We start from the raw sequence: 1,153,433 nt of genomic DNA, 5'->3' as shown, positions 1-1,153,433 counted from the left end.
TGGAGCACTTCATTCCCTGGGAATTGCCCAGGTTGTAGCGCCAATCTAGAAAGTGAGGTCCATGTTGTCTTTTTCTGCCCTGCCTATGTTGGTCCAAGGAGGAGGTGAGTTGCCCCGTTATGCAAAAACCTGGGGTCCACTCACTGTGCCCAAGCATACAGGATTCTTAAGTCCGATCTCTCGTCGGTTGTGGTCTTTGCGGTGTAGTGTAGTTCCTATTTTCCCTATAGGCCCTGCGCATTGGAATAACATAAACAGCAGTTTAGACGTAGGACTGAGGTCTTCCAGGTCTCTACTGACTATGTTAGACTTAATTTAGGTTTGTGCCAGCTAGCTCAGAGGTCACTGGAAACTTTCTTGACTGAATAGGAAGTGATCAGCTTCCTTGGCTCAGACAAGAAGGGATTCAGCTTCCGACAGCCGCATAAACATGACAACTTTGCTCCCTCAGAATAAAAGTCAATCTCTAGAGTCGTGTGAAACAATAGACAGCTATTTCACTCTGTCAGTTGTGCAGATTTAATTTCACCAGGGTGCAGAGAATAGAGAGACGGGCGTTTTCAATAAAAGGTATTATTTATTGAGCAGTCTTCCTTCTCATGCAAGAGAAATCAATTGCCACAATTGCAATACTTATTATAAAGTAAAATACGTACAGTAAAAGGAGTAATATGCAATAATACTGTAAAAGCATTGATATGGTTTCTTAGCCATCAGAGACTTTAAAATGGATAAAACATATATACATATATACATAGGCTAACATGCTCAACTGGTGCTTCTAAAATACGCCTACCTGGGCCGGTGTACCTGACCTAAGCCTAATACGTGGGAAGGAGTAAGTAAGTAGCAGTTTAAGTTAAGTAGGTTTGTTGCCAAGGATCTGTTCAAGAAGTCTCTCTAAGGGTTTAGTCAGCACTGTACCTTGGGAATAGAATGTAGGAAATATGGTATCTCCCTCTCAGGACCCGATATCCCCGTCACCCGCAAGGGTTGGCTGGAAACGCCAGAGCTGGATTTTCTCAGCAGGAGAAAAGACAGCGTCTTTCTCAGCGCGTCAAAGAGGAGGGGCAGCGTCCGTGGGCTTCTCGCTTCTGCTGGGCTCTCGGAAAGTAGATTAGCTGCTCTGCTCCAGAATCACCACCGTGTATTTGCTTAAGGCAACATTGGTATATTTATACCTGAAAGGTGCCGAGTTTGACGTAAGGTTTGGACATAAGACGTCAATAAAGATGTCACTAAGAACTGGCCGTAGGAGTTCTATTACAAATCAAAACAAAGCAAGCGGGGCTTTCCCAGGTTGCTGGAGGTTTGGTGTGTTGAAAGAACTCTGTGTGCTCTCTAGGAATCTAAGGAAGTAGCTTCTGCCATGCCTTGGGCTGCAGGGGCGATTTACCAAAATATGGATCTGATTATTATGCCATTATAGGGATATTAATAATTATAGCCGTATAGGGGCATAAGGTCACACTATTGAATCGGGTTCCTAGATAAAACACATCAGCTGTAACTAAGTACTTAGCAGCAATGTGGAACTTGAGAAGGTAACTGTTAATTACCCCCTGAGATTTGAAATGTGGTTATTTGACTGGACTACAGGGGGTTGTCCTCTCTTATCTCTGTTGGGGTACGAGGGACTATGTATTATGCACTTTTTACTTTGTAATGTATATGGATTGGTTGAAATGTTTTAATCCTCGTTTTAACTATTTCAGATGTAATAAATGTTTGTAATTTCTCTTTTATGACAAACAAACTGTTGAAATAAAGAAATAAAGAAAGAAACATTATCTCCCAGAGAGATATGCAGGAGCTAAGGATGATCTGAAAAAAACAAATGGAAGAAAAGCGTTCTCTTTGACAACTACCTGATGTCAAAGGATGATGTGTGTTGAAGGTTTTATTTGCAGTGGTCTCTTCACAGGGAGCCATCAAATCCAAACCCACCTAGATTGTGTTCCTCTCGAAGTGCCACCATGGGACTGTAGCGCAAGCAGTTATTAGGATGCTTACAGATTACAATCAATCCTTTTAGAATGTTATTCCTTTTAATAGACAATGCAGCAAACACCACTGTGTTCTGAAATCAATATGAAAACTCAATACATATCACCTGCTTGACACACATCATGAACCTTGCTGGGAAATTGTCCAGAAAGCCTTTTGTGGAGCTAGATTTGGACTATCCTACTTCTTTTAAATCACAGCACTGCAAAGGGTCAGAGCTATGCGAGACCAGCACAAATTATCACTACTAAGATCAGCCTTTTACTTTTATTTTTTTCTATTCCCTGTGCATGGGGTCTGAGGTGTGAGGTGTGCCCATATACACCCCCAAACAGCGATTTAAAAAAAAATCACTTTCAATCAAAAAAACTGAGTTTGACCCCGCACCAGAGTAGGCAAATATAGAATACGTATCTATATTGTAATATGTAAGATTTTCAGAAAACAACACAGTATAACTTTCAATGACTTCCCAAAGATAAGCAATTCCAAGAGCTTGATTGAAGGTTTGTTTCTTTCTTTATTATTCACAAATTCATAAAAGCAGTTACAAAATTGACCGCCGCCAACGCGTTTCTTCCCTCATGGGACTTCTTCAGGGCTTGTTTGTTGTATTCTGACAAATGTTCACATCAACCTTCCTTAAAGTAACTGCACTGATGGATTCATATATTTTTCACAAAATATACCGATTTTCTAGTGAAAACTTCAATCTGTAAGGCACAGGGAATGTCCCTCCTGATCCAATTAGGCTTTGCTTCTGACCCAGGTATGGTCCAACAGTAAGGTTCCTGGCGTATGTTATCACCCGAATGAATCTCCAATTGCACAGCTGGTGCGATTGGAATTGCTTATCTTTGGGAAGCCATTAAAAGTTAACCTGTGTTGTTTTCTGAAAATCTTACATATTACAATATAGATACGTATTATACATTTGCCTACTCTGGTGCAGGGTCAAATTCAGTTTTTTCTTTTAAATCACCACTGCAAGATACCTACACTCTTTGGCCCACACACCCCCATCGCATCATTCGGCAAGGAAAAGAAGATCTCCGCTAAAGAGCCCCTTCACGGGTGCCAGTTGGGTATTGCATAATCATGACACATAGCTTGCTGGGTGTGTGAGGACCCTAGTTCCGAAAGAAGGAATTCCCCCACTCTCCTTCCCACACCTAACAACTAATGAGTTTGTAATTACAAACCAGGGTGTTTTGGCTTAGCCTGCTAGGCACCACTACAAGAGGAACTCCATGCCTTTAGATAACAGTATCTGACTTGGCATTTATGTTGGACCTCTACAAAAAGTCCCCCTTTGGTTGATTGATTACTTGTATGGGCGACCCCCGTGGTCGTGTGAATCACACTGACTGGCCCAATTTTCACAGGTTATTTCCAACCCTACTGTGTAGGAAAGCTTTGTCTCCTACTAGAAATGAAAGACAACCAGGGCCTCAGTTTCAATGATGGACGTGTAGCCGACATTCTATAGAATACACCCTCCCTCCTTGGGACTGGAGGAAGTGTGGCCTCAGGGTCACAATCAGAAGACTGGTCCTCATTAACTGCACACAAAAGGGAATGGCTTAAGATCACCCTACATGGAGCCATGATGACGGAGTACCTAAGGGCCAATATCGCCCCTAGTGGACTCATAGGGAACATCCTACCCAGAATATTCCTGGTGGATCCAGGATTTAAGAAAGATTGGTGTTCGGTCTCTTGGAAATGTACCAAAGATCTTCTGGTATGGATCATTAACACGCTAAAAGGTTGGCCGATGCCCTACTTGCCAGGATCCAGGCAGCAGAAGCAGTTGTTAAATCAGCCGTACAAGCCACCGCGTTTAGATCCAGACTGGCAAAGATCAATAGTAAAATAGCCAACAAGGAATATCTGTTGAAACAAAAGATTGCAAAATAGAAATACATAGGGATGACCATGAGAGTAGTCAGAACCTGCATCACAGAAAACAAGAGCAACATAAGATGCCAGAAAGTCCCGACCAAGATGTACACCCACTATAAAGAGCAGAGACATAGCCCAGAATCTCTACAATGACTTGTTCTTGAGACCCATACCAACATCACACAACATGCACTATTTTGAATAGAGCAACGGTGGGTACACTGATTGTCCACAGCCCAACAAGGGCTAAATGAGGATATTCCATAGGCCTCTTTGAATAACAAAGATTAGGATCTTGTTCAGATACGTCTTCAGCAATTCTAAGGTCTTCTTCAACACATGCATTTATGCTCTCCACACGGTCTTGTCCACCGCACTGGGTGATCAGACAATATGAATAATAATACCAAGATGGGTGTGGAGTGATTACACATGTGTGAGGCGACCCATGCACTACAACAAAACGCGCTCACACACATGTACGAGAGTGGACACCCCTGGGCGTGATGCTTATGTATATTTAATTCAGATACTTGAGACGCGAGAACACTTCAATAAAATGATGTTACTTGAATGAGGCATAAAGTCTCTCACAGTCACGAGATTTACTGTGACATGGGTGTGGCATGCATAAATTGGGGATAGCAAAGATTACATGACAGTTGCATCTTTAGTCATGGACCAATAACAGGCGCCAATACAGAAATCAACCACGCTAATAGCAGCAATATTGTGGTCATGCTTCAGTTTCCCTGTTCCAATGTGGCCACCACAGCCACTGCACTATTGGCACTTAACAACCCCACCTATATCCTTCAATGGGGGACATTCTACCTCTGCACCAATGGGTGTGATGGCCAAACTCTGGGAATAGCATTCTTAACACAATTGTTGCATCTTGGGTTATATTAATAGAAGTGACACTATCACCGACACAATCATGATAAACATTGATAACATTATTACAATGGGGCCCAGTCTCCTTTCGAAAATGGCCGCCATGACCGCCACAGTACATCACTGGTTAACCTCAGTCGACTAGACACTATGACAAACTCCTGGACTTTAAGAACCCGTCCGAACTGCAATACACCAAAATGCATATATCTGTTGATGTGCCCCTGTGATAAGAAATACATAAGGATGACCATGAGAGCAGTCAGAACCCGCATCACAGAACACAACAGCAACATAAGATTCCAGAAAATCACGACTAAGATGCACACCCACTATAAAGAGCAAAGACTTAGCCCAGAATCTCTACAATGGCTTGTTCTTGAGGCCCATACCTACATCACACAACATGCAGTATTTAGAATAGAGCAACAGTGGATACACAGATTGTCCACAGCCTAACATGGGCTAAATGATGATATTCCATGGGCCTCTTTGAATAACAGATTAGGATCTTGGTCAGATACGTCTTCAGCAATTCTAAGGCCATCTTCAACACATGCATGTCCCATTATACACATGTGTGCTCTCCACACGGTCTCGCCCACCGCTACACATGAAGTGTTCGGAGACAGTGTAATGGACATTGTGTGATCTAATACATGTGATACAGATGTGACTCAATTTTGTATCCCCTTCTGTTAGGTCAATGGAAGACAACAGAAGTTTTTGACTCAGTGTGTACACGTGATAGGTAGTACTTAGACCCACCCCCCCACTCTGTGTAGATACACTGAGTAGGTCGTGAAGAATTACAACGGATCAATCTGACCAAGAGGCATGAAAAAATGTTGACATGTAGAGTTGAGCATAGCCTAAACTAAAACCGTAAAGTTAGATAGGCTGCCACTCTTTATTTTAACAAGGTGGATAGCCAGCCAGAATAAAAGTCTTATTTGGACTAGCCTACTTCTTTTAAATCACCACTGCACGATATCTACACACTTTGGCCCACACACCCCCACTGCATCATATGGCAAGGAACAGAAGATCTCCGCTAAAGAGCCCCTTCACGGGTGCCCTGTTGGGTATTGCAGCACCGACCCAATGAGGAGCAGGGCCATATGATGAAGCATAACACCTAGCTTGCTGGGTGTTTGAGGACCCTAGTCCCCCACTTTCCTTACCACACCAAATAACCACTGAGTTTGTAATTACAAACAAGGGTGGTTTGGCTTACTTAGCCTCCTAGGCACCTCTGCAAGAGGAACTCCATACCTTTAGATAACGTAATCTGACTGGGCATTTATGTTGGACCTCTATAAAAAGCCCTAAGTCCCCCTTTGGTTGATTGGCTAAATTGACTAGCACAGAAAAATCCTCTAACATCCCATCCCATGCCCTTGAAAAGGACGGCAAGGAAAAAGGCGGTCCGAACAGACATTGGATTCTTAAAACAAGTACGCCTTTTATATCCTGCATGACTCTGCAACCTACCCAAAGGCACCAGTGCATGTTCTACCATCCCTGCTTTGAGCAAAATTCCTGATCAGGAGCATTGCCTCTACTTTGAACATGTAGGAACTGAATCAGTACAAGCATCAGTTTCAGGGGTGATTTACAATGACCTCTTTCGGCATGGGTTGGCTGACTGCAATCCAATTCTTCCACAGCTGTGTACAAGGACAGTGACCAGTCCTGCAGATGCTAAAAAGGAGCAACACCATATACTAAATTATTTTGTCAGACAGACGTTGGTCACTCTCAGAACAATCCATCCAGACATTGTTTTTAACACTTTAATCAGCAGCAGGGTTTAGGAATAAATAGGCTGCTCAGACGAATTTCAAATAAATAGCCAAGAGTAAAATGTAAAGAAACAAGCGCACAGGTTCTGTGCGTCTTATTCATCAACAAGTTTATGACATATGTAGACCTTGACCAAAAAAAAACAGTTTTAATTGTAAATGAAAGAAATACACATGGGCTTCTCATTGGAAATAATTACAATTGTATGCGCCACAAAGTATATACACAAAGCTCTAAATGACAATGGCACAGAGCTCAAGGTGAAAGTAATGTGATCATCAACACTACAAGATACATAAAATATATAGACATGGCATCATTACAAGGCTTTGATTTAAAGCTCCGCTATTTTGAATGTACAATTTTTACATTAAAAAAATGCATGATTTTGTTTGTGCAACAAATTATTTATTTAACAATCAAAGTAATGTGCAAGTATGTATTGTTTACAAATGAAGGTGAATGGAGCTGTGCAAGTAACTTTTTAGAGTTGCTTCGACATAAAAACATGCTATAAATGTGTGTGGTTTATTTGTTCAGAAAATTATAACATGCATTTGGCAAATGCCAGACTACTCTTAATTTCTTGTTAGACTTTTCTGCTTCTTGCTTAGAGTGAGGTGGATGAGATGCTTGTGGTCCTTTCTGTACTTTACAATTTTCAATTACATTTTAAATTTAGGGAATGGTGGTATACAACTAAATCAGAAGTGACTGCACATGTTTACAATGGTCACTTACACCCTTTTTCTACTGCACTGGTACTCATAGTACGGTCCAGTCGGCCTTCATTGGCTGCCCATGGACTTTGTCTTGCGATACTGCCATATACCAGTACCTTCCTGGAAGTAAACAGAGAAGATTCAATACGTATTCACTATGTTTGCTCCTGCAGCCATCTGTTTACTGCTTGCCTCTGATTAGCCCGCCATACACGGCACACGGCGGGAAGCACAGGCCCTTTAAAAGTCAGCTGTAGGCGCTTTTACAGCTGACTTTTAAAGGACTTTTGGGAGGTTTCCTGTGTCTGTGGTGACAATGTCCTCTCCGCCCGCATACCTGGAGAATCTTTAATGCTACAGAGACCCTTGGGTATCATCTCCGCCGCAGTCTCTTCTTTTTATCTCACTTTACCTTTAGGTACGTTTATCACATGTTTAATGCTTGAATTATTACAGAGCCAAAGAAGACTAGGTCATGATGGGATCAAGTAAAGAGGCATCAGGTACATGGGGAAGGTCAGGGCATTTAAAGCAATGGGAGATGGAAAAAAAGGTAAGGCAATGGAAAAAGAGCACACCAGCAAGGTTGTGGGCAGGAGGCAGTCCAACTGTGCAATGCAAATTTCCTATCTTAAAGTTTATTTTTTTACATTTCCAGCAGAATTATAAAGTTACCAGCAGATATTTTTCACCTCACCCTGAATTTTCAGGCACCATTTGAGATACTAAATTTGAATGCCTCAGCCTAGTTTCAAGGCTGGGACGGCTTTTGCAGGAAAGCAACTAGCCCAAGACGGTCACAGAGTAAGATCATTGCCCAGACTGCGGCAAGCATTTGCGATGTATTCAGGATCCCATAATTTTTCACAATTTCATGACCATCTTTTACTGCCTGTGGCAATGATCGCTGACAAAAGGGTATTTTGCTCTGAAACACCAGCAGTCTCTGCACAGCTTTCAAAGTTGCCCCGGAGCTGCTATATTTTCTGTAAATACTCTGCAGGACGGCCGCCAGTTTGCACTGCTACCAGCTATTCACTTTTCTGCTCATCACTGCTACCAGTTCATGCTTGCTTTATAATTTTTGTTAAACATCGTTAGTGAATGCCCTTGGAAAATTACATGCTACCTGCATCCTGTAGCCGTCTTTACATTTCTGCTTTGAAGTTTGAATCAATCCATGGTTCGCTGGTGGTGACTACATGCGGCTGCCCGAGGCCACCCGGTGGCCATCAGGAGGGCGGGCCCGTAGTCGCAGAGGGCCTACCCGCCCCCCTACCTTAGTCGTCCACTCCTCCCCGGGCAGGCGGAGTCCCGGCGGGAGGGTGGTTGGGCCAGTAACGCACGTCCGGGGTGGCAGCCAAGGTGAGTGGTATATTACTTCCCCTCGCCATCTTAGTAGCCTCTTTGCTGCTCCGGACGTCGCGCGTCGTACTGCTAGGACACTCTTTTCGGGACCTCATTGCGGTGAGTTCAGGCCTTCGGGCCTGTATCCCCCTCCGCCTACTCCCTCTTCTCGGAGGTCGAGCCGGGCTAGGCGGCCCGCTTAGCAACGGGCCACTGAGGAGGTGTGGGTTTTTGAGCCATCTTGTGAGCCCTTGCAGCCGACCTCGTTTTCGCGCTTGCGGTGGCCGGGTAGGCCGGGCCGTCCCAGCCGCGTCCCGGGCTCATGTTGACCGCCTCTCCGCTTGCAGGTGGGCGCCCTGCGGGGTGTGTGTGTCGAGGTAACCCCCGGTCCGCTCCCCAAGCTTCTGCCCGAGCCCCGGTTTGTGCCTCCCTTATGGGGCGGGTCGTTGTGCCGTGCTCGATCTTACCCCGCCGCCTCCGTCCAGCCGATCCGCTTTGTGGGGCCCCCCCCGCAGCAAGCTCAGGTTAGGTGCCCCCGGGGATGCCTCTCGCTTGGTCCAGTCCTGTGCCCCTGGACTGAGCAGCGGGCCTTGTTTGGTTAGATAGTTTTCCTGGTTGTGCATATCCACTCCGGTGGCGGTTCCAGCTCTCCTCCCTGCCTAGCCTTGCGGGTGGGGCCTGGGGCGGTGATCGGGAGCGAAGCACATCCTTGATCCAGCAGGGCGGCTGGGCTACCGCGTCGACCCAGTCCCGTGTGCTTGCGGGCCCTGGCCTGTCCCAAGGGGGCTGTCCCGGCAGGGGCGCTGCCTCTATGACCCATTTGGCGGTGGCGGCGGCGCTTCCTCGAGGACAGGCTTTCACAGGGGATATCAGCAAAGGTCTCGTTGGAGTTGCATATTTCGAACTGCCTTCATGTGTTTTTTTTTTTTCCCCAGTTGTCTCGCGCTCGAACATCTGCAGTTGACTGTTTCGCAGGTAGTGGTTGTTAATGTGCCCTCAGGCTGCAGAGCCCTGTAATTCCACGAGCTCGCGTATCCCTTTAGGCGGCTTAGCTGCGTTGCACGTTTATGCCTACACCCTCCTCCTTCGGGATTCAGATGCGGGTGGCGGCCATCCTTGCCGAGCTCGCTGTGCCTGTCAGCCTTCGCCCGGCCGCCTGGTCGGGTCCGCCCTGGTCGGGTCCGCCCCGGTGTCGGCCTCTCCTTGGGAGCATTTGCCCTTTTGCTGCACTAGAGGACAGTGTTTTTCAGGGGAGGGCACGACAGGCCTGACTTCTCCGAGCGTTGGCTCTGAGTCCCTGGACTGGCGGGCTTTTCCTTGGCTGGGCACACACCTCGGCATGCGGGTTGGCAACAGCTTGCTGGTGACGCCCGGTGGCCCACTTCTGCCCCTTAGCCCGCCTTCGGGCCCTGTACTAGTCCTGCTCTCTAAGTAGGTTTACACCGCTCCGCTCCTTCTCCCCGCCCCCTCTCCCACGTCGGTAGTGGGCGGGGGCAGACCGCAGGGCTTCAGCCTTAGGGCTGGAGTGGATAACATGTGACTGGGGTACCGGGTCGAGTCTTGTGACGACGCTATCATGCTGTGTTTGGGCAATCCTCTCTCATCGAGCCAACTATTCAAATGAAAATGTCCTTTGTAACCTGTTTAGTGCTATGCATTACGCTTCTTATTGCTTGTCTTTGTACCAGCGGGTTCTTTGCACATGCTCACTTATTTAGGATTACTTATGCTGCGTGGCTTTCGGATCGCACGGCACCCAGGCATCCCCTGGGCACTCAGGCCTGCTATGTAGCTTTTCTCACGCACCTATTTGCCTTTCAGACCGACGTCGTGCCCGCATCATTTCGCTTACACTTTCCGATCGCCTCTCCCTTGCACCAGGACCTATCCTCCAGAGGTATGTATAGTGGGCTCAGGTTTAGCTAAGGATAGCATGGAGGGGTTGCCTCTCTCCTTGTCCATTTTGCCAGCTCACAGTCACTTTCTTTTTCAGGGAAAGAGCCCACGTTCGGAATGGACAGCCAGGGATCTCCCCTGCTTTTCACCCAGAAGTCCCAAGTCGATGAGTCCTTGCTAGGAGCCTCCCATGATGCTCAGCTGAAAGCTGTCATGGACTTGATAAAGGCTAAGGGGGTTGCTTGGGCAAGTGTGGGCTCTCTGACCTGGGTGGGACTAGCACCAGCAGTGCACCAAACCTCCCTCCCTCCCTCCAACAGCCCCTGCTACCCCGGCGGCCCCGGGCGGACTAGCACCAGCAGCGCACGAACCTCCCTCCATCAGCCCCTGCTACCCCGGCGGCCCCGGGCGTCCAGCTAGGTCTAGTACCAATCTCGCCCCCTGCTCCAGCGCTGCCCCCTGCCGCCCGACCTCACCCGTGCTACCTGCTGCGCATACTCCTCCTCCCAGCACGGCTACCCCCGCCCCAACGGCAATTTTGACCATGGCCCCCTTGCTGTCCGGCAAGTGCTCTCTCGCATGGCAGGTACCCCTGGCTGTCAAGGAAGGCATTTGGCGTAGGGAGTTCATTGATATTTTCACCCTCCTTATGCTTGGGGCGGAGGGGGTGGACATCAGGAAAATGGGGGGCAAAGAGGATGATAAGAAGGTTCGCTTTCAGGCTTGGCCTGAAAAATCCATCAAGAACTGGAGACAGGCTTTTTCCATTCTAGCGGCAGTCATTACGGAACGTTTTCCTGAGCAGGCTCAGGGCCTTTTTCAGTATGCGAGCGTCATAACGGAGGAGGCTGAATCTACTGCTGGCATGGGTTGGTACAGATATGATTGTGAGTTCAGGAAGAAGATGGCTGTCTGTCCAGAGTTAGATTGGGACCAAATGGGAGTAAGGCTTTGGATGCAGCATATGGGTAAAGGTAGGGCAGATTTTGTGGACAAAGGTAACTCTTATGATAAGAAGATGGAGGCAGGTAACGGCCAGAATCAGGAGAGAAAGGGGCAATTCAAACAGTCCTTTCGGGGGGGACATAGTGGAGGGGGCTTCCACAGACAAGGGTTCAGAAAGAGCGTTTCAGCGACTTGCAGGTTGTACAACGGAGGTAACTGCACGTGGGGTAAGGCCTGCAGATTTGCGCATTCATGCAGCAAGTGCAGTGGTTCCCATCCCGCCTCAGCATGCGACAAGCGCGATTCTACAGCGGGCCATGCCAGGAGGGACAAGTAACAGCCCTTCTCCAGCTTGGCCCCTCACACACCGTCCCACCAAGTCTTCTCTTCTTCCCTCATTCCATCCCGTCCCGCCCGCGGCCCTGCAGCGGCCCCAGTTTTTGGGGGCTCTGTCCAGTCCAAAGGCCCGTCCCGATCATCATCCCCAGCCTCTTGCCTCTCCTGAGGAGCTATCCCAATGTGAAGGATAGGGCCATTTTGACGGAAGGCTTTCTCGAAGGCTTCAAAACTCCTTACCTGGGTCCCATGGTCAGCAGGGATTCTGAGAACTTGAAGTCAGCTAGAGACCTACCGGAGGTGGTGTGCGAGAAGGTAAGAAAGGAACTGGCTTTAGGGAGGGTGGCTGGCCCGTTCCAATCCCCGTCCCTCCCCGACTTTGTGGTACCCCCCCTGGGTGTGGTCCCCAAAAAGGAGCCGGGGTCCTTTAGGCTGATCCATAATCTCTCTTTCCTAGAGGGCAACTCAGTGAATTCTTGGTTGGAAGAGAGTGCTTGCTCTGTTTCCTACTACTCGTTAGACATGGCTATTGACTTGATTAGGAAAGCAGGGAAGGGGGCATGGTTGGCGAAGGCAGACATAGAGGCAGCTTTTAGACTTTTGCCTGTGCACCCTGAGAGCCAGCACCTCTTGGGCCTCAAGTGGAGAGGGGAATTCTTCAACAAATGCATGCTCATGGGCTGCGATGTATCGTGCGCCTTTTTCAAGGCCTTCAGCTCCTTCCTGCAGTGGGCACTCTCAGTGAAATATGATGTCAAGGCGGTGTCCCACTACCTGGATGATTTCTTATTCATTGGTAGGGATGGTACTCAGGAATGCAGTGAGGGGACTTTATTGCTTCAAGGATCTGGCTAAACACCTGGGAGTGCCTTTGGCACCTGGCAAGACTGAGGGCCCGGCAGAGGTTCTGGGCATTGAGTTACACGATTAAGGGCGTGTTGAGACTCCCTGCCGGGAAGGTGCAGGACTTGAAACGGGACATTCAGGATCTGCTGGGAAGGGACAAAGCGCCTCTAGGGATAGCTCAATTTTGCAGCTAGAGTCATCCCAGTGGGCCGTGTGTTTGCTAGAAGATTAGCCAGGGCCACGGCAGTCAAGCGTCATCATTTTGTGAAGTTGTCCGCTGGTTTGAAGAAAGACTTGGTAATGTGGGCAGAGTTCTTGTCGGACTTTAATGGGACGGTGATCTGGAGGTCTCCTTGGGTAGACAGTCCTGAAATCAGCTTGTTCACGGACGCATCAGGAAGGGAGGGCTTTGGCGCAATCCTGGGCGAACACTGGTGTGCGCAGGAGTGTCCCAACGCATGGCGCAAGTGCGGCATCACCTCCAATATCACGGTGCTTGAACTTTTTCCCATCGTCATTGCTCTACACCTCTGGCCTGGTCCCCTGTCCGATAGTAAGGTCCTCTTTTGGTCAGACAACATGGCGGTCGTCCAGGCTATCAACGGGCAAACAGCCAGCTGCCCTCTGGTCCTTTGTCTGCTGAGGGAGCTAGCCAATAGGAGCCTGCGCTGCAACATTGAATTCAGGGCTAGGCACATTGCAGGGGTCAAAAACGTAGCAGCTGATGCTCTCTCGTTTCCAGTGGGACCATTTCCGGGCGGGTTGCCCGCGGGCGAGAGCAGAGATTACCCCCTTCCCACCGTCACTCTGGCGCATCTTGGAGTGGAGCAGGAGTTAAGAGCTTTGGGGGAGAGATCTCTGGCCCCAGGTACGAGAAGGAGCTATGGGAATCACCTGGCGAATTTCAACAAAGCTGTTGAGGACATGGGCCTGTCAGCATTGACTCTTGAGGACATAGTGCAGGTTTTTTTTGTTTGGGCGAAGAAGTAGGGTAAATCTCACTCCTGGGCCTGTAGCCACCTGGCTGCTATCAGTCATGATGCCAGATTGAGAGGGGCTCGGGACCCGGCTAAGTCTTTTATCATCAGGGCGGCCCCGAAGGGCTGGGCTAGGGACGAACCGAGGGTTCCCGACAAAAGGTCACCTATTGACTTCCCCACTTTGCAATCCATGCTAGATGTCCTTCATGCAGTGGCACACTCGCAGGTCGAGGCATCCCTGTTTGCGGCGGCCTTTTGCCTAGCCTTCTTTGGAGCTTTCCGTAGCAGCGAGATAGTGGCGCGCTCCAGGAGCGACAGCTCAGGGGACGTCCTAGGGGTGGCGGACATTAGCATAGCCAAGAGCCTGACCATCACCCTCAGGAGATAAGTAGGTAAAGGGGCCGTAGATATTGTCCAGTGTCAGTCCTGCAGGCCTATCTCGCCCAGCGGCCAGCAGTGCAAGGTTACCTTCTGATACATGCAGACCTAAGCCCGCTCACTAAATACCAAATGGACAAAATCATGTTGGCATGCCTCGGCAGAGCAGGACTGTTGGGCCAGGAGAAGAAGTTTTCTAGCCACTCTTTCAGAATAGGGGCGGCTACTGCGGCCTTCAAAGCGGGCATGCTGCCAGCAAGTGTTCAAAAAGTGGGACGCTAGGAGTCCCTGTGCTACAAGCGGTACATCCGCCCTTGAGCGGCTAGCGGTGCCACAATTTGCTGACGGCGGACGGAGCACAACAATCCCCGTCCGCGGCGGTCGAAGTACACCTGAGTCCGCGGCATGCGGACGGAACCTACAAAACACCGACCGCCGCGTACGCACATGACCAGGAGAACAACAACCTCCCCCGCGATACCTGCGTACTTTCCGTGTCCGCAATTAGGATAACTCCGCAAGTACCCCGGTAGCCACCGCGATCCACGTCCGCGGCGGTAGCAATGCTATGAGAAACGGTGCCCCACAACGGAAGTCCAACATCCCTACAGTCAAACCAATGGCATACATACCGACAGAATCCATCACCAAACACAGCAAAATGGACGTCCACCCACCTGACACACCTAAACCAAACACAAGACACAATTACCCACCCCCAAGAACTGCATAGACCACACCTGACAACACACCCACCTATCACCTGACTGCCAATCAACATTCACACAGGGCCAACACACAGACTATAAATTAACTCCCACCCACTCCCGAAATCCTCTGCATCACAGCATAGCTGCCAGCAGGAGACAACACTTGGCCAACAGCAAACAATTTAATTCAGACACATAACCCACACCCAAACACACCCTGCACACAAACACCCACCACACCATACCCAAACACCACACACCAGCACCTCCGAAATCCACACATACACACACCCCGAGCACCATGGCACCCAAGAAGAATCCAAAATTCACTGACACCGAGCTCAGGGTAATGGTGGATGAGATCATTTGTGTGGAACCCCACATCTTTGGATCCCTCGTGCAGCAGACGAGCATAGCTCGGAAGAACAGCCTGTGGGACCGGATCATCACCAGGGTCAATGCCTCCGGGACCGTCCCGAGGACCAAGCCTGACATCCAGAGGCGGTGGCACGACCTTAAGACCCGGGTAAAGTCCATTAGAGCCAGGAACTTCCTCCGGGCCAACCACACAGGCGGTGGAACCCCCCCCCCCCGGAGCCCCTACCATACAACGAGTGGGAGGAGAAGGTGCTGGCCATCCTGCACCCAGAGACCCTCGATGGACTTCCTGATGGAGAAGAAGCTGGTAAGTACCAACCAAGCACCACAAACACAACAACACGGTGTGCCTCACACAACTCTGAAGACACATCCCACATACCCCAGCCTTGCATGCAGTCCACATACTCACCAACCTCTAAAGCACTCCTACAGGCCCCCATGTCCATAGAGAGGGTGGTGGTGGCTGGGTGGGGTGTGTGAGGGGACGGAACTACAACTCCCAACAGGCCCCCATGTCCATAGAGAGGGTAGTGGTGGCTGGGTGGGGTGTGTGAGGGGTCACTAGTCCTACTCCCAACAGGCCCCCATGTCCATAGAGAGGGTGGTGGTGGCTGGGTGGGGTCTGTGAGGGGACGGAACTACAACTCCCAACAGGCCCCCATGTCCATAGAGAGGGTGGTGGTGGCTGGGTGGGGTGTGTGAGGGGTCACTAGTCCTACTTCCAACAGGCCCCCATGTCCATAGAGAGGGTGGTGGTGGCTGGGTGGGGTGTGTGAGGGGACGGAACTACAACTCCCAACAGGCCCCCATGTCCAAAGAGAGGGTGGTGGTGGCTGGCTTTGGGTGTGTGAGGGGACGGAACTACAACTCCCAACAGGCCCCCATGTCCATAGAGAGGGTGGTGGTGGCTGGGTGGGGTGTGTGAGGGGTCACTAGTCCTACTTCCAACAGGCCCCCATGTCCATAGAGAGGGTGGTGGTGGCTGGGTGGGGTGTGTGAGGGGACGGAACTACAACTCCCAACAGGCCCCCATGTCCATAGAGAGGGTGGTGGGGGCTGGGTGGGGTGTGTGAGGGGTCACTAGTCCTACTCCCAACAGGCCCCCATGTCCATAGAGAGGGTGGTGGTGGCTGGGTGGGGTGTGTGAGGGGTCACTAGTCCTACTCCCAACAGGGCCCCATGTCCATAGAGAGGGTGGTGGTGGGTGTGTGGGGTGTGTGAGGGGTCACTAGTCCTACTCCCAACAGGCCCCCATGTCCATAGAGAGGGTGGTGGTGGCTGGGTGGGGTGTGTGAGGGGTCACTAGTCCTACTCCCAACAGGGCCCCATGTCCATAGAGAGGGTGGTGGTGGGTGTGTGGGGTGTGTGAGGGGTCACTAGTCCTACTCCCAACAGGCCCCCATGTCCATAGAAAGGGTGGTGGTGGCTGGGTGGGGTGTGTGAGGGGACGGAACTACAACTCCCAACAGGCCCCCATGTCCATAGAGAGGGTGGTGGTGGCTGGGTGGGGTGTGTGAGGGGACGGAACTACAACTCCCAACAGGCCCCCATGTCCATAGAGAGGGTGGTGGTGGCTGGGTGGGGTGTGTGAGGGGTCACTAGTCCTACTCCCAACAGGCCCCCATGTCCATAGAGAGGGTGGTGGTGGCTGGGTGGGGTGTGTGAGGGGTCACTAGTCCTACTTCCAACAGGCCCCCATGTCCATAGAGAGGGTGGTGGTGGGTGTGTGGGGTGTGTGAGGGGTCACTAGTCCTACTCCCAACAGGCCCCCATGTCCATAGAGAGGGTGGTGGTGGCTGGGTGGGGTGTGTGAGGGGTCACTAGTCCTACTCCCAACAGGCCCCCATGTCCATAGAGAGGGTGGTGGTGGCTGGGTGGGGTGTGTGAGGGGTCACTAGTCCTACTCCCAACAGGGCCCCATGTCCATAGAGAGGGTGGTGGTGGGTGTGTGGGGTGTGTGAGGGATCACTAGTCCTACTCCCAACAGGCCCCCATGTCCATTGAGAGGGTGGTGGTGGCTGGGTGGGGTGTGTGAGGGGTCACTAGTCCTACTCCCAACAGGGCCCCATGTCCATAGAGAGGGTGGTGGTGGGTGTGTGGGGTGTGTGAGGGGTCACTAGTCCTACTCCCAACAGGCCCCCATGTCCATAGAGAGGGTGGTGGTGGCTGGGTGGGGTGTGTGAGGGGGCGGAACTACAACTCCCAACAGGCCCCCATGTCCATAGAGAGGGTGGTGGTGGCTGGGTGGGGTGTGTGAGGGGACGGAACTACAACTCCCAACAGGCCCCCATGTCCATAGAGAGGGTGGTGGTGGCTGGGTGGGGTGTGTGAGGGGTCACTAGTCCTACTCCCAACAGGCCCCCATGTCCATAGAGAGGGTGGTGGTGGCTGGGTGGGGTGTGTGAGGGGTCACTAGTCCTACTTCCAACAGGCCCCCATGTCCATAGAGAGGGTGGTGGTGGGTGTGTGGGGTGTGTGAGGGGTCACTAGTCCTACTCCCAACAGGCCCCCATGTCCATAGAGAGGGTGGTGGTGGCTGGGTGGGGTGTGCGAGGGGTCACTAGTCCTACTCCCAACAGGGCCCCATGTCCATAGAGAGGGTGGTGGTGGGTGTGTGGGGTGTGTGAGGGGTCACTAGTCCTACTCCCAACAGGCCCCCATGTCCATAGAGAGGGTGGTGGTGGCTGGGTGGGGTGTGTGAGGGGTCACTAGTCCTACTCCCAACAGGGCCCCATGTCCATAGAGAGGGTGGTGGTGGGTGTGTGGGGTGTGTGAGGGGTCACTAGTCCTACTCCCAACAGGCCCCCATGTCCATAGAGAGGGTGGTGGTGGCTGGGTGGGGTGTGTGAGGGGACGGAACTACAACTCCCAACAGGCCCCCATGTCCATCGAGAGGGTGGTGGTGGCTGGGTGGGGTGTGTGAGGGGACGGAACTACAACTCCCAACAGGCCCCCATGTCCATAGAGAGGGTGGTGGTGGCTGGGTGGGGTGTGTGAGGGGTCACTAGTCCTACTTCCAACAGGCCCCCATGTCCATAGAGAGGGTGGTGGTGGGTGTGTGGGGTGTGTGAGGGGTCACTAGTCCTACTCCCAACAGGCCCCCATGTCCATAGAGAGGGTGGTGGTGGCTGGGTGGGGTGTGTGAGAGGTCACTAGTCCTACTTCCAACAGGCCCCCATGTCCATTGAGAGGGTGGTGGTGGCTGGGTGGTGTGTGTGAGGGGACGGAACTACAACTCCCAACAGGCCCCCATGTCCATAGAGAGGGTGGTGGTGGCTGGGTGGGGTGTGTGAGGGGACGGAACTACAACTCCCAACAGGCCCCCATGTCCATAGAGAGGGTGGTGGTGGTGGTGGTGGGTGGGGTGTGTGCCAATGCCGACTGAATGTCAAACATAAATAAATGTACACGTATAGGCAACATGACTCATCCTCACATTATTGTTTTGCAGGGGATCCAAATCTGACTGCTGCAATTGACACCAGGCCTCCAGCATCCCCACACTCTGACCATTCAGGGGACGAGTGTCCAGCCACCTCCGGGCAGAGGATGGTGCCGGATCAAGCAGCCAGCCAGGGACCTCTGGCACGCAGGTCACACCTGCACCTACAACAACAACGGGCTCTGGCATCACGACAACACCGGCTACTGTGACCTGCACAGCTGCCTCCACCACCACCACCTCCACCACCACTACTACTACCACCACTTCTGCCCCTGCCACCCTGCCCAACCCACCGGCCAACGCTGGGGCAGCGCCATCCCAGCCACGCAGGGAGACAGTGAGGCTAACCACCAATGCAAGGGCAGATCCTGCAGGCAGGAGCACGGCGGAAAGAAGGCCTGATGACACTACACTGAATGCTGTGCAACAGTGTCTTGAAGCACTAGTCCGGGTGGACGCGGGCTATGCACGTAGCCAGGCACATGCAGACCGGGCCCACCAGGACTTTGTGGACAACACCGCGATGTGGCAGGGTATACTCAGACATGAGTCCCTTTCTCACTGCTCCATCAGGATTCAAGCAAGCCGGGCCGAAGAAGGCTGAAATGCCAGAAACCGGTCCCCGGTAGCTTGTCTCCTTTCTGGTGAAGAATTGGCTTGGTAGTTTAGTCTGCCCTGTTCCCATGATGCACTGGGCCAGGGACAGACTGATTTGCATATAGCCAGGTTCTGAGCTGGGATGGGGCAGTGAGATAAATAACGGTGATGGATCAAGCCCTGATCTTTGGACTGGGTAAGAGTGGTCTGTTTAACTCAGACACTCTGTTCATCACCACCCCCTTTTGTAAATCGCCATAGAGAGGCGGCTTAGCCAACTCGTGGACATTTTCAGCACCAGGGCATCCGCCAACACCACCCCTCCTCCCCCCCTCAAACAACGGCACCGGCCACAACACCGCCACCGCCATCTGCGCCCCTGGCGGCGGATGTGGTACCGGATCAGCCTGCTCCCCCAGCTGACTCCGTCCCGACACAAAGACGGAGGGGCCGTCCGAGGCATGAAGTGGGCGAGAGCAGTGTTGGAGCTCATGGCACACGCTCCAAGAAGAGCCGACATTGACTCATTGGAGTACCTGAGCCTCCGATCCATCCTGGCAACTATCCGGTCCCACCTGGCACAGGCCTGCTGCACTAGGCACACACCACCCTATGTGGTGTCTGCACGGACATCTCATCTTCCATTACCTTGGACGGTCACTCCCCCACCCCTTCACTCCTTTGTAAATATGCACCTACACCTATGCACAATCTGTAAATAAATACCACTTACTCACTCAATGATGTGTTGCCTCCATGTTTATTCACATGATTGCATCAGAAACAGACGTAACCAGGTTCAGGGATCCAACAGGTACAGAATCATGCCGCAAGGGAGTGACCTAGGGAAACATAGAAATCGCAAACAGACGTTAGGAAACAGCATCACACTCATCCCAACTCACTGCAGTGCAACTTACAACAAACCACACACATCACTACACGAATGGATGACACGACACACATCATGAAGAAGTGGTAGTTGGCATGGCCGGAACGGCGGTCATGGGCTGGGCCTGGCACGGCGGTAGTGGAGGGGGCCTGAAGCGGCGGTAGTTGGCATGGCCGGAACGGAGGTCATGGGCTGGGCCTGGCACGGCGGTAGTGGAGGGGGCCTGAAGCGGCGGTAGTTGGCATGGCCAGGACGGCGGTCATGGGCTGGGCCTGGCACGGCGGTAGTGGAGGGGGCCTGAAGCGGCGGTAGTTGGCATGGCCGGAACGGCGGTCATGGGCTGGGCCTGGCACGGCGGTAGTGGAGGGGGCCTGAAGCGGTGGTAGTTGGCATGGCCGGAACGGCGGTCATGGGCTGGGCCTGGCACGGCGGTAGTGGAGGGGGCCTGAAGCGGCGGTAGTTGGCATGGCCGGAACGCGGTCATGGGCTGGGCCTGGCACGGCGGTAGTGGAGGGGGCCTGAAGCGGCGGTAGTTGGCATGGCCGGAACGGCGGTCATGGGCTGGGCCTGGCACGGCGGTAGTGGAGGGGGCCTGAAGCGGCGGTAGTTGGCAAGGCCGGAACGGCGGTCATGGGCTGGGCCTGGCACGGCGGTAGTGAGTAGAGCTGGGCCGGCCGGTGTAGGCTGGCTGATGCAATGTCACTGTAAGGGGGGTCATGAACTGCCATGTGCATGGACATCAGCTTATGGATGTTTTGGCCTCCACCTCCCCCGCCAAATACGTGCCCCGCCATGGTGGCGCCACTGTTACAACTTTGTTGCAAATGATGCATCCGTCCCGGTGTCTAGCACGTGCACTTGCCGGTGTGTGAGCGTGACGGTCTGTGCACGTGCAGCCAATGGGAGGTGTGGACATGGGCCACGGTTGGCCAATTGCAAGTACTGTATGCTGTTCACCGCAACACCAGGGCCAATCATTGGCCCAATTCCAAACACGCTCTCACGGCGGACCAATGGCTGGCGCCGTATGCCACTGACATGGCCACAGGGCCCTATATATGTGTGATGTGCAAAAGCATACTTTCTATGATGACCACCGACTGCTGCCTGTGACCATCACCTCCACCTGCTGCTGCGGAGCTGACCACCGACTGCTGCCTGTGACCATCACCTCCACCTGCTGCTGCGGAGCTGACCACCGACTGCTGCCTGTGACCATCACCTCCACCTGCTGCTGCGGAGCTGACCACCGACTGCCGCTCTAGTGCCATACTCCGTGACCTTGCCATGTCGGGAGTCAAAGAGGTCCGGTCTCGTCCCTTCACCGCCGCGGAGCTGGATGTCCTCGTGGACACTGTGCTACGCAACTACGGACGCCTGTACGGCACAGGCGGTAAGTGCTGTGGGGGATGAGTTGTAGTGCATGAGGTGTCATATGGCACCTGGGCTCTGGAAACTTGGCGGTGTGATGTGTGAACAACTAAAGAATCGATATGTGCAAGGCTGCTGAGAGTAATGTGTTGCTCCTATCTGTGTGACTGGCCAACTGTCCCCTGACTTCCACCCTTTTGTCTCCCATCATGGTAGGTGAAGCTGCACCTTCGCAAGGACGTGTGGAGGAGCATTGCACGTGAAGTACGAGCAGCGGGTGTGTCCAATAGACGACATACACACTGCCACAAACGCTGGGACGACATTTCCAGACTGAGCAAGAATGTAGCGGAAGTGACACTAGGGATGATTCCAAGGACGGCACGTCTGGCCCGACGCTCAATGGCCCCTCTCATGCACCGTATCATAGCTGTGACGCATCCTGACCTGTCCGAGCGGTTGCGTGTGGATGAACAGCAACGTGGCGGTAAGCATACTATCAGTGTATGTTGCTTGTGAGTGCAATGCATGTATGGTTGCCCACACACATTAGGGTCTTCCGTCGATCGTGAGTCTCCTTCCAATGGCATGTTGGTGACATTGCCACAGTTAAATGTTCACTTCCAGATGCGGCATGTTGAGACGCCACCTGCTAAGCTGTTCAGTTGTCATGCACATGCTGTAGTGCTCCGTCACCCCTTGGCAACACTTGTGTGCTGATGTAGTTCCTCATGCCCAGTGTGCATGCTGTACATGTATTACGGCCAACGCCACAGAATTCCTGTGAGGATGACTACTTGGGGTGGGCCGTGTGCAGGTTGGGGGATCGATGGACATTGTCATCAGTGGCTTTAGGGATTCCGCAGCAGTACTGTACGTGTGTGTGCCCATTACTTACACCCATTTCCTGTGCATTTCAGCTTTGGCAGAGGGCACTCAGCCACAGACGGCGGAGATGACAGAAGCCAATGCATCCGGATCAGACGTCGCGCACACGCAGACTGACACCGAATAAGCCAGCGCCGGAGAGGGGGACAGGACCGTCCCGGAGGACTCGCATGTGGAGACAACATCGTCATCATCTTCCGACAGTGTTGGTGAGTCAGCACTGTTGTCACAGACTGGGAGTGGGCAACCAACACCTTCGGTCGGGACACAGCACACAGGGCCCACCCTGCCGCCAACTGCACCATGTACTGTTCGTGCACGCAGGAGTAGGGGGAGCAGAGTGGCGTTCGGTGTCGGCACCGCTGCCCCAGCCTCGGTGAGCCAAAATGCACTTTGTGCAGAGGCTGTTGATCTGCTGCGACAGCTGTGTGTGGGGCAGACCAATATGATTAATGCTTTCCAAGACCACGATAGGAAGTTGGGGCAGGTGGTGGCATTCATGGAAGGTATGCATGGTGATCTGGCTGGTGTACACAGGACACTGCAGTCATTGTCTAACAGTGTGTCGTCTGCCATTGCACAGTCGCATGGACTGGGTGGCACTTCTGTTCCACCATCTACAACTCTGGATGTGTCAGGGGGGAGTGAATTTTCTGACCTGGACTCTAATACAGGTTATTGCACTAGAAGCAGCGTCAGCCAGCACGTCAAGGCACGGAGGCCTCAGACCCCATCCCCTAGGTCAGGTAAATCTGTTCACAAGGACAACGTCAGATATAGTGGAGTACACACACGTGAAGCTAAAGAGGGGTTGGGTGTAATGGCTACACATGCTGCACAGCCATCCCACACACAAGGTACTACCAGGCCAAGACTCACTCCCGCTTCCATTGACACTACCCTGTACGAGGACAGTGAGAAGACGAATACATCTCTTGAGGGCTCGCATACTCCCAGTGCCAGGGACACTAGGAAGGAAGGAGCCACTTCCAAGGGCAGGGAAACGAGGAAGGAAGTAGGCACTCCCAAGGGCAGGGAAAGCACGAAGGAAGTAGGCACTCCCAAGGGCAGGGAGACTACGAAGGAAGGTGCCACTCCCAAGGGCAGGGAAAGCAGGAAGGATGTAGGCACTCCCAAGGGCAGGGGGACTACGAAGGAAGGTGCCACTCCCAAGGGCAGGGACAGCAGGAAGGATGTAGGCACTCCCAAGGGCAGGGAGACTACGAAGGAAGGAGCCACTCCCAAGGGCAGGGAAAGCAGGAAGGATGTAGGCACTCCCAAGGGCAGGGAGACTACGAAGGAAAAAGCCACTCCCAAGGGCAGGGAAAGCAGGAAGGATGTAGGCACTCCCAAGGGCAGGGAGACTACGAAGGAAGGTGCCACTCCCAAGGGCAGGGAAAGCAGGAAGGATGTAGGCACTCCCAAGGGCAGGGAGACTACGAAGGAAGGAGCCACTCCCAAGGGCAGGGACAAGGACAGTCACAAGACAAACGCACCTAAGAGGAGCACGGACAGTCCCAGGGGCAGGGACACACACGGGCAGAAGGGGTGTCCTGGGGATATGTACACCACAGACGACAAGTCTGCTGCCTGGAAGAGGGCACCATCCAGGGAACAGGGCAAGTCCGCAGACTACAGTACTCCTACGGAAATGGAACATCCAAGGACTCGCCCATGAACAGTGGCGCTGTCAGGGACAGGCATACATCACCCATTGTTGCACTGAGACAGCTGTTTTCTGGGAAACTGAATACAGAAGACTCCGCAGTGGAGTCACCCCTTACCTCCACTCCCATCATGGCCCATCAGGGACGGATGCAGGTGGACCCTGTAGTGGCATCCCCCATGACACATGCTGCAGAGGCCACAAGGCAGCCACACAGCAAACGACAAGCAGGCTCCAGCACGTCCCCAGAGACCATTCCCCCCCCAGCACATGCACCTCCCATGGTGGGTGAAATTGCTTCTCAGTCCGGTCGACTTGTGAGTCCTGTCCTGTCCAGGGTGCAGGCACATGTCCAAAAGAAGCGTAGACACACAGCATTGACACATGCCCAATCCGATGTCGGCCAATTGCAACTCTCCCCCGCTCCCAGAGCCACCCTGCCTCCTGGACCATACAGCCCTGTGGCTCATCATTTCAGTGGTCACAGTGGCGCTGGTGCAGTTGACTCGCATGTGTCTGTTAGTGGCAGGGTATCAGTCGAGACATATCCTGTATCAGGTGCTGGCAGTGTATCTGGGTCTATGGGCCATGTGTCAGTCACTCGGGCTGTGGCTGTGTCTCACACTCCTGTATCAGGTGCTGGCAGTGTATCTGGGTCTATGGGCCATGTGTCAGTCACTCGGTCTGTGGCTGTGTCTCACACTCCTGTATCAGGTGCTGGCAGTGTATCTGGGTCTATGGGCCATGTGTCAGTCACTCGGGCTGTGGCTGTGTCTCACACTCCTGTATCAGGTGCTGGCAGTGTATCTGGGTCTATGGGCCATGTGTCAGTCACTCGGTCTGTGGCTGTGTCTCACACTCCTGTATCAGGTGCTGGCAGTGTATCTGGGTCTGTGGCTCACGTGTCAGTCACTACATCTGTGGTTGTGTGTCACACTCCGGTTTCTGGTGCTGTCAGTGTGTCCGATGCGGGTACTTCACGCAATCCACCTGATAGTGTGCTGTAAGTTGCTGTAGTGTGCCCTCTGATGTCCTGCCTCTGATGTACCTGCTCTGATGTCCACACTGCCCTGTTGCTGTTCTCATACTGATATACTGCCTCTGATGTACCTGCTCTGATGTCCACACTGCCCTGTTGCTGTTCTGATACTGAGGTACTGCCTCTGATGTACCTGCTCTGGTGTCCACACTGCCCTGTTGCTGTTCTCATACTGATGTACTGCCTCTGATGTACCTGCTCTGATGTCCACACTGCCCTGTTGCTGCCCTGTTGCTGTTCTGATACTGATGTACTGCCTCTGATGTACCTGCTCTGGTGTCCACACTGCCCTGTTGCTGTTCTGATACTGAGGTACTGCCTCTGATGTACCTGCTCTGGTGTCCACACTGCCCTGTTGCTGCCCTGTTGCTGTTCTGATACTGAGGTACTGCCTCTGATGTACCTGCTCTGATGTCCACACTGCCCTGTTGCTGTTCTGATACTGAGGTACTGCCTCTGATGTACCTGCTCTGGTGTCCACACTGCCCTGTTGCTGTTCTGATACTGAGGTACTGCCTCTGATGTACCTGCTCTGGTGTCCACACTGCCCTGTTGCTGCCCTGTTGCTGTTCTGATACTGGGGTACTGCCTCTGATGTACCTGCTCTGGTGTCCACACTGCCCTGTTGCTGTTCTCATACTGATGTACTGCCTCTGATGTACCTGCTCTGGTGTCCACACTGCCCTGTTGCTGTTCTCATACTGATGTACTGCCTCTGATGTACCTGCTCTGATGTCCACACTGCCCTGTTGCTGTTCTGATACTGAGGTACTGCCTCTGATTTACCTGCTCTGGTGTCCACACTGCCCTGTTGCTGTTCTCATACTGATGTACTGCCTCTGATGTACCTGCTCTGATGTCCACACTGCCCTGTTGCTGTTCTGATACTGAGGTACTGCCTCTGATGTACCTGCTCTGGTGTCCACACTGCCCTGTTGCTGCCCTGTTGCTGTTCGGATACTGGGGTACTGCCTCTGATGTACCTGCTCTGGTGTCCACACTGCCCTGTTGCTGTTCTCATACTGATGTACTGCCTCTGATGTACCTGCTCTGATGTCCACACTGCCCTGTTGCTGTTCTGATACTGATGTACTGCCTCTGATGTACCTGCTCTGGTGTCCACACTGCCCTGTTGCTGTTCTGATACTGCATTGTGCCCTCTCATGTGCTGCCTCTGATGGACGTTTTCAGTGCAATGGACTGTTGGTGCCCTTAGCCCCTCTCATGTGCTGCCTCTGATGGACGTTTTCAGTGCAATGGACTGTTGGAGCACTTGGCCCCTCTCATGTACTGCCTCTGATGTACCTGCTCTGGTGTCCACACTGCCCTGTTGCTGTTCTGATACTGCATTGTGCCCTCTCATGTGCTGCCTCTGATGGACGTTTTCAGTGCAATGGACTGTTGGTGCCCTTAGCCCCTCTCATGTGCTGCCTCTGATGGACGTTTTCAGTGCAATGGACTGTTGGTGCCCTTAGCCCCTCTCATGTGCTGCCTCTGATGGACGTTTTCAGTGCAATGGACTGTTGGAGCACTTGCCCCTCTCATGTACTGCCTCTGATGTACCTGCTCTGGTGTCCACACTGCCATGTTGCTGTTCTGATACTGCATTGTGCCCTCTCATGTGCTGCCTCTGATGGACGTTTTCAGTGCAATGGACTGTTGGTGCCCTTAGCCCCTCTGATGGACGTTTTCAGTGAAATGGACTGTTGGTGCCCTTAGCCCCTCTCATGTACTGCCTCTGAAGGACGTTTTCAGTGCAATGGACTGTTGGAGCACTTGGCCCCTCTCATGTACTGCCTCTGATGTACCTGCTCTGGTGTCCACACTGCCCTGTTGCTGCCCTGTTGCTATTCTCATACTGATGTACTGCCTCTGATGTACCTGCTCTGGTGTCCACTATGGCCATGCTCCATCCTAGACTGTGACATTGCTCCGAATCTGCGTAAATAAAATTGGGATTAATGTGTCGTGGTTTGTCAGTGTCATTCTTGCGTGTGTGATGCTGGTGTGGATTGGTATTTTCTTGGGGGCGGTGGGTTCTGCTACGTGTCACTCTCCCCTACCTGGGTCACGGCCCTTGGAGGCGTTGCCGTACACAGGCATATGTGCATTTCGGGACATGTCACTCCCCCCTCCCTACGTCACGGCCCTTGCAGGTACTCCTCTCCAGACAGCGAAAGCTTTGTTGCCTACCTGCGTCGTCGTCGATGGTGGGCCAAGACGAGGACGTACTGGATCGCGTAGAGTATCGGGTAAGCCTGTAGTGCAGGGTCCATGTCGGCGTGCGGCTCGTGGTGGGTATGGTCGCTGTGGAGCATCCGCCGTGTTCAGGCAGGTTGTTTATCCGTCGCGCTTTTATGTGTGTTTTCCGCCATCTTGATTTGGAGGACGGTCCTAGTCGTCAGTCCGTACGGCGGAGTCTCTGGAAAGGTTACGTCCGCCGCGTGGTTGGGTGTGGTGGTGCGGCAGACCGTGTTCTACCGCCGCGGAAGGATTTTGGCACGTATTTCGTATCCTGATTTGGCGGACGGAGTGTCCGCGACGGGCGCACGGAAAATAGGCTTGTTCCGCATACTCTGGGTCTGCGGAGGCACTTCCGTCCGCCATCCTAATGACCCCCTTAATGTCAATAAAAGTAAGAAAAGTCAATCGTGCCTTTTCTATTGACAGGGTCGCAAGTGTGGGTCTTGGGGCATTCGACCGTCTCCATGTTGGGTCATTGGGCAGCGATCAGGAACTGGACGCATGGTTTCTCTGACATTGAATGTGTGTGGTTGGGTTTCCCTGGCATGCGCTGGAACAGTCTATTATATAGAGTGAGGGAAGCGCTATCAGCAGTAGAGGCCCCGCCTCAGCACTTGGTCATACACCTGGGGGGTAATGACCTCACAAACCTGGGAAGGGCTACACTATTGCAGAAGATGAAAATGGACCTGGGAGAAATCTGCAGTTTAGTGGGAGAATGTGAAGTCTGGTGGTCGTAAATTGTGCCACGCAGGGTGTGGTGGGGCGCAAAGTCTTGTGAAGCAATAGACAGGTCTAGGAAAAGAATCAACATTGCGATGAAAAAATTCACCAACAGAGGGGTATGGGTTTCATCAGACATGAAATGATTCAGGACAAGATTAAGGGTTACTTTAAGGTGGATGGGGTTCACCTTTCACCTGTCGGGTTGGACTTGTTCCTACTGGACTTACGAGAAGCTCTGCAGAGCAAAGGTTGCAGGTAATTTAGGTAGCGAAGTGGTGGAGGGCCCGGACAGCGATGGTGGCCGCCGGCCAGGCTGTGGTGGAGTTACAGGGCGATCTGGTAGCAGAGAGGTGCAGCACTGTACTTCAGCGGGCACATAGGGGTGCCAGAGCCTAAAACCTGGAACCTCGTGTGAGGTCCGGGAACCCGTGGCGGCGCCCCAGTAGTCCTTCGGGCGGTTGTGTGCCTGTGCAACCATGGGTTTGCCTAGATAGCATGAGGCATGAGTAGATTTATTACCATAATGGTGCAGCATAGGGGTGGTTCGCCACGGTGCTGCTTGGCTCATCAGGTGGCGAGAATGCAGCCTGCCCTTGGATCGCCCGTAAGATAACCCACCATGATTACATAACGTTATGTAATAAAGCTGCAACAACTTTCCCCAAACTAGCATTGGTGTCTTGTGTGTTATTTTTTGGGATGTTTTGGTTATGTTGCGGGGCGGGGGTTTCTGTCGACATGATGTGACTATGATTAGTGCAGGTTTGTATCCGGAAAGTACCCTTAGCCATGATATGCACCGATGGCTGAGAAACTGGCTCTTCTGCAGGAAATACGCACTAACTAACAGATAGCGCTGCCTCTTGTGGTGAAAGGGAAAGTTGCATAACAGAATGGAAAATTGTCTGCTTTAATGCCTCCTGCATGCCGCAGCCTCTTCTCGCCTGGGAGCCTCATCAATGCCTCGGGGTGTCCTCTCGGACGCAGCCTCTTCTCGCCCCGGAGCCCCCTTCTTCACCACTTGGATTTGGCCAGCAGCAGCTCCCTCACCACATCTCCCTCCATCTCCACAACAAGCATGATTTCCATCGCCCTGCAACACCAGCTCCACTCGCAGATTGATCTTCACACCCCCGAGAGGTAAGCACAGGATCCTATTTAAGTATGCAATGTGATGGCCTCTCATCTGTTTCTCCATTTGTCTCTTCCTTACATTCCCCATGTGTGACTTTCACCCTGCGCCTTTTCTCAAGACTTATCATCTCTCTTTCTTCCCACCTGTCTCACCCCCCTCTTTCTCCGGGCGTCTGCCATGTTTATCTCTCTCCATCTTTTTTATGAATTGTACAGTAACTGCATGGCACAAAAAAACTGCAATGGTTAATGAATTGTCCTTACTTGTAAACATGTGCACTCCATCTTTAGTCTGTGATATTTTTAATTTTTATTACTTGTAATTAGGGCTCCCCGTTTTATGGTATTTTTTTTTTAACATTTCCATCAAAATGTATCCATATTTATTTTTGTGATATCTGTATATATCTGTATTTACTTTTTGTCGCAAGCAAAAAAGGATGTTGCAGCTAGCATTTTTCCACATTTATTTAAATAGACAGTGCACACTGTTGTTATAGGTTTAGCTATATGTATATATGCGCCAAGTTAAGTAATGGTAGTTCAAAACAGGAACTCACATATGAGAAATGGGAGTGGTGTTAGAGATTACTTGCAGTAATATTAGTGAGCTGCTGCTGTGTTACAATATTGAAAACATTGTCACTAGCCATGAATATAAAATGTAACGTTCTAGTTTAGAACATCTACGGCGTTGCAGATTCTCCTGCCGAGCGGCCGCTTTGTACTCATTTCTGGTTGTTTGTTCGTTTTCCCTCTGAATAGCAAGGGGGAGGACACCACTTCCTGTCCAGTATCTGCTTGGCGGTTAGCGCTCTAGCACCTGGGTCTCTCTGGGCTTTTTAGGCTGAGCCTGACAACTGCGCGCTGCGGTAAGGGGTAGTGGCAGTTCCTCCTGACCCGCTAGCTCGCCAGAGGCCATTGTATAGAGCCTGTGCTCCAGCCTTAATGTGCTTTGTGATTTGCTAAAATTGTTTTATCTGTGACTTAAAACGGAAAAAAATTATATTTTTAAAATTGCACTTCGCATTTCTTGCACTCACTGCTAAAATCGCCACACTCATCCTATTAGTGTGCAGTAGCCGCATTTCTGGTTGTTTGTTCATTTTCCCTCTGAATAGCAAGGGGGAGGACACCACTTCCTGTCCAGTATCTGCTTGGCGGTTAGCGCTCTAGCACCTGGGTCTCTCGGGGCTATTTAGCCCTCGCCCCTTGTTGAGCGCGCAGTGGAGCCGAAGAGTAGCCAAAGAGTAGCCCGTCTGCGCCCGTCCGCGACAGGACGGGGCCAGGGGCCACTCACTCTGTTCATTTTTCTACTCATCACCATGGCCCTGTCAGAAGACATACTTCCCAGGTACACTTCTCAATCCTTATTAGCTCTTCGACCTTAGGGGTTGCAGAGGTGCGCCCGTGATAGCTGGCCATGTCCAGAAGGTCCCTTTTCCTGCCGGCTATGCAGGTTTCAAGCCACATCCAACACTGTCATTAGTGGGTTTCCTAAGGTAACTAAACCAGAAACGAAAGGCTGGAAAAGCTCTCTCTTAAATGTTCGATAACTCCCGCGACACCATGTCGAGATATGGGACACTATCCAGAGCCTCAAACCGGAAGTATGTTTCCTCACGGAAACATGGTTAAAACCACATACCGTCCCATCTATTACTTTGGGGATTCCCCTACGATATAAAATCCTGAGACAGGATCGTCCCGATAAAATTGGTGGCGGGATCGCCATTATATATAAAGAAAGGCTTCACATTACAGTGATAGAACAAATCATACTACCTTCCATGGAAATAATGATTTTTAAAATGAAAAACAGGACCCAGGGACCACTGGAAAGGTGCTTTAGTGTACCGGCCCCCTGGACCCAATGCTGGCTTCACATTAGCCCTAACCAAAATATTAGCTCCTCACATGAAGGCCAAAGAACATCTTATTTTACTTGGAGATTTTAACTTTCATGCTGATGTATCAGAACACTGACACAAAGCTCCTTTTAGCTGACCTCGCTCTTCTAGGTCTTCATCTGCGAAACTGTGGCCCCACTCATGGGGGAGGTCATATTAATCTTTACTAATCACCCTACCATTCACTGTCACCCCCCCAAATTCATAAACTGGTCAGATCATAGTAAGTTGGAATTCTCCTTCATACAGTTAGCCAAACCTACTGACCCCCCTGCCACTCAGTATTAAGCGGAGATCTTGGCATAAAGTCACCCCGGACACATTTGAGCAAGTCTGGAGTGAGCCAATCATATCAGACTCTGATAATATTGAGTCGGCTCTATCCAAACTTAATAATGCACTCCTGGATGCTATTAATTTTTTGGCCCCTCAAAAACTAATTAAACAATCCTCCACTGCCAAAAAAGAGATATGGTACACTGAAACATTAAAACTAGAAAAACAAGGATGCAGAAAGTTGGAAAAACTCTGGCGGAAAACCCACACCAGCGCTACTAAGGAACACTATCTGCAGGCAATGTCCATCTATTATATAAATATTAAAAAAGCTAGAAAAACCTGCTTAACATCACAGCTAGCTGAAGCTGGCAATTCGACCAGGGAATTATATAAAATCCTGCAGACCTTCACTAACCCTTTGGTATGTGAAAGCCCCGACACATTCTCCCAAGAGCTGTGTAACAATATCTCTCAATTCTTTGAGGATAAAATTGAAACTATTTACAATAAAATCACCTTGGCCAAATACCCCATGGACACTGAGGACTCTAGTACCCTTTGCATGGAGACCCAAAGAGATACCTTTCTTGACATTCCTGAAGCCACTGAGAGTGACATTATATCACTATTAAATAACATGAAAACTGGCTCCCCCTTGATCTGATCCCTGCCAGACTGGTGACCACTTTGAGCAGGACACTATGCCCAATCATTTATAAAATCTTGAACCTCTCTTTTAAAGAAGGGCAACTCCCTCAGCAATGGAAAGAGGCAGTAGTGAATCCTATACGGAAAAACTCAGCTTCACCTTGGACAGAACTCTCGAACCTCCGTCCCATCTCTCTTCTGCCCCTCCTGAGCAAACTGGCTGAGAAACATGTCAACACCCATGTTTCCAGTTTTATAGAGGCAACAGGGGGCCTGGACCACTCACAATCTGGGTTCAGGCCCAACTACAGCACCGAATCAGCACTCCTCTCCGTGAACGATAACATCAAGATGTCACAGGATAGAGGAGGTTCAATGATTCTGGTGCTGTTAGACCTGTCGGCCGCTTTTGATACTGTGTCTCACAAAATACTTCTGGGCCGTTTGCAGGGCGTGGGCATTGGAGGACAGGCTTTGTCCTGGTTGGAGAGTTTCCTTTCCGGGCGATCACAATCTGTCAGCTTGGGCCCCTATTGTTTCACCTCAAGGGTGCTCATGAAGGGAGTGCCACAGGGCTCATGCCTAAGCCCCACATTGTTTAATGTGTACGTGGCCCCCCTTGCTGAAATTGTGAGGAGGTATGGATTCACTTCGGTGTCCTACGCCGACGATACCCAACTTCTCTACCCTTTCCACTCTCTCAACTCTAATGTTAGGGAAAATTTTGCTGAGGGCAGTATCTAATTGGATGGCTTCCAACTGCCTCCAATGTAATGTCGGGAAGACTGAGGTAATGCTCTTTGGGAAAGCCACTATACTCTGGTCTCCCGATTGGTGGCCTCTGGACCTAGGACCAGTGCCCTCCCCAAAATTGACTGTTAAAAACCTGGGTGTGAAGTTAGACCAAAACTTAACTTTAAAGGAACACGCAAATGTAATCGCTGGAGCATGCTTCCGCACCATTGGCCTGTTAAGGCGAGTTTTCCCTCTCCTGCCTGATATGTATAGAAAGACTCCTGTACAGGCCCTGGTGATAAGTCGGTTAGACTACTGTAACAGGCTCCTGATATTAGCCAATGAGGATGCCGTAAACCGGCTACAGGTGGTCCAGAATACAGCGGCAAGACTGATCCTGAACGCTCCCACAAGAACCCCCTCCAGGCCCCTATTGAGAGAACTCCACTGGCTACCGATACGGCAACGTATCAAGTTTAAAATCTGTTGTACCGTTCATAAATGTCTTTTTGGAAATGGCCCCAAATACCTGGCCCAAAAGCTCCAACTATATAAACCAGATCGCTCTCTTCGATCAAGCAATCAACTGTTATTAAAATCCCCACTCATTAAGAAGACCAGACAAGGTGGCCGCGCCCTCTCCCTTGTGGGGCCGACCCTGTGGAATAACTTGCCCTTTAGTCTCAGACAAAACACCAACCATCTATCCTTCAGGAAAATGCTTAAAACAAACCTGTTCCTGGAAGAATAATTGGCCTTAGTTCATCTACTGAGACCCTAGCTCATCTACAGAGGTACATTCTTTACCAACCTGGCGTGCGAAGCGCGGAGATACCCCGGCGGGGTCGATTCTGGCGCGAAATAAGAAACTAAATAAATAAATAATAAATTGTTATTCACACGACAAGCATATTCCGAGCACAGCTTCCAAAGGTGAAAACTCCTGATGAAGACAGAGTTTCTGTCGAAACGCGCGTTGAGTCAGCCGTCCACCTGGTCCAATTCAAAGACCTGACAATCCACTCACTGCTGAACAACCAGGCAGATTACTGCTTTCCATTGGAGGCTCACCTTCGGATCTCAACAGGCGCGGTTCCCGTTCCACGGGCATGCCGCCCTCCCTGCTTGCACCGCTGCAGGACTGCGAGGCAGGGACAGGACACCTGCAGCCTCTTCTCGCAGCGGCTACGCCCTCCTGCCTGCCAATAACTTTGCGCTGCACCCGCTTCGCGGTTGCCACTCACTGCTGAACAACCGGGCGGATTACTGCTTTCCATTGGAGGCTCACCTTCGGATTTCAACAGGCGCGGTTCCCACTCCACCTCCCTGCTTGCACCGCTGCGGGACTGCGAGGCAGGGACAGGACACACCTGCAGCCTCTTCCAGCAGCGGCTACGCCCTCCTGCCTGCCAATAACTTTTCGCGGCCCCCGCTTCGTGGGTGGCACTCACTGTTGAACAACCGGGCGGATTACTGCTTTCCATTGGAGGCTCACCTTCGGAGTTCAACAGGCGCGGTTCCCGCTCCACGGGCGTGCCTCCCTCCCTGCTTGCACCGCTGCGGGACTGCGAGGCAGGGACAGGACACACCTGCAGCCTCTTCCTGCAGCGGCTACAACCACCCGCCTTGGAGGTACAAAACCACTCAGCTCATTCCGCGACGCGGGACGGAGCACGGGGGCGAAGCCCGGGCAAAGGGCGGGCCGTTTGAGGCCGTTCGAGGACGGCAGAGATCGGGACCGGGCCATCCCCCTTGCTCTTGCCCAATTGAGCACCTGGTCACCTTTCCTCTAAAGATTGCACCAAATTCCGCTCCAGGATGACCATAAGGGAAACCCGGAGTAAAAGTACTTTTTCTTCACTGATCCCCGTTGGAGCCAGCAGCACTGATGAGAACAACTAAATCTATCATCGACCTCTCTTTTTAAGGAAGACAACCACGATTTTATAATGCGATATGATTAAGTCAGCTTTCAAAACTCGAAGACAGTTGACATTCTTCTTTAAAACAGCAAAAAATCAGACAAATACCCTTTGACAAGTTGAAGTCTTCCTGTCACTGCTACCGCTACCGATCAGCTGGCTCCGCTGTCAATTCGGGACCATTTTATGAAGGATATTTTGTATTCTCGTGCATAAATACTCCAACGCACATGGTGTGTGACCCCACTAGGAATCCTGGGTCATTAGCTGTGACATTTAAATTCCTCAATAATGCCTTCTGGTTTTTAAATTGAATGCATCATTCCCATTATGATACCTTGATCGAACAGAAACCACAATATATCGCCTACTGTCATTTTGGTTTTGAGTAGTGGACGGCTACCTGATGAAGGCATGTTTGCCGAAACGCGCGTTGTAGACATCTGCCGCACTGCCTGAGTCAACGTTTCCCGTCTATCATAGAAGATTTGTATATATTTATGATTGTATATGAATTGATTTATGTGTCACAATTATTTGGTTTTCTAGAACACAATTAATGTATTGTTTGATTTACTTTAATATCAATTATATATCAAAAAAACTCAAAATAAAATAAAATGAATAAATAAATAAATAATTTGACTAACATTATTAATTTCTATTATGTTATGTTAGAGTGCCTGTCCTACACAAGTCTATATCTAAGACAATTTAGGGTATGTAGTCAAATAAACATGTACTCATAATATTTGATTTCTAGCTATAACTTTCTTCCACTGACCAATTGAGCACCTGGTCACCTTTCCTCTAAAGATTGCACCAAATTCCGCTCCAGGATGACCATAAGGGAAACCCGGAGTAAAAGTACTTTGGCAGCAGCGGAAGCTGCTAAAGGTACATTGGAAAACTATTTTGCTAAGGCCGGCTCACAATTGATTGACGAAATCACGGTCCTAGAGAGGCGCATCTCCCAAGAGCTAGATTGGGCAAGGAGATCTTCCATGGGACCTCTGGCACATGCAAAGTCCCCTGCCAACAGAGACAGTCACATACCAACTATTGACAATGTCGATTCCAACAACGAAACAGTTGGTGTCCTCAATTCTCCTGTGATCCCAGATATATCAAATAAGACTTCATTTAGCATTCAAAAAGACCTTAGCGATTATGTGGACATGAGCATGTTAAATCTGCCACCGATTCAATCTCACCCCATACCATTAACTGCCATAGCCCTTGTTCCAGAGGTAATTATTGACAAAGGCATAGCCAATAACTCTCTTCAGGTGGTAAGGGAAGGGGTTATTCCCAAAAAGAAAACAAACATCCAAAACAAAGGGAAAAGGAATACCAAAACTCCCAAACTAAACCCCATCCCCGAACCTAATAGACCTGGCCTAACCAGTATAAAAACCAAGCCCACTGACACAACAGAGATAACATCTCCTGATGTACTGCTCGTAGAGGCAATAGAGCACCCCCTTGACACCTCTAGTGAGGATATTACACTAGCAGACATAGGCGCTCTCATTAGAACTCTACTAAGTCCTCTAGAAGCACGGCTAATTAAGATGGAAGCCAGGCTGGTATCCATAGAAAAATCGACCGTACAATTAGCTGACAGTCTGATAGCAGAGGTGGCAGAGGGGCATAGAGATGAAGAATAAAAGGGCCCTGTTGACAAACCCTGGAAAAGACAACAGGGTAGTCCCTGTGGCACAAAAGCCAAAATCTATTCCTCCTCCAAACACGAAAAGTTTACCGAAGGCCAAGATAAACAATCCTAATACTCCCACGAACCAACAACCACCGCACCCCCCCCCCCCCCCCCCCAGCCCAACCCCAATAACATCAAGGACAACGCATAAGTTCCTAATTACTCACAAAAACTAAGGTCACCAACACTTGAGTCACCTAGGAATACTAAAAAGACCAGAGCTGTGCATTTACCCCCAGAGGCTAGCCCCTACACAGTAATCCTAGCAGGGGTCCCGGAGTTGATAACCACCTTTAGAGAATCAACAGCTTCCCTGAAGAACAAGGTGGTTAGCTGGTTAGCCACATATAGACCTTTACCCCAGGGTATTACTAGCGAGGTCCTGATGGTTAGAAGGGTCCCATGGGTAGGCAGCTCAAAGAAAACCATTGATGGGGATTGTGTTCTGATAAATTTTAGAGATCCCAAGACTGTCGCCTATATCTGCAGATGGCACCTGGATGACCAGGGGACCAACATCAAGTCATTACCCCTTTCCTTCTTCTATTCACCACTGAATTATGAAGGGGAGTGGGAGAGATGGGGCACCATCCCTGAGAGGGGGGTAGGGTGGGACCGTAGTGGGAGAACAAACCACCCTAGAATCCAACTACAACCGATCTTCACACCAATTCTGGAGGAAGAGGGGTGGGAAACGTATCAGGGGAGGATAGGAGGCTGGGGTGAAAGAAACAGAAGAGAATAACACCCTAGAGTCCACCATCCAATCTACTTCCCCACTTTTAATAGATATAGGGAATTAGAAATGCTGGATTGACAGGTGAAGTCTCAGGGCAAGGAGCACCATCAGTGCCATAGAGAGGGTATTGCTGGAACCACCACACCCTGTAGCCCTACAAACGAAGTAATGATAGTGACCAGCCAGAATGGAGAAATGAACCATATAAATGAACTAACTAAGACCCCCACTAACCACCCTAATAGTCATAGGGAACTAGGAGTAATACGGGGAGTTATGAGCACACCAATACTGCCCAAGCCAAATTTAAATGACCACGCTCCCCCTCCAGTACCATCTGTAAACCACAGGCCGCCCTTCCTGAAAATTCTTTCATGGAATGTCGCAGGCCTGGGAAACAAGTGGGACCAACTGGATTGGATTTCATTTCATTTATTGACTCCAAAGACATTTGTCTCTTCCAAGAAACCTGGGCGAGGGAAGAGTACTCTCCCCTGGGCTTTGCTGCATTCTACACCTTGGCGAAATGGGGGGGTAAGGGACACCCTTCTGGTGCCTTGCAATATGGGTGGCAACCCATTTGGGATGTCAGGCCTCCCGACTTCCGCTGACCAGAGAAGATATTTTAGCTGTGCAGCTCGATTGGACAAACTCGCGTAGACTCGTCCTGATAAACGTTTACTCTAGACCAGTAAACACAGCACGAGAATCTACCACCAGTGAGGAACTTTCAGCTTTCCTCAATGATCTACCCACGGGGATCCCAATTGTGGTGAGAGGGGATTTTAACTCACACTTCGAGCCTCTTGCTGGCCTCTTGGATGACTGTTCACTGGAAGAGGATGCTAGATGGTCAGTTCCCCCAACGGTAGCCCCCCCACCTAGAGCATGGACTCCACTTGCTCTACAGATCACCGCCCTAACCTTTAAATATGGACTTAGGACGTGCAATGGTCGCACCAAATCCGACAACCCCAGTAAATTTACCTTTAACAGAGTGGGTAGGGAGTCAAGAATAGACTACTTCCTAGTCCAACTGTCCTCGTGGCAGCACATTATTGATTTTAGGGTGTTGGTCAGATCAGACAGTGACTATAACGCCCTAGAATTGGACTATGCCATGCTTTGGAGGTGGTAAATCCAAACCCAAACCTATTGCTCGAGAATAGAAAGAGAGTGAGGTGGGAAAAATTGGCTACCAATAGGGAAAAACTATCTAGCCTCTATACGAGAATAATTCCAACACTAGAAAAAGTCGGACTCCTTAGTGGGGAACCATCTTCAAGGGAAACCCACAAAACATTGTGGCTGCTACATGAGGAACTTGGCGACAGATCTCTTCTCCAAGATCCATACTAGAGGTGCTGGTCACCACCGTTCCACATGGTACAATGACACATGTCGCAAGGCAAAGGGGGATCTTCTTTCTTCTATAAGAGAGGGCAAAAGTACACTAGAGATACAGACCAGAAGGCGGGCATACAAGAAATTGGTCAATAGTGCCAAGATGGAATGGGACCAGAATAAATGGGAGGAACTCTCTAGTTTACTGGCCATTAGGGACTCCTGGAAGTTCTGGCGCATTGTCAACACGGGGTCTGCAGATCTAGTACCAGCAATAGAGCCAAATATCGCACCAAGCATCTGGCAGGAACACTTCCAGTCCCTTTACACAGAGGAAAGTGGGATAAAATGTTATTTGTCCCCATTTCTCACAAACTATTCAGAGGGGTACTTTTTTACAGAAAAGGAGGTCAGAGATGCGATTGCGGGCCTACCATTGGGTAAGGCGCCAGGCTTGGATGGTCTTCCAGGTGATCTGTTTAAACAGGAACCTGACGTATGGGCCCCCTACCTACTGCTACTATTTAATTCAGTTCTGGGGGGCATGGAAGTGCCTTGTACTTGGCTGGGAGCAGAGGTTGTTCCTACATTTAAGAGGGGCTCGCCTCTGCTCCCAGCCAATTACAGGCCCATCAGCCTCATAGACGTGTCCCAGAAGCTTTTTGGGAGGCTTATACTAGACAGGCTCCAGAGCTGGTTGGAGGAATGTGCTATTCTGAGCCCATATCAGGCAGGTTTTAGAAGGGGGATATCCACAACAGACCAAATATTCCGTCTAAATCTTATTTATTGGAGGACTGCCCTAATCGAGGGCGGCAGTTTGTACACTGTGTTTGTGGACTTGCGAGCCGCCTTCGATTTGGCCCCAAGACCAAAACTATGAAGTGTCTTGGCAGATGTGGGTGTCCCAGTAGAAATCCTATCCATCTTAATTAAACTACATCACAATAACTTTGCACGTGTCAGGTGTGGCAGGAACGGGGACCTTACAGACAGATTCCCCGTTGACAGAGGGGTAAGACAGGGCTGCGTGCTCGCACCGACCCTGTTCTGCCTCTTTGTGAACGGGGTAATCGCCCACCTGTCCAGCATTGCAGATACTGATGCTCCTAAATTGGATGGCAGTAGGGTCCCCGCTATTATGTTTGCAGACGATGCCCTGCTGCTATCCAAATCCTCCATGGAAATCCAAAGGGTATTGGATGGTTTTCTCGAATTTTGTACGGAAAGGGGACTCGAGATCAATGCTCTAAAAACAAAATACATGATCTTAAACCCCACTCCCTCAACACGCACCAACTCCATGCTTGGCTCAGTCCGCCTAGAGATGGTCTCAACGTTTGAGGACCTGGGGGTAACTCTAAACGAGAAAATGACCTGGGAAACACACAAGACTTGTGCAGTTAGCGGGTGGCATCTCAAGGATGGTTAAGAACTTTACATACCGCCCACTCGGTCCAATCATCCAAATTTATAAAGCACAGGCACGGGGGCAGAACTGTGGGGCCATACCACTGCTCAAAAACTAATGTCGACAGAAAACAAATTTATCAGGCAGATGGTAGCTCTTCCCACAAGCACCCCACTGCTTCCTTTGAGACTCGATCTAGACATCAGGCCAATTGCAGATGAACTGGGACTCAAGCCATTAACATTCTGGCGACGACTCTGGAGCAGCATTGATCTCATTAAGTACAGGACTGAGCTGCAAGAGTTCTTACATTTTCAAATGGTAGCTCTATTCCATGGGTAACCTATATAAAAAGGTCGCTTGAGACCCTTGGCTTACCTGAACTTTGGACTGATCCGGCAAAAGCAAGCATTAAGATCTCACGGAAAGAACTATCAAAGGCTTATTACAACCTAAAGCTGATTGCTGCTGTGAATGAGACGCAGGTGGGCTCCCTGGCAAATTCATTCATCCAAAACAAAGACCATTACTCGTTTGAATGTGTTTTGGATGGTATGACTCCAGTCCTCACCAGGAAACTCTTTTTGCAGTGGAGGTATGGCACCCTATTTTTAAGGTCGTTTACAAGTTCATGGTCTTCGCCCCTGACCACTGAGTGCTGCCCGGCATGCGCGCACCCCCAATAAAATGAATTACATGTGGTATTTTTATGCGAGCCTTATCAAAAAAATCAGGAAATACTGGCTTAATCCCCTCCTAAAAAACATGGGTTTTTGAAACTTTTTACCTGCATATAGAATCCTGAAGACTGATCTTTCCCCACAGATAGTGATTGCAATGGCGAAGTACTTAATGGCAATGTGGCTGGCACGCTCACGCTTTCTTAAATTGGATGCGGATTCCTAATTACGTTCTTTTAAATTTTAGATGATAACTGTTTTTAGACAATTCAATTCAGATTGCAAAGACCAATTTTAAAAATTATACTTTTGAGCTATTGTATAAATTTTTGTGATTGCAATGTATGTATATCTTTTATGATCTTATTGGTCGAAATAAAGATTTCAAACGGAACGGTAAACACATTTAGAATTTAGACGAGTGCACCTGTACACTTCAGTGACCTGGCCAAATATGGCAGCAAGCTCTCAATTCATTGCAATCTTGCCAAGTCCAGACCTTTTGGCTTTGCCAATGCTTGCTCTGGCTAGTCAGCGATTCTATCCAAAGGTTCTGAAGTTCTTATTTTCCTCTTATTTCTGGTAGGGGCTGGGTCACATTTGAGTTGTTTGTGAAGGTGTATGCTCATATAGTTTTTCAAAACAGATTGAATTCAGCTTAGTTGGAAAGTAGCAGCATTATTCTTTTGCTCCTGTTTGCTGTTGCTTTTATTCTCCCCCTGGTAATTTTTTTTTTAACAAATAGGACCTCTCTCTTTTCTTTGTCAAGAGAATTGTCCTTGAATGTTTTATGGATTAAAGTCGTGGCAGCTTTGCCTTGCATCCTTGCTTTTACTTTCAGCTAGCTGGAGATATTTAAGAATGCATAAAATTTGCACAAAGTAGGGGCATTGATTGATGATTGATCGGGTTCCGTAGAGTGCTAGTCTGAAACAATGTGCCAGGGCTGCTTTTGTTTCCCAGTCCGGCCCTATCCACCTCTAAGGGCCATATGTATGAAGCAAATTTTTCCTCGCAAACGCTGTGAATCGCTAAAAATAGCGTTTGCGATTAAAAATTAGCAATTTCCAATGTATGAAGCAAAAATCACATCGCAATCTAAGGAATCGCTAAAATAGCGATTCCTTAAATTGCGTGAGTCGGTATTCTGCGATTCCCTTAGCGATTCTTTTTTTTGCGACCATCCAGTTAGCGATAATCGCAAAATCAGAAATCGCAAATAAGGATTCGCAATGGAATGTATAAAAAAAAATCGCAATTTGTGAATTCATGAAATTTGCAATTTTAGAAATCGCAATTACCACCAAGTGGGAGCAGGTGGTAACCAGGTGCAAAGTATATAAGGAAGCCCACAATGCAACAGACTCTTTTCCACAATGTCTGGGCTGTACGTCATTGCGAGGAGGCGAAGACAGAGCTGCTGCGCAGAGGAAGAGACGCCAGGAGAGGATATTCCGTGCGCGCATCAACATCTACCAGCGCACAGAGGAGGACATCTACACCCACTACAGACTGGAGGAAGACAGTAAACTAGAATTAATTGAAGAACTCAGACCCTATTTTGAACACCCCACACACAGGGCTTTGTGCCGTTTGTGCGCAGGGTCAGCTGGAGGAGCGTCACTTCCTGCTCGTGTCACCACTTCCGCCCTGCACCTACTCATCGCAGGTTAGCGGTCTAGTGTTCCCTCACCTCTAGTATAAAATGGCGGTATGGCGGAAGCGCGGCGGACGAGCGCAGCGGGAGCACTGACTTCGCGCCGAAGTCGCGCATAAGTCAAGCCCGTCTGCGCCCATCCGCGGCCGACCGGGCCCAGGGCTCAGTCGCAATGCCCAATTTTATACTTACTCCTTCAGTGACCTCCAAAGACTTAACTTCCCAGGGCCTATTTCTGGTTGTGCTGCTAGGGCCGCCCAGGACTGTGGTATCTTTGTCCCTTCTGATATTCCTGTCCTGGAAACCCCTTCCTACCATGAATCCTCCCCATCCCCTTCCTCCTCCACAGCCCTGAAACCTGCTCCTTTGATGGTGTCTTATCTTAATACCCGGTCCTTAGTGAGCCATCAGCTAGAAATATTTCAATTATTGCATGAGAGTGCCATTGATTTTCTCCTTTTAACCGAAACGTGGCTAACCGAGGACTCTGCCCCTGACATCCTTGCAGCAATCCCTGCTGGTTATTATATCATGCAAGCCAACCGACCTGCCGGGAAGACCGGTGGCGGGGTGGCGGCCATCATTCGCTCTGAACATAAATTTATAGAGTTGACTATGACCCCTATTCCGAAAATTGATTGTCTCACTCTTAAATTCTCTTCACCCAAGTCCGCCTTTGTTTGTGTCCTTGTTTACAAGCCCCCCGACTACATGCCCCTCTTCTCTCAACTCTTTGGCGAATTCATTTCCCAACTCACAATCAATCACGCTAACATCATGATCATTGGTGATTTCAATTACTGGCCATTCGACGCCCGCGAAAGCCATGTCTCTGCGGAGTTCACTGATCTTTCAGCAGGCATGAATTTCCACCAGCACATCAATACTCCAACTCATCATCAGGGTCACATTCTAGACCAAGTCTGGACGACCAATCTTGATATCTCCCCCCCCTCCGTACTTCCCTGTTCTTGGTCCGACCATTGCTTTATATCTTTCTCTCTTCATCTTTATATATCCCGTCCCCCTCCTCCCATCAACAACCTATCTGCTCGTAATTGGAAGAAAGCTAATATGACCGATTTTCATGCCTTATTGGCCTCCACCGCTCCCACACCCTCGATTTCGGTGGCTGACCAGGCTGTCCATCTCGAAGAATGGCTGTTATTCGCCTGTGACAAAGTTGCCCCTTACAAAACCATTAAAGCCAAGCGTCCTCATGACGCTCAGCGGTGGTTTTCCGACCAGCTTAAGGCTGATAAACTTGCTCTCCGGCAGGCAGAGCGCCGTTGGAGGCGCAATTATGATCCCCAGCTTAGACTTGTTTATGTAGAATCTTTGAACACCTACAAAAATCCATCCTATCAGCAAAAACTGCCCACTTCTCCCAAAAAATACTGGACTCCAACACTAAAGCAAAAGATATTTTTTCCATTGTCAACGAGCTTTCCCTGCCTGATAGGGTCACACCTCAACCCCAACCGACCCAAACCTTGTGCGATTCCCTTAATTCTTACTTTACAGACAAAATCACTATCATCAAAAATAACATTCCTTCCCCTTCATCCCCTCTTCCTCCACCTCTTCCTTCCATGAACCCTAGTCGTCTGATAGAGATCCCTCCAATCTCTCCAAAAGAATTCTCTTCGCTACTTCACAAAGTCAGATCAGGTTCCCCTAACGATTGCTGCCCCCCTCAGATTCTGAGGGAGGCCTTTCTGGCATGCCCTGGCCCCCCATTAGCCTTGCTCAACAACTCTCTAGCCACTGGGGAGGTCCCCTGCTCCTTCAAACAGGCAGCTGTCATCCCGATCCTTAAAAAAACTAATGCTGATCCCACTACCTTAAGCAATTACCGACCCATCTCCCTTCTCCCCTATCTGGGAAAGATTTTGGAGACATATGTTACCCGCTGTCTGAGCACCTTTATCGAGAACTCCTCCTTCCTGGATGCCCAACAAGCGGGCTTTAGACCCCTCCACTCCACCGAGGCGGTCATCGTGGCCGTCATGGATGCCCTTAGGAAAGGTGCCGATAAAAACATCTCACAGGCCCTTGTCCTTCTGGACCTGTCGGCAGCTTTTGACACGGTCGATCACACTATCTTGATCGACCGTGCCAACAATGCCAGCATCCAGGGGGTGGCCCTCGATTGGCTCAGATCCTTCCTGGACCATCGGACTCAAGCGGTACACCTGTCTACTTTCTCTGCACCCTACTCGTCTCTAACCTGCGGGGTCCCTCAGGGCTCTGCGCTATCACCCTTACTGTTTAATTTGTACTTACAGCCCCTTTTAGCTTCCCTCCGCAATACCCCGGTCACTATTTTCAACTATGCGGACGATCTTCAGTTAATCTTTCCCATTGATTCTTTTCCCTCTTCCCGCTCTAACTTTCAGTCTACCATGCTTGACATTGCAGAGTGGATGTTTCACAGCCAATTAAAACTGAACCCCACAAAAACAGAGCTTGTACTGGTGGGGGGGTTCCACTAATCCGTGAAATTCCTCTTTCTGGCCATCATCCCTGGGGGCGCCACCTAGTCCTGTTAGCACTGTGAAGAGTCTGGGGTGGTCATCTCTGATGACCTCTCTATGAGGCCACAAATCAACGCAGTCACCTCATCCTGTTTTTTCCATCTAAGGCTGATCCGTAAAATCAGCAGGTTCCTCACCAGAGATGCCCTGACTCTAGTCATCCTAGCTCTTATTACCTCCAGACTCGACTATGCTAACACGCTGTATGTCGGGATTCCCGCATTCCATCTCCACAGGCTACAACTGGTGCAGAACCAGGCAGCCCGCCTGATCTTCCACCAGCCAAAACATCAGCACGTCACCCCCCTTCTGCGTAGCCTCCATTGGCTCCCTATCACCAAACGCTGCACTTTCAAGCTTGGATGTACCATCTTCAAAGCCTTATCAGATCTAGCCCCTGCCTTTATCTCCTCTTGCCTGACACGTTATGTTCCCCACAGAGATCTCCGCTCAGCATCTCTTAATTTTCTCGTTGTTCCCAAAACCAGACGGAAAAAGCATGGAGGTCTGAGTTTCTCTGTCATGGCCCCCACCACTTGGAACTCCCTCCCAACAGCACTTCGTCTATGCCCCAGCTACGATTGTTTTCGCATACTGTTAAAAACCCTTCTGTTTCATTCAGCATTTGAGTAAATCCTCCGCCCAAGTCACCGTTTTGTCAGGAGCGCCAAGAAACCATTTGGTGAACGTGCGCAGTATAAATGCTTTTAACGTAACGTAACGTTAACGTAACGTAACAGGTCACAAGCCATCCCCACTCACATCAAGGTCCTGTGTTCACTACACCTGCTGGCCTCAGGTAGTTTTCAGGGGGTGATAGCCACAGCAGGAGGGGTGTCACAAAGTGCCCTGTCGCGCTTTTCCATGCGTTCCTCGATGCCATGGCACAGAGGATGCAACACCACATTCACTTCCCCAGCACCCCACAGGAACTAGCCCAGACCAAGCAGGACTTTTACAATATTGCCCAATTCCCCCACGTCATAGGATGTATCGATGGGACATGTCGCAATATCACCCCCCTCAAACAATGAGTACATATTCAGGAACCGGAAATGCTACCATTCACTTAACATACAGGTGGTGTGTGATGCTATAAACATAATCACTGACATAGTAGCAAAGTATCCAGGCAGCACACATGACTCGTTCATCTTCCGTCACAGTGGGCTATACCGTAGACTCTCAAGAGGTGATTTTGGCGAGGGATACTTACTAGGTAAATACATTTAAACATAGGGCACATTTCTGCTGACTACCATGTGCATTTCAGTGACTAACCATTTACATTTCAAACCACAGGTGACCGTGCCTATGCAGTCCGGGACTGCATCATGACACCCTACCTCAATCCTGCTACTGCTGGGGAGCGGTGATTCAATCGCGCACACATTTCCACAAGAGGCACCATTGAACAAACTTTTGGCCTACTGAAGAGCCTATTCCGATGCATTCATAAAAGCGGAGGAGCACTCCAATACAGCCCAGAAACATGTTGCAAAATGGTGGTAGCATGTGCCATGCTGCACAACATCGCCACCAGGAAAGGCACATCAGTGGATTTGAGCGAATCTGTATCCTCTGACGTGGAGGGGCCTGGACCTGGAGGCATGGCAGCTGGTTTCACTGGTGCTGCAGCTGGCCGCCAGAGGCGTGATGAGATCATGCGCAACTACTTCTAGGTATGAAATAATGACAACTCTAATGTGTGTAACTGTTTTAATAGCAGGAGAAACAATGCCACATATCCTCCATGGCAACTACTCACACTCCTAATAATATGTACATGTTAATGTCACAGTGCAACAAATAAGTGACTGCAAAGTCATTCTAATTGTGCGTAGCAGGCCTATTGCTCCTGCCACTACGGCGCCTCTCCATGATGGGTGGTGGGGTGCTGGTGCTCCGCACTGACTGCGCGTCTTCCTCACTGGGAGTAAGTACTCCAGGGCCAGCAGTACGGAGGGCCCACAGCTCGTCCAGAGCAGATGTTGCCTGCACAACTGCAGTGGCGATAGCCTGCATGCCATGTGAGAACTCACACTGCATTAGGATGCTGCGCCTGGTCTGGACGTTAAGTACAAAGAAGGGGTGGTCCGAGTTTGGACGAATTGCTTTGCAAGTCATTCTGTATTAATCCATACAGATAATCGCCACATATACATTTTGCTGTATGTAACTAAGCACAATGAAAAATAAAGTATGCAATATTCAAAGTCAAATTGCATTTATTCTTGCAATCGTGTACTCTTGTAAATTTTGCTACATATAATTACTTTAGAATCATCAACATGTTTTCAAAGTAATTGTGAAATCATTACATAAAAAGTGCTCTCAGTGAGGAAGGGAAGTAAAGAGTTTGTGAGGGACTGGGTAAAGGTAGTGTGACATTTAAAACATCACATAAAATCAAATACGCCTTTACAATCAAGGTAGTATAAATGTCCCCAAGTCACATCACACATAGGTTAAGTTAATTCATTTCGTTGGATCCTATGGTGTGTTGGGTTGGCGTAGTCTACGTTTCGACCCCCATGTACGCTTAAGGGTTATTCTTGCCTCATGTTGGGGTTTTCGTCAGGACAGCAATAGAGAGCCTACAAGACAGTGTAAAGGCTAGCATTAGTTATCTGTGTGGTGAGCTATCTTCATAATGTGAACTGGATGTAGGCATTACCTACATGAAAATGACGGTCGACGACTGTTCCGTCGTGTCTTGGGCCTGTGCGTGCTCCTTGGAGTTCTGCAACAAATAGAATAAGGGGAGAGGTCTCAAGGGACGGTGTTGGCAACGTAGCCAGATAGCAATGAATTGTGTGGAGGGGAGACTTACTTGGACAAAACTCCTCTTAGGTGTGCATACAATATCTTGTCCCATTTATTCTCAGTGGTCACTTTATAACTTCAGTGCACACCAGGCACCATTCTAAAAAAATCAACAAAATAATCACAGTGAGAGTTGTGATGGCCTAGGAACATGCTAAAGCTGGGTTGTATTAAACATAAGTGCTCGATAGGCTCGGGATCATTAGGTGGGTAAAGACCTTTGAAAAAAAACACGCATTTAAACGAGGTGGTAAAGCGGCATTTGAGATGTTAGGCATCGGGTCATGTCCACCATTGGCTGACTCGTTATTAGGTATTTATCGGGTCGTATATTGGTATTTGGTGAAAGGTTACGGTTTACAGATATAAATGTAAGCCCGTATCACTATTGGGTAATTAAGAAAAACCTACACTAAGTCGGGAGTACTGTCCTACCTGGTCGGCGTAGGGCTGCAGCCGTCAGCGCGCGTTGCACCCTCTGTGAGTCTGGGGATGCTCGCGGTGCCGCAGCTAGATGCTAAGTACCAAAGGGGCTCGGCTCGGCAGGGTCAATCCCCGGTCTACTGTGTGGTTCGCCGTGTCAGCGCTCGGCGAGCATTCAAGGGGGCGTCTGAAAAAATACCGGCTACTACTTAGGGGTACTTTGACTACGAGTGTGTTTGCGAACGGGTTGTAGCATGGACAGAGTGATAGTATCTATGTGATAAAGTTATCGTAAAACCAAACTGGCTCAATGTCAGTAAATTCATGCATGTACAAGATCTTAAAAAATATTCAGCATGGTAGCCTTTGATATAACCTTGATATATAATGTCCTTCAAAATGAACCCAGACAGTGTCATATTATCATATTAGACATATACATAAACAAATACACAAAAGAGAAAATGTACATTGGAATTAGACAGTAAGCCTGGACGGTATTGCCTTATAATGACCTTCAGACAGAACTATGCATGTATATCAACAGATCATACAGATGGGAAGATATGGTTAATGTACCTGATTTAGACTGTGAGCCTGGACAGTATTACCTAACAAAGACCTTTTAACAGTACTAAGAATGCGTATCGACAAATCATGGGTTGTATCCATAGGTAGGAAGGTGTTGGTAAAGTTCCCTCAATATCCCTGCTTAACATAGCCGCATATTAGGTGTTTAAGGTCAAAACAATGAAACATTGGGTTTACTCTGGGTCTAGTCCTGCCATTTGTGCAAAATTGGCATCTAGTTCGTTTAGACCTCCGTTAATAGTCTTGAATTTGTGCATCCATTTACACTCCCTGATGTTTAGAATAGAGTTCAGATTGCCTCCACGTGGACCCAAGGTAATCTTTTCGAGTATTACCCATTTCATGGATTCTGGGGTGTGTTTCTTGTCCATGTAATGTTCTACAAGTGGTGCCCCTGCAGTTTGACAGCAGATCCTGCTGCAGTGTTGGAAGATTCGGTTTTTGACCTTTTGTTTAGTTTGCCCAATGTACATAAGATCGCATGGACAGAGAATGGCGTAAATTACTCCACTGGTGTTACAATTTGAAAAAGACCTGAGGTCTACAGTTAAGTGGTTGTGAGTCACTTGTTTGGTCTCCCAACATGTTGGGCAAGCTTTGCACGTTGTGCATCTAAAATGACCTACCACCTCTGGTAGATTCCAGAGTCCTTGGATGGTTGGTGCCTGTGGTGTGTCCAGCAGTGAACGGACAACATGGTCCCTTATGCTTTTTGCCTTTCTGAAAGCATGCATTGGTGGCTCGGGGGTGTCTATGATGTCTGCAACCAAGCCCCAGTGCTTATTGATTATTCTCTTTATTTCATTGCTTTTGGTGCAGTATGTCGTGACACAGATCATTCGTTCCTGAGATGACGGGAGTTCCTTAGGCATCAGTAATGTGGATCTATCCTGAAACCATGCTCTTTTTCTGGATCTTTTCACAAGTCGCTTGGGGTAGCTCCTGTCAATCAGGCGGAGGATTAAATCCTCGGATTCTCTGAAGTAGTCCTCATTCAGAGAACAATTCCTACGAATACGAAGAAATTGGCCGAAGGGCAGGTTGTCCCGTAGTCCTCTTGTGTGGTGACTCATGTATCTTAAAAGGGTGTTTCTTTCTGCTGGATTCCTGTAGAGGGTGGTGTATAGTTTGCCTTCCATTTCTTTTATGCTGATGTCGAGAAAGTCAATGGACTCTTTATTCATGTGCATTGTGAACTTGATATCATCAGACTGGGTGTTTAGCCACTCCATGAATTCATTCAGGTCACGTTCCTCACCTGTCCATATCGTGAGGACGTCATCTATATACCTATACCATGTGGAAATCATGTTTTGGTATGGATTGTGCTGCGATAGGATGCAGTGTTGTTCATATTCAGACATAAATAAGATCAGCAGATCTGGGGCGAAGGCAGCGCCCATGGCAACTCCTTTACTTTGGATGTAGAACCTATTCTGGAAAACGAAGAAATTCCTTGTCATGGCGATTTCCAGCAGATCAATAATGAACTCTGTGGGAACCCCTGCCGGTTGTTCCCTCTTTTGTAGAACTCTTCTCATACATTCCAAGGCCGGTCTCTGTGGAATACTGGTGTATAAGGAGACGATGTCCATTGGATTTGGCTGTTTTTGTTGAAAGGCATCTGGTCAACCAAGTTAATTACTTGCATCGTGTCCCTGAGGTATGTAGATGTTGCTTCAGCGAGTGGTTTTAAGAATGCATCTACATATTTGCAGAGAGGTTCTAGAAGGGAGCCACAACCCGATATGATGGGCCGTCCAGGTAGTTTGACTGGATTTTTGTGTACCTTGGGTAGTACATATTTGTGGGCACCCTGGGTTGTTCCACATTCAGATAGTGTAATTCCTTCTTAGTCAGGAAACCCATTTCTAGTGCTTTCTTGGAATGGCTAGGATCTTCGTCCTTACCTCCTTCGTAGGGTCCAATGCTACAGGTCTGTAGCTTACACCATCCGTTAGTTGTGAATAGATTTCGGCCTTATAGTCTTCCACATCCAGCATCACTATGGAGCCCCCTTTGTCAGCTGGTTTGATCACCACTGATTTATTGTTCTTTAGCGTGTTCAGCGCTGTTCGTTCTCTTGCTGTGATATTGTGTGTCATATAAGATCTTCTATCACATGTTTTTAAATCGGATGTATGACGTTACCACGCATACTATTACCACACATACCATTAGAACGCGGTATTTACAACGCATACCGTTACAACGCATATCGCTTTGAGGTGCTGGATAGTGGTAAGTATAATTTTATATTCCAACTCCAGTCCCCGTGGATACTAGGGAAGGTGTTGGATATAAAATTAAACTTATTCCCTATCCTAGAGCGGCCCCCAGCGCAATGCGTTGTAATGGTATGCGTGGTAATGCCTGCGTTGTAGGTGTAGTGCGTGGTAAAAAATGTGTGGTAAACGTTGTATACCTTTTAAAACGTCCCTCAGTACCACGCTCTCATAGGTAAAAAATCCTGTGAGATACTGATGCCATAGTAGGCATGAACGTTGATGGAGGTCGTAAATTTGTGAAGGCTGTCATAGCAGTTGATGGTCGATTATTGAAAAAGTTTTTTAGTCGAATCTTTCGGAAGAATCTAGTGAGTTACACTTGGATATTAAATCTGTTGATGTGGGTACAAAGGATAGCCCTTTGCAGAGTACACTGGTTTTCTCAGCCGTAAGTGTATGGCTTGATAGATTGATTATTGGGCTGGCTCTGGTTGTGGTTCTAGGGGTCTCCCCGACTACCATCTGTACGTCTTCCTCCTGGTGCTCCTCTCCCCATGATCTTCTGGTTGAAATCGCATCTGTTTTGTATTCTGGCCCTGTTGCCTCCCTCCGTCCCAATTCTGTTGGTTCTGTCCCCGGGTGGGGCGATTGTTCCATGAACCTCCTCTGCCTCTCGGTGGCCTCCACTGTGTGTCTCCTAAAAAAGGCGATTGTGGTCTGGACATGGTAGCAGAGGCCAATCTATTGATTGCTCGTGTATAACGGTCCATGCGCTCCAGCTCTCTGCGCCTTGCAGCACGTTCTGTGCGCAGCTCTCCACAAAGCACTTGCATGGCACCCCTCACTTCTCCTTGTATGCCCCTGAGCCATGCCCTCACCTCTCGCTGCAACGCCTTTATGTTTTTTGCTTGCAGGCGCTGCACCTGGAGCATGTTCAATTCCAAGCCTGCAAACACTGAATCATCTGCCTGATCCACAAAGGTGCTGGCCGTGCGATTTCTGCGCCTGGCTGTGCCCTGTAGACCTTGGCTGTCTTGAGGCCTGGACTCCTGCTGAGCTGTGTGTCTTTGGACTGCAAATTGTTGTTGCTGTCCTCTGCCTCATCCTCCATTGGTGGCAGCGTCCTCACTATGGGCCGCCTTTGTCTCTTTGGAGGATTGACAGGGCTATTCTCCCCATCTGATTCTGGCTCCTGCCCTGCGTCTCCAGAGTCTGGATGTTCCCTCACTCTTCCACTGCCTGTTGGCTGTGTAGTTGCTGGTGCTGTGGACAGAACAGCACACCTTTATTTATTTTACTCATTTACAAAGTGAAAATAAATTATTTCACAGTTTGGGTTTACATTACTTTTTCATTTCCCTTTCCTGACCTGCACATGCCAAATTTGCCTAGCGTGGCTGGTTTACACAACTTTAATTTACATGTGACTACATCTCCCATAAAGCATTACTGTTACTGCCTTTGTACCTGCTCTAGCATTAAATGTGGTTCCCCTACCCTCTAGGTTGCTGTAGGAGGTCTGGGGGGTGGGGTTTGGGGTGTGATGGCATGCTTCTTACCTGGTCTGGATGTTTGTTGCTCCGAGCTGTCTAGGTCAGCCACGCCAGTCACGCTCTCTGGAACCAGAGTACCCTCCACAAGTTCCTCCGGAGGTGTGGATTCTGGCACAGTTGCAGTCCTTCCACCGGTGAGCCGTGACTGTTCTAGACTGGCAGCTAACTTTTCTTTAGAGCGCTGGCGCAGGTCGTACCAGCGCTTGAGCAGTACGTCCACACTCCGGTGTGTCACTCCCACCGCATACACTTTAGCCTGTATGGCTGCCCAAATACTTCTTTTCCTGGTCTCTGGCACCTTCAGGGAATTCTTCCCAAACAGCAAATCGTGGTTTGCCACCATCTCCTGTATCAGGGTCTAAAGTTCTGCTTCAGAAAATTGTATTTTCCTTTTCCTGGAACATTCTCCTTCCTGCTGTTGTGTTCCAGCCATTTCCATGTTGCCACTTTCAGCCATGGTGTAACTGAAGCAGTTTTCAATCTCCCACTCTCCCTCTCTGTGACTCTCTCAGCAGCACTGTTGCAGCATGGGTAGTCAGTCACTTCCTGGTAGTGATGTCATCAAACTGCACCAGGTTTCCGATTGGCTGATTTGCGAAAATAGCTAAATTGCGATTTTTCCCGTTAAGGAATCGCAATTTTTTTGGGTTTAAGGAATCGCTTTTCGGATTCTCGCAAATAAATAGTGATTTTTACCGAATCGCTATTTATTTGTGATTTCTTACATACATATCGATTTGCGATTCAGTAAAAATCGCAAATTCTGAATCTCAAATCGTGAGCTTCATACATATGGTCCTAAGAGAGGAGGACCTACTGTGACAGCTTCTCTACATACACGGTAACAAGTAGCGTCAATGCTAAATTGGTGTGTTCAGATCTTATGACCTGAGAGGAAGAAAAGCTGTTTCTTGGCCTCCAGTTGTTAAGGGGAATTTAGCAGAGCAAGCAATAGTTTGGCAAAATAATTTCCACCTGCATTATGCAGAGATATCAGCTGGCATAGAAGGCAAAGTTGAGCTATAATGTTTTGTTAAAATTGTCAGATTTGTTCTAATTCCAACGTTTTCTGCAACTGCTGTATTTCCAATATGGGCAGAGCTGCAGCCTTTTATTTGGTTTAATTTGATTTATTTTGGTCTAATTTGACTCGATCAAGGTTACAATTGTTTTCTCCTGTTGTCTTCCAGTCTGAAACCACCTCAAACTCTGTACCCTTGTACTGTGTGAATGCCGGGTCTGGTGGCTCAGTGGACTAAAGCGTCCAATGCAGGGGCCTGTGTTCAACCTCATGGTCACGGGTCCAAATCCCGGCGGGTCCTGCCTTTCCTCCATCTGAGGTCAATAAAATTAGTTGGGTAGCAATAAACATCTGTTATTCAGCGCCAAGATACCTACGGGTGAACATGCGCTTATATATACACGTGTGTGCATGTCATTTATTTCAAATCCCTATGGAGTGAAAGATTTCCTGAATAAACCACTGGCTTTAGGAAAGCCTCCTGTTTTTCATTTGCGGGATTACCCAATACTTTGTATGTTTAAACAAAACATTAGTTTGGTGTTTCTCACTGATCTGTTGCGAGAAGTGGTGACTGTCCATCGGCCAGGACGTGGTGCCGGTCCATCGGCCAGGACGTGGTGCCGGTCCATCGGCCAGGACGTGGTGCCGGTCCATCGGCCAGGACGTGGTGCCGGACCATCGGCCAGGACGTGGTGCCGGACCATCGGCCAGGACGTGGTGCCATATGTATGAAGCTGTTTTATGATCGCAAAAAAATGGTGTTCGCAATTGCAAAACAGAGAATCCCGATGTATAAGAGGCATCCTGATTGCTAATTGCTAAATTTGCGATTAGCAATTTTGCGAGGCATAGATTCTATGAATATATTGTGAATTGCAATCTGCGACTGACCAATTGCAAAAATCGCAATTAAGGAGTTCTCAAATTGCTAGGGCCCAAAATGAGATGCATGAAAAAAAAAACGCAATTAGCGATTTTACGAAATTCGCAATTTTGCTAATTGCAAATACCACCAAGTATGAGCAGGTGGTAACCAGGTGCAATCTATTTAAAAAGGCCCACAATGCCACTGGCGGTTTCCACAATGGCTGGGCTGTATGTGATAGCCAGGAGGCTGCGCATCAAAGCTGCTGCAAAGAGAAGGCGACGCTAGTGAAGGATCTTCAGACCGCGCATTACCCTGTTGCAGCAGACTGTGGAGGAGAATCTTGTGAACTACAGCCTGGGCGAGGACAGCACCCTGGACTTAATAGAGGAGCTCAAACCTATACTAGAACACCCCACACGCAGGACACAGACCATCCCCACCGATGTACAGGTCTTGTGCTCCCTGCACTTACTGGCATTAGGGAGTTTCCAGGAGGTGATAGCCACAGCAGGAGGCATCTCTCAGAGTGCAATGCCGCGCTTCTTCCAAGCTTTCCTTGACGCAATGGTAAAGAGGCTGCATCACCACATCCAATTCCCCAGCACACAACAGGCACTAGACCAGACCAAGCAGGAGTTCTACCGGATAGCACATTTCCCCCACGTAATTGGCTGCATAGGTGGGATCCATGTCGCTATTTCCCTCCTCACAGAATGAGTATGTGTTCAGGAATCAGAAGTCCCACCATTCCCTGAACATACAGGTAGTGTGAAATGGCAAACATATCATTACTGACCTAGTTGCGAAATAGCCAGGCAGCACCCACGACTCATTCATCTTTCGCCACAGTGGTATTAACGGACGACTCACAAATGGGGAGTTTGGTGAGGGCTACCTACTAGGTAAATGCATTGATCACAAGGTCACACCAGTAAACCACAGCAGTAGCAGGACAGTGTTTAGTCAGATTCTTTTCACCCGGCAGGTTTCAGTGCGTATGCGGTCTGTGACTTCATCAGGACTCCGTTCCGGAATCCAGCCACCACTGGGGAGTAGAGGTACAACAGTGCCCACAGAGCCACTTTCTGTTCCATTGAGAGGACATTTGGAATTTTTGAGAGCCGTTTTCGCTGCCTACATAAAAGAGTGGAAGAGCACTACAGTACAGCCCAGAGACATGTTGCAAAATCGTGGTTGCGTGTGCCATGCTACACAACATTGCCACCAGGAAAGGCACCCCAGGGGAGTTTACAGATACAGACTCAGATGAGAAGAGGCCAGCTCCACGATGCAGGCTAGCTGGTGGTGTTGGTGCGGCTGCCTGCCGCAAGAGACGAGATGAAATCACACAGAACTATTTCTACACGAGTAATGATGACACAATGCTACAGATTGATGCAAAACTGTTTTATTTCCTTCAGAGCAGGAAAGTTACCTTCACACAGCCGGACTTGCACACTATGTTAGTCGAAATAGATTGCACATGTTCACAATACATTGCAAATCTTATTCCCAAAGATGAGTAAACATGCAATGGGTTGCCTCACCCAGTGTCATGTGCCACTCATGGCTCTTCAACGACGGCGTGCACGACTTGTTGCTCCTCTCTCAGGGTTCCCACCACCTTCCCCTGAGGCATCGTATGATCTCCCCTGATGCGCACTAAGAGGTCTGTCATCTGGGATGGGGGAGTGATGCTGCCCATCTTACTCCAGTGAGCTGAGGGGTCCTGTTCCACCTATGGCTGCTGCCTGCAGCTGGTCCTCAGCATGCGTAACTTGCACAAGGCCCCTAGCTACATCCTGGCAGCAGTGTGACATCACATGCTGACACAGCGATGTAGCAGTGAACATCTGGTTAACAGCCTTTATGTACATGTCCTGGCGTCTGTGGTAGCGCTGTCTCGCTCTGCGCCTGGCTGCACGGTCTTGCCGCATCTCTGCGCACATTGCTTCCATAGCACCAGTCATGGCCATGACACCCTCCCTCATTTGGGTCATGTTATTGTGCACTGACAATTAGCGCTGTATTGATTTTATTGCCTTGGCTTGCAGACACTGTACCTTGAGCATGTTGCCATCGAGCCCTGAAAATACCGTGCCTTCGCCTACGTCAGCAATGCTTGTGGATGGCTGTGCCCTATGCCTGGACAATATTCCTGTGGAGGACGAGCAGGGAACTATGCTGTGTGAGTGGAGGCATGCTGGCCCTGGACTTACTGATTCTCGCCAGTTGTATTCAGTGTATCTACTGGCAGTGGTGGTATGACGAGGCGCCAGCTGCGTGTCACCGGGATTACTAGCAAGCCTTCCTCCTGCTCTTCTTGCCTTGACTGTTCTTCTGACTGGGATACCTCCTCCCCTCCTGCCATGGTTCCTGTGTTGCTGGTGGTGCTGTGGATGCAAATGCACACATTAATTTTCTGTCCTGCCTCACATTTGTTTCGCAATAAATATCTCAGTTTGGAGTTACATGGGTCCTATCTGTCTGTATTTTTTGCCTTTCATGAAACACACATTCTGATTGTACCTTGCTGGGTGTCACTGCTCCATTTCTTGGTGCATGTGATTACATCTCCCATAATGCATTGCTGGGCATGCTAGAATAAAGCACTGGAGTTGCATTCATGTTTGGTGCCTGTGTCTTTCCTAGGTGTGGGGTTGGTATGGTGATGAATAAGGGGTGTGTTAGCACGCTTCTTACCTTCACTGGTGTCCTGGGGGTAGGAGTTGCCCCAGCTGTCCAGGTCAGCCACGCCACTCACACTCTCCGGCAGCAGGGTGCCCTCAATCAACTCCTCCAAAAGGCGTGGAATCTGTAGCAGTGGACGTCCCATCACCGGTCTTCCTTGCCTCAGCCAGCCTGGTAGCCACCTTTTCTTTAGATTTCTTGCGCATGTCATACCGCAGCTTCCCGAGTTCTTCAACGGTGCGGTGGGTCACGCCAATAGAATTTACCTTCTCCTGAATGTCTGCCCAGATTTTACTTTTTTGTGCCTCAGACACATGCAGTGATTGTTTTCCAAACAGGAGTTTATGGCTCACAACCATTTCTTGGATTAGCACCTCCTGCTCCCTTTCACTAAATTTTTGTATTCTTTTTCAGGCATTCTCCTCCTGCTGCTGCTGCTTCTCCTGTGAGTCCATGTCGTCTTCACTCAGCAGCAGTGCACAAGTGGCTCAGCTCCCAGCCTCTCACTCAGCTGCTGGCAATCAGGTGCAGCATGGGCAGTTACACTTCCTGGTTGTGATGTCATTAAGCTGCACCTGAATGGCAGATTAGCAATTCCTTAATTGCATTTTCGCAATTAAAGAATCGCTATTTAGGTATTTGCATTTAATTTTTGCAAATACTTGAGAATCCCTACATATTAGCAAAGTTTTATTTACATCAGGTTTTGCAATTCTCAAATTGCGATTTGCAAATAATCGCAATTTCAGAATCGCAAAATCGGATTTTAATACATATTGCCCGTGGTGTCGGTCTATCGGTCGTGACGCAGTCTCGGTCCATCGGTCGTCAGGTGGAAATCAGATTCTGGGTCCTTGTTCCTTATTGCATAGTAATAAACTAGCTGGAGAGCTCCGCAATTGCCTACAGTCCAGTTTCCAAGCCTTGGAAACGACCCAGATCAATACAGAGCAAACACAGGACCTTCCAGGCAGCAGGGGAATACGAGTACTTGTTTGTTGAATGCCCAAAAGAAAAAGTCACCTGTTTGCTTTGCATAGAGAAAGTAAATGTTCTTAAGAGGTATAACCTGGAACGGCACTACAAAACGCAGCACTCTGGATACACTGCAAACTTCTCACTGAACTCAAAACTGCTTTATGGAAAAGTGGCATCGTTAAAGCAAGCTCTTCTTTCCCAGCAGAAGATCTTCATTTGCCAGATGAAGGATTCTGAGGCTGTACAGAAGCGTCTTTCAAAATATGCTACTTGCTTGCTAAACATAAAAAAACATTCACAGATGCAGAACTGGGGAAGAAATGTTTCCTTTCAGCAGCCAAAATTTTATTTGACAACTACACTAATAAAGCCAGCATTTTAAAAGAAATTGGTGCATTTCAGCTATCAGATTCTACGTGTGCACGCAGAATAAAGGCAATGGGTAAAATTGGCCAGGAGCAGGTGATCAAAGCAGTCAGAGGGTCACCGCTCTTCAGCATTGCCATGGATGAGTCCACAGACATAGGCGATGTGGCCCAGGTATTATTTTGGGTGAATACCTGGACCAATCGCTTCATCCCAAAGAAGAGCTCCTGGGCCTTCTACCACTGCAAGGGCACACAAGAGGAGAAGATATACTGGACAGCATGTGCAACCTCTTTAAAACAAATGACATTCCACTGAACACTCTTGTCAGCATAACAACAGATGGGGCTCTTGCCATGGTAGGCCATGACAGAGCCTTCGTATCTATGCTGAAAAAGAAGCTCATAGGACAGACTGTGATCGACTACTACTGCATTATTCACTAAGAAGTATTGTGTACAAAATTAAAGCATCAATAACTAAATAACGTCCCAAAAGTTGCAGGGAAAATTGTTAATTTTATCTGTGCCAAAGCTCTGAACCATAGACTTTTAAAGCAATGCTGCAGGAATCTGAAGCGGAATATACAGACCTCTTGATGCACACTGAAGTGCGTTGGCTAAGCAAAGGGAAGGTTCTGGAGCGGTTCATCGCATTGCTTCTTGAACTTAAAATCTTTGTGAACAGTAGAGGTCAATCATTCCCAGAACTAACGGATGTGAAATGGCTTATGCTCCATTTTCTATCAGATCTTTTCACACATTTAATGCTCTCAATTTGACCCTGCAAGGTAAACTACAGCTTGTGTGCTGCTTGATGAATGGGATTTATGCTTTTGAAAGTGAGCTTGTGCTATTCAAAGAACCACTGGATGATAGCGACTTCACCCACTTCCCAAAACTGTTGGCTGTGATGCAGAGGTTTCCAGATGCACAAGAAATTCTGTGAAAGCTAGACCTTGGATCATGTCTTGAAGAAATTTCTGGGGAGATCAAACGCTGATTTTCTCAATTCAGAGCCCTCACCCCTCTGTTCAAGCTGGTTGAAAACCCCTGGTTGGTGAGTGAACGAAATCTTGACATTGTTGCCCTTGTTGGCATGGAAAGGGCTCAAGCAGAAATCGAGCTGATTGACATGCAGCACAATTCAGCCCTCAAAGCATCTTTTTTGGGGCAAGCACCAGAAGAATTCTGGAAAATTGTGCCTTCTGACAAGTTTCCTCTTCTTTTTACAGTGGCCCAGAAGGTAATTTGTATGTTTAGGTCAACATATGTTTGGGAAAGTTCATTTTCCACAATGGGACTGTTGAAGAGCAAACTCAGAAATAAGCTTACAGACCTACATCTGGATACACTCTTGAGGCTTGCCATTTAAGACTTGGTACCAGATGACAGAAAACTAATTGGTGACATGAAATGTAAAATAAGTTTGTAGTTTGTTTGTAGTATTTGTCGTACCTATTTTTTGGACCCTGAAGCCTGTGCTGCAATGGGCATGTGCTGAATATCCGGTTACTGTAAATTCCCATGAAATCCCTCTTAAGATTGCTATTGTATGATAAAATAATTATTAAAATGTGCTCCTTGTAGATAGACATGCTTTGGAAATACAGCATTAGCGAGTAATGTTTTGAAACGGTAGTGATTCTTTTTACTCTTGCCCCCCCCCCCCACCGGTGCACCACAAACCACACTGTAAATTTGGCCGCCGAAAGAAAGTTTGTGAGTACCCATGGTATACTGTAACCAATATCTACTGGTAGTGCAGTTGTTGTATGCTACTTTTCGGTTCTATTTGAAGCAAACCACCATTATAGCTAGGTGTCCGTTGTTATTGCCACTGCCGGTCTCAAAAGAGTAAATAGAACAAATTAATGAGAAGAAAGTTTTAACTGTGTTCTTAGTTCCCTGAGCTTATCTGCACTTCAAGTTCACCCTAGCACCCAGCAGTGATTCATTTCAATGTGCACAATAAGCACCCATGGCCTACTTGGCTAGTGCTCCTGGTTAGTTTATTTGGATTTGAATAGTTACCATGGAATCTTCAAAAATATATTAAAATTTGTTTTTCAAATAATTTCCCTTGAAAAAATGCTGAATACATACATCATTTGCATTCTTTTTTCAAAAAGGATTCTTGCAATTAAGCTCCCCCGCCTGGTGCCTGCTCCACTATTGGAAATGTTTGCTTGTCAATCCACTATTTATTTTACATACTTTGATAATTTCCACACAAAATTACTTCTCACCACTGGCTATCTATTTTTTCAATAAGATTAGCTAAAAATTAAGTTTCCTATGCAATGGACATAGGCCTACCATTCTTACTATGCACAATGACAAGCATGGGTCCAGCTTCAGGGGTGTAACAATCACCTAATAAATCTATTTTCTGCAAAATATGTGGGTGCATGTGCTTTTAGTCTGGTATGGTATGGTGAGGTGTCTGTCAAATTTCAACAGGATTGTTTACCTTCACACAGAGAAAAACCTGCACACATTTTTTCCTCCCTGTTTTGAAAGTCTTCAACGATGTTGGTAATTTTACAAAACGATGCGTTTTCTTTCACTTAGTACCCCTACCAATCTACATTAGTCTCCCTTTCCATTGCCCCTTTAGCCCCTCTCATGCGCCTTTGTTGCCATTTAACATATTTTAACATTACATAGCAGTGTCATTGTTGGAAAATCTGAAGCTCACCCCCCCCCCCCCCTATCTTACTGACCAAGCAACACCCTTGGTGACATGCTGTGATTTACATCCCATCATTTTCAAAGTTTTCTGGAGGCTTCTCTGCTGAATAGGGGCACTTGTGCTACTTGTAAAGTCAGACTGGCTGAGTTTAGAGTAGCTATTTAAACGTATAGGATTAATTTTGTCTAAACCATCACAAGCAAGGGTGCACCACATTCACATATCCATGATCATCCAAAAAATAGCAATTAGCCATGATGATTTTCATAAATCCAAAGACTGTTCCTCCTTTATTCATGCTTCTTTTTAGCACTGTAAAAGCCAGCCAATTTGTTTCGTTCAAAGGAGTTGGACTTCTTCAGTGCATTTGTTTGGTTAAATGAGCACAAGATTCGTCCAATTCTATGTTTACTACAGTAAGCAAATCAACTGTTCATATTAAAACAGGGAAACATTCACGATAATTAATATTAACAGAAAGTAACAAATTGTGGAAAACATGAAATTAGGATTCACCCAACTATGTGTTATGTAGTTCAGAAATCTTAAAATCCAAGGATTATTATATAGAAGGTATGGTCACCAGGTAAAAGGCACTTAGTTTTGGTGCTGTAATACACTCACTGGAAAAAGTCCTTCTCGGTCTGAGCACACATTCTAGGTCGATGGATATATATTGTGTAACGTACTTCTCTTTGGGGATATAAGGGTGGGGGTGAAGCACTCTGTAGCAGCCCTCTGTCCGCTTGCTGTTTGTGTTTCTCAAGATTAGTTTTGTCATTAAAGTGCTAACAAGAAATCTGTGCATAACAAGAGCCTCATCTCAATAAGGACATGCTTTGAAAACATTTGATTCCAATCTTATTTTTTTATTTTTATAAAATGAATAATTACTTTACAGTAGAACATGTGATTTGTGTATCTTTCTTGCATTTTCTAACCTGTTTCTTGAATTATTTGATCTGTTTTGGACATGTATACAATAAATGAAAGACATGGAGAAAAGAGGTAGATGGAACTACAATCATAGGTCAAGGGGAAATTTGACAGGCCTAGGTTTTGGAGCTGACCGTTATCATCATTTTTCCAATCTTCAATCTTGTAAGTAACATTTCATAACTGCTTTCCTGTTGAAGACAAGCTTTTCTGGTGCATTGTGACTTGAGCAATAATTCTATTCTAATTCTCATTCTATTTAGGATTGTTTCAGTATTCACATAGATGCTCATATAGTTGCCAAGTGGCCCCATGTCAAACTAGTGTAAGCTAAGGGTGGGCATAACTCTTGGAATTTGCTGTAGCGTAAATACACAAATTACCACAAATTTACATGAAATTCTATGTAATTATGCAAGAAGAGCATTTCGCATTTAGCGTGATTTTCGTGCAATAATGACCCCTCATGTACAGAATAAACCAGAGATTGCACTTTGTGGTACAAAATAGTGCTAAATGTTACATAACCCAAATAGCAGCACAATTCTTCTCCCAACTCACTTCTGGCATTCAGCACTATTTTCCTAGGGAAAAATGGATGTGAGGATGCATTTTAAACTAAGAAAATAGAGCTAAATTCAAAACAACATTACCAGCAGCTCAAGCAGCCACTCAGTTGACAAATGGTGTTTCTTTTGTGGTAATTTTCCCCTCAAATGACTTAGTTATGCAGACAATCACAAATATTGGTAAGTGTGTCAAGGAGTAACACTGAATCACGACATTGACTTCAGTTATTCCAGTGTAATTAAAATTACACCAAGGCATTTTGCAAGACAGCCTTGCTTTTTAGCCAATAGCAGTATGGGACATGCAGTTCTGCATTTCAAATTAACCTGGTCTCAATGTTAACTTCTTCCCTGTCCCATATTGGCTGTCTGCACTTATCACCCTGAATCCCAGTGTATTTAAAATATGTACCTGTGAGCCATCTAAATGTGTCTCCTGAAAATAAATTATATTAGCGCCCGGTGACTGTCACCGAACCACCACTTTCAGTCTTTTCTTCACATCATTTAAACCCCATATTCAGGGACGCCACTCTCAGTACCCCTATACAAGTTTGTAATGCAGGCCTACACCTGATATCCCATCTCCCTTAAGCCCCATCACCTCACCCGAGCTCTCTATCTTTTGACTGAAAATTACTAAATAACTGTATCAAGTCTAAAAGCAATGTGAACTTAAATTATTTCCTCTCCTCCCCTGTCTGACAACCCCCTCTCTGCCCCCCACCCTCCACCAAAATCAGGCAACTAGGCTCAAGCATGAGCCTGTGTGAAGAAGTCTGTGCCACCCTTCCTCTCCCTTAACCTCCTCCCCCTTTAAGTATGATTTGCCGAAATCCCATATCCCGTGGAACCACACTTATCAGCCTGAAATCCTGGCTTGTACTAGTTAAATATACATGTTCTATGTTTTACCCCCAATATTCCCTGCCATAATATCGTCCAAGAGTTTCTGAGCTTGAACTTCAGAGGTATAACTGAAGTTTTGACCTTTGTAGATCACCTTCAACCTGGCAGGATTTTGTAAAAAAAACCAGCGCCCCTGCAGCTTGAAATGGGGTAATTAATGGCCTAAGCCGCCATCTCCTTTCGACCATGGCGTGAGCAAAGTCTGGTTTAGCAAAAAATGAAAAACCTTCAAAGCTCCTTTTAGCGTTGGCTCTAGCTAGATCATATACGGCTTCCCGAAGCAAGAAGTTGTCAAAATAAATCAGAATGGCCCGGGGTAAGGTTTTTTTCTCTGGATGAGTGCCTTGGTGGTGAAAGAGGGAATCTGTGAGCTCGTACTTCCTTATCCCAAACCAATGAAGAAAGCTCGGGTAGGGAGTTTTTCAGCATATTCACTAGGAGCTTCCTCGCGTTTTTACCATCCCAGTTCTCTGGAACCCCTAACAGCCTTAGATCATTGCCGCGCTGCCGGTTCTCATAGTTCTTGAGCTTCTGCATCACATCCTTTATTGTGGTGTACTGCAAAGAGGCTTGCGTCTTCAATGTTTTTACTGTGCTTTCCGGCATTTCCGTGCAAGACCATCGTATTCAGACACTCTGCAATATCCGAGCAGATCTTTCCCGCTTTCCATACGGAGCCTTGGAGCTTCTTCGTGGCTAGCCGTGCCTGACGATTGTCGGTTTTCACATCATCCTGAAAAGCTTGTAGTGATTGCAGAATCATAGTTAGTGAGAGCTCAGCCGGGTTTATTCTCTTTATATGAACTGAGCACCCACCAGAGGTTGCCGCAGTCTGCTTCTCACCTTCTTCTAGACCCTCAGGGGAGAGCATTTGTGTTGCTGAATAGTCCCAACCTAGTTCCTCGACCATGTCTTGCTCTCCTGGGGTCTTCCTGTGTTTTTTTCCCCTGAGGCTCGTTTTCTTTTTTTTTTCTACGGAACTGTGGCTTTCTATGAAGTGCTGGTATTACCCGAGGATGATCCCCCATCATCCTCCTCACTACTGATAGACTAATGTCTGAGACCTCTGATTCTTCTGTTAGTGAGATGAATTTCTCCCCTGGTATCTCTGGGGACAAGCATCCGGCTTCCACATCTCCTGTGTGGCCCACGTTTCCTCCATGAGACTGTAGCCCATTCTTGCTAGCCACACTGTCACTGTCTTGTACGCTGTTAGCTATACAAGAGGTGTCCCTTATCCATCATCCGGGATTGGATGCCCTCCATTTATGTCTCCCCACTCTGGCTTATCAGTATATGCCCCTTTATAATGGTGTAATCACAATTCTCCTGCCAGGGAGTCATATTTTCCCTCTCCGAGATGTCTAGCTTTTTACTTAATACAGGGGGTGTTTGCCGTGCAAGTGTTATTGGATGGTCCCTTTCTGATATATAACCACTTCTACACTCAACCATATCCCTTTTGCCATTATTCTTATTGCTGGGGACCTTTTGCATGTGAGTTTGGGAGGCTCCTTCCTCTCCCACAGTTACAGCCGAGAAGATAATTAAAATGGATGGTTGTGAATTCTCTAGATCCATAGATGGTTTAACTTGTTGTATATTGGCCCTCACTGGAAGTCACACTTTATCAGGTTCAGTTTTCCCCAGTTTATCACCCTTTCCTGGCTGTATATCACCTTTTTTTAGATCTATTGTAGACTCAGAACCCACATGCCATATCTGTATGGCAGTAGTAGGTGTTCTCATCGTTCCCCTTCCTCGGGCAGCCATTTCAACTGACTCAGCATTTGACAGTGTCTGTGTCTCGCAATGCCACAGCTGTGAGCCCACTGCCATTTCCTGTCAACCACCATGGGGCGTAGGCGTAACAAGGACCTGCCGCCGCCATCAGCAGAAGCGGTGTCAGGGTCTCCCAGCATCCACTGCATACCTTCCCTTTAGACTCTAAAACATGTCATCGCTGTCCGACTTTACAGAAGGTTGAGAAGAAGCCCGGAAGGAGACACAGAAATTTGGTGTTTCCTATCTGGTCCTCCACCATGATATTTAAACAGTCCTCCCTGTCCGTCGTGTTACCTTCCCCTCGACTCAGAAGGGATTCGAGGTACCGACGGACAGGTGAGTGATCTATAGCTCTTGGCTCATTGCCCCTATTTTTGGTATGCTTGTCCACTTAATTGGCATACCTTTTCATATATTTGCACACTTTGCATTTATCTTCCTGTTTCTAAGCTTTATAATTTGAACTTTCTTAAGCTTACTGAACTTTTTTTAGTGGACTTGATAAAATTCGATATGTAGTCCCATCTAAGTTCTGGAGAGTCTGCATACAGAACTAAATACTAATTTTCCATCATACTGGTATCAGTGACTACAATATATAAAGAGTTTGAACTGCTTTATTTTGTAAACGTCGTTTTTTGTAGGCCAGGGAATACTAATGTCCTGTGACATTTACCTTATAAAACACTGAGTGGTATAAGAAATAGAGAGGTTCCCAGCATAATAAGTTATTCTGTTGATGTTTCTTTCCCTTTTTTCTATTTCTTACCAGAGCGGGCCTCATTGTCCTGAGCGAGCGCCAGGCGAGGTGAGGCCATCTCCCAGCTCAATTGCGGGTGAGTGAGTGATTAATTCATTAATCAGTTTACAGCAATAGAGTACTATCTCTGTGGCTCTCTATGTCTCATTTTCTACACTTGACTCTGAGTTAGTACTTACAACACATGTACTTGTTTTTGTGTATACACTGTTTTATGTTTCAGGAGCAGTTGGTTTCAAGAATACCGTGACTTCATCTCCTACTCACAGTAGGTTAATCTCTTTGGCATGGTATGTACTTTGAATCTTACTACCACAGTTGCAGTAGTGTCTAATTAGGTCCTGAAGAAAGCCTCCCGAGGCTGAAACTTGTCGACCGATTTATCCATCTATAAATGGTAATATATGTTTACATCCATTTACACTCTGCTTTTAATCTTGGCACCATGGTGACCGTCTGAATAAAGGTTTACTAGGCACCATGCTAGTCAATTTTATTTCACCACTCTTTCTATAGCACATTTGCTTTCAACACTGCAACTTTTCTTTTCTGCACTTCCCACAGCCCTTCAGACACTACTTTCCATCACTGGTGTACTAAATACTAGTTGTTGCACTCACATTTTCATCAAGGTGAGACACCTAGTAGACACCAGACTGGTGTTTCTTAAACCCAGATGATGAAGTTCCGCCAATGGGTGGGCTGATGGGTTCACGTTTGATCTCCTCTCTCATCTTTACAGTCTATACCTTCATGCTTCAAGTACATGTTAGACAGTAGAGGCTACCTATAACCTTAGCACCCCTTCTGTGTTTTTCATTAGTCTTGTAGGGGTAGGGTGTTATCAGGTCTTTAATCTCATACCCCCCTTTAGACCCTGTCCACCTTATGTTTAATCCTATGTAGTGCAGCCACGGCTGCGGGTCTATATTCTTAGGCAACCACATCCAGGTTTGCCCTTTTTTGCTCCCCTTGGTGATCCTTAGTCACAGTCGCAGGATGGCTGAGTTTGTGGGCCTGGCTTTCGATGATGACACCTTACAGTCAATTCTAATTGAAAACCCTAGTATGTTAGACTCTATACCTACTACTAGTTCGGTACCCTTGGGAGACTGGGACACCATTCTAAATTTGAAAAAAAGTCACTCACGTACTGTTATACATGGTCAAATCATGGCGGAGTATCTTCATGGGAAATGCTCACCCACTGGTCTTATAGTGACCAACACTCCCAGACTTTTCCTCACAGATAAGACTTTTCTTAAGGATTGGGCCTTAATCGCATGGCGATGTACTCGCGATTGGCTGATTCTTATCAACACTACTGCCAAAAGAATGTCAGATGCTATACTAGTGGAGATACAAGTGCTAGAGGGCCAAATCAAAACCACCATCACTGACAGACAATTCAAAAAACAACTAGAAGAGGCAAATAAAACCAACAAAGAATACAAAGACTATCTTCTTTGCGAAGATAGACAAATTCAAAAAGGACTTGGATACATTTTCCTTTGAGAAAATCTATCCTTACACCAGTGATAACTATACACCACCTGATTACACTAAAAAAGGCAAAAGATATGGATCAAACTACTCCACATCCTCCTCAGATTCTGATTCAAACACATCAGATCCAGGTACGAGCGATTCAACCCAGTTTAGAGGTAGAGGTCAATACAACCGACCAAATCGAAGAAGGACAGGACAAGGTAATCGGTTCGAACCAGGACCTTGGTGGCCCCCAGCACCATGGGGATATCCACAATTCCCTTACCCAATGGGACAATATCCCCCTCAACCTCGACCTTTCTTTGACGGCCAGACTTTTTTAGGACAAGGTCAGGGCTGGAACCGAGGAAAAAGAAGGGGCCAATCGACAGTACAGTGGGCAGACGAACAGGAACCTGGCCCATCTCGCAATCGACGAGGTCAACAATAACCATCCAAGGCAGCATAGACGACTTGGTAGTCAATCTCAGCGCTCGGACACTCACCCCTATAGAACATCAAGTCCTTAATAAAGGACTGGGTTTTGTCCCCACTTATAGCGGTGATGCGTTCCAGTTAAGAACAGAAGTTGAACATTTTTTAGAAAAGTGCGGCTGCACTTTTTCTTCAGTGACCAAAATACTGATCATGAAACACAAGTCATTAATACTGGCCTCAAAAAGAAGTCTACTTTTACTCCTTTACCTCATCAAGTACCTCCTATGGTTGGAGCATTTGAAAAAGCAGTGACTCATGAGATCAGCTCTCTGGACCTATCCAAGCATGACACCTTTCAGAATCTTTCCAAGGCTGAGAAATTGGCAATAAACACTTTATCTAAAGACAGCCTCATTACTATCAAACCTGCCGACAAGGGAGGAGCAATAGTGATCCTCGATACTACTACCTTTCGAGCGGAATGCTTAAGACAGCTAGGTGATTCCAACTCCTACACCCTACTCACTGAAGATCCCACTACCAGACTCACATCTGAGATTAAGAACTTAGAGGAGGCTAACGCGAAGGGCTGGATCACACCACAGGAAGCTTCATTTTTGATTACCACCCATCCAGTGACTCCATATTTTTATGCCCTACCGAAAATTCACAAACCAACTAGACCTCCTCCAGGGCGACCCATTATATCTGGGATTGGCTCGCTACTCGAGCCTCTTTCCACATTTGTGGACTTTTTCTTGCGCCCTTTAGTGAGCAAGATGCCGACGCGAAGGACGTATTGTGCCTTCTGCCAGATGTGGATTTCAACATCGAGACTGACCTCTTGGTCAGTTTCGATGTGGAATCGTTATACACCTGCATTCCCCAAGAAGAACCTCTTCTCACAATAAGGAATTTGCTAGAAGCCCAAGATCTCAACAGCATCACTCCGGTCAACTTCATTATGGAGTTGGCCAGGATGGCTATGACCAAGAATTTCTTCCAATTCGAGGACTCACTGTACCTACAAATCTCCGGCACTTCAATGGGGAGTGTCTTCACCCCCAGCTTGGCAAATCTCTATGTCCACCATTTTGAGACACAGTCGATATTCAATTCCAGCAATCCTTTTTCCACACGGTTACTTGAGTGGAAAAGATATATCGACGACATTCTGGTGATATGGCGTGGGGACACTACATCTGTACTTGCTTTTCAGACCTGGCTCAATGCCCAAAATCAATTTCTTAAATTCACTATTGAATACAGCAAAACAGAGCTGCCCTTTTTGGATTTACTTATCTTTCCAAAAGATGGCCATTTGGCAAGCAAACTATATCGCAAGCATATGGCGAGAAATTCATTGCTTCTATTCCAAAGTCATCACCCACGTTCCCTTCGGGAAAATCTACCTTTAAGTCAGTTTCTCCGGTTACGGAGAAATTGCACAGAAATGTGTGACTACATTGACCTTCCTATGGATCTGAGCACCAAATTGAGGAAGCGAAACTATCCACCATCTATCATACGCAAAGCAAAAAAGAGGGCTTCTAATAATCATCGTGACGCCCTCCTTGCTCCACCAGTTCCAAAACCATTGCTTGAAACCTTGACATTTGTAACCACCTTTAGTACTGCCTCAACTCAAGTACAAAAGATAATTAGAAAACACTGGCGCATTCTCAATACCGCCGGAGTCTCTATACCTTGTCCAATGTTCTCATTCAAGCGCAGCCAAAATCTCTGTGACGGTTTAGTACACACCAGACTGCGTATGCTTCCAGCTGTATCTACTAATACCCTATGGAACCTTCCATCAGTTCAGGGTCATTACCCTTGTGGCTGCTGTTCCGTATGCCCCCAAACTGAAAAAACTCTGACAGTGGACATTGGCACAGCACGTCCCTGGATTTTGAAACATCACACCAATTGTAATAGCGAGAGGGTGATCTACATGATTTCCTGCCCATGTTCCTTACGATATATAGGGATGACTACAAGAAAAGTGATATTTAGGATATTGGAGCATAAAAGCACCATCAGGTGCAATCGCCATGCAACACGTCTTACTAACCATTTTTTGACCATGAGACACAACGTTGATGATTTAAAGTGGATTGTGATTGAGAAACCTTTCATCCCTCCACACATTAGTGATGTTTCACACTATCTGTTCGTTAAGGAACAAAAATGGATTTTTAGGCTGAATTGCGCAACAGGAGGGCTGAATGATGAGATCCCATGGATCCAAATTTAATGAGCGGAACAGAATGAGTCAATGGACCTTATAACCCATTTATTAGATTCTGACAACTGTAACACAGTGAAATATGTTTACATCAATCCTTCAACAGGTTTTAAGGCTACTGTTTTTTATGCCTTGAGTGCTCTCTAAACTGTCTTCACATCTGGCTGCTTATACCACCTTCACTCTGTCTGCCAGACTATAGTTGTACAATCTATTTTTCTGTCTGTCAATGATGTGTGTTTTTCCATTTGAATGCCGCCCAATGGCTGTCAAAAAACACACAATTTCCTTCTGCGCTTTACAGCAAGACGATCTCCCGTACTGAGGAATGTTGAAGAATATAGCATATTACCGGAGGTAACTTCAGATGGGCTATATGACAAGATTGGCCTGTTTTTCTGACCCTCCTTACACACAGTTCCTGCTGTGGCAGCCGATTAGCTAGCTGTTATAACCCATGCATTGTCTACATAGGTCTCTGCACTTGTGACATAGTTACGATGCACACAAGGTATCAAACACACTCGAGGCAGCCTTGAGCCGGCATGCTCATTAGGCTTTGCCCTTTTCTGAGCAGAATTTAGTGTTTTAATTATTTACACGATAAACATCATCTAAATTTTTTTTTTTTTACACGATAAACATCATCTGATGTCAGGTTTTTGCTCGAGCTTGATTGTGCTCCGAGTGAATACATCAGAGCCGTCTCCATATTGAGTTCAGCGTATATATCTACATTCAGACTCTCTAACTGGGTGGTGATCGCACAAATCCAGATTGCATTTTTGCGTCCTTGACCAACCAGTGATCAGGATGCACTCTTGTAGCCCCTTTCTACACATTTCTAGCGCTATCGAGGGTAACGCTCTCTGATTGGTTGGTGCTGTAACCAACCCAGATTGCGAGATTGGGCCCTCGACCAATAAGCTGCCTCATAGCTTTTCGTTTACAACTAGCTCCGAACGAAGTGCGCATCGGCTTTCGCTGCGTACATTTTCGTTCTACATTTTCGTTCCACATATCCAACTTGAAAAAAGATCTTGCTGTTTATGCTTTCTATAGCAGATCCGAGCGTAGTTTGCTAACTCCAGATAAAGATAGTAGAATGCCAGACAGAAGGCATGTTGTATCACGCTAGACGGGCCTCTCGATTGGTTGAGATTTTAACCAATCCCTACTGTGTATACACGGCCATATCCTATCAGCGGCCGATTTGTATATGTAATGTTGTGAGACTGCGGAACCGCAGTCTAGTTGTTGCGCACGTAGCCGTGCGCTAGCCTGGGGGTGACGCGTCACCCCGCGCTAGCTATATAATAAACGGGGTGTGGTCTCGGAGTTAGTCCGGACCACGCGGAAAGAGCAACGAGTGTCCCGGGTCCAGTTATTGTGCGCAGCGTAGTCAGCGCTGCGCCACACGACATCAGAGGCCCGACAATGGCGACGAGGGCCTAACGAGCCCATGCTGTGCAAGAAACGGCGATCTGTCATGCTCCGCTACCGCGAAGACACGCACCACGACCCTCGTGGGCCCCACACGTGGCTGCCGATGACGAGGCTGTCGGCCCCGAAGTAGAGCGACGGCGGCGAGCACATGGCTCTGGTGCAGACCGCAGCACGCGCTCACCACGATCCAGGTACCTGCGCAGTGCCATTCATCAGGGGCACAGGCCAACCCTGCAATTCCATCGCAATTCAGGAGGGCGCGCCCCATGTGCCCACCTACTAGCCACACCTAGCAGGAGCTCGCTCCAACGTACCTCAGCGGCACGCACAACGCCTCAGGCAGAGGGGGAGCCCCAGGTTTGCGACATCCACCCCCGCACACCTACGGTGCGGCGGATAGCCACTGCACTCCACCATGGCGACCATCCCGCCCATTGAACCGTTTGTTGTCGACGGGGCCCCAGCGTCCTTAGCCCCACGATGGAAGGACTGGACGGAGAGGCTACAATTCTACTTTGAGGGGGCAGGTACAGCACGAGAAAGGCGCAGGGCACTCCTTCTAAAGCTCGGAGGAAAGGACATTCATCGGATCTATAAGACCCTGGTGGAAGCCACCCCTCATACCTATGTCACGCTTCTCAACGCGCTCAACACACATTTTGAGCCGATGGCCAGTAAGGACTACGAGCGTTTCATTTTCAGGCAGGCGGGTCAGGAAGCGGAGGAATCCCTTGACGCATTCCATGGTCGCTTGAAGGAATTAGCGAGCACGTGCGGCTTCCGCGGCGAACAGGAAGAGATTTGCGGCCAGATCATCCAAGGCTGCTACTCCTCCAACCTCAGGGTGAAGATCCTCCAGGAGGATGGAAAACCACTGGCGGACATTTTAAAGCTAGGCCGGTCAAAAGAACTATCACAGGCGAGGGCGTCGCATATGGAAGCCGCGCTCCACAGACCTATCAAGACAGAGCAAGCTAATGTGGTCAAGCAAGTCAATGTCGTAAGGCCAAAGCAACGCCCATTTGGGAGAGGAAGACCACCAGAACGTCGAAAGGAATGTGGATACTGCTGCGGCGCACCACATCGAGCACAAGACTGCCCAGCACGCGGGCGGAAGTGCGGGTCATGCGGGCGCATGAACCATTTCGCATCAGTGTGCAGATCCTCCAAACCAAAGCCTGAAGCAGCCCATGCAGTAAGGGAGGACCCAGAGAGCGAGGATATGGATGACGATGCCAACAGCTATCCTGCTCACTATGTGTTTGCAATAGACCAGCCGCAGAGGAAGAAAAGGCGGCTCCCGAAGTGCCGCATAATGGTACAACACCAAGAGGTGAGAGCAACCATCGACACGGGGGCCTCAATTGAACTCATGACGGCAAATGTCTACAACCAATTGTGGGAAAAACCAGCGCTGAAGGCGGCCAAGATCAGAGTCTTTGCATATGGACAAAAGACACCAATACAGTTAATTGGGTGCTTCCACACGGAGATACAACATCAAGACCGAAAGACACCATCGACCATATACGTCACGAAAGAAGGCAGCGGGATCCTACTCAGCGGCCAGACAGCTGAGAGCCTCCACCTAATCTCCTTCGCGATGGCGGTGTTAGAGGAAGAACTGGACACGATTCTCGAAGAATTTGAAGACACATTCCAGGGCATCGGATGTCTCCGAGGAAAATAAGTATCCCTGCACATTGACCGGTCCGTTCAGCCTGTTGCCCTCCGGCATAGACGAATAGCATTTCACCTAAGGAAAAAGGTGGAACAAGAACTGGAGGCCCTGGAAAAACAAGGCATAATTGAGAAAGTCAGCGGGCCCACCCCATGGGTGTCACCGATTGTGGTAGCGCGCAAACCCAAACAGCCAGGCCAGGTCCGCATCTGTGTTGACATGCGCCTGCCCAACGCAGCGGTGAGGATAGAACGACATCTAACACCTACCATAGACGATATCCTGGGAGAACTAAATGGAGCAAAGTGGTTTTCAAAAATGGACCTAAGGTCAGGGTATCACCAGCTACCCCTGCACCCGGACTCCCGATACATTACCACTTTCTCCACCCACGTGGGACTCCGGCGCTATCGACGACTGAATTTCGGAATATCAAGCGCCCCGGAAGTCTTCCAAAACACAATCCGGGAAGTCTTGAGCGGGCTAACAGGAGTCCTGAATGTCAGTGACGACCTACTGATATACGCTAACACTGTGGAAGAACACCACCAGAGGCTCAGAGATGTGTTGCAGAGGATCAAGGAGTCAGGCCTTACACTGCATTGAGAAAAGTGTCAATTCCTGCAGAACAAAATCAGCTTCTTCGGATACACGTTTTCCGACAAGGGAGTGGCCCCAGACTTGGAGAAAGTGAGAGACGTGCAAGCAGCCCCCGCGCCGAACAATACTTCGGAGGAGCGGAGCTTCCTCTGGATGGTAAATTTCTGCGGGAGGTTCATCCCGGACCTATCCAATCTCACCAGACCACTACGGGAGCTTACCAAGTCCACCACCCCATGGCAGTGGGGAGAAGAGCAGGAGCTAGCATTTCAAAACACCAAGGCGGCTCTCTCAGCCAAAACGACTCTGTCCTACTTCGATCCTACTAAGGCAACCAACATAGCCGTGGATGCAAGCCCATACGGATTGGGAGCAGTGCTAACACAGAGCCAAGGTGGAGAAGACTGGGAACTCATCGCCTACGCCAGCAGGTCGCTGACCGAAACCAAACAACGGTATTCTCAGATAGAGAGGGAGGCGATCGCAATCCACTGGGCCTGCAGGCACTTCCATGTGTACGTCTATGGGCACCCATTCACCGTCTCTACTGACCACAAGCCTCTGCTTCCACTCTTCAGGGGGTCTGTGTCCAAACCTCCGCCCAGAATAGAGAAATGGATCCTTCAACTTCAAGAGTATGATTACAAGTTGGAGTTTAAGCCCGGTGCAGCAAATCCGGCAGACTACCTCTCCAGGCATCCCAGGGAGGCAACCAACCAGGAGAAAGAAGATGCCGAGGAAACAGAGGAATACTTGAGAATCATTCTGGAGCGCTTACGTCCACTGCCCATGAGCGTCGACATGATCGTGGATGCCACTCGTGGTGACGAGGTACTCCAGCTAGTCGCAAACGCCTTACGCCAAAATGACTGGAAGACACTTCAAACATCACTAAGCAAGAGGACGCCCGAGGCAAAGCGAGCCCTCGAAACCATCAAGATCAAGGACGAGCTGTCAGTGGACAGTCAAGGATGCCTGCTAAGAGGACCACGACTCGTGATGCCGACAAGTCTGACCCAACAAGCCATTGAACTGGCTCACCGCGGCCATCAAGGAATGGTAAAGACAAAAAGTAGACTTCGGGCAAAAGTGTGGTTTCCGGAAATGGATACACGAGTCGAGCAGATGGTCAAAGGGTGCCGCTGGTGCCAAGCGGCCGGGCCACCCGAGTCAACGCCCCCGGTGATCACCGAAAACAACCCAAAAAGGCCCTGGGAACGAGTGAGCGCAGACTTTGGACACCTTCCGGATGGCCGCTACATGCTCGTTGTCATCGATGATTTTACAAAGTATCCAGAGGTAGAAATAATAACTTTACTAGCAGCGAAAGATGTGGTCGCAAAGTTCGAAAAAATTATCGCTACCCATGGAATCTTTGAGCAAGTTAAGACCGACAATGGGCCGCCCTTCCAAGGGCAAGAGTTTGCGGACTACCTCCAAGAGTGGGGAATCAAACACCAGAAAGTAACCCCGAGGTGGCCTCAAGCCAACGGAGAGGTAGAGCGGTTTATGCGGACCCTCAACAAAGTCATCCGAATTGCACACGCTGAAGAGGCACCACTGGAGAAAGCTATCTACACGTTCCTCAGGGAATACCGGCTCACGCCCCATCGCATGACCACAGCAGCCCCAGGACCGTCAGCAATGGGAAGAATAGTAAGAGACACGATCCCTCATCATCGTACCTGGACCCCAAATGTGGCAAACTCCCAGCAGACTCTGCTCAATCGGAAGCGTTCAAATGACTACGCCAGTTTCAGGCGCAGAGCTAGAGAATCGTCCATAGGAGAACGGGATCACGTCTATGCTAGAGACCGGTACCCAGGAAGCAAGTTCCGGCTCCCATTCGAACCCAGACCATGGACAGTCACCCGCCGGTCTGGTCACTGCCCAACGCGACAGAGAAACTGTCACCTGCAACGTATCCTTCTTCAAGCGAGCATCCACTCCACCTGAAGATTCTTCCAGCCAGGAACCTAGTGGGTCGTCGTCCAGCTCAGCAGGACACAGCAGCGATCCACCTGAAAGCGAGCCTGGAACCCCAAGAGGCCAGTCGGCTGGGAACTCGCTGGTTGCTGAAAGCCCCGGTACTGCTAGCCCCCACTTGTCCGGGGATTGGCGGTCACCAACTCTCACCCAGCCAGATGTCCCACGGAGAGTTCTGTTTCGGGGAGAAGGCACAGGCTATGGACTGAGGAGAAACCCTGCCCCATCCTCGCAGCTGGCAGACTTTGCAGTGGGCTGAGAGTAAAGAACTGATCACCAGACTGGTAACTGGCTTTCAGCCGTTTTTCATCATATTTCCCAGTCATGTGACACAAGGTGAAGTTTCGAAATGTTATGTTTTTTTTTTTTTTTACTAAAGGTGAAAAGGAATGTAATGTTGTGAGACTGCGGAACCGCAGTCTAGTTGTTGTGCACGTAGCCGTGCGCTAGCGTGGGCGTGACGCGTCACCCTGCGCTAGCTATATAATAAACGGGGCGTGGTCTCGGAGTTAGTCCGGACCACGCGGGAAGAGCAACGAGTGTCCCGGGTCCAGTTATTGTGCGCAGCGTAGTCAGCACTGCGCCACACGACATCAGAGGCCCGACAGTATACTATAACCCCGAGAGGGGCGTTTTGTGGCAACATTGACGTGGTGGAGACGTGGAAATATTGTGTTTTCTATCTGGTCCTCCACCATGATATTTAAACAGTCCTCCCTGTCCGTCGTGTTACCTTCCCCTCGACTCAGAAGGGATTCGAGGTACCGACGGACAGGTGAGTGATCTATAGCTCTTGGCTCATTGCCCCTATTTTTGGTATGCTTGTCCACTTAATTGGCATACCTTTTCATATATTTGCACACTTTGCATTTATCTTCCTGTTTCTAAGCTTTATAATTTGAACTTTGTTAAGCTTACTGAACTTTTTTTAGTGGACTTGATAAAATTCTATATATATAGTCCCATCTAAGTTCTGGAGAGTCTGCATACAGAACTAAATACTAATTTTCCATCATACTGGTATCAGTGACTACAATATATAAAGAGTTTGAACTGCTTTATTGTGTCAACGTCGTCTTTTTTAGGCCAGCGAATACTAATGTCCTGTGACATTTACCTTATAAAACACTGAGTGGTATAAGAAATAGAGAGGTTCCCAGCATAATAAGTTATTCTGTTGGTGTTTCTTTCCCTTTTTTCTATTTCTTACCAGAGCGGGGCCTCATTGTCCTGAGCGAGTGCCAGGCGAGGTGAGGCCATCTCCCAGCTCAATTGCGGGTGAGTGAGTGATTAATTAATTAATCAGTTTACAGCAATAGAGTACTATCTCTGTGGCTCTCTATGTCTCATTTTCTACACTTGACTGTGAGTTAGTACTTACAACACATGCACTTGTTTCTGTGTATACACTGTTTTATGTTTCAGGAGCAGTTGGTTTCAAGAATACCGTCACTTCATCTCCTACTCACAGTAGGTTAATCTCTTTGGCATGGTATGTACTTTGAATCTTACTACCACAGTTGCAGTAGTGTCTAATTAGGTCCTGAAGATAGCCTCCCGAGGCTGAAACATGTCGACCGATTTATCCATCTATAAATGGTAATATACGTTTACATCCATTTACACTCTGCTTTTAATCTTGGCACCATGGTGACCGTCTGAATAAAGGTTTACTAGGCACCATGCTAGTCAATTTTATTTCACCACTCTTTCTATAGCACATTTGCTTTCAACACTGCAACTTTTCTTTTCTTCACTTCCCACAGCCCTTCAGACACTACTTTCCATCACTGGTGTACTAAATACTAGGTGTTGTACTCACATTTTCATCAAGGTGAGACACCTAGAAGACACCAGACTGGTCTTTCTTAAACCCAGATGATGAAGTTACGCCAATGGGTGGGCTGAGGGGTTCACGTTTGATCTCCTCTCTCATCTTTACAGTCTATACCTTCATGCTTCAAGTACATGTTAGACAGTAGAGGCTACCTATGACCTTAGCACCCCTTCTGTGTTTTTCATTAGTCTTGTAGGGGTAGGGTGTTAACAGGTCTTGAATCTCATACCCCCCTTTAGACCCTGTCCACCTTCTGTTTAAAGCCCACCGAGGAATGCCATGACCGTCACAGACTCCACTGCAGCTCCAGCACATACTTGTGGCCACCAGCCGGGATATTTACACCATCAAGGGGGAGAGAGGTAAGTGGTAGTTCCTACTCAGATGCCATCTTGCGGTTGTGTACATTATATGGTTGCAATAGTGATGATCCTACAGTCTTGGATATTATTACGAGTGAACAAGTTCATTGGCCACTCCCACTTATGGTATGTGGCGACTTCAATATCAATCTACAAAGCGATTGGTCTCTGGAGGCAGGGTGTCGATATGTGGGACAGAAGACAAAAGTATTTCAAGCTTTAAGGAATATGTGTCAGACTCATGGCTTGGTTGACTGTTGGCAGGTATTAAGATCAAACGATCCAGGGTACACCTATTTTTCCAATCCCCACCTGACTCATGCTAGATTGGAGTATATGTTTATTTCTAATTCATTGAGTTTAATGTGCCGTATTGCTAAACTACCCAAGTATTGTGGGACCTAACCCATTAGTGCTAGAACTGGAAATGGAAGCAGCCAATTCTAACTTGAGGCCCTGGACATTTGAGAGATCGTTAGTATGATACTGAATATTGTACCCATATGAAACGTTGGATTTCAATATTTGTGGAAGATAATTTAGGGAGCACATCAATCGAGGTGGTATGGGATGCCATGAAAGCTGGAATTAGGGGAGAGACATTGCAATACTCTGAAACGTAACAAACAGGCCAAGCAAACCATAAAGGTATTACTTGATAACCTTGGGGTGGCAGAAGAGGATCTGGTCAAGGCGGTTAAGGAAGTTAATGATCTTAAGTTAGTGCAGCGGCAGGTAGCAATTGCAAAGACAGCTGTTAATATATTTACGGGCAAAGCTATAGCAGGGAGGAAATGGTTTATTAATTACACAAACAGGTTGGCCACCAGGCACCAATCTACTTCGAATCTAATTTGAAAAATTAACGATCCATGGCTAGGGCAGACCACCAACCCAGATTTCTTTAGGTATACATTTAGGAGGTTTTATGGGTCTCTCTACACGGCTAATGACAAGAGGAATAAGGGAAAGAAGGAAGGGAACTTACTCTGTACCATGTGAAAAATTAAAAAAAGAAAATCAGGAAAGATTAGATAGTCCTCCATGCTGGTCAGAAATATGGCTTACTTTGTATAGTCTAGCAGAGGGGAAAGTGGCTGGGACCGATGGCATTCCGCAAAGTTTTATGTCACCTTTGCAAGCCGTACAAAAGGGGGTGGTGATCGACTCAGATGCTCCGTCCATCACCACCCCCTTTTGTACCGCTTTTGGCCGCCATAAGTGTGGCAGGGTATGCTCAGACGTGAGTCCCTTGCTCACTTTGCCACTGGATTCAAGCAAGCTGGGCTGAAGACAGCTGGAATGCCAGAAACCGGTCCTCGGAAGCTTGTTTCCGGTCCAGGGAAGACATGGCTTGGCAGTTCGGGCTGGACTGTTCCCATGAGGCACAGGGTCAGACTGATTTGCATATGTCCATGTCTGAACTGGGATGGCAGAGTGGGCTAAAGAACGGTGATGGATTAAACTCAGATCTTTTGACTGGGTGTAAGTGTTTGATTGACTCAGATGCTCCGTCCATCACCACCCCCTTTTGTACCACCTTTGCAAGCCAGCTGGAAATATCTTTAATGAATTGTTTGTTTATATATTTAAAGGGGGGGGGGGCGACCCCCTGGATCATGGTCACGAGCAAAAGTCGTGGTCTTAAAAAAGAAGGAAAAAAAAACGGCACAATTGGGTTCATATCCCTATTAAAATAATAAGAAGGCGACTCAAAAATATATTCGAAATTACTAGCGAACAGATTAGCACCCATAATATTTAAAGTTGTTTCAGAGCGGCAGCACGGGTTGGTCCCTGGGAGGTCCACAATAGATCACATTAAGGGAGTGATCACATTGTTCGATGCCTCGGCTGTTACAGGAGACCTTATGGCTCTGGTTTTACTGGATGCATGTTCATACATCGCACAAGATTTAACGCGTACTTTTACTACGTATCTAATACATCGCAAACACTGTTACACCGGCAATTGTTACAACGTCAATGCAGTGTTTCCGATTGCCAAGTACATTACATCGCACACTGCAAAAGCAAATGTCATTTCAACGCATAATGCATAATATCCGTCTAAACCAGTTCTTTGTGCGTTCGCCGTCCCACCACAGTTTCTGCTTTTTTTGCCAAAAGCACGATTCCTGCCTCTAACTACCAACCCCCACGCCCTTCCCACGACGCTAATTCTTTTCAATTTTTTTATTTTCCAATTTTTTTTTTTTTTTGTTTTTGACAATAAATTGTACAATTGAAAATCCTACATTATTTAAATGTTTCCCTTCACTATTTGGAAAAACTTTATGGGGGGGGGGGTGTATAAAAGTTGTCGTCCAGCGTGTCTCAAGCCATTTCTGACTATTGTCCAGCTGACCAGACTTGACTCCAACGTTCCTGTGCCCATACATCCACCATATTCAATAAGTTGAACCGATTAATGTTTAACCCCTCTCTTTGCAATCGTTGATTGTAGGCGATTGCACATAAACTAATTTTGTTTTCCTCTTCTCAAGGACGTGCCTTTCAGAGGTATTCTGCCGAAAATCAGCAAACGTCCTAGATTGCCAAGTACACCATACACGTTCCCCGGCGTTTTTCTCCGAATCGGTAAGTCTTTCCAATGCAAGGGATGTAGAGAGGAACAGTAGTTGCTCAGTGCATTATGTCAGCAGGGACTATATCAATTTTTTCTTTAAACCAAATGATGCGTCAGTCAGCTGTTGCCTGGTGTAATCTTAAAGATGTGTGTTGTTATGCAACCGCAATGTGCGTTCAGATGGTAGCGGAAACCCTTTTAACCTATCACGTGCCACACACAGCAAGTTGCCCCCCAGCTAGTAATGTGGTTTGCAGGGTTCCTCTAAAGCATTCTTGAGGTGCTTTGTTTTGGGTGCTCAGAGTCTAGGATGTGGAGGATATGAGGAAAAGAGTCCCTCTGTAGTGCAGTGAAACCCCTTCCTCTGCCATCTGGACTTTGGGGGTTGGTGGCACCAGCGGGATCAATTCTGTTTGCTTAATGGCAGAAAGTCCTGTTGGGTGCTGTGTGCCAGCTGTAGGAGAATGCACGATCGCATTACTTCAGTGAGTGTGGGCAGTATCGCCGCATCTGCTTCGGAGTTTCCATTGAACCCCCACACAGCACCCAACAGGACTTTCTGCCATTAAGCAAACAGAATTGATCCCGCTGGTGCCACCAACCCCCAAAGTCCAGATGCTGAGCGCCCTTGCGCCTATAGTGAACTGTTGATTCTCTGCCACCTTAGAATTGTTAAAAAGGTGTGATACATTATTATCAAGACAGCAATGCATTATTTGTTTGTCCTGAAGATGATGCCCTAAATTTAATGTTGGCATCGAAACGTTGTCGACACCCAAACACCCTATGCACCAGACTCAACTATAACACATTGTGCAACGGTGTTAAATGGTTAATTTGTGTCTGTCTATACTGAGTACAAGTGTACAGACCCATTTTGGCTTGCCTTTTGGCCAATTCTGTGTTCACTGTTCTGTCTTGTGTTCTGTGGGTCACGGCTGTGCCCACTTGTCATTTGAATGTTTTATTTGATACTACTTTGGAAAATACTATGAAAATAAATTCTTGTCCGACTGGACAAAAGACATACATTCTATTCTAGTGTATGGTTATCTATCACACTGTATTCCCCCTGAATAGGGACCACTGTTCTCTATAACAAGAGCTTTAACTTTCAGCATACATGGCAACATTTAAGAACAGGAAAGTGAGAGTCAAGTAATAAGTAGAAGTTTGAAGTTCCTGCCACTAGTAGGATGACAATGGGGGTGTTAGTCCGGCCGCTCCTGATAGTAGAGTAAGGGACTTACTGCCAAAGTGTTCATCATCAAAACCTTTGATTTAGCTAGGGTAATTCGGTTATATAAAGGCCAAATAAACTAAATGCAGCAAATCTCAGTCCGTGCTCTAGGGCGGTGCAACTGGTGTGACCGCACCGGGTGCTGACTTTAGGTGGAGACATCATGTTTGCAAGTATATTATGGTTGCGGTTGCAGACTCCTTCCTGGACTCCAGCAATTTTCAGCAACAACAAAAATGTCATGCGGACTCTGGTGATTAACGTTCTTTCTAGAGAGAGATGAGAATTTTGTCTAGTGGAAGTTTTGAGTCATGGAAAGGTAGATCAGAAGGTTAATGTACCTACTGCAAAGAAAATATATCATGCAGATCACAAAGTGCACATAATGTAAATAGGTCAGTGGGCTACAGCTTTTGTCAGAGAGATCCTTTTGTTACTTGCAGTTTAGAAGTTAAATTCCTAACATAGAACATTGAGCTAATAACTCATCTAAGAGCTGCATACAAACAGCAAGGTATAAATTACAGTGTTCCTATTTATATATTACCAACTGTAATATCACCATTTGACATGAAGTGTAATTTTTCTTCTTTTTTTGCAACCTGAATCTGTCAACGAGTCTATGTATTTGAATTATATATATTTTTTGTTTTTTTTATTTCCCGCCCAGCTAATGTCTGGATTAAAGATGGCAAAATACATCACCTCCAGCAGAGGAAACCGCCTACTTGAACATATTGGTTATGTCTATTGTAAAGAGCGAAATTCTGAACCACGGTGCCATTGGAGGTGTGTGCAATACTACTCCACTCATTGCAGAGGCAGAGCGGTTACTCTGGGTGACTGTTTTAAGAAGCACAGATCATAGCCACTCTGCTTCTGCAACAGCGATTCAAGTGAGAGAATCTGTTAATGAAATTAAAGAAATTGCAGTCAACTCTAATGATCCGTGCAGTACAATTTTAAGGGAGGTAGCCCAATATATCCCTGAACATGTTGCAACGAGTATGCCTAGTTTCCCAAACTTGCGTAGAATTATACAACGTAAAAACCAGGTATGCAACCCTAAAAGAGTTACCCCTCAAACATTTTCCGATAGATGTATTCCTCCCCAACTGTCTGTCACTGTTTGTAATAAACCTTTCCTATTATATTACAATGCAAACAACCACAAGCGCATTTTAATCTTTAGCACCCCCAAAAACCTCGTTAGGTTGGAGAATTCTGAGGTGTTGATGGATGGTACAATTAAAAGCACGCCCCACCCTTTCACACAAATATATACAATTCATGGGTACTGTAACACAGTTGTCCTCTTGGTGTACAGTTTGCTCCCAGACAAACAATCGTCCACGTATAGTGAGCTTTTATCAATTGTAAAATCCAAAACCTCTGGCAAAAGTCCTCAGAAGGTTATAGCGGACTTTGAATTGCCAATGATGAATACTGTAACTAAAAATTGTACTCTGAGTCAAAACTTCAAGGTTGTTTTTTCCACTTCTCAGGCCTGTTGGCGCAAAATCCAAAAACCTCTCTAATTGCAGATTGCGTGTGACAGCAAACTGCAGTTTGAGTTAATAAAATTAACAGCACTTTGCTTTGTTCCTCCTGAAAGTGTAGACGAGTACTACACCTCTATTACAGAGTTTGATTACTTTACGTCAAAGGAAGAGAAATTGGCACCTATCAATTATTTTGAAGATACATCGATTGGCCATCTAAGCAGGTCAGGTCGCAGGAAGAAGCCACATTTTCTTGTGGACTGGTAGACCTGCTACTCGACCTGCTAAGAGGGAGGAGCAAAGACAAATAATGCCATTGAGGGACGGCACAACTCCTTAAACCACTCAATAGGCAAACCGCACCGTAATTTGTACAATTTTTTGGTACTTTTAGTTAAGGAGCAAAGTTTTCAAGAAATGTGCATGTCTCAATATTCGACAGGTAGTCTTAACCCACGAATTTCCCATAAAACTAAGGGAATGTCTGCAAGACTATTGGCAGCATTACAACTCTTTAATGTGTCTGTGGCTTCAGACTACATTTGTAGCCTGGCCCACAAACTGAATTCCTATGTGCAACTATTGTAGTACTTCCCTTGTAACATACATAATGTAACACTTTCATCTTACCTTATGAAGCAGCCTGCCAGCAGCGTGTAATTGAAGTTCATAAGTATAATAAAGAAAGTACCAAACGGTTGCACAACAATTCAGTGTAATTGAAGCTTGTCATTATTAATGCCATGTAATGACAATGATTTTTCTTTTCAAATGTGTAACCTTTATGTAAATAACAAAAAATGTAATGTACATGTTTTTGCCCACATGTGAATAAAAACTTTAAAAAATCCAAACCTTGTCCTAGCATTTCCTGTTAAGCCGTACATGAAGCAATTATTAATAAGCATTTTTAAGTCATACGTGTCCCATAAAAATTTGTGAATCATACGTGGCATATTCCATCCCCCTATAGATCACTCTGTAGTGGGACCTCACCATGACACGAACGCGTATTTTTTTGTTCTTTGCCTTTATACAATGCTTCAGGCAAAGCAGTTATTTTTGTGTGCCAGCCGCCCAACCCCCCCCCCCCCCCGGCCCTCACCCATGAGAATGTTTTACCTCTGTGCATATGTGACAATTACTATGTGTGCTCTGCAGAGAGGCCAAACATCGAATGGGCATGATATCTTAACAGCTGGTGTCCCAGTACTCCAATGTAAACACCACAACATGTATGTAATAGTGCGTGGTGTGAAACTTAATTACAACATGTATGTAATAGTGCGTGGTGTGAAACTCCATTAAGTAGTGGGGTAACGTGATGTGCACCAACCAGCAACCAACGAATTACGCAATGCCATGCCCACCTGTATCAAGAAATATGAAAAGCAACTCCAACAGCATGTCCTCCTGTACATATAAATGTTTAAATCAATATCCGAATGACGCAATGCCATGGCCGTCCGTACCAATAATACGAAGAAATTGCACCAACCAGCAACCAACAAATGACGCAATGCCATGGCCGCCTGTACCAATAACACCAAGAAATGTGAAATGCAACTCCAACAGCATGTCCACCTGTACCATTAAATGTTTAAATCAATATCCGAATGACGCAATGCCATGGCCGCCTGTACCAATAAATGTTTGAATCAATATCCGAATGACGCAATGCCAAGGCCTTCTGTACCAATAATACTAAGAAATGTGAAAAGCAATTCCAGTAGCATGTCCGCCTGTACCCATAAATGTTTAAATCCCCAGCAACCAACGAATGACGCAATGCCATGCCCGCCTCTACCAATAATACGAAGAAATTGCACCAACCAGCAACCAACGAATGACGCAATGCCATGCCCTCCTGTACCAATAATACAAAGAAATGTGAAATGCAACAGCATGTCTGCCTGTACCAATACATGTTAAAATCAATATCCCATCCAAAAAATGTCTGACAAGGACAAGTACGTCATAGTTGTTAAAATGCAATGCCATGCCCGCCTGTACCAATGATACCAAGAAATCAATATCCCATCCAATAAACGTCGGACAAGGACAATTGCGTACTGTGTATCCAATAAATGTGTTGTGGAAAACTGCGATGTAACAGCATGCGTTGTAAATGTTTCGGCGATGTAAAATGTGCGTTGTAATGCACCCTGATGTGCTCTCATCGTTGTGTGTGTTCGCCGGTTTTACTAGATGCAGAAAAAGCGTTTGATAGGGTCTCCTGCCAATATCTGTGGATTTCCATGTCTAGGATTGGGGTAGTGAAGGGATTTATTCAAGCAATTAAACTATATGTTGAACCATCAGCGGCGGTGATGGTAAATGGCATACTCTCAAGAGAGTTTTCAAGATCCAGAGACACAAAGCAGGATGTCTGTGCTCCCCTCTTGTTTGCGATCTATACTGAACCATTTATTCATGAACTAGAGAACAATGGGCAAATACCAGCAATATGGCCTCAGAATTGGCCTACCAAGACCCTCGTATATACAAACGATATTGCTGTGGTGACAGCAGAGTCACATTCTGCCTTAACAGCAATTGAAGAGGAGGCAGAACACTTTGGACAGGTCTTCGGTATACATTGAATCAAGATAATTCTCAGGTTGTCCTCAATGACAAGATCAAAAGGACGATTAAATTGGCGGTAGAAAAGCTACATACTCAGGCATCAGTTTCACCTCTAGGTTAGATAATATGGTTAAGGAGAATTTGGATCCCGTAATGGGAAGTATGAAAAGGATCTCCAACTGCTTAATAACCTTCATCTATCCATAGAAGGAATACGCAACGTCATAAAAATGCTCTTTCTTCCAAAAATCCTATCTTTGTTTAGAGCTAAATGTTTGGAAGTCACGTCAAAGTGGTTTAAGTTAATAGAACATACATTCTCCCGATTTATCTGGACATATTCTCGACCACGGCGTGCATTTAGATTTCCCAGCCTGCCTAGGGAGAGGTGGGGGATTGCTCTCCGAAATATGAAAATTATATTAGTGGGCCACCACATTAATGAATAGCCAAGAGTTATTACAGACTCCATTAGACAATAAACTGATGGATAAAATCCCCTCCACTGCTAACAGTAAAGAAATGCTGTTATCTCGGAATAACATTTTCAGATGACGGGAAATGGACACAAGAATTTAATAACATTGGTCTAAATATGTCCAGGAATACAAACAGCATCTTTAGTTTCTCCACCAAATTGGGTGGCCCCAGAAGAATTAAGGACCTGGTAACCATCTACAATGCTAGATGTGTTACATCAGCATTGTATGGGGCAGGGATATGGGGTTACCATGATGGGAAAACTATGCAATGTGATGAAAATAAATTCCTAAAGAGAGTACTGTGTGTTCCCCAATCTGCTTCTACTTTACTAGTGCATGAAGAAGTAGGAATTAACTACATTACAGATCTAGCAGCTTTGCGTCCTTTAATATTATGGCGATCTATCTGGGCAAAATCAGAAACGTTGTTTACACAACAAATAATACAAGATTGTTTAAAACTTGATTTTTTTCTCCTTATACCATGGTTGAAATATATCCACTATTGGTATCGTATTTTATTTAACAATGATATTCTGTTACATCCAGATTTTGCCGCCTCTATCTCTAAGAAGGAACTAAAGGAGAAATTTTTATCTCACAAAAAAGAGAATGGAAAGGGGAGACCTCTCGGTCACCCCGAACGTATGGCCGGGTGCCCCGACCGCCCGGGAAACCTTTGCAGGCGGGGGGCGTGTCCCCAGCCGGTATGCCCAAAGTGGCGCGGTTGGAGCACCCCCTGCCGCCTAAGATGGTTGTCCGTGCACTTTTGGGTGGGAGGGGGATGCCGCCCCGCCTCCCCGTTGCAGGTTAAAAGGAGCGGGGGTCCAGGCAGGCGTCGTCATCTTCCCGTACCCCCCGAACTGGCGATGCATCTAGCGGCAGTGTTGCCTTGGTTGAAGAAGGGAGCGGGGGGATCCGCGGCTGCGGAAGATCCAGCTGAGAAGGCTAGGCAAATTATCGACCAGCTCAGGCAGGCAAGGGGCAGGGAACATGCCTTCTATTCCTCTGCAGGTGGCGAACACGGCCGCAGTCGAGAACCAGAATAAGGCGACGGACACGACCGGAGGTACGACAGAAAATGGTAAGAGGTCGCTCCCAATAATGGGGGAGGGCGCTGTACCTTCAAGGCAGGAATGCCTGGCACAACATGTTCCGATGGCCACGAAAGAGATGGGTTGGGCGAACAAATACATTAATATGTTTTCATTGTTGACGGACAATCATGAATTAGAATATGCCAAAACCCAGAAAGATTTGTGGCACCCCAGTGAATGGAGGGCAAAAATGGCAGAATTCAGGTTGGAGTAGTCTATGATGAACTGGATCAGGGCTTTTTCTGTGTTTGTAGCAATTATGGGTGAGCGAACACCAGAATTGTTGGGAGATCTTGCTTGCTATCAGAGCAGTATCACTGGCTTCCATGAGAAATATGGAGGGGACGCATGGAAAGGGTACGATGTGTCGTTTAGAAAAGCGAAAGAGTTTAAAGAATCGCTGACTTGGGATTGATTGGACACTGTATCTTGGCATGCGCAGTTCACGCCGGGCTCGGCGGCGGGAACAGGGTCGAGTGTGAATGGTTTCAGGGCTTTTCAGCAGAAACATCCACAGCCCTTTCGACCAGCCCACGGGGGAGAGACTCAGCCTAGATCGGGCGGGAATGGGAATAAGCGAGGGGTATGTTGGGGTATTAACAAGGGAAAGTGTAGTAGGCCGCAGGGAACATGCAGGTTCAGGCATGCCTGCGCAGGTTGTGGTAACACCTCCCACCCCGAAACTAGCTGCCGATCCAGAGGCAATGTTACTGGGGGAAAAGGGGGTACCAAGCAAGATTGACACAGTGCCTCGGATGACTAAACAATCACCCGTGGATATTTTGGCTTTGACTCCCTGGCTGAACAAATACCCTGATCATGTGTCCACCGGGATCCTGCGAGATGGCTTCTCGTATGGCTTCAGGATCCCGGCGGGTGATTTTCGGGGGGCCCCCTTATGCAGAAACCAACTGTCCGTTACGCACAACCCGATGGTGGTCGCCACAAAAATTGCAAAAGAGGCTCGCTTGGGGCGGGTTGCAGGACCGTTTGGTGAAATACCAACGGCCAATTTTGTGTGTTCCCCATTAGGGGTAGTTCCCAAGAAGGAGCCGGGAGAATTCAGGCCCATTCATAATCTATCTGCACCAAGGGGGGCTTCCGTGAATGAGGCAATCGATGCAGGCATTTGAAGTGTGAGGTATGCATCATTTGATGACGCAGTGGTCATGTTGAATCGCCTAGGCCCCGGTGCATTGTTAGCAAAATCGGATATTGAATCTGCATTTTAGTGATGCACGTTGAGGCCTACCTAAAACAAAGAGTGACGACGTGGGGGCCTTGCTGCGGCATGCTGACGGCACCCCGTTAACAAAGTTCCAGAGGGTGCTGGCGATCACGATTGCAGCCGCGGGCTTGAACCAGAGTGATTTTGGAACTCATTCATTCGGGATAGGGGCCGCTACAGAAGCGACGGCCAGGGGTCTGCAGGCAGAAAATGTTAAACAGTTGGGGCGCTGGTCTTCAAACGGTTTCAAATGTTACGTGCAGTTGCACATCTTGTAATTTACTGAAGAAGTGCACTCACACTTGTTGTCTTTTGTTTGGATTACAGTTTCACGAGCCTGTGACACAGGGCGGAAATTGGGACCGGCCCTGTATCAGCTAACCACCACTTCAGGAGCAAGGAATGGAAGACGAGTGGTCTGGGTCGTGGGCCACTCATACGTGAGATGTGCCGCGGACATATTCAGGGCAGGTGATGCGATCCACACATCCGAGGAATATGGTTTCAGGGTGTCCTTCCATGGGAAGGGCGGTTTGTGTATTGACCAACTGCAAAGTTTTGTCGAGGAATTGTTAGGGCGGCACAGGTCACCGCCATCAGTAGTCATAGTACACATTGGGGGCAATGACTTGGTGAGGTTGGGCAGACGGGCTTTAATCGAACACATACTTTCAGCAGTTAGTTTGTTAGCAAAGACACTCCCGGGGTGCACAATAGCTTGGTCACACATGATTCCGAGGAGGGTATGGAGGGGTGGGTGGCCCACGACAGCGTTGAACCATTCGGTAAAGAGGGTCAACAATAAAATGGAGAAATTGTTTCGATCTAACCACCTTCAAAGTATACCTCATGGGTGCATCTGGGGGGACCACTGCTATTCAGACGATGGGGTACACCTGTCCAGGGTGGGGAATGACATATTGATAGGAGACATGATAGCTTGGCTAGTGGGATTGAGGAGACATGACCTATAGGAGTTGTGGGGGGGCCAGATAGTTGGTCAACTATCTGACCTTTGGTGGTAAGGTCATGATCGGTGAGCAGTGATTTCAAGGTCCCTAGTCTGTCTCCTACCATTGGGATTGGTGGTGGAAGGGGTGGCGGGCATCCCGGACCATATAGAGTAAGGCAATTTAGGTCGCTACCAACGGTTATTTTTTATCAAGAGCTTGACTTAAATAAAGGCTTCCAGTCGTATCTATCTGAGGTCACATTTAACTCACACCGATTTGTTTTAACACATCTTAGATTGGGCACCGTACATCATTTGGTGGCATTTCCTGTCATGAGAACTGGTTCAAATTCTGTATGCCCCTGTGATGGAATTTCAAGACAAAGCTGCCGTCATTTTTTATTGTTTTGTAAATATTATTACTTTTTAAGGCCTTTTTATCTCAAACCAATTCTTTTAAAATGTAACGCTCGATCCGTAGATATTGCAATGAAATTAATTACGCGATTGGAAAATACAGATACCTGCTTTGCTGTTGCTATGTATATAATGAAATGTATTGATGCTAGGAAATCCATTGTTTGAATTGGAAATCAGTACATAGTTAAATATATGAACTATGCATTAATCCTGCTGGAATATCTTTCCTTTTAATAGCGTCTTAATATTTATATTTGTATATAGTTGACTGTTTTTAAAATTTCTATCAAGATGCATCTAGGCCTTATATCCCCCGAATTATATGTAGCACTTTTGCACTTTATGGACGCATTTATTGCACACGTAACCTAAGCAATTTCTGGGGGGGGATTTGGCTTGTATATATGTATTATACGTAAGTGAAATGTATTGGCTACCCTGTGTACAAATTTTGTATAATTATTTGTTAGCCATAATATGTTGTTGTGATTAATAATTATGTAACTTGCTGTTTTGTTTTTTGTTTGTGCTTACATGGATTGTTATGACAACCCGAATAAAAGCTTTTTGACAGCTACTACAAAAAAGTCAGGTTCAAGAGCCTATTTAGTGTATTTAAAGTATGGAGTGCTGTACGGTGAGTTTGTGGACTTGGCAGAGTATCCTTTTACACACCCATAGATAATAATGTTATACTCCCAGAAATATTTAGAGATGTATACATGGGGAAAATGGAAGAGAGTGGGTATTAATCGAATTGGTTATTTTTATTCTGCCACTGGTCTCCATCCTTTGAAGAACTGAAGGAAGATTTTACTTTGGATTGGCGGGATTTTTTAAAATTTCTGCAAATTAGAGATTTTCTTGTACGGAAAATAAGGGAGCAGATTACGTTTAAGAAAGTCAAAATTATTGAAAGAATAAATCACGACAAAGTAAGTTCTATTGGGGAGATTTATACACTTACCAATGCAGCCCTGCCAGATGATCTGGATAAGTACTCCCAAAAATGGCAGGCGAAAGTAGGGGCATCAGATGAGCTATTTGGGATGCTCTAGAGTCATTGCAGTCGGTTCTAATGTCTACTAGGCTGCAGGTGCAGTTTTCAAAAGTTTTTTTTTTTTTATTTAACACCCAACAAGATTGCGAAAAGGAGCGGTGGAAACGGTCCATTCTGCTCCCACTGTGCACTATATAATGGAGTGTTCATATTTTCGCTTCATGTAATGCTTTGCAAAAGTTGATAAAAGACATTACACATTTTTTTATTGAAGTTTTGAAAACTGAAATAACACTATCTGAGGAGGTAATCCGGTTAGGAAAGTTTGAGACTAATCGGCTTAGGTCAGCGCATTAATTGATTTTTATTGCTATGGCGGTTTTATGACTGTGTATTGCGGCTGCCTGGCTGGATTCCCAATGCACCGATTTTTCCAACAATGGCTTGCCAGGTTGCTCGCAATGTATGGTCTAGAACTAGACATATATAGGCGAAAAGGGAGGAATCAACGTAGAAAAGGTATAAATCTGAGACCCCCTATGTGTCTGGATTCAAACTCAAAGTGGGGAATGAATTGGAGAAAGGAATATGCACTTTATAGTATCTGCACATGTCACTTTAAGACATGGTTCTCCCCCCCCCTTTTTTTACGTCTCGGCCTAGGCAGCGCATGCGCTGTCTCGTCAAGAGATGCTGTATAGAGTATAGTGAGGGAGGCTCAGCATCAGTTTCGTGATTCGTTCTTCAGTTTTTTTTGTTTCTTGCTATTTGTTAAGTGTGTGTTACCTCCCTCCTTTATCCCTCTTTGGCACACCTCTGGCTATTGGCCCCTTTACATGGGATTCTAGCATTCGGTTCGTGTTTGTTTTTTGTGCATGGATCTTTTTTGGGGGGGCGTGGGGGACTTGAATGTAAGCTTGTTCACAGCTCCTTGACAGTGTACCCCTCATACCAGTTTTGCCGCTGTGATATGGACAGCGTCCTCCCCCCGTCTCCTTCGCCTCCACAGACAAATATAGTAACACCCCCTCTATGTAGACGCACGCTAGGTGAGAATCCTTTGGACGGTCTTTTGTTTTTAATGGCCTATTTTCCATCCTTTATTCTTGTGATTGGGGTATAGTACTTTGAAGTCTTATCATGACTTGTGTGCCTTACAAGATCCTTTAAAGAACTTCCTAGTCATTCTTTAATACAGCTGGGTTCAGCTATTGGTCCATTAATATAGAGGACATTGATACAGCAAGATACAATGAAATCATGGTAATACTTTGTATTATTTAGTTACCACTCTGTGTGTTTTGATTAGAAATTGCATTTCACTTGTTCCCATCGGATTTGACTTTTACATCATCTGATATTTGGTTCCATCAATAAATCTATTTGCTGAGGAACTTTTTAGTCATATCTATATATGCATATTTATCCGCTTTTTTTTTCTTATCCTTCTCTTCTTTTTTCTACCTCCTTCATTTCCCTACCTTCCTATTTACTAATAGTAGAATTATAAACACACAAGTGTTGATCACAAACGTGATTAAAATTAAACTATCAATGTGGGTTTATGTGGACTTGATGTAGACAATTGTGGAAACAATGGTAGTGTTTTATTTATAATTGTTGTACATGTTTGTGGTAATGACAAGTGTTGGTGCCATTTTTTATGTATACTGATAGTGTTTTTAAAATGTTAGTGTCAGTATTTATGTATACTGCTATTGTTATTTCTTTATATGTTGTTGTTGTGAGCAAGAGGTAGGCGTACCTCGAAAACGCGTAGGGTGTTTTTCTGCCAAAAATAAATCTTTGAGCACTTGAAATCTACTTGGGCTTCGACTCTGGTTCTTCCTACAGGATTGTGGTGCCAGGATTTGGATATATCGAGGGTCTGGCGACCCTGGCGAACGCCCGCTGCACAAGCGGCGGAAGCACGCCATCCTTGTAACTTTTATATATATATATATATATATATATATATATATATATATATATATATATATTTACAAAAACCAACATATATAGATATATATATATATCTCACACGAAAAGAAATCCAGCACTCCGCTAGTTGGATGCAGTTAAGTTTATTCAGCACACTGTTACAGCCTACGCGTTTCGAACTGAATGGTTCCTTCTTACGGCAGTGTTACAAAGTTGTCCTACTTTGCTTTCAATTATTTATCTCTGTGCTGCTAATAGTGCATTGTGGGACATGTAGTTTTAGACTATGGTTTGTTACACAAAAAAACATTTTTGCATTTACATTATACTGTTACATATATACATATTGTCATTTGTTTGTAATGTGTTATGTGTTTAGCGGCTGAGTGCCCGCTAATAAGCAGCATGTCCTAATGGCACTGTCATTTGGTGTTTTGGCAGTGTGCTCAACTGTGCACATGGATGGAAGTTATGCATTACATTTAGTTGAACTACATAGATTAGTTCTTGGTTGAACTGTGCTGTCAGTCTCCATATCTCGGGCTGAGTGCCCTTGTCACTGCCTTTGAATAAACACCAAAATTATACATTCGCACCGATCAAGAAAAGAGCAGATGTTGTTTTGATCATTGATAAGTTCTCAATGGCTGGTAAATGGCTGGTATTGGAATTTCCAATTATGAAGCAGTCTTGAGAGTACATAAAATTAAAGATGGAAATAAAAGTTCCTCATCCCCATTCAATCCTGTGGGTTGTTTGGTTTTGAAACGCATGATTAGCTTCGATTCTAGCCTCCTTCGTTTCAATTTCCTGTTACCACCACGCTCGTGCTGTTGATTTGAGTTGATTGGACAAACAAACGAGCGAGATTCCTTCCACACCCACTGGTTGAGCGCCGGAGTGCTGGGTCGGAGGACGCGGACACGACCGAGAGTCTCTCAGGTGAGCAGAACTGTGTGTGAAAAAGTGAGATAACGCCAGAAAGTATGTCGAAGTGAGGTCATTAACTTGAAACAGTTCACTTGCAAGAGAACGTAAACGAACGAAACTGCTTCTGTTCGGAGTTTGATCTCGCTAGTTGGACAAAGAATACACTGCTAATCAACGATATCCCGACATGGGAATTCATTGACGAACTATAACAAAAGATTGTGTAAAGTTGTTCAAACATACGCTTAATTGATTCGATCAAGAGAGAAAAACGATACGAGCATCACTAAATCATTTTTTTACACAAACAAGTCACTATGGAGGAACGCGCCGCTAAAAGATTAACAGTCGCGGAAAGCCTGTTCCAAAAAGGCACAGAAAGAACGGATCGTAGGGAGGAAGCTAGAAAAGAATCGCAACCAACAACAACCACAGCAAAACAGCTCTTTACGCAATTAGAGAAGCTAATGCGAAAGGAGATATCAAGATCATGGGAAATAATCACCCTTGAAAAATATATTGAACACAAAATGGTCCCAAGAGGATTGCGAATCTTTACACTCCCAAACCATCCTGATACCAAACCGGAGATGCTAGAGGAATGGGGCGTAAATAATATGGATTGCTCACGCAACATGATGCTAATTATTATCAAGTATGCAAGAAAAGATGTGGAAGAATTCCACGACAAAATAAGGGAAATTGAAAATCAAATAATAGCCCTCAAAGAAGACAGTGGAACCATCAAAAAATTATGGACAGACATGGAGAAAAACCTAGATAAACATGAGGAGGAGGTGCAACTGAGGAAACAAAGAAAATTTCGCAGAGATGAAGACGATTATGAATTCGGCACGATTTTGACATTTGCGAAAAAATATGATATTTACAAACAACAATGAAAAACATCTGCTGGGCCAATGACAACACCATCTTCCAGCGAATCGGAGTCTGAGGTCAGCGATGGAGAACAACGTGCGAACAGAAACATTAGAAGATTCTCTTTTTTAGACGAACTGACCCTGGTGTACCAGGAACAACAGGCACCACGAGGAAAAACCAGAAACAGAAATTATCAACCAACGAGACCCATGGGAAGGGGTACTTGTCAATCAAGAGGACAAAACGCAAAACAAGGAGAGGAAGGAATAAAGGCAAGCGGATACAACCTGCGGAACCGCAAACTTTCCAAAAAATAAACAGAAAACCCAGTGAAAAAACAACGCCAGATCTAATAATCAACTTATCCAGATATACACCTTCTGAAATTGAACGGAGACTCCTCAACAAAGGCCTATCATTTTGTCCTGAAGTGCACCAAGACATTGTTGAAACAAAAATCGACCTCTATAAGTTTGTGAGGAAACTCAAACTTCAAAAACACTTCACGAGGTTCCCACATCAAAAGATGACATTATCAACATCCTCGAGCGAAATAAGTCAGGAATCTAGTGATTCACTAAGTGAAATTAACATAAGTGAAATCCCGTGTCTACGCACAGCATACGAATTAGCGAACCAAACAGAGGCCTCTCAAGTGACCGATACGCAAATACTACAGGAAATGGACGTAACAACTGGCAAGAGGAGACCGACAGAATTTAAAAACAAATCCAAGTTCTGTCCTATCATGAACCCTGGCAACAAAATTGATACATTTTATGAATTGGTGCTGGCAGATTTGGACCAAATGAAACAGATTGAAAACACCAAAAAAGAAAACTTATCCAAACTGGAACGCCTTGCCATACAAACTTTGAAAGACAATACAATGATTGAGATAACACCAGCTGACAAGGGTGGGAACATAGTGATCATGGAGAAAACTGATTATGTGGAAGAAGCAATGCAACAGCTAGGGAACACTAAAAATTATGCTTGTGTACCCAAAGACCCAACAACAGTTTTCAAGAATGAGTTAGGAATAAAACTGAATACTTGGAAAGAAGAGGGACTGATAACAGAGGAAGAAAAGACATTTCTCATGGTGGAATATCCAATCACGCCCACCATATATTTTCTTCCCAAAATCCATAAGACACTAAACAAACCCCCCGGGAGACTAATCATTTCCAGCTGTGGTAGTCTATACGAACATATGTCGAAATACGTTGACTATTTGCTATCCCCAATTGTACCAACCTTTAGTTCGTACATAAAAGACACTGGAGACTTTTTGCGTATTTTAATGGATACCCAATGGCACCCCACATACATGCTAGTAACCATCGATGTTATTTCACTATATACATCGATAGAACACGAGATAGGCATCAAAGCAGTGCAATATTTCCTACAGCAGCGACCAGTGAAAGAAAGTGATCATTCTAAAATGCTGATCGAGATGATCAAACTTTGTCTATACAACAATGTATTCCTTTTTAATAAGAAGGTCTACATACAAAAGTGCGGTACCGCGATGGGAGTTTCCTTCTCTCCAAGCTATGCCAACCTCATGATGGGGTGGTGGGAGAGGAGCATAGCTTGGAGAGAAGAAAACGACCATCACATGGACAATGTAGCGTTATGGTTACGCTACATTGACGATCTCTTTCTATTGTGGAAGGGAACGAGATCTGATTTCCAAATTTTCTTTGATGAACTGAACAACAACACAGTAGGTTTAAAATTCACCTACAACATCAGCAATAAAGAGGTGGAATTCCTGGATACTAGAGTATACGTACAGAACAACCAAATACAAACAACCACCTTCAGGAAGAAAACTGCCACCAACAGTATATTGCATGGACGTAGCTTTCATCCAGAGAAATTGAAGAAAAGCATCCCGTATGGGGAACTATTAAGAATGAGGAGAAATTGCTCTGAAGAAAGCGAAATGGAGAAGAACTTTGATGAAACAAAAGAAAGATTTCTACAACGTGGATACAAATACCAAGACATCATGCAAGGAGAAACAAAAGCCAGGAACAAAGAGCCGACACTCTATTGCCTAAACCGCTAGATCTAAATGCCAATGGCAAACACACTAAGACCGAACCCCCAAGGATGATCATCACGTACAGCAAAGAAAGTTACAAAATACAAAAACTACTCAGCAAGTACTGGCACTTGATCCAAAAAGATCCAGATATAGGTAAAAATGTTGGAGAAAGACCATTATTAACCTACAGGAGAGCGCCCAACCTTTCGGATCATTTGGTACACAGCCACTATGAGGACAAAAAAATGAATTGGCTAACGGAAAAGAAAAAAGGATTCGTGAAATGCAGTACTTGCAAGGCCTGCAAAATAGGAAAAAACAGGAGGACAATAACAGATCCAACAAATAAAATATATACAATCAGAGAGTACATAACTTGCGAAACTAGCTTCGTAGTTTACATGCTACAATGTTACTGTGGCAAGAAGTACATTGGGAGCACCACCTGTGCTTTAAAGAAAAGGATTCTGGAGCACATCCGTTCCATACAGAACAAAGACTTTGCATATGCCATGGCGAAACACCTGACAACTCACAACAAGACATGGAAGGACATCCAATTATTTGGCCTGGCAACGATCCAACAGCACGAACGTGGTGGTAACAGGAAATTAAAACTAAGGAGGCTAGAATCGAAGCTAATCATGCATTTCAAAACCAAACAACCCACAGAATTGAATGGGGACGAGGAACTTTATTTCCATCTTTAATTTTATGTACTCTCAAGACTGCTTCATAATTGGAAATTCCAATACCAGCCATTGAGAACTTATCAATGATCAAAACAACATCTGCTCTTTTCTTGATCGGTGCGAATGTATAATTTTGGTGTTTATTCAAAGGCAGTGACAAGGGCACTCAGCCCGAGATATGGAGACTGACAGCACAGTTCAACCAAGAACTAATCTATGTAGTTCAACTAAATGTAATGCATAACTTCCATCCATGTGCACAGTTGAGTACACTGCCAAAACACCAAATGACAGTGCCATTAGGACATGCTGCTTATTAGCGGGCACTCAGCCGCTAAACACATAACAATATGTATATATGTAACAGTATAATGTAAATGCAAAAATGTTTTTTTTTGTGTAACAAACCATAGTCTAAAACTGCATGTCCCACAATGCACTATTAGAAGCACAGAGATAAATAATTGAAAGCAAAGTAGGACAACTTTGTAACACTGCCGTGAGAAGGAACCATTCGGATCGAAACGCTTAGGCTGTAACAGTGTGCTGAATAAACTTAACTGCATCCAACTAGCGGAGTGCTGGAATTCTTTTCGTGTGAGATTAAAATACGGGACCCTGTCCTGGTCCCGAATCCAGCACCAACTTACCAAAGTGCTCCCTCTGCGACAGGACCGTTTGTGATTGAGAGATATATATATATATATATATTTTTTTTTAAAAAGCCGCGAGGTGAAACGCGTCTGTCGATATGGAGGGGAGAGGAATTCAAGCACCAAATAAAGCATCTTAAGCTTTGTACTTGAATTCCGAGTGTGCCTCTTAATCTACTAGCAAGCCGCATTTGCTCGCTAAGTGAAGCAATATATATATATCTATATATATATATATATATATATATATATATATATATATATATAGATATATATATATATATATATATATATATTTACAAAAACCTATAAAGACATATAAAGAAATAACAATAGCAGTATACATAAATACTGACACTAACATTTTAAAAACACTATCAGTATACATAAAAAAATGGCACCAACACTATATAAATATATATATTCTATCCTCTCGTTAGAATTGGATAGAATCCTCCTGAGGCGGAAGCCGGGAGTCTAGCTGCTACAAAAATTACTTTTTAAAAAAAACTTTTAACTGTGGAAACTTTTAAAATTGTTATTCTGTGTATTTGTTACGTGTATTGCTGCTGTGATTTAATACTGCTCATTGCACTGCTCATTTGCACAATCCTCACCCCCTTGCCACACACTTCCTCCTCAGCCGATTAGGCGCTGGAACCGGGAACAACGCCGCCCCCATATTGGAGGTAGAGCTGGGTTGACGGTACAGCTGTTCGGCCCCTCCCCCTCCTCCCATTACATAATGAACGCCCTACGCGCCGAGAGTGCACCGAAAGCGCGCTCAAGGCAAGCCCGTCTGCGGCCGACCGGGGCAAGGGGCCACAACCCCTGGTCCCTCCAAGACACCAAGGAAGGTATACAGCTTAGGCTCCCTTCATGATCTAAGACCCCCTCTAGAAAACAGATGCTGCCATCCTTATCACCCCCTTGATCTACCCACCCTCTGCCCACACTTTAAGACGAGGCTTAGCACTGCCCAGGAAAGAACTGACTTACAGGACTTCACAATGTTTCTTCTAAACTGCAGATCTCTGCCAAAGCATAGTACGGAAATGTCATTATTACTAGAGGAACTCGCGCCAGATGCAGTCTTTTTAACCGAAACCTGGTTAAGCCCTGATTCCGACCCTGATCTGATACAAGCGCTTCCCCCTGGCTATCAGATTACACGTAGAGACCGGGCGCGGGGGACTCGCAATTGTCTACAAAGATCTATACCAGTGCTATTGCACCCCGATACTATCCCCGACTGCGAAAGCATGTCCTTTTCCCTCAAACTTACCCCTAATGAGAGCTTTACAGGAACCCTCATATACCGTCACCCAGGCCCTCTGAACCAATTCCACACAACACTACAATCCTTAGCAGCAGAACTTGTTACCTCCCTCTCCAACTTTACGTTGCTGGGCGACTTTAACATCCAGTTTGATAACAGCTCAGATAGTGCAGCAAAAGAGCCAACCGAGAGCTTGGGCGCAGTTCAGCTAGAACAACTTGTACAAACCTCTACGCACATTAAAGGGCATCTGCTGGACCCTGTGTTCAGCAATTGTGCTGAGCTCATGGTAGGCCCCATTACTCATCTTCCGTGGACCGACCACTTTTTAATCCCCCTTACCTGGTCCACTTACAAACCCGTTTTGCACATTCCATCTCCACGAAAAATGAGGAATTGGTCCAGGCTTACACTAGAACAGTGGTCTAGCTCCTTGGCAGACTCAAGACCCTCATTTTCACAGGACCCCTCATCAGACAACAGGGATTTTGATAATTGGATTCTGAAGTCTCTTGATTCCATACTCCCCACTCGGGAAATCAGCTTAAAAAGACCTCGGGTTACAGCCCCATGGTATTCAGAGGGGCTCAGAATGAAAAAGCGCCACTGTAAGAAGCTCGAGAGGAAGTGGCGCCTGGAATATGTCACCACAGACAAAGTCATCTATAGGGAAGCTATCAGACCCTACAAACTTTAAATAAAAACGTCACAATCCACTTACTATAATGGACAAATAATGATGGCTAGATCAAAACCGAGAGATAACTATCAAATAGTTAAAAGCCTCACTAAGCTCTCCCCACCCATAGCTCCAAATGAACACTTTACCGCGTGCTGTAACGACCTAGCTGAATTTTTCTATCAGAAAATAAATAAAATCTATTTCACATTCGCAAGCCCATCTCTGGAACTCTCCACTGATGTTCCCCAGCTCCTAATGGAAGCAGAGCTATCTCCACGAATAACTCTGGATCACTTCCCTCTGCTAGACCTAGAGTCTCTGGAACCCCTGACACTACAAGTAAAGTCAGACTTCCCTTGTGACCCAGCCCCACCCCGCACTATGGTTGCCGCCAGCCAAGTCATTCTCCCCACTCTTATGGAGTTGCTCAACAACTCCCTAATAAAAAGCAGTGTTCCACCCACCTGGAAGAAAGCTATGGTGAGAGCACTCCTGAAAAAGCCCAACCTGGACCCCAATAACCTCAACAATTACCGCCCCATCTCCCTGCTGCCTTGGGCGAGTAAGATCTTGGAAAAACACAATCTCCACCTAACAAGGTTTCTCGAGTGCAACCATCTTCTCGATGCCTCGCAGACAGGGTTCCGTCCCAAACATGGGACAGAAACGGCCTTGCTAGCCGTGGCAGAGGAAGCATGGCGGATTCTGGATTGAGGGGGATCAGTGGCAGTTATCCTCCTCGATCTGCGTGCCGCATTCGACACGGTATGTCACAAAACTCTGCTGTGTCGACTCTCCAATTCAGGAGTCTCCGGGGATGCTTTGACCTGGCTTGGATCCTTTCTGAGTGGAAGGACCTTACAAGTCTTTGAGGGAGATTCCACCTCCGCAAGCAAGCCTTTGGACTGTGGGGTACCACAGGGCTGGTCGCTGAGCCCCACACTGTTCAATGTGTACATGGGACCGCTGGCTACGATTGTCTGCCCATATGGCATTAAGATCATTACATATGCGGACGATACTCAGTTAGTGGTATCACTTACACAGAAGAACAGTGAGCTGGCACAGACCAACCTGGCGGCATGCATGGAAGAGGTCAGGAGATGGATGACGACATCCTCTCTTTAACTCAACGTGGATAAAACCGAGCTTATGCTACTCAGTCCCCCAGCGCTGTTCACTATCGATCGTTTATGGCCCACCAGCTTGGGTACACTGCCTACCCCGAAAGATAACATAAAAAGTCTAGGAGTTTGGCTGGACAAATCTCAACACTCTCAACACTCAAGCAACTAAAACATCTGCAATCTGCTTTGGGCTCATCAGGATGCTCAAAAAAGTCCTTCCACTCTTGCCTTTTGAAGCCAAACAGATTGTGATACAGGGCCTAATACAATCCCGACTCGATTTCAGCAACGCCCTGTACTTGGGAGCACCGGAACATGTGTTGCAAAAACTCCAGCGGGTCCAGAATTGCACTGCACGCGTGCGGCTCCAGATTCCACGTAGAGCATCAAAGGAATCCGGGTTGAGAACTCTACATTGGCTCCCCATTAGGGAGAGAATAAAATTTAAAGCCTTGTGCGTGTCCCATCAAGCCTTCTGGAGAACCGGTCCCAAGATCAACCATTTCCTTCTTTCCTCTTACTGCCCCAGCAAACAACTCCGTTCTACTCACGCTTTTTTAGCTGTAGTCCCCCGGATCAAAAGGTCAAGAGCAGGAGGAAGGTCCTTTACGTTCAACGCTGCTAAGCTGTGGAATTCACTCCCTGTACATCTAAGATCGAATTCCAACCTGCTATCCTTCCGCAAACAGCTTAAAACCTTCCTCTTCACCAACTGCACTCATCTCCAAGCTGTTGCTTCCTGAGGCACTATCCCTTCTTTCCTAGCGCTTGGACGCCCAAGGGCAACAGTCGCACTCAATAAAACCCCTTTTCATTTCATTTCATATGTATTTATATATTTATATGTTGATTTGTGTTGCTTACAGCCCTGATGAAGTTCCCATAACAGGAACGAAACGTGTTAGCTGTTGTCCTATGGCTGTTGTCCAATTTGAATTTATAAAGAAGAATAAAGAATATTGAAATAGTATACATTGGCTGATCTGTGACTCCATCCCTGGTGCATCCCTGGTGCTGCCTCCACCCTTTTTTTGAAGTTTTGTCTCTGGATAGCCAGTGGGATCTAACCGCAGCAGGTCTCAGAGGCTATTGGCACAGGACTTGATACTTTCGGGACCTTAAGATTGAGGTGCTCAACATTTAGTCAGCTTTGGGGTCGATAGTTTATTTATTAAGTATAAGACTGTTTGAGCACTCATCTGCCCGTTACGAAAAATTGCACAGTTCTGTCTAAAAATAATGATGGTTGTGAGGAAATGGCACTAAACTTATTTGGAGCGAATGGTTCAAAATCCATGCAGAGTGTAGAACCCTTGGGTACAACCAGTCAGAAAACACTGTTGCTAAGACTAGAAAGTTTGAGAAAACAGGAACTGAGTAGATGGTGGGATGGGGTAACCCTGAAACAGTATCAGGAGAACGGTAAGGTACCTAGGGGGCTAAGGATTCTAATCTTTCCCACCTTCAAGGACCTCAGCGAGAACCTGGTAAAAGAATGGTAAGGTAATCTGGAGGGTGCCTCTTGTGCAATGATGGAGATTCTTGTGAGGCATTCCATGGAGAAGGGGGAGAAATTACAGGAGGAAATCGAGGCTGTTGAACGAGGAATAATGAGATTGGGGATAAGGAGCTCATTAAAAATATTTTTGCTATTCTTAAACAGGTCATGGACAAATCACCAAGTTTATACAAGACAAAAAATTAAGAAAAATCAAAAGGGACTATCGTGACTATAGAGACGGGCGTATTTATACATTTGCCAAGAAATTTGATAACTTGTCTGGGACAGATAAAACAAGAAATAGAGAAGAAAGGGAGGATGTCAATGACAGTCACTCTGTGAGTAACATCTGTCTCCTCTGCAAGCAGTACTACATCCTTAGTCTCTGCTCAGGAGATCCCTTTAGGGGAAGGAGCATCCTCTTTTCAAAAAGAGCTAGCAAAGTTGAGAATATCAAACCGACCACAACAGAAAAGAGAACATCCAAAACAAGGAGGGGAGGCAGGAGGAGGAAAATGTGTGAGCAAAGGGACAGGGGGGGGAAGTCTGATGCCATAACCAAACCCAAGAAAACTTAGATGAGATTACATACAGTACCACCAATCAATGTGCCCCAAGTGAAAATGCTTTTGATTTGAAAATTGTCAACCTTTGAAATAAAATTTGACACTGCAGAAACGAAACTCCTTAGCAAAGGTCTCAGTTTTTATTCAACTACGAATGGAGATTTTACTAATGTTCATGTGGATCTTTTTTAATTCACTAGAATTTTAAAGCTCAAAGACTTCTTTTTAAACAGGCCATCAAAACAGAAAGGTGTAGTAGTTTCTAGAGGAGAGACCTCACACACTGTTTCTGATGTACGTAATGTCCAGTGTCTCTTATCCATTGGTGAGGAGGAATGCCCTGATATTCCTGCCCTTCTGGGGGAACTTGATATTACGCAGAGAATATCTGATGAAAGTGGCTTATGCCCTAAATCTAAATTTGCTCCTACTTGGGGATACCATTCAAATATATTGACATCTTCCATACAAAGGTACCGGAGGATGTTTATAGATCAGAGACCCGGAAAACCTATGGGGCTGGTACAAAAATGAATCTTACTTACCCAGAACGGCAGGCTTTACGACGATTAAGAGAGGACTCTGAGATTGTCATACACGAGGCCGACAAGGGCTGCAATGTCGTCATCATGAATCGCTGTGACTACCTTGAGGAAATGAATCGACAGCTTAGTAACAACAAATGCTATAGGGAAATAGGGGAGAACCCCATACCTGGTGTTGGGATTAAAATCAACGCACTGCTATGTGAATGGAAAGATTCCGGTCTGATTTCAGAAGATGAATACAGATACCTTCAAGTGGAATGTCCCTCCTTTCCGTGCTTATATATCTTGCCAAAAATACACAAGGGGGGCAGTTCCCGCCAGACAGACCTATAATCTCTGGGGTGGGCTTACCTACAGAGAGGCAGTCGGAATATGTTGATCTTAGGATACAGAAATATGTCCTGGGTCTTCCATCTTACATCCGCGACAGTAAGGACATATTGGTCAAATTAAAGGACTTTGAATGGTCGGAGGATCTCATCTTTGTCACGCTAGACGTGGAAAGCTTACGTACTTGTATTGACAGGAAGTATGGAATTATGGCAGTACAGTCCTTCCTTAAAAGAGAAGATGCAGAACTGATTGCTCAAAATGAAATGATTGTTCATATGATCAATTTGATACTGTTGAATAACATTTTTGTTTGACAATCACTGGTTCAAGCAGATTAGTGGTACCGCGATGGGTTCCAGGTTTGCTCCCTCTTATGCCTGCCTTTTTATGGGTTGGTATGAGAAGGAGAATGCCTGGGCCAGGTGTGCTTCCCCTTGGACACATTACATAGTGTACTGGGGGAGGGACATTGATGATGTAATATGCTTGTGGTCAGGATTGGTGTTGCAGCTGGAACAGTATTTTGCCTACTTGAACAGTAATGCATTCAATGTCAAGCTTACTATGTCCTACCACAGAAAAAGCATAAATTTCTTGGATATAACATTCTACATTGAGCATGGCATTATACAGAGTAAATTGTATCAAAGAGAGACATCCTGTAACTCTGTGCTACATGCATCAAGTGCACAGGCAAGCTCAGTTATCAAGAACATACCTTTTGGGGAACTGACTCGCGTCAGGAGGAACTGTAGCGAACCAGAGAACTTCTGTGCAAATGTCAGGGAAACCAAACACAAATTTCTGAAGCGTGGCTATAATGTTCAAACTCTAGACAAAGCTGAGGCCAGGATATGTACGGTTGATAGGGAGGTTACCTTATGTGACAAACCTACTAAGAAAGAATGAAGTAACAATACTACCAAGTCAAGGTTCATCACACAATATACCATGCACAGTGACAAGATTTTCAATGTCTTTCGTAAGAACTGGCACCTATTAACAGTTATTCCTGGATTACAAGACCATATTGGTAATCAACCGTCTATTACATATACGCAATCAGCTATGCCCAAGCTATGTAACAACTCCATCAAATAGTGGGACTTGGCTTCCCCCTAAACCCAGAGGTTTTTCACATGTAGGACTTGCAATATCTGTCCCATGGGTAAAAATAGAACTATCTTTTTCCTACAATAAGGAACGCCGATATACCATTGACTAATTTTGTAATTGCAATACCTTGCATGTTGTATACTCAATGTGGGAAGATCTATGTGGGCAGTACCATACGCTCATTAAAAATACGTATCCAAGAACACCGACGAGCAATTATGGGTAGTGATTCTAGATATCCCATTACGGAACATTAACACTCCGTACATCCAGGAGAGGATTCCTTTTGGTTCCATGCAATTGAACATGTCCTACACAACCGTATGGGGGGGGGAGCAATAGAGAGTTACTGCTGAGAAGAGCAGAAGCAAAATGGATATGCCGCTTGCAATCATCAATACAGTTTGGGCACAATACAGACTGTGAGCTACTAGCGTTTTTAAAAGCTGTAAATATTTTAAATAGTGCGATTTTATCTCACTCAGCGAGGCGATCCTGCAGGCGAGACAAGTCGCTTGGCAGGGCTCTGCACACCAGCGCAGCCGAGTCAGGCGCGGACGCCGGTACACAGAGGGACAGCCGCCATCTTTTGGGTAGGCAGGGGAGCGGTCCAGCTCTTGGACGCCTCCCACCCTCCTCTCCATGCATTTAAACAGATGGGCTTTCCGTCCGCACAGCGGGCGGGCGCAGCGCGCGCGCCTAAGGCAAGCCCGTCTGCGCCCGTCTGCACCCGTCCGCGCCTGGCCCGTGCCTAGGGCCAGTCCCCCTGGCTGTTGGCCGGCCTCCAGTAGTACTCGCTGGAATAGAGACCAGCTACTTCAATTGAAACCAGCAAGATGCCTGTCCACTACGCGCTGCTGCCCCAGTCACTTAGAGGACGCCCCCTTTAATTGTCTACAATGTAACTTTACTCTCTCTCCCTGGTGCAAACGCCCCTCTCTAGTTCCCAGCTTGGCCAAGCGTTCGACTCACCCTCCGGCGCTGAAAGCGGGTTTTATTAATTGCCGCTCTCTGCCTCGACATTCCTGTGAGATTTGGACGTCAATTGTCTCTGACGCTTGGGATATTCTGTTTCTTACAGAATCCTGGATTAGGGACACTTCTAACCCTGATATCCATTTGGCTACTCCATCGGGCTATCTTTTGAAGGGTATCAATCGAGAAAGGGGTAAAAAAGGAGGGGGCCTTGCCATTATCCTAAAATCCCACCTCAATCTGACCATTAGCAAACTCACCGATACAGGGATGATTGAAGCTATGTATTTTACTATTGCCGATGTGGCGGCGGTAATCCTTGCCGGTATTTTAGTTTATAACCCACCTACTGCATCGGCCCTCTCACTAACTACGTTAATTCACCTGACGGCTGATCTCTCCCTTAAACACCAACACTTTATAGTGCTTGGAGATTTTAACCTTCACGTGGATAACTTACTCTGTACGCAGGCCAATCACTTGTTAGAATCTATGCAGAGCTTGAATTTGCTTCAATTAGTTAAGGGTCCTACCCATAAAGCTGGGCATACACTTGACCTAATTTTTTCTAACTTCTCGAATATTAAGGTCCATTTTCCTCTCCCGCTTACCTGGTCAGATCACCATCTCGCCCCTTTTGACCTAGATCTATTTTCTGGACCTAAACCTGCGGTCCTTGGTAAAGAGATGGGAAGAAAATGGCATAAAGTTACCTGCATGACTTTGGACCCCTTACTCTGCTACCAGCCGGATCCTTTGTCTAGTGACATTGATGAAAGTGTGGCTAAACTTAACTCTGCGCTGCTTCGTGCTATTGACTCCATCACCCCTCTTCAACCTATTACTTCTGCTAGAACTCCACCTTCTGCCCCCTGGTTCTCTCCGGCCCTCCGTGAGGAAAAAAGCCGCTGCAAAATATTAGAACGTAAATGGCGACAGAATTATGACCCTGAATCTAAAATGATCTATAAGTCCGCTCTAAAAAAGTTCCTTAAACTAAAACGAGTTACTATATGAGATTTTTTCTCTCTACAAATTACTAATGCTAAGAATTCTTCAAAAACCCTCTTCAGCATTGTGAAGGACTTTGTCAACCCTCCCGCCAGGGCCTCTCAGAACCCCTCTAGCCAGGCATTATGCAATGGCCTGTCCGACTACTTCCAAGAGAAAATTGATAAGATCAGAACCTCGTTTCCTACTGATGAGACTCCTCCGACTCCCATTGTTAGGGACCCGGAAACTGTATCTTTACAGTCTTTTAACGAGCTGACTTCTGAGACCGCATTAAGGTTGTTCACCCAGTGCAAATCTGGTTCCCCCTCTGACCCAATCCCTGCCAAGGTCATGGGTGACTTGGCCCCTTTATTGGTCAAACCCTTTCTTTCCATATGGAATGCCTCCCTTTATCAGGGCAAATTCCCGACTGCGTGGAAGGAGGCTTTGCTGGTCCCCATTCTGAAAAAACCGGACGCTGACCCAGCCAAATTTAGCAACTATCGCCCCATCTCCCTCCTCCCTAAACCTGCAAAAAGTTTGGAAAAGGCCGTGCAGTTGCAATTGACAGAATATTTAGAAAGCAATCTCTTATTCCACGATTCCCAATCCGGTTTTAGAGCAGGTTTCAGCACTGAGACTGCTCTCTTGGAGGTCTTCGAGACGATCCGTGAGTGTGTGGATACGGGCGAGGAGGCCATGTTGGTCCTCCTCGACCTATCCGCCGCTTTTGATACGGTTTCACATAAGATTCTTTTAGATCGTCTGAGGCAAGCAGGAATTGGTGGCACTGCACTGTCCTGGATTGAGTCATTCCTTATGGGAAGATCTCAGAAGGTGGTCCTCAGGCCTTTTAGATCAGAGGGTAAACCCCTTCTCTGTGGCGTCCCGCAGGGCTCTGCCCTGAGCCCTTTGTTCTTTAATGTGTATCTTGCACCTCTGGCTGGAGTGGTGGAATCTTGCGGGGTCAAAGTGATCTCTTACGCTGATGATACTCAGCTGGTGTTTTCTTTTAGAGATCACTCTGACTCCACCTTTGCCAATTTCCGTCACTGTTTGGGCAATATATGTGCCTGGATGACCACCAACCATCTTAGGCTGAATACCGATAAGACAAAGGTCTTATTTTTTTAACCAGAAAACTCTGCTGTCCCCTAGTCTGTGGTGGCCCACAGTGCTCAACCCCCCGCCCACTCCTGTGGAATCAGCACGCAATCTTGGCTTTCAGTTTGATGATTCCCTCTCCTGCAAAGCCCAAATTAATAAGGTCACTGCAGCTTGTTTTGCGAAACTTCGCATGATTAAAAAGATTTTTCCATACCTCCCCCTAGATGCCCGCAGAACCATCACTCAGGCCCTTATGACCTCTCACCTGGATTACGCCAACAGCTTGTACGCCGGTGCCCCTCAATATCTGATTGACCGTCTTCAGATTGTGCAGAATGCGGCGGCAAGACTGATTGGCAACATCCCTTATAGGCAGTCGGTTGCTTCCTATTGCAAAAAACTACACTGGCTTCCCATTGCAAGCCACATTCAATTCAAGATCCTTACCCTTGCCTTTCGTGCTCTTATAGGCCTCGGTCCAGGATACTTGAAAAAGCGAGTGGTAGTATCTCAATCAGTCAGATCACTGAGATCTAATAGTCTACGCCTCCTGATTGTGCCACGCTTCCGACGATCCAGAATGGGCGGCAGAGGGTTTGGCGTAATGACTGCCAAGCTCTGGAATAGCCTCCAACTTGACCTCAGATTCTGCCCGTCTGAACCCCTCTTCCGTAGAAAATTAAAAACGTGGCTGTTCTCCAGGTCTTGAACTTAGGGCTGAACTTATTCTTGATCCTTTTCCTTACTTCTGAGCTTTCTGTCTTTAGCGCCGGGACACCCCTTCGGGGGTAGCTCTGCGCTGTATAAGCTACTTAAATAAATAATAAATAAATAAATGCATTATTTTCTGTAGGATAACAATATAAATGTGGTTCATAGCAGCCATGTAGTATTTGTTCTACCCTAGGAAGATTGGCCCCTCATGTATCTATATGTAAGGTTGGGAAATACCAGTGGACATTGGATATTTTCCTTATCTTTTCATATATATTAGAAGCAGCTATGAGCAAAGCTAATGCCCTCGACCGTCTAGCCTTGTTGGATCCTAATAGGAACATTAATACTAATGTCACAGATCAAGTCAGCACAGGTGATATTAGACTTATTACAGGCTACAGTAGACAAGCCAGACAGATTACTAAAATTGTGAAAAAGGAATGGCCTATTAGTTTAACTGACAAGGTGCTGAGGGAGGTAGTGCCTATGGGACCTACAGTCACGTTCAGACGAGCATATTCTATGCAGAGTGAACTTGTGACCAATTGCCCTGAGACTAGAAAGATGGGCAACTGGCTGTCTTCTCGCAAAGGTTTCTTCAAGTGTAGCTCATGTAGAGCGTGCAAATTCGGTGTTAACACCACATCTTATCTGACCCCCTTTTCTAGCATCCCTATAACCCTAAAGGCACATTACACTTGCCGTACTGAATTTGTGGTTTATGTTTTGAAATGCAGCAGCAATATGATCTTGGTAGGCAGCACTAAGCTACAAGCTCATATGCGTATATTACAATACCTTAGAGCTATAGTTAATTCAGATCCAACTTATCCGGTAGCCAGGTATTTCAAAACTTTTCATAATAACTAATTGAGTCATCTGCAATATTTTATCAATGATGCGGTTGCTACCAATAGGAAAGGGGGTGACAGAGAAAAACTCTTGAGGCAACTAGAGTCCAAATATATAGTCAACCTGAATAGTAAAGCACCCACAGGTCTGAACTTGGGGGGAAGACCTTTACAATTTCCTGTAAGAGTTGGGCCCTAACCTAATTTATTGTTACTGTCATCATAACTGCCAGAGGCTTGTGGTAACATTCACCCTATCATACGATATAGTTCCTCTAGAATTAGATTTATATGCAGTTCTCAGTCATAGATGAGATTGTTTATTCCTTCTCCCTGTATCCGTTTAGTCATATGACTTTTATAGTAATCGGCTGATTGCTATGATGTTAACAATTTTTAGCATTACATATGCTTATTAATATATTATTGAATTTTCACATAGCACTATAAACCTTTTTTATATTTACTTTTGTCATAGATTCGTGCCATTGGGTCATTTATAGTAAGACAGTATTTATCATTCTTGATCCTCCTTGATCTAAGTGCCGCCTTCGATACGGTCAGCTATTCCACCTTGCTGGACCGTCTCCACAACATCGGAGTTTCAGGCGACGCTTTAAGGTGGTTTGAATCCTTTCTGTCTGGGAGGTCGTTTCAGATCTTCGACGGTGTAACAGTATCCTCCAGCAAACCCCTGAGCTGCGGAGTACCACAGGGCTCCTCCTTGAGCCCTGTGCTGTTTAACGTCTACATGAGGCCGCTGGCAAGTGTCGTCGAACCGCATGGCATTAAAATCGTGTCATACGCCGACGACACCCAGCTGGTGGTCTCGCTGGCTACCGAGAACAGCATGCACTCCCAAGCCGATTTGCTACACTGCCTAGAGGACATAAAGGGTTGGATGACCAACTCCTCCCTTAAATTAAATGGAGATAAGACGGAGCTCATGCTCCTAGGCCCACCCTCCCCAGTCCCATTCACCTCCCTGTGGCCCAATGCACTGGGTCCCCCCCCCACCCCAAAGGAAAGCGTGAAGAGCCTGGGAGTGTGGTTGGATAACAAACTCTCCTTCTCCACCCAGGCCACAAAACTATCTGCTACATGCTTTGGCCTACTAAGAACCTTGAGGAAGGTTCTTCCGCTGCTGCCGTTAGACGCCAAAAAGGTTGCGGTCCAAGGGCTAATCCAGTCTCGCCTTGACTCGAACAATGCCCTATACATGGGGGCTCCTGAGTTTACACTTCGGAAACTACAGGTTGTTCAAAACTGTGCAGCACGTTCCCTGCTAGAAATCCCGCGCACTCAGTCTGCTAAACCTGCTCTAAAAAATCTCCACTGGTTGCCAGTGAGGCAGAGGATAGCCTTCAAAGCACTGTGCCTGGCGCACCGCACCTTCTGGAACACAAGCCCAGCGATCAACAGAAATCTTGTCACCCCCTATCATCCCAACAGGAACCTACGATAAAAGGAGGCCTTCCTTGCCGTCATTCCCAGAGTAAAGCGAGCCAGAGCAGGGGGAAGAATGTTCTCGCTGAATACCGCCAGGCTCTGGAATGACCTTCCCCTTTCACTCCGGTCCAACTCAGATCTTCTCTCATTCCGCAAAAACTTAAAAACATGGTTGTTTGACAAACCTACTGCACCATAGCACCTCCTCTGTCACTTTCTGGTCAGCTCAGCGCTTGGACGCCCACGGGCAGCAATCGCGCTCTACAAATACCGTTACAATACAATACAATTCTGATATCTGCCATCTAAATATGCAGGAGGGCCTGTTGGGGTTTGCATATTTTAGCTCGGGGCTGGGGATATACCCTACGAGATATAGCTATAGCTGCTTGCATTTATGCAGCGATTTCTGAGTGTTCTAGCACTTTAGCTTTTCATGGACCTCTATGTATTAGTACATTGCAATAACCTAACAGTTGACTGTTAAACATCATGGGGTCATTATTTTTAGCTCTTGCAAATTTGCACACTATTCAAAGATTTTTATATTTTCCATGCATGCCATATTTTGATTGATGTATTATAAATTAAATTGTACATTTTATTGTATATACATGAAATTAGGCACAGCGCACTTTATGTACTATACATGAAATTATATATATAATTGTGTACATATATGGATTGTCGTTTAAGGTATTGCTTAACATGTATGATATATTTAATGCTTTATTTATATATGTTGGCATGATGGATTATATATTCAAAATTGAATATTTAAAATAGTTTTGAGGTATAGAGCTCATGCATATTCGTTTTATACTATGATTACTTATTTATTCATTAATAGAGACCATGTTCGACTGATCACCTAAGATGGCCGCCACATTAGTCATTATAGAATATTATACATGCAGTCCACTTTCCATTGCTATACCTTGGGTTGTGGCGTGAATGGGTGTTTTAAATTTGCACAGTTTAGCCTCGTTGTTTGTCAAGTGAGCAAGGACACAGCCTCGTGTCCGAAACGCGCCTGAGGCATGCACTGTTCCACATACTTTTGAAAAATAAAAGAAATCTGACACTGGCTTAAAATCAAGTGTGTTTCTGTGCACCAAGGTACTGGGGAAATTTTGGAGTGGAGAATGATATATATATATATATATATATATATATATATATATATATATATATATATATATATATATATATATATATATATATATATATATATATATATTACCTACTGGCGGTCGCCAGTAGGTATATATAGTTAGGATTTTTTCTCTATGGGATTTCTGAAAATTCTATGTCTAATAACTTTGGCGTTTGTGGACGGAATCGGCTGAAATTTTCAGGAAAATGGCACATTTTGTTTCTGAGCAGCTCCTAGAAATTTGGGGGGGTTTCGTCAAGGGGGGGCTGAGAAAAAAGGGGGGTCCCAAAACGCGTTTTTCCCATGTTAATTTCCATAGGGCGGTTGGCCTCACTTTTAGCTCGAACGGCTGAATGGATTTGCACGAAACTTGGCAAAATTGTAGGGACTGTTAGCCCGATGTGCCTTTGCTAGGTCTCAATATATGTGCTTCAGTGGATTTTGAGAAATTAACGTTTAAATCAAGATATATATCTGTAACAGCGCTCCGGGCAGCGATCCGGTTCGCGTACTTTTCGCTTATCGGAACTTTGCGATGCGAAGCTGATTGGCTCTCCGGTGTCTGTCAACATTCTAAACAGTCCGGTGCGGCCGCCATCTTGTCTCTCGGTAGGATCGAGAGATAAGAGGAGGCCAAAACAAAGGGGGAAATTTCGATAAGGGGGCCTAGTAGATCCTCCCTGACCCCCTAGGTTTTATGTGGAGGTTGTAAAAGGTTTCTGCAGGGGAAAAAAAAAAAAAAAAAAAATTATTTATGCGTGGTGAGCTCCTAGTACGCGAACCGGGTAGCGCTCTGGGCAGCGTACTATAAGGATAAAAGAATGATAGATTTTTTTAATACTGTATGTTAATTATTTGTTGTTTTTGTTGGTTTTTTTTTGTTTTTTTTATTTATTTTTTTTTTATTATGATTGTGTTTCATACTTTATTAAATTTTCTAACATTTCATTGTCAGAAATGTCATAATTTATTATAGGGTGTAATTGTTTTTCATTTTGAAGCAGGTTGTCTACTGCTTCAACACATTGTAGAAGTTCGTGGTCTCTACTGTCATCCATAAAGTCATCAAGTTTGTCTTGGCTGCTCTCCTTCAGTTCAATTGAAAATGAAACTTGTTGTTCGCCTTCCATTTTGCCTGAAATTTTGAATAAAAAAATATATATTAGTAGAGATTGGGCACTGTTGGGATTAATTTTAGATAGGTAGTTTTTATCAGTGAATTTTTCTTTTGGCAGTGTATAGTATCAGAGTGGAAATAGGACTATAAAAAAGTGTATGTAATTTAACGAAGAGAAGCCTAACTCCATTCCTAACTATAACAGAGAAGTCTATCTAAATCCATAACTACTACAGAGGGATAGTGTATATGTATCAGAAAAAGTCTACCATATCAAGTTATAGTGTACAATATACTTCATTTTTAAAAATAACAACTTACCTTCAGAAACAAGTTGAAGTCTTAGGTAAGTATTGAAATGTGATGTACAACAAGAAGTAGCAGTCAAAATGGCTGTGTTTTCTTCTCTTCCTTTATATATATTCAGGTATATAACCAATCAAATATCAGGTAATAAAAGTTGAAAATGAAAGTAAGATTTTTATTGGTTGTCAATTCCAACACTTCAGATGTGTTTTGTGAAGTAATTTACCTCAAGGTATTTAGAGAGGTCTACAGGCTTAATGGCTAAATGGAATTTCAATCAAATTTGTGAAAATGAAAGGGATTGTTATGTAGTATGAGTTAATCTATATTTGGTGAGAGTGTCTCCAGTCCTTTTTCTTTGAATTACTTTCCCACCTTTTCTTTGGGCCGCTTCCCGGGAAGCAGTTTAGTCCGCGAACTAGAAGCGTAACGGGAGTCCACCATTTTGTGTTTCGGTCGAATTAACATATAAAATGGAGGTTAAATAATGTTCAGAAAGGGTAGAAGGGGACACGGTACAAGTATTTTGACCCCCCAGGTTTTCTAAGGGTGGCTGAGGAGGACCATATGTGCGGAGAAAAAACATTTTTAAAATAATTTTGGGCGGTTAGCTTCCAGTTCGCGTACCGGGTAGCGCTCTTTGAGCGTAGTTTGTTGAAAATTACAGAAAAATAAGTTAGAGAAAAGTATTAATTGTGAGTGATCAGATGAAGGGTAGCTCTGAGAAGAGCTTTTGGGTTTATGTTCCATTTAGGTACTTATAAGTAGGTACCAATGCACAGTCTTAAATTCAGAATGAAAATTCTGTTGCCCTCATCTGAGAAGTGAACTCCATCTCCTCTGTAGATATCTTGCATGTAGTAACGCAAGTTATTATTGTACAGGGAGCCCATTCCATGGTCTCTCATGAAAGCTGAAACAGATTTGTTTACATGCTTCCTCGCTTTCTCAATTTGTGGACCAAATTGGTTGGAACACCTCCATTTCTGTCTTTGGCATATATTGGAATATACCAAGGCAGTTTGAGGAAAAAGTGCCATTAATTGCTCAAAGGTGTCCTTTAAAAGCATTTCCAGACCAACCCCAGTCATAGTGCCTAAATCATTTCCTCCACAGTGCACTATTAAGAGGTCAGGTTTTGGCAAATGCATAAAGGTTTTCACCAATGGTATCAATTGGTGACATTTTAATCCTCTTTGGCCCAACCATTTAATTTCCACATCCTGTAAATTGAGGTTGTGTAAATTTCTGTTGTCAGCATACCTTTGAGCCCAGTGGATGTAACTATGTCCAACAATCCAGACGTTAAACATGGTGGGAGAAGGTTGTGCTGCAGTCAGATGAAGTGTGGTAATGAAAGGGCAGTTGAAACAGTAGGAGTTTGTAAAGAAAAAAAACTGTGGATTTCCAATGCTAATTATTCATTAGCAGTGATTGGCGCATTTCCATTTCTGAAAACAGAAAGTTAGGGTGCATGGATGTGTTCTTGAAACATGTAATTTCAATGGTCAAGGAAGAAACTTTTAATGAAAGATTGCACTGGATACGCAGGTGCACTGAGAGTTCAGAGTTCAATTGAAACATTGTTGTGTGAACTTGCAAACATGAGAGGTCTTTCAGGAGGTCGTTGCTAAGCAAAAAAAAGGCAGAGAGGGCAGAGGGGGGGAAGGGTTTTGATTTGAAAAAAGTGAGGGAAGAGTTATGATTGGCTAATATGAGAGATATGTGAAATGAATATCTGTATTTCTGTGCTTTCAATAGCTGCAGCCTCTGGAGTGCATCCTTTTTCTTCTGCTGAAGACAATTTGGTGTATTTCTGAGACTGTTTTCAAAACTCAAAAAGTATTTGCTAAGGTGAGAAAAGATTTATTTATTTTAGATATAGAATAGAATGATTTAAGGAGAAAATGATGAAGAAAGCTGTGTTTTTAAAACTGTGGCTTTGTCTATAGTGATATAGAAATAGATTTTGTTACTTTGAGAAATTGTATTTGCATATTCGGTGTAGGATTCTGGCATGTAGTAACTCAAGGTATTGTTGTATATGAAGCGCATTCCATGGTCTTTTATGTAAGCTGAAACAGATATGTTGTTTTTAAAAACCATTTTGAAAACAATTAAATTTTGGATATGTACTGTTAGAGTTTCATAGGTTGTTTTGGGTCATATTTATAAGGCATTTGAGTGTCTTTGATGTTATTTTTTCATTTTTAAATGGAAAGCATTCCTCATGGGGCAAGTGTCTTGTAAATACGTTCTCACCTGCGCTTGGCAAATTTAGATTTTGATTATGGGAGTTACATAGCCATGTTAATAATGTCGGAAAAATGGTGCTAGGGTATTCCAGAAAACGCTTTCGTGTGTCTCAAGGACATTTTCAGTCATTTCCTCTTGAATGCAGGTATACAATTGATTTATATGCTGTGTTTAAAAACGATTCTTTTCTATGATGATATGTTTTCTCTTTTAAATGGAAAGCGTTCCTCATGGGGCTCTGAGCAGTATTTAGTCATGTTATTCAATGGGTGGTGGATAACATGGCTAAGAGCATTTGCTGAATAATGCATGAATATCGTTGACTTTTCAGCGTTATTCATGCATTGCGACCGTTTTTTTTCGCATTTGCGAGCAGTTCTTAGCCATGCTATCCAATGGGAGGTGGATAACATGGCTAAGAGCATTTGCAGGATAATGCATGAATATCGCTGACTTTTCAGCGTGATATTCATGCATTGCTACCGCTTTTTATCGCTAAGGAGAAAATGATGAAGAAAGCTGTGTTTTTAAATTGTGGCTTTGTCTGTAGTGATATAGAAATAGATTTTGTTACTTTGCGAAATTGTAATTGCATATTCGGTGTAGCATTCTGGCATGCAGTAACACAAGTGTGCTTGGCAAATTTAAATTTTGATTATGGGAGTTACATAGCCATGTTAATAATGTCCAAACAATGGTGTTGAGTAGTTTTTAGCCATGTTATCCAACATGGGCTTCGATTAGATTTCCACAGAGCATATTATGGAGCCCATTATCGCCGCTTTATCAGCCGTTTTCGGCCAATAATGCGCGATAATTTTAGTGTACAGACTCTTCCTCCTCTTCCTCTTCTTGAAAGATTGGTTGAGTTGGTGGTCCTTTCTTTCCATGAGGAGGTGGAGGTGGTGGTGGGGGAACACTACCAGAAGCAACAACAGAAGCCATTTCCCTGGATTGAACAAAGGTCTTTCTCTCATCAAGATGAAAGTCAGAGTGAGGAAAGAAGGAGGGGTTTTCATCATTTGGGAAAAGCCAAAGTTCTAAACCAATGAAAAGTGTTAATTTTAGATCACATGACCTAGTATTACATCATTAGGAAACCAAAAGTGAAATGAACTAATGAAAAGTGTTATTATCGAGTCACATGACCTGCTGTCTTTACGTTTCGCGCTTTGCGCCGCTATCCAATCCGCTTTCGAGTCCGCTAACTTGGCGCGTCGGAAAACGTATTACGCGACAACGCAAAACGTCATGATAACGTAACAGTCACGCTTAAGGAGCGATTACCGGCTCGCGCACCAAGTCGCGGCTTTGAATTCAGCTAACGGGAAGCTGACCAGTTCGCGGACTAGGAGCGGAACAATTTTTTTTTTTAAAAAAATGTATTAAAAACATGTACAATATATTTTATGATTTAAAGAAGAATACATTTTACAGATAGAAATATATGAGCTTTCAAAAAACCATTGAAATTCAATGAAAAAACCATAGGTTATACTCCATATATAGTTAGGAATTAGCATTTACAAAACCTTATTTTACTCGCATAAAACCATTGAAATTCCATATATAGTTAGATGCGCTAACTATATATTGCGCACCCGCAATCCACTGCTGATGATGTCACATATTACATCATTCATGACATGGTCAGTGACATCACTGATGACATCACTGATGACATCTCAAATGACATCTCAAATGACATCACTGATGACATCACTGATGACATCTCATTTGACATGACTGATCACATCACTGATGATATCATGCATGTGATAATACGATGAACCTCTTCAGACTCTAATATAACCTTAGATACAATCAGTGTAAACAGACACTCACAGACTGCCACTCATTCATGGAGTTACTCAAACACCTAGTCAGTCATGCAAAGAATCAATCACACCTCCATTTCCTCAACTATACAGTTATACAAACTTTACTTATTCAAACATATACTAACACATATTTACTCTCTTATACAATCCCTGATACAAGTTCACAATGATCCATACAGCCACTCACACATTCACTGGCTCTTATGCACAATTATTTATATATGTCAACTCTCACATGTACTGTGTTTTACATATGTACTTACTTTGACATGTAGCACTGAGATATCCATTCACTCACCAATACACTCATGCACACAGTCAACCGCCCATACAGCTGTTTCCACATGCACTTTTGAAACCATACATCTAGTGAATCAACTGCTCACACATCTATGCACAGAGTCACACACCGCCCAGCTACCCACACACACTCACTCAGTATCCCATACAAATACTTGGGCAACCAATCAATAACCCATATAGTTACTCATATAGCTACTTATCAACACATGGAACAGTTTACAGAACAACAGACATAATGATGCACAAATTGAGACAGTTTAGTCATTAACCCATGCACTCAGTGAGACACATTTAATCACGCACTCATATAGTCAGTCATGCACCTACTAAATCCTTCATCCAGACACTTATATATCCACTCATTCTTCAATATGTAAGAGATATTTTAACTTTACAGAAACATACAGTCACTGGATGATGTCATTTGAGATGTCATCAGTGATGTCATCAGTGATGTCATCAGTGATGTCACTGACCATGTCATGAATGATGTAATATGTGACATCATCAGCAGTGGATTGCGGGTGCGCGATATATAGTTAGCGCATCTAACTATATATGGAATTTCAATGGTTTTATGCGAGTAAAATAAGGTTTTGTAAATGCTAATTCCTAACTATATATGGAGTATAACCTATGGTTTTTTCATTGAATATATATATATATATATATATATATATATATATATATATATATATATATATATATATATATATATTTTTTTTTTTTTTATTCTCACCACTCCACTCTACTGCCACGAACAGATCGCTTGTTCTCTCCAGGTCAGAAAGAAACATGGAGCACAGACCCAGTATAGTGCAAAATGTTCTTGTTTATTTAAAAACTGCTGCTTTGTCGGCCGTATATATATATATATATATATATATATATATATATATATATATATATATATATATATATATGTGTGTGTGATGTTAAATCACTTTTGAAAACACTTGAGAAGCTTCTGCGATCTGAACTTTCAAAGTGGTGGGTAAAAAAGTTATTAGAGAAAGACCGCGATGCAAACAGAGTCCCACGCGGTTTACGTGTCCTCATTGTACCAACTTACGAAAATTCGAACCCCCAAATGTTGCAAGAATGGGCTGTTAACAACTTACATAGCTCAATGAGCATGATTCATATACTAATTAAATACGCGGAGATCGACCGCGATGCAATTTTGGTTGAGATTGACAAGGTCAACACACTCTTAGAGGCAACTGGCGAAACCGACTTTATACAAAAGACTAAAGCAGACATCGATGTGAGGATTAAAAAACTAGAGGAAACGATTATAGAGCGAAAGGTATTCAAATTCGCCCATGACAGAGATGATTACGCCAATGGCCGTATATTTACTTTTTCCAAAAAGTATGACAATTACAAACGAAAAGCAATGGCGGGCACCAGCAAACAGAATCTGAATCCATCATCAGCTGAAAGCAATGGTGCAATTACAACACCGCAAGATCAATCTGACACAATCTCATTAACCTCTGTTAATTCATTAACCTCCAATGATTCTGAGGACAATCAAACACCTGTGCAACCGGGCTTGTCGAGCCTTGCAAGTTTCTCTATAATTGATGAACTGAATTTTGTCAACGAGGACCGGCGTTAATCCCTGCGCTCCCGCAATCCTCCATCAAAGCCAGTAAATCAATCAGCAAAAACCGGCGCGCAAGGAAACACAAACAAAAATATCTTGCAAACAAAGACCAAAAGGAATTGGAAAAAGTGACCCACATCACGGAAAATACAGTGGTAAATCTTACTGATATTATTTTAACTAAAGCTGAGGAACAGTTTTTATCGTTGGGTTTGAGCTTTTGTCCGAGCAATAGATTTTCTTACAATCAAACACGTATTGATGTCTACAAATTCATTAGAAAGATCAAACTAATGAAATATTTCAAGCTGAATCCTGAACGTAAAAAAGAGTTAAGCGTTCCAATAAGTGGAGATAGTCAGCCATCAATACAAGCTGTGGACTCGAGAGGCTTACAAAATCTTTATGATTTGGCATATGAATGTGACTCACAGCCAGGTCCTACTGTGAGCCAAGTCTTAACTGTAAATTCACCTGCCCCTAGCCCTTTCAAACCCAAATCCACTTTCTTTCCTCTTATGCCTAGAGATGCTTTGGACGTCTACAGTGACAGGGTGATTACTGAACTGAAAATTTTAAATCGCAAGGTTCTGAGTAAAACTAGACAAAACAATCACTTCAATACTCAGTACCATGGATTGGTGAGAAAATTACAAAGTAACCATGAAGTGATAGTAAAAAAACTCAGATAAGGGAGGGAATACTGTACTTTGGGCACAAACTGATTATCTTATTGAGGCTAACTGACATCTTTCAGCTTCTTCATGTTACACTTTATCCAGTCAGCATGTCATGATAAATACTGAAGTGGCCACTAGGAAGAGACTATTGATTTGGTACAAATCGGGTCTACTCTCTAAAAACGAGTTTTACTTTCTTAATGTTGAAAATCCGATTGTTCCATTCTTGTATTTCCTCCCTAAAATTCATAAGTTGGTATCCCCAGTACCTAGGCGCCCGATCATCTCGGCTATTGGTAGTATCAATGAAAAGATTTCCAAATATGTCGATTATTTCCTGCAACCTCATATGATTTCTTTACCCTCATATCTCAAAGACACCACAGACTTTCTCAATAAGGTGACAAATGTATGCTGGCATTCAGATTACATATTTTTGGTAATGGACATTGAGTCATTGTATACCTCGATTAACCACTCCCAAGGGTTGCATGCTTCAGAGTATTACTTAAACAAACGGGACATTATGTTTCGAGGACACAACATAATGCTGTTGGAAATGATACGGATTTGTTTAACTTCTAATTATTTCAAATTCCAAGGTAACATTTTCCAACAATTGCGCAGTGTGGCAATGGGTTCGTGCTTCTCCCCCAGTTACTCATGTTTACATGTTGGCTGGTGGGAGGAGCGCGTCCTCAGGGTCACACACGCCAAATGGTTGCCACACATTTCCCATTATTGGCGTTACATCGATGATGTGTGTATTTTTTGGAATAGAACTATAACGGAGGCTATGTCTTTTGTTAATGAAATCAATAACAATGAGTTAAACCTCAAATTCACTGCATCTATTAACAAAGATTCAGCTGAGTTTCTGGATGTCCAATTGTATGTGGAGAATGCTGAACTAAAAACCAAACTTTTCCGCAAAATTACCGCAGAAAACTCCATATTACATGCCCATAGTGCACATCCGATCCATACTATCAACAGCATACCTTACGGCGAGTTCATTCGAATTCCCTGTATTTGTAGTGATACCATGACTGCTAATGCTTGTTTGGACTCCTCAGTAGAGAGGTTTCTTGGAAGGGGTTATACTAGAAAAATACTAGAGCAGGCCCTGGTCAAAGCGAAGTCCCTTGATCGTAATACTTTGTTGAAACCTAAGCCTGCTTCAGATTCCCAAACGAATTGCTCGATCAGACTAATTACCACCTTTAGCTCACAAGAGAGAGCAATTTGTCGCATTATTTGTTCTGAATGGCAAATTGTCCTTACTGATAATATTTTGAATCCAATTTTACCAAACCTGCCATCTGTCACATTTAGACGAGCACCTTCAATGCTAGATAAACCAATGCCGGAAATTCTACCAAAAAAATCATGGTTCTTTAAAACTGTTTTTTTTAAATGCACCTCCTGTCGCGCGTGCACCTTTGCACCAAATTCAACATACTATATATCGGCTTTTAGCGACAAAAAAATTCCTATAACAGAACACTTGACTTGCAGGTCAGACTTCGCAGTCTATAAATTGAAATGCACCTGCAATTTGGAATATATTGGGAGCACTAAACTCCCAGTGCATCAGCGCATTCTGCAGCATATACGTGCTATTGTGAATAGCAACAGTAATTATCCTGTCACAAGACATTTTAAGGCTGTTCACAACAACCAGTTAAAAGACCTAAAGTACACTGTCTTATGCTCAGTACCAGTCCCCGGCCGGGGTGGTAACCGTGAACGTCTGCTAAGACAAAAAGAAGCAGATCTTATTCTTTTACTCGATACTAGAGCTCCCAATGGCCTTAATCTTACAGAAGATGTACATGTCTTTCTGTAAATCAGATAAGAATATAAATTATGGGCATCCAAGTTGAATTTGTAAATGACTACATCTACCCAACATCAAAACTTAGCTGTGGTGTCTATTGAGGTATCTAGGATTTATATCTGTACTGTTCTTTTACGCATTGTTTCGCTTCTCAATTCTGCAATGTTCTGAATCTAAAGTGTAACTTTAAGTTAATGAGAAAAATGGCATTATTATGGTTATTTTCGTTATGTCTCTCTGCTGCTGCTTTCTATAATGGTTTTTATGTATACACTGTTTATTAAGATTTAGCACGTTTTAGTTATGTTCTTTTACAAATATATTTTTTCTACTGCCAACTAAACTTAACAATTCTAAAGAAAAATTCCCTTTGGATTACATCTAAAACTATCCTTATGATATGAATCATTGATGATGGACTTTTTTCGATAAGGATATGATTTGGAATGTTTATTGGTTTTTTGCTCAGTTTGTACACTATATTGATTGAGACACTTGTCGATTATTCTCAGACTTTCATCTCTTTTACTTATAGGAGTCATAACCTAAATTACAAAAAATGTATATATTGTATATATTTATGACATTTTGGAAACCTACATTAGTAGTTAAGATTCAAAAATATTTTGTATTTAATTAATTTTTTCCACTTTAGGTGTTTGACTCTCAGTATGTGTTCAGATTATGACACTTGTCGGTTATCTTTTCACCTTTTCATATAATATGAATTGTTTGATGTAAATTATGTACATAGTGATTGAATTCCATGAATTGAGCAAACCACTTTATTATGATTTCCATAAGGTAAACACGATGGCTAAGGAATTGGTACATTTATACTTGCAATATGGCTAACATTTTAGTCCTTTCTTTATTTTCACTATTGCACTTTTTTGTGTCTAAATCAAATCACCTGGGCACTGATTATAAATTGTGGTTAATCTATGGAGCACGTTATGTGAACAAGCTCCTTTGAGGAGTGAAACACGTCATGGACGACACCATGTCTCATTATTTCATCTTTCTGAAATAAATACTTATACTTCAATGGAAAATATCGTTGCTGCTTCTTTTCATCTGATTGATTGAGGAAAGGTCACGTAAAGAGGTCCTTACCTGATCTTCTTTTCACCACGGATCGGTGAAACAGGAACATTGATATATATATATATATATATATATATATATATATATATATATATATATAATCCCCCTATATATAGTCTTTGTACCTGTGACTGGTGCTAAACAACAAGATGCACCCTCCGTAATGTACATCAAGGTTTGTCACAAATAATAGGATAAAGATGGACAGTTCTGCACAGTACTTGGATGTGCTTGTGATTTAGTACATTTCTATTGAAGATCTGATTCTATTGACAATATATGTTTCTAAGAATTGGTCTGGAAATATATGACGTGTTTTGCTGTATCATTGCTATCATACTCATCAATACTGTTTTTTTGTTCTTTTGTCTCTTACTCACTATCAGGGTGTGTTTGAACATAATCTTTCATATCTGGATAGGTTGATATTCAAAACTGAAACCTCACTTCTGACATCTTCTGTTATTTTTCGAGATCTACTATTTTCCTTTTATATATATCACTGTTTCTATACCAGGGGTCTCCAACCTTTTCTGTAGTGCGAGATAATTCTGCTCACGGAAAGTCCTGCTGAGCTACTAGCATATTTTATCACTGTAAAATGCTGATATGTATTAACATTACACTATGACCACCATAAGAACGATTCATCAGTAGTAACCACCCAAGCATTTCAGATGATGTCAATTCAGTTTTCATTGTTAGAAAATACACAGTCCCTAAACATAAGCTTTTCGTTTTCATTGAGTACCACCATGTAAAAATGCCTCTGATGGACAAATTCTGCTTCAAATACCCATGAATTGGAATCATAGGTCATGCTTGCTCATCACAACACTATTAATGCATCTGTTATGCTAATAATGCCCACCATTAAACCGGGGCTACCACTGTGCCACAGCTGGATGCCCAGCATATATCAGTTATGGACAATATTATGGGAGAAGCGGTTGCCACTCTGTCAGGAATGGCTAAAAGCAAGCCAGTCATGCTCTTAATATGTCAGTAATGGCAGCAAGTATGGAATTACTAGACTTGTATTCCCAAAATAGTCATGGATGAAAATATTATGGCAATAGCACAATTATACCATGAACTGGCATAATTGCGTCTGAGATAATACTCTTATTATGGGGACCAGCATACATATTTGGCAGCCCTTGACACTAGGAGTAGCTTTAAGGAACCAACACTGTTTATTAGGGAATGACACAATGTCACACACCCACACAAAAATGAATGTGATGCTTCTAACTTTCTCTGCCCTGGATGCATACTCTCTTCCTTCAGGTCTTTGGTTAATCATGCTCCCAACACATTTTCACTCTAGTTCTTGCAGTCACACACTTTGGTGGGTCAGCCCTGGTTAGTGATGCCACTATTCCTTGATGTCACACACAGTGTGACTGATAGAGCAGGGCATATTACAGCCAATATCCTTCCTATGTAGATTTAAAGTGGATAAAGATGGTTCATGTGGCAGACCCATAGGCTAACACCATAGCTTCCACATGCTTAAACACCCTCTGCATACTTCGCAAGACCTTTAAATGCCCCCCCCCCCGATTCCAGGAAGACTGTCACCCATGCACTCATCACCATCAGGCTAGACTACCGGAATGCCCTCTATGCCGGTGTTGGACCCGGCCCTTTGGGCAGGTTCACCCCTAGACGTTTTGCTTTTTCCTAGCCTGTTTATGGAACCTGGTGCTGGTGATTTTAGGCCTCTGCGCACTTTTTAACTGTGGTACAGTGTAAAGTGCTTGAGCTCTCTGTATGCGTGGTGAGTGACCTGGCCTCCCATAGGAATGAATGGGGAATATGTATGCCCATGGTAGTTCCTGATGTGTGGGGAGTGCAGGGGCGAGTTTGGTATGTACGAACTCGTGAGAATGAATGCTGCAAAATGATATATGCGGCATGACTGTGTCTAGTCTAGAAGTACTACTTTTGGAAGTTGGCATATTTGTGTAAGTTGGTGCTGGCGTGTGATTGGATGGTGAGCCTGGCCCAGAGTGCCTGGGCCTGCTTGTGGATTGACTGTCTGGTTTGAGGATGACAGGGGCTGGAGAGCCCAGGAGGTTGTCTGAAGTCAGCCCATGGATGAAAGGCAGCATCAGCTGCCAGGGAAGTGGGAGGAGATGGCACCTGATAGTGAAGGGCTGTGCCTGCCTAACTACAAAGCTGGCTCCACCTACCGCTGGGCGACTGTCACCTCTGTCCCTGATACTGAAGGGACTTCCCTATAACCAGTTCTAGCTGGTTCTCACACTGCCTGCTTCAAAGGACTTCAAAGACTTTTCACTGTATAAGAAGGGGCTGTGCCCCCTTCCAAAATGTTCTTGTTTCTAACTTGAATCTGACAGGGGCATGCTGCTGCTGGGGCTCAGGGGAATCCCTGGGCCCTGCCCTGCTCCTGGACATTTGATGGACTGCTGGGGGACTCTTCCTGGCTGTCCCCCTGCCTGCTGGACTCCTGAAGGACTTGGGGGCTGACTCATTTACTGGAAACGCCTGGAAGCACTGTATTTGCTCATGGCGCTGAGAGCGCTTTATTTCCTGCCCATGGCGCTTTGGTTACACTTCTAGTGCTGGATCGCTTTATGTGCCTCTATAGCGCTTGGGAGTGCATTGCTGCTGGAGGGCGGCGGATCGGCGCGGGAGCCCACTCCACTTATTTTGCGGACTTGGATTTGCCCAGTTATTTATTTAATTAGCGAGTGCCCACCTCACGATTTCTGCCCGCCTGCCTGCCTAGCGAGGGCCGCCGCGCTGCCCGCGGTGACCCGGAAGTACCTGGCCGGCAGTCCCGCCCCCGCAGCCCGGGTGCCGAGGAATGGCAACCGCGAGGCGAGGGGAGAGAGGAGAAGAGTGATGGCGGCCAGCTTACAGGGCTCCCGTGAGCGGAGGGAGCCCTGCAACGAGAGGAGCGGCATGAGGACAGGAGCGGAGGGGGCGCGAGGTACATTGCCGGTGCCTGCCCCCACCGCGAACGCAGGAGAGCCCCTGCTGCCCAGAGAGGTCGCCGCCCGGAGGAGCCCGCCCCTGAGAGCCCGGTGAGTCGGCAGGGCTGGTGGGGGGCTCCATGTGGCTGCGGTTGGTGCTGGTTGAGGCACTGAGGAAGGGCGGCTCCGAATGGCAGTGAGTCACCCCACCGTGGTGGCAGAGCCCCTGAGAGGCTCTGGGGGCATGTTATGAAGCTAGAGTCCCCCGTAGGGGACCCCACCGTGAATGCAGAGTCAGGGCGGCCCCGATTGGCAGCGGGTTGCCCCAACGTTCTAGAGCCCCGAGAGGCTCCCTGGGGGGCCATTTTAATTGGAGGGGGGCGCCGGGGCACATTGTCGGTGCCCGCCCCCTCCTACCAGGGAGCCTATTTTGTTTGACAGAGACCTGGCTGCAGGATGTTGATACGGCCGTTGTCAACCTGGCCTTCCCGCCTGAATACTCGGTATTTACTCTCAACCGAGGCTCTAGAGGTGGAGGGATTGCCCTTGCGGTCAAGTCCTGCTACCCGTGTACGTGGCAGGGACAAAGTATCTCAGGCTGTGAAAGTGCAATGTTTAAGGTGGCTATCACGCCTAACTTTACTCTGTCGGGGCTATTGATCTATCGGCCCCCAGAGAGTGAAGTGGCCTTTAGAGCGGCATTACCAGATGCCATCAGTAAGCTGGCTGTAGGGTGTTCCAACTTCTCCATTATTGGGGATTTGAATCTGCACTTTGACAATCTATCTAGCCCTACGGTGTCTAGTTTTATAGCAGATCTTGAAGCGCTCCAGCTGGTTCAGCTGGTGTCACAGCCTGCCCATATAGGGGGTCACACCCTCGACCCGTTGTTTACCAACTTTGCGGAAGCCAGCATTTCTAGCCTTACACCGTTGGCATGGACTGATCATTATATGATACAGATTCGGTGCCCCATACCTGCTATGCAGCCCAAACCAGTGGTGTGCCCAATTCCCAGACGGCGCTGGAATAAACTGAAGCTGGACGAGTTTTTCCATCTCCTGTCGTCCGACCAAGTGGATATAACTGGGTCGGCAGATCAGGGCTACGACGGCTTTTGTAACTGGGTGACCAGGGCATTAGATTCCCCCATCCCTATAGTTTGGTGTAAATCGGGGGCCAGGAATGCCAGCCCATGGTACGATGATTCGCTACGGTCGCTTAAGACCACTTGTAGGCGTGCTGAGCGGGCGTGGCGCAAAACCTATAACAACGAGAAAAAGGTTTTGTATCTGGCCACTGTGAAACTATCATCGGGCAGTGTGCAGAACCTGCGCTGCCTTCTATGCCTTACAATTTCGGACTAGCTCTAACCCCTCCAAGGCCATTTTCAAGGTGTTGAAAGATCTTACCGCCAAAAAGGTGACTGCAACCTACCAGAGCTCTGTTGAGCACTGTGAAATATTGGCGGATTTCTTCTTGGAAAAGGTCAATGCGATCTATCGGGCTTTTCCGTCGGCTATCCCATCTGCAGACGTCCCTATTAAATCTTTGACATCTGAGGAGCTGCACTCATTTCCGAACTTAACATCCGAAAGCCTTGGTAAACTGGCTCACAAAGTGAAGTCGGGGTCCCCAGCGGATCCGCTTTGTCCGGCTGTGTTTAAAGACTTGGCTGTGCATGACATCTCACCGCTATGCTCTTTGATCAATACGTCGCTTACATCCGGCGTAGTTCCACACAAGTGGAAACAGGCCATGGTTCGACCTATTCTCAAGAAACCTAACTTGGATGGTAGCAAGCCCGAAAGCTATCGGCCAATTTCACTCCTGCTGTGGCCTGCCAAGGTGACTGAGGCGCATGTTAACGCGGTCCTTTCGGAACATCTACACCAAGCTGATATCCTTGATATGACGCAGAATGAGTTTCGGGCCGGTCATAGCACGGAGACGGCTCTACTGTATATGGTGGAGCATTTGCGCTTCGTGCTCGATGCGGGTCAAACGGCGGCGCTGGTGTTATTAGATCTGAGCGCCGCCTTTGACACCGTATCGCACCCCATCCTTCTGCGTCGTTTAGAGGAGGCTGGTGTCACCGGCATCGCTCTCCAATGGTTCCTGTCTTTTTTAGCCAATCGGGCCTTTAGCGTGACCGTCCCACCGTTTCAGTCCAAATACCATCCGTTGGGTCTGGGGGTCCCCCAAGGCTCCTCGCTGAGTCCTACGTTGTTTAATCTATACATAAGGCCGCTGGCTGAGGTTGTCCGGCAATGGGGTATGACAATGGTGTCATACGCCGATGATACCCAGCTAGCGGTCACGATCAGCGGGGATGCCGATGAGGATGCACCCAGATTCCAACAAGGACTGCGGGCAGTCGCCGGCTGGATGACGTCCAACTGTCTCCAGCTGAACGGCAGTAAGACCGAGGTCATGATTTTTGGCAGACAGCCGGAACTTTGGGGAGAGAGATGGTGGCCAGGGGATTTGGGTCCTACACCCACCCCAGTCCTTGAGCTTAAAAACCTCGGGGTCTGGTTGGACCCTTCCCTTACATTTGTATGTCATACCAAACGTACGGCGGCCTGTTGCTTCGGCATCTTGCGGGGGCTCCGTCCTGTGCTTAAGTTTTTTGATGCTGCCACTAGGCAGCTCATGATCCAAGCCACTGTCATCTCTAGGCTGGATTACGCGAGCTCCCTATTAGCAGGCCTGAACCAGGCAGAAATTGGACGCCTGCAGCGGATCCAGAATGCCGCAGTAAGATCGGTGGTAGGATTACATAGATCGTGCCCCACTTCCAGTACCCTGCGCTCGTTGCACTGGCTCCCGGTGGCTCAGCGGATTCAGTTTAAGTTCCTCTGTGTTGCCTATAAAATACTCAAGGGGTCTCCAGCCATGATTCTTTCCAAACTCCTGGTGCATTACATCCCAGCGCGAGCTTTAAGATCTGCTGACCTAGAACTGGCTGTTGTTCCCCGTTTTAAGCGGAGCAGAGCTGGCGGATGCTCTTTCCAAGTCTGTGCGGCGGTGCTTTGGAACTCCCTTCCCCCGGCGATTCGCGCCCTTAGGGATCTGCTTTCCTTTCGCCGTGCGGTGAAAACCTTTTTATTCCCTTAGTTTTAAATTTCTCTGTTTGTTGTTTTCGTTGTGTTGTGCTGCTACCTTGTCGGGCGCCAGGACGCTCCTTTGCTGGAGCATCTGTGCGCCTAATAAAATCGCATAACATAACATAACATAACATAACATAACATAACATAGGTTTTAGAGCCTGTGTGGCTCCAACGTCTGGGGCATGTGCGATATGCCCAGAGCCTGTGTGGCTCCAGCATTTGGCCGCAGTGTTTGTTTAGAGCCCTCGAGGCTCTTGGCGCCATTTTGTTGATTTCGAGTCCCCAGAGGGGGGACTCCAACGCTGGGTGCACAGTTAGTGTCAGAGCCTGTGTGGCTCCAACCAGGCGCAGTTTGATTCCCCAGCTGCCCAGCACTTTGTGGGCAGCTGCCACGTTTAGGCTTTTGTACTTTGTGACTGGCGCTGCATGGCAGCGCGCTCTGACATTGGACTCAGGGCATCCTTGCCCCACAAGGCCAGTTGGCCTAGGAACTGCCACAGGTGGTGGCTTATGTAAGTTATGCGCAATGTGATTCCTATGTTTTTAATAGCAATTGCCTACTGTTTGTTATGCGCTATTGACTTATGTTCTGGCACCTCTGAATGTGTAGGTTTATGCATCATGTGTCTTTCTTTCCATGCGCTGCACCTCTGAATGTTTTAGGCATCATGTGTCTTCTTGCACTGCACCCCTGAATGTATTTTATTGCATCATGTGCTTTATTCTTAACACCTCTGAATGTTTTAGGCATCATGTGTTTCTCTTTATTACTCCTCTGAATGTGTTTCATGCATCATGGATAATGTATTCTGGTATACCCCTAAATGTATATTATTCTTAGGTGGTTGTCCTTTTTAGTACAGGTGGTCCTAGTAAGGACCTGGTTCTTGTTACCAGTGGATACTGGTTGTGATCTTTTTGAGTACCACTTTATGTTTAGTATTTTTTATTCTAAAAGTACTATATCTGATTCTGACAGTGGCCCATGTGGCCCTGTCGTGTGAATAATCCCTTGTAAATATTGCCCCTGCCAGTTGGCACAATGTACATGTGTGATTCTATCTGATGTGTTTTTACAATACAAAAGTTATTTTATAATAACCTTGGGTGGAGTCTCTTTTGTGGTGTGCCTAGTATGTATTGCTGTTGTGCGCTGACGCAAATGCTTTACACATTGCCTCCGAGTTTAGCCTTACTGCTTGGGCCAAGCTACCAAAGGGGGTGAGCAGGGGTTATCTTGGCGTGCGACTTCCTTGCCCTGACTAGAATGGTGGTTTCTGCCTGGCTTTGGCGTCAGCCTTAGCCTACCAGAAATAGCCAGTTCTAACAGCCGGAATCAACAAATCTCTGCTCCATAAACTCCAGACCTCCCAGAACTCTGCAGCCAGATTCGTCCTCCGCATCCCAACCCCCTTTACCCAGAACCTTCACTCACTCCCCTTCGAAAAAAGAGTGACCTTCAAGCTGCTCACACACCTACAAAGCCCTCCACAACACTGGACGCGAAGAACGAAAGAATCACCTTCTACGACTCCAAGAGAAACCTCTGCTCTGCTGACCAGGCCTTGTCCGAAATCACCCGCATACACAGAGCCAGAACAGGAGACAGATCCTTCTCCTACATCGTGGCCAAGACCTGGAACAAACTCCCCCTCAGCATCAGACGAAGCCCCACACTGAAAGCATTCAGGAAGAGCCTCAAGATCTGGCTTTTCGAATGACCGGAGCTGCCCAAATGCCCCCCTCCCCAGCGCTTTGAGACCCTTACGGGTGACTAGTGGACTTTATAAATCTCTGCTTGATTGATTGATTAATTGATAGGCCAATAGAGTGTGTGTTTGAGTGTTATCAAGAGGTCCTGCCATCGGTTTGGCTGGCTGTAACTCTTACGGGTAATGAAACGAGTAGTGCTGCCTTCTTTATTATACACCGAATCCCTGAGATCGGATTGGTTTGGCTTCACCTCTGAGAACTACTTTGAGGGTGCTGGTAAGCTACCAGTAGCTCCCGAGCTACTGGTTGAAGACGCCTGTTCTATACATATGATACGTCCCTATACCTTTAGTAATATTAACAAGGTCAAGATGGCGCTCGCAATGGCTTACCGCCCGACCGTCTATTCTTGCGAGTGACTATGGTGTTTCCGATTTTATTTGAACACATTTGTGAAGGACTGTGTTCCCGATTTAATTTCCAGTATACTTGCGATTGATTATGGTGTTAGCGAGTCTTTTTGAACATATTTGGGAAGGACTGTGTTTCCGATTTAATTTCCAGTACATACGGACGAATGTGACATACTTACTTGCGACATTCAACCGAGACAGCTGGTCTTTAAACAGAAATACTCTTATATTTATATATTTTTAAGTATCAGTTTCTCGGGTAGATGTGGTCAATATCAGGATCACACGTACCTTTCTCCCTGGCATATCTTTGGGATTTATATATTTTGGTGGGTTTGAGCTCAGCGCTTTGATTGAATGATGACTACATTTAAAGATGGCACAGACGTTTTCCAGATAGATCAAGCGTCTTCGTACACGACGTGATGTGATGTTAATACGTCAGACGCATAGCACGATTAGATTGGCGGCCTGTTTAAAACTGTAGGAAGTTGAGGTTACTAGGTGTTCCATTTCCCATTGTGGATACGGGTGCTCTTCCGGGTGCAGTCTGTCTTCAGTAAGTCTCTTGGTTTTACGATGTGCAGGGGAGGAGTGGACCGAGATATCAATTAGTAGTATTATTGTTATCCTTTGGGCCATAGATCTAATTAAACGGGAGGACTAGGGTTTCAGTGTTCATAGGAAAACTAAGGAATAAGTGTCAATGCTGGTAACCTCACTTTTAGATGCATAACTGGGGATTTAATATGTGATTTTAAGACGCTACACTCACAGCAAATCATTTTTTAGGTCTGTTTAAACATTGCCGGGGATTGATGCCATTTAGTGGCCCCCCTGCCCCCCCTTTCTTTCATTGTTGATATGGGGGTGTTTTTTGTGTTAGTTTAACTTGGCAAGTACACCTTTCTGTAAACGTACAGGGGGGTGTGTGGCTGTGAAATCTGGACCTTCTATCTTCTTTTGGGCAATGCGGTGGTACCGGTAGGATGCCTAGGGAGATACTGGTTAGCACTGGTGATCTCATGTTAATATGCACTTAACACACTATATTTTGACTAGTTTTACGTGATACTTATTAATTGTGGGCTCATGATAGGAGAAGAATACTATTGGTATTAAATTGGGCCAGTGTATATTTAAACATGCTTGATGTATAGATGTGGGATGCTATTAGATTTTATTATTCGTTTTTACTGACAGGGGCAGTTGTTTGAGTGATGGTGGGGGGACGTGCCTTATCACGGTTTAGTGGGGGGCTTGCCTCGGCACTGGTATAAATGGGGCAAAGTATGGTTGAAAGTATACCAACCACTTAATAGTGGAATTTTTCGGGTGACCGGGTACATTACTTGGTTGTAGTGACCAGAGACGCCATGTTTTTTTGTTTTTTTCCCCTTTTCAGACTTTGACACTAGTGGCTTATCATAGCCTCATTTATATTGGAAGACGGTCCATCTATACTGATTACCTATGTAAGTGCACTGAATGTTGACTTGCGTAATTTTGGATACTTGAATTTGAATTTGTGTTATGTTAATGGAAAAGTAAAATATTTATCTTTTTGGATTATGTTTGTAACTTTGCAATTTTTAGACCTTGACATTAGTGGCTCATCATAGTCTCATTTATATTGGAAGACAGTCCATCTACACTGATTTCCAATGTAAGTGCACTGCATGTTGTCTTGCGTATCTTTGGGAATTTTGACTTTAAAATCGTGTTATGTTATATTAAGATGGGAGAGTAAAATATTATTTATTTATTTATTCCATTTGTATGGCGCAACAGCTACCCTGAGGGTTTCCCGGCGCCTTGGATCAGAACATTCCATAGGGTCATAGATTCATGGTATCATTCTTGATTAAAAAGCCATGCCATGACACCTTTCCTAAATTTCATGTAGTTTGGTTCAAGGCGCAGATTGAGCGGGATTGAGTTCCAAAGTGCTGGCGCCAAATAACCAAAGGAGCGTCCTCCTAGTCTTGCTCGCCTAAATCTGGGAACCTCAAATCTCTCCTGATGGATAGATCGGAGGTTCCGGGTCAGGATGTATTTCTGAACCAGTTTGCACAGATAGGCTGGTGCTTCTCCTATGTTTATTTTGTACATGAAACATAGTGCCTTAAATTTAACTCGGTTGCACATCTTGAGCCAATGTAACTTGCGTAGATGTTCCGACACATGTGCTCGCCTAGGTTGATGGAGAAGTATCCTAGCTGCCGCGTTTTGCAGGACCTGAAGTCGGCGTATAATTTCTTTATTGGCCCCCAAGAACAAGATGTTGCCGTAGCCCAACCTTGACCCAATCAATGCTTGCACTACAGTTCTCTGAGCCCCTTCCGGGAGTTGCCACAGGATTTTTCTCAACCATTTGAGGATGGCGAAGCAGACTGATGCTGTTTTAGTGACCTAGGTACGCATTGTCAATTTGTCATCTATTATTACTCCTAAATTACGAGCTGACGTGACTGCTCTCGGGAGCGGCCCCATTTCAGTAGGCCAGTGGGCTGGACTCCAAAGATCTTTCTGGTCTCCGAATATGAGCAGTTCGGTTTTATCGCCATTCAGTTTTAATTTTCTGGAATACATCCATTGTGCCATGCTCTGTAATCCGGAGTGAAGGGAAGAGGGAGTCTTTTTATCGGTTGATGACAAGGAGAACACCAATTGTGTGTCGTCCGCGTATGAAAAAATTGTCAGACCAAATCTGTCCGTTATATACGCAAGAGGGGCAATGTAAATATTAAGTAATAGGTGGCTCAGGAATGACCCTTGAGGAACTCCATGTGGGGAAGTTAGAATCTCGTAGTTATTTTTTGGAGAATACCTGGTAGGACCTGTCATCTAAGAAATTTTCTAGCCATCTCAGTGCTGTACCCTTTATCCCTATTCCCTCTAGGGTTTGTAGTGATGTTTCATGGGATATAGTGTCAAATGCGGCACTCAAGTCTAAAAGAATGAGTGTCGCCGTGCCCCCATTGTCTAATGTTAGACGAATCGCTTCTGTGACTCCCAATAAGGTGGAATCAGTCGAATGCCCTGCTCTAAATCCTGATTGCGATGGATGTAATAACTTGTTGGTGGTTATGTATTCCCCCAGTTGCTTGTTCACATGCTTTTCTAAAATTTTAGAAAACTAGGGAAGCAGTGATACCGGTCTGAAATTCGACAGTATCTCTGGATCGCTATTTGCTTTTTTCAGCAATGGTACTACCATTGCGTGTTTCCATACAGCCGGCATTATCGCTTCCTCTAGTGATGCATTTAGTAGTACTCTGATGACATTGAGTATATTTTTTTGGACTTTGTTTATAATGTTGCAATTTACAATTGCAGATCATTTCAGCGCCCGGTGCAAGGGTAAGTTTGTATCCACAATTTTAAACAGACTCTTTCTGGTAAATATTGTTATATTTAGCCTGGTAAATACACCCTACATGTAAATCTAAGACTATCTTTTCCCATGTGCTATTCCAAATTGTTGCTTGTAATTAAGACTATCACTGCCCATGTGCTAATACAAATGTTTGTTCATTGTTATTTTAACTTTTCCTAGGAAACCCTCCTTGATATTGTTTAAATTTGGGACATACAGGGTTGTTATTATCGCACTGACTGGCCCGGTACATACTGATCAATCGCTTCACAGAAGTGTGATCTCTAGTTGTTCGTACTATACGTATCAGTGGAAAATACTTTGGGTAATAATCATTATTCTATTACTTATGATCTTTAAAGCTGCGTGGAAAGTTTCACTATGGTACACACATGCACCCTTTATATATGTGTGCTTCTTTGGTATTTTAAAATATGGCTCAGGTTTGTATACCCCTAGATCTTTTGATGTGGAAAGAATTTCGCTCATGTTCTTAGAGGAATATCGAGCTGATTGACCTGGATTTACTCTACGTAGATGCACCCTAGGTGAGAATGCTTTGGACGGTCTTTTGATTTTAATAGACTTATTTCCATCCTCTATTCCTGAGAATTGGATATAGTACTTTGTAGTCATATCATGACTTGTGTGCCTTACAAGATCCTATAAAGAACTTCCTAGTCATTCTTTAATACAGCTGGGTTCAGCCTTTGGTCCAATAATATAGAGAACATGGATACAGCAAGATGCAATGAAATCAATGAAATACTTTGTATTATTTAGTTATCACTCTGTGTTTGTTTTGATTAGAAATTGGATTTCACTTGTTCCCATCGGATTTGACTTTTACATCATTGATATTTGGTTCCATCAATAAATCTATTTGATGAGGAACTTTTTAGTCATATCTATATATGCATATTTATCCCCTTTTTTCTTTTCTATCCTTCTCTCCTTTTTTCTACCCTCCTTGATTTCCCTACCTTCCTTTTTACTAATAGTAGAATTATAAATACACAAGTGTTGATCACGAACGTGATTATGTGAACTTGATGTAGACAATCGTGGGAACAATGGTGATGTTTTATTTATAATTGTTGTACATGTTTGTGGTAATGACAAGTGTTAGTGCCATTTTTTATTCATACTGTTAATGTTTTTAAAATGTTAGTGCCAGTATTTACGTATACTGTTATTGTTATTTCTTTGTGTATATTTTATATATAATGTATATTTATATGTTGATTTGTGTTGCTTACAGCCCTGATGAAGTTCCCATAACAGGAACGAAATGCGTTGGCTGTTGTCCTATTTGAATTTACAAAGAATAAAGAATATTGATATAGAATACATTGGCTGATCTGTGACTGCATCCCTGGTGCAGTCTCCACACTTTTTTCAAGTTTTGTCTCTGGATATCCAGTGAGATCTAACCGCAGCAGGTCTCGGAGGCTATTGGCACAGGACTTGATACTTTTGGGACTTTAAGATTGAGGTGCAACATTTAGTCAGCTTTGGGGTCATTAGTTTATTTATTAAGCAATTGAAGAGGAGGCAGAACACTTTGGACAGGTCTCGGGTATACATTGAATCAAGATAAAACTCAGGTTGTCCTCAATGACAAGATCAAGAGGACGATTAAATGGGTGGTAGAAAAGCTACATACTTAGGCATCAGTTTCACCTCTAGGTTAGATAATATGGATCCCGTAATGGGTAGTATAAAAAATAATCTCCAACTGCTTAATAACCTTCATCTATCCATAGAAGGAATAAGCAACGTCATAAAAATGTGCTTTCTTCCAAAAATCCTATATTTGTTTAGAGCTACATGTTTGGAATTCACGTCACAGTGGTTTAAGTTAATAGAACATACATTCTCCTGATTTACCTGGACATATTCTCGACCACGGAGTACATTTCGATTGCTCAGCCTGCCTAGGGAGAGGTGGGGGATTGCTCTCCCAAATATGAAATTATATTAGTGGGCCACCACATTAATAAATAGCCATGAGTTATTACAGACTCAATTGGACAATAAACTGATGGATGAAATCCCCTCCCCTATTGAACTGTTATTAGGAGAGGTGTCTAGTGAATATCTGCAGAGCCAGCTGCATGACAGCTACTACAAAAAAGTCTGGTTCAAGACCCTATTTAGTGTAGTGCAGAGTATCCTTTTACACACCCATAGATAATAATGTTATACTCCCAGAGATATTTAGAGATGTATACACGGGAAAAGAGAAGAGAAGGAAGAATTTTCCTTTGGATTGGCGGGACTTTTTTAAATTTCTTGTACGGAAAGGAAGTGAGCAGATTAAATTCAAGAAAGTCAAAATTATTGAAAGAATAAATTACGACAAAGTAAGTTCTATTGGGGAGATATATACACTTACAAACGCAGCCCTGCCAGATGATCTGGATAAGTACTCCCAAAACTGGCAGGTGAAAGTAGGGGCATCAGATGAGCTATTTGGCATGCTCTAGAGTCATCGCAGTCGGTTCTAATGTCTACTAGGCTGCAGGCGCAGTTTACAAAATTTTTTTTTTTTTTTATTAAACACCCAACAAGACTGCCAAATGGAGTGGCAGAAACAGTACATTCTGTTCTCACTGTGCACTATATAATGCAGAGAGTGTTCATATTTTCGCTTCATGTAATGCTTTGAAAAAGTTGATAAAAGACATTACACATTTTTTTATTGGAAGTTTTGAAAACTGAAACAACACTATCTGAAGAGGTAATCCGTTTTGGAAAGTTTGAGACTAATCGGCTTAGGTCAGCGCATTAATTGTTTTTTATCGCTATGGCAGTTTTATGACTTTGTATTGTGGCTGCCTGGCTGGATCCCAATGCGCCGATTTTTCAACAATGGCTTGCCAGGTTGCTTGCATTGTATGGTCTAGAAATAAACATTTATAGGCGAAAAGGGAGGAATCAATGTAGAAAAGGTATAAATCAGAGACCCCCTGTGTGTCTGGATTCAAACTCAAAGTGGGGAATGAATTGGAGAAAAGACTATGCACTTTATAGTATTTGCACATGTCACTGTAAGACAGGGTTCCCCCCCTTTTTTAGGTCTCGGCCTAGGCAGCGCATGTGCTGTATCGTCGAGAGATGCTGTATACAGTATAGTGAGGGAGGCTCCACATCAGTTTTCTGATTCGTTCTTCAGTTTTTTCTTTATTTGCTTCTTGCTATTTGTTAAGTGTGTGTTACCTCCCTCCCTCCCAAAATTCGCGGATTGCGGATTTCCCAAAAATCCGCAAAATCCGCAAGCGTAACGGATTTCCCGCTCATGCTTAACAGTAACAGCCCCTGGAGTTGTCTCTGGCATGCTGTTGCCGGAGTCACAACAACAAGCGTTTTACAGGTGACATCAGCGGGTGCTGGGAGACTAAATAATAGGTGTGTTCATAAGTCCTATGTTGGATGCATAGAATCTTATGGATTAGCTCAGCTGTCCACTAGATATATGCTGTAGGGACATTTCAGATCTTTTTAAGTACCTAACCCCTGATCCCAGAATTGTCAACTGAGGGGGGCCTCCTGATTTTTCTTCTGTATACTCGGCTTGTTAGCTGAGGAGGCGTCAGTTTTTGGCACAATATAGTGCAGTTAATTTGTGAGCCATAATACTCCACATTAACATGGAAGGAACCAAAACACTAAGTTACTCTGAAGACCAGTTTAACAAAATAATTAACGGGTCTGCAGCTAAGAATATATTAAAAAGTACGGCTAGATAAAGCTGATGAGGAACAGTGGCGGACATTGTGGAATCTCAAAAAAGAAAAGGTCATCAGAGCAGAATTGCATGCTGACTTTCTTGTGGCATATTGAAAGAAAGATATTATCCCTAAAGGCCTCCAGGTTACCAATGAACCAGGTATTTTCATTAACAGGAAATTCATTGAAAACTGGACACTAGTGGCGAATCGCTGTAGCCGTGACTGGATACTTCTAGTTATTGAAACGGCATATGAGGTTTTAGTTATAGAGCGCAAAGAAATTGAAGATCTCGAGTCTAAACTTAATGACAGCGGTGCGCTATTAGAAGCAAAACAAAAACTTGAAGAGATCAAAATGACATCACCGGATATAGCGATTACTTAGTGTACAAAAAAAAACTAATAAACTAAGGAAAGATATCGCGAACTATAACCCAGAGGTAGTTTACCCCTATCTGCAAAAAGATTTTTATGAAAGACCCAGAGAGAACTTCCAGCCACGTAGACAATGGCACAATCAGCCACGTAACCACCCCAAGAAACAGGTTAGATTTTTCGATACCTCCTACACAAGTTCAGATTCAGAAGGAGAAACGCCCAATGACGGGAGACAAAACAAAGAGAGAGAAGCAGCATCAGGCCCAACTAAAGAAGGGCTCTCTTTACTGGAGCAGCGTTGGAATTTTGGACAACCGAGAGGGAGGAGAAGGGGCAATTACAACCAAGTACCTCAGTTCCTTCAACATCCCTGCACAAGGAGCCAGAAGACTTGGCACTAGTTAATATCAAAAAGGCTTCAATAATCAACCTTTCCACCTATAGTCTGTCTGCCAGTGAGATTAGCCTTCTGGAAAAGGAGTTGGGATTTGCAATAACTTCGACTGTAGACAGATACTCATTAGAGAGGGATTTGCAAACTTTTTTTTCGCAAAGTCAGGTTAGCAATTTTTTTTTAAGGTAAAGGAAGACAGATTAAAACCAACAAATTAGGATTTAGGAATAAATCCTCCTGGGCTCCTAGCATCAATATGGTGCCCAGAGACATTGAGGCCTTCGAAAGGAGTGTAGACAAAAGTGTGGATGATTTACTAAAACATAAAAATTGGATTAACCACAATTTGACCAATAATGAGTCTGCAGCACTAAGAACACTTGAGAGTAATGCGGCCCGACGATAAAACTGGCTGATAAAGGCGGTGGCATCGTCGTGATGGATATCTCTGATTACAACAAGAGGATGCTTTCTCTTTTAGATAATAGAGAACAGTATATACCCTCTGATTAAAAACAATTGATAGCTCTTAAAGAGACCATTAGAAGGTTACTCTTTGAGGCCAGAGAGGATGAGATAATCTGTGACGAAGAACTCGCTTTCCTTAGAAATGATAATCCTATGACTGCAGCGCTTTATGGACTTCCTAAAGTCCATAAGGACATAGGCAATCCACCAATGAGGCCAATTGTATCTAGTATTGGTTCCTTGACCGAACCACTGAGTAAATATGCAGATGTATTTCTTCAGCCCCTGGTGATAGCCCAGAAGGCTTACATGAAGGACACCACAGCTATCATCCAGAAAGTGGAGTGCCTCCAATTTAATCCTGACAATCAGATCTTAGTCACATTAGATATAGAGGCATTGTATACAAATATTCCTCAGGAAGCCACTATTAGTATGATTGAATCCCTGTTTAGTGTAGACGGGAGAGACTTGACAGCCCATGAAACATTTAATGTTCACTGTCTCCTTGGTACTAAAAAACAATGTGTTCCTGTTTGATAAAGGCCTCTATTAACAAGTCAAGGGGACCAGCATGGGGGCTACCTGTGCCCCCAGTCTGACCTGCCTCTATGTCTCCCAGTTTGAAGAAAAACACATCTTCAACCAACTGGCACCTTTCTATGAAAATATATCCGAATGGAACCGTTACATCGACGATGTGTTTTTTATTTGGACCGGACCAGCAGAGACTCTAACCGAGTTCATTGACTGGTTGAACCAAGGAGATAAGAATTTAAAATTTACCTCACACACTGATAGAGAAAGCTGTGAGTTCCTTGATGTAATAATCAAACACATGGATGGATGTCTGAATGTGGAGCTCTACACTAAACCAACTGACAGGAACACCATGCTCCATTTTCCAAGCAACCATCCGTCTTGCCCAAAAAATAATATTCCCTTTCGACAATTTCTTAGGTTAAAGCATAATTGCACTACTATTCAGGATTTTGATAAGCATGCCACAGCCCTTAAACAAACATTTATTGAGAGAGGCTATCTGAATAGAATGGTGAGACATGCATATAAACGGGCTAAATACTACAATAGAGATAGCCTACTTGTGAATAAACAGAAAACTGAGAGTAATCCTTTAACCTATTATCTTTGTTACTAATTACTATCAGGTTAGTAATAGACTAAAAAATATCATTGACAGCAACTGGCACTTGGTAACAAATAAACAGAACAATTTACCAAGGCCAATGTTTTCATTTAGGAGGAACCGCACCATTCGTAATAGCCTGGTGCACACACAGAGATATCAGAACCTCGAGCCAGCCCTGTATTGATAGAGCACCCTTGCCAATGGGTACTTTTCCATGCTCAGGCTGCACTAACTGCAAGGACATCATTGGGGGAAACCATCAAAAACAAGACTGTAGAGATTAAAATCAAAAACTTTATGAACTGCCGCACTAAAAATGTCATTTATCTGATTAGGTGCCCCTGTGACCGTATCTATATAGGTGAGATATCTTGTGAAGTACGTATACGTATGAACAAACACAAATCGGCAATTAGAAACAGTAAAAAAGGAGTTCCATTGGAAGACAGCTAGCCATACAATCAGTGAGTTTAAATGGTGCTGTTAAGAGACTGATGATTAATGCCCGAGGTGGAGACATGAATCAAAAAAGGAAAAAGCGCAAGCAATACTACATGTCGAGATTTAACAGCAGAGAATAATAGACTAAAAAATAGGATAGGTACCTCAGGCTCTCTTAGAGTAGTAGTAGCGACCTCAAGCTTTTCCTCATACATATGAGCAGATGCAAAGTTACACTTTATGTAAATCGAACCAATAGGATTAATCAATAGTGAGAGTAAGAACAGGAGCTTTAATCAACGGCCCTCCTTTATGTATAAGAATATAAGCATAGCTACATCTTATGTAATTATGGAAAACGATAAAGAACTGTAATCATGATAGCATATAGTAATAAAATATTAGAACTATGATAAAAATCCTAAATATTATAAATATGGGCTTTCCATAATTAATTCTAACACTATGAATAAGCCTAGTTTTTAAGGGCCAAAAAGTTGCTTCCTCTATATGTGGCAGGAGATAAATGAAATAAGATATCCCTTGCTTTTTCTAGTGTTTAGATACATAAATACAATCAAACGCGTCAATACGGTGACAAAATTACCATTTATACAATAGCAAAATAGCTAATTGCTTCTTAGAACATTGTCTGGATTTGTATAAATAATGCTCCTAAGATGCTTGCTGTTCGGTTTGCACATGGTTTAAAGCATTGGCTGAATAAAGGTAACTGAATAGTAAAGTTTGTTGACAAGAAACACTTGACCAAAACTTTTATAAAAAAAGACGGTAAAATCAGACTTGCCTTGTGACTAAGATTAACCAATCAGGAGTGTGTTAAGGTGCGACCAATCCCGTTCGTCCTACTATTTAAATAGGAACTGGAGCAAGTATACGCTTTTATCGTTGCAGAAACCCAGACACGCTGCCTTGAGAGGAGCAGGGAGACCGACAGTATACAAATAGGTAAGAGCGACCGCAAGGTAGTTTAGTTTGGGTTTCCCCCACGATATTTCTAACAATAGAGAAAAGATATTTAATGTTATGACGATCTTCATAAATATGTCATAACGTTCGGCAAAACAAGGGGCAACTAAAAAAAGAGTGTAGAGATGGTTAACTGCTTTGCATTCTGTTTATTTTAAACTGTGTGATTTCCGACAAGTGATATAATATTCATAACAACTACAGAACATATCAGAATAGGGCGCATATAAATAATAGATTTCACATAGTATGCGGGTATTAAATTAATGACCAAAGCCCATATCTTGCGTTCTAAATTGGTTTTGTCATCAGTAAATAGACAGCAATTACGTCTGCCAAAGTTATTTAATATACCTTCAAAGTTGTTAAATATACCGCCATAGAGATGGTGTGAATATGATTACTCTCGAAAGGTAGAGGTTGTATGCATAGTGACTCAACTCACCAATTGGATGTAGCGACCGTTGTGTTAATTAAGATAAATTGAGCAAGTAGCGATAGCTCGAATCCAGTTACACACCTTTGTTTTAATAAGTGCGCTGCACTAGACATGTTACACATGGAATTACTAACGTTAAGCCATGGGAAGTGATCACGCGATATTTAAATGATGTCTGTAACAGTGCGCTCATATATTCGATTCAATGACTACATTCCATCTCCAAGGAGTAAGATAAATTGCTGACATATGGCTAGATAAATAAACTAATTGAGATGCAATTAATACTAACATTGCCAGGGAGTAAAATGTCATTATATTGAGTACCGGGGCAACAAATATGTGTAATCTATGCCATATAGCGAGAACACAAGGCGAAATACCAACACCAATAAAATTTCTTATTCTGCAGATCGCTTTTTAAACTTGAGGACAACCCCTGATTTTAACAGTGCCGAGGCTAACAGTATCACAGGCTTGGCTACAGCGATTCCTGAAGTAACAGGAAATAGGTGGTGAGTGGCTCCTATACTTTTGTTCAGAGAATAGATAAAGCATAGTACTACAGAGCACTAAGCTATATTTGTGTTCATTTTAGATATCCAGCACTGAATTAAGATCGGTGGCTCCTCCAAGGCAGGGTACTTTCTGCACTCATACAGGTATTGATGCTATTCATCCATCTATATTAGAGAGCACCTTTGAATTGAGACGAAAGGCTATTAGTAGTATTAACACTTGTCCTTATTTACGCATCATGGGGTCATAATTTTTAGCTCTTGCAAATTTGCACACTATTCAAAGATTTTAATATTTTCCATGCATGCCATATTTTGATTGATGTATTATAAATTAAATTGTACATTTTGTTGTATATACATGAAATTAGGCACAGCGCACTTTATGTACTATACATGAAATTATATATATAATTGTGTACATATATGGATTGTCGTTTAAGGTATTGCTTAACATGTATGATATATTTAATGCTTTATTTATATTTGTTGGCATGATGGATTATATATTCAAATATTTAAAATAGTTTTGAGGTATAGAGCTTATGCATATTCGTTTTATATTATGATTACTTATTTATTCATTAATAGAGACCATGTTCGACTGATCACCTGAGATGGCCGCCACATTAGTCATTATAGAATGTTATACATGCAGTCCACTTTCCATTGCTATACCTTGGGTTGTGGTGCGAATAAGTTTTTTAATTTTTTTTTATATATTTTTATTTTTTTCCCGAATACACACGTATATTTTCCAAATCATATCATATTCGTCTCTTTTTTTAAGTACATAAGCCATTAAATCTATATATAAACAATACATACTCCTGCTGGAATACTTAAAACAAACCATCAAGTAAACCATCAAATAGCTGTAATAAATTACACCATAACAGATTCCAATGGATGCAGGAGAGAACAGATAATACAGAAACACTAATACAAAAAAAGAAAAGAAAATAGTACTAACAGCAAAGTATACAGTTCAGGATAACTTTTACCTAATTATAGATCTAATCTCTATGTAGTGCCTTTAAACTTAGAGCAATTTCCATGCTACCTCAGAGCTTCTTTCCAGTTATCTATGGGTTCCCAAATTTTTAGACCTAGAAGCCTACCCCTCCTACCTTTCCGTGCGTATATAGATTTCTCCAGATTGTAAGTGGCCAATAAATTTGCAAGCCAGGCACCCATATGCGGGGGGCCTTTATCTAACCATGCCCTGGCTATGGTCAACCTATATACTGCAATAGCCATAAACATAAATTCTTTCTGTAGGCTATTCCCCACTGGATCTACCCCTAGCAAAATCCAGGCTGGAGTTAAGGTTGCTTGTATACCTAGCGACCTCTGAAAGAAGAGCTCAATGTCTTTAATTAAAGTATGTAGTTGGGGGCAGGTAGCAAATATATGAATCATATCCGCCGCTAGTAAGTTACAGCGAGGGCAGGAAGTACCCGTCATGCCCCCCCCATTTTGCAATCCCAGCTGGAGTAAAATTTAATGAAAAAGGGTTTATAATGCTGGGACTGGAGAAGAGCTGAGTACAAGATTGTACGACCCAGATCTAATGATTCCACAAACCTTACAGAGGCTTCACCCAGTTTCTCCGCCCATTTATTATGTTTATCCATATTGTCAGCTTTTCCCTTTACCATAACTGCATAAAATGACGTGATCGTGCAGTCCCAACCAACCTGGATCTTCTCTAGGATTTCATTGCTGTCGTATCCTGCTGGACCACCCTGTTTACTACTTAGGAAACTCCTGACTTGCAAGTATTTAAAGAAATCCCTTCTATCAATGCCATAGTTAGATATAAGGTCCTTGAATTGTACTATCCCTTCTGAATCTCTCAGGTCCCCGATCTGTATAATTCCTTTTCCTACCCACCCAGCCATTATTGAATCTGCGAAAACTGTAGTTGGGAAAGATCCGTTCTTATATAGCCTAGTATACCTCCCTAACCCTGATTTTTTCAAGAAGGCATTCCAGATTTTAATTGCTGCATTGACTGTCTTAAATCTGGTCCTCTTCTAGTACCCAAAATCAATTCTATTTAGGAAGCAGTTTTCTGCCTCTGCTGACAACACTGGTATATACACTTCGGTAGCAATAGCTCCTTTCTCGGTACCGCCACCACCCATTAATCCCTGCATATATTGTATAGCTGCTGCCAAATAATAAAGTCTAAAATCAGGGGCCCCCCAGCCACCTCTCTCCCTTGGTAGGGAGATGAATCTATAAGCCCTGCGAGTCTTACCCTGGGCCCATATAAATCTATTCAAGATCCTCTCTAAAGCATTAAACCATTTGGTTTCAAAGAACAAAGGAATAGACCTAAAAAAATAAAGGAACTTAGGCAGGATCATCATCTTTATAACATTAGTGCAACCCAATAGAGACAAATGTAGGTTATTCATTTTTTCCAAATCCGACTTAACCCTGGATAATAATGGAGCTATATTATTCTCAGGAACCGAGAAAGTCCCACTAGTTAGCCACAAAGGTGTTTATGGTTATTCTGGTGGTGCCCGGAATCTTATTTTTTGGCGATACCAATCTCACAAAAAATCAACCCCCAAGGATTATGCAAAGCTATTCAACTAGACATAGGCCAACGGTTATAGAAAAGATGTCAAAAACATTTATACATATATAGCACCCATGACATTCATTTTTAGTCAGATTTAAAGAGAACAGGAGAAATGTTTAAAAAAAATTTAATTTGTGTATTCATTCAAAGTCACAATATTGTTGCAATGATGACAGATTGTAAAAATAGGTACAATATGTTATACAGTCAGTTAAAAACATATAGAATCAAAACCATATACAAAAACGATTTATGCAATATAAGGTTAAAATGTTCGCAAATACAAGGGTCGACGCGGCGTTTCGGTTTGGAAGAAACAATAAAAAACCTTCTTCAGGACCAGTTCTAAAAAGAAACGCATAATTACTTTTTTATAATACAGATATCTTTTTTTATAGAGAAAACGTTTAAAAAACACATCCTGTTGACTACAAATATGGAACATATTATGGCTATTTAACAGTTGGCTCTAGTCAAAACCTACTTGTTGGTGAATATATTGGTATTGTCAAAGAATACCAGCATCTATTATGGGCACAGTTAGTGGGTACCAGAATATAGTTACAGTGGGATGTTTACGCTATATTGTCACTTCATGTGTAATATGTGACAGTGGCATTGTTTACCCGAGTTTAATTTTTAGCTTCCAGATGAATCATGGAAGAACAGGTAAGACAGCAAAAATTTTACGACAAGCTCTTCCTGGCCCCAAAGCTCCCCCCTGGCAGAACCCAAAAAGGACCAATAGGAACGGAACGCCCCTTGATATGCCTTCCTTGTCCTGGGTGCTAAACTCTCTCCCACGAGGTTTTGTAGTTCGGGGCACCGAGAGACCAGAGAGCTTCGGGAAAGGGTGCCGCCACCGGGTCCGCTGTGGGCAGAAAACCCCAGAAGGCCTGCATACGGAAACGAGAAAGTGCATCAGCCGCTTGGTTCAGCACCCCCGGGACATGTCTTGCCCTAAAGAGCACATTCAACTGCATACACAATAACACAATTTCTTTGAGCAGTCTCAGAATCCATTTGCAACGTGCTGCCTGACTGTTGATACACTCAACCATGGTCATGTTATCAGACCAGAACACCACAGAGTGATCCCGGAACCCCTCAGGCCATGTTTTCAGGGCCACCAAAATGGGGAAGAGTTCGAGAAAAGCAATGTTACTCGTCAGCCCGCACTCGTGCCACCATGACGGCCATCTTTGAGCCGACCATTGCGTACCGAATATGGCGCCAAAACCTATACTCCCCGCCGAATCTGTCCACAGCCCCAGCTCCTCGGAGGACACCGCCGGCTTGTTCCAGACAATTCGACCATTGAAATCCGCCAGGAATGCCAACCAAATGCGCATGTCCTGGCGAATCTCTGCCGAGAGCCTCGTGCGGTGATGTCCCTCTTTAAGGCCGACCATGGCTTGTGCAATCGAGCGGGAAAAGGGGCGGGCCATTGGGATTACTCTAAGGGCAAAATTCAATTGGCCCACCGTTTGTTGCAATTGATGCAGGTTCACCTTAGTCTCTCGAATACATGTTTCAAGGGATGCCCTGAATTTCAACACCTTCTCTTTGGGCAACCGAAAACAGCCTTCCTCCGAGTCGAGCTCGATCCCCAGAAACTCGAGTGAAGTCGAGGGACCCACAGTCTTACCTGGTGCCAATGGCACGCCGAAGTGATTCATTAAGACACAAAACTCTGATAAAGCCTGCCCACATTCTGGATCCCCGGCTGCCCCCAGGAACAGAAAGTCATTGAGATAATGCATCACATGCTGAAAACCCGTCTTTCTTGTGAATACCCATTGCAGAAAACAACTGAACATTTCAAAATAAGCACAAGATATGGAGCAACCCATTGGCATACATTTATCCATGTAATAGCGACCCTGAAACGTGAAACCAAGGAGACGCTGATCGTCTGGGTGTACCGGGAGCAACCGGAACGCTGACTCGATGTCTGATTTGGCCATCAGCGCTCCGGGCCCCAGGCGATTCAACATGGCGACGGCTTCATCGAAGGATGCGTACCGCACTGAACACACTTCCGGGTCTATTGCATCATTCACGGAAAGACCTCGTGGAGCTGACAAATTATGTATTAGCCTAAACTCCCCCGGGTCCTTCTTGGGGACAACCCCTAAGGGGGAACAAACAAAGTTAGCAACCGGCGGTAGATCGAATGGACCGGCAACCCGCCCTCGAGTCACCTCTTTCCCAATCTTTACCTGTACCACCGCCGTATGCTGCAGGACCGACAGTTGGTTCTTACAACTTGTTTTACCCTGAAAGTCCCCCACTGGAATGCGGAAACCATACGAAAACCCGTCTCGCAACACCCCTGCGGAGACATGATCCGGGTATTCATTGAGCCAAGGAATCATTGCCATGGTATCAACCGGGGTAGGTAAAGGCGCCCCTCGGACTATTTCAGACCTGTTTGGCGCTTCCCCTACCTCCGTTATCACCCGTTTTGGCTCTGCACATGGTCTCGGGATGAGAGGACTGTCCACAACCCCCACACTCGTGTCTAAATTTGCATGACCCCTGAGGCCTTGTACATTTTCCCCTGTTAAAATTCCAACAAATCCCCTTTTTCCCTGTGTTGCCACTCGACTTCGAGTGGTGCTCGTTACCTGCACCCGTCCGAAAGGGTGTCCCAGAGGTTTGGCGGGAAGACTCACCCCCGCTACCCCCCGACAATGGTACCTTTAGCATGCCCGAATTCTCCATTTTTTGCCAAGAAATGGAGTCATAACAATCCCAAGTTAGAGCTGGGTCGTGTTCCTTAGCCTTCCTAAAAATATTGTCATAACAAAACCACTGATTGCCCTCATAGGCTAGAGAATACTCCATAATACGTGTCTGATAAATGGGCAATTCCGTCAACAACTCAGGCCTTCACTCACCCATAATGGAGGTGAAAATGCCAAATGCTCTGCCCCAAGTACCTATGTTCTCATCGACTTTAAAGGCGGCCATTTTTGCGCGCCAAACACTCGGATGCATAAGCTCTTTTTGGGCCTTCACATGCTCGATCTCGTAATGGTCAGTAAGCAAAGAAAACATGTTCACATACTTATTAGCCCAAATCTTTTCCTTAATTTCAAGTGGGACATGCTGGGCCACTTTTTCCCTTCGCGAGGGTACAGACCCCTCCCCCGCAATCGGCAGTAGCCGCTTACCTGAACTAGGTGCTGTACTTGCTGCCGAACTTGCGCCTGCCGCGATCTCAGCCATCGGAGCCTGCGGGGGAACAAGAGATGGTGCCTTCGCAGCCTGTCTAGATTCCTGCAATTGCCTCATCACGCCCTCGCTATCCTTTCCCAACCACGCTGCCAGTTGTGCAGCCAACTCAGGAGGCATATCTTCTCCGTTCACGGGGGTGACTACCACGGGAATCGGATGCCCCTCCTTCGGAACCGGGATCGGCTCCTCTATCGGTGTATCGGGAACCGGGGTCTCCCCCCCAGGTGCCCCCCTCTTGGACCTCTTGCCTCTCCCGCTAGGGACTACTCCCGGCAAAGCTGGTCCGACGATTCGCTTCGGGCCTCCCTCCCCGTTCTTCTCCGCCATCTGTTTCTTTAAATCGGCAACCTCCTTTATGAGCATGCGGAGCATCTGATCGGTACCGACCCGCTTTCCGACCTTCTTGCCCGGCATTCTCCTACGCAGATATCTGTAAAACAAGAACAAAAATTACAACGCTCAAAATTGGCTCTTCGTTCCGTCTCGAGCTCACGTGCAGCGGGGAGGTGCAGCTTCAGAGCACAGGAACAAGAGGATGCTTTCTTGGCTTGTTGCTCCTTTTATCCGTCTTCGGGCGGGCGTAAACCCGCCTCCGCCTGCCCCCCGGGGACGTGGCCGGCGGCGTCAGCGTCTAGGACAACCCACTCCAGGAAAAGGCGCGCCCCGGCTACGCCGCTTTGGGCATACCAGCCGAGACTCGCCTCCCGCCCAAGATGGCCTCCCGGGAGGATCGGGGTACTCCACCATACGTTCGGGGGGACCGAGTGGTCGCCCCTTTCCATTTTCACGATTTTGAATGTAATAGAGGCAGTTCTGGTGTCTGTAGATAAATGACAGTAACGCGTTCATGAGTATGCCTGTTACTTTAATATTCTCAGAATGAAAGAGATCGAAAAAGAATCTGTACATAATCACGCTACCTTGTGCTTTCAATTGGCGGGATCACGCTCTGGTAGTAGGAGCCACCGATATTGGTATTCTGATTTACTGCAGATAAATAGCCAACTTTTACCATATTGTTTTCCAAGGATTGATTCCCAATTCTCCTAAAAAATTATGTCACTGACACTTACCCAGCGTTTAATTACTGGCAAATCGTTGTTTCACAAGCCTTTTCAATTGGCTTGTGTTGAGGTCGGCGTCTGTAAAATGACGGAGATTATCCTCCCGCTGTCAAGAGAAGATGGGAATTGTAGATAGGATAATACTATCTTGTATTCACATAATGGTGAATGTTCACATATATTTAATTTTAAGCTATTGGTCTTATTCATATTCATAGGGTCTAGCGTATAAGCTGATCTCTTCTACGAGTTAGCATTTAAATCAAGAGTTTTGTATCGCTAATTTCTACGTGTGCTTACGTGATCATATAAAGACAGAATGCTTGTTCGTTTTTAATGTCTATAACATCTTTCCAATTATTAACAGCTTTAAAGCGGTTGGTGCTTGTAATTTAAAATGAGATTTGAATTTACTCTTTGTATTTGCCTAATGGTAACGCATTCATTGTGGCGGCAGCTGTCCTATATTAACCACTTTACTTGAGCACCTCATTTCTGTGCACCGTGCTGGTGGTTCCGCTCTGTAATCTACATTGTTTAGTATCGCCTTTATACTTTTACCGGATTTACTCCGTATAGTGTTAGTCTTGCATGGTTTATAAAAAACATTTAGAACATTGTTTCTGAGCGTGTATTTTAATATTTCTGTTTGGTTCAGCATGTTGATTATAACAAGGCTGTAAGTATTTAAGTCGTTGCATTCACCGGATATATCGCTACATAGGATATATCGCTATATAGGTAAATTTTGGCTGCCCGATGTAAATCATATCAGGTTCACTTAGCATTTAGAATCTAAATTGACCGACTATAGTGTGCTAGTCGCGATGGACGGGTATGAAAATATGCAGTTCAGCTAACACCCGGATTTTATAATCGGGCACCTGTTCTTCCATGATTCATCTGGAAGCTAAAAATTAAACTCAGGTAAACAATGCCACCGTCACATATTACACATGAAGTGACAATATAGCATAAACATCCCACTAACTATATTCTGGTACCCACTAACTGTGCCCATAATAGAAGCTGGTGTTCTTTGACAATACCAATATATTCACCAACAAGTAGGTTTTGACTAGAGCCAACAGTTAAATAGCCGTAATATGTTCCATATTTGTAGTCAACAGGATGTGTTTTTTAAACGTTTTCTCTATAAAAAAAGATATCTGTATTATAAAAAAGTAATTATGTGTTTCTTTTTAGAACTGGTCCTGAAGAAGGTTTTTTATTGTTTCTTCCAAACCGAAACGCCGCGTCGACCCTTGTTCTTGCGAACATTTTAACCTTATATTGCATAAATTGTTTTTGTATATGGTTTTGATTCTATATGTTTTTAACTGACTGTATAACATATTGTACCTATTTTTACAATCTATCTGTCATCATTGCAACAATATTGTGACTTTGAATAAATACACAAATGACTTTTTTTTTTAAACATTTCTCCTGTTCTCTTTAAATCCGACTAAAAATGAATGTCATGGGTGCTATATATGTATAAATGTTTTGACATCTTTTCTATAACCGTTGGCCTATGTCTAGTTGAATAGCTTTGCATAAACCTTGGGGGTTGATTTTTTGTGAGATTGGTATCGCCAAAAAATAAGATTCCGGGCACCACCAGAATAACCATAACCACCTTTGTGGCTAACTAGTGGGACTTTCTCGGTTCCTCAATACTATTCCCCTGTCCCAGACCAAGAAAATAAGGGGGCCTCCTTTACTTTCTATGATTTATACCCAGCTTGTTAGCTGAGGAGGTACGCACAAGGTACACACACCGTAACACAGCACCATTAACACCGTTTTCCCTTCCCCCCCATTACTCTCTCCAAAATCCTCAAAACTTAGTGCTAGGTATTATGGAAGGTATAAAAGTACTTAGTTATACGGAAGATCATTTTAATAAAATTTATCAATGGTCCTTCCGTAAAAAATATTTCCACAGTTCGCCTTGATAAATCAGACGAAGAACAGTGGCGTGTTCTATGGAACTTAAAAAAGAAGGTAGTCAGAGCTGAGCTACATGCGGAATTTTTAGTAGAATATTGTAAGAAAGGAGTGATTCCTAAAGGTCTACAAGTAGTAAACGAACCGGGTATTTTTATAAATAATGGAAAATTTATAGAGAATTGGACATTGGTGGCAAATCGCTGCAGTCGCGGTTGGATACTTCTTATCATCGAGACTGCACACGAGGTGTTAGTGGTAGAACAAAAAGAAATAGAAGATCTTGAAACCCAATTAAATAACAGTACAGCGCTCTTAGAAGCAAAACAAAAACTAGAGGAAATAGAAAAGGACATCTCTAGTTACACTGACTACCTAGTGAATAAGAAGAGTAACAAATTACGTAAAGACATTTCAAACTATAACCCTGAATATGTCTACCCATATTTGCAAAAGGACTTCTACGAGAGATCTAAAGAGAATTACCCACAGCGTAGACCTTGGAAGAATCAACCCTGTACCTTTCAAAAGAGAAAAGTGAGGTTTTTTGATACTTCATATACTAGTTCTGAGTCGGAGGGAGCACAACAACACGACAGCAGAAACACAAAAGACAGAGATACATCAAACATCCCCAACCCCAATAGCCTTCCTTTTTTGGAACAGCGCCAACAAAACTTTGGTCCCCCGAAAGGGAGAGGCAGAGGACGGGGGAATTACAATGCGACACCCCCATTCCTATGACGTCCAAACACACGGAGCCAGAAACACTGGGACTAGCTAGTCACAACAAAGCACCCATTATCAACCTTTCTAAATACACACTCACAAACCAACAAATCACATTGTTAGAAAAGGGCTTAGGCTACGCCGTTTCGTCTAAAATTGACAGATACTCCCTAGAAAGAGATCTCCAAAGCTTTTTCAGGAAAATCAGGCTAGCAATCTTTTTCGAGGGCAAAGAAAGGCATCCTAGTCATAACAAATCAGGCCTCAAAAATAAGTCCGTTTGTACTCCTAATATCAGTATGCTCCCAAAAGATATAGAAGCTTTCGAGCGAAGCGTAGATAAAAGCGTAGACGACCTACTGAAGCACAAACATTGGATCAATCACAATCTTAGTAAAGATGAGGCATCAGCATTACAGACACTACAGAACAATATTGAACTGACCATTAAACCGGCAGACAAGGGGGGCGGTATTGTGGTGATTGACACCTCTGACTATAACAGAATGCTAAGCCTACTACATAACAAGGAACACTATAAGACAGCACATATAGATGAGTGGACATCTCTTAAATCATCCATCTCCACTCGCTTGAAACAAGCTAGAGACGATGACATTATTTGTGAAGAGGAATATTCTTTTCTCAACAATCAGGATCCTTTACAGACTCCCTAAAGTCCACAAGGAGATTTCAAACCCCCCAATGAGGCCCATTGTATCAAGCATCGGTTCACTCACAGAACCGCTCAGCAAATATGCAGATGTTTTCTGCAACCCCTGGTCTCTACGCAAAAGGCATACATCAAGGATACATCAGACATTATTCAGAAAATAGAAGGTCTAGGGTTCAATCCCAATTCCCAGTTTCTTGTCACGCTAGACATAGAAGCATTATATACCAATATACCTCAGAATGCAACAATAGAAATGATTACATCCATGCTTAACAACGACGATAGGGACCATACAGCCCACAAACTGTTCATCATAGACTGCATTTCCTTGGTACTGAAAAACAATTTGTTTCTATTTAATAAACAACTATTTAGACAGACCAAGGGCACCAGCATGGGGGCCACCTGTGCCCCCAGTCTGGCCTGTTTATATGTATCCAATTTCGAAGAACATCATATTTACAATGCAGTATCACCATTCTATGAAAATATCTCGATGTGGTCTCGATACATAGACAACGTCTTTTTCATCTGGAGGGGCCCTATTGACACCCTAAGAGAGTTCATCACGTGGTAAACCTCGGTGATAATAACCTCAAGTTCACTTCCCACATTGACGATAACAGTTGTGAATTTCTTGACCTTATCATCAAACATACTAATGGTTTCCTAAATGTAGAACTTTTCACAAAACCAACCGATAGGAACACCATGCTACATCACAAGAGTAATCATCCTCTAAGCCAAGTGAACAACATCCCATTTGGTCAATTTCTTAGACTGAAGAGAAATTGCACTACATCTCAGGACTTTGAAAAACACGCTAGTGTGTTGAAAACCAAATTTCTAGAACGTGGCTACCCCAAACGGTTAATAAGACACTCCTACAAGCACGCCAAATATTACAACCGAGAGAATTTATTTCTGTCCAAAGAGAAACAAGAGGCTACTCCACAGCCTATCACATTTGTTACCAACTACAACCCAATAAGCAACAAACTAAAAAACATCATAAATAGAAACTGGCATTTAATTAACGATAAACATCATAACAGACTGCCTAAACCCATGTTCTCCTACAGGAGGAATCAGACAATCCGAAACAGCCTTGTACATACATATAGAGAAACCAAAATAGATAATCAGCCCTGCATTGACAATGCCCCCTTACCAACGGGCACATTTTCGTGCTCAGGATGTAGTAACTGTAATGATATTATCCGCGGAAACACCATTACTGTAAAAGATGTAGTAATCAAACCAACAAGCTTCATGAATTGCCGAACTAGAAATGTAATTTGCCTCATTAGCTGCCCATGTAATCTCATTTACATTGGGGAAACCTCAAGAGAGGTCCGTATTCGGCATAATGAACATAGATCGGCCCTACGCACCAACAAGAAAGGGGCACCTCTAACTGAACACTGGAAAGTAATGAAACATGAGATCAGTGACCTTCGCTCGTGTTGCCTAGAGAATGTGACCATCAACACAAGAGGAGGTAACCTGACTCAAAAAAGAAAAAAAGAGGCGAACAATTCTATATGTCTAAGTGTAACAGTGTCCGGATCGGATTAAATAGTAGAGAGGACTGGGAAAAGATATTCTAAATATATAGCATTGTATGCATGAAGCAAGCAGCATACTATGAGGCACCAATAATAATGTTTTTAAAGAATCAGTGAAAATTCATTCTTTAATCTGGATATGAAAAAATCCCCTTCCAAACAATGCCAGCACTGATACCACGATCTCAGATGAAACATTCACTTAATTACTCATTTACCGATCCTAGATGAAACATCTACTTAACCACCTCTCTATTTCCTCTCTTTAGAGTACACAGATGTCGAATCTTTCTCACACACTAACATCAAGCCTTTATTCATCTGCCGATCGAACAATTAAATACACCTGGCAAAATATAATGTGCTAAAAAACGGCATCTAGCTCCACGGGCATTAAATAAGTAAAATATCTGGTATTGACGCTTGCTAACGTGCCATACCGATTTTTGTTTGTTTGTATACAACCAAACTACCATGTGACTGATAGTGAGCCAATCAGTAAGTGGATGACTCACACCCAATCACAAGACTCGGACCATAAAAAGGCTCCAAACTGCGTCTATTTCACATTTCCAATATACACAGAATCCACGAAACGCTGCCGGAGTAGGAGCAGGGAGGCCGAATTTAAACCTGAAGGTAAGCTGAATGCGACCGGTTCTTGTTGCATTGTACTCGCACCCCGCTAAAAAAGACCCTTTAGATAACTTACAATATGTCGGTAAATATACCCGCTTTAAACCCCTGAACCTTAAATAGCATAATAACGTCAGTCAATTACTATGTAGTATGCCCAGAGAATCATGACATAATCCTATTTGTTCTATATTCAGGGATTTTGTTGAACCTATGCTGCAAGACACTGTAACTTAGAATATATTTCCAATAGACCGTTTTACACCCGTCCATCGCGACTAGCACACTATAGTCAGTCAATTTAGATTCTAAATGCTAAGTGAAACTGATATGATTTACATCGGACAGCCAAAATGTACCTATATAGCGATATATTCTATGTAGCGATATATCCGGCTGAATGCAACGACTTAAATACTTACAGCCTTGTTATAATCAACATGCTGAACCAAACAGAAATATTAAAATACATGCTCAGAAACAATGTTCTAAACGTTTTTTATAAACAATGCCAGAGTAACACTATACGGAGTAAATCCGGTAAAAGTATAAAGGCGATACTAAACAATGTAGATTACAGAGCGGAACCGCCAGCACGGTGCACAGAAATGAGGTGCTCAAGTAAAGTGGTTAATATAGGACAGCTGCCGCCACAATGAATGCGTTACCATTAGGCAAATACAAAGAGTAAATTCAAATCTCATTTTAAATTACAAGCACCAACCGCTTTAAAGCTGTTAATAATTGGAAAGATGTTATAGACATTAAAAACAAACAAGCATTCTGTCTTTATATGATCACATAAGCACACGTAGAAATTAGCGATACAAAACTCTTGATTTAAATGCTAACTCGTAGAAGAGAGATCAGCTAATATGCTAGACCCTATGAATAAGACCAATAGCTTGAAATTAAATATATGTGAACATTCACCATTATGTGAATACAAGATAGTATTATCCTATCTACAATTCCCATCTTCTCTTGACAGCGGGAGGATAATCTCCGTCATTTTACAGACGCCGACCTCAACACAAGCCAATTGAAAAGGCTCGTGAAACAACGATTTGCCAGTAATTAAACCCTGGGTAAGTGTCAGTGACATAATTTTTGAGGACAATTGGGAATCACTCGTGGAAAACAATATGGTAAAAGTTGTCTATTTATCTGCAGTAAATCAGAATACCAATATCGGTGGCTCCGACTACCAGAGCGTGATCCCGCCAATTGAAAGCACAAGGTAGCGTGATTATGTACAGATTCTTTTTCGATCTCTTTCATTCTGAGAATATTAAAGTAACAGGCATACTCATGAACGCGTTACTGTCATTTATCTACAGACACCAGAACTGCCTCTATTACATTCAAAATCGTGAAAATATGCAGTTCAGCTAACACCCGGATTTTATAATCGGGCACCTGTTCTTCCATGATTCATCTGGAAGCTAAAAATTAAACTCAGGTAAACAATGCCACCGTCACATATTACACATGAAGTGACAATATAGCGTAAACATCCCACTGTAACTATATTCTGGTACCCACTAACTGTGCCCATAATAGAAGCTGGTGTTCTTTGACAATACCAATATATTCACCAACAAGTAGGTTTTGACTAGAGCCAACTGTTAAATAGCCATAATATGTTCCATATTTGTAGTCAACTGGATGTGTTTTTTTTAACGTTTTCTCTATAAAAAAAGATATCTGTATTATAAAAAAGTAATTATGTGTTTCTTTTTAGAACTGGTCCTGAAGAAGGTTTTTTATTGTTTCTTCCAAACCGAAACGCCGCGTCGACCCTTGTTCTTGCGAACATTTTAACCTTATATTGCATAAATTGTTTTTGTATATGGTTTTGATTCTATATGTTTTTAACTGACTGTATAACATATTGTACCTATTTTTACAATCTGTCATCATTGCAACAATACTGTGACTTTGAATAAATACAAAAATGAAATTTTTTTTAAACATTTCTCCTGTTCTCTTTAAATCTGACTAAAAATGAATGTCATGGGTGCTATATATGTATAAATGTTTTTTGACATCTTTTCTATAACCGTTGGCCTATGTCTAGTTGAATAGCTTTGCATAATCCTTGGGGGTTGATTTTTTGTGAGATTGGTATCGCCAAAAAATAAGATTCCGGGCACCACCAGAATAACCATAACCACCTTTGTGGCTAACTAGTGGGACTTTCTCGGTTCCTCAATACTATTCCCCTGTCCCCGACCAAGAAGATAAGGGGGCCTCCTTTACTTTCTATGCTATATTATTCTCAACCATCAAATCTAAGTTTGCTGATATTACCACCCCAAGATATACAGCCGAGTTGACCACTCTTATATAATTACAGCTAAAGTGTTGATTTTGGATTATTTTGGTCTTGGGTCTGTCAAGACTGTATCCAGAAATCTGTCCAAATAGCTGGGCCTCAGCTTCCACCTCTACCATGGCCAATGATGGATTAGGAGTTAGTATAGCGACATCGTCCACGTAAGCCAGGGTTTTCACTGTGCAGCCATTTACCGTCATTGGTGTAATTCCAGGATTGCTTTCAAGTTTAGTAGAAAAGGCTCTAGATGCAGCGCAAACAGCAGCGGTGATGAAGGGCAGCCTTGCCTAGTTCCTCGTCCGATCTTAACTACTGCCGAGTGTCCCCTGTTAACTCTAATCCTGACAGTAGGTTCATGATATAAAACCTGCAAAGCTTTAATGAAGCCTTCACTGAATCCATACCACTTCATAACTAGCCATAGATAATCCCAGGAGAACCTATCGAATGCCTTCTCAGCGTCTAAAAACACAGCAGCCATAGGATCTCCTGGGACCTCTACTGCGTCAAACATTGTAATCACCACTCTAACGTGTTGTACCTTTCCCTGGTATGAACCAGTGCTGTGACGGGCTGACCAAGTTCTCGATGACCCCCGCCAACCTCTTTGCTAACATTTTAGAGTAGATTTTTACATCTGAGTTCATCAGGGTGATCGGCCTTTAGGAGCCGGGAGCCAACTGCGGCTTCCCTTTTTTAAAAATTACAATAATATCTGCCCCTCCCCATGATTCCGTGCTCGGTTTCCCCCTTTGTGCCTGCAGCAAATAGAGACCATGTTCGACTGATCACCTAAGATGGCCGCCACATTAGTCATTAGAGTATTGAAGAAGATTCTTCCATTATTACCGTTTGAGGCAAGACAAACTGTGGTCCAGGGACTGATACTTGCGAGGCTGGACTTTGGAAATGCGCTTTACCTTGGGGCCCCAGATTCCACACTAAAAAAGTTGCAGGTAATTCAGAATTGTGCGGCTCGGACCCTGCTCCAGCTCCCCCGCAGGACCTCTGTGAAGGCCGGACTGATAAGGTTACATTGGCTTCCGGTGAAAGAGAGGATTAGCTTTAAATCCCTTTGTGTTGCCCATCAATCTTTCTGGGAAACTGGGCCATTGATCAGTCGCCCTTTAATTACTCCCTATCTTCCCTGCAGACAGCTCCGGTCTACTAACCTTTGGCTGTTGTGCCAAAGGTTAAAAGGTCTAGATCAGGAGGTCGTTCCTTCTCTTTGAATGCGGCTAAATTGTGGAACAGTTTACCTTTTCATCTCAGGTCCAACTCGGACCTCACCTCTTTTAGGAAAAATTTAAAAACTTTTCTGTTCAATAAATAGTTGTCCTTCTGTATTCAGCCCTACTGAGAACACTTGTTAGCTTTCAGCGCTGGGACGCCTCCGGGCAGCTATTCTGCGCTTTACAAAACTCATTTTCATTTCATTTCATTATAGAATGTTATACATGCAGTCCACTTTCCATTGCTGTGGAGAAGTGTAGCTCAATGGTTAGAGCAGGCAGACCTTGATGCAGAGCTCCGGCCTGGGACCAGGGTTCGATTCCCGCCTCAACGGGTCTTGGGCTCATAAATTCCTCTGACCGGATATTCTCGCCTCAGTGCCTATTCTAATCATGGGTCCCACGCTGCAACTCGGGGCAATAGCTTGCTTAGTCTCCACAACGGCCCCCACAGCGCCGGGGATGCCTGGTTTCATCATGAGGGTGCCCAGGAGTGGACACTTCACACGGAAAACCAGGAAGGGTTCCCTTGCAGTATTCGTACAAGCGCCGGGAGACCCACTGCGGGTAGCTGTGCACTATACAAGTACAAAGACATTGCTATACCATGGGTTGTGGCGGGAATGGGTGTTTTAAATTTGCACAGTTTTAGCCTCGTTGTTTGTCAAGTGAGCAAGGACACAGCCTCGTGTCCGAAACGCGTCTGAGGCATTCACTGTTCCACATACTTTTGAAAAATAAAAGAAATCTGATACTGGCTTAAAATCGAGTCTGTTTCTGTGCACCAAGGTACTGGGGAAATTTTGGAGTGGAGATGAGAATATATATATATATATATATATATAAAACCTTGAAAATTCACTGAAAAAACCATAGGTTATAGACCATATATAGTTAGGAATTCGCATTTACAAAACCTTATTTTACTCACACAAAACCATTGAAATTCCATATATAGTTAGTTGCACTAACTATATATCGCGCACCCGCAATCCACTGCTGATGATGTCACATATTACATCATTCATGACATGGTCAGTGACATCACTGATGACATCTCAAATGACATCACTGATGCCATCACTGATGCCATCACTGATGCCATCACTGATGCCATCACTGATGCCATCACTGATGCCATCACTGATGCCATCACTGATGCCATCACTGATGCCATCACTGATGCCATCACTGATGACATCACTGATGACATCACTGATGACATCACTGATGACATCACTGATGACATCACTGATGACATCACTGATGACCACATCCAGTGACTGTATGTTTCTGTAAAGTTAAAATATGTCTTACATATTGAAGAATGAGTGGATGTATAAGTGTCTGGATGAAGGATTTAGTAGGTGCATGACTGACTGTATGAGTGAGTGATTAAATGTGTCTCACTGAGTGCATGGGTTAGTGACTAAACTGTCTTAATTTGTGCATCATTATGTCTGTTGTTCTGTAAACTGTTGCATGTGTTGATAAGTAGCTATATGAGTAACTATATGGGTTATTGATTGGTTGCCCAAGTATTTGTATGGGAGACTGAGTGTGTGTGTGTGTGGGTGGCTGGGAGGTGTATGACTCTGTGCATAGATGTGTGAGCAGTTGATTCACTAGATGTATGGTTTCAAAAGTGCATGTGGAAACAGCTGTATGGGCGGTTGACTGTGTGCATGAGTGTATTGGTGAGTGAATGGATATCTCAGTGCTACATGTCAAAGTAAGTACATATGTAAAACACAGTACATGTGAGAGTTGACATATATAAATAACTGTGCATAAGAGCCAGTGAATGTGTGAGTGGCTGTATGGATCATTGTGAACTTGTATCAGGGATTGTATAAGAGAGTAAATATGTGTTAGTATATGTTTGAATAAGTAAAGTTTGTATAACTGTATAGTTGAGGAAATGGAGGTGTGATTGATTCTTTGCATGACTGACTAGGTGTGTGAGTAACTCCATGGATGAGTGACAGTCTGTGAGTGTCTGTTTACACTATTTGTATCTAAGGTTATATTAGAGTCTGAAGAGGTTCATCGTATTATCACATGAATGATATCATAAGTGATGTGATCAGTAATGTCAAATGAGATGTCATCAGTGATGTCATCAGTGATGTCATTTGAGATGTCATCAGTGATGTCATCAGTGATGTCATTGACCATGTCATGAATGATGTAATATGTGACATCATCAGCAGTGGATTGCGGGTGCGCGATATATAGTTAGTGCAACTAACTATATATGGAATTTCAATGGTTTTGTGTGAGTAAAATAAGGTTTTGTAAATGCGAATTCCTAACTATATATGGTCTATAACCTATGGTTTTTTCAGTGAATTTTCAAGGTTTTGTAAATGCTAATTCCTAACTATATATGGTCTATAACCTATGGTTTTTTTCAGTGAATTTTCAAGGTTTTGTAAATGCTAATTCCTAACTATATATGGTCTATAACCTATGTTTTTTTCAGTGAATATATATATATATATACATACATATATAAACATATATCATCTGTATATCTATATAAATACAAACATAAATGCATGCATACATATACTTATATGCATACAGATGCATGTTATTTACATGAAAGTTGAAAAAACACTAATAAAAGCAAAGCTAAAAAGCCACCTCTTTACAAACAGAATGGCTTTAACTTGGGCGAGATCTATTGCATTTTCAATGCTTGTTTACTTTGGTTCCATCAAGAAGGCATTCAGATGTGTCACACATTTGCCATAAATTCTGAATGTTAGCACTCTAGTTGCACATTAGATCACTGTAGTAAAGCTACTGCTCACCAGGGACGTCTGCTGCTGGTATTCAAAGTGCATGTTTCAGTCTGCATGTCAGAATTTTTTTAATGAAATAGAAGAGGATTTGAGAAGTCACTCAAAATGATCCCTAATTTTTCTTTCTGAAGCACTAATCATACTTTCTATGGCAAAATTAACCCCCTCATGTTGTTCCTTTTTAAATTGAGTGTTTTCAGACTTACCACTTCATTCCAATCAAGATGGCTTCTGGTGTGCCATACTTTTGTCATAAGTAAGACTGTTAGCGCTCTAGCTGTTCTTTAGAACACTCTGGGACATTCTGTCATTGGGCTATACTTGGGGTACATCTGGGTGATATTTGGGCTACATTTAGGCTCTTTTGTCTCTGGTGGCCATCTTGGGAGACTGTATGTCAGAATTGTTTAATGAAATTGAAGAGGGCTTGAGAAGTCACTCAAAATGTGCCCTAATTTTTCTTTCTGCAGCACTAATAATACCTTCTATTGCATAATATACCCCCTCATTTTGTTCCTTTTTAAATTAAATGTTTTAAGAGTTACCACTTTATTCCCATCACGATGGCTCCAGGTGTGCTATACCTTTGTAATAAGTAGGACTGTTAGCGCTCTAGTTGTTCTTTAGAACACTCTGGGACATTCTGTCATTGGGCTATACTTGGGCTACATCTGGGTGATATTTGGGCTACATTTGGGCTCTTTTGTCTCTGGTGGCCATTTTGGGAGACTGCATGTCAGAATGTTTTAATGAAATAGAAAAGGATTTGAGAAGTCACTCAAAATGTGCCCTAATTTTTCATTCTGCAGCACTAATCATACTTTCTATGGCAAAATATACCCCCTCATGTTGTTTCTTTTTAAATTAAATGTTTTAAGAGTTACCACTTTATTCCAATCAAGATGGCTTCAGGTGTGCCATACCTTTGTAATAAGTAGGACTGTTAGCGCTCTAGTTGTTCCTTAGAACACTCTAGGAGGCTGCAGTAGAACACAAAGGAATCAACTGACAGTCTCTGTCCTTGTTGGATGTACATGTTTTACTGAGAATGTCAGACTTCATTTTCACATGACTGAGAAAGATAATGTGAATTTACAGAAAATATGCTTTCAGTTTAGCTTATAGATCCCCTTCCAAACCACTGTGGGAAAATCATGAGATATTAGTTTTCTTTCAAACAATATTCATGATATCACAGCAGAAGGTTTTTTCACATGGTAAAATCACCTTAGAACCCACCACAATTCCTAAAACGAGTATGGTACCATCAACAAATGATTTATAATGTAACTAAAGTCCTAAAACCCTCTATTAACTACAATGCTTTTTAATGAAGTGCTATCATGTATATTGGTCCCAAGATGGCTGCCAACACTTCTTGGATGAAGTGCTGACAGCCAATCAGATCAGATGTGTGGTTAGGCTCCGCCCAGATATATATCTTTTTTTGAACCTAAATTACTCAAAATCCACTGGAGCACATATATTGAGACCTAGCAAAGGCACATCGGGCTAACAGTCCCTACAATTTTGCCAAGTTTCGTGCAAATCCATACAGCCGTTCGAGCTAAAAGTGAGGCCAACCGCCCTATGGAAATTAACATGGGAAAAACGCGTTTTGGGACCCCCCTTTTTTCTCGGCCCCACCTTGATGAAACCCCCCCCAAATTGTCAGGGGATGCTCAGAAACAAAATGTTCCATTTTCCTGAAAATTTCAGCCAATTCCGTCCACAAACGCCAAAGTTATTAGACATAGAATTTTAAAAAATCCCATAGAGAAAAAATCCTAACTATATATACCTACTGGCGACCGCCAGTAGGTAATATATATATATATATATATATATATATCCCTATATATAGTCTTTGTAACTGTGACTGGTACTAAACAACAAGATGCACCCTGCGTAATGTACATCAAGGTTTGTCACAAATAATAGGATAAAGATGGACAATACTGCACAGTACTTGGATGTGTTTGTGATTTAGTACATTTCTATTGAAGATCTGATTCTATTGACAATATATGTTTCTAAGAATTGGTCTGGAAATATATGACGTGCTTTGCTGTATCATTGCTATCATACTCATCAATACTGTTTTTTTGTTCTTTTGTCTCTTACTCACTATCAGGGTCTGTTTGAACATAATCTTTCATATCTGGATAGGCTGATATTCAAAACTGAAACCTCACTTCTGACATCTTTTCTGTTATTTTTCGAGATCTACTCTTTTCCTTTTATATAGATCACTGTTTCTATACCAGGGGTCTCCAACCTTTTCTGTAGTGCGAGCTAATTCTGCTCACGGAAAGTCCTGCTGAGCTACTAGCATATTTTATCACTGTAAAATGCTGATATGTATTAACATTACACTATGACCACCATAAGAACGATTCATCAGTAGTAACCACCCAAGCATTCCAGATGATGTCAAATCAGTTTTCATTGTTAGAAAATACACAGTCCCTAAACATCAGCTTTTCATTTTCATTGAGTGCCACCATGTAAAAATGCCTCTGATGGACAAATTCTGCTTCAAATACCCAGGAATTGGAATCATAGGGCATGCTTGCTCCCCACAACACTATTAATGCATCTGTTATGCTAACAATGCCCACCATTAAACCGCGGCTACCACTGTGCCACAGCTGGATGCCCAGCATATATCTGTTATGGACATTATTATGGGAGAAGCGGTTGCCACTCTGTCAGGAATGGCTAAAAGCAAGCCAGTCATGCTCTTAATATGTCAGTGATGGCAGCAATTATGGAATTACTAGACTTGTATTCCCAAAATAGTCATGGATGAAAATATTATGGCAATGGCACAATTATACCATGAACTGGCATAATTGCGTCTGAGATAATACTCTTATTATGGGGACCAGCATACATATTTGGCAGCCCTTGACACTAGGAGTAGCTTTAAGGAACCAACACTGTTTATTAGGGAAGGACACAATGTCACACACCCACACAAAAATGAATGTGATGCTTCTAATGTTCTCTGCCCTGGATGCATACTCTCTTCCTTCAGCTCTTTGGTTGATAATGCTCCCAACACATTTTCACTCTAGTTCTTGCAGTCACACACTTTGGTGGGTCAGCCCTGGTTAGTGATGCCACTATTCTTTGATGTCACACACAGTGTGACTGCTAGGGCATATAACAGCCAATATCCTTCCTATGTATTTTTAAAGTGGATAAAGATGGTTCATGTGGCAGACCCATAGGCTAACACCATAGCTTCCACATGCTTAAACACCCTCTGCATACTTCGCAAGACCTTTAAATGGACCCCCCCGAATCCAGGAAGACTGTCACCCATGCACTCTTCACCATCAGGCTAGACTACCGGAATGCCCTCTAGGCCGGAATCAACAAATCTCTGCTACATAAACTCCAGACCTCCCAGAACTCTGCAGCCAGATTCGTCCTCAGCATCCCACCCACATCACCCAGCACCTTCACTCACTCCCCTTCGAAACAAGAGTGGCCTTCAAGCTGCTCACACACCTACAAAGCCCTCCACAACACCGGACGCGAAGAACGAAAGAATCACCTTCTACGCCTCCAAGAGAAACCTCTGCTCTGCTGACCAGGCCTTGTCCGAAATCACCCGCATACACAGAGCCAGAACAGGAGACAGATCCTTCTCCTACATCGTGGCCAAGACCTGGAACAAACTCCCCCTCAGCATCAGACAAAGCCCCACACTGAAAGCATTCAGGAAGAGCCTCAAGATCTGGCTTTTCGAAAGACCGGAGCTGCCCAAATGCCCCCCTTCCCAGTGCTTTGAGACCGTCACGGGTGACTAGTGGACTCTACAAATCTGATTGATTGATAGGCCAACAGAGTGTGTGTTTGAGTGTTATCAAGAGGTCCTGCCATCGGTTTGGCTGGCTTTAACTCTTACGGGTAATGAAACGAGTAGTGCTGCCTTCTTTAATATACACAGAATCCCTGAGATCGGATTGGTTTGGCTTCACCTCTGAGAGCTACTTTGAGGGTGCTGGTGAGCTACCAGTAGCTCCCGGACTACTGGTTGAAGACGCCTGTTCTATACATATGATACGTCTCTATACCTTTAGTAATATTAACAAGGTAAAGATGGCGCTCGCAATGGCTTACCGCCCGACCGTCTATTCTTGCGAGTGACTATGATGTTTCCGATTTTATTTGAACACATTTGTGAATGACCGTGTTCCCGATTTAATTTCCAGTATTTCTTGCGATTATGGTGTTAGCGAGTCTTTTTGAACTTATTTGGGAAGGACTGCGTTTCAGATTTAATTTCCTGTACATACGAACGAATGTGACATACTTACTTGCTTATAAAAAACAGAGCTCCTTCTCCTGAGTTCGGTAAATCGTAGGTGGTGTTAAATCCCAAAGGGGACGTTTGCATCAATGGGAGGGATTACAATATTGCACGGGTTACCAAATTTACAACTAAGTATATGTCGAGCCCAAGAGTACCATGAAAAACATAGTATACACAAAAGAATTCTTTTAAGAAAATGTCATTCATTTATTTGAAAAGATTAAAAATTGATAATCACATATTTTTGCAATTAAAACCGTATACACAATCGTTTTTACTGCAATTCGGCAATTAAAAAACTTTCAATATTTTTAAAAAATGCTATTCTAGCATTATTTACACAAACATACAAACATCATATTTACTAATTAATAGAATATTATAGGAACAAATTGTCGACACGGCGTTTCGGTGCCTCTTTTTATCCTGCACTTTCTTCAGGACTTGTTCACAGCTTAATCATATCTACAAAAACATATCACAATACATTTCGTTAGGTTCCTTCATTTTATTACAACAATTGCACTTTGATTTCTAAAACATTTTAACTTATATCCTAATATTTGGTAACCCCAACACTTTGCAATCCAGGATCTATTACCTCCTAATAATGTATTACTAAATTCCCACATCTTAGTTTTACAAAGGGGGAATGTGTGACTGGCTTAGTAATTCTTCACTGGTATACAGTGTCTTTGTTTTATTTTCTAGACACAGCTGGGCTGTTGATAGAATTAACATAAGGGACCAACAGGTTTTAGTTCATTCTTTGCCATTGAGTCCCACCCATCAGTATTCCTCAACTTACCCAGGTGGGTTCTTCCCTGGTTCTGTTTTATCAGTCTATGTGAGCACGTTTACATCCGCTCATATTTCTTTCCTTCCTTCCTTTTGGTCTAGAAGGGAATATACCTTGTTTTAGGTTACTCTATTTATTGTGCATTTTCTCTAATTTATTGTACCTTAATGCATATTTTTACCTTATATGTAAATTTTGTTGATACTTCACTCTGGTTGGTAGAAAATGGACCAACTTCAATCATTTTGAGAGGAAACATGTTTGTTGTGTAAGTAGTTTCCTTTTTTACTATTTAATTTGTAATTCATTTTGTGGGGTTTCGCAGTTTCATTTCTCCTCTACCCAAATTGGATACAGGTGGACCAATTGGCATGCTGACCGAACATAGTCACATCTTAATAAGAATATTATACCAAGAAAATACTTTTTTGGATCATTTCTAAGGTTATTCTCCATACTCCTAGCAACCCTACATCACTGTTTATTTAAAAATGAGATTTTGAGAAGGCTTACCGGTCCTATTTTCGTGTTCTCTTGAGTGGTTGGTGGGGACGCCTCTGGGAGCTACCTGTCGCTATTCCATTCACCGCTTTATCTGAAGAACAATTTATATTTTTAACTATATTGATCTTAGTTTGCTTACTAGAAACCTTAATATTTGTCCTAAAGTTCTTACTTGCGACATTCAACCGAGACAGTGGGTCTTTAAACAGATATACTCTTATATTTATATATTTTGAAGTATCAGTTTCTCGGGTAGATGTGGTCAATATCAGGATCACACGTACCTTTCACCGTGGCATATCTTTGGGATTTATATATTGTGGTGGGTTTCAGCTCATCGCTTTGATTGAATGATGACTACATTTAAAGATGGCACAGATGTTTTCCAGATAGATCAAGCGTCTTTGTACACAACGTGACGTGATGTGATGTGATGTTAATACGTCAGACGCATAGCACGATTAGATTGGCGGCCTGTTTAAAACTGCAGGAAGTTGAGGTTACTAGGTGTTCCATTTCCCATTGTGGATACGGGTGCTGTTCCGGGTGCAGTCTGTCTTCAGTAAGTAACTTGGTTTTACGATGTGCAGGGGACGAGTGGACCGAGATATCAATTTGTAGTATTATTGTTATCCTTTATGCCATAGATCTAATTAAATGGGAGGACTAGGGTTTCAGTGTTCGTAGGAAAACTAGGGAATAAGTGTCAATGCCGGTAACCTCACTTTTAGATGCATAACGGGGGATTTAATATGTGATCTTAAGACTCTACACGCACAGCACAATCATTTTTTAGGTCTGTTTAAACATTGCCGGGGATTGATGTCATTTAGAGCCCCCCCCCCCTTTCTTTCATTGTTGATAGGGTGTGTTTTTGTGTTAGTTTAACTTTGCAAGTACATCTTTCTGTAAACGTACAGGGGGATGTGTGGCTGTGAAATCTGGACCTTCTATCTTCTTTTGGGCAATGGGGTGGTACCGGTAGGATGACTAGGGAGATACTGGTTAGCACTGGTGATCTCATGTTAATATGCACTTAACACACTGTATTTTGACTAGTTTTACGTGATACTTATTAATTGTGGGGTCATGATAGGAGAAGAATACTATTGGTATTAAATTGGGCCAGTGTATATTCAAACATGCTTGATGTATAGATGTGGGATGTTATTAGATTTTATTATTCGTTTTCACTGAGAGGGGCAGTTGTTTGAGTGATGGTGGGGGGATGTGCCTTATCACTGTTTAGTGGGGGGCTTGCCTCAGCATTGGTATACATTGGGCAAAGTATGGTTGAATATATACCAACCACTTACTGAATAGTGGAATTTTTCGGCTGACCGGGCACATTACTTGGTTGTAGTGACCAGAGACGCCATGTTTTTTTGTTCTTTTCCCCTTTTCAGACTGACACTAGTGGCTTATCATAGCCTCATTTATATTGGAAGACGGTCCATCTATACAGATTACCTATGTAAGTGCACTGCATGTTGACTTGCGTAATTTTAGATACTTGAATTTGAATTTGTGTTATGTTAATGGAAAAGTAAAATATTTATCTTTTTGGATTATGTTTGTAACTTTGCAATTTTCAGACCTTGACATTAGTGGCTTATCATAGTCTCATTTATATTGGAAGACAGTCCATCTACACTGATTTCCAATGTAAGTGCACTGCATGTTGTCTTGCGTATCTTTGGGAATTTTGACTTTAAAATCGTGTTATGTTATATTAAGATGGGAAGTAAAATATTATCTTTTTGGACTTTGTTTATAATGTTGCAATTTACAATTGCAGATCTTTTCAGCGCCCGGTGCAAGGGTAAGTTTGTATCCACAATTTTAAAACACACTCTTTCTGGTAAATATTGGTATATTTAGCTTGGTAAATACACCCTACATGTACATCTAAGACTATCTTTTCCCATGTGCTATTCCAAATTGTTGCTTGTAATTAAGACTATCAATGCCCATGTGCTATTACAAATGTTTGTTCCTTGTTATTTTAACTTTCCCTAGGAAGCCCTCCTTGATATCGTTTAAATTTGAGACATACAGGGTTGTTTCAGCGCTTACAAATGGTCCAGAATGCGGCGGCCAAGTTTGTGTTAGACCTACCCAAACGTTTGTCAGCCACCTCTGCAAGGAAATCTTTACACTGGCTCCCGATTGATGACAGGATTTCCTTTAAAATAATGTGTCTGACCTATGGGGCCTTAGCAAGAAATAGGTCATGTGGGGTAAGAGACCTTTTGGTTTCTTATACCCCCTTCAGAAATCTGCGTTCCGCGAATAACTCTCTGCTATCTGTACCCCGCATCCGCAGAGCCAAATGGGGTGGCAGAGCTTTCTCTAGCCTAGCCCAAAAATGTGGAACGCTCTACCTGTTGAAATTAAGTCCCTCCCCACTATGCAGTCCTTCAGAAAGGCCCTGAAGACTTGGCTATTTGCTAAAGCCTACCTGTAGTTTTGTTCTGCCTCTTTGAAATTTTTTGATAGGCGCCTTGATGCCTTCGGGTTTTAGTTGCGCAATATAAGTTACTTTTTCATTTCATTTCATTTCATTTCGTTATTATCGCACTGACTGGCCCGGTACATACTGATCAATCGCTTCACAGAAGTGTGATCTCTAGTTGGTCGCACTATACGTATCAGTGGAAAATACTTTGGGTAATAATCATTATTCTCTTACTTTTGATCTTTAAAGCTGCGTGGAAAGTTTCACTATGGTACACACATGCACCATTTATATATGTGTGCTTCTTTGGTATTTTAAAATATGGCTCATGTCTGTATACCCCTAGATCTTTTGATGTGGAAAAAATTTCGCTCATATTCTTAAAGGAATATCGAGCTGATTGACCTGGAGTTACTCTACGTAGATGCACCCTAGGTGAGAATGCTTTGGACGGTCTTTTGATTTTAATAGACTTATTTCCATCCTCTATTCCTATGAATTGGATATAGTACTTTGTAGTCATATCATGACTTGTGTGCCTTACAAGATCCTATAAAGAACTTCCTAGTCATTCTTTAATACAGCTGAGTTCAGCCTTTGGTCCAATAATATAGAGAACATGGATACAGCAAGATGCAATGAAATCATGGTAATACTTTGTATTATTTAGTTATCACTCTGTGTTTGTTTTGATTAGAAATTGGATTTCACTTGTTCCCATCGGATTTGACTTTTACATCATCTGATATTTGGTTCCATCAATAAATCTATTTGTTGAGGAACTTTTTAGTCATATCTATATATGCATATTTATCCCCTTTTTTCTTTCCTATCCTTCTCTCCTTTTTTCTACCCTCCTTCATTTCCCTACCTTCCTTTTTACTAATAGTAGAATTATAAATACACAAGTGTTGATCACAAACGTGATTATGTGAACCTGATGTAGACAATCGTGGAAACAATGGTGATGTTTTATTTATAATTGTTGTACGTTTGTGGTAATGACAAGTGTTAGTGCCATTTTTTATTCATACTGTTAGTGTTTTTAAAATGTTAGTGTCAGTATTTACGTATACTGTTATTGTTATTTCTTTGTGTATATTTTAAATATAATGTCTATTTATATGTTGATTTGTGTTGCTTACAGCCCTGATGAAGTTCCCATAACAGGAACGAAACGCGTTGGCTGTTGTCCTATGGCTGTTGTCCTATTTGAATTTACAAAGAATAAAGAATATTGATATAGAATACATTGGCTGATCTGTGACTGCATCCCTGGTGCTGTCTTCACACTTTTTTGAAGTTTTGTCTCTGGATATCCAGTGAGATCTAACCGCAGCAGGTCTCGAAGGCTATTGGCACAGGACTTGATACTTTTGGGACTTTAAGATTGAGGTGCTCAACATTTAGTCAGCTTTGGGGTCATTTTATTTATTAAGCAATTGAAGAGGAGGCAGAACACTTTGGACAGGTCTCGGGTATATATTGAATCAAGATAAAACTCAGGTTGTCCTCAATGACAAGATCAAGAGGACGATTAAATGGGTGGTAGAAAAGCTACATACTTAGGCATCAGTTTCACCTCTAGGTTAGATAATATGATTAAGAAGAATATGGATCCCGTAATGGGTAGTATGAAAAAGAATCTCCAACTGCTTAATAACCTTCATCTATCCATAAAAGGAATAACGTCATAAAAATGCTCTTTCTTCCAAAAATCCTATATTTGTTTAGAGCTATATGATTGGAATTCATGTCACAGTGGTTTAAGTTAATAGAACATACATTCTCCTGATTTAACTGGACATATTCTCGACCACGGAGTGCATTTCGATTTCTCAGCCTGCCTAGAGAGAGGTGGGGGATTTCTCTCCCAAATATGAAATTATATTAGTGGGCCACCACATTAATAAATAGCCAAGAGTTATTACAGACTCAATTGGACAATAAACTGATGGATAAAATCCCCTCCCCTATTGAACTGTTATTAGGAGAGGTGTCTAGTGGCTATCTGTAGCGCCAGCTGCATGACAGCTACTGCAAAAAAGTCTGGTTCAAGACCCTATTTAGTGTATTTAAAGTATGGAGTGCCGTACGGTGAGTTTGTGGACTTGGCAGAGTATCCTTTTACACACCCATAGATAATGTTATACTCCCAGAGATATTTAGAGATGTATACACGGGAAAAGGGAAGAGAAGGAAGAATTTTACTTTGGATTGGCGGGATTTTTTTAAATTTCTGCAAATTAGAGATTTTCTTGTACGGAAAGGAAGGGAGCAGATTAAATTCAAGAAAGTCAAAATTATTGATGGAATAAATCATGACAAAGTAAGTTCTATTGGGGAGATATATACACTTACAAACACAGCCCTGCCAGATGATGTGGATAAGTACTCCCAAAACTGGCAGGTGAAAGTAGGGGCATCAGATGAGCTATTTGGCAGGCTCTAGAGTCATCGCAGTCGGTTCTAATGTCTACTAGGCTGCAGGCGCAGTTTTCAAAACTTGCTTTTTTTTTTTCTTAAACACCCAACAAGACTGCCAAATGGAGTGGCAGAAACAGTACATTCTGTTCTCACTGTGCACTATATAATGCAGAGAGTGTTCATATTTTCGCTTCGTGTAATGCTTTGCAAAAGTTGATAAAAGACATTACGCATTTTTTTATTTGAAGTTTTAAAAACCGAAACACTATCTGAGGAGGTAATCCTGTTAGGAAAGTTTGAGACTAATCGGCTTAGGTCAGCGCATTAATTGTTTTTTATCGCTATGGAAGTTTTATGACTGTGTATTGTGGCTGCCTGGCTGGATCCCAATGCGCCGATTTTTCAACAATGGCTTGCCAGGTTGCTTGCATTGTATGGTCTAGAAATAAACATATATAGGCGAAAAGGGTGGAATCAACGTAGAAAAGGTATAAATCTGAGACCCCCTGTGTGTCTAGATTCAAACTCAAAGTCGGGAATGAATTGGAGCAAAGAATATGCACTTTATAGTATCTGCACATGCCACTTTAAGACAGGGCCCCCTCCCCTTTTTTAGGTCTCGGCCTAGGCAGCGCATGTGCTGTATCGTCGAGAGATGCTGTATACAGTATAGTGAGGGAGGCTCCACATCAGTTTTCTGAATCGTTCTTCAGGTTTTATTTTTTATTTGCTTCTTGCTATTTGTTAAGTGTGTGTTACCTCCCTCCTTTATCCCTCTTTGGCACACCTCTGGTTATTGGCCCCTTTACATGGGATTCTTGCATTCGTTTCGGGTTTGTTTTTTGTGCATGGATCTTTGGGGGGGGGGGGGGGCTTGAAGGGAAGCTTGTTCACAGCTCCTTGACACTGTGCCCCGCATACCAGTTTTCCCACTGTGATCCGGACAGCGTCCCCGTCCCCCCGTCTCCTTCACCCACGCAGGCGGATACAGTAACACCGCCTAGAGTTGTGTCTGGCATGCTGTTGCTGGAGTCACAACAACAAGCGTTTTACAGGTGACATCAGCGGGTGCTGGGAGACTAAATAATAGGTGTGTTCATAAGTGCTATGTTGGATGCATAGAATCTTATGGATTAGCTCAGCTGTCCACTAGATATATGCTGTAGGGACATTTAAGATCTTTTCAAGTACCTTTCCCCTGATCCCAGAATTGTTAACTCAGGGGGCCTCCTGATTTTTCTTCTGTATACTCGGCTTGTTAGCTGAGGAGGCGTCAGTTTTTGGCACAATATAGTGCAGGTAATTTGCGAGCCATAATACTCCACATTAACATGGAGGGAATCAAAACACCAAGTAACTCTGAGGACCAGTTTAACAAAATAATGGGTCTGCAGCTAAGAATATATTAACAGTACGGCTAGATAAAGCTGATGAGGAACAGTGGCGGACATTGTGGAATCTCAAAAAAGAAAAGGTCATCAGAGCAGAATTGCATGCTGACTTTCTTGTGGCATATTGCAAGAAGGGGATTATCCCTAAAGGCCTCCAGGTTACCAATGAACCAGGTATTTTCATTAACAGGAAATTCATTGAAACCTGGACCCTAGTGGCGAATCGCTGTAGCTTCGACTGGATGCTTCTAGTTATTGAAACGGCATATGAGGTTTTAGTTATAGAGTGCAAAGACATTGAAGATCTTGGGTCTAAACTTAATGACAGCAGTGCGCTATTAGAAGCAAAACAAAAACTTAAAGAGATCTAAAATGACATCACCGGATATAGCGATTACTTAGTGAACAAAAAAATTAATAAACTAAGGAAAGATATCGCGAACTATAACCCAGAGGTAGTTTACCTCTATCTGCAAAAAGATTTTTATGAAAGGCACAGATAGAACTTCCAGCCACGTAGACAATGGCACAATCAGCCACGTAACCACCCCAAGAAACAGGTTAGATTTTTCGATACCTCCTACACAAGTTCAGATTGAGAAACGCCCAATGACGGGAGAAATAACAAAGAGAGAGAAGCAGCATCAGGCCCAACTAAAGAAGGGCTCTCTTTTTTGGAGCAGCATCAGAATTTCTGACAACCGAGAGGGAGAGGGAGGGGAAGGGGCAATTACAACCAAGTACCTCAGTTCCTTCAACGTCCCCGCACAAGGAGCCAGAAGTCTTGGGACTAGTTAATATCAAAAAGGCTCCAATAATCAACCTTTCCACCTATAGTCTGTCTGCCAGTGAGATTAGCCTTCTGGAAAAAGGGTTGGGATTTGCAATAACTTCGACTGATACTCAGAGAGGGATTTGCAAAGTTTTTTTCACAAAGTCAGGTTAGCAATTTTCTTTGAAGGTAAAGAAAGACAGATTAAAACCAACAAATCAGGACTTCGGAATAAATCCTCCTGGACTCCTAGCATCAATATGGTGCCCAAAGACATTGAGGCCTTCGAAAGGAGTGTAGACAAAAGTGTGGATGATTTACTAAAACATAAAAATTGGATTAACCACAATTTGACCAATAATGAGTCTGCAGCACTAAGATCACTTGAGAGTAATGCGGCCCTGACGATAAAACCGGCTGATAAAGGCGGTGGCATCGTCGTGATGGATACCTCGGATTACAACAAGAGGATGCTTTCTCTTTTAGATAATAGAGAACATTATATACCCTCTGATAAAAAACAATTGATAGCTCTTAAAGAGACCATTAGAAGGTTACTCTTTGAGGCCAGAGAGGACGAGATAATCTGACGAAGAACTTGCTTTCCATAGAAATGATAATCCTGTGACTGCAGCGCTTTCTGAACTTCCTAAAGTCCATAAGGACATAGGCAATCCACCAATGAGGCCAATTGTATCTACTATTGGTTCCTTAACCGAACCACTGAGTAAATATGCGGATGTATTTCTTCAGTCCCTGGTGATAGCCCAGAAGGCTTACATCAAGGACACCACAGCTATCATCCAGAAAGTGGAGTGCCTCCAATTTAATCCTGACAATCAGATCTTAGTCACATTAGATATAGATGCATTGTATACAAATATTCCTCAGGAAGCCACTATTAGTATGATTGAATCCCTGTTTAGTGTAGATGGGCTGAGACTGGACAGCCCATGAAACATTTATTGTTCACTGTCTCCTTGGTACTAAAAAAAAATTGTTCCTGTTTGATAAAGGCCTCTATTAACAAGTCAAGGGGACCAGCATGGGGGCTACCTGTGCCCCCAGTCTGACCTGCCTCTATTTCTCCCAGTTTGAAGAAAAACACATCTTCAACCAACAGGCACCTTTCTATGAAAATATATCTGAATGGTCCCGTTACATCGACGATTTGTTTTTTATTTGGACCGGACCAGCAGAGACTCTAACCGAGTTCATTGACTGGTTGAACCAAGGAGATATGAATTTAAAATTTACCTCACACACTGATAGAGAAAGCTGTGAGTTCCTTGATATAATAATCAAACACATGGATGGATGCCTGAATGTGGAGCTCTACACTAAACCAACTGACAGGAACACCATGCTCCATTTTTCAAGCAACAGTCCCCCTTGCCAAAAAAATGATATTCCCTTTGAACAATTTCTTAGGTTAAAGCGTAATTGCACTACTATTCAGGATTTTGATAAGCATGCCACAGCCCTTAAACAAACATTTATTGAGAGAGTCTATCCGAATAGAATGGTGAGACATGCATATAAACGGGCTAAATACTACAATAGAGATAGCCTACTTGTGAATAAACAGAAAACTGAGGGTAATCCTTTACCTATTATCTTTGTTACTAATTACAATCAGGTTAGCAATAGACTAAAAAATATCATTAACAGGAACTGGCACTTGGTAACCAATAAACAGAACAATTTACCAAAGCCAATGTTTTCATTTAGGAGGAACCGCACCATTCGTAATAGCCTGGTGCACACACAGATATCAGAACCTCCAGCCAGCCCTATATTGATAGAGCACCCTTGCCAATGGGTACTTTTCATGCTAAGGCTGCACTAACTGCAAGGACATAATTGGGGGAAACTCCATCAAAAACAAGACTGTAGAGATTAAAATCAAAAACTTTATGAACTGCCGCACTAAAAATGTCATTTATCCGATTAGGTGCCCCTGTGACCTTATCTATATAGGTGAGACATCTTGTGAAGTACGTATACGTATGAACGAACACAAATCGACAATTAGAAACAGTAAAAAAGGAGCTCCATTGGAAGACAGCTAGCCATACAATCAGTGAGTTTAAATGGTGCTGTTTAGAGACTGTGACGATTAATGCCCGAGGCGGAGACATGAATCAAAAAAGGAAAAAGCGCAAGCAATACTACATGTCGAGATTGAACAGCGTTAGAAATGGTCTCAACAGTAGAGAATAATAGACTAAAAATTAGGATAGGTACCTCAGGCTCTCTTAGAGTAGTAGTAGCGACCTAAGGCTTTTCCTCATACATATGAGCAGAAGGAAAGTTACACTTTATGTAAATCGAACCAATAGGATTAATCAATAGTGAGAGTAAGAACAGGAGCTTTAATCAATGGCCCTCCTTTATGTATAAGAATATAAGCATAGCTACATCTTATGTAATTATGGACAACGATAAAGAACTGTAATTATGATAGGATATAGTAATAAAATATTAGAACTATGATAAAAATCCTAAATATAATAAATATGGGCTTTCCATAATTAATTCTAACACTATCAATAAGCCTAGTTTTTAAGGGACAAAAAGTTGCTTCCTCTATATGTGGCAGGAGACAAATGAAATAAGATATCCCTTGCTTTTTCTAGTGTTTAGATACATAAATACAATCAAACGCGTCAATACGGTGACAAAATTACCATTTATACAATAGCAAAATAACTAATTGCTTCTTAGAACATTGTCTGGATTTGTATAAATAATGCTCCTAAGATGCTTGATGTTCGGTTTGCACATGGTTTAAAGCATTGGCTGAATAAAGGTAACTGAATAGTAAAGTTTGTTGACAAGAAACACTTGACCAAAACTTTTATAAAAAAGACGGCAAGATCAATAAACTAATTGAGATGCAATTAATACTAACATTGCCAGGGAGTAAAATGTCATTATATTGAGTTCCGGGGCAACAAATATCGGCAACATTAGAGCGAGCAATACGCAGTCCTAGTAATATTTTACTATAGCGGTCTGTTAATATTTATAGACTAAGCAAAAGGCCAGAAACGGTTAAAAAAATAGGACGTTGTTTGTGTAATCTATGCCATGTAGCGAGAACACAAGTCGAAATACCAACACCAATAAAATTTCTTATTCTGCAGATCGCTTTTTAAACTTGAGGACAACCCCTGATTTTAACAGTGCCGAGGCTAACAGTATCACAGGCTTGGCTACAGCGACTCCTAAAGTGACAGGAAATAGGTGGTGAGTGGCTCCTATACTTTTGTTCAGAGAATAGATAAAGCATAGTACTACAGAGCACTAAGCTGTATTTGTGTTCATTTTAGATAACCAGCACCTGAATTAAGATCGGTGGCTCCTCCAAGGCAGGGTACTTTCTGCACTCATACAGGTATTGATGCTATTCATCCATCTATATTAGAGAGCACCTTTGAATTGAGACGAAAGGCTATTAGTAGTATTAACACTTGTCCTTATTTACGCATCATGGGGTCATAATTTTTAGCTCTTGCAAATTTGCACACATTTCAAAGATTTTAATATTTTCCATGCATGCCGTATTTTGATTGATGTATTATAAATTAAATTGTACATTTTATTGTATATACATGAAATTAGGCACAGCGCACTTTATGTACTATACATGAAATTATATATATAATTGTGTACATATATTGATTGTCGTGTAAGGTATTGCTTAACATGTATGATATATTTAATGCTTTATTTATATATGTTGGCATGATGATTATATATTCAAATATTTAAAATAATTGAGGTATAGAGCTTATGCATATTCGTTTTATACTATGATTACTTATTTATTCATTAATAGAGACCATGTTTGACTGATCACCTGAGATGGCCGCCACATTAGTCATTATAGAATGTTATACATGCAGTCCACTTTCCATTGCTATACCTTGGGTTGTGGTGCGAATGGGTGTTTTTTTATTTTTTTATTTATTTATTTATTTTTTTCCCCGAATACACACATTGTATATTTTCCAAATCATATCATATTTGTCTCCTTTTTTAAGTACATAAGCCATTAATCCTATATAAACAATACATACTCCTGCTGGAATATTTAAAACAAACCATCAAGTAAACCATCAAATAGCTGTAATAAATTACACCATAACAGATTCCAATGGATGCAGGAGAGAACAGATAATACAGAAACACTAATACAAAAAAAGAAAAGAAAATAGTACTAACAGCAAAGTATACAGTTCAGGATAACTTTTACCTAATTATAGATCTAATCTCTATGTAGTGCCTTTAAACTTAGAGCAATCTCCATGCTACCTCAGAGCTTATTTCCAGTTATCTATGGGTTCCCAAATTTTTAGACCTAGAAGCCTACCCCTCCTACCTTTCCGTGCGTATATAGATTTCTCCAGATTGTAAGTGGCCATTAAATTTGCAAGCCAAGTACGCATATGCGGGGGGCTTTTATCCAACCATGCCCTGGCTATGGTCAACCTATATACTGCAATAGCCATAAACATAAATTCTTTCTGTAGGCTATTACCCACTGGATCTACCCCTAGCAAAATCCAGGCTGGAGTTAAGGTTGCTTGTATACCTAGCGACCTCTGCAAGAAGAGCTCAATGTCTTTAATTAAAGTATGTAGTTGGGGGCAGGTAGCGAATATATGAATCATATCCGCCGCTAGTAAGTTACAGCGAGGGCAGGAAGTACCTGTCGTGCCCCCCCCATTTTGCAATCCTAGCTGGAGTAAAATATAATGAAAAAAGGGTGTTATAATGCTGGGACTGGAGAGGAGCTGAGCACAAGATTGTACAACCCAGATCTAATGATTCCACAAACCTCACAGAGGCTTCACCAGTTTCTCCGCCCATTTATTATTATGTTTATCCATATCGTCAGCTTTTCCCTTTACCATAACTGCATAAAATGATGTGATCGGGCAGTCCCCGCCAACCTTGATCTTCTCTAGGATTTCATTGCTGTCGTATCCTGCTGGACCACCCTGTTCACTACTTAGGAAACTCCTGACTTGCAAGTATTCAAAGAAATCCCTTCTATCAATGCCATAGTTAGATATCAGGTCCGTGAATTGTACTATCCCTTCTGAATCTCTCAGGTCCCCGATTTTCCTACCCACCCAGCCATTATTGGATCTGCAAAAACTGCAGTTGGGAAAGATCCGTTCTTATATAGCCTAGTATACCTATTGTACCTCCCTAACCCTGATTCTTTCAAGAAGGCATTCCAGATTTTAATTGCTGCATTGACCGTCTTAAATCTGGTCCTCCTATAGTACCCAAAATCAATTCTATTTAGGAAGCATTTTTCTGCCTCTGCTGCCAAAACTGGTATATACACTTCGGTAGCAATAGCTCCTTTCTCGGTACCGCCACCACCCATTAATCCCTGCATATATTGTATAGATGCTGCCAAATAATAAAGTCTAAAATCAGGGGCCCCCCAGCCACCTCTCTCCCTTGGGAGGGAGATGAATCTATAAGCCCTGCGAGTCTTACCCTGGGCCCATATAAATCTATTCAAGATCCTCTCTAAAGCATTAAACCATTTGGTTTAAAAAAACAAAGGAATAGACCTAAAAAATTAAGGAATTTAGGCAGGATCATCATTTTTATAACATTAGTGCAACCCAGTAGAGAAATGTAGGTTTTTCATTTTTTCAAAATCCGACCTAACCCTGGAGCTATATTATTCTCAACCATCAAATATAAGTTTGCCGATATCACCACCCCAAGATATGCAGCTGAGTTGAGCACTGTTATATCATTACAGCTACAGTGTTGATTTTGGATTATTTGGGTCTTGGGTCCGTTAAGACGGTATCCAGAAATCTGTCCAAATAGCTGGGCCTCAGCTTCCACCTCTACTATGGCCAATGATGGATTAGGAGTTAGTATAGCGACATCGTCCGCGTAAGCCAGGGTTTTCACTGTGCAGCCATTTACCGTCATTGGTGTAATTCCAGGATTGCTTTCAAGTTTACGCAGAAAAGGCTCTAGATACAGCGCAAACAGCAACTGTGATGAAGGGCAGCCTTGCCTAGTTCCTCGTCCTATCTTAACTACTGCAGAGTGTCCCCTGTTAACTCTAATCCTGACAGTAGGTTCATGATATAAAACCTGCAAAGCTTTTATGAAGCCTTCACCGAATCCATACCACTTCATAACTAGCCATAGATAATCCCAGGAGACCCTATTGAACGCCTTCTCAGCGTCTAAAAACACGGCAGCCATAGGATCTCCTGGGACCTCTACTGCGTCAAACATTGTAATCACCACTCAAACGTGTTGTGTTGTACCTTTCCCTGGTATGAACCCGTGCTGTGACGGGCTGACCAAGTTCTCGATGACCCCCGCCAACCTCTTTGCTAACATTTTAGAGTAGATTTTTACATCTGAGTTCATCAGGGTGATCGGCCTATAGGAGCCGGGAGCCGACTGCGGCTTCCCTTTTTTTTAAATTACAATAATATATGCCCCTCCCCATTATTCCAGGCTCGGTTCCCCCCTTTGTGACTGCAGCAAATAGAGACCATGTTTGACTGATCACCTAAGATGGCCGCCACATTAGTCATTATAGAATGTTATACATGCAGTCCACTTTCCATTGCTATACCTTGGGTTGTGGCGCGAATGGGTGTTTTAAATTTGCACAGTTTTAGCCTCGTTGTTTGTCAAGTGAGCAAGGACACAGCCTCGTGTCCGAAACGCGTCTGAGGCATGCACTGTTCCACATACTTTTGAAAAATAAAAGAAATCTGATACTGGCTTAGAATCGAGTCTGTGTTTCTGTGCACCAAGGTACTGGGGAAATTTTGGAGTGGAGATGAGGAGAATTTATATATATATATATATATATATATATATATATATATATATATTCACTAAAAAAAAACATAGGTTTCACATCAGTTATAGTTAGCTGGAAATTTTACTGACATAAAACCATTGAAATTCCACATTATAGTTAGTTGGACTCACTATAACTTGCGCGTGTAATGCACTGCTGATGACGTCACATATTACATCACTCATGACATGGTCAGTGACATCACTCATGACATCACTGATGACACCATCCAGTGAATGTGTGCCTTTCTGAAAAATAAATATGTTTTATATATGTATATGTAAAGGTAGATGGAAAAATAAATGTTTAAATAAGTGTGTAAATGGATGTTTTTTTAAAAAAAAAATGATTGTTAACTGGCTTATTAAGTGTATCTTAGTGAATACATATATTAACGAGTAATATTTAAATATATGTATCAGTGTTTCACTTTGTGTATAAGTTGCTGCATGGGTTGGTGAGTAGCTACATGTGTGTGTATATAGATTATTAGATGTTTTTTTAGTATCAGTATGAGTGTCTATATTGTTTGGTGGGAGTGTTACTTAGCACATAGATGCATCAATGACTGACTCACTGTTTGTATGTGTTTTGAAGATGGCATATGTGCAGGACTGTATGGGTGGTGAGTGTGTATATGCGTGTGTTAGTGAGTGAATGACTGTCTCATTAGTGTCTTTATCAGTAACTACATATGTTTTAATCTAGTATATGTGAGTATTGATGTATATGAGTGAGTATATGTGAGAGTGAGAGATTGAAAGAGTTCTTGTTTAAATAAGTATGTGTTTCTATAAGTGATTGTTTAAGAGAGTAAGTATGTGTAAGTTTCCTTAGAAGTAAGGTGGTAGTGTGTGTATAGCTGTATATGCAAATAAATGGATGTTCAATAGTTTATTTGCATGTGTGAGTAACTTTTGTATGACTGTCGGTGTGTAACAGGATGTATAGGTGCATCACTACATATGATGAGTGTATATATGCATGAGTGACTATATAGAACTGTTGGTGAATGAGTGAATGTGTATATAGATGGTGGAATTATTGAATTGGTTGTTGTAACTGGTATGGGTATCTCCATTTTTTCAAAAATTTTAATTTATATTTTTCAATGTGTGTTTCATGGGTTACATTACAGTGAAAGGAGGTCTGTCACTGTCACAAGGATGATGTCATGAGTGATGTCATGAGTGATGTCACTGACCATGTCATGAGTGATGTAATATGTGACATCAGCAGTGCATTACACGCGCAAGTTATAGTGAGTCCAACTAACTATAACATGGAATTTCAATGGTTTTATGTCAGTAAAATTTCCAGCTAACTATAACTGATGTGAAACCTATGTTTTTTTTAGTGAATTTAATAGGTTTTTTAAATGCTAATTCCTAACTATACCTGGTGTGAAACCTATGGTTTTTTCAGTGAATTTCATAGGTTTTTTAAATGCTAATTCCCAACTATAACTGGTCTGAAACCTATGGTTTTTTCAGTGAATTTCATAGGTTTTTTTAATGCTAATTCCCAACTATAAGTCTCACTTTATAAGTAAGACTGTTAGCGCTCTAGTAGTTTAGAACACTCTGGTACATTCTGTCATTGGGCTACAGTTGGGCTATATTTGGGCTATATTTTTTTTTGTCTCTGGTGGCCATCTTTGGGCTACATTGGGCTACATTTTGGCTCTAACATATATATAGCCCAATGTAGCACAATACATATTTTTTCAAAGTTAATTTTCGTAAAAACCACTTAAGAATAGGGCTACCAGTCCATACAATTTTTCCCATTTTTTAAAAAAAATTTGGGGGGATGGCTCCCGGTGCGCGCCCCGGGGAGCGCCCCGAAGAGCGTACTTCTATAAAGCGCCCCGGGGCGCGCTCCGGGGAGCGTCCCGTAAGCGCCAATATCGTGAACAAAAACATGATCGTGACGTATCGCGTAGCCGCATCCGCGTGATACGCACGGCGTAAGCGCACCCGGAAGTACTCGAGCTAATACGATCGCGCAACGTAAACATCCGACACGCTTACGCGACGCGACCCGGGGCGCGCCCCCGGGGGCGCGTAGCGTAAGCGCGTCGGGTTATGTGACCTGAAAATAACACTTTTCATTGGTTCATAACAGTTTTGGTTTCATAATGATGAAGCCCCTAGTCTTGTGACCTGAAAATAACACTTCTCATTGGTTCAGGACAGTTTTTTTTCCAAATGATGAAAGACCCCACCTTTTTTCCTTATTCTGACTTTGTCCTTTGACTGAGGAAGACCTGTTTGTACCTCTCTGTACATTTTTTATCTTTATAATGGCTTCAGTAGCAGCAGCAGCTGGTGCATCTGCCCCACCACCACAACCAAGAGGACCACCTCAAGATTACATTGGTGGTCAACAAGAGGAGGAGGAAGATGGTGGAAGATGGCTGCCTGAACAAAATACCCCATACAAGCCCAAGTCACACATTGTATGGGAGTTTTTTTCACTCCCAGAGGGCAAGAAAAAAGTAAATGTGGCCAAGGTAACTTGCCTAATCTGTAATGAAGAACTCTCAAGGGGCAACCCAAACAAAAAATATTCCTTTGGTAACTATACCATGATTCGACATATGACCCGTAAGCACCCTAACAACTATTCTCGTGCAGAGCTCAGGGAACTGGCCAGTAACCTCCCCCAGTCTTCAAGGACCACCTCCCAAAGAAACGAACCCACTTCATTGGGACCATAAACATCAGAGATGATGCCTTGTATTCAGCCACGATTTGCTGATTTTAAAATCACTTGTTCTGCATGTGGCAAGCTTATCGCCTATGGTGAAAAGAGCGTAAAGCTCATCGTCCTTGCAGGTGACAATCACAAGTGCCCCAAAAAGAAGTCATTTTTGTTTTTTTTTTGTTTTTTGCTCCAGTTGAGCCAGTTTCAATTCCCTTTTTTTTGTTTCTCCCCCTAAAAAAACACAAAAAAATATAAAACAACAAAAAGAAGAAAAAAAAAAGTTCTTTAGAACTACCTCCAATTTCTAAAAAAAGGCTTCATTTTTTAAAAACTCCGTCATTCTTTTTTCCTCATAGTACGCTCCCCGGTGCGCGTACCGGGCCCTCCCCCTGCGCAAAACAAAAAAAATATATATATTTTAAATGCCCCGCGGGGCCCTTTTATAGCCCCCACATCAAACCTAGGGGGTCAGGGGGTCTATCCCTGACGCCTTATGGTCATTTCCCCCTTTGTTTTAGCCACCTCTTGTGTCTTGATTTTACCGAGACACAAGATGGCGGCCGCTCCGGACTGTTTCGAATGTTTACAGACACCCAAGAGCCAATCAGATTTCCCGGGGCGCTCCCCGGAGCACGTACCGGGGCGCGCTTAAGGATATATATATTTTTTGGAACCTAAATTACTCAAAATCCACTGGAGCATATATCTTGAGACATAGCAAAGGCACATCGGGCTACCAGTCCCTACAATTTTGCCAAATTTGGTTGAAATCCATTCAGCCGTTCGGGCTAAAAGTGAAAATCGACTGCCCTAGGGAAATTAACATGGGGAAAACGCGTTTTGGGACACCCCTTTTATCTCGGCCCCCGCTTGATGAATCCCCCCAAAACTTTCAGGGAAGGACCGGAACGCCGCGGGGCCATTTTGAGGAAATCTTCAGTCAGATTCGTCAACCGGCGCCAAAGTTATTCCAAATAGAATTTTGAGATTTAACATTGAAAAAAATCCTAACTATAACTACCTACTGGCGACCGCCAGTAGGTAATATATATATATCCCAATATATAGTCTTTGTCACTGTGACTGGTACTAAACAACCAGATGCACCCTCCGTAATGTACATCAAGGTTCGTCACAAATAATAGGATAAAGATGGACAGTTCTGCACAGTACTTGGATGTGTTTGTGATTTAGTACATTTCTATTGAAGATCTGATTCTATTGACAATATATGTTTCTAAGAATTGGTCTGGAAATATAGGACGTGTTTTGCTGTATCATTGCTATCATACTCATCAATACTGTTTTTTGTTCTTTTGTCTCATACTCACTATCAGGGTTTGTTTGAACATAATCTTTCATATCTGGATAGGCTGATATTCAAAACAGAAACCTCACTTCTGACATCTTTTCTGTTATTTTTCGAGATCTACTCTTTTCCTTTTATATATATCACTGTTTCTATACCAGGGGTCTCCAACCTTTTCTGTAGTGCGAGATAATTCTGCTCACGGAAAGTCCTACTAAGCTACTAGCATATTTTATCACCTTGTTATTTTAACTTTCCCTAGGAAGCCCTCCTTGATATCGTTTAAATTTGAGACATACAGGGTTGTTTCAGCGCTTACAAATGGTCCAGAATGCGGCGGCCAAGTTTGTGTTAGACCTACCCAAACGTTTGTCAGCCACCTCTGCAAGGAAATCTTTACACTGGCTCTCGATTGATGACAGGATTTCCTTTAAAATAATGTGTCTGACCTATGGGGCCTTAGCAAGAAATAGGTCAGGTGGGGTAAGAGACCTTTTGGTTTCTTATACCCCCTTCAGAAATCTGCGTTCCGCGAATAAGTCTCTGCTATCTGTACCCCGCATCCGCAGAGCCAAATGGGGTGGCAGAGCTTTCTCTAGCCTAGCCCAAAAATGTGGAACGCTCTACCTGTTGAAATTAAGTCCCTCCCCACTATGCAGTCCTTCAGAAAGGCCCTGAAGACTTGGCTATTTGCTAAAGCCTACCTGTAGTTTTGTTCTGCCTCTTTGAAATTTTTTGATAGGCGCCTTGATGCCTTCGGGTTTTAGTTGCGCAATATAAGTTACTTTTTCATTTCATTTCATTTCATTTCATTTTGTTATTATCGCACTGACTGGCCCGGTACATACTGATCAATCGCTTCACAGAAGTGTGATCTCTAGTTGGTCGTACTATACGTATCAGTGGAAAATACTTTGGGTAATAATCATTATTCTCTTACTTTTGATCTTTAAAGCTGCGTGGAAAGTTTCACTATGGTACACACATGCACCATTTATATATGTGTGCTTCTTTGGTATTTTAAAATATGGCTCATGTCTGTATACCCCTAGATCTTTTGATGTGGAAAAAATTTCGCTCATATTCTTAAAGGAATATCGAGCTGATTGACCTGGAGTTACTCTACGTAGATGCACCCTAGGTGAGAATGCTTTGGACGGTCTTTTGATTTTAATAGACTTATTTCCATCCTCTATTCCTATGAATTGGATATAGTACTTTGTAGTCATATCATGACTTGTGTGCCTTACAAGATCCTATAAAGAACTTCCTAGTCATTCTTTAATACAGCTGAGTTCAGCCTTTGGTCCAATAATATAGAGAACATGGATACAGCAAGATGCAATGAAACCATGGTAATACTTTGTATTATTTAGTTATCACTCTGTGTTTGTTTTGATTAGAAATTGGATTTCACTTGTTCCCATCGGATTTGACTTTTACATCATCTGATATTTGGTTCCATCAATAAATCTATTTGTTGAGGAACTTTTTAGTCATATCTATATATGCATATTTATCCCCTTTTTTCTTTCCCATCCTTCTCTCCTTTTTTCTACCCTCCTTCATTTCCCTACCTTCCTTTTTACTAATAGTAGAATTATAAATACACAAGTGTTGATCACAAACGTGATTATGTGAACCTGATGTAGACAATCGTGGAAACAATGGTGATGTTTTATTTATAATTGTTGTACGTTTGTGGTAATGACAAGTGTTAGTGCCATTTTTTATTCATACTGTTAGTGTTTTTAAAATGTTAGTGTCAGTATTTACGTATACTGTTATTGTTATTTCTTTGTGTATATTTTAAATATAATGTCTATTTATATGTTGATTTGTGTTGCTTACAGCCCTGATGAAGTTCCCATAACAGGAACGAAACGCGTTGGCTGTTGTCCTATGGCTGTTGTCCTATTTGAATTTACAAAGAATAAAGAATATTGATATAGAATACATTGGCTGATCTGTGACTGCATCCCTGGTGCTGTCTTCACACTTTTTTGAAGTTTTGTCTCTGGATATCCAGTGAGATCTAACCGCAGCAGGTCTCGAAGGCTATTGGCACAGGACTTGATACTTTTGGGACTTTAAGATTGAGGTGCTCAACATTTAGTCAGCTTTGGGGTCATTTTATTTATTAAGCAATTGAAGAGGAGGCAGAACACTTTGGACAGGTCTCGGGTATATATTGAATCAAGATAAAACTCAGGTTGTCCTCAATGACAAGATCAAGAGGACGATTAAATGGGTGGTAGAAAAGCTACATACTTAGGCATCAGTTTCACCTCTAGGTTAGATAATATGATTAAGAAGAATATGGATCCCGTAATGGGTAGTATGAAAAAGAATCTCCAACTGCTTAATAACCTTCATCTATCCATAAAAGGAATAACGTCATAAAAATGCTCTTTCTTCCAAAAATCCTATATTTGTTTAGAGCTATATGATTGGAATTCACGTCACAGTGGTTTAAGTTAATAGAACATACATTCTCCTGATTTAACTAGACATATTCTCGACCACGGAGTGCATTTCGATTTCTCAGCCTGCCTAGAGAGAGGTGGGGGATTTCTCTCCCAAATATGAAATTATATTAGTGGGCCACCACATTAATAAATAGCCAAGAGTTATTACAGACTCAATTGGACAATAAACTGATGGATAAAATCCCCTCCCCTATTGAACTGTTATTAGGAGAGGTGTCTAGTGGCTATCTGTAGCGCCAGCTGCATGACAGCTACTGCAAAAAAGTCTGGTTCAAGACCCTATTTAGTGTATTTAAAGTATGGAGTGCCGTACGGTGAGTTTGTGGACTTGGCAGAGTATCCTTTTACACACCCATAGATAATGTTATACTCCCAGAGATATTTAGAGATGTATACACGGAAAAAGGGAAGAGAAGGAAGAATTTTACTTTGGATTGGCGGGATTTTTTTAAATTTCTGCAAATTAGAGATTTTCTTGTACGGAAAGGAAGGGAGCAGATTAAATTCAAGAAAGTCAAAATTATTGATGGAATAAATCATGACAAAGTAAGTTCTATTGGGGAGATATATACACTTACAAACGCAGCCCTGCCAGATGATGTGGATAAGTACTCCCAAAACTGGCAGGTGAAAGTAGGGGCATCAGATGAGCTATTTGGCAGGCTCTAGAGTCATCGCAGTCGGTTCTAATGTCTACTAGGCTGCAGGCGCAGTTTTCAAAACTTGCTTTTTTTTTTTCTTAAACACCCAACAAGACTGCCAAATGGAGTGGCAGAAACAGTACATTCTGTTCTCACTGTGCACTATATAATGCAGAGAGTGTTCATATTTTCGCTTCGTGTAATGCTTTGCAAAAGTTGATAAAAGACATTACGCATTTTTTTATTTGAAGTTTTAAAAACCGAAACACTATCTGAGGAGGTAATCCTGTTAGGAAAGTTTGAGACTAATCGGCTTAGGTCAGCGCATTAATTGTTTTTTATCGCTATGGCAGTTTTATGACTGTGTATTGTGGCTGCCTGGCTGGATCCCAATGCGCCGATTTTTCAACAATGGCTTGCCAGGTTGCTTGCATTGTATGGTCTAGAAATAAACATATATAGGCGAAAAGGGTGGAATCAACGTAGAAAAGGTATAAATCTGAGACCCCCTGTGTGTCTAGATTCAAACTCAAAGTCGGGAATGAATTGGAGCAAAAAATATGCACTTTATAGTATCTGCACATGTCACTTTAAGACAGGGCCCCCCCCCTTTTTTAGGTCTCGGCCTAGGCAGCGCATGTGCTGTATCGTCGAGAGATGCTGTATACAGTATAGTGAGGGAGGCTCCACATCAGTTTTCTGAATCGTTCTTCAGGTTTTATTTTTTATTTGCTTCTTGCTATTTGTTAAGTGTGTGTTACCTCCCTCCTTTATCCCTCTTTGGCACACCTCTGGTTATTGGCCCCTTTACATGGGATTCTTGCATTCGTTTCGTGTTTGTTTTTTGTGCATGGATCTTTGGGGGGGGGGGGGGGGGCTTGAAGGGAAGCTTGTTCACAGCTCCTTGACACTGTGCCCCGCATACCAGTTTTCCCACTGTGATCCGGACAGCGTCCCCGTCCCCCCGTCTCCTTCACCCACGCAGGCGGATACAGTAACACCGCCTAGAGTTGTGTCTGGCATGCTGTTGCTGGAGTCACAACAACAAGCGTTTTACAGGTGACATCAGCGGGTGCTGGGAGACTAAATAATAGGTGTGTTCATAAGTGCTATGTTGGATGCATAGAATCTTATGGATTAGCTCAGCTGTCCACTAGATATATGCTGTAGGGACATTTAAGATCTTTTCAAGTACCTTTCCCCTGATCCCAGAATTGTTAACTCAGGGGGCCTCCTGATTTTTCTTCTGTATACTCGGCTTGTTAGCTGAGGAGGCGTCAGTTTTTGGCACAATATAGTGCAGGTAATTTGCGAGCCATAATACTCCACATTAACATGGAGGGAATCAAAACACCAAGTAACTCTGAAGACCAGTTTAACAAAATAATGGGTCTGCAGCTAAGAATATATTAACAGTACGGCTAGATAAAGCTGATGAGGAACAGTGGCGGACATTGTGGAATCTCAAAAAAGAAAAGGTCATCAGAGCAGAATTGCATGCTGACTTTCTTGTGGCATATTGCAAGAAGGGGATTATCTCTAAAGGCCTCCAGGTTACCAATGAACCAGGTATTTTCATTAACAGGAAATTCATTGAAACCTGGACCCTAGTGGCGAATCGCTGTAGCCTCGACTGGATGCTTCTAGTTATTGAAACGGTATATGAGGTTTTAGTTATAGAGCGCAAAGACATTGAAGATCTTGGGTCTAAACTTAATGACAGCAGTGCGCTATTAGAAGCAAAACAAAAACTTAAAGAGATCTAAAATGACATCACCGGATATAGCGATTACTTAGTGAACAAAAAAATTAATAAACTAAGGAAAGATATCGCGAACTATAACCCAGAGGTAGTTTACCTCTATCTGCAAAAAGATTTTTATGAAAGACACAGATAGAACTTCCAGCCACGTAGACAATGGCACAATCAGCCACGTAACCACCCCAAGAAACAGGTTAGATTTTTCGATACCTCCTACACAAGTTCAGATTCAGATGGAGAAACGCCCAATGACGGGAGAAATAACAAAGAGAGAGAAGCAGCATCAGGCCCAACTAAAGAAGGGCTCTCTTTTTTGGAGCAGCATCAGAATTTCTGACAACCGAGAGGGAGAGGGAGGGGAAGGGGCAATTACAACCAAGTACCTCAGTTCCTTCAACGTCCCCGCACAAGGAGCCAGAAGTCTTGGGACTAGTTAATATCAAAAAGGCTCCAATAATAAACCTTTCCACCTATAGTCTGTCTGCCAGTGAGATTAGCCTTCTGGAAAAAGGGTTGGGATTTGCAATAACTTCGACTGTAGACAGATACTCAGAGAGGGATTTGCAAAGTTTTTTTCATAAAGTCAGGTTAGCAATTTTCTTTGAAGGTAAAGAAAGACAGATTAAAACCAACAAATCAGGACTTCGGAATAAATCCTCCTGGACTCCTAGCATCAATATGGTGCCCAAAGACATTGAGGCCTTCGAAAGGAGTGTAGACAAAAGTGTGGATGATTTACTAAAACATAAAAATTGGATTAACCACAATTTGACCAATAATGAGTCTGCAGCACTAAGATCACTTGAGAGTAATGCGGCCCTGACGATAAAACCGGCTGATAAAGGCGGTGGCATCGTCGTGATGGATACCTCGGATTACAACAAGAGGATGCTTTCTCTTTTAGATAATAGAGAACATTATATACCCTCTGATAAAAAACAATTGATAGCTCTTAAAGAGACCATTAGAAGGTTACTCTTTGAGGCCAGAGAGGACGAGATAATCTGTGACGAAGAACTTGCTTTCCATAGAAATGATAATCCTGTGACTGTAGCGCTTTCTGAACTTCCTAAAGTCCATAAGGACATAGGCAATCCACCAATGAGGCCAATTGTATCTACTATTGGTTCCTTAACCGAACCACTGAGTAAATATGCGGATGTATTTCTTCAGCCCCTGGTGATAGCCCAGAAGGCTTACATCAAGGACACCACAGCTATCATCCAGAAAGTGGAGTGCCTCCAATTTAATCCTGACAATCAGATCTTAGTCACATTAGATATAGATGCATTGTATACAAATATTCCTCAGGAAGCCACTATTAGTATGATTGAATCCCTGTTTAGTGTAGATGGGAGAGACTGGACAGCCCATGAAACATTTATTGTTCACTGTCTCCTTGGTACTAAAAAAAAATTGTTCCTGTTTGATAAAGGCCTCTATTAACAAGTCAAGGGGACCAGCATGGGGGCTACCTGTGCCCCCAGTCTGACCTTCCTCTATTTCTCCCAGTTTGAAGAAAAACACATCTTCAACCAACAGGCACCTTTCTATGAAAATATATCTGAATGGTCCTGTTACATCGACGATTTGTTTTTTATTTGGACCGGACCAGCAGAGACTCTAACCGAGTTCATTGACTGGTTGAACCAAGGAGATATGAATTTAAAATTTACCTCACACACTGATAGAGAAAGCTGTGAGTTCCTTGATATAATAATCAAACACATGGATGGATGCCTGAATGTGGAGCTCTACACTAAACCAACTGACAGGAACACCATGCTCCATTTTTCAAGCAACCATCCCCCTTGCCAAAAAAATGATATTCCCTTTGGACAATTTCTTAGGTTAAAGCGTAATTGCACTACTATTCAGGATTTTGATAAGCATGCCACAGCCCTTAAACAAACATTTATTGAGAGAGGCTATCCGAATAGAATGGTGAGACATGCATATAAACGGGCTAAAAACTACAATAGAGATAGCCTACTTGTGAATAAACAGAAAACTGAGGGTAATCCTTTACCTATTATCTTTGTTACTAATTACAATCAGGTTAGCAATAGACTAAAAAATATCATTAACAGGAACTGGCACTTGGTAACCAATAAACAGAACAATTTACCAAAGCCAATGTTTTCATTTAGGAGGAACCGCACCATTCGTAATAGCCTGGTGCACACACAGATATCAGAACCTCCAGCCAGCCCTATATTGATAGAGCACCCTTGCCAATGGGTACTTTTCCATGCTAAGGCTGCACTAACTGCAAGGACATCATTGGGGGAAACTCCATCAAAAACAAGACTGTAGAGATTAAAATCAAAAACTTTATGAACTGCCGCACTAAAAATGTCATTTATCCGATTAGGTGCCCCTGTGACCTTATCTATATAGGTGAGACATCTTGTGAAGTACGTATACGTATGAACGAACACAAATCGGCAATTAGAAACAGTAAAAAAGGAGCTCCATTGGAAGACAGCTAGCCATACAATCAGTGAGTTTAAATGGTGCTGTTTAGAGACTGTGACGATTAATGCCCGAGGCGGAGACATGAATCAAAAAAGGAAAAAGCGCAAGCAATACTACATGTCGAGATTGAACAGCGTTAGAAATGGTCTCAACAGTAGAGAATAATAGACTAAAAATTAGGATAGGTACCTCAGGCTCTCTTAGAGTAGTAGTAGCAACCTAAGGCTTTTCCTCATACATATGAGCAGAAGGAAAGTTACACTTTATGTAAATCGAACCAATAGGATTAATCAATAGTGAGAGTAAGAACAGGAGCTTTAATCAATGGCCCTCCTTTATGTATAAGAATATAAGCATAGCTACATCTTATGTAATTATGGACAACGATAAAGAACTGTAATTATGATAGGATATAGTAATAAAATATTAGAACTATGATAAAAATCCTAAATATAATAAATATGGGCTTTCCATAATTAATTCTAACACTATCAATAAGCCTAGTTTTTAAGGGACAAAAAGTTGCTTCCTCTATATGTGGCAGGAGACAAATGAAATAAGATATCCCTTGCTTTTTCTAGTGTTTAGATACATAAATACAATCAAACGCGTCAATACGGTGACAAAATTACCATTTATACAATAGCAAAATAACTAATTGCTTCTTAGAACATTGTCTGGATTTGTATAAATAATGCTCCTAAGATGCTTGATGTTCGGTTTGCACATGGTTTAAAGCATTGGCTGAATAAAGGTAACTGAATAGTAAAGTTTGTTGACAAGAAACACTTGACCAAAACTTTTATAAAAAAGACGGCAAGATCAATAAACTAATTGAGATGCAATTAATACTAACATTGCCAGGGAGTAAAATGTCATTATATTGAGTTCCGGGGCAACAAATATCGGCAACATTAGAGCGAGCAATACGCAGTCCTAGTAATATTTTACTATAGCGGTCTGTTAATATTTATAGACTAAGCAAAAGGCCAGAAACGGTTAAAAAAATAGGACGTTGTTTGTGTAAACTATGCCATGTAGCGAGAACACAAGTCGAAATACCAACACCAATAAAATTTCTTATTCTGCAGATCGCTTTTTAAACTTGAGGACAACCCCTGATTTTAACAGTGCCGAGGCTAACAGTATCACAGGCGTGGCTACAGCGACTCCTAAAGTGACAGGAAATAGGTGGTGAGTGGCTCCTATACTTTTGTTCAGAGAATAGATAAAGCATAGTACTACAGAGCACTAAGCTGTATTTGTGTTCATTTTAGATAACCAGCACCTGAATTAAGATCGGTGGCTCCTCCAAGGCAGGGTACTTTCTGCACTCATACAGGTATTGATGCTATTCATCCATCTATATTAGAGAGCACCTTTGAATTGAGACGAAAGGCTATTAGTAGTATTAACACTTGTCCTTATTTACGCATCATGGGGTCATAATTTTTAGCTCTTGCAAATTTGCACACATTTCAAAGATTTTAATATTTTCCATGCATGCCGTATTTTGATTGATGTATTATAAATTAAATTGTACATTTTATTGTATATACATGAAATTAGGCACAGCGCACTTTATGTACTATACATGAAATTATATATATAATTGTGTACATATATTGATTGTCGTGTAAGGTATTGCTTAACATGTATGATATATTTAATGCTTTATTTATATATGTTGGCATGATGATTATATATTCAAATATTTAAAATAATTGAGGTATAGAGCTTATGCATATTCGTTTTATACTATGATTACTTATTTATTCATTAATAGAGACCATGTTTGACTGATCACCTGAGATGGCCGCCACATTAGTCATTATAGAATGTTATACATGCAGTCCACTTTCCATTGCTATACCTTGGGTTGTGGTGCGAATGGGTGTTTTTTTATTTATTTATTTATTTTTTTCCCCGAATACACACATTGTATATTTTCCAAATCATATCATATTTGTCTCCTTTTTTAAGTACATAAGCCATTAATTCTATATAAACAATACATACTCCTGCTGGAATATTTAAAACAAACCATCAAGTAAACCATCAAATAGCTGTAATAAATTACACCATAACAGATTCCAATGGATGCAGGAGAGAACAGATAATACAGAAACACTAATACAAAAAAAGAAAAGAAAATAGTACTAACAGCAAAGTATACAGTTCAGGATAACTTTTACCTAATTATAGATCTAATCTCTATGTAGTGCCTTTAAACTTAGAGCAATCTCCATGCTACCTCAGAGCTTATTTCCAGTTATCTATGGGTTCCCAAATTTTTAGACCTAGAAGCCTACCCCTCCTACCTTTCCGTGCGTATATAGATTTCTCCAGATTGTAAGTGGCCATTAAATTTGCAAGCCAAGTACGCATATGCGGGGGGCTTTTATCCAACCATGCCCTGGCTATGGTCAACCTATATACTGCAATAGCCATAAACATAAATTCTTTCTGTAGGCTATTACCCACTGGATCTACCCCTAGCAAAATCCAGGCTGGAGTTAAGGTTGCTTGTATACCTAGCGACCTCTGCAAGAAGAGCTCAATGTCTTTAATTAAAGTATGTAGTTGGGGGCAGGTAGCGAATATATGAATCATATCCGCCGCTAGTAAGTTACAGCGAGAGCAGGAAGTACCCATCGTGCCCCCCCCATTTTGCAATCCTAGCTGGAGTAAAATATAATGAAAAAAGGGTGTTATAATGCTGGGACTGGAGAGGAGCTGAGCACAAGATTGTACAACCCAGATCTAATGATTCCACAAACATTACAGAGGCTTCACCAGTTTCTCCGCCCATTTATTATTATGTTTATCCATATAGTCAGCTTTTCCCTTTACCATAACTGCATAAAATGATGTGATCGGGCAGTCCCCGCCAACCTTGATCTTCTCTAGGATTTCATTGCTGTCGTATCCTGCTGGACCACCCTGTTCACTACTTAGGAAACTCCTGACTTGCAAGTATTCAAAGAAATCCCTTCTATCAATGCCATAGTTAGATATCAGGTCCGTGAATTGTACTATCACTTCTGAATCTCTCAGGTCCCCGATTTTCCTACCCACTCAGCCATTATTGGATCTGCAAAAACTGCAGTTGGGAAAGATCCGTTCTTATATAGCCTAGTATACCTATTGTACCTCCCTAACCCTGATTCTTTCAAGAAGGCATTCCAGATTTTAATTGCTGCATTGACCGTCTTAAATCTGGTCCTCCTATAGCACCCAAAATCAATTCTATTTAGGAAGCATTTTTCTGCCTCTGCTGCCAAAACTGGTATATACACTTCGGTAGCAATAGCTCCTTTCTCGGTACCGCCACCACCCATTAATCCCTGCATATATTGTATAGATGCTGCCAAATAATAAAGTCTAAAATCAGGGGCCCCCCAGCCACCTCTCTCCCTTGGGAGGGAGATGAATCTATAAGCCCTGCGAGTCTTACCCTGGGTCCATATAAATCTATTCAAGATCCTCTCTAAAGCATTAAACCATTTGGTTTAAAAAAACAAAGGAATAGACCTAAAAAATTAAGGAATTTAGGCAGGATCATCATTTTTATAACATTAGTGCAACCCAGTAGAGAAATGTAGGTTTTTCATTTTTTCAAAATCCGACTTAACCCTGGAGCTATATTATTCTCAACCATCAAATATAAGTTTGCCGATATTACCACCCCAAGATATGCAGCTGAGTTGAGCACTGTTATATCATTACAGCTACAGTGTTGATTTTGGATTATTTGGGTCTTGGGTCCGTTAAGACGGTATCCAGAAATCTGTCCAAATAGCTGGGCCTCAGCTTCCACCTCTACTATGGCCAATGATGGATTAGGAGTTAGTATAGCGACATCGTCCGCGTAAGCCAGAGTTTTCACTGTGCAGCCATTTACCGTCATTGGTGTAATTCCAGGATTGCTTTCAAGTTTACGCAGCAAAGGCTCTAGATACAGCGCAAACAGCAACTGTGATGAAGGGCAGCCTTGCCTAGTTCCTCGTCCTATCTTAACTACTGCAGAGTGTCCCCTGTTAACTCTAATCCTGACAGTAGGTTCATGATATAAAACCTGCAAAGCTTTTATGAAGCCTTCACCGAATCCATACCACTTCATAACTAGCCATAGATAATCCCAGGAGACCCTATTGAACGCCTTCTCAGCGTCTAAAAACACGGCAGCCATAGGATCTCCTGGGACCTCTACTGCGTCAAACATTGTAATCACCACTCGAACGTGTTGTGTTGTACCTTTCCCTGGTATGAACCCGTGCTGTGACGGGCTGACCAAGTTCTCGATGACCCCCGCCAACCTCTTTGCTAACATTTTAGAGTAGATTTTTACATCTGAGTTCATCAGGGTGATCGGCCTATAGGAGCCGGGAGCCGACTGCGGCTTCCCTTTTTTTTAAATTACAATAATATATGCCCCTCCCCATTATTCCAGGCTCGGTTCCCCCCTTTGTGACTGCAGCAAATAGAGACCATGTTCGACTGATCACCTAAGATGGCCGCCACATTAGTCATTATAGAATGTTATACATGCAGTCCACTTTCCATTGCTATACCTTGGGTTGTGGCGCGAATGGGTGTTTTAAATTTGCACAGTTTTAGCCTCGTTGTTTGTCAAGTGAGCAAGGACACAGCCTCGTGTCCGAAACGCGTCTGAGGCATGCACTGTTCCACATACTTTTGAAAAATAAAAGAAATCTGATACTGGCTTAGAACCGAGTCTGTGATTCTGTGCACCAAGGTACTGGGGAAATTTTGGAGTGGAGATGAGGAGAATTATATATATATATATATATATATATATATATATATATATATATATATATATATATATATATATATATATATATATATATATATATATATATATATATATATATATATTCACTAAAAAAAACATAGGTTTCACATCAGTTATAGTTAGCTGGAAATTTTACTGACATAAAACCATTGAAATTCCACATTATAGTTAGTTGGACTCACTATAACTTGCGCGTGGAATGCACTGCTGATGACGTCACATATTACATCACTCATGACATGGTCAGTGACATCACTGATGACATCACTGATGACACCATCCAGTGAATGTGTGCCTTTCTGAAAAATAAATATGTTTTATATATGTATATGTAAAGGTAGATGGAAAAATAAATGTTTAAATAAGTGTGTAAATGGATGTTTTTTTAAAAAAAAAATGATTGTTAACTGGCTTATTAAGTGTATCTTAGTGAATACATATATTAACGAGTAATATTTAAATATATGTATCAGTGTTTCACTTTGTGTATAAGTTGCTGCATGGATTGGTGAGTAGCTACATGTGTGTGTATATAGATTATTAGATGTTTTTTTAGTATCAGTATGAGTGTCTATATTGTTTGGTGGGAGTGTTACTTAGCACATAGATGCATCAATGACTGACTCACTGTTTGTATGTGTTTTGAAGAGGGCATATGTGCAGGACTGTATGGGTGGATGAGTGTGTATATGCGTGTGTTAGTGAGTGAATGACTGTCTCATTAGTGTCTTTATCAGTAACTACATATGTTTTAATCTAGTATATGTGAGTATTGATGTATATGAGTGAGTATATGTGAGAGTGAGAGATTGAAAGAGTTCTTGTTTAAATAAGTATGTGTTTCTGTAAGTGATTGTTTAAGAGAGTAAGTATGTGTAAGTTTCCTTAGAAGTAAGGTGGTAGTGTGTGTATAGCTGTATATGCAAATAAATGGATGTTCAATAGTTTATTTGCATGTGTGAGTAACTTTTGTATGACTGTCGGTGTGTAACAGGATGTATAGGTGCATCACTACATATGATGAGTGTATATATTCATGAGTGACTATATAGAACTGTTGGTGAATGAGTGAATGTGTATATAGATGGTGGAATTATTGAATTGGTTGTTGTAACTGGTATGGGTATCTCCATTTTTTTAAAAATTTTAATTAATATTTTTCAATGTGTGTTTAATGGGTTACATTACAGTGAAAGGAGGTCTGTCACTGTCACAAGGATGATGTCATGAGTGATGTCATGAGTGATGTCATGAGTGATGTCATGAGTGATGTCATGAGTGATGTCATGAGTGATGTCATGAGTGATGTCATGAGTGATGTCATGAGTGATGTCATGAGTGATGTCATGAGTGATGTCATGAGTGATGTCATGAGTGATGTCATGAGTTATGTCATGAGTTATGTCATGAGTTATGTCATGAGTGATGTCATGAGTTATGTCATGAGTGATGTAATATGTGACATCAGCAGTGCATTACACGCGCAAGTTATAGTGAGTCCAACTAACTATAACGTGGAATTTCAATGGTTTTATGTCAGTAAAATTTCCAGCTAACTATAACTGATGTGAAACCTATGTTTTTTTTAGTGAATTTAATAGGTTTTTTAAATGCTAATTCCTAACTATAACTGATGTGAAACCTATGTTTTTTTTTAGTGAATTTAATAGGTTTTTTAAATGCTAATTCCTAACTATACCTGGTGTGAAACCTATGGTTTTTTCAGTGAATTTCATAGGTTTTTTAAATGCTAATTCCCAACTATAACTGGTCTGAAACCTATGGTTTTTTCAGTGAATTTCATAGGTTTTTTTAATGCTAATTCCCAACTATAAGTCTCACTTTATAAGTAAGACTGTTAGCGCTCTAGTAGTTTAGAACACTCTGGTACATTCTGTCATTGGGCTACAGTTGGGCTATATTTTTTTTTGTCTCTGGTGGCCATCTTTGGGCTACATTGGGCTACATTTTGGCTCTAACATATATATAGCCCAATGTAGCACAATACATATTTTTTCAAAGTTAATTTTCGTAAAAACCACTTAAGAATAGGGCTACCAGTCCATACAATTTTTCCCATTTTTTAAAAAAAATTTGGGGGGATGGCTCCCGGTGCGCGCCCCGGGGAGCGCCCCGAAGAGCGTACTTCTATAAAGCGCCCCGGGGCGCGCTCCGGGGAGCGTCCCGTAAGCGCCAATATCGTGAACAAAAACATGATCGTGACGTATCGCGTAGCCGCATCCGCGTGATACGCACGGCGTAAGCGCACCCGGAAGTACTCGAGCTAATACGATCGCGCAACGTAAACATCCGACACGCTTACGCGACGCGACCCGGGGCGCGCCCCCGGGGGCGCGTAGCGTAAGCGCGTCGGGTTATGTGACCTGAAAATAACACTTTTCATTGGTTCATAACAGTTTTGGTTTCATAATGATGAAGCCCCTAGTCTTGTGACCTGAAAATAACACTTCTCATTGGTTCAGGACAGTTTTTTTTCCAAATGATGAAAGACCCCACCTTTTTTCCTTATTCTGACTTTGTCCTTTGACTGAGGAAGACCTGTTTGTACCTCTCTGTACATTTTTTATCTTTATAATGGCTTCAGTAGCAGCAGCAGCTGGTGCATCTGCCCCACCACCACAACCAAGAGGACCACCTCAAGATTACATTGGTGGTCAACAAGAGGAGGAAGATGGTGGAAGATGGCTGCCTGAACAAAATACCCCATACAAGCCCAAGTCACACATTGTATGGGAGTTTTTTTCACTCCCAGAGGGCAAGAAAAAAGTAAATGTGGCCAAGGTAACTTGCCTAATCTGTAATGAAGAACTCTCAAGGGGCAACCCAAACAAAAAATATTCCTTTGGTAACTATACCATGATTCGACATATGATCCGTAAGCACCCTAACAACTATTCTCGTGCAGAGCTCAGGGAACTGGCCAGTAACCTCCCCCAGTCTTCAAGGACCACCTCCCAAAGAAACGAACCCACTTCATTGGGACCATAAACATCAGAGATGATGCCTTGTATTCAGCCACGATTTGCTGATTTTAAAATCACTTGTTCTGCATGTGGCAAGCTTATCGCCTATGGTGAAAAGAGCGTAAAGCTCATCGTCCTTGCAGGTGACAATCACAAGTGCCCCAAAAAGAAGTCATTTTTGGTTTTTTTTTGTTTTTTTGCTCCAGTTGAGCCAGTTTCAATTCCCTTTTTTTTGTTTCTCCCCCTAAAAAAACACAAAAAAATATAAAACAACAAAAAGAAGAAAAAAAAAGTTCTTTAGAACTACCTCCAATTTCTAAAAAAAGGCTTCATTTTTTAAAAACTCCGTCATTCTTTTTTCCTCATAGTACGCTCCCCGGTCCGCTCCCCGGTGCGCGTACCGGGCCCTCCCCCTGCGCAAAACAAAAAATATATATATATTTTAAATGCCCCACGGGGCCCTTTTATAGCCCCCACATCAAACCTAGGGGGTCAGGGGGTCTATCCCTGACGCCTTATGGTCATTTCCCCCTTTGTTTTAGCCACCTCTTGTGTCTTGATTTTACCGAGACACAAGATGGCGGCCGCTCCGGACTGTTTCGAATGTTTACAGACACCCAAGAGCCAATCAGATTTCCCGGGGCGCTCCCCGGAGCGCGTACCGGGGCGCGCTTACGGATATATATATTTTTTGGAACCTAAATTACTCAAAATCCACTGGAGCACATATCTTGAGACATAGCAAAGGCACATCGGTCTACCAGTCCCTACAATTTTGCCAAATTTGGTTGAAATCCATTCAGCCGTTCGGGCTAAAAGTGAAAATCGACCGCCCTAGGGAAATTAACATGGGGAAAACGCGTTTTGGGACACCCCTTTTATCTCGGCCCCCGCTTGATGAATCCCCCCAAAACTTTCAGGGAAGGACCGGAACGCCGCGAGGCCATTTTGAGGAAATCTTCAGTCAGATTCGTCAACCGGCGCCAAAGTTATTCCAAATAGAATTTTGAGATTTAACATTGAAACAAATCCTAACTATAACTATATATAGTCTTTGTAACTGTGACTGGTACTAAACAACCAGATGCACCCTCCGTAATGTACATCAAGGTTCGTCACAAATAATAGGATAAAGATGGACAGTTCTGCACAGTACTTGGATGTGTTTGTGATTTAGTACATTTCTATTGAAGATCTGATTCTATTGACAATATATGTTTCTAAGAATTGGTCTGGAAATATAGGACGTGTTTTGCTGTATCATTGCTATCATACTCATCAATACTGTTTTTTGTTCTTTTGTCTCTTACTCACTATCAGGGTTTGTTTGAACATAATCTTTCATATCTGGATAGGCTGATATTCAAAACAGAAACCTCACTTCTGACATCTTTTCTGTTATTTTTCGAGATCTACTCTTTTCCTTTTATATATATCACTGTTTCTATACCAGGGGTCTCCAACCTTTTCTGTAGTGCGAGATAATTCTGCTCACGGAAAGTCCTACTAAGCTACTAGCATATTTTATCACTGTAAAATGCTGATATGTATTAACATTACACTATGACCACCATAAGAACGATTCATCAGTAGTAACCACCCAAGCATTCAATATGATGTCAAATCAGTTTTCATTGTTAGAAAATACACAGTCCCTAAACATCAGCTTTTCATTTTCATTAAGTGCCACCATGTACAAATGCCTCTGATGGACAAATTCTGCTTCAAATACCCAGGAATTGGGATCATAGGTCATGCTTGCTCACCACAACACTATTAATGCATCTGTTATGCTAATAATGCCCACCATTAAACCGGGGCTACCACTGTGCCACAGCTGGATGCTCAGCATATATCAGTTATGGACATTATTATGGGAGAAGCGGTTGCCACTCTGTCAGGAATGCCTAAAAGCAAGCCAGTCATGCTCTTAATATGTCAGTGATGGCAGCAAGTATGGAATAACTAGACTTGTATTCCCAAAATAGTCATGGATGAAAATATTATGGCAATAGCACAATTATACCATGAGCGGGCATAATTGCGTCTGAGATAACACTCTTATTATGGGGACCAGCATACATATTTGGCAGCCCTTGACACTAGGAGTAGCTTTAAGGAACCAACACTGTTTATTAGGGAAGGACACAATGTCACACACCCACACAAAAAATGAATGTGATGCTTCTAATTTTCTCTGCCCTGGATGCATACTCTCTTCCTTCAGCTCTTTGGTTGATCATGCTCCCAACACATTTTCACTCTAGTTCTTGCAGTCACACACTTTGGTGGGTCAGCGCTGGGTAGTGATGCCACTATTCTTTGATGTCACACACAGTGTGACTGATAGAGCAGGGCATATAACAGCCAATATCCTTCCTATGTAGATTTAAAGTGGATAAAGATGGTTCATGTGGCAGATCCATAGGCTAACACCATATCTTCCACATGCTTAAACACCCTCTGCATATTTCGCAAGACCTTTAAATGGACCCCCCCCCCCGAATCCAGGAAGACTGTCACCCATGCACTCATCACCATCAGGCTAGACTACCGGAATGCCCTCTATGCCGGAATCAACAAATCTCTGCTCCACAAACTTCAGACCTCCCAGAACTCTGCAGCCAGATTCGTCCTCAGCATCCCACCCACATCACCCAGCACCTTCACTCAATCCCCTTCGAAAAAAGAGTGACCTTCAAGCTGCTCACACACCTACAAAGCCCTCCACAACACCGGACCTGAAGAACGAAAGAATCACCTTCTACGCTTCCAAGAGAAACCTCTGCTCTGCTGACCAGGCCTTGTCCGAAATCACCCGCATACACAGAGCCAGAACAGGTGACAGATCCTTCTCCTACATCGTGGCCAAGACCTGGAACAAACTCCCCCTCAGCATCAGACGAAGCCCCACACTGAAAGCATTCAGGAAGAGCCTCAAGATCTGATAATCACATATTTTTGCATTAAAACGGTATACACAATTGTTTTTACTGAAATTTGGCAATTAAAAAACTTTCAATATTTAAAAAAAATGCTATTCTAGCATTATTTACACAAACATACAAACATCATATTTACTAATCAATAGATTATTATAGGAACAAATTGTCGACGCGGCGTTTCGGTGCCTCTTTTTATCCTGCACCTTCTTCAGGACTTGTTCACAGCTTAATCATATCTGCAAAAACATATTGCAATACATTTCGTTAGGTTCCTTCATTTTATTACAACAATTGCACTTTAATTTCTAAAACATTTTAACTTATATCCTAATATTTGGTAACCCCAACACTTTGCAATCCAGGATCTATTACCTCCTAGTAATGTATTACTAAATTCCCACATCTTAGTTTTACAAAGGGGGAATGTGTGACTGGCTTAGTAATTCTTCACTGGTATACAGTGTCTTTGTTTTATTTTCTAGACACGGCTGGGCTGTTGATAGAATTAACATAAGGGACCAACAGGTTTTAGTTCATTCTTTGCCATTGAGTCCCACCCATCAGTATTCCTCAACTTACCCAGGTAGGTTCTTCCCTGGTTCTGTTTTATCAGTCTATGGGAGCACGTTTACATGCGCTCATATTTCTTTTCTTCCTTTTGTTCTAGAAGGGAATATACCTTGGTTTAGGTTACTCTATTTATTGTGCATTTTCTCTAATTTATTGTACATTAATGCATATTTTACCTTATATGTAAATTTTGTTGATACTTCACTCGGGTTGGAAGAAAATGGACCAACTTCAATCCTATTGAGAGGAAACATGTTTGTTGTGTAAGTAGTTTCCTTTTTTACTATTTAATTTGTAATTTATTTTGTAGGGTTTCGCAGTTTCATTTCTCCTCTACCCAAATTGGATACAGGTGGACCAATTGGCATGCTGAACGACCATAGTCACATCTTAATAAGAACATTATACCAAGAAAATATCTTTTTCGATCATTTCTAAGGTTATTCTCCATACTCCTAGCAACCCTACATCACTGTTTATTTAAAAATGAGATTTTGAGAAGGCTTACCGGTCCTATTTTCGTGTTCTCTTGAGTGGTTGGGGGGGGACGCCTCTGGGAGCTACCTGTCGCTATTCCATTCACCACTTTATCTGAAGAACAATTTATATTTTTAAACTATATTGATCTTAGTTTGCTTACTAGAAACCTTAATATTTGTCCTAAAGATCTTACTTGCGACATTCAACCGAGACAGTGGGTCTTTAAACAGATGTACTCTTATATTAATATATTTTGAAGTATCAGTTTCTCGGGTAGATGTGGTCAATATCAGGATCACACGTACCTTTCTCCGTGGCATATCTTTGGGATTTATATATTGTGGTGGGTTTTAGCTCATCGCTTTGATTGAATGAGGACTACATTTAAAGATGGCACAGACGTTTTCCAGATAAATCAAGCGTCATCGTACACGACGTGATGTGATGTTAATACGTCAGACGCATAGCACGATTAGATTGGCGGCCTGTTTAAAACTGCAGGAAGTTGAGGTTACTAGGTGTTCCATTTCCCATTGTGGATACGGGTGCTGTTCCGGGTGCAGTCTGTCTTCAGTAAGTAACTTAGTTTTACGATGTGCAGGGTACGAGTGGACCGAGATATCAATTCGTAGTATTATTGTTATCCTTTATGCCGTAGATCTAATTAAATGGGAGGACTAGGGTTTCAGTGTTCGTAGGAAAACTAGGGATTAAGTGTCAACGCCCGTAACCTCACTTTAAGATTTAAGATTAAATACACAAGTGTTGATCACAAACGTGATTATGTGAACTTGATGTAGACAATCGTGGAAAGAATGGTGATGTTATATTTATAATTGTTGTACATGTTTGTGGAAATGACAAGTGTTAGTGCCATTTTGTATTCATACTGTTAGTGTTTTTAAAATGTTAGTGTCAGTATTCACGTATACTGTTAGTTATTTCTTTGTGTATATTTTATATATAATGTCTATTTATATGTTGATTTGTGTTGCTTACAGCCCTGATGAAGTTCCCATAACAGGAACGAAACGTGTTGGCTGTTGTCCTATGGCTGTTGTCCTATTTGAATTTACAAAGAATAAAGAATATTGATATAGAATACATTGGCTGATCTGTGACTCCATCCCTGGTGCTGCCTCCACACTTTTTTGATGTTTTGTCTCTGGATATCCAGTGAGATCTAACCGCAGCAAGTCTCAGAGGCTATTGGCACAGGACTTGATACTTTTGGGACTTTAAGATTGAGGTGCTCAACATTTAGTCAGCTTTGGGGTCATTAGTTTATTTATTAAGCAATTGAAGAGGAGGCAGAACACTTTGGACAGGTCTCGGGTATACATTGTATCAAGATAAAACTCAGGTTGTCCTCAATGACAAGATCAAGAGGACGATTAAATGGGTGGTAGAAAAGCTACATACTTAGGCATCAGTTTCACCTCTAGGTTAGATAATATGGTTAAGAAGAATATGGATCCCGTAATGGGTAGTATGAAAAAGAATCCCCAACTGCTTAATAACCTTCATCTATCCATAGAAGGAATAAGTAACGTCATAAAAATGCTCTTTCTTCCAAAAATCCTATATTTGTTTAGAGCTATATGTTTGGAATTCACGTCACAGTAGTTTAAGTTAATAGAACATACATTCTCCTGATTTACCTGGACATATTCTCGACCATGGAATGCATTTCGATTTCTCAGCCTGCCTAGGGAGAGGTGGGGGATTGCTCTCCCAAATATGAAATTATATTAGTGGGCCCCCACATTAATAAATAGCCAAGAGTTATTACAGACTCAATTGGACAATAAACTGATGGATAAAATCCCCTCCCCTATTGAACTGTTATTAGGAGAGGTGTCTAGTGGCTATCTGTAGCGCAAGCTGCATGACAGCTACTACAAAAAAGTCCGGTTCAAGACCCTATTTAGTGTATTTAAAGTATGGAGTGCCGTACGGTGAGTTTGTGGACTTGGCAGAGTATCCTTTTACACACCCATAGATAATAATGTTATACTCCCAGAGATATTTAGAGATGTATACACGGGAAAAGGGAAGAGAAGGAAGAATTTTACTTTGGATTGGCGGGATTTTTTTAAATTTCTGCAAATTAGAGATTTTCTTGTATGGAAAGGAAGGGAGCAGATTAAATTCAAGAAAGTCAAAATTATTGAAAGAATAAATCGCGTCAAAGTAAGTTCTATTGGGGAGATATATACACTTACAAATGCAGCCCTGCCAGATGGTGTGGATAAGTACTCCCAAAACTGGCAGGTGAAAGTAGGGGCATCAGATGAGCTATTTGGCAGGCTCTAGAGTCATCGCAGTCGGTTCTAATGTCTACTAGGCTGCAGGCGCAGTTTTCAAAAGTTGCTTTTTTTTTATTAAACACCCAACAAGACTGCCAAATAGAGGAGCAGAAACAGTACATTCTGTTCTTACTGTGCACTATATAATGCAGAGAGTGTTCATATTTTCGCTTCATGTAATGCTTTGCAAAAGTTGATAAAAGACATTGCACATTTTTTTATTGGAAGTTTTGAAAACCTAAACAACACTATCTGAGGAGGTAATCCTGTTAGGAAAGTTTGAAACTAATCGGCTTAGGTCAGCCCATTAATAGTTTTTTATCGCTATGGCAGTTTTATGACTGTGTATTGTGGCTGCCTGGCTGGATCCCAATGCACCGATTTTTCAACAATGGCTTGCCAGGTTGCTTGCATTGTATGTAGGCGAAAAGGGAGGAATCAACGTAGAAAAGGTATAAATCTGAGACCCCCTGTTTGTCTGGATTCAAACTCAAAGTAGGGAATGAATTGGAGAAAAGAATATCCACTTTATAGTATCTGCACATGTCACTTTAAGACAGGGTTTCCCCCCCCTTTTTTAGGTCTCGGTCTAGGTAACGCATGTGCTGTATCGTCGAGAGATGCTCTATACAGTATAGTGGTGAGGGAGGCTCCACATCAGTTTTCTGATTCGTTCTTCAGTTTTTTTTTTTATTTGCTTCTTCGTATTTGTTAAGTGTGTGTTACCTCCCTCCTTTATCCCTCTTTGGCACACCTCTGGCTATTGGCCCCTTTACATGGGATTCTTGCATTCGTTTTGTGTTTGTTTTTTGTGCATGGATCTTTTAGGGGGGGGACTTGAAGGGAAGCTTGTTCACAGCTCCTTGACACTGTGCCCCGCATACCAGTTTTCCCACTGTGATCCGGACAGCTCTCCCCCGTCTCCTTCACCCACGCAGGCGGATACAGTAACACCCCCTGGAGTTGAGTCTGGCATGCTGTTACCGGAGTCACAACAACAAGCGTTTTACAGGTGACATCAGCGGGTACTGGGAGACTAAATAATAGGTGTGTTCATAAGTCCTATGTTGGATGCATAGAATCTTATGGATTAGCTCAGCTGTCCACTAGATATATGCTGTAGGGACAATTCAGGATTTTGAAGTACCTTTCCCCTGATCCCAGAATTGTTAACTCAGGGGGCCTCCTGATTTTTCTTCTGTATACTCGGCTTGTTAGCTGAAGAGGCGTCAGTTTTTGGCACAATATAGTGCAGGTAATTTGCGAGTCATAATACTCCACATTAACATGGAAGGAAACAAAACACTAAGTTACTCTGAAGACCAGTTTAACAAAATAATTAAAGGGCCTGCAGCTAAGAATATATTAACAGTACGGCTAGATAAAGCTGATGAGGAACAGTGGCGGACATTGTGGAATCTCAAAAAAGAAAAGGTCATCAGAGCAGAATTGCATGCGGACTGTCTTGTGGCATTTTACAAGAAAGGGATTATCCCTAAAGGCCTCCAAGTTACCAATGAATCAGGTATTTTCATTAACAGGAAATTCATTGAAAACTGGACCCTAGTGGCGAATCGCTGTAGCCGTGACTGGATGCTTCTAGTTATTGTAACGGCATATGAGGTTTTAGTTATAGAGCGCAAAGACATTGAAGATCTTGAGTCTAAACTTAATGACAGCGGTGCGCTATTAGAAGGAAAACAAAAACTTGAAGAGATCCAAAATGACATCACCGGATATAGCGATTACTTAGTGAACAAAAAAATTAATAAACTAAGGAAAGATATCGCGAACTATAACCCAGAGGTAGTTTACCTCTATCTGCAAAAAGATTTTTAGGAAAGACCCAGATAGAACTTCCAGCCACGTAGACAATGGCAAAATCAGCCACGTAACCACCCCAAGAAACAGGTTAGATTTTTCGATACCTCCTACACAAGTTCAGATTCAGATGGAGAAACGCCCAATGACGGGAGAAATAACAAAGAGAGAGAAGCAGCATCAGGCCCAACTAAAGAAGGGCTCTCTTTTTTGGAGCAGCGTCAGAATTTCGGACAACCGAGAGGGAGGGGAAGGGGCAATTGCAACCAAGTACCTCAGTTCCTTCAACGTCCCCGCACAAGGAGCCAGAAGTCTTGGGACTAGTTAATATCAAAAAGGCTCCAATAATCAACCTTTCCACCTATAGTCGGTCTGCCAGTGAGATTAGCCTCCTGGAAAAAGGGTTGGGATTTGCAATAACTTCGACTGTAGACAGATACTCATTAGAGAGGGATTTGCAAAGTTTTTTTCACAAAGTCAGGTTAGCAGTTTTCTTTGAAGGTAAAGAAAGACAGATTAAAACCAACAAATCAGGACTTGGGAATAAATCCTCCTGGACTCCTAGCATCAATATGGTGCCCAAAGACATTGAGGCCTTCGAAAGGAGTGTAGACAAAAGTGTGGATGATTTACTAAAACATAAAAGTTGGATTAACCACAATTTGACCAATAATGAGTCTGCAGCACTAAGATCACTTGAGAGTAATGCGGCCCTGACGATAAAACCGGCTGATAAAGGCGGTGGCATCGTCGTGATGGATACCTCTGATTACAACAAGAGGATGCTTTCTCTTTTAGATAATAGAGAACATTATATACCCTTGATAGCTCTTAAAGAGACCATTAGAAGGTTACTCTTTGAGGCCAGAGAGGATGAGATAATCTGTGACGAAGAACTTGCTTTCCTTAGAAATTATAATCCTATGATTGCAGCGCTTTATGGACTTCCTAAAGTCCATAAGGACATAGGCAATCCACCAATGAGCCAATTGTATCTACTATTGGTTCCTTGATCGAACCACTGAGTAAATATGCGGATGTATTTCTTCAGCCCCTGGTGATAGCCCAGAAGGCTTACATCAAGGACACCACAGCTATCATCCAGAAAGTGGAGTGCCTCTAATTTAATCCTGACAATCAGATCTTAGTCACATTAGATATAGAGGCATTGTATACAAATATTCCTCAGCAAGCCACTATTAGTATGATTGAATCCCTGTTTAGTTTAGACGGGAGAGACTGGACAGCCCATGAAACATTTATTGTTGACTGTCTCCTTGGTACTAAAAAACAATTTGTTCCTGTTTGATAAAGGCCTCTATTAACAAGTCAAGGGGACCAGCATGGGGGCTACCTGTGCTCCAGTCTGACCTGCCTCTAGGTCTCCCAGTTTGAAGAAAAACACATCTTCAACCAACTGGCACCTTTCTATGAAAATATATCCGAATGGTCCCGTTACATCGACAATGTGTTTTTTATTTGGACCGGACCAGCAGAGACTCTAACCGAGTTCATTGGCTGGTTGAACCAAGGAGATATGAATTTAAAATTTACCTCACACACTGGTAGAGAAAGCTGTGAGTTCCTTGATGTAATAATCAAACACATGGATGGATGCCTGAATGTTGAGCTCTACACTAAACAAACTGACAGGAACACCATGCTCCATTTTTTCAAGCAACCATCCCCCTTGCCAAAAAATAATATTCCCTTTGGACAATTTCTTAGGTTAAAGAGTAATTGCACTACTATTCAGGATTTTGATAAGCATGCCACGGCCCTTAAACAAACATTTATTGAGAGAGGCTATCCGAATAGAATGGTGAGACATGCATATAAACGGGCTAAATACTACAATAGAGATAGCCTACTTGTGAATAAACAGAAAACGGAGGGTAATTTTTTACCTATTATCTTTGTTACTAATTACAATCAGGTTAGTAATAGACTAAAAAATATCATTGACAGGAACTGGCCCTTGGTAACAAATAAACAGAACAATTTACCAAAGCCAATGTTTTCATTTAGGAGGAACCGCACCATTCGTAATAGCCTGGTGCACACACAGAGATATCAGAACCTCAAGCCAGCCCTGTATTGATAGAGCACCCTTGCCAATGGGTACTTTTCCATGCTCAGGCTGCACTAACTGCAAGGACATCATTGGGGAAACTCCATCAAAAACAAGACTGTAGAGATTAAAATCAAAAACTTTATGAACTGTGGCACTAAAAATGTCATTTATCTGATTAGGTGCCCCTGTGACCTTATCTATATAGGTGAGACATCTTGTCAAGTACGTATACACATGAACGAACACAAATCGGCAATTAGAAACAGTAAAAAAGGAGCTCCATTGGAAGACAGCTAGCCATACAATCAGTGAGTTTAAATGGTGCAGTTTAGAGACTGTGATGATTAATGCCCAAGGTGGAGACCTGAATCAAAAAAGGAAAAAGCGCGAGCAATACTACATGTTGAGATTTAACAGCGTTAGAAATGGTCTCAACCAGAGAGAGCCTGGGAACGAATAATAGACTAAAAATTAGGATAGGTACCTCAGGCTCTCTTAGAGTAGTAGTAGCGACCTAAGGCTTTTCCTCGTACATATGAGCAGAAGCAAAGTTACACTTTATGTAAATCGAACCAATAGGATTAATCAATAGTGAGAGTAAGAACAGGAGCTTTAATCAATGGCCCTCCTTTATGTATAAGAATATAATCATAGCTACATCTTATGTAATTATGGACAACGATAAAGAACTGTAATTATGATAGGATATAGTAATAAAATATTAGAACTATGATAAAAATCCTAAATATAATAAATATGGGCTTTCCATAATTAATTCTAACACTATCAATAAGCCTAGTTTTTAAGGGACAAAAAGTTGCTTCCTCTATATGTGGCAGGAGACAAATGAAATAAGATATCCCTTGCTTTTTCTACTGTTAAGATACATAGATACAATCAAACTTGTCAATATGGTGACAAAATTACCATTTATACAATAGCAAAATAGCTAATTGCTTCTTTGAACATAGTCTGGATTTGTATAAATAATGCTCCTAAGATGCTTGATGTTCGGTTTGCACATGGTTTTAAAGCATTGGCTGAATAAAGGTAACTGAATAGTAAAGTTTGTTGACAATAAACACTTGACCAAAACTTTTATATAAAAAGACGGTAAGACCAGGCTTGCCTTGTGACTAAGATTAACCAATCAGGAGTGTGTTATCCTGCGACCAATCCTGTTCGTCCTACTATTTAAATAGGAACTGGAGCAAGTATACGCTGTTATCGTTGCAGAAACCCAGACACGCTGCCTTGAGAGGAGCAGGGAGACCGACATTCTACAAATAGGTAAGAGCGACCGCAAGGTAGCTTAGTTTGTGTTTCCCCCGCGATATTTCTAACAATAGAGAAAAGGGATTTAATGTTATGACGATCTCCATAAATATGTCATAACGTTCGGCAAAACAAGGGGCAACTATAAAAAAAAGAGTATAGAGATGGTTAACGGCTTTGCATTCTGTTTATTTTAAACTGTGTGATTTCCGACGAGTGATATAATATTCATAACAACTACAGAAGATATCAGAATAGGGCGCATTTAAATAATCGATTTCACATAGTATGCGGGTATTAATTAAATGACCAAAGCCCATATCTTGCGTACTAAATTGGTTTTGACTTCAGTAAATAAATAGACAGCGATTACGCCTGCCAAAGTTATTTAATATACCGTCAAAGTTGTTTAATATACCGCCATAGAGAAGGTGCGAATATGATTACTCTCGAAAGGTAGAGGTTGTATGCATAGTGACTCAACTCACCAATTGGATGTAGCGACCGTTTTGTTAATTAAGGTAAATTGAGCAAGTAGCGATAGCTCGAATCCCGTGACACACGTTTGTTTTAATAATTGCGCTGCACTAGACCTTCTACACATGGAATGACTAACGTTAAGCCATGGGAAGGGATCAGGCGATATTTAAATGATGTCTGTAACAGTGTGCTCATATATTCGATTAAATGACTACATTCCATCTCCAAGGAGTAAGATAAATTGCTGACATATGGCTAGATAAATAAACTAATTGAGATGCAATTAATACTAACATTGCCAGGGAGTAAAATGTTATTATATTAAGTTCCGGGGCAACAAATATCGGCAACATTAGAGCGAGCAATACTCAGTCCTAGTAATATTTACTATAGCTGCCTGTTAATATTTATAGACTAAGCAAAAGGCCAGAAACGGTTAAAAAATAGGACGTTTTTTGTGTAATCTATGCCATATAGCGAGAACACAAGGCGAAATACCAACACCAATAAAATTTCTTATTCTGCAGATCGCTTTTTAAACTTGAGGACAACCCCTGATTTTAAACAGTGCCGAGGCTAACAGTATCACAGGCTTGGCTACAGCGATTCCTAAAGTGACAGGAAATAGGTGGTGAGTGGCTCCTATACTTTTGTTCAGAGAATAGATAAAGCATAGTACTACAGAGCACTAAGCTATATTTGTGTTCATTTTAGATATCCAGCACCTGAATTAAGATTGGTGGCTCCTCCAAGGCAGGGTACTTTCTGCACTCATACAGGTATTGATGCTATTCATCCATTTATAATAGAGAGCACCTTTGAATTGAGACGAAAGGCTATTAGTAGTATTAACACTTGTCCTTATTTACTTAGAAATTGAATTGACAATACCACGCAGACATATCGGTGTGGGTGTTTTTTCAGTGCCGCATAGTCATATGAGGACGCGACATTGTAAAGTGACTGAGTGAACCCAGAGCATTGATACTTAAGGTAAGAGACATACCAACTTCATGTTACTCTGTCTCTGCAAGCAATGGAATGAAAGACTCTGACATTGTGATAGATTAGGGAACCACATAGAACCATACTATGAACTAAAAATATAGGGGCACAAATTCTATTTTAAAAGGTTGAAATATGTAAATAAACTTTTTTTATATAATGTGGCACATATAGAAATGATTGGAATTATGTATTCTTTAGTTAGACAGAACATGTAAAGCTTAGGTGTGCACTGTAAATTTTAATTTGTCATGTTTTCTGTATGGTAATTGTGTATCTCTTTATAGAGAAACAGTCCTGAAGATGGTGCTTATTATCAACACCGAAACGCTGCGTCGACACTTGTTCTTGTCTCTTGAACAATTTTAATACATGGATGTGTAAATCTTTCTTTTAAATGTTTTCTTATGGTGTACTGATTTTTATCCTTGTATGTAATTGCTACTGTGTATGGAAACAGAATAAACATACGTATGTTTTAATTTTGTAACTACACTCTTGCCAAGACATTTTAGTTCTTTTGCACACTTTTTGTTCTGCATATTGTGTTTATAAATTGCCAACATTATTGATCAAAGTACTCTATTGTTATTCCCCCTAAATACGAGTAAGTTCACATTATCTGTGGTTGTGAGGTGGACCTAAATAATAGGTGTGTTCATAAGTCCTATGTTGGATGCATAGAATCTTCTGGATTAGCTCAGCTGTCCACTAGATAAGCCGCTGACCGTGTGACCCGCAGGGAAGCATGGGCGGGGCAGCGCTTTAGTCCCGCCCGGCCAGCGAGCTACCTATCGGCGCCCCTCCCTGCGTCCACCACTCACTGGCACAAGGGGAGGTCTCACCTGGAGAGGAGGGGCGCCTGTCAGTACTTATAACGCTGCAGCCATAGCTCGGCCTCTCTCTCCTTCCTGGATTTTCGCACGGCTCTGCTCTGTTGTCGGCTCGCGTCGTCGGAAACACGCGAGGTATGTGCTTCCAACTTGCCTCCCGCCGGCCTCGTCCCTGGGCATGACCAGGTTGTACGGGGCCCAGTGGTATCGGCCACGGGGGGGTTAGTGGTGGCGGGCCTCGAGCTGGGCGGACAATCGCGGGTGTGAGGGGGACTAGCTCGCAGTGCCGCACGGGCCATGCCGCACCTTTTAAATTACATTTCGTAAGGGATCAGGTTAGTTCCTCCATGCTTGCGCGGGAAACGGCAGTGTGTAGTGTGGGCTATTGGGTGGTGCATGGTCACGGGCTCACCCGCGGTCGGCAGGAGAGGCGAGTGCCATTGTCCCGCTGTGTGGGGAGGAAGGCGCCACGTAATGTCTGTAAAGAGCGCTATTACAAGAACATTAGGCATATTTGCCAATAGCCCCGATTCCGCCGGGAGAATCCAGGTTTATGTAGCCGAAAGTTCTTTAGGTTATTTGTCTCGCATCAAACCACCTCTGTTCCTCTAAAAGTTAATAGGGAAAATACATCCCCCTCAATGCTTCCGATGTCTTCCGCTTTCCTGTGCTAAAATTTTGTACCAGCATCAAACCGCCTCTGTCCTCTAAAAAGTTAATAGGGCAAATACATCCGTCACAGTTCGTGTCAATACTTGAATGTTTATGCGTGTCTATAACTTACTACTGTAGCGTATTGCATTGATTTATTGCGTGAAACAATTTATTTGCATTCTCCCCCCTCTGTGTCTGAGAACTGACTATGCCTAGGCGTCCTTGTAACTATGGGCGTCCACGTGTTTAGGTCTCAGTTCATGCTGTTGTATAGTAAACTTCATTCGTTGCCTGTACCAGTGAGCGATTTTGTAATTTGTGATAGTTTTAAACTAATTACTGTATCGCTGTTAACACTCGTACTGGTGTTTTGTTACAGTCGCGCAATAACTCAGGTTCCACACTTATTTATATACATGGTGCCCATTACTGAAGGCGCCACAAAATGTAGAATTCCTCCCCTTAGGCAATCTCGCCCCTTAGGCAATCTAGCCGCGACTTTGTTATCCAACAGTTTGCACCTTAGTTAGCGATGTTCGATTAGCGAGGGGACTGGGTTGGCGCCATAATTCGGCCGCCATTACCAGTCCTTTGTTCCAAGCCCTTCGTTATGCGCTCTGTGGTGAGCACGCTCCATTTACCTCCGGGCTCGTCACCCGCGTGGAGGCGGGGAAACACCAGCCAGCGCGCAGGGTAGCGTACAGCGGTCATTCTCTCTGCTGCGGCCAGGCGGCAGATATGTTATCTATCACAGCGGCTTTCCGAGTTAATACGCGATGACTTCTTTTTCGGAGGAAGTCGGGTTTCTGCGGTCTGTCCTGCTTTTATTAAATGACACCGTTGCTCTTCTGGTGAGGCACAGCAGTCCTCTACCCGGCATTTAATTTATCGTGGACTTGTTAGGAATTGTTAGGATCTAGGATATGTAGAGGTTTTCTCAGCGCGATAAATATTCCATTCCCAAATTAAATAGTGAAAACAATTGTGATGAGGCGGTGAGTTGCCATTGGTAGTTACCCTTACAAAGGCTGTCTTTTCCAGGGGGACCGGTAGGCGCCAAGTTTAGTGGGACCGCTTCTGAGGCCACGGGTGCTGGTACGTTTTCGGTCCCCGCCTCGCCGGGGGCGACTTCGCTGTGTCCTGAATCGACATACGCGATTCATTCCTCACACTTAAGTTAACTAACCAGTTGGTAAACCTTTCAGTGAAACGCATAAATGCCCCAATAATCTAAGACAATTCTAAGCACTCGTCTCATTCTGGAGACCATTACGCTGGCTGATACTGAACAGCGTGGGTCACATGATCACGACCCGGAAGGTTCCCGCCCTCAGGGAAACTCTCCGCGTCAGTAGTGAGCTGTCTGATTCACAATGTCAATAAAGTTGCAAGTGCTGCATTCAGACAGTAATGTTAACGATATGATATGAACCTGCAACATGCATGTGTGTATATATATATATATATATATATATATATATATATCACAATCGGAGCTGAACTAATTTAAGGTGCTCTCAAATGTGGTGATCTAGGAGGACGAGGTACAATTAAGTGAAGTAGCTGCCTTGGATCCACAGTTTGGTCAAGTGGGGAAGCTGGGAATGCAATCATAAGCATATTGCAACGATGAGAACACTTGCACGAAATGCTTTAGTGTTAATGTCACATTTCAGAGGTTTTGAACAATGACACTGTTTGGTATGTAGGCGAGGTATATCTGCGCCACATTTTGTAATGTTTGGTATTCGATTGTATACGCGAACTATCATTCACGACTGCAGCACCAGCTTAAAACGTCCGCTGTGCACGGGGTGAAGCTGCAGACACATATAAAGCACAAATGCAGTGAACACAAAAAAGTAATTTGGTGTTGTCTTTAAGGTCGCGCCCGGAAACACTTTGAAAGGACTGGCAGCCGCGAAAGATTAACAAGTATATCAGCAGGTAATTACATGGGTGCGGGTTCCGCAGAAGGGTTGGGCGAGTAATGGAGTATGCACCAGTGTAGCACAGCAAATTAGGGTTGCCAGTGGGCTCAGCAAGGAGTAGCGCAACCTCATGTGTTTTCTCACCAGTAGGAACCCGCAAGGGTAGAAGCCACCGTGATGGGCACTCGCGGCGCCGCGCTACCACAAGAAGGGCTGTGGGCAGAATTTTTGGCAGTCGCACAGGCAAAGGGGCCAGCATGGGCCCAGGGCTTCATCGAGGCGCGTAGGCAAGAGGACGCTGGGCGAACTAGTGCCCCACGCCCGAGGACGCGGCGGGTCCCTCAGGTGAAGCGACGCGAAGGTCCACTCGGAAGCGAAAGCACACACGCAAGCAATTCCCGGCCGAGCCATCGCGAAAGGAACCCCAGTGGACGCCACCGCCCCCCACGGCGAGGCCTGCCGAATTGACTGTGACACCTACCGTGGTACATGAGACGGATGCGGGCCTAACAGACAAATGGGTAAGGTCATGGACGAAATGTTGGGATTAATGGCACTCTTCCAAAAACGTTTAGATGATGTGGCGGTGGCGCAGAAAGGTATGGCACCCACCCGCGCCTACAACCTCTGACCCAGTGGCGCAAGTGTGGGCTCAGCAATGAACTACTGCGGGGTCACACGGTCCTGGGACTGCAGTAGCTAGCTTGCAGGTTCCCGCAGTTGCGGTGCCGGCACCAGCTGCGCCGCCTGTCACCCTGGCCACCTCTCAGAATGACTTTCAGGCGCCTGCCATGGGGCCGGCGCCCGCCCCGGATAGTGCGGTTGGGGTGCTGCAACAAGTACAACCAGCAGCACGGGTGGTTCAGCAGGATTAGCACGACCTGGCTCGGTGGGGGGGCCGTCCCAGCACAGGTGGAAACGGTACAACCAGCCGGTGTGGGGCCGGGCAAGCCAAGTGTTACACAAGCTCCATTGGCATCCGTTCGTTGCTACCTGGCACGACAGGTACCACAGGCTGCCAAGGAAGGTATATGGAGGAGGGAGTACATTGATATTTTGACTCTGTTGATGCATGACACCGCAGGTGCAGACACTAGGAGGATGGGGGGGAAAGATGATGAGAAAAAAGTTAGGTACCAGCGTTGGCCAGAGAAGACAATAGAGAATTGGACTGAGGCTTTTAACATCTTAGCGGCAGTGATAGTGCAGAAGGACCGGGCTCAGAGTGAGACATTGATGGAATACGCCAACACCATCCAACAGGGAGCAAGGGAGTCCGGGGGGATGGGTTGGTTCTAGTATGATCAGGATTTTAGGAAAACGATGGGCAGCTGCCCTGACTTAGGGTGGGACCATAAGGATATCCAGCTCTGGATCAAACACATGTGCAGGACAGGTAACGGTCAGAGAGGCACACCGTACAAAGCGCAGGGTGAGTTGGACACCAAGAAATGGGAACAGTTCTCGAGGTGTCCCTTCCAGCAGCCCTTTCATGGGGGTCAGGGGAGGGGCCAGGGATCCGGACCGAGACATTTCAACTTGGGAACGTGCAGACTGTTCAATGGGGGAACATGCACGTGGGGTAGAGCTTGTAAGTTTGCCCACAACTGTAGCAAATGTGGGGCCGCCAAATGTGGGGCCCCAAATGTGGGGCAGCCATCACTTGTACCAACGGCCAGAACCCCCCCCCCCCCCTCCCCAGCACAGAGACCAGACGGAGCACGCCAGTAGGGCATTGGGTGGCAAGGGCCACTCCCCCATCGTGTTGCAGAATTTTCTTCCTTTAGTCAGATTGTACCCGCTGTTGAAGGAGCAAGCAATGCTGGCTGAGGGTTTTGTGGATGGCTTCAGGATACCTTACCAAGGGCCACTGGGTTGCAGGGATGCTTTGAACCTTAAATCAGCCAGGGACCTACCTCAGGTTATTAGCAAGAAGATTAAGAAGGAAGTTGATCTGGGGAGGGTGGCGGGCCCATTTCTCCCCCCCCCCCCCCTGGAAAAAAATGTTGTTTCACCACTGGGAGTTGTGCCAAAAAAGCAGCCTGGGGCATACCGCCTGATTCATCACCTATCTTACCCTGAGGGCAACTCTGTCAACCACTGGCTGGAGGAGGGGGCTTGTTCTGTGTCTTATTGTTCACTGGACATGGCCATTGATATGATTAGGAGAATGGGCATAGGGGGCGTGGCTGGCCAAGGCTGACATAGAATCGGCACTCCGCCTCCTGCCTGTCCATCCAGCCAGTCAACACTTGTTAGGCTTCAAGTGGGAGGGCGACTTCTTTTTTGATCGCTGCATGCCAATGGGTTGCGCCGTCTCGTGTGCCTATTTCGAGGCGTTCAGTTCTTTTCTCCAGTGGGTCCTCACCAGCAAGCATGGCATATCCCAAGTTACACACTATCTGGATGATTTCCTATTCTTTGGCAAGGAGGGTACTCATTAGTGCACAGAAGCCTTGCAGGCATTTGAAGTACTGGCAGGTCATTTGGGTGTCTCCCTGGCTCCGGGCAAGACAGAGGGGTCGGCTCAAATACTCACTTTCCTGGGCATCGAACTGGATACCATCAAAGGGGAATGTAGGCTCCCAGCTGACAAGGTTAGCGATTTGAGGCAGGACATTAGGTCACTGATCGGCAGGAACAAGGCAACATTGGAGGTTGTGCAGAGCCTTTTGGGCAAGTTGAACTTTGCAGCACGAGTTATACCAGCAGGCAAGGTTTTCTCTTGCAGGCTAGCAAAGGCTACGGCTAATATTGGAAAGAAGCATCACCTAGTGCGCCTTGGTCTTGGGTTGAGAGCAGACCTACAGATCTGGGATGAATTTTTGATGAACTTCAATGGCACTGTGATCTGGAGGGCACCATGGGAGAGCAGCCAGGAACTTTGCTTGTTTTCAGATGCATCTGGTAGGGAAGGTTTCGGGACGGAAGTCCCCATTCGGACTTATGTTGTCTGCCTAATTTTTACATTCCCAGATGCTTTCCAAATTAAACTAGAGGAACTCAGAAGGGAATTGAAAGGAAAACACGAGATTTACATAATTTATCTTTGCCACCTTCTTGTTCTATGTCAACCAACCAGCTGCGGGACAGACCAAAGAAATGAGACTACTTAAGGCCAGTAGAGGGCACTCTTATACCTTGATAGTTTTGACTAAGCCCGTTTCCCACTGTCCGTGCTATCTTACATATTTCACGCACCATCTTTAGCCCCACTCAAATCTTTACTCATTAACTTTCCTTGCATTCCTTGTTAAATCTTCATTACTTTCTCCTCAATCTTCCGACCCGCATTCATCAAATCGTGTCCATTTCCTTTAAATATTGTCACTCTCTGGTCGTGTCTTCCTTGCCCAATGCTCAGATCAGTTGAATGCACATGGAGGATGCAAATGAATATGATGTTTGAAAGTGTGCACGAGTTGTCATTTGGAAAGATAAGACTTAAAACTTGGCATACTGTGGTGTCACCAGACTTGTCAGATCGTACTTAAATCACTTTATTATAGCAAGCAAAATATGGATTAAAAAGTTATTAATTAACAACAAATATATATTATGAAGCATTTGGCTTATACCTTCTTTGGCATTTAAGGAGAGTTGTACCAACTCATTTTATTGTCACAAGCACTGCCATTCAGTGAATCTCAAATGGACTAAACCCACTTGGCAAATCGGTAACATGTTGGCAGTCGAGAGTAGAGCTCTGATATCAGTGGTGTATCACCTCTTTTGTGGGGAGGGGAGATGTAAGCAACAAGAAGTGTAAACAGCATAGGAGATGATTTATCAATGGTATCAGTCTACTTTTGCCAGTTTGGTCATAGAAGAAAAAACAATAACCCAGCAAAATGGAAAACTGGACCAGCAGTCAAACTAGCTGTAAAACTGAAGCATCAGTTCATCATTTTTGAAGTGATGGTAGGGTGTTTTTGGGGGCAGTGGTAGGTGAAATAGACATTTGTCAAGAGTGTAAGGTGTTGGCGTGCATTTTTTGTATCTACTTTGCTCAGGTTAAAATGCATTTTCTATAATTGTTGGTGTATTTTGGCCTACTGTTGCTTGCATTCTTTACATATTAATTACAAATGTTTGCCAAAATGTCATGGACTAGTTTCATTTTTTCATCTCTCTAGTGCATACCCTGTAAAATGAACAATTTATCCATGTGTGTTAAACATTCCTTTTTGTTATGTTATATTTAGGGCTCCCGGTTTTATGGTATTTATTTTTTTCCCATTTCCATTTGTATTTATCCATATTTATTTTGGGTCATTTTATCTGTATTTATCCACATTTATTTTTTATGCAAGGAAAAAAAAAACTCTAAAGCTAGTATTTTTCCACATGTATTTAAGTTGCCATGCACACTTGTAGTAGGTTGTTATAGCTGTTTTTTTAATTGGAACCTATGCTAAGTGCACTTTAAATATTGTGAGAACATGTCTTCCCTGTCCTCTAAGAAAAGCTGTGTGAATTAGTGATTTGAGTAGATCACATTTGTGCAGTTGTCTTGCAAAATGTCAAAGCATTACTACCTCTTTTATTCAGACATCACAGAGATTGTCTGCTCGAAAAATATCAGATATTCTTAGTGTGCATTAAAAGACTACCTACCCCACAAGGCATTGTAAATCGCCAAAATATCTAAAGAATCCTGCATCTTCATCTCTACAGAATAGTGCTTTAAAATACACTATGGAGAAAATGTAGAGCCTAGGTGGTGCAATAGTCATTTCTGTTCTTGTTTTTATTTAAGTAGCACTTAAATAAACGTTAAATGGAAAAATGAAGTCATGCTGACTCACCTCCCTCTCAGCCTCACTGCCCAACAGCGTGCATAGTCACTAAGAGATGCAGCCAGGCTTTATGCTAATAGTTGTTGGAGGCATTTCTGCCCCCGTGCCCTGCCACAGCAACCTCCTTCACCCTCCCATACAACAACAAGCATTTACAATGCAATAGGTCTCGCAATTACATTATTTTGAGCTATTGGCATTGTAAAGGTCATTGTTTTGTTCCCTTTGTGAAGCATTAATCAAATGGTGTAATGCAAAATGGCATTAGCTCACTTTGTTGTAATTGCGAGATCTATTGCATTTGTACTAGTGAGTTTTGTATTGTAAATGGTACTGTCTTTTATTAATGTTTTTTACACAACTAACACCCCCCATACATCTCACTAGACTGCCCGACTGTGGCTAATAGCCAGACACAAGGGAGCATTCACAGTGGAAGTAAAGACACCTCCACTTTTGATTCCACTACTGTAAAATAGCATTCACTGAGCGGTCACCAAAGGCAGGCCAATGTGTTATTTACAGGGGTATGCTCAGGTCCACATACCCCACTTTACTCTTTCGACATCAATGCTTTTATTCGGGGTATTTATCAAAAATATTTCCAGTCGGCAATCAGAACCTTAATCCCAAACTCCGCTTGGCTAAAAGCTCAGAACTGAAGGTCTCGCACACAGACCATCCAGTATTGTGAACAATGAGATTCAGAAGCTTTAAAAGACTCCCAATAGTGAGAATATGCTCTTAACTGCCCCCCCCCCCGGCGAATCAAATCATGTCATGGGGATTTTGCTGATGTAGAGGAGATGTTAGCCTCTTCCAGTGTCCCTGGGATGCAACTGGGGGTTTCTTCACACTTTGTGCATACTTCGGGTGCTAGAGATCTGTGTTCTAAGTTCAATGGACACATTCAAGGAACCCTGCAACTGTTTAGCCATTGGTACACTCTAAGATTTGCACTAGGGCGCAATTTCCTGAATGCAATTACCATTGTGCATATTCCAAAATTATCAAATGCTGCTCAGCTTTCATTGTACATTCAGAACGATGGGTGCAGTTTATCTGTTATTTTCAGATTGCCAGAGTTCTGGATGCTGACTTGCAGTGGTCATTTGGAAACAGCATTAAGAGTACTGGTGAGGGATAGAAGGGATCCTCACAACAGCTCCCCCCCCCCCCCTCCCCACCACCCCACCACCACGACAGTCCAGGAATGGTGGTAAGCATTCCTCGTTACCAAATGACAGTATTTACCCGACTCAAATCAGAGCACTCCGCTTCCTGCACTAAATGTCTAATTACTACATTCCAGCAGCTTATTCAAATTCTCCTTAGTGATCATGGAGGGGAGGGTGGGTGAAAAGGAGCCTGCTCAAGTGACTGGGTCAAATCCCTTACAACTGCCTCCGAAACGCTGTAAACGTGGAGATTGTACATCTGTGTTTAGCGTGTATCCGTTGGCTTTGAACGATTTCTGGCACAAGTGGTCTGGAGTGGTCTCCCAGGGTGGGAGATGAGACTACGTCTCTACACAGGTCGCACATTCGTTCTCCCTGTAATAAAGGGGCTCTTCGTGATACCAATCTTAGTATGCAGAACTTTAAGAATTTAGGGAATGTGCAGGATTAGATGTTTAAGCACTTTCCACGTGGCATTTTCATTTCACCAGCTTTTCATCAATGTGATTGGAGTGCTCAACTTCAAAAGTATACCATTTTGCTGTATTCGCTTTTAAAAACAAACAACCTCTAATCCCTAATCTCAATTTGTCTTTGGTCAGCAGGCATAAGGATTCAATGTCGTGGTGAGGTATACTTCAAAAGTACTTCTGCTACAAAATATTTTAAAAAGTTATTTGACCACAAAAAACGTTTAAATACTTTTGAAGCTTATCAACCACGCAGCCACGTGTTGCTTATGCATCGCGAGTAACATAATTCCATGGTATGCAATTAGGTTTTCAGGAAAATGCAATGTTAGTTACGTTTTCAGTTTTACTTCGCATCACTGTTTTTTTTTTTTTTTGCAACATCTATGCGGCCCTCAGTCAAACCCAATCATATACATTTTGGCCTTTTACGAAATGTTCCCTTTCCTGCCCATGGTCATGGTTTAATGAATTCGAGATCGAGCGTCGACACTCGTGTACCTATACATCATAAAATAAAAATACCCTTAACTTCCTTCCTTTACTTGACCTAGTGCCGTTTTATATCCTGAACCTTAGTTAGGTCATGATGTTGACGATTACTGCAACCTGTTTTTCACAAACAAAAAATGTCACCTACAGTGACTTTTTTTTTTTAGTTTCACATAGCGAGAAATCGAAAATGTCGGAGCGCTTTACTTGAACACCAGTTTCATTACACAAGGTCACATTTAAGTAAATATTTATCTTTTTAATGCACGAGGACATAAAGTGAGCTGCCCAGAAACGAAGAATGTGTACGGGCCCATCAGAACTAAAAGAGGAAGGGAACTCAAACGCCATGCACACGAACAAACCTCCCCGGGTATGGTTTAAAGACTAATCGCACAACAAAAAAACGAAAGGTTAACATTTTTTAAACTCGGAACCGGGTCAAAATAAACGCAGTTTGTGGTCAGGTTGAATGGTTGATTAAACTTCAAGAGAAAAAAATAAACCTTTCACAGTTAAAACCATACGCTCTCGGAGAAGAGAAACAGCTCGAAAATAAACGAATGTTTGTAAAATTAAAAGAGGCGCATCAACTGAAAAACACCCCGCACAATTCGCATTATACCCAATGAACAAGAAGTGCTGCACTTTAAACGCAACAACCTCCCCTCCCCGTAGTATTCCTTCCTCCACCCCACCTCGCAAGCTAACCAGAGAACTCGGAGAACCGCGCGTTTATAGCTTTCGAAGGGCTCCGCTTAGGGGGCGGAGACTGACCCGGCACCCTCATTGGCCAAGTAAAGACGACACGCACACACCGCTTATCACAGGTGTGTTGTATTATTCCACAGCCTCTTTCTCACACTCGAGGGGTAATTTAGAAACGTGGACAGGCGTTGGGGAGGGTGGCAGCCCTGAGTATCATCGAAGCAACTAACTGTGTTTTAAACGAGCTGACATGCTCCCGGTAGCTTTCCTTATCTGATCTCGGAAAATATTAAATTCCAGGAGAGGTGGTCTGATCCTATCAGCAGGCGCAATTTACGGTGGAGAATAAGGACAGGAGTGGTTAATGTACTTACCGGAGATATCTGTATTTTGTCTAGTCACAGTTATAACATCATAACACCGAGGATTAATGTGCCTGTCTCAAAGCACAGCCTCTAGCATGAAAATCACCTACTTTTATTTAATCTTGATAGCTCAGCAGGTTACTGCTTTTGTCACAGAGGTCCTTTTGAGACTTGTACTTCATAATTTAGATTACTTCTAATATAACACAGTGAGCTATGAACTACATTAAATGGCTGCATGTAAAGCATCGGTTTAGCACCTTATTGTTTTTTTTCTCAATCTTTCATTATTCTAAGGTTAGTAAAATGGTTCTTTTGAGTACTAAATCCTGAGTTTGTTTTGCTCCAGACCAAGTCAGACAACTAAGGCTTACCAGTATGGATGACATGTGACACCTACCCCTTATAGCCCTCATTGCCTTATGTAACATTGCCTTTACATTGATTTACACACTTGTACGATTCATTATCAGGGTTGGACTGGACTATAGGGCAAATGGGCAATGCCTGATGTTTGGATCTGACAGATCAGTGTGTTGCACAGGTTTTTAGCAGTTGTGCACCTGTTTTATGGCCAGGTGAGCTGGACTTTAGTGCTAATTCACCAAATATTACCAATTTTATTTGCTTTTTGCTTTGCTAAATGGGGTCACTTTCATTTTGGGCCCATGTCTATTTCTTGTCCTAGTTCGACCCTGTCTTTGTAGGTGTGCTTGATGTAAAACCCACGGACGCCCTACATTAGGAAGATTAATTCTATAAAAGAAAATAAATACATGTAAGAGAGGGGCTGTGGAGAGATGAGAGGCACTGTTGGAGGGTGGGAGTGAGGGAATCTGTCAGAAGGAGGTAGTTTGAGGGGTTGAAACCAACGCTAAAGCGAGTCCTGCTTGTAGTCTTTTTCATCCCATCATAAATCCAGGAGTGCAAGTCCCAGAATCCAAATGAAAAACACTGTACTGGAGCAACAAGTCATATGCAGGGAAGTGACTCTTTCACTCCAAGCGAGATTTCTTCAAGTGTCTTTGATGCTTCACAGGCCTGGGCAGGTTCCTGTATGATTCGCAGGCACAGACAACGCAGCAGACTGAAAGGGAGATTAAGTCAGGTCCAAACAATGTCCAGATAAGTCAAAAGTGCCCAGACGGTAGAAATGCAGTGGTGTCTGATCTGACTCTTATCCCACGACGAATTTAGGGACCTACACCCAGGAAAACCCTTCAGTACCCTATGGAAAGGGTTGGGAAGAATCAGGGGACCCCCCCAGGGGAGGGTCTGGACACGGGGGAGGTTACTCCCATATCCTTTGTCCAGTTTCACGCCAGAGCGGGAGCCAACAGCTCCCAGGACTGGCTAGAACTGGACTATGCACAGGGACACCAAATGTGCCCCTCATGCAGACTTTTTGATGCTGGCAAGCACACCCACCAAGCCCTAATACACTAAGTCCAGTCTTGGAGGTGGTCACACCTCTCTGTGTCAAGATGCCAATTCTTCTACCTTCCTCTGCTTGAGCTTATCTTAGCTCAGCAGGAGGAGCGCAGAAATGTGTCTCTGGTCGGCAGCAACCATTTTGTGCTGTCTGGGTTTAAAAGGCTGGTACCGGGAACACTGAGAGCCCAACGCAGGGTTCTCCCAATGCTTGGAATCATACCTCCTGCACCATTTATGGTGTGGGGGCATGATTCCAACATGTTTGATACCAAACATGATAGGATTTGTTGCAGCCATTTTCTAGATGGGCATCGCGTAATTACGCAGTGCTCCTCAATATAGTATATGGCGTCTTCACTGACATCCTGGGAGAATGGACTCTGTAGGCTGCAGAGGTGTCCTGCTCATGCAGGGGCACATCTCAATTAGAACCAAGAACCCTGCCTTCAGGATTGTAAATGCCTTCTAAAGGGGTGACTTATAGGTTTTTAGTGCAGTGACCCTTAGATATAGTAAACATATATCTTTCGTTAGCGGTGCATGCACCAACTTACACAGGCTGCAATGGTCTCTCATGGGTGGCATAATGCATTCTTCAGCCCATGGGAGACCTCTGTGGTACCTATCCCCTGGGTACATGGGTACCATATACAAGGAACTGACCAGGGTACTCCAGTATCCAATTTGGGATGTACCTAAGTACTGAACACAACAGTGTAAGGAGAAAGCAAATAGACTGGGGTCTGGATTAGCAGGATTCCAGTCAGACTAGTCAAAAACCTGCATAGCACCAGGCAAAAAGTGGGGGTAACTATGCAGAAGGATCCTACCTTCCTACAGTATATAAACCCACTTGGTTTATTGGGAGCGATGTAAGATTCTATGTCGCATAATACATTACATTGTTAAATGAAATTCCAAGACTGGTGGCATATCGTCCCATAACCAAAAATCACCTTGAAAACCTAATTAAAAAACAATACCCAATATTGTGTGCTTGTCTCTATTTCTTCTGGGTAAGTCCAATTAAAGAGGTGCACAATTACCTACATTGCCCGTCTTTCTTGCCTTAGTCCTTACTAGATGACTAATCCGTATCTTGTGAACAGCATTCAACCATTGATGTTACAAGTTAAGCCCCGCCTTTTGTGACCCCCACACAGCTAGCTTCAGGACCATAAAGGCGGGGTTTGACCAAATTGTTTCCGGTTTTTTCTTCTGTTCGGTATCAACATAGCCTGCTCTAGCAGCTGTTGTTTATATCAAATGTTCTTATATTTCTTCATTATTAGCACGCTACCCCCTCCTCTTTAGCAATTGGCGGATAACTTCTGTAAGCACCCATTGCTTCAACGGAATGTTGCATAGCATGGTCACGTCTTTGTGGTTCATTGATTTGGACCGTGTCACCCATTTTAATTCATCGGAGGTCCTGTGGACTCCACTCTTTCCATATGTCACTTCAGAAAGATACGTAACCAGAGAAATAGAAATTCCCTTGAACAAGACTATATACAATATGGCAGAAACAATCAAGGCCTAAATAACACAAAAGCAAATAAAATTACTGGTAAAACAGGAAAGTTACAATTTATTATGTATACATACAAGAATAAAATTCACATTGAGGTATTACATTACACATCATTAAGACATACAATTAAAAAACTATATCCACACAAATGTATAACAGTTAAATCATTCAATTATGACCCGCATAATTGGCACAGGAAAAGACAGAAACAGTAAGATATGAGAAATTGTGCAATACTATGAGTATATTCAGACTCCTAGATTATCACATCGATGTAATGTATGCAAGAATCAAAATATCTACAACGATGAGGAAGTCAGGAATTATACAAATTTTGGAAAGTGTTGACGCGTTTCGGTACTCTCTTTTTGTATTCACTTCAGAAAGATACTCTAACAACAAAGGTGAGATGGCTAAATGCTGATTGGATTGCCAGTATTTTTGCTTTTGTACAATCAGGTTGATATACTTAAAGTTTCTTAGTGGAGACTGCAGCGCCTGTCTTTAACATTGCGGCTGTTCAGTGAGCTCTCCTGCCATTGCATCTTTTTTGCTATGCATGAGAGACTCGATATGTAGGATGTCTATCTCACCAGGAGTCGAATTCTGGAGAGGAAGAGCCTGGACCAGCTGTTTCCTCACATGATGCCCCTTCCAAAGATAATGACTTGTTACAGTGAATGATATATAAGGCAGTAGAATCAGCCTTTGCTGTCCATTAGGGGAACCAGCTTCCTAAAAGCTCAAAGACTTTAGCCCACTCGGAAACGGACACTGATATCTTTGAGAAGGAAGAGCACAGGGGCAGTTACATTCAAGCCCCCGAGCTGAATGAGGTTTTAGGTCGCATCAGGGAGAAACTTTTATTTCAACAGATAGGGCCCATATGCAAGACTATGAGTTCTGTTGATACAGAAGAAGGGAGCCAGAGTCACTTCCATTTCATTGGGCCATACAACGTCTATTGAGTAGGGAATAGTTTGACATTGAGAAGACAGGGTTTTCATGTTGATACCCTTTTCATCATTTTCCAAAGGAATTTCCTTTGTCTGTAAAGGTTGACTTCCTTATGGCGGGTTTGTCATCAAATGGTACAATCATTTTAGAGGATGATTCTCTCTCCAACCTGGTTGATAAGAAAGAAAAATGAGCAGACAAAAAATATTTTTCTGCATTTCATTTTTTGATCCGAGCAGTTGCTTATGCCAGTTAGTGTTCAGTCGCTACTATAAGATTTTTCAGGAGCAAGCAGGAGAGCTACAGCAGGGCGAGGAAGATACCTGGTACTGCCAGCTTGGCTTCCATGGAACAACAAGTCAGATTTTTATCTGATATTGTTTTTGACTCTTTGTCTGTGGTGACAGCATATTCTGATCCAGCCATGAAAAACCACACTTGGATGAGAGACCAGAAAGCTGATAGTCCTCAAACGGCCCTTTGAAGTCATCTCCACTTCAATGGTCCTAGCCTCTTAGGCCCCCAACTTGAAAATCTCATTAAGAAATCCACCAAAGATTACCAACTCCTTGCTCCTGCCAAACCACCCTCCTAGAACAAGGGGTTTGGGTTTTAGAAGGCTTTCGAGCAATCATTATCTAAAGGTGCAAGCCAGCCCTTTTGAAACAGGGGATGTGATGATGGCACTCACTTTGCAGATAAATCCTGGCAACAACCTTCAGTTGCTCCAACTCCCCCAGCCAGTACTAAATCATGACTATTTTCCCCCTTGTTTTCAGCAGCCTGGTGCAGTGTATAGTAAAAGAAGAACTATAAAGTCTAGTTTTGTGCCCATCTGAACAACTTCCTACTTTGCGCATCTGTTCCTAGAAATCCAGAAAAACCTCAGGCCTTGAAAAGTGGAATTCTTGATCTCCTTGCATCAGGAGCTATTATACCTTTTCTATTTGGTGAAGAGCGTCAGGGATGCTAATCACTAATATTTTTGGTGCTGAAAAGTGCTGGGCAATTTCGTCCCATCCTAGACCAAAAGTCAGTCAACCAGTTCATGCCCCATCAAAGATTTAAAATGGGGAGTCTCCAAAATATCCTGCCTCTAATATCCCCAGGCATGTTTTTAGCTTCAATAGATCTATTGGATGCCTATTCGCATATTCCTATGCACCCTTCTTTCTACAAATCCATTGTCTTGGGCCACAATTTTCAATTCAGTGTTCTCACTTTTGCCTCTCTTCAGCAACTAGAAATTTTACTGCGAGTTTGGCACCTTTGGTGGACATCCTCCACTCCATGGGTCTGTTGGTGTTCCCCTACTTAGATGATTGGCTAATTTCTAACTGTTCTTTTTTTAAGGTTTTGAAAGCCATCAAGCAGGTACCCAATTGCCTGGGACATCCTGGGCTACTACTAAGTGCTTTGATGCCTCATCACGGGTAATAATATATTAATAATATAATAATAGTTTATTGTACAGTTAAAACCATAACAATATTACAAACACAATTTCCTTTATTCAAAAGTTTTTCTAAAAATTACATTATTATGATATAAAAAACATCGTAAAATATACACAATTGTTAAAATATTCTTCAAATTAGCTCTTTAAAGTGCTTTTGCTTTCAGTTCTTCTTCATGGATGAGTAAAAACTTAATTAATTTGCAATTCATTTGGGAATCGGTTGAGTCCAGTCCTCTTATAATAGCAGTTCTACACAAATGTATTCCTCTGTCCAAGAACGCTCTCCGTAAAAAGGTAATTTGCCCTGGTTGCAGTATCTTAGAGTGGCATGCACGATTAACCAAATCTTCCTTTTTACTCCCACAAAGCCGGCATTTTTAATTCTCTGTATGCTTCCATTGCGGGGTGTCCGCAAGAGTAGGAAACTTTCCAAACCACAATGCCATTAGTTGTCTTTTTACATGAATAGAGAAGGTGGAGTCCAAATAGGCCACTTGTTTCCATATTTTATAGCTGTTGATCACTTTCCAAGAATGAGATCTTTTAGGAAAAATGCCTTTATCAACCAGCAACAAATGGACTTTGCAGCTCTATGTAGTGCTAGCTTAAATGTTGAATAGGGCATATTTTTATTCCAGAGATCAATGATACAGGTAACCTTAAGCGCATATTCCAAGAATTTGTAGGCTGGCAGGTTTTTTTCCTTTTCCAATTCCAGTCATAAAGATTAGTTGAGGCTATTTTCCTCTACATTTTGTTTTATCCGGTACCACACCTTTCTGTATGTGTAGAGACTGCCCAATGTTTCAGTCAATAGCCCAAATTCTAAGCGCATTTGCGCTTGTGAGGCGGTCTTGGGGAGATTTAAAACCTTTTTATAAATACTTGTTATTAGCTTATTAAGAGTCTCTGAGTCCTTCCCATGCATAGCGGGACTGGCGTATGATAGTGTTGGCAGTACTTTGGCAGAAATAGCCACCAGCAGCAGTCTTAATAAAGGTCCCTCCAGTTTCTTTGCTAGTGATCTAAGGGCAAATATTATGGCCCACGCTTGCTGGGTATTGTATATTTTCTGGTCTCGAAAGGATAGCTTATCATCTACATAAAATATCAAATACTTGTAGCATGATACATTCTCTAATAATTTGCCTTTTAGCCTGATGTTATGATGAGGGGCTATTCGGTTTGTAATGAGCTTTGTTTTGGTTTTGGATGAATTGAGTTCCAGTTTATTTACAGAAAGAAATTCAGAGAGTTCATTTAATTGTCTTGTCAAACCCACCTTAGTTAAGCTCAAGAGAACAATATCAGCTGCGTAGGCAAGGTGCGATAATTGTAGTTTGCCTAACTTTGGTGATTATGAGTTAATTCCATCGAGCTTTCCAAATAGGTCTGAGGTGAATAAGTTGAATAGGTGCGGGGCCAACAGGCACCCCTGTTTTAAACCAATGGTGGTATACACCTTTCTGGAAATTCTAGCTCCGTCCTCAAGCTTCACAAGAACCCAGGTGTCTGTATAAAACAGCAATAGACCCCTAAGTATTCTCTCCGGTATATTCCATGATTTTAATTGAGCCCACAGTAGTTTCCGGTCTACACTGTCAAAAGCAGCTTTAAAATCTATATAACTCAGATGCAGGTCCTGTTTCTTGTTTTAAACATTTTCATCAATCAGTGAAATTGACGGGATATTGGAGATAGTTCCAATGCCCTTTCTAAATCCTGTTTGATTTTTTGGTATTAAATTACGTTCTCTTGACCAATCAACCAGATCTTCAAGGATAAGTGAGGGAAAATACTTAGCTTCAATATCCTGTAAGGCAAATAGCCTATAATTTGTAGGGTTACATCTGTCTCCTCCTTTATAAATAAGGGTTATGACTGCCAACTTTCTGGAACTACATTGTTAATTTCAACATCAGTGTAAAGTTTTTCTAGGTGTGTGCTCCAGTACTCCGAATCATGTTTAAATGTGTCTTCCGGAATGCCATTTGGGCCAGGAGCTCCATCACTTTTACCTTTGTTTATTATGTTTATTATTTCCTCTGTTGTGTAAAATGACTGATTTGTCAGTGGAACCAATTCATGCTCAGTTGACTGCATCGTGGTCAGCGATTGGCAATCGTACACGTCTTGGAGTTGTTTCTGTTGAAATTTCTCCTTGAGAAAATTAATCCATTCCTGCTCTTGAACAAATGATTTTAATGAATTTCTAGGCCTTGACAGGTTATTTATTGTCTGCCAGAATTTATTTGAATTTGAACGTCTTACGTTGTAAATTTGTTTGGACCAGAAACTCTCAGTTTTCACTTTTTTAAATTCCCACATTCTGGTTTTAAATTGTTTTCTCAGTTGTCAAAATGTTTCCCATATTATCCCCTCGGATTTGTCTAAGTGCAGATTCCTTTGTGCTCTTTTTAGATCTCTCTTTAGCATTTGTAGATCATTTAGTAGATTTTTCGTTTGATCATATCTTTTAATTTTGATTTCGGGTTCTTTCATTATTTTTGCTAATTTGTTTAGAAAACGCGACCAAGCTTGGATTCTATTCATGGGTTCTCTTGTTTGTTCTGCCAGGAGATCCTTTATTTTTAAGATCAAATCTTTTTTGGTTGTGTTTGTCCATTTCAGATGTTTTAGATTTATTGAAGTAATTTCGCCCTCTGGTGTATCAGTAAAATGAAATATAGTCATGTTTAGATTAAAAATGACGTGCTGCATTGAGTGATCACTCAAGGTGGTGTACTCTATGAAAAAACGGGCCAATAATAGCATTAGAGGAAGTGTTATAAGTGTAAAATCTAATTCCGAATGCGCCCTTGGATTGTGATATGTTTTTTCCAGTGGGGATCTTTAACCGTTCTTCTGTTAAGCAAACGCATACCTTGGAATTCAAGATCTGTTTCTAGTTGCTGACCAATACGGTCCACACGACAGGTCCCAGCATAATATTGCTGTGGAACACCCCAATATGAATTATCTGCTGTTAAGATTTCATCATCATCCGGTGAGAATATCAGATTGGAATTAAAATCTCCTGTCACTATTAGATTCCACATGGACTCTGCACAATGTAATCTTAATATTGTTTTAGTTAGAAGAGGATTTTTCTCCTATTTTATTTGAACCTTGGGTTGTGTGTAATAGTTAATTAATACTATTGTATTTCCTTTACCGGAGTGTTGATATGAGAATTTACCAAGTTGTATGCTGGGATCCAGAGATTTCAGCTGTTCCGTTGTCATTGCTAAAGCTGTGGATACATATACTATCAATCCGCCTATTGCACGACCATATTGCTTGCATTTTTCTGCAACTACTGTGTAGTGAGTGAAACCTACTATCGGAATCTCTTCCTGCGACCAAGTCTCCTACAGGGCTATTATGTCACAATCAGCCCACTCCCTAAGTAGAAGGCCCTCCTCCAGTACTCGCCTAGCTCCAGCTGTGTTCCAAGATAACATGTGTATAGCACCTATTTCAGAGCTGGTAGCCATAACTCTCTTATGTCAAACACTACTTTTGTTGCTTAGTATACAAGGTAGCCAGTTCCATTGATCTTGATTTAGTTGTCTCACTTTTTATTTCTGTGGCTAGTCCCTCTGAAATCTGGACTGTACCACTCCTACCCTTTGCGTTATATAAAATTGAATAAACCACTGCGGAAACTGCAGTTTGATTGGTTTTCCTTTTAGTATGCTGCGTTTCAATTTCTTTCAATGGAAATGGGTAACGAGGTATAACCGGTGCTGTTAGTTGAATTCCTCAGGCTAAAAATTGATCCGAGCTACTTAGTATTAAGTGTGCTAACTCTGATGTCTGCCATGTAGTTAATGTTCATTCTTTTTTTGTGTTATTATCTCCTGGTAGAAATTGGACTGCGACAAGATCTGACGATTGTACATGTTTTAGTTCCTGAATTTTTGCCATAAGTTTCATAATATTGCCTCTATTTAAGATATCGTAACTGCCCTGCGTTTCATATTCTGGGGTCCATTTTAACTGGTGAGTTACCGAGGTACTTGGTGCAGTTCCCCTTCTTATATCTTTATCCTCCAGATCCTTAGACTGAGATTTAATTTGATTGGGAATACGAATACTTAGATGGCCATGAGAGGGGCATTGCTGCTTAGTTTGTGTTGGATTTTGAAATACTACTGGAGTACATTGATCTATCACTTCTTTTACTGGATGTTGAGGTAAAGAAATTGTATCTACTTTCTCTGCGTATGTAATTGCCCCACTAACAGATTTCCAATTAGTATTAGTAGGTTCCCTGTTTACTACTAAATCCTATCTTAATTTTTGAATACTTAACCGAGAATCTGGCTTCAATGCAACACGCTTTTTTGGAGTTTTTAAATTTCCCCCTATGATGACCATATCTTCGCCTACTTCCTCCTTAAATTCTCGTAACTGTGGCCACATTGGTAAGGTCAAGTCGGGTATTTCAGGCTTGTTGTTACACGCCACAGTGTCTAACTTTATATATTCTATTAATTTCTTCACACTTTACTGTGGCCACTACAGGCTTGCCCTTTGACTCGGTTTTCATGGAGTCTCTAAACGGTGATGATGAGCAGTCCTCGATTTCCATTAAAGTTGTATTGTTGCTGTGATTCCTGGGGGCTAACGCCTTTTCCGTATATATGCCACAGAGCCCTTCAATAGAAGTGTTTTTGTTACTTTTGACACTATCCAGTGTTGTTCCAAGACAATATTCCTCTTGAGGCTCACCTGCTGTTGTTTTAGAGAGGATGGGATATACTTTATTACCTTGCTGCGGGTTAGGATCATGTATCTTGTTTCTTGATTTCCTTTCCCTCTTCTTTTATCTTCTAGATTGAATCATCTTTTTTTCAGATTGCTCTTTTGTGACACTCAGATCAGCCACTTGCTTAGTTCTTATGAGATCTGCCATCTCAGCAGTGGGAAATGGAAGTTCTTTCTTTTGTTCTTGAGTAGTATTTGTAGGTGCCTGTGCATGGATCTGACTTACAATTACCTTTGACTTTTTTGTATGGGCAGTCTCTAAATTCGTAGCCGGCATAACCAAGCGCTTATTCAAACAAAGTATCTGTTCCAATATTGTTGGTAGAAAACCTAATTTGTCTATTATTGGACCACATGTGCAGGTTGATTCCTGTGGTGAATAAATTGGTTTACTCTTTTTATAACATTTCTTAAATCTTCAAGCTTTGTGTTTATTCCAGCTATGTATGATGCAATGATATTCATAAGACCTATTTGTATGTCCAATTTATCTGACTGCATTATAAACGTTGCTGTCGACATTTGTAGTGCTTGCTGTACTGATGGTATTAATTCTGTTTGCCCGTTTTTATTGCTTTTGATGTTACTTGCCTCTTTTTCAGGTGAATCTCCAGATTTCTCCATTAGATTTGATTGAAAATTGGCTCTGTGGTCTGGTATTTTGCCTTTTCCACCTGTATGGTTTGGGCTAAGCATCTGATTCTCCTCTTCATTTCTTCTTTGGGACTCCACCTTTACCTCGTGTGTGTCTTCCACAGGTTTGCTCGTCCGTGAAGCGACCAAATCCTCTTCTTCATTTCCTTCCACCTTTGTCTCATGTGTACCATCCATATGTTTACTCACCCTTGAGTCATCCAAGTCAGTTGATGATAGGCCTTGGTTTGACCAAAGGTGCACTCGATCATCTGTGTTTGATTGCAAGCCATTTAGGCTGACTACTTGTCCATGCTCATCAGTTTGTACGGAACAGCTATTTGATGTATTAAGATTGTAGGTCTTATGTGTTATAGCTGGACTACATGGCGTGCTTTTCCAACAGATTTTACTAGGGGCAGGTAGAAATTCTTGATGTTGATGCTGATGTTCCGAATTGATACTGGTATCGTTTCGTGCAGCATGTACTGTTGCTGTTGCTATAATGGCACTATGCAGTGGGATTACCCTGGCGCTGGTCTGCTCTTTTCTTGATTCTCTATCTTCTCCATCAGTTTGCTTCATCAGCTCCGGTCTTGTGGCCAAATGAAGTTTGAATTTGAATTTGATAATAATTTCCTTAGGGTGGGTTCGTGATCTAGTTCTTCCCCCCTTTGGTAAATCCGTTGTACGATTTTTTGGGGTGCCAGCGGAGTCATCAGACCTGATGGTTCTCCAGGTGTAGCACAGAAAGATGAACTGAGATCCTAAATTGTGAGTTTTGCATGTTTTTTTTATTTAACGTTGATTTTTCAAACATGGACACAGTAGGTGAAATTAGCGGGCTTTTCAGTATAGAACTTCCACCATTTACTGTTGCTGGTTTGTGGCCTTTTTTCATTTTGGAGAGTCTTTTAGGATTAACTACTTTATCTCTCAGTGCTTTCCTCACCCTGCCTGATCCCATAACTAATAGTTTAAATGATATGTATTTGTTTTGATAAAGTTATTAATGTGTTATTGATGAGTTGCCACTTTGACACTTTGAAGATCTTGCAGCTATAAGTTCCCAAATGCGCTCACCACCACCACCTCAATTTGTTTACACAAGCTGAGCCTATGATTGAAGTGGTTTTATCCTGGAATTGGAGTGCTGTGTTGTAGGGGAAGGAGAGGGAAACTCCCTTCCCTTCTAGGATGAAAACTGCCCCCTTCCTTGTATTGCCAGGATGGAGTACTCAACCAGGCTCTGTATCGCTATCCACTATCCACCGTCCTCAGGCCTCTAGCCTCTTCCAACCTCCTTGAACCACCCTGACTCACCAGACTCATATCAGCAAGTCCGTAGATTCTCCTTCCCTTCTATTCAGCCTCCTGAAGGGGGGAAAAGAGAGCAGGGCACACAGGAGAGCCTGCAAGCCGCCCTCAACTTAGTTGGTTTGCGGACACACACCCCGCTGCCAACCACTAGGGGTAGTAAGCTCTATACAAATGCAATTACAATACAATACAATCTATATATATATAAAAGCAAAAGTATGTCTGTTTGACCTTTATGCATTACTACACCATTCATCCGATCGCCATGAAACTTTGGGAAGTTGTTGAGTACACTCCCGCAAAGGTTTCTGGCAAAAATAAATAAATAAATAAATAAATAAATATATAAATAAATAAATAAAAATTATTTGTCAAAAGTTGTTGAGTACACTCCAGCGAAGGTTTCTGGCAAAAAAAAAAATGAAAGAAAAATGTGTTAAATATAGGCCCCCCACCCCCCCCAGGGCCCTCATAATCTTTCAAATACTGAACGTTTACAGTTTACGGTGCGACTCGCTTTTGGAATGACCATCAACAATGCACAAGGACAATCGCTGCAAGTGTGTGAACTACATTTGGAGAATTCGTGCTTCTCACATGGACAACTGTATGTGGCCAGCTCAGGCGTCGAAAAACCTTCTGATTTATTCGTGTACGCATCAGACGGAAAAACAAAAATACAGTGTATCCACAAGCATTCGAATAAATAAACAGAATTAAAACAACACTTTAAAATGTTTTTAAATATTAAAATGAATGTTTCAATAAAAATGACACAATGTAAATTGAATGTTATCATAACAAGTTTCCTTACATTTACTTTCTTCTGAGATCGCAGCAACGCGCGACGGGTAAGCTAGTACTAAATAACAAGAAGTCACATCTGCTCCCCATGCGGGAACTGCAATTTACTTTAGCCCTGTTTAATACCAAAGGTGTTTGCCACCCGTCCCATCAACAGAAACTCATGTCTTGCTTCTCAAATCTGTTGAGTCTTCAGGGAGCCCCAGCAAGAGAATGGCTGAGGATACAGTCAGACAAGGCAACCTTGTCACATCTAGCGCTTTAGGCTCGCCTCCATCTGTACTATTTGGTTTATCATTTCCTTTCTCGGTGGGACTCTCATTCTCAGAACTATGATGCCCTCATAAAGATCTCAACGATAATTTGTCAGAAGTTACAACAGTGGCTCACTGTTTCAAATCTGAATATACTGTTACCTCTAAACCCCCCTCTGCCAGTAACAATCACCAGGATGCAAGCCATCTGGGGTTGGGAGCCACAGTGGGTAGTCTCCCTGCCAGATTCTGTGGACAGCGACAGAAACCAGAAGCTCATCAATCTAGAAAGAACTAGCAGCAGTTCTCAGGGTCCTAATTCATTTTTCTTCACTGATACGGAACAAGCCAGTTCAGATCATAAAGTACAATCAGGTCACAAGAGCCTATGTGGGGACACCCATGTACATCACTTAGCGGATCAATTGTAGCAGATTGGGGTATGGGCAGAGTAGAACCTTCTCTTCCTGACAGCGATCTATCTTCCATGGATAGAGAATATGCATGCAGCCCATCTCAATTGGACATTCCCTGCCTCATCCTCCCTGTAATTATGCTCACTAGTTTACCAGAAGATAGTAGACCAGTTCGGAGTTGCCTGGCTGGACCTTTTTACATCTACCAAGAATGCTCTCCTTCCCAAATGTAATTCTCTTCTCCCATGTCAGGAAACATGGGGTATAAATGCAATGAGTTACATATGGCCCAGAAAAATTCTCTTTGCCATCAGAGGTCATTCTCTTTCCCAAATCAATATGTTAGCCTCGTTCCTTTTGAAGAGCTTCCATTTAATGAGACCAGTGACCCATTCTCCATTCCCTTTTTAGATTTGCCTTTGGTTCTCAATGTTCTTTAAGAACCTTCATTTGAGCCCCTTCATGTTATTGAAGTTTTTTGCCTTTAAACATTTATTTCTTGTTGCCATGACTTCCGGTCAAAGGTTAGGAGAGATTGGCGATCTTTTTTATCATGACCCCTTAGTAAGTTTTTTTCCTAGTCAAAGTTGTACTGAGACCTGGCCCACCCTTTTTACTAAAAGTGTTGTCTTCTTTCCATCTGCCTCATGATTTGGTCCTTACAACCATTTTCCCTACCCAGTCCTCAGAGCAGGACATGTAATTGCACCTCTAGGATTTAGTTAATGCTCTTTGCATTTATTTGGATAGAATCTCCTCATTCAGAAAGATAGGTTACTTATTTGTTACCTTTGATTTAAATAGCAAGGGCCAATGTCCTACAGTTTCCACTTTGAATAGATGGGTAAAGACTGTTATTTCACGAGCTTATTATCGTAAGACTGGTATTTCGCTTCCCAATAACATTCAGAGGCACTCCACGAAAGCAATGCCTTCATCTTGGTCAGTTTGCAAGTGAGTCTCTGAGAAAGTCATTTGCGCTGCAGCACCGTGGTCAGTTCCTTATTCTTTTATTACATACAAGTTGAGAATGGATTATGTTTTTTCATCTTCGTTTGATTCTTTTGCCCTTCTGCAGGTTCAGTAATTAACATGGTATTATAATTTAGATCTATAAATATATCCATGAGGTGTAGCATCAATTTATGTGGTGAGCAATTTCTCCTTTTTCATGGTACCCTTTGGTATAAGCTCATCTAGTAAGGACTGAGCAGAGGTAGATAATGACCAGTAGCCTTTATTACTCCTGGTCATCATGTTACAGGTATTATATGATGTGGCCTCCATTTTAGTTTTCCTTTTTTAACTTAGCATCTTTTTGAAATGGTGGTTCATACATGTTTTTCACTAAGACGAGAATATACCACACACGCATTTATTTTTGGTACACATTGTTGTTCTGTAGTCTGCAGTGTTAGTTTCAGGGCCACACATAATAGAATGCAATGCACCTGCTTTATTTTGTGCTCCTAGGAGATTACTCTTTTCCTCCAAGCTAAGTAAAGTTGGTATTCTGCTTTTCAAGCAGAATGTGATAAGGCTGGTGTTTTATTATTTAAACTGTGTCCATGTTGAAGTCGGTGAATGGTACTTCACGCTAGAGTTATCATGAAAGGTGCAGATAGATGTGAATGAGACTCAGGCCCTGACATTCATCCGAAGAAGGAAGATAGCTGCACAAGCAGAGGAACGTGCAGGCATGCACATTGAAATTGAGTGCACTCACTAATGCACTGAAGATTGGATTCCTGGTACATTATACCAAGGTATGGGGTTAGACCATTGCAGCTGGGTCTTGCAGAAGGTTATACCCATCATGCTCTCGCTAGAGTAGGAGTGTAAATGATAGATAGGAATAACTTAAGAAAAATTAAGATGGCTGAATTATTTGTGTTTTATTAGAAAACAAATGAAGGAGTATCACCCGATGAGTAGGTAGAAGGTTTTCCAAACGTGGAATCAATATTCCTTGTTAAAAAAACCCTCACTCACCACCTAGTGGTGACTTGCTTCATCATCGGGGTCCACCCAGGGGCCCTATGGTAAATACTTGCGCCTACGAAGGCATTGCAGTAAACTAACTGACTACAAAAAACAAGCTGATGAACTCACCACAAAACTAGCCCAACGTGGGTATCCACTGAAGATCACAAACAAGTGCCAAAAACGGGCAAGAAATCAACCCCGCCAAGCTCTACTGGAAGAAACCACCAAAAACAGTGACAATATACCTCTTACATGTGTAACAACATACAATGCAATTTCAAACCAGGTCAGCAAAAGTATCAGAAAACACTGGTCCATAGTCAACTCAGGAACTCTGAAGTTGGAAAAACCGCTATTCTCCTACAAGAAAGCACAGAGCCTGAAAAACAGTTTGGTCAACACAAGACCTAAAAATTTAACAACAATCAACGATCCCACCCTGACCCAGATATGGGGTCTACCTCCTGTTACTGGACATTCTCGTTGTGGGGACTGCAGTGTCTGCCACCTCACGGAGAACACTAAGACACTGAACCTAGAACCGGGCAAAGTGTGGGAACAGAGGTCCCACACCAACTGCCACAGCAGTAATGTCATTTACCTTATCACGTGTACCTGTGGAAAACCATACATAGGAATGACTACTCGCAAAATAAAACAACGCATCTGCGAACACAGAAGTACCATATGTTGCAAGAAGAACATAACAAAACTGACGGACCATTTCCTAACTGTCCACCACACCACCAATGACATGAGGTGGACTGTGATAGAACAATTGCAGCCAGGTCCGAACATACAATCCCGCCTTTTTGAAAAAGAGCAGCGATGGATTTACAGACTTTCCACCCACAAAAAGGGTCTGAATGATAACATTCCGTGGGGTTCTGTGTTCAAATAATGACTCCTGCTGGATCCCACAGTCCCTACGGACACTGCTACCTTTTCCATTCAATGGCTCATAGAAATCCCTAAGCGCAAAAGCGCACCGTATAAGACCATACTCCCTAATTCAGAAGTCATCATTGTCACATCACCCCATGGACAATAATGGTACCAGCACATTTCAATATTGCCCACCATAGATCATCGCGCTACTGCGCATGCATCTGCCCGCTGGCGCCACCACGCACGCGTGGCAATTTCCTGTCCCTATGACAACATAGAACCATACGGGCCTCCGTACTGGTTACACACCCTACACGTGACCATACCCGGAAGCACCCAACGGTTAAATACCAGCCTTGCTCAACATGGCACTCATAGCCGAGCAGTGGATGGTAGACGTAGGTGATTAGCCTTTTGCCACAAAAGAGAACTGTAAGTAAACTTTCCTCCCCCACAGGACCCTGCCGCGAACAGTTGCTAACCATTCACCTGTTCCTTAGCGATTATCTTTTACCTTTCATCCTGACACCTTTCCTTATAACGTAACCACATGTACAACATTTCTTTACCTAGAATACGTTGTACTTCGTGAAGCACCTACCCCCTGCCCGTTGAAGCCCAATAGGATAACGCCTCAAGTAAGCCTGCCCTCAGTCATGTAACGTTTGTGAAAACCTCCATGTTACTTGTTTGTGAGTCTTGTTTGTCCATTTCTAAGCACTACAAGCCCCTACTTGGTATTTGTTCCTACGCACACGCCGGCATCAGTATACTTCGGCGTAGATTACAAATAAGTTTCAAAATCTGACCTTCATTGCGCACTCAAATCAAGAGACTTAATATAGATTTATTGCATGCCTTCCAGCACGCACTTAATAGTCTCGAAGCCTCCATTCAAGCGTTCACTCCCACCATATGAGCACGCTTCAACGACTTTAGAAGCCTCCTTTCCAAACACCACTGTGGTATGTAAGTATGAATGCACTGTGATACTGCACTAAGAGTCTGCACGACGTTACAGGCTAGTAATCATCACCTGATTCCCCCTTTTCATCTTCTCTCCACAGGTTTTTACTGACACTCCACATTTTTAAGAGTTTCTTCCCAATGGTATATTCTACCACTGGTCGATAAAGGATTTAGGACAGGGTGAGTCTTTTAGGGGACCCACACCTCCCACTTCCTTTTTTGGTCCTGATGAATACCGGGGATTCCCCCATATGGTTGAAACATGTTGACCGATACACTACCAACACATAACTGAGATACGTAGGTCGTAACTCCCTTTCCAGTATCTCACCCTTTATTTCAACATTGTCCAGTTGCTTTTTCATTAAAATTCTTTTATAAAGCCATAACCAGGACAATTTTTAACACTGTATTTGTTTTTTGCACCTACACTTCACATCCTGCTCCACTGCAATCCAGGTGTCGAAGCACACCCGGGTGACGCTAGGCCACCTGGGTGGACCCCGATGATGAAGCAAGTCACCACTAGGTGGTGAGTGAGGGGGTTTTTAACAAGGAATATTGATTCCACGTTTGGAAAACCTTCTACCTACTCATCGGGTGATACTCCTTCATTTTTTTTCTAATATTCATGACCAGGGGATCAGGAGTATTTCTCGTCCAGTGTCCACGGACATAATCCCTTACTCTCCATTTAGTTTTTTTTAATTATTTGTGTTCAACATTCTAATAATGCTTATATAAACAATTTGCCTCATCTGTTTAATAATCGCAGTTCATCATTTATTTACAAAGGTTAGATCATATCAATATACATTTGAAAATGCATTATTGTTTCTTTTCTTTGTAAAAACTTTGTGCATGCAAAAGTGACAAACAAAATGGTTGGATTTGTTTCCAGGAATTCTTTGAGAATCAGAGTAGTCATGTTTGAGGTTACCAACAGCAATTATAAATCTAGAGGATTAGGACTTTAGATGCAGTACTGTGAGCAAGCTGGACTAACATTTACTGATGACATGAGTAGACTCAGTCTCTATATTGTAAAGTTTTGTTGCTCTAATACCCAGTCCAACTAAATTCATAGGAACCGTGTAACAATAGTGCTACTTGCCCTCAGTCCTATATTTCCTCCCTCCCACCCTGGAAAAGGAAAAAAGGTAAAAGTGAGATTTTTTATTGTATATAGCTCTTATGTCAAGCACATATGTCACACCCCACCTTTATGGTCCAGAAGCTAGCTATTTCCTGTAAGAGCCATATTAGGTGGGGCATAACTTTTAACTTGCATGCCTGAATTCTGTGCATGAGACACAGAGTGTTCATCTTGTAAGAAGTGAGGCAAGGATGCCTTTGATTCGGAGTAATGAGTAGTACCAGTAAGTTACCAAGTCATTCCTCATTCCTAACCTTTCATTAAAAAACCTTTAGGACATGAAAATGTTATAAAGTACTAAGTTAGAATGGTTTGCAAAATAAATGTATATAAGTAGAGACCGAGTTATAGGCAGTTGTTGGAAATGTCCCTCTCTGAAGGGCCACCCCAAACCTTTTGCCTTCCTCCTTCTTTGAACTGACCTTCTTTTTGTTGGGTTACCACTTCTAACCAGTGTTAAAGTGCACGTGCTCTCTCCTCTAAACATGGTATAATTGGTTTACACCTGTTTGGCATATTTGATTTACTTATATGTCTTGTGTAAAGTGGTATACCGTATACCCAGGGCCTGTACATTCAATGCTTCTAGTGGGCCTGTCGCATTGATTGTGCCACCCACAGTAATAGCCTTTCAAACTTGTCTCAGACCTGCCATTGCCGGGCCTGTGTGTGTAGTTTACTGCCACTTCAACTTGGCATTTAAAATTACTTGCCAAGCTTGAAACTCCCCTTCTATTACACATAAGTCACCTCTAAGGTATGCCATAAGTAGTCCTAATGGCAGGGTGCTGTATAAATAAAAGGTAGGACATGTACTGGTATGTTTAGCATGTCATGGTTGTGACAAACAGCCTATTTTGGTTTTCAATATTGTGAGGCCTAATCCTCTTGATCGTTAGCATTGGGAATTCCTTATAAACTTTAAAGCTATAATTCCTAATCAGAGAAGAGTAAAGTTTTAAGTTTCATATGTTTGTAATGGTAATGACAAATCCTCCTTACTGGTATAGTTCGATTTACCATTACTATTTTAGAAAGGTCACTTTCACAAGTGGACATTTCTCTGTGCTTATAACTCTGCGTGCTTTGCAGCCTGTCTTCAATACACGCCTGGGCTGGGTGACAGCTAAACTTTCTGCATTCCTTCTAGACATCCATTAACACAGGAAGGATAGGTGTTGTGAGTACCCATCTACATTCATCTGCGTGCTGATGCCCATTTCTGGGCAGAAAGGGAGGATGGGGCTTACACCTTGTCAGGAATCAGACTTGGGTTCGAGTGTTTACCAAACATCCAGCGATTAATCACTGGACCACTATTTAATCAGAATTGCCTCCAGTTTCAAACGTCCAGTGAATTAATAGATGGACCACTATTTAATTGAAATTGTTTCCAGTTTCAAGATGTCTGCTGCCTGTGTAGATTTGCGAAACAACTTTATTAAGGGGAGCTGAGCAGGTGTCCGCTAGAGTGTGCTAGAGAGCTGAGCAAGACACACTCGAGAAACGCCATTCCGCGGGAGTTGGACGTCGGGGCGGATTGCTGTTGCCTGCCCTGCCCCAGCCCCTCCTGCTCGGTGCACGGTTCCCGGGAGACGCGGAGGTGACCAGCAACCACTGGGGACGTGGCCAAGCGGCCAGGCGGCTGCCTTTGAGAGGTACTTCCCACGGCTGCAGAGCCACGCCACTCAAAGAGCCAGCGTTTTAATTTTCAGCAGGAGCTATTGAAGCTGCTGAAGCCCTCGTCGCTGCTGCCTCACGGAAGACCGCTGTAGCGCCCGAGGAAGTAGTGACCAGCAGAAGCCCCTCGTCTGGCACCCCCGGCACCCCCTGCCTAGCCACCTTCATCCACACCTGTGTGGAGCTCACCCTCGGCGCTCGGTCCGTCTGGTTCCACATCACTCTGCTCCGCAGGTGTTGCTGTTCACGGGAGGAGCTCAGCGCCACGACGGGAGCCTCGCTTGGGAGCCGGCAAGCAGGTGAGCGGTGCAGCGCTGGGAGGGAGCTCCAAAGTGCAAGAAGTGAACGGCTCGCTGGAAGCTAGCTGAGTTTTAGCCAGAATCACAGCTCTCCTACCGCTGCTCAATCGACGAAAAAACCTCAGACATTTTAAGGTTGCTGACACCCTAAAGGATCTCTCGTAACTCAAGGAGGACAGTGGAAGCGGGGGGTGGGGGGGGAGCTCGACGTTACAATAAATTAGCAACTTGCTCCCGAGTCCTCACCCTATGCAAGCAGCCACTTCCCTTTGACAGCAAAGCCCGGCCAAGCAGCAGCTCTGCCCTACCCTTATCTCCTCGCCCACACGCCGCCCCACCTGCCCACAGCCACTCTTTCATTTAGTCTAGCGGCAACAAGGCGAGGCAACACTAGGAGGTCACCCAACCAGGTGATCCATTGGCCATGGGGGTCAAAAGGAAGGGTCGCCAGTCGCTGTCTCCGGAGAAAAGTCCAACAATTCAACCACCAACCTGCAAGACAACAAGGAAGACCAGAAGCAAATCATTAACTGTTAGTCCAAATGAAAGGGCCCAAGAGGCAGCTCAAAGAGGGACAATCACAAACTTTTTCACGAAAAGGGATCCCCTCAACAACATTCACGGCTCTGGCCTTAGCCAAACAACCACCCCTGGCACCCCAGACCCCGCTCAAGACCCAGCTCAAGACAACAGCATATCTAATCACAGTAGACGAACATCGAATCTTGATTGCACTCCCAATGTAGCACCGCCTTTTTGTGAGGAACTTAGTTTCGCCCAGGATCAGGCCAGTAGACAGGATACTACAGTTCATGGTCAATCACACCTAAAGTCAATCGCAGGACCACTCTGCGACAGCTCTTCTCCCCGGTCCGCTATCGAGACACAGGACACCATAATCAACAAGATCACGGCCACAGTCCAGACCGGCAGCGGCCGTTCCGCATAAACAATAGCTCAGATCCACCAGCCAAAAACCCAGGGCTTATCTTTTCAGAACCCGGGTCCTAGCACCGCACAGCACGATCAAGAACACGTGCACAAGAATCTTAATCCAACGTTTTCTCAACCGGATTCCCCTGTTCCATCGCCGCCACCCGCAGAGGAGCTCTTGGGCTCCTTTCTTCACAATCTTGAGCAAAAGCTAGGAAGAACTCTCGAATTAACCCCCATTCCACCCTGGCCCCAAGAATCCCTTTGGGCAACTAAAAAGAAAACGCGGAACCCTGACCGCAATATCGGCATAGATACGACCCTGGACAATTCACCCCAGTTGGAGTCAAGCAGCGCCACCAACAAAGCTCTTCTGTGGCAATCCACTAAGATGGAACTACAGATTGACCTTCTGCAGGCAATAGCTGGGCGATTAGCCGATATAGGCTTCAAGGTGGAGGCTCTGGCCAATACGATCTCCCAGCTCGAGGGTCCCAACAGGGGGGCCGGCGCCTGCCATTGCTCAGAACTCATCGAGAAGTGGGCCTCTCTGCCAGAGGTACTAGCCGAAATCATGGAAATAGCGAAAGGAAGAACGGCGGCACCCACGTCGAATGATAAAGAGAAGGGGGCAAAGCATAACAGCCATACCCCGAAGGCCAAACAATCACCAAGGGCCCGTAAGACACAGCTGATAACGGCAAAAGCGCAGGACATTCAACCACAAAGCCATCAAACAGCTTACCAGAACCTATAACCGTTGATTGAGACGTGGGGGTTTTTATAGACAATAGGACTAGATGGGCGCGCTGCCTGGGTTGCTACGTTACAAAGTGTGTGAGATGCAAGATAGTTGTTTATGTAGTGCGTAAAGAGCAGACGGATAAACACCCTTAACCGTCTAGATAAGTCAAAAGACAAAACAATGATACATAGCTATATAACCGTTGATTGTCTCAATCACAGGGACAGTGAAGAAATCAAAACAGCTGGGCCAGACGACTCACCAGGCTTAATAGACACACAGAAGTCCTCACTGTCACGAAGAGCAAAAAAGAAGCTAAAAAAACAGCAGAAAAAATTAAAAATTAATTTAAAAATTAAAGTTAAAAGTTAGACAACCACAGGTTTTGAAGCCCAAGCATCAACCAACAAACGAGGGGACAAAAGCCAAAGCGACCCAGCTGTATCCAATATTTACAGACAAAAATTGGGGCTTAAGGCCCATTCAGGCCACCCCACCAAAGGGAGAGCAACACAATCAACCCACATCAGTAGGCTCCCCCAGCCTAAAGGAAGAAAAGCCACCAGCAACGCAAACTAGCTCTACGGCAAATCAGTCAGTGGCCGAAAAAAAACTACCAGCCCCAACATGGCCTCAACGGCCAACTCTGTCAACATTCGTGCCCCAAGGCGCCACCTTGCATCCACCCCAAACAAGTCCCCAGCTCTCAACCAGGACAAATGACTACCAAAATAAGAGGTTGCAAGGAGGCACGCCCCCAACCCCCCAAGGGAGTCACATTTCTGTGCCCCCTCTTGTCGAACCAACCACAAAAAAGGGCGGTGGGGCCCAAAACTTAAATGGACTCGCAGTCTACGAGGTGGTCTTCACTCCAAGATTCCCCAGCGCAGGACATCATGATATCTTGAACCGGAGCAACCTCCTACGTCTTTTTAAACACCTGGACACCCTGGACAAGATACAATCAGGGGACATAGACTGGGTGAAATTCGAGAGTTTGAAGGGGGACTCACATGGTGATTCCACAGTGGTGGGACTGAAGAACAAAGAAATACAGCAAGCCATCAAACAAAACTCCGCTTTACTCGCAGAGTGGGGCATCGAAGTTCAGGCATTATCACCTCCAAAATATCCATTCGTCCTGGCCCCTGACAGCGGGAGAAAGGTCATCCAATCAGTCCTAAAAGGGGCAACCAGCTTGGTCCCCCCAAACAGGCAGACGGGCCTGAGAGCACACACCGGAATCAGAATACTGTATGAAAACAATCAACGAATCATACATAACATTTTCCCCCTCCCTGAGCAAAAGGGACCAGGAAGCAAGATGACGCAGCACTCCTAGCTGTCAGAACACTCAGCAATCCAGTAGGGATGCCAGGATTGACACCACTGCAAAACCAGAACTTACAGTAATCTCCTGGAACATAGCAGGGGTTAGTAAAATCAGCAACAATGAGAATCTGAAGCAGTTTCTGGAATGTGGGGACCTAATCTGTCTCCAAGAAACCTGGGCCTTGACCTCCACCCCCCTGGCAGGGTATTATGAGTTCCAAGTACCAGCAACGAAAAAGAACCTTTTCGGCCGCCCAGCAGGTGGACTATCGATATTCATAAAACATGCGTGCGCATTCGACGCCTCCCAAATCCACGTGAACACGGTCGGTCTACAAGCGCTACTGATAAGGGGTCTGAGCCTCACTAGTCTACCAATTCATCTGCTTGTATTAAACTGCTACATCAACCCCGCACAGTCTCTTATGAAAGACCACCTGGAGGCTCTGGCATCCAATTTGGAGGACTTGTTAACCAAATACAATACACACCAGGTCATTTTAGCAGGGGACTTTAACTTAAAAGACCTAGATAACTTGGAAACCCTTCCTCGAGGCTCAGGAAGGGCGGCTCCCCTGCGCGATCTCTTTCACAGCTACAAACTGTCATCTACTCATACGCAGAAAAAATTGGGTTCAAGCACCTGGCAGCCACATCCCACTTTTCGAAATCTGTCCAGAATTGACTACATCCTGATAAGTGGGACACTGGCGGATAGAATGACTGATTATGAAGTCGTGAACCGACAGGACAGCGACCATAGGCCATTAAAAGCATCATTCCAGCTGGTCATACCGGCCGCCACTCCCTATCATACCATTGGGGAGTCAAGCGGAGAGGAGAAACACACTGCCCTGCGGAGAATCAAGTGGACAGACAAGACAGAGGGAAAACTTCAATCATGGCTATGTCGGATACAGCAAGGAAGACTGCCCGCACTTGGTCCCCCCACTACAGGATGGGTACAAATCATCGAGGACCTACAAAATAAACTCGGTAACCCCAAATCACATAATCCTACAACAAAAGTGCCCCTCAAGAATCGGAGAACTTGCCCCCAGGATATCCGGGAACTTAAACAACTTCTGCGCAAGGCTTGCACAGTAAAGAAAAGAAGCAGCCACCAAGCAGAAGGGCCCTCAATATTGGAATTGAGGACCTCCCTAAGGAAGAAGTTATGGGAACTAAAAAAAACGGACACGGAAAGTAAATGGCTAAAAGTCTTCCTTCTTCTCAAACAAAAGAACCCCGCCCGACTCTGGAGCTTCATCAATCAGCTGAGCAACCGAGGGCCAACGAGGGAAAACGGAGTAGCCGAAAAAGTTTGGATCCAATACGTGAAACAGCTATACGAATCTGCCTCCAGCCAGGATCCCCCGACAGTGGATATGGTGGAGCTAACCGAGAAAGTCCAACAGCCTTGCCTCCAGTTAGAAATAGCCACCCTAACCCCAAAAAACAACGTAAGGTGTAATAGCCCACCGGCCGCCGCCCTCACAACTACACCAACCTGGGCGAACACCAGACAGGTCATCAATACCATCAAGCGGATGAGGAATGACGGCGCGCCGGGGCCCAACGGGATCCCAGCACCAGTGTTTAAACAGGCAGCAGAGTTCTGGGCGACACTCTTAACTCCACTCTTTAGCTACGCCTACTACACCACAATAATCCCCGACTCCTGGAGGGGCTCCATACTGTTTCCGATCTTCAAAAAAGGCGACCGCTCCGAGCCTTCGAATTATAGGCTCATTGCCTTGCTTGACTTGGAGGCCAAGGCATATGCACGCCTTTTACTCACCGATCTGGAAAAATGGGCCGAAGAGGAAAAAATAATACCAACATATCAGACTGGTTTCAGGGCCAAGGCCTCTACAATGGACAATGTCTTGGCGTTAGCACATCTTTCAGCCAAGGCAACCCAGAAGAACCATCCCCCACTATTCTGCTGCTTTGTGGACTACAGTACAGCATTTGACAAAGTGGACAGAAAACGCCTTTGGTGGAAGTTAGAAAAATGGGGGATAACATCGAAACTTTTGAAGGCTATAATGGCACTTTATGAGGCCACCTGGGTGCGGGTCAAAACAAGCTCACACACAGTCACTCGTAAAATATCTACAGCAAATGGGCTGAAGCAAGGGTGCGTGCTGGCCCCCCTCCTATTTAATCTATACACTGCGGATTTGGGAGAGGCTCTAAAAGGTGCCAGTTTAGTAGCACCCAGACTAGGAAACACAAGGCTACCACTTTTACAGTACGCCGACGACACAGCCATTATGGATCATACGAGGATAGGCTTGCAAAGAGCTCTAACGGCCTTAAACAGTTTCAACGTTGCCAACAGCCTGACGGTCAATAAAGGAAAAACCAAGGTCATCATCTTCGGATCGTTCCGTCATAAACGGCACGCTCAGTGGCAGCTGGGGAACGCTCAAATACACTCAGTGGCCTCTTATAATTATCTGGGGGTTTGGTTTTCGGAACGGGCAAAAGCAAATGTCCATCTCAATCATCTGGCCTCAAAAGCTAATAAGGTAACACACCTGTTAAGACAACTAAACCGGAACCTGATCAGCCCCTCTGCTAGCCCAATCTTGATAGCTCTGAAGGCAAAACTTCTGCCCGCAATCTCTTACGGGCACTTGGCATTCCCAGGGAAGTTGGATGCACTCCTCTCCTCTGCCCAAATTAAGGCGTACAAGTCGGTGTTACATATCCCAAGGTCCGCCAGGAGAACTAGGTTGAGACTGGAGCTTGGCCTTGCAAGGCCAGACGTGATTGGCCAGGGGGAGCTCATCAAACTGTACCTAAGGATATTAAAGGCCCCGGCCAACTCCTTAAAATACCATCTGCGCCCCATCTTTGAAGATCCAGCATCGACATGGCACATTAGGCTGGGAAAAGCAACTAAAGCCCTTAAGTTAGTAGAAGAAAATCTACCGCGGCAGGACATCCCGCTGAACTTTTGGAAGAGAGCTATCAATAAACAAGTGAATGAAATCTCCTTTGAACTTGATCACAGATCCATTCGTCGAAGCTCCAACTTGGAATCCCTAAACAACTCCTATACGGTGGGCAAAGCACAACCATATCTAAGCGAGGCCATTACAACACATGCCCGAAGTAAAATTCTATCCATGAGGCTGGTCACGCTCGGGATAGCTGATTTCAACCCAGCCTGGTTCCAAAAAGGGGCCCCAACATCCTGCAGGCTTTGCACATACAAGAGGGAATCCTGGTTGCACCTTCTTTGCTGCTGTCCTCATTTCAAGAGCGAACGTTGGCGACTGCTGCGCCCGATCTGTCTCAATCAGAGCATTACAACATGCTCAGAAGCATCAGCCCTGTGCCTGTCAACGACCAATACCATGTTCCTAGCGCGATCAGCGAAATTTGTTCATCAAATTAGTATAGCACTAAAAACTCATAATGAGAGTACCTCCCCCTAACTCAGGATACTCACCACAACAAGTACTGATATGAGCTGAACAGACCAGTTGTTCCACCGAAAAAGTCACCAGCTCGCCATTGCAACCAACAACGCAAAGTCTTACCCGTACCAATATAAATGCTGGGAACCCCTAATTAACGAGACTAAGACTGCGGGAGTTGCACTCCTCTGTACCCATACTGCTTTCCCCTATATACCATTATCCTAATCAGCATAGGTATACCTCTTTACTCTTTATTTTATTTAGAAGGATATTTTTAGAATTATTGATCTTCGTACTTACTCTTTTACTGTAAAGATTTTAATTAATTGTGCAGTCAATAAAACCTTTGAACCTTTGAACTTTATTAAAAGCTTGCGAGATTTTGAATGAGTTAAGACTGTAGCGCGAGGGATGCTCTGTGCACTTCAATTAGATCGCGTGAGGAAGAAGTCAGAGTTCCTTTAATCCTCTGTGTTTAACTGAAGAAGAGCGTTCCTTTAGTCATAGTCCGTCTCTGTATCTTATTGTGTTGATGGAGGCTCTGTATCCTGTTTATTTAGTAAAAGTATAGTCGGGAGAGCGGTGTCTCCTATCTGCGTCAATATCCAGTGACGCTTGCCGGAGAGTCGTGTCTCCCTTTGAGTATATGAATTTGCTGATTCCCTGCAGAGAGCGGTGTCTTTCTTTTCAGCATCCTCAGCAGTGGGTTTCTCGATCGGGAGTGGCGCCTCCCTACGACGCATCCGCCAACTGCCAGGTCGATAGCTGAGTCTCTCGGTTCAACATTTTTCAGCCTGCACAAGTCTTCGTTGGGCGAGTGACATCAATTTGTCTGTTAAAAATTGGATTCACAGACTTATCTTCAGGAGCTGTAGCATTAGTCAACCAGGTTTGAACAGCAAGTGCCACCAAAATATCCTGATGTGACAGTAAGAGTGCCTGTGAACTGTAGTTAACAGCGTTACTTCCCTTCTCACAAGGCTTCCTCTCGGGCCGTTTTCCCTATCACTTCCCTTCCTACTCTTTCCTACCCTGTTTCCTTTTTGCATGCAAAACTGGAATAAGGGCAGAGGTCAAAGGTTAGGAGAGATTGGCGATCTTTTTTATCATGACCCCTTAGTAAGTTTTTTTCCTAGTCAAAGTTGTACTGAGACCTGGCCCACCCTTTTTACTAAAAGTGTTGTCTTCTTTCCATCTGCCTCATGATTTGGTCCTTACAACCATTTTCCCTGCCCAGTCCTCAGAGCAGGACATGTAATTGCACCTCTAGGATTTAGTTAATGCTCTTTGCATTTATTTGGATAGAATCTCCTCATTCAGAAAGATAGGTTACTTATTTGTTACCTTTGATTTAAATAGCAAGGGCCAATGTCCTACAGTTTCCACTTTGAATAGATGGGTAAAGACTGTTATTTCATGAGCTTATTATCATAAGACTGGTATTTCGCTTCCCAATAACATTCAGAGGCACTCCACGAAAGCAATGCCTTCATCTTGGTCAGTTTGCAAGTGAGTCTCTGAGAAAGTCATTTGCGCTGCAGCACCGTGGTCAGTTCCTTATTCTTTTATTACATACAAGTTGAGAATGGATTATGTTTTTTCATCTTCATTTGATTCTTTTGTCCTTCTGCAGGTTCAGTAATTAACATGGTATTATAATTTAGATCTATAAATATATCCATGTGGTGTAGCATCAATTTATATGGTGAGCAATTTTTTTCCTTTTTCATGGTACCCTTTGGTATAAGCTCATCTAGTAAGGACTGAGCAGAGGTAGATAATGACCAGTAGCCTTTATTACTCCTAGTCATCATGTTACAGGTATTACATATAGTCTCCATTTTAGTTTTCCTTTTTTAACTTAGCATCTTTTTGAAATGGTGTTTCATACATGTTTTCCACTAAGACAAGAATATATCACACACACATTTATTTTTGGTACACATTGTTGTTCTGTAGTCTGCACTGTTAGTTTCAGGGCCACACATAATAGAATGCAATGCACCTGCTTTATTTTGTGCTCCTAGGAGATTACTCTTTTCCTCCAGGCTAAGTAAAGTTGGTATTCTGCTTTTCAAGCAGAATGCGATAAGGCTGGTGTTTTATTATTTAAACTGTGTCCATGTTGAAGTCGGTGAATGGTACTTCACGCTAGAGTTATCATGAAAGGTGCAGATAGATGTGAATGAGACTCAGGCCCTGACATTCATCCGAAGAAGGAATATAGCTGCACAAGCAGAGGAACGTGCAGGAATGCACATTGAAATTGAGTGCACTCACTAATGCACTGAAGATTCGATTCCTGGTACATTATACCAAGGTATGGGGTTAGACCATTGCAGCTGGGTCTTGCAGAAGGTTATACCCATCATGCTCTCGCTAGAGTAGAAGTGTAAATGATAGATAGGAATAACTTAAGAAAAATTAAGATGGCTGAATTATTTGTGTTCAACACTCTATTAATGCTTATATCAACAATTTGCCTTATCTGTTTAATAATCGCAGTTCATCATTTATTTACAAAGGTTAGATCTTTTCAATAAACATTTGAAAATGCATTATTGTTTCTTTTCTTTGTAAAAAGTTTGTGCATGCAAAAGTGACAAACAAAATGGTTGGATTTGTTTCCAAGAATTCTTTGAGAATCAGAGTAGTCATGTTTGAGGTTACCAACAGCAATTATAAGTCTAGAGGATTAGGACTTTAGATGCAGTACTGTGAGCAAGCTGGACTAACATTTACTGATGATATATATTGTAAAGTTGTGTTGGCCTAATACCCAGTCCAACTAAACTCATAGGAACTGTGTAAAAATAGTGCTACTTGCCCTCAGTCCTATATTTCCTCCCTCCCACCCTGGGAAAGTAAAAAAGGTAAAAGTGAGATTTTTTATTTTATATAGCTCTTATGTCAAGCACATATGTCACACCCCACCTTTATGGTCCAGAAGCTAGCTATTTCCTGTAAGAGCCATATTAGGTGGGGCATAACTTTTAAATTGCGTGCCTGAATTCTGTGCACGAGACACAGTGTGCTCATCTTGTAAGAAGTGAGGCAAGGATGACTTTGATTCGGAGTAATGAGTAGTACCAGTAAGTAACCAAGTCATTCCTCATTCCTAACCTTTCATTAAAAAACCTTTAGGACATGAAAATGTTATAAAGTACTACGTTAGAATGGTTTGCAAAATAAATGTATATAAGTAGAGACCGAGTTATAGGCAGTTGTTGGGAAATGTCCCTCTCTGAAGGGCCACCCCCTTCCTCCTTTGAACTGACCTTCTTTTTGTTGGTTTTACCACTTCTAACCAGTGTTAAAGTGCATTTGTTCTCTCCTCTAAACATGGTATAATTGGTTTACACCTGTTTGGCATATTTGATTTACGTATATGTCTTGTGTAAAGTGGTATACCGTATACCCAGGGCCTGTACATTCAATGCTTCTAGTAGGCCTGTCGCATTGATTGTGCCACCCACAGAAATAGCCTTTCAAACTTGTCTCAGACTTGCCATTGCAGGGCCTGTGTGTGTAGTTTACTGCCACTACAACTTGGCATTTAAAATTACTTGCCAAGCTTGAAACTGCCCTTCTATTACACATAAGTCACCTCTAAGGTATGCCATAAGTAGTCCTAATGGCAGGGTGCTGTATAAATAAAAGGTAGGACATGTACTGGTATGTTTAGCAAGTCATGGTTGTGACAAACAGCCTATTTTGGTTTTCAGTATTGTGAGGCCTAATCCTCTCGTACGTTAGCATTGGGAATTCCTTAAAAACTTTAAAGCTATAATTCCTGATCAGAGAAGAGTAACGTTTTAGTTTCATATGTTTGTAATGGTAATGACAAATCCTCCTTACTGGTATAGTTCGATTTAACATTACAGCCTGTCTTCAATACACGTCTGGGCTGGGTGACAGCTAAACTTTCTGCATTCCTTCTAGACATCCATTAACACAGGAAGGATAGGTGTTGTGAGTACCCATCTACATTCATCTGCATGCCGATGCCCATTTCTGGGCAGGAAGGGAGGATGGGGCTCACACGTTGTCAGGAATCAGACTTGGGTTCAAGTGTTTACCAAACATCCAGCGATTAATCACTGGACCACTATTTAATCAGAATTGCCTCCAGTTTCAAACTTCCAGTAAATTAATAGATGGACCACTATTTAATTGAAATTGTTTCCAGTTTCAAGATGGCTGCTGCCTGTGTAGATTTGCGAAACAACTTTATTAAAAGCTTGCGAGATTTTGAATGAATTAAGACTGTAGCGCGAGGGATGCTCTGTGCACTTCAATTAGATCGCGTGAGGAAGTGGTCAGAGTTCCTTTAATCCTCTGTGTTTAACCGAAGAAGAGCGTTCCTTTAGTCATAGTTCACCTCTGTATCTTATTGTGTTGAGGGAGGCTCCGTATCCTGTTTATTTAGTAAAAGTATAGTCGGGAGAGCGACGTCTCCTATCTGCATCAGTATCCAGTGACGCTTGCCGAAGAGTCATGTCTCCCTTTGGAGTATCTCAATTTGCTGATTCCCTGCAGACAGCGGTGTCTTTCTTTTCAGCATCCTCAGCAGTGGATTTCTCAATCAGGAGTGGCGCCTCCCTACGACGCATTCGCCAACTGCCAGGTTGATAGGAAAAAACGGAGTCTCTTGGTTCAATATTTTTCAGCCTGCACAAGTCTTCGTTGGGCGAGTGACATGAATTTGTCTGTTAAAAATTGGATTCACAGACTTATCTTCAGGAGCTGTAGCATTAGTCAACCAGGTTTGAACAGCAAGTACCACCAAAATATCCTGATGTGACAGTAAGAGTGCCTGTGAACTGTAGTTAACAGCGTTACTTCCCTTCTCACAAGGCTTCCTCTCGGGCCGTTTTCCCTATCACTTCCCTCCCTACTCTTTCCTACCCTGTTTCCTTTTTGCATGCAAAACTGGAATAAGGGACCTGTCAAGAGTGATGGACATTATGTAATTTCTTAACAAACTACCTTCTGCTTTCTCTTCAATTGAATGAACTGGTACAAATATTCAATGTAGAGAAGTCAAGTAGAAACGATACTTCCCTCAGTATACAGGAAGTATACAACCTCTGAAGCCAGGTTAAATCCACAGAACAAGATTTAGAAAGTTAACTTAATGCTTACACTAAAAATTATTATAGAAGAGAGGCATGTACTCCTAGGACCTTAGATGGGTATAGGAAAATAATTGAAGAGAGTACATTTATCTGTATTTAGACAGGACCTTAACCCCTTATCTCTTTTCTGTGCATTAGGAAATTCCCTTAAGTCATGGAATAACCTTTACTAAGAAGAATTACGAGTGAGAGGAAGTTCCATCAACAAGAATAGGAACTTGGAGTTGTCTCTTCTCTATCCCAATCCCCTCTCCCCCATGTTGGTGATCCTCAGCTAGATGTTTGGGGCTGAGAACACTGGTAGGGTGGCATTGGGAAATTTCATCCTTTCTGCTCCTGTGGATGAATCTGGTACTTGACATACGTGGACTTCAATGCGGAGTGTCCTGTCAACACAGAATAAACTGTTTACCACCCATTGATAGCCTGGAAGACTGGACTGGGTTGAAAGGTATATGTGTGCACTTCAGAGAGCTGCTTTGAAGTTACCCCACATCCAAGGCACTTTTGGGCATAAGTGCTGGGTCTCTAACCCCCTAAAATCAGACACTACTGAACTTATAACTGCAGGTCTGCCAGAAACACTGCTCTGCTGCTTAAATGACTCAATTGGACTGCTGATCTGGAATGCCTGCTTTTCCCTTTGTTGCCCTGCTGCATCCTCACTTTGCTGAAGCAGAACTGGAATCTGCCTTCTTTTCTCCAAGTGTACTCCAAGGGCTTTCTGACGTGCCTCCTGTGCTTGAGACCCAGGGATATCAAAGTCAGCGCCCCTTCTGCTGGGCCTCATTCACTGGAAGTGGACCCAGATACATGCATCAATGGAACCAATGCAAAGCCCCACAAATCCTTGCTGCACAGCTGACAGCTCCTTGGAACTGATGCTGGATGACGCGAAGCCTCGCTTTACAGTCTCTCTGAACTGACACTGAACAACGCAAAGTCTCACCTCACAGCTTCTCGGTACGGACGCCCGATGACGCAAAGCCTCACTGTGCTGACTAAGCCCCAGGATCCAAGGTACTGTGTTTAGCAGTTTTTGGCCTTTGCAGCACGGCTTTAAGCAAGCCTGCCGTTCCCCCCCAAGTGTATACATGGTTAAGGCAGTTGGCGTTCTAGCTGTCTAAGTGGACGGGAACAGGGACCGGAAGGATGTACCTGCAGTAAGAACAGGGACGCCGTGAGGTAAGTTGGGCTAGGGCTGGGGGGAGTTAGGTTTTAAGGGAGGGGCGGCTTTAGGGCTTAGGGGGGCTGGGGCCGGGGTAGGTGTTTTATGGCTCAGGGGAGGGGGTAAATGGCAGATTCCAGGGCAGAGGCAGTTTTTAGGGATCAGGGCAGGGGAAGGGTAGGTTTTAAGGTAGGAAGCTGAGTTTTAGGGCTCTGGGCAGGGGGGGAGGGACAATTTTCAGGGCAGGGGTCCAGTTTTTAGGTCTCGGGAGGGGGTCAGATTAATTATAGGGCAGGGGTTTAAGGACTCAGGGCAGAGGGCCTGGGGTGTGAAATTTCCAATATAACCATTTACCAATCATGATGCCTTTACCACAACAATACATGATAAAGGCATGTGTGGTAAAGGAATGAGTTGTTCTGATGTATTTGTTGTTCAGACTGTGTGTTAGAGGCACACATGGTTTAGAAAAGCATGCCTCTGTCATACAACCGTGTTCAGTGGGTTCAAGTGGGTCCTTGTAGCAGGCCCATGCTCAATCATGGTCAGCCTGAGCTTGTGACTTTGTCTCGGTCCGGTGCTACAAGATAGCCCTAAAGGCACTTATTGTTTAAGCACTAAAACTATTTTTATTCTTTAAAAATTCACATCTTGACTTCTACTTATTGGTTTTTAGTCATTTTAGTCTTGCTGTGTTCAGAATATACTCATTCATTGTTCTATACCTGTGTGAATTCTTTTTGTGGTGTATTCCTTGTGTGCCTATGTGTGTGCGTTGCAAAAATACTTACACATTGCCTCTGTTCTGTGCCAAGCTACCAGAGGGTGAGCACAGGCTATCTCCTAGTGTGTACTTACCCTGAATAGAGTGGTAGTTCCTGCAGGCCTGGGTGTATATCTCAGCCAACCAAGAATCCCATTTCTAATGTTGGTGATCACTGGTGAGGATAGGCTTTATGTTTGTGCAATACCGTATAGGAACTCGTTGTTCACTCCAACTCTGTACAAAGGCCATTACCAGTTTCAAATTATCCAGTTTCTATCAAATTGGTCATTATTCAAATTTTTCCTCTTGATTATCTTCCACAACTCGAGACTCTATTTGATTGTTGTACTCACCTTGGCAGAACGGAAGTGGATCTCAGCTGCCTTTCATCTTACAATATGAAGGAGCCGAGAAAGCTCTGCAAAGAGAGAGGCTGCCTGTGAAGAGAAGTTTAGATAGCTTGGACGTAAAGTTTGCCTTAATGCATTTGAGCTAAAACACAGGGAAGCAGCAGCAACAGAGGACTCAAGGGAGGACTTTGAGGAGGACCCCTTTGGAATTCAAAAGAATACAAAGTTCTAGTACCTCCTGGAGGATCCTAAACCCGAGGCCAAAGAGGGCAGTGGCCCTGATAAAGAAGAGATGAAAAATTACTTGGGAAAGGTTCCAGAAGAGAGAGGGGATTCCACAGAGAGGGAGTCCCCTTCTGGATCATTTGGAGGGAGCAATGTCTCCTCCTAAACCCTGTCCCATGAGGAGCTCATGGACAGACAGACTGAGAGGGACTGGAGGCTGCAGGTGGCTGCAGAGAGAAAAGCAGAGGCTGAGAGAGCCTTGGAGGATAAAAAAAGTCTTGTTGGCTCATGAACTAAGTCTCAGTTGCAAGGTACCACCCCTGGACTTGTGGGAGAGAGAGTGGAGAAAGGTTGCATGGCACCTGAGGCGGCTGCCCCCGCTCTAAGAAACCACGCAGGACACAGATCTCTGAATGGCCTGGGGCCTGGCTCCCGACACTGATAGCTGTCAGTAGCCTCTGTTGGTTGCTGTCCTTGTGGACAGAATTTTTCTTGGGTTGGGGACAGAAGTTAGACCTAATGGGTAGAATGAGCCACACCACTCTGCTGGCCATGGCAGTAAAGTTGTTTAAAAAAATAATAATTTTTATTGACATTTACATGAGAAACCACTTTTTATAACAGACACATTATATCAAGTACAGTGTTCTTAGTATCAGTTGATCAGTATATCCAATCATGCAACATAAGGCATTATCATTACTCTGTAGAACTTTTGATTATTGTTTGCTGATCCCAGGTTTCGTTCTCAGTCTTTCAATCATTGATAACATTCTGTGAGCAAGGTAAAGTTATGTCCCACACAAATAGGGTCCACAGGTAAGCAGACCGATTCCACATGGGTTAGCTCAGTGGCCCCTGAGAGCATAGACAGAGGTATCCAACAGGGTTCAAAAAGGCTTAGAACTGGCAAGGAATTCTGCAGTAGTGGTCCATTGTCCAAGTTCTATCACCCTAAATAGGGAAGTCCATCAAGGTATTGATTTGGTTACACTGGTTTTAGTCTGGGGAGGGTTGTGTTGGTAAATGGCCTTCCTCCTCTTCTTTTTCTGACCTTCTTTTTGTTGACTCTGGGCACTGGACTGCAGCTGACCAGTGCTAAAACATGGTATAAACATGGTATAATTGGTTTGCATCTGTTTGGAATATTTGATTTACTTGTGAGTCTTCTGTAAAGTGGTATACCATACACCCAGGGCCTGTAAAATAAATGCTACTAGTGGGCCTGTCACATTGATTGTGCCACCTACAGAAGTAGCCTTTTAAACCTGACTCAGGCCTGCCACTGCAGGGATTGTGTGTGCAGTTTACTGCCACTGCAACTTGGCATTTAAAATGTCTTGCCAAGCTTGAATCTCCCCTTCCATTACAAATATCTCACCCCTAAGGTAGGCTCTAAGTAGCCCTAAGGGTATGTTGCTGTGTAAATGGAAGGTAGGACATGTATAGGTATGTTTGCATGTCATGGTAGTAACAAGTAGCCTATTTTGGTTTTGACTGAATCATTTAATTTTGCTTTACTTACTTGCCAACTTGGTCCTCCGATCATCAGATGAGAAATGGCAACTCTCTTTTTCCTCAGTGCAACAGTTAAAGTTATGTTGCACTGAGGAAAAAGAGAGTTGCCATTTCTCATCTGATCAATTAATTAACACTGCAGCCACTTGGCTACACAATGAGGACCAGGAATCGGTAGTCATTTCACTAGGTTTTATTACAAGCTAGGAATCAGATTCAAATAAATCACTCTCAATTTTAAAATGTATAAATAGAGTATCTCAATGGGGAGGCCTAGCCTCCTAAAGAAATTCAAGCGAACAAAAATAATGCACACAAGCAGTTTTTGTAGCCGCTATACAAATCAATAACATTAGAATCTGATTCTCAGAATATAGTCTAGCTCGTTCTTTGTTAGGAATTAGCAATTTTCATCTCTCAAAGTCAAGTTAAGGCACATAATTCTTCAAAGCCTAAACCTACAAAAGACAACAGGGATTAAGAACAAGAGTACAAGTAGTAGTAGCACTAGCATTGTACAAGCTCGGTCAGAAGTCTCTAAAGTATCAGAAAAGTGTGGGTCTAAACCACACTTGGGGAAATTAACGTGGCATGGGAAATATCTCTAAGAGTCTGATTAAAGGGATCTGTGGATATGGAAAAAGCTAGGAAAATTGGTTCAGGTCAAAGTGCATGGAAGGGTTTGCATAGAATGTGCAGGGAGAGTTCAGTGAAAGGAGTACAGCATTGAGAATGCAAGAAAGTTTTATAAACATCTGCTCATCATCTCTCACCTGTGTTCAATCGCATCTGCTCTTTTAATTCCAGGGCGGCCGATATTAGAATTCACAAGTTACTTAGCTAGCTCCTATTTTGGTACATCATCAATAGTAGTCCATTGAAATGGTTTTAAAAGTCCATAAAGTTTCCAGATAGTATATTCTGCAAAAATCGAAAAAGGTCTCACACTAGATATAGGAACTCCATCTCGGTCCCATGCTCAACATCAAACACAACAGCTCGTAGTTTGTCTACAGAGTTTGCATGTGCTTGTCTTCGAATTCCATTCCCAGATATGTATCTAGTACTTGTTACAAGAAACATATCAATTCATACTAATAGTTTGTGAGAACTCCTACAAAGCAGCCAAGTCAGCAAAATGCAAAAATAAAATGAATACTCATGGTAACAATAGCTAGACCTTTAGTATAATGCAGTTAAATTAAAGTATTACATCTATAATAGACCCTTATATATATGTGTGTATGTGCACATTAAAAAAACTTATGTGACATAATAATTCTTTTTACTACTTTAGTCTAATAATTCATGCAGTAAGTAATGAAACTGCAAAACAGCGGATATGTTGGAGAAGTACATTCATAAATATATACGTGCAACATTAATGCAAACGTTGATGAAACATTTTCATTTAACCTCATTGTTGCGACGGTAATTTTCGCGCTACGTGGCTTTTTTCAAAAAGCCGCGTTAGATGACGAGCTCAGCTCCTCATCTGCACACGCCCCCCGTGGCAGATGACGAGCTGAGCTCGTCATCAGCATCGAAGGGGTTAAGCAAATTGAGTATATGACACGTACAAATCATTCAATCAATCAATCAGAGTACTTGTAGAGTGTGCTACTTACCCCTGAGGGTCTCAAGGCGCTGGGGGGAGGGAGGGGTGCTGCTACTGCTCGAAGAGCCAGGTCTTGAGGAGTCTTCTGAAGGCAAGTAGGTCTTGGGTCTACCGTATGTGGGTAGGGAGGGTGTTCCTGGTCTTGGCGGCGAGGTAGGAGAAGGATCTGCCACCGGAGGTCATTCGTTGGATGTGGGGGACAGCGGCGAGGGCGAGGCTGGTGGAGCGGAGCTGGCAGGGGGGGGTGTAGAAGCGGAGTCTGCAGTTCAGGTAGGCTGGTCCGGCGTTGGGGAGTGCTTTGTGTGTATGGGTGAGAAGCTTGAAGGTGATCCTCTTGTCGACGGGGAGACAGTGTAGGTCTCTCAGGTGGGGGGTGATGTGGCTGCGGCGGGGGATATTGACGATCAGTTGGGCGGAGGCGTTTTGGATGCGTTGCAGTCATCGTAGGTGTTTGGCTGGGATTCCTGTGTAGAGTGCATGGAAATGCACCTGTTTATGGATCAGGTGTAAAACTTCAGTAATGAAACACACATTTGCAAGTGTTAACGGTGTTAATACGTTTTCAAAATATTCTCTTTAAGGCATTAGTATACATTCTAAGTGAGTGCTTACGATATCCCAAAAAAAGAAGACTCCGCATCAGTGGTATCTGATGCAAAGTCTGCAGGTATCCTAAAGGCAGGTAACTCTCATGTGCAAAATGCACGTTCATTTCGTGTGTCATGAACCGGTCAATTTTGAAGTTTTTGGTACATGTAAAGATTGCGCAACTTTACGCTGCACCAATTCCCCCTCTGATGGCGAATCAAGCTATCACATCAATCTCTTGTAAGATGTTTAGATTACAGCTTTGTTGTCTTCATCATTTTCCTTCTGGAATTCTCCAGACATTTTATATGATCATGATCTTTTGGGTAACCTATAAATGTACTCTTCCCACAAACATAAGAGATTTTAGGGTACACAGGATCTCCTCCATCCATATATAATCCCCACTTTCCTTGAATTTCAAAAGTGTAACCACATTCACTCAACCCAACAAAGTCATTTATTTTCTAATAGTGAAGCATAATCTCTCTTTATGTTGCCAATCTAATGCAAGTGCAGCCGTGTTTCCCACTATTCTGTGTTTACTCTCAACCTTTGCCCAGGGTGGAACTTTAGAATTGTTTGCATCCTTCGCTGAAAGGTCTCTCTTCCTATCTTCTACTGAATCAATGCATTTCTTTTCTGCACTGGTGAGAAAACAGGTTAAATTGTGTCTGTGTGCATAAGTAGCAGCTAGCGACATAGTGGGTCTAAAGAAGTGGCCCGTTAACTCAGCATTCTTGGCATCTTGGTGTCTATTCAGGTTCTTCAGTACTGGAATTCCAGAGAGAACTAGGTCTAAAATTGAGTAATAATACTGGAAAAGGCATTTCCTGTAAAATAGACTTGCCAACAGACTACAAGTAACTCCATGTGTCAAGGGAATGTGGTGATACGTTTTTACCTTTGCAACTGATGCAGGTAATTGCATACAAACGTAGCAATCCCTAGCATCCATGGTGTCAATGTATGCATAGAATAGTTTTGTGTGCACATTCAGAGAGTAATCTCCTCTAGAAGTGTGCACATTTAAGTGTTTCTCATTTAAGGCGAGTAAGCTACTACTAGTGGAATTCAGCTTTTGGGGTGTGCTAGTAGCTTTAGGCTCGTTGTGAATGTGGTGCTTTATACTAAGAATTATAAGCAGAATAATACTATAGTGGCAGGAGCAAATACTCCTGCACACACACGTTTGAGTCTATGAGACCTTGCAAAAGGAATCCATAAGCTCACTAAGAACAAACGGTTAGCTTTAGAATATTGCAGCACAATATTTCCTTGCAGATAATTATTTCACTTGGTACAAGCAGCAACGCACAGTTCAAATGCTTATTTCAAAGTTCAAGGGGAAATCTCTTAGAAAATGCAAAGTAAATTCACTGATGATCACTTTCAAAACAAGTTGAGTCAGTCTATTCAGTGGCAATGCAACTTCAAGCCTCAGTTCAGCCACAAAGTTCAATTTAAGGATGTTCAGGTGGGTGCAAATTGTTGCAGCAAATGGTATTGATGGAGCGAGTTTCAGAAATGATTTTATTCTGGCTCGTAAATGTTGAACTTCCATAACTTGATTTAATATATTACTGGGTTTTTGCATGTTTTGTATTACTAAATCAACCTCGAGTAAAATTCCGTACACCATTACATGGGACTAATGTTATGTGCTTTATGTCGCATTTGCAAGTATGTTTATAATACATAACTAACGTTGTTTTGTTTATCCTATTGTCTTTGTCAATATTAATGCGGCTGATTAATTAATGGCATGTGCTTATTTTATATGTGCTTTTGTCTATGTTGTGTCTGTTTATCTTTTTCAGATATATGAAGAATCCTGCTGGACATTTTGAAGAATGGTAGATTTTTATAAAATGCCGCTTTTCTTTGTGCTTTTGCTAGGTGACATATACTAATGGGTTAACATTAGCAATGGTGGGTGGGTAACAGAATGACTTTTATAACCTGAAATTAATTATTCTTTTGTGTTTGTTTGAATACTAGCCCGAGTGAAAGGCTTGAGGCCTGTGATTTATGGAGAAAGTTGGTTAGCCTGACAGAGATGAGCCAAGCACAGCCATGATGGAAAGCATTTCCATAAAGACATTTCTTTGAATAAACTGAAGTCTAAACAAGAACTATTGTGCGAGATGTGCCCTGAAAAGTTATTTTTCCAAGGCTAAGGAAGTGACAAGTGGCAGATCGGCCGAGCTATGGAGGAAACTGTGAACTGTTTTCAGTAAAATGTTACAAACCTCGGAAGCTGTTGTCGCTTCACGTGAAAGGACAATGGCAATGACGTTTTGGTGTTTTGAAAAAGTGGCCTCACGATGGTCTGACAACTAGCAACCAATCAGGTTGCTGAAAGACATTAAATAATAACATTTTAGTTAGATTAGTGAGTTAGAAAGGTATAAAGACTTAGCCCTTTGAGAAGAGCGGGGCTGACTGTTCCTGAGGGCGAAGTGCTGTCTGATTTCTTGGGACACGTAAGATTGCTTAATGCATTTAAATGTCTTTTCCTTTTCAGGTCAGAAAGCTTAATTTAGGGAATTAGGTTTATGTTTGCTTTAATTCATAATTTTGAGCAATTTTGAAATGTCAGACTTTTGTGCCCTTAAGCTGAATAAAAAGAAACTGATTTAATAAAAATGTTTGCAAATAATAAAATGAGCTAATAAAGTGATTTGAAATTAAAGCTTTAACATTTTAAAAATAAAAGACTTAAAACGTCAAGCTGGTCTTGATTAATTTAGTCGTTACCATCAGTTGATTCATTGGCCAAAAGTGGCTTAATTAATTGCTTTCATTATTTACCAATGATGAGAATGTTATACTGCAGTTGTATATTATGTATATATAAAGTTTAGATAGTTTGATTAATTAAGCCACATGATTCAGTTGCTCAATTTCTGTCTCGGTCATATGGGCCTTGTGTGATATTATAGTATGGTGAGTATAAGGTAGTGAATAGTGTAGTTGAGACAGAATTTCTATAGGGGCGCTGGATCAATTCTTCTGGTAGCAGAGTTCGGTTAATTATGTTAACTGACATGTTACATGTTAATTACATAGGATACATGTCTAAAACATGTTAAGTTTGTTCACTTGTTGTATGTAGTCGAAAGTATTTTTCCTGCAGTGTGAAAAATTCCAGGTTATTGCCGGCAAAAGAGTAGTGTGACAGGTGAAGTTACACAGTGCATTTGATCTGTTTCAAAATTATGGTATAGAATATATCACAAGTGTTGCGGACGTACAACACAGGTTTAGGGACCTTGGATGTGATTGGTTAAATGCATAGTGAGGATTGTCTATGAAATCGTAGCATTAAGTATAGGGACTTGGTGAGCCCGTTTTAAAACTTTCTGTGAAAAGAGTAATAGATCTATTCAAGCTTGAATGAAGGGTAAGAAAGCGTCGTCTATTCTTATTAGCGTCTGAGGATTTCTGTGGTTGGTTAAAGTCCTGCCAAGATTTCGTGTGTGCGTGATCAGGGTTTTTCATTTTTGAATGCGTGAATGATTTTGTGAAAATAGCGTCGTCTATTTCATGCAAGAGGAATTCTGAATGTCTGTAAAAACTATTACTTCACTTAGCGAAACAGACAAGTGGTTTGTTTATTTGTAGTTACTAACTGAGATTCATTGAAAAAGTATTGTTTTAAATGGCGTTGTGAAAAGTTTTTGTGAAGGAGGGGTGAGTTTACGGAGTAACACACAGCGAAGCTGCAGCTACAGTGTACGTCATTTGGTTCGCACTGTGATTGGCTAACATACGTCACAGCAAGCGCACTTATAGGTTCACGTGACAGTGACAAGCTGATAGCTGATTGGTCTGTTCTAAATACAGTATTTCTATTGTTTGAGCAAGGTGGTGACGTAGCTTAACCTGATTGGCTTGTTGGTGTCTTTTGCGCACGGATTGTTTGGAGTAGCGGAACATCAAGAAAACATTACGATCTTTTAAGAATAAGCAATTTTACTTTAAGACATGAGTTATTGGTACGATAGAGAGAAAAGGAAGCCTTCATGGTTTCAGAAAATGAAAAATGTATTTACACCTGACAAGAAAATTGAAACGCGTGGTGGAAAATTACTTCATAAGTACAAAACACCCTCAGCCTATATGGAAGGCGAATATGGTTATCATACTGTAATTTGCTTTGAAAATTGGATGCATTATACAAAAAATGACGGCGTATTAGCATGGCCAGAAGATGGGTCATTCAATATGAAAAATTTGAGAAACCTGAGAGAAAAAATGATGGCTCTTATGCCAAAGCCTAGACCTACACAATTTGAAGCTTTAGTTGAATGGGAAGTTGAGATGATGGAACTCGAACGAGAAAGCAAATGCTCAGCACGTAGAAACTCAAAATATATTGTAAATAGAGAAACACATGAAGATAAAGTGAGACGCTGGAGAAAAGCAGACATGTATGATGGTCTGTATCCAGTGAGAATAATGATTAGTGAAGAACCAGGTCAAAAGAAAATTCAAAAGAAAAGTAGACTTGATGAGGAATTAGATGATGCAGTTTTAGAAGACATTTATTCTACTAAACGCAAACCGCCACGTTATCAGGCAGATTCTCAATCCACCCCGAGAGTTTCTACAGGAACTTCTCCAAGTGCACCTCCTAGGGAAGCTGATGAAGATTCACCCAGATTTTTAAAATGACCTGAAAGAGTAGGGTCAATACATAATTCTAGTACACCCAGAGAAAACAGAATTCCAGAACAGAGAAATGATTTTCCGAGAAATCCAGAAAGACTTGCTGATATGCCAGAAATTTCAAATTATAATAGAGCAAAAGAAGATTTAATTCAACAATTAACAAAATGCATGGAAGCAGTGACAGTACCAGTAACGATTGGTCCTGTTGTACCTTTTTTTGATCAGGGAGAGAATAGACATCAGCTTTGACAATTCCATTAAATGCAGAAATTCAAAAGGTGGCTGAGAAATTTTATTAGGAACTTTCAGAAATTCATAGGGAAAAATCTATGATGCCAAATTTAACTTTTAATCAAAGCTTAACAGGTTGTCAGACACCATCTGTTGCAGAATCTGATTCAGCTCCTTCAGAAAGAAGATTAAATAGAATAGATTTAACGCAAAATGCATTATCTCCAGAAGCTCCTGAATTTAAAAAGCTTGATGTTGCAAAATTGAAAGCTGATTTGGAGGAATTAATAATTGGCACAATTGATACTGACAATTTAAGATTGTATCAGGATGATGAACTTCTTTTCATTTGCAAAAGCATTCAGTGGAAAACGAAAAACAGGTATGAACAACTGGAAGAAATGGCTGCTGAATTAGAAATTGATTTAAGCAAACAGAAACATTTGCAGAAACATTACAGAGTGGATTTGTCTGAGAAAGATATTGATAACCTCAATACTTCTGGAAGAATAACCCATATTAGAGAATTGATAGCTTTTCTCAAGAGATTAGATGAATTAGGCAAATGGAGAATAAAATGGTCAAAGAATAAATAACAGGATAAAAGGGTTAGAGGTGAAACAGTTTCTGAATTTCCAATGAGGGAAATAGCAGGTGGAGGATATGTGCATGTCCCTTGGTCAAGACAGGATATTCTGTTATTTACTAATGATTTTCCTCGGCTGAGAGAAAAGCCAGTGGAATGGTATCGTCAGGTAGACAGATTCATTAAGGTGTCAAAGGTTCTGTGGATTGATTTGGATGTATTCTTTGACATTGTTGTCCCATCAGATCTTTGGACAGAATGCAACATTTCTGTGAGTTGGCCCAAAGAAGAACCTACTCGAGACACAATTACAGGTGCCCCATCAAAGGATGTCATGGAAATATACAATAAAGTAATTTATTGGCTGAAAGAAAAGATTCCCCCAAAAGAAGTAGATTGGGTTAAAATTGAAAAAAAACAAATCAAGAGCCAAAAGAATCAGTACATTCATTTTATGAAAGGTTACTGTTAGTTTTTAAACATTACAGTGGCTATGAAAAATTAAGTGAAAAAGACATGAGCCGCTTTATTTACAGATTTGTCTTTGGTTTGAGACCTGAAATAAGTGAAATGAGTAAACATGGAATTGTGGGATGGCAATCACTTTCAGTTGATGATATCCTGAGAAAAGCAAAATATTGCAGTGATGAGATAGATGCCAAACAGAAAAACCTTAAGGAAAAGGCAATATGGGCACAAGTGAAGGTAGCTGAGCAACAGCAGATGGCCTTTGAAAACAAAAATGTGCAACAGAATCAAGGCAAATTTAGAAATAATTTTAATAATAAACCTAAATTTAATGTGAATGTTGAAGAGCTAAAACAGAAGCTCCCATGTTTTAATTGCGGCAAAATTGGACACTGGAAGCGCGAGTGTAAAAATCCGCCCAGAAATTTTAAAAATACCTCATTGAATTCACAGATGCAGAGTGAGATAAATCAGCAGCAACAGCTACAGCAGCAGTTAAACGAGTTAAGTCAGCAGCGACAGCTACAGCGACAGGTAGCGAATCAGCAGAGCCAGATTCCACAAGCACCATTTCCAAACAGTGTAAATGCTCAAAGGTATACACCAGAAACAGGTTTCTGTGGAGGTAATCAGGTAAACAGTTTGTCAAAAACGAATGTGTCAAATGTTTCTCAACAATTTTGGTTGAAAGATAATGAAGTGAGTGATTCATCAGAAGATTACTCATGACGGTGCCTGAGAGAGGAGGAAGAGTGTCTGCTTGGACCCACTCTTGAGGTAGACCAGGCTGGTCCATTTGTTAATGGTAAAGTGAATGATGTTGATGTCACTTTTCTTGTGGACACAGGTGCTACCCGTTCTACTGTTAGATTGGCAGAAATTGAAAATCTTCCCCTCTCTGGTGAGTGCATCCAAGTTGTAGATGTAGCAAATCAGCAGATTAAAACAAGTCTAACTGAGCCTGTAAAAGTTGAAATTGGGAATTACAAAGATAAACACAGGTTTCTAGTTTGTGACAGTAGTCCTGTAAATTTATTAGGTCGTGATATACTGTGCAAAATGAACTGTAGAATTTATTGCTCACCGGATGGTATTGAGTTACAAACTTCAGAAGTAGATGGTCTTTACAAATTGACAATGTTGATGGTCGAAGAGGAAAGTAAATTATTTCCTGATTTTGACAAAAACGATTTGCCTGAAGAGCTTAAAAAGCCAGTCAATCCAGAAATTTGGGACTTAACTGGAAATTATATGGGTCTCATGAAATGTGTGGATCCAGTAAAAATTACTGTAAAACAAGGAATAGATATCCTGAATGTTCCTTAGTATAAAATGAAAGCTGAAACAATTGAAGGAGTCATTCCAGTGATTGAGAAATTCATAAGTCAAGGTGTTTTAAAAGAGATTGAGAGCAGCCCATGTAATTCACCAATTATGGGTATCAAAAAGCCAAACGGAACTTACAGAATTGTTCAGGACTTAAGGAAAATTAACCAGATTGTTGTTCCATGTTGCCCAATTGTTCCAAACCCTGCGGTAATTCTTTATTAGATTCCACACGATGCAGAATGGTATACGGTCATAGACCTATGTAATGCCTTCTTTACAGTTCCACTGCATCCAGAAAGCCAACAAATTTTCGCGTTTAGGTTCCAGAACCGCATTTTAGCATGGTGTTGTATCCCACAGGGGTATACTGAGAGTCCATCTATCTTTAATCAGTTATTAAACAAATCCCTGGAAGATCTGATTTTACCTGGAAATTCAACATTGGTCCAGTATATTGATGGCCTACTTGTAGCTGCAAAAACACGTGAAAACTGTGTAACTGACACCATTACCCTTTTAAATCGATTGGCAGATGAAGGACATAAAGTATCACCTGCAAACTTACAGTTTTGTAAACAAGAGGTAAAATATCTTGGTCACAGAATTGCAAAGAGAACCAGACAAGTGACTATAGAAAGAATTAAAATGATTCGAGCAATACAGCCCCTGACAACACAAAGACAGGCCAGAATGTTTCTGGGAATGGTTGGTTATTGTCGTCAGTGGATTAGTGGATTTTCGGTAATTGCAGAACCACTGCAAAGACTGACAATGGCAGACATAAAAGATCCGATTAGATTGACAAAAACTGAATCAGAGGCTTTTGAACAGTTAAAAAGAAGTTTGTGTGAAGCTCCAACCTTGGGAATGCCAGACTATGAAAAGGAATTTGAGTTGTCCTGCAGTGAAAGGGAAGGTTGTGCACTGTCAGTCCTGATCCAGAGACATGGAAAACTGAGAAAGCCAATTGCTTACTTCTCAGCTGTTTTGGACCCTGTTGCAAAAGCTTTGCCAGGTTGCTTAAAAGCAGTGGCTGCAACAAGTGTAAGCCTTGAGCAGAGTGAGGTAATCATTATGGGATTTCCTGTAAAAGTATATGTACCTCATTCGGTTGAAATTCTTCTTACCAGAAGCAAAACTCAGCATTTAACTAGTAACAGACTGACTAAATACGAGAAAACAATTCTGGGATCAGATAATGTTTCTATTGCAAGATGTGTGAATTTAAATCCTTCCACATTATTGCCGGATGGTGTTGTTACTGAAGTTAATAGTGAAATCGACATTGATCATGAATGCTTGGATGTTGTAGATTACTGCACCAAACCCCGGCAGGATATAAAAGATGTTCCTTTGCCTGAATCTGATTTGGTTTACTTTGTTGATGGTTCCTGTCTAAGAACAGACGAGGGCATTCTGAGGGCAGCATACTCAGTACGTACAGTCTCAGATGTTGAAGAGGGTTCACCTCTTGATGGAATTTGTTCAGCCCAAATTGCAGAATTGGTTGGTCTAATTTGAGCTTGCGAAAGAGCAAAATAGAAAAAAGTTACCATAGTGACTGATAGTCAATATGGGTATGGCGTAGTTCATGACTATGGTCAGCTCTGGTCTCAAAGGGGTTATTTGACCTCTGCGGGAACGCCAATCAGAAATGGAAAATTCATCAAAAGATTGATCGATGGCATTCAGTTACCAGAAAAAATTGCTGTCGTGAAATGTGCGGCTCACAAAAAAAGTGAGGATTATATTACCAAAGGTAATGCTTATGCAGATGAGATTGCAAGGTACTGTGCAAAGAATAATTATTCAATCAATCGGGAAAAAGACAAAAGTCACATTTTGAACTCTCTCATGCTAATATCTGTAGTTGAAACATGGCAGGGAGTAAAAGAATTACAAGATGAGGCGGATGAAGAAGGGAAAAACACATGGTTGAAAGCAGAGTGCAGACAGCGAGAGGAAGATGGAGTTTTGGTTTACAAAGATGACAGACCAGTAATGCCAAATTGCATGATTGCTGACATGGCACGGATGTACCATGGTCCAGGGCATTTAGGAAGAGATTCCATGATCAGATTATTCAGAGAGACATGGTTTAGTTCAAAATTCAGAATTATTGCAGAATCACTTTGCCAAAGATGCTTCACCTGCCAACAAATGAATCCAAACAGGAAAACTGTTGTAAGTTTGGGAACCATAGGACGGGAGGGTGGTCCTTTTACCAGGTTGCAGATGGATTTCATTGACATGCCGCTCAAATATGTGCTTGTGTTTGTTTGTCTGTTTTCAAGATGGGTGGAAGCTTTCCCAACTCGTCACAATGACTCAGTTACTGTGGCAAAATTACTCTTGAGGGAGATCATACCTAGATATGGTTTTCCGGTAACTATTGAAAGTGTTCGTGGAACGCATTTTGAAAACAGATTGTTACAATTGATTTGTGAAGCTTTAGGCATTGAGCAGAAGCTACACTGTGCATACAGACCAGAAGCATCAGGTGTCGTAGAGCAGATAAATGGAACAATCAAAAATAGAATTTCAAAATTGTGTTTAGCTACAGGAGTAAAGTGGACAGACGCTCTGCTACTTGTATTGATGTCTTTGAGAAGCACTCCAGAGAAAAAGACAGGCCTTAGTCCCCATGAAATCTTAATGGGCAGAGTTATGAGGCAAGCATATGTTCCAGTTGGCAAGCTTTTGAGTATTAATGATAGTGCAACTATTGAGTACTGTCAGAATCTCTCTGATGTAGTTAATTCTGTATTTCACCAGGTGGGAACAGATGTGATTACAAAAGAGAAAGAACAAGCTCATGATCTGTTACCTGGAGATTGGGTCAGAACAAAGGTGCATCGAAAGAGAAACTGTTCAGTACCTAGATGGCAGAAGGCAAGACAAGTAATTCTTGTTACAACAAATGCTATAAAGTTTAGGAGTCTGAAAAGGTGGGTGCATGCAAGTCATACCATTTGTGTACCACCTCCTGATAATTCCGATGAAGGAAGTGACACAACAACTGATTCAGATTCAGAAGGAGATCCTGAAGGTCCAGAATCTGATGATCAGCAAGAAAATCGACATCTAGAAAATTTAGATGCGAATCAGGCATTGAATGAAAAAGATCTGGAAATTGTGACTCTTGATCAAGAAAATGGTGAAAATCTGTTAGAAAGAGAATCTCAAGCAGAGAAAAAAGATTCTGAAGCGGAAAAGGATTCAGAAGCAGAAAATTCTGAGCAAGACGATAATCTAGTCCAGGAGAGTATTGAAAAGCAGAAGTGTAGCTCTGAATGCGGGAACAGGAGTTCTGAAACTAGGAAGCTAAAGGTGATCCCTGAAGAAGAGGAAGAATTACCAAGTACCAGCTATAAGGATGATGTTCCTAATGGAGTGAAGCTGCCGAGTAAAGAAGTTCCTAGGTACAGATTTGAAGTCTCAGAAACAGGTACAGACGGGAGTGACGAAGAATCTGAAATAAGAAAATTCAGAAAAAGAGCTTGGAAAGCTGAATGCAACGAAACTGTGCCAAAGAAGAAAATCTTGAGGAAAGGAGATGTTTGGCCGAAAGAAAATCTGAAATTCGAATTGGTAAAGAAATCAAAAGAACAAATCAACGAAATTTCTAGTCAGGGAGGTGACTCTGAAAAGAAAAACTAGAAAGGTAGAAGAATTGAAGTAATTAGTGGTAAAGCAAAAAGAGTGATTAAGCCAAATCAAAAATACAAATCTCCAGAGTGGACATACATTATCATTCCGCCAATTGTTGATGTTGGAAGTAGCAGTCAAGAAGATTTGGAAGAAGCTAGTGACAATGATTGAAATTGTTTTATTTTAGATTAGGGTTTTAATTCCTAGCATAAGGCTGAAGAAAATGTGTTAGGTGACACAGGGTCGAAGAAATTGTGTTAGCTGGAAAGACACGTTCATGTGACGCAAGGTCGAAGAAAAGCTGTTATAGGGTTACTTTAAAAAAAAATTAAAAGGGGAGATAGTTTAATTACTTACATTATTCATAAATTAAAAAAAAATGTTTTTGATTTTTTTTGTTTATTCATTTTAAAATGCCTAGTTCTGATACATCAAGGTGTTCCATTTTGAGAAGGTGTTGCAAAATGTCTTCAATTTGTGTGGTTCTTTTAATACTGGTTTGGTTAATTTTAGCTGTTGTTTACCCTTTTGGTATAGATAAGCAGAAATTTAAGGCTAATATGACAAGTAAGGCAGAGTCTAAACAGGAAAAACATGCTGGCAAGTCTAACAGAGTTATTGAGCATAATCCAGAGATTCATCAAGATAGATCTGTTGGAGATTTTTCTAGCAATTCATTTTCTAGGCTTTTATCTGAGTATGTTAAAGTGATGAATGTAAAGGACTGTTATGTCTGTGTGAATCTTCCTGCTTCTGTTTCAGAGGGGGTTACCTATAACATGTTACCCCTCACTTATGGCATCACTTGCAGTATGATTGCAAGCTTGTTTTATCAAACAGGTCGATTGGAGTACTATTACTCAGACTTTGATGAGGTTTTTGCAAACCTCAAAGTTGTAAATAGCTTAAACAAAGTTAAGCCTGCAAAGCAGATGAGGGAATTCTTTTTGGTAACTAATGAGCTTAATTACGAATATGCTTATAGAAATAATTTAACATGCAAGATGAGAGCAGAAGAAAAGACTTTCCTGAATATGGTTGAGGAGAGAAGGGCAATTTACAAAAGAAATGAGGTGCTTAAACATGCTAAGTCAAAATTCTGGCAGACAGAGGATGCTAAGCTAAATGGTGTTAATACAAATGCAGCTATTCACATTGATGAACCAGTTAGTTGTAAATTTTGCATTAGAAGAGATAACACACTTTATGATAACTTTTTCGTTGGTGCTAGTCAATGTGAGGATACTTATCGTATCATAGGGGGATGGGGATTTAAAGGTGGAAAAGATCCTATTTTTCCTGGAATTTATTTTATCTGTGGTAACAAGGCGTATTTTAGCCTCCCTGACCATTGGTATGGGACGTGCTACCTTGGGTTATTTTTTCCAAAGATTTTTCATGTTGACAGAAATGAGAGGGGTACCTTTGAATTTGGTGAACACTTGAACAGGTTTAAGAGGGAAAGTTTTACAGAAGTCATGGGGGACATTTTTGGTGCCATCATTCCCATGGTAGGAATAACCATGAATTCAATAAAAATTAGAAAGGTTTCCACGATTGTAGACAGATTGTCAACAGATACTTTAAGTGGTTTTCAATTAGTCAACACAGAACTTGTTGCTACTAGAAGCATGGTTATGCAGAATCGTCTTGCATTAGACATTCTGCTTGCAAAAGAGAGAGGAGTCTGTGGGGTTTTACATGTCCAGCAATGTTGTACATATATTCCTGACAAGAGTCAGAATATTGAGACACTTATTAAAAATATCACTGAATTTCACGCAGAAATAGAACCCCTGGAAGAAGAAAATTTCACTGAACGATTAGCTAAAAGGATTGAGGCAATTAAAGATTGGTTTTCAGAGATTGGTAGTTCAATCATTGGCAAAGTGCTCTGTCCAGTAATTGTCATCATTATAGTGATACTTCTGTTAAAAATTAGTTGCATGATCCACAAGAGAAAAAAGCATCAGAGAGAAAAGAGGAGGATTTATAAACTTAGAAAGGAACAGGAGAAGGATATTAAATTAGAGGAGATGCGGAGGGTTCAAAATGAAAGTATTGAACAAACCGCTGAGACAGGGGTTTAGGGAGACTAATACTGAAAGAAGTCAAAATGTGACGTCTCTAAATTAGGTTCAAAATTTTCTAAATTTTGGGTGTTGTTTGGTGATTTTGAAATCACCAGATGAGGGAGTTGATGGAGCGAGTTTCAGAAATGATTATATTCTGTCTCGTAAATGTTCAACTTCCATACCTTGGTTTAATATATTAATGGGTTTTTGCATGTTTTGTATTACTAAATCAACCTAGAGTAAAATTCCGTACACCATTACATGGGACTAATGTTATGTGCTTTATGTCGCATTTGCAAGTATGTTTATAATACATAACTAACGTTGTTTTGTTTGTCCTATTGTCTTTGTCAATATTAATGCGGCTGATTAATTAATGGCATGTGCTTATTTTATATGTGCTTTTGTCTATGTTGTGTCTGTTTATCTTTTTCAGATATATGAAGAATCCTGCTGGACATTTTGAAGAATGGTAGATTTTTATAAAATGCCGCTTTTCTTTGTGCTTTTGCTAGGTGACATATACTAATGGGTTAACATTAGCAATGGTGGGTGGGTAACAGAATGACTTTTATAACCTGAAATTAATTATTCTTTTGTGTTTGTTTGAATACTAGCCCGAGTGAAAGGCTTGAGGCCTGTGATTTATGGAGAAAGTTGGTTAGCCTGACAGAGATGAGCCAAGCACAGCCATGATGGAAAGCATTTCCATAAAGACATTTCTTTGAATAAACTGAAGTCTAAACAAGAACTATTGTGCGAGATGTGCCCTGAAAAGTTATTTTTCCAAGGCTAAGGAAGTGACAAGTGGCAGATCGGCCGAGCTATGGAGGAAACTGTGAACTGTTTTCAGTAAAATGTTACAAACCTCGGAAGCTGGTGTCGCTTCACATGAAAGGACAATGGCAATGACATTTTGGTGTTTTGAAAAAGTGGCCTCACGATGGTCTGACGACTAGCAACCAATCAGGTTGCTGAAAGACATTAAATAATAACATTTTAGTTAGATTAGTGAGTTAGAAAGGTATAAAGACTTAGCCCTTTGAGAGGAGCAGGGCTGACTGTTCCTGAGGGCGAAGTGCTGTCCGATTTCTTGGGGCACGTAAGATTGCTTAATGCATTTAAATGTCTTTTCCTTTTCAGGTCAGAAAGCTTAATTTAGGGAATTAGGTTTATGTTTGCTTTAATTCATGATTTTGAGCAATTTTGAAATTTCAGACTGTTGTGCCCTTAAGCTGAATAAAAAGAAACTGATTTAATAAAAATGTTTGCAAATAATAAAATAAGCTAATAAAGTGATTTGAAATTAAAGCTTTAACATTTTAAAAATAAAAGACTTAAAACGTCAAGCTGGTCTTGATTAATTTAGTCGTTACCATCAGTTGATTCATTGGCCAAAAGTGGCTTAATTAATTGCTTTCATTATTTACCAATGATAAGAATGTTATACTGCAGTTGTATATTATGTATATATAAAGTTTAGATAGTTTGATTAATTAAGCCACATGATTCAGTTGCTCAATTTCTGTCTCGGTCATATGGGCTTTGTGTGATATTATAGTATGGTGAGTATAAAGTAGTGAATAGTGTAGTTGAGACAGAATTTCTATAGGGGCGCTGGATCAGTATAAAAACTATCTTGCCCAGTCAAGGGATGCCAAGAAAGTCCATTAATGGGAGGAGTACCTCTGGTAGGGCACTCTCGTTCTTTTGGATCTTTTGACTGTCACTCAGACTGGATTCATCAGTGCCCTCAGGGGTAGTGCGGGGCATCTGCATTTTGGTCATACAGTGTCTCCCGCTCTCCTGTCTTTTGGGCCATCGGTCTCCAGGTACTACTCGCTTTACTATCGCACTACGCCCTTCGCTGGTGTCTAAACTTCAAACAGTTTTCTTTACTGGATTGGATCCTTCAGAACCGACAATAGTTATCTCTCTCAGACACCCTCAGGCTAAAAAATAGCTGCTGTCCTAGCACCTTGCTGAACCCTAACAGCATAACAAACCTGTTCCCCATGTTGGACTGTAACCACTGACAAATCAGTAATAAGAGCTGTTATTTCATCATGTGGACATGGGGCACTGCGATTATGAGCAGCATGTACTCAATTCGGGAGACCTCCATACTATACAGCAGTAGTGATAACCAGACTCATCTGGTACAGGCAAGGCCAGCTAGGCTCCAAGCACGACTTGCGCAAGTGCTTCTTCACCATTACCCAGTCGCCAGGGCTGAGGTCATGACACTGCTCCTGATGAGGTGGGCCATCACCTCTCCCACCTGGCAGGATACAGGTCGCACCATATCAGCCAGTCCTTTACAGTAATTAAGAATCATGTTATCTGTACTGTCCACAAACGCTTTCGCGGGCACAGCTGATTGTCCCATAACTCTCCCCACGATGTTTTCATGGGGTGATAATCCTGTCTAGGGTACTCCGCTGACTCATCGACACTAGAGGTAAGACACCAGTCAATTTCAGAGACTTGGAAGCACACACTTTTGCCAAACATGATTTCAACGTGCCATTCACTTGCTCGACAATGCCAGGAGGCTCCGGACGAAAACTGCAATGTAGTATTACTTCGACTTGTAATGCTTCACACATCTTCACGACATTATTATTCAAAAGAGTACCTAGGTCTAACTGTAATGGGGTTGGGACACCAAAATGCACAATTATCTCCTTCAACAACAATTTGGCTACTGTGAGCCTGTCATATCTCGGGTGAGCTTTTACCAGGAAAAGATGAACACGATCATCAGGACATCTCAGTCCAGATGGGCATCTCTATGCAATCCTTTTGGGTTCTATTGAAGGGAGTTCCAGATCTCCCTATGTGACTCATGGTTACTGGTATTTTCCTGCCAGTATTATGTTGTTGAGACAACACACATCGGTGACACAAACTTTCAGCCATCAATCTGAACTTGGGGTTAAACCACGTTTGTTTGATCAGATACACCATTGCAACCATTGCATCTCTCCCCACATGCTCTGGACCTTGGAAATGCCTTGTCAATCGAAGTAAACTGTATGGCAATACCGGTATTTCATCAGTCACAAACCACACTTCATCTTCCTCTCTTTTAAAGCAACCTGCGCTGGTGCAACCTTGCTGTTCTGCTTCTGCTACTTCTTCCTCCAATCTCCTAACCTCTTCCCAAGCATCAACAGCAGACAACAAGTTGCAGCTTGTGATATCTGAACTTTTATTGCTGTACTCCCTGTTAAAGGTGCAAGAATTCAACATGCAGTAATGCGGCTTCTTCTGCATATTTGTTCCCATCTGTCACATAGCCAGTACCTGACTAGTGAGCAGCACATTTGACTACTGCAATTTGGGCAGGCAGTTGTGGGGACTGGAGAAGGTTTTGAACATTTTTTTCATTACGGATTGGTGACCCAGATGAGGTCATAAATCCACATTGGGACCACAATTGCCCAAAGTCATGCACAACACTGCATCCATACTGGCTTTCAGTAAAGATAGTTACTCTTAGCTGGTCTAAAATGCAGCATGCCTACCTTAGCAAGAACAATCAACTCAGCCACTTGTGCTGAAAACATTCCTTGAAGCCAAGAGGCTTCCACCACCCCTGCAACTGTGCATGCTGCATAAGCAGCTTACAGATTTCTATCTTGACCAGGCAAACAGGAGCCATCAACGACAACACATGATCATATTTGGGAAGTGACACATCTTGTATATCAAGTTTGGGTTGTAGGGATAATTCAGTAACATTTAGGCAATCATGTTCAACTTCATCACTCACAATCTCATTTCCAGGAAGGAGCAATACGATGATTGGATTCAGAATGGTACACCTTTTAAGGGTAACATTCATAGCATCCAGAATTGTTTGTTCGTATCTGGTAAGTCAACTATTGGTACGTGGCTGTGTTTGAGTAAAAGTCAGTAGCACCTCGAGTAAGTGGGGTATAAACACCCATAACTATACTTTCACACTGTTCAAGTCTCACACAAGTAGAAGCAATCACTTTCAGGCAAATGGGCAGTGCAGCATCTACAGGGCCAATAGGATCAGGAAAATAGACTACTGGTTTGTCTGGGGTGTGCTACATCCAAGCTTTGTGTATTCCCCTTAGGCAGCCACACACAATGGGAGCTTAGGTGTGAATTTATGGACCATCTTGGAAGGATGGGAGGAAGGCGTTGGACCCGGACTCACTTACATCTGAATAGGCTGCATCCTGTCCTCAAATAAAGGGCTACATACCCCCCTGTAGTAAATCTGGAGCCAGGGAAGGAACATCAGGACCTCTGAGCACTTCAAAGGCCTCCACTTCAGTGTGCAAACTGGGTATAAGTACTGGATCTCTGACACCACCAAATCAGTACACTTCTGTACCTGGGAGACTCTGCCAGGAAGAAGGACTGCTGTGCTGCTGAAATTTCTGTAAATCTTCTGGACTTCTGTTTTGCTGAACTCTTGCTTTCCTGTCCCAACTTGCTGCCTGCTGCCCTCTTGCCTGTGCGAGGAGACTGGACCTGCATTACTCAAACCCAGAATGACTCCACAGGCTAGATGGCTGACTGCCTGATTTGAAGTCTTCCTATGCACCTGCTTCTGCAATCTGTGAGTCTGCCCTGTCCACAGACACTGCATGAAGCTTTTCCCAGGACAAGCTCCCCGCATCCCTAGCTTACGGCAGTCTTGACAACGAACCTCCGCATTGCAGCTTCATTGCTCTTCGGAACAGATGTACTGTCTTCCTGCGCATCACATCCTCAACAACAGCCTTCACATTACAAGTCCAGTTGACATGATTCTCAACGACTGTAATTTTGGCCCCACTCCATTAAATATTTTAGTTTAGCTCATTTGTACCTCAATTTCACTGTGGACATAAACAAGACCCATGCAAAGCAGTCTTGGACTGGCCATAAAAGCATTAGTCCAGCCTGATCGGCTAGACTTAGTCCCTTCTGAACGGCATCAAAGCAACCCTGATCCGTTTCGGCCTTGTGAGGCCTCCAGGGTGGTGCGGAGCTTGAGTCCATACGACACAGCAAACACAGCACCCATCTGTGGACATCACCACTAAATTATGAGCCTAATATTTATGATGCCCTGCAGATAAATAAGGGCTTACTGACTCTTTGATCTCATTGAACAAGGGGCCTGGTGCTGCTTGGGTAAATGGAATTTGTGACCAGATTCAGAAGTTACAGTTGTGCCACCTGTGGTTGAAATGTGATTACTTAAATGTGGTTGTTCGACCTCGCTTTTTTTTTCAAGCATAACCAAAAGGTCTTGCCTTTGGGACCTTATAACTGTTTAGACATGCAACAGCTGATATTGTTGCACCAATGATATTGTACTGCATAACTAAATACTTATAAGGTTCCAAAGGCGAGGCCTGTTGGCTATGGCAATGCTTGTTAGGGGTTGTATCACTCCACCTAAGTTCTATTTGTACAATAAGTGGACATGAATAGAATTATTTTCTCCACCGCAAACTATTTTTTACTGTGCCCATCTCTGTATTTGAGTTAGAAAAGAAAATGTCTTTCCTCTTAACTATCATTAGTTTTTTTCCCACTCCCACCACAACATTATAGGGCCCCTTGATTTTCTATCTACAAGTGCTCCCCTGACGCGCAGGGTTATAGCCGATATCGGCTCTACTGCTACCAATCTGAGGCAGAGCCTTATGATGAAGAAGGACACTTTTGAGTAGGGGAGGGCTACTGTCCTTATAAATAACCTATTTGCAAGACAACAATGTTTCTGATGTGGCCAGGACTATCTTTTTCCTTGAGGAAAAGATAGAGGGCTTTTTTAGGATTTAGTGCCTAGATAATCCATCATAAACAAGTGCATAATAAGTTACAGCACTTGTAATACAGCGAACGGGATATCCGTCATGTTTTGCCAGAGTATCTCATTAGCAAAACTGGCCAAATTCTAATAAGAATAAACAAAGTGGAATCCACTCAAGTGATAGTGATCCCTAGAGTGATGGGGAACACACAGTGTTGTTTAAATGCCCCTCACACACCAACAGGCCCCTTGGTGTCATGCTTCATCATCGGGGCCTTCGCACCCCTCTACGGGATGCGGCGTGCTACGACTCGCGAATACGCAGGAGCACTTGAAGTGAACTATGTGTGGGGGTGTGTGTTTAATACCAAGATGTGAGTGAGGTGAGGTGAAAAAAGTGAGTGGTTTAAAAAATACCTGGCACGTGGGAAGAAAAAAACTTTATTAAATCCCCGGCTGGTATTGTTAAAATTAAAGTGCAGGGTGTGGTTTTAGAAAGATACGTGTTAGGGTATCAAACCACTGTGTTAAAAGTCAACATGTTTCGGAGGTCAAAGCCCCCTTCTTCAGGACAAGGGTGAATGCACTTACCCTCCCCTTACTCACATGTAAGATGTAAAAGTGAAAAATAAAAATTACCACAATGTGTAATGTTCCTCACAATGTTATATATGTAAGTGAGTGTAGTTGCGCCCAGTTGGCGTAAGAACTTAAAGTTCCCAAATACAGGACTTCATGAGCCTTTAACGTATATTGGGGAATCCTTCCTTTCTAATCAGAAACGGTTACAACAACAGCTAATCGCCTGCCTTCCCTCAACGCGGCTCCGATGAAGCCGCGTTGAGGGAAGGCAGGCGATTAGCTGTTGTTGTAACCATTTCTGATTAGAAAGGAAGGATTCCCCAATATACGTTAAAGGCTCATGAAGTCCTGTATTTGGGAACTTTAAGTTCTTACGCCAACTGGGCGCAACTACACTCACTTACATATATAACATTGTGAGGAACATTACACATTGTGGTAATTTTTATTTTTCACTTTTACATCTTACATGTGAGTAAGGGGAGGGTAAGTGCATTCACCCTTGTCCTGAAGAAGGGGGCTTTGACCTCCGAAACATGTTGACTTTTAACACAGTGGTTTGATACCCTAACACGTATCTTTCTAAAACCACGCCCTGCACTTTAATTTTAACAATACCAGCCGGGGATTTAATAAAGTTTTTTTCTTCCCACGTGCCAGGTATTTTTTAAACCACTCACTTTTTTCACCTCACCTCACTCACATCTTGGTATTAAACACACACCCCCACACATAGTTCACTTCAAGTGCTCCTGCGTATTCGCGAGTCGTAGCACGCCGCATCCCGTAGAGGGGTGCGAAGGCCCCGATGATGAAGCATGACACCAAGGGGCCTGTTGGTGTGTGAGGGGCATTTAAACAACACTGTGTGTTCCCCATCACTCTAGGGATCACTATCACTTGAGTGGATTCCACTTTGTTTATTTATATGACTTGGGAGACTGAATCCACTGACTCTCTCTCTCCCCCCTCCTGTTAGAATTTGTTCAAATTCTAATAAGACCCGGAGTTACGTACCTCAGGCCCTGAGCTGGGCAGATACTAATGAGGAAGAAGATCTAGTTGCATCTCCCTATCAACATCCTAGAAAGGAACATAAAGGACTGAGGAGAAAGAGATGCTGAATGAAGAGCCATCCAACACCAGGGAAGGAGGTGGAATGATGGCAAAGGCTTGCTCATCTGAGAATGAACCAGAGAAGAAGGACCAGAGAGAAGACAGTTCAAAGGGTGAGACCCATCAGCCTATTGGGATCTGCAAAATGTCATAAGCTTCCTGTCCCAGTGGACACCTAAGAAAACAAGGCATGTGGAACAGCAGTTATATTCTTTACTTTGAGTGTGGATTACCCACAAATCACGTGGGAGAGGATGTTACGTTGAGAGCAGCATATTTTGGGATGTGATTGTGAATATGGAAACCACTGAGTCAGAGCTGAGGCTGATAAGTCGAATCCTGAAGGCAATCAAACTGCATGCCACACTGACCGAATAATTCAGTGCAGATTATACCACTCAGAGAGCATTAAAAGGCCTTGGAACAAAGTCCACATGAGAATATCACTGCAAGTATTGGATCAGCAGACACTCATAACAGACTCTGGATCTAAAGAGGGAGCTATCTCAAATTGCCAATGTGTGCAGTCTCTGTCCAGCTGATGTGTGCTCTAAGATGCTGACCAGGATATTGACACGCCTGACCAAGGGAGAGATGAGTGGGGTGTTTGTGTATAGGAGGGTGGGCAGAAATCAACAGTGCCCAGTTATCACCTCCTTTTGAAAAGTCGAGCACATCACATCTGTTGACAGCCGTGGAAAGACAATAAGGGTACTTTTCAGCAGTAGGTCCCTCCTTCACCCCAGCAGGATATAGAATAAAGGTGGCGTATGTTCCGGGAGCCATGAGCTTTCAGTATGCCCTGGACTGGTGAATGGGTAACGGCCAAGGTAGATCAGTGCTACAAGACCTGGGTCCACAGCACAATTGAGCAGCAACTGCTGGCTGAGGGCAGGAGTGCTCTCCTGGACCCCTCCCACCCTTCAGCCCCCCCAATGAGCTCCGGAAGGCTGCTGGGTTCAAGGGCAAACGTGAATAGTTGTGGATGCTTTATAAATACAGAGTGTGCCTGTGGTTGTGTATAGAAAACATACATTTCTAGCTGCCCAATCGCATTCGTATTCACAGATCGTGCTAAAATTGGTCCCCTAGGACCACCCATTGCTTCCCTTCGTTCTAGAGCGCTCTTAATTCTTGTCTTCCTGAAGATTCGACCCGTATATCCCAGACTCCATATTTCCTGGTTCCCAACTCCTTTAGTACTGTTTCTTCTCTGTGGAATAGAATGTTTACTTTATTCTTCACCCTTTTGAATTAGTTCCCCAGTTTAATATTGCCCCCATGGTTACTTGATCCCTGTCAGTGACTGCAATAAAACATATATAATAGTTATGTCATGTTCTTCCTACCTACCTTTCACTTTAGAACATGTGATGATAACTTATTTGCCTTCCCCTGTCTGTTGTGAATCGATATCCTATGTAGACTGTGATGGGCGTCTGGTTTGACTGCGGAGTGATTGCCAGACAGCTTGTGGATGGGTTTCTAGGATGAGCCATTGAGTTTCTGAATCTGCTGCTGAAACAGGGAAGAGTCATCGCTGGTCCTTGCTTGTAACATGAGGCAGATGTAGGATTGCAGATGACGGACTCCAATGTCCCACATAGTGTGAGGAGACTGGGTTTGCAGTTGCTGTGGAGCTCGGGTTTGAAGGCTGGATGTTTGACTCTCTTGGTACATAGCATGACGTTCCTTGTGTGGTGCAAGGTTGTGCCAATTAGATAAATGTTAGTTATAAAAGTGACACACTGGAGTTGAAGATTGATTCTGTGGATGTGTGTGGGTAGTTTTAGCAACAATGGAGCTGAATGAGGTAGTCTCTGGTCGTATCCCACTCTCTCTAAATTGATGGACTTGTGTCGTTAGGCTTATGAAGCATTATACCTGGATATGATTTTTGTGTATGTATAGAGTGCCTGCAGCACACACACAGAGGTGCATGGATGTGGGAACTAGAAACTGAGGGGATCTCTTGAGACTTGTGCAACTATAAGTCTGATTTGGTTAAAGTAGATGGTGTCCGCATACATGTATTCAGACTTGTAATTGGTTCATAGGAGTTAGCCTAGGTTTGAGGGGAAAGAGAGTAAAGGTGTGTTCAGGATGTGTGAAGCATTCACAGTGTATTTGCAGCATGTGGGATCGTTCTGCAGGCCTCATGGAAGCCGCCATTAATGAGCCCTGGAGTAGAGTCTAAAAGAGTATCTCAGGACAGAATGTAGGCTAGGGTATCTAGTAATGCTTGTGTAAAGTGCTGAATGCTTGATAGTTCCTGCATAAAAATAGTAGGGTGCTCTTGCAGGGGTGTCATTGAAAAATCTGAGTTTGAGTGCTCTGGAAGGTTCTAGAAATCAAGAATATGCGAGAGAATCTGTAAGAGACTAGAATGTCAGCAGATAGTGGGGCCTGCATTGTGCACCCATCTAGTGGTGAAAGAAAATTGGAAGACCCCCCCCCTCCCCCCCCTCCAAAAAAAATCCATGGATATCATGCAGCAGGGACCGTGTTTGTAAGTGCACTTTTATGTTGCCCACGAGGGATGAATCACAACTCACATCATCCTGTGCTGCCTCACTGAGCAGTCTAGCACATTGGAGGAGGAGGAGTAGGACCCATATGAGTTTTCTCCAGAGAGACTGGAAGTGCCCCTGTTCATGGCTGAGAAGAACAGCTGTGAAGCACCTCTTTTGTGATAATGAGCCACTATGACCATTGTGATTGAAAGAAAAAATATGAAATCCTCTTGTGAAGGCAATGTGATCATGCAGTGACCTGGTTATTCTGAATTGAGTATACTGTGCTATATCAGGGTCCTGGAGTTAGGGTAAATAAATTCCAGAGTATAGCACTGAATCTGCTGAGTAAGATTAATTATTGGACCTGTCAGTGGTATTAGGCTTCCTTGACTTGATACTGATATTTAGGTGGGTTCACTGAGAATAGTAAGTATATGTTGATTTTGAGAATCATTAATTATTCCACACAACTGCCTCCACACACTGGCCCACGGCTCAACTCGATTCCTCTACAGTTCAATCGTTCGCTCTTCTTGATGGCTAAGGTATGAGCAAGTCACCTTTTGAAGGAGCTTGAGGAGCGGGCGAGCCAACCCAGATTAGCCAGTGAAGTGGATGAGCGTTGATATGAAAACCAGGTCTGCATTTCAATCACCATCTCATTTCCAACCTACACGCCTTCCACAGACTTCTCAAAACTTACCTGTTCAGCAATACTCTCACAAATAGTCACTAAGCTGGTTGTGATCCACACCACGCCCATCCTACACAATGTGCCCCTAGCACATTTGCCTCTACCATTCAACTGCTATTCTCTGTCATCAAAAGATAATGTCTACCAGTATTGTATGGACAGTACAGTGAACCCTTGTAACCTGTTGTTAACCCATTCACTGTTATGTGCTATGCTCCTCTGATCGGGTTCATGTTTTATAAATAATAGCTGCTATTTAGCTGGCTGGGTGTAAATAGTGAATTATTTGTACTATTTATCTGGCACAGGCTAAATAGTAGAGATTACCTACTATTTGGCTTGTGGTTTAGCACATAGCAGAAAAACATCACTATTTACCCAGCTGCTATCTAAATAGTAGGGATTCTGTACTGTTTGGTCAGCAGTCATGTTTCATTATTTACCTGGCCTTTAGCTAAAGAGCTGTAATTATGCACTATTTGGCTGATGATCTTGCAAACAGAAATTTCAATATTTCCCAGCTGCTGCCTAAATAGCAGACAGTATGTACTATCTGACTGGCAGTCTAGTAAATAGCAAAGAAACTTCATTATTTACCTGACCACTGACTAAAAAGCTAAATGTGCTGTTTGACCAGCAGCCATGCAAATAACAAATAAACTTCAGATTCAGCTGGCTAAATGCTGTATAGTATGCATTTAGCCAGTATAGCTATGCAAATAATAGTGAAATGTCTTTCCAAATGAGGTCGCACACTGCTCGTCCCATCAGCGTGTGACCCCGGAGCATGATGGTCGATGTAGTCGGTATCAGCGGGTGCGCTTCTACCAGAGTCTTGAGTCTTCAAGGTGTTCACTGGTGTGCTTGCCATCCCTGGACACGTGTTTCGAGGTCATTACCTCTCATCAGCAGGGATTAGGCGGGTGCAAGGGGTTGCTGCTTGGGCTGCCGTATATGTTCATAGGTCCAGATACCTCTTGTGGCGCGCAGGTGCGTTGTCTCGAGGTCATCACCTCCACCGGCTCAAGGGAGCCTGTATAAATAGTCTTTCCAAATGAGGTTGCACACTGCTCGTCCCATCAGCATGTGACCCCGGTGCATGATGGTCAATGTAGTCGGTATCAGCGGGTGCGCTTCTACCCGAGTCTTGAGTCTTCAAGGTGTTCACTGGTGTGCTTGCCATCCCTGGACACGTGTTTCGAGGTCATTACCTCTCATCAGCAGGGAATAGGCGGGTGCAAGGGGTTGCTGCTTGGGCTGCCGTAAATGTTCATCGGTCCAGATACCTCTTGTGGCGCGCAGGTGCGTTGTCTCGAGGTACACCTTAAAGACTCAAGACTCGTGTAGAAGCGCACCCGCTGATACCGACTATATCGACCATCATGCTCTGGGGTCACACGCTGATGGGACGAGCAGTGTGCGACCTCATTTGGAAAGACTATTTATACAGGCTCCCTTGAGCCGGTGGAGGTGACGACCTCGAGACAACGCACCTGCGCTCCACAAGAGGTATCTGGACCTATGAACATTTACGGCAGCCCAAGCAGCAACCCTTTGCACCCGCCTAATCCGTGCTGATGAGAGGTAATGACCTCGAAACACGTGTCCAGGGATGGCAAGCACACCAGTGAACACCTTGAAGACTCAAGTCTCGGGTAGAAGCGCACCCGCTGATACCGACTACATCGACCATCATGCTCCGGGGTCACACGCTGATGGGACGAGCAGTGTGCGACCTCATTTGGAAAGACTATTTATACAGGCTCCTTTAAGCCGGTGGAGGTGACGACCTCGAGACAACGCACCTGCGCACCACAAGAGGTATCTGGACCTATGAACATTTACGGCAGCCCAAGCAGCAACCTCTTGCACCCGCCTAATCCCTGCTGATGAGAGGTAATGACCTCGAAACACGTGTCCAGGGATGGCAAGCACACCCATGAACACCTTGAAGACTCAAGACTCGGGTAGAAGCGCACCCGCTGATACCGACTACATCGACCATTATGCTCCGGGGTCACACGCTGATGGGACGAGCAGTGTGCGACCTCATTTGGAAGGACTATTTATACAGGCTCCCTTGAGCCGGTGGAGGTGACGACCTCGAGACAATGCACCTGCGCGCCACAAGAGGTATCTGGACCTATGAACATTTACGGCAGCCCAAGCAGCAACCCCTTGCACCTGCCTAATCCCTGCTGATGAGAGGCTATGACCTCGAAACACGTGTCCAGGGATGGCAAGCACACCAGTGAACACCTTGAAGACTCAAGACTCGGATAGAAGCGCACCCGCAGATACCGACTACATCGACCATCATGCTCCGGGGTCACACGCTGATGGGACGAGCAGTGTGCGACCTCATTTGGAAAGAATAATAGTGAAATGTCACTTTTGGCTCATGTGCTGATTTTACACTGTGTAGCCGGCAGCCGGGCAAATCACAGAGAAACTTCACTATTACCCTTGTTCTGGCTAAATGGTTTCATGACAAAGTATCAATAACAACAATTTTAAGATAGCAGAATATTTTGTCAAAAATGTTGTCTATAAAAAACCGAAGTTACATTGTTATGGCCTTATTATCATGCAGCCCAGAAAGGCTCCGACCTTGGGTCGGATCGTTTCCTGGCCGCATCTCAGTTTAATTTCTATCCCCTGCATTACAATGCTGGCGTTCAGAAACTAAACCTGCCGGCTAGCTTCCAATGGGCTCAAGGAGCCCGTCGGCCAGTCGGAGGATAGCTCGTAAACCTAAAGGGTGACCTTTCTGCCCTTAGGATTACGATACTCGGTCTTGGGTAGGCTTTCCATGCCGAGCTTTCCGACATAGAAAGCCTGTTGGAGAGCAAGTATAGGGCCCCTAGCAAGTCCCCCTTTACTTGTCAGTCTTTTTTTGGTGGCTGAGGGGGCACCTATGCGTGCTAATCTCTGCACTGTGAGGTGCCTGCCATGCGGTGCAGGGATTAACTAAAACTCCCTTTTGTGAATGGGAGCTTGTGCCGCTGCAAGTTTACGGCTGCAGCGCAAGCTCCTATGGAGAAATGGGAGTAACGCAACCGCACCATGTGCGGTCACATTGTAATTGCGGTCCCGAGACCGCAACAGTGTAATTGTAATAATGCTCTTAAACAGCTGAAAACAATGATTTTTTTTAACCGCAGTGGCAATTTCGCCGCAGTGCTGCGGTTTAGTGGAATGGGCAGGGCGCATCGGCCAACGGACGTTCGCAGCACTACGGGGGTAGTGCTCGCGACAGCCGTTGGCGACAAACGCAGCGAAGTGGTTAAATGCAAAAGTAAGAATTGGAAAAGCTGTATCTCTATGACATGGTGCCATCTGATATTTACAGTGATTCTTAGGAAACAGAATCAATTACACATGGCTAGTATACAGTACAATTGAGAGACTTCATTCCAATCTCATCACAGAGGAAAACAATTATATATCGTAAAAAAATTAAAAAAGAATCATCCTGTGTGTCTTGAGAAATATCCCTAAGTGTTTTTGTCAGTAGCCTTTTTGGCTATGTTTGGCAACTAAATATTAAACATGACTATATGACTGTGTAGTTGGCGATGACATGGTCATTTGATTCTACTTCCTTTAAAAATAAGTCTCAGGTATAATGGATCAAGAATGTGTCCTGCATAAGTAGATGTCCAAATGTGTGATTCTCAAAAGGTAGCTTCCATGCATTGCCTGTATAGACATGTTGATGCAGTTGATGTTCTGAACTCGTGTTTATTGCTTATCCTCTTGTTAAATACTTTACCGTGGTTTAGCAAATAGTGTAGCTCTGATTTTATACAGCCAGTAGGAATTACAAAGTCAACAAGTAAAGCCACATAGGCTTGCTGCGCATTGAGTCTTAGCGACTTTTATATTTTCTACATGCAATTCCCATGCAGGCAGCATTCCAACATGCCACTTTCTGTGCCACACAGACTGTAAAATAAAAGTTTTTTCGACCTCTAGGCCACTGTTGTGGCACTTGTGGTGCAAGCAAAGAATGTATTGGGGAAACTTATAGAAACATTTTAAATGTTCTCAGAACAATCATCATGAAAGTTTGAAGGAGTAAAAGAGTGTGATTATTTCATTGAGGATTTAATTGCGCTTCCTAAATCAGAAGGGTTGAACTACATTGATGGTAGAAAATGCCTCTGTTTGGCTCTGGAAATGCTATACTATGCTACCTTGTCAGTTTTTCTTGTATCTCCATGCCTCCAGCCTTCCAATCCCCTGGTCAACTGAACTGAACATGCATGCTTATCCTCTGCAGTCGTTCATCCATTTGCTTTTCTGTTTGGTGGGTCAGGAGGACACCCACATTGTACTACAAGGTGACAGGTTATAGTAAAAGCAGGTTAATAGTGTATGCGCACAAGACTTTTAACCTGTATCACCATTGAGAAATTGGATACTCACTGTCAAGATCCCCAAACTATCCGACCAGTGACTCAATGCTTCAGATTCCAGGAAATGTTTGATAACAAAAGGAAGAAGCACCTAGTACTTTGTATTGCAAGATTTGGATATTGCTTCTTGCCCCTGATAAGGCCCCAAAGCACTTCAGGATCATCAGCTAAAAAAATCAACCCCTTTTGTTGTGCATAGTTGATATTGTACAGTCTATGAGGGAAACATTGGGAATAATGCATGAGGGCCAGAAATGTGCTATAATCATTCCACAGCAAACTTGTGGTTGTGGTTTAGCATGAAGTGAAGCAGTGAGTTTTAATAAAGATAGAGTTACATTTTCAGTCAGGAACCATCTATCATGGTGGTTGTGTTTGGTTGATAGGCTGTGAGTTTTTAGTCAGACCTACATGAAAAGTATTAGGTATCACAAGGGAGGTTCGGAATAATGCGTCAATTGTGTGTCAACAATCCTGAAGCTGCGTTTATGTTTTATTTACATGTTTTGCTGAAACAAGCAAGGTAGATGGAGTCAAGCTTGGGTACATCATCCTCTAAGTGGATCTATATACAATCATCTCTGTGAGAACAGCAAGAGCAGCCCTTCCAATAACACCTAGAGCTACACCATGCAATAGTTCAGTAAAGAATATTGAGGCCATAAAACAGTGAGTCTTCAACAGCAGAAAGTGGAACTCTCTGACTTAAGATACCATCCCCATGACTTTGACTCAATACATACATTGAATGCAATAGGGGGGAAAGTAGCCTGTTTCTAAACCAATTACTTTGCTTGCATTTCTCACAGTGACTGACTCCTCAAATTCCCAGGTACTTTCTTCTTAATATTGCAGTCAATATTAGGAAATACAACACTGAAAATACTTTCCTAAAAAGGTTTATAAAAAAATGACTGCTCTCCAAGTAGCATATTTGTGCAGCAACTTGCATTCTTGAAGGAGAACTATATTTGATGTGGCATACACATATCCAGCTATATCATCACCTGTTTTGGAATAGATAATGTGTAAAAGTAGAAATCACCACTTTTAAAAATATTTATCATTTCTAGTGGCTATTATTACAGCAATCACAAACACAGACACTTTAGACATGTGCTGTATATAGGAATATAAAGAAAGTATATTCACATTTAAATGCAAGTCATTGTATACATTTGATAGACACTACACAGTCTCTATTTAGACAAAATACACAGACCCTATTTCTGAGATAAAACTCTCAGAAGTCAAGAGCACAGTACCTAACAGTCAACCAACAGAACAAAAGAACATATTGTTCAGTGCAGTGGTTATGGGTAAAGTACTTTAAGTTAATGACAAGACGGAATACTGCACAGTTTAAATAGGAATACAATTGCTGGGGAGTATTTACAAATCTTAGTGAAGCCCTTCATCCCATACATTGCCCTATACTAGCTCTAGGAGTTCTCCTAATGTTAGCGGTCCCTAATGTGAAGTATGGGTATAGGCACTGATTGGAGACAGGCACAGTTCACTCTGGACGGCCAAAATGGCTCAATCATAGATCAATTCAACAGTTTGTATCAATACGAGTTAAAGCAAATTTGCCTCTGTGCATTCAGACTTTTAATCTTTTCACTCCTAGACTCCATTTTACCAGCTGTGTGAAGATGCTGCTCTTGTGACATTGGTGAGTGCATTCTGGAAACGTGCCCCGCATCAACGGCTTCAAATTTGTGGGACTGTGGTGGCAACTTCACGTGGCACATAGGCTGCTGGGTTGGGATCAGCGCGACAGGCCTGCATGGCAGGCACTCTTCGTCTACAATTGAGGCCTCCCAGGCCACATGCAGATGGGTGGTCAGTCTCAACAGATACAGCCCCCAGGCTGGCTCTGCAGTGAGTATTTGCCTTTGAAAGCTGTGACCTTCCATGCCTTGTTTTGGTATCCTTTTCCCCCTCAATCATTGTCCTCCTTGCCCTGGTATGTCAAGGTTCAATCCACTGGGGCCTGTGTTTCTGAATCTTCCTTGTCCCCTTGTTGTGGTCCCACTAGTCTACTTTGCCATAGCCTTGTGAATGAGAGGATAATAGAGATTCTAGCATGTGTATAGGCAATGTGTGATTTACTATTTTCACTGTGTGTCTACTGTTGTAATAGCAAAACTACACAATGAACCTCTGCCCAGCTCAAGCTCAAGAAAATGTTCTTGGTTTCCCTGCATAGGACAAGGGTCACTAGGTGATTTGTCAGCTGTGCCTGGTCAATAATCAGTAAGTTTATAAATACACGTGCCTTCCTCAACCTGTGCCCATTAATTTGACAAGAACACAGAGTTGGTTCAAACCCATAATCCTTGCAGCTAGCCACATCTCAGGGGCATGAAAAGAACAGACTCTAATAATACACTTCCACAACTTTTACAGATTTGTTGGATTTCCTAACGAGGACCACAGAGCCTGGAAATTGAGACAGAATTATAAGAAGGGTGAGGGGACTAAGGAGTTCACCTGGGTGTGCACATAAAGCTATTGTTTGTGTGGAGTGGGAGATCTTTGATGTTTTGATTCTGTAGCAGCGGTGCTCTCATTCAATCTGATCTGGATACTTTGACCTCTGAGAGTGTTTGTCTTCATTTGGGAAGCTGTGTCTACTGTACTGCGCCTTATCACAAGGCACCGACTGAATAGTTCTGTGAGATCTTTGGTGGTTGATGAACTCACACCTCAATCCATCTGCTGTATTCAATTAAGCAGTTCCATGTGTGGAATCCACACAAAGTATCACCAGAGAGCAGGATTAATAGTCATCATAGAACTTGTTCTTCTGTTCTGGTGGCTTTAGCGTCTATTCCTTATCCTCCAAGTCCTGTTCTCCTAGTCCATCTTCACTCTGGTTTTATCCTACTGAGCCACACTCTTCCTAATCCTAGCCCTCGCCGTCCTTGCTTTCCACCTGATACTGTGGTTACTGGACATGATCCTCTTGCTCTTGATGCTCCTTGTTGAGGTTTCTGTATGCCTAGTCCTCTTGGTCCTGCCCCTTCTGGACACCTGGTCCTTACAGGTTCTTCTTCTCCTGGCTCTTCCTAATTTTGTTCTTTTCTGGGCCTCTTAAACTTGGTCACCTTCCCATGGTCCTTCTGATACTTCTCGCTCTGACCACCTGATTCTCGCCCCCCAGCTCCTGTTCCTGTTGGCTCGCTTGGCCCACCTTCTGGCCTGGTCTTACTAAGCCTTGTCCTCTTGGCTTGGGGTGTCCTAGCCCTGCTGGCCATTGTTTTCTTGGTCCTGATATTGAAAGTCTCCCTCAATCTGGCCCCAATCCACCAGGTCCTAGGTGTAATAGTACTCCTAATCCTTGCCCTCATGGCTCTGCTAAATAATTGTCCTGACCCACCACTGATCATCCTAGCCTTTCCTAGTTCTGGTAATTCTCTGGATCCTGGTCTTCTTATTTCACATCCTCCCTGCCCTGTCCATTTTCAATGGCTTCCTCTTAATTCTGGTCCCTCGTCCTCCCCTGGTTTAGGTAGTCCCAGAGTTTATCTGTTCCTAATCCTTCTACTCCTGGACTTCCTGGTCCGTGTAGCCCTGATATTCTTTGTTCCGGTGCCTCTTTGGTCCTTCTGCATATGGGTTTCTTGTGAAACTTAGTTTTCATAGCCCTCCTAGTCCCCGCAGTGCACCTTCCCCATCCTATATAGATTGTAATTGTAATTGTAATGGTACTTGTAAAGCGCATGGCTACCATGAGGCCTCCCAGCGCTACGGAATCTGATCTGTGAGTGCTCCGTTTAGCTAGATGGAAATAGCAATGTTTTCAGTAGCTTGCGAAAAACCAGATGGTCATCCACCAGCCGGATATGGTCTGGAAGAGTGTTCCATCCTCTGAAAGCGACAGAGGAGAATCGCTGGCCTCCACTTCTGGTTTTACGAATTCTTGGAATGGTCGCTACGCGTTTGTTTCCAGAGCGAATAGTTCTATTGGGATGGTATGGGACAATGATTGCCTTAAGTATTGGAGGACTTTTTGCATTCAGGATCTTGTGGGTGACGCAGAGGGCTTTGTACTGGATCCTCTCTGCCACTGGCATAATGATAATAATGATTCTGCTGGGTTTTCGGGAATTAAATATGTAATAGACCCAGATTCTGAGAGTTACTGGGTACAACCTTTGTATATTTTAACATACCCGATCCTTGTCAGCCTACTCCACCTGATCACCTGGTTTGCCTGTTTCATCTTGTTCTTATCACTCTGACCCTAGTTCCCTGTGCCCTGTTTATGTTGATAGTGGCCAACCAGGGTCTGGTCTTCCTTGTCTTTATCCCCCTGGTCCTCATAGTTCTCATGGTCCAGTCAATGCACTTTTGGTCGTCCCTGTCAATTTATTCCTAGTCCCCTCTGGCCTTATCCACCCAGGTCCTCATCAATTATGTATCCCTGGTCCATCTTGTCCTGGTTCTTATGGCTCTGGCCAGCCTAACCCTCCAGGTGGTCTACCTCCTACTGCTTATCATCCTCTTTCTATTGGTCCTCCTCTATCCTTATTCAGTTCCCCACCACAATGACTGAGGGAGGTACAGTCTCCAAGATTGTCACTTAGGGGGTGATTACAATGGCATAACGTGATTTACCCACTGCCACATTAAGATGGTGGTGGGTATCGTGGCGGACGGAAAGTCAGTTTGCTGCTTTTCTGCAGGTCGGCAATCGTAACGATTGCCGGCCGGGCGGAGCTGGGTATCATATATGGTGGCGGTGCCTAGCAGGCACCGCCATCCATATTATGATGTGCAGATTTCAAGGCCTTTCCATGAAGGTTGGTGAGGATTTCCGTTGGGGGCCCATTGTGGGCCCCCGGGGGGGGGGGGGGGGTGGGGAGTGCACTACATTTCCATGCAGAAGATGGCAGGCACTGCGTGGTGCCTGCCACGTTGTGCATGGAAATGCACAACATGGCAATTCACCATTGCAGCGAGTGCTGCAGCCAGCAGCACCCGCCTAAGCATGGGCGAATTTTGCGAATCTCGCATTCGCGAATTTTGCGGATTTGCGAACTCGCAATTCGCAAAATCCGCGAATTCTCGCGAATTTGCAGATTTTTTTTTGTGTGTTCGCGCGGGTTTCTGCCAGTTCGCGAGGGTTTTGTACAATTTCGCAAACGCGAACTTACCTGTCGGGTCGCAAGTTTTCGCGAACTTGTTGTTTCTACGTGTCCAGCCTGTTTGGGACACTCTTCTTCATCACTGCCACTCTCTGTCACCACTGCCACTCTCTGACTACTCATGCCACCCTCTGGCCCACCCATGCCACCCTCTGTTTCATCACAGCACCCTCTGGTTGTCCAGTCAGTGTACATTATTGTGGCAAAGCAAGCACACCTTCCCTGCCTCAAGTGACCTGAATTAATTTGGGGCTGATTAATGTGTCACAGAATATTTTTTTAGCTGGCACCTGCTTCCTTAGTGCTTCCTGATTAGTGATCTTTTGCACTTGCTAAGTGCTTTCATTGTTGCAAAATTAGTTACAACACCTGCCCTGCCCCAACTGACAATAATGAATTAGGGGCTGATTAATGGATTTGAACTTCCAGCCTGGCTCCTGCTTGTCTCCCTTAGCTGTAATTCAGGACCTTTGTGGCATATGTGTAACTATTCTGAGGTTCAGAGCAGGGTCACATAATAGTTGCAACTGGCAACTGAACTCTGGAGGGGCCCCTCAGGAAGCACTACAGGAAATGGCTACTAATGATGAGCCTGAACTTTTGAACCTGGTAAGTAGTTTCAGTTTTGCTAAGATCGTATTTCTGCAATTTTGCGCTTATTCACGGGGCGCGAAGTTGTACTGGGAAGCCGCGAACTCATGCGAACAGTGCGAGCAAGCCATAAAATCCGCTGCTCGCGGATTTGCGGATTTTGCGGGAGATTCGCGAATCTCGCGGATTGCGAATTTACCAAAAATCCGCAAAATCCACGAGCGAAACGGATTTTCCGCCCATGCTTACACCCGCCACAATGTTAAAATGTCAGATGCGACCACCGCGTAGGCATGGGCGGAAAATCCGTTCCGCTCGCGGATTTTGCGGATTTTCGGGAAATCCGCAATCCGCGAGATTTGCGAATTTCCTGAAAAATCCGCAAATCCGCGAGCAGCGGATTTTGCTCGCACTGCTCGCACTGTTCGCGTGAGTTCGCGCCCCGCGAATAAGTGCGAAATTGCAGAAATACGATCTAAGCAAAACTGAAAGTAACTACTTACCAGGTTCAAAAGTTCAGGCACATCATTAGTAGCCATTTCCTGTAGTGCTTCCTGAGGGGCCCCTCCAGAGTTCAGTTGCCAGTTGCAACTATTATGTGACCCTGCTCTGAACCTCAGAATAGTTACACATATGCCACAAAGGTCCTGAATTACAGCTAAGGGAGACAAGCAGGAGCCAGGCTGGAAGTTAAAATCCATTAATCAGCCCCTAATTCATTATTGTCAGTTGGGGCAGGGCAGGTGTTGTAACTAATTTTGCAACAATGAAAGCACTTAGCAAGTGCAAAAGATCACTAATCAGGGCGCACTAAGGAAGCAGGTGCCAGCTAAAAAAATATTCTGTGACACATTAATCAGCCCCAAATTAATTCAGGTCACTTGAGGCAGGGAAGGTGTGCTTTGCTTTGCAGAAAATAATGTACACTGGACAACCAGAGGGTGTGGTGATGAAACAGAGGGTGGCATGGGTGGGCCAGAGGGTGGCATGAGTAGTCAGAGAGTGGCAGTGGTGACAGAGAGTGGCAGTGATGAAGAAGAGTGTCCCAAACAGGTTGGACACGTAGAAACAACAAGTTCGCAAAACTTGCGACCCGACAGGTAAGTTCGCAAATTGCGAAATTGTAAAAACCCTCGCGAACTGGCAGAAACACGGGCGAACACAAAAAAAAAAAAAAATCCGCAAATTCGCGGGAATTCGCGGATTTTGCGGATTGCGAGTTTGCAAATCCGCAAATTCGCGGATTGCCAATCCGCAAAATCCGCTCATGCCTACCACCGCGTTGGCAGTCGCATCATAATCAGGGGTGCGGGACCACCGCATGGCAGGCGGGCGGTCCCGTTCCCGCTAGGATGGCGGACGGCATCCTAATAGGCCCCTACGTTTTTATGTATATATTTTTTGCCTTTCAGTTGTCGTTTGCTGAATCTACAATTCTCAAGATACACTGGGCAGGTGGCTTAAATGCCAGTGTGGTGCAAGGGTCACTCATGAGACCTGACTACTAAACATCTGTGCTAAAAACCAACTCTGCAGAGTGAATAGCATAAAAAAGTGTGTTTATTCAGCTGGCAGCTAAGTGAATAGAAACTTCCATTAAGAATTATCCAGATATTTGGCTTACCAGTTCCCTGCTCTCCCTTCCCCAGCACCACAAATATCCTATTATTGTGTTTCCACCAAATGCCTTATGTACGCCTCTCCCTTTGGGGCCCAGATACCACCTGTCTCTCTGCACTCCCTGTTTGCTGCTACTGCAGCTAAGAAAGCACAATCCCACTTACTTAGAAAGTAGCCCAAAATAAGCAAAAGGCTTCCAATAAGCAACCCAAAATTATCCCAGCGCTCAAAAATCATCATCAAACAGAGGATCATGAATATTGAAAATACAATGTATTCTCACGCATAAAGAAAACATTTATGTAACATCTATAAAAAACATACTCATTACTCATTGGAGACATAACCTTAAAGAGCCATGTGCAGACAGCCAAACACGTGTAGCACAACATATCTGTGTACCATAACGTAAAGCTCATGAAACAGAAGTTTGATTTCTACACTGATTTTGCTTTTTTTTTTACCTGTTAACAACTCTACTTAATTCACACCATATTTTTGCTGTTTTATTTTCTACCTGTTAACACTCCAACTTAAATCACACCTTACTTTTGCACTAACACTACCCATTTGCACATGCACTTACTTTCAGATGATTACCACACTTTCCTGCACACCCATTACAGATGGACACTACCTTGCCATTTTCTGGAATTGGTTTTGTTCTTCACCACCTAAATAAAGACCTCTTTCAAACTATTTATCCAGTTGCACGTCAAATAGTACACAGTCTCTCCAATTTAGCCTGTGGCCAGATAAATAGTGAAGTTTCAGTTATTTAGCAGGCTGCTGAGTAGATAGAAGAGAATATGTACTATTTTGCCGGCATAGTCCTGAAATATAAGATGGTTGTTAAGTAAAGAGTACATGTATCCTACCAGTGTTGTTCACAAATGACTGAACATCGGATTCAAAGTATTAGGAGGCAGACATATTGGAAAATACATTTTGTGATATACAAATATTGTGATGCACAAATATTATTAACAAGAATATCGTTTTTTTAGGTACGTAATATCGTTTTTAAGAATATTTATGTTTTTAATATTATATTAAATAATATAGTGGCAAAAAATAGTGTTTCAATTATTTGAATGTGTTATAGTTGATATATTAATTTTATGTGCTACAATTACTTATATAAAGGTAATTTTCTTTTTTTTAATGTAACTTGTAATGTTCATTGATTTCAATTTTTTCATAAATTTTCCCCCTAGTAATTTATAGTGTGGTAGTGGCTTTTTGGATTTGTAGAGGGATAGGGTGAGAAGTGAATTAATTAGTAATGAATAAAAAATGAATTATTAACTGTTAATGAATTATTTATTTGATTTTAACTATGTAATTTATGGAATACTTATTCATTTTATTTACATTTTAGTAGTGGGCTGCTGGATTTAGAGGGGTCTAGGGTGGGAGGTTAAGTAATAATCAATTATGTATTTGATATTTCAAATTAATTATGTAATTAATGTGTTAATTATGTAAAATATGGAATACTGAATTATTGTACTAATACTTTAATTGCAGGATGCTAGGTATGTAGGAGTGTAGGGTGGGGAGTTATTTAATTAATTTATTATTAATTATTATTTGCCATGTTATTATTTAATTGAATTTTAATGATTAGAATATGGACTATTTAAATATTTCATTTATATTTTAGTTGTGTGCTGCTAGGTCTCTAGGGATATAGGCCGGGAAGTTATTTAAGTATTACTTAAATTGATTTTAAATGTATAAATTATGGAATACTTATTTTTAACGTCATTTTTTCGTTGGGGGCTGCTAGGCTAGTCAGGGTATATGGTGGGAAGTTAATTATTAATAATCAAATGGAAATTATTTATTAATTGTTAATTACTTATTTTAATGAATGGTAATTATGTGCAATAATGAATGTTTTTATTATACATATATATATATAAAACCATGCTCTCTTCCTCTGAAAAGAACGAGCCACACACGGGTGCTTCAGGAAAATCCCTTTATTGTGAATCCAAGCGTCGGCATGACGCGTTTCGTCGAAGTGACTTTATCAAATGCCGCTTGCCGCTTTGCAATTTGGATATCCACAAGTGTCCACCTTAAGTACATGGATGCCGTGTTACGATTGGCCACGGCGTCACAGCAGGTAGAGGGAGGTGTGTCCAGAGACCCGCTCCTTCGAGTCAAGCAGTTAATCAGCGCATGTGCTCCCCCAGTGGGCTGTGTCTGCTTCTTCTCCTCTCCACCTTACACCTACTGTGGGCAAAAGCGACTCTCCTGCACCCTCACCCCGCCGCAACAAACCCAGCTTCAACTTGCAGGCATCACCTAGGTAAGCAACGCTTCCTCGTGTATTCACGATTCCAACCATTGGACAAATTGTAGTTGGGAAGAGCGGCGGTTCGGCGGTTCCCAAGTCCGTTAGGAATACCAACAAGTTGCTACTTTTCCCGCCGAACGTCTTCTGGGGTGGGGGCTCAAAGTGCGCTGTGGCTGCACACCATTATACAAAACCATGCTCTCTTCCTCTGAAAAGAACGAGCAACACACGGGTGCTTCAGGAAAATCCCTTTATTGTGAATCCAAGCGTCGGCATGACGCGTTTCGTCGAAGTGACTTTATCAAATGTCGCTTGCCGCTTTGCAATTAGGATATCCACAAGTGTCCACCTTAAGTACATGGATGCCGTGTTACGATTGGCCCCGGCGTCACAGCAGGTAGAGGGAGGTGTGTCCAGAGACCCGCTCCTTCGAGTCAAGCAGTTAATATATATATGTAAAAAAAATATATATATATATACAGATATATAATAATGAATAATTTTTATATTAAGAGTTTAATATCTTCACTACACTCATGGTGTTCCTTCTATATGTAATGCGTTTGAAATGAAGGACATTTCCTACTCTTGTTTAAACTACATTAGAAATATTAAAATGTATCTTTGTTATGTGACACTTTCCCTACTGTTGCGCTGGTTGGAGTGGGAATAGAAAATGTAACCCTTCAAAATCCAATACTTTCCTTAATGTTGACCAGAGAAATCCAATGCTTTCCTTAATGTTGAACAGACTGGAATGGGAGTAGGAAATTTCACCTCTCCGAAATCCAACGCTTTCCATACTGTTGCACATACTGGTATGGGAATAGTAAACTTTACCCCTCCAAAAAATACAACCCTTTGCCTACTGTTACGCTGACTGGGGTAGGATTAGTGAAGCTCACCCTTCCAAAGTCCAACACTTTGCCTACTGTTGTGCTGTTTGGAGTGGGAATACTAAATGTAACCCCTCCGAAATCCATCGCTCTCCCTACTGTTCCATAGATTGGAATGAGAATAGTAAATTTTACCCTTCTATAGTCTAACACTTTCCCTACTATTACTTCTAGAAGGGAATAATTTCTTTAATATTCTTAGATGCCAATAGTTTTAATAATGTTGGTTAAATAGAGATTATAGATGGTTTGGCTGTCGAAACCCGATATCATAATCTTGATGGTGGAAACGCCATCCTTAAGGGATTATGGTGCAGTTCCGACTGACCTGTTGGAACCGAGTCAGAGTCCCCCACTGGTTTAAACTCTGACCGCCATCATCTTAATGCAGCAGTCGGAGTTTAAATCTACCATGTCGGTCGGAAAGCCTCTGACCAGCAGCAGGAGGCTTTCCGACCGATATCGTAATTAGGCCCATAGTGTTAAATATAAGTGGAATATATTTAATTTACAATATTTTAAAATTACATAATAAAATATTTGACATTTACTGTTTTAACCTGTATTTATATAAAAAAATGATATTTGTGTCTATTTTTTGATGAGTTTCGTGTAAGCGATATATTTTTTTCTATATTTTTGTACTTACCATTATAAGCATAGCATCTCGATATTTTGGTAAACGATATTTTTTGCCTGACTTTTTTTGATAATGATATTCCTTACAACAATATTGTGTCAGCAAACTCAAATTTCATTCATTTTTAGAGAACCTGCATCCTTGTTTCACAAAATTTACTTTAATGATGATCAATGGAAAAAACACAACACAAAATGCGTCTTTACAACATTCAATGAATAACAATAACACAATTATATAAAGATAATTTCACAGAGAGCGGCTTCCTTCCTGAGACTAATGTTTCAACCTTTCATTACAGGTTTGGAGGATCCCCATGTGGTGGCTGGAGGCAGTGTGGCGCATCAGATACTATGCATTCACTGAATCTAGGCAGCTCAGAAGAATTATTTTAAGTTAGGTCCTTTCCTGAAAGGGTCTTCTCTCATGTTGTAGGCAGCGTAGCATGATGATAAGTCACAAACACCATTGATTCCAGGAAGTCCGCGCTTTCCATGTATACCTGGGGTTCCATCCATACCAGGGTTTCCAGGAGGACCTGGTAGACCTTCGCCATTGTGACCCGGAGGTCCTTGAGAGCCTGTGTACAGACAAATCAGAAAAATTAACATTTTATAAAAATCATGCCAGGCAACCGCAACCTAACCTTTTTTGTGATTACACTAACACTTCTCGTGGGCTTTGTTCTAAATGTTCTTGATAAACACGGAGCAACCTGAAGTTCCCCTTAACCACTGCTGCTTGGCCCCATTCCTAATTATTTTCTTTTATAAGTTATGAAAGCTACCAGTCCTTTTCTAGATATTTTGCTGCATATAAATTAACGGACTGTGGATGGAGCCAAGCTCATGCTCCATTCCCAGTCCGTTAATTTATATGCAGCGAAGGTCTGTGTGTAGTTTAGATGCATATGTTTGAAAACTGAATGCAAACGTCTGTTCAAACTAATGCGTTACTTAATTTTGGAAATACTCATTGTGATGGATACTCTATCTAACCACAAATTCCTCACCTTAGAATACTCTCTATGCTCCTGCTAGCTGCTAGGTGGAGCCACACAGCTCTGCGTTGTCTCTACACCACTCTGGCATATAATATCTACCACATGTGCTGACATCAGTTTCTTGCTTTTCTCTGTCCGTCCCCTCAATCATGGAGCGTGAACAATTATTGGTATGCTGAATACTAATTTGCTAACTTTCTAGATGTTATAAAGAGACCACTTCACAGATAGGGGAGGTGGGAGGATAGTGGGGCATCTGCGGTTATATACAGTATCCACCAGAAGGAGCACTACTGAAGTAACATGTTCTTCTGATGGATACTTCTAACTGCAGATTCCTCACCTTAGAGTGGATAGCAAAGCAAAACCTCCTCAGGTGAGGCTGTGTACATGGACTCAGATCAAAATGTTTTGCAGGATCAAGTGGGTTAAATATCTTTCTCACTAAACCTGGTTGACATTGCAATTGAGCTTTGTAATGAATGCTCTGATGTTCATGTCACAGCCTGGCAGATATCAAGGACAGACAGTCCATGTGCAAATACAGTGGTAGCAGCCTTAACTCTGGGGAATGAGCCATGAAACCTCCCAGGGACTGCTTCTTGGACAGCTCATAGCAGAACTTTAATTTAGAGGGCTACCCACCTCAACTGGAGAACTCTATAAAATGTTGATCATCTAATCAATGGTCCTTGGTACGATCACTGTAAAAGCTTCTCTTGCAAGGTTCAGGGGGAGCAATGAACACTGGCAGAGTAATAGATTGCCCAACGTGGAAAGGAATCAAGACTTTTGGTAAGAATGCCACCCGGATCCTTAGCACCAACAGGCCCAGGACGATGTAGGTGTAGTGTGGGTGCGCAGAAATTGCCTTAAATTCACTCATGTGACAAGCTGGCATAATGGCAATGAGGAAGATGAAGAGAGTATGTATAAATCGGCTCAAAGGTTGTACGCATGGATAATGTCAAGACCAAGGTAAGGTCCCACTGTGGCATTGAAAACTGTGTGGGAAGGAATATGTGTGACAAACCTTGATACATTTCATCACAACAGGTGATTTAAACAGGGATGGCTGGTCTTACAAATGTAGAAAGTCCAAAAAGGCTAACAAATATCCATTATTAGTGCTCATTGCAAGGCCTTGCTGGGCCAAAGACAAAATAAACAAAAGGACATCTGACAGCTTTGCTTGCAAGTTGTCAGTCTTATGAGTGCCACACCAGACCACAAATGTGTCCTAGCGCCTGGCATAAATAAATTACATAGAAGGATGCCTGTGACAAAAATAAAATTCAGCACCTCTGGTGGTAAATCAGTTACCTCAGTCTGCTGTTGGCAATCAATTTCAACACATATAAATGAAGATTGCTCAGATTTGGGAGAAGGGTCCAGCTTTGTTTCTGAGAAAGGAAGGCCTTGCAAAGTGGTAGCATTAGTGGAGGACTAAAGCTCATGCACAGAAGGTCGGGTACCACACGCTCCTTGTCCAATCCTGTGACATTGGCCTAGTACTCTTTGATCTTCTTCTGAACTAAGGCAGGAGAGGCAGGGGTGGGAAGGTGTATAGGAGTCTTGTGTTCCATTTGGGCTTATCTTCTAACGAGTGTTCTTGTGGGAACTCCAGTTCACAAAACATTTAGCACTGTGCATTCTTGACGGTGGAGAAAAGATCTAGCCAGGGCTCTCCCCCACATTGGCAGATACCCTTCAGCACCTCAGGATGTAGACACCACTTGTGATATGTGAGGCGCCGCCTGCTCTGTTCATCCTCTCTGGCAATTAGGTACCCTGCCACGTGGTTCACAATCAGGAAAATGCTCAGATGTTCCAACCATCTCCAGAGGTGCAGAGCCTCCTGATACAGGACCCCACTCTGCCCCGCTTATTGCAGTGCCACTGGCAAAGGTGCTGCCCATTAGAACCTGGACCAATCTCCCCTTGATTGATGGCAGCAAGGCCTTCCAAGCCAGATGCATGACCCACAACTCCAGCAGATTAATAGGGGTGTCTGGTGTACTGGTTGAACAGTCTTTCTCTGTCTATTACACAGCTCTATTGTATTGCCTATAAACTTTCTGAATTGATGTGAAAACTGTTTGATAGGCGTCAAAAGTCCCAAAGAGCATGTAGCAGCTCTGCTGTCCTCACAGAGCTCCAGTGCAGAGTCTGCCTTCTCAGAAAAACACAGGACCCATCAAAGTGGAAAATATGAGGGAGGACTGTATGTTGCTAGATAATCTTGGTGAACACATCCACATTCCATATTTATTTAACTGATAAATATACAATCATACGTTGATGCCTGTTGCTTTTTAGCAAATTAAGCAGCCAATATAGCAAAACACTACCCTACATGTAAATATTAGCATAATTTACAAATATATGTTAACATTTAAGGAAATGCCATCCTGGTTTTTAACTCCCCATGCTGTCTATCAGCTCAGATGATCGCTTAGAATTCATGAAGAACAGGGTGGAAAGTCACTTACATGAAGCAGCATTTTCTGTAAAAATCAGTAAAAACAGAAAACCGGGAGCCTTAATTATAATGCTAGACTGGTAGAAGAACCATGTACATGCCAAAAGTCTCTATCCTCTTGGGACAAAGGCTCCCTGGGGTGAGGTGCTAGGTGAGAAAATCCCGATCACCAGGCATGGGTATGTGATGTCAGGCCACCTGACTATTCACAGGCAGGTAAGAACAAGGCTTCATCCAAGCGGGCATCAAAGTATCAGTGAGGCCATTATTAAAAGGATGCAAGGCCTCAGAAGTGACTTGCCAAGGCTGTAAAAGTTTTGTGAGCACATTTAATTTGATCTAAAATGAGCGTAGTTTCAATCCTATTGCCACATCAGTATTCTGGACCACCCCAGCAAATAAGGCATTCACTTCTGTTGGTGGCCAAAGTGGTGAATCAAGCTCTGTCTGGCAAGGTGTTAAGCCTGTGAGTATTCTCTAAATTAATGTATTTGGCATCATCAGTATAGAGAGGGCGAGCAAACCATTTTGGTCAAAATAATCATCATCCAAATCCTGGGGTGTCTGCTGCTGTGGTACAGGATCAGAGTTAGAAATAGAAAGATAATCAAGCCTCTACTGGGATAACATGCCCGAGACACTGGGTTAGAGTCAGGTACCATGATGAACTATTTGCACATTTGTGATTTCATAGCATGATATCGGGCAAGCTTGAGTCAAAGTGGGCTTGGGGTTGGTCATTGGTGCTGGCACAGGATCCTCATAAGGCACCGGTGGAATAGGCACCGGCCTTGGTGTAGCAGGGATCAGAGTATATCTCAGGGCCGGAGTAGAAGCCTTTCCTGGCATCTGTGTGGGCCTGGTAATGGGTCCACTCCTGCAACTTGGAGTGGGAAGAGCACAGTTTCTTCTTGTGCTCAGCAACTCACAGCTGCATTTCCAGGTCTCAGACAACCTTTGGATGCATGTGAGCACACTTATTGCATGACTTACAGGTGTGGCCTGAGCCTAAACACCAAAGACTCACCTCATGCAGATCCGGGACCGACATCTGCTGTCTGCAGTCGAGGCAGGGCTTGAAACCTGTTGTTTTGGATGGGGATATCATTCCCTGGTACTCTGGTGAAATTGATTTAGAAGTTGTTGGAAAAACTAACAAAGTTGGGAGAGAGAAGCACTAAATCCACATCAGCACAGAAATAACGAAAATGATATAAGAGTATTAGGGTGCCACTTATATGTGGATCCAGTCTCTCATTTAGAGTCACTGTGGAGCCTCAGGGCACCACCTAGCTGTGCACAAGAATACTGGAGAAAAATGTCCTGATCCAGTCGACCGCTTGAGTATTCCAATGTTATCAGTCCTCAGTGAGAACTATCCATCAGAATTAAGTTTTAAAACTAAATACAGAATCTCTAAAAGGTAGGTTGAAAATGAGGACTTGCTCCAAGTCAAATTAACAGTGCAGAAACGTCACCAAAAGTGATAACACTAGTTGGAATTCTGCCCCCTGCAATTACAAGAGTATCTATGCTTGGAATTATCAGATTCGTAAATTCTGGACCTGATAATTCCAGGCCTGGAGACATTTGCCCTCCCTTAACTGCTGCAGGGGCTACAGACAAAACAACAGCCCCTGTCTGACGTCAGCAGCAGCGGGGAAGTAGATAATGCTCCCTCCTCAGACGATCAAATCCTGGCTTGTCCCATTTTCCCTCAAAGCACTGTCAGCCCTCGGGTCTCTTGAGGTATGCATATCGGTAGGACAAGTTAGTTGCTCCTTGAGAGTTGGGTGCAGCAGTCAGGCTGGCAGGATTGCCATCAAATCAGCCTTGCTCCTCGGTTCTCAGGTAAGCAGTATTCTTCTTTGTCCACTACTGGTCCGTAGAAATCTGAAGTCCTGGTATCAGAGGGTCCCCTAAATACTCGATTTAGGGGTGATATGTGGCGTGAGGGGTAGTAGCCAATGGGCTACTTACTCCTGGGGATACTACACCCCAGTAGATGACCACTTCCTTTGGGGAGTGGGCATCACCCTTTCCCAGAATTCCTATTTCCACCACACACAAGATGGTGGAATCCTAAATTTGGTTTTCACTTTTGGCTTGATCACCCTAGAAATGTGTCTAGCCTGGCAGTGTAATACGCCTTCTGCATAGCTAATTTTCCCACCTGACCTAGTGCCAGAGAGCTCAGGGCAGGGCGTCAGCATCCTTTCCTGTGACGGAAGCCAGGTTGTATACTAAAGGAGGTGGGCTCTTTGAAGCTCCCTGCCTTGGAGTGCTAATTTGTAGGTGATCCTGTGGGTGGGGGTGTAAATACCCTTTGCTCGAGCAGTCTTTTGTTCCTGACCTCCTGAGAGCAAATGGCCTCACCCCCTCTGGGGGTCAGAAACTCACCTGTGGTGGCAGGCTAGCTAGGGCCAGTCTACCAGCACACCAGTAGTTATTAGGTTTTCAGGGGGCACTTCTAAGGTACCCTCCGGGTGTATGTATTAATAAATTCATCACTGGAATCAGTGTGGGTTTATTAATACTAGGTGTGTGGTACCAAACACCATATGTTCAGTGAAGCCATTATGTAGCTGCAGAGCTTCGGTTTCTACCAGTGCCCAGTGCATACCGCATAATGGCTTCCCTGCTCACTTGCAATATCTAGTAATAGAACTAGACATCACAGGGTCATATCTGCTCATGCAGATATGTCCTCACATAAAATGTAATGCACCCTGCCTTAGGGCTCAAAGACCTGCTTTAGGGGTGACTTACAAATAGGAAATGAAGTGACTTTGAAATGACACACAGGAGTGTGTCATGTCATGTTTTGACACTTGATTTGCACCATGTCACGCAGCCTGCAATGGCAGTCCGTGTGGATTTTGTATGTGGGTCCCTAGGGTGGCATAAGATATGATGCAGTCCTCAGGGGCCCTCTTTAGCACCCATGCCCTAGGGACTTGGGGTACCATTTACTAGGGAATTACAGGGACACTAATGTCCTTGGCCAGTTGCAGGACAATTAGACCTTTGTTTCGGGGAAGGAGCAATGGCACTGAGGTCTGGTTAGCAGGCCTCAGTACACCGTAAGAGTCAACAATCAGCATCTAGTAGCTAAAAGGGGGCAAAAAGGGGGCAAAACGTGGGCGGGCATTTGTAGCAAAAGCCCAGTTTCCTATACTTGCCAAAAACTGGCTCACTTGTTATTACAGCCAATGTTGTTAAGCAAATGCTTAATTTGTAAAACGTGGAAGTGGAGGGTCCATAATTTGTTAGGCTCATGCTGCCAGTGTTGCTGAATGCTCGGGTTGCCATCTGATGGCTCTTTTCTGTACTATCCTGTACTTCCTGTCTTGTTATCTCACTTTTTTCAGAATTATTTTTATCCCCAGTTTCTTCATTTGTCAGGAGTTTCCTACTTTACCTTTCCTATTTTCTCCTGTTACTGTTTTCTCAGTCTTGCTTTGGGTCAAAGTCTGATCATGAAAAATAAGCATTAGTCAGCAAAAATGAGTGTAAGTACCCACCGCCTGCAATTTTAAGTGTAAGTACCCACCTCCTGAAACTGGATGAAGGGGGGCCTCAGGGCTCCTGTTTGAGCCCCACACTTTTCAAGATATATTTGCCCCCCTAGACAAAAAGTTTGGCTTTCTTCCTTTGTCATATGCTGATGACACACAGCTGATATTTACTCTTGATCAAGATCTAAATAATGTTAAAGCTCTGTTCTGAGCAGGTTTGATAGCTTTTGCATCTTGGATGACACCGAATTGTCTCCAACTGAATGCCAACCAAACCGACATCATGCTGTTTGGTAAGGCCCAGCAGCCTTGGACACCTGAATGGTGGCCTTCCGAACTTTGGTCTAGCCCCAACTCCAAATTGGTTGTAAGAAATGTAGGCATCCTCCTTGACCAAGCACTCACCATGAAAGAACAGGTTGCAGCCACTACTGGCACTTGTTTTCAAGTGTTACTGCTCTTATGGAGAGCTTTCCCTCTTCTTCCTCATCCAAGAAGGAAATCACTTGTCCAGGCACTTGTCATCAGTCGCTTGGACTACTGTACTGCTCTCTTGGCTTCTATAAATGAGACCCCTTTAAGCAAACTGCAAGTCATTAAAAAAACAGCAGCAAGTCTAATTCACAATCTTCCAGCTCTGACGGCATCTGCCTCTCTTCTGTGCATGCTTCCTTGACTACCGATTCGTAATAGAATTATCTTCAAGGTTTGCTGCTTGACCCACAAGTCTTTGCAGGGCAAAGCACCAAGCTACCTTTCTGCAAAGCTTGATCACTATCTTCCTTGTTGAGATTTGAGATCTAGTGATAAAGCTTTGCTTACAGTTCCAAGTACAACTAAACCTTGCACAGGAGGCAGGTCCTTCTCTTACCTGGCTTCCCTGTTGTGGAATAGGCTTCTTCTTCTTATATGCCAATGTATAGATCATTTTAATTTTAGGAAACTTCTCAAAACAGCGCTATTTCAGGCCTAATCAGTCTACTCCTCTGCTTATTTGCTGTGTTATGGTGAGTTACCCCTCCTGGGGTGATTCGTACACATTATACCAGATACCCAGGCACTCAAACAGCTATTTGACAGAATTGTGAAGGATGCGGTGCGCAACCTGGAGAACTTAGACCTACAAGTATTGAACGGCCAGACTTCCCCGGACATTCCGACACAGCTGTCTCACCACTCGGTAAAATCCAATATGAACATATATTTATAAGCTGTAGTTTGGGTAATAGGTTGGAAAGTGACCTCCAACTGCAAATGATCAGTTTTAATTTAACGATTACATCACATCACCTATTGGCTCTGGAAATAAGCTACTCTACAGGTCAAAATTACAAAAAGCTACAGTAGTTGGTAGCCAATCTATAGAAAGTCAAACATCTAGCAAAAGAGCTGTGGGAAGATTTAGATAGCTCAAAATTCTCTGACTCACTGGGATCAATTTTCAATGCTCTTAGGAGAGAACAATGCCGCACAGCATACAGCGAGATTAATAACAGCAACCCCACCTCCTAAGAAAATTTCAGTACAACTCATAATATCCAAAAAGAAATTAAATCATGCTCTGAGAGTCCTAAGAAATAACCCTTCTTCCAATGTCCGGTGTGAGACTTTACCTAAATTAAGGATGCTCTATAAAAAAGCAGTTTGGACCCAAACAAAAGCCAAACCTGATGAGCACTGGTGTAAAATCTACCTTGTCGCTATTCGTAAAGATTTAAGAGAATTTTGGAAATTAATAAACCAACCCACTGGTAGGAAATTACAACAATCAATGTCAAACATATCTGAAGAAGCCTGTGAAAAGCACCTGGATTCCATGTTCAGGGTCCCAGATACAGCAACCGATTCACCGGAAACATCTGTTTGTAGTTATACCAGAGAAAACCCGACTATGGAAATTCATCCTAAAATAATGGAGTTACTTATTCGCAAAAGCTGTCGGGATGCTGCTCCGGGGCCAAATGGCCTCCCGCAAGCACTTAATAAAGAGAACCCACAATTCTGGGCAAAAAATCTGGCAGTTTTATTTAATCATATCCTGGTGTGCGAAGATATTCTGGATAACTGGAGGGGCTCAATTTTGACAGGTCAAAGTATGGACCATGCCAAATATCGGCTGATAGCCCTAATGGACTATGAGTCCAAGTATTTCGACAAATACCTGCTGGCAGACTTACCGTTCTGGATGGTCTCCAAAAATCTGTTGCCGAGAAATCAGATAGGGTCTATTAAAGAGATGGGCACCACTACTAATATACAAATGCTAGCACTCAAAATTGAACAGGCGAGACGCAGCTCACTGAATCTTCATTTGTGTTTTATTGATTTCCGTTCAGCTTTTGATACGGTGCAGAGGATATATTCTCTGGGAAAAATTATCGAAATTGGGAATTTCATCTAGGCTCCTGAGAGCGATTCAATTATTGTACACAAATACTTGGACAAGAGTAAGTTTGGGCCAAGGCACAAGCTTAAAAAAAAAATACAAACAAAGAATGTGTTAAAACAAGGCTGCGCCACCCTCTTGTTCAACTTGTATCTTGCTGATATATTTCCTTAGATCTCAATAGCTGTAATTCACACTCCCCGTTGGTGGCTGGTTTTAAAGTCTCCCATCTTTTGTATGCCGGCGATATTGTTCTGCTGAGCTATACAAAGGTGGGACTGCAGCGGTTAATTAGTGAATCTGCTTTGGATGCCTTGTCCCATGGGTTGAAGGTCACCTTGAGCAACACTAAAACCATGTTGTGACTAGGGGGATATCAGCTCATCCAACATTCAGTATAGAAGGGTCTGGGCTGGAGTCAGTACTAGAGTTTAAATAATTGGGGGTAATACTAGATGAGAGGGGCTAATTTAAGAACCGATGCACTGCCTTACAAAGAAGGAGTAACTCTCGATTTGTAGCATTTGCTTCCCTCCGGAACAGCCTAAAAGGGTTGTCCCTGAAGCCATTATTTCAAGTAATGTCAGCCAAACACGTTCCATCTCTGACGTATGGTGTGAAGAGTTTAAGAGGGAAGATTGATAACATCATAGATAAGCTTGTGAAAGGAACTTATTGTTGCCTGTTCAACCTATCTCAGCAAGCATCCCCAGCACAAATTCGCTTAGAGTTTGGGGTAAGAAGACAGTACTTAAACAGTCTAGGGGCATACTTGAAATTCTGCCACAAACTTAGAAATGACAATAATTACACGCATTTGTCAGTTGTCTGGGAAGCAATAAGCGAGAGGTAGGTAAAGTCTTTGATGTTCCCGAACAAAGGGCAAGCTCTACCTCAAGCCCTTGGAGATACTCAGAAAAAGAAGTTGTAGAAAGTTCAGTCCAGTCCTTTCACTGCCCCAGACAGATGCAGCCACAGCAGGCCAACACAGCAAAGCACACAGCAAAGTGGTAATCTCTCCTCACAGCTTCTCCAGTTCTTCTTCTTGGCAGGTTCCTTAATCCAAAGATTTTCAAAGTTCTGGGATCAGGGCCCCAATATTTATACCACATTTCCCTTTGAAGTTGGGACCAACAAAGTTCCTCGGGCATATATAGACCAGTCGTATATGGCTCAGTCCAGGTTCACTCCAGGAGGGGGTGAGACAGCTTTGTGAGAGGCAGATACAGTCCACTCAGCTGCATGCAAAAGCTCCTCCAACTACTCTAAATACAGCCAGGTCTATTCAGCCTGACTAGGAGTCACCCTGGATAGGCATAACACATCTCAACCTGCCTCTGGTGTCTGTACAGTGTGAATGCACATCCCTAGCTCCTGTCACTCTCAACCCAGATGGTGAATACACAAACAGGCAGAGGCACACAGAATGCTTAAGCAAGAAAATGCTCACTTTCTAAAAGTGGCATTTTCAAGCAACGGAATTTTAAAATCATCTTCACTAAAAGATGTATTTTTAAATTATGAGTTCAGGAAGCCTAAACTCAATTTCTCTATCTTGTCCCAATGGAAAGTTACACTTGTAAGATGTTACAAGACAGCTCCCATTATAGCTTATGGGACAGACAGACTTTCAATAGTGAAAAACTAATACACAGCATTTCAATATCAGGACATGTAAAACACACCAGTACATGTCCTACCTTTCACATACACTGCAACCTGCCCATGGGCGCACATTGGGCTTACCTGAGAGGTACCTCACATGTAAGAAAAGAGAAGGTTAGGGGATGGCAAGTGGGTGCACTTGGCAGGTCGACATGGCAGTAAAAACTGCGTGCAGACACTGCAGTGGCAGTTCTAAGACACCTTTGAAAGGCTACTTGTGTGGATGGTAGAACCAGTGCTGCAAGCTCACAAGTAGCATTTTATTTACAGGTCCTCGGTGCACACAGTGCACTGTACTAGGGACTTATTAGTAAATCAAATATTCCAATCATAGAAACCTAATCATAACACAATTTACAGTAGGAGCACTGGCAATTTAGCACTGAACAGCAGTGAAAAAGTGTGCAGAGACACTAGTCCAGCATTCTGTCAAAAACAGGAGGTCAGAGGGCGAAAAGACAGGGGAAAAATGCCAAAAGATGCCAGGTCCAACACCTTATTATGGCACTAAATCTGTCACTCCTGCCCATTGAAGATAGGATTCTGAACAAGCCCTATCAGCACGTAGCGGGCCTCTGCTGCAACTCCAAGCCAATCCTGTGACTCCCCATCTCTTGCCATAGACAGCCAAGAGCAACATCACCAAAGACATCTTCTGCAACCACACCCACAGAGGTCATCTATGCTCAAAGACTTTATCAGGGGTGACCTGGCGGCCATGGGACACCAAGTGCTCAGCGAGAACTCTTTATTTCACAACTAAGGTGGGAGGAATATAACGTTCTAGAGTTGAACCATGATGCCAGCTGAGTCTAATGTAGCACACGCCTAAGGTCGGCTGTGACTTCCAGAATAAATACTTAATATCAGGCTCTCCTGTGTGCTCAGTGGCTGTTTGCAGCACTGCTTTGCCTTTCCAGGCCTGCTCCATTAGGCCCCTCAGTGGAGCACTACAGGGGCCATGACTCATGAGAGGCAAAATCACACTGTAGAGGTCCCATGATAGAAAGGAGGGTTGTTTCCAAGTGTAAAGTAGTTGAAACATGTAATCTTCAAGACATGAAGCAGTGCTTTTCTCATGTCAAGTTTGCTCTACTGCAGTAATAAACTGCAATTTGACATTTGCACTGTAGTAATACATGTGTGAATGTGTGTTTATTAGTACAATTGCCACAAGTTTTATTAGATGAGATTTATTTCCAACGTCATGTCAGAGCATAATATGCTCTTTATTACCATTGAGGGCCATGACTTTTGAAAGGTGAAATCACTTTGAAGAGGCCACATGACTCAATGCTCAATTTGAGCCGGAGGTTGCTGGTGGGGGCTACCTGCACTCATTATTAGGGACCAGCACTTATTTTCCCTCATCAGACTTTTCCAGAGAGCAAGAGAGAGAAAACACACAAATGGGAAATAAGGAGAACGCAAAAGATTTTTTTTAAAGTCACAAAGGGAAAATTAAGGAACCTTCAAGAGTGAGATAGAGTTGCAGAGAGTGTCTGCCAGTAAATTAAAGAGGCTCAAGGTCTCCTTAGCCTTGGTGTTGTGCACACTGGCATTTAGTAGTGGCAACTGTGGGCTTCTGAGCAGAGCTTTGAGGACTGGCACTAATTATTTTACAAAGTAAGTACTACCCATGACTATAAGGAGGGTTGTTTTCATGTGTAAAGTAACTGTAACATGTAAACTGCAAGGCAGCAAACAGTGTTACATATTTACAAACCCCTATGGACACCGCAGCGTCACTTTTTTGGGCGCTCCTGTGATACAGCGCCATTTTCCATATTTACAAGCTGGCTCTAAGCCATTTTGCGTGGTTCAATGCCACATTGTTAATATGCTCCCTTCTGCTGCAGTCCTCTGCAGCATAGGGACGTGCAATTAGTGTTGCTGTGGGAGTTCCACCGCAACACCTATTGCTATTGCTTTTTGATGCTGCCACCGATTTACACGGCTGAGGCAGCACCAAAAACGAAGGCATTAGAATAGTGATACGAGGAGAAATTACTAATGTTTTCTCATTTTTTGCTCTTTCCATGTGCGCTGCATTTTGCAGCACACATAGAAAGAGCAAATCACCGTTAGCAATTGTTTATGTGCAAGAAGGTGTCCCTTTCTGCACATAAACAATTGTCCCTGCAGTACAGGCACCCTTGCCACATTGTGGCAGGGTGCCTGCGCTGGCCAGGCAGTTTTTATGCACCAGTGCTGGGGGAAACACTGGCGTGCACCATATTCTTGTAAATACAACACATACCTGCATTTTAAAAATGTCAGAGCGCAGTGCTGCCAAATTTAGCACAGCTCCATGTCCGACATTTTTTTGTAAATATTTCCCAATGTTTTTCTCATGTCAAGTTTGCTCTACTGTGGTAATAAACTGGAATTTGACCTTTGTACTGTAGGAATACATTTGTGAATGTGTGTGTTATCAGTACTGTTGCTACATTTATTTTCACTTCCATGGCATAAATATGTTTATTGTCATCAAATTGAACTAGAATTTGTTTAGTATGCCCCCTCAGCCCAGCATGAATCTATATTGGTATACCTATTCCTTCGGTTGGTGTTCATTTTTGCACAATTCGAAAAACAAATATATGTTCTCTGACTAAACTCAGTAATCCCAAAATTAATTTTAGTTCAATATTTCTCTTAAACATTTTATGAGTGCAAAGCACATACCACAGTGCTGCCACAATGCATTTCAGGGTATTATCAGGGGGCTGTTTATAATGTGCTCTGAATTTAAACAGAGCAATGGCACATATGAATGCACGTCTTCAAACAGGTATACTCTAATGCATCTGTTACATTAAAAAGATTAATAATGTTCACAGTTGATTCAAATGATAATCATTCATATGCCTTAACGAGTTACATCCAGGTATTCTCTTTATGCATTACTGCAATTACCTTCACAAATTGCCTCCAGTTCGACATTTTAAATATCACTCAATTAATGCCCGCCAACCTCAATATCTTCTCTTTGAAAAAGTCACTGTTCTTTATTCAATGCCAAAGATGTGACTTCTGTCTATTATGATCCCCAGATGGTAATTTTATTCGTTGCATCAAGGGAAAGAATATACCTTCAGCAATTTACATCCCCCACTGCAATATGGCCTACATGTCGAACACTCCCTAGCTGGAATTCCCTTGCCTGGAACTGTGCATATTTTAACCAAGTAATAGAAGTAGCCCTCCATCGTCTTCCCCCATCTCCATCACAGTTTATGCAAATATGTATCCATAGTTGTGGTGGTAGCCGCTCTGCTTGTCCTCTCTTGTCTTTCAATGGTGTGTATGCCATGGCTTGTATGGTCCCATAAATCGCTACTGGACTGACCTTTTGAGCAGTCACATGTTTTTTATTCTAACCTGTTCTTGGAGTGGTTCTATTGGGTATACTATAAACACTCTGCCACCTCACCACTATCGATCACAAAGCATTCAAAGGGAAAGGGCTGTAAGAGCATCATGCACATACATAATCCATTACCAACTTTTTGTTGTCAGCATTTTAGTAGTACAGACATATTTTGACATTAGATCTCCTTCTACCTCCTGGATTAGACATTATTATGGATGAGTAGTGTAGAATGTACATAGTAGGATAGTTGTTCAGGCCCTTTTAAAGAAGAAATTATGATGGCCAAATACTAAAGATACTGCGTTGCCCCGATATTACTTTATGTTGCCGTATGATGTCAACACACGAATTGATGTGCATCAGGTGACGCACACCACGCGATACGAAAGTGGAAAGAAAGACACTCAAATAGCATAGAAAATGAAATAGCTTAGAAAATGAATCACAAGCAACATGCAGGATTTAGAGGAGCCGAATAGTTGTCTCCTGGGTGCTGACCTTCGGCAAAGTACATTCTGAAAGGGAAGGGAGCATCCTTTACCATGCAATATCTCTAATGGTTCAAATGTTTATCTCCCTCTCCTCCTTCAGAGTGTGACTACAAGGTCCATCCGCCTCTGAAATTCTATGGGGAGATATGAACGTGCTGAACAAGAATGATATTGACCACGATTTGTTGTGTATGTGTTAACAACTAAACACAAAATATGGATTTACAATCAAAAGGGTATAGTTCAGGCCCACTGGATGTAAGAGAAATGGTTCAGAGATAATTGGGAAAGAATGTACACCTGTTTGTTCCACTACATACATTAGTGTGCAGTACTCATCGTGAATATTTGTCTCTCTTTTGACCTACAGACACTGCACTGAGGTGCATAGCTCAGTATGATTTTTATGTGTGGAATGCTTCAACTGGTGATATTCACATCGCCAGAGTATTCGTACAATGGGTGTATTGTTTTTTGAGAAAATAACCCATTGGCGTTTGTGTAGGGTACTACATTTGGTCCTGACGAAAGCCAATTGACCAGTCAGGCAGAGTTTTTGGGCTGAAACATGTAGACCCATAGCTGGAGTCAATCAACTGCTCCTGTAGCATCGCCTTTCACTTTTGTTCTTGCCAGGGAATCGTGGAATAACCGTTGAGCAACCATTAAGGTACCTCTAGGAAATTATCATCTCCCAAAAAACAGAAGTGCTCCTTTAAGGGCTTCAAGACTCTATGCCTACCTTCAAAGATATCAAGGGCTTCGGTCTGGTGTTTATAAACAGAAAAACACATTTCCACTCCCCTTCTCATATCCTCTGATTTTCTGGCTCCTTGCTGCTTCAGGTTTCCCGATTATGGCTTAAAGCCTGATGTGGATGTGAGGCAGAAGGCTTTCCGTCCAACATCTAGGGTTTCCCTCTGACCACTGTACTATGATGACAGCAGTCGGGGGGAAACCCGCAGGGGATTCCGCTCCTCTTCCCATCAAGAGGTGTGGAATTGTAATCCCTTGAAGGACGGCGGGGTCAGCCTCAGCTTCACCGTCATTCATTACAATGTTGGTTCGGACAGCCTTTCCATGTCAGCATAGCCGGCATGGAAAGGCTGTTGGAAAGTGGCCTTGGGGCCCCTCGCAGGGCACCATTCCCCCTTTGCCCTCCGCTATGGACACTGGGGGGCACCTATGGTGCCCCACAAAACATCACTGCACCGTGTAGCAGGCTCCACATGGTGCCTGCCACACGTTGCAGGGATGTTTACAAACATCCATTTTTCAATGGAAGCTTGTGTTGCAGGCACAAGCTTCCATTGAAAAATGGATGTTTGCGACCATCCGGGGTGGTGGCATCCTAATCCTGCGGGTGGAACCACCGACCTAAGGTCAGGCGGTTCCAAACAGCAACGGTGTCCGCCCGACATCGTAATGAGGCCCATAGTCAGATTGGAGGACACTCTTTTTTCCATCAAACCTCCAACCTATGAAATTCCTTGCCGGTCATCATGACACATCCCTGATTATCTCTCCTTTTGAAAGCGCTGAAAACCTGGCTCTTTTTACAATTGTAATTGTGCTAAATCAGATGGTAGAATTCTCAACACACCTTTCTGTGGTAACACTGTGCTTTAGAAAAATTGTTCATTTATTAATTCATGATTAACGTCAAGCCTGTCAAGATACAGAAGATACCGATGATGAAGCATGCCACTAGGAATCCTAGTTGGTGAGAGTCCTTTAAAAACATAAAGTATGCCCCTTAGAGGCATCCTTATAAAGTTTTTGAAATCATGGAGCTTGTGTTGCAGTGCCAATTATAGCAAACTCATTGTCTCTCTTCAGCATGTCTAATACCTCACATTGTGAACAACCTCTTACATCAGCATGAGAATTCATATACATAGTATGGTTTTTAGAATGATATGTACAATACTATTTGGAACTATCTAATTGTTTAACTACAGCATCTCTGATATCATGGATTATAAACAACCACATATATAATTTTCTCAGAAATGCCCCTGAAGTCCAATCGTTCATTTTTACTGATCTAGTAAACAGCTGTCTGGCTGTAGATGGTAGTTAATTCCGTTTACAGAAAACAAGATATTTCTGTTCCTTAATTTAACCCTAAGGGATGCATGTCAGAAAGAATGTAAATCCAACAGATGTCCCTTCTTAATGAGGATTTTGTATACCCTTAACAGTATTATGTATGGTTTATATTATTGGAAATCTTAATTGACTGATGTTATGTCCAGCCTGTATGAAATATCTGGCTAACATAACTTCTTCGCACTTATTTTGTATGTTGTTTTTATGTTCATACAATCTTGTTTCATTTTCCTTTCTGTTTTGCCCCATATATCTTCACACATGGCAACTTTGAATGGAAGACATATTTCATGGTATCACAAGCATCGTTCCCTCTAATTTGTTTCCTCTGTGTGCCGCAGTGTAAGGTCTATGTGCGCTGCAACAAAGGCTATGTGCGACAGTGACCAGACCATGCGTGTGGGTGCAACACTAAATATCACTCCAAACTTTTGCTTAAAAAGGTGAAAAGATGGTGCATTCCATCACATACAGATCCACGTAAACGGTGTTAAGGCAGGTTTGAAGCCATCCCACATAGCAATTTGGCAGCTTTGTTGCTGCATTTATTTTCTTAATAGAGCTGGGCTGTGGGGTGATGGTGTACATTTGTTCAAGTTTTCATGTTAATTTCAGCTCATGACGGGTGCTGCAGTTAACATGAAAACTTTAACAATGCTCTCTTTGAGCAGGAGAAATACAATTATACTAACATAGTTAATATAATTTTATTTTTTGCAGTTTCAGGGCTGTGTTAGGGTAGGGCCGCATCAGGCTTTTGACTACCGTATTTTAATGCTAGTGTCCACATCACCACATTAAAATGTATTAGTCACACATTCTAGCACCCCTCTGACAATACTGCAATTGAGGCACACTGCGAATGAGGCAGTACCAGCACGCTAAAATTGTCTAAAATATATGAGCCTGCAACTGCGCCTTCAAGTTTAAAATGCAATGAGTCAGAGATAGAATATTCATGAACAGCGCTGAGCAGGCAGGCCAGAGTTTAACAGATTAATTAGCCATGCCCCAACCAGCCTTCCTGTGAGTCTACTCTGGGGGTACCAGCCATCACATGGGTGAGCCATGGAGCTGGTCTTGACTGCAGTTTTCCCACAATCACACCACCCTTTTGGTATCTAGAAGCACACAAATGCTTCAAAGATTGGACACACCGGCGGGTGGTAGCTTTGTTTTTCCTTCCCGCACCCCCCAGCAGAGAAGTCACATTACCTGAGACTTTTGCGCAGGATGTTATAGTTTTACAGCCTGCTGGGTCCCATTCCCTCCTAAGCTCCCAGCCTGGACAAAGATTGTTGACAAAACAGTCAACTTCTCAGCCCCTGCTGTGCCCTCTGAACATGTGCACTTTTGTGAACCGGAGGCACAGTATTAGTGTTGTCACTTGATCCCGGGACCTAATTGTCATCAGAGCGGCACACTTTAACTAGTGTCACTGTCAATTAACCTTGCTTTACCTCCCAAAAAGACAATTTTTTTCTTGGAAAATGGACTTCATGAGATTCAGGTTGTTACCCAACTCTTACCTCAGCTACCACCTTCTCCCCAAAGATGGGGTGCCGCAGTCTTACTGCCTTGTCACACGGTAGCTGCTGCTGAGGGCACATCATTTCAGGGGTCAAGAATTAGGTTTTTAGGGAAAAGGAAAGGGAATGGTTATGGTAATTACAAGTGTAAGTGATTCAGGACCCCAAGAGTAAAAAGTTCAGATCAGGCAAATCAACAAGTGATCAATGCTTAAATCTCTACCTTCTAGCTGAAAAATATACAAGGGTTAGTAAAGGAACGCTCTATATGGGCTTCATGGACCTGGCAGCAGCCTTTGATAATGTGAATAGGAGTAAACTCTGGGAGTTGATGAGCAACCTGGGAATTGACCCTGGACTCATCAACATCCTTAAGGAGTTACATTGGAACACCACTGCCAAGGTCCGCTATAACACGGGGGGGAGTACTGATCCCTTCCTGTGTACCAGCGGAGTGAGGCAGGGATGTATCCTTGCACCATTTTTGCTCTCCATTTACATTAACGATCTGGAGAAATGTCTGGTTGCCTTAAATGTGGATTGTCCCAAAGTAGGAAAGCGTCACATACCGGTTCTGCTGTATGCGGATGACGCGGTCCTGCTTGCCCACACAGCCCTGAGCTTACAACATCTAGTAGATGGGTTTGTGAATTTTTGCCAATTGGAAAGGCATTGAAGTTAAGGCTCCTGTCCCTATTCCTTGGTCTGACCACCTTTTAGTACCCTTCATTATAAATATTTCTGCTGACAATACTCAAAAACACACTAACTATAAATATATGAGCCGTAAATGGTCTGCATTTTCCAAAGCCAAGTTCCATACTGCACTGACTAAAGGCGGCAGACCAGGAGGTGAGGATGCTGACACGGCGTCAGATAGACTAGAAGGCCGCATTAATAATGCCTTAGATGAAATAGCCCCTCTCTGTCAGAAAAACCTCGGCAGCAGACCCCAGAAATCCGCCCCCTGGTTCAGTGATGAGCTTCGCTTAGCTAAATCGCAATGCAAGAAGTTAGAAAGACAGTGGCGGGTCGCATGCCTCGACCAAGCTAAACAGAGGTACTTAGACAAACGCAGAGAATATCATAGCTCCATCAGGCGTGCTAAAACAACTTACTTCTCAGGCAGGATAGAAGAAACCCAAAACTCGACCAAGGAGTTGTTTAAAATTTATAAAGAGATCTCTTTCTGCGGTCATCTGCTGACCCATCCTCGGTTTCGGAGGAATCCTGTAACCGCATCGCTGCTTTCTTTTCTGACAAAGTGGCTACCATCTATTCCACTTTCTCAGGGGGTAGAAAAAGGGAATTGAGTTCAGAGAAAACACACTGGAGGTTGGGGGGGGTCAACAGGCTGGACCATTTTTCCACTCCATCCCCGACAAGCTCCAGCAGATATGCCGCTCCATTAAGTCAGGATCCCCCCGTGATCCGGCATCACCTAAACTTCTTGGAGAAAGTATTGAGATCCTCGAACCCTATATTAGGGATGTTCTGGATCTTTCCTTTAGATCCAATACTGTACCTAAAAATTGGAAGCAGGCGGTAGTCCTCCCTCTTAAAAAAAAAACCAATCTCAGTTGGGACAGGCTAGATAATCTACGCCGCATTTCACTTCTCCCTTAGCTGGCCAAAGTGGCAGAAAAGGTGGCAGACCTCCAGCTTATGGCATTTCTTGAGCAAGCTAACCTGCTTCATCCTACTCAGTTTGGCTTCCGGTCCCGCCATTCCACGGAATCTGCGTTGCTTATGGCCACCGAGACCATCAGGCAAGGGGTAGATGAGGATCATACTATGGCCCTCATTCTACTTGACCTAAGCGCAGTGTTTGACACTGTGGCACATTATACTCTGCTACAGTGTCTTAACAAAGGTGGAGTCACGAGGTCAGCGCTGAGATGGATTCAATCTTTCCTCACCGACCGGGGTTTTCAGGTCAGACAAGGTGAACATTACTCGCGTATGTTCAATCTTGATCAAGGGGTTCCTCAGGGCTCGGCCCTGAGCCCCACCCTATTTAACCTTTATGCTTCCCCGGTGGCTACCATTGTGGAAAGCTATGGTATCCAACTAGTGTCATATGCCGATGACACACAACTGGTCATCTCACTGTCACGGGCACCGGATGTCGCGGCAGTCAGCTTCAGTGCTTGCATGCAGGAGCTTGCATCCTGGATGTCTGACAACTGCCTGAAGCTGAATGGGTCCAAAACTGAAGTGCTCGTGGTAGGGGGTGGTCCGGATGTGTGGTCCTCGGCATGGTGGCCTGCATGCTTGGGCTCCATTCCAGTGCCTTGCCAACAGGCGAAAAATCTTGGGGTAATGTTTGACTCCGCCCTGACATTTGCTCCCCAGATAGATCGTGTAGTTGGGATGTGCTTCGGTATACTCAAGAGTCTACGAAAGATCCTGAACCTACTTCCTGTCGGTGCCAGACAGACTCTTGTGCATGCCTTGGTTACATCAAGAATGGATTACTCCAACCTCCTCTATCTGGGAATAACAGCTAAAAGCCTCAATCGTCTCCAGGTACTTCAAAATGCCACAGCCCGGCTGGTGCTGAGGCTCCTAAGAAGAATGGCCTCTAGAGTCGCTTTGAAATCCCTCCATTGGCTTCCCGTCAAGGAGAGGATTATTTTTAAAGCACTATGCATGTGTCATCGTATCATCGATGGCAAGGCGCCTAACCCCCTACAATGCCTTATCACTCCCTATAGACCAGGACGTAGGCTTAGATCCTATGGCACCGGGCTATTAGTAGTCCCCAAAATTCATAAAGCCCGAATGGGAGGCAGATCCTTCAGGCTACCTGCAGCCAAGAGCTGGAATATGCTTCCGATGGAGCTGCGTCTCGAACCTTCTGAGGCAAAGTTCTGCAGAGCTCTCAAAACACATCTTTTCCGCTCAGCTCTGATGTAATCTCCCTGTTCTTGCCACCTCACTCTCTCTCTCAGCGCGGGGACACGCCGGTGCGCGTAAGCCAGGCGCTTTATAAAATTCCAAAATAAATAAATGGACAAACTAGATCTCTCTGTGAACCTGAGCAAATCCTAAGTGATGGTAACAGGCAAGAAACCCAGTAGGAAATTTGTATTCAAAATAGGGTCCCACAAATTAGAAACTGTAAGCTCCTTCTCCTACCTGGGCCTTCTATTTGACAGGGACATAAAGTTTGACCTTTTAATTGAGGAAAGATGTAGGAAGTTAGTTTGTGCAAATGGGGCAATCTCAAATTTTGCTCGTAGACTGGGTCGGTGGTCTCCAGAGCAAGTGATGAACCTATACACAGCTGTAAGTACTGCTAAAGCTCTATATGGTGCAGAGGTTTGGGGCTTTAGGGATGTCAGGCTCCTACAACTGGAGGAAGACAAATTCCTACGGAGGATTCTGAAGATACCCCAGGCACCCCAGCAGGAATAACACACACTGAGCTGGGGATCCCATATATCTCGGACCTGGTGAAGGTGAGACCCATAACAACATGGTTTAGGATCTAGAAGGCGGGTCACTGTATGCGGTTTTTGTGGACCTCCGTGCCGCCTTCGATTTGGTCCCTAGGGCCAAATTGTGGGCGGTACTGGCTGATCTGGGTGTCCCTGGAGATATTCTCCAGATTCTAATCAGGCTACACACAGACAATTACGCCCGAGTAAGATATGGAAAGGGCGGTAGGCTGACAGATAGGTTCCCTGTCCAAAGAGGGTTAAGGCAGGGTTGTGTGTTGGCGCCGACCCTGTTCTGCCTATTCACGAACGGGGTGATAGAGCATTTGAGCAGGATCCCTAACATTGATGCGCCGCAATTGAACAGCAGCAGGGTGCCAGCGATTATGTTCGCGGACGACACCCTGCTGTTGTCAAAAACACCAATGGGGCTACAGAGAGTCTTGAATGGGTTCTTGGAGTTCTGCAATGAAAGGGGATTAGAAATAAACCCCTCCAAGACCAAATTCATGATTCTTAATCACAAACCCAAAAGCTGCCCAAATCCCCGCCTGGGATCCACATCACTAGAAAGAGTCTATGTAATTGAGTATCTCGGCATAACCCTCAACCAGAATCTAACTTGGTTGCCACACAAAACAAAAGCAACCACAAAATTAATTCAGAGGGCTGGTGATTACAAGAATCGCCAAAAATTCTCCTCTTCGCCCACTGGCCCCTGCCATACACATCTATAAAGCCCAAGCTCGGAGAGGCATTACTTATGGGGCCGAGTTATGGGGACATACACCGGTACAGACCATACAGGTCGCAGAAAACAACTTTATTAGACAATTGGCGGCTCTTCCACCGAGCACTCCTCTTCTCCCTTTAAGAATGGATTCGGCACTACGACCAATTACTGAAGAACTGGGCCTTAAACCTTTGACCTACTGGAGGCGTCTGTAGAGCAGCCAGGATTTGGCCCACTATAGAAGCGAATTGCAGGAGCTTCTTAGGTCAATTCACGTGGCCAAAATTCCATGGCTGAAGTACATCAGGGACATGTGTACGACCCTCGGAGTCCCAGAGCTATGGTGCAACCCGGAAGCAATGTCTGCAAGGCTCCAGAGGAAAGAACTTTCCAAACTGTTTTACAGCTTTATGCTCTAGAGATCTCTGAGCTCAATCCGGGAAGGTTCCCTAACCGATACATTTATCAAGGCAAAAGACTCCTACAGTCCTGAGTACGTCTTAGACGGTATGACGCCAGTATTTGTAAGGAAGATCTTTATGCAATGGAGATACGGCTCTCTTCCCTTGAGGTCCTTTACTAAATCTTGGGACGGCAACTTGGAATTGGGTAACTGCCCAGCATGCAACTATAAGTTGGAAAGTGATCTTCATGTGGTCCTGTTTTGTAGAGCCTATAGTAGAATCAGGAGCTATTGGCTGGTCCCCTATTTAAGGAACCTGGGCTTTCGAACTTATGCCCCAGCCTACAGAGTGCTCAAAACAGACTTAACGGCTCCAACTGTGTTTGTAATGGCAAAATTTTTGACGGCAATGTGGAGATTACGTGCAAGAATTATAAGGGACTCTAATGTTGTACGAACTCTTAGTTCTTAAACCAAAAATGTATTCATTTTAACTAGACAGTAATCATGAATTTTGTATCTTAAAATACTGAGCTTATTTCTTAACGATTTTATGGTGGCATTTATTTGTACATCTTTTATGATCTTTCATGATCGAAATAAAGATTATTTGGATTTGGTTTAGGATATGGGTAAACCCGGAGGCGGAATTAAGTAGGCAAATAGTCAGTGACTGTTTGCAAAAAGAAAATCATGTTCTAATTCCGTGGCTGAAATATATCAAAGAGACACTAGAATCTATCGATCAGACATTACTCTTTAGTGACCCGACCTCTATAACCACTAGAAGCAGATACCAAATCAAAAGAGAACTTCTAGATAAATTTGAGTCACAAAGATCATACTCCGACTCAGTAAAAAAATCAGTGGTGGCTCACCGCCTAGTAAGTAATGGAGTTGGTATGGAGCCCTATCTATTTTTAATGCACAACCATCAAGATAGGTTTTTATTCTGTCGTTTTAGGCTAAATTTGTTACATCATATTTTAGCTCATCCTTCAGGTTTTACGGTGACAATTGAGCAGAAGGGTGCCTGCAGCTGCGACAATAGGTCTCCGCAGGACACCCTTCATTTTGTATTACTTTGCCCTTTTTATCGAACTCCCCGTCGCAGATTCCTTGTTGATATTTTAAAAGAGGCCAAAATCCGCAAAGCTAAGACCGCCCTAATCTTTTTACAAAAGGCTACTGATATGCGTACCCTGTGCTCTATTGTAAATTTCTTGAAAGTAACTGCAAGACTGAGAAAAACTAGAGATTGAGTAATGATGCATGAATTGTGATTTGTTGTTATCCTTTTTAAACTGTTTTTAAACTGTTTTTTAAAGTGGATCGGTTCAGAAATTGAAATGTAAATAATATTTTTGTACAAATGTATTTTTTATGGTGACTTTTGGTCATCGAAATAAAGATTTACTGTACTGTACTGCACTGTACTGTACTGAGTAAAAAGTAGAGCTTTCATTAGAATACTCTGCATGTGGCACAGAGAAGCGAATTAAACACCTTTCAGCAATAAAATTAAAATGCAGCTCTGCCGGGGTTTTCTCCCCTCACTGCCAAACAAACTATGTCCATCAGATTCCCTTTCTTTTCTGACTCCAAGCACAAACATTTTTTGTAGTGACTCTGTCCAATCACGTTGATTCACCTCATGCACTCTAGCTCAGCCATTCTAGTAGCAAGACGATCATTAACCCTAGAAGTAGTCTGCTTGCTTCCTAAAAGCACCACGCATGCAGTGGTTGAAGTGGGTGGGATCAGCAGGGAACAGTGGTGTCCCCTACTTCTTTAATTTAATTTAATAGATTACGTTCTGCTGCTTTATTTTTTTAAACATGCGTCCCAGGATGGCAGAAATAGCCAAGGCCCACAGATAAGGCTCAGCGTTTGTGGCAGTTTGGGGCGGAGGGAGAAGTAAAAGGACTCTGTCTCCTCCTTCTTGCCCAGAGAACACAAGGACAGTGTCCACTTCTGCTCTGCTGCTGGCAAAAGCACTCACTGATTTCTGAATAATGAGTGTAAAAGCATTACGGTAACCATGGTGTTCCTGCTTACATTTCACATGCTTTACTTAAACTTGCATTTCCCATGAGTGTTTGCTTTTTCCAGGATGTTGCTACTTTTTTTAGGTAGCATATTACTCTCGTCTAATGCGTAATTTGAATTGTGTTGCATCCAGGAGTTTATAGCAGGGCACAGTTGGGTTGTAGCTGAGGCAGTGTAAGTTTCTCTCAGTTGGGCAGTATGGTGTTCAGTTGAGGAGAGGAGAGGATGTGGCACTGTGGTCAGAGCTGCCAAATTTGGAACTGGGGAACCAGGTTCAGCCTTCATGACAAGTCCACTAGACCACTCTAAAGAGGGAGCACATTCCCTTGCTTGACCTTAGAAGTCCCCACTAGACCTTAGAAGCCGTGGTATCTTAGCACCAGCAGGTGGACCCTAACAGTGGCAATTGTGGGTTAACCTTAAAGGCCTGTCAACCACAATCCATACTGAAGTTCACCTCCAGTCTTGCGGGCAGGCCAATGAAGCAGCACACTCTAGTGCGATAGTCACTGAGGTCACAGGACCCTTGAGCAGGGTGGTCTTTGGTGGTGCGATCACAGGTAGGGTATCATACTTGCAAGTATATTATGTTTCTAAAACCACTTGCTGCCTCCTTCCTGGCCTCCAGCAATTTTAGGCAACAATAAAAATGTCATAACTCTGATGATTAATGTTCTTCCTAGAGAGACATGGAGTTTTGTCAAGTGTAAGTTATGACTCATAGAAAGATAGAGCAGAGGGCTAATTTGCCTGCTGCAAAGAACATGTAACATCCAGATCACAAAGTTCACATAATGTAAATGGGTCAGTGGGTTACTGCTTTTGTCAGTGAGATCTTTTTGGTACTTGCAGTTTATAAGTCTAAATCTTAACATAGAACAGTGAGCTATTGATTATCCTATTGTTGCAAAAAGGGTTCATTTGACTAGAAATCAATTCTGGTTATTAAAGAGAACCCCCAATCAAGGCATTACGCTCTAAATTCAGAGTTTGTGTTTCTCCAGACCAATCACTATTAAACTATACTGCCTACTAGTATGGATGTCATGTGACTCATACACCTTGTAGTCCTTTGTCTTATGTAACATTTTCTATACAGAGATTTAAACAAATATGATTAATTGTCTCTCTATAATTAGTATGATGCAGAGTGCTATGACACCCTACACTGGTATCAGTGGTGCTGTAAATCAAGTTAAATTCATCTGAGCGAGATTGTGGTTATGGAGACTTGAGGGGCACTGTTTAAGGGTGATAGTGAGGGAATCAGTGGCAGAGGAGTCATTGGGGGTTGGCACCAGCAAAAAATGTCACACAAAGGCTCCACCAGCGCTAAAGCCGGCCCTGCCCTTGAGGTCAGGCCCTCTCACCCATTGGTCCCTCCGTTGGCCTTGTTTCAGCAGTAGTAGCTGTAACTCACCAGGGGTCAGCAATGCAGAATTGGCAAGCACACCAAACTATGTTCACAAACTTCACAGTCTCTCTGCTTCATGCACACTCACTTTTAACATGGATTGCCTGCTTTGGGGCCACTGGAATTATACAGGAATGGAGGACAGAATTGTGCCGCAGTGTTGACTAAAGTATGCAGCAAAAAAAAGGCTGTATCGTAATGCGGTATATATTTCTGATACTTTATTATTTTTTAAATGTTTACACATGCTAACAGTCTCTGGAAAGATTTTGCCTTATTAGTACCAGTGTAAAATAAAAATCCAGCAGTGACAAAGGTGAACAGTCAACCTTTGCAAAGGGCTGTCCGCTTCGTAGAAAGGCAAGTCACATTTTTTAGTAACATTTGATCCATTTTATTATTATATAACAAACATTTGCAAACCAATATATTCTGCCATTCATGCTTGAGCTTCTCTTGTGGAAAAAGGGAGGACAAGTGCTGATGACAGAAGCTGCATGGTTCAGAGACAAATGGTTTGTGCTTTCACTTTTAAGTTTATTTAACCTGAAACCACCTGCCGTGTTTGTCGGCTTGCTGTATTTCTTCTCTTAATAGAGCACAACTGCAAGGTGATTGTGTGCCTTCGTTAACGTTGTCATGTTAATGGCAGCGCCCGTCATGAGCTGCAATTAACATGAAAACTTAAAAAAAGGCACACAATCAGACAGCATAATAGCTCTATTAAGAGAAGAAATGCAGCAAGTCTACAAACACAGCGTGTTCTTTGAGGTGTTTCTGAAAGTACACGCTGTGTTTGGTGCTACATTTCTTTTGTTTATCTAGAGTGGGGCTGTGGGGCAGATTGTGTGCTTTTTTTCAAGGCATTCATGTTAATCGCAGCTCGTGACGGGCTCTGCAATTAACACGAATACTTACACAAAAGCACAAGAGACCCGCAGCCGCAATCTAGAAAACAATAGAAATTTAGCAAGTGCTCCCTCCATGGGAGGGAGCCCTTTCTAAATGCCTCTTCCTCTGCAACTTGGAAATGCCTGTTTTTTGTGCCGCAGTGGTGACGCAAATGCTCTCGGGGGATTTGTGTGCGCCCCACACACACAGCAATGCCCGCTCTGGGCACTGAGGTGCACATCCGCACATGCACACCTTCAAGGGAACACTGATCACAAGTGAATGCTTCCTAAATTGTATATGTTTTTCATGTTTAAGCATATCTTACTTCATTTCCACTGATAACCACACTACATGGGCACACTTTCTACAGGGGTTGGTCCCCTGTTTGTCCTCTGGAATTAAATATGCATCTCCCAGTTGACTATTTGGACACAAACACATTTCTTCTTGTTAGATTTTCCACCTTAGTATTAAATAACTCAGACTGTTGCATGGTTTTAAGTTTTAAGTTAGCTTGTTCTGATACAGATTTGTGATAGTCTCTTGAAATGTTTTTCTCATCCGTTGCATTTGTACTTCTCATTATCGCTAATACTTCTTTTAACTCTTATCAGTTGGTCAACTGGATTGTTATCCTTTAAACCTTTCTGATGGAATATTTTGTAACAAAACATGTTGGTTATTTCCTTTTTTAAATGTATATTGTGGTTGATACGTTGTTTTTGTTTATTACATTTTTCAGGCCTAGGAAAGTAATTTCTTGCTGGTCTATATGACTTGTAAATTGAATCATTTGATGAACATTTTTAGAGAACTTCAATATAAGATGTCCATTCATCTTTAGAACCTTTCCATAATATGAAAATGACATTGATAAAGTGTTTAGATAACACCTTACTCCATGTATAAGTTGCTTGTATACTTTCATACTAAAAGTGTTCATACATAAATTGGCATAGTATGGAGGTGCTGGTGAACCCCTTTGAAGTTCCATTACAAAGTAAAAAATAATCATACATATTCTCAGAATAGCTATTGAATAAAATACATGTCATCAACTGTAACCATTACATAGCATCCAGTCCGTCAGCATGGGGGATGGAAGTGTACAAGGTGTTTACATCAAGAACACATACAAAGATTCTAACCTATGGAGTAATCTGAATGCTGCAAATAAAATCAGTTGTGCCATCAGTTGATTAACTGTTGAACAATATTGTGCAAGAAAGTTACAATGTATTTACCCACATGGTCATGATGAGCACTTAAGTTTTGTATATTTTAAGAATGAAACACAACTGCAGGCTCTGTGGAAATTTTAACAACAAGACATTGTAGTTGTAATTGGTTATCCATTCTCTACTTTCAGCTTTTGTTACAAAATTTTCAAGTATTTTAGAAAAATATTTTTGGGGGTTATTACCCAATTGTATGTATATACTGGAGGTATTTATAAGTTCATGTAGTTTTGAGTCATAGTAGGCCATACTCATAACTATTAGGGATCCTACTTTGTCCATCACTTGGAATGTTAGCTCTGTTCTTTTGGTCAAATCTGTTTGCATATTATTGTCTCCTTTATAAAAAATAATGGAGTTATATTCATGGTTCTTATTGTATTTGATTTGATTAATATCTAGAATAATTATGCTTTTGAATGAGTTTAAAGTTTTATGACACAATGGGAATGAATTTGGATGGTGTTTTGAATTTTTTGTACATCCCTTCTGACTGCCTATCAGAGGTTCTATTACAGTCTCAAACACATGTCTCAGATGAAAAGTTCTCATGATCCTGAAAATGTATGTATCTGTTTTGAGAGAATTTGATCGCTAAGTTTGCACAAATGAAGTCCCCTCTTGTAATACTTACAATACATTATGACTAAGGTGTTACAAAGAAATGTTGACTACTACAGTTTCTTTTGGCTCCTTGTCTTTTGTTGGTTTCCCTGTGCATATTTTTTCATTGGTCATGAGGCTTTTCATTAGAAAAAATTTATCTTTGGACTGACCAGATGTCTTGATTGAATCTAGACTCTCATCCAATCTATTCTTTGAAAGTGCTTGTGGACTGTCCCTAGATAGAACGGAGAGCCTTCCTCATTGTCTGAGTAACTTGATTCCTCTGAGGTATTTATATTGTTTTAAGTAATTGTTTGCTTATCTTTTTTGTGTAGGCCTCTACACAATGATAGCCCTTATTAAATTTATAATCTATGGTGTCGTTTTAAAATTTACATTGTTTCTTTTTCTTGATTTCCTTGGTGCAACCATCTATTTTTCACTCATGTCTTCTAGAACACTGTTCCACTTGTTCATTTCATATTGTTCGGTAAGTTCATATATCATCTCCTTGATTTCAATTTCTAAATTTGTAATCACTTTTGCTATTTCCTCTACGATTAACAATATAAGAACTAAGGAACATTGCACATATGACAGAAGCCATGCCATATTCATACAAATTAGTGATCATTTTTGCATAACATAGGTTTCAACTATATTGTTAATCCACAAGGTATCCTTTTGAATATGTGGCAATATAGTAATGTTGATACATGAGGTTGTTGACTAATTTTCCTTTTTGGAGGAATTCAGATTTCGTATGGCTGCTTTCTTTTGATTTTCCATCAGACTAATTATCTTTACTTCTCTTTCTAAGGCATACACATTTCCTGCCTAATCATTATTATATGGCAAAGTTGTAGTATGTTTATCAGCTGAACTCCCTATTTCTTCAAATGACAAACTTAGTTAAGTGTTCCTTTTATTAAATATTTTGTCATGCTTACCTGATTAACATAGGAGAAGAAGGATATAACATAGGTATGGTGAAATATTGGAATCACATGCAAATATTATATCTATTGTTCTCAGCCAAATGTGCATATTTAATTCAATGAGTACATAACTGAGTAAGTAACAATTCAAACTCCTCCTAGTATCATCATGTGTCACCAGATTCCAATATATTCCAATGTTCCTGGGGAGAGAATAAGTTCTGTGCTTGAAGATTTGAAGTTAGAGTATATCCAAAGGAACTACTCCAAGACAGCGACCGGGTTAGAGTAAAGACATGTGACCATATGTGAGGTCAGTCCAGTAGGGATTTACAGGATCACACCAATTATGTTGTACACACCATTGACAGCCGAGAGAGGACAAATGGAGTGGCTAGCGCCACAGCCGTGAACTCATACTTGCATAAACTGGCAAGTGATATGGTGGAAGATGAAGAAGAACTAAGTCAACTACTTAGCTAACTAACTAGCTACAATGTGCACAGCTTCAGGCAAGGAATTACAGCTACAGAGTGTTTGACTTGGGGGCCATATTACAGTAGGGGACATAAATTGCTGATGATATATTCTTTCCATTGACACCCAGCATTGTACTAGGAATACATCTAGGGTCTCGGACTATACTAGACAGAAATCGCATCTCTGGAACTGAATAAGGAAGAGTGATTTTCTTAAGGAGAACCAATTGTGGTTGATTGTCATTAATACAGTGATATATAATATGTGAATATATTTGTGAATAATATTCAAGCTGGAGGTGAGCTATAACACTCTTTGTAGTAATGCCTAAAGAGAATAATTAAGTGTAACACATTAAGGCACATGAATGATTATCATTTGAATCAATTGTGATCATTATTAGCTAATCTAGATGGAACTGATGCATTTATTTATTTATTTAAGGTTTTTGTAGAGCGCGTAGTAACCCGTGAGCATCCCAGCGCTAGAACCTAGAAAGTCAGGAGGGAGCAGTAGCGGAGAAGACGGGAAGATCAGGGGAAGAGGAGCGTTTTCAGTGCTTTTCTAAAATGGAGGAGGTTTGGTTCTGTTCTCAGTTTCCGGGGGAGACTATTCCAATGCTTTGCTGTGTTTACAGAAAAGCGGCGGCCTCCAGACCGGGCTTTTTTCACTCTATGAACGGTGATGAAGTTTTCGTGGTTTGACCTGAGTGACCTGGTAGCTTTGTAAGGAATGATGAAGTTTTTTAGAATGGGGGGACCTTTGTTGTGAAGGAGTTTATGTGCCAGACAGAGGGCCTTGAAGACCACCCTCTCTCTGACTGGAAGCCAGTGAAGTTGCTTCAAGGCTGGCTTTGCTGATAATCTGGCCGGCGTGTTCGTAAGAAGTCGGGCAGCAACGTTCTGGATTCTCTGTAAGGTGTTGAGTGTGGCTTCCGGGGCTCCCAGGTAGATTGCATTGCTGTAATCCAGCCTAGACAAAATAAGGCCCTGGATCAGCAGTTTCTGGGAAGTGGGGGGGAGCAGGGGAAGCACCTTCCTGCATGCCCTGAGAAGTCCAAAGCAGATTCCCGCCGTTTGTTTTGCCTGGGTTCTGAAGGTCAGATCTTTCTCAAGCCATACACCCATGCTCTTAACCTCGTCTTTGGGAACAGGGGGATCACCTAAACAGGCGGGCCGGATGTTGGGCGGCAGAGAGGGCCCTTTTTGTCCAAGCAGCAAGATTTCAGTCTTGGACCCGTTAAGTTTCAGTGCTGAGGTGTTCATCCAGCCATAGATTTCAGTAAGGCAGCTGTGGAAGTGGGAGGGTTCTTGGTTAGGATGGGAGAGGGTCACCACCAGCTGGGTGTCGTTGGCGTAATTGATAATCGTCACTCCAAACGGGGTGACCAACTCCTCCAGCGGGGACATATAAACGTTGAATAACGTCGGGCTTAGTGATGAACCCTGCGGTACTCCACAGCGGAGGGGGACTGCAGGGGAGTGGCTGTCATTCTCCCAAACTTGGAAGGAACGGCAGTTGAGGAATGACGCGAGCCACTTCAGGGCCGTGCCCTTCACTCCAATGTCTCCCAGACTCTGAATTAAAACCTGGTGATTGACAGTGTCGAAGGCCGCACTGAGATCCAGGAGGATTACTGCCACTGATCCTCCTGTGTCTAAAATGCTTCTGGCCTTCTCCACTGCCGCCAGGAGGGCGGTGTCAGTGCCCTGGCCTGGACGGAAGCCTGTCTGAGAGCTCCTAAGCAGGTTGTTAGTTTCTAGGAATAGTGATAGCTTTTTATTCACTAATTTCTCCGTGATTTTGCTATTTCCTGGGAGGAGGGAGATTGGCCTATAGTTGGCTAGGTCCTGAGGGTCCAATGAGGGTTTTTTAAGAAGACCTTTGACCACAGTTGCTTTCCAGCTGGGAGGGACTTCTCCCTGCAGTAGAGAAGCGTTGATAAGGGCCGTGAGCGGAGGGATAACAGTGGGGGCCACTTTCTTGAGGAAGCGCAAAGGGACCGGGTTGCTGGGGGAGCCACTTTTGATAGTGGCAAACATCGCGGCTACCTCTTCTGTGGTTATTGGACTGAAGGTATCTAAATAGGGAGTAAGGGTGTCAGGGGACAAACTGCGGCAGGGGAGAGGGCAGTGGCTGTCACCACCTGTGCAACCGATATCGATAGATGGTAGAGAAGCGAGAATTTTTTGGATTTTCTCATCGAAGAATGTTGCCAATTTGATGCATTTATTTTCCGCGGATTTAGGGTCCAGGGGTTTCGCAGGGGGATCTGGGACATGGAGAAGTTCTTTTAGAATGGTAAAAGTTTCCTGAGCGGAGCAGGATGAGTTTTTAATTCTTTCCTCGTAAAAGGAGCTCTTGGTTTTATGAAGCGCAATTTTGTAGGTTCTTAGGGAAGACCGGAACGTGTCTTTCTTATCTGCAGACTTATCTTTCCTCCATGCGCGTTCCGCCCTCTTGCATTCCTTCCGTAGAACATTCAGTTCAGGGGTGTACCAGGGGGAAGGGTTGACTCTCTTGGCTCATTTAAGGGTGCTAGATCGAGGTAAGAGACAGTCCAATGATTGGGTGAGCCAGGCATTAAATTCAATATCGGCCGTTATGGGGTTATGAGTTGGGGAAGGGGTAGATTCCCTGAGTTTGGATGCCCATTCTTCTGGTACAAGTTTGTGCCAACGCCTGGTGAGGGTTCTAATTTTAGGCAGTTGGGGTGGGGAGTTGTCAAGGTGCCAGTCAATGGGGATCAGGAAATGGTCTGTCCAAGGAAGAGGGAGGGGCACGCGGGTTTTAAGGTCATGAATGTTTGTGAAGATCGTATCCAGTAGCTGGCCTTTGTCATGGGTGGCCTGTGAATTCATTAAGCAAAGGCCAATGGAAGAGAGGTCCAGCAGCAGTTCGGCTGCGGGGGTGTCGGTAGGGTCCAAAAAGTGGAGATTGAAGTCTCCTAATAAGAGGAAGTTAGAAGAAGTAGTTGCCTTAAGGGTGACATGGTCAGTAAGCCTGCTGGGGAACTCGGCAAGTGGACCTGGGGGACGGTATACAAGCAACCCGGACAGAGATGTTTCTGGCAAGATTTGTACGGTGAAATGGGAACTTTCGCAATCTTTAATGTTGCCATCATCGATTCTACAAATGAGGTGCTCTTTGTATATTATGGCTAATCCACCTCCTCTGCCACATGATCTATTCAATGAGCAGATTTGGTAGCTGGGAGGGAGGGCATTAACCATATCAGAGCCGTTGTTAGGAGTAAGCCATGTTTCTGTGAGAAACAGAATGTCAATGGCGTGATCTAAAATAAGGAGGTTTATCTCGTGGGCGTGTCTGACGAGCGACCTACAGTTGAGGAGGCCGAGTTGTGGGCCATGGCGTTCTGTCTCAGCACGGGGCGGGTTGCAGAGACTACAGCAGGTGAAGGAGTTATCTCCAGTATAGATGTAATTACAGGTAGAGTGTTTACGCGGATTCAGTGCCAGAAGCATGTCTCGGGTATAGGTAAGGCGGCGCCTGGGAAAATTGGGCATGGTGACCGAGCCTTGGGCCCTCCGGGCCCGGACGGGCCCAGACGGGCTTGCCTTAGGCGCGCCTTCGGCGCGCAGACGGCGCGCCCGCTGCGCCCGTCCTCTGCGCGTCCGGTGTAAACACATTATTTTATAGGGAAAAAGGGGTGTGGTCTCTGCAGCAGGGGCATGTCCTGCACCTGGTTTCCCTCTCCCGCGTCAGCGCTGACCTCGGCTGCGCGGGGAGGTCTAAGGTCAAGGGAGTGCCTGGCGAGCGTCGCTCGAAGTACAGGTAAAATCACAATAACAACATTTTTACAAGTTTTTAAAATAGCCAAACAGCTAACGTCTCCCGGCTGTGCCTCAGGAGTCAGACTAGGTTCTAAACGCCGCTCGTATTCAGCGCGTTATCTAGGCAGAGGGGGCGTGGCTAAAAATGGGCGTGGTTACCCTTGGGCGGAGATTGGCGCCTGCACCTGGTTTCCCTCTCCCGCGTCAGCGCTGACCTCGGCTGCGCGGGGGGGTCTAAGGTCAAGGGAGTGCCTGGCGAGCGTCGCTCGAAGTACAGGTAAAATCACAATAACAAAATGTTTACAAGTTTTTAAAATAGCCAAACAGCTAACGTCTCCCGGCTGTGCCTCAGGAGTCAGACTAGGTTCTAAACGCCGCTCGTATTCAGCGCGTTATCTAGGCAGAGGGGGCATGGCTAAAAATGGGCGTGGTTACCCTTGGGCGGAGATTGGCGCCTGCACCTGGTTTCTCTCTCCCGCGTCAGCGCTGACCTCGGCTGCGCGGGGGGTCTAAGGTCAAGGGAGTGCCTGGCGAGCGTCGCTCGAAGTACAGGTAAAATCACAATAACAACATTTTTACAAGTTTTTAAAATAGCCAAACAGCTAACGTCTCCCGGCTGTGCCTCAGGAGTCAGACTAGGTTCTAGTTAGAGAATACACATTTAAATAAATTTATTTATCTATGCTTTTGCTCTGTTTAAATTCACAGCACATCAGCACCAGTCACTTGACAAGGGCATCTTCCTGAAATGCATTACAGCAGTACTATAATATATGTTTTCCACGGATAAATGCTCAAGAAAAGTATTGAAACAAAATAATTTTTCAAAAATCATTTACTTAATCTATGAATGGTACAAAACAAACCCTAATCAATTGAATTAGTGGTCCAATATGGATCCATGCTGTGTGGGGTTGTATACTAAACAAATTCTAGTTTAGTTTCATAACAATGGTATCTTTACACCTCAATTTTTAGAAAAGAGCTCTCCCTGCTTGCTTAAGTGATCAACATAGAAGCAAAAGAATATAAAATATTGAGAGCCAGACATTGGAAAATGATGTGGAAATAAATATATTTATGCCTTGGTGATGAAAATAGCATTTTGGTTTGTCCAAATGAGTTTGCACCATGCATGTGCTGAGGTCCTTGAACTCCAACATTACTTACACTCAGGTTTGCTACTATGCTCAGTACCAAAACACTAAACTCTATTTTAACCCCTTCAGCGAGGCGCGAATTTTCGCACTGTGCTGAAGGTTCTATTGGGCCAACGGACTCATGACGGAACGGTTCCGTCATGAGCACAGGCCAACCGACGCTCATGACGGAACCGTTCCGTCATGAGCACCGAAGGGGTTAAGATAACTATAAAAGGAATATTCCTCATGGCATCTAAAGAAAAAATACTTTTGCCACCTTACCAGTTGGGCCTGGAGGTCCGGGAGGTCCGATTTGTCGTTCTCCTTTGACACCTCTGTCACCTTTCAGTCCCTTTTCACCTGTATATAAAATTAAAGTGTCTATAATTAGATAAACCGTTGGTCCACATAGCCAACTGTGGTCACACCACTTGACTGCACTGTTTGGTGAAATCAGAGATGGCCACTGCTACAACTTTGATAATATGCAATATCAGTGATTTCATAAACCTGTTTATTGTGCTGCTGAAAGCAAGAATGTTGATCAATAAAGGACAACTGAGGAAGGAGTAAAAGACTTCATTTTATTTTGCCTTCTTGGCCTAGAAAAACTTGTAGATATATCTAAATACAACAGTAGCTTTTACCTTGAGAAGGCTTGCCTTCTTTATGTCCCTTTGTAAAGGCCAACATTACTTCCTACATGCCTTTGCTAGTCCCCACCTCTATTTTATGTGAAAGAAAGAAATATACCTTTAAGGACTGTGAAAGAATATTTAAAAGCATTATATAATAGCTCATTTTTCTGAAGAAAGAAATTATTTAGCCAAGTAGAAGTAAAAGAGTATATACACTATGCCAGAGATAAAAGTCCTCCCTGGTCAAAGGTGATACACTATATCAGACCATAGATACGTTTTACCAATCAGTCGACTAAGATCCATTATTTATTTTCTGCAAAAAATACACATATCAATTTCAGATCACCCTTGTGTACACATTATCTCAAGTATTGATTCTTTGTTTCAAGCAATCAGTATATACATGGATACATTTCTACAACCATCGCTATGTGCCATTTCTACCTATGTATAATGCTATGCCTACTTAAATTGAGAGACACAATGGATTTTCTTGATAAAATACGAAAATTGGTTATAGAAAAAGCAATGTTGTGTTCACTAGTGAGAGGATTAAGAAAAGAAGAGGATCACATCCTCAAAAAGTCGTTCTGCAGACACATTGGCAATTCTGAATCCTGGAATAAGCTAAAATAACTAGGACTATAAGTCACAAGAACATCTGCAGAAGCGAAATTGAGAGGGTTTAAGTTTGCCTAGAAGAACTTTTGGAAAGGTTGGTGGAAATTTGGAAGGAGAACTAGACCACCAACCTCCAAAATGTATTCATTTCCAGGTTAGATCCACAACTTCTGTGGCTTGTCATGAAGTGGGATTCTTAAGCACCGGGTTAGAGTGCAGCAGCTGTTAGATACAATTTTGGGTATTTGTTTGGCTTCCTTTTTTGAGAGTTAGTTACCTGCACCCTTCTTCTTTTGCCTTTATTTGGTTCTCTCGTGTAGTGGGGTTAGGCAGGACTGTTACCTTGACTACTTTATACTACAACAACTTACTGTTACAGGTTGTGTGGAGTCCTATGGTTTGATGCCTATATCCAAGTCACTATTGAGCTCAACAGAGCTCCACCCACCACAGAATTTGGTAAGAATCTTTCCTTTGTGTAGCTGTATTGTTTGCATTGGTTTATCTTCATTGATGAGATAGTTATGCTTTTGATTTTGTGCTCAATGTCAAGTCTCCCCGATCCTTCTGGCCTTGCCATTCTCTTCCTGAAGATCTGAAGCAGGCAAGACCCACTTGTGTATCTCTCTACTTCCCTCGCCTCACCCTTTGGCTCTCTGCTTGCTCCTCTTTTCTATGTATTCTAATTCTGATCGAGAGAAAGGGAGGCGCTGGGTTCTCATTTGAGCCACAGACCTTCTTGCCAAGCTTGACAACTAGATATGGTTTCATTGTACATATTACCAGAGCACAATGAAAGATTATAAGCTTTAGACAAGAACATCCTTTGACATTTGTTAAATGGCAAGAATGAAACTTTTGCTTAAGGTCTTGATGCATAATATTTAGCAGTAAGATTTTTTTAAAGGGGGGGAGAATTTCTTATATGCAAATAACATGGATCACTTTGGGTTCTGACATTGATTCAGCATATACTAATTTATTCATGTACCATTTTGAAGTTCTATACAGTGTTGCCGAACAATGAATGAAAGGAAAGCTATTCCTTTTTTAACAATGTATAGATATCTTCCTGATATACAAACCTACTTGTCTGTCTCTTGAAAGAAACATCACGGCATTAAATGGGGGTTACCAAAGAATTAAATGTACTTCAACTGCCAGGGAAGAAAATGCAGGTTATTTCAATATGAAAGTAATTTTAGTCAGGGGGAAGATTATTATTATACATTTACACTAAAGATATTGATAGCAGCACTACAGCTGTCATTCTAAACCTTAGTGCGATCATCTGTATTTTACGCAGGTATTAATGATTACAATTATTTCTTCTCGACCTAATTATTATGAACAAACTAAATGGAAATAGTGAAAGGGATTTTGTAGAGATGACTCTCATAAGAGAGTTTGAAGATAACAACACAGAGTTGGGTTTTTTTTGTCGAGTTTTATAAAGCGCGAACTCAACCCGAAGGTATCAGAGCCCTTTACATGAGCACCAGTTACATTACAAACGTATACATTCATTTTGTGAGGCATGGGGAGATTAAGTGATTTGCCCAGAATCACATGATGTTGAGCGTCCCTGCTGAGTCTCGAACCCCTTTTCCCAGGCTCGAGGTCGACCCCTATAGACGTTAGGCCACATCCCCTCGCCTCTCTGAGTAGTTGGCATTCAAAGAGGGGAATTACTTAAGGTTAAAATGAAGGTACTCACAATATTTTAAACAAGTTTGTTTTCTGTTACAAAAATGTATATAACCCTGAACAGCAGCAAACTTCAAATGACCATTCTACTTATTTTCAATCTATTGAACCCCCCCACCCCCACCCCATGACACAGACTTCACTTCTTTGGAAACTGATATCACTCTATCTGAAATTACACATGCAGTTTCAATATTAAAAAGAGGGAAAGCTCCAGGTCCAGACGGTTTTACTATTGAATTTTATGCACACTTTACTAATCTGCTTCTTCCCCATCTTTTATCGCTTTACAACTCCTTTATCACAGCTAGTTCTTCGTCTGGAACATTTTAAGAGGCCATGATCTGTTTAACCCCTTCGCTGCTCATGACGAGCTCAGCTCGTCATGAGGCACGGTTGAGCTGTGCTCATGACGAGCTGAGCTGGTAATGAAGAATGGGAAAATATAATATTCAGCACAGGAGGAAAATATCACTAGCAGCCAAGGTGTTAATATCTAAAGATAATAAGGACCCTTCTCTTTGCAAAAATTACTGCCCAATTCCTAAGTTAATCTTGATTATAACGAAACGAAACTTTACTTTATTGCGTGATTAATAAAAATCTTTGCAATGAGTCTTTCTAAAAAAACTGGAAGAGATTAAGGGTGGGCGTAAAATCTGTTTCGCAGGCGAAGTTGCAGATTTTCCGCGGTTTCGCAGGCGAATTTGCGGATTTTCCGCGATTTCGCGATCCGCGAATCTCGCGAAATCGCGGTAAAATCCGCGAATCAGCGGGGACGAATTTTCAGCCTAGCAAGGGTTACAGCAGCAGGTGCAAAAGTTGAACCTAATTTCTTTGTAACCTTTCACAAAAGGGTTACAAACAAATTAACTTCAACTTGGACACCTGCTGCTAATTGCTTCCTGGCGCCTCGTTGCCTACTTGCAACTATTCTCTGACCCTGCTCTGACCCTTGAAGCAGGGTCAGAGAATAGTTACAAGTAGGCAACAAGGCACCTGTCCAAGGAATTAAACCTCATCAGGAAGCACTTACAGATATAAAAAACAGGAAGAAGGGAGAGGATGGCAAATACACCCATTTTGAGTTGTCAGGAGGGGTTAAACTAAAAGAGACCTTTACAGCACAATTTTCATATGCATTTTGCTAAAAATAAAAAGCTGTATGTTCTGTAGGGGCAACTCAGGAATCTGGACCTTCAGAGATCCGGCCTCTCTTTTTTTCTCTCGTTCTCTCTCTCCCTCTCTCTTTCCCTCTCTTTCTCTCTCTATCTATCTATCTATCTATCTATCTATCTATCTATCTATCTATCTATCTATCTATCTCTCTCTCCCTCTCCCATAAACGACTGCATGGGTAACTTCGCTATGCAAGCGATTCGCGAAGACGCAAAAAGCCCCGCGAACACGCAAAAACCCCGCGAACACGCAAAAAACCCCGCGAACACGCAAAAAAACAAAAATCCGCAAATTCGCACAAATTCGCGAATTTTGCGGATCGCAAATTCGCAAATCCGCTAATTCGCGGATCGCGAATTCGCAAAATTCGCCCATGCTTAGAAGAGATACACAATCAAGAGTTTTACAAAAACAGTTAAAAACAATAAAAGAAAGTTAAAAATATGGTCAAAAGATCCATACAAACTGATGCAATACATTGCATTTATATAAAAAAGCCGTTCAACATTTACTGAGTCTTTGTTAGTCAGAAGAGAGTTTTCATAAAGTGCAAAAGCGGGTCTTTTTGAGTCAAGTTCAATCGCTCGCCTCTAGATTTTGGATCGTGTTAACTGTTTTCATGAAGCACACTAGTCTGCAGGCTAATTGGATATCTTCTCCCTTAAAGCTGATCAACAGGGCTTGTCTGCGAGTTCGCACACCATTTTGATTCCAGAGCTGTGTTAGTTGGCCCCTTCGGGCACTGTCTAGAGCTTTACAGCTACATAACAAGTGCAAAACGTCCTCCTTTGGATTATCGCAAAGCCTGCAGTTGGAATTAGATTCCAGGCGTTTCCATGGGGGAAGATGTGCTTTTGACGGGATTACCCCCATCCTCAGCCCCAGGAATTCTTCCTTCACCTTCCTTGAAAAGCTGGTACTGAGGTATGGCTGAGGTAAGGCACTAGTGTAGCCTTGGATTACGAACCACCCATGTGATCTTCTGGTTAATGCTGCTTTGTCTTCTTCCATGGAAAGAATTTTCACTGACTTGTTGACCAGGCGCTTGAAGCACTTATGTGAGCAGCTCGAGTCCCAAAGGTCTTTTAATGTAAGGGATTTTATAGCTGCTTGGAGGTAGACCGTTGCAGGGGATCCCTTGTTTGTCTCCAGCTCTTTCCGAAGGTGGGCGTTCAGGGAGTCTGTTACAGTGTTCTTTACTTTATGCCAGCATTTTGCATATGCGCCCTTACGTGCAATTTGGTGCTTCTGTAAACCGAACTCCAGCCTTAGCTGTGCTGGGGAGGTGTACGGAGGGAGTGAGAAGAGTATTCGGAGTGTTTTGCTGACCACATTGTCTAAAGTGCCTTCATCTCTCCCTCTCATGCATTCTTGATTATAAGATTTTTGCAAAAATTCTTGCTCTACGTATTGATCCTATCTTACCTACTCTCATTGGCCCTGAACAATCTGGATTTGTAAGAGGCCGTTTATCATCTGATAACTGCAGAGGCTTTTTTACATTTTTAGTAGAGCCTCCTCCCTTGACTACCCCATTGCAGGTATAGCATTAGACGCAGAAAACGCGTTTGATAGGATTGGATGGGATTTCATGTTTCAGGCACTAAAATGGATAGGATTTCCTCCTAAATTGACAACTCTTATTTCATTATTATACTCAGGCCCTGGGCTTCTATTTTTGTAAATGGCAAATCTTCGGATTATTTTCCACTCTTCAGGAGAGTTCGTCAAGGCTGCCCCCTTTCTCCTCTTTTATTTATAAGAGCATTAGAGCCCTTTTTAACCAAAATAAGGATAGGCGCCAAGATTACTGGTTTCCACCTTGATACCTCTCATGTCAAAATGTCCGTTTATGCGGATGGCATTCTTCTATATTGTTCAAATCCATCTACCTCCATCCCCTCCTTTCTACATCAAGTTGATACGTTCTCTCAAGTATCTGGTTATCGCCTTAATTCGGACACATGTGAGGTTCTTCCCCTAAATATTCTTTGCCTTAAGCAAGATTTCATATCTACTGGCTTTTCTTGGCAAACCTCTAAGATAAAATATCTAGGCTTATGGTTTTCTTCAAGCATTCCAGAAACACTAAAGCAGAATTTTGACCTTATTATTAAAACTCTAGCGGACTCTATTGATCGTTGGCACCCGCTTTTTCAGTCTTGGTGGGGACGATTAGATTCCATCAATATGATGCTTTCTCCTTTGATTCTGTATATACTCTCTATGATCCCTGTACACATCCCTGGAATTTACTTTAGCCTCTTGGCTGCTAATGACAAGGGTAACTCGTCATGCACCGCCCATTCATTTCAATGGAAATCTCATTGGAAAGCTTTCTAAGCCTTAGCAGCCAAGTGGTTAAGAAAATGTACCCTCTTTTAACAAAATTTCTTTGGAAAACAGGTCTCCCCGAATATCCTTGTCCGCTCTGAAAGCCGACAAGATTTCTGGAGGCCTTAAATTTCCTGATTTCAAATCATATCATTATGCTTTCTCTTTAAAGCAATTTTCCCACTGGCTCTCTCTTGTTCAGTGTATACATCCTTCTATCTGGATGACTATAGAAAAATATTTTATATTCCATTTTGATTTCAAAGAATCTCTTGCTTTTACCAACAACATTTCTTCTTTTCGGCCTTCTGTCATTTCTCATACACGTAAAATCCTCGTCCCTCTTTTACCTTCCTCATATCTTTCTTCTTCTATGTTAGATCAAAAACCCATTTGACATAACACCTTACTTTGCATTAAAATCGTACCTTTTACTGGAAAACCTGGAGACTTAAGGGACTGCTCTAGATTTCTCAACTATTACTCAATGATGTTCCTTTATCCTTTTCAGATCTTCAATCAAAACTTTCCTTACCATCTTCATGTAAAACTAAATATGATCTACTATATCCTGCTCTTTCCAAATATCTTCATTCATTGCTGTCTACTCCCACTCCTTCCTCCAGATGTTCCATTCTCTTTCCTTTATTATCTGTTTCCTCCTCAGCTTCGTCTTCATATAAGTGCTTATTTCTTTCCTCTGATAGAGGCAAAAGGAAGGCTAAATTGTCCTGGGAAAAGGACTCTTAGCAGAATGTTGGCCCATCCCCTTTTGGGATAAGCTATGGCTCAAAATCCATAAAACTTCTAGAGCTGCTGACACTTCTCAAACCCTTTATTTTATTTACCAATGCCTTTTATTCACCCCCGCAAAATTAGCTTCTTTTTCTACAAACTCTTCTTCTACTTGCTGGTCCTGTCCCTGCATATATGCTGATTTAAAACACATGCTTTTTGAATGTCCATCCATTTCTTATGTTTGGCAATTAGTTTTGTCTCAAATTAATAATTATTTTTTTAAATCCAAACCTCTTTTTCTCCAACTAACATTTTCTTAGGCTATCTCTCACCTTTTTGGTCTCTTTCAACATCCGACTCCAAACTAGTCAATTTATTAGCAGCAATAGCCCTCCACTTAATAACTTCCAGTTGGAAGCAGGCTGACAAAGTCACTTTCAGAGCGTGGTGGAATGCTGTTTGTTTCCATCACAGACTTGATACTAACTACATTACTCCCATATCTCTGTCCATTAAAAGAGATTTTCTCTTACTCCCTTTATCCACATACTTAACTTGCATTGCCTCACCTAGTGCTATTTTGGTTAACTCTTCTGATGAAGTCCGGAAACCTCAGTGATTCACTTGTTGTTTTTTTTCTTTCAGCCACATATATTTCCACTGTTGCTCCTTTTGTTGTACGTCTTATTAAATTTTAATTATTACTATTTTAAATGTCTATTTATGCTTATAGAGATTAATTCCAGGTATTTATGCCTACTTTTAGTGTTATAATATTATATTGTACTTCCTCTCCCTTGTTTTTTCTCCCTCTCTGATCCCCTACCCCTTATTTCATTTTCACTTTTTATAAATTATTATTTGATGAAGATTATACTCTTGCTGTACAGTACCTTCTTATATATGCTGTTTTCTGTTGATTCTTCTGTTATCTCTTAATAAACTTTAAAAAAAATGAAGGTACTCAAAGGATATCAGTATTTCTACTTTTTCTTTGAAATAAAAAAATAAAACAAGACATAATTTTTGAACATTAAAAAGTGATTTAATCAGGTAATGAACTCAAAAAAATGTATTCAGAACGAACCTCTATTGTTTTCATGCAATTTCCTCAAAAAGTCTAAAATGTTTTGGTAATGTACAAACATTGTTTCAGTAAATCGGAATTAAATGTGGACATTGTCTTTGTCATGTTCTGCAAATGGAATTGACTCCTGGCTCAAAAGGGCCCTCAGACTGTTCACCACTCCTTGACTTTCTTTGTTTCAACTCATTCAAAGGTATCTGAGTAGGCAGGAATGAGACACGCTGTGCCACACAAATTCCTAAATTAAAAACATAATGCAAATATGACCTTACCTATGAGCCCCTGTGCTCCCTGAATCCCCTGTAGGCCAGGATACCCCTGCCTCCCTGGTCTTCCTGGGTAACCTGGCAGGCCTCTGTCACCTGGCAGTCCTCTGTCACCTGGAGTGCCAGGCAAGCCTTGTTTTCCTTCACATGACGGGCAGCCGGCCTTGAGGTTCTGAAGAAAGGAAGGCAGCTGGTCTGCAAAAATAAACATGATAGATGTATTCCGACTCCATTCTTTCAACCTAGTCTATCAGTCTTATGTTTGTATGAATTTTGTAATGTTCATACCCACCAATTGCCGCCCATCTTGATGAAGGGAAAAATTCGTAGAGCCAGGCTTATTAATCATTTACGCAGCACAGTGCAGCACAGCAAGTCACCTTGCTGTGCTGCGCTGCATGAAAGGGAAAGAGCAGGAATGAGCAGTAGTTAACGTTATACAGCGCATTTCTGTCCTTTCCTTGCGCTGGCACACAAACTGCTTCTAGCACCAATGCAGGCACCTTTGTGCCAAGGTTCAAGGGTGCCTGAGTTGCAGACAGGATTGTTTTTGTGCAGCAAGGGCGCCTTTTTGCACAAAAACCATCCTCAGAGCCATTTTCCTCTTTCCATGTGTGCTGCAGAATTTAGTTTTGGCAGGCGGCAGGGATTTAGGCTTCAGGGTGAGGGGAGGGAAAGGGGTAGTTTTAAGTGCAAGACGGTGTTGGCTTTAGTGCTCACGGTGGAGTAGTTTTAAGGGTGGGTCAGTTTTAGGACTCAGGGCAGTTAGTTAGGGTGGGGTAGTTTTTGTGCCGGATTTTAGGGTTCAGGGCTGGCTGGACAGGTTAGTTTTTTAGTGGGGGCAGGGTTTTAGGGCTCAGGGTGGGGGTATTCAGGGTTGTTTTTGGGTCAGGGAACAAGTTTTAGTGCTTAGTTTGAGGGGTCATTGTAGTTTTAATGGCTGGGGCATGGTGGATTACAGGGCTGGGGTATCAGGTGTTAGGGCGCAGGGCAGGTGGGTGGGATATGCAATTTGCATTCATTCCCTTTAGCAATCATGCCTTTACAACAGAATTCGAAGTAAAGGCATGCATGATAAAGACGTGGTTGTAGTTCAGACCGCGTTGTTGAAACATGCATGGTTTAGGCATGCATGGTTGTATCATACAACCGTACGAACACCCACGCTCCACCCATTGAATGCCTCTGTGGACCACAGTAAATGCAACACAACGATTTGCGCTGCGTTGTGTTAATTTAGATTTTTCAAGCCACACAAGGTGGCCTTGCATGGCTTGATAAATCTTATTTAGCAGTTGTGTCACCATGACACCCCATCGCGTGGCGCAAGGGCGATGCAACTGCTTGATAAGTCTGACTCTAAATCTATTGTGCTACTTATTACGCTAATTTCATAACCATAGATCAATGTGAAAAAACACAACCCAGGTGTGGTGTGGGTTATTGGTATTGTTATTGTTAATTGTTATTTATTAAGCGCCTTATCACCAGCAGGTCTCTAAGCGCTGTCAGAGGCATCCAACCTTCACAAGTGGGAGTTCAGATTCCGCCCCAGGCCTCCGCAAAAAGCACTGTTTTTAATTTCTTCCTGAACGGGAGAAGGGCGTGTTCCTTGCGTATATTCTCCGGCAAGTTGTTCCAAATGTGGGGGATGGATGAGGAGAATGCTCTTCCTCCTTTCGAGGACTTGTTAAATGGGTCAACAACTTTCCAATTGGGCACCATTTATGTAATAAATAAATGTATAAGTGTATGGTTAAAGTTCAATATAAATGAAAGGCACTCAACTATAAAAGTACTCTGTACTATTTGGGAGATACCAGGATGGTTTTGTGACTTTGACAAGAGGTTGGAAAGCGCAATAGAAATGCTACAATACAATACATCATAAGAGAGAATCAGCAGTGCATTTCTGAAATGGCCCGTGTGTCTACAAATACCCCTCAAGCTGGTGGCAACATAAAAAAAATACAGCAAAGTTTCTTTGCTATGGTATATTTGCAGGTTAATACTGTGAGAAGACCACTTTGATCCAGCTGCCGGGAGCTGCAATTGGCTATTTTGTCCCTTGCCACGGTCTCTTGAGGTTGCTTGTGCTGTAAGTAAAAGTGTCCCTCAGTTGCCCTACCTCAATACCTTTAGCGACACACGAGTCCCATGATGTACAGAATCCAAAGCTAAGCAAGCCAGCTGTCCAGGCACAACACAGAAACAGAAAAGCCTGAACTTGGTGACAGTGAACAGTTCTAAGACAATTCGAAAAGTCTTCTCTTAGGCGACAGTGAGCACATCTTACACAATTTGGCACTTCAGCCTCCCAATAGGATAACCTCAGTTCATGCCAATATGAACAGCTCAAACAGCAAGAAAATATATCAATCCAGTCTTCCTGATTGTAGTCTCGAAAGTCTGACTCTGCTTTAGTGTAAGGCTCTCTGAGAGCTCCCTTGTTACAGAGACTAAGAATCCAAAATTCAGAGATGCCAAGGTCAGTCTTGCAGCCTGCAGGTGACTGATCTCTGAAACAAACTCCAACTGTATCTCCAATCGTTAAACAATGACCAGGGCTGTCTGTACAATGGGAAAAGAACATTTAATGAATGGAAAGCTGAATAATGTCAAACATTCACCCCCAGTACAGAGATCTGGGACTAACTCCATTGTTTTTGCTCACCACACTACCCAAGTTTGGACCTAGCCATATGCAAATCAGTCTTGACCCTTCTCCCCATGGGAACAGTCCATCCTGAACTGCTAAGCCAGGTGCTTCCTGGACCAGAAACAAGCATTCTGGGACAGGTTTCGGGATATCACCCCTCATCAGTCAGGATAGCTTGAATCTAGTGGCATGGCAAGCATGGAATACACGTCTGGGCATCCCCATGGCACTTGGGGTGACAAATACAAAAAGAACAATTGATGGACTGAATGCTGAACAATGTCAAACACTCACCCCCAGTACAGAGATTTGAGCCTAAATCCATTGTTTTTGGCTCACCACCCCAACCCAGTTTGGACCAAGCCATATGCAAAACAGTCTTGACCTTGAAAGAGAATAATAAAGAAGAACAAGTAAAGAGGCATGTTGAAAATAACAGAGATAAGTGATCCAGGAAAAGAGAGGTGTTCAATAACGTGCATATGAGTGCACTTACTCTGCAGAATGTTGGTGCACAGCTTTATAATGTGGTCTTCTGTTAATGATTTTCCCTAAATGGAAAAAAAACAAATACAGATGAAGCGCCTCCCACGTTCCATCAATTACCATTTTTGTACACTCAAGCAGAACATTGTGTATTTGTTGGTACTACAGGAAAAAACGTTGCTAGAACAAGCATTAGTTTACCCTCCAAGGTGTTGATGAAAATTTGTGTAACCTGAGGAAGATTCTAAAAAAAACAGGTTTTTATTAAATAAAGTCTGTCTCATTCCTAACCCTGGGCCATCATTTGAAGGCAAACTCATCCCTTTTCGCCGAACTTGACATTTGTAACAACACATTCCTGTATAGCTTTTACAGATAAAAAGTTAGTAAATCTAATGTTCGAAATGAAAAACTGCTCTACATAGGCATTGTCAGAAAAGGATGGGAGAACACTTCTCTTGTTCTCTTAGATCTAAAGTGTATCCGTATGATGAAGAGACAACAATATCAGAGGAGTTTGGAACAGGAATAAAATGTACACCCCTCGGAACCCTGAGCGCTGTAATGCAGTTCATGAGGACATCGGCTGCTTGGTAAGGTAGTGCTTATTTTAGGTGGAAAAGGGCAACATGCCTAAATAGAATTTGATTGGCCCGTTAGTACTCAGGCCAGACTGCAGCAGGCTGAAAGGCTCACTGAACTTTTTACAAGGTCACTTAGACTTCAGCAAGGGGCTAACCTGACTCTAGAGGGGGTGCCACAGTGTTTTGCTCTCTAAAGAATGGTAGGGCCACCTTCAAGCTGTAGAACACCCTCCATCATTGACTCTCCGTAGATTCAATGTCTAAGCGAACCGCCATGCTACAGCAGCACTGACAATGCTGAGGGCACCAGGCTCCTATTTATTTTTTAAAGATAGGTGCCAGGCCAAACATTTTGCTCAGAAGCCCACAGCCATTGCTACAGAATGATGGCGACACAAATACCAATCCTCCATAGTTTGATTCCTCCTCATGTCTCATTTATTTCACCACCAGACTCTCCCTGCTCTTTTTTCTCACTTTTCAGGTTTTTGCTTTCTCCCTTTGTTAGGTTCTTATTCCATATTTCTCTTCTTTCTATCTTGGGTGGTTTTCCCCCTCTTGCTCAGAGTCAAAATCTGATGAGAAAGAATAATTGCTGGTCCCCCAAAATGAGTGCCAGTGTGAGCCACCTATAAACACCGGCTCAAATTAATTACTGTCTGCAGGCATGGGTTGATGTGATGTTAGCTGGCTAGGGGGCACATTGTTTCCTATGGAAACTGCATGATGGCAACCCTCTCGGCCCTGGGACATGGAAAATTAGCTTGTGACTGGCACCCCAGTCGCTCATCTGTCTTTATTTTAAAACTTTAAGTACTCTGTAGCTTCGTTCTATGTTGAAAGGATGGTTACTCTACAAAGCAAAATTGTGCGATGCTCACCACATCACTGTAACTGACATTGCTGAAGATTCTTTAGAAACAGCACATATTTTTCATTTGGCTGTAAGTGTGCCCTTGATAGTGTAGAAAATGAGTGGCACTCATTGCGAAAGAGGGAAAGGCAAAAAGGGTCCGTGCTTTACCTCTGTCTGCAGCCCTTGCCCCTCTCTTCACCACAGCTTTGCTGCAGGGCTGTCTTAACAGCATTATAGGCCCCCGGACAAAGCAGTGCACTGGGCCCTGTCTACACAACCACAAACAGGACTAAAAATGTTTAACAGAAAATTTGTGTTAAATTCTGGTCTGCATGGGGCCCCTATGCTCGTGGGGGCCTTGGGCAACTGACCAGCTTGCCCATGCATTAAGACAGCAGTGCTTTGCTGGTCCTGGATGTACAATCCTCACCTGGTAAATCTGGGTCACATGTTTCCGGACCTGATCATTTCAGGTCCGAGTTGGGTGAAGTGGTATTCCCTGAGAGAAGACGGCTCCAGATGGCTGGGATGGGGGCTTAATGGGAGGATGAGGAGGAATGCAAATGATTTGTCATAGATCTGGGTGCCAAAGACATCTAGCCCAGAACATGGCAATGAGAGTCACTCGTCCTCTTCAGAAGTAGAATGGGTTGACAAGCATGACGAGATGCTTGCCTTTGGGCCAAAAACGTATACGCTTGAAGTTCCCCACTAATGTAAAAATCTCCTGTGTCAACTTTCAGCCATGAGGGGAAAATAACAGACTGCTTAGAAAGTCAGTTCTATTGTCATCCTTGGCCAGAAAAGCTGCAGACTAGTTCCACAGTCTATCATCCAGCCCCACAATTCTGTTGTATCTCTGCCCAGCTGCATGGAGCCGACTCCACCCTTCATGTTCACTTGAAACATTGTAGTTGAATCGTTTGCGCGGACGTGAACTTCACTCCCCTTCATTGTCTTTTAAATGTGGTAAGAAAACCCTGAGGACCAGAGAGATCTGTCTTACACAAGACAGAGACAAGACAACAGGTTTGCACAGCTACAACAAACAATTACATTACTGCAGAGTTAATATTACACTCATAAATAGCACTAATAAAAATTATACCAGTATGTGCAATCTACACTCCCAAAAACGATATTATATCGAATATGTGAATCAGGATCACTAATTTGTGGAATCAGAGGCCGTATTACGGGAGTGCCCCGGGAGCGCAATGGGCATTTGCACCTGCTTTGTTTGCCCCAAGGGGCACTTTGGTATCACAGAAGGGGCCGAAGACGCTTGGATGTCCTCTACTGTAATACTGATAGTGCAGGCGCACATAAAGTGTCAGAGCTATCATCAGAGGGCGTTAGCTCATTTGTATGGGGGTGTGGCTCCTTGCAAATGAGGGAATCCCTTTGCCTCTGCTCCTGCGCCGTATTACAGATGCAGGCACAGAGGCAAAGAAGCTGTCAGGAGGCGCACCTACAGTGCACCACCAAGGTCCTATGGACCCCCGACATCCCCGTGCAGGTTGGGGTATGGATCCCTAGTAATCAGCAGCTAATAAAAACTGACTGTCTTCTAGAATTGTTGACAAAGCATGCTTACATTTCACAGTAAACTGTTAGTTAAATTCAATAATACATACAGGCTTTCCTGGGAATCCCGGCAGTCCCGGTCTTCCTTGCGGTCCTTCTCCTCCTACAAAACCGCGCGGCCCTGGAGGGCCGATGAAGCCAGTTTCTCCCTTTTTCCCCTCTGCTCCTGTTTCTCCTGTGTCGCCAGAATCACCTTTCTGGAATGTAATACATAGTTGAGAATAGAAGATGCGCTTTTCGTGTTCAGAATCGGTAAAATAAAAATCTCAAATGCAAATGATTGCGTTCATATTGATAAGAATGAATGTGGCTGGAAATCTGACTATGAGGTCAACTTTCACTTCTTGCTAACAAGTTCTCACCTTTGATTTACTTAACACAAACGCCAGAACACCTCGGTGGCATAGGTAGGGGTTATCAATTTTCAATTTATGTGATCACATTTTTCATCTTGCAACCCAAGTTTGACAAGTTTTCCTCTATTGTCAGAATTGCTAATCTGTAGATTTGTTGACAATACCAACATGTCTCTGATGATGGTTATGGTCATTTATTCGTTCATTTGATTAAGACCTCATCGATACAGTCCAAAAAGTTTCAGAAATGAGTTACAAAATTTAAAACATTATAACAGACACACTCTTCTAGTGGAAAAAAAGATGTTGATTAGTCAAAACGTCCCAGTTTGTTACATTACATTTAAAATATAAAGAAAGTAAATAGTGAATGCGAAGCTGTGCAATCGACGAATAAATGAATAAAAAAAATAGGTTTATGTCTTGGATCCCACCTTTACACAGGTTACAGAGACCAGTCTCATCTTTTGATGAAGTCCTGTGGCTTGTATAAGCTTTCAGAGGTAGTATCCCTAACCTGAGTGCTAAGCTGACCGCCTAGCTCAATGATCACATGAAAAGGAAAGATACTGTTGGGACACATAAAGTCAATCTTATTTGGTAAAGAGGAAAATAACTTCAATGACTTACAATAGTTACTAACCTCCATAAAACCAAATATTTGGACAGCGTTTTTAAAAAAAAGAAAAAATGCTTAAGTTGCCCTGGAGGCCATGAATGAAGGTATTCTAACTTAAAATTACATTTTCCAGGACAAACCTAAAATTTCTAGTAAATGTGGAATTCGATCTAGAAGTTACAAAATACTCTTGTTTTAACAGATCTGTGAGTGTACCTTCCGAAACATGTAACATGTAACAAACGGTAGGCCCAACGTACAATGCTAAAGCAAATGTGACTAACTGATTAATGCAAATTTTAGATGTAATGCCTGCATTGGAATTGCATAGCTAACAGTTATGATTTTACACTGGGTCTTCCCTTCGTACTGATGTAGAGAAGACAATGTCTCAATAGGGATATGTTCTAATGCATAAGTGAGCATAGGAGGAAAGTTGACTTTTAAAATTTCTCAAAACAAAAATTAAACTGTCTCCTGCTGGAGGCTATATAACATTTGTTTAAAACTAACCTGTGCTAGAGCCTTACTACCTAAATGAGAAGGTACAATTTACTTATCAAATTTTGGGAAAACCCCCTTCCAAGGTAGGTGTATGCTTTTACTATTTCAACATTGTTTCCTCCGAACTTCCAGGAATAGGGACAACATGATTTTCTACCCTTAAAAACAAGAACTTTTGTTTTAGATATAATCATATTTAGGAAATTCTGCTTACCATAGCTATTCAAATTACTCAAATTTCGTTGCAATCCAAGTGGGTTTAAATCAAATAAAACCACACTGTCAATGTACATCAGTACATGAAGATAATAGGCAGCACAGTGTGGGGGAAGGTTTTTATATCCAAGAATTGGGCTGGTAGATCATGTAAGTAAACGGAGAAGAGAAAAGGAGCCAGGAAACATCCCTGTTTTCATCCATTCCCAGTACAGATTTTAGGGGTGAGCAATGCTTAATTTGAGCCAATGGTTTCTAGTGCTAAGCACAGGCATTTAATCATCAACAACGATGCTTGAGCACCAGTTAAGGATGCATTCATTTTTGATGAGCATAGAGAGATTAAGTGATTTGCCCTGAATCACAGGATTTTGAGCCTCAAACCTAGTTCCCCAGCTCCGAGGCCAGGAACTCTGGCCATTAAGCCACATCCCCACACCACTTGTAGGGTTTGTTGGTTCTAACAGGATACAGGAGGCTGGTTGAAGCTGTCTTCTGACAAAAGGACCAGCACTTCTCTTTTTACAAATTACCACTGGGGTTGAGCCTTTTTCTCCTGCACATCAGCACTCTACACCATGTTGAGGAGTGGAGTGCTATTATCACTCTCAGTAAATTTGGTGGAACTCCCAGCCCCAGAAGTTTTTTCCCAAGAGTAGTCCTGTCTACTTTATTGAAGGCTGTGGAAAAGTCTATAAATCCAGTATACAGAACTTGTGACTTTCCAACTACATACTTGTCAATTAGAATTTGTGCAATCGCAATATTGTTTGTAATGGTATGTTTAAATCCTGCTTGTTCCCATGCAATTATCCTTTTGGCACAAACCTAATCCTGCAGTCGTTCTGAGATGCAACCCGCAGAGATTTTTCTTGCTGCACCATGTAGAGCAATTTGACATAAATTGACAGATAGGGAACGTGAGCCTTACTTATGTGGAGGAATTATGATGCTACCTTTCCAGGAATTTGGAACTTGACCAGTTAAAAAGCAGTACTTAAAATGAGGAGTTAAGAATTCACCCCATGTCTCAGGGTCCTTTCAGGTCGAGGGACCGTCGCACTGCGAAGCAGTGGGCGGAGTCCTGAAGATTTTATGTTTTGGAGTTAGGGGGCTTGGAACACGCCGCTCTCCTCCAATCTCCTCCATTGGCAGGCTTCCTAAATGGAGGCCAGCCATTGTCGGAGAGGGGCGTCACTCCAATAAAGCCCCGTCTCTTTCGGATTCGGGGGCATGTTTTTTTGCGTTCTTTCGACTCTGACGTCACCCATCACTCAGAACGCCAATAACACGCCCCTGAATCGTGAAAATGGCGGTGCTTTCTTCGAGGCATTTCTTCTTGGCCTCGGAGAAAGGTGGTTGGCCCGGCTGGTGCTGCTGCCTCCTTAAGTGCTGCGGTGTGGGGCGCTTGTTCCTTTTTCCTTTCCAGGGATTCTCCAAAAAGTGTTACTGGCCGAGGAAAGTGGTGCGCGTTATTTTTAAAAAGCAGCATTCAAATCGGCTGCTCGTATGTTTCCCTCGTTACCCGCATTCACAGTCTCAGCAGAGCTAAACAAACAGAGGTTCTCGGGTGCTGGGTTTGGCGTTGGTCTGTGCCTCTGACACTGCCTCCGCAGCGCCCGGGTCACAAACTTGTACACTTCACCCCACCCCCTACTCACCTCTGATGTTTTCGCCAGCCGCCGCGTTCCTTAACTCGTACTTCCAGACGCGTGTGTGTAACTCTGCAGTCTACCAATAAAGTAACGAGAAGACACATGTGGCATTTTTGAAGTAGAGCGCTTCTCGATTAGAATATATGGCGGCCGGCTTAAGGTCGCGAAAATGCCCCGCCCTTACCCCCGCTGACTGTGCGAGTCTACGGCACCGATGACGGAAGAGGTGCCGAAAGAGCAGCGTTTGGTGGTTGGAGGACTACAAGCACTCAGAGTTACTGAATGGCATGCTAGAAGCAAACCTACTTGGGTAAGAGGCTTTTTAAGGAGAAGTTGGAAAGTATCCACTACGGACTTCATTTATTGAACTGCAACAGCCAGAACGGCTGACTTCTTGCTGGGTCTTGTTTATTTTTATTCTTTGTTTTATTTGATGCGATTTTATATAGTGTGAACTTTACCCGAAGGTGTCAGAGCCCCCCTTGCCATCCCACGCACAGATTTAATTCTCCAAGCACAAAAATGAATGAGACATGAAAATAAGACTCCGACAAGGTCGCTGTGAATGCGCCGAGATGGGGGCAGTTTTGGTGTAACGTGAAGGGGGGAGGGGCAGGGGGGTCTGCACGCCAAAAGAAAGACAAGCATTTGAATTGCGCCTTTCTCACCAAGAGTCAGACGGGCTCCTTTTGCAGAAAGTCCCCCCACCCCTGGGACAAGATAAAAGCCAGAGCAGAAGGTTCTTATCACAGGGATTACTTCCAAAGCAAGGGGCACGCCGGTCCAGCGGAAAGACGTTCTCACAAGTGGGATGTCATCTATATTCTATGAGTGGGAAGGAAGCAGCCGCTCCGTCCACGCCAGGGAGCACGCGGGCCTCCTGGAAGCACAGCACGCTCGTTTAAGTGGAATGATGAGCAGTGTTAGCGGGCCGGAGCCGGGAGAGAGCCCGTCTGAGGCTGGTCTGTGTTCAGGGGACGCTTATTACTGGGAAGTGGCCTGTTTCTAAGCGCTTCGGGATGGCCAGATGATAAGACAACAACCGTTTTATAGGGAAATACAGTGATTTGCCCAGGATCACACACCATTGTGAATTGGAGATGCCGGGATTAGGATTGAGGTCCCGAGATTCGAAAATAAGTATTTATTGCAATGGCTAGTGCTTGCCCTTTGCTTGGGTATTTGAGGTGGTTGAGGCTCTGTGTAGGTCTAACCGGAGAAACGGACCTGTACTGGTGGGGCAAATTGGCGATTTAGGCAGCAGGGCTATCTCTCATTTACGGACCGCGGAAAGAGTAAGCTCCTCAGAGGAAACATCCATTTTGCAAAGAATTTTCGCTGAGTAGGTAGTTGTGTCCTTCTCCAGGCTTAGGTGTAGGAACACGTACATTTTCAGGGGGTAACATGCTTTCTCGCTGAAAAAAGCCCTGTGAATCAGGGGGCATGTTTTACTCCTGCAGATAGGAGTAAGTCACTCCCAAGGCGGGAGTAAGACATGTCTAGTCACAGGAAATGCTTGGTGAATCCAATCTTGGTATTCAGGTGTCCAACTTTGTGACTCAGGCCCCAGTAACTCTGAGTTTAATTTTAGTATACTGAGGGGATACCGGTGTAGCCCGTCCATGTTTATGTGTATTCGTGTAGCGTACAATCCACAATTCAATTGCTTCACAGCACTTCAGAGCGCTGATAGGCAGGGTATAGGTGTAGGGTGTGCATTGCCTGGCCGAGGAGCTATTTTTCCCCAACCCAGTTCCAATAACTCTTTTCCCACTGTTTGTACCAGATTTAAAAAAAATGTGTACAGGGGTATTGCATTTGTGCACTTCTCCCCGCCCACCCCATCCTTCACACCCTTTGGCATCACTCCGGCCCCGATCCTGAGCTGTCCCTACGCTCCCCGCCCACCCCCATCCTTCACACCCTTTGGCATCACTCTGTCCCCGATCCTGAGCTGTCCCTACCCTCCCCGCCCACCCCCATCCTTCACACCCATCCTTCACACCCTTTGGCATCACTCCGGCCCCGATCCTGAGCTGTACCTACGCTCCCTGCCCACCCCCATCCTTCACACCCTTTGGCATCACTCCGGCCCCGATCCTGAGCTGTCCCTACGCTCCCCGCCCACCCCATCCTTCACACCCCTTGGCATCATTCCGGCCCGATCCTGAGCTGTCCCTACGCTCCCCGCCCACCCCCATCCTCACACCCTTTGGCATCACTCTGACCCCGATCCTGAGCTGTACCTACGCTCTCTGCCCACCCCCATCCTTCACACCCTTTGGCATCACTCCGGCCCCGATCCTGAGCTGTCCCTACGCTCCCCGCCCACCCCCATCCTTCACACCCTTTGGCATCACTCCGGCCCGATCCTGGGCTGTACCTACGCTCCCCGCCCACCCCCATCCTTCACACCCTTTGGCATCACTCCGGCCCTGATCCTGAACCGTCCCTACGCTCCCCGCCCACCCCCATCCTTCACACCCTTTGGCATCACTCCGGCCCCGATCCTGAGCTGTCCCTACGCTCCCCAACCACCCCCATCCTTCACACCCTTTGGCATCACTGGTGGAGAGCATTGTCTGGAACAACCGCTCCCCCACTTACACTTCCTCAGACAACAGCCCCAGTTCCACGCCTCCACCAAGTGCCGACCTACACCTGCCTACGGGATGAATACACTACTACAGGCAGCACACTGAAGAGGCAGCGTGTGTTCCACCCAGACGGGACCAATCCAAATGCTCTTTATTGAATACTTGCAAAACGTCACCAATACGTATTTTTTCGTTCATTGTTTCTTCATCGTAGTCAACATTTAACAAAGATTCAGATATCTGTACGTACACGTTTTAATGCACTTTTAATGTTTAAAGGCGCTAATAATGCTTTAAGGTGGCATTCATTAAATATATTTGTCTCCTTGTTCCTTAAGTTCACACTCCTGTCTGTGTGTGGGGCTCTCTGTGTCTGTGTGTGGGGTTCTCTGTGTCTGTGTGTGGAGGGGCTCTGCGTGTGTGTGGGAGGGCTCTGTGTGTGTGTGGGGGGGAGGCTCTGTGTGTGTGTGGGGGGGCTCCGTGTGTGTGTGTGGGGGGGCTGTGTGTGTGTGGGGGGGCTCTGTGTGTGTGGGGCTCTCTCTGTGTGTGTGGTGCTGTGTTTGTGGGGGGGGGCTCTCTGTGTGTGTGGGGCTCTGTGTGTGTGGGGCTCTGTGTGTGTGGGGGGGGGCTCTGTATGTGTGGGGGGCTGTGTGTGTGTGTGTGTGGGGCTCCATGTGTGTGTGGGGGGCTCTGTGTGTGTGTGTGAGGCTCTGTGTGTGTGTGCGGGGGCTCTGTGTGTGTGTGTGGGGCTATGTGTGTGTGTGTGTGTGGGGCTATGTGTGTGTGGGGGGACTCTGTGTGCTCCACCCAGACGGGACCAATCCAAATGCTCTTTATTGAATACTTGCAAAACGTCACCAATACGTATTTTTTCGTTCATTGTTTCTTCATCGTGTCAACATTTCACAAAGATTCAGATATCTGTACTTACACGTTTTAATGCACTTTTAATGTTTAAAGGCGCTAATAATGCTTTAAGGTGGCATTAATTAAATATATTTGTCTCCTTGTTCCTTAAGTTCACACTCCTATCTGTGTGGGGGGCTCTCTGTGTCTGTGCGTGGGGGGGCTCTGTGTGTGTGTGTGGGGGGGGGCTCTGTGTGTGTGTGGGGGGGGCTCTGTGTATTGTGTGGGGGGGTCTGTGTGTGTGTGGGGGGGGCTCTGTGTGTGTGGGGCTCTCTCTTTGTGTGTGGTGCTGTGTGTGTGTGGGGGGGGGCTCTGGGTGTGTGTGGGGCTCTGTGTGTGTGGGGCTCTGTGTGTGTGGGGCTCTGTGTGTGTGTGGGGGGGCTCTGTATGTGTGGGGGGGGCTGTGTGTGTGTGTGGGGGGGGCTCTGTGTGTGTGTGTGGGGGGGGGGCTCTGTGTGTGTGTGTGAGGCTCTGTGTGTGTGGGGGGGCTCTGTGTGTGTGTGGGGGGCTATGTGTGTGTGTGTGTGGGGCTATGTGTGTGTGGGGGGGCTCTGTGTGTGTTTGTGGCTCTGTGTGTGTGCGGGATCTGTGTGTGTGGGGGGGCTCTGTGTGTGTGTGGGGCTCTGTGTGTGTGTGTGGGGCTCTGTGTGTGTGGGTGGCTCTGTATGTGTGTGCGGGTGGCTTTGTGTGGGTGGCTCTGTGTGGGTGGCTCTGTGTGGGTGTAAATCCAATAGGTTATGCATGTGCGAGCGATTAGCCTATTGGCATTGTAAATGACAATGCCATTTATTTAGCGATAAAGCTATTGGCAATGTAAATGACAATGCCATTTATTTAAGATGCTCTACCTTTAATAATGCCGAGACCATTGCATTGTAAATGCTTGTTTATACCTATTACCAGTATTCCGTTGGGCCATAAAAATGAAGAAACTCCTTCAATTTTTCTTTTTGCAATCACCATATCTTGTAACATAGGAAAGACCTTTTATAGGATGTTCGTCACGGTCTGAAAAGCAGGTTGATTAATTTCAGTAGTTATATTTTCCTTATAGAGATGTGAGATATACTCTGTCCAGACTGAACCAGGGGTAGAAACTGCAGATGGGGGATATTTGGTGTTGGTTATGGAAATGTACAAAGGGATTTACATTCACAAGCACTGCAATTCACTCATATTAAGAATATCAGATGAATGCCAATACAATCCAGTGCTGATAGCCCTTGAATTTAAGGATAACGTCAGTTGTAATATGCAATATCGGTAGTCTAGGACAGTTGCAAGGGGCTCACTGAAGGAAAGTATTTATTACATTTCTGGCTAATAAGAAAAGTATAAAAAGATCTCGGGTTAAATGGACACATGCTAGCCCTAGCAGGTAGTGCAGAACACTGAGAAATCAGGGAAAACACAAAAAATCACATTCATAAAGATAGAGATGGTTCGCCATTCACCCTAGCTAGAAAAAAACATAAGAAGAGTAATACAACAAGGTGCCTTCTTATGTGGAAAGTTAGAAAGAAAAATTTAAATCAAAGACCTTATTGGTGTGAAAACAGGTGCGTTCTTAATTTACAAGAAACAAATTAGGCAAATATGTGTTAAATTCTAAGAGCCACAATAGAAGCAGATGCATCTATTGCCAGAAATCCTAAATGCAGCAAATTATCTGAATTAAATGACCGGCATATAAGTAGGCTCTCCTCCCGAACCAAAGCGATCGACCTAGCAATAAGGTTCTCTTAGCCAGGAAGGAACACTGTCCCGAGTGTTTGGGTTTGGGATAGATAGCTATAGTTGTTAGAACGGCCTAAGACAATATATTTAGATCCCTAAAAGAAAACAGAGCTCTTCAAACTTCACATTCTAGATATTCAGTTTGAAGTAAAACATATATGCTGTTAAAAGACATACCTCTCCTCTTGCTCCTTTAACACCTGCTTCACCCTGAAGATTAAAATGTAATTATTTGAGTTATTTAAATTGTCATTGCTTAAAAACGGAAATTTGTATAACAGGGATATAAATGTATGTTTACCCTCAGTCCTGGCCTTCCAGGACCTCCTACTTCTCCCCTTTCACCCTAAAAGAAACAGAAAAATAAGTTTCAAAATCGTAATAAATTTATCGTTGGTAAATACACTTTTCCAGAGGAGGTACGTAATACTGTTGCTTGATTACCCAATACTAGTGCTGACCCTCATACTGTAAACATGTGCCTAACTCTCTGTTTTGTGCAAGTGGCTCCTAAATGTAAGAGCCACTTTAAAAATGTTTTTCAAATTACTATCTAAAATATTTTCAGAATACATACACTTTTTTATATTTCAACAGGCCTTACATTCCTTACTAGAATAGTATTCATGATTTTGAAAAGCTCAAGGAATGTTCTTGATAATAAAGTCCTTGCTGTTCAACATCATCCAAGAACTCACCAAGACGTCTACCATCAATCATGAACAAGAACCTTCTTTCCCGTCCTTCCCCTCACACAACCAGACCAAAGTGAGTACATTTGTCGTGCCCGTGCAATCCACCTCCTTTTCTATTGCCTCTTGCCAGTAGTAAAGATAAAAACGCGCATTACACCAGCCATTTGACTCTATCTGCACAGCCATTAAAAATATATCACCCACAGCACCGGAAGCACTTTGCATCTGTTGGTTGTCCATGCACTAACAACAGCATATAACCCATTTCCCTCTACATAAAGACATTGAGAATACAAAACACAACACACACAATTCACCTATTATATAAACCTAGCAAACATGAAACAACACATTGTTCCTAAGGAAAAAGCTACAACTCCAAGAATATGCCATGCAATATTTCACACTACTTGTATCCTTACAGGACACGTGTACACTTAATATCATAATTCAGAAAACCCAAGTTTTACAGACAAGAAAATCTCCCTCCACTCTTGGCACTGCATATCCTGAGACCAAACTCAAAACAAGAAAGTATGAGCACTTAAAACTCTGAAACAATACTTTTCAATAAAGCAACATCCCCTCTAATTGAGATGCATTTAGCACAAAGCAGACACAAGAACATAAAAGTCTTTCCATTTATGAAAAACCATCAAAGAACTGTGAGTTTCTGTTAGTCCATTCATACATTGAGGATTCAACAGGCAGCAAATTACTAAAGCCTCATAACAGCAATATCATAGTCAGTGCTCTCAGGATGCAATTCTGCTCATGCAATATTACTTCTGCTGAATCCCGTGTACAAACACAAACACATCAATCTATGGGTACAGACACGGGGAACAAAAGACAGACAGTTGAGTTTGCTCTGGTCAGAAGGTCCGCACTCAAAAACACACTTCGTCCGTACAGCTGTTGGACAACCATGTATGGGGTGACAATCACCCATACAAATTAGAGCCACTACTGCATTTGATGTTACTGTAACAAATTATGCTTTTACAGTGCAGGGCAGACATATGCACTTCACAAATTGGTCAGGGGGATAACAGACAGCATGAATCCACCCCACCTATGATGGGGTGGACAGAGATATTCACAATACTTCACTGGAGCCCCCAGGTGAGTAGATGTTGGCAGGTGGTAGAATCAACCTGTTTTATTGCCCATGTAAGAGGAGCTGACATTACTTCTGCAGTCTCCCTCTGTCCACATTGAAGAGCAGTGCTGTAAAATAATGGCCCCATTTTAGGTCGAGCATTCGAGACTTCTTGTATATACTTTAGCATATACTTATATGTGTATGTTCTTTGTGGTCTCTGGAGATCAGCCCCAGGGCTTGTCTGCTTCCGCGTAGGGACTTTTTTTTCTGTTCAACTGCCTCTATTTAACTGTCTTGATAGAAAACGACAAGTAGAGGTCAGTAAAATACCAGAAATGCTTTCTGCTTTGGGACTTTCATTTTTTAAATATTTCTGGAAACTGTCTTCATTTAACTTTCTTGATAGAAAAAGACCAGCAGAGGTCAATAAAATACCAGAATCACTTAAGCATTCTCTAGATTCCGGTCCATAGAAATTGTCTTCCACGAGCACCCGTAGACAATAATATATTTTTTTAAACCTTGTATTTTCCATGATATGACCACTGAAGGCCCTGATTTTATATGAAAAACAGGGGTTTGGACTATACCATTTCCTGCTGAAAAGCAATATTTCTCTCCTTGTGTTGCCATACCTGGCGTGTCACGCAGTTTGGTGCTTACTTTCCCTCCATGTTAAAGAACAGTTTCAGCACCCAGGCTAATGTGCTGCATAGCTTAATACATATAAGGTCCCAAAGGCAAGACCGATTTCATTGTAAATGTTTGTGGTTATTGTTCCCCATTTTCGCCTATCTTATATTGATGATTTTAAGACTCTGTGCTTCACCTTAAAACATGTGCTGTACATAGGAACTCCTTATTTGGCATATTTAACTTCCAATAAATTTCACCTTTAAAGGTGCTTAAGGTTAAATCTCATACCACTACCCTCAACAGAGAGGAATAGGTGCATAGGGATTTAAACTAGTACGTCACATATCCAACCGCAATAACTGTCATAAAACAACAAAAGTGATGTGAGAAACCTATTGAATCCCTTTAATGGTAAAATGTACTCCATCATTTTTTTGTGGGGCTTAATCATTGCTTTTTGGATTAAATAGCCAGTTACATATATTATATTTATAAATCCCTCAAAGGCAGCTAGTACTAAGGCAATCTACACCTCAAACTCAAACCTGTTAGAGATTTATTGTCACAACTCTTGCAGACCCACAGGTATGTATATATGTTTTCAAATTCTTCAAGTCAGAGCAAGGTACATTGAAAAATAAATTGGGCTGTCTGTATGAAAACGTGCTTTGTCATTTGTAATACAGGAATATTATACATTTGAAATTGTTAGGATGGTATGCATTTATCAATGCTGCAGTTTAAATCCCAGCTAAAAATTGAGGCTAGGGAAATTTCTGAAACATGTAGGCACATGTGGAAAGCGTTATCTAGACTCAAATCTTAATGTCAAAACTAAGCATGCTTTTTTGAGTCTACGGTTGTTGTACGTACACATTCTGAAATGTAATGAAACTTGACGACATGAACATCCTATTAACAGTATATGTTTACTCCATGTAAAGCCTTGGACGATACTGAACATATAATTTACTGTTCACCTGCTCGTTACCATGCAAGAGTTAAATATCTAAAACTAATGCTTAGTTAGGTGGGTATTAAAAAAGTGACCTCCCGGGGCCAGCTCATTCCACGAAGAGGTACCGACGGACAGTGCGGGGCCTCCTTCCTGAGCGGCTTGACAGGTAGAGGTGAGGCTGGATTATCCAACTCTTGTGGATTCCCAGAGTATGGCCTGACTAAAGAAAAGAATTGAACAGGAATACTGGTGGTGTATTAGAAAGTTATTTATCTTTATTATTTACACAATTATTGCAGCAGCATTGTTAAATACCTGGTCCTGAAGAAAGCCGCTGATACAAAAAATTGAAAAAATAAAATAAAAAAAATTGATCAACAGGCTGAAACATGTCGACCAATCACTAACAGTGGTTTATATCCATACCACTGTGCTGTTACATTTTTAATCCTGTCAGGTAGAACACATTAATAAAGTCAATTGGTGATCCTATCTAGACAGTTTTAATTCACACCCTTCCTTCACACAGCGCTGCATAATTCCTCACTACAACCCATCATTACACATATGGGATTACCATCCTACCCCTGAAAAAATATCTCTGAGCTCCTTCCTTAAAATCCTGAAGTAGTAGCTCCCAGTGGCGACTAGGGTTTCCCCACTGGTAAGGAGGCCCCATATGATGAAGCATGTCACCCTTGGGTGAGTGAAGGGTCTTATCCTTAATAGGATGCCTTCCCCTGTGTTATAACACAAATTTTAGAGTTGAGAGATTAATTAGGGCGTGTCTTCTTACATTGTACACACATGTATAAGACCGTAGGTGTATAGAGTGTTTTTTCACGTTAAAAAAGTGAACCAGACACTGGAACTATGTTTCCAAGAGGGACTGGAATCTAATAATATTAGTAGCTTTGTAAAGTTTATATGACCAGGAGGGACAAAACTAAATTAAATGATCATGCAATAAGATTATTTAACATTGTTTATAAGCTGTGATTAACATTGATCTACATTCTATAATCTGAGGGACGATAATCTGGACTTTCGTTTACTATTTGTTTTTATAATACGTTATTTAAGCGGTTTATTGATATGTAAGTACTGACAGATACATTTCTATTGTAACTATGAATTTATCATCTATTGTATTGTGCAATAAACTTTATCACAACTGCTATAAATGTCTAAGCAATGTATGCATTTCACTGATTGCGCTCAAACTCCCCCAGAGTGCATATAGCGGATTCTCCGATTTACAGAGAGGCATTGGCAGAGGGTGACCCCAGACTCTCCATCTAGTGGCAAGGGGTTACATTGCATGTCTGTTAAATAAGGAGAATCTGGATTACATACCAAAACTATTTTCTACAAGAGAAGTAATAAAAAAAAGTAAAATACATTGACATGGTTCGAAATTTTGAGAGGGCAGAAATATCACCTGTGCTCCTTTCATGCCATCATCTCCTTGTGCGCCCTGCAAGAGACAGAATAAAATGAGTCACCTAGATTTGCGAAGGAGTCTTTTTTCACTTTCCATCTTTTCTTTAACTTTCTCGATATAGTGCTATAAAGATGTGTATTTACATTGTGTTGAACATTCATGATTGTTTCATCTCATGTTCCGCTGGGCTTTCTGATACGCAGAATGCATTTGAGCTTTTTATCATCCTAGGAGCAGTCTTGTGAAGTTGGAAGAAAATCTTGTGGTTTAGGCCAATGTTTGTAACATCCATTATATAGATAGAGTGATGTCCTCTAAGATGTTTTATTTACATGAATGGGTAGCAACAAATGCATTTATCTATGTCAAAGTTTAGCATAGCACAGCATGCAGGCTTATGGCTGCTCTTGCTCATTTCATGGTCTTCCTACCCAATAACCCGTCGGGAAATGGGTCACGCAATATCTCGATAGGAAAGTGCTTTCAAAGAAACTATCATATACTATCAATCAAACTAATGAATGAAATTAATATTGTCAAACCATACTTGAACAGCTTGAATTAAAATATTTCAAAGCTACAAATGCCTAATGTATTTTTGTACTAAATATGTATATTAAAAATGAAAGACATAACGGAACAAGAAGGCAGAATTCTTAAAAATTACAGAGTTGTGTGATAAAAACGTGTTATCAAACTATTATATCCTACTCCATCTAAGTAATTCATTCAAGTAGGGAAGACGAAGTCTTAGTTACAATCAATAGCAGAAGCAATGCCGATGTTTCAGTTTTCCATGGTCAAAAGTATACAAGACCCTATTCAGGACAGAATGGCATTCTTTAATCCCCAAAAGAGAGAATTAGATGGTTAAGAGGGTTATGTAATAGGAATATGCATCAATGGATATAAAGCATCTAGGACTCCTTGCTACAATAACACCTTCTGTAATGTGTCCAAATCCCAGGAGGGGGTCACCATCAATACATGAGAGGCCTAAGGACTCAAAGGCGATTAATTTTCTCCATTTTAAATGGCCACCATAAATTAGAAATATAGGTCAAACAGACTCATAAGTAATTAGTAATGCCCAAAACACCTTACCGATGCAAAATTGCCCAGATTGGATTTGACATGAACGAAAAAGCTTTCTTGTTCTTATGCCCTTCATCTACAGATGTTAATAATTTTCTGTGATTTAATCAGATTACGGAAGGTTTTACAGTGGTTAAATAGTCCATCACTGCCTCCTACCATTTAGAGAAGACACCCTTGTGTTGACTATGTGTATAATTAAATTCATCAACACTTCTTACTGTGTCTAAATAAGGAAGGTTATGGAAAAATACCTCTATGTTTTAAGGGGAAGATGTCAGACCCTGCTTGGGTGGCACAGGGCAGACTGGTTAGTGGGCCCCAAACATTGAGGTAGTGGTTGTTTGCCCTGGTGTCTAAGCATCCTTAATACTATGTCTGTTCAAACTGGGCAAAGTACAACCCTTTCTGCACTTGACTCGTAGGGTAACGAGGTTGAGCAGTGACTGTCTTCAGAGAGTCAACAGATACATTAACTTAATGCCCAGCCTTGTTCTCACCTTTTATGGAAAAGAAAGTACTTAATATCACATTGGTAGTTAATATTACACACTCTGATGGGTGACACATGAATAAATCTCTTTACAACAAATGCGTTACAACACATTCCATTACAACACGGCCCTTACAACGACTGCGTTGTTACAACGCAAACTATTACATCGCAAGTCGTTACACCGACTTGCTGTAAGGGGTCTGCCGTGTGGCATACAGGGTTATATGAAGCTGTGTTCTAAGAACGAGGCGTTACAACCTCCCTCACCTTCCCAGTAATCACTTTTCCTCACCTTATGGTTGAGATCCTCCTATTACCATCCCATCACTCTGCAGACTCATCCAAGATTAGGTTCCAGTGCAGATGGCGCAAAATGTTCTCAGTGGATCGAAGAGCAACTCAGTTGAATGTTTTTATAATTTATGCAAATAGTCGCAAGTAGGCTCATCAGGCTTGCCTGCAAGCCTCAGGCACTTTCTGCCTGATTCAAGATAAACCCTGTGTTGTATTTGCTGGTTGCTTACAGTAGTCCTGGTTGTGTGGAGAACGCAATTTGCAATGCTATCCTCACAGCTTTACTCTTCTTTTGTAGGGAAATAATGCTGAGGACAAGGTTTGGAGAACAATCTCTGAAAGGAAGGAATGCGGCAGCAGCAAACTCTACTAGTGGCATCCCTCCTGGTCAGCTGCAGTATTGCGTTCAACAGTGGCAGTTGCCGCCTCTAGGCTGCGTTCCTTAAGTTCATGTCTTTGGGAGAAAGTACGGCCTTTGTACAGCTCAGAACTCTGCTTTGACAGCAACAGTTTTCCTCTTCTCAGCAGTAGCAGTCTGCTAGGCTTTGTAGGTGTACATGCTCTAGTAAAATCTTGATACAACACATTCATAAACTACACTAAGAGACCAGGGAAACCCTTTTCAACACAGGTCATTCCTGAATAGCTCCCTTGGGTCAGCAGATTTCTCTGGGATCCTTACACACTTAGCTACTCATCCTGTACAGTCTCCACTTTTCAGGACCAGGCATGGTCCTTCCCTCTCTCAGCAGGCAGGCAGGCTTCTAAATGTTTAGGTAGACCCTCATTCAGCAGCAAGTGTTGAATTCAGGTGATGTCCCCTCACCTCTGGGAGACGAAGTGTGAGGCAGACATCTGCCCTGAGTTCACATCAGCTCTTCAAGTACATGGTGGAGCAAAATCTTTGTTAAAGAAGATCATGATACTGGAACAAAGAGAGGTGGTTTAGATCACAAGTTTACCTGCATTATCAAGACAGGGGATCTGAATCCAATGTCTGAGGCTTCAGAACTAGTTTGGAGTGGTTCTCTTTCTAAGGTCAGTTTCAGGTTGCTCTTCACACACAACCTTTGTGCAAAATGATGTGTTTTCAAATAGGTAGCAGTGGGGATGGTTCCAAGCATGGGTCAACACAACATGGGTAAAAAGAAGTGCACATTTTCTGCTACTGTTTGTCATCAGCCTTCTTGAAGAAGCAATCAGAGACACACAAAAGACCAATCCCTGACTAGCAACTTCCTCCGCTTGACAAACGGAAAGTGAAGCCTTATCATCAACCAAATGGCAGTGCCCCAGAAGGTCTAATCAGCAGTCCTTTGCTAACAGGGCCCTCTTGGAACTCCTTAAGGGGAGCCCTGTCCATTCTCCTCAACTCAGTACCTGGGTTTCCCCCTCCAGCCACAGGAATGCAGGAAATACACTTTCACTGTCTAGATAAAGCTGTACTCATCGTCATCTTGTGACATGCAAAATCAGAGGCATCCACAATGGATCCATCATTGGGTGTGACAGTGTTGGAAATTGGTTGTGATGTTTTTGTTTTTGTTTGGATGTGGTATGGGTGGCCAGAGTACAGGTGTTTTTTTCACTTTTGTATTGATAGGGTTGAAGGTGACCACTGGCTGAATTGCTTACTTGTCTGTAATTTCCACGTTTCCTCTTCCTCCCAGTTGTTTACTTCACAAGAAGCACCCTCTCTGCTCAGCCCACTCTCTCTGTAACTTTCAATCCAACCTTATAATGACACCCCAACATTCCATGTCCTCATAGCTAAGCAGATGAGCGAAGGCATGACAAGACATCAGATTATAACACTTAAGCAGTGTTTCATCTATCCATTGACTGTTCCCATGAGTCAGGCCTGATTTTCATATGGAAAGGTCCAAACTGAGGTGGCATGGTGGGTGAAAAACGATGGATTGGGATGCGGCCCTGAGTGATTACCAGTTGCTGAGATTAAATTCAAGCATTTCAGCCATCATCTTGTTGTTTCCGAAACAAAGTTAAGCACCATCACAGATCCAGTTTAAAAGCCTGACCATAGTAGATAAATCCATCTCTGGAAAAGCACCGCCATGATTAAAACAATGCTTCCCATCATAATACCCAATGAAGGCTTTCAATTAACTGATTAAAATCTGGTCATCACCTCTCAAGGAAGGAAATAGGCGAATCGTAACATTCTCATCAAATTTCTTTGGTGTAGACTTTTCCTGGATTACCTGAAGTTGGTGCTTCCTGTTTATGCTTCTTAGGCCCTCATTATGATTATGAGTTACGTGACCTCTTATTTTGGATTTGGTAAAAACAAGAGTTTCCACCCAACTCAAAGTTATGAGTCATGCAGCATATCTGAACGTGCTTTCACGACATTTCGTAAAATCACGTGATACCGTGTGACAAATCCACCAGGTCAAACCCAATAAAACATATCCTAAGAAAAAAGGGCTGGAATTCACGGATTTTATGAGGAACTAGGTGTTGTAATATAGATTTCCTCACATCATTCCACATCCAGATGTGAAACTTGTAAAAGCCTGAAAAATATATGACAATACATCCTAGTATCAATATCGCGTGCGATTTTCCACATTGTTTTATTGGTCGACTCATAATGGGGGCTTGATGTTGCATGCAGCTGATGCTGCACCACTGTCAGTATACGTGAAAAAGTAAAACAATGTCCATGACAAACTTTCGCTTGTGCAGTTTGCTCACGCAGAGACCGGCTTACAATGCTTTTTCTCACGAGTGCGTGTGAATAGATGTGGCCCAGAAAACGTATGTTGTAAATCTTGCCCACAATGTCTCAATTTTTTCAAACATTTTGATGAACATGTGCGTTTTGTAGTGCCATTGTTTTTTATTTATTTTCTGTTAAAAAAATTGTCATGAATTAGAATCATGGAGCATGTTGTTTATTAGAGAGAATAAAAATATGTCCATGTAGCATTTTGCTATATTTCAGTTTATTTGTGAATCTGGAAGCTAAACATATTCTTCAAAAGTTTAAATTATTTTCACAGTTGTTATCTGACTAGCCATTTATATTTTTTTCTAAATTAGTTTGGTACGTTTCTTTTTTAAATATTTTTAACCTCCAAATACTCATATTCCCACTAGATGGCACTATTACACAATACAAGTGTGAACCTATGAAAAACATGATTCTCATTAGACTACACTTATACTTATCTAAGTATAATGTAAATAGTTGACATTCATGCAATAACGTTTTATTTTCTTTATATCTCTATGTGGAGAATATAGTTCTATGTGGTGGAACTTCCTTCGCCACATATTTATGCTATTCTTTCAGGCTCGATCATTTTATGTTTAAATTGGCTATACAACGCCATTGCGAAAGTTGAGAAAACCCACAAAGCTACTATATCGTGGAAATTCACTCCCTTTCCAATAGTCCTTGTCCTGCTGCTTCACCTCTGTCCGACTCACTGCATGGTCAATATAACAACATGGGCAGCAATACCAAAGCAGAAGTCCCACACAGTGGTGTAGCTTCAAGGGTGACTGGGGGTAGGGGTGGTGGGTTGAGGTGTGACACCCTCAAATACATGTATTCTTTATTCTTTGCTTGGTAGTTGGGTCTCTAGAACCTGAGTTAGGTCTGTGTTGGTTTTTATTGACATTAAATGTATTGACTGCTTTACCAAAAAAAAGCAGTATTGCTGTATCCATAGAAGTAATCATTAAATGGGTGAAATTGATTGCTCTTAAAATTCCACCAACATTGGCAGTAGTAGGCTTGGAAAGCTGTGCAAGCCTGAGCTTCCAGGCATACTACTGGCAATCAAACACCTCAACGATAATAGGACAAATGCTGAAAACATTTCTAACCACTAGAAAACGCTTGTGGTAGCATTCCATCCCATTGTTATTTCACCCACTGTGCCCCTCTAGACAGAGGCCCACCTAATGCAAATCAGTACTGACCCTGTTCCTTATAGGAACAGTCCAATCCCAATCTTTGTCATTGCGCCACTCCATCATGCATCCCATTGATTTCCTAATTAGGAAATTTGAGATTCCAGCCCAAACTCTCACTGACTCAGCAATGACTCAGCAACTTCCAAGATGGCCGGCGGAACAGAGCCCTGAATTGGAGCGCCTGGGCTGCGGCATCAATTCTTTGGAATATCCATCTCTGACCTGCCCCCACCTATGCCACCGACACAATACTGATTCCGGAGACCCTGCTCACCTAATCGGTTGCTTCAGTTGCGCACTTGAGCAAAGACTGACCCCTCCACTGTCGTCCGAGCACTGGTCCCTATCCTCGGAAGAGCGTCTTCCAACTGCTCTCTCTCTCCAGAGCCGTGATGGGGGTGGTATTTGAGCTGCCACGTCTAGCAAGAGCAGATTGTGCAAACTCCATTGAGCCCTGAAGGAGGCGACACTCAAGCCGACAAATCACTCTTACTAAGGCACAATTTTGAGCTGGTACAGTTTTTGAACATCGCTTCGGCTCCAATATGGCCAACGCTCCCGATCACAGCGCCGTGAGCTTCTTTTGTTCTCTGCACTGTACAGCTGAATCTTTCTGAAGAAAGCAATTTGTGACCCTCTGATCAGGATATCCTTTTTGGCTTTTCCTTCTCTGCGCTGTTTTTCACCCCTCGTGGCGACTGCTCCGAAGATAGTGCCGGTAACTGCCTGACTTTAAAATGGCGGCCAAAATTTCCCTCGATCCGCATAAACCTTCTTCTCACCGCAATATTTGTTTCCCGTGTTATTGCGGACCCCAAAGTTTGACAGCACTCTCTTCACTCTATGGCCCCTTCACCCGCTTTAATCTGCTCTCTCACCCATTTTTGTCCCTGAGTGTAACTGCTTTTGAATAAGCTACAATTAAAATGGTTCCCAACACATGTTAATGTAAGGGTCTCTACCTGCTACCTTCAATATTTTCTGAATTGGGGCAGCAGTCTCACAGGCTTCTGTACGAGCGACCCAACTCTCAATTCCCCCTACTGCAGTGAGGGTCTTTCTCTACCAGCCCGCCTGTCCCTAAGATGGCCACCATGAGTGGGCTCTGTACCAAAGCTCCCCTTCTCCCCTTGTTGGGGAGGGATCCAGCATCTTTGCTCTGGAGCTTCAGAGACCCCTCTGAGAGAGACCACAATGACAAGGGAGTCACACACAGCAGAGGATTGGGAATGATCCTACTACCTTTCGGAGCCCAGCTCTGCACACCGTGTCAGGTACTCACGATGGAACTTTTTGATGATGCCCCCCTAGGTGGAATCTAAAACCTTATATATGTACTGCGGTGCCCGAGCAACCTTTGGCCGATGACCGGTGGAGATGTCCTATGCATCTATGGAGGAGTTTGTCTTTGGTTCTCCCCTCGGCTGTCAACGATCCAGCCTGACGTCGGACACTGTTTTTCCTCTTCTCCCCATTGTATTTCCTCCCCCTCCCCCCTATGTTTATGCTATGCTTTTGTAACTCATGTAACTATGCTTCAGCAACTGATGTAACTCTGTAACTATGTTCTGAAACTATGTTCTTTCTCATGTAAAGCGCTCTGATACCTTCCGTTCTAGCCAGCGCTATATAAAACTTTTCAAATAAATAAATACATGCCATTGGTCCCAGAGCTGAGGTTGCTAATCCTATAGGTGGTGGTAATGTTGGGATGTGGGAATACTGCATTTTTCCAATTTGTCCACTGAGGGTGCATAAGAAATGGGGAATTACATTGGGGATCAAAGTTATCACATCCAAATCAAAATGTAGTGCTGCATTTTACCCCTTTTCTACCTGGTAAATTCACCAGATTTTAGCTTGTGAAATGTCAGTGGATGAGGGAATCGTTAAGGTCTAGATTGATTTGTATTTTCCAACTCGGCCACACTTTCTGGTATAGGACGAACAGAAATCTCACTGTTCTCTGAATGAGTGTTTTAGTAGTAGATTTTGAACAGGAGGAAGTGGATTTGTGGGACAGAATGCCATAAATCATGATTCTTGGAAACAGGATCTCTGTACTAAGCCTGGAAACAGCCCATGGCGTTCTGGTTTGGGTTGTGAATTAACTTCAGCTAGAAGCCTGTTTGTATTAACCCCTTCCATGCTGGGCCGTTTCCGCCGCTGTGCGGTAAACAAAAGAACAGGGCGGGGCTGTGACGAACCCCAGCCGTCATCAGCACACGAGCACCGCAGAGCGTGACGGCTGGGGTTCGTCACCAGCATGGAAGGGGTTAAGAAATGCTCCTCTCCACATATATGACTGTAAGGTAATTACCTCAGCTTTGTATGGAGCGGAACTGTGGGGTTTTGAGAAGATGGAATGCTTGCTGACTACAGAGAATACGTTTCTGAGGGCCTTAGTCTCGCTCCCGTAGGGCACCCCTCTCCACCCACTAAGGTTGGGCATGGGGCGAGCCAGCATTGCCAAGAAGGCCAAGTTACGTCCTCTGTTATTTTCGCTCCGCTTAAAATCAACCCCAGAGCTGTCTTCTTATGCGGCAGCCCTTCATGAAGTCCAGGCACTTGATAGATTCAAGAAGATCTCTTGGCTGCAGGAAGTGAAACAGTGGACCTGTGGGAATCAAAGGATTGTGAAGGGCTACCAACTAAGGAATTACTTAAGAAATACTATTGATACTGGGTGGCCCAGTCCTCTGTTTCACATCCGTCTTGGGGCCGTTTAACCACTGAGTTCCTGGATTTTAAACAGCTTTCCTCATACGAATATCACTTGGATGCTATCACGATCCCTCTGGATAGGAAGCTGTTTATGCAATTTAGATTTGGTTCGCTTCCAGTGAACGCTCCCACAGCTTCCTAGCGTCCAACATCCAATGATCTACAATACTGCCCAGGATGTCCACGTGCTGTGGAATCAAATGGTCATATAGTTTTTTGCATGCCCACTGCACAAACGGCAGAGAGCCAAATTGTTAGTTCCTGTTTGCAAATTCTTTGGTATCCGGTGCCATCTAGAATAGATACGCTGCGCGTCTTGATGCTAGCTTAGTAGTAGTTTGCGCTGTACCAAAGTTTCTTGGCACTATGTGGTCTATTAGAAGGTCTGCCCTGAACCTACAGCATTAACACTTTGGACATTGCTAAAATACTTTTTAACATACCTTTTAACCAGTTTTTAAATCCATACATTTATTACTTGTTCTAATATGTATGTTATGAATTTACTGTTTCTTATACCATACCACAAAGCAAACAACTAATTAATTGTCCTATGGTGGGCCCTGTTGCTTACTACTTTCTTGAGATTGCCCCCCGTCACATTTTCGTGCTTCATTGCACGGTGTCACTTGAACTTTTAGCATCAATTTTATCCAATTATTGTTGTATTATCAGTATGTATTTAATAACTCTGTCTTATGAATTGTCTGTACTTCTAATTGTATGGCCAAAAGACCGAATAAAGTTTATGAATGACTGGCATGAAGAAATGCAGATATTAACTCACCTCACTCTTTGTTTGAAATGCCTTTATTCTCACACAGTCAGCAGACACTAAGTATTATTTTCTTTTTTTATTTTAATTTTTAGATGCTGCAACTCGAATTGATTAAATATGCATTTTGCATTTGTAAACACGAGCCAGGCTAGTAATTATGACGACCCGGTTACTTATGCCTGAACATCATAAATACTCAGAGACCCAGCCTGACTTTCTGTGATAAGCACACCATGAAGAGCAGTCATGATGGAGAAGGCATCCGCCCAGTACACAGCATACACACAAAACTACCTCTGGTCATGACATCCGATTAACGCTTCCTTGTACCATCAGTAGCAGAAAAACAATAACAGCCAAAATATGGAACATCATTCCCAAGTAGTCATCCTTGACATTTTCATGAAAAACCATGTCCTCGAATGAGAGCAATCCTGGCAGAACCAAAGGAGCTTGCATTGTTTTGGGCAAGTTGTACTCCATTGTGGCCGTGGCATGGGGTGGAGTGGGTTTAGTGGAGTAGATTGGGGTATATTGTAGCGAGTAGAGTGGAGTGGCGTGTTGTTGTGAAGTGAGAGGCGTAGACTGGAGTCGAGTTGAGGAGATGCATGTCAGAGCATGTGTTAGAGTGGACAGGTGCAGAGTGGAGTGGAGTGGCGTAGAATGGAGTGGCGTAGCATAGAGTGGAGTGGAGTTGTGGAGTGGAGTGTGGAGTATGCATGGTGTGGTAGTGCACTGCCATTACAGGCAGCACATTTTCAATTGAAATGACCATTATCTTTGAACCGAAATATGGTTTTACTGCACACAGATGGTAATGTGTGTGAATGTTATCACCTCGTGTATTGATATGTTTTGATCGTATTCAAATATTTGTTTCCACCACACTTTAGAATTACACAAACATGTGCTTCGTTTGTACTAATTCTGATATATTCTGAAACATCAGCACAGTTTTTTTGTTTGTTGTGTGCTAGAAGTAAAACACTTCCTACACTCTCTCCTCTTACATGGGTAGTTTGTCACATAATTTTTCCAACTTTGAAGTCTGAGAAACAAAAGTAAACCCATATCTCCCTGGACAAGATTTAAAGGCCTGTTACAGAAAGTGAGTTTTTGTAAGAATACAGTAAACAAGTTTTTGGCAACGAGAGGGACGAACTCAAGCTGGACAGCCTAAAATAAATAAAGCCAGCAAATTGAAAGCCAGAATATGTGAGTTAAAAAACACAAAGCCAATGGTAAGCAATGGGCAGAATGCATTTCTAGGTCAGCTTTCTGAATATCCCAAAGACCTCTTTAGCAAACATGACAGCTGTTCTATCTGGTGGGCTTTGACCAAAAAAGAAGACATTTTAGATGACTGTTTGAGATGAATGAGGATGCCTCCCCATAACCATGTGAATGGCATAACCCAACAAACTCAATCACCCAAAAAGACTGACAAAGGCTTCATCAACACCTAAGTCACACAAAAAAGTGTGCCCAATACCTTGCACACCATCAGGGATCACTGTTGTGATGCACTAGGCGCAACAAGACTTGCTTTACAGATATCTGCATCACAGCTATAGACTCACAAGCACATTCAAAAATCAAACTTACCTGTCAAATGCTAACTGAGGCAATACTCAGCAGGGATTTAAAGCCCTGTCTTGAGAATTCTTTGAATGCACCTCTTAGTACGCCTTCTGTGGCCCAGAAATAACAAGAACGTTTGTTATTTTCTCTCTCATGAAAAGGAATTCTAATTTAAATGCAAGTCAGCAAACTATTGGTTCTAAAACAGAGTTGCTACACCTGAAATATAGGGTATGGTATAAGAATGGCATTTTGAGAAATCTTGCTTGGAGAAATTTAAAATGTTTTGCAGAATTCATTGGAAGATCCTCCAGAACTCAGTGGTCTACCAAAAGGATGCCAAGTACAGTTCTCACCTAACAGCAACTCTACTGAATTAATTCAAATTTTTCAATAAACCAGGATACCAGCCCATGCAAAAGATGTGATCGAAACCGCGTAAAGGCCTGAAGGCAACCTAACCTCATTGTTTTGCAAAATTGTGTGAACGACAAAGCAAAATATTACTAGCCAGTCACTGTCAACTGCCTTTTAAGTCACAAATCCTGTAATTACTACACCAATTAAAACAACTGCGTTGTTACATCTCAGTACATTACAACGCAAGTCGTTACATTGACTTGCTCTAGGGGGCGCGCTGGACTTAGGAATAGTATAATTTACAATTCCAACTCCAGTGTGCGCAACAATAGGGAAGGTGTTAGAATTGTAAATTATACTATTCCTTATGTCAGCTCGCCCCCTAGAGCAAGTTGATGTAACGACTTGCGTTGTAATGTACTGCAAAGTAACAACGCAGTCTTTGTAATGACTGCATTGTAATCGCATGAGTTGTAACGCATGAGATGTAATGGTGGTTTCCCCACCAGCATTCATATATCTCTCTATGGCTAAATTAGAAAAAGGCTTCCCAGCGCTGAGGAAAAGGTGCTGTTGGGAAAGAGGGGAGTTATCAGGGGAAGAGCCATGTTTTTAAACTTTTCCTAAAAATTAGTTCATATCTTAACTGTCACATTTCTTTGGGTAAGGAGTTTCACATCCTGGGCGGACGAAAGATTTTCCTTCCCATCTGGATCTCTTAATTCTTGTCATCTTTATGAGTAGGTCTGAGGAAGATCTCAGAGACCAACCTGGAACATATGGAGTAACAAGAGTTCTCAGTAGGGCAGGACCCTTGTTGTTCATAGCTTTGTGAGTTATACATAAAGATATAAATGTGATCCTGACTTGGATCTCTAGCCAGTGCAGTACGTTCAGTGAGGCTATCACTGACTCTTGTCTGGGAACACCACAGAGTATCCTGGTTGCAGCATTTAGAACCACCTGTAGCCTGTTCACTACATATTTGGGTGAGCCCAGATAGAGGGAGTTGCCGTAGTCTAACCGTGACATTGCCAAGGCCTTGACTACTGTTCTCCGTGTCTGATCAGGGATAAGAGGATAGTGGTACTGCCTGGTTCTGGAAGCCAGCTAATGATGCCCCTGGGTATGGAATTGTTTCCCAAGAACATCAGTTATGTTTTGTCTCCATTCAGTCGTAGGCTAGACCTGGTCATCCATTCAGCAATCTTTTCCATGCAGGGTGCCGATTGGTTATGATTGGACCAAGGGCCCTCCATAACCAATAGTACCAGCTGGGTTTCATCTGCGTTTGATACGATGGATAGGCCAAAATTCTTCACTATGTTTGCCAGTGGTTGCATGTATAGATTAAATAAGGTGGGACTCAGGGCGGATCCCTGTAGGACTTCACATGATACCTGTTGGACTTATGAAAGGTGTTTGTCTTCCATTCTCTGAAATGATCTATCCTCTAAGAATGAGGAGAGCCAGTTAAGGGCACTGTTTCCAATGCCTGCCTCCTTCAGCCTGAGGATTATGGTGTTATGATCAATAGAGTCAAACGCCGCACTAAGATCAAGTAGCAGGATTACGGCTACACCCCCCTGATCAAGGATTGCTTTGAGTTCTTCCATGACCACCAGCATGGCCAATTCTGTACTATGTTGTGGTCTGAAGCCCATTTGATGGTGTTGGTGCAACATCTCATTTTCTTCCAGAAACGGGGACATAGTATGATTGACCTGCTTTTCCACTAATCTTCAACTCTTGTGAGATGTATAATGAATTTAAATATCACTCTTGTCTGGAGACTGAACTAAATCATTATCTCTATCACTTGACAGTAGGAAGATTGTATCACAACTAAAATGCGCCAGCCAGACACCTCCTAAATAAGCTTAATGTGGATATGAACAAACTGCCATGCTATCAACTTACCCCAAACCTCCAGACTGAAAATAAATGTTGGAAAAACAGGTGACCAGGCAATTTCAGTAAAACAATAAATACTTATCACTTCTATATAACTAGCAATCAGGATTTTAGCTTGCGAGGGCACAGACACCCCCCTCTTTAACATACGTCATAAACTACAGCTATCGCTTGAGGAATATCAAGCATATATGAATATAAATACTGCTCGACCTCTCAATTGCCTATGATACCATCTATCACACTATCATTCACAGACACCCGTAAAAATAACTGTTCAGGATAGCATGTGTGCATTATATCATGCTCACGGGGTCACATCTCGTTTTCACCACATGTTTTGTTATTTAAAAAAAACACCTTGCATTTATTTGTTTCCCACATTTTTTTACCTCTCGTATGTGATGAAAACAGGGGCAAAGAACTTGATGAGAGAGGCTTGACACTGACCTTCATAGACAAACTCATGCTGGTGCTTCCATAAAGCAAGGTAAGGCAACTGTCTTACAAGGCCCCACCTACTAAAGATGTAGGTGTACTACATAAGGCATTTTTCAGCAAGCAAAATACATGCCACCATCTCTCAGCACCATCTCAGCCACCACCATCTGTCAGCAACATCTCAGCCACCACCATCTCTCAGCAGCATTTCAGCCGCTATCATCTCTCACACCATATCAGCCGCCACCTTCTCTCAGCACCATCTCAGCCTCCACCATCTCTCAGCACCATCTCAACTGCCACCATCTCTCAGCAGCATCTCTGCTGCCACCATCTCTCAGCAGCATCTCAGCTTCCGCCATCTCTCAGCACCATCTCACCTGCCGCCATCTCTCAGCACCATCTCAGCCGCCGCCATCTCTCAGCACCATCTCAGCCACCGCCGTCTCTCACTCCCACCTCAGCCGCCTCCATCTGTCGGCACCATCTCAGTCGCCATAGTCTCTCAGCACCATCTCAGCCGCCATCATCCCTCAGCACCATCTCAGCTGCCACCGTATCTCACCACCACCTCAGCTGCCACCATCTCCCAACATTGGTCTGTATGGTGCCTCCTGATGACCATCATCCACAGCCCTGCCCAATTATCACCCGCCCCTACCTTTCACCCTCTTCTGGGCCTCTCACACACTAATGTCATGGAGATGATGTGCGCTGGGAATCCTTATATTGTACCTGCAGTACAAGCATTTTAGGGTGATACAAAGACCACCATTTACTGAGCTACAGAGAGAGTGAATCTTTATGTTAAACAACAATAACATTGAGACGCAATATGATCCTCTCTGGTTTACCTTATGTCCTTCGGGGCCATGTGCGCCCATCAGGCCAGGTTGCCCGGACATTCCAGGTTCCCCTTTTGATCCCTAAAAAATTAAAAGTGGAAGTTAAAAATAACGAACCATTGTTTCTCTGGAGTACCTCTTGTTGAAAAGAGTGCTTGACCATATTGACTCTGTCTCAAAGTAACACTAAGGATAGGTAATGGCAAGCTAATAAGATACTACAAAATAGCGCAGCAGAGCGTCAGATAGCATTGCATAAGATATCATACCATAACATGCTTTACAACGTTCATTTATTTTAAATGTGTTAGGTGTGTTATATCAGTTCCTTGTACCAGAGGCATCAGGAAGTATATTTAGTCTATTTTTTAAGCATAAGAGCTGAGTCAAAATAATGTTTTAACATTTATAAATGTATTTATTAAAAGTTAGTTTCTAAATGTGAGAAGATTTCTGACTTTTTATAAATCTACCCATGAGGACAAATGGAATTGTAAGCAATTTATAGATCTTTATGAATGCTGCTCAGTCCCTATACTTACTCCAGAAGAACATCTGTATGTAAAAGCTGGAAATTGAGAATTACATATACAACACCCTTTTCGTTGTTTTTTTCCTTCAGCTAGGAGATATATTTCCTTAAGGCAAAAATATCTCCCGTTACCTTTTTAAATATGGGGTTGTTTGCTTCTCTTTCCTTCACCTGAAACAGACTTGCTCAAAGCGTATTTTGAATCCTTTTTTTATGTGTGCCCAAAGTGGCAATGGTCATAGAAAATGGATTGTGAGAACTCATGAAATTAAGAGTTAATGAGTGTAACACAGATTTTGCATGCTACCACATCCCCCATAACCCCACTTCCTCCCCCCAGCCCACCCTCACCCCATTCCTATCTTTAACACTACATGTAGCACAGTATGCCATACAGTTTCTGCTATTGCCTTCAATTTTCAGACCTAAACGTACAGTGAACTTGATTTAAAGCATACTTTTATTCTAATGCCTGACCACAGATATTTAAAAGCGCACCTTAAAGTATGCGATCATTATATAACTCAGCATCTTAGTATCAACTACATTATTGTAGCTACCAAGGGTGGAAATGAATAGAGCATCTCTGGTGATGATCTGAAGGATACCCTTACCCTGTGGTAACCACGGCTGGGCCTGTGTGTTACCTAAGCTTATATTACTCTTTGTCCAGTGTGTGTACATGTGCTGGCGGCTTTCTGTAGTAAATGTAGAAGCGTACTTACTTTGTGTCCTGGAAGGCCTGGAGACCCGGGCAATCCGGCCTCACCTGCAACCCCCTAATTAGAGAAAGAGAGTTTAGAACATCACAAGATTTTCTGATGGCTGCTCATACAATTTGGGAGTGGACAACGCATGTATGCGTGAAAACTTGTACACATAATAGTACCTTTGGGCCATGAGGTCCTTCTGCTCCAGGGAGGCCTATCGCTCCGTTATCTCCCTAAAAAACATAAACAAGGATGTTAGAACACATGTTATTTCAAAATCTATATTACACAATATATATATATATATTCACTGAAAAAAACATAGGTTACACATACGTTAGAGTTAGCTAGACATTTCTCTCATACAAAACCATTGAAATTCCCCCGTTATAGTTAGTTCAGCTAACTATAACTCGAGCACCCGCAATGCACTGCTGATGACTTCACATATTACGATTCAGAAAAAGGGATGGTGATGAACAGAGTGTCTGAATTAAGCAGACCACTCTTACCCAGTCCAAAGATCAGGGCTTGATCCATCACCGTTTTTTAGCTCACCGCACCATCCCAGCTCAGAACCTGGCTACATGCAAATTAGTCTGTTCCTGTCCCAGTGCATGATGGAAACAGGGCAAACCAAACTACCAAGCCAATTCTTATACTGGGAAGGAAACAAGCTTCCGGGGACCGGTTTCTGGCATTTCAGCCGTCGTCGGCCCGGCTTGCTTGAATCCTGATGGTGCAATGAGCAAGGGACTCACATCTGAGTATACCCTTCCACGCTTATGGTAGACAAAATGATTCAGAAAAGGGGATGGTGATGAACAGAGTGTCTGAATTAAGCAGACCACTCTTACCCAGTCCAAAGATCAGGGCTTGATCCATCACCGTTTTTTAGCTCACTGCACCATCCCAGCTCAGAACCTGGCTACATGCAAATTAGTCAGTTCCTGTCCCAGTGCATGATGGGAACAGGGCAAACCAAACTACCAAGCCAATTCTTATACTGGGAAGGAAAAAAGCTTCCGGGGACCGGTTTCTGGCATTTCAGCCGTCGTCGGCCCCGCTTGCTTGAATCCTGATGGTGCAATGAGCAAGGGAATCACATCTGAGTATACCCTTCCACGCTTATGGTGGACAAAATGATTCAGAAAAGGGGATGGTGATGAACAGAGTGTCTGAATTATGCAGACTACTCTTACCTAGTCCAAAGATCAGGGCTTGATCCATCACCGTCTTTTAGCTCACTGCACCATCCCAGCTCAGAACCTGGCTACATGCAAATTAGTCTGTTCCTGTCCCAGTGCATGATGGGAACAGGGCAAACCAAACTACCAAGCCAATTCTTTTACTGGGAAGGAAACAAGCTTCCAGGGACCGGTTTCTGGCATTTCAGCCATCGTCCGCCCGGCTTGCTTGAATCCTGATGGTGCAATGAGCAAGGGACTCACATCTGAGTATACCCTTCCACGCTTATGGTGGACAAAATGATTCAGAAAAGGGGATGGTGATGAACAGAGTGTCTGAATTAAGCAGACCACTCTTACACAGTCCAAAGATCAGGGCTTGATCCATCATCTTTTTTTAGCTCACTCCACCATCCCAGCTCAGAACCTGGCTACATACAAATTAGTCTGTTCCTGTCCCAGTGCATGATGGGAACAGGCCAAACCAAACTACCAAGCCAATTCTTATACTGTCAAGCAAACAAACTTCCGGGGACCGGTTTCTGGCATTTCAGCCGTCGCCGGCCCGGCTTGCTTGAATCCTGATGGTGCAATGAGCAACGGACTCACATCTGAGTATACCCTTCCACGCTTATGGTGGACAAAATGATTCAGAAAAGGGGATGGTGATGAACAGAGTGTCTGAATTAAGCAGACCACTCTTACCCAGTCCAAAGATCAGGGCTTGATCCATCATCGTTTTTTAGCTCACTGCACCATCCCAGCTCAGAACCTGGCTACATGCAAATTAGTCTGTTCCTGTCCCAGTGAATGATGGGAACAGGGCAAACCAAACTACCAAGCCAATTCTTATACTGGGAAGGAAACACGCTTCCGGGGACCGGTTTCTGGCATTTCAGCCGTCGTCGGCCCGGCTTGCTTGAATCCTGATGGTGCAATGAGCAAGGGACTCACATCTGAGTATACCCTTCCACGCTTATGGTGGACAAAATGATTCAGAAAAGGGGATGGTGATGAACAGAGTGTCTGAATTAAGCAGACCACTCTTACCCAGTCCAAAGATCAGGGCTTGATCCATCACCGTTTTTAGCTCACTGCACCATCCCAGCTCAGAACCTGGCTACATGCAAATTAGTCTGTTCCTGTCCCAGTGCATGATGGGAACAGGGCAAACCAAACTACCAAGCCAATTCTTATACTGGGAAGGAAACAAGCTTCCGGGGACCGGTTTCTGGCATTTCAGCCGTCGTCGGCCCAGCTTGCTTGAATCCTGATGGTGCAATGAGCAAGGGACTCACATCTGAGTATACCCTTCCACGCTTATGGTGGACAAAATGATTCAGAAAAGGGGATGGTGATGAACAGAGTCTCTAAATTAAGCAGACCACTCTTACCCAGTCCAAAGATCAGGGCTTGATCCATCACCGTTTTTTAGCTCACTGCACCATCCCAGCTCAGAACCTGGCTACATGCAAATTAGTCTGTTCCTGTCCCAGTGCATGATGGGAACAGGGCAAACCAAACTACCAAGCCAATTCTTATACTGGGAAGGAAACAAGCTTCCGGGGACCGGTTTCTGGCATTTCAGCCGTCGTCGGCCCGGCTTGCTTGAATCCTGATGGTGCAATGAGCAAGGGACTCACATCTGAGTATACCCTTCCACGCTTATGGTGGACAAAATGATTCAGAAAAGGGGATGGTGATGAACAGAGTGTCTGAGTGCCCTGTTCCCATGATGCACTGGGCCAGGGACAGACTGATTTGCATATATCCAGGTTCTGAGCTGGGATGGTGCAGTGAGATAAATAATGGTGATGGATCAAGCCCTGATCTTTGGACTGGGTAAGAGTGGTCTGCTTAATTCAGACACTCTGTTCATCACCACCCCCTTTTCTGAATCGTTTTTGGCCACTATAGATGTGGCAGGGTATACTCAGACATGATTCCCTTTCTCACTGCACCATCAGGGTTCAAGCAAGCCGGGCCGAAGACGGCTGAAATGCCAGAAACCGGTCCCCGGTAGCTTGTCTCATTTCTGGTGAAGAATTGGCTTGGTAGTTTAGTCTGCCCTGTTCCCATGATGCACTGGGCCAAGGACATACTGATTTGCATATAGCCAGGTTCTGAGCTGGGATGGTGCAGTGAGATAAATAACGGTGATGGATCAAGCCCTGATCTTTGGACTGGGTAAGAGTGGTCTGATTAATTCAGACACTCTGTTCATCACCACCCCCTTTTCTGAATCGTTTTTGGCCACTATAGGTGTGGCAGGGTATACTCAGACATGAGTCCCTTTTTTCACTGCACCATCAGGATTCAAGCAAGCCGGGCCGAAGACGGCTGAAATGCCAGAAACCGGTCCCCGGTAGCTTGTCTCCTTTCTGGTGAAGAATTGGCTTGTTAGTTTAGTCTGCCCTGTTCCCATGATGCACTGGGCCAGGGACAGACTGATTTGCATATAGCCAGGTTCTGAGCTGGGATGGTGCAGTGAGATAAATAACGGTGATGGATCAAGCCCTGATCTTTGGACTGGGTAAGAGTGGTCTGCTTAATTCAGACACTCTGTTCATCACCACCCCCTTTTCTGAATCGTTTTGGCCACTATAGGTGTGGCAGGGTATACTCAGACATGAGTCCCTTTCTCACTGCACCATCAGGATTCAAGCAAGCCGGGCCGAAGACGGCTGAAATGCCAGAAACCGGTCCCCGGTAGCTTGTCTCCTTTCTGGTGAAGAATTGGCTTGGTAGTTTAGTCTGCCCTGTTCCCATGATGCACTGGGCCAGGGACAGACTGATTTGCATATAGCCAGGTTCTGAGCTGGGATGGCGCAGTGAGATAAATAACGGTGATGGATCAAGCCCTGATCTTTGGACTGGGTAAGAGTGGTCTGCTTAATTCAGACACTCTGTTCATCACCACCCCCTTTTCTGAACTGTTTTTGGCCACTATAGGTGTGGCAGGGTATACTCAGACATGAGTCCCTTTCTCACTGCACCATCAGGATTCAAGCAAGCCGGGCCGAAGACGGCTGAAATGCCAGAAACCGGTCCCCGGTAGCTTGTCTCCTTTCTGGTGAAGAATTGGCTTGGTAGTTTAGTCTGCCCTGTTCCCATGATGCACTGGGCCAGGGACAGACTGATTTGCATATAGCCAGGTTCTGAGCTGGGATGGTGCAGTGAGATAAATAACGGTGATGGATCAAGCCCTGATCTTTGGACTGGGTAAGAGTGGTCTGCTTAATTCAGACACTCTATTCATCACCGCCCCCTTTTCTGAATCGTTTTTGGCCACTATAGGTGTGGCAGGGTATACTCAGACATGAGTCCCTTTCTCACTGCACCATCAGGATTCAAGTAAGCCGGGCCGAAGACGGCTGAAATGCCAGAAACCGGTCCCCGGTAGCTTGTCTCCTTTCTGGTGAAGAATTGGCTTGGTAGTTTAGTCTGCCCTGTTCCCATGATGCACTGGGCCAGGGACAGACTGATTTGCATATAGCCACTTTCTGAGCTGGGATGGTGCAGTGAGATAAATAACGGTGATGGATCAAGCCCTGATCTTTGGACTGGGTAAGAGTGGTCTGCTTAATTCAGACACTCTATTCATCACCGCCCCCTTTTCTGAATCGTTTTTGGCCACTATAGGTGTGGCAGGGTATACTCAGACATGAGTCCCTTTCTCACTGCACCATCAGGATTCAAGTAAGCCGGGCCGAAGACGGCTGAAATGCCAGAAACCGGTCCCCGGTAGCTTGTCTCCTTTCTGGTGAAGAATTGGCTTGGTAGTTTAGTCTGCCCTGTTCCCATGATGCACTGGGCCAGGGACAGACTGATTTGCATATAGCCACTTTCTGAGCTGGGATGGTGCAGTGAGATAAATAACGGTGATGGATCAAGCCCTGATCTTTGGACTGGGTAAGAGTGGTCTGCTTAATTCAGACACTCTGTTCATCACCACCCCCTTTTCTGAATCGACTTTACATATTACATCACTCATGACATGGTCAGTGACATCAGTCATGACATCACTGATGACAGCTCAAATGTGCCCACCGTGCGCGCACCTCGTGATTTAAAAAAAATGTTTTTGGGGCCTTCGGGGTCCTTCAGGGACCCCCTCAGAAGGCCTAGGGGGTCAGGGGGTCTCTACCCTGCCCCCTTTTCACGTTATCCACTTTGGTTTTTGGCTCTCTTCTGCCTCAGAGACACAAAATGGGGGCTAAAGGGTGCGAGCACCGTGCGCGCAACTCGCGATTTTAAAAAAAAATGTTTTTTTCCTTCATGGTCCTTCAGGGACCCCCTCAGAAGGACTAGAGGGTCAGGGGGTCTCTACCTGGCCCCCTTTTCACGTTATCCACTTTTGTTTTTAGCTCTCTCCTGCCTCGGGGGTGCATGCACCGTGTGCGCACCACGCGATTAAAAAAAATAATAATAATACATTTTTGGGGCCTTCAGGGTCCTTCAGGGACTAGGGCCTAGGGGGTCAGGAAGTCTCTACCCTGTCCCCTTTTCACGTTCTCCACTATTTTTTTGGGCCCTCTTCTGCCTTTGACACAAAATGGCGGCCAACAGTTCCTGGTTTCCTCCGAAAAGAATGTTGACAGACGTCTAAGAACAAATCAGAATTCAGCTCGCGCACACCCGTTTCGCGCACCATGCGTGCACGGTGCACGTTTATAGATATATATATTTTTTTTCTTCTAATTTTCTCAGTAACTACTGGAAGGATTTACACCATTTAAGCAAAAGGTGATCTGCGAATCAGACTCATTTGCCAAATTTGATGTAATTCCGTTCAGCGGTTCGGGCTGTAGCCGTGTCTAAAGGTCCTATGGAAATTAACATGGGGAAAACACGTTTTGGGACCCCCCTTTTTTCTCTGCCCCTGCTTTAAGAATCTACCCGGGACTTTCAGGGAAGAAGCGGAGCGGAACGGGCCATCTTCTTTGAGAAATTCGCAAAGATTCGTCCACCGGCGCCAAAGTTATTCCCAATAGAATGTTGCAGATTTCCTAAGGAAACTAGGTCCTAACTATAACTACCTACTAGGGACCGCCAGTAGGTAATATATACGCTGAGAATCTAGGATTGGTACTGTTTAAACTGCAGTTTTTCTATCTGTGAGTATCTGAAAATCTGTCCTAGTTTCCCCTGTATGTGCTTAGGCCTGCTAGTGCACCCCCCCGCCCCTCCTTTCGGGTCTCCTAAATGTTAAAAAGGCAAACCACACCCTCAGGGGCTAAGCAGAGTGCGTTTTATGACACTGTAGAATCTGTTTTAATGTTTAAAATGTGTTTGGAAAGTGTATGTAACCCTTGTTTCAGGCTAGAAAAAGGGATTTGTTGTCATGCATGAAAAGCAGTAATTAAGTGGCTTAGATTTGGGCCTACTTGCAAGGTAAACCAGGACCAGCAAAGTGTGGACTAAGCCTGTCTGTATGCAAGGAGATTCTGATCTTCAGGAGCAGCTCACTGCCCCCTTGCCATCAGTCTGGGCTTTCCTGATTGGCCCTCTACCTCCCAAGCAAACCTTGACCCCCCCACCCCCACCTGCAGTATTCCTTAAGGTGTGTGCAGGGCACCCCAAGACCGCCATCTTGTAGCCCCAACCTCTCTGTGCCCTACAGAGCCCAGTGAACAAACGACAGAGAAGGTGGTAAGAACACAGACTTGTGCTGTATTTTTTAATCTTAAAACTGCTGTTTATCCCTGGGGCTACAGTTTCTATTGGACTTAGGGCCTTGGGATTTATTTGTGATTGGCTGCTAGATCTAGGACTGTGATTGGTTGCATAGGCTTGGTCTCATATTGGTCCTAGGGCTTAGGGATAGTACTGTGATTGATTAGGGTTAGGCCTAGGGTTCCCATTGGCTGAAGGTGTCACCTGACCACTAGGGCTATTTAAGCCTAGGGTTCAGGGTGTCTCTGTCCAGGCCTCGGTGCTAAGGGTAGAGAGGGCAATGGCAGTTGCCTGTTTGGTCCTGTTTGGGACTGGTCAGGCCTAGGGCCAGAATTGCTGCTCTTTTTACCATTTACTAGAAAGCACCTTAACCCATTCACATCCACAGACATAATAACACAATCACAGCAAATGCACTTTGCTCATTTACTACAAACATACATTAACCACAATTCACCATCTCAACAACTGCCAACAATCCCACAAACAACACTTATACATCCTTCTACCCCAACTACCACACAATGGCACTATCACTCACAGACAAAACACCACTCTATCCTATATCACTAACAAATCCACACATCGCCAACACAAACCAAATCCACACTATACATAACTATATCCCATCCGAAAACACACTCCCTGCTCATGCAAAGCACCAGCTCTACCCTGTACTTACTCCTAACAAATCCCTTTCTGTCACCATCACACCTATACTCAGCCTTCCATCATTTAATCCACCAACATCCTCTTCCTCTTTTCATCAAAGAAATACAACCCTTACACTCCGCTCTACCATACTACCTCTTCCAGCGATCAAATCTAACACAACACTCTTAACTCTTGTCCGTCCCCTCTCACACACCACGTGCACCCTTTTCCAGAACACATCACTACCCCTTTACCATTCAGCTTCCACTCACCAACAATACTTTATATTTAAATACTTCTCAGAAAACAACTACATCACCATCTCCTTTCACACCGCCTCAAAATCCAAACATAACACACACACCAGCACAACAAAATCTCACACACACACACACTACCTCATAATAATTTTCATCACAAACTAGAAACATACACCCACCCTCCTGACTGCACAAATAATACACACCCTAAACCAGCTCTACTGACAGCTTTCTCTCTTCCCCCACATCTAACATATATACAGCAACACAGCAACTCTCATTCAACCGCATCTCATCCATTGGACAATTTAAAACCTTACAATATGACCCACTTGCTGCACCACCATCCCTAACTCAGACACTTTCCACCCTAAACAGACGCAAACAAAATAAACAATATGCCACTCTTCACAACTTTGCATCTCCATGTCTACTGCACAACAAGTCTACTATACAAAAACAACACAGCTCACCAACTCACTCTCAATCACCATCTCCACCACCTATACAAGCAGACCCATCAAAATGCCTGCTTAGTCGGCTGGACGAGGAATACGATACAGAAAAGCTACAATATGGCTATCCTCATACAGCTACTACAATCACAAAGGACACGCCTGCTACAAGTCCACAAAATACTGCTATTCTTCTACAAAACAAAGTCCCACCATCACCAAAACGCAATCTCTAAACTGTGGCCCTAGTAAGATTCTGGCAGCGCCAGGAACTAGGTGAGGATAATAAAGTCTCACAATGGTGCAGAAATGAGATATTGAGGAGTAATCTAACATGGGCTAAAGGGATAAGAAAAACCCTGATAAAAGTTTGTACAATGATGAGGCTCAAATTTAGCCCCCTGTCCTGACAAATTGAGACCGAGAGGAGGGACTTAGGTCTCTGGGGAAAGAAATCTTGCAAGTTAAAGATCAAGAGTACCTAATGGGGAAAAAATTGGTATGCTTTATGGCTACTGTGTGGCAAAAGGAATTTAATTTCCCATACATTGATAGATTACCCTGTCCACAACTGAGAAGAGAAGTGTTAAAGCTGAGAATAGGTGTTAACCCTTGCTATTCCAATAATGAAGTAAAAAAAAGAGCAATGATCGATAGTAAGGGGAAATGTTACTGCTCCATGGGGACAACATGTGATACCATACACATTTTATTGGATTGCCAACTGGTTATAGATATACGGAAATCATTTTTACGTCAGATTTTTAAAAAGTATAGTATAAAAAAGAGGGCACAGGGAGCAGAACTTTTACTAGAAATGAGAGATTTGGATATAGCCTGTGCGATGGAAAGGTTTATGAAAAAAGTAAAATAATTTTTTTAATGCGAATAGTATCCCAAAGGGCGCCTGATTGCAGGATATGTGTAGGAAGCACAGCTGAAAATAGGATAAAGGATCTTATCCTGGATTCGTATGGTGTTGAGTTTAAAGTTGTGCCTCAGGGAGAGCATGCAAAAAGCTAAAGTAATTCGAAATACTCCCAATAATGAGTCTTGTTTTAACCTATGAAACGTATTAGGATATATTTTATGCTGGGAGTTAAGGAAGGAACAATTTTTAACGCATTAATCATGATGAAGTTTTACTGTTTATTGTGTAATTTGTGATTTTAAAGCACTGTTTTTATGACGATTTTTATACGTTTAAGGACTGTATAGTCCAAATAAACTTTATCTTTGAACTGAACTAAACTGTCTACTAATAAATGCTTGATCTCTCTCTAAAAACAAGCATCACATCTATGACCTTCTCACTGACTCACAACCTGACTTACTGAATCATGGTTGGGAGATGGCATGGTTTCAGTGCTGCATGAAGCCATTCCTCTAGTCTATCAAACTATCACACAAACTCATATAGGCAAAAGAGGAGGTGGCCTAGCTGTTGTATTAAAGCAAACACTAAATATCACTAATGTCGACAACCTTTCCATACACGGTTGTGAGTCCCTCTTCACCAGATGCAACCCTACACCATCTTCCTCCTGTAACTTCCTACTCCTTTACAGACCTCCACCTATCATTGCAACATTCCCTGACACCCTTCTAGACACAGTTTCAAACCTAAAAGCACTACACTCCAACCTATGCATTATTGGTGACCTAAACATTTGGTTTGGCAAACCCAAAGTGCCCCATCCAAAAATCATCTTTACTCACCTAGGCGCTCTGAACCTGCATCAGATCATTCACAAACCCAAAAACATATCTGGACACATCCTAGATGTCAATTTTACAAATACAGAACTAGTTACCTTTCAATTGATTACTCAAGCCACATAATTAGACCACCATTTGATTGCTTTCCAACAAAAAACAACACAAAGCAACACACCTAAAACCACCTTACATGCATCCACCTATCGACCGTGGAACAAACTCAATGTTGAGCACTTAGAAACAAGACTAACATCCAATACAGATGTAGGCAAAATAACTTCTGTACAAAAACTATATGAGTGGCTACAGGAAGCTTTTGATATCCTAATACCAATTAGAACAACAACCCAGGACAAAAGGAAACAGGCCCCTTGAAGAAATCTAGGGCTAAAAGAGATAACACAGTAAATTAGAAAGCTACATCACACCTGGCTCAAAACAAACAGCAATCAAGACAAACTTCACCTACAGAAACTTAACAGATTATACAAGTCAGCAATCAAAAAAGCTAAAAAAAGATACTATTCAGGCAGAATTCAAAATGCTAAATATGCAAATAAAGAATTCTATAAAATTCATAAAAAAAATTGCCTAAAAGGAACTCATCCCATTCCTCAAAAATTCACAGACAAACTAGCAAATCATTGCACAACCAAAGCAGACATGTTGGACTCCTATTTAAAATCAAGGAAAACCACCAGCACAGACCCTTTTACAAAAAAACTCCAAGAGTAGGCGAACCCAGCCTTTGCATTCCTTGCAACAAATATCACACAATGAATTTATAGATCTGGTCGAAGCAAGCAGGACTGCCAGGCAGTCCTTTTGACCCATATCCACCAAAAACCTTCAAAGAAATTATCTTTAGTATCTCTGCTGCCACACCAATAAGAAGAATCATCAACAATTCCTTAACTATGGGAATACTTCCAGAAGCCCTAAAAAAACCATACATACTCCCATTACTAAAGAAAACAAACGTGGACCCGCTTACCCCCGACAACTACACAAATGGAGTTTTCCATGCCAAACTGATAAAAAGAGCAGCATTCGCCCAGATGTCAAAAATCATTGAAGATAATGTCATGCTTTCAGACTTCCAAACAGAATACTGTTCAGGGAGAGGCACAAAATTTGCTCTCATTGCCATCTGGGATGTCCTTAAGAACCCAGTTGACTGGAACAGGGTTGCTGCACTACTTATCTTGGACACCTCAGCTGCCTTTAACACAGTTGACCATGGCACTCTTATAAAAAGACTACAAAGCCAAAATAGTGGCGACTGCTCTCAACTGGATCACATCCTACTTTCAAAACAGAACATCTAGCATCCCTACCCTCCGTTTCTCAGCCAAACAGTACTTCACAAAAACTGGGGTCCCTCAAGGCTCTATCATCACACCCATGCTTTTCAACATTTGCATGATGTCATTAGCAGCACTGATCAATTAATTTCACCTAACATGCCATAACTATGCAGATGACTCAGCCCCAAAGACATTGAAAACTCATACATTTTCAGTTGCCTCAGAGCCAATTGGGTGACATGGAGCCATCTCATATTGAATGCTTCCAAGACGGAAATACTCACATGTTGCAATTGGAAAAATTCTGACCAACTTGCCGCCTGACGATGTGGGAACGCCTCCTAAGTATCTAAGGAAATATGAAACCTCAGAATTATGATTGGACTCCAAGCTATCCAAGAATGCCCAAGTGGACAAGCTAGCAAGATGAAGCTTCATTGCTATAAAATACCATGCTGCACATCTTCCCCCACCTGGAATTTCCACTCAAGACCCAGGCTACTTTCTCTCTTGTGCTGTCTAAACTCGATTACGCCAACAGACTCTTCCACAGATCATCTTTAACAACTATGAAAAGACTAGAATGGATTCAGAACTCTGCTGCCAGACTACTCCTACATGTAAAACCACAAGCCCCTATCTCTCCTGCCTTGAAGGCTCTACATTGGCAAACGGTTGCAAGAAGAACCACATTCAAGCTGCTTTGTATCACCCACATAGCAATACATGGAACAGGGCCGTTCCTCATCAAGAATAAAATCACCAAATACATTAAACAAAGGAGCCTCCGTACTAGATTGGCGCCTCGCCTCATAATCCCACCATACAAGAAAAAAACATTGGTGGCACATCCTTCTCTGTTCAAGCAGCCAAACTATGGAACTCTTTACCCCCACCCCCCAGACATCAGATCCACGAATAATGATTTATCCTCAGAAGGTTACTCAAGAGTTGGCTCTTCCCCCATTTAACCACCATACTCAAACATAAATGTTCAGCATTTCCCTGAGTATATAAGCATTTATTTGGATTATATGTATGTATCTAGATATGTGTATTCCTTTGTATAAATGTGAATAATAATTATGTTTATAAATATATAGATATTCATTAGGTCTGCCTAACAAACGTACATATCACTTATTGTTATAACATTCTATGTTTAACATGTATATAGGTCACTGCATGAATAAGTACTTATGTATCTTTATATTTATTACTTTACTCCTAATTCAGCATCTCCAATGCACTACCCTATATCTGACCTTATACCTCCACTCTCTGACTGACTCATCCAAACCTCATTCTACTACTCTCTCCAATGCACTACCGTATTTCTCACCCAATACCTCTCAAAATATCCTCTACCTCCACTCTTTGACTCATCCCAAAACCCATTCCACTACTATAATTCAAAAATAACCCTTTCTAGTCTCTTTTGTCCTCTACCCCTCCTTGCATCATCTCAACTCTTGTTTCCCAAACAAGCCTTTCTAAACCCATACCTCGCTTATCCCTGCTAGACTCATCTGATACTTCATCTTTCTCCCTAATCCACTTCTAGAGACTCCCCCCTCGATCTCCCCTTTACACATCCCAAACCTCCTCCTACTGCAATGATCCCCCAAATTAACACTTTCTAGACCCTTCAAAATCCCTTTCAGTCCAACTAACAGACTTACATGTCCACAGCTCAAATTAATTTCATATTTCCCTAAACTAATTCCCCACTAATACTTTTTGGGTCCGGATAAGCGTGCTACTCAACGAAAAGCACTTCAGGGGTAGTAAGCGCTATATAAATGCAATTGCAATTACAATACGCTCATGTAAATTACAGTGTAAATGAAGCTTAATATTCAGTCGTTTTAACATAGACCCGAGCATGGCTATTCCATGCGAGTCATAAATGTTACTTTCAATGTGTTGGTATTCATGCCCAGACTCACGTTTCCACGAACAGATAATGTCTCTATTACATTAGTACATTTAACGGAAAAAACATCGTTTTGGATTATTTTTTCCTTTGCACAATAAGCCCTGGAATCCAGCAGGGTTTGCTCCACATCATCTTGCATACCACCTCACAAAAACGGATGAAAAGGACTGTGAAACCATTTCCAAAATACAAAATTATAAAAGATCTTTTACTGGTAAATCCATTTCCTTAGCTAATTGAGTTTTTGAATAGAAAAAAATGCATGCGGACTTCTTAATGCTCAAGAGAGCAACATGGTTTTACCCCAAACGCAACTCTTATTTCATATTTTGAAGTGGAGGTAAATTTGTTCCATTCCATTTCATGGAAACTGTTAAAAAAGAGAGTATATTCAATTAGCTGGTAAAAATGTTCGCCACCTCCAAACATCGCTCAAATACGAGACTGTGAATGGGTGGGGCAGTAGGCAAACTCTAAACATTATAGCGCTTTATTCTATGTTTATTTAACAGTCTTGACTTTCTTACTGCATGGAAGCAGTCTCATTGTAAGCTGACAAAAATCAAAGATCTTCCTTTTTCTGTATATTTTTTTTCTTTTTTTCTTTTTTTTGCTTATAGTGTGGTTAGTTGCGTTATTCGTTCTCCTTCCGCTTGGTGGCGGTAGACCTCCGTCTACAACACATTAAACAGTTCAAACACAACATACCAATCGAGGAAAATGAAACTAAAGTGAAAACAAGTAGCTACGTTTTAAAGCTGTCAAACTGAGCACCAGCTGTAATTACCTAAAAAAAAATCTGAACGTAAAGAAGCTCGTCAGTACTTGAAATAAAAGTAGAGATATGCATGAAATGGGCAGTATTTAAAGTACCTGATTCCTACTAAGGATTTTCGATACGTTCCCTCTGAGTGTAAGATATCGCTGCCTAGAGGTGGGAGTACTTATACAGTGGCGGAGGAGCGTAGCCCTACTGCCTGGCGCAGAGCCAGCAAACAAAAAGCATTTGCAATGCAATTGATCTCCCATTTTCGAGAGTTTGAACTTTTTGCATTTGTAAATGATAATGCCTTTTTTATGTTTTGAAAAGTTGCAAGCAGTGCGTATTCAGTGTAAGGCAATGTTACCATGTTTGAAGGAGAGAGCATAAGCACTTTTGTAGTCGTTAGCATTGGTAAAGTGTGCACAATCCTAAAGCCAACAAAAAACAAATTCACCAAAACAGACGGTGTGAAGGCAAAACATTTTGGCCAGACCAGACCACGGATGTCGGATCTAATTGTCTGCCCTCATAATGTTCCACTGTGCACCATGTGATCCATTATAGGAATACAGACAGTTCCAGCATACTGCTTTTAAAGCTTTCCAGACAGGTGTACTGTTTAAAATTTGAACAAATATGTGTTTCTTGATTCCTGCATATAATAGATACCCACAATTGCCCAGTTTCCTGCTACTTGTCCATTTCAAGATTGATGATAGGTATTTTTAATGGCTACACTGAATGGGACTTTGTACGCTTCTTCCTTGAATGTTTGAACTAACACCTACCCTGCCCTACCCTATACTCCAAAAGTGCAAACCCATTATCATTGAAAAAGAATACAGCGGCCATCTAGCACTTTTTTTTACATAGACTGAACTCCATTGTGTCAGATGAAATTATGCTAAACTTCTAACCTTAAGATCATTAAATGACCTTGCACCCTCGCATATTAATTTCAATCTTGTGGCAGCAACAACTTGCACAGCACAGGTTTGCTAATAATGGGAATGGAGGCCAGTGAATAATACTTGGTTTGCACTTGTACATAGTCTGTTTTCCAACTGATTTTAGATGCGTAATGCATTATTTTTAAGATTTGTGCTTGAAAAATAAATAATTTATTAGTAGGGATGCTTTTAAAACTGGAAAGGCAATTTCTGCACATGAAATCCTAGCCCACTGGCAGCCCCAAAATTTGACAAAGCATCTGTATAATCAACGTGAATGAAACTAGCGTACACTTTGACCATTAAGGACACAAAGGCGTCATCTTGGTCTTTATATGTAATATGTTTAACGTCCTATTTTAAGAAGGTTGAACAAACTCGTTATTTTGCACATCCTTGTCTAGATGAAGTCACAAATGGCACAGTGTCTGTATATAGTCACCTAAATCCACAACATGGTGATTCCGGATCTGTTTGCATACAGAACCCACTTCACTGTTTTAGACGTAACATATATAGCGCGTCACTTCAGATTTCGACCTAGCAATATTTTAGTATTGGCCCGGACAATATTATCTGTTATTTTGAAATTTTGCAATGGTGAGGAAAACCACCACAAAAGAAAATATTGTTCCGTGCGATGCCAAGTAAGTGAATCTCAAAGTGTAAATAAGTACACTGTCAGATTGGGCGCATTTTATGCTAAAATTGAAATTTTTTAATTAACTACACGATAAAGCTGTTTACTTCTTGAAATCCTTTGTAAAGGAACAAATGTATTTGCTCCTTGAACTTTTTACCTTTAATTCCTCAAAGAACAAATATGGGGGAAAGTGGATGGCCCTCTCTTACTCACAAGTGGGTTCCTGACTTGCCTCATGACATTTCTCTGTTGTCAGCTTTCTGCACATCAGTCGTTCTTAACCGATGCGAGCTCTTTATGAAAAATCTTTGCTGTCACTCAGCGTGCAGTACATATGACACCTCAGTGAATTCTGGGTGTTGCAGTCTTGGTTTGTTTCCATTCAGTTTGTTAGGCTAACACACCTGACACTAATGATTTTTATTTCCATATCCCAGGAATGGAAAGCATGCCCATGAGATGAAGTGAGTTGTTGACACTACTACATGTTTTGTTATTTCTGGATCGCTGTGCAGGCGAGGCTAGAAAGAGGTGGAGTAATGTAGACAGTGGTGCTGCTGATCTCTGAACTATCCCGGAAGTGGTGTCAGTGGGCACCATGGGATTTGAGGCATACACTTTGGACTCTTGATAGAGGCTTTTATCCCTGGCACTTATATGTATATGTCCCAGTTAAGCACTGATTCTATGTAGTTCTCGATGAATCCACTTCTGCAAGTGAGAAGAATTTGCAGTTCATCACTCAAGTGGTCCTATCTCCATCAAGAGGGAGGGTGGATGCAATCATTTGGGGATTGCGCAGAGGCCCCAGGCTTCTTAGGAGGGTCAAAATGAAACAAGGGGGAGATGTGCCAGACCTTTTTTAGTCATGTCCAGCCCTGATTACCCTCAGGATCAGCAGCATCCAAGTGCTGTTCCACTTCATGTTTTGATCCCTGAAGAGCAGCCAGGGAACCAAATTAATAAGACCAGTGTGGCTGGTGCGCAATTAAGTTCGACCTGTCTCCTATATAGAGAAAAACTCAAATAAAGAGTGAGGAGCACCTCACCAAGAGACACAAGTGTTCCCCTTAATTTTAACAATTAATAACATATGCAGAACCAAAAAAGGTGTTGGGAAGGAGGAGCATTTACCTTCCTAAAAGCATAACCAGGCCTCGGCCATTACCCAGTCCAGGCTCTCCATTCCCCACACATATTTGTTCTGCAGAGGAAAGGGATATGATGATAATATATTCAAAACTGCCATTGAAGCAAATTTGATCTTGCTGTGTCACATTCTGCTTGTGGTACTACTGTGCTTTCTTGGAAACGTGGGGTTTGGTTTCTTGCATGCTACCAACAATTTCTGCCTGCCTAACCCTGATATGTTCCACATGCTAGATGCCTCTTGTGTTTCCTGGTATTCCCTAGTCATGTTTCATTTTCCTCAGTTTGCTATAGACAGAATGGATGCCCGTTTTTGCTGTGTCATTGTTGTTTGAATTATGGATATAGTGCTGCGAGCCTCTGGGTGTCTAGCAGTATGACATTGCTTTATCTGCATGCCAACGCGCTTCTGAACTTTATGACAACTGCCTTCAGGTCATTGACTTCGGATTCAGCCTCCTGGAGGGCAGGGGAAGGAGGGTCTCTGTCTAAGGACCTCTGTCCTTGCAGAAATCATGCTGCAATAGTTCAAATCTAGCACCGTGAAATATTCAACGCAATCCCTTGCAGAGCCATGTCTAGTGCTTCGGGTGAGTTTGCCCAAGTTTCTCCTATCTAGAAGCACTCTTTTGTTTGTAAATGTCTCATTCGTATTTGAGGCGACTCTACCACTGGTGCAACCCCCTCTGCCCCAGGCATGCAAATCTCAGGCACTGTTCTCACATTCAACGCATTGTGCCATGGTCCTCAAATCTTGAGGGAGCCCCTGCTTGAGGGGTCTTACCCAGTCAGTAGCCACAATGTAACAGTCCCATTCTACCCTCTGATGTGTATTCCGGTGGCTTCAGCTCTGGGACATAAGTGATGCAGCTTGGTGCCAGATACAGCACCTATGGTGACGCTGGAACCTTCTCCACAGGGTAACAAACCCTTCAACAGAAAGCAACGGTCCAGCAGAAAGGCTGTAGCCTCCTGATCCTGCAGAATTGTCCTCAGCGACAGTAGGTAAGTAGCTCCCAGCTCCTTAGGCTTGATGGTGCACTTTTGGGATGTGGATGACAGCCCCAGAATAGAGCAGGCCCCTATCTCCTGGTAGATCGGGTGATCACCACGAATGTTCCTTGGGCGAAGGCCCTGATCACTTGGGTGCTAGTCCTGCCATCCAATGATGGAGGCCCCCCAATCCATTCTATTGGACGATGGTCTCAACGATGCACTTGGACAACGGTCTACAGCACAGAGGCAAACAGCCAGCAGTGCAGTGATCCCATAATGTTGTCAGTCCTGAGGGACCTTCGGTCTCACAACTCACTCACCAGGATCCTTTGCGCAGGATCCCTGCTGGGATGGCTCCCTCCAGGCTCTCCTCCTCACATACACACAGGTCAGGGCAGGTAGGCAGGCTGGCGTTCTATGCTCGGAACAAGTGTTCTTGGAATCCCTGCCCAACTGGGAGACCAGTGGAGAAGTGTGGCTCAATGGTTAGAGCGGCAGACTCTGATGCAGAGGTCTAGCCCGGGACCAGGGTTCAATTCCCCGCCTCGGCGGGTCTTGGGCTCAAAACTCCACGGACCTGATAATTCTCGCCTTGGTGCCTATTCCAATCATGGAGTCCAACTCTGCAACTCTGGGCAATAGCTTGCTTAATCTCCACAACGGCCCCCACAACGCTAAGGATGCCTGGCCTCCACCTTGGGGGTGCCCAGGAGTGGACGCCTCACAGGGAAAAGCCAGGATGGGTTCCACAGCGGTAGTCGTACAAGCGCCGTGAGACCCTTGTGGGTGAGTAGTGCACTATACAAGTATCAATTTACATTTACAGCAGACCTCGAGCTATGGTCCTGGTTGCAGTAGCTCAAGTCATGATGATCGTGTCATAGCTCTGCACAACATGTGGGTTTTCAGCTTCCAATTTTATACAGTCTCTCCAGACACAAATATTATTTAGTGCTTTGTCCTTTGACCCTTCCTGAATCGAAGATGCTTTTAAAATGCATTGGGGATGCTCTGCTCCCATCCCACTGTAGCTCTCCTCCCAGGAATGCCTGAAATCCACATACCTGTCTGGAACTACAATTCCCAAAATAGAATCCATGGGCTGCCATGTTTTGCACTCTCACAGGCACACATACATGCAGTCATTGGCACACACAAGCACAAGCGCAAAACACTATGCTACATTCCTCTCATGTAGGCCGACCGAGTTGCGATTACAGCTGTGAAACTTTAACCAAGTGGACCAGTAGACCCCACTACTATGACATGGGAAATCACCCGGCCATTCTCCTGCTCCGCAATCACGTATGCTGCCACCACTCTGCTTGTACTCCACAACTCTGGGTGAGGGCAGTAGCCCTATCTACTGGAGGGAAGTGCTTTTTGCATCTTCCAGGTCTATGGTGGAAAGGAGTGCATCAAGATAGACCTGGGTTGCAGCATGCACACGTGATCCATGCAGGTCACATGTCGTATTCCATCACCAGAATTCCAGATCCCCATGCAACAGGGGCACTCCAGGCTACTGTGCACTTGCATTACCATGCAGGGGAGTTTTCCGTCCAAACAGCAGGCAGGTGTCTTAGCAAGTGATTCTTGGATGCTGCAAGAAAGGCTTGGTCCCAGCGGGCATTTCCACCTGCTTCACAGGGGATGTTCTTTTGCTATTTCCAGCTTGTTTTTAAACATTACTTAATTTGCTACTCAAGATGTGGAGGTGACATTTTATGTTTTGCTCAGCATTGTATGGTAGATATTTATGAAGATCACTTCTGACGGGTAGTATCAGATACTTTGCTCACTCTCTCTCCTCCTGTAGGTCCTTTACATGACTTTGCAAGTCTTTGTGTTTCATTGTTTTGGCAGGCTAATCCAATTCTCAATGTCCATTTACAGACAGAAGGAAGTTTATCACAGCTAAAGAGCAACAAACGTTTGCCAACTTTTATTGCCAACCACGCACTTGTAGGCTTCAAGGAGTGTGATGCAATGTTGAAATTCGTAATCGAACTTGTGAATGACACCCAAAGTTCACATCCCTCATCCCAGTCCACTGAAGCTGAGGCGAGATCCATCTCCAAGGCAGAGAACAAAATCAAGCAATGCAAATCCAAAGCCCTTCCCTCGTCAGAAGGAGGATGCAAGTATCCTGTTTAGAGTGGAACAAAGCACATGACGCTCCAATGGTTCTGCGAATCACAGACGCTTCAAATACGCCCTTTAAGGAAGCACCGCAATCGGAAATGCATGGAGAAGAGAATCTCAGAGGACTAAAATAACAAGCATTTGCAATGCAATAGGTCTCGCATTTGCGCCAGTTTAAGCTATTGGAATTGCAAATGACAATGTGTTTTATTTATGTTTCAAAAACCAAAACATAAATAAAAAAGGCATTGTCATTTACAATGCCAATAACTCAAACTCGCGTAAATGCGAGACCTGTTGCATGGCAAACGCTTGTTGTATTTTCAAGAGCTTTTGTCTGCAGGGAAAGGCTCATAAATAACTTTAAGTGTCAACACCATCCCTGCTTAAACTGCAAAAGCGGGGGTTCACAACACCACTGACTTGGAATATTGCATCACAAATAACATATTTTTTGTGTTCTAGTGATGCATGAAATGCTGAATAAAATGTGTTCGATCAAAGTGGTCCTGATCACCCAAACCATCGCTACATTCTAGCCATTAAACAGGTTGACAGAGTATACAGAACGTAACTGTAAATGAGGACTCTGTTTGTCTACAATATCAACCATTAATTTCTTATAAACTCATCTAATCCCTTCTAAAACTCGTATCTAATTACTTTATAATCTGCGACTTGCGATCCACCCTGTGCGCGTCAGAAATCAACTGTAATACATTTCTGTACTTGTCTTTCTTCCTTTATTGACAGATCGAACATAATGGTACATTTGTAAGTACGTGTTAAAAATTTGACACACACAAATGCATCAGACAACATACAATTCATTAATAACGGCATCAACTGTAATTAGACAAATACAAAACCATAAAAACCTCGAGATAAAATCACTAAAATATCATGGTCAATGAACTCTTTCTCAGAAATCAAAAGATTCAACCGAAAATGGCAGATAAGAAATAAGGACACACATGCACCACGTAATTTAAATGAATCATAGATATGGTAGATGTCACTTTTTGTATAATTGACCATGCCACAAACAAAAATATAAGCACTGCAATCACTTTCCCTCTAATGGGATTACATTTTCAAACTCTAAGAGCATTTACATGGTTTGTCAAACCCAGACGCTGACAAATCGATGCTATTCACGTGGCTCTCGGTGCACAATATTTTGCGCAAAAGAATAATACGTGCTCTTTGGTCTCATCAGTAAGCATGAACGCCGGACAAAGAGTAGACCTGCCTTGTGATGAAGCACACGTTGAGGTAAATACGGCAATCTGAATAATGCCATACCTATCACAAGACAATTGTCCCGTTTCTGGGTGCTACTTATGGCTATTGCTGAGATTCCTCTTCTGAGGTAGCTCTGTGCTTTATAAATGTGACTGTATTGTGTAAAGTGTGACTGTACCTGAATTGCAGGAAAAGCAAACATGCACACGCAAGACAGATGAAGTCTAAAACATCATCTGCCATGGGTACAGCTGTATGCAATAGGAAGGATCTAGTGCAAATACCCATATGGTGAGAAGATTCATCACGAGAGACAACTTGCCCCCGGAACCTTGCTGTAACAACAGCAACATGAAGTTGTCCTTCGTCTAGTTGCCCAGCCTCCGGTCATATAGAAGTTTTTTGACAAAGGCCAACCACTTGATCTTTTGGATGCTGTGTAAGCTCAGAATATAAATAAGGCCATCTCTTTATGGTTGCATTTCCTCAGTGGACCATATATGGACCCAATAATGTACAGGCCTGAATCTATAGACTTGAGCTCGAAATCTAGTCTGACGGGGACTTAGGGGGTACCTCTCCCATCACACTGAAGAGCTCTTCTGAAATTGTTCTCACAAAGCCCCAGCATATCCGTGGAGGAGTGGCCCCATAATTCAGCACCATACATGGCTGCATTCATAACTTGGGATTTGTATATCTCCACAGCTGGGAGAACTCGATACCAGAGGCTCCTCTTGGCAAATCTGAGGATGGCCACAGCCCGGTGGTTTATGAAAAGTGAGTTCTTGGAGATATGTGGGGCCCCCGATCCAGAGTCATTCAAACGGATTCCAATACACTCAAATTCCTTAACCCTCTCCAAGGCTTCCCTCCCCACACTGATGTTTCCTCTAGCCATCTTCCTTTTACATTAGTAATCTGCTTCATTTTGAGTGCATTCATTTCAAGACACTAAGACTCACAGAACAGGTTAAATCTATCGACAAGGGTTTGCAAGCCAACCCAGGTTTTAGAAAGGAAAAGGGTGTTGTCTACAAAGAAAAGGGCCAGAATCCTCTGGCCTGCTAGAATCATTTGCACAATGTATCAAAAACTCTTTTGATGTATAACAGAAAATGGGTTGGGGCCAAAACACAGCCCTGGTGTACTCCCTTTCTGATGGCAATTTTCTCTGTTAGTTCACCGTTACGGCCCTAACGAACCCTTGCAAAATTACCCTCAATGCGGTGCACAATAATATATAGGAGGCTGCAGGAAATTCCCAAACCAAAAAGTACCTCCCATAATTTCCTTCTAAGGACCAGATCAAAGTGTCTCGAAGGTCAATAAACGCAACAAAGAGTCACCCCACCAACATTTGGCCATCAGAAAGGGAAAGACCGAGTCAACTGTGCCAGTCTCAGATATACATCCAGCCTGGAAGTGGGAGAGGATTTGGTTACTGCCAATCCATTTCAAAAGTTTCCCAAGGACCTGCTTGCAAGATACCTTATTCAAGGTACCTAAATGACTGATGGGAAGGTAATTAGTCGGAAGGTTGGGACTTTTTTAAAATCTTGGAACTGTCTCAGCTCCTTTCCACATAGCAGACAGCATGGTATCAGCCACAACTGTGTTGGAAATCAAATTAACATAGGGCACCCATATAATTAAATCAGATCTAAAAAGAGTGGATGGAATCTGATCCAACATGGAGTCCTTACCCTGCTTCTGAAAAGAGACTGCAACTGCTGCCTCGGCAAGACTGAAAACAACTGGTGAAGATGGCAATTCAAGAATACATACAACTCCTTCCTAATTGCTATTATGCACCAGATCGAGTTCAGGTGGGTGAAAGTAGAGATTCCCAAAGTGTGCTACCCACTCTCTTAGCTGGTTAACGTCCCCACTGCCCTGACTCACTAGCTGCCAAAATGACTTAAAGAATGTATTAACAGATGCTTCTAGAAGGTCATCCAATTTGTTACTTTCCCTAATTTTCTTTAGCTGATCTTATCACAGCAATAATTTTGTGCCTAGCATATATTTGTAATGCTTTGATAAGAGTATTCTTCTCCTTCCTGCCCTGTGGTGAGAACCACCCTCTCAATCTGCCATTCCTTCAGACCTTCTTAAAGGTCTTAACAAAGAGGTCTTGAGCCCAACAAGTGAATGATTATGCTCAGCAGCCATTGCATCACAATTCTCCCAATTGTCGAGTATTGTAGCTGTGTGGATAGCCACAGTGGCATTAATGTCTGAAAGCACCTTGAGAGAGGAACAAAGGGCCATATTATCAAGCCCCAGCGATGATTATCGCTAAGCGCACTTAGCGCTAGGATAATTATCGCCGGGTAGCGTGGATTTTTATCACTGAGATAGCGTGCTATTAGCAACGCTTATCTCAGAAGTGATAAAAATCCTTGCGCTAACTGCCAAATGAGAGATTATCGCTGGAAAACCAACGATAATCTCTCGAAGTTTGGCGTTAGCTTCATGATAGGGGCTCACAAACTTAGCCATGATGTCCACCCTCCATAGGATATCATGGCTAAGTCAGGAAAATACCAGGTGTAAAAAAAAGCAGCGCTAACCGCGGTTAGCGCTGCTTTATTTTATCACTAACAGGGTTAGCGATATCCTTGATAATAGGAGAAATGCCGCTTAACAACATTTCTCCTATTATTTTTCTCTGGAACGCCCCCTTTGCATCTCATTAGAGATGCAAGGGGAAGCGTAGAGAAAAAGGGTGCTAACATGCGAATTTGCGTATTAGCACCCTGTTGCTGATAGGGAGATCATTTTATCTCCGCTTTCTTGAATTTTAAAGCCAAAAATGCAGAGATAAATCCCTTGATAATATGCCCCAAGAAGCTTCCCACTTCATATTTCTGTGGTCATTAGTCACCTCCATGACATGCCCATAGGGCTGAATAGGTGTCAACATAACATGGAGTACTAGATCTCTCACAGTTAAAATCTGTGGATTGGTATTGCTCTCTTCCCTATGAACCAATATTATATCCTGCATGAATCTCCATATCCTAATTTTGAGAATGATAAAAATCAATGTGACTAGTGTATGTCCCTCCTCAAAAAATGGGAGCAGAAGTTGCGTTGGAAGGTGAACGGCCATTGCATACTCGGAGGCCTTGAGTAAGGGATAAATCCACCATTTGGAGGGCAGCCATGAACAGATGACTTCTCACATGACTTGCTAATTCAGAGATTCCCCACAATACATCTTTGTCATAACACAAGCACTGGAGAAATCAATTAAGTTTGTAACCTAAGTTCAGGTCACCTGCCACAATGACATGAGGAGTCCTAAGTGGATAGATGGAGATTCTTTCGGATTGAAACACACATAAGGTGACGGTAGGAATGCTTGCAATTTGTCTATTCACCTCAATCGCTCAGGGTAGCATTCCAAAACATTGTTCTTTTGCTCACCATGCCACTTCAGTTTGGACCCAGCTATATGCAAATCAGCCTTGCCCCCACTCCTCATGAGAACAGTGCAGCCCGAAACTGCCAGGCCAGGTCGTCCCTGAATCAGAACACAAGCAACCCACGGCAGGTTTCGCCCTGGTTTTGGGCTCAGGTGTGTTTGTTTCATCCAACTCTGAACTATATCACAATTCCCTAATGTGTGACCCAATCTTAAAAGAGTCTTTCTTTCTCTGTGGATCATTCGCAATCAACTATGTTAATGCAAAATCTTATACCTCATTGATGTCCTAAAAGTGTTCCAGGACTTTACAAACTCTCCATTATTCTATGCGCCTTGACCATTTTTGTCTAGCTATCTACACATATCACATGTGCTTCCAGTTAAGGAAAACAGCACTTACCTTTGGACCTGGACTTCCACTTGAACCTTTGTGCCCTGGGTTTCCTCTTTCACCCTGAAAAGTACAGGCATTGGGTAATATAATGGACATTATGCATAGTTTAAAGTGGGACAAGTAATTCATAGCTAAGCCCCTACGCCTCCCCACCACCACGGGGCCAACACTTTCCCCAATGCTGCTTAGTTTGGAGTGGGAACAGTAAATTTACAACCTCAGGGTAAAATTCTTGAGACAGGCCATTAAGCCCTGGGATATAAATACTCAACTGTGTATTTATGTCGAATAAGCGTGGTTTTTTCATGTGTTTTTGTCTAACATTCTGTGATGTGTTTTATGAAAAATAATTATTGTATATAGTTTTGTGTAAGTATACAACTACTACTTACAGATAAAGCAATATTTTTCGCTGTTGCCCAAAGGGATTGGATGAGTTTTCTTTACAACACTGTGAGGAATGGCAACTTGAGAATGTTGATTTCAAGTAACTACCTAGAAAAAGTGTTTGCTCGTGGTTGCAGTGAGAGATCGGAATAAAACAGGGATTCGCCTTTTCTCCTCTTTGTCTTTTGTTTTATCACAGAGCATGTCCTAAGAGTTATCCAGACTTTTCCATTTCCTTTCCATCTTTCTTCACATTTATTGAAACTCTACATGTTACATGTACTATCGCTGGCTTTGGTGGTGGGAAAATTATTTTGATTGTGTGGAAGATAGGATGGGGAACTTTTTTACCGTGACTTCCAGGGGACAGTTCAGTTTCTGTGGGTCTTCTATATAATTGCTTATTAACAATGTTACAATAGGAAATGGCCACTAGTCCGTAGAGCTTCGGCAACCGTGAACTCTGATCCGCCACATCAATCCGGCTCCAGACGCGCTTGAAACACGCAAACAATCTCACTGCCGTAGCTCCGGCCCCGACGAGGACTCTGGTGCAGTGATATAGAACCCATACCTGGGAGACGACTGTGGCCTGGCTGGCCTTCCTGACGTCCGGAGACAGCAGCACAGGGCGCTGGGCGTGGCTGCATGCGCTGATAGGTTGGCACCAACGCGAGGCCGTGGTTGAGGCCTGCAGCCCACCTGGTGTCTGGGGAAGCCGGCGACAGGTGGAGGGCGTGACAAAGCTCCTGGCTGTGGAGCTGGGCGGCGGAGGGTCCCGGGCCATTTGATTGCCACAAGAAGTGCCAGGTTAGGGCTCCATGAGGAGCAGTGGCTGTGACTTTGGGGCCTAGACCCGGGGTGGCTGGTATTGATAGACTGCTGGACGGGCCCGCTGGAGAGGTGCCCCGATTCCATTCCTTTCTTTTACCTTCACCCTCAGTGGATGCGGCCCGGGCGCCCTCTCCCTTGGCATGGGTCTTCCTTCATCAGAGAGGGGAGCGGCCCTTCATCGTTTTGGCACTAAGGAGCTTTGTGGGTGCCTGGGGCCGAAGATCACTTTTGGTAGTTGTCTGTGGCGGCTGCTCGATACCGGAGGCACAAGATAGCTGGAGTTTGCCTCCTTGGAGCTCTGCACCAGCGGAGGATTAGACTGAACCCTCACCAACCGTCCGCCCATCGCTGTATTGGTTAATGCACAAGGGGTGCGGTCAAGGCAGTGTACATCATTCCTGGGCTCTCATCACCCAGCCCTAGAGGTGTCTTGTTTGTCGGTGCCCCGGAGTTGTCTCTAATTTGACTGGATTACCTCCGTTGCACGGTGTCCGGCTCCATCTGGGGTGGGGCCCCCGTGGTTCCTGATTCTCTGTTACAGAATCAGAGCAGCTCCTCCAAAATTTCCGCATACCGGCCCTCACAGCGGACGACAGTGCACTCATGGATGACGAACTGGCGCAAGCGATCCGTGCCTTTCATACCGGCAAGGCATCAGGTCCTAATAGATTGCCGATCGAGCCGTACAAATTGAAACCGGACGCTATTGCTCCCCACCTTCGCAATAGGTTCAATGAGAGCCAAGAAGAGAGACTTCCGCCCAACGACCAGCATGTAGCAACTCTGGTGATGATATACAAGGATGGTAAGCCCAATAATCACTGCTCCTCCTATAGGCCCATCTCCCTGTTAAATGCAAAACCCCAAATCCAAGCTAAGGTGCTGGAAAATCGCCTTGTACAAGTAATCTGTAACCTCATACACCCTGACCAATTGGGTTTCATGCCCCACCGTAATATGGCGCTAAACCTATGGAGCCTCCATGCCGTCCTGGGCAGAATTGACACCATTCAAGAGGTGGCAGTTTCGCTTTATGCCTCAATGGCGTTTGATATGCTAAAGTGGCCTTATCTCCTTGTGGTCCTGACTAAGCTGGGCTTCGGCCCTGGTTTTATTGGCTGAGTGCGGCACTTGTATTCTGAGCCCCTGGCGCAGGTATTTGTCAACAACAAAAAGTCAGTGATCTTTGGTCTGAGCCGGGGGACCCGTCAGGGGTGTCATCTTTTGCCTCTCCTTTTTGCCCTGTCCTTGGAGCCCCTGGTGGCGTAGATCTGTTGGAGTCATTCAATTCGAGGGCTCAAGTGGACAGCGGGATGGGAGGATCGCATCTCACTCTATGCAGATGATCACCTCCTATTTTTGACCTCCCCAAGTCCTCCCTACGAGTTGTCGTCAACATGTTGACTGTCTTTGGGAGGTACTATGGTTATAGAATTAACTGGAGTAAGTCTCTTCTGTACGTTCTCAGCGGGGACCTCCCCCTCTGCCCCGCGACTGTCCCATGCAAAGAGCAAGTGAGGGTTTCCGCTATTTGGGCATCTTTATCGCGACTGACCCCGGGCTCCAATATGAACGTAATTTACTCCCCCCCACTAGTGAGGCTCAAACGTGATGTCGCCGTTTGGAAGCAACTTCCACTCTCACTCCTGGGGAGGTTGGCATTATTCAAAATGATGTCACTGCCGTGCTTCCTATATGCCCTACAGAATTCCCTTGACATAGCTCCAACAAGCTACTTTAATGAGATAGAAGCCCTGCAGAGAAACTTATTGTGGGTGGGTAGGCTTCGGATTGCGCCACAGAAGTTAGTCCTGGGTTGGTACGATGGGGGTATCGGTCTACCCGGCATAAAGAGATGCTACTGGGCCGAACACCTGGCAGCCATAAATCACTGTGTATATAAACCTGAAGATGATCCTACCTACAGGATGGACAAATGGCTATTTCTGGGGGGTACATAGTACAAAGCCTTGTACTCCAGGCCACACCGGTATCACCTTACGGGCCCGACTAAACATGCAGTGGTGGTGGGGCTTACGGCGAGCAGGAGCCTGGGTTGGGATAGGAAACTCCCTCTGGCAACTCCCTTGTGGGACTCAGAAAAGCTGGTCACACTGTGCATCACCAAGGGGTTCGACAATTGGGATCTGATCAGGATCACTACTGTCGGAGACCTGTGGAAAAATGGGGAGGTGGTATCATTCGCAGATTTGCAGCAAAGCCACGACCTTGCGGACTCAGAGTACTTCCGATACCTGTAAGTTATATACGCACTACAGTCGAATCTACTCAACGACACCTCCCTATCGGACGCCTCGCTACTAGAGGACAGACTACTAGATGTCTACTTACCAGATGGGGTTATATTTCTGACATACAAAAAACTGGTCAACAACACACCGGATCCCCTGATACTCCTGAGATAGCGTTGGGAGGGAGATTGGCTCGAGATAGATGATGAGGAGTGGCAGGAGGCTCTGGCCTCCCCAAAGGAGGTTGCCATCTCTTCTAGATTATGTCTGGTACAGTTAAAGATCCTCCACAGGATATATATTTCCGGACCATCACTAGTTAAAATGGGTAGGATGGATGAGGGTGATTGTAGGCGCGGATGTGGACAGATTGGCTCATTTATGCACATAATTTGGGAGTGCCCCCTAATTCAGTCCTATTTGTCAAGAGTGCTTGAATGTATGAGTCGGGTGTCAGGAGTAGTCATATGGCCGGAGGCAAAATGATGCCTCTTGAATATCTGGGAGCCCACCGACCTCAACAGTAGAGATTAGATATGGGTTACGCTGGGCCAAATGATAGCTAAGCGGCACATAGCGCTGTCATGGGGGGCGATGGAGCCACCCGGGATGACTCCTGGAAAAACGACATTGACTGGTGCATGTTCAGAGAAAAAACTGTGTATGTCTCCTGTGGATGTCCCAGAAAATAGTCCTACATCTGGAAAAAATGCAATAACTATCGTGGATGTCTATGTGCTACCCCGGACCCTGTTTCAGATGACCAACCTATGCCATAATCCCTGTTGTCACTCAGTGTAATTTGTATGTTTGTACCCATGTATGCTCTAAGACTCGAAAAATGTATGTCCTTATTTCCAATGCCCTGTACTGTCAACTTTTTGGATGGTTAAAAAAAGAAATATAAAAAAAACAATGTAACAATAATAATAATCTGAAGAAAGACAAAAGGTATCTCTGTTCATCTAAGATACAAACAAGAATTTCTGATGGGTGTGATTGTACCAAGAGTTTAGGCATGTGTTTCTGCGGACCTGGGTGAAGGGCGGGAAAATGGCCCTGATTTTACACAACATTTTTATTGTGTTTTTTTAAATTCTTGACAGCAATATTGTGGACAGAGCATTTATTAAATCTTTGCCTTGTAGTGGGAAAACTATCAGGTAATGACCATGCTGGGGTCAAGGTAGTAGAGATCACAGTAATTATCCTGTATCTGACTGAGCATGCAGCAGGTCGAAATGTTGGATAATAGATACGACTAAAAGACATACAATATCATAAAGGAAAGAGCTCACTCTTTAAAGGCAGTATTTGGTTTTACCTTCATTCCCTGTGATCCAAGGGGGCCCGGTGGTCCACGAAAGCCCTGCAATAAAGGAGACAATCATTCTCAAACTTGACAAGGCATTTTTATATTATATAGTGCTGACAAACTACCTTTTATAACTCTAACTATGATAAACTAATCTGCAGCCTGTATACATCTACAAGTACCAAATTATTTGAGAAATTATTCCTCATTTTCTGTGGGCTTTACACTCAACTAAATACAATCCCAGGCCTTTATTATACATAAGCTGACCATGGTGGCCCCAGGAGCTTTTAGTGATGCGTCCATTTTGTACTTGGCCCTTTTTACCGGGTCATCCCAGAACTTTTTGCCTTCCTCCTGTATTTTTTCAGACCTGTCGTTGGTGGTTTTTGGACTCTGGGCACTTTATCACTGCACACTTGATGGAAGTAATGGTGACACGCTCTGCTGTTGCTTAAAGTTCTTCTTTTTATCACAGCAGAGATGGCCTAATCTGGTGGTCGTAGAGGACACAGGTATGCGCTCTATCTCTATTTGGTTCTTCATGGTGACATGCAGTGCACTCTAAGTTGATTGCGCGACTATTCTTTGGTGTAATGCACAGCACGCACTATTGATTGTGTGACTCTGTAGGTCTGTAGGGTGCGCTCTCTGGTTCAGAGCTTTATATAGTCAAATTGTGTAAAGTTATGCAGCAATGGCTAATATGAATCTACTCTCACCTCAGCCATGTATGATAACTTAGGGAGAATCTACTTTAAAATGGGAGGAGTGGAAAGAGTACTTTGTTACTTATATTTTCACAATTGACAATGATGACCTGTCTCCTGAAAGGAAGAAAGCTATGTAATTACATTGCCTTGGTCATGGAGGTTTGAGGACATATAATCGCATGGAGAAGAAACCCCGTTCAGGAGATGAAGGGCATGTCTTAGCTGACCTTGATGCATATTTTACACCCATTATTTGCAAAGCGATCAACCAATCCAATTTTTACCATAGGAAACAGAGAAACAATGCAAACATTGAGGATTTTGTAGCAGCATTAAGAACATTGGCTCTTGCTTGCAGATTTGGAGGGTTGGAGGATGAGTTAGTCAGTGACCAGATTATAATGCACTGTAATAATCCATCTTTACAGGATAGACTTGGATTCATGGGGAATCCAGTCTACCGGAGGTTGTTTCCATTATACGTAAAGCAGAACTCACATCCAAGTGTGCAAAAGCTTTTGTTACAGAGGACAAAAAGGAGGATTTGGAGCCTGATCAAAATAGTACAAAGGAAACTTAATAAACAAATGGCGCATGAGGGTAGCACCAAACAGAAACAGAAATCTAATTCCAATGCTAGAATGGGGGATTTTAAGGGTAAATGTTACCATTGCGAAAGTTCCATTCATTTTGCACATGACAGAAGGTGACTTGCCCTAGGTCAAAATTGCCCAAAGTGCGGTATTGTGGGCCATTATGCGATGGTATGTCGCAGGTCAAAAGTATTTAAGTGTGTAGTGGAACAGTATGAACTAAGTGATCCTTCTGATTCATAGAAAGAGGGTCCCCAAGTTTTATGTGTAAATGATGAAGTTTTGGAAATAAATGGCCATTATCAGAAGAAGCCTATTTGGGCCATAAAAGCTGGAGGAGCACATGTAGAATTGGTAGCTGATTCAAGGTCACCCTAAACCATTATTAACAAAGACGTATGGGCAGAACTGTTTGTACCGAAAATAGGCTCTACTTTAATAGAGCCTAATATTAGTCCCAAAAGTTTAACAGGAGAAAATATAAATGTCGGTTTCCGTAAATTGGTATTTGAATTCAAAGGATCAAAGGCCGAGTGCAAAATGTGTGGTGCAGAGCATGGTCCATCTGTCCTGGGATGGTGGAACCAGGGAGAGTTGGGAATACTACTGGATCCAAATAGCGTAGATCCTGTTTTGATTGTTCAGGAAGCCAAACAATAAATGCACCCTGTGGAGAAACAGTTTACACTGTCATTTCTGGAAGAGTGGGAAAATTAAAAGGGTTTGTTCACATGATAGTAGTAAAAAAAGATGCAAGGCCCTGTATTCGCAGAGTATGAAACATACCATTTAGAGTCAGGGAGGAAGTAACCCAAGATTTGATCAAATTGGTGAAGGCTGGTATAATAGAACATGTTGAATTTTCTGATTCGATAGCCCCCGTGGTGGTTGCGTGGAAGGCCAAAGGACAAGTGAGTTTGTGTGTGGACTTAAGGCAGTGGTCTTCAAACTTTTTTATTCTGCTCCCCTCCCAGTGTACAAAAACAATTTGCCGGGCCCCCCCTCAAAATATTTCACAAATATTTTATTTAACTGGCAATGTTTAAATATGTCTAGACTTATTTAAACATTGCAGCTAAGTTCTGTCACTGTTTTAGAAAGGCAAACAAATGCATGATTTCCAAACATACTATTCCAGTGAGGCAGGCCTTACTAATGTGCAAAGGATCCAGTGTGGTTATTCAAAATGGCAGTGTGGGTCTTGGAGAAAATTTGAAGTCCCTTCCCTTTTGACACCTTCTCCCAGCCAGGATTTAAATGACAAAGGATGTGAATGATGGCCCATTACAGACGTGCTTACTGCTGCTCATTTTTATTAAGCTGAAAACAAAGCATAATGTTTCTTTTGGCCAGAGCCTGGCGCCCCCCTTAGATCACTCGAGGCCCCCCAGTTTGAAGACCTATGACTTAAGGGAATTAAATGAAAAAATATTTGTGGACATGCTCCCTTTAACACACACTAATGAACTCTTCTCTGTAACAAAAGTTACGGAGTGCTTCTGCACTATAGATCTTACCTCCGCTTATCACCAGGTACTGTTACATGAGGAGAGCAAGCATCTCACTTGTTTTATTACACCCATTGGATGCTTTTATTCAAGAGGGTACCCTTTGGATTGGCCTCTACTGGGGCAATGTTTCAAAGGGTATTTTACCAGTTATTTCAGATCAAAGTGTAAGTCAAATGTTTTCAAGATGGCATCTTGATAATGGGCAAAGATAGGGTAGAATATGATATAGAGTTAAGAAATGTACTGAGGATTTTGGAGGAGCATGGTCTAATGGCAGAGAGGGCCAAATGTAAATTTGCATAGAACAAGGCAACTTATTTTTCGCATGAGATTAGTTCTAAAGGCATCACACCTAAAACAGAATTGGTTGAAGCTATTCTATAGGCACCCATGCCCAAGGTAAAGATGAGGTCCATTCTTTTTTAGGACTAGCGGAATTCTATTCCTTATTTTATACAATTTTCCTGGAATGGTGTATCGAATCAGACAGCTACTAAAAAAAGGTTTGTATGGGATGAAAATTAACAGCCGTAAAAAGTACATTTGTAAGGTTCCAGCATTGCATGGTTTTGACCCGAATTGCAGCAGTATTGTCACTATGGATGCCAAACACAAGGGTTGGGATCAGTACTGTCCCAGGTGCAAGCAGATGGTACAGAACAAGTGGTAGCTTTCGCCTCACGAGCCTTGACCCCCTTGAAGGAAAAATGCTCCATAATTAAAAGGGAAACTTTAGATTGTGTATGGGGTCTTAAGGATTTAAGGCAGTTCTATTGGAGCACAAATGTGTTGGTAACACAGACAACAAACCTTTGACTAAGGTTTTAAGTTCATAGGTCTTAATAATTTTTCACACAGGATCACTGGGATTTCTATGCAATTGCTGGGCTATGTTTATGAAGTCTGTTATGCTCCTGGAGCTCATAACAAAACTGCTGACTTTTTGAGTAGGATGCCATTACCTGTAGGAGAGTATACTAGCAGTGAATTTGATGAATGGTTAGTAGAACTAAGGACCAATGATGCCAAAACTTGGGTGGCCTTTCAAGAACAGAATTTGATGCTGACCAAAATTATGGAATTTGTGAAGGAAGGGTGCCGAACTGGAAACAGGTGGAGAAGGATCTAAGTGTATTTTGGAAAGTAAAAAATTAGCTGGCAGCGGATAAAGGTTTCCTTTTGAGAGGGGGAAGGTTAATTCCTCCGAGCACATTGAAAGATAAAGTCATCTATTTGTGTCATGAGGGCCATTTAGGGATTGTGAAAACAAAAGTAAGTAAGCAAGTAAGTAAGTGAGTAAAAAAATCATATTGGTGGCCAGGTGCCCATAAAAAAATGAAAAGGATAATAAGAGAGTGTGTAATTTGTACAAACGTAGTTAAAACCAGGGATGCTCTAAACCTGCCTCTCTTTCCCGTGGACGTTCCTTGCATGCCATGGGAGAGGATAGTTGTGGATATCTTTGGTCAAGTTCTCGATCAGAATGGTATGAGAAAGCTTATTCTGGTTGCCATTGAACTTTTTTCCAAATGGCCAGAAATCAAAATAGTAAAGAAGGTGGATGAGGTGGGTGATTTTTGTAACAATGTTTTTGTAGGAAAGATTTGCCCAAAGTCCTATGAGTGACAATGGTGATCAATTTATTTCAGATTTGTTCAAAAGACTGATGATGACAACATGTATAGAGCACAAGACTACTGGCCTTCATCACCCAGAAGGAAATGGCTTTTTGGAACGGTTCAATAGGGTGATCAAGGGAATTATTGAATTGGCTAATAGCAATAACATGAATTGGGAGGAGGAGATGTTAAAAACTATTGGAGCCTATAGGGTTACTCACTGTGACTCCACTGCACATAGTCCATTTGCATTAATAAGGGGGAGGAATCCCTGCTAAAATAATGTCTAGATGTAAGGACAAAGGTGTATTTGAAAGGAGGAAGGAGTGTGAGTTGAAAGCAAGAAGTTACGATTGGGTTGATGATATCGATTAAAGGAGGGAATGTGTTGCTACGGGTCCCAAGGGAATCATGAGTGAAGAGAGTGGTTTAACCACACAGAGGAGTTGTAATGATTCCAGTACTATGACTTCTGGTGATACTGTAAGAGACGAGATTCATAGCATATGGAGTATAGGCCTGGAACACTAATTATGAAACCTAGACAGCTCGAGCAATGTGGGTTTAAGGATACATAGACATAATCCCATTTAACATAATTCTCTATGTCTCAGAAATGTTTTATTTCCTCATGTTTAATTATTAATTTGTTTCCACTTGGATGATCTTTCAGGTGGATTGTTGTATTTCTTTATTGTTTGTATCTTTATTGTCAAATTAAAGGGGAAAGTGTGTTGTGTTTATGGCTTTGAGGATTGAGTGGTTACCATGGGGATGTTATGATGCTTAGAAAGTTTTATAAGCAGGGTTTGGAATGTGGGGAAGCAGGGTGGTTATTGTGAAGAGGGGAGACGGTTGAAGAGGAAAGTTGTATTGCCGATGCTGGGTTTGAGCCTATCAATAAAGTACTCGAACTCTACATTTCCTATGGAGCGTTACTTAACACTGCACAGTCCTTCTGTGCACCTTCTGTAGTCTGTAGTTCTGTGTATGTGGCAGTCAAGGTAAAGGGCATTTACATAGTCATTGGAAAATGTCACAAGGTCCATAGGTTGTCTCTAATACACTGCTAACCTCGTTCTTGTTAGATTTTTTATGTTAAACTGGACACGCTTGTGTTTGAAATCAAAACATTTCTCTTCACACACAAAACTATTGACTTTGTAGAGGCAGGAGACTTACAGTGATGAATAAAGCAAGACAAAGTGTTAGAGTAAAAGTGAGCCACTTGAAAGAAAAAATTGAGTCAAATAAACATCAATAGCTTTGCTAGTAGCACAATATGACTTCTTATGACCACAAAACACGGTCTTCTGATGAAAAGTAGCTTGTTAAAGTTTTCGGAAACAATCTTACCGGTAGTCCTGGAGCACCGTCTGCTCCAGGCTGACCTGGCTGCCCTGATTCTCCCTGGAAATTTAAAAACCATTGTTAGTTTAGACCAGAATTTAGCACCTGTTGTAAAAGTTTAGGCGATAACTGTAAAAAGAATTATTTAAGTAATAACAAGTTGATTTTAACTTTTCAAATAAATCCCATGAGATGGGGGGGGTCACTGTATCGCAGCATATTACTGAAGCTCAAAACGTTTGCATCCACAATACCAGCTAAACAAAGACATTTCCACCTAGTGCTCCAGTGGTGAACTTAGAACACCTACTTTAAGGGTTAAAAAACAGTCTGCTCCAAACGTTTATGTTTCTTTGAGTGCTTTACCACACTTGTGGGAAAATTGACTTTACAAGGTGTTAAAGCTTCTATGATAAGTGAGACCGCCATTTTGTTTTGATACAGTATAGAGTGAGTGTTGAAATACCACCATCCTCAGACTCAGGAAAGACAAGCCAAGCAGAGGACTAAACCTGAATGTACTAACTTAAGAAATATGGGGCCATTTTGGAACTACCCCATTTCTGCCAAAGTAATCCTTGAAAAGGCAGCCATCATGAATAAATTCAAGAGCAAACTGCGAAGTCGGAACATCCTTCACAAACCAATGTCTCAATGACATCTAGTTGACATGATATGGTGCAATAAATAATGGGAGAATCAATTTCAGAGTGGTAAAGCTGACACCAGCTGCCTAGAATCAGGAGGCTTATACATTTTGACACATTTCCATGCACTTTTAACTCAATCTAAATGACCCAGACACCAGTAATGTAGTACGTGTCAGAAAGTGCAACACAAATTCCCAATGTCCAGGGGACATTTATAAAGGGAAGGCTTTTCATTGGAAAAAAAAATTCATCGGTAGGTAAAAAATATATGCCTTGAAGTTATTAATTATCCTACCATGACATATAAAGAAAAGAATACTAGAATAACATAACCCGTTAAAAGTATTTTCTTCACGCGTAGTTCCAATCACATGTCAATTATTCCTGATTAATCAGAGTAAGATTAGAAGTGTGAAGAAGGCATTGAAAATGATTGTGAATATCCACAATGTTGTTACTATGTGCATACTCACCTCATTTTGAAGGTTGGCTCCCTTCGCACTCTCATCGGATTACCCTAAAGTGCAGTTTATAACTGTGGAGCATTTGCACATGTGATGGAAATTTCACTGTAAGTGGCATCTTCACCTTCACTATTGGATGTGATCAGTCCTTGTGGGAGCACCACTTCCAAACTACTAATTCGCAGTCAAACGTCAATTAATGGTATAGTAGCTCAGTGGGGTCAAGTGTGTGAAAAGCAAGCCAAAGAATACCTTAAATAGCAAAATGTCAGAAGACTAAAGTCTGATAGTCGAGAAAAACACAGAAATAGATCTGCTTGTGTTGTAATAAAATATTTACACATGTAATTTCAACTGAAAATCAATAAATACATTTTAAAAGAGCAAAAGTATATTAAAGTAGTTTCATTCTTGCGTCCTTCAGAAAAAGAATAAATAACAAGATATATTTGTTTTTTAACTGCACCCAAAATATTTACTTTATCACAACCAGCATTAAAAGACTGTGGCGCAGATTTACAAGCCCCTTGTGACACTTTTGCGTCATTTTAACATGGGAAAAATGACGTAAAAGTGACGCAAGGGGCTTGTAAATCTCCCCTAGTGTGTCATATTTATACGTTCGAAGTAGGTGACATTTTGCAATATTTGAAAATGTTGGAAAGTTACTAGTGTATCTATGCTTTGCCATGCGCCGTTAGCTTTCTTTTTTCACCCAGTTCCAGCAAAGTATTATCTAAGGTTTCGGTTATAAAATGCCAACACTTTGCAAAGAGACACATTTAAGGATAAATGTGCATAAAAAAGACACCAGGTGCCTGATTTAGAGCTTGATGGGTTAATGAAGGGCTTTATTATTGCCCATTCTCAAGCTGAAACCTCTCCAGGTCTTCCGGGGGTGCCGCGCCACTGCTTCTAGCGCCACTTACCGGGAACTCATTATCTCGTTCCGCAGTCTTTCCTTTGTGGCTGTATTCAACTGAATGACGTATGCATGATAGCGTGGAAAGAACTCTAGCAATAAAGCGAAACGTCACCATGCGTAACAGAGCACACCGAAATCTTTCATGCCAGTTTGTTCATTGGCACCGCGGACTTCACGGTTTTTAGCATTTGTGGAAGAAACCTTGTTGGACAGGCCACATGAAGGGCCGCTCTCCCCCGGCCCAACCAGGCCCGAGTCCAGGCCCACAAGTACCACACACCACCATTGCACGTCCTCTGCCCCCTCAGAGACCCCTGCCCTCGAGCATGTCAACCTCGTGGGTCCAATCCACTGCCGGCCCTCGCGCCCATCCTGGGGCGCCATCTTGGACCATCCACCACGAGGCCGCCTGGCCCCCGATCGACCTCAACCCTGGGCCTGGCCCGACCTCAGACATCCCGGCACCACCATCCACCCAGGAGGTGAGCGGGCTACTTGGCAAGTCAATGGGAGAAAGAGGTGTCGATGGCTCTCCCCCGCCAAGTGCCGCTCGCCCATCGCCTCCCCGGGCGCCGGCTCCACCCCCCTGCTGGGTGTCTGGACTCCCTCATCCCGGACCTCCCGACCTCCAAGTGCGAGGGTCCGGACATCAAAGCACACCAGCCCTATAACTGGGGCAGCTCCAGAGCAGGAAGGCAGTTGTATCTTGGAGTCGAGAGACGCAAAGAAGAACTCATCCTTGACGGACTACCGGCGCTGCCGTAGCTCTGTCTTGTGCACCATCGTCTGGCCTGCTGGTGCTGCCGCAACCTTCGTAACCTTCATATCCTTCATCGTCGTCGGGACCTGCTGGCGTGGCCGCGGACCGTTTGTAACCATCATCTTCATCGGGACCTGCAGGCTCCGCCGCGGACCGTCGTTTCCTTCGTCCATCTCGGGACCTGCTGGCTCCGCCGCGGCCCGATCATCTAGAACGCCGAGCTCGAGGATTGAGAGCTATTTTCATCTTTGTGGTAACAAGACTGTCCCGCTACCCTTTTCCCAAACCAGAGACTAGAATCGAGGGGACCCCTGAGTCCAGACCTCCTTGTACCTGTCCATCGTAAACTTAAAGAATTGCCTATAAAGTCTCGTTGAACTTCAACCTTGTGTGGTGTCCGTCTGTGGGGGGGAAGTTACTTGTCTGTACGATCGCTGGAGACGGCTCTCCCCGGAGACCTCTCCCCTTATCCTCGGCCGACCCTCCCGGTCCGTCTAACATTGGTGGCCAGTGGCGCGATCCGAATCACCGCATAAACGTACAGAGAGTAGCTCACCCCACGACGAAATCACAATGACAACTAAAGAAAGCGGATCAACCGAGAAGTTCCAGATGGAGAAATTGGATGAGTACAGCCATCGTGAACTAAAACAATTCTGCATCGAACTAGGTATCGCTACCACCGGACTAAGTACCAAAGACGATTTTAAGCATGCCCTAGAGTCTTGGGCAGAAACCGGGGCCGCCGGAACCCCCGATCAGAGCACCGCAGCAAAAACCACCACGGCCCCTGAAGAGCAAAGAACGGGTCTCTCGCAAGACGAGATCCAGGAAAGAGAAAAAACCCGACTACACGAGCTGGAAATGGCCCGACTCAAAATGGACATTGAGCTTAAGTTGGCCGAACAAAAAATCAACTTAGAGCACCTGCGTCTCCGAGAAGAAAGAGAGGAGAAACAGAAACAAAGAGAGCTCGAGGAAAAGAAACTAGCGTACGAACACGAGCGGAACCTAGCTGAGATCAACCTACGCAAGCAGAATAAAGGAGTAGGGGTGCACGAACAACCCCACTCCCCAGGGGCAACAGAGAAAAAGGTACACATCCCCAAGGATGTCGTTCGAGAATACTTCCGAGAGGACGACATCCAGCAATGGTTTAAGGCCTATGAAATCGCTATGACTGCACACCGGATCGATAGAAGCGATTGGGGAGCCGGTCTATGGGGGAGATTCCTCAATGAGGGCCGCGATGCCCTGCTACAGCTCCCGGTCCACCAGATGACCTCCTATGACCATATGAAAGCTGCACTCCTCACCCGCTATGGCCTCACACCCGAAATGTACCGTCAGAGGTTCCGAGACTGCACCCGCATCCCGGGTACAACTTGGGTGGACTATGTAAACTACTTTAGCCGAGCCTTCGAGGGCTGGATCAAAGGAAGCAACGTCACAACCTACGAACAACTGTTTAATCTTATGGTATGGGAGCATCTGTCGAACAATTGCTTCATTGAACTCCGCCAGCACCTCCTCGACAGCAAGTTAACGGATCCCCGGCAGCTCGCAGCCGAAGCTGACCGGTGGGAGATCACCAGAGTGGGCCGGAATGGGTCCTACGAACAGAACCGGAACAACAATGGTCAGCACCGTCCCCGAGGGGGAGGAGGGGGCCAAGGACGAGGAAGAGACAACGCCCCGGTCGCCCCCGCTACCAGCACCACCCCCCCGGCCAACCGGGGCAGCACCCCGGCGCGACCGGGATATCGAGCCAATGTTACGTGCCATCGATGCCAACGAGTCGGCCACTATGCGAACGACCCAAACTGCCCCCAGTACCAGAGCCCAAGGCCCCGCCAGGTAGCTGCTGCTGCCCTAGGGGAGGAACAGATCACAGAGGAACAAGAGGAATATGAACAAGAGCATCAAGAATGGGAGCCAGCCGCCATGGCCCTAGCCTGCTTAGGGGGGAGAGACATGGTCCCGCGGGTCCCCCTACCCGCTAACACCCAGAAGTACAGCCAATGGGTGAGCATCAATGGACGCCGGGCCGAAGCCCTTCGTGACACCGGGGCCAGTGTAACAGCCGTCCGCTGTCACCTGGTGACCCCAGAACAATATCTACCGAACATTCTCTGCCCGGTACGTTCAGCCGATAACTCAGAAAGTCTGTGTCGGATGGCCTGCGTCCCTTTCGAATGGGGAGGGGTCTCCGGCATGTTGAAGGTAACAGTCCGAGACGATGCCCCCGTAGACTGCCTCCTGGGGAATGACCTTGAAAGCTCTCCGTGGGCAGGCGTAGAACGAAGAGAACACCTGGGGATGTTAGGCGTCCCAGACTGGGCGTGTGTCACCACCCGGTCCATGGCCGCCCGTGCCAACCACCGCCCAGAAGAACCCGAATGGCCGGCGCCACCGCCTCCGGTCGCCCCAGCAGAAACCACCGACCATGACGCCCCCCCCGAACCAGCTCAACCTTCCGACCTCGCTAACCTCGACCAGTGGCCTCAAGAGGGGGGGCCCACGCAAGAGCAATTTCGCCAGGAACAGAAGACCTGTCCCTCCCTCGAGGGACTCCGCCAGCAAGCGCTCGCCCAAAGCGCAGGGGATACCTCCGGAACTCACTGGGTCTACTGGGACAATGATCTGCTGTACAGTGAGCAAAGAATCGCAGAGCTGGGGGCCAGCCGAGTACTAGTGGTGCCGCTCCGTTTTAGAGACTTTCTGCTAAACCTGGCCCACGATGTCCCCCTAGCAGGACACCTGGGACAAGATAAAACCTACAGTCGCCTAGTGACCCACTTCTTCTGGCCCAAAATGAGAAACGATGTACACCAGCACTGCCGATCTTGCCCCACATGCCAAGCCAGTGGAAAGAGCGGCCGCAAACTAAAGGCCCCCCTGCAACCTTTTCCCGTGGTCACCACCCCGTTCGAGAGGGTCGGGATAGACATCGTGGGACCCCTGGACCCGCGTACCAAACAAGGCCATCGATTCATCTTGGTGCTAGTGGACCACGCCACCCGCTACCCTGAGGCTGTTCCCCTGCGGACCGTGACAGCCCCGGTAGTCGGCCGGGCTCTAATGGGGATCTTCTCCCGGGTGGGCTTCCCCCGAGAAGTCGTCAGCGACAGAGGCACAAACTTTATTTCTAAATATATGAAATCCCTCTGGCAACAGTGCGGGGTTACCTACCGATTCACGACCCCCTATCACCCTCAAGGGAACGGACTCGTTGAGCGGTTCAACCGCACGCTAAAAGGGATGATCGGGGGGTTGGAAGAACCCCTCCGTCGCCAGTGGGATGTGCTGCTACCGTGCCTCCTCTTCGCCTATCGGGAGGTCCCTCAGAAATCCCTGGGCTTCAGCCCGTTTGAACTGCTATATGGACACTCAGTGCGGGGACCACTCAGCCTAGTCAAGGAAGGCTGGGAGATGCCCCCGCTAAAGAACCCTCCAGATGTCTTCCGGTACCTCCTAACCCTCCGCAACCAGACCCGGCGGTTCAGGGAGCTGGCGAAAGCTAACCTAGAGGCCAGCCAAGAGGACATGAAAAAGTGGTATGACCGGAATGCCTCTTCCATTGAATTTGAACCTGGCCAACAGGTATGGGTGATGTCCCCCACCGAGCCATGCGCCCTGCAAGACAAATGGACGGGGCCCTTCAAAGTAATCGAGCGCAAGGGCCCTGCCACCTATCTCATCGACATGGAATCGCCCCGGAACCCCCTCCGGGTCCTCCACGCTAACAGACTGAAGCCCCACTTTGTGCGTACAGAACTCAGCCTCCTGATGGCCACAGACAGTGGGGCTGAAGAAGACTCCGAGCCCCTCCCTGACCTCCTACGGACTCGGGAGCAAGACGGCTCCGTGGATGGAGTCCGACTCTCGGGGGCCCTCACCAGAGAGCAACACCAGGAGTGTCGAGTCCTCCTGTCACAGTTCGCCAGCCTGTTCTCCCTCACCCCAGGTGTCACTTCCTGGTGTGTGCACGATGTGGACACGGGGGACAGCCCCCCTATCCGCCACCGGGCCTACCGCGTGCCAGATCGGGTACGGGCCTGCATCCAGGAAGAAGTAGCCAAGATGCTCGCGCTCGGGGTCATCGAGCCCTCAGACAGCCCCTGGGCCAGCCCTGTAGTACTGGTCCCCAAAGCAGCTGCCCCCGGCACCACACCAGAACTCCGGTTCTGCGTTGACTACCGGGGCTTGAATGCGGTCACCAGAACAGACGCACATCCCATCCCCCGGGCAGATGAACTAATCGACCGCATGGGAGCTGCCCGCTACCTCAGTATCTTCGACCTAACGGCGGGCTACTGGCAAATCGGCCTCACACCCCGGGCGCAAGAACGCTCTGCCTTTTCCACCCCCGATGGCCATTACCATTTCACAGTCATGCCCTTCGGCATGAAGAATGCCCCAGCAACATTCCAACGGCTCGTCAATCAGGTCCTGGCGGGGCTCGAAGAATTCAGCGCCGCCTACCTAGACGACATCGCTGTATACAGCCACCATTGGTCCGAACACCTCCACCACCTCCGAACAGTGCTGCAAGCCCTTCAGCGAGCTGGCCTCACGATCAAGGCCAGCAAGTGTCAAATTGGGCAAGGGTCTGTAACATACCTCGGGCACCAGGTGGGAAGCGGCCTGGTGGCCCCTCTGCAGCTAAAAATTGCCGCCATCCAATCCTGGCAGCCCCCCATCACCCAGACCGAAGTACGAGCTTTCCTGGGCCTCACGGGCTATTACCGAAGGTTCGTGAAAGACTATGGTACGATGGTGGGGCCCCTCACAGAACTCACGTCAAAGAATCAGCCCAGGAAAGTCAACTGGACCCCCGAGTGTCAAGCTGCATTTGAACAATTGAAAGCCGCCATGTGTTCCGCCCCTGTGCTCCAGGCCCCCGACTACAGCCGGGAGTTCGTCGTCCAGACGGATGCCTCCGACCACGGCATTGGGGCGGTCCTGTCGCAATTGAACACCGAAGGCCTTGATCAGCCAGTGGCCTTCATCAGCCGGCGACTCCTACCACGGGAACAACGCTGGAGCACCATAGAGAGGGAGGCCTTCGCTGTAGTCTGGGCCCTCAAGAAACTCCGGCCCTACCTTTTTGGTACCCACTTCCGGGTGCAGACCGACCACCGACCCCTGCAGTGGCTGATGCAGATGCGGGGGGAAAACCCGAAGTTACTACGCTGGTCCATCTCCCTGCAGGGTATGGACTTCACAGTTAAACACCGGCCTGGGCCAGATCACGCCAACGCGGATGGCCTGTCCCGATTCTTCCGCCTCGACGAGGAGAGTCCCCAAGAAGATGGGTAACTCTCCCCGCCTTCAGCTGGGGGGGACGCATGTTGGACAGGCCACATGAAGGGCCGCTCTCCCCCGGCCCAACCAGGCCCGAGTCCAGGCCCACAAGTACCACACACCACCATTGCACGTCCTCTGCCCCCTCAGAGACCCCTGCCCTCGAGCATGTCAACCTCGTGGGTCCAATCCACTGCCGGCCCTCGCGCCCATCCTGGGGCGCCATCTTGGACCATCCACCACGAGGCCGCCTGGCCCCCGATCGACCTCAACCCTGGGCCTGGCCCGACCTCAGACATCCCGGCACCACCATCCACCCAGGAGGTGAGCGGGCTACTTGGCAAGTCAATGGGAGAAAGAGGTGTCGATGGCTCTCCCCCGCCAAGTGCCGCTCGCCCATCGCCTCCCCGGGCGCCGGCTCCACCCCCCTGCTGGGTGTCTGGACTCCCTCATCCCGGACCTCCCGACCTCCAAGTGCGAGGGTCCGGACATCAAAGCACACCAGCCCTATAACTGGGGCAGCTCCAGAGCAGGAAGGCAGTTGTATCTTGGAGTCGAGAGACGCAAAGAAGAACTCATCCTTGACGGACTACCGGCGCTGCCGTAGCTCTGTCTTGTGCACCATCGTCTGGCCTGCTGGTGCTGCCGCAACCTTCGTAACCTTCATATCCTTCATCGTCGTCGGGACCTGCTGGCGTGGCCGCGGACCGTTTGTAACCATCATCTTCATCGGGACCTGCAGGCTCCGCCGCGGACCGTCGTTTCCTTCGTCCATCTCGGGACCTGCTGGCTCCGCCGCGGCCCGATCATCTAGAACGCCGAGCTCGAGGATTGAGAGCTATTTTCATCTTTGTGGTAACAAGACTGTCCCGCTACCCTTTTCCCAAACCAGAGACTAGAATCGAGGGGACCCCTGAGTCCAGACCTCCTTGTACCTGTCCATCGTAAACTTAAAGAATTGCCTATAAAGTCTCGTTGAACTTCAACCTTGTGTGGTGTCCGTCTGTGGGGGGGAAGTTACTTGTCTGTACGATCGCTGGAGACGGCTCTCCCCGGAGACCTCTCCCCTTATCCTCGGCCGACCCTCCCGGTCCGTCTAACAAACCTTTTCGTTGTCATGTTGTTTTGACTCTCCTCGGCAGCATACTCTGAAAGACAAGATGTCTGGGAAGGTGGGCGGACAAGCAGTCTTGCCTCTGATGTCAGCAAGGAGATTACTAGGCATTCTCCTTAGAGATACTGAAAAGATCTGATAAGCTAACATTCACTAAAAGCAATGTTCTTAAAGACTGTTGTGTACAGCATAGGTTCAATCGCGATCAGTTGGTTGCAGATGGGAAGGAAACACTCGTTTAGCAAGGCAAACGAACAGGAGGGTACCTCGATCATGGAGCAATCTTTCACTGAGATCAGATGACCCTTCAGTAAGCACGGATCTCTAAGGGGATGCCTGTCTATGCAGATACACCTGAATGGCCTCTTCCTTAAACTTGTTGACATTCTGTTGATTCGACTGAAGTTTTGAGCAAGCCTGATAGAGAAGTGAGACTGAAGTGGAAGCCCTGTATGTATGTGAAGTGCCTGCAGCTACATTCCTTAAGCTACGCACATGCTCTAGGACCATATTTTTCTCTTTGGAATCTTTTACAATTTTTTGGTCTCACCTTTCAGACTGATTGTACCCTATTGTGGACTATACCAAAAACGTATACAGGACTTTGCCCCAACCTGTTGCTTACCTTTGGTTTCCTTTGTTGTCACGCGTATTTGCATGTTTTTTATTTTATAGCTTTACTTGTCCATTTTGGGGTTGTCTCTCAGCTTATGTTGCCCCCACACCCTCCCAGCCCCAAAGCTTAGCTTCTTTACCGTCTGTATTCTTCCACAGCCTACATGCAGAAAACTGCTTTTTCTTTATCTTTCATCACTCCATGAGAATGTATCTAGCTTTCTGCCATGTATCCTGCTTCCCTCCTCTACACAACTCTCTCCTATCTGCTATGTTTGTGTGCTGCTCTCTCTAGTTTGATTCTCCCTGCACCCTGTGCTCAATGTTGCTCTCCCCCTTGTGTGCTGCTCATGCTCTTGTGTGTGTTTCTCTTCCAGCGTTATGATCTCTTTTACTCTATCCCTCATTTACTATTTTTTCTCATCCCCAACTTAGCTTTATTTGAAGTTTATTTGCCTTGTTCTCCATGTTACTTACTCCCTTTTCGCTCCCTCCATTCACTCTTTCAGTGCTCCCAGAATCTCTTGTGGACCTTTCATATTTCTAAATTTATGTTCTGTTTTGGAAGACCTGTAAACTGCCATTTTCTGCCAAGCCACTCCACAGGGCAGAAAGAACTTTCATGCTAAAAAAAAACCCTTTTTTAAAACGTATATAAGTCCTATTGACATCCACAATCTTGCACTGGTAAATATACTAAGCAAATCAAGTGGTGCCAGTGCACACCCAAGAATTACCAAAATGGTGTATCTACTACAGAGAGGTATTACAAGGAGAAATCAATCAATCAATCAATCTACTATGTATTCAAGTGGCCCTGGAAAATGCAGTATTTACCGTAATTTTCAACATTTCTGCGTGTCTCTTCAAACCTTTAAGAATAAAGTACAAATACATATTTTAGCGCTATTTCTTACATATGTACATGCACACAATTTTTTTTTCTTTCAAGGCTGTATTCCATATTGTGGTGTTTGCCAAATGTGAGGGAACTACCTCTAGCAATTATGTGTTGCCATGGGGCGCAGAGTATAAGGCAGTCTTCATATTAGTGCTTTCATAGGCACCATGGGCATCGCGGTTTTTAGGTCAAGTCTAGCTCAGCACGCAAGTGCTACTCTATGGAAGGCTTCTTGTGAGCACTCCAAACTTCCCTGAAACTTCTCCGTGTGGGTGTGACCATGCCTACATATTTGATTGGCCTACGCATGTGGCTTTCAATAATGAAAGCACACAAATAGACAAAGGTGCCTGCATGTCCCATCTCATCTTCCAATGTTCACTCCAACGGTTTTTGGGTCTTGGGAGCGGGCAGCGGCGCGCAGGGTGCAGCTGCATCCTCCTCGGGTCGTGGATCAGGTTACCAAATAAACAGGTGGTTGCTTTCACTTTCGTGCCCACACTTGTTTTAGTTAGCTTTGAGGTTAGCAGCGTCGGACGGGGTTCATTGGTCCAGATAGTCTGTTTTTGATGTTTATAGGGTAGCACATTACAAGATCGGGCACTTCCGTTTCTCTAAGGATGAGTGTGATAGAGCTTGCATTACTGCTTCATATACCAGAGAATGAACACTTCAAACAGAGGTAACTGCATTATAGGTAACTCGTGCAGGCATGGTGCCAGGTAGATAGGACAGCATCTGATTATTTTCTTCTTTAACAAAACTCGAGCTGGTCATCAGACGGAGAGGGGACAGTCAATCGCTTTTGGGCTCACTTACAGTGTCATTGCTTCGACATTAAGTACTTACTTTCCAGAATTTTATTGGGGAGTGAGATATTTACACGGCGCAGTTCTTTATTCCAGAGGCTATCAATGTATGCTTGCAGTGCACAAGGACACACCGAGTTTTTGAGCTGAGATTCAGGCAGCATGATTCAGTGCACAAGTAAGATTTCTGATGCATGCTGGATCTTGTAGTATGCTGCACTCCGTATCAGAAAGATATTTCATTTTTATAAAAATATTACCACTGGAAGCAAGGATTTTGTTTTCTTTTTCTTCCTTTTTTTTGTAACTACAGTGTTTTTGGCGTACTCAAACAAGGAGCGGCACTATAATGTTCATGTCTGAGCACATGATTCTAAGCACATACTGGTGGTGTGCTAAATATTTACAGTGCATGATGACTGATTTGCAGAGTTGGTTTACTACACTGTTCTGGGCATTTCTCTCCTTCATATCATTGATAGAACTAGATTATTTTAGAAACGAGTCACATTCCTTGCAATGTGGTAATTGACATATTATTGGGTTTACAGCTGCCCCTGAAGAAGGGTGGAATAATCCGAAATGCATTGGTAATTACACACAAGTCATGCTTTGCCATTCTGTTAATAACTTTAGGAATGTATTCAAAGCCAATAATAATGTGATGCAACATTGTTGGAATATTATGCACTAACAAGAGTATAAAAAAATGTGTTCATGTGTTTTACAAAAGAAAGCTTCTTGAAACCAATCAAAAATAAAATGTGCATGTTAGAACTGGGATTTCTGGTTGACTAAGGTTTGCACCAAAGCCAGGCAGAAACCACCACTCTAGTCAGGATAAGGGAGTTACACTCCTGAAATTACCCCAACTCATCCACTTGGTAGCTTGGCGCGAGCAGTCAGGCTTCTCTCAGAGGCAGTGTGTAAAGTATTTGCACATAACCAACAGTAATACAGTGTAAGCACTACAATCGGATACCACACGAGTTTAGAAAAATATCCAATATTTTTATATACTCAAACAAGACCAAATATGATAAATATCCACAATACAGTACTTTAAAAATAGTTGTGTTGCAAAATGTCTTTAAATTGCAAAGTTACATTGAAAACACAGTTCGTACGAGTCGGTAGCTCGATCCGAGTCTACTGCGTTGCTGAAAACAACAGAGTCTCACAGTTCCAGCTGACCGCGTCCGTACGGGCCAGCAACAGTGGGACAGACTCGATAACAGTACCTTTCGTCGTGCGACTCACACGGAGGTGCGAGTCGGTCTTGGCATCCGTCGCAGTTGTAATACAAAGTGGCAGCGGTGCACGGTGCGGTGTCCCTCGTTGCGGTGCGAGCAGCAGCTCGGTGACGATCATCCAGACGGCGTCGGTGAGACCAAGGCGGGCAGTGCAGGGCAAGACGGTGCTCGATGCGGTGCTGGCAAGTTGTGATGCAGGTGACATAGCCGGTCGTGGCATCCGTCGCGGTTACGGTGCAAAGTTGAAGCGGTGCATGGTGTGGTGTCCCTCGATGCGGTGAAGGGCGGCTGCGTGACGATCGTCCAGACGGCGTCGGTGAGACCAAGGCGGGCGGTGCAGGGTGAGACGGTGCTCGATGCGGTGCTGGCAAGTTGCAATGCAGTGACAGAGCTGGTTGGCGGGAATCCGTGCGGGACAAGCCGGACAGCTGTACTTGACGAGGCAGTCACGGGTGTCGAACCAGCAGTGATCATGCCGGGGAGCCCAGGCCAGCGAAGAGAAGCGAGGCAAAGCAGGATGCGGTGCGAGAAATGACTCGGTGGCGATTGTCTAGGACAGCGTCGGTGAGATTGAGGCGGGTGGTGCAGGGCGAGACCGTGCTTCATTGCGGTGCCTTCAGGACACAATGCCAGTGTTGGAGTCGGATGACAGAGTCTGTCGCGGTTCCCTCTCCTCTGTGGCAACTGAAACAACGGTTCCAGAGGTGGCACTCAGAGCGTGGTGAAGTCTTTGCAGTCCCTGAGACTTCTTAACAGGTGGCCAGCTCGGTTTCAGGCCCTTGGAGATACTCAGCACAAGTAGAGAAAGTTCAGTCCAGTCCTTTCACTGCCCAAGGCAGAAACAGCAGCTGCAGGCCAACCCAACAAAGCAACAACACAGCAAAGGGGCAGTACTCCTCCTGGCAGCTCTTACAGCTCTTCTTCTTGGCTGGTTCCTTGATTCCAGCGAGATCTAAAGTCTTGGGGTTTGGGTCCCAATATTTATACCAGCAAATCCTTTGTCCTCTGAAGGCAGAGTGGCCTAGACCTAGCTCACACCAGTTCGGGGTGCATTCTGCCAGGATGCACCTTCTTTCTTTGTCAGTGTGGGCCAGGGTCCTCAGACGCACCACAGGAGGTGGAGCCAGCATTGTGGGAGGTGATCTCAGCCCTATACAGACCTAGGCGCTACTCCTCCCACTTATCTAGGTGTAGATGTGCCTATTCAGCCTTCCTGAATCACCCTGTCTCCCCCCAGGCCTGTCACTCACAAACCAGACAGCAAATACACTCGCTCGCAGAGGCAGACAGGATGGTTAGGTCAGAAAATGCCGGTTTTCTAAAAGTAATGAATAGTCTGGGAAACCCAATGGACCCTTGTAGGCTTGGGCAATACACCATTAAGGGTAAAGACTGTCTACAAGGGATTTTGTTTAAGAAACATTTGTAATTATTAGAATCTATTTGATGAGTAAGTCATAAACGAACAAGCTTCAAGGTGTCCAAAGACAACAACACTGAATGAGAATTGATGATACAAAGCACATGAGAAATCCTAATTATATAGAAATATTTATATTTTTATATATATAAAATTAAAAGGAGTACATACATGAAGAACACATTGGCAAAAATGTCATGAAAAGATGTAGAATCAAATTATTCACACAGTTCATAACAAACATCAACTCCCAACATAATCACAAAGTAACAGATCTCCACTAGAGCGTGAACGTCACTTAAAAGACAATACATTTCTTTGAAGTTGCTGGAAAGGTTGACGTTTCGGTCTTTATGGTGTCAGTCCTTTAGACCATCATCAGGACAATAGTTTTTTGCAAGGAAAAGACCCTTCTGTGTTGGATAAAGCCTGGGTAAGGCCTATACATAAAATGTGGCCCGAATATAAGATATAAGGTTGCAATCAGGACCGTAATGAAGTCATTGATGGACGGTACATATAAATTTCTTATAGAGACCCAGCATGAATAGCAGAATACTCTTCGATGTGTTGTAATTCGAAACTATTTCACAAACAATGTCGTATGAAAAGGCATCTGTCGAAGGCAGCGTCCTGAGCTTGGACATGCTGGGTCTCTATACGAAATTTATATGTACCGTACATCAATGACTTCAGCTAGTGGCTGAACATAAAAGTTGAACAGAGTGGGACTCAGGGCAGAGCCCTGTGGTTCCCCGTGTTCAATAGAGTGGGCCTGAGATAGAAAGGGTGGAGCAGTAACCCGAAAGGATCTCCCAGACAGAAAGGAATGGAATCATTCCAGAGCCGTACCCTTAATACCTGCCTCCTCCAGACGTTGTATCAAAATGCCCTGTGAGACAGTGTCAAAGGCAGCACTAAGATCCAACAGGATCAGTGCCGCCGTCTGACCTGCACCCAGAATGGTGCGTAGATGCTCAGTCATGGCCAGGAGGGCAGCTACTGTGATAATACACAGCTACTTTCAAAACATTCACATGTCAAACAAATACCCAATTTAATCCTACCTCTTCCAACCCTTCAAAAAACAATATTGTGCTTATAAGTTCCCAAAGCCGAGAGCTATTGGCTATGCCAATGCTTGTTAATATTTACTCAAGAAACCTATTTCTTGTTGCGTTGTTTAGGCTCTGCTCGGCAGGATAGATTGACAGACAAGGCATCTGGCAGGGGAGCGAACAAGCAAGATTTCTTCTGTTGTCCTCGGAGGTTGTCGGGTGGTCTTCTAGATCGGGATTACAAAGGTAGTAATCAATCACTGAAGTCTTGCAATGTAATTACAGTTGCCTTTTGTTTGGCTGTCAACATAAAACACTGAAACGTATTTAATCTTCTCAGGATTGGGCTGGGAGGTTTTCAGTATAAAGATGTACTGAAAGGAAAATTACATGGCCAGAGATGTCAGGATCTCCAGACTTTAGCTGCTTGAGTGGGGTTGGGTGCTACTGGGAGTTGTGCAGTAGAGTGTTGCAAAAACCTTTAAATGGTTGTTTCTGGCTCATTTGATTTTGATGGGGGACAGTGGTCTCCCTTATAACCTCAAGAAAGCAACTTAAAAAAATGTTTTTTTTACTTGCTGCTACAGGACTTTATTTTTTTTTTGTAATAAAGTTTCCAAGTCAAGTTCACAGAAAAGCCAACTGCACTCCAGAACATATTATAGAAGTCAGACTGTGTGCATTTAGTAAAATTAGCTGATTTGCATTGTCAAAGACTTCAAACACAAAAGGAGTCAGTAGGGTCAATACCATGCAGTATAATGCAATAAAACAAAAAATGGTGCAGGAAGAGAAGAGAGCAAAAGTAGAGATGAGTGGAATGGGGTTGGAGCATTCACACCAAGAAAGAGGATCTCAAGAGCTCTCGTAGTGGTAGCCTCGGTCATCACAACAAGGAGGTTCGGCTGGGGTGCACCATGCACCCAATCAGGCCCATCCCTACAGTTGGTACCATGTGTAGGGGGGTGTGATAGACCCTGGTTGACCTAGTATGCATCGGGAGAATTGATCACTTCTTCCCCTTCATCTCCCAGCAGCTAGTACGATTCCAAGGGGGTCCAAATATTTTTGGGGTGTGATCAGACATGTATTCATTCCCAATATGCCGTCAAATGGTCCTGACAGTAAGTAGCACCTGAGGCAGTCTTTCAATCTGGGGACTGGGCAGCTGTCCCAGCTGATCGCCACACGCCTCTTATCCAGGAGGATCAAGAGGACAGTTATTTTCCGCTTCTCCAGGGGAACATCTTTGGCATAGCCTCTGGGGTTCTGTAGAGCCTGTGCAAAAATGTAAAGTGCACCAGTTGTAGTCTGCAATTGGGTGTTATAGTGCTCTAGTCTGAGCGCGGCAAAAGCTCCACTGGGCCTCAGAAAAGGGAATGTCCAAGTTGTTCTCCCATGCCTGGTTTGCTTCTGGAATCTGAACAAGCACCTTTTGCTGCATTCCCACACTTTTTCTAGTAATGAGCCTACGCGAGAAGGGGTTCCCAAGTAGTTCTTCAAGTACCTGTAACATGGGGGGCGCTGTGGGGAAGGAGGTGTGGAGTGCGCACATTGCCACCCTCAATTGAGATTAGGTACACCTCTCTAGTGTTGTGGTGCTGTCACTGTGTTGCAGGGTCAGCTGCGGCATGATAAAAGAGTCTTCCGGGTATGCCGTTTCCATATTGGTGAACTGCAGCCGATGCAAACTGTCACGTGGGCTAGTGTCTTTGGTGAAGGACAAAGCATGGTGTCTAGTAAGGGGGATTGAGGGGAAAATAGGGCATCCAATCCAGCCCGCCTATTCCACTTGTGCCACGCCCAAACCGTGTAACCAACCATATCAAGCACTGCTCTTGGTTGCCATGGGGTCTGATAAAGCGTCATGCAAAGTGGGCATTGTGCAGCATGGTTGTGTTCATGTGACGTGTGGTCTGTAAACTGCATAGGTTATAGCCAGTGGAGCGCAAACTGTGCCTGCACACTATTATAGTAGAGGTCCATGTCCGCTGCACCCAGCCCATCCTGCTAAAAAAGAGATTGAGTACTTCCCAGACAATCCAAGGCTGTCGCCCCGCCCAATCTATCACCACCATGTGTGCTCTAAGTTGGAGCCGAAAGCAATGATGAAGTGGAAGCATGCGATTGATAAACAAATATAGGATTTAGGGTAACACAATCATCTTTGCAATTGCTAGCCTCCCAGCCATGTATAGTAGGAGTCTTGACCAGTGTGCCACTTGTCCCTCCAGCCACTCCATCAGGTTGCCACAGTTAGACCTCCAGAGGTGGTCAGTGTTGTGGCTCAGCCAAATGCCCAGGTATTTTATTTGTCCTTTCACCCAACATAAAGAAAACTACGGGGGGAATTTTCCAGTTGCATCCACAAGTGGAAAAATCATTGATTTTGTCCAGTTGATGGTAATCCCAGATTGCCCACCAAACCTAGGGAATTCTCGAAATGAGGGTGTCTAAATTATCACAGGGGTTTTTAACATATAAAGTGACATCATCAGCGTACAGGGATTCCGCACACACCCAAGGTGTGAAGGCTAGGCTGCGATGAGCATGATGTTGCTGGAGTCGAGCTGTCAGGGGCTCCATCGTTATAGCAAAATGGATGGGTGACAGTAGGCATCCTTGCCATGTTCCTCTGGAGACTGATAAGTGGGAGAGATCTCCCCATTGTTGTGGAGGTGTGCTGTTAGTTTGGAGTATAGAAGGCCAATTAATGGAATGAATTTTGGACTGAGACCTAGGTGGGACAGCAAAAAAAACAGGTACAGACATTCAAGGGAATTGAATGCCTTAGGGGCATAAAGGAAGATTGCGGCTGCACTAAGGAAGTTTTCTATGGCCTGAAGTATTGCAAAGAAAGTGTGAATATTATGTGACGTGGCCCTGCCAAGCACAAAATCCAATTGGTCAGGAGGTACTATGAGAGAGAGCAGAGGGAGCAGCAGAGAAGCTATCAATTTGGCAAGAACTGTATTGTCCATATTAATCATGATAGCTCCCTGTACGTCTCTCAACACTGCAGGTCTTTATCCAGTTTTAAAATAGTAACTATGAGTGCCTCTTGAAGAGATGGAGGCCGCTCACCTAACTCATTTGATTCATCTAACATGTTTATGAGGTGTGGGGCCGGCAGGGGTGCAAACTCTATGTAAAATGCAGCTGTGAAGCCATCTAGGTCTGTGGCTTTGTCCCTGGGGAGGGCTCTAATAACTTGCACAACCTCCTCTTCTGTAAAAGGCTCATCTAGGAATCTCGGGTGGCCATCTTCTATCCAAAGCAGCTTTCCTTATTTGAAGAAGGAGTCAAGATATGGGGTGAGTGATGGCTGTGTTGTAGCATACAGCGAGGAGAAGTTAGTCATCTCCTCTTGTACTTCACTCAAGTCGAAAACCATGTCATCCTCATTGGTTCGTAGTTCAGCAATATACGCTCTGGCCCAGTGTTTGGGCAACATAGCTGCCAAAGTCCTGTCTGTCCGGTCACGCTCACCATATCACTGTGCTTTTTCTCGAAATCGTTTCTCTTATTACAAATGCCAGCAAGTATGGGTGTGCTGAGGTCGGCAATTGATTAATTGAGCATTAGCGCACAGATCTCAGTTTCAAGTCACATTAACTCAACACGAAACACCCTCAAAAGGGCTGTTTAGCTATACTTTCTCCTCGAATTACAGTCTGGAACACCTCACATAGAGTCAAACAAGATTCAACCATACCCATAATATGCGTGAGATATTACACTATAGCTGTGACTATATTCTCTTTCAACACCTAATCCCTTAGTGCTCCAGACAGTAAGCGACATGCGTTTGCTCGAGATTGAAACTCGAATATAGAGAGCTGGAGGAGCACAGGGGTAGGATCTGTAAAAGTCTATGGCAGATGGTATATTTCAGTAGTCCAAGCATCGACATCCCACGAGGCAAACCAGAAGTCAATGCGCGACCACGAAGTGCTCGCCAAGGCTACGCATGTGCCCTTCTCGCTGTCGCTGTGCCTTTCTCTTGAAAGGTCAACTAAGTCATTATTAGCTATTTTATCCTGAAGCTGGGCTGCTGCTCAGATTTAGGATACAATAGCTGAAAATGGCTGCCACTCGTCTGTGAGGGTGGCAAAAGTCGCAGGATCCATCTATCAACATGTCTAGGATCACTTTAAGGTCTCCCACTCATATAATCGCACCCAGGGCCAGGGTGCCCACCAGCCTCTAAATTTCTACAAACAAGCCAGGATCATCCACATTAGGAACATAGATGGAGATTAGCCTGAGGGAGATTTCCTGTGTGAAAGATGTGCAACTTGGCTGGATATAAGAGTGAGTATTTAGGATCAATTTTGAGGAGGGAACGCTTTACTGGCAGAAAGTCTGCTTTGGCAGCCTGGACTGCCATTGTAAAGTCTGGGGAAAAGGATATATTGTTTCCTTGATAGTTGATCATCTGTCTGTCTCTGGCAAGTTGCAAACCATATCTCTGTCTCAGTAATTCAAGAGACGAGATATTATAGGGCAAGCTGATGTCCCAGGTGGAGGCCTCAGGCCTAATAATCTGTGCACTCATTCCAGTATACAGAAAGCAGATAGTGAATCACCAAAAATGGATTGCAACATCTTTTCCATATAGTCTTCTATGCGGTTCAAAGTCGTAAACTTCGGTATCCCCATTAATCTGAGATTATTTCATCTGGATCTGGCCTCCAAATCTTTCTTTTTGTTGCAGATAAATTCCATTGTGAGCAGTTTTTCTCTACCTGTGGCTCCGTCATCCTCTACCGTCGATGTGTGTTGCTCGATTTGGCTGAGATGTTCATCGTGGCATGCTACCTTTTCCTTGAGGCAATCAAATCTGTTGATTAGCAGGTCTAATTTGTTGTTATTGGCCATCAGGCTATGCTTTAAGTCCAGAAACATTGATGGACGTCAGTTTCTGGGTGACCCTCACAGCACCCATGGGGCATTCTTCCAGCGGGTCCTTCGATATTCGTGTCTTACAATTGGTCTGTCTTTTGCTTGTTTTTCCCATCTAGATAACTAGGGCAAGGCAGCTCACAGGGGCACCTCCAGTAAGAAGGTAAAGATGCCTGCAAGGGAATTTATTTAACAAAAAAGTTTCAGATTCAGAGTTGTATTTCAATTTTCACAATCATCTGATTAATCAAATTAATGTCTGCTGTGATTTTTGATAACTTGTGTTCTGACAATTAGTTCAACAACAAAGACTATTCAACTGACTATAACATGCTGCTAGCACTCACGTGACTTCTTCTGACTTCCGTGTACCACGCCGAGAGGTTTTTTCAAATTGAAAGCATTAAATGTAATAAGGCAAAGAAGACGTCTGGCTCGCCATAAGGAAACTAAGCCCTGGTTACAATTAAATCAGATACATGACCAGGACTACAAATGAGATTCAATTGATACTACCCAGGTCATAATTGGACCACATGGCAAAGGGTCACTGCTAAATGCATACTGTGTTGTCCTGAAGAAGTTATGATGGATTGATACACTTTGAAGACCAAAACGTCGACTACATAGTCCATTTCTACATGTGTAAATACATGCACTAGTGACTATTTTATTTATGAAAGATATATGTCACTAATTGTTTTATTTTGGATTGGACTTTTTTGTGAATGAATTACAGGGAAAATTCCTTTTTCATTTGTAAGCATTGTAAACAACATCAATAGTTGATATGTACCCTATGAATTTGTGAGCATTATAAAATAAGAAATATTTTTTCTAAAAAAGATTATCCCATATTGTTTTTCTTTTCATTATCTGTATTGGGTCTATATCAGTTGAATAGTCTTTGTTGAACTAATTGTCAGAACGCAAGTTATCTAAAGTCACAGCAGACATTAATTAGATTAATCAGATGATTGTGAAAATTGAAATACAACTCTGAATCTGAAACTTTTTTGTTAAATAAATTCCCTTGAAGGCATCTTTACCTTCTTATCTGCCCAAGCCCGGAAAGGTATATTGGGTTTTCCCACCCCCTCTTCACAGTAGCACCTCCAGCACACCAGTCCCCCAGATGCGGTCCTGCTTCTCACCAAGCAATTCGCACATCACTCAATCAATCAGGGGAATTAAAAGTGCGCTACTCAGTCGTGAGGGTCTCAGGGCGCTGGGTGGCGGTGGGGTTAGCAGATCCATTCAGTCGAAGAGCCAGGTCTTCAGAGCCTTCCTGAAGGTGTTCAGAGAAGGGGCGTCTGATGTCGGTGGGGAGCTCATTCCAGGTCTTGGCCACGATGCAGGAGAATGATCTTTCCCCTGCTCTGGCTCTGTGGATGTGTGGGGTCTCGGCGAGGAGGAGGTTGGCGGTATGGAGGTTTCATTTGGGTGGGGGGCATGACGAACCGTAAGTCCCAGATACAGCACCATCAAATAAAAGATGGGAGGGGTCTGTCCCAGGAAGGCTCCAGCATCCACCAGTCTGTAGAGATTGTTCAATGCACAAGGGGAACTAGTCCTTGCCACTCCCTGGCAGATCACGCCGGAGGGAACGAGCAGGCCAGCCCCGAGGAGCACCTGAGTGCCCCCCCAGTTCCAAGAAAGACTATGCCCAAAGATATACAGGGGGCCCACCAGTCACGAGGTGGCAATAGCAGAATGGGGCCACCTAGGTCCGACCTGTGTCTAATGAGTCCCACAAGATACTCACTTTCCCGCTATAGTGCACTCCAGGGGTAGATCGCTCACAGCTAGTCTCTGTCGCTCACTCCGGTCCCCACCTCAATTCCGAGGCAACCCTCATGGGCCACCCAGCCTCCCCTCCCTTGGACAGCCCAGGCTGGACCATCCAGTCCTGCCACCACACAATGTCAGGCTGGCCAGCATTTCACACAAAGAGCTGTTCACAGGCTCCCGAGTCCAGGGTTGCACGAGCAGCAATCCGCCCATTAGGCAGCACAAGTGACCCCAATCAGGATCCTCCGGGGTCACACAAATGACCTTCCCACCCCACACGATCCAGGGAGGGAGCAGCCCCAATGCAGGAGGTCCGGGCCTCCTACCTAGCTCCTACCTGCTGTCAGCAGATCATACAAGGCGGATATGGGCCAGCACATTCACCCGGCCAGGCCGTAGGGCTCACCACGGTGGCCACACCATCTGGGTCTTCAGGCATAAATGGGGGGTCACTCCAAGTCCACTGGGTCCCCCCCGGATTTTGGACCACAGCTGCGATCCCCATTCAGGGGTGACAGCGTCACTGATCTACTCCTCACCACTGTAGGCATATCCTCCATATAGTCTGAAATATAAAATGATGTTACCTATATTTATCTGAAAATCCCCAAACAGGGTATATAGAGGCTTATTAATTGATTTATCATAAGTAACTTCATTGGTACTAGTATCTTTGATTTTCCATTGATTCCTACTGAAAGACTCCAAGCTGTCTCTAATGTCCCATGGTACAAAGGGCTTCATGTGCAAGGATTTGGGGCAGGGCAGTGTCGCAAGAAATCTTGCGGCACTGCCGTGCGTCAAATGAAAAGAGCAGGAATGCGCTCTATCTATGAGATACAACGCACTCCTGTTATTTTTCCCTGCGCTGGCGCGCAATGGGCTGCCATGCGCCAACGCAGGCACTCTTGCCCCATGGTGCAAGGGTGTCGGCAGTGTAGGGGTGATTGTTTTTGGGCCGGACGGGACACCTTCCTACCCAAAAACAATCAGGGGAGGTGTTTTCCTCTTTCTATGTGCTCTGCAGAATGCAGCACAAATAGAGGAAAAAACTAGACGAAATAAGTATATTTCTCCTCCTTGTGCCTCCCTAACGCTACCCCTGGGGAGGGGTTAGAATCTGATACATTCCCAGGTTTACGATTCCTTGTAAATCTGGGAATACTTTAGATTCAATGGGTGTTGGTGGGAACACGCAGTGTTCTCATGAAAGGGGCTCATATTTACAAGGCCATGAAAAGCCACGCAAAGTGGCTTTGTGTGGCCCTGTAAATATGCTGCTGCACATTGCGCCAATGGAGTATCAAAAACGTGCTGTGTTTCATTATCATGGGAAATAAATTGGACATCTCTGTTAATTTTTACAATTTTAAATATTATTGGGAAACCCATAACTCTTTTGTGTGTAGCATTTGAATGAAAAGTGTAGCTGTTGCTGTATCGAAATTCATTTACTTCTTTTATAGCGTAGAAACTGTCCCCTGGGACAGTCCCAAAAGATTTTGGGGCATATATTAACATTTGGGGCGCTGGACATACGATGTGATGAAAACAAATGTGGATTTGAAATATTAATATATATAAAAAAAACATTGAAAGAGAATATTTTGGGCATTAAGGGAACTTATTGATCATGACTGAATATCTCTATTCAAAAACAACAGTTGATGGACAGAATGCAGAACAATGTCATACATTCACCCCTGTACAGAGATCTGGGCCTAAATCCATCGTTTTTTGCTCACCACACCACCCCAGTTCAGACCTGGCCATAGGCAAATCAGCCCCGACCCTGTGCCTCATGGGAACAGTCCAGCCCGAACTGCCAAGCCATGTCTTCCCTGGACCGAAATCAAGCATTCTAGGACCGGTTTCTGGCTATCATCCGTCTTCAGCCAGGATAGCTTGACTCCTGTGGCGTGGAGAGCACGGGACTCATGTCTGAGAATACCCGTCCCACTAGGGGTGACAAATGCAAAAACAACAGTTGATGGACAGAATGCAGAACAATGTCATACCTTCACCCCAGTACAGAGATCTGGGCCTAAATCCATTGTTTTTTGCTCACCACACCACCCCAGTTCAGACATGGCCATATCCAAATCAGCCTCGACCCTGTGCCTCATGGGAACAGTCCAGCCCGAACTGCCAAGCCATGTCTTCCCTGGACCAGAATCAAGCTTCCTAGGACCGGTTTCTGGCTATCAGCCGTCTTCAGCCAGGATAGCTTGACTCCAGTGGCGTGGAGAGCACGGGACTCAAGTCTGAGCATACCCGTCCCACTTGGGGTGACAATTGCAAAAACAACAGTTGATGGACAGAATGCAGAACAATGCCATACATTCATCCCAGTACAGAGATCTGGGCCTAAATCCATCGTTTTTTGCTCACCACACCACCCCAGTTCAGACATGGCCATATGCAAATCAGCCTCGACCCTGTGCCTCATGGGAACAGTCCAGCCTGAACTGACAAGCCATGTCTTCCCTGGACCTGAATCAAGCATCCTAGGACCGGTTTCTGGCTATTAGCCGTCTTCAGCCAGGATAGCTTGACTCCAGTGGCCTGCAGAGCACAGGACTCACGTCTGAGCATACCCGTCCCACTCGGGGTGACAAATGCAAAAACAACAGTTGATGGACAGAATGCAGGACAATGTCATACATTCACCCCAGTACAGAGATCTGGGCCTAAATCCATCGTTTTTTGCTCACCACACCACCCCAGTTCAGACATGGTCATATGCAAATCAGCCTCGACCCTGTACCTCATGGGAACAGTCCAGCCCGAACTGCCAAGCCATGTCTTCCCTGGACCGGAATCAAGCATCCTAGGACCGGTTTCTAGCTATTAGCCGTCTTCAGCCTGGATAGCTTGACTCCAGTGGCCTGGAGAGCACGGGACTCACGTCTGAGCATACCCGTCCCACTCGGGGTGACAAATGCAAAAACAACAGTTGATGGACAGAATGCAGGACAATGTCATACATTCACCCCAGTACAGAGATCTGGGCCTAAATCCATCGTTTTTTGCTCACCACACCACCCCAGTTCAGACATGGCCATATGCAAATCAGCCTCGACCCTGTGCCTCATGGGAACAGTCCAGCCCGAACTGCCAAGCCATGTCTTCCCTGGACTGGAACCAAGCATCCTAGGACCTGTTTCCGGCTATCCGCCGACTTCAGCCAGGATAGCTTGACTCCAGTGGCGTGGAGAGCATGGGACTCACGTCTGAGCATACCCGTTCCACTCGGGGTGACAAATGCAAAAACAACAGTTGATGGACAGAATGTAAAACAATGTCATACATTCACCCCAGTACAGAGATCTGGGCCTAAATCCATAGTTTTTTGCTCACCACACCACCCCAGTTCAGACATGGCCATATGCAAATCAGCCTCGACCCTGAGCCTCATGGGAACAGTCCAGCCCGAACTGCCAAGCCATGTCTTCCCTGGACCTGAATCAAGCATCCTAGGACCGGTTTCTGGCTATTAGCCGTCTTCAGCCAGGATAGCTTGACTCCAGTGGCCTGGAGAGCACGGGACTCACGTCTGAGCATACCCGTCCCACTCGGGGTGACAAATGCAAAAACAACAGTTGATGGACAGAATGGAGGACAATGTCATACATTCACCCCAGTACAGAGATCTGGGCCTAAATCCATCGTTTTTTGCTCACCACACCACCCCAGTTCAGACATGGCCATATGCAAATCAGCCTCGACCCTGTGCCTCATGGGAACAGTCCAGCCCAAACTGCCAAGCCATGTCTTCCCTGGACCGGAATCAAGCATCCTAGGACCGGTTTCTGGCTATTAGCCGTCTTCAGCCAGGATAGCTTGACTCCAGTCACGTGGAGAGCACGGGACACACATCTGAGCATACCCGTCCCACTCGGGGTGACAAATGCAAAAACAACAGTTGATGGACAGAATGCAGAACAATGTCATACATTCACCCCAGTACAGAGATCTGGGCCTAAATCCATCGTTTTTTGCTCACCACACCACCCCAGTTCAGACATGGCCATGAATTGCATGAGTAGATTACCGATTTATGTATATACTACTGCCACTAACATGGCTGTCATGGTCCTCTTTCATAAAATAAGAAGAGTTTCTTCCGATAATGTAGGAATATCTGGTAGGCAAAACACAGAATCACTATGCTATAGCAATGTGAAAAAATAAATTAAGCTATCACAGAGGTACATAACACATATTTCCTGAAATGTATTTAAATAATTATGACTCAGGGCATTTTCTGCACTGAATTGATTTCATGTGTGTTATATAAGAAGTTTTTAAAGGTAAATTACCAGTCTTATTTCACAGAAACAGGCTTGGTGGAATTATAGCTGCAAAATGTGCATCTACGAATAACTATATTCAGACTGGATAATGGAAATGATGTTTTTGTAAGTTTATGGATAGAGGTGGTTTTGTGGAGGGAAACAGTGTTTACAATGAAATCCTTACCACGCAACGCCGTTACCACAGTGATTTACCACGCAGGTAAATATTTGTACCTTTAGCCACATTCCTTTACTACGCAGGCATGCATTATTTAAATACCATAACTATTATGTTATAGACAAGGGAGATAGGATCATTTTAGTGGCGGGTAATGGTAAAGGGAGGTAAGGGTAATTTTAGGATTTAGGGGTGGTTAGTGTCAAAAGGTTAGGAGTATATTGAAATATCTATCCATCTATTTCTCTCTCTCTATGTGTGTATATATATATATATATATATATATATATATATATATATATATATATATATATATATATATATATATATATATATATATATATCACAGTATTGGTGCAGCTACAACGTAGGCAGTCTTGGAGTTATCCAACGAGAACTTTTAAAATGATTTGTATTTATTATTTTATGAATACTATGACACTCAGCACTTTACATGTTTTTAGATGTTTTTTTAAACATGTGTATATAAATCGAATGTGTCGTATTATACCAATCTGCCTCAGTAGTCTAGAACCACAAAACGATCAGTGTAGCAACTACAGTCTGTTGTTAATGCCCATGATCATGTGACCTGAGATGTCAGAAACTGGGAGTGGTATTATTTACTTTAATGTTTTTTCACTATTGACACGTGAACAAGGGCTTACGGGCTTGAAACGCGTTGTGTTGGGTCACTTTGTAAAATAAACATCTTTGCCCACTTAAAAACCTCCGAGGTCTGTGTCTCTTTCCTCGCCTTTCTGCTGTGGCGGAAATCAGGAAGTGGTTCGAGTTTCCAGGAATTAATTACGAAGGGCAGTTACCTTCGCTTCCAGACCTCCTCCCCGAAAGCTGGCGACTGAGCTTAACCGGAGCAGTACAGGGATCCGTGGTGGATTTTCGTCAGCTGCCCCCTACCCCGTGAAGAACTGTTAAGACGAACAACCGGTATCTGCAGCGCAAGTACGCGTGGTTCGGCTGATCTGCAGAAAGCAACGAGATCCGGTGAGTCTTAGAAGTCGGCAGTAACGTAGGAGGGGAGAAACGGTTTTCGTGGCTGGGCAGCGCAGGAATACAGCGATTTAGCTTGTCGGCCCGCATTGGATATATTAATTGGCAGTGACCCGATAATGTCTATGGAAGAAATGAGAGAAAGAGAGCTCGCAGCTGAGGAACTATTCTGTAAGCGGATTAAAATTCCGAAAGACAGTGTTCCGGCCGCTAGCACAGGAAACAACAAGGACGCCAATATTGCTATTTTATATAAAAAACTCGAAAGGAAACGCAAGCTGGAGATCACTAAGTGGTGGGAACACCGGTCGTTATCTAAATGTGCTGAAGTAGGAAGGGTGCCGAGGGGGCTGCGTATCCTCCTGGCACCCAGCTTCGACAGACCGAACCCCAATATGCTGCATGAATGGGGGGAAAGTAATCTCGCAGCTTCCATGAACCTGGTCAAAATCTTGATCAAGTATGCTCACATTGATCGGGAAGAAATTCTAAAAGAAATAGATGCCATTTTAGAAAAAATCAACGCTGTGGAAGACACAGATCAAATTGTCAAAATGAAGGAAACAATGCAAGAACGTTTAAAAAAACATGAAGAGAAAATCAAAGTGAGAAAAGCAACTACATTTAATCTTGATTTCGAGGACTATGAAAATTGTCACATTTTCACTTTTTCTCGTAAATTTGATCCAATAAAGCGTCAACAATACAATGAAAAAGCCAACAGCAAGGAAATGAGCAATGAAGCTCAGGGCAATGAAAATGAAGATGCAGACAGTTTGGACACTATTCTGCTAACTAGTGCGTCCAGCACAGAATCGGTACCCATAGTAAGTAGAAAAACCGTTCTGAATGTAGGACAAGAGATGGATTTTTTAGTTGAGGCGAGACTGCAAACCTTGAGGCCTCGGCAGAAATTAACAAAAAATGTAAGCGAACAAAAAGAAGACGTGACCAACGTAAAAGAGGCAAAGAAAAATACAAAGAAAACAACAAAAGGGAAATGGCAAAAGAAGAAACAGCAATAAGGGACAATAGTGTGATAAATCTATCAAAAATCACACTTTCAAAGGTTGAAGAACAACTGTTGGCCTTAGGTCTCAACTTTTGTCCAGGTGACAGTTTCAACTACGCAAGAACACGCATTGATGTATATTGCTACATCAGAAAAATGAAACTGAAAAAGTTCTTCGCACTCAAAGCCCTAAAAGATGCAGGTGGCAGCAATGACATAGAGGATGACGACACTATGATCAATTTAGCAGCGTCCGACATTCCCAACCTACTTATGGTACATGATTTGGCTGATGAGTTGGATATACCTTCTGATCTTGAACAAAATGCTAACCTAGCCACACAAGAATGGTTACGAAAAATCAACCATGCTCAAGAGGGTGCTGGGATCAGCCCCTTTAAACCCAAATCCAGTTTTGTTCCATTTATGCCAAAGGACAGTATTGATGTGTTTCATGATCTTATTGTAAATGACCTAAAACAATTAAATCATACTGTTCATAAAAACAGAAAAGAAAGAAATCTGTTTTTTAAAAGAAAAGCATACAATGATCTAGTCAAAAAACTGGAAAGCAATCAGGAGGTGATTGTCAAAAAGTCTGACAAGGGTGGGAACCTTGTGTTGTGGCCTAGGAAGGATTATGTAGCGGAAGCACATCGACAGCTAAATGATGTAAAATGTTATTGAAAATCCAATGCTAAAGAGTATGACAAAGCTAAACATGTATTGCACAAATTGTTAGCATCATGGAAAAGACAAGGCCTTATCTCAACGGAAGAACACAAGTTCATGGTTAATGAGTTTCCGGTACTTCCGGTTCTTTACCTAATTCCAAAAATACACAAAAATGTTTCCCCAATCCCAGGCAGACCGATTATATCGGCCATAAACAGCTTAGGAGAGCATGTAGTCCAGGATATAGATTTTTTTCTACAGAGCTTGGTAGTGGCATTGCCAAGCTATGTAAAAGACACTGGAGATTTCCTACAAAAATTAGACAAATTGTCATGGTCAGAGGATTTGCTTCTTATCACTCTAGATATAGAAGCGTTATATACGAGTATAGATCATGAGCAGGGATTGGCCTCGGTTAAACAATTTTTGGAATCACGGTCCAGCACACTGTATGAACATAACAAAGTTGTGCTGGAACTCATCAAATGGTGTCTTAATAATAACTATTTCCTGTTTGACAAAGATATATACAAGCAGGTGAGAGGAGTGGCGATGGGGGCCTGCTTCTCCCCCAGCTACGTATGTTTACATGTGGGCTGGTGGGAGGAGCAGGTCCTCAAAACCGCCTTTCAGGTGGAATATCAGACACACATAAGATCATACCTTCGGTACATAGACAATGTGTTCATACTCTGGCGGGGGAGTGAAGAAGAAGCTGTTCGCTTTATAAATAAGATTAATAATAACATCTATAATCTTAAATTCACCTCCCACATTCACAAACAGGAAATTGAATTCCTTGATGTTACGGTCTTTGTCAACAATGAAAAATGTATAAGTACCCTTCACAGAAAAGTGACTTCTGGCAATATCACCTTACACGCAACCAGCTCTCATCCGAAACACCTCATTGCTAGCATTCCGTATGGAGAAATCCTAAAAATAAAACGTATTTGCAGCAATGAGGATGAGTTTAATAAATGTCAACAAGAGCTGGTTGACAGACTTAAAGTAAGGGGATATTCACACAAAATCTTACAGGATGCAATTGATAAGGCCAAAACTAAATCTAGAATGAGCCTATTCGCTCCTGATATAGATACCTCATCGGTCCCTAATACTGCTGTTATCTCCACAAGTATTAATACACCAAGACTAATCACCACCTATAATAGGGAGGAACGGCAGATTAGAACTATATTCAACAAGCATTGGCCAGTGGTGCTAACAGACAATATTCTTCGAGACAGAATTGCAGTTAAACCTGTTATTACATTTAGAAGAAGTAGCACCATGGGCACAGTACTGGACCGAGTATCACCTGAGGTCAAAAAAGTCACTACTTGGTTGACACCAAAGAAGGGTTTCATAAAATGCACGTCATGTCGTGCTTGCAAATTTGGTTGCAACATGTCAACATACTCCACACCTTTCAGTTCCACTCCTACTTTGATATCGGGAAACTACAATTGCAAAACCGAATATGCTGTATATGTCCTGACGTGCACCTGTGGGCTTAGATACGTGGGTAGCACGAAGCTACAGGTGCACGTCAGGATTTTGCAGCATATAAGGGCCATTCTCCACAGTGACGCAACATATCCTGTTGCGAGACATTTCAAGAAGGTACATGCAAATAATATCAATTGCTTGTCTTATTTCGTTATAGATGCTGTGGCTAAGAAAAGAAGAGGTGGTAATAGGGAGCGCCAACTCCGTCAGCTTGAAACTAAATATATTATCGAGCTTGATTGTAAATGGCCAAATGGTTTGAATACCACTGAGGATATGCGCAGCTTTCTGTAATAACATCCTTTAGCTGCAATATTGTGGTTCCTAATCACAAGTGGAATTGTATGTAAATAGTTCAATGAAGTGCGTCCTCCTTGTAGATATATTAACTCTCTGATTTTACAAATAATTTTTTTATCATACTTCCTCTTTCTCTTTTTGATTTCTCAAGATGTTTTCATTATATACAGTATCAAATGTTTTTAGGATAAAGGTGGCTGTTATCAATTATGTATGAATTTTAGAAATTAGATTCATCTATGTGTTGTGAACAGATGGTTTGGCCTTATATTAGCATTTGATTGATCGAGAAATCAATACTATCTACACTAGCACTTTATATCTATATATGCACCTTTGCACAGACCTTTTCCCACTTGTGTTTACACTGCATAAAAAAGAAATACAAAGAAAATTGGTTCAAAATTAAGATAAAAATAGGTACATGTTGTTATGTACGCAGGACTCATAGGCCATATTGGTTGAAATGACAATAAGCGGATTTATCCGGTAATATCACAGTATTGGTGCAGCTACAACGTAGGCAGTCTTGGATTTATCCAACGAGAACTTTTAAAATGATTTGTATTTATTATTTTGTGAATACTATGACACTCAGCACTTTACATGTTTTTAGATGTTTTTTTAAACATGTGTATATAAATCAAATGTGTTGTATTATACCAATCTGCCTCAGTAGTCTAGAACTACAAAACGATCAGTGTAGCAACTACAGTCTGTTGTTAATGCCCATGATCATGTGACTTGTGATGTCAGAAACTGGGAGTGGTATTATTTACTTTAAATAGTAGATGGTGTTTTTTCACTATTGACACGTGAACAAGGGCTTACGGGCTTGAAACGGGTTGTGTTGGGTCACTTTGTAAAATAAACATCTTTGCCCACTTGAAAACCTCAGAGGTCTGTGTCTCTTTCCTCGCCTGTCTGCTGTGGCGGAAATCAGGAAGTGGTTCGAGTTTCCAGGATGGATATATATATATATATATATATATATATATATATATATATATATATATATATATATATATATATATATATATATATATATATATATATATATATATATATATATATATATATATATATATATATATATTCACTGAAATAACAAAGGTTAAAGTAGTGTTATTGTTAACTCTGCTAACTATAACTGGTGCCAACACCATGCAGTGCTTATGACCTTACATATTACTTCACTCATGTGATGTTCTATTGTTCTATGACTTCATTTATTATATCACCAATGACATCTCAAATGACATGCCCTAGAAATGTATGCACAGTTGCTCCTGTGTTTTTACTGGTGGAAATGTGGTCTCAACACATAAAAATATGTTTTGGAAAGATTTATGCCAAGATACTCTGAGAGAGGCTAGAAATTCTCCTCCCCCGGCTGTTTGGGCACTCAAAAGTGGGTTTCATGAAACACAGACTATCCCATGATAACACCTGTCTCCTTTGCCATGTTATTGAAAAGGCCAAAACAGCCTCCACTGAAACAATTGTAATTACTCTTGATGCTGAAAAAGCATTTGATAGGGTCTCTTGGACTTTTCTATGTTAATCTATTTGGAAATTCAACTTAGGGGAACCCTTCACCAAAATTAGATCTGGAGGTCTACTTTCACCATCACTTAAATTAGAAAGAGGTACAAGACAAGGTTGCCTCCTTTCACTGCCATTCATTCATTTTAAGCCTAGAACCCACTACTCTATAACATCAGAAATAACCCCAAAATACATGGTATCTCATTCAAAAGTGCTAAAGTGAAAGGCGCAGCAAACGCTGACGATATCCTTATTATGTCCGAAAATGCCGCCCAATCCATCCCTGCCATGTTCCAGACCATGGAAGAATATGCCCATGTCTCGAACTACAAACTGAACAAACACAAGTCTGAAATCCTTGCTCTGAATAACCTCTGGTCCAGTGCCCTTTTTGCCACCACAGGTCTGTCCTGGCAACCAAAGTTTGGTAAATACTGGGGACTGGAGTTCAACTCAGATATCCTTGAATCTCTAAACCATAAGGAGGCTCAGACGCTGAGGAAGGTTGAAGTCCTATTAGTGAGCTGGAACCCTAAATTCCTCACATGGTGGGGCCGCATTGAGACCATCAAAATGATGATTACCCCCACAATTAACCAACTCTCGAATATGGTTCCTCTAGCTCTATCAGATGATTTCATACAAAAGATCGATAGACTAATAAATAAATGTATTTGGCAAAATAAATGACCCAAAATCTCTTTTAAAAAACTGTGCCTACTGGTTCAACTCGGAGGCTTTAATTTGTTGGACTTTAAAAATGATCAAATCGCCTTCCTTGCCAGACAGGGCTCCTTTTGGTTCCTAACCAAAACCCTGGGGCCTAAACATGACCCAACATTGATTGAGGGGTATAGTTGCTCTGAGGACTTTGGGGCTCTCACCCACAAGCCTGAGGTGGGCTCATTGGGACTCACAAATTTCTGATTACGTAGACACGGTGCTGCTGTAAACATGGAGGCTATTCCCAGACACATGTGGCGAGTGAAGACATCCCGGTCGACTCATCAGCGTTAACTATTTGGTGACGCCTGGGGGACCTGACTGAGGGTGCTACACTTGCCAGTGTGGACTTGGGATAACATAGTGTTTATTTATTTATAAAGTTTTTTATAGCGTGACGCGCCTCATGAGCATCGACCCTTTACCTTGTGGTATTTCAGCCTCTTATGTGCCACATCTCTTTTAATGTTAATTTTCGTGGACTCCATTGAGCATGATATAAATTTCCTTTTATCTCCCACCTCCCCAAAGACACAGCACTATTCAGTGTTGGAACTCGCCGGCCACCGACGAAAGATAATTCTGACCCCATTAGGATGAGTTCTCTGAACGCAAGGAGCATAGTTAGTCCTCACTTGCTGCTCCTTATGACTGTGTTTCGTCAGTGCTGCTCTATATCACTGTGTGCATAGTCACTACCCCCTGATTGATGCATGTCTTTTATCACTTTTTATTGTATAATTAGAGCACAAGACAAGTATAGTAGGTTTATGCAACGCTCTGATATATTTCTCTGCTTCCATATTTCCTACAGGTTGATGTCCTAGATCTGCAGGCACCACTTTTTGGGGTGCTGTATGGATGGTCATTAAATTAATTGATTGGGTACCACTACCAAAAAGTGTGGATAGATCTTGCATTGGTCCTGAAGAATTGCCTTCAAATAGAAATAATAGCAAGAAACATGTTGTGCGCACATCCCCATGACCTTATAACAGGGGTGCGCAACATTCACGTTTTTAAACCAGGAGAGTGACCACAATCATTAAAATAGTTCTGGGTGGACCACTACCTCCTGTTTTAATCTCACTCCCTTACATACTACATCTACACTCACTAGGGCCCTCACACTCCCTGCACCTTATGGCATAAGGAAAAAAGAACTCCGCCAAAAGGCCCCGTTAAGGGTGCTGATCGGGTATTGCAGCGCCGACCCGATGATGAAGCAAGACACCCCACTGATGGGGGTGTGTGAGGGTCCCTTTCCGAAAGGAGGAAACTTTCTTCTGCCCCTAGTGTGTACTCCACTACACACTAACCACACATCAACCGACAGTGTACAATAGGAACTGCATACCTTTCTGTTTTGTACTCCTTTTGGTTTGCTCAATCTTTGGACTAGATTCACACATGGTTATCGATTGAGAGGGAACTTCTTGGCAAGTTTCACCCAATCTGTCTCTTAACATGCAACCCCAAACCCCGCCCTCTGGTAAATGCATCTTAAACAAAACCAAAGGAGCCCTCTAAATATTGATTGAATTTTGGAAACCCTGATCTCCAATTCAAATACGACCTCCCTAAAGAACAACCCTAAAATTAGAATCCAGGGCTCTCGTCCCTGCTGGCCTCACTGGGCATCTAGAGGCATTCACTTCTTGAAGGATCTAGGGCCCCCGCAATCTACACTATCCTTTAGAGAATCACAATGTCACTTTAACTTATTATTCACTCCATCTGCGGGGTCCATAGAACGGAATTTCCTCACCTTAATCAAAGGTTTTCTTGACGCAGGTATCAGATCCCGCAAAGATAGCATCTTTATTGACATTCTTCTTACTGCTGCCTGTAAAACAGTTCTAGCTAACTGGAAGAACACTGCTGCCACCTCTTTTTGCTCTTGGCTAAACTGAGTCTCCTTCCTAAGAGGTGCATATAACACCTCCCTGCAAAACTCTCCATGGATAGTGCGCAACACGGGACTCTGTTGATAATAATTTTGTTCCCACTTATCCACTGTGAAGTCATAATGGGGGAACCACGCCCTAAAATCTCTAACACCGGTCACTTACCCTCTCAAGTTAGTACTCTCCCTTGGTGCTCAAATATCAGACATAGCAACAAATGTTTTCACTGGCTACTGAAATAAAGCTCGAGGCTTGATTTCTGGCTTAATGAGAATATACTCCCCGATCCTCATCTACACCTACATACTCTAAAGCCTTTTAGGTTCAGCCCTCCTACACATATCACCTGATTCTACACCTATTCGCTTTTCTTTTTCCTTGATCTTTTCCTTATTAATCCTTTTTTTCTCAAACAGTTATTTACATGGGTTGGTGTGCATACCATATGTTAGTCTACTCGTAATTGTTACATGTTTCCTAGGCTTTGTCATATGTAATAGTCCATCCATTCACAATTCTACACCCAGGGCTTTTTGCATCAGGCCAGGGCTTCTCAATATGCAACCCATGTACCTTACTACTGTTCATTTTTCCCCTGTTTGTTTTTGAAAATATATATATTTGTTTTGCTATAAAGAAAAACAATTAACTGTGGAAAATCACAATTGCCTCACATTCAGTTAATCCCATGTACTGTGTGTGTGTGTGTATTTGGGTGTGCATGTGCATGTGTGTGTGTGTGTGTAGTTGTGTGTGTATGTGTGTGGAACTCCCCAGTCATAAATATTGAGCATAAAATTCTGAAACAATTTGTTTCACCAATCTTTCATTGCACACAACCTTATTGGGTTGTGAAGTCTGAAGCATATGGTGCAAAACTCAAACTTAGACTAAAGTAGATTTGAATCGCCATTATCTAAAAATACATAAAGCTGACCTTTAAACCGTTTAACCCTGGAGCTCCATTTCTTCCGGGAGAGCCTGGTTCACCCTGTGGAAAGAAAAGGTCACGGTTAGAGATCAGTGGTTATTTAGAGGCATCCTTTGCACACACTGTACTTCACAATCTGCTGTAGTAGTTTCAGTTGCCAGGAGAAACTATTACTCAAGGTTCAAAAGTAGTCACAGTTTATGAAGTACAATGTAAGAGGGAATTTCTTTGTTTCTCATTTTAAGCTCAAAAACACGATGCCCTTCATATAGCCATAATAATAAGGTGGATAAAAACAAAAAAAACAGAAATAGAGACTAAAAGTAAAAGGACTGATGTGGCCTATTTTACACTTGTCTGGCCATCTCTGCCAGCCAGTTCACCTGACATTGGATGCAACAGTCTCTGTGAGGGGGCGCTCAGCTCTCTCCTCTGTTGAGATGGAACCTCCTTGGCCCTTTCTCAAGAAGTTATGTGGGTCAACCTTGGTCCTTCATGTACCTGAAGGTCTCATAGGAACTTACTTGTACCACCTGCTCACTCCAACAAACTACAGGTTATAGGAATGCTGGTCTACCTCTGATGCGCTACTGTCTCCCATGCTAGCAACATAATCCAGTGTTTAATTTTTTGTTGGTGGTGTAAGCCATGTAGAGAGATCTGTATGGTGCATGCCCCCATGCAAATGAGACTCAGTCCTCCTGTCCACTGGTCGTGATGTACATGGGCTCCCATCATCCGTATATGTGTCGACTCTGCAGCACACACGCTAGCCCCTATCAAGTTGATTAAACTTAAAAGAAATAAGGTCACAGCCCCTGGTTCTCCAAAGAGCTGAGAACGTACAAGCAAACTTGCAGAAGGCAAGAAAAGGAGTGGTGCCAACACTACAACTCAGAGGAAAGAACTAAGTATACATTTTGCCTAAAAACCTATAAGGCAAAAAATGCATACTTTTCAACAAAAAATTAAGCAGCTTCTAATTCCTCCAGTGAAGTTTTTCCTACAGTGACGAAGCTCACAGCAAAACCTACTAGATTCTCCCTAATTGCTACCCAATCGTTTTGCAACTCATTAGCCAACTTTATTCTGCATACAGTATCTAACATTTACGATACGTTCTCCCTGCCTTGTATCTCTAACAATGGCCTAAAAGCTTCCAATGAACCTAAGCTTGAATCCCTTTCTCCTCCTTCCATTGAAACCATTACACAATTGATTACATCAGCAAGATTGGGATCACCAGAAGCCCCCTGCCCACCTAGATAGCAACTACTATCGCTGAGACATTAGCTTCTATTTTGACCAGAATTTCCCATCACATGCTCTATTCAACAATTTTTCCATCTATCTGGAAGAAAGCTTAGATTCTTCCTTTGCTAAAAAAAAGCCATCTTTTGATCGCACAGAGCCTAACAACTACAGCCCCATTTCATTTCTCCCCCTGCCGGCAAAGCTTATTGAGACAGGAAGTTATAGTCAGCTAATGAAATTTATCCTGGACAACAATCTTTTGGATAAAACTAATTTTGGCTTTTGCTCCGGGCATAGCACAGAGACAGCTTTAATTAAAGCAACCAAAGAAATAAGGATATCCCTAGATCATGGTAGCAAGGCCACCTTGATACTGCTGGCCCTGTCGGCGGCATTCAATATTGGACATCACGACAGACTACTGGACCGTCTTTAGGAAATTGGGGTCACTGACAGGGTCTGGAAACCTCTCAGTTTGTGTATGCAGGGCCGCAAACACTTGGTAAGACTGGAAACATTTGTATCTCAATCGTTTTCCATCCTATATGGGAATCTACAGGGCTCATCAGTTAGCCCTACACTTTGTAACATTCATGTTACCCCTCTTGCTCAATTGATCAAGTCGTATATCTTCAGACCCGCGTCCTACTCCGAGGATATTCAAATCGCTGTGTCCCTAGCCAATGACTTGAGAGAAACTGGACTCAACTTTAACAAGTGCATGCAGGCTGTTACACATTGGATTATAGATAACTGCCTCCAATTGAACTCAGCCAACACAGAGGTTCTCCTTTTTGGCACCTGCCAATCCTTCTGGACGCCCACCTGGTGACCTCAGGATATGGGCTCCCTTCTCCCTGCCGACAAAGTTCACAATCTTGGCATCATAATTAACAACAAACTTTCCCCCGTAGATCAAGTGAGTGCAGTCACGACTCATATTTTCTACACTTTAAAGCTCATGAAGAAGAACCTTCCTTTCATTCCTCCCCATCTTCAGAAGACACTGGTTACATCCCATGCTCTCTCACAACTGGACTACTGCAATGGCCTGTATTTAACTGGCCATAAGCATGTGCTGAACAGGTTGCAAATGCTGCAAAGCACGACCGCTCAGCTCCTTCTAAACCAAAGTATCACTCAGTGGCCTTACACTTAAGGAAAATCCCCTGGCTGCTGATTAGGCAAAGAGTAACTTTCAAAGCTTTGTGCCTTGTCTTTGAGGCCCTGAACAATCAAGGTCCCTTATTTCTTAAAAACTGTTTTCCCTGGTACCAGCCCACTAGGTCTTTACTATCCTCCACCACTAAAACAGTCACTGTTCCCAGCTTCAGTCGAGTTACTTGGGGTGGACGCAGTTTTGTGCGTACTGCCACCATCGCTTGGAATACATATCCCTTTTTCATAAAAGCTTCCCCCAGTCTCATGGAGTTCAGAAAATCCCTTAAGATTTGGCTTTTTAATGTTCCTCTCTAGGCTTCTCAACTTAATATAATAGTGTCTTCCAATAACCAGCACCAAGACATCCTCACGGGTAATCGAGCGCTTACAAAAATTTATAACAGAACATCACTGCCAGGGTTTCTTTAATTGGCAGTAGCCCAGCGGTAGTCTTGCATACTGCCATGAGTTCACCTTTTGCCTATTCCGATTCAACATGTGGACAAAACTCAAACCCACTCCTCATATATTTTCAGGTACAATACCATTGCAGAAAATTGGGAATTCTGGCTGCAGGCGACTAACACACAACTGTGATATGTTGAGCTGTCTTCTTAACCACGTAGATTACTGTTAAGTCTTGGGAAGGGTTGTTCTGGGTGAGACAGCGCCAGTCTTGTAGAGGAGTTTTTTATTAATTAGTTTACATGTTAGACCCTTGGGTACTGTGTCAGGTATATCGCTGTGGCCACTGTCTCGTCCTACTGGCTGAAACTATCTACAGGCTTCCACACACACAGACACACACCCCTACATACACAAACACTCACACACACACCCCCTATATAATGCATGCATACAGAGAAAGTAAAATGTTTTCAAGGTGTGTATATCTTTGCTGCCTTCGGTTTTATATACCTGCTTCTCGCCAGGGTAGAATTTGGACAAAATAAAATATTGATTGGTTTAAAAGTGCAGGAAAACCATCTAGTCCCCTCACCCCAGGTTGATGCTCAGCACAGCACACAAGGAACATGCAGTGTTGGTCCATCCAACATCTGAAGCTGCGATCTGACAGCTCCATAATGATAAAGTCGGTTGGAGCGCAGTGGGCGTAGGGACTGACCGGCGTCTCCGACAGGCTCAAGGAGCCCATCGTAGTGTATGTTGGAGTGTAATATCTACAATGGGGATGGTGCCTGAGGAGGCAACTCTGTAGGGATTACAATGTCAATTTTCCCTCTGCATTTACTTGGTGGTCTGACTGCTATGTAAAGTCAGATGGAATAGGACTTTGGGAGCCCCTAGCAGGTCACCTGTGGGCCTCCGCTATGGGGCCTGGGGGGCACATGTGGTGCTGTCCCAAACATACATGCATGGTGTGCCAGGCACAGCTTGATTGCCTAGCACATGGTGCATGGATGTTTAAAAACATGCCTTTTTTAATTGTGGCTTATGCCATGGCCCTTTTCTGGGCTGCAGCTCTAGCCACATTTGAAAAAGGTATGTTTCTAACAACCTTCACTGTGGTTAGTTCTAATTGAGGTGGAAGGTGATGCCAACTACATGTCGGATGGTCTCCATCTCGATATGATGGCAGTCGGACACTTGTCTGACTGACATTGTAATGAGGCCCACAATGAGAAACCCTTCCTTTTAGGTGAATATTGAAAAACAAATCTTACTTTTATCTATAGCAAACAACTTAATAAAACTTAACCAATGCCAAACCTGGATGATGGATGTGACCTTCAAAATGTGTCCCAAACCATTCACTCATATATGCACCATACATGGTGAATATCAAAACAACAATATCCCTTTCGTATGTGCTTTACTACCAAACAAAGCATTTCCTACGATGAACTCCAAAATTATATAAAACAACAAACAAATAACTACTACTCACAAAAAATAATCATAGACTTTGAGCAAGCCATGATTCAAGTCATTCTATTTATACCCCTTGAGCAAGCGAGAGCATTTTGCTTTCGCTTGTTCCAAGCAGAGGCACTTTACTTTTTACATACAGGGATCTGCATGTATGCAGCTCCCTGTGTGTAAAAAGCAATGCTGGTTCCCGCAGGTTCCTCCACGTGGTCCGCAATGAAGTGGCCATGCCCAAGGTAATGAGGTCCAGGGAACAAAGTTGGCCTGGGGGGGTGCCATGCAGCACTTATCCCTTTATAAAAAAAATAATAAAAAAATAAAGGACTGGCCCTGGGGTACCTGGGGCTGAAATTGGCCACGGGAGGGAGGCTAAAAATGGTGCTGGGAAAAGGGGGCCACATGGCCCCTCTTCCTAAAAAAAAGATTTAAAAAGCCAGAACTTGTGGGAGGCCCCGCCTCTTTTCTCCGGTACTCTGCAAACGCATCTCCTGGTGTGCTCCTGTTTGAGGGATGAAGACGCCTTGGCTGCTGAGGATCCTTAGGGGCCAACAAGACCTCCATTCCCTCCAATAAGCCCCACACAGTGGGATTGCTGAGAGTTGGTCGGAGGGAACACCCCCTTTCTCCAACACTCTCAAAACCCACCTCTTGGTGCACTGCTGTTGGAGGGATGAGGTTCCCTTCTGTCCCGAGGGCCTCAGAACTGAAGTGGTCTTCACTGAAGTGGACTTCTTCCCCCAAGCATCAGTGCACCAAAATGAGCATTTGCAGAGTGTTGGAGAAATGGGGCCTCTGACGATCTCTCAGCAATCCAGCTGTGTGGATCTTACTGGTGGTAACAGGAGGGCTAGTTGCACCCCAAGGACCCTCAAGAGCCAAGGGGACTTAATACCCCAACTAGTAGTGTGCATGGAAGCCTGTTTGCAAATGGTGGATAAAGGGGGCGTAGCCACAGGAAACCTCTCAGCAAACCCACTGTGTGGTCGTTGCTGAAAGTAAGAAGAGGAGTAGTTGGCCCCCAAGGATCCTCAATAGCCAAGGGGACTTTATTTATTTGTGTATTTTGTAAAGCGCGCAGCTACCCCAACGGGGTGTCCAGGCGCTAATAGAGCAGACAGTAGATGGGCACATAAGGGAGCTTATAAACCGAAAAGGAAGATTTTGAGATATTAGTCAAGTTCCGATCTACTCGAACGGAGGGATAACGGAAGCTTATTCCAGCGCTGTGAAGCACAGACTTCAAAAGTTTTACCTCCCATTCGGGATCTCTTAAATCTGGGAATCACATGCAAAAGTTGAGAATTAGAACGCAAAGTTCTGAAATTGCAGTAGGGTCGAAGGCTAGACTTAAGATGAGCAGGACCTTTGCCCTTTATGGAGGTAAGGGGTGATGTGTTGCCTAGGTGGAATGCCCTCCACCATATGAGCCGCAGCATTTTGCACAGTCTGAATCTTGTGACATAAACCTGCTGTTATGCCCAGGTATAAGGCGTTGGCATAGTCGAGATGGGAAGTTATAAGAGCATTGACTATGGTTTTACGGCTTTCACTGGGCAGGTAGTTGATGAGCTTTTTCATGGTTCTGATCTTTGAAAAGCAGGTGGCAGCAACTGTTTGAACCTAGGATCCGAAAGATAGGTGATTGTCCCATCGAACCCCCAGATTCCTAACCAAATCTTTGGGTGCAGGAGCCTGGCTCAGATCTTCCGGCCACCAAAGATTAGAGTCTAATGGGGACGGTTGATTAAAAAACAGAACTTCCGTCTTTCCTGCATTCAATCTGAGAGAATTTAGATCCATCCATTTTGCTATGTTCCTGAGGCATGACTTCAGGAGATCAAAAGCCGTGGACGTAGGCTCATCAAAAGAAAAGAGGAGCTGAATATCATCAGCATATGAGGTAGTTTTAACGTCAGCCTGTGCAATCATTTCCGCCAGAGGGGTGAAATACACATTAAAGAGGAGCGGGCTTAACGACGAGCCCTGAGGGACTCCCCATTTAAGTGGCCTGGCTGAGGAGGTATAAGGAGGGGTGTGCACCTGCTGGGTATGATTCGATAAAAATGAGGCAATCCACTTCAGCACAGTTCCCTGAATACCAATGGAACTCAATCTTCCCAGCAGAATCTTGTGAGAGACGGTGTCAAATGCTGCTGAAAGATCCAGCAGCACTAACACCTCCCTCGACCCTCGATCCAGCGTCCACCACACAGAGTCCGCCATTTCTATCAAGGCTTACTCCGTGCTGTGGCCTGAACGAAAGCCGTGCTGAGAGTTATGCAAAAGCCCATGGGACTCAATAAAGCTGGCCAGTTGAAAATGAGCCAGCTTTTCCAAGATCTTAGCAGGAGCGGGCAAGAGGGAAATTGGCCTATAGTTGCTCGGGGTATCCGGGTCCGCATTGGGCTTTTTCAAAATAGGGACTAGGAAGGAATGTTTCCAGGCATCTGGAAACCCACCTGATCTTAGGGATTTGTTCCAGACGGCGTTAAGATGGGGAGTAAGAAGAGTAGCAAGTGCCTTATATTGTTTCGCTGGCCAAGGGTCACTAGGAGATCCGGATTTGCCTTTAAATAATTCAGCAAGAGACACCTCCTCTCAAATATCTGCAAATTCCGTAAGGATAGGGGTGGTAATGTTGTGAGTAATCAATTCCCCCTCAAAATCCAGATCCTCCATAATGGGAAAGGAAGCATAAATAAGCGCAATTTTCTCCTCAAAAAACTCCGAAAGTTGATTACAGAAGGAAAGAGAGGCAGATTGATGCCGGTTCAATGCCTGAGGATCAATAAAAGATCTGACAATGTTGAAAGTCTCTCTTGGGCCATTCCTGGCTTTATCGATTCTACTAGCTAGGTAACCTCTTTTATGTTTAATAATTAATTTGTGGTATTCTTTGAGAGCTGCCCTATACTCAATCTTACGTTCAGGAGCATAATCTTGTCTCCAAGCCCGTTCTATGATTTTACAAGAGGCTTTTTTCCGTCGAAGTTCATCCGTATACCAGGGGGCTGCCGGTGCAGACCTAAAGGTTTTAATAGGTCATAGGGGGGCCAGAGAATCAATAGCCTGGCCCATCCAAGCATCCAGATTGGAGATACGAGAATCCAAATCTGTAGGGAATCTTTTAAATGCTCTTGAAGGAATTCAATGGTAATTTTGCTCCAGTTTCTACCTACTTCCTTCGGGATCAAGGGGGTCTAACAGAGTGAGTCATGCCGATTGAAAAAGGGATAAGATCGTGATCTGACCATATCACAGGTGAGGTATTCTCCACCCAAATGTCCGCCAAATTAGAGCAAATTAGATCTAGCATATGGCCCGCTCTGTGGGTGGGTGACTCCACCATTTGAATAAGATTACATGCCGCCAGAATGGCAGTAAAACTCAAGCTGTGAGGGCAGGAAACATCATCTACGTGTAAGTTGAAGTCCCCCAAAGCAGTGAAATTTGCGTAACGTGTACTAGCTTGAATAATATAATCTGCTAGAGCAGGGAGGTGTGAGGTGTTAAAATAGGGGGGGCGGTATATCAAGAGACCCGAGCAGGAAATGGATGCAGATAGCTTGATGCAAAAAGGAAGACCCTCAATGCAATCAATTTGATCATATAGGGGGGAGGTAACAGTCCATTTAGATTTGTAGATGAGTACCACCTCACCCCCTTGCTTTCCGTTATATCGGTTGGCACAGATAATGCGGTAGCCTTCAGGGATAGCCAGAGTCAAGGCTGGGTTAGTCGTTTCACTCAGCCATGTTTCAGTCAGGAAGAGAAGATCCCAGTCGTTATCCGAAAGAGTCTGCCAGATGTCAAAAGCATGTTTACCAATGATCTGCAATTGACTAGTGCAGCTCTAAGAGTTATTGTTGCATTAAGGCCCAGGGTAGGAGCAGAGCAGGCCCTGTGGGTGAGTCTATCTCGTGTTTTATAAAGTGATAGAGAGAAGCCGCAACATTTACATATGTGATCTGAGCAACAGGTATCCCATGAATGCAGTAACCAATGAGGACGCCAAGTGGGTCTAAGGGCAAGAATCTCCATCCGATTATAAATCATCGTATCACTGATTTCCAGATGGGCAGGGGGACCGGCCCCGGTCGCGTCTTGGTCACGGACGGGCGCAGACGGGCTTGCCTTTGGGGCGCCGCCGGCGCGCCCGCTGCGCTCATCTGCTGGCCATTTTTATCACGTGAGGGCAGGGTGGGGGGGCTGGGCTACTAGACCGCCACCCCAAACTACCCCCAAGATGGCGGCTAAACTTCACTAGACCTCTCCTGCAGCACCTAATCGGCTGCGCGCTGTCAAGTGGAGTGAGGAGGTGGAACACACTGCAAAAATGCCAGCAGGTAGGACACAATTAAAATAGAGCAACCAAAAGCCAAATACCAATTAAAAAAAGTTTGCCATAAACTTCCCGGCTTTCCGCCTCAGGAAGGTCTGCCGTCTGTCTGATGCGCACGATGCCCAGAGCGCGTTTTATGAGCAGGTGAGGGCGGGGGGGCTGGGCTACTAGACCGCCATCCCAAACTACCCCCAAGATGGCGGCTAAACTTCACTAGACCTCCGCTGCAGCACCTAATCGGCTGCACAGTGTCAAGTGAAGTGAGGAGGTGGAACACACTGCAAAAATGCCAGCAGGTAGGACACAATTAAAATGGAGCAACCAAAAGCAAAATAACAATTTTAAAAAAGTTCGCCACAAACTTCCCGGCTTTCCGCCTCAGGAAGGTCTGCTGTCTGTCTGATGCGTGCGATGCCAAGAGCGCGTTTTATGAGCAGGTGAGGGTGGGGGGCCGGGCTACTAGACCGCCACCCCAAACTACCCCCAAGATGGCGGCTAAACTTCACTAGACCTCCGCTGCAGCACCTAATCGGCTGCGCGGTGTCAAGTGAAGTGAGGAGGTGGAACACACTGCAAAAATGTCAGCAGGTAGGACACAATTAAAATAAAGCAACCAAAAGCAAAATAACAATTTAAAAAAAGTTTGCCACAAACTTCCCGGCTTTCTGCCTCAGGAATGTCGGCTGTCTGTCTGATGCGCGCGATGCCCAGAGTATGTTTTATGAGCAGGTGAGGGCGGGGGGGGGCCGGGCTACTAGCGCCACCCCAAACTTCATCCCCCTACTAGTAGTGCGCCAAGAGGCGCATCTGCAGAGTGGTGGAGAAAGTATGCGTTGTCTCTTACCAGGTCACAGAAATCTTGCTGTATGTGACTTACTGGAGGTAACAGGAGGGATAGATGTCCCCCAATGACATCCTTTGGAGCCAACTACCCCTAATATTATCTCCAAGAAGTCCCACACAGCAGGATTGCTAAAAAGTCTTCATAGGCCTGCGCCCTTTTTCTGCTAACTCAGCTGGTGGTGCACCACTGGTTGAGGGATGAAATCCTCTTTACTCTTGAGGGACCTTGGGATCCAAGGGGCCTTCCTGGTCCCTCCTGTAGGTCCTACACAGTGGGATTTCTGATAGCTGGTCAGAGGCCAAGCCTTCTTTCTCCACCACTCTGCAAACACGACAACCAGTTAAATAGCCATATAAATTCATTGAAAAAACCAAAGGTTACAGGGACGCTATAGTTTGGAATTAGCATTTTAAAAACCTTGGAAATTCACACACAACAATCAACGATTACCAGGACGTTATAGTTTGGAAATGGAATTTAAAAAAAACTTTGAAATTCACTGAAAAAAACAAAGGTTACAGAGATGTTATAGTTAGGCTCAGGTTTCATTTGTATAAAACCAGACAAATTCTGCAGTTCTAGTTAGCTAAGCTAACTATAACTTGCGCCCCCGCAATGCACTGCTTATGACCTCACATATTACATCGCTCATCACATGGTCAGTGACATCACTCATGACATCTCAAATGACATCTCTCATGACATCATCCAGTGACTGTGGGTGGCACTAAAAGAGATGAATAACGAGGTTATAGGTAGTGCTCAAGGTGGAAGTTCAGTAAAGAAAGAGGAATTATAGCTTAGCTGTGAAAAAAGGTGAGGAGGATAGTAGCAGCAAAAATGTACAAGAAGATAGTTTTGTAAATATTGTATAGCTGATGGTTACAGAGAAACAACAGTGGCCATGTGATTTGAGAAATTCAGGCCATTGTGACCTTCCACCAAATTATTGTCTGACCTTGGAAGCTTAGAACCCTTTCAAAATACTCCAATGAACTTACTGGTAGTCCTTGATGTCCATGAAACCCTTGGGTGCCTCTGTCTCCTTTGCTTCCCTGCAATTGTCCCAAGAGATAGCAAAATAGATGAAAGCTTTGCATGTGTTCCAACCATGAAATAGGCATGCACAAACATCTGTGTACACAAGCCAGGCACACCTGAAGTACAGTCATATTTAACAGTATTTCTTAATACTGCACAGATTCAGTGTTCAGATTCTTCTTTAAAGTATTAGGAATATTAGGTCCCACTACAAGGTACCCGAAATGTAGGCAAGGAGATACTTGATCGTATACCCCATGTGTATTCCCAATATTCCTGGACTTCATGTTCAATACAGTTTATTTCAGTTACAAAATATACACCCATAAGAACCCCAGAAAAGATGTTAGGTAAAATCAAATTTATCAACATAAAGCACACCTTTAAAAAAACTGACATATCGAGATAGCTACATTAGTCCTTATTTTAACCACATCACACAGGAAATGGACCTCCTCATGACAAATCCTCCATTTAGGATAACCATGTTGCTTGGACAGATTCTATCATGAAACCTAAGAAGGTAATGTTTTGTGAAGGGACCAGAATAGATTTTGCTTGTTTATGGTGAAACCTAAGCCTTTCAACAGAAAAATTGCTTGCTGCTATTGTTTCACCCATTTTTCGGGGTATTGATCCATTAAGAAAATATCTTCCAGATAAACTATGAGTTTGAAACCTTGTGACTGAAGAAACTCTTGGCTGTCTGAGAACCTTGGTCAAAAACCAAGCTGCAAAGGATAGTCCAAATGGAAGGGATGTGAACTCGTAGGTTTGGAGAACCCGTGAAAATTGAAGAAACCGTCGATGCCGGGGATAGATGGGAACTGTTTTTGCATCCTTCATGTTCAACTGGTTCATCCATTAACCATGTCTTAAAAAATCTCTGAAAAGGTGAATACCCTTGAATTTGAAATGTGGGGATTTTCAACCATTGGTTGAATTTCCATAAATTTATAACTGGCTGCTTTCCACCATCCCCTTTCTCATCCAGACAAAAAAAAGCTCAAAAAACTGTTGCGATGAGCAGAAGTGGGAATAATTGTGCTCTTTGCCAGAAGGGCTGCTACTTTCACCTGAACCAGGGAAGCTTCCTGGTGAGAAAACTTGAGAGGTCAAGGACAATGGGCTGCCAGGGAGATCCTAGGAATTCTATGTGAAAACCTTGAACAGTCTGTAGAATCCATGCGTCTGACATTAGAAACCACCAATTGTGTACAAAATATGCCAGTGTGTCCCCTACTCTTACATGGGAAGAAGAGCGAACAGTAAACTTCACTAGAGGAGCCAACTGCACCTCTGCAGAAATGCCCTCTGCCGCCTCTAAATCTTTGAGTAACTTTCAAAGTGAAAAAACATCCAAATATTGTTGAGTCTTGCCATTGTCCTCTAGTCACGCTTCAGTCTCTGGAGAGAGGTTAGTGGAAAAAATGCCTGTGAGTGTGCCCCCTTCCATGGCCGACCCCTGTAAAAACCTTCAGGTTAAAAATCCGTTCAATGATGCCCAGGCTTTAACAAGGGAAGTAAATGGGGCCACAAATCTCCCCAGCTCTTGGGCCACCGGTCCAGCCTCGGAAGACAATAGATCACCTAACTTTGTGTACACCTTACTAAGAAGTGAACAACGTCAATCTGTGGACAAAGCACAATTTGAATCATCCAGGAAAACAATTGCCTTTGAGCTCAACCAGACAGAAACTCTGAGGAAATAAAAGTGCGTATCTGTTTCGCCCTTCCCCCATATCAAGAATCTTAGTCAGTGGACCAGAAGTGTCCCGTAACTTATCCTGGCATGACCGCCATGAGTGGTCTATACCTTTCTTTGGGCCCCACAAAGATAGCCATATGTGCACCAATCTTTGGTGTTTATGCCATGTTACCATTCAATGATGGATGGGGACACTCAGCCCTGAGTCAATTATGCACTTCTTTGTCTAATGGCATACAAAGCTGACCAGCTACTTAAGTGGCAACTGTTTCCCCTGGAGTCCAATCGGGAGAGCAGGGAAGAAGAATATCATCAGGAACCAGCATATCAGAAATGAGGGCTTGATCATCATTAGTAGGAACCCCAGACTCGAAGGGATACACGGAGATAAGACTCCATGGTCTGTCATATCTTGTGTCCCCATCAGAGTCTCCTGGAGAATCATCAACCCCAAAAGCGCCCAGGGTATCTGGGAAAGGAAGGATTTTGATTAAGCCACCTTTAACAGGATTTGCCAATGAAAGATCTCCACCTGATTTTTCCTGTGACAAGAGTGACTGTTTTAATTTCATAAATGTATCCAAATCAACTCCCTGTTCATGTTTTCTCTTGACACCAGGTTTTTTTTACTAGTTACCTTCCTGATTGCTCTGGTGAAGGGGTTTTTGCAGATGGACCAGCTAATTCTTCACAATAGAAAAATTGCTATTTACAATTTTTCTCTAATATTGTTAAATTTCTCTCTAAAGGGGCATAACACTGGCTACAGCTTTATAAGCTCGAGCATTTACTGCCTCAGTAAACATATCTCCCTAGGAGAAACCCTTGTCTTCCATCTCCTGCTCCTGAGAGCTTTGCATTATGAAGGATCTAACTTAAGAGGCTGGATGACAGCTGCGGTCGGTAGGGGAGGACCTGCCGGGGCGGTGACGTGGGGAGGGGGAGGGGCAGGGTAGGGGTTAGTAATGTATGGAAAATGGATGTTTGCAGGTAAGTGAACATATAAGTAAATCAAACGAATTTTGTTGTGTGCACTGCATCCCCAAATGCAATGCAGTGCACGTAACGAAATTCGTTTGATTTATTTATATGTTTACTTACCTGCAAACATCCATTATCCATACATTACTAACCCCACCCTGCCCCTCCCCCTCCCCACGTCACCGCCCCAGCAGGTACTCCCCTACTTACCGCGGCTGCTGGATGACCAGCAGTTCTTTTTAATCTTGAATGTTTATCGGGGGCAACTCACAGACACCATGCCTTTAAATATTCAGTAGGCAGCTCCCCAGGTCACTGTCCTTAAATCATCACTACCACGGGCAGCTAGGGTCTCCGTAACCTCAAAATCTGTTAAAGCGCAATAAATTGACACCCAAGCACCTCACGCACACAGAATGGATGTTCACATGCTGCAAGCTAAACTAATAAGCCCGGCACCCTCTGGTGATCAGACTCCAAATCTGTGCACTACTCTGCCAAACATTCAATATTTTAAGTCACGTTATGAAAGGAGCATTGAAAATGAGCCAGCGCCCCCACTAATACAAGTATAACGAGATGTACCATAAACGAAGTACAATAAAATTCCATATATAAAGAGAAACCCATTGCCCAATGTGAAGACTAGGAAAAAAACGTATTTGTTGCTGCTGGAGTAGTGAAGAAAGAGGAGGCATGAAAACAGAGAAGGGACTTTGATTAACTTGGTTGTTGATGATTGGTTGGACTGATGTTCTGTTTGACTCATTGGAAATGTAGTTGTTATATATTGGATCCACATCGCTGCTGGAGACAAATAAAGAAGAAAGATAAGCTCAATACTCGCCTCCATTCCTCACATAGAAATGTTTCCCTTGACCTGTAGATTAGTGATATTGGTAAAACCCCAAACTCCAGCACTATAAGAATCTTAGGAGTTATACTTAGCTCTATAAATAGCCAGTCTATTTTCCAATGATTTACTGCCCAGCCTGACTACAAAGTTAAAAACAGCCCCTTGTGATTGAATAAATCCAAGCCTCCTAAAATGTAGTAAGTTGACAAGGACTGGACTTTTTGTAATAAGTTGACAAGGACTGGACTTTGAGAGTGTCTGTTGATTCGCCTTCTCTTATTGACTGCTTGACAGAGCCTCCTACTTGTTGCCACTATGCCACCGTGCACCTAATAGTACATGTGCAAGGTGTCAAACAGGAGGAAAAACCTACAGAGGGTTAAAACCTAATTTAACAATCTTGTAGCTCTTGATTGTAGATGATGATCTAGGTAAAACTACATAGAAAGCCTTTCAAGATCCCACTAACTTCAGGGAGGAGGAAGATCCAAACAGGGAGATTTGGGAAGAAATGAAGTAGAGTCTCTCTCTACTATGGATACCAAATCAGAGACAAATATAGTAGCAACTGGGCAATGAACACAATCAATATAGGAACAAATTGGTTGTGATGCATCAGTCACTTTTTATGCCTCTTCATACATTATTTAAATTAGGACTCACATCACGAGACAAACCTTTCATCCATCTTGGATTGGGAACCTCAGCTAGGTCTTCCTGGATAAACCACCCAAGTCAAATTATAAGGCTTATCATCATCTTATCAAAGTCCTGCCTTGAATTAGGAATGGAAAGGAGAAGCCCAGGTGCGACTTCCTTCATTCAACGTTGTACTCACTGCTCTGCTCCCACCCTTTCCGGCCGGTGTGCCCCATATAACTCACAGAACACCCCACCGGGTGACCGTAAATGCGAAACAGCAAGTTCTGTCTGTGCAGCTGAAGTTCCCATGCACACACTAAGCATGTCGTCCAGTAACACTGCCTGGCCTCGGCCTGTCTACACAAGAAATGCATTGCATCCATGCCTGTAAATTAGGATAAGCTCTGAACATTCTCAGCATTCTTGGTATGGATAAGTTAACAAGAATGATGCCAGATATGAGAAAGCCTGTACTTTTTCTAAAGTGATTTTGATAAATACAATTTTACAGCTGGTGCTCAGAGGGGTCACCAGTCAACCTACGGGTTTTGGGGAGATTTGTATCTACCTCAAGTTAATTCATGAATGAAACATTGCTGACAATCAAATTCTTCAACCTAGTAGGTGTCAGGAGACTTACTCCTGTTATTTTCACATTCTCTGTGCAGGTAGCGATGGTTAGTGGACTTGCAAGTGGTTTTACCAGTTGCAGAACTGCTCATTGCTAAATCACATGGATTGCAACACCCCATTTTAAATAAAACTAGAGAGAGTTTCCAAGCAAAAGTTCAGTCGTGTTCACAACAGCAAGATGTGTTTCGTAGTACTTTAGACTGCTTCTTCAGGGCAGTTATTATGATCTCAACATCATCAGTTCAAATTTGCTGTGATCAGCTTTCCTGTTCCTCTGATGTTCTAAAGTGGAATCAAAAGGTGATCTCAAATAAAACTCCTGAAAATATGATCCATTGTTCAAATCCATGACCAATCAACACATTAGATCTCAAAACCTTTGAGATTTCCTAACACAAGTTTTAATTTGATCTTGATAAGTAGGGCTTCCAGTTGTGAACGGCAGACTGTGAAGTTTTGGCCGACTTTGTTCATATTTCTCCTGAATCCTCTTGGGAAACTTCAGATAACGCAAAACATTTGCCTATAAAAATTAATCAATACTAATGCTAATCTGCCTTAGGCTTCAAGATGAAAAGTGCGCTTTTGAAATTGACACGCAGACAAATTTATTCATTTTCAATGACAGTCCTTAACTAGACTTTTTCATTAAAAAATAATGTTCTCCAGGGAATGTTAACAATGCACAAATGTATTTGATAGTTTGACCTTAACTGATTTAGATTTTGTCTTAACTATAGAATGTGCTTTTATTAAAGGTGTGCAGAAATAATGTGCAATTTGTATTAGAGAAAACGTCCCAGTCTTGTTAAATGTAAATTTTCAAAATGCATAGACAGCTGGCTAAAATAATGGTTTGAATAAAAAGTGCAAGGATGTGCACAATTGAAATGCTGACCTCAACTTAGCCTACAGTAAACATATAAAGGAATGTTGCCTTTCGTTTTGTGAAATAACGAAGATGCTTCTTTCCTCGCTGATAATATAATTGGTTTCTGCTAAATGTTATCGTTCCTACAGAAAGCCATTCACAGTTGTCTAAAGCTTGGTTTTACATGCTGAGGGAAGCAGACAATGCATGTATTACAAAATGCATAGGATCTTTTTCTTTTAACAGTTTCATTTTAGGATCTAATGAATTTCCAAATTAATAATATTTTCTTGCAGCTAATGTAATGTTTTTAGACAGATTATTTGTTTAGTTAAAATACATTTCGTTGTATTAGAAGGTTAGGGAAGCTAAGTCATGAAAAAAAAGAATTGAGCTAAGAAATGTGCCATGTGAAGTTTCAAGCTTGCATATATGCCTGCGTGCCTGACGTAAGAGGTGTGAGAACCAAAGAGAGAAATGTGCCTTTTGTAGAATACTGAATTATTATTGGCTTCAGATGAGAGAACAAGGCGACATGTTTTGCAATATTATTATGTGTTTTTTAAAATGTGTGTTCCTAGTGCAGGAGAACTGGTCTTGTTTTAGCCGAGAAAGGGAGCAGCAGAGAAGGAGCAGGATAGAGAAGGGGAAGGGACAGGAAAGCAGAGACAAGAGAGAGGAAGGCAAGTTTTATGCTTTACCTCTATATGAGTGGCTTGTGACAACGTTTATTTGCTCTATTCTTTATTTCTCTTTATGTGAAATTGTGCAATTATTAATTATTGATTTTGATTCTCATTCTGGCCTTTCACTTTTGAACACTTCATGCGTTCTGACTGACACAATTGTTCGGCCCATTCTTACAATAGGGATTCTTTCCTTTATGGGATGCGCTGAATGCATTATTTTAATATGATCTACACTAACCATATAATTTTATTAATAATTCTGTACTTTGATTGATATTCGACTTATGAATAAAGACTCAGAATTCCTAAACACTGAATTTCAAAATAAAACCCTTCAAAACTACTTACAACTCTCATTATTGACTACAATTTGGAATTACATTTGAGATTTGTTTGCGTTGATGAAATAGCTCTTTTGATCAAAATAAGGTGGCAAAGATCGATCACCTTAGAGTAGAATTTGGCATGGGAACGGATCTTGATGGTAATTGAAAGGCTGCACCATACTTGTTTACATTTGAACTTGCTTCCACGCTAACACTTCTACGCTTCATGTCCATTTATTAATTCAATGTGATAGGTTTGCCGGGCTGGTCAGTCTGAGTCTATTCAGGGCCACTGGCACATACTTCTAATGTGGGCTTTTTTTCTTCTCTTGCTTAAATAACTTACTGGCGAATTGCGAGCCGATTTGCCGTGGGTCGTGAAAGATCAGGAAATTAATAAAGATGTCCTTAAATTCAGTATTTATCTTTTTTACATTTGCAGCACTTCAATGACAGAGGGGTCAAATGTCAGGCAATGTCTTCAGACAAATTGCAGTTAATTTTTTTTAACATGAGGATTGGTGTTCGAAACCTCCTCTTACTTTTCAGCCAGAGAAAGAAAAGTAAAGTGGATTATGTGACAATCTTCCTAGGGTACAGAAACTGAAAGGAAAGGCTGCAGGTTGTTATTTTTTGAAACACACAACAAAATGTGATTACTTGTAAATGAACTGTACACATTCAGCAGTATGACATGATTGTTATACCATCTATTGACAGTGACCATAACCCTCTATCCCTTTCCATGCTGGAACAGTACAGTGGCAAAACATGTAGTCTTGCCCAATCGTTAGCCCTGAGATGCCAACAAAGGCAATTATACCATCTAACTGCAAAATATTTCTTAAGTGGCCAAAATTCATTTTGAATGAACAGAAAAATATTGCTCTAGGGGAAATCCTAAGAGATCAGACCACTAGGCTTTCGGAAGCTTGTGTGAATGAGGTTGGGCCCCCAGTGGTGGAGAGAATCTATGTTGAAACAATTGACCAGATGAGTTTGCTCTTTCTAGAAGCTCCACCCCACAAAAAGCGCCCCACGAGTGGCAAATCATTGGAGAAGTGGTTTAATAAGTATTTTAGGAAGAAAAAGTCAGCATTAATACTAGCCGTGAAAACCCACAATACTGTAGAGGTGCGTCTGGCGAGACTACAGTATAGACGAGCCATCGTAGAGGCGAAAAAGGTATGGGAAGAATTATATTGGACTAGTCTAAAGAAAGTGAGCCAGTCTAAGAACGGCGAGCTCTTCTGGGCCCTGGTTAGAAGATCTAATGATGATGGCCGTGACCAAATCCCTAATCACATTACTCATGGGGAGTGGTTCGATCACTTCAGGAGACTCTATGCAGGAGAGATCTCGGAGAGGTGTGGGTCCTCAAGTTGCCCCATCTATCCCGACCCCCTTGGGCTCCTGTGACCGCATAGGGAAAAATGAGGTGGTGGCTGGCATAAATAAAATTGTTACAGCCAAGGCCCCGGGACAAGATGGCATACCGGGTGACTTATTTAAAGCGTGGGTCGAGCAATGGGCCACCTATTTTGTATTTTTAATCAATGCCTTGCTTGATGGATCTCCGGTTCCAGACTCCTGGAAGGGAGCGGAAGTGATTCCTATCTATGAGAAGTGCTCCAGGGGAGACCCTGCCAATTACCGCCTAATAAGCCTTATCGACGCTGGACAGAAGGTGGTTGGCAGGGTCCTCCTGGAGAGGGTCCTTCTGTGGGCTGAGGAGAACAACATTATTTCGCAATTCCAGGCACGGTTTAGGGCATGCACCAGCACAATTGACCAGGCTTTCAGGCTGGTACTTTTATACTGGAAGGTGGTAACCATTGGTAAAGGAGGTCTTTATCTAGCATTTATTGATTTGAAGACCGCCTTCGACCTGGTCCCCCGAGACCGCTTATGGTCGGTCTTGCAGGAGATGGGGTTTCCATCGCCTATCTTGAACCTCCTGGTTCGCATGCATGATGGACATTTTGCACGTATTAGATGGGGCACCCAGGAACAAAAAACTGATAAAATTCCTGTGAACAGAGGTGTCCGTCAGGGATGTGTATTGGTGCCAACCTTGTTCACGCTGTTTGTGAACGGGGTTGTTTCCTTTTTATCGGAAATTAATGCCGATGCTCCTGTCTTAGCAGGTGTCAAAGTCCCTGTATTACTTTTTGTGGACAATACCTTGCTGGTATCGAAAACCCCAGTGGGCCTACAGAAGTTATTAGATAGGTTTTGTCTCTTTTGTAAGGTAAGGGGCTTAGTAATCAATACCTCGAAAACGAAGCTCCTTTACTTCAACCCTTGTAGGTCGTCCAAATCCTCCATCGTACTTGATGGCGTACCTCTAGAGCGTGTGAAAGTTTTTGATTACTTAGGGATCAGAATATCAGATAACCTGAAATGGCAGCCTCACATTGAAAAAATGGCCCTAAACCATAAGCGGGTTGTGGGCGTGATAGGGAGAGAACACCGTGCCTCAACCTCCAGGCCCATTGCCCCAGCATTAGAGATTTATGCTGCAAAGGCTGTGGGCTGTGCATCATACGGAGCTGAACTTTGGGGCTTCGGTAACGTAGACACCCTTGTCACAGCAGAAAACAAATTCTTCAGAGAACTTGTCTCGCTCCCCAAGGGGACCCCCACTAAGCCACTTTTGAGCGATTTGGGTCGTCGCTCAATTAGGGATTTAATCACTTTGCGTCCCCTCCTTTATTGGGCCCGACTATGGCGTACCCCGAGTTATCAAGATATGCTGATGGCCTTAAAGAAGTAATGAATCTCCGAGGATCCCATAAAATTGGCTGGCTAGCAAATGTAAAAAGGCTCCTTCTGGCCAGTGGTCTAAAAACTGCATGGGAGACAGGGATCGTGCTGTCTAAAGGGGAAGTCAAGAGAGCTTTTTGGACATGGATCGATAGCGAGGAGCATAGAAACTCAAACCTAGGTAGACTGACCAACGAGTTTCGACAACACAAGTTGGTCCCTCGCCTCGAGCTCTACCTGGATTTTATTCAGAAACCGAGAGATAGGGCCCTTTTTATTCGATTCAAATTGGGTACTCCACCTGTTTGTGAATATACGAGCAAATGGAGCCCTCCATATAAAACATCTGCTGATTGCCCACACTGTGTAGGTCTAGTCGAAGATATTCCACACATCTTTTTTGTATGCCCGGCTTACATTAAACCCAGAACGAAATGGTTAAAACCTGTGTGCCGACAGCTCAAGATGAGGAATCATTCTACCGCTCTCAGAATCCTCCGAGCAGATGCTAATACAACCTTAGCCTGCGGGGTGGCAACATTTTTAAGTTGGGCTTGGTGTATAAGATTGAAAGCTTTACGATGAGTATTTATGATCATCAATTTTTAATTTTCTATCAAAGCTGTCATAGTTTAATATGTTTTTACTCTTTTTATTGCAATAATTATTCTTAATGTAATTCTTTTTTTAACCATATTTATTATAAACTGTGTTTTTAATTGCATGTATGCTTTCAAGATATTTCATGTCGAAATAAAGCTTTTTTGAATACCATTCAGCAGTAGGCAAAGCAAAAATGAAGCATTTTGTGATTCTCAAGTGTGATAGCAACAAGGATTTTAATGGGATCAAAACAAGGCACTTTACTTGGCAATGCACAACTGATAAATATTCTTTGAAACCCAATTTCCACACGTTATTATTTTTTCAGTGCAATATAGTTATATCAGTAAAACTGTATATCTGTGCAAATTTAGCGGTCATTTCAATGGAAAATGTGCTGTCTCTACATTGCAGGGCGCTGCCACATGATGTTTTAGATACATTAAAAACATTCCCCACCTCATGTTCGTTAAAGCTTGGCGGGTCGCAAACGTTTTTTCATTCTAAAAAGTGGGTTATGGTTCTAAAAAGTTTGGGAAGCATTGTTGTAGATGGATGTTAAAGCTTTGTATGTGAACTGGGTAATGACTAAGATTGTGTGTCCCCCTCATGCGAAATCGATATGGCAATGGAATTTTTATAAGCTAATCCCCCTTCAGCAGTTCCAAAGAACTTTGTTTGGCTAAGTATAAGAAGATATGTTGAAGTGAGTTCTGATAAGTTAACTTCTGAAGTCAACACAGCTGCAATAGAAGCCATGCCCGCAATGTTTGTCTGTAAAACAGAGGGTTGCAAGTTTGGTCAGATACAATCTTGTTTCCTGGAGCATGGGAGTTTCTTCATAAATCAATTAGTAATTTCTAATACAAACGCAAAGGCAAACAGCGTTAATATGCATGACAAGAGCAAGTAAGTGACAGCAATTTATTGAGCATTAAGACAGCTCAAAAAGTGATGGATGGAATGCATGAAGTAATCTCAACTGTGCTAAATAGGCATTACCTTCTTTCCTGGGATTCCTGCTCTTCCTTCTTGCCCAGCAGGACCTTCGGGACCCTAAAAGGTAATCGATCATTAGTAGTCCAGTGTGCATTAATAATTTTTTGCCTGTGATCCTCTAATGTAGTCAAAAAGACTAAGTCTCACAAAAACATGATGATAAGTGCAGGCTGGCAACACTTCACAAACTCTGAAGCTGGGCATATGGTGATGGGAACTGAGCAAGCTTTCAGTTATCCTGTTTATCCAACTAATGGTGACTTATAAACCACAAACTTTATGTTGTAAAACATGGTGTGTATTGTATTCTCAAAAGTGGCACAACATTTATTGATGCATGTTGTGTTTGCAGTCAAATAAACTACGGCCTAACTCGATGAAGTTCATCATTCTTCAAAAACAGCTCCGAAGAGTGCATGCACTTTCAGAAGTGATATTGTGCCTGGAGTATTTGAGTACATGTTATGCCTATATAATTCAGGAAGTATCATGCATGGATTAACATAGCCCAGGAGAGTGAGATGATTCTATTTTGAGGAGTCATAGTGAAAAGATTGATCATTAGTTCATTACATAGTCAGTGGGAAAATAGATGGAATCAGCAGAGGTCACAACTCCTGCTGCTGCGAACAGGATCATGCAGTAAATTCTCTTGTTCCTGTCCAGAGTCTGGTTGTAAGTTACGGCCACTTGCATCAAAGTGCCCATTTGCGATTTCTTAATATCGAAAAAGAAGGAATCGCAATTAAGAAATCGCAAATTGGTATGCATTAAGAAATCGCAGTTTTATTTGCGATTTCTTAATTTTCCTTAATTGCGATTCACAATTTGTGAATCGCAATTAAGGAATCTCTTCCTATTGATTCCTATGGGCCAAAAGGCCCATAGGAATGAATGGGAAGACAATCTCAATTTGCGATTCACAATTAGCTCATCGCGAATTGAGATTGCGATTTCAAGGGTGCAGGGGTGTCCAAGGACACCCTGTTGCACCCCTGAAATCAATCTATGCACATATGTTGTGCACACACACATGCCCTAAGGGCATGTGTGTGCACAACATGACAGTTTGAAAAATGCACAAAATTGCATTTTTCTAATTTTTCTCAAATTACCATGAGGTCCAACCTCATGGTAATTTCTTCCTCCTAATTGCGAATTCGCAATTTTTTTAAGTGTCATGCATTGCATTTAAGGATACGCAAATTGCGATTCCTTAAATGCAATCGCATTTTTAGAAATCGCAAAAAATAGCGATTTCTTTTATTTTTTTGTTAATGCATCCCAAATAGTGATTTAGGAAACGCAAACAGCCGAATTTTGCGATTCGCACCGTTTGCGATTCCTAAATCACTTAATGCGTGTGGCCGTTAGTCTCCAGAATGCAGCTTTAGAGAGGAAAGCTGATGATGTCTCAGGTCAGCATCAACTCATTAGGAGTAAGACTGGTCCTGTTTCAAAAAGGGCAACAAATAGTGGGTCAAAGACAAATCTGGTCAAGCCATGGATGGAGGTGTGCTCAAGGAGCAGACATCAGGATGTGTCACTCATCTGTAACTATGTGCAGAAGGAAAGAACCAGGGGAAGAAGACCAGGATCATCAATATGAGGCTACTGGACAGACAGTGAGAAAAATTAGTTAGCATTTGGATCAGTAAACAACTGGGAGTAAAAGTGAGTGTGAGGGTTCGTGTAACTGAACATGAGTTCTGAACAGTATAAAAGGCTAAGTATCATGTAAAAGTACCTAAGATTCTGATAATAAACAAGTTACTTATGAGATTTCGATTAGAAAACATATTCTCAAACAATGTCAGCAAGAATACTAAATATTTTGCCGGAAGTTTACATTGTTAGGGAGAGGTTAAGGATTGTAGAAGGAAGTTTGTATCCTCCGTCAGAGCATTAGACACGAAGATTCTCCAAACTTTGAGTAACTAATTGAGAATGCAAAATCCTTGAAAGAACCATGTCTGCATATATTTTGCATACCTATTTACTCTACCAGATCAATGATTGCATCTCATTCTTGGACATCCCCATTATGATCATTAAAAGTGATTTAGTCTTTGTGCAATCCTGGTTGAGTGACCATGTGAGTGGAAAGCACGTGAAACTGAGTTGGCATTGATAAAGTGTGTGAATATCAATGAAATGGTTAACTGCCCATCTTTCACTTACGATATCAGGCAAAACAACATCACTCTCAGATGGCCTACAGCGGTAGCTCAATAAAAAGTAATATTGTGCTATGTGGGATGAAGAAGGTAGCACTTTAATTTAGAAGGCAACAATGTGTCGAAGGCTGACTGTTATGGTGGATCAGAACTGTACCTTTGCTCCAGATGCTCCTTGGAAACCGGGGAGTCCTGGTTCCCCCTATAAAAGATAACATGGAACAGTTATTTTTTATGATAAATATCAGTGATGTACACAACCTTAAACGAAGTTGATAAATATATAACATAGGTATGATCTTTTAGGGATTGTGTTGTAATTTACAGTTATGTCATGCAGCTACTCATTATTAATTCTGGTGCTCAGAAAATCTGAACTTTATCAGGTCATTCATTATCACCTTGTCCGTTTTCCTCATCACGGGTCTAATGATATGAAAGTGAGTCCACAACTAAAGAAAGACAATGTATTGCTCCTGGTATTGAAAGTAGATGTTCCCTGTGAATTCATTTAAATTTGATAGGTACCTATCTTTCCTACCATAGATTAGCACAGTGATTGGTATGTGCTTTGGTATATTAAGGGCATTGAAAAGAAAATCTGTTTCTTCCTTTAGTGCCAGGAAAATAGCTATCCAGGCTCTCATTATGTCTTGCCTTGATTACGCTAATGCCTTATATCTCGGGCTGTCTGAATATGCCAGCTTATATTACAAGGGGTGCAAAATACAGCGGCGCACCTCTTACTGAATTTGCCTAAGAGAGCGAGGATCTCGAGTAATCTTTCCTCTGGCTCTCAGTGAGGAAGAGTTTTCTCTGGCTCCCAGTGAGGAAGAGATTCCTGTTTAAAGCCTTGGTAATTATGTTTTGGGATCCCCACAATCTTGGTCCTGGCTTCCCGTATTCTTTTCTACAATCCAACAAGGAGCTTACAGTCCTCTCTTCTGGCTCTGACCAGAGTTCCAAAAGTCAGACTGTCAAGGATTGGAGGGCGCTCCTCTTCCCTGTTAGGGCCTTCTGCATGGAACTTTCTCATGATACATCTGATACGTGCAACCTCAGAACCTACTTTTTCGGAAGGGTTTCAAAACTTGGTTATTCACCATGTAATCTGGCTTGCGCTTGGATTAGCGCTGGGACACTTCTAGGAGAATATTTGCGCTTTATAAAACTGTTTCATCATCATCATTTAGCCACGGATTACAAACGATTTCCTTATTTATTGTTTGAACCCGTTTACATAAAAATCCCGCTTCAAATTTGTTCTGTTTCAATCAAAAGACAGATTTCCTTAGATGCTAGCAGGAAGGCACTGTTTATGTTTTTGTGATTATTAGTCCTAGGCTCCCATTAGACTACCTTGCAGTAGCAAGCAGATGGCGGTGTGGCATGGACTCCCTGTTTACCCAAGCTCTTTGTGTCAGCTCGAGTGGGCTGTGTTCACTTGGTGAGGCTCATTTGCAGACAGCTGCCTCGCAGAAGGAGGCATTCATACATCTTCCATAGATGAGGCTCCGCGCGGCAGCAAGCACAAGCAGAGGTGAAAGTGCCCTAGGTGAATGTTATCTGGAAGTTCATATCCATCTCACAAACCATGAGATTATGCTCTTTCAAGTGTCAACATTTTCTTCTGCCTGGAGGAATAAAATTTAGGGGAGGAGGCACCAAGACTTCTTTCTCTGGACAGGTTTTGCAGAGCATGATTGACTGAAAAGTTGTGGCAATGCTTCTGTCAGACATTTCTCTGCCATAAAGACCTAACATCCTCCCAGATGATCTACTGAGGAGGAGACAGAGGACGAACAACATGACCCTTTTCGTCCAAAGGGACAATATGTACAGTGTCGAAACCATTTGATGTGATTTCTCACACACAACATGCACTGAACTTTATGAAAAGTGAATCAAAAGCTGGTCAGGATGATTTCTTCAGGCTTTTATAGCCAGCAGAATCAGACAAGTTTTCTTTACACTTTATCTAAGGAAAATCTTTCTTGAGGAATGCAAGAAAATTCACAAAACAAATTCCCTGATGTTGCTGAAACACTGTTACCCTCAGGAGCCTTTTGAGGAAAGATGTTCCCAAGTGCCTGAGGAAAACTCGAATGCCTCAGAGGCAGCATCATTATTAGATGCAAGAACAGGAAGATGGAGAGCCAAGTACTTCTTGCAACCATGATCTTTGCCCTAACAGCAGAATCAAGTGCAGCATGTGCAGTGCAGACTCTCTTGAAGGATTTCCAGATCCTCGTCAATAGTATGCAGTAGAGTCCAAATTGTATAGAGTTGCTGGGGACCAAAAAGATCATAACGTAGTTTCTGTCAGATACGACCCTGTTAGGTTATGATTTGTGGCTTTAGGAGTGTCAACTGCAGCCAGAGAACACCCTTGAAGGCAGACATGGGAACATATTGTTTCACAAAGATCTGTTGTAAGGCATCTCTGATTTCTAGCCTCCAGACAAGGGATGTTCATAAATCAATCCTGTTCCCTACCTGAGGCCTATAACCAACCACAAAGTATGAGTATAATTCCAGAATCTAAAGAAGTGTTCAGGTAGTTGCCCTCACCAGCATTTCAGACATGAAATGTCATCCCAGATTTTATAAAGAAATAGGTCTGCAATCATCTTTCCTTTGGTGCTTTGGGGCTTTCCTTTGGAGCTTTGGAGGAACAATACACCACAATTCACCTCACTCGAGATGGAAGCTTCCAACAGTACAGGTGCAGTCGATCGTCAAACCTGCAATCGAAGACACCTTAAAGTCTTTTTGTTTTTTAAATGAAACGTATTGCCTTTCACAGGAGCTGGCATATAGACCTATGGCAAATTAAATATTGACAACACGTTTCGTTTTTGGGCTGACTGATACAAAAGGGCACACAAACCGTATCCCAGCTACAAGGACATTGCAAATGCCTCTTTTTTCAGATATTCCTCTCCCATCATCTAGGCACAACTAATCCTAGTTGTCTACAGAAGTCACAGATACGTTATTGGTGTTTTTATGGCACACTAATCACCTATGAGGGTACCCAGGTGCTCTGTAGGAGGGGTTTGAGGCCAGCCCTGGGGTGTTACTCGAAAAGCCAGGTCCTCAGCTTCTTGTGAAACTCAGGAAAGGAGAAGCTCCTTGCAAATGTGAAGGGAGGAGGAGACTTTGATATGTTGTGGGTGGTCTTTCAAGGCTTTAGGGCCAGGTACTAGAAGGTGCAGCACCAGGAGGCAAGTTCCTTACTTCTTTCCTCTCATTTAAAAGCACCACACATCAAAACAGCAAAAGTGTTATAGACAACAAATCTTTTTCTTGCCCGTTTTGGGTTGAAAGTATACTATGTTCCTCAATCACGAAGAGCAATAAGTTTTATCGTTCTACATATACAATTCTGGTTTTGGACGAGTTTAGTGTAATCTGACATGGTGAAGGGGGGCGGGGTTTGTTTTGAGGTAATATACTTTTCTACACAAATGCCCATATTACACTATGTGAGAATATTTTCCCTGTAATTGACACATTGATGTTTTGTGCACCGGTGCTCATTGTCTCTTCATTTTGGCAGGAGGTTTGGTAATCAGTCTCTTACACTGAGCACAAAAATGTTACTTCTTCTTAAATACAAAAAAGTTAAAAGGTTAAATCAAATTCCTTACTGAGAGTGATGAATATAACTCTAGTTCTGGCTGTACTGTAGGATGGTATGTATGAATTTCATAGAAGGTCATTAGCTTGAGTACTAGAGTTGAATTCCATTTATTAAATGCAAATATCTTTTAGCAGTGACAATCTCAAGTTGTTCCACTTTTGGGATGCCACCTTATCTAGTCTTCCTCAATTTAGACATGGCCCTTTAAAACCCAAATGCAGTAGGGGGATGGCAACTGAGAGTCTGCTCTTTCTCCCTGTAGTTTTTCAGTGCCTTGCTGATCTGAGACACAAAGGGAACTGAGGGTGTCTCTCTTGGTTTGCCAAATGTTGTTTCACGTGTCAACTTTGGGTCTGTGCTTAACCACTCCTCCGTGCAGCTGACAGAACCCCAGGCGGTGCTAATGCGACTCACTGTGAGATGCTGTCAGCCTGTTGCTGGTTCTCCACTCTGTAAATAAAAAATGGGAGCTAAGAAATCAGGAGGGGTGAGGATGAAACCCTTAGTGGGTGGTAAAAGAGGTTAACAAAATGCCAGCTCGTGGGGTTTTTAAAATATTATTACTAAATGGCTGGGCAGAAGATTATCAAGTGTGGTTAGGTGGTGACTGGATGCCAGCTATGTTTTAAAAAATATTTTATAGGGAGAAGGAGTGACACTTCTAAGGGAACTAGGGAAGGGTGGCAGGACAGAAGGTAATGTTGTTTGTGTGATTTTAGTGGGAAAGGTGTAACCAGGGATAGTGGGGTAAGCAGGGTGGTAATAGCAGTTGTTAGACCTGCCGTCTTTAGGGTGGTCTTTCTTCGGACTTGTTTGTCTTTTACTTCCTCTTTTTGCTGAACTATTTTTGTTGGCCTTATGACTCTAAGCACTTTACCACTGCTAACCAGTGCCAATGTGCATGTGCTTTTTCCCTAAATATGTGTGTAAATGGTGTATAGCTGATTGACCTATTTAATTTACTCGTAAGTCCCTTGTGAGGTGGTATATCATATACCCAGGGCCCTTACCTTCAATGCTACTAGTGGGCTGCAAGACTAGTTGTGCCACCCTCAGAAGTAGTCTTTCAAACCTAGCTCAGGCCTACCACTGCATTGTGTGTGTTTGCAGTTTACTGCTACTTTGACTTGGCATTTAAAGCTACTTGCCAACCCTTAAGTTCCCTTTTTTATTACATATATGTCACACCTAAGGTAGGTGCTAGGTAGCCCTAAGGACAGGGTGCTATGTAAGTAAAAGGCAGGACATGTACCTTTATGGGTTGCATGTTCTGATAGTGACAAACAGCCTCTTTCATTTCTCACTACTGTGAGGCTTTCTCATTTCATAGGTTAGCATTAGGAATGCCTTAATAGACTTTTAAGCTGTAATTCCTGTTCAGGAAGGAGTGTATTTTTAATATTTCAAATGTTTGGATTGGTAATGATAAATTCAACTTGTTAGTGAAGTTGGATTGAACATTACTATTTTAAAAATGCCACTTTTAGAAAGTGGACTTTTATCTGCACGTACTGGTCTGCGTACCTGACAGCCTGTCTTAAACACAAGTCTGGGGTGGGTGACAGCTACACTTTGTGCATTCCCTCCAAACAGCCACAACACAGGTAGGTTAGGAGTGTCTGAGTGCCCATCTACATACATCTGCATTCTGGTGGCCTTGTCTGGGCAGGCTGGAAGGAAGGGGCTAACAATTCACTTGAATAGGCTGTGTCCTGTCCACAAACAAAGGACTGATTAGCCCCATAGGTAGCCTGACATAGAGGTCTGGGCTGAAAGGGGAACCTTTGCACTTCAGAGAGCTGCTTTAAATCCCCCCTCCCCCGATCAAAGTTACTTTTTGGTTTAAGTACTGGGTCTCTGACCCCATAAAATCAGGTACTACTGGGCTTCTAACTAATCTCTGCCAGATGAACTGCTGTGCTGCTCAAAGGAATCAACAAGACTGCTGATCTGAATGGCCTGCTTTTTTTTTTGTTGCCCTGCTGCTCACCGACCCTGCTGAAGGAGAGCTGGACTCTGCCTTCGCTCCAAGTAATCTCCAAGGGCTTGTTCGCCTGCCTCCTGTTGCTTGAGACTCAGAGATATCAAGCTCTCTACACCTACTCCTGTGCTTGGCTCACTGGAAGTGGCCCAGATACTTGCAACATGTATTTCAATACATCTCTTGTCTGGGTGTAACAGAACCGGTGCATCGACCAGTTGCAGGAATAAAATCAATGCATCACATCGAAACAAGCGCTTCTCCTCTAGAGATTGATGCATCAGACAGCATATTGCTGCTGATGCAGCTTGGTGAGATTGACTCATCCCCTCGACTGCGTGGCAGAATCCAGGAGATCTCTTAACACCTCTCGACTCCACCACCCACCTTCAGAGGTGATGCATCATCTTCACCGTGCGGAGATGACCAATGCATCTTGTTGCTTACGACCAGGAAATGTACTTTATTCACTGGATCCTGCGAGGGTCCTGTAACCGGCCAGCGCTCCATCTCAGTTGGACCGAACTTTGACTTTGCCCCTGTCCAGTGCTATGTGAAGTAACCTTTTTAGCGCTACATGATTCTAAGAGCTTTACTGAATGTTTTCCTTTAAAATTCAGTTTCTCAACTTCTATACATTGGATTTATTGTCTTGTTCGTCTTTTTTCATTTAGAATATAATAATCTGTTTCACTATACCTGTGTGGGTTGTTTTTGTGGTGCATTCATTGTGTTAGTATGTGAGTGTGTTCCACAAATACTTTACACATTTCCTCTTTAGGCAAGCCTGACTGCTTTTTGGGGCCTGACTGGCCATAGCGGGCACATGCGTTTTCCCTGCCGGCCATAAGGGTGGAGTCCAGTTTTTGAGCAGTGCTGCAATAACTGCCCTCTGTAACAAAAGTGCCAGCAGTGCTACAACTGCATCAGATCTTCACACACATTAAAGAAGAAGTGTCTTGGTAATTGGTTATGAAATCATGAAGATATCTGAAGCAAAGCTGTGTTTCAAGTTTTCTTTGTTCCACAACTGGGATCCACACCATAATACGAATTTGCGACAAATTTTTAAACAAAGGGCCTCATTTATGGTGTGGCTAGCTGGCCGCTTAACCAAATGGGCATCAGAAACATTGCCTCTTGCACCCTAGTACATGTGCTAAATTTAAGTTTTGTCACTAGTGCAGCTGACATTCTATGTCACAAAATTATTTGACTGGCATGAAGTGAACACTTTTAAGAAAATTACACAATGCCGGGTGAAATTGTTATGCCACGGTGGTGGTTAGCCTGTCTTCCCCAAAGACGAGCACTCTTATGCGTGGTCTGGTTTTGGGAACAAAATAAATCCATGTCCCTGATATGTTGGGAGGTTTCTCTCATTGTGTGGAGGACAAAAACCATTCGTCCTGACTAGGACCTATTTACTCTACAGGGACAGAGTATAGACGCCCTGCCCTAAAAAAACAGGCCCTTCCTTCTGAAACCATGTCTGCTATGGAATGCCCATGGTTACATAGCAATTGAGGGTCTTTACAATGGCAGGGAAGATGCCCCACTTTGACAACCTTCAAGTGACACATACATTGACATTTGAGAACTTTCTCAATTATGCTTAACAATTTGCAGTACTATATAATGGAAATCAAGGCTGCTCCTTTGGTTTTCTGGCGGTGAAGCTCTGGCACTCTCTGGCTCTTAAGCTGAGGATGGAACCCTTGGAAATCGTCTTCCGTAAGAGGTTCAAAACCTGGATCTACCAATCAGCTCTGGAACAGGGTCATGTTAGGTAGGCTGGTGGGTGAAATGTCTGCCGCTCTTGTGTTCTGTTAGTAGGTTTGACTGTTAGTGTCGTAGATATTTGGGGCTTTTTGTCTCTAGCGTGGGGACATACCTTTGGGCTTAACCATGCACTTTATAAATTTGGATATTATATGAGTAATGAGGTACTGGGTTTTTCAGAACCGGTACCGATCCGGTAACCCAGCGGCGTCAGGGGCAACACCCAAAGACCTCGAGTACTTTCCTGATTCAGACCACAGAAACACGAGTCTTCTAGGTGAAGTCAAGATCGAATTTATTGGCTGCAACCAAGTAACAAGCGTCCTAGAAGTACAACAGCACAGTGTGTATATTCTCAGGAGACTGCTCAACACTACAGAGCCAGGCTTCTCTTTTTATACAAAATATTAAGCTTCAGGCAAGCATTCTTAGATTTACAGTGCAAACATTCTTAGATTTACAGTGGGCTATTCACATATTTTTACTACAAAGAAAAGGCAGAGTCATGATGACAAGTCCACATTCCAGTTCGTCCAACCCACAGCAAATTACCCGGCAAGGCCCAACATTTTCATCAGATATCAGTGTACCCCCAATAAAACCGGGCTCCTCCTCATCATAAAGGAAAAGGAGAGAAAAGAGCAGGGACAGGTGTGAGTAAAATTTGGGCGGGGTGTGTGTGCGATGGGAACAGTTTATGGCCTGTTGTGCTTTGATGCTATCTTGTTCGGCCACTGAGAGAGGGGCTGACCAAACAGGTTTGGCCTGGGGCAATGGTTCCAGCTTGCCCAGGTCACTGAAAAGTCAATTAAGGTGTATGTGTCCTTTGATATCGAATTCAACTGTAGCTACAAGCCTATGTGAAGGGCAACTCACAAAATGGCCGTCAAGCGTAAAATGGAACCCAAGGGTTCAAAAACGAAAATGACGATTTCGAGGTGAAATTGTTACTCGATTATGACGAACATGGTTGTGCATAGTGTACTAGTCATTATCGGTCTTTTGATATAAAAATCGTCATGCTACGACAAAGTTTGTTGCACGAGTCCAGAATTTTTTTAGAACTACAAACCCTCCTTTTGCCCTTACATAGGCAATTTAACCTAATCTCATGCTAATCTGAGTCCAGGTCTATATTCCTAAAGTCATTGAGATGTTGCTGAAACCTCATTCTGGTACTTAGTTTGTCTTTTGACACAGGCTTCCTTACACATGATGTAGCACAGAGGCTACATATTGCAGGAGCACACTGCACGCACAGACAGAACAGGAAAAGAATGGCTAAGACCATCCCAATGACCATCAGAATTTTCCATCCCCAGCCGGATACCAGTTCCCAGAACCATCCCATAAAAGACCAATCTCCTTTATCCACATGAATAGATTTGGAAATCTTATGTAATTTGGAGATGGCCTGGTACACTGTTGGAGCGTTATCTGGAATGAAATCACAGCAACTCGATTGGATCAATTTACATACCCCACATCGGTCTGCAAGTATGACATCTAATGCGGCCCTGTTCTGAAGGGTCATAAGACGGTCCGACTGGAGCTCAGTAGTCAAGTTACTAAGGGCACCAGCAGTTTCAATTACGGTGGATTCAACCACCCTTGCTAATTGCCTTATGTTTCTGCTGTTAACCATCGGTCCCCAGAACGGCAGAAAACCCTTTACGAAATCCCCAAATTCTTGTCCTGCAGTGTCTTCATTACACAAGACACCTCTAACTATCCTTGTCTTATGGTAATCTGCCGCTGCTGTGTAGGTGGGAGGCAACAGGAACGAAACAAAACATGTGCCCGAAAAGTCAGGGGGCAACCATGTATATGCTCTAGTATGGCAGATGAAATAGGTACCCTTAGCTGCTAAAAACGAAGGGGAAGTCTGAGATGCAAAAACATATGTTTCAGTACAGACACTCTTCCCTAACTGAGCTCTGGGATTCTTGCCAGTACCTTGCAGACACAGATGACCCTGATGGGGTACAATCCAAATCGGGGAAGATCTCTTAGCTTGCTGTTTCTCACTCAGAGTAGCTCCATATCCGGTCACGTTCCATCCTATGTATACTAGTGTCTCATCTCTTGGAATAGTCTCATAGGAAATATCTTCCTTAATCATATCTACTATACCCTTAACTAGAGCACTATTATTAGGATTATCTGTTACAGAACGTAGGAGGTAGACTTCATGTGCATAAGGCTAGAACGCCAGTGGCGGGCTAGCTACTCCGAACCTGCAAAAAACTGCTATAAAAAAGCCCTGCACAGCCTTCATCACTCCATAAAAAAGGCAAAAAAACTGTTCTTTGTATCCTCTATTCAACAAGCGGAACAACCGAGCAAAGAAATTTTTAAAATAGTTCAGTCCTTCTTCAAACCCAAGGCCATCGAAACAGAAATTATTCCCTCTAGCAAACTCTGTGAGGATATCTCGGATTTTTTCGACAAAAAAATCCTGAAGGTCTATGACTCCTTCACCCCCTCCGAGCCAACAATTATGGCAGACCACGATATCACTGAGTTGCCTACCCCTCCCTTAACTCGGTTCCTCCCAATCACCCACAAGGATGCATTGAAAGAACTACACAAATGCAAATCAGGTGCTCCTGATGACCCCTGCCCCCCCAAACTGTGGAAAATGATGTCGGATGCCACGGTAGGGCCACTCCTACACATCTGGAACATGTCCATCGAGACTGGCACGTTCCACGATCGCTGGAAACACGCCACTCTTCTCCCATTGAAAAAAAAACCCAATGGCGCCCCCGATGATCTGAGCAATCTCCGCCCCATCTCCCTACTAGCAGCCCCGGGAAAAATGCTGGAAAAACTTATCCAACGCCAACTCAATAGTTTCATCGAAAAAAGTGGCATACTACACGAAACACAGTCTGGTTTCAGGGCCGGCTTCAGCACTGAATCTGCCCTCATTGAGGTGGCTGAGTCAATCAGGTGGTCGTTGGATTCAGGAGCATCGGCCATGCTGGTGCTCCTGGATCTATCTGCCGCCTTCGATACTGTGGATCACGGTAGATTGCTGCTCAGATTGAAGGATATTGGCTTAGAGGACAAGGCACTGAGCTGGTTGCACTCCTATCTTACGAACCGCTCTCAGAAAGTAGCTCTGGGCGCTTTTTCCTCTGAACCCAAACGGCTGTGGTGTGGTGTCCCGCAAGGGTCCGCCCTCAGCCCGCTACTTTTCAATGTTTATCTGGCCCCACTTTTTACCTTAATCACCAAATGGGGGGTCAAGGCGATTTCATATGCGAATGATACGCAACTAGTCTTCCCATACGTTGAGGTGTCAGAAGCAGCGTTCGGCAAAATAAAAGGCTGTCTTAGTGACGTAGCCAGATGGATGAACACTAACAAGCTAAAATTGAATGCTAGCAAAACCGAGGTACTATTCTTTGGGAAAAGCACTCCACCCTCCCCAGACCTCTGGTGGCCCACCGAAATGGGTCCTGCTCCCACCCCTGGCTCCAAGGCAAAAAATCTGGGTGTATGGTGGGACGAGACGCTTTCCTTCTCCTCTCACATACAACAAGTCACCTCTAGCTGCCACTATAAACTCCGCAACCTCCGAAAATTTCTCTCTCTTCTACCAACTGACTGTCGTAAATCGGTGGTCCATGCGACAGTCACATCCAGACTGGATTATTCGAACGGCCTCTATCTTGGCCTCCCGAAATATCTGACACAACGCCTGCAGAGCGTGCAGAATGCGGCTGCGAGATTGATAAAACACGTGCCTTTTAAACATCATATCTCTCCGCATCTTCACGAGCTGCACTGGCTTCCAGTGACAAGCAGAGTAAAATTCAAAGCGCTCACCCTAGCTTACAGAGCACAAAAAGGGACTTGTCCCAATTATCTTAAACTCCGACTCCCCCGCTACCATCAAGAAAGACACCTGAGATCAAACTCGCAGATCCTACTGGCTGTACCTCGAGCGAGAAGGGCGAGAATCGGAGGTAGATCTTTCTCGGTAGGCACTGCGAAGCTTTGGAACTCCCTCCCCCCTGCCATCCAATCTGCCCCGTCAGAAGCCATCTTTAGGAAACTCCTAAAGACTTGGCTCTTTGGACAGAAAGCCTAGTACCTCTCCCTGCATTCCTCTCTGCTGCTGCGGTTTCTTTTCAGTGCCGGGACACCTCCTCGCGAGGTAGCTGTTCGCGCTATACAAGAATCAGTATTATTATTATTATTATTATTAAATTAACATTGTTCTGTATGCCCACACAGAACAATTGTGGCTGAATGGCAGGACCAAGTAAGGGATACCTTTATCTGTTGTGTGGGGCATAAGACCACACACCCACAAGTTAGTCGTGTTCATTACTAGTTGGTGTTGGTGCAAGAGCTGAATGAAGGAGTTATTAATGAACTCTAATCTCCTAGCGGACTCATGTTCAGGAAGGGGTTGAAAAGAATGTGAAGAAACAGTAGGAGGAGGTACGGGCGATGTAGTGGGTGCAAATGTCGCTTGTAAAGAAAATAATACATATCCTACTAAAAACATTATTGCACTGAATAACAGGAAAATGCATAATAATAAAAAACGTTTCTTTGTCATTAATCCACATATTCTGGCCTTAAAGTTCACAGTTTTGGCAGGTCTCTCCATCTTGAAAAACTCCATCCTCTCTACAATGCTGCCCCCGATGGGAGGTTGATTCTGCTAAGGAATGCTTTTGTTGATCCAGGGCAACTCCCTTAGACCAACCAGAACTGCCGACCTAATGTCGTCAGCTGCACCCCAAAGACTTTGGGCAATCGGGGCCCTAGCAGTGGAACCCGGATGGCGGTTCGAAAAAACAAAAATAAGCAAGTTCCTCAGATGGGAGAGCTGCGCTTTCAAAAATAGTACTTGAGAGAAAAAAACTTTTATTAGTTCACTTTTATTAGTTCATATTTCTCGGCCTCAGATTATACCGTTGTTTTCCTGGTATTGTATGGTCTTGAAACAAGACTTCAGGTTCTGTAGTGTCAAATCGGGCTGATGGTGGTACAGCTGGTTGCAAAACATTGTCACTCTCTTGTTCAGTGATTGTTCCTTTTACACGGGCATCACTGAAAGGCAGAAACCGTGGCACAGATTCAGTCTCTGAGTCGACAAAACACCCTCCTGGACCCACCGGTCATAGGGCAGAGGCAGAGGGATCCATTTGCAGTGGATCCCGTGGATCCAGTTCTTCTTTCCTTCCACTCGAACGGCTGATCTTGTGGCAAGAAGGACGAGGTGTGGGCCGGTCCACCTGGGCTGATCGTTCTTTGTTCGCTGAAAGTTTTTCACCAACACCCAGGATCCAGGATCGATTTGATGGCCTGGAGCTTCAGAGACCGGAGGCAGAGAGTCATGGACCTGTTGGTGTAAAACACGCAATTTAGCCGTCAATTCGTACAAATAGTCAAGCAAAACAGGGTGTTCTATTTCACTAAACTTGGTGGGTCTTGGCACCCCCCATATGTTGGCCGGGCGGCCGAAAACAATTTCATAGGGACTAAGTTTCACTCTTGAATGCACGTCATTCTGGTGGATAGGAGTGCTAAGGGCAGAGCGTCAGGCCATTTAAGACCAGTGCTCGCTTGAATCTTGGCCAATTTTAATTTTAGGGTGCCGTTGTAGCATTCTACTAATCCAGCTGATTGGGGGTGATTTGCAGCGTGGAACTTTTGTTTAATGCCTAGCCCTTCACATACTTCCTTCATCACTCGTCCCAGAAATTCACTCCCATTATCACTCCAGACCACTCTCGGCATTCCAAACCTGGGGAAGAATTCTTTGACTAGGGCTACTGCTGTGGACAAGGCAGTATTGTCCTTTAGGGGATATGCTTCTACCCATCTTGAGAAGGCACAGACAACAACGAGTATGTATTTTAAATTGTTGCACCTCTCCATGTGGATGAAATCTAGCTGCAAAACCTCAAACGGACACGTAGGAGATGCAAAATGACCAGCTGGAGTTGGGGTTCCCCTACCAGGATTGTGTTTCAGACATACCATGCAATTCTTGACCACGTTCTCTGCACACTTAGGAATTCCAGCATTTTGCCATACTGGAGCCAACAACTTGCAAATCCCTTTCACGCTGATATGAGCCATTCCATGAGCCATTGTAACCACTGCAAGCACGTACGCATCGGGTAGCAACCATCTCTGATGCTCTGACAATTCAACCCAACAACCATTTGCATCCATTCTACCCGTACTTTCTCTCCACATGTTCAACTCTCTCTCTGTAGCCTCAGATTGGATCGATTTCACACTCTCTATCGTGTCTTCACACATTCCAACATCACCAACCCATCTTGCAGAGCCTGCAACATACATTCTGCCCATCACATTCCTTGCTGTTTCTTTCGCGACTTCATCAGCAAATGCATTTCCACGACCAACATCATCAGTCACCTTCTTGTGAGCACTACATTTTACAATCGCAACTTGTAGAGGCAAGGTCAGTGATTCAAGAAGCTCATTCACCAACTGACCATTCTGGATCTTGGCTCCATGCGAAGTCAGAAACCCACGTTCGCGCCACAGACGTCCAAAACTATGAGCCACACCAAATGCATACTGACTGTCCGTGTAGACATTTACTTTCATTCCTTTTGACAACACACACGCCCTTGTAAGTGCAATCAATTCTGCTGCTTGAGCTGAGTTATGTGGAATACGTGCAGCTTCAACGATTGTATGCAAAGTCGTGACAGCATATGCTGCAGTCGTGTCACCATTCGGAAGCTTGAAGCATGAACCATCCACCCATAAGGTACCATCGCATTCAACAAGAGGAGTATCTTGGAGGTCTATTCTCCCTTTCGTTTCTTCTTCTGTTCTAAGAAAACAATCATGCTGCTCTTCAGCATTCTCTGTCTCAACTGGAATTGGCAATAACGTGGCTGGGTTTAATGTGCTGCATCTTTTGATGTGCACATGGCTTGCTAACAAAGTTAGTTCGTAACCTGACAATCGAGCACTGGTTAAGTGCTGTGTCTTGGTTCTGTTCAATAACGTGTCCACTGCATGTGGAACCATGACTTTTAACGTGTTATTCATTACTAAACCCGCAGACTGTCGAATAGAAACAGCTGCTGCCGCTGTTGCTCTTTTTTTTTTTTTTTTTTTTTTTTACTATAACCTCATATTGCGGTAAGAATGTGAATAATAAGGTGTTCGGGGGAATTGACGGTCTGTTCGAGTTATATGCCTTCACTGCCCCGGAACTCTGCTAAGTATCCCAAGGGGAGTTACCCAGCTTTTTCTCAAGACCCGTCAAACTTCTCCATTTCACCCTTATCCAACACAATAATTCCAAGGATCTGTGATGAGCTAGCCCTAGAGCTACTCGGCAGAAATCCATTCCTGCCAGGAGATTATTGTTTCCGCTTTAATCATTGGTAAACAAAAAAAAAGGAAAAAAAAAAGAAAAAAGAAGAAAAAAAAGAGAAGCACTGATCAAGACACAAGAATGAGGGTCTTGATGATTACTCAGGTGTAAAAAAATTTACCCATATATCCCAATACTGCATTTTTTTTGTATTATTCCCTTTCCTATCCAGCCTGCATACCCTGATTACAGAGTTTAACCAGTCCTCATATGTTGGAGGTGTCGGTTTTATCCAGTTTATACAGATCTCTCTACGTGCCAATAATATCAGTGTAAACATTAGCTTTTCCTGAGGTTTACTTAATCTAATGGTGTTTGAAGCGATCCCGAAAATAATTAAAGAGGTACTTACAGTTATTGGGGTTCTCATTAGAGCCGAGAGTGTCTTACCAATTTCTTGCCAAAATTGCGCAAGCCCCGGGCAATGTTGAAACATATGGGTATCATCTGCCTTTTCTTCGCCACATTTACTGCAGGCCTTTATTGATGCGCCTTTGAACCTTGATAATCTCTTTGGAGTCCAATACGCTCTATGTATTGAGAACAGATGATTTCTTTTTAGAGCAGCGGGTTTTACACACTCCCAACATAGTTCAGAGGATTTTTTCCACATCATCTTTAAATTGATTTCTTTGTTGGTAAACTCTCTTCTCCATATTTTTTCCGATATTGATTGATCTTCTTCTCCAGCTTCAATTAACGCCCAATACCATTTTGATATTTCTTTTGTTATTGTGGCTTCCTTTGTTATTTCCTTTTCAAAGTTTCCTGGGTCTGTTGTTTCTCTCGGGATAGCATTAGCCCAACTCTTCAGTTGGTAATATTTAAACTTCGACACTTTCCCTTCCGTTATTGTATGTAGATGTTCCCATGATATTAATTCATTTTCACATAAAAGTTGACCCCATTTTTCAAAACCTAGCTGTCTAATTACTCTGGATAATGCGTCTTTGAGGCATTCTGGTGTTCCAGGTGAGTCCCAAATTGGGGCCATATTGCTGTAATATGGGATCCTCAAAATACTTCTAAATTGCGTCCATAGTTTGACCGCATTAGTTAATAGCTTCAATTTTACTTTCTTAAAAAATTTTGGATGGCCAAATTTGAAAAGGAAATAGTCTTCTCCATTTGTGATATGTTGAAGGAAACTTGGGAAATTACCGTGTTTCATTAGTAACGTTCTGAAATTTTTAAACTGAAAAGCCCTGCAATACTCAATAATGTCTGGACTTGCAATGCCCCCTTGATTCTTCCTTCTCCTGAGTTTGTTCCAAGCAATTCTTGTGCTTTTTTTCGACCAAATAAAACTGGATAATTCTCCTTGTATTTTCTTTAGGGCAGCTTTATTAAACTCCAACGGAATTGTATTAAAAAGGTATGTAAATTTGGGGATGATGGTCATTTTTACTGCGTTTGATTTACCCAAAAAGTTTAGTGGTAGACCAGACCATGTTTTAAGAAGACTTCTCATTTCTTTTGCTACTATATTTAAATTTAGTTGGGGAATTTTATTCAGATCTTCAGTTAGCATGATCCCTAAGTATCTTATTTTTTCCTTTGAGAAGGCAGGTTTTGTCGTACAATTCCAGCTCATTGCCTCTGTTTTATTAATATTTATTGAGTAGCCTGAGACCCTGCCAAAGTTATTCATTAATTCCTTAATTGGTAATTCTGAGTTATTGTAGTTATCTGTGAACACCATAAGGTCATCTGCATATAAGGCCACTTTTTTTTCCCAATTTTTGTATTTAAAAGGTGTTATTTTAATATGGTTTCTAATTGAGCAAGCTAACGGTTCAATATATAAATTGAAAAGTAGTGGCGACAAGGGGCAGCCTTGCCTCGTACCCCTCTGAATAGTGATGTTACTTGTCAAACTCCCGTTCACTAATATATTTGCTCTAGGGTTTGAGTAAATTTCCTTCACCATGTGACTAAAATTACTTCCCAAGTTAATTTTTTCTATGACATTGTTTAAAAATTGCCAGTTTACGCGATCAAAGGCTTTTGCCGCATCATAAGTGATGATCGTGAGGGGTAACTGTTCTGATATAGCTACATCTATTGTCGCAATTAATTCATGTGTTATTTCTTGAATTTGTCTGCCGAAACCCTTCTGGTCCCGATCGATCAAGTTCGGCATTAGCTTTGATAATCTTTTTGCTATTATGTTCATGAATAATTTGTAGTCACAATTCAGTAGAGATATTGGTCTGTAAGACTCACAGGTTTTTGGATTTTTCCCCGGTTTTAATATGAGACTTATTGTGGCGTCATTCCATGAATCAGGGATTTTTTCATGCTCCATGTATATCTTATTCATGACTTTTGTCAAGTGCTCAGTTAAAGGTTCTTTTAAAGCAATGTAGAATTCGTTGGGTAGGGCATCAGGACCTGCCGCATTACCCTTCTTTAGGCTTCCTATTGCAGATCTAACTTCTTCAGATGTTATATCGATATTTAAGGAAGCGATTTCCTCTTCTGTTAGATTTGGCATTATTATTCCTTCTAGATATTCCTTAATTGACTCAGTTGATGGATTTATATCCTCTTTATATATTGTTGAAAAGAAATCTGCTAATTCTTGTCTAATTTCAGAGTCGTCTTCACATAATGCTGATTGGTCTTTGGTATACACGGATAGTATAGTATTCCTTGTCTGGTCTGTTTTCAACTTCCACGCTAGCATTTTCCCGCATCCTTCCCCATATTCGTGTTTAGCCAATTTACTGTTCTCCCATTTCTCTTGTACTATATTCTCCAAGTAATCTGTTAGGGTCTCTTTTAACTTACATAGCCTCTCAGTTAGTTTTTCTTTAGAAGTTGGTGAAGGGCTGGCTCCCAGTTGTGATTCTGTTTCCTTAATTTCTGACTCCAATTTTTTTATGTCGGTTTTTCTTCCCTTATTTTTATGTGCACCCAGACTAAGTAAGTGTCCTCTTATCAGTGCTTTGTACGTGTCCCATTTAATTCTTTCAGAGGATTCTTCACCATTATCTGCAAAGTAATCAGTTGTCGATCTTAGCAGTTGAACCACACTTTCATCCGTTGTTAGGATTGACCGATCCAGGGTCCATCTAGTCGATGTTAGACTTTTTGTAAATAAGATTTTTAATTGGACAGCCGAATGATCCGATAAGTGAGCTGGATGATGCTCGATGCTTTTGACCTTATCTCGAAGTGAGTTGCTTATTAAGAAAAAATCTATCCTGGATTTATGTCCTAATTTTTTATTGTGGAATGTAAACGGGTATGTTTTTTCCCCTTTTTGTTTCCACATGTCGTCCATGTTTAGATCTCTTTTGAAAATACCCAACCATTCCCTCATCTTCGGTGAATTCCTTTGTTTAGACGGAGGTTGCCTATCTACGGTCGGGTCTAATATTATGTTATAGTCTCCTCCTAAGATTACTGGGACAGTGGATGTTATTAATTCTGAGTATAATTTCTTAAGTGTCGCCGGGTCGTCAATATTTGGGCCATAATATCCTGCTATCATAAGTGTGGAGCCTAATATTCTAATTTTGGCCATTGCCCATCTTCCCTTTTTATCAACCTCTTCTGATTCCAGTTTAGCATTCAGTGATTTTTTTATGATAATTGCTACTCCTTTTATATTGCAGTCTTGTGAAGTATGAATGCTTGAGCCAATCCAGTGTAAGTTTTTCACAATTTGAGACCACTCTGATTTTATTAAGTGAGTTTCTTGAAGAATAATTATCTCACTTTCTACCTCTTTCAAATACTCCAAGATTCTTCTTCTTCTCTTGGGAGTCCTCAAACCGTTAACATTCCATGAAAGTATTTTTATCGTCTTTTCTTTTGCCATTCCGTTTTTGTAAAGAAAAATTTAGTTGAAAGATTGAAAAAATTAAAGAGAAAATAGGACCATTTTGCCCCCGTTGAAAACCTTTGTTTACCAAATTTGAGGTTATTTTTTTTGTTTTTTTTCCCTATTTTGCTCCCCACCCACTTATGGTTATATCTTACGTGTTTACTGTACAGTGTAATCAAGTCGTCCCACCCTGAGGAAGCCTCCCTTCTTCTTTCAGGTGGTATTTTCCACCCTTTTCGGGCTCCGCTGCGCCAGCCTTTTTATTGAATAATAAGTGGTTGTTATGCCTTCACTTTCCCCTTTCATTTAACTGTTTGGCTTTTAAATCAGTTTCGTCTTTTGCTAACCAAAGAGTTATTTCAGTTTCTCCTACAATTTCATTAAACTTGATTCATCTTGTCAATTTCAATTTGGTCTTTTATCAACTGGATGAGGTTTTCTACCTCTTTTGGCTCTCTTAAGTTGTGCATCTTGTTTCTCCACATTATTCTTAAGGCAGCTGGGAATTTCAGTTGAACATTTGCCCCCAGACTTTTTAATTCTTGCATGTATTACCCCAGCTCCCATTGTCTGTCTTGTGTGGCTTTACATATATCAGACCTTACGCGAAATGACCAGTTATCTTTGTTAAAAGATCCGCTTTTTAGTCCCTCATTGAGTAATCTTTCCTTCAGAGAATAAGTCCTGAAATTTATTAGTATTTTCCTTGGGGCTTTACGATCTTTACTTTTTCTGAAAGGATCCCTATGTACCTGCTGAATATCTGTTGATAGCTCACAGTCCTTTACCCAGGGAAAGAACTCCTCTAGCAGAGATATAACATATGCTTTTATATCTGACCCTTCCAGATTTTCAGGAATGTTCAGTAGTCTGAGGTTATTGCGTCTTCCTTGATTTTCCAAGGACTCAAGTTTTTCTTTGATGGCTCTCTCACTATCTCTTATCTGTCGTATTTCTCTTTGGTTTGCATCTACTTTCTTAGTTAAGGAGCCAATCTCATTTTCCACAGCCGTTACTCGTACTCCTAAATCGTTTAATTTCTGGTCAAGGTTTTCGACTACTTCTTGAATTTTAGTTTGATTCCCTTCTGATATTGAGAATTTCTCTCTCATTTCTCCCAGGATTTTGTCCATCATTTTGTCTAAGCGAGCTCCCATTAATTCTTCCATCTTACTTGCAACCGTGTGATCCATATCCTGTTCCATGTCTCGCTCCCCTGGCAGAGGTTCATGCAAATCACCATCCATCTCTTTTTTCAACTTGTAGCCCAGTTGCTCCCCCTTGCTGTTCTTGTGGGGTTATATCAGATTCAGTTTCTTTGCCTTTGGGTTGTGTCACTGAATTACTCATTGTTGTTTTTGGTTGGTGTAGTGTCTGTGGTAATTCAACTGAGATTAGGGGGACTTTACGCTGTATGATCTCCTCCTCCTCTTCTCCTTCCGTGCTTACCTCTAAGTACTCTAAAGCAAGTATCTCTTCTTCCTCGTCTTCACCAATGCGTTTTTTACCCTTGCTACCAGCTTCACATATGGTCGACGTGGCTGAGGAGGATGTGAATATTAAACTATTCTCTGCTATAGTCCCCGCGGTGGGCTGTCCGCCTCGTATCTGCAGTACTTGTTGCACTTTAAAATATGATCTTAGAGATGGAGTGATTTTAACTGTTTTCCCACTGGCTTTCGTTTTTGAGACTCTACCTTTAATACTTTCTGATAGTACCTCCAGTCGCGGTAGATTTCTTTTCTTTGTGCTTCTTGGGGTGATATTCTTTTTCTTCTGGACTAGCGAAATATTTTGTTTAGGTAAATTACGACTTCTTAGAGAATAGACTGATCTTCCAGTCACCTTTTCTTTTTTGTCCGGTGAATCTGGGAATATTGTTTTTTCTACCAGTGTCTTTTTTGACCTAGTGGTGTAGGGGAAAGCGGGGGTAAATTCTTCTATATTTTTTGCCCCCAGTTCTTGTACACCGCCTTCCTCCACAGGGCTATGTTCTACGGCGTTCTGGTAATGCTGCTTGTTTTTTTCCTCCCCTTGCGAGGTAGAATATGGTAAATTAAGTACAGTCGAAATTTTGTCCTCAGAAACAGCCAATTTTCCCTTTCTAATCATCAAGTAACAGTCATCTGATATTTGTGGGTCTTTTTGGTGTTTCTGGTTTTTATTCGATTTCACGCTTATTTTCACGTTCAGGAAGTGCTGAGGATTTACTTTACTAGTTTTATTACAGTAATGGTGATTTATAATGTTTGAAATGTCACTTTCACTTCCTTGTGCAGTACTACTGTTCTCACCTTCCTCGTGACAGAATGTTCTCAGGCTGCCTCCGAAAGCAACGCTGTTGACCTTGCTGACTCTGTTTCCTTTCCCCCGGAAGAGGAAAGTGATTCCTCCAAGAGCCCTTCTGCAGCACCGAGCGGCGTTTCTCGCTCTCACCCAGAGCTCCGTCACCGCTGCCTGGGCACCGTGCTCACCCTGCGCTCCTCGCTCCAGCATACGGTTTTCCTTCGACTGCAGCCCCCCCCGGTGACCGTCAAGCTGTGCTCCGCACCGCCGTGTCTCGGTGATTTCTCGATGAGTCAGTTTTTCCTTACGCGACTCTCGGAGGTGAACACTTTTTAGCTACTGCTGCTGCTAAGGTGATTACTCCGGGAGAAATGCTTCTTTTCTGTCGGCTAATTAAATGTAGTGAGCGAGTTATAACATATCGGGTAACAGGGACTAGCGGTTATGTAGCCCTCACCTTAGTTAGGTCATTTAATGATTATAGAGCCGGTCATCCATATCTCTGGAGAAGTGTAGGCATCAGTTAGCAGCGCTGGCGACTCGGGAGCTCGCGACCGGACATCTTAGTCGGCCGCCATCTTCCTCCGACTCTCCGCTGTTGCTCTTAAAGAACTTGGCAATGCTTTAGCTACTGGATCCAAAGTCGACAAAAAATATGCACATGGACGCTGCTTGTCTCCAAACAACTGTGTCAACACTGATAATGCACAATCTTCTTTCTCATGGACATACAATGTAAAGGGCTTACTGTAGTTGGGGGTACCCAACACAGGAGCCGAACATAATGCTGTGTGCAATTCAGAAAAACTTTTCTGGCACTCTTCAGACCAAGGCACGGGATTGGGTGTATCTTTACACGTTAATGCCACCAAGGGTTTGGCCAGTAAAGAAAAAATTGGAATCCACTGTCTACAGTACGATGTAATACCCAAGAAAGCACGCACTTCTCTCTGTGTTCTTGGCACACTTAATTTTGCTATTGCCTGAATTCTTTCTGGGGTCAGTTTCCTTCCCTCCTTCGATAAGAGGTGACCTAAGTAGGTCACTTCTTGTCGACAATATTGTAATTTTGATTGAGACACTTTGTGATGCAGATCACACAAATGACGCAACACAGACAACGTGGCTTCTTTACAGATTTCCTCAGAATCTGCAGCAACAAGTAAGTCATCAACATACTGAATGAGGGTAGCGCCTTCAGGTAAAACAATCGTGTCAACCTGTGTTTTTAAAGCTTGACTATATATTGATGGACTTTCACAGTAGCCCTGGGGAGCGCGTTTAAAGCGGAAACTTCGTCCTCCTAAACTGAAGCCAAAAATATCCCTACTCTCCTCAGCAATCGGGATGCTGAAGAAGGCATTCTTCAAGTCAATCACCGAAAACTAGGTTGCAGAGGCTGGAATCATAGTCAATAGGGCAGTAATGTCAGGAACAACTGGAAATTGTGGCACAAATATTTTATTGACCTCTCTAAGGTCAATCACAAATCTGTACACAGGTGGCTGAGAGGGATCAGCTCTTTTCAAAGCAGGCAGAACAGGACTATTGCAAACGTTGCCTCTTGTCTCTTCAATCACATATTTTTCAATTAGATCATAAATGATCGCTAACAACGCTTTTTCACCTTCACTAGAAATTTTGTATTGGGGAATTCGTGGCATCCTAACATTAGCTTTTAATGTCACAACATATGGTGGTATTTCCAAGAGACCCACATCGTTAGGACCAGTAGCCCAAAGAATATTAGGTATAGATGACAATTCTGTCGGAAATTCATCCCTTGAGAAATACATTGGAGAAACCACTTCCTTACCTAGTGTAAGTTGTACTCCCGAAGGGGAACAGTACAAAGTCGCATACAACCTTTTTAACAGGTCCAATCCCAACAAGTTCTCACCACAACCTGTTGTCAGAATAAGGGGTGCTTCGAATTCACAAGGACCAACAGACAGGGACATAGGACATGAAATCGGGTTCCTAACCGGGGCGCCAGAAAAACCTACAGAAACATTCATTTCGCCAGACAAAGGTGCGCCAGGGAGTTTTGAGTGCATCATAGAACTCTTTGTAGCACCAGTATCCAACAGAAAAGGTTCTGACACACCTGATGTAATCACCTCAACGTATGGTCCACTCTGCTGTCCTAGCAATCATTACCTTCCATATACTCATCTTCTGCATAGTAATCATCAGCATAGTACTGAGCTGTCCTACCAGATGCGTTATTCTGCTGATCAAACCTATTCATAGAATTTTGAGGTGGAAAGGAGTGTGCATTCTGAGGGACGTTTCCGCGTCCTCTACCTCTAGGTGTTTGCTGAACACCTCTACCTCTTGTGTTTGACACACCATTTGCGCGCTGTAACAGAATAGGGCAACTATACTTAAAATGACCCTCTTCCTTGCAATACGAACACTGATTGGGACCTACAGGAGCGCGTGGCTGAGTATACTCTACTCTTGGCTTTTGAAACTGTTGAGGTTGCTGGTAATCATTCTGATAGTTATTCTGCCCACCATTATTCTGACCACTACCACCACGTGGCGGATATGCTTGCTGTAACAGGACCTTCGTTTTCAACTCTTTAGTTTTCTTTTCTGCTCTATCTTTCTCATCTTTGTCTCTATTTTCATAATACTGTGCGGTAGCCAATATCTGTGCTGAAGAAGAAACTGCCCATGAACTCTCTGAAATCTTCAACTTCTTACACAAATCTGGAAGTAGATTGTGCACGAATTTATCGACGAACAGTCGCTGACCACCTTCTGTACTCATATCTTGACCACTGTGGTCGACAAATGTTTCTTCAAACCTGATGAAGAAATCATACACGGTTTCATCTTTCTTCTGCTTACACGCAGACAACTTATCCCAATTTACACGCATCGCAGGCATTATAGTTTTCATGTAATCAATGATCCTACCAGGGAGATCTGCTACCAAAGGCTCAGGTTTAGCACCACCAATTTGTAGGGCATCTGCAGCAGCAATATTAGCCCATGAGTCGCCTAATTCCTGATTATGGTCTGTATGACGGATCTTTCCCCATAAAGGCTGTGGAACAACATTCCCAAATAACATATCAATGTCGGCTAAATTCATAATGCATGAACCTACAGTCTGCGACAATTCCTTGTAATACCCTGCAGGATTTTTATGGGGATCAAGCAATGTCTGCTTAAGGGCTAATACTTCAGCTCACTTCCATGGGACATGTACCCACACACGCTGAAAATGTGGCAGGATAATAGGGTTAGCATTCGCGTCCCCATCTCTCCAAACTGGGGGAACCGCTCTCATGGAATATTGTCTTCCCCTCTTCTTGGTAGAGGAGTCAGACTCAAACAACGACTTGGAAACACCTTCAGTCCTAAGTGATAACAACGTCGCAACTGCTTTCCTAACATCTGAACCCACAATTGTGCCTTTTGAAAATTCGAACCGTACATGGCATTAGGCGGATTAGAGTCCAAATCATTGTCTTCTAAATCTTTGCATAGAAAAACACACATTTTCTCGAAAACGTACCTCTGCTTTGATGCTTCCCACTGATGGAAGACATCCATAACAGATTCTAAATCATATATCATCGGGTTAGTCACCCATCTATGTGCCAAATGACTTAAAGTCTCTTTTTCCCTAGAATCAGGCTGTTGACTACGCAACTGTTTGTGTTCAGGGGCATGAGTCGGGCTTGCCGCTCCAAACAAAGGATATAGAAGACTAGAAACAGTGCTTGCCACTCTCTGGCGGACAGACGGAGAAGTCGATGAAAAGACAAGTGGGAAGGCAGGATGAGACAAGGCAGATGCAGAGGCAGTGGGAGGAGGAGTACCAGGAGTGGTAGTCGATACAGTAGTTAAAGTTGCAGAAAGTATAGGAAGAGCAGGTGTAAAGGCCGGTGACCCTTGGGAAGGCTGCACCGGAGGAATAGGAGCCAGCTGAAGAATAGCTGGTGGGTGCTGTGGAGGAACAGGAGGTATAACAACCATGGGTTGCACAACTAAATGTTGTGGAGGTGCTGTAGCATTTTGCGCATAGGGGGGTGGTGAACTTAACAAATGCGACATTAGGGGATCTTTTTCAAGCTCTTTTGCTGCTTCTTGCTGAAGATGCGGTAAAACGAGGGTAGCATTACTTCATTGTATGTGATGGGGCCAGCCCCATGTTTCACATATAGTTCATAGGTTGGAGTTCCAATCGGAGGAACCGGACACGAGTCCTCCATTCGGGAGTCCCTGTTATTACAACCAAGACAAAACAAATTTCCAAGTTTGCTAAGACCAGGCATCTTCGCTCTTTCATCTAGCTTCAAGCTTCAAAGGATTATCGATTACGATATTCTCGTGAATACACAAGTCCTTCGGCTTTGGCGCTTGCAAGTTCCAAATCAAAGCGGTCCCGAAGGGACACTAAACAAACAAAGGACTGGGAGACGCTCCACTTATACTTAACTGAGGTATCGATGGCTTCACCAGAAGACTCGTTTATCGTTTCGCTCTACCAAACATCAAGGGTCCAAATCAGGGCGACAGCCAGGGCAGCAGTCCTGTGTAGCCGTTGGGAAGCGGGGAACCTCGCAGCAAAGACTTTCAGGCCACGTCGACATGCAGGGGTCGATGAAGTGGCGGCCTTCCTCCAGAATTTTCACACAAAGCTCCTCACGAACCTCAGGCTTGGACCGGTACCGCTGGTACCGCCCCACTTGGGCGCCAACTGAGGTACTGGGTTTTTCAGAACCAGTACCGATCCGGTAACCCAGCGGTGTCAGGGGCAACACCCAAAGACCTCGAGTACTTTCCTGATTCAGACCACAGAAACACAAGTCTTCTAGGTGAAGTCAAGATCGAATTTATTGGCTGCAACCAAGTAACAAGCGTCCTAGAAGTACAACAGCACAGTGTGTATATTCTCAGGAGACTGCTCAACACTACAGAGCCAGGCTTCTCTTTTTATACAAAATATTAAGCTTCAGGCAAGCATTCTTAAATTTACAGTGCAAACATTCTTAGATTTACAGTGGGCTATTCACATATTTTTACTACAAAGAAAAGGCAGAGTCATGATGGCAAGTCCACATTCCAGTTCATCCAACCCACAGCAAATTACCCGGCAAGGCCCAACATTTTCATCAGATATCAGTGTACCCCCAATAAAACCGGGCTCCTCCTCATCATAAAGGAAAAGGAGAGAAAAGAGCAGGGACAGGTGTGAGTAAAATTTGGGCGGGGTGTGTGTGCGATGGGAACAGTTTATGGCCTGTTGTGCTTTGATGCTATCTTGTTCGGCCACTGTGAGAGGGACTGACCAAACAGGTTTGGCCTGGGGCAATGGTTCCAGCTTGCCCAGGTCACAGAAAAGTCACTTAAGGTGTATGTGTCCTTTGATATCGAATTCAACTGTAGCTACAAGCCTATGTGAAGGGCAACTCACAAAATGGCCGTCAAGCGTAAAATGGAACCCAAGGGTTCAAAAACGAAAATGACGATTTCGAGGTGAAATCGTTACTCGATTATGACGAACATGCTTGTGCATAGTGTACTAGTCATTATCGGTCTTTTGATATAAAAATCGTCATGCTACGACAAAGTTTGTTGCACGAGTCCAGAATTTTTTTAGAACTACAGTAATTTAACCAGGAGGGTATTTTCTTACCTTTAGTCCTTGTACACCAGGTTCTCCTTTCAACCCAGCTAGCCCTCGAGGACCCTAAAAAAACAATTAATACATCCGTTTGTTAACAAAAGTGGCTTAAATTGGTATTTCTAAACACAATTATGATAGAACCAGTAGCATTAAACTGCTCGTGCAAAACAATGAAATCATTCTCATTCTGTTACTAAAGAATTTTGACATAATGGCTTTCCACTGACTGGTGATGATCCGGATCATGAAAGATCCTGTTAGCACCTTCTAACATTGCACAAGGCTTATAATTGAACGCCATACTTTACTGAAAAATGGTATGTCTTTATGTACGAATGTGATGGACACAATCTATAGCACTAGCAACAATGAACGCCATTTGTGCTTGCAGGTCTAAAAACTGGAGTTTGAGGGTAGGCTTAACGTATCATCCACAGCTGTGATAACTCCTTAAAGTGTCTGACAATAATGTTTTTCATACTGCTTGAAATCATCACATATTTCTCTGAGGAAAAGGCTACTGCTTGTGTCTTACATACAAGGGATCGAACAGAGTGTTCTCAGTGAACTATGTTGTAACCTAGAAGCATAGGCCCTTTTTAAGTTGGTGGGTCACCATCTCCCAAATTAATACAGTATTCTAGCATTTCTAATAATAGGGAAACTTTTGAAAGTTTGGTGGTAGGCAATAGCAGCCTCCTCTAGTCAAAATTCTGCTCCTATTCTATGCCCTCAACACCTGATTCAAAGTTTGGAGGGTGTGGATAATTCGCAATATTCCACTAACTAGGGGCCATATGTAGGAAGCCTAATTCGCAGAATTTCAGCATTTGAGATCGCAATTTGGGCACAGTGCTATGTAGCACACAAAAAACCACACGCAAAATAAGGAATCGCAAAATTTGCGATTCCTTATTTTGCATTTGCATTTAAGGAATACCAAATTGTGATTCCTTAAATGCAATGTAGGAAGCACCCAAGTTGTGCGAATTTCGGCTTAAGGAATCACAAATTACCACCAACTTGAGGTTGGTGGTAATTTGCGATTTCTTTGAAAAATGAATTTTTTTGCATTTTTCAAAGTGCCATGTGGCGCACATACATGCCCTTAGCGCATGTTTGTGCGCCACTTGTGCGCACATGTTTATTTCAGGGGTGCAAAAGGGTGTCCTATTGACACCCTTGCACCCTTGAAATAGCATTCTCAATTTGCGATTCTCTAATTGAGAATCACAAATTGAGAATGTCTTCCCATTAATTCCTATGGGCCTTCTAGCCCATAGGAATGAATGAGAAGGTATTTCTTATTTGCGAATCTTAATTTGCGATTCGCAAATAAGGAATAAGTGGGATTTGCAAAAAATGTTGCTAATCCTACCTACATTGCGTTTTGCGATTCTCTAATTGTGATTCTCTAAAAATCACAATTTGAGAATCGCAAAACACAAATTACATACATATGGCCCTAGATGTTCACTCTAGTCCAATCTAGCAAGGCTGCATATGTCCCATATAAACATGTGAATTGACCTTAGTACATAATGAGACTGGACTTGATATCAATAATAATCACTTTTAGACTCTTTCAGTATATGTTTTTATTATACATTGCCCTATTCAAAACGTCCTAAATTTTCCATGTGGATTCTTTTGATTTTCCTAAATAAATATATTCTGTTTTAGCCGATTATTCTTTACTGCTGATGCTTTTTGCCACTGAAAGTGTTCTTATAGATATGATTTCCTTTCCACCCTTCACATACCCACTCTGTAAACTTCACATCCCCACGCTGTAAAGAGTTCAGTGTAAAATGTTCAGTGTTGCTTTGATCACTGTTTTGGAAGCCAAGGAGCATCTAACTTAGATAAGATTTTTAGGTAACAGAGTTAGGCACGTGTTAGTACAGATCAAGGCCTAGTTTTGTCAGCTTTGAGCAAAATGTTTTAAAGTTTCATCCAACAATCCTCCTTAACAAGGTCTCTGTCCTGAATTTCGTGGTTGGAAGGCTTTGATATGTTCTTTTATATTTAGAATGGCTTGGAAGCCATCAAAATAACTAAAGCAATTCATTCCAAAGAAGAAAAAAATATTATGATCAGGGGTGAAATAGATGTTGAATGGCAAGCCTAAGAGGCTGAAGTCTTGATGGATTGACAAGAAGATATTCTGCAGGGGATATGAAAGGAGGTCGCTCATAAGGGAATGAGGAGAACCATAAGCACTATGCCAGGCACTTCCTCCTAGAATAAGATGAATTATTTTGAGTACCCCTGATCCACACCTAGGCTATTAATTTATTGGTTCCACTGAGAAAGGGGAAAATACTTGGTGAATAGATAGGTACCTCTAGATCTGATTCAGAAGGTTATTCCGCATGTTTTTCTTTCTCGATGAAAAGGGGTAATTCTAGATGCCCCAAAGCGTAACCTAAGCTTTAGGAGACATTTTTTTTTTTTAAATGTATCTTACCAACAAAGAATTATTTCAAGATTGTGTGCATTGTTGTCTTTGTTGCTCTGCTTAAAGCAATTTAAATATTTGTTGCTAAAACTATTTATGGTTCGAGACACATAGTATCGTTTTATTTAAACAAGAAACATGCTAGACAAAATAATTAATTGTTGGTGAATAACAATCTGGGTACTTTGTGCAGACCATGTTTCGTTTTCAGTACCTAACTGAGTAGGTAGATCAATTATCATTCATCAGATGATGCTACACCAAGATGACCAAAAGGGCCATTTCCATCAAAGCTGTGCCATTCTGACAGATGTCCTACTTCCTGTGGCCCGATTCTCTCAAGGGCCATCACCTCAGGACGTCTAGACTGTCTCCTGAGGTCGCCGTTTTGGGGAGTCTGTACTCTGCCCAAGGATGTCATTTTGGAGAGATCAACCCTCGTTCTTTGACTGCCTGGCTGGTGGACTGCACTGGGATCCACTAAAAACGTTTTAGAATCCGCATACCACAATTATACAATTATTAAAAAGAAGGAAGGATGGAAAGAGTCAAGCCAACATGGAGGCAACACAGGAAACTAACGGAAGAAAGGAGTACCAGTGGTGGCAAGCCAACAGAGTCAACAGAGGGACAGTGTACGAGATGAAGGGTGGTGGCAGTAAGCCCACAAGGACAACAAACGGAAGGACGACGGTTGAGGGCAAGCCAACACGGACAACAGAAGGAGTGAAGGTGGATAGCGGAAAGCCAACATGGACAAGGAACAGAGGAAGGAAGAGTGGGTCAGGGTAAGATAACATGGACAGTAACCAGAAGGATTGAAGGCAGGTGGGGGCAGGCAACACACACAATGGCGGAAGGAACAGTTGTGAGTAAACAGACAGACAAGGGTGGGATATAGACAGGGAAGAAGTACACTGAAAAAGACACACTCTGGTAGAGTGCTTAAACCCACAGACAAATGTAGTGCCTAAACAAATGAGCTGTGGGAAGACACAAGCAATGCATCCATGCTCTAGGAGAGGAGCAAACACACAAAGAGGAAAGTAGTCTATGGCAGCTGACCAATAAGAAGCAAGCAAATGAGAGTGACAATGAAATCATGAAATAGTAAGCAGTGGGCAGTCTCAAAGCCAAGTGATAGAAACATAAATTTTTAAGAGCTAGCTCATATGCCTTCTAGGCGAGACCTGAAAACAAAAACACTACCCATCTCTGTCCGAATAGGCTAGAAGAGGGCCAACATGTTTTTCCCCGCATCACCCACTACCTTGAATTAACTCAGTCACATACTATGTTCTATGCACCAAGCATACCATACCAGATGGCAACCAATCAATTTGGTAACATGACTGGCCACGCCTATCACATGCTGTAACTCAGTAATATCAATCATTAGTACTCACTTACTACAAAAAATAGGAGTTACAAATACAGCAGTAATGACACACAGCTCCAAAAGGCAACTGAGACACCATACTCTAGTGGAATCCTTAAATAGAAGGTTGCAAGAGACTTTAAGTCAGGTAGAACTGAGAAGCCAGACTCATGGTAGTACTCATCCTATGCAAAGACTTAAACGTAATATGGCATGACATAACATTTCAAAGCTGGTTTGCTTTCCGGGGATGGTGTCTGAATGTATGAATCACTGGGTTTATGGTTCGGCAGCAATGATAAACTGTTTGGCAATGCTGTATCATTCAAGCATAAGGGAGTTTCATGTTAAATATCCCTTATTTAATCCTTCTTTCAAGGCGCATTGCCTGTCACAGACTGGGGAACAACTGTGGACCCAAGCAAGCGGTCGAGTGTGAAAAAGGGAAAGGCTGAGGCTGGGTTCAGAGTGTCCAGATGTTTCTTCTTTGCACAAGTAGTTGTGGGAATATTTAGACATGGATTCACTCTGAACCATGAGACAGTGCAAACAAAGATGTAAATATCATTGCACCTGTTTGAGGACTTGCATTCAATAGGAGCAGAGGGCAATACGTGTACATTTACAGCAATTGGTAATTGCTTCCAGTTTACGATATTTGCCCACGCAAAGCATTGTGGGTAGCACCAAAGGCAAAGCAAGTGCAAAAAATGGTTTACATACTGTTTGCCCCATTATTTACCTGTGAAGTCATAAGCAGCTAACAGTAGATATCCAACACTAATGCTATTTGCCCAGAGGTGTTTTTGCAGTTATTACCTCATGAATGTACATGACTGATAGTGTTAGGTGGTACTTTCAGTACGAGTGTCTTTCAGTGGAGTATTTTATAAAACAATCTTTGTGATTTGCTATCCGCATAGATCACACAACAAAACCTGTTAATATTGTGATAAAATAGAAAAAGATCGGACATCCCCTGCCATTATTTTGGAACTATTAGACAAGACACACTTCATACAAACATGGACCCCAGGCACGTGGTACACTTCAATGATTTTAGATGCATTGCTAAGTAAGTTAAGTATACTTTTTAAAGCATTCCTAGGTTCAATCAATCAAATAATTAGGATTTGTAAAGCACTGCTTCTTATCCATGAGAGTATCCAGGCACAGGGTATGAGGGGTTGCTGCTCCGGACCATCCTTCGAACTTCCAGGTTTTAGTCCCTTCCTAAAAAATCCTGCAGGCTTAGGGCTTTGGGGGAGGCTGTTCCAGGATTTTGCGGCCAGGTGGGAGAAGGCATGGCCGCCACTCCTGCTACTGTGGATGCGTGGTGTGTGGGCTAGGGAGAGGGATGAGGTGCATTGTTATCTGATGGGTTGGTGGAAATTTACTCTGTAATTGATATAGGCTGGAACCCTGTTGTGTAGGGCACTGTAGGCATGGGTAAGCAGGTTGAACTGGCACATTTTGCTGATAGGAAGCCAGTGTAGAGATTTGAGGTGAGGGTGATGTGGGTCCATCTTGGTAGGTCGAGGATGAGCGTGGCTGCCGCGTTTTGAATGATTTGCAGTCTGTTTGTTAGTTGTGAGGTGATCCCTGTATAGGGGAAATTGCCATAGTCCAGGCAGCTGGTGATGAGGTCCTGGGTGATGGCAGGTCTGGTGCTGATGGGGAGCTACTTGAAGATTTTTTCCTTAGCATGAGTAGGGTAAGGAAGCAGGAAGACAGGACAGCCTTTATCTGCTTCTTCATAGTGAGCTTGCTGTTGAGTTTGATGCTTGCATGCTCTGTGGGTGAGGGTCCAAGTCCAGTTGGCCACCAGGTATCATCCGATAGGGAGGTGTTGCTCTAAAAAAAGAGTATCTCTGTGTTGAGTTGAAACACCTTTTCTGCATTCAGCTGGCAACGCTGGTAATGCACCTGTGGAAGTTGGATTTGGGGATCTGAAGATAGGGAGAGAATGAGCTGAGTGTTGTCAGCATAGCCTATAATGTCCATGCCATGGGATCTGTCCAGGGTGGCGAGAGGGGCCATATAGGTGTTGAACAGGGTTTGGCTCAGAGAGGACTCTTGGGGGAATCTGCAGATGCTGCTAGATGAAGATATTGGGCTCAGTGTGTGTGTTCGGTGATGTGTGTCGGGTCGGTGACTAGTTGCAAGATGCCAAGGATGTCCACACTCTCAAGAACGATGGTTGTGTTTGTGTCATCCAGTTGAAAGTTGAAGTCCCCGAGGAAGATGAAGTCTTTCGAGTTGATGGTCAAGGAGTGATTAAATCAAAGGCGGGGCACATGGGGACCTGGGGTATGTAGACGAGAGTGCCTCTGAGTGTTGTTTTGTCCTCGGTGTTGATTTGAAAGTTGCAGTGTTATGTGATAGAGGTAGTACTGTTGGTGGTGGCAGTGCAGCTGAGGGATTCTTAGGTTAGGGTCTCGAAGTTGGGTGGGTTGTGCATGCATGGGAGAGTGGAAATGAAATGTATTCCTGAGTTAGAACATGCTAAAATAATGTTCCCGACCACAAGTGGCAGAACACTAGTCTCCACTAAGCTCTTTATATTCAGTTCACTGTGTTCAGCCTTAGAATTCCTTAGACATTTTGACTTTTTTCTCAGACCATCTACATGAGATGATCAGTAGAATTTTCAATTGACCAATACCTAAATTCCGGAAACGTTCCTACTGTTGCAATCAACATATACCAGCCCCAAATTTGAAGTTGGTGGTGCCCACTTTTTTAGACTTGTTAGTAAAGGAAGGCTTGGTTTCTGCAAACTAGATTGGACAACTTTTTTTTATGTAAACTAACTAAATATCTAGTTGCATTATTTATCAGTTATTCAAATATAAAGGTACCAATGTTCCGATTTCATTACCCTTGTGATTTAATTAACTTTTCTTTTTCCGATTTTTTTTTAAATTAAAGTATGTCTTCTTAAAGGGCAACACTTAATTATGAAAACACAATAATACAAACATACATCAAACCACAATTGTACATACATTCATAAATTGCCAAACAACATATATTGACCTACTGATACATCAATATACGAAAATAACATCAAGTGTGTGGCCTATCTTGGCCTCTCTTTGACCAGTCCTTCATTAACAAATTAAACTCAGTAGATACTTCACATTTTTTATGTATAATGTATCCTGCAATTATGTATTGCCCTGGGGACGCTTATGTGTTTTAATAATTAAGTGTTGGCTGTTAAGAAGACATGCTTTAATGTAAAAAAAAAATTCTGAAAAAGAAAAGTTAAATAAATCACATGGGCTGATGAAATCAGAACATTGGTACATTTATCTTTGAATAACTTGTAAATAAGGCAGCTAGATATTTAGTTAGTTTACACTTTTTTTAGATAGCATACTTTACAATATTCTTTTTTTAAACTTGCTAAATATCTTTTTCAAGGGCTCTCACCATGTGACGTGATCAGCTTAGAATCGAGAGCAGATTAATTATTGAATTCATCATTTAAAGTCAACTCTGCGTCACTCTATCTGCCTTCAATGTAAGGGAAACACACCTACCTTTTCACCTGGACTGCCAGGGATGCCTGGTACACCTGGGGCACCCGGAAAACCCTGTAGAATATAAATAGATGCATAAAATAAAACATTGTTTAGACCTTTATTTTCAGCAGGTACTAGAGTAAACTGTGTGTTATACCTCCAAAGAACTCCATATTAGGTTGGGCAGTCGATAATACATTTACTTCATTTAGTGACTCGTACCAACAAGCAATTGTCTCAGTCATATAGGCAGAAATGACTGATAGACAGGGGCAAGTAAGGCTTAACAATTATCGCTGAAAATTGCAACTTTTTCTGTATCTTGCTTTACTGTTGAGCAGTGACCTAGAAGATGGGTCAATGTTGTCTTTAAATTGTTTATCTAGAGATGCTGCGTGTCTCTTGTTTCTCATGTCGATGTTATAATGAAAGTAAGCAAAAACTGAAAAACGATTTATTTTTTATTTTAATCCCATTCATTTATTTGGATTTTTATGACAAAGCATCATATAATAAACAATAGATAATAAGTATTGCCAAAAGATCCCTATAAAGCTTTTTCGATAGAGGGAACAAAACAAAAGAAAAGCCATCATCGCGACTTATAATAAATCACATATGTAATATTAAAGCACGCTACAATGCCTCAAAACATATTTTTTTTGTTTTACAATAACATAAGTCATGCTATATAACATAGGACTATGCGTGAGGAAATAAAACTGAGACCTCATATCTTAGGATCACCGCACGCCCCGAAGTGGAAGAGTGCCATTCACAGAAACACTAACGTTCACACGTCATAGGGATGTCAACGAACACATTTTTTTTTAAAGAACAGCTTCCAAAGCAGATAATTGCGCCTCTTTAGAGAATTTTTTTAATTAACAATGATATAAAACACATAACGTTTGCAACTTCTACTTCATTTTTGATGCTGAACGTACTCCAAAATATTGTACCCGCTGTGAACGTTAAGTCTTACGTGCACTTCCTGGACTGGTACCCACAGGATATTTTTGCATAGTAGGCAAGCTACAATATCTTCTTTACGCTGCCCCCTTCATAACAGAATTCGCGTAGTGACCCCTGTTAATGGTTCCTAGGGGGGGCCATAGGCGTGTATGATCATTATACAGGAAACTGCATAGAGTGCCTTTATGCTCCAGACAAGATCTACAGTATTATCTGACTCTGGTGAATCAAACTGTGCACTGCATTGAGATGCGTCATTAACTAGTGATAAAAGCTCTCAAATTTGTTCCTTGCTTTGTACTTTGTGTGTGGGAGGCACGCACCATTGCTAAGCTGCAGCAGGTGTAAGTGGTATTGCACTAATGAGGCACGCAAGCCTGCCAAAATGTTCTGCCTGCCTTTAAAACATAATGAAGTGTCTTGCATTGTAGCTGTGTATTGTCTTATTACTTGTGCCACAATATATGGAATATTAAAAACGTACTCACAGGCTTACCATCAGGTCCCGAGGTTCCTGGATCACCCTGACGTCCTTTGAGGCCCTGCCCATAAAACAAAATAGGGTTACATTCTCAAAGCGTGCATTTGACCATTTGAATATTTTTATTTGGCATATTTAACCATAAAAATAGCACTTTACAAAAAATTTAAATATGATTTATCCCAACGGTTTCACCATAAGACAATACAATACACATTAAAAACCTACTAAAATATACAATGGGGGACTCACGTATAAGAAATCTTAGTTCTTCACCAAAGCAGCAAGGAGTTGCTTATACATTAGCTATACATTTGTACAGAATCTCGCATAGTCCACAGATCATAGATGAGATTGAATTTCTACCATGTATTCGTTTCAACCTATGCCATTTCCTTCAAGTACTCCTGTATTGCAATTAAAAATCTTCCTATTGCACATGCTACATTTAAAAATCGCATATTTGTGAATAATCGCGAGTGCGTGGTCCCTACTGAAAACTTTTATAGACAATAAAAATAGGTTTTAATTTTTTTCCGTTCTTTTAAAAACCACAAACAATCCAACAAAATATGTTGACTACTACATTTTACTTGTAGGCCACAGGAGCACAGACCTTGGTCATTCGACATAAGTGATTTTATCCTCCTATTGATGTTACATGGGTTCAGGCCAACTCTAAATTTCAATATTGCATTTCTGAGCTTTGGGTTAGGCATAGCTTCTATATAGGGAAAGATATGATTAAAGCGTGCATTTAATAGACAGTTACGTACTTTAGCGCTTGCAGACAAGACTGAATAATTTAGCCATTGTCCCCAGTGTGTGTCCCGGTTTTAGCGACACATGCGATAAAAAAAAAGACAGAGTCCACACTCCCCAGCGATAGTCACGTGACTAAACAGGAAGCCAAAGCTCTCTTCCTAACAGTGCTGACAACCGAACGGCAGGGATGGATTCGCCGCGATAACGAATTCAGAAGCCTCCAACCACTTGGTAAGGGAAAACAGTTCAGCCTTGTAGATACAAATAGAAAGGGCAGTGTAAATACAATTAGAAAAGAGGAGTAATGTACGGCGTGTTTTGGTCTTTTTCTAGATGGCAAAGAAGACCCGTAATTGAAGCAGCGGACGCTGCGAGCAATTTTGAATTGCCTAACACAGTGACACGGGATAAGCACCCCTCATCGGCTTTAGTTAGTCAGGGAAAGTTGGTTGTTTTTATGATGATCATGCATTAAATAAGCGGGACATTTATTTAATTTGTAGGTGTTGAGGACACTTTAACGTCTGTGTGTGGAACAAACAGAAAGGCAGCAGCCAATTAATTTTATACGGCGATTGGTACATTTCACAGGAACAACCGTGGATCGAACGGTAAGCCACTTACACGGATTTATAAGCTGAACGGAGTAGTTCATCATCCTTTATGTTTGTATCTGAGTGTCACTTACTCTCCTTTTCAGTGATTTCTGTGTATGACGTGTGGATTGTGGCATATATGGATCCCAACCATGTTCTGGATAACTGAAGGTAGAGAAGCGTCTTGAGGGGAGTAGATTAGACCTAAGGCCAAAGGTCTTGCTTAAGTGCAGTTAGTCTAAATTGTGTTGTTTTGTTTTTTGTAGAAAGTTGTTGGTCCTGAGGAGAACCCTTAAACAGTCGGGGTTCGAAACGCGTCGACTGACCTGGTCCCTGGTCACCCAGAAGTTAATATTGTATATAGGAAAACAATTTCTTTGAGAAAAGACTTGATTAATTTAAATTGTTGGGTTCTTGTTGCTTTAATTGTCCAAATATACATTTAAATGTGGCAAAGGGACCTTTGTTGTAGGATGGATGTTTGTGTGAATGTGACATGAATGTGAAATTGGCCAAGTGTATGGGATATATATTGATAAGGAGTTTTGTGAATATTTCATAGTTTGTCTAGATTTTGTCTCATTGTAGTGTCCATGTTCGTTTTGTACTGAAATGCACAACAAATTATGTCGTTCTTCGAAAAAAATAAATAAAGATTGAAGAGTTTGGTTTATGACTAAGGTGCAATTTTTAAAGCAGAATTTCATGCTTTTTTTCATGAAACCAGTCAATTCAATTCATAAGCTTTTATTCGATTTGAAGATACAAATCATACAAGCGACATTAAATACAACACCATATATATACAATTGGTACTCAATATTCACATTAATGGTGTATAAAAAGCTAATATAAATAGAAACATATACATCAATCATTGGGCAGCAGCTAAGTTAAAAAAATAGAAGCGATATACGGATATATACAAATATGTACAGACAGGAAATCGATAAATTTGACACACAAGTGGAGTTTCCTGGCAGCTGTACATTAAAAAAAAAACAAATCCAAACTGCTCTAATGGTATAGGAAGGTGAGTGTTTAGAGTATAAAAAGGACCTTACTATACATACTATGGACATAAAACACAAGTGACCGTTCCGAAATTCTAACCATTTAAAAACTGTTATGTACAGACAGGGATGTATAAAAAGAAAACAACATTATACATTTCCTGGCAGCTGTACATCTCAAAGATTTACAGACAGGTAAGTATCAAGGTTACAGTACTATACTTTTCCTGGCAGCTGTACATTTCAAAATATAGGTGGCCGTAAAAAAACAGATATCCACATTCTCCATTGAAGTTAATAGTATTAATGCAGTCTTTGTGGTACGAGTATTGTATTTTATAAAAATAGGCTTAAGGTATTTTAACCTAAGGAAATGGTAACATTTACAAAAAAGTAAAAAATGGCAACAACTCTGGCGTGAAGTGTTGTCACATGGGCAGGGAGTCTCTGATCTGACTTTCTGAGTTGGAAACGCAACAAGGTGGTGGACAATACCCAATCTAACACGGGTTAGTACAAATTGGTGTGATGGGCGAGTCACGTTCACAAGGTAAGATTGTAGCCCCGGAGTTAAATTCAGGTCTTTATAAAACTTCACGGTGGCTAATTTACCGTACACCTGGTCCCGCTCCCCTTTTTTGAAGTTTAAAAATGTTAACTTAATTTCTTTTTTGGGGATGACAGCATCCTGCTCTGGATCAAGAAAAACATCGATGTCAAATAGAAGGTTATACCAGAATTGAATATATCGCATCCACTGTATGCGCAATGAGTGGTCAAGACCTTTACAATCAAGAATAATCTCTTGAGTGAATTGAGTCTCTGACTTAGCCCAAATAGAACGCCACAACAAGAGTGGCCGAACGGCTGCTAAGTCAGATATAAACTCGATCCCTACCTCATCATGAATCAATTGTACTGAGGCGGAGGGAGGAACACATAACAATCTCTTTAGAAATTTGTTTTCATCGGCTTGGAGCGAAGGACCTTCACTGTGGCCCCATACACCTGCCCCATACAGTGCAGAAGAGACACAGCGAGCGTTATAAATGTTGATCATATCTGGGATACTTCTAGAGCCAAGTTTAGAGGCAAATCGGAATATGCTGCTGGTGGACCGGGAGATTTTCAATCTGATGTTGTCAAATTCAGAGATCCAGGACCCACAGTTATTATACGTAATACCCAAGTAACAGAAGGTTTTGACGTATGTCATTTTATCTTTGTCCAGGAAAAAGCTATGCTTAGACTTATTTACAGCCTGCCCGCATGCCATGACATACGTCTTGGATTTGTTCACACAGAGCCTCCTATTTTAAATGAACAACATAAAACTATCAATTAGGCGCTGGAGACCAATCTGTGTGCGGGATAAAAGAACAGCGTCGTCCGCATAAAGTAAAAGTGGGATAGGTTTTCCTCCAATCGATGGGGCATCTGCAGGAGTATCAACCAGGTTACGGTCGACGCCATTAATAAAAAGTGAAAATAAAAGAGGGGCCAAAACGCATCCCTGGCGAATTCCCCGTGAAACTTTGAAAAATGGTGTACATTCGCCTAGGGTGCCATAGCGGACCTTACATGAAAGTTTTTCATAAAGCCTGGCTAAAAAATGGACTATTTCCTTCGGTGCCCCAGATTCAATTAAAACCTCCCAGAGAATAGCGTGGTTAACTAAATCAAACGCGCTGCTCAAATCAGCAAAACATAAAAAAGGTTGCCTTTTTTGGCCACAGTATATTTATTAATAATAAGGTCCAAGTTAACACATTGTTCCAAGGTGCCCATACCTTTACGGAACCCATATTGTACTTTAGTTAAAATATTCGAATCGGTTGCCCAGGTTTCTAGCCTTTCAGCAAAATACGACTCATAACCTTAACCGAAGCATCCAACAGAGAGATCGGACGGTAGTTGGAGGCCTCAGATTTACTGCCTTTTTTAAATAGGGGAATTATAACTGATTGGCCCCAGGAAGGAAGGACACTTTAACGTCTGTGTGTGGAACAAACAGAAAGGCAGCAGCCAATTAATTTTATACGGCGATTGGTACATTTCACAGGAACAACCGTGGATCGAACGGTAAGCCACTTACACAGATTTATAAGCTGAACGGAGTAGTTCATCATCCTTTATGTTTGTATCTGAGTGTCACTTACTCTCCTTTTCAGTGATTTCTGTGTATGACGTGTGGATTGTGGCATATATGGATCCCAACCATGTTCTGGATAACTGAAGGTAGAGAAGCGTCTTGAGGGGAGTAGATTAGACCTAAGGCCAAAGGTCTTGCTTAAGTGCAGTTAGTCTAAATTATGTTGTTTTGTTTTTTGTAGAAAGTTGTTGGTCCTGAGGAGAACCCTTAAACAGTCGGGGTTCGAAACGCGTCGACCGACCTGGTCCCTGGTCACCCAGAAGTTAATATTGTATATAGGAAAACAATTTCTTTGAGAAAAGACTTGATTAATTTAAATTGTTGGGTTCTTGTTGCTTTAATTGTCCAAATATACATTTAAATGTGGCAAAGGGACCTTTGTTGTAGGATGGATGTTTGTGTGAATGTGACATGAATGTGAAATTGGCCAAGTGTATGGGATATATATTGATAAGGAGTTTTGTGAATATTTCATAGTTTGTCTAGATTTTGTCTCATTGTAGTGTCCATGTTCGTTTTGTACTGAAATGCACAACAAATTATGTCGTTCTTCGAAAAAAATAAATGAAGATTGAAGAGTTTGGTTTATGACTAAGGTGCAATTTTTAAAGCAGAATTTCATGCTTTTTTCATGAAACCAGTCAACAAGGAGTAGTCAGTCTTAGCATTGGCAATTGTTCTGTTCTATAATTGTATGGCTCAGCCTTGCTGAGTGAGAGCCAAGACCCATCACTGTTGTTAAGTATTACCAAGCACCACAACGCAAACAAGTGACACTGTACCAACAAATAAATCGGCAAAAAGGATATTGTGGGACAAGCTGTGGAGGGCTCTGAAGACCGAGCAGAAAAAATGGTGGGAAGCCACCACTTTGCAAAAATATATTGATTTGGCATGGTTCCCACGAGGTTTATGAATTTTCATCACACCAACTTTCAATAATCCAGACCCGGAGCTGATAACAGACTGGGCAGCAAACAATCACCAATGCTCTACTAACATGTTACACATGTTAGTTAAATTCGGTTCCAGAGATGTAGAACGATTGAATAAAGAAATCGAGGCACACATGGAGGAACTTAAAGGAATGTGCAGCGAAGAGGAGTTTAAAAAAGAAATGGATACAATGGAAGTTAGCTTGAACAAAATAGAAGATGATATTAAACTTAAAAAACAAAGAAAATTCCAAAGGGACCTTGTTGATTTACCAAAAAGGACAAATAATAACATTTGCAAAAAAATATGACAAAATACGTACAACAATGCAAGCAGCACAAGCCGCAAACACAAAAACATCAGAGAATCCAAATGAAGAAAATGATCAAGCAACTAATGGAACAGCAACTGAAGGAAGTATAACCAGTGGGAGCGAATTTTCAAGTGTCCACGAGTTCACTTGAGTAAAAACCAGTGTTTTAATCTAATTCGACATGGTGATGAAAGTGCGGCAAGTCACCAAAAACAGTTATATCAAAATCCAGGAAGAGGAAGAAGAGGAGGAAGAAACAAAAATGCGACAAAGATGCGGAGAGCAAGGAAGCCCAGTGGGAACGTGAACAAGGGGCCAACTGAAGGCGAAGTAATGGAGGAACAAACAGTCATAAACCTTTTGGAGAGAAAACTCACGCGATCTGAGGTAGAACTTTTATCTATGGGCTTAAGTTTTTGTCCATCTAATGTTTTTCACTATACTCAGAGCCGAGTAAACTTGTTCTTCTTTACTAGGAACTGCGTATTCACAAATGGTTCTCAACGAAAGCAACCATTGAAGTGCCAGCTAAAGTAGATAGACCATGCTCAGTAACAATAGCAGAGGCAAAACTATCACACACATTACAAATTCTAGCTGGTGAGATAGATGAGAACAGTAGTCCCTATGATCAATTTCAGGCAGAAAATATTTCCTTGCAGATGAGCGTAGATAGTGGTTTTAAACCCAAATCAATTTTCTCCCACAGCTAAAAAGCGACGTCATAGATGTCTAGAAAGAAGTATGAAAAGGGAATTACAGCATATAGCGAACCATATAAAATACAAAGGCTGGAACAACATGACACCTACACAAAGACAGGCGTTAGAAAATCTAAAAGATGACAATTCCATTGTCATAAAAAAATCCAATAAGGGCGGAAACGTTGTGGTAATGTCGAAAGATAAATACATCGAAGAAGGACTAAGACAGTTGGGAGACACTACACAATACAGTAGAAGTAACCGTAAGGAATATGAGCAATCGATTAAAGCATTTAACAAGCAATTTAACGATTGGAGAGGAAGAGGGCTCATAGAAAAAGAGGAATTCCAATTTTTGGAGTGCAAGTACCAAAAACTCCCGGCCTTGTATCTTCTTCCGAAGATTCACAAGGATAAAAATAATCCACCGGGCAGACCAATAGTTTCTTCACGGGGAAGTTGTCTGGAAAATGCGTCAAGATACGTAGACTACTTCCTGCAAACCCTTGTGCAGAAACTCCCGGCATACGTTAAAGATTCAAGGGATTTCCTCAAAAACATAAGAATGATTCAATGGGATACTACTTATTCCCTTCTATCGTTAGATGTAATCGGATTATATACATGCATCCCAAGCCAACAATGGCTGGATGCTTGTGAGCATTTCTTATCAGAAAGATCTATCTCCTATGTTGAACATACACAAATGCTAATTGAAATTATGAGAACCTGTTTGACTCAAAACTTCTTCACCTTTGACAGTAAAATGTCAGGCAAACCCTTGGCACTTGCATGGGGACCTGTTTTGCACCATGTTTTGCAGGACTGTTCATGGTGTATTGGGAGAAGGAGGTTGTATACAGAATGCCCACGTACAATGAAGGTGTTGTCTGATGGTTAAGATACATCAGCGACATTATTGTTGTATGGAGAGGAACAGAAACTGAAGCTGAGAAGTTTGTACTCAACAACAATCAGTTAAATCTTAAATTCACGAGCCACTGAGTATGGAATTTCTTGACCTTAATCTTAAAATAGTTTGCACACCAGCCTGTGAACAAGAAGCAAGTTAGCTTCGAAACGCTTCGGGCATTTTTAATGATAGCATCAGTACAATACATACATTTATGTGAAAATATCTAAAACACCTCTGCTAAAATGTGCTAGAAACTGTGCAAAACAGTGCAAATAATATATACATAAGGTGCAAGAGTGTATGATAAATACATCTGTATAAATACGTAAAAATATGTTCCAACAATAAAAATTGGTCATGGCCTAAATTCATTGCTAAAAAACACATAAATAGTACATTTATAATAAAAACAGTAATTCATCATATCAAAAAACTGGTGGGCACCTTAAATGTGAAGGAAAAAAGAGAGGACCAAAATGTCATAATATTTACAAGAGACTAAATCAGCAACAATTTTAATGTCGGGTAGCAGGGAACCTGACTACCTGGTCAATCCATCTCAATATATGATGGAGACAATAACCAATTTGAATGCACCCCTATCAGAGTCTTGTGTAATTTTAACAGGTAACAGGGACCCTGACTACCTATTATTTAAGAGACACCCATATAGTTCATAAAGAAAGCTCTACCTAACCATATAAAGGGCACCGGCTTTTATAGCCCAATATATCTAATGCATATAGGACAGAAAACTGCTAAGGTAGACTTTGGACTATTCTCACAAGAAATTGTGCATGTCCTCAGTATTATTGAGGCCATTCGGCTATTTACTGTCGAATTCCAAGATCATAGTGGTCTCAAGTTGCCTTCGTTTTTGCTCCCTATTGCCTCTCCTGCGTGGTTTGTTAATGGACCCAACCACATGGTTAAACAAGCAACGTCATTATTATGTTTCTTTTTGAAATTACGTGCAACAGGATATATATATATATATATATATCCACAAAACACATGCTACTCTTCGCAACATGAAACAGGCCACTCCAGCATGCTGTAGCATTGTTTCAGACTTTTATTGGAGACAGAAGCAGCATGACACGTTTCACCTCCCACGAGGCTTAATCATATGCACAGTTTTCTCTTGATGGGTTTGTTAGCTTTTTTAAAACGTAACTAAAAACATTGAAGAAGGACTGATAGTTCAATTAAAGCGGCAGTGGGTGTTTTAACATAAATGCACGTAGCTTCTCTTTCATGCAGTCACAGTGAGTACTTTTTTATCATTTATATAAGGAAAATCCTTTGAAAATCAAGTATTTTCATTATAGTCATGTCCAATCACTCTACAGTTGACCCAATTGTCTTAAATTGTAGTACTCGGACCACAATGCCCAGCATCCATCATCACTGCTTTTTTACACCTACTTGGTACTTCAATGTTGTTTTTGACAAAATTCAAACCTTGTTGTCACTACAACCCTCGTACATAGCGTATCTTTTACCAGGAATAGTTCCATTCTGTGGCTTATGTTAAACAAGTTGCAGTTTCACTCAAGGCCAATTCTGCTACCATCCAGACGTTAAAACCTTCTCTTTGTCTTCCTTTAAGAAACATAGAGCAGCATGCAGTGCACAGGGACACTTATATACCCATTTATTTTTCCATCGACCTTGAGATATACATATATAAAACATATTTAATTTTCAGAAAAACACACATTCACTGGATGATGTCATCAGTGATGTCATTAGTGATGTCATTTGAGATGTCATCAGTGATGTCATCAGTGATGTCACTGACCATGTCATGAGTGATGTGATATGTGATGTCATCGGCAGTGCATTGCGGGTGCACAAGTTATAGTTATCTGAAGAAACTATAACGGCAAATTTCATTGGTTTTGTACGAGTGAAACGTCCAGCTAACTATAACAACCCTGAACGTTTTTTTTTTGTGAATATACTAGCAGCCCGTCCCGACCTTGTCCGGGAGCAATCAGGCTTCCCCGACCCCCAACTGCCCCGACATTGTCCAGCATTTTGTGCCCCCGCCCGCCCCGTCCCCCACCTGCCCCGACCCCCGCCTGCCCCGACATTGTCCCCGGAGCCTTAAAAAAGCGACATATGATAGTCACAGCAGTGCACAATAATGTAAAACTGTCTCACTGTATTGCAGCTATTACTCCAGCCTTCGCCTGGAAATTACCATTTCCATGTGTTTAGAGTGGGGATAAACTGAACCAGATTTCCTGGCTTTCCTTCGGGCTTCTTGCTTTCCCCGTCCCTGCCCGCCCGTCCCCCGCCTGCCCCGACCCCTGCCTGCAACGACATTGTCCCCGGAGCCTTAAAAAGGCGACATGTGATAGTCACAGCAGTGCGCTTCGGGCTGTTTGCTTTCCCCGTCCACATGAAAAGTACCACGAAAAGAGGGCACATTTAAACACGGCTGAGTTGACGGATCACTTTCGCCTGTGGGGTGCCTTTGAGCGGGATTTACCCTTGACGGAGCTCGGCGTGCCGAGATTCCAGCATGGTAACATAATGGTAACATAATGCCCGCGTGTCAACCTAATGACCCTTAAAGCTGAAACGCTGAAAAACTGGCGATCTGCAGTTCAACTTCCTGAGCTGTGTTTGAGGTAAAACTAATGAGTGTGATCGTGGTAGTTTGGAGCCTTACATCACCCCGTCCCCCGCCTGCCCCGACCCCCGCTGCCTTACCTCAGCCGCCGCTCCTCAGTCCACCGCTCCTCATCACCGCTCCTCCCCCGTGCCATGTCCGCCGCTCCTGGACGCCGCTCCTCCCCGTTCTCCTGACGTCAGCACGCAGGTCGTGGCCAGCGCTACTTCGAGGGGACTACTTTTTTTATAATGTAAATTTTTTAAATATAACGTATTTTTTATCTTTATATAGCCTATGTCCATCTGCATACCCTGAGGATTTCAACGATGTATCGGGTGTGTGGATTGACGCTGTGGTTCCCGAGTTTACCCGCCTCAAAGCCTCAAAGTTCTTCCTTTATAATAGTAGTTTATATATATATACATATATATATATATATATATATATATATATATATATATATATATATATATATATATATATATATATATATATATATATATATATATATATATATATATATATATATATATATAATCACTCAAAGTTTCCCCTCACAAGAAGAAAACAACGCCAGTTACGGCTTGGTGACCAAGCCGTAACTGGCAAAACGCGTCGGTAGGCAGTTGGCACTTTTGCTTTATTAAAACACCTTTGAAGCATCCAGAAGTATCCTGCGTTGTTTTCTTCTTGTGAGGGGAAACTTTGAGTGAAATTACGTTGGGTGACCGGCACCCACGCAGGATCGCAACCGACTCAGACGCCAGAAGCAACCGGATAATTGTGGACGAAATATATATATATATATATATATATATATATTTTTTTTTTTTTTTGTTGAAAATTTTAGTTTCTATTTTTGAATATGTGTTTCAAGGGTTACATTACACTGAAAGGAGGTCTGTCACTCTGTCACAAGGATGGTGTCATCAGTGATGTCATGAGTGATGTCACTGACCATGTGATGAGTGATGTATTATGTGACGTCATCAGCAGTGCATTGCAGGCGCGCAAGTTATAGTGTGTCCAACTAACTATAACGTTGGAATTTCAATGGTTTTATGTCAGTAAAATTTCCAGCTAACTATAACTGGTGTGAAACCTATGGTTTTTTCAGTGAATTTAATAGGTTTTTTAAATGCTAATTCCTAACTATAACTGGTGTGAAACCTATGGTTTTTTCAGTGAATTTCAAAGGTTTTTTAAAAGCTAATTCCTTTCTATATCGAGTTTCTACGATTTTTTTATAAATTTGCTGTTTTTTGTAAGTATTAATTATTATTTTTCATTTTTTATAATATTATTTAATTATTAATTTTTTTAATCATTTTTTCCTGAGGCGCTCTGGGTGCGCGTACCGGTAAGCTCTCCGGAAAGCGCACCCAGAGCGCTAATTGCGTTCGTGAAAAAAAGTATGAATGAAAAGTAAATAATAACACAAGACATTTAGTACCATACATATAAAAGCAGTTTTTTTGAATAACGAAATGAAAATGATTTTGCATTTCCGTGAAACTATCGAAACGTCACTTAAGTGCACGGCATAAACGCCCCCGGAAGCGCCTTCGTTCGCGCCGCGTATGCGCCCCTGGAAGCACCTACGTTCGCGCTGCGTTAGCGCCCCCGGAAGCGCTTCGGTGCGCGCAGCGTAAGCCCGTCAAGTCATGTGACCTTAAAACACTTTTCATTGGTTGCTAACAGTTTTTTTTACAAAGAATGAAATCCCCACCCATTTCCTTCACTTCTTCTTTCACTTTTGTGACTGAAAGACCTGCCTTTTTGCTCTAGGTTCTTTGTTGGATATCTTGGATTATCATGGCTGCCAGACCATCCAGCAGTGAAGATGACTCTGATGGAGCGAGCTTCAAAAATTATTTTATCTGGCTCGTGATATTAATCTCCCATAACTTGATTAAATATATTAATAGGTTTTTGCATAATTTCTGTTACTAAACCAACCTAGTGTAAAATTGCATACATTATCACACACGGGACTAACAATATGTGCTTTATGTTGCATTTGCAAGTATGTTTTATAATAAATAACTAATGTTGTCTTGACTGTCCTTTTGTCTTTGTCATCATTAATGCGGCTGATTAATTAATGGCATGTGCTTATTTTATATGTGCTTTTGTCTATATTGTGTCTGTTTATCTTTTTCAGATGTATGAAGAATCCTGCTGGACTTTATGAAGAATGGTAGATATTAAATGTTGCTTTTCTCTGTGCTTTTGCTAGGTGATATTTATTAACGGGTTAACATTAGCAATGATGAGTGGGAAACAGAATGGCTTTCATAATCATGTATTAATTATTCTTTTGTGTTTGTTTGAATACTAGCCCGAGAGAAAGGCTTGAGGCCTGTATGTTATGGAGAATGATGGTTAGCCTGACAGTGATGAGCCAAGCACAGCCATGTTGGAAAGCTTTTCCATAAAGACATTTCTTTGAATAAACTGAAGTCTAAACAAGAACAATGGTGCGTGATGTGCTCTGAAAGTTATTATTTCCAAGGCTAAGGAAGTGACAAGAGGCGGATCGGCTGAGCTATGGAGGAAACTGTGAACTGATTTTCGGTAAAATGTATCGAATCTCGGAAGCTGGTGTCGCCTCATGTGAAAGGACAATGGCATGACGTTTTGCCATCTTCAAAAAAGTGGCCTCATGATGGTCTTACGGCCGGTAACCAATCAGGTTGCTGAGTGACATTAAAAAATATAATTTTAGTTAGATTAGTGAGTTAGAAAGGTATAAAGACCTTGCCCCTTGAAAGGAGCGGGGCTGACTGTTCCTGAGGGCGAAGTGCTGTCCGATTTCCTAGGACGCGTAAGAATATTTTGCTAAGTGTCTTTTCCTTTGCAGGTCAGAAAGCTTAACATAGGGAATTAGGTTATGCTAGTTTAAAATCATTCATGATTCTTGGGCAAACTTGAAATGCCAGACCTTTGTGCCTATAAGCTGAATAAAAGTTATTGATTTAATTAAATGATTGCAATTAATAAAATTGAGCTAATAAAAGTGATTTGAAATTCTATGCTTTAATTTTAAAAATAAAAGATTTAAAACGTCAAGCTGGTCGTTACCATTAGCTGAATCATTGGCCAATAGTGGCATAATTAAATTTTTATGTGAAATTCGCTATGGTTAAAATGTTATACTGCAGTTGTATATAATGTATATATAAATTTAGATAGTATGATTAATTAGGCCACATGATTCAGTTGCTCAATTTCTGTCTCAGCTTCATGGGCCTTGTGAGAATTATATAATGGTGAGTATTAGGTAGAATGTAGTGTAGTATCGAGACAGAATTTCTTTATGAGCGCTGGATCAATTCTTTGGTAGCAGAGTTCGATTGCTATGGTAACTGACATGTTACATGTTAATTACATAGGATACGTGTCTAAAACACATTGTTAAGTTTGTTCACTCGTTGTATGTAGTCGAAAGGATTTTTCCTGCAGTGTGAAAAATTCCTGGTTATTGCCGGCAAATGAGTAGTGTGACAGGTGAAGTTACACAGTGCATTTGATCTGTTTCATATATTGTGGTATAGTATATATCACAAGTGTTGTGGACGTACAACACGAGTTTAGGGATCTTAGGAGTGTCTGGTTAAATGCATAGTGAGGATCGTCTATGAAACTGTAGCATTAAGTATAGGGACCTGGTGAGCCCGTTTTAAAACTTTCTCTGAAAAGAGTAATAGATCTATTCAAGCTTGAATGAAGGGTAAGGAAGCGTCGTCTATTCTTATTAGCGTCTGAGGATTTCTATGGTTGGTTAAAGTCCTGCAAAGATTTTGTGTGCTAGTAGTCAGGTTTCCGTTTCGAATGCGTAAATGATTTTGTAAAGAAATAGCGTTGTCTATTTCCATGTGAAAGATTTTCTGATTGACTGTTAAACTATCCTTTCTCAGAGAAACAGACAAATGGTTTGTTTATTTGTAAGTTACTAACTGAAGTTCATTGAAAAGATTTGTTTAAAATGGCGCTGTGAAAATTTGTAAAGGAGGGGTGAGTTTACGGAGTAATACACAGCGAAGCTGCAGCGGCAGTGTACGTCATTCGGTTCGTGCTGTGATTGGTTAACATACGTCACAGCGAGCGCACTGATTGGTTCATGTGTCAGTGACGAGCTGACAGCTGATTGGTCGATTCTGAATACAGTAATTCTATTGGTTGAGCAAGGCGGTGACGTAGCTCAACCTGATTGGCTTGTTGGTGTCTTTCGCGCACGGATTGGTTAGAATAGCGGAACAACGAGAAAACATTGCGATTATTTCTAAAATAAGTGATTTTTCTTCAAAAAGATGAGTTATTGGAACGATAAAGAGAAAATGAAGCCTTCATGGTTTCAGAAAGTAAAAAATTTATTTAATCCTGACAAGAAAATTGAAACGCGTGGTGAAAAATTACTTCATAAGTATAAAACACCAGCAGCCTATATGGAAGGCGAATATGGTTATCATACTGTAAATTGGTTTGAAAATTGGATGCAATATACAAAACAAGACGGTGTATTAGCATGGCCGGAGGATGGGTCATTTGATATGAAAGTTTTGAGAAACCTGAGAGACAAAATGATGGCTCTGATGCCGAAGCCTAGGCCAACACAATTTGAAGCTTTAGTTGAATGGGAAGTAGAGATGATGGAACTCGAACGTGAAAGTAAATGTTTAGCACCTAGAAACTCAAAATATGTTGTGAATAGAGAGACACATGAAGACAAAGTGAGATGCTGGAGAAAAGCAGACATGTATGATGGTTTGTATCCAGTGAGAATAATGATTACTGAAGATCCAGGTCAAAAGAAAATTCAAAAGAAAAGTAGACTTGATGAGGAATTAGATGATGCAGTTTTAGAAGATATTTATTCAACTAAACGCAAACCGCCACCTTATCAAGCAGATTCACAAAGTACTCCAAGAGTTTCTACAGGAACTTTTCCAAGTGCACCGCCTAGGGAAGTTGATGAAGGTTCATCCAGATTTTTAAAATTACCTGAAAGGGTAGGGTCCATAAATAATTCTAGTACACCTAGAGAAAATAGGACTCCAGAGCAGAGAAATGATTTTCCGAGGATTCCAGGAAAACTTGCTGATATGCCAGAAATTTCAAATTACAATAAAGCAAAAGAAGATTTAATTCAACAGTTAACAAAAGGCATGGAAGCAGTGACAGTACGAGGAACGATTGGTCCTGTTGTACCAGTTTTTGATCAAAGAGAAAATAGGCATTCAGCTTTGACAGTTCCATTAAATGCAGAAATTCAAAAAGTGGCTGAAAATTTTTATTCGGAGCTTTCAGAAATTCATAGGGAGATATCTATGATGCCAAATCTGACTTATAATCAAAGCTTGACGGGTTGTCAGACACCATCTGTTGCAGAATCTGATTCGGCGCCTTCAGAAATAAGCCTAAATAGAATAGATGTAACACAAAATGCACGGTCTCTAGAAGTCCCTGAGTTTTAAAAGCATGATGTTGCAAAATTAAAGGCTGATTTAGAAGAATTAATAATTGGCACAATTGGTACTGACAATTTAAGATTGTATCAGGATGATGAACTTCTTTGTATTTGCAAAAGCATTCAGTGGAAAACGAAGAACAGGTATGAACAACTGGAAGAAATGGCTGCTGAATTAGAATTTGACCTGAGCAAACAGAAACATTTGCAGAAACATTACAGAGTAGATTTTTCTGAGAAAGACATTGACAATCTCAATACTTCAGGAAGAATAACTCATATTAGAGAATTAATAGCTTTCCTTAAGAGATTAGGAGAATTAGGTAAATGGAGAATAAAATGGTCAAAGAATAAAGAACAGGACAAAAGAGTCAGGGGTGAAGCAGTGTCTGAATTTCCAATGAGGGAAATAGCTGGTGGGGGATATGTGCATGTCCCTTGGTCGAGACAAGACATCCTGTTGTTCACAAATGATTTTCCTCGGCTGAGAGAAAAGCCTGTGGAATGGTATCGCCAGGTAAATAGATTTATTTTAGGTGTCAAAAGTTCTGTGGATTGATTTGGATGGATTCTTTGACATTGTTGTCCCATCAGATCTTTGGACAGAATGTAACATTTCTGTGAGTTGGCCTAAAGAAGAACCTGCTTGAGATGCAATTACAGGTGCTCCATCAAAGGATGTCATGGAAATATACAATAAAGTAATTTATTGGTTGAAACAAAAAATTCCCCCGAAAGAAGTAGATTGGGTTAAAATTGACAGAACAAACCAAGAGTCAAAAGAGTCAGTACATTCATTTTATGAAAGGTTACTGCTAGTCTTTAAACAATACAGTGGCTATGAAAAATTAAGTGAAAAAGACATGAGCCACTTTATTTACAGATTTGTCTTTGGTTTGAGACCTGAAAAAAGTGAAATGATTAAGCATGGAATTGTGGGATGGCAATCACTTTCAGTTGATGATATCCTGAGAAAAGCAAAATATTGCAGTGATGAGATTGATGCTAAGCAGAAAAACCTTAAAGAGAAAGCAATGTGGGCACAAGTGAAGGTAGCTGAGCAACAGCAGATAGCCTTTGAAAATAAAAATGTGCACCAGAATCAAGGCAAATTTAGATTTTTTTTTAATAACAAACCAAAATTTAATGTGAATATTGAAGAGCTAAAACAAAAGCTCCCATGTTTTAATTGCGGTGAAATTGGACACTGGAAGCGCGAGTGTAAAAATCCGCCCAGAAATTTTAAAAATACATCATTAAATTCACAGATGCAGAGTGAGATAAATCAGCAGCAACAGCTACAGCAGCAGTTAAACGAATTAAGTCAGCAGCGACAGCTACAGCGACAGGTAGCGAATTCCTCAAGCACCATTTCCTAACAGTGTAAATGCTCAAAGGTATACACCAGAAACAGGTTTCTGCGGAGCAAATCAGGTAAACGGTTTGTCAAAAACAAATGTGTCAAATGTTTCTCAACAATTTTGGTTGAAGGAAAATGAAGCAAGTGATTCTCCTGAAGATTACTCATGACGGTGCCTGATAGAGGAGGAAGAGTGTGTGCTTGGACCCACTCTTGAGGTAGATCAGGCTGGTTCATATGTTAATGGTAAAGTGAATGATGTAGATGTCACTTTTCTTGTGGGCACAGGTGCTACCCGTTCTACTGTGAGATCAGCAGAAATTGAAAACCTTCCTCTCTCGGGTGAGTCTATTCAAGTTGTAGGTGTAGCGAATCAGCATATCAAAACAAGTCTAACAGAGCCTGTAATAGTTGAGATCGGGAATTTTAAAGATAAACACAGGTTTCTAGTTTGTGATAGCAGTCCTGTAAATTTGTTAGGTCGCGACATACTGTGTAAAATGAATTGCAGGATTTATTGTTCACCGGATGGTATTGAGCTACAAACTTCAGAAGTAGATGGTCTTTACAAATTGACAATGTTGATGGTCGAGGAGGAAAGCAAATTATTTTCTGCTTTTGACAAAAATAATTTACCTGAAGAGCTTAAAAAGCCAGTCAATCCAGAAATTTGGGACTTAACTGGAAATGATATGGGTCTCATGAAACGTGTGGATCCAGTAAAAATTACTGTAAAACAAGGGATAGATTTTCCAAACATTCCTCAGTATAAAATAAAAGCTGAAACTATTGATGGTGTAATTCCTGTAATTGAAAAATTCATAAGTCAAGGTGTTCTGAAAGAAATTGAGAGCAGCCCATGCAATTCACCGATTATGGGTATTAAAAAGCCAAACGGTACTTATAGAATTGTTCAGGACCTGAGAAAAATTAATCAGATTGTTGTTCCACGTTGCCCAATTGTTCCAAACCCTGCGGTAATTCTTTATCAGATTCTGCATGATGCAGAATGGTATACGGTCATAGACCTATGTAATGCCTTCTTTACAGTTCCACTGCATCCAGAAAGCCAACAAATTTTTGCATTCAGGTTCCAGAACCGTATTTTAGCATGGTGTCGTATCCCACAGGGGTTTACTGAGAGTCCATCTATCTTTAATCAGTTGTTAAAGAAATCCCTGGAAGATTTGATTTTACCTGGAAATTCGACATTGGTCCAGTATATTGATGACCTACTTGTGGCTGCAAAAACACGAGAAAATTGTGTGACTGATACCATTACTCTTCTAAATCGATTGGCAGATGAAGGACATAAAGTGTCACCTGCAAAACTGCAGTTTTGCAAACAGGAGGTAAAATATCTTGGTCACAGAATTGCGAAAGGAATCAGACAAGTGACAATAGAAAGAATTAAAATACAGCCCGACAACACAAAGACAGCTCAGAATGTTTCTGGGAATTGTTGGTTATTGTCGTCAGTGGATTAGTGGATTTTTGGTAATTGCGAAACCACTGCAGAGGCTGACAAAAGCAGATATCAAAGATCCGATTACTCTGACAAAAACTGAATTGGAGGCTTTTGAGGAATTAAAAAGAAGCTTGTGTGAAGCTCCAGCCTTGGGAATACCAGACTATGAAAAAGAATTTGAGTTGTACTGTAGCGAAAGGGAAGGTTGTGCATTGTCAGTCTTAATACAGAGGCATGGAAAACTGAGAAAGCCAATTGCCAACTGCTTATTTCTCAGCTGTCTTGGACCCTGTTGCAAAAGCTTTGCCAGGTTGCTTAAAAGCGGTGGCTGCAACAAGTGTAAGCCTTGAGCAGAGTGAAGGAATCATTATGGGATTTCCTGTAAAAGTATATGTACCTCATTCGGTTGAAATTCGTCTTACCAGAAGCAAAACTCATTATTTAACAAACAGACTGACTAAATATGAAAAAACAATTCTGGGATCAGATAATGTTTCTGTTGCAAGATGTGTGAATTTAAATCCTTCCACGTTATTGCCAGACGGTGTTGTTACTGAAGCGAATAATGGAATTGACATTGATCATGAATGCTTGGATGTTGTAGATTACTGCACCAAACCCAGACATGATATAAAAGATGTTCCTTTGCCTGAATCAGATTTGGTTTACTTTGTTGATGGTTCTTGTCTAAGAACAGAAGAGGGCATTCTGAGGGCAGCATACTCAGTATGTACAGTCTCAGATGTTGTAGAGGGTTCACCTCTTGATGGAATTCGTTCAGCCCAAATTGCAGAATTGGTTGGTCTAATTCGAGCTTGTGAAAAAGCAGAAGGGAAAAAAGTTACCATAGTGACTGATAGTCAGTATGGGTATGGCGTTGTGCATGACTATGGTCAGCTCTGGTCTCAAAGGTGTTATTTAACTTCTGCGGGAACGCCAATCAGAAATGCAAAATTGATCAAAAGACTGATTGATGGCATTCAATTACCAGAAAAGATTGCTGTTGTGAAGTGTGCAGCTCATAAAAAGGGTGAGGACTATATTACCAAAGGTAATGCTTACGCAGATGAGATTGCAAGGTATTGTGCGAAGAATAATTATTCAATCAATCGGGAAAAAGACAAAAGTCACATTTTGAACTCTCTCATGCTAATATCTGTAGTTGGGGTAAGCAAAAGGTTTTAGGGTGTCAGAGGATTGGGCGCACTGCTATGGGTATAAGCGCATGTATATACAAGAGATTAAGTCATAGGGAGGTGCAACTGGGTGAATGGAAAACCTATGAAACCATTCATCAGTCTATCCAACAAGCTGGTGAGACCCTAATCATAAAACAGCAACCCTATGCACACACATGTAAAGTACAGGTAACAATATATCGTGGGATTCACGCAGAGTAACAGCAAGGTAAATTATCAGAAAGACGAAGAAGTCTTGCATATGTGAAGGTCTTCAATTCTTTATTTTCATCATAGGGAAACAGCAGCCAGCCAACACGTGTTTCATCGCTCACGCGATTCTTCAGGGCTGGGAATAACAACAAATTTCTCTTAACACATAGTACTACTACGAATAGATATCTGACCATAAACCGTACTTGAAAACTAGCAAGTTCAACTTCCTGGTGAGACTCCTTGTGAGGAATTTAACACACTGTGACCGTTAAAAATATCATAGAACGTTGAGTGACAGGGACTCTTCGTGAGCATGCATCTATTAAAGGTGACACATCATATTCAGACGGTTGTGCCAGAATCACGTGAATTAGATAAAGGAAAAGTCGCCATAGGACTGTTTGTGATTTAGAATCAAGAGAAGAATTCAGTGAAAGTCTAATATCAGAAAAAGGTGTCACCTAAGACTGATTATATGCTGAAATTAAAAACATACCTCTGATGCTACTGAAAATTACTGAGGTGGTCTGAGGATACAGAAATTGAAGATATGGAGAAAGGAAGGAAAACAAGGGGAACGAAAGAAGTCAACTCTTGGTGGAATGAGTATAAAGGTAATTGCTCACCGCTCTGCCGGTGATACTTACGACCCGGTGGGGCCCTTGACCAACGTGTATAAAGTCCACAAAATATATATATGTATATATGGTTAGTCACTGGAAGATAAATTAAGGAGCTTATCAAAACTTGGTAAAAAACCCAATTTAAGGTTCTGCTAAGTTCATGTCAAGATAGAAGTAGTCTCAATGTACTATAGAAAAATATGAAAACACGCTTCTAGTTTTATAATTAGGTATTTACAGCAATTAGATTTACAGATATAAATGCACAATGGCAGTAAGGTACAACTGAAAAATTGTCACTGCGGAGGCCTTATATGTTAAGACTAAATGAATTTTTGAAAGATAGTACAGTTCTCTAATTTGTTATGTAGGTATAACCGGATCAACTTGTAATCTTTTGCCTATAAAGCTAGTGAGATCCCTGGGATATAAGGTGCACAGGCCAATCACTCACAATCTCTAACAATAATCATGCCCTTAAGAAATGTTTCAAGTTTAAGTCTCGTTCTTAGATCATAAGTCCTCCCATTGATATGAGTACATGTTAAGAATAAAACCGTCATTGAAGTTCCTATTGTTGCCCAATGAATACAAGGTACACGCTTACCCTCCAATAATGTGACGTCAAAGAGGGAATAATGTATCTGAGACTGGGATGTCGCAGGCAGTCGAATTCGATCTTTGCACTAAAAAATAATGTTTTTATTTATTCTAAAGTCAGGACTTGTTTAACAGCACATTTTAAGAGAAATAATGTCCTAAGCGCGTAATGCGCGGGAAGGACTCACCCTAGTTCTTGGGTCTGGTATTCAAATCAATGGCACTCTCCCGTAGTGGCCAATGAGGCGCCAAAACTAAGAGGAAAAGAGGAGCAAAACCGGAGTGCATGTGTCAGTATACACAGTCCCAAATACATGAGCTATTAAAACGCGCATATCGCTCGTGTGCCGATTCAGATGGCGAAACGGCCATTATTAAAAACGAAAAAGAAACTTACGATTGTACCGCGAAGTGCGCAGCAGCATCAAACATCCCAGGTCTGTGTTCCTGGTCTTGGACACCTGACCCGGAAGTGATGACGTTAAATAGCATATACGGTGTCGATTACAGAGAAAACGTTAGAGCGTTAAATTTGACGGGCTTGAAAGAATGAGAGGATACGTAGAATAGTTATGAATTGTAAACCCCAGAAAATTCACTTTGTCTTATGCCGTGACCTTATGAAGAAAATAATAATTGTGTTGTCCAGAGTTATAAAAAAACGCGATGTTTTTCATTTATGTCAGATATTGGTAATTTAAAAAGAAAAGGTTAGCAATGTAGTTCCATAGTAAAGACTACAGATGAATGGAACTCCCATATCGCGATCTGTATATACGTGTGCCCAAGTGTGCGGCATCACTACATCAATCGAACGGTGCACTGTTTAGCAACATACTCACATACAAGGGTGGCGCAGTGAAAATTAGGGTAGAGAACATGCATTCCCACGGTGTAATATGACACGCATTCAAGTACCCGTATGAAAGGTGATCTTAGGTATAAACGTATTTTACAGTGACCATATATGCATCATATACAGAAATGGCATTACCCAAAGACCTTTCATGTTTAGTTAGCCATATAGCATACAATAAGACAATATATTGCAGCACAGATGGTGAAGTATTAATATTATATATCCTGATTAAAGTAACCGTACGTTGATTGTTTATAAGCCACCACTCTGTACATTTGGTTGTGCCTTATCTTGTCTGTAACTCGAAACTATTAAAGTAACCTAATACACAATTATGAAAATACGACCTGTACATGAGAGTTCTGGGTAAATATAGATACATTACTTGAGAAATCATATTCGAAAATCAGTTGGGTTGGAGATATTCAACTGGATAACAACTTCAGACTTAATTCATGGTGCAAACACATTATAATAGCTTATGATAAGTCAAAAAAACCTTATATTCATGTCAGTGTGATAATAAATTTTGACGGGGATATCACATTTGACATGGTCAGTCTCCCAGAAAGAACTATAGTTCTGAGTCATAATTCAGACCCGGCCACAGCATGTAAGCGCATGATCCATGTTGCTTCAGCCCTTCTTAGTCGTAGTTCTCTATTTCCTCCTCTAATGTTCATGGAGATCACATCAATACCAAAGAATCGAACCTTAAGGTCTGTATCATCTTTTTGGCATTGAGCGACGTGTAGAGCTACAGGATATCTAGGATCTTGTTTAATGATCGCCCGCATATGTTCACTCATTCTGTCTTTTAATGGCCTTATAGTGCTACCTACGTATTGTTGCCCGCAGTTGCATACTATAATGTAAACCACATATCTTGTTGTGCAATTGATGTTCATTCTTATCTTATATTGTTCTCCTGTAGGGCTACTAAATGTTCTGGTTCCGTGTTTGGCCCATCAACACATAGTACATAAGCCACATTTGTAAAAGCCAATACTGTGTTGTGTCATCCATGTAGTTAAAGTAGCGTCATGGGGTACCGTGGGACTCAGTCTATTTCTTAATGTATTTCTTTTTCTGAATGTAATTTGCGGTCTTTCTGTAATGTTCTCTAGAATACTTTTCTCTTTTTTTAGGATCCCCCAATGTCTGGTAAGGCTCCTTCGTAGAGCCTGGTGTAGGGAATTGTAATCTGTGACCAATCTGACAGTATGATCAGTAGTTTGTTTAGGTATGTTTCTGATAAGTGTATTAGGTCTCTTTACTGTAGCAATTCTTTTTTCTGCCTTCCTGATAGTGTCATTAGTGTAACCTCTCTTCAAGAATCTATCTTTCATGCCATGCAGGCAGCGATTAAATTCACTGTTTTCGCTACAGTTGCGCCTAGCTCTTAGAAACTCCCCATAAGGTATCTGGTGGGGTGGATGAGAACTGGAGGCATGAAGTAGTTTTCCAAAAGAGTTTACTTTCTAGTTTTTCCTCTTTTACATAGAATTCCACATCCAGGAATTCTATGTTAGTCTTGATGTGTTTCATGGTAAAATTAATTTCCCATGGGTTATGGTTCAAGTGTTCAAAAAATCTCTCTAGATGTTCCTCAGTACCTGACCATAATAGTATACAATTGTCTATGTAACGACCCCAAAAAATAATGGAGTCAATGTAGTCAGAGCCTTTCTGTCCCCAGATCATGTCTGCCTCAAGCGTGCCCATGAACAGATTTGCAAAAGAAGGGGAACATTTTGACCCCATCGCTACACCTCTTTTTTGGCGGTACTAGGTGTTGTCAAAAATGAAGACATTATTTCTCAGGACCAGTTCAATCATGGATGCAAGCATAGTCGTATGCTGCCAAAGTGAGGCCGGTTGATTGTGTAGGATCTTAGTGATTGCTTCTATGCCTAGGTCCATGTTGATGCTAGTATAAAGGGCCACCACATCCATGGTGACCAAAATAGTACCTGGTTGCCATTGGATATCTGCCAGAGTGCTGAGTATATGTTTGGTGTTGTGTATATATGAAGGAAGATTCTGTACCTGGGGTGCAAGAAAGAGATCTACATATTCCGCGATTCTCTCAGTAGGCCCACCAATACCCGACACTATAGGTCTGCCTGGAGGAAAGGCTACGTTTTTGTGGACCTTAGGGAGAGTGTAGAGCCAACGATAGGTAGGTCTAAAAACTTTCATGTACAGATACTTGTCATCATTTAAGAGACCCAATTGTTTCCACTGTAAAAGTTTGCCATTGATTTCTATTGTCAGAGGTCCCATATGGTTATAGCTTAGTTGTTCATAACAAGTAGTGTCTGCCAATTGTGCCAGGATTTCTTGTTGGTAGTCAGCCCTGTCCATGACTACTACATTTCCGCCTTTGTCGGCCTCTCTGATAATGATAGTGTCATTATTATTCAGTATCTTCAAAGCCTGGCGTTCACCCTGGGCTAAGTTATCTTTGTACTTAAAAGTCTTGTGTTTATGTTTGAAATTTAGTTTATCCAAATCTTCTAGTACCCGTGTATGAAATCTGTCAATGACGCTCCCGCCCTGTAATGTTGGGATCCATTATGATTTTGATTTTAACCCACTAGATATACTAAGATCTGTATCTATGTCAAGTTCTTCAAGGAGTCTTTCCATGTCATATGGAGTGTCCTCGGCATCAGTAATAGACAATAGGAGATGAGTAGCTTGTAAATCTTTTATTATCAAGAATTCAGTATTTGGAAAAGCAGGAATGTTCAAAGTGTTAGTAGAGGTATTATCTTTCTCAAAAAAATGTTTTCTTAGTTTCACGTTTCTTATGAATCTAAACAAATCTATTTTCAATTTACATAAATCTCCTGTATCATAGGGATTAAAGTTTAGACCTTTGCCAAGTAGAGAGATCATATCTGATGTCAACTCAAGTGAGGAAAGATTAATAACCTGTACTTCTTTGGATTGCTGTGTGTCTAATTCCTGGTCACACTGGAACGGAGTTTCCTCCTGTAATCTTCCGTGCTTTCTCCTCCTGCCCCTGCGGGTTTTGGTGGGTTGACTCTGTTGCCTCTTCTTATGCGCTGTACCTCGCGTAAAAAAGCAGAGCTGCTGGTACTAGGAACATCTACACTTTTGGGATCGCTGTCACTAACCCCTGTTGTGTTTAGAGAGGTGCTGCTAGAGGATACTGAGCTTGGACCGATTCCAGGAGTATTTCTTATTTTTGGCTCCTGTGTTGGGGATGAAAGAGTCGTATTTCCTGGCATATGTGAGTATCCTGCCTTGTTGATAATCTTGTTTATCTCTCCTTATTTGTCTGGCCTTCCTTGATTTAATGTCTGCCTGTTGTTTAAGAAGAATATCATCCAGAATAGTATAGTTTTTAATGGTAACTTCTGGTTGATTCAGATCTTTGATTTCCTGTTCTACAGTGGCTATTTCTGCCTGAAGTTTGTTCACTTTTCGATCAGAGCTTTCTATTAATAAGCCCATAAGAGTCATAGAGTTATGTGTGAGTGATTCTTCCCACTTGTCCATTAAATCACAAGGAGTCTCACCAGGAAGTTGAACTTGCGAGTTTTCAAGTACGGTTTATGGTCAGATATCTATTCTTAGTAGTACTATGTGTTTCCGGTCCAACCTCTGTATCCTCTAGCAGCACCTCTCTAAACACAACAGGGGTTAGTGACAGCGATCCCGAAAGTGTAGATGTTCCTAGTACCAGCAGCTCTGCTTTTTTTACGCGAGGTACAGCGCATAAGAAGAGGCAACAGGGTCAACCCACCAAAACCCGGAGGGGCAGGAGGAGAAAGCACGGAAGATTACAGGAGGAAACTCCGTGCCGGTGTGACCAGGAATTAGACACACAGCAATCCAAAGAAGTACAGGTTATTAATCTTTCCTCACTTGAGTTGACATCAGATATGATCTCTCTACTTGGCAAAGGTCTAAACTTTAATCCCTATGATACAGGAGATTTATGTAAATTGAAAATAGATTTGTTTAGATTCATAAGAAACTTGAAACTAAGAAAACATTTTTTGAGAAAGATAATACCTCTACTATTCCTGCTTTTCCAAATACTGAATTCTTGACAATAAAAGATTTACAAGCTACTCATCTCCTATTGTCTATTACTGATGCCGAGGACACTCCATATGACATGGAAAGACTCCTTGAAGAACTTGACATAGATACAGATCTTAGTATATCTAGTGGGTTAAAAATCGAAATCAAAATGGATCCCAACATTACAGGGCGGGAACGTCATTGACAGATTTCATACACGGGTACTAGAAGATTTGGTTAAACTAAATTTCAAACATAAACACAAGACTTTTAAGTACAAAGATAACTTAACCCAGGGTGAACGCCAGGCTTTGAAGATACTGAATAATAATGACACTATCATTTTCAGAGAGGCCGACAAAGGCGGAAATGTAGTAGTCATGGACAGGGCTGACTACCAACAAGAAATCCTGGGACAATTGGCAGACACTACTTGTTATGAACAACTAAGCTATAACCCTATGGGACCTCTGACAATAGAAATCAATGGTAAACTTTTACAGTGGAAACAATTGGATCTCCTAAATGATGACGAGTATCTGTACATGAAAGTTTTTAGACCTACCTATCCTTGGCTCTACACTCTCCCTAAGGTCCACAAAACGTAGCCTTTCCTCCAGGCAGACCTATAGTGTCGGGTATTTGTGGGCCTACTGAGAGAATCGCGGAATATGTAGATCTCTTTCTTGCACCCCAGGTACAGAATCTTCCTTCATATATACAGGACACCAAACATATACTCAGCACTCAGCACTCTGGCAGATATCCAATGGCAACCAGGTACTATTTTGTTCACCATGGATGTGGTGGCCCTTTATACTAGCATCAACATGGACGTAGGCATAGAAGCAATCACTAAGATCCTACACAATCGACCGGCCTCACTTTTGGCAGCATACGACTATGCTTGCATCCATGATTGAACTGGTCCTGAGAAATAACGTCTTCATTTTTGACAACACCTGGTACCGCCAAAAAAGAGGTGTAGCGATGGGGTCAAAATTTTCCCCTTCTTTTGCAAATCTGTTCATGGGCACGCTTGAGACATGATCTGGGGACAGAAAGGCTCTGACTACATTGACTCCATTATTTTTTGGGGTCGTTACATAGACGATTGTATACTATTATGGTCAGGTACTGAGGAACATCTAGAGAGATTTTTTGAACCATAACCCATGGGAAATTAATTTTACCATGAAACACAGCAAGACTAACATAGAATTCCTGGATGTGGAATTCTATGTAAAAGAGGAAAAACTAGAAAGTAAACTCTTTCAGAAAACTACTGCCGCCCGCAATGCAGTACTTCATGCCTCCAGTTCTCATCCACCCCACCAGATTAATTCCATACCTTATGGGGAGTTTCTAAGAGCTAGGCGCAACTGTAGCGAAAACAGTGAATTTAATCGTTGCCTGCATGGCATGAAATATAGATTCTTGAAGAGAGGTTACACTAATGACACTATCAGGAAGGCAGAAAAAAGAATTGCTACAGTAAAGAGACCTAATACACTTATCAGAAACATACCTAAACAAACCACTGATCATACTGTCGGATTGGTCACAGATTACAATTCCCTACACCAGGCTCTACGAAGGAGCCTTACCAGACATTGTGGGATCCTAAAAGCAGAGAAAAGTATTCTAGAGAACATTACAGAAAGACCGCAAATTACATTCAGAAAAGGAAATACATTAAGAAATAGACTGAGTCCCACGGTACCCCATGGCGCTACTTTAACTACATGGATGAAACAACAAAGTATTGGCTTTTACAAATGTGGCTTATGTACTATGTGTAGATGGGCCAAACACGGAACCAGAACATTTAGTAGCCCTACAGGAGAACAATATAAGATAAGAATGAACATCAATTGCACAACAAGATATGTGGTTTACATTATAGTATGCAACTGCGGGCAACAATACGTAGGTAGCACTATAAGGCCATTAAAAGACAGAATGAGTGAACTTATGCGGGCGATCATTAAACAAGATCCTAGATATCCTGTAGCTCTACACGTCGCTCAATGCCAAAAAGATGATACAGACCTTAAGGTTCGATTCTTTGGTATTGATGTGATCTCCATGAACATTAGAGGAGGAAATAGAGAACTACAACCAAGAAGGGCTGAAGCAACATGGATCATGCACTTACATGCTGTGGGCCGGGGTCTGAATTATGACTCAGAACTACAGTTCTTTCTGGGAGACTGACCATGTCAAATGTGATATCCCCGTCAGAATTTATTATCACACTGACATGAATATAAGGTTTTTCTGACTTATCATAAGCTATTATAATGTGTTTGCACCATAAATTAAGTCTGAAGTTGTTATCCAGTTGAATATCTCCAACCCAACTGATTTGCGAATATGATTTCTCAAGTAATGTATCTATATTTACATAGAACCCTCATGTACAGGTCGTATTTTCATAATTGTGTATTAGGTTATTTTAATAGTTTTGAGTTACAGACGAGATAAGGCACAACCAAATGTACAGAGTGGTGGCTTATAAACAATCAACGTACGGTTACTTTAATCAGGATATATAATATTAATACTTCACCATCTGTGCTGCAATATATTGTCTTATTGTATGCTATATGGCTAACTAAACATGAAAGGTCTTTGGGTAATGCCATTTCTGTATATAATGCATATATGGTCACTGTAAAATACGTTTATACCTAAGATCACCTTTCTTACAGGTACTTGCATGCGTCTCATGTTACACCGTGGGAATGCATGTCCTCTACCCTAATTTTCACTGCGCCTCCCTTGTATGTGAGTATGATGCCAAACAGTGCACCGTTCGCTTGATGTAACGATGCCGCACACTTGGGCATACCTATATACAGATCGCGATATGGGAGTTCCATTCATCTGTAGTCTTTACTATGGAACTACATTGCTAACCTTTTCTTTTTAAATTACCAATATCTGACATAAATGAAAAACATCGCGGTTATTTATAACTCTGGACAACACAATTATTATTTTCTTCATATGGTCACGGCATAAGACAAAGTGAATTTTCTGGGGTTTACAATTCATAACTATTCTACGTATCCTCTCATTCTTTCGAGCCCGTCAAATTTAACGCTCTAGCGTTTTTTCTGTAATCGACACCGGATATGCTACTTAATGTCATCATTTCCGGGTCAGGTGTCCGAGACCAGGAACACAGACCCGGGATGTTTGATGCTGCTGCGCACTTCGCGGTACAATCGTAAGTTTCTTTTTCATTTTTAATACTGGCCGTTTCGCCATCTGAATCGGCACACGAGCGATATGCGCGTTTTAATAGCTCATGTATTTGGGACTGTGTATACTGACACATGCACTCCGGTTTTGCTCCTCTTTTTCTCTTAGTTTTGGCGCCTCATTGGCCACTACGGGAGAGTGCCATTGATTTGAATACTGGACCCACGCACTAGGGTCAGTCCTTCCCGCGCATTACGCGCTTAGTACATTATTTCTCTTAAAATGTGCTGTTAAACAAGTCCTGACTTTAGAATAAATAAAAACATTATTTTTTAGTGCAGAGATCGAATTCGACTGCCTGCGACATCCCAGTCTCAGATACATTATTCCCTCTTTGACGTCACATTATTGGAGGGTAAGCGTGTACCTTGTATTCATTGGGCAACAATAGGAACTTCAATGACGGTTTTATTCTTAACATGTAATCATATCAATGGGAGGACTTGTGATCTAAGAACGAGACTTAAACTTGAAACATTTCTTAAGGGCATGATTATTGTTAGAGATTGTGAGTGATTGGCCTGTGCACCTTATATCCCAGGGATCTCACTAGCTTTAATAGGCAAAAGATTACAAGTTTATCCGGTTATACCTACATAACAAATTAGAGCACTGTACTATCCTTCAAAAATTAATTTCGTCTTAACATATAAGGCCTCCGCAGTGACACTTTTTCAGTTGTACCTTACTACCTTTGTGCATTTATATCTGTAAATCTAATTGCTGTAAATACCTAATTATAAAACTAGAAGCGGGTTTTCATATTTTTCTATGGAACATTGAGACTACTTCTATCTTGACATGAACTTAGCAGAACCTTAAATTGGGGTTTTTACGAAGTTTTGATAAGCTCCTTAATTTATCTTCCAGTGACTAACCATATATACATATATATATTTTGTGGACTTTATACACGTTGGCCAAGGGCCCCACCGGGTCGGAAGTATCACCGGCAGAGCGGTGAGCAATTACCTTTATACTCATTCCACCAAGAGTTGACTTAAGGATATACTCTTTGAAATTTCTCATATTATTTTCTCTTTGTGTTCCCCTTTTTCTTTCGTTCCCCTTGTTTTCCTTCCTTTCTCCATATCTTCAATTTCTGTATCCTCAGACCACCTCAGTAATTTTCGGTAGCATCAGAGGTATGTTTTTAATTTCAGCATATCATGAGTCTCAGGTGACACCTTTTTCTGATATCAGACCTTCACTGAATTCTTCTCTTGATTCTAAATCACAAACAGTCCTATGGCGACTTTTCCTTTATCTAATTCACGTGATTCTGGCACAACCGTCTGAATATGATGTGTCACCTTTAATAGATGCATGCTCACGAAGAGTCACTGTCACTCAACGTTCTATGATATTTTGAACGGTCACGGTGTGTTAAGTTCCTCACAAGGAGTCTCACCAGGAAGTTGAACTTGCTAGTTTTCAAGTACGGTTTATGGTCAGATATCTATTCTTAGTAGTACTATGTGTTAAGAGAAATTTGTTGTTATTCCCAGCCCTGAAGAATCGCGTGAGCGATGAAACACGTGTCGGCTGGCTCCTGTTTCACTATGATGAAAATAAAGAATTGAAGACCTTCACATATACAAGACTTCTTCGTCTTTCTGCTACTTTACCTTGCTGTTACTCCGTGTGAATCCCACGATATTTTGTTACCTGTACTTTACATGTGTGTGCATAGGGTTGCTGTTTTAATATCTGTAGTTGAAACATGGCAGGGAGTAAAAGAACTACAAGATGAGGCAGATGATGAGGAGAAAAACGCATGGTTAAAAGCAGAGTGCAGACAGCGAGAGAAAGATGGAGTTTGGGTTTACAAAGATGACAGACCAGTAATGCCAAATTGCATGATTGCTGACATGGCACGGATGTACCATGGTCCAGGGCAGTTAGGAAGAGACTCCATGATCAGATTATTCAGAGAAACATGGTTTATTCCAAAATTCAGAATCATTGCTGAGTCGCTTTGCCAAAGATGCTTGACCTGCCAACAAATGAATCCTAATAGGAAAACTATTGTAAGCTTGGGAACCATAGGACGGGAGGGTGGTCCTTTTACCAGGTTACGGATGGATTCCATTGACATGCCACAACACAGTAAGCTCAAATATGTGCTTGTGTTTGTTTGTCTGTTTTCAAGATGGGTCGAAGCTTTCCCAACTTGTCACAATGACTCAGTCACTGTGGCAAAATTACTGTTGAGGGAGATCATACCAAGATATGGTTTTCCGGTGACTATTGAAAGTGATCGTGGAACGCATTTTGAGAACAGACTATTACAGTTGATTTGTTAATCCTTAGGCATTGAACAGAAGTTACACTGTGCATACAGACCAGAAGCATCAGGCGTTGTGGAGCAGATAAATGGAACAATCAAAAATAGAATTTCTAAAATGTGTCTAGCTACAGGAGTGAAGTGGACAGATGCTCTTCCACTTGTTTTGATGTCTTTAAGAAGTACTCCAGAGAAAAAGACAGGCCTCAGTCCTCATGAAATCTTAATGGGCAGAGTTATGAGGCAAGCATTTGTTCCAGTTGGCAAGCTTTTGAGTATTAATGATGGTGCAATTATTGAGTACTGTCAGAATCTCTCTGATGTAGTTAATTCTGTGTTTCATCAGGTTGGAACAGATGTGATTACAAAAGAGAAAGAGCAAGCTCATGGTCTGATACCTGGAGACTGGGTCAGAACAAAAGTACATCGAAGGAGAAACTGTTTAGTACCCAGATGGCAGAAGGCTAGACAAGTGATTCTTGTTACAACTAATGCTATAAAGTGTAGGGGTCTGAAAAGGTGTGTGCATGCAAGTCACACCATTCGTGTACCAGCTCCTGATAATTCAGATGAAGAGAGTGACACAACAACTGATTCAGACTCAGAGGGAGATCCTGATGGTCCAGATTCTGATGATCAGCAAGAAAATAGTCATCCAAAAGGTGCAAATCAAGCATTGAATGAAAAGGATCTGGAAATTGTGACTCTAGGTCAAGAAAATTATGAAAATCTGTTAGAAAAAGAATCTCAAGCAGAAAGAGAAGATTCTGAAGCAGAAAAAAGTTTGGAAGCAGAAAATTCTGAGCAGGACGATAATCAAGTCCAGGAGAGTATTGAAAAGCAGAAAAGTAGCTCTGAAAACGGGAACAAAAGTACTGAAACTGGGAAGTTAAAGGTGATCCCTGAAGAAGAGGAAGAATTACCAAGTACCAGCTATAAGGAAGGTGTTCCTAACGGAGTGAAGCTGCCGAGTAAAGAAGTTCCTAGGTACAGGATTGAAGTCTCAGAAACTGATACAGACGAGAGTGATGAAGAGTCTGAAATAAGAAAATTCAGAAAGAGAGCTTGGAAAGCTGAATGTAATGAAACAGTGCCAAAGAAGAAAATCTTGAGAAAAGGAGATGTTTGGCCAAAAGAAAATCTGAAATTCAAATTAGTGAAAAAGTCTAAGGAGCAGGTTAACGAAATATCTAGTCAGAAAGGTGATTCTGAGAAGAAAAACGAGAAGGGTAGTCAAATCGAAGTAATTAGTGGTAAAGCAAAAAAAGTGATCAGACCTAACCAAAAATATAAGTCTCCAGAGTTAATCCCGCCAATTGTGGATGTAGGAAGTAGCAGTCAAGAAGATTTGGAAGAAACGAGTGACAATGATTGAAGTTGTTTTCTTTTAGATTAGGGTTTAATTTTTGGCATAAGGCTGAAGAAAATGTGTTAGGTGACACAAGGTCGAAGACATTGTGTTAGCTGGAAAGACACATTCATGTGACGCAAGGTCGAAGAAAAGCTGTTGTAGGGTTTCTGTAAACGTTTAAAAAAATAATTTTAAGAGGTGGGAGATAGATTTTAGTGTAATTACTTATAGTATTTACATTACTTAAAAAAAAAATAATATTAAAAATTTTGTTTTTGATTTTTGATCTTTTGTTCTAAAAATGCCTAGATCTGATACTTCAAGGTGCTCCATTTTGAGGAGGTGTTGCGAAATGTCATCAATTTGTGTGGTTCTTTTAATACTGGTTTGGTTAATTTTAGCTGTTGTTTACCCTTTTGGTTTTGATAAGCAGAAATTTAAGGCAAATATGACTAGTAAGGTAGACACTAAACAGGAAAAACATGCTGGCAAGTCTAACAGAGATCCATCAAGATAGATCTGTTGGAGATTTTTCTAGCAATTCATTTTCCAGGCTTTTATCTGAGTATGTCAAAGTTATGAATGTAAATGACTGCTATGTCTGTGTGAAGCTGCCTGCTGGGGGTTACCTATAATATGTTATCCCTCACATATGGCATCACTTCCAGTGTGATTGCTAGTTTGTTTTATCAAACAGGTCGATTGGAGTACTATTACTCAGATTTTGACGAGGTTTTTGCAAATCTCAAAGTTGTAAATAGCTTAAACAAAGTCAAGCCTACGAAGCAGATGAGGGAATTCTTTTTGGTAACTAATGAGCTTAACTACGAATATGCTTACAGAAACAATTTAACATGCAAAATGAGAGCAGAAGAAAAGACTTTCCTGAATATGGTTGAAGAGAGAAGGGCAATTTATAAAAGAAATGAGGTGCTTAAACATGCTAAGTCCAAATTCTGACAAATGGAGGATGCCAAGCTTAATGGTGTTAATACTAATGCAGCTATTCATATTGATGAACCAGTTAGTGGTAAATTTTGTATTAGAAGAGATAACACGCTTTATGATAACTTTTTTGTTGGTGCCAGTCAATGTGAAGATACTTATCGTATTATAGGGGGATGGGGATTTAAAGGTGGAAAAGATCCTATCTTTCCTGGAATTTATTTCATTTGTGGTAACAAGGCGTATTTTAGCCTCCCTGACCATTGGTATGTGACGTGCTTTCTTGGATTAGTTTTTCCAAAGATTTTTCATGTTGACAGAAATGAGAAGGGTACCTTTGAATTTGGAGAACACCTGAACAGGTTTAAGAGGGAAATTTTTACAGAAGTCATGGGAGACATTTTTGGTGCAATTATTCCCATGGTAGGAATAACGATGAATTCAGTCAAGATAAGAAAGGTTTCCACGATTGTAGATAGATTATCAACGGATACCGCCAGTGGTTTCCAGTTAGTTAATACAGAACTTGTTGCTACTAGAAGCATGGTTATGCAGAATTGTCTTGCATTAGACATTCTGCTTGCAAAAGAGGGAGGAATCTGTGGGGTCCTGCATGTCCAGCATTGTTGTACTTATATTCCTGACAAGAGTCGGAATATTGCCATATTAACAAGGGCTGTTTTACTATCGCTTCCAAAAATCAACACCGTCGGGGATAGGCTGATCTTTATGCCTAGCAGTCCCTCCAAAAATTTCTCAATCTCAGTCTTTATCAGACTGAGCTTCTCAAATAGAAGAACATGTGTAAAAGATCACCGGGGCCTTTCTGGCTCCTGGGACAATTGCTATCTATCCTCATGCCCCAGTCATGTAGCTTAGATGGGGTATAGTACAGATTAAATAATGTTTTAAAATGTTGAGCCTTCAGGTTTGAGGACCGCAATATTTGTTTATCCAGCATCAAAGCTTTATCGAGATCGGTATCAGGATCTTGTAATCTATCTGCCCAAGCATCCTCGTGCTTCTCAAGGTCATCGGGTATTCTTTCAATAAGGGCTTGGTATATATTCCTGATCTTATCTCCCCCTCTTATCAAATATCCCAGCACTGGACATGGTGGGCCAGGAGCGATATCTGATATAGCATTTTTAAGGGTTTGTGAGACCTGGAGATATTTAAAAATGTGGCCGCTGGTCAGACCGAACTTCTCCTGTAGCCTGTTAAAGCTCAGTATGCTGTCGTTTGGCATCACATCTCCAACCATCTGAATACCCAGTAGTTCCCATTGTTGCCAGGCCCCATCTACACTCAGGTTTGGTAGATACCCTGAGTTCCATAACGGGGTATACTTATTAATCTTGGGGATATGAAGCAGGAAACTGAGGCTTTTACCTTTCTGGCCATGGCGGTATTACGCATTTTACTGTCAGCCGCCTGGAAGGATCCTAATGCCCCAACATTCCAAATGTGGTTGTCCAGACTTCTTGTTATACATAATATTGAATCTACCTTATATCTCTATAAGGGTAAGAAAATGCGCGATTTCGGCAATAAGTTGTGGGACCCCCTGAAATTCTGGAGGGATGAGCAGGAACAGTTTGAATGAGGCTAGGTTCACTTATATTTATATTTATAATATATGTGTAAGTATGTATTTATCTGTATATATATTGTATATATATTGTATGAACTCATTTTAAGCTGTATCCCTGTTTTACTGAACTGTTTTTACTAGCCATTATACCTTTATCAGTACTATGTGCTTTTATTGTAAAGAAAATATTCTATGCTGCTACATATGTTTTGTATCAATGAATTCTCAATAAAAAAAAAGAGTCGGAATATTGAGACCCTTATTAAAAATATCACTGAATTTCATGCTGAGATAGAACCCCTGGAAGAAGACAATTTCACTGAACGTATAGGCAAAAGAATTCAGGCAATTAAAGAATGGTTTTCAGAAATTGGCAGTTCAATCATTGGCAAAGTCCTCTGTCCAGTAATTGTCATCATTATGGTGATACTTTTGTTAAAAATTAGTTGCATGATCCACAAGAGAAAGAAGCATCAGAGAGAAAAGAGGAGGATATATAAACTTAGAAAAGAACAAGAGAAGGAATACGAATTAGAAGAAATGCGAAAGGATCAATATGGAAGTAATGAAGAAACTGCTGAGACAGGAGTTTAGGGAAACTAATACTGAAGGAGGTCAAAATGTGACATCTCTAAATTGGTTTAATATTTTCTAAATTTGGGTATTGTTTGGTGATTTTGAAATCACCAGATGAGGGAGTTGATGGAGCGAGCTTCAGAAATTATTTTATTCTGGCTCGTGATATTAATCTCCCATAACTTGATTAAATATATTAATGGGTTTTTGCATGATTTCTGTTACTAAACCAACCTAGTGTAAAATTGCATACATTATCACACACCGGACTAACGATATGTGCTTTATGTTGCATTTGCAAGTATGTTTTATAATAAATAACTAATGTTGTCTTGACTGTCCTTTTGTCTTTGTCATCATTATTGCGGCTGATTAATTAATGGCATGTGCTTATTTTATATGTGCTTTTGTCTATATTGTGTCTGTTTATCTTTTTCAGATATATGAAGAATCCTGCAGGACTTTATGAAGAATGGTAGATATTAAATGTTGCTTTTCTCTGTGCTTTTGCTAGGTGATATTTATTAACGGGTTAACATTAGCAATTATGGCTGAGATACCCGCCACCCCCTCTCGACGCAGTCCCCAAGGATGGGAAACAGAAACGGTTCTGAACTTTTGGAAGGCGGGAGGGAGTGACCCTCCCGGCCGTATTTATTAAAATATGAAACAAAATCAAAACATTAAAATAACAGTTTCATATTATGTACAATTTCATTTCCACATTACGATGTTTGGCTAACCTTAACATATTTCTAATACAAAGGTTCTCCTAGCCGAACTAACATCCTACAAAACATTTAACTTGAAATTGTACATCCTAACGTTAAGGGCCAACGGCAAGGTCGTAACCGGTGTCAGATCCCTAAACCAGAATTACCCCCCCACTTGGGAGGGGCGACCGCACAGAGGCTGTACCTCAAATGCATCTACCAATTTCCCTTGACTTGACGGGGGCCCCAATGAACTCGACGCCATTTAAAGGTCGTCCGAGGACTCGTGTGAGGTGTCTAGAAGGTAGCGTAAACCCCCTCCCCACCCCACACAACTTACCACATCTGCCGTCGCAGGTGTCCTGGCCCCGGGAAATTCCCCAGGAGGGGCCCGTAGCCCCTCCTATCAAGGAAGGGGCCTTGACCGCCTTTCCTTTTCTTTCGGCGGCCCATCCTTAGAAGGGACCGCCTCCCCGTTGAGGGGCCAATGGCCACCTCCCCCGGGCGCTCCCATCCGTAATGGGTGACGCCCCCCCATAGGGATCTTCCAATTACTGCTCACCGATCATGACCTTACCGCCCGACCAAAATAAATACGACAATTAACTAAATTACTAAATTAAAAAGACAACCATAACTACTTCACGTATGATTACTGATCAACACTAGTGCAAAAACTTTATTCGAAAAACATACTCTAAATGATCATTCTCTTTATAGCGTATACAAATAACACGTCAATCATCACAACCTGTAAGAAATAGAGTTACCACATCAAAACTTTATTTAAAAAACCACTTGCTGTCTTCAGGGGCTGGTGGGTGGGTCAAAATTGGCTCTTCGTTCCGTCTCGAGCTCACGTGCAGCGGGGAGGTGCAGCTTCAGAGCACAGGAACAAGAGGATGCTTTCTTGGCTTGTTGCTCCTTTTATCCGTCTTCGGGCGGGCGTAAACCCGCCTCCGCCTGCCTCCGGGGGCGTGGCCGGCGGCGTCAGCGTCTAGGACAACCCACTCCAGGGCGGGAAAAGGCGCGCCCCGGCTACGCCGCTTCGGGCATACCAGCCGAGACTCGCCTCCCGCCCAAGATGGCCTCCCGGGGGGATCGGGGTACTCCACCATACGTTCGGGGGGACCGAGTGGTCGCCCCTTTCCATATGGCTGAGATACCCGCCACCCCCTCTCGACGCAGTCCCCAAGGATGGGAAACAGAAACGGTTCTGAACTTTTGGAAGGCGGGAGGGAGTGACCCTCCCGGCCGTATTTATTAAAATATGAAACAAAATCAAAACATTAAAATAACAGTTTCATATTATGTACAATTTCATTTCCACATTACGATGTTTGGCTAACCTTAACATATTTCTAATACAAAGGTTCTCCTAGCCGAACTAACATCCTACAAAACATTTAACTTGAAATTGTACATCCTAACGTTAAGGGCCAACGGCAAGGTCGTAACCGGTGTCAGATCCCTAAACCAGAATTACCCCCCCCACTTGGGAGGGGCGACCGCACAGAGGCTGTACCTCAAATGCATCTACCAATTTCCCTTGACTTGACGGGGGCCCCAATGAACTCAACGCCATTTAAAGGTCGTCCGAGGACTCGTGTGAGGTGTCTAGAAGGTAGCGTAAACCCCCTCCCCACCCCACACAACTTACCACATCTGCCGTCGCAGGTGTCCTGGCCCCGGGAAATTCCCCAGGAGGGGCCCGTAGCCCCTCCTATCAAGGAAGGGGCCTTGACCGCCTTTCCTTTTCTTTCCGCGGCCCATCCTTAGAAGGGACCGCCTCCCCGTTGAGGGGCCAATGGCCACCTCCCCCGGGCGCTCCCATCCGTAATGGGTGACGCCCCCCCATAGGGATCTTCCAATTACTGCTCACCGATCATGACCTTACCGCCACAGGCCGGATAGTTGACCGGCTATCCGGACCCCCCACAACAACTCCTGCCTAAAGGTCATGTTTTAAACTCTTTAGCCAAGCTATGAGGTCTCCTATGAGTAACTCATTCCCCACCCGGGACAAATGGACCCCATCTCCCAAATACATACTGTCCCCCTTGATACAACCATGCGGAATAGAATGCAGTGCCCTTGAACGAAACAATCTACCCAACTTGTTATTTACTTTCTTCACTGAGTGATTCAGAGCAGAAACCGAAATCGCCCCCCGCCACACTTTTCGTGGAATCATATGGGACCATGCAATTGTGCACCCTGCAACTCTTCTCGCCAACCAACTTACAGTGGAAAGCATTGCCTCGAGAAGCAGTCGTCTACCAGTGATCACCAAATCATTACCCCCAAGATGGACTATGATTATAGACGGCGGTGACCTTGTCCGCCCTAACACACCCTCGAAAAAGGATTGAAACTGGTCAATACAGAGCCCGCCCCTTCCGTAGAAGGTCACCCTGTACCCGTATTCCCCAGCCTTGTGAATCATGTCACCTGCTTTGAATACGTCCGCGGCACGCCTCACGTATGAGTGGCCCACGACCCACACCACTTTTTCCGCAGCCGGTGATGTTTGACGGCTGGTTCCCAGGTGTCGGGTCGACTGCACAGTCCGCCCCGCCTCGTAAGCTTGCGAAACTGTAAACCAAACAAAAACAAGAAGCGTGAGTACATGATAGCAGCTTCACAACATGTGCAACCGCACATACCTTTTGTAACAATTCGAGGACCAACGCCCCAAACGTTTCACTTTTTCTACACTCAGACCCCTGGCTGTAGCCTCAGTAGCAGCCCCTATCCGAAAGGAATGGGTCCCAAACTCGCCGGGGTTCAAGCCCGCGGCCGAAAGCGCCATTGCAAGCACCCGCTGGAACTGAAACCTCGTCAGTGGGGTGGCATCAGCGTGCCTCAACAAGGTCCCCCCCCATGATGACGCCCTCTGCGCTAAATATTCCTCTAAGCAAACAACAGGGCACATGGGAGATCCGGGAATCCGATGTATGACTACACAATCCCCTATCGCACCCTGATCGGCCTTGGACCTGACAAACGAGACAGTCATTGTCTCCCTCTTTACCTGAATGTGCTCTCGGCACAGTCCCCCCACCGTATCCCGCTTGTTCTTCGCCACCAGTTCGCTGACCCGCATTGCCCCATGGAATGCTAACGCAAAGGCGGCCCGGAATAACACGGTTTCATACTGGGATGAACATGTCGCAGGGAGTACGGATAATAACAGGGCCAACCTATCCAGACCTATCGGGTGCCTCTCATCTACTCTGCGACCCTCAAGGCGTTGCCACCCACGTAGCGCTTTCTGCACCACAAAAGACGCCGTCGGGTCCTGGATCCCATGAGCCCTTGCCATAAAGGAAATGGCGGCCCGATGCCTCTGGGCCGTAGCTACTGATTTGCCTGCCTGATGTAAAGACAGCAAGAATTTTACGACAAGCTCTTCCTGGCCCCAAAGCTCCCCCCTAGCAGAACCCAAAAAGGACCAATAGGAACGGAACGCCCCTTCATATGCCTTCCTTGTCCTGGGTGCTAAACTCTCTCCCACGAGGTTTTGTAGTTCGGGGCACCGAGAGACCAGAGAGCTTCGGGAAAGGGTGCCGCCACCGGGTCCGCTGTGGGCAGAAAACCCCAGAAGGCCTGCATACGGAAACGAGAAAGCGCATCAGCCGCTTGGTTCAGCACCCCTGGGACATGTCGCGCCCTAAAGAGCACATTCAACTGCATACACAACAATACAATTTCTTTAAGCAATCTCAGAATCCATTTACAACGTGCTGCCTGACTATTGATACACTCAACCACGGTCATGTTATCAGACCAGAACACCACAGAGTGATCTCGGAACCCCTCAGGCCATGTTTTCAGGGCCACCAAAATAGGGAAGAGTTCGAGGAAAGCAATGTTACTTGTCAGCCCGCACTCGTGCCACCATGACGGCCATTTCTGAGCCGACCATTGCGTACCGAATATGGCGCCAAAACCTATACTCCCCGCCGAATCTGTCCACAGCCCCAGCTCCTCGGAGGACACCGCCGGCTTGTTCCAGACAATTCGACCATTGAAATCCGCCAGGAATGCCAACCAAATGCGCATGTCCTGGCGAATCTCTGCCGAGAGCCTCGTGCGGTGATGTCCCTCCTTAAGGCCGACCATGGCTTGTGCAATCGAGCGGGAAAAGGGGCGGGCCATTGGGATTACTCTAAGGGCAAAATTCAACTGGCCCACCGTTTGTTGCAATTGATGCAGGTTTACCTTAGTCTCTCGAATACATGTTTCAAGAGATGCCCTGAATTTCAACACCTTCTCTTTGGGCAACCGAAAACAACCTTCCTCCGAGTCGAGCTCGATCCCCAGAAACTCGAGTGAAGTCGAGGGACCCATAGTCTTACCTGGTGCCAATGGCACGCCAAAGTGATTCATTAAGACACAAAACTCTCTTAAAGCCTGTCCACATTCTGGATCCCCGGCTGCCCCCAGGAACAGAAAGTCATCGAGATAATGCATCACATGCTGAAAACCTGTCTTTCTTGTGAATACCCATTGCAAAAAACAACTGAACTTTTCAAAATAAGCACAAGATATGGAGCAACCCATTGGCATACATTTATCCATGTAATAGCGACCCTGAAACATGAAACCAAGGAGACGCTGATCGTCTGGGTGTACCGGGAGCAACCGGAACGCTGACTCGATGTCTGATTTGGCCATCAGCGCTCCGGGCCCCAGGCGATTCAACATGGCGACGGCCTCATCGAAAGATGCGTACCGCACCGAACACACTTCCGGGTCTATTGCATCATTCACGGAAAGACCTCGTGGGGCTGACAAATTATGTATTAGCCTAAACTCACCCGGGTCCTTCTTGGGGACCACCCCTAAGGGGGAACAAACAAAGTTAGCAAATGGTGGTAAATCGAATGGACCGGCAACCCGCCCTCGAGTCACCTCTTTCCCAATCTTTACCTGTACCACCGCCGTATGCTGCAGGACCGACAGTTGGTTCTTACAACTAGTTTTACCCTGAAAATCCCCCACTGGAATGCGGAAACCATACGAAAACCCGTCTCGCAACACCCCAGCGGAGACATGATCCGGGTATTCATTGAGCCAAGGAATCATTGCCATGGTATCAACCAGGGTAGGTAAAGGCGCCCCTCGGACTATTTCAGACCTGCAATCTCAGCCACCGGAACCTGTGGGGGAACAGAAGATGGTGCCTTCGCAGCCTCTCTAGATTCCCGCAATTGTCTCATTACTGCCCTGGCGTCGTCCGCCGTGGTGCCCTCACTATCTTTTCCCAACCACGCTGCCAGTTGTGCAGCCAACTCGGGAGGCATATCTTCCCCGTTCACGGGGGTGACTACCACGGGGATCGGATGCCCCTCCTTCGGAACCGGGATTGGCTCCTCTATCGGTGTATCGGGAACCGGGGCCTCCCCCCCAGGTGCCCCCCTCTTGGACCTCTTGCCTCTCCCGCTAGGGACTACTCCCGGCAATGCTGGTCCGACGATTCGCTTCGGGCCTCCCTCCCCGTTCTTTACCGCCATCTGTTTCTTCAACTCGGCTACCTCCTTTACGAGCATGCGGAGCATCTGATCGGTACCGACCCGCTTTCCGACCTTCTTGCCCGGCATTCTCCAACGAAGATATCTGTAAAACAAGAACAAAATTACAACGCTCAAAATTGGCTCTTCGTTCCGTCTCGAGCTCACGTGCAGCGGGGAGGTGCAGCTTCAGAGCACAGGAACAAGAGGATGCTTTCTTGGCTTGTTGCTCCTTTTATCCGTCTTCGGGCGGGCGTAAACCCGCCTCCGCCTGCCTCCGGGGGCGTGGCCGGCGGCGTCAGCGTCTAGGACAACCCACTCCAGGGCGGGAAACGGCGCGCCCCGGCTACGCCGCTTCGGGCATACCAGCCGAGACTCGCCTCCCGCCCAAGATGGCCTCCCGGGGGGATCGGGGTACTCCACCATACGTTCGGGGGGACCGAGTGGTCGCCCGTTTCCAGATGAGTGGGAAACAGAATGGCTTTCATAATCATGTATTAATTATTCTTTTGTGTTTGTTTGAATACTAGCCCGAGAAAAAGGCTTGAGGCTTGTATGTTATGGAGAATGATGGTTAGCCTGACAGTGATGAGCCAAGCACAGCCATGTTGGAAAGCTTTTCCATAAAGACATTTATTTGAATAAACTGAAGTCTAAACAAGAACAATGGTGCGTGATGTGCTCTGAAAGTTATTATTTCCAAGGCTAAGGAAGTGACAAGAGGCGGATCGGCTGAGCTACGGAGGAAACTGTGAACTGATTTTCGGTAAAATGTATCGAACCTCGGAAGCTGGTGTCGCCTCATGTGAAAGGACAATGGCATGACGTTTTGCCGTCTTCAAAAAAGTGGTCTCATGATGGTCTGACGGCTGGTAACCAATCAGGTTGCTGAGTGACATTAAAAAATATCATTTTAGTTAGATTAGTGAGTTAGAAAGGTATAAAGACCTTGCCCCTTGAAAGAAGCGGGGCTGACTGTTCCTGAGGGCGAAGTGCTGTCCGATTTCCTAGGACACGTAAGAATATTTTGCTAAGTGTCTTTTCCTTTGCAGGTCAGAAAGCTTAACATAGGGAATTAGGTTATGCTATTTTAAAATCATTCATGATTCTTGGGCAAACTTGAAATGCCAGACCTTTGTGCCTATAAGCTGAATAAAAGTTATTGATTTAATTAAATGATTGCAATTAATAAAAATGAGCTAATAAAAGTGATTTGAAATTCTATGCTTTAATTTTAAAAATAAAAGACGTAAAACGTCAAGCTGGTCTTGATTAATTTAGTCGTTACCATTATCTGCTTCATTGGCCAATAGTGGCATAATTACATGTTTATGTGAAATTCGCCATGGTTGAAATGTTATACTGCAGTTGTATATAATGTATATATAAATTTAGATTGTATGATTAATTAGGCCACAGGATTCAGTTGCTCAATTTCTGTCTCAGCTTCATGGGCCTTGTGAGAATTATATAATGGTGAGTATTAGACAGAATGTAGTGTAGTATCGAGACAGAATTTCTTTATGAGCGTTGGATCAACTCCAAGGAATTCCTTGATGAAGAGCCTCCTCAGCCGAAGGTGAAAGAACATTTCATCTGGAAGTTTTTTTCCATACCTGATGACCAGAAGAAAGTAAATGCTCCAAAAGTGGAGTGCAGGATCTGTCACACAGTCCTGTCACGGGGTGACCCCACTAAAAAATATTCTTTTGGGAACTCCACAATGATTCGCCATGTGGAGAGGAGGCACCCCCAGAATTTTGCCCGGGAAAGTGTCAGGGCTCTGGCACATGAGGTTCCCAGTGATGGGGCCTCTACATCAACCGGAGGACCAACAACATCGGTGAGGGGGAGATCACAAGAGCTGGTTCCGAACATTCAGCCTGCATTTAACAAAGGCGTCCTTAAATGCAGATACTGTGATCAGCTACTTTGCTTTGGGGAGCAAAGTGTTCTGCTCATGGTTTGATCATGGGAGAACCATCGCTGCCGTTCCCAGGCCTAATTTTTTTATTTTTTTTTGCTCCTGTTGAGCAGTTTCCATACCCTCTTTTTGTTTTTGTTCTAAAAAAAGAAAAAAAAGAAGAAAAAAAAAAGTTATTTTCAGAACTACCTCCAATTCTCATCAAAGAGCTATATTCTTAAAAAATGAACAAGAGTAAGTGAAGTGGAGTGCATTGATAAAGGAAAGGAAAATGAGTAAGAAAGGTATGAGATGAGAAAGGAAGTGAAGTAGGGAGACTGAAAGAAGGTGAGTGTTGGGAAGGAAAGTAAGGAGAAGGAGAAGGAGAGTGAACATGGGGAATGTAGATATTCAAAAAAAATGTAGAAAAGGAACAGGGGTGTGGAAGGGTAAGAAAAGATGCATTGCTGGAGTTGCATCATTTTTGTGACGCACTCCAGCAATGCATCACTTTTGCGCTTACAGATACATCTGAAATACTGACTTATCTGCAACTACTTGCAACATAATACGTCATATATTTAATATGACGCATGAGTAGAACACTGAAGGCCTCATTTATGAGGCCATGCGTCACTTTTACGCCACCGGTACGTCACTTTTTGTGACGCACCAGTGCTGTTAAAAATGCACCTTATTGAGTCATATTTACAAAGTGACGTATCTAGGTAGATGCGTCACTTTGTAAACCCCTGCGCCACATTATACCTACGTCAGGTGTAATGTATGCAAAAGGGATGTATTGATGCAAGAAAGGGTCGTAGAGGTGACGCAGGGAAATCTATGAGATATCTCTGCGTCACTTTTATGACGCTGTTGCGTCCAAATCTTGTGCCTGTTTCACATTAGGCGTAAGACTGATGCAGGCCCTTTCGCATGGGCCTGACCCGATGTGAAAGGATGCATTGCTGGAATTGCATCATTTTTGTAACGCACTCCAGCAATGCATCACTTTTGCGCTTACAGATGAGGAGAGTGAACATGGGGAATGTAGATATTCAAAGAAAATGTAGAAAAGGAACAGGGGTGTGGAAGGGTAAGAAAAGATGCATTGCTGGAGTTGCATCATTTTTGTCACGCACTCCAGCAATGCATCACTTTTGCGCTTACAGATACATCTGAAATACTGACGTATCTGTAAGTACTTGCGACATAATGCGTCATATATTTAATATGACGCATGAGTAGAAGACTGAAGGCCTCAGTTATGAGGCCATGTGTCACTTTTACGCCACCGGTACGTCACTTTTTGTGACGCACCAGTGCTGTAAAACATGCACCTTATTGAGTTATATTTACAAAGTGACGCATCTAGGTAGATAAGTCACTTTGTAAACCCCTGCGCCACATTATACCTACGTCAGGTGTAATGTATGCAAAAGGGGCGTGTTGACGCAAGAAAGGGTCGTAGAGGTGACACAGTGAATAAACTGGGTTTTCCCCATGCTATGCTCCCCGGTCCGCTCCCTGGTGCGCGTACCGGGCGCTCCCCCCACGAAAATCGAAAAAAAATTGTTTTTATTTTTTCTCCCGCGGAGCCCTTTTATAGTCCCCACATCAAACCTAGGGGGTCAGGGAGGGTCTACTCTGCCCCCTTATGGCCATTTCCCCCTTTGTTTTTGCCACCTCTTGTGTCTCAATCTTACCGAGACACAAGATGGCGGCCGCTCCGGACTGTTTTGAATGTTTACAGACACCCGAGAGCCAATCAGCTTTCCATGCGCAAGTCTTGTAGCGCGCCCGGTGCGCTCCCCGGTGCGCGTACCGGTGTGCGGCCATAGATATATATATATGTTTTTTACCTAAATTACTCAAAAACCACTGGAGCACATATCTTGAGACATAGCAAAGGCACATCGGGCTACCAGTCCCTACAATTTTGCCAAGTTTGGTGGAAATCCATTCAGCCGTTCGGGCTAAAAGTGAGGTCGACCGCCCTATGGAAATTAACATGGGGAAAACACGTTTTGGGACCCCCTTTTATCTCGCCCCTGCTTGACGAATCCCCCCAAACTTTCAGGGAAGGACCGGAGTGCCGCGATGCAAATTTGAGGACATTTTCAGGCAGATTCCTCAACCGGCGCCAAAGTTATTCCCAATAGAATGTTGAGATTTTGCATTGAAAATAATCCTAACTATAACTACCTACTGGCGACCGCCAGAAGGTAATATATATATATATATATATATATATATATATATATATATATATATATATATATATATATATATATATATATATATATATATATATTACCTACTGGCTATCGCCAGTAGGTATATATAGTTAGAATTTTTTCTCTATGGGACTTTTGAAAATTCTATGTCTAATAACTTTGGCGTTTGTGGACGGAATCGGCTGAAATTTTCAGGAAAATGGAACATTTTGTTTCTGAGCAGCCCCTGAAAATTTGGTGGGGTTTCGTCAAGGGGGGGCTGAGAAAAAAGGGGAGTCCCAAAACGCGTTTTTTGCATTGAGTTTTCCATAGGGCGGTTGGACTCACTTTTAGCTCGAACGGCTGAATGGATTTGCACGAAACTTGGCAAAATTGTAGGGACTGTTAGCCCGATGTGCCTTTGCTAGGTCTCAATATATGTGCTCCAGTAGTTTTTGAGAAATTAACGTTCAAACCAAGATATATATCTGTAACAGCGCTCTGGGCAGCGATCCGGTCCGCTTACTTTTCGCTTATCGGAACTTTGCGCGCAGAAAGCTGATTGGCTCTCCGGTGTCTGTCAACATTCTAAACAGTCCGGAGCGGACGCCATCTTGTCTCTCGGTAGGATCGAGAGAGAAGAATAGGTGGAAAACGAAAGGGGAATTTAATGAAAGGGGGCAAGGTATCCCCCTCTTGACTCCCTAGGAATGTTGTTGGGGTTATTAAAGGGTCCCGTGGGGAAAATAAAAAAAAAATGATTTTTCACGGTAGAAGCGCGGCCGCGAACTGGTAGCGAAACGGGAATTCGCCATTTTGTGCTTCGTTAATTAAATTACTAGTTATAAGTGGGTGCGGGAGACGTATCCTAATCCCCTATGTTTCCTGAGGGTGGCTGAGGAGGCTGATATATGTTGATACATCTCTTCCAGCGGCTGTGCGTGAGCTTTTTTTTTTTTTTTGCTGCGTGACAGTCCGGAGCGGCCGCCATCTTGTCTCTCGGTAGGATCGAGAGAGAAGAAAAGGTGAAAAACTAAGGGGGAATTTAATGAAAGGGGGCAAGGTATCCCCCTCTTGACCCCCTAGGAATGTTGTTGGGGTTATTAAAGGGTCCCGTGGGGAAAATAAAAAAAAAATGATTTTTCACGGTAGAAGCGCTTCACGGGCCGCGAACTGGGCCGCAAACTGGTAGCGAAACGGGAATTCGCCATTTTGTGCTTCGTTAATTAAAGTACTAGGTATAAGGGGGTGCGGGAGACGTATCCTAATCCCCTATGTTTCCTGAGGGTGGCTGAGGAGGCTGATATATGTTGATACATCTCTTCCAGCGGCTGCGCCATCTTGCCTTTTTTCGAATGCCACAATTTTGTCGTGCACTGCAGCCATTTTAGATGCCAGGCTGGTCCCAGGCTATCACCTAACCCTGCGGATGTAGTTTATGGCCCCAGCTGTAGAGAATTCAGACATGCCAATCCTCCTGATTCAGGCGTGTGAGTACTGATTTCAGTGCTAGTCTCCCGCCTCCCGATTTCTGCAAGCAAAAACCCGGGGGCATATTACGAACAACTAGCGATAATTTTTGTCTCTAACTTGTTTAGAGACAAAAATTATCGCCGCACATCGGCGATTTTTATCGCAGATAAACCTTGCTATTATCGCAGAAAAGTCAGCGATATTCATGTATTATCGACCTAATGCTCTTAGCCATGTTATCCACCTCCCATTGGATAACATGGCTAAGAACTGCTCAGGGCAGGTGTTAGATTTTGGAGATATTCGCGCTTAGCGCGAATATCTCCAAAAGTTGGTAATAGAAGGTAGCGATGTTAGGGACTGTTTCCAGTCGCTAACATCTTGGCCCGCCACTTTGCATGTCATTAGTGATAAGTATCACTGACATGCAAAGCGGGGCCCAAGATGGTCGCTATCTCCTTTTAGCTGTCACTAACTGGTGTTAGCGACAGCTTGGTAATAGGGAAATAATTTTATCTCCGCTTTCATGGCTTTTAAAGCCAAAAAAGCGGAGATAAACCCCCTTGATAATATTCCCCACGATTCCTTGGGGGTTTCAGCTGACAGGGCTTGGTATTGTGTTACATGGTAATTTTTCCATGAAACGTCAGAGGGTCGATGCAGGGGTTCTAGAAGAGGTGATAAACCATTTAAGCCTCATGAACAAGCGCATGGTCTTTTAAAGATTTGTGAAGTACTCGGGGCGGCGGTGTGTGTGTGCCCTCTTTCAGGAGCGGGCGGGGGGGCACTGCCAGCAACTTGCCAGGCCAGGCAGTGTTCAACACGTGCATCACCCTTTCTCTGCCTGCTATTGCGCTCCATGCTTCGGAAAGGTAAGAAAAAGAACGTGCATTTGAGTTTGAAATGTCCGATCCTGCAGCAGCACACTTCCAAAGTCCACACATGACAATAACCCGATTCAAGGCCCCATTCACCCGTTTTTAAAAAAAATAGATAACACTCCAAGAAAGTAAGGTTATAAAACTTTATTAACTACTAACTTTAACGAACGGAACAAAAACTAAAAACATTTAAACATTTCTCAACACAAAAAGCAACAATGGTTAGAAGCTGTCTTTTGTGCGAATAGTCCCAAGGCAGCACAACGTGCAGAGTTCTGGACGGCACCCAGGTGATGTCGCCTGGGTGCCGCACTGGTTTAGGGATCCTACAATGCTGCTCCGAAAATTGGCGTGGGGCGTCCCGGGTGGGGCGGGGGGAGGCCTCGTCAGTAGCGGTCTGTTGTGCGAATAGTTCCAAGGCAGCACAACGTGCAGAGTTCTGGACGGCACCCAGGTGATGTCGCCTGGGTGCCGCACTGGTTTAGGGATCCTACAATGCAGCACAGAAAAACAGCGTGGGGCGTCCCGGGTGGTGCGGGGGGAGGCCTCGTCAGTAGCGGTCTGTGTCCAGTGTCACATGGCTGACACAACATGTACGACAGGCACCCAGGTGATGTCCAGTAAACTGCCGCACTGGTTTTGGTATCCTACAATGCTGCTCCGAAAATTGGCGTGCGGCGGCCCGGGGGGGGGGGCGTGGGGGAGCCGGCGTGAACGGGCCTCCCCAGGTGGCGGCCATCTAGCTGAGTTGCGCTCGCTCTTGCGGCCACAGCGTCTCGCTCACCATGTTGTTGAGTTGCTCCCACTCTTGCAGTGCAGCGATAGGCGGCTGCCACATGGCTCTTAAAATGGCGGACAGCTCCTCGGTTTTAGGCCTGGTCCACTGAAATGGCCCTGGGACACTTTGGAACTCGGACGCTTGCCTGCTAGGGCTTGGGTTCCATTCTCGAAAAGCGTCCCCTCAGCCGTGAAGATTGTATAAAAGTCTTGGGGGGCCCCCGACTCCCGCAGGCTTCCGGTGGGGAGCGGCTGCCATGATTGCTCGCGGAATGACCACGACGGAGCCACGAGATGGTGGTGTTCTCATGCTGACGCCAGCTTCAGTCTGAATGATCCAGAAACAAGGTGGGGCTTTCATCGTTTGGGAAAAAAAAATGTTCTAAACCAATGAAAAGTGTTATTTTTAGGTCATATGAGCAAGCCTTCCATCTTTAGGAAACCAAAAGTAAAATGAACCAATGAAAAGTTTTATAAACAAGTCACATGACCTGTTATGCGGCATAGGGCTACAAAAAGCGTAGAAAATCCGTTGGCACGTGAGGCGGCGTCAGTAGCGGACCGATGTGCGAATAGGCCGAAGGCAGCACAACGGGCCGAGATCCGGATGGTACCGAGGTGGTGTCCAGCAAATTGCCGCACTGGTGTGGCCATCCTACAATGCTGCGCCGAAAGACGGCGTGTCCAGCTGAATTGCGGTCACTGTTGCGGTACAGTGACTCGAACGCGCCGAGATCCGGATGGCACCGAGGTGGTGTCCAGCAAATTGCCGCACTGGTGTGGCCATCCTACAATGCTGCGCCGAAAGACGGCGTGTCCAGCTGAATTGCGGTCACTGTTGCGGTACAGTGACTCGAACGCGCCGAGATCCGGATGGCGCCGAGGTGGTGTCCAGCAAATTGCCGTACTGGTGTGGCCATCCTACAATGCTGCGCCGAAAGATGGCGTGTTCAGCTGAGTTCCGGTCACTCTTCCGGCACAGTGACTCGAACGCACCGAGATCCGGATGGCACCGAGGTGGTGTCCAGCAAGTGGCTGCACTGGTGTGGCCATCCTACAATGCTGCGCCGAAAGTCGGCGTGGGGTGCCCCGTTGGCTTATGAGGTGATGTCAGTAGTGGACTGATGTGTGAATAGGTCGGAACCAGCACAAGGCGCCAAGATCCGAATGGCAAGTCCTGGATGTTGAGTGCCTCAGTTGAGATTTCTGAGCAGTGCTTGTAGGACTGTCTGAAGCTTATTTGCACCTGCTGCAGCTTCACTATTGCCCTGGTGTGGCCAAAGGTGGCACATGACATAGGCGGCCGGCTCCCGAGGTCCGGCGGAACTTTTTTCCTTTTCCTTTCTGCTTCTTTTCCTACAATGCGTTTCATCTGAAGACACGACCAGGTCCCTGAATGTGTGCAGGGGGACGCTATTGATTGAATGAAAATGGCGGCTTGACACAAAGCTGACTCAAGCGTTACTGTTGGTGCTATACAGACAAAAATTGGTTTTCAGTTTGTACATTCTTCAAGTTTTTTTTTTCCATCCAAGTCTGATTGAGAGTTTGTAGAAAAATGGCTTCAGATTTTCCACATACTACTCTTCGAAATTCTTCCTAAATGTAACAATGTGAAACTCACTAGGAGAACGGCTGTTTCTGTTTCTTTTCAAAATGCTGCCACCAATATTTTCTGAATGGAAGACACCATCTTGTAGCATAAAGGGCCGAAAGGGGTTCTGGTCTGGCCGATGGTTGGTGGAGACATTTTGACTATATCTTGGACCTGCCCGGCCTCGCCCAAAATGGCGCCGGTATAAATGGGACTCGTAACTCCTTGCCCGCAAATGTATATCTAGAAAATGTTATTGTAAGTGGCCCTGTCGTATTTTAATTACAAAATGTACGTCCACCGATTCCGCAACTGTTAGACACCTTTGTTCTTGCAACCTAATGGCCCGCTCGTTACGTTCTTCTACAGTGTAAATGTCTCCTCATCATATACGATTTCAGTTTGCTCCGTGGCCGGCCCACGTGGTTATAGGCCCGTATTTGTATACTGACATTTTCACAATAAAGGTTTTTAAAACAAAACACGGTAGTAGTATTTACATTTGTAAAGTTTTTACTTTTAGTTACTGTTTTCGAATCAGTAAAAGGCAAGTGAAATAAAGCAGTCCAATTACATGACGGATAAAAGGTATAATATGTAGGAACGCAGTAAAGATAAATGGTCAAGGGCAGTTGTGTTTTTCATGTCTGCAACATAAAGTGATCGATAAGAATCTGATAATCAGGCGTATCGGCGACTAAGACAGCAGGCCGAATCTCTTTTACTCAACGGCTCCGTCATGGAAGGAAGAAACGCCCTTTTTCTCGAAAAAGGAATATATTTTACTTGCAAGACAGTTGTAAATTTTCCGGGAAAGTACATTAGCCTGGAATATTATAACATATGTTTGAAAAAAAAATATTGTTCGAAAATAATAAAAAGCGTAATTTTTAGGTCATATGACCAAGCTTTTCATCATTAAATTAACAAAAGTAAAATGAACCAATGAAAAGTTTTATTAACAAGTCACATGACCTGTTATGCTTATGTTACGCGCTGCGCGCCGCGCCTCGGATCACTTCCGGGTGCGCTAACGCGGCGTGTCATAAAACGCATTACGCGACAACGTAGGTCAAGAATATAGTCTAAATGTCTCCACCAACCAGCGTTCAGAACACAACCCCTTTCAGCAGTCCAAAAAGTTCTGTTAAATGACAACAGAGGGGACAGGCAACAAGAACCATCAGTCAAAGAGGGGAGGGCAAGTTCTTCTCTTCCGGTTCATGTTGGGGCGCTACCGGAACTGATCAAATTGGTAGTCTATAGTGTTTCTGGATGTTTCAGACTAAAGCTGGCGTCAGCATGAGACCACTACCATCTCGTAGCTCCGTCGTGGCCATTCCACGAGCAATCATGGCAGCCGCTCCCCACCAGAAGCCTGCGGGAGTCGGAGGCCCCCAAGACTTTTGTAGAATCTTCACGGCTGAGGGGACGCTTTTCGAGAATGGGACCCAAGCCCTAGCAGACAAGCGTCCGAGTTCCAAGGTGTCCCAGGGCCATTTTAGTGGACCAGGCCCAAAACCGAAGAGCCGGCCGCCATTTTGAGAGTCCTGTGGCAGCCGCCTATCGCTGCACCGCAAGAGCGGGCGCATCTCAACTACATGGTGAGCGAGACGCTGTAGTCGCAAGAGCGGGCGGTAAACAGCTGAATGGCGGAAGAGGCACAGTGTAGCAAAAGCGGGCGGAATGGCAACTAAAACGATAAAGGGGCGCCCCACTACAGCTTGTCTTCAGGTCAAACGGATTGTGGGACAAGGTCCAGAATTGAAGAGTCATCAAAAGGCAAAAAGTTCCGCCGGACCCCGGGAGCCGGCCGCCTATGTCGGGGGCGATCTCAGGCTACACCAGTGCTATAAGACTTGGGGAGGGTGTCGGAGCCAAGCGTCTTCTCCGAGTCCATGGCCATCACACCGCCCCTCAAGGGCCTCCGTCAAGCTGTTTAGGAAGGTAACATATCACATTGTTTTCTAATGCAGTCAGGTCCACAAACGACACTCACTTACTTTGAGAATAGTGAAGCTGCAGTAGGTGGAAATAAGCTTCAGACAGTGTTACAAGCACTGCTCAGAACTCTTAACTATGGCACCCAACATCCAGAACTTATGCTATTTGAGAATGGTAGTGACATCGAAGCATCTCAGGGACCAAAACCATTAACGTACTTTCACGTATGAAAATCTTACTTGGGGAGGGGGCAGGAGCGAAGCGCCCCCTCCCAGTCAGCGCCACCACACCGTATGTTGAAAATCTGAAGCCATCGTTCTACAAAGTCAACCAAACTTGGATTGAAAAATCTAGAAAAATGTACAAACTGAAAACCAGTTTTGGTCTGCATAGCATTAGTAGCAACGCTTGAGTCAGCTTTGTGTCAAGCCGCCATTTTGATTCAACAAAGCACAGGCATTGAAAAAGGCTGAAATTCAGAACTCTAAACTATGGCACCCAACATCCAGGAGCTTGCCATCCGGATCTTGGAGCCTTGTGCTGTTTTCGTTCTATTCACACATCGGTCCACTACTGACATCATCTTATAAACCAACGTTATGTAAATAGTTTTTTAATAAAATGTTTTACCCTGTTTCTTTGCTGGTGTGTTGTCTACATTTTTAATATTTGCATAGGGTTTGTCGTTATTTTGTGCGGGATGGGTGATGGAGCCGAGCTGTCTTGCAGCCCTCATGGTGTGGAGCTCAGTTCATCTCACTATTTTCGTATTTCTCATGAAGGGTTGTTCCTAATATTTCTATTTTAGCGAGGTCAAAAAGAGATCCAATTAGTGGCCTACTGATTTTGCTCGATTACTTTTATTTTTTTACATGATTTTTCACTATCTGCAAAGACTAAACAGAGTATTGCGCCTTTGTGCTTGTTTGTAAATAGAGAATGATCCAAAGAGAACCAATTCTAAAACAGTAAATGCTTGGACAACAATCAATCAAATGGAGAGACAAGGAGGCACGACGGATTACAACGGGGGTAAAGGCCTGCGTTAACTACCCTTCAGTATCTGCAAAGAGAGAGTACTACTAAGGCAAAAGAGGGGAGGGGGGGGGGGGGTGCAGCGTTCAAAGCACATCAGCGTGCATAAATACGAAAATGTTTTTATCTATCACGTACTTGACATTTTAAAGCTTTTCATATTTGCTATTAAAAAACCAATGAAATTCACAGAAAAAACCATAGGTTATAGTGGATATATAGTTAGGAATTTGCATTTACAAAACCTTGAAAATTCAATGAAAAAACCATAGGTTATAGGCCATATATAGTTAGGAATTCGCATTTACAAAACCTTATTTTACTCGCATAAAACCATTGAAATTCCATATATAGTTAGAAGCGCTAACTATATATCGCGCACCCGCAATCCACTGCTGATGATGTCACATATTACATCATTCATGACATGGTCAGTGACATCACTGATGACATCACTGATGACATCTCAAATGACATCACTGATGACAACTCAAATGACATCACTGATGACATCTCAAATGACATCACTGATGACATCACTGATGACAACTCAAATGACATCACTGATGACATCTCATTTGTCATCACTGATCACATCACTCATGTGATAATACAATGAACCTCTTCAGACTCTAATATAACCTTACATACACTCAGTATAAACAGACACTCACAGACTGTCACTCATCCATGGAGTTACTCACACACCTAGTCAGTCATGCAAAGAATCAATCACACCTCCATTTCCTCAACTATAAAGTTATACACATCTTACTTATTCAAACATATAATAACACATATTTATTCTCTTATATAATCCCTGATACAAGCTCACAGTGATCGATACAGCCACTCACACATTCACTGGCTCTTATGTTCAGTTATTTATATATCTCAACTCTCACATGTATTGTGTTTTACATACGTACTTACTTGCACATGTAGCAATGAGAAATCCATTCACTCACCAACACACCCATGCACAGTCAACCGCCCATATAGCTGTTTCCACATGCACTCTTGAACTCATACTCCTAGTGAATCAACTGCTTACACATCTATGCAAAGAGTCACGCACCTCCCAGCCACCCACACACACACTCAGCCTCCCATTCAAATACTTGGGCAACCAATCAATAACCCATATGGCCACTCTTATAGCTACTGATCAACACATGCAGCAGCTTACACAACAACAAACATACTGATGCACAAATTAAGACAGTTTAGTCACTAACCCATGCACTCAGTGAGACACATTTAATCACTCACTCATACAGTCAGTCATGCACCTACTAAATCCTTCATCCAGACACTTATACATCCACTCTTTCTTCAATATGTAAGACATATTTTAACTTTACAGAAACATACAGTCACTGAATGTTGTCATCAGTGATGTCATTTGAGATGTCATCAGTGATGTCATCAGTGATGTCACTGACCATGTCATGAATGATGTAATATGTGACATCATCAGCAGTGGATTGCGGGTGCGCGATATATAGTTAGCGCTTTTAACTATATATGGAATTTCAATGGTTTTATGCGAGTAAAATAAGGTTTTGTAAATGCGAATTCCTAACTATATATGGCCTATAACCTATGGTTTTTTCATTGAATTTTCAAGGTTTTGTAAATGCAAATTCCTAACTATATATCCACTATAACCTATGGTTTTTTTCTGTGAATATATATATATATATATATATATATATATATATATATATATATATATATATATATATATATATATATATATATATATATATATATATATATTCACTGAAAAACCATAGGTTATAGGCCATATATAGTTAGGAATTTGCATTTACAAAACCTTGAAAATTCACTGAAAAAACCATTGGTTATAGACCATATATAGTTAGGGATTAGCCTTTTCAAAACCTTATTTTACTCACACAAAACCATTGAAATTTCATATATAGTTAGTTCCACTAACTATATATCGCGCACCCGCAATCCACTGCTGAAGATGTCACATATTACATCATTCATGACATGGTTAGTGACATCACTGAGGACATCACTGATGACATCTCAAATGACATCACTGATGACATCTCAAATGACATCACTGATGACAACATCCAGTGACTGTATGTTTCTGTAAAGTTAAAATATGTCTTACATATTGAAGAATGAGTGGATGTATAAGTGTCTGGATGAAGGATTTAGTAGGTGCATGACTGACTGTATGAGTGAGTGATTAAATGTGTCTCACTGAGTGCATGGGTTAGTGACTAAACTGTTTTAATTTGTGCATCATTATATCTGTTGTTCTACAAACTGCTACATATGTTGATCAGTAGCTATATGAGTAACTGTATGGGTTATTCATTGGTTGTCCAAGTATTTGTATGGGAAACTGAGTGTGTGTGTATGGGTGGCTGGGAGGTGTGTGACTCTGTACATAGATGTGTGAGTAGTTGATTCACTATATGTATGGTTTCAAAAGTGCATGTGCAAACAACTGTATGGGCGGTTGACTGTGCATGAGTGTATTAGTGAGTGAATGGATATCTCAGTACTACATGTCAAAGTAAGTACATAAGTAAAACACAGTACATGTGAGAGTTGACATATATAAATAACTGTGCATAAGAGCCAGTGAATGTGTGAGTGGCTGTATGGATCATTGTGAACATGTATCAGGGATTGTATAAGAGAGTAAAGTAAATGTGTTAGTATATGTTTGAATAAGTAAGGTGTGTATAACTGTATAGTTGAGAAAATGGAGGTGTGATTGATTTTTTGCATAACTGACTACGTGTGTGAGTAACTCCATGGATGAGTGACAGTCTGTGACTGTCTATTTACACTGATTGTATCTAAGGTTATATTAGAGTCTGAAGAGGTTCATGGTATTATCACATGAATGATATCATCAGTGATGTGATCAGTCATGTCAAATGAGATGTTATCAGTGATGTCATTTGAGAAGTCATCAGTGATGTCATTTGAGATGTCATCAGTGATGTCATTTGAGATGTCATCAGTGATGTCATCAGTGATGTCACTAACCATGTCATGAATGATGTAATATGTGACATCATCAGCAGTGGATTGCGGGTGCGCGATATATAGTTAGTGGAACGAACTATATATGAAATTTCAATGGTTTTGTGTGAGTAAAATAAGGTTTTGAAAAGGCTAATCCCTAACTATACATGGTCTATAACCAATGGTTTTTTCAGTGAATTTTCAAGGTTTTGTAAATGCAAATTCCTAACTATATATGGCCTATAACCTATGGTTTTTTCAGTGAATTTCATTGGTTTTTTAATAGCAAATATCAAAAGCTGTAAAATGTCAAGTACGTGATAGGTAAAAACTTTTTCGTGTTTATGCACGCTGATGTGCTTTGAACGCTGCCCCCCTCCCCTCTTTTCTCTTAGTAGTACTCTCTCTTTGCAGATAGTGAAGAGTAGTTAACGCAGGCCTTTACCCCCGTTGTAATCCATCCTGTCTGCTTGTCTCTCCATTTGATTGATTATTATCCAAGCATTTACTGTTTTACAATTGATTCTCTTTGGTTCATTCTCTATTTACAAACAAGCACAAAGTCGCAATACTCTGTTTAGTCTTTGCAGATCGTGAAAAATCGTGTAAAAAAATAAAAGTAATCGAGCAAAATCAGTAGGCCACTAATTGGATCTCTTTTTGACCTCGCTAAAATAGAAATATTATAAACAACCCTTCATGAGAAATACGAAAATAGTGAGATGAACTGAGCTCCACACCATGAGGGCTGCAAGACAGCTCGGCTCCGTCACCCATCCCGCCCAAAATAACGACAAACCCTATGCAAATATTAAAAATATAGACAACACACCAGCAAAGAAACAGGGTAAAACATTTTATTAAATAACTATTTATATAACGTTGGTTTATAAGATGATGTCAGTAGTGGACCGATGTGTGAATAGGTCGGAAGCAGCACAAGGCGCCAAGATCCGGATGGCAAGTCCTGGATGTTGGGTGCCATAGTTCAGAGTTCTGAGTTTGAGCCTTTTTCAATGCCTGTGCTTTGTTGTTTCCCCTCCATCAAAAACAAAAAAAAAATATAAAACTGTGCAAAAATACAAAAAAATCAAAAAATGTTTACAAAAGCAGTGCTTGTAAGACTGTCTGAAGCTTATTTCCACCTACTGCAGCTTCACTATTCTCAAAGTAAGTGAGGGTCGTTTGTGGACCTGACTGCATTTGAAAACAATGTTATATGGTACCTCCCTAAACCGCTTGACGGAGGCCCCCGAGGGGCGGTGTGTTGGCACGGACTCGGAGAAGACGCTTGGCTCCGACCCCCTCCCCAAGTCTTATAGCACTGGTGTAGCCTGAGATCGCCCCCGACATAGGCGGCCGGCTCCCGGGGTCCGGCGGAACTTTTTGCCTTTTGATGACTCTTCTATTCTGGACTTTGTCCCACAATCCGTTTGACCTGAAGACACGCTGTAGTGGGGCGCCCCTTTACCGTTTTAGTTGCCATTCCGCCCGCTTTTGCTACACTGTGCCTCTTCCACCATTCAGCTGTTTACCGCCCGCTCTTGCGACTACAGCGTCTCGCTCACCATGTAGTTAAGTTGCTCCCGCTCTTGCGGTGCAGCGATAGGCGGCTGCCACAGGACTCTCAAAATGGCGGCCGGCTCTTCGGTTTTGGGCCTGGTCCACTAAAATGGCCCTGGGACACCTTGGAACTCGGACGCTTCCCTGATAGGGCTTGGGTCCCATTCTCGAAAGCGTCCCCTCAGCCGTGAAGATTCTACAAAAGTCTTGGGGGCCCCCGACTCCCGCAGGCTTCTGGTGGGGAGCGGCTGCCATGTCTGCTCGTGGAATGGCCACGACAGAGCTACGAGATGGTAGTGCTCTCATGCTGACGCCAGCTTTAGTCTGAAACATCCAGAAACACTGTAGACTACCAATTCGATCAGTTCCGGTAGCGCCCCAACATGACCCGGAAGAGAAGAACTTGCCCTCCCCTCTTTGACTGATGGTTCTTGTTGCGTGTCCCTCTGTTGTCATTTAACAGAACTTTTTGGACTGCTGAAAAGGGTTGTGTTCCGAACGCTGGTTGGTGGAGACATTTTGACTATATTCTTGACCTACGTTGTCGCGTAATGCGTTATATGACACGCCGCGTTAGCGCACCCGGAAGTGATCCGGGGCGCGGCGCGCAGCGCGTAACGTAAGCATAACAGGTCATGTGACTTGTTAATAAAACTTTTCATTGGTTCATTTTACTTTTGTTATTTTAATGATGAAAAGCTTGGTCATATGACCTAAAAATTACGCTTTTTATTGTTTTCGAACATTATTTATTTTTAAACATAAATGTTATAATATTCCAGGCTAATGTACTTTTCCGGAAAATTTACAACTGTCCTGCAAGTAAAATATATTCCTTTTTCGAGAAAAAGGGCGTTTCTTCGTTCCATGACGGAGCCGTTGAGTAAAAGAGACTCGGCCTGCTGTCTTAGTCGCCGATACGCCTGATTATCAGATTCTTATCGATCACTTTATGTTGCAGGAGTGGAAAACACAACTGCCCTTGACCATTTATCTTTACTGCGTTCCTACATATTATACCTTTTATCCGTCATGTAATTGGACTGCTTTATTTCACTTGCCTTTTACTGATTCGAAAACAGTGACTAAAAGTAAAAACTTTACCAATGTAAATACTACTACCGTGTTTTGTTTTAAAAACCTTTATTGTGAAAATGTCAGTATACAAATACGGGCCTATAACCACGTGGGCCGGCCACGGAGCAAACTGAAATCGTATATGATGAGGAGACATTTACACTGTAGAGGAACGTAACGAGCGGGCCATTAGGTTGCAAGAACTAAGGTGTCTAACAGTTGCGGAATCGGTGGACGTACATTTTGTAATTAAAATAAGACAGGGCCACTTACAATAAAATTTTCTAGATATACATTTGCGGGCAAGGAGTTACGAGTCCCATTTATACCGGCGCCATTTTGGGCGAGGCCGGGCAGGTCCAAGATATAGTCAAAATGTCTCCACCAACAATCGGCCAGACCAGAACCCCTTTCGGCCCTTTATGCTACAAGATGGTGTCTTCCATTCAGAAAATATTGTTGGCAGCATTTTGAAAGGAAAGATAAACAGCCGTTCTCCTAGTGAGTCTCACATTGTTACATTTAGGAAGAATGTTGAAGAGTAATATGTGGAAAATATGAAGCCATTTTTCTAGAAACTCTCAATCAGCCTTGGATGGAAAAAAAAATCCTGAAGAATGTACAAACTGAAAACCAATTTTTGTCTGTATAGCATCAACAGCAACGCTTGAGTCAGCTTTGTGTCAAGCCGCCATTTTCATTCAATCAATAGCGTCCCCCTGCACACATTCAGGAACCTGGCTGTGTCTTCAGGTGAAACGGATTGTGGGACAAGAAGCAGAAAGGAAAAGGAAAAAAGTTCCGCCGGACCTCGGGAGCCGGCCGCCTATGTCATGGGCGATCTTTGGCCACACCAGGGCAATAGTGAAGCTGCAGCAGGTGCAAAAGAGCTTCAGACAGTCTTACAAGCACTGCTTTTCTAAACATTTTTTTGTATTTTTGCACAGTTTTATATATTTTTTTGTTTTTGATGGAGGGGAAACAACAAAAAACAGGCATTGAAAAAAGCTCAACAGTGCAGGGCGCCTTGTGCTGGTTCCGACCTATTCACACATCGGTCCACTACTGACATCACCTCATAAGCCAACGGGGCACCCCACACTGACTTTCGGCGCAGCATTGTAGGATGGCCACAGCAGTGCGGCAACTTGCTGGACACCACCTCGGTGCCATCCGGATCTCGGCGCGTTCGAGTCACTGTACTGCAAGAGTGACCGGAACTCAGCTGGTCACGCCGTCTTTCGGCGCAGCATTGTAGGATGGCCATACCAGTGCGGCAACTTGCTGGACACCACCTCGGTGCCATCCGGATCTCGGCGCGTTCGAGTCACTGTACCGCAAGAGTGACCGGAACTCAGCTGAACACGCCGTCTTTCGGCGCAGCATTGTAGGATGGCCACACCAGTGCAGCAATTTGCTGGACACCACCTCGGGCAATAGTGAAGCTGCAGCAGGTGCAAATAAGCTTCAGATAGTCTTACAAGCACTGCTCAGAACTCTCAACTATGGCACTCAACATCCAGGACTTGCCATTCGGATCTTGGCGCCTTGTGCTGGTTCCGACCTATTCACACATCGGTCCACTACTGACATCACCTCATAAGCCAACGGGGCACCCCACGCCGACTTTCGGCACAGCATTGTAGGATGGCCACACCAGTGCGGCAACTTGCTGGACACAACCTCGGTGCCATCCGGATCTCGGCGCGTTCGAGTCACTGTACCGCAAGAGTGACCGGAACTCAGCTGGACACGCCGTCTTTCGGCGCAGCATTGTAGGATGGCCACACCAGTGCGGCAATTTGCTGGACACCACCTCGGAGCCATCCGGATCTCGGCGCGTTGTGCTGCCTTCGGCCTATTCGCACATCGGTCCGCTACTGGCGCCGCCTCACGTGCCAACGGATTTTCTACGCTTTTTGTAGCCCTATGCCGCATAACAGGTCATGTGACTTGTTTATAAAACTTTTCATTGGTTCATTTTACTTTTGGTTTCCTAAAGATGGAAGGCTTGGTCATATGACCTAAAAATAACACTTTTCATTGGTTTAGAATTTTTTTTTTTCCCAAACGATGAAAGCCCCACCTTGTTTCTGGATGTTTCAGACTGAAGCTGGCGTCAGCATGAGAGCACCACCATCTCGTGGCTCCGTCGTGGTCATTCCGCGAGCAATCATGGCAGCCGCTCCCCACCGGAAGCCTGCAGGAGTCGAGGGCCCCCAAGACTTTTGTAGAATCTTCACGGCTGAGGGGACGCTTTCGAGAATGGAGCCCAAGCCCTAGCAGGCAAGCGTCCGAGTTCCAAGGTGTCCCAGGGCCATTTTAGTGGACCAGGCCCAAAACCGAAGAGCCGTCCGCCATTTTAAGAGTCATGTGGCAGCCGCCTATCGCTGCACTGCAAGAGTGGGAGCAACTCAACAACATGGTGAGCGAAACCCTGTAGCCGCAAGAGCGGGCGCAACTCAGCTGGATGGCCGCCACCTGGGGAGGCCCCTTCACGCCGCCTCCCCCACGCCCCCCCCCCCCGGGCCGCCCCACGCCAATTTTCGGAGCAGCATTGTAGGATACCAAAACCAGTGCGGCAGTTTACTGGACATCACCTGGGTGCCATCAACATCTCAGCGCGTTCTGCTGCCTTGGGACTATTCGCACAACAGACCGCTACTGACGAGGCCTCCCTCCGCAACACCCTGGACGCCCCACGCTGTTTTTCTTTGCTGCATTGTAGGATCCCAAAAACCAGTGCGGCACCCAGGTGACATCACCTGGGTGCCGTCCAGAACTCAGCACGTTGTGCTGCCTTGGGACTATTTGCACAAAAGACAGCTTCTGACCATTGTTGCTTTTTTTTGTGAAAAATGTTTAAATGTTTTTACAGTTTTTGTTCCGTTCGTTATATTTAAAAGTTAATAAAGTTTTATAATCCTACTTTGTTGGAGTGTTATATATTTTTTTTTAAACGGGTGATTGGGGCCTTGAATCGGGTTATTGTCATGTGTGGGCTTTGCAAGTGTACTGCTACAGGATCGGACATTTCAAACTCAAATGCACGTTCTTTTTCTTACCTTTCCGAAGCATGGAGCGCAATAGCAGGCAGAGAAAGGGTGATGCAACTGTTGAACACTGCCTGGCCTGGAAGTTGCTGGCAGTGCCCCCCCCCGCCCGCTCCTGAAAGAGGACACACACACACCGCCGCCCGAGTACTTCACAGATCTTTAAAAGACCATGCGCTTGTTCATGAGGCTTAAATGGTTTATCACCCCTTCTAGAACCCCTGCATCGACCCTCTGACGTTTCCTGGAAGAATTACCACGTAACACAATACCAAGCCTTGTCAGCTGAAACCCCCGAGGAATCGTGGGGCATATTATCAAGGGGGTTTATCTCCGCTTTTTTGGCTTTAAAAGCCAAGAAAGCGGAGATAAAATTATCTCCCTATTACCAAGCTGTCGCTAACACCAGTTAGTGACAGCTAAAAGGAGATAGCGACCATCTTGGGCCCCGCTTTGCATGTCAGTGATATTTATCACTAATGACATGCAAAGTGGGCGTGCCAAGATGTTAGCGACTGGAAACAGTCCCTAACATCGCTATCTCCTATTACCAACTTTTGGAGATATTCGCGCTAAGCGCGAATATCTCCAAAAGCTAACACCTGACCTGAGCAGTTCTTAGCCATGTTATCCAATGGGAGGTGGATAAAATGGCTAAGAGCATTTGCTCGATAATACATGAATATCGCTGACTTTTCTGCGATATTCATGCATTGCAACCGTTTTTTATCGCATTTGCGGCGATAATTTTTGTCTCTAAACAAGTTAGAGACAAAAATTATCGCTAGTTGTTGGTAATATGCCCCCGGGTTTTTGCTTGCAGAAATCGGGAGGCGGGAGACTAGCACTGAAATCAGTAGTCTCACACCTGAATCGGGAGGGTTGGCATGTCTGGATTCTCTACAGCTGGGGCCATAAACTACATCCGCAGGGCTAGGTGATAGCCTGGGACCAGCCTGGCATCTAAAATGGCTGCCGTGCACGACAAAATTGTGGCATTGGAAAAAAGGCAAGATGGCGCAGACAATGTTTATCAATAAGGATTCATTTATAACAAAATATTTTATCGCAGTGACAAATTGGTGGTCAACACTTCCTGATTTCCATCGAATCGAACGTTAACAGACGTCACGCAGCAAAAAAAAAAAAAAAGCTCACGCACAGCCGCTGGAAGAGATGTATCAACATATATGAGCCTCCTCAGCCACCCTCAGAAAACATAGGGGATTAGGATACGTCTCCCGCACCCCCTTATACCTAGTAATTTAATTAAAACGAAGCACAAAATGGCGAATTCCCGTTTCGCTACCAGTTTGCGGCCCAGTTCGCGGCCCGTGAAGCGCTTCTACCGTGAAAAATCATTTTATTTTTATTTTCCCCACGGGACCCTTTAATAACCCCAACAACATTCCTAGGGGGTCAAGAGGGGTATACCTTGCCCCCTTTCATTAAATTCCCCCTTCGTTTTTCACCTCTTCTTCTCTCTCGATCCTACCGAGAGATAAGATGGCGGCCGCTCCGGACTGTTTAGAATGTTGACAGACACCGGGGAGCCAATCAGCTTCGCATCGCAAAGTTCCGTTTCGCGAAAAGTAAGCGGACCGGAGTGCAGCCCGGAGCGCTGTTACAGATATATATCTTGTTTTGAACGTTAATTTCTCAAAATCCACTGGAGCACATATATTGAGACCTAGCAAAGGCACATCGGGCTAACAGTCCCTATAATTTTGCCAAGTTTCGTGCAAATCCATTCAGCCGTTCGAGCTAAAAGTGAGGCCAACCGCCCTATGGAAATTAACATGGGAAAAACGTGTTTTGGGACCCCCCTTTTTTCTCGGCCCCCCCTTGACGAAACCCCCCCAAATTTTCAGGGGCTGCTCAGAAACAAAATGTGCCATTTTCCTGAAAATTTCAGCCGATTCCATCCACAAACGCCAAAATTATTAGACATAGAATTTTCAAAAGTTCGATAGACAAAAAATCCTAACTATATCCTAGGTAATATATATATATATATATATATATATATATATATATATATATATATATATATATATATATATATATATATATTCACTGAAAAAACCATAGGTTATAGACCATATATAGTTAGGAATTCGCATTTACAAAACCTTATTTTACTCACACAAAACCATTGAAATTCCATATATAGTTAGTTGCACTAACTATATATCGCGCACCCGCAATCCACTGCTGATGATGTCACATATTACATCATTCATGACATGGTCAGTGACATCACTGATGACATCACTGATGACATCTCAAATGACATCACTGATGACATCTCAAATGACATCACTGATGACATCTCATTTGACATTACTGATCACATCACTGATGATATCATTCATGTGATAATACGATGAACCTCTTCAGACTCTAATATAACCTTAGATACAATCAGTGTAAACAGACACTCACAGACTGTCACTCATCCATGGAGTTACTCACACACCTAGTCAGTCATGCAAAGAATCAATTACACCTCCACTTCCTCAACTATACAGTTATACAAACTTTACTTATTCAAACATATACTAACTTATATTTACTCTCTTATTCAATCCCTGATACAAGTTCACAATGATCCATACAGCCACTCACACATTCGCTGGCTCTTATGCACAGTTATTTATATATGTCAACTCTCACATGTACTGTGTTTTACATATGTACTTACTTTGACATGTAGCACTGAGATATCCATTCACTCACCAATACACTCATGCACACAGTCAACCGCCCATACAGCTGTTTCCACATGCACTTTTGAAACCATACATCTAGTGAATCAACTGCTCACACATCTATGCACAGAGTCATACACCTCCCAGCCACCCACACACACACTCAGTCTCCCATACAAATACTTGGGCAACCAATCAATAACCCATATAGTTACTCATATAGCTACTTATCAACACATGCAACAGTTTACAGAACAACAGACATAATGATGCACAAATTAAGATAGTTTAGTCACTAACCCATGCACTCAGTGAGACACATTTAATCACTCACTCATACAGTCAGTCATGCACCTACTAAATCCTTCATCCAGACACTTATACATCCACTCATTCTTCAATATGTAAGACATATTTTAACTTTACAGAAACATACAGTCACTGGATGTTGTCATCAGTGATGTCATCAGTGATGTCATTTGAGATGTCATCAGTGATGTCATCAGTGATGTCACTGACCATGTCATGAATGATGTAATATGTGACATCATCAGCAGTGGATTGCGGGTGCGCGATATATAGTTAGTGCAACTAACTATATATGGAATTTCAATGGTTTTGTGTGAATAAAATAAGGTTTTGTAAATGCGAATTCCTAACTATATATGGTCTATAACCTATGTTTTTTTCAGTGAATTTTCAAGGTTTTGTAAATGCTAATTCCTAACTATATATGGTCTATAACCTATGGTTTTTTCAGTGAATTTTCAAGGTTTTGTAAATGCTAATTCCTAACTATATATGGTCTATAACCTATGGTTTTTTTCAGTGAATATATATATATATATACATACATATATAAACATATATCATCTGTATATCTATATAAATACAAATATAAATGCATGCATACATATACTTATATGCATACAGATGCATGTTATTTACATGAAAGTTGAAAAAACACTAATAAAAGCAAAGCTAAAAAGCCACCTCATTACAAACAGAATGGCTTTAACTTAAACAAGGGCGAGATCTATTGCATTTTCAATGCTTGTTTACTTTGGTTCCATCAAGAAGGCATTCAGATGTGTCACACATTTGCCATAAATTCTGAATGTTAGCACTCTAGTTGCACATTAGATTACTGTAGTAAAGCTACTGCTCACCAGGGACGTCTGCTGCTGGTATTCAAAGTGCATGTTTCAGTCTGCATGTCAGAATTTTTTTTATGAAATAGAAGAGGATTTGAGAAGTCACTCAAAATGATCCCTAATTTTTCTTTCTGAAGCACTAATCATACTTTCTATGGCAAAATTAACCCCCTCATGTTGTTCCTTTTTAAATTGAGTGTTTTCAGACTTACCACTTCATTACAATTCAAGATGGCTTCTGGTGTGCCATACTTTTGTCATAAGTAAGACTGTTAGCGCTCTAGTTGTTCTTTAGAACACTCTGGGACATTCTGTCATTGGGCTATACTTGGGGTACATCTGGGTGATATTTGGGCTACATTTAGGCTCTTTTGTCTCTGGTGGCCATCTTGGGAGACTGTATGTCAGAATGTTTTAATGAAATTGAAGAGGGTTTGAGAAGTCACTCAAAATGTACCCTAATTTTTCTTTCTGCAGCACTAATCATAATTCATATGGCAAAATATACCCCCTCATTTTGTTCCTTTTTAAATTAAATGTTTTAAGAGTTACCACTTTATTCCAATCAAGATGGCTTCAGGTGTGCCATACCTTTGTAATAAGTAGGACTGTTAGCGCTCTAGTTGTTCTTTAGAACACTCTGGGACATTCTGTCATTGGGCTATACTTGGGCTACATCTGGGTGATATTTGGGCTACATTTGGGCTCTTTTGTCTCTGGTGGCCATTTTGGGAGACTGCATGTCTGAATTTTTTAATGAAATAGAAGAGGATTTGAAAAGTCACTCAAAATGTGCCCTAATTTTTCTTTCTGCAGCACTAATAATACCTTCTATTGCATAATATACCCCCTCATTTTGTTCCTTTTTAAATTAAATGTTTTAAGAGTTACCACTTTATTCCCATCACGATGGCTCCAGGTGTGCTATACCTTTGTAATACGTAGGACTGTTAGCGCTCTAGTTGTTCTTTAGAACACTTTAGGAGGCTGCAGTAGAGCACAAAGGAATCAACTGACAGTCTCTGTCCTTGTTGGATGTACAGGTTTTACTGAGAATGTCAGACTTCATTTTCACATGACTGAGAAAGATAATGTGAATTTACAGAAAATATGCTTTCAGTTTAGCTTATAGATCCCCTTCCAAACCACTGTGGGAAAATCATGAGATATTAGTTTTCTTTCAAACAATATTCATGATATCACAGCAGAAGGTTTTTTCACATGGTAAAATCACCTTAGAACCCACCACAATTCCTAAAACGAGTATGGTACCATCAACAAATGATTTATAATGTAACTAAAGTCCTAAAACCCTCTATTAACTACAATGCTTTTTAATGAGGTGCTATCATGTATATTGGTCCCAAGATGGCTGCCAACACTTCTTGGATGAAGTGCTGACAGCCAATCAGATCAGATGTGTGGTTAGGCTCCGCATGTCAGAATTTTTTTTATGAAATAGAAGAGGATTTGAGAAGTCACTCAAAATGATCCCAAATTTTTCTTTCTGAAGCACTAATCATACTTTCTATGGCAAAATTAACCCCCTCATGTTGTTCCTTTTTAAATTTCGTGTTTTCAGACTTACCACTTCATTACAATCAAGATGGCTTCTGGTGTGCCATACTTTTGTCATAAGTAAGACTGTTAGCGCTCTAGTTGTTCTTTAGAACACTCTGGGACATTCTGTCATTGGGCTATACTTGGGGTACATCTGGGTGATATTTGGGCTACATTTAGGCTCTTTTGTCTCTGGTGGCCATCTTTTGAGACTGTATGTCAGAATGTTTTAATGAAATTGAAGAGGGTTTGAGAAGTCACTCAAAATGTGCCCTAATTTTTCTTTCTGCAGCACTAATCCTAATTCATATGGCAAAATATACCCCCTCATTTTGTTCCTTTTTAAATTAAATGTTTTAAGAGTTACCACTTTATTCCAATCAAGATGGCTTCAGGTGTGCCATACCTTTGTAATAAGTAGGACTGTTAGCGCTCTAGTTGTTCTTTAGAACACTCTGGGACATTCTGTCATTGGGCTATACTTGGGCTACATCTGGGTGATATTTGGGCTACATTTGGGCTCTTTTGTCTCTGGTGGCCATTTTGGGAGACTGCATGTCTGAATTTTTTAATGAAATAGAAGAGGATTTGAAAAGTCACTCAAAATGTGCCCTAATTTTTCTTTCTGCAGCACTAATAATACCTTCTATTGCATAATATACCCCCTCATTTTGTTCCTTTTTAAATTAAATGTTTTAAGAGTTACCACTTTATTCCCATCACGATGGCTCCAGGTGTGCTATACCTTTGTAATACGTAGGACTGTTAGCGCTCTAGTTGTTCTTTAGAACACTTTAGGAGGCTGCAGTAGAGCACAAAGGAATCAACTGACAGTCTCTGTCCTTGTTGGATGTACAGGTTTTACTGAGAATGTCAGACTTCATTTTCACATGACTGAGAAAGATAATGTGAATTTACAGAAAATATGCTTTCAGTTTAGCTTATAGATCCCCTTCCAAACCACTGTGGGAAAATCATGAGATATTAGTTTTCTTTCAAACAATATTCATGATATCACAGCAGAAGGTTTTTTCACATGGTAAAATCACCTTAGAACCCACCACAATTCCTAAAACGAGTATGGTACCATCAACAAATGATTTATAATGTAACTAAAGTCCTAAAACCCTCTATTAACTACAATGCTTTTTAATGAGGTGCTATCATGTATATTGGTCCCAAGATGGCTGCCAACACTTCTTGGATGAAGTGCTGACAGCCAATCAGATCAGATGTGTGGTTAGGCTCCGCATGTCAGAATTTTTTTTATGAAATAGAAGAGGATTTGAGAAGTCACTCAAAATGATCCCTAATTTTTCTTTCTGAAGCACTAATCATACTTTCTATGGCAAAATTAACCCCCTCATGTTGTTCCTTTTTAAATTTCGTGTTTTCAGACTTACCACTTCATTACAATCAAGATGGCTTCTGGTGTGCCATACTTTTGTCATAAGTAAGACTGTTAGCGCTCTAGTTGTTCTTTAGAACACTCTGGGACATTCTGTCATTGGGCTATACTTGGGGTACATCTGGGTGATATTTGGGCTACATTTAGGCTCTTTTGTCTCTGGTGGCCATCTTGGGAGACTGTATGTCAGAATGTTTTAATGAAATTGAAGAGGGTTTGAGAAGTCACTCAAAATGTGCCCTAATTTTTCTTTCTGCAGCACTAATCATAATTCATATGGCAAAATATACCCCCTCATTTTGTTCCTTTTTAAATTAAATGTTTTAAGAGTTACCACTTTATTCCAATCAAGATGGCTTCAGGTGTGCCATACCTTTGTAATAAGTAGGACTGTTAGCGCTCTAGTTGTTCTTTAGAACACTCTGGGACATTCTGTCATTGGGCTATACTTGGGCTACATCTGGGTGATATTTGGGCTACATTTGGGCTCTTTTGTCTCTGGTGGCCATTTTGGGAGACTGCATGTCTGAATTTTCTAATGAAATAGAAGAGGATTTGAAAAGTCACTCAAAATGTGCCCTAATTTTTCTTTCTGCAGCACTTATAATACCTTCTATTGCATAATATACCCCCTCATTTTGTTCCTTTTTAAATTAAATGTTTTAAGAGTTACCACTTTATTCCCATCACGATGGCTCCAGGTGTGCTATACCTTTGTAATACGTAGGACTGTTAGCGCTCTAGTTGTTCTTTAGAACACTTTAGGAGGCTGCAGTAGAGCACAAAGGAATCAACTGACAGTCTCTGTCCTTGTTGGATGTACAGGTTTTACTGAGAATGTCAGACTTCATTTTCACATGACTGAGAAAGATAATGTGAATTTACAGAAAATATGCTTTCAGTTTAGCTTATAGATCCCCTTCCAAACCACTGTGGGAAAATCATGAGATATTAGTTTTCTTTCAAACAATATTCATGATATCACAGCAGAAGGTTTTTTCACATGGTAAAATCACCTTAGAACCCACCACAATTCCTAAAACGAGTATGGTACCATCAACAAATGATTTATAATGTAACTAAAGTCCTAAAACCCTCTATTAACTACAATGCTTTTTAAGGAGGTGCTATCATGTATATTGGTCCCAAGATGGCTGCCAACACTTCTTGGATGAAGTGCTGACAGCCAATCAGATCAGATGTGTGGTTAGGCTCCGCCCAGATATATATCTTTTTTTGAACCTAAATTACTCAAAATCCACTGGAGCACATATATTGAGACCTAGCAAAGGCACATCGGGCTAACAGTCCCTACAATTTTGCCAAGTTTCGTGCAAATCCATTCAGCCGTTCGAGCTAAAAGTGAGGCCAACCGCCCTATGGAAATTAACATGGGAAAAACGCGTTTTGGGACCCCCCTTTTTTCTCGGCCCCCCCTTGATGAAACCCCCCCAAATTGTCAGGGGCTGCTCGGAAACAAAATGTTCCATTTTCCTGAAAATTTCTGCCAATTCCGTCCACAAACGCCAAAGTTATTAGACATAGAATTTTCAAAAATCCCATAGAGAAAAAATCCTAACAATATATACCTACTGGCGACCGCCAGTAGGTAATATATTCATATATATATATATATAAATATATATATGTATATATATATTCACTAAAAAAGAAAAATGTTTCAGGGTTGTTATAGTTAGCTGGAAGTTTCACTCGTACAAAACCAATGCAATTTGCCATATAGGTAGGACACTTCCTTGCGAAAAGGCCAATTGAATTCACACAACACAACAAAATGCTCATGGACATGGTGATTTTTTGTTTAGAGCATAATTTCTGTCTCTTTAATAAACAGATGTTTCGTCAGATTCAGGGAGTTGCCATGGGGGCCAGCTTCTCCCCCAGCTACGCCTGCCTATTTATGGGCTGGTGGGAGGAGCTTGTCCTCAGAAGGCAATTTAGTAACATATACAGGGACAAAATTGTATCCTGGTTAAGATATATTGATGACCTGATAATAGTTTGGAATGGCACACTTGAGGAGGCGGAAATATTTATTGAATGCATTAATGACAATGATATAAATTTAAAATTTACGTCCCACTTCAGTGATTGCCTGGTATCCTTCCTGGATGTGCAAGTCAACATAGAGAATAACAAAATCAATACTACATTATATAGAAAAGAAACTGCAGGAAATACGTTGCTACATGCAACAAGTGCACATCCTACACACCTTATACACAGCATCCCCTATGGGGAAATGCTGAGGCTGCGTAGAATATGCAGTAATGAGGGAGAACTACATAAACATCAACAGGAAAGCAAGATCAGATTCCTAGACCGAGGTTACAGTGCCAAAACGATTGACACAGCAATCAGGAAGTCAAGATTGAGGCTTAGGGAAGACCTTCTGGAAGTAGCAAGTGCCACCTTAGACAAGAAGAAGGGAGGGGTACATATACCAGACAAAACGCCCAGACTCATCCTGACCTACAGTCGACAACACAGGGAATTGCATAAAATTCTACAACGCAACTGGCACATAGTGAAAGATGACCCAGTGATAGGTAATTATCTCCCTGAATATCCTGCAATAACTTACAGGAAGGCCACCTCCATGGCAGATATCCTGGTGAAAAGCAGCCCGGATATAAGGACAATACAGGATGGTCCTTGGCCCGTAAGGGATTTTATAAAGGCCCCAGCTGCAAAGCATGTTCATATGGCGTCAATAAAACTACACATATGCCAGCCTTTAACTTAAAACCCCAGACACTAAAATAACACCTAACATGTAAAAGTGAGTATGTGGTTTACGTCCTAGAGTGCAGCTGCAATCTAAAGTACGTAGGAAGTACAAAGTTACCAGGCCACAAGAGGGTTTTGCAGCACAACAGGGCGATAAATAACAATGATCCAAGTTACCCTGTAGCGTGGCATTTTCATGAAACCCATGAGGGCAAACCCAAAGATCTTAGATATTATTTAATAGGCACTGTCCCAATTCAAAGAAGAGGTGGGGACAGGGAGGGAGTGTTACGTCGATTAGAGACCCACTACATATTAATGTTAGATACTAAGCAGCCAAAAGGATTGAATATGAGTGAGGATCAATACACCTATTTGGACTGACGGCCTCCAACTGTGTCTATTTAGATAAAATATAGGTTGTACGCAGCAAATGTAGGAAGATTTATTTATGAAATAACACTGTTTGACTACCGAGATCTGTTCTTGAAATCTCATCAACATGTTATACTATGTGAAAGACTATGTATTCCTAAAATAAGATTATGTAAATATTTTTGATGGTACTTTTTACACAATTGAATTTTTATCCATAGAGATATACATTTTTCTAGATAAAGGAGATTTTTATAATGGTATTTAAGTGGATTTTAGCATTTGAATGAATGAATTAATTAGTACTTTGCTTGAATACTGGTTTAATTAATTGTGGGAATCATTCATGTGATGTTAGAAAGCTTCATTCAAAGAAGCCCATTAAAAAACTGTCTCAGAGAAACACATTTATTTATGGATACTGAGCTAGAGGTTGTGTAATTGCTCTCAATATTAGTTTGAAATTAATTTAAGAAGTTTGGGTGTCACATATATGGCAGTATGAAGTCACTTTTAAGCACTTTTTAAAACTATTAGGTATTAGTTATGGGGGTTCAGGGGATACACACTGTTATTGAGTGTTTTAGACAAAGAAGCAAATAATATTCAAAGTTGATGTATTCAGTGGTAAAAACAAGAACTTAAGAAAAACCATGAATCGTTTAGAGATAAGGATGCATGCCAAGTTGGAGGGTATTGCAATACATATTGAAAGTCAATACGGAATGCACTTCAGCTGGCTGTGAACAATGAAACAATGTATTTTACAACAACAGCTATGCTTGTCAGCCAATGCATTTAAGCAGTTATTGCACATGGGGAATTGATTTTATCTGTATTTTACATGTATTTAAATCAAATTATTATCTTTGGAATATTAATGAACAAAAATCATCAATGATGGACAAGTATTTCTTTTATATTCAAGCACTGTCACTTTAAAAAGAGGTGTGTCTCACGACATTGTTGTCATGTAATCAAGGCAGGGATCTGCCGAAACGCGTCGTGATGAATGGTGGCATATATGAAATAAACTAAAAAGAAGCACCAAATTGGGTCTACCTCGTCTCATTGCAAGTCCGTGGTGAAGTTGTGGAGGAGGCGACCTTCTGAAGCATATATATATATATGTATGTATATATATATTCACTGAGAAAAACCAAAGGTTTCAGGGACGTTATAGTTAGTCGGACATTTTACTCTTACAAAACCAGAGGAATTCGGCTGTTTTAGTTAGTTGAACTAACTATACTCATGTCCCTGCAACGCACTGCTTATGACATCACATATTACATCGTTCATGACATGGTCAGTGACATCACTAATGACGTCACTGATGACATCTCAAATCATTTCACTGAAGGCATCATCCAGTGACTCTGTGTTTCTGTAATGTGTAAATATGTTTTATATATATATATGTATGCCAAGGTGTACTGAAGAATGAGTTGGTGTATAAGTGTCTGAATGGATGATTTAGTAGGTGTGTGACTGACTGTATAAGTGAGCGATTAAACGTGTCTTACTGAATGCATGGGACTGTGTGAATGTCTGAATCTGTCTGTCAGTTGGTGTGTAAGCAGCTGCATGGGTTGGTGAGTAGCTACATGCGTGTCCATATGGGTTATCGATTGGTTGTCTAAGTGTCTGTATGGGTGCCTGAGTGTCAGTGTGAGTGGGTGGGGGGGGTGTGACTCTGTGAATAGATGTGTGAGGGGGCGATTCATTAGGTGTATGGGTTTAATAGTGCATTAGTGAAGGGCTGTATGGATGGCTGAGTGTGTATAGGTGTGTTGGTGAATGAATGAATGTCTCACTGGTAAATGTGTGAGTAATTACATACGTGAAAGGCAGTATATGTGAGTGTTGGAGTATATAAATGTCTATATGTGAGAGTGTGTGATTGTGAGTGGTTGTATGGATGGCTGTTTGCTTGTATCAGTGATTGAATTAGAGAGTAAGTATGTGTTAGTATTTGTATGTGTAAGTGATGTGGTGCATAACTGTATAGGTGAGTACATGGAAGTTTGATTGATTCTTTGCATGACTCACTAGGTGTGTGAGTAACTCTATGGATGAGTGGCGGTGTGTGAGTGTCTGTATAGGTGTATGAGTGAATATGATAGTGCTGTATTGATAATTGACTGCATGTATGAGTGACTGTATGGGTGAATGAGTGAATGTGTGTGTAGACTTAGGAATCAGTGAGTTGGTATGTAGTAAATGGCATTGGTGTGTCTATGGTTTCGAAAATTGTAGTCTGTATTATAGAGTGGGTTTATCAGAGGTTATATTAGGGTGTGAGGAGGTGCATCAGATTATCAAGTGGATGTTGTCATCAGTGATGTCATCAGTGATGTCATTTGAGATGTCCTCACTGATGTCATCAGTGATGTTACTGACCATGTCATAAAAGATGTAAGATATGATATCATCAGCAGTGCATTGCAGGGAGGAAGTTATAGTTAGCTCAACTAACCATAACGGCCAAATTTGTTTTGTTCTTGTTTTTTGTTTTTTGTCTTTCTTTTTTGTACGAGTGATATGTCCAACTAACTAAAAAGTCCCTGAAACCTGTGTTTTTTTTCAGTTAATATATATGTGTATATATATATATATATATATATTCACTGAAAAAACCATTGGTTATAGACCATATATAGTTAGGGATTAGCCTTTTCAAAACCTTATTTTACTCACACAAAACCATTGAAATTTCATATATAGTTAGTTGCACTAACTATATATCGCGCACTCGCAATCCACTGCTGATGATGTCACATATTACATAATTCATGACATGGTTAGTGACATCACTGATGACATCACTGATGACATCTCAAATGACATCACTGATGACATCTCAAATGACATCACTGATGACATCACTGATGACATCTCAAATGACATCACTGATGACATCACTGATGACAACATCCAGTGACTGTATGTTTCTGTAAAGTTAAAATATGTCTTACATATTGAAGAATGAGTGGATGTATAAGTGTCTGGAAGAAGGATTTAGTAGGTGCATGACTGACTGTATGAGAGAATGATTAAATGTGTCTTACTGAGTGCATGGGTTAGTGACTAAACTGTCTTAATTTGTGCATCATTATATCTGTTGTTCTACAAACTGCTGCATGTGTTGATCTGTAGCTATATGAGTAACTGTATGGGTTATTCATTGGTTGTCCAAGTATTTGTATGGGAAACTGAGTGTGTGTGTATGGGTGGCTGGGAGGTGTGTGACTCTGTACATAGATGTGTGAGTAGTTGATTCACTATATGTATGGGTTCAAAAGTGCATGTGGAAACAGCTGTATGGGCGGTTGACTGTGCATGAGTGTATTAGTGAGTGAATGGATATCTCAGTGCTACATGTCAAAGTAAGTACATATGTAAAACACAGTACATGTGAGAGTTGACATATATAAATAACTGTGCATAAGAGCCAGTGAATGTGTGAGTGGCTGTATTGATCATTGTGAACATGTATCAGGGATTGTATAAGAGAGTAAATATGTGTTAGTATATGTTTGAATAAGTAAGGTGTGTATAACTGTATAGTTGAGAAAATGGAGGTGTGATTGATTTTTTGCATAACTGACTAGGTGTGTGAGTAACTCCATGGATGAGTGACAGTCTGTGACTGTCTGTTTACACTGATTGTATCTAAGGTTATATTAGAGTCTGAAGAGGTTCATGGTATTATCACATGAATGATATCATCAGTGATGTGATCAGTCATGTCAAATGAGATGTTATCAGTGATTTTATCAGTGATGTCATTTGAGATGTCATCAGTGATGTCATCAGTGATGTCATTTGAGATGTCATCAGTGATGTCATTTGAGATGTCATCAGTGATGTCACTGACCATGTCATGAATGATGTAATATGTGACATCATCAGCAGTGGATTGCGGGTGCGCGATATATAGTTAGTACAACTAACTATATATGAAATTTCAATGGTTTTGTGTGAGTAAAATAAGGTTTTGAAAAGGCTAATCCCTAACTATATATGGTCTATAACCAATGGTTTTTTCAGTGAATTTTCAAGGTTTTGTAAATGCAAATTCCTAACTATATATGGCCTAAAACCTATGGTGTTTTCTGTGAATTTCAATGGTTTTTTAATAGCAAATATCAAAAGCTGTCAAATGTCAAGTACGTGATAGGTAAAAACTTTTTCGTGTTTATGCACGCTGATGTGCTTTGAACGCTGCCCCCCCTCCCCTCTTTTCTCTTAGTAGTACTTTCTCTTTGCAGATAGTGAAGAGTAGTTAACGCAGGCCTTTACCCCCGTTGTAAACCGTCGTGCCTGCTTGTCTCTCCATTTGATTGATTGTTATCCAAGCATTTACTGTTTTACAATTGATTCTCTTTGGTTCATTCTCTATTTACAAACAAGCACAAAGTCGCAATACTCTGTTTAGTCTTTGCAGATAGTGAAAAATCGTGTAAAAAAATAAAAGTAATCGAGCAAAATCAGTAGGCCACTAATTGGATCTCTTTTTGACCTCGCTAAAATAGAAATATTAGGAACAACCCTTCATGAGAAATACGAAAATAGTGAGATGAACTGAGCTCCACACCATGAGGGCTGCAAGACAGCTCGGCTCCGTCACCCACCCCGCCCAAAATAACGACAAACCCTATGCAAATATTAAAAATATATACAACACACCAGCAAAGTAACAGGGTAAAACATTTTATTAAATAACTATTTACATAACTATTTTATACTTTTTATTGCCCGATCCGGCTAGCTCAATCGATCGAGCATGAAACTCATGCACTCTGATAGCAAGCGTTGCTACTGATGCTATGCAGACCAAAACTGGTTTTCAGTTTGTACATTTTTCTAGATTTTTCCATCCAAGGTTGGTTGAGTTTGTAGAACGATGGCTTCAGATTTTCCACATACGGTGTGGTGGCGCGGACTGGGAGGGGGCGCTTCGCTCCTGCCCCCTCCCCAAGTAAGATTTTCATACGTGAGAGTACGTTAATGGTTTTGGTTCCCTGAGTTGCTTCGATGTCACTGCCATTCTCAAATGGCATAAGTTCTGGATGTTGGGTGCCATAGCTCAGAGTTCTGAGCAGCGCTTGTAACACTGTCTGAAGCTTATTTCCACCTACTGCAGCTTCACTATTCTCAAAGTAAGTGAGGGTCGTTTGTGGACCTGACTGCATTTGAAAACAATGTGATATGGTACCTCCCTAAACCGCTTGACGGAGGCCCCCGAGGGGCGGTGTGATGGCACGGACTCGGAGAAGACGCTTGGCTACGACCCCCTCCCCAAGTCTTATAGCACTGGTGTAGCCTGAGATCGCCCCCGACATAGGCGGCCGGCTCCCGGGGTCCGGCGGAACTTTTTGCCTTTTGATGACTCTTCTATTCTGGACCTTGTCCCACAATCCGTTTAACCTGAAGACACGCTGTAGTGGGATGCCCCTTTACCGTTTTAGTTGCCATTCTGCCCGCTTTTGCTACACTGTGCCTCTTCCGCCATTCAGCTGTTTACCGCCCGCTCTTGCGACTACAGCGTCTCGCTCACCATGTAGTTGAGTTGCTCCCGCTCTTGCGATGTAACGATAAGCGACTGCCACAGGACTCTCAAAATGGCGGCCGGCTCTTCAGATTTGGGCGTGGTCCACTAAAATGGCCCTGGGACACCTTGGAACTCGGACGCTTCCCTGATAGGGCTTGGGTCCCATTCTCGAAAGCGTCCCCTCAGCTGTGAAGATTCTACAAAAGTCTTGGGGGCCCCCGACTCCCGCAGGCTTCTGGTGGGGAGCGGCTGCCATGTTTGCTCGTGGAATGGCCACGACGGAGCTACGAGATGGTGGTGCTCTCATGCTGACGCCAGCTTTAGTCTGAAACATCCAGAAACACTGTAGACTACCAATTCGATCAGTTCCGGTAGCGCCCCAACATGACCCGGTAGAGAAGAACTTGCCCTCCCTCTTTGACTGATGGTTCTTGTTGCCTGTCCCCTCTGTTGTCATTTAACAGAACTTTTTGGACTGCTGAAAGGGGTTGTGTTCCGAACGCTGGTTGGTGGAGACATTTTGACTATATTCTTGATTGTCGCGTAATGCGTTATATGACACGCCGCGTTAGCGCACCCGGAAGTGATCCGGGCCGCGGCGCGCAGCGCGTAACGTAAGCATAACAGGTCATGTGACTTGTTAATAAAACTTTTTATTGGTTCATTTTACTTTTGTTATTTTAATAATGAAAAGCTTGGTCATATGACCTAAAAAATACGCTTTTTATTGATTTCGAACATTTTTTTTTTAAAACATATATGTTATAATGTTCCAGGCTAATGTACTTTCCCGGAAAATTTACAACTGTCCTGCAAGTAAAATATATTCCTTTTTCGAGAAAAAGGGCGTTTCTTCGTCCCATGACGGGGCCATTGAGTAAAAGAGGCTCGGCCTAATGTCATACTCGCCGATACGCCTGATTATCAGATTCTTATCGATCACTTTATGTTGCAGGAGTGGAAAACACAACTGCCCTTGACCATTTATCTTTACTGCGTTCCTACGTATTATACCTTTTATCAGTCATGTAATTGGACTGCTTTATTTCACTTGCCTTTTACTAATTCGAAAACAGTGACTAAAAGTAAAAACTTTACCAATGTAAATACTACTACCACGTTTTGTTTTAAAAACCTTTATTGTGAAAATGTCAGTATACAAATACGGGCCTATAACCACGTGGGCCGGCCACGGAGCAAACTGGAAACGTATATGATGAGGAGACATTTACATTGTAGAGGAACGTAACGAGCGGGCCATTAGGTTGCAAGAACTAAGGTGTCTAACAGTTGCGGAATCGGTGGACGTACATTTTGTAATTAAAATACGACAAAGCCACTTACAAAAAAAATCATCTAGATATACATTTGCGGGCAAGTACCATGGGTGACGTTAATTCGAACTTTCAATAGTACAGTAATCAATAACACATCAGAACTTAATATCAATAGGAATGTCGAAATATTCAATCAATTCTCGTCCCCGCCCGCCATGAGCATCAAAACTGCATTCATATCTCGTGATATCAAGGTTGTTCAACCAGTACACAACAAGGAGTTACGAGTCCCATTTATACCGGCGCCATTTTGGGCGAGGCCTGGCAGGTCCAAGATATAGTCAAAATGTCTCCACCAACCATCGGCCAGACCAGAACCCCTTTCGGCCCTTTATGCTACAAGATGGTGTCTTCCATTCAGAAAATATTGTTGGCAGCATTTTGAAAGGAAAGATAAACAGCCGTTCTCCTAGTGAGTCTCACATTGTTACATTTAGGAAGAATGTTGAAGAGTAGTATGTTGAAAATCTGAAGCCATTTTTCTACAAACTCTCAATCAGCCTTGGATGGAAAAAAAAATCCTGAAGAATGTACAAACTGAAAACCAATTTTTGTCTGTATAGCATCAACAGCAACGCTTGAGTCAGCTTTGTGTGAAGCCGCCATTTTGATTCAATCAATAACGTCCCCCTGCACACATTCAGGGACCTGGTCGTGTCTTCAGGTCAAACGGATTGTGGGACAAGATGCAGAAAGGAAAAGGAAAAAAGTTCAGCTGGACCTCGGGAGCCGGCCGCCTATGTCATGGGCGATCTTTGGCCACACCAGGGCAATAGTGAAGCTGCAGCAGGTGCAAATAAGCTTCAGACAGTCTTACAAGCACTGCTCAGAACTCTCAACTATGGCACTCAACATCCAGGACTTGCCATCCGGATCTTGGCGCCTTGTGCTGGTTCCGACCTATTCACACATCGGTCCACTACTGACATCACCTCATAAGCCAACGGGGCACCCCACGCCGACTTTCGGCGCAGCATTGTAGGATGGCCACACCAGTGCGGCAACTTGCTGGACACCACCTCGGTGCCATCCGGATCTCGGCGCGTTCGAGTCACTGTACCGCAAGAGTGACTGGAACTCAGCTGGACACGCCGTCTTTCGGCGCAGCATTGTAGGATGGCCACACCAGTGCGGCAATTTGCTGGACACCACCTCGGTGCCATCCGGATCTCGGCGCGTTCGAGTCACTGTACCGCAAGAGTGACCGGAACTCAGCTGGACACGCCGTCTTTCGGCGCAGCATTGTAGGATGGCTACACCAGTGCGGCAACTTGCTGGACACCACCTCGGTGCCATCCGGATCTCGGCGCGCTGTGCTGCCTTCGGCCTACTGTAGCCGCAAGTGCGGACGCAACTCAGTTGGACGGCGAGTGAAAAGATAAGGGGCGCCGCACTGCAGCCGAGGAGCCTCCATCTTGGGGGAGACGCACAGCCCCCACTGACTGACGTGACCTTACAGGCCAACGGGGTGCCCCACGCTGACTTTCGGCGCAGCATTGTAGGATAGCCACACCAGTGCAGCAACTTGCTGGACAACAACTCGGTGCCATCCGGATCTCGGCGCGTTGGGCTGCCTTCGGCCTATTCGCACATCGGTCCGCTACTGACGCCGCCTCACGTGCCAACAGATTTTCTACGCTTTTTGTAGCCCTATGCCGCATAACAGGTCATGTGACTTGTTTATAAAACTTTTCATTGGTTCATTTTACTTTTGGTTTCCTAATGATGGAAGGCTTGGTCATATGACCTAAAAATAACACTTTTCATTGGTTTAGAACATTTTTTTTTCCCAAACGATGAAAGCCCCACCTTGTTTCTGGATGTTTCAGACTGAAGCTGGCGTCAGCATGAGAGCACCACCATCTCGTGGCTCCGTCGTGGTCATTCCGCGAGCAATCATGGCAGCCGCTCCCCACCGGAAGCCTGCAGGAGTCGAGGGCCCCCAAGACTTTTGTAGAATTTTCACGGCTGAGGGGACGCTTTCGAGAATGGAGCCCAAGCCCTGGCAGGCAAGCGTCCGAGTTCCAAGGTGTCCCAGGGCCATTTTAGTGGACCTGGCCCAAATCCGAAGAGCCGTCCGCCATTTTAAGAATCCAATGGCAGCCGCCTATCGCTGCACCGCAAGAGTGGGCGCAACTCAACTACATGGTGAGCGAGACGCTGTAGCCGCAAGAGCGGGCGATAAACAGCTTAATGGAGGATGAGGCACAGTGTAGCAAAAGCGGGTGGAATGGCAACTGAAACGGTAAAGGGGCGCCCCAGTACAGCAGACGAGCCTCCACCTGGGGAGGCCCATTCACGCCGCCTCCCCCACGCCCCCCCCGGGGCGTCCCACGCCGTTTTTCAGAGCAGCATTGTAGGATACCAAAACCAGTGCGGCAAGTTACTGGACATCACCTGGGTGCCATCCACATCTCAGCGCGTTCTGCTGCCTTGGGACTATTTGCACAACAGACCGCTACTGACGAGGCCTCCCCCCGCACCACCCGCGACGCCCCACGCTGTTTTTCTGAGCTGCATTGTAGGAAACCAAAAACCAGTGCGGCACCCAGGAAACATCACCTGGGTGCCGTCCAGAACTCAGCACGTTGTGCTGCCTTGGGACTATTCGCACAAAAGACAGCTACTGACCATTGTTGCTTCTTTTTGCCAAAAAATGTTTAAATGTATTTACAGTTTTTGTTGCGTTCGATATATTTATAAAGTTAATAAAGTTTTATAATCCTACTTTGTTGGAGTACTATATATTTTTAAAAAATCGGGTGAATGGGGCCTTGTCATGTGTGGGCTTTGGAAGTGTGCTGCTACAGGATCGGACATTTCAAACTCAAATGCACGTTCTTTTTCTTACCTTTCCGAAGCATGGAGCGCAATAGCAGGCAGAGAAAGGGTGATGCAAGTGTTGAACACTGCCTGGCCTGGCAAGTTGCTGGCAGTGCCCCCCCCCCCCGCCCGCTCCTGAAAGAGGGCACACACACACCGCCGCCCCGAGTACTTCACATATCTTTAAAAGACCATGCGCTTGTTAATGAGGCTTAAATGGTTTATCACCCCTTCTAGAGCCCCTGCATCGGCCCTCTGACGTTTCCTGGAAGAATTAGCACGTAACACAATACCAAGCCCTGTCAGCTGAAACCCCCGAGGAATCGGGTTTTTGCTTGCAGGAATCGGGAGGCGGGAGACTAGCACTGAAATCGGTAGTCTCACGCCTGAATCGGGAGGGGTGGCATGTCTGGATTCTCTGCAGCTGGGGCCATAAACTACATCCGCAGGGCTAGGTGATAGCCTGGGACCGGCCTGGACAATCGGACACAGAGGAAGAGGAGTGTCAGAGGGTGCGGTAGTGAATAGGGTGAAAGGGAGGTGTCGGGCGGGCACAGGGTGTGATTCTCAGGGAAGAGCAGCGCAGATGGGGGGAGTTTATGGCCCATGCATGAGAGAGAGAGTGGGGGTGACCAGTGCGTGGGGGAGATGCTTGCGAGGGTGGGGAGCCGTGCTGAGAATCGACGGCGTGCAGAGAGTGGGTCTGGTCAAGGCATCTAAAATGGCTGCCGTGCACGACAAAATTGTGCCATTGGAAAAAAGGCAAGATGGCGCATACAATGTTTATCAATAAGGATTCATTTATAACAAAATATTTTATCGCAGTGACAAATTGGCGGTCAACACTTCCTGATTTCCATCGAATCGAACGTTAACAGACGTCACGCAGCAAAAAAAAAAAAAACGCTCACGCACAGCCGCTGGAAGACATGTATCAACATATATGAGCCTCCTCAGCCACCCTCAGAAAACATAGGGGATTAGGATACGTCTCCCGCACCCCCTTATACCTAGTAATTTAATTAAAACGAAGCACAAAATGGCGAATTCCCGTTTCGCTACCAGTTTGCGGCCCAGTTCGCGGCCCGTGAAGCGCTTCTACCGTGAACAGTCATTTTTTTTTTATTTTCCCCACGGGACCCTTTAATAACCCCAACAACATTCCTAGGGGGTCAAGAGGGGTATACCTTGCCCCCTTTCATTAAATTCCCCCTTCGTTTTTCACCTCTTCTTCTCTCTCGATCCTACCGAGAGATAAGATGGCGGCCGCTCCGGACTGTTTAGAATGTTGACAGACACCGGGGAGCCAATCAGCTTCGCATCGCAAAGTTCCGTTTCGCGAAAAGTAAGCGGACCGGAGCGCAGCCCGGAGCGCTGTTACAGATATATATCTTGTTTTGAACGTTAATTTCTCAAAATCCACTGGAGCACATATATTGAGACCTAGCAAAGGCACATCGGGCTAACAGTCCCTACAATTTTGCCAAGTTTCGTGCAAATCCATTCAGCCGTTCGAGCTAAAAGTGAGGCCAACCGCCCGATGGAAAACTCAATGTTAAAAACGCGTTTTGGGACCCCCCTTTTTTCTCGGCCCCCCCTTGACGAAACCCCCCCACATTTTCAAGGGAAACAAAATGTGCCATTTTCCTGAAAATTTCAGCCGATTCCGTCCACAAACGCCAAAGTTATTAGACATAGAATTTTCAAAAATCCCATAGGGAAAAAATCCTAACTATATATACCTACTGGCGATAGCCAGTAGGTAATATATATATATATATATATATATATATTCACTGAAAAAACCATAGGTTATAGACCATATATAGTTAGGAATTAGCATTTACAAAACCTTAATTTACTCGCACAAAACCATTGAAATTCGCATATATAGTTAGTTGCGCTAACTATATATCGCGCACCCGCAATCCACTGCTGATGATGTCACATACTACATCATTCATGACATGGTCAGTGACATCACTGATGACATCACCGATGACATCTCAAATGACATCACTGATGACATCACTGATGACACCTCAAATGACATCACTGATGACATCACTGATGACATCTCAAATGACATCACTGATGACATCACTGATAACATCTCATTTGACATTACTGATCACATCACTGATGATATCATTCATGTGATAATACGATGAACCTCTTCAGACTCTAATATAACCTTAGATACAAACAGTGTAAACAGACATTCACAGACTGTCAATCATCCATGGAGTTACTCACACACCTAGTCAGTCATGCAAAGAATCAATCACACCTCCATTTCCTCAACTAAACAGTTATACACACCTTACTTATTCAAACATATACTAACACATATTTACTCTCCTATACGATCCCTAATACAAGTTCACAATGATCCATACAGCCACTCACACATTCACTGGCTCTTATGCACGGTTATATATGTCAACTCTCACATGCACTGTGTTTTACATATGTACTTACTTTGACATGTTGCACTGAGATATCCATTCACTCACCAATACACTCATGCACGCAGTCAACCGCCCATGCAGCTGTTTCCACATGCACTTTTGAACCCATACATCTAGTGAATCAACTGCTCACACATCTATGCACAGAGTCATACACCTCCCAGCCACTCATACACATACTCAGTCTCCCATACAAATACTTGGGCAACCAATGAATATCCCATATAGTTACTCATATAGCTACTGATTAACACATTCAGCAGTTTACAGAACAACAGACATAATGATGCACAAATTAAGACAGTTTAGTCACTAACCCATGCACTCAGTGAGACACATCTAATCACTCACTCATACAGTCAGTCATGCACCTACAAAATCCTTCATCCAGACACTTATACATCCACTCATTCTTCAATATGTAAGACATATTTTAACTTGACAGAAACATACAGTCACTGGATGTTGTGATCAGTGATGTCATCAGTGATGTCACTGACCATGTCATGAATGATGTAATATGTGACATCATCAGCAGTGGATTGCGGGTGCGCGATATATAGTTAGCTCAACTAACTATATATGCGAATTTCAATGGTTTTGTGCGAGTAAATTAAGGTTTTGTAAATGCTAATTCCTAACTATATATGGTCTATAACCTATGGTTTTTTCAGTGAATTTCAATGGTTTTTAAATAGCAAATATGAAAAGCTGTAAAATGTCAAGTACGTGGTAGGTAAAAACATTTTCGTATTTATGCACGCTGATGTGCTTTGAACGCTGCCCCCCCTCCCCTCCTCTTTTCTTTTAAAAATTGGAAGAAACAAAAAGTATTCCCTTCCATAAATAACCCAAGACTTTTATTTTGTTATGGCAAGGGAACGAAATAGAGAATAAACTATAGTTGGTCACCATGGGGTTTAAAGAAGGGATGGTTCTTCACCAGATTAGATATTTTCCCAGACCCTCATTCTCCAATGTGATGAACTAGGCTAAAATTCTTCTGGTGCCTGCACCCTGTCACAGAATATCACCCTAAAACATGGAATCTCCCAAACACCAGATTGAGTTGAACCCCACAGTAAGCCTTATTTCTTCAGGGCCTCAGAATTTCTTTTGCTTTGCTCATGGAAATTGTGGGATATAGGACAGATAAGGTGTCACCATTAAGAAAGGGTAGTATTTAAATTTGCATATCAATTATGTTAAACATTTTAGACATATGATATGCTAGCTTGAACTTATGCTTTACATTTGAAGCCGAATTCAACAGCTTAAGTAAGTAGGTTTTCGTAGTTGTAACTTTAAAGGGTGATCTAGTAAGCTGTAAAGATTTTCTAAAACAGTGGAGCGTATTTAGTTTTTTAATGTACATGTTTATGAAACGATTACACAAATGAAACATTTGTGAGTTTTAAATTTCCGGAGAAGTATAATTCACCAATAGCTTTCTCTGTAGATGTTTTTCCATTAACAATCACAGTTCCATCACCCGCCCAGGATATCACTACTGTTAGTTGTCATTGTTGCTTCTGTTTTAATAAAAAATGTTTTAAGGTGTTTACTGTTTTTGTTGCGATGTATATATTTATAAGTTATTAAAGTGTTATAATCCTACTAATTTTTTATCGATTATTGCTCTTTGAGATATTCCCTGTCTACAAACAGAGAAGAATAGGAATATTCTGTCTCCCTTTGCAGATAGTGAAGGATAGGTAATGCGGACTTTTGTCCCCCGTTGTAATCCGTCATGCCTGTTTTTCTCCCCACTGATTGATTGATTGGCTGGACATTTATTGTTCAAGGATAGTTCTTTCGAGGTATTCTCTGTTTGCAAATAACGTGGAATAGAAATATTCTGTCTAGTTTTTGCAAGTAGTGAAGGGTGGGTAATGCGGACCTTTGTCCCCCGTTGTAATCTGTCATGCCCATCTACTCCCCACTGATTGATAAACTAGTTCCACCCGGACCATTTATTAGAGGTACATCATCTGGCTCAACCAGAGGGTACCCCTAATAAAGAAGACATATGTAAAATACGAAGTAATCACTGTATCCTGTTAAACAGAAACTTTAGCATGAAACACACTTGAAAAGGAATGGAAAGAAATCGAACAAAATCAGTAGGCCACTGATGAGTTTTTGACTTCGCTAGAAATAAGAAACATGAAAGTGGTGAGAGAAGCCAAGCTTGACGTTACGGCAGCCACGAGGTAGCTAGGCTCCGCCACCCCCCCACTGCTCCAAGCATGTCTGTCCCACCGCCCGCCACGCCCAATAACGGTAACATGAAATAGATATAAATCAGCAGATACCTACCCCAATTTCGGAAACTCCCGAAGTGCAACAGGTTCGCGTCTACGCCCATCCGGAAGACGAGGCCTTCGGCACGTGTAGGGCGGGTCCTGATGGCAGCCGTCGGCCGGGGAGGTCGTCGCGTAAGGTGGGCCATGAGAGGAGCCGAGGCCGACGGGATCCCTTGTACTCTTCTTTCTTCAATAATGGCTGCGACAACGGGGGGGGATGTCTTGCACATGCCACCGACCCCCCCCTCCCCTCGTATCTCCTGGTCTGGCCCGGCTTGGTATGAGCTCCCCGTTCGGTCCTGAAACGGCGCCCTGCAGGCCACGGGGGGGATGTCTTGCCTCTGCCTCCGACCCCCCCCCCTCTTATCGCCTGGTCCAGACATCACGGATATCAACGCCAGGTGTCGGTGTGGGGTGCGCTGGGAGGGAGAGGCGGCACAAACGAGCCTCTCCCACCCCCCTCAGCTGCACCCCCAATGCTCCACTCACTCAACAAAAGGTCTCGTCCACTATTGCGATGCAATGATGCTCCGCTCACCCAGCGGGGGTCTCGTCCACTGTTGCGGTGAAACAGCGTTTCTGAGTTCAGCTAGAAAATGAGTCCTGCGTCCAGAAACGTTCTCCTCGACTTTGAAGATTCTATAAGAACCACGGGGGCCCCCGACCCCCGCAGACACCCCCGATGGGGAATGACTGCCATGATCACCCACGGAACGACCACGACGTAGCCGCGGGACGTCGGCGCGCTCATGCCGGCGCCGGCCTCAGTCTTGAAATGACCAAAATCCTGCAAGACTACCAACTTGATCAGTTCCGGTGGGACACCAGTATGACCCGGTAGGAGAGATTGTTGCCTCCCACCCCACTTTGACTGATGGTTCATGTCGCCAGTCCCCTCTGCTACCCTTCAACGAAAACTTTTGGACTGCCGAAAGAGGTCCCGGTCCAACCACGAGTTGGTGGAGACATTTTGACTATACTTGGACCTTCCTGACCTCACCCAAAATGGCGCCGGTACAAATGAAACTCTCAACTCCTTGTTGTGCCCCGATTGCTCAGCCTTGATATCATGAGATATGTATGCAGTTTTTAGCACATGAATTGATATGGGATAAGACTGATTATATGTTCGGACAATGAATTGATCCGGGATGGGTATTGATTATACGTTCGAACAATGAATTGACATGGGACGGGTACTGATTACACGTTCGAACAATGAATTGATATTAAGTTCTAATGCATCATTGATTACTGTATTTATTGAAGGTTCGAATTGTCGACACTTTTGGTACTTGCTCACAATATGATTTTGTTGCACTTTTTACTATGAAATCAACGACCACTGACTCTGTTATGTTTTCCACAAATAAATACCCCCCCCCCCATTTACAGTTCCAGCCTGCTCCGTGGCCGGCCCACGGGGTTGTAGGCCCGTATTTGTGCACCAACATTTTTATTAAAGGTTTTTGAAAAAGCAAACGTAGTTGTAACGCGTAGATTGGTAAGTTTCGAATAAATGGCCACTGTTTCCGATATTAAAAAAAAAAAAAAGCAGGTGAAATGAAGCAGCTCGATTAGTTAAGGGTTAAAAAGTATAGTACGCAGAAACATTGCAAATATGAATGGTCCAGGTTTTTTGTATGTGTTTTTCATTTTTGTACAGCATAAAGCAATCGATAAAGATCCTGGTATTTAGCCTCTACTTTATATGCTACCTGTATCAGGGAAGTTGTTTTAAATGCCCCTAAGCCACCCCGAAGGAATGTCCCCTAGTACGAACGAAAACGACCCCGTACCACTGTAGGTTATCTCTCTTCCTCAAAGGAGAGCACGAGCTCGCCCCCACTTTACACCGACTGCCCTTTGTTTTGACCCTCCCCTGCACACGATCCGTAATGCCACACTTGGGCGACCTATGCTATCCACAGGCCTCCGATAATTATCTGTCCCACATTACCGGTCCCCCCTGGGCTTAAACGCCGAGATGGTAGGGACTGCATCCCGTGGAGATAGGCCGAGTATGTAGTAAGTAAAAGCCCTTTCGGGTTTATGCGCGCTGATGTGTTTTAAACGCTGCCCCCGCCCCTTCTTTTTACCTCTTTTCTGCAGGTCACTTCGGAACGTCGACTAAAGTACGGAAAAATGGTGACTTAACGGCCGATGGGATGGGAAAAAGGGTTTGAATATGGTGCCTAAACACGACGACCAAACAATGACTATGTCTCTCTCTGAACCCAGCGCTTGGGAGGGCAGCCTGAAGCAGAAACTTGACGGGTTATTACAGGAAGACAAAATATGACTTCGCTTGGCACCCCGAATAATACAACCAAGATGCAATAGACGAGATGTAGTACATATGAGTTTACATTTGCTGGGTTATACATACAAGCCTAGAGATCGGCATAATACTTAGTCGGGGTCAATCAAGAAAAGGTTCCGACACATTATAGAATCATGTTCTGACTTTCTCTCCGGTGACATCAACGTACAGTAAAAAGTGCTCTGATACCTTCGGGTCTTGTCAGTGCTATATGAAACTTTTGGAAAACTAAATACATGAGTGACCGATGAAACATTTTGAAAGCAATACAAAGTGGTTGAGGGAGGAATTCAGTTCAATACAAGCAATTAGTCAAGGGGGCGAGTAGAAAGTTCAGAAAGGGGGTTTTCATCACAGTGTCTTTTTAGCAGCGAGCCATCACTGGTAGGCTCTAGTAGTCTGTCTTCTTTCGTTGGCGCTGTTGAGCACCGGCGGTGGAGCTATAGGTGCAGCTCGGATCCATCCTTACGCGTTGCAGGGTGCGATCAGTCCTCTGCTGTTAGATCACAGTCCTGTCTCCTAACTAATCTTCTCAGGGGTGCCTCATGCTGGGCACCTGCGTGTCTTTCTTCTTCCGTGGCAAAACCCTACTCTATCTAAATGCTGTTCTTCTTTTCTGAGTCAAGATTCATACGGAAAAAGGTGGTGTTGTTGGATAATCGAGGGAAGAGAGGGCGGAGTGGGATCAGATCTTTGAACACACCAAGGGACCAAGGGAGCAAAGGATAACGAGCAGGCAGGCCCATCAGTGCTCGATCTTATCGCCTGCCCAACCTTTGATCTGATCATCCCCTCCTGCCCTCGTGTCCAGTAGGAAAGTCCGGCTGAGAGATCACAATCTCTTGTTACATTCAGGAGGGGGGGGATGACATCCGAGCAACTGGTATGGGAATAGGCCTGAAGCTGGGATTCCAAACATGCTTTTCCTACTTCGAAGTATCTTTATTGCAATAAGGAATGTTTGTGCATCATAAACATGTGTATAAAAGACAAAACCTCAGAGAAACTTGTTAGAGCACCTCCTGAAGACACTATGTGCGTGTCCGAAATGACAGGCTCTCCTCATGAGAAACAAAACTCTGTTCTTGTGTTCCTGCTACCAGCGCCCGTCTCTTTATTTGGTAACATTTCAAGATGGGAACTAAGTGGCGTCTTGTGCCAGCAGCCTGGGCCTCGGTTGTAATCTGGGCTGAATTTTCCTCAGCACGGGGTGTGATTCTCAGGGAAGAGCAGCGCATATGGGAGGAGGTTTATGGCCCATGCATGAGAGAGAGAGCGTGGGTGACCAGTGCATGGGGGAGAAGCTTGCGAGGGTGGGGAGCCATGCTGAGGATCGGCGGCGTGCAGAGAGTGGGTCTGGTCAAGGCATCTAAAATGGCTGCCGTGCACGACAAAAGTGTGGCATTGGAAAAAAAGCAAGATGGCGCAGACAATGTATATCAATACGAATTAATTTATAACAATTATTTTTAACAATATATTTACTCGCAGTGTCAAAATGGCGGTCAACACTTCCTGATTTTCTTCGAATCGAACGTTAACAGACGTCACGATCGGCGGCGTGCAGAGAGTGGGTCTGGTCAAGGCATCTAAAATGCCTGCCGTGCACGACAAAAGTGTGCCATTGGAAAAAAAGCAAGATGGCGCAGACAATGTTTATCAATACGGATTAATTTATAACAATTATTTTAACAATATATTTACTCGCAGTGTCAAAATGGCGGTCAACACTTCCTGATTTCCTTCGAATCGAACGTTAACAGACATCACGCGCAGCCGCTGGAAGACAAGTCTCAACATATATGAGCCTCCTCAACCACCCTCAGAAAACATAGGGGGTCAGGATACGTCTCCCGTACCCCCTTATACCCATTTCTCACATTGTTTTTCCTCCATCTTGTAATTTAATTAAAATGAAACACAAAATGGCGAAGTCCCGTTTCGCGTCCCGATTCGCTACCCGGTTCGCGAACCGGAAAGCGCTTCTACCGCAAAAAAATCGATTTTTTTTTATTTGCCCCACGGGACCCTTTAATAACCCCAACATCATTCCTAGGGGGTCAAGAAGGGTCTACCTTGCCCCCTTTCATTAAATTCCCCCTTCGTTTTTCTCGTCTTCTTGTTTCTCGATCCTACCGAGAGACAAGATGGCGGCCGCTCCAGACTGTTTAGAATGTTGACAGACACCGGAGAGCCAATCAGCTTTGCTTCGCAAAGCTCCGTTACGCGACAAGTACGCGAACTGGAGCGCTATCCAGGACGCTGTCACAGATATATCTGTTTTTTAAAACGTTAATTTCTCAAAATCCACTGGAGCACATATATTGAGACCCAGCAAAGGCACATCGGGCTAACAGTCCCTACAATTTTGCCAAGTTTCGTGCAAATCCATTCAGCCGTTCAAGCTAAAAGTGAGGCCAAACGCCCTATGGAAAAATGAATGGGAAAAATGCGTTTTGGGACCCCCCTTTTTTCTCGGCCCCCCCTTGACGAAACCCCCCCCAAATTTTCAGGGGCTGCTCAGAAACAAAATGTGCCATTTTCCTGAAAATGTCAGCCGATTCCGTCCACAAACGCCAAAGTTATTAGACATAGAATTTTCAAAAGTTCCATAGAGAAAAAATCCTAACTATATATACCTACTGGCGACCGCCAGTAGGTAATATATATATATATATATACAAGCCAAGCATATATATATACAAACCAAACATATATTACACAACAAACATTTGAATTTCTAAACTTATATTATCCTAAAATCCAAATGTACACACCACAGTTAAGTTACTAGAACTTTATTTCTTTTTTTATACAGACCAAACTTAAAACACACAAAAAATAGAAATTTCAAAGTTATAGTTATACCTTAAACCTATAATTTAGGCACCACCTTCAAATTATGATAACTAGGACTTCTCCATACACACTGTTTTCAGCTCAATAGACACATAACAATACCTATAGTTTACCACTCTACCATGCACTGTCTGAGCATAAATAATGGTAGTTGAAATGTCATAAGTTGCTATAAATGCTATACTTTCAAATGGTGTAAGTGATGGAATATGAGTATAGGTAGTGCATAAATTATACATTTAAATATAACTGTAACTTAAAATTTTTTTTTGTGTACTTGTGTTTTGGTTGTATAGAAAGAAGAAATAAAGTTATAGTAATTTAAAGTCTGTGCGTAGATTAGAAATGTAAGTTATAATTATGACATTAGAATTTCTAATGTTTGTGTAGTTTATGTTTGGTTTGTATATAAATAATAAAGAAAGTGTTTCTAATTATAACTAAGTTGTAACCTTTGTTTCTTTGGTTTTATCTATCTATCTATCTATCTATCTATCTATCTATCTATCTATCTATCTATCTAGAGACTCTCTCTCTGTTCCTATTTTTACTATTCTGCACAGAATTTGCTAAATAAATAGTTGTCTACCAAAGATTGATGTTTGATCACAGCCACATTGAAGGACAAAGTTGTATGGGGTCTGATATAACATTTTTTAAGAATAAATGTGAGATTCAGCAAACAATCCATAGTTTGGGACCTGAATCTGTGGAGGCAAAAGAGGTGAAACTATGAACACTTTAAAATACCATTCTGACCTGGAGAAGGATCTGCACATCTGGACTCAAGTCCATAGATCCTGGCATAACACATAAAAAGCTTAGTGTACTGTATGTAAGGCAATGAGATGTATGCAATAGAGGAAATGACCTTTACAACGCAGTCATTACATCGCACTACATTTACATAGCAGTCATTACATTGCAACATCCTTTACATCACATGTCATTACAGCACAGCCATTACATTGCATGTCACTACAGTGCATGCCATTACAATGCCTGTCACTACAACGCAGGCATTACATCGCAAGTCATTAGAACGCATACCATTACAATGCATAGTACCCTTACACTCTCTGTTGCACTTACCGGAGTTAGAATAGTAATTTTTACTCCTACACTATGCAACACTTACCCTACTGTTGTACTCACTGGAGTTAGAATAGCAATTTTTACCCCTACATTATCCAACACTTACCCTACTGTTGCACTCACTGGAGTTACAATAGTAATGATTACCCCTATACTGTCCAACACTTACCTTAAATGCAATGTAATGGTATGCGTTGTAAAGGTATAATGCAATGTAATGGAATGTGTTGTAAAGGTAGTTTCTGAAAATGCGCTGTAATGGCATGCTATGTAAAATAATGTGTTATAAAGGATGTTGTGTGTTGTATAGGCATGCATTGTAAATGTATGCATTGTAACATCTACATTCCTTTTGCCTTATAAATAAATGCTGCAGTCCTAGATTGTGAAGTTGCATAATTAAATGCTATTGATATGCTGTTAATTTATTTTATATTCTGGTATGTTAATACACCTAAATGGGTTTCTTTGCACTAATGCCACACTAGAATGGTCCTTAGATGTGTTAAAGATTGAAAGAGGAGAGCCAGGATTTGAGTCTCTTTGTAAGGTCAAAAGATGGTAAATGAGTCAAAGATGGAAAGACAGAGTATTGCAGCATATCAAAACAAGGACAGAGCAATCATAGCTCCCCTCTCACTGGTTGTGGAATCCAGGAGTCTACAGAAGACAGAAGCACTGCGATATTAGACTTTTTCCTGACTGATGAAGTCAAGTTTTTTCTTGAGAACAACATGCCTATAGAGAAACATTTACACATTGTGCAGAACTTTTAATTGTACTCAGAAAGTGATGGGGGTCACTTCAAACAGCACACGAAGCTTATAGCAGGGTCAAGCCATTGAGTTCTTGGGGAAATACACCTGCATTTTTAACCACTTGCATGTGACTCACGGAACGCTTGGGAAAACATAAATAAAATGAGCTGCTATAGTACAACTCAGGATGGACACTAATCATACCCATTCTGATTACAATTGAGACAAAAGGAGGGAAGACTACAAACATCTGTGAACCCAGTGACAGGGCTGAATATATCTTGAGACGTGGATCTTTTTCTCCCTTAAGTGGAGTAGGAAGACCATTCAGTCTTACTAGCCAGAAGGCAGGGTCCTATATTTCACCACTGCCACCCATCAACATCACCTCTGTTTTACTGGTGGTGAATTATAGCCAATGATGAGGCATGCAGAAGGGAAGTGGCTAGATATAAAAACAAGCATTTGTAATGCTAAAAGTCTTGCCTTAGGGACCTTACAGGTGATTACCCATGCAGCACATAATCCATTAAATATATTACATTACCCATTAAAGATATTACAGTTTGTGGTAAATTTTCATGACTGAGAGCACTTACATACCACCACTCTCCCAAACCTCAGACAATCACTTTACTTAAGTGTTTGAAAACAGTTTAAGGGTTGACTTAACTGTAAACGTAGTGCATCAGCCAACACATTTCACTATATTTTAAGTCATTCAGTAGTGCTTCAGAGCTTGCTGTTAATAAAGAATCACCTGTTAATAAAGAAGCTTGCACGTTATCAGCAGTCTAACCAACTGATACTATCATGCTTTTTGATTACACTACTGGAACAAACAGATTTTATTAAGCCACCCCTGAGCACTGCAAGATAGAATGACTTCTGTGCAGTGCATTCCACCTAAGGTGCACCTAAAGTGAAACGTGAACACAAATAAAAATGCCGGAAGGTGTGAGCAATGGAGTGTTATATCTGCAGGAAATAGGTCATCGCAGACCGACTTGGTGCATGCAGAGCTAGTGCCTCGAGTAAGGACACCAGCCTGACCTTCTTTTGGACAATTCACACATTAATATCAGAGGGAGAGTTCTGTTGATCTTTTCAAAGCAGTACAGCAGACCAGGCATTACAACCACCCACGCTACCCAGGTGGTACCAGCAGGGGCACCTCTCTTTGTGGTCAGCTGGCCTTGCAACAGCCTGACAGGCCCACAGTGCCTACCTGGCCTGATTTCCCTTAAGGATCAAGGAAGGAGGGGGGGCGGACTCTGCTGGCCTCCCACCATGCTTGGTGTGTATGTTTAACTGCTAGAAACATTCTAACTGGCAAATCTCAGCTCCAAAAAGTTAGGATTCACAGCTGCGTATATTTTCATTCTGTAATTAAATATTGTCTGGGAAGGCTTGACTGCAAGAGCTGAACAGTCTCAGGCAGGCGACAGCAGGCTATTGCTTTAATAACAAAAATGCAATGTTATTTACTGAGCGCTGACCCAGCATGGGGTCTGCATGTAGCTGCAATGACACAGTTTCAGGTAAAAGCCCACCTTTCACAGCTCACCGAACAGCAGTCAGGCACACACATACACACAGCTGGTCAGTCTGCACTCCTTGCCACCAAGGATATCCACCCAAAATTGAATCTGAAAAGCGGGCTGGGGAAGGGGTTCCAGGTATGTGGGGAAAAGCATATAGAGGAATCTGGAGGGCATGGGGAAAGAGAGGTAATCATCCAAAATAGAACAATAGGGGGCATGGTAGGGAGGACAAAAGCACACATACAAATCAGTAACTAGTTGTGTTTTGTTCGTCATAGAGTCCCTTATCATGCGAACAGGTGAATTTTCTGTGGACACCAGCCATTCTCTGTAACATTGACTCTGAGACGAATACGTATACTCAAGGTATTCTCAGCAGAGATATATTTTCTCACACCCCAGTCTGTCCAAATCCGTTCTATTATCATTTACTATTAGGTTCTTGTGTTATGAAAGCGTTCTGTGAGCGCGCCTTTGGTTTGCTGTGTATAACATGCTGTATGTGGAGCACTTGTGTCACTTAACAGTGAAGGGGGGATATTCTCAAGAACGTGTGATAATTATCGCAAAGCTAGCTTAACACAACTTTGTATATTGCAGTCTATTGTGGGTAAATAACTCTGTGTTAATGTTGTATTCTCAACCCGGCAGCACCATGTGATAGTCCCACGATAATGCGCCAAATGACCACGTTAAAATTAACGCAATGCTGAAAAAATGCAAAACACAAACGCGAAAAAGTTGTGATGCCCCAAATTACGATACAAAAATCAGCGATAACTAGCGACAAGCCTGCAATTCCCACGCGTCATGCGGGAAAATGCACTAGAAAAGCAGAACAAAAAAAAAGGCAAAAATAAATAAACTGCGTAGCACAATGGATGCACCCGGACCGAGTGCAGAGGACAACGCAAACCCCACAAACCCCACAGACAACCAGCAGGGCCGGGGAAGGCCAAGGAGACCATATGGACACACTTACATAGTTTGTGGAACTGGCTACAGGCATGTGCGCCCAGCCCCTTTTATTGCCAAGGTCACATGTCCAGTGACGCCTGAGCTGGAAGGGTGTGGGGTGAGTGTGAGCCAGCCTTCAAGGAGTGGTTGGTGCTGGCAACAACTAACTACAACAGTGATCAGACAATCAGAAGTTTAGAGTTCAAACTGCAAAGGTCCATGACTTGGGCTGCACAGAGTTAGTGGCCCCGGATGCACTGTGGCAGGAACAGGCACACCGCCACGGGATGGTGACTTGCGGTGCACTGAAGTAGGGCCAAGAAAGCTGAGCGGGTCCTCATCGATGTCGAAGGTGAATGTCGCGGAGTGTTCCGGGGGACAGTAGAAGGTGTTCTTCCAGGGCATGATGGAGCGGGCAGAACCAAACAGAAACAGGCAATATGGAGGAGATGAATGCTACAGACTAATTTTTAACACCAAGTCAGTATCAGCTACATAATGATGAAGACAACCCCCAGGCCATATTCAGACGCCACCAAAGTTCAACCAGAGAGTGTCCATGAACTTCGTGGCACATAGTTAGTGGCACTGGAGCTGAAAGGGGATGCAGTCTGCGACGAGGCCTGTACAATGATATGAACTCTGCCATAAAGAAATCAAGACTCAGTTCCAAATGTGTGACCTACTTGACCGAAGTGTAGGCCAGACTCAGTGGACAGCAGGGGCCCACAGTCACTTGTCATTGGCTTGTGATGCACAGAGTTAGTGGCAACAGAGCAGTTACTGGTAGTGTTCCGTCAGCTCCATAAAAATTATTATGTTTTCCTCCGGACTGAACCGCGTCTTCCTCTTACTCCTCTCCTTGCATACAATGATATAAACTCGGCCACTGAAAAATCAAGACTCAGTTCCAAATGTGTGACCTACTTGACCCCAGTGTAGGCCGAAGGCAGTAGTCAGCAAGGGACCACAGACATCTGTTGTTGGAATGCTATGCACAGAGTTGGTGGCACCACATCGAAGGGAGTACAGTGATATCAAACGTCCCATTAACATATGAACTCGGCCATCATGATATCAAGACTCAGTTCCAAATGTGGGACCTAGTAGACTGCAGTGTCGGCCGGAGGCAGTGGTGGAGTACGTCAATGAGAAAGGAGTGCTGCGGGACTGTGTCAGGAATGGTCTGAGGAGGCTGCCAAGGTCGCAGGCCTCGGGCTTGGAGCTTGCACTGGCACGTGGTGGGCCCTCTTTGACCACGCCGGTGTCGACAGGTGAGCAGTGAGGCCTTGGGGGTGCATGGGCGGCCAAGACAAGTCTGGAGACCAGCGGCCTGGGGTGCAGCAGTTGCCCAGAACCGCCGGCACCACCTCTCACGGCGTCGACCTCTTGGCAGTGGTAGATGCGCTGCCCTGGCAGGCACGTTGGCCATTCCGGAAGAGAACCACGCCCAGGACAACATGCTTTTTATTCACACCCCTATGCTAGCCTGGCCTATGCCGGCCAACCCTACTCCGCTCACACTTACAGGGGGGATGTAACAAGCTACATTTCTGCAATCTTCCCCACTGGCTAAGGTAACATGGTTGCGTCCACTGTCCACTACTCTCCAGACACCAGCAGTGTATGTGGACATGGACATGTCTGTGGTCTGCATACTGCAGTCTGTCCAGCACATCCACGCCACACTTGGCATTGTGTACATTCTCATTCATGGGTCACTTGCCTCCTTTGCACATGACTGGTTCCCACCTCTCCCCACATTCTGCTATTGTGTGGCTGAGGTGCCATGCCGTTGATGGCTTGTGTACATGGCTACCTAGGTTACCAAAGTAAGTTGTGCTGTAGTGTCTGGTAGGTGGGCATGTTCTTTGGCATGTTGTATGTGAGTTTGCAACATGTGCATTCCCAGAGTTGTGAATTCCATGATTGTGGAGTTCAGGTGTGGGGTGTGTCCATTTGGTACTCACCAACGAGCAATACATTCCCATAGGTGCCAGCCTCAAAGCGCTGGTAGATGATGGACTGTCAGAAGATGAAGGAATCATGCACACTGCCTGGGTAGTTGGCGACAACATTGGTGAAGAGTCTCAGGTGGTCCACTATTGCCTGCACAGTGATGGAATGTGTGTGCTTCCTGTTGCGGTAATTGTGTGCAGTGGCGGCAGGGGGCACGAGGAGTTCATGAGTGCAGTTGATTGCCCCAACATGTGCGGGAAGCCACCTAAGGCGTAGAAGCCTTGCTTTTTTCTCCAGCTGTTCCTGTGCAGTGTGGGGGGAGTGAAGGTGCTGGGGTACCAAGCAGATGATGGTATCCAAGACAGGTGTGAGGAACTTTGATAGGGCTGGCTGTGAGACTCTTCCGACTCTTGCAGTTGTTGGTTGGAAGGTACCAGAGGCCAACAGGTGCAGCACAGCCAGCAGCTTTGTCTGCGGAGGGATGCTGGTTGTCCGCTGTGTTGGTACCGTCAGCCGGTGGGCAATGATGGTCAGGATGCAGAGGATGCTTGTCCTTTTGAGTCTGTAGTGGGCAATGACATGCTCTGGTGTTGAGTCTGTGAGGCTGGTGCGTTTTCTGAAGGTTTGCTGTCTTTGTCTGCACTGCCTCTGTGGTTGCGCGGGGGCGGCGGGGGGAACCGAGGGGGGTGGCAGGCCTGGGGGTGGTGGTGGTGGGTGTTGTGGCCCCTTGGGTGTCCAAGCTGCATGATGAGTAGCTCCATGTCATCTGTTGTTCTTCAGCTGTGGCTCTGGGCTGGGCTCCCTTTTATTGTGCAGGTTGTCATCCGACTTAACACTAGAGGAGAGCAGGTTTTAAATCCCTGCTGCTAACAAACCTTATCACATTTTTTGGGATCTTATCACTGATCTGGCTGGTCGTTGAGAATGTTGCCAAGTGGTGTTGTCACTGCCTTTTGCATGGGAACGCATACTCTGCATCTCATTAGCTTTGGTTGCTGGTGTCATCTGTGGCAATGTTTTTTGCGGCTGCTATCGCAGGAAAACTGGTGATATCGGCTGTTAGCACCAGCTTGTGAATAGGGCTATGAATGTATCGCCACTTTGGCTGCGATAAAGTGCCGCTAACTCGGCGAAAAGTCCTTGAGAATATGCCCCAAGGTCTTATTCGGATGAAAGCTTACACCTTTATTATAAAATGGTTGTAAAAATATCCAAGGTATTCTCAGTAGAGATATATTTATTCACATTTGTCTGTCCAAATCTGTTCTAGTATAATTTACTTGTGGGCTATTGCCAGAGCTTTAAGTGGGATGAAAAAATGAGGGGGTCTCTCAAAGGGGCGTGACCGATGTAATTAAGGGTATGGCTTAAAACATGTAAGCTAAAAATATGTGTTTCGTATGGGGTGCTGCCTCACTATTTTTTTGTTGCTTGTGTCATTGCACCCAGATATATAAAACAACAAGTGACATTACACCTACAACAAGCCAGGACTTTTGGCTTTGTCAATGGCTGGTAGCTGCATAAGATAAAAAAATAGCAACTATGGCTTCGTAGTATATAATATTGAAAATGCTTCTGTTCTGAAATGATGAGACTGTGAAAGAAATAATCTGAGTCTCTTTAAGGTTACTTCAAAGTCAGTAAAGGGTGGTACTGCTGCAGAGTTTAAAAAACAATTCACCCTGAGGGTGAGGACAAAAATGGACCGTCCAATAGGGACCTCTCACAGCACCTGCTTTTTAGAACTGCCGGTGCTCACCACTGGCTGGACCCAGCCCACTTAAAGCCCTGAGTTTTGACATAGATGTGTTCCCTGAGTGCACCTATGGTTTGTTGTGTATAACGTGCTGTATGTGGAGCACGCTTGTCACGTAACAGTGGGGGGTCCTATTCAGATGAGAATATCTTTATTGTCTAACTAAAGTGGTTAGAACATGCACTACTAAAATAATCTTGAAAATGCGTCATTGTAGCGTGCTCCTCGGTATCACCCTCCGACCGGGGTGTGAATAGAAATGTGTAGAAGGGGTGGTGTGTAAGTCAGCGACATCCCCCTGGGCACAGTTGAAAGCCTGCCATCAGCAGGATGTAAATTATTTAACTGAAGTTTTTAGAATGATAAAAGCTGATCCAATGTTCATTCCTTGAATTGTTTATTCACACTGTGGATGCTTCATATTAAGCATGGGCGGAAAATCCGTTTCGCTCGCGGATTTTGCGGATTTTCGGTAAATTCGCAATCCGCGAGATTCGCGAATCTCCCTCAAAATCCGCAAATCCGCGAGCAGCGGATTTTGCTCGCACTGCTCGCACTGTTCGCGTGAGTTCGCGGCTTCCCAGTACAACTTCGCGCCCCGCGAATAAGTGCAAAATTGCAGAAATACGATCTTAGCAAAACTGAAACTACTTACCAGGTTCAAAAGTTCAGGCTCATCATTAGTAGCCATTTCCTGTAGTGCTTCCTGAGGGGCCCCTCCAGAGTTCAGTTGCCAGTTGCAACTATTATGTGACCCTGCTCTGAACCTCAGAATAGTTACACATATGCCACAAAGGTCCTGAATTACAGCTAAGGGAGACAAGCAGGAGCCAGGCTGGAAGTTCAAATCCATTAATCAGCCCCTAATTCATTATTGTCAGTTGGGGCAGGGCAGGTGTTGTAACTAATTTTGCAACAATGAAAGCACTTAGCAAGTGCAAAAGATCACTAATCAGGAAGCACTAAGGAAGCAGGTGCCAGCTAAAAAAATATTCTGTGGCACATTAATCAGCCCCAAATTAATTCAGGTCACTTGAGGCAGGGAAGGTGTGCTTGCGTTGCCACAATAATGTACACTGACTGGACAACCAGAGGGTGCTGTGATGAAACAGAGGGTGGCATGGGTGGGCCAGAGGGTGGCATGAGTAGTCAGAGAGTGGCAGTGGTGACAGAGAGTGGCAGTGATGAAGAAGAGTGTCCCAAACAGGCTGGACACGTAGAAACAACAAGTTCGCGAAACTTGCGACCCGACAGGTAAGTTCGCAATTTGCGAAAGTGTACAAAACCCTCGCGAACTGGCAGAAACCCGCGCAAACACACAAAAAAAAAATCCGCAAATTCGCGAGAATTCGCGGATTTTGCGGATTGCGAGTTCGCAAACCCGCAAAATTCGCGAACGCGAGATTCGCAAAATTCGCCCATGCTTACTTCATATCCAAATTAAATCAATTGACTATCATTAAGTCCATATATCTGTTTTTATATATCTCCCGATGCATGTCAGGCGGATCGCCCTTCGTCAGGGGAAGTATCTATAAAGTTAACCAGCGAAGAATAACAATTGGTCACCAAACAAAAAATTGGGAGAAATATCCCTACACCAACATAACCTGTGTCACGAACAAGAAATCTGAATGACTGTCACCACAAATTGGGGAAGAAGTGAGGAGGTGGCTTAAAATGACAAGATATAGCCTGGAGTTCAAACAGTGGATAAAGTGAACAGAGTTTTCGGTGTCTAACTGAGTGAAAATGCGTAGTAAGGTGAGTGCCAAGTTCGTAAAAATATAGTGTACATCATGCTTGATTGAAAGCAATAGTGAATGAGGTTCAAAAACCTGTGATGAGATAATTAAGAAAAGTGGACCAGTGTTACCTCCAGCTTTCTGGAACTTCAATGGCCAATTGTGCCAACCCTTCATACGGTAATATGTTCTTGAACAAATATGAAGAGAACTACATATTAAACGCCACTACATGGAAGAATCAGGCCACCATCTTTCTTAGATACATTGATGACATATTCATAACATAACTGTTGTAATGTGCTTATTGCCATTTCAGTCTCTCCACTGTGGTTCTCTCTCTGCCTGCTCAGCCTGCGATGATGTCACGTGGAATGTTGGGGTTGCTTTGTATGTTGAGAGATTCAGTTGGTGTGATGGGCTGAGCAGAGTGAACCTTGCTCCTGGTGGGGCATTACCAGAGACTACCTGATTTGCTATAGATCTTCTTCTAACTGAAAGACTGTAATTTACTACAAGAATAAATCTACTGATACCATCTACAAGAGTTGTCTGCGCTTCCATACTTCGTTTTAACACTGGCTGTCGTAATTTGACAATGGCCGAGTTAGCGCTTAGCTGTGCTACACGTTTTCCCGCTTAACTTGGCTATACTTGGAAACGCCATCTTGTTTGTTACGGCGGCCATCTTAGATCATGAGCGGCCTCGTGGCCAGCGTGCCCTTTAGTCCGTTGTCCGTACCACTGACCACTCGAGTTTGCCCAGCAACAGGCTATTTTTAGTAACGGTCAAGCCTGTACATGCGCAGTCCCAACTGACCAGTCACCCCTCAGGAATGTGCCGCCAAACTGACCAGCGGGGTTGTAACCCCTCCAATGAGCTGGCTGTGTTCCAAAAAATGACCATATATGTACATACTGCTCTGTAACTTTGTACCGCCTATCTTTTTATTACCTGCATATTGTATAAAAGAACGGGTCACACCGATGTTCGGTGTGATACTTCTTGCATTACCGAAGGATGCTGTAGGAATGTACCACCACCCCATGGGGTCCTAATAAACTTGTTCTTTGTACTTTTCAGTTTCCGTGCCAACAGTTCTTTCAATGTAAATGGGTTATCTTCGGAACATGTAGGCCTTGGGAACCCGATACTACAAATTGGCGACCACGAAGGGACTCATCGGCGACTCGGATGCCCGAAGGAGAGGTCGTGACGAAGGTTTGGAAACTCGCCATGGACGCGTACGCTGCCACCGAGTGACCCGAGTCTTGGCACCCGCGGTGTTTCTTCCTTTCCTTCTGATCTGACCTTCCAGGTGGCGCCGGTCTCCGACTGAGTTCTCGATCGTCTGCGTTGCTGGATAAAGTGCCGTTTGGCTGATTCGATTAAAAGACCTTGGCAGTTGGAATCTGGACCTTTGAGACTTTGGGTAAGATTTGTGATCGGTAAGGTAGTCTGCGGACGCTTACTGAAGTTCTATGATTTGTGATCGGGAAGGTAGTCCTCGGACGCTTGCCGAAGTTCTATGACCTATGACTTTGATTTGAGTTAGCTAACATTTGTGAATTTGTGAACTTTGAATCTATATGTGTAGTGCACTTCACATAGGCAGGCATGTAGAGATGTTTCTCTAATTTTGTTTTTTTCCTTTGAGCGGCACGTTTGTGTGAAGTACTGTAAGTGCCATTTTATACGGTATCGCGCTTTCGTGATACTTTTTGAACATGCCTGTTTTCAGCACACTCCGAGGGATGTGCTGTCTTGGAAATGGTACCTCAATTAGGATAGCGGAATCACAGCCGGCTCCCCCAGAAGGAACTCCAAATCGGGAGATGCATATCAAATTTGGCCTTCCCCCTATAATGTACAGTAAATTATGGAATAAGTATACTAAATCGGATCCTGAATTGCAATGGCCTCTACATGGGTCGTTCGATTTGCGTAAAGTACAGTTTGTGGAGCAATGTTTGTTTCAACGAAGGTCTAGACAAAATATGTTTGATTGTGTACGAATGTGGGAGAAAGCGGTGCATGAGCGAATGAAACGTGAAGTTGCCTTGGCGGACAAAGAGCAGCGCAAGGCTGCTCGTGATAAGGCTTTACAGCTTGAGGAAAAGGAGGCTCAGGAGAAGAAAGAGAGGGAGGAACGGGAACGTAAATTGCAAACAACTGGTCAATTCCCTATTCGCCGACCGCTTTATCCTGTCCTTAATAATGAAATTGATGATTTTTCATTGCTAGATCGATCACCGCCTCCGTACGTTTCGCCTACGGCTCCAGCTGCAGATTCGGATGACGACGGACAGGATAAGCCGGGAAAGAAGGGTGCATCTGGTGTCAGGTTTTCTGCGGAGAGATCCGCACATTTACGTAGTTGGGCTCGTAAAGTGAATACGAATTTTGTTTCTCAGTCTGAAGTTGTTACTGAAAGGGGTAATTGGACAGAACAAGAATTACTGTATTTTTTGGCTACTTTGGCAGATGAAGTTGTTATCGCATATCGTCAACTTTCAGATACGCTAGAACCTAAGGTTGTGTCAGTTCACCGTGAGAATCTGGATAAAGGTATATTTGATCTTGCAGATGTCGATGCCCTTTACAAGCAACTGATCCAGCTGCGAGATGAGACTACCAGATTGCGGGACGAGCGGAAAAAGAATAAGGAGTCCGGGCCGGAGAATATTGGGCAATCTAAGGAGTGTTCTCTCCGGGGTTCAGATAAGAGTTCTGCAATGCATGTTATGCCTATGCGTGAAGCCGCACCTTTGTATGTTCCACCAAAAGGGGAAGGTACAGATGATGATAAAATGTCAAAGGATGCGAAGGGGTATTTTATATATAACTGGGTGTATACGCCTTGGAATAGAGCAGATGTTATGGCGTTGAAAAATTCTTTACCTGACCTTCGTAAAAATCCGGCGGCATTCTATGAAGGGGTGGAAGGGGCTATTTCGTCTTGTGTGATGACTCTTGTCGATATAGATCTGTTTTTTGGGTTAATTCTTCCGCCTGATATGTGGAGACAAATTCGTAAAAATAATGATGAAACGATACTTGGGGGAACATGGAAAGAAATAAATGCAGCTGATTTAGATAGGGAACCGGCATGTAAGCCCTGCCAGTTGATTTTAGACCTCCCGGCGGCTATTTTGAATAAATTAAAAATGCTCGTACCTTCTAAAAAGATCGATTGGACTATGTTAGCTTCGTGCAAACAAAAGCCAGATGAAACGGTTTCAGATTTCTTTACACGCTTCGAAGAGGCGTTTCATGATTACAGTGGTCAATCTTTAACAGACGATACGGGTCGGCATTTGTTTGTAGATAAGTATGTGGCTAATCTCCTACCGGAGATTGCAAAGCGATTGAAATCGAGTGAAAGTTCCTGGGCCACGGCGACCCCTGCGTCTTTGTTAACTATGGCTCAGTATTATGAGCGGCAGGAGTTGGAGGCTAAAGAAAGTGTTGATAAAAAAGCGAAAGAATTGAAAACGAAGGTGATGTTGGCACAGGTTCGTGGAACACAGGGTAGAGGGAATGATAGAGGTAGACGAGGTGGAGGCAATACGTCGTATGGTCGTACGGATATAGCGGAGGATCAATGTGCTTATTGTAAAGAGTTTGGGCATTGGGCTGAAGATTGTCCGGTACTTCGTGAACAACGTAGTCAGCGTGGTCGAGGAGGCGGTAGGTCGCGGGGTAGTTACACGGGGGCGAGAGGTGGTGGAGGCGATCGTGGAAGGGCTGAGGAGAGGGGCCGTGGCCAGGATGAACGGAATACTTTTGATAGACGAAACCAATATCAGATATCGGAGGGTGAGAATGTGGAGCACCAGGATTATGTGCATGCATAGGATTGCGTAGGATGGGGTACGGAATCAATTGAAGTGCCGGTAGATCAGAAGGGTCCATATGTAACAGCGGGCATCTTGGGTTCTACTGATCAGTTTCTAGTCGACACAGGAGCTACCCGTAGCGCTTTGTCTAAAAACTTGGTTCTGAGGGCTCCCCTGTCTGGCGATATGATAACATGTGTAGGGTTCGATGGCACACCCACTCCTAGCCCATTATCAAAGCCTCTTGCCCTTTGTCTCAATAAATTTTTCAGTTTTGGCCAATTTTTGTTGTCACCTTATACCCCGGATAATATTCTGGGCATTGATTTGCTTAAATATTTTCGAGCAACGATACGCTGTGCTCCCGAAGGGGTGCGGGTTATTTTAAATGACAACTACCCAGATCCGCACAGATTTTTCACGATTAAAGACATTGAAGCGTTAGCCTCTCTCCCTCACACGTTATGGGCAACCTCGGATACGGATGTGGGACAGATGCTTATTCCACCTATTCGGATTACTGTCAAAGAGGGGGCCTCTTTGCCACGTGTTCCGCAATATAAGATCTCTAAAGAAGGTGAAATTGCTCTTATACACATTGTTCAAGATTTGATCATTGCAGGGGTAGTGGAGGAAGTCCCCTATAATGTTTGCAATAGCCCTATTCTCCCGATCCTTAGGAAAGATACTGACGACAAAGTCTATCGATTTATTATTGATTTACGGGAAATTAACAAAATTGTCATTCCCCAATACCCGGTGGTGTCTGACATCACGACCTTGCTTACACTGGTGCCACCAACGGCAACGACCTTTAGTGTTATTGACTTGCAAAATGCGTTCTTTTCCATTCCCATCCATCCTGATAGCAGATATTTGTTTGGTTTCACGTTAAATAATAAATCGTATAGATTTTGTTGTGTTCCCCAAGGTTACACTGAGAGCCCGAGTATCTACAGCCAGGCTTTAAAAAGACAGCTTGATTCCTTTGAGTTACAGTCTGGGGTTGTCCTCATCCAATATGTGGATGACCTTCTGCTTGCTGCAGATTCTTATGCACAGTGTGAGGAGAGTACGATTGCTTTGCTTTCTTTTCTGGCACAGAACAATCACAAGGTTTCTAAGAAAAAGCTTCAATACTGTAGACCCAAGGTGACCTACCTCGGTCATCTTTTGTCTAAGGAGGGGCGTGCATTAACATCAGATCGAATTCAGGCGATTTTAGATACACCAGTCCCCCGCACACAGAGAGATGTACGCGCCTTCATAGGGTTAACGTCCTTTTGTAGGCAGTGGATCATGGGGTTTTCGCACATTATAAAACCCTTGCTAGCGTTACTGTCCAAAGCTACACCAATGCCCCTTGAATGGACAGATGAATGTCAAAATGCTTTTGAACAATTGAGACAGGCCCTCTGCTCTGCCCCCGTATTAGGTACACCAGATTACACGAAGATTTTCACATTGTACGTGCACGAGAAAGATGGGTGCGCGTTATCAGTGTTAGTGCAAGCACACGAGGATAAGCAGAGGCCATGTGCGTATTTTTCAGCCATTCTTGATCCTGTAGCACGAGGGTTGCCTGGGTGTTTTCGAGCAGTGGCAGCAACAGCAGTAGCTATACGGCAGAGTGAGGGAATAGTGTTATCGCACAAATTGTTGGTGTTAGTTCCCCATGCAGTCGATGCCCTGTTGAATCAGACGAAAACCCAGTATCTCACGAGTGCACGTTTGACAGGATATGAGCTTACACTTTTGGCACCACATATCACACTAAAAAGATGTGCTACCCTGAACCCTGCCACTTTATTGCCCTATCCGGTCGAGGAGGGTCAGGAAGAAAAACATCATGATTGTGTTTTCCTGACTGAGGAACAGACAAAGGGTCGTGTCGACTTACAGGATATGCCATTTCCAGATGTGGATGGGGAACTGTGGGTTGATGGATCGTGTTTGAGGCTGCCAGATGGTACGACTTCCGCAGCATACGCGATTACGACACTTAAGACAGTGGTAGAAACAGCACGAATACCACAAAAATCAGCTCAGGCAGCAGAGCTGATAGCCCTGACGAGAGCCTGCGAATTGAGTGCTGGCCTATGTGTGAACATCTACACAGACAGTCGGTACGCCTTCGGAGTAGCACATGACTTCGGGCTACTCTGGAAAGAACGTGGGTTTTTAACTTCTCATGGAGTACACATTATGCACGGAGAATTGGTGCGTGATCTTTTAAACGCTTTGCTTTGTCCGAAGAAAGTAGCGATCATTAAGTGCAGCGCCCATAAAAAGATCACAGATAAAGTGGGCCAAGGAAATGCCTTTGCAGATAGCATAGCGAGACAAACAGCTATGTCCCGAACTGACTCCCCTATGTACGTAACAAAATCACAAGCTGAGCGATGGTATGATGCTAGAGCAGAGATACTAGACATCCAGAAATCAGCGACTGAAGCAGAACTTGCGGCATGGGCAGCAGATGGGGTGCTAGATGATGAGGGTTGTTGGAGAAGCAAAGACATGGAGAAATGGAAATTGCCTGCAGCTTACTTGCAAGCAATGGTTCAGATGACTCATGGACTAGCACATGTGGGATCTCTGGCGATCACTCGGTTGTTATCACGAGTTTGGGAGCATCCCGAGATCGCCAATACTGCCAAGAGAGTAGTGCAGACCTGTCTGATATGTTTGCAGCACAATCCTGCAAAGGGGACCCATACTCCGAAAGGAGGGTTCGTTCCACCTTCTGCACCATTCGAGGTACTCCAAATGGATTATATCCAGCTTGAGCGTTGTAACAACCTGAAGTATGTCTTAGTGGTGGTATGTGCTTTTAGCAAATGGGTTGAGGCTTTCCCCACGAAAGATAATACAGCTTTGACAACAGCTAAGGTGTTGCTTAAGGAGTTCTTCCCTCGATTTGGAGTATGCAAATTTCTGTGGAGCGATAATGGGCCTCATTTCGTTGGGAAAATTGTGGAGTATGTGTTGAAGGGTTTGGGAATTCAGCAGAAGTTTCATGCTGTCTTCCACCCTCAGTCGGCAGGTCTTGTTGAGCGGTACAATGCCACGTTGAAACTCAAACTGGCTAAAATTGTGGCGTCCACGACATTCAAGTGGCCGGATGCCCTACCGCTAGCATTGCTCTCTCTTAGATCAGTGCCCCACTCGAGAACTGGCCTCACACCGTATGAGGTGGTGTTTGGACGGCCTATGAATATTTGGGGAGTGCCCAAGCCGCGATTGATACATGATGTGCCTTGTATATTGACGAACGATTATTTGGCACGATTAACAAATGATTTGCTTTCTATTCATCAACAGGTTCGAGAAGCGCTCCCTGACAACTCTACTGGAGAGGCCCACAATCTTCATCCTGGCGACTTTGTGATGATAAAGTCGTTTGAGAGGACGAACAGCTTGGAACCGAGGTGGCGTGGCCCCGAGCAGGTCCTCCTGGCGACTCGAACAGCTGTACGAGTGACCAATAGAAAGCGGTGGGTGCACTCAACCCACTGCCGTCGTGTCTCTCCTGATCTGGTGAATCCTGCTGTGTTGACCGACTACAAGGAGATTTTGGAGAAAGAAAAGAGCCCAGCTGTGACATCGGCCGAAGTTGAGGGAGCCTTCCCGGACCACACTGTTTCTGGACGAGAGCGCTATAATCTGCGGCCACGATAAAAGAAGATTTTTTTTGGTTTTCGAGACTGGTTGGTTACCGCTCTGGGGTTTGTGAAACGGAAGCCGGGAATCTCAAGGGGGGGGATCAGTTCTGCCAAGAGTAGCGACACCCGTCTTGACCCCGGAGAAGAAAACAACGGCTACCTCGGAGCTCAGCACCGTATTTTTCTTTTTTAGATATATATATATATGTACATTTGAGACTTTGTGAACTTTTGAACTATTTGAGACATTAAGAACTTTTGAACTATGGCGTCTTCTGCATCACGAGACAAAAGAATACTTGGTGCCATCCTTTTCGTTCTGACAATTGTGGTAATAGCAGTGATAGCTTGGGTAGTTGAACTCGTGGTGCCTGCACGTGAACATTTGCTGCCGACTACCCCGGCTCCATCTGAACATTTTCACTTCACCTTGCCCTACCATGAAGAACGGCACCGACAGACTTATTTGAACAATAGCTTTATTCAGATTCTGCATCATACGCATAACATGACAAATACGTCTAATTGTTGGGTGTGTGGGATGTTGCCTGGGCATCAGAAGAAAGGGGGCACTCCACTCATTCCACTCCCGTTTTCACATAATGGTTCCTATAACGCCTGGTACACTCTTCTCTTCACCTTACGATGGCCAACAAAAGGGGGGGTGCTTTTCCGTTTGAATAAAATTTGCTATCATGACCGGGATGGGTATCCACGGGCCGAGGGTACTCGATTTGAGTGGGAGGAGTACCGCCCCGATAATGTGTCTGCCCCACGTGTTTACAGCAATCAAAGGAATATCAATGTATCCAGTTCGCATGTTATTAATGTTATTGCCACTAAAGCTGATTTGTGCATACGCAATAAAGGTACAATTCCGGTAGGGAAAAGTGAATGTAACACTACACTTACATTTGACAGCCCGAATGGCATATCGTTTGTAGCGTCTCGCAATACTTACTTCATTTGTGGAACGAAGGGTTATCATCAGCTCCCACTAGGATGGTTAGGCACATGTTATGTATCGTTTGTATTGCCCCCTGTATTCATTGCCCCACCAATGTATCATAATGATTATGTCCTTTACCACGATTTCGTGTTGAATCGTGTTAGACGGTCTGTTGTTTTGGATGACATCGATCAGATCGATACTGCTTTACAACAATATGTGGACTTTAATTTGGGACTGTTTTCCTTTGTGGGGGCTGCACTGAATAGCCGGAAAATACGACGACTGACCCGTGTTGTTGAGGCTGTAGCTAATGATACTGCTATTGCACTGGGAAATATTACTGAAGAACTCCAGATCTCTAGGATTGTCACGCTCCAGAACAGAATGGTTCTAGATGTGGTTCTAGCTGACCGTGGGGGGGCATGTAGGATCATCGGAAGTAGCTGCTGTGTATATGTACCTGATAATTCGCCATCTGTTTATGATGCTATTTCAAAATTGCACAAGATAGCTGCCGAAATACACCCGGATAATGGAACTTGGACTCTTTCAGGGTGGTTCTGGTCGATGCTTACCACTTGGGGTTGGAAACTGCTAACGATTCTATGTATCATTGTTGGGATATTGTTTTTTGTATGTTTGTGTATACAATGTGGTCCAGCTTTATGTTCCATGTGCTTATCTGCTTGCATACCATCAAGACGAGCTCTTGCTCACAACAAAATGATGCTTCATAAAGAAGTAGCCCAAATAATGCTAATTGATATAGAAGATGAACACCCTGACTATGTTCACTATGAGGTAGCTTCAGCTAAACGCTAAAAGGGTCGTCTGTCGTAATTTGACAATGGCCGAGTTAGCGCTTAGCTGTGCTACACGTTTTCCCGCTTAACTTGGCTATACTTGGAAACGCCATCTTGTTTGTTACGGCGGCCATCTTAGATCATGAGCGGCCTCGTGGCCAGCGTGCCCTTTAGTCCGTTGTCCGTACCACTGACCACTCAAGTTTGCCCAGCAACAGGCTATTTTTAGTAACGGTCAAGCCTGTACATGCGCAGTCCCAACTGACCAGTCACCCCTCAGGAATGTGCCGCCAAACTGACCAGCGGGGTTGTAACCCCTCCAATGAGCTGGCTGTGTTCCAAAAAATGACCATATATGTACATACTGCTCTGTAACTTTGTACCGCCTATCTTTTTATTACCTGCATATTGTATAAAAGAACGGGTCACACCGATGTTCGGTGTGATACTTCTTGCATTACCGAAGGATGCTGTAGGAATGTACCACCACCCCATGGGGTCCTAATAAACTTGTTCTTTGTACTTTTCAGTTTCCGTGCCAACAGTTCTTTCAATGTAAATGGGTTATCTTCGGAACATGTAGGCCTTGGGAACCCGATACTACATGGCGACGATTCAAAGAACCCATGGAGCTACCTTGCATGGACTTGACTTTTGAAACTGAAGTAAGTGAAGCTGATTAAGTAGTTGAAGAAGCGCTTTTAAAAAAGGATTTAAAGTTTTGGGAACTTAAAGACTTCAAGTAAGCGGAATGGAAGAAACTAGGCACCCCATATGCCCCACCAGTGACCCTGTCAACGATCGCCCTTTGACTAGTTTATGCCAGTTTCTGTTTGTCTGCTTGCTGCCTTTGAGAAATGACTGAAAGTCTTTGCTACATTATCCCTGCATTGACTCTGACTGGGTAGGAAGTAGCGATGAGTGCTAGGTATGGATATCTGTATGGAAAGCAGCGATGCGCCTTAGGTATTGTCGGCAGTAAAAGATGCAGCGATGTGTGCAGGCAGGACTTGCTTTCACGTGAGGATTTCGGAGCGTTTTTTTGGGGGGATATATAACTTCATTTGGATTTTTGGATAAATTGTGACTTTCTCTATTTTCCTTGAAAATCGCATGTTAATTCATCTTTACTTTTGTCTACACCTCCGTGAACTTTATCGCATTGATTCGGAAACAAACCAAGGTAACGTTCTTCTTTTATTGTTTTGGGAAGAAACCGAACTAATACAGCAAATGTAAGCCTTTGTTTACCTTGATTTATAACGGTTGTTCTTACCGTTATTGAGCGTGCCTTGCATGCTGTCTCACTCTCTTCTTGCTCGCGCTGCTCCGTCTTCTCTACGTTCGGCCATTCTTCTTCCTCACGCTGTGGAACTTCACTGACTGCCTGGCTGTGCGTATGGCGTGTGATGTCATTGCGCTTAAACATCATCTGAGCACGTAAGCCGCCATTTTGTGTATCCTTGGTTACTGGACTCAACCGGACACAACATCGTTTATGGGGAGCTTCGAGATTTGTCTTAGTTTCTGTTTTATAGCGTTGCTTCGCCCAGACTTTCTACGTTTTGAACTATTTTTAGACTTCCCTTCGATTTCTCATGCAAACTCTGCACAAAGGATATCTTCTGTGAATATTCAGAGTTTTGTGATTTGTCTACGATTTCCTCCTACTGCAGTACTCTTTATGGTTGATGCTTCACATGTTTTTTTTAATCAAGTCTGCGATGTTCTTCCAGTTTTACGATTTAATCCATGATTACCACTTGGCAAGTAAAGATACATAGAAGATTCTTTTGTTTAATGTTTTTTTGGATGGAGATCCTCGGGTGAGACGTCGCTCACCGGTGTTTGAGTTTATTTGTTTTATGTACATTTTAACATATATGTTTTGCAATGTGGGGACTCAACTTCTATTGATTTATACTGTGATTTGCATTGTTTTTTTTATTGCTTAACATGTTTAACACGCAATATTTTGTCATTCTTTCATCTTATAATTGTCATTTTGAGGGTGGTGGCTGTTCCAATTTTTGGTTTTGCATCTCCATACCTATTCAGAATTTGTTGTTTTGGGTTGAGACATACCCATAGAGTGCTTGCGAGTGTTGGGTTGGGGTTTACCAATAGTTTTAGCGAGTGTGTCATGGGTTTAAGGATACCCATAGTTTAGCGCGAGTGTCATTGGTTTAAAAGTTACCCTGGATTTACTTTGGGTTAAGGGATACCCTTGGTTTTGATTTGTGTGTGCATGCTGTGTGTGATGGCTACACACGTGGGGTTAAGGGATACCCTCGGTTTTTGGTTGTCTGGTGTTTTGTTTATACGCTACTCAGACTGTGTGTGACGGGTACACACGTCGAGAGTTACCTCAAGTGTAGTCTAACTCCTCTTATCACTCTTGTTACCCTTGGTTTTTGGGATTTGTGCAGTTAGGGTTGTAGATCCCTGTCTTGCCCCAGTTTATGCTGGTTTAGTATTGTGCTTGATTTGTTTTACTGCAGTTTTTCTACTGATTTAGTGTATGGCACATTAAGTATTGTGTGCGGTTTTGGATTTATTGCTTTTTAAGAAGGTATTTTCTTGTTTTGCATTTCTTTTGTTTATGATTATTTTCAGGGAGAAGGAGGTATTATATTGTTTTGATACTGTGTCTTCTTCTTTCTGTCAAAAGTGCGTTTTCCATCTATGCATTTTTTGTGCTTATGATCATTATCAAAGGGGAGGGATGTGTTGGTTGTATTTATTAATGCATTCTCATCTTCTCCTTTTCTTTTGTATGTTTAGGGGATGTTTTGGTTTTATATATTAATACATTCTCTTTTTCTTCCATTCCTCTGATTGTTTAATTATTAAGGAGGGGGATGTGTTCTAATGTGCTTATTGCCATTTCAGACTCTCCACTGTGGTTCTCTCTCTGCCTGCTCAGCTTGCGATGATGTCACGTGGAATGTTGGGGTTGCTTTGTATGTTGAGAGATTCAGTTGGTGTGATTGGTATTTTACTGGTACCACCTGTATTACGCTTCCAAGGTTGTTGCTGGTAATGGCGAAATACCAGCTATATATTGCCCAGTATTTCCATCCCTGTCAGTGTAATATTTCCTTCAGGTTACTGTTCTGTAAAGTATTGAAAATATATTATTTTTATAATAAACAAAGCAGTAGTTCATGCGCCATTCTATAGTTCAGTGGCGGCTGGTAACTATGGAGAGTGAAGAGGCAGGCACAAGAGCTCACAAATTACCATAATAAAATAAAAAGCTCACTTAAAATGTTAAATTAATTGACAGTACAGCTGAACATTGTTTTTCTGTCAAGGTCTCAGTACAAGAGGACCTGTGAAAAATTCCACGTCATTAAAGCAAGCATCTCAATGATGAAGGCAGCAGAGATTAACATAGTGTAAAGCTACACTTTAAAAGCCTATGTGATGTTATGGACTGCCTGCCCTTGCCACAAGCTGCAGAAGACGTCACTTTCACTGAGATCTGCATTCACTTGTGCTTAAGTACTGTTTTCAGAGGTTAAACACATGTGTCTCAGGCTAACCGGGTGTGTGTCCAACACACACCTCCACCTCAAACCCACCTCCCACTTTACTCACCTTACTTGCTGGAGTTGCTGCAAGACACATCCTCCCGCTCCAGTGTTTTTATCTTCTTCAGGCTCCAGCGCTGTCCCAAGCCAATTGGTTGGCACTGCTCACATGTTGTTAACCATGAGATGCACCAGGATTGGAGGGAGCGGCCTCTATCAGCACTCTCAATGGGGCTGGTTGGTTGTGCTTGCTCTCAACCCAGTTGTCTTAGAGAGATTTATAATGCATGTCTGGTTGGCTGTCGCAAGACAGACGCCCAAAGTGACATGCGCACTTTAAAATGAAGTGCACAGCCCACCACTCCTCCCTGCTGCTGCCACTCAGCAGTAATGGCTCCAGCCCATCCTCCCACTCGGTTCCTGATGGGTTGGTGTAAAATAATACAGTAATAAATTAACTTTATTACTGTTTTATTTTTCATCTCTGAGGCTTTTCTGGGGGCATTGCAGTTATTGGGGCGACCCTCCTCTGCCCTAATGAAGGAGCTACTGCTGCTATAGTGAGTCTTCCAGTTTTGCTTTACTTTTCTCTTCTTTGAAGAGACATGTGAGGCTGGCTCTTAAGGTTTGCTCATCTTTCATGCAGTAAGTCCTCACTGCTGGTTCTACTGACATGCTGAGAAGTTGCGTTGGAGGGGGGGTGTTTTGAGATGTGAATAAAAATAAACAAATAATTAAATGCATTCATTCTTTACTTGGTAGTTGGGTCTGGGAGCCTTGAGTTGAGTCTGCAATGTTTGAGTTAGTTTTCCTTGTCTGCACCAAGAATAAAACAGAAAACTGCTTTTGTTTTAAAACAGTCGAGAAAAAGCGATTGATAGAGATATACGTCTGGTGGCTATATTTCACAATGCGAAACCAGATATTTTGAAATTAATATGGGCATCCATGCTTGTCCAAATTCTGTGATCCTAGGCAAACATTCTATTTCACTGAGCCTTTTTTTCTGGTCTGGGTTGATAGCGCAGCTGTCGCCAGACGATTAGGTGAACATCACTAGAGAGGGGCTTTGGCTCCACCCACCTGTTGGGAGCCAGGAATACTTTAAATGGGCAGAAATTGTTTGTTTCCACAAAAAAATGTCCTTGCCTACCAGGCAGATGTGATAATTTTGTTTATTTGCTGCCTAAGTTTGAACTGAACTTTCAGGGGCACACACATGACATTGGAATTCTATTAAAGTGTCTTAGGTAACTAGATAATTTATGTTGTTTTTCTCTAGCAGAAGCACAAATGGAAGGGGACAGTCATTAACCTAAATCGATTTTTAAGTCTGGCGTGACAATACAAATATCATATGACCTTTGAACCTACACCAATATTATGCTACAGCTCACTGCTTCCACACAAATGCATATTTGTTCCCAAACTATGTATTAGAAAGACTTCAAATTAACAAACAACATTCTTTTAAATATGTACCTAGTGGGAATGCCAATGTGTGTTCTTTAATATTAAATATGAGAGAACTTTTAAATACTTGAGTTCAGGATATGAGCTCTACGAGCACCTCTTATGGTTGATTAAATAGACTATAATGTTGCTATATCTATAATAAGAATCAGGGCCATGTTTAGGGTTTAAATGACTACTGACTTGCCTCTTAGTTAACTAATGACATTAACATTGGTGGTGAATCATTGATCTTTCTAAGTTCATTTTGAAAAACTACCACTTTTAATTAATTTCTGTCTGCGCAGTGATATAAACTCATGTACTAAGATGAAACACTTCTGCATGTTAAAGAAATACCTATTTGAATTTTGAAGAGAATGCATCAGATGTTTACTTCAAGTTTATTGCATGATACACATGCCAAACATTTTCATAGCGTGGCTCGTGTATGGTTTCTTAGAGCCAAGCCAGACCCTTAGATCAGCTCTCACTCCGCTTGCCGTGTTAATTTGCACACTTCAATGTATTTATTTATTTTATTTTTCTGAGTTTTATATAGCGTGAACTTGACCCAAAGGTATCAAAGCACTTTACATGAGCACCAGTTAGGTTACACAAGGACACATTTGTTTTAGTTAGGCAAGGGGAGATTAAGTGATTTGCCCAGAATCACTGGATGTTGAGCGTCAATGCCTGGTTCCCCAGATTTGAGATCGACCGCCCTAGCCGTTAGACCACATCCTCTCCCCAACTCAGGGTCACTTCATGAGAAGAGAGGCACAGAAAAAACAATATAAGACAAAAGTGGTGGGGGATTTGTGACTCGTGCATGAGAAACTTCTGTGGTAAATTTATCACAAACCTTGCAACAATGTCAGAACATCTGAGGCTCTTGACCAAAGCGAATTCGCCATAAGAGGAGGTGAGGAGCAGCAATGGTTATTTGAGCTCTTCAAAAAGGCCCCATCCATGAACTCACACTGAAATATGTGAGAGGTAAAAAGCTGGAACAAATAAAGTTGAGACTACTAAAGAAATTGCGATAAATGAAAGTGGAAGAGGAGAAAATAGGTTGACTAGAATAAAACAGTAGAGAGTAAGAGAGAATAAAGACGTGAGAAGGAAAGCATCAAAGAACAAAAGCGAGTAAGAGACCACTCAGGGTGAGTCAGCACAAGCTGGTTACAGTAAAAACCCAGCAAAATACAGGAGGGTGAGTAAAGATGGTGTAGTGTAGTTCCTATATTCCCAATAGGCTCTGCGCATTGGAATAATATATACTGTAGTTTAGACGTAGGACTGAAGTCGACTAGGTCTCTACCGAATATATTAAACTTAATAGTGAGTGCCGGCTAGCTCAGAGGTCACTAGAAACTTTCTCGAAATTACAAGAAGGGATTAGTTTCTGACAACCATATAACATGACAACTTTGTTTCCCCAGAATGAAACGTATCTCTAGAGTCGCGGAAACAATAGATAACTATTTTACTCAGTCAATCGTGCATGATTCGTTTCACCAGAGGTGCTGAGAAATATAGAGATGGGCGTGTTCAATAAAAGGTTTTTTTTAAAAGTCTTCTTTATCCAGTATTGGAAATGAACTGCCACAATCGTAATGCTGGTTATAAAGTACGAGGCATATAATACCAACAGTATTATAAAGTAGTACTGTAAAAGCATGATATGGTTTCTAAGCCATAAAGTGCATAAAAGGTATAAAATACATACAGTAATAAATAATGACTAAAAGTACTCAAATGGTGCTTCTAAAATACGCCTACCCCGTTGTACCTAATCTAAGTCTAGTACGAGAGAAAAAGTAAATGAAGAGTAGCATAAGTTTAGTAGTTCTCTGCCAGGAATCTACTACAAGAATTCTCTAAGAGGTCTAATCAGCTCCGTACCTTGGTTTTAGAATGAAGGAGGTCTTGTATCTCACTCTCAGGACTCGATTTCCCAGATACCCGCAAGGGTAAGCCGGAAACACTGGAGCTGGATTTCTCAGCAAGAGAAAAGACAGCGTCTTTTTCAGTGTGTCAGTTGGAGGGTCGGCTTCCTTCGGCACTTGCTGCTGCAGGGCGTCGGGCAAGTAGATAGTCGATCTGCTCCAAACCACCATGTGTTTGACTGGGCAAACATGGGCATATTTATACTTTGAAGGTGCCGAGTTTGACGCATGTTTGGACTTAATAACATCACTCAAAGGCTAATTTCTTGGAAAACGCCAGGAGTTCTTGGAGAACTTAATATTCAAGCAGAGGGAAGTCCCTAGCTGCTGAAGGCAGGTTTTTCCAAGAAATCGTTGTTGATTCTCGTAACTTAGTGGAAGTAGCCATGCCGTATTTGGGCTGTATAGCTCAGGCCAAATATGGTAATGATTTCTATGCCTATTTAAGGATATGATAAAATATACCTATATAAGGGCATGAATCTGGAAAATTACACTAGGGACCTAGATTCATTTACAACAATGGATCAGTAAAAAAAAGAGAAGAGAAGAAAACGGATGATAGAATAAAGAAAGGTGAAGGAGAAGAGGTTGGAAAAAAATAAGTGCATGAGTTAGAAAACAGGAGTTTAAGAAGTACTATTAATTTAACTCACATTTTAGATGTGTTCTGTAAAGGTGTTTGATGAAAATTCAGTGCTCTTTATCTAATCGATTTTGGTTTAACCCTTCACTTTGGTATTCTGGGTAATTGAAGTGAAATGTTGTTTTCCCACATAATAATGGTTGCAAGGTGGGTTGTATAAGTGTGACAAACATCTTTCCAGGTTAGGTGGCTGTCCTTAATGTAAATCAATAACAGTTCACTTGTCACAATAAATAATACAAAACAGTGATCGGTGAAATGCTTGAATTAATCTCAGCAACTGGAAATCACTTGGGGCCGCATCCCAATCCATCGTTATTACATTTAAAGCAAATACAAACAATTCTTAAGCAATCATCAGACTGTTGATTACCTATGTGTATTTATATCAAGGCTTGTTTTGCTACTAGTCCCTTTGCAGTGATTAATTTGTAATAAAATACGTGTCCAGGCTCTCCTCAGGATTTAGCTTGCACCAGCCTATTTCTGCTGTTAGTTCCCCACACAGAACCAACTACTAACCATGAAAGTGGGGAGAGGATGTGGTGTAATGGCCAGAGCTGCTGACTTCGGAGCTGGGGGCCTGGTTCGAGTTTCGATGGCAGCTCAACATCCTGTGATTCTAGGAAAATCACTTAATCTCCATGTACCTACCATAAATGAATGTGTTGTTAACTAGTGCTGGTGTTGATGATTAAGTGCCAATGCTGGGCACCAGAAACCACCAGCTCAAATTAAGCACTGACTAAATGGAAAAAATAACACTGAGTTTTCAAACCAAAGACTAAATCGAAGCTCTCTTCTTCCTAGCCCACTCCCCACATTTTATTGCTTTTTACCTCTACGGGCGCTAAAACAAGCATTCGCAAAGTCAATAGGACTTTGTTTAATTTGCTAACACAAAGGCGCAATTGAGCATGCATTATCAATGAGAAGCCGAGAAAGGCAGAGATAGGGAGATGTAAAATAGTCTCTCTTCCATTACTGTTCAAGCACTCTATTGGCGGTGATAGGATTTACCCAAACACTCACAAACAAGGTGAATACATTGTAGGCAGTAATATTCTAATGCGCTTTGCTGAAGCCTTCTTCAGCCATTGGGTGTTTTAGCTCAGAAAGCTGCAGCCATTGCTTGAGACATTGTCATTCACATATTAGTTCATCCCCGAAGAGCATTTTAGTCTCATATTCTTCCTGCGTGTATCCATCCATCAGCACTGGAAAAATGAGGGCCAGTCTTAGATCTGAAAAGAATTCTCGGTCGTCACATATTTAATTATTTATACAATCCATACACTGCATATGATAAGCAATATTCTCTAAAACAGTTTCACACTGCAACAGGTATTATTAATACTTTATCAGCACTTGAGTGCAAACGTCGAGCCTATTAGCTTTGCCAATGCTCGATTTAATTGTAGATACTTTTCCTTATCCGTGTTTTTTTCCTTATTCATTCTTCTGATAATAAAGGTGTATATTTTTGTAAAATACTAATCTCCCCCATAGGTATTCTGGGGTGATGCAGGTTTCCACATTATAAACATTATACATGATATGGGAGATGTTATCTTTGCCTAGAATGTAAACAGGTTTGTATGGTGTGGCTTAAACTTGCGTCCCAAATGAAATTCACTTCTTTAAAAAAAAAACGATGTTAGGACTGGAGTAATTTTAATTAAGCCAGGATGATTCAAATACTTTTAGGAATTTTAAGTTACACTTGTAACCCAATAGTCCTGAAATTACGCCATTATTCCACGTTGCATAATTATATAATGTTTGCTACAAAAGTATGGCGCAGGAGCATGGGAACAATAAAAATGGCCAGAATGCGAGCAGCATCTGTTTTTCGCACAAATTGTGCTGTTGTTACTTTTTTTAAAGGATTGTCACATCCAAAATAGACTCAAGCGCTCATGCCACACCTAAATATAGCACTAAATGCCAAATTTACATTTTGAAAAATGATGTGTAATTTTGCATAATTTCCCTGAAATTTTGAGTAAATACGAAAAATCCAATTATACAAATTGCACGCACCCTTACTATAAATGCAACTGTTTGCTCAGGCACATGTACCCTTATTCCAAGCTGGGCGCCATTACAAACAAGACCTTTGCAATCTGAAATGCCTTGTTATAGGTCAAAGAACGGTGCTTTGTAGACTAACTTACACTGGGTCCAGCAACACCGGGCATTCCTGGCTGACCTCCAGGGCACTGGCAGTTGGAAGCAGGTAAGACTCGCTCCAGCGGGCACTGCCATAGGAAAAAAGTTTTAAAAAATCAGGCAAATAAATGTCTCTCAAGTTATACTGTAAATAAGACTTATAATTCGATTTGTACTTACCCTTTTATCATCCTGTCAGACATAGGAGGTAAAGAAAAGTTCATTAATATCACTACCAAGTCTGGCCTCACATGAGAGAATGCAGACAGCTCATAGTTTTATTCCCAGAACATGCAGAACATTACTTCCCCTGGAGGAGTGTTTTCTCAGCTTTCATTCTAGCCACATGCCTCTAAAATCTTCACAATCGTGTCTCTATTTTTGGGGGTGGGTCTACCCTTTATATAAAGACTTTTTGCAGCCTGGTGTCCCTGCTTAAAATCACAGGGACAAAATTGTGGAACAGGACCAATAGAAACATTGACAGTTCATTTACCAAAGGGATGCAGACGAAGAGTTCTGCTGAATATTTGTATAACTTGCTGGAATAAAGTTATAGTAGCTTCGAAATTCACAGACTATTAGCAGTTCATTTGGGCAGCCCATCCTTTTAATGTTTCAATGTGATTTTAGCGTTCCTTTGATACATATGCATACACAGCAGAGAGAAAAGTTGAGGGTCACCAAGGAGTGACAGAGAGACGGCAGAAGTCTTCATGATGGAGGCGAGAATGACGCATGCGTTTGCTGTGGAAGAGGGTACCGAGGCTTGAAGGAGGAGGATGGGGTGCATCACCTCTGTTACCATGTGCTGCTGAAGGTGTGGAGTTGAGCAGGTACATCCCACTTCTAGGGCTAAAGAGACTAAAGTCTAACTTTACGACTTTCGGTATTCACAAAAGGCATTTATGAGTAGTAAATGCTTGGTTAAACTTATGTTTTGGTCTTAAGTTTAACTGAGACCAAAACTGAGACAAAAGTCTAACTTTACTACTCGTAAATGCTCTTTGTGAATACCGAAAGTCGTAACGCTAGATTTCGTCTCAGTTTACCTGTGTGAATTGGGCCTCTAGTCTCTACTCTCTGCTATCAGCACATATCCTGTCTGGGATCATCACAGCAGCCTCAATGGGTGGTGTCAACGGATCAACCCAGGATCTTTACCCCCATCGATGGCATGGAAGGGAGACACTCAAGGCAGCAGTTATAGGCAAGGGGTCTGTGGTTATTGAAGGAGTACACACACAGCAGGGAGATTTCAGAACATTCTAGAATGTGTAATGCTATGAGGTGATATAGGTACTGAAGCAGGTTGTCCTAACCCTGAGCCAAGTTCAGCAACTCTTGTGCACCTGGAAATTTTCTTTTGGCATAAGATGCAAGTGCAGCATGTCAAGCACTCTAAATAAATGCCTTCATTAGTCAATTTCTTTCACCTTCTATCTCTCCAATTTCAGTACTTCCTAGCTCTGAGCACCAAACATGAAATTACAGATTAAAAGTATGAGGACCATCTTTGTCACCTAGGCCGTTCCATGTCAACATCAAAACGACCATATCATATGCATTCTCACTATGAGAGAATACGTCAACTTGGGCCCTTCTATTCTTTTTCTGCACCACCCACTTCAATCCTAAGAAGGAGTAGTCTGGGTCACACAATTGCTCTTATGGCTTAACCTTATGGGTTCATGTCAGCCCCAGTGCCAAGGGGGAGTACAGGCAAAACATGGCATACTGGGTCCCAACTCTGGTGGATGTAGTTGGTTCCCATTGGTAGCCTGGAATCGTGCTACTATGGCTCTGCAAACTGGGCCAAGTACAGCCTTTCCCACCCTTGACTCTCAAGGTAAAAAGGGTGTCCAGTTAATGGAAGGTAGTGAGGGGAAAAAGAGTTCAGAACTCAACACACAACATTGTCCAGCCCAGCACTTAGCTTAAGAAAAATAAAGTACTTTAATAATACTTCAATACTTAATGCCACACAATTCATTGGCGCTCAGTTACAGGGTTGTAATTCAAATTTGATTCCTAGATAAGTACTGCACACTCTGTGGCTCCCTGTCCCCATTCTAGGAGCTAGATTAGTGTTTATTGGACCCCTACCCAAGTGTAGGCATATGCATAGGTGCAGTTCACCTGGTCTCTACTCATGCAGAGTATTTCGAAGTTTGGTTTGGCAGTTCCTACCCAAAACTGATTTGCAGAGGTAACAGTCAATGTTCCAACTGCAGATCATCATTTGTCCTATCTCAGTCATTCCCTTTGTGACCCTGTTACCTTCTCCCAATCATGCAATGCTGGTAGGCATTCTCCTGGTTTGAGCTTTCAGCAGCAACTCTGCTAACACAGGACCTTGGCAACGCGTTCCTCTGGACTCAGGCCACTGGAGGTGAGCAGAATGGCACACCTGCTAGGTGGGTGCCTGTCCAGGAAGATGCAGCCTCCAGGCCTAGATTCGATAAGTTCTCATTGAGGTCAGTTGCAGATTAGGATCACACAGGTTGCTCATCTGGCAGGTGTATCTTCTGGGCTGAGATCAGACTGTCACTTTGATGGCGATGGCAGCTCCATCACTAGATACGATTAGAGTTGGACATAGCAGCACCAGGCGATGCAGCGAAGAGTCCCTTCTCAGGTTTGTAAAACAGCCTAAACTGAGCAGTCTGAACAACGTGTGGCTTAACAACGCAGGCGTAAACACGGAAGTCAGTTTTCAACAGTGGTAGGTCTCCTTTGGTTTCCCGTTCCTTTTGTCATATGGTTACTTGCCGGTGAGCACTGTTTTCCTAGTTGTCCGACGTGCTAATTACACTGTTGGGCCTGTTCGTTGTCACGTTAGGAGCTTGTGACGCCGAACTCATTGGTTCCTCTGTAAGTAAAGATTCCTCTTCCTCCTAGGGAGTTTCTCTCGTGTTTTGAGTCATGCCTGAATCTACAATATGTTTGTTCAGTGCCGCAACATTTTTTTTTCTCGTTTGTTGCCATATCCTTTTTTTCTCTGCTTGGCATTGTTATCAAAGATGGCGCACATTCTCGTACCAGGAGTTTGTGCTATTCAAGTAACCTCTCCTATTTAATATGCTCCTTTCCTGTGTAGTTTGTGGAGCCTTTTTAAGTGATGCCTACTGATGTATGAGTGAAAGCCTTCCAGATGTTGATCTGTATTTGAATTAGTTTCCTGTGCCTAATCTGCCACTTCTTGAAGTAAACTCAAGGGAGTGCATGTCAAAAACATGGAATCCCTTCCAATTAGAATCTTAGGGCCAGATGTAGGTAAATTTTATTTTCCGACCTCTTAAATACCGAGTCATACCGACTCGGTATTTCAGAGGTCGGAAAATAAAAGTACCGAGATGTAGGTAAATGCAGATGTGCAATTACCGAATCGGAAACAGTCGGTATTTTCCGATGCGGGAAATACCGACCAGTTAATGCCCATTCATTCCTATGGGCTTTGAAGCCCATAGGATTGATTGGGCATTTACCGGTCGGTATTTACCACATCGGAAAATACCGACTGTCACAAGGGTGCAGGGGGTGTCACTTTGACACCCTCTGGCACCCCCAAAAGAGGCTCGGGTGCCATGTGGCAGGCATACCTGCCCTAAGGGCAGGTCTGCCTGTCATATGGCATAGGTGTGCATGCACACATGTGCATGCACACCAGAAACGGTATTTTACCATCAAGTAGTATTTGATGGTAAAATACCGATTTTGTACTGCTTGTGGGACTCAGAAGAGTCCCACCTACATACCAATTTACCGGAATCCGTAATGATACCGACTCGGTATTTTACATACTCGGTAAATTTACCTATCGGTAAATTTACCGAGTCTGTAAAATACAGGGATCTACATGTCAAATTGCTCTAACCGGTCGGTAACGGCCGAATTCGGCCGTTACCACCCGGTAAACGCCTACCTACATCTGGCCCTTAGTGTTTGGCAATAGCCAGCTTGGTGGTAGAAACCATAGAAGTTGGAGAGAGATGAACATGTGTCACTCTAAAAGTAGCCCACTCCCATGCAAAAGCACAAAGGTCAAGTGCACCAATTACCTTACATATATGCACTTTTAATAAAAATGTTGTAATGCAAAGACCAATAGACCTTATTTGTATTAGAAATAACTATTGATATTCGCAAATGGTGGGGTCTTACCAAGAAGCTTTCAAGTTTTGAATCAATTATATAGACTTGACGTGAGTGATCAGTGCTCAAAAAAGAACATGGAGTGGTTACCTAGAAGACATGATGATCCTGTCAGATCTGTGTATCCAACTGATAATTGGAAATGGTGTTTGGAATTTGCATTGCTGTAGTGAGCAGCTGAAAGGTAATCTTCATGTGATGCTTGACACAGTGTTATTTTGCATCACTGACTCATTTGCAGGTCTGCTAGCACAGGTGCAGCAAGTATGAAGGCATAGATTACCTCCTTAAAGACACTCAGCATCTCCCAGGTGTTTGTCCTGCTCCCCCTTGCAACCTGTAGGTTTTCACCTATTTCTTCTTGACTTGGCACATATCCTGACAGCATTTATTTGGCACTTGCATTGCTCTGTTTTCAAATCTTACCTGCATATATCATACATGCACTCTGCTCATCACATTCTTTACTAATCATTTGCCAGGTTATGGACATGAAGCATGGCATTGTTTACCTTTCAAATGCTGATTTTGAAACATTACTAATTGAGCCGTCACACAACAATCGCTGCATTACATATAGCGTAACAGAATGCCAATCATGAATACCAGCACATGCACATTTTCAAGCACACGTGCAAAGGAAGCATTATATACTCCTTCAGCTTTCTTTGTGGATCTGAACCATGTAGTACTGTTAGTTAGACACCCCCCCCCCATTCATTCTGACTAGCACACAATGGCAACTGACCTTCTGGACTAAAAGTGGGGGACAATTACAACTTACCACTGAGTAAATCTCACAAGCAGTTTCCCTCTCGCTTTGGTGGGGGTCACAGTACAGTCTTAACTTCTGTATATCTATCTGAATGATAAGACAAAAAGACTTCAGCAATTCAAGCAAAATGTGGTCTCATTCAACACTTTTTTATAGTTCAAAGTACAAGACCTGCTTATGTTTGCCACAATCGTTCGTATGCCACTATTCGCTCATCTCTACCTTCTAGGCATTCTTGACCAAGGTCTTCCTCAAACCAATAATTTTGTTAATAGCTGCAAGATGGTGCTGTTTGTTCTTTCCTCTCATGTAGCAAACATATCATTAACATCTGGAGTACCATCGACCTGTGACCTTTCTCCCTCCGTCCACTTTAGTTTGTCTAATTTAGTGATTTGGATTTGCTTTGTCTTTGTACACTGTTGACACAAAGAAGCCTCAGCAGTGGGGCAGCGGGGAATGTGGGTGCCACAATGTCGAGTCTTCCATGGTGTCAAAGAGCAATAATTTCACTGCACTCTGATAACATTGAACAGAACTAGGACACATTGGGTTGCCCTCCCTAAAAAACCTTTGTAGACACTTCTTTTCTGGAAACCCCCTCTGGATCATACCAACGTCAAGATAGAAGATGTGAAGGACCTTAGTGGGAACTTTGATACAAAACTGTACATGACCCGCCATGTTAAAGCAGTTTTACAATGATTTCCCTTTCTTGGATATTTATGAGAAATATTAATCTACTTGCATAAAAATACTCTTTTGTATCCATACATCTGATCTCACTTGGATTAGTGCTTAATAGAGGTGGTGCAACAGATTAAGGATGGAGTAGCAAGTGCGCTGCAGAACATTGAAGTGCACATTTACCCTGCATTATCATCCTTGCACTGGTTGTCTGTCCAAAAGTAGGATCATCAAACATCTCTGTGCCCTTTAGTCAGGGCTATCTAACTGACTAATTGACTGACTACACGTAATTAGCGGGGATGGAAAATGGTCGCTTGTAGCACTTCTAACAAGCAACTACTTATATCAGTTCAGTTTCCAGTGCCTTTTGAAGGTTACAAATGATGAAGCTAATTGATCTCCCTGGAAAATGGGAAAAAGGCTCCTACCTGCCTTTGGAGAGGTGTTTACAACGAGGATGACTAAAGTGTTTTATCTTTACAAGTGATGAGTAGAAAGAGCAGGACAAGAGGTAGCAAAATTACTAGAAATTAGCATTGAACTTAAAATTGAAATTGAAAACCAGGCAGGCGATTTTAAAAGGAATTCTATCACATAACGGGAGCTAGTATGTAGATTCCCTTGCTGGGGTAATATGTTCCTTCTTCTCAAAGCCCAGAGAAATGTGGAGAGCAGCATTTGCATTCTTTACAAATTTCTTGATTGGCAAGAAGGTAAGCTTACTAGGTGTTGGAAAAGTCCAGATACAGCTTACTGGCTGCTGACAGGATGAATACAATGTTCCTAAATTTGTAAAATATGTGGAAATAGATGCTAACAACTGCTAATTAATGAGAGCAGTGAGAGATAAAAATAAAAAATACCCTTAGTTTTTAAACTTAATTGAATTCCGAGATCGGATGCCTATGAAGTTCAGAGGGAGATAAAGAGGGAAAATAGACCTACCTTTAAACCCCCAAATGTTTGCTCCTTTGTAGAGTAGTATTTTTGTAGGCAGTTGTCTCAAAATGTAAATTAAATACAATAGTTTCTGGAGGTATCATCCGGTCAAATTGTGTGATTTTTCTCTGTGCTATCTGTGTACCAGAGCATAGGGACTGTGTAGTGTTCTTGTATTAGAAGCTCAGTGTTGCTAGGTTGCTGGAATCTGAATATGGAACCTATGGAACTTCAAGTGGGGTAGAAGGTAAGCAACTGATCATTTGACAGTTGCAGGTGTTGATGCTGGATGGGGTCGCTATTTCTGATTCTTAATACACCTGAAATGGTTTCATCTACCTTGCTGTCCCGCTACCTGATTTGAGAAACAGAATCTTTTACATTTGGCGACGTTTGGAACCTCCTACGCATCCAAGATCGACCTCAAGACTTCAATCATACCTTCAAACCCTTCTCCTGGATTCTCCATCTTCTGTCTTGTCATCACGGTGAGTCTCGTTTCTCTAGCCTGACAAGAAACAGCGCTCTAGAAAGGTTTGTGTGACTGGGGCCAACATGAGTACTTTTACAAATTTGATCTGTCCCCTGTGTAAAGGCATAATTTAACTGTATCACCGTGCGACCTCCTCACGCACGATTCTCGCCAATCCATTCTTCTTGGTGCCCCTGTGTGTCACGCCTGTGCGAAGAGACTCCAATGACGTTCTTTATTCATCAGCATCTAACGTTCCACTTCCTACACTACGCTGACGCTGCTGCAATACGACAGAGTCACGCAGCGAGATTACGTCACTACGCGACGTGGTGGCCATCTTGGATTTCTTCAGAAAGGGATATGTTTTCTTGGCAGCGAGCATTGCCGAGCCAGTGATGCGCACACCTTAAATTAAAGCGCATCTTCAGAGCATTTCTCGTAAGCAAGGGATATCTTCCCTTAGCAACGCACATTGCCAAGACGGTGATGCGCACACCTTAAATTAAAACGAATCTTCTGAGCATTTCTCATTCCTTAGCAGCGCGCATTGCCGAGCCGGTGATGCGCACATCTTTCAGTAAAGCACATCTTCTTAGCATTTCTGACTCGGTGATGTGCACACCTTGAACAACGTTTTTCTATACTACTTATGTATAACGCTAATGTGCACATCAACACATATTTCAATTTACTTACTTAAAACGAGGATGTGCACAGCAACAATTTACGTACATTCTCTTTGAAAAGACTATCCTGCAGCTGATTTTCTTCAATCTGTTATTACGCACATTATCGCTGATGTGCACAGCTACATTCTGTTTGAAAAGACCATCCAGCAGCTGACTCACTTCAATCTGAAAATACACACATTATCGCTGATGTGCACAGCTGTGTTCCTCTCTTGCTTGTGAATCATTTCATTCTTTCCGATACACATAACTGTGTATTTCCGCTTCTAGAAACAATTGTTTCTACCTTTCCATAACGTTACAAAGTGAGAGGTATTACACATTTAAATCACAAAGAGACTTTTGTTGTTTACTTTTAACGTTCACCATTCAAAATGTACCTGCTCACACATTTTTTTTGTCCTCACCAGGTGAACCTACTACACCCGGGTTGAGGTGGAAAAAAGTATTTAATCATTATGCTTGTGTGTGTGGAACATCCCTCAGTGCAGAGAGGAAAACTTCTCTTTTAATGCATTGCTGGGGACTTGAGGGGTAAGAAGTCTTTGAACATCTTCCAGATCTATCAGATGATGACTCAACAGGCCTCAATGAATTTAAAATCTCTATAAAGAAACTTCATTTACAGTATCTACCCAAAGTGAGTACTCTTCTAGAAAGATACCACTTTGGGAGATGCATGCAAAAACGTGAGGAAACCGTTGAACAATATATTACTGAATTACGTAAATTAGCTTCTACATGTAGTTTTTGTGCTTCACTGGAAGAACGTTTCAGAGACCAGATGATGTTAGGATGTAGCATTGATAAGACTAGAGACAGCTTATGGCAGAAGGATAATCCTTCTTTGCATGAGGTAGTCACAATTGCAAAGACATATGAACATTCGAAGGTTTGTCTCAAAACTATTCAAAAAGATAAAGACTCTTCTCTTGATAAAGGACATAATTCAGTGATGAAAGTGGATATTGATATGGATAAACATAAGCATGACGCTACAACGACTAAAGGGCAAAATGTCTCAGATACTAGTTCCAGGAACTTTCAACCAGCTAGATAAGATCCTCAATCTAGTGGTATGAAGAATTTCCAATCTAAATGTTTTAAATGTGGCAACTCAGGGCACATAGCCAATTTTAAGGATTGTCCTGGGTGGAAGGCCATATGCAATACGTGTGGTCGCAAAGGTCATGTTGCAAGATGTTGTAGGTCAAGAAGAGACCAAAAGAAAATTAGAGAGGTATATTTATTTGAGAATGAGGTTGAAGAAAATGAGATTTGCCAAAGTAAAGGTTCTGGAGGACCTATAGATGTCGTTCTCATCAATGACGCACCTGTCAAAATGCTATTTGATTCCGGGGCAAAAGTGACATTAATTCCAAAGAAATTTTTTGATCAGTATTTGTTGGGTAAGGTCACTCTAATGCAACCTGAAATAAGACCAAGGGGTTACAGTGGAGAGATTATTGATCTTCTAGGATGGTTCTGGGGGACAATTGATTATAAAGGAAGAGTAGTCCCTGGGAAGGTATATATTTCAACGAAGGGTGACTCACTTCTGAGTTGGTTCCATCAACGTGATCTGTATGTTCTTTTAAACCCCAACCAAAATCCATCTGTGTGTCTAAAAGAGATACCTTCTGGCTGTCATGTTGCGGCAGGATGTAAAAATTGGGTAAAAGAGTTCCCAGAAGTTTTTGATGAAAAATTAGGGTGCCTTAAGCATTACATGCACCAAATCAAAATCAAACCAGGTTCACTACCCAAGGTAGCAAAGGTTTGCAATGTTCCCCTACTAGCGAAAGAGATTATGAAGGCTGAACTTGACAAACTAAAGGCCAATGGGTTAATAGAAGAGGTTGAAGCAACTGAGTGGCTTTCTCCCATAGTCATGGCCCGCAAGGCCAATGGGGAGGCCAGCCTCTGTGTTGACTTGAGGGAACTAAACAAAGCTGTACTTGTGGATCACTATCCATTGCCCAATAATATTGAGATGTTGAGCTCTCTTGGAGGGGGAAAGCATTTTTCATTTCTTGATCTCTCTTCGGCCTACCTCTCAAAATTTGACTGCATTTGTAATGCCCTATGGCACCTTTAATTTTTTGAGAATTACTTTTGGCTTAATTTCTGCTGCATCAGTATTCCAAAGGGTTATGGAACATGGCTTGAAGGATATTGAGGGCATCAAAATATACCAAGACAATGTTCTCATTTTTGAAGAACATGATGGTAGGATGAGGGCAGTGTTGACAAAATTAAGTGAGGCTGGTTTAACTTTATGAGCTGATAAATGAAAATTTGATGTGGCTGAAATTGAATATTTAGGTTCCTTGGTTTCTGGAAATGGAATTAAGCATAAAGCCTCCTTAATTGATGCAATTTGCAAACTCAGGGCTCCTCAGAACAAAGATGAACTTGTAAAGGTCTTGGGTATGGTGAATGTTATCATAAATTTGTGCCAAATTTTGCAGGGGTGACTAGGCAGCTACAAGATCTTTTAAAAAAAGGTTGTGAATTTACATGGTCGAATGTTTGTAATGAAGAATTTGAGAATCTGAAAAAGTTTCTCAATCATGCCCAAGATCTTAGCAGTTTTGATCCAAAAAAGGACTCCTATTTAATAACTAATGCAAGCTTCACAGGTTTGGGTGTAGTTCTTTTTCAAAAATCGGAAGGCAAAGAGAATGTGGTATTGTTTATGTCCAGGCCTTTGAGAGGAGCAGAGTATAACTTCTCTGTCGTAGAAAGAGAAGCTCTTGCCATCGATTGGTCTATTCGCAAACTATGCAAATTCCTTTGGGGAAGCAAGTTTCAAGTTTTAACAGACCATAAGCCCTTGAAAGAAGTTTTTGCGAAAAAGGGGATTGATTTTGTATCTCATCGTATACGTAAATGGGTGGTTTCCATACAGGAGTTTCATTTTGTAGTTTCCTATCTCCCAGGTGTCTCTAACACATTTGCAGATTGCTTAGCAAGACTGGGCACTGAACGTGAAGAAGCTTTGGAATGTGATCAGTTTGGAGGTGAAGGATTTGAAGACGAGGTTGATGTTTGTTTGGCAAGTGATGGTATTGTGTATGAGAATGATTGGAAATAGGCTCTAGTTGAGGATGAACTTCTACAGAAAGTCATCAATATGATCTCAAAGGGTTGGTGCGAGAAGAAGGACTGTGATGATGAGTTGACTGGTTTTTGGCAGGTTAAAGATGATTTGTCGGTTGTGGATGGCATTCTTTTAAGAGGTAGCAGATTAATTCCTCCATGCAGCTTATGCGATAGGTTACTGAAAAGTGCACATGCCCGCCATATGGGAATTGTTGAAACAAAGGAAAGGTTAAGGGAGGCATATTGGTGGCCTGCCATGGATGTCTGGATTGAAAGAGAGGTCAGAAGTTGTTCAGAATGTGCCTGCAGCGATAGGGTCTTGAAGTGTAGAACTCAACCCATGGTGATGAGAGAACAGTCCAATGGTCTCTGGTTGGAAATTGCTATTGATATTCTAGGGCCCATTAAGTAGATATCATGTGATACATACATTCTCGTTTGTGTGGATATGTACTCTCGCTGGCCTGAGATTAAAGTAGTAAATTCTATTGAGTCTTTGGTCGTGATTGAGTTTTTGGATAGTCAGTTTGAAAGGTTTTCCAGTGTCCTTACTTTCTGATAATGGTGTACAATTCACCTCTGTTTTGGTTGAAGAGTATTTGGCCTCCAGGGGAATAAAACACAAGAAGGCAGCTTTTTATCATCCGGAGAACAATGGAGTTGTTGAAAGGTTTGTGAAGGTGTTAAAGGAGGCTATACAGCAGGCTGTTGCAAGTGGTGCTGACTGGGAGTTAGCCATTATGAGAAACGTTAGGGAGTACAGATTCACTCCTCACTCTTCCACTGTTGTTTCCCCTTTTCGTTTGTTCAAGAAGAGAGTAGCTAATATGGAGGTTTGACCTTCGTGGGTCTCCTCAAAGAGGTTATTAGTGGATGTGAATGCTGATAGTGTGACAGGGTGGAAAGAAAAAGAGATCGTGATTAAGGAAAAGAGAAAAAAATGGTATGATCAAAGGAGAGCTGTTAAGCACACACAGGTCTCTGTGGGAAATTGAGTGAAAATAAGATCTCCTCGTTTGGGCTAGTCCAAGTCAAAATGTAGTATTCCCTTTAGGGTAATTAAAGTTTTCAAGAATGCTGTGAAGATTAACAATCATAAGGTCTGGAATTTAAACAGAGTGGCAAAGTGTCAAGCCAAGAGAGGTAACAAGACATTCCGAGGTTGTTGCAACTCAAAAAGATGTTAGACCTCAGAGGGTCGTTCAGCGTCCTGCCAGATTCCAAGACTATGTTTGCATTTTGTTTTTATCCTTTGTACATAGCTCACTCTCAAGTTTTCCTTGATGTAGTTTTCATTTTCTTTAGTCACTGTTAAGAGGGGAGGTGATGTAGTGTTCTTGTATTAGAAGCCCAGTGTTGGTAGGTTGCTGGAATCAGAATATGGACCCTATGGAACTTCATGTGGGATAGAATGTAAGCAACTGATCATTTTACAGTTGCAGGAGTTGATGCTAGATGGGGTCGCTATTTCTGATTCTTAATAAACCTGAAATGCTTTCATCTACCTTGCTGTCCAGCTACCTGATTTGAGAAACAGTATCTTTTACAGACTGCTTGATTGAAATGATACTGAGAGGGTGAGTCATTAAACATTGAAGATCATGGGAGAAAGTGATGAGCCCCGGGTGGCACTGCATATATGAGAGGCTTCTTTTATTTTAGAGGGTCTACGTTTCATCCTCAAAGCATATAATCGCGTGGGCATCAGTAAAAGCAACCATGAACAACTATTGAAAAAATATGAGGTTCTAAATGCTGCAGACCGTGCCAACATACCCAGTAAAGAGCGTAGTCCCTCATCCACCACATCAAGTGGACAATCCTAGGATGCCATCAGGGGCACCTTCTTATGCACATTAACAGCATTATTATATACCACTTTGTCTTGAGGACACTGATGTACTTCCATGTGTGTATACCCTGTGATTACGCAGGTTTTTTTTAAATTTCAAACCAGAAAGCAGAGTGTGATTATTTTCTATATTTCTGGAATGTTGATATGTCAGTGAAGATCTCATTCATAAAGTCATCAAAAACTTTGAATGCATCTCTGCAAGGGTGCCATCTCCTCCCAAAATCCCATCTGTTTTTTGGCAAACTTTTTTCTAACAACCCAGACATGTGTTTACTTTTCTCTGCAATTCTATTAGTTATTCAAACTACTAAAACAATTTCCTTGGATGTCACTGTGGAGCGCTCACACAAAATTGATCCAAAACACCAAAGACAGTTTTAGATTTAGGAAGGTCTTAAAAACCTAGGTTGTACCTGCATTGATGAGATAGACTCCACTCTACCATTAGCATCAAGATGGCCACTGAGTGCGTGCTGCACTTATCGATGCCAATACCTTATTGTACTGTCTAGAGAGGATAAACTGCATTTCTTCTGTCGAATGGAGGCCAATATGTAAATTGTTACTTTATGTATTATGCTATAGAGAGACTTGTAATACATAATATTAACAAGGAAAGCAAGCCAGATTAACTCCAGCTTCCGGTATATCCAGTGAACACTGGTATTACAGAATGGGGAGCACCATTAAATGGTGCTCCTCTCATAACCTTAATATGCATGGTTGGGAAATACAAAGCAGAGAAGGAACCTACTCCTGTGAGTTTAAAACATTTACTGATTGTCCAATCTTAACAAAATCCTTCTCTGTAGATTTTCCACAATGTCCGGTATAATATAAAAAATTATATTAACAGGATGCAGGCAAAACCAATGGAAAACTTTGTCATTTTAATCTTTCGAATTACTTAAAATTTCAGAATTTTCAGTTATTTAAAATGTCTTCTGCAAAATAGAATTTGCATGCTCACCCAAGATGAAAAATCAATGATTGGGTTTTAGACATTAGCCTCTTTTGTTGAAGGCGCTGTGTGGTGATTCCCAGGGCAGAGACAAGAAAGCATTTCAGAACACATTTTGGAATTAGCATGAGTTTAGTGGTTCTTTTGAGAAACAGAGGGTCACTGCACATGCACTGTCATACATACGGTTATCGACGTGTCTGATGCCATCAGCTTGCCCACTTGAGTTTTGCCATTGATGAAGATGGGTGGGTTCTCCTCCATGGTTTCCATTTGAATGAAGACATCATCCAGGAATACGCTGATATTGTTCTCCCTCACCAGGATCTTGAGCTGATGCCACCCCTCATCGAAAAGTTTCTGAAGGTGTTTTGGAAATGAAGAGGGTTAGAAAGTGAATGGAAATGCTAAGCAAGAGAGCTCCACTCACATACAACGGCTAACAGGGAAAGTGGGCTCCCTGACTGCAATTTGGATACTAAAACGAGGGTTTAGCGGTGTCCTCAGGCATCTGGGCCCTGGTGCCACAGCATCTCCTCCACATTGTTCTTTTAATGCTTCTCTATATCTCATAACCTGCTCAAGATTGAGAAGAAAACTTATGTTGTCTATATACTACGTTTTATTTATACACAAGGGGGCTGATTCACAAAGGTAAGCTTGCGCTTTTTTTGTAAGTATATGATTGTTTGCTATTCACAAAGGTATTTTACTAGTGGTATCTTTACGACTGCGGAGTCTCCGCACCCAAAAGTATTTTACTAGTAGTATCTTTATGATGGCGAGTCTCCGCACATAAAAAGGTAGGAGTGTTCTCTGTATTTATATGTGTAGTCTTCGCATTTGTAAAGATACTACTAGTAAAATACCTTTGGGAAAAGCAAACAATTGTGAACTTACCCAAAAGTGTAATATTACCTTTGTGAATCGGGCCCAAGGAAAGCATCTAACAATGCTGAGCTTGCATCTATAATTTAAAAATAAGGTAATCAAAATGAAGCAATTCAAATTAAATGAAGCACACAGTAGCAACAATCATCAATTTTTATTGTATGTATGTTGAGCAGTCCGGACAAAACAACATGTGACGTCTAGAGTGCTTTCCATGCACAAAGAAAAAGGTGTTTTTGGGCTTTCGGTGTTATTTGGGGCTACTGCTATTTGGTACTCTAATTCTCCTTGCTACACCAAATCCCCTTTTTGATCCACCACCTCAGTAACATTTAAAGATACATTCTTCCACTACAATGGGGAAAATTTAAGAGAAACAGTGATAAAATAGAAATCATACTAATGTTATAATTAAACTCTAGAGAATTTCCCCTTTTTTAGGAGTCTAGGAATGCAGTCATCACTTTTTATACTTAACTACACCGATACAAACCTGAAGCAAGGAACAAATATTAAAGATAGAAGTACTATCTTAAGGGCTAGAAGCTACTTACAGTCTTTCCATAGAGTGCTCCTGAGAGAGCTTTAAAGTTTATATACAACTTTCTGCCAATAGGATTTTCTCACAGGTTGGCTCCGTTAGGTGACATTGTGCAGCAAAACATCTTTTCACCGGTACGTTATGGACTTCAAATTGAATGAACAAGTATAATATCTGGAAATTAAATTGGAATTAGTGTGGTTGGGGAAAAGAAAAACCTCATATGGTACCTGTAATTTGGGGCTCTGAAAGCGCAATGTCTGAGACGCTGCATTCGTACGTGGGGCGGTGACCATCACAGAACTTCCTGACCTGTCCAGACTTACAGCTGCCTGCACCACCCCGGCTTTGGATAATATTCTCCAGAGATCAAACTTCTCACCATTGATAAGAGAACTTAAACGTATGGTTGCCACAAAAACATAGGAAGGAGGGAGGCCTTCTGGAAATATGTCCCTGTTAAAAGAAAATATATTTTCTCTTAATTAGTATTTTGGTATGCATGCACATTGTTTTGCGGCATATGTCATGAATATTGTGCAATTCCAGTCCCTCCCCTGTTAAGGATCATCAGAAAGCAAATTGACAAGTTTTAGGATTTTATCATACAGACTGCTCAATTTGAAAAACCTTAAGTATGTGCCCCAAATATTTTCAGAGGAGCGATAAATACAAGGGTTGCTAAATATCAAGGCTGTCTTGATTCCACCTCATGCCTTTTTCTTCAACCATGCTACACTTCCTATCTCTCTTTCTCGCTCCTAGGTGTTCTTTTTCCTCTTTACTTTCTCCCTATGTCACTGTTTTCCTATTTTCTCTTTATTCCTGTTTCTCCCTTTCCCAGGTGCCAGTGTCTACCATCAGCAAAAACCTGAACAAATTAAGCACTGGATATTTAACGTTTCATACTGTTGAGATTCACAATGGTCAGATACCTCAGGAGGATCTTTCTGCTCAAGTACACTGGTGGAGAGGTACTCCGTGTTCTTGCTTACCAAAACACCATGTTATTAGAACATAGGCCAATACTATTGGCAGAAAAAGTTGTGCTTGTTCTCTGACTTATTCCAGTTTAATTCCAGTGCACTGGATATGCTAAAGGTATTTCAAGTGTCCAGAGATTTTTGCAACCATTACACCCCTCACTTTTGTGTTTTCTCGTATAATCAAAAAACATTTCTTGGGCTCTTAATTTAATAGAACCAATTAGTGGGCATTAAGTAAGTAAGTAAAATGTTATTCGATTTTTTTTATACACACCTGATAAAACATTTCAAATAAGTCTAAAATTCTTAATAAACTTAATGGGTACAATTTTCCAGATAATACCACAAAATAAATTATTAGCTCAGTCCATCATTTTTAAAACATATAGAAAAGACTTAATATAGATAATAGCAATTATAATTTCATTACTAATAAGCAAATTCACTTATATAGTGCAAAATTCATCCCTAGCTATCCAAAATGTCCAGATTTACTAGACTCGACTCTCTGACGTCCAATTTCTTTTTTGCAAGTATCAAATATTTGGTAAAATTAGCATTCATTATAATGTCCGTCGGTCTAAAACAAACTACCATAGCATGTCTACATGTGCGAACACCTTTTTCAATGAAGCAATTTTTCAGGTATCTCTTTCTTTCAGCTGTCATTGCTGCACATATGCAAACCAAATGTGTAATATTTTCTTCCCATAAATTGCATATTCTGCAGGTAGTCGATATAGATCGTCTCAGCCAAGGCATTGCATGCTTTAAGCCTGGCAGGTTGGCAAATCTTGCTTTCATAAATATATTTTTGGTTTGTACTGTCCAAGGTATTTATAATACGGCTGAACTTTAAGCATTGTATATTCATAGACTATCACCCATGCATGCGACCGCTTAATAAACAATTCTTTATCTTTCAGAAGAGATAAATGTTTTACTGATTTGTTAATAATTTTCTTCAAACCTTTTGGGGTTAAAGGCATTTTCCAGATCTCATGAATTGAAAATTCTTCCAAAGCCATATCAAGGTAATTATAAAAATACAACTTTTGATTCCATTGTATCTTTTGCCATAGAAGACAGCACATTGGATTATTAATATTGGTTTTAATTTGTTTCAATGTCTTTACCTATTGACCCATCCTTGCGATATGTTGATTGCAGAAGCCAAATTCCAGCCTGATCTGAGCAGGTGATGCATTGGCTGGCAGTCAAAACAAATATTTAAAACAATTTGTGACAGCATTATTTAATAATGTAGAGTCTGAACCACAAATTAGTGGACAGGGAATGCCCGCACCAATTGCCACCAGTGACTGCCAAACAGAATATCAGACAGCTGTAAACTTTAATTATTCCTTTACATTGTTTTAAAGGCAACCTAAAATATCTTTATTTTGTTTCTCACATTTGAAACTGTTTGTAGAGGTGCACTTTTCCCAAAACTATTGGACTTGTGCATCAAAATGTGGTATTTCTATATTAACTTATCACAATTGAATCCCGCGCAGGTAAGATGCATATAATGATTTACATCAATCTCCTAAAAGACTGATAGTAAAACTGGCTGCTAATTGTGTGAGAACATATTGCAACCACTGTCTTATTTTGCGGAGCCTGTATACTAATAGGTCACATACAAAAATTACAGGTGAATATCTAATGCACATTAATTAGGCTGGTTGCAATTTGTTATTCCCTATGACTGCCTTTAAATACACGGATGGAGGCCTGCAAGGTACAGCCCACCACCATCTTTGTGTTGGCATTCCCAGAAAGGGAGTTTTTCTAAGGCAGGTTGTGTTCCTCAAGTGGTGCTGCTTTATAAAATATAAAAGTTTCTTGTTTGGGAACATATTGTGATGGTGCCTACACAGTCTACCGAAGCACTGCCGGTTCCTACTAAGGTCATACACATTATTCCAAAAGGGGAAGCTGTCCAACTGGGGTAGCTAGCTTCCCTTTTGCGATCTATTACCATCTCCTTAGAGAAGCTGGACCTGTTTAATGGTTTGGGACTGCAATTGCAGCTGCAAAACATTGAAAAATGATCTACCAAGTCATAATTATTAGGGAATATCCCTTTTTCGCCACTTCCTTATTACAATTTGCTATTGGTCAGTAAACCCATTTTGCAAGTCGGAAATGCTTTTCTCACTTACAAAATGAGTTTAATACATACCAAAACCCCACTTTGTGGTTGCAACCTAAGAATTCTATTGCAGGAATCCTCATGTGATGTGACAGTAGGTGGGCGGGAGGACCTTTATTTAGGGAAGTGCACTGCTCTAAGCAGTTTTTAATTATGTTTACATCCTCTTTGATCAAGTGCATGTCTCTGGGCTCCAAAGTCAGTCTTTTAGCCTCTTGCAGCAGTGTTCTCCCTTTTCTGAATAATGCTCCTTTTACTGGTCTTCATCATTCACATGTACTCTAACAGCTACGGTGTAGTTGTTTACTTCTTCAAAACAACTTTGGTTTACATGGACTTCTAATATTTATTTATTTATGATATGTTGTCTCTTCCAGATACTGAGCTATGAAATCTAAAGGTGAGCCAAGGGAGCAAGCCAATTGGTTCACAGCAACCAGTAAAAAGTGAGAGTATATAGCCACTAAACTAAACCAATTACAAGACATTCAGAAATCATCTAATTAGTGATCTAATTATGTATTATTACTTATAATAATAATAATAATTTATAATGTAGTTATCTTAAAGCTACATAAACTATTTTCAGTTATTCTAAAACTTTAGTAAATATTGTACTAGAAAAAATGGGTGTAGAAATAGATTGCTTTCGCAACGGATGCTCTGCTTTTTAGGACCCCAGGGTCTCTAACATGCAAGTCACTTGCAGTAATATTTCGGCATCTTTAATTCACCCAGGAGACTTTCGATTGGGCCATGCTGAGATATGCATCTTAGTTGCTGGCTCTCCCGGTCATAAATAAGCATCATAACACATTGCATCCTCGACACATAGGCAGGAACGACCTGCACCTTTCACAATCCATGTTTACTATTGTTGTAATGCAATAACCACACTGGGTGTGGCAGCCAAGGTAACATCTGAGAAGAAAGAAATACGCATGGGCAGCTTAAATGCATCAAAGTGTTTTTGTATTAAGAACACTTTCTGCAACACTTTTTGATAAATCAAATGCCTTTTTCAAATTTACAAAATAGCCAAAACTGCTTTTCTTAGGTGAACGGAAAAACATAACACAATTATAGTACCAGAGTTCAACCCTATCTTAGAGTGGCCGGACGTATATCCGGATATGGAAAGCAGCATTGTTGACAGATGGCACTATAAATTTTGTTAAGTGCATTAGTTGTAGGGAGGAATCGATATGACCCTGTAAGTCTGTTGTGAAAGAGAAAATGCAGACCGTGTTTCCTATTAGCATATCTGAGAAGTGTGCATCCAGCTGACAGCTATTGGTGTAATCTATCTGTATGGTGGAAATCGCATTCCCTCATGTTGTTATTGGAAGTGGAAGATTAGAATGTGTATGCTCTTTTGAAATGTTGTTTTGTGTTGATTGTAATGGTTGCCTTTGTGAGCATTCTGGAGATCATATGTGTACCAAAACGAGGATTTTAAAGATTGAATCCAGAGAAAGGCTGCAGGCTGTGTGACAAGCTGGGCAATCTGTGTTTACATGCAGTGGACTCCAATTTGTGAAACTGGTTACTGGGTACGAGGTACTTACACACTTAGAACTATTTGTGACATTATGCACAAAGGCAGTCACCTAGCAACTAGGAATGAACAAAGGAATGAAGGCCGTCGCCGACTGGATGAAGATCAGCCGTCTGAAGCTGAACTCAAACAAGACGGAGGTCATCATACTTGGCTCCAACCCTTCAGCCTGGGACGACTCCTGGTGGCCGACGGCACTGGGGGCAGCCCCGACACCCACCGACCAAGCACACAACCTGGGAATCATCCTCAACTCAACGCTCTCAATGACCAAGCAAGTCAATGCCGTCTCTTCCTCCTGCTTCAACACCCTCTGCATGATCCGCAAGATCTACAGATGGATCCCGACAGATACAAGAAAGTCAGTCACCGAGGCCCTTGTCAGCAGCACACTAAACTAGGGAAATGCTCTCTACGCAGGAGCCCCGACCAAGCTCATCAAATGACTAAAACGCATCCAAAATGCCTCGGCACGACTGATCCTCGACGTACCACGACACGGCCACATCATTTCACACTTGAGAAACCTGCACTGGCTCCCCATCAACAAGAGAATATCCTTCAAGCTCCTCATCCACGCACACAAAGCACTCCACAAGACCGGCCCAGCCTACCTTTACCGACAGTTCTCCTTCTACATCCCCAACTGCGAGCTACGCTCCGCCGACCTCTCACTCGCCACTGTCCCGCGCATCCGAAGAGCAACCACCGGCGGGAGATCCTTCTCCCACCTCGCCGCCAAGACATGGAACACCCTCCCACTGAGCCTACAACAGTGCCAAGACCTCCTGACCTTCAGGAGGATACTCAAGACCTGGCTGTTCGATCAGGAGCGCCCGACCGCCCCAGCGCCTTGAGACCCTTGCGAGTATGTAGTGCGCTTTACAAATGATTGATTGATTGATTGATTAATTGATTGATTGAAACTGCCTACTCCGTCTTTGCCTCGATTTTGTCACTTTTTTTAGTAATTGTGTGATTGTGTGATGTGCTCGAGATTACTTATCTGTAACAATGCTTCGCTGTTGCAGTGTCAGGTCGTGCCCCTTGCAGTACTCTAATCATCCAGTCAGTACCCATGTACTTATGCAATGGCCCAGACACTAACTCATGGCAATTACAGAGGAGGTCATGCTAATCACAGGTGTACCCCAACGATTAGTGTTCCCTAGTGTATGTATGTGTTTTTACTGTATTCTAAGTGTCCTTTAGCATAGCAATGGCTCTAGGCCTGGTTAGTCAGAGTCAGTTACCACTAGTACCTGTCAACAAAAAAGTTGGGGGCATAGGAGGACTTAGTTAGGCATAGTTAGAAATTAGCATTTAAAAAACCTTAGAAATTCACTGAAAAAACCATAGGTTTCAGGGACATTATAGTTAGAAAGTAGCATTTAAAAACTTTACAAATTCACAGAAAAAACCATAGGTTTCAGGGACGTTATAGTTAGAAATTTTTATTTACAAAACCTTTTTTAACCTCAGTGATGTCATCAGTGATGTCACTGAGCATGTCATGAGTGATGTAATATGTGACGTCATCAGCAGTGCATTGCGGGGGGGGAGTTATAGTTAGGTCTACTAACTATAACAGCCGAATTTCTATGGTTTTATATGAGTGAAATCTCCAACTAACTATAACGTCCCTGAAACCTATGGTTTTTTCAGTGAATTTCTAAGGTTTTTAAATGCTAATTTCTAGCTATTACGTCCCTGAAACATATGTTTTTTTCAGTGAATATATATATATATATAGCTGTGTATTAAAATGTTCAAATTGCCAGTATTGCGTGGGCGGCTTGTCTTTCCGAAGGGGGAGAAGTTGTATGAATATATATATTGCTGCAAGGGCAGGCCCCTTGCCTGCGACACTGATACTGTCTGTAGCAGCTGCGGCCACTTTGTTCACAGTCATTTTCTCTTATCCCACGAATATTTCCAAGAAAACAAGGACAGCACACTAGGAAACGGCACAAAACTTTATTGTGCACTAGCTATCAAGGACGACTTGTTTCGGCATTTGCCTTTATCAAATTACTTTCTGGACCCCAGTCTCCCATAGAAATACATTTTCATGGTTTGTCGACATAAACAAAATACTTGTATCTAGCATTTCATGACGGTTTTGCCGTAATTTATTATAAACCCAAATTCATTTATTTGTCATTGTAAATAACAATCTAGAAATTGCCGTAAGGGAATAAAAAACTTCTTTCAATTTAAAGGCTTAGATTTAGGAAATATGCAAATGTCAACAGACCCCGGGTTTTGTAAGTAGAGTGCTGTCATATAAACCGTTATGGCATGGTAGTACATTATTAAGAAACATAATTTCAAATCCTTGTTTGTAGCTCCGCTGCAATTATTGATGACACGCAGTTAATATTGCTCGTGTCATTCTAAGCTACCATATCACCTCCTGATTACGGAAGCCTAGAAGTCTCACTGCTATACGGAACTCGTGCTCTTTACATATACTTTTCATATTTGGGGCATGATCTTTCCCATAGTTTGACTCAATCACTATCTTGTCCTTTATATTCTCAAAATGTCATCAATTCAACCTATAGGGCAACAGCACTTTTCGTCATTTTCCATTATGTTTATCCTAGGGTACAAGATGTATCCTTCTTGAGTGCAGGGTAAGTGGGGTGTGACAGGACTGTGACAGTGTGTGTAAATAATATAAATTACGTGTTTAGCATGTAAAAGAAGAGCATATAAGGACGTAATGGATGTTTTCGGAACTTAGCAGAGTTCCAAAATGAGACTCCACAATTGTGGCGATTGCTCAGTAAGTTCCTAAATAGGAAATTAATTGCATCCAACATAGGCCTAATTCCCTTTCCCAATTCAAATGTGAAAAATAAAATATAAAGTATAAGTTCATTTTAATTAAAATCCCAACATGATTCTGTTGGGGAGGTTATAAATTGAGGTCTACCCTAATGAGAGTGTATCAGTTTTCATTGACCAATATGTGTTTCAAGCTCCTCACCACTATTGAGCACTTTCAGCACTTTCAGCACTTTGCAATCTAAATCCAGGATATACCTGGATTCGAGGATTCTTAGGCGTTTTTCTCGATCTCCACCTCGTATGTGCTGCGGTATTCTGTCCACCCCAAAAAATTGTAGACTGCTGTTGTTACTGTTGTGACAGTCTGTGTAATGGCGTGCCACAGGATAATTGTGATCACGATTCGTAATGGACCGCAAATGTTGCACAATTCTTAGCTTGAGGGGAAGTTTGGTACTGCGCACGTACTGGAGGCCACAGGGGCACTCCAGCACGTAGACAGTAAAATCACTGTTACAGTTGATCATGTATTGTATTGATCGCTTCTGTTTAGTGCTAGCGGTGTATTCTTTACAGTTCCTTCCATTACGATCTGCATTACACATACCACAGGTGGTAAAGCAATTGGGCATTTTCAACCGCTGCATTGTGTGTCCTCTATGCAATATCTATAGACTAATTGATCTCGTAGCGATTTAGCACGCCTATAGGTTACTTGTGGCCTGGCTGCTATGCGTTCTCCTATTATAGGGTCTGTCGCTAACAGGTTCCAATGTCTCTTCATGATTGTTTCTAAAGCCCATGCTCCCCTGCTGTACTGTGTTACCATTCTAGGTGCATTTGGTTTGCCAGTGTTTATTGTCTCCCTCTTTTTGGCACTGGTGGATGCTTTCAATAACAGGTCGTGCTGTGGTAGATCTCTTACTTTTTTTTGGCTACCTCCAGGACTCCTTTCTTGTAGCCCCTTTCTTTAAAACGTGTTAACATCACCTGTTGTTCCTTAAGGTAGTCACTGTCAGTACTGCAATTATGGCGAGCCCTCAGTAATTCTCCATAGGGTATACTATGGTAGAATGGGGTTGGATGGTTGCTCGCTGCATGCAGTACTGTGTTCCCTGCAGTTTTTTTCCAGAATAGGCGAGTTGTGATTTCACCTTCTCTTATTTCTACTGCTATGTCTAACAACTCACAGTACCTTGTACTCATGGTATGTGTAAAGCGCAGGTTCAGATTATTCACACGTTATTTTCCAATAAATTCACTGGCTAGATTTTCTGGGCCATTCCATAGGAGGAGCAAATCATCAATGTATCTGATCCACATAAGTATGTGGTCAGTATACATTTCCAGTTGTTGCATCCACACTATTTGTTCTTCCCACCAGCCTAGGAATAAATGTGCTAGGCTGGGGGCAAAACATGTGCCCAACGCTGTACCAGCCTGCTCTCAGTATACCGACTTTTCAAAGAGAAAGATATTTTCTTGTAAGCAGAACAGCATAATTATTTCCAGCATCTTGTTGTGCTCCCAGTGATCTATGTGTCTACTTCTCAAGAAATGCATGCATGCTGCCACTCCTTTATGTTGGTCAATACATGTGTATAAAGAACACACATCCAGGCTGATCATTATATATCCCTCCTCCCACTGTAAACCATGAAGCCTCCGAAGAAAGTCTGTACTGTCTTTACAGCAAGATCCCAAATTGGAACATATTCAGATAGGAAGAGATCCAAACATATGGATGTATTCTCCAGTATCCCCCCCATTGGACGAGACTATTGGATGCCATGGTGGTGAAGTGGCATCCTTGTGAAACTTCAGGAGGAAGTATATGCAGGGTATGCGTGGTTTGTCCGTTCTTAGAAACTTATACTCATCAGTGAGAACCAAATTAAAAAAATCCAATTAGTAAACCTAACAAAGCAACAAAGAGAAGCTCTGAAAGCTTTGGAAGAAGATCCAACCATCGTAATAAAGCCCTCCGACAAGAGGGGCCATCCTGTTGTGATGAGCTTTAAAGACTATAGAGCAGAAACAATGATAGTATCGTTAGTACTCTATAAATTTGAATGGGCTCCCATTGCTTACCTACAATGTTTTAGATACACATAGCAAGCGAGCCCACCAAAATGAGTAAATTACGAAAATATTGATAAATGCACTAATATCGTAGCTATTTTTTGTAACAAGGTATGGGCGCGCTGCCAACAGGAGCTTTTTGCCTTCTTTTTGTAATTTTATTCTTATTTCCTAATGATTCCATTTCTAAACTCCTCATTAAGTACCCTATTGAGAATATTATTGTAAGTAAAACTAGTTCTTAAAGATGAAGCATTCAGCTTAATGTAAGTAGCGAATAACATGTGAACCTGGACAGAGGTATCCAACGGCCTAATATAGATATACCCGCTAAATACGAGGAGGATGTCCCCCTTACTTATATTTGAAACATATTTTGTGTAATTACGAAAGAGACAATTTGACCTCTATCAGGCTACAGGTTATCACAAAGACTACCTTTAATACACAAGATTAGTGCAAATCCGACAATAACTAAATAGAGACGCTATGTGTAATTCAAAAAACAACTGATAACAATACACTTAGAGTCAAAGGGTATGTGTTTTCCAACACCAATAGGTAGAACAGAAATCTATAATACTTTGACATTACTTATAGATGATCGTATTAAAATACCCTTTCAGGAGGACATCCCCTGAACACAGCGTACTTTGAAAAACCTGCAACATCCTGATCGTGAGACAGTGTGTTGCCACCTATTCTAATAACAATCGGTAAGGAATTCCCTGCAACATTTGGGCATAATAGCTAAGTATGAATGAGAACATGTACCAATCTTATTTTTTATCATACACTTTTTCAGAACCCGTTTTTATAATTTGATGATATCGGTGGCTCCAGCATACACTATTCCGTGTTGGTATCCAAATTGCCAAAGGTACTAAAATTAAGTATACGTATCTTAACCTAATACAAAAAACCTCCTCAAGGTAGTTGTATATTTCTGACTCTGTGGCACTGTGTTTCATTTTGAGCTCTGAAAACCATAATATTACCTAACCGTAAGGTCCTGTGCATTTACTCTGCGTTAGGGACATTGTTGCTTTAAGGAACTGTAAAGAATACACCACCAACACTAAACAGAAGCGATCAATACAACACATGATCAACTGTAACAGTGATTTTACTGTCTACATGCTGGAGTGGCAGTACCAAACTTCCCCTCAAGCTAAGAATTCTGCAACAAGGGCGGGCCATTACGAATCGTGATCACAATTATCCTCAGGCACGCCATTACACAGAATGGCACATACGAGGTGGGGACTGAGAAAAACACCTAAGAATCCTCGAATCCAGGTATATCCTGGATTTAGATTGCAAAGTGACGAAAGGGCTCAATAGTGGTGAGGAGCTTGCAACACATATTGGCCAATGAAAACTGATACACTCTCATTAGGTTAGATCTCAATTTATAACCTCCCCAACAGAATCATGTTGGGATATTAATTAAAATGAACATATACTTTGTAATTTATTTTTCACATTTTAATTGGGAAAGGGAATTAGGCCTATGTTGGATGCAATTAGTTTCCGATTTAGGACCTTACTGAGCAATCGTCACAATTGTGGAGTCTCATTTTGAAACCCTGCTAGGTTCCGAAAACATTAATTACGTCCTTATATACCCTTCTTTCACATGCTAAACACGTAATTTATATTATTTACGCACACTCTCACAGTCCCGTCACACCCCACTTACCCTGCACTCAAGAAGGATACATCTTGTACCCCAGGATAGACATAATGGCAAATGACAGAAAGTGCTGTTGCCCTATAGGTTGAATTGATGACATTTTGGCAATATAAAGGACAAGATAGTGATTGAGTCAAACTATGGGAAAGATCATGCCCCAAATATGAAAAGTATATGTAAAGAGCACGAGTTCCGTATAGCAGTGAGACTTGCAGGCCTCCGTAATCAGGAGGTGATATGGTAGCTAGAATGACACAAGTAATATAACTGAGTGTCATCAATATTTGCCGTGGAGCTACAAACAAGGATTTGAAATTATGTTTCTTAATAATGTACTACCATGCTATAGCGATATATACGGCAGCACTCTCCTTACAAAACCTGGGGTCTGTCACAGTTTTCATATTTCCTAAATCAAAGCCTTTAAATTGAAAGATGTTTTTTATTCCCTTAAGGCAATTTCTAAATTGTTATTTACAATTACAAATAAATGAATTTGGGTTTATAATAATTTACGGCAAAACCGTCATGGAATGCTAGATACAAGTATTTTGTTTATGTTGACAAACCCTGAAAATGCATTTCTATGGGAGATTGGGGTACAGGAAGTATCTTGATGAAGGCAAACGCCGAAACGTGTTGTCCTTGATAGCTAGTGCACAATAAAGTTTTGTGCCGTTTCCTGATGTACTGTCCTTGTTTTCATGGAAATATTCGTGGCATAAGAGAAAAGGACTGTGAACAAAGTGGCCGCAGCTGCTACAGACAGTATCAGTGTCGCAGGCAAGGGGCCTGCCCTTGCAGCAATATATATATTCATACAACTTCTCCCCTTCGGAAAGACAAGCCGCCCTCGCAATACTGGCAATTTGAACATTTTAATACACAGCTACAGGCAGTCCTTTTTTTTTTTTAAGTATTTTTATTAAGAATTTCTTGTGCGTTACAAAAGATCAAAAAAGATACATATACAATTCATTATTCATAACAATCAATGTCAATCTATGGCCAAAATTTAAAAAGAGATATACAGTTGCAGGTACAGCACAATTAGAATATTAATCACAGGATAAAACAATGTTAATAATAAAGACGAGGCTCTACTAGTGATAACATTTTGACCATGGGAGGCTATATCAAAGATTAAAAAAGATTTTAAAAAGCCACAATCTTTGCTTCCTCCATTCTGTAAGTGGGGCCCAGATGCGGCTTCCAAGCTCTCGCATTTTTTTCCCTTCTGTTCATAAAGGCATGCCTCTATATTATGTATACCCAGTAATCTGTTAAGCCACATTTGGAATGAAGGGGCGGAGGTGTCTTTCCAGCCTGAAGAGATTAGGATCCGCAATACCGCTACCGAGATAAAAACTAGGGCTTCCTCATCTTTCTCGAGCCTTAACTTCTCATCTATGTCCAGTAACATCAGAGTTGGGGATAGATCTATCTTATGACCTAGCAGCCCCTGCATACATTTTTCTATCTTATCCCTTATTGGGGCTAATGCGCTACAATGGGAGAACATATGTAATAGATCAGCTTGCCCCTCATTACATCTGGGACAACAGTCGTCCTCCCTGACCCCCCAAGAAAATAATTTTGCTGGCGTATAGTATAAATTAAATAATGTTTTATAGTGCTGGGCTCTCAAGTTTGAAGACCGAAAGATTTTTTATTCAAATTTAGGGCCATATGCAGATATACATCAGGGTTAGACAGTTTGTTTGCCAAAGCAGATTCAATCTTCTCCATATCATCTTGGATTCTCATCAGGAGAAGAATATAAACTACATTTATTTTATTACATCCTTTGGCTAATGAGTCTAACAAGGGGAAGTTTGCGGAATGTACCAATTTGGGCCTTACTGCTTTCAAAATACATTCAATTTGGGCATATAAAAGCCAATGAGAAGATGGAACAGAAAATTTACATTGCAAGGCATCAAATCTTGCTATTTCCCCGCCTTCCATGATATCATCTATAGTCTTGATACCTAGCCCTCTCCAGACCTGAAGATTGACTTCTACACACAGATGAGAGAAAAGACTAGAGTTGCAAAAGGGTAGAGATACATTGACCTTGGGAACATTAAAGAACTTCAATACAGACTTCCATATACTCCATGCCCCTTCCAGGATCTTTATAATACCTACGATCAACTTCACATAATAATAAGCCTGATGCCTTCTTCCCCAGTAAAAGCTCGAAGATCGATGGAGGGCTCCGAGTTTCAGTCCATAGAGAGTCCATTTTAGGCTGCAACAGAATTACCATTTGTGTAAGAAAACATGTCCAATGATATAATCTTAGGTTTGATAAGGCCAACCCCCCCCCCCTTTCCATAGAAAGTGACATATTATTAGTGGAGCGCCTGATCTTGCCGTACTGCCAGATAAATATTATGAATACAGTTTCCAATTTTTTCATAAGTCCTTCTTCGATGTACAAGGGTAGGTATGGCCCGGAATAGATATAATACTTTGGGAAACATTGTCATCTTCACCGCGTTTACTCTCCCGATCAATGAAAGATGTAGCACATCTATCCATTTCAGCTCTGTTTCTATTGATTTAATTAGAGGGAGATAGTTTTCATCTAATTTTTTTCGATTGAGGCATTTATTCTGACCCCTAAATATACAGCAGCATCCACATATCTGGGGTCAGATTTCACGATATGTTTTGTGCAGATTACCTGAGTTTTGGCTTCGTTCAAGAGATAGCCTGAACGGCTACCAAAAGCCTTAGCCAATTCAGCAAGAGTTGGCATCGCCTGCTGAGGATCGGTAGTGATGACAGCCAGATCATCAGCATATGCCAAGATTTTATTTGCATGACCATTTAATATTACCGGGCTGATCCTTGGGCACCCTAACATTTTTTGTATAAACGGATCAATATAAAGTGAAAAGAGGATCGGTGAGCAGGGACACCCCTGCCGCGCACCTCTCTGGATAGCAATCTTATCTGATCTTTCACCCATGACGACCACCCTGGCCTCGGGTTCCCTATACATAGCTTTTAGGGCGCCGATATTTTATCCCCAAAGCCTCTACCTGCCAGAATGGACCAAAGAAATGTCCATACCACCTACAGGCAGTCCTGACGTGTTTTGTTTGTCTCTGAACTTTATCAAAGGTAAGCCTTGGCAGCACAAACTAATTATAAACCACGAGTAACAATTGCAATATAAATGATTTTGGCCCCCTGGTGGACACCCTTATGGATGTATTACTGATGCATGCTGGAATTCGTGGATTAGTAGTTTAGTCACAATAAAAACCCTCAAGTGGGTTGTGCCAATGTCTTTTGCTGTGTCCAAGAAATAATTCTAGTTCCCATTCATTGTTGTTCCGCATGCAGTCCTATTATTGAGGCTGCTGGGAACCATGCTGTATGTAGTATAGGGCAGCGTCCGTTTCCCAGGGTCGTTTTCATAAAGCAAACAAAATTGGTCCGATGTTGGGTAATGATGGCGCACTTACGGGGGGTATATAGCTTTGCAGCAGGACCAAGCCACTGCATATTCATACAACTTCTCCCCCTTCGGAAAGACACAAGCCGCACTCACAACACTGGCAATTTGAATATTTTAATACACAGCTACAGGCAGTCCTGACGTGTTTCGTTCATCTCCGAACTTTATTAAAGGTAAGTCTTGACAGCACAAACTAATTACAAACTACAAGGAGCGATTGCAATTTAAATTAATTTAGCCCCCTGGTGGACACCCTTATGGAAGTATTACTGATGCATGCTAGAATTCGTGGTTTAGTAGTTTAGTCACAATAAAAACCATCCAGTGGGTTGTGCCAATATCTTTTGCTGTGTCCAGGAAATAAATCCAGTTCCCATTCAGTGTTGCTCCGCATACAGTCCTATTATCGAGGCTGCTGAGATAGATATATATATATAGCTATAGCTAGAGAGATAGATAGATAGATAGATAGATAGATAGATAGATAGATAGATAGATAGATAGATAGATAGATAGATAGATAGATGGATAGATGGATAGATGGATAGATAGATAGATGGGGATTTAGGGCTTGAAACTTGATCAGGTGCCCTGTATGCGGCATGCATGTCAACCAGTTTGCATTAGACTCTACCCATGGTAATTCAAAAAATCTGAAAAATAGATATGGAAGGGCTTATTTGCAAGTTCATGCGCCGCTGGTGTGTCATCCTGCGTGACTTTTCATGGCCTTGTAAATATGGGCCCCTTTTGCGCATTACTCTGTGTGAAAGGGGTGTTCCATGGGTGTTGCTGTGGGTGTTCCCATGCAACATCCATGGAACTTGACTCATTACCAGATATACAACATTTTGTAAAGCGGGGAATGCATCAGAATCCTATGCTATGCAGATGCTATGGCACAAGATGGCCGCAAGGAAGGAGTAAGAGGGCGAGCTCCGGGTCAAGGGATCACTATCGGTGTAAATCCCAACCGGAGCGACCCCATTGCAACTCCCCCCCCCCCCCGGTGCATTGAAGACGGCTGCCTCCGGATGCCTCCAGCACCCAGAAATACCATTGGAAGGGGCAGCTTGATCCGTCGAGAAGGATCGTATAGAAGGACACCAGAGTCCTTCATAATCTCCTGGTTCCTGCTCAGAGCGCCTCCCCGCATGCCTACCCCACACACAGTGAGTGTCCCCACCCCCCCCACTTACCTGAGGGTCAATGCAGCAACGGAAAGCCATCCAGAGACGGTTTCACCGGGACACCCGGGAGCGGTGCCGAGCCGCGAGCGCAAGTGCCCGTAGGCAGCGGCAACGAAGGGACGCCTTCTCATCTCATCACCCAAGCAAAACCAGAAGGCGGACCTCGCGCCGGTCCTGACGATCTTCACCGACAAGGCTGCCTGGCCCCAAGATGGCCGACCGCCCACAACTGCAAGTCTTACTAAAGCTACAGGTGAGCCCAAAGTGGGAAAAAAAGGCCCCCGCTACTCGAGACCGTTGCCACAGCTAGTGGACCCTAGCGTCATCCCACAGGGGCGCCTCCCCCCGCCCTCCACGCTAGTACCTGACACTCGCTCTCATTCAGGGCTGCCTGACCATATTATGGCCGCCACCCGGGACATCACTGTAGCAGAGAAAACGGACCTGACCCGCCCGCTCTAAGCCCACTCTTGACTTGTCTCGACCTTATTATTTGAGCAGGGCTCTTGGACCGGCTCTGCCCATTTCAGACTCCTAGACCGCTTGCTTTGCCAGCTCCAAGACTTTAACTCTGGTGAGCTAAAATCACTCAGGTCACCTAACTGGGCAGGGAAACCGGTCTGACAAATGCACTAACTTCAGTGTATCAACTTCTCACAGCCTAGGGACTGCAGAGGCCCTAGCTGACAGCGCCTCCCACCAGTACCCGCAGTAGACCACTCACCTACAACATTCACCTGGCCTCTCTCTCCAAGGGACACCTGTCCCCCTCCTAACTCAACACCACGCCCATCTTCCGATGCCACATCTCGCCCTGGGACACGCTGACCACCGTTCTTGCCAGAGCTGACTGCATCTGACTCCAAAGGTCCCCAGGACCCCGGCGGTAACCCCCTACATCACTGCACAGCCCTCCCCTACCCCCCTTGTGAACACCGACCCACCCATCGCAACCTTCCCCGATCCACTATTCCCCTAGCACTTACCCGCTACCTCTACACCGATTCTACCTCCACAACGATTCTATCAACCCTCTAACCCCCAGCCTACTCTTCCGCCTTACCTTCCCTGGAGGTCTCGCCTCCTGCCGCAGCCCAGCTATGATGCCCCCGAACGCTCAATTGGGCACGCATCTCTGCCCCTCCTCTAACCACCTATCTCCCCAAGGGCAGAACACCTTCGCTATAACATTCCCAATCAGCCTCTCCTTCAAAGCAAAAAAAAGCTTCAAACAGAATATAATTAGGCTACACCCCGAAACGCTGGTTGTTGACACCTACCACTGCACAACTAGAGGTCAGAGGAAAATGGACTTCATTTTCCACACCAACAGGCCTGACGCTTGGGCAACGATCTTTTACTCATCCCTCCCCGTCTCCAAAACCACCTTCACCGAACATAATCGCAAACTAACTATCGCCCCTCTGACCCAACAGTCTCTGACCGGAGACATCTCCATCACCATCTATGAGAATGGCACCATTCTAATTCAGGCAAAAGACGAGAACCTAGAGTTCTTAGACTCTTTCTTCCCCACACTTAAGATGGCTATTATCCATTACCCCCACAAAACCACCCCCTCCCCACCTAATAGCTCCTTACAAACTCCTACTCCTCAGAGCTCGTCCCCGCCACCTTAATGCCCCCTCACTACTTTACTTAGTCACTCTGCCATTCAGAAGAAACCATCAGCCCTAGTTCCCCTATTACACAACTCCCATCCTCCACCCTCCGCTCCCAACCTCCTACTATTCAGCCACCCTCTCATCCCCAAAGGACCTCCAACTCCTCTCTCCCCAGCTCCGGAAGCACCCCTAGCTACCTATTCTCCGCCATTAGAGATCCACCCCAATATACCCACCCTTTCTTGCTCTTCCACTCTGCTAATCCTATGTCCTCTCCCGCCCCAGCTCCCCTTTCCCTCCACCCCGTCATCCTCCCATCACTCCCAAACTCCCAGTATTCAGCCCCCCACTCATCCCCAAAGGACCCCCACACCCCCTTTCCCCAGCTCCCGATGCACCACTAGCTCTCAACCTCCCCCCTGAGAGATCCCCCCCATAGAGATCCTCCCCTCCTCTCCCCCTCACCCGAGCTGTCACATCGCCTCGACCTTATTGATGCACAAATCGCAACACTGATCCTTGGCCTGAAGGAAACCCTATCTGCCCTAGGGAATCTCCAGTTGCCCTTCCCTCCCTCCCCACCACTCCACATCCCTCCTCCTCCCTCCCCACCACTCCACATCCCTCCTCCTCCCCCTAGGAATGACTATCCCACTACCAACCGGGCTCATGCTCACCCAGGCTCCCTGCCTCCTCACACTAAAGGCCATACGGAACCGCGAACAGTCAATCCCAGAAGAACTATAACCTCCCTCTCCCCCCAGGAAGTGAGCGCACTCGTCGCCTCGTACGAACTCCCTCCGAACCAGTCAGCCCAGGCCCCACTCACGAACTCAACTCTCACCTCTTCCATACAAGTCATCACCGGAGTGGGTAGAGACCTCCCCCCCGTAGAGCCACTAGACCTCCACTGTCTCTTTCCTCCATACCCAGAGCCAAGCCTGACAAGTTAAAAACGAAAGAAGACCCCCCCATGAACTGTATGCTTATCAACAGCTGGTCCGCAGTCAAACATGCTACGGAAATAGCAGAAGCCATCCTCTCTCATGACCTGGATGTAGCCTTCATCACGGAAACGTGGCTAAATACCCTATCCCTACCCATTCTGGACATGCTGGTGCCACCCGGTTTCTCAATTATCCGCAAAGAGAGGCCCTTACACAAAGGTGGGGGCATAGCAGTTATCCACAAAAATGACCTCTCCATCTCCGAAGCTCCCTCCTGCCTGTACAGATCCTTTGAATGCCTCTCGGTCAACATCAAATCTCACTGTCAGAGCTCACGTCAATGCCATCTCCTATACCATCCGCCAGGCAATTCCAACGAATTTAGAGCTCAGCTGTCGGATATCATCACCCAATCAGCACTTAACAGCGACAACAGTTTAATTCTAGGCGACCTCAACCTAGGATGGAACGAATCCAATAATCCACTGATTCAATCTCTCAACACCCTTCTACAAGACAATGATTTGATCCAACACTGCTCAGAGGAAACGCATTACAGAGGAGTGACCCTGGATGCCATCATTGCGAACAAAATGCAATCTCGATTGATCACATCATCCCGGTGGACTGGTCAGACCACCACATCATTCTCTTTCATATCATTCACCCGGCCTTATCCCTCCCACCCACCCAAGCCCCCCCCTAAATGGGTTAGGAACACTTCCAGAATCCCACAAGACAAACTAGAAGAAGGTGTCAGCACACTCCTCCCGAACACGACGGAGTCCCTCTCAACCTCGGATCTCACCTCGCTCTACCATTCCAACCTGGAGCTCGCCCTGGATCAGCTGGCACCTCTGAAACAAAAAAAACCCAGAAACATCCCCTCTCGGTCCTGGTTCTCTACTGACATCAATGAGGAAAGAAGACACCTTAGATCCTTGGAAAAACCTGGAGGACCAACCCCACCGCCCTCCATAGGAATCAACTCAAGACAGCACGCAAAAACTATTATACCCACATCAAGAGCAAAAAGTCACCCTTCTTCTGCTCCGCCCTGGACAATGCCAAAAACCGCCCCAAAGAACTTTTCAACATCATTAGGAACCAAACTTCCATCCCTAAGGCAGCCAACCTAGTAGCATCCAAGACCCAGTGAGAAAACTTTGCAAGCTTTTTCAACGAAAAAATCGCCAAAATTGATCGCTCATTCAGCACGAGCCCTGCACCCAACCACAACCCCCCAGTAACCTCGTCTCTCCACTGGTCATCCTTCCAGCCGATCAAGGAAGAAATGATAAGCAATCTCATCGCCGCCGCTAAACCCTCATCTCACTCCCTCGATCAATTTCCCTCGAGACTGACAAAGAATTTGAAGCTCACTCTAGCCTCTATCTGGGCCAAGATCATCAACAGCTCCTTGAACGAGGGCTTCATCCCGACTGCCTTAAACTAGGTCAAGTCACACCACTTCTGAAAAAGCCTGGCCTTGATCTCATGGACTTGAACAACTTTAGACAGGTCTCAAACCTTCCGTTCCTAGCCAAAATTCTTGAAAGATGCGGGCTTTTACAATTAACCCAACATCTTGAGAATTCGAATCTATTGGACCCGCACCAGTCAGGGTTCAGGAAGGGCTGCAGTACTGAAAGCGCAATCCTAAATATCCTAGATGATCTGCACATGTCACTCGACTCCAACCAATGTAGCCTTCTCATCTTCCTTGACCTCTCGGCTGCGTTCGACACAGTGGATCATACCCTCCTACTTAACGCCCTCCGAGAGAGAGCGGGCATCAAAAAGACAGTCTTAAAATGGTTCTCCTCTTTTCTTAACAACCACACTCAAAAAATAAAGATCAACAGCTTCGAATCTGACCCCCTCCCCATCAGCAGAGGAGTCCCTCAAGGGTCAGTACTCTCTCCACAACTCTTCAACATCTACATGGACCCCCTCACCTCACTTCTAAGGAACTCCAACATCCCCTTCCACCTTTATGCGGATGACACACAATTCTATTTGTAAACCACTTCGATCGCAGACATTCACAGACTAAATGCGACACTCATGGCGGTCCAACAGTGGCTCGCAGCCAACCACCTCAAACTGAATGAAGAAAAAACGGAAGTTCTCCTAATTTCGAACAAAGATGAAAACCCACAAATAGTGGAATGGCTCAAAGCCTTAAATGCCCTCAACGTCTCTCTAACGCCAACAGACTCCGCAAATCCCTAGGAATCACTCTCGACCCCAAACTGGACATGTATAAACACATCTCTAAAACCCCCAAAAGCGCGTTCCTGAACCTGAAACTTCTATACAAAATCAAACCCTTCCTCCCCCCTAAAGACCTGAAACAGGCCACGCAGGCACTTGTGCTCTCCAGAATTGACTATGGCATCGCAGTGCTGACTGGAACTGCCAAGTCACACCTAGGACCTCTCACCTCCACCCTCAACGCAGCAGCAAGAATGGTCACAGGAACAAAGAAATTTGATCACATCTCTCCAGCACTCAAAGAACTGAAATGGCTCCCAATTGACCAACGAGCCAACTTCCGCACAGCTTGCCTCACACGTAAAGCCCTGGATACAGGCAAACGGAATACCTGGCCTCCAAACTCAAAAGGGCGGGTCAGTCCGTGAACCTCAGAAGCTCCAACACAATTCTATTCATCCCTCTGAAATCACAGAAACGCAAAACCAGAAATAAATCCTTTGCAGTGAATGCCCCCAGAATCTGGAACTCCATTCCCCCCCACATCAGAATGACCTCCTCCTTCCCGCAATTCAAATCGCTACTCAAAGCCCTCTTCCTTGAACACTCTGGTGCCTAAGGAGAACCCCACGCCTGACGGTCGAAGTCCGCTTTCTCTCTGAACCCAGAGTCGGCTGACTCGCTCCTGATCTCCGTCCCACACTGTGCTCAAATTACTGTCATGCAGACTCTATTTCCTGCTTGTTGTTCTTGATTCCTGTTTTTTTTTGCTGCATATCTATATTTGCTGTGAAGCACTCTGATACCCTCGGGTCCAGCTAGCGCTATACAAAACTTCAATAAATAAATAAATAAAATATCAATCAATCAGAGTACTTGTAAAGCTCGCTACTTACCCGTGAGGGTCCCAAGGCACTGAGGGGAGGGGAGGTGCTGCTACTGCTTGAAGAGCCAGGTCTGGAGGAGTCTTCTGAAGGCGAGTAGGTCTTGGGTCTGCCATATGTGGGTAGGGAGGGTGTTCCAGGTCTTGGCTGCGAGGTAGGATAAGGATCTGCCACTGGAGGTCGTTCGTTGGATGCGGGGGACAGCGGCGAGGGCGAGGCTGGCAGAGCGGAGCTGGCGGGTGGGGGTGTGGGAGCTGAGTCTGCTGTTCAGGTAGGCTGGTCCGGCATTGTGGAGTGCTTTGTGTGCGTGGGTGAGGAGCTTGTAGATGATCCTCTTGTCAACGAAGAGCCAGTGTAGGTCTCTCAGGTGGGGGTTGACGTGGCTGCGGCGGGGGACTTTGACGATCAGTCGGGCGGAGGCGTTTTGGATGCGTTGTAGTCGTCATAGGTGTTTGGCTGGGATTCCTTCATAGAGTGCGTTGCCGTAGTCCAGTCTGCTCCTGACGAGGGCCTGTGTCACCGTTCTTCTTCTTTTGGTCGGGATCCACTTGTAGATCCTGCGGAACATACGGAGGGTGTTGTAGCAGGAGGAGGAGACGGCGTTGACCTGCTTCGACATGGAGAAGGAGGAGTCGAGGATGAATCCCGGATTGCGTGCATGGTCGGTGGGTGATGGTGCTGTTCCCAGTGTGGTCGGCCTCAAGGAGTAGTCCCAGGCTGAGGGGGTGGGTCTGAGGATGAGGACCTCCGTCTTGTCCGAGTTCAGCTTCAGACGGCTGCTCATCATCCAATCGGATACGCCCTTCATTCCCTCGTGGAGGTTGGTTTTGGCGGTGTGTGGGTCCTTGGTGAGGGAGAGGATGAGCTGGGTGTCGTCCGCGTAGGAGATGATGTTGAGGTCGTGATGGCGCAACGAGGAGAAATACTTTTATTTCTCCTAGTTTTTCCTCTTTCTGTGTGTGCTGCATTCTGCACCTTGCATAGAAAGAGGAAATGCAATTAATGATTGTTTTTGTGCAGGGTGTCTCCACCTGCACAAAAACAATCATCCCCGCAGCGTAGGCATCCTTGCAATATGATGCAAGGGTGTCTGCGCTGGCACATGGCAGCCAATTGTGAGCCTGAGCAGGGGAAAGCACAGGGATTCATCATATTGTTGTTAACATGACGCACTCATGTGCTTTGAAAATGATGCAGCATGGAGCAAATAAATGGCTTGTGGCGCTGTGCTTCGTCATTTTATTGTACATGAGGCCCACAGTGTATACATTATGTCACATTCATACATGTGAAATAAACTTTCTTAGCCAATATGTTTCCAAATCTTACCTTGTATTTTCCGTCACGTCGACCTCAGGGGTGAGAAGATATGCATTTTCAGAAAGTAAGGATCCAGAGGTTTTTTTCCCTTTTTTGTGAATTTTCATCCCCACTAGAAGTTCAAATCCTTTCTCGTCTCGTGATGCAACAGGAATTCTGGTGGGACACACTGATTCTGTGGGAGACAAAAGAGGACCAGTGTATGCTGCTGATTGGGATTGTGTCAGGAGAGGGTCTGCATCAAATTCATAGACTTGTTGTAAATTCTTATTTTTCCTTTTTATCCCTAATGCAATTAGCAGACTTGTTCAAGCGCAAAAACAAATTTAAGAAGAACCTTACCTGTGTTTCACTGTCGCTTTAATGTTTTACTCCTCCAATTTGCTCCCATTTTCACTGATAGTTTGTAATTAATTACGCCAAATTCTGTACAATGTAGGGAATGTTTGTGATGATGTCCCCACAGTAGAGTAGCATGAGAACAATTGTTCTAAAATGCAAGAATTGAGTAATGTGCCTCCAGCAGGTTAGTACAACGCCTTCCCTAATTTTTATAAAACGGCAGCATTTTATTGCTGTGTGAATTGCTAATTCACATGGCAATGGAATGGGGAAGACAGCCTTAGCACAAAGGTATTTTAGGGGTTGTAACTGAAAACACTATGGGCTTGATTGTCTGACATTTTGCGCAGTGTTTGTGGCACAAAAACGACGCAAACCAACTTCTTTTGCGCTGGAAAGCTGTCTAAAAGTAACGTAAAACACTGCTTTGAGTTACTTAGTATCAAGGGGGATTTCATGGACAGTACATGGTTGTTTTCATGCAACCACTCATGCTTTTTGACGAAATCCCTATCTAGTAGCAATGGGAGACAGGGTTTTGCATCAAAAGGTAATACCACTTGAAAGCAGGCATTAAAAAGAGAAATGTGTCTTTTCCGATTTTGCATGTGTGCTGCACTGTAGAGCACACACACACAAAGTAGGAAACGTTTTAAAAGTTATCTATGCATAGTAATTTATAATGGAAGAAAACCCTTCCAGTACAGAATCTATGCTAGACTCATGCACACACCCTTACACTATGGTGCAAAGGTATGTGCATGGCACTCAGAAGCAAAATTCTAGGTTTACAGAGAGACAAGAGTGACATATCGCTGTAGATATGGCAATCTGTGCCTATCACACAACGGAGCACAACATTTTTTTGCTGCTGCGCTGTGTTGGGTGACACTTTTGTAAATCTGGCCGTATATACACAAGATATCCATCCTTCAAATGCAGAAACAAGGTAAGGCTGACGAAAGGAACTCTTTACAACAGGAAGCAATGGCATGAACCTCAATGAGGGGTAGTCGTGTGTTACATGTAAAATGCAGGGAACCCATTTTACCCTATAAGCCTGTCTTTTAACTACAGCTTTATTAATTTGAAAATATTGATTATGTTTACACTTATTGTATTATTTTTCCACTTTGAAGTATCAAATGCTATGTGATGTCACGTCTTTATGAGAACTTTTTGAAAGGCCATGTAAAGTAATTTTATGTGATATTGTCTCGATGGTGATGGTGTGATGTCACTTCTGCTACTCTTATGGTTTTGGTGAAATAGAAACAGTGGGCCTTAGTGGTGTATCACTTTTATGCCTAACAATGGATGAGCTCATCTGTGCTAAGATTGATTGTGAAACCAATGTAGGTATTATTGGATAGATTCCACTGAAGACCTCATTGCGCCTTCCGAACATTTCCCAATGTTCTTCTATTTCATAGTCTTTAATATCTTCTTGTCTGTAATAGGAACCAATGAGGTGCCTACACTCGATCTGTGAGTTTGTCAGATATTTACCACTTTCATTCCCCATGTCTCTATCATGGTTTGATTGGTGCACCTCTTGCTTTACCCCTGTATGGTACACATATTGCTCAATTTCAAAAAATAGTGTTCATCTCTCACAGGGCTGTGCTTAGTGCTACGTGTTTCAATCCTCTGCTTCCTTTTGTCACAGTTCTTCTTCTTGCAAGTGTTCCTTTCAGGTGTGCCCTCCATACAACCAGGAACATTGTTTACTCATTTCGAGGTAAGGGTCTAATTTGGAGTTGTGTGCAAAATAAAAGTCAACTTCTGTGTGGAAGAAGTGATAAATACTCCAATCAAGGGTTCTCCACCAACTAATTCCTGTTCTCTGCCTGTGCTGGTGTTCAAACTGCTGCCTAGCGCCAATGCAGGCACCCTAGTCCCATAGTGAAAGGGTGCCTGTGGTGTAGGCTGGATTGTTTTTGTGCAGAGAGGGACACCTTTCTGAACAAAAACAATGCTCAGGAGCATTTTCCGCTTTTTAAGTGTGCTGCAGAATGCACATTGAGTCACGATGGTGAGAGAATGAGTGATAAAGTTGGTAATATTCATTAATATGATGTCATTACACACCATTATCTATGCAGGCCCGACCATGGCAATACCAATCAATGCAATGTTGATGCATGCCATAAAATGTGCTAGCATAAAAATGTAGATACCTGTAGAAACAAAGTCAATGTATGCCATAATCTATGTACGCATGACAAGGTCGATACCTGTAGAAACAATGTCAATGTAGGCCATAATCTCTGCATGCTTACAATATCAATATCAGGAAAGAAAATATTGATGTATGCTATAACTGTAGGCACTATACAGAGGATGTCAGTAAAAATGATAACAATGACCGCCATGTTAATTGCACACATATTAATAATTTCATATCATTCCTGACGCTTTCTCCCAAGGTGACCTCACCATCAGCCCAGAGTCAGAGATAGGTGGTCAGATAGGCCCTGCGACCCATACCCGAGCCTATAGAATGACAGGTCACAGGTGAGGTTACACTTAGCCCAAAGAAAAAAGTGCAACCAGGGAAAACCCTGATTGATCCCATAAATAGGCAGTTACAGCACAAACAGGTCCAAGACTATTGGCCCCAATTAAACATCTTTGGCCAAAGGCACTCGTTCCCAAAAGTCCACAAAGATAGATGCCACATAAAGTTAGGCACACTCAGGACACAGCAAACACACGACAAGTGGTGATCACGCATTCCTCATGCCTGACACCTGGACACATACACAGTGGCCCACACTAGCTATCCCCGAAGTCGAGAGACACATGTGTCCCCTTTATCAAATGGTTGTAGTTGTTGTTTATGAATAGGTCAAGAATGCCTGATCGATTTATTATACCTCATGAACGGTATAAATGGTTAGCCAAAACTTCAGTATAATGTGAGGCTTTCCTCAGACGCTGCTCTGTTGATACACTCACGGCCGTTGCATTTATTTAAACCAACTTGTTCCTGTTTTGCCAAATGCCTCTTGTATTTCATTTTTTAAGGTAAATTCATATCTGAGCAACAAAGTAAAGGGTTACTAAGTATGAGGGTAAAGAGTTGAACCTAGGTGAACATTGGTCAAGCAGGAACAAACATGAAGTAAAACGGTTTATATACACCCAGCACCATGAGGCCCCCAGCATTTCACTGAGGATTGCTCAACTATGCACTGGTAAGTACTTAGTTGAAGTCGACCCAGAATATTGAGTCTGGTTGCGATATTGTCCCTTACAGACAATAAATGAAGGGCCACATGCATCAAAGTATGGAATTGCAATTCCTAAATAGGGATTTTAGAGAATCGCTATTTTGGAATCGCAATTCCTTATTCATGTAGGAATCGCAAAAAAAATTGCAATTCCTCCAAATTCCTTAATGGTGACTCGCAAATTGTGACTCGCTCTTAGGGAATGCCTTCCCATTCATTCCTATGGGCAAATAGGCACTCGCGAATTGCGAATGCAAATTGAAGGGTGCTAGGGGCCCTAAAGGCCACCCTGCTGCACCCCCCAAAATGTCATGTGTGTACATGTGGTGTACACATATGCCCTAAGGGCCACATTGAACTTTGAAAAATGCACTTTTGTGCATCTGTCAAAGTTGTTGCAAATTACCATCAACTTGCAGTTTATGGTAATTAGCGTTTCCTAAATGCAAGGTCACATTTAGGAAAGGCATGATGCATCCCAAATAGGGAATCGCAATTTGCGATTCCCTAAAAGCATTCGCAAGATAGGTAATTGCAAAATTTGTGATTACCTATATTTCAAATGGGTTTGGGGTTGATGCATCCCAATTGGCTAAATACTGGTTGCAAAGTGGGCGGTTCTATGAATCGGCCTGTTTGCGACTGGTATTTATCTTGATGCATCTGCCCCATAGATCATCTTTACTAAGAGTTGGGGTTCCCTTCCCCTCGCTAGTTATATATGTTGTACTTTTGTACAATGTAACAGCAGCTAAATAGTTTACAGGTTATTTGCACCCCCTCTATGACCATGTGTGCTCAGTAGCTGTTAACCATCCATGTATGTCACTCTGTCATTGCTTTTAACAATGGCAATTGCATGATGTGGGACTGTGATAACATGGATGAACATTAAATGCACATGTATAGGCTTTTTGGGCAATGGGCAGCATATTATCATGTTAAAATTTTTAACTTGAGTGATAAAACTGCTGCTTGAACCTGTAAAATCTATAACGTTAAATTAATCTATGGCAGTAATGTGGCCCACCCCCAACCACTTGAGTTCCCCTTCAATAGATCTGATGCAACCTAGGAATTACAAACTGCATGTTTAGAAAACTTTTTTGTAAGACACGACATTTAGGCCTATTTCTTTCAAAATGTTTGTGTGGTGTGGTCCACCAACCCCAACATATTATAAGGAATCTTGATTGCAATACAGAGGGGAGGCTTTTATGCTCCAACTGTTTCCAGGGCCCATTGTATAACATATAGGTTCTCCCTATTTTGACAGGCAAAGAAACCTGGGGCATAGGTGTAGTGAAGGGCCTTCTAAAACAGCTTCAATGGAGATTACAGGAGCCAGATTAAACAATTCTTAATGGCCTTTCAATTTTAATCTGTGATTTACAAGTCACAAAAAAGAGCTGGTAAATACCACTTCAAGAAAGTAGTTGCCCTGCAACAGCAGTGGAATGGGGGAAAGAAGCGGCAATGGAACCAAACATTTTTAGATAAAGAGAAGCAATAAAATTGCTAAGAAAATATGAGAGGCACGTGGAATGAGAGTGCAAAACAAGGAAATGGAAAACAAACAGAAGGAAAAATAGAAAGCTGGATAAAAAGAAAGACGAATGGACCTAAAGGAGAATGTTGCTTGCACACAACGGGTAGCTGCTTGGGTGACCCCCTCACCGTACCTTGTAGAAGGCCTACTAAGGCTTCATTACATCCCTGTGGAAATGAAAATTTGGCTGCTGTTCCTATGTAATATTGATGCAAGATTGGATGTGTTTGTGGCCAAATTTGTAGACACGGGTGGTTATTTGCTCTTGCAGGTGGTTTGTTATGTTTCTTATTTTTTTTATTTATTTCGGATTTGTAATGCGCATGGCTGCCTCAGCGACGAGGCGTCCCAGCGCGACTATAAATTTGTTTTCCAATCTGAAGAAATCAAGCAGGCATAATGTCCTTCTCTAAGAGATGCAAGAACCTCTTCCTTTACCAGTCCAAACAGAACATCTCTCTCCTCTTACCAAAACGAGCAGGTTCCTGAAAAGGTTACCTCTATGATTACATACCCATCCACAACCAATAAATGCTAGATAGAGAGCTGAAAGGGGACGGGAGAAGGAATACAGATGCTACAATATACACCCAAATAATAAATAAATAAATGATTTACCTTCACATATCTTTTGCAGCATCGCTTCTTTAATCCTCTCTATTGTCGTGTAATCCTCTGCATACAGGACATATGCCGATGATGGTTCGTTGGCAATAGATACCAACTCAGACTTTGTTATTTGAGAACCGACCCCTACTGCAAACATGATGATATTTTGGGACCTAGCAGCTTCAGAGAAGTTTATAACAACATCCTGGGACTTTCCATCTGTAACTACAACAGCAATTCTGTTTCTTTTGGCCACATTACTTCTCTTTGTTGAAGGGAAAACCTTCTCTGTTGCAAATTGGATGGCGTGGCCAGTTTGTGTGTTCCCACCCATGTACTTTATCGCCCTTAAGGCCGGTATCAGCTGTTGGATAGACGTGTGATCTCCTAGGGGGATATCCAGACGAGGGCTGTCGCTGTACTGTACCACAGCCACCTGTGTGTAGGAAGGGCCAATATCAAATCCACTGGTAACATTGATAAGCCAATTCTTTGTGGTGTTGAAATCGGTGTAGCCAACACTCCAAGACCCATCCACAATGAAAACCAGGTCATTGACTGCAGTTCTGCAACCTGCCAGAAGACCAAAAATGTATCTATAAATAGGAGCACATTTATTGGGAAAACACCATGCTTACAATAAAATAGAGAAGTAGCAAAGATTAGCAGAAATTACAAATCTAAAATCTAAGGGCTTTATTTAGAGTTTCCTGGAAAGGAGACTCTTTCTCAAATATGGTGGCTGTCCCATCAGCTGTATTACAAGCACATTATAACCCATGGCACTTGTAATGCAGCAGACATGATTTGTGGCATGTTTTGATGCGGTATACCATGTGCCAAGCTCTAAATAAAGTTTAAATTCTTTCCTTGAAAACCATTACTGAAACGTTTAATAGTTTTGAGCATCCAAGGTAAACCCTACTTAATAAAAGCAGAAACTGCTTGATCTACTTCTGCATCAAAACTCATTCACACTTTGAGGGCCTCATTAGGAGGTCGGTGGTGATCCAGATTCCAGAGATTTCTGATCTGGACCTTTAACCTGTAGCGAAAACATTTTAAAACAGGATAAAATTAATAGAATTCAAAACATAAACTCAAAACAACTTCCAAGATATTGATTTCACAGAAATATTGCCCAAGAAAACGTGTGCTATGCACTTAATCAAGTATCGATCATGTATAAACAAATATACTACGTTTGGAATAGGAATTGTAAATTTACCAAGTATTTTGTTGGCTGGGAAGTGAGGGTGGATGAATTTAAGAAGGTAAACTACTATTTTTTCTAGGCATTTAATATTGTACAGCTGATATTTAAGCAGTTTATATATTTGAATGTATGATTTTACTGTCTAAATCTTCAAATAGAACCTTTCTTCTCATCTGCACAGAATCTCCTGAAACTTGGGATTTGTAGTAATAATGCTGATATGCTCTGTGCTCTTAAGAGGCTCCAACTCTGGTAACTGAACTTGCAAAGAAAAACGGCAAGGGCATAATCCAATAGAAAAAGTAATAAGGTCCGACCGGAAGTCATGCGTTGGGGGAAAGCTAGGCAAGTCTAAATCCTCTTGAGGATTTTTAGATGATTAAAGATTTCCTTGGCAACAGTCGGAACTTGGGCTGCAGAGACACAGTTCGATGAAATAGGACTCAGGTTCTTTATTGAAGGATAGGGTAAGGATACATTTTCTAATTCCAGCCACATCGAAAAGTGTCATCCAAGAGGATATCAGATGTCTCAGTTTCATTATATTTCTACACATCCATGTTTAATCATTAAAATTGCTTTATTCTGCACCAATTATTTGAACCAGAAAAGCAACAAGTAAATGCAATAAAATGTATTACAGTGTATTTAAGAACATACATCTCATAAAATGGAAAAATTCCTGCAGTGCCAATACAGTTCAAATAAAACCTAAAACGCATTGAATACAGTGGCATACAAACTTCACACACAGTTGCACCAAAATAATTCAATAGCCAATACAGTTAAAATTAGGTTCAGCTAATACTATTTAAAAGTAACCATTAAAACACTATGGGTAGTGACAGGAAATGGGGAATGGGATTTAAGTAATTCTATTCCCAGAACTATCTAATTGAGCTCTAATATGGATTGCTCTAGAAAGAAACAGGGTGACCCTATAGCATACTGTCGTACCCCCTAGGTCATACAGGAGTTCAGAAGCCGCCTGATGTGAATAATTCTTTCTTGTAGGAAGAGGGGTTTAAAAAGGGTTTTCATGGGGGATCAAGTAAAACTTACAGAAAAGGGCTAGGTACTGAGTAGTCTGCTCCAACCCGTTATCACAGGGGAATTTGCGGGTGATTGTACCTCAACTTTATTTTTTGGGGATTACAGTCAGATAATGGAAAATAAGAAGGTGAAAACTTGATCAAAGTTACCTATGCTGTGCATTGTAGGTTATCGTAAGGTACAATTTACATCCAGGCAGATCGTTCCATGCTAAATACCACTTGCTGTTACCTTGGGGAGGTCTACTTGTTCCCTCTTCCTGCGGCAGACCTCAAAGACATGCACTTTTATATCTTTTCAGAATACCTTAAAACGTCTTCTGCCTGAGACCATGATTTCCTCTTGGACTGGCCCAATACCAACAGGGCCTTCTTTATATTCTACAGCCACAAGATTCGATTAATAATATCTAGGCCCATACAATCCTTAAGAATTGATTTAGTGAACAAAGTTTCTTGTTTTGACCAAACAGATGACAATAATAGTAGAGGTTTAGTTTCAAGGGTATGCAAGAGGAAATCAGCACCCAATTCCCTGTGGACAATAGATGTCGGGGTGGAGCCGCGGTACTGACAGCAATCTCCTTAGGAAGGCATTTTCTATCTTTTGTAGAACGCTCTTATCCCCTATATCCCATATCCCTGTGCCATACACTGCTGTTGAAATTGCTTTAGCATTATAAAGGGTGAGCATCTAGGCAATTGCTTTATTGACTAACTTAGAGGCAAACCTTATCAAACCTTCTTTGTTCCTGATCATATTAGAAACACAGATCTCCCTATGGTGCTTCCATTTCAGTTTAGATGAAAACTGTATCCCAAAATAACAATAGGTACAGGTGCTTTGTAATTTACTCCCTTTAATAAAAAAGAAATTGTGTTGTTTCCTCCTCCTGCATGACCACAACTCACAATATACATTTTGGCAATATTGATCTTCACACTCCTCCTTTCCATAAAACCTGTGAAATAATCTATTAAAAGCTGTAGACTTTTTGGAGTCTGTGCTAAGACAGCTGCATTGTCAGCATACAGGAGTATTGGGATCTGCCACCTCCCAACCCTGAGTCTATCTGCACCCACCGCCTCAAGCATTTCTTCCACATCATTTATGTATAAAGAGAAGAGGAAGGGCCTCAGTACCCCACCCTGTCAGATGCCTCTCCTTATATCAAAAGCGTGCAGTCAATTCACTGGTTTGCAAATCAAATTTTTCCTTTTAGATTTTTATGCACGTGGACCAGATCTTAGATGATCTCCTTAGGGTCCCGCTTTTTATTAAACATTCCCAGAGTTTCCTGTGATCAACTAAGTCGAAAGCACTGCTTAGATTGATGAAACAGATGTATAATGACCCATCCGTGACTTGAGTGTACGTATCCATTATTGGTTCAAGTTGAGTGATTGGTTGACTGTCCCCAAACCTTTTCTAAACTCATACTGGGTGCTAGAGAGAATTCCCTTATCTTTTGCCCATTGTGCAAATCTCTCTAGCAAGACTCTCCCCAATAATGTGGTGGAAGAGTCAAGTAGTGAAATAGGCCGGTAGCACTTTGGATCATTTATAGAGCCCTTCTTGAAGATGGGTATGATAAGGGAGATTGACCAGGTAGGAGGTATACACTCCTGCCGTATTAAGGACCTTAGTTAAAAAAGGGGCCCATAGGTTGGGTTCAGCTCTATCCATATCCGTCAGAGCACGAAACTTTCCCCTTCGGACTATTATTAATAGCCCTCACCACCCCATCATTGATCACTAATACAGTAGGATCCCCATCTGTAGATCTTAGATGGTTCCCCTGCTGGAATCTGTGATAAGACTATGGTCAATATAACCACTTTTTCCTCTGCTCATGAACATAGATTAAAGGTGGTGATCACTGACCCAGCAATGTTTGGCTACTTTCATCTTCAATGTATGTATGTAGGAAGTGTGCTAGGGTATTCCCACCAGGATCGTTATACCCACATTATCGTTTGGACATAAAAGGGCATTCTGAGCTATTGAAGTCCCCTACCCAAATTATAAAAGAATTCTGGTCAATAAAACGCTCTAAATTTGTTTTAAGGGAGCTTACCACCTTTGATGAATCGAAACTATTATTATAGAAATGTATAACCGTGATGGCCAGGTTCGTGCCTAATATGAAAGTAATAAATTGATCGTAGGGAGACTTAAATAAGCTCTTCTTAATTCCAGGAACTAAACTTGATGAAACAAAAGTCCTCAAGATCCCCCTGAGGCCTACCCCTATTCAAAGCGATAGCTGGAGAATTAAAAGCTACAAAGCCATCCTGATCTAGAATATTTAATGACACTGTTTCTTGTAAGCACACAATGTGTGCAGACTCTACATATGTTGCCCAATCCACTGATTCCATTTTGTTGGCGAAGCCCACAGTGCTCCAGGTAGTAACTATTGTCTCCTTGTGTTCCTTAGCTATAGCGGGACTGGGAGTTTCAATGGTGTGACTATTGTTATGTAGCAAAAATTGCCAAGGAAAGTGGCACAGTTGGGGAGTCAATCTTGTAAATCCATGTGTGAGAAGGTGAATACATGCTGGGAAAAGGTGGCAGGGGAAATAGATACTATTCTCTGGAGTCTAAAAAAGAAACTCAAAGGTAGTCATGAGCGGTCGTCCTGAGAAATGAATCCTAGACAATATATCCTTAGAAACTAATCTATCCTTAAAATTGATACAAATACAATTCTCATGGTCAGGTTTTGGAGAAGGGCCCACCCATCCAACCCTCCATACGAGGTTGACTTGCTGATGCGAAAGCGCCTGTCCCTCAATTTTGTCATTAACCCAGTGCATAACTTTATTTAGGAGTTGGGCATGAACTTCCCTTGTATCTTGGCTTATTGGGGGTACAACCCTTTAGGACCATCACATACGGAATAGCTTGTGGCAGGAGTTGCAAGATTGTTAATGACATGGGCCTTATGGGATGTTTGCCTATTCGATTTGGGGGTATGCTTGGGCCCTGCATATAGACCCGGAACCTTTAGGATTGTTTGGTGGCATTTCTCCCTTCTACTATCCATGCATTGCCAACCCATGGTAGGAAGAGTTATATTCTCTTGAGCACTAGGTGCAGCCACCCCTAGTGAGCAGAACCCTCTTGGAGTAGGGTCATTCAAAGCCTTCTCCCCTAAGATACCCTTTTTGCGACACTCCTCCCTTGAAGCTGATTGTATCATAGTATTCCTCTCCTCCCCCAACAATTGCCTCATTGAAGTAATTGACTCTTCAATTTTAGCCAATCTTGCTGATAGGGGAGCCAGGGCAGTGGTGAGGGCAGTGGTGAGTAATGTGAGCATAACTTTAGACATTTCATCAACTGGGCACACAAACCCTCACCCATCTGCACAGCGTCTGTGTCTTCTCTCAAAGTGCGCTCTTCTTGGGGTGAACTAGGACAAAGTCTTTTAGCTTTCACACTGCTCTGCCCTCTTTTCCTCTTCCCCACTTGGGTTTTCCTCTTAACTCCTTTACCACCAGGCCATCTCGGAAACTAGTCATTATAATTTTATTTTTCCCTGGCTCAGCTGAGTGGCCCGAGTCTAGGGTGTGCCGGGGCCTTTGTCTAATATGGCAGCAGGCAGGAGGAGAGTTGTGCACTGTAAGTGCACATCAGTTTGGCAGGTCATCTTTGGTCAGCCAAACAGACATTTCGCCAAGCAAGCTGTGTTGCACAGCCTGGTGGAGAAAAGTCACAGTCTCCCAGTGCCTGATCAAGTATTAGTTCAGCCCCTTTAGGCCAATCCTAGTCTTTCTCTCATGCTGGGTAATAGCATGAGAGCAGCATCAGGATTGGTTTCGGTGTCTGGGACGTCGTCAATCCTGGACTCCGGCAGCGGTAGGTAAGTCAAACCACCCCGTGCGCTGCCCCATCACTTCATTTTGTTAGCAACCACCACTAGCTATGGTATGTCAGAGGTACGTCAAGCAATGTTTGGAGTGTGAACGATCAAGCAAAGCATTTATTTCAAGGGAGATGTTGTGATTATGAGTGCTGTTTCTAATGCCACTGCAACAGTCTATGAACTGAGGGCCACATGTACAACCGTCAGGTTTTGCGACTCGCAAATTGCGATTTTTAGTGACTCGCAATTTGCTAATGTCAAAACCTGATGTACAACAGTGTCTCAGACACTGTTTGCGATTCCCAAATGGGTCGCAAGGGACCTACCTCATTAATATTCAAGAGGCAGGCTGCAATTTGCGACCCCTTAAGAATGGCCGGCACTCACAGTGATAGTGGCTTGCTGGGTTCAGCATAACACCAGGTTCAACAGACCACCATGTCTGTGACTGCTTTTTAAATAAAGCAGTTTATTTTTTATTTTTTAGAAATGCAGCCCATTTTCCTTAGAAGAAACCAGGATGCATTTCAAAGATACAAATAAAAAGCTTTCCCGGAAGCTTGTTTCCTTCCCAGTATATGAATTGGCTTGGTAGTTTGGTTTGCCCTGTTCCCATCATGCACTGGGACAGGAACAGACTAATTTGCATGTAGCCAGGTTCTGAGCTGGGATGGTGCAGTGAGCTAAAAAACGGTGATGGATCAAGCCCTGATCTCTTGACTGGGTAAGAGTATTCTGCATCATTCAGAAACTCTGTCCATCACCACCTCCTTTTCCAAAATCGATTTTGTCCACACTAAGTGTGGGAGGGTATACTCAGACGTGAGTCCCTTGCTCATTGCACCATCAGGATTCAAGCAAGCCAGGCCGACGACGGCTGAAATGCCAGAAACCGGTCCCCGGAAGCTTGTTTCCTTCCCAGTATATGAATTGGCTTGGTAGTTTGGTTTGCCCTGTTCCCATCATGCACTGGGACAGGAACAGACTAATTTGCATGTAGCCAGGTTCTGAGCTGGGATGGTGCAGTGAGCTAAAAAACGGTGATGGATCAAGCCCTGATCTCTTGACTGGGTAAGAGTATTCTGCATCATTCAGAAACTCTGTCCATCACCACCCCCTTTTCCAAAATCGTCATTAAGACCACTGCCTGCTCTGAAAAATGTTGGTGCCCCCATTCACAAAGATGACCCCTTCCAGTTTGTGAATTGCTTACCACCAATTTGAAATTGGTGGTAAACTGCAAATATTTTGCAACCACATTCCCAGTTGCAAAACAATCCTACACACCAGTGCGACGAGCTTTTAGGAAGGGACGCTCTTTACACGCCTCTTCCTAATAACGACTTGCAAACCCTATTTTGCTAGTCAGTTATAGTTTGCTCACTTGCAAAATAGGGTTGGTACATAGGAAAATGAATTTTACTGGTCCCAAACGGCCCAATGGGCCGTTTGCGACATGTAAAATGCGTTGTACATCTGGCCCTAAGTTAGCAAGTAAACACTAAAGTTATGATGCCTAAGAATGGAGCTGTTGTGACCTCTTTTATGCAAGTGGGCAGGCATGTTCTGAGAGAGGACCTTCACCATATGTGATGATGCACCATGATAATAGTTTTTCAGAAGTTAGGATATAGAATGACTGTTGAGGAACAGAAGGAGGGATTTCAGTGGGAAGTGTATGTGATCGATATTCTTCAGTTAGTTGTAGTGGATAACGATTACAGTTTATTGATTTTTTTTAAGTTAGCTGTTTAGTTAGTGATAGAGATAAGTGTATGCAAATGTTTTTTTACACCTCCACCCTCAGGTCAGAGGTGCCATCTAAATGCATTCAGATGTTAAAAGAGGTTGGATTGAAATTGTTTATAGAAATTGTTTATCTGGTATAGAATGTTTTTGAATGATGACCAAAGTCCTCTGCAGACCGTGCTTTTATTCCATTTAACACCAGTGCCTGGTAGTAAACGGGGAGTCATCATTGTTCACCTCTTCAAACACAATGTTGGGTAGCTGACGTTAAATCCTATTCCATCCTGAAATATGTTATGACAATGAATCAAAACATATTTGTTTACATTTTTTATTATGGATACCTGACTCATAAAATAATAAATTATTTATATGACCAACTTTCTCTCAGTCACACAAAAGCACCCGGCATAAAACCAATGACACTCTTAATTGACTTTTAAGGTGTCCCAATGCTCCCTTAAAGTATATGGAATGGAACAAGATGGAATTTCATTCCATATCAACAAATAGGAAAGCTAAGCAATTTTCATTTTATATTCAATACTTTACTAGACTTTAAAAAAAGAACATTAAACAAGTGCTTAATTTGAGCTGCTTGTTACAGGTGGGGCTGTGCATATGTTTCCTTATCAGACATTGACCATGAGCAACAAAGGGAAAAACACATGCAGGGTGTTAGGGTGCTTTGCTCTGTAAAGTTCTGGTGCAAGTTTGGGTTCAACAAGTGCCTTTTGAAGAATCTTTCATTCACACTGAGGTTCACAACAAAATCAATATATTTCAATAATGTGAAGCACCTTAGGACCCACAAAGAAGGCAAAGAGTGATTAAGTGTCAAACCATAAAGTTTTATTAAAAGATTTGCAACGTTGAAAACTCAAATCATCAGAATTAACTGTAATTCTATAGGCAAAACATAAATGCATTAGTCAATATATTCCAAGCAATCCAAACTGTTATAAGTTGTCTCGAAAAGTAAAATTCAAGCAAAATCAGTTTTCCCATATTGGGAGTACCTTACACTGCTAAGTTAGGAAAAAGTCAGGGAAATTTGAAAAGAAGTTAGTATTGACTCTAGCGGAAAGCCTCTGAAAGGCAATAGCAAGCATCTGCTTGCGTCCAATGGTGAGGGGGATTCTGCAGGCAAAGACGTTTATCCAAGCCAATAAGAAAGGGTATGAACCTGTATCCACATTGCATCAACTTAAGTCATACATGTTCTTTTATTTCACTATACCTACACATGATTCCCTTAAAGAGAACCAATCACGTTAAAGTACAAACAGACAAGGACAATTCATTAGTTCCTCAAGCTAAAGCGATATGAACTCACACTAAAGCTCTTTCAGAGTAACACTTATCTGCAACATAATGAGATACATTCAGTCCAAGAAGTTCTCAAGTGTTTTCCACAGGTGCTCGTTACTGCATGCTAAAAGGATTGTATGAAAGTAAACATGCTCATGAGAACAAAAACCAATAGATACATTGTCTAAAATTGCTGCTTCAGCTGCTTCTGAAAGAGACACAACAAGGAAGAAATCCTAAAATGAGGCCTACTTTAGCTATGGTTGACTCAAGGCTGGATATCGCACAGTAAAAACAAGAAATAGGAAGAGAAAGGCAATAAAATCTTTGTAAAGGTAGAAGCAGCAATCTGCACTTGTGAGCTAAAAGGCAGGTGTTGTCTGATAGGGAATGAAAGAGCCATGAGTTTGATTTAAGACTACACAGCCTTCGTATTAGGTGCACTGACATTTACAAGCCCTGTTTTCTGAGCAAAGGTTTAGGCATCAGTGTTCTTGACTTTTATCAATTAAGCACTGCATAAAACATGTATGTATTCATCATCTCTCTGGTTTCACACTTAGAATGGAGTGCAGGTTGTTTTATTTACACATGCACAAACACTAAGAGGTCTATTGGTTTTCCATTAGAATTACCTTTTCATTATATTAGCTTTTCCATAACTGACAAGGTCAGAATTGAAAACAGAAACAAACATACACTTTTAGCAAACAGGCTCTGTGATAAAAAAAATACTTATAAAACCAAATATTCTAAATTAGTGAGTTATGCACCCCTGGTCTAGCAACCGGAGTTTCTGCTGAGTACTACATTCCAAATAAAGGCCCAAATCACAAAACTCAGATTCTAAAAGTCCAAGACCTAATACCTATGGGTCGCTCCTACATTTGGAATATATTTGTTATTATTAAGGGATTCACAAAGACTTTCAGAAATATGGTATGTCATGTGTATTTATAAAGTGCACTATTACCCAATAGGGTATCCTGGTGCTGCAAACCTTCAACAGTCATAGCTTTTCACTAGAACTCCAATTTGAAAATTGTTCTCAAGCAGTATTTGCACCAGGCAAAAAATTCATCTTCACTACAGTATGTCGAAATGTACAATTGAACACTTGATCTTATTTTATCTCTACATGAAAAATACTTTCCCTGTCCAGAAACGCATCTTCTACTCTAATGTGGTATATTGGGGTGTTCTCCTTGAGACCCACCATAGAAATCCACTTTCTACTGCTATTTACAAGAGTAGTTACATTTGTTTCCAGGCTGGAAGCCTGCCTCAAAATATTTTTTTGCAATCTACCTAGGATGACGTGCTTGTGAGGTCTCACTGAAATTTGTAGTGCCACCTCCAATCTCCTTAAATCACCACGTTCTTAAAACCTGTGGTTGTGTTTACAAATGTAGAAAATCCACCATAGTTGCGGATTTCAAATACTTATAAGTTCTGTTTAAGACAGAGCAATTCCACCAATCCTCAGAATCGCAGCTGATTTGTTTGTGTAGGAGATTACGGCCCAGAATTAGGATTGCTAATTTGTGGAGGATACCCTCATTATGTTCTCCAGAACGCACATCTTGACACAAAATCTCTGAACCTCTACCTCTTTTTCAGCTGTTAGTGCAAAGCTCCTGACATGTTCACCCATGCTCTCGTTACGACTTTCAACAAATTTGTTGCCAGCTCCATTCCTTTCACCCCGGACTCCATTGACTCTAAACTGCTCTCAGTGGCAATGGTGAACTGTATCACCTTCTTCAGGGCTTTGAATATGGTATCCAGCGCTACTATTATTTCCTACTGACCCTAGGCTAATTCACTCATCCCTGCAGTTCCCCTTATCTCAGGCGCCTATTGGTCCTTGCTTTATGGGTGAAAAAAAAGACCTTGGGCCATATTTACAAGCCCCTATCGCCACAGGGACGTCACTTTTAGTGACGTTCCTGTGGTGATAAACCTTTCGCCTAATTTACAAGGCGGCGTTAAGCCACTTAACATGGCTTAACGCCACCTAGTAAATAAGGTCCCCTTTCAAGCTACACTTAGCATAAAAGGGGCGTGCAATGGGTGTCTTGGTGGCCGTTCCATCACAACACCTATTGATTTGGATACTGCCCCCAATTTACAAGGATGGCGTAAATAGGAGGCAGATCTAAAATTAGGACCAGGGAAAACCTGGTCTTAACATGGCAAAATGAGGAGAAATTATGTATTTCTCCTTGTTTTTGCTGTTTCTATGTGTACTGCATTGTGCAGCACACATAGAAACAGCAAATTGCCATGAATGATTGTTTATGTGCCGGAAGGTGTCCCTTCCTGCACTTAAACAATCATTTAAAAAATGAAGATTTGCAACTTCCATGTGTGCTGCGTGCTGCGTGCTGCACAATGCAGCACACATAGGAGTTACAAATCGCCATTCTGGATTATTTATGTACAGGAAGGGACACATTCCTGCACATAAACAATCATTTCCTCAGCGCAGGCATCCTTGCACTATAGTCCAAGGGTGCCTGCATTGCCACCAGGCAGCTGAATTTAGCCTCAGCACAAGTAGAAATGCAGCGGTGCGCGATATTATTGTAAATACAGCACATCCCTGCGTTTCTAAAATGACGGAGCACGGCTTTAGCAATTTTAAAGCTAATCCGCACTCTGCCACTTCATTATACATATGCCTCCTTGTTTAGTACTCCTTGTACCCTTCCCTGTCATATTTTCCACTGCTCTTCTATTATTTATTCTCTTGGCCTTCATAAAACAGCAAGTCCTATCGTCAAGCCTGGTATCACCTGCCATCTCTCACAGGGGCTCCCCAGCCACACCCGCTCTGTTCTAATTCACCACAACCAACTCAAACTTCTGGCTAGGAGACCCTTGTGCCTGTTCACAAATTGGACATGCCCTAGTGCCCTCTCTCAGGTGCTGGGAGACACTACCTCCTGCCATCTTGCCACTTGCTAGTCCTTAGGGACCAATGTACTGTCTTGTCCTTTATGGTCATGGAGGCTCCTTCTCTCATAGCATGCAGATGTCTCTTGATCCCATCGCCTCATTTCCGTGGCACTACCAGCACCTCAAACTGCCGGACACATGCCTGGCATGCAAGAGTCCAGTAAGAGAGCATCAACCATGCATGCTCTGCCCGATCCTTAGATATTTAAAATATGTTTAAGTCTTCATGCATCTGGATCTCACACATATACGGTTAGCTCCTGAGCAAATATATGGTTCCCTCAGAGAATCAGCCATAAATCCCAGAGACCTTTACATGAATCCCTGCTTATGGTGTTGATTGACACCACAGCTGTCACCAGACAATTATGTAAGTATTACCAGAAGAAGGGCTTTGACTCCGCTCACATGTTAAGAGCTATGAGTACATGTTTTAATTGAGCATACGTTTTGTGCTTAATCTTTTTATTTATTTATCCAGCATCCGAGCTTGACATTTTGAGGGCACATACAGGATGAGGTTATTTATTAACATACATGGATTTGTAGGTCTAGCTTGATAGTGCATTCATAAGCTAGACCTATTGGCATTGCCAATGCTTGTTGTGAGAATGTAGTAGGTCAGGATTTTAGAGTCATCCAGTGTACACTTAGTAGGTTGAAAGATTGATAATTTTCTTAGAAGGCCCTGGGAGTAAGTTCGTGTATGCTTCATCATGGGAGGTAAAGTAGATAAGTGTTTAATGAAAAGTGTCTATTTCCTTTAATTCCGGTCACAAAGCACTCTTTATTTCGGTAGGAGGAAGAGAAAGAAGCACCTTTCACTGCCCCATCTCCAACCAAAATGAAATCAGTGGCAAAGTGTATTTTCTGAGTCATAAAATAATTTATGACTCACAATGTGAGGAACTTTGACAATGCCCTCTGGCAGAAACCTCATATGTTATACTGACAGTGGTGCCCGAGCATCATGGCCGATGCCCGGTGGAGCTGTATTGGCAGCTATAGAGGAGATTAACTTTGGTTTCACCCCCTTAGCCATCACCTAGCCAGCTAGACATTGGACTTTGTTTTTCCCTGTCTCTCCACTGTCTCCTTTCCCTCCCCCGCCCTCTCCCTCCGTGATCCTGCGGATGACTCCCCTTTCCAGCCCCACATAACCTTATTTGTTTTTCTCCTGCACCCCTGTCGCGAACCGTCACCCTCCACCCTCCCTCATCCTCCAGATAACTTGTATATGTTTTTATTTTATGCTATGGTAACGAATGTAACTTTGTGCAACTTGTAAACCGCTCTGATACCTCCGGGTCTAGCCAGCGCTATATAAAACTTTTCAAATAAAAAAATAAAATAAAATAAATGTGTCCTTTGTACACTGCAATATGACCTTTTGCAGCTGCACAACCTGTGACACTGCAAATCACCAGCTTTCAACACCAGATGAGCTTAATACCTCATCCCCTATTGTTGTGTCCCTGTCCCCAGGTCTGTTCCAAAATGTTTCATGTTTCACATTTCATCAAATGCATAATCATGGCATTTCCAATTCTTACTTGAAATGTTCCCATTTTACCCACATGTCTCCAAATTATTTTGAAAAATGCCACCATATTCTATTTTGTTGACGGGTCAAAAACCCACCCTACATTCATAACCAAATCTATTCACTAAAGAACTGTGTGCAAAGCTGTTTTGTGGTCACAAACTCTGCAGTTCGCAAAATTGCAGGGTTTGCGACTGCAAAAGGGCAGTCCAGGGCAAAATTAACAATAGTTCTTTAACAAGTCAGAAATTCTTTAGGAATCGCAACTAAGAAGAGGCGTAAAAGCGGCGTCCCTTCCTCTTTGCCCGTTCCCCCTTCCCTCATCCCAGCTCCGATGTCTTCCCAAACAGGAAACATTCTTTAAAGCAGCACATGCTCCTTTCATGGGCACAGCTGCTTTGAAACATGTTTTTAATTTCAGGAAGGAAATGCAGGGATGTAGGTCTGCTGTCCCTTGCAGGCCCTCGTCCCTGTATTGGCGGCAATCAACAGGGGGGCACGAACTGTGACCTGCCCAATGAATAATATTTAGGCAGGTCACTTTGCGGCAGGTAGAAAAAAGCAAGTATTACAGACACACGTTTTCTCAGATTTGCACCATTCAAAATAAATAAATCTACCTCTGAAGCGCCTAGAAGCGATTCAGTTTGTAGTGCACTGGCAGACATAACCACTCACTTCATCATCTTTGGTGTGATTCCGCTCATCAGACGTTTTAAATAGTTCTGAAAGTGCATCAATATTTCAGTTTTGTAGAAACATGATTTGCTCTGTTCATTTATGAAAGAACAGAAGATGCTGGGTTTAAGGTCTCAGCAAGTTCCGGATTAACAAATTGGCAAACTGGGCAGTGGACTAATGGCCCTACTCCTTTTAGGGGTCCCGTGACAACCTATTAAAATAAAATTGATTTGACCTTGAAATTGATCTTCAATGACACAAGAACAACTGAACTCACTTACCATTATGGCTTCTGAATATGGCATCTTGCAAAAGGTAGACTTCCAAGATATCCCAAAAGATTTCACCACAAACAAATTGATGAAAGTGACTATTTAAGGTTGTGTTGGCTTATTGAACTTAGAAAAAATGACATATTTGTTGTTTAATAACAATAATTGTTAATGTTTGCTTTTGTGTAATAAGATTGGTTTATTCAAACTGCTGGTAGGTAACATTAGAAACGTATTAGGAGATAATTTGCGGTGGGGACCCTGAAATTTCATCTGCTTAGGGGCATCGGAGGATTTAATCAGGAGTCCATTAGGCACCTACGACTTTAGAAAAGAAAGATTTGTATTGCTATTCCTATGACCTGATAATGAAAAGAAATCCCTCAGGCAGTTTCAAATGCATCTTAATTCATGAGTGCAAACTGCTTCATCAGACTGAAATGTGGTACTCATTACTCAGCACAAGTACCTGGCATGGGGTGAATTCCTTTCTGTGTACTGTGTACAGTCATCACATCACCGTTGGCAGATCACAGCTTTCTGTTGGCTCCAGCACCACGTGTGGGGCGGGCTCATTAACCAAAGGGATTTTCTTAAAATGCATTGTAAATTGAGCAGTCCTAGCTTGCCAAAGCTGCAACAGTGGCTTAGACTTGGCTCACCACTCACTCCCTTTGATCCATCCATTTTCACATTGTAATAGTTCCACCCACAGTCACTGTAGCTTACATTAATGAGCCCAAGCTGGGCCCACTCTGGAGGGGAATCTGTGTACACTGCATGATTGGCAAACATCCATGAAAATAGTAAATACACCACTACAGAAGGCCTGAACACTCCACACAGCCCACCGAAACTGTGGCACATGGGACCACTTAAACAAACACATAAAAATGTAAAAATGTTTCCCTTCTGGATTTAAGCTCTTGAAACCTTGACATGAAGCTGAAAGTATGTGAGTTTGAAAGACTCTCGGCTTTCATCCATAGATAGAATTGCAGAATTGAGCTAATATTTGTATATCCCCAGCCCCTAGTTTTCTTTTTAGTTCTGTCTTGACTATGCAGCTGTTGCAGACCTATGTCATAAACAAAACAAAACTTTAACCCCTTGAGTGCTGCCCACGTTCAACGAACGTCGCGTGCACTACCGCGGTAGTGCTGCGCACGTCTGTTGAACATCGCGGCCCCGCCCGCGCAATAGAATATTCCGCACCAGCGCCGAACGTTCAGCGCAGGCAAGGGGTTAATAATCACCACTGAGAGAGAGACTATAGCTTCACCCAAGTTTTGATTTCCTTGAGTATAGATTTTGATGGGGCAGAAGTTATTTTGGACCAGATTTACAAAGCATTTTTTCCTGTCACAAACAGTCCAATTCGTAGAATCTGGCCATCCGCAACCATAAAAATGCTTTTTCAAATGTATAAAAGTCAAAATGCAATTCCATAACTTGCTACCGATTCGAATTTTGCATTTTCGATTCAATATTTGGAAGGGCATATTTAGGACGTCCCTTCCAAGTACCGAATCATTATCGTATGTATTACTGTTTTGCAATGGAATTCCGATTGCAAAACAGTAATACTTGACAACCAGCGCTGGTGGTAACCCATTTGCAAAGAGGAAGAGATCCCTAAGGGACCCCTTCGTTATCGAGAATGTAAATAATATTTTTAAGAGCAGGCTGTGGTCCCACAGACCACTGTCCACTCATAAAAAATGAAACTTCAAGGTGTGATTTTCTTCTTTTTAACCCGTTCCATGCTCACGTTGGCTAAGAGCCGACGGCAGCACTCCCTCCCTGGTGCTGCAAATGACTGTTGGCCGATGCAGCCCAGCCCACCCTTTAGAACGCCCGCACCGCGGCAGAATTGCCGACGCGGTCAAGGCGTTAAACACTTCTTGTTTTCCTTTAAAGAAAACGGCTGAATTAAAAAAACAGGAGACTGATTTCTTAACAAGCATTTGTAATGCAAATGATCTCGTCTTTGGGACCTTATATGTATTTAGCTGTGCAGCACATTAGCCTGGGTGTTGAAACATCTACTGTTTTTCAACATGGAGGGAAAGTAAGCACCACACTGCGTGGCACGGCAGATATGGGAACACATGGAGAGAAATATTGCCTTTCAGCGGGAAATGGTATAGTCCAAATCTCTGTTTTTAATATAAAAGCAGCGCCTTCGGTGGTCATATCACTGAAAATACAAGATTTGAAAAAATATTATTGTCTACGGGTGTTTGTGGAAGACAATTTATATGATCTGGAAACTAGAGCATGCAAAAGGGATTCTGGTATTTTACTGACCTTTGCTAAAGTATATTCTAAAGTATATAGAAGAGATCTTGAATGCTAGACCTAAAAATGCTTTTTATTTGCTGAGTGTTGCCTGGACTCTTTTATTTACTGACAGGGAGGGGCCCGAACTACCTTCCTATGGGTTTAAAGCCTCAAAACAGATTTTAATGCGTTTTAGATTAAATACTGTGCACTTCCTGTTTGCGTCCCTAACTGCGGTACTTGTTTTGAAAATGTCGTTGAATGCTCCAGCATAATTATAATTATAATGCACAGAGCACTTTGCACTTTGCACGTTGCAACGCTAGGTGAGACCTAAAAAGTGAACAATGTAAGTGATATGGCATTCTGCTGCTACTACTGTGGTCTTGAAGCAGTGGTTACCTTCTCTCTGAAAGTATTCAGGGGCACATATTTATAGATATGAAAAACGTGAATTGTCAGGATCTGAATCTAGAGTTTGGAGGTAAAAAAACAAGCATTGGCAGAGCCAACAGGTCTTTGAAAAGACTGAGAAAGTCAAATAGTAGAGCTTTTTGGCTCTGTAAGGATTTTTGCTATCTTGTACATATCATGTAGATAGAATTGTGCAAACCTGTGGAGCATGGCATAAAAATTTTAAAAAGCAGTATGATATGGCCAGTGTTGAGTACGATATAACACTTTTTTTTAACTTTCATCCATGCTGCACAGCATATGCGCTGCTGTACAACATCACAAAAAAAAATTGACAAAGCCAACAGATCTCAAATAGGCGAGCTCTAACTTTGCATATGCGTGTTTTTACTGGTGATGGAAGCTGAAGCGGATGTGCATGTTCTGATGAGAGGACTGCTTTCCTTGCAGATTCACACAGCAAGGGCTTGGAGACTTTAAACACTTTAACCCGGACATGGCAAAGGAAGTCCATTATTATATAATGTTGAGCTGTGACACTCGCACAACAGCAACTTAGCAAGTTGTACCTGTGCTGAGGAAAGGGTCTCATTGTACAGAGCCTACCTAACGTATGTAAATGTTGTTATTGAGGTAGTCTTCAGCCGCCCACATGATTCTTAGGTTTTAGGCGTTTAATACGACCTCTAGCACCCGTAACCAGACCTGCCAGAAGCTTGCATCTCAGAGAGAGGTAATGTCCCCTGCACCACAGATACCAATTGCCCCTCTGTTAGCGAGTATGTTCCTGGACAAGAGTTAGTCTGAACATCAGAGAGTGAGTCTGAATCCTGCACCTTAAAGAGGGAGTTGCAGCATGTCCCTGGGGAGAAGGATTCTGCACCTTAGAGACATAGCATGTGCCCTGCACATTAGAGAGGGATTCTACAGCCAGAAATGCAGTGAGGGAGATTACAACTCAGAGAAGGAGCCTGTGGCCTGCATTTGAAGGAAGGATGTGGCACTTGCACATCACATAGGAAGCATGGATCCTGTACCCGCAAATGTTTTGAAGAATGCGTCACACACAATATAGATGAAGAGTGTGTCCTAAGAGACAGGTCGCACTTTAGAGAGAGAACAAGTGCCCTTCAGTTCAGTGAGGGAGAGCTGTAGAGGCAAGAGAGGGAGCCTGTGGCTTGCACCTCTGAGAGAGAACATGAGCTTTGCTCTTAAAAGATAACCTGTAGCTCAAACAGGAATCATACATCCTAGAGAGAAAAAACAGGCTTTTGATGCTGAAACACAACTTGTACCTCAAGCGAGAAAGACACTGGCAGTGGCTCTGTACCGGAAGGAGAGAGATAGAGTGTGTGAGAGGGAGGAGAGTCAAAAAGAGTGCAAGGGAGATAAAGGTGTGTGCGCGAGAGAGACTTTCCTCTGCATGCCTGGGGACAGGTTGCAGCTTGGCGAGGGAAGGTGGTCAGTAAGCAAGAGTCTGTTTGTTGTTTTACAAGGGTACTTAAAAAGCCTTCACAGGCCTGTCTCGAGGCAGATGACAGCACACTTTTTTCCATAACTGCTTGTTATTTGTTATTTTATTGAGATCCCAAATAGCGCAGCAGGGACACGCCTACTCTCCGTGTTGAACCCAAGGTATTCCATCTTTTGAAATATGCTATAAATGCAACCAATTAGTGTGTTTCTTTTAAATATTATTTACCCTCAAGAAACTCCCAGAATTCCACCTACATTTAAAGACGTCGTTAACAGCTTTACGACTTTAGCAATTATGTGGCAGAGTAAGCATATGTTGGTTGGTTCACGGGGGGAGGGGTCAATATAGGCTGAAAGAAAGTCAGATACTGAGTGACCAGTATCAGCTGTCGTGAAGTTTGACTTCAACTCTGCGCAGTGTATCTGGAAGCAAGCGATGAGAAACAGCGTCATGAACATAGAAAGGGGACTATTTGTTAACTAATGAACAAACAAGCGATCGCAATTGTCCTGGCAGCATCGAAAGTGAAAGCGCTCTCTGTGCCCTGAATATAACCAAAGCATGTTGCACTTTTGGCATGCAAGCATACTATGTAAGGCACTACTTTAAAAACAAGCATTTGCAATGCAATAGAACTCGCATTTATGCGAGTCCTATTGCATTTCAAAAGGAAGTACGGATGAGCAAAAAGGCACGAACGGGAGTGCGTGGTGGGCAGAGAAGTCAAGGACTGCGGGAGGGGAGGGGGAGTCATGGGGACCAAATAGTGTTGACAGTAAAGAGGCCAGTAGCCAAGGAAGATCACAAATGACGACACACCCATCAGGAGGTGGGACTAACAAGCCTAAAGCCAATGGGAAGGCTGCATTTAGGACCTAAGCCAATACAAAAGATGGGCGTAGAGTGGGCGGAGCTTACACAGAGCTTCCACGCTATAGTATATACTGCATGCCTCACAAAGCGAGCAGTGCATGCACTGCAATGCTAGCGGGACCTAAAAAGCAGTCACAGATATGGTGGTCTGATGATGTCATCAGGTCACCATCCCTGTGATGGCTGTGCTTCCAAATGAGTTGCAAATTGTGACCTGGGTTATTAATATTCATGAGATAGGTTGATTTGCGACCCAGGAGAATTCCTAAATGAAACTTAATGAGTTTCATACATTAGGAATACTGATTTCCAAATTGTAATTCGGAGCGAATGCTAATTAGGAAATCTGGATTCCTAATGTTTGTACATCTGGCCCTTAGTGCTTGTATTGCACTTTGCAGCTTTGGAAAATGTATGTTTAATACAGCAGGACTGTGTTGGATATGGTGGCAAGCCAGTGATCAAGGCTGCAGGCCTGATCCGTTTATTATGAAGATTTATGATGGCACGTTATTGTCAAAAGTTTGCTGTAAAAATCAAGAGGCAATTATGGGTGTATTTAACTTCAATGTGTTAAGGATTGTAGTAAAGTATTTTGTTACGGTGAGTCTCACAGGTTACCATAGCTGACACCGGTTTTGGTATTGGTTGCCCTCTTTGACAAACACCTGGGCTAGACTATTTGCACTTTGTGAATATTGTTACGACATTTAAGGGAAGGCTGTAGATTGTTTTTCCAACTATTATTTTGTACATATTTGTAATTGTATAACAACTAATAGAGGCCCTTTGGCTTCTCCCAAAAAATGTTGTCCTATAGTACAGATTTTGATTGGGCAGAGGTAGTGCTCTTTAAAACATGTGCCTGTATTACACATGTTTTGCCTTGTTGAAAAGCCAGGCTGACTTTTTATGGTTACAAGTCATTGATCAAAGCTTAGGGGCTGATCTGTTTGTTTTGAAATATTTACCTAAAGGCAGTAGGCACACCATATTCATTATGAAAATCATATATTAAAACTAAAAACCCTTTCAGGGTGGATTGTTGATACACTATGTCACAGCTTGTAGACAGGTATTTTGTTACACATATCTCACAGATTACCATAGTACGCAAGGGGATTGGTGGTGGTGCACTGTGAACATTTTTATTATGCCATTCTAGGAAGGGATATATATGGGTTTGCCAACTGTAATTTTATGACTGCATACCAATAGTTGACTTGCAGGAAAGCTTATGTGGAATCCAGTAAAACTGAGTTGGTTATGATGGCATGCCAGTGTCAAAAACCTTTAGGTCTGGTTGGTTCACTGGAAAAAGTTATGTCAGAAGCCATAGGTTTAATCTTTTTTGTTGTGAACATTTATGAAAAACTCAGTGGAACTGATGTTTACTGTGAAAATTATATGTGAAACCCAAAAGGCTACAAGGCTATAAGAGTAGATTTTTATTACACTGTGTTAAAGCTTGTAAACAGGTACTGTGTTACATGAATTCTCAAAGGTTAATGTGGTAGGCAAAGGTTTGGTGTTGGCTTTCCCCTCGAGTCTTCCACTCTGAAAAACCTTGTGGGTGGAAGATTTGCACTTTGATCATTCTGTAAACCCTCTTTATGAGGCGGATTATGGTTTTGCAACTGTAAAATTGTGCATTTGTATGGATTTATGACTGTATATCTGAGGGTTGCCTTGTGTTAAAGCCTCAGCACATTCGTTTGACCTACATTGGTTATGGTGACAAGCAAATGATGAAGGCTAAAGGCTTGATTGTTTTTTGGGGAAAATTTATGTCAGATGCAAAGTGTCTGAAATGTTTATTATGAAAAGTTATGTCAGAGCCAGTAAGCCTGTTCAGTTTATTGTGAAAAGTGTTTTCTAAAGACATTAGCCCTTAAGGGTGAATTGTCATTATACTGTGTTAAAGGCTGCAGACAGATATTTTGTTACATAGATTCTCACAGATTACAGTAGAAGGCAAGGCTTTTGGTGCTGATGGTGTGATAATCCTTGTTAAGCCCTTTTCAGAGATCTTGTATATTGTTTTCCCATCTGTAAATATATATATATATATGTAATTCTAAGATTGTCTGCCTGATGGTTGCCAGCTTATATGCAATGAAGGATGCCTCAGATGGAGTTGGCGACAAGCCAGTGAAGAAGGCTGTGTGCTTGAATGGTTCATTCGCAAAAGGTAAATCAGATTCCTTGGGTTCGATCTGTTTATTATGAAAAGTTACAACAAAAGTAGTAGGCTTGATTACTTATTGTGAAATGCATTTATTATACGTAAATCAAAAAGAGACTAGCTAGAGATGGGGTTAGTCTGACATTAATGTTAATATTGTCATAGCGACTCAGTATCGTTTTGCCGATTGGCAGTGGCACCTGTTGGGTGTCTTTGGAAAGCCCTCACCCACCAACCTAGTTGGTGGCATGCTTCATCATCGGGCCCACCCAGTGACACCTAGCGTGTCCCGGGTGTGCTTCGACGCCTGATTACAGCGGAGCAGGTATGTCACTGTGTGTGCGGTGTAGGGTGTTCAGGTATGTGAAATTAAAACGGCTTGGCGGATGGTCCCTGGGGTGAGGATACTTTATTAAAAGGGCCTCCGTCAGCGGTTAAAAATAAGGCTGTGGGACGTTAGAGGCGGGTTACGACCTCCTACTTCCTATGAGTGTCAACATGTTTCAGCCAGTGCCTTATTACTAATCTGGCTTTCTTCAGGACAATAAAATGTGTGTGGGTTAAAATAGGGGTTGTGTAGTGTAGTCTATGTGTCTACACGCCCTAAAGTGTATCTAACTGTGAGAGGGGGGATTCCCTTCTCAAGATCACCTGTACATTTAACATTGAAGGACAGGGACAAAACAAACATGGGAGAGAAAGAGTCACTAGAAAGTATTGATCATATGTTAAGACAGCCGGCTTAATAGCGATTTAGTGCAGGCTATGAGCGGCTCAAGTGTAATGATACTGGTGGTACCATTAATGTGGAATCGCACTAGAACTTCGAGGGTGAAGTGATTTAAAACAGCGGTAAAAAATACTGCAGTGAATAGTGAGGAATTTTGGCGCAAGGACCATGTCTTACGCTTTCAAGGCTTGCTTTTGCTCCAAGGTTATTGAAGTGGCAAGGGGTGGCCCTAGTAGGGAGAAAGAGGTAGGACCACTGGGGTTAGGAGACCTGTGGGAGAAAATTGTCTCTAGTGACTCCAGCAGCGGATCACAAAAACGAGGAGGCAGAGGACGAAGAGGACAACGATGGCCCAACCACTGGCAAAGAGGACAGCCAAACCAATTCTTTGGTTTCCCGCCCAACTTAGGCCACATGCAAAACCCCTACTTCGGTTTCCCTAACATGTACCCCCAAGGGCCAATGCCGTTCTTTGCGGGTAACCAGGGCAACAACTTCCCTTTTTTAGGACGGGGCCAGAGACCCCGGGGCCGCAGAAGAACAACCCAGCACAACAACGCACAGGTACACTGGGAAGACGAAAACCCGGTGAGTTCCAACACACGCCAGAAAACGAGAGAGGCAACTCCGGGAACAAGCAAGTAGACAATCCTACTAGCCAACCATCACTAGTATTCAACCTGTCCAGCACCCCATTATCCAGCAAAGAGAAGTCAGTCCTAGAGAGAGGTCTGTCCTTTGTACCGACCACAAGACTGGACAAGTTTAAACTGCAAGCGGAACTAGCCCAATTCTTCAGGAAATTGAAACTGAAGTCCTTTTTGAAAAAGCAAACCAAGATGCCCCTCAAACTGATGAGAACACCAACACCACAGGACTCAGAGTGAAATCCACCTTTGTCCCTCCACCGTCCACCGTGCCAGCAGTAATCACAACCTTCGAGCAGGCGGTTTACCATGACATTGAGAAACTCAACCCCACCAACCACTACAATAACATGTCATGGGAAGACAGACAAACGATACAACGCCTGCAAAATAACCCCACTCTAGTAATCAAACCAGCAGATAAAGGGGGTGGCATCGTGCTACTGGACAAAACAGACTACGATGCGGAATGTCGGAGACTACTCAGCGACAGCCGGAATTACCGCAGACTGGAGCAGGATCCCACAGAACAACTACGCACCACAGTGCACAACCTTGTCAAAAGGGCAGCAGATGAGGAACACATCTCCAAACAGGAGGCCGAATATCTCTGCCCGGAGAACACCAGAACCCCATACTTTTACACAGTACCTAAGGTACACAAAGGGGTAATCCCACCCCCGGGCAGACCAATTGTATCTGGCATCAACTCCATACTAGAGCCACTCTCAAGATATTGTGACTTCTTCCTAAACCCCCTGGTACAAAAACACCCACCTATATCAGGGATACTAAACACCTATTACAGGTCATCGCCAACATCACCTTTGACCCCGAGACACAGCTATTGGTAGGACTGGATGTGGAAAGCCTATACACCAGCCTCCCACAAGACGCCACCTTACAGGTTCTCCAGGATATCCTGGAAGAATCCCCCTGGCCATACCAGACACCACGGAGTTTTGTCATGAACTGTGCAGCCCTTGCCCTCAAAGAAAACTACTTCGAGTATGAGGGCACCTTCTATCTACAAACCAACGGAACCTCAATGGGCAGTGTTTTCGCGCCGAGTGTAGCTGGACTTTACGTCCACCACTTTGAGAACACTCACATTAATATGGAAACCAACCCGTTCAGGAACCATATACAGAAATGGCATCGATATATCGATGATATATTAGTCATCTGGGATGGCTCACGACCTGAACTGGACACCTTCCTGCAATGGCTCAACAACAGAGACCCATACCTTAAGTTTACCTGCACAGCCAGCAACCGGCAACTCGCTTTCTTGGACCTAGAAATAACAGCAAAAGGCGGAACCTTGACAACCACAACCTATCACAAACCGACGGCCAGAAACTCATTGCTGCACTTCAACAGCTTCCACCCCCGGCCTCTAAAAGAAAACTTACCCTTTGGCCAGTTTCTCCGCATTGGAAGGAACTGCTCGGATGTAAATGACTATAAAACACAATCAGCGGACCTAGCCCAAAAACTAGAAAACCGCGGTTACCCAAAGGCGATCATCAAGAAAACCCAGAAGAGGGCAAGAAACCAGAACCGTGACGCACTACTTGAAGACGTCACCAAAGAAAGAGACACACAACCAACAACATGTGTGACCACTTTCAATACTGCCTCCAATGAAGTGGCTAAAATTATAAAGAAGCACTGGAGAATCATCAATTCAGGGCAAAGGCAATGGGAACCTCCCAGGTTTGCCTACAAAAGATGTCATAACCTCCGAGACCAACTCGTCAGTACCAGACCCAAACCACCACCCAAACCCGATAACACCATCCTCAATGCATGGGGAATGCCCAAAGTAACCGGACATTACCCATGCAACGACTGCAGTGTCTGTCACCTGACATCCCACACCAAAACCCTGAACCTGGAACCGAACAAAGTATGGTCCCAAAGGAACCACACAAACTGCAACTCACAGAATGTGATTTACTTACTAACCTGCAGATGTGGACTCAGATATGTGGGCATGACCACACGCAAAGTGAGGACCAGGATAACGGAGCACCGCAGCACAATGCGATGCAAGAAAAATATAAGCAAACTGACAAACCACTTCATTACCCACTGCCACACCCCCAATGACTTCACCTGGACAGTCATTGAGCAAATACCAGTCAGCCCGATTAACAATGACAAAAAACTATTAAACAAAGAACAAAGATGGATATACCGTCTGTCCACAGCTACGGATGAGTTAAATGATGCTATCCCCTGGAACTCCCTGACCCTATGATGGCAACCATATAGCCCTACGAGCCACACAATTGAGTAACCCAGTCTTACCAATACTTAACACTGCCACCATTGATGTATAATGCCCCCTGGTCGTTGCTACACAATTGAGTAACCCAGTCTTACCAATACTTAACACTGCCACCATTGATGTATAATGCCCCCTGGTCATTGCTACACCCCAGCAGGGCGCAACCATGATATACTGAGCTATTTTTCAATACTAGCACTTGAATACAACCATGTGTCTCAAGCGCTATTCATTCAGCCATGAAAACCGCCCCTGTAACCAACTAGGATCTAGGGCAATAGGTAGCTTAGCGCCAGCACAAGCAGGATCATCTGCCCATGCGCGCAGACGCCAGAACACACGCTACGGCGCATGCGCGGACCACTTCTCGGCCGCGCATGCGCTAATCACTTCACGGCCGCCCATGCGCCCGGCAGCACCTCTCGCCCACGCATGCGCTAAAGATTAGGTACAACACCGCGCACCAGCGCGCCACGAAGGGCACACAGCTGAGCGCGATCAGGACCCGCAACGCGAGTCTTTCCACCATTGCTCTTCCCTCCAGGTGCCCTCAATTATACAATAAACGACAGCATAAAAACCAGCAACAGCAGCCATTCACTACCGGTTCTGCGAAGGAGGCACAACAGGTCCCACGCTGGTGCTGGCCAGAAATCCTGTGAGTATGCTGAACATCACTACAATAGGTAAGCGCTACCCAAATTTTCTCCCACAGGTCTCCTAACCCCAGTGGTCCTACCTCTTTCTCCCTACTAGGGCCACCCCTTGCCACTTCAATAACTTTGGAGCAAAAGCAAGCCTTGAAAGCGTAAGACATGGTCCTTGCGCCAAAATTCCTCACTATTCACTGCAGTATTTTTCACCGCTGTTTTAAATCACTTCACCCTCGAAGTTCTAGTGCGATTCCACATTAATGGTACCACCAGTATCATTACACTTGAGCCGCTCATAGCCTGCACTAAATCGCTATTAAGCCGGCTGTCTTAACATATGATCAATACTTTCTAGTGACTCTTTCTCTCCCATGTTTGTTTTGTCCCTGTCCTTCAATGTTAAATGTACAGGTGATCTTGAGAAGGGAATCCCCCCCTCTCACAGTTAGATACACTTTAGGGCGTGTAGACACATAGACTACACTACACAACCCCTATTTTAACCCACACACATTTTATTGTCCTGAAGAAAGCCAGATTAGTAATAAGGCACTGGCTGAAACATGTTGACACTCATAGGACGTAGGAGGTCGTAACCCGCCTCTAACGTCCCACAGCCTTATTTTTAACCGCTGACGGAGGCCCTTTTAATAAAGTATCCTCACCCCAGGGACCATCCGCCAAGCCATTTTAATTTCACATACCTGAACACCCTACACCGCACACACAGTGACATACCTGCTCTGCTGTAATCAGGCGTCGAAGCACACCCGGGACACGCTAGGTGTCACTGGGTGGGCCCGATGATGAAGCATGCCACCAACTAGGTTGGTGGGTGAGGGCTTTCCAAAGACACCCAACAGGTGCCACTGCCAATCGGCAAAACGATACTATGACAATAATAACATTAATGTCAGACTAACCCCATCTCTAGCTAGTCTCTTTTTGATTTACGTACATATAAACCGGGGATCTGGACTAGCTTTCTGGTCCTCTCTCTCCCTCTTGATTCTCGCACGCATGCATTTATTATAGCCAGGAATTGTCTACGGGTGTAGTATTATTACACTGTGTTGAAGGCTGTAGACTGTCATTTTGTTACATGGAATCACACAGATTACTGTAGTAAGCAATGATTTTGATGTTGGTTACTTCATTTGACAAATCCTGGGGTTGAAGATTTTTACTGTGAATATCCTTTCTTGACCCTATCATTGAAGGGCTGGTAGGTGTAGCTGACTGGCAGGTCGTGGGAATGAAAAAACATAAAAATACTCTACAAAGATAAACAAACATGCATACACATGCTCAGTGGGTCTTTGAGCCAGCCCTTTTCTGTCTGTTTGAGCATCATTGCTTTACCCCATGACAGCATACTGCCTCCGGGACAATGGGTTAGCCCACTTATGCCACTGGCTCTATTGCCCTGTGAGTAAGGATAACCGCCCTTTAGGTTTTTACTTTTGGTTAACACCTTTCCGACCTGATTGCCCACTGCGCTCTCAAAGACACTAACTTCATAATCCTGGGTGATCTCAGTTTACACTGGAATGAAGCCAACAACACACTAATTCAATCTCTCAATACTCTCCTTTGTGATAAAAACCTTTCCCAACACTGCTCTGAAGAAACTCACAACAAAGGAGCGACCCTGGATGCCATCATTGGCCACCAAGATGCAATCACGATCAACAACATCCTCCCAGTGGACTGGTCAGATCCTCACATGATCTTATTCCACATCAACCGAAGAGCCCTATCCCTGCCTCCTGCTCAAGACCCCCCCGAATGGTCAAGAAATCTTACCCAGATCCTCCTGGACGCCATGGAGGATAGACTAAAGTTGCTACTACCCAGCTACAAAGATCTCTCCACAAATGACATCACTGCGCTCTATAACACGAATATGGGACTCCTCCTTGACCAATTAGCACCCTTGAAACTAAAAAAAAATACAGGAATTCCATCCAGATCCTGGTTCGACTCTGACACTAATGAAGAAAGAAGACAACTAAGAGCCGCAGAAGACGCTGGAGGAGCTTGCCCACTACCTGCCAGCGTGACAAACTCAGAACTACCCGGAAGAAATACAACAATCACATCAAGAACAAAAAATCTATGTTTTTCCGCTCTGCTCTGGAGAGCGCAAAAAACAGACCTAAGGAACTCTTCAGGATTATTAGACAGCAAACCACCAAACCAGACACTTCCCAGGGGCAGGACTCCAAAGAACGAAGCAACAACTTCGCCAACTTCTTCAATGACAAGATCTCCAAGATCGAGCGCTCTTTGGTCACCAACTGCTCTTCCCCCTCCCATAGCAGACACGGTGGGGTGCTTGGTAGCACCCCCCTTCCACTACTAAACCCTGGTCACTCTTTCAACCCATTCCAGAAAAAGAGATAGTCAAACTTATCTCCACCTCTAAACCTTATCTCACACCCATGACCCCCTTCCGGCTCAACTCACCAAAAAACGGAAACTCTCCCTAGCCCCACTGTGGTGCAGGATTATGAACAGCTCCCTAAAAACTGGAGTAGTCCCAGACTGTCTGAAAGTTGGACAAGTCACTCCACTGCTAAAAAAACAGGTTGTTACAGAAATTACTTAAATAACTTCAGACCCATCTCTAACATTCCTCTTCTTTCCAAAATCCTAGAAAGATGTGTTCTCCACCAACTAACCCGACATTTGGACAATACCAACCTACTCGACTCACATCAGTCGGGATTCAGAAAGGGTGCAGCACGGAAACTGCAATTCTCAACGTAATTGATGACATAGACAAATCACTGGACTCAGACCAGTGTTGCCTCCTCATTCTCCTAGACCTATCGGCGGCATTTGACACGGTCGATCACAATCTTCTCCTCAAAGCTCTTGAAGAAAGGGTGGGACTCAATGACCTGGTCCTCAGCTGGTTCTCTTCATTCTTGCACAACCGCTCCCAAAGAATTAAAATCAGAAGCTTTGAATCTGACCAGTCAAGAGGGGAGTGCCCCAAGGATCTGTGCTCTCCCCTCAACTCTTCAACATCTACATGGAACCCCTCACCACCCTACTCAGAAAAACAACCCCTTTCACCTCTATGCTGATGATACCCAACTCTACTTGGAAATCTCCTCTTCTAAAGACATTCACAGACTCAATGAAACACTAAAGGAAGTGCAACTTTGGCTATCAAGCAACCATTTAAAGCTGAACCCGGACAAAACCGAACTACTCCTCATCTCGAACAAAGAAGAGAACCCACAAATGGTTGAAAGATATTGATGCGCTCAATGGGAACCTCACCTTGGCTGACTCCGTTAAATCATTAGGCATCACGCTAGACTCCAAACTAGACTTGACCAAATACATTAAGATCTTGGCAAAGAGTGCTTTCCTTAACTTGAAACTACTAAACATTTCATTCCACCCAAAGATCTCAAACAAGCCACCCAAGCATTGGTGTTGTCTCGAATGGACTATGGAAATGCAATCCTCTCGGGAATAGCCAAAACTCATCTTGCTCCTCTGAAAACAACCCTCAATGCGGCCGCCAGAATGTTCACTGGAATAAAGAAATTTGATCACATCTCTCTGGCACTAAAAGAACTCAAGTGGCTACCAATAGAAATGCGGGTGAACTTTAGAACAGCTTGCCTCACACACAAAGCCCTTCACACAGGCAAACCCGAATATCTGGCGTCCAAACTCAGAAAAGCGGGTCAGAACAGGATCTCAGAAGCTCTAATACTCTACTTCTTATCCCGCTAAAAGCACGAAAACAAAAAACTGCGGTCAGGTCCTTTGCCTGTAATGCACCCAAAATATGGAACTCTATCCCCCCACATCAGAACTATTCCATCCTTCCCTAAATTCAAAAGCCAGCTCAAAATCCTTTTCCTCGACCGCTCCTTATCGAACAGATAGGAGCAGCTCGGAGTGTTTAAAGCGTCACTGCTCCTCTCTCCAAGGCGGTTCGTCAAGACTTTGTATTTGGAACACGTCAGCATCCTCTCTTATGATTCGTACCCTGAATGTCTTGCTTACTGTATTATGTTTGCTTTCTTTTACACCGCTCTGTACTTGTTGTGAAGCGTTCCGATACCTTCCGGTCAGATTAGCGCTATATAAAACTTCTTAAATAACAAATAAATAAATAAATAAACATTGGAATTTTCCGCCATCACAAGATTAGATCTACCTGAAAATGTGTGTGCTTCAGTTTATGTGGATGTGGCCGTACATTTAGCTTTTGGGACAACCCTATGAGGCTGCCCGCGTGCCACTCATTCAAATGTAAGCACTGCTCCTAAACTGGATGGCCATCTTTAAATGGTATTGTTCATAGTGTTTCATTGTTTTACTGTTCCAATTCAACCATCATGTTTAGAAGCATTATGTTGGCCACCTTGGATCAGTACAACAGTTATAGTTATATACTATATACTTTAATATTCAAAGTTACCCACCCAGTGTAATGTATAGAGATTGGCCATCTTAAAATGGTATTTTGCTTAGTGCATCATTTTTATTCTGCCCCCAGATGACCAGCATGTTGCTTTTAGATGTGGCAGTTATGTTGTCATTTTAAAACAATTACACATTTCATACAATACTACTGAAAGACAATCACTTGCTTCAATGTTTAATTATAATTTAATTTTATATTACAAACATAGTCCCACCAAATTGTAGTGGCATGTTTCCTTGTTTCTACTTTTTTCTTTTAATTTATCTTCCATATGCTAGTTGAGTTTGTGCCTGTTTTATTGCTAAGAGGATGAATACAAGAATGAATAAGTGGGTGGATACATGAATGTGTAAGTGTAAGGAGGGTGACTGAATTCATGTATGTTGACTTGCTGAGTTCCTAAGCTAATCAGTAACTGAAGAGGCACTTTCATTTATAAGCCAGATCTATTTGCTTTTCCTGTGCATGCTGTAGATGGTATGAATATTACTCGCACCAGAAGGGGATAGTCACAGAACCCTCTTCAGGATGCTGCAAGTAACCCTGACAGGATTTGCTTTGCTTTGCTTCATACTTTCTGTAGGCAGGTGAAAACATGGTTATTTTCTTAACTATGCTCCCTTGAGAGTTACCTGGGGGCATATTAACAAGCGGCAGGGATAATTATCGCTGGCCGCACTTAGCGAGTAATTTGTTATCGCAGACTACCGCAGAAAATTATCGCCATGCTAGCACTGTATTAACAAAGCATAGCGCAATGGCGATAATTTAACAGCGATAGCGTTGTTTTCCATGAAACATCGCTGGTTTTCCAGCGATGTTCCATGGAAAATGGCGATAACCTATCTAATACGACCCTGTGGTCGTATCAGCATAATCCACCCCCAATGATAAGTACAGCTAAGTCTGCATTTTAGCAGTCGTTAGTTTTTAGCAAAAACTGCGATTTTCTCCAAAAACTAACGTCTGCTAACATGCGTGAGCAGCCTTGTAAATATCGCGATGTGCACATCAGCGATATTTACAAGGTTGTACTGCCCAGTGCAGCCCACTTTGCATCTCATTAATGAAGCAAAGGGAGGCGTCGGGTAAAAGGGTGCTAACATGCGTTCATGCATGTTAGCACCCTCTTGTAAATAGGGCGATATTTTTATCTCTACTTTTTTGGCTTTACAAGCCAAAAAAGTGGAGATATGGCCCTTGTAAATATGCCCCATGGACTTCCTTTCCCTATGTTGCCTTATTCGGTGCTAGCCCTTTGATGCCTTTTGGTCTAATGCGCTCTTATAAATCTAAATTACAACTAAAATTGCACAGTCTTGCTCAATCTAAAGGGTTATTTTGAACTTAAATTAAGCACTGGCACTTTCATGTAGCCCTGAATCAGCATGCAGAATTAACTGTCACTTGTGCCCATGCATGAGTAGAGCGCGGGAGGAAGTAATAAAACTGGCTATTCAACTAACTTTCTGGCAGAAGGCTCTGGGGCCTTCTTGTATTGACAGAGGGCTCCATGAGCGCTGCAAGGGGTTAAACAGTTTGGATTGTTCAGGATGATAGCTATTTTGCTTCTTACTTTGGTGTCAACACTAACTACATAGGTGCCATGTGACTGTGAGGACATAGAACTTCTGATGCCAGCATTCTGGCAGAGAGCTTATGGGAAGAGCATGAGTGGCTGAATGACCAAGCAGAGCAGTGTGATGTCTTCTGCTTTTGTATATTTAGCCGCTGTTTGTCTTTAGAGAATGTGAAAAGATAGATGTCTTCAAAAATCAGACCCAATATGTTTCTCCTATTTTACAGAGATATGCCTAAGGCCTTCAACAGACCACTCTTCTTTTGGTCAATTCTTCAAGCACAACATGATAAAGACTTTATTTAAATTAAGCAGGAGGCCCCCTTGAGCCTTTTATGGCTTCCATCAAGACAGACAGTTCTCCTTTATGCATGATTTGTCTAGAATCTACTGTTTGAGTAAGGGTAATGTTAGAAATGGGATAATGGATCAGCTTAGACTAAGTTAAGGAATTGGTTGGATTAGAGTTAGTATTAAAATAATGAAGTTGTAAGTGATGGTGAAAAAAAGAAAGTATCAACAGGAGGCAGCACTGAGACAACATATTTTAAGAGAAAAAGTGTGATAAAAAATATACATTTTTTAATCTATATTTTTGTATTTTTCTTAGACATACAGGTAACGACAACTTTTTTTTAAATTTACTATTTTACCTCTATACTTCACTTGTTTGCACTATACTTTCTAAAATATAGCGGGAGGTATTCACATAGGTAGACTTACATGTAAGTAAATCTACACATGTAAGTTTACTCTTACACTTTTTTGAGTCACTTTATTACTTTAATCTATTCATCATTTATGAGTGTAAAGTGACTCAAAAGTGTAGATTTACTTGTTCCCACCCCCAGCTACAACATATACTTACATGTGCAGAGACTTACATGTGCAGAGATCTCTACAGTCAGGCTGAAGATCTTAACTCATAAATGATGTGAGAGGCAGAGGTGTAAACATCCAAATTTAGGTTAGTGAATAGCATTTTGTAGTACGTTAGTAGTACTATTGTTGTACCACTAAATGTACTACAAAATGCGGGTTGTCCATAGGCTCCAATGTGTGTTTCATCAAGGAAGTTTGAGATCGTGTTGATCAATAAATAGGCTAAGAAAGCAAAGTAGCAGGATACTGCGAAAGGCATGCTGAGTTACATAGTTTTGCTCACAAAATTCTGTATATCCGTAACAGATTAATATCTTTTCAATCTCAACTGGGATAAATACTATACGGTTTAGTTTTATTTTTTTCTTCTCATGTTAAGTCACTACTGAACTTAAATGATGTAAGAAATAATGGAACTAATTAGTGAGCAATTGATCAAGAATTCTGCCTTCAACTGTGAAACACATACGTTTGCTCTCAAATAATGCCATTGGTTATTTTGATTTAAAGACACTTTCTTTGAGGAGTGGAAAAGTACTTTTCACCAAAGATAATTTGTACTGTGCTAAACATGTGAATTAATGAGTAGATAGTTTATTTGTGGAAAACTGACAGCTAGCAGGTTCCTAAGTTGGAAATCATCTTCCATAAACGTCTTAGGGGGCAAGGTCGATTTTGGAATTGTCTTGTGCAACAACTGATAAAACTAATTTGGAATCATTAATCCACTCAGAGAGCATAGCACTGGAAAGAATACAACAAGCATTCATCTGTAGGTACAGGATAGTATAGGTAGGTATTCTGATTTTAAGCATGGTACTGCAGAGGGGGCCATCTGTGGAAATATGAGAAAATGGCCCCAATTCAATTCCGTTTTTATTTAGATACACTGATGTTCTTACTTTTTCACTTAACACCATACGTACCAGCTTGGATATCATCTACCTCCTCTGGATCCTGTGCAACCAGCATGTTGATAGACAAAGTTACTGTTAATAATTTTATAATCCATGACCTCATGTTGACTGGCACCTGGCCTCCTGTCATCCCTGTGGTGGAGAAATAAACAGGAAAATATTCAGATTATGTCTCTGAAAAAACATACATTGTAGACAAGTATTTAAAAAACGACTTAGTAGAATCACTGCTCAAATTGAATAAAAACTACACATTAATGGGAAAACCAATCCCAGAGTCCCTAGGTAATCTTCAAATGTGGTGAATTATAAGAGCTTTTTCTTGTCCAGTGATGGAATTGTTCAGTGCTTTTCTATATTAGCAATATGGCTGGTACTACAACATACATGATTTGAATTTTAAATAAGTGACCATCATATGATTGTATTGGTTAGAAGCAAAACAAAGAATTTATTACAAGCTTAAGCATCCGGTATTTAGAAAATATGGAGTTTGCACACAGGCTATATCGCATAAAGTAAACACTAGTGCAAATTTAAGACATGGTGACAGATCACAAAAACGTTTACTTTGACTATTTCATGTCTTTGGTGGTAAGTTAAGGCATTGCTTGGTGCAAACCCCTTTTATCACAGTATTAATAAAGCAGGTTTCTGGGAGAGGTTATTTGTGATAAGAATTGTTGTTCATTTATTTTTGTGTACCATTTGTTGAGGTGGTGATCTGTTCTGTTGTTTTGTGCTTCTGTGTTTAGTGCTGCGTTATTTCAGCGTGATATTGTCATTTTGTACTACGATAGTTTTTCTCAGTTTTCTTTTCACTGTTTTGTTGTACCCTGTTATGTTTTTATTATGTTGGCATCTTGCTTTGTGTATGTTATTGTGGAATGTTCTGAGTTTACATTAGATGTTTCAGCAAATGCAGCGACATTTCCAGATAAAAGCAGCAGATGCTTCTAAGTGCCAGTGACAGGAACAGCAGTCAACTAAAAACTTTAGCGAAAGCTGTGTTTTGAATTAGCACTTGCAAGCTCATACTATGTAATTATGCAATGAGACTTATAGTCTCTGTCTTCGTTTTAGGTTTACTAGTGTCTTAACTATTTAAGGAGTTGGATCAGAGTTATTTTTCCGGCCTAATCAGTGATAAATGATTACTTATCGTAGGACTTGTGAAGGTTTATGCTGCTTTTGAATGGAATTGTTTCTTCATTTGTTCATATCTAATGTCAACACAACAAAAACGTCACAACAGCCCACAACACGATACCTATAGTACAATACATCACATTGCAATAATGTATCACAAAAACAAAGCAGCAGAAAAACAACCGAGCACATCATCACCAAAGCAAAATTCCACAAAATAAATATAAACAAATATTTTTGCCTCAGATTACCATTCCCAGAAATCAGGTTTCATAATAAACTGGTATAAACTGCCTACACCTGCCACTGTTTTAACATATCATCAAAGACATGAAAAAACATCATTCATGAATGCTTTGGGAACCACCCCCTAATGCTAAATCACATAAAAAAATCAGTATCTAATCCTAAGGTTTCGGCACATTATTAAATTCCAATAGTTATACAATATATAGTAAACTGATGGGTGAAAACCAGTTAACGCCCCTGACCAGTATGCTTATGTGAAATTCTTCCTTCATGGCGTTGAAATTTCCTTCAACACTCATCGAAGCACAATTATGTCTGGGAAGGGATTGGAAAAAATTGCCAAAATAACTTCATTATATTTTTTACTTAAATATTACAAAAACTAAAGGATGCATACGCTTTCAGTGCCTTTAGAAAGATAATCAAATGTACTATTGTCCAGTGTGTTACATCTCTTTGTTATCAGCAAAATTGACCTATTGAATGAGTAATCAAAGTCTACTGTATAGTCTCAGCTGTAGACAGCTTTAGCTGTTGTTGGAAGATCTTTTGTTTATAATGCAATACATCCACCACCTCTACACAGCATCGTCTTGCTCCCTGGAGTTTACTAATTTTTGGATGTAACACTTAACAGGAAGCCATCCCTAAATGTTGTTGCCTACTTCAAGATGGCCATGTAACCAAGTGCATGCACTTCAGGCATCTTTCAAAAGGCGTTTTTATATGTGTACATCCACGGCGGCCATCTTTCACCAGGATTTGTTTTCAAAGTTGTTCACCATGGATGTGCACTCATTAAGTAATAAGCATTGGCAAAGCTAATAGCGTTCATGGCCAAAATTTGTTGGCTTTGCTGGTGTTTATGAAAAAAAGGTATATCAAACAATTTGAATCTATACATTGCTAATTGTTTTATAAGGTCTTTTGGAATGATGGGTATTTCTTGTCATTTTTAGAATTTTGAGGATTCTTCATCATTCACCAAGTTTCACTCTACTGTTAAAAACAACTAAATGCTTTCTCACCATTACTTTTTGTAGATCTTTTGAGCAAATGTATATTTCTGGAACACTGCACCTGGAAGCTTAGTATATGAAATCAAGAGACTCTAACTTTACCAATATGGCTGTGAAAGGAGTCCTTTCTCCAGGATAGCTGAGACTGAAATGAGCATTAACGAAGCCACTAGGTCTCGCCCATGAGAGCTACTGGCTTTGGCTATATTATATAGCCATGCTTTAAAGCAGCGTGAATGCTTTGTATTGTGTCTAAAACTAATTTTATAAAGTGCTATGCCTATGATGCAACTATTAGAAATGCACTTTTTTTAAAAAAAAGAACATTAGTGTCAGATGCATTATTGTCCTTTTTATTAATATTTGTATCCATGATGCACAGCAGCCACAGTGCTACACAGAAAGCTTCAAATCATTGCCACAGTCAGAAAGCCCCATGCTGTGCAGCTGGTACAGAAGTCAATGGCACAACCAATAGTTCCAAAAGGGAGACCTGCTGGCTTTGCCAATGCTTGTTCGGTCTTGGCACAACATCCCTGTGATTCTGACCAAATCAGGTAATCTTCCCATCCATCAAAAATAAAAAAATATTACATTTGGCAAACAGTCCTATTATATAAAGAAAGAAATTGCGCCCATGTCCATTTCTCAGTGAAAATTCATTAGGAAGTACATGACATCTGTTGTTACAATATAAGCAGATGACATCTGTTATCACAACAAATACATCAATTTCAAAGGAGAACATGTCTTCTTTGAAGTGTTTGTGGCATATTAAAACATAGCTACAAATGGCAAGAGGTTCAACAAGGACGACTGAGAAGAAGAAAAAACAAAAGTGGTACCAGAATCACAGCATTCATTTTGGAACGACAGCATTCAAGCTGAAGCAATTTCTACCTAGTCCATGCTCCAGCCAAAAGAAGAGGAAGTGAAGCAAGCACCGAGGTTCAAGAGAGCAAGATGAGGATGCTGCTCGTTCTCTCTCAACTTGGCTAGACTCTGGAATTCCCTCCCCATCCAACTCAGATCAGAACCCAAATTACTTACATTCCGTAAACTCCTAAAAACCCTGCTTTTTAACAAACCAGAGTAGCCTGAATTGTTGTGTACTTAGGCGTGTTGTCAGCAGCACTAGGACGCCCGAGGGTAGCTATCGCGCTTTATAAATGCTCTTTTCATTTAATTTCAAGCAGGCTCTGGCCAATTAGAAGGCAGCAAATAAAGGTGAAAATGAAGCCAAGAATGTTAAGCATGCAGGCTGCAAGCCTCTTGTTGTATACAATGGGCCTTATTTATGAAGGCCTTACGCTGCGATTGCATCGCTTTTTGTGATACTACAGCAGCGTAAAAAATGCGGCTCACTGCTCCATATTTACAAAGTGATTGTAGGAGGCTGGCTTAATATATGGAGCACACTTATTTAAGTGAAGCACCTTGCGCTAATCCCGGCAACCCTTATGGTAATGTTAGTGGTCTCAAACACCCATAGAAAGCTCTCTAAGTGGCATATAGTGTAGGTTAAACAAAAAAGAACTACACAGTGTTGTTATAAAAATAGGCATATTTATTATATACACTCACTAATACATTGATATAACTCCTACCCGAAGATATCAACACAATACTCACAAAACTTCAAATGTAAACAGGTAAGTAAGCACAAATACACAGTGGTCTCCAGCGGGAGACCAAACCATAAACTAAAGAAGTGGAATGCGGTTGTGACTGAAGTCAGGACTTGGACCATAAGACTTAGAAGAGCTGGGGACAAAAAGGAACCACACGAGGTAAGTACCCAGGAACCCCACGGAGGCTGTGTGCAGAGTGGAAACACAACCGTGTACTCAAAGCAAGCCAATGGGAAAGTTGCAGTTGCAGCTTTTAAGAAGGACCCTTCCCAGCGGACCCTGTAAAAACTGTGTGGAAGCCAGAAGGTTGGAGAGTCACCTCACCAGTGGATGCTCCAGGAAATAGGATACCTACATCAGGGACGCTGGATGCATAAGTGCAAAGTGACAATGGAAACTGCAGTAGACCACAATGGAGGACTTCAGGAAAGATGCAGCTGGTGCAAAGGTGGAAGAGTCCGGTGGAATCCAAGGATGGATTATTGAAGAGAAGTACAAGCCAGCAGAGGGTGCAGAGTCTATGCCTCTCAGAGGTGACCAGGAGGCACAGAAGACCAATGAAGACCAAGATCCATTCAAGAGCTGCCCCACGTCAGCAGTCGAGAACCAGGGGGTTGGATTCCGGCAGGAGCACCAACAAGCCTTCGGCAGCAGTAACAGATATAGTAAACGAAAAAGGTGCAATGTTGGGACCAGCAAGGTCCAAGTGACTTACAGACTGAGGAGCAGGCCCCAAGCATTCAGGGGAACCTACTGAAGCCAAAGAAGACCCTCAAGAGGACCCACAGGCTGAAGGCACAAAAGTCACAAGAAGACCTCGAGCAGGTCACCAATGATGCAGGACCATGGTGCAGACGATGCAGTGAGGATCAAGATCTTGGCAGGAAGAGATGCTGGAGCTTCTTGTAGCCCAAAGATCTCTGGAGAATAGAGCCAACAAGCCTCGGCAATGGTAAGTCAGCGTGTTGCACAGGGGTTCTGTTCCATTGAATCTAACGAGGGATACTGGTCTCAAACTTGCTGAGAAGACACAACAGGCCTCGCGAGAGTTGTAGAACCACCACCTGAGCTGCCGAGCCTTTCGGGGTCTGTAGGATGTCAGGAGCAGCAGACCGGTGAATGAATATTAATCTTGTAAAGCGTGAGTTTGCCTAGAGGCATCAAGGCGCTGCGGAAAGAGCCAGCAGTCGAAAGACGTGTAGTGCTCACACTGATTAGCTAGTGAAGAGCCAGGTTTTCTGGGCCTTGTGGAAGAGAGAGTGAGACTCTTGTCCAGAAATTGAGAGAGGGAGGGAATTTAGAGCCTGGCAGCAGCAAAGGAGAAGGCTCTCCCCCCCCCCATATGGCTCCTGTGAACCTGAGAACTACCAGTCAATTTTTACTGGCGAATATTAACTGCTTGGTGGGAACATATCATCAAAAGCCTTTAAATACCTTCCTAGCCTAGATTATAAAAAGCCTTCTGATCGAGGCAAAGGGCTTTAAAAAGGATTCTCTTAGAGGGATCCAATGAAGCTTACTGATAGACGCCAAGACTGGAAATTGGGAAGGTCCATCACCAGCCTGGCCTCTGCGTTCTGCACCAGCTGTAGTCGGTGTACAAGCCCCTTCCTAGTGCCCAGATAAAGGGTGTTGCAATAGTCCAGTCTGAACAACACTAGGGCTACAACTGCCTCCTTTAAAAAGAAAGAAATTGAGATATATTCCTAAGGACCTTGATAATTCCAAACCAGGTAAACACCGTTCTGGTGATCTGGGGGCTCAGGGAGAGGGAGTTGTCCACTATGACACCAAGATGTTTTGCTATGGGCAGGGGCAGGGACCAAGCATGTCAGGCCACCAAGCATGGGACCAGATATGCTATATATTCCCAAAGACCAAAAGCTCAGTTGTATCCCCTTTAGGTCTGAGGTAGTTCTCTACCATCCAGGAGGCCACTGCCTGCATGCAGTTTTTGAAATTAGTTGCAAATGCTTATATGCTGTTGGTGATGGACACCATAATTTGGGTGGCATCAGCATAGGACAGCACCTCCAGCCCAAAGGATCTAACGACCTTGGCTAGAGGGGCAAGTTATTCTAAATATCATTTAGTAGAAATGTATGAAAGGATTTCCCTTTTTCACTATATTTCATTGCCTTTTTCTGTCTGAATACTCCCAACATCATGTTTACCTATTGTTCTGGATCCTGTTGGTTATCATAGACTTGAGATAAAGTGAGCACTGAAATTTATTATGGTTTGATGTACTTATTAATAAATATAACTTGTCGGTAGATGGGCTTAGGGCCAACTCTATATCATGTTGATGTATGATAACTGTTTGAGGTGTTTTTATAATTGTTGGCTAAAACATTAGAGCATTTTTTATTTTGAAATGTAGTAATTGTTTCCTTTGCTGATAAATTTATTATGTAATGTTTTCATTTGATTTTAATATATGATGTTTATTATTATTTAGGTTACTGTGTGGCTTGTCCTGAAGAAGGCGCTGGTCACCGAAACGCGCGTCGAGATTAATTATTGTTGTGCCACGTATATTTTTTTCGTACTTTTGCTTTTTATTGTCTCTTTTATACAGTGATTGTTTCCCATGTTATTAATTTTTTTATAGTTCATTTGAACTATTTTTATTAAAATCCTGACTCTCCGAAACTACTTTCGAACTCTTTTGATGAATTTTTGATGTATTGCCAATACAATTTGTTTTAACCTCATTTCTGTGAATGGTTCCTTGCCCACGTTAAATCTAACTGACAATTCTTATGTCTGCCTAGGTTGTTGTTTAAACATAAGAAGAAGACTTTCAGAACAGCAAGACCAGGAGCAGCCGGACTCTTCCTTGATGCAGTCTCAGTTCCAGGCGAAGTCCAGAGCAGTCCAAAGTGTCCAGACGGTTGAAGTTGAGGTACTTTCATGTTTTAATCTTTTCCCACAATGAAACTGAAGAGCCACCACAGGTAAGCCCTTAAGTACCCTAGGGAAAGAGTTGGGATGATTCAAGGGTCCCTCCCAGAGGAGGGGCTGGACAGAGGGGAGGATGTCCCTTGTCCAGTTTCACGCCAGAGAGGGAGCCAAGGGCTCCCTGAACTGGCTCAAACTGGAGTATGCAAGGAGGGCACCAAACGGGCCTTTCAAATCGGTCTGGTGGTTCTGGCAAGCACCCACACCCCAGCCCAATACTATAAGTCCTATCTGAGAGGTGGCCACACCTCCCTGTGGCAGGAAACCTATTGTTCTACCTTCCCCTGCTCGATCTCAGCTCTACAGCAGGAGAACAGAATTTTGTCTAGGATTTTGTCTAGGCTCGGCAACAGCACTAGTTTGCTGGCAGACCCCAGTAATAGTGCTGGGTTATGATTCCAACATGTTTGATACCAAACATGCCCAGGGTCAGCACAGCGAATATGTAGTTAGCCATCACGTAATGACGCATAGCCACTATATGTATCAAAATGGCTGACCGCACTTACAAAGCCTGAAGAATTGACTCTGGGGTTTGTAGGGACTGTCCTGCTCATGCAGGGCACCCTCACATTTATAACCTAGCACCCTCAGGATTGATAGGCATTATCTTAGGGGTGACTCATGGGTGTTAAATTAAGTGACCGCAGATATAAGAAAACGTATATCTATCGTAAGTGGTGCTAGCACCAACATACACGGGCGACACTCTCCAGCAATGAGTCATTTCTGCGCCACCAGACACTTCAGGATTTTTGGCGTATCTGGTCATTCCTTGCGACATGGACCGCTGTACTGTAAATACGTGATATAGGCAGGGGAAACCCAATAAACCCTTGTAGGCTTGGGCACTGGACGTTTAAGGTAAAAAAAATGCTACAAGGGACTTGATTCAAAGAATAATGAATCTCAGTTAGGAGTTGCACAAACGTATCACACTCCAGTGTATCAACAAGATATCACAATCAACAGTTTTGCTAGAATAAATCAAGGGAAGGGAAAAAGAACACACAGAGGAAGTAAATCTTATTCCAAGAAAATTTATATTGCGTCAAATGAAAGTCTGGGGAGACAAATACAAAGAAATCAATTAAAGCAAAACAGTTATGAACAGAGGTATGTGTTACATCTACTCATCAGTTCACAACTAGACATCAACTCGTAAATAAAATCACAGACAACCAAATTCATTAATTAACAATGGTCGTTTGTTGGTGCCAACGCAACACTTCTGGAGATGATGGAAGTGTCGACGTTTCGGTCTAGTATGCAGTTGTCATGAAGACCATCATCAGGACAAAATAATTTATTGCTGGGACAACCCCCTATGTTAAAACAATAAATCCATATTACTATCAATATATGTTAAAAAATCACTAAACTTAAAAATAATCAGTATTGCAACAGTTAATTATAAAACGCTAGTTAAAACTCCGTGTGTTCAGGTAAATCCTGGTAACCAAATAGTCTAAGCGAAATACCCCTTCCTGGTATTGCTTAGTGAAGACATTCCATCAAAGAATGTGTTTATAAACTGAGCTTGATAATATTACCTAAGCGTCAAAGGATGAAGTTCATAATCTTCATATCATAATCAATGAAAAGCAGTAAATGATACAGTATTGTGTCTTGAGAGTGTTATTATAAAGCAACGTAAAAAATAGATTTCGTACAATTACATAGGAAATATTACATCGTACTGCATATCAAAGTTGGAGACAGGCAGTAAATAATTCAATCTTGTGTTTGAAGAGCATTATTAAAACAAACATTGCAGAGTTACCCTTTGTACAACACCATGAGGAAGATTCCCTCTTACTTAATCAGTATACTGATACATAGCCAATGAGGTACAACACTGATAAAACAAAAAGTTTGTCACCTGAAATTTCACACAAGCTAGCTTCTAGTAGCAATGAGCAGCAAGAGATGTAGGACTAAATATCCAATCGCTGAAATGGGATCTAGAGGAATGTATAACTAATATTAGTTCAGTATGAAAATTAGCAGTTATGACAGCCTACTACAGAAAGCATGGTTAAAGACCTACCCACAGAACAGTGTATTGCTGGTGATAGGTAACAAAACGACTAGTCGCTCGATACTCAGCGTAGTTATCAGAGTCTACAAACGTAAATACAATGTTTTAGATATATAGGTCTAGAAACGTGAATACAGCATTCTAGATAACTCATAGTGTGATGACGAATGTCTCATTTTAACGTAGTCAAACTAAGTAAGTCCTAATAATGGCATAAATACAGTACTAGACTCGTGATGATGTGCCATGAAGATATTACCTGAGCACATAATGTAAACGAATCAAAAGGGGTTCTATGGACCGCAATGTTAAATGGATATATGCGCTATGAGACAAATTAAATGCTAGTTATTCCGATTACCACATACAGCCCAGGCTATGTTTGGATGAACCTTAAGGTACAGCATCAAGACCAAACTAAGTTTAGATGATCTTGAGGTAGCATTCAAAGACATGAGCCCATTACCTAAATGCGGAAAAAGACATGCAGCAGCGACAATAACTTACTTGAATCAAATGGTTTAAAGCAATGCAGCGTCTAACGTCGGCATGCCGGGTCAAAGAATGACGAAACAAGTCAGAAACGATAGGAACCTGTGGCATTTAAAGCCCGCCAAGCCGGAAGTAGATAATCTCGATGTGAAATTGAGAAAGGAGTGGTTCAGTTTCGATCCCATATGGATGAAATTGTGGGACTATGGACGCCATGTTGAGAAGGGAAGCTGCTAATAGCGGGAAAAAGCTCCGGAATTTAACTTGAGAGATGTTAAAGAATCAACAAATCTTCGGCTGAAACCTCATTTAAAGAAAGTAACCACCATTAGAATGAGACCTTAATTAAAGAAAACAGCTACCATGAGGCGGCCATAGACTAAGTCTAAACTCGAGGGAGTGATGAATAGTTAGATGTACAGTACGTCAAATGGGCAGACATGTTGGAAAAGTGTCGAGATTAATACAACAGGGTTAGTCAGTGTAGATAAATACATGAATAGCTGAACGAGGAAATTTCAGATGACAAACGAAGTACAATTAATGGTGACACAGCCACAACCAACTTAGATGTCAGAGTAATAACAGAAAAAACAGTGCAAATATATACCAAAATCAACAGATCGAAGGTGTTAAAAAGCATGGTTTCCGGTAGTCTATCTGCAAAGTGTTAGAAAATGAGTTAGAGGACACCCTCTATGACTGCTTACAGTTGGCTTAGTTGAGGCAAGCTAGTGCATGCCACTCTGTACTAGAGTTAAGACCAAATTTCACCGAATCAGCCAAACAGATCCAGCGTTGCTCCTTCAGTGTCAACATATAGTCAACATTGGACTGTCTAATTGTGGGCTTGACAACCTCTACTACCCACCAAAGTAATTCCTTCTCACTGTGTTTTTTGGCAGAATAGTGATCCACCAGTGGAGCATTATCAGTATGACAACGGATTTGTGATTGATGTTGAAGAATTCGTTTTTTGATGAGCTGTGATGTCTTGCCGAAATATTTCAGGCCACATGGGCATTCAATGCAATACACCACGTTGGTTGTGTTGCAATTAGAGAAGGTCTTTAAAGTAAAAGTTTTATTCTTCAGGTTGAATTGCTTGATGTTGCTGGTAGTAGCACATGCAGTACAGCGATTGAATTTATAGTGGCTCTGTAGTGGACTCAGTTTCTTTGTTTCTATAAGCATATACCAACCTATCTCTCATGTTCCTACCCCTTTTGAATGCAAACATAGGTTTGTCGACCAATTCGGTAAGTCTGAGAGAAGTGACCAGTGTTTTGAAAATAATTTCTTGATGGAGTTACTGGATGTGCCAAAAGTGGTCACACATACAAGCTTAGGTTCAGTAATGTTCTCTCCTTAACCTGGAGAAGTGACTCTCGGTCACTATACCAAGCTCGCTTTAACAAGCGTTTTAATAGTCTATTGGGATAACCGCGAGCAAGTAGTTTGATTTTAAGATGTTGTGCTTTTCTGAAATAGTCGACCCATCTAGAGCAATTCCTACGCAAGCGTAGAAGTTGCCCGAAGGGGAGCCCATCGCATAAAGCTTGCGGGTGGCAGCTGTTATATTTCAAGAGGGTGTTTCTCGCGGTGGGTTTGGTGAACAGTGTGGTGTAAAGAGTCTTCTCCTCATTCACCTTGATAGAAATGTCAAGAAAATCCATGCTATCTTTATAGGAAACCATAGTGAACTGTAAGTTGATATTTCTAGAGTTTATCCATTTGTGAAAAACAGTTAGTTCTTCAAAATTGCCATGCCAGATGAAAAAAATGTCATCTATATACCGCAGCCAGCATCTAAGATGGGCTGCAAAAGGGTTGTTAATATCATAAATGAACTTATCTTTGAAGTCTGCGACATAGATATTGGCAATATCCGGCGCAAAAATCGCGCCCACGGCTACACCTTTTAGTTGTTGATAGAAGGTTCTATCGTAAATAAAGAAATTTTCACATAAGGGAATGCGTATACAGTCAATGACAAACTCTGATGGAACTGAGTGGGGTCTTGGTCTACTGTCGAGTAGAGACAGCAAGATGGATAATGCATCATCGTGAGGGATGTTAGTGTAAAGGCTTTCGATGTCCATGGACACCAAAAGTTCCTTTTCACTATCGAATGTAATATTCTCAACAGTATTAATCACCGCCATAGTGTCTCTGATGTAATTCTTGTTCTCTGTGGCAAAAGGGCGTATAAAGAAATCCGCATATTGTGCCAGGGGTTTTAAGATGGAATTACACCCGACACAATTGGGCGGCCAGGAGGGCAAGTCTGGTGTTTATGAACTTTTGACAGTACATAAATTGCCGGAACCGTGGGCGCCTTATTGATAAGGAAAGCTGCCTCTTTTTCACTCAACCAGCCCCCATCGAAGCCTCTCCTAGCTAGATCCTGAATTCTTCTCTCTTGTTTTGGAGTAAGATTGCAAGGTTATCTGGGGTAATTAGATTCAACCGAAAGTTGTTTTTGTAATTCTAGGTTATAGGCCAATGTTGACTATATGTTGACACTGAAGGAGCAACGCTGGATCTGTTTGGCTGATTCGGTGAAATTTGGTCTTAACTCTAGTACAGAGTGGCATGCACTAGCTTGCCTCAACTAAGCCAACTGTAAGCAGTCATAGAGGGTGTCCTCTAACTCATTTTCTAACACTTTGCAGATAGACTACCAGAAACCATGCTTTTTAACACGTTCGATCTGTTGATTTTGGTATATATTTGCACAGTTTTTTCTGTTATTACTCTGACATCTAAGTTGGTTGTGGCTGTGTCACCATTAATTGTACTTCGTTTGTCATCTGAAATTTCCTCGTTCAGCTATTCATGTATTTATCTACACTGACTAACCCTGTTGCATTTTTCTCGACACTTTTCCAACATGTCTGCCCATTTGACGTACTGTACATCTAACTATTCATCACTCCCTCGAGTTTAGACTGAGTCTATGGCCGCCTCATGGTAGCTGTTTTCTTTAATTAAGGTCTCATTCTAATGGTAGTTACTTTCTTTAAATGAGGTTTCAACCAAAGATTTGTTGATTCTTTAATATCTCTCGAATTAAATTCCGGAGCTTTTTCCCGCTATTAGCAGCTTCCCTTCTCAACATGGCGTCCATAGTCCCACAATTTCATCCATATGGGATCGAAACTAAACCAGTCCTTTCTCAATTTCACATTGAGATTATCTACTTCCGGCTTGGCGGGCTTTAAATGCCACAGGTTCCTGTCGTTTCTGACTTGTTTCGTCATTCTTTGACCCGGCATGCCGACGTTAGACGCTGCATTGCTTTAAGCCATTTGATTCAAGTAAGTTATTGTCGCTGCTGCATGTCTTTTTCCGCATTTAGGTAATGGGCTCATGTCTTTGAATGCTACCTCAAGATCATCTAAACTTAGTTTGGTCTTGATGCTGTACCTTAAGGTTCATCCAAACATAGCCTGGGCTCTATGTGGTAATCGGAATAACTAGCATTTAATTTGTCTCAAACCGCATATATCCATTTAACATTGCGGTCCATAGAACCCCTTTTGATTCGTTTACATTGTGTGCTCAGGTAATATCTTCATGGCACATCATCACGAGTCTAGTACTGTATATATGCCATTATTTGGACTTACTTATTTTGACTATGTTAAAATGAGACATTCGTCATCACACTATCTAGAATGCTGTATTCACGTTTCTAGACCCGTATATCTAAAACATTGTATTTATGTTTGTAGACTCTGATAACTACGCCGAGTATCGAGCGACTAGTCGTTTTGTTACCTATCACCAGCAAGCCTCTATACGCTGTTCTGCGGGTAGGTCTTTAACCATGCTTTCTGTAGTAGGCTGTCATAACTGCTACTTTTCATACTGAACTAATATTAGTTATACATTCCTCTAGATCCCATTTCAGCGATTGGATATTTAGTCCTACATCTCTTGCTGCTCATTGCTACTGGAAGCTAGCTTGTGGAAATTTCAGGTGACAAACTTTTTGTTTTATCAGTCTTGTACCTCATTGGCTATGTATCAGTATATTGATTAAGTAAGAGGGAATCTTCCTCATGGTGTTGTACGAAGGGTAACTCTGCAATGTTTGTTTTAATAATGCTCTTGAAACACAAGATTGAATTATTTACTGCCTGTCTCTAACTTTGATATGCAGTACGATGTAATATTTCCTATGTAATTGTACGAAATTCATTTTTTACGTTGCTTTATAATAACGCTCTCAAGACACAATAATGTATCATTTACTGCTTGTCATTGATTATGATATGAAGATTATGAACTTCGTCCTTTGACGCTTATGTAATATTATCAAGCTCAGTTTATAAACACATTCTTTGATGGAATGTCTTCACCAAGCAATACCAGGAAGGGGTATTTCGCTTAGACTATTTGGTTTCCAGGTTTTACCTGAACACACGGAGTTTTAACAAACGTTTTTTAATTAACTGTTGCAATACTGATTATTTTTAAGTTTAGTGATTTTTTAACATATATTGATAGTAATATGAATTTATTGTTTTAACATAGGGGTTTGTCCCAGCAACGAATTATTTTGTCCTGATGATGGTCTTCATGACGACTGCATACTAGACCGAAACGTCAACACTTCCATCATCTCCAGAAGCGTTGCATTGGCACCAACAAACGACCATTGTTAATTAATGAATTTGGTTGTCTGTGATTTTATTTAGGAGTTGATGTCTAGTTGTGAACTGATGAGTAGATGTGACACATACCTCTGTTCATAACTGTTTTGCTTTAATTGATTTCTTTGTATTTGTCTCCCCAGAATTTCATTTGATGCAATATACATTTTCTTGGAATAAGATTTACTTCCTCCGTGTGTTCTCTTTCCTTTCCCTTGATTTATTCTAGCAAAACTGTTGATTGTGATATCTTGTTGATACACTGGAGTGTGATACGTTTGTGCAACTCCTAACTGAGATTCATTTTTCTTTGAATCAAGTCCCTTGTAGCATTTTTTTTACCTTAAACGTACTGTAAATACAGCGCATCCAAGGTGTCGCAAGAAGGGCACAATGAAAAGTGTTGCATTGCTGTTTTCAACCAATGAAGCCCAATATCTTTTGCCAGTGAGAAAGCATACAGCGCATGCACTTTTGCAGTGAGACCGAAAAACTAAGGCCCATATTTATCAAGGTTTTGCTTCACCCATCTGCCATGGAAGGGGGAGCAAGGGTGACAGAAAACCTAAGTGAGTTCTATTAATCCATTCATGGTCACCTTGTGGTGCCCTGCATGGCCTAATAAATCTACAGTAGTGCAAGGAAGTGCAAATCTCTGCCTTGCGTTACTCTGCCCCAGGGAGGCAATCCATGCATGGAGCATGGGTGTTCTCATTAATCCTCCCATGGATTTTGGCACATTCCCAGATTTCCCATTAATGGTATAACTGATAAGCATGGGCGAATTTTGCAAATCTCGCGTTCGCAAATTTTGCGGATTTGCGAACTCGCAATTCGCAAAATCCGCGAATTCCCGCGAATTTGCAGATTTTTTTTTGTGTTCGCGCGTGTTTCTGCCAGTTCGCGAGGGTTTTTACAATTTCGCAATTTGCGAACTTACCTGTCGGGTCGCAAGTTTTGCGAACTTGTTGTTTCTACGTGTCCAGCCTGTTTGGGACACTCTTCTTCATCACTGCCACTCTCTGTCACCACTGCCACTCTCTGACTACTCATGCCACCCTCTGGCCCACCCATGCCACCCTCTGTTTCATCACCACACCCTCTGGTTGTCCAGTGTACATTATTTTCGGCAAAGCAAAGCACACCTTCCCTGCCTCAAGTGACCTGAATTAATTTGGGGCTGATTAATGTGTCACAGAATATTTTTTTAGCTGGCACCTGCTTCCTTAGTGCTTCCTGATTAGTGATCTTTTGCACTTGCTAAGTGCTTTCATTGTTGCAAAATTAGTTACAACACCTGCCCTGCCCCAACTGACAATAATGAATTAGGGGCTGATTAATGGATTTTAACTTCCAGCCTGGCTCCTGCTTGTCTCCCTTAGCTGTAATTCAGGACCTTTGTGGCATATGTGTAACTATTCTGAGGTTCAGAGCAGGGTCACATAATAGTTGCAACTGGCAACTGAACTCTGGTGGGGCCCCTCAGGAAGCACTACAGGAAATGGCTACTAATGATGAGCCTGAACTTTTGAACCTGGTAAGCAGTTTCAGTTTTGCTAAGATCGTATTTCTGCAATTTAGCACTTACTCGCGGGGTGCGAAGTTGTACTGGCAAGCCGCGAACTCACGCGAACAGTGCGAGCAAGCCATAAAATCCGCTGCTCGCGGATTTGCGGATTTTGCGGGAGATTCGCGGATCTCGCGGATTGCGAATTTACCGAAAATCCGCAAAATCCGCGAGCGAAACGGATTTTACGCCCATGCTTAATAACTGAGAATGTGTCAAAATGCTGTGCCTCACCCGGTGAGATGTAAGGAGCAGAAATATCTTTATTTCGCCTCATTCTTTCCTCTTTCCATGAATGCTGCATTCTGCACCACACATACAAAGAGGAACATGCCTCTGATGATTGTTTTTGTGCACAAAGGTGTGCCTTCCTACACAAAAACAATAATGCCTCTAACACAGGCATCTTTGCCAAATGACACAAGCTTGCCTGCATTGGCTCTAGGCAGCCAATAGTGGGAATGTTAAGTACTGCACATTCCTGCCCTTTCACACAGTGCTGCACAGAAAGGTGGCTTGCTGTATTGCATTGCATGAAAGATTGCTAAATCTGCCCCTATGGGCCAGATTTAGCATAGTGTTGCGATGACCTTTCACCCCTCATGGGGGCGGAAGGACAACACATCACTAAAGTCAGATTTATCAAGCCACGCAAGGCCACCTTGCGTGGCCCTGCATGGCTTGATGAATCTGGAGTAATGCAAGGCAGTGCAAATTGCTGGTTTTAGTTACTCTGCCCAAGCGAAGCATACCATGGATGGAGTGTGAGTGTTTCCACGCATCCACCCATGGATTTTGGCACATTCACCGATTTACCATTAACGGAAGACCTGGGAATGCATCATAATACTACACCTCCCCAGGTAAGACGTAACGAGGAGCATTCTGTAGCACACATAAAAATAGAAAATGCATTTGAGGTTTTTTTGTGTGCTGAACGTGTCCCTTCCTGCACAATAAAATCCTGCCTACGATGCAGGCACCCTTGCACCATGACGCAAGGGTGCCTGCATTGGCGAAAGCCAGCACATTGTGCACCCTCGCAAGGAAAGAACCAGAATGTGCCATATAATATTAAATACTGCCTTTACCTTTTCATGCACATAATGCCATTGTCCATCGAAACGCTGCATTGACAGTTTTGTATTTTATTAAAAAATAGAAAGGATTTTTTTTATGTATAATATGTTGCCATTTGATACATTATGTAATGATTATTTTTAGAAATTGACAATGTATTAGAAAAGTAGGGACAATTATCAGTTCCTTTTTTAAATGTGATGTTAAAGGTTTGAGAATTATCGCTAAAGGTTTTTATGAGAATAAGAGAATACAAATATTCTTTGTGCATTATGCTGTGTTTGTAAAGACTCCAAAACTATGCTTGCTTACAAGTTTGTGACTCATAGGTTTTCTGTGCCTGCAGTTGTCCATTTGGTTTTCAAACAAAGTGCCCATCTTTATTCATTTAAGATACACAAAAGGGAAATTAACTTATGTCTATTGCCCATGACTGAAACACAGTTTGCATTAAAATATATCAGCTTGAGGTAAAGGGTCTGAAAGTGAGTGAACAAACAGGACTAGCACAAGATTGTTAAACAATTTTCATCCAAACACACTAAGGTACTTTGGCTAGTTCTTCATCTCCTAATGAACTTTGCTTGCTCACTTGTGTTTGCCCATACAATCAGGGGCCTATTTACAAGCCCTGTGAGCAGCTGGAACATCACTTTTAATGATGTTCAGGATAATCTTGCAATGCTTTTTAACTCTGCTCTACTATTTAGCAATTTCAGTGCCATTATATTTGTGGATTTTGTTGTCTAATGAACACTTTCAAAGTGAAAGATCAAAGGTCACTGTTATGCCAGCAAATATACCTGATAAAATATTTCTGCTTAAAATAAATTTTATGATCTGGGTATAAAAACCACAAAGACTGATTGTAATCAACCACATAATTTTTGTCCTACAAAGCATCCCTTATGTGTGCCTTGTAATATCACAGGAAAGGGAGCTTCATATGACACAAAAAACATGGCACAATGCATGTCTGAACATGTGTGCTATCACAGTAACTGAATGTCGATAAGTTGTTTTCACTGTGTACGCTTAGGCTGCATTCTCAAGGGACAGGCTTAGATATAATTAAATATGCTTGGGAAAATGTAGAGAAGGTGAATACAAGTTATTTTTTGTTCTGTTTTAAAAATCTAATTTAAGGGTGCAATCAGATGTTTCATAACTTTAGGAAAAAATAGTTTTGTAAAAATGTACTTTGTGCTGCCTGTGCCAAAACTAACTTATAAACCCTTTTGCAGCTCATTAAACCTCCAGAGGCTCAATACTCATCGCTGAATGGAATTAGCAAACCAACCCTGCCTAAAAAAGTACTATGGCTTGGTGCCTTGGCCCAGGAAGGCAAAGGTGTTGTCAACAATTGTAATTCAGCAGGGATTAGCCACATGGATGAGACTGAAGAGGTATTCCACCTTAATATCGACTAAATATTGTGCTACTAAAGTATAAAGCCAAAATATCAAGAACCATAATATCCAGAATGTACTTGTATATACGTAGATGTGCAGTTAACAATAGTAATCTATATAATGTTTGTATTGCTCAGTTAGTTAAAACCATTACAATAGCACAATAGTAAATATTCCAGTTTGATAAAATCTGTTAAATGTAAAAAAGAATTGTAAAGTAACAGAGGATGTGCTCTGCAAACAGCAGAAATGAGTTCAGACCAAATATATTTATGTTAACAATCATTAACCAAATTAAGCTTATCTCAAATGATGTTCTGCAGTTCATATACTCCTTAATTCATGTTGGTTGCTTAATTGCTATTATACAGTGCCAAATGTAATCTATAGGTCAGTTTCTTTTTCCTTCTGAAGAGTCGTGAATTGTCTTACCTTGTCTCTTTATTAACAATCTATTGCTGGTGTGCATATTGGCAACTTACTTCCTTCTGGAGAAAGAAGGGTTAGCTATCTTGAATACAGGGCCTCTGAGAAGGTGTACACTAGAATAAAGAGGGACTGCTGTGAAAGGAGGTGGGCATATAATAGGAACTTAGACAGGGTTTGATGTGAACTTTTCTCCAATCACTGGCAAGTGCATAGGTTTAAGATTGGCACCTCCCAACAGCTCCTCAGAACACCTCTGGGCACTGGCGGACTCCACCGGAAAATGAAGGCCTTGTTGAAAAGATCGAAGACTCAGAATTCCTAAATCCTGCCAGCACTCAGGGACTGGAACTGCTCTCCAAGGTCAGCTTGCCGACCTTCCTTTTCCCTGCTTTAGGAGTATAAAAAGCTGAGGACTCCTGACTTCAAGTGAGCCCAGATGTTCCCCTGAGACTCAACCATAAAGGTGCACTGGCTTAAGAGGGATCTGGTGCCTAGAAGCTTGACCTGAGGGCTTCAGGCGGTAGCAGGAGAAACAGTCCTAGAAGTTGGAGAAAAGTTAAGATTTGTCAATGTTTCCTCCTCTGGAGAACAGGACAAGGTGCGGAGGCTTGCCCGGTGGGCAAGAAACAGGTCCTCCTTGGAGCTAGCTGCCACACTAAAAAATGGCTCAGTGGGATGCTAAAAAGGTATCTGTTATAGTATTACAAAGAGTGTCCCAGGAGCGCAACAGGTGTGCACCCATTTTATGTGCACCGTGGCACTGTAGCATTACAGAAGAAAGAACAGATGCTTTAGGTCCCTCTTCTGAATTACAGATAGCGCTGGTGCACTTAGAGTGTGGGTGATACGTTCAGGGGTCGTTATCTCTTTAGCATGGGAAAGTGGCCCCATGATACTGAAAGAAATACTTTGCCTCTATGTCCTCACTGTATTATCAATGTGGGTACAGAAGAAAAGGGGCCGCCAAAAGATGCTCTGACTTTGTGCCACATGAAAGAGGTACACAATCAGTGTGCTCTCTGAGTGCAACAACTGCAAGAGGAGGAAAGGGTCCTATGGACCCCTCAGGCATTATCCTGCACCAGCCTGTTGATGGATCTCTGTCCCCACTTTAAAGTGCAGGCACATGTCCCCTGAACTGAGAAAGACGGAATGGATGATTTAAACAGCTATCCATATTTCACTAGTGATCTGTCCTCAGGGCAGCCAAAGTTTGCAGCAGCCCTTGGGATGCTCTGTCCTGATTTGTGCTCGGCACAGTTGTTTAAAGGTGAGACGTGACACTAATAGGGACTGTGAACCTTTTATGCAATACGGCGCTTTACAGGTCCACTGGGCTCAAACCAGCCACAAACTGTGATGACACACAAAAGGGGCCACGGGTCCAAATTGCTAGGAGGATTTCAAACTTTCTGAATGTGCTCAGCCAAGCACAGTGGGGGGTTTCTGCAACCGATAGGGGTTGATGCCGTACATACTGATCGGTCAATTACACTGGTTCAGTATTATACGTTTGACTTATTCACATGTTTTCTATATGTTTTTTCACGTTTGGTTACACATAACTAGTGCAGTAGCTGAATAACTGACCATGAAGAAGGCCGCAACACTAATATAGGTCACTTTGGCCGAAACATGTTGGTCTAGCGAGATACACACATTTGTCTCTAATTTTGGCACTTATGGTATCAGTCACTCACTGTTTTTAATCCTGATGCCGGGTAGCTGAATAAAGTTACAATATAGCTAATCCTGCAGCTAGTTTTAACTTTCACATACAGCACTGCACTTATCCTCTTTTTTTGCACACACGCCAGTCTCTCATAGGGGATTAGTACACCCCTCCAGACTCAAAAAAACATCCCTGAGCTCCTCCCTCGTAGAGAGGGGGTTGTAGGCTAAGTGAAGACTAGGTCATTCACGTGAGGAGGCCCCCTATGATGAAGCATTACACCTCTGGTGTGTGAGGGGAACCGTCCTGAAAAGGGAAACCCCCACTGTGCTTGGCTGAGCCCATTCGGACAGTTTGAAATCCTCCTAGCAATTTGGACCAGTGGCTCCTTTTGTGTGTCATTAATTTGGTGGGGAGTTGGCTCACGCAGGTCCTCAAAACTCCTCAAGCCCCCGAGTGTATTTATTACAAACTGTGATGCCCTGGAGGTAGCATGTCAGTGTATGACAAACAGGCTGATGAAGCAGCCAGTCCGTGTTCCTCTTTGCAGTTGGCACTCACCTGCGTTTCAATGAGAGGACAGATATCCCCCTGCAGATGAGTGCAGTGAGTAACTGTGACTGCCCACTTGGGATCTCTGCGGAGTTCCGTGGAACGCCCTTTCCCACTTGCAGGGGTTACTTTCAGGGGGTGCACTGACTGTGCGTCACCATGTTATGGCGCACAGTCAGTGACCTCTTCCCCTTCTGGCCTGTGACCACAATAGGGCATGGGCGCAGAGGCAAAATGTTTCCCTCTGGCCATGCCCCGTGGTAATGATGGGGCTCCCTAAAGATAACACAGATGCTCTATGTCCACCTGCGATATCTGTATTAAAGAAGTGGACACACAAGCAGGGCTTTAAGTGAGCTGGGTCTCACCGGTGCTGAGCAAGGGCAGTTTTTAAAGGGGGCCTCGAAATGGGTCTCTGTCAGGCTCTGGTTTTTGCCCTGGCAGAGGCGTCCATTTTTTTCCAGACTGCAGTGACAGCAGGCACATCGATGTACGTGTGCTCACGCTGCTCACTTCGCACGAAGTGACGTCATGACGTCATGCCAGGTAAGCTTTGTAAGGGGAGGGAAATACTTTAAAGAGAGTCATTTTCTCTCTGTATTTCCCTTCTCTTTTTGAAACTCAGGAGCAGCAACATTGTTGTGGTTTCACCAGGGATTTAACTGGAAGCTTTTTTCAATATTGTGTACAAGCCATAGTTGTTGCTTGTTTATCTTATGCAACTAACAACCATTGGCAAAGCCAATAGTCCTGACTTGTTGTAGGTATAGTTACTTGTTGTATCATATATCCGGATGCAATGACAGAAACAGCAAAGTACAAGCAGGACGGCACACTATGCCAAGCAAAGATTTTGAGCTTGTGTGTTTTTAAGCCACGCCTTTCATTGCGTTGCCCACGCCACTTTGAAAGACCCCCCAGTTTTTTCATTGCACTTAAAGCCCTGCACACAAGCGTCTGCACGTTCTTTTGTAATGCTACCGTATCCCGGGGCGGAGAAAACTGCATGCCTGCCTGTTGCACCCCTGGGCACTGTTTGCGATGTAGCCCCAGGTGTCTTAGCCCAGCCTGGCTACAGCTTTCAGGCTTGAGGTAGAATTTTGGAAGCCACTAAAGCGACTGAGTTCCAAGGTTAACATTTGTGCTGGAGCAAGTTGGAAACACGGTCTGCTATTTTTCTGCATTCTAGGATCTGTGAAAGTCTTGACTAGTAATATAAAGCAGAAAGGGTAATTTGTCATATTTATTGCCTTTAGAGAGGGTAGGATTGGGAGGACGGTGTTAATTCTATTAATCCTCACATGACGCAGAGAATTAACAGAATTTATGTGCCCTTTTCCTGCTAATTTATAGGTTAGCGAAAAACAGTAGCCAACGTTCTTAGTAAAGGGCGTTAACAGCGGTTAGTTCCATCAGCAAAGAGCTCTAACCACCTAATTAATAGTGGTGCCTTAGAACAAAAGAGCAGTGGGTACAAGTTTATGACAATGACCTCTGAAAAACATAAATCTGTTAAAAAAGATAGCAACACCGACTTTTTTAAGTTTTTCTTCTATAGTTCTTAAATGCCCTGCAAAGATTGAACAATTTAAAAGTACACGGGAAATGAAATAGAAGCTAAGTGTACAGAGCTAAAATGGACATTTGGAATGCTCCAATTGTCGCTTGATACATAGTGACCCAGGCCCTGTGCCCAGGCTCTGTCATGTGATCATACCCAGCATGTTATGGCGATGCACAGCAGCACATTGCATGTCCTGGAAGAAGTTCAGATTTCCAGTTTGTTTCCCGCCCAGTTGCCTCTTTTCGACAGGTTACAATTAGAGTCGAAGGACGTCTGTTTTTACAGCAACTTTTGTAGGAGCTGTCATTATGGGCCTAGTGACGATCAAACAGGAGCAGCCTAATAGGAGACACTGCGAGCAGTTTATCACACTTAGGAATATCTTGCATTCTTCGAACTCAAATATCCAGTAAATAAAAAAAGAAAGTCTCGCAACCGATTATTTTCAAAAAGGCACGTGTACTCTGCCAGTAAACCCACCTCTGGATTTATGGCCGAGGGTGAGAAGGGTCAACGGGCTATCATTACATGTCTTTGCCTGGCAGGTCAGAATTCATGAACACAGAAACAAGAATGGACCACAGCAGGCCCAGGCTCAGCCAGGAATCCCGAGGCTATTGTTTCTCCCTCCCCTCAAGTTCAAGTAAAAAAAAAAAACAACTGCCACTTCAGTGACCAGGACCCTGTGGTGGAAACTCCATGTCTAATCACGAGATTTGCCATATTTTACCACTCCTCCATGGCTGTATGCACGAATGATGCATGAATGGGGGGCACCTTGTTGTTGTCTTTTAATTATAACTATATATGATTATTTTAACATTTTTGGCTTTCTCATGTTCCTTCCTGGTGATTGACACGCAGGTTGTTCTTGACATTGGCACCTAATCTTCCTTTTTCTCTCATCACAAAAAGTTCCAGAGTAAGGTCATCAGGGACCCAACCTCCCTATTATACTTGTGAATCTATACCGATCTTCTAGTAAGACGTTAGGATAATATAATAACTGTAGGCAACCATAATTAGCTTGTATTCTTTCCTTTGTGTTCTATGTAGTGAATGTAGTGATGGTGTCCTGACGAAGGCCTCTCAGCCGAAACGCACGTTGTGTGTCAACATCCCACCAGCCTTCTCCTCATCTCAGCCATTCACTTGATGGACCCTTTCTTCAATTATGTTATGGTCTAATGAATGATTATAATGTGTATTTAAATTCATAAGAGAAAATTAAAAGGAAAAGAATGTAAATAAGTGCATAATCTAAAGTGTACTATTCCATATGCATACTGAAATATAGGACAGTGTATACAATTATTTTGCTGTTTTTTTGCTGCAAACTATTGATTATTGTCTGATTTGTGATAATTTAAATATTTTTTTTCGATAAACAACAAAATAGTTATGCATGATATCTTGATGCACTGTAAATGTATGGTGTCATTCTGGTTTTCCTGCACATATGTTACTATTCCCACTTGCCTAGGTTCTTTCTCATTTGTTATGCATTCCCTGCATTTGGCAAATGTAGTGTGTAAATTCTATATCAAAGGCGTGTAGCAGATTTAGTGACTCCCACAGGGAGAAGCCATAGGGCGAGTTCATTACCGAAGTAGAGATTTGTTGTATTTGAAATGGTTAACACAGCTCTGATCGATATAGTAGCTCTCGAAAAACTCCAATATCCACTTTTACTCTATAACCCCACCATTGAACGCTGTCAACACAACGGCAGGCCCATTGCCGATCAAGGGTAAGGTACATTTGGAGAGTGGAGTGGGCTGAAGTAAGGTAGATGGGGAAGAAAAGGGAAATTCAGAGTAGGAGAGAAGCTGAAACATCAAAATTGTTACACTTTTTCTCCTTCGATGTACTCTCACTCCACCAACACAAACAGTGCTTAATTTGTTACAAAACGTATAGGGGCCTTTAGTTTTTTTAGGAGCAGGCTTCTGAAGCTTCCAACCTTCAGGGTTTGCAAATACCAGGACAGCCTAGTCTTGATTCCACCTCATGTCTCTTTCTTCCACAAACCTAAACTTCCTGACATATTTTTGTCTCTTGCAGGTCCTTTCCATTTTTGCTTTCTCCCTTTCTCACTCTTTTCCTATCGTTCTCTTTCATCTACATATCCCCACACGGTGTCTTAAATGCATTCTTAGCTGATGGGTCCCTAATCTGCTGTCACTTCACAGTTATCCCTGTCATGACAGTGAAACCTTCAAGCCTTTTCTTGTGCTATTGATTCTGCCATACACGGTGATGTCTTCCCTTATGCACTCCCTGTGCCCGCATAGGTGTCTCGTAAGTAATATGCTCCTCGCAGGACAGGGTAACCCATTTCAGGGCCCTTATTTATAAGGCCTTGTGTCAGTTTTGCGCCGCCGGTGCGTCACTTTTTGTGACGCACCAGCGGCGTAAAATATGTGCCTTGTTGCGCCATATTTAAAAAGTGACGCATCTAGGTAGATGCGTCACTTTTTAAACCCCTGCGCCACATTATACCTGCGTCAGGTATAATGTATGCAGAGGGGCGTTCCCCCGCAAAAAGCCTCGAAATAGTGACGCAGTGAAATCTATGAGATTTCACTGCGTCACTTTTAGGATGCTGTTGCGTCAAAATCTTGCGCCTGCCTCACAGCAGGCGTAAGACTGACGCAAGCCCTTTCACATGGGGCTTTCCCCATGTGAAAGCATGCATTGCTGGAGTTGCGTCACTTTTGTGACACACTCCAGCAATGCGTCACTTTTGCGCTTACAGATACGTCAGAAATACTGACGTATCTGTAAGTCCTTTTGACATGATGCTTCATACATTAAATATGACGCATCATTGGTGTCGCAAGAAGTGCGCAGTGAAAAGTGACGCATCACTGTTTTCACGCAGCGATGCGTCTCTTTTCATAAATGAGGCCCCAAGTTTTTAAATGAGAATGAGTATCATGTGCATCACCTATGTATTTCTCAGCCTACGATGGAGTTCTTTCTATTGGCCTATGGTGAATCGGTAGGAAATTTCAATATTTTGCTTTGATTCGCCCATATTTTACTGGCTCTACATCTTTGTCTTGAGTCTGGGCACTAACACCTGTCAGTGCATGTACATTGACCACTAAAATGGCTAGTAATGTGGCTAACCTCAATTGGCTTATTTGACTTTTAGGTAAGGCCCATGGTAAAATGTGGATATTCTGCACACTTGCTAAAACAATGAAATTCTTCATGTGGCTGCAGTGTGGCTTTAGACTACCCATGAGAGAGATTTTTAAAAATGGCACCAGGGCTGCTGCATTCCAAGCTACAACAAGCACCTGTCTACGTGTCAGAGTATTCCCTTTGACATATTTTAAAGCCTAAATATAATTTTAAGTCACCTACCAAATGCGTTTTGGATCCCAAGTGAATGCATATATCTAAAGCGGAGGCATGCAGAAGGTAGAACTAAAACTGAGACATGCAGAATATATAGCTTACATGTCTTGTCAATATGCTGGAGGTGTTTTTTACAAATGCAAAGGCCTCATTTATGTATTAAATCCAAATGTGAATATGCTGGCTTGAAAAAAAAAGATAATCTATCTTCATAGCATTTTGCTGGTTATCAAAATGTAATTAAGTGAATTTTATAATAATGATTTTTAGGAAACTTGTATATCTCTTCCTCAGTCATACTAAGCCTCACAAATATGCTCTCCCAGACTCTCTCATTTTCCAATGTCAATTATAAGAATTTCTCAGCCAAAAGCTTACCCAGAACATGTGTAAACAACCCAAATGAGAGCATTCCCGGAGAACAAAGGGACTTTTGGCTCCAATGCCTTGCTGGAGGATTACCAGGGAGGAAGAATGGAGAAGGTTTGGTTGAGAGACATGAACCTAAATGTATTTGAGAAATGAAAATGGAAGAGAGAGACGTTGACATAAAAAGGCCAAAAAAGCACATGCAGCAATGTATACGTTTCTTTTTTGTGTTGATGTAGAGATATCATATGAACCTGCCTTCGAAAATTGCCTTTTCCAGCTGGGCCGGCTCGTCAATGCTAGGGAAATATCAGAGGAAAAGGATCAGTTTGAGTTGGGTTTACGATGGTGCAGAGAGAACAGTCATTTTCAAATAGACAATTTCTTTGGTTGACGCAATGTGCTTGAGAAGATGAGATAGCCTTTTTCGATCTAGACAAAAGTACTATAGGCAAGACTTTCTGGAATTATTTCACCAAGAAGTTAGATGAGTAGCCAAAAGATTGGGAAGGCCTCAGTATGGGTGGCATAGTGAAGATAGGTGCAGGGCCCTCCATCAACCACTGGTAATTTCTCACTATATTTTGGGGTATTCACAACCTGGAACTCAGAAGATTATTGGGTTTGCCCAACATAAGAAGGAGGAGGAGAAGAAGTCTGCTTGCTATCTGTCTACAAGGGAGATGTCTTTGATCCAGCTCTCTCATGCCCAAGCTCTGGAGGTGTTTCGCAAATGTCAAGGAAGCTGACTTCCTGAGGTGTACAGGGAAATCCAAGACAAGAGGAATCAGCAATTCTTGTGTGACTTTATTTTGGATAAGGCTCTGAGGATCAAAGAAGGCTAAGCCTGTCTCTCACAGGGCCGGACTGGCCGTAGTGGGCACCTGCAATTATCCCGGGGGGTCGGAATGGTTGGGGCTGGTTTTGGACTGGTGGGGGTTGTTTTTGTTATTGGGGGTGGTTTTGCTGCAGGGCCCCCCAGGGCCGGTACAACGTAATTGCCAGGGCTGGTTTGCGGTCCCATTCCGGCAACATCTCTCCCATGGATCTGTGGCTTGGATTACCTATACAAACTCTTGAAACTTTGGAAGTATTCAAAGCTTTCTAGGAAGCTCTGGGATCAGCTCAACACCTCCGCCCCTGACTTAGCCTTCCTGACCGAGACCTTGTGGAACGACTCCTCGGCACCCGACATCGCCATAGCCATCCTGGACTGCTACAAGATCTCCCGTAGAGAGCGCACCAACGGAATCGGAGGAGAAATACCCATTGTTCACAAATCCTCCCTCAAGGTCTCCACACACTCAGACACACCCTCAGCACCGCCGAACACCTGAACTTCCAGATCCAAACCAACCCCAACACCACACTCAGAGGAACCCTCATCTACAGACCCCCCCGGGACCCCGCCCACAGTTCAGCGACTCCATCGCCAACCTCGCCAGCACCCACGCACTCGATTCCACGGATTACATCCTCTTCGGGGACCTGGACTTCCACTTTGAGAACAACAACGACGCCAACACTGCCACCCTGATCGCCAACCTCGTCAACCTCGGCCTCAAACAACTCGTCACCGCACCCACCCACACCGCCGGCCACACGCTTGATCCCATCTTCTCCACAAGCACCCATGTCTCCTTTGACCACATCACCAATCTCCACTGGACCGACCACCGCTGCGTCCATTTCACCTACAAGAAGCCCACCACGCACCACCGCACCCAACAGCTGCCCCGCCGCTGCTAGAGAAAAGTCACCAAAGACCAGCTAACCACTACCCTCGCCCATAAACCACCCACCGACCCAGACACTGCCACCTGCAACTTCAGACAATGGATAGAAGAATGCGCCAGCACACTGAAGGACTGGGTTCTTTAAGACCCAGCGGTGCCAGGGCACAACACCTGAAACCTTCGTGGGTAACCTGCTCCGGCGTACGAATGACAGAGACACGGGACACTTCCTTCGGCGTCAAAGATTCAAGGTTTATTTGCTGCAGGGAACACAGAAATCACAGGAAGTACATCGAGTGTAGTTCGGGGAGACTGCTTCAAATTGGTTCTGTGGATCGCTCCTTTTATACAGTTTTTACCCATAGGACAACATGGCACACAAAAGTTTACAACCCGGTTCCCACCATTATCCCCCAGAGGGGTCGCTTTGGTCACTTTGATACACATGAGGTCCGGAACATAAGTGCGGAAACATTTGGTGGTTCCCAACTGTAAAAACCCATCTTCCCACCATTAGCGAATTCCAATCAGCAGTAAAACAGATCGAAATAGGAACAAGGACAGGTGCAGAGGAAGACGGAGACAGTGGGGAGATCGGAAAGGGTGTAAAAGGGGAGGTATCGGGAAACACGAGATACAGGCATCAAAGGGACGTGCCTAATGAGATGCACGGCTGAGACAATAAGTCCGTGCGGCAAGATGAGGCTCGAGCGGCACCATCTGCTTTACAGTAGCAACCCCCTCATCATAAAGACACTTACAAAGAACATGTGTCTTCCGCAAATATCTTGGGAGTCCCAGGGTCGCGAAGCGGACAACGTCCGTTCGCTGGCTACTTGAGGGCAAGAGACAAAATGGATGCCGTATCTTAGATGGAACCCGTGGGTACAGATGAAAAACCCACATAACAAACGAACGGTTTAAGTTAGCACAGCGAAACTGCGCACACTTACTAAACTCGTCATTTGCGGTTCATAGATACCAGACTCGACCATATTCGTGCGAGTCGAAAACACCACTTACAATTGTCACGGAACCTCAGACGCTCCTTTTGCCCTCATGTAGGCAAGCACTAGTCGGAATCATATTCGATATTCATCAGACCATCGAGATGTTGCTGTAGCATAGCTCTGTCGAACCGACTCCCCTTGGTAACAGGTGGCAGGACCACACTGCACACAAAGGCAACACGTGAACAGGAACACCACAACGACTCCGATGATCATCAGAATCTTCCAACCCCAAGTCGACATCAGGCCCCAAAACCATCCAAGTAGCGTCCAATCCCCTACATCCACGTGTATGGATTCGGAGATCTTATGCAATCTCGAGATGGCTTGATAGACAGTAGGAGCGTTATCTGGAATGAAAATGCAGCAGCTCGAATGGATCACCTTACATACCCCACCTCGATCTGCTAAGATGACATCTAAAACCATACGGTTTTGTAACGTCATAAGTCTATCCGCCTGAAGTTCAGTGGTGATATTACCAAGGGCACTGGCGGTAATATTAGCTGTCGATTCTACCACTCGAGTCAACTGTCTCAGGTTCCTACTATTAACCATAGGTCCCCAAAACGAGAGGAAACCCTTGAAAAAGTCTCCTGCCTCTTGACCGGCAGTATCCTCTTCGCTAATTACGCCTCGCACAACTCTAGTCTTATGATAATCGGCATCTACAGTGAACGTCGGAGGCAACAAATTTGCAATGAAGCATGAGCCCATGAAGTCAGCGGGCAACCATGCATATGCACGATCATAACAGATAAAGTATGTACCCTTGGCAGCCAGGAACACAGGGGACGAGACCATCGGCAAAATGTAATTTTCAGTGCAAGCACTTGCTCCAAGTCGGGCTTGCGATCTTCGGCCACGACCCATGAGACAAAAATTACCAGTGTGGGGTACGACCCATATCGGAGGCGAGCTTTTAAGCTGCTTTTCGCTAGTGAACGCACTATATTCACCTCTACTTAGGACCCTATAGGCTTGTATCTCTTCTTCGGGAATAAGCGAAGGATCATAGATATCGCTATCTAAATCCTCTATTGCTATCGACAAAGGTTTTTGATACGAGGTAGGACCAGAGTAGGGGGAACGTGGTTCTCGAATGGGGTGGAAACCCAGTGCGCTTCGAAACATTGTTTGAAATGCTCGAGCAGACCCTTGGGAACTATACGGTAACACCAGATATGGAATTCCCTTATCCGTAGTATGTGGCATCAACCCACACACCCAACAATTAGTAGTGTTAACCACTAACTGATGCTGATGAAGGAGCTGAATAAAGGAATTGTTGCGGAATTCTACACGTCTAGCCTGTTCGTGTTCCGGTAACATATGAAAGGAATGAGGAGAAACAGTGGAGGTAAGTTTAGGGTCAGGAGTAGGAGTAGGTGTAGCAGAAGGTAAGAAGTAAGACATCGTGTAATACACCCCACCCGCCAATAATGCAGAAGCAGTCAAAAACAATACAGACAGTTGGAATATAAAACATTTGGTACGACTAAGTTGCTGCAACTTGAATCTATGAGCCTGAGCTCCTTCCAGATCATTCAGCTTCGAGAATGCCATTCCCTACGACCGTCCGCAACGTTTCTTGACGCACTTCGTTCTGTGTAGCAATAGTCAATCCCTAGGAGTTCCCAGGAACCGACGGCCTTTAACCTAGCGTCAAGACCTACTATCCAGAAGGAAGTACGCGCACGGCCCTACGGCCTTTAATGCACAATATGTATATATGCAAAAACAAAGTCTCTCAGCTGTAAAAGCAAAAAGTATAAGGAATGAAGCTCAATATATATATATACAGAAATATTCACAGTAATATGAATGTTCAAAACTGATCACGGAAAACGGGATAATGCAGTTGTCAATACAGCAAAGCAGGATCTTTTATTAGTCTTTAGTGCTAGATCGTAGAAAGTATCGAGTTTTCCCAGGACGTGTCTGCTCGTCAAACAAAGGATCCGTTGAAGAGACAGCGTTCCGCTGATCAGTTGAGTGGTTTGGTCTTGAGTTTTTTGATGATAATTGTTCAACAATGTCTTTCTGCTGCGCTGAGGATTCTCCAACAGGCTGCGCGTCGCTGAATGGTACAAACGCCGGCAATCCTTCAGTTTCAGTTGATGCAATGCCTCTCCTTACCCACGGGTCTGTCGGCAAAGGGATAGGGACCTTTTTGATATGGGTGGCATGCACCCAATTCTTGCGTCCCTCGAGACGAACAGCAGTCCTCGTGGCAAGGAGAACCTGATAGGGTCCAGTAAACCTCGGGTCCAGGTTATTCTTGCGTGAAAAATTTCTCGTCACCACCCAATCTCCGGGCTGGAGCTGGTGGCCTGGACCCTCCGTCTGCGTCGGCAATGCGTCGTAAACCTGTTGGTGAATTAACCTCAGTTTAGCAGTCAAGTCATGAAGATAATCGATCAACATTGGGTACTCAAGATCACAGAACATTCCTGGCCTAGGAACCCCCCACACATTCGCAGGACGGCCGAACACTATTTCATAGGGGCTAAGCCCTACTCGGGAGTGTACAGTCGCCCTAGTTGACAGTAATGCTAAAGGTAAAGCGTCAGGCCACGAAAGACCAGTCGTAGCCTGAATCTTCGCTAGCTTTAGTTTGAGGGTGCCGTTGTACCCTTCAACCAATCCAGCTGACTGGGGATGATTGGCACTGTGGAATTTCTGATTAATTCCAAGGCCCTTACACACACTCTTCATCACACTACCCACAAACTCACTTCCGTTATCTGACCACACGACTCTAGGCATTCCATACCGAGGAAAATATTCCTTCAGTAGGATTTTCGCAGTAGACAAAGCAGTATTGTCTTTGAGAGGATAGGCCTCGATCCATCGGGAGAATGCGCAAACCACAACTAAAACGTATTTCAGGTTATTGCATCGCTCCATATGGATGAAGTCCAATTGAATCACCTCAAAGGGGCATGAAGGGGGAGCAAAACTGCCAGGAGGAGTTGGGGTTCCTTTGCCAGGATTGTACATCATGCACACCATACAATTCTTCACCAGACGTTCAGCACATTTCGTGATACCATCATTCTTCCATACAGGGGACAACAATTTGCAAATACCTTTCGCGCTAATATGTGCTAACCCATGCGCCATTGTCACAACGGCCAGCACATACGCATCCGGTAACATCCATCTTTTCTGATCAGACAAATCAATCCAACAACCATTCGCATCCAACTTTCCCGTACTTTCTTTCCACTTCGCCTTTTCAGTCTCGGTGGCCTCATTCTGAATTTCTTTCACACTTTCGATAGTGTCTTCACACATGCTCGATTCTGTAGGCCACCTAACCGAACTCGTCACATACATTCGAGTGCTAAGGTTCCGGGCAGTCTCCTTAGCAGTCTCATCCGCAAACGCATTACCACGACCAACATCATCCGTCACCTTACGATGCGCACTACATTTAACAATTGCAACTTGCTTAGGCAACGTGAGTGCATCCAAAAGATCATTCACAAGCTGGCCATGCTGAATCTTCGTACCATGCGACGTCAAGAAACCTCTCTCTCTCCACAATCGTCCAAAACTATGTGCGACGCCAAACGCGTATTGGCTGTCGGTAAACACATTCACACGTTTTCCTTTCGCTAACACACACGCTCTAGTAAGAGCAATCAGCTCTGCAGCTTGGGCAGAATTCTGATTTAATCTTGCCGTCTCAACAACAGTATTCAACGTTACAACAGCATAAGCAGTAGTCACATCGCCATTCGCCAACTTAAAGCATGACCCATCCACATACAATGTACCGTCCGGATCTTCCAATGGGGTGTTTTTAAGGTCCACTCGACCTTTTGTTTCCTCCTCTGTCCTCAAGTAGCAATCATGTTCTGCTACTTCATCTGACTCTGTACTAATTGGTAACAAAGTTGCCGGGTTCAGAACATTACAACGTTTTATCTGAATGTGGCTTGCCAACAGCGTCAACTCGTACCCAGACAACCTCGCACTCGTCAAGTGCTGAGTTTTCGTACGATTCAAAAGAGTATCGACTGCATGCGGAACCATCCCCGTAAGCATATTATCCATGACCAATCCTGCTGATTGTCGGATGGAGACCGCAGCTGCCGCAGTTGCTCTCAAACAACTCGGCAATGCTCTAGCTACTGGGTCCAAGGTCGAGGAAAAATATGCACATGGACGTTGCTTACCACCAAAAGGTTGCGTTAAGACACTCAAAGCACAACCTTCCCTCTCGTGAACATATAACGTAAACGGCTTACTGTAGTCAGGAGTACCTAACACAGGAGCCGAACACAATGAATCACGCAATTCAGAAAAACTTTTCTGACATTCTTCCGTCCATGGTAAAGGAGTCGAAACATCCTTGCACGTAAGAGCCACCAATGGTTTCGCTAGCAATGAAAAATTTGGAATCCATTGCCTGCAGTACGACGTGATACCTAGAAAGGCACGCACATCTCTTTGGGTTGTTGGCACAGCCATGCGCGCAATTGCTGCAATTCTCTCTGGGGTCAACCTCCTTCCCTCCTTTGACAATAAGTGACCTAGATAGGTTACTTCTTGACAACAATATTGGAGTTTAGAAGGGGACACCTTGTGATTTAACTCACAGAGATGTTGCAGCAACGACACCGTAGCAATTTTGCAAATGTCCTGAGTATCAGCAGCCACCAATAAGTCGTCGACGTATTGTATTAAGGCCGCACCAGCCGGCAACCTAAACGCATCCAGTTGACCCTTCAAGGCTTGGCTGTAAATAGATGGACTTTCACAGTAGCCCTGAGGAGCGCGCTTGAACCGGAAGCTGCGTCCACCAAGAGAGAAACCGAAAAGGTCTCTGCTCTCCTCGGCAATCGGGATGCTGAAAAACGCATTTTTCAAGTCAATCACCGAAAACCATGATGCAGAAGCTGGAATCAGAGTCAGTAGCGCCGTGATGTCAGGCACAACAGGGAATTGAGGAACCACAATTTTATTCACCTCCCGTAAATCGATAACAAAGCGATAAACAGGCGGCTTTGAAGGATCAGTACGTTTAAGAATGGGCAGCACAGGGCTGTTGCACACGTTTCCCCGAGTCTCCTCAATAACATCTTTCTCGATCAAATCATAGATGATCGCTAACAGTGCTCGTTCACCATCAAGGGAGATACGATATTGGGGAATACGTGGCAAGCGCACATTACATTTCAACTGAACAACATATGGTGAAATATCAAGTAGGCCCACATCATTCGGACCCGTTGCCCACAAAGACGCAGGAAGAGAACTCAATTCCGGTGGGAGCTTATCGAGGGACAAGTACATGGGAGAGACAACCCTCTCTCCTAACGTAAGCTTCACACCCGCAGGAGAACAATACAAAGTCGCATACAAACGTTTAAGCAAATCCAGGCCCAAAAGATTTTCACCACAACCCGTAGTCAAAATCAATGGGGCTTCTAGCTCACGCGGCCCAATTTTAAGGGGCAAAGGGCGCGAAACTGGATTGCTAACAGGGGCGCCAGAGAATCCAACGGAAACATTTGTTAAGCCAGACAAAGGTGCGCCAGGGAGTTTCGAATGTTTAATGGAACTTTTCGCTGCACCAGTGTCCAACAGAAAAGGCTCAACGACGCCCGATGTAGCAACTGCGACGTAAGGCCCTCTCTGATCAACCGGAACTGATACCACTCCCTCTCCTTGTCTTTGGCTGTCCTAGTAATTACTGTCGTCAGTTCCCTGATCGACGTAATAATCGTCTACATTGTACTGCGCAGATCGTCCTTGCAACGATCCACGTTGATCGAAACAATTATCGGAATTTGATGAGTTATCTGAACGATCATTCTGAGCTCCACGACCTCTACCACGTGGTGCCTGCTGCGAACCACCACGACCTCCTCTAGATGAGTTACCACTATTACGTTCGTTTAGAACAGGACAATTGAATTTAATGTGACCCTCTTGTCTACAATAAGCACATTGATTGTATCCTAACGAAGATCTTTGGGAAGAGGAGTCATTACGAGTTTGAGATCTGTTTGATTGCTGCTGTGATCTATTTTGTTGCGAATTATTCTGATTTGAGCGCGGAGGATACGCTTGCTGAAGCAGCACTTTAGTTTTTAGCTCTTTCGTCTTTTTATCAGCGCGATCATTCTCTTCCTTCTCTCTGTTCTCATAATATTGTGCCGTAGCCAATATCTGAGCCGAAGTAGAAACGGCCCATGCACTTTCTGAATTCCTCAATTTATTGCTCAAATCGGGCAGTAAGGTCGAAACGAATTTATCCACAAACAACCTTTGACCACCCTCAGTGCTCATATCCTGGCCACTATGGTCGATGAATGCTTCCTCGAACCTCGTAAAGAAGTCGGAAACACTCTCGTCCTTCTTTTGTTTACAAGCTGACAATTTGTCCCAGTTCACCTTCATAGCTGGCATAAGAGTTTTCATTAACGTGATTATTCTTTGAGGGAGAGCAGCAATCAACTGTTCAGGCTTAGCACCACCAACTTGCAATCCATCCGCCGCTACAATGGCCGCCCAATCACCACCTAATTCGTTTGCGTGATTTTCCTGACGAATCTTAGCCCAAACCGGTTGCGGTACGACATTGCCAAACAACATGTCAATATCGGCAAGATTCATTATCGTAGCATCTACGAGCTGCGATAATTCTTTGTAATACCCTGCAGGATTTTTGCGAGGGTCAGGCAAAGATTGCTTCACCTGTAACACCTCTGATCGCTTCCACGGGAGATGTATCCATACTCTCTGGAAATGCGGCGGAACAATAGGAATAGCAGTAGCATCACCTGGCATCCATACTGGTGGAACTTCGCGCATAGGATATTGGCCAGACTCATCTGTCTGTCTTTCGACATCCTCGACAAACAAGGCTTGAGGTATAGGAGTGGGACGAAAAGATAATAACCGTTCAACAGCACGTCGAACATTGGTATCCACTATCAGTCCAGTCGAAAACTGAAGCTGTAGATCAGACAACGCGGTCAGCACCTCGTCAGGTGCGTCAGCCGATATCTGATCACGAAGAACCTTACACATTTCCTCAAACACATATCTTTGGGTTGGTATATTGAACTGACAGAACGTGTCGAGCACAACACGTGGTGGATTTCTAAGGGGGTGCGTCATCCAACCCATCGCCATATTGTATAGCGAAGCACGTTCCCTATTACCAGGAAGCTGACTACGTCTTTGAGGACCATCTGAACCAGCGGACCCAAGAACAGGTCCGAGTGAATGAAAGAAGCTAGCCGCAAGAGGAGAATTACGACTACGAGTAGAGGGAGAAGCATAGGACACAGGACTAACAAGTGAAGGGGTAGAGGCAGAAACAACAGCAGGGGTTAACAAAACAGGAGCAGTAGCGTGAGCAGGAGTATGTGGAAGCGGAGGAGCAGTAGGAATAGAAACAGAGGAAGGAGCAGGAACAGTCGGAAGAACGGGTGCAGGTTGAGGAACAGGCAACGGAAGAATAGGTGCAGGAACAGGTACAGTGGGAATCACAGGGACCGTGGTACCCTGTACGTACGGAGGTGGCGACTTCATAAGATAGGACATTAAAGGATCCTCAACTGTATCTTCCTTCTTTTCCGACTCCGTAGGCAAAGCGGGATAACATTTATCTATAGTCATACGCTGTAATCTGTCAAACACTTCCTTTTCCCTAACCTCCTTATCATGCTGGAACTGCTCTGCTTTCTTTACAATGGTACCAGCACTATCTCGCTGATTTCGTTTAGTCTGTCTGATTTCTTTCTGTCGGGCTTCTTTACGCCACAACCGAAAGGCATCAAACATGGCCGGCCTTGACTTTTTCGTGAACAATTTAACCTCTAGATTATCTAAGATCGGTGCCTCGAAGCTACCATGTGGTGGCCAGCGAAGGTCACCATCTTTCCTCGTATATTTGTTCCAGTATTCATTAAAAGTAATCGGGCCTAGCCCATGTTTGCTATATAGTTCATACGTGGGAGTTCCAACCGGAGGTATCGGACACGAGTCCTCCAGTCGGGAATCCGTACCACAAGGCCTGAAACAACTAAACAAAGTACTGCGGCCAGGCATCTTGCACACTAGCCGAGTTTCACAAACTTCAAGGGTTACAGGATTTACCAAGTCCCAGCAATGAACAAAACCCTCGGTTTTTGGCGGCTGCAGTCGTCAAACAACACAACAAAGTACGCTAGCAAAGTGTCACCGACAAAAACACTCACACAGCGTTAACAACAAAAACACTCGCTAAAGTGTCAACAACCAAGAACTCTGGGAGCGACCCACAAATACTTAACTCAAAGATCGATGGCGTCACCAGGAAGGCCCGTCAATCGTCTCGCTATACCAAGGTCTACGCCAGGCGCCAAAACAGGTCTACAGTCAGGGCAGCAGTCCGTCGCAGCCGTCAGGAGGTGGGAATCTTCGCGGGAAAAGTCTTCGGGCCACTTGTTTCGACAACAGGATCGATGAAGCGGAGTGCACCTTCCCTCGGAGATTTCGCACGAAGTTCCTCACGATCGTCGGGCTTGGACCGGTACCACTGATGCAGCCCCACGTTGGGCGCCAACTGAAGGACTGGGTTCTTTAAGACCCAGCGGTGCCAGGGCACAACACCTGAAACCTTCGTGGGTAACCTGCTCCGGCGTACGAATGACAGAGACACGGGACACTTCCTTCGGCGTCAAAGATTCAAGGTTTATTTGCTGCAGGGAACACAGAAATCACAGGAAGTACATCGAGTGTAGTTCGGGGAGACTGCTTCAAATTGGTTCTGTGGATCGCTCCTTTTATACAGTTTTTACCCATAGGACAACATGGCACACAAAAGTTTACAACCCGGTTCCCACCATTATCCCCCAGAGGGGTCGCTTTGGTCACTTTGATACACATGAGGTCCGGAACATAAGTGCGGAAACATTTGGTGGTTCCCAACTGTAAAAACCCATCTTCCCACCATTAGCGAATTCCAATCAGCAGTAAAACAGATCGAAATAGGAACAAGGACAGGTGCAGAGGAAGACGGAGACAGTGGGGAGATCGGAAAGGGTGTAAAAGGGGAGGTATCGGGAAACACGAGATACAGGCATCAAAGGGACGTGCCTAATGAGATGCACGGCTGAGACAATAAGTCCGTGCGGCAAGATGAGGCTCAAGCGGCACCATCTGCTTTACAGTAGCATCCCCCTCATCATAAAGACACTTACAAAGAACATGTGTCTTCCGCAAATATCTTGGGAGTCCCAGGGTCGCGAAGCGGACAACGTCCGTTCGCTGGCTACTTGAGGGCAAGAGACAAAATGGATGCCGTATCTAAGATGGAACCCGTGGGTACAGATGAAAAACCCACATAACAAACGAACGGTTTAAGTTAGCACAGCGAAACTGCGCACACTTACTAAACTCGTCATTTGCGGTTCATAGATACCAGACTCGACCATATTCGTGCGAGTCGAAAACACCACTTACAATTGTCACGGAACCTCAACCCTCGCCCCGCTCAAGAAACCCTGGACAGCCGCACCAGCAAGAAAGCCACCTGGTTCACCGAAGAGCTCCAGACCTCTAAAAAACATGCAGGAAACTGGGGAAGAAATGACTCCACAAACGAACACCGGACAGCCATGCATCTCACAAGAACGCCACCCGCTGACATCACCACCTCATCATATCAGCCAAGAGATCGTCCTTCAAAACCCGCCTGGACAACAACGCTCATGACAGCAAAGAACTCTTCAGCATCGTGAAAGAACTCTCCAACCCCAGTGCCAACACCAACGACATCCCGCCCTCACAAGAACTGTGTGACTTGCTGGCCACCTTCTTCCATCGCAAGATCGCTGACATCTACGACAGCTTCAACATCTCAACCGCCCGACAACGCCAGACTACACCCCCCCTGTGAACCCACGGCACCAACCGCCTGATCTCCTGGACCAACGTCAACAATGATGAAACACGCAAGATCATGAACTCCATCTACTCCGGTTCACCTTCTGACCCCTCCCCTCACCACATATTCAACAAAGCGAACGCAGCCATCGCACCCCAACTACAGAAAGTAATCAACATCTCCCTCAATACAGCCACATTCCCGGAAAGCTGGAAGCACGCAGATATCAACGCCCTTCTCAGGAAACCCAAGGCGGACCCCAAGGACCTCAAGAATTTCTGGCCGATCTCCCTGCTCCCGTTCCTGGCGAAGGTCATCAAGAAAGTCATTAACACGCAACTGACCCACTACCTCGAGGACAACAACATCCTAGACCCATCCCAGTCCGGATTCCGACGAAAACACAGCACTGACACAGCCCTCATCACTGCCACAGAGGACATAAGGATCCAACTTGACAACAGCGAAACATCAGCCCTCATCCTCCTGGACCTGTCAGCCGCCTTCGACACGGTCTGCCACTGCACACCTCCAAGAAGCCGTAATCCAAGAGAAGGCCCTGGACTGTACTACATCCTTCCTCTCCGGCAGAACCCAGAGCGTCCGCCTTCCCCCCTTCCGCTCCGAAGCCATCGACATCATCTGCGGCGTACCCCAGGGATCCTCCCTCAGCCCGATGCTGTTCAACATCTACATGGCCCCTCTCGCACACGTCGCCCACCAGCATGACCTCAACATCATCTCCTATGCGGATGACACCCAGCTGATCATCTCCCTCACCAAAGTCCCGCACAACCCCAAAACCAACCTCCACGAGGGAATGAAGGCCATCGCCGATTGGATGAGGAACAGCCGACTGAAGCTGAACTCAGACAAGACGGAGGTCCTCATCCTCGGAACCACCCCCTCAGCCTGGGACAACTCCTGGTGGCCGACCACGCTGGGAACAGCACCAACACCCACCGACCGCGCACGCAACCTGCGATTCATCCTTGACTCCTCCCTCTCCATGTCGAAGCAGGTCAACGCCGTCTCCTCCTCCTGCTACAACATCCTCCTCATGCTTCGCAGGACCTCCAAATGGATCCCCACCAAAACAAGAAGAACGGTGACCCAGGCCCTCGTCAGCAGCAGACTGAGCTACGGCAACACACTCTACGCAGGCATCCCGGCCAAGCACCTATGACGACTGCAATGCATTCAAAACGCCTCTGCCTGACTGATCCTCAATGTCCATCAGCACAGCCACATCACCCCTCACCTGAGAGACCTACGCTGGCTCCCCGTCGAAAAAAGGATCACCTTCAAGCTACTCACCCACGCACACAAAGCCCTCCACAACACCGCACCAGCCTACCTCAACTGCCGACTCAGCTTCTACACCCCCACCAGCGAGCTCTGCTCCGCCAGCCTCCCCTCGCCACGGTCCCACGCATCCAACGAACTACCTCCGGTGGCAGATCCTTCTCCTTCCTCGTGGCCAAGACCTGGAACACAATCCCTACCTACCTAAGGCAGACCCAAGACCTACTCACCTTCAGAAAACTCCTCAAGACCTGGCTCTTCAAGCAGTAGCAGCACAGCCTTCCCCTCAGCTCCTTGAGACCCTCACGGGTAAGTAGTGCGCTTTATAAATACATTGATTGATTTATAAATACATTGATTGATCAAACTTTTTGGAAAGGTGTAACTTAGATTTTCACTTGACTTCTAAAACACCCGGAAAAGGTGGTGAGGCTACTTAAGATCTTGATAAGAATACTTCAGTGTATGTGTCACTATAAGGTTTTTGACACAAGAATCAAAACAAACTTCCATTTTTAAGTTGGTCCCACTTGGAGTTTTTGATGCAAAAACTCAAGGCTTCATAAGGACACCAAATATAAAAAATCCAACCTTATCGCGAACTTAGTAGCTACTGCTGGCACATTGAAGGATTTTTACCTCAAAAAATATTCAGAAGGTAAAATTGTTGCCTGAGTAGAACCACTAGGCTTTACCCAACCGTCACTCTTGCATAATCAGCCTGAAAGTGTGCAGGGCGTACACTGACTTTGGCCTTCCCTGTTGTTTTTCATGAGTGCTTTTTGCTATTCTTTCAGAACGTTTGAAAAGTGTCCATATTTAACATTTTTTTTTATTCTGGTTTAGTTTGAATATTACAATTCGTCCGTTATGCACACAAGTATCCAGTTGATTTTCTTTGAAAGGAAGAGCCAAGCAGCTCACCAGTTAAATGTGAGTTATTTTGATTTATTTTACCACCTTCCGTTCAAAAGGTGAATACTTAGAAACATCATGCAGCCACACTTAGAACAAACCTCTTAACTAATGTATGTTGTTATATTATATTTATTTGTGGAGCACATTAAGACTAGATTTCTTGGCCCTTAGCAGGTAACATCACAAGTCCTGAGTAAAAAGAAATGATATGGTCAAATTATGGGTTAAAAAGACAAGTCTTACTAGCATCCTAAGCTTAGCCAGATTGGATTCTGTACCAGGTAGCAGGAAGAGAATTTCACAGTCTCACTGCCACAATGGAGATGGACATGTATCCATACAAAATCGTTCTTGCCTGTAGCAAAGTTGACATAACCAGATTGTTATAGCACAGTGACTTCTTTGATAAAGTGAAGATGTAATCCCAATAAAAGAGTGTGTTGCCATAAGATTTTATGGGTGGTGTTGAGGTCTGTACATTTACAGGCGGCTGCAGCAACCACTTCTTTGTGGCCCGCCTCCCTGGTCGATGGAGCTGAAGGCGGGGAGGACAGCCGGCACAGCAGAGAGGAGCTGCTGTGGTATAGGGAAGCTGCACCACCACGAGAGGCCCCAAGGTCGTGGTGGAGACCATGGCACCCTGTGGTCTCTCAAGGGTGGATGGAGCTTTTAATGGGGTTGCGTGGGAGACTCAGAGCCTGGGACAGGGCTACATGGCAGCCTTGGGCCTGTGCGCAGCCCCTATTTAACTGACTCCAGGGGTGCCGGTGCTCCGCTGCTCGGGGCTGGGGGCTCCATATGGGTGTGCTGGCTGGGGGTGCACCACCCCCCTTGAAGCAGGAGGCGTACATGCTCCCTTGACTGCGTGTGCTGCCTTGGGGCCTGCTTCCTTGCAGCTACGTGCTGTGTGCCTGGTCGCACTATTCATGCCCCCAGGGTAATGGGGCTGGGCTGGTTGCCCTTGAATTATTCAGGGCTCCCCTCGGACTGCGTGCTGGGGGCTGGTGACCGGAACACTGGAACTGGATCCTTCCTGGCCTGTATTGAAGCCAACGGTCACATGTGATCTTGCCTATGGCCCCCCCAGTGACTCTCCTTCCCTGCGTCCTTGTTCCATCCTCCTCCTCTCTTCGCTGTCTGTGGCTCTTGGGCAGCCTTCATGTGGGAACCCTGTCCTAATTTTTCCCCTGTTTACACTTGGCTGCATGGGAACTTTGCCTTGCCTTCCTCCTTGTGCGCTGCCAGCCTGTCCCTGAGGGCTCACCTCCCTAGCAGTAGTTCCACCACCTTGGCCTGGTGCTAGGGTACTGTCCTTGACCTGGTGCCCCTCTTGTCATGTGGCTTCTTTCATCAAAAAGACTGATGTGGCTGAGATTGAAGGAGTCCAGGGCTTCTGCGAGGTTGCCGCTGCCACGGATACTCATGCTGCCCTTCAGGTGGTGACAGAGCCCCCCACCAGCACTGGCCCTTACAAAGATTGACCAATACAACACACCGGCCTCCAGTGCAGTTGGTGGGCCCCAAGGCACCACAATTGCCTCTTGCACAATCTGACCTTGCTACTATCCTCAAGGCGATCCAGGACTCGAAGGAGCTGGTTGAGACAAAATTAGGTAAGGATCAGGTGGATGTTTCTCTGTTGTGCCAGGACAACCGGAATGTCACCAGTCAGGTGACTGATGCAGAGATCAGGGTGTCCTTAGTGGAGGACAATGTGGCCCCCCTCAAGGTCCAGGTCTCTAAGCTGCTCTTGGTGGCTGTGGTGTTTGAGGGGCGAAATAAAGATGTAGAATCCTGGTTATGATTGAACAATCTCCGGTCTGTTGTATTCCCATAAGGGGTTGAGGCCTCTAGCACAGAACGGCTTCTGGAGGACTTGCTGAGGTCCTGGGTCCCTGCTGACCGGTTGTCGCTCTGGTTCATGCTGGAGCGAGCGCATAGATCCTTGGCCCCAAGGCCTCTGAATAGGGCTCTGGCTCACCATCTGAAAGTAAGCTTTCTTAACCAACGGATGTCATCCTCCGAGAAGTCAGGGTGCACCAGGACCCCCACTTCCAGAATGGGAGGATCATAGTTTTCCCTGACTCCACCCATGCGGTCCAACTGCGCAGGTGCTCCTTCGATGAGGTCAAGCTGAAGTTCTGTGCTCTTAATCTGGTCTACATGCTCCTTTTCCCGGCGTGGGTGAAAGTGATTTTTAACTCCGATACTTGCTTCTTTGACACCGCAGGCAGAATTGGGAATGGACAATGGGGAGGAGGGAGCATTGACAGCCTGAGGGGCTTGGGGGGTCCAGTCTGCCGATGGAGGGAGCGGTCCTCGTCTTCTCCCCAGGCTGCCCAGGAGGAAGAGGACTCGTTTGAGCCCCTGTGGGTGTTGGGGCTCCTCCATCTTGGAATGGTGGTGGGGAGGACGAGGATGCTGTCCCGAACACCACACGGATTGGTGCACTGTACCTCTTCCAGTCCCAGGGTGAGAACCTCGGCAGCCCTTCGTGTGGCCCTCATCAGATGGTTAGACTCATACTGGTATACTGTGATCGGACAGGTGTGATTTTAGTTTGTATTTGTTGTTCTTCAAGCTGTATTTGTGCCTGCTGTTGATGCTACCCCTTGCAGGTGTGCTGTGAAAATATACCAATGTTGTTGATCCGGCTCTGTGTTCCTAACAGTATAAGGTGCCCTGGGAGCTGTAGGGGCTGTTGGCCTTAGGTCCTGTTTGCCACTGTTATGTGTGGGGTTAGGGCGGCAGATACTTCTGTGGTACAAGTATGGGGTGAGTTGGGAGGAGGGTATGTTATGCTTGTATTAAGTTGTTTGACCGTACAGTATGCAGGCACCCCTAGTCAATCTCTACTACATGCTGTCTATGTCGGCAACGATGCTAGCTCACATGTGGTTGTGTTCTCGCCTGGTTTACAAAACCAGAGGGCCTTTCAATCTAGATGGTGGCGGTTAGAGTATTGTCCTGGAAAATGAGCAGCCTGCTGTATTGTATTAAGTGGTCGGTCGTCCTTCGTTATTCCAAGCAATTCCAGCAGACAGTTCTTATGTTCCATGAAACTCATTAGCTAGGTGCCTGCTGTTCCTCCCTTAGTCGCTTGGGCCATGATAGAGTTTACATTTTTTTTCCCAATGTATTACTGGGGTGGCCTTCTTGCTGCACAGGGGGTTTCCACATGCGATGTCTGCTTCCCACATGGGCCTCCAGGGCGATATGTGGGGATAGAGGGTCAGCTGAATGGTAGGCATTATAACTTCCTTTAGGTTTATGTTCCACAACACCAGCTCCATGTGCCCTCTCTTGGTTCGTTCTTGCTGACTCTTCCGTAGGGTGTCACTGTGGTGAGGGGTGACTTCAATGCTGTCCTGACCATGTAATTGACATCTTTGCCTCTCGTGTTCGGAGTGGCAGTCACGGTCCCTTCACCTTTCAGCTTGGGCGGATTCCCTGGGGATTTTTGATGCCTGGTGAATGTGGCATCCCCACGATGGTGCTGCACTCACATTCGTGGCACACAAGACTCTGTTGCATATTGACCTGATCTTCCTTCCTGCTGTGGACGTCCTCCAGCTCTCTGAGGTCGAGGCCTTACCCAGGGGGATTTCAGGCCACGCCCCCATTTTGCTCTAGATTAGGCCCCCAGATGCGGCCCCATTACCCATGTGGCGTAATACACCTGGTACCGTAAGGATCAAGATTGTTCCGGCTTTATTGAAATGGAAATCCACTCTTATTTCCACATGAATGAGGGTACAGTAGAGTTGGCCAGAACACTGTGGGAAGCCAACAAACCTACCCTCAGAGGTTTGATTAAGGGGTATAATCAGGGCAGGGAGGCACAAAAGCTGGTGCAGACAACATCTCTGGAGGTCCAGATACTCTTTCTGGAGAGGTAGGCCCAACGGAGGTCATCCGCAAAGCTTGCATGAGTTTGTTTCGCCTGTGCCAGGTCTGGTTGGAGGCGGTCAGACAATTTTGGAGGGCGTTGACACAAAGGGTCTATAAGCATGGGAATAAATCAGGGAAGCTTCTTTACTGTCTGGCCACTAGTGAGGTAGCATCAAAAGTGGAGCCCTCAATTATGGACACACAGGAACGCTTGTGTTAGCAGATCCTTGCTGTTACGTGAGTGCAAATTACTACTGTATTTTGTAAGCGAGAATGCCACGGACCCCTTGCGAGACTGCGCACCTGGTGCTGCATTAAACTATGCTGCCCTCCACCCCCCTGCCACTGGCCAATGATGTGGATCAGCCGCTTATGGTGGATGAGATCGAGGAGGCACTCTTAGATGTGTCCCCCTATAAAACTCCGGGCACTGATGGGTTCTCGATTGAGAATTATCAGAAATTCAGGAATCTCCTACTCCCTCACCTGCTGGTGCTATATAATGAAGCGGCAGAAAGGGGGCATTCCCCTTGGGGCTCGACATGGCTATGAATGTGGTGTTCCATAAATCAGGCCAACCGCAGGATAGCTGTTCCTTGTACTGACCTATATCTCTCATTAATTCAGAGGTTAAGGTGTTTGCCAAAGTCTTGGCTAATCGGCTGCACTGCACCCTAACCTATTTGATACAGCATGATCAATGTGGCTTTATGCCGCAGCACTCGGCATTGTATTTGAAGAGTGCAGGTGCCCCCTCTCAGACGCATAGCCTTTGCGACTTAGGGGGTCTGCTCGTAGTAGATTTTGTGAAGGGCTTTCATACTGTTGATTTGTCCTTCTTTAGTACCGTGTTGGATAGAGCTGGGTTGGGGCATTGCTTTCATTCCTTCGTTGGTCTTCTGTATTCCAAACTGGCTGCCCGAGTCAGGCTTAATGGTGCCTTGTGTCCCCCATTTCCTATCTGTAGGCGCACCCGGCAGGTTTGCCCTCTCTCCTCTCTGTTATTCACCCTATCCATTGAGCCACTGGCTTGCCTCATTTGCTGCGATGCTCATATCCATGGGTGGTCCTGATACGGTGGACTGGAAGAGGGTATTGCGCTATTTGCAGATTACATCTTTGGGTTCTTAGCAAGCCCGCAGACCTCAGGCCCATGATATTTGGAGATCCTGCAGCTGTGAACTAATCCAAATCCCTGTTGGTCCCAATTGCAGGTGATGCGATTATCTGTGTCTGGCAATCCATGATCCCTCTACACCACTTATCTTTCAAATACTGGGTTATTTATATTTTGTGTTTTCCAGACTTGGCCTGAAGTCTTAATTTGGTTCCCCTAGTCAACAAAATGAGAAGGGACCTGTGGAAATGGGCCCGCCTACAGTTACATACCCTAGGGAGGGTGGCTCTTTTCAAAATGATGGTGCTGTCTCGCTATCTGTATGTCTTTTTAAACTTCCCCAACTAATTCCCAAGCAGATGTTCCGAGCCCTTGCCTCGAAGATCCGTACCTTCCTTAGGGTGGGTGGCCACCCAAATGTGGCCTTTGTTAACTGCGACAATCCTTCCATGAGGGAGGGTATGGGTATGGCAGATCTACATGGCTATTATTTGGCCTCACAAATGGACATAAATACCGACTGGTTCAATGGGGAGTGGGATGACAAATCCTATGGGGTGGAGCTGACCCTTCTTGGTCTTGATAGATTAATAGGCCTGGTTTTTGGGCCCTGATTCCCTGGTCCCAGCCTGAGTGCACCCAGGTGGTGTTGCTGTGCTGGGCTGTGATGCTCCGTTTTGTGGGTTGGGACCACAGGCTCACTGGGTGGACCCCAGTATGGCAGGGGATTTGGCTACATCATAGTGTGGGTCTGAAGGGCTTTGTACAGTGGGATAGGATAGCCATCACTCACCTTGGTGATGTCTGGGGAGATACTTACATGCAGACATTTCAGGAGTAGCAGTATCAGCTAGCATGTATTCAGTTCCATAAGTACCTACAGCTGTGACATGGCCTATCGGGTAATATTCCTGCAGCAAGCAGATCCCGGAGTTCAGTCCCCTTGAGGCCAAGCTGTTGATGGTGAAGTTACATAAGGGGGCTATCTCTCTGATCTACTGCTTTTTTATCATTAATGCCCCAAATTACTTCCTGAGGCTGCAATTGAGAGGGTAGACTTAAGTTAGAGAGCTTGGGAACAAGGCATGGCACAAGACTAGACAGCCCCCTTCTGAGTTCCCTATCTCTCCGCGTCCTTGGCTGCTCTAACTTAAATACTTACATGTGGAGAAGTGTGGCTCACTGTTTAGAAGCGGCAGACTCTGAAGCAGAGATCAGGCCCGGGACCAGGGTTCAATTCCCGACGCGGCAGGGTCTTGGGCTCAATGTCCGCGGACTTGATAATTCTCTAATCATGGGTCCCACGCTGCAACTCTGGGCAATAGCTTGCTTAATCTCCACAACGGCCCCAACAACACTGGGATGCCTGGCTACACCTTGGGGGTGCCCAGGAGGGGCATCTCACAGGGAGAGCCAGGAAGGGTTCCACAGCGTTATACAGCGCCGGGACGCCCCGTTGCTGGGGCAGCTGTGCGCTTTACAAGTATACTACACTACATGTCACATATATGACCCCCCTGTGTCTCCGTCAGTCCTGCAGCTTAACAGACCAGCTGTGCTAGGTGTTTCTTCTTTGTAGTTTGGGCCTGTCTGGGGCTGGTTCTTTCTGGGAGGTGATTGGCGAGGGAGCTTTCGCCAGTTTTAGACTGCCACATTTTTCTTACTCCTGCAGTTGCTTTGTTGGACTTGCTGGAGGATGTAGGGGGGCAGAAGATGGAATGCATTTTTATTGGGGTTGCAGTATTGGTAGCCAAAAGGGGCATCTCGTATAAATGGAGGTCCCCAAGTCCCTCTTCGATGGCGGAGTGGTGAAGGGGGATGGACTGGTGTGCCCAGGAGGAATGACCCACATATGAAGCCCGGGGTTGCCTCCATAAAAAAAATGAGAAGATTTGGAGTAGATAGTAGACATATCTTGGTCTATATGGGGGGAATGACTGAGTATTAAGTATGCTTTATAAAGTAATGTACTGGCTAAATGGACTGTGGTTTTGTTGTTGTATTTTGTGGTGTAAACATGAAACAAAATTGGATGTATAAAGAAATGTCAGCATTATATATGTGATGTGGATTTTTGAACAAGTTGAAGTCAATGGTAAAGTTTCAGGAGCATCCAAGTAAGAAGCATTAGCATAGTCTAGCCTGGATTGGATAAGGGCATTTTAGGATAGGTAAGAGCCACTGTTTAACAATATAGAGGAGGTGTTTCCTAAGAATCTTGATTAACTAAGGCATACACTGGTCACTTTTGTGACTTGTCACTCAAGTGATAGGCTGGTACCTTGATAAACGCACAGATCACACTAACCTATACTAGGAAGATAAGAGGTCGCATACATTCAAATCAGCATGATGCCATGACACAGGACGAGGGGGCCTTGGAAATAAGTACATTTTAATTTTGGCTATTTTGTTCTTTAGAAAATTCTCAAACATCCCCCAGAATGTTAATAGGTGGCTGTTGGTCAGTCAACAGTCAACCTGCCTCCCCCCTCACCCCAGCACCCGAGCAGGAAGAAAAACTAAAATGATAATACCATTAGTTATTATCATTTTAGTTTTTCTTTTTACACTGCTCGCAGAGCAGTGGGCGACGCCCCTCTGACTTAGCGGAGGAGCCACCGCAGTTCACAACAGCATTCCTTGTTAACGTTTTCATTAATTTATCTTTTTTCTTATTTTCACTAAATTATTTTATTGACACAGCTATCAGGCACAAGGGATCCTCATCGAATCCTACTTTTTTACTTGTTGTGAAGAAGGTTAAATAAGGTTAAAAAAAAAAAAGCGCACTCACCCGGCAAACAGTCAGAGCGGGCTAGAGTCACGCTTAAACAGCGACTCCTTCGCTGCAACGAGCAAACCCTGGAAAAACAATTTCCCGCCGCCATTTACGGCGAGGAAGCAAGGCCACGCCTACCTGAGGCCACGCCCACCCCCCTCAGCATATATACGCGACCAGCAGCGTTGAAACTGACAGAACCTGAAAACTCCTGAGGCGGAAGCCGGGAGAACGCCGAAATTTTTAAAATTATCACCACTGTATTTCTGTGTCACTTCACCAAGATTGTATTTTAAAAAAAAGCGCACTCACCCGGCAAACAGTCAGAGCGGGCTAGAGTCACGCTTAAACAGCGACTCCTTCGCTGCAACGAGCAAACCCTGGAAAAACAATTTCCCGCCGCCATTTACGGCGAGGAAGCAAGGCCACGCCTACCTGAGGCCACGCCCACCCCCCTCAGCATATATACGCGACCAGCAGCGTTGAAACTGACAGAACCTGAAAACTCCTGAGGCGGAAGCCGGGAGAACGCCGAAATTTTTAAAATTATCACCACTGTATTTCTGTGTCACTTCACCAAGATTGTATTTTAAAAAAAAGCGCACTCACCCGGCAAACAGTCAGAGCGGGCTAGAGTCACGCTTAAACAGCGACTCCTTCGCTGCAACGAGCAAACCCTGGAAAACAATTTCCCGCCGCCATTTACGGCGAGGAAGCAAGGCCACGCCTACCTGAGGCCACGCCCACCCCCCTCAGCATATATACGCGACCAGCAGCGTTGAAACTGACAGAACCTGAAAACTCCTGAGGCGGAAGCCGGGAGAACGCCGACATTTTTAAAATTATCACCACTGTATTTCTGTGTCACTTCACCAAGATTGTATTTTAAAAAAAAAGCGCACTCACCCGGCAAACAGTCAGAGCGGGCTAGAGTCACGCTTAAACAGCGACTCCTTCGCTGCAACGAGCAAACCCTGGAAAAACAATTTCCCGCCGCCATTTACGGCGAGGAAGCAATGCCACGCCTACCTGAGGCCACGCCCACCCCCCTCAGCATATATACGCGACCAGCAGCGTTGAAACTGACAGAACCTGAAAACTCCTGAGGCGGAAGCCGGGAGAACGCCGAAATTTTTAAAATTATCACCACTGTATTTCTGTGTCACTTCACCAAGATTGTATTTTAAAAAAAAGCGCACTCACCCGGCAAACAGTCAGAGCGGGCTAGAGTCACGCTTAAACAGTGACTCCTTCGCTGCAACGAGCAAACCCTGGAAAAACAATTTCCCGCCGCCATTTACGGCGAGGAAGCAAGGCCACGCCTACCTGAGGCCACACCCATCCCCCCCTCCTTAGCCCCATAAAAAATGTGCAATCACCGGACACGCAGCGGACGGGCGCAGCGGGCGCGCCGTCAGCGCGCCGAAGGCGCGCCAAAGGCAAGCCCGTCTGGGCCCGTCCGGACCCGGACGGCCCTTGGCCCCGTTACTCTGCCAGGTGACCCACAGGAGCGAGTGATGTATACAGCTGATACATTACGCGCCCTACGTCCTAAAAGCATCCTGACCTGCTACCACACGGTCACTGCAGGTAAGGTCTTTTCGACCTGCTCATACTGCAATCCGACTCCCCCCCCTAAAACCACCATACCGGCTCTGAAAGCAGGACTCCTCAACTGCCGCTCCCTCCCGAAACACGCCACCGAAGTAAATCTCCTAATTCAAAATCAGGATTTTGACCTATTGTTCCTAACGGAGACATGGCTATCTGACTACACCAATCCGGATGTCGTCACAGCCCTCCCCACAGGTTATCTCTGCCAAGCGCTAAATAGACCTAAAGGGAGAGGAGGCGGGGTAGCCATAATCCACAGGGAACAATACGTCTGTAGGATGATTAACGCTGATATCGAGGACTGTGAGTGCGGCCAGTTCTCCATCCAAATCTCTCCAGCCCTCACCATGGCAGGGCTTCTGACCTATCGTCCCCCTGGGGCCCCAGGCAATTTCACCAACTCCATAGTTGAATCCATTTCCCAACTAGCCTCTTCCACCTCCAACTTCCTGCTACTAGGTGATCTTAATCTCCACTTCCTTGACCCGACGGATCGAGTAGCCTCGGACATTAGACACGACCTTACATATCTAGAGGTACGTCTGGTGAACAACGAGCCCACCCATGAGAAGGGCCATCTATTGGATCCCATCTTTACCAATATACCAACGATGACCACCAACCCTCCTGTGACCCTTCCATGGACTGACCATTTCCTGGTCCCGTTCTTCTGGGAAACTCCCATACCTAGTCACCTAACCCCTAAAACCCAGGTTACCGACCGCCAATGGCACAAACTGTCATCTGAGATATGGGCCCGTTCTCTTACAGATTCCACCCCCGAGCTTTCCTCTGACCCGAATGCGGCCGACAAACAATTCAGTGATTGGATCACGTCGACTCTCGACACTTTACTTCCAAAAATCACTACTTTTAAACAGCCTAAAAGGATATCCCCTGCTTCATGGTACACTCCAGAGCTTAAAGCCCTACGGCAAGAATGTAAAAAAACCGAACGCTCATGGAGACGTGATAAAACAGGAGCCAATAAAAATATCTACTCCATTTCTCTTCTAAACTACAAAACCGCTATCCGGAAAACCAAAAGCGTGTTTTTTCAGGAGAGAATAGAGAGAGCGGGTTGCTCCGGGAAGGAAGCATTTGCTATCCTTAAAGAGCTCTCAAAACCTCCAGAACAAGGACGGGGACCTCCTTCCGACCCCAAAGCCGACCAGGAGAAATGCCAACAATTGGCTAACTTCTTCCAGGACAAAATCCGATTAATCCTGGATTCAATTCCTCCCTTGAGCCCGAGAGGAGAAATCGCTCTCCCATGTCCGACTTCTTCTACTGGTCTGTCCACATGGGGCCAGGTCACGATAGACGAAGTATGGACGACGCTCAACTCCATGAAGAGCGGTTCCCCCAGAGATCCTGCTCCTCTTCGGATCCTTAAAGAGGTAGCCCCTTCTATCATCCCCTCCCTCACTCAGTTGATTAATACATCACTTCAACGGGGAGTTGTGCCCCTGAGCTGGAAGAAGGCGGTGGTGAAGGCCTTACTGAAGAAACCCACTCTTGACCCTGAAATCCTGGCGAATTACCGGCCCATTTCCTTACTCCCAGGAGTAAGTAAGATCGCGGAAAAACTTGTCAACAAGAAACTCTCGCAGTTTCTAGAGGCCAATAACAAACTGAAAAATTCCCAGACGGGCTTCCGACCAGGACAGGGCACGGACATCGCCCTCCTGGCGGCGGTAGAGGAAGCCAGAACGCTGCTGGACGGGGGAGGATCAGTGGCAGTGATCCTCCTCGACCTTAGCGCAGCGTTCGATACCGTTGACCACCAACTCCTCATCGAAAGACTGGCAAGAGCTGGACTTGAAGGCACAGCCTTATCCTGGCTTTCATCCTTCCTGACACAACGATCTTATCAGATCTGGGAGAAGAACGCCCGCTCCTCCGAAATGCCCCTCCAATGTGGTGTGCCTCAGGGCTCCTCCCTGAGCCCCACATTATTTAATATCTATATGTCCACATTGGAGGAGGTTATCACCCCTTTCGGAGTGAGTGTCATCAGCTATGCTGACGACACACAATTAGTGGTGTCTCTGTCCCACCCTAAACAACAGAAAGCTGATCTCTTCAACTGCCTCACGCAGGTCCATCACTGGATGAATAGATCAGCGCTAAAACTAAACGGGACAAAAACCGAGGTCCTTTTACTCGGCTCAAAAGGAACTTCACTTCCCCTGGACATGTGGCCAACCTGTCTAGGTCCTCCCCCAGACCCAAAGACAGAGGTGAAAAGTCTGGGTGTATGGATAGATTCTGAACTCTCATTCGCCCCGCAAGCAAAGAAGGTCGTAGGGACCTGCTTCGGTCTTCTAAAATCCTTGAGGAAAGTCCTGCCCCTTCTTCCTCCTAAATCGCAAAAATTACTAGTCCAAGGTCTTATTATATCAAGACTGGACTATAGTAATGCGATTTATCTGGGCGCACCGGAAGCGACACTGAATAAACTGCAGAGAATTCAGAATACTGCTGCCCGGGTTATTACCAACACCCCGGCCAGATCTTCGGCCAAACCTGCCCTCAAACTCCTTCACTGGCTCCCTATAAGGGAGAGAATTAAATTTAAAGCCTTGTGTTTGGTGCACAAAACTTTGAACAACCAAGGCCCCCCAGTTCTCCGCAATTTTATCACCCCTTACATAGCCACCAGATCCCTCCGTTCCAACGCAGAAAATCTCATCAACGCCCCAAGATTTAGGAAAGCTCGTTCAGGAGGAAGACGGTTCTCGGTACAAGCGGCCCGTCTTTGGGACTCCCTACCTCGTGATCTACGTCTCGAACCCCAATACCTGCGTTTTAGGAAATTGTTAAAGACACATCTTTTTCCCTAGCTCCTATGTCCTCCTCGTGAACTCAGCCTCGGTCCTCAGTTTTACTGTTCTAGGGTTCTCCAGCGCTGGGATACCTCCGGGTGACTATGCGCTTTATAAAAATAAATAATAATAATAATAATAATAATAATAATAAATAACTCTGGTACCTCATAATGTGTTTCCTCCTAGTTTTACAAAAATCCCAATCCCATATGCTTCCTGTCCTTTCAAGGTCTGTTTAGCCTGCCCTCATGTGATCATCAAAAAAAGAGCATTCAGGGCACTACAGAAAAGTACTGTGCCTCTGCCCAGCTGATGGTTCACCTGACTAAAACTTTTGATTTGGAAAAATCTGTGCGCCACTACAGAAAAAGAGTTTACCTTCCAAGAGCTATGATCATTTGTTTTATCAAGCTGCGTGCGTCACAACTTTTTCATCAAGTCAAGCAATTATGTTACAATAGCACTTGCTTTTTAGGTCACAGATGATCCACAACAATGCCTAATGTCTCCTTAAATAATTTCTTAATTATGGTGTTTGTTCTTCCACGGCAGGAGCCCAGATGGAAGGAATGTGTTGTTGTATTCTAGCCACCCCTCTTCCATTTCCACCATCCACTCTAAATCCGAGTTTTAAGATTTATGAGCTGGAGAGACATGCATGTTAACGCATTTTTAAGTTCCTTGGCTCGAAAAAGTGAATTAATGAATATTTTAAAGGTATTATTTAAGTTTTAGAAGTTTAATTACTAATATATTTAATGTACTTCAAATGTAATATTTGCTTATACTTTCAATGAGACCAATGTACTAATTTAATTTACTGTAATTTTAAATTACCCTTCCCTGAACCCTACTTACTACTCCTTAGTGCTAACCTTCACTAAACTCTAAAAACTCTTTACCAGCCTTCAATGCTACACTTCCATGGGCCCTAAAACACTTACTACCCTTTAATGGTACTCTTTGTTACCCTAATATCCCCTTACCACCACATATTACTACCCTTCCCTGGACACAAAAAAATTCCTTACTACAACTTAATGGTGCCCTTGCCTGCATCCTAAAAACCTCAATGCTACGCTTCTCTACTCTCTAAAAAACCCTTACTACCAGTTAATGTTACCCTTATATCTAACCAAAAACAATATTTACAACCTCTTAACTCTACCCATTCCTGCACCCAAAAAATTCCTAACTAAGCCTTAATTGTACACTTCTCTCGATCCAAAAATCTTTTTACGATGGCATACTGCTACTCTTCCCTGAACCCTAAAAACACCTTGCTCACCTTTGATGTTACCTATCCCGGAAACCTAGAAAAGCCTCACCATGCCTTCACATTACCTATCCCTGAACGCTAAAAAAACGTACTTAATTACAGATATCCAACCATGAACCATAAACACCCTTTACTGCCCCTTAATGATACTACTCCCTGAACCCTACAAACTCATATATGTTGTACTGATATTCTACCCGATAGCTCCTCCTGAATTGATCTCGGATGAGTGGGAAGTGTAGCTTTACAAGAGCGTTTTGTATCTGGTTGCTGCCGGCGAGCCTTCGCACATCGCGGTTACACTTACCTCGTGGCAGATGACCCACCGCTACAATATCCAGCACTCTTGCTCTTCTCCTTGAGGGGCCTTGGTGGACGATGCCTTCAGCTTCTCCATATGATTTACCTTCTCTGTGACAGAATCCTCTACCAGGAATTTCTGGAGAATATGCAGCCCTTTCCAAGATGTCTACCTTACCATTAGTTGCTATAAGGTGTTTCCCAATGCAAGACGACTAAGCTCCCTTCCTGTGAGGCATATCCTTTCTTTAGGGTACAAAAGCAAGCTGATATGTTTATTTTTGTGATGCACTCTTCTTTCTCCATCCTGGTGTGTTTCCTCACTCCGGATCAGTTTTAGAATTTCCTGGTGCTGATGCCATATTATTCCAGTTCCTGGACTTCCTGTATATCCTGTTCTGCTCCTTAAAGTACAGCCCCCTGTCCTTGGCGATTTACTGTTACCTGGAGCCTTGCTGTCATTTAGAAGGTTTTTTGCCTTTGGCCTTTTCCCACCATATGATGCTTTTTCTGGAAGGCACCATCTGCCTAGGCACTTTCATGTGTCAGCAGCATCGTGGCTACTGGAAGGAGTCGTGCTTCCACCTTGCAGACCAAGAATGCAAAGACCTGGGCCTCTTAACCTCACCACAGTCAGAGGCTTGTCACTAGGTGTCTGGCTCATGGCATTACTACCCTTTAATATCACCCATCCCTAAACCCTAAAGATACTTACTAACATCTTAGTGCTACCCTTCTCCGAACCTAAAAACCTTTTACTATCACTTAACTCTACACATCGCTGAACCCTAAAAACCCTTTACTATCCTTTAATGCTACCCTTTCATGCATCCTACATATGTCTTACTGCTACTCTTCCCTAAACCCTACAAGTCCCTTACTATCACTTAATGCTATCCATTCTACTACCCTAAAAACCCTTAAATGCCATTTTAACACTACCCGTCATTGAACCCTAAGTCCTTTTACTGCCCCTTAATATGGTACTCATCCCTGAACTCTAAAACCCCATTTTACCCTAAATGCTTCCCATTCCTGAACCACAAAAACCCATATCTACCCCTAACATTACCCTTCCCAAAAACCTAAGTACTTTTTACTATCATTTAACGCTACCCTTCCATGCAAACTAGAAAGTCTTTACTATCACTTAATGCTACACTTCCCTTAATCGTAAAAACACTTCACTAAAATGAATGTTACCCTCCACTGCGTCCTAAAAAATGCTTACTATTTCTTAATGATATCATTCTCGTCATGCTAAAAACCTCATACTACCACTTAATGCTACCCTTCCCTGAATAAATAAAAACTCACAACCCCTTCACTCTACCCTTCCCAGAATCCTACAAACTGCTTACCATCCCTCATTGCGATCCATCCCAAAACACCATATCTACCCCTTAACACTATCCTTCATCAGACCTAAAAACGAATTACTATCCTTTAACGTAGCATTCCTGAACCCAAAAGTCCTAATTACATCTTAATGTTACTCTTCTCTGAACTGCAAAAAGCTCTTACTATCCCTTAATGTTACCTTTCCCTGCAAGCTAATAACCCCTTTCTACTGCTTAATGCTACCCTTTCCTGAATCCTACAAATCCATAACACTAGCTTTAACTGACCCCTACCAACCCCTTTACTACCACTCAATTCTACTAATCCACTAACAGTAAAAACCCTTATCTTTTCTGTGATGCTATGCTTCCTTGAATCCTAAAAATCGCTTAGTGTCCCTTAATAAAGTGGCATCAATGAACCCTAAAAGAACCCAAAAAAACCCTTTTACCCCTCAATGCTACCATTCTCTAAACCTTGAAACTCATACTATCCCTTAGTGCTACCCATCCGTGAACCCTAAAGATCCTTTCTACCGTGTGACGCAGCCCATCCCATACCCTAACAGAATGTGCTCCTTATCGTACCCTTCCCTGAACCCTACAAACTCCTTTTCACGAATATTCCCAAACCCTAAAAATCCGCTACTATTCCTTAATGCAAGCCATTTCGGAACCCCAACCCCTCTGCCTCGAGGTATCCCTTAATGTTACCATTAGTTGAACCCTGCAACCATTAACAGTAACCATCCCTGGACCATACACACTCCTTACTACCCCTTAGCACTCCCTCAGGGACTTTTCCAGCTAAAGGCAGGTGGAGCTTGAGGGTGAAATATTGCAAATAATTGCGAATCGAATTAGTGATTCCCCTGGTAATTCCCCATTTCTAGGAGGATCATCAGGGTCCCATTTGTGACCCGCATTGTTAATGTCTCCATCTTCCTTCCCACAGTCATGAATGCCCCTGGTATCAGTAACACTGGGGGGAGTTGCTTGATGTTATCAGGTGAGTCTTTATAATGCCCTTAGTGGTGTCAAGCAATACAAAAAAAGTTTACCTCTTTAAAGTATAAGAAGAACAATTTTAGGGAATCAGTGGAAGCACTTTCAGGACTAAATTCCACTGTTTATATATAGTAGAGCTATGCTGCATTATCATTTTGGAGAAATGAGCACCGCCCCAATAATGGCATAATTTACAGAATGCTGAATATTTTGCTGTTGTACCACAATATTGTAGGCAAAGTGTTTGCTAACTAAATGTTAGAAGTCCTCATTGTGCCCCAGAGTGGAGGACTGGTGGGAGAAGGTACACCACTGGGGGCATGCTGAGAGCGAGGCTCTCTGGCAGGAGAAATACAGAGGCTGCGTAAAACACCCATCTCCATGACATGGGATACACTGTTGGAGGGATTTAAGGCACAAGGACTAAAACCCTGATGAGATTCTGTAATGAGGCTGGGATGGGCGAATGGGGGTCAACACTTACTGCATAATTAGGATAATGCATACTTCTGAGGCTTGCATGCTACCGGATTACTCTGTCACTTACACACTTATATTTCTCCTTAACAATAGATAGAATATTTAAATGTTGACGCGTCAGGTTTGTTTGGGATCTGGGTGGGTAGAGCGTAAACTACCCAATTGTTTGTTTTTCTTTTTTTCTTCTTCCCTTATTTTTTTTTTTGCATGACCAAACGGGTGATTGAAAACCTAGACTATGGCACTGTAGACATAGCTCAACAATTTGCTCCAAATGCCTTTACTTGGTTACTGGAATGATTTACATCTGTAACAAGTCTTAAGTGAAAATTTAATAAAGTTTGTGTTAAAAAAATACCACAATATTGTAATAGCATTACCACAACCAGTAATCATGGCTCTCAGAAATGAGACTATTAAATCGAGAGCAAAATACCTCTACCAACTGAATATACTCACTCTGGTTAGGTCAAAACAGAGTCCTGAGCGAATCTCCGCTCAACCTCTAGTGCCATTTTACAGGCAGCAATCAATCCTCAGAGAAGAATTTGTTAAGTTCAAGCAATACCAACAACTTTGAAGTAAAGAACACAACACAATAAAATTCCCAAATCAATTAGAAGCATGGAGAAAAATTGTAAGCAAAAAAACACACCAAGATCATCAACATAGATTAAGGGTAATTGGAGACGTGGATTTTAAAAGTTCTAAGGCAAAAAGCAACTAGAAAAAGTCAAGTACTATGGAAAAACAACAGTTCATGGTGGACCAGAACTGAAGTGCAATTTCCGGCCAACCATGATGGATCAGAGGATGTACACTCCAAGTGGGATATCCAAGTTAAAGGTTTTACCTTAATGCTTAGGTGATGACTTAAATCTAGAGAGATGACCTACCGTTCCACTATGGGGATGGAGTAAATGTTTCTGTCTTCATGACGAAGGGCCCAACCACCTAATTTATAAATGACTGCCAAGCAAAAAATGCTGTCACGTCAGTTCCTGTCAATGCATTGTACTCTTGGCTGGGTCAGCAGGAGTCAGACATGTAGCACAGATTATTTTTTTTCTTAGAAAAATAAGATCTCGAAACCAAATGTTTTTATAAAGAAAAAAACATAATGCTTCCCTCCCCATGGGAGACTTTTCCGGTGGCAGGGAAGCATTATTACAATGTATTTTTCCTTACCACCAAGTTTTCCTGACAGCAAGTAAATTCTTATTGGATTAAAGTATATATTGATACCATAACCTGCTGTTCCACACATGGGATGGTAAGCAGTGAAGATTACCTTAGACGGGTTAAACTTCCGAAACGTTCATGCCATCAAATTCTGTACTACCTTCAAGGCCTAAGCAAGTCTATCAGATGCACTTAGGACTTCACCACACAGATAGAGAAGGATCTGGGTCCCATTACCCGGCAAGAATAGTGTCTTGTTGTTCAATAAAAATAACACATAGTGGCCTGTTGTACTAGACAAGTGCTCTCTTAAGTAGGGCTGTGTACGCAATGATGTCCCATAGAGCAATGCATTCATATGTCTCAATACAGTGCTATGAACGTTGGTTCTAGGAGAGTGGACCAAGAGCAAATGCACAAAACGTTGGGCAGAGACTGGTTTGAAACCTGTATCTTTTTTTGGCATATACCATCTCATGCTCGCTAAATGGGGGTGCCAGATCATGCCATGTCAGCAAGACAAAAATCATTGCTACCACGGGAGCTAGTCTACTACGTGTGATTCTAGCTAATGAAGTCTGCCACTCATTAAACACTCAGGGGCATATTACCAACGTTTAGCGATATTTACCGCTAACGATGCTTAGCAATGAATTTTGTAACGCTAAGCATCGCCGGAAATTATCGCAGAGATAACTTGCTATTAGCAAGGTTTATCTCAGTAGTGATAAAAATCCTCGCGCTAACTGCCTATTGATAGATTATCACTGGAAAACTAACGATAATCTCTCGAGGTTTGGCGTTAGCTTCATGATAGGGGCTCACAAACTTAGCCATGATATCCACCTTCCATAGGATATCATGGCTAAGTCAGGAAAATACCAGGTGTAAAAAAAGCAGCTTTTTTTTATCACTAACAGGGTTAGCGAAATCCTTGATAATAGGAGAAATGTTGCTGAACAACATTTCTCCTATTATTTTTCTCTGGAACGTCCCCTTTGCATCTCATTAGAGATGCAAGGGGAAGCGTAGAGAAAAAGGGTGCTAACATGCAAATTTGCGTGTTAGCACCCTGTTGCTGATAGGGAGATAATTTTATCTCCGCTTTCTTGGCTTTTAAAGCCAAAAAAGCGGAGATAAATCCCTTGATAATATGCCCCTCATAGTACTTAAATTGCAACCCAGGGCTGGGACCATAGTACTGTCATGAATTTTGATTATTGTGGTATCTGACCGTTACAAAATAAATTACAAAATACTTTCACCTTGAAATGAGAAAAAAAGTGAAGGTAAACAAAGATGTCCATGTTAGAAGAATTGTCAGCAGTTTATCGGTTCACATGTGGGCAAAGCTGTCAAAAGGCAGCGCCCTTGCAGCCCAGAGCCCATGCTGTGAAGTGCCCTCACTGCACCCTACCCAGAGAGGGCACCGGCAAATGCCAGGGTCAATATACAGGCTGGTGCAAAGCAATGTTGCGGAAAGGTGGGTTGAATACCTCTGCCAATTGCCAAGCGACCAGGCATTTCCATGTCCTTAACGAGTTGTGATAAATATAAACTAATCATTTAATGTCACTTTTTGTATGGCCTTATCTATACTCGAGGTTGTGCTATTGTGTATTTCCCGTGGAACTGGAAACTTCTGGGTATAAGTAGTGGATCTGTTGCTTATTTAGGACTCAGAGTATTAATTAACAAAAGTAATTCTTCAATTTACACTAACCAAACAGTGTAACTGTAGCGACAATATAGTTCGTTTTCAGAGCACTCGACTGTGTGTGTGGTGCTTCGAAAGAATTATATTTCTGACATAATGTTTATGACAAAGAACTCCGCCATGATTGAAGGCCCGGAAGGCGACTCTTAACCTTCACTGACTGCTCATTTAGGACATAGAAATGTAGTGGGCTAATTCACCTCCTGCGTGTAAGTGTACTGCACAGAATTTCGACAACGGGAAAGGCGAACACCATTAGTCAACAAATAATGTAACGTACAATACACTGAAAGAAAGAGGTACATCCAAGATCACAAAGTTAAATGAAACACAAATATAACTGGACCATGGCACTACCTCAGGAGGCAATGCAAGATAGCCTTTCAGCTATGCTGTACCTAGCAAATCAGAATTTTATTGGGCAAAACATTGTTATACTTGATGATGGGACATGTTTGCATGAAAACAGTAATATGTGTTGAATTCGGGGTTCAGGGCGTATTTATTCTGTGCAAGCCTGCCGTATATAAGAAGAAACAAAAATTGCATTGTATACTAATAATACATTGGACTTGGCTTTTAAGTCACAGGGATGCAGTACATTTGGGGGGTTTGTATGATCAATTTGGAAAAACAGGTCATATTTGAACAGACAAATAGTGCTTGACGGCAGTTTTACTCCTGCATGCATCACATATATGAAAATGAATGTTTCTTCTTTATTTTGACCTTAAAATATTTATTCACATGAAGCTTCAGGTTTAATAGATAATGCAACTCATCTGTAAATTCCAAATATGGAGAAAGTTTAGCTTGCGGAGCTCACATATGTTTTGATTTGCATGTGTATTTCAAAATCTTCAACATACTTTAACCTCCTCTCACTCTGCAGTACCCCAGAGCCACTGGGTTCGATTTACAAAGTACTCTCACTTTGCAATCAGAAAAAGTCAAAACAAGCACAGATGTCCATGTTAAAAGAATTAGGGCAGTTTATCAGACGAAATTGCTCAACATTTGTGGGTGTGCTTTTGAACTAAAAGCGAGCACTGCAAGAAAATCAATGTGCCCCCCGTTTTTACCTGATCTCCTTAAGTACACCATCAATGATATCCTGGGGTGCTTGCAGCACTTGTTCCACCCCTAGTTCCTGAGAACCTTTGCAGAATAAGGCAATAAAATGGCATGCCTTTGCATTGCACCCCTGGCTTTCAGTTGGTCAATATATTTGACCGCCCTTCTTTTACTAGTGCCCAGGCTCCAAAATCTTTTAATATGTAGCAGAACCAGAATACTACAAAGGGCATTTTATTACAGGCTGCAATCTTGTTTAGGTTTCGCCTGCACAGTGACTGACCTGTGCTTGTGAAATATATTGTTTTAATATATCCTAAAAAGGGCGTTAACTTTTTAGTGGTCCGTATGTTAGCCAGTTTACTTTCCTCTGTTTCTATTGGTTGTAGCCTGTTCTCCCTTCTGTGTCTCTCTTATCAGTTTCCCGTGGCCTAGCTACTCATTCCCATCCGCTTAGGTGATTTGAAATTTTTCTCATTTGGTTACCGCTGCATACACTTTGCTGTTTACATTTTTCTATCTTTCTCTCTAAACACCAAGGGCCTCATTTATGACTTTTTGCCGCAGGGAAGCGCAGCAGGCCTTCCTGCTGCGCTTCCCTACGGCAAAAGAAAAGGGCAGAAATGCGCCGTATCTATAAGATACGGCGCATTCCTGTCCTTTTCCCCTCCGCCGGCGCACAAAGGGCTGCCTGCGCCAGCGCAGGCACCCTTGCACAATGGTGCAAGGGTGCCTGCGTTGCGGGGAAGATTATTTTTGTACAGGAAGGGAAACCTTTCTGTACAAAAATAATCACAAGAGGCTTTTCCTCTTTCTATGTGTGCTGTAGAATGCAGCACACATAGAAAAAGGAAATACGAGGAGAAAAAAAGACATTTCTCCCTGTTGCGCCTCCCTTACGCCTCCCCTGGGGAGGCGTAAGCTTTTGGCACTGCTTCAGAGTAACGATTTCTCGTAAATCTGGGGCAGTGTCAAAAGGCCATGGATGTTGCTGGGAACGCCCCCAGCAACACCCATTGCACGCCCCTTTAACGCAGTACACTGCGTCAAAGGGACGGATATTTATCAGGCAGCAGTACGCCACAAAAACTGGCGTACAGCTGCCTGGTAAATACCACGCTGGTTTCTGCGCCACGGAACTTCATGAAAAGTGAAGTTCCGATGGCGCAAGGGGCCTCATAAATGAGGCCCCTAATGTTGCTATATTTTGCTGCTAAAGAGGCCGTCACAATTGCAGTTAAAAGGGGCTTGATTTAAATGGTGCAGCAGGTGCAGTGCCACAGTCTCTAGGGAGACATCTAAAGACAGATTATTGCTAAATTTTACTACTAAACAGACAGCCACAATTGCATTTATCTTGCAGGCACTAGAGTCATGAATACAATAGTGCAGCAGGTGCAGTGACATCCAAACCAAAAGCTCTAGGCACACCACTCAACACCTAATATTGCAATATTTTGCTACTAGACAGAAAGTCACAAATACAGTTAACCTCCAGGCACTAGGGTCAAGATTTGAATGGTGCAGCAGGTGCAGGGGGGGGGGAGTGGCTTGCTGGCTGATGGCGGAGGACGCGTGAGTTGAGAGCTCCACACCGTCCCTTGATATTATCCTAATTCTTACCTTGTTGGCCAGGTCCAGGGGGGGCACTGAGGTGTCTGCCGACCACTCGCAGTGTCCAGGAGTAGAGTTGGCTACCCTTGGAGCTCGGAGATCTGTGGTGATGATCGGAGCTGGAGGTGGAGCGCTGCCGAGCTGGGGTCAAGATGGCGCCCTAACATTCAACTGCGCTACTTGGAGAGGCGAGACAGGCTTGCTGAGTGTGTGCACGGGACCGTTGGGTTCCCTGAGAAGTAGCGGATAGCTTCGGAGTTCCGGACCGGGTTGAGGACCTGAGACGCGCACAAAATGGAGACGGAGTGAATCGAGAGCCGGGCCGGGTCTCTGAGACCCCGATCTGCTGACCTGGGCATCTGCGGTCGCGGGCGGAAATGGAAACTGCCAAGAAGACGCACACTGCACTGAGGGGTGAGTGGACCCCTGTTTGTACAGTGGACCCTTGCCGGTGAGGAGTTGCGGTGCCGCGCCTGCTTCCCTGCTGCTCCTGGAGATATTGCCGGGCCCTGTTGACCTGGCTTGCACTGTCGACGTCAATATTGTGGTGAGCGCCATCGGGGAAGCATTTGGTCTCAGTGAAGCGGTTTTGGACATTAAGATACCCCCCATCTTGTTCTCATGCAGGGGCGGCTCGCAGCATTCCTCAGGAGCTGGGAGTGGCGACCAATGTGCGGCCCTTGTGCATGCAGGAGGGGAAAAGACACTGATGGACTGAGAGCTGTGTGGGAGAGGCCAGTGGCGACTGCAGGAGAAATGAGGAGTGATGCACAAGCCTAGTGCTTTTGCGGGTCTGCAGGTTATCCCTGACCTTATTTGCATATTGGCCCCATTTGCTGTGCCTGGGGCTGTGGTTGGTGCGAGTGGTTCCTCTACTTTGCTGCCCTGGGGTCTGTTGGAGGCGCACCACTGTAGGGGGAAGAGTCTTGGCTTGGGAGGGAGATCGGACCTGTGCCCCAGGACGCTGCCGGGAGGATTGGCCAGGTGCTACCTGTAGTCACTGGGGCCGCTGGAAGGGCTGCACTCGGCAGGAACTGTGGAAACGGCACTTGTGGGGGATCCACTGTGCCACAGTGTGAGAACTTTGCGGCCAGCGCCTGAGGCGATCCTAGCAGGAGTGCTAGTGGAACCAAGTGGAATATTCGACCTGTGATCTAATAGGGCTGTGTGGGCCTAGAAGCTGGTGAGGAGGCCCGGGCTGGTCACAGAGTGCATCTGGGGAAAAGACACAGGCAGTATCAGGATGGTGAACTGGGTTGAGGGGGCCCTGCTGTGAGGGGCGACTTCCCAGGCAACACCGTGCCTGCAGGGTGCTGGTACACACCCGGGCACTCCCGTCCAGAGGGGGACTCTGTGTATTGAGGTGGTAGCCCCTGGCAAGATTGAAGTCTGCTGTATATAACTGGGGAGTAGACTACGGCCAATATTACAGTGTCAGTGCGTTGAAGGACGGAGCTTAGCCGGTAGACCTGGTAGGTGCAGGTCGGATCCTTGACTGGCCATCACGTTTACCTTAAAGATGGGGAAACCCAGAGGGAAACAACTGGGCCCTCCCCAGGAACAAGAGGAGGTTGCACATGAGCTCACACAGAAAGATACTGAGCCTGAGCCCTCAGATAACCAAGTTCAACAGCAATTGTCCAAGATACTAGATGCTATTGCGGACACTAAAGCAACACTGCATCAAGACATAAGCGCTGTGGCAGTGGGCCTGGGCCTCCTAAGGGCAGAACATGCCAAACTGGCTGACAGAGTGAAGCTGGCTGAATCCTTCCTGGCGGATAAAACACTGGCGAACCAGGCACTGACACTCCAAGTAGGGGACCAATCTAGCAGGGTCCACACCTTGGAAAGGAGAGTGGAAGATCCAGAAGGGTGGATCAGATGGAACAACTTGAGGGTCTCAGGTCTGCCGAAAGGAGTAGAGGGGGGGGACATGCTAAAGTACCTAGAGGCATGGCTCCATGATGTGGTTGTGCCGGAGGGCCTATCCTCATTCTTAGAGAGAGCACTTTGGGTACCAGCCAGACCGCCAGCCCCGGGGCGGCCGCCACGGCCAGTGGTGGCCAGGCTTCTCCACTTTAGAGACAGAGACACCCTCTTGCAAAAGGCTCGAACTGAGGGGCCCTACGTAGTGGAAAATAATATAGTTTCCTTCTTTCCGGACTACACTCTAGAGGTCCAGAGACATCACACCTCCTTCCTGGAAGTTAAGACAGCCCTGCGGGAGGAAGGGATTCAGTACTCACTGATGTTCCCAGCCTGGCTATGTGTCCAGCTGGATGTGAAGATGCACTTATGCGAAGATCCCAAGGCTGCGTGGGACTGGATTGAGTCCTACAGAAAGAAAGACCCGGCTGCAACCCAGAAGACTACGGCATTGGCCAGGGAGTGAGAACCAGGGAAATGATTCAGGAGACAATAACAATGGGGTCTCTTCAGGAAGCCTAGCCCCATGCAGACGAACAAAGAACGAGCTGAGGCACTGCAGGCTGTGGCAGCCTTGCTGCAGGGCAGGAGATCATCATTCGGAGACGGGTTCCGGATCCGGGAAGGGGACTGCTGGTTCAGACTCAGACTCATCCCACGGTAGTGGTGTCAAACTACCGAAAGTGACCCCAGGGACATGCCAATGAGATTACCTAAGCTGTTCCCTGTTATGGGTTTTTCTGTTTGCTTTTCTCTTTTCTTCAGGGTATTGCCTCTCCTCCTCATGTTTTGGGTTTATTGAGAAGGTGGGGGGTGGCTGGATGTGGCCCTAGGAGCTGGCCGGTTCAGCCGCTTGTGGCCGCGGCTCCACAAGTCTGATTTACTTGTCTTGTATTGCTTAAATTCGAGTGATTGCCACGTTCCCTTTAGGTCCCTACGCTAGCTGATGCAGTCCTATCTATGGTTTTGGCCGATGTTTGCCAGACCGTTCTGGGTACTTGGTGTTTTTTGTTGTTCTTTTTTGTGTTATCTGTGCAAAGGAGGGAGGGAAGATGTCTCCGAGAAAGGTTGGTAGTGGAAATGGACAAGGGAGGGAGACGCTGATGATATGTTGTCTACTCCTACTGCCCTAAAGTTTCTTACCTGGAATATAAAGAGGATGGGATCCATGACTAAAAGACATAAAGTGTATGCGTACTTAAAGAGAAGGGATGTGCATGTGGCCCTTTTGCAGGAGACTCATTTGATTGGTAGTGAGCTAGAGAAGTTGTGCAGGAGGTGGAGTGGTCAGATATATGCTACCACCTTTTCAGCGTATGCTAGAGGGGCAATGGTATGGGTGAGACCTTGGGACCCTTTGAACACACTGACATCTATACTGACAGTGAGGTCCGATATGTATTAGTAACTGGGAGGCTATTGGGGAGGGAGGTGATACTGCGCAGTGTGTACGCACCCAACACAGAACAGGTGATGTTCCTTAATACCCTCTCAACTCAGATGGCTGGTTGGGTGGGTGGCTACACAGTAATTAGGGCGGATTTTAACTGTGTTGCGGATATTACGGCAGACCGCTGCCTCTCCCGGGGGCACAAGCTGATTGTGTGGCAGCGGTATTTATTAGTTGGATAGAGCATTGGGATTTAGTAGACATTTGAAGGGTACAACACTCGATTAACAAAGAATACTCATTCTTCTCCCCGATGCACCAGGTTCACACTAGATTAGATACTTTCCTGTGTAAATCAGCCTTTAGCTCCTCTGTCACTCACACAGAGTATTTGGGTAGGCCCTTTTGGATCACAGTCCCCTACTTATGACGTACCAGCCAGTAGGGAACTGTCCTCCGATCCCGCTGTGTAGATTGAACCCCCAGACATTGGAGGACGTGCCTTTCCGGGACTCTCTCTGGACCCTTACAGACACATACTTCCCGATTAATGCCAACTCAGCATCCTCGGTGTTACTGGAATGGGTGGCAATCAAGGTGGTTGTGAGAGGGCACTGCCTAGGCCAGGCGATTGGAGCTCAGAGGGAAATCAGACAGGAGCTAATAGACCTAGAGGCCAAGATTAGACAGTTAGACAACGCCCGGGGAAGTGATGCCACATCCGCTGCACAGTTACGGGAAGCTCATTTGAGCAATAATGATATCTTGGATAGGATGAGGTTGCCACAGTTATAAGGAATATTTAGACAGAGGGAGGAGTGAGGAGGGGAGGGCTGGTACCCTGTTGGCAGGATTGATTAAGCCAGAGAGGAGGGGGCACCGATTATGCAGATTCAGAGGGATACCGGTGAATTTGTATATGACCCTGATGCTATCAATAACCTGTTTCGAGAATATTATGAACGGTTGTATACCGCTTCTGTGTCGGCCCCTTGCCCCAGCATCCGAGATTTCCTGGACCCGTTACCACTCCATACTTTGGACGAGGAGATGCGGAGCAACCTGGGGGGTCCTGTGACATTACATGAGGTCAGAGCAGCCATGGCGGATATGGCGACTGGGAAAACACCGGGGCCTAAATGGCCGACCATCAGAATTTTATGAGAGATATGTGGACCAACTGGCGCCATGTCTGGTGACACTGTACACAGAGTCTTTGCGCTGGTGATCCCCCTCGCCAAGACTAATGAAAGCAGAGCCCCAGTTACAGATTATAAACCACTGTCTATGCTTAATCTTGATTTTAAGATTCTTAGCAAAATATTAGCGCTCCGGTTTCTTCTGCATATGCACTCCATCATCCACTCTGACTGAAATGTTTTTATCTCCCCCGGAATACGTCATAAAATCTATGTAGGCTGTTCTTGGTCCCTCTTCATGGCAACACAAGGTCCATGCCTGCGGCTGCAGTGCTCTCGGTCGACTTGGAGAAGGCTTTTGGTACGGTCGGGTGGGACTACCTTTTTAGGGGATGGATCGACTAGATATAGGGGAGGGTTGGGCAAAATATGTGGCACTCCTTTACTTGGCTCCCACGGCAAGGGTTAGAACTGGGAAGACTATATCCTCTCAGTACTCTGTCCAACGAGAAACCCGACAGGGGTGTCCTCTCTTGCCTTTACTGTTCGCTGTAGCGATTGAGCCTCTTGCAGCACTGTTCCGGAAAGGTGGGGAGGGGATTGGTCTCCGACTTGGGGGACGTGGCATATGATTTCCTTGTATCCTGATTATTTGTTGGTTTATTTGAGGATGGAGGTAATGGGCACTGTAACTGCCCTTTCACTGTTGTAGAAGTTTGAGACTCTATCAGGCCTGTGAGTCAATAAGAAGAAGACTTATCTTTTTCCATTGGTGAGGCAGACTCCTCGTCCGGCAAGGCTATTGCCATATATGAATTGGGCCCCATTTTCATTTAAATATCTAGGAATACATGTCTTCCATTCTCTAGAGGCCCTGAAGGAAGGGAATTTGGGAAGGACGCTGAGGTCCCTCCCGGCCTGCGTGACTTTCTGGCACACCCTACAGCTGCCCATTATGGCACGGATCTCCTAAACTAAGATGGTCTTGTTGCCGAGGTTATTGTATTTCTTTGTAAACTTACCGATCTTGATGCCCCGAGGATGGTTTGGTCCAGTGAACTCACTGCTGCAAGATCTGATATGGGGGGACAATAGACGAAGAGTCTCTCTTAGGATGTTACAGCGTCCCATGACAGAAGGTGGACTGGGGGTGCCTGATTTCGAGCTGTATATGCTAGCTGCCCAGCTACAATGGCTGGCACAGTGGGTAGAGGGGTGAATGCTGAGGGCACATGGTTGATGGAACCAAACGATAACTCTGACATATTGATGGCAGAGTTGCTGAGACCGGCAGTGGCCACTCCCTACTGGTCTGTGTTACAGATGATGGCCCTACAAACTTGGAAGCGCTACATGCGTAGATTGGGGGGGTCTCCTTGGTACTCTCCTTCTCTACCTTGGTTGGGCTCCCACATGGGGCTCCTGTGACGAAATTCACAGCCGAGCAACTGACACCTTGGATGGAGGCAGGATTGGACATGGTGGGCAACTGCTATCAAGATGGCTGCCTGGTCCCGTTTGCTGATCTGATGGACAGTTGCGGTCTTCCCCCGGGACAGTTCCTGAATTATAAGGCATTGGTTCATACCTTTGAACAGCTGTGGGGCAAGAGTAGGGATGAGCCAGAGAGCCACCCGGTGCTGCATGCGCTGATTACCTTGGGTACTGCAAGGCACCAGGTAAAGTGGCATCATGAGGCTTTGGTCTTTGCGTCCATTATTATATTATTATTATTTAGCGATTTATAGAGCGCCTGGTGACCCGGAGGCATCCCCGCGCTATGAAATCAGTGGAGACCTGAGGGGAGGGGGGAGGGATACTATTTGGGAAAAAGGAGGGTTTTCAATCTTTTACGAAAGAGGAGGTGGCAGGATTCCAGACGCAGGCTGCGGGGAAGTGAGTTCCATCCTGAGGACGCTTTGACCGCAAAGCGTCGCCCACCTGTGCGTACCTTCCTGAATCTAGGGACAGTGGCCAGGCGTTCATTGTCCGAGCGCAGGAGTCTGGGAGCTTTGTAGGGGGTGACCATGTCTTTCAGGACCATTGCTCCATTGGGGGAGCTCAGTGGGAGGTGGGAGAGGTTGATAGAGAGTTTACTGACGCGGAATAGGGTAAGGTCATTCAGTCCCCCAAGAAGATATCTAGGAGCACTAGGCTCAAGTATACGCAATGTAATTACATACACATGGGCTATATGACTCCATACTGACTCAATGTTATGTATGGGGGAGAGGTGAGGGGCTGCTCGAGGTGCAAGCAGGCTGATGCAGCATTTTTGCACATGACTTTGAGCTGCGATATCCTTCGTGCCTATTGGGAGAGGATATTAGCCAAGATTAAGGTGGTGCTGGGGAGGGACTTGGCCCCCACAATAGAAGTCTGCTTACTTGGCCTTTTCCCGCGACCGGCTAAAAAGAAGGTGAGGAATAGATTAATTGATCTAGTGCTGGGATTGGCCAAATGCAGGATAGCTCTAGAGTGGAAATCCACCTTTGGGCTGCAGCTGGATAGCTGGAATCGGGATGTCGTTGGGTGGGCCGGAGCAGAGGGTAGAGCCTTAAGCTGGGAGGAATCGAGAAATATTCAGAAGCGACCCATAGCGGACCTTTGGAGGGAGGCCCTGACCATCTGGGAGAAACCAGAGCATGTGCAGGATATTGAAGGAGACACTGAGGAGGACAGTGGGTGACCCATATGTACTATAATGAGCAGGACCCCACCCCGGTAGGGACAGACATGCACACATCCATGGCAAAGAGAGTATATTTATAGACCAATGGTTGAGTGGCGGAACTGGAACCAGACGGAGGTGAATGGGGGAAGTAGCCCCCCCTGAGAAGTAGGTACATTTTGAAGTTTCTAGCTATATGTTGTTCTTGGCCAATGACTTCCGTAGAATGAGATGCTCCAAGACCCGTCCCTGCACACAATTTTGTAATTTGTTAGAATGTTTTAAAATAAGAGCTGTTTATGATGACGACATGGCCAAGCATGGTCTGTGGCTGCAGCCACCTACCGAGATGGGACCGTACAATTGCGGTAGATAATTGTTATGGGACAGCTGGATGCAATAAACACTGAATGGTAGACATAAATCAGAGGGGGTGGAACACACCTGGAACGATAGCGGTTGGTGCAGCGGTGTAATCAATGACTGTCATGTTTGGGTAATGCTTTAGCATTAATTATGAATGGTACAGTTACACCCTGAATAATTCTTATGTACAAATGTCTTAAATATAAAATGTCAATAAAAATATGTTGGAAGTGCAGCAGGTGCAGTGGCACCGGACCCAAAAGTTGTCAGAACTCCCCTAAACACCAAAAAATGCTACACTTAATTAATAAACAGGCAATCAATCACAAGTGCAGTTACCTTGCAGGCACTAGGGCAATGATTTCAATGGTGCAGCAGGTGCAGATACAGTTGGGCCCAAAGCTCTTAGAACCCCTCTAAACACCAAATATTGCAATATTTTGCTACTGAAGAGGCAGTCACAAGTGCAGTTATCTTGAAGGCAATAGGGTCATGTTTTGAATTTACAGCAGGTGCATTGGCACAAGGCACAAACATTGTCAGAACTCCTCTAAACACCAACTGTTGCAATATTTAACTATTAATCAGGCAGTCACAAGTGCAGTTACCTTGCAGGCAAAGGGGGCATGATTTCAATGGTGCAGAAGGTGCAGTTACACCGGGGCCCAATGCTCTAGGAACCTGTCTAAACAACAAATATTGCAATATCTTACTGCTAAACAGGCTGTCACAAGTGCAGTTATCTTGCAGGCAATAGGGTCAAGTTTTGAATAGTGCTACAGGTGCAGTGACACTAGGCCCAGAAGTTGTCAGAACCTCCTCTAAACACCTAAAACTGCTATATTTTTCTACTAAACAGGAAGTCACAAATGCAGTTACCTTGCAGTTGAAATGGGCTTGATTTAAATGATGCAGCAGGTGCAGTGGTACCGGGGACAAAAGCTCTAGGGACCCCACTGTTCTCCCTTCGGTGTCTCTCTTGTCAGTGCCCCATGGCTTTACTACTCATTCCCATTCGCTTAGGTGGTTTTAACTTTTCTTCATTTGATTACCGCTGCATACAGTTTACTGTTTACATGTTGCTATCTTTCCCTCTAAACACCTAATATTGCTATATTTTGCTACTAAAGAGGCAGTCACAGTTGTAGTTACCTTGCAGTTAAAAGGGGCTTGATTTAAATGCTGCAGCAGGTGCAGTGGCACAGGCTCTAGGGAACTATTATCAAAAATTGAGAGGTACCCTTTTACACGTAGGGGACAGGGTGCACTGCAGTATAGACAAGAGGATATCCGCTACTAAACAGAAACTAATTCTAATCACAACAATCATACATCATTTACAGACTCTCATAAACTCACTATTCTCATCACACTGAACCCGAATATATGCAAAGAATGTCTGATGTTTATTATCTTTATTCAACGTACATAAACAAAAAAACAATAAAAAACATTAAAAAGTATAATGCTAAAACATCATATAGTTCCATTTCACTTTGCACATGATCTCCTCTGCCCCCTTCTTTTTACATCAATGTATTGATCCATTATAATCAGAGGAAAATATAGAACAGTTGATCTTCTTTGAGAAAGGTCTATGACTATTTCCAAGTGCAAAGGAGCAAAAAAGGATAAACAGAATTTCATCCAAAAATCAGTACTATTCCAAAAAATTACACTATAAAAAGTTGTCGCTGCGGCGTTTCGGTGGACGGAAATCGATATACCACCTTCGTCAGGACTTTAATATACAACAACAATCATCATTTATTATGATTGTCCAAGGTCAGCACTTAATAACTTTCATGCTTCATTTTAGTTGTTCACTCTCCTGATTGGTCTTTATATCTTAAACCACAGGTATATATGTGAATTAATCCCTCTGCGGTCAACAGGGCCTTCAATTAAATGAACCTTTTCAACATTTTTCATTCTGATGTGGACAATAGGTAAGAATCGCTTTGAAAGCAATTGCATTGCACAACTGCCAATTTTCTTCACGTTCTTGTAATTTCTACCCTTTTATAATCGTGAGTGTTTATTTACAACAGGACGCCTGTTTCCGCATCGACAGAACATGTACGTTGCATTAACTTAATAAACATCAGACATTCTTTGTATATATTCAGGTTCAGTGAGATGAGAATAGTGAGTATATGAGAGTCTGTAATTGATGTATGATTGGAGTGATTAGAATTAGTTTCTGTTTAGTAGGGGATATCCGCTTGTTTATACTACAGGCTCTAGGGAACCTTCTAAACACAGATTACTGTTAAATGTAATGACTAAACAGTAGACACAAGTGCAGTTATCTAGCAGGCACTAGGGTCATGATTATTTTGGTGCAGCAGGTGCAGTGACACCGGAACCAAAAGGTCTATGCACACCACAAACATCTAATATTGCTATATTTTACTACTAAACAGGCAGTCACAGGTGTAGTTACCTTGCATGCAATAGGGTCATGGTTAGGATTAGTACAAGGCATCATCAACATGTAAGTACAATCAATGAATATCATCTCATCTGGTTTAGGCAATGAGCACCAATAGTCTCTGAACCACAGTATAGCTTCACAGAGGCAGTCCATGTTGGGTGCATTATCCTCCCCAATTTTTTTCATGTTTCCGAGGGCAGCCAAGGGCTACATAAATCGGTTGTTCCTAGTGTGCCCACCAATCGACACCCTCCTGCCACACCTTAAGAGAGGGGGCATCAAGGCACCTTCTGCAGTGAGCAATGTCCCTCTTAGCCACCAAAAATTCCCCTCCGATAAATATTCTTTCCATATGGGATTCACCAGTTCCCTCCTATAACCCCAGCAATGCCTCCCATGGACCCAATTCAATGTGATGGCCTAGAACAGCAGCAATCTCTTGGTTTAATCCACACCAAAAGGATGACAGGCATTGGCAGAACCGTTCTAGAGAAAGAAATCAGCATCTTGGGGTTGGCATCGTACACAGGTAGTTGGTCCCTTCCCGGCCATCCATTGCAGTTCCCGTGGGCATAGGCATGTGGCATGAAAATAGTTGACGTGGGCCATCTGCAACCTCGAGGAAATAGCCAGTTCATTTGGGACCAGACAGGCATCTCTTTAGTCTTCGTCATCCAATTCTCCCACCCAGTCCTCCCATTTAGGCTGTAGTTGCGGGAGAAGGTCCGGGGCATTGATCATGAGAGAAAGATAAATCGCAGAAATCGCACCTCCGCCAAGGCATCCTGTTGGGAATTTCACTTCAAGCGGGCTGTATTGAGGAATATGCGTGTCTGCTGGGAGATGAGTTAAGAGGGTATATCATAATTGTAGGCAATGAAATAATTATGTATGTGATAGTTTGTATTGGTCTTGGAATTCTTGAAAGGACATTAGAAATCCACCTTTACAAATGTCACACAAATACGTAATTCCAATGTGGTCCCATTTAGAGAACCCTGTAAGGCCAGCCACCTGGTCCAGCTAGGCGGCGTCTCCAGCGGATGAGATGCAAGGCCACTCTCCAACAGAGCACTGTCACCCAGGTACAGGGTGGAACCGTGAAGGACAAAGGAGCGCCGTAAAGTAGACCCAGTAGTCCATCAAATTCCAGAAGGCGCAGTTCAAGATGGCAGGCAGGATGATCCTATCCCTCAGTAAACCATTCATTCACCGGGACCAGGTGAGCAGCGAGATAAGAGGCATAAAGATCAGGAAAAACAAGACCTCCATCAAATGGTGATTTCCGGGCTGATGCACAGGCCATAAGGTGGCACCCACCCGCCCACACAAAAGAGGTCAATTTCGAAGTTAGAGAGCGGAACCATGCATGGGGAATTGGATAGGGATAGTTTGCCAGGACACACAGGTATAGAGATAGTCGCATCATTTAAATAAAGCAATACGTCCCTTCGGGTTAAACAGGAGACTGCTTCACCTATGCAAGTTGCTGTCCAAAGTTTGTTGAATAATAATAACAGAAATGTATAGAGCGTGACATCTATCTCCAACAGAGGTGTCCCCGCGCTGCGGTAGGCAACATGAGAAATGAAAAGGCCAAAGAGATCTAACCTAGGGTAAAGAGCCAGGTCTTGGATTTGGCAGCTATAATTCGGCAAGGAATTCCATAGCTTAGCCGCCACCACTGTAAAGGATCTGCCCTCTAATCAAGCTTTAGCGAAGCGAGGTGTGCAGAGCAAGTTCTGAGAGCTGGACCTCAATGAGCATTTTTGTTGGTTTCGGCATAGCCGGTGTTTAGAGTAACTAGGGCATTTGCTGTGTATTGACCAAAAGGCCATAGTTAAGGCCTTAAACTCAATCCTTTTCACTACCGGCAGCCAGTGGAGCTGTCTTATTTATGGAGAAATGTGGTGTCAAAACGGCACTCACCTAATCAATCTCTCAACGCATTCTGTACCACATGCAGTCTCCTGACCAGATAGGCGGGCAGACCCAAGTGCAGGCAGTTAGCATAGTCCAGCCTAGATGTCACTTTGGCATGGACAATGACTCTGTGACAGTCCTCCGGCAGTAGATGTAAAAATATCCTGAGGCTTCCTAATTTGCCAGAGCATGAGGCTGCCACCTGCCAAATTTGAGCCTTGAAAGAGAGATCTACTTAGCATTTCACGCCCAAGTATTTTGCTGTGGTTGCTGGAGTAGGAGCCAGGCCCATTTCTGCCGGCCACAAAATACCAGCTGGTGGCGGAAGAGCTATGCCGAAGAACAACACTTCTGTCTTCTCTGCATTAAGTTTAAGTTTGTTATTATTCATCCACTGGGAGATGTCTGTCAGGCAGCTCTTGAACCTAGTGAAGGAGTCCACAGACTGGTCCTTAAAGGAAAACACCAGCTGGGTGTCGTCGGCATATGATATTGCCTTCACACCCCAGTTGACTATGAGCGAGAGCAGAGGGGCAAGATATATGTTAAAAAGAAGGGGGCTCAAGGCCGACCCCTGTGGTACCCCACATCAGAGTTGTTTGGCTTCTGACTGGTAGGGTTGGAGGGCCATCTTCTGTGTGTGATTTTTAAGAAAGGATTCAAACAGGTGAGTCCCACACCTCCCATTCCCATTGCTTGGAGTCTCTCTACCAGGATTAAATGGTCCACCGTGTCAAGCATTGCCTATACGTCCAAGAGCACCAGCATGGCTGATGATCCAGTGTCCAGAGTCATTCTTACTGACTCTGCCACCTCCAACAATGTCGCTTCTGTACTAAAGCCGGTCCGAAAGCTGGACTGCGTATCATGCAAAATGTCATGACCCTCAATAAAGTTGGGCAGCTGTCGCTGTACCATTTTTTCCAACATTTTTGCTGGTACTGGTAGTAATGCGATTGGGCGATAGGTGTTTAGCTCCTCAGGATCCACATTGGGTTTTTACCTGAGGGGGAGTAACACAGCATGTTTCCATGTATCAGGGAGGATGCCTGAAGCAAGTGATATTTTCCATATATGTTTCAGAGCATGGATTACTGAGTGGGCCAGCTCCTTCCACAACTTGGGGTGGCACGGGTCCTCCGGGGATCCTGACTTACATCTCAGGATCTCTACCAGAGATTCCTGATGGGAGATAGGAAGAAATCACGAGAAGGTATATTCGGGGTCACAACTACCACTTTCTTCTGTTTTTTCTTTCTCTACCATCGTCATGAAGGTGTTGTAGACCTTCAGAATTTTACTGTCGAAAAAGTCTGATAACTTTGCGCACAGTGAGGGGGACCACTGTATTGCGTTTTCCTGCTCCATCGGTTTGGTGAAGGAGCTGACGATCCTAAATATTTCCTTGCTTGAGCTTTCCACATTGTTGATGCACATCACCAAGTAGTCCCTCCTTGCCAGAAGAGGACAAAAATTGAGAGACCTGGCCAGGTCCGGAAGGCAAGAAATATGGGCACCAAGATACATGAAGAAACAGGGATATCGGTGCGCAAGAGTCACCCCATTACATCACCTGTCAACAAAACAAGACATATTTAGCAGCATTCCCATATAGACCCAACCCCTCAGCATACAGGAAAAGGATCTCAAGGCACCTAGGGCCCGACGTCTTAGGGTCACTGAGAAAAAGCAGGACCTCATCCACATATAAAGCAATGCGGTCCACACCTTCCCCCACACCAGCCCTGAACCCGAGCATCACAGCTCATCAAGCTGGCCAGCGGTTCTATAATAAGAGAGAAGACTAGCAGGGGAAAGGGGGCCTCCCTGGCGCACCTCTATAAACCGGGAACGGTGGAGAGAGAATCCCATTAGCTTGGACCTGCGCCAAGGGGGTATTATACAACAATTTCACCAGCTTCCAAAAGACAGAGCCAAATCTAGCACACTGAAATACCGCTCCGAGGAAGAACCAAAGAGACTGTATCAAAGGCCTTTTGAAAGACAATTAGGAGGAGAGCAAGCTCTCCTCCAATGTGAGGTGATTGAGAAAGGGCCTGTTGCATTCTTCAAGTACAATGACTGGTGCTCCTGCCTGGCACAAAGCCACATGGTCTGGATGCACCAGATACGGGAAGGTATGGCTAATACTAGTCACCAAACACCTTCGAAAAGATCTTAATATCTGCATTGATGAGTGAGATCAGGCAGTATGATGAACAGCAGCCCACCGGTTGACTGGCCTTGGGTGGGACCACTATGGTGATGACATCAAGGTCAGGGGGAAAGAAACCGCACTTCAAAGCACCAGCATAGAGGGCAAACAAATGTAGGGATAAAAGGTACTGGTATTGTTTAAAAAATTCAATGGGGAACCCATCAGGGCCGGGAATCCTCCCTGGGTGGAGATCAGTTATTGCTTGCTCTACATCCTCCACAGACATAGGCAAGTCCAGGTAATGCGCTAAAGAGGGGGAATAGCTGGTAGGGGGATATCCCCAACAAGGGGATGGCAGCTCTCTTCCGAAGGATGGGGACGGGCCGCATATATGTCTTCATAGTAGGTCAAAATAGCAGGTAGCCCCCACACAGAGTACCCAAGGTGTTTCTTATTGCTGGAATGACCCTATTGGACACCTCCCAGGTCGCCAACAAATACAGCAATTTGCCCGATTTGTCACCTGATTCATATACCCTTTGTGTGGATGCCCACCAACACTGTCACGTCTCCTCTAAGGAGAACTGTCGGAGTTTGGACCAAGCCATTTCCTGGGAGCGGCCAGTGGTCTCCGTTCTGGAGCCATGTATTTCCCACTCCAGTTCAATTATGTGGGACTCAAGCTAAAGGATCTGAGCCTGCCTCAGTCGCTCACTTTGCTGCACATACCCCTTCAGTCTGAGCCGGTAGAGAAGGTTTGCTTGCTGCCCATAACATACCTTGAGAAGCCACGAAGCCCTGGTTCTCTTGGAAGTAGGCCTGTATATCTTGTTCTACAAATTCTGAAAATTTGTGGTCAGTCAGGTACTACACATTCAAGTGCCACATTGGACGGGGAAGGCGTACAGGAACACCCCATTCAAGCAGAAATGGGGCATGATCCGAAGTGCCTCTGGGCAAATATTTACTACATGCTTATTATTGTGTCAGAGCTTATGTTCATGTTAAAGTTTTTTTGCAAAAATAATAAAGAAATGGGCAGAGCAAAATAAAAATTCAAACTTTGTAACAGAAATCTGTAATAAAAAAACCCTGCCCATCTAATAAAACAATACTCTCATTTTTGGTGGTTTTTTTTCCACTTATACTGCACAACTGCTCAAATGCTCATTTGAAAAATGTAAAGTTAATTTTCATTTACTTATCTTAACAATGGGCAATAACCAAACAACACCTTTTCATCTAGTTTTCGTAATCTTGTTTTTTGGATTTGCAAACAGACCAGTTAAACTGTATTTGTATGGTTTTTCATTGACCCTTTTCGATTTCTGTCCATAGCTGCACCACTTTCAAGCCTATTTATCAGGTACATGTGGTGATGTGATTTGATTTGTTGTCAATGTGGTAGTGTGGTTTAGTGCTCACTGACATTGATTTGGATGTAATGAAGGCAATAAATGTAGACTCTCTGACTACTAAACAGAGGATATGTTACACTTAAAATTAAAATGTACTGGTGGTGTGGTGTCAAAATATTGACTTTTAAATATTGACCTGCAACGCTATCAACCGCAAGATATTGACCTGCAAAAGTGGAGTCAGAATAGCAAATCTAGACTCCCCTAAGTAAGCTTACTTTGAAGATATTGTGCTAGTAGATTATATTGTGGTACTAGATATTTTGCAGCCTATCTCATTGCAGACCTATAGTTCAGAGTAGATATTGTAACTTGCATCCACTGTTAGCTGTCTCTAGAAAGATAATAAATGATATGTCTTTAATATTTGCTGCTTACCTGTTGAAATAGCATTATTCTTGTTTTATTAACTGTATTAACAGACCATAAATATTACTTATTCCATTATCAGATTATTTTATCATCCTGAGATTGGGGAAACCCAGCTGTGGCTAACTGATGATCCAACACTATAATTAGTTGCCGCTAACAAAGGTAAAATCCATTAGTGTTAACTAGTCCAGGTGATTTATTGAAGGGTTATAGACAGAACACTACTGCAAGCCACATTCTTTTTGGTACTGTAACACAGTCCAAAGAAAGCAAAAAATATGTAATCTCCTAGGAACAGATAGTCATTACACAACCACATAAAGCTTTGAAGACTTGCATAAAATAACAACTACCACAACTAGTGGATTTCAATGGGAGGTAAAAACATGAATGCCTTCATCATGCTATTGAGAAGGAGCAGTTCTTGGGTTCTATTGAAGTTTAACTAATGCATTAGTAACTACAATGACACCCCTTAGAAAGAAATTGCTGACTTCCAAAGACCACAAAATCAAGCAGTCAGACTATCTGATGAAATTGGATCACTTTTGGCTGGACCTCAGATGCCTTCACTGACTTCTAGTAATGTAAGGAATACAATTCAAACTGTTCTCTGTCATCTAAAAAGCACAGAAGGGAGATGGCACTAATTTATTTACAGTTCTTGTTCCTCCTACACACTCCTAACAGCAACTTGAAATATATCAAGTAATGCCACATATAAATACAAGAAGTATTGAAGGAATTGAATCCGAGTGCTGTGCACTCAACTCTGAGCCCAAATCATATGAGTGCACCTAAGCTGACTCTGTTCAAAGAAGAACATTGAAATCCTACATATTCAGGGAGGGCTTCACCTCTCTTTATTTTACTCTGGACCCCTACATCCCCCCCATGGGGAAGGTATCGAAGAGCTTGTATTGATCACCGAGGGGGTCCATGGACAGAGTAACCAACCTGTGCCCTGGACCCAACTCAGGCATGTTTTAAGCATCACTGAGGAAGAGGACAGAGTTTCCCAAAACCAACTTACCTACTATGAAAAGCACTACATAGTAACTCCTAGCACAAACTAACACTGAAAAAAACAGTTAAATAAATAACAATTGTAAAAGTGTGTACCAGTATTCATGAACTTCACATCATTTTACTTATTTTCTTATTGGCCTCATTGATTCCTACAGTACATAATTCAGCTGTGGTGACTGATTGAAAGGTGCTACATTGCGTACCACTGCAAACTGAATTCTTGCTTGCACTTGACAGACTGACTCTTTGGGAACCAGCATAAAATAACTACTACCACCTGCATGTTGTTAGTTCAGAAAAGTGGATGAGGCACATTCAGTGCAATGGCTGAAAGTAAAAACGGAAATTGATCAGTAAAATGTGCACAACAAAAAGATGACTTCTTGATTGGGCCACAGTGACTTTATCTGCTTTGTATAAAATATGAGACGCTAATATTCTGTACGCCCTAATCCATGGAGTAATCAGGGCATTTATTTTCTGGGACAGACCCTGAATTACACAATTGAGCAATGTGACAAGTAGGGATTTCTTAAATTAGTACTCATGATTGTGGGACTGGGAAATATCTTTGGGGGCATAAATGCAATCATTCTTCCAGGTTAGATGCTGATTGTTTTAGGGCATTTATTTGGATGTGTAAGCTACACACCTGTGAGTACATTTGAGTGACCCCAGGTAAAAATTTCAATCATAAGAAATTAAATGATAAAATCCTGCTTAAAAGGACAAGGCCTGCACCGATTCCACAGTTAGGTTTAAATTATCCAAAAATTTACACAATTGATATATTACTGAATGTTCAGTTAGACACAAAAAATAAAGTCAAGATAGTTTAGTTGCTTAGCCACCTAACTTTCACAATTATATGCCAATATTCTCCCAGTCATTGCCTGTTACTCCCATCATATATGTCTCATACTCTCAGCATTTTCCTTCCAGACGGGTTCCAGAAATTTCACACATTCAAAATGATCCACAATGCCACACTTTCACTATTTCTCTATGACCCTCCCTTAATCTCTAAATGACATTCTCATGATCACTCAACCATACTTTCACTGTGACCCTTTCACTGTGACCCTTTCATACACACATAATCACCTACTCAGTTACCATCACATTGTTCATCTCTTCACTCTCTCATACTCTCATCATTGCCGCACAATACATTCAACATTTATCTTTTACATCCTGACAGCCATTCATCCTTACTCTTACTATTCTTCACTCACTTCCCCATCAGCCTGATATATATTTGCATTCAATGGTACTCACTCTGATCTACTCTCACCTACACTCTCACTTAGACTTGTCAAGACACTTACTATGACAGTTTCACTCTTCACCATAATGTGTGTGCACACACTCACTGAAAAACTTGTATGCTCTTGCCATCATTCTTCTCCACGATGATCATGTTCTGCATACTGTCATCACATTTGTCCCACACCAGGGGGCTTCAACCTTTCCCCTCTCAAGAGTTATTTATGTTGAATGAATATTATCCTGAGCTACTAAGTTACTAGTATTGTAAGTGTTGCAATAGCAAACACATTAGTTGCCACCGTATGAAATCTTACCATCAATAATACACTCTCTGCATCAAGCAGGCTTGGCAGGTTAAAAAAAAAAACGTTGTCATCTGGAATGTCTTTATGTAGGTAATACATATGCAATTCTTAAGACACCAAGGTAATAATATTGGTAACAAGTTTCTACAACGCCACATGATTTATCATTCAAACATTAGCTTTAAAAATGTTTTGGAAATTCAAGAATTTTTCCACAAATATCATCTCTGACAATACACCTATTTATTTATCAAATATACACTTTTTAATTTTTTTATAAATATATTCAGCTAAGTAAAAACATCTAATTTTGTAGAATGGGCTGCACACAGGAGAGCTACTTACTGGCATCTGGAGAGTTACCAATAGCTCATGAGCAACTGGTTGGAGAAGCCTGTTCCACACTCTTAGGATGTCACTTCAACACTATGGGCCTGATTCATTAAGGGAAACTTGGATATTTGGTCTAAACTTAGACCTAATGTCTCAGTTTAACACAATGCGATTTCACAAAGGGCATTTACGAGTACTAGCTTTTTTATCTGCACTCGGGCCAGATCTCCACCTGGAGTGCTGATATATAGATAGTACTCACGAATACCCTTTGTGAATTCCCAAAATCATAAAGTTAAGATACTTTGCCTAAGTTTAAACAAAATGTCTGAATTTACCTTTGTTAATCGGGCCCACTAACTGCCTCTGTGTGAAGTCACTTGGCTAATACTGGTGGGAAAGAGAGTACAGCGAAAAAGATCTATGTTCGAGGTGCAAGCAAAACTGGAGACATGCATTCATGGACTGAGAGGTGTCAGTCTTCTTTAGAATTTTGACGTAGCACAAGGATCAAACACAGTATCAGACATTTGGCAATGCAAAACACAATAAATACTAATTTCACGCCAACTCAAAAGATAAACAACATAATTTCTACACAAATGAATTGACAAAATATCTGTGTCCTTGAAAAATATAGCTAATATTAGAACTCCAGATTTACTGTATGTAAATTAAAATATTATTTTAAGGACATATTCAAAATGATGTCTGAAAACCAAGCACATTTTAATATTTTACAGTTTTTCTTAAGCACTTTTGGCCTCAGAGCACTACTGAGGATAAGAGTGGGTGGCAAGAGACAAGTATGTGACTGGGGGAAAGCAATGTAATGAAACTCTTTAGCATCGTGAAGAAATCAATAGCTGGTGTAAGCGGTGGAAAAGTGTTAGAGGCTTAATACACTGTAGCTGAGCGTCTGTAACACTGCACTCTAGGTATTTTCAGACAGTTGCGTGGTAAAAGGTATCTCCTATGGCCACTAACTGAGTACACTGGCGAGATGAAGAGCTACCTTGACTAAGGTGTTTGTCAATTATGGAATTACTAAGAATGATACAGTCCTGTGAAGACATTGAGGGCCTGATTCACAAAGGATCTTGGCACTCGTGGTGGAGGACCCCTGCAGTTGTGGGGGAGTCTCTGCACTCAGGCAGAATCTTCGCAATGAGAATCTCATTGCAGATATTCCACACCGAGTGTTTAGACTCCCCCACGACGGCGGGTCCTATTCCACGAGTGCCAAGACCCTTTGTGAATCAGACCCATAGAATTTACAGACATGGCGATGGTTAGCATTAAACAGTAAATGTGTATCATGTACTTACAACACTAAAAAAAGGGTAAAAGTAGCATAGTAAAAAATAAAGATAGACTTAACAGTTTTTTTGATGTTTTTAAAAGTAGTGAGTTATAATCTCAAGAAGCATTTGCAGTCTCATAACTTTTTATCTGGTTCTCATTGAGATGTTGTTTGCCTTTATTTGCTGGCTATTTCACCTTTGGATAACTATGATACCATAGATACTCAAATATCACACCTTTTCCCGGTGTTACCTGGTGAAATATGCTTTTAGGAAAAATCTCAGATCTGTGGTAATTCCACACAACCCCGAATACTGTCCCCAGCGCAAACATAGTTGCAACCAATCCAAGTATTTCTGGGGAACCTGTAATAAAAGCCTTACTGCTGTCCTGGATATTGTTAGTGGGAAAGAAATCAATGAGCAGTCTGCACCATGAATAGAATGCTTGGCCAGGGAGTGAAGATCTGAACCTTTGAGAAAAGTTTAATTTTGGACTTTGTTGTATCTTAGATCCCTACAGATTGAGCCAGTCTCAAATATATATATATATATATTTTTTAAAACCTTTATTATGTAAAGTGAAGAGACAATTACAGACCCACAACCACGGAGGCTGGTCAGTTGCACACAACAACATCCACATTAAAATACACAGCTCTTCAGCCGACAACCTGAGGGTCCGGCAGCAATACCTCGTGATCTTGTAAAAACATGTGGTTTAAATAGGAGTAGTGAAAGGTTTCGCATTTTATATTTTATCTAAATAAACAACAAACAAAACACAAAGAAAACCGAGGCGTTACTGTATGTTCGGAATGGCTGTCCCTTACGGCATTGGGAGGCTGGTGAAAGACATGCTACAATAAATAAGAGGAGAAAACCTGGGGAGGGTAAGGGGGGGCCCAGGGGTAAAATAATGCAGCAAAGTCAATGAAAGCTAAATAGTAGGAACGCACAGTCAAGGGAGAAGAAGAGGATCAGGAATGTCAGTGAGTGGGGGGGTGCAAATCTCTCCACGATACGCGTTCCACTGACCCCAGATCCTACCACATTTCTTAGGCCTGCCACGGGAGACATATACTGTTTTTTCCCTGAGCATGGACCAATCCATATGTTCTTTCCACGCTAGGAGTGATGGCGGCCTCTGAGAACCCCACAACTGGGCTATATCTCGCTTAGCAACCATATTACCCAATCTGACCCATTGAGTTTGAGCAACAGTACAGTCATTCGGCTCCCACACATTCAACAGACAGCGTCTAGCCTCAGGCAATAACACAACACCCGTCACCTCACCCATAACCGCATGTACACGGCGCCAAAACAGTGCCACCTCCGGACAGTCCCAGAGGATATGCAAAAAGGTACCCAACATACCACATCCCCGCCTACACTGCCCATCCACAGAGAAACCCATATGCACCAGTCGCGGGCCCGTGACATACACTCGATGCAATATTTTAAGTTGCACCAGCCTAAGACGTGCCGGAATCGCGACCTCTTTGGGGGAAGATATCGCCGCCTGCCAATCTTCGTCGTCCAATTCTAACCCGTCACTGGTCCAAGCATTCCGCAATTGTAAAAGGAGATCCGAGCGATCGCTCATCAGCTTCTTATAAATGAGAGATATAGTGCTGTCGGGAACGTATCCGTCAAGCACTCTATCTTCAAGAGGAGAGGACTCCGGGATTGCAGTACCAGCCGGGAAAACCGAATGAAGCGCATGGCTGATCTGAAGGTACCGATAATATTCCTTGTCACTCAGTGTGTATTCCCGCTGAAGTACTTCAAAGGTCTTAACATTGCCCTTATCCCAAAGGTCACCCACCCTGCTGATACCGATAAGATCCCATCTGTCAAAGCCCTTCGACGTCCACAGGCCACCCAGCGCTTCCGCGGCATACAATGGGGTCAATTTCGTCAGTTTATCCGTCCATCCCTTGGCAGCGGTCGCACTCCCCCAAACTCGCACCGCGACTGAAGAAGGGCCCGTGAGATACTTCCGGTCAGCTCTAGAATAAAGTGCTCAATTGTAATCCCCCCCACGGGCAGTTGCCATCTATCCATCTCAAACGCGGGGTTCGGGACAGGGCCATACATAGCGTGGTTCACTGCACTCAACTGGGAGGCCCAGTAATAGCGCTTGATGTCGGGCAACGCGATACCACCGTCATACCATGGCAAAGTCAATTTCGCCAATGCGATACGCGGTCGCCCACCCCACATCAACTTCCTCTGCAAGCCCTCGATCTCTCGGAAGTAGCCAGCGGGCACCAAATCAAGCGTGTTTTGAATGGCGTATAGGAAGCGGGGGAGAGACATCATTTTAAACAGGGCTGCTCTTCCCAATGGGTAAAGTGGCAAGCCACACCACGCAGCAACATCCGACCGAAGCCGGGAGAGCGGAGGCAACAAATTCCGCTCATAGCCGGCTTTGGGGTCTAAGGAGATATAGATCCCCAAATATTTAAAGCCGATCCTAGAAACCGGAATCGGACAAACGCGCGGAAGAAGAAGAGCCCCGTCAGTGAGTGGGTAAATACAGGACTTGGCACAGTTGATGACCAAACCGGAGTTCTTCCCAAAGGAGCGTAATACATCAAACAGAACCCCCAATGATTTACGAGGAGAGGTAAGATACAGCAAGATATCATCAGCATAAAGCGATATCCGGTCCTCGAAGTCAGGCGACCATCGAATGCCCTTAAGCGAAGGTTCCCATCGTAGCCAAGCAGCCAGGGGCTCAAGGGCAAGCGCAAAAAGGAGCGGTGACAGGCGGCATCCCTGCCTCGTTCCGCGTCCGAGGGTGAAGGGCTCCGAAGCCCTGCCATTAACCACCACCTGTGCCAGCGGCTGCACGTACAAAAGCTTAATCCACCCAATGAATTTAGGACCGAAACCAAACTTAGCAAGGGCTGCCCACAAATATGGCCACTCCACCGTGTCACAAGCCATCGAAGCATCCAAGGAGACCAAGATGGCCGGCTCACTAAGAGACCCCGCCCTTGCCAAGACGCCATGGAGGCGACGTAGATTGAGCGCCGTATTACGGTGGGGTATAAATCCAGACTGGTCCGGATGGACCAGATCCGCAATCACCTTAATCAGACGATTTGCCAAAAGTTTGGCAAGAATTTTGGGTTCGACATTCAAGGGCGAGATCGGGCGGTACGACGAGCATTGATCACGGGGCTTGCCATCCTTATGGATGACCACAATAGATGCCAATCTCTGATCTCGGGGAAGAGACCAGAGATCTTGCGAGGATAGGAACATCCGACGAAGATACGGCGCCATTTTGTCAGGGCAGAGTTTGTATAATTCCACTGGTATCCCATTCGGGCCCGAGGCCTTCCCGGAACGGAGTGAACGGATAGCGAGCGCTACTTCATCGGTGGAAAATCCACCTCCATAAGCTCCTTGTCCGAGTCTGACAGGCTAGGCAGGGCGATATCTCGAAGTAATAAATGTGAATCCTCTTCCGGCCTATCAGAGACCGGCGCATACACCGTCTGGAAGTGCTGGGCAAAAACACGGACTATATTGATCGGGTCCACGACACGCACACCATCCACCCGTTCAACAACAGGCACCACCCGATTCAATCTATCTTTTTTGTCCAACCAGGCAATCAGTTTTCCCGCCTTATCCCCCACATCATACAAATGCCCCTGTTGCTCACGGTGCATCGCCCTTGCCGCGTCAGTGACCAGCGCCTTGTAGTCAAATTGTTTCAGGGCCAGAGAATGTACCACCTCCGGAATAACCCCGGACTCCATCTGCCTTTCTAAGTCAGAGATTTCGCCTGCCAGCTCCACCACAGCAGCATTCTTACGCCTCCTTTCACTGGCAATGAGGGACAGGACTTGGCCACGAATCACTGGTTTATAGGCCTCCCACAATATAACAGGGGAGGATACCGATCCCTCATTCTCAGCGAAGTAGTAGTCCATACATTTCACCACCTCTGACCTAATCCTGGGATTACGAAGGTGCCAGGGGTTGATCGGAGCGACCCGGCCCTTGGCACCCAATTGTATGTCGACAGTAAATCAAATCAGAGAATGATCAGAGATCCCCCTGGCCAAATGTCTAATTTCTCGCACCGAGACCATCTGCGCCGCTGGTATAAGAATATAATCTAATCTTGATAAACTCTCATGGGCCCCCGAATAGAAGGTATATTGGAGCTGTCCAGGGTGCAGTTGCCTCCAGCAGTCGACTAGACCAAGAGTGTCCAGGAGCCTCCCAAGCCAAAGCTGTGTCGCAGGCAGGGTTCTCGGGGGGCTACGGTCTTCCTCCCCACTAATCACAGAGTTAAAATCGCCACCCACCACCAGAATGCCGTCAGGAAGCCCCAGGATCACATCACCCATATCAGCAAATGTGGTGGCCTGCAAGCCAGGGGGGATATATACGGACAAGATGGAAATCGTTTTCCCTTCCCACCGACCCGTAACAGCCGCATAGCAGCCCCTGTCGTCCGACACTACGTCATCTATCTCCAGAGGGAGGGAAGTTCTTACCATGACCCCCACCCCTCTTGACCCCGAGGTAAACCCCGAATGGGCTACCAGATGGAAGCCCGGTCTATTCAGCGCGCGGCATGTATTGCCAACCAAGTGCGTCTCCTGGAGTAAAATCACATCTGGGGCACAGCGTTTCAAATATTGCAATACAATTCCCCGCTTTATCCTATCACCAAGACCGTTAACGTTCCAACTCAGCACCCTAAGCTCCCCCCCCCCATCCCCGCCAGAAGCATCCAGCCCCCCCCGGCCCCGGAACTAGCACATAGGATAAAAGACAAATCATAGCACAGCCTCGAACAATACAAAAAGGAAAAGACCCCCCCACCACCCCCAAGGAACCCCGAAAAACACGCCCCCCCACCCTGCACCCCTGCGTTAAACCATGAAACCACCCCAACTTGCAGTGTGCCTGTCGCCCCATTAAACTAACCTACAAGAAGAGTGAAAAAGTCCCCAGAGGAGGAAGAAGAGGCCCGATTCCCCCCACCCCCGGGTATCCACAGTATAAAGCAAGTCTATTATAAAGCCACTGCTAGAAGTCCACAGTAACCGGCTCGCCAATGCAGACTCACTGCTCCTGGTCAATCAGGCCCCCCTCGGCACCTCTCATGCTCTCACTGCGGGCACGGTTCGACGGCAACGTGTCCAACCAGTCACTGACCACCTCGGGGCGATCGAAGAAAAACGCCCGCTCCTCATACTCGATCCTCAGTCAGGCTGGAAAAAGCATGGCATATTTCAGTCCCATATCCCTAAGCCATCTCTTCACGCCGGTGAAACCCATGCGTTGCTTCTGCACCGCCAGGGTAAAGTCTGGATAGAAACTGACTGAGGCATTGTCATATTTGGTAGGACCCATAGTACGTGAGGCCTGCAGGATAGCGTCCCGGTCTCGAAAATTAAAAATCCTGGCGATGATGGGCCTTGGTGCGGCCCCCAGCTTAGGCTTCCCGCCGGGGACTCTATGTGCACGCTCCACGGAAAAGAGGTTGCTGAGGCCCTTAGGAGCAAGGTGTTTCAGGACCAGATCCTCCACCAGAAGGTCCGTGGAGACATCCGCAGAGTTTTCCGGAACCCCCACGATGCGGACGTTATTGCGCCTGGCCCGGCTCTCGAAATCCTCCAGCCGGCGGGCAAACTGATCAGTGGAGGTACGGAGAGTGCGAACCTCAGCCTGGAGGTCCGAGATATCCGTAGTCAAGCTTGCAGTTTTGATATCCAGGGACTTGACCCGTTCATTCGTCTTACCCAGGTCCGCCCTAAAAAGGTTAACCTCGATCGCCACCGTGTCAATCTTCGCAGCAAGAGTTTCATACTGTTGGCCCATATCTGCCCGAACACCAGTGATGGCGCCCATTATGTCCTTCAATGTCGGCTCCTCCGTTAAGGGAGTACCATCTCCCGTCCCCTCGAGAGCCTTGCTCGCTCCACCAGGGGACACCTTTGAGCGGGTGTAGCGCTCTATAGTCTGCATTTGGATAACACCTCCACGATGCAAGCCCTTGGCGTTCCGCTTCTCGGACTCTGCCTTGCCCGCCATAGTGGGCGACGAATTCCCACGGAGCCAGTGAGATCTGAGCAAAATGATCCCGCTCTCGATGGTCCTCAAGGACAGAAAAGGCTAAGATCCAAAATTGGCGTGGGATCGGTCTCAGGGGCGAGAAGTCGAATGGGGCAGCCACAGAGCGTCGGCAACAATGACCCAAAACGAAACCGAAAGTGCCACAGGGGTTGTGGGCGTGTCACTTTGGCCATTGTTGTTGAATTGCCACCTGGGTACCTCGGGGACTCAAGCCCGGGGATGGTCTACGAAGTAGGCCGCAAACTGTAGGATACAGCAAGTCCGGTTCTCGGCGTCCGATTTGATTCCGGAAAAAAGGTTTTGAATCAGCAGGGCATAAGCAAGAAATACCCGTTCTTCAAATCAGGATTTGTGGCAGGATAGATGCGGGAGGTGAAGAGGGTCTCGGGAGCCCTTTGCTCACGCGGCCATCTTGGAACCGCGCGAAGCTCCCTAATCCAGTCTCAAATATTGTTCAAAGTTGGTTATATAGTCTCAGACTGATTCAATAGAGGCCCACAATGACAACACCTCAATAGCACAAAAGGTGGCAGGTTACATGAGTGCAGTCCATACAGTGAATTTCTCAGTAGGTTCTCAGAATCATTCCAACAGGACCTTATCCCAAGAAACATCCTAAGGCGAGATTCCCAGACCTGAATTATCTTAAAGTAGTATTACAGTGCAAGGTCTTGTAGTTGACGAAAAATGTTTAAGTCAAGCGCTGCCGGAGAATGATTGGCATGTGTCGTCCCTAGATGGCAGTGAGTCTGAATCACTTCAAAGAAAGTCGTTCACAAAGATGTTGGAAAAAATACAATTTAGACAGGTTACTGGTCTAGTGAATGAGCACTGCACAGGCCATTTCAAATGCAACTCTCCAGTCACCTCAATAGTACCTAGGCTTTTCTTAGAAACTGCCACCAAATGACAAACTACAGCACTTACCTTTAGCAACAAAGTCCTTCGTACTAACATGTAGCTCTTATTAGTTCATGCGTATAGCATTTTTAGGCAATAATTACAGTTTTCATTGTGCTCTTTCTCTGGTGTCCCTGGCGACTCCTTCAGTTACCTTTTACTTAAAGGAACTATGGTATTGGGCCGGGTGGGTTTGAGGCGCTCTTGAGGGGCACCTCAATCACACTCGCTAGAGCTGTTCTAGGCCAGTTTGATGTTGTCTATATCCAAGTGCATACATGAATTTGAAAGTGTGCATTTGTCAAAAAAGGAAAGGTCATGCTTGGCACAGGTATAAGTATGACCCAATGACTATTTTCAGAGCACACTGAGTTGCACGACCACTAATACATTACGTCCAAGGGCACAACATATATGCTGTGAGCAAGTGCACACAATGTTTCTAGTGTAGATGCACACACAGAGTCAAATCTGACAAGCCATGGCATGGTGTGGTTAAATTCTATACAGCTACATGGGTGCGATCTACTGGGATATACTTTTTGGATCTTACACCTCATGGAGGGTCTGACCCACCATTCAGAGTGGGTGGAAACTTAGATGTGTCACCAACTTGCTACTTTTACTGATCTTGGGGGAAAGAGGATTGATAGACAGCCTCATCTCCATGCCTGTGAAGTCCTTACAAAATTGCTCATTCTCAGACATACTGGTCTAAATAGGGCCAGACTGCCACTGTCCTCTGGATGGATGGTACTCTTCCTTTTCACATTGCATTCACTGTCAGAGCATTGGTATGGTGTACACTTTGACCAGCGAAAGAGCTCTCTGGCTTTAACTTCATTTCAAATCCCAGGTTGAAGTTCGCTCATTTTCTTTGGGGGGAGAGGGAGGGGGGCTCAGAAGGCCCTGTTTCATCACCCCAGGGCTAGCATTCTCATTCATCGTGAACCTACACTCACGCCCCTGGGTCAATATCCTCTCCCCATCTATCACAGCAGGATGCAGTTTATTTGTCCTGGGGCTGTTAAGTTCAGGTGGTCTTTCCAAAGTTAATTTCTATGCTAGTACAGGATATGCCCGGCACCCCTATCTGAGGGCGCTTTCCCCTTTTCTGTCCACCTTACCACAGTCCAAAGGACCAGACCAGTTGTCTGATTTTTCTCCTGTCAGGTTGTCAAACACTATCGCAACAGGTAGTATACCACTATACTGTGGTAGAAATATTGGTCTGCAAAAATATTGCATTCATATCAAACACAATGTACTCAAGATAAGTTGATGTGGTGATAAGAGTAACTCTGTACTTACCTATGTATACTTAATTTAACACAATAGTGGCAGTCGATATTATGGATGAGATATTTTTCCAGACTAATATTTCAACCATGTTAGGGCAGCATTTAAAGAGCAGTAAATGGGATACTACTAGCATGTAAATGGTCTTTGATGTTGGTTCCTAGCTTCATAATTTAGATGCCCCTCCTCATAACCAATATTGCTCATCTCTCAGGTATCATCTCAAGCAGCCTGGGCCAGTCCCTCTTAACAGAAGATAATATATACATAATTGACCTCAAAACTGAAAGTGAATTGCCTATGAGGTAACACATAAAGGACCAGATTTATCAATAATTTGCACTAATGCAAAAAACACTAAGGGCCAGATGTACAGCCGTTTTTTTGCGGTTGCAAGCAGGGAATCAGCCCTTTTGCAACCGCAAAATAGGTCTGTGCAGTGGACAAACCCTATTTTGTGAGTTGGTAACCTATTATCGACTCACAAAATAGGGTTTGTGACTCTCTATTAGGCAGGTTCAGAAAAGGGGGGGGTGTAAGAATTGGCTTGGTAGTTTGGTTTGCCCTGTTCCCATCATGCACTGGGACAGGAACAGACTAATTTTCATATAGCCAGGTTCTGAGCTGGGATGGTGCAGTGAGCTAAAAAAAACGGTGTTGGATCTAGCCCTGATCTTTTGACTGGGTGAGAGTATTCTGCTTAATTCAGAAACTCTGTCCATCACCACCCCTTGTTGTTAAATATTTTGTCCACTCTAAGCGTGGAAGGGTATACTCAGATGTGAGTCCCTTGCTCATTGCACCATCAGGATTCAAGCAAGCCGGGCCGACGACGGCTGAAATGCCAGAAACCGGTCCCCGGAAGCTTGTTTCCTTCCCAGTGTAAGAATTGGCTTGGTAGTTTGGTTTGCCCTGTTCCCATCATTCACTGGGACAGGAACAGACTAATTTGCATATAGCCAGGTTCTGAGCTGGGATGGTGCAGTGAGCTAAAAAACGGTGTTGGATCTCGCCCTGATCTTTTGACTGGGTGAGAGTATTCTGCTTAATTCAGAAACTCTGTCCATCACCACCCCTTGTTGTTAAATATCTCTATTAGGCAGGGGCATGCCAAGGGCACCCCTTTCTAATAGTGAGTCACACTTCTATGTATGTCATTTTGTGACCCCAATTGTGGTCACAAAACACTTGCAGTTTACCATCTTGTTCAAAAAGGAGGTAAGCCACTTGCAAACAGGAAGGGGTCCCCATGGGACCCCTTCTCCTTTGAGACTGGCAGTGAAAATACTTTTTAAGAGCAGGCTGTGGTCCCACGGACCACTGCATACTCTTAAAAAATGAAACAGAAACGTTTCATTTTTCTTTTTTAAATGCAGCCCGTTTTACTTTAAGGAAACTGGCTGTATTTAGAAAACAAATAACTGCTTTATTTAAAAGGCAGTCACAGACAAGGTGGTGTGCTTACCCTAGCCAGCTACCATCCGTGTGAGTGCTGCCATTCCCAATTGGGTCTCAAATTGCGACCTGGCTCATGAATATTGATCCCCCATTGGGAATTCAAACAGTGTCTAAGACACTGTTGTATTTCCATCGTATGAGTCGCAAATAGCGAGTCTCAGAACCACACAATTTGCAACTCGCAAAATGGAAGGGTTGTACATCTGGCTCTAAAAGTGTTGCAAACTGGTGCAAGGTGTAGGTTTGCTATTTGATTTCCAGTGTTACTTTGCATTAAAGGTGTATCCAATTGGTGGAGGTTATTTTTTTGGCAGTGAGTGTTGCTGTGTTGAGCATTAAACAGGCCTGCATACCAACTAATGCCTTAGAAAGCTATAGCAAAACAAGCTGGCAAAGAACAGAGGAGGTGAGAGATACCCTTGGGTTCCGAGCAATAAACACCACAAGGGAAAAGGGGAGGGAGGCCTTATTGGAAATGTGTCACAAAGGAACCAAAAAGAGAAAAACATCAACTATGCTTAAGGGAAATCAGGGGTGACGTGGTACAAAAATGGGCAAAGCCACAGCTACTCATGCCCCATACATTTTACGTGGCATCTGTGCTTAACCTGATTTTTGACAGTTGCAGAGGAGATACATTTGTGTCAATTTTTTAATGTCAAGTTAGTGTCACTTGCCTTAGTGTTACCTGGATGACGGGAAATATCTCTAATGTGCATAAGTGTGGATATGTCTAATGACACATCCACCAATGGTAGGCACTCCAGTTGCTTAAAATGAACATTTGAATTTAGTCTATCATGTAGCCAACCAACAATACTATATAGCCAACTAGCCATCACTCTACAAGACCTTTTTTTTGCTACCATTCCCAACTGACACACATGCTCATTCTCTGCAAGGTTGTCAACAAAAAGGCCAGATTATCTTGTAGAAACCTCTCCACATTAGACTGATGTGGCCACGTACTAAGCATTATCTTGCCCAGACTAAACATGTAGAAAAAGGACAAGGGGACTAACTTTCTCCATCCATGCCCCAAGATTACGATGCAGTTTCCACCTTAATCCGGGATCTAAACCCACTCTGACCTTCAGGAAGGATCTAAAGGCTTTTCAGACATGGGAACTGTTGCAGGGATTCTTTTTAGAAACAGAACTATGCCAGGGATCAAAGAACGTGAGTATGTAGGGACATCAGTACCTATGAGTCCAAATCCTGACTAGCTCATAGTGCCTTACCTGCCCTCCTAACCTTCCCAGAGAAACAGTTAAATCAGCACCCCATAACACAACACTCTAGTCCCTCAAGGGAACCACAGTAACAGGTCATCACCTTTCCTTCTGTCACTCATGCATGTCCACAATAAGCAAAGGAGAGACATGAAAAAAGTTTACAATATTTATTGAAACTTGTGCTCTGTCATGAAGCAACTATGCTGTGATTAGAAAGCATATACAACCGAGCAGTGTAGCTAGCATTACTAATAAACAGTATACAATGAAAAGCCCTATCATGGCGAATGATACATCTGCCTAAACATATCCACATTGTGTGAGCCCAGTGATATATCAGTGATCTCTGGGATTAATACTGGGCCACATACCTGGCATTTGTAGTTAGGTCTGCCTCTCAGATTGCGCCAAGCTAGCACGTCCATCTCAAGACCGTTCCTTTGCAAAGAAATCCTCCTCTCTGTTTTCGAAAAGGCAAGCCTCGGAATATAAGATAAAATGTGCCTTAGTTGAAAACAGCAGCTGGGTCTCTCTCTTATGTCTAAATGTTAGAATGTGTTACTAACTGACCACAGAATAAAACAGGGCACAATGTTGTTCGACCTTGTATGAAATGTCCAGACCAAGCCCCAGGTAGAAATACTGAATAACAAAAAATGAATGTGTTATTTTGTAACGTGTGCAAACCAAAGCAGCCTACAACGTGTGCAGTTAGGCTAACATATGGAAGAACTACAATGGCCCTAAAGGGAACTCACTACAGCACCTCCCCCTCTAGTGACTCTCCCACACCACATTTGACCTTGATATGATACCTATGACTGACCTCTAAAGATAACCTTGGTTACCTTCTTTATCCACGCACCCTTGAGTCCTTCATGTCCTTGTTAAAATGGTAAGCTGCCCTTTCGGAATAGGGCCATGTTTTAATAAATACCCGTGATAATCAAAATAAACAAAGTTTGCAATTTACTGTTTATGTTATTTTTGCCCATTGCCCTGTTGTCCATTCAGGCATTATCTTTCTCTATGAGTTTAGTATACCTATTTCAACAGAGCTATTCTCTTACAGCTTTCTGTGATATTTGACAGATGGGAAGCCAGTAATGTTTTTGAAATACATCATCAAGGGCTTGATTACAGGCTGTCTGGAAAAGGGTGCAATATTCATTGAATCCAATATATTCTGACACCAAATTGAGCAGAATTTATTGGGCGCAAGCAATAACGCCCAGTGGCGTTTATTGACTTCAAAATTAGGCATAACATACAGATTGTGGTGTTTACTGCACCGAAAGCCGCATATTCTGCTATTTAGTGGCCATTTTAACCTGCTATATTGTAGCAGGCTCGACCTTCTAAATTGTAGCTGGGGAAAAAGTGTGAATGCTCTGATTATTATTGGTGTGTGTGGCTAAGAGGAGTTACCGACCTATTGCAATTAAGCGGGCTGTCCAAAATTGAGGCCTTGGTGCTGTGGACACTGACTTTAACCCCAGACCTTCTCTTGTAGGATCAATGAAACTTTTAGAGAGCTGGAAGACAGCAAAATTGATACTCGGCAGTGTTTGGTGAGTTGGGAACACTCTTTTGAGCCTCAAAGCTGATCAGGAAAATGTGTGCAGGCGCTGATGACTGTTCACTCTGTTTGCTGCACATCTGGCAGTGAAAGCGCGGGATAAATGTTTCTTACCAGCCAGTCATGTTTAATCTGTCTGGATGCTCTCCATGCCTCCAGAAATGCTGCCTACATGAGCTCATGAGCAATTTTCAAAGCCATTATTTTTGATGCACGTAGAAAACGAACGTGGTTTTGATTTACATTTCGAAATCACACAGGTCTATGCATTTCAGTGTGCTTGAACGATTCCAATTAATGGAGAGGTAGTTTGCGAATTGTGAAATAAAAAAGTGTGCTTTCGGAGAATTTACTACCACAGTGGGTAGAAAATCACAGGCTCGCAGCCACATCAGTTTAGAATGCAGTTTTAGAAAATTATTAAAAGTGAAAAGCACTTATATTGCTAATGTGCTAACACATTTCTTGATGTTGAAATACCACATTTCTCAAAACGAACCTAAAATGTGTATTTCCACTTCTGAACGTTTGTAAATGAGGGAGGCAATTGCTTATATCAGCAAGGTAAATTAGAACTGGTGAGCTTTGGAAATATTGTAAGCTTATCTTCATCACACAATGTGCTACACAGATACCTATTTTTTCTGTATTATTACAGATATGTATTATTTGATATTCTTAGTGAACCACTATGCAGCGGAAGGTGTATCTCAAATGTGCACAATGTACAATCCGAGTTTTGCAGCAAAATACCTATTATCTCTTGTATGAACAGAGAATGCCACGGGTGTCGATTCACCAAAATCCCAGCTGCAACGGAAGTGACATCACCTACCCTTCGACTTGAGTGACATCATAGGAAGTGTCATCATTTGACCTTTGATCCAGAATCTTCCCAGGACTTGCTATTTCACTTTAGGAGTCGAAATTATTTACTATGGTCGTGGCAATAGAATATAGAATGAGTGTTACATGGGAGTGTTATTATGGAAATGAGAGTATCATCAGGATATACATGTATGTCATTTTTATTACAAAGAAATGTGTTTCTGAGTGTTGTTTTTGCAATTCTTTTTTTCCTCCTATGTCTATATATATATGTATTATAGATTTAACAAAAAGAGTAATCGGGAGCTATCTACAATCCTGAAGAAGGTGGTTTGAACAAGTGGCTACCCACGAAACGCGTCAACGCCTTGTTTGAATAGTAACTAGATCACTAGGATATCTGCGTATTAATGAGAAAGATTACAAATTAATATATTATCATTGTAATGAACTTTGTCTGTCTTTTTTCTCCCGTCTCTGTTTTTTTATGTATAAATAGTGTGGAATTGTATATCCTTTGTTTTTGTGGTGTTTCTAACCAAATACCCTCAAGATTTGTAAAGTGATTTTTTTATCAGTTGGTTTTTAACTTTTATTGTTTCTTTGATATCATTGCTCTGTTTTTATATATTAAATAACAGTTTTTATACTAAAATTCTTTTGATTGGGGTACATTAGTGCTCTGATGATGCTCCTTGAGTATACGGTGTGGATGTAATTGAGATGTGTTTTTTAAGCAAACCAAAGAGGATTTCTGCTTTTTGACTTGTGTCTAGCTGGGTCTCCATCTCTGTTGGTTATAGGAGTCCCTCTCATTTGGTTGAGATTCTATAACCCGCCTACATCCACCTGCCTACTAAGAATATAAGACGTTACATCGCTGTGTTTACATCGTGAAACTTTTACAATGCAGGCATTACAACGCAAGTCGTTACAACGACTTGTGCTGGAGAGCGCTGGACTTAGGAATAGTATGATTTACTATTCCAACTCCAGTCTTCATACAGTAGGGAAGGTGTTGGAATAGTAAGCTACACTATTCCTTAGGTTAGAACGCCATCCAGTGCAAGTCATTGTAATGACTTGCGTTGTAATACCTGCGTTGTAAAGGTAATGCGGTGTAAACACAGCAATGTAACCGATGTTTCCCGCGTACTAATGCCTTCACCTATTAATCCAATCATCCGCCACTATATGCACTTATTCACCAATATACCCACAAAAGGTATCCATGCATTCAGCCCCTCACTTTTTTTAATTTATCTATGTATTTTCACACCCATCTAACTGTTGATACATTCACAAATTCACTCACTGCCTTACCTATTCCTGCACCAAACTTGCCAATCAATGAAGAAATATATTTTATTATAAAATAGTCAAGGTTATTGACTTTGCCAATGGTTATTCTCAAACGCACCTGGGACTTGAGGGAGGGCAGGTTATGATGCACAATGCTGCTCAGTCGCCCCATTGTTCTCTGAATAATGTAATAACCAAGGAACCAGGCATGCAACCAAAAGTATATACTAATTGAGTGTTTCGCCCATTAACCAGGACAAAGGCCGGACACGCTTGCACGAAAGGGACCCACCTACCACACAATTTTGTCGTGATTGACCCCAGTAAGATTTCCACATTCACCAGCGGACTCTTTTTTGCTGATTGTGAAGATTCACCACACAGAACCAGTCCTATTTGCACAATTTTATTGAGCGTTTATAAATGCGCGTCAGCAAATACGTTAATAAAGCATTTGTACATTTGCTAAAATGCTGCTAATATTCCATTGGCGGTGAGGTGATAAAAACTAAATAAATCTCAATTACATTGTTTTATTGGTCAATACCTGCCATGTCTTAATGTCTTACAGTACATAGGAATAATACAAAAACTTCAAGATGTAATTTGCACATGTATTCGTACATTTATAGAAGAGCACTTTTTAATCTGATTATTTTTAACATGAACTTTGTCAGATCCATGAATTTTGTCAGATCCATGTTCTCCTCACCAAATTACCCCTTTTAGTGTTCTTTAGAAGCTCTAATAAGGCGCGTTGAAGGAGAGGCATGTCTGACAGCTCATGTAGCAGACCAGGAACTCACAGCCAGTCGCCCTATATCCCACATACATTCTGGCAACTGATCATGAGGGAAAGGGGCATTAAGGACCCTGAATGGAACTGAAGGAGAACTTCTGGAAGGCATGTAGTGGAGAAAACAAGGAAAAGCAACGAGGCCCAGAATCAAACCACACATGGATAAGGCCATGTTGGCGATGCAGTGCCCTGGTTAGAATTAAAAGAGTGTTTAGCTCCATCTATGGAATGTGGCTTCCATGATTTACAAGTTAAGGGAGTGCCCTGCCTCATCCTTCGACATGTGTTATAGCAAAGAAATGATGGGTGGAATGCTGACAATGCAAACATTCTCCCCCAGTCAAAAGATCTGGGTTAAATCCTTCCCCCATGGGAACAGTCCAGACTGAACTACCAGGCCAGGTCCTCCCTGGACTGGAAACAAGCATCCTGGGACCGGTTTCGGAGTTTGCATATGACTGGGTCCAAACTAGGGTGGCATAGTGGGCAAAAGAACGATTAATTTAACCCAGATCTTTTGACTGGGGGAGAATGTTTGCATTGTCAGAATTCCGTCCATCATTTGTTTGTTATAACACTCATCCTTCGACATGGCATTTTGGTGGACAAGGAGGCGATTTGAAATACCCATCTCACTGAAGAACTGTCAGTGCCATAAACCCAAAGAGATACTGAGCTCTCACCACAATGAGGAGACGGAGCCAAGGGGCAATGGAAGCCGTCATGCTGTAAAGTAAGTGCTGCCACCACAGGCATTCACAAGAGCAACCAAGGAAGATACAGCAAAAACTGTAGAGTTTCCCCGCTTACCTTTGCATCGCCATCACCAGGGAAAAGTGCCACCAGCAAAAGCACTGGAAAGTTGGTCACGTTGTCAACATAGAGAGGGAAAGAAAGGAGCCCACCTGAAAGTCAGCTGAGTAGCAGGCTCAATAGGCAGACAAGCCCCCAAGCAAGAGGGAGACGGACCGTAGCAACACACACTGCTAACAGAGAGCGCGACAGGTCCAAGTCCCTACAAGAGTCTGCACAACCCACAAAGGAACAAAAAAGACATGCAACTGAGGATACAATCACCTTAACTCAAAAGGGAGAAGACGTAAACACATCAGAATAAAGCACATCCAAAGGCAAAATAAAGCACCATCACCTGACAGTGATGTGATGATCAATACCCCGCGACTTTGTGTTTTGTGCACCACACTTGGCAGCTCGAAGCTGAATGTGAAAGCCCTGCAACCCCATGGTGAATCACCAAGACCAAGAGATCCCCAGCTTGGATAACGATATGGAAGAGGGTGTTCACCTGGTGCAATACGATCACATCTATAATTGATGCTGGGGCATCTGTCATGGAGATGACTAAGAGTGTGTTTGACCAGCTGGGGGAGGCATGACACTAAAACCCACCCATTTGAGGGTGTGTGTGAATGGACATGCCAAGCAGCAGCAACTGCCAAGAGTATTTACAAGGACACTTGAATATAAAGGACAAAGCGCAGCTACCAAAGTGCACGTGATGCAAACTGGCCAACACATGTTGCTGTGTAACCACACAGCTCACAATCTGAAGCGGAAACACTTTACATTCTAGATCCACCATGCTGGCCTAAAGGAGCTGTTAGACAGTTTACCAAATTAGTTTGAAGGAATATGGTACCCTAAACAGTTTTGGCTCTATATTGTTCCTCTGCTCCAGCCTACAACACTGCGACATCGAAGGTTGACCTTTGACCTTTGCCCTAAAGTGGAGAGAGAACTCAAGAAGTTAGAAGCAGACAACATCTTCAAAGCTGTGGAAGGATACACCACCTGCGTGTCCCCAATTGTAGTGATACAAAAACTCTAACAACCCTAGGAAGTGGGTATTTGTGTGGACATGAGACCCCTAGGTCCTCCTTTATGAAGGCCTTGCGCCACTGGTACGTCACTTTTTCCCTTTTTAAAAGTAATGCACCGGTGGCGCAAGACCTTCATAAATAAGGCCCCTAGTATTGCCATTAAAAGAGAAAGGCACCTTACCCCCACCATATATAGAAAGCTCACAGGAACATCTCTGTTTTCCAAGATTGATCTATATTTGAATTACTATCAAATATTATTGGCCCCAGAATAAATATATATTGCCACTTTCTCTACCCATGTGAGGTTTCAAAAGTACAAGAGGCTTACCTTTAGTATCTCTAGTGCCACAGAAGTATTTCATAATATGATCCATGAGGTGCTCATTTGTCTACCAGGAGTACTCAGCATGAGCAATGATATTTTCATTTATGCAACCGCAGTAGAGGAACACCAGGAATGTTTAAGGAAAGTACTGCAGAGAGCGCAGGACTGCTGTTTGAATCTAGACAAGGCAAAGTGTGAGGTCCTCAAAAACTCAGTCAGTTTTTTGGGGTACCATCCTCCTTCTACTGGAGTCCCTGACCCCATGAAGATAAAAGACATAAAGGTCAAGTGGAGCTTCATCTTCCTTAACAGATGTTCTTAGTTTTTAAGGCATGGTACATTATTTATTTATTTATTTATGGGTTTTTATAGCGCTTGAATCGACTCCAACTGGAGTATCTCTGCGCTTTTGGCCCAATTAACATAAACAGAGGATGCGGTATTGGCTGGGACTAGATCTAATTTTTAAACAAAAGAGTTTTGAGTTGTTTCCTGAATTTCAGATGTTCAGAACACAATCTGGGAGTCAGAGGTAGTTTATTCCATAGTGTGGGTCCCACTACTGAGAGTGCCTTACCTCCGTGTCTAGCCTTCTTGACACGAGGCACTACCAGTAGATGACTGTTGCTGGATCTGAGCGATCTGGGGGGAATAATTCAATGAATTTCTTTTCCAGGTACGTGGGGCCTTGTCCATTTACGCTCTTATGTATCAGACAGCATATTTTGAATTTAGTCCTCTGTCGAATTGAGAGCCAGTGCAGTTTGTCAAGGAGGGGCTTAGATGCAGTTCTTGGGGGGGCATTGAGGACTAGGCAGGCCGCCGTATTTTGAATTACCTGGACTCTGGCCAGCACTCCCTCATTAGCGGAGAGAAGCAGGCCATTTCAGTGGTTGATTCGACTTAAGACAAGGGCTTGGACTAAGGTTTTCCTGAAGGAGTCTGGCAGCAGGGGAAAGACTTTGCGTAACAGGCTGATGGTATGGAAACATGAGCCTGAAACGTAATTACTGTGTTGTTTCAGCGATAGTTCCTGGTCAAGTCGGATCCCCAGATTTTTGACGACCTGTTTAGGTTCTGGGACAGTTCCAAGGTCATGCGGCCACCAGTGGGAGATTAGTCAGGAACCTCACAATGCTCACTGCTTTGTTGTTAGATTTATTAAAAGTGAACACCCCATGGTTCTGGGGCAAAGGACAAGAGGAAGCTTTCTGACTCACCAAAGAGGCACTGTGAGCTGCTCCACTTTAGTGAATTTTGACCCTAGAAAGCTGAAGGAAGTGGTGGTTGATTTCAGCCTAATGGGACATGTGTCTGTCCAGTCCCAACAACAGAAGTGTGGGGAATGGACCCCGGTCACCTATGCAAGCAACGTTATCACTGTGGCTAAGAAAAGTTAATCCTAGATAGAACAGGAGTCACTGGCTGTACATTGGGGCTGTTGACATTTTCATGTCTATGTATATGGTCAGCTGTTTACTGTATATACCAACCACAAACCCATGATCCCACTTTTAGAGGTTCCACCTCTAAGCCTCCACCATGCTTTGAAAAGTGGGGATCTCAACTGCAAGAGTACTCCTTTGGCCTCCATTACCGTCCTGAGGCTCATAATCCCACCAATTATTTGTCTCAGCGCCCCTGTGAGGCCATGACTGCAGATGAAGTCGAGGCATGAGACACAGTGGAGTATGTGAAACTAATCATTCAGCAGTTCTGTCCCCTTCCACTGTTGGTAAAGGACATCATAGAACCTGTGGCCAAGGATGACTACCTGGAGCTGGCCCTTGCAGCCCTTACGTTGGGACAATGGGGAAGTATGAAGCAGCATCTGTTCTGATGGACTTCTGAAGCCAGACTGGTTCTGCTATCCGTGTACAATGTGAAGAAGTTTGCTGCCTCTGAGGAGGGTTGTTTGCTGTGAGGACTCCCTCGGAGTTTAGCTAAGAAAGTCATCCTTCTCAGTCATGGAGGACACCAAGGGATTGTTCTTACAAAGAGTCATTTCTGGAATAATGTGTGACTCCGTTCATGGATGAAGGACTGGAGTCCTTTGTCAAAGAGTGTGCCATGTGCCAAGCTGTGGAGAGGGAGCAGATTTGACTCTGCCAGTAGTAATCTAAGGTATTTTACAGTAGTCCTGGGTCCGAGCCAGTACTGGTTTTGGCAGCCTTTCAGATGGTTCACACCTACTCTTGGTGACTTCTCCTTGGACTCAGAAGTATAGAACATGACAAACACCTCAGCTGTGAGTGTCATCCTGAAGGTGGAAAAAATACAAACAACCCATGGTTTGGCCAAAGATCTGTGAACCAACAATGGGTCTCTATTTCAAGAGTATGAGGTTGCTGTATATTTGAGATCTCTAAGCATATGACATGTGAAATGGATGCCCAGTTGAGAGGCCAAAAGATTAATGCGTACCATTACAAAGATGATCTGCATTTCTCATGCACAGAATCATCATCTGCAATGAGTATTCCATTAATTTCTAGGGGAATACAGACAAATGCCCCATGCCACCATTGGGCGCACTTCGAGTCAGCTGTGTTTTGGGCTTCCTATCCAGATTGTAGTCCCCCATAACTCAACTTGTACTCTGACACATATTGATAGTGCAGAAAGCCATAGCCCATAGTGCAACACTTTCTGCCAGCAGACGACAGGGCACAATGACATACAATGTGAAGTACTTCAAGAAGTCTGTGTAGCCTATTAGGATTTTGGTGACTGGTGACATGGTAGGCAACCATGCAGAGGTGGATGACAGTGATGAAGTGGCATTTCATTTACACCTGCAGGTGGGGGATCGTCCCCCAGTTTCCACTGATGAGAAGAAGAAGGGGAAGGTCAGCTAAATTTTCTCAGGCAGGAGAAGGCAAAGGGCTGATGCAGTCAGAAGAGACGAGAGTGGGTTTCACACGCGTGGTACAATTTGAGGGTGGATACCATTCCCACCCAGTGATACCACGACTTTGATGAGCTAATGAGATTTATCATTTGGTGTTTGCACTGGCATAGTGTTACTGTTGACTGTGTGCTATAAGTTTTGCTTCGTTTTGGTTTTGGGAGAAACGTTGGCTATAGCTGTGTTGGCCATAGTATATTTTAAACATCGGTGTGTGTTTAGTCTATGGTAGCATGCCCCTGGGGTAACCTCCCATCCCCAGTGATGTCTTTGTAGAATGTTTGTGGCTGCATGCTGATGTAACCAGGTCTATTTATAGTAGGGCCACTGGCTAATATGGAGGGATTCTGGAAAGTGAGATTTAATAAAGTGTTTACCTCCAACTATGGCATGTGGTCTCCACAATTTATAAGTTAAGGGGGGGGGCACCTGAGTCTTCTGACAAAACAGGCAGAGCTGCATCAAAGCTTGAACTGATGGACTAGCTGGTGTGGCAGATGTAATGGAGTCACACACTGCAAGGGAAGAACACACTCCAAGTTAGCAGCTACTGATGCAGCAACAAAGGAAAGAGGTGAGCCTGCACGCTGTGAGCCTCAAAAGCTAACTGTAATTAAGGACATGTGCATGGAGGAATGAGAGTGATGAGACTACAAAAAAGTCAGCAGAACAGTTCCTTAGTTGCTGGTGCACAAACAGCAGAGGGGCAATCCATCTTCCCTTCTTCCCCATCCCCTCTTTTTAAACATTTTTGGCTTGTGATTTCATTTTAGTGCCAGATGGAGAAGGAAAGAGAGCAGCTTGAGTACTCGAGGGCACGATTGTTGGCAGGCAACAGAACCAAAGAAACAGCAGATGGGTGTGGCAAGACCTGGGGAGTTTCATCGGGCAGCTTGGATAGTCCCAAATCAGTAGCGGGGAAAACAAAGTCAGCATTTTAGGATAGAAAGAATAATGTCACATCGAAACCACTATGTACACTGTAAAGGTGCACATTGGACTGGGTTGTGCTTTGCCTGGAAGCAGGCATACAGCACTTATATCTAATGCTTCAAGAATAATCAGGAGCCATCACCATAGATGACCTGCTTAAGAGCGGTGCTGTGAGCCTGAGGGAGGCTGTGCTTCAATCTGTATTTGGCTAGGCTGCCCAAGGCAATAGCAATTCATATACTGTGTTATAGCAATGAAGAACTAACCAGGGCCAACCCCACAAGACAGTTCCTGTAGTGGAATGGATGCCTTCTCTGTCGGAGTGGCTCAGACAATGGTATGGCTGTTGTAAGCATCTGGCGCATGTTAGATACCCAATCTCATGCCTTTGCAACAACAGGTGATCATGACAGTACCTTGGGGGTATCCGGCTTAAGTGTAGTAATGCTCAGATTAAAGACCATTAAAGATTTTGCAAGGAACATGGGAACACAGTTTCAACTTTGAAAACCAAAATAGTCATGGTTGTGGTGGATACAGAACTACAGAAGGAAGACCATGTCTGACCATGACAGGAAAATAGAAAGGATATTGATGGAGTTGGAGACGTGAATCAAAGTCCTGCAAAAAGAAGTTCTTGATCTCACTGAAATGATGTGATTCCTATAGTTCGGGACAAAGGACTCTGAAGACCCATCCCAACAGAACAAAAAATGAGTGGTGATCCTCTCAAGGGAGTCAGAGGGAAGGAACATTTTGAGCTGTCTTTCCATGTCCGGAGAAATCGGCTGTCAAGTGAGTTGGTACATCAATGACATTCTAAGTTCAATTTACTAGAGATGGCAAACAAGGCACATATCAGTCTCCTTTGGATGGCTCCCAGGCCATTGGAAGCACATCTGCTCCATTACCGGGTCAGAGATGTAATCTTACAGAGGATCCGTTTTCTGAGCCAAATCAAAGTGGAAAACAGCACTGTCCAACTTCCCATATTACACATCATTGGTACAGTATAAAAGATCGTCATTCATGGAGGTTAAGACGTATCTGCATGATGTGGGGATATACTACATGCTATTTTTCCCTGTGAAACTGTAGATAAACATTGGTGACAGAACTTCATTCTTCACTGAGCATCATGAAACAGCAGCCTGGTTGAACATGTTTCAAAGAGGTCAGCCTCGAAGCACCAAAGACAGAGGAAAACAGATATCACAACACAAATAAATGTACAAAGAGCAAGACCATGGCTGAAAGAGCAGGAGCCTTGGAGGCAGTGGATGTCATCCATACAAACGATTGGCAAATGAATCCAGTGAACTCCCTGTTTTGCACAAGTTTCAAATATGATTCTGAACTTTCCTTGACTGATGAATCTGAGCACCCATCATGACCACAATGCTGGCAGATGGACTTTGAGCACACTGCCTCATGTTCACTCTCACCTGTTTGGATATCTCGATTCCCTACTTCTTAGGGAACACATGAAAAGTAATACTATTGGGGGATTGTGGCAGTGGATGGGAGGGGTTGTACAAATAGTGGCAGCCTTCTCCCATAGATTTTTGCCCTTATGATTGAATATAGAATACAAGAGTTATATACGTTTATTTGGGTGGAGTATGTTTGATTCTCTGTACCAGTGCTATGGAATCGGGTTTACTTCAGTGCACATTGCTGTGTGTCAAAATCAGGAGATAATTGTAGAGGACAAAGATGTGTGAAGTGAGAAACCATTGGTAAAAAGGATTGGCCAAGGAGGTGGCAACAGCTGTGTGACAGTTGCTGGACAAGGCCTACCCAGTCAAACATGAGAGTAGATGGCTGTACTCAATAAGTATGTGATCCTAACATGGAATGTCTGGTAAATGGGCTCGGTCACCAACAAATACACTAATTCCTACATGGTGTGCTTACAGGAGTTTAACCTCATGAAGCAGGAAGATTCATATCGAATAGAGGGAAGCTAGATGGGGTGGAAATTATGTTGAGTAGCATCCACACCCAAAATTAATGGAACAGTCACACAGTTATTTTGGGATGGCTGGCTCAGTGACCCGATGTGCCTTTTGTCCTTTGGGGGGACTAAAATTGAACAGTGGACACTGGTGTGGATTGTACTCCCGACTAATGGACCCATCGTCAAGAGCTGACATCTTGGATGGGACTAAGGGGCTTACAGACTCATAGGGGCTATAGCTTCCAGGGGTAAATCAGTAGTCCTTCGATTCCCCAGGCAAAAGCTCCAAATCAGATTTGATTGTAAACTATATAGTGTTCAACCTTGATGCAGTCTACAGAAATGCACTGTGAATACCTTGGTAGAAAATTATTTGATCATAATCCATAACTCCTGGCTGTCGCTTAAGTTACCCACAACACATCTCTTCCATCCTGGGGGATCAGGCATTCAGGAACTCCCAGGGCAAAGTGATGCAGCATTCCTTCTGGGAGAACAAAGGTACTGCCTCTAGTACATTGCTTGAATGGAAAACCTTTAATTTTGTGTTTGGAGGCACTTAATTAGAACAGTTTATGAATAAGAAAGATGATGATTGTAACCCCCCCCCCCCCCAAATATATCACTGTGTATTTAACCTATAAGTAGACGTGGAACGTGATGGCTCCTATCAACAGAGATTATTATTGGAGAGGGAAAAGATGCTACACTAGTTCAAAAATTAAGGATCCTCAATCACACTGATCACCCAACAATAACTAATACAAACAGTAACCTGGCTAACTGTATACTTGTATGGTTAATTACATCAGATCATGACTACATTAAGGTGGTCCTGCTATTGTGGTGTCATTCATAGTTGGCAACTGTTCCCCTGGCAAATGACTCACTCTAAATCAGTCCTGACCTCTTAACAGGCATCATATTCTATTCTGGTACTTGAACGTTTGTTGTTAACATTGTAAGATGGGTTCAAAAACACCAGCAGCAAGGAACAGTTGGGAAAAAGAAATAAGACTAGATGAAAGTATCACACATAACGATAGATCAGCTTGCATCTATGAATTTTGTATGCAGAAAGTCTTGTGTCATGGTTTCAACCCTATCCCTAGAGCATTATTACCACACCTTGCATTGAATGTTTAAAGCCTAGGGTGTTTGGAAATCTATCTTCTATAAATACTGACTTATTAGAAAAAAGGGGCTGCTGCATCAAACGGTGTTACCGAATTCTGTGTTTGTGGGTAAATGTGATGGTACATAATGGCCAAGATTCTTATGAGCCAGCCATTTCATTAGTTAGTGACAGAATGAATGAATCACTACCAAAAGATTAAATATGATTTTAATATTCCCAGAATCTCTACAGTGTACAGCATGATTATCTCAGTCCTAAAACATGCTTCTAAACATCACACCTTTAATCCAAGCACACAAAATTGGAAACAAAAGGAAGTACAACATAATATTTTAGTTACATATTTAAAGAACAAATCTCAGTCAGAAGAATTGCAGATCAGTCTTTCTTGCTACTACCTTCTATCAAAAAGTTACATCTACAGGAAGAAAAAAGGACTCATTCTCTCTCACTTTCCTTTCTTTTAATGACATTTTAGTTAGTTGTTGTGCAGGTGTTTATCAGTGTTTATTTGTTTGCACTCATAAGAGCTGTTTGCTCTCTGTGTGGTTTTATCAGTTATTGTAGGTTTAAACCTAACCTAGGATAGCCCACCTATATATCGTGTTTGCAGATTATTTTTCATTGCTGCTTGCTTCCTTCATGTTTTTCATCTTTCTCTTCCTCCTTCTTTTCCCTTGTGTGTCTTCTCTCTCTTGCTCTGGGTCAAAGTCTGAGGAGGGAAATAAGCACTGGTCCCCAAACAAAAAGTGCCAGTGGGCTGCACCTACAACCACCGGCTCAAATTAAGCACTGGGTGGTCATACACTCACTGGATGGCATAAGCAGTTGAAATACATGAACAGCATGGAAATGAGAGGCCTATGCTCCTCTTTTTTTACTGACCAAGTTCATATATAATGGAAAAAGAGCTACCACATTAGCTCATAAAATGAGTTCAACTGCTGATCTATCCATGGTTTGTTGCCAGTACTGCACACGTTTTCTTATTGTTGTCATGTTTTGCTATTTTATGCTAGGTATAAATGCCGAGAATAAATGCAAAGTGATTGACCCGCCTGCCAATCAATTGTATGTTTCTCTCCTATATTCGCAGACTTAGGCATTGAGTTAAGGAAAATATTTATGGTTTACACACATGACAAAAATAGTCTAAAAAGTTTAAGCTTCATCGTTTACATGGAATTCAGGTCCATTGCTTTTGCGGATGAGGGCAGGCTTGAATAAGGATTTTAAATAAAACGTGATGAGTTCAGAACTCAAATTACAAAAACAATTCATTTGTTGTACGGGTTTGTCACATCACATAGACATATGCTATTCACTGCATCGTTTTCGTTTGAAATATCCTAGAAAGGCTTCTGGGCAGATGAAATAACTTCCCGTATCTGCAAAGAGCTTCGGCTCTTACTGATGCAGTCAGTGAAAGTGAAGAATGCATGCTCCGTGACCCAGAAGGGACAAGTGACAGGAAACATACAACTCACTGAAGATGCTTCAATCACCCTTGCTCCAAGGGAGATTAGTCCTTCCTATCAAGCTCAGAAGAAAAGTTTGTTTTACTTAGTGGCAGAATGTGTTTTAAAGATAAATTAATTCATACCATGGTCTCCAGAAGTTTAAACCACAATGTTACCCATCATAGTATGCATTGATAAAGGTAAGAATCGACCTTAGTTTAAGTGAATGTTCTCACATGTGTCTGATTGTGAGCTTGTATATACGATGTTCTCACATGTGTCTGATTGTGAGCTTGTATATACGATATATGAAAACATAAGTTTGTATGTGTGCAGTGAAAGATGGATGATTGGATAAATGTGAGGATGGGAAGATGTTTGAGAATGTGAGACAAGGTAGATGAATGAATAAGATGGTGAACAAGGGCGACAACGCCAATGGATATATGGATGAGTAGAAGGAGGGAGCATGGCTGGCTGGATGAATGGATGGATGGCAGTATGAGAAGAAAATATTGGATAAATGTAAATGAGGAGAAGGATGGTTGGAAAGGCCAGCCTTTGGCATGAGCGATATGGGCCCATGCATAGGGTGCAAAACTTCAGTGGAGCATCATGCTTCCTGCTTTAAGGTCATGCATCCAGCAGTCTACTCCTGGCTCCACAAATTTCAGCTTGATCTGCTTTTGATCATTTGGTTATTTTCCCTACATGCTCGAGGCACCAGAGTTCAACACTTCCCCACCCCCTTCTATGTCCTCCCCTCCAATCTCCCTTTCACACCCCTGCCCTTCACCAACAACGTCAGATCGTCAACCTCCCGACTAAAAAATACGGGTGAAGTCAGGCATTTAATTTGGGTAATTCCATTGAAGAGGATGGGAAAAAAGCATGAAAAAAGTGGGAGACACCTACCGAATGGAGGTGAGTTGACCGGTTTCCTACTTGGTTCCAGAGGAAGCAGCTGGGCTGTGGGTGATCCAGGTAAATGAGGGAGGATCTGGGCTGTTAATGTTCAGAGGGGTAAACAGTCAGTATATTGAGTTTTTAATGTTGACTTGCACTTATATCGAGTGCAAAATATCGTGATACAAATATATCGACTGTCAGAATATCGTGGACAAGAATATCGCGTTTAAGGTAAGTAATATTGTTTTTAACAATATCAAAGTCATTATTATCGTTAAAAAAAATTTTGAACTCATTTATATCGTTAGCAAAAATATAGTTGAAAAAATATTGTTTTTTGTTAGTGTTATGTATTTTAGTATGTATTTTAAATGTATGTGTTCGATTTTTTGTCTAAGTATTGCATTTGTTTTTTAATATATGTTTTAAAATGTTTCGAAGTTATTAATTTTATTTTAAGGACATTTTGCGTTTTTAGTTCTGTAGCGGTTTGTGGGTTTATAGGGAATAGGGTGGGAAGTAATTTAATTATACATAATTAATTAATAATTTGTATTTATTGATATATGTATGTAATATATTTTATTGTTAATTTTGGTAATTAATTTATTATCAATTATGTATTAATTGGTTGGTAATTATTATTAATTCATTGGTAATTAAGTTAATTGTGTGATTTTTTTAGGAGTGGGTTGTGGGTTGATAGGGGAGTAGGGTGGAAAGTGAGTTAATTTTAATAAATGTTTTATTATTTTTAATATAATATTTATTTAATGTTATTTTATATTGTTAATTGTGTGAATTAATGTATAATTAATTGAATTTATTTTGCTTGTGAATTGTTATTAAATAATTAATTAATTCTTAATTAAGTTTGTTAATTGTGTCATGTTTTAGAACATTGGTGGTGTAATTTATAGAGGGAATATAGTCGGAGGCAAATTAATTATCATTATCACAGGCAAGCAATGACGGGGGGCTTTCAGCAAATAACACAGTAAGCCTCAGAGCTGCTCTGGAGGGTACAATAAACTTTTGGACAACATGCCCATAACATAGCAGTGCATGATAAGCTAGTTTTGAGCTCTTACCCACAGGTTTGGCTGTCAGGTGGAGTCTGAGGCTCCAGCTAGATGGGGGAGAGCCAAGCAATGATAGGGCAATCAATGACAGGGTAAGGAGAAGGTGGTCGGTTGACAGTGGTCAGAGCAAGCAACAATGGAAGCAGCGACAAAAGGAAGGTAGTGGGAAGGACGGGGCAAGAAAATGAAGTGCTGGCATTTAGAGATGGTGTGCAAAACGATGCACTCTTATGGAGTGCTGTGCAAAAAACTAAAATTAAAGTTCCTAGACAAGTGTGCGGCCAGTGGAAGGACACAGACCACAGACAGGAGGCTAAACTTGGTCATGCTCAACAAAATGGATAAACGCAGTAAAATAAAGTTACAGCAGGAGAAGCTGACAAAAGAGAAGCAAGGAAATGAAAGTTACGTCAAAGCCAACCAATGTTAAGTAATGGTCAGTATTAAGTGGTTGTAAGCCCCTTTTAAAGTTTTAATTTTTATTAACAAGAAAATGTGTTGTCTTAGGCAAGATCTAAAAAAAGACTCTCTCTTCCTTTATTTTATGTACATTTAGCAGCGAGGGCTCCAAATTCGGTTCTTTGGGTGCTATTCAAGCAAGAGACAACCCTGAAGACTGGTTAAATGAATGAGCCTGCATGCATAAACAAATAAATGAACAAAAACGCACAGGCGGGTAGATGCAAAAATGAGTATGGATGGATAAGTATTTTTTGTATGGAAATAACCCCTATATTGTCAATTACCCAAGTTATTATTACTATCAATTGCTATTGTTAGGGTTTTCGAGGTCATCTCGTGACACCAAGACCATGCGCACAATCCACTCCGGTTCTCCGTCAGACCAAATACCGCACCACGTCTTCAAAAGAGCAAGCAGCTCCATAGCACACCACCTGCGCAACGATCTAGAAACAGACCGAGATCAACGCCCTACTCAAAAAACCTAAGGCAGACCCAAGAGACCTCAAGAACTTCTGGCCCATCTCTCTGTTCTCCTTCCCGGCCACAGTCATTGAGAAAACCATCAAAAGACAGCTAACCTGATACCTCGAAGAAAACAAAATCCTGGACCCTTCCCAGTCAGGGTTCCGCAGCAACCACAGCACCAAGACTGCCCTCATCGCCATCACTGATGACATCAGGACCCTGCTGGACAAAGGCGAGACCGCAGCACTCATCCTCCTAGACCTCTCTGCCACCTTCGACACCAGGGATCCTCCCGCAGCCCGACGCTGTTCAGAATTTACATGTCCCCGCTCGCACACTTAGCCCGACAGCACAACCTCAACATAATCTCCTACGCCGACGACACTCAGCTGATCCTCTCCCTCACCAAGGACCCCATCACCGCCAAAGCCAACTTCCACGAAGGAATGAAGGCCGTCGCCGACTGTATGAAGACCAACCGTCTGAAGCTGAACTCAGACAAGACGGAGGTCCTCATCCTCGGCTCCAACCCTTCAGCCTGGGATGACTCCTGGTGGCCGACGAGACTGGGGGCAGCCCGACACCAAACAACCATGCACGCAAGCTGGGAATCATTCTCGACTCAACGTTCTCAATGACCAAGCAAGTCATTGCCGTCTCCTCCTCCTGCTTCAACACCCTCCGCATGCTCTGCAAGATCTACAGATGGATCCCGACAGATACAAGAAAGACAGTCACCCAGGCCCTCGTCAGCAGCAGACTCGACTACGGAAACGCCCTCTACGCGGTAGCCCCGACCAAGCTCATCAAACGACTACAACGCATCAAAAAACGCCTCGGCCAGACTGATCCTCGACGTACCACGCCACGGCCACATCATTCCCCACATGAGAAACCTGCACTGGCTCCCCGTCAACAAGAGGATATCCTTCAAGCTCCTCACCCACGCACACAAGGCACTCCACAAGACCGGCCCAGCCTACCTCAGCAGATGGCTCTTCTTCTACATCCCCAACCGCCAGCTATGCTCTGCCGACCTGTCACTCGCCACTGTCTCGCGCATCCGAAGAACAACCACCGGTGGGAGATCCTTCTCCCACCTCGCCACCAAGACATGGAACACCCTCCCACTGAGCCTACGACAGACCCAAGACCTGCTGACCTTCAGGAGGATACTCAAGACCTGGCTGTTCGATCGATAGTGACCCCCGCCTCCCAGCGCCTTGAGACCCTGGCAGGTATGTAATGCGCTTTACAAATGATTGACTGATTGATTGATTCTCCGAATTCTAGGTTATAATGGGGATATCTCCTGTTCATAATGCTGTTTAATTTTAAGCGGCCTATACTTGATTCATACGTGGGCCTTTTCTCAGTATGGGTTCACCGAGTGTTCAAATAACCAAAAACACTTTCAATTTGCAGTCTCTTTATTTTTCATAAATGTCAGTCAGAGGTCTCTCTCAATTTTATCTATGTATTTGAGTGTTTGACCACTTATTGAAAGTGATTGAAATATTCTGAAGGGCAAGGGCAGTTGTTGGCATATACTATTTTTCTATTTTAACAATTCTGTTACTAGTTTAGACGTATTAAATTAATCATTCGTAATGTGATAGACATTTGGAAAAAACATTGCCTTGCATTTAATTCATTGATAAAGAATTGTGATCATCCTCAATTCCTGGACTTACTTCCAGACCTTGGATTTTTCGTTAATTTTCCACAAATCCTAATAGCATATTCACTGAGAGTGGTGAAACACTGTAAAGGGTGCTTTTTAGGTCGTCATATGCCCTTTAATGCCACATCATGCTGTATAGTCTTCTGCGAATGAGGCTGAATCTGCATGGCTGGTTTTGCTGTCCATTTATTTAAATGTTAACTTGAGATGCAGCAGTTGCCACAGATTTCAGAAAATATCCACTGTACAGTTTGTCTAGGGATAAGTGACTGTCGGGCATTCACTCTTTCAACTCCCTTTTTTTGTTTCACTTGCATAGCGATTGCACTGTGCTTTTGAAATCTCTTGTAATCAATATACATCTTAAAAGGGGCTTACAGCCGCCCTTAAAAGGGGCTTACAGCCGCCCTTACTTTTCATTCCTTCATAAGCTTGCCGCTTTGTTTTCCTTGGTTTCTGTTGGTTGTATCATGCTATTTACTTTTGTTCTTTGTGTGTTGTCTTATCAGTGCAGTTTGGCACAAGTATTCCTTTCCATCTGCTTTTTTTTAACCTATTTTTTTCTTTGTGAGCAAGCATGTTTGGCGGCTACATGTTATCTGTGTTGCTCTGCTTTTATTTATGCAGTCCGTCTCACCCCTACCATCCTCTTACTGTTGCTACTTCCTTCACTTGTTTTCACTGTATGTTTTTCTCCTGTTATCCACTGTTTCCCAACCGCCACACTCCTCCCTCTCCTTGCTTCCCAGCTTTGAAATTACCATATTTACAGGGAAGGCAACTCACAGGTGTCAGAAACATATTTGCGTAAACAGATTTTATTTTATTTTCAGACTTGATATAGGAAACAACCTGCACAATATAAATGAAAACCGCCGGAGATGTGGCTGCATTTAACACTCTGAACTCATCTTATTGACAAACAATGGGGCATATTACCAACGTTAAGCGATATTTAATGCTAACGATGCTTAGCAACACATTTTTTAACGCTAAGCATCGCCGGAAATTATCGCAGAGATAACTTACTATTAGCAAGGTTTATCTCAGAAGTGATAAAAATCCTCACGCTAACTGCCAATTGAGAGATTATCGCTGGAAAACCAACGATAATCTCTCAAAGTTTGGTGTTAGCTTGATGATAGGGGCTCACAAACTTAGCCATGATATCCACCTTCCATAGGATATCATGGCTAAGTCAGGAAAATACCAGGTTTAAAAAAAAGCAGTGCTAACCGCGGTTAGCGCTGCTTTTTTTATGACTAACAGGGTTAGCGAAATCCTTGATAATAGGAGAAATGTCGCTTAACAACATTTTTCCTATTATTTTTCTCTGGAACGCCCCCTTTGCATCTCATTAGAGATGCAAGGGGAAGCGTAGAGAAAAAGGGTGCTAACATGCAAATTTGCGTGTTAACACCCTGTTGCTGATAGGGAGATCATTTTATCTCCGCTTTCTTGGCTTTTAAAGCCAAAAAAGCGGAGATAAATCCCTTGATAATATGCCCCAATATTCCCGAGAGGAATAGTGGGGCATATTATCAAGCACGGTGTTAACATTATCGCCGCTTTAGCAGCAGAAAACTGCCGCTAAAGGGGCAATAATGGACTTGATAATACATCGTAGAGAATTCCCATAGAAGCCCATGTTCACACCAGAACATGGGCTTCTATGGGAATTCACAAGGGCGTATTATCAAGCCCATTATCGCCGTTTTAGCGGCAGTTTTCTGCCGCTAAAGCGGCAATAATGTTAATGCTGTTTCTTGATATTATGCCCCAGTGTTCTTCATTGAGAGTAGATGATGTGGAGTAATGAGCAGAGCTGCTGACTTTGGAACTGGGGGACCTGGTTCAAGTCTCAGTGTCATCTCAACATCCTATGAGTCTAGCCAAATAAATTACTTTTCCCATGCCTAGAAACAAAAGCAAAAAACGTGCCCATGTGTAATTAAATTTTTGCTCATGTAAAGCACTCCAATGCTTTTGCTTCAGGTTTGCTCTATATAAAACTGTAAAAATGAAAATAGGAATTCCTGCCTGTTTTATTAATTTGATATCTGTGCCAGTTCAAGCAGTAACTGCAAGGCAATCTTGTGCAAGACACGCATGTGACTTTTATGAACTTAAAAAAAATATGTTTTGGGGGAGTCAGTGGGGTGGCTATGGGATTTTGTGCACATATTTTGTGTTCTCCATGGTTCTGGGGTTCCAACCTGGAGAGTACCCTGTATGCATAGGGCCAGTGAGGGTCATTATTTAGCTGCAAAAACCAGTGGCGACTCGCATAGGGCGTGCTGCGGGCGGTGGGACGGGGGGGTAGTAAACTCGCACATACGACGGAACAGAGGAAAGTAATTATTAAGTTCCTCCGTTCCATTGTATATCCGAGTTTACTACCCCCACACTGCCCCTCCATGCCCTAACCCACCGCACCACAGCACGCTCTATGCGAGCCAAAACTAGAAAAAACCCAATAAAAATTGTTGTGAAAAGAAAATAAGTTTTGAACTTAACTTAATTTTTACTGAAGATAACTGGGCTTTCTTTTCTATGGCACAATCGTTCATTCGATTAGGGGGTATTCTATAGAAATCCAGAACAAGGGAAGTCTGTAAGGGGAAGTGATGAAAATATTACTGAAAACTAACCTACAAAGTGTTTTGTCGAGCCTCAGATTGAGAAGTTTGATAAGAGAGGCAATTAAAAATTGCTGAACACAAAGTCATTCAATTATGCTATTGGCCCTCGCTGACTAATGGATACACACCTCTTCAGAGTGCGCTTAAGGAGGTATAGGAAATACTTACAATTTTGTTGCTAAAATATTTATTGCCTTCTTCTCTCGTCTGAAAATTCACTGGCCTAGAATCTTGACTGGCAGACACTGACAGCAGTCTGAGCAATATGACTCAGTGCCCTCACTCTCAATATTCCAATAAATGTGCTTATTGTTTTTATTTGTTGCTCCTACAGCACCAGAATACAGCAGTAGGCTGTTTCACAGTGCTTGTCAACCAGAGGCGGCTTTGGGGATGGGAAGCAATAAGGGAAAAAACACATCCCAGGACCATGATGCCCCGTAGTGGACTGTTATGGGGGTGTGTTCTTTTTCCTTTTCCTTCCTTTTCTATTAATTTTCTTTGGGCATGTTCAACAGCAGCCCAGGCTGGTGTGCAACATGCCTTAAAGTACACAAAAAAGCACTATGGTTCGGTCAACGCCAGACACGCCACAGCTCTTTGTTTGTATTTACTTTAAGCCATGTTGCGCAGCAGTCCGCGCTTCTCTGCAGCTTTTCCCAAAAAACATTGACATGCCAGTAGGTCTTTCATAGGCAAAACCTATTGGTTTTTTCAATGCTTGTTTCTCCTTAAGTAAACTCTTAAGGGATCCCTTTCTTGACCTGTCTGGATAAGGGAGAGTCATTGCTCTTAAAAACCTTTGGCCATTAAGTGATTATTAAACCCATCCTCTGTTGTCGGTACTTTACATAATGTCTTGAATGAACACAACTGTCCTTGCATGCTCTCCATCCGCATTCCTTGATGTGCTTGTTAACCCCTTCGACGCGGATGACAAAGCCAGCTCGTCATGGGCGTTACCTGCGCTACGCGGATGACGAGCTGGCTTTGTCTCAAAAGCCACGATTTTCAAAATTCAGCGCACAGCGGGAAAACCCGCTAGCGCGCATGCGGTTAAACTTTCATGTACTGTAGTGAGCTAAGGGTCCAATTACAAGTCGATTGGTACCTAAATTCCGATGTAAAATTCCTCTACACCCAGTCACAAATGGTCTTTTCGTACCAAGTTTTTCTGTGTGTGAGAACATCGGAACCCATTGTACTTGCTAGAAAAACCAGAAAAATAAAGTCAGTAAATTGCCGGGGATGCAATAGCAGCCAAGCCTCGTTCCCCATTCCCTGCCATTCTTTTTCCCTGAGAAGGGGTGGACTCGGTGCTCCCTCAGTCATGCCTCTCACCTTACCCTCTCCAATCTCCTCCCTGCACCTCAAATTCAGCACCCCTGTGGTATTGAGACTGAGTTTTGCAAGGTAAGTATGTGCCTGGCAGTTATTCCTCGTTCCAAGGGCTTTAACTCAAAACTGATCAAATTAAATATGTAGATACCAGCTGATAGCAGCAATTTGGGCCACCAGAAATCTTCGCATGGAATTCCACCTTACTTGTAATCAGGGCCTACGTGGCCAAATATAGCAAAGCTAATCTGTTTAACATTTGAATCCTTTGCTTTACATATTGAATCCTTTGCTTTAAACTTATTTATTGCCCCTGATCCTTCTGCAGTTTCACAGTGACACCAATGCTGTCCAGGAAAGTGAGCATAAAGGAAGCATCATCTCATCTGTAATCTGTCTTCTAAATATGTATCAATCAAATGTAACACACATCCATGCTTTTGGACCTCATCCACTGCTTTTTGGGTGATTAACTGCGATTTATTCCACACCCAAGTTTAATAAAACGGAGAGCAAAATGTCTAAGCTGTCGTTCAAGTCGCCTCTGGGAGGTTTACACTTAGGTTTGGAGCAGTCCCATGACTCCTGGAACAGACATAGCTGCATGCTATTTACATTCACCTGGTAGTCTTCTTTTAAAATCCAAAAAGATTTATAAATGTTATTGTGTGGGTGAAGTGTGGCCCATTCTGCATCATTCTATAAGAATGAGGCACTATAACCAACCTCTCTGCTTGCAAGATTTCACATCAAACACATATGCAGAAGCCTGTGCTGTCCCTTTGCCTACATCTAAGCATGTTTGGCTATGCATCAATCAATCAATCAATCAATCAGTGACACTTATAGAGCGCGCTACATACCCGTAGGGTCTCAAGGCGCTGGGGGGGGGGAGGGGGGAGGGGGGTGCCGCTACTGCTCGAACAGCCAGGTCTTCAGCTTCTTCCTGAAGGAGAGGTGGTCTTGGGTCAGGCGCAGGTCGGTCGGGAGGGAGTTCCAGGTCTTGGCGGCCAGGTAGGAGAAGGACCTTCCTCCTGTAGTCGCTCTTCGGATGCGGGGGACGGCGGCGAGGGCGTGGTTGGCTGATCGGAGGTGGCGTTTGGGAGCGTAGAAGTTGATCCGGCTGTTGCTCGGGCCTTGGTCGTGTAGGGCTTTGTGTGCGTGGGTGAGGAGGCGGAAGGTGATTCTTTTGTTGACGGGGAGCCAGTGAAGGTCTCTCAGATGTCCGGTGATGTGGCTGGTTCGTGGGATGTCGAGGATGAGTCTGGCTGAGGCGTTCTGGATCCGCTGGAGTCTCTTCTGGAGCTTGGCGGTGGTACCGGCGTAGAGGGCGTTGCCGTAGTCCAGTCGGCTGGTGACGAGGGCCTGGGTGACGGTCTTCCTGGTCTCGGTGGGGATCCACCGGAAGATCTTCCGTAGCATGCGTAGGATGTTGAAGCACGCCGAGGAGACGTTGTTGACTTGCCTGGTCATGGAGAGGGAGGAGTCCAGGATGAATCCCAGGTTGCGTGCATGGTCTGTCGGTTTGGGTGCGGTGCCCAGGGCGGGAGGCCACCAGGAGTCGTCCCAGGCGGAGGGGGAAGAGCCCAGGATGAGGACCTCCATCTTGTCAGAGTTCAGTTTCAGGCGGCTGGTCGTCATCCATTCGGCTACCTCTTTCATCCCTTCGTGCAGGTTGGCTCTGGCGAAGGCGGGGTCGTTGGTCAGGGAGAGGATCAGCTGGGTGTCGTCGGCGTAGGAGATTATGCTGAGGTTGTGTTTGCGTACGATGGCCGCGAGGGGGCTCATGTACACGTTGAAGAGGGTGGGGCTCAGAGATGATTCTTGAGGGACGCCGCAGATGACTTCGGAGGCCTCTGACTTGTACGGTGGTAGGCGGACTCTCTGTGTTCTTCCGTCGAGGAAGGAGATGATCCATTCCAGCGCTTTGTCCTGGATTCCGATGTTGCTGAGGCGCTGTACTAGGGTGCGGTGGCAGACCGTGTCGAATGCCGCGGAGAGGTCTAGGAGGATGAGGGCCGCTGTTTCTCCATTGTCCATCAGGGCTCGGATGTCATCGGTGGCGGCGATGAGGGCGGTCTCGGTGCTGTGGTTGGCTCGGAAGCCAGACTGTGAGGGGTCGAGGGATCCGTTCGTCTCGAGGAAGGCGGCCATCTGCTTGTTGACGGTCTTCTCGATGACTTTGGCTGGAAACGGGAGGAGCGAGATGGGGCGGTAGTTCTTGAGTTCGGTGGGGTCCGCTGTTGGTTTCTTGAGCAGGGCGCTGAGTTCGGCGTGTTTCCAGCTCTCAGGGAAGGTGGCGGTGTCGAATGATGTGTTGATGATGTCTCGCAGGTGGGGTGCGATGACAGCGTCGGCCTTGTTGAAGACGTGGTGAGGGCAGGGGTCGGTCGGTGATCCGGAGTGAATGGAGTTCATCGTGCGGATGGTGTCTTCGGTGCTGATCGGGGTCCAGGCGTGAAGGGTGGTGGTGGGGGGTGGTTGTTCGGTCATGGTGTGCGTTGGTTGGTTGTTGAAGCTGTTGTGTATGTCCGCGATCTTGTTGTGGAAGTATGAAGCGAGGGAGTTGCAGAGGTCTTGCGATGGGGTGATGTCGTTGTTTCCTGCGCTGGGGTTGGAAAGCTCTTTCACGATGTTGAAGAGTTCCTTGCAGTTGTGTGCGTTGTTGTCCAACCGTTCCTTGAATGCTGTTTTCTTGGCGGCGCGGATCAGCTGGTGGTGCTTCCGGTTGGCAAGCTTGAAGGAGGTCCTGTTGTCCGGTGTGGGTTCCCTTCTCCAGACTTTCTCGAGGGCTCGGCAGTTCTTCTTGGAGCTCTTGAGTTCGTCGGTGAACCACGGGGCTTTCTTGCTTCCGGGTCTGCTGGGCTGGGTCCTCAGCGGGGCGAGCTCGTCCGCGCAGATGCTGATCCACTTCGTGAGGTTGTCGGCGGCCTGGCTGGGGTTCGCTGAGCTGGCAGGAGGGTGCTGGCTCAGGGAGGTGGCGAGCTGGTCTGCTGTGATCTTGTTCCAGCTTCTGCGGGCGGCCTGTTGCTGGTGGTGGTGGGACGTCGTTCTCTTGAAGGTGAGGTGGACGCAGCTGTGGTCCGTCCATTGGAGCTCTGTGGCGTGGCTGAAGTCGATGTCTGTGCTGGAAGAGAAGACTGCGTCGAGTGTGTGTCCGGCGAGGTGGGTGGGGGTGGACACCAGTTGCTTGAGTGTGCATGCAGCTCTTAATACATGTAAATATTTCTGTCGAAATCAACGTACATATTCGTTAAACAGGCTTAGAGTTTTCAGAGACATGATGTCATCAAAAGCAGACGAGTAAATGTCCTTAGTGTACCAAAGCCACCATTTCTACCTCATTGCTTTTATTGTAACCCGTGAATATCATTTTGAAATGAAAGGGAACACCTACTTTGCCTGTCATTAGCGATATTCATCGCTGACATGCAAAGCGGCATTTAAAGGACTGCTAAAACTAGGAAACACACGTTAGCGTGCCCTTGTTGATACTGCGACAAAATTATTGCTGCTTTTTGGCCGAAAACGGCAGCTAAAGCGACAATAATTGTCTTGATAATATGCCCCTATGTGATTTACCCAGAATCACAGAATGTTGAGCAGAGGCCGAGAATTGAGCCTGGTTACCCAGTCAATTGACTCTTTCTTGCTTGCCTTTCCACTGCTGCTTTTCGCTATTCGGGCCAAAGAACTATTTAGAAAAGATTTACAAATGTTTCGCGCTGGGGTTGCATCACAAAAGTGACTCAAACATGCACAATTTTTATTGTTGGATTTAGTTTCCTTGAAAGTTGCCTGAAAGTAATAAAAAGCAGTGCAAAGCTATATTTTGCGTTACTCTGCATCAGAAGAGCATTCCATGGGTCGTATATGGCCGTTGACATAGTTTTTGGTGCAAAACCCTATGTACTAACAATAGCAGAAATGGTTTCGCATCAAAACCAAAAGCCACTTTAGGCAGGCGTTAAAAAAGATTATCTTTTATTTCTCCTAACTTTTCCCACTTTGTATGTGTGAGAGAGCGCAAAACTGAGTTAGAAATTGTAGGGGTGCACTATATTCATGAGTAATCAGCACCCGCATATATAAAGGATTTTAATCATGTTTAAATGTGATGCAGAGCTATGAAACTATGTGCCAGAATTTACATAGCTGTAACATAAAGTGTTTTGAAAGTACTAATGCCATGTTAACTTAGAAATATTGTTTGCAGTGAAATACTTATTCAATTAAAGGATACTCGAAAAGTCATTGATGCATTTAAATGCTTGTTGAGAAATTCATTATTGTATTCATATAACGACATAGAAGGGTTTAAGTTAGAAAGTGTATTCTTTTTGCTGTAATGATGAAGGCCTAATGAAAGGGGAAAATGTTGCCAATGCTAGAATGTGATATCCCGAAACGTGCAGAGGCCCAGGTGGGGAGAAAGACTGTGTAGGCCGAAGTGAGAATGTTTCACTTCTCATTAAATCATGGAAATGTCTTTCCTAGAAGGTTGCTTTAGAGAATTAATTGCAAGTAGCATGGAACTGTGAATCGATTTATGTGCGATCTTTTGCAGGTGCAAGGTTAACTAGAGATAGTAGAGAAGGGCCCATTGTGTATGAGCGTTAGGATGGTAGTCCCAGACATGGAGGAGTGGCTGCGGAATATAGGGAAGCAACTTCAAGAGGAGAAGACTCTGGGACCCAGGGACGTTTTTCAACGAGCAAGGATGAAGATGTCGTAATGGAGTTTTTCGAAAGTTAATACCTCTGAGAGGGGCGTACCTTAGGGCTTGCCGCCCATATTGTGGGGTTTGAATTAGGGACAGCACCCCGTAGGAGAACAGAGCAGATGCGCATGAGGGCGAAGAAAGATGCTGGGTAGGCAGAGAGCTTTGCTACGCGAGATGGGTTCTTAGGCTAAGTCCGAACGAAGAGTGTGCTTCTTTGGAAGTCACCACGGCTGACACCTTTGTTAGGGAGGAACTTTGTTAAGTAGGGATGTCACTTAGTATAGTGTAGGGACAGATTAATCTGGATTTATTTCTTTTTCCGATGCCTACTAAAACCCAGATTATAGCAATTCTTGCTAGTCTAGTGGTTTTGGAATTGATACTTGTATTGTTTCTTAGTCGATTGAGACTTTTCCGTAGGATCATGTTTGTATTAGTACCTGTTTATCTTCTGAATCTTTTACTGAGGTGTTTATATACACAACTGCTTTTGGCTTTATAATAAATCTTTAAACTTGACCTTTTGTCAGTGGTTCTTCGGGGAAAGCAATGGTGAGAGTTCAAATTGATATTGTGATGCTAAGATAGATTGCCTTCTACACTCTATGACAGGTAAAAAGGTCTAGTCGACCTGTGGTGGGATTCTAGAAATATTATTCTGATTCTAGAGCAATAATCCCACCTTTCCATGTGTGCTGTACTGTATAGCAAACATTTAAAGTGAGAACATTTTGAAAGTTAGTCTAAGCATAGTATTCTATACTATATGGGTACCCTCCCAGTATAACATCTATGCTAGACTCACACAGACAACTTTGCCCTATAGTGCAAAGATATGTGTGTGGCACAACACAGCCTGATTGTGTGCCAGTGCTATACAGGGAGCAGCATAGTGTCATATTTCTGTAGATATGGCGATATCCTGCACTCTCCCTGTCACGCAACTCAGCACAACAACTTTAGTTGCTATGCTGCTTGTTTGATAGTTTGGTAAATCAGGGACTTTGTGTCTTACAGAGTATTAAAGGAACTTGCAGCCAGATTCATGAAGCCAAATTGCGATCGCAATAGCTGCGAATTAGTAATTGCGATCGCAAATTGAGTAAAAGCAATTCATGATAGTGAAAATATCAAAATAGCGAAATTGCTAAATACAAAATGCGATTTCGCAAAGAAAATCGCAGAATCCTGGAACCAGCCCATTTGCGATTTAGAAATAGCGAGAAACCATGGATTCTGCTAAATCAATTGCGAACTCGCTAAATAATCGCAATCACCATTCAAGAAAAATCGCAGATTGCAAAAACCCAAACCAGGTGGTAACCAGCAAAGAAAAAAAAAATGTAAAAAAATGTTAACTACAAACAGGTGCAGGCCTGACCAAACACACTAAAGGACATGCAGCTGGAGCGGCGTAGGCTACAGCGAGCAGCACGGAACAGGCATAGGATCCAGGAGCGGATGTTCCGTCAGCGGGTCACCCTTCTGGGAAAAACCAGGGAGCAAATCTATGCTAAGTACCGTAAAAATGGGCCAATGATCATTAAGCTGATCCAGGACCTAGACCCCCTGCTGCAGCATCCAACAAGGAGGACCAATGCCGTTCCCACCCATGTGCAGGTATTGTGCAGCCTCCACCTACTGGCCTCCGGAAGCTTCCAGGGGATAGTTGCTGTCGCAGGGGGGATATCCCAGCCCACCATATCCCGCTGCCTAAGGAGTTTCCTGAATGCAATGCTGACCCGGCTACACCACTACATATCATTATTCCCCACCACCCAACAGGCCATAAATGACACCAAGCTGAAATTCTACAACATTGCACATTTCCCGCATGTGATTGGATGCATTGACTGTACCCATATCCACATCTGCCCACCAGCTCAAACGGAATACATGTACCGCAACCGCAAGTCCTACCACTCCCTCAATATCCAGATGGTGTGCAACGCAAAGAATTACATTACGGACATAGTGGCACAATATCCGGGCAGCACGCATGACTCCTTCATCTTCCGGCACAGCGGCATTCACACACGATTGGCCAGGGGAGACTTTGGCGATGGACACCTACTAGGTAAGTACACATGCCCCCAAATAGTACACAGTGAGCATGTATCTGCGTAGAATAGGCACTCACCCTGTACTTATTACCCTCAGGTGACAGCGCCTACGGTCTATGTGAGTACCTCCTCACCCCATACCTCAACCCTGCCACACCACAGCAACGGTGTTACAATGCTGCACACATACGAACAAGAAATTGCATTGAGAGGACATTTGGCCTATTGAAGAGCCGTTTCCGCATACTGCACAAGACTGGTGGGGCCATCAAATACACACCTGAGGTCTGCTGCCGCATCGAGGCCGTGTGTGCAATACTCCACAACATTGCTACCAAGCGCAGGATACCAGTGGAGATATCTGACAGTAAGTCTGAAGGGGACAACCGGCTGCCTCCACATGTGCATCATGCACGCGGAGAAAATCCTGCTGAAGGACACAGGCGCCGCAACCACATCACTATTACCTGTTTCTAGTGCACCCATTCCCCTCACAAAACACTGCACTCATGCATGACAAATGTAATAATGACATGAGTGTGAATCAAGTTAGACCATTAATCTTTATTGTTCATGCACAATAAATTGGCCTTTAGTAATTTTGGTGTCTCATGAAGAGAGTATTACTCCATACCTCCCCATGCTGGGGTAGTGGGTTTGCAGGGGTGTACTGCATGGCCTCCCTCAGAGTGTCTGAGTCCTCACTGTCGGTTACGACGAGACGCCCCAAGTCGTCTCTCTGTCCTGAGGAACGGTGTTGGCCCTAGTTGCTGCTGTTGGCATGCTGCTGCGGCAACGTGCAGGCATCGGTGGCAAGGATGCACTGCTGTTGGTTGACGCTGCCTCACTCACTTCGTCAGGCCTCTCTGCTTCTCCATGGGCAGTGGCCTGGCTGCCGAGCACTGCTGCCGTATGCAGATCTAGAGACCTGGCCACATCCTGGCAACACTGCACCATCTGGCCCTGCATGGTGAGTGACCTGCGTGCCAGCTGTGATTTTGTATTCCCAACTACATGGTTAGATATTGTGTAGGCCGATAGGCGGGCCAGTAGTTGGCGGTGGCGTCGGCGGGTCATGTCCTGCTGGGCTACCAGCAGCTGGCTGTTCTCTTGGACAGCAGCGGTCATCTGGGCAATGTGTTGGCCTGTCGCCTGCATCTGGGTGAAAATCGCTGCCAGGTGACGCGCCTGTGTACGATGCACCGCCAGCATGTAGCGTTCGATGGCCAGGCCAGGATCAGGTATTAGGAGTGCCCTGCCGGTGCCTGCTGGGCCCTGACGCTGCTGGCGCCTCAGTGCGCTGGTGTGTGATCTGGCTCCAGCTGTGCGCCTCGTCTGCCTCCTAGGCGCTGGTGATGGGGCCTGTACCACTGCTGTGGCTGTTTGCTGGGGTGTTGGCTACACGGCTGTGGCTGCAGAGGTGGCCCTGTCCGCACGGGGTGGTGGTGGTGGGAGAAATTCTGGTGGCTGTGATGGGCCGGGTCGTTGGGAGGACTGGCCCTCACACTCAGTGTCCTCTTGGGTCTCGGCGATGTGCAGGGCTTCGCTATCTGTGCTGGCTTGCTCAACTGCACCTGTAATGTGAAAGGGTGCATGATTAATGTTATGTATCTTGCACAAGCAATGTTGATACATGCATGCAGGCTTGCTTTCCCTGACTGGCTTTTGGACTTATTTTGAATTTACTGCTCTGGCTGTGTTGAGGTAACTGGGGGTACATGATTTCACTACAACTACCACAATGCAATGGGGCATTTCTGGTGTGCATGGGCTGCATTGTTGGGGATGTCATATTGCTATCTCAGGAGTCATGGGCATTGTTGGGGGACAGGGTCGCAGTCACATGGCACTTACCTTCAGATTGTTGGCTGGGTTGAGACAAGTCCAGCTGCATGACCGCCACGCAGGCTTCTGGTGCAATGGTGTCTTCTATCAGGTCCTCCAATGGGGTGTTCGGTGTGGCTACAGGTTCCTCTCCACCGGTGGCCAGTCGCTCCCCAAGCCTCTCCGCGATACGCTCCTTAGAACGACCTCTCAGGTCATACCAGCGCTTTTTAAGGTCATCAATTGACAGCTGGGTCATCCCAACCGAATTGACTTTAGCGCGGATGCGCTGCCAGATCCTGCGCTTATCTGCCTTTGGCACCCTCCGGGAGTCTTTTCCGAAGAGCCGGGCCTGATCCTTGGAGACCCCCTCAATTAAATGCTCCAGTTCAAGTTCAGAAAACTCTGCCCCATCTCGCTCCTCCCTTTTCCTGCCAAAGTCATCAAGAAGATCGCCAACAGACAGCTTGCCGCCTTCCTCGAGACAAATGGATCCCTCGACCCCTCGCAGTCCGGTTTCAGAGCCAAACACAGCACCGAGACCGCCCTCATCGCAGCCACCGACGACATCTGAGCCCTTCTCGACAACGGGGAAACAGCGGCACTCATCCTCCTGGACCTCTCCGCCGCGTTCGACACTGTCTGCCACCGCACCCTAGTCCAACGCCTCAGCAACACCGGCATCCAGGAGAAGGCACTGAAGTGGATCATCTCGTTCCTCGCTGGAAGAACACAGAGAGCCCGCCTCCCCTGTTTCGCTCCGAGGCCACCAAAGTCATCTGCGGCGTCCCGCAAGGATCATCACTCAGCCCCACCCTCTTCAACGTCTACATGAGACCTCTCGCAGCCATCGCACGCCAACACAACCTCAACATCATCTCCTACGCCGACGACACCCAGCTGATCCTCTCCCACACCAGAGACCCCAACACCCCCAGAACCAGCCTCCACGAAGGGATGAAAGACGTCGCCGAGTGGATGAAGAACAGCCGCCTGAAACAGAACTCAGACAAGACGGAAGTCCTCATCCTAGGACCATCACCCTCCACCTGGAACGACTCCTGGTGGCCCCCAGCCCTGGGCACCGCCCCCAAGCCAACAGACCACGCACGCAACCTGGGCTTCATCCTGGACTCCTCCCTCTCGATGACCAGACAAGTCAACGTCGTCTCCTCTTCATGCTTTCACACCCTCCGCATGCTCCGCAAGATCTTCAGATGGATCCCGATCGAAACCAGGAAGACGGTCACCCAGGCCCTCGTCACCAGCCGTCAGGACTACGGAAACACCCTCTACGCCGGAACCACAGCCAAGCTACAGAAAAGACTCCAACGCATCCAGAACGCCTCCGCCCGACTCATCCTGGACATCCCTCGACGCAGCCACATCTCCGGCCACCTGAGGAACCTGCACTGGCTCCCCGTCAACAAGAGGATCACGTTTAGGCTCCTCACCCACGCACACAAGTCTCTCCACAACCTGGGCCCCAAGTACCTCAACGACCGACTGACCTTCCACACGCCCACCCGCCAGCTACGGTTCGCTAGCCTCCCCCTCGCCGCCGTACCACGCATCCGAAGAGCCACCGCCAGAGGCAGATCCTTCTCCTACCTGGCGGCCAAGACATGGAACTCCCTCCCCATCCACCTTCGGCTGACCCAGGACCACCTCGCCTTCAGGAGACAACTCAAGACCTGGCTGTTCGAGCAGTAGCGGCCCCCTTCCCCCAAGCGCCTTGAGACCCTTCCGGGTGAGTAGCGCGCTATACAAATGTGATGATTGATTGATTGATTGATTGATTTTGTGCTTTCTCTCCTGCCCACTGCTCCCTGCTGCATCCTGGGACATCTTGGTGAACTTTTGTCCTGCTGGGGTGCAGCACAGTGTAAGGTTTGGTGCTCTTCAGTATCCTGCTACCACTCCCTGGCTCTGTGTTCTGTTTGTGGGTGAGGTAAGCCTACTTCCTGGTTGTGATGTCATCAGTGGGCTCAAAATGCGACTTCCCGTTTTTGCGACCTCGCAGTTAGCGAGATCGCAAAATGCGATTTCGCTAATAGCGAGGTCGCAATTTCTACATTGAAAATAGCCGATACTGTGATTGATATGCGATTGTGGCAAGATCGCAATCAGCAATTACGATCGATTGCGATTCGCTTTTTTGCATCGCATTTCTACATGAATGTCATTCTGCGATTTTCAAAATGCGAATCGCTATTTGTGCAATTTGCTAATCGCAGAATGGTACCTTCATGAATCTGGCTGATAGCACTGGGGAGTTTTGCTATGCATTGGTATCAACTTACAAAATTCTACGGCAATTCTCAAAGTGTGGTTTTATACTCTCATAGTGGTTTTGGATCATGAAAGCATTTTAGCTGTGAATTTTGGGGCTCATTGATAGTTTGGCAGGATGAGAGAAACCACCATAAATCAGTGTTGCTGCCGTCCTGTGAAATTCCTCGTTCTCCTGCTCCATTTAGCGAAGATAAATTGCTGGTTGACACCTGATGGACCGACCAATCAACAGATGTGAGTCCTCTGCCAAACAGTCACTGTTTTTCATGAATTTGTATCTGTCCTATTTAAATTGATCCTAGTCTGATGTATATTTTGCATACCTGGATTGGACATGTAAAACATTAGGGCCCTGGGCCAGGAAAATAATCAATGCCACCAAACACTAGGAGAATACCCCTTGCACATCAAGCCCATTCATTCTTTTGTTTTTCTCAAACTAACTTCCTCTTTTGGAGTTTATTTGAGAAACATAAAAGAGAATTCCAAGTGGGTGAAAAACCATGACCCCCACTCAGCATCCAGCTGGACTCCCTTATGACATAAAGATCACCCTCATATATTCATTTATGTATCCAAATGGGATCTGGACTTTTGACTTTTCACCAATCTGTGCGATTATGATGAGTCATGGTGTTATAAAGTGAAGACACTGAGGAGAGGTTGCAAGACTCTTTATTCACGTCAATACACCACCGCCAATTACAGTTAGCTGGAGTCAACTGTAGAACCTTCAATTGACAGTTCTAGGGGAACATTCCAACTGGGTCAGGACAGAAAGGGGAAAAGGAATGTTTCAGCAAGGTAAATGATAACACATGGTATGGTCTCTGCCCTTGGATTGTTGATACATTTTGGTGTTTTTCACTTTCACCTTGATCCTTGATGCCACTGTTTAAACCAATCCTGTCACAGAAATGTGTAAGTGTCCCCTATATATTTGTATGTAGTTATAAATGCAAGTGTAGTGATAGCGACAGTATGAGTGACATGTTGCTTGGTGGGATTTTTAATGGCTAGCAGTATAATCAGATGATAGTATAAATCAAATAACTAAATGTGCTGTATTCCTTCTCCAGAGGAAGGAACCCAGAACTAAGCACCATCTGAAAGCCTTCTAGAATCTTGCCCATCATCCATCAAACCCACTGTCAGCTCCTCCTTCCCAGACAGTGGTATAACATTAGGATCATTTCCACTTTCATAAGCCTAGGCAGATGAAAGGTGTAAGTGGACAATAGACATATCTCCACCAGAGCAGTATACTTCACATATTCAAGAGGTGCAGCACAAAACCAGCACGGTAGGTTGCCTCCACATTCCACCAGGCACAGCACATGGGGGATTTAGACATCCACCCTTACATGTCACAAAAATGCAATTATAGGCTTGCATTTTACATTATATTCACTGTGGGCCTTCATTAAAGAGTGTGAAACATTTAAATGTATTAATGAAATGCATTCACTGTAAATACTAAAGATTTATACAGGTATGCGCTAATGTTCAATGTAAACATGCTTACATGAATTCTTTATTTACGTTTTACACTAACACTTCAAGTTATATTTGATATGTAATCATGTAATCCGTTTATGCATGCTTTAGATTTATTCCTCAAGTTACATGTACAAGTATGTATCTGAAGGGCATATTAAATACTTAGTTATATTTAGTCTGACTACAGGCCTCAGTTGAAATGCATTTTGCTTTGCCTGCATGTTCTCTCTTTCTTTGCCGGTTATCATAATTTTCATTACTAGAGAAAGGCTGTTTGTATCAGAGGAAGAGAAAGAAAGGAAAACAGTTACAAGGGGACACAGCAAAGATAACAAGGAGGTTGCAAAGTGAGAGGAAGAGGCTGGTAATATAGGGCAGTGGAAGGGAGACATGAGAAGGAATTAAGACTAGGTAGCCCTGGTATTCAGCACATTCTGCATTCAACAGTGCAAGTGGTTGGGTCCTGAGAGAGCGTTGTTCTTTGCACTTATTGTTCCTCAATTGAGCACTGGTTTGCATGGGGACAGTACTATCGTGTTACTCCTTCCTACCAAGAGGTGGGATTTAGGAACTAACTGAAGTGAGAGCAGTGAAAGCCCACCCTCCCTACAAATCTCTTGAAATGAAAATTCCAGGTGACAAAGGGGCTGATTAGGATGGCGGTTGGATGAAGATCTGACCGCCATCGTTGCGGGAACGGGACCAGCCGATAGGAAGTCAGCGTCCCGCCAGGCAAATTACGATCCAAACACATGGAGATGGTCGAAAACATGCCTCTTAGCATTGAGGCTTGTGATACGGCCCGAAAAAGGGCTGCAGCAAAAGCTTAACTGCTAAGAGGCATGTATGTAAACATCCCTGCACCCAGTGACAGGCACCAAGCGATGCCTGTCCCACAGTGCAGGGATGTTGCCCCCCAGATCCCATAGCTGAGGGCCAGGGGCTAAGGGGGGCACGCTAGGTACCCCCAAAGTAACTTTCCGCCTGCCTTTTCATAGCGGGCGGACCACCATGAAAGGGCAGAGGGAAAGGGACATTGTAACTCCTACGGTCGTGCCTGAGCAGGCACCGTCCCTATTGTAGGAATTACTGTCCGGACAACGGTCGGACGGGCTCCTTGAGCCCATCGAATGCGTGCCGGGTCTCTCCACCAGATGCTGCCACCCACTGCATTGTAATATGGCAGGTGGACCTGCAGGATTCAATGTAGTCCCACCACCAACGTAATCAGGCCCAAAGTCTTTTCTTTATCTTAACTGAAAATTAAAAAATGTTTAGCATGTATTAATAGCAAACATTATAAGAATAGGCCTTCCAGAACTCTGAGTGCAACAACATTTTCTGCTTGTGGACTTCAAACCAAAACACGTTTTTCGGCATGGAGCTGATGCACAAAATGCAGGGAGGGTTACTTCACCGGGATACAACAGCAGGAGCTCAAAAGAAAACGCAAATCTCAACTGTCAGGCTTACTTGGCTCATATTTAGAAGCAGATAAGCCATGATTATAAAAACGGCACCATGTCAGGACTGATCTATGAACGCATCAACGTCGCATAATTTGGGCATTTTCAATTGTTTGCAGAACACGTTGAAAGCAGATTTTAGACTTTTCATGCTGAAAGTTTTGGCTAGGGCTAGGCTATCTCAGTTTCAATTTAATAGAAAGACAATATAATTACATCAGGAAAAAAATAGCTCTGGGATGCTTCGATTTTAGTTTTTTAGTAAATCCTTCCTCACCCCTTCATGTAACACTTAAAAATGCACTGACGATGTCAATTGTTTTAGCTTTTGTATTTTGAAAAGATGTTCATAAGCTTAAAGAGGTTGCACGTGGAGAGCAATTGTCAGTGCTTGTTTCCCACACAAATCACAAAGATGTTGCTGTATGTGTATGTGTAAATTAATCTTGTAGCAACCCAGAGTTCCAATAGGAATCAAGGAAAAGCCAAGAAAACGTTTGTTGCTGCTCTGTTTGTAGAAGTGTGCACCAGTGCGACCTCTTTTGCATCTGTTTTTAGGGATGCTTCTACTCCTACCGACAGTGTTGTACTAGTGTTGTATATTAGTGAAACTTTGTGACCAGCATATCTATCTATCTATCTATCTATCTATCTATCTATCTATCTATCTATCTATCTATCTATCTATCTATCTATCTATCTATCTATCTATCTATCTATCTATCTATCTATCTATCTATCTATCTATCTATCTATCTGTCTATCTGTCTGTCTGTCTGTCTGTCTGTCTGTCTGTCTGTCTGTCTGTCTGTCTGTCTGTCTGTCTGTCTGTCTGTCTGTCTGTCTGTCTGTCTGTCTGTCTATCTATCTATCTATCTATCTATCTATCTATCTATCTATCTATCTGTTGGAAAGTCATCCTGTGCCCTGGGCACCCCCCTACTTTTTGTTGACTGGTACTGGTGGTAACTGACTCTGACTGACCTTGTGCTCTGCCTAACCGGCCCCAGGGCCAGTGCTATGCTGAAAGAGACATATTTAGAATACAGTGAAAACACCTACATACAGTAGGGTACACTATGGGTTAGGGTACCCCCTGTGATTGACATGACCTACCCTATGAGGCCCTGGTACAGAATAGGGCAGGGGGTTAAAACTACCCATCAGTCCCTGGTATATAATAGGGCATGGCAGTTTAGAGGCCAGCAACCCTGTCTGCATTTGCATGCATGCACTGCTGATGCCTCAGTTCAGTTTAAAAGTGGCGCTGTGTTGCAGGACTGCTGTTAAAAAGTAAATTGTGCCTAAACTCAACTTTGGTGGTAATTGGGGCACTTAAAAATGGTTAACCTACAATGTTTGGGCATATTAGGTACCCCAGGGTCTCCCATAGATGTCTCAGGGGTGGGGGGTCAGAGTTTTATAAGGAAGACCCTTATAACATGAGTTGTATATGCCCTGTGTTAAGTGAAATGACACATTTGACTCCCCACATTGTGATAAAGTGCTGCCCAAAATCGACATTGGTGGTCGGAGCATTGTGGAGGCAGGATCTGCAATATTGTTACATATTCAGAGTTCCTAAAATCTCCCCTAGGTAAGCCTGTGATGGGGGTCCTGTAGATATCTGGATAGTACTTATAAAATATGTTTTTATAAGCCCTGATGCTGGAAAAATGGCCCAAGTCGATTGTCCTATTGCAAATCTCATGCCACATAGGTTAACATGGCAAGAGGTTATTAACTAATAACTCTTGATAGGAGAAGGCTAAAAGTGCTGTTCAAAGACTTCCCAGAATGGTATTAATAAAATCAACAATATGATATTGTAGAATTTCTCCTACAATGTACATACAAGAAGGTATAATACTTTCTTGTTTACAAGCCAAGATTCAGCCTTCCAGTGGTCTATCCTGATTGGTCAGAGTTAAGTGGATTAGCCAGGCTTCTTTGAAGAGGTGATAAAGAGCCCCTGGGGTTAACCAGCTCTGCTGGTAGGGCAGTGTTCTGGGGAGGAGTAGTAAACAATGGACTTCAAGGGAAAGGTGAAGACACCAGTGTCATGTACAACTCCAATCTTTTGACCCTAAGCCAGATGCTAGGATTAAGAAAATAATGAGCAGATGCAAGGGGGAGAAACTATGGAGATTTGCCAGGGGTGTGTTTAGCCACCTCGTCTCTCCCTGCTGGAAAATCAGCCATTATGAATTTGGAAGAATTGGTGCACTCTGGGACAAAATAGTGCCACACACTGCAGGAAAATGGTCAGAACTTTGGATAGTACCCTGCAGCCCATTGGACAGAAGTGACCTCCTGCTTGACGCAGAGAAATTGGAATAAGTATCTGGGGAGCCCTTAGAACTGCTGCTTGAAACTTAAGAAAGCAAGACGGACCATGCTGGAAGTTTGATGTGCGGGTCCTAAGGCCTGCACTCTGAAGACTGCAACTTTTGCACTATCTGAAACTACAACCTGTGGATTACTTTGCTGTAAAAAGGACTCCCTGCAAGCTACAGGTTAAAAGAGTTCACCTGGAACATCACCACCAAGGACCCGCAACCTGGAGAACTACCAGTGGATTTGTAAGGGTTGTGTCCAAGTGGATTGTGGGAACTGATTTCCTCAACTTTCAAGGACCATCTTGGAGATTCCAGACCCTTGGAGTGAGTTTGAGACAATTTGGGACCCACTGGAGAACTTCAGGAAGAAGTTTCAGGAGTTTGGAGAACTTTCGAGCAACTTTGGAAAAAAGCTCCATAAGGAGACCGACTCAACCTGGCCAGCCAAGTCGCCTGCCTTCAACCCCGAGCCGGCTAGCTGTCCAGGTACGTCCCACTGAAAAGCTCCACAGGCCTGACTTCCAGAGTTTGACCAGGAGTAGGTGAAATTCAAGGCCAGCGAACCCTCACCGAATCCAGCCTGGTGAAGAGCATCCAAGGACCCGGCAAGAAAAAGCTCAAGAGTAGTTTCTAAGTCCGGAGGTAAAAACTGTGACCGAGGCCTACCATGAGGGGTAGCCAAGAAGAACTCCATTGCGGTCAGCCTGAAACTTTGACTTTGACCCGGTCTATCGCAACCAGATGTCCCAATAAGGGGCTATTGATTTCTATGTGCTAGAAATGCTAAAGCTCTGAAATTTCATATCTCAGGTTCCCTATTTTGGTGTCATTTTAAAGATAAAAATATTAGCTATTTTTATAAATTGGTGTTGGATTTTTATTATGCATTGGGTCTTAATTATTTACTGAATGGGATTAACTTTTCCCTGAAAGTAATGCAAAGTGCTTAATTTCAGGTGTTTCTTTGCGTTACTTTCAGGGACCTCTTCAGCACCGAAAGAGTTTTGTTCTGGAAAGTATAACCAAAATAAACCATTTACACGGGTTAGTGTCACTTTAGTGACGCACACCCAACAGAAAATGTTTGAAAATTTGGACCCTAGGCTTCTGATCAAATTACCGGAGAACTCTGCGCAGGCTGCGATCACCATGGGATGAGATCAGCACATAGCTTGGAAAACAGCATTTCTAAGATGCACTTATAAACTGAGACACTCACAGATACTCTCTCAAATATTACATCTGGGTAGAAATTAAGTGAGGGCCTGACAATTCAACTCAGCCATAACAACTTTAAGGGCTGAAGGTCTTTGGGATTCCAACCCCCCATTTGTCTCATTCAAGAGCGTGCTCCACAAAACGGTGAAACCAGCAACTTTTTCCACAGATAAATTCACATTTAGTGAAAGAAGCCATGCATTGACAGTCTTGAACACCTGCAGAGTCCTTTGCCTGAATAAACCTAGCCTACACCTATGAAGCTTTATACAAAATAAGAAGAATGCAGCAGCGTTTTGGTCTTCCCTCCTCCTTTGACCTTTTAGCAAAATGGACTGTGCATCCAGCCACACAGAAATGCAGGCTCTGCATGGGGCAATCGGAAGCATTAGCTCATATTTTATGTCCTTGTCCTACTTTACTCTTTGAGCACAGGAGGTGGTTACGCATTTCCTTTACTACTTTTCACGATGTCTTGGCAGTGTTGATAAAAAATCAACACTGCCAAGACATCATGATGCAAACCATGGGAAATGTTGAGGCATCCACCTTACTCAACATGTTGCATCATAGGATATCCACTAGTGCCTACAGTATTTTCCAAAGTTTGTGAGGCAAGGTATTGACTGGGATGCTGTCACCTGATATTAATACCCCAGCTTCCCTCTGTCAATTATTCCCTGTGACCAGATTGTGCCACAAGCTTCTAAAGTGACACCGTCCAATTAAGAGATGCCAAGGTACTTCACACAATGGTGAAAAGGCTGTAGTTACTATCTGGAAAATGTGCTCAATTAGGAAAACCCAGAGGGAAGACGTCCAAAACATTCATTAAAATGCTACATTGAATTGGGTTGCATTTTTGTAACTCAGAGGGCTAATAATAGCTTCGGATTAATGTTTTTCAACTACAAGGCTCACATTTTCCATATCTTTGGACCTATCAAAAGCATTGTAATGTTGTGAGTAATAATCCAATTCTATAAATGAATGCTAAATACATTCACGACATCACAAGCAAAAATTATAAGTAGCACAACAAATACTGGCGCCCATTAAAAAATGGAACTCTAGATTGACATTTTGGTAGTAAGACAGTTCAGTCTTTCTTATGTTGGAACGTCTGCTAATGAATATTTAGGCATGTGTATCATTTAGGGGTCACCAGGGATAGCTGTTGTGACCCATGGCTTACTTCCTGAGACCCCCAACAGTGTCATGTAACCCCCTGACCTCTGATGACATTAGCAAATTAGAAAATAATCATTTATTGTTTCAAGTGGTGTGGATTGTCTCTGTGCCTCCCTCCCGCTGCCCTTGAACTTGTGGAGAGAGTAAGAAAACAATACAGGGAGGGAAGGAGAGAGAGAAAGAGAGAGGAGGTAAATGTAAAAGGCGTTGAGGCAAAATAATGGTAAAGTTACGAAGGAAGAAGCCACTACAGAGAGGATGAGAGATCAAGAGACAAACACACGAGGATGTATGTGTGAGAGAGACAAAAAGGATGAAAGAGACACCAATCATATTGCGACATAGACAAGTGAAAAGGGACAGATAAGGGAGTAGGAGACGAGGGAGAAAAGTGAAATAGTGTGGAAAAAGAGACTGAACAGGTGAGAAAGGAGATCAGTAAGAGAGGGGAAACGTATTATAAGGAGATCAGTGAGAAAGACAGTTAAGATAGACAGGAGGGGTGAACAAGCGTCAACCACAGCTGAGAAAGATATGACAGATAATAGAAAAGTTAGACAGATCACAAACAGCTGAAGGGAGGGTGACTGTGTATCTAAAGTCATATGACATCACTTCCTGTGACGTCATAGGGGCTAAAACATGTGATGTCACTTCAGCTAACCCAGGCATTTTGGGGAATTGACGCCCATTTAGGGGAAATGCATTATACCCTTGATGACTTCCTTTCGTTTAGAGGCGGAAAAAAGGGAACCAGCAGTAGCCTGCATGCAGGAGGAAAGTGCAGCTTGTTTGCACCAATAAACGAAGCAGAAACATGCATTCTTTGAATGTAAGTGACAAATATGTGCCTCCAGTACCTACATTTCACATTCCCCATTCCTTTATCACTACAATGCATTTTGTCCTAGAGTACTAAAGTGCACCGATACATAAAAAAACACTAAGGGGTCTTAGTATAGAAGCTGACGAGGTAAACTAGGACCAGAATTGATGTCAGGTGGTAAAGATGTGTTGGTGAGTAGTAGGGGTGGTCAGTGCCTTATTTGTAAAAGAAAGAGTACCAGTGCCTGAAGCTATGCTAGAAAGCAGCGGCCGGCGCTAACAATATCAGTGTGTCGAATACCAAGGTTGTGTTGTCTGGAATCCACGCCATGTCTCTTTAATTGATTACCAGACATCCCCTTCCCCTTTATCTCAGTCCTGCTGGTTCCTGCTTTCCCACTTTTTGATGGTTTTTCCATCTTTCTCTTCCTTTGTCTTTTTCCTTTGTGTGTTTTTGCATGTCTTGCTCTCAGGAAATATTTGAAGAGGAAAAATAAGTGCTGGTCCCCAAAAATGAGTGCTGGCTCAAATTAAGCACTGGGAATGGTCAATGAATCAGCATAGGTGCCGCTCTCAGGCCAATGATTTCAGTGTGTTTCAGATATGTGACACGGTCATCATGCATATTTCAGAGCAGATTAAAAAACTATTAGTACCACATCGATTGCAATAGACATCGCAAGGAATAGTAAGGGGCCTACCACTAGGAAGCTAATTTCAGGTCAATCTGTGGACATGTGGGCAGATAGAGAACAGTCAACACTCGGCGAAGGTCTGGGGATAGGTCGCAAGAGAAATAAAGTTGTTGACTTCAAAAAAGGTACGGAGAGAGATATTAGCAAGAAGGCGGTTCAAAATGGTCAAGGGGACCTCACCTTTGTATTAGCAAAACAAAACAGGCATTGGCAAAGCCTAAAATTGTGGCCTTGGCAAGCCTGCATATTTTTGTTTGCAGACAGAAAATATGCAAAAAACAAACATGTCAATCAGATAAACATAAAGAAAAGGCCCAGCAGCTAAGGCACATCTAGCATGTCTTTGAAGAGCAGTCTAAACGCAGGCGATCAGACAAAACACTGTCACTTACAGAGCAATACAGAATATGGAAGACCCTTTATGCTATGCTGCATGCTGTGATGGGTAGGTGCAAAATGTGAATGACACTTGAACAGACCAATGGATAAAGAATGCTGAACATAAGCCTTTCTCTGCATATATTTATGTATTTATTATTATTATTTGTTGGGAAAAAGGACGCTGGCACGACAGCTTAAGTTGTGTCTAGGTCAGACCTAAAAAGAAACAATAGACTGGAAATGCACCCTGGAGATACATTGGTGAGGGATGGATTATGGGGAATTCAACTTGAACTATTTGTGCATAATACAGCAGAATTGCTGTAAACACAGATATGCCTATTTGCCTGTATTATATATTTTTTCAATCGACTTTACTGTACAAGTAGTTGTGCAAAAATGTTATAGATATGTTACAAATGAATAGATATGTTAAAAGAGTTCTTTGGTACATGATTGCCAAATCAATATTTTTGCCTTATGACACAATTGAGGTACAAACACCTATGGGCCGATTACGATCTCCGTAGGAAAGACTCTGACCTTAGGCTGGAGGCTTTCTGACTGAGATCATCAATTTCACTTCCAATCCCCTAATTACAATTTAGGCGATTGGAAGTAAAACTGTCTGGTCATTCCGGCTGGATTCCGACAAGCTCAAGAAGCCCGACGGCCGGTTGGATGTCAGCCCGTAATCCATATGGATGGTGTTTTACTCCGTCCGGATTAATATGCTGGGTTTCTGGCAGGCTTTCCATGCCAAGCTTTATGACATGGAAAGTCTGTCGGAGAGGGAGTTTGGGGACCCCTAGCAGAGCCCCCTTCTGTTTGCGATCTCCAGTTGGGGACCGAGGGTGCCCCCTTGTTAATTCCTGCACCATGTGGCAGGCACCCTGAGGTGCCCGCCACCCGGTGCATGGATGAACACAACCTCCGATTTCCCTGTGGGAGCTTGTGCTATGGCCAGTTTATGGTTGTAGGACATGTTCCGTTATGGAAATGGGAGTATGCAACCACACCATGTGTGGTTGTATCATAAATAGGAGGTCGGTTGGTTCCATTTCCATGAAGGTGTCGGGCAGACTCAAGTCCACCCATCATTGTAATAAGCCCCATAATTGTAGCTTTGCAGCACAAGATTTTAAAGACTGTGAAAAAATGAATGAGCAAGGATGGTTTCCATAATGTTAAACCTCACAGCAGGCAACCAATCTAGCAAAAGTGTGGGAGGAGCCATGGGAAGCGTATCGGAGAGCAACATAAGGAAAGATACGTTGCCATTACGTCCTTGCTCGTTTCTCATAATAAAAGAGCATTTCTGGAAAAAGCCCTAGATGAAGTTAAGCAAGCAGCATTTTTCTATATTTCCCAAACCTGCATAGTAGAGCAGGTTCTCGGAGTGCAGTGAAATATTCTTAGGTCTGGTTAGAGACAGCGTTAGATGTCTGCTAGAGTCCATGTAATCACAAGAAGAAAATAGAAATCAATGTAGAGGGGCATGCCCCTTAGTTGACCTTCTTTATGGTCATTTGATAGGACAGTAGTTATGTTGGTCTGCTGTGAGCTAGTTTCTTTGCTCATAACTCACAGTGACATTGCTGCTGCTGCCCGCATGTTAAATAAAGTGGAAGAGGCTTTGTCTGGTGTAACCAGTCCCTCAATTAAGGCAGAAATGGAAAGGGGCGACCATTCGGTCCCCCCGAACGTATGGTGGAGTACCACGATCCCCCCGGGAAGCCATCTTGGGCGGGAGGCGAGTCTCGGCTGGTATGCCCGAAGCGGCGTAGCCGGGGCGCGCCTTTTCCCGCCCTGGAGTGGGTTGTCCTAGACACTGACGCGGCCGGCCACGCCCTCGGAGGCAGGCGGGGGCGGGTTTACGCCCGCCCGAAGACGGATAAAAGGAGCAACAAGCCACGAAAGCATCCTCTTGTTCCTGTGCTCTGAAGCTGCACCTCCCCGCTGCACGTGAGCTCGAGACGGAACGAAGAGCCAATTTTGAGCGTTGTAATCTTTCTTTTGTCTTACAGATATCCCGTCTGAGAATGCCCAAGAAAGTCGGAAAGCGGGTCGGTACCGATCAGATGCTCCGCATGCTCATGAAGGAGGTAGCCGATTTGAAGAAGCAGATGGCGGCTAAGAACGGGGAGGGAGGACCGAAACGGCCTTTGCCGGGAGTAGTCCCCGGTGGGAGAGGCAAGAGGGCCAGAAGGGGGGCGCTTGGGGGGGAAACCCCGGTTCCCGATACCCCACTTGAGGAGCCAACCCCGGTGCCGAAGGAGGGGAACCCGATCCCCGTGGTGGTCACCCCCGTGACCAGGGAAGATATGCCTCCCGAGTTAGCGGCACAATTGGCAGCATGGTTGGGAAAAGATAGCGAGGGCACCACGGCTGACGACGCCCGGGCAGTAATGAGACAACTGCGGGAATCTAGGGAGGCTGTGAAGGCACCATCTTCTGTTACCCCGCCGGTTCCGGCGGCGGAAAATGCAACAGGCCCAGGTTCGGCGGCAAATGCAGCTTCTGGTTCAGGTAAGCGGCCATTGCCGATCGCGGGGGAGGGGTCTGTACCTTCACGAAGGGAGAAGGTGGCTCAGCATGTTCCACTGGAAATTAAGGAAAAGATTTGGGCAAATAAGTATGTTAACATTTTTTCTTTGCTTACCGACCATTACGAGATGGAGCATGTTAAGAGCCAAAAGGAGCTCATGCATCCGAGTGTTTGGCGCGCAAAAATGGCCGCCTTTAAGGTTGACGAAAACATTGGTACTTGGGGCAGAGCGTGGGGCATTTTTACCTCCATCATGGGCGAGCGCAGGCCCGAGTTGCTGACCGAGTTGCCTATTTATCAATCACGTATCATGGAGTATTCCGTAGCATATGGGGGCAATCAGTGGTTCTGCTATGACAATATTTTTAGAAAAGCTAAGGAACACGACCCAGTTCTGACTTGGGATTGTTACGACTCCGTGTCATGGCAAAAAATGGAGAGTACAGGAATGTTAAAAGTGCCATTGTCAGGGAGTAACGGGGGTGAATCTTCCCGCCAATACTCTGGGACACCCTTTCGGACGGGTGCAGGTAACGAGTACCACTCGAAGCCGAGTGGCAACGCAGGTAAAAGGGGGATTTGTTGGAATTTTAACAGAGGTAAATGTACGAGGCCCCAGGGGTCATGCAAGTTCAGACATGAATGTGGGGGGTGTGGGCAGCCATCCCATCCTGAGTCCATGTGCAGAGCCAAAACGGGTGATAACGGTGGTAAGGGAAGCGCCAAACAGGTCTGAAATAGTCCGAGGGGCGCCTTTACCTACTCCGATTGATACCATGGCGATGATTCCTTGGCTCAACGAATACCCGGATCATGTTTCCGCTGGGGTGTTGCGAAACAGGTTTTCATATGGTTTCCGCATCCCAGTGGGGGATTTTCAGGGTGTAGCAAACTGTAAGAATCAACTGTCGGTCTTGCAGCATACGGCGGTGGTACAGGTAAAGATTGGGAAGGAGGTGACTCGAGGTCGTGTCGCCGGTCCATTTGATTTGCCACCGGTTGCTAACTTTGTTTGTTCCCCTCTAGGGGTGGTCCCCAAGAAGGACCCGGGTGAGTTTCGGCTGATACATAACTTGTCAGCCCCACGTGGTCTTTCCGTGAATGACGCGATAGACCCGGAAGTGTGTTTGGTGCGGTACGCATCCTTCGATGAGGCCGTTGCCATGTTGAATCGCCTGGGGCCCGGGGCGCTGATGGCAAAATCAGACATCGAGTCAGCGTTCCGGTTGCTCCCGGTGCACCCAGATGATCAGCGCCTCCTTGGTTTTATGTTTCAGGGTCGGTATTACATGGATAGATGTATGCCAATGGGGTGCTCGATATCCTGTGCCTATTTCGAAAAGTTCAGTTGTTTTCTGCAATGGGTATTCACAAGGAAGACAGGTTTTCAGCATGTTATGCATTATCTCGATGACTTTCTGTTTTTGGGGGCAGCCGGGGATTCTGAGTGTGGACAGGCTTTACATGAATTTTGTGTCTTAATGAATCAATTCGGTGTGCCATTGGCGCCAGGTAAGACTGTGGGTCCCTCGACTTTGCTCGAGTTTCTGGGGATCGAGCTCGACTCGGAAGAAGGTTGTTTTAGATTACCCAAGGAAAAAGTGTTAAAATTCAGGTTATCCCTTGAAACATGTATTCGTGCAACGAAAGTAAACCTGCATCAATTGCAACAGGTGGTGGGTCAGTTGAATTTTGCCCTGAAAGTGATGCCAATGGCGCGCCCCTTTTCCCGCTCGATTGCACAAGCCATGGTCGGCCTGAAGGAGGGTCATCATCGTACGAGGCTCTCGGCAGAGGTTCGCCAGGACATGCGCATTTGGTTGGCATTTCTGGCGGATTTCAATGGTCGAATCGTCTGGAACAAACCAGCGGTGTCCTCCGAGGAGCTGGGGCTTTGGACAGACTCGGCGGGGAGTATAGGTTTTGGTGCCATATTTGGTACACAATGGTCGGCTCAAAAATGGCCGTCATGGTGGCACGAGTGCGGGCTGACGAGTAACATTGCTTTTCTCGAACTTTTCCCTATTTTGGTGGCCCTGAAAACTTGGCCTGAGGGGTTCCGGGATCACTCTGTGGTGTTCTGGTCTGATAACATGACTGTGGTTGAGTGTATCAATAGTCAGGCAGCACGTTGCAAATGGATTCTGAGACTGCTCAAAGAAATTGTGTTATTGTGTATGCAATCGAATGTGCTATTTCGGGCAAAGCATGTGCCGGGGGTACTGAACCAAGCGGCTGATGCGCTTTCTCGTTTCCGTATGCAGGCCTTCTGGGGTTTTCTGCCCACAGCGGACCCGGTGGCGGCACCCTTTCCCGAAGCTCTCTGGTCTCTCGGTGCCCCGAACTACAAAACCTCGTGGGAGAGAGTTTAGCACCCAGGACGAGGAAGGCATATGAAGGGGCGTTCCATTCTTATTGGTCCTTTTTGGGTGCTGGTAGGGGGGAGCTTTGGGGCCAGGAAGAGTTTGTAGTAAAATTCTTGCTGTCTTTACATCAGGCAGGCAAATCAGTGGCTACGGCCCAGAGGCATCGGGCCGCCATTTCCTTTATGGCAAGGGCTCATGGGATCCAGGACCCGACAGCGTCTTTCGTTGTGCAGAAAGCGCTACGTGGGTGGCAACGCCTTGAGGGTCGCAGAGTAGATGAGAGGCACCCGATAGGTCTGGATAGGCTGACCCTGTTATTGTCCGTGCTCCCGGCAACGTGTTCATCCCAGTACGAAGCAGTGTTATTCCGAGCTGCATTTGCGCTAGCATTCCATGGGGCTATGCGGGTAAGCGAATTAGTGGCGAAGAACAAGCAGGATACGATGGGGGGACTGTGCCGGGAGCACATTCAGGTCAGGGAGGAGACGATGACGGTCTCGTTTGTTAAGTCCAAAACCGATCAGGGTGCAATTGGGGACTGCATAATCATTCAGAGGATCCCCGGGTCTTCCATGTGCCCTGTGGTGTGCGTTGAGGAATATTTAGCACAGAGGGTGGCAGCATGGGGGGGACCTTGTTGAGACACGCTGACGCCACCCCACTGACGAGGTTTCAGTTCCAGCGGGTGCTTGCGATGTCGATTTCGGCCGCGGGCTTGAACCCCGGCGAGTTCGGGACCCATTCCTTTCGGATAGGGGCTGCTACTGAGGCTACAGCCAGGGGTCTGAGTGTAGAAAAAGTAAAACGTTTGGGGCGTTGGTCCTCGAACTGTTATAAAAGGTATGTGCGGTTGCACATGTTGTGAAGCTGTAATAATGTACTCACGCTTCTTGTTTTTGTTTGGTTTTCAGTTGCGCAAGCTTACGAGGCGGGGCGGACTGTGCAGTCGACCCGACACCTGGGGAACAGCGGTCAGACATCACCGGCTGCGAGAAAGGAGGTGTGGGTCGTGGGCCACTCATACGTGAGGCGTGCCGCAGACGTATTCAAAGCAGGTGACATGATTCACGTGGCTGGGGAATACGGGTACAGGGTGTCCTTCTACGGAAGGGGCGGGCTCTGTATTGACCAGTTTCAATCCTTTTTCGAGGGTTTGTTAGGGCGGACAAGGTCACCGCCGTCTATAATCATAGTCCATCTTGGGGGCAACGATTTGGTGGCCACTGGTAGACGACTTCTTCTTGAGGCAATGCTTTCCACAGTAAGTTGGTTGGCAAGAAGAGTTCCAGGGTGCACAATTGCATGGTCCCATATGATCCCACGGAAAGTGTGGCGGGGGGCTATTTCGGTTTCTGCTCTGAATCATTCAGTGAAGAAAATAAATAACAAGTTGGGCAGATTGTTTCGTTCAAATACACTGCATTCTGTTTCGCATGGTTGTATCAAAGGGGACAGTATGTATTTGGGGGACGGGGTTCATTTGTCCCGGGTGGGGAATGAGTTACTCTTAGGAGACCTCATAGCTTGGCTAAAGAGTTTAAAACATGACCTTTAGGCAGGAGTTGTTGTGGGGGGTCCGGATAGCCGGTCAACTATCCGGCCTGTGGCGGTAAGGTCATGATCGGTGAGCAGTAATTGGAAGATCCCTATGGGGGGGCGTCACCCATTACGGATGGGAGCGCTCGGGGGAGGTGGCCATTGGCCCCTCAACGGGGAGGCGGTCCCTTCTAAGGATAGGCCGCCGGAAGGAAAGGAAAGGTGGTCAAGGCCCCTTCCTGGATAGGAGGGGCTACGGGCCCTCCTGGGGAATTTCCCGGGGCCAGGACATCTGCGACGGCAGATGGGGTAAGTTGTGTGGGGTTCGGGAGGGGGTTTACGCTACCTTTTAGACACCTCACACGAGTCCTCGGACGACCGTTAAATGGCGTCGAGTTCATTGGGGCCCCCGTCAAGTCAAAGGGAAATTGGTAGATGCACTTGAGGTACGCCTCTGTGCGGTCGCTCCCCTCACAAGTGAGAGGGGTATTTCTGGTTTAGGGATCTGACACCGGTTACGACCTTGCCGTTGGCCCTTAACGTTAGGATGTACAATTTCAAGTCAAATGTTTTGTAGGATGATAGTTCGGCTAGGAGAACCTTTGTATTAGAGATCTGTTAAGGTTAGCCAAACATCGTAATGTGGAAATGAAATTGTACATAATATGAAACTGTTATTTTAATGTTTTGATTTTGTTTCATATTTTAATAAATACGGCCGGGAGGGTCACTCCCTCCCGCCTTCCAAAAGTTCAGAACTGTTTCCGGTTTCCCATCCTTGGGGATTGTGTTGAGAGGGGGTGGCGGGTATCTCAGCCATATGGAAAGGGGCGACCATTCGGTCCCCCCGAACGTATGGTGGAGTACCACGATCCCCCCGGGAAGCCATCTTGGGCGGGAGGCGAGTCTCGGCTGGTATGCCCGAAGCGGCATAGCCGGGGCGCGCCTTTTCCCGCCCTGGAGTGGGTTGTCCTAGACACTGACGCGGCCGGCCACGCCCTCGGAGGCAGGCAGGGGCGGGTTTACGCCCGCCCGAAGACGGATAAAAGGAGCAACAAGCCACGAAAGCATCCTCTTGTTCCTGTGCTCTGAAGCTGCACCTCCCCGCTGCACGTGAGCTCGAGACGGAACGAAGAGCCAATTTTGACCCACCCACCAGCCCCTGAGGACAGCTAGTTGTTTTTAATAAAAGTTTTTATGTGGTAACTCTATTTCTTGCAGGTTGTGATGATTATCGTGATATTTTGAGTATACAATAAAGAATGGTCATTTTCAGTATGTTTTTTCTTTTGCAAATAAAGTAATTCTGCACTAGTGTTGATCAGTAATCATGCTTGTAATAGTTATGGTTGTTTTATAATTCAGTAATTTAGGTAAATTGTCGTATTTATTTTGGTCGGGCGGTAAGGTCATGATCGGTGAGCAGTAATTGGAAGATCCCTATGGGGGGGCGTCACCCATTACGGATGGGAGCGCTCGGGGGAGGTGGCCATTGGCCCCTCAACGGGGAGGCGGTCCCTTCTAAGGATAGGCCGCCGGAAGGAAAGGAAAGGTGGTCAAGGCCCCTTCCTGGATAGGAGGGGCTACGGGCCCTCCTGGGGAATTTCCCGGGGCCAGGACATCTGCGACGGCAGATGGGGTAAGTTGTGTGGGGTTCGGGAGGGGGTTTACGCTACCTTTTAGACACCTCACACGAGTCCTCGGACGACCGTTAAATGGCGTCGAGTTCATTGGGGCCCCCGTCAAGTCAAAGGGAAATTGGTAGATGCACTTGAGGTACGCCTCTGTGCGGTCGCTCCCCTCACAAGTGAGGGGGGTATTTCTGGTTTAGGGATCTGACACCGGTTACGACCTTGCCGTTGGCCCTTAACGTTAGGATGTACAATTTCAAGTCAAATGTTTTGTAGGATGATAGTTCGGCTAGGAGAACCTTTGTATTAGAGATCTGTTAAGGTTAGCCAAACATCGTAATGTGGAAATGAAATTGTACATAATATGAAACTGTTATTTTAATGTTTTGATTTTGTTTCATATTTTAATAAATACGGCCGGGAGGGTCACTCCCTCCCGCCTTCCAAAAGTTCAGAACTGTTTCCGGTTTCCCATCCTTGGGGATTGTGTTGAGAGGGGGTGGCGGGTATCTCAGCCATAGGGGTTTTAAATCATGAACTCTCTCACAAATACAATAGGGAAGGTGTTACATCTTGCTTATGTCTTGCATTTCCCTTGCTTAGATTTCCCCATTGCCTAGCCACTGTATCTGGTAGAATGTATGATGACATCTTAGAATGTTTGGTACCTGACTGCTCTGAGTAGAGGCAGTTGATGGCAGACAGGTTGAGCGAGAGAAGAACTGCTCCTGGTGGGGTTTTTATAATTACATCTATTGATCATTTAATTGTTAACTTAACTTGGATTAACCTACAATAAACCATACCTACTTATACTTACTGGATTCAAGAATTTTATTTGCTACAAATTGGCGACGAGGTACAGAACTGAACTTATGCGTGGAAAAAGGACTGTTTAAATGAAGTACTACTGCAACCAAGGAACTACTTAACCCGGAAAAGAAAAGGTAAATTAACTGTAACGCCCTGGTTAGCCCCACCAGTGTCTCCAGTCATCTGGACAGCCTGCCATCCCAGGGCATTGCTTGATTTCAGACTGCATGATTTTGGCTTGAATCTGAAGGAATTATAACTGCATGATTAAATCTGAAGAGAACTGTTTTAAAGTGAGAGTCTCCCACTGTTTACTTTTGGATTTAAGAAGACCTGTTTTAACGATATCTAATCTACATGGTGCATGAGAAACTTTTAAAAATTACTCAAGCCTCTAACAAAGCCAAGTTTTAAAAAAAACGTGAACTTTCCATTTTCAAAGAAAAGAATGATTTCTCAATTTTTGCCCATGTGTTGGTGCCTGTGGATTTGAGCACGACTGCACGATTTAAACTGAAATAGCCTGAATTTTTCAAGAACTTTCAAAGGAGGAAAGATGTGTGTCATGTTTGGGAGAGACACGCCTTTGCCATCAGCTGTGGGAAATGGATGTGCAGCATTCATTTGTATTCGACTTTTCAAGAGTGTGAGCAGCGTGGGAATGGACTTGCAGTTTTGTTTTGGCCCCCTGCTGGAGAGACAGGGATGCTGGCGGTTGTGAGCGAGAGCTGTTGAATCGGAGAAAATGGTTACAGTTTTGTTGAAGGAGTACGACATTAGCAGCATTCAGAAACCGCATGTTTCTTGCACATTTTAATGCCTGGGGGTGAATTTTTTACAACTTTTCAACGTTTGACTCATGTGGCAATTTTTTAAATAATAACGAACGACTTACGAGGGCAATGGCTCGTGCATCTGCATCATTTTCAGAGCATTGTCGTCACCTTGACAACAAGGAGTTCTCCATTTTCACTCCGTCTGAATTGGGAGCTTATGTCATCACGGTTACGTGCGCAGCGCAGTGTACGCGATGCAATGTAGCGTCGTTACATCACCGGCAGTTTTTTTTTTAAATTCACCTCAACTTCATTTTATTTCATATCGCTGTCAAGCTGGGGAATACTTCCTGCATATATATAAAACGGAATTCGACAACGTATGACAGAGTAATTTGTGAAGACTCCAGAGGTATTTTGGTAACGTGATCCAGTGAAATTTCTGCTACGCTGATGTGCACAGCTTTAGAGCAAGTTATTTTGTGCATGTTTCAAAACGAACATCAATATTTCTAGGTGTTTCATTTTATGTTAGTGTGCGTAATTGTGAAAGATATTTAGGTTTCATCAACACGTTGTATAAAACGATTTAATTCGTTCAGTGTGCATAAAGGTACAATGTTTTATTAGCTGAAACATTTTTGCTCAATGTGTGGGTAATTTACTTTGTGATAGTAGAAAGAGGGATTTAACACATATCATCTTTCTCACATGTTTGTTACATGTGTGCTATGGTGCAGAATTTTCAAGGGTTTATTTTTGTGTTTGTTTTCTTTAAGGTAGTGAGCCATTTATATGCTCAATTAAGATTGAGGTGCTCAGTTTTATTTAATTCAGACATTTGATTGTAAATTTAAATATGATGTTGATTGCATGTTTGATGTGTTGGGTGTGTACATGTGTATGGTGGTCCATGTATAATAGCTGCTCTACTATACGTGGTTCTGTTGTAGTGCTCAATTGATTTTGAGGTGTTCAATTTCATTTTATTGTGAAGATTAATTGTTCAGCTGTTTGGACTTTTTGGATGTGTATTTTTGCTGGAGCCACTAAGGTGCTCATGTTTGAGGCGCTCCACTTTAGATATGTACTTTCTGGGAAGCCACTTCGGTGCTCATTTTTGAGGTGCTCCATTTTCCTAGCTTTGGGCTGTGAAGAGCTGTAGGTTGCTCTATTTTCTGGATTTGGACTCTGAGGGGTACAATTGTTTAATGCTGTGAAGAGCCGTAGTTGCTCAATTTTCTTGTTATGGACTCTGAGAGGTTCAATTGTTTGATGTTTAGAAGAGCCGTAGTTGCTCAATTATCTTGTTATGGACTCTGAGGAGTTCCATTTTTCAATGTTGTTAAAAGCCGCAAGTTACTCTATTGGCTGATATGAACCACGCAAGTGCTCTAATGTTTAGAGGAGTTCATATTGTATTTATTTTGTTGTGAATAGCCGCAAGTTACTGTATTGGCTGATATGAACCACGCAAGTGCTCTAATGTTTAGAGGAGTTCATATTTTATTTATTTTGGCTAGGGAAGTTGTTGAAGATTATATGAACATCTGTTTAATTTTCCCTAGGAAGGGGGATGGGTCACTATTTGAGAATGCAATTATATTTGAGAATGCAATTATATGTCTATGCAAAAAATGCAATTGTTATTATTTTTCAGAATGCATTTGTCTTATCTTTTAGAATGCAATGTAATGTGATCTTTTCATTTTGCATTGTGTTCTTTTCTCTGTTTTGTATATATATTTTCTTAATTTCAGTTTGTTGTTTTCTAAGGAAGGGGGATGTGTTACATCTTGCTTATGTCTTGCATTTCCCTTGCTTAGATTTCCCCATTGCCTAGCCACTGTATCTGGTAGAATGTATGATGACATCTTAGAATGTTTGGTACCTGACTGCTCTGAGTAGAGGCAGTTGATGGCAGACAGGCTGAGCGAGAGAAGAACTGCTCCTGGTGGGGTTTTTATAATTACATCTATTGATCATTTAATTGTTAACTTAACTTGGATTAACCTACAATAAATCATACCTACTTATACTTACTGGATTCAAGAACTTTATTTGCTACAGAAGGGTTTTGCATTATGACCTATTTCAGATATGCCATAGGAAAGTACTTTAGATTTTTATACTGAGAGAATTTATTACAAAGATCTATAGTTCAAGAGGGGCTTGAGAGCTCTGACTTCAATGTGCATATTTGTAATTTGTATTTTCAAAATTAAAAGTACTGACTGGAAATTGATTTATTTAATATTATTATGTGCTTTGCAGTATTCAGATTTCTACACCACATCACCATCCAAAGATAGTTTTAAACTTCGCAGCCTCACTAATCTCAGGGTCAAGAGCTAAAAAGGTGTACTTGCTGCCGAGTTTGAGTCCAATAATTAGGTATCATTAGGACACCAGAGTTAAAAGACTCCAGTTGTCTGATCTGGAGATAACTAACCCAAGACAGCCCTGTAATTCCCCAAACCATGTCTGACATTTCCAAATGAACTGCATTTGAGATACATTGTTATTGTCCACTGCCCAGAGGAAACCAACCCAGTTACTGTCCATCCACCCAGGATCCCTTGCTGTTAAACAGCAATCTCCAACAGCTGTTTTGTGGGTCACTACTAATAAAAACAGCAACAGAGCATTGTAGCACTTGTTCCGGCTGCAGTAGGTCTACTACAGTGTTGTATGATGTGCTCTTGTTACACTACTCTTAAGCTGGCCGCTGCATCAAAATTTAATGTGAGACGGTTGTGTGGGGTTACTTGTGGGCCAAGCCTATTGCAGTAAATAAGTGAGTTGGCCACTATGTAGTGTTCCCTACTTCTCCCGCCGGTGATCACGTTATGTATTGTTTTGATCCCTGCTGAGCTTCCCCGCAGCTGTCAATATATCCCAGTGTATGAGGACAGCTGTGGATGGGGTTTATGCTGCACTGTGCTTGCTTATCAAGTGTACAAGTAGGGTACTTTTTCATACATATATGAGCACATTTAATTTGTCACAATCATGGTATAGTGATTCCGCCTTGTGATATACCAGGTGCTTCCATTAAGCTCACTGTACCACAAATGCATTCTGTAAATTGAAGAGCAATTTGCTGTACATGCACACTCTAAGCCTGATTCACAATCTGCATTTTGTAGGACATAAAATAGTACTACAGTAGTACTAGTTTATGCACTACAAAGTGCAGTTCATTAGCCTAAGCGTGGGCGTCTTCCCATCCGCCCCTCCTATATTTTCTATGATGGGATCTCTGACCATGTACATTTTCAGCTTAGTGATAAATATAGTATGGACAGGTGGCGGTGGAAAAATGACAAATATCTACTGCTAAATGAGGACAGTGGATAGACAAACGTTATGGCTGAATTTTTCTAGGAATTCCATGTGGCTTATTTTGAATATTAGTGTCTCTTTATTCCTCTACATGGTGTAAAATGCAATTAGGAGAGCTTAAGTGCCTGTCTAACACAATTTCCATTCTAAGCAGGTTAAAACAAGTTTGTGTGCTGGCTCCCATACTATTTTTCTTTAACTCTCCGATTTCCTAAGTCAACTGCAAGATGAAAAAATTACCCTCTAAAAGTGAGTTCTAAACACCTGCATACGTGCTTATATGCAGATGGCATAATTGATCAGACTCTTACAGATCTCCAAACAATCCCGAGAGGGTTGCAACGTTTCTTAAAGATTCACACAACAAAATCAATAATTATAGTTTGCAGGGGGACAAAAAGAACTGAGGTATTCAATTTGTACTTGAAGACCACCTCAGGAACCTCCACTGGCGTCCCATCCAGGAAAAATGTCAATTCAAGATGTTGACATATGCCTACAAAGCCCAAAGAACAAGCACCAGCATACATAAGCAACCCACCACCTGAACTTCCATCAGCCCTCCAGACGCCCGAGCTACGCTTCCCTCGGTCACACTCCTCGTATCCGCTCAGGCAACAGTGGAGGATGCTCCTTCTCCTACCTCACTTCCAAGTCCTGGAACGCCCCCACCATGAACCTCCAAACAGAATCCTCTCTCCCTGGACTCAGAAAAGGACTCAAGACTTCTCTCTTCGACTGATTCCAGCAAGAACCCAGCACCTGGATACCCTCACAGTGAATAGCTGCACTCTACAAATCCGAGTTGACTGATTGATTGGGGAATGAAGGGCTGGAAGAAGCTAATAAATACACCTATTTAGGTAAAACCTTTTCCATAAAACTAAAGGATGCATTTTATCTTATAAATCTGAGCAATAAAGCACAAGCACATTCTCTGCAGCATGTAAATAGTTCCATGGGGGAGCGATTACGAGGACCTGAGGCCCACTGGAGAGCTGTAATGAATTGTTTTAACATGGGCAGATGAAATTGCTGTCGGAAAACGGACCCCACCGAAGGGGAAGAATCGGGACTTCTACTCCCAGCATGCTGTTCACCAGAGAGCAAATGCTAAAGGGTATTACATGTGGGAGTCCAGTACTGTGTTTCCGACTTGCCCGCCCTATGATTAAGGTACCTGCGGCACTGAAACGCGTCAGGGAATTAATTGGTTGGGTCATGTAATCGCTTCCTGAATAAAAGGTTCTGTTGAACAATCCGCTGCAGAGTGCACTTCTAAAGTTTGGAGGTTGTTGGAAACATATATATATATATATATATATACATATTACCTTCTGGCGGTCGCAAGTAGGTAGTTATAGTTAGGACCTAGTTACCACAGGAAAATCGCAACATTCTATTCCCAATAACTTTGGCGCCGGTTGACGAATGTTCGCAAAATTTTCAAAACTCGTGGGGTGCTCCGGTCCGCTCCTATCTTGAAAGGTTTGGGGAGATTCAGCAAGCGTGGGCCGAGAAAAAAGGGGGGTCCAAAACGTGTTTTCTCCATGTCTATTTCAATAGGAAACTTTAGACACGGCTACAGCCCGAACTGCTTAACGGAATTACACCAAATTTGGCAAAAAGGTAGCCCTTGTTTCAGAAAGAGTCCTTTTTAGGTCTCGGCTGGGCGTGGCAGCAATGCTGCCCCGCCTCTCCGAGAGATCTTGTAAATACAAGATTTCTAAAAGGGACTGTAAGCCACGCCTCTCCTTTCAATTGAGTAGCATCAGCGTTTATGATAAACGCTGGCTTCCCAATGGAAAGGAGGGTTTTTGGATGCCACCCTGTCCGTTTTTCGGACAACCCCTTCGGACACCGTGTCCTGCTTTATGACTGTGGTAAAGACATGTTTATTTAACAAGCAGATAAGAACATTCTTCACCACAGCTGTGAAGCAGGTACAGAGCACAGAGGCGCACAGGGTCACGAGGAGGACAAGGGGATACCGGCAGACTCTGTTTTTTGCATGGGCAGCCTCTCCTCGCTTGAGCCCCCCATCTCCTTCGGAGCACACTATACAGAGCCCAAGCCAGGGCTCAGACAGGCTCCTGCCTGGGAAAGGGTTGGCGTGCAAGGCGTGAGAGGGGCCCCGCCGAGGAGGGACTCTGTCCTTGCTGTCTATCCTTGCTGGATGCCGAGGGCCCTGAAATGGGGCTGGCCAGGTTTCCAAAATTGCTTCCACCTACTAGCTGCTAACTAGTTCTGCTCTGAAACACATGAACCCCTGTCTCCCCTTTGGTTCCCTCAACCGTCTCTGAAAATCGGGACATGTTCGTCATTTACTGACCTTTGCTCGGGCAAATGATGAACAATTGGGACTGTTCGGGCAAATCCGTTATTCCGGGTCACCCATGGATGGTGGACACCAAAACCACCCGAGGTACAGAGTGAAGAACGGCAAGAGACTGCTGGGAACAGGAGACAGTAGTGAAAGGTGCGCTATGTTAGGTCATTTGAGGTGTCAAGTCTTAGGAGAAAAGGAGTGACTGGCGATGGGGGGAGGGGCGTGGAGTCAAGTTCACAAAGCTACCAGAGGTGTTGATGCTCAAAGCTATTCCAGTTTGGCATCAGAACTGAATGCCATTTCCACTATGCTTTCTGTGTATATCAAAGGTTTGTTGTGCAAGGAGTGTGTTTGTGAGGGATGTGTGGAGGCGGGGGCATTGAAAGGAGCACCACAAACCGATATTTTAGATACGCCCTCCTAGAAACCTCATATAAGGTTGAGGTGCTGTTTTCAGTCGCCATAAGACAGAAGCAGGCAGTGCATCCTCAGGCCACTAGCCCATTAATCAATACAACCATTAATGCCCTGTGCACATCTCCATCAGTGCGCGTCCAAAGCTACTGCCCCCACCCCCTGTACCCCTCCACCCCAGCCTGCTGCACAGACTCTGATTCCCATATTTAAGGAAGGAAGAGCGGACATGAAAAGGAGGCAGAGAGGTCGGTCTGTGAGCCTTTCCCAAACCTGCACGGGGGGTCAGCTCTGTGTGTACCACTCTTGACACCTGAGCGTGATAATGTCAGAGAGACCCCGCACAGCCATCGCTTGTACTCTGCAGCGGCCCCATGTTTTGGGCAGCAGGCAGTGGAATTTATGCGGGGCAGGTCTCTGTCAGCCTGCGTGCGTGTTTGTCAACAGCCGCTTCTGATAATTGCATGCAGCGCAGTCTTGGCTCGTGCTCTCTCCCGCCCCTGCTAGAAATAGCATGATAAGTCCTACGTGTTTCACTTCCAGACACAATCGATGAGCAGCCCTAGAGGTAATCTTTTTTTAATAGATCAGCTTTGCTGATTGCACGTATTGTAAATGATATCTACGAAATTATTCACCGACTGCTGGCAGCATAAAAAACAATGAAGACGAAGTGAAGGCACCACAGAAATAGCGTCCCCTTCTCCAGAGTCCTTGCTGTATTTGTCTAACAGCGTAACCAGTAAGATGAAAACATTTAGAGAGATTTTCGGGCTCCTTGTAGAAACCGCCCCCTTTCCGGTAGAGATTATTAAGGGTACCATTAATGATCCAGATCTGTCCGGAGAACGGGAGGGGGGCATCATACACGGCCTGGCATTTACACCCATGCTTTGCTGGCATCCGGGGGGAATTGGGAGATTTAAAGACAAGCCGGAGAAGGCAGGAGATGAAACCCAAAAAAGGATCTGGGATTAAAACGGGGCATAGAGTGAGAGAAAGTGTAGGAAGGAGAATGAGTGGAAGAGAGAGAAGCGGAGGAGGAAGGAAAGTGGAAGGGGAGGCAGAATGGAGGACGAGGAAACATGGGAGGGGGAGGGGATTAACGAGGTCTTAGAAGTGAGGAGAGGTACATACGGAAAGGTGAGAAAAAGAAGGTGGACAGAGGAAGAGAGAGGTTAGGAGGTATGAAAGAAATGGGTGGGAGTAGGAGGAAGAGGGAGATAGGAAGTGAGTGGGGAATAGAAGGGAGTGAAAAGAGAAAGTAAGAGACAGAAAGCGAAATAGAAAAAAAGAAGCGTAAAATTGGCCAAAGAAATGGAGGGAAAGGGAATGAGAGAAGAGGAGTGTGTATGTGAGGGAGACAGAAAAAGGAAAAGAGTGCAAGTGAACGAGAATAAGTGGAAACAAGAACGTGAGTATGTTATTTATGTATTTATTGGTTTGCAGAGCGTGTAACAGTGGTCTTTTTGTCACTTACGGTAAAATATGGACTGCCTGGGCTCACCATAGCACGCTTAGGTAGAAAAAGCTCAAGTATGAGAAACCCATTTCCCCCAGCATATGATTATTTGCACTTTTCTGCAAATGGTCTGAGAAAAAGTTGAAATTAGAATCTTTTGTGAAAACAAATGTCATTCCCCTTTGAGAAGGTCTTTTAAAATGTGCCAGCACTTTCTGCAGGTTATTTCATTCATGTGTTATCGGGATACAGAAGCACCGCCATAATTAGCACGCTGCTCACCGACTGTAGTTTAAATGTTACACCCAGTATTGAGGGCTGCTCCTCCTACCACGGGGACTAAGAAACTATAAAACTCTTCCCCGTGACCCTAAACCCTCGATTTAGACATTAATTGTTGAGCAGCATTACCTCCCTGGGGCTGCCATGACAACCTAGAAACCTCCCACGCCCCCAAACTGTCAGACTGGTGACCTCCCACTCAATCTTTCAAACAATCCAAGGCTCACCTTTCTTGACAATTCTTAGAAGAGGCGCTGTAAAAAAAAACTTTGTATTTAAAGCTAACCTGTCCCGGCCAAGGGCGGGTCTCAAAGAGATCTGACCCCATCCCGTCCCCACTCCCTCTCAATGTGATCGGTCCCTTGACAACACTGGTGTAATGTACTAATTGGAAAGTACACAATCGCCAAAAAGGGCTCCCTATACTTAGCTTTTATGGACCTTTCCTCGGCCTTTGATCATGTGAATAGGTCCAAATTATGGGTGATGCTCCTTCACTTGGGCGTGGACAAAAACGTGTACTTCCTTGCTGACCTGCTTAGGGACTTATCTGCCACAGTGAGATACGATCGCAGGGGGAATTGTATAGGGAAGATTTGCACTGTTAATGGTGTTAGGCAGGGGTGCATTTTGGCCCCCCTGCTCTTTACCCTGTAAATTAATGATTTAGGTTCTGTTTTGGCCGAGGCTTGCAAGGATATACCGAGGGTAGGCAAATGTTTAATTCCGGCATTGTTGTATGCGAACGATGCCGCCCTTTTAGCACGTACAGCGGTAGGGTTGCAAAGCCTTTTAAATTCGTTTTCTGCTTTTATTAAATCTATAGACCTTAGTGTCAACTTCTCTAAATCACACGTCATGATGGTTGGCACTAAAGTGAAAGGGGTAAAAACCTTGCATTGTGAAGGGAATGTGCTGTCTAGGGTATCTACTTTTCCATACACATGGTCTCCCCAAATAATAGCTAAACGAAATGTATTGGCTATATCCATCTTAGCTGTTTTGGGCTTTGCCCGCAAATTGGGTGTTAAACCATTTCAAGCACTATTAAAGATATATGATGCTAAATGTGTTTCCCTTGCAATGTACGGGGCAGACCTCTGGGGTTTCAAGAATGTGAAGGCCATTCAAGTGGCGGAGGATAAGTTCTTGAAAACTATTTTATCTGTTCCTCAATCCACATCTGGTTATATTGTCCACCAGGAGTGTAGAGTCGGTTTTTTGGAAGATCGCATAGCCATCGCCCCACTTATAAAATGGATCTCTATCTGGCTAAACCCCGAGCTAGAACTGAATCAGGAGATCCTCAGAGATTGCCTAGCACCTGATTTTGGTTATCGTATCCCCTGGCTGAGTTATGTCCATAAGTTATCTGTTAAATTGGGTCGACCAGAACTGTTTAACTCGCCTGATAAGTTGGTGAAAGGGGACATCAAGTGGGTTAAGGACTCCTATAAGTTAATGGCTTGCTTGGTCAGAGAGGAAAGAGAGCTGGCTAAACCGACTGCAAGGGCTCATCAATTGTTAAAAACATCATATGCTACTGAACCATACCTGAATATTGTAAATAATTCTAACCATCGTTTTTTAATAACTAGATTCAGGTTGAATCGATTTCATCTCCTCCTTGCTGGATCATCTCGGTGGAAAAGGGAGGAAGATTTGGGAATTTGCTCTTGTGATGGCTTCACCAATAAAGACACAATGCACTTTATCTTCTTTTGTGAGCACTTTCTTCCTATTCTTAAACGTTTTATTATCCCTCTTTTAAAAGATAAAGGTTTTATGCAAGTTAAACCAGCCCTCCATTACTTGCAGCTACTTTCTAATGTATGGGAGATTTTTAATATTGCCAATTTCCTTATTGTGGCTGTAAGATTAAAGAAGAAAATTAAATGGGATTAGTTAATGTGATGATTCTGATTAAATGAATTGTGGCTGAGGATTTCCCTTTTTAACGTTTACTTGGTTTTAAAGGATGTTTTTAAATTAAATGATAATAGGTACTGTATAAATGTTCAGTTTGCACTTTTGTATTGTATTTTTACTGGGTTTTTTTTGTTAATAATTTTGGACTTGACTTAAAATGTTTAGTATACTTTTATGGTTTTTGTTATGAACCGAATAAAGTATTTTTGACTGACTGACTGGTGTAATGTAAAGCGCCTGGTGACAGCCGGTGCAGGGGCGCTATATCAATGGATGAATCGATAATGAACAATAAATACATGCACCCAGTTGACTTGGCACTACATAATTTCCTAAAGATATATAAGAGTTGCGCACTGCAGGGGAAAAGGTAAAATGGTGAATATATTAACTTTTACCTTTGATGTTGTTTTAGGTTTTGAGTTGTAAATGGACGGACAGATAAATAGATAGCGAGATAGATAGACAGCGAGATAGATGGAGAGACAGACAGACATCTATCCATGTTGGATGGATAGATGGATGGATATGTAGATAGGTGGATGGACGGAGGCCCACACACGATACAGGAGTTAAGGGATGAAGAACCCTCTAATTAAGCGCCCTCTCTTCACTTCTCCCAGACATCTCCACACAGCCCAGGATTGTGGAACAGTTTACTGAGGCTGTTTACACAGCAGGGTGACCTCTCTCTGAGCCCACCTCCCCGGGGCTCTAATATGTAAATTTGGGGGTCCGTTAAGGACCCCCTAACCCCGGGGACCACCACCTACCTGGTTGGGGAATTAATTCCCCTTCCATACTGAGGGTCCCTGAGGGCCAACTAGCCCACCAGGTACCTCAAGTATGCGCCAGGGAGCTGCACTGCAGAGAGGTGCTCAGAGGCTATGCCCCTTTTTACACCTCTCTGCAACACAGCTCTGTGGCGCTTACTGGAGATACCTGATGGTTTACTTTGACTCTATGGACCCTCAGGATGCAAGGGGACTTAATATCCCAACTTAAAACGGCCACAAGGCGTGTTTACACAGTGATGAAGGGAGGGGACGGGGCCTGAGGTGACGTGTGCAAACACGCCCTGTAGTGCATTTTAAGTTGGAGAAATAATTCCCCTTCAATCCTGAGGGCCCCTGGGGGCTAACTAGCCCACCAGGTGCTTCCAGTAAGTACCACATATTTACAACAAGGGGTGGTGAGGGACAGAGTCTCTGAATTAAGCAGAAAACTCTCACCCAGTCAAGAGATCAGGGCTAGATCCAACACCGTTTTTTAGCTCACTGCACCATCCCAGTTTCAGAACCTGGCTGTATGCAAATTAGTCTGTTCCTGTCCCAGTGCATGATGGGAACAGGGCAAACCAAACTACAAAAGCCAATTCTTACACTGGGAAGGAAACAAGCTTCCGGGGACCGGTTTCTGGCATTTTTGTCCACCATAAGCGTGGAAGGGTATACTCAGATGTGAGTCCCTAGCTCATTGCACCATCAGGATTCAAGCAAGCCGGGCCGAAGACGGCTGAAATGCCAGAAACCGGTCCCCGGTAGCTTGTTTCCTTCCCAGTATAAGAATTGGCTTGGTAGTTTGGTCTGCCCTGTTCCCATGATGCACTGGGCCAGGGTCAGACTAATTTGCATATAGCCAAGTTCTGAGCTGGGATGGTGCAGTGAGCTAAAAAACGGTGATGGATCAAGCCCTGATCTTTGGACTGGGTAAGAGTGGTCTGCTTAATTCAGACACTCTGTTCATCACCACCCCCTTTTCAGAATCATTTTTGTCCACCATAAGCGTGGAAGGGTATACTCAGATGTGAGTCCCTAGCTCATTGCACCATCAGGATTCAAGCAAGCCGGGCCGAAGACGGCTGAAATGCCAGAAACCGGTCCCCGGTAGCTTGTTTCCTTCCCAGTATAAGAATTGGCTTGGTAGTTTGGTCTGCCCTGTTCCCATGATGCACTGGGCCAGGGTCAGACTAATTTGCATATAGCCAAGTTCTGAGCTGGGATGGTGCAGTGAGCTAAAAAACGGTGATGGATCAAGCCCTGATCTTTGGACTGGGTAAGAGTGGTCTTCTTAATTCAGACACTCTGTTCATCACCACCCCCTTTTCAGAATCATCCAGTAAGTACCACTGCGCTGTGTTGCAGAGAGGTGGTCCAGGCAGTGCCACTTTTTACACCTCTCCGCAACGCAGCTCTGTGGCGCTTACTGGAGGTAACTAGTGGTCTACTTGGACCCTAGGGACCCTCAGGCTTCAAGGGGACTTAATCTCTCAAATTAAAACGGCCACAGGGCGCGTTTACACAGTGGTGAAGGGAGGGGATGGAACCTGAGGTTAGGTGTGCAAACACGCCCTGTGGCGTGTTTTAAGTTGGGGAAATAATTCCCCTTCAATCCTGAGGGCCCCTGCATTGTAGAGAGGTGGTCCAGGCCATGCCCCTTTTTACACCTCTCTGAAACGCAGCTCTGTGCTTTCTGCACGTCTTCCTTCTTGCTGCCCTTTTCTTCATCTTTGAAGACTTCTGTTGCTTCTTTCTGCATTTCGTTTGCTCCTTTCTGTGTGTTTTTTCTTCTTTCTTCACATGTCGTACCTCTGTAGGCATTGGTAGAAACTAGCATTTAAAAAACCTTAGAAATTCACTGAAAAAACCATAGGTTTCAGGCACGGTATAATTACAAATTAGCATTTAAAAAACCTTTGAAATTCACTGACAAAAACATAGGTTTCAGGCATGTTATAGTTACAAATTAGCATTTAAAAAACCTTTGAAATGTCATCAGTGATTTAATGAGTGATGTCACCGACCATGTCATGAGTGATGTAATATGTGACATCATCAGCAGAGCATTGCGGGCGCACGAGCTATAGTTAGCTTAACTAACTATAATGGGGGAATTTCAATGGTTGTGTATGTGTGAAATGTCCAACTAACTATAACACCCCTGAAACCTATGGTTTTTTCAGTGAATATATATATATAAATATAATATATATTTTTTTACTTGAAAAAACAAAGGTTAAAGTACAGTTATAGTTAGGTGAATTCGTCAGGGACAACAATAACATTTTGAACTAAGAGAAAAACACAGAAAGTCACCAGTTATATAACTATAACTAAGGCTCCCTGTTTTCCGTTTTTACGGATTTTTACAGATAAATACAGAGAGAAATGTGTTTTATGTTTGCATTTATTTTTAAAAGTGGATAAATACAGAAAATGTTGCTTCTTTTAAGTTACTCTTTGTGCTGTCTTACATGAATTATAGGCCAGCATCTGAGCAGTTGGACAGCAGTGGACATTGAAAAACAGGATGAAATGTCTTTAAATAATGGCATATATCAATATACATGTATGGTATAGTGCTAGTATTTATCAGTGGATGTATTGTTGGGTAATATTTGGCAGCTTAAATAGCTAAAACACGGCAGACATTAAAGTATGAGTGTGCGTCTGTCAGTTAAATAGATTTGGAAATGTACCGTTTTACAACTTCATTTATATACAAAACACAAAATAAATATGGATTACTACAGATAAAATGGCCCAAAAATAAATATGGATAAATACAGACGGAAATGGGCAAAACATAAATACCATAAAACTGGGAGCCCTAACTATAACTTGCGCCCGCCATGCACTGCTTATAGCCTCATAATTTACATCACTCATGACATGTTCTATGACATAACTTATGGGTTCACTGATGACAAATGAAATGACATCATTGATGACATCGTTCGAAAGCCTTTATTTTGGCTGAGGCCACAAAAGCACGCAAGTAAACAGTAATAAAACATTAGTAATCAGAATTCAATAAATATATATTTTAAAGGAAATACACCTAAAAAGGGTATTAAAACTATTATCTGTACAGAAAAATAGGACTCAAGATAAAAGAAATGCAACATTAAAGAGCACATTTTGTTGCATTTCTGCATTTTAACACAATCTCACCAGATATTTGACTATTAGAGACAGTAAATTTGGCCTTGGTTTTCCACATAGCCAACAGATAGCGGGAGAGTCAAAAAACCAGTGGTATACTACGGTCAGTTTTTAGTATCATTAGGGTAAACATTCTCTCTGACCCCAAAATTCTGACAAAGTGGTAGAATCCAGGACCGCCTACTGGTTAAGCAGGCTGAGCAGAAGAACAATACATGTTCTGGAGACTCCTTAGAAGCCCTTAGTTGTTGGGCACAGCTGTTGATCCTCTATAGGGGATTTTGCCCATTTGGGGGTAAACCCATAGCGGAATAACAGGAACAAGTGCCTTGTTTGAGGGAGTTGAATCTTGTCCATAAAATATTCTCTACTGACTAAGCCTAAAACCAAGAGAAAGGCATCAGTCAAAGAGCCATGCCTGGCTTTGAAGTATATGAAGGACTCCCAGTGCTGTCAATATGCTAGTTTATTGTGACACTTGGGATTTGACCTAGCCTCTCTTAGGGCACTTTAGAATGATGGTAACCCAACCTCTCCCAAGGACATGGTGCATTTCTTCCTGTGCAGGAACATGCACTGGTGGTCCAATGGCACTGCTGTTTAAGGCTTACAATGAACCTTTAAACAACACCGCTGCTAGGCCGCCAAACCGCCAGAACAACAGACCACAAAATTACTTGTAATCTGGCAGATGGGTTTGAGAGGTCCTGAAGCTGGGAGCAGTGTCATGCAGCCCACTCCAGGACCATTAGAACTCGTAATCAGGCCCTTAAATTAAAGTGGGAATAGCCATTTAAACCCCCTTAATGCCCAGTAGCTTCCCCAAAATGGTTTATTTTGGAGTGGGAATAGTGAATCGAACCCCTTCAGTGCTCAACATATTCTTCAGATTATTTACAGTGGACTGGAAATAAAAAATCTTGTCCTTTTGTTGTATGGCGTTTTAGATTCTGAATGAATTTTCCCGATTCATGCCCTTATAAAGGCATAGAAATCAAGCCCTTATTTAGGCATAGCCCATGCTACCCAAATACAGGCATGGCTACTTCCATCCGTTCCTCAACGTCACAACGATTTCTTGGAAAACCAGGCTCTTAAGCTGAAGGGACTTCCCCTAGCCTGGATATTGATTTATCAAAGAAAACTAATTTATTATGCATGATCAACTATTCCTTAGGGGTTCGTCCATGACGTTCATATGCCTGACTTTACGTCAAAGCTGGCATTCCTAAAAACCTTCAAGGTATAAATATACCTTCACTTGCTATAGCAAAGCACGGAGTGGTTCAGTGCAGTTTGACTACCTACTTGCCTGACGCAGCGTGCTACAGCAAGTGCCGAAGGAAGCTGTCTCTCCTGTCGACGCACTGAGAAGAAGCTGTCCTCCTCTGCCGAGAATCCAGCTCCAGTGTTTCTGACTCCCCTTGCGGGGTGTCGGGAAATCGAGTCTGAGACAGAGATACCAACCTCCTTCATTCTAAGGTATGGAGCTGATTAGAACCTAGAGAAACCTTTGGCAATTCTTGACAGAACTAAAACCTATACTAAAGACCACACTTACTCCTTCTCTAGTACTAGACCTAGGTTAGGTACATTGAGGTAGGGTTTTTTTAGAAGCACCAGTTGAGTATTTTAGCCTGTGTTACTTATGTATTAATTTTTATATATCATACCACTAGGCAATGCTATTACAGTATTATTTTATAATACTATTCTCTCTGTCTGCAATAAAACTTTGCATTCTGACTAACAATTGTAGCAGTTCACCTCTCTTGCATGAGAAAGAAGACTGTTCAATAAATCCTTTTATTGAACCTGCCCATCTCACTATTTCTCTGCAACTCTGTAGAAACGAAGCATGCACGATTGACTGACTAAATAGTTATCCATTGATTCCACGACTCTGAAGATATTTGTTCCAGTCCTAGGGAAACAAAGTTGTCATGTTTATGCGGTTGTCAGAAACTAATCCCTTCTTGTGTATTCGAGAAAGTTTCTAGTGACCTCTGAGCTAGCTGGCACTCACAATTAAGTTTAGTATATTCGATAGAGACATACTGACCTCAGTGCTATGTCTCATCTATAGGATATATTTAGGGCTCCCGGTTTTCCGTTTTTACGGATATTTACATATAAATACAGACGGAAATCTATATTTCCTTTGTCTGTATTTATATATAGAAACGGCAAAACACTGGTAAATGTTTCCACGCTGCCGCTGCCTGAATTCATTTTAATCCTTTTAATCCCTTCCAATCAGTCATTTGGCGCCCTCGTGTGGACAAATTGGCAGAGAGTCTTTAAAGGACAGCCGTTCACCTGAGCCAAACCTCGTGGGAATTGTGAACGTGTCCGTTCCACACCGCCCGCTACACAAATATACACAGAGAATGGTCCTGGCCGGAGGCCAGTGCATGCGCAGGAACAACAAGCCTCTCCTTCGCTCTCTCCATGGAGATGTTGTATGTACAGGGGATGCCATCGCCACAATATGCTGTCATGCCAACTGAAATTATGTTGATTTGTAATCACGCCATTGCCTGCTCATTCAAAGAAGGGAACCACAGATAGAGCCGCATTTAAAGAATTTTTTTTTATTGGGGGCTGCTGAAGCGATCCCCTGCTCCCCCATGCCCCTGCATCAACAGAGGGTCGTGTCCAGTCATCATGTGGGTGAGGGGGAGGTGGGGGCTATTGTTTGTTTTGAAATTGCTGTGTGTGCTCAATGCCACAGGGGGCCTTAGTTTATCGTGGTGGTGGAGGGAAAGGGCCCGCCGTCGCGCCATTCCATGTTCGATGGCCTACTTAGCACGAGGTTAATGCTAGGTAGGCCATCAATCGTGGAATGGCGCGACGGCGGGCCCTTTCCCTCCACCACCGCGATAAACTAAGGCACCCTGTGGCATTGAGCACACACAGTATTTCCCAAAACGCCATATTTGGGTACATTCTCTCTCTCTCTGCATTTCATTACTGTAAGGAGCTGCAAACGATTTTCTCAGTGAGCTCTGAAGAACGTTGTCTCTGGATGTACTGGTTTTTGGGGGATCTCTCATTTGTTTCTTTCTCTAGGTACTCCGTTGTCTTTATGAACATCTTTCATGTTAGGGCACCATGTTTCAGTTTCACTTTACTCTTTGCATGAAGCTCAAATATCCCTTTATGTACTCCTTGTTTTCCCGTCTGTGCCCTTTTCAGCTAGGAGTTCTGATGTCTCTGCATGTCTTTACTTTTTTAACAAAGGCCCCAGGGGGTGAACCTTCTATAGACACTGCTCGGTCGCACAATGAGTAAAGAAGTCAGCAGGGGGAAATAAAACAGATAGGATCAGGGCACTATTCTGGGAGATTTTATTGTGGATGTTCTTTATTGAAGCCCTCTTTCAGAGACCACTCTTAGTTTCATGTATACTTTTGAGCATCTTGCTGGCATGTCCTCTTCCTGAGACTACTCACTACTGGGACCTGTTACCTCAGTATGTGAATCATGCCGGCGTGTCCTCTTTGTGAGACTACTCAATGCAGGAAGCTGGTGTCTTGATATATGAATCATGCTGGCATGTCCTGTTTCTGAGACCTCTCTCTCCTGGAAGCTGGTCTCTGTGTATCATGTTGGCATGTCCTCTTCCTGACACCACCTATTACTAGCAGCTTGTGTCAAGGTGTATGCATCATGCATGCATGTCCTGTCTTATTGCTGGTAGCTGGAATCTTGGTATGTGCATAATGCTGATGTGTCCTCTTTCTGAAGCTACTCGGTGCTAGGAACTAATGTCTCTATATTTGCATCAAACTGGCGTGCTCTCTTTCTGACATCACTCTCTGTCCAAAGCTGGTGTCTGAGCATCATACTGGTGTGTCCTCTTCCAGGCATCACTCTCTGCTGGCAACTGGCGTCTTATGTACGTGTATAAGAGGATTTCCCCTGCCCCCCCATGCCCCAGCATCAGCAGAGGATCGTCTGCAGTCATCATGTGTGTGCTTGTACTACAATGGCAAAGTTTTCAAATTAATGTATTGTGTTGACCAATAACAACCGGGCGCAGGTGTGCATTGTCAATTTAAATAAATGTGGAAAAATACTAGCTGTAGGTCCGTCTTTTGCTTGTGGCAAAAATAAATGTGGATAAATACAGAAAAAATGACCAAAAAATAAATATGGATAAATACAGACGGAAATGGCAAAAAAATAGATACCATAAAACCGGGAGCCCTAGATATATTATTCCAATGTGCAGAGCCTATTGGGAATATAGGAACTACACTTTTGCTGTCCAAAGCCTTCCCAAAAATGTTTTGTACTGTGTTTTTGTGTGAAACAGGTTTGTGGTGGGCACACTGCCTATGCTTCACATAAGAATTGGTTCAGACTTAATGCAACCTGATTCTGCCTCTTGGAAGAGTGTCCCAGGTTCTCGGTTCCCTTAGTCATCCCCACATAGGTGTGTACAGTCACAGTCTGAACCTCTATTTGAAAAAGAGCCAGCCATGCTCCAGAGAAAGACAGGCTGCTGGTTGAGGTTGTTGGTCCATCATTCATTAGTACTCTTCCCAGTGTTGGTGTGAGTTGGCACCTGCAATAGGGACAGCTCAGTATTTGGTAATGTGACACACTCGCATTGACTGCATCAGGTGCATCCACTGTGGTTGTGTGCCCAGCTCAGACCAGGACCAGACATCACTTTAGTTGGGACTTTCCGAAGGTCTACCGGGGCCAGGTTGTTACAGTGAGTAGCCTTGTCAGTGTCTGAACCCTGAATCACCTGTGGAATCAGTGGGATAAGTGGAAAAACATATCAAATGTCCTGTAGCAATCCTACAATTGTGCATTCCCTTTTCCTTAATGTTGTTGGAGCCATAATCTTGTTTCCTTTGTTGTCAATAAATATATGATGGATATTTCCCAGATCTTAAAGACTAGTTTCAACTTCCTGATTTAGTTCCATCTCATGGGTTGTCTGTAATGTACTACTTTGAATTACACTTTTAGTTGAGACATGATCGCGATTTTGATGAAAATTGAAGTTTTCGTCTGATTCTGGATTATGAATGGTGTAGTAAAACCAGCACCAATGATTTCATTTCCATATGTCCTTTGGATTGCTTTTTGGCTGATTCGAAAAACTCTCTGCCATGATTGCCAGGCCAATAGCTGTGTGGATTGATAGGTAAGGGGTTAAACAAGTGTAAAGAGGCCTAAACAGCAGTAGATATGCACAAGTTTGATACACCAATTTGCATATTTTTACATAAGTGCGTTGGTTTATCTTCTTCATAGTTCATTTTACTGAAATCTGGCAAGCACTCAAGCATGAGCTCATGTTTATCGATAAATAAATGTGGAAATATACCAGTTTCAGCCTAATTTTTTCCACAAACCTCGAAGTAAATATGGATAAATGCAGATAAAATTACCAACAAATAAATATGTATGAATACAGACGGAAATGTAAAAAAATAAATACCATAAAACTGGGAATCCTAAATATAATCCACACAGTCATAATTCTGAGGTTTTCACTGGGATTGGATTTTTTGAGGTAACTCGTACTCAAGGCCTGAGTGTCTCCTTGTTATGTGTGTTGTTTATGGAGATCAGGAATCCTTATCACATAGCAGGGTCTGATGAGCTCTCAATGCCAGACCTTCTGTCTTGATGCCTAGTACATTAAATATAGGCTTGCGGCTTGTTGCTTCACGTGTCCTACTCCTGTATCATTCGTATGAGCTCCTCATTTTCAGGCGTAGGATAAATTATAATTGTCACACCGTGAAAAAAAGTCTTCTGTTCCTCGGGTTTTTGGGCAACCTCCATTGTAAATTATGTGCCACTTTTCTTTGACATGTATTATTTTTCCAAGCCCTTGGGCGGCTTTCCTTTGACATCTGAGCTGTGGCGTTTCATATTTAACTTCTTACAAGCAACCAACCGAATTTATATTGCCATAATACAGAACATTTTCACGGTACATTTAAAGATGGAAACCAGTGGGTTTCCCCATGCAAGCTAAATGTGATTGGATTGGTGCTCTGTACAAGTTGTGTTAACATTCAGAAAGATTTAGGTCTGTTTAGTTACTTGCTCTGTCGTCAAATAGAAGGTAAGTTATTAATGGTCATATAGAATACGGGTAGCCAGAGCAGCTATTCTAAGTCAACATGATTGCTTTCTCTTTTACTAAAACAAGAACGGACAGATAACACCCACACTTTTAACAGCCATGTTTTTAGGTCCTTGAGAATTCCTGGTGCGTTGCTCTTATCTCTTGCAACAATGAACTCGTTTGTCTGCGCCCACTCTTTCATTTGTGATTTTTTTTGCTTATACAAATGAGTTAGAAATAGAATACACAAACACGCTCATTAAGTACGAATATTCCACATGCTTCCATTGTTCACAAGAGTGAAGGAATAAGCGGTCCACTGCAAAAATGTGTTTTATTTCCGTTCATTACCGACCTTTGTTAAAGGTCTACTGAACACGGCAAAGCAGGTTCCTGGCGCCATTTTAGCACCTGCCATGTTTGCTGAAGTCATATCACAAAGGCTGTCAGCTTTCAATGGATACGTTTGTTTACACGGGCATGGAGTCAATGGGGCGAAGGTTCTTTATGCCGGAACGTGCCCTGACAAAGAGCACACCTGATTTCTCCAGGAGGAGCTGGAAATCTCATGAAGCCTGAAGAATATGGAGCTTCAAAACAAGGAAAGTGTGAGACAATGGACCATTGATACAGCTTGTGCAGTCAACCACGCTGAGCATTGCACTGAGTATACGACTTCATTAAGAAAAAAGATAACTCCCTGTCCCCTTAATTTGGGGTCAAGGTGTGGCAGCAGAAAGGCAGTGGAGTAAGGAAGGGCAGAGCCATGAAAAGAAGGGACTGACAGTCAACTTATAAATGTATTTTCTTTAAAACTCTGCCACAAAGATATTGGCAACAATGTCTAATGTTACAGTAAATCTGTCCTGCCTTAATTTTTCACAAATAGGCAGCATTCAAAATATTTAGGCTTAAGGTGCTTGCTGGAGGGACATGCAGTGACCAGCAATTTTCAGGGGCTAATTAATAATGGCAGGATATCTCTGGTACTTAGTGCACTTGCTCCGTGTTGTGTGGTCACGGTTTTATCCACCATAAAGTACTATAGAGGGTTAATGTGCCTGCTGCAAAGCATAGCGTGCTGCACCGCGGCCAGAATGGTAGAGGAAGAGACTAGAGCTCTCGATCCATTGGAAGGATTATACAGTGAGAGGTCTTGGTAGGATGCTTACACTGCTCATGCCCCAGTCCTAGTTCAGGACTTTTAAGGCAATTACCTGACAAACCCGGAGCTTCGAAAGGAAGGGAGGCATACAGCGTCCCGCCCAATGACAGCTCCAGAGGCATTCTTGGGTGGGCGAGACACGTGGTGGGCAGAGTTCAGTGCCCTGAAACTGCTGCCCTGTTACCTTAATGGCCTTACCTTAATGCAGCCGGCTTGACGGTGCAATCTTCTGTTTTCTTATTCAGGGGGGTGGCTGGCTCGAGGACGCCATCAGCCCCTCCATCATGCTGTTTCCTCTTGTTCTCAGAATACTCTAGGGAGTGTTCTGTGGTTAAAAGGCAGCCCTTCCCAAATGATGGTCATTCAGCTATTCTCTATGGAGGATTCTGTTGGGTTTTACCTTTCTTGCCCTGCCTGCCATGGTTTGTTCTTAGAATGTTCCCTGCGTGGAACACTGTTTTTATTCTCTTCTTGGCAGTTGCTGCCGGGGAGCTGCTGTGACTGGACGTGTATTAAACCCTACCTTCTCACCATCCGTGTGGACCCATCTTCTCTTCAGTGGCGACGATTGTTCCAGTCTCCAGTCTCCCCAACTCCATGCAGGATCTCTGTGCCAGTCCTGTTTCATGGCAAAGTTTCGAAGAAATCGTGGAAATCGGAATTTCAAGGAGTAAGGTGCCATTCAACACTGTGCCCCTTCCCGTGGCTTCCGACGCTGTCCTGGTTGATGCTGATGCTTCGTTTCTTCAATTAAAGGTACTGTTTGCCTCCTTCCCCTTCGCGATCGAGCTCCTGCCGTGCTCTCGCGCTACTACGCATTTGTGCCTGACCTGCCTGACGAAGCGGGTGAGACATCCAACGTTGCGTGAGGCGGCCATTTTAGGTTTATTCGTAACCTAGCAACCCCACAGCTGATTCGATCCTTCGCTGATGCGCACAGCACTGCATTGCCGTTTTCGAGCGCACAGCCGTTTCATGTGATTTACCGCTGATGCGCACAGCTTGTCCCTAGTTTAACATCGATGCGCACTGCAAGGTGGAATAAAAGTCAATTCGACGTGCATGCACAAGGTTCATTTTTTTTTATACAAAAAAAAAAAGACTCTTTTTTTTTGTAAAAAGGGTATAATTCTTCGTACTTATCTTTTATGCATGTAGTGTTTTTGGGAAACCTTTTCATTTGTGTGTACTGAGGCAGCAACTCACCCACGCAATGGATCGTATCTTGGCCCCTCCTTCCTTTTTACAAACTGCTGGCACTCCGCCAGTACCTTGGGAACAGTGGAAGGACACGTTTGAAGCGTATTTAGAGGCCATAGAAGGTGATACTTTTACTAGTAAAAAGAAAAAAGCCCTGCTTGTTTACAATCTCGGCAATGAAGGAAGGAACATTCTAAAGACTTTGACATTGGAAGTGGTGAACACTACTGTGAGTGGCGATAATGGCGATGCTCTTCTTATTGATGATTATGCTTCTTTAATCAAAACCCTTGATAAAAGATTCTCTCCGAAAAGGAACGTTGTGCTGGAACGCCATAAGTTTTTACAACGCGCCCAATCACCCGGTGAATCTATTGACGATTTTGTGGCTGCACTTCGCATTTTAGCCATCAACTGTAACTATAGAGAATTTAGGGATGAGATCATACGTGATCAACTTATTGAAAGAACTTCCAATAAGAAAATTCAAGAAAAGCTACTAGCTTCAGGTGATCCCGACTTGGAGACCGCTCTCACTCTGGCTAAAAGTATTGAGCATTCCCAATTTTGTGTAAGAGAAATGAGTCTTTCTTCATCATCCTCACCATCCACGTCTTCAGTAGAAGTAAAACTCTTAAATTCCAAACCTGTACCTAAGCCCAAAGCTAGTGCTTTGCCAAATGTCATTCGTCCTGCTCCGACCAATGTTTCTTTGCAAAACAAGTCTACACAAAATGATTTGTTATGTTTTCGATGTGGTAGCAGATCTCATTTAGGTTCTGCCAAGTTTTGTTTTGCCCTCAATCAAACCTGCTACAAATGGGGAAACAAAGGTCATTATTAACGCATGTGCAAAGCTGTGACCACTAACAAAGCCAATCGCTCTGTAAAACACATTTCTGGAGAGTCTGATGAAGAAAGTTACGAACTATTAATGCTGTCTTCTGCTTCACAAGAGGCCGGAGTAGTTGAACTGTCTGCTTTGTCTGGGCTTCGGAAGAGGAAGTCTCCTTCGTGTCTTATAACTGTGAATGGTGTCGTCTGCAAGTTTCTTGCAGATTCTGGTTCTCCTTTCACCCTGTTGAATTTTACTGATTTTAGCAAACTATCTGGCTTATCAATAGAACCTTCTTGTATAATAATCTTTGCTTATAACAGCAAAAGAGTTGAAGTTTTGGGAAAGTGTTCTGCCAAACTTGAATTTCACTCCAATCACACTACTGGTGTAGTATTCATAGTCAAGGAAGGCACCAACCTTTTGGGGTGGGATGAACAGGGTGACTTGAACATAGTTCTGGATCCTAACCATCCGGATATGGTGATATCTCGAAAAGAACTATGTGAGTTTTATGCCTCAACTTCTACACCTATTAAAGCGATTACTGTGTCTCTAGTGAATAACTCCAAGTGGGCACTTATGTTTCCAGAGGTATTCAGTGGGAAGCTGGGGAAACTCAAGGGTTTTCAGCATCGTATAATTTTAAAGGAGAGTGCCGTGCCTGTAGCGCATAAAGTGCGTAAAGTGCCTTTAAGCTTGCGGGAAGAGTTGAAAAAGGAATTGGAGCGGCTGTGTGTTGCTGGTGTGATCGAGCCAATTGAGGGTTCCGAATGGCTCGCCCCCATAGTTTTGGCCAGGAAATCCGACAAATGTTTGAGGATGTGTGTCGACCTACGCGATCTCAATGGCAACATTTGGATCGACCGCCAGCCTCTACCCAACATAAATGAGATGTTAGCGACCCTCGAGGGTGCCAAATTTTTCACATCCCTCGATATTTCATCCGCTTATCACCAGATTGAACTGTGTCCCAATTCTAGACATCTTACCTCATTTGTAACCCCAGAGGGAGCTTATCGCTACATCCGCATGCCTTTTGGGTTGGCTTCGGCTTCAGCCATTTTTCAGAGACTAATAAACAATTTATTCAAAGACATTCCTGGGGTTGTGTTTTTCCAGGATGATATATTGGTCCATGGCAAGTCTGAACTTGAACATGACGAGCGTGTTAAACTTGTTCTGAGCATCCTTAATTCCAGTGGTCTAACTTTGAGGGAAGATAAGTGCAAATTCCTTCAAGATGGTGTAGACTACCTTGGTCACCACATTTCCCAGAATGGGGTTGAACCAAAAGTAAAAATAATTGATGCTATCCAAAATGCTCCTGTTCCCGAGAACAAGGATCAATTACGCTCGTACCTTGGTCTGGTGGAGTATTACTCCAAATTTGTCAAAAACTTTTCTTCAAAAACTGCTGCCATGCGTAATCTCTTGAAAAAGAATACTAAGTTTGTTTGGGATGATGCTTGTAACCTGAATTTTAATGATATCAAGCGAGAGATTATTGGTGCCCGTCCTTTGAAATTGTTTAACATCAATGACTTATGTATCCTTTCCACTGATGCCAGCAATGTGGGTTTGGGGGCTGTTCTTATGCAGAAGAGGAGCGATGGTCGTGAAGAAACCATTGCTTTTGCCTCCAGGACTCTGAGGGGTGCCGAGGGAACTTATTCGACCATCGAAAAAGAGGCTTTGGCAATGTGGTGGGGTGTGATGCATTTCAAAAAATTTCTTTGGGGGAACAGATTCATCTTAAGGACTGATCACAAGCCCCTGGTCGATTTGTTCACAACTAAAGGGGGTGGAAGGGCAACTCCACGAATTTCTAAGTGGCCGTTCAGGTTGCAGGAATTTCAGTATCAGCTCGAGTATGTGGCTGGGGCAAAGAATTTGATTGCGGATTGCTTATCCAGGCTACCCCTTTCTGATTGTGACGACTGTTTTGCAAATGACGATTTGGAGGTGGTTTGTGCAATTGGTTCTTTGAGTGACTCAGTTGGTTGTGCTCTTTCTGAGTGTGAGTGGTTGGAGGGCATTGCCTCTGATGGTGACATACAAGTCGTTATTGACCTTCTCTCCAAATCTTGGCCGTGCGAAAAGAACTGTCCTTCTGAAATTGTTCCTTACTTAAGAGTTAGAGATGAACTATCTCTTGTGGATGGCATTTTGAGAAGAGGTGGTTTGCTTGTGGTTCCTTTTTCTATCCGAGGTAAGATTCTTCGTCTCGCTCATGAAGGCCATCCTGGCATCCGTTCAATGAAGCGTAGAGTGAGACAAGATTTTTGGTGGCCGGGTGTGGACAAGGATGTGGAGCATTCTGTTTGTGAGTGTTGTGAATGTGTCGTGAGCGACAAATCTCAAGTCACGCATCCTCTACCTGTTGAACCTGTCATTGTGAAGAGTTCTCCATGGTCCAAGCTGGCTTTGGACATTGCTGGTCCCTATGGTCTTGTGGGCTCATCTCCTAAGTTCATTTTGGTGTTGATTGATTACATGACCAAATGGCCTGAGGTTAGGTTTGTTGATTCCGTCAGTTCTTCTGTGGTGATTGCTTTTTTGCGTGATGTCTTTTCCAGGGAAGGTTTTCCCGAGGAGATTGTTTCTGACAATGGCACGCAATTGGTATCTGCTGAGATGTCAACTTTCTTCAAGGAGGTTGGCATCAGGCATATTTGCACCTCCCTCTATCATCCCCGCAGCAACGGCTTAGTTGAGCGTTTTAACCGGGTGGTCAAGGAGCATCTTCAACTGGCCTTAGTGAACGGTTTGCATTGGCGTCAGGTTGTGGGGGACATGTTATGGGCTGTGAGGACCACTCCGCATGTGTCTACTGGTGTTGCTCCTTTTACTTTGCTACGCGGTAGGGTTGCTGGAACTAAGTTGAACAAAGAGTGGATGGCTAGGAAAGCTGTCGATGCTGGTTCTTTAGCTAGTGTTGCTGATGTCAGGGCTTCTGTACAGGCAAAGTATGGTACGCGATCTGGTGTTTCGTCTTCCAAGGTGAAGGTTGGTGACTGGGTTAGAGTAAAGAGGCCCGGGTTTATTCGCAAGGGTGAGTCGCGTTTTTCTTCTCCCAAAAGAGTGTCTGTGGTGAAGGATTATGTGATCGTGTTGGAGGATGGAAGGATTTGTAACAAGTCTTTTGTTTCGGTTGTGCCTGATTCTATGGTTGAACGTGTCCGTAAGCGTTTGGGTGATGGTGCTTTCCCCGTTTCCCCCAGGGTGGGTGGTGTTGTTGGTTCACCCATTCCTCTTCCTGGTTCACCTATCCCTACCCCTGTTCCCGGGAGAGCAACTTCTTCCAGGGTCAGGTCTGTTCCGGTGAAGTTCCAAGATTATATGTTGGGGTGACTCTGATCATGATCTGTCTCCTCCTCGTTTTCTCCATGGTCTGTTCCTCTTCTCATTTTCTTCTGTTCCTCTTCTTATTTTCTTCTGTTGAACGTGCTTCCTTCATTCCTTTCTGTTCTTTTGGGGTTTATTTTGTTTTGTCTTCCTTTCTCTTCTTCTTTCTTTTTCTTGTGAAGAAAGGGAGGTGTGTTGGGTTTTACCTTTCTTGCCCTGCCTGCCATGGTTTGTTCTTAGAATGTTCCCTGCGTGGAACACTGTTTTCATTCTCTTCTTGGCAGTTGCTGCCGGGGAGCTGCTGTGACTGGACGTGTATTAAACCCTACCTTCTCACCATCCGTGTGGACCCATCTTCTCTTCAGATTCCCACCCACTCCGTCATGGAGGCAGTGTTGTGGAGAGATAAATTGCTGTTTTTTAGATATAAATAGGGTTGAATTCCTAGCTTTCCTTACGTTGCATCACTACTTTGTTCCTGTTGGTGTCCTCCTGTCACCTCCTGGGGTTCAGCATTCTTCAGTCTTGGGTACCTATTTATTTGGATAAGCCGCCTTTTCTGTCTACAGTGTTTCTCCTTCCTTCGGCCTCTATCCGTTTGGAGCCTCACTTTAGGTTTTTTCCTACAATGGGGCCTCCTTTTGGGAGACACTATCTGCTTAGGTGCTTTTAAGTGTCAGCAGCATCGTGGCTACTGAAAGGGGTCACAAAAATGTGTGTTGTTCTGAAGCTAAAGTTTTAGCTTCAGAACAACACACATTTTTGTGACCAGGCATCTCCTGTTAATTGTTTTTGTTATAGACTGGGTAGTGAGATGTTGAGGTCGGTAAACTAACCCTCATAGACCCCCCTATCTCTTAGTTTTTCTACCGAAAGGGGTCGCCCTTACCTCTGACAGCCCAGGACCGTCAAGATGTGGGCTCCAAGATCCTCTCGCGGTCAGAGGTCTTCTGCTAGACATTCATCTCTGGAGAGACCTGGCACAACGTGTAACATGCAAATTACAGATTTGTATTTTAGTTAGCTCATTGGGTTACTGCTTTTGTCATAGAGATCCTTTTGTTACTTCCAGTTCATAAGTTACAATCAGTCTAAATAGTACAGTCAGCTATGAACCGGCATCAAACAGCTGCACTCAAACTGCACGGCATCAGATTAAAAACTTTTGTCACAGTCTTTCGTTATTCTAAGGTTGCTAAAAGGGGTTTCTTTGGGTAGTATGAAAGCCTTATTACTACAGACAACCTCAACTACAGTGTTACATTTTAAATCCTGACTGTGTTTCTCCAAACTAAGCACTCAACATATAAGTGCTTATTTATGAGAGCACTGCTTCACTTTCGCACCACATAAAGTGGTACATACATGGCGCAGGGCTCATAAATCATAAATCACGAGGAAGGTGATGCTGCGTAAATCACTGAGTTGCCTTACTCTGCACTCAGGAGGCATTCCAAGGGCATTGCAGTGTTTTTTTCCCAAGCAGCACCCATGGAATTTGACGCTGCCCCAGATTTACAAAGTTATGTAAACATGGGGAGGCACCAAATTCATTTGCCTCCTGAGGTGAGGTATAACGAGGAGAAATATGTTCATTTCTCTTGGTTTTTCCTCTTTCCATGTGTGCTGCAATCTGCAGCACACTAAGAAAGAGGAAAACACATCTCAGGCTTGTTTTTGTGCAGGAAGGTGCCCTTTCCTGCACAAAAACAATCCTGCATGCAATGGAGACACCCTTGCACCGAGGTGCCATGCTGCACTGCCCTATGCCAAGATCCCATAAATAAACCCCATAATGTCTAAACGTATTGAGGATATACAACTCCTACACATTGTAACAACCCTTATTGTCTTATTTAACATTTCCTGTACATTGATTTATACACTTGTATGATTAATTGTCTCTGACTAATATGTGCTCAATAACCTTACATTATGATGAATAGCACTATGAAAAACAATGTATGGAAAAAAAATAAGAAAGTATTATTTAAATTGTTATGAGTGTAGTTACTGAAGCAGACAGATACATCTGACACTGTTATAGTGCATGCGTATCTCTTACATACATGGTTTGACCAATGTCAAAGACCAGTGTACCATTCATAGTTTCTTTGAAGCACTTCTAAATTGCAGGAGCAGCTCCTCCACTAGGGCGGAGGAGCATCACCCCACTGCTTTTCACAGTGCGAGAAGCAGAAACATAAAATGGTAATAACTTTCCGCTATTACCATTTTATGTTTGGTTGCGGGCGGGGCTGCTCTGAGAGCAGGGCAGGGGAGGAGTGGTGTGCCTGTCCACTCCTGAGTATGCAAAGACCGTTTGGTTGGCCCCCTGGGACCACCCAAACTAGTCATGCGCACTCTGCCCTTCTCCATGCAGGCTGTTATGCAGCCTATATGGAGAAAATGGCCTCCCCATAAGCTGCAGGCTGGGGGGCGTCCCGACCAATCACAACGCTGCATGCAGTGTTGTGATTGGCTTAGGGGATGGAGGGAGACTGGCTGCCTGCTGCTGCTTTCGCTTCTTGGAGAGCAGGAGAGCAGAGAAGACACAGGATTCGGCCAGCGGGAAGGTACGTTTAATTATATATACCTTTTTAATTAAATTACCCCCACGCAACCTGCCCCTCCCCAGGTGACCTCACTGTCAGGAAATGTCTCCATTGCGCCTGCCATATGATCTGTGAAAGAGAGAATTATTGCCTGAACTACAAATCCCAGAAGCCTGAGAGGGAGGGACTTTCTGGTACTTTAGGCAACCTTGCACGTCAGGCGGCGTGCGTAATTCTAGTTGTGGAAGGACCGTGTTGGTTTGCTGCTGCTTATTTTGGATTCTCCGAGCGGGATCACCAGAGAGGTTGTACCGGTTTGGAGTGAACTCTAGGTTGCCTGCGAATTCACACAGGGAGAGTCGCTGATGGTTACGTGCCGGCTCGCAATGGGAATCCAAACTGGAGTCTGCTAATTACTTGGCGGCTGACACAGTGGGAAGTGCTCATGTTGTGAGAGGTGTTTCCGTTTCTTTTGGAGCCATGCAGACTAACGGCGAACGGAGGATCCAGCGGCTGCTAGGGTCCAGAGACTGCTCAGGATCGAGTGGACTCGTATTTGGAACAACTTTGTGCAAGACATACTATGTGTCTAGGCATGCAGGGTGGAAACTCAAGACACCTGTGCGTTTCTTTTCGGTTTAGATTAACCAAGGAGGCTATTGGTTTTTCTACTAACATTTGTTTAAGGGTCTGGACTTCCTCATTAACCGTTTTTTAGTCGCAGTTACAAGGCTTTCTGCCTAAAGAGTTCCTGGTGCTTTCTATTATACTGAATCCCGGCGGAGACAGGATTCTGGAGATTGCATTTCTGCTCCTCTGAACTATATACTAGCGAAGTGTCACTTCCCTTATTTTCTTTACTCATGTTGTTGTGTTATTTTTTATGGGAATGTGGCAGAAAGGGTATGTATGTGTAAGGGAGGTTTCTTACTAACCAAGATGTTGGAGTGAATGCGGGTTTAACCGTTGTGCTTTTTTGTTATAGGTGTACTCTCCTCCAGTTTGCGAGCTGTATCACTACTGGGTAGAGATTAGAGAGAGATGAGGAACTTGTTTTTGCAGGTACTTATCACATTAGCAAGACTCTATGAGAGTAGTGAGAGGGGTAGACCTGTACTGTGTTTTGAGAAAACGTAATACCCAAGCTACACCAATGTCAGTATTTTCACATGGAGGGGCGCATAAATATTCTTACACACAAGTTACTTATTTTTTTCCCTCAACGCCCTGTATCCACAAAGTCCATAAGAAATCTCAATGGAACCAATAAAATAGTCCAATCAAAGCTTCTGTCTTGAAGTCTGTTTTTTTAATTTCCACAAGTTAAAATCTGCACTCTGTGTTTTTTGTTTGCGGGTGTTCCATTCCCCCGCTGTTCCTACCCTAATTCCTTTCCCTCACTTGATCACCTCAATACTCTGTACAATGTGGGTCAGAGTTGGGGATGTCAAGAGGTGGACCCCTTTGAGCATCGCCCGGATTCCGAGGAGTTCCTGTGTCCATTATACTCCCCACCCCTCCACATGCGTGTCATGCTGGCTGTGACTGGTTCATTGAAAACAAACTTAGGCATTTCTTTCTATTTAGTACATTGGCATCTGAGTTCTCAGCACCATACAGCTCCCAGCGAGGATGAGACGCCAACAAAAGTAGTACTGATTGATCTTTAAGTGAGGCCATTGTGTAGAACCTGGCTAGAAGTGAAAACATTAACCTACGTCAACTCCTGCAGGTTGCTTCTCTGACGGAAAGCAGGCAACGCATTGGTGCTGCTGAATGTATCCCGTATCAGCAAATTACGCTAGGACAAATTCAACCTATTTCACTGGGGCTTGTAAAGAACCAGATCTAGCTCCATAATAGCTGCCAGATCTGTGATCGGGCTGCCTCTCCCCTCCTTTCCTGCACTGCTATGTTTTAATTTGGACTAGAAGTGAAACATCTGGATGTCTACCATTAAACCACATCCTTTTGTCTGCCCTTTTATGTGGTCAAAAAAGATGTAGAGTAGAAGTCTGGTGCTCCTGCCGCGTCACGGTTGCCCAGCGAGTCAGAGCTGGTGCTGTTCTCGGCGCTCCATAAGAGAGTTAATTAAATATATAAAACCTCAACATGGTGTCCACCTCTCATTCACCGCAGGGCTTCCTACAAATTGGCGATGAGGCTGGCGGAGGCGAACACACCCATGTCTGGCCCCGCTACATGGTGCGACGACGACACACGGACTGCGGGAGGGCCAGATCGGGAGCGCGGCAGCGGAGAAGCGGACGAAGTGCCCGCCAATGAGGAACAGGGCAGAGACATGGCAGCAAAGTGTGGCGGACCTGTAACACCAGAAGTCCGGGGAGAGGCGGTGCAACTAACCTGCACTAACCTTCACAGCACGAGGAGCGCGAACACAGCTGAACAGTGAGTGCAGCAGTGCCCCTCCCCCACAAGTTGCAGAGCAGGGCACCAAACGGCAGCCAGAGCAGGCACATTACCACAAGCCACAGAGTGAGGAAAAGGGGTCCAAGAGGGCTTTCCCTACATACCCTCAACCGGCCAGCCCCACCCCAGCAACCAGCAGCAACAGCCCCTTGAGGGAAGCGGTACCTTTCCCAGCAGCAGCAGTACTACAGAGGGAAAGGGGTCCAAGAGGGCTTTCCCTACATACCCTCAACCGGCCAGCCCCACCCCAGCAACTAGCAGCAACAGCCCCTTGGGGGAAGCGGTGCCCTTCCCCGCAGAAGCAGTAAACACGTTGCGAGAATTGCAAGAAAGGGTGCTGCCCAACACACACCAAGAGGGCACAGAGAGAGCCAAGTAGGCACCACCTCACCTGCACAAGCACCAAGGCGGCAGCAAGGGCTGTTCCATCACCAGACAGCCGAGCTGATAGGAGGACAGAGAAGAGCAGCAGACACCCAGGGACACCCCCAGGGTACCTCTAGGCACCAAACACAACCAAGCCAAGCACCCCACGTGCCAGCGCCAGGAAGTACGTCAAGCAACCGGGGGACAGTTGACCCTGGCGCACCAAGGACAGGCCAGGGGGGAGAGAACCTCGCACCTCAAGCGTGGGTTACAAGCCCGTGCCAGCCAAGTGCACCAGGGAGCCCCCCACCCAGGACGGACGAAGAGCTGCTGAAATGGCAGGCTGCCATGTGCGCCCAAACCTTCTTTCTCACGAATCCATTTACCTTCCAACCGAAACCAGGAGAACCAGCCATGAAATGGGAAGACTGGAAAGAATACTTCCTGAACTATCTGTCGGCGTTGGAGGACGAAGGGGGATAGTCTTTCAGAGCAAGCGAAAAAAGAAGATCCTGCTACACAATATAGGCCAAGAAGGCATCAGGGTGTACATGAACCTAGTAAAAAGGACAAGGCCCCAAGACGATGATAATGTATTCCAACATGCCATAGAGGACCTGGATTCCCACTATCAACCAGTCGTGTGCACTGCGATCAATCGCTTCAACTTCTTTCAACGGAAACAGAACACGGGGGAGTCAGTAGATGACTATGTTGTGGCGCTGAAGAGATTGGCGGTCACATGTAAATTCGGAGGACTCCATGATGACTTCATAAGGGACCAAATCATCATTCACACGGTGAATACATCCATACAGGAGATGCTGTGGGTCAGCGGCGACGCCCCTCTCAAAGAGATAGTAGCCATGGGCCAATAAGCAGAACTCTGGAAGAGGTGTGCAGAGGCCGCCAAAAAGGACAGTGCCAGGAGAGCCACAGTGAGCAAGGTAACAGAACCCGGTACCTAAGAGTGGAGGCAGCCAGTCTCGAGAGGATCAAGACAGCCCAAGAAATACGTCACCAAAATGGCCACGAACCAGCGACCCCAAGGAGAGGACAAGAAAAGTTGCTACAGGTGTGGAAGCTGGGCACACGCTGCCAACCACAAATGATGCCCTGCCTTCAGAGCCAAATGCATATACTGTGGAATAATGGGACACTTTGAGAAAGTTTGTAGGTGCAAACCCCGGAAAACGTCAGTCAAATTCGTGGCACAAGACTCAGAGACAGAGGTAGGAGGGGCGAAGATGAAGACGACAGTGTGCTGTGCATTAATGACCAGGTCCTGGGCATTGACTGCTCCAGGACGTGCAAACCGTTGTGTGACCTTTCCATAGGTGGGATTCAAGTCTCCATGGTTGCCGACTCAGGATCTCCATATACTATCATACAACGCAGCATATGGGACAGAGACTTTGCGAAGTTCATAGGCACACACCTTCTTCCTCCGGACATCCATCCGGTCACCTTCACAAGGGAACCCATTCCCATGGTGGTGTACCGCACACTACAGTTTGAATTCAAAGGACGCACGGCTGAAGGGAAGCCATATGGGGCAGAGAAAGGACCCTCAGTGCTGGGATGGGTGCATCAAGGAGAATTGGGGACCCAACGCAACCCAGGAGGCACGATGCAAGTGCTGATGATGGATCATGCATGAATAGATGAAGCCAACACATGGGAGAAAAGTTTCCCGACGGTCTTTGGAGGCACCATCGGCAAGCTGACAAAGTTCACTCACAAGATATGCCTCAAGGAGGGGGCCAAACCAGTGAGCCACAAAGTGCAGAACATACCTTTTAACTGTCGGGACGCAGTGTAACAAGAATTGCAGCGCTTGGAAGACAATGGAGTAATAGAATCCATAGAGAGGGCGGAATGGCTGGCACCCCTAGTCGTAGCCCGGAAGCCCAATGGGAAGGTACGCCTGTGAATAGATCTGAGGGAGCCCAACAAAAACATTATAGTAGATAAGTTCCCGCTGCCCATGATGAATGAAATGTTGGCCCAGACGAAAGGCATCAAATGGTTCTTTACCATAGACCTTACCTCAGCATACCACCAGATCGCACTACACCCTACGTGCAAGAAACTAACCTCGTTCATCACACCTTTTGGGTGCTACCGGTCCCAGCGGATTCCATTCGGCCTAGAATCAGCTGCAGCATTGTTCCAGAAGTTGATGCATAAACTTTTCAGAGACACGAAAGGGGTGCAATATTTCCAGGATGATATCCCGGTCATGGGGAGAACGAAATCGAACCATGACGCCAAGCTAACCAAAGTCCTGTACATTCTGGCGCAGAATGGTCTCACTGCTGAATGGGACAAGTGCAAGTTCGGAGAAACATCAGTTACGTACCTGGGCCATGAGATCAGTGTTAAAGGAGTCACACCCAAACAAGCGAATGCCAAAGCTATAAGGGATGCTCCCACACCTAGAAGCAAGGATGATGTCCGTTCCTTCCTAGGAATGGCGGAATTTTATAGCAAATGTGTACCTCACTTTGCCACCAAAACGCACAATCTTTAGCCAGCTACTGAAGGAGAAGACCGCCTTTGCATGGCCGGAGGCATCTCAAGAAGAATTCCAACATATAAAGTAGGACATCTGTGAAGCGGTGCCTCTGCATGGTTTTGACCAACTTGCATTATCCATCCTCACTACAGATGCGAGTGACAGAGGGTTAGGGGAAGTCCTTATACAAAGGTCCGAAGAAGGCAAAATTACAACAGTCAGCTTCGCTTCAAGATCCCTAAGCCGAACAAAGAAAAGTTCAGTGGGATAGAAAAGGAGATGCTGGCGGCCATCTGGACGATGGAAAGATTACGCCAATTCCTCTGGGGCTCCAGGTTCCTGCTCTGAACGGATCACAAGCCATTGGTGAAGGTGCTCACATCCAGTGGACATGCGAGTGCTACGACTCGCATAGCAAAAATTATGCTGCGGTTGCTGGACTACGTGTAGGATGTTGAGTACATCCCGGGCACCAAGAACAAGGTCGTGGACTACCTCAGCAGGGTGGCGGCAATGGAGGATGAATACACCCTAGCCTTCACAGAAGACCAGGCAGCAGTCATAAGTGCACAAGAGTGGAGAGAGGCATACGACAACAATGCAAGTCTCACAACACTTAAACGGTTCATAGTTTCTGGATGGCCAGAGAAGAAACACTTGGGGGCAGAACACTGCAAATTCTATGAAGTTCGAGAATAACTATTAGTCAGGGACAACAATGGATTCATACTGCGAGGAGATAAAGTAGTTCCGCCAGGCCAATTGGTAAAGCGATAACTCTCAATACTGTATGAAGGACATTTAGGCATAGTGAAAACTAATCAGAGAGCCAAGCAAGCATACCGGTGGCCGGTGCTAGACAACCAGGTGGAAAGGCATGTCAGGGAATGTGCATAGTGCAGCTATGTAGACAAGACGCAGACCACTCTACGACCTCCACTGGGGAAATTTGTCAATCCGGTAAATCCATGGGAAGAATTGGCAGTGGACATCCTAGGCCCCATTTTAGACACACAGAGTGTACCCAAATATGCAATAGTGTTGGTAGGCAGATACTTAAAAGTGGCCGGAAGTTGCGGTATGCGAAACCGTGGACACCGACACTGTATTGGCATTCCTCACTGCCACGTTCCTGAGAGACAAAATTCCAAGAGTCATCACATGTGATAATGGTCCTCAATTTACATCAGACAAATGAAACGCATACATGGAACATAACGGAATACAGATTAAGTACATCCGGGTATATCATCCGGCCAGGAAAGGCCTAGCGGAAAGATTTAACCGGGTTATCATGAGGTCAATACAGGCAGCAATCAATGCCGGGAAGAATTGGGAGGCAGAACTCAAGAGTATAGTATGGGCATACCGTATCACCCCCACCAAGACTGGATATACCCATTCAAAATACTGAGAGGTCGTGGCCCATTTACAAGAGACTACGTGGCATGGAAGCAACGAACAGTACAAAGCAAATGGTCTCCAGCGGTAGTGCGTAGCAACTTGGAAAGTGCACAAAAGATCTACACGGACCACTACAACAAGCGACACATTATCAAAGAGTCGTCACTGGAAAAGGGGAAATGGGTCAGAGTGAAGTTGGCTCAGGTGAGAAGGAAAGGCAACAGCAATTATAGCACACCCCTGCAAGTACGCAAAGTCTACGCTAGATCAGCCCTATTAGGAGACGGAAAGAGATGGTCACAGGACAGAATGTCAAGGTGCAACAAAGTGTTGAATTGGACCAGGACAGGAGAAACACAAACAGAAAGAGAAGACGACGAGAATCCAGAGGGGGAAGAAACCACTACGGAAATAGAAGCATTCAGTAGCGACACAAGGAGCACCAGTGCAGAAGAATAGACTACCACCAGCACACAGAAGAATCTAGAAGACAAAGGTACATATGTTCAACGGGAGGACCAAGGAGCATATGATTTGTCAAGGGGGAGCCAAACACAAGAGACACCAAACTATGCCCCACCCAGCAGCAGCAGAGACGCCCGGATGGGCACTCCGGTGAAACACACCCACACAGGCAGGACAGTTATACTGCCCAAAAGGTATCAAGAGTTCGACATGAAAACTTAAACACCTATTAGTAAGAACTATCTTTGGACAATGTATATGTCCTGTTTTTTGTTAATTGCAGGTTGTTAAAGGAGGGCGATATGTAGAGTAGCGCTCTAGTGTTCCTGCCGCGTCACGGCAGGGAACGCCGGGAGCGCGAGCGGATGTTGGCCATTGGTTGCCCAGCGAGTCAGCGCTAGTGCTGTTCCCGGCACTCCAATAAGAGAGTTAATTAAATATATAAAAACTCAACGTGGTGTCCGCCTCTCATTGACCACAGAGCCTCCTACAAAAGAACCTATTCTCTTTAATGCCCTTGCTCTGCATGTAAATATGCGGCTTCCAGTCACTGTGCTGTCTAAAACGTATATGATTGGACACTGTACAAGATCATTTTTCCAAACACTTTCTTTTTTATTTCAACAGAGAACTTCTCCGTGTTCTCAACCTCTAACACGAACGTGCAGGAGATGGTTTTTTGATATTTGTTGCCATATAAAAGAAGCAGGAGGGCGTGTCTGAGGGGATGACGGCAAACTTTGTGTTTATCGTCCATTTTTGGTTGTAAACACAGCACAAAAATATGGTTAGATGGATATTTTTTTAAAGTGCAGGCAGACTCCACAGCGTCCAAGCCTCCATCAGCCCCACCTACATACCACCCTGTATCAGTAGTGAATGCATTGGTTCATTCTAGGTTGGACTCTGGCAACTGAGCCTACGAAATAAATACCCGAGATCAGTCTGTATACGACCTTCTTAGACCCTCCAACAGGCCTCAATCCTCCACAGTGTGTTTTACAGCCATGGTAATTTTCTACTTTGCCTCCAACTTGCTTGCAGCTAAGTTTAGGTGGCATTCCCAGGGCCACCATCTTTGCGCTCTTCTGTATTTCCAAAGCGAGAATAGCTATATTTAGATAGCTGCCTTTTCTAGGGCTTGGAATACTTTTCTAATGCTGTCCGAACTGAAATCTCTTTATCAATTTTCCTTAAACTTTTACAGATGTGGTTGTACATTCAGTTATTTTAGCACGTGTTTGGCTTGAGTAGTTGGAAGGTTTCATTGCATTCTGGATAGCAGGTGTGCCTTTCTCAGCTCCAGGAAGCTTCTGCGTATGCATTTTGCTTTATACATTAATTTAATATTACAGAACATAACTGGATAAAATAAATCATGTCAAGAAAGTGATGCCTCCACAGAGCAACCTCCTCTGGTGTAATTCAGTTGTTTTTCGTTCCTTTCCACTTGTCTTTACCAATTGCCTTAAGAAAGAAGTGGAAAAATGACAGCAGTTAGCATAAAATGGAACTTGGTTGCTTAGAAACGTTATACAAGTGTTTCCAAACATCTTTGTAATTGAGCTCAAAGCATAGATGTTAATGAGCTGGACTAGGAGAATTTTACCAGCATCATTATAGGTCCAAATGTAATTGCCCCAAGAAGATAAATTATGCGAAATAGTCAAATGTAATACCTTTCATGCATGCATGACACTCGATATTTTAATATCTCCCTGAGAACAACTAAAAGATACCGGCACATTCACAAATTTCAGTTTCATAGATGGTATCTCACATTAGAACTGATATGTCATTGCACAGGCCTACAGTATTGGATTTGTCAATGCTTGTACATTTCTGGCAAATATTTGGGAACATCAGCCAGTATCTTTGCCACCAGCCGAAGGTTTTGATAGCACTGGGAAAATATCACTCGCATTTTTATTTTCAAAGGTTGAGAGATAGTAATAAGTCTTCAATTGACTGTAAAAACACGGCTGTATGATGTTCAAAGACTACTGATATAGCGATTATAGTCACCATATTTGTGTAAGGTAGGAGACTAACTTAAGCTGATTAAGTAAATGTAATCAGCAAGGTGATGACAAATTAAAAATAGTGAAACACTTGACCATGTTGGATACTGTTAATAACTATACTATTGGCCACATTGTGTAAATGGCAATGCTATCATTACAAAATGGCCCATCCCCGCAACATCTGGATGGCTATGAATTTTTTTTTGTTTAGTTATGTTTTTTAGCTAGAACAACTGTTTTTTTCAAAGTAAATTCCATATTTGAAAATATAATGGCATATTATGCACCTCAGCATTATTGTTTTTCATGTCACTGTGTGTACTGAGATATTTTTTAACAAAATATGGATGTCATTTCTTATTGATCTGAAGCGTCTTTTGGCCTAACTAATGCTACTAAATTTCACGATTTTAGTAGGTCCAGAAGGCAATTTATGCAGAGTAGTATATTTGCACTTTTCTGCATAGCATATCCTCATTTTCTGAGTTTTCCTCGTTTTCACAATTCGCAGCTAGAAGCAGAATGTGATGCCTGCTATTTTTGCAATAAACACATTTTAAAATGGAGGGCTTCCCACGTTTTCTGTTTTGTAAATGTGTTTCGATTTATATAGCGCAACACTTTAACCCAGGGGTCTCAAGGCGCTTGCTTAGGGAACCCGTCCTGGTATTCCCCTGTGAGATACCCCAGCCAGGTATCCACAAGGTGAAAGCCAGGCATCCCACCGCGAGGGGCCGTAGTGGAGATTAAGCAAGCTATTGCCCAGAGTCACAGAGTGTGACCCCGTGAGTCGAGTAGGCACCGGAGCGAGAAATGTTGACTCCGTGGAATTTTTGAGCCCGAGACCCGCCGAGGCGGGGAATCGAACCCTGGTCCACGGCCGATCTCAGCTTCCGGGTCTGCCGCCTCTAACCACTGAGCCACGCTTCTCCACATGTCACACACACATGTCTAAAATGGGATGCCATCACAAAAAATAACTACAATCAACCGATTCCTCTCTCCTCCACGAAGTAGGTAGAAGGCAGTGTCTTGGAGTTGACAGGGGCACTGTTCTAAGATGGCCGTCAGCACAATGAGTAAACAGTCTTTATCACTTTCTCTCAGATGGCCAGGTTGTGGTCGGAGGAGATTGATGAGCACCATGCTGAGCAGCTGAGCAAAGAGCAACTGAGGTCCTTGGCCTATGGTTGGTATTTGTACATCACAGCCAGCACACATACATGGTGAGAAGTCAACAGCAGATGAATAGTATGTGCTGAGTCTTCAGGTAAGCATCATTTTGGTAACAGCATCAGCAGCAAGACAGAAAATATTAGCGGTAAATAAAAAGAAAAGCTAGTTCAAGACACATAAATGTAGTGTTTCATAGAGCAGATGGATCACGTTTTAATTGCTGTGAAAAACAAATAACAAAACTACAGTGCTGCCACAACATGCACAGGCGGGGCATTTGTAAAGTCATGTGAGTGAATGTCAAGAACAAAGATAACCTCCTTACAAGTAGCACAAATTTACCATAATTTAAAATTGCCTTGGGGTAAATGTACTACTGCACCTTGCATTTTTAGTCCAGGTGATTTCAACACCCCATTTTGAATTAGTAAGGTTGGAATAGAGAATAATGTGCAAAATACACTTTCCCCACACATTAAGGGCCTTATTATGACTTTCGTGGTCCTCCGTCTGCATCACCACCGAGCTGTCTGCTGGAGGACCGCCAAAGCTTTGATGCTCCTGTCTGCCGGATTATAAGTGTTATCCTGGTTGGGGACGGTGCCAAGGCGGTCTCATGGCAGCGGGCTGTTAGGCTCATAGGAGAGCCTAACATGCAGCCCGCTTCCGTGAGAGCGCCGACTGCATGTTCCTGTACAGTGTGGCATGCATGCCACACCGTGGAGGAACTTGTGTTTCAAATCCAGGGGGGGCACAGCATGTGCTCTTCCACATGCAACCCAAGCCCTGGAGTGGTACTGTGCCCTTTGTTGCATCCCGCCACCTTTTTTCATGGCGGGTTCACCACCATGAAAGGGGTAGCAAACAGGTAACACATAATATGTTTGGCGGTGCCACAGCTGCACTGCTAGCATATTGCAGCTCAGTGACTGCTCCTTGACCGCCCCAGGATCCTGGATCCCCGGTGGACCTGTGGCGGTAATGTGGTGGTCCAACTGTCACACTTGTAATACTGTCGGCGGGCACGCAGTGTGGCAGTGGTCGGACCTCCACCATGAGTACGGCAGACTCATAGAATGCCCTAAATGTTTGCGGCGTCCATATTTCCGACCTCAGTTCCCTATTCAAATTCCTCGGGGTATACATGAAGGAATTTGTGTTAGAAAAATTTGAGAGGATGGAGTAATACCTCACAACTCAGAATACATTATCAGGAGCAAACAATGGATGCACCAGAAGCGAGTAATTTCTACAAATTTGAAATGAGTACCAAACAAGTAAACAGTTTAGAAAATGGTAGGAAGATGAAGGAAAGGATTATATTCTAGGCTATAATCAGTGCTTAATTTGAAAAAGAATGAGTGCCAGATCCTAAACTTTTTCAGACGTCCTCCAGTGGTGGAGCCGAGTGTTCGGTTTGCTTAATGTCAAGGTTTTGATCCCCTCTCAGCCTCTTTCACACACCAACAGAGTCATCATGGCCCTTTGTCTCAGTTTGCAGATTCTTTTTCATCTCTTCTCTCTGCGGTTGCCACTGTTTTTCTGTTGGATGGAAGCCACCGTGCTGATGAACATGGCAATCATGGCAGGAGCCAGAAATTGTTTTGCATATGTCCCAAGGACAATGTATGTTTAAGATTCATAAGATCTCAACCTTGGGGAACAGAAAGTCAATCAATCAATGAGTTGATTTGTAAAGTGCATATTATTACCAAAGAGGGTATCCAGGCATCCAGGCAGTTGCAGGGTTTGAGGGTCTAAGTTGAATGGCCAGGTTTTGAGTGCCATTCGAAATTCCGATAGAAAAGGGGAGGTTCGTAGATGCAGGGGGAGGTCAGTCCATGTCTTTGCTGTGAGGTAGGATAATGAGCATCTTCTGCTCATGTGTCTGTTGACGCTCAGAGTTTGAGAGAGCAAGAGGGATGCAGAGTATAGTTGTATGGCTGGTTGGTCGAAGTTCAGGTGGTGGTTGATGTAGGCTGGTCCTTGGTTATGTAAGGCATTGTATGCGTGGGTCAGTAGCTTTAATTGGCATCTCTTCTGTACTGGGAGCCAGTAGAGGTCTGAGGTGAGGGGTGATGTGGGTCAATTGGGGGAAATCGAGGAGAAATCTAACTGCAGCATTCTGAATGGTCTGTAGTCTCTGGAGGAGGTGTGCGTGTTCCCCGAGTAGGAATCATTGCCGCAGTCCAGTTTGCTGGTGATGAGGGCTTTTGGGATGGTGCGTCCTGAGCTCAGTGGAAACATTTGAAGATTTTTTGTAGCATGCGCACACTGAAGAAGCAGGCAGAAGATACTGTATTGATCTGGTATTTCATAGTCAGCTTGCTGTTGAGGATGATGCCAAGCTTTCTGGTGTGGTACGACGGGGTGGGTGCCAGTTTTAATTCCGAGGGCCACCAGAAAGCGTTCCAGGGAGTGTTGCTGTTGAGGAGGATCAGTACTTCCATTTTGTCAGTGTTGAGCTTCAGGCAGTTGTCTCTCATCCAGTTGGCAATGCTCGTCATGCACTTGTAGAACCTGGTTCTGGTGGTGGTAGTGTCCCTGGAGAGGGAGAGGATGAGTTGAGTGTCGTCAGCATATGATTTGATGTTGTGTCCATGTTAACAATGATGTTCGCCAAGAATGTCCTGTAGGTGTTGAAGATGATTGGGCTGAGGGATGAGTTCTGGGGGATACCACGGATGATTTCCTTGGGTACAGAGGTGAAAGGAGGTAGCCAGGCTTACTGTTCTTCGGGTGAGGAATGAGGTTATTCATCTGAGATCATCCCCTTGGTTGCCAATGTTGTGCAGCTTTGCAATCAGGGTGTGTAGGATGCGGTCTCGTAGGATTCAGATTATGAAATTGTCCCAGCTAGTGTTTGTATTTTAGTGTATCTGTCTTAGTGCATTGTGGCAAAAGGAAACCTTCCATAGTATTAACAAATGAACATGGAACTAATGCAGAAGGTTTAAAAGTGGAAGACAGTCCTTAATCATTCTGTTTCTGTAGAATTCTGAACACATCTCTGTGCTTGTAACAAAGAAAACCTACTGGATAGAATCAAACAACAAGACTGATTGCCAGTGCAGGCGTTTCCACGTAGAAAGGATTAATCAATTCCAATGTTTAGGTTCATCTCACCTGTCTCAGATAATTGTAGTCCTACACTTGCAAAACCATGGTCAAGGCTGAAAAGCAGCTTTTACCCCTGACCAAGCTTAATTGCCAAGTTTACATATGATGTTACTAATACAGAATGGACCTAATCCTGGGGTCCAGGTAAAGATAGTGCATAAACTTGGACAATAAATGACAAAGCAAACCGGTTGCATGAACATGGATGGATGTGGATAGCTTCAGTTTTGTAGGTGGTTTCTATAAACATATTTACAGTGATCATTACTTATTTATGGTATTTCTGTCCACTATTATCAATGGGGTTAGAAGATGGGGACTACTGAGAACTTTTCTGGTGGTGAGGGTGCTATTTTCAGATAGGTTGTGGTCATTCCAAAGAAGAAAAGACAGTTTTCTCTTTCTTTTTCTATAAATCTTTGTAAATTATACATACAGGCTGTGTTAGAAATGGTGGTCTCTAGTTGCCAATGGTTTGCTCCTTTACCCAAGAAGGGACCCTTGTTTCTAGTCAGGGTAAGGGAGTTACTCCATTAGACAACCTCTGCTCACTCCCTTGGTAGCTTGGCATGGGCAGAAAGGCTTATTTCAGTGACAGTGTATAAAGCATTTGTGCACACATGCAGTAATACAGTGAAAACACTACAAATGGATACCACACCAATTTAGAAAAATAAGTAATCTTTATCTAAACCAAACAAGACCAAAACAAAAAATCCACAATGCATATACCGAGGTATCCTCAAAAGTTGGTCATTCACAAAAATAAAGCATGTAGCAACAAATAACTCCACCTGGAGCTATTGCAACGTTGTGACAGATGAAAATCCAAAGTACGGTGCCAACCATGAGATGCACGGTGTGAGGCGCAGAGTCACACAGACGTCCAAACAACAGTGACTTGGGAAACGATGAAAGCAAAGACGGGGCAAGACGTTGGGGAGGTGATGCCAAATTGATGCCGAGAGCTGTTGGTTCCTTAAAACACAGGGGAGGTGATGCGTCGGTTCCTTACGACCCCGGTGGGGGGAGTGAGGCCTTGGTAGAATGATGCAGTTAATGTAGATGTTATGTTATATCCATTTATCAAAACGCAATGAATCACACCCTAAGGAGTATCTCAGCACTCAACCTTCACATAACTTTCATCTAATAATTAAAACAGCCATATTTCCAACAGTTTTTTATTTGAACAACAGCAAAGATAGGATGAAGCTGATTCCGCGCCATCAAGGCAGTATAGGAGAACACACTGCCCCCATATCTTGAAGCACAAATGCAGGGAAAGGCCAAAAGCACCTTGCCACTGGATCTTTAAGTGCATAAAGGACAATTATAGTGTAATTTGTCTTTAAGATACAGAGAAGATTTGACCCACAAAGCTTTCTGGGCTGGATAGCATATTTTAAAGACAATGAGCTTTCTGACTATAAGCCAATGAAGTGATCTGGGGATGGGAGCAGAAGGAGAACCTGCCAGGATGTTGTAAGTTAACCGGGCAGATGTATTTTGCACTACCTGTAATTTAGTCTGTAGGGTGAAGTTTGCTGCCATAAGCAAAGTGGTGCTAAAATCCAAATGGCTAATTATCAAGACCTGGACTAGCATTTTCTTAGCCAAAGATGGAAGCCAGGGGAAAACGTTCCTCAAAAGCTGCATGGTGGCAATGCATGTCACATATGTAGCGGCTATGTGGGTTTTCATAGATAGTTCTTGGCCTATTTTGATAGCCACGTTTTTTCCAATTGACTGAGGCAGTGGGCCGACCCCAATTCAGAAGACCACCATCAGGAACCAAATATGTTGGGCTTGCCAAACAGCAGGACATCCGTCTTCTCGCTGTTCAGCTGCAGACAGTTCTTAGACATCCAGGCTGCAATAATCCTCATGCAATCTTGAAATCAGTACATAGCACCGTAATTGTCCTGTCCTAGAGAGATGAACAGGTGAGTGTTGTTTCTTAAGAAATTACTTCAAAACCAGAAGTTTTAACAATTTGGGCCAAAGGAGCAACATAGATATTGAACAGCTTTGGGTTCAATGATGAGCCCTGCGGTACTCCTTTGGGGATGCAAACCAGATAAGATTTAGATGGACCCAGGCTGATTATTTGAGTACAATCCTCCAAGAATTCAGCCAACCACTGAAGCACAGTGCCTGGAACACCGATCTCATGCAGTCTTCTAATGAGTACTGCATGAGAAACTGTGTCAAAAGCTGCTGGGCGATTCAATAGCAAAAGCATAGCAGGGGCGCCCACATCCAAAGAAAGACGCTTGGAATCTGTGACTGCAACCAGTGCAGCCTCTGTACTGTGGGCCACTCTAAACCCCAATTGAGGGAGATCTAGGATCACAAGATTCTCAAAAAGTGTCATAAGCTTTATGTACACACCGCTTTCGAGCTAATTCCCCAACAGAGGGAGGAGGGATATGGGATGATAGTTGGCCGGGTGTTTTTGGCTTCCAAGCTGATGGTAGTTTAGCAGACTCTAGAGAAATGTCTTCGCTGATCAAGAGTGGATAGTTTCTGAAGAGCATATCCAGTGTTTGGCCAGCCATATGCGTGGGGCCTGCAATACACTGGCAGAGACCAAGCATTTCTAAGTCTTCAAAGAGTCAAGCAACCTCTGGCTTTAAGACATCCCCCCCATGAAAGTTGAACTTCCCAACATTAGGAAATTATTAGAGGAAAGTACATATAGATCAGTGCGTTCAGTCAAAATATGATTAAAGTCTTTCTTCGATCCTGGGGTTGATAGATTAATGCTCTCTTCCAGTCGGGACCTGTTGCCTTCTCCAGTCCGAATATAAACATTTCCACCCACTCCTCAATAAAGAATTACATGATTTGAACGATAACAGCGTTGCAAACCACTATGGCAACTCCACCACCAGGTCTGGATTCTCTGTTCAGTGTGACCTGTTGGTACTTATCAGGCGGGGCAATAGGAATGCAGGGGAGAGCTGAAGAATTTAACCAAGTTTCCGTAAAAAAAGTAAGTCTGGGGAAAGAGATCCCAGATTTCAGTTGCATGCTTTAGTATGGACCTAATATTGCAATAGATATCTCAGAGAGGGCTCTGAGTCGCTTTTGCAGCGGGCCCCGCCTGCGACACTGAGGGTAAAGTAGACGAAGAACTGGTTAGAGAACTAGAATACAACCGACTCAATGGTATCCAATAGGAGGTAGAACTCACAGGTACCTTAGATGTTAAAGGTAAGCAGGAAAACCTGCAGGACCCACAGGTAAATGGGGATTCTATATTCTGAAAGGAAAGAAACCATATGTTCACTATGGCCAATCAGGATGTAAAAGATTGTTACCAAATTCACGTAGGGATACAGCAGAGTATCATAGCCTGTCCTTAGCCAACATAGTTGTTAATTGAGGGGCAGAGGTCCTGGCGGCATTCAGGCATGGAAGGGTGCAGAAGGTCTTGCCTTTGGCGAGCCTTTGGTGCACCAGTAGCGCGTCCGTGCTATCATCCGGCCGAAATAGGGGCAGCTGAGGTGAGCACTAGACCGCTAACCAACCATGAAGTGGGCAGCAACCAACAGAATTCAATCTAACTGCCCTTTCCACACAAACAGCTACTGCTGCGTCTGGCTGAATGGCAATATGGAAATCAGGTAAGCGTGTCAAATCAAGCAAAATCCCTCTCACCAAGCACAACCCAAAAAAGTTTTCAAAATGCCGCATTTAAAATAGTTAGATGAAGGAAGCCTGTATATGGCGTGTTTTTTTAAAATTGTGTGAACTGTGATAAACTGCTTTTTAAAATTACTGCACTTACCTGAGTCTAGCTGAGACTTTTCCCGCCAGCAGGCACCCACAAAACAGCGGATTTTAGCACTGTCAGAAAGGGCAAACACCGGACGCCATCGCCGGTAACGCGAGGCCACGCCCACTTGCTAGGCCACGCCCACCTCCCTCCCTATGTAAGCGCTGATTGGAAGGCGCGATTCACTGGTAGAGACAGACCTCTGAGGCGGAAGCCGGAGGTGCAACTCACTCGTGTTTTTTAAAATTGTGTGAACTGTGATAAACTGCTTTTTAAAATTACTGCACTTACCTGAGTCTAGCTGAGACTTTTCCCGCCAGCAGGCACCCACAAAACAGCGGATTTTAGCGCTGTCAGAAAGGGCAAACACCGGACGTCATCGCCGGTAACGCGAGGCCACGCCCACTTGCTAGGCCACGCCCACCTCCCTCCCTATGTAAGCGCTGATTGGAAGGCGCGATACACTGGTAGAGACAGACCTCTGAGGGGGAAGCCGGAGGTGCAACTCACTCGTGTTTTTTAAAATTGTGTGAACTGTGATAAACTGCTTTTTAAAATTACTGCACTTACCTGAGTCTAGCTGAGACTTTTCCCGCCAGCAGGCACCCACAAAACAGCGGATTTTAGCGCTGTCAGAAAGGGCAAACACTGGACGCCATCGCCGGTAACGCGAGGCCACGCCCACTTGCCAGGCCACGCCCACCTCCCTCCCTATGTAAGCGCTGATTGGAAGGCGCGATACACTGGTAGAGACAGACCTCTGAGGCGGAAGCCGGAGGTGCAACTCACTCGTGTTTTTTAAAATTGTGTGAACTGTGATAAACTGCTTTTTAAAATTACTGCACTTACCTGAGTCTAGCTGAGACTTTTCCCGCCAGCAGGCACCCACAAAACAGCGGATTTTAGCGCTGTCAGAAAGGGCAAACACCGGACGCCATCGCCGGTAACGCGAGGCCACGCCCACTTGCTAGGCCACGCCCACCTCCCTCCCTATGTAAGCGCTGATTGGAAGGCGCGATACACTGGTAGAGACAGACCTCTGAGGCGGAAGCCGGAGGTGCAACTCACTCGTGTTTTTTAAAATTGTGTGAACTGTGATAAACTGCTTTTTAAAATTACTGCACTTACCTGAGTCTAGCTGAGACTTTTCCCGCCAGCAGGCACCCACAAAACAGCGGATTTTAGCACTGTCAGCAAGGGCAAACACCGGACGCCATCGCCGGTAACGCGAGGCCACGCCCACTTGCTAGGCCACGCCCACCTCCCTCCCGCCATATAATGTGCATCCCACGCAAGCGCAGCGGACGAGCGCAGCGGGAGCGCCGTTTGCGCGCCGAAGGCGCGCCTAAGGCAAGCCCGTCTGCGCACGTCCGCGACCAGACGGGACCTGGGGCCACCCCCCCTGCCTCTCCTATTCCTCTGGCCAGGACTTACAGCTCCGCTGCTCTACGCCTCATAGGAAGCAGAGCCACTGCCTTATGTACCTGCACTTTTGCAGCCACATCTCTCCCTCCTCATTGCTCCGAATGCAAACACTCCTTCCGAAATACCCTGGCAGCCCCCTCGGTACAGAAATACTGCATGTCGGCATTAAATTGTCGATCACTGCCAAAGCATAGCATCCAAATGTCCATGCTGCTAGAGGACCGCAAGCCAGATGTTATCTTTTTAACAGAGACCTGGCTCTCCACTCATTCTGACCCAGACATAGTCGCAGCTCTACCCAGTGGATACCACATCGTTAGATCGGACAGACCAGTAGGAAGAGGCGGCGGTCTGGCTATTATCTACAAAAACCAGTACCGTTGTCGCATCACAGCAGAAAGTATTCCCGAGTGCGAAAGCATGGAATTCTGCATAGAGTTCCACGCCAACACCTCCTTCTCGGGCACGTTGATCTACCGTCCCCCTGATCCAACAAAACTGTTCCATAGGGCACTCCCGGAGATCATAGCGAAAAGAACTTTATCCGCGGCTAATTACACGGTCCTAGGAGACCTGAATCTTCATTTTAATTCCCCCGCCGATAATATTGCCAAGGAGCTAATAGACGACCTTGGAGCTCTTCAGTTGTTCCAGCTGGTCACAGCTCCAACCCATGAGAAGGGCAATCTGCTCGATCCAATTTTCAGCAGCTGCAGCGACCTGAATGTTGACTCCCCTGTCCCCCTCCCATGGTCAGACCATTTTTTGATTCCGTTTTCCTGGGCCATCCACAAGGTCCCCCAGTTACCCCCCCGGACAACAATCAGGAGGAACTGGTCAAAACTCCAGCTGGATTCCTGGATGCACAGCCTGGACTCTACCCGCCCGCCTCCCTGCTCAAACCCCAGTGTAGCAAACGAAAATTATGTCAGCTGGATCACCAACTCATTAGACACGATCCTTCCCCTCCGGAGATCCTCATCTAAGAGAATGTATAAATCCGCGCCTTGGTTCTCCGACCCCTTAAGAGAACTAAAACGCTGCTGCAGGCAACGAGAGAGAGCCTGGCGCTTAGACTTTCTCCCGGAAAAAAATGTAGCCTACAAAGAGGCGATAAAAGCTTATAGAGACGGGATTAGGACGGCGAAAGCAACCTTCTACTCTGATAAAATCCTAGAGGCTAAATCTAAGCCCAGGGAAAATTTTCAGATAATAAAACACTGCTCAAGTGTCACCACCGCCCCCCCTCCGAGCAAAACTCAAGACCAATGCAACGAGCTTGCAGACTTTTCCACAACAAAGTCCTGAAAATATATTCCACCTTTCAAACGGGAGCCACAGCTCCGGAGATAGCTGACCTACCCTCTCCCAAAATTCTCCCTCCCCCAGAACAGTCAACCCTCGAGCACTTCCCTCCCCTAGACCTCGACACCCTTGGCAAAATGGCACGCCAAGTTAAATCGGGCTCCCCTCGTGACCCAGCCCCACCAGAAGTTCTGATACAAGCACACAAAGCCACCCTGCCTGTTATCTTGGAACTTCTAAATACATCTATAGCCTCATGCGCTGTTCCTACAGCATGGAAACAAGCCATGGTACGGGCGTTGCTGAAAAAGCCTACCCTGGATCCCGATGATCACTCCAACTATCGTCCCATTTCACTCCTCCCTTGGGCTGGCAAGGTATTGGAAAAATACATAAATGCCCAGCTGGTCCAGTTCATTGAAAATCACTCCCTACTGGAGGTATCCCAGACAGGTTTCAGGCCAAAACATGGCACCGAAACTGCCTTACTAGCGGTCGCCGAGGAATCCCGAAGGGTCCTGGATCAGGGAGGATCAGTGGCAGTGATCCTCCTTGATCTAAGCGCCGCCTTCGATACGGTCAGCCATGCCACCCTGCTGAACCGTCTCCGGGACATCGGAGTCTCAGGCGACGCTCTAAGGTGGTTCGACTCCTTCCTGTCCGATAGATCCTTTCAGATCTTCGATGGCGACATAACATCAACCAGCAAGCCTCTCAGTTGCGGAGTACCACAGGGCTCCTCTTTGAGCCCTGTGCTATTCAATGTCTACATGAGACCACTGGCTGGGATCGTCGAACCGTACGGCATCAAAATTGTGTCGTACGCCGACGACACTCAGTTAGTGGTATCATTGGCTCAAGATAACATCAGTCAACTCCATGGAGGCCTGCTGAGCTGCCTAGAAGATGTCAAGGAGTGGATGACCAGCTCCTCCCTCAAACTAAATGGAGACAAAACAGAGCTCTTGCTTCTAGGCCCAGCCTCGCCAATACCTTTTACTTCCTTGTGGCCCCAAGCTCTGGGCACTCCCCCCACCCCCAAGGAAAGCGTCAAGAGCCTAGGAGTGTGGTTGGACAGGAAACTTTCCTTTGCCACCCAGGCTACTAAGCTGTCCGCCACCTGCTTTGGCATCCTTAAAACTCTAAGGAAAGTCCTTCCACTTCTACCTCTAGAAGCCAAGAAAGTGGCAGTACAAGGCCTCATTCAGTCCTGCCTGGACTCAAATAATGCCCTATATGTAGGGGCTCCCGAGATGACCCTCCGGAAACTCCAAGTGGTGCAAAACTGCGCAGCACGCACCCTGCTACAGATTCCACGAGCCCAGTCAGCCAGACCTGCACTAAAAAGTCTTCACTGGCTACCAGTCAAGCACAGGGTGACATTCAAGGCACTGTGCATTGCGCACCGGGCCTTTTGGAAAACAGGACCCGCAATTAACAGCAACCTTGTCATCCCCTATCACCCAAATAGGAACCTCCGCTCCACCGAGGCTTTCTTGGCAGTGGTTCCTAGACTGAAGAGAGCTAGATCCGGGGGCAGGTTGTTCTCACTGAACGCAGCTAAACTTTGGAACACCCTCCCCCTCTCACTCCGTTCCAACCCGGACCTGCTCGCATTCCGTAAAAAGTTGAAAACTTTATTATTCGCCAAAGCCTCCGAGCTCTAATCTGTCACTCAGCATGTCTCTCCAATTCTTACTTTAGCGCTTGGACGCCCTTGGGCAGCAACCGCGCTCAATAAATTTATTTCTAATTCTAATTCTAATTCTAACATCCATGCTATCATCAGGCTGAAGAAGGTGCAGCCGAGATGAGCACTAGTCCGCTACCCAACCAGGAAGTAGGTAGCAACCAATAGAATCCAATCTGTCTAACAGCCCTTTATGCACAAACAGCTGTTTATTGAAGCTGCATTGGCTATTGCATTGCAACCACACCTTTAGGCACTCTGGATATCTCTTTCTCATTCTGTCTTTAACTCAGATGATCCAAAGAGATCCCAACAAGACCCCGAGGACCCCTAAACCCAACAACACTGCCATGGGAGAAGAGCCTGAAGATGAGGCAAGTCAAATCTGTTTTGCCACTTACGAAATCTTTCATTGTCCATCCATGATGATCTTGTCAACAGATGAAGTCTTTAAAGTACCCATGGTGAGAAGAGTGTCATGTACAAGAGGCAAAACTGGGAGAAGTCACCAGGTCCATCACATTCAAAGGGTTATGCCAAGCCCAAGACAAGAGACCATTAATAAATGAGACTTGAGACTTAGTTGAGAAGTGAAACCAATGGAATTGGATCCAGGAAGTTCTCATTGACATAATGTGTGATCGTGGGTTTATCTGCCGCTGGTCCAACGTTTAACTGTCATTTGGGACTGGCTAGAAGCAGTTACGGTTGCATTGGTGGTCTTTAGGGAACCCACACTCTTTAATTTGCTATAATTATTTAGCAATTCTTCTTCTAGGAGTAATTTCCAGAGGTGCCCAGGCCGCCTAATGCTGTTAACCAATCGGTATCTGGCTTTATCGGAACCATGCATGACTAAGACACATTAATCTGCATTTAAAAGTGTCAACAGGAAAGCTTCCCTTCGGGCACTGTATGCAGCCAGGGTTCACTTGGTTTAGGTCAAAGTCTGAAGAAAAAGTGTCTGGAAACTCATAATGACTTTCAGACTCTGCTCTGCTTTCCACACACGCAGATGTTGAAAGTCCCCAGCTGCACTCCTGCATTAGCAAAGCCTTTCCACTGATTTTGCCCACTGAAGAGGAAGGATATCTGTTTACTGTGTGGGGACCCCCGCAGGATGCTTATCACTGGGCCCTGTCTTCTGTCAAACGCACTCACCCCCGAGAGTGTGGGCACGTCGGATTCAGACAGGCAGAGGTCAAAACCTATGATTGCAAGTAACGCGGAAAGGGGCCTTGAACTGAATTTCCAATTTCTCCACAAGCCTGCATGATTCATGTGCCCCGTTTCTTCCTCTGGAGCATTGTTTGCACCTCTGTCAAGTGATTTCCGCAACATCCGTCTATAGGCCAGGGGGCAAATAATCCAGCTCGGAAACAGTGGGCAAAGTTTGTCTTTTCCTGTTTCTGGGCTGTGCTAACTCAAAGAAAAATCAAAATAAATTAATTCACTTTACACTGCTCGTGCATTAAACTGGCTCTCAACTCTGTGCTACCGCTTACAATGTACTTTAATTCACAACTTAAAACTAAGGTCAATGTTCACTATAAGTTGTGTAGTTCAGTCTGGACATTTGCTGTGCTTCATTGCATGAACAGAAAAAAAAATGTGATGTGCCATATTTACAAATAGTCTTGCATGCTAACGTCATCGGTCACCCTTGTACAAATAATGCAGCTTTAGCGTGATACTATGTATTGCGCCACAGTGCAAACACAAAAAGCGGGTATTGCAGCAGCAGGTTCTTGTGTAAAATTTGTACTTTATGTAAATGCTCCAGAACAAATTTATATATGATGACGACTGCCCAAGGGTGAGCCACAAGTCATGTATAATTCTGATAAAATTGTAAGTTATTTGTGGCAATACTATGGAACATTCCATGTTAGAATTGGGGGTGTCTAGTTGACATTGGAATACACCCTGTCCCGGTAGGGACTCTTCCTTCTAGTCAGGATGAGTAAAGTACACACCAAATTTTGCCTGGGCTCACCCTCTGATAGCTTGGCACAGAGCAGTCAGTCTAAACTACAGAGGCAAAGTGTAAAGCATTAGTGCGCACATACAGTGTGGGGAGCGGGTGTGGCCTAAAGTCTAGAGTGGTCGACCTCGACCGCAAACCTGGGGAACTGGGTTCGAGTCTCGACCCGGATGCTCAACATCCTGTGATCTGGACAAATCACTTAATCTCCCAGTGCCTGAGGGGCAAGATGGCCGCCGAGACGCCGTAGGGGATGGTCGCATCCTTACTCTGCTCCTGATGACAAATTGATGGAAAATGAAGTGCACACCCTGGCCCCAAACTTTTGGGTCTAACAAACAATAACTCTCTTACTACATTAATGCCTTGGTGAACCAAACTTTAAACTGGACCGGCTGGCATTGGGGAGGAGTGCTACATAGTAATTAGCAGTAACTCATCGACATACTTTCAGCGCCTGTGGATTGAAATGCTTGGAGTATTATCGGGCTGGCCCACGCTGTTAAAAGACTTCCCTCAAGTTGAGGATCGAAGTAAGGGAAAAACTCTGCTGGAATTTTTGCTGCTTTAATCGTGAGGTCCTATCAGACAGGACGCACATACTATTCAAGAATAATGGCTCCTAAACTTTACCGATCGACTAAGAAACATCTTGACCCGACTGCCTCCGAGGAAGAAGAAGTATCCGTAGATGGCCCTGGAGCTCTAACCTGCAATCTTAGAGCCAAATCAAGGTCAAAAGCACAGCTGAGGCGAGAAGCGGCAAAAGAGGCTAAGACGCGAAAGCTACGGGAAAAAGATACGGAAAAAGTGAAAAGTGCTCGGTCGACCCGATCGGTCAAGAAGAACACTGAGTCACAGTCTGCTGCCGGCAAAACGGTGGGAAGAGAATCAGCCTTTCATCAAACTACGATAGTGGAGTCTTTCTTACCCGTGGCAGGAGTTGTAATGAGCGCCCAGTCGGTAACGCGACGGACCTTCATCGTTCCTACGTTAGCAGCGCTATGTGGAGAGAAGCAGAATCCCACACATATGGAGAGCGCTGGGGTTGCTGATACCGCTGGTGCCACGGGAGCCGCCAGGAGCACAGGCAGCTTGTCGGAGCCTCCCAGCCAGAATGAAGTTACAGATCCCGTGGGAACAGCCGCCTCTTCAACAGTTACAGCAGGGGGCGGGACCGAATGCTTAAAGGGCCAGGAGACGCATGAAGGCTCAGTTGAAGATAAAAATAAGACGAAAGATTTACCTTCAGAAACAGTCAGGGGGTCTGATCCTGATGCTGAGATTAATGTGATAAATGTCCATCCTGGAAATAATGAAAAGACTAATGAGAATGTAGATGAACATTCAATTATAGAGGTACCGGACAAGGAGATTGCAACTACCTCAGTGCAGCAGGAGCAGGAGGTAATCAGCTATGCTTTGGAAAATAGAAGCGAAACGAATGTAAAGACTACGCAAAGCATTCCTGAATCTATTTTGGCATCACCCGGTGAGGAGATCTTTTTCACTGGAAATGACGAGGTGGATGACGAAGAAGATGAGGTCAATGGAAGTGAATATAGTAGCTCTGCTCCCTCAGATACAGATTCGGAACTGGGCACCTCAGAAGATCCTGCAGCAGGCTCAGATTCAGAAACCAACCTATCCAAATCTGACAATGTCTCAGTCACCTCTGATAGTGATACAGAATCTATGGAGCAAGAGACAGCACAAAAGGTGATAAAAACAAAAGCAAAAAATGCTTCTAAAGAGACGACGAAGATTGTGTCAGACAATAACCCTATGTATAAGGGTAAGGTTAAAAACGACAATCCAAGACGTAAGAATCAATCTAGAGTGCCTCGTAGAAGGCATGTGAAAACAGTCGTAAAAAAGCTTGTCTGGGACAATACAGTAGAGAGTGGAGTAACTCAGTCTGGGGAACTTGTGACTACAGAAACAGGTACCCAGGAGGTTAGTTCTCAGGGAGCCGAGGGGAGCTCCGAAAGAGGTGCCTCAAATTTCGAAGTTCTATTCTCTACCTTAAAACAAATCCAAAGCGAGGCTCGCACTGAGAGTCAGAGAGCAAGTAGAAGGGCCAGACACGCAAATAAAAAAATACAATCCTCTCTCCATAAGGTGAACAAAATGTATGAAGAAATGGTTGGGAGAGTATCTGAGATAGAGGTTAGAACAGGGAAACTGGAAGATGATTTTGTTAAAATGCAAGATGCTAGTAAGGATCATGATAAGACAACAGCGGACATGCTTTGGAAGCTAGAGGACTTTGAAAATAGACAAAGGCGTAACAATGTCAGATTAATTGGAATTCAAGAGGGAAAAGAGGGAGGGGACGTGCGTGGGTTTGTCATTGATCTGCTGAAAGGTGCATTCCCCGAGTTGACTTCATGGGACTGGGAACATAAGGTACAAAGAGCGCATCGATTTCCGATGACACGAAAAGAATCACAGGGCAAACCCCGCGCAATATTGCTATATGTCGGGAATTTCCTCTTGCGCGAAGAGATAATCAATAAGGCAAAGCCACAGTCTAAACGCTCCTATAAGGAAACTGAATTTTTTGCTCGCCCTGATTTCTGCCATACCACCGTGGAAAGAAGGTGGCGGATGAGGCAACTTATTGCCCCGTTCCAAAATATAGGGTGTGAGGCTTATCTAATGTTCCCCGCGCGTCTAAAAGTTGGTCTAGATGGCAACTATAGAGTCTTCTACTCTGAAATTATGGCGCAAGAATATCTCAGCTTCTTGAGAGAGAATAAAGGTCATCAAAAGTCTTATCATAAGGTCCCTGAGGTTCAAGACTCGCAAACTGGGACTGTCAGAAACATACCCCGTAAAAAGTAAAAAAGAGAGGACAGGGTAAAAACGTTATGGAAAAAGCAGTATATCAGTAAGAGATAGATTTTTTAGGAAATCTAAGTGAAGGATGTATATTCACATGTGCAAAGTTATTTTTTCTCTATTTATTTTGAAGATCCTGGGTACGCTCAAAACGTTCAAAACTGCTGATATGTTGTTATATTGTTGTTTAAACAGGTAGTACTAGATAAAACTTGGTAGATAGAGATTAAGATTAATTTTTTCTCTCTGTTGGTGAGCACTTCGAATGATATATATGATTAAGGAAAATCAGGGGGGAGGGGGTGAGACATCCCAGTGGCACGCGTCGGTCAGACATAGGTCTTATGGACCTATTTGCCCGTAGGGGGGGAGGGTTCCTGAGGGAGGGCCTTCTGGGGGGGGGGGAGGGAGAGCACAAGGGCAGGGCACAATGGTACTGAAATACACTGGGATCACGAAGGGCACATTCTGAAACAGATGCATGAGCAGTATGGCTGTAAGGAAGGGAGTATGGAAACTAAAAGCTACGTTTTGTATGTAGCAGATGTAATAGAGAGAAAGTTCGTTAAAGTAAGAAATACAAGTGAACAGGTAGTCAGCGGTCCCGGAAAATCTAGATATGACTCTTAGATTTGTAACATGGAATGTGTGCGGCTTAAATGATGTCCAAAAGAGACAAAAGATAGGTATTCGATTACGCCAGATGAATGTAGACTTTATATTCTTGCAAGAGACACACATAATGAGTACGCAGGAGTATTGCCTCAATCAGTTGGGTTTTCATCTAATAGCAAGATCTAAACAAGGTGCAAAAAATAGAGGGGTCGCTATCCTGTCAAGGAGTAAAAATCTGATAACAGGGAAAAAACTAGAGGATAAATGGGGAAGGTGGGCCATGGCGGAGATCGTGATAGAAGGTGTTTGGACAACGTTGGTGGCAGTTTATGGATCTACGCAGGATGACCCGGAGGTACTACAGTTTCTAGATTCTGAGTTAGCCTCCTGGCCCCCGCAGGTCATCATAGGAGGAGACTTGAACATTAATGGGGCAGAAGGATTGGGAACAGGACAGATTAGGTGTTATAGAGGACGGAAGAAAAGAGTCCACAAGGCCCTTGTGGATCTGCTGGTCAATAATAACCTGAATGATGTTTGGGGTGCAATCAGATCAGAACAAAAAGGATATACATATTACTCTGCGCCACATCAAGTTTGTGTTAAATTGGATTATTTTATGATTTCTAACAATTTAATGACAAGGGTCAAGATTGATAGGCTCCCAAGAATTCTCAGCGATCACAATCCAGTAGTTATGACGATGAAATCAGAAGGAGGAATAAGAACTAATCGGGTATGGACATTCGAAAGAAGGCTTCTCTTAGATGATGATTACATATCACCTTTGTCAAAATGGATCACTGAGTTTTTTGAAAACAGGAAGTGCCTCGGTGGGAGTCAAATGGGATGCATTTAAGGCGGGTGTTCGTGGTTAAACATGTAGCTATAGTATTCATAAACGTAAAATAGAAGGGCTCCGACAAAGGGAGCTAGAGAGAGCTGTGTCTGAGGTAGAAGAACAACTTAATAACTGTGTTATCAGAGGGGAACCAGCTGAACAACATATTTTGGATCTAATAAAAGTAAAAAGTGAAGCTGAAGATGAACTGGCGAAAAAAGCGGCAGTATACTACACAATCAGAAGGGAGAAGTGTTATGAATATAATGAAAAAGTTGGGCATGTCCTCGCCATGCGCACCAGACAGATAGCGGCAGATGGGACTGTTAGGGAAATTAGGGATGAAAATGGTAATCTGCAAACAGATTCGGAAGAAATTAGGGAAGTATTCAGGAAATTCTATCAGACCTTATATGATCACCAACATCCTTGTGGTAACGAAGAGATTAGGGAATACCTTGAGAATATCCCAACCGAGAGGGTTTTGGACGAAGACGCAGATAGATTAGAAAGCCAGTTAGATGTGGATGAGATTAAAGAAGCTATGAGTAATCTTCCTTCAGGAAAGGCTGCTGGTCCGGACCAGATACCCTTAGAATTTTATAAAACTTTCTGGGGAATACAGGCTCAAGAGTTAACTAAAATGATCCAAGCTGCTCAGTTGGGTGAGTCTATTCCAAAGTCTTGGGGGGGGGGGTGCAGATACTGTGTTAATTTAAAAAAAAGGAAAGCCGCCTACTGAGCCTGGGTCATATCGTCCCATCACATTAATGAATAATGACACCAAAATATATTCAAAAGCCCTGGCAATGAGATTTGCAGGGGTGATAAGTGCCTTAGTCAGCTGTAGTCAACACGGTTTCATTCCCGGTAGAGGAACAACCCATCACACCAGGAAAGTTATAACATTGTTCGATGCCGCCGAGGTCACAGGAGATCCGATGGCAGTAATGTTGCTGGATGCTGAAAAAGCATTCGATCGGGTCTCCTGGGACTATCTGTGGCATACTTTAGTAAGAGCTGGATTCAGGGGTGGTTTTATAAAAGCTTTACTGACCCTGTACAAAGAACCGGTCGCGGCCCTAAGAGTCAATGGGGGCGCTACGGGTCAATTTTTGATTAAAAGAGGAACACGGCAGGGGTGCCCATGTTCCCCTTTATTGTTTGCCATGTATATGGACCCATTGATCCGTAAGTTAGACCTATGCCCAGAGATAACTCCGTTACCAACATTGTTGGGACCTTGTAAGATACTGGCCTACGCTGATGATGTGGCAGTGATAACACCAAACCCCACGGAGGCAACTGAATTTATAGAAGAAGAGGCCCGTAGATTTGGACAGGTATCGGGGTACGCCCTAAATGCTTCAAAGACCCAGATTATTAAAAACTCAGCGACCATGTGTGACGATAACCGAGTGGTCCAGGCAGGGACTTATTTAGGAATAAATATCTCAGCTGATATAAATAACTTGGTGGAAAATAATATTGCTCCAATAATAAATAAAACAAAGAAAGACCTGGATCGGTACGAAAATTTACACCTATCGTTAGTAGGCCGAGTCAACATCATCAAAATGATGGTGTTGCCAAAATTTGTGTATATTTTTAGGGCAGTACCACTTCTATTTGATAACAAATGGTTCAAAATATGTGAGCAAATGATTAACCGGTTTATATGGGCTAGAGGAAAAACACGCAGGGCATTGAGATACATGTCACTCCAGCGGGAGCGTGGGGCTTGGTCTCTACCAGATCTGAAACTGTATTATTGGGCTGCTGCATTCCAAAATATGTTGGGATTGGTTGGGGGGGCTGAGGTGGACGGATGGGATAACATTGGTTCACTTGCTATTTATGGTTTGGTTTTGGGTAAAAATGCGGAAAATATTTTTTTGAGATTTACTGAGGAAAGTTATTACAAAAGAACACGGTTTAAGACTATAACGGCTGCTTATAACATATGGAAGGGAATATCGAAAAAGATAGGAATTGGGAAATACAATGCTTACACCAGGTTTAAAAATAACCCTTCCCTGCCTAGTATGGTTTTTACAGGAGTTGTATTCCAAGACTGGGAGAGGCGGGGGATAAGAAAGATTGGAGATATTCAGGGACCCCATGGTATATTACAATTTGCAGAACTACAGAATAGATATACTCTAGATACAAAGCACTTTTTTAAATATCTCCAAATAAGAAGTTGTATAATAAATAAAAAAGGGGGGCCTTTGGGCCTTGACAGAAATGTATTGATGGACCTTATAGAAGCAGGCTCCGATTGTACCATAAAGAGACTCTATTTGGAGTTGACAACACTAAAGAAAGATGATATGGAGAAATGGATTAATAAGTGGTCTGAAGATTTGGATATAACCAGTGATATTTTTTCAGAGTCACTAGAGATGGGAAGGAAATTGTTGTGCTCATCATCTCTACAGGCTCAACATTACAAGATCTTATATCATCTGTATTATACACCTGGGAAAATTGCTCAATGGGGGGGGTCTATCGGGAAGTACCTGTTTTAGGTGTGGTAGCGCTGAGGCGGATTTAATACATATCTTTTCACTTTGCCCACAATTAGATAGAGTAAAACAGGACATTGGGAACTTTCTGCAGAATGTATTATCAACTACAATAGAATTAAATCCAGCTGTAATGTTACTAGGAGTTAGTCCTGAGGGCCATGTGAATAATGAAAACTTTGTATTTGTTGTGATGGCTATTTTCAGATTGCTAGTGGCCTCGGCATGGCTTGATCCTAATCCTCCCACATATCATCAATGGTTGGGCAAGGTATTATCAATACAAAAATTAGAATCCGCTATATATGCTAGGAAGGGGAAAAAGGGTAAGAAACTTGGTTTGCAAATATGGGAGCCCCTCATTCGTTGAAAACAAGGTTCGGTTCATTGATTATTGATTACTGGGGGGGGGGGGGGGACATGAGAATGTATTGTATAGAATTCCGTGTATCTATTGTGTCTATGGTTTATCTTGGAACAACTATGTATGATCTGATATTGTATATTTTTATATTCCTATTGTATATATGAATGTGCGTTGTACTACAATGAATTCTATTGTGCCCTGCTCATGTTTTAAGGGGGAAAAAAAGGGGGGAAAATTCTTCAATAAAAATATGTAAAAAAAAAAAATAATAATAATCTCCCAGTGCCTAACAACATGAATGTGTCCGTCTTAACGCAACTGGTGCTCATGTAAAGCGGTCTGAAACCTTAGGGTCAAGTTTGTGCAATATATAACTCTGAAAAAATTCAAAAAAACTGTGGAAACAGAACAAATGCACACCACACCAGTTTTGAATAATAAAGTATCTTTATCCAAACCAAAGAAGACCAAAACAACAAAATCCAACATACAGCATTTAAATTTAAGTTTAATTTAAGACAAAATCCTAATTTATGAAAAAATCCTAATTTAGGACAAAATCCAAATTTAGGACAAAATCCTAATTTAAGACAAAATCCTAATTTAAGACAAAATCCTAATTTAGGACAAAATCCTAATTTAAGACAAACTCCTAATTTAAGACTACTAAATGCCTGCTGTGAATACCAAAAGTGGTAAGTTTAGGATTTTGTCGTAAATTAGTTCTGTGAATTAGGTCCATGATTTCTAAAAAGTAAAAACAGTTCTGTCAATAGGAAACTATGTATGCGTCACTTTTAACGCAAAGTACCTTGGATGTATCAAAATTGCAGGACGAAACTTCATGCCAATCCCAGCACAGCAACAGACAGCAAAATGGGCAGTATACCTCCTCTCAGCTCTTCTTCTCGGCAGGGTCCTCTTAGTCCGGAAGTTTCTAAAAGTCTGGGGTTTTAGGTACAATATTTGTACCCCTTTTGGCCTCTGAAGTTGGCAAACTTAAAAGAAAGTCTTTGTTATTCACAAGTTCTTGCTCAGCAGAGCCTTAGCTCCAGACACACTCCAGGGGTTGGAGACAGCATTGTGAGAGGGCAGGTACAGCCCTAGTCAGGTGTCAGTGGCAACTCCTCCCACCACTCTAGCTCAGTAAGACCCATCAGCCTGGTTTTGACCCATCAGTATATGCAGGACACGCCTCAGCTCCTTTGCGTGACTGTCTAGAGTGAATGCATAAACAGCCCCTGTTTAAAGCAGATGTGGATTCCACAAACAGGCAGAGGCACAAGATGGTTAAACAAGAAAATGCCCACTTTCTAAAAGTGTCATTTTCAAACACAATTTAAAAACCAGCCTCACAAAAAAATGTATTTTTAAATTCTGAGCTCAGGGAGTCCAAAACTCTAAATCTCCATCTCTTCACAATTGAATTTTACACTTGTAAAATGTTGCAAGGCCGTCCCAATAACAACCTACGGGAGAAACAGGCCATGCAATAGTGAAAAAACTAGGGGGTATATCAGCAACAACCGGTGATAATTATCGCTAAGCGCACTTAGAGCTAGGATAATTATCGCCGGCTATTGCTGGATTCTATCGCAGAGATAGCATCAGCAACGCATATCTCCAAAGCGATAGCTACAGAACAGTGCGATTATCGCTGGAAAACCGGCGATAATCGCACTGCGACAGGCGATACCTTGCTGATAGGGCAGGGTGGATTTTAGCCATGTAATCCATTGGATTACATGGCTAAATCAGATTAAAAGCAGGCATACAGAAACCTGCGTTAAGCGTGGTTAGCGCTCCTTTTATCATCGCTAAGCAGGTTATTAATTTCCTTGTTAATCTGAGAAATGTCGTTTAACGACATTCTCCACGTAAGTTTGGCAAGGTACGCCAACTTTGCATCTCATTAGAGATGCAAAGCTGGGTGTTAAGAGTCAAGGCGCTAAGGCAAGGATTCACGCGATAGTGTGACCTTGCTGATAAGGCGATAAAATGATTGCAGCTTTTCGCCCGAAAACGGACGCAAAAGCCGCGATAATTTTATTGCGCCGCCTTGATGATATGCCCCTAAATTGGCAGTGTTTCACTATCAGGACATGTAAAATACAGCACTAGTCCTATCTTTCACCTTCAGCCTACCTTAGTAGTGACTCACATGTAATAAAAGGGAAGGTTAGGGCTTGGAAAGTGAGTGCACTAGCCAGGTCGACATGGAAGTTTAAAAACTGTGCACGCAGACACTGCAGTGGCAGGACTGAGACATATTTGAAAGGCTACTTGTGTGTGTGGCACGATCAGTGCTGCAGGCCCAATAGTAGCATTTGATTTACAGGCCCTGGGTACACACAGTACACTTTACTAGGGACCTACCATTAAATGAAATATGCCATCCATGAATTACCAATCAGAATCACAATTTACAGAGGGAGCACTTGCACTTTAGCACTGAACAGCAGTGGTAAAGTGCCCAGAGTACCTAAACCAGCAAAAACGAAGTCCAGCACACAGTAAAATATATACAGGAGGTAGAGGCAAAAAGACAGGGGAAAACACGTCAAGGATGCCAGGTCTAACATTCCACTTGCTGAAAGTTTTTACCTGGGTTCAGTTTGTGCTGGGAGTTTACAGAAACCCAGGTTGAAGCACTTTACCACATCTGGGTTAACATGAAATCCTAGCAATAGTAACAGTCTTTCAGCCCTGCTACACCCATTTTGTATTTATGAGCAGGGGCTTGCCACTATGATTTATCAAGTAATTTTGTGCTGTGCTTGTGGCAACGTTTTTGGCAAAAAGATTTAGGGGCACATTAGGATGGCGATTCTATCGCGAAATGGGACTGCCCGCCATAAGGGCGGGGGTCCAGTGGGGGCCATTAGGATGCGCCCGCCACCGGGGCGGGCGCATTCTGCATTCCTGACATTGTGGCTGGCGGTGCACTCAGCACCATCTGCCACAATGCCAGGAATAATTCAAAGTAAAGAGTGTCTACAAGGGATTTCACTTATACTCAGTGTATTCTTTTGTTTCAAATAGTTTTAAGTCAGTCACATACAATCAGACTCCGAAGTGTCTAGCAGGACAACTACAATGAATGCAAATTTCGAAGGGAAAGTAAGGAAAGCACATGGTAGATCCTATTTATTTCAAATGAATTTATCTGATTTTAAACACATTGAATTAAAGAAGGGTACATTTAAATAAAGTCATTTTATTGAGAATGTTTAACATTGTACTGCTGTTTATAGTACTTTATGCAGTGTTGCCCCGCTTGTGCTATATAAGGCTGCTCCAAAGCTATGATCTTTTTACTGTGATTTTTTTCTCTGGCACCTGAGAAGATTTTATCTTCACCTTCTGGTGGATATCTGGGGTGGCTTTTTATTGAAACTTCTGCATAATAATAAGTGCAGTATTTGTGGCAATATATTCTCTCAGCCTTCAATTTGAGACTACTGGCATTCTGTTTTCTCTTTTCCATGGAAAAATTACAGAAGCCGCATTTTGTTTTTACTACGAGGACACATTCTTCTTCTGGGCTGAGTGCTGGGTCTGCTGTCTCTGCTTCACAGATATTACTAACAGATTCTTTGGTTTCTACTGGTGAAATGGCTAATTCTACTGTATCCCATACTGTTTCCCTGAAATTGTACACATGTAAAGACCAATCCCCTTCTTCTGTCTCCAAGCTGTTGATACAGGATCCTCCTTCACCTGAAACATCTATGTCCCCTTTTTCCTTAGAATTGCTACTGGAGGAGATTCAAGCACTGTGTCCTTTCATGAAGGAGACTAATACCAAGATGCAACGTTTGGACGACAAATGGTTGGCAACCGAAGGGTGTGTGTATATGATGGAACAACAGATTATGGACCCGTGCAGGGAAACTAATAAAATCCACTGTCTGGAAAAGGAGGTTTTTCAACTTAAACAGCACACATAAGATTTGGATAACAGGAACAGGCAAAATAATCTCAGCATTTATGGCCTTCAGGAGGCGTTGGAAGTCAATAATCCTGTCTCCCTTTTACCTTCTTCCTTCTGAAATTGTTAGAAATGCCTTCATCTACCCCGTTGAGCATTCAGAGGCCACACAGGCTTGGTCGTAGTTCTGCATTGTAATCATCTCCGGCCAAACTAAGGGGAGTCATTATTCTTTTTTTGAAGTTTACTGACTTGTTGACTGTTCGCTCTGCAGCTAAAGCTAAACGTAAAGTCACTTGGCTGGGTCAAAGAATTTTCCTTTCTCAATATGTTTTTAATGCCACTGTAACCAGAAGGAAGGAATTTCTTAATCTCCGCACTCCTCTTCATTCTATTGGCACCATATATGGTCTTTTTCATCCCTGTATTTATAATGTGAACTACCAGAATAACACTACAACAATCCAGCTGAACTTAAAAAGTTTATACAAACGCATACCTTGGTTACTATGGATACAGCTGATTCCTTTGATGGTTAATGCTCTCTCCTCCTTCTCAGGATTTCTCTGATGGTTTAATATGGTTTCCTTTAATAATTAAATATGTTCCATGTGTAGCATCTGAAAGTGCCTTAATATGTTATATTATTTCTTCTACATCATTCTCTTTGTCTTTCTTGGCAGATTCATCATATATGTTAATATTGTGCGGTCCTCCCTCCTAAGTGTATATGGTCCGGTTGTGACATAGATTCCTCCCCCTCTGGGTGTGTCTTCATCTCATGTGTCCTCACCACCCGTTCTTTTCCTTTTGTTATTTATTCAGGTATGTCCTTACAGTCATCCTTTTTGGATATGTACTGTCTCTTCTTTTTGCTTCTCATTTTTTTCTCGTTACCTTCCCTTTCTTCCTCTTCTGGTTCTCCTTAATCTCTATTTGTCACTTTTTTTCTTTGCTTCGTCCTTTACTTTCTTTTTCTTATTTTCTTTTCTCTTTCCCTCATCGTATTGTTTCTATCTTCCAATATTTATTGTGTTAGTCTTTAGTAGGTTTAACGTTCTCATATTGCCTACTCTTTATTTAGTTTATATAATTCCGAGTAATATTATGGAATATTAAAGGGTCTCTTATTTATTTATTTATTTATTTAATGGTTTTGTAAAGCGCGTAGTAACTCCGAGGAGCATCCCAGCGCTGATCTGCTTCTCCAGGGGTTTTTAGCCAACTAGGGGATTATATTTGCGGGAAAAGGAAGGTTTTCAGGGTCTTTCTGAACTGGAGATAGTTCGGTTCAGTCCTAAGTTTTCGGGGTAACTGGTTCCATCGTTTTGCCCTGTGAACCGAAAAGCGGCGGCCACCGGTCTTGGCTTTTCTCACTCTAGGGACAGCAATGAGATTTTCTGTGTTGGATCGGAGATCCCTCTCTGCTTTGTAAGGGATTAAAAATTCTTTCAGACGAGGGGGGCCGTTGTTATTGAGTGTTTTATGGGCCAGGCAGAGGGATTTGAACAAGACCCTTTCTCTGATTGGGAGCCAGTGGAGAGAGTTGAGGGCCGGCCTGGCGGAGGATCTTCCAGGAGTGCCCGTAAGTAACCGGGCTGCGGCATTTTGGGCTTTCTGCAGTGAGTTCAGGGTGGCTTCAGGGGCTCCCAAGTATACAGCGTTACAGTAGTCTAATCTTGCCAGGATTAGACCCTGGATGAGGAGCCTTCTTGCAGTCTCTGGGAGCAGGGGAAAGATCTTCCTGCAGGCTCTGAGTAGTCCAAAGCAAGTCCCTGCGGTTCTCTTTGCCTGGGTTTTAAAACTCATGTCTTTCTCAATCCACACACCAAGGCTCTTGACCTCTTCCTTGGGTGCGGGGGGGTCCTCTAGGCACCTGGGCCAGAGGTGAGGTGGTAGAGAGGGTCCATTATGGCCCATCAGGAGGATCTCAGTCTTGGACCCGTTTAATTTTAATGAGGAGAGATTCATCCATCGGTGGACTTCGGAAAGGCAGCTGTGGAGGTCAGATGGTGCGTGGTGAGGGTGGGAAAGGGTGACGACCAGCTGAGTGTCGTCGGCGTAGTTGATGACTGACACGCCGTACGAGCTGACCATCTTCTCCAGTGGGGCCATGTACACGTTGAAAAGTGTAGGGCTCAGATATGAGCCCTGTGGCACTCCGCACCGGAGGGGGATGATGGATGAGCAGCTGTCGTTTTCCCGCACCTGGAAGGAGCGTTCAGTCAAAAAGGATTCTAGCCATTTCAAGGCCAGACCCGTTACTCCGATCTCTCCCAGTCGGTGGATCAGGGTGGGATGGTCTACAGTGTCGAAGGCCGCACTGAGGTCTAGGAGGATCACTGCCACTGATCCTCCTGTGTCCAGAATGCTTCTGGCCTTCTCCACTGCGGTCAGGAGGGCGATGTCAGTGCCCTGACCTGGACGAAATCCTGTCTGGGAGGCCGCTAAGAGGTTGTTGCTTTCTAGGTAAAGCGATAGTTGCCTATTTACCAGCTTCTCTGCGATCTTGCTGTTTCCAGGGAGAAGGGATATAGGCCTGTAGTTGGCAAAGTCCTGCGGGTCTAAAGAGGGTTTTTTCAGCAGACCTTTGACTGCTGCTTAATTCTGTTAAATGACAGAGAGTATTATCACATTTGGGTAAATCTAACCCTGACCTCATTCCTATTCAAGAAACTCATTTTACTCAATCTGAAGTACTGAAATGTAAACAGAACTGAGTTGGTCATGTATTTGTTTCTCCTTCAATAAATATAAAGAATGGGGTTGTGGTATTGGGCAACAAATCTCGAGACAGATGATGCTGGTAGATGGATTATTTTTAATATTCCTGTAGATAATATACCTCAGACTATATTCTATATTGAATGTTTGTGCTCATATACAACCTGTTCATATGTTTGGCTTTCTATTGCAAACAAATGTGCACAATATTATGATTCATACTTTATTTTGGGTGGAGACTGTAATCAAATTCTGGATCATTTTTTGGATAGACAGTCGTCAGTTCAAGTTTTTCACATAAAATGTATAAACAATTTCACTCTGTTATTTCTGAAAACTGTATTGTCAGATTCATGGAGATTATCTAACCCAACTGTGAGAGATTATACTTTTTACTCTGCATTTTATGGTACACTACTAGACCATATCTTTCTCTCTAAATCTCTTTCACAGTGCCTTCTACAATCCCACATTACTCCAATTGTACTTCCTGACCGTGCCATGAATGTCACAGACTTGGATTTGGTTCTCCCCAGATCTCTGTCACATAGATGGAACTTCAATTCTTTTTTATAACAAGATGGCAATTTTCTAATTCTTATATCTCTTTTGCTTCAGAATTTTTCTCCATTAATGAAAATTCTGAGATTTCTCCTTCTTTACTGTGGGACACATTTAAAGCAGCTGCAAGGGACTTTATTCTAAACCATGTCACTAAGAAAAAGAAAAGTAGAGCGCAGGAGCACAATGCATTGCTTTTATTAGCCAAATCTCTGGAACAACAGTATTTCTCTTCTAAATCATCTTCTAATCTGCATGATTTGTTACAGGTCAAACTGCTCTTCAATACAATTTAAACTGTTTTCTACAAAAATGTAATGTATACATGGGTTTGCAATAAGAATTTTTATTTTTATTTTCATTCTCAGCACCAAGAATGTGACAAGAACATCAGAAAGGGTGATTTAGTGACAAAAGCAAATAGAACAGGACCTAATACCCAAGAATTCCAAAGTTTGTGACAAGAATCAGACAAGCATTTGCAATGCAATGGTCTCGGCATCATTAAAGGTAGAGCTATTGGCATTGCTCATGACATTTTTTTTTCTTTAAATCAAAAATAAATGGCATTGTCATTAACATTGCCAATACACAGCACTCTGCACTCAACAGCACACAATGCTCTGCACACTCACTCTGCACTCACTGCTATGCACACTCACTCTGCACTCACTGCTCTGCACACTCACTCTGCACTCACTGCTCTGCACACTCACTCTGCACTCACTGCTCTGCACACTCACTCTGCACTCACTACTCTGCACACTCACTACTCACTACTCTGCACTCACTACTCACTACTCTGCACTCACTACTCACTACTCTGCACTCACTACTCACTACTCTGCACTCACTACTCACTACTCTGCACTCACTACTCTGCACACTCTCTCTGCACTCACTACTCTGCACACTCACTACTCACTACTCTGCACACTAACTCTGCACACTCTCTCTGTACTCACTACTCTGCACACTCACTACTCACTACTCTGCACTCACTACTCACTACTCTGCATTACCACTCTGCACTCACTACTCTGCATTACCACTCTGCACTCACTATGCACTCACTACTCTGCACTCACTACTCTGCACACTCTCTCTGCACTCACTACTCTGCACACTCACTACTCACTACTCTGCACTCACTACTCTGCACTCACTACTCACTACTCTGCACTCACTACTCACTACTCTGCACTCACTACTCTGCACTCACTACTCTGCACACTCTCTCTGCACTCACTACTCTGCACACTCACTACTCTGCACACTCACTCTGCACTCACTACTCTGCACACTCTCTCTGCACTCACTACTCTGCACACTCTCTCTGCACTCACTACTCTGCACACTCACTACTCACTACTCTGCACTCACTACTCAGCATTACCACTCTGCACTCACTACTCACTACTCTGCATTACCACTCTGCACTCACTATGCACTCACTACTCTGCACTTACTACTCTGCACACTCTCTCTGCACTCACTACTCTGCACACTCACTACTCACTACTCTGCACTCACTACTCTGCACTCACTACTCACTACTCTGCACTCACTACTCACTACTCTGCACTCACTACTCACTACTCTGCACTCACTACTCACTAATCTTCACTCACTACTCACTACTCTGCACTCAGCACTCACTACTCACTACTCTGCACTAAGCACTCACTACTCACTACTCTGCACTCAACACTCACTACTCACTACTCTGCACTCAGCACTCTGCACTCACTACTCTGCACTCAGCACTCTGCACTCACTACTCTGCACTCACTACTCTGCACTCACTACTCTGCACTCACTACTCTGCACTCACTACTCTGCACTCAGCACTTACTACTCTGCACTCACTACTCTGCACTCAGCACTTACTACTCTGCACTCACTACTCTGCACTCAGCACTTACTACTCTGCACTCACTACTCACTACTCTGCACTCACTACTCACTACTCTGCACTCACTACTCTGCACTCACTACTCTGCACTCACTACTCTGCACTCACTACTCTGCACTCAGCACTTACTACTCTGCACTCACTACTCTGCACTCAGCACTTACTACTCTGCACTCACTACTCTGCACTCACTACTCTGCACTCAGCACTCTGCACTCAGCACTCTGCACTCTGCACTCTGCACTCACTACTCTGCACTCACTACTCTGCACTCACTACTCTGCACTCACTACTCTGCACTCTGCACTCACTACTCTGCACTCACTACTCTGCACTCACTACTCTGCACTCACTACTCACTACTCACTACTCTGCACTCACTACTCACTACTCACTACTCTGCACTCACTACTCTGCACACTCTCTCTGCACTCACTACTCTGCACACTCACTACTCACTACTCACTACTCTGCACTCACTACTCACTACTCTGCACTCACTTCTCACTACTCTGCACTCACTACTCACTACTCTGCACTCACTACTCACTACTCACTACTCTGCACTCACTACTCTGCACTCACTACTCTGCACACTCTCTCTGCACTCACTACTCTGCACACTCACTACTCTGCACACTCACTCTGCACTCACTACTCTGCACACTCTCTCTGCACTCACTACTTTGCACACTCTCTCTGCACTCACTACTCTGCACACTCACTACTCACTACTCTGCACTCACTACTCAGCATTACCACTCTGCACTCACTACTCACTACTCTGCATTACCACTCTGCACTCACTATGCACTCACTACTCTGCACTTACTACTCTGCACACTCTCTCTGCACTCACTACTCTGCACACTCACTACTCACTACTCTGCACTCACTACTCACTTCTCTGCACTCACTACTCACTACTCACTACTCTGCACTCACTACTCACTACTCTGCACTCAGCACTCACTACTCACTACTCTGCACTCAGCACTCACTACTCACTACTCACTACTCTGCACTCAGCACTCACTACTCACTACTCTGCACTCAGCACTCTGCACTCTGCACTCACTACTCTGCACTCAGCACTCTGCACTCACTACTCTGCACTCACTACTCTGCACTCACTACTCTGCACTCACTACTCTGCACTCAGCACTTACTACTCTGCACTCACTACTCTGCACTCAGCACTTACTACTCTGCACTCACCACTCTGCACTCAGCACTTACTACTCTGCACTCACTACTCACTACTCTGCACTCACTACTCACTACTCTGCACTCACTACTCTGCACTCACAACTCTGCACTCACTACTCTGCACTCACTACTCTGCACTCTGCACTTACTACTCTGCACTCACTACTCTGCACTCAGCACTTACTACTCTGCACTCACTACTCTGCACTCACTACTCTGCACTCACTACTCTGCACTCACTACTCTGCACTCAGCACTCTGCACTCTGCACTCACTACTCTGCACTCACTACTCTGCACTCACTACTCTGCACTCTGCACTCACTACTCTGCACTCACTACTCTGCACTCACTACTCTGCACTCACTACTCTGCACTCACTACTCTGCACTCAGCACTCACTACTCAGCACTCACTACTCAGCACTCACTACTCTGCACTCACTACTCTGCATTACCACTCTGCACTCACTACTCACTACTCTGCATTACCACTCTGCACTCACTTTTCTGCACTCACTACTCTGCACTCAGCACTTACTACTCTGCACTCACTACTCTGCACTCACTACTCTGCACTCACTACTCTGCACTCACTACTCTGCACTCTGCACTCACTACTCTGCACTCACTACTCTGCACTCACTACTCTGCACTCACTACTCTGCACTCACTACTCTGCATTACTACTCTGCACTCACTACTCTGCACTCACTACTCTGCACTCACTACTCTGCACTCAGCACTCTGCACTCACTACTCTGCACTCAGCACTCTGCACTCACTACTCTGCACTCACTACTCTGCACTCACTACTCTGCACTCAGCACTTACTACTCTGCACTCACTACTCTGCACTCACTACTCTGCACTCACTACTCTGCACTCACTACTCTGCACTCAGCACTCTGCACTCAGCACTCACTACTCTGCACTCACTACTCTGCACTCACTACTCTGCACTCACTACTCTGCATTACTACTCTGCACTCACTACTCTGTACTCACTACTCTGCACTCACTACTCTGCACTCACTACTCTGCACTCAGCACTCTGCACTCACTACTCTGCACTCACTACTCTGCACTCAGCACTCACTACTCAGCACTCACTACTCAGCACTCACTACTCTGCACTCACTACTCTGTATTACCACTCTGCACTCACTACTCACTAGTCTGCATTACCACTCTGCACTCACACTGCACTCACTACTCTGCACTCACTACTCTGCACTCACTACTCTGCACTCACTACTCTGCACTCACTACTCTGCACTCTGCACTCAGCACTCACTACTCTGCACTCACTACTCTGCACTCACTACACCTGTCCTTTTAGTCTAACTAAATATAATCTCTGATACCAATATGCCCGTGGTTATTATATATGTTTAAAGCCGCATTTCGTGTTGCTTGTCGGTCCATTAAACCAGCACGGCACTCCACTCTCTGCAATGGCCATGGCTGCGCTCGACAAACTTTTAAAATCAACTGTTTTACCATTTAAAAAAAAAAGTAATATTACTGCCAGTTTGGTCGTGATTGGGAAAACAAAAGCCGGTGCGCCCCCGACCCGCAGCAAGCGGCGTAACGTGAGTCTGATAAATGCACTGCAAAACACATTCTCCTTTTCAGCAAGTAAAAATATGTGATAAAATATGTGTTTAGCTCCATAATGCTGACGGGTGCACTATTAACAAACAAGCTTTCCCTTTTGCAGCAAGTAAAACATTTATGATAAAAAATGTGTTTAGTACGAGGATACAAACCGAGCCGACACCGGCCCAGCAGACAGACGAGCTGCATGCGAAACCTATCGTGGGGCGGGACTGACAAAACGAAATCTATCGTGGGGCGGGACTTCCGTTTTGTGAAGCCCGCGCCCACGGAGTGCCTGGAGGAGCACCGAGGAAGAGCCCCGCGGTCGGAGGCTGCACAAGTCCGGAGGGCCTTTGACCGGTGAGCGGAGCGGAGCGGGGCGGGGGCGGGGGGGGGTAGAGAATGCCTGTATGTCTGCGTGTCCGGAGGGCCTTTGACCGGTGAGCGGGGCGGGGGGGGAGAGAATGCCTGTATGTCTGCGTGTGTGTGTGCGACGGCGGAGGGGAGGGGTGGGGGGCGGGGTGCGACGGCGGAGGGGAGGGGTGGGGGGCGGGGTGCGACGGCGGAGGGGAGGGGTGGGGGGGGTGCGACAATGGAGGGGTGGGATGCTCGGTGCACGTGTGTGTGTGTGTGTATGCATGCGACGGCGGGGGTGGGTTCGCTGTATGTGTGGGTGCGTGCGTGCATGAGCGCTCGTGTGTGTGTCTGTCGCTGTTTCTGCGCATGCGCGTGTGGTGTTGCTGCTTCCCAGGAGACAGCAGCTGAGCGCGTTCGCGAGCGCGTGGCCAGCGGAAATCGCCTCCTTGAAGAGGCAATGCGCGTGGCCGAGGCTGTCTCCTGGGAAGCACAGTCCCTGACAAAAGATCTCGGCGGAGACGCGCTTCCGCGCGTCTTTAGCCGAGACCTAAAAAATTTGAAAAGAGATAAACGAGAATATTAAAAGAGGAGCTAAACAGTATAAGAGCCCTTAATATTTTGTTTTCCCTTTGTGTTTTATTGAATTTATATAAGAAATTATTTTCTGAGTTTATTCATGTACATGGTCATTATAAAAGTCAGCCAGCACAGCTTCTTTTCCCTGTCCTGCACAATTTCTTCCTTTTCCAACAATTGTTTTATAGTTTGTTATTTTAGCTCATGAACCACTGTTTGGCATACAGTAGATACTGCCCAAGGTTCTTGTTCTAGGGGTGCCCTTGTTGTTTGTAAACTAAATCATTACATTGGTATGGATTTTGCCCTAAATTTATAGCCTTTGTTTCTCTTTTGTATTGTGATCATTGTGCGGCAGCACTGGTCAATGGTAGAATCTCTTCCTATTTCTCTCTTCATAGGGGTGTTAGACAAGTTTGCCTACTTTCTCCTCTATGATTTGTTTTAGAGCTTGAACCGTTTCTCTCCGTTATTTGTAATAATTCTTCAATTTCTGATTTTCCTTACAGAGATCGTCATTTAAAAGTTGCTGCTTATGAGGATGATATTCTTTTATTCATTATTTGGATATTTGGAGGGGTATTTATAGAGCGCTGCGTTCGCTCCGGAAGGAGCATCATGGCGCTGTAAGTCCTTGAACCAGATCGCAGAGTGATAGGAGAGGGGGTCTAGATGGCCGCTTTTGTCCAGTCGTCAGAGAGATTAAAAATCCAAGTTTTGAGGAGCTTCCTGAAAGGTTTCTCGAGAGTCTGAAGTCTGAGATGTCTAGGCATAATGTTCCAGGCTCTAATAGCCAGGGTAGTGAGGGTTTTTCCACCTTTGGACTTCAGATTGAACTTGGTGGGGGTCATGAAGTTTTCATGTGAAGATCGGAGGGAGCGATCCGGATTATAATGAGGGAAGCGTCTGGACAGATAGGAGGGACCGGATTTGTTAAAGCCTCGAAAAGCTACGGTGAGAATCTTGAAGAGTATTCTCTTGTGCAAGGGGAGCCAATGCAGGGTTTTAAGGGCTGCAGAGATAGATGATTTGCGTGGAAGTTTTAAGACAAGGCGGGCAGCGGTGTGCAGAACACTTTGAAGTTTCGAGAGAGTGGATTTTTTGGTTCCTGCCAGAAGGCCATTACAGTAGTCTACTCGTGAGATTATGAGGGCTACCGCGACAGTCTTTCGAGGGGGAGAAAGTCGAAGAACTTTCTCAGGGACTTAATTATGCCGAAGCATTTTCCTGCTACGGTCGAGACGTGGAGATCGAAAGAGAGGTCAGAATCGAAAAGGACCCCGAGGTTTCTGGCCGACGAGACCGTCTGAGGTGGAGCTGCGGAGTTGTCAGGCCACCACAGGGCAGGGCAGAATGAGGCATTCTTTCCAATGGGGAGGATCTCAGTTTTATTTGAGTTGCAGCGGAGGTGGTTGGCGTCCATCCATTGGAAGACAGCTGTTAGGCAGTGTTTGAGATTGAGCTCTGCCTTGTTGGAATTGTCGTCTAGGGGGATGATAAGCTGAGTATCGTCGGCATAGGAGGTAACGGTTATGCCGAACGATTCTATGAGGGTGAGAAGAGGGATGAGATAAATGTTGAAGAGAAGGGGGCTTAGGATGGAACCTTGAGGAACTCCGGAGGATACCTTTTTCTCATTGGATTGGAAGGAGCCAAGGGTGACGGTTTGGTACCTATCGCTGAGAAAAGATCTGATCCATGACAGGGCTGAGTTGGTGATGCCGATGTCCATAAGTCTATTGATCAGGATGGAGTGGGAGATGGTATCGAATGCTGCCGTGAGGTCGAGAAGGATCAGAATAGCCTTCTTCCTTTGGTCTTGAAGGATTTTGATGGTATCGGTCAGTTCGATTAGGGCGGTTTCGGTTGAATGTTTGGACCGGAATCCGGATTGCTGGGGATGGAGTAGGTTATGGGAATCCAGAAAAGTCTTGAGCTCTTTATGAACTAGCTGTTCCGTTATTTTACCCAGAGCGGGTAGCAGGGTGATGGGACGGAGATTGGTCAAGTCCGTAGGGGGTTTGTTCGCCTTTTTCATAAGTGGCTTAACCACGCCTTTTTTCCAAGAGAGGGGAACAGAGCCGGAGTTGAGGGATAGGTTGATTATTTCATTGATGATGGGGTTGACTTCATCAATGGTGGAGAATCTTGGGGGGACAGGGATCGGAGGGGGAGCCCGACTTGCAGGAAAGGATCGCTTCTCTGGTCTGAGTCAGAGTCACCGGGGTGAAGTTTTTGAGACTGTTAGTGGACAGGCACGGTTGGTCCTGGTCCGGAATTAAGTGTACTGGAGGGGGGGGGGGGAAGTTTGTTTGAATGGAAGTGATTTTATCATCGAAGTAGTCGGAGATCTTGTCACATAGCTCCTGAGATGGGGGGATTTCAGGTTGGAGAGCTTTGGGGTTGGTGAAGGTTTTTACAATTGAGAAAAGTGTTTTTTGCTTTTGGCTGGCTTCTTTAATGGCGTTTACGTAATAAGTTTTCTTAGCTGACTTGATGGAGGAAAAACATTTTTTCCTCTGTAGAGTGTAGTTACTGCGGTCGCCATTATCATAGGTTCTGCGCCATTTGCGTTCCGCTTTCCTGCAGAGCAGATGTGCGGCTGCTAGGTCAGGTGTGTACCAGGAACTTTGATTTTGGTTTTCTTCGAAGTACTGTCCTGTTGATTAGGTGGGCATCGTTTAGTAATTTCTTGTGAGAGCCAGTTGTTGAGGCGAGATGCATCTCTATCGATGTTACCGGAAAGCGAGGGGGCATTGGTTGGGGAGAAGGGATGGAGGATAAGGTTTTTCTGAACAGTTTTCCAATTTATAGAGTTGGCGTGGTGAAGAGTGCGTTTTTTACTGGGAGGAGGGGGGTAGCTGGAGATGTGGAAGGGGATCAGACAATGATCAGTCCAAATCTGAGGTATGGGGGGCATGGTGGTGATGGACGGGAAATTGGAGCAAACACCGTCCAAAGTGTGGCCAAGGGAGTGGGTAGGCAGCTTGACGTTTTGTTGTAAATTAAAGATTTCCAGTGTCTGCAGGAAGTTTCTAGTGTGGGAGTCGGTTGAGGTCTCGAGGTGCAGGTTGAAATCTCCCAGGAGGGTAAAGTGTGGGTAGCGGAGTAGGAAGTGTCCAAGAGCGTTATTCAGGGAGTCGAGGAATTTAGTAGCATTGCCGGGAGGGCGGTAGATCAGGCCACCGGAGAGGGAGAGAGAATGACTGAGTTTGATGGAAAAGCCTAGTCCCTCTGCGTCAGTTAAAGGGTCAAGGCAAAAGGTGTGGCAGCTAAAGGTGTTCCTCAGAATAATTGCAACACCTCCTCCTCTACCTTTCTGTCTATCCTGTCTATGAAAGGAGTAACCCAGGGGGAGGGCAACGGCTATGTCGGGGTTACTGTCATCCGTGAGCCAGGTTTCAGTGACCATGAGACAATCAAGGTCATGGTCAATGATAAGGTCGTGGATGTCCTGACTATGTTTCCACATCGACCTGGCGTTTATCAGGCCACCTGTGAAGAATGGTCGCTGGGTTTTGGGGGAGGTTGTCTGCTCTGAGTCGAAGTTGAGTGTCCAGCGACATTTAATGCAGCTGGTGGAGCCGAGTACTTTTGACAGGTCAAACTTACAGGGGCAGCTGGACTCGCCTCGGAGTTGGCGAAGGTCGTTGGGAACATACCTGATGATGAGGGGGATTTGGGCAGGGGTTCCTGCACCTGGCGCGGTCTTGGCGCAGACGGGCTTGCCTTAGGCGCGCCTTCGGCGCACAAACAGCGCTCCCGCTGCGCACGTCCGCTGCGCGTCCTGTGCATGCACATTTATAGGGCGAGGAAGAGGGCGTGGCCTCAAGTGGGCGGAGTCAGCGCGCACGCCGCAGGTGATGACGGCTGCACGCAAGGAGCTGGGGACAGCGAACAGCTTTTGATGTCAGCTGAGCGCTAAAGGTAGGAGCGAGCGAGCGCTGAGTAGTGCTTCGTTTTTTTTTAAAATACAAGTGAAAAGAGTGACACCACACAAGAACAAAGTGCAGTGAGAAGTACAAGATATTAAAACAATTGAGTACCTCCAGCCCCGGCTTCCGCCTCAGGACTGGGTCAAGGTTTGCTACCGACCGCTAGGAATCAGCGGTTTAAGTAGGGCGAGGAAGGGGGCGTGGCCTCAAGTGGGCGGAGTCAGCGCGCACGCCGCAGGTGATGGCGGCTGCACGCAAGGAGCTGGGGACAGCGAACAGCTTTTGATGTCAGCTGAGCGCTAAAGGTAGGAGCGAGCGAGCGCTGAGTAGTGCTTCGTTTTTTTTTAAAATACAAGTGAAAAGAGTGACACCACACAAGAACAAAGTGCAGTGAGAAGTACAAGATATTAAAACAATTGAGTACCTCCAGCCCCGGCTTCCGCCTCAGGACTGGGTCAAGGTTTGCTACCGACCGCTAGGAATCAGCGGTTTAAGTAGGGCGAGGAGGGGGCGTGGCCTCAAGTGGGCGGAGTCAGCGTGCACGCCGCAGGTGATGGCGGCTGCACGCAAGGAGCTGGGGACAGCGAACAGCTTTTGATGTCAGCTGAGCGCTAAAGGTAGGAGCGAGCGAGCGCTGAGTAGTGCTTCATTTTTTTTTAAAATACAAGTGAAAAGAGTGACACCACACAAGAACAAAGTGCAGTGAGAAGTACAAGATATTAAAACAATTGAGTACCTCCAGCCCCGGCTTCCGCCTCAGGACTGGGTCAAGGTTTGATACCGACCGCTAGGAATCAGCGGTTTAAGTAGGGCGAGGAAGGGGGCATGGCCTCAAGTGGGCGGAGTCAGCGCGCACGCCGCAGGTGATGGCGGCTGCACGCAAGTAGCTGGGGACAGCGAACAGCTTTTGATGTCAGCTGAGCGCTAAAGGTAGGAGCGAGCGAGCGCTGAGTAGTGCTTCATTTTTTTTTAAAATACAAGTGAAAAGAGTGACACCACACAAGAACAAAGTGCAGTGAGAAGTACAAGATATTAAAACAATTGAGTACCTCCAGCCCCGGCTTCCGCCTCAGGACTGGGTCAAGGTTTGCTACCGACCGCTAGGAATCAGCGGTTTAAGTAGGGCGAGGAAGGGGGCGTGGCCTCAAGTGGGCGGAGTCAGCGCGCACGCCGCAGGTGATGGCGGCTGCACGCAAGGAGCTGGGGACAGCGAACAGCTTTTGCTGTCAGCTGAGCGCTAAAGGTAGGAGCGAGCGAGCGCTGAGTAGTGCTTTGTTTTATTTTAATATACAAGTGAAAAGAGTGACACCACACAAGAACAAAGTGCAGTGAGAAGTACAAGATATTAAAACAATTGAGTACCTCCAGCCCCGGCTTCCGCCTCAGGACTGGGTCAAGGTTTGCTATTTCTATTGATAGTTCCTTACCAACACTTTTGGAAGAAGTTTCCTCATTTTCACAGATCTCTTGCTATAAAATCAATAGAGAAAAAATGGAAATCCTCCAACTTAATACATATACTATTAATTACTCTTATCATTCTATGGGGTATAAATGGTCTGCTTCTGCCAAGATTAGGTATTTAGGGCTTTGGTTCATCAGTTCTATTCCTGATACCATCAAAATGAACTTTAAGGCATTAAGTACTAAAATAGAGAGGATTCTATCTTCATAGAATCCTTTATTTTTATCTTGGTGGGGTCGCTTATATTCAATTAAAATGATGATCTGCCCTCTTCTGTGATATCTTCTTTCTATGTTACCAGTTCCTATTCTAAAGCATTTCTTTGAGAAAATCACCTCTCTTCTTCTTAGATTTTTATAGTATAATAAAGCAACAAGATTAGCTTTAATAATTTTACAAAAATCCAAATTACCTGGAGGTGTGAATTTTCCAAATTTTCATGATTATCTTAAGCATTTGCCTTCTATCAAGATGCGCTTTGGACTTTTGGATTGACTTCATCCTTTTCTCTATTGTGGCTAGAGCTTGACAAAGCCTTTTTCTTTACTTTCACTTTCAATGAGGTGTTATCTCTCTCTTCAACATAGGTGCTTCTCCAGTCTTCTATTTTGCCCAAAAATGCTTAATTGATCACATCTACATTTCTCCCAATCACTTTGACTTCCTCTATATTCCTGAAGATTCAATGGTATAATTCACTGATTAAACTCAATAACATGCCTCTTCATTAGCGTACTTGGAAGGACATGGGTCTTATATGGGTATCTCTTTTTCATATTAATTCTCCTATCTCGTTCCCTCAATTTTGTTTTGCTTATCATTGTCACAAATCCTTTTATCGTTGTTTTGTTATCATTGATGAATGTTTTTCTTGATGTCTATGTTTCATTGCAGCTGTCCACTTGTAGAGTTTCTTTTTCTTCTGGGTTTACTGATTTCTTGAAAGCTTGTCCTAAAGCCTCCTTTATTTATAAATCTCTCTCTCTTCCGGACTCCTCTCGAACCAAATCCAAGTCGGACCTTTTAAGGGAACAAGACCTTGATATTGTTTGGGAGGTTACATTTTGCTATAAAATATGTGCACACATCCATAAAATATCTTGATTAGCTTGTATTACTCAATCCCTATTTTTTATCTATCATGGACTGCATTTCACTCCCCTACACTGTTCCAGATTTTCCTCAGGTACTTTTGATAGTTGTTGGACTTGTGGTTTTCCTAAGGCAGATCTTATGCATATGTTGTTTAGTTATCCTAATACAATTTCCTTCTGGCATAAGGTCTGGTCCCAGATTAGAAAGATTTTTCGTATAGATTATCCTTTAAATATTCTTCATATTTTTCTAGGTCCTTTAACTAGTTACCTCATCCCATATTTCCCTAAACTTAAGTTATTAGATATTTTATTATCGATTGCTTTTCAGCAAATAACTTTCAATTGGAAATCATCATCTAAGTTATCTTATAAGAGGTGGTGGGATTCAGTATTTTCGCATCATAAATTTGACAATGTGTACACCTCTTAATTTTTATCTTCTAATAATGCTGAATTGTTATGGTTACTTCTCACTCCATTTCTTACCAATGTTTATACTGTTATGTTTAACACCATTTCTGTATTAAAGTAAATGTTTTATTTCCCCATAAGCATTTTCTCTCTGCTCTTCCATTGTATTTGTATGTAAGATAACATTCTTGTTTTATAATACAGTATTGTTTTTCTTATTTATTTTAAAGACGTGGATAGGAACGTTGTTCTTTAGGTCACAATACTTAAGACCCTGATTATTTTTCTTTTTATCCTTTTTGTCTCTCCTGCCCTCCCTTTTTCCTTCCCTTTCCTTGATAAAGTATAAAGACTTTGTTAGTTCTCTACAGATATTAATTCCTATATGTTAATTGATGATTATTTATCATAGTTCTTTGTTTTTGTATTATGTTATTTATTGATCCTAAGTAAAATATTATACACACAAGAAAAACACAAAGAAGACTTTTTTTTATAAAAGGCAAAAATAGAGTGAAAGATTCCTTAACCCACTACTAAAATACTTCTGGTAGACATGATTTGTCTTTCATATTCACAACAACTGGATTTTTCCAATTTTTTTCCATTTCCTCCATAATTCCTTTCTTGCTTATTACCAGTCAATTCTATTTGAGTTGGTTTATTTTGGCATCTGAAGTGCTTTTTTTTGTTTCTCTATGTTTCTTTCTGGTAGGCAGACAAAATATCGACAGTTTAATATCGACCTACAATAATATCGATGTTTTAATATCGAAGGGACAGAATATACAAGGTAAGTAATATCGATTTTTTTAATATCGAAGGGACAGAATTTATTTCGAAGGTAAGTAATATCGATTTTGGTCAATATCAATGTAAGTAATATTAATGTTATATCGATGTTACTAATATCGATTTTTATATGATTTTTATGTACAATTTTATGAATTTAATATGTATTTTTTTTTAATGTAATTTAAGTAAATTTAGTATTTTAGTACCCGTAGCGGGTTGTGGGTTAATGGGGGAATAGGGTGGGAAGTAATTTAATTATACTAAATTAATTATTAATTTTTAGGAATTATACATTCATTGTAATTAATTGTTAATGAATTTTTATTAATTTTGATTAATTGATTAATTGATAATTATGTTCTGTAGCGGGCTATGAGTTTATAGGGCAATAGGGTGGGAAGTAATTTAAATGTAATTAAGTAATAATTGATTTTCATTATTTTGTTTGCTAATTATATTATTGTTAAATAATTATTAATTGGTAATTAATTATTATTAATTGGTATTTATTATTAATGTGTTATTACTTAATTATTCATTGGTAATTATGTTTTTAATAATTATGTATTGGTATTTTTAAATAGTTTAGATTTATTTAATATATATTTTTTTAATATTTTAAAATAATAATTTATTTATAAGTATGTTCTTTTTAACATCTACGCTGTCCAACACTTTCCCTACAGTTGCGCTCTCTGGAGTGGGAATAGTAGTTTTTACCCCTACGCTTTCCAACACTTTCCCTACTGTTGCACTCTCTGGAGTTGGAATAGTAATTTTTACCCCTACGCTATCCAACACTTTCCCTACTGTTGCACTCTCTGGAGTGGGAATAGTAATTTTTACCCCTACGCTATCCAACACGTTCCCTACTATTGCACTCTCTGAAGTTGGAATAGTAATTTTTACCCCTTCGCTTTGGGCCATATTATGAAATGGTGGCTTGGGGGACAGTCTTGTGAGGTACAGATTGGAGGGTGTGAGTCTATCTCTCTTGTTAGATGCTGGCATATAGACTTCACATCTGAAGGGAGCAGAGGTTTTCCTTTCAACATTTTCTGTTTGTGTTACCCGAGTCATGGTGGGTATGCTTCACTAGGCACTTTCTTTGGTAACATGGGTGCTTGGTGACCATTTCTCTATTGCAGCCTTGACGCTAGGTTCCGGAGATCTTTTGAGAGGCATTTACATACAGTATTGCAATAATCAAGTTGGGTTATCACCAACAATCTCCTCAGTTCTATTTGATGGGCCGTCTGGAAAAATGGTTCACTGCTTCTAAGTATGGAGGTTTGAAAGTTAGTGTTTTTGGCCACTTTATTTATTTGGGTAAAAAATGTTGCCAATGTTTTTCACTTTTTTCGAAGGTGTTAGGGTCAGGCTCGTTGATACCAGCCAATTAAAAAGGATTGCACTGCCATTCCCCACTAATAACAGTCTTTTATGGCGTCATTCATACAAAGGGCTCTTTCCCTCCTTCAAAATACAAGTATTGCAGGTACTCTACAATATTCTCTGACATCCTGGTGCATTATCCATTCATATGCATACATGGATGCTGTCACCCTACAGTTGAAATTGGAGTTTATACGATTCGATGACTTGGGTAAGTGGAATCATCTAGACGTCGTGCAAGATGTACAATTTTTTGCTTTTCATATTTTCCTTGATAAAAGTACAAAGAAAAAGTTAAACTGTATCAAACAATTTACAGAAAAAATATGTGCACACCTAAGCTATCCGATACTGCTATCCGAAATTGGTCTCCAATAAAACTATTTATTTTTGCTGCATGAATATTCCTTCACAAATGCTTGTGATGTGCAGGAAGCGTTTTGTCGTGTGTCTGTTTGTTTGATGTGTTCTATTCAGCAAATCACCGGTGCCCGCGTGAGCAATGCTTATCCTGTCAGGATCCACATACCTTGAAGGGGAAGGGGAGTGCTCATAATTGAAATAGCCCATCACGGATGAACGCTTGCACAGCAGATCTAAATAGAGGAACTGCCTAAAGTGAAGCCTCTGAATGGAAACAGATAATGGATGGCGGAAGAAGAGATGACACCCCATGCTGGAACGGTTGTGGTTTGACAGGTGAATGAAAATAATCGCATACACACATATTATAGAGTTAGTCCAACCGTGCACCACAGTACAGAGAGATTCCAATTGTATTGAGGAACAATGGTTATATGGTTAGCCTACATGTGCTAAATGAATGTACATGAGATACTACTTATCCAGTTACTATAATTCTTGGACTTAATGCCACTTATCACACTAGGGTCCAGATTCTCAGTGGCTTAGATGAGGGTTAGAGTTACTTTTGTAACGCTAAACGACCACTAAACCTTTTTTGGGATTTACAAACCAACGCAAATTGGTATTTGCATTGGCATGTATGAAAAGTAATACAAAGCAGCGTGAAACGTTGTTTGGCATTACTTTGAACCAAAAGGGCATTACATGGGTGGTACATGGGTGTACCCGTACTGCCACCCATGCTTTTTAACTTTTAAACACTATTGTCAAACTTCAGTAGAAAGGGTTTAGCGCCAACAATTAACGCAGCTGAAAAACAGGCGTTAAATGGAGACATTTTTTCTTTTCTCTGTACTTTTCAGACTTTGCATGTGCGCTGCACTGTGATTTAATGTCAATCAATAGGGAGTGAACCTCACCTTTTCTATAGTCCAGAGTCTCAAAAAAATTGTCTAGGAGTCCCTAAAACACAATATTACCTCCAACGGTTTATGTTATTTTCGTTGGTGTGGTGTAGTGGATAGTGTCATCATTGTGTCTCATCACTTGGGTGTTTGGTTCTCCCAGTGAACCAAACCTCCACCAGGAAGAAGATTTTCTGGATATAAGACAATAGTGAGATTTGGGTGATACGAGTAAAACTACCTCCTATGCCTTAAAGTATGATTTATTGGAAAGGAAGGGATAGAGGTAAGACAAAACATGTAGCTGCGTTGATTAGGACACTTAATGGTCCAAAACATCTAAAGATCTGGTTGACATGTTTCGGCCTTGTGTAGCCTTTGGGTGGTCCATGGCCTTCCTCAGGACCATGTGTGGTAGATCCCAATATTCGTTGATTATTGGTGGAAATCAACTTATCAACTTATGGTCCTTCTCTCACAGGTCCTTTTATTGCCCATGACAGTTCTCTATTAAAGGCGTTATTCTCACCTATAACTCCAAATAGGGTATTGTTATCCTTGTGGGGTTTGGGCAATCCAAGGCAGCATGGGGGAGTGCACAAACCTATTTGCACTTCAAAGACACTGCCTCAGCTCACACACAAAGAACCTCACACTAGCCTAATGTGACTGCAGACAGATTGGGATCAAGAGAGAAAGTTAGGAAATTCCACAAACCTTTCTGGGTGGAAAACTCCAGAAGCTTCTCCAATTTCACAGCTAGCACCAGGTATAAAAAATGGACTCTTAGGCCAAATCTCCAGATCGCTTCTGGATTTGTGAAAGACTCAGAAAAAGGACTACTCTGTTTCCCTGCTTCTGAAAGGACTGTCCTGCTGCCCTGATGCAAGGAGGACTGCCCTGCTGCCTGAGGAATGAAGACTGGACCTGCCCAGTGAACCCATAAAAACTAGAATGACATCAAGAGCTAGCTGACTGGCCTTCTGGTCTGACCTACAGGGATATAACAAGTTCCGAAGACCTGCCCTGCATCTGCCCAGCTGCACAGGCTCAACTGGGCCTGCCTGTGCCCTGCTACTGATTGAGTGAATCCTGATCCCCAAGAGGTGCCCCTAAGGTCTTAGACCCTTGGCTGGCATCGAATTGTACTCCTCCTGGTCCAACTGTGAGTTTCCTCAGAAGTGCAATACTACTTGGCACAGCGCGATGCAAGACCTCGCAACATAGCTCCTCATACTATACAGATGTGCTGAATTACTTGGCGTGGTAAGGCAGTTAATGTATTTATGAGGTTTGGTCTTTTTTGTATGAGATTAGAACTCTCTTTAGTGATGGCCTGTTTATTGTTTTTTCCTCAACGCTGCAGGAAAATAATTCTTCAGTGAAAAATAGCATATGTATCAAGCAAAATTGCGATCGCAAATGCTGAAATTTCAGCGAATTTCGGCATTTGCGATCGCAGTTTTGCTAAATGGTATGTATGAAGGCAAATCTGCGTGCAAAATAAAGAATCGCACAATTTGTAATTCCTTATTTTGCGGTTGCATTTAAGGAATCGCAAATTTTGCGATTCCTTAAATGCAATGTAAGAAGCACCAAAAAGTGCAATTTGGCCTTAAGGAATCGCAAGTTGGTGGTAATTTGCGATTTCTTAGAAAAATGCCCTTTTTTGCATTTTTCAATGTGCAATGTGAAGCACATACATGCCCTTAGGGTATGCATGTGCACCACATGTGAATCCATGCTTATTTCAGGGGTGCAACAGGGTGTCTTTTTGACACCCTTGCACCCTTGAAATTGCATTCTCAATTTGCGATTCTCTAATTGCTAATCGCAAATTGAGAATGTCTTCCCATTCATTCCTATGGACTTCTAGGCCCATAGGAATGAATGCGGAGGTATTCCTTATTTGCGAATCGCAATTTGAGATTTGCAATTCAGGAATATGTAGGATTCACAAAATGTATTGCAAATCCTACATACATAGCATTTTGCAATTCTCAAATAGCAATTAGCAAAAAATCACTATTTGAGAATCGCAAAAGAGGATTTTGATACATATGGCCCGAAAAGAAGTGGAAAATACAGATTTTGCTTTCAATTTAAAATTTTAATAAAAAGTATTTGAAGAAATGCGAAGATAAAAGCAAAAATGCAGGGTGGGAGGGGGCAAAAAACAATGTGGGTAAGCAACAATACAGGACAGGAGGGTTGGAGGTCCTAAGCTACAACGTGGGATGGGAGGCTGGGAAAAGGGGCAAGCTATAACATGGGATGGAATGATAGAAGGAGGATAAGCAACAATGGGGGCAGGGCAAACAAAATAACATGGGACGGGAAGATGAGGGAGTGAGCAACAATGTGGCCAAACAACAATGCGGTTTGGAGGAGACACTCAACAACGCAGGGAAGAAGGATGGATGGGAGCAAGCAGCAATGCTGAGGGGGCAAGCAATAACAAGGGTAAGCAAAACAATAAGGGGAAGGTGGGAGGGGGAAGCAACAACTTGGGCAAGAGAAAATGATGCATGGCGGGGGCAAACAGCAGAGCGGGACAGGACGGGGGTTGTCAGCATACACATGCTCTCCTATTAAGGGATGCAACAAAAAGAAAAAAGTAGCCTTGAAAGCATGAACAGTGGATGGGCACTGGGAAGGGAAGCAGTTTGAGAGCCGTGCTCCGAAAAGGGACAATTACACAAAGAGCAATTTAAGCCGGCACATGCTGACCAAATAGAAGCAAAGAAGTGAAAGTGACAATGAAGCCAACCAATAGTATGTTGTGGGGGCTCTAAAACCCCTGTAAGTTAACAAAATGTCTTGTAAGCAGCATTGCTTGCAGTGTTTCCGATGAGAACTATTAATGAAAGGAATGATTCTATCACCCTGAACAGAAACAGGAAATGACTGGAAGGTAGAGTACAGTGACATGCAGTTTTCGGAGCTCAATAATGCAGCAACTGATATTTCAAGCTTCAAAGAGAGTAGCACAATTGTCTTTAGAGATTTTGATTTGGGAAAGAATGTAGATGTGCTAATTTCTTCTTTTCTCATAGCAGTTCAAGACCATGAAGTCATGGAGCGAAATAGGCATGTGTTGACATAATGCTGCCATCCATCTGTCCAAAATGCACACAAATGAAAGCTAATGGCCTTTTTGGGTATAAGCCTCCTTGGGTAGAAGCCTAGGACTTTCACTACAGCAGCCATCAAGGTGACATCCTACACTGTTGTAGCCAAGACAAGGCTACCTTGAACTAGGTGCATGCCAGAACATGCTCCTCAGATTTCGGAAGAGCACTCGGTTGTAGTCCGTTCTTGTGATAACGATAATCAAGCACACAATATGTAAATAATATGTTTATTCAAGATAACGTCCCCAGTGCTGCCATCAATCATCAGTGTTCCATCAAACTTTTTAGTTCATCATCTCATAACTTAACAATCCTCCACAAGTTTTTAACTATGAAATCACATATGGTTTATAACATACTAATACAAAAATATATATATATTTTTTTACCAATAACCTATTTACATTCGATATAGAGGTATGTACAAAGGTTGCAACTGTTCATTCATCGTATGAAGGCATTAGATTTGATTCACCTTCAAAGAGATATGATGACATGTAAGGTGAGTCAATTTCCCAACACATAATCTTTACGCCTCATATATTCACCTTTAGTTCTTTCCAATCTACCATCCTTTATTTTCCCTTTTCCCTTCTAGTAGTTCATCTCTGTTTTCCCATCTCTATCATTACTTCTGTTTTTTCCTTTACCATCTAATTTGCTCATTTCATTCTCACACACCACAGCTCTACTTTTGTTCCATAATGTTTCATCCTTTCTTTGACATAATTCCTGCCTACATTACTCACCTCCATGGGTTCTGAAAAATTTGTATCATCTTTATGTACCATCCACGGATACCTTGCTATCACTCTTTGACCACATCCACTCAGATATATTTCACATTTTTCCTTGTAATAATCCAAGACTTACATTTTTGATCTGTTTCTTCCGAATACTCCTTTCAGCCTTATTACAATCCTACCTGCTACTCTGATCCACACCATCTACAAACAACATAGTATTGGGTTACCTGCCTCTTAAAAGTGGAATTGATTATCTCTTGTAGTATCATAAATAAGGCTTTCTGTTTTTAGTGATTATTACAGATAAATATATTTATTTTTAAAAGCTGAAAAATACAGAAAATTGTGCTTTTTGGAAAGACTCTCTATGCTCTCTTTCATGAATTCCAGGCAAAAACTGAACAGATAGACAGAGAGGGAGTTACAAAACAGGATCAGATTTCCTTAAATACAGGCATATGTTCATATATATTTGTAGTATAAAGCTAATACGCACCTGTGGGTGTAGTGTTTCATTATATGTGGCTGCTTAATTTGCTAAAACGTAAGAGGTTTCCATATATGAGCGTGCGTCTAAGAGTTATTTAAATGTGGAAATATACCATCTTACGACTCCATTCATTCTAAAAACCCAAAATACAAATAGATAAATACCAATAATATGGCTAAAAAAGAAATCTGGATAAATACAGACTGAAATGTAAAAAAAATAAAAATACCATGAATCAGAGGGCCCTAATTATAAATGGTCATCCGGTCGACCAAATCATCTGATTGAAATGTTCAATAAATGACTTGCCATTTGCAGTCACCATCTGAATACTCTCTTTGATGACACATGTCACCATTTACACTCAATCATCATCACCATCATAATTAAGCTTTATTTCGACTGTTCAAGTTATAAAAGCTGCACACAACTTACACAGTGTAAAACAGTTACAAAAATTAAAAAAGATGAATTCAAGCAAGGCAACCCATGATAGACATGCAAGAGCCTATGTCCCAAAATTTTGATTTCAAAGCAAAGTACCTCCATGGTTAAAACATATTAGACATCATAAAATCTTTTGTACATTTAAAAAAAAAAAAAATTAAAAACAAATATAAAATATAATTTACACTCAATCATTATCCCTTGGATGAACTGAATTTTTATATGCACAGTATTGTGATTTGACTTTTCCATCTTGGTGGCGCACAATTGACTAACATTGTCTGAGATTAATTCTTCCAATTAATGTTGACTCTTTAAAGCACTTTCTAACAATGTTATCACTTTCCTAGATGTGATATCTCCTATAAAATTCAATTTCAAACCCTTTAAAAAAAGATTCCACAATTACCAGAGCATACCTGTGTTGTACTCAGCTTTCTCCATTGGGCCTATTACTTCAACAGAAAGTTTTGCCCAGGGTCTCATGAGGAATTCTACCGCTCGTAAGGGTTGAACATTTGTTGTACGTACCCTTTTGCAGTTTGTGTGTAAGAAACACTCTCTGACTTCACCATCAATCTCTCTATCCATATCTGGCCACCATACTATCCTCCTAAACCAGCTCTTGATTCTGCTATGCCCCATGAGCCTCTGATGTGCCAATATAATTATTTGCTTCTTATTATCTTGAGAGGAATTCACATGCCCCCTCTCCTGAAGTCCCACAAATCTTCACTCAACTCATCTTTTACACAATAAAATCTTTCAAAACAAATGTGACCACTAATCCAACCGGACTGAACCCACTTTGACAATGTGACAGGTTCCTCATCTTCTTCATATACCCGTCCTCATTCACCCTCTGATATAGCACTAAAATTGTGTAAGTCATGTCTGCAACCCACTCTTTTTCATCATGCTCTCACAATCGGTGCCATGATTGTGTGTATTCACCATTTTTATCCTTGGCAATCTAATCGCAAATCCTTTGTTTTTCCCTTCCACAAACTCCAACACAAAATGAAATTCCTCCATGTTTGCCAACCATCTTGCAATCCTAGGTGAGGCTAGCCATGATCAACAAATGTAACAGAGGTATGTCATCTGAACAAACTCAAATCCAAATTCCCCTTGATATATGTCTTGAAGTGTCTCACTAGCAGAAACACAGCAAGAGTTTCCCTTTCTACAACTGAATATCATTTTTCAGTATCGTTCAATGTACACTTCACATAAACAACAATATGTTGCTCTTTATTCTGAATTTGGCTTAACACTGCCCCAAGACCATGAGCCCTTGCATCTGTTGAAAATAATGTTCTGTTATTAATATTAAACATTCCTAGAGGTTATGTCTCATTGATTTCACATCTTTCCAAAATCACATTGGCACTCATAAAGCCATACAAAAGTATTGCCTTTCTAGGTTATTTTTCGAAGTTGGTCATCTTAGAAAATTAAAATTTACCAATTCCTATTTTTCCATTTTATTTAAATTATTTCTTTTGGAAAACCTTGAGCAATCTAAACAAATGAGTTTGCTGAATTTGAAAATGTTGTCTAGTACTCGGAATTGTGTAGATTTTTGGGTTTACCTATTGGTTTCACACCCGTTTTCACCATAAACTACAAGGAGGTTGGAACTGCAAAGAATACAAAAAACTGCCTACAAGTTAAAAAAAATTTAACAACTATCGTAAACAAAATGTTTTTCTTTTCCTACTCTGCTTATTCTTGAAAGCTGGATAGATGGTAATTGTAGCACAGTAAACATGTTTTTTAACCCATTGTTAGGGGGAAATCATATACTTTTTTGTTCAGCTCTTTTTTCCAACAAAAACCAAAATGCTGCTGTATTTTGTCCATTTTTTGGTCCCCTTCAAGATAATCCTCAAATCCTGTGTAAATCGTGAATCTCCAAGATACTGGGAAAAAGGGAGGCAAATTTGGAAATAGCTATGAAAGTCCAAACACGAAGTGCTAAAACATCAAAAAAATGGTTTAGCACTTGTGGTGGCAAAGTCTGACTAACCAAGGTGCTAGAACTCCATACTAAAGGTAGAAGGTTCTATCCAATTGATGATAACATACCATAAGGTAACAACATAACATAACATGTAAAACAATTTCTTCGATCTTTAAGAGACATCCATATATTTGCCTATTGTTAGACATTGAAAGATGATCGTGATTTGTGCAGAAATTCAAAGATGCTTCTAGGTCCTACTAAGAGACGTTGAAGTCGCTGTACCGGGAGACCTGGCTATGTTGCAGTACTAGCATATGTTCATTGCAGCCTTCATCACTCTGATAGTGAGTGAGTAACGTGACTGCTCTTGAGGCCAATCAACTACTGTAACTCTTGATGCTCAAGACCTTACCAAACTACTCTACAACATGTTACATTGTACAGAGCTTAGTGGCAAAGGTATACTTACAGGATGTTTAGCAAAAAATGCTGCCATCTTTCTAGTTCAGAGACAGTAGGGTGCCATGCAGCTCTATGTTGTATATGGTTTCATTGGAAACTTTAGCATGAATTACCAAATCAGAATCTGGTTATTCACTTCTATGACATCACAACAGTGTTTAACCAAAATGGTTAACTACTATTGCGACAAAACACAGGGAAAGTGCACACTTCCCCTTTGTCCACCACCTCTCTACTCCCCTCATTTCTTTGAGGAGGTAGTAGGGTGACACGAAAGACTATATAAACAATTAGCACAACAGAAGAAGAGCCACCTGTACCTAACCCTGGCCCAGAGGGAGAGATGGCTCGGTCCCTGACCCAGAACAGTACAAGTTCATTCACGAAACTGACGTTCTTTGGGTGAGAGTTAGGGCTTTCCAGGCACCTCATACATCCTTCCTTGTATTGTGTTGTTTCAAATAACAAAGAATTTTGCAAACAACAAATTCATAGGGCCAAACCATCGACAGTCTGGTTTGGTGAAAACGGATTTTGGCAAATTGCTAACAGAGAAAAAGGAAGAAACCCTTGTAGACCCGATGCCAAGTCCATCTTAAAATGGAAGGAGTTGGAAGTCTGGTAAAAAAACGAATATTGGAAATTAAAAGGTAAATAACGAGCTTACTAGGACATTTAAAGTGAGGCAGTAACTAGGCTCTGCCATAGGCTCGCAAATGTTCTCATCCACCACACTTGTGTGTTTGGTTCCTCATTTAGAGTGGGGAAAACCATTTTATTTCAATAGATGTGCCTCAGCCGGATATCAGGTCAGGAATATTTTGGTCCTGATTCACTAAGGTAAAGTTAGACAGAAAGTCTAAATATGGGCCAAAAGTCTAACTTTACTACTTTTCGGTATTCACAAAGGTAGTATCTTTAGGACTGCAAAGGTTATGCAGTCAGGGTGGAATCTCCACACTCGCAGTACAAAGCCCGCACTCGGTGGAATTCGGCCCCAAGTTCAGAGGTTCTGCCCTGAGTGTAACCTCCGCAGTTGTAAAGATACTACTCGTAACTTACCTTTGTAAATACCGAAAAGTAATAAAGTTAGGCTTATTGTCTAAACTGAGATTTTTGGTCTAATTTCACCTTTCTAATTCAGGCCCATTTTCTTTGGCCTAGTTGCTAGATGACTTCCGGTTTAAGAGCATTGGCAAGTCTACCCTCGTTAAGACAGTGCTCTAGTCTCCTGTTGGCAACTGCTACCAAAGGCATGGCAGTCAGGAAAGAGAAAAACAAACACGTTTACCCATGCACGAGGAGAATACTCCTTTAGTGACTAGGCATTGCCTTTTTTGTTTGGTAGAAAAAAAGTCGTGCTTGGTGGATCTGTATAATTAAAACAAAAATGCTGACTGGGATGTTAGGATGGTGACCATTTTTAATTAAATGACTTCTCTTATGTCTACAGGAGTACTTTTGCCTAAAGGTTTTCCGACAATCCAGTAGTTTGGTGGTCAGACCATCAGTTTCTAAATGAGTGCTTAGAACAAGATTTACTAAAAACTCACACAATCCTGCATTGCATGAAAATAAAGAGCAGATAGCACTATATCCTCTAAGATATTGTGCTGTTTTTCTCTCTCCCTGGCTTTCTTTAGGCTTAGATCGGGCAATGCACACTCCCCTATGCCATAGTTCAAGGGTGTGTGTATTCTGTAAGGAATAGTTTTGTCATGGAAGGGAACCCTTCCACTACAAAAACTATCCTTTAACATTATATCTGCTGTAATACAGCACGCATGGTAAGCAGTAAAATAGAAAAAACATGGAGGATTAAGATTCTGGCATAAATCCCTGTCTGTGAATGTTTGTAGATAGGAATTTGCATCAAACCCCATGTGTGGGTTGCATGGGAACACTTACGTACCACCCATAGAACTTTGTGTTACTTTGGGAAACTATCCAAATCCTGATTTGCACCAGATAGTGTATCCCAGAATAACATTTTGTGTTGGGTTTGCATTACAAAAATAAGGCAAATCCAGCATAAAGTGTTCAGAAATCTGAGCTTGTCTTTTTTCCTGCTTCTACCACGGCTCTAAATATTAGTGAAGACATGGAAACGAACAACATAGGACGGGAAGAAGCACAGCAAAAAAGGTATGGAAGATGACAATATGGAGAGGAAAAGAAAGTGAAGCAGTGTGTTGGAGGAAAAGTAGCATAAAGAGGAAAGTATCAAGGGGTTGAGGGATAGAAGAGTCACGGGAGTGGGGGTATATATTTTTGAGAAGGCTGAGAGAGGGACAGGTGCAAAAATTAGAAAATGGATAGGAAGTGGGAGGTGAAGCATGTGATACAGGAGGAGGAGTTCAGGTGTATGCAGTAGCAGACAATAAAAATAGCAGAATCATTTAAGAGGAAGAGGTCAACTGCAGGAGAAAATGGGTGACAAGCTGCGAAAACAAACAAAGAATTATATGATGAAGAGATTGGAACTGTATCATTTCAATGTAAAAGGCATTTGGTGAAAATGGATTGAAAAACAATGCATTCATCAAGTAGAATTAATCGACCTTGAGGATTCCATTCATGCTGAAAAGGAAACATAGTCCGGAATGGGTTAGTTAAAACCTGCTACAAGTGGTTTTACACCAATATCACATTCTCTGGTCATAGGTAGTGACAGCACTGTACCTTTAAGGATATGTCCATCATTTGTTAGGACTGGCCTAGAAACAGCTTAGACGTGTTTGCTAGCGTCATGTCTTTAAAAGGAAATGCTGAAAATACATATATACACAGAGGGCTTGCAGTCGGCCGGAATCACTCATTGCCTATGTAACTGTCATTCACATGTTGCTTCTGCTCACCACAGCAAGCAGCAATGGGTCAGCCCACTTCAGCCACATTTGCACTGTGAGTGACAGTATTTTACCTGATTACATCTGCGCATCCACGTAAACAGAAGCGCCTTTCAGTGCCATGTTTGGTGGGCTGTCAATACTTTACTTACAGTGCAATTTTGTTTTCATTCATTAACTCTTTCTTTCGTTTTTTTAACCATCCTTGTATGATTAAATTATGTCTTTGGATCATATTAATTCAAAGGCAGCAGTACCTGTTCTTTCCACCAATAAGAATAATATTTTTGGGCGCAGTGCATTAAACTAAGAAGGTTTTAAAATGTGTATTGTAATCATGGATGTCAATTCAACAAAAGGACAGGGTAAGCCAAAGTAACTTTACACACCCTTTGAAATTAAAGACAATGCTTGAAGAAACATCATATGACCTTTGACCCTGAATGCTCCAATGAGGTCATACCACATAACCTTAACCCTGAAGACATCACAATAAGTGACATCAATGAAGTTCTATAATAACTGCATGATTAATATAACAACATATCACGGACACATGTCTATTTGCGATAACACCTATGTTAGGGTGCTGACATGACCTTTAAAGGTTCTGTGGCATAACACTAGCCCTCAATTGAAGCAAGTGAGTGAAGCAAGTGAGCCAGATCTCTTCTGAGAGGGTTTGGTGGGGATCCTAAAGTGGAGAAACGTTTTTAAAAATGGGGTAGAATACTAAATTTTAAAACACAGCTTCGACATAACATTTGAGCCCTAGTCTCTGGAAAGACACTCCTTAAATGTTTAGGTTCTTTCATAGTGTGCCAAGCCAATGAAACCTGACACTGCAGAGGAGTTAACCCATGTTTTTAAAAATTGCTATGGCTGCCCCTTATATGCCAAACAGGAATTCAATTGTGGCAGAGCCAGCATTTTGACAAAGGTTCACTCATAGGCCAAAAATGACATGCAATATACCAAAGACAGAATGTTGCCATTAATACCATCCATATACCAAGGGTGACCCTTATGTAAACAATTACCTCAGTGTGTCAAGTCTAGTATTTTTTCATGGGTGCCATCCTCTAATTATGCGATGGTTGACCACACTCATGGCAATAATTACCGCCAATGTGCTAGCGATAGCATTTTGCTATGGGTGCCCCATGCCAAGACCTTAGTCAAGTATGTCAGCTCCAGGATTTTTCCATGTGTGCCCTGTATGCCAATAATTAACAATAGATTTCCATTGACCATCTTATCAACTCCAGTTTTTATCCATTTTTTGACCTGGAAATCCCGAGTTGTGACCAAGTATTGACCCTGCTAAGTGGGCTTCGAGCAAATGGTGCTCCTGGGCCCAATTGGATACCAGATGCCCTGTTTCGTGCTGATGGTGACACATGGACAGGCATTTTGCATTGTCTATTCAGGGAAGTGTTGATTTTGGGAATGGTCCCAGAATCTTGGCAAGGCAGCATATTGCAACCCATTTATAAGAGTGACCCAGTGGCTAATCCTGCTAACTATCGATTAATCTCGCTTACTGATGTTGATGCAAAGGTGTTTGCTTCTACTCTCTTGATAGAATTGGAAGATTGGGATACGCAGGAGGGCATTATTTCATTTAATCAGACTGGTTTCCGGAAAGGAAAATCCACTATTACACATCTGTTGGCTTCAACCGTAGTTGCGGAGAGGGCTGTCTTAAATAAACAAAATGTATACATTGTTTTTATTGATATTAAGGCAGCCTTCGACTCTGTGCCACAAAACCTGTTATGGAAAAAATTGGTTGATCGGGTCATTTCAAGGAAATTGTTGAAGGCTATCATTCTTTTGTATACCGATACTTGGGTTCAAGTTAAGTTGGGTGATGGCAATTCCTTATCAAGGAAAATCCATACAACGACCTAAAACAGGGATGTGTCCTTGCCCCTATTTAATTTATTCTTATCAGATCTTTCCCAACATTTGGATGTTGTTAATGGGGGTAGAAAATTAGTTACCTCTAGTATGCCGATGATACCATCCTCGTGAGTCATACTCTTATTGGCCCACAAAGACTTATTTCCGCCTTTGATGACTACATCCAACAGAATGGCCTTGAATTGAATGTAAAAAAAAAAACAAAGTGATGAAAATTGGTGTAGCGAAAAAGAAATGTAATTTCTGGAAGGCAAGAGCAGGTATAATTGATACTGTTAAGACATATGGATACCTTAGGGTGGTGTTTGACAACGGTGTGTCTTTAAAATGTAATCTTAAGGTTCTAAGGGCTAAGGCTGTGACCTGGATCCACACTTTTAAATGTCTTAAAAAGTCATTCAACTGCCAATCATATGATTTTATTCTTAAAATAATTAAAGCCAAAATACAACCAACCCTCATATATGGTTCTCCCATAATTAGAGGGAAAGATTTGAAAATGCCTGACCTATTGGTTGTCAAGTTCTTCAAAGCAACCTTTGGGATTGCCAAATCAGTGTGTCAAGCAGGAATAAGAATGGAGTTTGGTCTCCAGGAGACAGAGCCTGGTATCAAAAGGGGCTTTTTTTAAATGCATGGTCGCATTATCAACATCAGTACCAGCATCATTAGGGAACATTTGTTGGCAAGAAATAGACAAGTCTGTCTATGCGGCTCAATGAAGATCTTATATTTTAACTTCTCTAAGAGATATCGGCCTACAAATTGCACTGCAAGATCTGAAAATGCCCAATTACAAGTTGATTTAAAAAAAGCTTATTAAAATTGAATCTCTTAAATTGGATAAAATTGAACTAGCAGAGAAAAATTATGTATGGTATGTGATTAATTCATACCAATCTCTGCGTATTCAGCCGTATTTGAATGCTTTTTTCTCAGCGAAGTTTAAAAATAAGTTTTTAAGGTTACGTGTGGGATTAAACTCAACAAAAGGGGGCACGCAATCGTGGTTCAAGCAGTGCCCGGACTCTAACTGCAGACATTGTGGTTGGCCACAGGAAACACTAGTCCTTATAGTGTGTGTGTGCCCCAAGTTGATTAAGCTGCGACGTACAATTTTGAGACCTCATTTCTTGAAGAGCGGGGTGAGATCTGCTCGTCAGGCCTTAATCATGTTACTATCTGGCTAATAGATTCCATTACTGTGTCATTTGATAAAAAATGTATTGGCAGTTGAAAAAAGGTTTGATACAATAACGTAGATCTCCAGTATTTTTATGGCTGAATGGATTGATAGTATTATCTGACTTATAATTTTTACTACTTCATAATGGCGCTACAAGGGTGAAAATTTGACATCTTGAAACAGACGTGCCACTACTATTGCAAATTGATGCACTTTAATATTGTTTTAAAATGATGGTCATTGTAATAATTGCATAATAGCCCTTTACAGTAAATTGACGCACTTTAATATTGCTTTGTTATGATGGTTGCTGCAATAATTGAATATTAGCACCTTGAAATGTAATTTGTGCATGAAATGTACGTCAGAAACTTTTTTGCTCCAGGTAATTATGCATCCTAGCATTAATGCCTTGGATTACAACATGTGTAAAGTTTTCCATCTGAAATTAATGGTTATTCATTAGAATATCTCTCCATTATGTATAAGGAAATAGTATGCTGTGCATTCTGTCACCTTTAAAATAAAAAATGTGCAATATTATTCTGTAATTATTGATGTTAGGTGATTGGGGGCTTTTCTGACTGCCTGCCTGCCCGTGGTGTTTCCATTCGCCCGCATATGCCTTCACAAGAACCCCTGGTGTGACTGTGGTCCTAGGGGCAAACGACTCTACTTCCACGCCATCTTCGCACTCTGGGGTTGACTCCAACCCCCAGAGTGCACCCCAGGACTCTGCAGCTGCCGCGAGTGAGGGAGAGGCGGGGCCAATGTGCTTATAGCGCAGCCTCTTCCACCGCGGCGCGTAACGTGCGCCGGACGAAGCCTGGACCAAGGGCGGGCCCGTCTGAGGCCGTCAGAGGCTGGGCTGGGCCACGTTATTTGGCTTTGGCAGAAGCTACCCACGCTATTCTTACCCCTGTTCTGAGAACATCCAGCTATAAAGTAAAGTGAAGTTGTTTGCCAGTTACTGCCCCCTATTGAATTGTTTTATAGGCGCACAACAGGGCCATTTGGGCTTATTAACATAACATAAAATGAGCAAATCAAGAGGAGCAGCGGGGACGCTGGATGCATTTATTGTGATGGCTGAGTCGCTCCTAATGCACAAAATTGAACTGACTGAGAGACGGTTGTCTCTGGATCCTGCCACGCTACAGTCCCGTCTATCATTAGGGGGATCAGCCATCAGCTAACGTCACACGTACAAACACAGATCACACATCACTAGCGAGGACCGATCCTGTTTCCCCCAACTCACCTTTGCTACCCTTGGACTCACCCAACACGTCTGTTCCAGGTGCGACCTGCATTAACACCAGGGGACAGACTGCAAAGTCCCACCGGAATATTAAACCTAGTGTTCAACCTATTAAAAGGAAGAGAAACGCCTGTATCGCCAAGTCCAAAGCCAAAAATGCAAAAGGTTGCCAATCTGCTAGCAGGTCGGTGTGGCTGTCACTACAAATTCAGTAACTACCCAGACAGACATCATTCCAGAATTTCTGTGTAATGAGGCTAACGCGGGCGTTGTCGGGGAAGCCACACTTGCACCTACAGGGCTCACAATGAAAGTACTTGAAATCACGCTGGCTAACATTAAGGATGTGATTAACAATAATTTTGATCTGCTTTGGGGGAAATTAAAGCATTTGGTCTCTGTTATGGACAATCTAAGCAGTGGAATGTCAAACCATGTTGATAATGATGTGGGGGGGACACTGACAAGATCTGTGGTCAACAAATATGGTGCCGATTCGCAATTGATGGGTACCGTCCCTATCCTGGATAATCTCCTTGCTAATCTTTGTGTACCCTGTAGGAACTCAAAAGAATCTCCCATGTTAAACCCCACTTCTGCACAGAGGGAAAGTCAAGACATGCCACGAGTGTTAAATGCAAATAACCGAAATATGGCCCTAGGGAGCGTTAATTATAACCAGTCACAGCATGGTGCTAGCGTGGCTGACTCAGGCAGAGATGTCATGGCCGTCCTAGGGGCATATGCTTGAGTCCAAATACTGATGTCCTGAATCTTCCCCCGGCCTCCAGTCCCTATGTGTTCATCCCTATGTGTTCATTCTAGCCGGCGTCCCCAATCTTGTTGAGGGCCAGAGGGAGTCCTGGTCAGATCTCTGCAAAAAATCTGTGGGTTTGTTATGCAAATATAAAGGTTTTCACCCTTTCTCCATGGATGAAATCATCATGGCTAGGAGAGTAGGGTGGGTCGACCAATCAGACAAGAATATTAACGGTGACTGTATTGTCCTGAATTTCCACAGACCGCAAATGGTTTGTTCCTTATGGAGTGTTCAAGAGCAATCTTCCATACAAAGTACTAGTATTTGTGCACTTCCCTTAGGCTACTTTTATAAACCACCATCTATACTGCTTAGGGATGTTCACGCACTACCTCTGGTAGCCCAGGACTGACTACCACTTTTGATGACCACCTCACAGGATTATGATGAGGATCATCTAGGTACCGCACTCCCATCCCTCAATGATAACATAGCTTTAATCAGGGCCAACAGGGGAACAGACCTGAGCATCCTAAACTGGAACATAGCAGGCTTAGCATCCAGGCTTGGCGACCAGGACTGGCTGCAAGTAATAAAGGAACAAGACGTAGTCATGTTCCAGGAGACCTGGGCCACTAACAACTTATATATCGGAGGGTTCCACTGTTTTAGTGTAGTTGCCTCGAGTCCCAAATTGGGCAGACCATCAGGCAGCCTATTTATTGGGATCAACGTGGCTGCTGGAGGCAGTTTCAAGGCATTACCAACTAACAGTAAAAATGCCCAAGTTTTGTTTTTTAAAAGGAGAGTTTGCTTTTATTTGGTACATTTTTATAGCAATGATTTACATTCTGTCCCTAATAGGAACTTCATTGGACTTTTTGATTTTATTTCCAATTTAGAGGGCCACCAAAGTATGGAGGAGCCTGTTGGGATCATTTGGGGGGGAGACTTCAATGCACAACTTGCTGATATGGCGCATGATGTAGGGACAAGCAACTCTGTTCCCCCTTCTCACAGTGGTGCAGAGTTAGCAATGTACTTAAGATCCCATAACCTGGCCAATATCATAGATGTGGTGAATGGTGCTAATGTCACTGACCACAAATTACCAACATTCAGGGGAAGGGGTTCAACTATTGATTTTATTTTTATCTCCCCTTCTCTTGAAGACCTACTAATGGACACAAAGGTTATTGCCATGGATCATGGGGATCATAACCCTATTAAAATAGTATTGAGATCGGCATCCCGGCCTGTGTTCTCTTCAGAATGCGGGGCCAAAAACTTTACATCCTCAGCTGATAAATTAAGGCTAATTTGGAAGGGCGCTAATAGTGGCAAACTGTTTAAAACATTAGTTAAGGGCAACATGCATCTTATCAATTCTTGCTTGTCATTAAAAAACAATCGCATAGAGGTAGTCCAGGACTTTTCTAAACTCTGCCTGGCCACCAAAACTCTCCTGTTGAAACCTGCTCTCCCGGTAGGGAACAAGCCTAGATGGTTCGATCATGAGTGTTTATTGGCCAACAGGAACCTCCGCAGGGTATTGTTATCTAACCCAAGGTGTGACATAAATATTCAATTGGTAAGGTGGGAATATAATACCGCAATTTCAAATAGGAAGGGAGCTCTCCTAAATGAACGCTGGGAAGCCCTGTGACAGGCGGCCACCATAAAAAAGGGTAACATCTTTCGGTCCGGGGTAAGGGACCTCCGATCGATGGGTCAGCTACTAACTCCCATTAGCTACAATATCTCTAGTGAGTCTTGGGAAAATCATTTCTCAATAATTTATGCTACCCCCTCACCAAAGACAGATCAATTTGACTTCGGCCCCCGACCTCCATAGAGCTAACTATCTCGGAAGTAGAGGAGGCCATCGACCAGAGCATCGGGAACAAAGCACCGGGCCCTGAAGGGCTTCCAATGGATTTAATAAAATGGGAAACCAGACTTCTGGGCCCGAATTTTATTGAATGTTTTTATTAGCCTAACCCACGCCTTCCTACCCGATACGTGGGCTAAGAGTATCATAGTCCCAATTTTGAACAAGCATTTATAATGCAATAGGTCTCGGATTAATTAAGTTTGAGGTATTAGCATTGCTAAATATTGCAACACCAACTGCAACAAAAGTCTATAAATTGTAGGCCAAAAAAATGTGTATTTATTTTTGTAGCAATGGTGGCATGCTGCGCTTTAGATGAATATGTTTGAAAGTAAAGTGCGCCATATTGCGATTGCTACAATAGTTAATTGTGGATGCGTTAACAATTGATGTGTGCACTGATGGCTGGTGGTGGTGTGCCTGTAGAAATTGTGCACTGATGCTGTGTGGTTGTGGTTGTGTGTCGTTGTGTGTGTGGTTGTGTGCATGTGGTTGTGTGCATGAGGTTGTGTGTGTGTGGTTGTGTGTGTGTGGTTGTGTGTGTGTGTGTGGTGGTGTGTGTGTGGCTGTGTGTGTGTGTGGCTGTGTGTGTGTGTGGTTGTGTGTGGTTGTGTGTGGTTGTGTGGTTGTGGGTGTGGTTGTGGGTGTGGGTGTGTGGTTGTGTATGTGGTTGTGTGTGTGGCTGTGGATATGTGGTTGTGTGTGTGCTTGTGGTTGTGTGTGTGCTTGTGGTTGTGTTTGTTCGTGTGGTTGTGTTTATGTGTGTGGTTATGTGTGTTGTTGTCTGCGGTTGTGGTTGTGTGTCATTGTGTGTGTGCCTGGTTGTGTGGTTGTGTGTGTGTGGTTGTATGTGATTGTGTGGTTGTGTAAGTGGTTGTGGGTGTGTGGTTGTGTGTGTGCTTGTGTGTATGCTTGTTGTTGTGTTTGTGCGTGTGGTTGTGTGTATGCGTGTGGTTGTGTTTGTGTGTGGTTGTGTGTGTGCGTGGTTGTGTGGTTGTGTGTGTATGGTTGTGTGGTTGTGTGTGTGGTTGTGTGGTTGTCTGTGTGGTTGTGCGTGTGGTTGTGCGTGTAGTTATGCGTTCAGTTGTGCGTGTGGTTGTGCGTGTGTGTGTGTGTGGTTGTGTCTGTTTGTGTGTGTGATTAGGTGTGGTTGTGTGTATTTATGTGTGTGTGGTAAACAGTTTTTTATTAATTCAATGTGCATTGAAAAAGACTACATCTCACCCAAGCCATTCTTATAGCTTCAGGGGCTGGGAACAGTCTGAATTGTCACACTTGGCAGCTCTGGCAGAGGCCATGGGTGGTGCAAGCTGCAGTGGCCTCATGACTAGGTCTCTGGCACCTATTTATTTACAAATTAGGCACTGAGCTAAATATTACCTATCCTGTAATATGATGAACAGGAGCACTGCCTCCAGCCTGAAATTAATACTCCAGTACCAAAAGCGAGCCCCCTGTTGCACACTATAGAAATATTAAATCACATGCAGCGATAGCTGGGCCAGCAGGTTTGAAAAGTAAACACTGGTATCTATTCTCCACAAGACCCCCATGTGGAAGATGGCTCTTGGTTCTAAAAAGTGGAAACCTACCAGAGTGCGTGGCGGGTAGATGGGAGGTGTGTTTGTGTGCGTGGCGGGTAGATTGGATGAGTGTGTGTGTGTGTGTGGTCGGTAGATGAAAGGTGTGTGTGTGCATGGTGGGTAGATGGGATGAGTGTGTGTGTGCGTGGTGGGTAGATGGGAGGAGTGTGTGTGTGTGCGTGGCGGGTAGATGGGATGAGTGTGTGTGCATGGTGGGTAGATGAGTGCTATGTTGTAGTTCAGGGTGAAGAGAGTGTTGAGATCTTACGTGAGAGTACGCAGCACGGGACGGTGCAAAGGGCTTAAAGCGCAGCATCTCAGCCACTGGTATGGATCCTACCTGGACAGGCGCAGCTGTGCTCGCTTTGAGGAAGCTTCATGCACAGAATTGGCCAGCCAGTGCTGCGGCTGACATTTTACGAACTGGTTTAAAGAACTGTGCAGCTATGCGGAAGGAGAAGGTGATAGAAAGAGCAGGGCAAGACCAATGGGAGAGAAAAGGGAATAACAAAAAGCAACTTTCATCAGAAGAGAAATATTTAAAAAGCACATAAATCGAAACTAATGATGGACTCATACACTCCACAGGTTGCAAGGAAAAAACTTTAGCAAAAGAGAAACAAGCGATCGCGAAAGCGATTCGATTGAAAAAATAAAAAACAATCGGCTCTTCAAGCGGTCGCGAAAGTGATCCTATTGTAAAAAAAAACGCCCGCGAGTGGTGCCCGCGCACGCGCCCTACGAAGCACGTGTCTTCAATCATCCCGCCCGCGTCTGGCCGCGATAACTGAAGACATTTTGCCTTTGGTGCACGCAACAGACACCAATAGGCCTGGACTGAGCATCTTGCTCACTCCAGGAGCATGTTCTCAAAGGCCATCAATTCAATTCTTAGCCTTCCCTGCCCGAAGACCACTGGTGCCATTTTAGCCATTCAAATGTTTTTTAAATTACAGTGTGTTCCTGTGGCCACGTATGAGGATGAGATCTGGGGTATTGTAAATAGTTCCTGTATCCAGCAGGAAGAAAATAGGTTCAGAAACTGCTAGGAATCCCAATCTTCACCCCACAATATATTTGTCACAGAGAACTTAATCTTAATTTTATATCGGATTTCATAAGTGCTCGACCAGCTCTTTTCTGGGTATCAGTTTGGAAGAACCAGGCAGCCTCCCTCACCAGAGAGATTATTAATGACTGCGTCAAGTGTGAGAAAGGGATGGACATTCCTTGGTTGAGTGGAGTGCATCAAAGCTTGTGCAGTAACAACAAAAAATGTATCTTTTTAAACCCAAGTACAGTTGAAACTGTGCCCAAAAAGGAGCTAAGAGATGCCCTCTACTCCATATATAATACAGAAAGGATTGGTTTGGAATCTAAGAAATCTTCTGTTCTTAGTTACATGTCCATTGAACAGTCTTACCATCCCTTACCTACATATCTCACCTTTCTATTGAGCCACTGGGAAAGGAGCCTACTGTTCCGCTTAAGAGCAGGAACTGTCAGATTTGCACTGTGTTTTCCTTTTAGTTACCACCCCAACCTTGATCACGTTCCATGCCCTTGTGATGGGGTGAGTGGCCAATCAATTTTACACTTTTTATTCTTCAGTAAATATTATATAAAATATACAAAGTGGCTTTAATATCAATTTTTTTAAAAAGAAGGCTCATTGGTCTGGATAATGCTTATTTGTGTTTAGTGTCCCTGGTTGACGAAGAATTGATTTTTCGTACAAGCACATTTTTGAGAATCGCCACTAGAGCATGTAAGACTAGGCCTGATCCCTGAGATCTTATTATGACTGATTACTTCTGTACAACTGCAGGACGATATAATGTTTTAGATAATAGTAATTTATTTATATATTACCAATGATGTTCTTTTTAACTTGCTATCTAACTTTCTAAAATGCTATGGTCATATCATTGTAATCTTCCTACTACCATGTATTGCTAACTCTTCGGTGTCATTTATTTTGCTGTGCTTTTATGGGTACCAAGTTACCCGAATAAAGTTTATGAACTGAACTGAACTGATTGGATTCTATCGTTTTGATAAGTTTTAACATTGTATATATAGGACAGTTTCTTATTTTATGTGCTGGGAAGATGTTTTGCTCGTAATAAATTTTTTATGATTAATCTAGTTTTCAAGATTGAGATGTAAAGTCGTTGTGATTGCAATGATTTTAAGAAATCAATCAATAAAGATTTACAATACAATACAATTGATTTCCAGTACCAGCAGTTTAACATTATCCCAAGAACTGCCACCAGTACTAATTAACTTTAGTATGCCAGTATGATTGTTTTACCTTTTAGCTAACAATTACCCCCAGCCTTCCAGCATTTTATCACAGTTGCCTGTCATGCCAAGAATGGCTTTGGGGGTTGCCTCCAAAAAACAAGAATTACTTTCAATTTGCCAGGGTAAGAGTCAGACTCACAAGCATAATGCCACATTTTCACTCATGCTCACTTACCTTCACTCACTCAACACTCATTCACTCTCACCTATTCATCTTTACTAACTTGCACCCATTCATTCAGTCACTCACTTTCTTGCACTTATTCTACCTCTTACTCCATAGTTCTCGCTCACTGTCTTATTATTATCACTCAATCTAACACTTACATATTCACAGTCACTAAAATTCACTTTTACTCTTACTCAGTCATACTGTATCTCACTTGCACTCACTCTTACTCTAACTCTTTTTTCTCACTCACTCACTGTTACTCTCACTTATTCTCACTCACAATGATTCTCACGCTCTCTAACATGCCCTTACATTCATTTATTCTTACTCATTCATGTGCAGTCACTCGTATTCGCAGTCAGTCCTAGTCTCTCTGACAAACTCATATTCACTTACTGACATTCAATATCACACATTATCATTGACTACCTGCCGCTGACTCATTCACTTTAGCACAAACATAAATACACATAAAACAAACACTTTGTCGCATAAACACCCTTTCGCCCGCAAGCATTCACAAAACATACTTTTAAAAGCATGTATGTGAACTACCTTAGTTTGCAGGAAATTTCCAATTCCAGCTAATATTACTAAAATCAAAAGGATTTGGCTAATAAGGAGTATAAGCAGGGTAAAATAATGTCTGTTTTGAAATTTTACAAATTAACCTAAAATTGATGAGCCAAATTAAGAAATAAGCAGCAGGAAAAGAAATAGGCTGGTAGAAAGTTGTACTATAATTGCTAATAACCCAAACTGTGACACAAATGCGTATGTATCATGGTGCTCTGACATGAAAATACTGCAATATATTAATAATTACCATATCGCTGAGCAGATGGTAGCTCCAGGGTCAAGAATAGCACCATATGAGCCCACTCTGATCATTGAAATTAGGTAACAAATGTACAGGTTTACACTAAGAAACACTTTAATAGCACAAACCATCTGAAGTCCATGTTGCGTTTTTATCTCATCTATGCCAATATAGACATGGACCAACCATGTGCAAAGAAGTCTTGGCCCTGCACCAAAAGAGATGCCCCAGCCAGAGGTGGTGGTCCTCAGACGAAGTAGAACCAAGGGGCATGTTATCAAGGGGGTTTATCTCCGCTTTTTTGGCTTTAAAAGCCAAGAAAGCGGAGCTAAAATGATCTCCCTATTACCTAGCTGTCGCTAACACCAGTTAGCGACAGCTAGTAGGAGACAGCGACCATCTTGGGCCCCGATTTGCATGTCAGTGATATTTATCACTAATGACATGCAAAGTGGGCATGCCAAGATGTTAGCGACTGGAAACAGTCGCTAACATCGCTATCTCCTATTACCAACTTTTGGAGATATTTGCGCTAAGCGCGAATATCTCCAAAAGCTAACGCCTGCCCCTGAGCAGTTCTTAGCCATGTTATCCAATGGTAGGTGGATAACATGGCTAAGAGCATTAGCTCGGTAATGCATGAATATCGCTGACTTTTCAGCGATATTCATGCATTTTGGCCGATTTTTATCGCTTAGGAGATAAACCTTGATAATAGCAAGGTTCCTAAGCGATAAAAATCGCCGCAGCTCGGCGATAAAAATATCGCCGCTAAACCAACATAGCGATAATTATCGCTAGTTGTTGGTAATATGCTCCCAAATTCCTGAAGTTAGCATTCTCTCTTCCAAATACTGATAAGGGCACACAAAGTCAATAGGTATGGCCTGACAAGCTGGATCAATAGGTTTTTTAAAAAAAATTTAAGCAATGCCACAAAAATAAAAAAGAAGAAAGAAAAACACGCTGCCACATAACCATTGTGGCTATAAGATTGTAGTCATGGATATCATTTAGAGTGCACCAGAGGTCGTAGCTGCAACCTCTGGTTTTTCCCTTGTAATCAGTGGCCTTTCCTTGGTAACCCCTGGACTCAAAGGTTGCAAATTCAGTGCTAGAAACACAGGGGCTGCTAGGCCTTATTGGGTGTTCGTTAGGATTCCACTGTACATATTTTCTAAATGTCTTTATTATATTAATAGTGAATTTTATTCAGTATTAGTGTAATAAAAAATAGAGTACAAATATATCTATAGTGTACTCACTTATCAGGACTTTTATTCAGCCCTCTTTATATATTAGTCTGGTGTTGTGTCATTCACATTTTTTTTTCGCCCACTACAGCATACAGCGTTGGCAGTAGGTCAGACGATTTAAGCCATTGGCTAACTTTCCTGAGAGTGATGGCATTCTGCTCTTTCACAAGCAGCACATTCGCTCACAGAGTAGTTCCCTTTAGCAGGTCCTTGTGCCAGCTACCCCTGCGACAGCCTCCAGTTTAGCTTGCCCGGATTCTGCTACCCTCTGCTGCCTGTCTACATAATGCCCTCTGTTTGTGCCTCCTCTGCTTGTTTTTCTGCCTTTCGTTTTGCCTTTCTGCTCATTCACCTGCCCTCTGTATTGTCATTTCTACTCATTTTTGCCCTTTCTGCTGGTTTTTCTTCTCTCTGTTTTGCCTTTCCTGCTAATCTTTCTGCCCTCTGTTTTGCTTTTCTGCTTGTTTTTCTACCTTCTGTTTTGCCTTTTCTGCTTCTTTTCTGCACGCTACTTTGCTTTTTTCTACTAGTTTCTTCCATCTTCCTGCCATTTCTCTATAGCCGCTGTTTCCCTCATGTTGCCACCAAGAACTCCATCCTCCCCGGAGGACCTACTTAATGGAGGCCCCAGAGTGACCCCATTGACATGGTCCTTGTGCCAGCTATCACTTTGTCAGTCCTCCAGTCCAGCTTGCCCGCACTCCACTACCCTCTGCTGCCTATCTACCTGCTACCCTTTGTTAGTGCCTGCTCTACTCATTTCTTGCTCTGTCTTGCAATTTCTGCTAATTTTTCTGCTTTCTGTTTTGCCTTTTCTGCTTTGCCTTTTCTGCTCATTTTTTTGCCCTCTGTTTTGCCTTTTCTGCTCATTTTCTGCCCTCAACTTGGCTTTTTTCTGTATGTTTATTCCCTCTTCCAGCCATGTTCCTCGTCCTACCACACAGCACTCCGCCCTCCCCCCAGCACTCACCTAATGGAGGCAAGCCCGTCTGCACCCGTCAGTGCCTTTACCGCACCCATCACAAGGACCCCTGCTACACAGTCAAGGATCTCTTGGCCCAGGACCCCGGAAACAACATCTGCTACACTTCTTCCTCGTTGCAAACCAAAGGACCTTTCACCTGCCATCAATACCACTTCTTCTGCAACACAAAGCGGCCAGTTTGCTCTGGATGCCTTGCCACTTCCACCCAGAGCACTATCAAAATGGAACCGCTCCAATGCATCCTGCTCAACACCCACTCCCTCTGCAAGCACACCACGGAAATCTGGGACACCATCACCACCCTCTCCCCTGACATTGCCTTCATCACGAAACATGGCTCAACCCCTCCTCAAAGCCCGACATCACCACTGCAACACCCGATGGCTACAAGGCGATACACTGAGAACACACCAACAAACACAGCTGGGGCATCGCCATCATCAGCGATGACCTAATTTCCAACTTCAGATCGACATCAAGACCACAATAAGAGGCACCCTCATATACAGACCCCTGGGACCCTTACTGGCTTTCTGCGATGCCATCCCCTACATCATCACTTCCCCTGGCCATCGACTCCTACCACTACATCCCACTTTGCTACCTCAATTTCCATGTTGACCCCAACAAGGCCAACTTCACCTCCATGCTGGAGAACCTGAACAACACTGGCATCACCCAACTGATTACTAAACCCATGCACAAAGCCAGTCAGACACTCGACTCAATTTTCACCTCCAGCGACAGAATCAAATTTAGCCATGTCACAGAACTCACCTGGACTGACCACGCCATTGTTCACTTCACCATCTCCGATGTTCAGTACACCATCCCTAAGCATCGCAGCTCCTACCACTGCAGCTGGGGAAAGGTAATGGAGACACAGGGGATGCAAGCCCTCAGTGCAAAGCTTCATCAGACCTTGACCAGGCCGTCAGAATTTCTCAGCATAGATCACCAAATGTGCCAACAGAGATGCCCAGATGAACCATCTCAAAACAAGCCAGCTGGTACACCCCAGAGCTCAGAACCACCAAGCACAACTGTTACCGACTTGATAAACAGTGTCACACCACAAGAAACCCCTCTGACAGAGCCACTCACAAAGCAGCCCTCAGCAAATACCACAAGCGCATCAAGGAAGCCAAGAGAGCAGCCATCACAGCCTGCATCGATACAGCGACCAACCACATCAAAGAAGTCTTCAAAATAGTGTTGGAATTCTCCAACCCAGCAGCCACAGTGAACACAATCCACCCCTCTCAAGAACTCTGTGACACCCTCCCAGACTGCTTCCGTAGCAAGATTGCCTTCTATGCATGGCTCTCAATTTCAATAACAACCTCGGCCAACCTGCACATGCCAGCCAAATGATCACCACTCAGACCACCATGGCCTGCATGTCATCCATTGACTTCAGGTCATTCACCGACGACTGCCCGCCACCTTTTCATCCTCGAATCTGACCCTATCAGCACAGAACTTACCAGCATCATCAACACCTCCATTACCACAGCAGCCTTCCCATACAGATGGAAACATGCAGAGGTCAAACCCCTCCTAAATAAACCCTCTGCTGACCCTAGCGAACTCATACATTATCATCTGATCTCCCTGCTCCCCTACCTGGCCAAAGTACTCCAGAAGGCCATCAGCAAACAGTTTACTGAATACCTGGAATAAAAACACCTACTTGATACCTCTCAATCAGGATTCTGTGCCAACAACAACACTGAGACTGCCCTTATCGCTGCCACGGACAACATTAGAAACCTCCTTGACCTCAGAGAGACTGTGGCCCTGATCCTCCTTTGGCTCCCTACTGCTTTTGACGGCATCTCCCACCACACCCTCATCAACTGACTCTACAACATTAGCATTCAACAAAACCCCCTCAAGTGGTTCCTCTCTTTCCTCACAGGACGCACAAAGAGCATCTGGCTGCCTCCCTTCACCATCTATCCCAAGGACATCTTATGAGGCGTAACCCAAACATCATCCCTCAGTCCCACCTTGTTCAACACCTACATGATCCCCTTCACAGACATCATCAGAGCCCATGGCCTCAACATAATTTCCTCTGCAGACAACACTCAAATCATCCTCCAGCTAACCCAAGACCCCTCCACCACCAGAATCAACATCTGCGATGCCATAACCAACTCAGCCAACGGGATGAGAGACAACTCTCTTAAACTCAACTCCAACAAGACAGAGGTACTGATCTTCAGGAAGAACATATTCTTATGGGACCACAGCTGGTGGCCAGCAGAACTCGGACTAACACCAACACCTTGCATCATTCTCGACAGTGAACTGACCGTGAAACAAGTCAATGCAGTCGCTTCCTCCTGCTTCCACACCCTTTGAATGCTCTACAGAATCTTCAGATGAAACCCACTCAACACCAGAAAGACTCTCACTTAATCCCTCATCACCAGCCGACTCGACTACGGCAACACTCTACACCGGCATCTCTACCCAGCTCCCAAAAAGAACCCATACCACTCAGAATGCTGCAGACCGACTCATCCTGCACCTCCCAAACTCACCCACATCACCCCCACCTCAGAAACCTCCACTGGCTCCCCATCCAGAAGAGATGCCAGTTCAAGATCCTCAGGCACATCTACAAAGCTCTGCATGATCAAGGACTGGCCTACATCAACCATCGAATGAACTTCCACCAGCCCTCTGCGTTCCTCCTCACTAGTCCGTGCACACATCCCTGCATCCATCGCAACCGCAGCGGGGGCCACACCTTCTCCTACATCACTGCCAAGAACTGGAACAACCTACCCCTCCATCTTCGAACAGCACCGTCTCTGGCGGACTTCAGGAAGAAACTCTAGACCTGTCTCTTTGACAGAGACTTTGCACCCACAGCACACAGATATCCCTAGGGGAGACAGTGCTGCACTATACAAATGCCCATTGATTGATTGATTGATCAATTGATTAATTGATTGATTTAGTACCACTGCCTACTGTGGCAAACGGTGCTTTTTGAGATCAAATATACATAACTTGGTTTTCCAACGTTTATTTTATTTTTGGCAAGACGCTGGCAGCTGCCACGACAATGTTATACAAAAAACATGGTAAAACAAATTATACATTGACAAATCTTAAAGGTTGGCAGCCAACACCAGACAGAATAGCTTTGCCAGTGCTTATTTTCTATATAGCGTAAGACATGCTCTGTCTCACCTGGAGTTAGAAACATCATCTCCCAGATTTAAGAGCCTTAAATACTGTATCGAGCATGTATCTTTTAATCAAAAAGTACACAAAGCATTAAAAAAATAACAACTCATATAAACCTGCTCGTCTATTTATTTTCCAAAACGAAAATAGTTTATCACATTGTAACTCACATTTCGACTCATTTAGAGCACCCTGGTAAATCTGGAAGGAACCCTATGCAATATGCGCTAAATGTAACTTGAGACCAGACTTTCAGAAACATGAAAAAATATTTGGTAAACATACACGAATAACTAAGACCGGTTGTACCGTTTGCCCTTGCCATGTTCAAATAATGCTTAATTTTTGCATGCTACCAGAAAGAGTTGCAGTGAATCGATTTGATTTTTTAAAGCTTGTTTATTTTGACACAATAAGAGATCAAATGCTTCTGCTCAAAACTGCCGGAATACATTCTCCTGTTTATTCAACTTAAACGCAATATTTCAGAATGATTGATGAACTTTTCAACAAACCGTGACAGAAAGGCAATCCAAAGAGGTGGGGATGATTGCGACAGCCAAACATTTAACTGACAGTTCTAAAGAGCAGAAGCCCAGCTGGGCATTGAATAGCTGTACTTATCACTCCATAAATTAAGATGACAACATAGTGGTGACATTTCTTTTTGTACCTAATTGTGAATTTGAGAATAAGTGTTTTTTTCCACCAAAAGGGAATTGCTGTACTATCTGTGCTTGGTGGTGCGTAATGCCCACTTGTGGGCCATTATTCTGTCTTCACCGTGATTTTATTGGCAAGAGTCAGAGCATGTGCTAATGGACTCACTAGGGTGCAATGTGCAATGATAATCTTTACTGCACAATAGTGCACGACTGTCCGCTGCAATGTGCACAAATGTGAAAGCCAACACTGAGGTCGCTTCGTACGTGTGGTGGCCAGGAAGCGCTTAGAGGCGGGGCAGAAGGAGGTGCCACATTTCATGAGAGGTGGGCGAGCTACTTAAGGCTCGAGCCATACTCGAGACACACCCTGGCTCTTGCTCAGCTCGAGGTCCGCTTGGACCCACCTGCCCCAAACGAGCCAGGCTTCAATGCTGCTTCCACCTGCCACCCACGCTGTACCATCATGCGCCACGAACAAAAAACAGCAAAACCTTTGGCGCTAAAAAGGAGAGAAAGTGGTAGCCATCTTGTGGGTGAATTGGACTTTGAGTGCACCTTCCAATACGCGAGTTCAGGTTGTGTCTGAGCAGGAAAATACCCTGATGTATTAATGTGTAACAATTCTCCATGTTAAGGAAGTATTTTTTTTTTTCATTTTAAAGAGACTATGATATTTTCACATGATGTTTGTTGCGTTATTTAGAGGTCAACTTTTGGCTCGGCTCTGGCTCGGCTCTCCCTGTTAATTTCATGGCTCGTTCACCTTTACATTTAGGGGCCGATTATGATGGCGGACGGACCTGAGTCCGTGCGCCACCATAGAGTAGGAGGGAACCTCCGCATGGCCGGCGGAGTTCCCTCCTGTGCAATTAGGATGTGACCGCCACCCTGGCGGTCACATCCTCTATTTTTACCATTGCGGCGGGTGCAGCTTCAAGCTGCATCCGCCGCAATGGTAAAAATGCATACATTGCATTTGTATGCAGAAAGCGGCAGGCACTGTGCGGTGCCTGCCGATTTCTGCATACAAATAAAGGGGGGTACCATAGGTACCCCTCATGTGCACCCCCCACCCCCCCTTCACCCAGGGGGCCCGCAACGGGCCCTCGCAGAGAAGTTACACATGCTTTTACACAGCGGAAAACCTGCCAGGGAAAAGCATTTTAAACAGCCAATCCTAATATGGCTGACGGTGTCTGAGAGACACCGTCACCATATTAGAGCTTTTCCGACGTTTGAAAGCCAATCGCGGCGGAAAAGCTGCGGACGGACACCAGGACCCACCAGCCATCCTAATGTGGCGGTGGGTCTTTGGTGGGTCCGCTGCGGTTTTTCCGCATCCTCCGGGCCGGCGTTGGCTTCCGCCGGCCCGGAGGATGCTGAAAAAGCGCAATCGTTATAAGCCCCTTTATGTGGGGCGAGAGGGTGCTATTCATTGACTGAATCCCATGGTTCGTGGTCATGTCTATGTTCTGCTAACATTAAGGGCCTGATCACGAAGGTAAACGTGAGCTTTTGTGTAAGTTTGTGATTTTTTTTTGGTATTAAAAAAACTACGAGTTGATGGTAAGTTAACAACTGCAGAGAGGTCTTTCTTTTTATGTGCAGAGTTCTCTGCCCCGACTGCGAAGTCTCCGCACTCATAAACTTACTATTAATTTGTGGTTTGCAAATACTAGAGGAAATCATAAACTTGCACAAAGGTGTAAGTTTACTTTTGTGAATCAGGCCAAAGTGTGTTATTTCTAACCCTGGGCGTAGTGGGCTACACGGAGGGCCACAGAGTTGCGAACAAACTCTGTGGCCGTCTGCATAGCCCAATACGCTACCTGCTCCCACCCTTATTATTAACTAGCAGCAAGTCCCGACGTTGTCCGGGTATGAATTGCTGCCGGCCAGTAGTATATTGTTTTGTAGGATTTCGTTTTGAAAGCATTTCTTATCTGTGACAGGCCTGTGAAACGCTCCGATTCATAGTGCACTGCTGATGCACTTCAGAGTGCGCGTTCAGTAGTGTTTGAACTCGAGTTTCCCTACTTTATGTTTCCTTGCAATATTATATAGCGCGAACTCGACAACATGGCATGAGCGCAATTTACATTACAGAAGAACACATTCATTTGTGGTAGGCACGGGGAGACAAAGCGATTTGCCTGGAATCACAGGATGTTGAGCTGATGCTGAGATTCGAACGTAGCTCCCCAGCTCTAAAGTTCGCAATTCTAGAACTTGTGGCGGGAGGTGTGTCTAAAAGTGTATGTCGGTGCTGGCCATCAATGAGAGAGACCTGTGCATTTTTCAAATGGGTGGTGAAAAAAAATGAGTATGTTGCTGGAGATGTGGACCGCCGTGCCACCAATGTACTTACCGGGGGAGGGTAAACACCCATTATTCAGCAACTTTCTTTCCGCATACCATCACTCCGCATACTTTCATTACGAAAGTACCATGACTCCGCAATGCCATTATAACGCATGGCATTACATTTTATATGCTTTTACCACGCATTCATTTACAACGAAATTCGTTGTAAATGCATGAATGGTAAAAGCATGTTTTTTTATGTTTGGATAAGGTAAGTATGGGTATAGGGGTATATGTTTTGGGGTATTGAGGTATATGTTTTGGGGTGTTTGGGTATTTTAAGGGTTCAGATATCGTTTTGGGTTATGGGGTACAGGGGTAGTTTTAGGGTTTAGGGATAGGTATTGGTTTTGAGGTACAGGGGTATTTTTAGGGTTCAGGGCTAGGTTTGGGTTTTGGGGTATAGGGGTATTTTTAGGGTTCAGGGGTAGGTTTGGGTTTTGGTGTACAGGGGTATTTTAAGGGTTCAGGGCTAGGTTGGGGTTTTGGGGTACAGGGGTATTTTTAGGGTTATGGGGTAGGTTTGGGTTTTGGGGTACAGGGGTATTTTTGGGTTCAGGGGTAGGTTTGGGTTTTGGGGTACAGGGTTATTTTTAGGGTTCAGGGCTAGGTTTGGGTTTTGGGGTACAGGGGTATTTTTAGGGTTCAGGGGGGGTTTGGGTTTTTGGGTACAGGGGTATTTTAGGGGTTCAGGGCTAGGTTTGGAGTACAGGGGTATTTTAGGGTTCAGGGGTAGGTTTGGGTTTTGGGGTAAAGTGGTATTTTTAGGGTTCAGGACTAGGTGTGGGTTTTGGGGTACAAGGGTATTTTTAGGGTTCAGGGCTAAGTTTGGGTTTTGGGGTACAGGGGTATTTTTAGGGTTTGGGGATAGGTTTGGGGTTTGGGGTACAGGGTATATTTATAGGGTTAAGATGGGTTAGTGTTTAAGGGTGTTGGGGTATTTTAAGGAGTAAGGGTGGGTTTTGATTATGGGGTGCAGGGGTATTTAAATGGGCAGCAGGGTGTGATTAGCACACAATATAAGGCATGGCATGAAGGGCGGAACGTACCACACGCCCCCAGAATTTGTCACGACCCCAGCACACGCCCACAGCACAACGCAGACACTCCCACAAGGGACTACTTTGCTGGCATGGTTCTTTTACCATTTAAATGTATATGGTGGGTGTCTGCATAGCCTATGTCCTCCTGCTGCAACTGCCCTTTCCAACGCTGTTTTGGGTGTTGTGATTGGTGCTGTGGTTCCTGAGATTATCCGCCTCAAAGGTTTGGGCTCTCTCTTTATTATATTAGTGTAGATGAGTAATTATACTACTTTAACACAAGTAAATTAAAAACAATTACCTGTCCTGCGGCATCCCTGGGCTGCCCTCCTTCTCTTCCTCCCCCTCTCTGCAAATCCTGGTGGAAACTGCGCATGCGCGCACGTCCGCGCGTGCACATTTCTCACACGAAATGTGCATGCGTGGGCAAGTGCACATTGCGCAGTTTGCCTAAGGGTATGCAGAGACGGCGAGGAAGAGGAGGAGGGCAGCCCAGGGAAGCCGCAGGACAGATAAGTGGTTGCAATGTATTTACTTTAAAGAAGTATCATTACTTGTTTAATGGGGAGTAGAGCCGGGGGCTAGCCATCTCCGCTCTGCTGCGGAGTGTGCGGAGATTTGCCTACTCTGCGTTCTCTGTGAAACACGGAGTAGGCAAACCTCTGCACACTCCGCGGGCGGAGCGGAGGTCTGTGCCTGGGGTTAGTTGTTTCTTTCCTTATGAAGTTACAGCCTCCTGTCAGAAGTCACATAAGCATTATTTTATCATGCCCAAGGCGAACCAAGCAAATATGTTTTTTATTTTGTGCTCTGCTGTAGAATCTAATTTTTTGTTTTATGTTGTTTTTTTCTCGCACAACGGGAAATTTGTAAATTATGGAAATCTAGGAATTCTCCGATTTTTCCCGAATACTTGAAGAGTGTTATTTTTATCAGTGAATCCGACAAGGAGTGTGACCAAAAAAGCAGAGAGAGAGTTTGGGCTCCGTTGACGAACTGCAGAGAAAAAGAAACATGAGTCCGATGATTATGCAATCTACTTGGCCACATTATCTCCTTATTTTCCAGGGTTGAACTAGTGAGTTGCCGAGATGGAATTGGAAACAGCTGTATATTTGTGGGTAAATATGCAAGGGTCTGGTTCTATGGTATTTGGGCAGGTCTTCCACTACAAGACATAGAAAGACAAGAATATTAACCCATCAAGATATCTGGCAAAATGAGGACATTTTTTTATTTAAACATATTTATTTTGTGCCGGCCAGAAACCTATGAGAGCACAAAACTAGCCCTGTCTAGTCGGCATACTTTCTAATTGTTCCTGTCTGCTGGGCCACACATGGTCTCCAGCTTTATCTCTGCTTTTTTGTAAAATTATTGCCCCCTTGGACAGTTACTGCCCCATTCCTACCAATTCAGGATATATAAACCCTCCATGGTTTTAAACATTGCCCCTGTTTTTTTGGGTAACATTGTTCACATATGTCGCAACAAATACAATTTCTAAATCAATTTATTTAGTTCTTATTTTTTACCACATATCTTCCCGTGGAAACAAATTCTTTTCCTCAGCTTCCCAGCTACTGTCTCTTGTTGTGTTGTCTGTGCCTGCTGAGTATGCTTCCAGTAGGTGTGCAACCTCCATAGTGTGGCAATAGCTTAGTAATAATTGGTGCATGGCATGACGAGTATCCATCACTCTACATTGTCGGTGACTCCTCAGATCTGGCACCTATAGTTATTACGGACTTCAGAGATTGGCACTTAGTAATCATCAAGGTCTGCTCAAGTTTAGTCTCTTCCATTAGTACCAGTCAGGGCATGCTCACATTTTCCAACCATCACATTGTAATGAGGCTGGGTGGGAGATATCCTCTGCTGAGTGCTGCCCTTTAGGGCAACAGATACTGCAAGTATGGGATAGTACTGTACTCTTCCACTTATTTTTGCTCACAACATGCGTTCCACCTCCAACTCTCCTACTATTTTCTGTGCGGAGATCTCTGTCCCGACTGCATAGTCTCCGCAGAGGTTAAGGATATGTTTTCATAGAAAATGTGGGAGGGACAGAAGGGAGCGGCTGGAAAATGAGGAATACTTACAACTAAATGGGAGGGCATTGGGGAGGAATAAGGAGGGATTTAGAGAGGGTTGGGCGGGTGTTTATCGAGGATGTGCATCCACCCACAAATGAGTAAGCCTATTGCTATTCACAAACTGCGCTTATAAAGTTACTACATAATTTTTTCTTTTGGTCTACATTTAAAATAAATATGCAAAGTTCAATCAATCAATACATATATACATGTAAACTTAAATTAGGATAATATTTAACATAAAAAATTTCTGCTACTTGAACAGTATTAGTATGAGTTTACATTTGACTGCAACACCTTCAGAGTACGCAGACTTGTAAGCCTACACTTTTGTGGAACTTTACCCTTATTTTGTAAATAGTCCAAAGTAATAAAGTAATGTAAACTTACATGTGTAACATACTCACAAGTGTTAGTTACCTTTGTGGATAGCCCCGAATATGTGCACATAGTTCACATATCTCCAATCTACATCGTTTGAATGAATTATGTGTGTCTGTGTGCTTCTACTATAAAGCCACACCTACAGACATTGAAAGTGCTTGTTTTATACTGAATATGTTAAACTAGTGTGTTACAGAGCCGGTATTGTGGAAGGATCTATTGCAAGAAGTCTCATTCGAACGCCTGAGATACCTCTTGGAATGACGCCGACATGTTTATAGTTTGAATGCAATTTATATATTTTTATGGATACTGTTTCCTGACGCAAATGTCAACCATTGGCAATGAAAGCTAAGGCATAGCTGCATTCCATTGTCCTCGAGTGACAAAGCTCTTAGCATGACACTGAACTACAAAACACAGACATTTTTATGTGGCCAACCACTCATCCCGAAGCGTGCCAACTGTAAAGGGTATAAGGATGTAATCTTCAGCCTGGCCAGGTGCTCTCCACCCTTTAAGAACCTTTCCTTTCCTTTCCTTTCAGAAGTGACATAACTCATAACTGGTTTATGTATAGTGGTGTCCACGTGCTAGCGCGGTGCTCACGAGCCAACCGTCGCCTGCAGTGCATCGAAGTAAGGGGGCAGGCAGGTGTGCATGCATACTGCCTCACTGGGAGAGGTCGTCATCTGTACTTAATGTGCAGATAAACGGATTTTCTCGAAAAGCATCTATCCGACAAAGAGGTACAAGCAAAAGCCACTGCGTCATCACGCCCAAATAATCACCTTTTCCACACACTTTCTTAAACGTCGTCATCATAAATGCATCTTTATAAATGATAATTTTGTTTGCACCATTTCAAAGGTGCGATTTACCTTCCCCTCTTCAGTGCGCTGTGGCACCTGCACGCTGCCCCATAACATTCACGAATGCAAGTATCTGCCTTGACGCTATAATTTACAACGCTAATGAACTTGAAGACGTTTTCCAAAGCTGTTTCAAAGTGCTCTCACAGAAGCAGCACGTTGTCATCGAGTTTCCATACATTATTAATAAAGCATGTCTTTTTTTGCTTTAAGAGAAGGTTTACGTGGTCGTAAATCAAAAGAAGACATAGGTTAATGGCAAGGCCATAAAACAACTCACCCAGCTGGAGCGCCCAGCGTGTTTCCGATGGTGGGTGTGTGAAGTGCAGGAATCCTCGCAGCTGTGAGGGGCACTCAGCTCCCTGCTGTCCAGGTGCTGGTCTGCGCTGGAAGCGTCAGGCGCGAGGCTCTGCAGGCTGCCTGTAACAGAACACAGCACCCTGCCGCGGGTCTAGCATAAAAACTGTGCCCTGGGGCTACCCACGCCCTGACGTCACAGCGAGCCCACACTGCTGTTCAATGGAGGGCCCACCCCAGCCCCCGCTCTGTCCCACTGCACAGTGTGAGGCAAAGACACTGAAACACAGGGAAACATGTACGAAGCAAGGAAGCACACAGGGAGCGCAAACTGTGGGTCTCCATGTGGGAACATTTATCATTAGTATGACATTTGAAACGATATTTGATTTACCTTTTCGACCACCCCCTCTATGAAGTCAAACACAGTGCATTCTGCAAAGGAATGTGCACATAGTCGGTTGTAGTCTCCAACCATTCAAACCAGGTACAGTTAAACAGGACGTCTTGAAGACCTTGACATTTTAAAAAGGTAGTGGTGTTCTGTTTCCTTATCCTTTCCACTTTTGTCTGCAATGAGGCTGAAACAAATGGTATATGAATGCTATTTTACCAGGTTTCTCCTTTGAAGGTTAAAACTCCTCTCACTGCCCTTGCGGTGTTTTCGCGTCAGGTCACTTGTAGGCGGTAGGTCATACTGGCAGAGTTCCTGCCTCACCAACCTCACAGTCCTCCTGACTCATTTTGGGGTGGCAGAACTGCTGCATTTAACTGTGGGTCTTGTGGTGATCCTTCCTCTCCAAACCATAGGCCTAGCAATCCATCCCCCACAGGACCGCTGTGTGATGTGGCAGCTGCCACAACTTATTGTTCCACACCCAGGTCTTCCCAGAAGTTTCCCTTCCTGTATGCCATCACTCTCAACTATTAGTTTCTTTGCAATTCATTGGAAAAGCCTAGTAGATAACTCACTTTTTGATTGGTAGCCAGTGCATTTCATACAGTACAGATGAGGTGCGGTACCATTACTTGGTGCCTTGGCTGGAAGCAATAGTTCACCACAGCAGTGACCAGAGGTTCCGTGAAGGCATCAGCATTTAAGACAATGTCAAGATTTTCTCTCTTTGTTGATGGTTGAGAAGGTAAGGAAGTTCTCTCTTCACAGCCCAAAATAATTAACTCTGTGACCTGTTATGTATGACTCTTTAAAAAGGAGAAAAACATCTTCAGGTGCGTTCTGATACCTATAAAACTGTGGGTAAGAGCTCTGCTAGCTGGTAGTGGTCCCCCATGGTAAAGACTGCAAAGAGACCCAAAAGCACAAGCAGCAATGTAACAGCCACATTAATGAAACACAGGTAGTCTTCCCAGAAGCCATGTAGGCAAGTCTGCATTCCATGGCAAGCTTTGAAGCCAGATTAAAATATCTTTTGAAGGAATGTGACTCTGCACTCTTTAAGTCACTACCTGCCATTGTGGAAACAATTAGATATGGCTCTGACATAATTAATTGTAGGCAGTGCTTAATTTGAGCTGGTAGTTTCCGGTGCTGGGTTCTGGCACTTAGGCAGTCTGCCACATGGTGGCACTGTTTGTCTAATTGAGAGATAAGCATAACACATGTATATTAATTCAATACACATTAAAAGTGATTAATACCTGCTGCTCAAGCCATTCCTATAGCTTTGGGGGCCTGGAAAAGTCTGACTTGCCAAACCTGAAAGAGTGTGATGATTAACCCCTTAACTGTTGGGCCATCCTCCCCCCCCAGCACCCCCACCCTCCCCTAGTGCTGTGCCCTTTTTTGTCTATTTGAGGTAGTTTGTGCTTAGGCCTCTGTAACCTTTTGCTACATAAGGTATCCACACCAAATGTACGTCCTTCCTTTTCTTCCAAAATCAGGGGGATTTTAAAGGGACCTAGGGTCTGTTGATTCCCCTGGAGGTGACCCATAAATTAGGCAAAATACAGCGATTTAAAAAAAATGTAAATGGGAAAAAGTGCTGCAGATGAAAGTGTCAGTTTTTTCCCCTGCAAATGGTATCAACAAAGAGTTTATGGTACTGAAATCACCATCTTCCCAGTTGTCAGGGACTGACAGACTTTTGTCAGAAAACCAAAAATGTTTACACCGTTTTGGCATTTTACTGGGACATAGCTTATTTTTGCTATTTTATGGGCTTTCAACCTCCTTCCAGTTAATGGTAAAAATGGGTATGAAAGTCATAATGGATCCTGGAAAGCTATACATTTCTGAAAAGTAGGCAAAAGTCTGAATTCAGCAAGGGGTCATTTGTGTAGCTCCTTCAAGGTTTTCCTATAGAAACTAACAGTTAAAATAGAACAACATTGAAAATGAGTTGAAAAAAACAGCCATTTGTCTTAAAGTTTTCCACCTGTAACTTCTTCTAAGTATGACAGATTTTTTAAAGCAATATACTGTTACATCCGCTGGACCCTTCTGGTTGTGGGGATACATAGGACTTGTAGGTTCACCAAGAACCAGAGGAACCCAGAGCCAATAACGGAGTAGTGACTTGCAATTGTTTTTTATTGTGTACCAGGTATATAGCAATTAATTTGGGAAAATATATATAGTGAAAAATCGGTATGAAAGACACTTATGTATTTCTGAAATGGGAACAAAATACAGAGTTTCGAAACAGTAGCTATTTGCACATCTCCAAAATTGTGGCCACCCATACTAGAATGTGAATTACAGGACATTTTCAAAGTGACTTCTTTTTTACACATTGTCTTACATTTGGAAGGCAGAAATGCATCGAAAGTCAGTAGGTAATAACAGTTGCTCTACAATTCTGTGTTCCCCTAAGTCTCCTGATAAAAATGGTACCTCACTTCTGTGGGTAAGTCTAGTGCCCGCGAATGAAACGGCCCAAAACGCAACATGGACACACCACATTTTTACTGTGAAAACTGACCATTTTTAGGTCTCGTTAGCCAACGCAGCGCATGCGCTGCTTCGCCTTGCTAGCCTCTATTGTTGCCACTTTCTGTGCCAATGGGAGACAGGATGTGGCACGCGTGGACAGGAGATGTACACGCGTACAGACAGGAGATGTGTACTCCGTACGCGTGCTCATCTCTTGTTCCCGGAGGCTGGCAGCGAGCGCATCTCGCGCTTTCAGTTTCCCTCCCCTCGTCAGCTCCACTGAGCCAGTTTGTTTGTAAAGTGGAAGCAGTTAAACGGTTATTGCATATGGACAAGAAGCAACACGCAGAACATTGTGTTCTCTGGTTAAATGTATCATCTAACAGATACCATTATCAGATGTTTCGGGAACTCTGTACCTATGTGGTAGAGGTTTTGGCTTCTCAGTGTTAAAGTGCAGACTATTTGTTTTGTAGTCGATGCTTTTGAATAATTTTTGTAGGAGAAATGTTACCACAGAGGCATCATCACATCATTGGATCACATTGAACTATCATCAGCGCTCCACACTCAACAAAATTATACACAACAGCACATAACGCTACAGCCTCATGACCAAACACTCTGATAAACGGTATTTTTTGTGGACCCCTAACAAGATGCCCTGCTCTCAATTACCTCAAACATTAACCTTAAGGGGGCAATACTCATACCAGAATCCCAGATGGCAGAAACCCAAATTGGTAAAAATCCTTGGCTAGAAACAGCAGTGGCCACAATATTAATGCACATATGAATAAAACATACACATAAAATAGCATATTAGCCATCCCCTCAACGCCGGTGATCGAGATGAAATAAACAGAATTTGAACTCCAGTCCTAAAGACCAGAGGGTGGGGTGTCCCCAAACTCGACAGCGCTGCGAGGCCATACGAATGGGAGAATGTGAACTATACACATACCTATAGCCTTACACATAAGTGTGTGGTACAAACCCTCTTGCATGAATTTCGGTACAAATGTAAGCCAGCACCAAGTTGTGGGTGAGATTCGTTGGAGCTGTTTAGTTTGGCCCCCCACTGCAGGCAACTTTCAAATGTTACATTACTGCAGAGACCTACTTGCCTCGCCGCAGTTCTAGTCCTGGTATGTGCGTCAGTGCACGTGGGTATGTTTACGCATAAACAGTTCACTTTATGCATAAAACGTTCACTTTATGCAGACCAGTGGCCTGCACAGTCCACTTTCCTGGCTATAAAACTTTTTCATTGGAGACTAAATCTGCCCTTAACGTGCTGTCAGGTGTCAGAAGAAGACCTTGGTGGGGAAGTGATATTTCTTTTTAATAGGGACCACCCGCAACCAGTTGCAAGGGACGCCTGGGCACAGTTGCCAGCAGAATAAATAGCTGCTTTGTTTGAGGGCCTGGGGTGTTTAAGTTTCCTATTGAGATAGACTGATAAAAACGTTAAAAGTTCAGTAGCACGTTGCTTCACTCAAGCCTGCCTTCTGCGACAGAATGCGTAGTTCATATTTAATGCACAGCTGTTTTGTGGTGGAAGTTTTGAAAGGAGCATGAAACTTGATGGCCTCGAGCTCTGACATGCACAGTAAAAGACACAGCCTATGCTTGATGGAGATGTCGGAGAGCTTTGAGGGCAGTGCTCTTAATATGCATTGAAGAAAAAAAAGTGTAAAAATCAAGAGCAAGTAACTCGAGGACAGAAAACCGTATCCACTGAGAAGTCAGTAGTAGTTATCCTATGTACCCTTATAGCAGAGGTACAACTAGAGTCAAATTTCTGGGAGGGCTAAGGAATTTTTTTTTTTGGGGGGGGCTGATTCTTCAAGCAAAAGGCAGAGTGGAGCTGCATGGTCTCTAGGCGGGGGGAGACACCAAAGGCTCATTAACAAGCAAAAGGTCTTTAAAAGACCTGTGAAGTACTCGGGTGAGGCTGTGTGTGCCCGGGAAGCTGTCTCATCCAGGGCTGCCACACACAACGGGAAGGGGTCTGAAGCCCTTTGAGTCCAATGGGCATTGCGTGCCTGCCTTATAGAGTTGTGATGCGTCTTGGACAGGAGATGTGCACACGTACGGACTGGTGATGTGCACTCCGTATGCGTGCACATGTCCTGTCCTCAGAGGCTGGCAGCGCATGCATCGCACGCTTTCAGTTTCCTTCCCCTGTCATGTGGCTGTCACACACAGCGCTGGATAGGCAGGGCTATCATGATACGCCCCGCCCCCGAGGGTGCATGATTAGAACCAACCAGGGAGCAAGAGCGAGGGAGGAATGGGGCGGCCAGGAGGGGGAAGAAAGGAAATTGGATCAAAACAACCCAGGCAGGCAAGATCAAGGCTGGAAGACTCCGCAGCCCCCATCTCCATGCGCCGCCCACCCCCGGAAATACACAGCACGCCCAGCTGACGCAACAGGTCCAGGCAAACAAGGGGGGGGTTGTGCTACATGTGGCCAGTGGGTGCCGCTGGACAGCCCACACCCTTGAGAAATGTCAGAAAACATAGTCATACACATAGCCGTCTGCACCCCGCTTTTGAGCCTGACTTGCATGTTGCACTGAGGTGAGAGCGCGTGTGTGTAGAGCGCTGGGCTCTCCAGCGCCAAGGGGCACTGCATGCTTAGAAGACCCTTCCTGTCTCCAGGCACGCTATGCGCGTGCTGAGGGCACTAGACCCACCAGCACTGATACTCTGAGTGATATTCAGACCCTTCCTTAAATGATGCCTGGAGATGCACTGAGTATGTGCTGAGAACAAGGAAGTAACCAGAATATGTAAATACCTCACTTTGAACCATGTCTCTAATGACACCAAGAAAGAGAATCAAGTAAACATGAACACCGTAGTAGGACTCCCTTGTCTCATCCATCCAAGCCCCTATCCATTCATCCCTTCATCATTCCATCCACGCGCCGATATCTGCAACTTCAACATGACTTTCATTTATTCTTTCATCCATCATTCAATCTGTAACCATTCCATCAATACATTGGCCATTACACTCGTACCATTTTTCACACATATATTACCTGTGCATTGCATCCATCCACTCATGCATCCATTTAACTTAACCATCCATCAATAGATCCTTTTGTCCATCCATTCACTCAGATTTCCATTTATTGCCATCTTTGCAACCACCCACCCATCCATCTGCTCATACTTCTATCTATCTATCTATCTATCTATCTATCTATCTATCTATCTATCTATCTATCTATCTATCTATCTATCTATCTATCTATCTATCTATCTATCTATCTATCCTCCATCTTTCATGTATTCTGCCATCCTTTCACCCACCCATCCTCTCATATTTCCATTTACTTTGCCATCCTTTCACCCACACGCCCATTCATCCCTTCATCTATTGATCCTTCCTCTCATATTTCTGTTTACTTTGCCATTCTGTCACTCACCCATTCATCAATACTCTCAGGTTTCCATTTACTGCCATCCCTTTGTCCGCTCATCTACCCACCTCTCAACCACTTATCCATCAATCCATCACCCACCAATCCTCCCATCATCTTATCCGCCCATCTTTTTACCCACTAACCCAAACATTCTTTCACCCATTCAACCATAAATCTGTTCAACCCATCCCTGATTTCACTCACGCATCCTCTAACCCGCTCATCCGTCCTTTCACTCATTCACACACTTATCTTTTCACCGACTCTAGTATCCCCTCCTCCATCCTTCTTTCCCAATTTTATCAATCTATTTTTCTTTCCTCCTTTTTGTTTTAATTATGAGCTGTTTTCTGCCAGGTTGCAGAAGAAAGAGGTCCTTAAAGAACCCCATCACTTGTCTGTAGCTGCTGTGGGGTTGGATCACGACCCCCTGGTTGAGAGCACAGGGTGTAGAGAAACCATGTGACAATAACTGTCCTCAGATAACCCTTTGAGATGCGCTGTGTGTGTTGGAGCACAGTACTTCCCAGGGCTGAGATAGCTGCTTGACCCTTCTATATTACACATGAGGCGTTAAGTCTGCGCCAAGATGCTTTGTATGTGAGTGAGAGAGAGAAGTGTGCTCTAAGAGATTGTATTTTAATTTTTCAGTATGAGGCCCACGGGTTTTCCTCGGTATCCGAGCCCATTACGCGTTGGGTGCTGTGTACCCAGGTAAGTGGGTGGGGCTGTGGGAGGGTGTTGTAAAGGCTAGACTATTGGAACTAGGTACCTGGACTGGAGTCTCGGCGTGGGCTCAACATCCTGTGATTCTAGGCAAATCACTTAATCCTACAAATAATGCCTACAAAAAACGAATGTGTCCTTGTGTAAGGTTACTGGTGTTCATGTAAAGCGCTTCAATACCTTCGGGTCGAGTTCGCGCTATATTTAACTCCGGGGAAAAAGTGTTGAGCATGTTTTTGAGCATCACACGAATCAGAAGCCTGCTAAGAAGTGTTTGGATGTAGGCAGAATCGAGAGGCTATTCTCGTCAGAAACTTCGCCTTGAGCTACACATCTTCAAGGTATGAAAATAATACTGAATGCCTCTAATAATAAAACAAACTTTTGCAATGCAATAGGTCTTGCTTTTACACAAGTTTGAGCTATTGGCATTGTAAATGAAAATTCCTTTTGTTTAAAACATAAATAAAAGGCATTGTCATTTACAATGCCAATAGCTTAAACTCGCGTCTTTGCAAGACCTATTTTATTGCCAATGCTTGTTTTGCAAAGTGCCTGGCTGTAGATTTTGAACCCTAGCTCTGCTGGTACCTGGGGAAAACTAGCAAATCTATACATTATTTAAAACTAGACCCACCAGGGAAATCCAGAATGGGGTGACTTGTCTGGCTTGCACCAGTTTCTGTTACCCAAAATCCCTTGCAAAACCACAAACTTTGTCAAAAAACACATGTTCCTCACATTTCTGTGATGGAAAGTTCTGGAATCTGCGTGAATCCACAAAATTCCAACCACCCCGCATTTCCCAAAGTCTTCCAATAAAAATGGTACCTCAATTCTGTGGGTAAGCCTAGTGCCTGCGACAGGAAACTGCCCGAAACGCACTGTGGACAAACCACATTTTTAGAGTGAAAACTGACCCTTTTTTGCAAAGTACCTAGCTGTAGATTTTGAACCCTAACTCTGCTGGCACCTAGGGAAACCTAACAAACATATACATTGTTGAAAACTAGATACTCAGGGGAATCCAGGATGGTGTGACTTGTCCAGCTCTCTCCAGGTTTTCTTACCTAGAATCCCTTGTAAACCTCAAACTTTGTAAAAAAAAAACGAATTTTCCTCACATTTCTGTGATGGAAAGGTCTGGAATCTGCGTAGATCCACAAAATTCCACCCAGCCTGCATTTTCCAAAGGCTTCTGATAAAAATTATATCTCACTTGTGTGGGTGGGTCGAGGACCTGTGAAAGGCAAGGGCCCAAAACGTATTGGGAAGACATCAAAATTACGTATCACAAACCCACCTGCTTTTACAAGTGGGGGGAACCTGGGTTTTTGGCACCGGGCCCAGCGACCATCTGGGGGAAACCTACCGAACCCACATATTTCTGAAAACTAGACACCCTGGGGAGTCCAGGGAGGTATGGCATGCGTGGATCCCCCAATATTTCCCTACCCAGAATCCCCTGCGAACCTCAAATTTTACTTGAAGAAAATCACATTTTCCTCACTTTTCTGTGTGGTAATATTTTGGGATCATCGGGCTGAGACAAATTTCCTACCATCTAGCACTCCCCCAGGTCTCCCGATAAAAATGGTACCTCACTTGTGTGGGTAGGCATAGTGGCTGCAACAAGAAATGGCCCTAATCGCACTGTGGAGACTTCATAATTACATAAAACTACCTCGTTTTGCAGGGGGGGCACTTGTATTTTTAGCCCCGTGCTCGCAGCCATCTAGGGAAACCTATCAAATCCTCACATTTCTGAAAAATAGACACGCTGGGGAGTCCAATGAGGTATGGCTTGCGTGGATCTCCCAACGTTCCCCTACCCAGAATTCCCTGCAAACCTCAAATTTAGCTGAAAAAATCAGATCACTGTGCTGGCACAAATATCCTACCACCCAGCGTTCCCAATTCATCACCCGAGTAAAATGATACCTCAAACACATTGGCTTTTCCTGGTGGGGCCTGTTGGTCACCCATTACCACGAGGGCCAACCCGCCCCCCATGACATCCCTGGTGTCTAGTGTGGTTTCTTGGCCGTGGATCCCAGCGATGCAACGATCCACAGCCAGGAAACCCTTTTAAGAAGGCCCCATTTGAAAGGGGAGACTCTCCCATTTCAAACAAGACCTCGCTAAAAACTGGGGAGATCGTTTTTGGCCTGTTTTCCGCATCAGAGTCGAGCGCAGCCTTACCTGCTGCTTACTCAGGAGCAAATGATGGAAAAATGATGGACGGAATGCTGAACAATGCAAACATTCACCCCCAGTCAAAAATATTTGGGTTTCATCCCTTGTTGTTTGGCTCACCATACCACTCCAGTTTGGACCCAGCCACATGCAAATCAGTCTTGGGCCTGTTCCTCATGGTAATATTATAGCCCGAACTGCCAATCCAGGTCCTCCCTGGGCAATGGGTGATGCAGGCTGCAGTAGCTTCCTAATGAGGTCCCTGACACTTATTTTTTTTCAAATTAAGCACTGGACGTAGACAAGTGAGTACTTGTATAGCTGGCGACAGAGTGTGTCCTCTGTGTGAGTAATGCTGTAGTAAGGGTTACAGACTCTAAATGAGTTCAAATTAGACCTGGCTGATGGACATTTACCTTGCATTGATTTCTTCATTACCTGCAGCATTCAGATAACCCGTAGTCTGTACATACCCTCTTTTACATTAATATTCTGCAGTCTAGAGGTGTATTACATCACATTTTCATGCAGACCCTGTCTACACTTAACCCACTCCCATCAGGTTTGCTTAGCAGAGACTCTGAGAGATAACTGAATTGCAACAATGTAGAAAATGTACACACAAACTAGCATGTGCTCTGGGGATTAGGGCAAGACTGAAAAACAAAGCCATCAAGCGAAACCACCACTCTCTCTTTAACTACAATCTGCTGTCCACCTGACTTTAAGAAGAGGGTATGGATTGGGATGAGGAATTCTGAGAGGGACCCTGTGACCCCGCTCTACCTTCTTAAATGGGCCTTTGGATGTGGACCTACTGTGCACCACCTGAAGGACTGGGTTTTAAAACTCAGCGGCGTCAGGGAGAACGCCCGATGCCTTCGAGTTCCCCTACCTTGGCAAACAGAGACACGGGATACTTCTTGATGACGTCAAAGACCAAAGTTTATTGGCTGCAACCAGGAACAGAGATCTACGAAGCACACACGGGTGGTTCGCTAGAGACTGCACAAATTCAATGAGAGGAGCATGGTCTTTTATGCCAAAAATCAAGCCTCAGGCAACATTCAAAATTAGCATTGGGTTCATACAAATTGACCAATGACAGTGTGACAATTTAAAAGTAGCGTATGACAACAATCCCACTTTCCGTTGTCCAGCCCACCAGAAATGACCAAGCAAAATCCAACATTCCTGTTCGAACGGGCCGGGCAAACCCATCATAAAACTCTCAACCCAAATCAGTGATCATGTCGTAAAGGAAGGAACAGAAAACAGATTAGAAACAAGATAGAAAGGTGGGAGCAGTGTACTATAAACTTGGGCGTGTCCTGCTCTTTGATCTTTATCTGACCAGCTGCTTAACAAGGAACTGGCTCAGCGAGGTCAGCCTCGGGCAAGGAGTCAGTTCGGCCAGGTCATTCAGAACTCAGCTAAGGCATACGTGTCTCAAGGACTCGTTCGGCCGCAGTCATCGGCCTATGTGAGGGCAACCACTCAAAATGGCTGTCGTACACAAAATGGAACCCGAGGGTTCGAACGAAATCCCCAAATGCATAGTGTTCTCATAGATCGATTCATGCAAAAACACTCGTACACGCTACACTCGCCATTTGCGGTCTGCTAACACCAAAATCGTCTATTTCCGACGACCTTTATTGAACGGGTTCCGAACCACCGAACCAGACCCACAAACTCACGGAACTACACACCACTTAGGATGCATATTGTTTGTGCACCTCCAAAGGCTTCATTTGCCCATTGACAGACAGCTGTAAATTGGCACCGGGGCAAATAAGAGAAGTCATACTTCAAGAGCTTGCTGCCCATTTGAACTGGACCCACGCCATCACACCAAAAAGCAGCGCGAGCTGCCACCAGACTGTCTCTTTGCACAGCAAGCATTGATCACCCCACAGGACCACCAACATGAAACTCAAGCCTGCGCATCCATGATGCCCAACCTGCTCCTTGCGTCAGGCCAAAAGCGGTACAAAAGGGGTTGGTGATGGACGGAGCTTCTGAATCAATCAGACACTCACACCCAGTCAAGAGATCTGGGTTTAATCCATCACCGTTCTTTAGCCCACTCTGCCACCCCAGTTCAGACATGGCTATATGCAAATCAGTCTGACCCTGTGCCTCATGGGAACATTGCAGCCCGAACTGCCAAGCCATGTCTTCCCTGGACCGGAAACAAGCTTCCGAGGACCTGTTTCTGGCATTCCAGCCTTCTTCAGCCCGGCTTGCTTGAATCCAGTGGCAAAGTGAGCAAGGGACTCACGTCTGAGCATACCCTGCCACACTTATGGCGGCCAAAAGCGGTACAAAAGGGGTTGGTGATGGACGGAGCTTCTGAATCAATCAGACACTCACACCCAGTCAAGAGATCTGGGTTTAATCCATCACCATTCTTTAGCCCACTCTGCCACCCCAGTTCAGACATGGCTATATGCAAATCAGTCTGACCCTGTGCCTCATGGAAACAGTGCAGCCCGAACTGCCAAGCCATGTCTTCCCTGGACCGGAAACAAGCTTCCGAGGACCAGTTTCTGGCATTCCAGCCTTCTTCAGCCCGGCTTGCTTGAATCCAGTGGCAAAGTGAGCAAGGGACTCACGTCTGAGCATACCCTGCCACACTTATGGCGGCCAAAAGCGGTACAAAAGGGGTTGGTGATGGACGGAGCTTCTGAATCAATCAGACACTCACACCCAGTCAAGAGATCTGGGTTTAATCCATCACCGTTCTTTAGCCCACTCTGCCATCCCAGTTCAGACATGGCTATATGCAAATCAGTCTGACCCTGTGCCTCATGGGAACAGTGCAGCCCGAACTGCCAAGCCATGTCTTCCCTGGACCGGAAACAAGCTTCCGAGGACCGTTTTCTGGCATTCCAGCCTTCTTCATCCCGGCTTGCTTGAATCCAGTGGCAAAGTGAGCAAGGGACTCACGTCTGAGCATACCCTGCCACACTTATGGCGGCCAAAAGCGGAACAAAAGGGGTTGGTGATGGACGGAGCTTCTGAATCAATCAGACACTCACACCCAGTCAAGAGATCTGGGTTTAATCCATCACCGTTCTTTAGCCCATTCTGCCACCCCAGTTCAGACATGGCTATATGCAAATCAGTCTCACCCTGTGCCTCATGGGAACAGTGCAGCCCGAACTGCCAAGCCATGCCATCCAGTGGCAAAGTGAGCAAGGGACTCACGTCTGAGCATACCCTGCCACACTATTCCCATGAAGCACAGGGTCAGACTGATTTGCATATAGCCATGTTTGAAAGGGGGGGGCAGAGTGGGCTAAAGAACGGCGATGGATTAAACCCAGATCTCTTGACTGGGTGTGAGTGTCTGATTGATTCAGAGGCTCCGTCCATCACCAACCCCTTTTGTACCTCTTTTGGCCGCCATAAGTGTGGCAGGGTATACTCAGACGTGAGTCCCTTGCTCACTTTGCCACTGGATTCAAGCAAGCCGAGCCGAAGAAGGCTGGAATGCCAGAAACCGGTCCTCGGAAGCTTGTTTCCGGTCCAGGGAAGACATGGCTTGGCAGTTCGGGCTGCACTGTTCCCATGAGGCACAGGGTCAGACTGATTTGCATATAGCCATGTCTGAACTGGGGTGGCAGAGTGGGCTAAAGAACGGTGATGGATTAAACCCAGATCTCTTGACTGGGTGTGAGTGTCTGATTGATTCAGAGGCTCCGTCCATCACCAACCCCTTTTGTACCCCTTGCGTCAGGCCAAACACCACCAGAGATGCTCTCCTTGCTCCCTGCTGCCCTCTCCAATGTGGACAGGACTCTTGACACAAAATCTGAGAAGGATTAACTTCAGCGGGACTAACCTGGGACTGTATTCAATGTGCACTCCATCACAGTTGGCCTGAACTCATTACTTTGACCCGGTTCAGTGCAACTAGATAACCGCGGTTGGCACTTTTTGCTTTTAGGCACTATATTGACGTTTATTCTTTAAAAATTCATAACTCTAGTTCTACTGATTGGATTTTTGTCACTTTGGTCTTGATTTATGTATTAAAATTTGCCCTGTTTTTTGCATGGTGTTTTAACTGTTTAACTATTTGAATTGTTGTACAAAATCTTTACACATTGTCTCTAATTTAAGCCTGACTGCTCTGTGCCATGCTATGAAGGAGAGGAGCACAGATTAATTTGGTGTTGCTTGTGTCCTACCCTGACAAGTAATATTTAGCTTGTGGCACTTTTTTTAGACACATCACTTTCAGTTTTGCCACTGTTAAAGTCAAACTTAGCAACCAGGAAAACAACAGTTACTGAAGCTCATTGTTAGCTTGTTAGTTAAATTATGTGATTCTTAGCATTTGTGATCAACAGTATAATTTTAATGCATATTGTTTGCCCATTCAAAACCTTAGGATATCATCAATAAATCTCAGGGATCAGTAATTGTATTTACTAAACAGGTTAACACCTTCAGCTCAAGAATGCTTCGTCTCATACTGGTGTATATATAGGTTTGCATAAGATGGAGCAAACTTTGAGCCATTGACAGTCCACTGACCCCACTGTCATTTGAATGGGAAAGCATGATTCTCCAGAATAAATATAGTCATGTCCTATACCATCTTGACGATCTCCATAAATTAGCAGATCTTAAGAACCAAAACTATTTCATGATTTTGATATATCATTATGTCTTAATGCAGGTGTGCAAACAGCAAGCAACGAGCATATGAGCAAGCTTGGGCAGCAATATAAATATATAGACAAATAATATCTTCACATGGACTTTAGACTTTCAATATAACCTAATTTAGATCTTAAAACAATGCCAAGTTGGGTTTTCTTCAATTTTTCAAACAGGTGTTAAAAATTGATTCCCAGTTAGATCCATCATATATAGATAGCATATTAAAAATACATAAGCCCCTCAAGAAGTTCCATAATGTGGGAACTAAACGTATGGCTGTTTCCATTTAATGAGTAACAATCATGTCATAAAAATGGAATAAAAGACTTTTGTAAGGAGAACTTCGAATCTATGAAGATACAAAATAACGGCTGTTAAATTGGAAAAGCATTTAAGCTGCGGTTATGTGTTTAGCTAGATTGTAGTACACACACTCATGAAGGATTTTTAGCAGTTATTTGACGGATTTCAGAAAGGCAGGGACATTTAATAGTATGGCTATATGAAGCAATACATCTGTTTATTACCGCGGCCTATTGCTCCGTAGCCTCTTCAAAATTGTGTTAACTTCATTAATAATAAAATTTAAAGTGAAAAAGGAAAATGATGCCCCCATAGGAAAGAGACCCTACTATGAGATTGTTTTAGACCCTCTCCATCACCAGTAGCGTAAGAGCTAGAGGTCATAAACTAAGGTGTGGTCTAGGCAGTGAAGAGAAAGAAAACAGAAGAAATACTAGTGATGTAGCTGAGAAAGGTGAGTTTGAAGACAGTATCTATCCTTTACCAATATTGTCATGTAAGACTTGCCCTTCACGAAGAGTGCTTACATTCAATGTGAATAACCAATGCTTTGCTGGAACTAGAAATTCTAATTCAAATAACAAGAGAGAGGTATAGCAAATGTCACACAGGTGTCTATTGAAGAGATGTAATTAGATTTATTAATGACACACCTTTCTAATTGAGAGCTGTCCGGAAATTATTGCCAGCACTGGTTAAAACTGAAACTGTGTTATCTAACTAGTATGCTCAAAATATTATGGTAGACATTGACTTTCTGAAAGATCAGTTTCTGTACTTTCTTCGGAATTTGTGCTGTCTGCTCATTTTTGCAGAATAAAATTAGAATTGTCTTAATAATAGCCATCATTTTCTTTTCTTTTTCCCCAGAAAATTATTTGAGGAAATTTTCACATGGTGAATTAATTTGTTGACAGTTAGTGATCACATGTACATAATTAGCATCTGTCTGTTTACATCTTTAAAGCTTGCGTGCTATTATAGATTACCACATTTCTGCTTGGTTGTGCAGTGCATTCTCTGTATGAGAAAAAAAGTGTTGTCTGACAAACATGGGGGCATATTACCAAGCAATAGCGATAATTATCGCTATTGCTTGGTTAGAGACAAATATTTACCGCAGAGCTGCGGCGATTTTTATCGCAAATAAACCTTGGTATTACCAAGGTTTATCGCAAATGCGATAAAAATCGGCCGCAATGCATGAATATCGCTGAAAAGTCAGCGATATTCATGCATTACAGAGCTTATGCTCTTAGCCATGTTATCCACCTCCCATTGGATAACATGGCTAAGAACTGCTCAGGGCAGGTGTTAGCTTTTGGAGATATTTGCGCTTAGCGCGAATATCTCCAAAAGTTGGTAATAGGAGATAGCGATGTTAGCGACTGTTTCCAGTCGCTAACATCTTGGCACGCCGACTTTGCATGTCATTAGTGATAAATATCACTGACATGCAAAGTGGGGCCCAAGATGGTCGCTATCTCCTACTAGCTGTCGCTAACTGGTGTTAGCGACAGCTAGGTAATAGGGAGATAATTTTATCTCCGCTTTCTTGGCTTTTAAAGCCAAAAAAGAGGAGATAAACCCCCTTGATAATATGCCCCCTGGTGTTTTATGCATTCATTAACTCAAGCAATCTATTCAAAAGTTTCCTGGATAGAGTTTTTCTCTCCAGAGCCCACACTCTTACTGAAGAGTTAGTTATGTCCGACGAATTACCTGCAATCTTTCTACACAAATTGAGAAAATTATTTGGAAGTTAAGAAATTGGGCCCTAATCACAAACGTAAATGTGCTCACAAATGTTAGTTTATGACCAAATTTGCTTTTGTTATAGCTGCCAGAGATTCAAAAAGGAATTAATGTAAGGTATAAATAAATGTATGAGTGCAGATTTATACAGCATGCTTGGGGAGAAATACACTCTTGCATATCATATTGGAAACACCCACAAACCTGTACTTTGGTGGGCATTCCCTAACTCATCTCTGTCCCTTTCCGATCCTGGAAAGGCTATACTTGTGAACATTACCAAACTCCTTTTTGTCAACTTTCCAGCCGGAAAAAGGTAATACATTTACTCAAGGCAATGGCTTGTGTAAGCCGACGTAGAGGAGCTCAAGAGGAATGGACCACCTTCATATTTGCTGAAGAGATTTCTCCAGGGTTAGATTGTTTTCCCTGAGTAAAAAAAAAAGTTGTCATTTATCAGGGGGCTCCATAACCCTCGGTTAAGTTCTCTGCTATGGATAGCTCTCAATAGCAGGGATCACAGACCTGATATTCCCGCTAATATATCTGGAAACCTGAGCCTGGTGTAGCTTTCCAGGCATACTACTGGGATTAATAGTGACTACTTTTGCTATGCTTTTTCGATATAGAGCCTAAAAAGAGCACATGCTGAAGCCCATTTTCATGATAACGGACCACAGGGAATTTCAAATGGGTGTATATATAAGTATGACCCGATACAAATATTGGGCTCCATTCACAAAGGTAAAGCGAGACGAAAGTCTAACTTTATGATTTTCCTGTAATCACAAAGGGCATTAATATTTAAGAAACAAACTTGGGCAAGATACAGTAAGCAAAGGTATGCAGGCATACAGCATGTAAACTGACAAACAGCAGGCAATTAATTTACAATACTTCAAATAACTTGAATGACGGCTAAAGCTGTTGTCACAAAAATATTGTTAATCTTTTAAATGAATAACATTTAAAAGTATCAAATCTTCTCTTCAATAAAAAAATTATTATCAATTATAGTGTCCTGTACAGTGGTCAATACAATGGATTATTCATGTACAGTGTCGGATAGTTATCGATCATTTAGTCCTACTCAGTGTGCTAATCTAAAGCACATCGGACTGAGTACAAAATACATTCATTCATTAAACCATAGTACAATAACAGTTAGTTCATAATGTGAATGTCTTAGATGTTTAAAAAGCTGACGGTGAAAAGACACTATGCGAGTTTCGGCAGGTATGTCTTCATCAGGGAGCCATCAGTGAAAAACCCTTCCCCGGGAAAGGCTGAGATCTAGAGCACTCCTTTGGCGATGCAAATAGCTATTTCAAAAAATTCAGTGTGAACAGGTTTACTTTTCAAGGAAAATGCAAGATTTATTCATGTGTTTCTCTTTTCATATTACTGCATATGAAAGTTGTAAATCATCAAAAGTTCAATATGTGTTAATCCATTCCAATAGAAAACACAAAATTTCTTTAGTATGGTTGGTTAGTTAACAAGTTGAGAACATGTTGAGAATATGACCCTGATGCATTTCGAGCAGTAGCTCTTCTTCAGGGGGAACTTTCTGGGGAATAAACAAAAGAGAACAAATATGTTGCAGTCCAAGCATGACAGAATGCTCTAACAAAAGTAGCTGGAAAACTACTTTGGGTGAGGAAACAATGTGTAATACGATAATGCAGTGACTCTTAGATAGAAATAATGAACAATAAATCGCAACAAAATCAAGAAGAGTGATACGCGTCGTGCGAAGAGTTTGTGCTGGGTTAGGTGCCCGGTGGGGTTAATGAGAATGTTGGGCGTGAAGAGTCAAGAAATGGTTGTGTGCTTGGAATATGAACGTGAATATTAAGGATCCACGAGAAGAAGCAAACAATGATGCATAAGTAAATGCTAAAAAGAACAAAAATTGCAGAAGTGCTGAAGAAACGGTCTGGGACAAAGCGCAGCATACATACCAAACAAAGTTAAACTGGTGCCTGGAAGAATGGACCGGGAAAAAGCGATATGTCCATACGAAGGAAGTGACGCACAAAACTGTAAAAGGTGATGGTGCTCTACTTAAAAGTAAACACGACGAGCAAAATTCGGCATGCGTTGGCAAGTGCAAGAAAACATACAGGGCGGTGAAGCGCTGAACAAGTGGTGTCTGAAACAGAGTGTCAAAAACGTAACTCGGTGGGAACCATAGCGGCTCTGCGTTACCTCAGTGCGGTGAACCGGAATCAGCAAGGAAGCGTAACGGTGTGCGGAGAACGCCACCAATAGTCAAACCAGCGCGGTGGTCTCCACGGGAAATACCAGAAACCCGGAAGTGTTGCCGGAGAGGCTAAAGATATGGAAGAAAGACTAAGCGCTAGCGTGAGGTCTATAGTGAAAAGTGAAAGCGGTTATGTGTGAATACAGCAAACAAAATAAAGCTGGCGTAATTCAAGCTACATAACTGAGAAACAAAACGGGTAATTAAGAAGAGTTGGGTGACAGGGAGATGACAATAATACCTGGGAAAAAGAAGAAAATAAACAGAAAATAGCGAAATCAACTGTGGAAACTAGAGTGAGTCAAAAAAAAGAAAGTGAATTGAAAACATCAGGAAAATGAGACAATACAAAGAAAATCAAGAATAAACATGGGAAATCAAGAATAAACATGGGAATCAAGAAAAAACACAAAGCATGTCACAAAAACATTAAGAATCACAATATGAATAACCAGGAAAGAGGTATAGGCATCACAGGGACACAGAGGTGAATAGACCAGATATGCAGGCAGATGTATTTTGGTAACGTTATAAAAAACAGCTAAATTCCAGTCTCTCATTGAGCCCTTTTGGATGAAGGGCGTTCAGTTTATCTATCCAATAAAGTTTGCGCTGTAATAAGTACTTCTTATTGTCTCTGCCTTCAATGTTAGCGATGGTTTCCAACACCATGAACCGTATTTGACTGATGTTATGTGACTTGTTGACAAAGTGCACAGCTGCACAAGATTTCAGGTTCCTGGCACGAATTTTACTTCTGCATTGCTGTAAAGTGCAGTGGTTTAGAGTAGAGTGCAGTGGTTTAGAGTAGACTGCAGTGGCGTAGAATGGCTCAGAGTGGAGTGGTGCAGCATAGATCACAGCAGGGCAGAGCGGAATGGAGCGGAGTGGAGTATAATGGCGTACAGAGGAGTGGTTCAGCATAAACTACAATGGTGTAGAGTTGAGTGGTGTAGAATGCAATGGCATCTACTAGAGTGGCATAGAGTGCAGTGGTGTGGAGTTGAATAGAGTGGCATAGAGTGCAGTGGCACAGAGTAGAGTGGTATAGATTAGAGTGGTATAGAGTGAAGTGGTGCAGGGTAGAGTAGATGTGGCATAGTGTAGAGTAGAGTGGCGCAGAGTGGGGAAGAGTGGTGTAGAACGCAGTGGCATAGAATAGATTGTTTGAGAGTAGAGTGGTGCAGAGTGGAGTGATGCAGGGTAGAGTGGACCAGTGGCAGCTCCGCCGCCAAGGCGGAGGAATGTTGCACCACTCCCCTCAGAGCAGTGTAAAATGCATTCCCAGTCTGAGAACCGAGCCATGGCACTCAGATCAACTACAATGCTGCATTGCAGCATTGTGATTGACTAAGAGGAGGGTGCCTGTGTGCTTCCTGCTTCCACACAGAGAGACGATGCGGGACAGAGGCAGCAGCGAGATGGTAAGTGTGTTAATATTTATTTTGTACCACCCTTCCATGACAATCTCCTTCCCCATCCCCCGCCCCTCCACTCTCGTTAACTGCCAGCTGCTACTGGAGTGGAGTGGTGCAGGGTAGAGTGGTACAGAGTAGAGTAGAGCGGTGCAGAGTGAAGTGGTGCAGGGTAGAGTGGATGTGGCAAAGCATAGAGTGGAGTGGTGCAGAGTGGGGTAGAGTGGTGTAGAATGTAGTGGCATAGAGTAGATATTTTAAAGTAGTGTGGTGTAGAGTGATGCAGGGAAGAGTGGAGTGGTGCAGGGTAGAGGGCAGTAGCATAGAGTGGTATAGAGTGCAGTGTTGTAGAGTGCAGTGGTGCTGAGTAGATTAGAGTGCGTAGAGTGGAGTAGCATACAGTACATTTGTGTAGAGTGCAGTAGAGTGGCAGAGAGTAGAGTGGTGCAGGGTAGAATGCAGTGGCATAGAATACAGTGGCGGAGAGTGTAGTGGTGCAGAGTAGAGTGGCAGAGAGTGCTCTTTTTCAGAATAGAGTGTCGTAGATGGCATTTGCGCAGAGTAGAGTATAGCGGCACAGAGTGCAGTGGTGCAATGTAGGTTGGCATAAAGTGCGGTGGTGTAGAGTAAACTGGTTTTGAGTAAAGTGGCATAGAGCGCATTGTCAGGGGAGTGCAGTGGAGTAGATTGCAGTGACACAGAGTAGAGTGGTGCAGAGTAGGGTAGGGTGGCGTAGAGTGGAGTGGCAAAGAGTAGAGTGGTGTAGAGTGGAGTGTTGTAAAGTAGATTGTTTTAGAGTAGAGTGAATTAATGTAGAGTAGACTGGCATGGAATGCAGTGGCATAGAGAAGAGTGGAATGCAGTGCATTGGCGTAGAGTGCAGGAGAGTGACATAGAGTATAGTGGTGTAGAGTGCACTGGTGTAGAGAGCAGTGCCACAGAATAGAAAAGTGCAGAGTTGAGTAGTGTGGTTTAGAGAGCAGTAGCATAGACTACAGTGGTGCAGAGTAGAATAGAGTGGTGTAGAGTGCAGTGATTCAAAGTAGACTAGGGGAGGGTTCCTTGATTTGAGTAAAGTGGGGTACAGTGCATTAGTGTAGAGTGCAGTGGTGTACAGTACAGTGAGTAGAGTACAGTGGCGTGTAGTGCAGTGGCATACTTTAGAGTGGCATAGAGTGCATTGGCAAAAAGTAGAGTGGCGGTGAGCGGAGTAGAGTGGTGTAAAGCACAGTGGCATAGAGTAGATTGTTTCAGAGTAGAGTGAAGTGGCATAGAGTGGAGTGGTGTAGAGTGCAGTGGTGCAGAATGCAGCTGTGCAGAGTAGATTAGAGTGGCCTAGTGTACACTGGCATAGAGTGAAGTGGTACAGAGTACTGTGCATTGGCATAGAATGCAGTGGCATAGAGTTTAGTGCTGCAAAGTAGAGTGGCATAAAGTGGTGAAGTAGAGAGGAGTGGCCTAGACTGGCGTGGTGTAGAGTGCAGTGGCAAAAAGCACAGTGGTGCAGAGCAGAGTAGAGAGGCATAGAGCGGAGTGGCATAGAGTGGAGTTGCATTGAACGAAGCAGGTTTGAGTATAGTGAAATGTTGTGCAATACTGCCATCACAGACAATACATCTTCCATTGAAATGACCATTACATTTCCACAGGCATACGGTTTTACTGATAAAACTATATGCGCAGAAATGATAATGTGTGGAAATATAATCACCTAGTGCATTGATTTGTTTTGATCGTATGAAAATATTTTATCATTCTTCAAAACAACATTATTCAGCAAATTGACATAAAAGTTCATGGGGATGGGGAAGTAAAATAATAAAATCCTTTAAGTTGAAAATAACTGCAAAAACAACGTTCATAAAAATATCAAATCCATGCACGTATTCATACAATTAATAATTAAAATTTAACAAGAAGGTAGTAAGCACAGGCATAGAGGGGAGGATAAACATCTTTAGTCCTTAGCAGCTCCAGTGGAGATGCTTTTATGTCTGATCCTCCACATGGCCAGTGTTAGATTTGGGGGTCTCTAGTTGGCACAGATAGGTACTTGTGACAAATAGGGACCCTTGCCTCTAGTCAGGATAAGGGGATTACACCACACAAGGTTTTATATCAAAAATAAGTATGCTTTATATTGATTCACCACAAGACCATAACCGACAAAAATACACAATACTTTTACTTTAAGATGGTAGATTTAGCTTAGTTCAGTTAAGTTCTTAAGATGCAACACTTTGTGTCAATGAATCTTACGATGCGTTGCGCTTCCGCGACGTGAAGATCTTCCAGATGCGGCACGCTTCTCCGGGGATGCGAGAAGTTCTCGGTTCGATGCGTGGACTGCAGCGGTGACACCCTTGTTCAGAAGTGCAACGGCAACAGCTTCAGCTGCGACACTCTTCTCCCACGATTGCGTAAAGCTTCCGCACAATGCTACAACTACAGCGGCGACATCCTTGTTCAGAAATGAGACGGCAGCAGCTCCGGCGGCGCGCTTCTCGGGGATGCGAGGCACTTTCTTCAATGCGGTGCAATGAGACAGTTCCAGCGGCAACACCCGTGTTCAGAAGTGCAACGGCAGCAACAGCGATGGCAACACCCCTTCATCCTCATTGCAAACTCTTCTCTCGATGCGGTGCAGTGCGACAACTCCAGCGGGGACACCCTTGTTCAGAAGTGCGACGGCAGGCAGCAGCGACGGCAACACGCTTCCTCTTTGTTGCGAGATGCTTCCAGTTCCTTGCAACACGCAGTCCCTCAGAAGGCCCAAAACAGCAGCAGGCACTTCCAAAGAACTCTGGGGAGCTGGGGGCTGAAGTCTGTTGTCCCTGAGACTTCAGCAGGAGGCAAGCTCTTTTCCAAGCCCTTGGAGATCCTTCACAAGTTGAAAGCAAAGTACACAAAGTTCCTTTCTCCTTCCTTTGGCAGTAAGACAACCACTGCATGCCAATCCCTGAAGCAGCACTTCAGCTTGGGAATAGTCTCTCCTCAGTTTCTACAGGTTCCTCTCCTCAGTAAAGGTTTCTTTTTGTAGTCCAAAAGGGATCTAATATCATGGGATCAGGGTCCCAATATTTATACCCCAAAATCCTTTGTCCTCTGAGGGTAGAGGGGACTTTGCCCAGTCCAAACCACTTCTGAAGCACTCTGTTTACCAGACTTCTCCTTTCCTTTCACAGTGCAGGGCAGAAACATCAGACACATGAGGTGGAGCCAGCATTGTGGAAGGCAAGTACAGTCAGTACAGTCAGTACAGTTGACAGGACTCCTTCTTTTCTTTCAGTGTGCAGGGCAGGGCCATCAGCAGCAGCCCAGGAGGTGGACCCAGCATTGTGGAGGGCAGGCACAGCCCTATTCAAGGTTCAGGTGCAACTCCTCCCTCCCATCTAGATGCAGATCTCTCTATTCACCACTGGGCTGCCCCAGCCTGTCTCTTGGAATCCCCCAGCTCTGTCACTCACAAACTCCAGACAAGGAATACACAACCTAGCAGAGGCAGGCTTGAAAGGTTAGGCAACCAAATACCTACTTTCTAAAAGTGGTATTTGCAAACACAGAATGTTAAAACCAACTTCACTAAAAGATGTATTTTATCATTCTGAGCCCAGGCATACTAAACTCGAATTTCTACCATGTCCCCTGAGTCATTTAGTATTATAAAATGTAATAATTCTAACAGCCCATTCTGACCTAAGGACAACAGCTAGCCTTGCAATAGTGAAAAATGAAAATGGCTGTAATTCACTATTAGGACATGCCACACACACCAAAACATGTCCTAACTTGTACTTGCAATGTACCCTGCCCTTGAGCCTACTATTGGGGTGTCTAACATGAAGAAAAGGGAAGGTTTGGGGACTGGCAAGTGGGTGCACTTGCCCAGTCAGCATGACAGTACCAGACTGCATGCAGGCTCTGCAATGGAAGACCTTAGACAGATTTTACAAGGCTGCTTCGGTGGGTGGCACAACCAGTGCTGCAAGCCCACCAGCAGCATTTGGATCTACACGCCTGGGTACACTCAGTGCACTGTACTAGTGTCCGACAAGTAAACCAAAAAGCTAAACATGGAACCACTGATTAATATATCAACCTGACCTGACCTGACCCTGGTCTGTGAAGGTCACTCCACCCGCCGCGCGGCTCCCCCTGTGTGCGCCCGGTCTCCCTGACTGCCTCGCCCGATCACCACTTCCCCTGTGGCATAGGTTTTTGTCTTTTGCCTTGTGACCTGTGACCGTCGTCCCATGTGCGTATTTTCTTCCTCCTTGTGCCCCCTGCTTGGCCCCCGTTGTTTTCCTCGCTCCTTGCCCCCTCCCCGCTCCCTGCCGCTGCTCCCCTGTGGCCCGCCCCCTTTTTTCCTTCTGTATCCCCATCCCCGCGCCACCCCGCTCCTGCCTCCCAGCTGCTCCTCCCTCTCACCGGCTATTTAAGGCTCGCCCGCGCGACGGTGAGGGTGACCTGACCTGACCCTGGTCTGTGAATGTCACTCCACCCGCCGCGCGGCTCCCCCTGTGTGCGCCCGGTCTCCCTGACTGCCTCTCCCAATCGCCACTGCCCCTGTGGCATAGGTTTTTGTCTTTTGCCTTGTGACCTGTGACCGTCGTCCCCTGTGCGTATTTTCTTCCTCCTTGTGCCCCCTGCTTTGCCCCCTGTTTGTGTTCCTCGCTCCTTGCCCCCTCGTGACCGCTTCCCGCCAGTGCCCCCTCCCCGCTCCCTGAATTTGAATTTGAATTTAAAAATATTTATAGAGCGCAACATTCACCTAGCGGTTTCTTGGCGCTGTGGAGGGAAGGTACCAGAGGAGAAAGATGACAGCCGCAGATTCGAGAGAATGGAAACAATTTACAGAGAGAAAGCCTGTTTAAAAAGAAAAGTCTTGAGGTCTTTCCGGAAGGGAAGATAATGCGTGGCTGATCTTAGATGGTCGGGGAGGGAGTTCCAAAAAGTGGGTGCCAAAGTAGAAAAGTTGGCCCCTCCCCACTTTTTGCGCTTATAGCGAGGGATCAGCAGGAAAGACTGTGAGGAGGAGCGTAGCTCTCTGGTGGGGGTGTACTCCCTGATCAGGGAAGAGATGAAAGCGGGAGCCGAGCCCCATCGTGCCTGGAAAACCATACAACCTATTTTAAATAGGGCTCGCTCCCTAACAGGCAGCCAATGAAGCGCCTTCAGTAAAGGGGTTGAGTGGTGGGAACGTGATAGGCCATAAACTAATCGAGCCGCCTGGTTTTGGACCAGCTGGAGTTTCCGCAGACTGTACGCCGGAATGCCGTTGTAGAGGTCATTCGCGTAGTCCAGCCGGTGTAGCACCAAGGCGGACATGATCAGTTTAAGTGCCAGGGGAGAAAAGAACCGGGAGACAGTGCGGATAGTACGAAGGGTGAGAAAGCAGGAAGAAACAACAGAACTAACCTGTGAGTGGAGAGTGAGGTGATTATTAAGCTTGACACCTAAAGTCTTAACTGTGGAAGAGGGAGTGGGGGGGGACCCAAAGGAAGAAGGCCAAAAGAAAGAGTTCCAGGGACTGGAGCAACCACCCGTGAAAACCAACTCGGTCTTGTCAGGGTTCAACTTCAGGTGGTTGAAATTCATCCAGTCCCTGATAAAAATCATAACAGACTGGAAATTAGTAATAGAATGAGGCGAAGAAGATAGATTAAAGATGAGCTGGAGGTCATCCGCATAGTTGTAAATGGTGACCTCCAGCTGCTGAAGAGCAAAAATCAAAGGATAGATATAGAGGTTAAACAGAAGAGGGGAAAGGGAAGAACCTTGGGGAACACCACAAGTGACCCTCAATGGGGCGGCCGAGAAATCCCCCAATCAAACCGCCTGGGTGCGGTCCCTCAGGAAAGAGGAAAGCCAGACCAGGGCCGAGCCCCCGACTCCCGCCGCTCCGACACTTGACAACAAGATGGAATGGTCCACCGTGTCGAAAGCGGCGGAGAGATCAAGGAGCACCAAGGCCTGATGTTGGTTTTGGTCCATGCCTTCCCTGAGGTTATCCAGGACTGACACCACTACGGACTCGGTAGAGTGCCTAGGCCGGAAGCCTGCCTGGCGGGATGCTAGGCCCCCCTTCACCTCAATAAAGGAGCTGAGCACCGCGGTTACGTGGCGCTCTAGCACCTTACCCAAATAGGGCAGCTCCCTGCCGCTGCTCCCCTGTGGCCCGCCCCCTTTTTTCCTTCTGTATCCCCATCCCCGCGCCACCCCTCTCCCGCCTCCCAGCTGCTCCTCCCTCCCACCGACTATTTAGGGCTAGCCCGCGCGATGGTGAGCGTGACCTGACCTGATCCTGGTCTGTGAAGGTCACTCGACCCGCCCCACGGCTCCCCCTGTGTGCGCCCGGTCTCCCTGACTGCCTCGCCCGATCGCCACTGCCCCTGTGGCATAGGTTTTTGTCTTTTGCCTTGTGACCTGTGACCATCGTCCCCTGTGCGTATTTTCTTCCTCCTTGTGCCCCCTGCTTTGCCCCCTGTTGAGTTCCTTGCTCCTTGCCCCCTCGTGACTGCTTCCCGCCAGTGCCCCCACCCCGCTCCCTGCCGCTGCTCCCCTGCGGCCCGCCCCCTTTTTTCCTTCTGTATCCCCATCCCTGCGCCACCCCACTCCCGCCTCCCAGCTGCTCCTCCCTCCCACTGGCTATTTAGGGCTCGCCCGCGGGATGGTGAGCGTGACCTAACCTGACCCTGGTCTGTGAAGGTCACTCCACCCGCCGCGCAGCTCACCCTGTGTGCGCCCGGTCTCCCTGACTGCCTCTCCCGATCGCCACTGCCCCTGTGGCATAGGTTTTTGTCTTTTGCCTTGTGACCTGTGACCGTCGTCCCCTGTACATATTTTCTTCCTCCTTGTGCCCCCTGCTTTGCCCCCTGTTTGTATTCCTCGCTCCTTGCCCCCTCCTGACCGCTTCCCACCAGTGCCCCCTCCCCGCTCCCTGCCGCTTCTCCCCTACGACCCGCCCCTTTTTTCCTTCTTAATCCCCGTCCCCGCGCCACCCCGCTCCCGCCTCCCAGCTGCTCCTCTCTCCCACCGGCTATTTAGGGCTCGCCCGCACGATGGTGAGCGTGACCTGACCTGACCCTGTTCAGTGAAGGTCACTCCACCCGCCGCGCGGCTCCCCCTGTGTGCGCCTGGTCTCCGTGACTGCCTCGCCCAATCGCCACTGCCCCTGTGGCATAGGTTTTTGTCTTTTGCCTTGCGACCTGTGACCGTCGTCCCCTGTGCGTATTTTCTTCCTCCTTGTGCCCCCTGCTTTGCCTCCTGTTGTGTTCCTCGCTCCTTGCCCCCTCGTGACCGCTTCCCGCCAGTGCCCCCTCCCCGCTTCCTGCCGCTGCTCCCCTGCGGCCCGCCCCCTTTTTTCCTTCTGCATCCCCATTCCTGGGCCACCCCACTCCCGCCTCCCAGCTGCTCCTCCCACCCTCTTCGCCATTTATGGCGGGGACTGCGCGTACGCGCAGCGGTCACACGCAGCGGTCACACGCAGCGGGCGCACGGTTGTGCGCCGAAGGGGCGCCAAAGGCAAGCCCGTCTGTGTCCATCCGCGCCTGGACCGCACCCGGCTCCAGAACCCCTGGTCCTCGTCAATGCCAGCACACCCGATGAACCTACGACGCCGCAACCCTCCATGCACTCAATGCCGGCCGTAACCCCGCCTGCTACCGAGCCACCCCGAAACGCACCCACGGACCCTTCACCTGCCAAGATTGCCAATTCACCTGCCTCCGAACCTGCACCGCACCCGCCAAGCCGAGCCCCAGCAACAACCACCTCAAGTGCATCCTGCTCAACACCCGCTCCGTCAACAGGCACGCCGTCGAACTCTGGAACCTCCTCGACTCAACATCTCCAGACGTCGCCTTCCTCACTGAAACATGGATGAACGCCTCCTCAGCACCTGACATCGCCATAGCCATCCCGGAGGGCTACAAGATCATCCAGAGGGACCGCGTCAACCAAACTGGAGGAGGTATCGCCATCGTCCATAAGAACACCATCCGCATCACAACCAACTCCAATGACACCCTCACCGCCGCCGAGCACCTACACTTCCAGATACACACCGACCCCAAGACCACCCTCAGAGGCACCCTCATCTACAGACCCCCGGGACCTCGCACACAATTCAGCGAAGCCATCTCCGACTTCATCAGTCTGCACGCCCTCACCTCCACAGACTTCATCCTCCTAGGGGACCTCAACTTCCACCTGGAGACCACAAGGACTGCAACACGGCCGCCCTGCTGGAGAACCTCGCCCACCTTGGACTCAAGCAACTGGTGAACACCCCCACCCACTACGCCGGCCACACGCTCGACCCCATCTTCTCCTCCAGCAAGCACATCTCCTTCAGCCACTCAACCGGACTACACTGGACAGACCACAGCTGCGTCCACTTCAGCTTTAGGAGAACCACGACCCACCACCATCCACAACAGGTTCCCCGCAGAAGCTGGAGCAAGATCACCACCGACCAGCTCACCACCGCCCTCAGCCAGAACCCGCCCACCAACACGACGGACCCCAACGAAGCAGCCCGCTACCTCACACAGTGGCTCATCAACTGCGCCGACGAACTCGCACCACTGAAGAATCCTCCCAGCAGACCCGGCAGCAGAAAAGCCTCGTGGTTTACCAACAAACTCAAAAACTCCAAGAAAACCTGCCGCACCCTCGAGAAAGCCTGGCGCCACGACCAGACAGCAGAACACATGACCGCCCTCAAGTACGCCACCCACAAACACCACCAGCTGATCCGCACCACCAAGAAGGCAACATTCAAAGAACGACTGGACAACAACACCCACAACAGCAAGGAACTCTTCAGCATCGTTAAAGAGCTCTCCAACCCCAGCGCCTGCAACAACGACATCACACCCTCGCAAGACCTCTGCGACTCACTCACCTCATTCTTACACCGCAAGATCGCCGACATACACAACAGCTTCTGCGCGCAGACCACGGACCCAAAGACCGAACCAAACGCCCCCACCACCACCCTCTGCACCTGGACCCCGGTCAGCACTGAAGACACCACCCACCTGATGAACACCACCCACTCCGGCTCCCCTACCGACCCTTGCCCACACCACATCTTCAACAAAGCCGACTCCACCATCGCACCCCAACTCCGAAACATCATCAACAGCTCCTTCGCATCCGCCACCTTCCCGGAGAATTGGAAACATGCCGAGATGAGCGTCCTCCTGAAGAAACCCACCGCGGACCCCACGGACCTCAAGAACTTCCACCCCATCTCGCTCCTCCCCTTTCCAGCCAAAGTCATCGAGAAGGCCGTCAACAGACAACTCTCCGCCTTCCTCAAGACCAACGGATCCCTCGACCCCTCACAGTCCGGCTTCTGAGCAAACCACAGCACCGAGACCGCCCTCATCGCAGCCACCAACGACATCAGGTCCCTGCTCGACAACGGAGAAACTGTCGCCCTCATCCTCCTGGACCTCTCAGCAGCCTTCGATACTGTATGCCACCGCACCCTGATACAGCGCCTCAGCAACACCGGAATCCAAGGAGCGGCCCTGGAGTGGATCATCTCGTTCCTCGACGGAAGAACGCAGAGGGTCCGCCTCCCCCCGTTCCGCTCCCCGGCCACCGAAGTCATCTGCGGCGTTCCGCAAGGATCCTCACTCAGCCCCACCCTCTTCAACATCTACATGAGCCCTCTCGCAGCCAACACACGCCAACACAACCTCAACATCATCTCTTACGCCGACGACACCCAGCTGATCCTCTCCCTCACCAACGACCCCGCCTCCGCCAAAGCCAACTTCCAGGAAGGAATGAAAGACATCACGGAATGGATGAAGATCAGCCGGCTGAAACTGAACTGAGACAAAACGGAAGTCCTCATCCTCGGACCATCTCCCTCCGCCTGGGACGACTCCTGGTGGCCCCCCGCCCTGGGAACCACACCCAAGCCAACGGACCAAGCACGCAACCTAGGCTTCATCCTGGACTCCACCCTCACGATGACCAAGCAAGTCAACGCCGTCTCCTCATCCTGCTTCATCACCCTGCGCATGCTCCGAAAGATCTTCCGATGGATCCCCACCGAGACCAGGAAGATGGTCACCCAGGCCCTCGTCACCAGCCGCCTGGTCTAAAGGAACACCCTCTACGCTGGAACCACAGCCAAACTACAGAAAAGACTCCAGAGCATTCAGAATGCCTCAGCACAACTAATCCTGGACAACCCTCGCCACAGCCACATCTCTGCCCACCTGAAAGACCTGCACTGGCTCCCCATCAGCAAGAGGATCACATTCAGACTCCTCACCCATGCACACAAGGCTCTCCACAACATGGGTCCGAAGTACCTCAACAGCCGACTCACATTCTACACACACACCCGCCAACTCCGTTCTGCCAGCCTCGCCCTCGCCCTCGCCTCCGTCCTACAAATCCGCAAATCCACCGTCGGAGGAAGAACCTTCTCCTACCTGGCAGCCAAGACATGGAACTCCTTCCCTACTCACCTACGGCTGACCCTGGACCATCTCTCCTTCAGGAAACAACTCTAACAGCCAGCAAGAACCCAAAGATTGCAAAAACCACCCGTTGGCTTGTGTCTGATAAAAAAGTCTTCAATGCCTCTCGATAAGCCCTAACCCCTACATTTCGACAAAGGGGCAAAATCCATTTACTCCTGATGCTCTGATATGCAAACAAAAAAATAAAACATGTGCAACTGATTCTTTGGAAGCGATACATAATGGACACTTCCCAGACCTTAGTCTGACACACCAGCACTACTCTCATTCTTCGGAAGCGATACATAATGGACACTTCCCAGCTCTAAGCCTCTTTTTCCCCCAAGCTAGCCGTAAAAGAAGCAAGCAGCAAGGATCCATATCTCAGTTGCAGATACAGTTTCCTTTGCAGTTGCGAGCTCAACTTCATTCAAAAACTGTTCTGCCTCAAAGCTATCTTTCTGCTGGAGGATTTTGCAGTCAGGTTGCCCAAATTAGACTAACCTTGAAATAAACTAGACTAAAATAGCCAAAAGGCACTCTTTATTTGGCCTTTGGATATCGTATAGGCCTCCTGGGGTACATCCCACAAGCGAGTCTGCCCAATACTTGCAAGAGTTAATTTCACATGCTTCAACCAAGCAAGGTCAAATGCACCCGACATGCACAGAACCTCAGCTAACCCACTTTTATATGAACTTAGTTTGCCAGTACAATAAGGACTTTATGCTAACTTTATCAAAAGCATTCTTGAGACCCAGGTCCAGCCTGAGGGGGAGCAGTGGAGTACTACTAGGTAGTCCTGTCACTTGACGCATGAAGCGGTTTTCAACTGTTGCTAGGGAGGACACATCCCTATGGCCCCAGAGCTCTACACCCTATAGAGGAGATCCTAATGCCTGGTGATTATATACTTGCATCGCTGGGAAAATTGGATGGAATTGAGAGCCCTTGTGCATCTGTACAGCCCCCTGAGGATTGAGCTAGCTTGAGTCTGCACTTTTCTATATGGTTTTGCCAATTAAAATGATCAGTGAGAGTAACTCCCAGGTAATCAAATACTTTAACTAATTCCAGCGGTTAAAGAGGCCCCCCCATATTGGCCAAAACCTGGTATAACTTGGATCGGGGAATGAGGTCAAATGCTGGCAAGCTTAACTTAGAGGCAATGTGTAAAGTATTTTTTACAGCTATTCAAACAGTACTTAAGTAAAAACACAACACAATAAAAATCCCACACCAATTTAGAAAAATAGAGTACATTTTAATAAATATTTTGACACCAAAATGGCAAAAATCCAACCAGCAATCAGTAGAACAGGACATATGTAATTTTAAAGAGTTCAGGTGAGTAAATGGAGGCTATCTGGTCAAGGGAGACCGGGTGAAAGACACAAGTTCAATCCAATTGTGATAGAGCATGGCTCAGATACAAGGACCAGATTAGTCTTTCCAGCGCAAAGAGTTTTATTTGCAGTGAAAGAGTCCTCAATGAGCAGGAAGAGGTTCGGTGATGGTCATCTATGTAGGGTTGATAAGCAGGCTGGGCGTCACGGACAGTCGTCACTGTAGCGTGAAGATCCTGTTGGACGTCACGGATGGTCATTGCTGGTCACCTTGGCAGTCATGAAGAACCGGATTTACCCACTTACTGGGTCTTGGCGGCGGGGGAACCACCCAAGCCTTCCATACCCTTCATACATAGTAAAAGGAGACACAGGAGCCTTCATCTGCAGGAGAAACCCTGATTTATTCAAATAGCCCGGGCTATGGAACAGAGTCCCAAGCTCATCAGAAACAAGACAGAGGAGGCTGTTGCTTTACTCCGCAGTTTACAAGCCTTTTATACTTTTTCATCTCAGTCTTTTAGCTGTTAGTTCATTGTTCAATCAGGGCAGTTTTTGCAGTTGATAACCAGATCCAGACGACGTTTATAGATGGTAACCTGGTCAAGGCTTGGTACACAAATCATTGTTCACTCGGCTTGATCAAGGCTCAGTCTTTCAGGTCATTGTTCAATCACCTTGATCAAAGCCCGGTCTTTCAGGTCATTGCGTAATCATCCTGATCAAGGCCCAGCAGTCAGACCATTGTCCAGATAACCTGATCAGGGTTTTAAGGATGTTTACCAGGCTGAGAGCAGGAGATGGAAAACAAATCATTTGCACAGGGTGTGAGTGTCTCTTGGCTTTCTGTTGAACTGCAAGAACAGGGGGGGGGGGGTTGGGTGTGTGACAGTTCCTGGGCAGAAATGCAGGCTGCAAGATGGCTGTTGTCGTGTTAGTTAGATTTTCCTCAGGCATCAGCAAAAACGACCAGGTGGGTCGTGTGGAAGTGTTTGACACGAGATGGCAATGAAAAAGCAATGGAGTCTCGGTACAAGTGATGCCGATCAGAAGAACACTTTTCCTCAGACCCTCCTTTTGCCATTGAGTGGCAAATACTTTAAGAAATGTCAATGTTCATAAGGCCATCGGTTTCTTGTTGGAGTATCATCATCATATTGGTGTTGTGAATGTTAGAGGGTGGAGGCTTGATGGTCTGGACACATATTGTACAGAGCACTGGCATACACTGAAAGCACAAACAGCAGGAGACCAGGACAGTTACTCCCAAGGCAAGGAAGATGAGGATCCCCCACCCCCACTGGCAAAGGAGGCCCCAGATCCAGCCTGTGAGGGACCAGTTGCCTTCATCCAGATGAATTTCAGAAGAAAGGCGATGCAGACGTTGGATGGCATCGGACACTGTAGGTGCGTTGTCTGGGATGTACACGCAGCAGCTGGAGCTGATCAATTTACACACACCACCACGATCAGCAAGGATGACATCTAGGACCATTCTGTTCTGGAGAGTTATGAGGCGGTTCGCCTGCAGCTCTGCAGTGATGTTGGAGAGGGCACCAGCTGTTACTGTGATGGTGGCTTCAAGGACCCTGGTTAGTCCTCGTACAGCCTCACTGTTGGCCATGGGGCCCCAGAAAGGAAGGACACCTTTAAAGTAGTACCCGGTTTCCTAGCCTGCTGTATCCTCGGCTGATATGACGCCCCTACGTGAGCGGTGCAGAGAGCCCTTCATTGACAGGTGATATCCAGAATACGTTGGTGGAAGGAGGAAGGCCAAATAGCAGGTACCAGACCAGTTACGGGGAGCCAAGTGTAGGCGGCAGTGCCACAGATGAAATATGTGTTGGGGGATGCCATCAGCTTCGGAGGAGATGTGGAGTTTAAAGCTTTTGTGATATCACACGTACTGGTACCAACTTTCTTAGTTCCTAGGCCATGAATGCAGACACGGCCTTGCACATTTATGACATTCACAGTGTCTCATTCATCAGGCAGTATCTTTCTTGTGCGGAATCTGGAAAATGTTTGTCGATTAGTTGAGTTGAATACTACCATCTCACTGAGTTCATCTGGTGATAGTAGCGTTGTGGATGAGCTGGTCGGGCAAAAAGGAGCATTGACTTGGCCAGACCTGTTCCGCCAGAAGTCATCCCGAAATGTTCCAAGGGCAGAATTGGCAGTACCATTGACAGTGTAGGCCTCCTGTATCAACATCCACCATGCAAGACAAGACCCAGAGATGGAAAAGGGATAGGGAAAGAATGGGACAGGGTGTATCATGGAATGCGGCATCAGTACACAAACCCAGCAGTTGGAAGTGTTCATGATCAGCTGGTGATGATGCAACATTTGGATGAAGGTGTTGTTAAAAGAATTCTGCACAGCGGGGTAATTCGTGGACTGGTAGCATGAAATACTTGGGTTCTGCAGGAGTCGGGTAGGAGTTGGTGAGGTAGCAGGATGGTAGATTAGCAACAGCCAACCAAGGATAAACAGGATGAGGGAGGCAAACAACGTCACCACGGTGGCCATGAAGCATTTACTATGTCGGAGACTGACATCTTGTTTCTGGATTCGGGTGTTTTGGATAGCTGCCATTGTGCTAACCCAGGGACCTTAGTGGCTGTTTGTGATTGATGGTTGCTTCACTGGGCGCAGGTGCCAAGGGCCCTATGGCGTACCTTAGTCTGACACACCAGCACTACTCTCAGAAGGGGAAGATCACAGCCCAACAGCCTATAGGTACTTGGCAAAGTCAAGGGCAAGCCTTCCCTTGGGCTTGCAAGTTGTATCGGTCGGAAGTAGGGACAGTATAGCCGGGAAACAATTGTTCTTGGTGTTGAGCAGAGTTAAGGGAGGGTTCCACCCATCCTTTCAGTATGCTGTCACTCTCTGCTTCCGTGAATGTAGAATGCAGTCTGCCATCGCTGAATGGGACAAACGTCGGGACTGTTTCTGTTTCTGAGTCTCCTTTTCCTTCCCTCACCCACTGATCATAGAGGAGGGGCAGAGGCACACGCCTGCAGTGCGACGAATGCACCCAATTCTTCCAACCTTCTACTTTCACTGCAGTGCGGGTGGCTAGTAACACCTGACGGGGCTGTGTCCAGCCGGGCTCGAGGCTCTTGGCCCATTGAAAACTTTTCACCAAGACCCAATCGCCAGGTTGAATAACGTGTCCTGGGCCCTCGCTTTTGTCAGGTATGCCCTCATGCACCTTGTGATAAAGAGTACGAAAGGTATTAGTCAGAATGTACAGATAATCAGTTAATACAAGGTATTCAACGTCAGACAGTTTCTTAGGCCGCGGGACATCCCATACATTGGCAGGCCTCCCGAACACAATTTCATGGGGGGATAGCCCTATTATGGTGTGGGACGTTGTTGTTGTGGACAGCAGGGCTAATGGCAGAGCATCAACTCAAGTGGCACCTGTCTCGGCTACTATTTTGGCCATTTTAGTTTTTAGTATGCCATTGTACATCTCCACTAGACCTGCTGACTGGGGGTGGTTAGCTGCATGAAATTTTAGTTTTATACCCAATGCTGTCCAGGGTTATACAATAGGCAAATCATGCATGTTTTAACCAGATTGTCAGCATATGCTGGTATCTTAGAGTTGTACCATGTAGGTTCCAACAGTTTACATATTCCTTTTGCACTGATGTGAGCAGGACCACGGGTCATCGTAACTACTGGTAGCACGTGACTGTCAGGTAACATCCATTGTCTTTCCATAGTCGTACGGACCCAACAAACATCAATTCCCTCCTTTTCTAATTGTTCCTTCCACACCCTTAGTACCTCAGGAGTAGTATGGGACTGAATATCAATCACACTCTGTACTGTGTTTTCAACCATGCCCTCCTCTGCCACCCACCTAGCGGGACCTCCTACATTCATTCCTTCTCTTTTCCTAAGAGCTGTTTGTCTGGCCATCTGGTCAGCCAGGGTATTGCCTTTTCCAACATCATCTGTCACTTTCTTATGGGCCTTACATTTTATAATGGCCACCTTTCTGGGGAGTGTCAAGGAGTCTAACACTCAGTGAATTAGGGGGCCATGTTAAATCTTGGTCCCATGGGAAGTAAGGAAATTCCTTTCTTTCCATAACCTCCCGAAGTTGTGAGCCACCCTGAAGGAATATTGGCTGTCAGTATAAATATTTACCGTCATCCCTTTCCTTAATTCACAAGCTCTAGTGAGGGCCACTAATTCTGCTGCTTGAGCAGGGAACTGCGGAATCTGAGCTGTTTCTACTACTCGCCCGAATGTCGTGAGGGCGTAGGCGGCTGGGGTGTTACCATCTGGCCCTCTGAGACATGATCCGTCCACATACAGTGTACCTTCTGGTGCTGCTATCTGGGTGTCCTGTAAGCCATCCGTCCCTTCGTCTCCTCCTCTGTCCTTAATATGCAGTCATGTGGGTCTAAGCGGGCATCCTGAGTATCCAGTGGGAGTAATGTGGTGGGATTAGTACAGTGCATCTTTTGTTGTTAATGTGGCTGGCAAAGAGTGTCAGTTCATATCCTGTGAGTCGTGCGCTAGTGAGGTACTGTGTCTTGGTGTTATTAAGGAGGGTATCTACAGAATGGGGGACCATCAGAGTCGGGGGGAGTTCATGACGATCCCCGCACTCTGACGGACCATGAGGGTGGCCGCAGCGGTCGCCCGTAGGCATCCTGGGAGAGCCCTTGCAACAGGATCTAAGGTGGCTGAAAAATAGGCACATGGCCGATGGTGACCTCCGAACATCTGGGTCAAGATAGCGCATGCACAGCCGTCTGTCTCATGTACAAAAAGAAAACATTGTTTGTTATAATCAGGAGTACTGAGGACTGGAGCAGTACACAGAGCCTTTTTTAAATCTTGGAAGGCCTGTGCATGCTCTCTAGTCCATGGAAAGGAACTGTATGATGTTTCTTTAGTGATGAGGGCAAGAAGAGGTCTGACCATGGCCGAAAAATTGGAAATCCACTGTCTACAGTATGAGGTTAGGCATATGAAGGCTCGCACCTGCTTCTGTGTTCGTGGGGCCGTCATAGCATTGATAATGGCTACACGATCAGCTGGTGAGCTGCCTTCCCTCCTTCGAGAGGAGATGCACTAAATAGGTCACTTTCTCTTGACAAAACTGAAGCTTTTTCAAAGAGACTTTCTGATTATGTAAGGCAAGGTGGTGTAATAAACAGAGAGTAGCTTCTTTATGTGCTGAGGCAGAATTTGCAGCATTGCGGAGGTCATCTACATATTGTAATAGTGTGGAATTATCAGGGAGTTCCAAGGAATCTAGTTGACTTTTTAGGGCTTGACTATAGATACTGGGGCTCTCGGTGAAGCCTTGAGGGACGCAGCAGAATCTAAAGCTCTGCCCACCAAGGGAGAAACCAAAAATAAGTCTGCTGTCAGGATGTATAGGAATGCTGAAAAAAACATTCTTCAGGTCTATGACAGAAAAGTGTGTGGCGTCAGAAGGGACCATCATTAAGAAGGGTGTATTGTCGGGGACAACAGGATATTGGAAGATTGTTATTTTGTTAAGGGCTCTCAGGTCAATCACAAATCTATATATTATTTTAGGGGAGAGAGCATCTCCATTGGTCTTTTTAAGAACAGGAATAATGGGACTGTTACAGATATTGCCACTTGTCTCCTCCACTACGCCCTTGTCCATTAATTCAGATATTATTGTTAAAAGGGCCATTTCTCCTTCCGCGGGCAGTCGATACTGCCGGAGGTGGGGGAAAATTGCACCTGGCTGGATGCGTACCACATGAGGGGATATGTTGAGACACCCTACATCAGTGTGTGATGATGCCCAGAGGGAGGAAGGTAAAGACTGCAACTCTGGTGGGAGGGGACCTGATAGATACATATAGGAAGCTGCGGTGAGGGAAATTGTTAGGAATACACCTTGGGGACTACATGATATGGTCACATACAGAGCTTTCAGTAAATCCATGCCTAACAAGTTTTCACTGCAACCTGTAGTAAGGACCAAGGGAGCGTCAACATGTGCAGGGCCAATATCGAGAGGAAGGGGTTCAGAGACAGGGCTGGTCACAGGTGTTCCTGCAAAACCCACGGAGACATTCATTTGCCAGAAAGGGGTGCCTCCGGGACTGACAGACGTGCAATAGAAGACCTGGTGGCCCCAGTATCCAAAATTCTGATCGATCCCCACAACTGACATTTGAACATACAAGCCCCTTTGATCCACTGGAATTTGCACTCTGGTAATACCCCTTTCCTGGCTGTCCTATGCTTGGTAGGACCCTGTCTCATCAACTTCATCATAATCATCATTGTAATAAGTGCGTGTTGCTTCGTACCCATCAAACCTATTGGCCAGGCGCTGCCGGATGGGAGCGGCATCCCTGGGCCTTCGTTCTTTATCCTGTGGATGGGGCGGGCCATGGTCCTTAGTCGGCCTCCCCTACCTGGGAGCGCGAGGCCGAGTCTTCCCTGATCGGTTGTTTTCAGCTAACACAGGACACTCATCTATCCAATGGCGTACCCCTTACCATATGCACACTGATCTGTTTGGAGGGCTCCCATACGTAGAGAGCTGGAGGGGGTAGACTGGCAAGCCCTCGGAGGGGGTTGGGGTTTAGGTCTGAAATTCCTGCGGGCATCGGGACCTCGGGGAGGGTAAGCCTGCTGCAGAAGTGCTTTAGTCTTAAAATCCCTAACCTTCTTACTTTCCTTGTCTCTATCTTCATTCTCCCTATTCTCGTGATATTGTGCCAGAGCCAAGAAACCAGTCATAGTTTGGGCAGACCACGTACTTTCAACTTTCTTAAGCCTGGCGGAGATCTCAGGAAGCAAGTTGCTGACAAACTTATTGACAAACACAGGGCCAGAACCTGGGGTCCGGGGGTCCGGGGATCCAGACTACTATGTCCCATGTATTCTGTCTAAAACGGGTAAAGAAGTCACCCACATTGTCAACTTTTCACTGCCTACAGGTGTTTATTTTATCCCAGTTAATGACAGCTTCCGGCAAAAGTGTTTTCATAAACTTTATTATTTTACCGGGCAAAGTCAGGATGGCAGCTTCTGGTTTAGTCCCTCCTACCCTTGCTTCTTCCATAGCCTCTAGGTCAGCCCATTTACCTCCCGACCCTACTTCATGGTCAGTATGTCGAATTTTGTCCCAAATTTCAGTGGGGACAACTGTACCAAAAAGTAAATCTATATCCTCAAGAACGAGAGTACTTGCAGATATAATCTGACCTAATTCTCTGTAAAAGGCAGCTGGATTCTTCCGGGGATCTGTGAATTACTTCTGACCTTTTCCAAGGAACATGAACCCAAAGCCTGCGCCAGTGTGCCTCAACAGCCCCTCGGCCATTATTTTGGGCATTGGTAAGTGCGTTAACAAAGACAGGGCCCGCCTCTCTCATTGACATAGCTGTTTCTAGAGGGGTGTTGGGAAAAGCGGTCATATCACGGTAAGCCATTAAAGCAGACATAGTGCCAAACATCCCCTCTCACAGAACATCGCCTCTTTTTATTTGTGACCTAAGGTCCATTAATCCGGTGGGTATCTGCATAAGCGCATTCTCGAATCTTTGCATGACCAGGGTACACATGTATTCAGCCCAGGTGGTCTGTTCCATAATCGTCCACTGGGAAAAGGTGGACCATATTTTTTTAAAGGGATAAATATTCCCGTTATTTATCCAACATTCACACTGTTGCCTCGGTAGGTCATTTTCTCGAAGGGACGAAAAGCTGACTGCAGAGCGCAAGGAGGCCAGTCGGGGGGAATTCAACAATTTATATAAGTCCTGCTTAACTGTAGACCACGGGGGAAGCAGGAAAGCCTTCTGCTTTCTAGTTCTGTGCTCTATCTCTTTCCTCCAAAATTGGACAGATTCAAACATAGACGGGCGCGTTTTTCTTTTCATTAATTGTGCCTCTCGGTTGGCGAGAACTTGGGAATTAAAGGAGCCATAAAGTGGCCACTGTAATTCCGCGTTACTTTGTTTTGTATATTTTACCCAGAATGAGGAAAACATTATGGCAGAAGGGCCATGTTTAACATACATCGTATGGCCAGAGGTCCCTTCTGGAGGAAGCGGACAAGCCGCCTCCAGCTGGGAGTCCTGCGTACACATACAACAACATAATCTCTTAAACCTACTACTGACTGGCATGCTTGAAAACAGGTAACAGACACCAGTGGGTTTTAAAACTCACCTTTCTTGCTTGGCTTTTGCAAAAGTCAATAACAGCTTGGCTTTTGCAGAAGTCAATACCAGAATCATACAGACTTGGTGAGTGATCAGTCCACCCTTACCTTACAGGGGTAGTTCTCTTCTTAAGATGTAGGGCTGTGTCCTTCTCCAGAAATAATTTGCTAGGGGACTCCAGCAAGAACGCGGTCATGTGGCCCAGACCGGGTGGGGAGGAATAGCGGGTGAGTTGTTCGGCTTACCGAATTGCAAGAATCCCTCGGGTTGGGTACCTCCGTCGGAGTCTCTCCGTGCACCTCCTCACAACCACTGGGCCTGACCTTCGTGCTCGTGGAGTGCCTGTTCAGGCGCCATTTGAAGAACCAGAACAACCCACTTACTGGGTCTTGGCGGTGGGGGAACTGCCCAAGCCTTCCATACCCTTCATACGTAGTTAAAGAAGACACAGGAGCATTCGTCTGCAGGAGGAACCCAGATTTATTAAAATAGCCCGGGCTATAGAACAGAGTCCCAAGCTCATCAGAAACAAGACAGAGGAGGCTGCTGCTTTACTCTACAGCTTACAAGCCTTTTATACTTTTTCATCTCAGTCTTTTGGCTGTTAGTTCATTGTTCAATCAGGGCAGTGTTTGCAGTTGATAACCAGATCCAGACGACGTTTGTAGATGGTGACCTGGTCAAGGCTTGGTACACAAATCATTGTTCACTCGGCTTGATCAAGGCTCAGTCTTTCAGGTCATTGTTTAATCACCTTGATCAAAGCCCGGTCTTTCAGTTCATTGTTTAATCACCCTGATAAAGGCCCAGCAGTCAGACCATTGTCCAGATAACCTGATCACGGTGTCAAGGATGTTTACCAGGCTGGGAGCAGATGGAAAACAAATCATTTACACAGGGTGTGAGTGTCTCATGGCTTTCTGTTGAACTGCTGGAACGCGGGGGGGGGGTTGGGTGTTCGACAGTTCCTGGGCAGAAATGCAGGCTGCAAGATGGCTGTTGTCGTGTTAGTTAGATTTTCCTCAGGCATCAGCGGAAACAACCAGGTGGGTCGTGTGAAAGTGTTTGACACGAGATGGCAATGAAAAAGCAATGGAGTCTCGGTACACATAATGCCGATCAGAAAAACACTTTTCCTCAGTCGCTGCAAGCTGTAGAGGCTGTAGCACAAAGTGCTGATCTCGTGCTGCCAGGTGTCATTGTCGTTCACTGTGATGTAAATAATCTGGTTCGCTGGAACTTTGTGTTGGCGGGTGGAATGGGTGGCAAGATCTTGGCACAAACTGGCCTGCTCTTGTTCGCGGTGAACACCCCATAATTTCAGGATTTCTCCTTTTCATTGAAGAGGTGCTCAACTGAGGCCACAGCATGGGTCCAGGACCTGAGGGGCACCTCTTGGTGGTCAGAAACGTACACCAGCAGAGGCCAGCATGGTTCACGCAGTTCTTGTTGTAGGTCCAGGCAGCAGGTCAGCTGGGCAGTTCCAGGGAAACTCTGGAGCTTGTTATGTCCCTGTAGATCAAAACACGAGGTCAGTCAGCTGACTGTTGGAGTCTTTCCAGCATGGGATGAAGGGCGCAAGTCTAGTCTTCCTCCTCCGCAAGCAGAGCAGCAGGCAACAGAGCAGCGGAGAAACAAGGCAGCAGAGTAACAGTCTTTCTGGCAGCAAAGCAGCATTGCAGCCCTTGTACTGCAGCATCCGAACATCCAGCAGTGTACTGAAGAGTTGGGTCTGAGGATCTAATATCAACACCTGGTGGGCACTTTGAGGTAGGGGAAGTTTCTAGAAAATTCCCTTTAAAGACCTTGAGGATCCCTGACCCCTCCATTGCCCAGCTCCAAGCTGGCTGCATGAACAATTTAGTACTGGCAAGTCCTTCATGTGAAGGAAGGGCACAACCTAGTCAGTTGCAAGTGGGACTGTGCTCAGCTCTCAATTGTGTGGCTATCTGGGAGGAATAAACAAAGTCCAACTGTCAGTCATGTGACCCAGGAACAGGCAGCAGGCGCCAAACAGTTCGGACACTTCAATGCAAACTTCCTAAAAGTGGCATTTTCCAGGATTGTGACTTAAAATCTAACTTTACCATTAAAGAGTAAAGAGGGCCTTAAATTATAATTTTTTAGACACCACCAAAGTCAATATCCTACCTGTTCCCAATTGAAAGTTACTACTTATTCAATCTAATAAATTAATGCGATGTTATCCTATGCGAAAGGTAGGCCTTGCAGTAGTGAAAAGCACATTTAAGAGTGTTTCCCTACCAGGGCATGTACAACTAAAAAGTCCAGCTTTTACATATACTGCACCCTGCCCTCTCAGCTGTTTAGGGGGGCCTACTGTATGGGTGATTTATATGCATTGAAATGGAATGGGTGGGCCAGGAAAAAATGTTTATTTTGCCAGGTCAAAACAGCAGTCAAAGCTGCACACACAAGCTGCAATGGCAGGCCTGAGACATGTTTAAAAAGCTACTTAAGGGGGTAACACCAAAGCTGCTAAAGTCCCACTAGTATCATTTAATTTACAGGCTCTCGGTACATGTAGTAGCACTCTACTAGGGACTTAGATTTAAATTAAATGTGCCAAATGGGTATAAAATAATTTCACCATGTTTAAAGGTGTGAACAAACACACTTTAGCACTGGTTAGCAGTGGTAGAGTGCACAGAGTCCTAAGGCCATTAATTGGAGAAAGGTCTATAGCCAAGTGAAAGAGCTGAAAATACAGAACAGTATATATGGAAGACACTGATAGAGTATATAATAATGTCGCCCAACAGTACAAAGACTAACCACCCAATTGATAAGTCAGTTATTCATTTTAATATTCATAGTGCATATATATATATTATCTTTTTTTGCCACTATATTTCTTTTTTTCTTATATAGATGATTTGCAATTCATGTACAAAATTTCATAAAATCACATAACAAACAGCCGAATAGCATTAGACATGGCAGATGATGGAGGCAATGCGGTAGGGTAGTCACTACGCGCGTTTCGGCTAGGCAGCCTTCCTCAGGTGACCATCTATTGCAAAAGAAAATATCCAGGCTATACAGAAAAGGCGAATAGAAGCAGCTAGTCATCAATCACTCGCTGTCCTGACTGAGCTACTGATGAAAGAGGGTAGGCATGATAGGCTGTCACCCAACGTCAGGTACTGATAGTGGTGATTCCTCAAATTAGGACCTGTGTCTCTAGCTTCTTTACAACCACATTCATATGTATAGGCACGAGACTTGATGAAAAAATTATGATTCTGCTGATTATGAGGTTGAAGCTAGAGAGATCTTCTGATCTGTAACAGAGATGTACTAAATCTGTGGACTTGCGAATGGCCGAGAGCCGGGGATCTGATGATAATTCATGGTTCGTGTCTTCCTAAAATAGGAAGGCGGTCGCCGGATATGGCTCTCGGTAAAACAGGACACCGAGAGAATGCCGGTGTCTGATAGATGCCTAAGGCCAACCACAACAAGATCAGCAAAAATAGAGATATAAGGGAAAAGGTTTAGGGGACCACCACCCTATGGCTGGCAGGTCTAACACAACTATATAAGATCTAATATCTTTCAATGCTGCACATCTGGTGATGCGCACACCGTTGTTCTTCTTTTCTAGTGCTTCATGTGTTTTCAGTGATGCGCACACTCTCAATACATTCTTCGGTGATGCGCTCACCCTTTGTCCATGTTCCTGAGCAATACTCCGTTTGCACACTTGGTGATGCGCACAACATTTGGTAATATAATTTGTTATTACCATTGTCTTGCTTAGCATTTTTCTCTAGTACAATTATTTGTCAATTTAATTGATTTGTCTTTAAGAACTCATTAGGTGCGGTAGGTGCTGGGCAGCAACTCACCCACGTTTGGCCAAGGATCGTGTTTAGGCACTTCCACCTTTTCAACAATCTGCAGGTACTCCACCTCTTCAGTGGGAGCCGTGGAAAGACACGTTTGATGCATACTTGGAGGCTATAGACGGAGAAACTTTCACTTCTAAGAAGAAGAAAGCTTTATTAATTTACAATCTAGGTTCTGAGGGTAGGAATATTCTGAAAACGTTACCTTTGGAGATAGCAAGCACTCATGTAAGTGGGGGTGACAATAGTGATTCACTCATTGTCGATGACTATACTTCCATTGTCAAAACCTTAGACAAAAAAGGTAATCCCAAAAGAAATGTTGTTCTTGAGCGTAACAAGTTTCTACAACACGCTCAAACTCCTGGTGAGTCCATTGATGACTTTGTTGCTGCTCTTAGAATTCTAGCGGTTCCCTGCAACTACTGGGAGTTTAGAGATGAAATTATTCACAATCATTTAATAATAAGAAGACGTCTAACAAAAAGATCCAAGAGAAGTTATTGTCCTCTGATGATCCTGATTTAGAGACTGCACTCACATTGGCTAGGAGTATTGAACTCTCTTAATTTTGTGTAAAAGAAATGAGTACTACTACCTCATATAGTGAAGTCAAGCTGTTGAATGCTAAACCCAACTCTAAACTGTTGAAGGGGTCCAACACCAGTGCTGTGCGTCCTACTACACATTACTCCAAACCCAAAACTGAGCAAGGCGAAGTCATGTGCTTCCGTTGTGGGAGCAAATCTAATTTAGGGAATGACAAGTTTTGTTTTGCCTTGAACCAAACTTGTTATAAATGTGGAAAAAAAGGTAATTATTCTTGAATGTGTAAATCTGTCATGGTTAAGAAGAATCCTACACAGGTGGTGAAGGCCATTGCAGAAGACCTGGTAGATTCTGATGATGAGAATTACGAAATGTTGATGTTGTCTCATGCTGAAGGTGTTGTTGAACCATCAGGCACATGCATCAATCTCGGCATTTGCGATTCCTTAATTGCGATTTTTAAGGAATCGCAATTAAGGAATCGCAAATGCCTATGCATCAAGAAATCGCTAAATAAATTGCGATTCCTTAGAATTCCTTATTTGCGATTAGCATTTTGCGAATCGCAATTAAGGAATCCCTTCCCATTCATTCCTATGGGCCTAGAGGCCCATAGGAATGAATGGGAAGACAATCTCAATTTGCGATTCGCAATTAGCTAATCGCAAATTGAGATTGCGATTTCAAGGGTGCAGGGGTGTCCAAAGGACACCCTGTTGCACCCCTGAAATCAAACAATGCACATATGTTGTGTACACACATGCCCTAAGGGCATGTGTGTGCACAACATGAAAGTTAAAAATATGAACAAAGTTGCATATTTCTAACTTTTCGCAAAATTACCATGAGGTCCAACCTCATGGTAATTTTTTCTCTCTAATTGCGAAATCGCAATTTTTTTAAGTTTCATGCATTGCTTTTAAGGAATCGCAAAATTGCGATTCCTTAAAAGCAATCGCACTTTAAAAAATCGCTAAAATAGCGATTTCTTCACTTTTAGGTTGATGCATCCCAAATAGTGATTTGGGAATCGCAAACGGCCGAATTTTGCGATTCGCACCGTTTGCGATTCCCAAATCGCTTGATGCATGTGCCTGTAACTTCTTTGGGGGGTCACAAAAAAGAAAATCTCCTTCATGCAAGATTAGCTTTAAAAGGATTTGCCTTAGTTTTCTTGCAGATTCTGGTTTCCTTTTACTCTCATTAATGTGAAGGATTTCACAATATCAAAATCTTTGCTTATGGGGGTAAAAGAGTGGTAGTCTTAGGAAATATTTGGGCAAATCTGGTCTTTGGTGCTGATCTGGCTACGGGGACTGTGTTTGTGGTAAAGGATGGGGCAAACCTGTTAACATTATACTAGATCCTAATCATGTTAACATTATACTAGATCCTAATCATCCTGATATGGTGGTGTCCCGTAGTGCACTTAATCAATTTTACAGTGTGCTTTCTCCTTATTCAACCAGTGCTCACACAGTTGCTCTTGTATCTAATGACAAGGGTTACACATTCATCCTGAGGTGTTCAATAGTGAGCTAGGTAAACTTAAGGGTTTTCAACATCGCATCGTGCTTAAGGATGGTGCTAAGGATGTAGCGCATAAAGTGCGCAAGGTACCCTTGAGTCTCTGCAATGAACTCAAGTGTGAGTTGGAACGACTGTGTACAGCGGGGATTATTTAACTTATTGAAGGTTATGAATGGTTGGCCCCCATTGTTTTTGCGCGCAAATCCAATAAATCCCTGAGTATGTGTGTTGAGTTAAGAGACCTTAACGCTAACATCTGGGTTGATAGTCAACCTCTACCAAACATCAATGAGATGTTGGATACTTTGGAGGGTGCCAGGTTTTTTACTTGCCTAGAAATGTGCTCTGCGTATCACTAAATTGAACTGTGCAGGGAATCAAGGCACCTTACATCTTTCGTTACAGCAGAGGGGGCTTATCCTTACATATGTATGCCTTTTTGGCCTTGCCTCGGCTTCAGCAGTGTTCCAGCGATTAATGAACAATTTGTTCAAGGACATTACTTAAGTTGTATTTTTTCAGGACTACATTCTGATTTATGGGAAAACTGAATTAGAATACGATGAGAGGGTTAAGCATGTCTTAAGCATAATTAGATCTAGTGGTTTAACGTTGAGAGTCGACAAGTGCAAATTTCTTCAGGAAGGGGTTAATTACCTTGGTCATCATCTTTCACACAAGGAGATTGAATCCAAACTAAAGATCATTAAAGATATTCAGAATGCACCCACACCTATGAACAGAGATCAACTATGTTCTTATTTGGGGTTGGTGGAATACTACGCCAAATTTGTTAGCAACTTTTCCAGCAAAACTGCATCCATAAGGAATTTGTTGAAGAAAGATGTTAAATATGCGGGGGATGATGACTGCAACAACAATTTTGAGTTGCTTAAGCAAGAAATTGCACATGCTCGCCCCCTTAAACTTTTCAACATTAATGATCTGTGCATCATATCTACTGATGCAAGCAATGTCGGCTTAGGGGCAGTTCTCATGCAAAAGAGAGGTGATGGTCGTGATGGTTGTGAAGAGACTTTTACTTTTGCTTCAAGGACGTTAAAGGGTGTTGAAAGCACTTACTTAGAGTCTAGCACTTCAGAAATTTTTTGTGGGCTAACAAATGTATTTTGAGGACTGATCATAAGCCCTTAGTTGATCTTTTTACCACTAAAGGTGGTGGCAGAGCAATGCCACGTATTTCTAAATGGCAGTATAGATTGCATGAGTTCCGTTATTGTCTTAAATATGTGGCTGGTGCTAAAAACCATGTAGCTGATTGCTTGCCCAGGTTGTCCCTCTGAATTAGTTCTCTCGAAAGGGGTTAGAGAAGAGTTATCCGTGGTTGATGGGGTGTTGAGGAGAGGTGGATTGTTGGTGGTTCCAGTGTCTATGCGCAAACGGATTTTAGATTTGGCCCATGAAGGTCATCCGGGAATTCGAGACATGAAACGCAGAGTCAGATAAGATTTTTGGTGTCCTGGGTTAGACAAAGATGTTGCACACTTTGTGCATGACTGCTGTGTTTGTGTTGCTAGTGACTAATCCCAAGTGACCCATCCTTCTCCAGTTGAACCACTGGTGGTGAAGAACACACCATGGTCCAAATTAGCTTCTGATAGTGCGGGCCCTTTTGGGCTCATTGGGAGTTCTCCCAAATATGCCTTGGTTCTAACTGACTACATGTCAAAATGTTTGTGGATAGTAGCTGTGCATTGCACTAGGTTTATCCTTTGGTTTAAGGCGTAGGTCGTGCTCCTATGAATACTCCCCGCTCTGGAGTATGTGAAATGACTGAGGATTGCGCTGGCACTATAAAGTGCAAGTGTCTCCTAGGGCACTGACTGATGTGTGCTGAATTTGTCAGCAAAGTTGTGAACAATAAAGTTTTCAACAAAGTCTGTTTTCTTTTTCAACACTCTTAGGTATTTTATTCATACTCGTTGAGGTTGTCATTTGCTGGTTTCATAGATTTTTTCAATCTGAGGTTATATATATTCAACAAGTGTTTTTTATATCCAACTTATTTTTCAAATAAGAAAAAATACATTCCATACATTCCAATGCATTTCGGCCGAGGGGCCTTCGTCAGGGAAATCTGTGGAACAAAGATTGTATCCATCACTGAATGGTAAGTATAAATCAATGCACAGTGTGAAAACAAACAATACAACATTTATCAAACTTAGACCTGATAAGTTATACACACGTATTTATGATACCTGACACTGGTAATAGTAGATACATTTTAATCCTTAATTTACGCGCTAAGTTGTTACTAAATTTCTGGGGTATGCGTCTGGATCTATCACCTCTGATCTCAAACCAATGTACCATGATGCCGAAAACGGTTTTAAGATAACGTGCCTAAAGTTGACGCGTTTATTAAAGGACTCGTCTAAGTATTTAATTAGCAGCGCTCACGTGTTAGGCTGTACGCGTTCAAAGTTAACTACAACATAAATGCAGAGAACGGTTTTAAGATAATGTGCCTGAAGTTGACACGTTTATTAAAGGACTCGTCTGAGTGTTTAATTAGCAGCGCTCGCGTGTTAGGCTGTACGCGTTCAAAGATAACTACAACATAAATACTTTTACGCGCGGTCAAAGTTCTTACCGGGAATGCACTGTTGTCAGAATTCTAACCGCGCTGGGGACGACTGCTCTCACCGCGGTAAAGTCGGCGTGTGACGTGAATGGGTTGGGCTATGTTTATAAAGTGACGCGCGCCTCCATTAAAGGGCCAGACTATGGACTAATCTGCTAAACAAAATTCTCAGTGTCTACGTGGTTAAGATATGAATCTCTGATAGTCATAAGATGGTGATTAAATTTGTGTACCATAATGTTAAAATAACGGTGTAATGCACAGCACCATAATAATACTTAATGTATGTCTAGAAAACACAAATTACAAGTAGCAACTAAATTCTGTCCGTTCATTAATCCCATGTGGGCGTAGAGTCTGTAAATAGTATATCCAGTGGTTTTCACGTTTTAACAAGGCTTTTCTATTGTCTGTTTCTTCATTCTTTTCCACTACTTCCAATATACATGCTTTGATTTGGTTGATTTGGTGGTTATGTTCAATAAAATGAGTGGTGACAGCTGATTTTCGCACTTTAGTTCTTATATTACTTTTGTGTTCGGTTAACCTGGTTTTGAATTTGCGTTCTGTCTGTCCAACATAGGCTTTACCGCATGGGCATTTCATCATGTATATGATATTTTTAGTGTCACATGTGCCATTAACCTGTAACTTAATTTTATTTCCTCTCATGGGGTGAGTTATGGTGTTGCCTTCCATAATGTTATTGCAATTGCTGCAGTTTTTGCATGGAATGGTTCCTTTGAATGTTGTTAGGGGTTTCACGTCCGTAGGTTTCTTGATAATTTCTCCTATGTTTTTGGCTCTAGAGAATGCAAAAAAGATTTTGCTCTTTCTTACATCAAGGTAATTAATTTGGCTGTCATGAATTGCGTAGGTAAATTGTATCCTTTGATCAATGAGATTGAGTTGTTGAATATTAGTGATCAAGCGTTCTCTGGTGTCTTTCCACAAAATGAAATGAAAAACATAGGAGAAATTATCAAGAAACCTACGGACGTGAAACCCCTAACAAGCCTATGTTGGACAGACAGAACGCAAATTCAAAACCAGGTTAACCGAACACAAAAGTAATATAAGAACTAAAGTGCTAAAATCAGCTGTCGCCACTCATTTTATTGAACATAACCACCAAATCAACCAAATCAAAGCATGTATATTGGAAGTAGTGGAAAAGAATGAAGAAACAGACAATAGAAAAGCCTTGTTAAAACGTGAAAACCACTGGATATACTATTTACAGACTCTACGCCCACATGGGATTAATGAACGGACAGAATTTAGTTGCTACTTGTAATTTGTGTTTTCTAGACATACATTAAGTATTATTATGGTGCTGTGCATTACACCGTTATTTTAACATTATGGTACACAAATTTAATCACCATCTTATGACTATCAGAGATTCATATCTTAACCACGTAAACACTGAGAATTTTGTTTAGCAGATTAGTCCATAGTCTGGCCCTTTAATGGAGGCGCGCGTCACTTTATAAACATAGCCCAACCCATTCACGTCACACGCCGACTTTACCGCGGTGAGAGCAGTCGTCCCCAGTGCGGTTAGAATTCTGACAACAGTGCATTCCCGGTAAGAACTTTGACCGCGCGTAAAAGTATTTATGTTGTAGTTATCTTTGAACGCGTACAGCCTAACACCCAAGCGCTGCTAATTAAACACTCTGACGAGTCCTTTAATAAACGCGTCAACTTCAGACACGTTATCTTAAAACCGTTCTCGGCATTTATGTTGTAGTTAACTTTGAACGCGTACAGCCTAACACGCGAGCGCTGCTAATTAAATACTTAGACGAGTCCTTTAATAAACGCGTCATTTTTAGGCACGTTATCTTAAAACCGTTTTCGGCATCATGGTACATTGGTTTGAGATCAGAGGTGATAGATCCAGACGCATACCCCAGAAATTTAGTAAGAACTTATCGCGTAAATTAAGGATTAAAATGTATCTACTATTACCAGTGTCAGGTATCATAAATACGTGTGTATAACTTATCAGGTCTAAGTTTGATAAATGTTGTATTGTTTGTTTTCACACTGTGCATTGATTTATACTTACCATTCAGTGATGGATACAATCTTTGTTCCACAGATTTCCCTGACGAAGGCCCCTCGGCCGAAATGCATTGGAATGTATGGAATGTATTTTTTCTTATTTGAAAAATAAGTTGGATATAAAAAACACTTGTTGAATATATATAACCTCAGATTGAAAAAATCTATGAAACCAGCAAATGACAACCTCAACGAGTATGAATAAAATACCTAAGAGTGTTGAAAAAGAAAACAGACTTTGTTGAAAACTTTATTGTTCACAACTTTGCTGACAAATTCAGCACACATCAGTCAGTGCCCTAGGAGACACTTGCACTTTATAGTGCCAGCGCAATCCTCAGTACATGTCAAAATGGCCTGAGGTCAGATTCTTGGATAATGTGAACTCTGTCTATTATCTATTTTTTTCAGGTTGTATTTCTCCGGGAGGATTTCCTTGAGGAATTGGTGTCGGATAATGGTACCCAATTGGTTTCCAATGAAATGCAGACCTTTTTCAAGGTTATTGTTGTCAGACACATTCTCACGTCTCTTTATTACCCCCGGAGCAACGTCTTCCATTCATTAATGTACTTGGTTGCCATGTTTGTAAAGAAGGTATTGGTGAGTTTCCCTGAGGAGTGGGGCCTAGTTTATTTTCTTATTACTAGTTTCTAAATACTTGTCCTTATTTCTCAAAACCAAACAACACTACAGCACACGCACACTGCCATCCTGGCCCATGGCAAAAGGCTTCTACAATACGGAATATACCCCTGAATCAGCTATCACATTGTGGGGCCACCTTGTATGCCAACTGTAATTAAACCCAGGCATGCAACTTGTTACATTATGCTATGCGTGTATTTGACAATAAAAGCTGGTTTTAAAAAAAGCCATTCAATTGGCTTACACAATTTTATGATCATTAGTATATAATGTAGCAGATGACGGAAGATCGACAGGGTCATAATAAGGGCTGGGCAACCTTCACTCATTTTCCCTGTCAGGTCCTCCAGGAATGCACATGGTGGAGATGGAGGGGAGGGGTTGGGGACATAAAGTGGCTACATCCATGCGCAGGGAGGAAATGCCCTGTGAGCCGGGACATTTGGAGCCATGTGGGGCTATTTCGTATTTGGTCAAAGAAAGCAAACTCATGCTTTAGAAGGTAGATTTCCCTGAACAAATTTGCACCACACATCAAGATGCAAGCAAGAAGAACAATTATAAAGTCCATCTATCTATATAAATAAAAATTTAAATTGTTTGTCTGTTCAAAATCGCAAATCTCTGGAAGTTCTTTACCGATTGCTTTAAAATTTTGACACAACGTTGGATTCAAATATAAGTTGTTTTTATATACACAACGTTGGATTCCAATATGCGAGTGTCGAATACGCGCATGTTTTAAATCGAAAGCCCGAAGAGACACATAAAAATGTCAATGTTCCTTTGTTCAAAATCCTAAATCTCCGAAAGTTCTTCACCGATTGATTTGAAATTTTGACACAACATTGGATTCGATTAAACGCGTGTTTATATATACACAACGTGGGATTAGAATGCGTGCATGTCCAATACGTGCATGTTTTTAATCGAAAGGCCGTACAGACCCTATTGATTTGGTTGGTGCGCAAAAACTTCATGGGACGCATGGAGACAATAGTCTACATATATTAGGATGGACAGTTGGTTTCAGGATGGCAGACCGGGCAGTGGGTGGAGGGAGGGGGGAGGAGTTAGTTCACTTTGCAACATTAAGAAAGGACGCATAGAGACAATAGTCTACATATATTAGGATGGACAGTTGGTGTCAGAATGGCAGACTGGGAAGTGGGTGGAGGGAGGGGGAGGAGTTGGTTAACTTTGCAACATTAGCGCGTGTTTATATATACACAACGTTGGATTCGAATACGCGTGTGTCCAATACACGTGTGTTTTTAATCGAAAGGCCGAACAGACCCTATCGATTTGGTTGCTGCGCAACAACTACAAGGGACGCATAGCGACAATAGTCTACATATATTAGGATGGACAGTTGGTGTCAGGATGGCAGACCGGGAAGTGGGTGGAGGAAGGGGGGAGGAGTTGGTTCACTTTGTAACATTAAGAAAGGCCGCATAGAGACAATAGTCTACATATATTAGGATGAACAGTTGATGTCAGGATGGCAGACCAGGAAGTTGGTGGAGGGAGCGGGGAGGAGTTGGTTCACTTTGCAACATTAGCTTGTGTTTATATATACACAATGTGACAATAGTCACAAAAACATATTGTGTGCCCACAAGCATTGTGAAATTAAACATATTAGAAACGTGCGCTTACTCTATTCTTTCTCTTCCATTTAACCAGACTGAGCCACAGCAACGCGTGGCAGGGTACAGCTAGTATTCAATAAAGACGTTCTTCAATTTTTACTCTTTATATTCCATTTCCTGTGGATTAAAAACAGAGTCAGATTTTTATGACTCTTCACACAGTACAGCCGGCGCGTTTTGTCCTAGTGCAGGACTTCTTCAGAGCACTAAGTATTGGGTGGGTCAATCACACCCAAAGACTAGTAAATCGCAGGCTTCGTTGCTTATAGACTCTTTCCAGTTAGGTATAATATTATGTTTAAAAATTCTGAGCCATCTGTATCTAAACCACGAGCGGATGATGTCTAGTAGGAGAATCCCAACATAAGGATGTCAAACACCGCAAAGATGTGTTGCGATTAGGCTCACATCCAGGTCTTGCAATAAATATTCTCAAAGTTACACAAGAAGACCTCCAGGCAGGCTAAGCAGCTCCACCTGGTTAAGGATGAGCATGAACAGTATCAGCCTCCACGATTACCTGTAGTGCATCAAAGCGGAGGAAACGTCTCAATACTGATAACTTGTAAATTGGTTAAATATATTAAATGGGCAGGAAAACAACAGCAGAAATGAGGCTATCGGCAACAGGCAAAGTGCCAAGGGACGTGGCAGCAACGGAAATGGAATAAAAAGAGCAAAAATTGAAGAACGTCTTTATTGGGTATGGACTTTATAATTGTTCTTCTTGCTTGAATTTTGATGAGTGGTGTACCTGTCCTTGTGTTTTGAATTGTTAGGTCCCCAAGGGAACCAGCACTGTGACGGTGGGTGCGATTTAATGTGCACACATACCCCAGTAAGTATAGAGGGGCTAAGACTGGTGAAGGGATAACAGGTTAGGTGCTGGTAGCTAGAAGGTTCCACTGTCATGTTCGCCTGTTGACGCATTCCCTGAACATAAGTGTTTGTCCAGTGGGCTCCTTAAACATGGCGACAGGTCTGCAAATTTCTAGTGCTGAGAAGGCAGTAACTTTGACAATAGGGGTGTAGGTTATTAGATATATTTCAAATTATGTTAATAAATTACTAATAGAGTCGGAAGAGTGTTTGGATTATATGCAGCAGTGTTAATATCGGCACACCATTCCTCTTATAATTATGCAATTTTCTAGCATTCTCACTGCCTAAGGATTAATCAACCATGACATTTACTCTCCTGGTTTTTGTTTTTCATGTTGTTTTGTTTTGTTACTGTGTTTTGCTTTTCAAACTGTTTTAGCGGGGACCTTCATAAAAACGAAATACCAAAATGTCTGCTCTTTTCCCCAAGTGTCTCTGACTAATAAATAACTCCGAAGTTCCTTCCAATTTGACCTCCACCATTACCCTGCTTAACTCATCATTGCATTTCAGCTGCACGCAACGTCCATCTATGATCTTGTCAGCTAAAAGCGAATGCGTCATGTCTTGGATGATTTACTGATATGGCGTGACCTCTGCTCGTAGAATCTAACAACAGCAGTTTATAAATGTGCAAGTAAGAGTTTGGGTTCAAACATTGGGCTGGGGGTTCACTCAATAAAAGCCAGCAGCAGCCAGGGGTCAGCTCTGAGAGACATAAATAGAAGCTCAGTCATCTTGTCAGTGTTTGACTTCTGGAAAGTCAGATGTGTTCATGGAACCAGCTGACAAACACTATCACCCACGTGAAAGATCTCTGACAAAAATACACAGGGGCTACTGCAAAATATGCGGCTAAACCAACATTTTCAGGAATGTGTTTGTGTTACTGTTCAAATTCAAGGATTACCATTTTTTACCTACTGAGAGGTCTTCTTTCTTATAGCCTGGGATGAACTGCTATGGATTTGTTCTAAGAAACACAGCTTTTTAAAATAATATTTTTTTAGGGAGCCAGAGAGACCCACACCGTTGTTAATTCAAGGTTAGTCGTTTGAGGGCTACATTCGTGTTTATTTTAATGATAGTTGACAGTTTTCCATCTTGAATAATCTACTGCTCGCATCAATGATAAGTCCATTTAGATGCCGCTAGTTGAACTTAGTAAAAGTCTGTAACAGTGGAAAAAGCATTGCGATGAGAAATGCCTCACGTTTCCCTAAACTTTTTCAAACTTTGGTTGTTGCCTTGTGTTGAGTCAGATTTTAGTTTAGCCTCCTATATGGCACCTCCCGCATTCAGCCGTGCTACTGACACTCCTATGATAAATGATGGGTCCCTGCACTTATCTTTTGACATGTTAAGCGCTGCTTGGAGCCTAGACTGTGAACTATGTGACATACTTTTTCTGATATTTACTCATTTCAGAGTCAGTGGGTCCCAGCCATCATACACCACAACAAACATGGGGCCTGATTTAGTGTGTGGTGGATGGGGTTACTCCTCACAAATGTGATGGATATCGCGACCGCCGTATTATGTTTCGACAATGTAACCCATTCTCCAAACTCTAAATCAGGCACATAGTTATTATTATGAATGAAGACATTTTAACATTTCAGGTGTCTCCTATTAGTTAACTTTTTCTACATTTTCCGTTGCAGTAATATGTTACTTATTTACACTATAATTGTCTTGCTTCCACTATGGTCTTGATTATTGTTAAAAATGAATTGTAATATGTAAATACACATGTGGTTATCTTTGACCTCTAAGAACAAAATATGGATCACACATCTCTAAATTATCCCGATGTGTCTCTGGTAAATATGGCATAATATTAATAGTTGTCTAGCCCTTTAATCTTAGATCAGTGAAACCCAGGCATGTTTCCTATGCAGTGCAGATCTAAAGGCTAGGCATTGAGCTCTGAGGGCTAACCTTGGCAGGTACTAACTCATTTGGCTTGTGTCACAGGCACTCATTGTTCCAGTGATGGTGTGACAATATTTGAACTACTTTTCAGATCTACAAGTCCCTGGCCAATTAAATGCATTTTCAGACAGCACTGTAAGAAAATGAAATATCAGACATTATGGGCCTGATTACGATGTTGACACCATTGGAAATTGGAACCACCCGACCATAGATCGGCAGTTCTGGTTGCACAATTTGGATGCTGTCAAGGTTTGATACCTGGGCGCCTGCCTTATGTGCCGTGTATCACATCCGCATTTAATTATGGACAAACTACAATACCCAGAAGGCCTTCTGGGAAGTGATGTCATCGCTTACATTCACGCTCTGCGCATTGGAGTGCCGTATGTGATACTGAATTGGTTGCCTGTTGACAGAGCGGCTGCTCTGTCCTTCGTGGTTCCGAGGATTGTTTTGCCCTCGGCTCCGGTCTTACTTCGGAGTGTTTTCCAGTTCCGCTCGTCTCACTCGGCGAGTGAGGACGCGACTCCTTTGTTTCTTTCCTGATCCCCGCGCGCGGCTGCGGCGGGGTTTTCTAGTGTTTTCCCCGCTCGCGGCTGTGGCGGGCCTCAATTGGGCTCCTGGTGCTTCCTCCACCGATCGCGACTGCGACGAGGGGAACCATTTCATCCGTTGCTTTTGCTCGGCTGAGCAGAAGGGAGGCGCCACCAGTTCTGAGAGTCCTTTAACAGTTACCCGGCCGGGTTGACATTATTTTATTTAATTTCCTTAGTGAAACTTTATGGTATCTTGGATGTTCTACCATGCTTTAGTTCCTTGATCAAGATTTCGGGACTAGATTTTCCTTTTGCTTGCTCCTTGATTACAAGACTGTGTTCTCTCCCGGATAGGAGTTATCTAAAATAGTATCGCTGCCAAATCGCTGCTCTTTGTTTTTCCTGTGCGATAAGGACTATTTTTGGTTCCTTATTTTCACCTATATTTTGTGGAATACAAGGGGGTTTTAAAAGTGAGTATGAGTGCGTGTATGAATGTTGACGTTGACTGGTCTATTTGGAGATAGGTGGTCAATTACAGCTGGTCTTTGTGTTTTAGGTGGATAGCGTATTTCTCAACGTAAGAGAAGCATCTTACTGGGAGTTAAGGAAAATGCCTCAGGGGAGAACCTAGAAGGTATTGCTCTGAATCTAGTGAGAGAATAATGAGAGTAGTCAGAGTATATGTACTGTATTAATCTTGTGCTTCTTGTTACAGGTTGTCACCTTTCCACTGCTGTACTCTCCCTATTCCTTTTATCCCTCACCTGATCACCTTTATACTCTGTGTATCATACAATCAGAGTATGAGGAGATCTGGAGGTGGACCCACTAGAGCATCGTCCTGATCCTCAGGAGCATACGGTCATGACAGATGCTACCACCTTGTGCATCCATTTTTCAACGGCTGCTTTTGCGGCAGGCACAAAAGGCCCGCAGCATAAGCTGCCATTGAAAAATGTATGTTTTTAAACATCCCTGCACCATGTGGTAGGCACCATGAAGGGTCTTCAACACAGTGCAGGGATGATTATGTGCCCCCTAGGACCCATAGCCGAGGACCAGGGGGGAAAGGGTACTGCTAGGGTCCTCCAAAGGCACTTTCAGACAGTCTATCTATATCCGAAATGCCGACACGGAAAGGCTGTCGGAAAGTGACATCATAATCCCGGCGGAGGAGCCGAGGCTGGCTCTGCCGTCATTATGGGATTGTGATTCTCTCCAATGCTCTGACGGACTTAAGGAGCCCGTTGGACCAGCAGCGAACGGTCACTCCACCCGATGTGGAGTTTTTCTTTTAGGTAGCATGGAAGACCCCTGTGTGCCACTTTGTGTGTTATTCAGGTGATCCTGTCAGCTTCTTGACATGCTAATTGAAATCTAGGTTCTTGTCTATTGTGAATCCCAGGATTTTAACCAGCGGGTGAGAACATCGAATGAAGATAGATGAATTAATTGTGTTAGGATTCAGTTACAATAGGTAGGTGACAAATGGTTCCTTTAACTGTCTGGAACTTTGATGGGCAATTGTGCAGACCCATTGTATGCCAACCTGTTCATGCACCATTTTGAGGAACAGTACATCCTGAACACCCCGGTTTGGCAGAAACACAAGAAAATCTTCCTACAGTACATTGACAATATTTTTATTTTATGGTCCGGTCCACGCAATACCTTACAACAAGCTCTTGAACAACTTAATGAAATTGATGATCGCGTTCAATTTACATTTGAAGTCCAACCAGATACCATCAATTTCCTAGATGTACAAATTTAGAGAATCCATGAAAAATTGATGGCCAACATTTTCCGTAAAACCACGGATCGCAATAGCATCCTTCATTCAACAGTTTTCACAAAATCAGTCTGAAGAATAATCTTCCCTACTCACAGTTGTTACATGGGAAACGCATCGTGTTAGATCCCGTACAATGTGCAGAACAAACAGATGCTATGCTCACCAGATTTACAGAGCGTGGATACCCCACTGAGATCCTCCAACAAGCCAAATCAAGAAGCCCATGGTAGTGGTATCGAAATATTCCACCATGAGTCATTGATATAGAAACATTATTATGAAACATTGGCCAATGTTGAACCTAGAACCTGATTTCAAAGGCTTGTTCATCCACAATCCGATCTTTGCTTACACAAGGCGACGCAACTTGAAATAACTTTTGACTAAACCACCTGAGAATGCCATTATCACCACCTGCAAAGGCCTACAACCTTGTCACAATTGAAGCAAATGCCACAATTCTATACCTGGCAAAAACACACAGTGCCCACACCACAATTACTAAATGAATACTTTAAAAGGGTAAGAAACCATTTTATTGTAACTTCCCTTAGACAACCTTATTTTGTGTCAATTATTTTATACTTTTCATATTTTTCAAAAATCGTAACAGAACAAAGGACAATACGTTCACAATATTTACAAAACTAAATACACTTTGTACATACTTCAAATACCAACACCGCTCTAACGCCTCTCTAACTCGCACCCATGCATTCGTAGATAATGGCCCTAAGTACAACGTTTTGTTTTGTTACAGGACGGAGACTTTGGCCCTCCACTCCACATCTTTAAGACTATGAAAATCTAATAAGGTAGGCTCAATCGCTGTCTCAGTAGATCGCATCCAATTGCTTAATTCTGCATTGAAACCGCTACGTGAGTCAGACAACTTCCCTTATTGTTTTAGAAACTCAACTTGATGGTTACGTCGTACGAGCGAACCCGCCGTGCTTCGGCACTTCAGAAATAACAAGGTACGCACCCATTCGCTTTAGGTTGGTTCCCAAACATGCTAATTTAATACCCTAACGGGTCTTATTTATATACAATTTTTAATTCTTTTAGACATCCCAATTGGGCCACCACAATAAGAAGTGAACTGCACTATTAGAGGAGTCATCGCCTCGACCTCCTCTAAACAAAATTGGTATGTAGTCTAAATTTCCTTTCAGCCACGAACGAAAAAGGTACCCCTTGTAAACATGCCTGATAAAGCAAAACAATGTTTTTGCATTTTTTCAGATGTTAAGAATCCACAACCCTGATGAAAGACCAGTGACACCACGCCTGGTCTAGAAACGCGTCAGCAGTTTGTTTGGGTGGAATACAATTGTCATTTTGAAACACGCTAGGACCGGCTGGTCCAGTATTTAAACGCTTACAAGTCATTAAGTTGTTTATTTTCCCCCTCAAGATTTGTTTTCCTCATGCATTGGATGTGATAACTGTTGTCTGTGTATTAATGTTTGATGCAAAAATGTTTTAGATTTTGTAAATAATGTCATTATTTGAAGTATGTACAAAGTGTATTTAGTTTTGTAAATATTGTGAACGTATTGTCCTTTGTTCTGTTACGATTTTAGAAAAATATGAAAAGTATAAAATATTTGACACAAAATAAGGTTGTCTAAGGGAAGTTACAATAAAATGGTTTCTTACCCTTTTAAAGTATTTATTTAGTAATTGTGGTGTGGGCACTGTGTGTTTTTGCGATTTAAAATAAGGTCTAGACCTCACTGCACGTTTACGGACCTATCCCCTGTTGTTCTCACAATTCTATACCTGCCACCACTATGACCCATCCCATGAAGGGTACAAAGATTAAATTAAAAGTCAATGCTACATGTAACACGTCCAACATGATCTACCTTCTCAAATGCCTGTGCGGCTTGGGTTATGTGGAACACACTGAACGGAAAATCCAGACACGCATCTTAGAACATAAGAGCAATATATGTACTAACAACTCGAAATCTACAGTAGCCGCTCACTTTCTTGACAAGAGACACAACATCTGTCAGTTAAAATTTCTCGTCCTGGAAGTAATAGAGAGCAGAGAAGATTTGGACAACAAAAACAGACTCTTACAGAGAGAGAATCATTGGATTCGGTTCCTGAGCATGATGCAACCCAATGGGTTGAATAATCGGATGGAATTTTTTTGCTACCTATGAACTATGATATATTCAGTCTTAATGTTTGCTTTTTTATTCCATTGTTATTGTTGATTATCCACCATGTTTAGGCCACTGAACCTTTTGTTCACTGACAGATTATTATGCCTTAGTTCATTTTCTTTCCTACTTTGTCTCCCTATTTGAGTTATCTTGTACACTTTTGGATGCCCGTTTTTTTATCACAAAGCCACACGCTTCTCATTACTTAGTTATTCACTTTCACCATTCCAACATGGCACCCATTTTAGACACCACTTTCTACCAGAAGCAGTAGCTTGCTTATAGTCACGTGATTGTTAACTTTATCAAACACCTGGCACCCGGCAGTATCACAAACGTATACCAGAAGCAGAGGGTCGCTAACAAATTGCATGCTACTTCACATTCGCACTACTTGTAAGTATGCGGTAGCGAGTATTCTCACTGGTTTTTACACTATGTGATTTCCCCATTGATTATACTGAGTAACACTCTGTCCGTTGTTCCCTTAGGTGATTCACTGACATCCATGAGACTGCAGCGACTATCCCGTAAGAGCGCGGGTCTTTCAAATTTGGTGCAGGCTTTAAATTTCACGTTCTTTTCACTACACCTTACGACTTTGATGGTGTCATCCTCCATTAGCCCTTGATATTTGCCGTTGGGGTGATCTTAGCTCACATCGTTTATATGGCTTTTTTCATTTACTTACCTTGTGTTCTTCGTACCATGAAACACTTTGGCTTTCTGTGGTTTCCCGTCTATCTTCTTTTGCATGTAGGCACTACATGTCGGTAGAGCATTAGTTGGACATGCATTAACATCCAGTTTGGGTGTTCTTCCTGTAAGCGCTGTATTTTTTGGTTTATTTTCAGATGGTTCCCCTGACGAAGGGCACCTTATTGCCCAAAATGCATTGGGATTGATGTGAATATTGTTTACATCCTAATGGATTGTTTCACCTTACAAAACTACATTCGAAGATGTTCTAACTCATGAGCTTGATGTGTATAAAATGTCAAACTTCAATTGGTTTAATCAATTAGATTAATTTCAAGACATAACTGTTACCCACGACGTGGGGTCAACATCTGTGTACAGGGGGACATCTCCTCAATAGGAGATGCAACTTGATTTTTGTTACATTCCCACACTTTTAGGATAAGAAAGTGAAGCCCTAGGGAAATCCTGGGTAGACAATTTTTCGAAAATATTTGACCCAAACGGCGTATCCTTGCAAAATCAAAAAGATCAAGCAGTTATTAACTTCGAAACTGCAACCCAATTGAAGGTTGAAGAGGCGGAGATAAAGGGCATTTATGAAAAGCCCAGGGCCAGATGGGTACCCCTAGACATGTTTAAGGGCAATCTCCAGTTATCGGCTTCATTTTTGGCAAATGTTTTTAAAGCAATAATAGTGGGTCATATCCCTACTACATGGAAAGAGGCTGTGGTGGTGCCGATATATAAGAAAGGCAACAGGAATGATCCTGTATGCAATCGGCCCATATCCCTAATTGATGCAACATGTAAAGTGCTGGGGAGGGTAATTCTCGCCCGTCTGGAAACCTGGGCTAATGACTCTGGTCTTATATCTCAATCACAATATGGTTTCCGGCAGGGAATGGGAACAAATGAACAATGTCTCAACCTGTCCCTAGTTATGGGTAAGTACATGAAGGCCAAGGGTGGGTCAATCCACCTGGCCTTCATGGACTTATCTAGTGCCTTTGACACAGTCGATAGAGGGAAGTTTTGGACATTAATGGAAAGAATGGGCTTTGAGGAAGCACTCATTACTTTGTTGCGTAGATTGCACTCGACAACCTCTGTCTCTATACGCTGTGGACCAGGGGGTGAAAAAATTAGGTCTATTGTGTACACTGAGGGTGTCAGACAGGGATGCATATTGGCTCCCTTTTTATTTCTTTTATATACAAATGGGGTGGAGAAATTTTTATTGGATCAGCAGTTGGACTATCCGAAGATTGGATGAAAGCGGGTTCCCCTTTTGGCTTATGCGGATGATACGGTACTGATGACTTTAACTGCTAATAGCCTACAAAAAGCTTTAGAGGCTTTTACTGACTTTATGATGGCACTGGATCTTAAAGTAAATTTTAGTAAGTCTTTTATCATGGTGTGTGGCCCAAAACAAACAAAAACAAGGACATTTGTGGTAAAGGAAAATACTGAAGAATATGTACCTAACTTCACATATCTGGGGAATGTCTTCAACAATAAACTGAATTGGTATCATCTGATCACAGTGAGGGCCCATCACACTTGTAGAATCATAGAGGGCCTGTTCCGCTTTGCATGCAAGTTGGGTCATAAGCCAGTTGCGTAAATGCTTACCTTGTATAAATCAAAATGCCGGTCAGTCACAACTTATGGGCAGGAGTATGGTGCTATCAAAAATGTAGCTAGATACAAATTCTGGAAAACACATTTTTAAAAAGGTTATTGATTTTTATTTATTTATGCAATTTTATATATAGCGCAGACTTTACCCAAAGGTGTCAGAGCACTTCACAATAGGAACAGCAATGATACATGAGGAGAAAAATTACAAGTGAACAAATTTCAAAAGCAAACGTTAAGTTACAGAATCAAAAGTGACAATAGTGAGCAACTAAAATACATGAGGTAGCAATCGGTACATTACAGGAGGAAAAAGTGATATGTGTGCAGGTTACAAAAGCGTACAAAGTACAAGTAGAGGTATAATACTGCAATAAATAGCAGACACTCCAGCACAAGAACAAACGTTACGTAGGCAATGGTGGCACTTGTGCAAGTATCTAAAGCAAACAAAAAGTGAGAGGTAGCATACGGTGTGATACAAGAGAAAAGTGACGTGTGCAAGTTACAAAAGGGTACCATACACAGGTACAAGGATAATACTGCAATAAATGGTAAACACTCAAACTGCCAGAACACACTGGGAAGGCACTTCAATAGTCAAGGACAATAGAATTTTCAATAATGGGAGGTCTTCCTTCAGGTGATAGAGAGGGTGTGAATTAGATTTGAAGGTGTCTTTGGAGGAGGAGTACGTTGAGGTCCATTTTGAAGGCCTGGGAGGAGGAGGTGGTCCAGAGCTGAGGCGGAAGTGAGTTTCAGATTCTCACTGCGATGCCTGAAAAGGATTGGGCCATCGATCTTTCCTTCTTGAAAGTGGGGGGTTCAAGCAGTAGATTTTCCGCTTTTACGAAATGGTCTAGAGCCTTCAGACAGTTTCAGTTTATTCGACAGGTAGAGAGGGGAGGAGGATTGCAAGGCTTTGTGGGTGATACAGGCAGTCTTGTAGATAGCTCTAGCCTCAATTGGAAGCCAGCGAAGGGTGGATAACAACGATGTGATGTGGTCGCTTCTTTTTGCCCCACAAGTGAAACGGGCTGCTGAGTGGAGGACAGATTTAAGGGGGGACAGGTGGGATTTGGGGAGGCCAGTAAGAAGAGAATTGTAGTAGTCCAGTCTGGAGAGGACCAGCGATTGCACCAGTGTTTTAAGGTCTTGTTCAGGGAAAAGCGATGAATTCCCCAAAGAAGGAGCAGTTGGTATTGTGCAGATTTTGCAATGGAGTTGATGTGGGGAATTAGATTGAGTTTGTTCTCGAGTATGACACCAAGGGATTTTGCCCTGTTGACAATGATGGGTATATTGTTCAGCAGATTCATCTGATCCATCCATGATTGAACCGGGGGAGGAGAAAGTGAGGAAGAGAGGAGGAGGAATTCAGTTTTGGAGGGATTCAGAATCAGTTGATGAGTTGACATTCAGTTTTGAATGGAGTCGCGAGTCGAGCTTAGGATGGCGAGATCATGAGTGGAGGCGCCCTTGAGGTAGATTTGAGTGTCATCTGGGTTGAGATGATAGTGGATCCCGGATTTACTTAGGAGATTTCCCAGTGGTTCTAGGTAGAGATTGAACAATGTGGGTGCAAGTATAGAGCCTTGAGGAACATCTTGACCTACCGCCAATGTAGATGAAAGACTGTTCGCTATTTTGATCATTTGGGATCTATCAGAGAGGAAGGAAGCAAACCATTTAAGAACAGTGCCCTCCATGCCCATTCTCTGTTGCAGAGTGTTGAGGAGAGTGTCGTGATTGATAGTGTCAAAGGCTGCAGAAAGGTCGAGGAGAATTAAAAGACAGGACCCCCCCCCCCCCCGAGTTAAGTATCCTCAGCGCGTCATCGACCACTTGCAATAGGGCTGTTTCAGTGCTGCAGTTTTGGATAAAGCCGGACTGACAATTGTCAAGAAGATCATTGTCCTTGATATGACAAGAGAGTTGTTTCGCTACACATCTTTCTGTGATCTTCGCAAGAAAGGGTAGGTTGAGGTCATTCGCATCAGCAGTGGGCTTTTTAAGCAGAGGGGTGACCTCTCCAGTTTTGAAAGAGACAGGAAGGGAGCCTTGACAGAGGGAGAGGTTGACCAGAGTGGTCCAATAGGAAAGAGACTGGGAATAGAAGTCAATGGCAATGGTACTGGGGATGGGGTCAAGAGAATGGTTGGAGGGCTTTGTTTCGAGGATGCTCTTGAGGAGGGCATCTTCAGAGATGGGGTCAAAGTTCTGCATAATAGCTAAGGATTTGCTCTCCTCTGGAGGGGTAGGGTGAGCGACCCGAGCCACAAGGGATTTCACTTTTTCGTCAAAGAATATACCAAAATCCGCTGCTTTCTTTGTAGAATCCTCCAGCATGGAGGTTGGGGGAGAGCGGTTAGGAACCTTGATGAGATCGAATAGTTTTTTGGGTCTATTTTTGGCAGAGTCAAGGAGGGTTCTGAAGTGCAACGCTTTCTCAAGGAAGATGTTCTTGTGGTACCTGGATCTTGCTGAACGAAGCGTGGCCAGATTATCAGTGGAGGACGCTTGCCTCCATTGTTTCTCAAGGAATCTTAGGTGCTTCTTTTCTTCATAGAGGGATTTGTTGAACCAGGGTGCTGAGGGAGTGGGCCTTTATCTTTTTACTTTGGAGAGGAGCGACGTTATTGATTTCGACTGCAAGGACTGTGAGGCATTGGGAGGTGAGTTCGTCAACATCTAGGTTCGGGTCTAGCCTTGGAAGTGATAACAAAGCTGATTCACAGAGGGAAACAACGTCAATATTTTTAGCATCACGGAACCAGGCGGTCGCCCTTTTAGGTTGGCCAAGAGTTATAGAGTGTGGTAGGTGAAGAGAGAATGGGATGAGGAGGTGGTCAGACCAGTCTACATGAATAGGGATTGTGATAGAAAGCATGTCTGCTTTAGAAATGACAAGGTCCAGGATTGAGCCCTTAAAGTGTGTTGACTCTGTGCAGTGTTGGATAAGATCGTTAGCAGAGAGGAAGGTGGCCAGCGAGTTCGCAGAAGAGCCTTGCGGTGAGCCCCAGTGGAGATTGAAGTCACCCACAAAGGTCTGATTGTCACTTTGCGAGTATTGGTCACTGATGAAGTCAGTGAGTTTCTCCATAATCGAAGGCCGCTACCCGGCGGCCGGTAAATGACATGGAATCTGCTGGGTGAGCGATGGTGAAATTGTAGCTATAGAGAAAGGCATTAAAAAGTGCGGAAGGAGCTGAAAGGAGAAGCCTTCAGTTGAAGGGAGTTCCTAAAGATTACTGCAACACCTCCCCCAACTCTGTCAGTTCCGTCATTCCTAAGTAAAGAATAGCCTGTGGGTAATAGGAGATCAAAGATAGAGTGAGAGGTATCGTTGAACCAGGTCTCTGTGAGAAAGAGCATGTCTATATTGTGAAAGGTGATGGTATCGGAGATTTCAAGTTTGTGTTTTACTTCAGATCTGCAGTTGTGGAGCAGACAGCGCAGCTCTGTCAAGACTGATTTGGTGACAGGGGCACTTGGGCTCTGAAGGGTGATCGGGATATTGTGTTTATACGAGGGTGCTCGGGAGTGTTTAGGTGGATGCTTGGTTCTGACAGAGGAGATGGTCCCTATTAGTTCTCCTACGAAATTCTGTCTCTCCGAACTGGGAGTGGATTATGTTGAAGACCGAATTAAGATCGCCCCATTAATTTTATGGGGAAAGTGTGGTCTTCAGAGGAATTGTCATTTACTAGAGAGATCATTAAGGACTGTATGAGCCTGGAAAAGGTATTGTCCATTCCTTGGCTCCATTATGTTAAAAATGCATTCAATAAAATTGATCTGGGAAATTATTATGACAATCCTGAAAGCATATCAGCTATTATGAAAACAATCATAAAAACTGCTTATTACAAAGAATTAGGAATGCCTGACACGGTTGACGAGCTTTTAGTTTATAGGCAGCCAAGAGGCCAGGAATTTTATCTATCTTTTAGCACCCAGACACAATCATGCTTCCTTCTGACTAGGTTTCGTTTCTGCACAGTGCACTTTCTTCTGGCCTTTCCTAACCCAGTGAGCTGGTGTGAGAGACTGACTCCCTGTCCATGTAATAATTTAGCCCAACAAAGCACAATGCACTTTATGATCTTTTGCACATTATATAATGATATAAGGGCCCGTTTATTAGGCCAATTTTGAAGGACATTTGTCCTAGTGTGCATCAAGAGGGTTTTAATTATTTATTATCTTTGTCCTCGGTTGCCATCTGTAGTGCTGTGCTTAATTTTATCAGAACGGCCTTATCAATTAGGAAACGTTATGAACTGTGTTAGGAATTCCGAGTAATGCGATTAAAGGGTTTAAATCCATGCAGTTATTTCCTGATAGTGATAGAATATGCTGAAAGCTTAAGATCATGCTTTACATTTTATATTGTGAAATCTAAATATTTATCCACCCTAAATGTTGTATTGGAAAAGTTTAAAGATGTTGTATGTACGATGCTTACTTTTATGATTCAATGAATCGAATAAAGTTGATTTGATGATGATGAAGCCCTAGGAGCACGCTATATAGGTATTAACTTTTTGAACAATCTGGTAGTGCATGTCTCTACCTCCATTGTCAATACAGAAATTCTAGCATCACGTTGGAATTATTGCAATTACAAATGTAGATTTGGGATATGTAAGTGGGAATGTTCAGAGGGGTGGTTTACCTGCTGAGACAAACACCTACAAATGTGTTAGTGAGTATTTAAGCATCTTTCCATTTAGCATTGCTAGCAGATATATTTCTAGGAAAGCCAAAATCATGTTTCAGTGGTACGTATTGAAAGGTAAGACTCCTATATTCATTGGAGTTGAAGAAGGTGGGGCATCACAGTGGGGAAACGCATATCTTACAAGGAGAAATTCACAAAAAGGTTACATGTGCATGCAAAAACTTAAAACAGATTTCACCTTCTAGAAAATTCCACCGGGTAGACACACTGCATTCATAGAGTTTATGCATTGGAATGCTCAACAAAATATATGACTGTTGTATCTTTCCTTCGTTAAGCCACTGATCCTTTGGGAATCCTATACAATCCAGATGCAAATCAGCCTTGACCCTGTGCCTCATGGGAACCGGTCCTTGGATGCTTGATTCCGGTCTAGGAAAGACATGGCTTGGTAGTTCGGGCTGGACTGTTCCCATGAGGCACAGGGTCAAGGCTGATTTGCATATAGCTATTGCCTGACCTAGGGTGGTGTAGAGTGCAAAAAAAACGATGGATTTAGGCCCAGATCTTGGTACTGGGGTGAATGTAAGACATTGTTCTGCATTCTGTCCATCAACTGTGTTTTTTGCAATTTTCACCCCGAGTGGGCTGGGTATGCTCAGACGTGAGTCCCAGGCTCTCCACATCACTGGAGTCAAACTATCCAGGCTGAAGAAGGCTGATAGCCAGAAACCAGTCCTTGGATGCTTGATTCCGGTCTAGGAAAGACATGGCTTGGTAGTTCGGGCTGGACTGTTCCCATGAGGCACAGGGTCAAGGCTGATTTGCATATAGCCATTGCCTGACCTAGGGTGGTGTGGAGTGCAAAAAAACGATGGATTTAGGCCCAGATCTTTGTACTGGGGTGAATGTAAGACATTGTTCTGCATTCTGTCCATCAACTTTGTTTTTTGCAATTTTCACCCCGAGTGGGCTGGGTATGCTCAGACGTGAGTCCCAGGCTCTCCACATCACTGGAGTCAAGCTATCCAGGCTGAAGAAGGCTGATAGCCAGAAACCGGTCCTTGGATGCTTGATTCCGGTCTAGGAAAGACATGGCTTGGTAGTTCGGGCTGGACTGTTCCCTTGAGGCACAGGGTCAAGGCTGATGTGCATATAGCCATTGCCTGACCTAGAGTGGTGTGGAGTGCAAAAAAACGATGGATTTAGGCCCAGATCTTTGTACTGGGGTGAATGTAAGACATTGTTCTGCATTCTGTCCATCAACTGTGTTTTTTGCAATTTTCACCCCGAGTGGGCTGGGTATGCTCAGACGTGAAACCCAGGCTCTCCACATCACTGGAGTCAAGCTATCCAGGCTAAAGAAGGCTGATAGCCAGAAACCGGTCCTTGAATGCTTGATTCCGGTCTAGGAAAGACATGGCTCGGTAGTTCTGGCTGGACTGTTCCCATGAGGCACAGGGTCAAGGCTAATTTGCATATAACCATTGCCTGACCTAGGGTGGTGTGGAGTGTAAAAAAACGATGGATTTAGGCCCAGACCTTTGTACTGGGGTGAATGTAAGACATTGTTCTGCATTCTGTCCATCAACTGTGTTTTTTGCAATTTTCACCCCGAGTGGGCTGGGTATGCTCAGACGTGAGTCCCAGGCTCTCCACATCACTGGAGTCAAGCTATCCAGGCTGAAGAAGGCTGATAGCCAGAAACCGGTCCTTGGATGCTTGATTCCGGTCTAAGAAAGACATGGCTTGGTAGTTCGGGCTAGACTATTCCCATGAGGCACAGGGTCAAGGCTGATTTGCATATAGCCATTGCCTGACCTAGGGTGGTGTGGAGTGCAAAATAAACGATGGATTTAGGCCCAGATCTTTGTACTGGGGTGAATGTAAGACATTGTTCTGCATTCTGTCCATCAACTGTGTTTTTTGCAATTTTCACCCCGAGTGGGCTGCGTATGCTCAGACGTGAGTACCAGGCTCTCCACATCACTGGAGTCAAGCTATCCAGGCTGAAGAAGGCTGATAGCCAGAAACCGATCCTTGGATGCTTGATTCCGGTCTCGGAAAGACATGGCTTGGTAGTTCGGGCTGGACTGTTCTCATGAGGCACAGGGTCAAGGCTGATTTGCATATAGCCATTGCCTGACCTACGGTGGTGTGGAGTGCAAAAAAACGATGGATTTAGGCCCAGATCTTTGAACTGGGGTGAATGTAAGACATTGTTCTGCATTCTGTCCATCAACTGTGTTTTTTGCAATTTTCACCCCGAGTGGGCTGGGTATGCTCAGACGTGAGTCCCAGGCTCTCCCCATCACTGGTCAAGCTATCCAGGCTGAAGAAGGCTGATAGCCAGAAACTGGTCCTTGGATGCTTGATTCCGGTCTAGGAAAGACATGGCTTGGTAGTTCGGGCTGGACTGTTTCCATGAGGCACAGGGTCAAGGCTGATTTGCATGTAGCCATTGCCTGACCTAGGGTGGTGTGGAGTGCAAAAAAAAGATGGATTTAGGCCCAGATCTTTGTACTGGGGTGAATGTAAGACATTGTTCTGCATCCTGTCCATCAACTGTGTTTTTTGCAATTTTCACCCCGAGTGGGCTGGGTATGCTCAGACGTGAGTCCCAGGCTCTCCACATCACTGGAGTCAAGCTATCCAGGCTGAAGAAGGCTGATAGCCAGAAACTGGTCCTTGGATGCTTGATTCCGGTCTAGGAAAGACATGGCTTGGTAGTTCGGGCTGGACTGTTCTCATGAGGCACAGGGTCAAGGCTGATTTGCATATAGCCATTGCCTGACCTAGGGGGGTGTGGAGTGCAAAAAAACGATGGATTTAGGCCCAGATCTTTGAACTGGGGTGAATGTAAGACATTGTTCTGCATTCTGTCCATCAACTGTGTTTTTTGCAATTTTCACCCCGAGTGGGCTGGGTATGCTCAGACGTGAGTCCCAGGCTCTCCCCATCACTGGTCAAGCTATCCAGGCTGAAGAAGGCTGATAGCCAGAAACTGGTCCTTGGATGCTTGATTCCGGTCTAGGAAAGACATGGCTTGGTAGTTCGGACTGGACTTTTCCCATGAGGCACAGGGTCAAGGCTGATTTGCATATAGCCATTGCCTGACCTAGGGGGGTGTGGAGTGCAAAAAAACTATGGATTTAGGCCCAGATCTTTGAACTGGGGTGAATGTAAGAAATTGTTCTGCAGTCTGTCCATCAACTGTGTTTTTTGCAATGTTCATCCCGAGTGGGCTGGGTATGCTCAGACGTGAGTCCCAGGCTCTCCACATCACTGGAGTCAAGTTATCCAGGCTGAAGAAGGCTGATAGCCAGAAACCGGTCCTTGGATGCTTGATCCCGGTCTCGGAAAGACATGGCTTGGTAGTTCGGACTGGACTTTTCCCATGAGGCACAGGGTCAAGGCTGATTTGCATATAGCCATTGCCTGACCTAGGGTGGTGTGGAGTGCAAAAAAACGATGGGTTTAGGCCCAGATCTTTGTACTGGGGTGAATGTAAGACATTGTTCTGCATTCTGTCCATCAACTGTGTTTTTTGCATCTCCTAGATGCGTCACGTTGTAAATAGGGTGCAACGTGGCACATGGTTTACACCGGCGCTGCATCACAGAAGTGACGCAACAGTGGTGCAAATGTGGCGCATGGGGCTCATAAATCTGTCCCCTAGTATCCTTCTAACCCAACAACATTCTATGAATCCTCCAAAAGCTTCTTATGTCTTATGTAATGCAAACATGTTGCTTTGTACTGAATGATGTGAAGGATAACCTTGAAGGTGAGGAAGGAGAGTCAGGCCCAGACACTGAGCGGAAGGGTTTTTCAGAGAAGTGGGACAAAATGATGAGCAAAAATGAGTCTAGGAGGGAGAGCTGCACCAATTGTCAGACAAGGAAAGGCAAAAGCCCATGGTTTGAGTTATACACCAGAGTAAGGGGTTTGAACTGGATACTGCCACCCGCCAAAAGTCAAACAAGACTGTTTGTGATGGCAGGGGATTAGCTGGTTTTGATGAAGAGAAATAAGCATGCAAGCTGCAAAGTAGATTACTTACTATAGAGGACAGAAGGCATCTTTCGGTAGACCCATGGCCAAACTGCTTATGAGTGACTAGGTGGTTGGAATGGGAAGTGGAGGTGTAAACGTCTGATACTAAGTTTCTGGTGTCTGACTGCAGCAGCCATGGGATGTGGATTATAAATTACAGGTGAATATTTGCCTCAAAATGCACACCATAGTTTCTCTCACTTATGGAAAGAGCAAGGGTAACTGAATAAATGTGATAAGAGGGTTTAAGGAAGATGAAGATAAAGTAGATGGGGATTGAAAACATTTTTTTTAGGTAAAATGAGCAACAGATAGGATAAAGCCATGCAGTAGCTAATAACTGCTGACAGTTTGTGGGGCAGAGGTTTGGAGGTGGGTCATAGAAGAAAGTCTGGATTTCATCAGCAAAGAGAATAAAACAGTAGCCAAAGGAGGAAATAATGTCACCCTGAGAGGATGGGTACTATATAGTGTCAACTGTAGAGGACTTAGAGTGAACATTAAGGGATGCCCACTGAACGCGGACACGCTGAGTACCACGAGAGAATCGACAAAGAGACAAGTGACAAATGAATCTAGGGCAGTGGTAACAATCCCCCAAAGTGAAAGGGTGCTTTATGAAATAGAGTGGTCTACAGTATTGAATGCAACCATTAAACGGAGGGGGAAAGGGATTATAGATAAATGGTTTTGAAGAGAAGATATAATACAGTTTTAAACATCAAAGAGAACACTGTGCCTGGATTGATGAGCATGAGTCAAGTATTGAAAGGATCAACTCGGTCCAAGTGCACATGTAGGATAAGACTCTGTTAAATACCAGATTATCCATAAATTTGGAGAAGGAAGGCAGTTGACAGATAAGACAGTAGCTGGAAGAGCAGGAAAGGCTGGGTTTTAATTTCTTCAAGCATGGCAGAACTATGGCTGACTTACAACATTGAGGGTTGTTGCTGGTTGTTATGGTCTGCTTGAAAAGATTTTAATATGTGTGAGCAGATGCCTAAACATTTGGGTGCACATGCATCAAAATTCGCTAAAGCGATACCTAATTAGCTGAAAATAAGGAATCGCAATTTAAAAATCGCAAAATTAGATGCATCAACCGATTCGGTAAATTTTAGATATCCCCTAAAAATCGCTAAAAAAATACCGAATACATGATTGCGAGTCGCAAACCCACAACTCTGTGCAGTGTTGGATAAGATCGTTAGCAGAGAGGAAGGTGGCCAGCGAGTTCGCAGAAGAGCCTTGCGGTGAGCCCCAGTGGAGATTGAAGTCACCCACAAAGGTCTGATTGTCACTTTGCGAGTATTGGTCACTGATGAAGTCAGTGAGTTTCTCCATAATCGAAGGCCGCTACCCGGCGGCCGGTAAATGACATGGAATCTGCTGGGTGAGCGATGGTGAAATTGTAGCTATAGAGAAAGGCATTAAAAAGTGCGGAAGGAGCTGAAAGGAGAAGCCTTCAGTTGAAGGGAGTTCCTAAAGATTACTGCAACACCTCCCCCAACTCTGTCAGTTCCGTCATTCCTAAGTAAAGAATAGCCTGTGGGTAATAGGAGATCAAAGATAGAGTGAGAGGTATCGTTGAACCAGGTCTCTGTGAGAAAGAGCATGTCTATATTGTGAAAGGTGATGGTATCGGAGATTTCAAGTTTGTGTTTTACTTCAGATCTGCAGTTGTGGAGCAGACAGCGCAGCTCTGTCAAGACTGATTTGGTGACAGGGGCACTTGGGCTCTGAAGGGTGATCGGGATATTGTGTTTATACGAGGGTGCTCGGGAGTGTTTAGGTGGATGCTTGGTTCTGACAGAGGAGATGGTCCCTATTAGTTCTCCTACGAAATTCTGTCTCTCCGAACTGGGAGTGGATTATGTTGAAGACCGAATTAAGATCGCCCCATTAATTTTATGGGGAAAGTGTGGTCTTCAGAGGAATTGTCATTTACTAGAGAGATCATTAAGGACTGTATGAGCCTGGAAAAGGTATTGTCCATTCCTTGGCTCCATTATGTTAAAAATGCATTCAATAAAATTGATCTGGGAAATTATTATGACAATCCTGAAAGCATATCAGCTATTATGAAAACAATCATAAAAACTGCTTATTACAAAGAATTAGGAATGCCTGACACGGTTGACGAGCTTTTAGTTTATAGGCAGCCAAGAGGCCAGGAATTTTATCTATCTTTTAGCACCCAGACACAATCATGCTTCCTTCTGACTAGGTTTCGTTTCTGCACAGTGCACTTTCTTCTGGCCTTTCCTAACCCAGTGAGCTGGTGTGAGAGACTGACTCCCTGTCCATGTAATAATTTAGCCCAACAAAGCACAATGCACTTTATGATCTTTTGCACATTATATAATGATATAAGGGCCCGTTTATTAGGCCAATTTTGAAGGACATTTGTCCTAGTGTGCATCAAGAGGGTTTTAATTATTTATTATCTTTGTCCTCGGTTGCCATCTGTAGTGCTGTGCTTAATTTTATCAGAACGGCCTTATCAATTAGGAAACGTTATGAACTGTGTTAGGAATTCCGAGTAATGCGATTAAAGGGTTTAAATCCATGCAGTTATTTCCTGATAGTGATAGAATATGCTGAAAGCTTAAGATCATGCTTTACATTTTATATTGTGAAATCTAAATATTTATCCACCCTAAATGTTGTATTGGAAAAGTTTAAAGATGTTGTATGTACGATGCTTACTTTTATGATTCAATGAATCGAATAAAGTTGATTTGATGATGATGAAGCCCTAGGAGCACGCTATATAGGTATTAACTTTTTGAACAATCTGGTAGTGCATGTCTCTACCTCCATTGTCAATACAGAAATTCTAGCATCACGTTGGAATTATTGCAATTACAAATGTAGATTTGGGATATGTAAGTGGGAATGTTCAGAGGGGTGGTTTACCTGCTGAGACAAACACCTACAAATGTGTTAGTGAGTATTTAAGCATCTTTCCATTTAGCATTGCTAGCAGATATATTTCTAGGAAAGCCAAAATCATGTTTCAGTGGTACGTATTGAAAGGTAAGACTCCTATATTCATTGGAGTTGAAGAAGGTGGGGCATCACAGTGGGGAAACGCATATCTTACAAGGAGAAATTCACAAAAAGGTTACATGTGCATGCAAAAACTTAAAACAGATTTCACCTTCTAGAAAATTCCACCGGGTAGACACACTGCATTCATAGAGTTTATGCATTGGAATGCTCAACAAAATATATGACTGTTGTATCTTTCCTTCGTTAAGCCACTGATCCTTTGGGAATCCTATACAATCCAGATGCAAATCAGCCTTGACCCTGTGCCTCATGGGAACCGGTCCTTGGATGCTTGATTCCGGTCTAGGAAAGACATGGCTTGGTAGTTCGGGCTGGACTGTTCCCATGAGGCACAGGGTCAAGGCTGATTTGCATATAGCTATTGCCTGACCTAGGGTGGTGTAGAGTGCAAAAAAAACGATGGATTTAGGCCCAGATCTTGGTACTGGGGTGAATGTAAGACATTGTTCTGCATTCTGTCCATCAACTGTGTTTTTTGCAATTTTCACCCCGAGTGGGCTGGGTATGCTCAGACGTGAGTCCCAGGCTCTCCACATCACTGGAGTCAAACTATCCAGGCTGAAGAAGGCTGATAGCCAGAAACCGGTCCTTGGATGCTTGATTCCGGTCTAGGAAAGACATGGCTTGGTAGTTCGGGCTGGACTGTTCCCATGAGGCACAGGGTCAAGGCTGATTTGCATATAGCCATTGCCTGACCTAGGGTGGTGTGGAGTGCAAAAAAACGATGGATTTAGGCCCAGATCTTTGTACTGGGGTGAATGTAAGACATTGTTCTGCATTCTGTCCATCAACTTTGTTTTTTGCAATTTTCACCCCGAGTGGGCTGGGTATGCTCAGACGTGAGTCCCAGGCTCTCCACATCACTGGAGTCAAGCTATCCAGGCTGAAGAAGGCTGATAGCCAGAAACCGGTCCTTGGATGCTTGATTCCGGTCTAGGAAAGACATGGCTTGGTAGTTCGGGCTGGACTGTTCCCTTGAGGCACAGGGTCAAGGCTGATGTGCATATAGCCATTGCCTGACCTAGAGTGGTGTGGAGTGCAAAAAAACGATGGATTTAGGCCCAGATCTTTGTACTGGGGTGAATGTAAGACATTGTTCTGCATTCTGTCCATCAACTGTGTTTTTTGCAATTTTCACCCCGAGTGGGCTGGGTATGCTCAGACGTGAAACCCAGGCTCTCCACATCACTGGAGTCAAGCTATCCAGGCTAAAGAAGGCTGATAGCCAGAAACCGGTCCTTGGATGCTTGATTCCGGTCTAGGAAAGACATGGCTCGGTAGTTCTGGCTGGACTGTTCCCATGAGGCACAGGGTCAAGGCTAATTTGCATATAACCATTGCCTGACCTAGGGTGGTGTGGAGTGTAAAAAAACGATGGATTTAGGCCCAGACCTTTGTACTGGGGTGAATGTAAGACATTGTTCTGCATTCTGTCCATCAACTGTGTTTTTTGCAATTTTCACCCCGAGTGGGCTGGGTATGCTCAGACGTGAGTCCCAGGCTCTCCACATCACTGGAGTCAAGCTATCCAGGCTGAAGAACCCTGATAGCCAGAAACCGGTCCTTGGATGCTTGATTCCGGTCTAAGAAAGACATGGCTTGGTAGTTCGGGCTAGACTATTCCCATGAGGCACAGGGTCAAGGCTGATTTGCATATAGCCATTGCCTGACCTAGGGTGGTGTGGAGTGCAAAATAAACGATGGATTTAGGCCCAGATCTTTGTACTGGGGTGAATGTAAGACATTGTTCTGCATTCTGTCCATCAACTGTGTTTTTTGCAATTTTCACCCCGAGTGGGCTGCGTATGCTCAGACGTGAGTACCAGGCTCTCCACATCACTGGAGTCAAGCTATCCAGGCTGAAGAAGGCTGATAGCCAGAAACCGATCCTTGGATGCTTGATTCCGGTCTCGGAAAGACATGGCTTGGTAGTTCGGGCTGGACTGTTCTCATGAGGCACAGGGTCAAGGCTGATTTGCATATAGCCATTGCCTGACCTACGGTGGTGTGGAGTGCAAAAAAACGATGGATTTAGGCCCAGATCCTTGAACTGGGGTGAATGTAAGACATTGTTCTGCATTCTGTCCATCAACTGTGTTTTTTGCAATTTTCACCCCGAGTGGGCTGGGTATGCTCAGACGTGAGTCCCAGGCTCTCCCCATCACTGGTCAAGCTATCCAGGCTGAAGAAGGCTGATAGCCAGAAACTGGTCCTTTGATGCTTGATTCCGGTCTAGGAAAGACATGGCTTGGTAGTTCGGGCTGGACTGTTTCCATGAGGCACAGGGTCAAGGCTGATTTGCATGTAGCCATTGCCTGACCTAGGGTGGTGTGGAGTGCAAAAAAACGATGGATTTAGGCCCAGATCTTTGTACTGGGGTGAATGTAAGACATTGTTCTGCATCCTGTCCATCAACTGTGTTTTTTGCAATTTTCACCCCGAGTGGGCTGGGTATGCTCAGACGTGAGTCCCAGGCTCTCCACATCACTGGAGTCAAGCTATCCAGGCTGAAGAAGGCTGATAGCCAGAAACTGGTCCTTGGATGCTTGATTCCGGTCTAGGAAAGACATGGCTTGGTAGTTCGGGCTGGACTGTTCTCATGAGGCACAGGGTCAAGGCTGATTTGCATATAGCCATTGCCTGACCTAGGGGGGTGTGGAGTGCAAAAAAACGATGGATTTAGGCCCAGATCTTTGAACTGGTGTGAATGTAAGACATTGTTCTGCATTCTGTCCATCAACTGTGTTTTTTGCAATTTTCACCCCGAGTGGGCTGGGTATGCTCAGACGTGAGTCCCAGGCTCTCCCCATCACTGGTCAAGCTATCCAGGCTGAAGAAGGCTGATAGCCAGAAACTGGTCCTTGGATGCTTGATTCCGGTCTAGGAAAGACATGGCTTGGTAGTTCGGACTGGACTTTTCCCATGAGGCACAGGGTCAAGGCTGATTTGCATATAGCCATTGCCTGACCTAGGGGGGTGTGGAGTGCAAAAAAACTATGGATTTAGGCCCAGATCTTTGAACTGGGGTGAATGTAAGAAATTGTTCTGCAGTCTGTCCATCAACTGTGTTTTTTGCAATGTTCATCCCGAGTGGGCTGGGTATGCTCAGACGTGAGTCCCAGGCTCTCCACATCACTGGAGTCAAGTTATCCAGGCTGAAGAAGGCTGATAGCCAGAAACCGGTCCTTGGATGCTTGATCCCGGTCTCGGAAAGACATGGCTTGGTAGTTCGGACTGGACTTTTCCCATGAGGCACAGGGTCAAGGCTGATTTGCATATAGCCATTGCCTGACCTAGGGTGGTGTGGAGTGCAAAAAAACGATGGGTTTAGGCCCAGATCTTTGTACTGGGGTGAATGTAAGACATTGTTCTGCATTCTGTCCATCAACTGTGTTTTTTGCATCTCCTAGATGCGTCACGTTGTAAATAGGGTGCAACGTGGCACATGGTTTACACCGGCGCTGCATCACAGAAGTGACGCAACAGTGGTGCAAATGTGGCGCATGGGGCTCATAAATCTGTCCCCTAGTATCCTTCTAACCCAACAACATTCTATGAATCCTCCAAAAGCTTCTTATGTCTTATGTAATGCAAACATGTTGCTTTGTACTGAATGATGTGAAGGATAACCTTGAAGGTGAGGAAGGAGAGTCAGGCCCAGACACTGAGCGGAAGGGTTTTTCAGAGAAGTGGGACAAAATGATGAGCAAAAATGAGTCTAGGAGGGAGAGCTGCACCAATTGTCAGACAAGGAAAGGCAAAAGCCCATGGTTTGAGTTATACACCAGAGTAAGGGGTTTGAACTGGATACTGCCACCCGCCAAAAGTCAAACAAGACTGTTTGTGATGGCAGGGGATTAGCTGGTTTTGATGAAGAGAAATAAGCATGCAAGCTGCAAAGTAGATTACTTACTATAGAGGACAGAAGGCATCTTTCGGTAGACCCATGGCCAAACTGCTTATGAGTGACTAGGTGGTTGGAATGGGAAGTGGAGGTGTAAACGTCTGATACTAAGTTTCTGGTGTCTGACTGCAGCAGCCATGGGATGTGGATTATAAATTACAGGTGAATATTTGCCTCAAAATGCACACCATAGTTTCTCTCACTTATGGAAAGAGCAAGGGTAACTGAATAAATGTGATAAGAGGGTTTAAGGAAGATGAAGATAAAGTAGATGGGGATTGAAAACATTTTTTTTAGGTAAAATGAGCAACAGATAGGATAAAGCCATGCAGTAGCTAATAACTGCTGACAGTTTGTGGGGCAGAGGTTTGGAGGTGGGTCATAGAAGAAAGTCTGGATTTCATCAGCAAAGAGAATAAAACAGTAGCCAAAGGAGGAAATAATGTCACCCTGAGAGGATGGGTACTATATAGTGTCAACTGTAGAGGACTTAGAGTGAACATTAAGGGATGCCCACTGAACGCGGACACGCTGAGTACCACGAGAGAATCGACAAAGAGACAAGTGACAAATGAATCTAGGGCAGTGGTAACAATCCCCCAAAGTGAAAGGGTGCTTTATGAAATAGAGTGGTCTACAGTATTGAATGCAACCATTAAACGGAGGGGGAAAGGGATTATAGATAAATGGTTTTGAAGAGAAGATATAATACAGTTTTAAACATCAAAGAGAACACTGTGCCTGGATTGATGAGCATGAGTCAAGTATTGAAAGGATCAACTCGGTCCAAGTGCACATGTAGGATAAGACTCTGTTAAATACCAGATTATCCATAAATTTGGAGAAGGAAGGCAGTTGACAGATAAGACAGTAGCTGGAAGAGCAGGAAAGGCTGGGTTTTAATTTCTTCAAGCATGGCAGAACTATGGCTGACTTACAACATTGAGGGTTGTTGCTGGTTGTTATGGTCTGCTTGAAAAGATTTTAATATGTGTGAGCAGATGCCTAAACATTTGGGTGCACATGCATCAAAATTCGCTAAAGCGATACCTAATTAGCTGAAAATAAGGAATCGCAATTTAAAAATCGCAAAATTAGATGCATCAACCGATTCGGTAAATTTTAGATATCCCCTAAAAATCGCTAAAAAAATACCGAATACATGATTGCGAGTCGCAAACCCACAAACTAGCAAATGGCGAATTCTGTATTTGTGATTTCGGTATTAGCAATTTCGCAATAAGCGATTTCGCAAAAATCGGGTCACGTCTAAAGCAGGCTGATGACATCAAAACCACAAAGTCATTCAGTCCATGCTTCATTCAGTGCCCTAAGGAGCTCAGAGGAGGAGGCAGAGTACTGAAGCTGAGCAGAGACGCAGCACCCTCACAATCCAGCTAATTCACATAGCCAGGGTGGACAAAAACGCTGCAGGGAACAGTGCCAAACAAAGGAAGAGGAAGATGAAGTTCTAGCAGAGGGAACTTGAACACCTGAAAGAGAGGGTGAGCAGCAGCCACGACAAACTGTTTGGCAAGTTGTCCCTGAAGGTGCCAGAGGCGGAGAAGCGCATCAAGGAGAGAGTGAATGCTGTGGGAGTCACCCACTGCAGCATTGAAGACCTGAAGAAAAGGTGGAAAGACCTCAGGAAGCGTGCCAAGGAGCGCATATCTGAAAGGGTGAAGGAAACAGATGGCACAGGAGGGAGACCATTGACAGCACCCGCCAACACAGCCCTGGAGGACCTTGTTGAGGGGACGATCGAGCCGAGGCAGTCGTGGGAGTCACCCAATTGGACACATCCGGCGCAGTGAGTACACAACAAGGTAAGATACATGCAAGCGCTAATACTATGCGTACTGTATATCCAAGCACATACCCCCAGGCAAATCACAGTGTGCAGGGAGAAGTCCATTCCACATATTCCCTCATACACCTGAAGCATCATCGGAGTTGTAGTCATGTGAGCCAAGTGGCCATGGATAATCAAAAATTCTTAATTAAACATAAGAATACTTCATGCCAGACAGTTAGTTTAAATCAGTGATTTATTATGTACGAAGTAGGCCATGTGGGAAACAGATTTACGAAAAAACAAGACTAACACTGCACTGTTTCCCACACAGATGCAGCTTATGTGGACTCTGAGGCTAGTGACTGGCTCATCATCTCTTAGACACCTGCAGAGACGGATGTAGAGACCCCTGTGGTGCCTGAATGTACACCACCCCCACCACCTAAATGCAGGGCACATGTACCCACAGTGCAACAAATGTAATCAGAGCCGACTCCAGCACCCGCAAAAGTTCCCAGCCAGTCATGTATCCCTTCACCAGCTCCAACACCAGCATAGGTGCGACTAGGACAACAGCGCAGGCATAGGAACCATATTGCGGCCGATGTAGAACAGGCTCCAAAGGTATATGGCGGCGTTGAGTCGCAGATGCTTCGTGTGCAGCGCCAGCAGGGGAGACACATGGGCACAATCAACATGCAGATCTCCAAACTGGCCAAAAACATGAGCACTATGTCAGACTGTGTGCGTGACCTCACTACAGTTGTTGCTGAGGGAAATCGACAGACAAACCAGAGCCTACAGGATCTCACCCGCACCGTTCTTGCAGGACATCGCTCTAAGCATCATAGGCATCGGTAGAGTTTGCTACGTCTGTCAGCTAATACAAGGGCCATAACCAACCTCAGCATCACCAGTGCAGTAAAGCACGGCGATCAGTGTCTTTACAGATTGATCTGGGCCATTTCTGTGGGGATGTTGCAAGGGCCTTAGGCCAAGTGACCACTGCTGTGGAACACCTCCAGTCTGGGACTGTGATTGCCAGCAACTTGGAAGGGGAGGAGGGTAGTGAGGAGGCATCGAGCCTGAGTAGTGTGTCTGTGCCAGTGACCACTAACAGGAGGCACAGTTCGCGTAGCTCAACATCCACAAGCACACATTAGGCTGATGTTGCAGAGTCATGCGATAGGAGGCTGGGGTACATGGCAGGAGGCGCTAGCCATGCATAGCCACCTCTTTGGCCATGGTGGTATAACCATGGTCCTTTTCAACATTGTGATTGCCCTCCAGTGCTGTTAACTAGCTCATTTTGACTTAATGTACCTATGCAATCACTGTCACAATTTTCTAAACATAAACCTTTTGTTTGATATGTGCTCATGTTAATAAAACATTCACATTCTACAATAACTTGTGATGGCTCATTCTTACCTACCTCAGAAATGATGTTGTATGATATTTGCACGTCTCCTCTGACCTTCGGCTGTGTTTGCCACATGTGCCTGTCGGTGTTGTGCGTGTGGTTGGTCGTCACCATCATTCTCATTCTCGTCTATCTCGATTGGTATGCCTCTTCTTGCAGCAATGTTGTGCATCATGGCACATACAGCCACAATCCTGCAGCAGGTTTCGTGGTTGTACTGTAGCGCACCACCAGTCTTATGAAGGATCCTGAAGCGACTTTTTAGTATTCTGAATGTCCTTTCGACCATTCCTTGTGCTAATATGTGCCATGTTGTAGCGCTGTTCCTGTGGGGTTGGGGTTGAGGTAAGGGGTCAGGATGTATTCACGCAAGGCGTATGCGCTGTCACCTATAGGGTGGGAAGCAAAGGGTTAGCCGCTTTAATGCAATCACATTTGGTATAATTATGTAACAATTAGGTATATGTAGGTACCAAGTAGGTGTCCCTCTCCAATTCACCACCGAGCAGACGCGTGTGGATGCCACTGTGGCGGAATATATACGAGTCATGTGTGCTTCCGGAAAATTGTGCTACAATGTCCATTATTATATGCTTAGCATTGCACACTACCTGGACATTGATGGAGTGGTAAGACTTGCTGTTTCCAAAGATGTGCTCATTGGCTGAGGGAGGACAGATGGGGACATGCGTGCAGTCAATGCATCCAATGACATGTGGGAATTGAGCCACCTGGTAGTGCTCCAGTTTGGTCTGATTCAACTCCTGTGGGGTTGTGGGGAAGGTGATGTGGGTATTGATCATTGTCATCATGGCGTCAAGGAATTTCCAGTAGAAGCGTGAGAGTGCTCTTTGGGATACACCTCCCGCTACCGTTACGACCCCCTGAAAACTGCCTGACGCTACATAGGACCTGGATGTGTGCAGGAATAGCATTGGTCCTACGGGTCTGGTGCTGCAGTAGGGGTTCCAAATCTTTAATTAGGCGCATTATCTTTGCACGATTCAGACGATACTTATCGTATATTTCTTCCTGCTTTTGGCCCAGCAATGTTATGCGCACTTGGATTACCCTCTCCTGTATCCTCCTCCTGCGCTGGGCTGCTGCATTTATCCTCATCCTCCTTGCAAGCATAAAGAGGGCTGCCATTGTGAATGGCTTACGGGGGTCTCCTGATGCATTTTGATAGGGTTTCAGATTGGTTGCACCTGTGATTTTTTTTAGTTTTTTTTGTGTTTACTCAACTTTACCTCCTGGTTGAGATTCCCCTTATTCTGCTCTTGCTAAATAGAGATTTTGATTGCTATTATCGCACTTCGATGCATTGGTTTGCGATTCATTATTTGCTAATCGCTATTGACAGGAGCAGTTTTAGTTTTCGCTATTATATCATCGCTATTTTTCTAATCGCTAAATTTGTGGGGGCATTTTTTGCTATTATCTTGAATTTTCGCTATTGGGGTTGATGCATTAGAAAGTGTTGTTTTGCCGTCGCTTACCGGCTATTTTACTGAGTCACAAATTTTGTAAGGGGAATTTTGCTTTATGCATGTGCCAGTTGATGATTAGAAAGTAGAATAAGTCTGAGGGATGCAAAATGACTGGCAGATTTAAATAATTTGGTGGCTATTATGGAGCCCAGCTGACTTAGCACTGGCTCGTAGATTTAAGCAAGGGGATTAATTCACTCGGGACATGTATAGCTGAGGTCTGGCAGGTAACTGAGGAAATGAGATGCATCAGTGCATTGCTGACTGGTTTAGAGGTAGCTTCATACTTGCAAATCCTGCTAACTTAGTAAGCAGGCTACTGTTATATCAGCAATGTTACAGAATGTAGATACAACAGGGTAATCCTACTACTTATGAGAAAGCTGTGGGTTGATCTAGTTAGGAGCTCATAGACACATCTCAAAGCAGGAAAATAATTACTGACAGCACTCTAAATACCACACAGTACTCCATAACCATGATTTGCATCACCATACTGCACTTCAGAGATATGTTTGCTGATTGTAGTGAGGTTATGAATGGAAATAGAGATTGTGGGTGTGGGGAACCCCTACATTCCTACACCCCCAAAAATACACCTCTAGCCCATCCCTGAAGGTGGATGGGCCAGGGGTGTTGAAAAACCTCAATATCATTAGGCAATGTGACACAAGAGAGGGCACCACACATCATATCAAAATGTATCTAAGTATGGACAGACACATTGGAAGATTTTAGAAAGATAAATTACAAAATTATAAAGGGGACAAAAATACAGAATTTCAAAAGAGCAAGAGCATACGTCATTGTCATGAAGGCTGTTGGCAATGAGGCAATACAGAATGGTAAGCAAAACAAGACAAAATGTAAGTCCCAAATGAGCAGCCAAATCAATAATAAATCAGACAGCATCCCTAGTAGCTCCGGGGAGTCATCTGGCTCACACCCAAATGTGAGGGTTGATTTAGAGAATCTTCTCATGGAATATAAATAAAAGTGAAAATTGGTCATGCTGTGTGCAGAAAAAGTTATAATGTCAGCAAATCGGAGCACAGTCTTATAAAATGCCAAACTGCTCTACCATCTAAGCACTACCCCACTACATGAGTCTTTATTTAATCCTTCTATGCTAATATCATCCAGAGATTGCAAGTCAAGCTATTTACAGAACAATAGTGAACAATTGTGAATAAATAAAGTACAATGAGCTAGCAGTAGAGGATTTGAATGATCGCAACACTACTGAGTCCATGTTGGAAAGTTTTCTTCGAGACAAGCAAGAACAACAGCAATGGAAATGAACAAACATGACTTTGCTGTACTGTGGTCTGTCAAAATAGTTAATGGTGAACATTCTGGGTGAGACATCAATTTTGAACACAATGACATTGAGGCTTAACTGAGGCTTATTATTTTTATTTTATTTATTTGAAAAATGTCATATAGCACGAACTTGACCCGTATCAGAGCGTTGTAAAAATAAGCAGATAAGATTGGCAAGTAAAATCTTATATAATAAACATAAGGTAAGTTAACAAGCACATGTATAAAAAGAGCAAACAAATCATGTGGTTCCTGTAAAGTAACAAAAATTGCAACATTGCATGAGAGCCCCATGTTGTTGACTAGAAACAACTGTAGCCAAGGTGTCTTCATGTTGATTGTTGAAACTGGTTATTCAGTAATAACCCTTTGACTTGTTTCTTGAATTAGTAGGACGCAGGGTTTGATCTGATCACGGGCAGAAGAGCATTCCAAATTCTTGGGGCAAGACCAGAGAAGGAGCGATTGTAGATTATTTTCTTTTTAAATCTGTGAGCTTTTAGCAAGAGAGTGTTAGAGCTTCTTAGGACACGATTCAAACCAGAAAGTTCAAGTTTTTTTGCCAGGTAAATGGGGGTGTCATAATGGAGAGCCTTGTGTGTCAAGCAGGCAATCTTGAACCGAATCCTAGCTTCCAGCAATAACCAATTGTGCTGTACTAGGTCAGGGGTGATGTGATCAGATTTTCTTGAACCCTTGATGAGCCTGGCACCAGAGTTCAGAATGGCCCTTAATGGGGCCAGCCTATCTTTGGAAAAACCCCGCCAGGGTCACAATTCTATATTCCAATTCGGAGATAGCAATGGATTAGACTACTAGTTGCAAGTCGTCAGGAGACAGGAACGGCTTGATTTTCTTAAGTGTGTTGAGTTGGTTGTTAGCTACCCGAGTTAATTCACTGGTGTGTTCTTGCATATTCAAGTTTTTGTTCAGAGTTATGCCTAACAATCTTGATGAGTCAACAACATGTGGATCACAATTGAGAGCCGTGATCTGTTTGAGCCAGTCTTAACTGGGTGCAGAGTGGTTGGTGGGGGCAATCAAGAGGAATTCCGTCTTGAGAGTATTTAGCATAAGGTGATTATGAGCTATCCATTGTTGAGTTTTCAGAAATACACTGTTCAGAGTTTTGATGCCATCCAATGAGGTTATTTTCATATACAGTTGGGTGTCATTAGTGTACATATGGTATTGTATGTTTGAACGCTTCAGAATATCAGTGAGGGGTTCCATGATCAAGTTGAAAGGCTTGGGAGATAGTGTGGAACCTTGAGGTACTCCAGTTGAGATTAGCATACGGTTAGCGAGGAAATGATTAACTTTGATTCTTTATGTTCTATTATGTAGGAATGTTGGCAAACCAATTTAGGACAGGGCTCGATAAAGCCATCCTTTTTTCAAGAAGATCAATCAGGTTTTCGTGTTTGACTGTGACGAGAATAGATCAAGAAGCATAAGTAGGCATGGTTCGTTCTGGTGAAGCAGTCTCAGGGTATCAACAACGATATGAGTTAGAGCTGTTTCAGTGCTATGACCCGCTCTAAAACCCGATTGCTATTGGTCAAGGAGCAGGAGCTTTTGGATGTGATTGCATAGTTGTTTGTGCACGACTGTCTCAAGACGTTTGGCTAGAGTCATGATATTGGAAATTGGTCTGAAGTTGTTGGGATCAGATAAGTTTGCATTAGGCTTTTTAGGTATAGGTGTGACTTGTCCTATCTGTAGGCAGTCAGGAATCCTACCCTGTACAAGCGATTCATGGATAATCAAGGACCAGAGAGGAAGAATGGCAAATTTAAGCTCTTTGAAGAATTTGGCAGGCAAAGGATCAATGAAATGATTTGAGGGTTTTAAGGAAGACATCGTTCTCAGTAGCTCGACATCGTCTGGTAGTATAAAGGTGTTTCAGGATGCATTGTTTTTCGGAGTCTGATCTATGCTGTAAGAGGTAGGGTCACTCTCTGAAGTCTGCACTGATGATGCAATGGGCTGGGTCTGATGATGCAGTTTTTGTGAAGCTATTTGCAGTTCAGTCCTTTTTGTCTTTTCAATAAAGTGTTCAAAGAAATCCTCACAACTAGGGAGTGATATGGTGGGCACAGATAGTTGGTTGGTTGAGTGGTTAACTTGTTGTTTGATGATTTCCCAAAATATTTTGGGTCTGTTTTTGGCATTGTCAAGTTGAGACCTAAGGTGTTCTGATTCCCTACTACAGATATGTTTGGTGTAAGAGCTTCTAGTCATCCTCAACTGTTTGAGGTTTGTTATGGAAGGAGAGTTCCTTCATGATCTCTCGACGAGCCTTAGTTTGCATCTTTCCTCGTTGAGGGTGCCGTTGAACCAGGGTATGGACTGTTTGATTTGCATCCTGTTGAGTTGCTTCAGAGCAACAGTGTTGAATATATTTGTCATGGTTTGGATTTAGTGATCAGTGAGGTCATCCAGATTGGTCATGGTAGGTGGTGAAGGAAGTTGGTTATTACTAATAGATTTTAGGTAATTTACATTATTCTCCCTCAGATTACACAACCACTGTTTGGCCTTATGCAGTTGGCTTTGTCTCAACAGTTCCCTTACCAAGATGCGAAAAAAGACTATGTGGTGATCCGACCAGTCAGACAGTGATATGCTTTCAAGTTTTATCAAGTTATCTTTTGCTAAGATTAAATCAAGGGCGGAGCCCTTGTTGTGTGTGGGTTCACTGCAGACCTGGGAGAAGTTTAGGTTAGAGAGGAAGGCCTTGAAGGTGCACAATGAGGGATCAGTTGAGTAGTTCCAGTGTAAGTTGAAATCCCCAAAGAAGATATTGTTGGTGGGTTGGTCAGAGTTTAACGCTATGGATTCCAATATTTGTTAGATGAAGAGCAGATTGTCCCCCGGGGGATGGTAGATTGTGTGGAGCAAACAAGTGTGGCATGAGGCAGCTTTAAAAAATAAGTTAATAAACAGTAAACAAAAAAACATACAGTAGCATTCAGTGGCACAAATAAACCAAATGCACGGCCGCCACTGTATTAGCGTGGCGTGGCGTGCTATGTAACAAAAAGTAAAGCATTGCAAGAGAGCGTGTCATTACTGCAACATCAAGCAGGAGAAAACCATTTAAGCAAATAGTGCTCTGAGGCTGTAATTAAAGCCTACAGAGTGACAACACATTTAACAGGGGGTGTCCCCATGGGAGGTTACAAAATGAGACAAGGCGGTACTAAGGAGTGACTACTAAGCCTATTGACCAAAGAAAAGCCACAGTTTCCAAAGGACAATGACACGAGCCAATGAAAAATATGGGCGGAGAGAGGACGGAGCTTCAAGCCCAGACCTGAATACAGCATGGCTCGCAAAGCAGCGCATGCGCTGCCCAGGCTCGACCTAAAAATGGTGACATTATATTGGCTGTACACGGACACGTCACTATGTGGCGCTGTACAGTTTTAATAGCTGCCTGCAGTGTGCCCTTCTGGCTCATTATTGAAGGTGCAGCCACTGGGCCGGTAGCCTTGCTCTCGTTGACAGTGAGGGCGACGCTAGCACACACCAAGTGACATCAAGTGATGCAACAAATAACTACAAGGTGGGACTGAGCAGCGCAGCAAGACTGGCAGGATCCATCGATTGTCTGCCAGTACCTTACAGTGTTCCAATTGTGTAAGCCGCGCACAAACAAGGGCAGTGAGCATGACAGGCTATGGCATCAAGAGGATAGTAAATGTGAAGTGCTGCCCCCTCACCTCCAGTGTTATGGCCTCTCACCCACTCCTTTGGGGGGTTTAAGCTACTGTTCTGTGGCGGTTGAGTGGGCCTCACCTCTTTGCGCCCACTTCTCTTTGAAGCGGGGTTGGTCTTGGAGATTGCAACCTGTCTACATTTGGGGACAAGTTGCGGGAACTTCGAGTTAAAATATGTATTTTTTTCCCATTGCTTGCATTGGCGTAGAGCAGAAAGCAAACTTACCACACTTTACATCTTATAAGAAGGATAAGCAAAGCTGTTCGGTCTTGCCCATGAATTCTATTTGATTTTGACGCTGCTTTTTTAGTCTTGTTGATTGCAGTCATATATGTAAGTGCATCTGTAGAGGCTATTGTGAAAGTATTTTCTTATGCTTTAAGAACAGACTTTAAAAATAACAGTTGCGGAGAAGCACAAGTACTCCATATTAAAAATATATGTATTAGCATGTTCTGTTTTAAACACAGTAACTAGCACATGCATCAAGATAGGATTTTGCGAGTCCTTAATTGCGAGCCATAAATAAGGAGTAGCTTTCCATTCATTCCTATAGGCCTGCAGGCCCATAGGAATGAATGGGAAATTGCAAGCACAATTTGCGAGTACCAATAGGTACTCGCAAATTGCGCATGCAATTTCAGGGTGCAAGGGTGTCAAAAGAACTCCCTGTTGCGCCCCTGGAATTGGCCTGTGCACATATATTGCACACACACATGCCCTAAGGGCATGTGTGTGCGCAACGTGAAACTTTCAAAAAGTGCTTTTTTCAAAGGATTTGCAAATTACCATGAAGCTCAACTTCATGGTTCGTCCCCTATTAGCGAAATTGCTAATTATTTTATTTTACTGCATTGCATTTAAGGAATCCCAATTTGGGATTCCTTAAATGCAATCGCAATTTAGAGATTACTTAAATTGCGATTTTTGCATTTGGGATGATGCATCCCAAATGCAAAAACACCGGTCGCAAAGGGGCAGATTCTGAGAATCTGCCTGTTTGCGACAGGTTTTTCCTTTGATACATGTGCCTGCAAGTCTTTTCATGGAAAGCGAAATCGAAATATTGAAAATAGCATCTTTTTAAACATAATATAGTTGTTGAATGCGAAATTACTAAACAGAAACCTCTGCACTATTTCAAATAATATTAAACGCAACGAACCTGAAGATGCTGCCAACAAGAGAATTTAAACCAAGGGCTATAGATTATTTTGCATCTTTAAAGTAGCACCTTAAATAAACCATTCTGCGACCATAACTTGGAAAAGTAATAACAACTTCCTAAAGATAATTTAATGGGAGAATGCAGATTTAAGGAACTCATCTTCTGCAACATTTCAAATGTTTAAAAAAATAAAAATTCAAAACATGTTTCTTGACATAGAATTTCCAGACCTAGGCAGCAGAAAGAACATGAGGAAGCCGGGCAGCTTGTCATTTTCCTCGTATGTGGGAGGGGGGTGGGGGAGAGAGAAGCACACTGGTGAGAGAGAGAAAGCAATAACAGCACAGATGTGGGGAAAGAAGAGCATGAGGGAGACAGCTGAAATAGCATGCATTCTGATGTGCATTAAATACAATAATGAGCGTGCACAGGCCTTAAGCAAGCATGACAGCCGGTAAGGGAATTGGGTTCACTATTTCGAGCGTGCATGGACGTTAAGCCCAGTATGCTTACTTCATGGACAGTGGAGAACACTTAAATGTACATGGCATTAACCACTGTATACACAGAAGGGTATGCACATGAAGCACAGTGTACATACAGTACGAGCATTGAGTACAGTATGCTTGGTCATAGGAGCATTAAACACAGAATATATCCTGTAAGGGAAAAAAGGCCTGTGCTGCCCGATGCGATTAAATGGCTGGATTACTCCCTGGCTTGGAGTTTAGGCTCTCTCGGTAATTGTAGAGGTTTTATTTTCTATATATCTATGAACCAAGTGTAACACTTTTTCGGATGCTTTATTTTGGATTGGCTGTCCTATGTTAATGCTGCCAAGTACAGAGACACTGGAACGCTATTGTCGCGCGCACTCACCTCAGTATAGAAGGACCTTGGGGAAACCACCCATCTCCTTCACTCTTGAGGCGTTTGGTGTCCTACAGCAGATGGCTCCTGGTCTTGGAACCGCTAGCCCCAAGTCAGCACAATGCCACAGAAAAGAGGATGACTAGCAACCCTATGCTATTGTGCTTGGCTTACCCTATGCACCAGAATGTTACCACAAAGGAGAATATAGCAAGCAAATACTCTCAAACATTTTAAACATGCCTGTTTCTACAGGGAATACTCTGCTAAAACAGATTCCATTTATTTAAGGCTGAAAGGGAATGATTTAGAGTAAAACAAACTGGCTCAATAATGCCACAAAATGTTTATATTTATGCTGCAAATTTTCCATTTTTGAGCTGCAAATTTTGCAAATCAATGAAGCAATATCCTGGGAGGTCTATCTATTCAACGGATGCATAGAGAGAAACAGAGGCAACTCTACTTATACAGCCAAGTCTACTAAAACAGCTTGACCTAGCTAAGCCTTAAATCCTAACTCAAACCAGAAGGGTGGAATATCAAGTGACCTTCCTGTTTGTAAGATGTAACATTTGCATACAATTATCTTTTTACGTGGATTACCCTTGAACAGTTGTTTATGGGTTGAACTTCGATCTGGAGAGTGTACTTACAGACAAATCTCAAACAAGGTGGTGCTATTTTATCATTGCACTAAGAATCAGCTTGTGCAGTGCTACTGACAACATCAGCATTTCGACTGATACCCAGGGCTCGAGTCGAGGGTACACACAGGTACACGGTGTCACCCCACTCTTTTCACAGGGTGGACGCCATCCCCCCCTGCCAAGAAGCTGGGCCCCACAGAAATAAGCTGAAGGTATCCGGTGTAATTTTCAGACACTGGGACACGTTCAGCACGTGACGTTAAGAGGCCATTTGCATATTGCCAGTCCCCCCACTTCTTTTATAGGACTAGTGCCCTGCTGATACCAAATATAGCTCTGCCAGTGGTGTAGCAAGGGGAGAGCGTCTGCCCCTGTTGGCACAAGTTTTGGGAGCGGTGGCCTCCCCTTCACCCCGCTCTTAATTGCAGCCATCGTCAGCACCCACACCCCACTCTTACACACAGCCGCGGGCGGCAAATGCAGGGGCGGCCATGGGGGCCATAGCGGCCATAGTTCCAGGGGCGGGCTGGGAAAAAAAACCAGTCCTGGCAAAGCCCCCCCCAACCCACCGGCCCTTTGCCAGGGCCGGTTTTCGGCCGATTTTGTTACAGGGCCGATTTCTGCAAAAACAGCCCTGTAACAAAAACGGGCCCCAAAACGCCCCCCCCCCCCACCCGTGCAGCACACCGGGGGATTGTCCGGTGCCCGCTACGGCCAGTCCGGCCCTGCATAGGTCTAGCTAGGCCCTTGAGCTCTGCACAACTTATCCCAGTAAGTGCATTGTAACGTTGCAGTTACTATGCCGTGCTGCACTGTGTGAATGCCAGTAAATGTGGACCTGTGCAGGCCCGGACTGGCCGTTGCGGGCACCGGCAATCCCCTGGTGCGCCGCAAGAGTGGGGGCTGGTTTTGGGCCCTGGGTGCCGTTGCTGCAAAAACGGCCATGTAACAAAATCGGCCGAAAACCGGCCCTGGCAAAGAGCACGGTCGCACCCCCAACCCCCCCTGGGGGTGGGGGGCCCGGCCAAGCACTTTGCCAGGACCGGTTTTGGTTCCCAGTCCGGCCCTGGACTTGTGAATATAAGATTACATATCCCTCAATCTTTTGTGTGCCAGGCAGAGAGGGGTCTACATTGTGTGTATGTCTCTCAAGCTGTTCTCTCATCTCTGCTTTTCATCTGGTCTTTAAGAACTTAATTCGACGTGTGCGTTTGTCGTAAGAAGGAAAGTCCTAACTGCGCAGGAAGGGCACGTGCTTCATTTTACCACGAGCTCACTGTATTTTACATTAACAGAGAAATCTAAACATTGTGTTACGGCTAATTATTGCCATTGACCCAATTAACATGAGTTCAAAGTAAAGGGATGATTTGCAGGCCTGTTGCTCATGCAAAACCTAGTTGCAGGTAATTTACGAGTCATTGAGAAAAATAGCATTTAAGCCCTATTTGTTGTAAGAAAAGTATTACCAGATGCACTGACAACAGGGTAATTAAATATTGTTTATTTACAAACTTTTACTAATCCTCCCTTGCTCAAGGCCCAGTAGTGCCCATGAGTAAGGGCTGCTCCTTGCAATTGCTTGGGTGGTGTGGGGGGCGGTGCGGCTTCTCAGAGTAACACCATCATGCCTCTCGGCCGCTCCTGGGTCGGCCCCTCAAACTGTGCACTAAGGCTGGCTGTTTAAAGGCCTTTCCTGCAGGTTGCTCCCTTGCTTTGCTAGGGCAGACTCCATGATTACATACTCTAATTGGCTGCATGATGCCTATTGCTATGGGTTATCTCAATCCCACTCTTGGGTGGTCACTGGCATTTTCAGGGTCTATTTTAAAAGGGTCCATTGCTACAGCCTGTGTCTGAGTAAATCCCCAGAAAATATCCTAAAGCTGGCAGGGAGGCTCCTGATTTGAATTCCGAAATAATACCATAGTCGATGGAAGCATGGCCACTAAGGGTAGCTACTTTCACCCCTGGGTGCTTCAAATTCAAAATGGTTTAAACTGTACCATACAAGCCTCATTAAGTATGGAAGGTAGTTGCATGCTGGCGTGACCACGTCTCTTCTTCCTAAACACTTCCCTACATGTAGAATAACCTTTGCACCAACACAGTTGAGCAGTCTCGGCCATATACACATGAAGAGGAACCACTTCACACATATGCCAATCATATGCCACACTCTCTTTTCATCCATACACCAGCTGCAATGCCTTAGTGTCATATCACAATGTAATCACAAAAAGAGCGCATCTCTTGCCAGCATGTCCTCTTGCCCATGCTCATACCCATGTTCCTTGAAACTTTACCCATATAAGCCACCCATGCTCCTTGAAACATTACCCAAATAACAACCTGACAGATGCACACTCTTCCATCTACAACACTGTGACAGAGCAGTGTGCTAACCATTCACAAATTTGCTTTGGCCCTTTTTCAGGTGTATTAAACATTATAACCCTTAGCTACTGAAGTTTTTCCCTCCCCGGTGCTGAGCCCTTTTATTGATGTGTGGAGCACTTCATGCATAATCCTTCATAACTTTTTTTACACAAAAGGTTAGGCTAAATTTTCGTCATTTTCTCCTTACCTGGTTGAGGGAACCAAGAAAATAACCATACCTTAGCAAAATAGTTGTTTTTTTGGATAAGAGTGCTGTGCTAGAAAGTGTATAACTTGTGATAGAAATGCATGACCATATTAAGTCAATGTAGTCTTTGCATAGTCCATTGTTTGGCCAGTTCCTGTCACAGGGGATAGGACCAGTCACAGCACCTTCACAGGTGTGAGACCAGTTAATGGAGACAGTTTGGGTTACTTCTCCTTGGGCATATTTTTATCGATGCACCACTATCTATAATAAAAGGTATGGAGCAACTGTTCACCTTTCGTGTAATTTTAGGACAATGTTTAAATGACTTCTGTGATTTGACTTGTTGACTTTTCTTTGGCTCGCCTTCGTCCTTCGACCAGTCCGCCATGCTCACATTTCTCTGAGGTAAACATCGGCATCACATATCTATCTTCTTCACTGTCTCTTCACAATGTCACTGAAGAACTCTAGGACGAACATTTAGACGACAATCAACTTTGTTTAGTGTCTATTTGCCTTGGTTTATGTTGCTGTTTGGCCTTGTGGACATGCTTAGAATGCGCTTATGGAACATACATTATGCATCAATTTTGTTTGTGTGACGGGATGGACTTAGCTTTTACTTCACCTTGCAGACAGTTACAAAATGGTTCTCTTTCTCACAGCCCTTGAAAACTTGTCCAATGGTGGGAGATTTACATTCATGTGGAAACAAAAATCTGCATCTTAAGCACAGTTTCTTTTTCTTTGGAGACATCACTTTGTGTCCTACAGCCTGGTGTTTCTGTTTACTTTTCATGTTCATGACTGCCTAATTTTGGGGAAGTCTGGCCTCCATGTCAGTAGCTTCTCAATGTACACGTTCCTCAACCCTGGCTGCCATGAGTACTCAATCCAGACTAAGGGGCCGATTATGATTGCGTTTTTTCCGCATCCTCTCCGCCGGCCCGGAGGATGCGGAAAAACCTCTACGTAGCCTCCAAAGACCCACCGCCATATTAGGATGGCTGGTGGGTCTTGAATTCTGTCTGACGCTTTTCCGCCGTGGTCGCATTACGACCGCGGCGGAAAAGCCCTAATAAGGTGGCGGTGTCTAACAGACACCGCCAGCCATATTAGGATGGTGGGAAAGACATGCTTTTCCACGGCGGCTTTTCTGCCGAGGAAAAGCATACGGACATTCACTTCGGGAGCCCGTTGCAGGCCCCCTGGGTGAAGGTGGTTTGGGGGTGCACATGGGGGGTGCCTATGGTACCCGCCTGCATTTGCATGCTTAAAGCAGCAGACACTGCGCGGTGCCTGCCGCTTTGTGCATGCAAATGCGATGCATGCATTTTTAGCCTTGCGGCGGGTGCAGCTTGAAGCTGCACCCGCCGCAATGTTAAAGATAGAGGATGTGACCGCCACCCTGGTGGTCACATCCTAATCTGCTCGGAGGGAACGCCGCAGTTCCTGCGGACGTTCCCTCCTCCTCAGGGGTCGCGAACCGACTCAAGTTCGTCCGCAATCATAATCGGGCCCATAGTGTTTCTCTCAGCATTTGCCGTTTGAATTAATCTGACAAACATCCATCTATAACTCTAAGGCTTACGGCTTCTTCATCATTGAATTAATTGAACTTACAGTGTTTGATGAGTGTTTCTAGTAGTTCTACAAATTTGTTGATTGCTTCACCAGTTTTCTGTCATTCCTAAGTGAAAATATATCTTTAGTAATCGACATCCGGCATTGGATTGAATTTATTATTTAACACCTCTGATTTGACGATATGATACTTCGTCAGGATGTGGTACTTTCTCTATTACCTCTTTTGCTCCTTCTCGGGCAAGATTTTTTAGATATTTGATAATGTTATTTGTTATCTGTTTCTTCCAGTGCATCGATGAAATCATAAAACATTTTTATCTGGGCAGTCCATCTGTCACCAATATTCCACCTTTTCACAGTATTTTGATTTCAAGAAGATGTTATTGAGAGAGATAATGATCCAAGTAATAAAAACGAAATACAAAAGAGGTGATACAATCTGACATAAGTAAAAAAGAAAGGGATAATATACATCACTCAAGAAGTAGGTAAAATAGATGTAACTAAATTGAAAGAGACAATCAATGCAAATTTGAGAATATGAACCAATATAGGCTGTCAGTGATCAAAATCAAAACGCATCACTCTCTAAATTGAGGATGGGGACAAGGGAGGAAGTAGAAGAAAAGAAAGAAAAAAGTAAAGACAGGAGAAAGACCAAGCATAAAGAAAGAAAGGGAAGAGAGGACAGGAAAGCTGAAGGAAGAGAAAAAAGAAGGATTCCCACATGAGCGACCCACTGTACCAGAAAGAAACAAACAACAATTAGACAGACGAATCAACAGGGAATTGAGGTACTAACCCTTTCGAGGAGAGTTCCATAAAGTCATCCAAGGGTTTCCAAACCCCTTTAGAGATGGAAGGCGATAGGTGTGCTAGATCAACTGAGGTGTGGGCACTGCGTAAGAAGGAAACCCAAGCCCACCACGTATGGTAAGAGACAGACGAAAAGGATTTCCATTCCATAAGAATGATTTTAACCGCTACAGTTAAGAGAAGATCTAACAGTTGTAGGTCTATCGGGTCTAAAGGAAGAGGAGTAGGAGCAGCCAAGGGGCCTAGTAAGACTATAGGAAAGGAAAGTTGGAGATCAATATTAAAAATAAGGGATAAATGTTGCTGAATAAGGTCCCAGAAAGATTTAAGTAAGGAGCAATGATAAAAACATATGTGGAAAATCACCACACACCAAGCCGCAGCTCCAACAAAGGTCGTCGTCTTTAAGGTTGAGCGAATGAAGACGCGCAGGCGTCCAATGGAGGAGATTGATCGAGAAAAATTTAGATTGCATTAGGGAAGGAGCTATTTTATTACGGAGGGCCAATTTACCAATGGATTGCCAAGCTTCGGATGAGATATGATCTGTGATGTTGTGATCAAAATGGCGCGACCATTTTTGTTGTGCAACCGTCTGATCAGGAAGCGAAGTGGAAGACAAAAACTTATAAATTTTGGATGCAACATGGCCAGCTTTGAGCCAAATGTGGAAAAGCGAAGTGGTGGAGGAGGAGGGATGAAGACGAGTTTTAGAAACAGCAACCTTGATTTTAAGAAAGGTATAGAAGTCAAGATTTGTTAAAGAGTGTTCATGTGCCAAGGTAGAAAAAGGTAACGGATCACCAGAAACACTATATAAATGTTGGACAAGAGAGATTCCCTTTGCAGCCCAGTAGGACATGAGGGCAGGCGAAATAGTAATCTTGATTTTGGAATTTCTCCAGATAGAAGACCACCTAGTTTTATGTAAAGGAATTGCCATCTTTCTATCTACTTTCTTAATTGCAGTAATTGTATCAATAATGATAGAGCGGGAAAACAGAATATGCAAAGTGGACGTAGTACAGAAAGAGGCAAGTGGTAAAGGTGATGCTAATTCCTGTTCTATGAGTATCCAAGAGGGGACATGACGAGTTGGAGGAGAGAACCAAAAAGCACCTTGAGAGGCCAAGAAAGCAATCTGGTATCTCTCCCAGTCCGGAAAGTTACATCCACCCATATCACAAGGTTGACGTAAATATTTATATGCTAAACGAGCCCGTTTACCATTCCATAAAAACTTAGAAGTAAGAGCATCAATTTCTCGAAAAAAGGAATCAGACAATTTAAGCGGCAACATGGATGAGACGAAATTGATAACCGGCGTGATCATCATTTTAAGGGTTTGTAAACGACCCCACCAAGAAATATGTTTTGGAGACCATGTATCCAGAAGACGACGTACTTTGGTAATAGTCTGAGATTCATTATAAGCAACGGTGGCATGCAGAGTAGAACAGAAATAAATTCCCAGATATTTGAGATGTGAAGACTGCCATTTAAAACCAGCCAAACCCATATGAGCAGGAAAGCAAAAGGCATTTAAAGGGAACATCTCCGTCTTATCTTTGTTTAGAGAATATCCCGATACTGTTGAGAACAAGGAAATGGTGTCAGAAATAGCAGGGATGGCCAAGGCGATATCATCTGAAAAAATGAGAACATCGTCAGCGTATGCGGCAGTCTTGAGACAGTGAGAACCAAAAGAGAAACCCTTAATATTAGGATGTAAATCAATCAACCGAAGAAGAGGATCAATAGATAGTAAAAATAAGAGTGGGGATAGGGGACACCCCTGTCTTGTGCCCTGACAAAGATTAAAAAATGAAGACGTAGCGCCATTGACTCTAATGTTAGCCTTAGGTTGGGAATATAAAGACATTACCATATTAATGAAAGAATCTCCAAGGTTATGAGCACAGAGGACAGCTCGAAGGAATGGCCAAGAAACCTTATCGAAGGCCTTTTCTGCATCAAGGGCCAAGGCGGCGGCCGGAAGTTGGGACCGTTTGGCAGCGCCGATAATATGACAGAAAGTGCGGATATTGTCCCTTGCCAGACGGCCCTTAACAAAGCCAGTTTGGGAGGGATGTACAAGGAGGGGAATAAACGATTCTAAACGCTTAGCCAGGATTTTAGCAAAAATCTTTGCTTCCATGTTTAGGAGCGAAATAGGCCGGAAGTTTTTAGGATCCGAATGGTCCTTCCCTTCTTTCGGAATCACAACTATGGTGGCTTCAGCAGCCGTACCAGAAACAGAGCCATCCTGAACAAAAGAATTAAAGACAGAGTGTAACCTAGGGACAAGCAACGGAAGAAAGGTTTTATAAAATAATATTGGATATCCATCCGGGCCAGGAGCTTTCCCAGAACGAGTGGCCTTGATCGCCGCGACAATTTCCTCGGAAGAAATAGGTTCGTTCAGGATGGAGCGATCATCCTCAGAAACTGACTGAATCGGAATCGATTTTAAAAAGTCTTGACATTTGTCAAAAGAGGATTGGTTAGAGGGGGTATATAGTTTGTTATAAAAATCACGAAAAACTTCAAGAATCTCCTCCGTTTGAAACTTTTTAGAGCCAGTGTGATCTGTAATAGAAGAAATTTGTGAGGACTTAAAAGAGAAATCTTGAAATTTTAGGGTAGCAGCCAAAAGTTTCCCAGCACGATTCTTCAAAAGTAACTTCTTAGACTTTTGAGCTTGGACACCAATATGAGCCCGTTTAGTAACAATTGTATTATATTTGTATTTTAGGAGCTTTATTTGTTGTAGACTATTCGGATCTTTGGTGTGTCGAAAGGAAGCTTCTAGCGTTTTGATTTCAGATGATAAGTCAGTAAGCTCTTTTTTAATAGCCGAATTACGTTTGGACATACATTTAATGACTTGACCTCGAAAAGTACATTTAAAAGAATCCCAAAGAGTTATTGGGGAAGAAACAGAGTTCTCGTTTTCACGGAAAAAAGTATCTATATCCGTAGAGAATTCCGCCACCTGAGAGGAGTCATGTAACACTTCAGTATTTAATCTCCATGAACAACCACGTGGTTTAGGAGTAAAGGAAGATAGTGTAAAAGTGACCGCGGCATGATCAGATATGACAATGGGGTGTATAAGCGGAGAAGAAGAAGATGCGACAAGAGAAGAATGAACCAGGAGATAATCAATACGAGAAAAGGAGGAATGTGGCGAGGAGAAGAAAGAGAAATCACTCCCAGTGGGATTATGAAGACGCCAGATATCGTGAAGATGAGAAATGGAACACATATTGAGCATCTGTTTGTGTGCTCTAGGGGGACGAAACTGAAATGCAGAATTCCTGTCTAAAAGAGGGTCCATTGGTAAATTAAAATCGCCACCAACGATGAGATTGCCAGCATGTGGGGTATTATGTAAAATATTAGTAATGGATTTCCAAAACGTTGGATCATCAACATTCGGAGCGTAAATATTCATGACATACAAATCATGCTGTCCATCCGACACTTTAGATAAGAGCCAACGACCCTCAGAATCATGCTGGGAAGAGAGAATTGATAGACCAGAATTCCTTGAAATTAGCGTAACTACTCCATTCCGTTTGCCAGAGGCATCGGAACATGAAACATCCGACACCCATTGCTTCTTTAAAAACAGCGCTTCTCTGCTAGTTATCTTGGATTCTTGAAAAAGAACTAAATCTGCAGAGAGGGACTTACAGTAATCCAAGATTTTAGACCTTTTCACCGGGTGATTCAACCCTTTAACATTAAGGGATAACACATTTAAACCTGGCATGTAGAAAAGTAGGGATCACAAGAAGACAACACTGATAACAGAAAAAGAACGAACATGAAAAATATAAGGGACCAACTATTAGTCAAAAGAGATTTTGCGGGAGCACCCATGTGGGAGAACCAGGAGAAAGAAAGAAAAAGAAGAGATGAAAATAGAAGAGAAAGGAGAGAGAGAAGAGGCAGGGGGGGAGGTCTAAAAAAGACCCATATCATGCAAGGGAGAACGTGGAAGCAGCAAGTAAGGGACCCGTATTGGAGCATAAGTGGGTAAAAAAGAATAGCCCAATACTAAAATACAGCGACTAATAGTAAGAAAAGCGAGGAGGAAATAACCCGGAAAACATTAGTGCAATGCAATTCCTGAACTGATAAAGAAAAGATTACATCAATGCAGAATGGAGTAATAATATACTAACGAGAGTAATATCTATACTAAGCAACAATAGTAGAAAAAATAATAACAGTGTAATTGTGTACGAAAAAGCTAGCCAGCATATAACATTAAGTGAATATAATACATATTATAAAAAGTTAAACATAGTTAAGAATAACGAATACCTGCATGTGAGTACACTATGAAGTCAACTAACAGAAATAAGAAAAAGAGGAGCGTAAGAGAATAGAAAAGAGTATTGTAGATAAAAAAAAAGGGAGAGAATAAAAGGAAGAAAACAATTATAGTAAAAAGCAGAGCAAATAGGGAGGAGAAGTGTACATCAATCATAAAATAAGAACATCCTAGCAGGAGATAAATGTGAGTAAAAATGCAAGTGGAATAAGTAAAATTACTTTAAATATATACAAAAAATTTAAACATTAGATAAATGTAAGGCAGGTAAAATGCATAATTAGAACAAGAACATCATAAGTGAAAACAAATTATGACATTAATAGAGAAGAATATGAAGCTAAATCGCCAAAGAAAGAAAGACAGAGAGGAAAGAGAACTTGGATGAAAAAAGAGAATGGAAAAGAGTCGGAATAAAATAGGAATGACAGTGTTGAAGAAATAAACAGGAGGAAATTGAGAAAAGGACGCCAAATAGGAAGTAAGAAGAGAAAAAGTGAAAGGATAGGAAGTAAGTGTTAACATAGGATAGACAGGATGAACATATAGGTAGGGTGAATATAAGGAAGAATGAGAAAAACAATATCAGTATGGATGAAAGATGTGCAACGTTAGGACGAACATTGTCAGAAGGATAAACCGACATGAAAAATAGTTGGAACAAGAATGAATGAAGAGAAATGAGAGATATAGAATACGTTGATTAAAAGAGAAAGAAAAAAAGAACAATAAGTAGGAAAGAGTGGAAAAAGATAAAAGAAAAGCAGTAAAGAGATACTAAAAGGTATCAAGAGAAAGAGAGCTATAAAAGGAACGAACAATTGTGGAATCCAGAAAGAAGAATAGAACAAACATGAGTGGGAACACAAGAAAAAACAGAAAAATATCATGAACATCCATGGGAGTTAAGGTCGGCCAAGAAGCTGACCAGGAGAGAAGAGGAGATCAATACTACAGAGAAATACATCCAGAGAAAAAGAAAGGGACAGTTCAAGTGCCCGAGGCACCAGGATCCTGTGAGGTCGCTTTTTGAATCTCCATCTCGATCTCCAACTGGTTGTCCAAGAAGGTAGTTAGATCAGCCGGCTCATCGAAAATTCTAGAACGCCCCTTATAAGTGATGCGGAATTTCGATGGGCCAGAAAACGAGAAGGGAATACCCATTTCAGAGAGACGTTTTCGAAGATTGAGGAAACCTTTTCTCCTGATAACCGTATCTCTGGCAAAGTCCTGAGAAATGGATATCCTATGACCGTCCCAAAAGACTTGTTTAGCTTTCCGCATGTGAGATAGAATCAGTTCAGTATGCTGATGCCGCAATGGTTTAAAAATGATTGCTCTCGGCTGGGTAGCTGCCTTAGATCGAAACGTAGGGACACGGTGTGCTCTTTCAATCTCAAAGTCTCTATGGAAAGAAATTTGTAAGGTATCCGGAATCCAATGAGATAAGAACTCTATCATAGATGAAGATGACTTCTCTGAATCTTCCGGCAGACCAAAAATGCGTAGGTTAGATCTACGATTACGATCCTCCTGCTCGGTTAAGTCTCTGCGCAATGCCGCCATGGAGCGCTCCAAGTGGTTGAGGGATCTGGAGTGTTTTTGTACACTATCTTCTGCAGAACTGATTCGTGATTCAGTCTCAGATACACGAAGAGAGAGGGCCTTAAAGTCATTCCTGATAGCAGCCACCTCCACTTGTAATAAATCTGTGTTTGTTTTCGTGGACTGCGCAATATCATGAACTTGATTGAGGCGCACTAAAATTGTGTCCAGCGTTGATGCAGCTTCTGACTGAGGAGGGTCAGGCGTAGGAGACAGTGACTTAAGCCTTTTTAACGACGTGCCCAGGTCCTTTGAGTCTTTATTGGTCGAAGAACGCCCCATATTGGCAGCCATAAAGAAGCAGCCTCCAGAAAAAATGCACAACCACTTGAGGAAAAAGAGAGAGGAAAGAGTGCGCAGACTATACCATAAAAGATATAGATATAGCACACTAAAGTCAATGGGCGCTAAAATATGAACAGCGGCGGACTTATATGCAAGGCAGACAAGTAGCAGAAAATAACACAGCTACAAAAACGCAGGGGAGCACAATAATGAACTTGTGGGAAAAAGATTCATACCCACTTGAGAGAGCAGCCCTGAGAGAAATAACGCATGGAGAGCTTAATCCCATCCAAACAGCAAAGATACAGCATAAAAAAGAGAAAAAACGTTACCAATTGCAGGCATCACTGTGAAGACAAAAGGAAACATCCGCTACAAAATTGCAAGTTTGTAGCTCAGGCGGCGCTTCTGAGGAGAAGAGAGATTAGCGCGAAGAGCGGGAAAATGGCGTCCGCTCGTGAGGTAAACGAGCGCCTCTGAGGCAAATAGCAGAATACATGCAGCCGGGAGCCAAACGCACACAAAAACACCTTCAGGCAGCGCTCCTCATGTTCCGGTGCAGAATGGTGTCTTTTCGGCCGTCAAGGGCAGCTGGACACGGAGAAAGCAGCTCAACGGGCCAGACTTGCCCCGGAGCTCAAGCGCGATCCGCCATACTGCAGCGGCGCGCAAGCCACGCCCCCCACCTTTTCACAGTATTGAATGGAGGTGGTGGTTTTATAAAGGCCACAGCATTATAGCCATTTGTTCAACTGACTGACTTTGAAAGTGGGGTTCTCTCCAGCACCAACTTCTGTCCGCTGGGGCCTGTTTCTGTTTTTTGACATCTCTGAGATCCTGAGACATGCTTTCATCAGTGTTGTCGTGGACAATTTGAGGTAATGTGGTGTCTTTCTTTGTGGCCATTGGAACCCTTCAACTTATCAAAGATTTTTTGGGTCGTTATCAATCCCATCCAGAAGCTTTGGTGGTGTGCCACTTCAAGGATTGACCGCTCTGCAAATACAACCCCCATGCTTTCACTTGAGTCGCTTCGCTCACTGCTGTGGTCCAATGACTCATTTTATCCAGGTTTCGGTAAGTACAATTATATGTTTTATGTTTGAATATTCTTTCTGTTAGCTTTGACTCCACACACACCAACCACCGATCTTCACTTCGACTGAGGCATGTGTGGCATGCAAAAGCAGTTTGCTGGACCAAAGCAAACTCTCTGAGAGAGCACTGTTGATTCTTTGGGTTACGTATCCCCTATCTCGTCACCAGCTGTAGCGTCTTCTCCAGCATCGGTACATGTAAATGATGACACCACACTCGCAGCTTGTTTTACACATCTTTATTCCTCAGCATGTAACCATGAACTCAACATTCTAAATCATGAATTCTGTTAACCTCATCCGAACATTTATGTCACAGTTCCACGGAAACTGTCTGGAACCAAAAGGGTCCCTTCATCTCTAACTCAAAGTCAAAGTCAAAATAAGCTTTATTCGGCTTTTGTTTAAAACCATAAAAGCAGCAAAGAAATACAAAACATGTATAAATAACTCGACATATCATTTGCAAAATAAAAAATAAAGACCAACTATTAAGACAGACTAAAATTAATTTGTCCATTTCAGGTGAATGAAAAGGTACATGCAGAAATCGGGAGAAGGGTAGTGGTTGTTGGGACAAGGTTCCTAACGTCCCCTTTTACCATGAATTATGATTCCATGCCAATTGCCTGGGGGACGGATAGGATCGGGGGGCGGGATAGAAATCGTACAAGTCCCAGATGCGAATGGGGCCATCTCACGTCCCCTTTTACCATGAATTATGCCTGGGGGACGGATAGGGTCGGGGGGCGGGATAGAAGTCGTACAAGTCCCAGATGCGAATAGGGCCATCTGCCTCCCTGGGTTGGGAGGATCGAAATAAGGGACAATGTTCGTAGACTTAAATTTAATTAGATTAAGGTCGCCCGGGATGTCTTTGGATGACGTGCCTAGCCATCCTACCCTCCTAACACTCAAGATGCCGCCATCTAAAGCAGGTTGCAATGGTCTGTGTTGTTTTAGCCAGGAGATGGTTTTGTGTAACAAGTCCTGATGAGTTTCAAATTTGCCCTGACTAGGTGCGGGGACCCCAGAAAGAACAGTCACATAGGGGGCAGCTTCTTCGGGTGATCCGATTCCTGCTTTCATGTGCGAGCCTAGGACATCTATGGGGTACAGGTACGGGGTTAATGATACTGTTCCGTCTTCTTGGCTTAGGTAGAGAAATGAGGGGTTCAGAAGTATGAGCTTCCATAAGTGTCGAGGGTTTGAAGTATTCATTGTTGCAGGGGAGAATAAGGTGAGTGGGTGTGACCGTTGGTCCAGTTGAGGTATGGTTCCTTAATAGTTTGTTTTCTATGCTGGTTAACCTATCTCCCAGCTTATTGATTTTAGTAATCAAAGGTGATAATGCAGTAAATAACAATTGTTCGATCTGTGCCAGTAGGGTCGATTGAAGTGGTGATACTGGGTTAGGTGTTTTATTAGCCGCCCCAGTCGGCAACATTGGTGGTGAGTTGGAAGGTTGTAGTGAGGGACTAGTGAACATATTGTCGGTATCATCAACATCTCTAACCACTTTAGGGGGGGTAGATACGTTCTGGACATAGTTAGTACCACACAATGCATTCAGCTCCTCCCAGATGGACATGGTATAACGACAGTGCAAAGTCAGAATCAATAGTGATGAGATGCAATACCTTCAACTTAGTAGCAGCCAAGTGGGGTGGCCCGACCCGGCCTCCTTGTGCCTCTGAGGGCCACAGAGGGCCCGCCCTTTGCCCGGGCTTAGCCCGGCGCTGCCCGCGCGCTCCCGCGGCGCGGAGTATCACGACGATTTTAAAGTGCCTCCTGGCGCGTATTCCCCGGGAGTGGGGCTGCAAGGGCACTTGGGAAATGTAGTTTTGCCCCCTCGGTCCCCCCCCCCACCTGCGGCCGCGCTCAGAGTGGAAAGGCTGCGGCGGCAGGGAGAGACCGGATGCGGCGGTGGGCTGCCCAGGACAGGTACAGGTCACAAAAAGGATTTCCCCAGCCGGGACACGATGCAGCAGGTAGGCAGAGCTGTAAGACACCGGCCCAGATCCCCGCTTTGTCGAGTATCACGCCGATTTTAAAGCGCCTCCTGGCACGTATTCCCCGGGAGTGGGGCTGCAAGGGCACTTGGGAAATGTAGTTTTGCCCCCTCGGCCCCCCCCCCCCACTGCGGCCGCGCTCAGAGTGGAAAGGCTGCGGCGGCAGGGAGAGACCGGATGCGGCGGTGGGCTGCCCAGGACAGGTACAGGTCACAAAAAGGATTTCCCCAGCCGGGACACGATGCAGCAGGTAGGCAGAGCCGTAAGACACCGGCCCAGATCCCCTCTAACTCACAAGACACAACAGTTTTGGTGTCAAATAATTTATTACAATTTACTCAATTTGTTGCCTTATAAATACTTTACACATTGCCTCTGAGTTAAGCCTGGCTGCTTTTGTGCCAAGCTACCAGAGAGTTAAGCACAAGTTAATTTAGTGAGTTTTTGTGGCTGAACCTGACAAGGATTGTAGCTTAAATAGGGTTTCATCCCCCCCCACCCCCCTTAACCAACAACCCAGTTTCTCACACCCACTAACCAATAGGGATTTTTAAATGTCTTACAGGTAAAAATTAACAGGTTGAATTGATGTAGCCTGAGGCATGAGAGATGGATGGACGCTGTCCTGTTGGAAACAGGAGACCCCGCCCTTTCTAATGTTGCTTCCTCCAAATGAACATCTGCTTGGTCATTGAAGCATGCCTATAATCCCTGAGCAGTAGTTATTTCAGAAAAGCATTAGAGCAAAAGGATTCTTGCCTCAGTGCCCAAGCAGAAACCTTTTCAGGAGATGCACTATTGGAAAGAGTAGCTTCCTCCCTTTCCAACAATGCCCTTCTGCCAGTCTCAGTGCCCAACGTGTTGACATTTTCACCCTTTACACTACCACAGCAAGGTGGCAAAAATCCCCACAATTCTTACAGTGCTTTACTCTTTCCAGTGGTGAGGCAAATGGAGGGTCAGTGCACTAGCCTGTTACCAAGGGGGGGGGACAACTGATCTAACCAAGCACACCTCCAAATCACTGTCTGTGCTGTCTATTATGCTTTCTCCTTCCTCTGGAGGAAGATCAGTGGGTAAACCTATTGATTTAACCCATGGAGGGTGGGCATTGATGTGGGTTTGAACCACTTTTGGCACTGAGCCCGCTATATATTCCCAGTTGCAATACAATTATTGCTATACTGTTATCTCAATATAATCCTTTGGGGCATATTCTCAAAAACATGTGATAACTATCGCAAAAGTAACTTAACTCAACTTCCAACATCGCATTCTATTGCGGGAAAATCACGCTGTGATAACAAAGCATTTGCAACACCGTGGCCCCATGCGATAGTCTCTGCGTTAAAATCAATGATACTCATAAAATGCGAAACGCAAACACAAAAAAAAGCTGCGATGAGGCCAATCGCGGTACAGGCCGGTAATTCACATGTGTCAGGCAGGAAAAATCACCATATATGTAGAAAAAACTGACAAACAAATGCCAAACAACAGCGAAGCACAATGTATGTTGCCGGAGCAAGTACGGAGGAGAACCAGAACCCCACAAGTCCCCTTGAGGACCGGCCTGGGACCTCGGGGCCAGGGAAGGCTAAAGAGAAGAAGAGTAGGAAGAAGTGGTTCAGTCCACAGGAAAACAGGATCCTGATAACAGAGGTATTAGAACACCATCAACTACTGTTTGTCACCTCCACTGTGTTATTGGCAACCAAATATTGACTATGGCAGTCCATAGTGGACAAGGTGAATGCAGTGGGAGTGCTGAAGAGGTCAATGGAAGAGGTCAAGTGGCGCAGGAATGACGTCAAGCGCAAAACCAAGCTGAAACTCGCAAACAACCGTAGGGGAGCAATGCAGATTGGAGGTGGGAATCCTGCTCCACAGGAGGAGCTGGACGAGATGGAGGAAATGGTGTCCACAGTCATTAGTGGGGAGACGGTGGCTGGAGTCGGAGGCCGGACACTGCACAAAATGACCGGACACAACAGCACCAGGGTGAGTTACGACCATGGACTGGTGGGGATGGAGGGGATGGGCACAATGGCACACATGCACAATTGAGCTGAGCACATCTGCGGACAAACCATGCCGCAGCCCCCAACTCCCACCAAGAGAACAATGTACCCAAGTATGCAACATCTCAGCACAGAAGTCAAAGGCACACCTAATGAAAGGGATAAGAGGCAGCAAAATCAGAGCTGCCGGGGCGACTCTACCAAAATGCAGCACACACACTAACAGGGAGAGCACATCAACACTGACAACAATGTGGCCCAAACGGCAACACATCCACAACAGAACACATGACACAACTGGTGCTGACTGACTGTAGACAATGGTCAATCACAATTGGCATTGCAGGGAAATGTGAGTTGATAATGTAGAAGTACAAACACAAGCCCGTCTGTTGTCGAAATGTCCACTCTCCACCATCAAATAGGCAGCTCCTCCCAAACAGCCACGATGTACACAGTCATGCAGTCTGGATGTAAACATGGACAATGCAACAACATACATGTGAACACATTGTTAAACTGCATCTCCCCTTCACATTGCAGAGGGACATTCAACACCTCCTGCAGAGCAGCCTGACCCTCTCTTCTCTGATGACGAAGAGAACCACCACAGCTTCGACTCTGATGCCCTACAAGAGTTCATAAACAGCCACCGCAGCCCACCACCAGGAGCAGGGCAGCCCAGCTGCAACGAGGACGCCCCACTCCCTGCACAGACCACACAGCATGGAGCACCCAGCACTACGGCTGCCTCCCAGGGCCCCCACAAAGAACACATGGCCTTCCAACACTGTGTGTTGGAATGCCAGGAGCAGCTGGCTGACCAGGTGCGGGTGGGCTTCGACCACATGGCAGACAAACTAGATGCCATATGTGGGTGTCTAAGTTCCATCAGGGACCACTTACAGTCCCTAACTGGCACCGCAGTCCACTCCATGCTCTCCAACGGACCATGGCTGACATAGCTGGAGCCCTAACTCAGAGAATAGAACAACTGTCCAGTCAGAGTGGCTCTAGTGAAGTCACCCGACACATGCGGAGGTTACTGGAGACCATGGAGTGGGAAAATGTGGAAAGAGCGACTGCCAAGGCTGCACACCAGCGAGTGGTAGCAGGGTTCCTAACTTACCTCAAAACCATCCTCATGGCATTGCTGCCACAAGGTCTGGAGATGATGCATGCTGCTGCTACCACTACATCCACATCTCCGCCTCCTGAAGTGTCAGTGCCACATAGTGCTGCAGACATTCCACCTCCGGCCCCTGAGATGTCATTGCCACACAGTGCTGGAGAAAGGCCAGCACTCCCCAAACGTTAGGCACATTGAACAACAAAGGACGAAGATGCAGATGAAACCGCCTTCGTGGTAAGAAGGACGCAGTAGAATTCATCTCCGCCATATGGCCAGTTTCAGCTTGGTACTGCCCTCTGCATCATCACCTTCCACTCTCCCCCTATGCAGCCTGCAACACTCACCTTGGACCTCGACATGGACTTCCATAAACTGTGAGATCAACAATGACACAGCAATCAGACTGTGGAGTGAACACTTCCTCTTCCTTTGGACTTGTCATTCCCTGAAGAACTCTGACTGGCCCTCCACGGGCCAACATTGAAAAGTGGGGTTTGCATTGCCCTGTACTGCTTCAGGTGCAACACTCCACTGAATGTGCATTAAACATTCCTAGTCACACAGATGTGTTGTGTCTATGGTCCTTCAAGTGTGGCAGTATGGATAAATGTAGGCTCAGTGAAGTCCTCTTACGTTCATGTGGCTCGTGCCGTTGGACTTGGGTCACAGGGTGACACATTGCTGAATGTTGTCCGGTTGGAACCAACGCAACATCAGCGACACACATATTTGTTACTTCCTTGTCCAGCCCTGTACGGAACCAGGCCCAGAGCCCCGGGTCATTGTTCAAACCCTTACACTGGACTGGCATACGCCAGGCCAGCCCATTACACTTACGCTCACACGTGGGGACGACAACGCTACATGTGACAGAAGGATTTTTTCCCCCTCCTGAGGCGGAAGCCGGGAGGTCTCTCCTCTCCACTTTGTGCATTTTTACTTATCCGTGCATTTTAAACCTTGCATTTTGTGGCTTGATTTAGTAAGCTTTTGTAATTTTGTGCTGAGACTTCCTTTGTGCTCTGTGACCTCTCCCCCTGCTCCCTTCGCCACCGGACCGCTCTCGGCCGAGCATTGACGCCGAGGGTTGGTTTCTGGCTTTGGCGGCCATATTGGGTGCGGGCTGTGCGGGGACGCGCTCTAGTTGCGCTTAAAAGGGGCTTAGAGAGCCCGGCCATCTGATTGACAGAAGGATTCTTTTCCCCCTCCTGAGGCGGAAGCCAGGAGGTCTCTCTTCTGCACTTTGTGCATTTTTACTTATCCGTGTATTTTAAACCTTGCATTTTGTGGCTTGATTTAATAAGCTTTTGTAATTTTGTCCTGAGACTTCCTTTGTGCTCTGTGACCTCTCCCCCCGCTCCCTTCGCCACCGGACCGCTCTCGTCCGAGCATTGACGCCGAGGGTTGGTTTCTCGCTTTGGCAGCCATATTGGGTGTGGGCTGTGCGGGGACGCGCTCTAGTTGCGCTTAAAAGGGGACGGTCATGCCTCCGCGCAGCGAACGCATACAGCGGACGCGCCGGACCTGCGCCGGAGTCGTGCCAGAGTCCTGCCCATCTGCGCCCGTCCGCGCACGAGCCGGCACTAGGGCCCGCTCCCCTGCTCGTCGACTGACATACTCTTTGGGTGAGCTACACCAGCTACATTCTAGCACTCTTATATTACCCTCAACCACCTTAGCTAAGTTAAAAGAGTTTAGTATACTGTCCACTGATAGGAGTACTACGGGGCGTCATCCCAGCCTGAGGTTAACTAGTCTGAATACCAGATCACTACAAAAACACCACCTTGACATTTTTACTCTCCTTCAAGATAAAGACATTGACATTCTAACTCTTACAGAAACGTGGCTGGGTGATAGCTCTCTACCTGATATCATTGCCTCCCTCCCTAACGACTATGATGCGATTTGGCATAATCGTGCCGACAATGCCCGTGGGGGTGGGGTAGCAATTCTCTTTAAAAAAACACTTAACAGTTACTAAACTAATGGCCGAAACAGTGGATCTAGCTGACATACTTGGGGTGAAGATTACACTGAGAAACACCTGCCTGGTCATTCTTACAGTCTACCGCCCACCAAAATCTACTGCTGTGTTTAATGATCTATTGACCCCAATTATTTCAGATATCTGTACACGTTATCAAAAGGTCCTAATAACTGGAGATTTTAACGTCCACTGGGACAAATTATGCAAAAATGGGGCAACGCTGGAAAATACTATGACCCCACTTGGACTTATTAGTAGAGGCACCCACACATATCAAAGGTCACACCCTGGATCTTATCTGGACCTCTGACCCGGATGTAGTGCTAACAGATATTCTACCTTGCATATGGTCAGACCACTGCATGATAAATTGTGCTATCCCTATTGATGGCCTTCTGCCTCAACCTCCACCCCTTAAATCCCAAAAATGTCGTCAATGGAGGAAAATTGACTCAGGAACTCTGTCGTACACTCTTCTTAAAAACTCCCAGTTTCATGATGCGCATGGGGACCTTGATCAGGAATATGCATATCTTATGCAAAATCTTGGTCAGGCTATTGATCAAATAGCACCTGAAAGAAATCAAAAGGTAAATAGAACGGTAAAGGGAGCCCCATGGTTCAATTCCTCCTTGAGGGAACATTAAACTTCGCCTTTTAGAGAGACATTGGAGGAAATCAAACGATCCCATTGATAAAGATCATTATAAATCGTTTCTTAAACTGTACAAAACAAATATTCAGTCAACTAAAGCGGAGTACTATGAATCCCGAATTAACAACGCAGACAATGCTCAAAAATAAACCTTCAAGATCTTATCAGAGTTGAGTAAGAAAGTAAAAAGATCAGAATCTCCAATTGATTGTAACACCTTTCAACACTACTTCCTCAACAAAGTACAAACTATTCTGACTGACATCAAGAACACCTCCAGCAATCACTCCTCTCTCCCACATTCTCAACCCCTTTCGCCAATACACACCATCTCTAAGTTTCCCCCGATTGATTCTACGGTCTTAGGACAGCTCATGAATCGGACAAAATCTGGCTCCCCTGCAGATCTTTGTCCCCCCAATATCTTTTGCATGGTGCTTCCTGCCCTAGGAAGTCATTTTGTCTCCCTACTAAACAAATCATTAGATTCCGGCCAGCTTCCATCCAGTTTTAAAGAAGCACGAATCAGGCCCCTAATAAAGAAGTCGGGGGCTGATCCCATCAACCTAAAAAATTATAGGCCTATATCTCAGCTTCCTTTCTTGTCCAAGATTTTGGAACAACATGTTCTGATATCTTTGTCATCATTTCTGGAGTCACACCTTCTCCATGAACGTCAAGCAGGTTTTCGGGCGCATCACAGCACCGAATTGGTGATGCTTTCGGTGCCTGATGAGCTCAGAGGTATGGCTGACAGTAAAAAACCGAGTGCCCTGATATTATTAGACCTGTCAGCGGCATTCGACACTGTCAGCCATACCCTGCTTTTGGACAGATTGGCCGCGTTTGGGATACAAGATGTAGCCTATAAATGGCTTAAATCCTTTCTTTCTGGAAGATCTCAAAGGATTCAACTGGAGGACTGTACATCAAACTTGGGTACCCTGAAGTGTGGAGTCCCCCAGAGATCTGCCCTGTCCCCACTCTTTTTTAATCTTTACCTGCAGCCTTTAATTGATTCTTTGGTAAGCATGGGCTGTAAAACCTTTTACTATGCGGATGACACCCAGTTGTTACTTAGTTTTGATAACACTGCATCCGCACAGACCCATGCTAAAAAAATACTTAGTCATACGGTGAACTGGATGACAGCAAATTCGTTGAAGATCAATCCTGAAAAAACTGAGGTCCTGGTGGTTTCATCTGAAGCGTCTCCTTGGGGTGATTTGTTTTGGCCGCAAGATCTTGGCCCGACCCCTAAGCCCTGTCCCAGCGTAAAAAGTCTTGGCATTAAGATCGACCATGAGCTGTCAATGGTCAGCCAGATCTCCTCAGTGGTTGGGACCTGTACTAACTTAATTAGACAGTTACGCAAGTTAGTCCCTTTGCTTTCCCCCTCCACGCTCCGCACAATTGTCTCTGCCACAATCATCTCGAGACTAGATTACGGGAATGCCCTGTATTTGGGTCTCCCCAAAACACTGATAAATAGACTGCAAGTAGTCTTGAACGATGCAGCTAGGCTGATCTTTAGGCTACCTAGACGCACTCATGCATCACCGCTGTTATGTAAGCTACATTGGCTCCCCATAAAACAACGGGTGGAGTTTAAAAGTTTGTGAATTGCCCATAAGGCAATCTATGGTCAAGCACCGGCTTACATTAAAGAACGCCTTAGAGTCTATAAACCTACACGATCACTAAGGTCTTCAAACACTCAACTGCTGTCCTGTCCTCACTATAACTAGCTTCGAAGGGTGGCAGATCTTTCTCTGTGGTTGTCCTACAGGTTTGGAACAAACTTCCTGAATTTCTTCGTAAAGAATCTAACTTGCTACAGTTCAGGAAATCTCTAAAAACATTCTTGTTTAGAGAAGCTCTAAGTTTTACTTAGTGTCATGGCTCCATGCAGCTGTTCCTCTGTTAGCTTAGCTTTCTTCTGTCAAAAGCGCCTTGAGACCTGACGGTGACTTGGCGCTATACAAGCTGTAGTTAACAATAACAATGTCCCAGGCCTACCCTGTATTGTTCTGCAGATCACAGGTCTAGTTGTCAGCATGCCACAGCCACTCCCTCACGGCTAGTATACACCCACACCACACCCATCCAGCAAACGCATCACAGGACATGTGACTCGGCAATAAAAAGAGCCGGGCACACGTGCTTCACGTCATTTCTGACCTCTCTCGGGGTGTATCCGTGTGGTGGGCATGTAGGCATGCGGGTCCAGGGGCCTGTGACATCACATTCTACCAGCCCGGAGGTGACATGATGGCATCCGCATCACCATACCCAATCATAGAAGGTCCATGACTTTTGGGGCACAGACTTGGTGGCAGCAGATACACTGTGGCTGCACAGGCACACTGCCATGGGATGGTGACTTTCAGTGCACTGAGGTAGGGGCACCTTAAGTGCTGAGCGGGTGTGCAGCCTGCGATGATGCCCCGTCCCGGCGGTCCAGACTGCTCAGGTTTTGTGTGCCCTGCTGGACCGCAGTGTAGGCCTGAGCCAGCGGACAGGGGGGGTCTACTTGCTCGTGGCGTCGCCTTCTGGATCACTGAGTTAGTGGCACCTATGAGGCTGAGCGGGTGTGCAGCCGGGGATGATGCTGGGTGTACTGGTATGTCCTCTGCAATGGTGAAATCAAGACCCAGCATCAAAAGTGAGACCTGGTGGCCTGCGGAGCCAGGTTTCATGATGTGGAAGGTGCCATGTCCATGGGCCCTGGGCTTGTGGCTTGCAGCGGCACGTGGTGGACCCTCTTTTCTACACGCTGTGGCAGAAGGCGAGCAGTGAGGCCTGGGTGCGCAGGGGCAGGCATGCACTGCTGGGCAGCGGGAGGGGCTGGGGTACATCTGCCTGGGTGCGCAGGAACAGACAGGCGACGATGTCGTGTGCAATTGTATGTACTGTGCCATTCATGTAGCTAGACTCTGTTTCAAATGACGGGTCTGTTTTAGATGTGGGACCTCGTAAACTGTAATACATAACGGCACATGGTTGGAGACACACCGGTAGCAGCAAGTGAGCAGTGTGGCCTGGGTGCGCAGTGTTGCACTCTCTCTCCCTGTCCCTCTCTTCTTTTCTCTGTGTCTCCCTCCCCCTCTCTGTCCATTTATCTCTCTCTCCCCTCTCTGTCCTCTCTCCCCCTCTCTGTCCGTCTATCTCTCTTTCTCCCTCTCTGTCTATCTCTCTCTCCCCCTCTCTGTCCATATATCTCTCTCTCCCTCTCTTTCTCTCACTCTGTGTCTCCCTCTCTCCTTCCCTCTATTTCTGTCTCTTGATGTGCTCAAAATTTTTGTCTTGCAGGCTGTGACCTACGGATTGTCCCGGGGGGAGCCGCCATGTGTTTTCATTTATGTTCTGTGTTAATTTAAATACATTTTCATTAGTTGATTTGAAGGTGAATGTTTGATGCTAATTTTTGTGACGACACATGCATGTCACCAGATCTGATTGTGCAACATCAGGCGTATTATTTGGTACATGATTCCGTGTAGTTGATGTGGCATGTCTTTGGCTGGGCGGCCGGGGAGGCAGGGTCTTTGAGGTGGTGGCGGTGGATGTTGTGGCCCTGTTGGGGCTCCGAGCTGCATGATCAGGGGCTCCATGGCTACATTTGCCCTTCAGGTGTGGCTGTGGGCTGGGCTCCCTTTTGTGGTGCAGACTGTGGTCCGACTTTGCACCAGGTCAGAGCAGGTGTTAGTTTTGCTGATCTGGCTGGTCGTTGAGAATGCTGCAGAGTGGTGTTGTCGCTGCTTTTTGCATGGGAATGCCTACTTTGCATCTCATTAGCGATAGTTGCGGGGGTCATCTGTGGCGATGTTTTTTGCGGCTGCTATCGCAGGTAAACTGGTGCTATGGGCTGTTGGCACCAGCTTGTGAATGGGGTGATAAATTTATCGGAACTTTGCCTGCGATGAAGTTCCGTTAACTCGGCGATAACTCCTTGAGAATATGCCCCTTTGAGTTTTAGTTTTTTAGGTCTCGCTGAGCCAGCGCATACGTTGCTCTGCAAAATATTTAGTGTGTGGGCTTTTAAAAGCCGTACCACACGCTTTTGGCTGGCATAGAGTGTGCGGTTACACACACAATGACGAGTAGAGGCGCCATATGGCTTTCCTCTCTCGTCATGGTGCGCGCACACCACTCGCCAGCCTGGGTGCTTTTTTTAATTTCCTTTTTGCGCGCGTGCGCGCACACAACTCCCGGTCACAGCTGCACGTCTTGCTAGCAATCACTTTTCCGCTCACCATTTGCTTGTTCTGTTTGGGGAAGGCTTTGTAAGAAAACCTCTTCCCTTTTCATCACACCTTTGCCGGTGATGGTTTCCATCCCGGCCAGAGAGCCAGGTATCGGTTTTGCACAGTGCTTGAGAAAAAATGCAGACTGCTTCTAAAATGTTGGAGAGATCAGCACCACACCAAACCGTGAATCTGAATTAACTTTGGGGAGAGTTCCTTGGCTTCTTGCAAATGGAACCTTTCTCATGCCACCTCCTCTGTGCTGTCCTTTCTTGAGGCATCTAAAAATATCTTCACAACCGCCAATAGCTGGTGAAGTCTCCGGCCCGCTCAGCTTTCAGGCTTCATTGAGAGAGAGTAGGGGAAAACCATATCAGGCTGTTTCTTCTCTGTGTGGGATTTAAAAGCTCCCTTGGTAAACTGCTTGTGTTTTTTAAAATTGTTACCTTAATTTGCCAGTTTCGTATAATCGGAGTCGATTTCTGCTGGCGGCTTGTGAGTCGTTTTGCCTTCCTCATTTGCAATAAGATTTCTCGTTTCTTAATCCTCATCTTCTGTGTGTAATTGAGAACAGAAAACAGTGTGCCGCCTTGGGTTCTTTTGTTCACCTTTCAGTCCCCAGTGTGGAAACGATTCTAGTCGTTGTAGAATTGGGAGTACGATGTTTCATTGTGCTTTGTGTTTTTAATGTGTTTCTGTGCCTTCCCTCACCGCTCCTGTCTTGTACTTTTTAGGTTGCCTGAACTTCTGCCCAGCCACCTATTCTTACTGCTCTTCTTTTTCATCGTCGAAGATTTTTCCCGCTCGACTTGGCACCGTGCACCTCACTTTGTGACAGAAAGTCTGTCATGCTTCCAAGTGACACGTGCAACACAAGGACAAACGATTGTGCTATACTTCAGCTACTAAACGCTTCTAAGTGTAGGAAGCATGTAGTCTCTACCTCTGTTCAATAACTTGGCCCCTGGACAACACTCCCTTTGCGGCGTTACAAGGGATTCCGATTTCTGTGGCTTGACTCTCCTTCCCTCTCCTGAAGGTACCAGGTCCACCTGGGCCATGGTTGAAAAGATAGATTTCAATATGTGACACGTCAAGAATGATCCATTTACAGAGCCACAGCCCATCTTCACTATGTTTAACTTTAATGTATTAAAGTTTCTGTCAGTGCTCTTCAAAATACTTTTATTGCACTAAAGATCTTCTCTCGGAAGTTCCTCTGCTGGCAGTTCTGAGTAACCCCCCAACCCCCCCCACCCCCTCCCCAATCTCGATTTCTATATTCCACTTCACCTGCAGCATCTGGGGATATGTATTCTGCTCAGCTCCCCGTTTTATTTATCCAAGTGCACATTCAAGAATTTAATCTCCTTGTTTCTATTCCTGTGCTTAGGACAGGTTGATAGCTATCACTTACACCTGAGCAGGGCATAGCTACCAGTGGTGCAGCCCACGGCCCAGAGGTGTGAGTGGCACCAACTACAGCAGAGAGGGCACCTAATTAATCATTATGGAGTTCGAAGATTAAACAAGACATTCTTCCGTCATATTTGCTGTGCGTTCAAACCTAGAGGACAAATCTTAATCTTTAAACATGAAGGCTGGTGTTTACTTTTCTGTCGCTTGCGGCAAAGGATGCGGATTTATTAAAATGCATTATGTGACAATCTTGCTGGTATAAAAGAAAAGGCTGTATGATGATGATTTCTTTTAACACAACAACATTCAAAATACCCTGTAAATGAACAGTTAAAATATTTCAAAGTAAAACATTTAGAAAAGCACAAATTAAGGGGCAGATTTACAATAACTAGCGCATCCCCAGGGATGCGCCAGTTATTGTTCGCCGCAGCTCCGCCACCCATGGTGCGCTGCATTTACAATGCAGCGCTCCATGCGCCAAAAACGGCACAGATGCGTGACGCATCTGTGCCGTAAAGGCGGCGCATTGCTGGAGTTGCGTCGCAGGCGTGACGCAGCTCCAGCAATGCTCTGGGGGGCCCTATCTGTCCAATGCTGCGTCAAGCCTTACGCCTGCTTCAAGCAGGTGCAGGGTTTTGACGCAGCATTGGCCTAAAAGTGACTAGGTGAAATCTTGTAGATTTCACTCAGCCACTTTTAGGAGTCGTTCCTGCGCAGGAACGCCCCCCCCTGCGCCGGAATGCTTCCTTATGGTGCAGGGCTTTACAACTTGACGCATCTTGATGTGTTTAGTTGTGCAGCACAATATCCTTGGTACAACAACATCAAGTGTTGCATGGCTAAACACTTATAAGGTCCCAAAGGCGAGACCTATTGGCTATGCCAATGCTTGTTGTTACTGGGGCGGTCTAGTGTCAGAATGCCACTGTAATTACAACCAACACATAGAGAGGCTAATTATAAAATTAATTACAGGTAGATAGTGACGTCACAGTGACCCAACCTATGCAATGGCTGTCTTCACACAGAGTGAGGGAAGCTGTAGCACAGAACCTCAAACACTGTCTCGGTGTGTCAGCAAGAGTTTGTAAAATACTTTTATTAATTTGGGGACACTGAGAAAGTGCAATGAGTCCCGCGCACCGACGTCTTACATTTTGTATCCAAGAAAGCTGAAGGTCACACTGAGACAGAGGGCATTGGTGTTACATAAGACAACAAAGATGTAAGGCCTCCATTAAAAGAACAGCATATCTCATGTGTGGGGGAAGGCAGTGAGAGGAGAAGCAGAAACAATGGTTAAAATAGTTATGTATAGAATGGAGCTGGAAATAATTAAGGCAAAATAATGGTATCCAGAGGAAAAGTTGTGAAGAGGGGGAAGAGAATCAGCTAAACCCATCATAAAGTTCTCAACTTTCCCTGATGCATGATTGAATAGCATGGCCAGTATTGGCTCTTTCTATGCATTCTGCTTACGTTCCACGCAAAAAATTAGATATATAAAAAAAATTACATTTAAAATGCTCAAAGCCCACATATTATAAGGGGCAGCATACTCCTCCACAATAAATTATAAGGATATTGCAAGTCACCTGCATGATTTAAAAAGGCACTCAGCCTCCGGTGTCTTGTCTCTCCCTGGTATGTTAGTGCAGATTTTTTACAATTAGCATAGTCATGTGGCGCAATACAATATTGTTATCAAGGGGGGTGAGGCCCTGCAATTAACACCACTGTTGGCCATACTAGGACATGTCAAGGAACTGTCCACCTCATTTAGGTGGTATGTGGAATTGGCATTACTACTAGCCAGGAGAAGGGTGGCATGTTAGTGGGGAAGTGGGAGCGCGCTCAGATTCAAGGACTAAATTGTGGATTTAATATACTGTAATGAGCAACTAACCTTGTATTCTGAACTCCTTCCTACCTATTTAGGCCTTGGGATGTTTGGCAACCCTTACTCACCTATTTGCATACACATCCAACAAACCCCATCTTACATACGCAAATAGACCCAATCCTGCTCTGGCAGCGCATAACAATAACCCCCTACCACAGATCACAATACGGACATCGAGACCAGTCATGATTTTTAGTAACTGGGGCACACGCATTCCATTGGTGCACTATTAAGGCAGGTCACTGGCCTTTAGCTAATGAGTGCTCTGGAGGGCATGGGGATGGGTATCCCGAATCGTCCCTCAGGATGTATTGCTGTCATGCCCTGTGTGGGGAACTGGAGGAGACACCCAGCAGATTTATGGCCTTAGGAGAACAAGAGTGCAACATTGTGGAGACGATATGCAGTTGCCAATGGGAGTTCCCCAGTATTTACCCAGTTCACATTGTAACCATAAACTCCTGAGAATGTATGTATTAGTGAAGGGATTCATTACTACAAGTTCTCTATGAATGCCACAGACAGCAGCACAACCGCCACATGAGCCTAAAGATTCATCTGCCAGTCTCTATATTATATTAGAACATTGGAATGTTGGGAGCTCCATTGAAAACAATGGAGTGCTCTGGGCTTATAATGGCTGGTATAAGCCTGGAGCTCCAACATTCCAATGTTTCTTTGATCACAGCTCTGGCTGTAAACAAAGGCTTCAGGGAGCCTGACGGGATTCCAATCCCCTCACGCTCCCATAAGGCTTTGTTTTTTTTTTGTTAGAACATTCTGCCCTCTAGTGACAGAATGTTCTAATAACCCAATAGCCCTTCGTAGCTGGGCTATATCAGCTATTAAAGTCCCTCTCCCTAGTTAAAGACCCTCGCCTTCGGCTCAAGCCTTTAACGCTGGAGAGGGCCTTTAATAGCCGGTATAGCCCTCTACGGCGGGCTATAAGGCTATAATATAGCATAAACATGGCCAAAACTAAATGGAGAAAGTAAAGGCTAAGGTCAAAATAGAAATAAGGGTTGTAATATATTTCCCCTCCTTTGGACTTTACTGAGACCACAGTGGAGGGGGGGGGTAATTTCTGCTGATAAAATCTATTCCTTTGGCAAGAAGTGGAGCAAAAAAAACAGTTAAAAAAGGCTTACCGAGCACATGCTATTTCAAATCTGTCAAGGAGAGTAATCACTCCACAAGATAAAGTTTGATAAAACTTCACTTAGGCACATGCCCTTACATCACGAAACCCCTGACATGTCAATGGATGGGTCGAGCTTTTGTACTATCCTATCTGGATCAAATTATCTCCTTTTAGGGTAGGGGCATAGCTGTCATTAGTGCAGCAGGTGTATGGCACTGGGGCCCAGGAGAATGGGGGTCCACTGAACCTCAAATAGTGCTCAAGTTCAATTTTCCTTACTTGAACCAGCGTTCATGGCACCATGGCCACACCACTGAGTAAGGGCAGAGCTATGTTGACCTCTGTCAGAAGTATGTATATTTTGATATACTGAGAAAACGCCTATACTGTTGCTCGTCTTTTGTTAAGGTTTTCTCATTATCGCCACACAAAGATGTAATCCTTCATTCTTGTGTGGATTTCGAAAACCTAGCATCAGTTGTCCTGCTCAGATTGGCTTACGTGAGACTTTGTCTTGACGTGTGTGTACAATCATGTTGGGCTCAGTTTCTAAAGCAGGTTTAGTTGAGAGAAAGTGTCTTATTTCCTAGAGGCTGGGAATAAATCATACTTAATTCAGGAATGTAATAGAACTTGTTACAGTAAAACGATTTGTGAATAAGGTCAATTGTTACACTTTTTCTTTCCTTCTTTCAAAGTATTACCGTCTTCTGCTCTTACAGGAATCTTGTGCAATTGTTCTTCCTACTTTTTATTTTCCTACACTTTTAAATGTTTTTTTTTGCACTCTTGTTCATATTTTTCAAACACTATCACCCCCCCCCCCTCCGAATACCCCCCCCCCCCCCCCACGAAGCTGATTCAGCGCTCTCCTTTTGTTGGAACTGACATATATGGGGTTGAATTTAGAATAAAGTACTCTGCGTGGAATGTATTTTCTCTTCAAGAAGACTTACATCTGACTGAAGCACATTATTGGAATGCCGTCCTTGATTGAGGAGAAGCTTTCATCGGGTGAAAACAGGCATTCGCATGTGTGTGATCAGAAAAAGGTAATTGATCCAAGCTCGAAGCTAACCAGCAAGTCCTGGCCACATGTATTTGTAACTTTGTAATCAATGCAGGAGTAAAAGGAATGAAGAGAATAAAAAGGTAAAGTCATTCAGGGGAGATCGCCTCCAGATGGCATTCAAGATCAGAGAAGTAATCAAGTTGATGAGCCTTTGAAATAGAAAAATGTGCCTTGAACTGTTTAGTGGGCATCAGATTTAAAGTAGTTTGAAATCCTCAGCAGCAATTAGTGGCCAAAGCTTGTTTTCTCCTAAAGTAACAAAGCCATCGAGTCATCCCTGATACACCAATCATCAATTGAAGAATACATTCACATTGAACCGCCAAGTCACAGATTTACTATCCTTCACACAGAGGAGCACTGCTCACACAAAATTGCCTTCTTGTGCCTCACGTTTAGTCTTTTGCTATGGCACAAACACGAGCCATCAGTCTCTAGAGCGGAGGTCTTCAAACTTTTTTGCTCTGGGCCCCCCCTAAGCAAAATGTTTTGAAATGAGGCCCCCCTCCAAAACTATATTGCAAAGATTTGGATAGTCGAAGGAGGCAGAGGAGGGAGGATCACAGAGGGCGGTGATCATGAGATCATTTTTGGGATGCTCTTCTGTAGGTCGTAATCCACACTAAGGGGGCAATTAGGATGGCGGTTAATCCGCATCCCCCGGGCCGGCGGAAGCCACCGCCGGCCCGGAGGATGCGGATTAACCGCCGCGGCCAGCTACAGCACCCACCGCCAGATTAGGATGGCGGTGGGATTGCCGTGGGACCAGCGGCGGACGGCCGGTCCGTCCGCCGCTGATCCGCGGGTTAGGGAGGGCTATTTGGTGACGGTGTCTGCAAGACACCGTCAGCCAAATTAGGATGTGCATTTAAACATGCTATTCCGCGGCGGCTTTACCGCCTTGGAAAAGCATGTGGACTTTGGCGTTTGGGGGCCCGTTGCGGGCCCCCAGGGTGTCGGGGGTGGGGGGTGCACATGGGGGGTACCTATGGTAGCCCCCAACATTTACATGCACAAAGTGGCAGGCACCGCACTGTGCCTGCCGCTTTGTGCATGTAAATGTAAAACATGCAGTTTTAACATTGCGCCAATGCTCCATTAAGCAGCATCCGCCGCAATGTTAAACATACAGGATGTGACTGCCAGTGTGGCGGTCACATCCTAATTTGCACGGAGGGACCGCCGCTGCCCCTGCGGACGGTCCCCCCACCTCTGGGGTGGCGGACGGACGCAGGTCCGTCCGCCATCATAATCGGCCCCTTAATGTGAGCTTATAAAAAAGCAACAGCATCAAGCAAGAACAGAATTTACCAAAAACACTACCACCCAAAATGGCTGTGCTGTGGGCCCAATGCACTCCACCTGCTGCATTAATTATGGCTGTGGTGCTGAGAAGCCGGCTATCTCCTCTTCAGACACTCCTTCCCCACCATGTGTGACCATCACTTCAATCTTGAAACAAGGCTGGTTTCTGTTGGGAAGAAAATGAGCTGCTGCACACTGCCCCCTTTTTTTGTGTCAAGGGCACCATCTACCCTAATGCTCACAAGGAAAATGAGCCCCTGTGCCCACTTAGTATTGCAAAACATTCATAACTATGATTGAGTGGACCCCTGTGTAAAAGTGTCACTGTGCCTGTTTCCCTAATGATAGGTAGTGCCTTGCTGTTGCCACTGATGTTTGTAACAACGTGAGCTCCCATCTCCCACCATCCCTCTCCCTCCCATGTCTCATCATCCATCTCCCTCTCTAGCCTTAAAGAAACACTGGCCCAGCAAGTATTCCCTGCAACTGCAGCACCAATGATACCCACAGCTCTGTGAAGCAGGCTGTCTTCCCGGCTTAATAAACAGGGCACTACTTTTAGACCAAATGGCCAACGTAGGCTTTCTGCTTCGTTGTGTGAAAAAAAAACAACAAAAAAGCTCCCTCTGCCCCCCTGTTGCTTAGGACCAATTCCATGCGTGCACAACCATGGTGACCTGGACCCTAATGCTAACACGGAAAATGCACCCATGTTCTTTTTCATAGAAAGACTGCCATAACTGGTGTCCGGTGCCCACTCACAGATGGTGTGGAGGGCTCCCGTGCTGTGAAACATGTCGTAGAGAACTAAAGATGGAGCATGCCTTCTCACCAAGGTGCCTGCTACCTGAAAGAAATGTGTGCAAGAGTTAACTACCACATATAAAGGCTGCTTTGGAGTCAGTGTAGCTTTTAATTAATGCAATTCAGAAAAGGGGGTGGTGATGGACAGAGTATCTGAATTAAACAGAACACTCCTACCCAGTCAACAGATCAGGGCTTGATCCATCACCGTGTTTTAGCTCACTGCACCATCCCAGCTCAGAACCTGGCTACATGCAAATTAGTCTGTCCCTGGCCCAGTGCATCATGGGAACAGGGCAGACCAAACTACCAAGCCAATTCTGTTACTGGAAAGGAAACAAGCTTCCGGGGACCGGTTTCTGGCATTACAGCCGTCTTCGGCCCGGCTTGCTTGAATCCTGATGGTGCAGTGAGCAAGGGACTCATGTCTGAGCATACCCTTCCAAGCTTATGGTGGACAAAACGATTCAGAAAAGGGGGTGGTGATGGACAGAGTATCTGAAATAAACAGAACACTCCTACCCAGTCAACAGATCAGGGCTTGATCCATCACCGTTTTTTAGCTCACTGCACCATCCCAGCTCAGAACCTGGCTACATGCAAATTAGTCTGTCCCTGGCCCAGTGCATCATGGGAACAGGGCAGACCAAACTACCGAGCCAATTCTTTTACTGGAAAGGAAACAAGCTTCCGGGGACCGGTTTCTGGCATTACAGCCGTCTTCGGCCCGGCTTGCTTGAATCCTGATGGTGCAGTGAGCAAGGGACTCATGTCTGAGCATACCCTTCCACACTTATGGTGGACAAAACGATTCAGAAAAGGGAGTGGTGATGGACAGAGTATCTGAATTAAACAGAACACTCCTACCCAGTCAACAGATCAGGGCTTGATCCATCACCGTTTTTTAGCTCACTGCACCATCCCAGCTCAGAACCTGGCTACATGCAAATTAGTCTGTCCCTGTCCCAGTGCATCATGGGAACAGGGCAGACCAAACTACCAAGCCAATTCTTATACTGGGAAGGAAACAAGCTTCCGGGGACCGGTTTCTGGCATTACAGCCGTCTTCGGCCCGGCTTGCTTGAATCCTGATGGTGCAATGAGCATGGCTATGGTCCCAACTGTCAACGAATGACCTTGCCTCGGTACTTGAACTTTCGACCCCCCCTCCTAAGAGTGACCCCCTAGAGGCCAATGCCAATTTTCACGATTGGCTATGCGGCGCTGTTAGACCTGGCACCTTGGCGTGAGTCTCCCTTCCACTTTTTGCTGATGTGCCTCCGATGTTTTGCTGGTTTTCCGATACTCAGGGCACTGCGCCACGGCTGATCCGTGCCGCAGTGCAAGTGCTCCCTACTGTAAATTGTACATACGATTGGTATCCATGATTGGTGCATTGGATTTACTGTTAGTCCCTAGTAAAGCGCACGAGAGAGTGCCGGGGCTTGTAGATGCCAATACTGCTGGTGGGCCTGCAGCGCTGGTTGCGCCACCCACCGAAGCAGCCGTAAAGATGTGTCTGGGAACTGCGACCGCAGAACCCGCGTGCGGTCTCGTACTATCACGCTAGCTGGGCAAGTGTCCCCACTTGCCAGCACCGACCCTTCCCTTGACTACATATTAGTCACCCCTATGGTAGGCCTACGGGCAGGGTGCGTTGTAGGTGCAAGGTAGGACAAGCCCTGATGTGCGTGGCATGTCCTAGTAGTGACTTACAACGAAGACCGTATTTCACTACTGAAGGCTACCTGCTCCATTAGGCCAGACTGGGCTGCGAGGGTTATGACACCCTATAATCCCCGCAGGCTCAAGGAGCATGGTAGTGAGTCATGTTTAGTATGCCTGAACTCAGGATAAGGAGATATTTCTTGTAGTCAAGTTTATTTCAGTACCCTGGGTTTGCAAATGCTACTTTTAGAAAGTTAGCATTTGCTTGCTTAACCATTTCAGTCGCCTCTGCTGGTGTGTATCTGACTGTCTGGGATGTGTGAGTGACAGGGCTGGAGGGATGACAGGTGGTGAATGCGCAGATTACACCTTAGTGGGAGGTAGGAGTGCCTCTTGACTCGAGCTGTCACTGTGCTCGACCTCCACAATGCTGGCTCCACCCCCCTGGGGAGCGGCGGATGACTCTGCCGGCACCTGGCCAAGGAAGGGCGAAGCTCCCATCAACAAGGTACTCTGGCCACTCCTGTCCGGACAATGCTGGCTCCACCTCCTGTGGGGCGTCTGATGCGCCTGCCCCTCACACTGAAAGCAGAAGCCGGAGTACACCCGCGGGGGTACCCCAGAACTGAAAGTGGCTATGCAAAGGCCCCCCTGGCCTGCGAGAACAAAAGAATTGGCCTATAAAAGACGGAGCCCTGCTCCTTGAAAATTAGATCTGGTTTGGGCCACAGAAAGACTCTGCCCTACGAGAAGGACCGTGAGAGACAAGGAAGGGTGCTGACTCTTGCCTGTGTCTGGTGCCTTGCTGCTGAAGGAGAGGAAGACAATAAGACTACGAAAAGACTATTGTGCTACTTGTGCCAAACTCTGCAAAGAGATCTCCAAGGGCTTGCAACTGAACTTGCCCCCTGACCAGCGTCCCAGGACCAGTGGACGCTACCCCCTTGGAAAGCGACTGCGGGTGCTGACCATCGCCGCAGCACTGACGGAGGAATCTCCTCTAAGGCATCAACATCCTCCCGACCACCGTGACCGGGGCCCAAAGCAACAGCAGAAGCAAAGTGAGGACCAGCCGCCGCTGGCCCGAATACCGTGACCGCAACTGCACCGGGAGCCCGAGAGCAAAGCAAAGGAGGACCCGTCCGGTCCGAGCTATCGAGGTGACCGCATAGCGAGCAGTCACTCACCTGCAAGGACGGACAGTTGCCCTACGAGAATCCGCAAGGTCGGTAAGCCTGCCCGACAGCCCAGCTGTGAGCCCACAGCTGCACCGACATTTGGCTGGGTACGTCCTGCACTTGGGGACCGTACTGCCACTTGTCACAACCGCACAGCCGCCGCCTCCAGGGTCGGAGCGGACGACGAGGAAAGGACCCTGCCACCACAGAACACCGCTGCCCCGGACGACCAGTGACCTGCTCGGCCGAAGAGCCGCAACGATCAGCGACCCCGGGAAGGCAACGCGACGTGGGACAGATCCCTTGGAAGCCGCCGGCTCCACAAGAACTTTGAATAACACCGGCCTACGGGCCTCAAGAGAACTTCCATAAGAACTGTGGTAACCCGAATTACGTAACTTGCAACCGTCTTCATAAAGTTATTGACTGTATTCACAAGCCTGCTTAAAATCTATATAAAGATATATATTTTTACAAGAATACAGTCTGGTCTCGTTGTGTGGTGGGTTGGTTGTAAAGGTGTACTGTTGCAAGTGTTTAACCCTATGTGCCCCAAAGATTAGCCTACGACTGCTTAAGCCACACTACCTAGAGGGTAAGCAGAGGTTGTCTGGAAGGTAACCCTCAGCCCTGACGAGGAAGAGAGAGTCCCTGCTTGTCGCTAGTGTTGCACTGCGCCAACTAGAGCCTCCCCCTTCCTACAGGCGCGCTTGACGCCGTTCTCCCCATGAAAATGGTGAAGAAGAAAAACGGCAGCCCCAAATCCTCCTGAATTAAGAACTTTGAGAAAAAAATGCAAAAAGCTGGAGCGTGAATGGCGGAAGAACTGGGCGGTAAATTCCAAATCAGACTACCGGGAAGCCATGAGAGCCTATAAAGCGGCTCGCAATCTGACTAAAGCCACCTTCCTTGAGGAAAGAATTAAAACTTCCTCCAACTCCTCTAGAGAGACGTATAAGATCGTCAAGGAACTGCTTAAAGTCCCTACCCCATCGGTTCCACCAGATGGGTGCAAAGATAAATGCAACCAACTAGCCCACTACTTTGACACCAAGATTAGTAACATCCTGGCTAGTCTGCCCCAGAGTACCCATAATTGGGACACTGCTGTACCTGACGCTACGCCTGATAGGATCAGGTTCAACAGCTTTACACCTATCTTGAGGGAAATTTTCTGTGCCGAATTAGCGGCCCTCAAGAGTGGCTCGCCCACCGACCCCATGCCAATTCACATTCTCAAGCGGTTCACCAACACCATCGCCGGTCCCGCAACGGACCTGCTCAATTCATCTCTCAATCAGGGTATAGTACCACCTAGTTGGAAGAAGGCAATGGTTAAGGCACTAGTAAAGAAGCCGGGCCTTGATCCCGCAGATTTGTCAAACTATCGTCCTATCTCACTTCTGCCAGGTCTCAGTAAGATTGCTGAGAAACATGCTAACCGGCAACTATCACTCTACCTGGAGTCAAATGACCTTTTGCGTCGTACGCAAACGGGTTTCCGGCTGGGTCAGGGAACTGACTCAGCCTTGATTGCCATGGTGGAGGAAGACAGATGCATCCTGGATTTGGGAGGATCCGCTGCTGTGGTCCTCCTGGATCTAAGTGCTGCATTTGACACGGTGGATCATGGGATCCTGATCCACCGTTTGGCCAAGATAGGAGTGAGGGACGTAGCACTCAAATGGGTTACATCCTTCTTGAGTGGGTGGGAATACCAGGTCTGTGAAGGCAACATCAGATCTTTGCCTATCCCCCTTCAGTGTGGAGTTCCGCAGGGCTCATCATTGAGCCCTAGGCTTTTTAACATTTATATGGCCCCACTGGAGGAGGTGGTTTCACCCTTCGGGGTGAAAATAGTGACCTACGCAGACGACACCCAACTGATCGTCTCACTGTCGCTCCTAGAAAGCCATGGGGAAAAGTTTGCCTCCTGTCTCTCTTGCATCATGTCTTGGATGTCAGACTCTCGCCTCAAACTTAATGGCACCAAGACGGAGCTGATTCTCCTGGGCAACATGTACACCTCGCTCCCAAAACCTATGTGGCCCCCCTGCCTGGGTGCCCCCCCTGACCCAAAGGACGCTATAAAAAGCTGGGGGGTCTGGTTGGAACCGGATTTGTCAATGGGAACACAGGCCAAGAGAGTTGCAGGGACTTGTTATGGCTCGCGGAAAATTCTTCCGCTCCTTCCATCCAACTCAAGGAAGCTCCTGGTGCAGGGCCTGATCCTTTCTAGGCTCGATTATAGTAACGCTTTATTTCTTGCTGCACCAGAATCGACCCTCAACACGCTTCAGAGAGCGCAGAACGCGGCGGCCAGGTTACTCACCGGAACTCCAAAAAGAGCCTCGGCCAAACCCGCCCTTAAGGCCCTTCACTGGTTGCCGATTCGGGCAAGAGTGAAGTTTAAATCCCTGTGTATAGTGTTCAGATCACTTCAGGGCTCGGGCCCTCCCATTTTGAAGGACCTGATCCGCCCTTACAAGCCGCCACGCTCTCTTTGCTCTGAACACAGTAATTTGGTGGCAATTCCTAGAGCGAAGAAAGCAAGGTCCGGCGGCCATCGGTTCTCCATAAACGCTGGGCAGTTGTGGAATGCCCTTCCTGTTGAGCTCCGCAAGGAACCCAGCCTTGGGAAATTCCGCAAGGCCTTGAAAACCCACCTCGTCCCTCTTGACACCTAATTCTCCGGTGCACACGGCTGTGGTTTTGTGTTTCACTTTAGCGATGGGACGCTCCAGGGCAGCCATGCGCTCCATAAATACTTTTTTCATTTCATTTCATTTCATTTCATAGTCCCTTGGAAAACTCGACCAAAAAAATGACTTTGTTTTCGAAATCCCTGCAACTCTTGTAAGCCGTGGTCATGCAAAGGGTGGCATGGTGATCTTACTAACGGAAGATATAAAGTGGGATTTCGAAATAATTCACCGAAGCAGCAACAGTGCTCAATGCATCAAGATAAATTTCCAAAAAGAGATTCCTAACTCAGCCAAATCAGTTTTTCTTTTCAATGTCTACGTTCCACCTGCCCTGAATTCAATTCTATGCTTGTAATTTTTTTGCCCAGATTGAATCAACTCTTGAAGCAAGTAGTAATTCCCAAATCATCTGAACTGGAGATTTTAATGCAAAAATTTCTAATTGCTCAATAAAAACCTGCAGGAATAAAGATGCAGATGAATCCTGGTCAGTACCTATTCCCTCTTTTCCTGAGTCTATAAAAGCAGATAAATGTGGGAAAACATTACTAGAGTTAATTAACGGTATAAACTGAGCGATCCTGAATGGCAGACTGGAAGGTGAAGTACCTACAAGTTTCACAAGAAAGGGAGTCTCTGGCTGTTCCATATTAGACTACATAATTTGTAGTCATGGGGGTCGATTCCGATCTGGATCCGGAATGTTTTCCGACCGATCCGGACTCCTGCAGTCCGACCGAGGGAGTACGATGTGGCGGTATGCTGATGGACTCAACGCATACATGGGCTCCCATTGACTGAATAGGTACGTCGTGGACAAGTGCGCCCCCTACAGTGGGTACGCTTTGGTGCCATCGGCACCGTACATGCCTGTGTCCGAGTCGTAAGGCTGCGGGTAACAGGAGGTCCGATGCAGACCCCCGAAGTTGTGACTCCAGGAGGTATTGCGAGCCGGATGCTCTCACTCAATCCGGCTTTCCGAATCGAGCATCGTACTAGCTCGGTTGTAAAACGTCTCGATTGCACGCCACGATTTGCTTGTGATTTTCTATAAAATATTTAATGACAGGAGGTATAATAGTGAAGAAGGCCCACATTACTCCCCGGAAGAAGGTCAAGGCAGCCGATCTGGCCTCCAAGCTGGGGGAGAAGCTGAGCAGTGCTGGCGGGAGTAATAGCTTCAAGCCTGCCGTAAAGAAGAGCGGCAGCGGCTGTTCCAAGGGCTGTCCACTTGGGGCGTCAGAAAAGTGGATGTCGGAAAAGTGGACAAGAGCGTGCAAGTCCATTTATAGTAAACAAAGATGGCGTTGGGCTGTCCAGGCGAGCGGGTGTGCACATCTGTCTGTCCGTGCACGTACATTTTTGTGTACCTTCGTACACGTGCACATCTAGCTTGAATCGATTACAAAAGACCCTCGCATGGCGAGAGCAGCGCTGCACGCTGCTAACGCCTGGTGAGACCTGAGACCTAAAAAGGCTCTTGCCTCAGTCCGGGCAACTATCATCAAATTGTACTCTTAGATGATACAGGGAAATTCTTGGCCATCTAAAAGACTTGGCTTCCTCCATGAACATAATTGCAATGGTCCAAGCTGGATTTTGGTTGAACCATTCTGTGACTGACAACATTGGTATCTTACAATTATCAATAAGCTGTTAGGGCGGCGAACTTCACATCTGGGGAACCGGGTTTGAGTCTCTGCAACAACACTCAACATCCTGTTATTCTAGACAAATCACTTAATCTCCCTGTACCTAGCAAAAATAAATGTGTCCTCATGTAATGCAACTGGTGCTCATGTAAAGCGCTCTGAGACCTGATTTTGGGTCAAGTTCGCGCTATATGAAACTTCGAGAAAAAAAAAAATCACATGTGGTATATAGTCAATTTGTCGATTTTTCAGCAACATTCGACAGGGTTGGTAGACCTACCCTGTGGAGTAAATGAATGAAACTGGGGGTACCAGATGTTCTCTTGAGGTTAATTGTCTCCCTCCATTCTTCTACCTGATGTAAAGTTGAGATGGAGGTGGGAAAGTTCTGACCCACACGATAGCCATCTCAAATGGTCTAAAATAGGGTTGCCTTTTAGCCCCCCTCTTGTTCTCACTATTCCTAAGTGACTTACAAGATAGTTTACAAAGAATAAATAATTTTCCTCCCAAAATAGCTTCAGCCAACATGCATGTGCTAATGTATGCCGACAATGTGGTTCTCTTTGTTCTCACTCAGCTTGGTTTACAGCGTACCATAGACGCCCTTAGTAGGTTCTCAAAATCGAATTTTTTAAAGTCAATATTTCCAAAACAAAAGTGGTACCAGTTATGGGGAAGAAACATTACATCCATTTCGATTGGGAATTAGATGGGATACCAGTTGATGTGGCAAAAGCATTTACCTATTTAGGGAGAGTTTTTACACAATTACTTGAAACCACATCCTTCCCACTTTCAGCATATGGATCAAAAAGCAGCAGCTCAAATAAATGCCCCCAAGAGATCTTACTCCTGATCTGTTAAGAGACACTTTCACTCTCTTCTCAAAATATATTGTGCAAAAATTCTCCCTACCTTAACTTATGCAACAGAACATATCCCTACTAACAAATGCCACATTCTGAATACGAAAGCAGGCAAATTGTTACGCAAAATAACTCTATTAAGCCAAGCTACACTGGTTCAAGCACTTCGCTTAGAGCTAACTATTACTAGTCCCCATTCAAGCGCTCTGGCCAATGTAATCAGATGAGCATTTAACATCCTTCGTGTGGAAGAAGGCTCTTTAAGGGCCTTACTAAATTATGAAACCTTTAAGGCTGGAAAACATCAATATACTTTTAACAAAAATCTTAAGTTAGCTGCAGAGTACTTCCAATTTACCGAAATTATCTTACAATGCTGGTCTCCTGCTCACTTGAATCTATTTTAAAAAACATATGACTGCACGATTAACCTTTGATCTCGATATGGCACACTGTTCTCAACTTATTTACTAATTATAAGTCTTTTGCATTTACTATTGAGTTCAAGACTCGCCAAAAATATCTGAGACACACTTTTGAGCATAGTGTCCGACTACATTATTATGCTTTGTCTAGGGATATTACCCTTAAATGCTTACACAAAGAGCTGGAGTGATGCAAGTGAAAGGACAGGAATATGCAATAAATGGAATAGAGGAGTCCAGGACTTAACCCATGTGATTTACGTCTGTTCCAATTATGTTCTGGTAAAGACTCTGAATCGCTTCCTAAAACCTATATGTTTTAGGTATAACCTCTCCATTTTTAATGACCTGATTGTACTAATAAAATCTCTGCTGAATAAACTTGTTTGTTATAATATGTATAAATTCTTAAAATCTTTTTTATCTATATTTTAATAGGAAAACCTCGATCATCATGTTTTATTGTCGAATATTTTATATAAATGACAGCAATCATGTATATATCTTAAATGGTTCATCTCAGCAGAGGTTTAAATTAATAAAATGTATTGAATTGTATAGGGTGAGGCTGTTTGAGAAAATGCAAAAGTCAATTACATGGTATTTTTGTCATTTTGGTTAAGAACATGATGCAGAGTTTATTCAACTGCTGTTTTTAATATTTATAAAAAAATCCAGTTAAATGGTAAATTAAATTTTTGATAAATATACCAGAAAAGTGACCTTATAAACTTACGCTTTTCCTGCTTGAAGCTCCAGTATGTGAGAAAGTGGCTCTATATGTACTGGACCAAAGTAAGGTGTACTGAGTATAGAGGCCACCAACCCCAGAGGTATGACAGAGGTTAAAGTCAAGGCTGACCTTACTCTCAAGCATTTGTTGTACACTCATTCAGCAAAAGCTTTCACACACTCAAGGACTGAACTCCAGGCCAATTGGTTTTATATCAAAAGATATAGTTGCTTTATTTTTAGAACCAACAGGTATCAAAATATACTTTTCTCAGTGATGAGTAATCTCAGGTTATTGCTTTGCAGAAATGCAATGACTTGGTAAACACAATAGGTACAGGGGTTGCAATAGGCAACACAGTTCTACACACAATTTAGCATTGAGCTCAATGGGTTTTTCTACACAATTACAGTTGAATACTTTGTAGATTACTTTGGTCCCCCAGGGGGCCTTCGGTTGGTTGCTGCTGGCTAGCAGGCCACGTGGCCGTGGGAGCTGGGCTCCTGGTCACTTGCTCAGGGCAAAGGGGGAAGTAGGATAGGGTAAAGGTTGCACTGCCAGAGGCACTTGGTGGTTGGGTGCAGGGTGCTTTTGAGCCATTGGGAGCTCAATGTTATTCAATGGGAAAGGTAAAAAGGGAACAAAGGCTGCAGACTCGGGGATGGAGATTCTTCAGGTGCGACCACCACTTCGAGAGGTAAGTTGGGATCCTGGAGAAGAGGTAGGTACCCCAAAGGGAGGAAGGAAGGTTCAGGGAGCCCTAAATACTGAATTTAGGGGCGTTTCAGGTAGGGCAAGGGCAGGGACCAATAGGTTCCTGTCCTGGGGTGGTTACACCCCCTAGCCTGCTCCTCTCTGGTTGGAGGAGGAGAGGAACCTAGCTGTGATTGGGCAGGGTTCCCAGTCAAAGCACATCAGCAGTTTAGCAAAAAGTGGGGACATACCAATGCAATAAAGATGGCACTTTCTCACACATTAGGCTAATTAACATTAGCCTGCTTGCAGCTGGCCTCCATGTCAGTGCTTTCCCTGTGATGGAGTATGAAACTGTGCTCCCAGAGTAAACAATGGCTTGGCCCTATTGACAGGAAGATCTAAGATGTGGACTCCAAATTTCAGTTGGTTGGTCTCCAATTTGTCTACACAAACATAAAAAGCAGCAAGAGTTACTTTTCCTAAAGTGAACAGTTGACCAATTATAACTGGACCCTGACTGGACCTTGCTAGTACCTTTGCTGGGGAGATCCCCAAACCTTCATTGTTGACCCTGAGGTCTTGGTAGCCTTAGAAGTGACCAAGAGTAGTTACTCCAGAAAGAAGACAAATATTTGGACTTAAAAATATTTTGCTTTCCAGACCTCTGGAGCTTCAGCAGGACATCATGGCAACTATATCCAATTTCAAGATGGCTTCAGCAGATAAAGATTCCAGGCTTACCCTACTGGAGGTTTTCGAGCTTCAAAAAGAGACTAAGTCCAGGAGAAAGTGTGAAAAGTATCTCACCAACAACTGGACTTTGGTGGGCTCAAAATTAGAACGTTCTTACTCAGAGCTTTTTTCTGTCAAAGCCAATGGCTTCAGTGGGACTTCAGCCATTGGGTTGTGACTTTGAAAGGAACGTTGTCATATACCACCTTCAACCTTGCCCTGCAGAAGGATTTTAAGTTAAAAAAAAAGACTATATAACTTTTTTGAACGGGCATTGATCACACTGTTTATGTGAGAGATGACTTATTGAATTTCTTGTACTTTCTGAAAGTAGTTCAGGTAACCAAGGATTTTGTTCAGAAGTCAAAAGTAATGAGAGCTGGTACTCACTCATTTATTGCCGTAGCATTCCAAAGAGTTCATGGTCCATCAAATTTTATTTTTTTTATCTTTTCAGCTGTTGCTGGGTTTGGACCTGGGACTGTTGCTCATAGTTCTTTTGGCCAGTTTGAAGTTGAGAATCCTAACATCAAAATAATGGTCTAGCTTGGATTAACCATTCAAGTAGTTTGTATAAATCCAGTTATCAGTCTATAGTAAGAGAACTCTGAAATTCTGCACTCTTACGTAGTTGTATAACTGGGTGTATACAAATGTATGTCATGAATTACCTAAAATTCGGCATGAAAGTAACCTTTCTGGACCTAGGTTGGATACCACATTCTAGAGCAGGTCATTTTGAATGTAGTGAAAGAAGAATTGTATTAGAGTGCATTTTAGATTCAAAATCTAAACTTCCTGATCACAAGTCTCTGATTAAATATTTTATGTGTATCAACCACATTTCTCTACCAAGTCAGCTCAATATCCAAAATTCAATTCTAAAACTTTGCTCTTTAAAATAGAAAAGCGACAACTAAAAATATTTCCATAAAGTGTGCATGAGGGAGCATTATTTTCAAACAATAGAAAGACATTACAAGATGTGAAACTGCAAAAGTTGATCCTTGCGGTGGAGAACAGGCTATTCTGGGGTTTCAGATGTACCTTTAGATTTAGTGCAAAAGGCTATAAGCTTTGGGAAATCTAAGGGCTGATTTGTTAACTTCTCCATCGTCTATGATGAGCACAAGTGAATTGGACCCCTGCTTAACAATCCTAGAGACATAGCGGCAGGGTGCAGTTTGAGACTATTTACTCCAAGGGAATATATATTGGTCCAGCCCACTGTATTCATAAAATACAGTTTGTTTTAAACACAGTGTGAATTCACATTTTGAGAATTTCAGTCGTGTATCTACTTTTTTTAAATGATGCTGTTTCTGCACCTAAGTCAATTTTAGGTGTGTAAATTGCTTAAAAGGGCGACATTCTGGTGGGACTGTAAGTGCTATTAAATCGCATTTACCAAGGTACTCTCTCTTCATTCCTGAATCAGTAAATCAAAAGCGGGAATTTTGCCCTTGTACACGCTGATGTTTGCCTGCCAAATTCTCTGCAAGCTTGATGTCTTATTTGAGATTGTGTAGTTTTAAAATATGTGTATTTGCGTTTCTCTTTGAACTAGTTGTTCTCTAAAGATCTTGGGTCGCTATGCCCTGCATCCAATCACTTACATGTCTTCCCCCCAGACCAAATCACTTCAAATCATGGTCACAAAAACTCAAAATGTCTCAACAGTGGTTTTCGAAGCAATGATGTAATATTCAAGGGTAGCCAGCGATATTTTCCTGCAGCCTACTCGTGAGATAATTTGTCTGGGCCGAGTTAGTGTTTCTTCTTTGACCCATGTTGACTGTACGCAGTATTCTAGACGTTCCGTGTCTTTCTTTCATTAAAAGCAACATAAATAATTGAAATAACTGATTACTGACAAACGCCAAAATCATTCTTGAGTGCAAACAGATGTTATTGACACAGTCTCAGATTTTCTGCTTACTCATTCTTAATTTAGCGTTCATTCTTTAATAACAAGTCCAAACTGAGCTTAAGTGTTATTTAGTGTGTTTAATTTTGAACAAATGAGTATGTTTCTTGATTGAAGTGTTTCTGAATTTGACATCCCCCTGTAACTTCCTCCCAATAATTTGCCTCAGATTAATGGTCATGGAAGACTTATGTGCCCAGAGGCATCTTGCTTGAGCAGCAAGGTCTCTACATGGTTGTCTGAAGATCTATTTTCTTATAAGAAATGGACAGTCAAGGGGATTGTAATTTTGTAATTTGTAATTTGTAGGGGTATTTATAGAGCGCAACGGTCGCTCCGGAAGGAGCATCTTGGCGCTAATTTCTTGGTATGAGATCAAATTACTTCCAGAGGCTAAGAATTAGATGGCTGCCAGGGTGTAGTCATCGGGAAGATTAAAGACCCAGGTGTTTAGTAGTTTCCTGAATTCTTTTTCTTGGGGTTGTGACCTCAAGTTTTTGGGCATGAGGTTCCAGGCTTTGGTGGCTAGATAGTTTAAGGTTTTACCCCCTTTGGTTTTCAAATTGAATCTAGCTGGGAGGATTAGATTATCAATCAATTATCTTTATTAAGGAAAGGAGATTTATTTGATTTTTCAGAGACATGACATATGGGAAGTGGCATGATGTCTAAGCACTGAAAACACCTGCACTCAGTGTTTAGGAGAATTTATTTGTCCTCAACAGACTTTGATCCAGAGCAAGAGAGAAAAAAAACACGAACGGGAGAAAGAAAAAGGAAGATACAATGGCAAAGCAGTGACAAAGTGAAAAAACAAGCATTGGCATAGCCAATAGTTCTCGCCTTTGGGACCTTAGAAGTATTTAAACATGTAGCACATTACCCTGGGTGGTTCAACATCTACTGTTCTTTAACGTTGAAGCTTTGACACTAATAGGCACATTATAGCGCTGCATTGTGAAGCGTTATATGTAAAGTGTTATTTTTGTACCGCTAGTAGTCTGGACTCAAATATCTGGGAGTATTTTCATACGCGATAATGAAAAAAAAGAATAATCCAATTGAAGCGAGGAAGCCACAATGCCTCCAGGATTTCTGGTTTCACTTAAATGAGCACCAGTTCCATTACACAAAGTCACACTGATTTGTTTATAAGGGTGGGGAGATTAAGTGATTTGCTCAGTATCACAGGATGTAGGGCCAGCAATGAGACTCTAACCCGGTTCCCCAGGTAGCAGCTCTGACTGTAACGCCACATACTGGGTAGAGTAAGTTAGACAGAAGCCAAATGAAAGCTTAGCTCGTCATGAGCTTGAGGCTCCAACCGGACCTTGAGCTGAGCCAGGCTCAAGCCTGGCTCGAGATTTCAGTGGCTCGCCCGTCTCTAAGGTTGTGCTGAACAAACACTGGCTAGGGGCCAAAGGCGCTGACTCTGGTCTGTGCTGTTGCACACCAGTGGTGGTTGAGCACGTTCTGTGCTGTACTGGATGTGATGTTAGTGGTGTAGCAAATGTGCACTGAGTTCAAAAGTGAGCAATGAAAATGGGACTCCATAGCCTAGTTTTGAGTAAAAAATAACCACTGAGTATGGTGGCGTGGATACCCAAACGTGTGAGCCTGGCGCCTCTGCACCTGTTGCACTCTGATGCGTGTTATGGTGCAAGGGCTGATTGTCAGAGGCACACAGGGAGTTGGCTGATGTACAAGCAGGGGTTCAGGAGTAACAGCTGTGGTGAAACTGCTGGTTATGATATAGACGTGGCACAGAAACAATGGCTGTGGTATAGGAGAGCACTGACAGCGGATAAGGAGCAGAACATAGACTGTGGTGAATATCAGTGCCTGAATGTGCTGTTAAAGTAGTGAATGTGCTGTAAAACTGCCATCGGTGAAGTACAAGTGCTGACTGTGGTGCAAAAGCTCTGTATCAGCTGTAGAAGCACTGGCTGCAGTGCCTGAGCACTGGCTGTGGTAAATGACTGGATTGCAAGGTTCTGAATCAGCACCTGAGACCCATAACAAGGTAAGCATGTTCAGATATTTGTGGATGAAGAGACCGAGCAAACGAGGACATATTCATAAATCACTTTCTGATTTCCAAATTCTGTTGTCATTAGGCAGATTATATCACCCCCAAAAAAGATTGGGATCGATGAGAGAGTGCGGCTTCACTCATCAAGCAGCAGATTACTCCTATTTCTGCAGCTACGATCAGAGCACAACAGCTGGTCTTTTCGGCTATGGCCAATGTGGAAATGAAGGGGGTCAGAGTTGAAGGCGAAGGGGAGCACGTGGGCACAAGGATGGTTAAAGGGGCAAGCACCGGCCTTTCTGAGGAGTACGATACATGCAACAGTATGGTCCTTCTGTCATTTGCTTAGAAGGAGAAATACAATATCAATTCACGTATTGCAATAGTGGCGAGAGAGACACAATAAACAGATCGCATGTGAGGTTATTTGAAAAAATAAATCCAATTTATGTTTTCTGAGCTGTTGTGGTGACACATACATTTTTAATGAAATTACTATCAAGTTTGCTCCAAAAAGTGCATAAGAAAGTGCTCATAGAGGTGCTCATGTGCAAAGAGATAGGAAAATAAATTAATTATAGTTGTTCACAGAATATTTTTTACACAATTTCCAACAATGGCTCAAGCAACTCAGATTAGCCAAAGTAATGCTTCTGTCTGAAAAAACAAATCCTTTGCTCAAAGGCAAATGTACATATTTCTGAAATGGTGGTAGCCGAATCCTAACACACCGTTCATCGGGATCTGTGCATTCAATCCAGGCTTGAAAATCAATGTCGACATTTTGACCCGACTGTTGCTTGAGGTGGATTAACATTTGCATGTGGGTCTTCAGCAGGACGGTAGTGACAGAATAATAGGGCAACCTAAAACAAAACCCCCTGATTAACAACTGATGGGCATAAGCTATCTCTCAATACCAAAAAGACCAGGAAATAAACACTAACCTATAGTAATGAATCCGCAACATCAGTAAGTGTAGGGGTTCAACTCGGATACACCCTGTCCACAAGGCACAAGAGTCCAAATCCAAAGGATTCTCAGTATAATCCAATTTAATCTAAGATCACAGATTGGATTCATGCAATCAGAATCAATGTACTCTTTGTTCACAATTTATCGATGTATGAGAGGAAGCTTACCACTCCTTCAACAGCTGATCAGCATGAATCAACTTGGTCAATATCTGGTGTAAAATAGATTTCCAACGGTGTCGATTTAAACAGGCTGTGAATATAAAGAATTTAACCTTTGGAATCTTGTTTTCTCTACGTATAGTGTCTAAAAATATTTTAATATAAGCCATGCCCATAAGAGTTAACTCACCCTCATCACTCAATGTATTGAAATCAGCACCAGGCACAACAATTAAATCATAATTAGGGCTCCCGGTTTTATGGTATTTATTTTTTTAGCATTTCCATCTGTATTTATCCATATTTATTTTTTGCCCACTTTATCTGTATTTATTTTGTGTTTTGCGGATGAATAAAGCTGTAAAACTGTACATTTCCATATTTATTTAACCGATAGATGCGCACTCATACTTTGATGTCTGTCTGTTGTAGCTATTTAAGCTGCCAAATATTATATAACAAAACATCCACTAGTAAATATTAGCATTATACCACAAATGTATGTTGACACATGGCATTATTTAATGAAATTGCATCCTGTTTTTTTAAATTTCCCATGCTGTCCATCTGCTCAGCTGTTGACTGATAATTCAAGAAAAACAGCACAGAGTCACTTAAAATAAGCCCCTTTTTCCATATTTATCCACTTTTAAAAATAAATACAGACCGAAAACACATTGTTTTCTGTCTGTATTTATCTCTAAAAACCCATAAAAACGGAAAAACGGAGCCTTAACCCCTTCGATGCTCATGACGAGCTGAGCTCGTCATGAGGCACGGTGCTCGTGTGCTCATGACGAGCTCAGCTCGACAGGACCACACCCATTTACATTAGGGCCCAGCACCGGGGGTAAATCGGCACCGCACGCAAGGTGTTAATCATAACGGTTTCTGTAAATATAAAAGCCATTAAGGCAAAGCCGTCAGTTTCCTCTGACTGCTATCTAAAACTACTACTATTACTACTTAAACTAACACAAATCACAAGAAACAAACATCGCATGTGAGTGATCTCCATCCTGCGTTCACTTCTCTGGGTCATCCGACCCTGATTGACAGTTCAGCAGCCATAGTGCTCGGGTAGTGGGAGATGTATAAGCGTCGCTGTGCACATCAAGCGTGCATGGCAAATCAATCGCGTGCGTGTCATCATCCAACTACCTTCCTTCAATATGGTCCTGGTTTGCATTAGTGCTTGGAGAACCGGGAGCCTCTGAAATTCGGACTTCAGAGGAGCAGTCTAGACTCAAATCCATTTAAGCCCTGGGAGCGCGTTTTAAAGATAACTGTTTCTTTGCTTGTAATACATCGTGCTTCACAGCCTTCAATTATAAAAAGATTAATCGCAAGCACACACTGACTTTATAACTGTAAAGGATGAGGAACACACAAAAAACAAGAAATAGCAAACATGAGTGGGAAACAAAGAAAAAAATTGTCCCACAAAAGAACACCTAAACACTGAAGCGTAAAGATACCAGTACTTGGGCAGTGCTCTGTGGGAGGAAACAAAACACAACAAGGAGGGACAAAGAGGAAGAACTCGCCACTAGCAAGCAAGCATTCTTAAAGGATAATCAAAAGGATGAATGAAAAGCAATAGGCGGACTGTAAGCCCACAGACTGAATACAGTAGGTCTTGAAGAGACAGCGTAAGAACTGCCAAGGCTTGACCTAAAAAACATACAGAAAATTTCTGCGAAACCCCTGCTATCGAAAGGCACCAGCCACAGCGAGTGAGCAGAACCACCAGAAGCCTCTCTGTATGAAGATAGCCATTACACCTTGACTTACTTAGATAACTGAGTTTCTTCTTTGTGTGTCCAACGGATGGTCACTATTGCCAGAAAAACAACCTTCCCACCTGCTGCCCTCAATTGGGTGGTAGGTGCATTGCACTAAAGATTTGCATGAAGGCAAGTACCTTTCTCATGCCACAGCCATGCCAGCTCTAGTGGTAAAAAGGAGGCTGTGTATGTGGCTGTCTGTTAGCTGTCTTTGACAGGATGCACTGTCTCTGTCTCAGGCTGGGTTATCTCTGTCAAATGAGCTTCAGATTCCACATATGTGAGGTCATAAGCAATGCATTGTGGGTGTGAGTTATAGTTAGCTCAGGTAACTATATCTGCTGAATTATACTGGTTTTGTACGAGTAAAATCTGAGCCTAACTATAACATCCCTGTAACCTTTGTTTTTTTCAGTTAATTTCTAAGGTTCTTTTAATTATATTTCCTAAATATAAGAACTCTGCAACCTTTGTTTTTTCAGTGAATTTCTAGGCTGTTTCAAATTATATTTCCTAACTATAATGTTCCTGTAACCTTTGGTTTTTTTAAGCGAATGTCCATGTTTTTTTTAACTGGTAGTCACGTTTGCAGACTGGTGGAGAAAGGGGGCATGGCAACCAACCAGCTCTCAGGAATACTACTGTGTCAGACTTACTGAAGGTAACGGGGGGTTTCTGGGCCCCAAGAACCATCCGCATCCAAGAGGACTTCATTCCCCACCCAGCAGTGCACCTGGAGGTGGGTTTGCAGAGTGGTGGAGAAAGGGAGCGGGGCTTCTGAAGTCCTCTCTGCAATCCCGCTGTGGGGGACTTACTGAAGGTAGCAAGAGGGCTTGTTAGCCCCCAAGGACCCTCTGCAGCCAAGGGGACCTCATCACCAAGCCAGCAATGTGCCGGGAGGCGTGTTTGCAGAGTGGTGAAGAAAGTTCTCTTAGCAAACCTGCTGTTTGGGACTTACAAGAGGTAACAGAATGACTTGTTGTCCCCCAGGGACCCTGTGCAGCCAATGGGACTTCATCTCCCAACCAGTTGTGCGTCAGGAAGTACATTTGCAGAGTGGTTTTGAAAGGTCGCTGGGCCTCCACCGATTTGCTGGTATTTTTAAATTATTTTATTTATTAGGGGAAGAGGGCTTTGTGGCTGCCTTCCCGGGTCAATTTTCAACCCCAGAGACCCCATTCACCGGGGTCAGGCCTTTTATCAATAGATGAGGGGAGCTGTGCGGCTCCCTCCCCGGGCTGATTTTTGCCCCAAGAACCCCATCCATGAGGGTCAGGCCTTTAAAAAAAACATTTTTTATAAATTAAAGGGAGGCACATGCCCCCCCCCCTCCAGGGCTGATTTTAGCCCCAGGGACCCCATTCCTGGGGTCGGACTCAATTGTGGGTGCCCTGGTCCCACCCAGAGCACCCACTCAACACTGATGGGGACCAAGGTGGGAGCCTGAATGCCCCCGAGGTTTCTGCCGGCTCCCCACCTCTTCCGTATGCAACCCAATTTCTTTAAATTAAAATACTTTTATGGTCGCACGAAGAGGCCTAGGGGTCAGGGTGTTTCTATCCTGCCCCCTTTTCTGTTTTTTAAACATTTGTCAGTGACTCGGTTCAAGCTGAATCACAAGATGGTTGCCAACACTTCCTGGACACCGCTGCTGGAAACCGTACATGGCTTGTGGATGAAAGTTTGGACTATTACAATGGAACTTATCATGGCTCCATGAGTTCTAATAACATGGAGGATTAGATCATACATATCTCACACGTTTGAACAAATTGGATTATATTACTGACAAATCTTATATTGAGAACAACGCACTCTGCGAAACCTGTGATTGCAGAAGGGCAGTATATAATATGTTGTAAAGAAGCCTTGAGAAAGCCCGCATAGGGCGAAACGCGTGTCGGTTGTGGAGTATGGTCTTTTAAGAAATAAAATTTGAATTGGCTACACAACATGGCTCGCTGGGAGTGATAAAGATTGTTCCGACAAGAACATTGAAGGAAGAAAAATGCCGACCGCACAGAGGATAAAAGTGATTACATGTGATGTGCGCTGGTGTTTTGTTTTTGTTGCTGTGACATTCTGCTGCAATTGTTGTGGGCAGGAAGTCTCTCTGATGCTTTAGGCGGATGTGCATCAAACGCCAAGTCTGCCCTCAATATTGAATGTGCTGAATTTAATATTTAGTTAAAGTGTTTACAATAAGAGGACGCTAGTTGATGTGCAGGTCATTTTATAGCAAATCCACCCTTCTTTGCTTTCAACACTTCCTGGTTTTAAGTGTTGGCAGCCAAACAGATCTCAGCACGAGATTTAAAGGGGTCAGGGATCCTCCACATCACTGCATGTACAACTGGAGATTTCTTTCAATTTAAATGACTACGCAACTACTGAACAGATTTACAGCAATTTACAAAAAAGGTGCTTTCTGGACCAACAGCTACCTTTCTGACAAATTTGGTGTAATTCCGTTTGGGTTGTAGCAGTGTCTAAAGCTCATATGGATATTAAAATGAGGGAAACTCGTTTTTGGGCCCCCGTTTTTTCTTGGTCCCCACTTGATGGATCACCCCAAAACTTTCAAGATGGCAACTGAAGTGAGCATAAATCTAGTTATGAAAGTTTCACAAGGGTTAGTCAAACTACGCCAAAGTTATTGCCATGTGAGAGAATGCTCTTCCTATGGAAACTACATCCTAACTTTAGCTAACTACAGCCAACCACCAGTAGGCAATATATATATATGTGTGTATAAAAACAATAACCTTACAGGCTTACTGTGACAAATAAATTAAATAGAGCACCAGCGACACTCAACTCAAATATCAGTTTTTAGCAGAGTTTTTAAGCATAGTATTAGCACAACCACGTAGAACTAGCGAGGGACAAAGGGACAGATGTACAACCCTATTTTGCATGCGCAAACAGGTTTGAAACCCATTTGCGCATGCAAAATCCAATAGGGCCACGTACAATCCCTCTTTAGAGAGTCGCAATTTTTTTGTGACTTGCTAAATAGGAATTACGAGTCACTATTAGGAAGGGGCGTTGCAAGGGGATCCCTTCCTAATAGCGAGTCAGAGGCCTATGTAAGAATGTTTTGCAACCGCAATTGCGGTCGCAAAACACTCGCAATTCACCACACTCTTCAACAGAGTGGTAAAGCACTCGCAAATGAGAAGGGGTCCCCAGGGGGACCCTTCCCCTTTGTGAATGCAGGGGACAATATTTTTTAGGAGCAGGCAGGGGTCACAGGGACCACTACCTGCTCTTAAAAAAAATGAAACAAAAAGGTTTCATTTATATTTTTTTAAATGCTGCCTGTTTTCAATTGAGGAAAACGGCTACATTTAAAAAAAAACTGCTTTATTTAAAAGCAGTCCAAGACATGGACGTCTGCTGAGCCCAGCAGGGCACCATAACTGGGTGGGCCAGCCATTCCCAATGGGGTCGCAAATTGTGAGTGCCTCATTAATATGCATGAGGCGTGCAATTTGCGACACTTTAGGAATTGCTAACAGTGTCTCTGACACTGTTGTACATGGCATTTAGCGATTCACAAATTGCGACTTGCAATTGAGTGCAATTTGCGAGTCACTAAATGACATGGTCGAACATCTAGCCCAAAGCCTTTTGCTCTTTTGCGGCCTACCTCCCAGAGTCCCTAAAGGCCCTGGGGACCCCATCTTCCGAGGCAGTGAACTCACGAAAAAGGGAGGGGGGCAAGTAGCCTCCATCCCTGGGCCATTAATTGGGCCGGATCTGCAGGTATATCTCGTGGTGCCCACCCCCAAGACATAGCAGTTTCCCTGCCAGCATTGGTGTGGGTCCGTAAACCTGTGTTGGCTCCTGCTTGATGAGAGAATTTTAAAATCCGCCGCCAAGTGGGAGCAAACACCAAGTCTGCTCTAGTGCTTGAAAGATGCTCCCGCCCACTGGGAGCGGACTTGAGATCTGTTTCCCTGCCCATAGTGAAGCAGGCAGAGAGACAGATCTAAATATTGCTCCTGCACAGAGGGAGCAGCATTATTATCTGCACCCTCCAGGTGAGAGCAATGCTGGCTCCAGCTGGATGTGGGGTCTTGGGGGCCTTGGAGCTGTCCCTGCGGCCTCCAGCGTTACTGTGCTGAGCCTCAGGGGATAGGGTCCCTTGGGCTGAAATTGGTTTGGGAAGAGTGGTCACATTCCCCCAAACCCTCATAATCATGCCAGGCCCCAGGAGATGGGCTCCCCACAGTCCATAACAGCCTGCGGAGGGGTGTCATGTGCCCCCAGCCCTCAGTAATGATGCTGGGCCCCAAGGTAATTGGGTCCCTGGGACTGAAATCATCATAGGGCAGAAGGCCATGTACACTCCTCCTCCTAAATATCACACTCGGCCCTAAGGGATGGGGTCACCAGGTCCAGGGCTTGAGGCAAACCACTCACAGCATACAGCTGAAGGCCATGTGCAGTGTTGGTTCACTGCCTTTTTGAAGGCTGACCACAGAACCTTGCCACAGGCCAGTCTTTGTGGCCATCCCCCCACTTCATGGCCCTTGTGGTGAAGTGCCCAGCATGGAGGGGTTGGCTACAAGTGAGGGGTTGGACTTAGGGCCTGCAGCTAACGCCCCGCTGCTCATGGCCAGGGGCTGTGTGCGGTGGGAGGGTTGGATTTACATATTGTAATTAAATATTACTTTATTTTAAAAACAACTAGAAATTGACTGAAAAAAACAAAGGTTAAATGAAGGTTATATGTAGGTGCACAGCCAGAGGCTGTGTGTGGCGGTGGTATGGATTTACGTACTGTAATGAAACATTACTTTATTTTTTTAAACCTAGAAATTCACTGAAAAAACTAGGTTAAAGTAAAGTTATAGTTAAGTGAAATATTCTGTAACAACATAGAGTTATCACAAGTAACTATAACTCATGCCCTAAGGTAACTATAACTCGCACCCTTGCCATGCACTGCTAATTACCTCACATTTCATATTACATGGCATCTTTTATCACATCATTGATAATATCACTGCAACATTTGTAGTGAAATTATTGATAGGAAAACTGTGTACAGTGGGGTGCGAGTTATAGTTACTTTAGGCCACAAGGTATAGTTACTTGAGATAGCTCTAACTTAAACTGGAAAATTTCTGTGGTTTTTAGAATTTAAAACATTACTATGTTACTGAACATTTCCCCTAACTATAAGGTTACTTTAACCTTTGGTCTTTCAGTTTATATATATTTATAGCAGGGTGCCAGATCAGAGCATGTGCCGCCGAGTGTGGGTTTTGCTGTACAGGTTTTATTTTATAGAGGAAATCCAGCTTCAAATTTATAAGAACAAATGCTGCCACTCAAGGAGTGTTGCTGGTGATTCATTTATTCTTATAGCATATTTATTTGGCCGGGTGCTGCCAAGTGTGGGTTTTGCTGAACCAGCATTACTTTGTAGACAAAATCCAGTTATGCATTGATAAGACTAAGCGCTGCCATTCAAGGTGCGTTGCTGGTGTTGAATTTATTTCTATACGATTGTCATGCAACATCAAAGATGAAGCATTTTGGCTCCTAAGAACCTTGTGGGCGTTGGTACATTCACACATTTATTATAACAGTGCAATCATCAAATCCATGTTTATTACCACTCTACAGCAAAATGAGTATGACATATTTTACTGTCTCACAGGTTGCAGGTAACTATTTCTTTAGACATGGAAAACCTCTCTTAAATTCAAGATATCTTGTCTGTGTTGTACAAATGAAATCCCTATCATCCTAGTTTTGGTTAAATATCTTTTATTGAAACAAATTCTCATGAATGCAGATTTGTTTCACAATTATAGTAGAGATTGAAGATATGTATATACCTGGGAAGGAAACTGGATTGTTGTGTGATCAGTCATCTGACAGTCCCACAGGCATGTGCCCAATGTAGTTTTTTTATAAGAATATCAGCAATCAACAGGCAGGAGGGCACATGATACATGGGTGGACTCTAGTAAAATTTGTGGTTTGTCCTAGATGAAATAAACTGAGATGATTCATTATGGGTGTGGTACCAAGTGAGACACAACAAGAAGAAGCATTTATGAGCTACAACCTTTAAAAAGAATGGGTGCCAAGATGTATTGTATTGGCGTAAACACGCAGAAACTGATTGGACAAGTTCCCACTTAAGAGTCAATGTAAAATTGTGGTTAGGATACTTGCTCAGAAGAATTTAATTGCGGGTTTTTGGACCCAAACCTTTGAAGGACACTTCCTGAAACACAAGGGCAATATTCAATACTTGGCACAAGAGGCTACTTTATTCCTTTATCCATTTATATGTCCCCAGGACAGAACCATCAGTATTTATTGTAAATTGCCCTAAGCACAATTATTACTGAATTTATGAAATTGGCTAGGGCTCAGCAGCTGAGCTGACCCCACCTAAAGATAAGTTGCATTGCCATACCGCCTCGATACATCCCCTTTTTATTTATTTGAAAGAACAATACATGAAGATCAGCAAAGCAACACTTAGTAAGGCACTGAAAGAAAAGCAAGGGTCACTTCAGTAGATGGTGGTGGCCACATAGAAAAGTAATGTGGCCAGTCATTGATATTCCACCTTAATATTGATATTCTAGTACCACATACTTTTTGATGTCAATATTTCAAAATACAGCCCATTCATTGTCATGTCTTCGCTCATTCTTGACAGCCCCGTGTTCTCCTGGACAGTGCTACCTCAGTGCAAACGCTTATTTAACCATTATCCACAGTGATCTTAGGGTCAACAAACTTTCGGGAAAGATTTTCTTGTAAGAAAACAATGTTAATGTAACATAGAGTGTGAGCAACATGCACACAGAAACCGCCACAATTCCAGAGGTCTTACTGCTACAATACACTATTTTAGTCCAAAGAGAAGCCCTCATAATACATGACATTGAGGAAAGGGTTCTTGTTTTTTCAAACATACATTAGAAAAATAAACTATACTTTTAACACATCTACTAAAATACAGAACACTAAAATAAATTTTGATAATATTAACAACGATATTGTGATTAACGATATTACTAACTTCGATATTAACAAAGCTCCTAAAAAACATAACACAATTAATATATTTACCAAATAAATTATTTATAATTAATAACCAAATAATAACTAATTAATAACTACTAATTAATAACAAATAATCAACAATATAAATTATTAACCACAAAAATATTTATTAATGAACATTTTTAATTAATTAATTTTAATTAAATTACTTCCCACTCTATTCCCCTAGAAACCCACAACCAGCTACGGAACTAAAGGGCAATATTTATTTCTTAACGAATTAATAATTTCTAAAAATGTATTAATACATATATTATAATTAAATAACTTCCCATCCTATTCCCGTATAAACCCACCACCTGTTACGGAACTAAAATAAGCAAAAATCACTTAACATAAAATGTATTACTTCAAAAAAATTCAAACATACATTAGGAAAATAAACAATACTTTTAACACATCTACGAAAATACTGAAGACTAAAATAAATGTTGATAGTATTAGGAACGATATTGTGACTAACGATATTACTAACTTCGATAATAACAAAAAACGATATTTCTTACCTGCATGTCGATATTCTGGTCGACGATAATCTTACAGGTCGATATTATGTCACATCGATATTTAAACATCGATATTATGGCCTATCGATATTTAAACATCGATATTATGACTCTATACCGTCAAATAAATCAACAATCTTTTTTCATGTATGAACATTGAATTTTGAAAAATATTACTCATTCCTCAAATAAACAAATAAAGGATAATCCAGAAAATTATGTGTGTAAATTCACAGTCAGAGGAGCAGAAACAAACTTTTTTTCTGCAAATTGCTTCCAATAATTCCTTGATTTCCCTATCTGGATTTATTGCTCTTCAGCACATCTTCAATTCCAGTGGCAATGCTTAATTCGTGAATTCAAAAAAATGATTTAAAACCTCCAGCATTGCCCAAAACACTTAGGGGCATATTTACAAGAACTGACACATGAGCATTGATGCGCCAGATTTCTTGCGCCTGCCGCAATGTCCCTAACAATGCAATGTATTCACAATACAGTGCTCCGTGGCGCAAGGATTCACAAATGCTTCAGATAGTCTGATGCATCTTTTGGTGCTAAAGTGACGCATTGCTGGAGTTGGGGTTAAAACTGAAACAACTCCAGCAATGCGCCAGAACACAGAGGCGAGTCCCATGTTAAGAGCCCTGCATCAATCCTTACGCCTGGCTTGAGAAGGCATAGGGATTTTGGCACAGTCAAGTAGTAGAATGACACAGTGAAAAGTTGTAGATTTCACTGCATTAGTTCCATGTGGCTTTTAACATGGGAATGCCTGTCCTGCATGTATTATACCTGACATAGGTATAATGTGACGCAGGCCTCTAGAAAGTGACGCTTTGGGCCCAATGCTTCAGTTTGTAAATATGAAGCAGTATGCAGCACTGATTGCACCACTGTTGCATAAAAAAAAATACACTGTGGCGGTGCTGGCTTCTTATAAATATACCCCTCAGAGTCACACTGATTTCTTACCCTCTGGATACATTTAGTCACTGGTTTTACTTAACTCCTGCACTTTTCCATGAATGAGAGTTTTCCAATGTGACCTACTAAAATATATTGCTATAATAATAAGATATATCAAACTACCAATTTGATTTGATAATCTATTGTTATATTTGTGCTCATACTACGAAAAAGCTTCCACTGCCAAAGATGGAAGCTCATATAACTGGCACTGTAAGATATTACGGAAAAAAACTGCTTGTCCCTTATACAGAGGATTTGTGAGTCTCCCTAATTCCACTAATTCCAGCCTCACAGCCTATATGGTTGTACATTTTGGAAGTTTTACGACTATCTTGTAGAACTTAGACTTACAACCTCCTTTTTTGAATGCCAAAAATGCTTTTACAAAAGGCTATTTACACATGTAAGCTAAACTCAACAGTCCAAATAACTATGTGAGTAGGTCATTTTTCGGTCTGGTGTTAGAAAAGACCGTTTGACTTTACAAACTTATATATAATATACTTTATATATATATTTCAGCCACCTCTTTTTATCCATTGGCCTGTTGCTTTGCTTCAGTGCGCTACAGCATATAGAATGTGGCAGTGGGGCAACCTACTTATGCCCCTGATTAAGGTCACTTTGAGTGACTACATCTCACTCTCTCGCAAGGAGCACATTCACACACAAACTAGTTCAGTTCCCTTGAGTGCCAGTGTTTTGTTTTTACTTTATTATTACTTTGTGTTTAGAGTCTGCTGTGATTGCAAGATGCTTCTGATGCACATTCCATCTTTATCAGAGTCCATCTCCTGCCAATGCAGTTGTAAATTCCTTTGGAAATGTTTTGCTTTCATGGTTGCTGCTATTTCACAGAATACTAATCAGATTGTGTCCATTTGAAACTGATATGTATTAAGTAATCCTCTTTTACCATTTTTTATCTCCTTTTTTCTCTCTTTGTATCTCTCCTTATTTCTCTCCATTATTTTTTCTTACTTTCTATTGCCTTGTTTAATTATTGCCTTTCTTTCTTTCTTTCTTTCTTTCTTTCTTTCTTTCTTTCTTTCTTTCTTTCTTTCTTTCTTTCTTTCTTTCTTTCTTCCTTTCTTTCTTTCTTTCTTTCTTTCTTTCTTTCTTTCTTTCTTCCTTGCCTTCTCTTCCCCTCTTTCTTTCCTTCCTTTTCTCTTTCTGTCTTTATCATTCCTTCTTTCTATCCTTCTTTCTTGTTCCCACTTTCCTTATCTCTTTGTTCATTCCTTTTTTCATTCCTTCCTTTCTTTCATCCTTCATTCATTTCTTTCTTCCATTCTTCCTTTCTTTCCTTCTGTCTTTCCTTCGCCTTCCATTTTTCTTGACATCTTTCTTTCTTTCTTTCTTTCTTTCTTTCTTTCTTTCTTTCTTTCTTTCTTTCTTTCTTTCTTTCTTTCTTTCTTTCTTTCTTTCTCTCTTTCTTTCTTTCTTTCTTTCTTTCTTTCTTTCTTTCTTCCTTTCTCAAAGGCAAGACACTTGTAGCCAATGCGACACTGATTGTCTTTTTTAGGTTGCTACCAGCCAAGACCTTTTGATTTTACTAAAATTATGTGTTTAACATAATTACTTTTATAGGGGAATAAGCCAGACTTAATTCAGAGCCAGACTTCATCCATTAACCTGTGGTTGGTGTCATTCACATTTTTCTTCCACCCACTCTAGCATGCATTCAGAGGCAGTGTATCAGCTGACTTCAGCCATTGGCTGACTTCACTTCAAATTACAGCATGCTGCCTTTTCACAAGGAACACACTGGCAGACGACATAGTTCACTTCAGTGCCCGCGAGTGCTATGGAAATGTGTGAAGTTTTGAGATCCAAAACTTTTTTGCCTGTTGCAGATTATTTATTTTATTAGAGTGATGAGGGCCTGGCATATTCCCAAACAATTAAGTTTTGCAAAACCATGACAAAACAAACCAAGAGTTGCTAGAAGATTGGTGGCCAATATCAGACCTGTGGGTTTTACCAATGCTTGTTTAATCATGTCAATTAGTTAACATATTCTTCAATAAAGTATTTAGTTAGTTGATTGGGTTTTGTAAAATATACGTTTGCTATCTCTGTAATGCTAACAGAGCACAGGTTGTTGCTATGCTGATGGTACAGGGTACATAGATTGGCCCTGTGCCCATGCCCTTTGCCGAGTACACTTGTTGACAATACCAACTTTGCATGGCAAACAGTAATGCCCAATGGATCCTAGAAGCAGGGATTTGCTTTTTGGAATTGCATATGCCTTGCACATTGCTGTAATTCCCACTGTTAAACTTACAGCATGCCTGGGAAAATTAAAATGTCTGCACTGAAAATCTAGGCAATTGTAGGAATATATGTTTCCAATCATGCTGCTACAGAGTTTCTCCCCCTGATATGATTATTGATGTTTGATGTAATAGACCATCTATTCCCTATATCCAATGGGACATTGTTTTTGTAATTAATATTTAGGACTCAATATTATTCTCAGGCAATATTTTTGGTAACGATATACTGGCTTGCAATTGGCTTCTCTGAATGACTTGTGTATAGAGGTGCTTACAGTCAGTCAGTGAGGTCAAATCTAAAGCCTACACTGATCTAATGTCAAATTTAGACTTCTCCTCTAATGTTGCAAGTGTGACATTCCTGCAGCTCCTGAACCTGAAAAAGCTAATGATATCATTAAAAAGCCACAACACCTCAAATATATTTAAAAAAGAAGTACATCTACTGTGCTCCTTCACTCAAATGCTCCTCCAATTTCGAAAGAGTTGAAGAAAGACCTCTTTAAAGATCCCTACATTACAATGCATTATTAGTCCACAAAACAGCTATCTCTCCTATCACCTACCACTCCTAAATCTGTTGACTTTATGCTTGGCTTTGACCCTGAGCATCGCCTTTTGGCTAGGTTCACACTACAGAAATACTACATATATACATACATGCATACATACATACATTGTATCTGGGAAATCATCTTAGGCTTCATCTGCTTTCATTAATATTTATAGCACCAGAAGCTGAATCACAAAATCTGATGGAAAACCTGATAGTCCCTAGCAATTAGCTTGCTTGATAGAGGTACTGTCCTAAGGCGTAAGGGATTAAAACATTTTTTTTGCAAAGACCTCTCCCTTTAATTGAAGAGTTAAGTATTCATACAAATATACTAATTTTGATAACAACACAAACCAAACGACACAAATCCTATAACCAGAATTAAATTTAACTTAAGTATTTCAAGGAGTAGGCTTTAGCATGCCTGTTTTGTCTATGGCTGATAGACTAAACTTTCAGTTGCAAGTAAATAATGCCACAAAGCAGCCATTTGTAAAGAAATGTATATGTTTTTATTCAACAAAATAGCCTTAAGCATTCAAGGGAGCTCTTGAAAAAGTCCATTAAGGAAGGGATGTCTACTATGCACAGCAGATTGCTTTGTGTGTGATTCTTGCTCTTTTATAGAACCACACTGGAAAGTATATAATAATTGTCTTCTGCCTACAACAACAGTGCAATCTCCAAGGATCTGAACAGATCCACTAAGTAGCAACCAGGCCGGCCCCATGCTCATATAGAGTGGGACCAAATGTATGGCATCACAATGCTATCTCCATAAAGTCATTCTAACGTATATCATCCAGTGTGGTCTAAGCCACACATGGAATTACATAATCATGCACTCTTTCTGCATTTTTTCCAACAATTTACTGAAATACTGTTCATAAAACATGTAATACAAAAAATTGTAAAATAAAAACTATAATACATCTAATATGATGAAATAAAATCATGGGGGGTGGCAGATATTCAAAGCCTGAAAAAACATTGATAAGAGAAAAAACACTTCAGGGAAACCACAAATACAAGCACAAATAAAATAGACATTTAGTTAAAACAATTCCAAATATTTTTCCTTGTTAATCAAAATAAATGCACCCACAATCCTAAAACAGATTCTCAACTTCTAATAAAAATCTCAATGCAAATATACCATATGTAAAGACTAACAAACAATTCAAAATACATCAAAATAGTGTAAAGATAATATACCCTCTAAATTAAAAGACATATGCAATAAAAACAGATTTAAGCCTAGTGCACACTCCTCAAACATCTACAGGAAAGAAATGCATTAACTCTGACCTAAAACACGGAAATATACAAATGCTAACCAAACTAACTATATACAACCTCCCAGGCCCAAATTAAATATAGAGAACAGACGCCAACAGCAGCAGATCTTTCTTTGGGCTGCAGTGAAGGGGGCATTTCTACCGCATCTCCGCCGTGAGAGTAACCGCCAATGTGCAGGATTTCGCTTCTACCAGCCGTGAGGGGAACAGCTCACTCGAACTACACCTCCCAGCATCCCTTGCCTCGTCGCCTCTCTCTGACACCGTGCAGCGCGCCTGGAGGTGCAATATAATCGCCTCCCGCAGTGTGGGACGCCGAAAGCAGCAGATCTTTCTTTGGGGCTGCAGTGAAGCGGGCATTTCAACTGCATCGCCGCCGTGATTGTAACGGCCAACACTGCAGGATTTTTCTTCTAGCTGCCGTGAGGGGAACGGCTCACTCGAACTACACCTCCAAGCATCCCTTACCTCGTCGCCTCACTCTGACACCGTGCAGAGCGCCTGGAGGCGCAATATAATCGCTGCTAGCCTCCAGTGCGGGCAAAGCCAGGGCCAAGGGCAGGCCCGTCCTTGCCAGGAATAGGCAGGGCAGGACCACTGCCTTTCCGTTTGCTGCCCAGAGCTGGTCTACATCGAGGACTTAATATCGACTAAAAGAGGTACTGTTTGGTGACACTCCCCTACTTATATATTGGGAACACTCGTTAACTGCCTGCAGTCTAGCAGAGTTAAATTGTGGAAACTTCCTTGAGAACTACTATTATTCTGTAGAGATGGGGGAAAAGAAAATCCATGGAAGGCGGGGGAGCTTGGGGGGATGGTGACGTGGTTGGTAAAACCCATAAAGGGAAAAAGGCTAGGAATGCAACTAAACTGGCAGTAATTATGTATTGGATCGTTTTGACACATTAGTTGAGGAATGCGAGGATTTATTAGTAGGTGAGCCAAATCTGCATGTGGTTACGGACAAGTCCCTGATCAGTACAGTCCACTCCACTAGGGGCAGCCTAAATAATCGCTCTGTTATCCCCAATATGTTCCTCAAGCACAAAAAAGGTCCTAAAGAAAATAAAGAATTTAGCCATTTAAATTCTGTTAGGATGGCAGATCCTATTGTTAGCAACCCAAGCTCCTCTGAAACTGATGATAATCATTCTCAAATAATTGATCCTATAGTCACTTGCACAAACAGATATGCCATACTGTCAAATTCCCAGAGGGAGGGAATCACACTGCACCCGGAAACACCATCAGACAAAATTGTAGAGCTGGCTGAAAATCATATACCAAATATGCAGGAAGTAATTCTTGTGGTCCATTCACTTCGGGCGGAAATTGGGTCCATGAAGGCTATGATGTAGAACTTACCAACTATGATTAAGCTCTTGACACAAGGAGGATCCTCCAGCATTGACTGTGCAACACATAGTACCATCACTCCTCCCCCACACAGCCAATATGTAGCCCAGGTAAAATCATCTGGCCTTCGAATTAGTGAGGTTCAGAGCAAAGGGATCAGTGAGGTGGCTAAGCAGAATAAACCCTCTCCAGCGATCCCCATTGGAAATAATGCAGCGTCTAACACTATAATCACTACTGAGTCCCGAATCACAGATACACTAAGAATGTATTCAATGCAGGGTAGGAGTAGAAACACTGGTATACCCATAATCAAACAGTGTAATACCCAAGAAGGGAGAGGGGACCATGCTAATGCCAAGTCACAAAATACCCACAGAATATTTATGGTGAATGTTCTGAAGCTGAGTTCAAACAAAATAGAAAGTGTAGATTCATTGACCAACAAGGCTATTCATTGGATATGTAATGTAAATTGATACTTCTATAGCGCACTACTCACCCACAAGGGTCTCAAGGCGCTTGTACGAATACCGCTGTGGAACCCGTCCTGGCTTTCCCTGAGAGGCGTCCACTCCTGGGCACCCCCAGGGTGAAGGCCAGGCATCCTTAGCGTTGTGGGGGCCGTTGTGGAGATTAAGCAAGCTATTGCCCGGAGTTGCAGAGTGGGACTCTATGATTAGAATAGGCACCGAGGCGAGAATTATCAGGTCCGTGGAATTTTTGAGCCCAAGACCCGCCGAGGCAGGGAATTGAACCCTGGTCCCGGGCTAGACCTCTGCATCAGGGTCTGCCGCTCTAACCATTGAGCCACACTTCTCCACATGCATGTAAGGGGTTGTTGTTCTGTAATTAGGGATCACATCAGGAAAACACACAGACTCACCTCTCCCACTAACCCTCTAGACTGCATCAAACTAACTTTCAAGAGGGAAGTTTTAGTCAAAAATCTACTAGCACTTGAATTTAGAATTTGTTTCCCTGATTTTTCATCTATTCAGTTCAGGCAGTCTCCACCTGCTAGCCAGCCTAGTAACTACCAAGAGCAGTTGGTAGCAGGGCGAATAGGTAGTTCCTCTCTTGAATGCAATGATTGACCAGCAGGTGATCCCGAACCCCATCCTGGTAGTACCAGAGACTTGATAATTACTAGGGGTAGAGACCCATTAATGATTCCGGTTTGCGTAGACTATAAAAGGCCAAAAACGCCCATTCAAAAGTTATTCATGCTTTCATCTGCACTCGCGGGCCAGCAAGAGTTTAGCAGTACTCCCATATTGAACCCCAAAGAACCAATATTTAATGGCCATACTTCCAAAAGGGACACATTGATATCATGGAATATTGCAGGAATGAGCTCCAAACGTTTGTCTCCGGAATGGCTTGCTTTTATTGACTGTTTTGACATCTGTTGTTTTCAAGAAACGTGGCTCCCGACATCACAACATTGCGTAGGTTTTCTTAATCATTATGTGCCTGCGGTAAAAGGGGCTAAAGGTCGACCCTCAGGTGGTTTAATAATATGGGTTCAGCAAGCACTAGGTAGCAACATTAAGGAACTTCCATCCAACAGCAATGACATCCAAGTACTAAGATTAAATCTGGGACCGCTAGGGAATGTTGATATTTACAACATTTATGTGAGGGGAACAAGAGGGGATAGGTCTCAAGTTTTAGCGACTTTAGATGACCTCCTCGATTTATACTCAATTGAAAGTAATATTATCAAAGCGGGCGATTTTAACTCAACCTTTGAGCCACTTGCCAGAGAAGTATGGCTTCTCACGGAAGATGAAGACGCCCAGTGGGGAATACCAAAATTGGATCTTGTACCAATAAAGAAATGAACAGAGGCAGTAATCCAGAAAAACTCTACCTGCCTAGAGAAGGGGTTAGTACGGAGAGAAGGGGTCCCAGCAAGCGAAAACATAATATATACATAAGTGACAGAGAATAATGACACAATTAATTCGCATACATTGTTATTTAATCACAATGTAGGTATATCTTGAAAAGCACAAAAATGTATATATAAATAATTTACAAAATATTTACAAGTGCCCCTGGGAAGGAGGGAAGTGGTATAGTGATGGGAAGTGTGGGTAGAGGATAGTGACATATAACACGGCCAATCGGCCTCACTGTATTTTGTAAATATAGTCAAATACAGACAAACGGAACATCAGTTCAAATAATCCATAGTATTCCTTCCACTAGTGCAGGATTGGAAACCGTTATCCAGTCCCACAATAGATTTTTTTCGCATATGAGAACCTATTTTGTCAAACACTATAAGCCAGAGAAAAAAAGAAAGCAGAAATTCTGCTGCTGGTATAACAAGGAATGCCGGCAGACAAGAGCCCTTCATGAGAACGCTATTAGAGGTGGTGAATCAGCTACAGTACGCGCAGCTAGGTAGGCACACTAGTACTTTATGATCGTAGCTAAACGCTCCTGGGATGAAAAAAGATGGCAGGACCTTAAAGAGGCTAAAAAAGAAAGATAGCAAACAATTTTGGAAGATCATAAAGTGGGACCGAGAGGGTCACCCTGAATCTCCACATAATCATGTCATACAGGAAGGCTGGGTTAAACATTTTGAACCACAATATGCTCACTAGTCCATTAGAGCAAAATATCGAAAGCCCTAGCTTTGTCTTTTATGTACAAGAGGTTTTTAACAGTAAAGACGTTGAGATAGCCCTTAAAGCAGTTGTCGGTGGGAGAGCGCTTGGCCCAGATGGCAGACCTGCTGATGTGTTTCTACATGATAAAACAAGATGGGGAAGGTATATTATGCTACTGGCTTATGCAGTTGCAAAAGGAGCCCCTATACCGGACTCCTGGAAAGGAGACAAAATAATCCCCGTATATAAAAAAGGAGACAAATTACTGCTGGGGAATTGTCGAACCATCAGTCTGATTGATTCACTGCAAAATATACTGGGGAGATTGATCCTTAACATAATCCAGGACTGGGTAGAGGAGCACAGCATATTGTCACCTCTGCAAGCTAGTTTTTGTGCATATACAAGCACCATCGAACAGGTGTTTCGTTTTGTTTTACTACACTGTAAGACGGTGGTCTTGGGCAAAGGCAGCTTATATGCTACGTTTGTGGACTTAAAATCGGCATTTGATCTTGTTTCCCGTTCCAGCTTATGGGCGACAATCCAAGAACTAGTTATAATAGAACAATTTGGTAGTGGTGCTTCCCAAATGGGAATAACCGCACCTACACTTGTTATGTTCAAATACACAGTAATGCTGGGTTTAAAATATAAGATAAAGCATCAGGTCAAGACGGAGTGCTGCATGGACCACTGTCACTCACTACCAGGGGTGACTCTTACCAATCAAGAGGTTGGCAAATCTAAATATGCAAAAGAGGGGGTCAAGAAGAGCACAATCCTAAGAACAAATAAAAATAAGTGACTTATTGATCACAGCAATTTGTGCAGCAAATAATAACATAAGTCCAGTTCAAAATGTCGTGGAGCCTTTATGCTTGGACAGGATAACAAACCAAAAAGTTCATATTATATTTCCTTTTATTCAAAAGGACGTCATGAAAATAGTTAGAACATCAGACAGAAACAGCCAACACGTGTTTCATCGGTACAACCAATCAGTACCACGACTTTCTCAAGGCTAAACAGATGAGTGACCATAATGAGTTCTCTGTAGTCTAAAATTATGACACTGGTGTCATACACCCAAATTTTATATAGTAAAGATGAGCACCGGAACAATGTCTCCTACGGGTATTCAGAACTCAGACACAGTTGTCTTGAAAGGAGACAGTCCCACCATGTCTGGTGTAACCGACTAAATTGTCGATGTGGACTGGTAATAATCCACAAAATAATACACAATTGAAGTAGCAAAAACGAAGTGTGGTGTTATGAGACCAGAGAAGTGATAAAACATGAGCCCCGACAAGGAATAGAAAGGACAACAGTCACAGATAGGGAGCTGATGTCAGTCTAAGTCCGTACTTTGAAAGAAACAAGCTGCAGAGTATCTACGGACTGAAGCAAAGCCACAGGGTATCTAAGGGCTGGAGACAAACACAAGGGTCCGCATGATAACGCGACCGAGAAAAACGCGTTATCATGCGGTGGGGTTCCCAGGGTATGGTGACTAGTTCTTTCCCTGTATAGCGAGGGGTGCGCCAGGGATGTGTCATGGCTCCGACTTTGTTCACTGTGTTTATAAATGGAATAGTTGATTGCATGACACGTGTGAATACCGAGGCCCCGATTTTCGCAGGAATAAGAATTCCTATTTTAATGTTCGTCGATGACACATTGATAATTTCAAAGACACAGAGTGGGCTCCAGCGAGCTCTGTTAGTCTTTGAGGAGTTTTGCTCTGCTCGTGGACTTTAAGTCAATGTGTCGAAAACACATTTTTTTACTTTTAACTAACATAGAACTTTTAAAGGTGGTATTTTAATGAATAACCGTATACTGGAACAAGTTAGAGAGTTCATATATTTAGGGGTGAACATTCAGAGTGATCTAAAGTGGAACAAGCAAATCAACATGGCCACACTCCAACACCGGCAACTGTTGGGGGCATTACACCTGGAGCACAAAAGGTCTCTTACGAAACCAATTAGACCAGAGTATATGCTACAAAAGTGGTAAGCTCAGCATTATATGGTGTAGAATTATGGGGGTTAGAGAACTTGTCTAAAATTAGCGCGTCAGAAAACAAGTTCCTACGGGATATCACCAATCTCCCACAAAGTAAGCCATTGTGTCCTCTATTTTAGGGTCTTGGGAGAAAACCCCTTCTTGACATTGCAAATCTATGCATTGTGTTATACTGGCACAGGTTGTGGACAACACCAGAATTGGCACCATATGCTGCGGGCTTTATGGACATATTAATATCTGACATCTTTCACAAAATTAGTTGGCTACGTGGCATCAGAGACGTCTTAGCAGAAATTGGTATGACAATGCTTTGGGAGGACCCTATCTCTGCCTGTTTTCCCCCAAAAAAGGTTATAAAAGAAAAGTATTAGGAGATGGCTGCACATAATGCCTTGAGAGTTAGCGAATCATCCTCATTGGCAGGAATCTTCTTGGAAGCTAAATTCATCCCGAGCCTAGAACCATATAGGGACACTGTTACCAAACCATCTGACAGGAAATTGTATTTTCAGCTGAGGGCAGGTACGTTGCCCCTAAGGTCTTTTAAGTCAAGGTGGACTAAAAGATGTGACAGTAAGTGTCCTAGTTGCTCGGCTTGCCTTGAATCAGTTACACACATGTTATTCGTCAGCCCAGCTTATGAAACCCCTCAAAGGGTGTGGTTGAGGGTCATATGTAAATTATTAGTAAGGCTCCCGGTTTTCCGTTTTTACGGATTTTTCACAGATAAATACAGACAGAAAACAATGTGTTTTCTGTCTGCATTTATCTATAAAAGTGCATAAATACAGAAAATTGTGCTTCTTTTAAGTGACTCGCCATGCTTACTTTCATGAATTATAGGCCACCGGCTAAGCAGATGGACAGCATAGGAAATTAAAAAACAGGATGAAATGTCTTTAAATAACGAAATATGTTAACCTATATTAAAGGTATAGTGCTAGTATCTACCAGTGTATGTATTGTGTGATATTTGGCGGCTTAAATAGCTAAAACACGACAGACATCAAAGTATGAGTGCGCATCTGTCAGTTAAATAGATATGGAAATGTACAGTTTTACAACTTTATTTATACGCAAACACAAAATAAATATGGATAAATACAGATAAAATGGCCAAAAAATAGATGTGGATAAATACAGACGGAAATGGCCAAAAAATAAATACCATAAAACCGGGAGCCCTAATTATTAGGCACCAGAAGAATCCTGGAAGCAGAAAGAATTATACGTTCTAACACTTCATCCACCATTTTTTTAGCAGTTGCAAAATACCTTGGGTGGGTGTGGGTAATCAGGTCGAAATCCATCTCTGTATAAAATGTGCATATAAAACTGTGTCAAAAGAGCTTCCAGGTTCAGCAATTTTAAATATTTATATTCATCCAAACTGATATAGTGCTCTCTATAGCTCTAGGCTTAGCTAGCCAATTTGGATTCTTTTTTACTGTGTTTTGTGGAATGAGATCATTGTGATAGGTTTGGCTAGCAGCCAACATAGAGATCGTTCCATGAAAAATGTATTTGTTTTTATTGCTGACATATAAATTCCCAAACAGGTTCATTTTATAAATTATGTATGACATTTTTTTTGTAACAATTATATAATTCTTAATGTGCTTTTATGACTACATGTCGAATAAAGCTTGTTAGTATTGGGATTGGATTATAGAGAACAGACTGAAATTAAGCTTACCTTCAAAAGAGAACAGCAAAGAAGAACTGCTAACATGCAGACCTTCTGGCATTTAAAAACAGTAAAAATAAACAACAAAATAAAGCAAACAGTAAAACAGAATGGTGGAATAATGGAAATAAGTTTATTTAAAGTATGTGTTATTTGTTGATATATAAAAACTGAAAATATGAATTGAAAAATGCAAACCTGTAACAATATGCATGTAAATATCTATCAAAACTTTATAAAAATAACAAACGAAAATGTTTCTTTAAAAATACAAAATGTATGAATTTCAATGAAACTTGCTACAATAAACTATTTTTCTTGAAAAACATATTTGCAAATAGGAAACGTGAAATCTAATATGTATTATTCCAAAAATAAAATAAAATTGTATTAACTCCAAACTAAACCCTATTAATGTAACATGCATTGAGAATTTCCACTCCAACCTTAATCAAATTGGATAAAGTGTTGGGAATTGGAGAGTTTGATTAGCTTTTCCCACTCCAAACCTACCCATATTGGTGAAAGCGTTTGCCTTTGGGCGATTAGATTTTCCATTCCCAATCCAAACTTAACCACACTGGGGAACTGTTGGACTTTTAGGCCTCAGATTTACTTATCTCCAGACTTAACCACATTGGAGAAAATGTTGGACTTTAGGGGGACAGATTTACTATTTCCACTCCAAAAGTAACTACACCGGGGATAATGTTGGACTTTGGGGGTGCGGAGTACATTTGATATTCACATTCCAATGTTAATCAAATTCTATAAAAACAAAAGCATTACAACAGCACCCGCCGCAATGCCAAAATGGCATGTTGTGCATTGCCATGCACAACGTGGCAGGCACAGCGCAGTGCCTGAAACTGTGTGCATAGCAATGTGGGGGATACCATAGGTACCCCCCAAGTGCAGCCCCCTACCCACCAGGGGCCCGCAATGGGCCCCCAAAGCAATTCCCGCCAGCCATTTCATGGCGGCATCGCCACCATGGAAAGGCCTTGCCAACCCAGCATCATGATATGAATGGCATTTCCTTCGATGCACCGCCACAATATCATGCCTTAGCTCTGCCCGGCAAGCAATCATAATGATTGCCGACCGGCGGAAAAGGGGCAGAGGAACTTTCCGTCCGCCGCGGTACCCCCCGCCATGATAATGTGGCGGGGTAAATCATGTTGTGATGGCGGGCAGATCGTCATCATAATGACCCCCCTGAATCGACAACCTGCTCCTAAAACATGAACATTCAAAATAATATACATAATGAAACATTTAACAAAAAAGGCACAATAAATCACTTAGACAATTCATATAATAAGTCACATTATGTACAACATTTAAGAATGTGATATTAAATACAATGATAATTAAACATAAAAGTTGAAAAAGGTATACTTACCTGCAATACAAAAAGTACCACAATTTAAATAACGATTCAGAAAAGGGGGTGGTGATGAACAGAGTGTCTGAATTAAGCAGACCACTCTTACCCAGTCCAAAGATCAGGGCTTGATCCATCACCGTTTTTTAGCTCACTGCACCATCCCAGCTCAGAACCTGGCTACATGCAAATTAGTCTGTTCCTGTCCCAGTGCATGATGGGAACAGGGCAAACCAAACTACCAAGCCAATTCTTATACTGGGAAGGAAACAAGCTTCCGGGGACCGGTTCCTGGCATTTCAGCCGTCGTCGGCCCGGCTTGCTTGAATCCTGATGATGCAATGAGCAAGGGACTCACATCTGAGTATACCCTTCCACGCTTATGGTGGACAAAATGATTCAGAAAAGGGGATGGTGATGAACAGCGTGTCTGAATTAAGCAGACAACTCTTACCCAGTCAAAAGATCAGGGCTTGATCCATCACCGTTTTTTAGCTCACTGCACCATCCCAGCTCAGAACCTGGCTACATGCAAATTAGTCTGTTCCTGTCCCAGTGCATTGTGGTAAATATTTGGTTTACCGTCCTAATTTCTATGCAGGTAAGTACTTAACAAAAATAACTCAATCGGAAAGAAAGACGCAGAGTCCGTGGTGTTAGAGTTCTTAGGGGTTTTATTCCTTAAAAAGGAATGGTCATGGTACCAGATCGGATATCGGGTTCCTGCCACCACTGGGGTGCAGGAAGGGATAGAGCATACTTTATTGACAAGACATAACTTTTATACTTAAACCATATAATGGATACCAATACAGTAGGCGTAACAGCTGAGAGAAACAAGATAACAGCATACACGTGTTAGCAATACGTAGTCAGAAGGCGTGAACTAGGCGGGAACATAGAGGTGTGCGCTAGAAACGTCACATGTAAGTGTCACGAGTAGGTGGGTACTTAGCAGAATTTAGCAATGTCAGCAGAAATCTGAGGCCTGGATGCGCGCGCAGCTGCATGACGCGTGATTGACGTGGAACTGGAGGGTGCAGGGGACTTGACATTTACACTAGCGGAAAGAGACAGAAGTCTGGCATGTCAGATCAACTCGTACCTATATCATATCTGATATCTGATGTTTGGGAACCATATTATCTAGAGGGAAGTCTCTTGGGCAGAGGCTATTCTATACTGACTGTGAGTGCGTGTATAAGCGTCTACGTGTCTGCATGAGATGCGAGGGGGCATGGGCCTCCCATGGTAACAGAGGCTATGAATTACTTGCACGGAGACAGTGAGGCCGGGCCCTTTGCTCTGCAGCTGAAAGGATGTTTACTTGAACTAGTAGGCAGGAATGTATGTTTGAGGAGCGGAACAGATAACTCGAAGGTTGAATACAGTCTTGGCAGGCAGCAGGCTGAGCTAAGCGCCGTTAGCCGCACAGGGAGTAAGGCAGAGGTCACGGGTACAGAGGCAGCCCAGGCTGAGGCGTTCAGAGTCAAAAAGCAGAAAAAGGCTCGATGGCAGAATTCAGAGGCCTACTTCGCCAGAGCTGAAACGTGTAAAGTACACCACAAAAAGACGTTGGCATGGCATACTTAGGAACGGAATATTCAACCCATTCAGGGTGGGTCTGAAAGAGGACATGTTAACGTTGGACGCAAATGTATTTGCGTCTTCATAGCTGGCACAGGAGGGAAGTTACATGCACTTTAAGCTGGTACATGGAGACGGTGGGGTACACGTTAGGGAACATTTCTTGACCATAAAATTTATATTTCCTCATTCCCTCCTTGTTCCCTACGGACCCTTCATGATATATCGATCCTCGTGAATCGATCAGTCTGTTCTTGTAACATTATTTGCTCTTCTTTCTTCTTTTCGCGTTTTAAGTGAAAACTGGAATGAGTAATACATGAAGTGGCGCACAGACCACAAATCGCTGGCCCACACTGTAGGCACAGGCAGCAACTGAATACTATGACAAGGGCAATGCCTAGGAAGGATAGGATCTTCCATCCCCAAGCAGTCAATGTTGTCCAGAACCAACCGGACCAAGTCCAGGTGCCTGGATTCTGATGTATCAAACTTGCAATCTTATGAAGACGTGTAATAGCCTTATATACTGTAGGCGCGTTTTCTGGAATGAAAACACAGCAACTTGACCCGATGACCTTACAAGCTCCGCCCCTATCTGCTAGGATGACGTCAATAACAAGACGATTCTGAAGAACAACAACCCGCATGGCAGATTGCTCCTCTGTTAAGTTGCCTAGAGCAGAGGTAGTTTCATTCACTACTGCTTCGAGTGTTCTAGTTAATCTTCGTATCAGTTTACTATTTTGGACGGGACCTGTGAAGAAAAAGAATCCTTTATTGAAATCTGTGTATTGCTCCCATGCCGTTTCAGTATAGTCGACAATCGGGAGATCTCTTCGGAGTCTATTCTTTACTAGATTTGTATTTCTGTGATAATCAGGAGGGGCTAGAAAAACAGGTGGCAGAAGGAATGCAATGTAACAGGTACCATCCCAATCTAGAGGTAAGCGTATGTATGCGGTATGACCACAAACAAAGTAGGAATGACGAGTGGCTCTAAAGGAAGATTTGCCTTGATCACTGAATTCGACCACAGTAGTACATTTACTATGACCTAAGTGTACTGAACCCTTCTTTCTGACACATAAGTCTCCTGTGACTGGTAATACTGACATAGCAGGGAGAACTGGTGCAGCTTCGGATTCGACAGTAAGAATCATAAGGTTGATTGTATAATTACCTAATCCATATACTTCATTTTCTAGATCGGTTCCTATTCTAGTGGGAAGTCCCTTCTTGTCAGGGTAACAGGCGTTAAGCAGAACTAAGTTCAAGTTTCCCCAAACCCAGTTTCCTTCGAAAACAGCAATATCAGGATCTAAGGAATTAATTATTCTAAACCATGCTCCACATGAGCCATTGTGTGTGAACGGGTACGGAAAGAGGGGTAGAACTCCCTTGTATTTCTGATAGGGAGGGAGTCGGCCACATATCCAACAATTTGTAGCATTATTAGTCTGATGGGAGTGATGTAACATACTAATGAATGTGTTGTTGCGCAGCGCAAGTCTGTAAGATAATTCATGGGGGGGTAACTCGCTAAAAGAGTGCTCGGCAGTGACATTGTAAGCAGATTGTTCACGCTTGAAGATAGGGTAGTATATGGGAAGCAATATACTGGCAACAATAATCAGAAGACTTAGAAAAAACATAATCAATAATGTCACTATACAGTGACTACGGAGTGATTTACAATATGCACGTTTCTTGAATCGTCTCTCTCTCTCTCTATCTCGGTCTAGGGGATACATGTCAGAAACTATTTAACCGATTCACCTAGGGGAGGACTTAAACAATTAAACTGTCTGACTTGCTAGACCGTAATTTCTCCTTGTACTCCTCTTGGGGAGTTTTCTCTCTTTTTGGAACTTTAAAGTTACTTGTATCGTGGCAGTCCTTTGAGGGGGTGGACGAGTCAGTCTCTGGCAACAGTTCATTACATTTTTTAATATGACTCGTGTGGATCCACCCCTTTCTTCCTTCAACTTTGATCGCCGTCCTCGTGGTCAGAAGGACGATCTTCGGCTCCTTCCAGCGAGGCTCCAGCGGGCTTTTCCTGTCGAAGTTGCGAATCAACACTGTATCCCCGGGATGGACATCATGTGGCTTTACATCAGTGTTGTCAGGGAAGGCTGCGGCAACCTGTGAACGACATGATTGGAGTGCAGACATCAAGGAGGCAAGGTAATCTGTCAGCATGTTACAATCAACATCGGGTATTTTCCTAGGCATGGGCGTCCCCCACATATTCGGTGGTCTGCCAAAGACCACCTCATACGGTGATAGTCCTGATCTCGAATGGGGGACCATTCTCATATAGAACAGTGCAACTGGCTGGGCGACTATCCAGTCGACCCCTTTCTCTTTACAGATTTTAGCAAGGCGTGTTTTCAGTGTCTGGTTATGCCTCTCTACAAGGCCAGCAGCCTCGGGATGTCGGACGCAGTGGAATTTCCACTGATATCCTAGCAGAAGGGAAACCTGTTTCATGAGCTCGGATGAGAATGGCTGTCCGTTATCTGAGTACACGACACGAGGCAAGCCGTACCGTGGGAAGAATTCTCGAACCAGCTGCCTGGCAGTGGTCGGGGCAGTGTAATCTGGGACTGGATATGCTTCGGTCCAACGGGAAAGTGCACAAACAACTACGAGGACATACTTGAATCCTCGACAACGGTCCATCTGGATATAATCCATCTGGAGGACTTCAAAAGGGTGATCGGGAGGATGGAATCCACCTTGCTCTACAGGGACGCTTTTACCTGGATTGAACTGACAACAGATCATGCAAGTACGCACTTTCTGTTTTGCTGCTGCTCGTAAATGTTTGTTGTACCAGAGATTCTGTAAACTGTCTAGCATAGCTTTTTCTCCTAGGTGTGCTGGACTATGTGCTGTATTTATTATGACTTGAACCATAAAGTCGGGGAGAAACCATGTAGATTTTCCCTTCGTCATCCAACCTTGATCTGTCTGGATCCCTCCTAGTTCAGTCCATTTCTTTATTTCATCTGGAGTAGCATGTGTCTGAATATCGATTACATCTAGTGTGGGATCCCTAACTGTCATACAATGTGTCGGTACTATTGTCTTTGTCATATCAGTTGTCTGGGTATGAGTCAATGCTGTATGTTTTGCTGTTTGGTCTGCCAGGTCGTTACCCTGGGAAATGGAATCTGTAACTTTAGTATGTGCTTTACACTTCATGATGGATATGCCTGAAGGCAGATGTATTGCTTCTAACAGTGCTTGTATGAGGGGACCGTGTTGGATCTTGGCACCGTGAGAGGTCAGGAAACCTCGTTCTTGCCATAACACTCCGAAGTCGTGTACGACTCCGAAAGCATAACGTGAATCTGTGTATATGTTAACATTTCTGTTCTTGGCTAGTATACAGGCTCGGGTCAGAGCGATGAGCTCTGCTGCTTGAGCGGACAGTGTATCAATACGATATGTTTCTTTAACTTCAGTTTCAGTGGTCACTGCATATGCGGCCACTAATTCTCCTGTGTTTGTTCTCATACATGAACCATCCACATAAAGTGTCAGGTCTGGATTTGTCAGTGGAACATCTGTTAAGTCTCGTTGGGGCTTTGTTACTGCATTAATGATCTCTATACAATCATGCGGGGCTGAATTAGTCATACTCGAAGGTAACAATGTTGCGGGATTCAGAATGCTGCAGCGTCTGATTTCTATGTGTGGCTGGAATAGTGTCAGTTCATAACCTGTCAGTCGTGCTATAGTCAAGTGTTGAGTCTGGGTTCGGTTTAGAAGAACCTCTACAGAATGTGGAACTTGTACTGTTAATTGATGTCCTAAGACAATTGAATCGCTCTGTCTGATTGCTAGGGCTGTCGCTGCAACTGACTTTAAGCACGCAGGGAGTGCCTGGGCTACTGAATCCAATGTACTTGAAAAATAAGCGCAAGGCTTATGTGAACCTTCTTGATCTTGAGTGAGGACAGACAACGCTGTACCATCACGTTCTGTAACAAAAAGTGTAAAAGGTTTGCTGTAACATGGTGTCGCTAAAACTGGTGCTTGACATAAAGCTTTCTTTAATTCCTCAAAAGCCTGTGTATGTTCCTGAGTCCAAGGAAGGGCAGTCGAAGTCACTGCCTCCTGTGTTGTCAACTGAATGAGTGGTTTAGCTAGAAATGCATACTGAGGAATCCATTGTCTGCAGTACGAGGTGAGGCCTATAAAGGCCCGCACTTCCTTTTGTGTCTGGGGTTGTGGCATATTTACAATTAACTGGATACGGTCAGGAGTGAGCTGTCTCCCCACTTTGGACAGCAAGTGACCCAAGTACACAACTTGCTGAACACAGAATTGTAGCTTCGAAGGAGACACCTTATGTCCCTTGTCGGCCAGAAAATGTAAAACTGTCAGTGATGCTTGTTCACATTCGGGTTCACTTCGTGCGGTGATCAGCAGATCATCGACGTATTGTAGTAAGGCGGTGTTAACTGGCATTTGGATACAATCAAGTTGTCTTTTCAGTGCTTGACTATAGATGCTGGGGCTTTCTGTGAATCCTTGAGGTGCGCGTGAAAATTTGAAACTTCGTCCATTTGAACTGAATCCGAAGAGGTATTGGCTCTCTGGATCAATGGGCACACTGAAGAAGGCGTTCTTGAGGTCAATTACAGTAAAGAACGTTGCTTCTGAATCAATAGCAGTCAATAGGGAAGAGATGTCAGGAACCACAGGGTACTGTGGAACGATGCATTTATTCAGTTCTCGTAAATCAATCACCAGCCGATATACTGGCGGTGCATTGGGATCAGTACGTTTAAGAATCGGAATGATAGGGGAATTACAGATATTGGAGTCGGTCTCTACGACCACTCCTTGGGCAACGAGCTCTTCAATGATTTCCAGTAAAGCCACTACAGCATCGGGTGGTAACTTGTATTGTCTGATTCTCGGTAAAACAACTCCTTGTTTGAGTGTAACACGGTATGGTGTAATGTGCATGCAACCTACATCAGTTGGGCCTTGTGCCCACAGGTGTTTCGGTACATTTTTCAATCTGACATCAAACTCTCGTAATACATAGTGACCCTTAAAGTCACGCAGGAAAAGTCTAACTCCTTCCGGAGAACAACATATCACAGCTCCTAGAGCCTTCAATGTTTTGATACCTAACAAGTTTTCTGGACATGATTTCGTTAGTAACAAGTCTGTAACATGTGATAATGGACCCACAGCCAGGGGGACTGGTTTCGATACCTCATTTACAATAGGCTGTCCTGAAAAACCAAGGGAAACATTCTGTGAGCCTGAGAGGGGTGCCCCTGGGACTTCATTATGGCTGATTGTTGTGCGGCTTGCCCCTGTGTCAATTAAAAACTTTCGGTCTTTTCCCAATACTTGACTGTGTACATAAGGACCCTCTTGATCTACAGGAATCTCAATAAGAGGCAAGCCAACCTCCCTCTCTAGGCTGTTTCATGTGTATCGCTGATAATCGGGATAATCAGATTGGGCATACTGGTTCATCTGTCGTGAAACTTGCTGTGTCGCGGCAATGGGCTGTGGCTGTGGCTGCGATGCAGCTGCGGTCTGTGCTGTATGTGGTGGAGCATGCATAGGTTGTGAATTCTGTGAAGTCTGTTGCTGGACCTGGTCTTGTCTAGACGGATGCGGTCTTTCTTTAGTTTTACCTGTTGCTATATTGTGTTTCAGGACTGGACATTCATGTACGTAGTGACCTGGCTGCTTGCAATAATTGCATGTCCCTTTAACGGGAGCTGCGGCATTACCTGTCTGGGTCGTACCCTTTCTCTGGCCGTCGGCTGGAACCGACTGAGCCACTAACATTTTCCTTTTTGTGTCTTTCATACGTCTCTGTTCGTGATCCTGTTCTTCTCTAATTCTGTTCTGGTTGTATTGTAACATTTGCAACATCTGGGATGGCGTATTTGCTTGCCATGTACTTTCAACTTTATATACACGGTTCTTAACTGCTGTCAGGGAATTCTCGACTAATTTCGATACAAAAAGATGCGGGTACGACTCGCTACCTGGTTTTAGGCCACTATTAATAATGAAACATTTCTCGAATCTTGAATAGAAGTCACTGGTATCTTCATCGTGTTTCTGTTTACAGGCTGAGATTGCGTCCCAGTCTTCCTTTTTAGTTGACAATAATCTTGGCAAGACCTGTACTATTAAACCTGGTAATGCCTTTGCTTTATCCCCAAGGCCTAGCCCTGGAGTACGAATTTTTTCCTCGTCTTCTATTTCTGTCCATATAATCTTTTTATCTCCTACCTCCCATTCCTTTTCCTTGAGTTTCTCGTAGATGCCGGTGGGCAGCAGTACCTTTAACAATTTCATAATATCTGTATATGTGTAATCTCCCATGAGTAACATGTCTTTAAGTTCTCGGTGAAAACCTGCAGGGTCTTTATCATGACAGGGTACTAGTTTCTTCATTTCTAATAGTTCTAACTTGGTCAGAGGTGTGTAAACATACACACGTTTCAGGGTATTATCGGTGCCCATAACTGGGTGTACTTCTCGTAACGGATTCTGCCTGTCAAAATGCTCAAAGTGACACATTTTTCTTTCGGGTGGCTGAGCTGGAACATATTGTGGGCCTAAGAAAGCGTTATATTTACGTCGTTGTTCTAGAATTATTTGAATTAATCTGGTACTTAGGCCTCTCCATCTATTCATGAGTAGGGCTTCTAATGTATCGAGTAAGGGACCTGGATCAGAATGTTGTTGCATGTATAACGTCATGAGATGCTGAATCATGTATATACCAGCTAATTTCTGCTCGTCTGGGGAAAGGTTCAGAAATGTCTGTGCTACTGTATCATCATTGTACGTGTTAGAATTGTCAGCCCATAGTACTGCTGACCGGGCTAGTTCTTGTTCATCCATAGAATTGAGTACATGGTACCCCATTTGTTCTTGAAGTATTTTATCGGTAACTTGAAACAGATGTTCAGGCGATTTTGGTTTTAATATGCCAGAGAGAAAAGCTCTCTTGCTTTCTGGACGAATGCCTTTCCTAAGGTAATTTCCCTTACCTACATACGCTATCGTATCTGTAGTCGTTTCTTGTTCTACAGGTCCTTCCTCCTCCTCGGAGGAGGCATTCTTGTCACTTTCTTTTTCGTTTTCATGTATTTCTATTACTGCCTTTCTGATTTTCTTGTACATGCTTGATATACAATTCATTTTATCATGCTTTCCTTCGGCTATATTTTGACCCCACTTGTTTAGTGATTCTATTTCATCCTGGTCTGCCTCAGGCCTGTCTCGGTCTCTTATTAAGCAATTTATGAAAAAACTTAATATATATGCTTGAGTGTCAACTTTCTGGTGTGCCAGGGCCTCCTTAATACTATCGGGATTTTCTCCAGTCTGGACAAAATGATATATTCTATCTAGGTGATCAGTCATCCCTGGGAATAATATTAGGTAATCTGTAGCTTGTCGCAAGCGTAGTGATGCTATCAGCATCCTATCTTCTTTACCGGGTACTGGATCGTATCTGCAAACTGGAAGTGGTTCTTTGAGTCTGTCGAGACGGGGTGATTGGGGGGTATGTTGCTTCAGCAGGTCTCTAAGGTATAATCTGTGTGTTGTTGGCGGGGTCTGGAGACCCCCTGTCGCACCTCCTGAGCCAGAGGCTTGAGCATTATTTCTCTGTGGAGTCTGTATATGTATCTGAACTTGCCTCTTACTGGGATCGGGCACAGCTGGATTCGGTATATTAATCTTAGGTGCGGGAAGTGGTGGAGGTGGAGGAACAAGTGGAGCAGGCTGTCGAACTGGGGAACCTTGTTGCGGTAATGGCGGGATATGGTCTGGAGGCGGGTTGCCACCTCCGTCCCCGTCACCGTCAGTAGGCGGGACGTGGGCACGTGGATTGGTGTAAGCAGGTGCTACATCGTCTAGATAGGAAGCAAGGAATATGTCTTTGGTGGTCCTGTGATTTACTTTAGTCGGAACCAATGGTGACGGCAGATTTTTCGGTATTTCTGAAGTGGCTTCAGGCTAACCCTCGGCCACAAGATACATGCCATTTACAAGATTGTTTCGCGCGCGGTCTACTTGTTCTGCTTTTACTCGGATCCCTTCATTAACTAATTCGTTTTCTCGGGCTCTATCTGACTCTTCTCTATGTCTATCTTCTCTACGGAGCGCTCTTTCAGCACGTTTATGTGATTCTTTACGCCAAAATTCTATGGCGTCTTTCTGAGATTGTCTGGCTTTCTTTTTCCATAGCGCTTCTTCTACCTTCACGATGCACTCGGCATCCCATGTTCCTGTAACGGGCCATCTGTGTCTCTCTTCTAGATGCTTAGTATAATCGGCCCATAAATCTAGATACAATATGGCATCTAAGCCATGCTTATGGTACATAAAGTTTCCAGGAGTGTCCCTAGGGGGGATAGGAATTTCTTCCTCTAGTATCCCTTTCCTAGTTCCTATCTGTCTTAATTTATTGAAGAACGGCATCTTGTTACTTAGTGCTGGATACTTGATACTTGTTACTGACTTCTGAATACAGCTAGTTACACAAAAACACAATAATGTACATCAAACAGTCACTCATACCACGACATTAATCACATTGAAAACATTTTGAACATATATCACTACTCTTGATACTAGATGTACTGCTAAACAGCACAGATACACTGTTGGGAACAGTGCAAGAACTTGAATGCTAGATATACTGCTGAACAGTACAGATACACTGTCTAAAACAGTGCAGACCGCGTTTGTGTACCCAAACACGTCTTTACCGGATACATAATAATGCACCCGTCTAGATACGTCCCAGCAATGGTACTCACCGGGAAGCACGGAACAGAAGGCCTCGGAAAACTCGACTGGACTGGACCGGACTGGACTCGACTCGACTCGACACGTGGATACTTCGGAAACTGGTGGGCCTCTTGACACCTCGGACCTTGCTTCTTTCGGCTAGGCTCTGGTCAGGATCTTCCGCACTCCTCACCGCCTCGTCTGGGTGCTGATCGCAGTCTCCGTCACCTCCGTGGGCCAGAGGGAGATACAGGAAATCCTGCGGGTACGCGTAGTGGTCCGTCTTGACTTATGGCAGGGGGCAAAGGTTGCAACGCACCAACCGGCGCGTGAGGTGGGGGAGGGGTCCCTGTTCGGGCGCCAAAATAATGTGGTAAATATTTGATTTACCGTCCTAATTTCTATGCAGGTAAGTACTTAACAAAAATAACTCAATCGGAAAGAAAGACGCAGAGTCCGTGGTGTTAGAGTTCTTAGGGGTTTTATTCCTTAAAAAGGAATGGTCATGGTACCAGATCGGATATCGGGTTCCTGCCACCACTGGGGTGCAGGAAGGGATAGAGCATACTTTATTGACAAGACATAACTTTTATACTTAAACCATATAATGGATACCAATACAGTAGGCGTAACAGCTGAGAGAAACAAGATAACAGCATACACGTGTTAGCAATACGTAGTCAGAAGGCGTGAACTAGGCGGGAACATAGAGGTGTGCGCTAGAAACGTCACATTTAAGTGTCACGAGTAGGTGGGTACTTAGCAGAATTTAGCAATGTCAGCAGAAATCTGAGGCCTGGATGCGCGCGCAGCTGCATGACGCGTGATTGACGTGGAACTGGAGGGTGGAGGGGACTTGACATTTACACTAGCGGAAAGAGACAGAAGTCTGGCATGTCAGATCAACTCGTACCTATATCATATCTGATATCTGATGTTTGGGAACCATATTATCTAGAGGGAAAGGTCTCTTGGGCAGAGGCTATTCTATACTGACTGTGAGTGCGTGTATAAGCGTCTATGTGTCTGCATGAGATGCGAGGGGGCATGGGCCTCCCATGGTAACAGAGGCTATGAATTACTTGCACGGAGACAGTGAGGCCGGGCCCTTTGCTCTGCAGCTGAAAGGATGTTCACTTGAACTAGTAGGCAGGAATGTATGTTTGAGGAGCGGAACAGATAACTCGAAGGTTGAATACAGTCTTGGCAGGCAGCAGGCTGAGCTAAGCGCCGTTAGCCGCACAGGGAGTAAGGCAGAGGTCACGGGTACAGAGGCAGCCCAGGCTGAGGCGTTCAGAGTCAAAAAGCAGAAAAAGGCTCGATGGCAGAATTCAGAGGCCTACTTCGCCAGAGCTGAAACGTGTAAAGTACACCACAAAAAGACGTTGGCATGGCATACTTAGGAACGGAATATTCAACCCATTCAGGGTGGGTCTGAAAGAGGACATGTTAACGTTGGACGCAAATGTATTTGCGTCTTCATAGCTGGCACAGGAGGGAAGTTACATGCACTTTAAGCTGGTACATGGAGACGGTGGGGTACACGTTAGGGAACATTTCTTGACCATAAAATTTATATTTCCTCAGCATGATGGGAACAGGGCAAACCAAACTACCAAGCCAATTCTTATACTGGGAAGGAAACAAGCTTCCGAGGAGCAGTTTCTGGCATTTCAGCCGTCATCGGCCCGGCTTGCTTGAATCCTGATGGTGCAATGAGCAAGGGACTCACATCTGAGTATACCCTTCCACGCTTATGGTGGACAAAATGATTCAGAAAAGGGGGTGGTGATGAACAGAGTGTCTGAATTAAGCAGACCACTCTTACCCAGTCAAAAGATCAGGGCTTGATCCATCACCGTTTTTTAGCTCACTGCACCATCCCAGCTCAGAACCTGGCTACATGCAAATTAGTCTGTTCCTGTCCCAGTGCATGATGGGAACAGGGCAAACCAAACTACCAAGCC

At 43.7% G+C, this 1,153,433-nt stretch overlaps 1 protein-coding gene and 1 pseudogene across 1 annotated transcript; one reads left to right on the top strand and one right to left on the bottom strand.

Annotated features, from left to right (window-relative positions):
- Nucleotides 1-303,679: 303,679 nt before the first annotated feature.
- On the bottom strand, nt 303,680-979,387 carry LOC147722465 (collagen alpha-1(XXI) chain-like). Its single transcript, XM_086967313.1, has 27 exons — nt 979,193-979,387; nt 712,786-712,908; nt 678,734-679,297; nt 672,998-673,163; nt 650,285-650,510; nt 648,809-648,982; nt 639,918-639,995; nt 635,159-635,170; nt 634,984-635,067; nt 513,867-513,920; nt 512,422-512,475; nt 505,044-505,097; nt 478,616-478,660; nt 476,285-476,338; nt 465,168-465,221; nt 454,682-454,735; nt 418,615-418,668; nt 412,832-412,876; nt 408,041-408,094; nt 383,296-383,349; nt 383,132-383,185; nt 381,884-381,955; nt 367,396-367,431; nt 362,862-362,906; nt 362,738-362,770; nt 310,436-310,487; nt 303,680-304,109 (listed from the first exon to the last, which is right to left on the bottom strand). The coding sequence occupies exons 2-27, from the start codon at nt 712,904-712,906 to the stop codon at nt 303,916-303,918; spliced, it is 2,487 nt and encodes an 828-aa protein (XP_086823439.1). The 5' UTR covers nt 712,907-712,908; nt 979,193-979,387; the 3' UTR covers nt 303,680-303,915.
- Nucleotides 700,523-711,283, top strand: LOC147722466 (uncharacterized; annotated as a pseudogene).
- Nucleotides 979,388-1,153,433: the final 174,046 nt, after the last annotated feature.

Source organism: Lissotriton vulgaris, chromosome 4_1 (genome assembly GCF_964263255.1).
Source record: "Lissotriton vulgaris chromosome 4_1, aLisVul1.2, whole genome shotgun sequence".
Lineage (NCBI taxonomy): Eukaryota > Metazoa > Chordata > Amphibia > Caudata > Salamandridae > Lissotriton > Lissotriton vulgaris.
This window is presented reverse-complemented; position numbering and strand designations above follow the sequence as displayed.

Excerpts from the sequence above, each read along its gene's own strand:
- LOC147722465 (XM_086967313.1), bottom strand. The coding sequence starts at position 712,906 with ATGACAGGAGGCCAGGTGCCAGTCAACATGAGGTCATGGATTATAAAA. Across the intron at positions 412,877-418,614 it reads ACGGTGCTCCAGGACTACCG|GGCTTTCGTGGACCACCGGG; the intron begins GTAAGATTGTTT and ends CCTTTATTGCAG. Across the intron at positions 310,488-362,737 it reads TTAAAGGAGCAAGAGGAGAG|ACTTTGACCCAAAGCAAGAC; the intron begins GTATGTCTTTTA and ends TTTCATGATCAG.